The following is a 1,110,952-nucleotide window of genomic DNA, read 5'->3' on the forward strand; positions in this document are numbered from 1 at the left end:
TGCTTTTTGCGAACGCACGCGATTTTTAGAGCACGAGCGACAACGGAGCGAGTGCTATACATCGCGTAAGTTCGCAAAAAGTACTTCAAGCACAGTTTCATACAATATTTTATCTACTCTACGATAAACAAATAAAAAAACTGTGACTCTTCGTCACTGGAATTCATTTCTATTCTACAATTTTTAGAACTTTGACATTTAAAAATCCCAACTAAAAACTGTCAAAAATTTTGTTGTAAGTCATTGCTCATATTGTCATCACCATGACAACGCGAAAGTTAAGGATATTTGATTATATGAAAGTGTGCCAAAAAACCCATTGAAAGTGTGCGGAAAAGTAAATCCCATTTAAAATACATTGTTACTTCACGCACACTTTAAACCCTTCACGCACTGCTATCTATAATGACAGTTTTCACAAACTAAAAACTTATACATAATATGACATAGAGTAGATAAAAGTAATTTTGAAGTTGCTGTTGAGATAATACCTATCACAACATGACAATAGGACGTCATAAAGATCGTCCTAACAAAGAGAGAGAGAGACTGTACTACTAAAGAGGTGCTGGTTCTAAATGTAATGTATGAGGTTATCTACTTGTATCTGTAATAAAGGGGGTGAGAGAGGGATTTTTAAACACTAAGGTTTAAAGGAGCTTTTACCATGAGTACTAACATTTTATTAAGAGGAAATATATACAAAATAGAGTAAGAAAACCTAGAAGAGAAAGAAAACAAAACATACATAAAACAGAAATGTGTGGATGCAACACTAGCGTTGATCCAGAGAAAACAAAATACCTACTACAAAACTACTTACGAGCTACCAATGAGTCCTTCAGTCCGTGTGCGCACTATATTGTCTGTCCAAAAGTCACTTGTTCCACGATCCAGTCTGGAGACGGTGTGGGTGAAGGCAACAGAGTGTTGCGTCTTCTTCTTTCTAGTTGAGAAACAGGTGAGTCCCTACCGGACCTATTGAATCCACTTTTACGTGGATTGAGGGAGCAAAACAGCGTGTTGCAACCACCTCGAACTGGAACACAACTTACACTTTTGAGAGTCGAGTCTGGCAACGGTGTGTTGCTGACCCGTGTTGAGCTGCCCCCCCCCCCCACTTGCAAAAATTAAAAAACAAATAGCCCTGATTTATGAGCTATTTATGAGCTCTCATATTCCGCAAACTAAAAATTTTGAGCTCGTTCCACTGAGCAGGAATTTAATACCCTATGTCCCCTATGTACCCTATGTACCCTGTACCCTATGTACCCTATGTACCCTGAGTCAGCCCCCCCCCCCCACTACTTAAAAATAGGAATATTGAATCGGTTTTTGCGGCAGAATTACGAGCTATTTATGAGCTCTTGAAATTATATAGTTTCGATTTTTGAGCTCATCCCCTTCACCCCCAAACAACCCTTTAATTGATTTAACTTAAGAGAAAGATGCTGAGAAAACTTAAAATATATCGTATTGCGGATATAATTCATATAGCTTATATACTCTAAGAATAAACTATTAAATCAAGAGCATTTCGATTATTGAGCTACAACCCCTTCGCAAGAAAACCACCCTATCTTCCCGGCTTAAGAGAAAGTTGTACTTAAAATGCATTAAACTAATTATTTGGCGACTACATATCATTTAATAATTTATAAGCTTCCAAATTACGCGCATTTAGATCAGTAAATTGCAATTTATTTTGTATAGTGCAGTCACTGAAGGTAAAAATCAACGATTACCTTCAATTTCGGTGAACCTTCATCGATTTTCACGAAAATTGGTCAGTGGTTAGAGGATACCTCAAGAAACAAAGGTGACATGATACCACCTTGCGCCTTTACCCTGAGTGTGGATACCGCCCCTTCTCGGGGGTGAAAATTATTTTATAAAAAATAAATGCACAAATCAATAAAAGAACAAATTAAAAGCAAAATTTATTATATAAAGTTAATAAAAGAAGTCAATACTTTTTAAGTTATTAAAGATCAAAGATTTTAATTATTTGTGAAAAAAATGCATGTTTTGAAAAGGTTTTTTGTAAATCACTGAAAAACTTTAAGTTTTTACAAAAAAGTTAATAGTAGTTTAATTCGTATAGCTTATATTCTAAGAATAAACTCTTAAATCACGCGTCTTTCGATTACAGAGCTACAACCCCTTCTCAAGAAAACGACCCCATATTCCCGGCTTAAGAGAGAGTTGTTCTTAAAATAATTTAAATTAATTATTTGGCGACTACATATCGTTTAATAATTTATGAGCTTGCAAAATATACGCATCTCAATTATTGAATTGCCATTTTCTTTCTATAGTGCAGTCACTGAAGGTGAAAATCAACTAGTTCCTTCGATTTCGGTAAATCTCCGTTTATTTTCACGAATTGACAATAACAACTTGGGGTTTTAGCCTGGGGTATATGTCACCCCTTCTCGGGAGTGAATATTACTTTATTAAAAATAACCCCACAAATCGAGAGAGGGACAAATTGTAAGCAAAATTTGTTATATAATGTGATTAAAATAAATCAATACTTTTTGAGTTATTAAAGATCAAATATTTTAATTTTTGGAAAGAAAATGCATGCTTTAGAGCGATTTTTCATAAATGACTCAAAAACTGTAAATTTTTACAAAAAAGTTTTTATCACTAAAATTGAAGCTAATAAAAAATATAATAAATTGCTTACTTGAAAAACCCTTTAATGTTAATTTAAAGTAAGTTATTGGTAATTAAATGTATATTTTTTTCCGCGACTGTTAAAATTTAAGGGTTCAAGCTTAAATAACGGGAAAGAGATGCATTTTATAACACTTAGGTACTAAATACTTGTCAAAGTACTTAGAAATACCTATGAAAAATAAGATGCAGAAAAAGTTGATAATATCAAAATCCGCTCACCAATTTTTCGTGAAAATGAATGGAGATTTACCGAAATCGAAGGTACTAGTTGATTTTTACCTTCAGTGACTGCACTATAGAAAGAAAATGGCAATTCAATAATTGAGATGCGTATATTTTGCAAGCTCATAAATTATTAAACGATATGTAGTCGCCAAATAATTAATTTAAATTATTTTAAGAACAACTCTCTCTTAAGCCGGGAATATGGGGTCGTTTTCTTGCGAAGGGGTTGTAGCTCTATAATCGAAAGACGCGTGATTTAAGAGTTTATTCTTGGAATATAAGCTATACGAATTAAACTACTATTAATTTTTTTGTAAAAACTTAAAGTTTTTCAGTGATTTACAAAAAACATTTCAAAACATGCATTTTTTTCACAAATAATTAAAATCTTTGATCTTTAATAACTTAAAAAGTATTGACTTATTTTATTAACTTTATATAATAAATTTTGCTTTTAATTTGTTCTTTTATTGATTTGTGCATTTATTTTTTATAAAATAATTTTCACCCCCGAGAAGGGGCGGTATCCACCCTCAGGGTAAAGGCGCAAGGTGGGTACCATGTCACCTTTGTTTCTTGACGTATCCTCTAACCACTGACCAATTTTCGTGAAAATCGATGAAGGTTCACCGAAATTGAAGGTAATCGTTGATCTTTTCCTTCAGTGACTGCACTATACAAAATAAATTGCAATTTACTGATCTAAATGCGCGTAATTTGGAAACTTATAAATTATTAAATGATATGTAGTCGCCAAATAATTAGTTTAACGCATTTTAAATACAACTTTCTCTTAAGCCGGGAAGATAGGGTGGTTTTCTTGCGAAGGGGTTGTAGCTCAATAATCGAAATGCTCTTGATTTAATAGTTTATTCTTAGAGTATATAAGCTATAGGAATTATATTCGCAATACGATATATTTTAAGTTTTCTCAGCATCTTTCTCTTAAGTTAAATCAATTAAAGGGTTGTTTGGGGGTGAAGGGGATGAGCTCAAAAATCGAAACTATATAATTTCAAGAGCTCATAAATAGCTCGTAATTCTGCCGCAAAAACCGATTCAATATTCCTATTTTTAAGTAGTGGGGGGGGCTGACTCAGCCCCCCCCACTAGGGTATTAAATTCCTGCTCAGTGGAACGAGCTCAAAATTTTTAGTTTGCGGAATATGAGAGCTCATAAATCAGGGCTATTTGTTTTTTAATTTTTGCAAGTGGGGGGGGGGGGGCCAGCTCAACACGGGTGTGTTGCTGAGATCTCGTACTGAGACACTGTACAATTTATTGAGGGAGCGACAGGCATGTCGCATGGACCCCAGCTTGTGACACACTGCCATAAAAAGGCGATTTTGCCCTGGTCCATCAATGGGACCAAGAGGGAAGCGGGGGTGACACTTGAGGTCTCGAAAAGAAAAGTCTTCCCGAACCATATGTCTTTTGAGCTGAGTGCTGAGGCACACACATAACACTAAATTGTCCTTACATTTACACTGTTGACAGTGTTGCATTTCAAAGATGGACTTATTTATAAAAATATTTTCAATCTTTTTACATGGTCGAATAATTGTTCGAACAGTTGCGTAAAAAATTGTTTCACCCGGCACCCTTCTGATTTGTTTAAAGGGGACATTTTTGAACAGGAATCCGCAAAGAAATCGAGTCAGAAACATTTTTCATACGAAGGTGGCCTCACACATGGACTAATATGGAAACATATTAGATACAACAACATATTATGGGAACAACAGATAACAATTTTTAATTAAATAAAAACTGGAAACGTGGAAACTAAGTAGGTGAATTTATTTTATAATAATTGTATTCTGGAAATTACGAGGTGGTCGGGATATTTTGCATAACAATGTACATTCTATGTGCAGAATATATACTACATTTTTTTATTTATTTAATTTTGCGGTCGCTTAAACATTAAAAACTACAAAATGTGTGATTTGGCATTGGTTAATTTAGGTCATTACATAGAGTATAATAGGAGTGAATACTGAGGAACACTGCAATAGTTTTTTTAAGTCGAAATTATTGTTAATTACAACATAAACTGACCGCAAATATGTACACAAATTAATGGCAAAGTCAATGTTTTCCTAGAGTTGATGCTTTTCAAATTCGCCACCAGGTGTCGTCCACTTTGCGGTTCCTCGCCAATTGTGCTAAATATTTTGTATCAAACGTTCAGTAGTGATATTCCCTGGTGATTATTGCAGTCTAACTTGTCTCCCTGATTATATACAGGGTGAGTCATGAGGAACTGTACATACTTCTACCTCGTATAGAGGCCACTATGGGGAATAACAAATGACAATTAAAAAGTGTCTGCTCCCATTTTTTAATAATATACAGGGCGAGTTCGCATTTTGACAGAAATTTGTATTCGTCATAATTTTTGAACGGTCAGATCGATGTGTCTCTTATTTTGGTCAATCGTTACACTATTACCACCTAATCAACTGATTTATTCAAACTAGAAAAAAATAAGATCCGATTTTAAAAAATTAGTTCGTTTGGGTCTTAGAAAAAATTTCGCTCTGTATACGCTTTTTGAAAGCTCTAATATGAATTTTACAAATAAGACAAATAGGCAATTAAAATGGCATATTTATTTTATCCCCATACGATTACTTAATTTTTTATAAAAAAAATCAAATTTGACTATGAATTAAAAGTTTGGTAAAGTGAACCATAGATTTAAAAAAATTAACTTTTATTACAAAAATTAATTTTTTTAAACAAATATTTAATTTATGTTACACCCAATCAACTGATTTATTCAAACTAGAAAAAAATCAGGTCCGGCTTTAAAAAAAAATAGTTCGTTTGGGTCTTAGAAAAAATTTCACCCTGTATACGCCTTTTGAAAACTCTAATATGAATTTTACAAATTAGACATATAGGCAATTAAAATGGCATATTTATTTTTCCCCACACGATTACTTAATTTTTTATTAAAAATCAAATTTGTCAAAATCGCAATTTTACCATAAAAATAAAAAAAATTAAACAACGTTTTTCTTAAAATTAAAAGTTTCACCATTTTTTTTTTTCTATAAAACTTCTAGATCTAAAACTCCCCAGAACACTTCTCTTTGGACTATATAGTTTAACATAGACGTGATCAAATAGATAAATTTTAGATTTTTTCACTTAATTCTTGCGATTTAACTTTGCAATTCACGAATCTGCACCTTTTATTTTTAAAAATTCATAACTTTTACGAGAAGAAGACTGAAAGTCTACAACAATTTTCATAGTCTTCAAAATGGCAAGAGATAAATTATGTACTGTAAAAATTTCAGAAAAAGAAATATTAAAATGGAATAGAGTTGTAGCGAGTTAAACCGTAATTTTTTTTTTAATTTTTAGGTTAAAATTCCGATTTTGACAAATTTGATTTTTTAATAAAAAATGAAGTAATCGTGTGGGAAAAAAATAAACCCCATACGATTACTTAATTTTTTATAAAAAAAATCAAATTTGACTATGAATTAAAAGTTTGGTAAAGTGAACCATAGATTTAAAAAAATTAACTTTTATTACAAAAATTAATTTTTTTAAACAAATATTTAATTTATGTTACACCCAATCAACTGATTTATTCAAACTAGAAAAAAATCAGGTCCGGCTTTAAAAAAAAATAGTTCGTTTGGGTCTTAGAAAAAATTTCGCTCTGTATACGCTTTTTGAAAGCTCTAATATGAATTTTACAAATAAGACAAATAGGCAATTAAAATGGCATATTTATTTTATCCCCATACGATTACTTAATTTTTTATTAAAAAAATCAAATTTGACTATGAATTAAAAGTTTGGTAAAGTGAACCATAGATTTAAAAAAATTAACTTTTATTACAAAAATTAATTTTTTTAAACAAATATTTAATTTATGTTACACCCAATCAACTGATTTATTCAAACTAGAAAAAAATCAGGTCCGGCTTTAAAAAAAAATAGTTCGTTTGGGTCTTAGAAAAAATTTCACCCTGTATACGCCTTTTGAAAACTCTAATATGAATTTTACAAATTAGACATATAGGCAATTAAAATGGCATATTTATTTTTCCCCACACGACTACTTAATTTTTTATTAAAAATCAAATTTGTCAAAATCGCAATTTTACCATAAAAATAAAAAAAATTAAACAACGTTTTTCTTAAAATTAAAAGTTTCACCATTTTTTTTTTTCTATAAAACTTCTAGATCTAAAACTCCCCAGAACACTTCTCTTTGGACTATATAGTTTAACATAGACGTGATCAAATAGATAAATTTTAGATTTTTTCACTTAATTCTTGCGATTTAACTTTGCAATTCACGAATCTGCACCTTTTATTTTTAAAAATTCATAACTTTTACGAGAAGAAGACTGAAAGTCTACAACAATTTTCATAGTCTTCAAAATGGCAAGAGATAAATTATGTACTGTAAAAATTTCAGAAAAAGAAATATTAAAATGGAATAGAGTTGTAGCGAGTTAAACCGTAATTTTTTTTTTAATTTTTAGGTTAAAATTCCGATTTTGACAAATTTGATTTTTTAATAAAAAATGAAGTAATCGTGTGGGAAAAAAATAAATATGCCATTTTAATTGCCCATTTGTACAATTCATATTAGAGTTTTCAAAAAGTGTACACAGGGTGAAATTTTTTCTAAGAACAAAACGAACTAATTTTTTAAATCCGGGCCTGATTTTTTTCTAGTTTGAATAAATCAGTTGATTGGGTGGTAACATAAATTAAATATTTGTTAAAAAAAATTAATTTTTGTAATAAAAGTTAATTTTTTAAATCTATGGTTCACTTTACGAAACTTTTAATTCATAGTCAAATTTGATTTTTTTTTTAATTAAGTAATCGTGTGGGGAAAAATAAATACGCCATTTTAATTGCCTATTTGTCTAATTTGTAAAATTCATATTATTATTCAGTAGTATTTCATATTAGAGTTTTCAAAAAGCGTATACAGGGTGAAATTTTTTCTAAGACCCAAACGAACTAATTTTTTAAAGCCGGACCTGATTTTTTCTAGTTTGAATAAATCAGTTGATTAGGTGGTAATAGTGTAACGATTGACCAAAATAAGAGACACATCGATCTGACCGTTCAAAAATTATGACGAATACAAATTTCTGTCAAAATGCGAAACTCGCCCTGTATATTATTAAACAATGGGAGCAGACACTTTTTAATCGCCATTTGTTATTCCCCACAGGAGCCTCTATAAGAGGTAAGAGTATGTACAGTTCCTCATTACTCACCCTATATACGACAATCAGTGCAATTTTCCTTGGTATTATCACAGAATACCCCAACCAACCCAACACAGAATACCCCAAGTTGGTTGGGGTATTCTGTGGTATTGTCAAAACTGAATTGTATTGAAACACAGGCATTTAATAAATGTTGCTATGACGTTTACAGTATAGTATTGGTGCACCCAAATATCTAGCTAGGGTATCAAAAATAGTGAACTCTGAAGAGGATCTATCAGTCATAAAACCCTAAATGGCCTGACATGTCCTAGTTTCTCCCACAGACTTCCTGCCACCACTTCTCTAGAAGAAAATAAATATAGACGATTGCGTTTCGATTCATAGACAACAAATGTATTTGCATGAATTTTTTTTTTTTTTTAATAAATAAAATCTTGTTTTTATTTTATTTCCCTTTCTATTGGTATACAGCTCCCGGAACGAACCATGACCGGTGACAAACGCTGTCGTCGGTCGTGGACCTACTTAAGCTTTACGCAGACAGAGTTTCTCTAACCGACCATGGTTTGGTCCGGGAGCTGTAACTGTGTGTTAAATTGATGATGATTCCCAATGCTACACAGAGTTATGATCAGAAGTTTCTTTATCATTACAAATCTTAGTATTATTGGCTAGTAAGGAGACTACGCAGGCAATGAACAAGGAAATAAGTAAAGATAACAAAAAGAAAACTAAAGTCAACTTGGGTACATGGAATGTAAGAGACACATACGAAACAGGAAAACTCAAAGAATTAATTAGAGAAATTAAAAGATATGATGTAGAAATAATAGCTTTACAAGAGACAAAACAATTGGAGACAGAAATAGTAGAAATAGAAGACGTGGTATTTTTTAAAAGCGGGGGAGAAACCAGAAGGTTAGGAACAGGTTTTATAATACAGCGAAAATGGAAGGAAAGAGTAATGGCATTCCAACCAATATTAGATAGATTATGCACAATAAGATTAAAAGGGAACAAACGAAACGTAAGTATAATAAATGTACACGCACCGATTGAAGATGCCACAGAAGAAGAAAAAGATGAATTCTACGAGCAATTGGAAAGAGAATATGATAAATTACCAGGGTTTGACATCAAAATAATAATGGGAGACTGCAACGCCAAAGTAGGAAGAGAGAATATATACGAACACATAATAGGGAAATATAGTAAGTATGAGGTGTCGAACGATAATGGCCAAAGAATAATAGGCTTTGCAACAGAAAGGCAAATGGTGATAAGAAGCACACAATTACACCGAAAAGATATATATAAAGGAACGTGGATTTCCCCTGATAAGAAGACAGTAAATCAGATAGACCATATTTTAATAGAGAAGAAGCATGCAAACAATGTAATAAATGTAAAGAGCATGAGAGGAGCGGACTGTAACTCTGACCACTACTTGGTGAGAGCAGAATACAAAATCGAGCATAACATAAAGCGAAACAATAAAACAACGGAAAAAATTGGATAACAATTCAACATAGGACTACTAAAAGATAACAACACACACAAGAAGTATGAACAGGGAATAACCAACAGACTAATCAGGGAACAAGAAACGTCAAGCCCAGACAAACAATGGCAAAATATCAAAGAAGCAATCTTGAACACAAGTAAAGCAATCCTAGCGAAAACCAAAAGAAAACACAAAACAAAAGATTGGTATGATGAAGAATGTCAAAAAGTAGCAGAAGCAATAAGAAAAGTAAGACTCAAAAATCTCACAAATGACGAAGAAAGCACTAGAGAAGAATACAGAGAATTGAGAAAAATCACGAAAAGAAAATGTAGAAGCAAAAAGGGAAAATACAATGAGAACAAACTAAAAGAAATAGAAGAAAAATTTCAAAAAAAAAGAAATAAGATCATTCTACCAGGAAGCAAAAAAAAATGGAAAGAGGATATCAAAAAAACAACCCATATATGAGAGATGATAAAGGGATGTTGCTAAATGTGCCGGAAAAAATAATGGAAAACTGGCAAAACTATTTCACAGAACTGCTAAATAAGAGCGAAGTACAAAAGGAAACAAGCCATGAAATTGAAGATGATCAGATAGGAATAGAAATACCCACAGAACAAGAAATAAAGAACGAAATAAAGAGCTTGAAAAATAACAAAAGCCCAGGAATAACAGAAATATCTGCCGAAATGATATAAAATCAGGATGGAAAAGACTACAGAAAGAGATATATGACCTGATAAAAAGAATATGGGAAGTAGAAAAAATGCCAGAAGAGTGGGCCATAGCAAGAATATACCCTATACATAAAAAAGGTGATAGAATGCTATGCGAAAACTACAGAGGCATCGCACCATGAGAAATAGTTTACAAAATCTTGGCACAAAGTATACGAAAAAGGCTAAGTCATTATTCGGAAAAAATACTGGGGGAATACCAGGCAGGTTTTAGAAACAACAGATCAACGACTGACCAAATATTTGCCTTAAAAGAAATACAGACTACCTGTAACGAACATAAAACAGTACTATATGCTTTGTTCATAAACTTTAAGCAGGCTTACGACACAGTAAATAGACAGCAGATGTACGAACTGATGAAAGAACTGGGGATACCAAGTAAAATTAAAGATAAAGATGACGATGGAAAACACAACAAACGAAATAGCTTGGAAAGGGTATACATCCAAAAAGTTTGAAACCAAGGAAGGATTACGACAAGGAGACCCACTATCAACAATGGCATTCAATCTAACATTGGAAGGAATAATCAGGAAAAGCAGAATAAACATGCAAGAAACGATATTTAAAAACGGTCACCAATGCATAGCATTTGCAGATGATCTGACGCTATTAGCAACAAGCAAAAAAGAACTACAAAAGTTAATGAAAAACATAATAACGGAAGCCAAAAAATTCGGACTTAAAATAAATGAAGAAAAGACAAAGTATATGATAATGGGAGAGATCCAAAAAGAAAAAGAAAATAACATCATAGTACAAATAGATGGAGAAAAAACATACTCGTTCAAAAGATCCAAAGAAATTATTTACCTGGGAGCCAAAATAGATGAAAATGGTCATGAAGAAGGGGAGATAAAGGCAAGAATAGCTAAAGGAAATAAAAAATATGGAGCATTACGCACATTATTGAAATCCAAATACGTATCAAGAAAAACAAAAATAAGAATTTATAAGACTGTTATCAGACCTACAGTAACATACGCAAGTGAAACATGGGTGCTCAAAAGGTCAGAAACAGACCTATTAGAAAGATGGGAGAGAAAAATGCAAAGAGCAATATATGGAGGTGTGAAAATAGAAGGTCAGTGGAGAAGAAGAACCAATAAAGAATTGGAAGAACTATATCAAGAGCCAACGATTACGACGACGATCAAAGCACAGAGAATACGATACTTGGGGCACATAGAGAGAATGGGAAGTAAACGAATGCCAAAAATGGTACTCTCACGAAGACCAATACAAAAGAGGAGGAAAGGCAGGCCAAGGAAAAGATGGAAGGACAGTGTATATGAAGACTTGAAGAAAAGTAACATTGAGAGATGGATAGAACTAGCATTGGACAGAAGGAGATGGAGAGAGGTGGTGAAGGAGTGTATAAAAAGACTGAAGTGTATTTAAATAAAATTTACAAGTTTTATAAGTTATGTAAGTTATACTAAATTATTTATTATATTATTTATATAGGTAATCAGAAATGTAAACATTTTAGCCCTAGGCCTACAAGGCCTGCTGCGCTTAATAAATAAATAAGGAGACTGGGCTAAAAGTTGGCCTTTTATCCCAGTCTTTTTAACAAGGTCTGGGCAATATGTAGCGAATCTATCAGCAGAATGCAGCAGACTTTGTTTGCCAATACTTAAAGAAGAAGTAAAAAACAATAACACACCAATAATAGACAGAGAAACGTGAAGCAGACATCTCCACATAAACTACACATATGCAACAAACAATACACATAACTTAATTTTATCCCAAAGAAACACATACACAATCATTGCAAAAATACACATAATTCTCAGAATTTGATGTATCACGGAGCATAAAAACATCCACCCTCATATCTTTCCAGCCATAGCTGGCTGTTGCCCACAACCATCATGGGCAAAGTACAGTTTTTTGCTGAGAGGGATGTACCATAGCGCCAATAATAGCAACAACTTGGCGGTAGTAAACACCTTAACAAATTATTAATTTCTTCTTGATAAATTGACAACTATTTCCAGAGTGGAAATCGAAACATTAAGTATTTTTAGATAAAATACTAGTGGGTAGGAACTCCTTGGATAGTCCTATCAGGGAAACTGAATCATTCCCTGCCCCCCATAGATTCCAGGTGTTTCTTGGCCCAAGAAACTAGTACCTGCTTAGGGTCCCTTGTCCAGGGTTACGGATGAAGACCGCAACGGCAGCCACGGCGGAGAGGGAAGCCTTCGGTACGGCGAGGATGGCGAAAGTGGCGACCCCGGATTTTAGGGTTAGTATAAAATCTAACACATGGAAATGGGAAGCAGCATTTTCATTACTGTGTTAAGGTGGAGAAAAAGTTTTGGAACAGTTTAATACGATATTAGATTGATACGGCTAAAACACTGCGATGGGAAAGGCAACGGGAAACCACCCCATTATAATCCCTAGTAAAGTTATCATAAAATCAATTAGTGAAACGAATAACATTACTGATATGGGCTGCGGAACTCAAGATCCGGCAGGGGAAGGAATACACAATTAAACCACAGGGCTTCCCACGTCGCTAGCCAGCGAAATCCCTCTGAGCAAAACATCACCAGACATAAGATGAAAATGAAGAATCCGTATAAAATAGCTACATGGAATGTAACAACTTTATATGAAGCCGGTAAGCTGAGAAATCTACTCTCTGAAATGGACAGACTAAACATTACTATATGGGGGTGAGTGAAACAAGATGGCCAAATACAGGGAATTTCATAGCACACGGATACGCCGTTTATTTTTCTGGAAATCAAGACCATATGCATCGAAACCGAGTAGCATCTAATTATGAAACAGCATATTAGTAAATATGTGACTAACTTCATCCCAATGTCAGACATAGTAATTTTATTACAGCTAAATGCTAAATGTGTAAATATAAATATCATCCAAGATTACGCTCCCACTACAGATGCAGATGAGCAGAAAATTGAAGAATTCTACCATCAAATAGAAGAAGTGCTAAAAACAACAAAGAAACACGAAACAACAATAATTATTATGGGAGACTTGTAACGCTAAAGTTGGACAAAAGATGACACAAAACATCACCGGAAAGTTTGGCTTGGGAGAGAGAAATCAAAGAGGTGAGCGTCTAATAGAATTATTCTGCCAAGAAAATGACTTCGTCATTACAAATACCTGGTTTCAACTTCCAGGAAGGCGTCTCTACACGTGGAAATCCCCTCAAGATGGACATCAAGGTAGAATAATACGGAATCAAATAGACTACATCCTAATAAACCATCGATTTCGGAACAATATTAAAGATGTAAAAACTTACCCCGGCGCCGACATAAACTCAAATCATAATTTACTCTGCTCCAAAATACAAATTAAATTAACGAAACTAACAAAGCCAACTAAGCCTAGTAAGATATATCTCGACCCCCTTAAAAACACCCCAACGGCGAACACATATCACAGCAGATATGTAAATAGTAAAATGCACAGAATATTAAATATACCAAACGAAAACAGAACTATTAACGAATGTTGGTACGATATTCATAACTCGATTTTAGAGGACGTAAGGGAATCTTTAAAATCACCTACAATGTTGGCAAAAAATGACTGGATGAACCAAGAAATTCTAGACCTGATGGAAGTTCGATGAAAATACAAAAATAGAAATATTATCAAATTCCGTGAAATCAACAAACTCATAAAAAGAAAAATTAAACAGGCCAAAGAATCCTGGCTCCAGAATTCATGTAAAGAAATAGAAGACCTCCAAAAAAAGCATGACAGTTTCAACCTCCACAAGAAACTTAAATATACCTCCGGAATTAGAAAACAGAAAAATGCTCAGGTACTTAAAACCGCAAACGGACAAATTTGTGATCACGAACAACAGTGCAAAGAATGGGAGAGATACATCAGTGACCTTTTTGACGATGCTTCTCGAGAAAATGCTCCAAATACTACCTGTGACAACCAATTAGACAAAGGTCCCAGTATACTGAACTGAAGTCAGAAGTCATAAAATCAATACAAGCCAAAAACAATAAAGCACCTGGACCAGATCAAATCCCTGTTGAGCTACTTAAACTTTTAGATGAGGAAAACATTACATACTTTCTTTAACAAAATTTACAACGAAGGAAAAATACCAGATGATTGGTTGGAGTCACTGTTTATAACATTACCAAAGAAAAGCAGGCCCACCAAATGCAGCGATTTGAGACTAATCCGTTTGATGAGTCACACACTTAAGATACTTTTACGTATTATACAAAACCGAGTATTCCTTCTGTGCGAAACTAGAATGGGTAATAAGCAATTTGGATTTAGAAATGGTCTAGGACTAGAGAAGCACTATTTTGTATGCGCGTTCTATTACAAAAAAGTTGTGAATTCCGAAAGAACGTTTAGACTTTCATAGACTTCGAGAAGGCATTCGACCGAGTACAACATGATACACTTTTCGATTGCCTGCAGGCAGCAGGACTTGACCACTACGATATAAGACTGCTGAAATACTTATATTACAATCAAGTAGCCTCTATCCAAATTGGAGACAGTTGTACTGAAAAACTGCCGATAAAACGTGGAGTACGACAAGGTTGTGTTTTATCACCCACCCTTTTTAATCTGTACTCTGAAGAAATCTTTAGGGAGGCTTTGGATGACAGACAAGAGAGAGTAAGGCTAGGCGGAGAAGTAATCAACTATATTAGATACGGTAACGATACAGTCATTCTTGCTGAAAATTTACAAGATCTTCAGACACTACTAAATCTAGTCAGTGAAGCAAGTTATCGGAGAGGTCTTGAAATCAACATTTCAAAAACAAAGTGGATGGCAGTTGGAAAGATTAATATAGATCAATAGGTCAGCTTTCTCTTGATGGATAGGAGTTAGAACGGGTAAATCATTTCAAGTACCTTGGCAGCTGATTAAATGTAAATTGTGACTCTGATGAAGAGATAATAACTAGGATCGAAATATCACGGAAGGCTTTTATGACCTGGAAACCAGTTTTATGTAACAGAAACCTGTCGATGAATATTCGAAAGAAGGTGCTGAAATGTTATGTGTGGTCTATCCTATTGTATGGTTGTGAGACATGGACGTTAAAAACCACAATGCTAAACAAAATAGAAACATTCGAATTGTGGTGCTATAGACGATTCCTAAAGATATCGTGGGTTTCGCACACTTCCAATGAAGATGTTCTTCAAATGCTGAATTCAGATCGTCTGCTCATAAGCATCATAAAGAGGAGAAAAACAGAATACTTCGGCCATATAATTAGAGGACCTAAATACCATCTGCTTCGGCTTATAATACAATGAAAAGTGGTGGGAAAGAGATGGATTGGTCGAAAGAAACTTTCATGACTGCGTAATATTAGGCAATGGTGTGGCTGCACAGTAGAAGAATTATTTCGCGCAGCAGCCGATAGAGAGAGAATTCAGGAAATTGTAAACATGATGACGGCCAACTTCTGCATACAGACACTGCACCTAAAGAAGAAGAAGAGAAGATAAAATATGTAACTGTGGCTAATCACAGTAAATGCCTACACATTGCACGTAAGATTCCTATCAAGGATAACTCTGAGATACTTTACTTAACGTCTTACCAGAATGATGGTGTTCCATTGTGGTCAGATGTTGAAGTGTAGTTTCGTCCTATCTATACTTAAATAGTCACACTCTTGAGTTAATAGGCTTAAGACACTTTATTTAGGATCAGCAATGAGACTGATCGTTTAATTACTACTATCGACCACAGAACAACGGCGGATCCAGCAACCTTGCAAGGTGGGGGCAATGAAATACATATTTTCTCGTGACTGGCGTACGCAGGATTCTTTTTCAGGATGGGCTGTTATGTTCTTATTCTTCATTTACCATGTCCTTTCAGAACGTTGGTTACCATCATAGGTATCTTAATTTTATTTATTGCCACCCTAAATCAACCATAAAGTTCTTCGTCCTGGTCTGCGTTTGTCTGCTATTTTCACTTGAATAATATTTTGTAGCAACTTATATTTGAGACCTCTCATTAAACGTCAGAAATAATCCAGCTATCTCTTCTTGATGCTTTTTATAATCGCAGTAGTCTTGCTGAGACATTCTAGTATTGTGGAGTTTCGAATCTTCTCCATCCAAAAAACCTCTTAAAATGATTCTATTGCACCACATTTCGAGAACCTCAAGACCATATAGATCGATTTTATTCACAGTCCAAGACTCGACACCATACAGTAAGACCGAGAACATGTAGCAGCGAAGTGGTCGAATCCTTATTGTCAATTTTAGGTCTCTGTTACATAATACTTTGGACATCCTTCTAAAAGCGGCTCTTATTCGGGGGGTTTTATTAAATGATCAAATTACCATAACATACCACCAGCAGTTACTATTTTTATCTGGTCTCTGACATTGAATTGAATAGATGGCAATAAAATGATTTATTGTGGGACTTTTTCATTTATTATGTTCCAAAGACTTTACGATTTCAAGGAATTCTGCCATATTTATGTTTCAGTTATTCAGTTAGCAACAGGACACAAAATTCACTATTTATGTTCAATCGTAATCTCTTTCTTAAAAACAGTGTCAGTAGACACCAGGCGAGGTCTCAAGGAGGGGGCAATTGACTCCATTGACCCCCCCTTGGATCCGCGCCTGCCACAGAAGAGGTGACAAGATTCTTCCTTGATGATAATGTTTTACTGCTCTTATTACTGCGGCTCTAACAAAGATGTTGAATCAAGGCCGGTCCAGTAGCTGATGTTTCTAAGCCATGAAATCTGGCGCCTACCGGGACCCCGTTTTCCTTCAATCTTCCCCTAGGTGATCAGTTGCGCGAGGCGGTACTTTTTGTTTCTCGTATGTATCGTAATCTTTTAATCTTTTGATAATCTTTAGCAGTTCCCTATCTGTACCTATTCTCTTCAGGACATTTTCGTTGGTGGTGTGGGTAGTCAAAGATATTCTCAAGGTCTTTCTATCTTCTACAGCTCAAAGGCTTCTAACTTGTTAATCAGCGTAATGTTGAGAGTCTAAGCCTCTGTTCCATACAATAGTAGGTATTGACCATACATAGCAATATAGAAAACGACATAAGCCTGATATTAATGCTACTGTTACAAAATAAGCTTTTCATTTTGATAAAGTCTTGTTGGGCTACCTCTATCCTCGCTCTTACTTCTTGTTTATAATCAAGTTGATTGTTGAACCAGAAACTAAGATATTTGTATTTGTCTACGTATTCAAGCTGTTGGTGTTTCACATATATTGGAAGGGGTAGGTATAATCTCCTCTACTATAAGTCTTAGGTAAGATAAGGATTATCCATAGATTTCCGAATGAAATATTACACAACATACATAGTTAATAATCTTTATTATAACATACGAAACGGTGATCTCAGTCAGAACAGATTTGGTGTATAAACTGTAGATGAAAAAAAAAGGAATGCCCCAAAAATAAACAGAAAGTCCAGAAACAGTGAATTTATTATTATGAAAATGTCAAAGATAACAATGAAAACTTAAAACGTAAGATAAATGAACATGCAGGTAGGTAAAGCAAATCATAATACTATTGCAATTATGGTATCTTAGTTTTGGTTTAAACAATAAATAACGGAAGGTACGTTTTATATTTATTTATTTATAACAAAATAAACGTTAGTAACTTATGCCGAATTAGACTTATTTATTGATAATTCTTGAGTGAATTGTAATAGCAAGTTATCTAAGCACAAAGTAAACTGCTTGCAAGTTAATGTCATAAAGAGCTTCAAAAATGTTCTTTCTGTTCACAAATTTTGAATCGGACCTTAGGAAAAAATGTATGCACCGCCTATGTCAATAAGATTTAACTTGACAGAAATAGCTGAAAACCGTAACTGCAGAGACCAACATTCTTCTGCTTGGATCGCTTTTTATTCCCATCTCTGCATTTGTCACTGTCACTGTCATTCAGTTTTCACCTTGTTTCTTGTGTCTTGTGTTTTATTTGTTGTGTTCTCACAGTTATACCAGTTAAAGTTAAACGTTTCTTAAAAAGATGGAATTTGTAAGAAAGTAAACAAAGCACCAATTAGAAAACAATTTATTTTAGGTAAGATTTGCTATAATAAAAGCTCTTAAATTCCAAGACTTGGATTTCATAATCAAGATGAGTAGAAAATAATATGCTTTCTAAAAAATATTTTTATGATTCAGACACATGGAAGGATTTGATGCAATATATTATGAGGAAGAATTAGAGAACAATGATGAAAATGCCCCATCATTGGTTCCTGATCCTGTTGTTATACGAGGTGCAGGCAATATGACTGTGTAAGTGAACTTTTTAATTACTCCTTAAATATCCCAAACTGTTTAGTTGTTATTAACTTCCAAAGCCTTTCTATGATTATTGGGTGTTTATTATTAACTTTGGTTAGGCATCACTAATTCATGTAATGATTTTTTTTAATAACTCACACTCTTTAGTAATCGAAATAGAAATAAGGTTTTATAAGCTAATTTGCTGGCTGCAGAGCAAAGGGCTCCTATTGGTTTGGTCAGGTCTTCTCCAGTGACACGACCACTTTCACTGTTTCTCAGATCAACTGGCCAGTTTCTTTTAAGTCTCCTATTGGCATGAACGGGAACCGTTAGATATTGACGCCTCCAACTTCAGCCAAGAGGAAATAACAGAGAGTATAAAACAGCTCAAAAACGGAAAGGCAGCAGGTCCAGATGATATTGTAGGTGAGCTGTTTAAAGTAAACACTGAAAAAATGACACATTTACTGTATAAACTATTTGAAAATATATGGAGTCAAGAGAAAATTCCCAAAGAATGGACAGAAAGCATTATAATCACTATCCCGAAAAAGGCTACACCTCAAAGTGCGAAAACTGGAGACCTATAACCCTCGTATGTGTTGCTAGTAAAATAATGACCTGTATCATTCTTAATAGAATGAAAAATAAAATAGACCAAATCAAGCTGGCTTCTGAGCAAATAATTCATGTATAGACCAGATCTGCATGCTCAGAATGATCATCGAGCAGTCAGTGGAATGGCAAAGTAAACTATTATCTAAACTTCATTGGCGTTCGATATCCTACATAGAGAAAAATTGTGGGAAATAGTAAAGAGTTATGAGATACCGGACAAATTATTAAGAATGATGAAGTTGTTTTATGAAAACACCACAGCAAAAATATTATATGACAGGAATTTAACAGAACCAATCGACATTAACAGCAGTGTAAAGCAGGGTGGTATACTGTCTCCCACTCAGTTTATTATTGTCATGGACTGGCTTATGAGAAAAAGCAGCAACAGTAAAACTGGGATACACTGGAACACCTTTGAACAATTAGAATATCTTGAATACGCAGATGATGTATGCCTACTTTCAGCAGAGACAGAGCATGCAGAAAAAAAGTGAGAAATTAGCCAAAGAAGGTAAAAAAGTGGGTATGGAGATAAACATGAATAAAACTGAATTAATGAAGATTAACACACCGAGAGAAATGGGCATAGAAATAGAAAACTAAGAGCTGAAATCAGTGGAAAAAGTTAATTACCTAGGAAGTATACTGAACACTACAGGAGGAGCAGAGGAGGATATCCAGACACAAATTGGCAAAGCACAGACAGCATACTATATTATGTTAAATAATATATTTATGGAAATCTAATGAGATAAAACTGGACACCAAAGTAAAAATCTTCAATAGTAATGTAAAGGCAGTACTATTATACAGATCACAAACTTGTAGAATAACAAAACACAACACTGGAAAGATTCAATCCTTCATCAATAAATGCTTACGAAAAATTCTAAGAATATTTTGGCCCAACAGAATCACACACTCAGACTTATGGAGAAAAACGAAGCAAGAACCAATACATAAAGAAATAAGAAAGAGAAGATGGAAATGGGTGGGCCATTCTCTGCGGAAACCAGACACAGACATAACAAAACAAGCATTGGTATTCCAACCTCCAGGAAAACGGAAACAGGGGAGGCCGATAAATACATGGAAGAAAATAATTATTAAAGAAGTAGAAAATGCCTGACTAACCTGGAAAGTTAGAGAAAAAGCACAAGATTGGCAAAAATGGAGAATGACAGTAGATGTCCTATGTTCCAGTGGGAACGAAGAGGATAAGTAAGTAAGTAAGTAATTGGCATGATGTTCTAGTAGAGGTTGAAGTAGGGGCTTAGGTACTGTTTGATTCCAGTCCTTCATGGTGCTTTGTGCTATGTTTAGTGATCACGTCCTGTATGAATGGATTTCGTAGGTCTTCATGAAGCCCTAGGTTTGACACATACCAGGGTGCATCAGCAGGTGCGGATCTAGAAATTCATAATAGGGGGTCAGACGTACCGCAAATATTTTATTGTCCATATTTAGCCATACAATTCATGCTTACTCTAAGGATAAAATTCAGTCATCTCAGATACCTACCTACGGTATCAAAAGAATTGAGATCTGGTTGACAGAAAAAAATAATAAATAATAAAAAAAATACTTATAGACTAAATATCGACTAAATACTTATAGACTAATACTCCTCAAAAGCATAAAAAGGCTGGGTCTAAATGAACATCTTTACAAGACCATGCAGAAAGCTGTACTACTCGCAACGGCCAGATGTGTACGAAAATTTTTGGGAGATACACCTGCATACCATGTCACCTAGGGCTCGATAACACAGAAAGAGTCCCACCAGAGCTCAATCCTTTTGATACCGTAGGTATCTGGGATGAGTCAATTTTCCCCTTAGAGGGAGTGTGAGCCGTATGGCTAAATCTGGACTAAATACAATAGGGGGTCCATGGACCCGCTGACCCCCCTCTGTATCTGCGCCTGTGCATCAGTTATCCTTTGCAGTATTTTTGACTGGCTTCTTTGAATTAAGGTTGTATTTGAATTGCTCGCACATCCCCAGGGCTGGATTCTATACATTTTCATCTATATAGGTTTCATGACAGCTTTGTAGACAAGGACTTTTATTTTCTATCGTCAGTTGTGATTTTCTACCAACTAGCCAGTTTAGATCTTTCATTCTTAGGTCAATTTATTTCCGCTTCTTAACAATATATTTTGCCAATTGAGTTGTGAGTCAAGATGTATTCCTAGGTATTTGGTGCTAGAGGATTGAGGAAGTTGGATATTGTTAAGTGAAATTGGGGAACACTGGTATCTTCTCAAGGCAAAAGTCACTTAGACTGATTTTGTTTCATTCATTTTAATCCTTTCATTATGGCACCAGTTTACTATAATGTGACCTGCTGGACGGGTGCGGACAACACTCAAATATATATACATAAAAAGTGATGAAATCGCATTTACAGCGATATCGTTACAAAGTAGAAAAAAATTGTTTTAGCAAATAATTTTAATCGTAAATGAATCATTTACTGCTATTTACGATAATTCCTGGTACCTAAACAAGTCCTCTTTGTATTTAACTTGAGTAGTTGCCCATCTACTGGGCATCGAAAGTTTTAGCGACTATAGTCGTTTCCCGCCTCGAAAAGGTTTATTCTCCACTTGTTTGACCACATCTTGATTTTATTCCATTGTTCCTATAGAATAGTTCCTAGGTACTATAATTGGATTGTCGTCGAGTGTGGGGATTGCATCATCTGCAAACTTACCAGTGACGGTTTCGTTATTGGAGGGTAGATCTGCTGTGTATAGAACTCATAATATTGATCCAAGAATGCTACCCCGTGGGACACCAGATTTTATAGGAAAATTATTGGAATTACTTTCATTCTCTCTTGTTCGGAATTCTCTCACACTTAGCTAGGATATTAAGTTTCTGGTAGGTGATGGGAAGATATTTCTTAATTTTGAAAATAATGCCTGTGTGCCAAATGTCATCAAAGGCTTGACCCATATCCAGGAAGGGAGCTGTGCAGTACTGTTTTCTTTATATTGCAGAATTTATGATGTGTACTATTCTAATAACCTGCTGTATCATTGAATGTTCTTTTCAAAAGCCAAATTGGTGGTTGGGTATCTATTCCTCCATATTAGGGTCTTGAGTTAACATCTAATGAATAAAGAAAAATATAAAATATTTAATTAAAAAAGAGAAAATTAGCAAAATATTAAATTCGAGCTCAATGGTACCTAGAGCATGAAACATTGGATATTTTATACATCCACTTGTAAAGTCACATCATTTTTATATGTTCCTATGACGGATTAATTGTAAAGGGTTTTTACCCAAATATTTTTTACTTTGGTGGTTAGCATGTTAGATTCAAGCAAACACTGATGATGATCGGTCAACCGATTGAAAACTAGTTATGTTGTGATGTAACCCTGCATAGGGATTTTAACAAATATACCTTTTATAAAGGATTTTATGGTTTTTTTTAATGAATAAAAAAGCATTTTAGTCAACAAAATATTTTTATAGGTTCCCTAAAATGGGAATGAGGTATGTTTATAAACTAGCATTTAAATTAATAATTAGAGCTATTCAATACTTTTTATGTGGCTACGATGTTCCTGACATCAATTATCTTCAACATGTGTAGTAAAATTAAACCTTTTCATTGAAAATTTAACTGGAATTGAGAAAAACCTGAACTATAGTCTGACCTGTTAGCCGTGATAGAGCACCGTACCTCATTATAAATTCAAAAATGAGTCCTAATTACTAGAGGGTGGTTCAAAAAATTAAAGGGACTCATAAGCATTTCTTCATTATAAAGCTGTCTTACTCCTATCTTTCATTGTATCCTCCCTATATTATGATGGCCAGGTACCTGATTTAATAGTTTCTAGCTTAACTGTACATTGATAACAAAGGATTTGTCGATCCAGTGCCGGGGAATTGGGTATACTTAAATGTTTGGAAAATTACAACAAAACATGCTGTGCACCATAATGGTGCACAGCATATTTTTACTACAGACAATGCACATAAATTTGGCCCTTAGTACATATCGCTGGTACCTATGATTAATGTGATTCCTAATACATTTCCAGTGAAAATAATAACTCTTTGATAAGTGTTGGCGATACAATTTTTTTCATATGCGTGTCCGCGAAGGTTATAAGACCCAAAATATTTATAACGAAAAGATTTAGTTCATAATAGATGCCGACGAAAACAATTATTTCCCTTTCTGTTTCTGTTTCTGCCGACGAAAACAATTATTTCTGATAACTTTTTAGTAATTATAATTTTCGTGGACCCACAAACAGAAATTATGTTTTTTGCCGATACTCCTCAAAATATAAATTTTTTCGCTTACAGTTTATTAGGGATTATAATTTTCACAATCATATAATCGAAAGTAATATTTTTCGCGGCGTTCATTGAAAGTTCTACTCTTAATGGCATTTTTCGAAGTTATACTTTTCGTAGGCGGCGGCGATATATTATCATGTTTAAGTGACTGGCCACGTTTGCTCTGAGACAAAAGGAGCATGTCTTTGCTTTGGGGCTGAACACGTTATCTACAGTGACATTCAAAGTGTACACAAGGATAGTGGAACAAAGATGTAGGTAGATGATAAAAGTAAAATAAGAGAGAAAAGCAAATGACTGATAATTTACACATAATTAAAAACATTATAGAAAGAAAATAGAAAAGCAGTGGTAGTATAGAATTGTCACATTTGTGGATAATACTGCAGAAAATTTGTAGATGCAGACTCTTAGAGATAGTTGTGTTAGGTATTTATTTTTGACAAAACCTTTCATAAATTCCTTTTAGCTTGCCACGAATTCTTTTGCATTTAATTTTTTCAAATTAATTCTATTTTCAGGTGTCTTATGCTTTTTATAATTATCAAAGGCATATGTACTGTTTTTATGACTTCTTCACATTTTTTAGACCACCATTGTACTGGTGTACGTCCCTTTATGTGTTTTGTTTTACCAATGAACAAAATAGCACTTTCTATAATTATGTCATTTAGTGATTTAATGGTTTAGTCAATATCATTGGTAATTTGGGCCCTCAATATATTGAGAAAATGAATCCCAATCTTCCATGCTTGTTTTTCATTTTGGAGTAATTCTTTCATATTTCTGCACGTTTGAGATTTGTAATAACTGTGGGAAAGTGATCACTTCCGTATGTATAAGGTAATAGTTCCCACTCTAAACCTACGGTTATGTTGGGATCACATAAAGAAAGATAAAGAACTTATTATTTACCTGTCAATATATTAAATCTTATAGGGTTGCAATCATTTAAACAATTTAGATGGAAATCAATAATAATTTCAAATATTTGGCCTTTTACATTTGTATTTTGTGAGCCCTAAAATGTATTATCGCTATTCTGGTCACCTATAATTATGTGTGGTATCTTATCAATAATTTTTGAGCTCTACTGCCTTTATAGTGAGCCTAGTATTGTGAAGTCCATCCAAATGTGAAATTCCCCTTAAATAGATGGGCTAGCTGGTTTTCGATTCAGAGGTGTGCACGCTAGCTCTGTTGAGGAAGCCTGCAATGGCAGAAACAGCTGTCCAGCAATTGTACATCCCTCTGAATCGAAATCAAGCAAAACCATCTTTTTCTTTTCTAAGTAATTATTATTTTATTATTATTCTTATGACACCGCACATATCTTATGAAAAATATAATGTCACTCAAATTCAATAAAACTTACATGAATAGATTCGTCTTAATTTAACGGTTATTTCTTATCATTGCGCCAACTCTTAATTATGATTAATTGCGGCGCAAATTGCAATTAACGTTTATCAAAATCATATTTTCGAAGTTCATAAAAATGTCATTTACAATCATTATTACTCTGGTTGCTATTCAAAACAGCTTAAGCCCAGCGGGACCTAGCGGATTAGTGAAACTATTATCATTGTCATTTATGATTTACAAGATAACAGGTCTATAGCCGAAGAAGATTTATGGAGTACCTATAATTTGGGTATTTTAAAATATTTTCTCTCTCTTTAACTTACATACGTATCCATTTGATTTCAGATTTATTTATACCAATTTCTGCTCTAATTATTGAAAATTCAGAGTTGGCGTAATGGTATTAAATGACCGTTAAATTGGGACAAATCTATTCATGTAAGTTTTATTGAATTTGAGTGACATAATATTTTCCATAAGATGTGTGCGGTGTCGTTTGACTGATTATTTTTCTTTAAATTTGACTTTATAATAAGTTATTAAATCTTAACTTTCAACTTGCTTGACAAAAATTAAAATGGACTATTGCCGTTCTTCCCCTGTATCCTTCATATGTTTTCCTTTGTAATGTTTAGTTTTTTTTTTTCAGTTTTGGCTTAAGCAATAGGTTTAGTACTGAGTTTCCTAGTGGCTTAGTGTCAAGAGTAGCACCTGAAGAATACAAGGAAACAGTTATGAGAATTAACGGTATTCTTAAAAAGACACTTCCTGTAAATGTAAAATGGTTATTCTGTGGCTGTCTTTGCTGTTGTTGCACACTCGGTTGTTCCCTGTGGCCTGTTATTTGTTTGAGTAAAAGGGTAAGTAAATCTTACTATGTACACATATTTCAAGGTTTAAAGTGACTAATGATATCAGAAAAATGGTAAATTTGGCAACATAGCAGACATCAAATTTGAAATCTTCACATTGCAAAATAGGTGTATCCCAGCTTTTATACAATTCGGAACATCCATTAAAGAGATAAATAGGCGTTTACAGATTTTTTGTCCACTTTGTATATTTCTTATGGCTCTACATTTTCATCAATATTTTAGTTAGCTTTATCAATATTTTGTTTAAATTATTTTAACTTTTTTCCTTTAAAATAAAAAGGAAAAGATTCCTCTCATTGGCTGTATACCATAATAAAAAACTTACTAAGGAAGTAAAACTTCACTTGTAGGTAAATGGTATATAAATTTTTATTAAAATTTTATCTAAAATGATCCCAATTGGATAAAAGTGGGTACATCTATAGTACAAAAATCACACAAACGTTTTCGGACCAATCAGTCCATCATCAGGTGGTAGAAACCTAAAATGAGCAAACCACTGCTTTAAAAAAGGCCAAGATGAAATTTTGACTGTTTGAAAGTTAGGAAAATTAGAACATGTGGTTTCTTACTTTAGATCCAAAGTAGTTGGAACTAGCTACATAGATAGGTCAAAAGACCTTAATTTTACAATAATTATGCCATTTCGGCTACAACAATGTCGACAATAAGTCGATGTTTAAAGGATTTAAAAATGCAGCGTTATTAATGTGGTCTTCATCTTGGCTTCAAACTGACAGACTGAAATATGACATTAAACGAAAATTGACAAGACCTTCTAGGTAGGGAATTTTATGTGTATGCAGTTATTTTGTATTTTAGAAATGCAAAAATATTATTACTTAAATCAATGGCTTTAATTAGCTATTAAATAAATGAGTGAGAATAAACAATTTGAATTAATAGTAACAAAATTATTTATGATAATTTAATGACGATTGAAACCGAAAATTTCGCCAACAAGGTAATGACGTCACTTGTTCGAAAAGAAGAGCAAAATAAAGAAAAATAAAATAAACAAAATAGAAGGAAATTTGTTATGTGATGAATATTAGGTAAAAGAATTTTTTCCTCCCTAGGGAGAAAAAGTAAAAGTGACGTCATGGTATTTCATTCATGAAATGTAACTTATTGACGCCCTGTACAATATCTATTTTCTATTACGTAAGTTTCTATACATTTTAACGTTTATTTATAAAACACTCTGTATTTTGCAGAATGGTAAAAAACAGTAAATTGTTATTTTGATTTGACAATGTTTACATTATTAATTTGACTTATATTTGACAGTTGACAGTTATATTGTACGTACTTGTTAGTTTTAGCTCTAATAAATTTTGTTGGTTAGTTATATAAATAAATTAAGTAAAAATGAAAAAATGACTTGTTATTTGAGGAAGGTGGAAAAACCATATGTATAACATGGGAGTAAAGTGCCTTTTCCTCCCTTGAATGATTACTGCCCTCCGCTACGCGTCGGGCAGTAAACTTCATTCTCGGGCGGAAAAGTAGCACTTTCCTCCCTTGTTATACAAATAGCTATTGTTGTGTTTATCATGAGAGTCTCCATTGTCTCTTTAGTCAACCTATAATCAATCTGCTATGTTCAAATATAATTAAGATATTTATTTTTCTTAATGGGTTTTTAACAAACAACCTAATTAACAAAATAGTGGTTCCCTTTGAATATAAATCAAAATAAGTTGTTGGTCAAAAATAACTCATTAATAAAAATATGCTTTTTAAACGTTTAACATTTTAAATCAATAATCATCTATACATTTATTCATAAACAGCTGGATATGATACTGTTCATAAACAATTATAATTGTTTGCAGAAATAAAATGTTATTGCGAAATTATTATTTTTTTTTTGTAATGCATTTAAAGTGATTAGGTATTAAATGATTTTTTAATATTTTAATGATTTAGTTCAAATTACACAAATACACATTATCTCTCAGATATTATATTACATACTATCCCTTGCAAGATAATTCGGATGGAATTCCCCAGATTAAGAGACTGGGCCAATATCAAGCAGAAAATAATCTGGGTAATTCCATCCGAATTATCTTGCAACGGATAGTTCATTTTTATTGTTGAAATGTTTGATGAAAATCGGTCCTGGTTAGCCGGACTTCCGGGTTATCGGGGGCCGACTTATCGGGGTTCCACACAAAATTGATTTTGGCAATGCTGGTTGTAACTTCCGACGAGCATAAAACTGATTTTTTTTGCACAATGTAAATCATTTGTTGTCAAATAGGTTAAATTATTGTCGAATTACTGTAACGAAATCGATTCCACAGCCAACATTTCCAACCAAGTGAAACTGTTTCTTAAATTCGCAAAGTACCCAAAATTTCTGTACAATATTGAAGGAAGGGGCATTGAGGGTAGGATGTTTTTCTATGTTAATAAGAAATTTTCCCTAATCTATAATTCCAAGATAAAATTATTATTATACCTACTAATGGGGTACTAATACCTACCTGTTAATCTTCGAGCCGACCTGGGAGGTTTTTAAAGGGTCGTTTAAACACAGCGATAAATCAAACAACTTATCAAGGTCAATCGAGTTGTTGCAACTTATCATTGTGTGTAAACGGTGCATCGCACAACTTATCAAAGTTGGAGTTGGGTTGAAGGTGATATCGCATTGAATCGCAGCGTCTAAACAGCGTTTCAACTTGTCATCACAACTAGTTGCTGTGACTTATCGTTGTGTTTAAACGACGCTTAAGATGTACCTGGGGTATCATAAAGGACTAAAGGATTATAGTGAGCGGAGATGGGAATACTCTCCACTGTACTTATTATCACTGTCGTCGGTATATTGATTTGGATTATAAATAATTTTGAAATGATTTGCATTGTAAACATTCTTCTATTAACTTTTCACATTTCCGCATGCTTTTTTCTCAAATTGCAGGATAGACGAAGTAACGAAGCACTAAAAAGCCCAAAACCTAGGAATTTTGTGCAGTAAGATGCAACTAAGTCATGCAACTTTTTGCATTCGATTAGAGAGAGTGTCAGGCAACTTTTTGAACTAAATTCATCTTCGGCAAAAACTTTTGTGCATAAGAAAATGCATTTTAAAAGTGCATCTCGAAGAGGTGAAAATGAAAAATTTAGAACTCGGGAAATATTGACGGAAATGAGTTCAATTTTTATACTTGGCGGTTTTTGGGGTTGCTGAGCACGAATTTCATGTCGGCGATAGTCTCCAAGATACCTGGTGCCCAGGGTGGAACTCGTTGCCTGGAATTTTTAGTTATAATTATTAAAAACCAGCCAAAAACTATTACCCTGGTGTTTTAGGGGTCGTTGAGTACGAATTTCATGTCGGCAATGGTCTCCAAGGTACCTGGTGTCCAGTGTGGAACTCGTCGCCTGGAGTTTTATGTTATAATCTTTAAAAATCAGTCAATATCCATTACTCGTGAGTTTTTGGGGTCGCTGACCACGAATTTCATGTCGGCGATGGTGTCCAAGGTACCTGGTGCCCAGGGCGGAACTCGTCGCCTAGAGTTTTATCTTATAACCATTCAAAATCAGTCAATAACCATTACTTGGGGGTTTTTGGAGTCACTGAGCACAATCTAATGTTGGCGGTGGTCTCCAAGGTACCTGGTTCCCAGGGTGAAACTCGTCGCCTGGAGTTTTATGTTATAATTATTCAAAATCAGTGAAAAAACATTAATCTGAGGAGTTTTAGGGGTCGGTTAGTACGAATTTCATGTCGGCGATGGTCTCTAAGCTACCTGGTGCCCAGGGTGGAACTCGCCGCCTAGAGTTTTATGTTATAACCAGTCAATAACCATTACTCGGGGGGTTTTTGGGGTCACTGAGTACGAATTTCATGTCAGTGATGGTCTCCAAGGTACCTGGTGCCTAGGTTGGAACTCGTCGCCTAGAGTTTTATGTTATAATCATTCAAAATCAGTCAATATCCATTACTTCGGTGTTTTAGGGGTTGTGCGATCTTTGATGTTACGATCTCAAATAGGGGCTGATTCTTTGTTTTCTAAAGGAGTTTTGACACCGGTTCAATAAAAAAACTTAAACATGAGCAAAAAGGGAATAGAATAATTAAATGAGGCGCAAAGAGGTCCACTTACCAATTCAATCCCTGCATTTGGTCTTCAAGAGGGCCCTCAGCTGCATTTAACACTGCACCAAGTCCATATACGAAAAAAGCCTTACCAGCTAGGCTTTTACACCGGCAAACGAGCGAGCCGTTGGTTGAGTGGCAACTTACGAGCTGTTGATTGTAGAACAACTTGCGAGCCATTGATTGTAGAGGCACTAGCTTCTCTTACTTTTTGACGAACACTACCAGGCTCCAGTTTTTGCACTCATTAAAGCAAACCTCTTTTCTATCGCGATAAAAGGCAAAATAACTAGAGTTGGGACTATTTGCCTTCCTCGTGTAAATAAGTTAATTCAAATTTAAATGAAAATACAACATTCTCCCCCACCAAAATGCAGCTTTGAATGGTGCATTTTAAAACTATTACAAGCTAATAAACAAAAACAAAATAACTTAAATCATGGCACTTTGGAATAAATCCCCAAAAAAAATTAAACAATATCATACTAACAATATCAATAAAAAAACTAAGGAATTATTTAGATAGGCAGAGGACACAGCTTGACCAGGGGGCGTCGAAGAATTCCCTTTGTGGTCTTAACATCCGCAACTCTTATAATTCCATCCTGTCCCGGAAATACTTGGGATATTCGTCCCAAACGCCATTGCGACGGAGGGATATTATCATCCTTTATAAGGACCATCGTTCCTAGTTCGATAGGTTTTAAATTATCGGATGAAGTCCATTTACTGCGCTGATGCAAAGTATGCAAATATTCTTTGCTCCAGCGTTCCCAAAAAGTTTTATGCATTTGATTTATTAACTTCCATCTCATCAAATGAGATGCAGGAATATACGCTCCATCAAGAGGTTCAAACACAGCCGAAAGAGGTTCTAGATTTAAAAAATGACCCGGCGTTAGAACTGACAAATCATTAGGATCAGAACTTATAGGGGTCAAGGGCCTAGAATTATATATATATATACGACCGTGTTTAGTTCCTCATATGACAAGATCTGATCGCCTATAACGCGAGCTAGGTGCGTCTTTACTGACTTTATTCCCGCCTCCCATAAACCGCCAAAGTGGGCAGCAGATGCAGCATTAAAATGGATGGAAATATTTTCATTTGAAGCAGCATTTTTCATGAGGTTAAGGTATTTAGCAGCGCCAACAAAATTACTGCCACGATCAGAATATAAATTATCAACCCTACCACGACGAGCTATGAAACGCTGCAAAGCAGAGAGAAAAGTCTCACTCGATAAATCACTAGCTAACTCTAAATGAAGAGCTTTGGTGACCATGCAAACAAAGAGGCAAAGATACACCTTACAAGATTTAGCTCCTCGATAGCGATTCATCACAACATAAAACGGTCCACCAAAATCCATACCTGAATTCAGGAAGGGTTTAACCTGGGAAATTCTAACTAGGGGTAAGTTACCCATTGGAGGTTGGTAATTTCTAGGATTGGGCCTCCAACACTGTATACATTTTGACAAAACCGAGCGTATAGCACGCTTAGGAGACAAAATCCAAAATGACTGAGCAAGCAAAAAACTAACTGTACGCAGCCCAGCATGACAGTATCGTTTATGGTAATAATCAATCAGCAAATAAGTTAATCGACTTTCGCGAGGTAGGATGCAAGGAAATTTCTTATCAATCGAAACAGACAAATATCTAAGACGACTGCCAACCCGTAATACTCCTTGATCATCGATAAAGCAGGACAACTTTCGCAAAGGTTTGGAAAAAACATTTCCCTCGAACTCCCTTTCAAAATATCGATGTTGAGTATATTTAACTAGCATAATCAACGACTCATAAAGTTCCTTTGAACTTAAGGGACCTTCTCTCTTATCATTGGGGAATTTTGAATTCCAAGCAAACCTCAAGATCCAAGCTATAAGTCGTCGTATAAACGAGAAATCGGAAATGTCATTCAATAGATTCTCAAGAAAATTATCATCATTAACACAAGCCAAAGTTACCGTACGCTCCTCATCAAGCATTTCAGCACACTCAGAAAAGCAACAGGAAGCGTCTGGAATGGGATCGGTGTTATACAAAAACTCAGGACCTGCAAACCAATGAGATTGCTCCAACATTAGAGCAGGTAAAACACCTCTGGAAGCCAAATCAGCGGGATTCTGAGCAGAAGGAACATAAAACCAACTATTAGGAGAAAGGCGTTCCTGTATATATGAAACCCGGTTAGAAACAAAAGTTTTCCAACGATGAGGAGAGGATTTTATCCAACTTAGAGCTACCTGAGAATCGGACCAAGCTACAAATTTTGCGATTTTAAGTTTAGGATCTAATACTCTGACAACAAACTGCATGAGTTTAGATAGTAGAACTGCAGCGGACAGCTCCAAACGTGGAATGCTTACAGTTCTTATGGGAGCCACTTTTGACTTCGCGCAAACAAAAAAGACACAAACCTGACCATCTGGTAGAACAAAACGCAAATAAATAACAGCGGCATAACCCTTTTCACTACTGTCACAAAACCCATGTACCTCACAACAAATATACCTGGACACGAACATGCACCTAGGTATTTCAAGCTGTGCAAGGGATAACAGTTGTTCCTTATACTGGTTCCAAACTTTACAAATTGAGTCTGGAGGAGAGTCATCCCAGTCGATTCCGGACAACCATAAACGTTGGATAAGGTGCTTCGTGAACAAAGTCATGGGAGCTAGAAACCCTACAGGATCAAACACTCGGGCCAATTCAGACAACATACTTCTCTTAGTACAAGATTTGTCCAGAGCTGTCACTTCAAAAGAAAAACAATCCAACTGTGCATTCCATACAAGTCCAAGGATTTTTAGAGGTGACGAACAACTATTATTATCAAAGGAAATAGGTTTCTTACCAATATGCGACTCCGGTAGACCTTCTAATAATCGCATATCATTGCTCGACCACTTACGCAATTCAAACTGACCTCGAGATAACAAGGATATCAACTCATTCCGAAGATCTAGCGCAATTTCTAAGGTATCACCACCACACACTATATCGTCAACATAAGTACTCGTACGCAAACTTCAGCGGCAAGGGGAAACTCTCTACCTTCATCTTCACTCAGCTGCAACAAAGTCATTAAAGCAAGAAAAGGAGCTGATGATACACCATAAGTAACTGTTAATAACCGACATTCCTGTAACTCTTCATCAGAAGAGAATCTAAAAACAATCCTCTGATAATCACAATGACTTTTATCAACTCGTATCTGCCTATACATCTGCTTAATATCCGTGGATAAGACATATTTATGAAGTCGAAAACCCAATAAAATAGTTAAAATATCTTGTTGTAGTTTCTTTCCAGTAAACAAGCACTGATTAAGAGAATTCTGATTTCCAATTACTCACAACTTGGTAGTCAAACTATCAGGTTTTAATACAGCATGGTGAGGAATATAGTAACAAGATAATGGACGAGAAGTTTCTGACACAAGCTCCATATGATGCAAATCCAAATAATCTTTCATAAAGGTACAATATTCCTGATAAACACTAGGATTTTTCAAAAGCTTTTTTTCTAAGGAAAGGAAACGATTTACAGCTAACTCAAACATTCCTGGAAAAACAGGAGATAATTCCCTGAAAGGTAGAGCAAAGGTATAACGACCAGAGCCGTCTCGACAAACATTCTCAACAAAATTTTTCTCACAAAGAATATCTTCAGGAGCTGAACATTCTACTTCAGGAACAGTTTCTAAACTCCAAAACTGCTTTACAGACTCCTCCAACGAAACCATTTGATCCACGTGACAAAACAACGAGGTGGCAGATGTCATAGGAACCGAACTACAGGGACCCATAAGGACATAGCCAAAAACGGTATTAAGAGCATCAGGCATACCTCTAGGAGTTTGAACTTTACCTTCTAATAATAACTGAGAAAAGATATCAGCTCCAAGCAATAAGTCCACCTTACCAGATAGATGAAACCGAGGATCTGCCAACTTTAAATTAGCAATATAAGACCAATGCCCAACATCCAAACTAACAACGGGTAGGTCCTCACAAATTTTTGGCAACACAAACGCCTCACAATTAAAAATAGGATCCACTCTATCCACAGGTTTTATCTGAAGATCAACTCGACCAACCACTGTACTTTTTATAGCACCAATACCTTGTACCGATAAGGTAGCAGAAGAATGTCTAATACCTAACTGACGAATACACGACTGAGATACAAAAGAGGTCATGCTGCCCCCATCAATTAAAGCTCGAACAGGTTGATACAATCCACAACCATCCATAATTTCTACCACAGCAGTAGCTAACAAAACGCTCGAGTTTTTTGAGGTAACACTACCTAATGATGCAGCATGTGAGCTCAATGTTCCAGTATTAACCTGAGCATCAGAAGAAGCAGTAGTTGGAACGGCAGCAACAGAAGTAGCGCCTTGAGTGGCACTTTCAGAACTTTTAAAATGTAAAAGACTATGGTGGGATGAATTACAGTGACAACAACGAGAGGTGACACTACAACTACGAGAATCGTGTTTTTCTAAACATTTAAAACAAATACGCATTCTCTTACAAGCGTTGTACCGTTCATAAGGAGATTTATTTAAAAATAAAGAACAATCTTTTAAATGGTGATCGGCAGAACATAACAAACAAGTCGTCGCATTAGGCTTCGAAAAAAAACTATAGCGATTATTGACTTTAGAACCATTTTTATTTGCATTGTGTTTAGAAGGCGATTTATTTTTTCTATTAGAATCCTTGGGAGAACAAGGCGACAACAAGGATGAGTCAAACGAAATGCATTGACTTTCCAGGAAATCAGATAATTGAATAAAAGTAGGCATTTCACTAGACCCATGTAATAATTCAAACCGTTGGTGAGTCTCCTCGTCAAGCTTGGTGAGAATTTTGTAAGCTAACACAAAATCCGAAATTTTATAACCCAAATTTTCTAAAGCTGATAAATTTTCCGAAAAGGTATCAATTAAATTACTATAACTATCAGAATTCTTAAACATAGTTGCGGGAGCTTCTTCAATTTTGCACCAATGTGCCATTGCACGCAAACGTTTATTTAAATACCTATTTTTTAATTTATCATAAATCCTAACATAATTTTCTCTAGCTAAAGGCAAGGATTTAGCTAACCTTAAAGGAGGCCCTTCTAAACTTTGAATCAAATACGTTAATTTTTCCGTATCATCAACGTTAGGTCTACGGTGCACAAGCGCATCGAACAAGTCAAAAAAAGTAATTGCTGACGTAAACTCACCGGAAAATTTAACTAATTCTAACTGCGGCAAGCGAACATTACTAGGAGGTTGTACTGCATTCAAAGCGGCGATATTTTGCTCATTTTTTTGACTATTATCATCATTTTCAAAGAGATCCGCGAAATTAGCCTTGATCTGATAATAATCATTTAAAAATTGGGAACGAATAATGTCCTCAGAATCTAATTGAGCATCCGTAGGTTCAGAGTTCAAAAGATTTGTAACGATGTTTTGATGATTTTTATTAAAACTCTCCAAAACATCGTCTAACTCTGAGTACCGAACACGAAAAAGCGACTGCTTATGAACCTCTGTAAGAGAAGAATTGGATAAACGCAATAACGTTTCTAAATCGTTCATTGCCATTCTCCTTTGAAACGTATATTTTTTCAATTTATCAGCCATTATGGAGAAAAAAGAATAAAAATTTGTTTAACGTAATCAACGATAAAATTAAAAATACAAATAATCAACGATCCCCTGGTCAAGCTGCCACTGGCATAAAGAGAACGCAATTTTAACTATAAATAAATTCAAATAGCTAATATTTTACAAGTTTAATGACCTAAACAATTAAACTTAATAAATTTATCAAAAAACAAGAATCCTTATCAAGCTGCCGTAAAGGCGAGGACTTTAAAATTTGAAAACTCACAAAATTCTGTGTATTGAATACCTGAAAACCATTCAAGGTCAACCAATTGACATTACCTGCTACACAAGAAAAGAAGCAAAAACTGTACGCAATGTTTTTTGGGCGTTATTTCAAAATGCAAATTTTATTATATTATTCAAAATTAATTGTTCACAAGCAATTTTGTATACAAGCGAGGAAAAACAAGCCACCCCAACAATAATTGAACAATTAATTATAAAAGCAATAAAGTTTAAATTCTTTAAAAAACCGACTATCAAAACACCTCAAAAAACCAATATCCACGTTCGAAGTGACCAAAATGTGCGATCTTTGATGTTACGATCTCAAATAGGGGCTGATTCTTTGTTTTCTAAAGGAGTTTTGACACCGGTTCAAAAAAAAAACTTAAACATGAGCAAAAAGGGAATAGAATAATTAAATGAGGCGCAAAGAGGTCCACTTACCAATTCAATCCCTGCATTTGGTCTTCAAGAGGGCCCTCAGCTGCATTTAACACTGCACCAAGTCCATATACGAAAAAAGCCTTACCAGCTAGGCTTTTACACCGGCAAACGAGCGAGCCGTTGGTTGAGTGGCAACTTACGAGCTGTTGATTGTAGAACAACTTGCGAGCCATTGATTGTAGAGGCACTAGCTTCTCTTACTTTTTGACGAACACTACCAGGCTCCAGTTTTTGCACTCATTAAAGCAAACCTCTTTTCTGTCGCGATAAAAGGCAAAATAACTAGAGTTGGGACTATTTGCCTTCCTCGTGTAAATAAGTTAATTCAAATTTAAATGAAAATACAACAGGGGTCGCTAAATATATTTTTCATTAATAAACTTTCTCAAAACACTTTTATAATATATCCTAAAAAAGTACCTATTTAAAAACTATTTTTAAATTTGGCCGCTTTTTAAAGCAGTTGTCGCTAAATTTTGGCACTAATGACATTTACGAAATTTTGACATTATTGGCGTTTCAAGGGTAATTAATTTATATCAGCGATTTTTTGTGTTTTCTGCAGTATTTCTTTAATTTTTAGATCTCTAGTCTGCTTTTATATAAAAAAAACAGTGGTTTTTAGAACTTTTTAGCGACATATTAGTATAATATAATATTTATTTATTACCCTCGAAGGCCGATGTGATCAACCAAAAAAGAAGATGTATATGTTGATTTTTCTAGTGACTTTCTTGGGTGTGAATATGTCTTTTTATTTTACTGCTCCTGGTTTAAAAACAAAGCATAATATATGTGAATACCTCCAAGCTACACTTTTATCTAGTTCTGTTCTTTTAGAAATTTTTAATAAATTATAAAAAAAACATCTAAAAAGTGATACCGTATTTAAAGCAAAGTAAGTTTTTAATGTTGGTGTTTTTAAAAGGTCATATATTTTATACTTATTAGTTTTGTTCATTACAGAATAAATAATACGTTTGAATATTATAATACAAAGCTGTTTAAGATTGGTATTAAAGGAATTTTCCTTATCTACAGTCTATAGCTGATGTTTTATAATTTTGGTTTTCGAAATTGCGGAAGAGAGAAATTTGTGTAACTTCAAGTACTTCAATTTTATTTTACTTTTTTAATAATTTTTTCCTTATATTATACAAATAAATTGACTGATTTTGTATGATTATACAACGATTATACCCTGGGCACCAGGTACCTTGGAGACCATCGTCGTCATGAAATTCGTGCTCAGCGAACCCCAAACACCCCAAGTAATGGTTTTAAATGCTTTGGAATAATTATAACATAAAACTCCAGACGACGAGTTCCACCCTGGGTACCAGGTACCTTGGAGACCATCGACGGCATGATATTCTTGTTCAGCGATCCCCAAAACCCTCAGAGTAATGGTTATTGACTGATTTTGAATGATTATAACATAAAACTCTAGGCGACGAGATCCACCCTGGGCACCAGGTACCTTGGAGACAATCGCCGATATGAAATTCGAGCTCAGCGATCCCCAAAACCCCCGAGTATAAAAATTCAACTCATTTCCGTCAATATTTCCAGAGTTCTAAATTTTTCATTTCTACCTCTTCGAGATGCACTTTTAAAATGAATTTATGCACAAAAATTTTTGCCGGAGATGAATTTAGTTCACAAAGTTGTCTGACACTCTCTCTAATCGAATGCAAAAAGTTGCATGACGATTCATCTTACTGCACAAAATTCCTAGGTTTAATGCTTCGTTGCTTCGTCTAGGAGTAGAAGCATTCAATGCTCCTTGCCATGTTTATAAAACTGCTGCGTTTTGGAATCAAAACTAATCTTGCTTGTTTTCAGTGGCTCTTTTAAAGCTCTTTTTATTTCGAATTCCTCTATATTTGGTAGTAAATATTTTTCTATTTATTTATTAAGGTGGCTTTGCGAGCTGTACAAGGTTTTGTGGAAGTCTTCAACTAACTTTGTTGTTTTATATTTGTCCTTCTCTTCTTGTTATTGGTGTCTTTAATTTTGACAATTTTCTGGACACCTAGCATTTGTCGTAGACATTTCATGCCTCTGTGATTTTTAATGTCTCATGAATTTAGAATAGTAAAGAGTTTTTTTGATAGACAAATTTTATCGATCAATATCTTTATTTATTTTGTTTTTGTTTCAGACTCAGCATTCTCTGAACAAATTATTAGAATGGGAAAATAGCTACTTGTACAATAAGCTAGGACTGCATTGGAGATTAAGTAAACAACATTGTGATTCATCGTCGATGATGGAATATGTAATACTTATAGAGTTTTTACCGAAAATACCTATTTATAGACCAGACTAACACTGATTTCATTATTATATCTGATCTATCAAGGGCTCAAATCGCTAGGACTCTTCTTTCATAACTAATGTTTTGTGCCTTTACGGCATCGGCCGTATTGAAGCATCGATCCATTGTAAAGTAGCACTTGCCATATAACAGAATCTCAAATGGATCAATAGTTTATTAGTTACATTTGTTAGAAAAATTGTTTTGAGAATTTGTAAGATGTTGATTATTCTTCATTTGTTGTATATTATGGTTCGATCAATTTTTTTAAAGTATTGTTATATGATACTTTTAATTTTTTTTAAACGATACACAAGTTTATTTGTATGGCATTCTGCGAGAACTAATACACAATACAGAGCAAACAAATTCAGTTGTATGTCAAGGAATAATCTATTGTCTACAATTGGGGGGTTTTTCAAGCTTTTGTGTAGATTATTGAAATAATACATAATCTTTTCGATTATCGTCGCAGGTTCGGTGATATTCTAACTAATTCTCTGTGTTGCCAAAGTGTTTTAGTGCCACTACAGTATGCGGTCTACCCCCAGGCCCCCAGGATATGGTCTACCTCTGCATATAGCTCTTTATAGTGAAATGATTTTTACTGGATTTATTAGTCTTTATTTTTAATTTATTTATACACACTTTACTAAAAACATAGTTTATAAATATTTATTTTTCAAAGTTTCCCCGACAAAATCAAACGAATGGTTTACATAATAATCTGAAAAGAATTAAATAAAAATGTAAATTAGTATGTTTTTAAATAGATGGCAATCTGAAAATTGCACCCCAACTATTTACAAGAAAAAAAATTAAATTTAACATAATTATTTGCAAAACGATACAGCAGTCAACAGTTCTAGCTTAACCCGGAAACAGTCGCGCCGTTAGAAAAATCTAACATTTTATCCTTTTCCATAATAACTTAATGAAAAATTTTGCAACATAACTTTCCACTCGTAAGTGCCTCGAGGAAGGGTGTAGTAATGCGTAGGTTTATTTTTTTCTTCTTCTTTTTATGGAATTTATGGCTTTGGTAAAAACCAATTAGCTTTAATAATTGTTAGAAATAGATATTTCTAACATAACAAGTAAATAAAAATACTATAAAATAAAAATTTGTTGTAAATTCGAATTGTTCGACAGAAAAGAGCGCGACTGTTCCCGGGTTTAAAAGTCATGCAAGCACCCTAACGAAGGATTAAAGAAACCCTATTTATATACCTGTCGATATCCCTTAAAACTGCAAGAAGCAGGTCTTCTTCATACCTTCGCAGAATCCAGCAGTAGTCGTCCAAATGATACTGGAAATGTTAATATGGTACTCCTTGCATTTTCTTCTTTCTGCGGATCTTTGCATTTAACTGATGAGTGCGCTCGTGATGCAGGATCAATGCAGTGCCTTTGGTGGTTCACCGTCCGATGTTCGAATTCCAGTCGATTTAGGCTTGCATAAGCACGGCTTCATCAGAATGGATGACGGAACCTGCTGCAACTTCCCTTTAGATAATGGGGAATAAAGTCGCTCTGTATCTCCGCCCGACGAAAAAATGGCGGCAGTTTGTCCCACTGTTCAACCCAAACGCCCAAGGGCCGTAGATCCGTGCTCCTTGATTCCATTGGTTTTCCTCTTCAGCATCGCGAACCTTGATTCTGGAGCACCATCTCCTTCCACCATGCATCCTCGGTTGTATTTTCGGGGACCAGCGAATCTCACCTCATCAATTTGAATGGGGCTCACACCATACGTTTAGTTTTCGATTAGAGATAGGCGCTAGATAAATTTTTTAAAAATTCTTTAAGACTTCCACGTTGGGAGGAACCATCTTGCGAACAGAACAATGTTCGCAACGAAACATCTGTTCGCAAGATGGTTCCTCCCAGCGTGGAAGTCTTAAAGAATTTTTTTAAAATGTTTACATTCAAATTAACTAAATGTTAATACAACATATAAAAAATAAAAAACTTTAATAATGAAGTCTATAGAACCATAAAAATGTAAACTAGTAGATTCTTCCTCCTTCCTGGTCTGGTCAGTTTTGTCTTTCCTCCTGTATTTTTAAGCTGATGATGGCTCGTGAAGAGCCGAAACGCGTCCTTATATGACCATTTTATTAATATATACATTTTGTGGTACTTCTTTGAGTTTTGTACTTCCTTACCTCGAGACCACATTTGAGAATGGACACTTCTCTTCATGTTTAATTAATAAGCTTCCAAACAAAGTTTGTTAAATTATTTTATCTTTATTTGTTTTAAAGTTATACCCGATTGAAGATTTTCTTAAAAAAATTGTACATTAATTTGTTTATAAAGGTTTCAAACAAATTTGAGCTATAAACAATTATACTTTAATTAACAATAATGATAGAACTCAAAAGGAACAATTTAAGCTTATGAAAATGTTCAAGTGTATTTTTGGCCAAGAATCGATATTTAATGGCGCGCTATGAGGCGCAAGATCGGCTCACAGTCAAGTAAGTGACGAAATTCGTAGCCAAAATATCGATATCTTGGCCAAAAATAAACTTACGAACATTATCATAAGCTCATATTGTTCCTTTTGAGTTCTTCTATCATTATTGTTAATTAAAGTATAAATGTTTGTAGCTCAAATTTGTTTGAAACCCTTATAAACAAATTAAAGTATAATTTTTTAAGAAAATTATAACTCCAAATGGGTAAAACTTTAAAACAAATGAAGATAAAGTAATTTAACAAACTTTGTTTGGAAGCCTATTAATAAAGCTTTAAAATGAGATCTTCTAAATCTCATTTGCATTCGTAGAAGCCGAGTTACGATCGATAAAGCTTCGAAAAATACTTATTTTGTAATTTGCTATTTGTATTGTGCACTAATTTTACAATATCTTGAGTTCTAATTGTTGGATTTAAGTTGAGTAAACGTTTTTTCTTCGTTTTTTATTATGAAACAAATTTTATTTGAAACGTTTTTTATCTCTTTTAGTTTACGAGCCAGAGCTTTATAAACAATTACATTGTTTATAACAATTTTTTGACCACTCGGATCGAAATCCACTCTCGGAATTCGTAATCAGCAGCCAAAAATCCATAAGAAACCGTTGAGTTTGTCCATCAGAATTGAAAAGGACACGGTGACCTCTATTTGGCGCTTAGACTATGAATAAATAATTGGTGTGACTCGGGTGTGGGAAACAGTGTTGCCATGTATTGGGTGTACTCCTATATCTAATTTAAAAGTAAACCCATGGTATATTGTGTTGTTGCTTAGCTAATATTTGTAAATCTACCAGATAAATTTATTTCAAAAAAGGGCTGTTATTGGTTTTGCCTACAAACTGTTTATTACCTTTCATTATTGTGTGCAAGCCCTTCTGAAAAAAGAATATTTTGTTGTTTAGGGGCACATGTAGACTACATCCCTCGGTAGACAGCAAGCTATAGCAGAAACGCGACTGTAGACCGCATACTATATTGGCACCAGTGTTTTTATACGAAATAAGCATTGTATATGAAATTTATTCAATGTTGTTGAATATTGTTAATTATTTCTTGTTTGTACCCTCAATTTCGTTTTTAATCGTAACAGAGTTAACAAATATGAAAACTTTTAAGAAAAATCGTTACAGAGTTAGCTTACTGGTTTTAGAACTTAAAATTTAACCAATATTTAGATGCTACATTTTATTCTGCATCAGATTTTGCTTTTTAAATATTTTTAGAAGTTTCATTTCAATACATATGTCGCTCATCCAGAAGAAAAGTGTCATAACTCAAAAAGAAATTTTTTTCGGGAAACAAATAGATAACAGTAACGCTAAAATTTATAAATCAAAAAGGAAAAATATGGATAAGTGAATGTTTCATTTGTGTAAGAAGTAAAACCAAAAATATATCTCTGATTTAACAAAAAATCAACATTTTGAGTTACGTCACTTTTCTTTTAAAATATTGGTAAATTTTTTAAACATTAACGAAAATTACCTGGAGCACTTTTCGAAATAAAACGGTTTTCGGGATAAATAACCATACGTTTACGCCGAACTTCAGAGCATAACTCACAAGTGACACTTTTCCTGGTAAAAAAAAGTATAGGATTTTTAGAGTCAGTTTAACAAGATAACTGGAATTGTGCCTTTTTTGAGTTGTGTCACTTTTCTTCCAGACAAGCAATGTTATTAAATTAGTAAACGCTTATCATTTTGCAACTGAAGTTGAGATTTTAAAAATGTTGCAATACGTGTCTTCCATAATGTTATTTTATTACTTTTTATGTTCTATGTATATCTTTTTATTGTAATTGGTTGTGTTACTCATTTATTGGGCCGATGAAATATTAGGGAAACACAAATAGAAAAATAACACAGGTTTACAAAAAAAAATAAACTGTGGACTATTTGACGAAACCATATGACAAGGGGGTTTTTGGGGTCGCTGATCACGAATCCGGGATCCCCTGATCTCTATCACATCAGGTAAAGGTCATTTCAAGGTCAAATCAAGATAAATCGATAATCGCTCTGAAAAAGTATATTAGGGGTTTTTAGGGTCGCTGATCACGAATCCGGGGTCCGCTACCTTCTCTCACGTCTAGCTCAAGGTCATTTCAAAGTCAAATCAAGATAAATCGACACAATCGCTTTGAAAAAGTATATTAGGGGGTTTTTGGGGTCGCTGATCACAAAACTGGGGTCCGTTGAGCTCTACCGCGTCAGTAAATGTCATTTCAAGGTCAAATCAGTTTTGTGATCAGCGACCCTAAAAAACCCCTAATATACATTTTCAGAGCGATTGTGTCCATTCATCTTGATTCGACCTTGAAATGACCTTGAGCTAGACGTGAGAGAGGTCAGCGGATTCGTGATCAGTGACCCCAAAAACCCCCTAATATACTTTTTCAGAGCGACTGTCGATTTATCTTGATTTGACCTTGAAATGACCTTTACCTGATGTGATAGAGATCAACGGACCCCGGATTCGTGATCAGCGACCCCAAAAACCCCCTTGTCATAAGGTTTCGTCAAATAGTCCACAATGTTTTTTTTTTGTAAACCTGTGTAATTTTTACAATACATGAACTTATACGTTATTTAAACTTATTTTCATTAAAAAAGGCGGACTTGCCCATTACTTTTTCAATATCAAGGTAAACATTCAATTTTTCGTTACCTTTAGTATGATGTTACGATAGTCATTGAGTATAATGTTTCTAAAATTCTTAAAATTTATAAACATATACAGTTTAACATGCAGTTATAATCTACATGATATAAAGTAAAATATAGGCATTATTAGGAACTGCAACAACATTTTTGAAAAACAATATGACGATTTTTGATTAAAGGGGGACACATTTGCTGGTATTTTAGATTATTTTACTTTGACTTTTAAGCCAGGATAAGAATCACCCCAATATTTTTTCAAAATCGTTTTAAAATCTATACATTAGTCTTTAAATTTTTAAAATCAGTCCAACACTTTATTAATAACCAGGGAGCAGTCGCGCCGTTAGAAAAAAGCTAACATTTTATCCTTTTCCATGATAACTTGATGAACAATTTTGCAACATAACTTTCCGCTCATAAGTGCCTCGAGGAAGATTGTTGTAATGCGTGGAAATTTTTTTTTATTTTTTTAAATTTTCTTTTATTTTTTTTTGTAGAATTTATGGCTTTAGTGAGAACCAGTTAGCTTTAAAATTGATAGAAATAGATACATATTTTTAACGTAACAAGTAAATAAAAATATTATAAAGTCGAAATTTGTTTTAAATTCGTATTGTTAGAATTAATCTAATCGCGCGACTGCTTATGTGGCAGAAGAGAGCGCGACTGTTCCCGTGTTAATTATTTATATATAATTAATTTATTTATTAATTATTTTATTTATTTCAAATTGTTATTCAAATTATGAAAGTAATTAATTTATTTTAAAAATTACATTTACAATCAATATTATTAGCTGGTTACTTATTTCGTAGTTCACACACATATTAAACACACGCACACACATTTCTTAGTTTATCAAATGTTGAAACCGTCGTGCATACAATGATAAAACGTTTTGTTCAAAAGGTACTCTCACACTCCAAAGCATTTGCTGTGTAATTCTTCGGGATTCGTTGACAGTTGTTGACGTAAATCTTTTAAACATGCTAGTTGTGTTCTACAGATTTTACTTTTAGCTCTCCCCACAAAAATTCCAGGGGAAACAAATCTGGTGAGTGAGGAGGCCAGTTGATGCTACCTACCTCTTCTCCAAATCCAATGCCGCAGAAAATATTGGTCTAAATATTAACAAACAAGTGAAGCATAAAAGAGGAGGAAGTCTTCAGCAAGGTTTAGACTGTTTTGAACGTAAAATTCTAAGACATATTTATAAAGGCGTGCAGGAAAACGGATTATAGCATAGACGCCTATGCCTATAACCTACTATTGGTAGGTCTAAATCAGAACTAAACAGGCTACGGTGCCTAGTTCACTTAGAGAGAATGAACGAGATGGAACCGTCAAAACACATTTATAACCAGAGACAAGATGAAGCGAGGAAAAGAGGCAGGCCCGGAGCACAATTTAAGGACCAGGTGAAAGACGACTTATGCGTGTTAAGAGTATGAAATTGGAAAACCAATGCGAAGGATAGAAACGAATGGAAGCTGATTCTAGAACATGCCTAGGCCCACCATGGGTTTTAGAGCCAATGATGATGATGATGATGAAGTAAAAACAAATTTTGTTTTTTAAATTCAAATTACAATAGGATGTCACTTTAAGGGGAGGGTATGGTTTGAAATCAACATTTCAAGCACATTTTTGTGAGTTTTTTTAAACTATGGTACACTGTTTTATTTTTAAATTAAATAAGCATATTAAGTAAAATTCAAAGAATATTAAAAAAATAATGTGTGTGTACTTTGTACGCACGTAAGAAGTTATACTTCTATTATATGGTCCCAACGAAATTTATATGTACTTTAAACAGTTTATTTATATTTTATTTAAATATTAAACTAATTTTAATACATACTACTTTCCAAAAAATTTTATTAAAACAATACCAAAAATTAAAAAAATAAAGGAATAAAACACACACAAACACATTGAAAAATGCCACAAAGAAATGATTTCTGAACAATAATTGTTGGCAAAAATTTTAACTAAATACGCATTTTCTGAAAAAAAAATTATATAACAAATATACTTACAATCATAAAATGTATAAAAAAATAAAAAAAAAAAATAAAAACTTGCATTGGGATTCGAACCTGCGTTTATTCGGGTGCTTAGGATTTGAATTCGAAGCCTTTACTCATTTAACCACTTACACGTACCTGTCATGTGCGAAGATAGGCCAACTGAACGTTTTACTGTTTGACAGTTCTAAATTTAATCAAATTAGTTTGATTTTTGTGGAAATTATTGTGGGGATTAAAATATTAAAATACAACAAAACATAGAATAAGAAAACAATATGCTAGATGAAGATCGGTAGAAATTTTGTACTTTAATCCTATAAAAATCATATTTTAAATTTTGCTACATTTTTTATATGCAAATATGTTAAGGGGTTTAGGCATCTACTTTCAGTAGCTTAGATTATAATTACAAGAAAATAATCATGACTTTGAAAAAAAAAAATAAAAAATGCCTTTGGTCAAGTTCACCCCATCTGGGGGGAAGTTGAGCGTATATGCATTTTGCCTGTAAAATTATTTTTCTTGTAAGTGGGGTTAATTTGACCGTTTTAAATCATTTTTTCTTAATTCGTTATATCGGTGGATTTAACAACCCTAGGAATATTAATTCTTTTTTTTTTATTAAAAATGAATTCTTAGATATTTATAAATTTGAATCGTTAAAAATAATTTTAAAAATTATACAGGGTGGCTGAAGTATATCACAATAGATATTTTTCTATGTTTTCGGTCAAATTCACCCCAGCGGTCAAAGTAACCCCTTTTTACGGTAATCAATTTATGTAAATCAAAGCATTACCTACTAGATACCTATCTATATATACATTTTCCAAATAGGTAAGTACCTATGTAATTTTTTATTACAATACTGAAACGTTTACAATAATTACGTACCTGTTGCTTTTAAAAACTATTTAAAAAGTCACTACAATTATAAACTTGCTTTTTTTCTGTCCTCACAACAATAAAAACTAATATACACAACATTTGTTTACCCGTAACCGACATATTGAACAATTGTTGACAGATCATTGTAATTACCCAATCAGAGCCCGTATAACGTTTGAGCTGCGCTCAGGACCAAAACTTTTGATGAATTCGCGCACACATAAATTTACTCCCAACGCGCGTAAAGAAGTATAACTAAAAAAAAATTTGAAGGAAAAATATTGAAAAACAAGCAAACGGTAGCAAATGTTTAGGGACACCTCCAAAAAAATGGATTTTGCGGTGGACTCAGAAGTCATCACTGCATCATGTGAAATAAAAAATTCAAAAAGATTTAATTAGCATATGAGCTTCTCGAGGTAAGGCTGTCGAGTTTTTTTTTACGATTTTTGAGTTCTTGGTATCACTCGAAAGCCAAAAAAGCGAAAATCTTTGTAACAAAAGGGTGAAAATAAACATATTTATTATTGTTCAACAAAAAAAAACATAAAACCAAATATATCTCGACAGCGTTACCCCACGAAATGCAAAAAGAAAATATATGCAAAATTTCAGGTGGATCGGCCGAATAGTTTTTGAGTTACAATGTCCACCGCCTTTTAACCAGGGAGCAGTCGCGCCGTTAAAAAAATCTCACATTTTATCCTTTTTCGTGATAATTTAATGAAAATTTTTGCAACGTTGCTTTCCACTCGTAAGTGCCTTCAACAACATCGTAGTAATGCGTAGAATTTTTTTTATTTTTTTGTTATTTTTTTATTTTTTTTTGTGGAATTTATGGCTTTGGTGAGAACTAATTAGCTTTAAAATTATTAAAAATATATATTTTTAACATAACAAGTAAATAAAAATATTATAAAATAGAAGTTTGATTTAAATTCGTATTTAAATCTATATTGTGGGATTTTTTCTCTAAGCGCGACTACTTACGTTACAGAAGTGAGCGCGACTGCTCCCGGGTTAAAGACTAGTTTTGAGGAAAATGCGTTTAAAGTTTTGACAACTTTTATTTTCAATTTCTTTTTGTCCGTCACTGTCAAATCGTAAAGTGATACACACCTGAATATGTTTTTTGAATCTCGAAGTAATCTACAAAAGAGAACGGGAACAGTTGTTGAACGTTTCTCACTACGCTCAAGCGTACTGGCGCGAAACTGCGGCAAAGCGAGTCGAAGGTAGGGATATTCAACACGCTGTATCTCTGGTAATTTTACTCCGATTATTTTTTAATTTTCAGAGAATATTCTTGTAGTTATGCACTTTCATTTACAATAGTAAAAAAATCGAAAATGTCAAACCATGCCCCCTCCTTAATTCCCTAAATACTTGCATATTTGGCTAATGTAAACTTGGCAGCTATCAGATTTGTCCCAAATTTCACGAATTAATTCCCTCCGTACCAAAACAAAACAGTCTCAAAGGAGGCTCTGAGAAGAACCGTACTCATACATAGATTTAAAAAAGTACCATCGAAAACGCTGACATTATGTTTCCCTAATGTTTATTTGCCCCATTTATTCAATCATGCTCTTAAGGGAACTTTTACTTTCAAAATCTGAAAAAAGACAATTTTTAAATATTTTTAAAGAAAAAACTATTATCTTTATGGTTATATTTTTTATACATTGTTACGAAGGTTTCGAGGTATACACATTTTTTTGGCACTTTTAGTTGTTTTTCATCCACTCATAGGACTTACAACTAATAAATAAGCCCTTAAAAAGTTATTTTTTTTTTAAATATTTTTATGACTATATGCAATTTTATATCAAGTTCGAAAGAACGTCTGTTTTGGGGGTGAATTCACCTGTAACAAAAGCAGGTCATAAATTAAATTACATATTCTGGGAACAAAAGTAGTTCGATTGAACCTAACTTACCTTACTACAAATGTGCACATAAAAAAAGTTACAGCCCAAAGTTACAAAATGAAAATCGATTTTTTCCAATACATATATCGAAAACTATTATAGATTTTTTATTGAAAGTGGACATGCGGCATTCTTATGGAAGGAACAACTTAAAAAAATTATAGTGAAATTTGTGCACACCATAAAAATGTTATGAAGGATTTGTTCCCTTAAACCCCCCAAACTTTTGTGTACGTTCCAATTAAATTATTATTGTGGTACCATTAGTTAAACACAATGTCTTTAAAACTTTTTTGCATCTTAGTACTTTTTCGATAAGCCAGTGTTTATTGATATATTTTGAATATTTGTCGAATCCACCACATATTTGTATATGGTTAAGATTATAGAGATCTGTTAATAATCTGAAAATTTATTAATAAGTTACATTTTTAGGTATATTTTGAAACATGTTAAAAAAGAAGCCACATCTCGATAAAAGTTCGCGTATCGAAAAAATACTAAGCAAAATAGTTTTAAAAACACTGTGTTTAACTAATGGTACCACAATAATAACTTAATTGGAACGTACACAAACATTTGGGGGGTTTAAAGGAACAAAACCCCATAAAATTTTTATGTAAACATATTAAAAAAGAAGCCGAATATCGATAAAAACTGGCTTATCGAAAAAATACCAAGACGCAAAAAAGTTTTAGAACCCTTGTGTTTAACTGAAGGTACCACAATAATAATTTAATTGGAACGTACACAAAAGTTTGGGAGGTTTAAGGGAACAAAACCCCATAAAATTTTTATGGGATGTACAAATTTCACTGTTATTTTTTTAAGATGTTCCTGCCATAAAAATACCGCATGTCTATTTTCAATAAAAAAATCTCTAATAGTTTTAGATATATTGAAAAAAATCGGTTTTCGTTTTGTAACTTCGAAGGGCTATAACTTTTTTTATGTGCACATTTGTACTAAGGTAAGTTAGGTTCAATCGAACTATTTTTGGTCCCAGAATACGTGATTTAATTTATGACCTGAATTTTTGTTACACCCTGTATAAAGTATCAAAAACATTTTGGTTTATAGGTAATGGATTTTGGGAAGAGCTATGACCTTGAAAATGTCACAAAGAATATAAATAAATATCTCTTTGCTTACTCCGATTCTTTAAAGTATTTTACAATATTTTAAAATGGAAACTATTTAGTTATATGATTAAGGTATTGGATTTTAACAAAAGCTTTGAATTATGCCAATTCAGTACACAAGTTTATGTGAAATTTTCAAGTACATAGCTCTTCCCAAATTAATTTATTTTCTTTTTTATTATTAGACTAAGAATTATTTTCTGCAGCAAACTGATTACCGTTAAATTATCTTATAATAGGCTTATTTCCATGGCTTTTAAATGATACCAGATCCAGGTATTTTTTTCGATTTTCTAAACAAAGATTTTCGATAAATTTCAATAATATAAAACACGTGCTTGCTCTATAAGCTTTAGATCCAACTGTCGAGTTGCAGCTGCACAAGTCACGCTCCGCACGTATTGTTATATACAAACGAGTTTTAGCTAAGGTAGGCATCGTTATAAATACAGCTATATCTTTATTTCTATTTCGATTTTCTTAGTAAAATTTTAGAACAGTATTTCTATGATACTAAGGAAATAAACACAATCGATTTTTTTTTAATTTAGAAAGTAAAAGTCTTCTTAAACATATCCTTACTTTAACCGTAAACATTGTAGAGTAAAGAAATGGTGGTATTCAACATACTATTTTATTTTAATAATTCATATAACTCCGGCAAACATTTAGTAAGTTATTAAAGCATAACAACGATATTTAAGTAACTTTTCAAAGTAATTTACTGTAGAGTCTATTGCATAAATTGGCTTCTAATATGGAGTAGATTTAACTTCTATTAGTGAGTTTTTTATCCCTTTTGAATTGTTAAACATAATCAGTTATGCCACTTCTCTCAGGTTCTTTGCTTAACAATAAAACAAACAACTTTAGTCAAAATTTGACATGATCGTGCATTACTTACAACAATTCAATAACAATTATAGTCAATTTTGCATAAAGTGTTAAATGAACCATTACATGAATTCGTTGATTCCTAGATTCTTTGAACAGAATCCTAGAATTACATGTTCAAAGCCAGTATCAGCTTGAATAGATACTGGAAGAGCACCACAGTTAAACAGGAAGAATATCAGTATAATCAGAATTTCCAGGAAAACCTCTAAAAGGTCAAAAGAAAGATAATGACTTAAAAGTCGTACGAGAATGGCTTAAAAATGGAGTAATACCTATTTGGCAGGAAATAACCAAATACAGTGGAACTATAAAAGCGCACTGGGCTCGATGAGAATCTCTGTAGCTTTCCAATGGTCTAGTATATCAGAAGTGGGGAAAGTCCCGATGGGGTACGTACAGTTCAACAAGTGGTACTGCCAAAATCACACATTAAAAGTGTATTGCAAGAACATCATAGCAGCCTTTCTAGAGGACATTTTGGAATCAAAAGAACACTAGCCAGAGTTCAAGACAGATTTTACTGGATCAATATTGTTGCCGAAATGTAAGATGATTCTACAGATTAGGTACAAGGCAATTTGTACTTTGCACACTGCTGCTTTTAGAAGATTTAACTATTTAGATGGGAAATAAGCCACAATTAAATTGAAAAAATAATTTTATTAACATTTCGACGCCCAAATCGGGTGCCGTTAGCACCCGTTAGAGATTCCATAGTAAATCACGAGGGAAAACCAGGAAAAAAACCTCGTGATACTATTCCGACATCGTAAGTATTTGGTCTAACATTTAATTTACTCTCAAAAACTAATTTGAATATGTACATGTGTTATTTTAAATTATAAATAATATTAATAATACATAGATATATAAACAATACTAAAATATAAAATATGTACTTGGTATGTTTAAATTATAAATAATAATAATAATACATAGATATACAGTAAGTAATACTAAAATATAAAATATGTACTAAAAAATATGTAATATAAAATATATAAAACTCGATATGTTATTGACTTACTAATCGTGGTATTTTAGTTCTATTGCCTTCCTCTTACAGTATGGGTAACCACATCCTACTGCATTCTACCGAGGAATTTGCGACACAATTGGTTCCATTTAGCATAATGAGAGCCGCTTCTTTATTTTTCTCTTTTTACTATCTGATTCTTTCAGGACTATATGTGAATCTCTCCACTGAACTCTATGTTCATTTTCCCATCCGTGTTGACATATTTGAGATCTATCAAATTCTCTATTTTTAATATAAGACTGATGTTCACTTATTCTAACGTTTAATGGTCTTGATGTTTCACCTAAATAAATTTGTTCGAATTCACAAGGTGTTTTATAAGTGCAATTCTTTGTTCTTTCTTGTTCATTGTTAGGTTTAGTTTTAGATAGAATAGATCTCAATGTGTTTGTTGTTTTGAATGTTGTTGAAATGTTGAATTTATTTCCTATTGTTTTAAGTTTCTCGGATAGTGTATATGGTATTGATATTTTCCTCGTATTATTTCTTGTGAATGTTGTAGGATCCCGTTCTAAGTTGTTCTGTTCCATTCGATCCAATCTTGACAATTCCTTATTTATAAACGATAAAGGATAATCGTTTTTTTAATAAAACAGATGTTAACAATTGTTTTTCTTCTAAAAATGAATTTTCATTAGAACAAGTAATTTTGGCTCTATCATATAAGGATTTAATGATTCCCTTTTTAACGTTGATGTTGTAATTTGACTTGTAATTAAGATATCTGTTGGTGTGTGTTGGTTTTCTATACACTTAAATCTCATATCCAGTATCCTTCGTTGAGACTAAAACATCGAGGAAAGGCAGGGTGTTATTGTATTCCTTTTCCATTGTAAATTTTATTGTCTCTTCTTGATCGTTTATAATATTCAGGAATGTATCCGACAATTCTGATTTATGATGTGGTTACCCATACTGAGAGAGGAAGTCAATAGAAAGAAAATACCACGATTAGTAAGTCAATAACATATCGAGTTAGTACATATTTTATATTTTAGTATTACTTATTGTATATCTATGTATTATTAATATTATTTATAATTTAAACATATTAAAGTCAGAATTTGTTATTAGTTTTTGAGAGTAAATTAAATGTTGGACCAAATACTTACGATGTCCGCATAGTATCACGAGGTTTTTTTCCTGGTTTTCCCTCGTGATTTACTATGGAATCTCTAACGCGAGAATTTTACTGGCATCGTTGTATTTGGTTGTCTTTTTAAAGACAGATCACATGCTACGATTTTTTTGTGACGGATATTCTTGAGTGGGATTGATTTCATGTAATCGAATGAACTATCTTTCAGTAAAGTCGTCCCAGGAACCAACTCACAAATATTGGCACTATCATTTTAAATTCTTCTACTTTAAAATGTATAATATATGTCCGAATTGTCAATATAAATGATGAGATATATTTTTTTTTAATTAGCAACAATATTTTTGTTTAATTTAGTAGTATTTTGTATTTTGGCAACGGCACACGATTTGGGCGTCGAAACGTTAATAAAATTATTTTTTCAATTTAATTGTGGCTTATTTCCCATCTAAATAGTTAATTATAAAAATGCCACAAGGAAATAGCTTCAGAACAACATTGAAAAGATTTGTGTTCTTGTGTTGGGGGACCTTGCTAGTCCTTGTTTTCCTTCTACTTTTTCGTGTAAAATTAGTTTCAGCGGTCCATATCTCTCGCTTTCCCTTATGATGTGACCGAGGTATTCGATTTTGGCTGTTGTTATTGTAGTTAACAGCCCTTTTTTTTTGTATTCTTAAAAAATGCCCTGATTAGTTACAAGGTCGGTATAATATATCTTCAGGATTCAACGATAAAGCCACATTTTGAATGCCTCAATCGTCTTGGAGCTGACATCTGTGAGAGTCCACGACTCAACTCCCTAGAACAGTATAGGAAAGATATAACAATGGTTATATAGCTTCTTTTTTTGAAATACAGATCTTTTTTTCTCTATCCTACATTGAGTTTCCAGGGACTGGTACCAATTTTCATTGATGTTCATACCAAGGTAGATGTATGTTTTTACTCTACTCTTTCTATTTCTTGACCGTTCACACTGATTTGTCCAAATTGTTGTTCCTTCTTAGAGATCATCATACACTGTGTTTTCTTAATGTTTAGTGAAAGTCCGTATCTTCGACTTGACTTGCTTCTGTGATCCTATTCATTAACTCTTGGAAGGCTTCAGAATACCACTGTGTCGTCTGTGTATCTTATCTAATTGATACACCTACTGCTTCTTGAAACATTTCCTCAGGTTTGTATATTAAAGAGAGCCTCTCTTGTACCGACTGCATTCAGAAAACCATACTGTACGGCTGATTTTTTCTTCGCACAGTCTATATTATATCCTTTGATGTATATTAGTGGTGCTGCTTATACAGTGAGGACGTTTGAGTTGGAATAAATTCATTATCTCGAGAATGGGCGAATTTGGAGAGAAATCCTGAGAGGTCGATTTTTATTTGTAAATTATGACTTTTTGCATATATATCATACTAGTGACGTCATCCATCTGGGCGTGATGACGTAATCGATGATTTTTTTAATGAGAGTAGGGGTCGTGTGATAGCTCATTTGAAAGGTCATTTAATTCTCTATTCAGTAATATAAACTAACTTAATTTTTATACAGGGTGTACAAAAAAAATGTTTTTATTAAATTAAATTTACACAAAAAGAAGAATTTAAGCAATTTATTTAATTCAAAATACATTTTACTGCTGTCAGAAAAACAGGTAATAATGGCAGTGGTTGGCAGTTTTAACATTGAATTTAAAGGAAAAACAATTTTTCTTTCTCAAATAAACATTTCTTTTTGTTGTTTAACAGTACTCAAATGTATTTTGAAATAAATGAATTAAATACATTCTTCTTTTTGTCTCAATAATTTAGTTAAATTTTTTTTTCAGACACCCTGTATAAATAATTGTGTTGACGTTTTTATTATTGAATAGAGAATTAAATAACCTTTCAAATGAGCTATCACACGACCTCTACTCTCATTTAAATAAATAATCGATTACGTCATCACGCCCAGATGAATGACGTCACTAGTATGATATACAGGGTGTTTCCTTAATAATTGTCCATATAGTAACTGGAGAAACCTTAGCACAAAATACGAAGATTTAACCTAAAACACTTTAATAAAATGTGGTTCCTTACTTAGTTACAGGGTGTTTTATCTAATAATTTAAAAACTATTTTTGCTCAGCATTTTAAAACTATTCGACGTATCCTTTTTATACTTGGCAGGAAGTATAGACACTGTACAAGCTACTAAATTATGTTATACAAACGTTTCTGTCTATTACCAGAGGCGTACGACGGGGGAAAGTGAATGGTTTACCCTTTCCAAATTCTAAGCTACTCGCCGAATTGCTATTTTAGTTCAATTTTTGGATTATCCAGTACTTTCTATGAAAATAATATTTCCTTTATTCGTAACGATAAAGTCATTAGTTTTCGAGATCTTTGAAGTTAAAAATGAAACGACACGGTTATTTTGATTAATGTATTGTGTCGCTTCATTTTTAATTTCAAATATCTCGAAAACTAATCATTTTATCGTTACGAATGAAGAGTATTTTATTTACATAAAAAGTATTGAAAAATCAAAAAATTACACTAAAATAGCAATTTCGTCAGTGGCGTAGAATTTGTGAAGGGCCAACCAGCGACTATCCCCTGTCGTACGCCTCTGCTAGTAGCTAGAAACGTTTATTTATCTTAATTTAATAGAGTGTACAATACCTACACTTTCTGCCAAGTATGATAAGGATACGCCAATTATTAAAGTATTGGATACAAATAAGTTTTACATTTTAATCAAATGAATCATATCATAAATTAATCAAAATAACTGTGCTGTTTCATATTTAACTTCAAATATCTCAAAAACTAATGACTTTATTGTTACCAATGTGGAGTATATTATTTACGTAGAAAGTATTGGAGAATCTAAAAATTGCACTAAAATAGTAATTCCTCCAGTGGCGTAGAATTTGAAAAAGGTCAACCATTCTCTATCCCCATGCCAAGTATGAAAAGGATACGTCGAACAGTTTTAAAATGCCGAGCAAAAATAGTTTTTAAATTTTTAGATATAACACCCTGTAACTCTGTAAGGAACCACATTTTATTTAAGTGTTTTAGGTTAAATCTTCGTATTTTGTGCTAAGGTTTCTCCAGTTACTATATGGACAATTATTAATAGTGTATATTAAACTCTGAACTTATTGAGTGATGTGGTATAATTAATATTTTGTTAAATTCATATAAGCAGTAGGTAAGGAAGACAAAAGATTTGGTGAAGGGGTCGATATTATCAGCACAATGAAACAAGTAATAGTTAGTAATTAAATTGGTGTTTTGTAGGGTTTTAAGTTGGAGTATAATACAACGAAACATGATGTGTTTTTAAGATTCTTTTCAATTCAAGTTTTGGCTGTCAGGTCCTTTGATATATTCAGTTAACCCTTTCAGCTCTGCTGTAATATTTCCAGCCTCAGCTCCTGTGCTCGCAGAAATAATTTCGTTTGAATGTTTAAGTGCCGTGGACGCGCTTACACGTCCAAGACACTAATCTATGATCATACTTAGACGCGCATACGCGTCACCGGGGCTGAAAGGGTTAAAGTTCAATGGTAAATATTGTAGTTACTATGGGTTTCTTTATTACCTAATTAGGCATGTAAATAAATCAATATATTTGTGATAATAGGCTTATTGACATTAAAGTTTGAACTATAGTAATCTTAGTGACTAAAATTTAATTGATAGTACAAATTTTTCAATCGTACCGTTAAGAAAACTTCTTAGGTTCATTCCATGTCAAATCACTCAGACAAAAACTTTTGGATCTCCGATTTGTCTGAAACTTGGTTTATAGGTTCTGCGTAACGTGAAAATAAGCTCAAGCTTCAAGCTGAAGCATTTAAGCCCGAACAGTCTTCTTATTTTTTTTTTCTCAAAATATTATAATTAGTGATTTTTCAGTGATTTGGTATTTATTTAAATAAATTTGTGTGCTGTATCATAAACTACCAATGAAAAAAAACTTTAATGAAAGGGACTCAAAAATGTCATTATAATGCATTATAACAAGTTTTTGATCCAATTTTAGTGTAGAAAAGGTTAAAATACGGGTTTTTACATTTTCCTCCATTCCTAAAACACATATTCAATTTGGCTGAAAATTAGCCCACATATAGCCAAAACACAGGACTTTAAGTGGTTAAAAGGATTTTTATAGTTTTACAATACAAAAAAAGAATGCGTGTGTACTTTGTACGCACGTAAGAAGTTATACTTCTATTATATGATTCCAACGAAATTAATATGTACTTTAAACAGTTTATTTATATTTTATTTAAATATTAAACTAATTTTAATACTTGCCTACAACTTTACAAAAATTTTTATTAAAACAATACCAACAATAAAAAAAAATAAAAAAATAAAACACACAAACAAATTGAAAAATGCCACAAAAAAATGATTTCTGAACAATAATTGTTCGCAAATATTTTAACTAAATACGCTTTTTCTGAAAAAAAATATATAACAAATATTCTTACAATCATAAAATGTATACAAAAATTTAAAAAAAACTTGCATTGGGATTCGAACCCGCGTTTATTCGGGTGCTTAGTATTTGTAGTCGAAGCCTCTACTCACTTAGCCACTTACACGTACCTGTCATGTGCGAAGATAAGCCAACTGAACGTTTTACTGTTTGACAGTTTTTTATTTTAATATATACTAAACGACTACGACTAAACTAAACTACGACTAAACTAAACTACGACTAAACTAAACTACGACTAAACTAAACTACGACTAACCTAAACTACGACTAAACTAAACTACGACTAAACTAAACTACGACTAAACTAAACTACGACTAAACTAAACTACGACTAAACTAAACTACGACTAAACTAAACTACGACTAAACTAAACTACGACTAACCTAAACTACGACTAAACTAAACTACAAACACTCATAGGTGTATATGTACATATATTTTCCAAATAGGTATGTACCTATGTAATTTTTTATTACAATACTGAAACCTTTACAATAATTACGTACCTGTTGCTTTTAAAAACTATTTAAAAAGTCAATACAATATTATAAACTTGCTTTTTTCTCTGCCATCACAACAATAAAAACTAATATACACAACATTTGTTTACCTATAACCGACATATTGAACAATTGTTGACAGGTCATTGTAATTACCCAATCAAAGCCCGTATAACGTTTGAGCTGCGCTCAGGACCAAGTCTTTTGATGAATTCGCGCACATATAAATTTACTCCCAACGCGTCTAAAGAAGTATAACTTCAAAAAGTTACATGCAATATCAGACTCAAAATTATATAGTCGAGTCGGGAGAGCATTTTACCTTGCATGTCGAGCTGCCCAAAATTTTATTTTTCTAATTTTCAGGGGGTCAATATTAGTCTAAATTTAAAATCGCAAATGAATTCGCCGTTACGCTAGCCGCCATCTTGATTTTAAAGGAGAACCGTTTTTGCTCAATATCTCCGCCATTTTCGACTTTTTGACAAAAAGTGTAAGGACTGAAATTGTTAAAAATACGATTTCCTATAATTTCTTTGATTACAAATTTTTGTTCTGAAGATATTTTCCGAGTTAAGGGGGAAATAGTGACAGAGCATAATTATTGAACTACTCGTTTATTATTAGTTTTTCAATAAAAATGTACCTGTACAAAAATGGAGAGAATTAAATTTTATACAATTTTGATCTCTACCATTTTTTTGCCAAAATCAATATTTAAAGTAGTACGTGTGCGGTAAAGGCGCGCGCGTAAGACCTGGTTGGTTTTATAGCAGTTGTTTGTGTTCAATATCTCCGCCATTTTCATCTTTTTTACAAAAATGGTAGAAACTAAAATTGTTCCAAATAAATCGTATTTACAATTATTATAATTTCTTTTCAACAGTTTTTGTCGTGAGGTCCATATTTTCCGAGTTAATTGTTTACTTACAATAGACGCCTATATTTTTGATTCTAATATTATTGCATATAACTTTTGTTTTATTGTAAAACTATAAAAATCCTTTTACTTAGTTAAAGTCCTGTATTTTGGCTATATGTGGGCAAATTTTCAGCCAAATAGAAGATGATGTATTTTGGGAATGAAAGAAGCTATTTTTGAATCAAAATAACTTGTTTAATGCCCTGTAATGGCATTTTTGAGTCCATTCTATTAAAACATTGTTTTTTCCACTGATACTTTATAATAAAATATACAAATTTGGGGAAAAAAGACGACTGTTCGGCTTAAATGCTTCATCTTGAGCTTATTTTTACGTTCCTCAGAAGCTATACACCAAGTTTCAGCCAAATCGGAGATCCTCAAGTTTTTTGGATCTAAAATTGAGTGGTTTGAAAAGGAATCACCTCTTATAATTTGGTTATGCAACAATCTTGCTGCCGAACTCAATTTTTACGGTTTCATTTATTGTTAAGTAGTTTGTTAGTTGTTATTAAATTAGTTATACTTTATTTGTTTGCAAATGGCAGCTCATTACAAATGCAAATCTTCACTAAGCTGCAAACAGCAGCGAACTGAAATCATTCAAAATAATATCCTCTCCTGTTGAAATGTAATTTTAGATATGTATTACTTTTCAGAGTCCACACTGTTCATGTGGAAATAACAATACAACCCCATGGATTTTATACTTAACAGGTATGAAAATCATGGATTAATGTTGGAGAAGCAAAAAGGGATAGATTTATGTGTTAAATAAAATGAATGTTAAAGAGGATACATCCTATTGATATCTAACATTTAAGCAATGTTCGTAAATTAAAAACTTACTGCTTTACTTATAAATTATGGATTTTCATCTCTAGTATAGTATAACTAGACCCAAACCCAGACATCCTCCAAAGTGAAAGTTATCCTCCAACACCAAATTGTTCTATATGGTCCACATAATGTTCAGAAAAAAGTCACACCATTTTGAGCGTCGGTTTTGGGGGGAGAGGGGGGAGAAATCGGTAAATTCGTAGTTTTTTTACGTTTTTCGTCAATATTTCTAAAATTATGTGGTTTAGCATGAACAACCTTCTATCCAAAAATGTTCTACATTAAATTTGAAATAAAAATGCCCTATGCATAATCCTTCTAAAATGAACGGTTCCAAAGTTGTATAATTGGTCCAAAAAGGCCTAACCAGACATCCAAAGTAAAAGTTTTCCTCCAACACCAAATTGTTCTATACGGTCCACATATTGTTCAGTAAAAAGTTACACCATTTTGAGCGTCCGGTTTGGGGGGCGATGGGGGATAATTCGATAATTTAGTAGTTTTTTTACGTTTTTCGTCAATATTTCTAAAACTATGCTTTAGCGTAAACAGTTGCTATACAAAAATGTTCTACATAAAATTTAAAACAAAAAAGGTCCGATCTACAATTGTTATAAAATCAACGGTTCCAGAGTTACAGAGGGTGAAAAGTGGAGGTTTTCGATAGTTTTTATATTTTTTGGGTAATTAATAATATTATTACTGATAAAAGAAATTTTCTTACAGGATTGTGTTTTGTAAATAAAATTTGCTATTTCAATGGCCGATGGTATGTTAGTGATAAGCCCTTGAAGAAACGTCAATTTCACCACCCAAAATCATCATCAATTGCCCAAAAAATATAAAAAGTATCGAAAACCTCCACTTTTCACCCTCCTTAACTCTGGAACCGTTTATTTTATAACAATGATGTGTAGGACTTTTTTTTGTTTTAAATTTTATGTAGAATATTTTGTATAGAACATTGTTTACGCTAAAGCATAATTTTAGAAATATTGACAAAAAACGTAAAAAAACTACTAATTTACCGACTTCTCCCCACCCCCCCAAAACGGTCGCTCAAAATGGTGTAACTTTTTACTGAACAGTGTGTGGACCATATAGAACAATTTGGTGTTGGAGGAAAACTTTTACTTTGAATGTCTGGGTTAGGCCTTTTTTTGGACCAATTATACTATACTACCTCCGTAACTTTGGAACCGTTCATTTTAGAAGTATTATGCATTGGGCCTTTTTTATTTAAAATTTAATGTAGAACATTTTTGTATAGAAGGTTGTTCATGCTAAACCGCATAGCTTTAGAAATATTGACGAAAGACATAAAAAACTACGAATTTACCAATTTCTCTCCCCTCTCCCCCCGAAACTCAACGTTCAAACTGGTGTGACTTTTTTCTGAACATTATGTGGACCAAATAGAACAATTTGGTGTTGGAGGATAACTTTCATTTTGGATGTCTGGTTTGTGCCATTTTTTGGATCAATTGTATCATACTACTCTACCTCTTGTTTTGTGTCAGATTCGTTGTCCGGCCCGATTTAAAAGATTATATATTGACAGTTCTTCAATGTTATTATCAACAGTCCACAATCTTTCTTCTTATTTTTTACGTGGTCTATTAATGGTTTACGGTCTTGACGGTACTCCTTAATCTCGACTTGCATTTGTAATGAGCTGTCAGTTGCAAAAAAATAGACTTTAAACAAATGGTTTGTATAAATATAGTTGAGTCTATTTTCTTTTCGCTGGCTGGAAAAAAATGGTTCTCTTTTCAATTTTTTCAATATGTATAGTTTTATTTTAATGGTTTAAGTCATTAGACTGTTAATGAATAACTACAGTTCTTTATTTTTTCTGCCTGGATGTTAATGTTTAGTTGTAAATTTTATCTCTATTCCAATAACGATTAATGTCAGCGACAGATGAAAGGAGATAACAGTATAAGCAAAAAATAAAACAAATAAAATGCTCAAAAAGGTAATAAGAAACGACATAAGAACCTACAAAGTAGAAAAAACTAAACAAGCAATCGAGCAAAATGCTCGGACATGAAAGTTTTAAGAAGTAGCGTGCAAAGGGAAAAATAGAAATTAACAAACTAAGAAACACTGACAGAGACACAACAAACACGGAAACATGAAGAAAGATGAAAAAAGAAAAAGAAATACTCAACACTATGAAGGAAAGAAAAATGAGTTTCTTTGATCACATCCTAAGTGCTGTTTCACATTATAACAATTTTGACCATACGATGGTTGAAATTTAAATAGTGGCTCGCCCTTCTCCGAACGTTTCAAGCGGTGAAGGGAGAAATATTCCATATATGATTGCTCGAGCCACTATGTAGATTTTAACCATCGCACGATCAAAATTCTTATAATGTGAAACAGCGCTAAGAAGTGAAAAATATGAGTTGATGCGATTGGCTATACAAAGGAAAGTGGAAAGAAAAAAGAGGACCTGGGAAACGACGCACATCCGGGTTGAAAATTTTAAAGCAGTAGAGTTGAAAAACAACAGAACTTTTAAGAACTGCTGCAGATAGCGTAAATGGGCCGTGATGATCGCTAGTGTCTTTAAAGGCACACGAAAAAGAAGATTCTAGTTTTGCTACGCTGGTTTAACTAATCAGCCACCTCTATTATTTATTAAGAAACGCAGAAATGCGCTCAATCCTCTAACAGGAGCGACGACGCCAGAAGAGAGAGGGAAATTCTATTTTTGCGTATACTTTTGTCTTCCTTTTAGACTAATTTCCGTTTTTGTGCACATTAAGATCAGTTTATCCAGAAAAACAAATTCATTCGAAATAATATATAGATATATGCCAGACAGAAAAAATCAAATTCATAACTGGATTTTCAATTTGTATTTACCTCATAGGAGCAATATGTTTAAACTTTAACACGTCCTCTGTCAACAACACAATTGTGGCATCGTCCGCAATGTAAGATATGTATATATTATTCGTCCGCTATAACTTTTCCCATGCGTCACGATTCATTTTCAAACAAATTAAGTCAAAACATAAAATGAAAAGTGAAACGAACGTCGGTGTGTATATACATTTTGTATAATGTATACTATGTATATACTACACACATCGGCGTACGTTTCACTTTATGTTTTGACTTAATTTGTTTGAAAATGAATCGTGAAGAATGGGAAAAGTTATAGCGGACGAACTATATCTTAGTGACTCACTTAAAAAATAATTAGTCACACGAGATGAGTATATGTATTTCAAAAATCATACAAAAGTAAAAACTTCGTTTGTACAATGGTATAAAAACAAGTTTATTAAAAACCATTAAACGAAGTATTTCCACGTTAGAATGAATGCAAAAGGTTAAAATTGTTACTAGTTGAAGAAAAATGTGGTAATACTTACGTTCTGCTTAGTAAATGAAACTAGCAACCTTACGATATTGGTAACATCGAGAAATATGGTTTACTTGATACTTATATGATATTTATAGCGACTCCAAGTCGATGTTAAAAGATTGAATGTGTTAGGAGTGCTCAAAGGGCAACATGGTTCCCTGCTCGATAAGAACTTGTGGTTCTTGCCGGTTCAGTGGACAGAGACCAACAAAAGTGAAGGAGATGACAATCCAATTATCAGACACAAGCTTTTCTATTTCAAACCAAATTAAACTTTCGTCTTCTTTTCAAAACTGTCATCAATGACGTCATTGACTCTACTGAGTAATATTTTTATCAACTTAACATTAACAACAGTTCTTTCTGTAACAGAGAGTTGCCTTTTAGACTTTTTCAATAAAATCTAATTTATTATAATTTAAATTTCTTTTTAATACAGTTATTAATATACATTCTTCTTAACTAATAATCTAAATTCTAAACAACACTATTTTTAAATTCATAACCAAAAATTGACTGCCTGTCTTGTCATGTCGCTTCTGTCTGATAATTGGATTGTCATCTTCACTTTTGTTGGTCTGGTAAACCATATTTCTCGATGTTACCAATATCATAAGGTTGCTAGTTTCACGTACTAAGCAGAACGTAAGTATTACCACATTTTTTTTCAACTAGTCACAATTTTAACCTTTTGCATTCATTATAACGTGGAAATACTTCGTTTTAGGCACTGAAGATGATCTGATCTAAATCGAAAACGTTTTGCGAATCCTTTTGAATGACCTAATGGTTTTTAATAAACTTTTTTTTATACCATTGTACAAACGAAGTTTTTACTTCTGTATGATTTTTTAATTATGGTATACAGCCAGTTACTGGGATTTTCTCATTGATTTTGAGTATATTTCAATTATACACTGGCAGTGTACGTGTTAATGTTGCCAGTAAAAACATACCAATCTTGGAATTCATATTCTATTATTTTTAAATTGAATACTGTTTATATAATATTAGCCACAGTTGGTTGTATGACAATAACATCTTCACCTAAAATGATTTGACGTTTCGATGTCCACTCTGAAAATCGTTTTCAAAAAAATTAATAACAAAACAAATTTGTGTTGAAAAAATATATAGCTGCTAAGTTGTTGTTGAGGTTGTGAGGTCAACAACAACCTGGCGGTCATATATTTTTTTAACACAGTTTCTATTCTTTCTTCTTCTTCACGTTCCATATCAGAATTATCCGAAGATGGCGATCACCATTGCGAAGGCTTGGCTGAGTCCATTCACGAATGTTTTTAACCAAGAAACTTGTTTTCTTCCTACACCTCTAAGGCCCTCTATTTTGCCTTTAAGGATCAGTTGTAATACACACACCCAAACTTATATGAAATCACCATGTATTTCAATGTAATGTCTATTTCTTTTGAAAAAACTTGTTATTGTTGCGAAGATTAAAGGTTTTTATTGAAAATAAACAAATATATAAGACAATCGGATAGTACAGCCCGGTACGGTATAAATTATTTGCTCGAGTTGCAAGTTGAACGAAAATAAATAAACTAACTTTTGCGTCCAAAAACGAAAATATGCCTCATGTGGGGTTATAGAACTTACAACGAGGAAACATTATTGGTCTTGTGGAGAAAGTAATGTTCTCAGATGGACATAGCTGCAGAGCTAGGCGTAATACAGGGCGTTCTGTCCAAAACATATGCTAGGTAACAGGAACTAGGAAAGCTCAAAAATTAAGCAAGGGAAAGTCGCCAAAAGTAATAACGGCTCTCCACGATCGTTTAATTGTCCAATCAGCTGGAAGACACCCAGCCATTTCTCACCTGCAGCTCCAAAGGCAAATTTTTGGAAGCTACAGGTGTAACTGTTTCAGTTGAAACGATAAGAAAAAGAGTTCGTACCAAGAAGTACAGCAGGAGACAGTTATGGGTTCCCGAGTTATCCAGGCAGCACAAGATTGATCGCCTAAATTGGTGTCTTCACCACCAAAACTGGAACATTGGGAATTTACAAAATGTGCTATTTTCAAAAACAGTCAGGATTTAATGTAATCGGATGGAAAATCAGATGACCCACGAAATCGTGTACTTAGAGGTCGAGGAAGACAAGCAAGAACGGAAACTGTCAGATCTGTTCACAAATATACAAGGGAAAGTGTAATGTTCTGGAGAGGAATTGTGATCCGTAAAAAAACTCCTTTAATTTTCATCCAATCAACTTTAACTGCTCACAGGTATGTTGATCACCTGTAGTCAGGCTCTGGAGAGGTGCAACAGGAAAATTTTTTATTTTATTGCATGATAATGGACCTTTACATACCATTAGAGTGACTACAGACATAATTAAAGCAGAAGGTATCCCTAGTTTGGAGTGGCCTGCTTGCTCACCCAAGCTTAATTCTATAGAGTATTTATGGGATATGCTTAAAAGAAAAATTAGAGCTCGCCGGGATAATCCACAAAACACCGCACGGCTAGTACAAGCTGCTTTTAAAGGATGGAGCAACCTACCACAACAAAATGTTGATAATTTAATTAGGAGCGTGCCCACGCAAACTGAAGCTTGCATAAGGACTAGCGGCGATAACACTGACTACCACAAAATACAAAAAAAATTAATAAAAACAAGTTAAACATTATTCGTTTTACATTGAAATTTTGTATGCTATTGACTTTAAAACAACTACTTTCAATTTGTTTGTTAAATACTTTATTGTTTTATTTAATTGTTATGTATTTGTTATTAAATTGCTTTAAAATAAATATTGTTTGACTTCGTGTGTTCTTTTTTTAAATTCGCACGGAATAATAAGAAATATCAGATGATTCCATATAAGTTTGGGTGTGTGTATTTTATTTATATCGATTTCTCTTCACTGTATGTCACAGAAAAGACATTTTCCGGTGTTTAACAGTCTTTAGCAGTCCTCTATCTTTGTTGACCCTCCTTAGTACTTCTTCATTAGTTTTTATTGATGTCCAAGGTATCTTCAGCATCCGTCTATGAATCCACATTTCCAATATTCCAATTCTGTATATGATTGATACTTTTAGCGTCCACACTTCTGCACCATACAAAAGTACCGACCAAACACAGCACTTACCATTCTTTGTCTTAGTTCTAAACTGAGATGATTATTACAAAGAAATGACTGCATTTTCATAAAACTAGTTTTAGTCATTGCTGTTCTGCGTTTTGTTTCTATGTCTGGATTCAGTCTGGATCTAGTTGGTCCGTTATCACATTTCCTAAATATGTCATTTTTTTCCCAAAACTGACTCAAGTTGGACTCCATTTAATTCAAGTTCTGCATCTAGATGTGGGTTACGATTAAAAACTTGGTTTTGAGTTTATTTTAATGTCCATTTCCTCTCCTACCCCGTGAATACGATCAAGCGGAATTTGGAGACCATCAATATTATCTGACAGAATTACTGTATCGTCTGCGTATCTAATTACATTAAGTAAGTTCTCCTTTGATCCCCCATTCGCTGTCTTATCTCATCATTACGTATTCTCTCTCTGCGTGACACTCCTACTGATCTTCTAAAAGCGTCCATTTCTACTGCCTCCAGTTTTCTTCTTGTGTTTTCGGTTATCCGCCAAGTTTCTGCTCCGTACAATAGACTGCTTTTAATAAGAGATTCGTAGATATTGTGTTTTCTTCTTTTTCCTATTTCATGATTCCACAGTACGCTGTTTAGACGACCTATTGTTTTTCTGGATTGTGTTATTCTTCTCTTTATTTCTTCATCATCTTTCCCCGTTGTGTCAAAAACGATTCCTAGATATGTGTAATGGTCGCAGGGCATGGTGATTTCATTATTTTCTAATGTGATGTTCGATAGTTCGGTACCTATTGGCAGGTATTTTGTTTTTTCTGTATTAATTTCTAGTCCCCACTTTCTATATTCTTGTAATTTCCTTGCCATGTACTCTAAATCATCTTTATCGTTTGCTATAACAACCTGGTCATCAGCAAACTGCAATGTATATAAGCAAATCTCTCCAAGGTCTACGCCCATGCCTCTGCATTTTCGTTTCCACTCTTTTAATGCTTTTACAACATAATATATTTTAAATAAGGTCGGTGATACACAACACCCCTGACGTAGACCTTTATTAACTAGGAAGCGATAATCTGTTTCCAGTTTTTATTTGTGATGTTGACCCTTCATACAAATTTCTTAAGGCTTTTATTAAGGTGACACTAATATTCGTCTGTCGTAACACGTTCCAGAGTTTGTTTACAGGAACTGTATCGTACGCCTCTAACAACAGACATAGAAAGAAAACAGCTGATATGGTACGGACACGTCCAGAGGATGGATAACTCAAGACTCCCTAAAATAATTATGCAATGGGTACCACCAAACCGCAGAAAGAGAGGAAGACTCAAGAAATCTTGGAGAGAGGGAGTAACGAAGGCGATGAGCGCAAGAGATCTTAGAGAGGGCCAATGGGATGATAGAGTGTCATGGAAATTAGGCATCGGACAAGGTCGCAAGACGTTTTAAAACCTATTGATATATAAGTTCTCCTTTGATTTTTATTGTATATGGCTGTCTCTCAAGTGCCTTTTTAAATGACTGGTTCGAGTAAACATTGAACAGTGTTGGCGACAATATGGGGATTTCGTCGGTGTAATTATCTTCAATTTTTACGATAGCAGTTTGATTCCAGTACAAATTTTTAATGACACGAGTATCTTTGTCATCTATTCCTATATTTTTCAGCATCTGCACTAATTTTACATGCCGTACATTATCGAATGCCTTTTCGAAGTCCACGAAACATGCAAAGACATCTTTTCTTTGGTCACGGCATTTTTGTAATAGGATGTTTAGCGCACAAAGTGCCTCCCTATTTCCCATAGCATTCCTAAAACCAAATTGGGTATCTTCGAGATCTTCTTTGCATTTGCGTCTTATTCTATGTGAACTATTCTTAGGAAAATCTTAAAGAGTGTGGCTCATTAGGCTAATTCATCGATATTCTGAGCATTTTATCGCATTGTGTTTTTTAGGTATTGTGATGGATTTGAGCCAATCTGTGGGAATCACTTCAGTGTTGTATGTTGCAGTAAAGAGTCTTACTACTACTTTTATGTTGTCTTTTGTCTTCATCTATTAGCTTCAGAAGCTTAGTTGGTGTATCATCTGGACCACAAGGCTTTCTAGTTTTTTAGCATTTTTTATAGCGTGTTCTACCTCTGATGTCATAATTTCTGGACCGTCAGTATAATTTTGGTAGAATTCGGTACCTTCTATTATTTGTCACCTTTAAACAACTCTTATATACAGGGTGTTTGGTAAAGAATGGGCCATAGCTTAACCCTAGATTCCTGAGCTTAAAATAGATCGATTTAAGCTAATTTATACCTTAGTACGAAAGTTGATATAACCGAAATACAGGGTGTCAAAGTTAAAATTTTATTTTATTTATTCTTAAATATTTCCAGACAGGCATGGGACAACAACACGAAATTTGGTAAGCGGGGATTTTTTGGGATGAGAAATCTAAATTCGCTACCAAAAATGATGTTTACCCAGAGGGTGCCACATACGTCTTTCAGCCCTCATTTAATACGTTCAATTTTTTATCCCCCACTCTATATACTTTTTGAATCAAAATTTATATTCTCTTAATATTTTCACTTAAAAAAGGTATATCTACTACATTCATCTCGCTAAACTCAACTGTTTTCTAGATAAGCGCATTTTAAATCTACGATATAACATAATTTTTGCATGATATCATTGTAGCGTTGATTGATAAATATAGAGGGGAAGATACGAAAGCCTTTGTATTATTTTGTTCGCTTTAAAATCTGCCCGTATAGTGGCGAGCCTAGCGTAAATCTGTTGAACTAGCCGAGAACTGACATTTATTTTACGTGGCCCGTATTCAAAATTTTAACGCAGCAGTCGCTAGCGTATTGCTGATCATTTTAAATGATGGCGTTATATATTTTTTTAAACTTTATTCGATAAACTTTTTGTGTTAATTGCGAAAAACTGCCTAAAAATATGTTTTTTTGTTGAAAAATGAACATATTCACTCGCAAATAACTCGAAAAGTGTTGATTTAGTGAAAGAACTTTATAGAACACAAGTTGCTTACAATTAGTCAGTTTATACACTTCCGGACTTATTTTGTAAGTATTGATTGACCCCCACGAGAAGGGGTGGTACTCACACACCAGGGCAAAGATACACATCGGTACAATATCACTTTATTTCTTTGACATGTTAGCTATCCGTATGACAAATTTCATGTCAATCCAAGCGGTTCTTTAAATTCGGAGCAAAAACCGTGAGTAAATTATTACAAATTTTGTTTTGTGTTTAAATTAACCCATATCTTTGCAGTGGTGCGTTTTACCACTGCATAAAATTTACATTTTTTTCTTAGTAACAGTATGTATGTATTTCGAAATATCCCATTTTGACTGCATATTTGAATTCTTGGTATCGTCTTTTAACAATAGAAAAATTGCAGCCTCATTAGAAGAGCCTTAATGAAAATGAAAAAAAAATAAGTCATAATTTCATGGCTATTTCAAAACAAGCAGAGGAATGAGTCTTTACTATTTTGTGACAATTATAATCTAAAATAATGACACATTTTTTACCGGTATATAATGCTTTTTAAATAACTTTCGGGTTTCTCTATTTACAATTTTAATTTACTGGTGTCTTTTTGCATCGCTGGGAAAAACCAGTTAGGTATTTGATACAATAGATAGATAATCTCTTTATTTTTCGAAACAATAATCTTAATTTGATTTTTGTTCTATTGTAGACTTCTTGGTTCTGGAATGTTGGGTACCTAGATATTTTCCTGAAATTTACAATTGAACCAACCAAGGATGAATCTTTTGTCAAAGATAAACAAATAAATCTTTAAATGATGCATGGAAAAATAAATATTTCGAAACCTTCATCTAATTAAGTCCTCTCAAATTTGTGGGGAAATTTTACTACCCAATTTCTCCGAATTTATTCAATCCCCTTCTCTAGATAATTAAGATATTCCAAAATCAGGATTTTGATAATATTTTTCGGCAATAATATGGGTTAATTTCAATTTAATTTGCATATAGTCCAGTGAATGACAGTTTTGGAGTGTAATTTTCAGGGACAACACCGAATTGCATGAAACTTATGGATTTAGATTCTACTTACCCTCCACTTCAAAGTTGAATTTGTGCCGTTGGTTGCTTTTACTTGGAGGGTGACAGTCACCCCTTCTCGGGGGTGAAAAAACGCGTGTTTAAAATAAGTCCTGTAATGGATAAATTGACTGATTATAATCAACTTTCGTTCTGTAGAGTGTTTTAGGTCAATACTTTCTAGTTATTCGCGATTGAAAATGTTTTTCGACAAAAAAAAACTACGTTTTCAGACGGTTTTTCGCAAATAACTCGAAAAGTAAATATTTTTTCGAAAAAAATTTTCTTAGCAAAAGTCTAGAACTTAAATTTAAATTTTCATGCAATTCGGAGTTGTCCCTGAAAATTACACGGTATCGCCTTAATTCTTGTTCATTTACTGGACTAATAGCATATTATGTAAATTACATATATGTAAATTATTAAAAAATCGAGATTTCATTATGACGGTTATATTTGACATAAAAAACATGACCTTTAAGGGGATATGCGCAAACTTTCGGCTCCAATGCAATTTAAGTGCATTCATTTTTTTCGAATCCTGAGAAAACTAATAAGTATTTTTAAACAATTTTAACGCAGAATGAAAGATTACTTTATTACCGAGGGCCGAAAGTCCCTTAGAATTAATAAAAAGTTTCTTTTGAATGATATATTTGAAATTAAAAATCACAATAAATTTTCTCTTAGTTTTTCACCCCTGTAACATATTAAAATAAACATTATAGAAGTCTTTAGGGACTTTCGGCCCTGCGTTTAAATTTTTCAAAATTACTTATTAGTTTTCTCAGGATTCGAAAAAAATTAATCCCATTTAAATAGCATTGAAGCCGAAAGTTCGTACCCATCCCCTTAACTTTTTGATTCGCTTTCACATTTCATGTAAATACAGTTCAATGTTATAACCCTCTGAGGTTGAAATAAATTCTAAATAAAAAAAAATTATCAAAAAAAAAGGAATTTCATTATAACGGCTGTACTTTTGATTTATGAGAAACATGACCTTTACATGCATGAAAAGAAATAAATATTTTTTTGTTTTAATTACTATAAATACTTGTATTTAATTATAAAATCAAATCTATAAATAATAATTATATGAACTTAAAAATAGTTCTTTGATAAGTTTTATTATTATCTATACTGAAAGAATAAGGACATCATACTATAGTTACTATCCATTCATAAAAACGAACATAATAATAAAGTCTGTAAATACCCTTGGATCTGTGCGCATATCCGAATTCCAATCTCTAACTCACCGACTACCAGTGAATAAAGATCAACACCAAATTTACCTGAATACGGATCAGGTAAATTCAATCTCGCACCTAAAAAACTGGTAGCGCCATCTATTTCTAAAACTAGTGATGTCGTACATAAACGCCGGTTTAGTTTCGTATCTTCCAGTATATTCATCAATCAACGATTGTAGTTAGACCGGAAAATAAACTTGAAACCATCACAATAATTGTGCCAGTTCTCATATTTATGTCATTGCATCGCAAGTTTCATTTGAAGAAATTTGCGATACATTTTTGTGAATTTTTATGGTTTTAAGTTATTTTTCGGGTGTAACTACATAATGATACTATTCAAAAAATTATGTTGCCTCGCAGATTTAAAATACCTTTATCTCTAAAACGGTTGAGTTTACCGAGATGAATGTAGTATACCTTTTTTAAGTAAAAATATTAAGAGAATAAAAGTTTTGATTCAAAAAGTATGTAGAGTGGGTAATAAACAAAATCGAACCTATTAAATGAGCGCTGAAAGGCGTATGTGGCACCCTCTCGGTAATACATCATTTTTGGTGGCGAATTTAGATTTCTCGTCCCAAAAAAACCCCCGCTTACCAAATATCGTGTTATTATCTCATGCCTGTTGGGAAATATTCAAGAATAAATAAAATAAAATCTTAACTTTGACACCCTGTATTTCGGTTATTATCAACTTTCGTACTAAGGTAAGTTAGCTTAAATCGATCTATGTTAACCTCAGAAATATGAGGTTAAGCTATAGCCCATTCTTTACCAAACACCCTGTATACAGCTGCCATTCTTTTCTTATTTCGTTCTCATTTACTTACAATAATTTTGTTGTTATTCTCAACGAGTACAGAGTTATTTTCTTTATTTTTCTTTTTTGGAAACGATTTCCGCAGTGGAAATCGAAACGTCAAGTTTTTTAGGTAAAAATGTAATTACCGTTACAACGAAACGAACTGTGGCTAATCCAATACAAACATAATCTGTAACTTGCATGCCACAAGAAAGCAGTTTCATTTCAGAACATTTTTGAAATTGGTTCCACATATATAAAGAATTCTCAAGTTTTCATGGTAAGTTTTAACTAGGCACAGTTTTTATTTAATTCCCGCTTAAATATTTGATTAAAAGTTAATAAAGAAAATCTGCGAGTATTAAAATAATGTCTTTTATTTCTTAGGGCCAATTTCTCATATCGAGTTCAACTCCAGTTTAACCTGAACTTCTAGTAAACGTGAGTTTAAAGTCAAAATCGTCTTTCTCAATTCACGTTCAACCGATGACAGTTTAAACTTGAACGGTGGAATTCGGCATTCGGCCGTTCAAAGATTTTAGAACTCAGTTCAGATGATTTCATGGACTCCGCATGCGTTGTTAACATTATATAACGATAACATTATTTTTGTTTTTATAATATTTATTTATAATTAATAAAATGACTGACTATAAAAATTAATTTAACTTTATTCAAAAACAGCATAAAAAAGGTAGTTCATAATGACGACAGTTTTGTACCTTTTGCCGTAAACCCGGTTCAACTGAACGATAGATTACCGCAGGTATGAGAAATCGACCCTAGTGTCATATGTACCCCATAGTTTTTATCGTTTCTGAAAGACTTAAATAATTTGTGAGATGGTCTTGTAAACTATATCCTGAATTTTCCTAACTTCACCGGTACCGTTATAGTTTCCTTCCTGAATCTTTCTAGCCTCGCCGGCATTATTACAGTTTCCTTCGTTGCTAGTCCTAAGTTCACCGCCACTGTTCTGTTACAGTTTCCTTCCCGAATTTTTCTAGCCTTACTGACACTTTTACCAGTTGCCAGTTTGGCCTCTGCAATGTAGATGGCGCAATAAGCGACTAAATATTGAATTAAATATAATTTATTACAAATATCATGTCATAGTCAATTAAAATATTATATAATCTAAATAATATAATTAAAAATAAAATTTGAGAATGGTTTGGAATTAATTTGTTAATATTTATTAAGTTTAACTGATTATCGGGACCCTACCAATAAACTTTGAGTCTTCGCTCATAGATGGAGGCGGTAGTTAATACATAAATTAATTTATTATTTAAACAAAACACAAATAAACCAGTTAAAAATATATTTCTTACGTTGAAATCATATTACAGTTACTAAATATTTTTATATAAAACACTTCCAGCCTTTAATATTCTTGAAAACGTTAATATTTACAATTTTATGAAACCACCATTTTGTGGGCGTGGACAAAGTATAGGAGAAGTGACTGACGACTGACGGAGTATCTGCGCCCGGTATATTGTGATTGCGCGCAGCGGTCAAATACCTCCTGGTGTACTTTCTACACTCTATACTTAGGGGGACTTAGAGTCGGATGGTGTTGTGTGTGCATTTTGCTTGCTACTCACAAAATTAAACAATCTTCACTCGTTTCTGCTCTCCTGATACTTACTAATCTTGAAATTCTGAATGTTATGATGGGTTTTGGATTTGGTCGGTAAATGTGTGTGGATTTACTGAGCGACCGATCAAAAATTAAAACGATCTTCACTCGTTTCTGCTCTCCTGGTACCCAAGTAGAAATTCGTTTTGATGGGTGGCTTGGATTCAGTCGGTGTGTGAGGATTTTATTTCTGACGATCTTTACTCTTTCTGCTCTCCTCATACTAATCTTGAAGTTCTGAATGTTTTGATGAGTTGGATTTGGTCGGTGAATGTGTGGATAAAATTAAAAGATCTTCACTCGTGTCTGCTCTCCTGGTACCAAAGTTGAAATTCTGTATGTTTTGATGGGTTTGTTGGATTCAGTCGGTGATGTGATGTAGCGGCCGGCCAATGTAAGAACGATCCTCCTTGCGTTTCTATTCTCCTGGTACTAAAGATGAAATTCTGAATGTTTTGATGGGTGGCTTGGATTCGTGGCTTGGATTCAGTCCGTGTGTCGCCTATGTGTGGAGTGTGGATTTTATTTCTCACCCGTGTTGAGCTGTCCCCACTTGCAAAAATTAAAAAACAAATATGTAGCGATGATTTATGAGCTTTCATATTTCCCAAATTAAAAATTTTGAGTTCATTACACTGAGCAGGAATTTAATATTTTGGGGCTGGGGCTGGGGTGGGCTGAGTTTTCATGGTAAGTTCTAACTAGGCACAGGCAAAGTTTTTATTTAATTTCCGCTTAAATATTTGATTAAAAGTCAATAAAGAAAATCTGCGAGTATTAAAATAGGGCAGATTGCAATTGCGCGCAGCGGTCAGAAAGGAGGAAGGACCTTTCGGTCCAAACCTAACTTGCGGGTATTAGAGTGAGAGAACCGCAGGAGGTAATTGACCGCTGCGCGCAATCACAACCCACCCTTAAAATAATGTCTTTTATTTCTTAGTGTCATAATAATAATATGTACATACACATAAATAACCCATATAGTTTTTATCGTTTCTGAATCTGATAAACCTTGTAACTTGAAATTTCTTAACTTCACCAACACCGTTACAGTATCCTGCCTGAATCTTTCGAGCCTTAACCGGCATTATTACAGTTTCCTTCGTTGCCAGTCATAGGTTTACCCCTACCGTTACAGTTTCCTTCCTGATTTTTTCGAACCTTCCTTACTTTTACCAGATGCCAAATTGGCTTCTGTAATATAGATGGCGCAATAATCGACTAAATATTAAATGAAATTTATAGTTTTTATTACAAATATCATGTCATAGTCAATTAAAATATTATATAATCTAAATAATATAATTAAAAATAAAATTTGAGAATAGTTTGGAATTAATTTGTTAATATTTATTCAGTTCCCAAAAACTTTGAGTCTTCGCTCATAGATGGCGGGGGCAGTTAATAAAAAATTAATTTATTTAAACAAAATTAAACTAATTTAAACAAAACACAAATAAACCAGTTAAAAATATATTTCTTACGTTGAAGTCATATAATAGTTACTAAATATTTTTATATAAAACACTTCCAGTCTTTAGTATTCTTGAAAACGTTAATACATATTTACAATTTTATGAAACCACCATTGAATGTGTGGATTTACTGAGCGACCGATCAAAAATTAAACGATCTTCACTCGTTTCTGCTCTCCTGTTACCATAGTTGAAATTCTGAATGTTTTGATGGTTGTTGGATTCGGTCCGCGATGTGGGGATATGTATGAACGATCATCCTTGCGTTTCTATTCTCCTGATGCTAAAGATGAAATTCTTAATGTTTTGATGGGTGGCTTGGATTCAATCGGTGTTGATTTTATTTCGCCATGGATCAAGAATCGAATGATCTCCACGCGTGTCTGCTCTCCTGATACGAAATTTTGTAGATAGAAATTTAAATGTGGTTGTTAATGAATTTATTTATCCTTGTGTCAGAATATCCTTGTGTCAGAATAACTAACTGCCTCAGGTGCCATTTATTTTTAGTTATGACTGTTTAAAGTTTCTATGTTATATATTTATTTTACTATTGTCGCCACTTTTATGTGTTAACAATGTAAATTTTTTTAAAAATTCATACATTTTTATTAACAGTAAAAAGCGTAAAAGGGTTACTTCAATAGTTAATACAAAGGAGTTCTGATTTGAGAAATGAATTAAACTTATTTAATCAAGTCCTATTTTCCACACATACCTTTGTTTAACAATTAGTATACAATAAAACAACTTCTAGTTGTTTAATAAAGTCTTATTATTAACTTAAACACTTTTAGTTCTTGCAGATAGGACCTTGTGTACTTAGTTGACTGTTTTTTATGTCAGTTAGAAGCTTGTTAACTTATCAACATTTAAAATTCTCCGAGATAGAACCTTGTAACTTACGTATTTCAGCCACCTGTTAATAGATGTCGGTGCTAGGATCATATTAAGGTAAAGAACATAAAATAGAACTAAGTCACAGTTTTTTTGCTTATACGAATATTGTTGTATAAACCTATATACTGTGACCAAGTTACATAAAAATCTCAATTTTAAAAAATTTGCAGATAGAACCTTGTTATTCTAACACAACGATATGTGGTTCTGCCGGATTTTTTTGATACATTAAAAATTCTTGATCAATAAGGGCAATAGGTCGCTTTTTATGAACGGCCACTTTTCCTCAGTTGCTTTTCAGTTGGAGGGGGGTCGCGAATTACTAGTAATGTCTAGAAAATATGGACTAAGAATAGGGAGGCTGGGCAAATGCAACGGACGTGTTTCTAAATTTTAAAACGAAAACTAAATTGTATTAAAGGGAAAATAATTAGGAGTTGGAGGGGGGTCGCGAATTACTTAAATAATGTCTAGAAAATATGGCCTAAGAATAGGGCACGTGGGCATATGCAACGGACGTGTTTCTAAATTTTAAAACGAAAACTAAATTGTATTAAACGGATATTAATTTGGAGGGGGGTCGTGAATTACTTAAGTAATGTCTAGAAAATATGGGCTAAAAATAGGGAGGGTGGGCATGTGCAACGGACGTGTTTCTAATTTTTAAAACGAAAACTAAATTGTATTAATTGTGCCACACTATGGCACATAATTTGTTGCCAAAGACATAACATGCTCGAATTTGTTCTTTTTTAGCTTTCTCCTTTTAGTGTCCAACTTATGGTCATGGTTTGGTAAGGTGAGAAGCTGCAAGTTCCACTGTGCATTAACCAGTCAAGTCCAGGACTCCACTACTTATGCAAAGTATCAAAATGCAGGCAACACATTATACGCTCTATTATTGATATTCTTAATCCTATCGAGCTGGTTTATGCACTGGAAGATGTAGAATTGTATACTGTGCATGAATAAATGATTAATTCATTTTGCCCAAGAAGTGGACTTGCCCGGTTTATGCATTGGACCCTTCAATTGTATTAAACGGAAATTAATTAGGAGTTGGAGGGGGGTCGCGAATTACTTGAATAATGTCTAGAAAATATGGGCTAACAATAGGGTGGGTGGGCATATGCAACGGACGTGTTTCTAAATTTTAAAACGAAAACTAAATTGTATTAAAGCGAAATTAATTAGGAGTTGGAGGGACGTTAATTAGGAGTTGGAAGAGTTGCATCGGACGTGTTTCTAAAGTTTAAAACGAAAACTAAATTGTATTAAACGGAAATTAATCTGTAGTTCGAAACAAATAATTTTAATTTTCTACCAAAAAATTGTATACTATTATTTTTTCATGGACTATTATAGAAGTCTATACTTAGCTCTTGTTCCGTTTTATTTGGTTATTCGGTATTTTGAAGGATCGAAAACTTGTCCAATGTTCATTTCTAAATAAAATGCTATTCAGTCGCCTTCGAATATTTTCTTCGTTTTTTTAGAGTTTTGCATTTTACATAGATAGTAAGGGATGAAATAAAAACATTGTTAGATGAAAAGTAATATTTATTGTTATTATTATTTTGACACATTTGATATTAGAAAATGGTAAATTATAATGAGAGTTCATACTCATACTTTCACACCCTGTACAAGAATTACAACTGGAGAAACAATCCCTTCCATCGGTAAAATCCGGGTTAAAAAACTACACCTTATTAATATAAAGTCTTCCTTGGACCAGAAGAAATTTAGGCACTTGGTAGAGTGGCGGGAGGTACTGAAAACACTCTCAGGTGTTTTGCTATGAATGTGGCTGCTGCAGAGGATGATGTATAAGTTTCTCCTGTTGAAGAATCTGGTGGGCTGCGCGATCCATTTCCTCCTGAGTCATATCCAATGCCTCTTGCATCTCTTTCGAGGTGTAGCGCACGAAATCCTGATCACAGTACTTACCTAAGCCTTGCTCGGCTAGGATTCGGCCTACCAGGCTTTCCGCAGAGCCTACGACTTCGAAGGAAGCAAGTCTACGGTCGGCCGGACTGCCAGGCAGTGAATGGCTAAGACGCTCTGGTCCCACGTGACCATTCGCCTCACCTGCTCCAACTGAAACCAATAGAGAAGTTAATATTTTTATACTTCATTTGCTATTAAGAGAGAGTAATAAAGCACTGTCAAGTGTCTAGTCCATAGGCGTATCTAATTACGCAGTTCATTATATTAATTATTTACAAGTCATAAAGGATAAAGGTGAAGATAATGAACTACCAACAGCTGAAGGGACGACAAACGAAGAAATAGACATCGAGGAGGGAGACGTAAAGGAAGCATTAAGGAAATTAATTAGAATGATCGCCACCAATCATAGCTTCCCTGGTCTATTAATCCAAAATGGTGAAATTATAAATTGGATGGGAAATTATTTACAAACAATAGGATATTTCTAAAATCAAAATAAGAAAGTATACTATGGTAAAAGAAAAGCATACGTAGTATAGGAAGAAGATAAATTACAACTCATATCGGTAATGCAGATGGCTTTTTGATTGGTGGTTCAGTTAATTTTCAGTTAATTTATGCAGATGATCGCGAGAAATACTCAGAGCAAATGATAGAGCTATATGGTAACTATTTTGGACGACTGTCAATGACAATATCAGTTTTTCTATTGAATTTGGACCTTTAAAAATGTTGTGCACTTTGTATGCGTTTTGCATACATAGTTGGAGTTTATCACTCTCTCTCAATAACAAATAAAATGTAGAACACAAATACTTTCCAATTCCTTTACAATATTTTGTTTAAATCAAATAATTACATAATTTCAGTTTTCTCTACAATAATATGCTTATTGTACGAACTATAAATCAATGAATATCAGTTTGTTTTTCTACAGGGCAAATCATTGATAGTATCAGTGAGAAATATGCAACAATATTAATTTTAACAAAACTTTATAAATATATCAATTTAATAACTATTTTAAAATAATTTTCACCTGAAGTACAATATTGATCATTTTGACTCGTTTTTCACAAGGTTGATAAATTCATTATCAAAATTGTTATAAAACCGACTAAATCGACAAGTCAAAGAGGCATTAATAGAATACAAATAGATACCAAGAATATTAAAGAATGATAAAAAACCAATTCCACCACTTCACAGTGTAAACGGTTTCATGTACTTCATGGAATAAAAGCAGATATGCCAATATCTCCAAGGGAAATAAGAGAGTTAATCATAGAAAGCTTGTGAAAAAAAGCACAAAAAACATGACGAAATATCAAACAGAGCTATAAAGTACTTCCCAATCAAAGCCATAGTTTATTTACCAAACATTACAAATGCAATCTTGAGATATAGGTTCTTTCCAAATCGATGGAAACAAGCCCTTGTGATCATGATTCACAAACCAGGGAAGAACAGCGTTTTTCCGTAAAATTACAGGCCGATTAGCTTACTTCTAGCAATCAGCATAATACAGAGTAGAAATAAAAGTCATACAAACCAGACTCCAAACAGAAACAGACCAGTTAATTCTTGAAGTACAATTTGGCTTGAGAGCACAGAGCTCGAGAGCAAATATCAAGTACTCCGACTAATCGAATACATTGTAGCTGGATTCAATGATAACAATATACATGAGCTGTCTTCCTGAATGTAAGCAAAGCCTTTGAAACCGGAGGTTCTGGGTTCGAATAGGACAAGTTCGATCCGAACATGGAACCTTGGACGCTGGAGTACCACAGAGGACAGTATTGTCACCCCTACTGTACAGCATATACACAGCTGATGTTCCAAGAATACCTGGAACTCTACTCAGCCTATATGCATATGACACTGCTATACTGACAGATGGCAATGGATATAATAGACTACTGGTGAATCCAATGGAAAATACCAATAAACCCAGAGAAGACCTAAGCGGTTCTCCAAAAAGGAAGACAGAACCCAGATGAACAACTAATAGTAAAAGACATACCCATCGAATGGAAAAACGAAGCCAAATAGCTAGGAATCACATTGAACAAACGTCGAACGTTTACACCACATTAATTGTTGCGTTAACGCAACAATCCAAAAGACAGAAGAAGCAATAGCGACCATAAAATGATTCACAAGAAGAAAAAGCAAATTAACAATAAAAGCAAAGATCAGACTAATAAAAAATAGCATCAGATTACCTGTAATCACATACGCGTTGTTTGCATGAGGACTTACAAAACAAACAGAAAGAAGATACAAGCAGCCGACAACAAATGCTCGAAAGAAATAGAGAAAGTGCCCAGATACCCAGGCTAGGGAATAATGTTTTTCATAGATAGAAACAGATATACGAGTAATAACGAGTTAGAGTCGCTATTCGGAAAGGAATATCTAGTCAGATATATAAAGACCAATAGACTCAGATGGGCAGAGCATGTGATACGCAGTAACGACAATTGCCTTATAAACAATGTGTTCTGAGAAAGGACAGATGAAAGAAGGTCTGTAGGACGACCTAGAAAAAGATGGAAAGATGCAGTCAAAGAAGATCTGGAGAAAATGGGAGTGCGACAATGGGAATTAGTGGCACAGGACCGACAAACATGGAAGGCAATAGTAAACGCGGCAAAGACTCACGAAGACTTGTAACGCCATTGATGATGATGATGATGATGATGATAGATGGAAACACGAAGATCAAAGCAACAAATAACAGCAAATTCTTAAACAAATAATAAGATGATAAAATAACCAGGTAGCTCTATCTGAAGAATCCATGAAGTTCAAATCGCAAGAACATAAACACTTAGTCCACAGTCAGGCATCAGGAAAATAAATAGATTTAGACACCCCCTTCCAAAAAATATAAAAAAACAAACAAATTTTTCCCCAAAAATAGCGGAGGGGCCCAAAATAGCGTTGAGTTGCTGAACTGGACCCAGTTCGGAGCATGGACTTGGCGTCCGGGCAAGCAAAAGCACACTGATGATATGCCAATTAAGATGATAGCAAGATTATAGCGCCTTATGCACTATTTCATGTGGGAGTCCTTGTATCCAGGACTCTCATGTGACAAGCATTTTGCGCATTTGTAGCCTCTATAACACATCAGCTTACTATTGGGAGAAGGGGCTTTCGGGCGAGGTGGAGTGGTTCCTGATCTACTCCAATCCCCCTCAGTCCAATGAATTGTAACACCTATATGTCATTTACTAAGGGGTCCCACATGTCCCACAGGTTTGATTCTATGTAATGCTAGCTTGCTGAAAAAAAGAATGCTCCGATGAGTGTGACTTCAAATTTGAAAAAGCTTTTGTCACCCAAAAAGGTCGATTTTATGTGGAAATCGACATATATAATATTTATCTCAGAAATAAGCAAATCAGAAATAAAGAAGGCATTGAAAGAAATGAAAAACAACAAATAGCCTGAAAAGACGGAAAACTGCAGAGATGCTGAAATATAGTTGAAAAGTCGTAATTAATACTCTCCATTCCCTTTTTAACAAGATATATAAAGAAAAAAGAATCCCAAATAACTGGAAGAAATCCGTAACCATTATCCTACACAAGAAAGGGAACAAAGCATATATAAAAAACTACTGTGCTATAACACTCCTCAATGTAATGTATAAACTCCTAATAAAAATTTTAACCAATAGACTGACGAAAAAATTCATTCGACGGATACCAGTAGAAAGAATGATCTGGTTTTAGAAAGGGATTCAGCACAAATGACCATTTTTATTAAGTATGAGAATCCTTATAGAACGAGCAAATGAATACCACATTCCTCTATAGTCTGTTCGCTAAACTCAGACGCAACTTTCTAGATATTTTAGTCAGTAATTTTGCCAATTTTAGTAAAATTGGCAAAAAATAATTACTAAATAGTTAATAATCACTCAATAGTTAGTAATTTTGCCAATTTTTGCAAACTTGGCAAAAAGCAAAAAAATTATCGACTAAAATATCTAGCCGGTTGCGTCTGAGTTTAGCGAACTGACTATATATATAGCGTTCACAGATTTCGAAAAGGTTTACTAACGAAGTAAAACTTCACTTGTAGGTAGATGGTATATAAATTTATTAAAATTTTTATCTAAAAAGATCCAAATTGGATTGAAGTGGATACATCACTAGTACAAAAAACACAAACGTTTTCGGACCAATCAGTCCATCATCAGGTTGAAACCTAAAATAAGTAAAACACTGTATAAAAGGCCAAGTTGAAATTTTGACTGTTAGAAAGTTAGGAAAAATTAAAACATGTGGCTACTTACTTCAGATCCAAAGTAGTTGGAACTAGCTACATAGTTAGGTCGAAATACCTTAGTATTACAAGAATTAGGCCATTTTGTAAAAATGTAATGAGACTATAATTATACATTTTTATATTCTTTTAACATCGACTTATTGTCGACATTGTTGTAGCCGAAATGGCCTAATTCTTGTAATACTAAGGTCTTTCGACCTAACTATGTAGCTAGTTCCAACTACTTTGGATCTGAAGTAAGTAAACACATGTTTTAATTTTTCCTAACTTTATAACAGTCAAAATTTCAACTTGGCCTTTTATACAGTGGTTTACTTATTTTAGGTTTCAACTTGATAATGGACTGATTGGTCCGAAAACGTTTGTGTTTTTTGTACTAGTGATGTATCTACTTCAATCCAATTTGGATCATTTTAGATAAAAATTTTAATAAATTTATATACCATCTACTTACAAGTGAAGCTTTACTTCCTTAGTAAGTTTTTTTATTATGGTATACAGCCAATGAGAGGAATCTTTTCCTTTATATTTTATTTCGAAAAGGCTTTCGACAGTCTCGAACATTATTGGGCAGTGAAAAGTTCTTTGATTAACAGCTGAATTGCCACAGATAAACAGACCTAATAGCCAATATAAATATATAAGGAAGCCAAAACAACAAATTAGAGTATATGAAGGAACAAAATCTATTTGTATTGATATAATGTATAGATATAATTTGAATAGAGGCCTGAGACAGGGTGACACAATATCACCGAAACTTATATCACAATATTAAATTAAATATCACAATATCACCGAATACAGATGAGAACATCACAATGAGGATCTAACAAGATGAAATAGAACAAGTTCACGATTACATTATAGGGTCAAATAAAAAGGGTCAAATATACAGGGTCAAATTATGGAACTTAACATGAAAACCAAAGAGCAGAGATAAAAAGACGAGTTAGACTGGCATGGGCGACTTTTCGCAAAATAAGCTACATTCTTAAAAAAAAGATATCCATAACATCTTAAGACCAAGGTATACAATCAATGGGTACTCGTAAGTTCTCACTTATGGTTCCCAAACGTGGACGTTTACAAAAGCAAACATGGACAAAATCATAAAAACGCAAAGAGCAATGGAAAGACAATTGCTGCACATAAGACTAATGGATAAAAAGAGAAACGAGTGGATAATGAGAAACCAAAAGTTAGGGATGTTAGACAAGAAGTTGCAAAATTGAAATGGAGATTTGACGTACACAATATGAGACAAAAAGAAGACCGATGGAATAAAATTCTTATAAATTGGAGACCGTGGGAATATAAACGAAGCAGAGGAAGGCTCCAAATGAGATGGGCAGATGATATAAAAAAGCATGTGGGCTCTATGGACCAAGAGCTAGCAACGTCGGGAAAACAGTGATTTTAAGACACTTGGTTTTTTAATATATTATTCCCTATGCTTCTTTGAACACCTTACTGGCCATCGGGCTACTGAGACAGGTTGCGTTCATTACTGCGCAGCGCACCTGTACAGGCAAATATATCGAATTTAAAATTATTTTAAGACGAAAAATTTTTTTGCCATTACTTTTTAAACATTATTAGAAATATGAATTATAATTGCCAGGCATTTCTGTGGTTGCTAAATATGCGCCAGACGCTATTTTTTATAAATAATAATTGAAAAATTTAAATCATTTTAGTATGTCTGAAATTTTAATAGTATATTCTTTACACATAAATAAATGCAAAATTAATTTGCCAGGCATTAATTCGGTTGCATTCACCAGCCAGATGGATTTAAAATCATAAAAATAATGTGTATTTTCAGCAAAACGATCGCTGGTTGGGTTAAGAAACTAAAAGGTACGACAATTTCGGGGGTGAATGTTGTCCGCACATGTTATTAAGATGGGTCAGTCACAATAAATTCACAGTAGTTGGTTAACGATTCTTGTCGAGTTTCTATTTAGTGAAAAGTAATTGTGATACAATATAATGGCAAATGAAATACAATGTGTGTTTTGCAAGGAAAAAAACGAGAATGTAATAACTTTTGTGGATGAAAAACTGTTAAAGTGTAAAGAAGTTTTGAGTGCGCGTATTAAATACAATTTAAAATATAATAATGTACAGTTACCGGACCAAGTGAATACCACTGATGGATACCATAAAAAATGTTACAATTCTTTTGCAGCCTTAATGGCTAAGTATCGTAACATATCTGATATTAATTCAGTTTTGTCAAATCTTCGTCTTCTCTGTCAAGTGTGAGTGACACTGTTTTAGATAGTGATGAATTTTCCAATTTATCGTCGATAGGTTTTTCTGGTACATCTAGTTCTAAGACATTATTACCAAAAACTTCAATTAGTATAAGTGAAACAGTGGCATATGACGAGGCTTCTTCAAGTTCATGTACCAATTTAAATTTCCAAGAAACAAACTTTTGTCCTGAAATCCCGCCGATTGATGATCATCAGTCAACAGACACAGGTAATAATAGAATATGTTTTTATTGTGGAAAAGATCGAAAACAATAATTGAAGTGTAAGAAACAAATTTTACATTCCTGTATCCTGTAATGATGTTAAGATATATGATAAAATAACAGAGTGGGTAACAAAATTACAAAATCAAGAGTTATTAAAAAAAATTAATGATATTAGAGCTTTAAATAGTTTAATTTTTTAACACCATTCATGTGAATTGGAATATTTAAATAAATATGGCCGACTTTTGGGAATTTCCATGACCAACAAGGTTGATATTGAAAAAGTACTTGGATTTCCACTAACGCCACTGCCAACATCAATGTGTCATCTAGACGGTACTATCTGTAAAACAGATAAAGCACAACTTAATTAATTTTTATTTATTAACATTTAACATATTTAATTCTGTCATTATTAGCTAGATTGAGATAAATAAAAATTTCTTTAAATACCGTAGGTAGATTTATTCCTCTCTCTTTCCGCCAGTCTACTCTACCGCTATCTTTCTGTAATACATAACTAATATATTACTGGAATACCCTACAACTTTAATTTGATCTGGCTGATGACTGCAACCGAGTTAATGTCTGGCAAATTAAGCATTTATTTATGTATTAATAATATAATATTAAAATTACAGACATACTAAAATGATGTAAACTTTTCTATTATTATTTATAATAAATAGCGTCTGGCGCGCATTTAGCAACCACATAAATGTCTGGCAATTATAATTCATGTTTCTAATAATGTTTAAAAAGTAATGACAAAAAAATTTTTCGTCTTAAACTAATTTCAAATATATTTACCTATATCTTTTGTTTGTCTTATTTCTTAACACAGCCAGCGTACGTTTTACTGAAAATATATATCATTCTAACGATTTTAAATCCATCTGGCTGATGACTGCAACCGAGTTAATGTCTGGCAAATTAATTTTGCATTTATTTATGTGTTAATAATATAATATTAAAATTACAGACATACTAAAATGATTTAAAATTTTCTATTATTATTTATAATAAATAGCGTCTGGCGTGCATTTAGCAACCACAGAAATGTCTGGCAATTATAATTCATGTTTCTAATAATGTTTAAAAAGTAATGACAAAAAATTTCGTCTTAAACTAATTTCAAATATATTTACCTGTATCTTTTGTTTGTCTTATTTTTTAACACAGCCAGCGTACGTTTTGATGATTTTAAATCCATCTGGCTGATGACTGCAACCGAGTTAATGTCTGGCAAATTAATTTTGCATTTATTTATGTGTTAATAATATAATATTAAAATTACAGACATACTAAAATGATTTAAATTTTTCTATTATTATTTATAATAAATAGCGTCTGGCGCGCATTTAGCAACCACAGAAATGTCTGGCAATTGTAATTCATGTTTCTGATAATGTTTAAAAAGTCATGGCAAAAAAAATTTTCGTCTTAAAATAATTTTAAATTCGATATATTTACCTGTACAGGTGTGCTGCGCGGTAATGAACGCAACCTGTTTCAGTAGCCAGATGACTGGGAAGGTGTTCGAGGATTCATAGGGAATAATATATTAAAGAATCAGCTGTCTTAAAATACTTTCTCGAAAACGTTGATAGCCATTTAGACTATAGCGTCTGGCACGTATTTAGCAACCACAGAAATGTCTGGCAATTATAACTCATATTTCTAAGAATGTTTTACAAGTAATTGCAAAAAAAAATTTCGTCTTAAAATAATTTTAAATTCGATATATTTACCTGTACAGGTGCGCTGCGCAGTAATTAACGCAACCTGTCTCAGTAGCCAGATGGCCAGTAAGGTGTTCTAGGATGCATTGGGAATAATATATTAAAGACTCAGCTGTCTTAAAATAGTTGCTCGAAAACGTTGCTAGCTCTTAACCACTAGGTGGATGACTCTAGCGACAGACAGAGAAGAATAGAAAAGGATTGGGGAGGCCTATGTCTAAATATAGACTGAAGAAGGCTAATCAGGTAGATAAATATTTCTCGTTTTGAAAAGTTGGTAACAAACTTATCTGTAGACAAAGTTAACTAAGTGCATACATATTTCTTACTGTTAATAATTTATCAAATAATCCTCTCTAAGAAATAAAAAATGTGTTTCACACAAAAAAGCTTCAACATTTAATACCGAGACCATTATTTATCATTAACGTATTAATACCATGATAGATTTAGGTTTAAGATATTGTAATTTGTAGAGGAATGGAAACGACACATTGAACAGAATTAAACAGTAATAATTGTACAATAGTTACGTTTCTTCTATAAGTAGAAATTCATTTTATTATAACAATCTGTAAGTATTTGCAAAGTACATACAAATATTATGATATTATGGAATTTGATTAACCATTGAAACTTTTGATATATTAGAGAATTTTTTAAAAGGCTTTAGGAAGCATATTGAATTTATCTGTCCATGATCAGGCTTATATTGAGTCGAAATGTGGTAGCTTCATTGGAAATTCTACAGCAGTCTTCGATATTGAATAACCATTGATATTATTTTCTTCCACGTCCTCTCTTATCTTGGAGTTTTAGCTTAGGTATGGAATGTAGTAAACCTCTCCAAGTGGTCCAAACAAGTGGTCCAAATATGACACTTTGTTTTGACAGTATTCGAAAATTGTCTGTTTCTGCTCTTCTCAGTACTTTGATGCTTTATCCATGAAATGGTTTTTGTAACCTGCAAAGACTCCACACATATTATTAATACATATACATTTATCTGTAGGTTAGCAATCATTATTTTAGTTTTTTGTATATTTCTCAACGTTTTGTCCACTTTAAAAATTTTGTCTAGAAGCACATTTGTAAATAAATTAGTTAGGTAGCGCAAAACGCTGTGTCTAGGTACACGCTAACGTGTACGCAAATAAAAAAGTTAGGTACACGCGAATTAAACTTCATCAAGCCAGTGACGTCATTATTTAGCGTGCGCAGTGACTGTATATTTTGGTACACGTTATTTTGATATGTTTAGTATTTGTTTGATAGAAAAATATTTGTTATTATGGGAAGGGGAAGGGAAGCAGAACTATTCGGATGTTTCAAGTTTCAAACTTAATTGTAGTAAAGCAAATGTGTATACCTTGTATAAAAGTATATATTCAGGTTAGCAAAATAAATGTTTAGTTGACATGACATGTACAAAATACTGTTAAAATATTTTTTATAAGTAAGTTAATTATATAGGGCGAGGCAGATAACTGGCTTATTAGAAATATCTCGAGAACTAAAGACAACAGAATCATGAAAATTGGAATAAAGGGGTTTTGAAGGATGATCTATTAAATGAAAATATTTTCATCTCTTTACAACTTCCGGTTATACCGGAAGTTGCTTATAACTTCGTTTTTTTAAATGGGACACCCTGTATATTTTTACATTTTTGGATTCTCCTCAATATCGTCTTTCTTAAAATATGAGGTTTTCTAATATTATACAGGGCAGTTTAAGAGATATTTACGTTTTTTTATTAATTTCGTAGCAACATTCACACCCTGTAGAATTGTAATAGTTTGACATTAAAAACTCTGCTTACGTTCAAGTGATTTTTAATATAGTCTACTATTGTTAAGAATCATTAGTATAGCAAATTTTGAAATTTTAGTATACAGGGTTGGTCGAAACTCGGAATGAATATTTTCTGAGTTTTCTTAAATGGAACACCCTGTATTTTAGTATTGTAATGAAATGATATTTCATGGTACTTTTTATTTTATAAGTATTCCCTATACCTAACTGCTTTAATTTGTGAGTTATTGGTGATTATAGCTAAACATTAATTGCAACAAAAATACGTAAAATTTTATTAGGTTGGCCGTGAAAATATTCAATTACAAATAATTTTTCAGAAATAAATACATATTAATCCAGACTGATCCTTAAAATTACCAATAATGGTTTAGCTATCAAAATACCTACGTAGTTAAGATTGTTGGTGCGATTAACAATTAAGAACAAATTAAAGCAGTTAGGTATAGGGAATGCCTAAGAAATAAAAAAGTACTATAAAATATCATTTGATTACAATACTAAAATACAGGGTGTTACATTTAAGAAAACTCAGAAAATACTCATTCCGAGTTTCAACCAACCCTGTATACTAAAATTTAAAAAATTTAGCTATACTAATGATTCTTAACAATAGTAGACTATATTAAAAATCATTTGAACGTAAGTAGAGTTTTAGATGTCAAATTACTACAATTCTACAGGGTATGAATGTTGCTACGAAATTAATAAAAAAACGTAATTATCTTTTAAAATACCCTGTATAACATTACAAAATCTCATATTTTAAGAAAGAAGACATCGAAGAGAATCCAAAAATGTAAAAATATACAGGGTGTCCCATTAAAAAACGAAGTTATAAGCAACTTCCGGTATAACCGGAAGTAGCAAATAGATGAAAATATTTTCATTAAACAGATGACTCTTCAAAATCCCTTAATACGAATTTTCATGATTCTGTTGCCTTTAGTTCTTTTAGTAAGTAATTATACTAAATAGTTAATAATTACTAAATATTCTGTAATTTTGCCAATTTTGGCAAAATTGGCAAAAAACAAAAAAAAAATAACAGACTAAAATCACTAGCCAGTTGTGTCTGAGTGTAGCGAACCGACTACACCAGTTTATAAACCACTGCTGTGGTGTTTATTTTTATTTATACAGGGAGTTGAACTTGTTACGATTTTCATAGAAAATTGGTTATAACTTTGTAATTACCCTGTATAATATAATAAACCTTTATATTTTTGTGATGGGGACGTTAAGAAGATTTCGAACATTAAATAAAATATAGGGTGTTCGATTTAAAAAAAAACGTAAGTTTGGTCTGCCACTATGTTATCGAACGCCGTGTAACATTTTAACTAATTTTGTAATATGAAGCTTAAAGTTTGCTACAATTTTTGTTACTAACTTTACTACTGATCAATCAAATAATCAATCGCCCTGTATATTTTATCTTAACACTTCTGCTACTCACGAATTTTTGTCTCTTATCTTTTTCATACTGTTTTAAAATGTTGTTAAATTAATTAAAAGAACTAAATAATTGTCCACATTCCATAATTAATTTAAAAACAAACACTAAACAGATAAAAAATAAGAAATCTCTTTACTAATCAACACTAATTTACTAATCTCTTTATCACTCTGACACTCGCGGTATTCTCAAGTTAGCGTGTATGCAAAAACACCAGTAATAGTGCACGCTAAATAGTGACGTCACTGACTTGATGACGTTTCGCGTGTACCTAACTTTTTTATTTGTGTACACGTTAGCGTGTACCTAGACACAGCGATTTCAAAACAAAACTAACATGTTTGGTACTAAAATATATTTTTGGGATAGAATTTCCACAAATAGTTGTAAATTTTTCACACATGTGTTTATATTTTGTGTCAATGATTGTATTTTATCAATAAGTATGTACTTGGATATTTTTCTACATTTAGAAACCATACTGCTGCAAATTGGTCTGAATGGCACAATGCAATAAATACTCCATACTGCATGTGGTGTCCTGCTGTAATGAGATAGTAATAATTTTCTGTGATAGTTTGCCAAATAAACTTAATTAGTTTTCTGTATATTCTGCTTTCCAAAGGTTTGGATGGACCCTTCTTTAATTTTGTGTATGGTCCATTTGTTTGTTTAGGTTAGGTTAGATTTGTACATAATAATGACTGCATTGCCTGTGTCTGTTGGCAAGATTTTTATGAACTATCAACTCTAGTTTTTAGTTTTTCTCTACTTTCATTTTGTTTCTATGTTATACTTTTTCTAGTTTCATTTTACAAAGTACTCTATATTCTTCTTTTTCATGTAGTGGCAATTGTTGACAGATCTTTCATCATATTAATTATTTGCAATTTGTCATTTATCTTTCCTGTGAGATGTTTATACGAAGTGTTCCATGTATCTACTATCAGATTCTTGCTGACTGCCAACTTTGCTAAAATGCTGTACCTATTATTTAGTAGTTTCAATGGTCTCATATACATAGTTTTTTTTTATTATGCCAATGTTGTTTTTTATAAAAAAGAGCTTCCTTACTCATACCATTGTATACAATACGATATGTTTTAAGAAACTAGAAAATAATTGTTTAGTTATGAATTATAAGTAGGAAAGCCCATAATAGTCTTTTTACTAATTTATAAAGTGTACGTACTTTGCAAAAGATGGTTGGTAACTCTGATAAGTGTTGGAAGAAAAATTGTTTGGTGCTGATTAAAAACTGTTAGTAAAACATTAGTTGTGAGAGTGTGTCATACTTTAATGAAAGTGCAAATGAAATAGAAAAACACCGTTACTGTTAAATTAAAACTGAGATTAGTATCATGATGTAATGTGGACAATCCTTAAAGAAACACTGATGTTGAAATCGTAAGCTTCCACAGCCATAGTCAGAATAAATCCGCGTCAGGTTTGGATCGTATCGTGTGTGAGTCCCTTTATGAGTTTTAGGGCACGTTCACATGATAAACGCTTAGGGTTCGTACACATGACAGCGCTTGACGCCGAGTTTTATTTGATAATCCCTAACGCCGCTTTTCAAGTTACCCAGGAAGCAGGTAAAGCGCGGTGTTAAGCGCTCATGTGTACGTCTGTTAAAGCTCATTTTGATAACGTATGATTACAACTACATACATTTTATTCAGGCCGTACACATGTCTACGGCCTGAATAAAATGTATGTTGTTGTAATCTTGCGTAATCAAAACGCGCGTCAAGCGCTAGTCATATGAACTTGCCCTTAAAATATGACTGAATTAGCTAAACACATGTAACATCCAGGTTCTCGTTATTTTTTGTGAGGAATTGCTTACGGAAGTAAGGAGTTTAGTTCCAGAATGTAGAAAAGAAGTAATCTAACTTCATGTTTATATTTTCTGGATGTCTACGAATCTCTACGGTTTTACCTACATGTCTTGAGTATAATTAAAGGATTTTGAAAATAACTTTTTAGTCTGCTGCCTAAATGGATTTAATTTACACAGTGGACCTAAAGTCTCGAAACACCAAATTATTTCTTAAATGGATGACCAAGAACTGGGATACGCCTATTTTGCAATATAAAAATTTGAAATTTGATGTTTGAAACGTTGCCAGATTTACCATTTTTTAATATCATTAGTTACTTTGGTTTTTTAAATACAATACCTTGTATTTAAATATTTTACCTTTATTGAAATCTCCACTTCAATACCAATTTAACCGTATACAATACTTTCGATTTTATGTAGTCCGAAACATCTTAAAAAGATAAAAACAAAAGCCTAATCGTCTCAATAAATTTTGATTCAAATTATGTAAAACTAAATTTGAACACCATACCTAATTAAAAATTTACTACATTGCTAAATTAAAATGTCTACATAATCAAGTGTTCAAAATGTCCTCTGTTGTTAATTTGACGGTATTCTAAACGATAATAGAATGCCGCTACATTTCTTCATGTTTTTATAGATACTAATATATGAATTCATCAATAATTCTTTGCCTTAGCTCTGCAACACTTGCTGGTTTAGTTTTATAAATTCTTCTTCTTCTTTAGCCCATTTATATCCAACTTTGAACATAGGCCTTTCCCAAATCTTTCCATTTCCGTCTGTCCTTGGCTGCGCTTTCCAGTTAGTTCCTGCAGCTTTACCCGTGTTGAGCTGCCCCCCCCCCCACTTGCAAAAATTAAAAACCAAATAGCCCTGATTTATGAGCTCTCATATTCCGCAAATTAAAAATTTTGAGCTCGTTCCACTGAGCAGGAATTTAATATTTTAGTGGGGGGGGGGGGGGGTGGGCTGAGTCAGCCCCCCACTACTTAAAAATAGGAATATTGAATCGATTTTTGCGGCAGAATTACGAGCTATTTATAAGCTCTTGAAATTATATAGTTTCGATTTTTGAGCTCATCCCCTTCACCCCCAAACAACCCTTTAATTGATTTAACTTAAGAGAAACATGCTGAGAAAACTTAAAATATATCGTATTGCGGATATAATTCATATAGCTTATATATTCTAAGAATAAACTATTAAATCACGTGCATTTCGATTATTGAGCTACAACCCCTTCGCAAGAAAACTACCCCATCTTCCCGCCTTAAGAGAGAGTACTTAAAATGCATTAAATTAATTATTTGGCGACTACATATCATTTAATAATTTATGAGATCACAAATTACGTGCATTTAGATCAGTAAATTGCAATTTATTTTGTATAGTGCAGTCACTGAAGGTAAAAATCAACGATTACCTTCAATTTCGGTGAACCTTCATCGATTTTCACGAAAATTGGTCAGTCGTTAGAGGATACCTCAAGAAACAAAGGTGACATGGTGTCACCTTGCGCCTTTACCCTGAGGGTGGATACCGCCTCTTCTCGGGGGTGAAAATTATTTTATAAAAAATAACTGTACAAATCAATAAAAAGACAAATTATAAGCAACATTTGTTATATAAAGTTATTAAAATAAGTCAATGCTTTTTAAGTTATTAAAGATCAAAGATTTTAATTATTCGTGAAAAAAATGCATGTTTTGAAGCGGTTTTTCGTAAATCACTGAAAAACTGTAAGTTATTAAAAAAAAGTTAATAGTAGTTTAATTCGTATAGCTTATATTCTATTAACTTCAGCTACAACCTATAGAGCTGCTGAGACTGTTGAGCTACAACCCCTTCGCAAGAAAACCATCCCATATTCCCGGCTTAAGAAAGAGTTGTACTTAAAATAATTTAAATTGATTATTTGGCGACTACATATCGTTTAATAATTTATGAGCTCGCAGAATATATGCATCTCAATTATTATTGAATTGCAACTTTCTATAGTGCAGTCACTGAAGGTAAAAATCAACTATGACCTTCGATTTCGGTAATTCTTCATTAATTTTCACGAAAATTGGTGAGCGGATAGAGGATACCTCAAGAAACAAAATTAACAATAACAACTTACGGTTTTAGCCTGGGGTATATGTCACCCCTTCTCGGGGGTTAAAATTACTTTATTAAAAATAACGCCACAAATAGAGACAGGGACAAATTCTAAGCAACATTTATTATATAATGTTATTAAAATAAATCAATACTTTTTGAGTTATTAAAGATCAAATATTTTAATTTTTGTAAAAGAAAATGCATGCTTTAAAGCGATTTTTCATAAATAACTCAAAAACTGTAAGTTTTTACAAGAAAGTTTTCATCACTAAAATTGAAGCTAATAAAAAATATAATAAATTGCTTACTTAAAAATAATGTTAATTTAAAGTAAGTTATAGGTAATTAAATGTATCTTTTTTCTGCGACTATTCAAATCTATGGATTCAAGCTCAAATAACGGGAAAGAGATGCATTTTATGTAACACTTACTAAATACTTGTCAAAGTACTTAGAACTACCTATCAAATGAGCTCCAGAAAAAGTTGATACATAGCATCAAATACTCCAAAAATTTTTCCAAAAAAATGAATTTTTTTTTGAATAACTCTGTTAATTTTTATGATATCAGGCACATTCAACTATTTGAAAGAAAATTTCAAGAGCTATAAAACTGTATTACATTTAATCTTTCAAATACTTTATTTTTTTTAGGATAATAGTAAAGGGCTCCTGTTACATTGCTCTCGTAGTAAAATATACGCTTCAACGTTTCTATCTTCGTTATTTTGATTCATACAGAAATCAAAAGAAAAGTAAAATCTTTGCTAATAAAAAAAACTCAAATTTCGTTATCTATAATTTTTTACGTGAATCAAGTGTTGTTGGAGTTTTTATCAAAAGCAAATGATTTACGAAAATTTTAAAAATATTGATTTTTTTTAAATCATATTTAAAATAATAACTCCAACAATACTCGATACACGTAAAAAATGATAGCTAACGAAATTTGAATTTTTTTTTTAGCAAAGATTGTACTTGTCTTTTGATTTCTGTATAAATCAAAATAACGAAGATATAAACGTTTAAGCCTAAATTTTACTACGAGAACAATGTAACAGGAGCCCTTTACTATTATCCTAAAAAAATAAAGTATTTGAAAGATTAAATGTAATACAGTTTTATAGCTCTTGAAATTACTTTTCAAATAGTTGGATGTGCCTGATATCATAAAAATTAACAGAGTTATTAAATAAAATTCATTTTTTTGGAAAAAAATTTTGGAGTATAAATTTTGATGCTATCAAGCTCATTTCATAGGTATTTCTAAGTATTTTGACAAGTATTTAGTAAGTGTTACATAAAATGCATCTCTTTCCCGTTATTTAAGCTTGAATAATTAGATTTGAATAGTCGCAGAAAAAATATACATTTAATTAACTTACTTTAAATTAACATTATTTTTAAGTAAGCAATTTATTGTATTTTTTATTAACTTCAATTTTACCGATGAAAAGTTTTTTTTGAGTTATTTATGAAAAATCGCTTTAAAGCATGCATTTTCTTTCACAAAAATTAAAATATTTTATCTTTAATAACTCAAAAAGTATTGATTTATTTTAATAACATTATATAACAAATTCTGCTTTGAATTTGTCCCTCTCTCGATTTGTAGGGTTATTTTTAATAAAGTAATTTTAACCCCCGAGAAGGGGTGACCTTCTCAGGCTAAAACCGCAAGTTGTTATTGTTAATTTTGTTTCTTGAGCTATCCTCTATCCGTTCACCAATTTTCGTGAAAATGAATGGAGATTTACCGAAATCGAAGGTCATAGTTGATTTTTACCTTCAGTGACTGCACTATAGAAAGAAAATTGCAATTCAATAATTGAGATGCGTATATTTTGCGAGCTCATAAATTATTAAACGATATGTAGTCGCCAAATAATTAATTTAAATTATTTTAAGTACAACTCTCTCTTAAGCCGGGAATATAGGATGGTTTTCTTGCGAAGGGGTTGTAACTCAATAGTCGAAATGGGCGTGATTTAAGAGTTTATTCTTAGAATATAAGCTATACGAATTAAACTACTATTAACTTTTTTGTAAAAACTTACAGTTTTTCAGTGATTTACGAGAAACCGACTCAAAGCATGCATTTTTTTTCACGAATAATTAAAATCTTTTATCTTTAATAATTTAAAAAGTATTGACTTATTTTAATAACTTTATATAACAAATGTTGCTTATAATTTGTCCTTTTATTGATTTGTGCAGTTATCTTTTATAAAAAAAATTTCACCCACGAGAAGAGGTGGTATCCACCCTCAGGATAAAGGCGCAAGGTGGCACCATGTCACCTTTGTTTCTTGAGGTATCGTCTAACAACTGACCAATTTTCGTGAAAATCGATGACGGTTCACCGAAATTAAAGGTAATCGTTGATTTTTACCTTCAGTGACTGCACTATACAAAATAGATTGCAATTTACTGATCTAAATGCGCGTAATTTGTGATCTCATAAATTATTAAATGTTATGTAGTCGCCAAATAATTAATTTAATGCATTTTAAGTAAAACTCCCTCTTAAGCCGAGAAGATGGGGTAGTTTTCTTGCGAAGGGGTTGTAGCTCAATAATCGAAATGCACGTGATTTAATAGTGTATTCTTAGAATATATAAACTATAGGAATTATATCCGCAATACGATATATTTTAAGTTTTCTCAGCATGTTTCTCTTAAGTTAAATTAATTAAAGGGTTGTTTGGGGGTGAAGGGGATGAGCTCAAAAATCGAAACTATATTATTTCAAGAGCTCATAAATAGCTCGTAGTTCTGCCGAAAAAATCGATTCAATATTCCTATTTTTAAGTAGTGGGGGGGGGGGCTGACTAAGCCCCTCCCACTAAAATATCAAATTCCTGCTCAGTGGGACAAGCTCAAAATTTTTAATTTGCGGAATATGAGAGCTCATAAATCAGGGCTATTTGTTTTTTAATGTTTGCAAGTGGGGGGGGGGGGGCAGCTCAACACGGGTTGCAGCTTTAACAATATCGTCCTTCCATCGAATCTGAGGTCACTCTCTTCCTTTTCTTCCTGTCCACGGCCTCCAGTTTTGTATTTCAGAATTCCATCTTTTATCATCTTGTCTCGCATTGTGGCCCGCAAATCTCCATTTTAACCCTGTTATATGTTCAGTTACATTTTTTACTTTTGTTTTCTCTCTTATCCATTTGTTTGGCTCTCTGTCTTGTAGTTTTATTCCCAACATGGATCTTTCCATTTTTCTCTGACTTATTTCTGTTTTGTTTATGTTGGCCTTTGTTAATGTCCATGTTTCTGAGCCATACGTCAGAACAGGAAGGATGCACTGGTCAAATACACGGGTTTTTAGGTAGTGCTGTATCTTTGTGTGTTTTAGTATTTACCTTAACTTTCCAAACGTTGCCCACTCCAATTGGATTCTTCTCTGTACTTCAATTGCTTGGTTCTCTATATTAGCTCTGATTATTTGACACCATATTCGTCAACAACCTCAATATTGACATTATTTATATTTATATTTATTCTGTCATTTGTATTTGTCATGATTTTTGTTTTGCTCATGTTCATTTTTAATCCTATCTTCTCTGATGCGTGTGCTAGTTGAGTCAGCATTGTGGCTAGTTCTTCTTGGTTGGTTGTAATAAGGACAACATCATCGCAATATCTGAGGTGATTGAGATTCTTCCTGTTTATGTTGATACCCATGTCTTCTAATTCCAGTTCTTTAAAGCCGTCTTCCAGAGCCAAGGTGAAGAGTTTTGGGGATATTACATCTCCTTGTCTTACGCCTCTTTGTATTTGTATGGGATTAGTTTTTTTTGTTTTATTTTCCCATTTACTGTCAGTGTTTTATAGATGTTATGTAAGAGTTGCCTGTACATGGAGTCTATTCTGCTGTTATTTAGAGCTTTTTCTATCGCCCATATCTCGACAATATCGAATCCTTTTTCATAGTCTACAATGGCTAAACATAAATCTAGGTTGTATTCGTTTGCCTTCTCTATCAATATTTCCATAGTGATTAGATGATCTATGGTACTAAAGTTGTAAATTCTACTTGTCAAGTATTCATAATCAAAATAATCTTTAGAATTCAAATCGGGTAAACCGGGAGGACATCCAATACCTAATTTACCAATCCATCGTTCGAGAAGTGTCTGATCTAACTAATTCCGAACGTTTACACCAAAATGAGCTGGGGCTCTGTCTTGCTGAAACATTATCTCATTAAAATTGGCTCTAAATTTAATTTTCAGAGCAGGTACAATTTCATTTCTAAGTGGAATTTCATAATTATCACTTCTTAAATTTCCTTCTATAGAAACGGTCCAATTAACTTAGTAACCCACTCTAATCGACTATTTTGGTTTTTGGTGCTTTTGAGTATGGTTTTCAAAAAGCCATTGTGGATTTACCTCAATACCTTTAATTTTGGTGATTTACGGTTACATACGGACGTAGTTATATTCACTTAATTCTTGCAACAACAGAATTTTGTAGGGATTAAATGAATTCTTATGTAATATCCTCCTCCTCCTCCTCAGTCGTTTCCTCATTGCTGAGTGTCGTGATTCCCTATAATACGAGCAACTATCTCTTTCCATCGGCTTCTGACCTGAGCTTCCCTCATGGATTCAGAGAATGTTTTTCCACTGGCTTTCTGTATTTGATCCGTCCATCGAGTAGGTGAGCGACCTCTACTTCTGCGCCCTTTAACGTTTCCCGAAATTATAAGTCTCAAGATTATCATCACTTCTTCTTGCAATATTGCCGAAAAATTTTAAGACGGTGGAGAGGCAAATAGAGGAAAGTCGAGTCTGAATATTAAGCTCTTGGAGGATTGAGTGATTTGTTCTGTGTTCCGTCCATGAAATCCGAAGCATTCTTCTCCAGCACCACATTTCAAAGGCGTCAATCCTTTTTCTGTCGTCTGATTTCATTGTCCATGTTTCGGATCCGTAATTAAATGTATGTAATACACGCAAGACTAAATAATGACCTACATCATGTATTTGTGCAGCTCTGCATGAGGATGTTTGCGGATGTTTAACGAAACCCTGCATTAAATCTAAAGTTTTATTATAATTTATAACAGCTTTTGATTTACCTGTTCGAATGACATCTTTTACTTGTCCAGTTTCCTCAAAGCATTTTGCTATAATTGTAAATAATTTTTGAATGACATCTTTTATTTGTCCAGTTTCCTCAAAGCATTTTGATATAATTGTAAATAATTTTTGAATGACATCTTTTATTTGTCCAGTTTCCTCAAAACATTTTGCTATTTTTGTACCGTCGCGGTCGTCTTATGGATAGGAGAATGGTTTTGGAAAGTATCATTGAACAAATTGTCTCGTTCACTATCGATAAGATAATAACTATAAGATAATTTTCTATCGCCGTAGCCCCTCATCAAGAAAACAGTAATTTGCTCTTTTTCATTAAAAACCATCTTTGTTGTAAAGATTTTAAAAATACATGAGATAACTGTCAGTTTTATTAGTTATAAAGGGCACTGAAAAGCTTTACTTATTTAAGACCTTCATGGCTAGATAAAATACCAAGTGTTACATATGGTTGAACTCGTATTGAAGTGAGGATTCCAACAATAAAATATACAGAGTGTTGTATTTAAAAAACCAAAGTGACTAATGCTATCAGAAAAATGGTAAATCTAGCAACATTGAAAGCATCAAATTTGAAATCCCCATATTGAAGCATAGGCAATCTCGATTTTTGTACAATTCCGACCATCCATTTAAGAGACAGGTAATCAGGCGTTTTCTAACTTTTGGTGCAATCTGTATTTATGCTGTGAGATTTGCATTTGGACTGGATCTGTTCATTGAAAGTATAAATGTCTAAGAGGCTACAATTTGGAAATTGCATGAAGAGAGTGTTATCTTCATCGGTTTATAGGATGATGCGGAATGCAAACAAGACAGTAGCAACTTAATAATAAATATTAAGCCAATATTGAATAAGACACCAACAACCAATATTTCATTTTGTTTTTAAAATGGATTTTGCTCTATCTGGATCACTGAATTATTTATACAAACCAGAGTTTCTACACTAACCACAAAAAGTATCACATACTTTTTGAAACAGAAGTAAAATTTAAAAATAATTTTTAATTTTTAGCAGAATGTAATACTCCTCAATCGTCTTCTTTAGGTATCTACAAACAGGGCCACGTTTAGGTCAATTGACGCCTTAGGCAATTCTTTAGTAGCCGCCCATCAAGCATCTACCATTTTTGCGAAAAAAAATTGCAAGCAGATTTTTTTATTTAAATACATAAAAATTGACATTCCAGTTCGATCACATCAGATTTCTTTCTTGATTTTTCTTTGGAAAAATCATCTACATATAATGTCGTCATAATTTATCGCCTTTGTTACGTCACTTTCTATGGACAAAATCGACAAATTGTTAAGACATTCTTGCGTCAAACTTGATCGGAAATTATTTTCATGACTATTTCAAATTCTTGACATTTTCGAAAATGACCTTTTAGCGGACACGTTGGTTGGCAACTGGGAGGCACAAATAAATGCGCAAAGCAATATCAAAATTAGGGAAAATATCTTTCAATCCACTCTTCTTTAAATATTTAGATATGTCAATTATTGGTGATTGGTGATTTTACTGTGGTACCCAAATGAACCTTTAAGTAAATGCATTCATGTATGAATGATATAGGTATCTATTAGTGCAGTCAGAGTAAGTGAGGGTATTTTGCTCCTAATTCCATCCTACTGCATCAATTTACTTGATATTTTCACTGTAAGTAGGGAATAGCTCAAGAAACAAAGTCTACGCTACATCCTATGACGCTTTTAACTTAGGGGTGGTTCCCATCCGTTCTCGGGGGTGGAAATTTTTTTTTATCACACTAACACCGGAAGTGGCCAGAGAACCTAATTCTAAGCAATAACTGTTTTATAAATTTTTTCGAAAACTCAATACTTTTCGTGGTTAAAAATTTGCCATTTTCATTGAAAAATGACACTTTTCGGAGACTGTTTTTTTTGGGAATACCACAAAAATTGTCAATCTAACGAGAAAAACTATATAAAACATTTTTGTAGTTTATGAAAAATCAGAGAGATTCATTTTTTCATAGATCTTCTAATTTTAATAAAAAAAGAGATGGTAGGTGAAAAGATTTTTTTGTGCATGCTCAAATCGGTGTATTCAACTTAAAATAACAGAGAAATTGTCGATTTTAGGGGTACAATGCTACGAATAACTTTTGTAGTGTTTGAAAAAATCTTTAATACGAGAACTGTTACAGTCGGTTACATTCAAACTAAGCGAGATATGGTACAAAAAAAACTTATGACTAATGTATTTTAAGGAAAAATGAGAATTATATTTAACCCCTCATCCACCAAAATTTAAATGCATAGCCTTTCTTCTAGAATACCTTTTACTATAGTGTTATTTCTATATTCAAAAAGTTGGACGGGTTTAAAATGAATGGTTTTTGAAAATAATAAGATAAATTATAGAGCGCACTTTTAAATTTTCTTAAAAATCTTCCTTTTTCTTCATGTAATTCGAAAGTGATAAGAGATACGTAAAACAATATCTTACAAAAATGTAGGTTTTCTTTTAGATAACAATTTTATTTTTCTTTCATTACTGTATCTCATTATCATTTTCGAGTTACATGGGGAAAAAGGAAGATTTAAAAAAAAATTTAAAAATGCTCCCTATAATTTGATATTCTTTTTTTTCAAAAACCATTCATTTTAAACCTGTTTAACTTGTTGAACATAGAAATAACACTATAGTAAAAGGTATTGTAGAAGCAAAACGATGCATTTAAATCTGGTGGATGAGGGGTTAAAATATACATACTTTGCATTTTACCTTAAAATTAATTAGTCATCCTTCTTTGTTGCACCATATCTCGCTAGTTTGAATCGAAATTTAACAGTGCTGTCGTTTTAAAGGTCTTTTCAGTCAGTACTTACAAAAGATATTGATAGCAATATACCCTTAAAATCGACCATTTCTCTGTTATTAAGTTGAACACATCCATTTGAGCATGCACAAAAAAATTTCTTTTCACCTACCATATCTATTTTTATGTTATCACTAGAAGACTTATGAAGGAACGAATCTCTTTGATTTTTCATAAGCTACAAAAATGTTTTTTATAGTTTTTTTCGTTAGATGCATAATTTTTAAGGTATTCGTAAAAAACCGTCCGAAAAGGCGACATTTTTCAATGAAAATGGCAAATTTTCAACCACGAATAACCCAAAAGGATTCAGTTTAAAAAAATATAGAACAGTGCGCCCGCCGCCTTTGCGGTGCTGCCGACGGCTCAATAATCCCTAAATTTACGACTTCTGTCCGTTTTGAATGAATAGTGTTAAAATGCAATTTGTTTTCTAGAAATGAATGCCCACTTATATTCCATTGATGGATGTACTATGTACTTAAAATTTTTATATTATACAAATATTTTTTGTACAGTATTTTTGCCGGCCTCTCATAATTTGCCGCCCTAGGCAGCTGACAATATTGCCTAATGGATAAAGCAGCCCTGTCTACAAACCCATAACGTTTCAAGTTAAAGCGTGTTTTTGCAAAAAAAAACAGTAAACAAAACTTTGTTAATACAGAATATTTATTTTGGACATTTATGTTCGAGAATTTGATCTGTGCACTATGTCTGCTGGAGTTTTCAATGAGGAGGTGCGTTCTTACAAAAAAATGAGTAATATAACATCAAATCAAGCATCCCAAATTGTAGGTTTATTTAAAGATGGACGATCGCAGCAATATCGTACTGATGTTATGGGAATCCACCAATCTAGCATTTTAAGTGATTTAAGAAGGTATAGAGGAAGTGGAGGATACACAATATGACCAGTTCCAGGACTTCTCAGGTGCACAAACCCCTCAGAAGAACGTTATTTACATCTGCAGACTTTGCATACACATCATGTTACAGGTAGACAACTGCGAAATGATCTTTCCACAGCCCGTATTGTTCGAATTCGGTTAGAAACAGATAAAGGGAATTTGAAATCAGAGCCAGAATGCCTGCTACTGCTCCATTGTAAACGAGGGCACATCGTTTGGCACGTTTTGAGTTTTGCAGCAGAACACGTTGACTATGATATTAACGATTGGACTAATATTCTTTGTACTGATGAGTCAAGATTTGCACTTTGTAGATCCGACGACAGACACTTTGCACTGTCGGATTCACAAAGTGCAAATCTTGACTTATCAATAAAAAGAATATTAGCCCAGTCGTTAATATCCCAATCGACATGTACGATGTGCCCTCGTTAACAGTGGAGCAGTACTAGGCATTCTGACTCTGATTCCAAATTTCATTAATCTGTTTCTAACCGAATTGGCACTTATTCGAACGGTACCGGCTGTGGAAACCATTTTGCAGTTGTGTTAACCTGTAACATGATGTGTATGCAAAGTCTGCAGATGTAGATAACGTTTATCTGAGGGGTTCGTGCACCTGGAGCGTCCTGGAACTGGTTTTATTGTGTACGCTCCCCTTTCTCTATACCTTCTTAAAGCTTTTGAAATGCTGGATTGGTGGATTCCCATAACATCAGCAAGATATTGCTGCGATCGTCATCTCTAATTCAACCTACCATTTGGGCTGCTGGTTCTGACGTTATATTACTCATTTTTTGTAAGAACGCACCTCATCATTGAAGACACAAGCAGATATATTGCAGAGATCAAATTCTCGAACACAAATATCCAAAATAAATATTCCCCTTTAACAACGTTTACTTAGAATGGCTACGTGGAATGTTAAGACATTGTAGAGCAGGGAAATTAGCAAACGCTGAAAACGAGATGAGACGAATGAAGTGGGACATACTTGGTATGTGTGAGGTGAGATGGAAGGGAGAAGGATATGTGGATACAATAAATGGAAACCGATTCTATTATGCAGGCAAAGATGATGATGCCCAATCAGGTGTAGGAATGTTGGTAACAGCATCCATGAAACAACACACGAAAGGTTTTCTACTAGTCAGCGACAGAGTAATGATCATCAAATTAAATGGACAACCATTCGACATCAATATAATACAGGTATACGCACCGACAGCAGACAGCACAGACGCAGATCTTGAGATTTTCTACTCCGATATTGAAAAGATCAAAAAACACATAAAATCAGATGACATCAACATATTTATGGGAGATTGGAATGCGAAGGTATGAGCAGAAAAGGTCGAATCGATCATCGGCCCATATCGGCCCAATCGAGGCACACGCTTTGTTGAATTTTGCCAAGAGAACAACCTGGTGGTTCTTAACACATGGTTTAAATTACCTAAAAGACGTCTGTATACGTGGAGGTCTCCTCAAGATTGCGAAGGAAATATTGTGAGGAACCAAATCGACTACATTACAATTAACAAAAGGTTTCGTAATGGTATTCCAAATGTAAAAACGTACCCAAGCTGTGACATAAATTCAGACCACAACCCTGTAGTCGCAACTGTCAGAATAAAACTTAAAAGAGTAGACAAGGCTAAACCCAGTCAGAGAATAGCATGAAGTAGTGCTGACCAAGGACAAAAACATATTATTATGTATAAGGACATGGTAGACAAGCAGTTAGAGTCTAAGACATTAGCTCCCACTAAGGAGAAGACAATAAAAGAAAACATTGAAGACATGTGGGGAAAAATTAAAAATACTGTCCTGGAGGCAGCAAACCAAAATATACAGAAAGAAAACCGCAAACAAAGAAAACCATGGATGACGAACGAAATACAAATTATGGAGAAGAGACAGATGGTAAAAAACAAAAACCTAACAAGATACAAAGAACTCAACAGGGAAATTGAGAGAAAGATAAATGTAGCTAAGGAAGAGTGGATGAAAGAAAAATGTAAAGAGGTAGAAGATCTGCAAAGGAAGCATAAAGATAGAGAATTACACAAAAATGTTAAAGAAGTCGCTGGAATATGGAAACCTAAACATTTATCTATTGTAACAAACAAGAAAAACCAAATGGAATTAGACCCTGAAAAACAGAAACAAATATGGGAACAATATCTTAAAGATTTGTTTGGTGATCAGAGAACAGAAGAGCCCCCACAAATAGATACAGATGGAAAACTAAATATTCTAACCGAAGAAGTTATGCGGGCAATAAAAGACGCAAAGAACAACAAGGGATCTAACAACAGCCGAACATTTTAAACACCTAAGTGACGATGCTGTCAGGAAACTAACCTACCTCTTTAACATTATATATGAACATGGCACTCTACCACATGACTGGCTAACATCCACATATGTAGCTCTTGCTAAAAAACAAAAAGCAAGGAAATGTGAAGACCATCGAACTGTATCCCTAATGAGTCATGCGGCTAAGATTTTTATGCGAGTAATTTATAACCGCATTCACAATAAATGTGAAGAATACCTGAATCGTTCTCAATATGGTTTTAGAAAGAGTACAGGCACCAGAGAAGCAATTATGTGATTAAGACTAATGGCAGAAAGGTATCTCGAGGTTCAAAAACAGCTGTATGTATGCTTTGTCGATTATAGAAAGGCCTTCGACCGCATTAGACACGAAAAATTGATTGAGGTGCTAAAAAAAGTAGGGCTGGACGGACACGACATAGCTATAATAAGCAATACATACTAACCACACAGCATATGTTCGAACAGACAACGGAAATACCAATTATGTAAACATAGAACGAGGAGTGCGCCAAGGGTGCATTCTGTCCCCTCTAGGACTCATATCTAGGACTCATAATGCGCCATAGGGAATTTGAGCAGCTTCAGGTAATATTAGAAGGTAACCTCGAAGGTGAAAGGGGTATAGGAAGAAAGAAGAAATCCTGGCTCCGAGACATCAGAGATTGGATCCACACAACAGGGAATGACTTAATCCATCAAGCCCAGAACAGAGAGAAATTTGCCATATTGATCGCCAACCTCAATAGAGAAGGCACTTAGGAGGAGGAGGAGGAACAACTTTTTGTTTACTGTTTGTTTTTCGGCAAAATACGCTTTAACTTGAAATGTTATGGGTTTGTACTGTAGACACCTTAAGGAGACGATAGACGAGTATTCTGCTAAAAATTAAAAATTATTTTTAAACTTTTTTCTGTTTCAAAAAATATACGACAACTTCTTATTGTGACTAGTGTAGTGTACATATTAAACAATTAATTTAAACGAAATTGTAGCTTAACATGCAGTATGGTATTATTCTGAAGAAAGACAGTTATTATTTCAGAGATTAGAGAAAATAAACACAACAAAAGTAAAATACCTCGTGACTGTCTTTGTTGAATCGGCATTGGAGAATTCAAAATCTGTAACTTACCAGAAATCCACATAAAATGCCTATAAGGAAACTTTGGATTTCCACATTTAAGTACAAACATGTATACAGCCAAAAATAAATATATACATCAATAATATCACAAGCAAAAGCAATTTAAGCAATATGAGCGATGATTTCTGATGAAAAATAAAAGAAGAATGCGTCCAATCTAACACATGGGAGTCCAATATGTATGAACAGTTTTTGACGAAATTATTGAATGTTTTTAACCATTTTATGTCCATCTGTCTGTCTATCTGTGAAAAAATCATAGATTTAATGTAAATATTTTATGTAGGTTTTTGACGGTTCTAAAAGGTATAATATGAGAGATAGATGATGATAAATCTTTGAAGATGTACAGCTGATTTTTCTTTGTTATTTTTTTTAATTTTAAAGAGGGAAAGAAGTCAAGAATTTGTCCAATGCTTCTCGTCCATGAGGCCAAATGGAAAACACATCATCTACATATCTCCACCATACTGTGGCTTGTGTGTCTTGTTTGTGTACAATATTCTGTTCGAAATCCTCCGCATAATCCTGACTGACATCAACAATAAAGAGGAATCAAACAAAATCAACATGGAAAAAGACTTCACTTCCTTTTCTGGATGTGCTGATAACCAAATAAGTTATAGAATATACAACCAAAGTTTAGAGAAAGTCAACTCGTATCAACAGATTTTTAAATTTCCACTTAAATCAAAATGTAAACATATCGAAAAGGTAATCACCAAATCAATATACGAAAGAGCCCAAAAAACACCTGTTCCAATGAAAAGGCATTTCAACAAGAAAAAACTTCAAGAAGGAAATAATAAAACAACACAACTAGTTTGGCTACACCAAAGAAATGGACTCAAGGATGACAACAATACTATACGTAAAGGGCCTATCAGAAAAATTACAAAGGACAGTAAATAAGTACAACATCATAACAACATTTCAAATAACTAGCACACTTAAATCTATCCTGTCCAAAGTACGAGTAAACTGCATTTACAAAATACTCTGTGAATGCAACAACTTCTATGTGGCAGAAACTACAGAAAAAGCGTCAGGATTAACAAGCATTAAACATTCATCAAATACAGGGCTGTGATTTCAACAAATCACAGCTTTGCAAACATACCTGGGATTATGAACTCAGACCACAGTGGAAATATGCATCTATAATCATGAAGGAAACATATATGAAAAAGAGAAAAATGAAAGAAGCAGACCTCGTCCTACGAAATTAAGAAAAATGTGTAGCAAATCCATCTGCAGAATGCAGTAGTCTTTGGTTGCCAATAGTTTAAGAAGAGGTGAATAACAAGCAAGGGCAGATCCAGGACCGATATTCGGGAGGGGCCATGAACTTTTTTTGGGAAGAGGTACCGGAGGTACGGGGGTAATTTTTAAAAATTAGGGTTACAATGGTGAGTTTTAAGGCACTTTTGAAACACTTTTACCGTGTGTGAAAAGTGCCTTAAAATTCACTATTCCTGCCGTAGTACCGATTCCTACACATTTCGTCGGATCCAAGTGCAGTTCTTTCAACAAGTTTAATACTATTTTTCCCAATACTTCTCCTGTCAGGCATTGTTCTTTCCCTCTTTTTTGACTTTCACTAATTATTTTTAGTTTCTCATTAGCTTCAATGAACTTGACAAAGCCTTCACGAATGTTAATGTATTATTGTGTATGTATCTCAAATTTAGAGAAAGCTGTTCCACGTGGGATACGTCGGTCGTTTCGTCAAATATGACAGACAGAGTAATAATTTGCATTTTGAACCAGATTCATTATTTGTTCAATTATTTCTTCACCACAACATGTTATTAATTGATTTTAACTGGTGCTACGAATGTATGTTGCTCAGGAAGATGCTGTGGATAGGTGTCATTTAAGAGTCTTATCTCCTGATGCGATTTTAAACCTTAACAATTCCCCTCATTGCTAGGTCCAGCATCTTCGTCCAGAAGCAGAAGGCCATCATCACGATGGTCTCTTAGAGGAATATTTTGTCGACCTAAGATAAGAACACTATAGACCCTACTATTGGCCGTAGTCTTTCTTTTTTCTTTGTATCTATTTAGACCTCTGAGAGTCTATCTGGTTAATGACTGACTTTTGAGGGTTGCGATAACTTTGTAGAAAATCCAGCTCAATCTGAACACACTCCTTGTGGTATGATGTTTTTTCATGGGTTTGTATGGCTCCGTCTTTGCTCATGAGTTTGGTGAAAGATGTTAAAGGTTTCGTGACAAGGCTTTGGGCTGTCATCCCTTTATTGTGACCATATTTTTCATTAGAAAAATAAAACGCAATACTTGTAAAACAATTCCTTTTAACTGTGCGAAAATACTAACCAACTCCTTTGTTCTAAGTGCTAATGACCCAAGTAACGCTTCATTTCTTTTTTATTCTTTGTGTGTATAGAATACGGAAATTGATACGATTTTTATGGCTGTCAAGGTCGTTCTATCAATTGGCACTTTGTAAAATCATCAACATTTTGATTTATAAAACATCCTATGTCATTCTTGAAGCTTCTGTTACTGCTTTTGTTCCATTCTAGTCCAGAAAACATATTTATCCCATGTTTTGTACATAAATATGTGTTTGAAATTAAAAACATTTGGACTGCAAATACTTATTTAAATTTATATATTTTTAAATTCTCGAAGGGGGCCATGGCCCCCTCCCTGGATCCGCCCTTGATAACAAGAACACACGAACAATAGACGATAGAAAAATGTGAAACACATGTCTCTATCATACAGATATAGATATGCAACTTATAAAAAGACAATCTTCAACTGTTTACCCGAAAAAATTATTATTACGAACACTTTCCAACACAGAATCATATAACCTAGAATTATTGCACAAATGCACAGAATAATCAGAATTTGCTGGCTGTTACCTACAATCATCATAGGCGAGTACATTATTTAAACCTCAGTTTTTGTTGACTGGGATATAACATAACCTCAGCAATAACAATTGGCGATCATACACACCTTTCTCAACAAAAATCTCTATAATCTTTTGATAACGATTTCCGAAGTAGAAATCGAAGCGTCAAGTATATTTTAGGTAATGATGTAATTGTCATTACAACCAAACTGTGGCTTATCCCATATAAATATAATATTTAAATTAAAAAATAAGTTTGGACTCATTTTCAACTACACTTCTCCAAGACATTAACGCACCACCTTAAAAAGGGTCTAGGACATTTCGCCGTCGCCATTTCGCCGTTGCCGTTTCGCCGTCGAGCCATTTCGCCGTCGCCATTACTTGTATATAAGTTTTGAATGGTTTTCGAACGATTATATTTCGAACACTTTTGCATAATGAAGTTTTTTATTTTTGATACAGTAAAAACAATTGAAATTGAAATCCCTTTTCTCAATATTGTGTATTTCCGGAAATCTGATAATAGTCATATTTTTAATACTGTAAATATTTTATTTTTCAGACGACAACAATGTATAGTATACGAAAATATAACTTGGTTTAACTACCAACATCAGCATTTTATTTACACTGACATTTAGTATAAAAAAAAAGTTAGTATGATATCACGTTCTTGTAAACTTAACCAATGCCGGGATGGCGACGGCGAAACGGCCGACGGCGAACTGGCTCGACGGCGAAACGGCCGACGGCGAAGTGGCTCGACGGCGAAACGGCGACGGCGAAACGGCGACGGCGAAATGGCGACGGCGAAACGGCGACGGCGAAACGTCCCAGTCCGCCTTAAAAATGGGTCATTTTTAAGGATTTAAGTGATTTTTTAAATATGGTACAGTCTTATTCTTTAACAATATCGCTATAATAATATTGTTGCTAGACAGGTAAATTGTCATTGTATAACCGGGTGTACCAATCAAACTGGGATTTTTCTCAAAGTTACGTCATCCTGTGGAATATTCTAGAATTTATAAACTACTGAAATTAAAACCCAACTATAGCCTCATGTTTTCTTAACATTCTGTTTTTTTATTCATTCGCTTATGTTGGGTAATAAAAAAGTTAGGTACTTTAACAACTAACCTTGTTTTTCGTCAATACAGGGTATTTTTAAATAAGTATGGCAAACTTTAAGGGGCAATTATGCATGAAAAATAATGACAGTTTGCTTTATAAACTATGTCTGCAAATACTTCGCTTTCGAGATAGGGGGTTTTTAGGGAAATAGAGAAATTTTTCTTACAAGCTTACGATTTATCTATTGCTCTAAAACCGATTAAGATATGCAAATGTGATTTGGTGGATTTTAAGAGGTAGTTATTGCGCATGTTTTGATATACAATTAGCAATTTACGTGCGCCAATGGTGAACATGAAATTCTTAATGGTATGTCAAAAATGCGCAATAATTACCTCTTAAAGCCCACCAAATTTCAAAATTGTATATCTCAGCAGGCTCTAAAGCAATAAATAAATCGTCAGTTTGTAAGAAAACTTTCAACACTTTGTACCTCGGAAACGAAGCATTTGTGGACACACGATTATTAAGCAGACTGTCATTATTTTTTCATGCAGAGTTGCCCTTAAACTTTACTATACTTATTTAAAAACACCATGTAGTGATGAAAGACAAGGCTAGTTGTTAAAGTTCCTTTTTTATTATCCAACGTAAGTGAACGAATCAAAAAACAGACTATTAAGAAAACATGAGGCTATAGTTGGGTTTTAATTTCAGTACTGTATAAATGCTAGAATATTCCACATGATGACGCGAACTTTGAGAAAAAATCACAGTTTGATTGGTACACCCGGTATGCAACGACAATTTACATACATCTGTAAACAACAATATTATTACAGCGATATTGCTAAAGAATAAGGCTATAACATGTTAAAAAATAACTTAAATCAGACAACGGCTCTAGGAAATTCGAGACATTAAAAATGACCGCTTTTAAGGTGGTGCGATAATTTCTTGGAGAATTGTATTTTAGAGTTATGACATTACAAGTGTCTCAGAATATAAAAGTTGCTTAAAACTTCTTCATATTCTAGACTCTAGGAGAATGGTACTTTTAGAACAGTCATTATTCAGTACGAAAGATGAATTTTGTGACCGTGGAAGCATACGTTATCAACTAAATACTAAAAGAATTATAAGCAAAGGTTTTGGAGTAACGGTGTATTAAGCGGTTAAAAAAATTATCTAGGTGTTAGTGTAGATGCAGAAAATTTTTTAGTGTAGATGCAGAAAATATGTCGTCAGTTTTGAAGTGTCATTCAACATGAATATTGATTGCTACGTTAAATAAGATATTCTAACAGTTAAGTTAATACAAAATGATGGAAAATGAGTATCGTTGTGACGGAAGAGGGTTCTTCAATATACAAGACATACCAAAACTAAATGACACTATCTCTAGACATATATACCAAACGTGTATTCATTTCCTCAGGTTGCTGTAGCTTCCTTCGTGGGTACTGTTAGTTGTTTTTCTAGAAACCATCAGGATCTGCTAACACTATTGTCATTAATTGGTCGCATTGCTCCTGTAGTGATCCTTTTTCCAAGGTAATATTCTTCTTTTCTAACTTGGCTACACCGTACTGATGACGACCACATAGTCACAAAAATGTATTTACGGTTGCCCTCCATCTTATAATATATAAGTATCACTGGTTTTTCCTGTTTGCGAGATGTGTTAATCTCTTTTACCTTCCTTACTATTATACAGAGTTGGGATAAAGTATGGAACCAAGCAAATATCTTTGAAATGAAAAGAACAATATTTATGAAACTTTGCATGCAAGTACAGTGACGCAAAAGGCATCTGATGCCATATTTTTTGTTATTAATCCACTTCCGGTTTCACCGGAAATACCCTTAACTTATTTACTTTAAATGCGACATCCTGTATATTTTTGCAGATTTTAAAAGAACTTGTTATTTTTAATTCATACATACCAAGTTTGGAAGAAAAAACTATTAAAACAAGAAATAAATCTCTTTGCAGTTAAAAAATAGGTTACTTTATTTACGTTAGACCAATGGTATTATAAATAAAAAAAGTACTTTCAAATGTTGAAAATGCTTGCCGTTCACCTTCTGATAACGTGCAAGCCTATAAATAAATTCGTGAGTATCTTCTTGCAAGATTTCTCCACGTATTAGTTCACATTCATCAATTATTCTTTGTCTCAAACCCTGCAAGCATGTTGTACGCCTAACGTAAACACGGGATTTTAGATATCCCCAAAGAAAAAAAGCTAACGAGTTGAGGTCTGGAGAACGAGCGGGCCACTCTATGAATCCTCTAAAGCCCAATCAAATGATTTAGACAATTCACCTCCAAAAAATTAAAATTCACCATAACCGATTTATTATTAATATTTCAATACGATCTTTTTCACTTGAATGAACTATTTTTAATACAACTTATTTCTGTTAATTAGTCTAGTAAAGGTTTTACCTACTATACTAAATTCAAATAAGTCATGCAGTGCACGTAAACAACAATTTTAGTATGCAGTATGGATAGTACTCTTTTATTTCCTACTACGTTGTATTAATACAAAAAATTATCTACAGACACTTTTTAACAAATTTTTTCTTCCAAATATGGTATGTATGAATTAAAAATAATAAGTTGTTTTAAAACCTGCAAAAATATACAGGGTGTCTCATTTAAATTAAATAAGTCAAGGGTATTTCCGGTGAAACCGGAAGTAGAGTAGTAACAAAAAATATGGCATCAGATGCCTTTTGCGTCACTGTACTTGCATGCAAAGTTTCATAAATATTGTTCTTTTCGTTTCAAAGATATTTGCTTGGTTCCATTCTTTATCCCAACCCAGTATATTTACTTAGGCTAAGGCCAGACAAGCGATAATTTACGGCGCTGTCAGAGCAGTAAAATGAAACGCGAAAAATGGGTCCTATCCTATGTTGGTATATTGCTGAGCGATAACAGCTCCTCTGGCCATCCACTACTCTCACCGTAGGACCCATTTTCGCGCTTCATTTTACAGCTCTTACAGCGCCGTAAATTATCGCTTGCCTGGCCTTAGCCTTACAGACAGTGCCAAATGGTTATGATATGATATTGCCATGAAAACATGTTACTTAAAATACTATTATCTTAATTTCAAGCCTAGTAGAGTAGCAATATTGTTGTTTTTTAAAATATGTGTGTGGGGACCCAAAAAAGATTTAATGATTTTGTTACCATTCAATATTAAATACTTTTGCTTTTACCTATATAGTACGTTCAGTGTGAAGATAATAAATTTGTATTAAATTATATTGAAAAAAAAATCTGTAAGTTGTAATCACATTTGAAAACCATTCTAGCTTTTCCAAAAAGTCTTACTACGGGTTAATATCTACATTAGAATTTTATTTGAAAGTATTAGATGAATGGGGCATATAGGTATACTCACCAAAAGCTTGAGGACATCAGCAATACACAAGCATAGTAAAAAGTAAGTACATTATAATTCATTCATGACATCGGATGATATTTAAAACAGAATCGAAAATCATTATAGGTTAGGTTATAATAACGTGGACAGCACTGTACGTAGAAGAAAGGTTTTAGACCAGGGCATTTAGCTCTAAAAACACCGGAATAAATCGATTTTTAATTACACCACCTAGCAGTGGCGGCCGGTCAGGGTCGGCAGGGTCGGCAGTGCCGACCCACACATTTATAGATATTATAGATTTTTTTAATATTCAATTTAATCCGAGTTTATGTCATTCTTTGTATCTATGAAATAAAAAAACTGTCAGATAATACAGACTAAATTTTATTCATGGTTTTTAAAAGGATTCGACCAATCCGAGCGTTAAGTGATTCCTGCGCATAAGAGACTTTTCAAAAAATGAATGATCCGAGCCATTCATCTCACTGTTCGGCTAGCCGACCCCAGCTCATCCGTAGCTTGACGATTTACACGTAAAACTCAACGAAAAATACAAGTCGATAAGCAACCAAACATACATTTCTCCGTAGGCATTAAGCGGCAGGTACGGCACATTTAAATCTGCCGGTTTCATTTCGAAGCATCGGCAGAAATTGTGAAAAATAATCACGTCGTTTTACGTAGTTTAATTGATATTGTAATTTTTTTAAGTTGTCAGGAATTATCATTTATTTATAGATATATAATATCGTATTGTAATCGTTATATCATATAATTATAGATAACTCATAAAATTGTTTAAGAAATACGATTTGGATTTTCTAATTTACTTTCTGAGTCTAAGATATTTAGCGGCATTTTTAAAACAGTATAGAATGAACTAATATAATCAATTAGTTACATTTTGAATAACGTTATTGGATCTGAGGTTCAGAAAACCATTTGCTTTTCGCTAGAAGTAGATGAAACTTCTGATTATCATGTCATTTACAATAATTATCAACTGTTGTCCGATACGCGTTACGTGGTAATATTTATGAGAGGGTTTTAGGTTTTACAGACGTGAGTAAAAGCAATAAGTCAGAATATGTTTGTGGTGTTTTAAAGAACAGATTAAAATTTTTGATATCAAATATAAATTGGTAGGGCAAACTTATTACGGCGCTGCCGTGATGTCTGGTGAATTGAACGGTCTCCCAGGCAAAAGTTAAAACTATTGCACCACAAGCTTTATTTACTCACTGTCATGGGAATAGAATGAATTTAGTTTTGCAGGATAGATACGTGTAAAAAATTAAAGAGTATCGTCTTTTCTTGCCAGTTTAGCTCATCCAAACGCTTCGAAAAAAATGCAAACAGTTTAACAGAAGCGATGAAATTTTAAACCTCGGTTAGCTTCCACTGTAGCAGATTTTCGTGAACCACGTTTGGAAGTTTTTTTAATTCATTATCGAAGGCGACGATTTTGAAAGTTGTGATGTGATATCTTGATCCGTGAAGCAATCGGTTTGAGAACTTTATTAAATGATTACTCTTTTAATATTCTTTTAAATATTTTTTCCGTCGACCGTCCATTTATGATCAATTTTAACACCCTCAAAATCATTGATTAATGACCCCTATTAATGAATGGTTTTCTATTAATGAACGATTCCATTATAGGCAACACAACATACATTGCTTGCATAAATTAATTAAACGCTCTGTGATTGGAATCACCTGTGGTGTAGGCAACCAAACAGATTACCTATTTATATTCCCACTAAAAAATTTAAAATCAAGTAGCCGCTGTTAGTACTATCTGTCATTGTATGTCATTTTTTACTTTATTGTTTAAAATTCTGTGTATTTGAAAAATCAAAAGATGGACATATCTTTATTTCTAAAAAGTACGGTCGACGGAAAAGTTTTGTAACTAACTCGTGAATTAAAATGGCGATTATTGGCACCCTTATTAATACACTTGTTGGTTAAATAACTATTAAGAAAGTGTTTGCCCAAACCGATTTGATATTCATTGTTGTTCAAAATCAGTCAACTGACATTTTATTTATTCCAAAGATAGAATAAGAAAACTGGTGCAAAATCTCAAAGATTTTCGTAATGATAGTAGTTTCCAATATATACGCAGTGACGTTTTGGGTTCGCTTGATATTTCCGAACTACCCCAAAAAAGACACCGGCATGATAAATATCTCGAAAAACGAGTATATTTTGAAATTTTGGATACCTACTATGTATTATGCAAATAGATACTCGTTATTCGAATTTTGAAGATTTGCAAATTTTTGACCTCTTTGACGATTCAAAATTTAAAAGTCACCTTCGCCAAAGAATTTTCGAGACATTTATTATTACAAATTACTTAAAAATTACGCCGATCCAAATATTTTCGGAAAGTTGGATAAGTTACAAAATATATGTAATTTTATATAGTAAGTACTGCAATTCATTATAACAAAATGATCATCAATTTTCTTATTACCACCAACTTCTGCTTTAAATGAACGGGATTTATCTTGTCTCAAAAGAAACAAAACATATTGTCGAAACACCATGAAACAAGTGTCAAGTAAACCAAACAAAAAAATCTGCTATGATGATTTAAGCCTTTTAATTAGATAGTATTCCTATATGAGGAGACAAAAAGACCTTGCCGACCCTGTCTCTAAGGCCACGAGCCGTCACTGCCACCTAGAGACTTGCAACTATTTGAATTGTGTTCAGGATCATGCCAGGAAAAAGTTTATGGTGGGAAATGGGGGAAATGGATAATTGCATTTTAAAGTGCATAAAATACATCCAAAAGTGCATAAACATGTAACAATAGGCATATTAAGGGCCGGATTTTGTTACTTGGGGGTCTTGGGGGTTTTTGGGGTCGCTGAAAACGACGACGCCATCAGAACTGACCTCTGGCGTTCCTGGTGCCCATGGTTACTGTTAAGATACGTCATCTGGAGGTTCGAGGATAATGGGTACTAAATTAATGCAAACAGATTATTGTCGAAAACATAGAGATCCTCTTTCAAGAAATAATATGTAGCCAGCGTTTACCAGACCAGTGGAGGACGAGTATAACAATACCTATACACAAGAGAGGAAACAGCAAAGACCCTAGCAACTACCATACCATCACCTTGCTGAGCACAACTCTTAAACTCTTAACAAAAATACTTGCCAATAAAATAAATGAAGAATACACAATTAGTGAGAAACAACAAGGTTTTCGGAAAAATAGGTCCACAATAGACGCCATATTCATAGCCAGACAAATTGCTGAGAAAGCACTGGAATATAATAAACCTGAATTTATGTGCTTTATAGATCTGACTAAGGCCTTCGATTGTGTAAGATTGGAAGATGTGCTAAGATTGCTAAAGGAGAAAAATCAGCCCAACAAGATGATAAGGATAATTAAAGACATTAATACGAAGAACAAAACCAGAATAAAAGTCGAGAATGAATTAACATCGGAAGTAGAAATCAACTCGGGAATCAGATAAGGAGATAGCTTGAGCCCAAAGGTCTTATTTCCCATTTTGGAATAAACCATAAAAAAGCCTATTTTTAAGTTTCTGACTACTGAAGATATTGTTTTTTCAAAAGTAAATTTTGGTTTGCAACCTTATGTCTACTTAATTATACTTTTTAAATAATTCTATTTAAAAAATTAAATATTGTGAACCTATCCCGTTTTATCCAACCATGGTATGCTAAAACGGGTTGTGTAGGACTTTAATACTATTTTCTAGTTTTTACTCTTTTCCAGTCATTACAAATAGCTACAAATTTGTTTTTTGTGTGCTACAATAAATGCTATACCTATAAAAAATCATATGATAATTTCTTTAACATATATTTTCCGTAGTAAAAATAAACAATAAAGGTATCCCGTTTTGTCCAACTCTCCCCTACGTTTTGATGCATTTTATTAATTTTAAAATGCAACTATGCATTTCCACCTATTTTTCTATAGTAGACTTTTTTCTTAATATCATCCTGAACACAATGCAAAAAGTTGCAAGTCTCTAGGTGCTGTATAAAAATCGATTTTGTTTTGTGCTAAATACCCTGGTCTATATGTACTCCGGTCAACTTACACATCCGAGGCTACAAACATTACCATCAAGCTGAAAATTGGCAAGATTGTTCAAAATACCTTCATAAATGAAATCTAAAAAGTCCTCATAAATCCGACCAGAGCTAAAAAATTTACGCGGGGTCAAAGGTCACCAACTATAGTTTTTAGCGATTTTCAGCGAAACTGTAATTTTTATCATAAAATTAGTTCTAACAAAAAATGTAGATTAGATAATTATCTATAAAAAATGTCTTATTACTTTTTTTCGTAAGAGCCACCGTTTTTGAGATACAATGATTCAAAAAGCTGTAGTCGTCATAATTAAATAACACGTTTCCACACCACATTTGAGGTAGTGTACTTATCGTGTTTTTAAGGGAGAGATTAAATATCCAGCAAACGACGGCAATGTTGCCAGATTCCTTTTAGCGGGAATTTTAAAATTTTATAGTGTAATGCCAGTTTGGTTTTAAATTGGACATCGCACACATCTTATGGAAAATATAATGTCACTCAAATTCAATAAAATTTATACCAATAGATTCGTTTTAAATTAGCGATCAAATCTTATCATTGCGCCAACTCTCTGTTTTCAAAAATAAGAGCAGAAATAAGGGTAGGTACATAAGTTAAAGAGAGAAAAAATATTTTAAAATACCCAGATTTTCGGTACTCCATAAATCAGCGGATTAGTTTCACTAATCCGCTTAGGCCCAGCGGGATTTAAGGTGTTATGAATAGCACTCAGAGCAATAATGATTGTAAACTAACATTTTATGGACTCCAAAAATGTGATTTCGATAAACTTTAATTGCAATTTGCGCCGTAATTAATCATAATTAAGAGTTGGCGCAATGATAAGAATTGATCGTTATATTAAAACGAATTTAATCGTATAAATTTTATTGAATTTGAGTGACACTATATCTTCCATACGATGTGTGCGATGTCCTTTGACAGTTCTGTTTTCTCAAGTCAAAAATCTTAACTTTACTTTTACAAGTGATTAGGATTATTATTATTATTTTATTTACGTGTAAATTGAAACAATAAATATTGTACTGTGTCATAATTTAAAACTCATTATGTTGCAGTCTTTTCTAGTTGATAAAATTGCAATTCAAAAACTTTTAGGTAGGTACGTGTAACTTCCACATTATTAGTTATTTTTTAAGTATTAAGGTTGATGTTGATATCAAAAATTTAGATTTCAAAGATAGTTTTATGTAGGTAGATACTAATAGAGTAATACTAGATAATAGAGTAGATACAAAGTAAGCTGTAAGTAGTATAACTGCCCATGTAATCACCTGTTATGTTGTTTTTTTTTTAGATTTGCACTGTATGGATGGCACAGGAAGAGAACAAGAGTACAAGAACATGAAACATCTTATTATGAATGTATATGTATGTGATCCTCAAAAAATTATTTTACAAAACAAGATGGAGAAAGAGCTTTAAAATCCCAAGGATCCTGCAAAATGTTTATTTGGTGTACTAGTCGAATAATAGTATCTAAAAATATTGAAACTGATTGTTGTGCAGTAACATATTTTAAAACACATTACGGGTATGAGGATGATATAGAGCACTTACATAAGTACCAAAATCAGATAAATATCTCTTCAAAGTTTATTTTGAGACTTTCTTCAAAAATGTAAGTAAAATATTTGCATATCGACGGCGGAAAGGCAGGACTTCATAACTGAAAAAATTTTATAACATGAGTTACTTCAGTTTTCGCTTTAGAATAAGTGTATCGGCAGCTATTGAACAGCGGTTACAGCTGGGAAAGTTTCCGGAAGGCTTCCAAAAGGCTTTCCCAGCTCTAAAAGCTGTTTAATAGGTGCTGATACACTTATTCTAAAGCGAAAACCAAAGTAACTCATTTTATACAAATTTTTCAGTTACGAGGTCCCGCCTTTCCGCCTTCGATATACAGAATATAATTTAAAACAAGAATGTTACCACTAAACCACTTTTTAAATATTAGTCATGAATATTTACTACAGTTTACAATTTCAAACTAGTGTGTTTGATTCTCCTATACCTATATTTTACTTTTTTAGTAAACTTCAGACTGTTCAGGATAGCATAATAGCATAGGAGGCGAATTAAAAATAATTGATTTACTTACAAGAAAAGATATCACAAACATTAAACTCTCTTATGGCATTGATTTGAAAGATGGGTATATGTACAATGATGATGCAACCAGTGTTTATTTTTGGGTTGAGTGCTTACAGACTCATGTCCAATATTATTTTACAAACAACAGGGCATACTAATGGATATTCATTCTGAATTTAACATTTATGATTTTTGTCTTATTTTCCTTAATGCTGTGCCAAAAGGAAATGTTAATTAAGTTTGGTAAATCCTTTATCGCAATCGATGGAACTCATGGGCTCAATTCCTATGACTTTGAACTTATGACAGTATCAGTAAAAGATGAATTTGGGAATGGATTTTGTACTTCTTTCTTATTTTCAAATAGAAACCATGGTTTCCTACTTTACCTACTTTTATTTACCAATTTTTTTAAATACATGTCTGTGTTGGTAATATATGTATAGTCAAATGTTTTCATATCAGGCATAAGTGACACCTTTTAAAATGCCTGGTCAAATGTAATGGGTATTGCTCCTAATAGACTGTTAAGTGCCTGGCACATAGATAGGGCATGGCAAGTAAATCTTAATAAAATATCTGATTCTGAAAAAAAAATCCTATTATGTATACAAGATGTATTAATGATGGTTTAGAGAGTATTAATAGCTTTTTGGGTAGACTTATAAGTGATGCAGATACATTCAATTTTAGTAAGTATTTCCAGTAGAACTACTGCAATAATATCCAACAATGGGCCTATTATTATAGGAAGGGGTTGTGGAATTAATACCAATATGACCATTCAAAATTTTCATAAAATTTTGGATAAAAGAGTATCCATTAGTTGTTATCAGTTAAGCTTAAAACTTGGCACTCATGGAGAGCTATACCATAATATATAATAGGTATATCTCATAATATTACATCTCATATTGTTCACTACAGTAGTAATGAGTGAGCCTGCATACACAGAACCATAATAATATATTATAGTTCGTGTATGCAGGCTCACTCATTACAATAGTGAGCAATATGAGATATAACATATTATAGTATAACTCTCTGTGCATGATCAGATTAACACGTTTGGTGCCCATCTCGAACAAGCTCCACTTGGCTGGTACCACATACTTAAATAATTTATTTAGTTACACAGTACTACTCACATAACTTATGCGTCGTCAGTACCTTCGGTAAAACCTTCGTGATGCTACCCATACGTCATGGCCACTGAATGTGTTAAAACTTGTTAATGTAGGAGAGTTATACTAAAATATATATCTTATATTATATTACCTTAAATAGAAAAAATATCTTATTTAAATTGTATCCATGTAAGTTTTGATTTAATGAAATAAACCTTTTAATCAAAAAAGTGTTGTTTACTTGTGTACACCCAGCAATATCCTGATCATAGATAAATAATATAGTATTACCGGATCCTGATATGCAGACGCCAATAGGGCTTTTCATCGATTGTCATTTGTTTCGAGCTTCTGTCATGAGTCACATAATATTAATGTATCTACATCATACGTCTTTGGTTTGTATCATTGGTATATACCAATAACGTATGACGTAGATATATTAATATTATGTGACACATGACAGAAGCTCGAAACAAATGACTGTGAATGAAAAGCCCTATTGAATAGGGCTTTTCATCAATTGTCATTTGTTTCGAGCTTCGGTCACGTGTCACATAATATTAATATATCTACGTCATACATCTTTGGTTTGTATCATTGGCAATACCAATAACATATGACGTAGATATATTAATATTATACAACACATGACAGAATCTCGAAACAAATGACTGTGAATGAAAAGCCCTATATCATGTAAATACAAGTCATAAAGATGTCTTTCTACGGTTAAAATTTCACAGCCTAAAGACGTCATTTATGTAACTTCTTAAGACGTCACAAAATGACTGCAATAAGAAAATAGAATTATTATTAACTCGCCTCGCCCCCAGGTAAAGTAAAGGTGCTAGGCCACTAAGAATGTTTTTTTCATTTTTTTATTTTGCGGCTTTAGCGCTTAGCTATTTAGCCAGAAACATGATGAGAATTAATACTATTATAATACATATTAAAACTAATTTAAATTACTAGTAATTTCATTAATATTCTGAATAATGATGTAACCACTTAATACTAAAATACAAAAGTGTTCATCTATACTATCCAACACATTTTCACCTTTGAAATCGTAAATCTCCATTCCCATTAAAAAAGAATTTGTACTGTATAAGTATATTTCTTTTGAGCTTCATTTTTTTTCTCAAAATACTGCAACATGAGTTTTAAATTATGACACAGTACAATACTTGTTTCAATATTTACATGTAAATAAAATAATCCTAATTACTTGTAAAAGTAAGGTTATATTAAAATTTAAGAATACAGAACTCTCTTTTAAAACCAAAGTGGCATTAGACTAATTGTAAAATTCCCGCTAAAAGGAAAAAGGTAAAACTGGCAACAGTGCCGTCGTTTGCTGGATATTTAATCTCTCCCGTTTTTTAACGTGGTTTCCCCAGTAGGCCTATTCCACAGATCTGTTATGATTATGTTTAATTTGAAGCTATTGAACACTTGATATTGGCAAGGGTTAAAAATGATAAAAGTTATAAAAAGCAGTATAAATTAAAAACAAGGGAAATTTATCCAACTGGTTCATAATTTTCTAACACTTCTGCTTCCTCTTCTTCTTGTTCTTCTTCTCTACCTTCTAGTTCTTCTTCTTCTTGTTCATCCTGGGTGCAAGTAAATTGCTCCAATAATGACACATCTTATGGCTCCTCGATAGAATCAAATGAATCCTCAATTGTTGGTGATTCAACATTGGAGCACGACCGGTTTTGACAATTAGTGCATGCTACCGAATAAAACAGTCCAACTTTTTTGCAACCACATTTAGCGCTACATCCCTTTTTACAGTTGCAAAAAATTGTGTTCAGGAGTTTTTCCGGCGCAGGTGGGAGTAAAGTTTGAATTGGTGCTAATGAACTGTCGACTAATTTCCATCCCCTTTTGGATCTAGCTGATAACCAAGCCACACTTGAACTTGATAATATACCCGAAAAAGATGTTGATGGGCAGCCGCAACATGAATATCGAAACTTATCTAAGCACATAGTTTTTTTAGGCACTCTATAGAGAGGAGAAAGCTAATTCCGTTGGAAATAACTTCTTGTGGAGTTAAATTAGTTTTTTTTAAAACTTCAGCACAGTTAAGTAAAATTAGGTTTAACACGTATTTTCACTCCGGAGTAGTACTCAAGACTAATTAATACCTCGAGGGTGTCGTCTACCTGAATGATTTCGCCACCCAGGAAGATAACGGTGTAATTTGCATAATAGTAAACAAACTAAATTTGCATAAAGTTTATTGTATATTGAAATGTTTATTAGTACTTAGCAATAAACAATTTGCCTAGAAAGTTGGCTTTCATTATTATGTTCAAACCCTCCTGAGAAAAGAATAGGTAGGGTGGTTAGATTAGCCGACGTACCAATAGAACGTGTTTATTCCGACAAAACCCATCTTTACAAATTGAATAAGACGCATAAGGCATAAGTAAGAAGAATTATTATAAGTTAATACTTTGTCATATCAATTAACAATTTTTGATGGAAATAAGCCGTAAAATTGAAATAACTATTTTCGCCTTATTATTTTCGCGTTACATTCACCTTGTAAAGATTTTTTTTGTTGGCACTGTAATATAATACAGCTTACAGCTTATACACTGCATCCCCCGGTAGACCGCAAGCTGTAATATTTATAATATCTTATATTATTATGTGCCATATAAGTTAAGTTGACCGATAGAATATTATTTTTACTTGTATTACAGATTCAGCGATGTATATACGTGGTGTACTAATACATATTACGACGATTAGAACTCTTTCAACTCTTTGAATCGTTGTATCTCAAAAACGGTGGCTCTTACGAAAAAAAGTATTACGATATTTTTTATAGATAATTATCTAATATACATTTTTTGTAAGACCTAATTTTATGGTAAAACTTACCGTTTCGCTGAAAATCGCTAAAAACCATATTTGGTGACCCCGCGTAAGTTTTTTAGCTCGGGTCGGATTTATGAGGACGTTTTAGATTTTATTTATGATGGTATTTTGAACAATCTTGCCAATTTTCAGCTTGATGGTAATTATTGTAACCTCACTCCTATTTTTGAGTCTAACTAGACCGGTCTAATGGCGTCTTTGGAAAAACGCTCTCAAAACTAACAGGAGAAAGCAAGAAACAGAAAAGACTGTACAGAAATGTGGATCAAAATGTTCTTAAAAGTACATATATGTACTTTAAATTTTTATTCCCTACTGCAATTCATACTCAGGCTCAAAACTAAGAGAACAGTAATTTTTCTAGATTGAAAACCAAATATAGCCCTATAATATTCTAGAGTAGTGTATGATGTTAGAGGTTATAAGGAATAATGGGCTAACCTCTGCCGTGGAAGGAAGCCCTGTGATTCAGAAAAGTACAAGGCACATGCCTGCTATCTCCTTCGTAGTCAGAGGTGGACGGGTGTAGTCTCCCGAGAGGAAGGGGCAAATCACCAAGCGTAGGCTCTGGCAAGAAGCCTGCGACTGCCATAGCTTGCGCTTGCGCGAGTTTGAGCCCGCTTGCAATGCGATTAAAGCTCGGTGTTTGTTGCGCAGGCGCAGTCACTGTAGGCGCAGGCACAGATGAGGGCGTGGGTGTGGATGTAGGTGTAGCTGTAGCTGTGGCTGTGGCTGGCATGCAAACGGCCCCCAGTCCAAGGCGAACGCGGCGCGGTGGAGGGGTCGGTGGCGTCAGTTCCGCCGCCATTGTCCTGTCGCCCTGCAGACTAGCAAATACATCACCAAACCAGTTAGCCATTAAATCAAATCAGTTAAAATAAATCAAAACAAAATTCCAAAAAAAAAACAGGCACAAATCACACCAGCTTGTGCTTACCCTTGTAGTTAGGGTGCAGGAAGCCAGATTTACTGAAACATAATCGTTTTATTTATCGTCTCTATTAAAACCGAGAATTATAGTCCAGAGAAATAAGGATTTTCTCAGGACACTCAAATATCCAGATAGCTGACTACTTTTTTAGTTATTGTAGACCTATAGGAAGAAAACCTACCTGTTTCATGCCTAGAGTTCGCGTCCGTTTTTTAATTCTTAAAAAAGCGAAATAGTTGACATAAGATTACAAAATTTGATTTTTTACAAAATTCAAAATGCCGATTTTTGAATGTTAAAAGTCAATTTGTCAGGAAGAAGAAGAAAAGGTAGACCGAGGAAAAGTTGTCAGGTAGGATCCCCTACTCTACCCCCTGGAGGTGGGGTGGAGGTAACTTTAAAATATTAAATGGATACCCCCATCTGTTATTGCAGATTTGGATTGCTTACGTAAAAATATGCAACTTTTATTCGAGACATTTTGTTGAATTGTGGATAGATGGCGCTATAATCGGAAAAATTATTTATCGTGATACCATAGGTAAATAATAGAAGTGGTTTAATATCTTGAGAAATACACTTTCAAATAAAAAACCAAAAAATACGTGTTTAATATTTTTCAAGAACCTATCGAATAACGTCAAACACGACCCTCCACTCCATCATCTGAAGGTGGCGTGGGAGCTAACTTTAAAATCAAATAGGAATCCCCATGTTTTATTCCTCATGATTTGGATTCCTCATGAAAAAAAAAGTAACATTTTTTAGAATTGTTGACAGATGGCGCTAATAAATAGTGTTTTTCCTATTATAGCGCCATCTATCCATCTAAAAACATGTCTCGAATAAAAGTTACCTATTTTTACGCAAACAATCCAAATCTGCAATAACACAGGGGGTATCCATTTAAAATTTTAAATTTACCCCTACCCCACATCCAAGGTGTAGAGTGGAGGGGGATTGTGTTTAGTGTCATTCGATAGATTTTTGAAAAATATTGAACACGTATTTTTCAGTTTTTCGATCCAATCTTCATTTCGCTAATTATTCGTTCCCCGCGCGAATTATTCGATCGCCCAAGGCGACGAGTCGACCCTGGGCACCAGGTACCTCGGAGACCATCACCATCATGAAATTCGTGTTCATTGACCTCCAAACCCCCCAAGTATAAAAATTGAATTTATTTCCGTCAATATTTCCTGAGTTCTAAATGTTTCATTTTCCATCTCTTTGAGATGCACTTTGAAAATGCATTTTCTTATGCACAAAAATTTTTGCCGGAGATCAATTTAGTTCACAAAATTGCCTGATACTCTCTTGAATCGAATGCAGAAAGTTGCATGACTGCATCTTACTGCACAAAATTCCTAGGTTTTGGGTTTTTAGTGCTTCGTTGTTTCGCCTATACATACAAATTAAAAAAGAAAGATCAAAATCTATTTAGTACCTAGATCCCGAGATATAGAAAATGACAATTACATACTTTTTACAACTACAAGTTGCTTTTTTAGTTTTTGAACTCGTGCAATATTGTCGGCTCCCAGCTTCCCCTTCACTTACCACGACTAGTCACCATTCCAACTACATTTGTAAAAATTCTAGTAAAATACTAGCTTTTCGAATATGTAAAATGATTTTTTCTACGGACAATATTTTTAAAGTATTCTAAATGTTTATAAACTACCAAATTTCAAAATTTGGCATTAGAATTTTTGACTATAGTAGACAATTTTTTTATCTTTTTTTAATACATTTTGATAATATCACTTTTCTACTTTCATTTGGCGTACGCAGAATTGCCCTATCTTCATTATTTTCTGTCTTATGTTATGGCAAAATAAAGGTCTCTGGGATAAACAAATAGAATAAATTTTAAACTAATTAATGGATCGGTCTAAAATTTTGAGGGTTTGTTAAGTACCTCAATACCCAACTTGGGGTGAAACACTAAAGTTCTAAGTTAGTTTTAGTAAAAGTTATTAACAAATAACGATTTTCTTTGATTTTGCAGTTTTTCGAAACAATAGATTAACTTTTAATCTTTCAAAAATCGGCATTTTGGAGGTTTTTCAATGTTCTAAAAAATTAAATTTTGTGATTTTATGTCAACTATTTAGCTTATTCATAGGATGCAAAAAATCTAAAAAATCGCGTTTTTCGCACTAAATTGTTAATAATTAAAAAAAGGACGCGAGCTCTAGGCAGGAAATAGGTAGGTGTTCTTCCTATAGGTCTACAATAAATAAAAAAGAAATCAGCTATTTGGGACATTGGGACATGAGTGTCCCGAACATGGTCTATTTCTTGCTTATTTCCCTGGAGTATTAATTTAAACTTACTTTATAAAAAGCCTCATTATCTCAGAATAACTAGAGTTGTCGCTGAAATGAAAATGTGCTAATTTTCCATATTTCATAGTGTTAAATCACAAATTAATCCTTTAATTTATAATCTTACATCAATCTTAACTTCCTAATTTCATTGTGTATAATAATTGTAATAAATATCTATAATCTACTTTAATTACGAGGTTATTCAACTTCCTGTAGAATTGGATAAATTGCTCAATTCTTCAACTTCCTAGTTCGAATTATATTTGTGTATTTGTCTAGAATCAAAGGTATTTAGTTGCAACGTAAAAGACAATAACCGGTTTGATGAATTGTAGTTTATTTGTGAGCTTATAGAAAAGGAGTGGAACTCTTGTGAGTTCGTAGCCTAATTAGAATATTTACCTAATCAAGTACAACGTAAGTCACTGTTGAAGTTACGTCGGGTGTACGTAGTTATTAGCTGCCAATAAATCATTTACTTGACGATTTCGAGAATTATTTCACATCCTCGATCGGAACTTCGGACATTGTTCGGACAAAGTTAAGTTTACTACAAATATGCATCGATAACAAAGAATGTTGTTCTGAAGCTATTTCCTTGTGGCATTTTTATGATTAATTATTTATATGGGAAATAAGCCACAATTAAAATGAAAAAAATAATTTTATTAACGTTTCGACGCCCAAATCGGGTGCCGTTGTCAAAATACAAAATATTACTAAAATAAACAAAAGTGTTGTTGCTAAGCAAAAAAATTCTTCTAATAATTTATTTAATCTCACTCATTTATATTGGCAATTCAGACATATATTATACATTTTAAAGTAGAAGACTTTAAAATGATATTGCCAATATTTATGAGTTGCGTTCCTGGGACGACTTACTGAAAGATAATTCATTCGATTACATGAAATCAACCCCAACTCAAGAATATCCGTCATAAAAAATTATAGCATGTGATCTGTCTTTAAAAAGACAACCAAATGCAACGACAGTAAAATTCTCGCGTTAGAGACTTCATAGTAAATCACAAGGAAAAACCAGGAAAAACCCTGTGATACTATCCCGACATCGTAAGTATTTGGTCTTACATTAATTTACTCTCAAAAAATAATACCAAATTCTGACTTGTAACATGTTTAAATTATAAATAATATTAATAATACTAGATATATAAGTAATACTAAAATATAAAATATGTACTAGCTCGATATTATTGACTTACTAATCTTGGTATTTTCTTTCTATTGACTTCCTCTTTCAGTATGGGTAACCACATCCTACTGCATTCTACCGAGGAATTTGCGACACAATTGGTTTCATTTAGCATAATTAGAGCCGCTTCTTTGATTTTTCTCTTTTTACTATCTGATTCTTTCAGGACTATACTTGAATCTCTCCACTGAACTCTATGTTCATTATCCCATGCGTGTTGACATATTTGAGATCTCTCAAATTCTCTATTTTTAATATAAGATTGATGTTCACTTATTCTAACGTCTAATGGTCTTGATGTCTCACCTAAATAAAATTGTTCGCATTTACAAGGTATTTTATAATTGCAATTCTTTGTTCTTTCTTGACCATTGTTAGGTTTAGTTTTAGATAGAATAGATCTCAATGTGTTTGTTGTTTTGAATGTTGTTGAAATGTTGAATTTATTTCCTATTGTTTTCAGTTTCTCGGATAGTCCTTTTAATATGGTATTGATATTTTCCTCGTATTATTTCTGGTGTATGTTGTAGGATCCCGTTCTAAGTTGTTCTGTTCCAATCGATCCAATCTTGACAATTCCTTATTTATAAACGATAAAGGATAATCATTTTTTAATAAAACAGATGTTAACAATTGTTTTTATGCTAAAAAGGAATTTTCGTTAGGACAAGTAATTTTGGTTCTATCATATAAGGATTTAATGATTCCCTTTTTAACGTTGATGTTGTGATTTGACTTGTAATTGAGATATCTGTTGGTGTGTGTTGGTTTTCTATACACTTGAGTCTCATATCCAATATCCTTCTTTGAGATCAAAACATCGAGGAAAGGTAGGCTGTTATTGTATTTCTTTTCCATTGTAAACTTTATTGTCTCTTCTTGATCGTTTATAATATTCAGGAACGTATCCAACAATTCTGATCTATGAGGCCATATTGAAAACACATCATCTACATATCTCCACCATACAGTGGGTTTTAAATTTTGTTTAATAATAATATTAGTTTCGAAATCCTCCATAATCAGTAAGTCGTCTCAGGAACGCAACTCATAAATATTGGCAATATCATTTTAAAGTCTTCTACTTTAAAATGTATAATATATGTCTGAATTGCCAATATAAATGAGTGAGATTAAATAAATTATTAGAAGAATTTTTTTGCTTAGCAACAACACTTTTGTTTATTTTAGTAATATTTTGTATTTTGACAACGGCACCCGATTTGGGCGACGAAACGTTAATAAAATTATTTTTTTCATTTTAATTGTGGCTTATTTCCCATATAAATAATTAGTGATAACAAAGAAGTCCCACAAGAATGAAAGTTATCGAATATGTCGGCGTTATACAAAAGAGGAGATCGAAAACAATGTGACAACTACAGGAATATTTCCGTTACACCAACAATCAGCAAAATATACAGAAAGATTTTAAAAAACCGACTAGAAGACGGATACAAGGAAATGAAGGTAGAAGAACAAGCAGGATTTAGAGCCGGAAGATCTACAATTGATCATCTATTTGAAATCACACAGGTCATGGAAAAGAAATCAGCAGTCAACCAAGAGACTCATTTCGTATATATTGATCTGAAAAAGGCATACGACAGTGTACCTTTGGCAAAGTTATGGGAGGCAATGGAGAATACAAATATAAACATAGAAATCATATAAAAATAATTAAAAATTTTTACAACACCACCACGAGAATTAAACAAGGCAACAAACTCATCGAAGGATTTTTTAAAAATAAAGGGCTCAAACAAGGATGCCGCTTCTCTCCAACACTTTTTAAAATATATTTGGAAAGAGCTCTGAAAAATTGGAAACGAAAATGCAAAAACATGGGACACCCATTGAATGACCATACATTTTATACTCTTTGCTTCGCAGACGACCAAATACTAATAGCACAAGACTACGATGATATCTGTTACATGACAAGAAAGCTAATGGAGGAATACAGGAAAGGAGGACTAGAGATCAACATAGGAAAAACCAAATATATGAATATCGGTGGAACGCAGCAGGACTTGATACTATAGACTATAGACGGAGGAGAAACAATCAGTAAATGTAACGAATATAAATACCTGGGTTGCCTAAGTATGAAAATCACGAATGATGAAAGACTTGACGGAGCCATTAAATAATGAAATATTCAGGGCAGGAAGGCAATTACGCCTCTAAACTCCGTACTCTCGAACAAGCAGATAAACAATCAAAACAAGAAAAAGATGTATAACGCCATAGTGAAAAGCATCAAAACATACAGCCGTGAAGTATGGCATATGAAGGAAAAATCAAAACAAATGTTAGAGGTCACCGAAATGGATTTCTGGAGAAGAGCTGCAAGAATATCAAGAAGAGAACATGTCACCAATTAACTGATACGAAAAGTAATGAAGGTCACACATACAACAAATGACGAAATCAACGAAATACAACTAAGCTGGTTTAGTCACGTACAAAGAATGCATGAGGACAGAATCCCAAAACAAGTAACAAATTGGAAAGCGCAAGGTAGAAGAAGAAGAGGCAGACCAAGGAAAATTTGGCAGGCAGGAATAAACAAAGCCATGGATGAAAGAGGTCTGCAAGTAGATGAATGTGAGGACAGGGAGGAATGGCGGGTATCGGAAGACGGAGAACGTTGTAAATTTCATGGTATTTAATGTATGATGATCATTATAAAAGTGAATGGAAGTTTAATTAATAACATTAGGTATGCCGACGATACAGTCATAATAGCCGACAATTTGAAAAACTTAGAAAGAATAATGAATACATATTAAGATATAGTGGAGAACACGTTTCTTTTAACATCAAAAAACCGATAGCAGGAACGACAATAAAAACGAAATATTAACATTAGGCGGCCAGCATATTGAGAGAGTAAAAAAATATACTTACTTGGGAACGATAATCACAGAAAATAACGATTTGGTAAAAAGGGTACCAAATGGAAGAAAAACACCTTAAAATAATCTGCTATGCCGACGATGCAATACTAATCTCTCAAAACTCAAAGTGAAGAAGATTTACAACGTATGCTGCACCAATTTAATATAACCGTCAGAAAATTTAACGTGTTAATCTATCCATTAAAGAAAAAATGCATGGTTAAAAAAACAAATCTAGTAAAGTGTAAATTAGAGCTGGGGTGTCAGATAATAGAACAAGTGATGAAGACTACATATCATAAATTGATCAAACAGAGCTGCAGGTTACCTGAATGAAAAATATGGAGTAATAATAATATCGAAAAAAAAAATAAAGGCAGAATTTGTGTACAAAATAGTCATCAGACCAAGAATAACATACACGACAGAAAGACCACCTGATATAGAGAAAATAAAAAGAATGTTAGAAACAGCAGAGATGAAATTTCCAGAGATGCTACGCAAAAAGAAGAAGAAGAAGAGTAATGTTTATTTATCAAATAAACAATTTTCTTCTGTTTTCTGACAGCAGTAAAATTTGTATTTTGAATTAAATAAATTACAAACGTACTTCTTGTCCTGTTAATTAATTTAATTCAAAAATTATTTTTTTGGCCACATGTATAAATAACTAACTGAACTTACACTCAGAGGAGCCGAGAGCATGGTAAAAATCCAACACGATTTCTCAAGAACTTTCCATTGCAAAAATTGACTAAGACAGGGTGATGGACAGGGTGATGGCGTGTCTCTTGTTTAACCTGGCATTAGACAAATAGACCGATCAAATAAAATTACAATACATGTAAATCAAAATGTAATTCCGTACAGGTTGGAATAATTTTTTTATCAAAGTTTAGGTCAAAACAAAAGATATTTCCTAGAAAGTGTATGATTCATATGAGGGGATCATTGTTTAAATAATTAAAAATGGGTAATTTTTGCACAAAATTAACTTTTTTAACTGTTGCGGTAATTCATGTCTTTATTAAGGTTTTTACAATTTTTTCTGCAAAGCTGAAGAAACAGTCTTTTATATAGGATATACTAAATTAAATTTGACCCATGATTTATTTAAATAATTGTAAATACAAATTGAAATACAAATTTCCAAAAAAATATTATTTGCATTATGAATAAGCACTATAAAACATTTTGTTTTGCAGAAAAAGTTGCACTGTGGTACCAGTATGAATTAAAAAAAAACTGGTTGATAATTAATAAGTAGTTGATGAGATTTTTAATTTGTTTATAAAAAATTACCATTTTTTCAATTGCAAAAACGCGGTTGTTGCCGATAGAGTATACACGTTTTTAAGCTCGTTAAGCTCATTTTTGCTTTTATGTATATTTTCGATAAACGTATTGACATAATCAAAATTTCAATTAAACACTCTTCCAAAATGGCGTTTGAAAATTGGTGTAATTTGTTTAAAATTTGTTTAACAACATTACTGGAATTAAAAGTTTTGAAATTGTTTTTCGATATTCGTGTTCCTGGTAATTTTTGACACATTCACAAAAGAAAAATGTTTTTCTAGAGCCATTTTTTACGGAGATAGCTTTTTCAAGTTTAAAAATTCATAATTTGTTTATTTATCAATATTAAGATTTAAAAGTGAAAAAGATTTAAAAATTTATACGTATAATTAAAATTGTGGAATATTTAGAAAAACAATGATTTTCATAGCACCTTCAATTAAAATTTTTTGCTGGAAAATTGGCGGAGGAGTAGTTTGCAATATATCCGTTAATAATGAGCCAATTTCAATATATATTTTTTTAATTTGGGGTAGCATATAAAGATAATAACATCTGCATGACCATTTTTGCAATAAATATTCATTAATTTGTTGTAAACAATTTTTTTTTCAAAAATTTTTTTTCTCTAATATTGTGATAAATAAAAGTTGGCACTAAATATAACCACAACACTGTATAAAAACAAATTTTTATTTTAAAAATTTAACAAAACATTAAAATTTTGTTAAAGAAACATAAAAACTTTTTTCTTTGTACAAATCATTGGCAAAATTTCGCAAAGTTAATGTGAATACAAACGAAAATATACAAAAAAAACGGAGGACAATCTCTATATAAATATATATGTATACAAGTGAATAAAAATTAACAAAAAATATATACACAATGTTTAGTGTACTACCTGTTATAAAGATTATAAAATTAAATGTAAAATACATAGGTATATATTTTAATATTGTACAAAGAAAAACTCTTTAACAAATTTTTAATGCCCATTCGGTATTATTTTGTTAATTTTTTTATAAAAAATCTTTTATGTCCATTTTTATTTATCACATCTAGAGAAAAAAAATTAAAAAAAAATTGTTTATAACAAATTGACGAATATTTATTTTAAAAAGTGTCACTTAGATGTCATTATTTTTATATGCTACCCTAAACTATAAAAAAAAAACATTGAAATAGATCCAACATTAACGAAGATATTGGAAAGTACTACAATGCTACCACACTCATGCAAAAAGTTTCATTAAATGAAAATCATTATTTTTTAAAATATTCTAAAATTTTAACTCTATGTATAAATGACATTGTTGCGTAATGGGGTTGATAGATGTACTAACGCACTTCAAAATGTTAATATTGATAAATAAACCAATTAGGAATTTTTCAACTGGGAAAAGCTATCTCGGCAAAAAATGGATCTAGAATTTTTTTCTATTGTAAGTGTGTCAAAAACTACCAGGAACACGAAAATCGAAAAATAATTTCAAAATTTTTAATTCCGGCGATGTTATTAAAAAAAAAAAAGAATGTGTGTACTTTTGTACGCACGTAAGAAGTTATACTTCTATTATATGATTTCAACGAAATCAATATACTTTAAACAGTTTCTCTACTACTTTCCAAAATTTTTTATTAAAACAATACCAAAAATTAAAAAAATAAAAGAATACAACACACACAAACACATTGAAAAATGCCACAAATGATTTCTGAACAATAATTGTTGCCAAAAATTTTAATTAAATACGTATTTTCTGAAAAAAATATAATAATATACTACAGTCATAAAATCTATAAAAAAATAAAAAAATAACAACTTGCTTGGGGCTTGAACACACCTGACGTCTATCGCGCCGTACGAGAGTCGATCGATTTCCCACTAGACCACCTTAGCATATACGTCATGTGGGAATATACACAAACTAAACGTTTACACCATAAACTTTTTGACATTTTGTTTATAATCAAATTATTAGTTTGATTTTTTCGAATTAAAACACAATAAAATATAGAGTAAGAAAACGATATATTAGATGAAGATTTGTAGAAAGTTTGTTCGTAATCAGATTATGTAAATTAAAGCATTGCCTACGAATAGGTAACTACATTATCTTTTTTACATTTTTCAAATAGATAGGTATGAAGATAATTTTTTATTGGAATACAACTGAAACATTTAGAATTACGTACCTGCGGCTTTTCAAAACTATTTAAAAAGTCACTATAATTATAAATTTGATTTTATTTCTGTCCTCACAACAATAAAAACTAATATATACAAAATTTTTTTTTACCGATAACCTCCATATTGAACAATTATTGACAGATCATTTCAACACCCAATCAGAGCCCGTATAACGACTAATACCATACTGTCGGTGTGCGCATGCGCGCAGATCAATATAAATTCACCCTCAATCTCAATCGCGCCTAAAGAAGTATAACTTCAAAAACAAGTTTTAAACAAATTACACCAATTTTCAAACACCGTTTTGGAGGGGTGTTTAATTAAAATTTTGATTTGTCAAAATATACATAAAAGCAAAAAAAGATGAGACCTTAAAAACTTGTATAATATATCGGCAACAACCGCGTTTTTGCAATTGAAAAAATGGTAATTTTTTGTAAGCAAATTAAATACCTCTTAAACTACTTAATATTTATCAATCAATTTTTTTTTCAGTTTATACTGGTACTATAGCGCAACTTTTTCTGCAAAACAAAATGTTTTATAGTGCTTATTTATAATGCAAATAATATTTTTTTGGAAATTTGTTTTTTAATTTTGATTTACAATTATTTTGATAAATTATGGGTCAAATTTAATTTAGTAAGTCTTATATAAAAGACCGTTTCTTCAGCTTTGCATAAAAAAATTGTAAAAACCTTAATAAAACCATGAATTACCGCAGCAGTTAAAAAAGTAAATTTTGTGCAAAAATTACCCATTTTTAATCATTTAAACAATGATCTCCTCATATGAATCATATACTTTCTTGAGAATATCTTTTGTTTGACCTAAACTTTGATAAAAAAATTATTCCAACCTGTACAGAATTACATTTTGATTTTATTTTATTTTATTGGACTAAAAATAATTCAAGAGTCCCAGATTAATACGAATAGTACTATCTTTAACAACTCAGTACAAATTGTTGGATAAGCAGATGACATAGACATTATAGGTAGGTCCACAGAATCTCTGACTGACGCATTTCGGTCGTTATGAGCATCTGCACAGAGAATGGGACTAAGTATAAAATGTAAAGATCAAATATATGTGTTGCACTAGGTCAAGCAACCCAACACCTACAAGAATAATAATTGACGACATAGAACTGGAAGGTGTCGACATCTTCATATACTTAGGCTAACTAAAGATAACAATGTCAGTGAAGAAATTAAAGAAGAATAGTGCTCGCCAATAAGTGTTACTATGACTTAAGAAGACAGATGGCCTCAAAATACCTAGAAAAATTAAATTGCTTGTCTACAAAACACTAATAAAACCAGTGCTAACATATGGTTCAGAAACTTGGTCACAAGAAAGATCAAGTACTGCTTAAACGTTTTGAGCAAAAAATCCTAAGAAGAATACGTGGAACTTGCTTATAGCGTCATTGAAGGGTCCAGTAAAAAAATGACGCTATATCAGAGTGACGTTATAAAGGAGGTAGAGAAAAATGAAAGTATGTAGTACTTTCTTTTAGTGCTACAACTTGCCATATTAAAAAATAAAAAGCTAATTACTAAATTAAAATCTAAAAACAAAACGTGCCGAACACAATTTTACGATAGCAAAAATTTCTTAAACAGACTGTTCTGAAACAAAAAATTTGACTGTTAGGATGGCACTGATAAAATAAGAAATCAAAGAAGGGATAATTTTATCGACCTTTCTCACATTCTTAGAAGGAACAATGGTGCAAAAGTCGGAAACGCATTGCACTTTATTCTTAATAAAATGAAAAAAGGACAACCTACTGTACAATTTTATGACGCTATAGACGAGGGTTACTTCATTTTTAGCCGATAAAACCGGGTTTTTAATAATGTTATCGAATAGTGTTTAGCCGGAGCTATTAAAAATTGACGTTACAACCGAGATGACGTAACTACCGAGGCCGTAATATCCAAGTTTTACTGTATATGGAGGGATAAAAGACCAAGGTTTGTGTTGTCAGTTTACAACGGAAGTTGTAAAATTCCTTAACGTAGCACGCCTTAGATGGACAGGGCATGTAATAAGGCGAGAGGAAGATGCCATAGTCAGAAAAGTATTTGACCGAAGAGGGCCGATAGGACAATGAGCAAGAGGAAGACCGAGACTTAGGTACCAAGACAACATAGAAACTGATTTGAAATCTATTGGAATTAGAGCATGGAGAAGAGTTGCCAGAGACAGGGGCGAATGGAGGATTGTTCTGAAGAAGGCTTTGGCTCATAAAGAGCTGTAACGCCACTGATGATGATGATGTATAAATATTCATGTTAATGTTTATATTACTGAATATAGAATTTAATAATAACCTGTCAAATAAGCTAGCACACGACCCCTATTCTCATTTAAATCAGATGGATAACGTTACTAAATAGTATTATGTATGTACCGGGTGTCCCAATAAGAATGGCTCTCGGCCATATCTCAGGAACCGTTTATAGTAGAGCTTTGAAATAAAAAAATTTATAACAAAAGTTGCCTCAGGAAAAGCCTGGAAATTATTTTCATAATTGTGGGACCACCGCTAGAGGGCGTAATTGAATATCAAAAATTAAAAAATCTAAATTTTACAAAATTTTCCTAATGAAGGGGCACTGGAAATCCGATCGTCGTATTCTTCATAAAATTCTACGCATATTTGATTTGACAAGTTTAGATCTACCTTTGGAAATAAGAGGTGGGGGTGAGTGGGAACCTTGTTATGAAAAACTGGCTGTGAGTCCGGTTCTGCTTAATCAAATTTTGCAAACTTGGTCTTGTTGAAGACAGATCTTTTTCATCAATGTAAAAGTTATGATTTAGAACCAACTTACTGAGTAATATGCCAGCTAGAAGGCGTTATTTAATTTTTTTCAGAAATCTAGTGTTCCTTGGAAAATATTAAATACAAACATGCATTTTTAATACCATATTACAAAATTAGACAAAATTAGCAACAGAATAGCGAAAACCGCATGTTAATACCTTTTTTCTATCTCGAGATATCTTACAAAACGTGTAAATTTAAAAACATAACTGTTACTGTCACCGGTAAACGAAATTCATTAAAAGTAGTGTGCTATGGAAACAACAAAGAAACATTTTCCAGCTGTCAACGTATATTAGGTCTTTTCAACGCTTCTCATTTGTTTCGAGCCTCGTTCATATCTCGTATATTAATATTATACACGGATTATACGGCATATGACAGAGGCTCGAAACAAATGAGAAGCGTTGAAAAGCCCTATTACAAAGAAATAAAAACAACTATTTAGTGATGACATAAACGTTCAAATTTTTGCCCATCATTTTCGTTGCAAACATTTACTCTTTCAAGAGTAGATTGAACAGCAGTCTCAATTTCTGCTCTCGATATGCTTTGAATGGCGTTTAGTATTCTCTGGATAATGTATTCTAGAGTAGTGTATGATGGGCAACAATTTGAATATTTAGGTCGTCACTAAGTAGTTCTTTTTGTTCTGTGTTATATTTAATTTTAATAGTATTGTTTCTCTTTATATTGTTGTTTTAATTAATTATATTTTTATACGTTGACATCTGGAAAATGTTATTTTGTTTTTTTCCACAGCACACTACTTTTCATTAACTTAGTTTACCGGTGATAGTAACAGTTATGTATAAAATTTACACGTTTCTCGAGATATCTTGAGATAGAAAAAAGGTATCGACATGCGGTTTTCGCCATTCTATTGCTAAATTAATCTAATTTTATAAAGTATGATTAAAAATGCATACTTGTATTTAATATTTTCCAAAGAAAACTAGATTTCTGAAAAAAATTAAATAACGCCTCCCAGCTGGCTTATTACTTATTAGGATGGTTCAAAATTATCACGCTTACATTGAAGAAAAATATCTGTCTTCAACAAAACCCAGTTTTCAAAATTTGATTTAGCAGAACCGGACTTACAGCCATTTTTTCATAACAAGGTTCCCACTCACCCCCACCTCTTATTTGCAAAGGTAGAGTTAAACTTGTTAAATAAAATATGCGCAGAATTTGATGAAGAATACAATAATCGGATTTCCAGTGCCCCTTCATTAGGAAAATTTTGTAAAATTTAGATTTTTTTTTTGATATTCAATTACGCCCTCTAGCGGTGGACCCACAATTATGAAAATAATTTCCAGGCTTTTCCTGAGGCAGCTTTTGTTATAAAATTTTTTATTTCAAAGCTCTACTATAAACGGTTCCTGAGATATGGCCGAGAGCCATTCTTATTGGGACACCCGGTACATATATTGTATATGCCAAAAGTCATAATTTTAAAATAAAAATCGACCTGTTTTTACAAAATTTACCATTATCGAAAAAATTAATTTATTCCATAATTTTGCCCCTTCCTGTATACGCACTCTTCTTGAGACGTAATTTTAAAAAATAGTGAATTTAAAACTGTTTTCAAAAAAAAACAACAATATTTCCTGCAGTGCATACTGACGAGATAATAAAAAGGTGAAACCCAACAAGATTTTATTTATGTTCGTGACTAAAATTCAGCAGGAATTTTCCGACGATAATATTCATATGTTACGTGTTTTCCCTTTTATGCGTATTTGTGCAATGCAGAGCGATATATTCTTTCCAGATATCATGTGTGGAATAATCTCAGGATTATTATATTGCAGGCTCAAAATATAAAGGTTATGTAGAAGGAAAGTGAAGAATATCCAAGCTGGAAAATCACGTAGAGAATTTTAATTTTATATCTGGATATTATGTACTTTGAATTACACTTCTACAGGAAATTAACGCACCACCTTAAAAATGGGTCATTTCTGATGTCTCGAATCTCCTAAACCTGTTGTCCGATTCAAGTGATTTTTTTAATATGTTATATCCTTGTTCTTTAACAATATCGCTGCATTAATATTGTTGCTAAACAGATAAATTGTCATTGTATACCGGGTGTACCAATCAAACTGTGATTTTTTCCCAAAGTTCGCGTCACACTGTGAAATATGTTATCATTTATCATCATTATCAATGGCGCTACAACTCTTCGTGAGTCTTTGCCGCGTTTACTATTGCCTTCCATGTTTGTCGGTCCTGTGCCACTAATTCCCATTGTCGCACTCCCATTTTCTCTAGATCTTCTTTGACTGCATCTTTCCACCTTTCTCTAGGCCGCCCTACAGACCTTCTTCCATTTGGCTTTTCCCAGAACACATTGTTTATAAGGCGATTGTCGTTACTGCGTATCACATCTCCTGCCCATCTGAGTCTATTTGCCTTTATATATCTGACTAGATTTTCTTTTCCGAATAGAGAATCTAGCTCGTTATTGTATCTGCGCCTCCATTCGTTTGTCACGCTGTCTCTGCAAGGGCCATATATCATTCAAAGGATTTTACGTTCCCACACCAGCAATTTATTTATTTCTCTTTTTGTTAGCGTACATGTTTCGCTTCCATACGCGACTGCTGGTTGTATTATGGTCTTATATATCTGGATTTTTGCACCTCGTGAAAGAAGTTTTGACTTCATTAGATGTTTCATGGCAAAGAAAGATCTGTTTCCTGCCATTATTCGCGTTTCAACTTCTCGCTCTAATTTGTTGTCATTTGTGATTGTTGCTCCTAGATATTAATTCTTTAACCACTTCGAAGTTATGATCGTTTATAGTAATATTTTGCCTTATTCGCCGTCGTTCTTGTTTTGAGACGACCATGTATTTTGTTTTGTCTTCATTTATTTTTAGGCCGATGTTTAATGCAGCTTCTTCAAAGCTCGAGAAAATATCCTTAATTTCTAATGTTGATTGTGCTACTGCGTCTACGTCATCGGCAAAGGCGAGTATAATTTTTGCTCCCCGAGCAGTTATATCTGGTTTGATATTTGGATATATTTTTCGCATGACATATTCTAAGGCCAGGTTAAACAACAATGGGGACAACGGATCTTCCTGTCTCAGTCCAGAATTTACGCAGAAAGCATTTGATATTTTTCCCCCTTTTCGTTACTTACACACATTTGTGTTACCGCAGCTAGTTTCTTGGGTACGCCGAGCTCGATCATTGCCTTCCATAATGTTGCACGATTAATTGATTCATAAGCCTGTTTGAAGTCTATAAAGATCTGATGAACGTCCTGATTATTATCCAAATACTTTTCAAGCATTTGTCTTATTGTAAATATTATCAATAGTCGATAGGCCTGAAACCACACTGGTAGTCACCAATTATTTTTTCGGCGTATGGTACTAATCTTTTTAATAATATCGAAGCCAATATTTTATACGTAGCATTTATAAAATACTGAAATTAGAACCCAACTATAGGCTCATTTTTCTTAATATTCTGTTTTTTGATTCATTCGATTATGTTGGATAATAAGAAAGTTAAATTTTATAACCCTATGTCCGCAAATGTTTCGTTTCCGAGATAGGGGTGTTGACATTTTTCTTACAAACTGAAGATTTATTTATTGTTCTAAAACCGGTTGAGATATGCAAATGAAAGTTGGTGGGTTTTAAGAGGTAGTTATTGCGCAATTATTTATAAACAATTACGAATTTAATATTCACCATTGGCACGCATACGGGTAATATGACTCTTATGTGCGCCACTGATCAATATAAAATTCTTAATTGTATCTCAAAAAATGCACAATAACTACGTCTTAAAACTCACCAAATTTACATTTGCATATCTCAACCGGTTTTAGAGCAATAAATAAATCGTCAATTTGTAAGAAAAATTTCAACAACCCCTATCTCGGAAACGAAGCATTTGCGGACATACGTTAATAAAGAAAACGACGTATTTATTTTATGCAGAATTACCCCTTAAGGTTTGCCATACTTATTTAAAAACTATAGATGACGTTTTCCATACGTATTGATGAAAAACAAGGCTAGTTGTTAAAGCACCTAACTTTTTTATTATCCAACATAAGTGAATGATTCAAAAAAAGAATGTTAAAAAAACATGAGGCTATAGCTGGATTTTAATTTCAGTATTTTATAAATGCTAGAATATTCCACAGGGTGACGCGAACTTTGAAATAAAAATCACAGTTTGATTGGTACACCCGGTATACAATGACAATTTACCAGTCTAGCAACAATATTTTTACAGCGATATTGTTAAATAATAAGGCTATAATATGTTAAAAAAATCACTTAAATCGTACAAGTTTAGGAAATTCAATACATTAAAAATAAGCAATTTTTAAGGGGGTGCGTTAATTTCTTGGAGAAGTATATTATGCATTTAAACTGTAAAATGAGTTATATGGCCGGGATACACGAGGCTAGTTTTTCAAGCTAGGATAGCAAGCTAGCGCTTTTAAACTAGCACGCTAGTATTACTAGCTTCATGTATACAGAACTAGCTTAGTTTTTAGGCTAGTAAGCTAGTGAGAAAGACAGTAAGCCAGTGTCTTAAGCTAGGATAGTTTAATAGCATGGAGTTCTATTTTGTTAAGCTACTTGCTTCCCCCTCTACCGGTTTTACTATCCTGGCTTGTGTACCACCCTCGTCAGTCCGTCAAAGCTAGTGTTTTCGAACTGCAAGTGCGTATTGTCAACCTGTTTTAGTTTTTCAAACAGATAACCCCGTGCCTCTAAAACTAATATGCCAAAATTAAGTGCCGAGATTAATTTAAATTTTGTACAAATGTATTGCAAGGATAAGTGTATTCTTGATTCAGCGTTGTCAAAACGCATTTTTTCGATAAATCTTCTGTTAATTCGTCCAATGCAATTTGACACAGTTTCCAAAGTATCTGTTCACTCGAACATTGTTTCTTTTAGAAATATTTACCATTTGGAGTGGATTTGTTGCTCTATTGATCTCGCAATAGTACTAGCTACTGGCTGAAAATTTCCTAGCCACATGTAAACCGTTCTAACATGCGCCAAGCCATGACAGTAACTCAGGCTACGATACCGGGATATCTAGCTTGCTATCCTAGCTTGAAAAACTAGCCTCGTGTATCCCGGCCAATAAGGTAGAAACATAAAAATAAAGGTTTATTTATTATAATTTTCCGCCATAATTTCAAATCGTTTAATAATTGTAAGCAATGTAGCTCACAGTTTTCAGTTTTTCGTTTAAAAGATATATTTGAAGAATTTATTATGCTAGGTAGATTTGTTTCGATAACTAGAACTAGAGTCTATTTTTTTTGATGCCATTAGTCATATAAATTCTGTAATTAGTGTTACTTCCAGTTCTGTGTATATATTTTCTACGAGATTTTGGTAATTTTTATACATTTAATGTAATAATATACTGATGGCCAAAAAAATGCAACATCTAGAAGGGACATTTTTTTTTAATATTTATGTAAGTATACATTATAATATTCTTATTATTGGATAACGTTATAAACAAATTTGCAACGTCATTTTTGTCCAAAAATTAATAATGATTGGCCCGTCCTTCTAGGGCAAGAAAGTCTAAAATGGCGCAAATTACGGCCTTGCAAATTATAGTACATCCAGATACTCTATGACTACGATAAGTCTCATCATTGGACTACTTTGTTAACACCGTTGATGAATTAGCTTCAACCTTTCGTGAAATGAAGACATGAGCAAAACTCCAATCGATGTAGTGGAAAATAAAATGAGTCAGCGTCAGAGCTCAGAGAAACACAATATAAAAAATATGAAAAAAGATGAATCGAGAACATTGAATTCCAGTTCAACTTCAGAAATTCTTAAGTGTTCAACAAGAAAACGGAGAAGTTAATAGAAGAGTTCTTATGGGATGCTTTAGGGTTAGGGTTTAACTCCGTAAGCTAAGAGAAAAATAATGTATGTGTATACTATCAAAAACCATTTGAAAATACCAGAAAATTGGGTAATCGACGGAATGCACGTTAATGGAACAGATCATCAAGGTCATCACAGTCACCTTCTGTACCACCTGATACTATTTCTCCCTATCCAAAAGCGGTAAAAAGGGACAAAACTAAGGAAGTCGTAGAGAAGAAAAAGAAGTCACTAAAAACACATGTTGAAAATAGGAAAAAAAAACGAGGACAAGGTTGAACTGACCTCAACTTTCTTTTCGACTGTAGAGACGAATAACTCTATGTCATCAATATTAGGGAAGACATATCAACTTCAGAGTTTGAGTCTTCTTTAATTTGTCCTCAATATTCCCTCTCCTAAGTCACTATAACATGAAAAATGAACAAACTAAAGATTCAAAGTTAAAGATAAAATAAGTGATGAAAATTAGGTATGTACCTATGGAATACAGCCAATACATGAAGCAACGAACAAAGCAGCATAATGCTTAAACTATACCAACCAACGCGCAATGCCCAACACAGATATAGGTACACATATACGCGTATAAATAACTTGACAACGATGTAAGCAAGCTGTCAAAAGTAAAGCTCTTTTTCTCCTACTAATATCCCGAAAATCGCGAATCGTAGTGTAAAACAATTTGCAGTTGGTGTTTATAAATAAACCCAAGCGGTTACTTATTAGTAAGTGAGGTTATCTTCAACCCAAAGGATCTTGTTAGCGTAATATGTAGTTAAGTTAGATATACTTGCAACGTTGCCGACTGTACAACTATGTCTGGTAACTGGAGACTGATTTTGTATTGCAAAATCAACTGTATTTTTCTATATCAAATGCACTGTATTTTTTCTATATTTTTTTTTCAGTTTTAATTCTTTTTCGCCTAGCAGTGATTTAACTTAATATAGGTACCTAAGTTATTCTATGCTACCTCAGAGAAATGAAAGATGGGAATAGTAGTAACAATACCAAAGAAAAAAAAAATAGAAAGCAGATAATATAAAATTACCAAAACATCAATTGTAATATAACAGTAATGCGACATACTATATCATGGATACAACATGGATGTTCTATAAAATGCAACATATAACACAAATGTTTTTATAATGCAGCATATATAACTAACATGAATGCAACATATAGTAATGACAAGACTAATAAAAGAAACTTTGGTAATTTACACATAAAAACAATAGGAATGCCAGTACTGTTCCGAAAATCAAAAATTAACAAGAGAGGTATACTGTAATATAGTGTAATTTTGTTTTTGGCTTCGGCTAATAATCACTGAATGAGATGGTATAAAGTTAAACTTCCATTTCTACATTTTAAACAAAAGTTTATAGTCCAGGGCCCATCTGTTTTGAGATGGACGTTGAGAGGTGACTCAAATTTTTTTGCAGAAATTGCTTAAAAATAAATCAAATAATAATATTTGAGTTATCCTCCCTCTCAAAAAGGTCCGGAACATTGTTTAAATAATCAAAATGTCAAAAATTGAAGGAAAAATTCGATTTTTCTCTTGTTTTTTTTTATTATAACTTTAAAAGTATTCATTTCCGAGAAAAGTTGTACTAACATAAAAGTTGCGTAATTAAATTTCCTATAATATAGAATTATTTAAAAATTTAAAAAATAGTCACCCTTGTTTCAAAATAGCAATAATTGCGAAAAAAACATACAAAAACAAGTATTCGCATTTTACGTTTTTCAACCATTAATGCTACACTTAGGACCTTCATGTTTCACCCAGAAAAACCTTATGATACAGTGAAATAATACTGTAAATTTCATTAAGATCGGTTCAATCGATTTTGCAAAATAAATTTTGCAATTCAGCTTTCGCAAAAAAAATTCATTTTTTCAAAATGTTACAGGACTGAATATAAAGCAGATAGCAAGTTGATATTTTTTTTTGCATATAAAAGTGTACTGTACCTTTCATTTGCAATTTTCAAAATTAAAATCGATTAATTACCACGGCGTCAGAAAATTTTTGAAATAAACAATAATTTTTGGTGCTACGCGCAGGACAGCGGTGTTCGATTCACACAAGTTGATTTCCACCAAAATTTCTTCCAAGCTTTATCTAATATATTATTTTCTTACTCTATATTTTGTTGTATTTTAATATTTTAATTCCACAAAAATCAAACTAATTTTATTATTGTTTATGAAATATTATTTAAACAATTGCATATGTTTAAAAATAATAAACTTTTATTATTTAAGTTAAAATATATGAACAAAGAAAGTTTTTGCTAATAAAAGTGTTATTTCAAAAGATAGAGTATGTGTTTTTATTTTGCAATAAACAAATTTATTTATTTATATCGAAATGTAATAGAAATTAAAAGGTATCAAGTATTATCAAAGCTCATTGGAATGCCCAATCAGAGCAAACTATCCGCTGTCCTGCGCGTAGCACCAATAATTAATGTTTATTTAAAAAAATTCCTGACACCGTGGTAGTTAATCTATTTTAATTTTGCAAAATTGCAAATGAAAGGTACAGTACACTTCTATAAGCAAAAAAATTTTCAACTTGCTATGTGCTTAATTTTTAGTCCTGTAACATTATGGAAAAATGAATTTTTTTTACGAAAGCTGGATTGCAAAATTTATTTTGCAAAATCTATTAAACCGATCTTAATGAAATTTACAGTATTGTTTTACTATATAATAAAGTTTTTCAGGGTGAAACATGAAGGTCCTAAGTGGAGAATAAATGGTTCAAAAACGTAAAATGCGAATACTTGTTTTTGTATGTTTTTTTCACAATTATTGCTATTTTGCAACAAGGGTGACTATTTTTTAAATTTTTAACCAATTCTATATTGTAGGAAATTTAATTATTCAACTTTTATGTTAGTACAACTTTTCTCGCAAATTAATACTTTTAATGTTATAATTAAAAAACCAAGAAAAAAATCGAATTTGTCCTTAATTTTTTGACATTTTGATTATTTAAACAATGTTCCGGACCTTTTTGAAAGGGAGGATAACTCAAATATTATTATTTGAGTTATTTTAAAGCAATTTCTGGAAAAAAATTTGAGTCACCTCTCAACGTCCAAATGTACTAATATTTTTACAGATGCGCCCTGGTCTATTGACAATTTAAAACAAGCTGAACAGCGGAAAAACGCAACGTCAATTCATTACTTGTTGTTTGATTCTATTTGTACAGAAAATAACGTGGTAAAATGTTTGGTCTGCAGGGGTTGCACCACCACGGAAAAAATCACTCAATTCCGAAGCGATTCCGTGTCGAAGTTAATATTTGGACTTAAATTAGTTAATATTTTTTTAACATTTAGGTTATTTTATATTCCACGAAGAGGACGCAGCATAGTGAATCAAATTCTCCTGCTGCGTGAAATACAAGCGGAAAGCTATGAATACGGGAAATCTACAGGTGCCCTATTCATCGACTTTAAACAAGCTTTCAACAGGGTAAAACAAAAAGACATATACAAGACACTATGAGAAATTGGAATTAGTGAAAAAATAATAAACTTAATAAAAGTGACACTCAAAGCAACAGAGAATAGGGTTAAAATAAATGGAAAGGAAACAGATACGTTTAATGTCAGTGGAGGGGTGCGACAAGGTGACCCATCTTCTTCTACGGCACTATAGCCCAAATTGAACCTTGGCCTCCTTTATTTTTTGCCTCCACCCTTGCCTGTCTGTGGCTGCTCTTCTCCATACACGGACTCCAAAAAGGGCTTGTGCGTCGCTGTTTACTGTGTCTTCCCAGCGCTTTCGTGGCTTCCCAACCGGTCTCTTTCCTTGCATTCTAGCATTCAGTGCTCGTTTTGGTAGCCTATACTCTCCCATTCTTATCACATGTCCGGCCCATTGCAATCTTTGTATTCTAATGAAGTCTGACAGGGGCGTTTCCTTATAAAGTTGATAAAGCTCGTTGTTGTATCGACTTCTGAAGATTTCATTTTCCCTCACAGGTCCTAGTATTCTTCTCAGTACTTTCCTTTCGAATGTGTCGAGTTTGTTTTTGGATGTTTCTTTCAGGATCCAGGCTTCACTGCCATAGCATGATATTGGTCGAATTAAGGTTTTATAGATTCTCATCTTTGTATTTCGGTGGACACTTTTAGACCGAAATATATGGGAGAGGGCAAAATAAGCTCTGTTTGCCTGCGTTATTCTCTTCCGTATTTCTTCATCTTCTGATCCGTCGGCATATATTTCTACTTCCAGGTATGAAAACCTTTGAACTGTTTCAATGCCATCTTCATGTATAATGTTTTCTGGGACTATATTTCTTCTCGTCTGAGTCATTATTTTTGTTTTTTCTGTGTTAATTTCCAGACCTAGCATTTTTGTTTATGTTTTTAACTCTGCATATGTTTCCTGTGCTCTTGTTGATGTTCTAATCATAATATTAATATCATCACCATAAGTGGCCAGTTCAACCGTTCGGTTGGTCAGAAGATTTCCTCGTCCAGTTTGCATTTGCTTAACCGCATACTCCAGTACCAGGTTAAACAATGTTGGGGCCAGCCCATCTCCCTGCTTTAGTCCTTGCGAAATGTTGAAAAAGTCTGTCCGGTGGTTTTGTATTCGTACACATGCCTGAGTTTCATCCATTGTGGCTTTAATAAGTCTTATTAGCTTGTGTGGTATTGCCAATTCAGCCAATATATATTATAGTTTGTCCCTTTTGACTGAGTCGTATGCCTGTTTGAAGTCTACAAACACGTTGTGAACATCAACATCGTGTTCCCATGCTTTGCTCAAGATCTGTTTGACTGTAAATATTTGATCCAGTGTCGATCTTCCCCGTCGGATGCCCGTCTGATACTCTCCAATAATATTTTCTGCTAATGGTTGGAGCCGCTAGTTTATAATATACGTGAGGACTTTATATGCTGTACATAGTAGAGTGATTCCACGGTAGTTTTTGCACTGGAGTTTGTCTCCTTTTTTATAGATCGGGCATAGTATACTTTTCTTCCAGTCGTCGGGTATTTTCTCTTCTTGCCAGACGTCTTTGATGAGCGCGTGGATGTGACTTGCTAGGTTGTCGCCACCTACCTTATATCGGTAGTGGTCGTCACAAGGTGACCCACTGTCATCATTGTTATTGAGATTGTCATCCGAGAAGCCGAAATTGACAGGACAGGACTTGTATATCAGTGAAAACACCAATGATTGTCATTCGCTGATGACATAGTACTGATAGCCAGAAGTAAATAAGAATTAAAAGAAATATTAAAAAGACTAAAAGGCGATAGCGAGAAAGAAACGGATATACATAAACGAAGAAACGACTAAATATACGGAATGGACAGAATGAGAATACATACAAGGATAATACCTGACAATAAGAAGGAAAAATATATTAATTCGAAGAAGTAGAAAGATTCCAATATCTATGTATGAGCGATATTCTCTAGGAGACTAAATACAAAAGGAGAAATCCAATCAAGAATTATGGCTGGTAATCGTTGTATCTTTGCTCTAAACACCTTTGTTAAGATAAGAATATATAAGACAGTGATAAGACGTATAGCATAATATGCTAGTGAAACATGGACGTTGACCAAATCCGAGCCAGTCATGCTGAAAGTGTGGGAAAGAAACGTCCTCAGGAAAAAATTTGGAGGAAAGATATGGAACAAAATGTGAATAAAAAGACCAAATGTATAACTGTAGAGGATGTATGGAGAATGAAATACAGTCGGGATCATAAAATCACAAAGACTGAGATGGTTGGGACATCCAAAGGATGCCAAACACGAGACTTCCCAAAAGAATACTAACGGAAGGAATAGGGATATTAAAAGAGACACAGAAGAACTTAAAATCACAAATTGGAAAAATACATCAGCAAGCAGGAAGAATGGAAAAAAAATAGTAAACCAAACCATGGGTCTTCTAGGCTTGGAGAGCTAAACTATATATGTATATTTTATATTCCATTCCTTTGTGCGATAATGTGGCCTACTTAAATCAAAAATTCAGAACATTTACAGTAGAATAATAATTTTTATTAGAAAAACAGACTTTTTCAAAGTTTTAATAGCTAGTGACTTTTGTCACCTGTCATTCGTAAGATATATGAAAGTAACCCTGTACTAGCTATCTAAGCCATTCATTAATATTCAGCTCAACGGATGCTACTGTTCAATGTGTGGAACTACATAAACAAGGGATCATTTCATAAAGCAAGTAGATCCCTTGTTTATGGCATTTCACACCTCGAACCCCGCTGAGCTGAATATTAATGAGTCTCTTAGATAGATGGTGCTACTTTTAATGCCATATCAAAAAAATAAGACAACATTAAGTTGAACATCTACAGGACAACACACGAAAACTAATAAGAATAATAGTATCAGAGAAATTAAACAAGACTGAAACATACCAATACAAACTGGATATAGGAAAGCATGACTACTGAGAATATAATCATAGTAATAAAAATATGATAAAGTCACCAAAACTTAACTGGATTGGGCACTTAGAAAGAATGCAAGATAATCGAGCTGTAAAAGTGGAGGAAGTAGGGGAAGATCTTAAAACCATGAACATCAGGCAGTGGCAAAGGAAAGTATCCGACAGGGCAGAATGAAAGAACATTGTTAAGCAGGCCAAGACTCACAAAGGGTTGTGGCGCCATTAGAAGAAGAAGAATAAAAGTATGGTATTATATGTTAACTTTGAGTGGTTTTACTGCTTCTCTCTTGGTCAACATTTCTAGTATGTTTCCTTAGTTTTTATTCCATCTATATCGTCAAATAATCGACATTGTTCAGTAGACCGCATTAGATCAAACGCTGGCTCAAGAAAGACAAAATAGAGAAACGACATTGAAGGTTTTAAGCCTCCAAGGCATGTTGCACTAACTTATAAATTCACTAAATGATTTACTGATGAAACTATCCTGATGGAAGTTAAAAAAGGGTAATGGTAAAAAAAAACTAAAAGACAGTTAAAGGGTAGAGTAAAGTGGTAGAAAATACAGAAACGTAAAAGAACTGAGTACACCAGAATATACTGATTCCTTACATCAAAATAATGTTTCGTCTGGAAATAACTCTAGCTTTTATATATATTTTATATCCTTAACATGGTTCGTATCTTCTAATTTTTTGTAGTGTAGCTAATATATCCCAAATAAATACACACACCCAAACTTATATGGAATCACCATGTATTTCAAAGTAATATTTATTTCATTAAAAAAAACTTGTTATTGTTGCGAAGAATAAAGGTTTTTATTGAAAATAAACAAATATATAAGGCAATCAGATAGTACAGCTCGGTACGGTATACTCGTAGGTTATTTGCTTGAGTTGCAAATTGAACGGAAATAAATAAACTAACTTTTGCGTTCAAAAACGAAAATAGGCCTAATGTTGGGTTATAGAGCTTACAACGAGGAAAGATTATTGGTCTTGTGGAGAAAGTAATATTCTCAGAGGGACATAGCTGTAGAGTTAGGCGTAATACAGGGCGTTCTGTCTAAAACCTATGCTAGGTAACAGGAACTAGGAAAGCTCAAAAATAAAGCAAGGGAAAGTCGCCAAAAGTAATAACGGCTCTCCACGATCGTTTAATTGTCCAATCAGCTGGAAGACACCCAACCATTTCTCACTTGGAGCTCCAAAGGCAGCTTTTGGAAGCTACAGGTGTAACTGTTTCAGTTGAAACGATAAGAAGAAGAGTTCGTACCAAGAAGTATACAGCAGGAGACAGTTATGGGTTCCCCACACAGCACAAGATTGATCGCCTAAATTGGTGTCTTCACCACCATAACTGGAACATTGGGAATTGACAAAATGTGCTATTTTCAAAAAAAGTCACGATTTGTGTATAATCAGATGACCCACGATATCGTGTACTTAGAGGTCGACGAAGGCAAGCAAGAACGAAAACTGTCAGATCTGTTCACAAATATACAAGGGGAAGTGTAATGTTCTGGAGAGGAATTGTGATCCGTAAAAAAACTCCTTTAATTTTCATCCAATCAACTTTAACTGCTCACACGTATGTTGATAACCTGTAGTCAGGCTCTGGAGAGGTGCAACAGGAGAAAATTTAATTTTCTTGCATGATAATGGAGCTCCACATAGCATTAGAGTGACTAAAGACATCATTGCAGCCGAAGGTATCCTTTGTTTGGAGTGGCCTGCTTGCTCACCCGAGCTTAATCCTATAGAGTATTTGTGGAATATGCTTAAAAGAAAAATTAGAGCTCGACGGGATAATCCACAAAATACCGCACGGGTAGTACTAGCTGCTCTTAAAAGATGGAGCAACCTACCACAACAAAATGTTGATAATTTGATTAGGAGCGTGCCCACGCAGACTGAAGCTTGCATAAAGACTAGAGGTGATAACACTGACTACCACAAAATACAAAAAAAATAGAGATAAAAACAATTTAAACATTATTCGTTTTACATTTTGTATGCTATTGACTTTAAAACAACTACTTTCAATTTGTTTGTTGAATACTTTATTGTTTTATTTAATTGTTACGTATTTGTTATTAAATTGCTTTAAAATAAATATTGTTTGACTTCGTGTGTTCGTTTTTTTAAATTCGCACGAAATAGTAAGAAATATCAGAGGATTCCATATAAGTTTGGGTGTGTGTACATTTCTTGGAAAAGTATTTCTTAACATTTTTGTCCCCAATTTTACTACGTTTAGATCGAAAGGAACAAAAAATTAACGGTTGTTTCTACGTACTATTCGTATATGTCTGTTGCCCTGTAACAAATATACTCTAATTCTATTCTGAGATAATAATGCGACTTTTTGAGATATTAGTAGAAACTACTAAGTTCATTAATTAATAAACGGTATTATGTCATTGCCCTAGTAGGTATACAAAATACTGTTTTAATGCTCTATTTCAAGGAATGCTTACAAAATCGTAAAAACATTGGTTTTGTTTACTATCTATTGTTTTGTAAAGCTACGTTGTTAGATTATTTACCTTTAGTCTCATGAACCTTACTCACTCATTACTATATAGGGTGGAAGGCACTTATGGAATAAAATTATTTCTGTCCTTGTTTTAAACAATTTTAAAAAACGCCCATTAAAACCGTCCATTTTTAAATATAAATATACGCTTTTTAAACCTAAATTTGATTGTACAGGGTGATTCACGCAAGTCTAACATAGTCCATAAGCTTTATTTTTAATGGAACACCCTATATATTTTTATATTTTTAAAAGCTGCTTAACAACCTGATTTCATCTAACTACATCATGCATGGTATATTATGAATAATGCAGGGTGAAATTTTGAAATTATAGTGTGTGGAAACTACTTATGGAATAAAATTGTTTGTGTCCTTATTTTAAAAAATTATAAAAAACGTTAAGATATATCAACTTTTAAGTTCAAATATACACTGTTTAAACATACATTTAAATATACAGGGTGACTCACGCAAGTCTAGCATAGTCCATGATCTTTAATTTTAATGAAACACCCTGTATATTTTTAGAATGTGCTAAACAACGTCACATCAAAAAAGTGTATTATGTAGGACCTATTATGAATAATACAAGGTGAAATTTTAAAATTATGTATAATTTTCGTCAAGACATTAAAAACCTATATAAACTTTTGAAATGAATAATTTATCATACTTTAAATATTCGTAATATTTCTAAATTAGCTAAATAAGACATACACTTTCTAAACTAAAAGTATAAATCTATTTGGTTTTGTATTTAAGGTCTGACGAAATTTATAAATATTTTCAAAATTTCACCATGTATTATTCATAATGGACCCTGCATAATACACTTTTTTGAGATGAGGTTGTAAAGTAACTTCTAAGAAAATAAAAATATACAGGGTGATCCATTAAAACTAAAGATCATGGACTATGCTGTACTTGCGTGAACCACCCTGTATATTTAAATTTATGTTTGTAAACCGTCCTTTTGAATTTAAAAGTAGACGCGTCCCAGAATTTTTTTATAATTTTCTAAAATAAGGACACAAGCAATTTTATTCCATAAGTGGTTTCCATACTTTAAAATTTCAAAATTTCACCCTGTATTATTCATAATACACCCTACATGATATAGTTCGTTGAAATCAGGTGGTAAAGCAGCTTTTAAAAATATAAAAATATACAGGGTGCTCCATTAAAGCTTATGGACTCTGCTGGACTTGCATGAATCACCCTGTAAATTTAAATTTGTGTTTAGAAACTGCACATTTTTATTTAAAAATCGACGGGTCTCAGCATTTTTTATGATTTTTTGAAACAAGAGCAGAAATAATTTTATTCCATAAGTGCCTTCCACACTGTATAGGAATTTGTAGACTATACTTCGTAATAATTATTATTGTTTGTTTCTGACGATTAAAGGAGTTATCAAAGTGAATGCAGGAGTCAATTTACAAGTGCCCTCACGCTAATCACCGATCAGTTATTTTGTTTTAAACATATTTATTTTACATTGTAAAAAAAGATCCTGGCACTTTTCTTATGTAAAATTGGTTTCAGTTCAATTTGATGAAACTTTGTAGAGACAAAACTTTGCAGTGATGAAATTTTAGTTAATGTCAAAATGTGCAATAACTACCTCTCAAAACCTACCTACCAAATTTCATTTTACATATCGCAACCGGTTTCAGGACAATAAATAAATCGTCAGTTTGTAAGAAAAATTTCAATTTCAGGATCTTACTCTAAAGTTTGTCTCACTTATTCCTGTATATTATTAAGAAATATGTATTATTCAAATGGCTTAAAAATCGGACATTTTGAAGTCCTGTAACTCAGAAAAAATTGATTTCTAGGTCTTGGGGCACTGAGAATTTTCTATCAGCATGACCAAAGCTACTAGAATTTCACGATATTCGATAAAAATATCGATATTGTATTGATATCGTATCGAAAATCAATACGATACCGATACAATACACACCTTAGCAATATTAATGTCGATACGATACTCATTATCTAAAATCAATACAATACTCTTGTATTGTCGATACGCTTGCCTCGATATTGTTGAAAATATCGATGTCGAGAAAAAAAAATATTAAACGCCACAGTTGTTTAATTATATTTCGTGGAATAGGCATTTAGATAAGTGATCTGCAACCCAAGCATCAGCTGTTATAATATTTTACACTTTAGTGCTTGAAATTGAAGCTCTTGAGAGTGACTAAATGACTGTTATGATTACACTGTTTGTATCATGTGGCATTTGTGACAATATTATGGAAGTCAATGATGATGACGCAAAAATAATTTTCAACAAAAATAATGAATTGCGATTTATTCCGAATCTCAGGGATTTCCCTATCTTTTCAAAAGTAGTTTTTAAACAATAGATACAGAATTAGTAAGTATTAGTCGTTTCAAAGAAGCATTCAGACATATTCAATTTTTATAAGAATCTATAAGTTATAAGAAATATTTGTAATATTTTTAGAATAATGCCCATTTGCCAAGCATGCAAAAGTGGGCATAAAGAGCCTACACAGCTCAGATTAGGCCAGGGTAATAAGACAAAAATATACCCTGTTCGTGACACTTCAGCAGCCAGGGTACTGAAGCGTTTTTTCGACAAGTAATACACATATGAACAAATTGTAACTATTTCCTGCGTAGGATCTGGCGGCCATTTTTATTTATAAACAATTAACTGTCAAAAAATGGCCTTTTCCCCCTTTTTTTTTTCAAATCAACGGAAAGCAGTAAAACTTATGATTTTTTTAGTACAAATATCTTCGAGACTATGGAAAGAGCTTTAAAATGACGTATTGCAAAGTTTGATATACCCATTTATTGTTAATGTAAATGCGAAAAAGGTCGGAATTGCAAAATATAATTATTTTCGCAATAACTGATGTAAAAATTAGTGTACAGCTTTAAAATTTTTGTCAAATTAATGAGGGTTCTTTGGTGCTTAATATGTGATAAAAATTTCAAAGCGATTCGATCAATTGTTTAAATTTTATTCAAATTGTTTATCCCAGAGAACATTTTTTTTGCAATAACATAAGTCAGAAAAAAATGACGTTAGGACCATTCCACAGGTGTCAATGAAAGAGCATGAGCTACATTTTCAACATGGTTTAAAAAAGTAGATAAAAAATGCATTTATTAGTAATAAATAATTATGAAAAAGTATCGTCAATTTTTTTTTATAAACTTTTTCCAAAAAAATTAACTTTTTTACCCTGTTTTAAGTGTACAATTACCAAGTAATGTTATTTATATCATAATTGATAAAAAATTGTAATAAATATATATAATTTCTTATATAACAAAATAAAAAGTTTATAAGGAAAGCTTTACGATACTTTTGCACAATTATTTATTACTAATAAATGCATTTTTTATTCACTTTTTTAAACCAAGTTGAAAATATAGCTCATGCCCTTTCATTTGACACCTGTTGAATGGTTCTAACATCATATTTTCTGACTTATGTTATTGCAAAAAAATGCTCTCTGGGATAAACAATTTGAATACAGTTTAAACAATTGAATGAATCGCTTTGAAATTTTTATCACATATTAAGCACCAAAAAACCCTTATTTGACAAAAATTTCAGAGCTGTATACTAATTTTTACAACAGTTATTGCGAAAATATTTTTTTGCAATTCCGACCTTTTTTCGCAATTATATTAACAACAAAATGAGTAGGTATATCAAACTTTGTAATACGTCATTTTAAAGCCTTTTCCATAATCTCGAAGATATTTGTACTAAAAAAACCATAAGTTTCCCTGTTTTCCATTGATTTGAAAAAAAAGTGAAAAATGTCATTTCTTGACACTTAATTGTTTATAAATAAAAATGGCCGCCAGATCCTACGCAGGAAATAGTTACAATTTGCTCTTATAGGTATTACCTGTCAAAATAACGCTTCAGTACCCTGGCTGTTCAAGTGTCATGGAAAAAACCTTATTACCCTGGACTAGATGTATAATTAATTATTCTTTTTATGTCGATATTTTATCGAGTATTGTATCGATCTCGTATCGAAATCAATATCAATAAGATATTTTTATAAGAAAGTATTGCCGATATCGATACTCGATACGATACTTCATTGGCATAACCAATACAATACTCAATACTTAAAAAGTATCGATATTGTATCGTATCGTGAAGCTCTAAAAGCTACTGTGCAAAGTATCAGCCAGTTTAACTCAAACTATTTATATAAGTGTATATGGATTCACATTTTTAATATTTTTATGTTTACTTTAATCTTCTTTTAGCTTCCAGTTATTAATCATTACGCTTAACAGTAAGATTTCATACAAAATTAAATGAAGAATTGTAAGTAGTCAAAAAAATTACACCCGTTTTTGTTGCTTTTTTTCATTACTGGTTTCGTATTTTCCGGTTTTATTCTTAAAGCTTTTCCTAAAGGAAAAATAGGAAAAATCCTTGAAAAAGGATTTTTAAAACGTTGAGTTTTACTTGCACTTTTTTCTCCTATTATCCTATTCTAGTTTTATATTCATTTTTTATTATTTTCCCAAAAAAATATTAACAAAAATGGATATTTTGATTGCTTCCTTATGTTTGAAATAGAGTATTAAACTAGATTTTTGTACAGAGGCCACAATTTAAACCACGATTCTATAAATTATACTTCATAATAATAAATGATGAGAAAATGTCCAACTAAAAGTAAATAATAATAATTATATTTAAAAAAAAGAGCACTTACTCGATGACCGTGTAGTTATTCTTCTCATCTCCATTATGCAGATTACTAAGAGACCTCAGAGGAATTTCTTCATCCTTATAGTTATCCTGATTGTTCAAGGAACTAGCGCTAACACGGTTTTGAACGTTTTTCGTCATGGAAGTAATGTGATTCATCCCTTCTGTGACGGCATTCTTAATAGAATTGTATGGAAGATAGTCGACGCTGGAAGCCGGTGTAATTTTGATTTGGGTTGAATTTAACTTCAGAGATTTCGCTCTATTGAAAGTATGACCTCGTCTCATTGAAGACCATACACTTCCGAAGAGTGAATGATTTCTCTATAAACAATATGTTTAGTATTACAAAAACTGAAATATAAAACTTGTTATTAAACATGAAATAACAAGAAAAACGCAATAGACACAAAAGTTAGAAGGGTCCAGAAATAGGGAGTGACCACTATTTAGTAATAATGAAAATAAAACAAAATATATCAGATAATAACAACACTCACAAAATGCAAGAAATGAAGAAAGAATATGAAACTATTAGGTCATATAAGTTGAGAAATACAGAGAATTCTGAGACGTACCAGATGATCATAAATCAAAAACTAGAAAATACTAAAGAAAACAGAGAGGGTCAAAACGCTGAACAATTATGGAACTACTTCAAAGAGATAATACTAAATACAGCGACAGAAGTATGCGGAAAAAGTAAAAAGAGCAATAAAAGAAAGCAAACTGCATGGTAAAATAAAGAAATAAAACAACAAATTAAAAGAAAGAAACATGCTTGGAAAATGTACTTACAAAACAAAACACCAGAAAAATATGAAGAATATAAAACACACAGGAGACTAGTAAAAGAACTGGTTACAAAGGCAAAGAAGGACAAATGGACAGAATTTGGAGAACATATGGAAAAACAGTAAAGAGAACCAAAAACTGTTCTATGGAGTATTAAAATCAATGAGAAAAGAAAAAAATCAAGAAATAAAAAATATAAAGAATAAAACTGGCGAAATTCTTACAGAAGAAAATGAAATAATGAACAGATGGAGAGAATATTTCCAAGAGATGCTACAAACTCACTGCTATCAAGAAGAAAACAATGTAGAGAACCAAAGAATAGAAGTAGATAATGTAGACCCTATAACCATAAATAAACTGCAAGAAGCTATTGCAGAAAACGGAAAAGCACCAGGGTATGACAGAATAACCAGTGAAATGATAAAAAAAAATGGGACAAAATGCAACAGAGCTATTATTAAAAATATTTAATGCAGTTTGAAAAGTAGACATTTCAGAAGGAGCATTCGCCGATGACGTCGTCATATTGGCCGAAAATGAGAAACAACTACAAAGAAACATAGAAATATGGAATGAAATACTGAAAAAATATGGAATGACACTTAATAAAAATAAAACAAAAGTTATGGTTATGGGTTAAAAAGAAGAAGAAGAAAAGATAAACATAAAAGTAGAAGAAGTAAATATAGAACAAGCACGAACATTCTAATACTTAGAAGTAGAATTAAAAGACAACGGAAGACAGGAAACAGAAATTAATAAAAGAATTCAAAAAACAATGAACATATACCATGAAATGAGCAATAAATTCATAAATAAAAAAGAAATAATACGAAAAACAAAAATTAATGTGTTCAAGTCAATATATAGACCTGTATTAACCTTTGGTTGCGAGTCATGGGTACTAACAGAACGACAAAAGAGTAAAATACAGGCAGTAGAAATGAAATATCTTAGACGAGTTCGAGGAGTTACCAAAAACGATAGACTACGAAACACTCAAATAAGAGAAGATCTGGAAATCGAGTCATCGTTAGAATTTATAGAGAGAAGGCAACTCAGTTGGTGGGGTCATCTTCAGAGAATGGATCAAACAAAACCGGTGAAAGAAATTTGGCAGGCAAAAACGCAAAGAAGAAAGAAGAAAGGTAGACCACGACAAACCTGGGATAGAACACTAGGCAACATAATCGAGAATAGGGGAACAACGTGGATAGAAGCAAGGACGCTGGCTAGAAATAAGAAGGAATGGGTCAAATTTGTACATAATATAAATGTATAGCAGTTATTAGTTAAATTTAAGATTAAGTTGTTTTTGTATTGCTTTTTTTTATTTACAAACTCGCATCAGCCTGTACGGCTATTAGCGAAAATGATAGTTTTGTTAACAATAATAATAACTATAGAATACTACAATTAAATTTTATATAAACAGTTTATTGCTTTTAAATTTTCAAATCGTCCGGGATTCCGAATTGAACTCTTTCCGCACTGTGTAACGGGCACTCCACTAGAAGGTGTTTTATTGTCAGAGGGGTCTCACAAGCATAACACTCCTGTTGAGGATCTCGTGTCATTAGATGACCATGCGTGAGGCGGCTATGACCAAGCCGCAATCGCGAGATGATCACTTGGGAACATCGATTTGTGGAATTATCAGACCATCGTTGAAATGTTGGTTTTATCTCAAATAACTGCTTCTGGTTTTCATGCCATTTGCTATTCCATATATCAACTATTTTGCTGTGGAAATATGATTTGAGATCTGACGCTGGAGTTGTTGGATAGATCTCTATAGTTGCGTCCTTTAAGGCTTCTCGAGCATGTTTATCTGCCAGTTCATTTCCAGCAATTCCAATATGAGATAGAACCCACAGGAAAGCAACATTTTTGTGATTTAGATTGTGCAATTCTTGTCTTATGAGTTTGGCCACAGGGTGGGGAGAATAGATTTTAGAGATGATTTCTAAAGAATTTAAAGAGTCCGTAATTATGAGAAAGTTAATTTGATAACTTTTCCTAACATGACTTAGGGCTTTATATGTCGCAAAGGCGATAATAATTGGTGAGCTTTAAGAGGTAGTTATTTTTCGTTTTTTGATATACAATTTTAAGAATTTTATGTTCATCGTTGGCGCACATACGGGTCATATTACCCGTATGCGAGCCCATGGTAAATATTAAATTCATAATTATATATCAAAAAAGGCTAAATAACTACCTCTCAAAACCCACCAAATTTCATTTGCATATCTTAACTGGTTTTAGGGCAATAAATAAATTGTCAGTTTGTAAGAAAAATTTCTACACCCCCTATCTCGGAAACGAAGCATTTGCGGACATACATTTATAAAGCAAACTTTCATACTTTTTCATGCAGAATTACTCCTTAAAGTTTGATATACTCATTTAAAAACACCCTGTATTGACGAAAAACAAGGCTAGTTGTTAAAGTACCTAACTCTTTTATTATCCACCATAAGCGAATGAATCAAAAAACAGCATGTTAAGAAAATATGAGGCTATAGTTGCGTTTTAATATCAGTATTTTATAAATGCTAGAATATTTTACAGGTCACGCTAACTTTGAGAAAAAATCACAGTTTGATTGGTCTACCCGGTATATAATGACAATTTACCTCTCTAGCAACAATATTATTACAGCGATATTGTTAAAGAATAAGGCTACTTATAACATATTAAAAAAATCACTAAAATCGGACAACAGGTTTTGGAAATTTGAGAGATCAAAATTGACCCATTTTTAAGATGATAGAAAGCTGGCGTACTTTAAATAAATACTTACACGATGCATTGGTTCGGGATTGTCATCAATTAATTCATCTAGATTGCCTGAGATGGCGCGTTTCAGTTCTGGACCAGCCTCATGTAACGTACGCAACCCAGCTTGAAGTGTAACGGTATTCTGAATATCTTTATCTCCGTCCCTCATCTCCTGCTCTTTTCTCTTCTTGAACCGCCTGAAGTAATCCTGAATGAGGAAAGTCGCGTAGAATTTACCCACGGTGACTTCGTCGTCCACTCCAGGTGGAGGCACAACTTGATCCAACAACTTTGGACTCGTCCTCTTCCAGATTTTTTTGATCACAGCTCGAAGCTCTGCATTGCAATCATCAATGTTGGGTCCATCGGTTTTGATACGCAGGGATGTTCGGACCACGGCAAATAGCGTAGCGTTAAACAACACCGTACCATCACTGTTTAGAGGCATATTCATGGAAACTAAACGTTTACATGCTACGCGATGCGGACACAGTTTACCAAATCCAAGGGGAGGAGAAATTTTTCTAAGAAGAGTTACGACGTCTAAATGTTTTATCCTGCCCTTAGCGTCTGGATCGTATTCGCTCCACAGCCTTATGAATTCATCTAAGTGGTGCGGTCCAAGAATAGACCAATCACGTGTTAAGTAATCAAAATTATCCATAATAACAGCTACAAACAGATTGATAATCTGCAAAATACAAATAAAAATTACATAATTAGTATGACATTAAGAGAAATTTTCTACGCTGCGCGTCAGAGAAAACGGGCACCCCAAAAATGGGTCATTTTTGATGTCTCGTATCTCCTAAACCTGTTGTCCGATTTAAGTGATTTTTTTAACATGTTATAGCCTTTTTCTTTAACAATATTGCTGTAGTAATATTGTTGCTAAACAAGTACATTTTTATTGAATACCGGGTGTACGAATAAAACTGTGTTTTTTTTCTCAAAGTTCGCAACATCCTGTGGAATAATCTAGCATTTATAAAATACTGAAATTAAAACCCAACTACAGCCTCATGTTTTCTTAACATTCTGTTTTTTGATTCATTCGCTTATGTTGGATAATAAAAAAAGTTATATACTTTAACAACTAGCTTATTATTTGTTAATACAGGGCATTTTTAATTAAGTATGGCAAATTTTAAGGGGTAATTCTGCATGAAAAATAATGACAGTTTTCTTTATAAACATATGTCTGCAAATGCTTTGTTTCTGAGATAGGGGGTGTTAAATTTTTTCTTACAGACGATTTATTTGTCGATCTAAAACCTGTAAAGATATGCAAATGAAATTTGGTGGTTTTTAAGAGGTAGTTATTGCGCATTTTTTTTATGTACAATTAGGAATTTAATATTCACCATTGGCGCGCATACGGGTAATATGACCCTTATGTGCGCCAATGGTGAACATAAAATACTTAATTGTATGACAAAAAATGTACAATAGTTACCCCTTAAAACCCACAAAATTTCATTTGCATATCTTAACCGGTTTAGAGGAATAAATAAATCGTCAGTTTGTAAGAAAAATGTCAACACCCCCTATCTCGGAAACGAAGTATTTGCGGACATACGTCTATTAAGCAAACTGTCATTATTTTATTATTCGGAATTGTCCCTTAAAGTTTGCCATACTTTTTTAAAAACACCCTGTATTGACGAAAAATAGGGCTAGTTGTTAAAGTACCTAACTATTTTATTATTCAACATAAGCGAATGAATAAAAAAAAACAGAATGTTAAAAACACATGAGGCTATAGGTGGGTGTTAATTTCAGTATTTTATAAATGCTAGAATATTCCACATGGTCATGCGAACTTTGAGAAAAAAATCACAGCTTGATTGTTACATGGGTATACAATGACAATTTACCTATCTAGCAACAGTTTTATGACAACGATATTGTTAATGAATAAGGCTATAACATGTTAAAAAAATCACTTAAATGTGACAACAGGTTTAGAAAATTCGAGACATTAAAAATAACCAATTTTTAAGGTGGTGCGTTAATTTCTTGAAAAAGTGTATAAGGAATAAATATTTGTATAATTTTACTTCTTGTCTACTTACCAGAAATGAACAAAGTACATAAAATGAAATAAAGAAAGGGTACGCTACAACAGATCCGCAAGTTGCTACAGCCTTCTTCAGATTGCTATGACATTTGGCTGCAGGGGTATCTGCACAATCCATCATTATTTCTTGCCATGCTTCACCTATAATAAAAAGTAACCTCTGTAATGATAGTGAAATCTTAGTTTCCTTCCATTTTAATGAGCCATAAAAAACGTAAATATAGCAAGCTTTGGAATATGTCTTTCTACTTTTTGGTTGGTTACCCACTTCCACAGAAGTAATTAAAAAAAACAGTACATAACTTAACCTGTATATAAATGATTATTTGATTTCTCTAAAATACAATAAGATAGTAAAATATTCTAGTAAGCCTTTTTGGCTAATTTTTTAATATACAACGTAATCTACAATTTTTTAAATGCGAATAGCGGTCATGTGCTAGCTCATTTGGAAGATTATTCAATTGTTTATTCAGTAATATAAATATTAACATATTTTATACTTATTATTTATAATTATAACTTATATCAAGTCCCTATTGAAATCCGTGATGAGCAGATTCCTGAGCTTCCCATACCAGAAACACAACCTGATGGTACACAGCAGGAAAATAACGAGCTGCGTGATAATATCGAAAACGAAATGGCTCGTGCCGTACAAGAGTTTAATGGAACAAACTCACTTAGCAGACCACCGCTACCACGAATTAACTCTTGTAAGAAACTAGGTGGGTTGTTACAAATTGTGAACACTGAAGTCCTACCCAATTATGCAGTAGAAGCTTACACGTTAGAACATTTGCATAATATGCTAATCTACTGTGCAGTAACAGCAATTGCTAATGCAATGGGCGTTAAGATCAGAACACGACGGGGTACTAATAACGGAAGGACTGGTAACAGAATTGCACCCTGGGAAAAAAGACATCTCGGAAAAATTGAATTACTGCGTAGGGATATTGGTCAAGTCACAGAATATATAAGAGGTGTAACAAGTAGAAAAGTCATTAAGAAAGCTGAATAAATAATGCTGAGTACCGCAAGATGCTCAAGATATAATCCAGAAAACAACACAGCCCAACAGTGTCCTTATACATTAAAACAAAAGCTCTCCATTTATTCAGGACGACTAAGGAGGTACAAAGTCAGTTACAACCAAAATGCGACAATGCGCTTTTGAGAATTCTGAGAATACGTTCTCTCGAAAACTCAATTCAACCGTAGAAAAGGTCGATAAGTCTTACCCAAACCAAAAATAAATCCATGAGATTTTTGTGAAATCAACTTTCCACACCAGCTGCTCTTAACAGCAATGCTGGATAGATAGAAGATACAACACAAAACTGCCAACACTACATCACTACTCTCTACGAACCCTTCAACACTGAAGAAGTCTCAAATATCATCAAAGAGGGTAACCCACCATAACTGGAAATGGAGTCCTGGAGCAGACGGAGTTCAAAACTTTTGGCTTAAGAAGTTTTGGAGTGTTCATGAATGCTTATAAACACTAATTCATCATTTTATTTCTAATCCGCAGGAAATACCATCATTCCAAACAGATGGAACCACTTATTTATTACCGAAGGATCAAAATAACAACCCAAGATACAGGTAAATACTGCCCAATTGCTTGTTTTCCAACTTTGAATAAATTGGTCACATCCTGTGTAGCCCGACGTATGTACCAACACTGTGCTCTGAACAATATCATAGAGCCTCAACAGAAAGGATTCGCTAAGGGTTCCATGGGTTTCAAAGAACAACTTATCATCGACTCAGTAATTTCCATCAGGTCCAAAACGACAAATGCCGATATTGATGTCAAGCCCAAGAAACCATCCAACATCTTACAGGGGGCTGCCAGTCATTTGCTGCAACTTAATACAAGGAACGGCATGACTCAGTAGGATTGAGTCTTCATCAAGAGATGGCTATCAAGCTGGGAATTCTGCAAACGGACCATCTCCCATATTATCAATACGTCCCTGAGAGTATGCTTGAGAATGACAACTACAAGCTCTAGGTACTGGGACCGCACTGTACTCACAGATCAAACAGTGGCACATAATAGACCAGATCTCGTACTAGTTAATAAATTAACAAGACAATCAACACTAATTGATGTGGCGATACCTAACAACAATGATCTACGTAGTAAATTTACTGAAAAGATCGCCAAGTACAGATATCTGGAAATTCAAATACGAAGGCAATGAAGAATGCCCAGACAATACCGATTATTATGTTTACTACTGGAGTCATTCCGAAGAACCTCCTCGAAAACACAAAAAAGCTCGTACTACTCGCGACAGCCAGAAGTGTACGAAAATTTATGGGAGATACACCTGCATACCAAGTCACCTAGGGCTCGACAACATGGAAAGAATCCCACCAGAGCTCAATCCTTTTGATGGGACAATTTTCCCCTTAGACGGAGTGTGAGCCGTATGGCTGAATATGTTAATTATAATTATAATTAACCTGTTTCGGGAGTTGTCTTCAAAATCTCCCATTTTTGAAAAAATTAGTTCATTCCACAATTTTGCCCCTTACTACATACTCGTATATATTCCTCATAGGGGGGAGGGGGAAGTCCTCATACAATATGAAAATCAGAAACAAACGAAATCAGATACTAGTCTGGGCAAGTTATCAAAAAAAATCATTTTTGAGAAGAATTGCTCAGCAATTATTTTATTCCTAAAATCGAATCTTGTGTGAATCGAAGATTGTGTGTACGTATTAGTAGTATCGGTATGCAAAGTCCGCAGAAAGTGTGCTATTTTGTTTATTAACAAATCTTCTTTTCTTCAATTATTACTCTGTAACTCAGAAGATTTTAATTTTGAACCAAAAACGCCTAAATAAAAATTCACCGTAATTTAATTTTGCACAGATATATTAATTTTTCCGATTTCCTTCGACGAAAGTTTTCTTTGGAAAATCTGGGATTTCTCAACAAAATTATTTTAACTAAAATTTTAGAGAATTAATTATTTACCTATTAATAATTAAATGATTTTTATCTTTGAAATTATATTTTCTTTAACGTAATTTTTATGATTAACTATTTAGATGGGAAATAAGCCACAATTAAATTGAAAAAATAATTTTATTATAAATAAAATTAATTTTTTCAATTTAATTGTGGCTTATTTCCCATCTAAATAGTTAATCATAAAAATGCCACAAGGAAATAGCTTCAGAACAACTTAATTTTTGATTGAACCTTTGGTACTTTTCATGCGTAATATCGATTGTAATTAAATATGAAATTTAATCGTAATTAAATAAATTAAATATGCGGTTAAATCAGACAATGAAATACTATGAACGAATCATATTACATTGAATCATACTACTATGACTCCACACTATCAACAATGAAACAATAAGTAAAAAATATGATAAAATATTTGTACATTCATAATTATTTCTAGGATATACATACACTAATCACAAAAAGTATCGCGTAATTTTTGAAACAGATAAAACATTTAAAAATAATTTGTAGTTTTTAGCAGACTGTTATAATACTCGTCTATCATATCCTTTAAGTGTCTACAAACCCATAACATTTCAAGCTGAAGCGTGTTTTGGCCGAAAAAACCAACAGTTAACAAAACGTTGTTAAAATAGAATATTTATTTTGGACATTTGCGATACTTTTTGTGATTAGCGTATTAGTTTGAAAATTTAAATATTAAAAATGTACTTGCCAGTGGCAGATCTGAACAGCACCAATACTGCTTGGAAAAAGGAACCAAAATTATTATTCCTGGTTATTGACGACGACGATTCCACATTATTGCTTTCAATTTTTCCAAACATCTAGAACAACAATTTTTTATAGTCTAATATACGATATAAACCTTCATAGATCTGTTTAATGGATAACAATTATTTGATATGTAATTTAGTATTTTCACAATTATAAAAAACTAGTGCATGGTATAATTTTTTCTGACTATAATTATTTAAAAATTAGAAAATTACTTTTTTATAAATAAAAAAAAATTCGGCCCGGGCAGATATTATTTTAGATTTGATCATTCTAAACAAAAAAGTTTTGTGTAATTTTCTCTAAGTTGATCGTTTTTGAGTTATAAACAATTTAAAACTGAAAAAAGAACGAAAGATGACGATTTTCAAGGCTCAAAAACATAAGTAAAACATATCATTTTTGAAATTACGAAGTACCTAAATTCAAGTTCAAACCTTATTTTATTAGTTCTTGATAAGTATTTTGGAGTATTTTATTTTTAAACATTGTTTTTTAGTTGTTTATGCAGCCCTACCGCCCGTCTTACCATAAAAAACTTCCTCATTAACAAAAAAAAAAATGTATTTTATCGGGCCTGATAGAAGGTTTGAATTTGAATTTAGGTAGGTACTTGATGATTACAAAAAAAAATTTCTTATTATACTTGGGGTTTTCGCCCTTGAAATTAAAAATCATCTTTCGTTCTTTTTTTCAGTTTTAAATTGCTTATAACTCGAAAACGATCAACTTAAGAGAAAAATTACAAAAGAACTTTTTTGTTTACAAGAATCCAAGAAAGCTGATATATTTGTCCGGGTCGAATTTTTTTTTAAATTACAAAAATTCATTTTTAATCATTAATTAATTACAGTCAGAACAAAATTAGATCGGACACCCTTTGTTTTTATAATATTTGTTAACATACTAAATTACCTATTCAATAAATTTTTATCTATTAAAATAAAAGGTAGATATCGAGCACTGTATTTTATTAAATCTTGTACAAGTATAATTTCTCTCACACCTCATCATTAGGGGAATCTGAAATAAGCCAAAAAACGCAATTGTAGGGATAGAAAAAAGTTAGAAAAACTTTGACAAAAACTCGAAGCTGATTCATCATATCTGACTCGTCAGCTAGGAAGACATCTCGGAATGTTGTAGACATTTGCTTAAAAATTGAGTTATATGTATGTTAGTTTTATAATTAATTTTTAAGCAAATGTCTACTACATTCCGCGATATCTTCATATCTGACGAGTCAGATCTGATGAATCAGCTTCGAGTTTTTGTCGAAGTTTTTCTACCTCTTTTCTATTTTTTTTTAATGCCACTGATGATGCTCTGAGAACAAAAGTATACTTGGACCAGATTTAATAAATAACTGTGCTCGATATCTGCCTTTTACTTTTCTAAAAAACATATAATCAAATAAGCCAGAAGAATTGAAGACCTAGGTGGAAGAAGGGGTATGTAACATTTTCTAAAATTTTGAGTTTCTTAGTGAATGAAGGTGGTATGTAACTTCACTATCATATTACAATTATACTGTACCTCTAAGTAGCTTAATAAGACATATTCTAGTGGATGAAGGAGGTATGTAACATGTAAAATACAATTCTTGAATGGAAGAAAGAGGTAAGTATGAAACATTTTTCGTCTTTTTTAGGTTTAAATTGTTTTTAACTCGAAATCTATTAACTTTAGAGAAAAATTACACAAGACCTTTTTGTTTCCAATGATCAAAAGAACCTAAAATAATGTACCCGGGTTGAAAAAATTGATTTTTTTAATTTGTTTAAATTTTGTTTTAAGTTAATGTAGCTAAATAGCTACGAAATTATGGCATTTAGATATAGGGAATATAACACGAAAAATAATCAGCATTTTTTAAGGATTTCAAAACACAAAAATATACAGGGTGTTCCATTTGAAATAAGCAAATTTATCAGATTTACAGAAAAACGGAAGTTCTGACAACAATGTAATTGTCACTATTATATCGGCCGCATTAGAAAACCCTTTGTCACCAAAATCTATAAAAAATCGGGCTTTCCCGATACGAGATAAACGAGGCTTTCCATACATAAAATCACTCTGTATAATATACATACTCCATTTAATAATACAAGGCAAGGTAGACGGAAGAAGAAAGGCCAGGTCGAAGAAGACTGTCATGGCTTAGACACGTGTGAGAATGGTTTAACAGATCCTCTGCATCCCGTTACCGAGCTGCCGTTAACAAAATTACTATAGCCAATTTGATAGCCAACGTTCAATAATCGAGCACGGCACATGAAGAAGAAGATTATTTTGTGTTCAATTACATAAATTTCGGTAAAACTGATTAAAGAGTATTATTTCATGCCACTTACCCCCTTCATTCATTCAGATAAAGGATAGTTATACAAACTAAGATTAATGGAAGAAGGCGGTACCTATGTACAGGGTGAGGCAGATAAAGGGCCTATTAGAAATATCTCGAGAACTAAAGCTAACAGAATAATGAAAATTGGTATACAAGGGTTTTGAGGTATAAACTATTTAATGAAAATATTTTGGTCTCCTTGCTACTTCCGGTTATACCGGAAGTTGATTGTAACTTCGTATTTTTAAATAGGACACCCTATATATTTTTACATTTTTGGATTCTCCTCGATTTCTTCTTTCTAAAAATATAAGGTTTTGTAATATTATACAGGGTAGGTTAAAAGGTAATTACGTTTTCTTATTAATTTCGTAGCAATATTCACATCCTGTAGGATTGTAGTAGTTTGATATAATAAACTCTATTAATATTCAAATGATTTTTAATATAGTCTACTATTGTTAAGAGTTATTAGTATAGTTAAATTTTTCATTTTAGTATACAGGGTTGGCCGAAACTCGGAATGAGTATTTTCTGAGTTTTCTTAAATGGAACACCCTGTATTTTAGTATTTAATGAAATGTTATTTTATGGTAATTTTTAATTTATTAAGCATTCCCTATACCTAACTGCTTTAATTCGTGAGTTATTGGTGATTCAAATCAAACATTAATTGCAACACAAAATAGGTGACATTGTATTAGGTTGGCCGTGAAAATATTCAATAACAAATAATTTTTTGGAAATAAATACATATTAATCTAGACTGATACTTAAAATTGTCAATAATGGTTGAACTATCAAAATACCATCGAAGTTAAGATTGTTGGTGCGATTAACAATTAAGCACAAATTAAAGCAGTTAGGTATAGGGAATGCTTAAGAAGTAAAAAAGTACCATGGAATATCATTTCATTACAATACTAAAATACAGGGTGTTCCATTTAAGAAAACTCAGAAAATACTCATTCCGAGTTTCGACCCACCCTGTATACTAAAATTAAAAATTTAGCTACAATATTAATTGTTAACAAAAGAAGACTATATTAAAAATCCTTTGAACATAAATAGAGTTTATTATGTCAAACTACTACAATCCTACAGGGTGTGAATATTGCTACGAAATTAATAAGAAAACGTAATTATCTTTTAACCTACCCTGTATAATGTTATAAAACCTTATATTTTAAGAAAGAAGAAATCGAGGAGAATCCAAAAATGTAAAAATATACAGGGTGTCCCATTAAAAAAAACGAAGTTATAAGCAACTTCCGGTATAACCGGAAGTACCAAATCGATGAAAATATTTTCATTAAATAGATCAGGCTTCAAAACCCCCTTAATCCAATTTTCATAATTCGGTTGCCTTTAGTTCTCGAGATATTTCTAATAGGCCCTTTATCTGCCTCACCCTATATAGTTTTTATTTATTTTAAGAAAAAATACTATAAATAAAAACAAATTATCAAAATTATATGTAAAGGAATGCTTATAGCAATATAAATAAAACCAAATAACACAAACAATATTTTCATGATAAAAGTAAGAGGAATAAAAACTTTCAACTGCCAATATCTAAAAAGGTAGGCTTTTCATACCTCCTTCTTCTACTTAGGTCTTCAATTTTTATTATAGTTCTACTAGGCTACTACTAGTGAGTTAAATGCTGTACAATTTTATGATCAAAAATTAAATTGTAATTTAACAAAAAACATTCTATATAATATATCTCTTTTAACTATTTAGAATGGGAAATAAGCCACAATATTATTAAAAAATGATTTTTATTAACGTTTCGACGCCCAAATCGGGTGCCGTTGTCAAAATACAAAATACTATTAATATAAACAAAAATGTTGTTGCTTAGTAAAAAAATTCTTCTAATATTTTATTTAATTTGACTCATTTATATCGGCAATTCAGATACATATGATACATTTTAAAGTAGAAGACTTTAAAATGATATTGCCAATATTTATGAGTTGCGTTCCTGGGACGACTTTACTGAAAGATAGTTCATTCGATTACATGAAATCAACTCCAACTCAAGAATATCCGTCACAAAAAAATCATAGCATGTGATCTGTCTTTAAAAAGACAACCACATGCAACGGTGACATTAAAATTCTCGTGTTAGAGATCTCATAGTAAATCACGAGGGAAAACCAGGAAAAACCTCGTGATACTATCCCGACATCGTAAGTATTTGGTCTTACATTTAATTTACTCTCAAAATTAATACCAAATTCTGACTTTACTATAATTTTGTTTAAATTATAAATAATATCAATAATACATGGGTATATAAGTAATACTAAAATATAAAATATGTACTAACTCGACTATTGACTTACTAATTGTGGTATTTTCTTTCTATTTACTTCCTCTTTCAGTATGGGTATTCACATCCTACTGCATTCCACCGAGGAATTTGCGACACAATTGGTTTCGTTTAGCATAATTAGAGCCGCTTCTTTGATTTTTCTCTTTTTACTATCTGTTTCTTTCAGGACTATACTTGAATCTCTCCACTGAACTCTATGTTCATTATCCCATGCGTATTGACATATTTGAGATCTATCAAATTTACTATGAGATTTACTATGAGATCTCTAACACGAGAATTTTAATGTCACCGTTGCATGTGGTTGTCTTTTTAAAGACAGATCACATGCTATGATTTTTTTGTGACGGATATTCTTGAGTTGGGGTTGATTTCATGTAATCGAATGAACTATCTTTCAGTAAAGTCGTCCCAGGAACGCAACTCATAAATATTGGCAATATCATTTTAAAGTCTTCTACTTTAAAATGTATCATATGTATCTGAATTGCCGATATAAATGAGTCAAATTAAATAAAATATTAGAAGAATTTTTTTACTAAGCAACAACATTTTTGTTTATATTAATAGTATTTTGTATTTTGACAACGGCACCCGATTTGGGCGTCGAAACGTTAATAAAAATCATTTTTTTAATAATATTGTGGCTTATTTCCCATTCTAAATAGTTAAAATTGTAAAAATGCCACAAGAAAATAGCTTCAGAACAACAATATATCTCTTGTAAAGGACCCCTCAGAAACCTTATGGGAAATGGCTCTTCGTCAAATGCTCTGAAACTTTGGGTTCTGGTAGTCCTTGATGTGTAGAACAAAAGACTCAATGGGCGCATAGCTTCAAAAAATCATAGTTCTAAGATATAAGCCTCTGAAGTTATAGGTACAGTGAGGACGTTTCAGTTGGAATAAATTCATTTTCTCGAGAATGGGCGACTCTGGAGAGAAATTACGAATCAGGTTGATTTTTATTTTTAAATTATAATTTTTTGGCGTATATATCATACTAGTGTCGTTATCCATCTGTGCGTGATGACGCAATCGATGATTTTTTTAAATAAGAATATTAATCGTGTGATAGCTCATTTGAAAGGTTATACAGTTCTATATTCACCGATATAAACATTAACATAATTAAAAAAAATAATCGTTTTCGTTTTGATTCAATTCGAGTCTCTTGCCATCCTTTGACACCTGATGTTTTGGAATCTATTCCTTGTCAAGGAGGCTTTACAAGTAGACTGAATTGAACCATAACGAAACGAAGAAGAACTGCAGATATTAAAATATTTGCAGCGGAGTGTGGCTAGACTGTCCTCTAACGGGGAATGACGAAATGAGTGAAATTATTTTCACTCATAATTATTTATACAGGGTGCCCAATTTTTTTTGAATTATATTAATTGAGACACAAAGAAGAATGTAGGTATATACTTTATTTAATTCGAAATACATTTTAAATACCAGAGGCGTACAACAGGGGATAGTGGCTGGTTGACTTTTCCCACATTCTACGCCACTGACGAAATTGTTATTTTAGTGTAATTTTTTGATTTTCCAGTACTTTTTATGTAAATAATATACTCTTCATTCGGAACGACAAAATGATTAGTTTTCGAGATATTTGAAATTAAAAATGAAGCGACACAATACATTAATCAAAATAACCGTGTCGTTTCATTTTGAACTTCAAAGATCTCGAAAACTAATCACTTTATCGTTACGAATGAAGAGTATATTATTTTCATAGAAAGTATTGGAGAATCTAATAATTGAACTAAAATAGCAATTCCGCCAGTGGTGTAGAATTTGGAAAGGGTCAACCATTCACTTTCCTCAGTCGTACGCCTCTGGTAATAGCCAGAAACGTTTGTTTAACATAATTTAGTAGTGTTTTTCTGAAGCTATTTTCTTGTGGCATTTTTTAATCAACTATTTTTAATGGGAAATAACCACAATTTTACTAAAAAAATGATTTTATTAACGTTTCGACGCCCAAGTCGGGTGCCGTTGTCAAAATACATTTATAATTTATACAAAATAATTTAGTAGTTTTTACAGTACCTATACTTCCTGCCAAGTATAAAAAGGATACGTTGAATAGTTGTAAAATGCTGAGCAAAAATAGTTTTTAAATTTTTAGATAAAACACCATGTAACTCAGTAAGGAACCACATTTTATTTAAGAGTTTTAGGTTAAATCTTCGTATTTTGTGCTAAGGTTTCTCCAGTTACTATATGGACAATTATTAATGAAACACCCTGTATACACATTTTGTAATATTTTCCAAATAAGTTTATTGTGATGTTATTTTTAATAAATCTATAAAATACTTATTATGTTTTAATTATGTTTTAATTATGTCCATATAGTAACTGTCTCCAGTTACTATATGGACAATTATTAATGAAACACCCTGTATACACATTTTGTAATATTTTCCAAATAAGTTTATTGTGATGTTACTTTTAACAAATCTATAAAATACTTATTATGTTTTTGTAATTTTTGTCAAATTATTAATAACAAAAAATAATGGTTATTATATATTAAGGGTTATAAAACTAATTATACATGTATAGGTTAGTTGAAATTTATAAATACTGCCTAGTGTCAATAAAGGTTGAAAATAAAATAAATTAAATAAAAAATTACCAATGTTGCCAAAAATTTACAAAGGGACGAAGATGTGGCAACGTCTCACCTTCACATAAAGATTAGAATGTAATGTATTTAGGGTTTGGGAGGCAATTCGTATGTGACCATTTTAGCGACAGGTAAGAAACCCTTCTTCGGGAGGCATTTCATATGCGCCCGTTTGACTGGACATGAATTACAATAAAAAATGTCTCATGAGGGAGGTAATAACTTTTTTTTAAGTGTGGGACCAAGATCTATTTGTCGACTTTTCTATTTTGAAAGAAATATCTATACTTATATTTTAAGAATATTTTCACCAGCAATAGTTCTAAAACATAGTTCTTCAAGTATTGCTTTGCTTTATATCCCCTTGGATATGACACTAAGATGAGTTAGTTCACTGAAATAATTAAAAAAAATTTTCAGAAAAAAGCTAAATTTTTTTTGTGGTTTGCATACAATTGTTGTAACAACTTATACTCAAAAGTAGTAACCTCTATTTAGTCATAGACACAAAAATGAAATAGCTTACCTGCATTCCTATTACGGCGTAGATAAAAAACAACATTACAATCAATAGGGCAACATAAGGGAGAGCTTGAAATGATTTTAAGAACGTCCAGAGCAACGTTCGTATACCCTCTCCTCTATTTAACAACTTAATGAGTCTCATAACACGAAACAAACGAAAAAAATTTCCAGATAACTGGAATCCTTGGGGATTAGAAGCCCCAGGCTGAAACAAAACGACAATGAAACGTAGCTATCAAGGTTAAATAGTAGATTAATTTGAACAAGCTTTTGCATATTTTTTTATGTAACTTTTCTACAAAAACATTTGTCACTCTCACCTCCAGGCTTCCCCTTAAAAGCCCCCTCGTGGGAGGGGTGGAGGAAACCTGAGATAATTTCGAAAAAAAAACATTTCATATTACTTTTTTGTAGAATGAACTATTCTTTAAAAAACAACGATTGAAGCGACCGGTGATTTTTGATAACCGGTATGTCAGTTATGCACTTGAAATCAATTTTTAAATAAAATTTGGATCAACTCAACGATAAAAATTCGATATCTTTTGATCAGAGTATCCTCTCGACATAAATCAAAATGCGCTTTAAAGTTAAAGCTTTAAAGGTGCAGCTTTCGTATTAGTTGAAGCAATAAAGCACTGAACTCCGAAAAAAAAAAACGACAAGACGGATCTTAATAATTATTTTGGCATTCGATTCGTGAATGCGCCAGGAAACTTTGTGATCCCGAGCCATAATATAATATTGAAGAACTGCATACAAAAAATGCATTCTTAAAGTACATCTCAAACAGACAATAAAAAAAATTCAGAACTCGTCAGCTATCGGCAGAAATGAGTTCAATTTTGTTACTCTGGGGTCTTTGGGGTCGCTGAAAACGAATATGATGTCGTAAGTGATCTCCGGAGTACCTGGTGCCAAGGGTACTTACGGTTTACCTCGTTATGAAAATTTATTAAAAAATTAGTCAAAATCATTACTCGGGGGGTTTTTAGTATCACTAACGACGAATATGACATCGGAAGTGATCTACGGAGTACCAGGTGCCCATGGTATCTACTGTTTACCTCGTCTTGTGGAGTTTTCGGCAAGAAATGTATTAAAATACTAGTGAAAAATCGTTACTCAGGGGGTTTTTGGGGTCGCTAACGACGAATATGACATTGTAAGTGATCTCAGGAATATCTGGTGCCCAGGGTACCTACCGTTTACCTCGTCTTCGGGAGTTCTCGGCAAATTCATTAAAAAATTAGTCAAAAGTCTCAGGGCGTTTTTGGGGTCGCTGACGACGAATATGACATCGGAAGTGATCTCCGGAGTACCTAGTGCCCAGGGTACCTACTGTTTATCTCGTGACTAATGATTTTTGACTAATTTTTTAATGAATTTGCCGAAAACTTCGGAAGACGAGGTAAACAGTAGGTACCCTGGGCACCAGGTACTCCGTAGATCACTTCCGATGTCATATTCGTCGTTAGTGACCCTAAAAAACCCCCGAGTAATGATTTATGACTAATTTTTTAATGAATTTTAATGAGGAGGTAAACAGTAGGTACCCTGGGCACCAGGTACTCCGGAGATCACTTCCAATGTCATATTCGTCGTCAGCGGCCCCAAAAACTCCTTGAGTAACAAAATTGAACTCATTTCCGGCTATAATTGACGAGTTCTGATTTTTCTTATTTTTTGTTTGACAAGCACTTTAAAAATGCATTTTTTGTATGCAGTTTTTCAATATTATATCATGGCTCCGGTTCACAAAGTTTCCTGGCGCATTCACGAATCGAATGCAAAAAGAAATATTAAGATCCGTCTTGTCGTTTTTTTTTTTCGGAGGTAAGGCCGATTTTAGTGCTTTATTGCTTCGCCTATACAGGGTGTCCAGAAACTCTACCGACAAACAAAGACAGGAGATTCCTCAGATAATTTTAAGATATTTTAACCCAATTCACCTAGTCCGAAAATGCTTCCTAAAGGAGCTAGAGCTCTTTGAAGATGGCGTCTTGTAAGTAGTTTTTCTTAAATATCTCCAAAACGCTCCTATTGAGAAAAACAAAAATTGGTACACATATTTATCTTCCAGAGATAAATCGACTCCATGCATTGCGAATTTCTAGTACCGGTCATAGGCGTCCGTTTTGGGTAGGGCAACAATTATTTTATCGCATAACTTTTTTATCTTTAATTTTTAAGCATTTTTGTCTCTGGATTATTAAATTGTGATATATTCTACAACTAAAAGGTGCTCTTGTTTTAGGTCGATAGAATACACCGTTTTCTAGAAAAAGCGATTTGAAAATTTTTTCTTTTTTGAATTTCCAAAAAAAATTTCAAAAAAAAACTATTTAGAAATCTGAAAACTGGGACGTTTATTTATATTTCAGAGATGAATCGATTTCATTAACAGCGAATTTCTAGTACGGGCCATATGCGTCCGTTTTGGGTAGGTCAACGGTTATTTTATCGCATAACATTTTTGTCTTTCATTTTTAAGCATTTTTGACTCTAGATTATTAAATTATGAGGTATTCTAGTACTAAAAGTTACTCTTTCTTTAAGTTGATAAAATAGACCGTTTTTTTTTGAAAATTTTTTTCAATTTGTATTCAAATTAAAAAAAACGAAAAATTTTCAATTCGATTTTTCTAGAAAACCGTGTGTCCTACGGACTTAAACCAAGAGTACCTTTTAGTACTGGAATACCTCACAATTTAATAATCCAGTGTCAAAAATGCTTAAAAGTTAAAGACAAAAAAGTTATGTGATAAAATAACCGTTGCCCTACCCAAAACGGACGCCTATGATCAGTACTAAAAATTGGAAATGAATGGAATCGATTTATCTCTGGAAGATAAATATACGTGCCGATTTTCGTTTTTCTAAATTAAAGCGTTCTGGAGGTATTTAAGAAAAACTAATTACAAGAAGCCATCTTCAAAGAGCTCTAGCTCCTTTAGGAAGCATTTTCGGACTAGGCGAATTGAGCTAAATTGTCTTAAAATTATGTGAAGAATCCCCTGTCTTCGTTTGTCGGTAGAGTTTCTGGACACCCTGTATACCTACAATTATTGTATTTTGCCACAAATGAAGCCAGTTCTAGAAGAAAAGCTGTTAAATAAATATTGCGACATTTTTTACGATTCTCATGAGATCAATAAAATTTATCACCTCCATTGATTGCTCACTACAAAATTTCCATTTTTCTCTACGACTTTTCTAATGGTAGGGGGGCCCAAGCGGGGATTTTGCGCGTTACTCGAACATGCCAGACAATCACACGGGGAGAAACTTTGTACCTTGTAATGTACTTCTACCGTTGACTGATAAATATACTCCGTATTTATCAATCAACGCTTCTACCATATACGGACTCTTAATACAGGGGCGTGCGTTGGGCAGTTAGTAAACAAATTTCTCCTCAGAAAAACTCAAGCGCATCAGATTAAGACACGGACAGTTAGGTAATGAAGAGTATAGTATAAGTAAGAGTATATATAAGTATATTTCAATAAATCTGACGATTTGAGTGGGGCGTAAGGAAATGGGCGAATCACAAAGTTGTAAAAAAAACGTCATCTTGAAATACTCGAGCATGATTTATTTTTTTTACTTTGAAGGAAATCCTTAAAGGCGGGTCGACATTACTAGTGAATAACGAACGTGGTTCACACTAAAAAACAAGCGTTATCTACGCTTCTGTGCAATACGTCTCGTGAGAAATGTTATTGTGTTTACACTGGGCACGAGCGTTTTATATGTTGTGGATATGGCATCATTATTTGTATTAGAGCTTTATTAGAGTCTACTATTACAACCTGCGAAATAATAGCTAGGTATTATTTCTCGAGTACATGTTTTGCTGTAAAATCTTCAATTTCAAGCTGAGCAACAATTCTTTATACTGCTGCGTTTTGTGTGTCATTCTTTTTATACCTTGCGTCAGAATCATTACAGAGTACACAATCACTTTCGTACAATTCTACAAATCTAATATATAACGCTCTCCCGTTCATTTAGACGTTCATGTTTGAGGGTAAAAGCACGTGCTTAATCAAATATAAACTCTCTACGACTGTCTTTAGAGCGTGAAATATTCAACATGTTTGTTTAATGTCTATCGTGGCGTGGCGTAGACTATTCGTGAGACAATCGTGCTGCACGAAAATCCGTTTACATTAGTCGTGTAGCACGGGTCAACTACGTAAGCGTTAGCCACGTTCGTTATTCACTGGTAATGTCAACCCGCCTTTAAGAATTACGGAAAAAATAAAATCTGATGATTTTAATGGAGTGTTGTAGCTAAAATCATAATATATTATTATAAAGTGTGCCAAAAGTAGCGGAATGGTTAAATATTTCGTGAAATAGGTAAACGTAAGATCGAAAAACTAAACAATACGTGAAAGACAGTGAAAGTTTTCACTCTAATGGCACATAAAACAACATAATGTTACTCTACATCCCACCAGACTGAAAACAATGGGAACCTTCTCTGGTTACACCTCCGAGGCTTTTACAATTTGCTAGGCATACGGATGCTGAGACTAAGGAAGATGATGGAATTTTACAATTTATAGTTCACGTCCAATCTGCTCAGCGCGGTAAAGTTCCAACGAGAATGGTTCCCTTCGTACTCCAGTCAGAGTAAACATGTAAATCAAAAATGAATAACCATTTTCAATTTCGTTGCAAAACGAAAATACAGCCGCACCATATTCTAGTCCAATCAGAGAGTGCAGCAAGCACCTCTACCGGTTTCGAAACTTATTGGTCTAGCATTCCTCAGTCTCAGCATCCGTATGCTTTGCAAATTGTAGAAGCCTCGGAGTAGGGATGGGAAAAACCTACCGGTTTTAACCTAAAACCGGTTTTTTTACTTCGCAATAACCGGTTTTACCGGTTGTTTTTTTGTCCCGGTTATAACCGGTTTTTTCTTTTTAATTGATGGATTCGACCGTTACTTGATGGAAGTTCATTTTATCTAACAATAAAAAACTGAAAACGTTTGTTTTCTATACTTCCACAAAATTTATTATATCTAAGTGACTACAGCTGTTTCGGCGGAGTGCCTTTCTCAAGTAATATAGTTTACAATGTGTTTGCCTTTTTAATCTTCAACTGAAGAGGTTGAGGAGTGGGGAGCTGTTTGTCTCGAGTTGGTCATTCAGAATTATATCTGTATTTTTCAGTTTATTAATTTCCATAGATTCTAAAAAAGATAGCTTAAGGCCTTTATTTTGAATATGTAGAATTTTAAACTCTTCATTGAAAGAATGATTATGATCTAGAAGGTGAAGTGCGTATGTAGAAGTGTCTGTTTTTCTATTGTTGAATGCCCTTTTGTGTTCTGCTATCCGTTTGTCAAAAGTTCTGCCAGTTTGACCGATGTACGTTTTCGGACAGTCACCACAAGTTAGTTTGTACACACCACTCTGTAGTTGCTTTCTCTTTCGGCTTTTATTGTTCTTAATATATTTGCTTAAGTTGTTGTTAGTTCTGAAAGCTGGTGTTATTCCTTTCTTTTTTATGTATCTGGCTATTGTTGTTGTTATCTTGCCAGTACCTTCTGCTCTCTCACATATACTGGCAAGATAACAACAACAATAGCCAGATACATAAAAAAGAAAGGAATAACACCAGCTTTCAGAACTAACAACAACTTAAGCAAATATATTAAGAACAATAAAAGCCGAAAGAGAAAGCAACTACAGAGTGGTGTGTACAAACTAACTTGTGGTGACTGTCCGAAAACGTACATCGGTCAAACTGGCAGAACTTTTGACAAACGGATAGCAGAACACAAAAGGGCATTCAACAATAGAAAAACAGACACTTCTACATACGCACTTCACCTTCTAGATCATAATCATTCTTTCAATGAAGAGTTTAAAATTCTACATATTCAAAATAAAGGCCTTAAGCTATCTTTTTTAGAATCTATGGAAATTAATAAACTGAAAAATACAGATATAATTCTGAATGACCAACTCGAGACAAACAGCTCCCCACTCCTCAACCTCTTCAGTTGAAGATTAAAAAGGCAAACACATTGTAAACTATATTACTTGAGAAAGGCACTCCGCCGAAACAGCTGTAGTCACTTAGATATAATAAATTTTGTGGAAGTATAGAAAACAAACGTTTTCAGTTTTTCTTTTTAAATTAAAAACCGGTTATTAGGTTCTTATGGTGATTAGGATTAGGTTAGGTATTATTTTGGACCCCAATCAAATTATTATTCTCAAGTAATCATTCCAAACAAAACCATAATTCAAATATTATTTTATAAATTCAGAAGCAAACTGAAAGTGAAAACATCAGCCAAAAACAATTAAGTTTTATTATAATATTTGTAATCATAATATTTACATAAGAAGTGATCTGGTTGAAGTAGACCCAAACATCATCTACCGCAAACATCATGGTATGTATTTTTCACACTTGACTCTTGACATTCAAAGTGGGTGAATGACTTTTTCTGATTACCAAAAATAATATTCTAACTATGAATATCGAATTACCGATTACGAATACGAATCTCCAAGGATTTCCCTACATTTTAAAAACGATACACCCATACAGGAAGTATTAAATGAGTTAAAATATACCTATTATACAAATATACAAACGTGTTAAAAGAAATACATGATAAATTTTTTTTGATGGTAGTCAAAATAAAAGATAAATTTCAATATCCAATTTATTTTTAAGTAAAATATTTATGTTGATATTCTTTTTTTTTAAATCCCATTTGAAAGAGTCTGGGAAATTTTATATAAGTTGAAATGGTTGGGTTAAATTGTATATTATTGCAATATGTATATATGTATTAATCTTACGCTATATTATATTTAATAATAATCAATAAATATATAATAATAATAAAATACTAAATAAATATAATAGTTAATAGAATAAAATGGTTTTATTAAAAATTGTGTTATATTTATATTGATATTGATGTTCTTTCGATAGTACTAATTTTGATCATATTGATATCGAGTATCGAGTCGAGTGGAGTATCGCAAACTAAAGTGCATTGTAAATGTAACATTGTAACCTATTGAATGAAAAAACCGATAACCGGTTTTTGGAAAAACCGGTTTTTGGAAAAACCGGTTTTTTTGGCCGGTTATAACCGCCAGCTTAAACCGTAAGCAAAAAAAAACCGGTATAACCGAAAACCGGTGTTTTGTCAAAAACCGCCATCCCTACCTCGGAGGTGTAACCAGAGAAGGTTCCCATTGTTTTTCAGTCTGGTGGGATGTAGAGTAACATTATGTTGTTTTATGTGTCATTAGAGTGAAAACTTAGTCTTTTGCTAGCAGTTGCCGCTAAGGCATCTATATTATTTCATTCGTTGCAATCCGGGACTGCACGCCGGAGTTGGATCAGAGAGACCAGCATATGTGCCTCCTGATGAGAGACTAATAAGTTTCGAAACCGGTAGAGGCACTTGCAGCACTCTCTGATTGGACTAGAATATGGTGCGGCTGTATTTTCGTTTTGCAACGAAATTGAAACTGGTTATTCATTTTTGATTTAAAAAATACCTGTTCAATATTTTAAAAAAATATATCAAATGACACCGAACAAGATCTAGAGATGGGGTGGGGATAACTTAAATCTTAAATAGAAACTCCTATTTTTTTATTGTAGATTTGGATTCCTGACGTAAATATAATAAGTAACTTTTATTCAAGACATTTTTTCAAATTGTGCATAGATGGCTCTATAATCGGAAAAAACGATTTTTGAAAATTTGAAAACTTAACTTTTAGGTTAGGTTTTAAGACCTAATCTTTACAACCCAATTGATCCTTATCACGCTTTAGTCACTGCAAATTTAGCATCCCAGGCTCCCCCACTATAATAGGTATTTCTAAGAATCTAAATCATAAAAAGTCGATTTAATATTAAAAAAGTATTTTAGTAAGTACCATTCTATTCATTCTCTCGGTAGAATATAAAAAGATATTCTATAAAAAGATAAAAGAATATAATATATAAATATTCGGAAATTTTAACAAATATACAGAAAAATTATAATACTTACGTTAACATCTTGGTATACAATATCAATAAAACTGCCCAAAACGATTATAAAATCGAATAGGTTCCAAGCATCTCCAAAATAGTTCTGAAAGGGGAAATTTATTTATTAGTAAATAATTTAATAAATATAACAATTTAATAAGTATAAATAGACACTGGCTTCTATAAACAAAATTTCCTCCTAATCTCCATTAGTAACTGATATACTCATAAAGGATTTCGAACAAAACACAGTATACGAGCAAGACAGAAAACCTATAATATGGTGGAGATATGTAGATGTTCTCCATTTGGTCCCACGGACCAGAGGTAGTGAACAAATTTGAGAAGGACTTCAACAATAAAAAATAATCCATTAAATTCACCATGGATCAGGAAAACAATAATACACTTCCTTTTCTGGATGTGATAATCATAAAAAAAGACACAGGATATGCAACTAAGGTTAACAGAAAACCAAACCACCCAACAAATACTTAAATTAAAACTCCAACCACAACGTAAACATTAACAAACGAATAATCAAATATAAGCAACCTAAGAACAGCAAGCAGGTTTTAGAGATGGAAGATCTTGCGTAGACCAGATATTTACCATAACACAACTTAATAAAAAGAATGTTCCAAGAAGCCAGGAAATACATCTTTTATTTGTGGATCTCACAAAATCATATGACACGATCCCTGTAAGAAAGCTGTGGAATTACATCTATGATACATATCACACAAATTAACACAAAATTACACATAAAAATAAAAGAGTCAGAATTTGATACTCGTAGCGAACTAACATCAGTTTTATACAGTTTTTGAAGTGCAAACTTCTACTTTTTAGATGGGGAAAAAGCATTGAATTCGCGACCATCATTTCTACCGTCATCGCGATATGTGTACGTATACAGGGTGATTGATTAGTAGGGTAAAGCTCAATAGCTCCGCTATAGTAATAGATAGCAATAAAAGTTAATAACAAAAATTTTAGCCACCTTTGAGATTCACATTACAAAATTAGTTAGAATGTTACAGGGTGTTCGATAACAAAGTGGCAGACCTAACTTATGTTTTTTTTAAATGGAACACCCTATATTTTATTTTATATTCGAAATCCTGTTAACTTCTCCATCACAAAAATATAAAGGTTTGTAATGTTATACAGGGTATTTACAAAGTTATAACCAATTTTGTATGAAAATCGTAACAAGTTCAACTCCCTGTATAAATAAAAATAAGCACAACAGCAATGGTTTATTAATGCCATATTTTTTTATTTATTGTCAAAATTTTTAAGAATGATTGATATTGCTAATTTTCTTTATATTAAATACAGGGTGAGTCAAAGCGCAAGTAGATTATTTTCTCAGTAATGTTAAATGGAAGACCCTGTATTTTATTACATTATTGAAAAGTAACATTAACGTACTTTAATTTTTATATAACATTCCCTATGCCCAAATTTATTAGTTTTAGAGATATTTTCATTTTTCAGAGCAAATTATTTTAGGTGTTTAATTTATCTAAATTTTAAGTAAGCCATGACTGAATTGACAATTGAAGATTACCGATTATCAATCCGGTAATCAATGTAACACTGTAGCAAATAAAGAAATAAAAATAATTTATTAATAATACATTTTACAAACAAAAACACAACCACTACATGCAACATTTTTGAAACAATTAAAAACTATCTTTTTATGTAAATGCAACAAATAAACAAAGAAAATTAGTAATAAATTTTACAAAAAAACACACAAACACAAAATACAATATTTTGTGAAAACAATTAAATACTACTTTTGTATGTAAATGTCACAATGTAACAAATAAAGAACGAAACATAATTTATCAGTAATACATTTTGCAAAAAACATGTTTGAAAAAATTAGAAGCTACTTTTAATAAAATATTTTTAATATTTAATTACATAAGGTGTTCAAAATTATCTCCTAACACATTTATGTACGCCTAAAAACGATCACTGAATGAGCTACTTACTCTACGGAGCATTTGTAAATTAACACATCGAAATACACTTTGTATTCTATTTTTCATCTCATCCCTTGTTATTGGAGGTATTTTATAAACTTCATTATTAACGTAACCCCAAAAAAATCAGTCCAGTTTATTAAATTCTAGTGATTTGGGTGGCCACGCTACTGGTCCATTGAAAAATGAAAATATCTCGAAAACTAATAAATTTAGACATAGGGAATGTTATCTAAAAATTAAAGTACGGTAATGGTACTTTTCAATAGTGATATAAAATACAGGGTGTTCCATTTAAAATTACTGAGAAAATAATGTACTTGCGTTTTGACTCACCCTGTATTTGATATAAAGAAAAATTAGCAATATCAACCATACCTGAAAATTTTGACAATACGTTAAAAAATATGGCATTAATAAACCATTGTTGTTTTGCTTATTTTTATTTATACAGGGAGTTGAACTTGTTACGATTTTCATATAAAATTGGTTATAACTTTGTAAATACCCTGTACAACATAACAAACCTTTATATTTTTGTGATAGAGAAGTTAACAGCATTTCGAATTTAAAATAAAATATAGGGTGTTCCATTTAAAAAAACAAAACTTTGGTCTGCCACTGTGTTATCGAACACCCTGTAACATTCTAACTAATTTTGTAATGTGAAGCTCAATGGTGGCTAAAATTTTTGTTATTAACTTTTATTGCTATCTATTACTATAGCTGAGCTATTGAGCTTTACCCTACTAATCAATCACCCTGTATATAAATTATGTAGAGAAGTATTTAAATTTAAAATAAATGTAAAACTTATTTTTTGATGGGGAAAAAGGATTGATTTAGTCACCGTCATCGCTTCGGCGAAATAAATTTTTCAAATGAAAACTTCTTAGGGACGTTGTGCACTTTTTAGATGGGGAAAAAGTATTGAGTTTGTGACTGTCATCACTTTGCTGAAATAAATTTCGTACGTACACAATATATATTATGTGTATGTATACATAAATAGCATAGAACGTACGCAACGCTTATATAATATAGGTATAGCACTTTTTGGATGTGCAACAGCAGATGAATCGTCATGCAACTTTTTGCATTCGATTCGAGAGAATGTCAGGCAATTTTGTGAACTAAATTGATCTCCGTCAAAAATTTTTGTGTATAAGAAAATGCATTTTCAAAGTGCATCTCGAAGACATGGAAAATAAAAAATTTAGGACTCAGGAAATATTGACGGAAATGAGTTAAATTTTTATATTTGGGGGTTTTGAAGGTCAGTGAACACAAATTTCATGACGGCAATGGTCTCCGAGGTACCTGGTGCCTAAGCTGGGACTCGTCGTCTGAGACGACCGAATAATTCGCAGGAGGATCGAATAATTCGTGAAATGAAGATTGGATCGAAAAATTGAAAAATACGTGTTCAATATTTTCAAAAATCTATCAAACGACACTAAACACGACAACCCCCTGAAGGTACGGTGGGGGTAACTTTAAAATCTTAAATAGAAACCCCATTTGTTATTGCAGATTTGGATTGCTTACGTAAAAATAAACAAATTTTATTCGAGAAATTAAAAATTAATTATTCCAAAAGTAAGCAACTCTTATTCGAGACATGTTTTGTATTGTGGATAGATGGCGATATAATCGGAGAAACGATTTTTTCGTGATACCATAAGTAAATAATAGAAATGGTCTAATATATCGAGAAATTCACTTCCAAATAAAAAACCAAAAAATACGTCTTTTGTATTTTTTTAAGAACCTATCGAATAACATAGAACACGACCCTCCATTCCACCCCCTGGACAAGAGGTAGGGTGTAACTTTAAAATCTTAAATAGGAGCCCCCATTTTTTATTGCAGATTTGGATTCCTCACGCAAAAATAAGTAACTTTTATCCGAGACATTTTTTCTAATTATGGATAGATGGTGCTATAATCGGAAAAACACTATTTATTAGCGCCATCTATTAACAATTCTAAAAAATGTTTCGAATAAATATTACTTATTTTTTCATGAGGAATCCAAATCTGCAATAAAACATGGGAATTCCTATTTAAGATTTTAAAGTTAACCCCTACTCCACCTCCAAGGGGTGGAGTGGAGAGTCGTGTTTGATGTTATTCAATGCTTCTTCTTCAATGCAGGTTCTTGAAAAATATTAAATACGTATTTTTTGGTCTTTTATTTGGAAGTGTATTTCTCGAGATATTAGACCGTTTCTATAATTTACCTATGGTATCCCGATAAATCGTTTTGCGATTGGCATCTATCCACAATTCGAAAAAATTTCTCGAATAAAATTTATTTATTTTTACATAAGCAATCCAAATAACAAATGGGCGTTTCCGTTTAAGATTTTAAAGCTACCCCCACCCCACCTCCAGGGGATGGAGTGGGGCGTCGTCTTTAGTGTCATTTGATAGATTTTTGAAAAATATTAAACGCGTATTTTTCAGTTTTTCGATCCAATCTTCATTTCGCGAATTATTCGATTGTCCCGCGAATTATTCGATCGTCCCAGGCGACGAGCTCCACCCTGGGCACCAGGTACCTCGGAGACCATCGCCATTATAAACTTTGTGTTCACTGACCTTCAAAACCCCCCAAATATAAAAATTGAACTCATTTCCGTCAATATTTTCAGAGTTCTAAATTTTTCATTTTCCATCTCTTCGTGATACATTTTGAAAATGCATTTTTTCATGCACAAAATTTTTGCCGGAGATCAATTTAGTTCACAAAATTGCCTGACACTCTCCCGAATTGAGGGAAAAAAGTTGCATGACGATTCATCTTACTGCACAAAATTCCTAGGTTTTGGGCTTTTTACTGTTTCGTTGCTTCGTCTATTAGTTTTAATAAGAGTTGTAAAAAAATATCGATTTTCACAGTTATTTTGCAGTTTGCGAAGCAACAAATTGACTTTTTAACTTTCAAATACATATTAGCATTTTGAGCTAATTCAATGCTATTTAAATGTTCTGAAAAATCAAATTCCGTAATTTTTTGTCACCTATTTAACTTTTTAAATGAAGTGCAAAAAATTTAAAAACTCACGTTTTTTGCACTAAATTGTTAATAATTAAAAACGGCCCCGAACTCTAGGCAGGAAACAGGTAGGTATTCTTCCTATGGGTCTATAATAACTAAAAAAGTTATCAGATACCTGGATAATTTAGTGTCCCGAATATGGTATTAGACCAGTGCCAATAGCAAAAAAACAATAAAAAATTAATAGCAGGATGAGACCAATTCCAAATGAAAGTACACATATTAGATAACATGTGAAGCATTTTTCACCAAATCTGGATGAGGGGAACATGGGTTGGGGGAGCGCGTTTAGGGGTGAAAACGGTTAATTACGATTTGCGGCAAAACGGCACATCCTATCGAAAAAAGTTAAATCGCAAAGTTATAGGCTATAAGAAGATCTACAACTTTTGTAAATAAGCATTTTTCACATAACCTCAAAATATCCGAGAAAATCGGAAAATTCGATGTTTTTGATCTTATTTTTTTTCTCACTTAAAAATAATTTTTTTTTTACCAAATGTGGTGGAAACTTACCTCTTTATGTCCCAAACACGCTGTAATTTTTTTGTATAAAAATATTTTTTAAAACTCTTGTTTTTTATGTTTAAGGGAAAATGTAATGAAAAATCTCCCGAAATTTTTTTAGCTTTTTTAAAGGAGTTGGCATTTTTTTTGTTAATTGAAACCTCTATTTTCTGATGGTGTAAAAAAATATATATGTTACTGTGGAAAATTTTGTCACAAAAGGCAAAAATCAGAAATTTATTTTCAACCCCTCACCATTTTCAGATTCTCAGACGTAATGTAAGTTGCATAGCGAGTAGGTGCAGCCCAGCCAGACGCCGCGCCGCGCCGCGGCCATTATGTGTACCATGATGACACATACAGTGAATCAAACGTACGTGTTAAACATAATTTTGTGAAAAGAATTTAGTGACAAATTTATTTATTTTAAATGAAATTGTGGAATCTTCATAAAAAGATAAATACTACCTGTGTCTTATTCTCAATTAATCAATGAAAGCGTGTTTTTTATTTTTTTAACTATAATTTATTCACAAAATTAAAAATCACAGACAACGGCATTAGTGTAGTAAATTTTTAACAGAGGTTCGTTGGTTCCTGCTCGCTATGCAACTTATATTACGTCTGAGAATTTGAAAAAGGTGAGAGGTTGAAAATAAATTTCCGATTTTTGCCTTTTGTAACAAAATTTTCCACAGTAACGTATATTTTTTTTACATCATCAGAAAATAGAGCTTTCAGTAAACAAAAAAAATGCCAACTTATTTAAAAAAGCTAAAAAAATTTCAGGAGATTTTTCAATTGAAAAAATGCTTACATTTTCCCTTCAATATAAAAAACAAGACATTTAAAAAATATTTTTATACAGAAAAATTACAGCGTGCTTGGGACAGAAAGAGGTAAGTTTCCACCATATTTGGTAAAAAAAAAATTTTTTTTTCAGTGAGAAAAAAAAATAAAATCAAAAACATCGAATTTTCCGATTTTCTCGGATATTTTGAGGTTATGTGAAAAATGTTTAATTACAAAAGTTGTAGATCTTTTTATTGCCTACAACTTTGCGATTTAACTTTTTTCGATTGGATGTGCCGCTTTGCCGCAAATCGTAATTAACCGTTTTCACCCCTAAAAACGCTCCCCCAACCCATGTTCCCCTCATCCAGATTTGGTGAAAAATGTTCCACATGTTATCTAATATGTGTACTTTCATTTGGAATTGGTCTTATCCTGCTATTAATTTTTTATTTTTGGGTCCATTTTATAGCTATCTGTACTGGTCTATATAAGTTTTGCTTATTTCCCTGGAGTATACAACAATAACTGTGGCCCAATCCTATGTAAACATAATACTAAATTATTGCACAAAATCTGCACAGACAGCAGACAAGCGCTGCTAACTCTGAATAGACCCCGTGTCATATCAGGGCTAGTAATGGAGTGTCATGAGTCACTAGCCCAAGCTTCGGATGGTAACAACATCATCCTGAGGTGGGTTAAAGGACACAATGAAAATAAAGGCAACTGCATTGCTGACGAGCTAGCTAGGAAGGCAGCAGGCCTAAGAATCTTAGGATCTGGTGATATTTTTGGCTGGTCAACTGCAACAATCGCGGAAGTTGCCAAATATCACTCCCAGACGCAAACCGTACAAATATGGGAAGAAGGGTCAGGATCTAGACTTGTAGATGTCACCAGATGATTTGTCCGCCTTCCTGGAAATGTCAGGATGGATAAGGGTCATTCCATTTCAAATCACTCAATTTTGGAGCAAAAAAAAATTTGGACCTCCGATTTATCTGAAAATTGGTATATAGCTTCTGCGGGACGTACAAATAAGATATTTAAGGTCAAAAAATCTTCTTCTTATTTTTTTCTCAAAATGTTATTTTATGCGATTTTACAATGATTTGGTGTTTATTTATACAACTTTACATTTTCCATCGTAGAGTATCAATGTAAAACATACTATTTTAATAGAAGGGACTCAAAAATGTCATTATTAGGCATTATAACAAGTTACTTTGATTCAAAACAAGCTTTTGATCAAATTTTATAGTGTAGAATACGTTAAAATACCGTTTTTACATTTTTCTCCATTCCCAAAATACATCATAATCGATATGGCTGAAAATTTGCCCACAGATAAACAAAACATAGGACTTTAAGTGTTGAGAAGGATTTGAATTATATTACAATACCAAAAAAGTTACATGCAATATTATAGTCAAAAATATAGGCGTCTACTGTAAGTACAATTAACTCGAAAATATCGACCTCACGACAAAAATTGTTAAAAAGAAATTGTAATACGATTTATTTGAAACAATTTCAGTTCCTACCATTTTTGTCGAAAAGTTAAAAATGGCGGAGATATTGAGCAAAACAGGTTCTCCTATAAAATCAAGATGGCGGCTAACGTAACGGAGGAATTCATTCGTAATTTTAAATTTAGGCTACTATTGACTCCCCTAAAGATCAGAAAAATAAAATTTTGGGCAGCTCGGCATTCTAGGTCAAATGCTATCCCCACTGGACTAATATATACTTTTGAGTCTGATAATTACTGCATGTAACTTTTTTGGTATTGTAATATAATTCAAATCATTCTAACCACTTAAATTCCTATCTTTTGGCTATCTGTGGGAAAATTTTCAGCCAAATCGATGATGATGTATTTTGGGAATGGAGGAAAATGTAAAAAACGGTATTTTAACGTTTTTTACACTATAAAATTTGACCAAACACTTGTTTTGATTCAAAATAACTTGTTATAATGCCATATAATGACATTTTTGAGTCCTTTCTATTAAAATATTATGTTTTTCATTGATACTTTACGACAGAAAATGCAAATTTGTTTAAATAAACACCAAATCACTGTAAAATCGCATAAAATAACATTTTGAGAAAAAAAGAAGAAGAAGATTTTTTGATCTTAAATATCTTATTTTTACGTCCTGCAGAAGCTATATACCAATTTTCAGACAAGTCGGACATCCAAAATTTTTTGCCTGAGTGATTTGACATGGAATGTACCATAATGAACTAAGGACGACAACTTCCTGGGAGGATGTACAATGGGTCAATTGTAGCTGTGGGACTTGAGTCACACTCCCTACTCTACGTATACAGAATACCAAATTATTGTGATATTAAAAAAATAAAACATACTTTACCTTTACTCTGAATGCTGCCAGTTTGAAGACGAATTCCATGGCAAATACAGCAGTGAAGATCATATTAAGATAGTCAAGAACTTTTTCGTAAATTTGATATTCACCCTCTTTATGCGAAAACTTCATTCCCAGCGTTATGGTGTTGGTCAAAATAAGTGTAAATATGGCATACTCAAAAGGTCTCGACGTAACAAACCACCACACCTATAGAATAGAAATATGCTTTATTGTCATGGAAAATTTAACAGTTTTATAGACAAAGCTTATAAGAGTCATAAATGAAAACAACAAATACAATTTCCTAAAATTATACAGGGTGTCCCGAAAAGATTGGTCATAAATTATACCACACGTTCTGGGGTCAAAAATAGTTCGATTGAACCTCACTTACCTTAGTACAAATGTGCTCATAAAAAAAGTTACAGCCCTTTGAAGTTACAAAATAAAAATCGATTTTTTTCAATATATCGAAAACTATTAGAGATTTTTATTGAAAATGGACATGTATCATTCTTATGGCAGGAACATCTTAAAACAAAATTATAGTGAAATTTGTCCAACCCATAACAATTTTATGGAGGTTTTGTTCCCTTAAATCCCCCAAACTTTTGTGTACGTTCGAATTAATTCATTGTTGTTTACTCTTTTTTTGATAAGTTACCTTTTATCGAGATGTGGCTTTTTTTTTCAAAATATACCTAAAAATGTAAATTATAAATAAATTTTAAGATTATTAACAGGTCTCTATAATCGTACTTAGCCATATACAAATATGTGGTGGATTCGACAAATATTCAAAATATCTCGATAAACAGTGGCTTATCGAAGAAGTAATAAGAGGCAAAAGAGTTTTAAAAACATTGTGTTTCACTAATGGTGCCACAATAATAATTTAATTGGAACGTACACAAAAGTTTGAGGGGTTTAAGGGAACAAAACCCCCATAAAATTTTTATGGGGTGCACAAATTTCACTTTAATTTTTTTTTAAAATGTTGCTGCCATAAGAATACCACATGTCCATTTTTAATAAAAAATCTGTAAGAGTTTTCGATATATGAAAAAAAAAATCGATTTTCATTTTGTAACTTCAAAGGGCTGTAACTTTTTTTGTGTGCACTATTGTATATAGGTAAGTGAGGTTCAATCAATCTATTTTTGACCCCAGAATCTGTGGTATAATTTATGACCAATCTTTTGGGGACACCCTGTATAAGTAGTTAATATAAATAAAATATAATGAAGTGAAACAAAAAACAATAACAATCTATTGCAAAATTAAAAAAAAATTGCAAATTACATAATCTACCTTAAGAAATTTAAAAAGTTAAGTTAAGCTGCTGCATATGACACTCAAATATAGATTTAAATTCTACTAATACATAAGAATACTGTAATTTCTTAGTTATTGGTTAAGAAACTCTGCTTTCAGATAGATAGGCTTTTGTCATTTTTCGTAACTTGGGGAAATATGTTGCAGATTTAAGTTGTAGAGGGAGATGGCTGTATAGTTTTTTGCAGAATATAATATAGATTTTTAATAACTCGTTGAACGGGATCGGTAAATAGATGTAAAAGGTAGAATTTCTGGTGGAATAGTCATGACTAGATCTTGCTGGAAAGACATGTAGATGTTTACGAATTAAGCAAACAGTTTCTAAAATATATAAAGAAGGTAGTGTTGGAATCCTGTGATCTCTGAAGTAGCTTCTGCAATGTGTTGTTCTTCTGAGGCCAAACAGATATCTTATTGCTCTTTTTTGTAATTTAAAAATAACATCGGATTGGGCAGCTGTACCAGAACCCCAAAAAGGAAGACCATATTGAAGATGCGACTCGAACAAAGAAAAATATGTTACTTTGGAAGAGGCCAAATTCATTTCCTTTGAAACAGGTCTTATTGCATAGCAATCTGAGGATAGTTTCTTGCTTAACACATCGATATGAAGGGACCATTTAAGGTTGCTATCTAAGAAAATAGCAGGAAACTTCACAGAATCAACGATACTGATCTGGCTGTTATAAAGAGGTAAGGGTTGAAGAGCTCCTTTATAGGATAATGCTACTGAAGTAAATAAAGTAAAGAAATACAGACGTACTCACAATCTTTTAATTTCACTACGACGACCAGTTTCGATCTCTACAATATACAGATCATCTTTAGGTCAGCGTTACAAGTGAATTAAATGATGCCGTTGCAAGGGATGATTTGTAAGTTCATCAGTAACATGTTTTTACGTCCATATTATGCTGGTAGGATAACTAGGTGCAGGACTGGGCAGGCGGACATGCTTCGTACACCTAGTCCTACACCTAGCTATCCTACTAGCATAATCTGGACGTGAAAACATGATACCGATGAACTTACAAATCATCCCTTGCAACGGCATCATTTAATTCACTTGTAACGCTGACCTGAAGATGATCTATATATTGTAGAGGTCGGAACCGGTCGTCGTAGTGAAATTAAAAGATTGTGAGTACGTCTGTCTTTCTTTACTTCATTTAAAATGAACTCACATGTGCAACCCATTCAACATTTGGATAATGCTACTGTTTTATCTACGTTAAAAGACAGTAAATTAGAATCCGATCAGGATTTTATTGTGAGTAGATCAGAAATTAGAGTAACATGAAGAGTTACGATATTTGAGTGGCTCAAAGTAATACTGGTATGATCATCAATAAGAAACAAGCTGAAAATGCGAGCATTATCATAACGAAAACTTTGTTTATTTACGTATTTTAATTCATAATATGGAAAATTGATATTATCAAAAGTAGTTTAAAATTAATAATTATATTTTAATGTGCAATTATATCATTCTAATTTAAACGTTATGAACTATAAGGGTAGTTTACTCTTGATCGAAATTCATATTTTTTATATACCTCGTATAAAATTAATAAAATGTTATACATGATGGTTGCATCATAAATCTTAGAACATGAAGAGTTTTTTATGAAGAATAACTTTTCTTCGTCAAATTAAAAATAAAAGAGTTATAAATGAAAATGTTGTTGGTATCCATAATTTGAGAAAAATCTTCGAAAATCTTTTTCCATTAGAAGGATGTAATTGCACATATCAGACCATAATTTTTTATACCAAACAATATTATTTCATATACTGTCGGTTCGCTAAACTCAGACACAACTGGCTAGTGATTTTAGTCAATAATTTAAAAATGATTACTAATTAGTTAATAATTACTAAATAATTAGTAATTTTGCCAATTTTGGCAAAATTCGCAAAAAACAAAAAAATTACCTACTAAAATCACTAGCCAGTTGTGTGGAGTTTAGCGAACCGACTATATTTGAATTTCATAGCAAATGGAACAGTCCATAATCATAAAGGGGAGGCCGTATACTCGTATAAACCTTTTTAAAGCTGTTAATAAATTATTGCTTTTAAAATATACTCAAATTTTATTATTGAACATCTTATTTATTTTATATAATAATTAAATTCACTATCAAATGTCATTGATGTTTTATTAATACTTAATTTAAAATTCAGTTTGACATTCACGAAGTGTCAAACTCAGATGTAAATAACCTATGCTTTGCTTAACAAATCGAGATTAAAAAACTAGCCTACTTAATAGCAACGATTTCAGCTGGACGTGTAGTGTGTCGGCAGAAAATAAAACGATAGTGACTTCACATTTTAGACTTTGAGGTCGATTATCTCGAAGACGGTTAGAAATATCGAAATGCCGTTTTCAGATTTGGATTCAGAAGCAAAAACTACATAAGAATCCATCGATAAATCTGATCTGATTATTACAGGGGCGGCAACGCAATAACACACATATTTTTGCGAATTTATAAACGAAATGTTTTCGTTGAAAAGAAAGAAAGAAAAAAAGCAAAAAGAAAAGAACGAAAGAAAGAAAGAAAAAGAAAAAAAAAAGAAAAAAGAAAAAAAAAGAAAAAAGAAAAAAAAAAAGAAAAAAAATTACCTTGTATTGAATTCGATGCTTGGGAATGTACCGACGAATAGGTTTAGCCTTCAGAGCAAATTCTATACAGTTGCGCTGGTTTTTGTCCAGTTCGCAGTTCTTGTATTCTTGTTCACCTTCGTTTTGGAATGTAACAATGACGAAACCGACGAATATGTTAACCATAAAAAAAGCGATAATAATAATATATACTATGTAATATGCTGCAACTATAGGGCGGTAATTGTGAATTGGTCCTTTATTTTCTTCATATGAGTCTATGGAAACGTAAAGTAAAGCTGGCCATCCTTCAAATGTTGATACTGTAAACAGAGTCAACATCGCTTTCAGTACATTGTCGAAATGAAATCTATTCGGGTCCCAACTTCTTTCTTTCATCGACGGTCTTCCTATATCTCCATTTTCATATACCAAGTACGTTCCACTGAAACATATTATAAAAATCAAATAAGTTTTATTCTAAATATATGTTGCAAGAAATGTGACCAACAACTAATGGTACACAATTCATGAGATGTAAACGTAATGAGACATCGTATAATCTAGAAATTTATTAAAAAATGAGAGTTTGATTTAGAAAATATCACCCTGTATTACACCAAGCCCTTGCTACCTCCTGATCGAATATAGAGTAAGTCGAAGATATCAATGTATATCATCATTCAATCTTCGCTGGTCCACTGCTGGACATAGATCTATCTCATAATTTTCCATCTATTTTGATCTTATGCCTCTTGAATCCAATGACAACGTTTTAGATCATCAGTCCAACATGTTGGTGGACGACCTCTGCTTTTCGGTAGGCATCATCTCTTGGGCTCCATTCCAGTATCCGCTTTGTCCATCTGTTATCTGTCCATCAAGCCACGTGATCTGCCCAGTTCCATTTCAGTGTTGCTATTCTCTCTACTGCATCAGGGATCTTGTCTCACAGTGAGATCTCACGTTTGGGATCTTGTCTCACAGTAAAACGCTTAACATCGATGTTTCCGCTCCGTAAGTCAACACTGGCATAACACACTGATTAAAGGTTTTTCTTTTAAGGCATATTGAGAAGTTAAGGCACTGCATGGTTGATATTCCCGGTACAGTACCTTTATGTCGAATCTGCCGAAGTGTATCTAGATTAACAAAATCCTGGTCTTTCATCCTAACAACCATAAATCTTGAACTGGTCTTCATCTCTACCCAGTGTTCTGGTACAAACATCTCTCTTTAAAATTGAAGAGTCTCAGATGCAGAATCCACCATTAAAATGGTAAATAGTAATTTAAATCTGAGACTTTTCATGTTGAAAGTTCTTTCTGGTACATTCTTAATCTGCGACTTTAACAATTTATAAGACCGCAGACGACGAATGTAGATAACAAAAAGGATTCCTTGCAATCACATTCCGTTTTCATTCGTCTCGGAAAAGGACAGAAGAGGAGCTTTCTAGTACTCAAATCTGAGATAGAAAAGTAAATGATGGTTTTGCTTGGTTTCGATTCAGAGGAGTGCACGCCAGCGCTGTTGAAAAAACCTGAAACGGTGGAAACAGCTGCCCGGCGATTGTGCATCCCTCTGAATTAAAAACAAGCAAAACCATCATTTACTTATCTCTCTTTCAGTTTTTCTTTCTTTTTCCAAGTACACTTGGATCGTGTCAACTCGCAATGCTAATAATAACTAAAATATGATGCAATGATTCGCGCCATTCTTAAAATCCTATATGACGTTAAAATTAATGACGCAATGAAACAAAGGTTTGGTATGAACTTTAACACATTGTACCACTAATCGAACAAGTATTAACGAGTCGGCTGCCAAACGATATAACTAAAACTTGTTTGGAGGCCAAGGGATATAAGCGTACTTATATCAAATGGCTGCCAAATGATAAACAAACTATTTTCAGGAGTTAAGTGAAATGCCCATATATGTCACTGTTGGTTTTAAATTCGTTTGTGTCCTTTGGCCGCAACATTAAAATCGGTATTAACTATCTATTACTGTACTTGTCTCCAGCTTGAACAAAATTGCACTTATACCACTTGGCTTATAGACGCCTCATATATAATCCAAAATCTTATTGAACAGTTTCGGTGATATGGTGTCCCCCTGACGTGCTCCACGTTGTATCGGAAATTTCTGGGCTTGACGATCACCCACTCTAACACTGGCTGTTGCGTTTTGGTATATGTGTTTAATTATATTTATATACCGATAGTCAATTCGGCATTCTGCCAACATTTTTTGTTGATTGTCAAAGGCCTTTTCATAGTCCACAAATATTGAAGCTAGTGATATTATATTCTATAAGTTTTTTTATTACCAGTAGGTGATCGTTTGTTCCGTAGCCTTTTCTAAAAGCCGGCTGTTCTATGGGCTGATAAAATTCCAATTTATTTTCTAATCGTTTCATAATTAGTTTTGAAAATAAGTTAAAATAGTATAAATACGGGAAAGTAGACTTATGGCCCTGTAATTTCTGAGGTCGGTAGCATCACCTTTTTATGAAGTATGATAATTTCTGTGTTATGCTACTGAGTTGGTGTTATTGCGTCCTGCAGACATCTAGTGAATAGTTTGGCAAGGGCCTGCCATAATCTTTTTCCAGCCACTTTCAAGACATCAACCACTATTTCAACGCCTCCGGAGAATTATTGTTTTTCGTTTCTTGTACTGCCCTTCGAACTCCATTGGGTGTTACGTCCGGTAAAATTTCAGATCCCTGATTAATTATCTTTGGTAGTAATCTAGTAATCCACTTCGGCTATATTGCTGTTTTTTGTATAGTTGTCTATAAAAACTCTCTATAGTGTTCATAATTTGATCTCTCAAATAAATGAGTATGGTTAAGTAAATAAATGTTACAAATAAATTGTGTTGTAGTGCTAGTGTTAGAAGACTTTAAATAAATTAAAATATGCATTACATTGGTGTCAGAAGTAGGATATTTAAATAAATTATGTATCTGAAGGCTTTAAATAAATTAAAATAAATATTATACCTGTAAGAAGACGGTAAGCCTATGAGCTGATGACAAGCTCATTGAACTAATCTTTATTAGATATTGAAGCAGAGTAATAATAACTACTGTCAAGAGGTTATTCCTTAGACGTACAGTTTATTGTATTAATTTTTACGACTATTAGACACTCTAACTGAAAAGCTAGTTACTACTGCTAAACGTGCCAAATTAAAATAGTTATTATAAAAAAATGTCTTAATTTCTGATGTACAAATACACTGTCGACCAAAGAAATCCAGTCATTCGATGGATTATACACGTTTGATGTCTCGAATTTCCTAATACTTGTTTTAGGAATACCTATGTTTTTTCCTTGTTTTCCTAATACCTATGTTTTTTCCTAAAAGTTCGGAACACTCTGTGGAATATTATAGCATAGATAAATTATTGAAATTAAAATTCAATGGCAGCCTTAGGTTTCTTAACATTTTCTTTTTTGATTAATTAGCTTGTGTTGGATAATAAAAAATTTAGGTGCTTTAACAACCAGTCATGTTCTTCATCAATACAGGGTGTCTCTAAATAAGTGCGACAAACTTTAAGGGGCAATTCTGCATGAAAAAATAATGACCGTTTGCTTTATAAACATCCACAAATGCTTCGTTTCCGAGATGTTGAATCTTTTCTTACAAACTGATGGTTTATTTGTTGCTCTAAAACCGGTTGAGATATGCAAATAAAATTTCGTAGGTTTTAAGAGGTAGTTATTGCGCATTTTTTGACATACAATTAAGAATTTTATATTCACCATTGACGTGCATACGGGATGTATCTAAAATGTTTATACCCGTATGCACGCCAATGGAGAATATAAAATTCTTATTTGTATGTCAAAAAATGCGCAATAATTACCTCCCAAAAGCTACCAAATTTAATTTGCATATCTCAACCGGTTTTAGAGCAACAAATAAATCGTCGGCTTGTAAGAAAAAATTCAACACCCCGTATCTCGGAGACGAAGCATTTGTGGACATATGTTTATAAAGCAAACGCTCATTATTTTTTCATGCAGAATTACCCCTTAAAGTTTGTCGCACTTATTTAGAAACACCCTGTATTGATGAAGAATATGGCTAGTTGTTAAAGTATCTAACTTTTTTATTATTCAAGATATGCAAATGAATCAAAGAAGAAAATGTTAAGAAAGCTTAAGGCTGCAATTGAGTTTTAATTTCAATATTTTATCGATGCTATAATAATCCACAGAGTGTTCCGAACTTTCAGACAAAACACAGTATGATTGTTACACCCGGTATTAAATGACATTTATCTGTCTAGCAACAATATTATTACATTGATATTCTTAAATAGTAAGGCTATAACATACTAAAAAAAATCACTCATATCAGACAACATGCTTAGGAAATTCGAGATATCAAACGTGTATAATTCATCGAGTGACTCGATTTTTTTGCTCGGCAGTGTATTTGAAGAATAAGGAATAGCAATAACCTAGTTACTATTTATTTTTATTATATTTAGTAGCCATATAGAAGAATTAGAAAACTAATCAAATCGGAAATTATCAAATTAGAAATTATGAGTGTTTGAAATATTTACCGTTTAAACAATTCATTTTTTATATCTATATGATCTGTCCAAGTGAACATCAAAAACTGAACATCAAAAAGACTAAATTTATGATTGTAACAAAAGAGCTATACACCAATGTGAATTTAACCATAAATAATAAGCAAGTTGAAAGAGTTACCTCCTACAAATATTTAGGGTCTACATTGATGGCTCCAAGAATAATGACAGAGTTAGTTGTGCAGTCACAACGTCAACAGAAATCATCAAAACATCGACCCTCCCATCATTTTGTAGCATTCATACATAACAGCTGAATTAGTAGGAATACTTCACGCAATAAACTCTTTATCATATAATTACGCATCTCCAGCAATTTGCACTGACTCCTTAGCATCTATCAATTCCATAAAAAATATTTTCACAAGACATCCAATTGTTAAAGCCATCCATGACTCAATTAACTTACTGGCCTCTCAAGGAGTTATTCCGACAATCATTTGGGTACCCTCCCATGTAGGTATTCTGGGAAATGAAAGAGCAGACGCTGCAGCCACATCAGTACTATCATCAACCAGTGATTCTGAATGTATCCAAATAGACAAAGATCTAAAACGTCATTTTAAACATATAACAGGCAACTGCTGGCAAACCCATTGGAATAAGCTGCCTTCGAAACTGAAAGAAATTCAACCGAATATTGGTACATTTACACCGCCGAATATCTGCAGAAAATCAACCGTAGTACTTAGAAGACTGATAATTGGGCATACCAGACTAACCCACAGATATTTAATGGCTTCTGAAGACCCTCATATGTGCCAATATTGCCAATGTCAGCTGTCAGTGAAACATATCCTATTCGATTGTCCAAAATATCAACATGAACGACGATTTCATGGACTCAAGAGTCATAGGCGTAACCAGGGGGGGGTTTTGGGGGTTGTAACCCCCCCCCCCATTGGCATGTACTTTGAGCTCTATACGCTAACACCATAGCCCTCAGAGACCTTCCAGTAGTTGTAACCCCCCCTTTCAGGTAGTTGTAACCCCCCCTTAGGATCATCCTGGTTACGCCTATGTCAAGAGTAGCCTGAATGAAGCACTAAACTCGCCAACTGATATTCTCCACACCATAAGCTACCTACGAAATATAAATATTTTACGAATATATGTATTTGTTGTATGTATGTATTGTTTACTAATGTATAATTGTACCTGTGTCAATGATCATTGTAATCGAGACACGTTAATTCAATAATAAAAAAAAATATTTAGAGGTTTGGTTCACTGATACTATTGACCAGACAAGGGAAATTAAGAGGCGAATAGAAATATCGAGACAATCATTTATTAAAGTGAAAAAGTTCCTATGCTGCGGGGATATAAATCTGAAATTAAGAATGAGAATGTTAAGATGCTATGATTTCTCCGTTCTGTTGCGCGGCATGGAAGCTTGGACACTGAAAAAGATAAACATCAAAAACATTGAGGCATTCGAGATGTGGTGCTACAGGATAATGTGGAAAATATCATGGATAGAGAGAGTAACAAATCAAGATGTTTTGCTGAAGATAGGGAAGGAATGCAAAGTCATATAAACCATACAAATGAGAAAACTAGAATATCTAGGCTACCTAATCAGAGGAAAATAGTACTTCCTGCTAAGGCTCATAATCCAAGGAAAAATCTCGGGAAAGAGAAATGTGGGACATAGAAGGATTTCCTGGTTGCGAAATTTAAGGGAGTGGTACGGGTGCAGTTCAATGTAATTGTTCAGAGCTGCAGACAACAAAGTTAAGATTGCTGTGATGGTAACCAACCTCCAATAGGACAGTACTGCAAGAAGAAGAAGATAAGTCCAGTTGATGAATTGGGACATTCGATGAGGTGTCTGTATACGATTTTGGTGTATTTGAAATGTCCTTCGACTTTTGTGAGTTGCGCACATTGACATATTAAGCGTAGACTCGGCATACACACCAAAAAAGCGTAACGCGGAAACAGCATGAAAAATGTCGATCGGTGGTCTATCTATCTCTTTCAACCAAACGATCCCGTGCATGAGACTGACAAAGATGGCTAGACCACTCAATCCTATGTCGACGTTACACCTCGATGCATTGAGTGGCATATCCCTAGCCAAGCCTATCCTTAACATGTCTCTGGTTGCGCAGCCCCCGCAATATCCAGAGAAGTTTGCGATATTGAGCTGTCATTGCCATTTCCACTTCTGTTTTTACTGTCTGCTCCCCTCCGGCGCATGAAAAATAGTGCTACAGTAGTACCCAAGTTTATAACGAAAAGCGAAGTAGTTTGAGGAGTTTGTAAATAAGCTGAACTGTTTGTTATCTGTGTTCTATCCATCCATCCATTTTGTGGTAAGTAGTTGAACATGTTTCATATTTATTATATTTTACAGTGTGGAAGGCACTTATGGAATAAAATTATTTCTATCCTTTTTTCAAAAAATTATAAAAAATCCTGAGCCGTAGATTTTTATATATAAATGTGCAATTTTTAAAAATGAATTTAAATGTACAGGGTGATTCATGCAGGCCTACCAGAGTCCATAAGCTTTATTTTTACTGGAACACCCTGTATATTTTTACATCTTTAAGAACTGCTCAAATTGCCTGTAGCCCAATAAAATAAAATAAAGTCAGAATGTAATTCCGAATAAATTTTTTATCAAAGTTTAGGTCCAATCAAAAGATTTTTCAAGAAAGTATATGATTCATGAGGGGATCATTGTTTAAATAATTAAAAATGGACAATTTTTACACAAAATTTACTTTTTTAACTGCTGCGGTAAATCATGTTTTTATTATGGCTTTACAATTTTTTTCTGCAAAACTGAAGAAACAATCTTTTATATAAGACACACTAAATTAAATTTGACCCTTAATATATTTAAATAATTGTAAATTAAAATTAAAAAACAAATTTCAAAAAAAAAATTATTTGCATTATAAATAAGCACTAAAAACATTGTTTCGCAGAAAAAGTTGCGCTATGGTACCAGTATAAACCAAAAAAAATCGGTTAATAAATACATATTAAGTATTTTATGAGGTATTTATTGTTTATAAAAAGTTTTGCTTTTATGTATATTTTGACAAATGTATTACAAATCAAAATGATGTTTGAAAATAGGTGTAATTTGTTTAAAATATGTTTTATTGATAACATCGCCGGGATTAAAAATTTTGAAATTATTTTTCGATATTCGTGTTCCTGTTAGTTTTTGACATACAAAAGAAAAAAAATTTCTAGATCCATTTTTTGCCACGGTAGCCTTTACAAGTTTAAAAATTCATAGTTTGTTTATTTATCAATATTAATATTTTAAAGTGCGTGAGTACATCTATCAATGTCATTTATACATACTTACAGTTAAAATTTTAGAATATTTTAAAAAATAATCATTTTCCTAGCGAACTTAAATGAAAACTTTTTGCATGAAGAGTGGTGCTTTGCAATATCTTCGTTAATAATTGACCAATTTTAATGTTTTTTTTTAGTTTAGGGTAGCATTTAAAAATAATAACATCTAAATGACACTTTTTACAATAATTATTCGTTAATTTGTTCTAAACAATTTTTTCTCTAGATGTGATAAATAAAAATTGACACAAAAGATTTTTTATAAAAAAATTAACAAAATAATACTGAACTAGCATTAAAACTTTGTTAAAGATTTTTTCCTTTGTACAATATTAAAACTTGTATATACTTACATATATGTATTTTACATTTAATTTTATAATTTTTTTGACAGGTAGTATGTACACTAAAAATTGTTGAAGTTTGTATTTGTTAATTTTTATTCACTTATATACATATATTTATATAGAAGTTGTCCTCCATTTTTTATAGATTTTCTTTTATATTCACATTAACTTTACGATATTTTGTCAATAATTTGTACAAAGAAAAAGTTTTCATGTTTCTTTAACAAAATTTTGCTATTTTGTTAAATTTTAATTATAATTTAAATTAATAAAATAAAAATTTGTTTTAATACTCTTTTGTGGTTATCTTTGGTGACAACTTTTATTTATTACACTATTAGATTTTTTTTTGGAAAAATATATTGTTTATAACAAATTAATGAATATTTATTGCAACAAGGGTCATGCTATTATTTTTATATGCTACCCCAAGTAAAAAAAAACATTGAAATTGGCCCATTATTAACGGAGATATTGCAAACTACTCCGCCAATTTTCAGGCAAAAAGTTTTCATTTAAGGTATGGCACCTTAAATGAAAACCATTATTTTTGAAAATATTCTACAATTTTATTTTGTGTATAAATTGCATTGTTAAGTAGTTGGGTTAATAGCAGATGTACTCACGCACTTTTAAATCTTAATATTGATAAATAAACAAATTATTAATTTTTAAACTTGGAAAAGCTATCTCGGCAAAAAATGGTCATAGATTTCTTTTTATTTTGTAAATGTGTCAAAAACTACCAGAAACACGAATATCGAAAAATAATTTTAAAATTTTTAATCTCGGCGTTATTATTAAAAAACGTATAAAGTTTTAAACAAATTACACTAATTTTCAAATGCCATTTTGGAAGAATGTTTAATTGAAATTTTGATTGATCAATACATTTATCGAAAATATGCATACATTAAAAAAATGACATCTTAAAAACTTGGTAAAAGCTGAAAAAACTGAAAAAAATGGTAATTGTTTATAAACAAATTAAATATCTCATAAACTACTCAACATTTATCAACCTATTGTTTTTTCAATTTATACTGGTACCATAGTGCAACTTTTTCTGCAAAACAAAATGTTTTATAGTGCTTATTTATAATGCAAATAATATTTTTTTGGAAATTTGTTTTCCAATTTTAATTTAAAATTATTTAAATGAATTAAGGTTCAAATTTAATTTAGTAAGTCTTATATAAAAGATTGTTTCTTCAGCGTTTGCAGAAAAAAATTGTAAAAACCTTAATAAAAACATGAATTACCGCAGCAGTTAAAAAAGTAAATTTTGAGCAAAAATTACCCATTTTTAATTATTTAAACAATTATCGCCTCATATGAATCATATACTGTCTTGAAAATATCTTTTGTTTTGACCTAAACTGTGATAAAAAATTTATTCCAACTTGTACGGAATTACATTTTGATTTACATGTATTTTAATTTTATTTGATCGGTGTACTGATTTCAAAGAACTACATCATGCAGGGTGTATTATGAATAATATAGGGTGAAATTTTAAAATTATAAAGTTTGGAAACCACTTCTGGAATTAAATTGTTTATGTCCTTATTTTAGACAATTATAAAAAATGTTGGGGCACGTCAAATTTTAAATTCAAATGGGCCCTTTATAAACTTAAATCTAAATATGCAAGGTGATTCACGCAAGTACAGCGTTGTCCATGATCGTTATTTTTAATGAATCACTCTGTATATGTTTATGTTCTTAGAAGCTACTTATCAACCTTATCTCAAAAAAGTGTATTATGTAGGGTCTATTATAAATATGACAAGATGAAATTTTCATATTATTATTTATAAATTTCGTCAAGCCATTAAATACAAAGCCGTCAAAGTCAAAACCCAATATATTTACTCAGAAGTTCAGAAAATTTAATGACTTTATTTAGCTAATTTAAAAATTAGCATTATTTAAAATATGATAAATAATTAATTTCAAAATTTTATGTAGGTATTTAAGATCTTGACGAAAATTATACATACTTTTAAAATCTCACCTTGTATTATTCATAAAAGGCCCTAACATAATAAATATTTTCGAGATTGGCTTGTTTAGCAACTTTTAAAGACATAAAAATATACAAGATGTTTAATTAAAATTAAAGATAATGGACTATGCGAGACTTGCGTGAATCACCCTGTATATTTAAATTTATTTATTATTTATTTAAGTGGTTTCCATACATTATGATTTCAAAATTTCACAATGTATTATTCATAATACACTATACATGATATAGTTCGTTGAAATCACGTTCTTCAGCATCTTTTAAAAATATAAAATTATATAGGGTGCTCCATTAAAAATAAAGCTTTTTTTATAATTTTTTAAAACAAGGACAGACATAATTTTATTCCATAAGTGCCCTCCACCCTATATGAGGCCACGAGAGCCAGAGCGGCTTAACTGATTTTGATATTAATAAAAGAAAATGATCAGAAGTTAACAATGTCCGATTGTTTTAGTAGTTGTACGTTGACCAAGAATCGTTATTGGTCAACATACAATTATTAAAACAATCAGACATTGATAGCTTCTGATCATTTTCTTTGATTATGTAAAGTAATGTTAAAATCAGTTAGGCCACTCTGGCTCTCATGGCCTCATACATTCATATATGTATATGTATAAAGGGTTGTCTACAGCTAATGCAGTTTCCTTTCGTTAGCCAGAACTTTACTTTTTTTCGACCTTCTCCGTCTTGCAATCCGTTCGTTGACATGGCTTCGTCGACTTTATTTTTCCAGATTTTCTCGGTCTTCCTCTTATTCTTGTTCCTCTTGGGTTCCATTCTGCAAGTTTGTTTATCCATGTGTTCTGCTCTGCGTACGTGGCCGTACCACTTTAGTCTTCTCTGTTCTATATATTGCAAGGCATCTTTTTCTCCTTGCATTCTTCTCCTTATCTCTTCATTTGGTATTCTGTCTCTTCTGGTCAGACCACAGCATCTTCTCCAGTATTCCATTTCGATTGCCAGATGGGTTTTTTGTTTATGACTCAAATTTCTGTGGGATATTATGTCATGATGAACTATTTTAAATGGGAAATAAGCCACAATTTTACCAAAAAAATGAATTTATTAATGTTTCGACGCCCAAGTCGGGTGTCGTTGTCAAAATTCAAAATAATACTAAATAAACAAAAATGTTGTTACTTAGTAAAAAATTCTACTAATAATTTATTTAATCTGACTTATTTATATCGGCAATTCAGGCATGTATTATACATTTTAAAGTAGAAGACTTTAAAATGATATTGCCAATATTGATGGGTTGCGTTCCTGGGATGACTTTACTAAAAGATACTTCATTCGATTACATGAAATCAACTCCAACTCAAGAATATCCGCCACAAAAATCATAGCATGTGATCTGTCTTTAAAAAGACAACCAAATGCAACGATGGCAGTAAAATTCTCGCGCCAGAGATTCCAAAGTAAATCAAGAGGGAAAACCAGGAAAAAACCTCGTGATACTATCTTTTATAAATATAATACATATTTCATATTTTAGTATTATTTATATAATATTTATGTATTATTAATATTATTTATAATTTAAAATAGCATATATACCTTAAAGTCAGAATTTGGTATTACTTTTTGGGAGTAAATTAAATGTAAGCCCAAATACGATGTCGGGATAGTATCACGAGGTTTTTTTCCTGGTTTTCCCTCGTGATTTACTTTGGAATCTCTAGCGCGAGAATTTTACTGCCATCGTTGCATTTGGTTGTCTTTTTAAAGACAGATCACATGCTATGATTTTTTGTGGCGGATATTCTTGAGTTGGAGTTGATTTCATGAAATCGAATGAACTATCTTTTAGTAAAGTCGTCCCAGGAACGCAACTCATCAATATTGGCAATATAATTTTAAAGTCTTCTACTTTAAAATGTATAATACATGCCTGAATTGCCGATATAAATGAGTCAGATTTAATAGATTATTAGAAGAATTTTTTACTAAGCAACAACATTTTTGTTTGTTTTATTATTTTGTATTTTGACAACGACACCCAACTTGGGCGTCGAAACGTTAATAAATTAATTTTTTGGTAAAATTGTGGCTTATTTCCCATTAAAAATAGTTCATTATAAAAATGCCACAAGAAAATAGCTTCAGAACAACATTATGTGGTGATACTTCGTAAATCATTTTTTTTTCACCTTGAAGTTCTTATTCTAGATTACACTATGGAGTTGTCTAATAAAAGATCTTGTTTGTCTCAATATATTTTTTTATCTCTTCTTCTGTTGTTCCGTTTTCAACATTATAAAACCCAAACATTTAAAATTCTTCTTTCCTTTTATTTTTACTTGTTCTTCTATTTCCAAATTTATGACGTCTTCTTCAGATGTTGTCCAATGTTCCGTTTTATTTATATTTATTTCCAGGCCCACCTTTTTCTATTACTATTTTAGTTTTCTTTCCATATAACTGATATCCTCCTCATCTTGAGACATAACCACCTGATCGTCTGCGAAACACAATGTGTAGAGATAGTCGTCCCTCTTCAGTATTCCCATACCCCTACATTTTGACTTCCAAGTTGTTAGTGAGTGTTCTAAAAATATTTTAAAAAGAGTTGGTGACGTTGGGCATCCCTGTAGTAATCCTTTAGTTGTTTTGAAGTTAGCAACTACCTTGTTTCCGATTTTTATATTTACTTCATTTCCACTGTATATGTTCTTGATTACTTGTGTTAGGTTAGGCGGTATCCCTATTTTTGTCATTGCTTTGTACAGTTCTTTCCTTGGCACGATGTCGTATGCCTTCCTGAGGTTTACAAACGCCAGGTGTTCATCTCTCTTCTTAGCTCTTTTCTTCTCTATTGTCTGTTAAATTGTATGGATATGATCTAGACATGATTCGATCCAATCTTGACAATTCCTTATTTATAAACGATAAAGGATAATCATTTTTTAATAAAACATATAGACCAGGGCGCATCTGTAAAAATATTAGTACATTTGGACGTTGAGAGGTGACTCTTTTGCAGAAATTGCTTGAAAATAAATCAAATAAAAATATTTGAATTATCCTTCCTCTCAAAAAGGTCCGGAACATTGTTTAAATAATCAAAATGTCAAAAAATTAAGTAAAAATTCGATTTTTTTCTTGGTTTTTTGATTATAACTTTAAAAGTATTCATTTCCGAGAAAAGTTGTACTGACATAAAAGTTGCGTAATTAAATTTCCTACAATATAGAATTGGTTAAAAATTTAAAAAATAGTCACCCTTGTTGCAAAATAGCAATAATTGTGAAAAAACCATACAAAAACAAGTATTCGCATTTTACGTTTTTCAACCATTTATGCTACACTTAGGACCTTCATATTTCACCCTGAAAAACTTTATGATACAGTAAAACAATACTTTAAATTTCATTAAGATCGGTTCAAAAGATTTTGCAAAATAAATTTTGCAATCCAGCTTTCGTAAAAAAAATTCATTTTTTCAAAATGTTACAGGACTGAAAATAAAGCAGATAGCAAGTTGAAAATTTTTTTGCGTATAGAAGTGTACTGTACCTGTCATTTTCAATTTTACAAAATTAAAATCGATTAACACCACGGCGTCAGGAATTTTTTTAAATAAACATTAATTATTGGTGCTACGCGCAGGACAGCGGATAGTTTGCTCTGATTGGGCATTCCAATGACCTTTTACAATGATTGATACATTTTAATTTTTATTACATTTCGATATAAATAAATAAATTTGTTTATTGCAAAATAAAAACACATACTCTATCTTTTAAAATAACACTTTTATTAGCAAAAACTTTCTTTGTTCATATATTTTAACTTAAATAATAAAAGTTTATTATTTTTAAACATATGCAATTGTTTAAACAATATTTCACAAACAATAATAAAATTAGTTTGATTTTTGTGGAATTAAAATATTAAAATACATCAAAATATAGAGTAAGATAATAATATATTAGATAATGATTGGAAGAAATTTTGGTGGAAATCAACTTGTGTGAATCGAACACCGCTGTCCTGCGCGTAGCACCAAAAATTATTGTTTATTTCAAAAACTTTCTGACGCCGTGGTTATTAATCGATTTTAATTTTGAAAATTGCAAATAAAAGGTACAGTACACTTCTATAAGCAAAAAAAATTTCAACTTGCTATCTGCTTTATTTTCAGTCCTGTAACATTTTGAAAAAATGAATTTTTTTTACGAAAGCTGGATTGCAAAATTTATTTTGCAAAATCTTTTGAACCGATCTTAATGAAATTTAAAGTATTGTTTTACTGTATCATAAAGTTTTTCAGGGTGAAATATAAAGGTCCTAAGTGTAGCATAAATGGTTGAAAAACGTAAAATGCGAATACTTGTTTTTGTATGGTTTTTTCACAATTATTGCTATTTTGCAACTAGGGTGACTATTTTTTTAATTTTTAACTAATTCTATGTTGTAGGAAATTTAATTACGCAACTTTTATGTCAGTACAACTTTTCTCGGAAATGAATACTTTTAAAGTTATAATCAAAAAACGAAGAAAAAAATCGAATTTTTCCTTCAATTTTTGACATTTTGATTATTTAAACAACGTTCCGGACCTTTTTGAGAGGGAGGATAACTCAAATATTATTATTTGATTTATTTTCAAGCAATTTCTGCAAAAAAATTTGAGTCACCTCTCAACGTCCATCTTAAAATAGATGCGCCCTGGACTAATATGTTAACAATTGTTTTTCTTCTAAGAATGAATTTTCGTTAGAACAAGTAATTTTGCTCTATCATATAAGAACTTAATGATTCCCTTTTTAACGTTGATGTGATTTGATTTGTAATTGAGATATCTGTTGGTATGTGTTGGTTTTCTATACACTTGAGTCTCATATCCAGTATCCTTCTTTGAGACTAAAACATCGAGGAAAGGCAGGGTGTTATTATATTTATTTTCCATTGTAAATTTTATTGTCTCTTCTTGATCGTTTATCATATTTAGGAATGTATCCAACAATTCTGATCTATGAGGCCATATTGAAAACATATACATCTACATGTCTCCACCATACTGTGGGTTTTAAATTTTGTTTAGAAATGATATTAGTTTAGAAATCCTTCATAAATATATTAGCCAATAATAGAGATAAAGAAGAGACACATTGCTAGACCAAAATTTTGTTTATAGAATTCATTATTTAGTTAAAAATAGGTATTATTACTACATAATGTCAATAACTCCATTATAGCCGATACATTTAGTCTTGTCTTAGTTGTCAATGTATTACTTTTCTCTAATTTCGTTTTGATTATGTTTAAAGTTTTGTCTAATGGCACATTTGTAAATAAACTGTTTATGTCAAAACTTACTAAAATATTATTTGGATTAAATTCAATATTTTTGATAATTTGTTTAAAAAATGTTCTGTATTTTTTATAAATGTGTCATTATTATTAGAATGGTTTTATAATGTTTAATAAACATTTTGATAGTTCACTACAAAGAGAATTGATGGTACTACAAATGGGTCTAAGTGGAATATTTGCTTTGTGAATTTTCGGTACTCCATAAAAATGTGGTGTCTTACTGTAATGAGGTGTCATTAATTTTCTTTTTCTTTGATAATATGTTAAATCATTTTTAAATATTTTATTTTTATTTTATTTTTTTTTGTGACGGATATTCTTGAGTTGGGGTTGATTTCATGTAATCGAATGAACTATCTTTCAGTAAAGTCGTCCCAGGAATGCAACTCATAAATATTGGCAATATCATTTTAAAGTTTTCTTTCTGCTTTAAAATGTATAATATATGTCTAAATTTCTGATATAAATGAGTCAGATTAAATAAATTATTAGAAGAATTTTTTGCTAAGCAACAACATTTTTGTTTAATTCATTAATATTTTTTGTATTTTGACAACAGAATCCGATTTGGACGTCGAAACATTAATAAAATCTTTTTTTTAGTAAAATTGTAGCTTATTTCTCATTAAAAAATTAATCTCTTTGTCTGTTATGACTATTTTTTCTGTTTATATTCAGATAAGTAATTCATTGATTTTTTCAGCTCTGAATGACCAAAACTTCGGGCGTGGCTAACCAGATAAACACTACTCACCACCAGTAAAATTGGTAGTTGGAGAAAGAAGAAACCAGCCATCAAATCGACGAGACTGTTTCGATAGTGCGCGACCTAAGTGGTTACTAATTAATAATACTAGCTTGAAGGACGTAGTTAAGTGTCTTTTTCCAACAAAAACCAATAGATATGTCTTTAGAAACAACATCACCTGATTCTAATAGAGATAACACAAGCCTAGAGTCCATTCAAGAAATCATTGTAGAACGTCCAAAGCATATGGAATTAGATGGGTTTGTAGGTCTTGATAATATTCCTAAACAAGTATTACGAAAAGCTGTCAACAAAGGATTTGAATTTACTTTAATGGTCGTTGGTGAATCAGGCCTGGGAAAATCAACATTAGTTAACTCAATGTTTTTAACTGAAATCTATAATGCATCAGATTATCCCGGACCTTCTCAAAGAGTGAAAAAAACAGTGGTTGTGGAAACAACAAAAGTACTATTGAAAGAGAATGGTGTTAATCTCTTGCTTACAGTAGTAGACACTCCAGGATTTGGTGACGCTGTCGATAACAGTAATTGTTGGACACCTATAATTGAATTTATAGAAAGTAAATACGAAGATTATTTTAGCTCAGAAATGGGGGTTACCAAAAAAACCATGCCAGATCCACGTGTTCATTGCTGCTTGTATTTTATTCAACCCTCGGGTCATGGATTAAAACCTTTAGATATAGAATTCATGAAAAGACTATGCACTAAAGTTAATATAATTCCAGTTATAGCGAAAGGAGACACGTTAACAGCAGATGAGTGTGTTCTCTTTAAAAAACAAATTTTGAATGAGATTGCTCAAAATAAAATTAAAATATATGAATTTCCAGACACTTCAGAGGAAGAGGAAGAACAAAATCAAAACAAATCGCTCAAAGATAGAGTACCATTTGCAGTCGTAGGAGCAAGTACTGTAGTAGAAGTAGATGGCAAGGAAGTTAGAGGACGTAAGTACCCCTGGGGTATCGCAGAAGTAGAAAATTTAGACCACTGTGATTTCATGTCTCTGAGAAACATGGTAATATGCACACATTTCGAAGACTTTAAAGATGTCACGCATAATGTTCACTATGAAAATTATAAATGTTGCAAATTAACAGGCCTTTATGTAGACGGTAAACCAATAACTAAACATCCATTGGCTCAAATGGAAGATGAAAAACTAGAACATGGTCTGAAGTTGAAAACGCACGGAGCTGTCATGGAACAAAGGTTCCATTTGAAAGCTCGTGAAAAGCAGGAAATATTAACAGTTACCGAAGCAGACCTAACCAGAAAATACGAAGCCACCAAAGAGGCTCTGGAAGCTCAAGCGAAAGAGTTAGAAGAACAACGTCGCCAGTTTGAAGCTGAAAAAGAAGCCTGGGAGAAAGAAAAGCAAGTTACCTTAGAAGAGTTGAGAAGACTCTCTTTAGAAGGAAGGACGAAAGAAAAAGAAGGTGATGGAAAGAAGGAGAAGAAAAGGAGGGGATTTTTTTCATAGTTGACAACTTCTAGTGAAGTCTGGCATGAAATCTCCTGTGGTTGGTTTTTGACTGACTGAGAAGACAAGACTTTACAAATAATATAAACTGCTCGTCAAAAGTTAGGGATATAGAAAATTCTGCTGAGTTTCATAGTTGATTTTTTAGACGGATTCCGCTATTTTTTTTATTTTAGCCTTTTCTTTAGTATTTACACAGTTGTGCAAAGGTTTACTCAAACTTATTTTTTGTACTTATACCGGGTGGAAGAAAAAAATATGTTTTCTTGTGTTAAGTTTGAGACACCCTGTAGGGAGAACGAGGTACAAATGTGAGTATACATCAGAATAATATTGTGGTCTTATGTTTTGTGAACATGCAGTTGTTTGGATGTCCCTGATATCTCTAGAAACAAAAAAATAGACGGTTTTGTAACTTAACATGTGTTTTAACCGAAACAAAAGTTTGAGACACCTTGTAGGGAGAAAAAGGCATAAAGGTGAGTATACCCCGATATTATGTTGTAGTCTCATATTTTTTGAATATTTTATTTTTTTAATTTCTCTGATATCTTTAATAACAAAGAAACTAGACGGTATTACTCTTTAATATGTTTTTCTATGTTTCACATGTGTGATGTGACGCATGTCGTCAGTTAAAACACATATTAAAGAGTAATGTCGTCTAGTTTCTTTATTATTAAAAATATCAGAGAAATTAAAAAATAAAATATTCACAAAATATGAGACTACAACAAAATATCGAGGTATTCACCTTTGTGCATTTTTCTCCCTACAAGGTGTCTCAAACTTTTGTTTCGGTTAAAACACATGTTAAATTACAAAACCGTCTATTTTATTTATTTCTAAAGATATCAGGGACATTCAAAAAACAAAATGTTCACAAAACATAAGACTACAATACGACTTCGATATATACTCCCATTTGTACCTAGTCCTTCCCACAGGGTGTCTCAAACTTAACATAAGAAAAACATTTCTTTTCTTCCACCCGGTATATGTACAAAAAAAAATTGAGTAAACCTTTGCATAACTGTGTAAATACTAAAGAATAGTCTAAAATAATAAAAAAATTAGCGGAATCCGTTAATCTGTTCATGAAAAAATCTACTATAAAATTCAGCAGAATTTTCTATATCCCTAACTTTTGACGAGCAGTTTATTTCTAGATATATATCTTGCTGTTAAATATAGATTGTAATGGGATATAACATTCCAAAACCTCTTACATGTGTTTTATCAATCAGTAAGTACCTTTAAATTTTGACTCAAATTTTTTTAGGAGAAATTTCAAAATTCAATATTTGGAAATATTAGAAAACAGCTATGTTACTTTGTATTTTTGAAACGTGTAAAATGTTTTGGTAATTTTAAAATGCTATTATTTTTTGTTTAATCAATTTTTTCTTTTATTTTTATTACCTAGTTGTTTCTTTAATATCACTTTTAATCATTACATTTTCCAATTTCTTGTTCTCTTCTATTACTCAAGTTCAAAATTTTAATGCAGAAAATAACTCTTTTGTATTTGTGGGACTGAAAACTTAAATTTTTATTGGAGAAATTTCTAAATTTGAAGATATTTTAGAAAACAGCTATTTGCTTTGTATTTTTGTGAAAAGTGTAAAATGTTTTGGTAATTTTAAAATTGTATTATTTACTATTTAATCAATTTTTTCTTTTATTTTTAGTACCTAATTTTTTTTTTCATATCACTCAATCTTCATTACATTTTCCAATTTTTTGTTCTCTTCTACATATTTTCCATGTTCAAGATTTTAAGGTAGAAAATAACTCTTTTGCTAGTATAAACGGTATAATAGATCATCTACTTTCATTTGGCATACGCAGAATTGCCATATCTTCGTTATTTTCCGTGGTATGTTATTGCAAAAGAATGGTCTCTCGGTTAAAAAAAGGATAACTTTCAAACTAATTAACCAATGGGTTTCAAATTTTGAGGGTTTGTTAAGTACCCCAATACCCAACTTTGGGTGAAACACCAAAGTTTTATAAATTTAATGTGAAGTAAAACACTCCCTGGTGTAGTTGGTATACTTTAATAAATATTTAAAATTTTTAAAAATCCAAAAGGATTACGTTCAAAACGTTTTCGGACTTATCAGTCCATCATCAGTGAACTCCCTGTCCTTGAAAAAAGGCACAATGCCAAACACTGGTTAAGTTATATGTTCCAACTACATAGTAAAACGTATAAAATAGTTTGGCTTAAAGTGGATGCCAATGGATTACTTCCAGCAATACTATGCTCTACTGCTTCACGTTAAAATATTTTTTGTTATTAGGTCTTCATTGATAATAACAAAAAATATTTTAACGTAAAGCAGTAGAGCATCATGTTGCTGGAAGTAATCCATTGGCATCGACTTTAAGCCAAACTATTTTATACTTTTTACTATGTAGTTGTAACATATAACTTAACCAGTGTTTGGAATTGTGGCTATTTTGCAAGGACAGGGAGTTCACTGATGATGGATTGATAAGTCCGAAAACAGTTTGGAGTAAAACTTTTGGATTTTTAAAAATTTTAAATGTTTATTAAAATATACCAACTACACCAGGGGTGTTTTACTTAACGTTAAATTTATTTAACTAGATGGTATACAGCCAACCTTCCGGAATTATCCCGTTTTACCAAAGTTTTACGTTGGTTTTAATAAAAGTTATTAATAAATAACGATTTTCACTTTTTTGTAGTTTTTGAAACAACAAATTGACTTTTTACCTTTCAAAAATCAACATTCCCAATGTTCTCAAAAATAAAATTTTGTAATTTTATGTTAACTATTTGGCATTTTAATGGGGTGCAAAATATCCAAAAAATCGCGTTTTTTGTACTAAATGGTTAATAATTATAAGACGGCGCCGAACTCCAGCCAGAAAACTTCAAAGTTTTCTTCCTATAGGTCTATAATAATTAAAAAAGTTATCAGATATTTGAATAGTTCAGTGTCCCGAACATGGGGTATTTTTTTTGCATATTTCCCTGGAGTAAATAAGGGTACGTTGATTCTGAATGTGAATTTGAATTGAGCCCAAATCACGACCAAATTTTTCACAAAATTAAAAAACCTTGTCAGCTATTTTGTACTACGGCAAAGAAGTACCTTATGGATATTTCGTAAATTCCATTAAAATTATTTCTTCAAAATATGTACTTGGTATATATACAGAAAATATTTCAGTATAATATTTTGATTATTTCATTTCAATGGCAATAAAATAGTTGTTTACAAAATAGTTATTGTAGTTAGTCAGGTGTTTGTAATCATCAAATTGTGTTTTGTTTTCTGAGTGACTAATGCGTCATAATGTGATAAACTAAGGTGTAAGAACAGTCATGATAGAATATTTAACATTCTTAGTGATTTACGATAGCAAAGTATGAACAAAACAACAGAAGTTATCAAGGAATTTATCACGCTTGCAAATCGTTCCGTTCAAATGACAAGTACATACCGCGCTTTTTGATAACGGCCGATTACAATTATGTTGTAAAATGTATGTAAAATGTGTGTAGTTGTAATCGTGCGTTATCAAAACGTGCGTTAAGCTCCTGTCATGTGAACGGGGCCTAAGGACTCGTCTAAATTAACTCTATTTTGCGGTGTAATTTTTCCATAAAAAATCTGCAGAACATAAATTAAATCACATATTCTGGGACAAAAAATAGTTCGATTGAACCTAACTTATTTACCTTAGTACAAATGTGCACCTTAAAAGTGTTACAACCCTTTGAAGTTACAAAATGAAACTCGATTTTTCACAATAAATTTTTTATTGATAATGGACATTTGGCATTTTTATGGTAGGAACATCTTGTTGTGCTACCACAACATGGCAGCACAACATGCACTGGCATTCTTATGTCAGGAATGACATTTGTGCACTCCATAAAAAATTTATGGGGGTTTGTTTCCCTTAAACCCCCCCAAATATTTGTGTACGTTGCAATTAAATTATTATTGTGGTGTATATATTATATCGGTTTCATAGCGTTCTACGCCTTTCCGTTCCTAATCGCCACTCCTTTCTATTGTGGCAGTCTTCTTCTCTTAAGTTTCTTTCCGATATCGCGTTGGAGATGCCCTTTATCCTTGTAGTTTTTGATCTTCCTCGTTTTCGTTTTTCTGTAGGGGTCCATTCTAACACTTTTTTGGGGATTCTCCTTTCGTCCATTCGTCTTACGTGTCCGTACCAAACTAGCTGTTGTCTTTCGATGTTATCTATGATTGTTCTTTCTACTTCCATTTGTTGCCTAAGGTCGTCGTTTCTTATGTGTTCTAGTCTAGATCTTCTTGCTGACCTTCTCCAAAAATCCATCTCAGTGGCTAATAATTTATCTTTGTATTATTGTGGCACTATTATTTAAATACAATTTTTCTAAAACTTATTTGCTTCTTAATACTTTTTCGATAAGTTTTTATCGAGATATTTTGAACATTTGTAAAATCTTTTTCATCTTCTTTTTATATAGACATGATTCTGTCCGTCTTTCAATGTGCCAGGGAACTGAAGGCTCCCCTTCTTCTTTTTTGTTGTGGTATTTAATTTAAAGCTTTCTTTGGTCATCTATCTTCATTCATTCGTTTCACGTGACCATACCACACTAGTTGTTTCGTTTCAATTCTATCTACACTGGAATATACAGTATTTGTCCTCCTTCTAATATCTTCATTCCTGATGTGATCTTTTTTGGATATACCACACGCTCTCCTTAGATAATCCATTTCTACTACTTCTATTCGTTTTCTACCTTTTTTCGTGATCTGCCAAACTGCTACCCCATAAGTCATAATAGGCTCTACCAAGGTACGATAGATTGTCAATTTTGTTTTTTGTCTTATATCTTTAGAGCGTAGTAGAGAGCTTATAATGTTTACCGCTTTTTTGCCCTGCTGCGTTCTGTTTTCGATATCTATTTTGGTAGTGCCTTCTTTGGATATTATAGATCCGAGATATTTATATTCTTTACATGTTTTTGTGGTTATAATTTCTAAATCTGGATCTTCTTTATCATCCCCTATTTTAAGATACTCTGTCTTTGATATATTTATATTGAGGCTCCATTTTTAAGATTCTTCATATTCTTCATATTTTCTTCTGTTTCTTACCAAATTATTAATATTGTCTACCTTGCATCTCCCTCGTATATTTGTACTTCTAGCTCTGTCCCTCTGGTAGAGTACATAGAGTACTATTTTCATAATATTATTACTAATAGGTCTTTATGATCTTACATAACCATGTAAAATAGGGGGTTGCAGGGAACAAAAATCTTTATAAAATGTTTATGGGGTTCACAAATTTCACTGTTCTTTTTTTTATAAGATGTTCCTGCCATAAGAATGCCACGTGTTCATTTTCAATAAAAAATATAATAGTTTTTGATATATTGGAAAAAATCGATTTTCATTCTGTGACTTCAACGGTTGCAACTATTTTTATGTGCACATTTGTAGTAAGGTAAGTTAGGTTCAATCGAGCTATTTTTGGTTCAAGAATATGTGATTTAGTTTATGGCCTGCCTTTTTGTTACACTCTGTAGTTTCAATAAATATTTTGTTAGTATTTTTGTCAGTTTCTGTGAAAAATTTCGAACACACTTTTCCTAAAAACCTGACAGAAAAGGAGAAAAACTAAGTACATATTCTTGATCAGCATACCCAGTTACTAATTAAACCTGTTAAACTTATTATTATACAAATGAGCTTTTTTCTCTCAATATCCTCAACTACAGTTGTTAGTCAAGAGAAACAGGGAATATAGGGCCATTCTCTGTATGCCAAATGAAAGTAGAAGAGTGATAGTATCAAAGTGTATTAAAAAAAGATAAAGAAAATAATTAATTTACTCAAAAAACCTAAAGCCAAATTTTTGAAATTTTATAGTTTATAAACATTTGGAATAACTTTAAAAATATTGTCCGTAGAAACAATATTTTTATAAATTCGGAAAGCTAGTATTTTAACACGAATTCTTAAATAAAAAAATTAGCCTGGGTTCATTTGGGACAAAGTTAGCCATGTGTTTTTTTATTTCACAGCTAATTTGTTTATAATAATTAAGGAATCTCATTGATGCCATTTTAAAGAATGGGATTTGTATTTTTTGTTAAAAAATTTGCACAAACATTGTTCTTTCGCAGCACCTTCTACGAATGTTTAAAAATGTAGTTCAAACGGTTGCTAGGGGGAACCTACAAATCCACCGAGTTAAATACCGAAAAAGCAATAGTTTCAAATTAATACAATTTTCTGTATCTCCGGATCAACTCAATGGATTTTTCTTTTTTTAATTTGTATGTAATTTCTACGTACACTACAAATATGCAATTTGTTTATAAATTTAATAATCAACAGTCAAATTTGTTTAAACAATTCTTGAAAAAATTATTTTTTTCCAAAAATCTATTTGTTTAATCATAGTATCATTAATGATCATAGAAAAAGTTAAAGTATACTGTACTAAATAAATTATTTTTATTAGATACTTACTTATTTATTGAAGATAATTTATTTATTAAAGTATACATTAACTTTCTCGATGATTAATAATGATAGTATGATTAAAAACATGGATTTTTGGGAAAAATTATTTTTTCAAAAATTGTTTAAACAAATTAAAACTGTTTATTAATTAATAAATGTCTAGACAAAATGCACATTTGTAATGCAAAGAAAAATTATATACAAATTAATAAAGAAAGATCAAAATCTATTCAATAGATATAGAAAATGACAATAATAGTTTCCAGTTGCTTTTTTAGTTTTTGAACTCGTGCATTTGTCGGCTCCCAGCTCCCCCTTCACTTACCACGACTAGTCACCATTTGAACTACATTTTTTAAAATTCGACTAAAATACCAGCTTTTCGAATACGTAAAATGATTCTTTCTACGGACAACATTTTTAAAGTTATTCTAAATGTTTATAAACTAAAAAATTTCAAAAATTTCAAAAATTTCCGGGGATGTTTGAGTGTCCCGAACATGGTCTATTTCTTGCTTATTTCCCTGGAGTAAGTGCCCTCTATATCATTTGTTGTTTTATTACATCATTCCTTATTCGTTCGGATCGTGATACTCTCATCGATCTTGTGATGACATCCATTTCCGTGGCTTCGACCTTTTTCTTATATTTTTCGGTTATTCTCCATGTATCGGCTCTATAAAGTAGGCTAGTTTTAACCATTGTCTCATATATGTATATGTTCCATTTTCTTTTCTTTGATATTTCTTTACTCCATAGAACTCCGTTTAAGCATGCTACAGCTCTTCGTACTTGTATAATTCGATGTTCTATTTCTCGTCCTTGCACTGAACTTTCCAGTCTTTCACATTCGTTGCTCTTATGTCTCCTTCTACATCATCCAGTCATCTTCTTCTGGGTCTGCCTCTACACTTGGGCCACAGTGGTGTCCAGTTAGTTATCCTTCTCAACATAATATGTTGAGATATTATCTGATTGTAAGAAGGGATTTTATGTATATAACTATATATTTTGTCTCTTTAATTCTTTTTCAATTTCGGCACGTGTTTTCATTCGTATTTCTCCCTCTCTTGTTAGGTGGCCCAGTATTGTTCTTATTATTATTCTTTCAAATTTCAGAAGGATATCTTCCTCTTTCTTTTAATCGTCGTTGTTTTCGTCCCATATGTAACAACAGGTCTTATATATGTAGGTTCATATTTGTTTTGTATTATGTGTATTATATAATATTATATTGTGTATTATATTATGTGTATTATATTATGTGTATTATATTATATTATTCAGGTCCTATAATATAGATTGATCTTTGTTTTGTATTATGTGTATTATATTATATTATTATATTCTGCGTTTTTTATTTTCAATCTAGAATTGCACCATTTTCAACATTAATTCAGCTTAGTTTTTACTCATAATTAGTGATTAACTACTTAATGCACACAAATTTCAACGTTACTGAATAATAGGGTTGAATAATGATAGGGTTGAAATTTTTCTTACAAACTGACGATTTATTTATTGCTCCAAAACCGGTTAAGATATGCAAATGAAATTTGGTAAGTTTTAAGAGTTTACGCATTTTTGATATAAAAATAGGAATTTAATATTCACCATTGGCGCGCATATAGGTAATATGACCCTTATGTGTGCCAATGATGAACATAAAATTCTTAATTTTATGTCAGAAAATGCACAATAACTACCTTTTAAAACCCACCAAATTTTATTTGCATATCTCAACCGGTTTGAGAGCAATAAATAAATCGTCAGTTTGTAGAAAACTTTATTTCAACACCCCCATCTCGGAAACGAAGCATTTGCGGACATACGTTTATAAAGCAAACTGTCATTATTTTTTCATGCAGAATTACCCCTTAAAGTTTGCCATACTTATTTAAATACACCCTGTATTGATGAAAAACAAGGCTAGTTGTTAAAGTACCTAACTTTTTTTATTATCCAACATAAGCTAATGAGTCAAAAAATAGAAGGTTAAGAAAACATGAGGCTACATAATAGTTGGGTTTTAATTTCAGTATTTTATAAATGCTGGAATATTCCACAGGGTGACGTAAACTTTGAGAAAAAATCACAGTTTGATTGGTACACCCGGCATACAATGACAATTTACCTGTCTAGCAACAATATTATTACAACGATATTGTTAAAGAATAAGACTGTAACATTAAAAAAAAAATACTTAAATCTGACAACAGATTTAGACAATTCGAGACAATAAAAATACCCAATTCTTAAGGCGGTGTGTTAATTTCTTGGAAAAGTGCATAAGTATATATTTTAAGTATTTTTATTTTAGAAAAATTTAATATTTTAGTAAAAATATATTTAAAAATCTTTTATTTTAAAAATTTAATTTCGTGTGGTAAATCATAAGTTAATGTATACCACATACCACATACCACATTACAATTTCTGAAGTAATACATTGGTTCCTTTCTTATTCTCTTTCTGTAAACTACACTGCAAACACGGCAATTATAATATAAGAAACTTGTTGATGTTGATGTATATTTACAAGAAAGTCCTGAAATGTTACGTGTGATTCATCCTATTATTCGATTGGGAGACACGGACATTAAAAACCACAATTCTTAACAAATTAGAAGCATTTGGATTGTGGTGCTATCGATAGATCCTAAAAATATCATGCGTTTCGCACATGATACAAAGTATAACATAATACAGGGTGAAATTTAGTTGTACATTGTTTACAATGTAAAGTACATTTAGTAGTACAGTACATTGTTGAAAACTTTAAAGTATGGAAACCTCTTACGGAATCAAATTGGTTGTGTCCTCATTTTAGAAAATCATAAAAAACGCTGTGACCCGTCGATTTTAATATACAGGGTGGTGAATCGGAAAACGGGCCATAGGATACTCAATGTAAAATTCTAAACTGTTGAATTTCTGCTTCCCTAATTATGTTACATCAAAAGTCATGAGAAGTTATTTGTAGAGGATTGAAATCTGTATTAGAAACAGAAGTTACAATTGTTCTACGATTTAAACACATTCCAAAATTTTGAAAAATATAATGTATTTACCGCAGTAGGTATGTGTGGGCATGTTAGGCCACACGTTATTATTTAACTGACAGTGAGCACATTATTGACTGAAGAAGATATCTTTATTATTAATACTTCTCCTTAACTAAAGGTATCTTATCAACTTTATTGTGTTTTAAACAGTAATTGATAAAATAAATAAAAAAATTGACAGTTCAAATTGTTAATATAATAAATTTATTGTCAACAAATGCAACCTTATACACATTATGGTATTGCGTGTGGCCTAACTTTGGCGTATTACTCTGAAAAATGTATTATATTTTTACAAAATTTTGAATAATTATTGTTCGTAGAACAATATTAACAGTTGTTTTCAATACAGATTTCAATTCTCTACAAATAGTTTCTTATGACTTTTGATGTAAAATAATTAGGGAAGCAGGAATTCAACAGTTTAGAATTTTACATTGAGTTTCCTATGGCCCGCTTTCCAATTCACCACCCGGTATACATGTGAGCTTTTAAAACATAAATTTAAATGTACAGTGTGTTTCAAGCCTAGTATAGTCCATGAGCTTTATATTTAATGGAACACTCTGTATATTTTTATATTTTTAAAAGCTGCTTAATAACCTGATGTCAACGAAATACGTCATTTAGGGTTTATTATTAATAATATAGGCTGAAAGTTTGAAATTTTCAAGTTGGAAACCACTTATGAAATAAAATTATTTGTATTCTCATTTTAGAAACTTATAACAAACGCTAGGATACATCAACTTTTGAATTCAAATGAGCGCTTTATAAACATAAATTTAAATATACAGGGTGATTCGAGCAGGTCCATCATAATCAGTGATTTTTATTTTTAATGAAATACTCTGTATTTTTTTATGTTTATAGAAACTAATTAATAACCTCATTACATATATTGATACTTAGTTTAGAAAAATAATATTTATAATAATACATTTATTTAGTGTATTAGTGTGATAAATTATTCATTTCAAAATTTTATGTATTAAATGTCTTGACGAAAGTTGTAAATAATTCAAAAATTAATATTAATATTTTTTGTATTTTGACAACGATACCCGATTTGGGCGTCGCAACGTTAATAAAATCATTTTTTTAGTAAAATTGTGGCGTATTTCCCATCAAAACAATTTTCTATGTGACAAAGTGCCACAAGAAAATAGCTTCAGAACAAAATTCAAAAATTTCACCCTGTATTATTCATAATAGACCCTACATAATGTACTTTTTTGAGATCAGGTTGTTTAAAAAATGTATAAGATCTTTCATTAAAAATAACGATCATGTACTACGTTATACCAGCGTAAATCACCCTCTGTATTTAAATTTATGTTTATATAGCGCCTATTTGAATTTAAAAGTTAACGTATCCTAGCGTTTTTTATAATTTTCTAAAATGAGGACAAAAACAATGTTATTATTAATGGTTTCTATACGTTATTTCACCCTGTTTATAATACACCGTACAAGATACAGTTCGTTGAAATCAGGTTGTTAAGCAGCTTTTAAAAATATAAAAATGTACAGGGTATTCCATTAAAAATAAAGCTTATGGACTATGCTAGGCTTGCGTAAATCACCCTGTACACGTGTACACATATATTTACTTTTAACAATTTATTCCATAATTGTGTTCCATCCTGTATAAGAGTATAATAAAACCAGAACTTGTACAAATTACGTTTTACCAAATCGGTTCATTAAGAATAAATGAGTTAAACATAACACACATAAAGAAAAACATATTCAGAATAAATAAATGTGTACCATATGTTGTTAAGAGGGGGGTGGGGTGATTTGAAATCAACATTTCAAGCACATTTTTGTGAATATTTTTTAAAACTCATCACTCTATCATTTGAAATAAAAAATTTAAAAAGAGTTAATTAGATTATGAGTTTCTAGACATAAAGCACTCGAGTTTTTATTTTCAACGATTTTTGAGTTTTTGGTATCACTCAGAAGTCAAAAAACGAAATTATTTTATAAAAAAGGGCATATTTATTCATGTTTAACAAAAAATAGGCATAGATAAAAAAATATCTCGTCAAAGTTACCTAACGAAATGTCTAACGAAAATCTATGCAAAACATCAGGTGGATCGGTTTAGTACTTTTGAGTTAGAATGTCCACCTCCTTTGAAACGAGCAGTTTTGAGAAAAGGCGTTTAAAGTTTTCCTTCTGTCAATTTGTCTTCTTTTTTGCCTGTTAAATCGCAAAGTAATGCACACCAGAATATGTTTTTGAATCGCGGAGTAATATACAAAAATACCCCAGGCTGTGGGTGAAAAAACGTGATATAATTCAGGAATTTTTAAAACCTATCAGGTGTTGTAAAGGACGATGCCAGGAATAACTTCTACTAAAATGTAACCAAAAATATTGTGCACTTTTTTTTATTGCGATTTTCATTTGTTAAATTTGCAATTTTTAATTTTTAATGATTTTTAATTTTGTAGTTTAGGATATTGATTTTAGAGAAAAACCTTTTAATATAAAGTTGTAGTAAATTAAGAAACCTACAATTTGAGCTACGGTAAGCTTAATTTCGTTAATTGGTTATTGCAAAACAGCCTGCGAAAAGTCCAAAATGGCCGTTTTTTACAATTGCATTATTTATTGTACAAATAATTTTTTTTTATTTTTTAAAGCTTTATAATGAAGATCTTTCAATTCCAAACATAAAAAAAATTGTTAAGCCAGATTAACGAATGTCGAATGGCTCGACACGAGGTCAAATGTCGAAGGCTATAACTTTTTGAAAAAAAATCGTAGAGAGTTGGTGAAACATCCAATCTCCTTCCAAAGAGTTATGTTTTCATATTCTGATGTAAATAATTGCGTAAAACATTTTTAAACCTCTAATTTTTGGGTTTTAAAATAAGGGGTCAAATTTCGTTATAATCATTTAGAGCTGAAGCGGCCCTGTACATCCTATGAGTTTTTAACTTACAGATTGTTGCTGAAGATGAAACGAATATTTATAAAAAAAATAAAAAATTTCTACGATTAACTGAAGCCGAGATAATTTTTGAGTTTGAAAATAAGGGAGCAAATTTCGTTATAAACATTTAGAGCTGAAGCGGCTCTGTATATCCTGTAAGTTTCTAACTTACAGATTATTGTTGCTGAAGACGAAACGAAGATTTATAAAAAAATTAAAATTTTCTACAACCAACTGAAGCCGAGATAATTGTTTTTTTTTTCTTAAATCGTAGTGCCTTTATTTATAACAATTAAGAAATTATTTTACAGTAATTGACTAAAGAAAGACTTATATTATCTTAAAATAAAAATTATTATAAAATATAATTACATTTAATTATTAAAAATTATTTTTTAAATCGGTGCTTTTGCAAGCGGTTGAATTTTGCAAATCGCCCGGCTCGCTTCAAATCCGCGCGCTCGGAAAATTTTTACGTAACTTTTATTTTTTGACAGAAAACAATTTAATAATATTACCATTATAATATACAGTCTATTTACCACTGTATTTGTTTTTCTTGATAAACTTTTATATGTGAAATCCAAAAAGAATAGTCACTACAAAAAGAAAAAGTTTTATATTGTACATTATAGTAAAAAGTAACATTATTATTATTATATTTATATAACAATGAAAAAATTAAAAATATTGTTATATATTTCATATATATGTATCATTTTTGTAATATTATTTCTTCAGAAATGAAATTTCACATATAAAAGTTTATCAAGAAAAACAAATACAGTGGTAAATAGACTGTGTGTTATAATGGTAATATTATTAAATTGTTTTCTGTCAAAATTTAATACAAGTTACGTAAAAATTTTCCGACCTCGCGGATATGTAGCGAGCCGGGCGATTTGCAAAATTCGGCCGCTCGCAAAAGCACCGATTTTAAAAATAATTTTTAATAATTAAATGTAATTATATTTTATAATAATTTTTATTTTAAGATAATATAAGTCTTTATTTAGACAATGACTGTAAAATAATTTCTTAATTGTTATAAATAGAGGCACTACGACTTAAGAAAAAAAAAATTATCTCGGCTTCAGTTGGTTGTAGAAAATTTTTATTTTTTTATAAATCTTCGTTTTGTCTTCAGCAACAATCATCTGTAAGTTAGAAACTTATAGGATGTACAGGGCCGCTTCAGCTGTAAATGTTTATAACGAAATTTGCCCCCTTATTTTCAAACCCAAAAATTATCTCGGCTTCAGTTGGTCGTAGAAATATTTTATTTTTTTATAAATCTTCGTTTCATCCTGAGCAACAATAATCTGTAAGTTAAAAACTCATAAGATGTACAGGGCCGTTTCAGCTCTAAATGTTTATAACGAAATTTGCCCCCTTATTTTCAAACCCAAAAATTAGAGGTATAAAAATGTTTTACGCATTTATTTACATCAGAATATAAAAATATAACTCTTTATAAGGAGACTAAATGTTTCACCAACTCTCTACAATTTTTTTTCAAAAAGTTATACCCTTCGAAATTTGACCTCTTGGGATAAACAATTTATAATATCTAAGCAACAAATTTTTTAATCTAGCTTTACAATTTTTTTATGTTTGGAATTGAAAGATCTTCATTTTAAAGCTTTAAAAAATAAAAAAAAATATTTGTACAATAAATAATGCAATTGTAAAAAACGGCCATTTTGGACATTTAGCAGGCTGTTTTGCAATAACCAATTAACCAAATTAAGCTTACCGTACCTCAAATTGTAGGTTTTTTTAATTTACTACAACTTTCTATTAAAAAGTTTTTCTCTAAATTGAATATCCTAAGCTGCAAAATTAAAAATCATTAAAAATTGCAAATTTAACAAATGAAAATCGCAATAAAATAAAGCGCACAATATTTTTGTTCACATTTTAGTAGAAGTTATGCCCGGCATCGTCCTTTACAACACCTGATAAGTTTCAAAAATTCCTTTCAAAAATCGACCTATTTCTCACCCACAGCCTGGGGTAAAAAGGAGGGGAATAGCTGTTAAACGTTTCTCATTACGCTCAAGCACGCTGGCGCGAAGCCGCTCCAGGCTAGTCGAAAGTAGAGATATTCAACATGCTGTATCTCTGACAATTTTGCTCCGATCAATCTTAAAATTTCAGAGTATTCTTGAAGTTATGTACTTTCAAAAATTTGAAAATTTCAAACCATACCTCCCCCTTAATACGATCAATAAAGCATAAAACTTACTTGCAATCATCTGCCGTCATCTTGGATCTATCAGTACAGTGCGACAACTTTCCCTAGACATAACATTGTAGATATTATTGTAAGTATACATTTTGGATAGGAATATTAAAAATTAAATCAGAGGTTATTTACTAACGTGCGCAAATTTTGAAAATGAAAAGCGGTTATTTTGCGTGGTTGGCAAACACAAACACTACAAACATGCAAAAGATCGTGCATATTAATAACAGGTATTACAAAATGCGATCACTTGTAGTCATAACTAGTAACAATATTATATTTCAGGACGAATATATGTAATATAGTCAAATCAGGGTGCTACAATGAACAATGTATGTTAACAGATGTCAATTTGACAAGACAAAACATCGTAACATCCTCCTGCATCCATTTAATAAGCCTATCAAAGCCTGATGTAACCAAATGGTGCAGCGGCAAAATGTGATGATTTTTACAATGTTACTGTGCTTGTATAGTGAACCATGATTATAGATATTATTCAATAGCCTAAATCTAATATTTACCCACTTATACCTATAAATACCTAGTGTCATGTAGGACATACCCATAAAAATAGCAAATCCTACATTACTCACTCGTATATAGTCCAGAAAATAAGACTTTTCTCCTGAAACTGACCCCAAGACAAACGACAGTTGTTTTGAGTAGAATGGACCTCTATAACAAGAACATACTTCTCCAGGAAATTAACGCACCACCTTAAAAATGGGTCATTTTTGATGTCTCGAATTTCCTAAACCTGTTGCCCGATTTAAGTGATTTTTTAACATGTTATAGCCTTATTGTTTAACAATATTTCTGTAATAAAATTGTTGCTAGACAGGTAAATTGTCATTGTATACCGGTGTACCAATCAAACTGTCCAATCAAACTGTGTACCAGTCAAACAATATTTTCTTAGCATTCTGTTGTTTTGATTCATTCGCTAATGTTGGATAATAATAAAGTTAAATAAGTATGGCAAACTTTAAGGGGTAATTCTGCATGAAAAAATAATGACAGTTTGCTTTATAAACGTATGTCCGCACATGCTTCGTTTCCGAGAAAGGGGATGTTTTCTTACAAACTGACGATTTCTTTATTGCTCTAAAACCGGTCAAGATGCATATGAAATTTGGTGAGTTTTAAGATGTAGCCATTACGCATTTTTGATATAAAATTAGGAATTTAATATTCACCATTGGCGCGCATACGGGTAATATGACCCTTATGCTCCAATGGTGCACAAAAAAATTCTTAATTGTATGTCAAACAATGCACAATAACTACATCTTAAAACCTATCAAATTTTATTTGCATATCTCAACTGGTTTTAACTATCATTATTTTTTCATGCAGAATTACCCCTTAAAGTTTGCCATACTTATTTAAAAACACCCTGTATTTATGAAAAATAAGGCTAGTTGTTAAAGTGCCGAACTTCTTTAACATCAGCGAATGAATAAAAAAACAGGATGTTAGGAAAACATGAGGCTACAGTTGGTTTTATTTTCAGAATTTTATAAATGCTAGAATATTCCACAGGGTGACGTGAACTTTGAGAAAAAATCACAGTATCATTGGTACACCAGGTATACAATGCCAATTTACCTGTCTAGCAACAATATTACAGCGATATTGTTAAATAATAAAGCTTCGACATGTTAAAAAAGCACTTAAATCGGACAACAGGTTTAGGAAATTCGAGACAATAAAAATGACCAATATATAAGGTGGTGCGTTAAGTTCTTGGAGAATTGTATAATATGTCTCCTGCAGACTATTTACTGGATTTAATTACTTATTAACGAATTAATATCAACATCGTTCAATTTTTGCTTTTTTTCATCTTTTAATAAAAAGTGAGACAGTTGAAACAAAATTGAGCGTACGGAACTTATAAGACATATAAAAACTTTCAAAATGGCGTTTTTAAATGTTTCTATCCTTATTTTTTATTTAGAAAATTGCGAAATAAGTCAGAAGATTAGTTTTTTATTAGGAATGAAGTAAATCCCCTTTTTAAGTTCACAGCAGCTTTGTTACAATTTCTGCAAATGATTTTGTAACTTCATTTTCGTTCATCTTATAGCATATTTAGCAAGAAATAAAACCTAATGTATTTGAAATTGTTTATTTTCAAAACAATACATAAACCAATACTACTTTCAGCAATAATTGAATAGTGTTATTTGTTTTTTTTTCATAAAATCTTTTATAAATAAATTATTTACGAGGTTTATTGAAAAAGTAGATATTAATAATAAATTTGTTTTACAATAAAAATTGCCTTAAACATTACAAAAAAAAAACATTTAAAAAAGAAATGAGATTTACAATATATTTATTTACATAAAGCATATTCGTAATATACGCAAAAGGTACATACATATTAAAAAAATAAACGTCTAAATTCATAAACAAGAGCCAGATATAAAGCTATAGGCTCATTTTGAAACTTTCTGGGCGATTCTGCTGAAGGGCAATCTTTTTCTAATTTGATACATTAAAACTTTAAAGTAGGTTGCAATATGAAGGAAATTTCTAACTTATTTTGCAATATTTTTTAAGCCAGAAATCAGGATATAAACATGTAAAAAACGCCATTTTGAAGGTTTTTATATGACCATAAGTTTCTTCAAATACTTAATTTTTGCTGATAGACGAAAAAAGTGAAAATTTACCGATCTTTGTCCTTAATTCCTTAATAACTAATTACTTTTAAGGTACCAGTACACTTTAGAAGACCAAAAATAAGCATTTTTTCAAGATTTTTTTTCTTAGAACCTTTATTAAAAATGAACATAAAACTTTTTACATATTAATATCTAACTCTCAGAGAATACAAAAAATATATCTTTTTCCATTTATGCACGTACACTAATAATGTAGAGGGCGCCAAAGTCGAGGCCCCGAAAAAAAGTAGTTCCGATGGTGGACAGTTAATCTCAGGATTGGGATCTCCGAAACAAAAAAATCGTACGGCATTTGAAAAAGGAAGGTTTCTTACGTTACAATTTACCACCGTTAGTGAAAAATTCCGGAAAAAAAAGATTTTACGGAAATTTCAAAAAATTTTGTGAAAAAATCCCCCGTTTTCTTCAGTTTTTCATGGTTAAAAAATATTTATTTTTTATTTTTTGGTCAAATTGTGGTAAATTATTGTCACGTAAGAAACCTTCATTTTTCAAATGCAGTACGATTTTTTTGTTTCAGATATCCCAATCCTGAAATTAACTGTCCGCCATCATTTTTTGAGGCCTTGACTTTTGCGCCCCCTACAATATTAGTGTACGTGTATAATATAAATGAAAAATATATATTTTTGGTACTTTCTAAGAGTTAGAAAATAAGATGTAAAAAGTTTTATGTTCATTTTTGATAAAGGTTCTGAGAAAAAAATTCTTGAAAAAAAATGATTATTTTTGGTCTTCTAAAATGTACTAGTACCTTAAAAAATCGACTGGGAGAAACATATAGGGTCTTGTTATAGATGTACATGCTACTCAAAACACCTATCATTTGCATGGTTAGTCCAGTGTCACAAAAAGAGTCTTTTGTACTTTTTTCCCTGAACTAATAGGGTATAGCTATATTAGAATCCCTTCAGTTTGATTGAAACATCAGAAATTAATTGTTTTGTTAGTTATCAATGCTATGAATCCATGTTTGATAAGCTCTATAAAACTTTTTTGTATGGGCATAAATTCAACCACCTATGTCTTATCAATCCCTAAATGGTGTTTTGTCATAAAATCAATACCATAATAATCCCTCTTTTATTAACAAAAAATTTCATTTTTCCAACCCTTTTAGTTATAGGGTATGTATACAAATTTTGATTTATCAGATAATATGTTTTCGATGTTTCCCCGAATATCATTAATACCCAGCCAGGATCCGCATATTTTTGTAGTAAACTTATTGTTTCTTTCACATGAACAATTGGTCAAAATAGTTTTAATCTGTTATTCAAAATAAACTTGAAATTCAATAGGATTGCCAATAATAATTTTTTAAACAGTCGTAAAAAGTAAAAAACAATATTTTTTGCCTATAAAACGTTTAAGCGTTTCCAAATTAAAATACATGAACAGTTAACTAAGATAATTGCAAAAGCCCTTATTTTTGCAGTAATTTCAACATGGCCCCTACACTTCTATCGGACTGATTGCCGCCCTCTTTGGGCTCTTCTGATTCATTTCTCGCGGAAAATCAGTCCGCATTAACATTTTGGTTTTACAATTGGTTGTATCACTTCTCCTACAATTTTTGTTCATTCGTTCCTGTTTTTGCTTATGTTGCCCATTCTGTTACCCATTCTCTAACTCCCATCTTCTTAAGGTCCTCGACTATCTGGTTCTCCCATCTGGTTTTGAGTCTTCCTCGTGGTCTGCCTGATACAGGTCTCCATTTGGTAATTTTCTTAATAACGGCTTCTGGATTTCTCCTTTCTGTATGTCCAATTCATCGGAGTCTCTGTTCCTTGATAAATCTGATGATGTCTTCTCCATTCAAAAGTTCTCTTCCTTCGTGGTTTATCAGTCTAAATCCATTATTACCTAAGTTTAGTGGGCCGGCTATCCTCCAAATTATTTTCCTCTCTAGGGTCCTCAATTATTCCTCATCTTTCTGTGTCAGACACACTGTTTTAGTACATTCTGAGTAAGCTTCTTATCTTCGAGGCAGTTGTTATATTTCCTGTAGGTTCTATCTGGATTCTTTCATTGATTACTATACTTCTATCATTAGTTCCATTAACTGAGACCCCAACATATTTAAAGTGTTATACCTTTTCAAACAACAATGGAGACTGATACAACAATGGAGACCATGGACAGGAAAGAGAGCAAGATGACGACCCCAGATGAGATGGGGAGACGAGATAGGAGGAACGCACTGGAAACAGAAAGCACTAAACAGAAGAGAATAAAGGAAATTGGGGGAAGCCTATGTTCAAAATTGGACAAATTAAAGGGCAAAACAAGAAGAAAAAGAACAAAACCTTTTCAAACTCATATTCACCAATATTTAAACTTGTCACATTAACTGGATTTTTTCTTGAGCATAGTAGGATTTTGTTTGGTTTTGATTTATTGCTGAACCCCTTTTGGATGCTTCCTTACATAACTTCGCAAATTCTTCCTTTAAACTGTTTACGTTTCTGCTAATTAATGCTATGTCGTCAGCATACGTTACAAGTTGCGACGTCGATGTTATAATTGAACTTTTTAATTATGTTGTTATTAGGCAGGCCGCACATCAAAGAAACATGAAACGTAAATCACGTTTCATGGAAATAAAACACTGCTAAACAAACAGACGTCCGGCCATTTATGAAACTTTCCGAAAATAAAAATGTGTTATGAGCATGAATCACACTCGTTTCATTGGTAGGCGGACTTCAAGATTTGTTTAGCCGTGTTTAATTTTCATGAAACGTGTTTTACGTTTCATGTTTCATGTTTTTCGTTTCATGATTCGTTGGTGTGCGGCTTGCCTTATTGTTCATTCTCTAGTGACATTAAATAGTGCCGTTGATAGAGAGTCGCCTTGTCGTAGTCCAGTTGTTATTTCTATATTTTTGGTGACTCCGTCATCTGTTATTATTGCTGCAGTCGATCCTTCCATTTTCAGTTTCGTAAGTTTTATAAGTTTCATTGGGATATCTAGGTTTTTCATGTCTTCTATTCGGTCGGCTCTTGTTACGCTGTCAAAAGCTTGCTTGAAATCTATGAAAAAGATGTGTAAGATCTGTAAGTCATAACATTTCTCAATTGACTGTGTGATTATGTGTACTGCGTCTATTGTTGACCTTCCCTTTTTAAATCCGTGCTGGTAGTCTCCTATTTTAGTTTCAATGTATTTTGAGGTCTTTGTCTGATTAATGATGCCCCCTTTCTTTAGAATCGGAAATATCTCTCCAGTTTTCCATTCTTCGGGCATTCTCTCTTCTTCCCAAATCCTTATTATTAGGTCGTATATTTTCCGTTGTAGTTCTTAACCGCCTCGCTTTATTCGCTCGTTTGGGATTTTATTGGCTTCTTTCTTTTGTTTAAGATTTCTTATCACACGTAAAAAATCCTCATATGTCGGCTTTTCTATTTCGATTGCATCATCAAGGTATGTTTCTTCTGTGTATTCGAGAATACTTTCTCTCGCCTTCAATAACTCTTCGTAGTACTTCTTCCATATTTTGGCATCAATCTTAACTGTTGGTTTCTTCTTGTTTTGTGATTTTATATATTTATAAAGCTTTACATTATTCTTGCTATTTACTTACAACTCTTCTATAACTTCATCAATCCACAAAAGGGAAAAGAGAAGATCCAGAAGTAAAAGGATAGATCCGATTGAAGAAATAGGAAGGAATAATAGGAAAAGTATTGAGGAAATAACGACGATGGTAAAAACAGAAATTCACGAAAAAATGGGTAAAGGAAGAACAGAAAATGATATGAGAACAATAAGAAGAAGATACGTAGATTTATTTTGAAAATTACGTGAAAAATTTGGCTTGATTGATAAAATTAGATGCTCGATTATTTCGGCCGCCTGTGTGCACTGCACGCGCTGCACACGGCTTAGGTTCTGCTCCGTTAATGACTCATTTTCTGAGATTTAAATAATTGGTGAAGATATCAATAATAAATCTTGATTTATTGATCAGGACACAAACGCTAACATCTGTCATAGCCAAAGTAAACTCGCTGTGGTGCCTAATTTAAGATTTAAGCATTAATGTGCAAAGATGCTCCTTTAGTGCTGTGGAATGAATAGCGAGAGCATTTTTACGATAGTAGTAAAGTAGTAGTAGTAAAAAACTTATTACATCAGTCTTTTGTGAATAAATCATCAATTTCACGTAAAAATCTTATTCAGCTGTTTGAAAGTTGTTCTAAATGCTATATTATGGACAGCTTATGGTAAATTCGTGAAGACGTACAGCTGATTTTGCTTTAAACAAAGTGAAATGAAAAATATAAACAAAATGAAAAAAAAAATATTTTTTGGCGTTTTAGAGAAACATGATTCAAATAAACGTTGTAGATCTTAAAAAGTTCTTTAAAGTTCAAGTTTCTAAATTAAAATACATAAACAATTGACCGATATAATTGCAAAAACCCTAACTCTTGTAGCAACTTATGAATAAAAAAAATTTAACATCGAAGAAAAACTTATAATTGGCATAAGTATTTAATTAAAATTTAAACAGATTACAATAGTTGTTCAGAACGAACGTTTTCGGCCTTATCACTCCGTCTTCAGTGAACCTTGAAGTACTTGCGTTAATAACTACAAAACCAAACAGTGGTTGCGTTTAAATTGTTGATTACATACTTAAAAGCATTAAATTAAACGACATGAAGACAGTGAAAATGGATAAACTATCTGGGAACTGCATGTGCCCCTACTAGAAATAGAAATTATAGGTACAGTGGAACCCCGATAAGTCGGTCCCCGGTAACCCGGACCGATTTTCATTAGACAAACATTTCAACAATAAAAATGTATGTAATATAATATGAGAGATAATGGGTATTTGTGTAATTTGAACTATACGATAGTAAAAATGACTCATGGCACACGGCGGGAGAGCAACGTTCATTGTCTCGGATTATCGGAAACAACAGGCACCTGTTATTCCTTTATTTATTTCAAACTGTCTTAGCATTATTTAAAAAAGACTAAAATACTATTTAAAAAATTCTTTTTTAAACAATGGACTTAGTCTCCACTGTTCTTAAATAACATAACACTGTTCCGATTGTGACGGTATTGTGTGTAGTACAGTCGTATTTCAGTTATAACGGAGTTTATCTGTAAGTATACCGTATTTTATTATTTTTTACCATATTCTCCGGCTAATCCAGATTTTCGATAACCCGGATCGGCCGTGGTCCCGATTAACCCGAGTTATCGAGGTTCCAATGTATCTGTATTGAACATACACAACAGCTTGCCAATTGTTAGATAATTTATCCATTTTCATCTACTTCATTTTGTTTAATTTAATACTTTTGAGTCAACAATTTAGGCCCAACCACTGTTTGGTTTTGCGGTTATAAGCGCAAGTACTTCATAGTTTATTGAAAATGGACGATTGAAAAGTCCGATGGTAATTCTGAACAATCATTCTTATGGATTTTTAATTAAAAGATTTTATTGTTATTAAAAACCGTTTGAAAAGGGACTGAATTTTTAATATTATTATATAATATTAATATATGGTTTATAAAAATTTATAATACCTTTTATATTTTTTATGTCACGCGCTTGTAAGATTAAATTTACACCACCATTGGACTGCACCCTCTTTGAAGATCTTTCCGTAGTATGTATATGATTTTTAAACGATAACCTGACAGTCCTATTGAATTTCTAGTTTACGCAGAACAACACCGTACAAAAAGAAGAGTTGGATGAACTCTTTACATATTTCCAGAATTTTTACGAAGTTTTAATGATATTGTTCGTCCGCTATAACTTTTCCCATGTGTCACGATTCATTTTCAAACAAATTAAGTCAAAACATAAAGTGAAACGAACGTCGATGTGTATATACATTTTGTATACTGTATACTATAAATTACACACATCGGCGTACGTTTTACTTTATGTTTTGACTTAATTTGTTTGAAAATGAATCGTGACACATGGGAAATTTATAGCGGACGAACAATATCTAGGCTTCCACTGGTAAATTTTTTAATCAATAGTTCTCTCTCAGAAATTCCAAGTTTTGTTAATTACGCCGCATCAAAATTTTCCACTACTTACTCAACAGTAAAAATTGATTTTTTTTTTAATTTAAAAATGTTTAAACAATGTTTTGTCTAAAATAGTTTCTAGTCACTTTTATTATGTTAATCAGGAATCTGCACGAATTTTTAACGATATAACTTCTCGGTACCTAGGTTCTCTCTCTGTTTCTAGTAGTGTAGCCTCACAATGCATCGTGAGTCTTTGCTGTCTATACGATTTTCTTCCATCTACTTGGGTCCATCAAAACTTATCTCCAATTTTTTATTCCCATGATCTATTAAGATGCTATCTCTCCATCTGAGTCTAATGGTCTATGCACTTGGATTGGCGGATACCTAAATGCCGTTTATGTAATGAGGAGGAGGAAACTTCCTCACATGTCCTCTGGAAGTGCCCGGAATTGGCCTATAAGAGGTTCCATATCCTGGGTCCGGCTTTTATGCAGCCGAGACAGGTGAGGGAGTTGGGCCTTGAAGAGACTTGTCTTGTGGCTTTCTATGAGACCATACGGTTGCTGAACGATTAGTGACAGGAGGAGCTCAGATTAGCAGGCCCCGCTGATTCTGACAGACATGGAGGCCTGGTGCAGTCTGGACCCCAGGAACCAGGTTATGGACCGTGAGATAGGGGTGATATAATGGATCCGTCGTAGGAGGTCTAAGTGTCTGAAGGATTCACAAGTACCATACCAAGAGTCTAATGTTCTCTTGCCGACTGGAAACTCGTATATTTATTTGATGAAATGTTAGTCATAGGTTCTCTGCACATGTCCACCTAAGTCTCTGGAAATTTATCTCGTTGATTCTGCTTCGTTGGTTGTACATGTTTTTCAATTCTTTTGTAACCGATCAACATTGATTATCGATAGCTCAGTACCTAAAAGCCGGATTGCAAAGGATCGTGCAGATTTTTATTCAGCGCCATTAAATTGATTAGATTATGCACTTTATTAGGGGTAGGAAGCGATTGTAGTAGCCTTTCCTACTTAAACATGAAACTCACCTTTACGTTGTAGGTTCTCCCTGTTAGGTAACTAATCAGGCTCTAGCCTTTTGCCTTAATTAGTCCACCACTTGCCAATCGACAGCTTTGAGTGGACGAATTAAGTGGTGGAACAACTCATTGTCCTGGTGTCCTCTCCATTAAATATTAAAGATTGAAGAGCCTAATATGTAATGCCGGTAAGAATGATGACAAGGTTTTTTGATGAGAGTTTTGTCAAAATCTCCTTCTTATCCAAGTGCCATCTCCTCGATGGAGGTCAGCAATCATCATAGCTATTCGGACTTTAGAAACGGGTGCTTCGAAAAATTCATTTGATGTACTTCCTTAACATTCTTTTAGGTTGCGCAGCCACGATATTCTACGTCTCCTTATGATTTTCTTTCCTTGGATCTCTCTCTCCATAATCAGTTAAAGCAAGTTGCATCTCTCTCCATATATAATATGTCTTGAGATATTCCAATTTTCTTGTTTTGATTGTATCTAAAATTTCCATTTTTTTATTCATCTTTCTCAGAAACTCCTTGTTTGTTAAGTATGAAAAACATCAAAGTGCTTCTTATCTGTAGTTCTTAGTATTTGGATATAAAGCATGTTATATTTAGGGATTTTCCTACTATATATTGTTTGTAATGCGTGTAACATTTCTTCTTTGGTAATATCTGAACCTATTTCTTCTGAAGTAACTTCTATGTGTTCCAGGTCTTCTCTTTCATTATCCAGCAGTTCGTCGATGTATTCTGTCCAGCGTTGTACTTTCTCATCCGTATGTTATATCAATCCCGTATCTATTCAGAAGTGCACCAATTAGTTTTTGTTTTCTTAGTCCTGCCATTTCTTAACTGCCTTGTCTAGACTAAATAAATTATATCTTTTTTGAAGGCCCCGATCTCTTTTATTTCTACATTTCTCTATTCTCCTCTTGAAGTAATTCTTTGAAGTCTTTTAATGTTTTTAAGTGTGAGTGTAATTCTGGTGATAAATGGGTTGAGATCTGAGGCCACATCTTCCCCGGGATAAATGTTTTCACGGCTTTAACAGCATCGAGTATCTTTCATTATGATAATGTAGTGTATTTGTTTCCTAACTACTTTAGTACGGGATAGTAGTAAAGTAGTTTTCCACCTACCTCTACCGAAAGTATACTTTTCCGGACCTGATTGTAGGGAGCAAAGTTGTACTTTTCCTCCCTAGGGAGGAAAAGTAAAAGTGACGTCATGGTATTTCATTCATGAAATATAGCTTATTGACGCCCTGTACAACATCTATTTTATATTACGTAAGAATCTATACATTTTAACGTTTATTTATAAAACACCCTGTATTTTGCAGAATGGTAAAAAACAGTAAATTTTTATATTGATTTAACAATGTTTACATTAATAATTTGACAGTTGACAGTTATATTGTACCTACTTGTTAGTTTTAGTTTTAATAAATTTTGTTGGTTAGTTACACATAAATATGTAAATTAAGTAAAAATGAAAAAATGACTTGTTGTTTGAGGAAGGTGGAAAAATCATATGTATAAAATGGGAGTAAAGTGCCTTTTCCTCCCTTGAATGATTACTGCCCTCCGCTACGCGTCGGGCAGTAAACTTCATTATAGGGAGGAAAAGTAGCACTTTCCTCCCTTGTTATACAAATAGTTATTCCTAACTACTTTAGTACTAATAGTACGGGATTTTCATGAGACCAAGAGCGTTAGTTTGAGAATCAATTTCTTTAAATAAAGCACTTAAACCTATTCGTACACTGTACCATTTTATGTTAAAACCTTTTGTATGTGTAATTTTTTATATTGAACAACTTACGAGTATAAGAAAACTTTTAATAACTTCATAATTAATTTAGCTTATACCATGTAAATAATTTTTTATTAAATACCTTTTTAATAACTACTAATGCAATCTGAATTTTAATGGAATGTGGAATGACTGAATGGTTCTGTGTATTATAGAGCAAAAATACCTAGCAAAACATGTGCCACAGAATGACCAGGTGTGAATATTCCTTTTCGTATATTATTTACCCTTTTTTAATAGTTTAATTATAAAAAAATTTATCTTAATTACAATACATACAGGTATGGTGCAAATGAAAAGAATAAATTCGGTATTTCGTAAACCGGCGACAATAAGGGCAAATCCCAAAACAGGTCGACTTTTATTTTTAAATTATGATATTTTGGCATAATCTGCCAAAATATTATTGGTGTCTATGTATACATATACAATATATGTCATACTAGTGACGTCATCCATCTGGGTGTGCTGACGTAGTCGATGATATTTTTGAATATATGAGTAGGGGTCGTGTGGTAGCTCATTTGAAAGGTTATTCAATTCTCTCTTCAGTAATATAAACACTTACATAATGATTTATACAGGGTGTCCAAATTTTTTTTTAATTAAATTATTTGACAAAAAAAGAAGAATAATATGTACTTAATTTATTTAATTCAACGTACATTTTACTGTTGTCCAAAACCAGAAAAAAATGTTTATATCACAAATAAACATTGTTTTTCGATTAAATTCAATGCCCAAGCCAGTTCCAGCCAGCCATCTGCTTCTTGGAAATTTGAACATTTAATTTAAGCGAAAAGAAATGTTTATCTGTAAAATAATAGCTATTTGTATAACAAGGGAGGAAAGTGCTACTTTTCCTCCCGAGAATGAAGTTTACTGCCTGACGCGTAGCGGAGGGCAGTAATCATTTAAGGGAGGAAAAGACACTTTACTCCCATGTTATACATATGGTTTTTCCACCTTCTTCAAATACCAAGTCATTTTTTCATTTTTACTTAATTTATTTATGTAACTAACCAACAAAATTTATTAGAACTAAAACTAACAAGTAGGTACAATATAACTGTCAACTGTCAAACATAAGTCAAATTATTAATGTAAACATTGTTAAATCAGAATAACAATTTACTGTTTTTTACTATTCTGCAAAATACAGAGTGTTTTTAAATAAACGTTAAAATGTATAAATACTTAATACGTAATAGAAAATAGATATTGTACAGGGCGTCAATAAGTTATATTTTATGAATGAAATACCATGACGACACTTTTACTTTTCCTCCCTAGGGAAGAAAATATTTTTACTATTAATTTTACTATTAATTTTTAATATTTTAGGAAAAGTACAACTTTGCTCCATACAATCAGGTCCGGAAAAGTATACTTTGGGTAGAGGTAGGTGGAAAACATTTTTGACACCTACCTCTACCGAAAGTATACTTTTCCTGAGCTGATTGTAGGGAGCAAAGTCGTACTTTTCCTCCATACAGAGTTAAAGCATCTTTCCTCTCTAGGGAGGAAAAGTAAAAGTGACGTAATGGAATGTCATTGATGAAATAACTTATTGATGCCCTGTACAATATTCCATTACGTAAGTATCTATACACTTTAACGTTTATTTATAGAGCACCTTGTATTTTGTAGAATGGTAAAAAACACTAAATTGCTATTTTGATTTAACAATGTTTACATTAATAATTTGACTTATACTTGACAGTTGACAGTTACAATGTACCTTCTTGTTAGATTTAGTTCTCTAATAAATTTTGTCAGTTACATAAATAAATTCTTTAAAAATGAAACAATGACTTGGTATTTGAGGAAGGTGGAAAAATCAGATGTATAACATGGAAGTAAAGTGCCTTTTCCTCCCTTGAATGATTACTGCCCTCCGCTACGCGTCGGGCGGTAAATTTCATTCTCGGGAGGAAAAGTAGCAGTTTCCTCCCTTGTTATACACATATCTATTTACTGATTTCTGATAGCAATAAAATATATTTTAAATTAAATAAATTGCATACATTCTTCTTTTTTGTCAAATAAGTTAATTAAATATTTTTTGGACACCCTGTATAAATAATTATGTAAATGGTTATATTATTGAATAGATAATTAAATAACTTTTCAAATGAGCTAGCACAGGACCCCTATTCTCATTTAAAAAAATCATCGATTACTTCATCACGCCCAGATGGATGACGTCACTAGTATGATATATATGCCAAAAGTTCATAATTTAAAAATAAAAATCGACTTGTTTCTGCTTACGAAATAACGAATTCATTCCTTTCATTTGCGCTCTACTGTATATGCTTTCTCTTTACAAATAAGTAATTAAATTAAATAACCAAAGTTCACCATGTTTGTGTGAAAAGCTTCTAATAATTGAAAATGCTCTGAAAGCTTACCAACATCAAGAAATCGATATGATATCCATGAAGTCAGCTGTGATGGCAGCACATCTCGAAACAAAAAATAAAAAGAAGAGGATAGAAGATGATAGCTCAGCGTCGACATTGACAGACAAATAATGATAGCAGCCAGACACATAAGACATACACACTAACGCAACGATGAGAGCAGAAACAAGACAAAGATAGTGAGCGTGATTTTGTGAGCGGCGTACATGTTCTCTACGCATGCCGCTATATCCATTACCCGCTAAAAAATAGTTACTAATCCGCTATCCAGCTACAGCCAGAACATGCACACGTTCAATTAATATTTTCTTACAATATGAATATGCAGAATGGACTCTGAAAATAATACGATAGTAGATATGGCAACAAATAAATAATTTAATGCCATTCGGTCAGTAGTTAGGGGAGCGTTCAAGTATTATTACGTAACGCGATTTTTGAAGATATTTAACAACCCCCCCCCCCCCCAACCTGCGTTACGTAATACTTGAACGTCCCTAGTCTCTCTGTTTTTCTCCACCCAATATTTCCTTTTGCGAAAGCCTTCCCAATATCTGCGCTCCATGTTCTTGCTGGTCTGCCTCTTCGTCCTTTTTTATCGGATACAGCTTTCCTTTCCCTCTTTACAGTTCTACACTCACTCATTCTCGGCTAATCACGATAAGTGTTCGTTTCAAGGCTTTCTAAGGTTATTCCGATACCGCACCTTTCACGTATTGCTTCGTTTCTTGTATAATCACGTCTGGTCACACTGGTTACCGGTTACCGCTCGCAAATATCGCATTTCGCATGCTTGAATTTTACTTCGAATTTTGTTCTTCACTGTAAAAGTTTCACTACCGTATGGTATACAGTTTTACTTCCTTTCTCTAATAAAACTCTTATATTTAAATAAGCGTGGCTTAGTTTAGGTGCACTAATTATTCCGATATTTATTCCTGGTTGTATAATCCCTTGTCCATTCATGGTTGATTATAGATACTTGAAGTACTCTACTTCTACTGTCTCCTTGTATAGCAAAATTGATATACAAAACATGTATTTGACACACAGAGCAAAAAAGTATTGTATTAAATCGTATGAAATAGTGAGCTTGTTGTCATATCTATTCTTGATCTATAACGTTCAAAAATACGTTGAAAAATAATATAGTAAACTATTTACCGATGCGTAAATTAAATATTTATTATAGTACATGTTATGGATTGTTTTAAACTACATTTTTTTCGGAAATTCGATATTTCGTTGAATGTTTATTCTTTCAACTTCATCAGGAACTTAAAAATGTATTTTATTTTATGAAACTAATTCTATCGGCGGCAAAACACATGACGATCTTCGAGCATCTGAAGCGGTACCGCTTTGGGATGTCCAGGCACTTATTTTTTAAATGCTAGTTATACGAAGAGAATCGTACTCAAGGTACCTTGCTCTTAGTTATTTATTTGATGCACAAATTATTTTATACTTGTGAGCAAAATTCATGGTGGTAAAATAAAAACTTCATTTTGCGCAGAAGGAAAAAACATCTCCAAAGTACCGGGTGTCCCAATAAGAATGGCTCTCCGCCATATCTCAGGAACAGTTTATAGTACAGCTTTGAGAAAAAGGATTATAACAAAAGATGCCTCGGAAAAAGCCTGGAAATGATTTCCCTTTTATAATTGTAGGCCCACCGCTAGAGGGCGTAATTGAATATCAAAACTTTTAAAATCAAAATTTTAGAAAATTTGCCTAATGAAAGGGCACTGAAAATCCGATCATCATATGCTTCATAAAATTCTGCGCGTATTTGATTTCACATGTTTAAGTCTACCTTGACAATTAAGAGGTGGGTGTGAGTGGGAACCTTGTTATGAACAAATGGCTGTTAGTCTGGTTCTGCTAAATTGAATTTTGCAAACTTAGTCTTGTTGAAAACAGCTCTTTCTCGTCAATGAAAGCGTTATAATTTAGAAACAGCCTAATAAGTAATATGCCAGCTAGGAGGCGTTATTTAATTTTTTTCAGAAATCTAGTTTTCTTTGGAAAACATTAAATACAAGTATGCATTTTCAATCCTGTACTACAAAATTGGACCAAATTAGCAACAGAATAGCGAAAACCTCATGTCGATACCTTTTTTCTATCTCGAGATATCTTAAGAAACGTGTAAATTTTAAACATAACTGTTACTATCACCGGAACACGAAGTTAAGGAAAAGTAGTGTGTTGTGGAAAAAACAAAAAACATTTTCCAGATGTCAACGTATATAATTAATTAAAACAACAATAAGACAAACAACACTATAAAATATAACAAAGAAATAAAAACAACTACTTAGTGACGACCTAAATGTTCAAATTGTTGCCCATCATTTTCGATGCAAGCATTTACTCTTTCAATATAAGATTGAACAGCAGTTTCAATTTCTGCTCTCGAATTGCTTTGAATGACGTTTCGTATTCTCTGGATCATGTTTTCTCCTAGTAGTGGGCCTAGCTTCAATAACAAAAGGTCTTTAATCTGTCCTTATAAATAAAAGTCTATTCTGACTTAGAGATTTTTTGAAACCGCTGTTCAATCTATATACTTTTGAAAGAGTAAATGCTTGAATCGAAAATGATGGGCAACAATTTAAGCACTTAGGTCGTCACTAAGTAGTTGTTTTTATTTCTTTGTTATATTTTATAGAGGTGTTTGTCTTATTGTTGTTTTAATTAATTAAATACGTTGACATCTGGAAAATGTTCCTTTGTTTTTTCCATAGCACACTACTTTTCTTTAACTTTGATTACCGGTGACAGTAACAGTTAAGTATGTTTAAAATTTACATTTTTCTTAAGATATCTCGAGAAAGAAAAAAGGTATCGACATGCGGTTTTCGCTATTCTGTTCTGCGAATTTGGTCTAATTTTGTAATACATGATAAAAAATGCATATTTGTATTTAATATTTTCCAAAGAAAACTAGATTTTTGGAAAAAATTAAGTAACCCCTCCTAGCTGGCATATTACTTATTAGGCTGATTCGGAATTATAACTCTTACATTGACAAAAAAAGAGCTGTTTTCAACAAGACCAAGTTTGCAACATTCGATTTAGCAGAACCGGAGCAATTTTTTGATAACAAAGTTCCCACTCACTCCCACCTCTTATTTGCAAAGGAAGACTTTAAACTTGTGAAATCAAATATGCGCAGAATTTTATGAAGAATACGATGATTTTATTTATAGTTATTTACCTTTCATTAAGCAAATTTTGTAAAATTTAGAATTTTTTATTTTTGATATTCAATTAAGCCCTTCAGCGGTAGATCTACATTATTATGAAAATAATTTCCAGGCTTTTCCCGAGGCAACTTTTGTTATAAATATGTTTTTCTCAAAGCTGTACTATACACGGTTCCTGAGATATGGCCGAGAGCCATTCTTAATGGGACACCAGGTACACAAAAAATGAAAAATTTGCTACTCGGAAAATATCGACAGAAATGAGTTCAATTTTGTTACTTGGCAAATTTCGAGGTCGGTAAATGACGGTTCTTGATTTACCTGGTGCCAAGAGTGGATCTGGTCTCCGAGATTTTTATTTTACTTTTATTCGAAATTCGTCGAAAGTCATTATTCAGCATCCGCAAAGTTTTCAGCACCCCCAAAAACCCATGAGTAATAACTTTTGAATGATTTCGAATAAAAATAACATAAAAATCCTTGCCTAGGAGGAAGGACCATCCTGGACATCAGGTAGCTCGAGGACAATCTTCGTTATCATATTCGTGTTTAGCGACCTCGAAAACTTCCGAGTAATGACTTTAGACTGATTTGAATGAAAATAACATCAAACTCCAGTAGATGATCTTCACCCTGCGCACCAGGTAGCTGGAGGACCATCGTCGTTATCATATTCGTGTTCAGCGACCTCGAATACGCCCCAAGTACCAAATTGAACTCATTTCTGTCGATATTTTCCAAGTTCCAAATACACTAATCACAAAAAGTATCGCATTATTTTTGAAACAAAAATATTTTTTAAAAATATTAATACTACTATTAATAATAAAATTAATACTCGTCTATCGTCTTTAGTTGTCTACAAACCCATAACATTTCAATTTGAAGCGTGTTTTTAGAGAAGAAAAAAACGTTGTTAAAACAATATATTTATTTTGGATATAATTTGTGTCCGAGAATTTGATCTCTGCAATATATCTGCTTGTGTCTTCAATGATGAGGTGCGTTCTTAAAAAAATGAGTAATATAACGTCAGAACAAGCAGCTGGAATTGTAACTTTAATTGGAGATGGACGATCGCAGCAATATCTTGCTGATGTTAAGGAAATCCACCAATCCGGCGTTTCAAGAGCTTTAAGAAGGTATAGAGAAAGTGGAGGATACACAAGAAGACTAGTTCCAGGTGCACGAACTCCGTAGATGAACGTTATTTACGTCTGTAGACTTTGCGTACACAACATATAGCTAGATAACTGTGGAATAATCTTTCCACAGCCGGTGGCCCGTAATGATCGGTTCGTAAAGTGCCAATTCGGTTAGAACATATTAAGGGAATTTGGAATCAGAGCCAGAATGCCTGCTACTGCTCCACTGTTAACGAGTGCACATCGTATAGCACGTTTAAGTTTTGCACCAGAACATTTAGATTGGGATATTATTAACGACTGGACTATGAACTGCACTTTATGGATCCGACAGACGCTTTGCACTGTCGGATCCACAAAGTGCAAATCTTAGCTTATCCATAAAAATAATATCCCAGTCGTTAATATCCCAATCGCGATGCCCTGATGCAAAACTTAAACGTGCCATACGATGTGCCCTCATTAACATTGGAGCAGTAGCAGACATTCTGGCTCTGATCTCAAATTCCCTTAATCTATTTCTAACCGAATTGGCACTTATTCGAACACTACGGGCTGTGGAAAGATTATTTTGCAGTTGTCTAGCTGTAACATGATGTGTACGCAAAGTCTACAGATGTAAATAACGTTAATCTGCGGGGTTCGTGCACCTGGGACGTCCTGGAACTAGTTTTCTTGTGTATCCTCCACTTTCTCTAAACCTTCTTAAAGCTCTTGAAACGCTAGATTGGTGGATTCCTATAACATCAGCAACATATTGCTGCAATCGTCCATCTCCAATTAAACCTACAAATTGGGCTGCTTGTTATGACATAATATTACTCATTTTTGTAAAAACGCTCCTCCTCCAAACACAAATGCCCAAAATAAATATTCTACTTCAACAGCGTTTTGTTTACTGTTTGTTTTTGAACTTGAAATGTTATGGGTTTGTAGACACCTAAGACATTATAACATTCTGCTAAAAATTGTGATTGTGATTAATGTCTTTCACTTTCTATGCATTTTGGAGATGCTTTTTTCCTTTTGCACAACATGCAATTTTCGATTTACCACCATGAATTCTGTTCACAAACTTTCCTGAATCTTTCCCCAGTCGAATACAAAAAGTTGCATAGGGATTCATCTTACTGCGAAAAGTTTATAGGTTTAGAGCAAAAACTGACGAATTACTCTGCAGCGCAACTCTGTGGATCCACAAAGTGGCTTAAACAGGCGATTTTGTAGCCTTAATGATTTTGTAATGGACGCCACAGTGGCGGGGATCGGCGACAGTGGCTGGTGACAGTGGCTGGGCACTGTCGCTGTCTGTCTTGTCTACAAAATCGCCTGTTTAAGCCATTTTGTGGATTCACAGAATAGCCCTGCAGAGTGGTTCATCTGTTTTTGCGCTTAGTGCTTCATTTCCTCGCTTAATAACAACGGACGAATGTAAAGTTGATTTAGATAGAAGCTATTACTATATAGTACTAAAAGTTTAGCTGAACGTTATTGATCGAACTATTTCCTCGGTCCATTCGCTGCCATCACATTGTACATTCTACTTTAATAATGATTAAATTACTATAAAAAAGTTCGGAACGGAAATTACCTTAAACAGTTGCACTCCTATGACCGCGAACATGAACTGCAGAAGGTAGGTGACCAGCATGATATTACCGATCGTCTTAATGGCTACTATCACGCATTTCACTACATACTAGCCATAGGAAGAATCGGCATGAAAGAATAAAAAAAAATGGAACAGTCAGTAAAGTAGGTAAGGAAAAGGAAAAGCGAATAGCGCTTCCAGGCGTTGCGCTGGTTGCTGCTGACTGTTTTTTATGTCTAAATAACAAGAAATTACATGTTTCAGTCAAATGGTTCAATAGATTTTATGCTAGGCAATACAGTTTGCTCTAAAAAAATTTTTAAACGATTTGGTTCAGAACGGAATATCTTTTATGCGAGACTGTATATCATAAAGATCTGTATAGTTCCTATAAGTAATCAACGTTTTGCGTTTTAGAAATTCGAATTAAATTTTTTTATAAACATCTCAAAATCTTAGAACAAAAACACTTCAAGTGTCTCTTGGAATAGAATAAACAAAACTTAAAAATGTTAATGTTATTCAGCTCAAATTGCCTTGGGTGATCGTTTCTCTGTATATCTGATGGGTGAGTGATCATAGTTCCCTGATCTATTTGGAGATAATTTGTAGATATTATGTTTATATGTATAAAAATCAATAAGATATGGAAGCTTATTTGGATCAGTCGGCGAATAAGTAGTTTAACGTCATACATCTGCTTTTTCAACTACTGCTAGTAGTTCTTTCCCTTTTATCGTGGTTAGTCTCGACCTTCAATGAATGTTCCTCTATGTCCTCTATGTCAATAACATGAATTTAGAGAAAAAGAGCCTGAATTCAAAAAGAATAATTCAAAATTAAATAAGCCCAAATTACTTTTTCATATTACGGTATATACGGTATATGCTTATCTGTTCCAGATATTGACGATCAGCATGGCTACCCTAGCTTTGTTTGCAGCTATTCGGAATACTCTGATTGTGAACGTATTTAACCACTACCTCAGGTTTTTAAGTCACGGTATTCTTCTTCTCCCTGGTCCTCCCTTTCTAAATACCTTCCATTGAAAAATGAGTTGCAACAAGCTATATCTTTGGTCATTTCTCACAGCATCGCCAAAATATTCTAATTGGCTCTCTTTGTTTGAAATAATAGTCTTACACTCCTTTCCCATTTTACGTAGGACTTTCTCAAATTTTTTAAAGGAGCTTCAGAAAGCATCCTATCTTCTACTCCATATAATAACGTAGAAAATACAGAGCATCTGATGATAGAGATTTTGGTACCAAGTGGTAGATGGTGACTAAAAGAACTTCATCTTCACGAATGCTTACCTCGCTTTACCTATACGTTGCTTTATTTTAGTAGAGTGGTCTCATTTTCTGTATATGTTGGTACCAAGATATGTAGAGGTATTTAATCTATCAATTGGTTGTTGGTAAACCAAAAGCCGTGTATTTAATATTTCGCGCTATTATCTTCGTACATATATCTATGGAAAAGTCAATGTTGATTTTAGAACAGTATAAAGGAATACCATTTGACTGAATTGAAACGCCTTTTATGGAAAGTACAGGTTCTATTTCTATAGCAAAAGAAAACCATCAAAACAAATCAAAGAAAGCTTTTTATTTCCAATTTCATCTCAAAAAGCCAATTATCATTCTGATAGACCAAATATTTATTTAGAATTTTGATATCAAAAATAAAATTCTGATTTTGAATGTCAATTACAAATCAAAATGCATTTTAAAAGTGAAGAGTGCAACTTTCTTAAGCAAATTTTTGCTTGCTTTCTTTCGTAAAATAAGTCAATTTCTATAAAGCTGTTAAATAAATAAACGGTGCACGATTTTTGCCATTTTTTATGATTCTCATGAAATCAGTAAAATTTAACACTTCCATTGACCAGTCTCAAAATTCAAATTCCATTGATCTTTTTATTGCTCTCAGAGATAGGGGGCTAGTATTAGTTTATACACTTTCTTTTTGGCGAAAATTTGAATTAATTTCTTCTAGGTTTAATGAGAGCCGCAATGGTAAAAATTACAATTTGATCTCTTTTTAATACTTTTCCAGCAAGTCCAACAAAATTTTTGCAATTTAGCCAGGCCCACCTATTCTATACAGGTTGTTTCATTAAGAATTGGCCATATCGTAACTGGAGAAACCTTAACACAAAATACGAAGATTTAACCTAAAACACTTAAATAAAATATTCTTCCTTACCGAGATACAGAATGTTTTATTACAAATGTTCTAAAATGATTTTAGCCCATGGTTAAAGCACATTTTATTATTTTTTGTTCAAACTTGACACAAAGTTGACACATGTTAGGATACTTTAACTAGTGGTAAAAAATATTTTTCCGCTGTTACCAGAGGCGTGCTGTAGGGATATATACTTCCTTTTCGCCCCTTTTCCCCCTTACAATCTACGCCATTGTCGTAATAATCATTTCAGCATGTTCTTTTGATTCTTCGTTACTTTTTACGTAAATATCATCTTTTTGTCTTAATGCGATAGAGTAAATAGTTTTCAAGTTATTTGCGTTTTAATGTAATGGATTCAATAAGATTATGTATTTTAAACACATAATAATCTTATTGAATGCAGTTTAAAATACATAGTCTTATAGAATCCATTATCTTTAAACGCAAATAACTTGAAAACTACATACTTACTTTATCGCAATGAGACAAAAGGATGATATTTATGCAAAAAGTAACAAGGAATCAAAAAAACATGCTGAAATGATTATTAAGACAGTGGCGTAGATTGTGAGATGGAAAAAGGGGCGAAAATGAAGTATATATCTACAGCACGCCTCTGATAACAGTGGAACACTATCTTTTACCACTAGTTAAAGTATCCTAACATGTGTAAACTTTGTGTCAAGTTTGAACAAAAAATAATAAAATGTGCTTTAACCATGGGCTAAAATCATTTTAGAACATTTGTAATAAAACACTCTGTATCTCGGTAAGGAAGAATATTTTATTTAATTGTTTTAGGTTAAATTCTCGTATTTTCTGCTAAGGTTTCTCCAGTTACTATTTGGACAATTCTTAATGAAACATCCTGTATATGAGCCCTTTTTTATAATAACTGAAATATATTGGATCATAATTTATATTATATATTTGTATGCAAAATTTGAACCACTGTGATGGAGTAAAATAAGGCAATTTTGCGAAGAAGAAAATACATTACTATTCAAAGTTTAATTTTATATTTAGTTTTTTTATTGACATCAGGCCTATTCATCCCTATTACTTCCTTGGTTATAACCATCTTCCTTCCTTTTATCCTTACTTATAATGACACGTGACATATTTTGGTTTCAGTTATATTAATAGTAATACATTGCCTTACTTGCTGTAAAAACGCAATTATAACCAGTGGCTTGCTTTAATTAATTACTATTTTTGGTCGATCTTGAACAATATTTACAGTATTTAAAAAGCTGGATGAAATTAGAAAAAAGTCGTCTTGAAGACTGTATCAGGGTATGGGCAGAGAGTATCGGAATAATCAGGCATAATTTCTTGTTATTTTGACATGAGGAGCGACTTAAGGGCAGCCTTATGCCCACCCTAGATATGACTACAAGTGCAGCAACACTGGAGGGCAGAAACTGGAGCTATATCTGGCCGTTGGACGTACAGCTGCACAGCTGCACACAACACGCAAAGACAGCTGAGCGAAAACATGCGGGTTACTGGGCCCCACCCACCACAACAACGGGGTTAATCTCTGATGGCGAAGGGCTGGTAACAGGGAACCCATACCCATATGTGCATTTGCTTCAACAACGCAACAACGGAACAGCAGTCTGCTGTTTGTGGTTCCTACCTTAAATAATTGCACTCCTATTACCGCGAACATGAACTGTAGAAGGCACGTGACCAGTACAATGTTGCCGATGGTCTTAACCGCAACTATCACGCACTGGACTACATGCTAAAGATAAATAAATTGGAAAAGGACTGTATGACTTGTATACACTTCTAAAATATAGCTCAGACTGGCAACAGGCGTGTGTTCTCAAAAAATTTGATAGTATGTAAAATTATTTATCAAAATATTGCTTTCAACTTGTCACATACCATATTCAGAGCTTCATATTAAAGAACGATACTTTCAAGAGAACACAATAAGAGGTTCCATATCCGAAAATCTAAAGACTTCTACAGTGGAACCAACCTTCTGGTTACAACCCTCGATCCGTGCGTTCTACAATTTACAAAACAAACGGACGCTGAATAAAGCAGACCAAAGGGAATCTAAAATATACAGTCACCTCTTGTCAATTCGTCTAGGTAAAAATTCTACCGAAAGTTGATTCCGTGTACTCACAATATGAGTAAACTAAGCAAAATTAAAGACAGCTTATATTTCATTCCTTTTCATAGGCGATCATCATCCTCATATGCAGGCGCAGATCTAGAAATTCATAATAGGGGGGCAGACTTACCCCAAATAATTATATTTTCCAGATTTAGCCTACTCTAAGGATAAAATACACTAAGTATATAATCCCAGATACCTACGGTATCAGAAGGATTGATAGACAATTCACGACTATTAATCTCATTGGTCGTTCTTTACCATAAAGATTAACTTTCTACCATCAATGGGTAGGTACGCCTGGATTATCTAGTAAAATACAAATTTTTATATCTTTATTGTATCGCAAATTTGATACGTGACTTTTCATGAGATAAGGTTTATACCCAGTGTAATGTATTTGCATTTTAAAATATCATTTTTGTTTATGGTTCCACCGGTACCCAAACAAATGCGCCAGCAGATTATTTTTCAGAGAAGGGTGTTTTATTAGATTTATGGCTTCTTTCAATTCTTTGGAAGCGGTTGTCGTGTAATTTAGTGTTATACTGATGGCTTAAAGTTCAGAGTTAACAGAAAAAAATAATCAATAATAAAAAAATACTTATAGACTAAATACAATAGGGGGGTCCATGGACACCTTGACCCCCCTGTATCCGCGCCTGCTCATATGTACGTTTCACTCTCTTGGGTACTACTTCATAAATGTTAGTGAGCAAAGCATAAGTTTTACCTCGTTTCAACGAGGCCGCCGTAGGTATACCAAGCACCTTTTAAACGTGAATTTTACAACTTTAAAATGGTTTTCACCCTTATAACACGAGACTGTGTCCTTCTAATGTTTTTGAGTATGTTTTGTATTGACAATTACTCTTCTATGATTTATATGTATTTATATTCTCTTATAAGACGTAAGTTTTTAATCATTGTAATTATAGAAAACAAATGTTCTTAAAATATGTGCTTTATAGGAAGCTCTGAAGATAGAATATGGCATGCTGAAAGTCCTTAGCTGAAATTTTACACACTATCTAGTTTGTTTTTTAAGAAGATACACCTGTTGCCATTTTGACCTATACAGATAAATAGGTTTAAGTAGGTAACAACTACATTTCAATTTACTTAATCCGTAGCTGAACTTTAGCCGACGCTACCCCCAATGCACGTTGTGCACATGTGTCGTGTGCTCCCTCTCCCTTCTCTATAGCTTACTCTCATAAATAATGCTTAACGATAGTGTAATTTGCTTCCATACATACCTTTAATCCTTTAGCTCTGTTAATTGCTCTTAACGGACGAAGAACTCTTAATACTCTTAAAATCTTTACCACATTCATTGCACCTTGGCTGTAAAAGATAAAAATTAGTACCGACTACTGCTTCACATATTTATTTAAACATTTAAACAAATTTTTAAAATTGGTACATAGTTTTTGTGTTATCTGGAATAATTTCATCCTGACGTTTCATCTTGAACTGTGAAAGATATTATCAATGGCAATGCAAATGACAGTTATGATAGTTGCCGCATCCGCTTTTGATCATGTCTAGTTACATCATATTAGGAAGAAATAATTTCAGATCACCGTCCCTTAATAAGAACTGATTTCTCCATATAATGCCTCCCAGACATCCAGATTTTCGTCTGTTCGCTTTTGATCTGTTCGCTTTAGTTATTTGTTGTTTTACCTCTACCTACGAGTAGAAGCTCATTGGCGAGAAAAAACAATGCGAAATGAATGCAAATAAGGGGTTATTGTACAGTACCAACCCACAAAAAAGTAAACAGAAAGCAATGTATTAATTACCAAGGAATAATGCTACTAAACACCACCTACAAAGTCCTTGCCAACATCTTGCTAAAAACAACCAAAACATACACAGAAAAAGTGGTTGGGGATTATCAATGCGGATTTAGACGGGGCTTTAACAATATCAAAACATACACAGAAAAAGTGGTTGGGGATTACCAATGCGGATTTAGACGGATCCCCTCTACTGTTGACCAGATATTCACAATGCAACAAATAATGGAAAAATGCTTGGAGTTTGAATGTGAACTTCATCAGAGCATTTTAACAAGCATTTTATAGAATATGCAGGGTTAGGCTATGGACAGCGATGCAAGAACTTGTCTTTCCAAAATAACAAGTCAATTTGTAACGGATCTGTATGGAAGGGTTACGATGTAAGATGAGAGTTGGACGACAATACTTGGAGATATTTGAAATTAACACTGGACTAAAACATGGAGATGTACTTTCACCACAACTCAGCTGTGGAACACATAATCAGAAGTGTAAGAATTGAAAAGCCTACTACAATATTCCACCAAGAAGGAACAATGGCTCATTTTTGATGTCTCATATCTCCTAAACCTGTTGTCGGATTTAAGTAATTTTTTTAATGTGTTATAGCCTTATTCTTTAACAATATCGCTGTAATAATATTGTTGTTAAACAGGTAAATTTTCATTGTATACCGGGTGTACGAATCAAACTGTGTTTTTTCTCAAAGTTCGCAACACCCTGTCGAATATTATAGCATTTATAAAATACTGAAATTAAAACCCAACTACAGCCTCAGGTTTTCTTAACATTCTGTTTTTTGATGCATTCGCTTATATTGGATAATACAAAAGTTAGGTACTTTAACAACTAGCCATGTTCTTCATCAGTACAGAGTGTTTCTAAGTAAGTGCGGCAACTTTAAGGGGTAATTCTGCATGAAAAATAATGACCGTTTCCTTTATAAACACATCCCCAAATAGGCCAGGGTAATAAGACAAAAATATACCCCGTTCGTGACACTTCAGCAGCCAGGGTACTGAAGCGTTTCTTCGAGAAGTAATACCTATAGGAACAAATTGTAGCTATTTCCTGCGTAGGATCTGGCGGCCATTTTTATTTATAAACAATTAACTGTCAAAAAATGACATTTTTCCCCCTTTTTTTTCAAATGAATGGAAAACAGTGCAACTTATGATTTTTTTAGTACAAATATCTTTGAGATTATGTAAGAAGCTTTAAAATGACATATTTACAAAGTTTGTTATACTCATTTATTGTTAATATAATTGCGAAAAAAGGTCGGAGTTGCAAAAAAAATATTTTCGCAATAACTGTTGCAAAAATTAGTGTACAGGTTTGAAATTTTTGTCAAATGAGGACTCTTTGGTGCTTAATATGTGATAAAAATTTCAAAGCGATTCATTCAATTGTTTAAATTTGATTCAAATTGTTTATCCCAGAGAGCATTTTATTTGCAATAACATAAGTCAGAAAAACATGAAGTTAGAACCATTCCACAGGTGTCAAATGAAAGAGCATGAGCTATATTTTCAACTTGGTTTAAAAAAAGCGAATAAAAATGCATTTATTAGTAATAAATAATTATGCAAAAGTATCGTAAATCTTTCCTTATAAAGTTTTTGGATAACTTTTTCCAAAAAAATTAACTTTTTTACCCTGTTTTAAGTGCACAACTACCAAGTAATGTTATTTATATCATAATTGATAAAAAATTGTAATAAATATATATAATTTCTTATATAACAAAATAAAAAGTTTATAAGGAAAGATTTACGATACTTTTGCATAATTATTTATTACTAATAAATGCATTTTTCATTCGCTTTTTTAAAACCAAGTTGAAAACATAGCTCATGCTCTTTCATTTGACACCTGTGGAATGGTTCTAACGTAATGTTTTTCTGACTTATGTTATTGCAAAAAATGCTCTCTGGGATAAAAAATTTAAATAAAATTTAAACAATTAAATGAATCGCTTTGAAATTTTTATCACATATTAAGCACCAAAGAACCCTTATATGACAAAAACTTCAAAGCTGTACACTAATTTTTACAATAGATATTGCGAAATTATTTTTTTTTGCAATTCCGACTTTTTTCGCAATTATATTAACAATAAATGAGTATATCAAACTTTGTATTACGTCATTTTAAAGTTTTTTCCATAATCTCAAAGATATTTGTACTAAAAAAACCGTTTCACTGTCTGCCATTGATTTGACAAAAAAGGGAAAAATGCCATTTTTTGACACTTAATTGTTTATAAATAAAAATGGCCGCCAGATCCTACGCAGGAAATAGTTACAATTTGCTCTTATAGTTATTACCTGTCGAAAAAAACGCTTCAGTACCCTGGCTGCTCGAGTGTCATGGGAAAAACCTTATTACCCTGGACTAAAATGCTTTGTTTCCGAGATACGGGATGTTGAATTGTTTCTTACAAACTGACGATTTATTTATTGCCCTAAAACACGTTGAGATATGCAAAAGGGATTTGATGGGTTTTAAGACGTATCTAGTTATTGCACATTTTTTGACATACAATTAACAATTTTATATTCACGATTGGCGTGCATACGGGTGATATGACCGATCATATTATCCGTATGTACGCCAATGGTGAATATAAAATTCTTAATTGTAAGTCAAAAGTGTGCAATAACTACGTCTTAAAACCCACCAAATTTCATTTGCATATCTCAACCGGTTTTAAAGCAATAAATAAATCGTCAGTTTGTAAGAAAGAATTCAACATCCCGTATCTCGGAAAAGAAGCATTTGCGGGCATACGATTATAAAGCAAACTGTAATTATTTTTTAATGCAGAATTACCCCTTAAAGTTTCTCGCACTTATTTAGGAACACCCTGTACTGATGAATAACATGCCTAGTTGTTAAAGTACCTAACTTTTGTATTATCTAACATAAGCGAATGAATCAAAAACAAAATGTTAAGAAAACCTGAGGCTATAGTTGGATTTTAATTTCAGTATTTTATAAATGCTATAATATTCGACAGGGTGTTGCGAACTTTGAGAAAAAACACAGTTTGATTCGTACACCCGGTATACAATGAAAATTTACCTGTTTAACAACAATATTATTACAGCGAATATTCCACAGGGTGTTACGAACTTTCGGGAAAAAACACAGTATTATTGTTACACGCGGTATACAATGACATTTACCTGTTCAGCAACACTATTACTACATCGATATTCTCAGAGAATAAGGCTATAACATATTAAAAAAATTACTAAAATCATCGGACAACAGGTTTAGGAGATTCGAGAAATCAAAAATGACCCATTTTTAAGGTGTCCCATTTTTTTTGGCCAGGAGTGTATTTGTACAAGATATCGAGCAGAGAGAAAACTGAGTCGAGAATTCGAGCGAGTCCCGTTGTTTGTTTGTTTGTGAAGCAGTTTGGACGAGAGGGATCTTTCGCAACATCCTAAGAGTACGTGTGGGAGAATCGAGTACGACGCAATGCGGGAAAAGAAGTAGTGAAGAAACAAAAAGGTTAGTCAAATCATTTGTGAAACGGAGAGAGTTTGTTTATATCCACACCATATTTGCTTATTTTTTGTATTGAATAGTTCTATAACATAATTAGTCATTCCAAATTTTTAAAAAGACATAAGTAATCAATTCAAAAGGAGAAAAGTGGGTTTTATCAAATTTTGTAAGAATAAATAACGAATTATTTAAATAATTCGTTAATTTAATATTTAATAAATACTCTACAAGGTGTTGCGAACTTTGAGAAAAAAAAAAAACACGGTTTGATTCGTACACCCGGTATACAATGAAAATTTACCTGTTTAGCAACAATATTATGACAGCGATATTGTTAAAGAATAAGGCTACTAAAACATATTAAAATAATTACTTAAATCCGACAACAGGTTTAGGCGGCGGCGGTTACATTGGATGCGAGTTCGTACGAAACTTTATTCGTACGAATTCGTACTAATTTAAGTCGTACAGATTGGTTACATTAGATGTGACCTCAGACAAAAAAACGCAGTATAGACCAGGGCTCATCTGTAAAAATATTAGCACATTTGGACGTTGAGAGGTGACTCAAATTTTTTTGCAAAAATTGCTTGAAAATAAATCAAATAATATTTGAGTTATCCTCCCTCTCAAAAAGGTCCGGAACATTGTTTAAATAATCAAAATGTCAAAAAATGAAGGAAAAATTCGATTTTTTCTTCGTTTTTTGATTATAACTTATAAAGTATTCTTTTCCGAGAAAACTTGTACTGACATAAACGTTGCGTAATTAAATTTCCTACAATATAGAATTGGTTAAAAATTTAAAAAATAGTCACCCTTGTTGCAAAATAGCAATAATTGCGAAAATAACATACAAAAACAAGTATTCGAATTTTACGTTTTTCAACCATTTATGCTACACTTAGGACCTTCATATTTCACCCAGAAAAACTGTATGATACAGTAAAATAACGCTGTAAATGTCAATAAGATCGGTTTAATACATTTTGCAAAATAAATTTTGCAATCCAGCTTTCGCAAAAAAAATTCATTTTTTCAAAATGTTACAGGATTGAAAATAAAGCAGAAAACAAGTTGAATTTTTTTTGCTTATAGAAGTGTACTGTACCTTTCATTTGCAATTTTGCAAACTCCCACGGCGTCAGGAATTTTTTTAAGTAAACATTCATTATTGGTGCTACGCGCAGGACAGCGGATAGTTTGCTCTTATTGGGCATTCCAGTAACATTTGATAATGATTGATACATTTTAATTTGTATTACATTTCGGTATAAATAAATAAATTTGTTTATTGCAAAATAAAAACACATAAGTACTCTATCCTTTAAAATAACACTTTTATTAGCAAAAACTTTATTGTTTATATATTTTAACTTAGAGAATAAAAGTTTGTTATTTTTAAACATATGCAATTGTTTAAACAATATTTCACAAGCAATAATAAAATTAGTGTGATTTTTGTGGAATTAAAATATTAAAATACAACAAAATAAAGAGTAAGAAAATAATATATTAGATAAAAATTAGAAGAAATTTTGGTGGAAATCAACTTGTGTGAATCGAACACCGCTGTCCTGCGCGTAGCACCAAAAATTAATGTTTATTTAAAAATATTCCTGACGCCGTGGTAATTAATCGATTTTAATTTTGCAAATTGCAAATGAAAGCTACAGTACACTTCTATAAGCAAAAAAAAATTCAACTTGCTATCTGCTTTATTTTCAGTCCTGTAACATTTTGAAAAAAATGAATTTTTTTTGCGAACGCTGGATTGCAAAATTTATTTTGCAAAATCTATTAAACCGATCTTAATAAAATTTACAGCATTGTTTTACTGTATCATAAAGTTTTTCTGGGTGAAATATGAAGGTCCTAAGTATAGTTTAAATGCTTGAATAACGTAAAATGCAAATACTTGTTTTTGTATTGTTTTTTCGCAATTATTGCTATTCAACAAGGGTGACTATTTATAAAATTTTTTACCAATTCTATATTGTAGGAAATTTAATTACGCAACTTTTATGTCTGTAAAACTTTTCTCGGAAATGAATACTTTTACAGTTATAATTAAAAAACGAAAAAAAAATCGAATTTTTCCTTAATATTTTGACATTTTGATTATTTAAACAATGTTCCGCACCTTTTTAAGAGGGAGGATAACTCAAATATTATTATTTGATTTATTTTCAAGCAATTTCTGCAAAAAAATTTGAGTCACCTCTCAACGTCCATCTCAAAACAGATCCGCCCTGGACTAGTAGATATATCAGAGTTTTCACATTGTGGTTTGTAGTTATGTATTAACAATGGATGACTTTGCGCAGTATTACTTTTTTGAAACACCGTTATTATTAAAGTTCCTTCTATTAGAAAACTCCAGATTTTGGGTTGATTATTTTTTATTCAAATCTCGGTTGTTGTATTGTTTTCTTTTTTGTTGCCATAAAGATTTCCTTTCTTGGACTAGTATTAGCAATTTTACAACATCCATTTTTTAACCATAATCAGCCGAACACCACAAAATCGACTTCACGTACGAATAGTCGCAGTAAAAACAAATTTGTTGGTCGCATCAGAAAATCGGATGAGTTCATAGGAATTCGTAAGAAATATTTGTAAGTAATGTAACTGTGCATATAACATTATACGCATTTGTTTCGTTCTGATGATTTCGTACGTTTTCTTACGAATTCGTACGATCGGTTTTTCTTACGAACTTGCATACAATGTAACCGCCGCCTTAGGCGATACGAGACATCAAAAATAACCCATTTTTTGGGGTACCTGTTTTCTCTGACGCGCAGTGTATATGTATATGACCCACAATCGATGACTTTTGAGTGCGTCAGAGAATTAAAGTATCTTGGTTGGAACAACAGTAGCTGAAGACAATAACGGGTCAGTAGAAATAAACAATAAGATACAAGCTGGCAACAGTCATCTTTAAATCTTTATGCACTTCAAAACCTTATACAGTCAAAACAACTAACAAGGTATACAAAGATACAACTATATAATACAGTCATACGACCCATAGTGATGTTTGGTAGCAAAACGTGGACGATAACAAAGACAAACGAATAGCGACCACCTTTTTGGGAAAGAAAAATCCTAAGGAAGATCTTTGGGTCTCTGCTTGATGGAGCAACAGGACAATATAATATAAGAACTAACAAAGAGCTTGAAGAACTATATTCAGGCGCTAAAATAATAGAAGCAACTTTACGCATTGTAGCCTTAACCAATCTTGTTAGTTTATCAGGGATGTGGAATTCATCCATGGCTTCATATAATTTATTTCTTAGAACACTATCATAGGCCGATTTAAAATCTACGAAACGATGGTGTGTGTCGATATTGAATTCATTAGTTTTTTTCTAGTATTTGCCTTAGCACAAAGATCTGGTCTGTTGTTGATCGACCAGGCCTAAAACCACTTTGATATTCTCCAAGAAGCTCCTCTTAATGTGCACTTAGGCGACTATATAAGATACTCGAAAATATTTTGTAGGCTGTATTAAGGAGGGTTATTCCCCTATAGTCTCTACATTCCAATTGATCACCCTTTTTGTGTAGTGGGCAAACGATTCCAATACACCACTCTTCCGGGATTTGTTCCTCATTCCAGCCTCTCAGTATTATTTTATATATTTGATTAGTCAGAGTAACACCTCCATATTTAATAAGTTCCGTGGGTATACCATCACTTCCTGGAGATTTATTATTTTTTAGATGTTTTATTGCATCCCATACTTCTTGAATTGATGAAGGCTCTAATGGTGTATTGTTGATTGCTCCTGGGGGTGGTTGATTTGGATCTTCTACTTCGATAGTAAGTAGTTCTTTATAGTCTTCCACCCACCTTTTCAATATTTCTTCTTTTGTATTGAGTATGTGCCCCTTCTTATCCTTACATAGTCTTAGCCTTGGTTTGAATTCCTTTCTTGCATTATTCAGAGTTTTATAGAATTTTCTGGTTTGATTTTCCTGTTTTAATGTCTCAAGTTCTTCCAGTATTCTATTTTCATAGATTCGCTTTTTTTCTTCTATGAAATGAAGTGGTTTTTATATGATGTGATGCATCATATAAATTAATAGAGAGGCAAAAGATTTATGTTATGGATCATATAGATTAATAGAGTGGCAAAAACCGAATAGATACAATAGCCCAAGACAATCCATCAATTGAAAAAAGCAGAATTTGACCTAGAAAGAGATGCAATGATAATATTCTAACCGAATAAGTGGTAGGCTTGAAAGAAAACAAGGTTATATGCATAAATAAAAGTAGAATACAAAAAATAATAACGAGAAATTATTCCTACTGCGCCAAATACTTTTAGAATATTTAAATTATCATTATCCATCGATGTATAAATCCAAAGTCCTAGTCTAGTTATTTCATGTCAGTTTGAAAGGGTAACTATTTTAACGAACTGTGATTTCGACATCGACATTACTGGCCAATATGCGGAAATGGGACTACCCTGTCCGATAAACCATTACAATTACGAGGTGTCGACACATCATCGGATTATTAGATCAGTATTGATTGGATATACTATTCGGATTTTTTAAATACACTACAAATCAGAACTTTAATCCGAAATAATTTATTTAGCTTTATTGCACACAAGAATGGAGATCAAGCATCCTAATACCTCTCTTCAAAAAGGTAGATAAATCTGACCCGGAGAATTACAGAGGAATTAATTTATTGAACACAACATTAAAACAAATAAAAGTAAAAGTAGAAGATGAACTAAATGGCCTAATTGAAGGTGGCAATGGGATAAGACAGGGGGATTCCATGAGTCGTTTATTGTTCAACCTGATCATGGATGAAATAATAAAAAGGATACCAAATGGGAGAAAAGCAACTTAAAAAAATCTGCTATGCAAACGATGCAATATCTACTAATCTCTCACAGTGAAGATGATTTACAACGTATGCTGCACCAATTTAACATAACCGCCAGAAAATTTACTTTGTTAATTTCTCCAAAAAGACAAAATGCATGGTCATAACAGCAAATCAAATAAGATGTAAATTATAGCTGGAAATTCAGATAATGGAACAATTGATGGAGTTTTAATATCTAGACATCACACTTTCTAGCTACGGAAAGCTCGAAACAGAAGTGAAAGATCAAGTGAATAGAGCACACAGAGCCGCAGGTTGCCAAAAATATGGAGAAATAAAAATACTGGAAAAGAAATAAAAGACAGAATTTACAAATCAGACCAATAATGACAGAAAGACGACCTGACACAGAGAGGACAAAAGATTGCTCGAAACACCGCAGATGAAAACCCTTCGAAAAGTCGATGGTAAGACTCTATGGAACAGAGCTAGAAGTAGATATACGACGGAGATTCAAGGTGGATAACATTAATAACTGAGTAAGAAACAGAGGAACAGAACAAAAATTCAAAGACCAAAAATTCGGAAATACGATATTAATCAACTGAAAAATAAAATAGCAAAAGAAGAGGTACAAAAACCCCTAAAAGAAGAAACGTGGGTTCATACAGAAATAGATAACACAGAGTTAGAACTAGAAAAGATACACAAAGTAAGCTAAAGAATGTCATACAAATACTTAAGACCTGAAAGAACAAAGAAAAAAGAATGGATGACAGAGGAGATTCTATGTATGATGGAAAACAGAAGAAAAGCTAAAGATAATAAGAATAACTACAACAAAATAAATAACGAAATTAAAAGGGCTATTAAAATATCAAAAGAAAATTGGTTAAGCTCGAAATGTACAGAGATAGAGTTATTACAACAAAAACATGATTCGTTTAACCTCCATAAAAAGATCAAAGAAGCTGCAGGCTTATATAAACACAAGAACACTGGATTTCTGACAGATAATCAGGGAAACCCAGTATTGAAATAGAACACAAAAGGGATATTTGGATTAAATACGTGGAAAAAACTTTTCAAGATATACGAAGTAACACTGGCATCAAAACAAACACCAATTGCGAAAATGGACCTCCACTTACAGTTGAAGAAGTAACGCATGTCATCAAAAGTACCAAAGATGGTAAAGCAGTTAGTAGGCCCTGATCATTTTCATTCCGAATTCTTAAAACTTATGGACTACGACGGCATAAAATGGTTAACAAATATATTATATTTAACAAAATACATGACACAGGCATAATTCCCCAAAAATGGCTAGAATCAACTTTTATAAATCTTCCAAAAAAACCCAATGCGAGAAAGTGCGAAGACTATAGAATTATAAGCCTTATGAGCCATTTACTTAAAACATTTCTAAAGGTCATTCATAACTAACAAGAACACAATTCGGATTTCGTGATGCTCTGGGAACACGGGAGGCCCTTTTTGCTGTGCAAGTGCTATTTCAGAGATGCAGGGATGTAAATTGTGATATATACGTATGCTTTATAGATTACCAGAAAGCATTTGACAGAGTAAAACATGACAAATTATTAACTCTAATGCAAGACATTGGAATTGACAACAAAGATCTAAGAATTATCAGAAACATTTATTACAATCAAACGGCAAAAATCAAAATAGAAGACCAGTTAACTGATAAAATTTCAATAGAACGAGGAGTACGACAGGGCTGTATTTTATCTCCACTACTATTCAATATTTACTCTGAATGAATATTTAAGGAAGCTTTAGACGGTTGTGCGAAGGGAGTATTAATAAATGGTGAATGGTTGAATAACATTAGATATGCAGATGACACCATAGTTTTCGCCGATAATCTAAATGCTTTACAGATATTAACAAATCGTATAACAGAAGTCAACAACAGATATGGACTAGCTCTTAACATAAAGAAGACCAAATTTATGACAATTAGTAAATAACCGATATTAAACGCTGAACTTACAGTCAACCAACAGAATATCGAAAGAGTTGAGCAATATACATATCTGGGTATGAATTTAAATAGCCAATGGGACCACTCGACAGAAATTAAACAGCGAATAATAAAAGCGAAAGCAGCATACGTTAGAATGAGACCCATTTTCAACATTCGAGACATATCATTAAAAACAAAATACCGTCTGTTAAAAAGCTATATATTCACAGTTCTGCTCTACGAAATGGAAGCGTGGACACTAACTGTTGCATCTATGAATCGGCTCGAAGCTATCGAAATGTGGTGTTATAGGCGCATCTTACGTATATCCTGGGTTGACCGAATTACTAATGTGGAAGTCCTGCGTAGAATGAGGAAAGAGTGTGAAATTCTCATAACCATCAAAACAAAAAAATTAGAATATCTAATCTAGGACATGTAATGAGAAATCAAGAACGTTACGGCCTTCTCCAACTGATTCTCCAAGGGAAGGTAAATGGTAAAAGAGGAACGGGAAGAAGACGCATTTCCTGGCTTCAAAATTTACGAAAGTGGTATAACACGACTACCACTGAACAGTTCCGCGCTGCGGTAAACAAAGTCAAGATAGCCATGCTGATCGTCAACATCCGGAACGGATAGGCATTTTAAGAAGAGTAGAATGGAATGACCACATAAGCCGAATGACAATAAATTATAGATGAGTAAGGACGGTGAAAGACGGTTCCCTAATAGGAAGAAGATGGAGCGAGGCAGAAGACAACTGGAATAATCTGGATACGTGATATGTATGACAACTACTGATAGATGAAACAAATTTGGAAATAGCTTTTTACAAGAAAAGTAATAGAGGCCTACGCATGTGACCTTGATTTTTCAGGGTTAAAGAATTACAAATATAAAGTAATAGGTAATATTTCCACCCCAATTTTTTGCAATTTTTCATGAAGTTCGCTTATTAATTAAATTGCCAGGTTTCACTATAAAGTGCATCGGAACGGCATGACGCCCAAGTGTTAAATTCCCGATGAAATTTTCTGTTGAAAGGTGTATTGGAAAATATCTTCAGATCGCAATCCATTGAATTTGTTATGCTACATCTATTTACAGTCGGAAAAATGAAAGAATACCCATGAACGAACATATAAAACACGCTGTATTTTCCTGTCACCGTGTCACAAAGAAAATTGACCAGCGCAAGTTCATGTAATAATAATTATTACATGTATTTGCGCTGGTCAATTTTTTGTGTGAGACGGTGACAGGAAAATACAGCGTGTTTTATATGTTCGTTCATGGGTATTCTTTCATTTTTCCGACTGTAATAGAGTCTATTTCGAACTTATTGTGAATTTTGAAAAGAATATTGTTCTGATGCTTTTTGCTTGTTAAATTTTATCTTTATAATAAATTTATAATGAAAATTTTCTACTTCACCAACACAAAAGTTTTCTCATTGACAAGGATTCTTATTATTGTCTACGATTTTTTGTATCGTTGTAGATGTTCTGGGAATTATTTTACACATATACCTAATAAACGTTTCTATAAATATAACTAAACCGTATGTGAAATACTTGAAACATGTATTTTTCGAATATATATATTTTTTTATATTTCGTCAGTTAAAACATTTTATTTTCATTTATTCTTTAATATGATTATTATCAATTGTCTTGATGAAATAGATTTCCTTTGCACCATTTTCGTTTAATTGTTTTCACTGCTGTCTCTTTCCTTGTTTTCTTTTTGTGATTTTCTTGTTGAAAATCAACATTTATTAACACTTTTATCTACATCTGAATAGTTTTTTTCCGGATCAATTTCAAATAATTTCTCAACAACTCTTTGTTTGTATAATAATTATACAGGGTGTCCAGAAACTCTACCGACAAACGAAGACAGGAGATTCTTCAGATAATTTTAAGATAATTTAACCTAATTCACTTAGTCCGAAAATGCTTCCTAAGGGAGCTAGAGCTCTTTGAAGATGGCGTCTTGTAATTAGTTTTTCTTAAATACCTCCAGAACGCTTCTAGCTAGAAAAACGAAAATTGGTACACGTATTTACCTTCTAGAGATAAATCGATTCCATCCAGTGTCAATTTCTTGTACCAGTCATAGGCGTCCGTTTTGGGTAGGGCAACAATTATTTTATCGCATAACTTTTTTAGCTTTAACTTGTATACATTTCTGACACTGGATTATAAAATTTTAAAGAATTCTAGTACTAAAAGGTACTCTTGTTTTAAATCGGTAGGACACACCGTTTTCTAGAAAAATCGATTTGAAAACTTTTCGCTTTTTGAATTAAAAAAATAATTAAAAAAAAACTGTTTAGAAAGACGAAAACTGGTACATTCATTTATATTCCAGAGATAAATCGATTTAATTAATTGCGAATTTTGAGTACTGGTCATAGGCGTCCGTTTTGGGTAGGTCAACAGTTATTTTATAGCATAACTTTTTTGTCTTGAATTTTTGAGCATTTTTGACACTAGATTATTAAATTATGAGGTATTCGAGTACTAAAAGTTACTCTTACTTTATGTTGGTAAAATACTTCGTTTTTTGTTGAAAAGTTCTTTCAATTTTTTTTTCAAATTCCAAGAACGAAAAACTTTCAAATCGATTTTCCTAGAAAACGGTGTGTCCTACCGACTTAAAGCAAGAGTACCTTTTAGTACTAGAATACCTCACAATTTAATAATCCGGTGTAAAAAATGCATAAAAGTTAAAGACAAAAAAGTTATGCGATAAAATACCGTTGCTCTAACCAAAACGGACGCCTATGACCGGTACTAGAAATTTGCAATCGATGGAATCCATTCATCTCTGAAAAGGTAATATGCATACCAATTTTAGTTTTTATAAATAGAAGCGTTCTGGAGATATTTAAGAAAAACTAATTTCATGACGCCATCTTCAAAGAGCTCTAGCTCCCTTAAGAAGCATTTTCGGACTAGGTGAATTGGGTTAAATTGTCTTAAAATTATCTGAGGAATCTCCTGCCTTCGTTCGTCGGTAGAGTTTCTGGACACCCTGTATATTATAGTATACTCGAAAATCGGCTAGAAAATTTAAACTGAATACATATAACAAAATTCAGTTTGGCAACATTGTGTGAAGACCAAGTCTTCTCGGATATCAACAGAACCGTAATTTAGTCCAGACAAATTAATATATTTTTTACCAACAAAAATGAGATGTTTTAACCAAATAATTTTTCAAATAGGATGTACAAAATAATTTTGAATTCAATTCCGCTAATGAAATTGTTTTTTTTTTGTCATTAAAACTAGAAAAAGTGTTTAATTTCTCTGTATTTTAACTGTACTAATATGCAAGTGTTTACTGTAAGTTTTAAAATGACTTATTTACAATGATTAATGGGATGTTAAAATACCGGCAAGTGTTTATCTTTAATGCGGTTACTCGAATTGCTTAAACTTTTATACCAAACATTGATACCATCACTTTTTTACACATTCTGGCCGAATTCCATTTCTACTATACTTATTTTTTCGACTTTTCTGTAATATGTATAATAATAATAATAATAATAGATCTTTTATAATAAAAGAATCACTTACCTATTGTATATAGAAACTAACGACACACAAACCACAAGTAAGTCCAACATATTGAAGGCCGAACGTAAAAAGGCACCGTCGTGAAGGATGCACCCATATGCAGTGGTTTTGAGCATCAGTTCAATTGAAAAAATTATTGTAAAAAATACGTCAAATTTTGACAGCACCTGCAATTCAAACAAAGCTATGAGAAAAATACAGAGTAATCAAAAATTATATTAGTAATGGTAACAAGGCAACTGGAACTATAAAGATAGTATGTCAAATGTTTTTTTAAGTAAATTTAGTGTCATAGACAACTAGGTAGAATATTGTATACTTTTATTAATATTTTACGCACCGAAAATCTTAACTATGTAGATATCAAAATATATCCCATCCAATACCATTCTAGATTAATATTTATTTTGTTTTCGAAAAATTATTTTTGATTAAATATTTTCACGGCCAACCTAATAAAATTTCACGTATTTTTTTGCAATTAATATTTGGCTTAAAGGATCACAGATAATTCACAAATTAAAGCAGTTAGATTGTGGCACTGTAATAGAGGCTCTTCCATTTAAGAAAACTCAAACATTCTCAATCCGAGTTTAGACCAACTCTGTATACTAAAATTAAACATTTCGCTATATTAATAATTTTTAATAAATGGATCACTCTAACGACGAATGACAGAGAGTATAAATTTGAGAAGGTAGCTGAATTTGAGTACCTTGGAATAACCGTTACAAATAGAGGAAACGAAGAGAGAGAGATTAATAAGCACTTGTTGAAAGCTAGCAAAGCAGTAGGATCATTAAACGCACCGTTGAAGGCCAAAAACGTGTCCAGGGCAGCCTAGATTCGATCTTATGAGACAATAGTGAGACCAACGGTGATGTATGCATGTGAAACTTGGACCATGAATCAGAAACAAGAAAAAAAGCTAGAGATTTGCGACAGGAAAATCTTGAGAAAAGTTTTTGGTGGTATCAAGGAAGCTAACGGGGAATGGCGCAGAAGAACAAACCAGGAGCTAATGCAGATATATAAGAGACCCAAAATAACACAGAAAATCGGGGCGCAGGGAGTTAGATAGTTGGGACATGTTTCACGAATGCCACAAGAAAGAAACGTCCTAAGAGTTTTGTTAGCAGGAGAACAAGGGAAGAAAAGAAGAGGGAGACTACGAAGGAAGTGGTTGGATGCTGTCCGGACTGGCATAGAAGAAATGAGTACAAGAGACTGGAGAGAACAAATGAAGGACCGGAGAAAGTGGAAGAATATAGTCAAGACTATCGAAGCCAAGGGCCTCTAAGGCCTGTAGCGCTGTTATAAATATAATAATTTTTAAGAATAGTAGTTAGACTATATTAAAAATCGTTTGAATATAAATAGAAATTTTGATGTCAAATCAATACAATTTTAGGTATACATAGAGTGTGAATGTTACTAAGAAATTAATAAAAAAACGTAATTATCTTTTAAACTATCTCGTATAATATTGTAAAACCTTATATTTTAAGAAAGAAGACATCGAGGAAAATCGAAAAATGTAATAATATACAGGGTGTTCCATTAAAAAAACAGAAGTTTGTGTCAGACATGCTCGCTGAGGGCATTTCCTGACCCGTCGGCTGAAGGAAGAGGGGGTGAGTTTAGTCGATAGGCGGTTCGGCACGGTGAAGCGTGACGGACTGAATCCGACACTCTTTGGACACCTTCCTAGACGGTCTTTTGAAGATTCTCACCTCCCAAAAAAAATTATGTTCCTATATGTGCCCCAAATTTTACTTAATTACCTTTTTTTCGTATTTCTTACGACAAACTAGTAATTGGCCTTCCACGTACTAATGCCCCACCCTGTATAGTACACTTACATCCTATTATCATAACTAAATTTTCTACAAGTAACTCCTAGATACCTGTATCAGAAGATGCATTTTTCGAAGATAATACTTATATCATCTTCAAAAAATAATCTTCCTGGTCTCTAATTATTATGACATGCCTGTTTGGTAGCTAAGCTAATTCTAAGCTCAGTTTTGTTCTGAAGCTATTTCTTTGTGGCATCTTATGCAATTTACTATTTTACTTTGGAAATAAGCCACAATTTAAGTTGGAAATGAAATTTATTTGACGTTTCATCTTCCACTTCGGAAATCGTTATCAAAATACAAAATCTTAATAAATTAAACAAATGTTGTTGATGTTGCTTGGTGAAAAAAATTTAATTTTATCTGACTCATTCATATTGACAATTCAGACATATACATTTTAAAGTAGGCGACTTTAAAATGATATTGCCGACATTTATGAGTTGCGTTCCTGCGACGATTTTATTGGAAGATATTTCATTCGATTACATTCATTCTCAACCTAAATTGTGGCTTATATCCCAAGCAAGATAGTATCTATTTTAAAAATTGTTTAAGTATCTATTTTAGTACATATTCAGTGATTCACTCACCTTATTGGTTTCAGACTCCGTGTCTATTGGGTCCTCAACTGCTAGTAATGCTGAAGATACCATAATACACACCAAAATCATATTGCTAAAGTAACTGTGATTACATAGCCAGTGGCAGAACACACGAAACCTTAAACAGGATAAACATATATTTAATTATTTGTTCTCTTGGATAATGTTATATTCCTAGATGAAATGATGTGTGCAGGTGGATCGATGACTATCGTGTTGGAACATTTTTTGGAACTCTTGTATATATACTGTAAAGATCTAGTTATAAAAATAAAAAGTTTAATAGACTGAAATAAATAAAAAGTTATTATCTTTAACTCAACTATCATCAAGATATTGTAGTGATTTACCCCAGGAAAACTAAGCATTTACAAATTAATGGGTGCTATTTTTCAACTTTTAAAACTTTTTTTTTTAATGCGAAAAACAATTTTTGTTAACATTTAAGGAAAGATAAGCGACTTTTTTCGTTCATTTCAATATTTTGAAAAAAAAATATAATATGGTAGATGAAAACGTTCAACATACGATTTTCTTGAAAATACTTGCTCTTTAAAATGAGATTTTGTAAATTAAAAAATGTTTATAAACAAAAAAGGTATTGCAAATTAAACCTAAAAGTAAGCATTTTTTTCAATTGTTTATAATTAAAAAATTTTTTCAAAATGTGATTGTTTATGTAGTATGTCAGATCGTTCGAGTAGTTTTTAAATAATTCTATTGGTTTATTCCATTTGAAAAAAGTAATTTTTAAATGGCTGTACAGGTGCTTTGTCAATTTTAGAAGGATTTTTTCTACTTAGAAGGACTTATTCTCTTGGTACGGTCTCAAATTTTCATGTTTTAAAAAGTATATTAATTTTTAATTGTTTACTTACAACTTATAGATGCAGAATGAAGTACCATATTGTGTCTTATAAACAATTTAATTATCTGTACCGTTTTAACATAGATTATAACAAGGCCTTTGATAAAGTGCGGCATGATCATCTAATCAGACTCCTGGCAGAAAAGAATTTAGATAAACGAGACATCCGACTAATAGCAAATATGTACTACAATCAGAAAGCAGTAGTGAGAGTAGAGAATAATACCACTGAAGAAATTTAAATAAAGCGAGATGTGAGACAAGGGTGTATACTGTCACCAACCCTGTTTAATTTCTATTCCGAAGACGTAATGAATAGAACACTCTCTGAGCAATCCATAGGTATTAAAATAAATGGTGTTAGATTAAACAATCTGAGATTTGCCGACGACACCGTTCTGATCGCAGAAACACTTGAAGAGCTACAGACATTGGTGAATAAGATAGCAGACTGCAGCGAAGAATATGAACTATCCTTGAACATAAAGAAAACTAAGTTTATGGTAATATCGAAATCAACACGAAATGTCCAAAATTTATATTTACACAATGAAATTATCGATCGAGTTAGCAAATACAAATATTTAGGCACTTTTGTAAATGAAGACAACGATATCTCAGCAGAAATCAAAATAAGAATAGAAAAAGCCAGATCCATATTCACTAAAATGAAGAGGGTGTTCTGTGGAAGAGATTTGAGCCTTGAAATGAAACTTCGCCTGATGAGATGTTACGTAATTTCTATGCTATTCTACGGAATGGAGTCATGGACGCTGAAAAATATTGATATAAAAAAATTGGAGGCATTTGAACTGTGGATGTATCGTAGAATCTTGAGAATATCATGGACGGAGAGAGTCACAAACGTCGAACTCTTGAGAAGAATGAATAAAGAAAAGGAAGTCATATTTACGATCAAAAAACGAAAACTGCAATACTTGGGACACATTACAAGAGGCGAAAGATATGAACTGCTTCGAATAATTATGCAGGGAAAGATATCAGGAAAAATATCCATAGGAAGAAGACGAAACTCCTGGCTAAAGAATCTACGGGAATGGTATAGCTGTAGCAACAACGAATTGTTTCGGTCAGCAGTTTCGAAAATACGTATAGCCCTGATGATCGCCAACCTTCGGAACGAAGATGGCACTTGAAGAAGAAGAAGACCGTTTTAACCTTCCTCCCACATTATGAAATATTTTTTAAATACTTTTATTGTTTATTTTAATATTATTTATCATAAATAATTGAAAAATGCTTACTTTTGGTTTTAATTTGCGATAACTTTTTTTAGTTAGAAAATCTCATTTTAAAGACCAAGTATTTTCAATTTTCGAGAAAGTCGTCTGTTGAACGTTGTCATCTACAATGCGTATTTTTTTCACAATATTGAAGTGAATGAAAAACGTCGCTTTTTTGCTTAAATGTTAATAAAACCATGACGCAGTAAAAATTTCGATGCCCATATGAGATAGTACGCATTTTCTATATTTATACTCTCAACAAATATTCCACTTAAAAATAGTGCCTAGTCACTTTTCAATTTTTCAAGAGCTTTTTAGGCTTCGTTTCCTGGAGTAATTGTATTATTTTGGCTTTAAACAATTATTTTTATTTTGCCTTTTGAACACTAATAAACATCTTTACCTAGTTTATCTATCCTAGTTTTTTTATCCTAATAACGTTACAACAGTTTAGAAGAATGCTTAAAAGAACTAACTAAGTGTTGAAACTGATTTACTAGTCTTTGCTGAATGAATATTAATTTGTGATATGAGATATGAGTTGTACACGATTCAAAAAAATATACGTGGTACGCTACTATATCTAAAACTTCTAGAACTATTTTCACTTAACCGGACAAATAGACATTTGTAAAGATATAATATTGAAAAACTGCATACAAAAAATGCATTCTTAAAGTGCATCTCAAACAGACAAACATAAAAATTCAGAACTCGTCAATTATCGGCGGAAATGAGTTCAATTTTGTTACTCGGGGGTTTTTGGGGTCACTGACGACGAATATGACATCGGACGTGCTCTACGGAGTACTTGGTATCCAGGGTACCTACTGTTGACCTCGTTTTCTGGAGTTTTTGGTAAAATAATTAAAAAATTAGTCAAAATTCATTACTTAGGGGTTTTTGGGGTCTCTAACGACGCATGTGACATCGGAAGTTATCTTCGGTATACCTGGTGCCCAGGGTGCTTACTGTTTATCCCGTGACTAATGATATTTGACTAATTTTTAATGAATTTGCCGAAAACTCCAGAAAACGAGGTAAACAGTAGGTACCTGGGTACCAGGTACTCCGTAGATAATATCCGATGTAATATTCATCGTCAGCGACCGAAAAACCCCCCGAGTAATGATTTTTGGCTAATTTTTTAATGAATTTGCCGAAAACTCCATAAGAAGTAGGTACCCTGGGCACCAGGTATTCCGGAGATCGCTTCCGATGTCATATTCGTCGTTAGCGACCCCAAAAACCCCCAAGTAATTATTTTTTGACTAATTTTTTAATAAATTTTTTGCCGAAAACTACACAAGAGAGGTGAACCGTAGGTACCCTGGGCACCAGGTACTCCGAAAATCACTTCCGATGTCATATTCGTCGTTAGCGGCCCCAAATGTAATGATTTTTGACTAATTTTTAATGAATTTGCCGAAAACTTCACAAGACCAGGTACACAGTAGGAACCCTGGGCACCAGGTACTCCGTAGATCACTTTTGACGTCATATTCCTTTTCAGCGACCCCAAAAACCCCCAGGTAACAAAATTGAACTCATTTCCGCCGATAATTGACGAGTTCTGAATTTTTTTTATTGTCTGTTTGAGATGCACTTTAAGAATGCATTTTTTGCATGCAGTTTTTCAATATTATATCATGGCTCCGGTTCACAAAGTTTCCTGGCGCATTCACGAATCGAATGCAAAAATAATTATTAAGATCCGTCTTGTCCTTTTTTTCGGAGGTAGGGCCGATTATAGTGCTTTATTGCTTCGCCTATATTTAAAATACAATTATTCCAATATACGCTCTGAGCTTCGCTGGTGTCGCTCCTGGCGGATTACTAATTCAACTTTCACCGGTAATTTTTAAATTTATTATTTAATTGTTATCGCTTAATATTTACAACGCTAAAAAGTAATTAAATTGTAACAGATTTTTTTAAGATTTTGATAATCGTTTTGACGTTCTATTGATGAAATATTAATTTCTTACTTCGGATACTTTCACAATTATCGTGTAGATGGGGCTAAGATTATTAGATTAACTTATAATTACATATTACGGAACATTAAAAAAACGTAAATTCGGTATTTAAAACGTAAGTATATTTAAGGTAAAAATATACCGGGTGGTGAATCGGAAAACGGGCCATAGGAAACTCAATGTAAAATTCTAAACTGTTGAATTCCTGCTTCCCTAATTATGTTACATCAAAAGTCATGAGAAGTTATTTGTAGAGGATTGAAATCTGTATTAAAAACAGAAGTTACAATTGTTCTACGATTTAAACACATTCCAAAATTTTGAAAAATATAATGTATTTACCGCAGTAGGTATGTGTGGGTATGTTGGGCCACACGTTACTATTTAACTGACATTGAGCACATTATTGACTGAAGAAAATATCTTTATTATTAATACTTTCTCCTTAACTAAGGGTATCTTATCAACTTTATTGTGTTTTAAACAAAAAATGATAAAATAATTAAAAAAATTGACAGTTCTAATTGTTAATATAATAAATTCATTGTCAACAAATGCAATCGTATACACATTATTGTATTGTGTGTGGCCTAGCTTTGGCGTATTACTCTGAAAATTGTATTATATTTTTACAAAATTTTGAATAATTATTGTTCATAGAACAATATTAACAGTTGTTTTCAATAAAGATTTCAATTCTCTACAAATAGTTTCTGATGACTTTTGATGTAAAATAATGAGGGAAGCAGGAATTTAACAGCTTAGAATTTTACATTGAGTTTCCTATGGCCCGCTTTCCAATTCACCACCCGGTATACCATAGCTTTGACCAACTAATATTTTTTATAATTAATGTTTTTAATTTTAATTTTAAATTAATCACTTTGACATTTATGTCAAATTTCCGGTAAACGTTTACAGAATTGCCACTACTGGCGCTCGCGAATTTATAAATATCCCCTCTACGTACGAGCTCACAGCGTATAACTACATATCAATGTGATTCGTCCAAATAACAACCAGTTATACATGGATAACGGCCAGAATTTGCTATTAGTCAAATAAATTTTGGACAGGTTTTTCATTCGCCTCATCATTAATTCTGGTTTTAAGTTCTTATATTTTTACATTACATTTTTATTGGTGAATCAACAATTTTGATTAGTCACACCACTAATAAATATGAGTAGCTGATGAATGTATTATTTTTTGAAGTTGTGTGAGTAAAGCTGGAATATTATTTGATAGATAAAACTGTAAACCAATAAACATTAAGGTGCTTTTAAGACCTCTAATTTATTTATACTTAGAAAATTATGGACAATGATCAAAACAATGTCACTTCTTCTTCTAAGGCACTACAGCCCAAATTGAGCCTTGGCCTCCTTTATTTTTTGCCTCCACCCTTGCCTGTCTGTGGCTGCTCTTCTCCATACACGGACTCCTAAAAGGGCTTGTGCGTCGCTGTTTACTGTGTCTTCCCAGCGCTTTCGTGGCTTCCCAACCGGTCTTTTTCCTTGCATTCTAGCATTCAGTGCTATTTTTGGTAGCCTATCCTCTCCCATTCTTATCACATGTCCGGCCCATTGCAATCTTTGTATTCTAATGAAGTCTGATAGGGGCGTTTCCTTATAAAGTTGATAAAGCTCGTTGTTGTATCGTTTTCTTCTGAAGATTCCGTTTTCCCTCACAGGTCCTAGTGTTCTCCTAAGTACTTTCCTTTCCGTGTTTTTAACTCTGCATATGTTTACTGTGCTCCTGTTGATGTTCTACTCATAATATTAGTATCATCAGCATAAGCGGCCAAATGTACCGTTCGGTTAGTCAGTAGATTTCCTCGTCTATTTTGCATTTGCCTAACCGCATACTCCAGTGCCAGGTTAAACAATGTTGGGGCCAGCCCATCTCCCTGCTTTAGCCCCTGCGAAATGTTGAAAATATCTGTCCGGTGGTTTTGTATTCGTACACATGCCTGAGTTTCATCCATTGTGGCTTTAATGAGTCTTATTTGCTTGTGTGGTATTGCCAATTCAGCCAATATATAGTATAGTTTGTTCCTTTTGACTGAGTCGTATGCCTGTTTGAAGTCTACAAACACGTTGTGAACATCAACATCGTGTTCCCATGCTTTGCTCAAGATTTGTTTGACTGTAAATATTTGATTCAGTGTCGATCTTCCCCGTCGGAAGCTCGTCTGATACTCAAAACAATGTCACTACTTAAGGTTAATGTTCTTGTTCCAATGTTCTTCTTTGTACCGTCTCAAAATCGGAGGTTGGATATCATCATCAGTATCTTTACACCATCTATCGCTACTCTGAACAGTTCGGTTCTATCTCTCCTTCTTCCTATACTCCTTCCTCCTCATATCTTTCGCTATATTATCAATGTTAGTTATCAATTTTCTCTTGTGTCGAAAACACATATCATTTTAGAGCTCTTACTTTCAATTCTAATCTAAAGTCTTTATTGCAGAGAATTGTTTTCATTTTTAAAAATGCATTTTTTGCTATTTCTCTCCTGGCCCTTATTTCTGTAGTTGACCAGTATTTTGTGAAATCCAGGTTCTCAATTCATTCCAGGTATTTGTATTTTTCAACCCTTTTATATCGGTAGGTAGGTACAACCTACATCTACTTGTACTTATATCTCACAATTGTGTGTGTGTTTGTATATTTGTTTTCTTTGTTATTATCATATATTTAGTCTTTTTATATTAATTTTAGTTCATATTCTTCATAGAAACTGTTTGTTTTGTTCAGTAGTAATTGAAGTTATTCAGCAGAGTTTGCCGTAATCACTGTGTCATCTACATATCTTATGTTGTTAATAGTTCTTCCGTTAATTATTATTCTGTCACTTTCAGATAGTAATGTTTCTTTAAAAATGAGTTACTATACAGGGTGTTTCATTAATAATTGTCCATATAGTAACTGGAGAAACCTTAGCACAAAATACGAAGATTTAACCTAAAACACTTAAATAAAATGTTGTTCCTGACTGAGTTACATGGTTTTTTATCTAAAAATTTAAAAATTATTTTTGCTCAGCATTTTAAAACTATTCGACGTATCCCTTTCATACTTGGCAGGAAGTAAAGGTACTGTACAAACGACTAAATTATGTTAAACAAACGTTTGTGGCTATTACCAGAGGCGTACGACGGGGGAAAGTGAATGGTTGACCCTTTCCAAATTCTACGCCACTGGCGAAATTGCTATTTTAGTTAAATTTTTGGATTCTCCAGTACTTTCTATGAAAATAATACACCCTTCATTCGTAACGATAAAGTCATTAGTTTTCGAGATCTTTTAAAGTACTGGGTACAAATAATTTTTAAATTTTAATCATATGAATCATATTATAAATTAATCAAAATAATTGTGCCATTTCATATTTAACTTCAAATATCTTGAAAACTAATGACTTTATCGTTACCAATGGAGAGTATATTATTTACGTAGAAAGTATTGGAGAATCTAAAAATCGCACTAAAATAGTAATTCTTCCAGTGACGTAGAATTTGAGAAGGGTCAACCATTCACCATCCCCTGTCGTACGCCTCTGATAGTAGCTAGAAACGCTTGTTTATCATAATTTAGTAGGGTGTCTAATATTCGCACTTTCTGCCAAGTATGAAACGGATACCTCAAATAGTTTTAAAATGCTGAGCAAAAATAATTTTTAATATTTTAGATAAAACACCCTGTAACTCAGTAAGGAACCACATTTTATTAAAGTGTTTTAGGTTAAATCTTCGTATTTTGTGCTAAGGTTTCTCCAGTTACTATATGGACAATTATTAATGAAACACTCTGTATACATTGAGTTGTAATGGAGACATAATAAGTACCTACATTCTTGTGTCCTTTAGAATTTGGACTTATTTTTCATGTCTTACTTTGTCAAATGCTTTTTCCAAATCAACGTAACAAACATGCACATCCACATTCATGTCCATGTATCTTTGAACTATTACATCAGAAGCAAATAACGTCTCTCTGGTTCCAAGTCCATTTATGAACCCACACTGACTATGCTCTATTCCTTCTTCAAGTTTTTTATTAATTTATACGATCATCTATTATTTTCAAGAATAATTTTAGAAAAGGACTCACACATTATTATAGTGTTCTGTATTCACTACAGTCTTTAGCGTTTGTATTTTTAGGGATAGCGCAAAAGCTGGACCATTGTTTCGATATGTCCTGTTTTGTATGTTGTGTTAAAGTCTACTATAATATCTAAGGTTTCATCAGTTATGCATTTTAATATTTTTTTAATCCGGACCGGGATTTCTCATAATTATAAATAAATTAATCTACTGGACACTTAAAGAATATTCGCGTGCAAAATCTAAAGAAAATATACAGTGTAGTTAAAAAGTTATGAACCAAATAAGAAGTTGGCAAAAGAGATAAAACAACCAGTATATTTGTTGTTAATGAAGTAAGACCCAGTAAATATGGGGTTTTTGGGATCGCCTAAGTGTCCCTTTATTCAGTTAACGTAGGTTATAGAAAAAGAAACACTCTGTATAATTAGCGATAACTACATAAGTACAAATATACATCCGACATAGATTAAACAGGAGCGTTATTAATGATACTAACATTACTCTGCAAGAAACATTTTACATAGGTACCTATAAACTTGACAAATATATCTAATGTATCTAAACATACTATATTTTGTTAATATATCTACCACTATAAAACACTCGAAAAAATTTTAGTAGTAAATCACAAAAAAAAATAACACAAAAAACTAAAATCGGTTTTAATTAATAACATTGTAACGTTATCAAGGAGCTTAGTACATCTAGAAGGCGTATTATTTACTCGTACTGAAAAAACATCTTTGTAGATAACTTAGGATTCATTGAAAAGAAGAATCATACAAGTACTAACATTTCTGCATTTCATACTTGAATTTTTACGTACCTCTAGGAGCTTATTAATCTTTAGATGTTTTGCCAATAAAGTATTGTAACGCTCTATTTGGTTTGAGCCATGCAAAAAACAACATTGATGACATTAAGCATATTTTTTGACATTGACTTAATCAACTAAATATTTAGCTTTTTTGTTTTAGCACAATTCCTTGATGTAGCACTTAGGGTTTGTCTACACCATCTTCCCGTTTCACTCTTTATATCTACAGTGAGCACGTAAAGATTGGATGAAATCTATTTTTTACTGAATGGGCGATTTTTTAAAAAAATCCCGAAACCAGTGGACTTTTATTTTTAAATTATGATTTTTTGGCATATATATCATACTAGTGATGTCATCCATCTGAGCGTGATGACGTAATCCATGATTTTTTACAATGAGAATAGGGGTCTTGTAATAGTTCATTTGAAAGTTAATTCAATTCTCTATTTACTAATAACATAACTATTTAGGCACGGTGACAAAAACAGGTTTTTGAATTAAATTAATTGAGAAAAAGGAGGAATATAAATATATGTAATTTATTTAAATTAAAATACATATCACTGCTGTCAAAAAACAGGAAAAATGTTTTATTTGATAAATAAATATTGTTTTTCGCTTAAATTCAATGTTAAAGCTGCCACTCACCTGCCTCTTGGCAGTTTGAACATTTGAACTTTGAGTAACATGTATTTTGAATTAAATAAATTACACACATCCTTCTTTTTCTGTCAATTAATTTAATTAAGAAAATAATTTTCTGGACACCCTGTATAAATAATTATAATAATGTTTATATTACTGAATTTAGATTTGAATAACCTTTCAAATGAGCTTTCACACGACCCCTATTTCTTAAAAAAATCATCGATTATGTCATCACGCCCAGATGGATGACGTCACTAGTTTGATATAGGTACAGGGTGGGCCAAAGAAAAGATTCCACCTCGATATTTGGCCGTAGTTATTAGATTTGAAGGAAATGCCGAAACAGTTCGATTTTTCTTTTTAAATTATAATTTTTTTGATATATATTTCATACTAGTGACGTCCATCTAAGAGTGTTGACATAATCGATGATTTTTTTTAAATGGGAATAGGGGTCGTGTGGCAGCTCATTTGAAAGGGTGTTCAATTCTCTATGTAGTAATATAAACATTAATATGATTATTTATACAGGGTGGCCAAAAAAATAATTTTTGATTTAAATTAACTCAAAAAGAAGAATGTATGTAATTTATTTAACTTAAAATACATTCTATTGCTGTCAGAAAATGGAAAAAAATGTTTATTTGGCAAATAAACATTGCTTTTCGCTTAAATTAAATGTTCAAACTGCCGAGAGGTAGGTGGGAGGCTATCTGTGATTTAACTTCAGCGAAAACAAATGTTTATTTGTGAAATACATATTTTTTTCTATTTTCTGACAGCCGTACAACGTATATTGAGTTACAGAAATTACATACATTCTTCTTTTTGCGTCAATTAATTTAATTCAAAAATTATTTTTTTTGGTCACCCTGTATAAATAATGATATTAATGTATTTATTACTTAATAGAGAATTGAACACCCTTTTAAACAAGCTATCACACAACCCCAATTCCCATTAAAAAATCATTTATTACATCATCACGCTCAGATGGATGACGTCACTAGTATGAAATATATGCCAAAAAACTGCAATATAAAAATAAAAATCGACCTTTTTCGGCATTTCCTTAAAATCTAATAACTACTGCCAAATATGGAGGTGGACTCTTTCCTTTGGCTCACCCTGTATATGCTAAAAACCATAATTTAAAAATAAAAATCGACCTGTTTCGGGATTTATTTCTAAAATCTCCCGTTCATGAAACAATTAATTTATTTCAACCTTCACGTGCTCACTGTATATTGGTCGGGGTTGTTGTTCAAATTTGCATAGCATTTAAAATTATTAAAAATTCTGACTTTATTTTGTATAAAAGATGATATATAAAAGTTTTAAAAGAAAATCTCAGTTATAAATTGAGTGATTGAAGTTTTTTCTCAATTATATTAACATCAAAAAGACATTTTTTCGTCATTTTTTTAGTATAATATACTCTTTTACTCGTTTGTCTTTTAACAGTGGTCTATACTTTATCTGTACCTTTATTACTTATAGTGTAATTTTCGTAATTACTGCTCAAAACATTTAGTTAAAACATCCTTCTATAGTGCTCAGTAATAATCTTCTGTTATAGTTTTTATCATTTCTTCTTTTCGTGATTGGACCCCGTTTTTGGATCATTTTTGGTATCCCCTTCCTTTCCATTCTCATCCCGTGATGCTTGGCTCGTTATACAATTCCCCTAGCTTCCTGTTTGTTTGTCGCACTCAACTTTCCATGATTTTGCTTCCATATCGTTTTCCCAACTTTTCAATTTCTTCGTATTTGCGTTTTTCATACTTCGCTGCCATATGTCACTGTGGGCCTTTTTACCATTTTATATATCTTTAACTTTTTGTTTTTCTCGATAGATGCTTTTCTACTAAGTATAATCGTTTTTCTTCTTCCTCTTTACGTGCCATCTCCGCGACGAAGGTTGGCAATCATCATTGCTATTCTAACTTTTGACACTACAGCCCGAAAGAGTTCAGTTAAGCTACATCCAAACCATTCTCTGAAGTTTCTCAGCCAGGATATTTTTCTCTACCTATGCTGCGCCTTCCTTAAATCTTTCCCTGCATAATCGTTTTTACATTATAAATAAAGTCTGTTAAAAAATGATAGATATTTCGTGTTAAAACCTATTGAAATTAATCTGTAATTGAGATTTTTTTAAAACTTCTGAATAACATATTATATATGAAACAAAGTCTAAATTAAAAAAAAAATAAACTTGTAAATTTTAACATTTCATCCCGACAAATACCGAGAGCGGAGAACGATGTGTTTACGAACCCTTATTATCAGCCAAATCGTGTGGGTGGTGGAAAATATGATTGTATTACAGGAAACAACAATTTGATATCTATATTTTCTAATATATTTATATTCGATAATAAATAAATTGCTTTCGTTCATAGCCATGGAAGTAGATGGTAACTTTGTACGCTTACCACTTGAGTAAAAACTTTCAGGAGACGTTTGTTGGCCTGTGGGTTTGAGTTTCTATTCGATATCCGTACCTGATTAGGTTTAATGAAACCGAAATGCATAGTACGGTTCTGTTACCAATTTGAACACAAGGGCTGAAAAATTCTGAAGAATATTAATCAATGGTCTTTTCGCCACGATGATTTTAGGAACTTTGTTTTGATGATGTGTTCAGTTAATCATAATATCCCTATTATTCTTCGGTCTAATCATGCCTTAGATGCTTTTATATTTTTTATATCACAAACCTTTGCTGCTATTCTGTGCAACGTGCATAAATAACCTATACCTCCATTATATTTTAGCATGTGAATTACACATTAGATAAACTTCTCCAAGAAATTAACGCACCGCCTCAAAAATGGGTTATTTTGATGTCTCGAATTTCATAAACGTGTTGTCCGATTCAAGTGAATTTTTTAATCTGTTATAGCCTTATCCTTTAACAATATCGCTGTAATAATATTGTTGCTAGACAGGTAAATTGTCATTGTATACCGGGTGCACCAATCAAACTGTGATTTTTTTCTCAAAGTTTGCGTGACCCTGTGGAATATTCTAGCATTTGTAAAATACTGAAATTAAAACCCAACTATAGCCTCATGTTTTCTTAACATTCTGTTTTTTTATTAATTCGCTTATGTTGGATAATAAAAAAGTTAAGCGCTTTAACAAATACCCGTGTTTTTCGGTTAATACAGGCTGTTTTTAAATAAGTATGGCAAACTTTAAGGGGTAACTCTGCATAAAAAATAATAAAATTTGCTTTATAAATGTATGTTCTCAAATACTTAGTTTCCGAGATAGGGGGTGTTGAAATGTTTCTTACAAACTGACGATTTATTTATTGCTCTAAAACCGGTTAAAATACGCAAATTAAATTTGGTGAGTTTGAAGAGGTAGTTATTGCGCATTTTTTGATATAAAATTAGTAATTCAATATTCACCATTGGCGCGCATACGGGTAATATGACCTTTATGTGCGCCAATGGTGAACATAAAATTCTTAAGACTAAGTTTTCACTCTAATGGCATATAACATATCCCACCAGAATGAAATTGAAAATGGTTATTCATTTATAAAATTCTTAATTGTATGTCAAAAAATGCATAATAGCTACCTCTTAAAACCCAACAAATTTCATTTGCATATCTCAACCGGTTTTAGAGCAATAAATAAATCGTCAGTTTTACGGGTAATATGACCTTTATGTGCGCCAATGGTGAACATAAAATTCTTAATTTTATGTCAAAAAATGCGCAATAACTACCTCTTCAAATTGACCAAATCTAATTTGCGTATTTTAACCGGTTTTAGAGCAATAAATAAATCGTCAGTTTGTAAGAAAAATTTCAACGCCCCCTATCTCGCAAACGAAGCATTTGCGGACATACATTTATAAAGCAAACTGTCATTATTTTTTCATGGAGAATTAGGTACCCCTTAAAGTTTGCCATACTTATTTCAAAATACCCTGTATTAATGAAAAACAAGGCTAGTTGTTAAAGTACCTAACCTTTTTATTATCCAACATAAGCGAATAAAACAAAAAACGGAATGTTAAGAAAACATGAGGCTATAGTTGGGTTTTAATTTCAGTATTTTATAAATGCTAGAATATTTCACAGGGTGACGCGAACTTTGAGAAAAAATCACAATTTGATTGGTACACCCGGTATACAATGACATTTTAGATATCTAGCCACAATATTATCACAGTAATATTGTTAAAGAATAATGCTATAAAATGTTAGAAAAATCTCTTAAATCGGACAACAGATTTAGGAAATTCGAAACATTAAAAATGACCAATTTTTAAGGTGGTGTGTTAATTCCTTGGAGAAGTGTATTTTAGCATGTGAAGTACATATTAGATATTTTATAGATCTCTTTGGTTTTCTTTTCACTACCATGCATTGTTGGCTTAAATTATTTGAAAACACTTCAATTTTATTGTGGAATAGATCTCAAAAATTTCGAAGAAAATCGGTATTAGTCAAATTGGTTTCCTCTATTTTACCTCATATTCACCACAAACCGTTTTGAGCGAAGCAACAAATGCAAATGTTGAATGTTTTTGTCCATTTTAACCTAAACAAGCATACAGTCAATTAAATGATTAAGTTTTTTTCCAAAAAATGTTAGTCAACACGATAGGTATGAATTTATGTGTTCATGAATACATTCTACAGGTTGAATGCGGATACTACAGGGTTTAAGGCCGCCACTACTAAACAAACAAGTGCGGGACCACACATTATTTAGGTAATAGTGCCATAGGGGTTGCAAAAGCGCAACACACTTTCCATACAGGGTTCCCTCTAAAACATTACCGACCACTGATCACCGATTACCACAAGGTGAATTAGACTACAATAAGAATACTTGAAAACGATTTAAGTAGTACTACTGTAGTATAGTAGTAGTACTGATCTAGCTCAAATAACTCTTTTTATACTGTTTAATATTTATGTTACTTAAAAATTAAATGTTTTCTCGATACATAATATTGTTTTTTATGTTGATATCATTATTTTCTTTGTGTTTTTTCATTTGCTATCCTTATTGACTACGATACATCGCATTTTTGAATGGGCCGCCTCTTAATATATACAGTGTTATTTTTCGTCCATTTTCATGTGTTTCTAATTTTATTTATTTTTGAAATCTTCTTAGTTTATTCTTGAGGTCTCAAAATAGGTTCTAATAATATGCAACACCGAGTTAAGAAGATCTAAAAGGAAAACGTAGAGACTGTTTTACGAAGGGATAACCAATTTACCCCCGGTTCTCCTTTAAAAAGTTATCTCGCAAGAGCACTATAATGGCATTGTACTAGTTAAAAAGCCACAGGGCAAGTTTACTGAAACTTAAGTGGAAAACATAAGTTGCTCAGAATGTGAAACATAAGGCATGTGTAAAAAAATTCAGAACTCGTCAATTATCGGCGGAAATGAGTTCAATTTTGTTATTTGGGGGTTTTTGGGGCCGTTGAAAACGAATATGACGTCAAAAGTGATCTCCGGAGTACCTGGTGTCCAGGGTACTTACTGTTTACCTCGTCTTGTAAAGTTTTCGGCAAATTCATTAAAAATTAGTCAAAAATCATTACCCGGGGGGTTTTTGGGGCCGCTAACGACGAATATAACATCGGAAGCGATCTCCGGGATACCTGTGCCCAGGGTACCTACTTCTTATGGAGTTTTCGGCAAATTCATTAAAAAATTTGCCAAAAGTCATTACTCTGGGGTTTTTTGGGTTGCTGACGACGAATATGACATCGAAAGTGATCTACTGAGTATCTGGTACCCAGGGTACCTACTGTTTACCTCGCTTTTTGGAGTTTTCGGCAAGTTCATTAAAAAATTAGTCAAAATTAATTAGTCTCGAGATAGACAGTAGGTGTCCTGGGCACCAGGTACACCGGAGATTACTTCCGATGTCATATTCGTCGTCAAAGACCCCAAAAACCCATGAGTAATGAATTTTGACTAATTTTTTAATGAATTTGCCAAAAACTCCAGAAAACGAGGTAAACAGTAGGTACCCTGGGTACCAAGTACTCCGTAAAGCACTTCCGATGTCATATTCGTCGTCAACGACCCAAAAACCAACGAGTAATTATTTTTGGCTATTTTTTTTAATGAATTTGCCGAAAACTCCATAAGAAGTAGGTACCCTTGACACCAGGTATTCCGAAGATCGCTTCCGATGTCATATTCGTTGTTAGCGGCCCCAAAAATCCCCAAGTAATGATTTTTGACTAATTTTTAATGAATTTGCCGAAAACTCCACAATACGAGGTACACAGTAGGTGCCTTGACACCAGGTACTCCGGAGAGCACTTTTGACGTTATATACGTTTTCAGCGACCCCAAAAATCCCGAGTAACAAAATTGAACTCATTTCCGCCGATAATTGACGAGTTTTGAATATTTTTTATTGTCTGTTTGAGATGCACTTTAAGAATGCATTTTTTGTATGCAGTTTTTCAATATTATATCTTGGCTTCGGTTCGCAAAGTTTCCTGGCGCATTCACGAATCGAATGCACAAAGAATTATTAAGATCCGTCTTGTCCTTTTTGTTCGGAGGTTCAGTTCTTTACTGCTTCGACTAGTAGGTATCATCTCTTGGTCTCCATTTTAGTCTCTGCTACCTCTCATTCGAGCCACGTGACCTGCCCAGTCCCATTTCAATGTTGCTGTTCTCTCTACTTCATCAGACACTCTCGAACTTCGTCGTAGCTGGTGGTTTGGGATCTTGTTTTGCAGTGAAACGTTCAACATAGCCCTTTGAGCCACACGGATATTGTTAAAAAAAAAGTTAAATTGCGCATGCATGCAAGTACCTTGATGTATTCTAATTGATGAACCTTTCAAACTGACATGGCTTTTCCTCTTTTCGTTCAACATTTAAATGAGAAGAATAGTGGAAAAGTGGTCAAGTGGATATCGGTAGTAACGCGTGGCGTAGCGGACGGCAAGTTATATGAAGCGACAAAAAGGTTATTAGTAAGGAGTTTTTGTACAATATTATCTGGTTGATGTGATGAAACACACGACCAAAAGTTAAAATGGTGGCTGTAATAGTTTATGCCATTTTCTCACACAGATCAAAAAAAATCCTATGGTAAATTCTTTGTCAGTTAGAATTTTGATTAAAAACTGTTCTTTACTACCTAGAAAACCAAAAATCCACCAAGCCAACCAAACCTACATATTGCCTTTAACTGTACCTTATAAGATATATGGACCAGATATTATGTTATATTCATAAGTATAAACCAGACAATATTTTCTATGCCTAAACAATAATCGCTACATAACTACTAAATGGTTTGTTCTCTACACTATTCTAGTCTGTTTCGTTTTTTCGTAGTTCGAATGAAATTACTTATCTTCCTTGTATTTTGCTGATCAAAATTTTTGTTTTTTTTTTAAATTTAGTTTATATAGAATTTTGTAAGAACCTCCACAATTTTTTAGTATTATGCATGCGTTCATAATTTTCTTCATTATTATTTTTTATTTTATTTGGAGCAGTATTTCATTCTACAGCAGTATGAAAAATCATTCTGTAGTTGATGTAAAAAAACAAATACAAGTGATACAGTGTGTCCACGGTAGGGGTGGTCAAGAGGTAAAACTTTATTATTTTCAAGTTTAGCGAAAAATGGCATTCTTGATAAAAAGTTTTGTTTGTTCTAAAACCCCATAAAACCAAATAGAATTCAAGTTTTTCAAAACCTGCTTATCTTTGTAGCCAATTTTATGTAAATCCCTATAAATTTTTGCACTAAGTTCGAAATCTAAATAATAATCTAATGTTGCTAAGCTACAATGTAGCTTAGTAACTGTTAACTCCGATAAATAATTTGCGAATTGTCATTTTTTCGACAATGTTAAGCATTTAACAAAGAATTTATCTTATGAACTGTCATTCTTGATAAATATTTTGCTTGTTCTAAAACCCCATAAAAAGAAAACAGTCAATTTTAATATCAACAACAAAACAATACTAAATAATACTAGGAAAGCTAACAGTAAATAAAAAAAAAACAATTATTCGACGTAGCCTCCACCAACTTTAAAACATATCTTCACCCTATTTTTAAATTCTTTATAAGCGTTTATTAGCATGTCTGGGGTGATTCCTCTGACGGCATTAATGACTGCTTGTTTCAGATCTTCAATATTACGATTCAGATTTCTTTCGTAAACTTTCTGTTTTAATAAGCCCCATAAAAAGAAATCCAAAATAGTTCAATCTGGTGATCGGGGCGGAAAAAATATTCATTTCTATCATTTCTCTCATGAAAATACTTATTTAGCCATCCTCTTATCAACAAAGTCGAATGTGACGAACAGCCATCATGTTGAAAATAAATTTTACGTCCTTGCTCCAAGCTCCAAGGAAAGTTCATCTAATAATTCCGGTATTAAAAAGTTGTCTAACAAATCCATATATACTTCCTGATTTAACGTCTCCTCCAGAAAATACGGTGCGATTATTCAATCTGGTAAAACGGCACACCAAACATTTACCGCCTTATAAAATTGACTATTACATTGAATCCTGTAATAAGGATTTTCACTAGCCCAATACCGACAGTTTTGGGATAAAACGATTCCATTTGTCGTGAAGTGGACTCATCAGAAATAGAATATTGTAATAAAAGTAGAGGTCATTCATTCATAAGTTTTTCACCAATGATAAGTGAATTGATGAGTTTTCACCAATGGTGTGAATAAATTTTGGTTTGAACGGATGAATGTCATGCGTAAATATTTTCTGTAAGTGACTTTTTCGTAAACTTAACTTTGGATTTTTGCTTACTGACTGCATAGCTAGGGTAGTATAGTCTGTTCGCTAAACTCAGACGCAACTTTCTAGATAATTTAGTCGGTAATTTTGCCAATTTTAGTAAAATTGGCAAAAAATAATTACTAAATAGTTAATAATCACTAAATAGTTAGTAATTTTGCCAATTTTTGCAAAATTGGCAAAAAACAAAAAAAATTATCGACTAAAATATCTAGCCAGTTGCGTCTGAGTTTAGCGAACCGACTAGCTGCATCATCGTTCTCATTATAGGTCGTTTTCGATCTTTTTCTGTTTTTAACAGATCCTGTCTCATTAAATGTTTTATCAATTTCTTCAATCAATTCCGCGTAACGAGTAATTCTGGTTATTTTTTATTGAACATTTCAATCGCATGTCCGTTCGAAACAGCTCCAATTCCATAACACTTTACAAGATAAATTCTTTGTTGGATGCTTAACATTGTCTTGTCGAAAAAGAATGACAATTTGCAAATTATTTATCGGAGTTGACAGTTACTGAGCTATATTGTAGCTGCAACACTAGAATATTGTCACGATTTCGAACTTAGTGCAACAATTTACAGGGATTTACATAAAATTTGCTACATAATTAAGCAATTTTGAAAAACTTGAATTTTATTTTGTTTTATGCAGTTTAAGAACAAGCAAAACTTTTTACCAAGAATGACATTTTTTGCTAAAATTGAAAATAAAAAAGTTTTTCCTCTTGGGCTACCCCATCCGTGGACACACTGTATAAGACAAATTCATATTGAAAACAAAGAAGAATAGGCAACCATATGACATACCACATGTCAGTCTACGTCCTGAAACATCTACCTCAGTAGTTAAGGGTTAAAAAGAAGAAATATTATATTACCGATTTTCTTTCTTTGGTTTCATCTAATTCTAGTGATTCTTCTAAGCTTTCTTTCTTGTTTACTACCATATTGTGTCTTCCATCCTGCGTCTGTCAATTTTTGCAGTTTTCTTTTATGGTCGTAATTCCTCATGCTCTTAATTTTGTTTCCTTTTCATTTTCATTAATATTGTCTCCACAACTCAGGTTGGGCTTGTTTTGGGCTTTTTCAAATATTTTTGTTCTTGGTCCATACACTATCGCGCAAATGTTTGGAATAAATTTGTTATTTCGTAAGCCAGCAACTTCAAGGGAAAATCCTGAAATAGGTCAATTGTTATTTTTGAATTATGATTTTTTGACATATTATATATTATACTAGTGACGTCATCCATTTAAGCGTGATGACGTAATCGATTTTTTTTTAATAAGAATAGGGGTCGTGTGCTACATCATTTGAAAGGTTATTCAATTCTCTATTCAGTAATATCAACATTATCATATTTATTTATAAGCACAGGGTGTCCATAAGAAAAATTATTTTAAATTAAAATAATTAGCATAAAACGAAGAATGTATGTAATTTATTTAATTCAAAATACATTCTACTGCTATCAGAAAACAGAAAAAATGTTTATTTACATTATTTTTTCTGTGTTTTAGGTAGCAATTGAATGTATTTGAATTAAATAAATTACATACATTCTTCTTTTGTGTCAATTAATTGAATTCAAAATTTTTTTTCCTTCGGTACCCTATGTAAATAATTATGTTAATGTTTAGAGTACTGAATAGAGAATTGAATAACAACCTTTCAATCGAGCTAGTACACGTATTTAAAAAAAATCATCGATAACGTCATCACGTAATCGATCTAGTTTTAATATATGATATATTATGTCAAAAAATTATAATTTAAATTAAAATAGACCTGTTTTAGGATTTTTCCTCAAAGTCGCTGGCTGACGAAATAACGAATTTATTTCAAATACTTGCAGCATGCTGTACATCCTATTTTTGATCATCCCTTGGAATGCTCAGTCTTTCAAAGTTACTTAACTTTACCATATTTTAAGCCCTACAAATGCGATTTTTGCAGACGTCACAATATATAATATATGTCAGAAGATATCTCTTTCAAAAACGGCCAGTTTTTTACTACCCAGTTTTCTAAAATAAATGTGAAAACTGGTCCGATCAAGGATTTGTGTATCTAGCATTCCTGGTGAGTGTGTCTGACCTCTCAAAGTCTGTTGCAGGTCGGATTCTCTAGATGGGTTCTGTGCTTAATTTTCATTTTTATGTTGTTATCTTTATCTATTAGGAATCCTCCGTATGTAAATTCTGACACTGGTTCTATAGTTTTCCTCCTAATTAAAATAGTTTTCGTGGCTTCTAATCCACTATTTATTTACATACATTTGGTTTGAACAAAATTCACGTTTAGTCCCATCTTGATGGCAACTTTTTATATAGTCCTGACAGTACGGTCTTCCATGCTGGGAAAACTATACTGATTCGTTTTTTTGCATCATTTTGCTTTACATAGTTCCATTATAAAAAAATTTAACACATTTATAACAAAAAAGCATGGTCATTAATTGTTTACATTTGTCACTCTTTAATTTTTTTTTCTAAAATCGATGATTTTGAAGTTATACTGAATCTTAGGTCCGAAAAAACGTAAAAATGGCTACCGTATGCTTAAAAACAAAATTGCCGATTGCAGATTTTGAGAGTTTGCAGGAAGAAGATTATTATCTTCTTCATGACGATGACAATAGACATACACCTTAATGACGATGTGTATCTATTGTTTCAATAAACTATTTTCAAATTCTAAGGCGAAGGAAGGCTGGATAAAATGTGTGTGTTGCACCAAATGGGTTCATGAAGCCTGTAGTGCCTATGATGATGTAGATGAAGTTTTTATTAGTGACTTCTGTTCATAGATTTTCGATTTTTGTTCACATGCTTTTAGTAAATGTTTTGTTTTCTGCCCATTAGACTTTTTACATGGCAATTAAGTTACTACCCGGTTTTATCACGGGTATTTTGCAATATTTTCATAAAAATAAAAAAAATTAAAAACTGAAGAATATTTATAAAAATGGACATTCATATATCAAACTTAAGTCATTTGAGACTATTTCAATCTGCAGCAAACGTTTGCTACTCTAACATAGCACAATATACAGACGGTTTTTGGACTGGTACCCGGTCTTGTTCAACTCTCCCCTACTGCGGTAGTAGTACAGTAGTACTGCAACGCAGACTCTCACCACCCACAGGTTAATAATATTATCAAGAAATTTTCTAAATATTGCGGAATATTAAATTTTGGTAATTCTAAATTCCACAATTAACGTTTTTATATTTCATATTATGACGAAAATACATTATATTCAATGATTCGATTTTCAAATTTATGAAATTCGAATTACTGAATATAATTTATTTGCGCTATAATATAAAACACAATCTAAAAACGGTAATTATAGAATTTAAAATTAAATTGAATATTCCACAGTATTTAGTTAATTTTCTTCAATTACATGGAAATAGGTCTACATACAGTAATTATGTATATATTATACAGTGAGGACGTTTGAGTTTGCATAAATTTATTATCTCGAGGATGGACAAATTTGAAGAGAAATTCTCAGACAGGTCCATGTCTATTTTTAAAGTAGGACTTTTTGGCATATATATAATTCTAGCGACGTCATCCATCTGGGCGTGATGAAGTAATCGATGATTTTTTTAAATGAGAGTAAGGGTTGTGTGATAGCTCATTTGAAAAGTAATTCAATTCTCTATTCCGCAATATAAAAAATACCATAATTGTTTATACAAAGTGGTCAAAAACTAATTTTTGAATTATATTAATTCACACAAATAGTAGAATGTATGTAATTTATTTAATTCAAAATAAATTTTACTGTTGTCCGAAAACAGGAAAAAATGTTTATTTGATAAATAAATATTTCTTTTTGCTTAAATTCAATATTAAAGCTGCCACCCCCTGCCTCTTAGCAGTTTGAACATGTAATTTAAACGAAAAGCAATGTTTTTTTTATTTAGGTAATCGCATCGACCAAATGGCCATTAGCGACAAATTAATGGATTACATTACAGTTACATTACAATGATTTAGTTTTACAACTTTAAGTTACAGTTACAATTAAATTGTTTAACGGCAATGTTGATTTTTCAAATTAAATTTTTTTTCTGTTTTATGGCAGCAGTAAAATGTATTTTGAATTAAATAAATTAGATACATTCTTCTTTTTGTGTGAATTAATATAATTCCAAAATTATTTTTTTGTCCACTCTGTATAAACAATTATGGTATTGTTTATATTAATGAATATAGAATTGAATTACCTTTCTAACGAGCTATCATAAAACCCCTACTCTCATTTAAAAAAATCATCGATTACGTCAACAGGCCCAGATGGATGACGTCACTAGTATTATATATGCCAAAAAGTCCTAAATTAAAAATAAAAATCGACCTGTCTAAGGATTTCTCTTCAAATTTGCCTATTCTCTAGATAATGAATTTTTGCAAACTCAAACGTCCTCATTGTATATAATATTATATTTATTAGGTATATTGACTAATTATTGTAAATTTTTTGCAAACCTGTAGAGACCAGAAAATATATTTTTCCACCTACCTCTACCGAAAGTATACTTTTTCGGACCTGATTGTAGGGAGCAAAGTTGTACTTTTCCTCCCTAGGGAGGAAAATATTTTTCCTCCCTAGGGAGGAAAAGTAAAAGTGACGTCATGGTATTTCATTCATGAAATATAACTTATTGACGCCCTGTACAATATATATTTTCTATTACGTAAGTATCTATACATTTTAACGTTTATTTAAAAACACTCTGTATTTTGCAGAATGGTAAAAAACAGTAAATTGTTATTCTGATTTAACAATGTTTACATTAATAATTTGACTTATATTTGACAGTTGACAGTTATATTGTACCTACTTGCTAGTTTCAGTTCTAATAAATTTTGTTGGTTAGTTACATAAATAAATTAAGTAAAAATGATAAAATGACTTGTTATTTGAGGAAGGTGGAAAAACCATATGTATAACATGGGAGTAAAGTGCCTTTTCCTCCCTTGAATGATTACTGCCCTCCGCTACGCGTCGGGCAGTAAACTTCATTCTCGGGAGGAAAAGAAGCACTTTCCTCCCTTGTTATACAAATAGCTATTACACACCTTTAATACGCTGCAGTAAAAACTCTTCAGGGATTTGTAAAGAAATGTTCAAAAATTGGCAACATAAAAATTCGAATTTTACTACTTTTTTTGAGCATTTAAAATTGCCAAATTTATGCTTTTATCGTCTATAAATTCAAAACTATCGATTTTACAAAAAATACTTAAAAAACATTGTCCTAAACAAAAAATTGAGTCGTCGAAATTGTTTAAACAATTTGTTTAAGCAATTGACTATGATTTGATTACACTAACATGCAAATTTGTGATAGGGGGACTATTTAAAGCAAGATTATGCCAAAAAAACCGAATCATAATATTTTTCCAGCGTGGTTGACCATATTGTCCGGACTAATACAAGAGAATTGATTGATATTTATATTATCTGCGTATGTCATCATTTATACGCTCTTGTTTGCTTTCATATATTCTCAAACTAAAGTTGATTTTATGTAATGAAATGAACTATCCTCCAATAAAGCCGTTCCAGAAAGGCACCTTACAAATATTGACAATATAAGATAGTAAATAGAGATTGGTTTCGAATTCCATTGGGCCTCTCTTTTTGTGCATAGACACTCTACTTTGCGGACATATTCATCTGGTACTTTTGTTTGTTTTCAGATTTCAGTAGCCTTTTGTTTAGTGCTTCAAAGTTTTCAGGACTTTGTTTAATCAATTCTAATGTAATACTCTCTGACCATTGCGATTTTTTATTTTTCAGTTTTTTTAATGCAGGCTTAATTTACGAGCTTCTTTTTTTGTGGTTGCTAATACTTTGAGAGAGAATTTTTATCATTTAATTATTGACCTCTTATAGGCCGGATAGCTCAAGCGGTAGAGTGTCTGACTTCCACTCAGAAAGACGGAAATCGAATCACAGCGCCAGTGAGAACACTAAATATCAAGAGTAGCACTGGCCCTGTTAGTTACCTGCATATATCATATGCCCAAAAGATAGTAGACTAGACTGCTATAATAACGCACTAGTGGTTTTAGTCTAGTCGCAACATAGGGGGTCCCGTGGGCACTTTTAGCTCGCCGCGATTTGATGGTGGTATTATAGGTTTTTTGGGTCGCTGAATCTAATGGAAGTGGTCTGGAAGCCCAAATGTGGTGCGTTTAATTGTTATTAGCAAATTATGGTAAAATTAGGTGTTTTTTTCAGGAATTATTAGAAGCCCTGTAAATAAATTGATAGTGTTAAGGTCTTCTCTGGTGTATTTTTGGTCACTGAATCGAATGCGACTAGTCGCGATTACTCAAAATATGTTCTTATTTTGTTAATAACAAAATAATTGTTTATTCGCCGAAAAGCTCGAAATGCGCTATCTACAGCAAGTTTGTAGTCTTTTTCATAGTATTTTTATACGCTAAATCGATTTCCACTAGTCTTGATAGCTTAAACCTCGTTCTGACTTTGTTATTAATAAATTATTGCAAAAATAACGGTTTACAGTACGTTTACTCACGATTTTTGCTCTATATTTTAAAAAACCACTTGGAATGACATGAAATTTGGCATGCACGTAGCTAACATGTCAAACAAAACAAGTGATATTGTGCCGATGTCTACTTTTACCCTGGGGGTGAGTTTCACTCCTTTTCGGGGGTGAAAAAGAAACCTTTAAACTAAGTCTGGAAGTGGACAAACTGCCATCTTCTATACAGTTTTTTCACAAGTCAATACTTTCCGAGTTATTTGGTTTTTTTTATTGAAAAATGAACATATTCACTCGCAAATAACTCGAAAAGTATTGACTTAGTGAAAATACTCTATAGAAAAAAAGTTGCTTAGAATTAATAAGTTTATCCAATTCCGGACTTATTTTAAAGGTTTATTTTTTCACCCCCGACACGGGGTGAAACGCACCCCCAGGGTAAAGCACACATCGGCACAATATCACTTGTTTTGTTTGACATGTTAGCTACGTGCATGCCAAGTTCATGTCATTCCAAGTGGTTTTTTAAAATATAGAGCAAAAACCGTGAGTAAACGTACTATAAACCGTTATTTTTGCAATAATTTATTAATAACAAAGTCAGAATGTGGTTTAACCTATCACGACTAGTGACAATCGATTTAGCGTATAAAAATACTATGAAAAAGACTACAAACTTGCTGTAGATAACGCATTTCGAGCTTTTCGGCTAATAAACAATTATTTTGTTATTAACAAAATAAGAACACATTTTAAGTAATCGCGACTAGCCGCATTCGATCCAGCAACCAAAAATACACCAGAGAAGACCTTAACACTATCAATTTATTTACAGGGCTTCTAATAATTGCTGTTACCATATTTTACCATAATTTGTTAATTACAATTAAACGCATCGAATTTGGACTTCCACACCACTTCCATTGGATTCAGCGACCCAAAAAACCTATAATACCACCATCAAATCGCGGCGAGCTAAAAGTGCCCACGGGACTCCCTACGTTGAGACTAGACTATTTGAACGGAAGTCTATTACTATAATTATTGACGTCTTCTTAGTGTTGGCGACTTTCAGCATCATCATTTTCTCTTCAATCCATAGTGGGTCTTGGCCTGTTCTAGCATCAGCGTCCATTTCTTCCTATCCTTCGACTTGGTTTTCCAATTTCATACTTTTACACCCGCAAGTCGTTTTCCACCTAGTCCTTCAATCATACTCTGGGCCTGTCTCTTCCACTCACTCCATCCAGACTTTGGTTTTAAATGTGTTTCGATAGCTCCATCTTGTTCATTCTCTCTAAGTGCACTTCTTATAATTTAGTCGCTACTCAAAATTTTCTATCCATCTTTCTAGTATCTGTTCCTGATCAAGAATGTTCTCTCCTGTTTTGTTTCTAGCTACGTATAATTTAGGTTTGCGTTAATTTCTGATCTGTTTAACCTTCATATAGAATTTTTGCGTTTCCATTTGTGTATTATACTTCTCTAGTTCTTTTGGTTTTCTAGTTGTGATTCTAGTTTCTAGTTCTTTTGGTATCTTGGTTTTCTATATGCGCTTTCTTATTTCGTTATAGTATTCGTTGTTCGTCTCGTCTTAGCTTCCTATGCTCTTCCTGTATCATCATCATGGCATTTACACTCCTAGCGGAGTGATTGCCGCCCTCTTTGGGCTCTTCTGATTTATTTTTCGGGGTGAATCAGTCCGCATTAACATTTTGGTTGACTTGGCATTTTCTACAATTTTTCTCCATTCGTTCCTGTTTGTACTTATGGTTACCCATTCTCTAACTCCAATCTTCTTAAGGTCCTCGACTATCCGGTTCTTCCGTTTGGTTTTGGGTCTTCCTCGTGGTCTGCCTAATACAGGTCTCCATTTGGTAATTTTCTTGATAACGGCTTCTGGATTTCTCCTTGCTATATGTCCCATCCATTTGAGTTTGTGTGCCTTGATACATCTGATGATGTCTCCTTTCAAAAGTTCTCTTACTTCGTGGTTTATCAGTTTCCTAAATTCATTATTACTTAAATTTAGTGGGCCTGCTATCCTCCGAATTATTTTCCTCTCTCTGTGTCAGACACATTACTTCAGCAGAATATGTGATTACTGGTCTAATTGCTGCTCTGTAAATTTTCAGTTTAGTATTCTGAGTAAGCTTCTTATCTTTGAGGAAGTTGTTGTATTTACAGTAGGTTCGGTTTCCTGCCTGGATTCTTTCATTGATTACTATGCTTCTTTCATTAGTTCCATTAACTGAGACACCAAGATACTTAAAGTGTTCTACCTTTTCAAACTCATATTCACCAATTTTTAAACTTGTCATATTAACTGGATTTTTTCTTGAGCATAGTAGGTATTTTGATTTGTTTTGATTTATTGCTAAGCCCTTTTGGATGCTTCCTTACATATCTTCGTAAATTCTTCCTTTAAACTGGTTAGGTTTCTGCTAATTAATGTTATGTCGTCAGCATACGCCACAAGTTGCGATGTCAGTGTTGCTCTTCCTATATTATTATACTCTTTTTATTTTAGCGATTTTCCTTCATTTGTTATGCATTTTGCTAACATTTGCTTCTTTTTCTAGTACGCATTTCATTTGGTTTATTTTGTGTTTTGAAAATATATACGTAAAAACATCTGCATTATAAGAATACAAGGGTTGATAATAGTGTATAAGCATTAGATAATATGTCTGGATTTTAGTTTTTGTGATCTACTGCAACTGGTCAACTAAAAACATTTCTTATAAGGTAGTTAAAAATGAGAACCAGCCATGTGGGAACCCTGCTTAAAATATACTCGGGCACTACTGTCTACCACATTTCACCTGTTCGTAGGAGAAAAAATGAAGAAAGATGACGCTGGCGGTATTGGTAAAATCGTGTTTGGTTTAATTTCAGACATTCGGCGCGGTCTTTCTTCAACCTCGTCGCCTGCCTCAACATCATCTCCATCTGTAACGCACACACACATACGGACTTATTACTATTTATAGTATCATCAACATAGCTGCCCGAAGTTTCCGCGTATCATCAACGATAATGAACTACTCAAATGGCCACACGTTTTGGGCGCTCAGCCGACGAGGAGAACAAAAATTTACTTTGCCAATTCGACGGCTGAGTGACCAAACACACACAGTTCGGACAGCGGGGCACTGACTTAGGTCAGTGCCTCGCTGCCCGGAACACACATTTTTAGGACACAAGTCTAAAGTCAAGTAATAAGTAAATTAAGTCATTAATAGGGAGAAAAACTCTTCTAGCTATCCCTAAAATCAGGTGGCTGAACCACATGAAGTAATACAGAGGATATCTCATTACTCAGAGCATCCAAAGTAACGTTCAGTACAACGCCTCCCCTTTTTTTATGTATTGCGATGGGGAGCGGTGGTGGTATAGCTTGGGTGTCAGATAGGTACCACTCTATTACGCACCCACTGTGTGTAGCTGTGTGTGTCCATGTTGCATCATTGGTATAGTTCAGAAACTTTTATGAATACTTAAATGTGCACAAAAGACTTGGTTCAAATTTTAGCTCTCATTTTACAAAATATCTATTTTTACAGATATGCTAAATCGTCGAATATTTAGGTTTTTTACATATCATTAGTTTATCTGTAAATGGGCAATAAATGTTACTAATTCGCAAGAAAATATCCACTGTACCTATTTTATTTTACATAAATATAAAAGAGATGAGTCTATAATTCATAATATTTATAAATTTTACAAAAATAAGTTTAGGTAGCTACGAAATGTTTCAAAAAGAATCCACTAAATTTTTTAATAGTTTTAGACACCAAACACATAGTATTTAAAAAAGATACCAACTAATAAACAATTATGACTCTTCTCAAACCCTTCTGTTAGACAAATCTGTCAAGTGCCACGATTTTTTAAGACATTTTCATTCATAATTTTTTGTTTTTCAAAATTACATCATTTTGACATAACATTTAACAAATTTTAATTTTTTTTATAAAGAAAATGATGCTCTTATCTGACGTCCCTAAGACCCACCATTTTCGAGAAAAATCGTTCTCAGGGGACTTCACACAAGGAGCATTATTTTTTTTTATAAAAAATTGAAAATTTATTAAATTATGTCATATTGATCAAATTTTGAGAGACAAAAAATATTCTTATAAATTAGAAAGTAATATTAAATATTATGTATATATGCAAATAAACCACAATTAATTTTAAAAATTAAAATTTTAATTAACTAATATTTGACTTTCCGCTTTCCTGTCCGGAAATCGTTTTATTTAAAAAAATGTGCGAAAATATCACAAAAAAGTTGTTATGCGGATTAGGTTTTTCAAAACTGACGAGTGAGTTACTTGGTCTCGATCTTGTAGCCCATGGCTGCTTTTAATTAAAAAAAATCTGAGGATGGTGAGAGGAAAATTAGGAGATAAGGCGCTCATCGAAAACACTAGATCCATCTTCAGTAGAAAGGGGGAAGACCTACAACGTCTCTGCTGGTACAAAACTAAGAATGCTGCGATGCTACGTCTTCTCTGTCCTTTCTAATGATGTTAAATCATGGACCTTGAAAGAACACATGTGCAGAAAATTGGAAATATTAGAGATGTGGCTATATCGGAAGCATTTGAGACGTGGGATTGACCAAGTGACAAATGACGAGGTCTTCTGAAGAATGAAGAAGAACCGAGAGGTACTGATCATCATCAAATCCAGAATACCAACATGAATACGGATATGCCCTCGTTTAAGCAATTCTGCAAGGAAAAATATTTAAAAGCAGAGGTCCACGAAGAAGAAGAGGAACAACCTGATTAAAAAACCTCAGAACCATATTCGACACATCTGATGTTGAATAAGGTTCATAATATAGAGTACTATGCAAACAGAAACTGGAGAAAAGCACACAGTCAAAAGCAAATAATGCTAGTAAAGAGGAACACTCAAAGCTATCAGCTATCAAAGCTCTAAAAGAAGATGAGTTCATAACAATATTATTAGCTGACAAGTTAATATCAGGAGAAAATTTAAAAATTAGTCACAAATGTACCTTACACAAAACTTAAAAAGGATTCAACCAAATCACTGGAAAACCAAATATAATTATGTAATATTATAATATGTATATTATTTTATAAAATACTGCACAAATTTAAGGAATACCTAGACTACCAAAGGACACTAAGAAATTCACAAATAAAATGTACCACAACCAGAATATTAAATATACTACATATAAGAATAAAAGGTCGGAGACATATCATTTACATTTATGTATAATAGATATCTATAAGTACAACAGACAATACATAAAAATATACAATATACAGAGAGGATCTAAATTATGGAATAAATTCATTTTCTCTAAAATGGACGACTTTGGAGAAAAATCCTGAAATAGGTCGATTTTTATTTTTAAATTACAATTGTTTGGCATATATATTTTTCTCTAAAGTCGTCCATTTTAGAGAAAATTAATTTATTCCATAATTTAGATCATCTCTGTATATGTAAACACACAATACATAAACTCATAATAAACAAACAAATAATTCCTAAACAAACAAAATAATCCGAACTTGACATCTTAAGGGCACAAACGCTACCCTCAGATTTGTTCAACTAAAAGCATGGCTATTGCCTACAAGATCGAAGCAAGTAAGTCAACCGCCAGTTTTAAAATAATAATTATAACCAAAGAACTTATTGGCTATACTTTTCGCACAATTTTTTAAAATGATCTTCTTTGAAATCGATTTCCGGAATGAAAATCGGAACGTTAAACACCAGTTAAAAATGTAATTTTTATTAACATCAATTGTGGCTTAATACCCTATAAATTTTCATGTCAATTCCCTATTGAATTTTCTGTTATGGTCTTCTGATGTACTCATGGTTTGAAAAACTTGGGTACCGCTTAGACCAGTTATGCTGAGGTAAAATACTGTTTATATTTAGAATAATTTTAAACTCACTAGATGAGGCAACAGGTCGTAAACTAGGCCCACTGGATGATAGATCGTTATTTGAATATTCACACGATTCGATTGATTAGGGACAGGGTCTGGTCAAATGCCAACCCTCGGGAGAAATGTCGGGAGATAAACACGCTTTCAGAATATATTTGGATTATTCAATACATTGGTTTTCTTTGAGTAATAATCACGGACATACAGTTTTTTCTCGCTATTGAGTACACGTATTAGAAAGAAATGGGGAAAAAGGTCCTGTGAAGCACTATATATATAGTCCAGGGGCCAGGGATTTTTTATAAACATTTGATTTGTTTCACGATTATAATTCGTAAACTAACAAATATAAATTATTTTTATACAGAGAAATTTGTTTCTTTAAAAAACCCTACAAAATGATGTTTGGTAAACATTGATCCAGTAATTAGAACCGATAATATTGCAAAATTAGTGCAAAAACGTTTGCAAAATTACGGCATTTAGGTGATTTTTCACTTGTTACTTGGTTACTATGAGAGTATAGGCAAGGCCATAAATTACAGTACGATTTAATTATTAACTGAAATTAATATATTTATTTTATTTTGTTATTAGTTGAGCTTTAAAGCTGGTAGTTTTTCATTTAATTTTAGCTATTATAAAGTTATTTTAGACTCCAGCCCTGGACCTTATTTATAAAAGTATCGATAAATTTCAGCTCCGAATTGAAACGTGTTTTTGTTAGTTTACTCCCAAATTTAAAAAACATGTTTGTAATAAGAGTGAAGTTAAAGTGGTTACTAAGTGCAGAAGAGAAAAAATTGTAAGTACAATTTTCATTTCGGCCATATCAAACCATTTAAAATATATTGTTAAAAATTAACCAAACAGAAAATCCATTTTTATTTAAAATAAAAACGCCGACAAACCAGCTTAATTACCTTAGGTGAGGAGCGGCTCTAGACAATTCCATCAATAAAGAAAACAAAAATTAAAAATGGATAGCAATTTCTTATACAGCAATCAATAAACCATTATCAACACCGATCGCTTCTTCCACATCTTCAACATTAACCTACTCCAATGCCGTAACCAACTTTAACCTCCCGTCCAGAGAACAAGCATGGTCTAAATTGCTCTAAATGTAATACCACAGGGCATAAAGACGAAAACTGCACTACTGAATCAATTAATATACAAAATATTAACCATGTATCTAAATCAATGAATGCAAATATCAAAAATCCATTACATCAGAGACTTCCACTGCCCATCAATCCACTGCTCCTCCTACCTCTACAACCAGCCCACCACCAAATACCTCCCCAAACCCACAAAACCTATCCGAATCACTATCTAATACTACCAACATATTAGCATATACTTCTGTCAAAAGACAAATTTCAACATTTCTTGAAATAATAGAGTCAGAAAATCAAAAAATAATACTTCCTGCTCCAAAGGAACCTGCACCTAAAAGAATAAAAAAGTATTGAACATCGAAACCTCAATGAAACCTATCTTCTTCTTCTTCAAGTCCGTCTCCTATCGGAGGTTGGAAATCATCACAGCTATTCTTACCTTACTGGCGGCTGCCCTAAATAGGTCGATGGAACTGCAGCCGAACCATTCCCTCAGATTTCTTAACCAAGATATTCTGCGCCTACCGATACTTCTCTTACCCCTGATTTTACCCTGAATGATCAGTCTCAGCAGCGAGTATTTGTCACCTCTCATAACATGGCCAAAGTATTCAAGCTTTCTTCTTTTAACAGTAAGTACAACTTCACATCCTTTTCCGATCCGACGTAAAATTTCGGCATTCGTCACGTGGTCCACCCAAGATACACGTAGCATTCTACGGTAACACCACATCTCAAAAGCTTCAATGTTTTTAATGCTGCCCATCTTGATGGTCCATGACTCAACTCCGTATAATAAAGTGGAGAAGATATAACACCGCAGCATACGCACTCTCAGATCAAGATTTATGTCACGACTACAGAGAAATATTTTCATCTTGTTAAATGCTGATCTAGCTATTTCTATTCTTGATAGAGCTTTCTATTCTAGCTATGAAACCTATAGAAGCCTTTTTATTGTCAGCTACTACTCCTTACCCCCTAGAACACACAGAACTTTGTGACTATATCACAAATGCTATAGCCTGAAAACCTAGCAAAGGATTATATAAATGAATTGCAAATGGTACACGCAAACGCAAACGACCGACGCCTTACAACATTTCAAGGATCTTAAAAAAGATAAACGGAACAGACAACTCTTCTATTACTGAGGAAAAAAGCGACTGTAACCCTATTCGATAAAGACTCCAGTTTAGACACACACGACTTACCCACTGCTACATAATCTCCAAAGAACCACCACCAATGTGTCAAAGATGCCAAACACCTCTCACAGTTAACCATATAATAATAGAATGTCCAGAGTACACTTCAGCGAAGGCGATATTCAAGATACTCAACAGCTTGAAAGAAGCACTGGTTACAAAATTCAACGAAGTTCTGTCTTTTATATGTATATGTATATGTAATTAGTTCCGTATGTAAGCGGCTTAATGAGTGGTACGACACCATTAAAACAAAGATAAAACTAGTCAATACCAATATAAAGGCAGTATTAACACAAAGCCAAATATGTTTTGTATTAAATAGGTACAGTGGACAATAATTCTGCATTTAGAAGGTTCATTATCACAGTAGTCCAGTCGAGATCTATGCAAAAATAGCACAAGTTGGGTGTAGTGAGTCAAACCTTAGAATTTTGCAGAAATGTACCCAGAAGATTGTTTATTACTAAAATTTGAATATCTATGCTACAGATAAAAAAATGTGAAACATTCAGGCAGAAAATTAGAGCGAAAAATGGCCCTTGAAAAGTATCATTAATTTGTAAGATAAAAATGGATAAATGTCAAAATTTTCGTTATTAAATTTCTTATTTAAAATGGGCTGTACAAATAGAGAACAAAATTTTTCCAGTGCGTAGAAATAAAGATTCGCGTAAAAAATTGTATGGAAATTTTTAAAAATTTGAAAATTTTGTATGAGAAATTTTTGCATAATAATTTTGCAATCCAGCTATTACCACAAAACTCGAGAACTTTCGAAACTTTGCTGCGTAGAAAAATTGCGTAGAACTTAATACATAAAATCTTTGGTATATTGGAAACGTATATCGAAAACATTTTCAAGTTTGTTTTTGCATAATAATTCTGTAATCCCGCTATATCCACAAAAAGTATATTGGTAATTTTTTACGTATAAAAAGGTAAACAAAATTTTAAAATCACTTTGAAAGATTAAAATCGGTTGATTAGATGAGCCTGGGGATTTTTAAAAGGGGCTAAAAAAGTCGTATTTTTTATTTATCCACAATGGCTTGTACGATCATTTTGTGCGAATTTTCATTTCTACGCACTAAATTTATTTTATTTAACTATATAAGCAGTCTTTTATAGGAAATTTAATTGCGATTTGATATATTCGGGATAAAAGGTTGAATGTAAACTAAGAGTTTGTATGTAAAGCTATTTTTATCCAAAACTTTTTCTAAATGTTCCACAACTTTTCGAGCTGCAACATAAAAAAATTAATCGAAAAGACTGATATGTTTTGTACACACTTATGACAACTGAAAGAATGGGAACAGAAAAATGTTATTGAAGTGTGTAAAATGTTTTAAATTCCTAACTCAGCGTTTTTGGCTTACAAAGCCATTTTCAGAGCTATGGTCAAAGGTTTAAAAAGCTATAATCAAAGGTTTAACTAAAAAGCGAGAGGAATCCCATTTGAATTGCAAAAAATTCCTTATTTAATTTTTTTTTATAAAAAAACTTTGGTTGGAGGTTGAATATTTTAATATATATGTAGGTAAAAATTGTAAAAAACAAAAATCATCCAGGACAGCAAATGGAAGTTTCGCAAAAACACGTTACAATAATTTTTGATCATGGTAAGGTTAAAAAATCTACCATCTCAACCGGCAGAATGAAGGCAGAAAGAATGGCATCCTGTTTCACTCAGCTGTCAGTTCATTCTGCTTTCGTTCTGCCGGTTGAGATGGTAGGTTTTTTTAACCTTGATCAAATTTTACCCTGATCAAAAATTTTTTAACGTGCTTTTTTGTGAAGGTTTTATGTGCTGCCCTGGATATTTTTGCCTTTTACAATTATTATTACCTACATAAGTTTTACATAAAATAATACATAAGGAATTTTTTGCAATTCAAATGGGATCCCTCTGTCTTTTTAGTGGTACTTTAAACCTTTGAACGTAGCTCTGGTGATGGCTTTGTAAGCCGAAAGCACTCAGCTAGGAAATTAAAAAACTTAACATACTTCAAAAATACTTTTCTTTTCTTATTCTTTCAGATAAAACAATATACTTTTAAACCGCGTTATTCTTACCGAGATATTTTTACAACAATCTAAGGTCTAATTCACTACACAGCTCTCGTCTGGGCTATAATTTAGGTATATTTTATTTTATTATTTACCAAAATTAAGGAAATTATTACAAGTAGCGTGGCCTTTAATCCTGAATTATGTTTCTACCATAAAATAGACACCGCACATATTTTATGAAAATAATGTCGTTCAAATGCAATACAATTTACATGAATAGATTCGTCTCGAATCATTTCATATTATTGCGCCAACTCTAGATTTTGATTAATAACGGCGTAAATTGTAATGAAAGTTTATGGAAATCACATTTTTAAAGTCCATAAAACTGTCATTGTAAATACCATTAGTCTATGTAGTAGCTATTGAAAGCAGCTTAACCCTTAACGACTGTCCAAAATATACCTACTTTATAATATATAAGATAAGAGTAAGGCTCTGACTTAATACCTGCAAAAATATTTATAAACTGCCTATTCAAAAAATCCCTTTTCTCTCTCTAACTTAGTACGTGCCATTTGATTTTACATTTATTTATATCAATTTACGCCGTTATTAACCAACATTTCGAGTTGGCGCAAAGATATGAAATTATTGTAATTTCGAAAGGAATTATTTCATGTAAATTTTATTGCATTTGAGTGACATTACATTGTCCATAAGATATGTGCGGTCTTCTTTAAGTTTTTATCTGTAAAATAAGAAGCAATACATAACAGTCGACTTCAGCAGCTATGTTCTGTTCCAAGGGGCCTACCTGTTCTTATGTGAAAATATAAAGAAGGCACTGCCTTTTGGAATAGGGCGTATTTTCTTAACAATGGTGACCTCGGACAATCGTCTAGGTCTTGCCGTCTCTTTTGTTACGACTTCTGCCTCATCGTCGTCCACTTCTTCTACATCCTCCTCTAAAAATAATGGTTATTTTCTCGCTCTAATATTCATTTATATCTGAATACACCTTAGAATACCTTAGAAAATTTTAAAAGTACATCAAGTAATTTTTTTATACTTTCTAGCTAGTTACAAAATGACCATTACGAAAGGGAAATAAGGCAAAAATATAGCATGTTCGGGATACTTGAGCAGCCATGTTGCAAATGGGTTTTTTGGGTACTATATACCTAATACATTATAAATACAAAATGCCCGTCACAGTTTGGACGAGAAATTTAGTTATTCACAAATAAGGGTCAAAAATGAGAGTTTTTCGTTTAAATCGCTACAGGTAAAAATAGGGTAATTAAATATCTTACTTATAATATTTTTCTTTTAGTAGATGAGTCAAGGTTTAAAATAGCGCTTTTTGAATTTTGGTCCGATCATTTGTTCCTTTGAATATTGCAGAATAAAACTAAAATTTCGAAAATAAAAAATGTGCTATAACTTTTGCGATAATGAATTTAAGTCTTTCATATTGCATGAGAAAAGTTGAGTCAAACAGTCTATACAATGCACAAAAATTTCTAAAACGATTCGTCAATTAATTTAAATTTTATTCAATTTGTTTTTCCTAAAGAGCTTTTTTTTGCAATGTTATTGTTCAGAAAAGAATAATGATAGAGCAATTCTGTGGAAACAACATGAAAGAAGAATAGTCATATTTTCAACGCATTTAAAAAAATAATTAAAAAGTCATTTTTATCACCCCGAAAACATTTTACTAAAATAGAGTCATTTTTGGCTTATAAACAATTTGAATAACTTTGTTAATATTGACTGTAGGCTAAAACTACACTGGGATTTGAAAAACTGGTATTTTTATACGAATTTTCAAAGAAAAACATTTCGCCTAGGTTAATTACGGTCAAAGTTAGCCACTTTTTTTTTATTGCCGACTATTTTGTTTATAATAATTAAGCAACCTAACTAGAGCTATTTTGAAGTTGAAGGTACAGTGGAACCTCGATTATCCGTCAGGGCACCGGACCAAGGGTATGACGGATAATCGAAAAGGCGGTTAACAGAACATTAACTGAATTATGGTGACACGCAGATATTGACAGTAATTATTGTGCTGTACGTTTTTATTTTCGGCTTGCGATTCTAAAAATAAAACTCTAAAAGCACGGTATCATTTATCATTACCTATTTAAATTGGGATTTAATCCAGAGCCCTGATTTACATAAAAAAATGCTCAAACAAAATGAGTTGATGACTAAATTTTTACTTATGTGGTCAATATAACTTATGTATGGATCCTGACGGTTAACAGAGGTGACGGTTAATAGAGAGACGGATAATCGAGGTTCCACTGTATATAGTTTATGTGTAAAAGTTTGAGTAAACTTTGAACCTCAACAGAGTGGTTAATAAAGTTTTAAAAATGGCGTCCTAACGGAATGGATTCGTGGTCGGTGGAGGGGAATTATTAAAATCCGTGCACTCAAAAAATTATGAGTACAGTAAAACCTCGATATAACGGACCAATCGGGGGACGGGTTATCCGTTAAAGCCGAAAGTCCGTTATACAAAAATACGTTTAAAACGAATCAAAAAACTTTTTTTAAAGTTTTGTTGGCACTTTTGAAGTTTGCTCTTTTTATACTATTATTAGAAATATGTCCGCATTATGCTATAATAAAAATTTTATTGAAATTCTTTGTAAAATACAGAGACGTTTTAATTTTTTTCACATTTGAGCGGATTTTTTTGTCCGTTATATCCGAAGTCCGTTAAATAGAGGTCCGTTATATCGAGGTTTTACTGTATATAAAAAAAACTATATAAAAAACTGATTTTTCAAACATATGTTGCGATTAATATCGCCGGAGCTTGTTGATAGATTTTGATCATAATTTTTTTAATTTGTATGTACTCGTAGTCTTATAGAGTACGTTATGTACACACATCTCCACCTAACATTACAAAATGTTAGGGGGAACTCCATTTATCACTCAGGGATATGAAAAATAGATTACGACCGATTTTAAGACCTACCGAATATACATGTATAATTTTATAAAAATCGGTCAAGCGGTCTCAGAGGAGTATGGAAACTAACACTGTGATAGGAGAATTTTATAGATATAAATATAAATATATAGACGGCTATTAACAAATAGGGGTTGGCGATAGAAAAGTGAAAATTAAGGGTTGTATGTATTTTTTATTCTATATCATATAAAATTAAGGTAGAAAATTTTGTCAAAAAAAATAAAAAAAAATGTCAGGAGGGCAACTACCCTTATAACTTATGGGTATAAAAAATAGATTAAAACCTATTTTTCGTCCTATAGGATATACGTGTAAAATTTCATAAAAATCGGCCACGCCGTTTCGAAGTAGTATGGTAACTAACACTGGTACAGAAGAATTTGATGTATATAGAAGTAACTGTGAATTAAATAATAAAAGTGGCTAACTTTGACCCTAATTAACCTAGGCAAAAAGTTTATTTCTGAAAATTCGTGTAAAAATACCAGCTTTTAAAATCCTAAAGTAGATTTACTCTATAGTCAATATTAACAAAGCTATTCAAATTGTTTATAAGCCAAAAATGACTCTATTTTACTAAACTGTTTTCGGAGTGATAAAAACGACTTTTTAATGATTTTTTTCAATACTTTGAAAAAATAACTATTTTTCCTGCATGTGGTTTTCACAGAATTGAAATATTATTATTTTCTGAACAATAACGTTGCGAAAAAAAAGCTCTTTGCGATAAACGAATTGAATAAAATTTAAACTAATTGACTAATCGTCTTAAAATTTTTTGTGCAATTTACGGAATGTTTGACTCAAATTTTAGTGCAATATAAAAGTCTTAAGGCCATTTTCGCAAAAGTTATAGCACGTTTTTTATTTTTGAAATTTTAGTCTTATTTTGCAATTTTCGAAGCAAAAAATGATCGGACCAAAATTCAAAAACTGCCATTTTAAACCTTTGCTCATCTACTAAAAGATAAATGCTCTAAATAAGATATTTAATTACCCTATTTTTACCTGTAGCGATTTAAACGAAAAAATGCCATTTTTGACCCTTATTTGTTAATAACGTTTCTCGTCCGAACTGTGACGGGCATTTTTGTATTTATAATGTATTAGGTATGTAGTACTCAAAAAATCCATTTGCAACCTGGCTGTTCAAGTGTCCCGACAAAAAGCTTATTTCTATGGACTACATGTCTATGTAACAGGTGAATTAGTCATCACATAAAGAAATAGGAAATCATTAAAAAGATACGAAAACTCAACTAAAGATAAAGATACAAAAATGTAAAAGGAAAAATTGATTTGACAACAGCAAATAAATACATAAAACAAGTATAAAGAAGTGAATGCTTCAATTACAGAAACAAACAGAAAATTTAATCAAAACAAAAAATAAGAATAGAGACTTATACAGGCTGTTTTGGTAAAGAATGACCTTAGATTTCTGAGTTTAAAATAGGTCGATTTAAACTAACTTACCTTGGTACGAAAGTTGATAATAACCGAAATACAGGGTGTCCACGTTTAACTTTTATTTTATTTATTTTTGAATAGTTTCTGACAGACATGAGCTAACAACACGAAATTTGGTATGCGAGGGTTTTTTGGGAAGAGAAATCTAAATTCGCCACCAAAAGTGATGTATAATCCAGAGGTGGTCACATAATATGTCTTTCAGCGCTCATTTAATACGTTCAATTTTTTTATCCCCTAATCTACATACTGTTTGAATCAAAATTTTTATTCTCTTAATATTTTTACTTAAAAAATATATACTACATTTATTTCGCTAAACTTAACCGTTTTCGAAAAAAAAAACGCATTTTAAATCTTCGACGCAAGATAATTGTTTGCGTTATATCATGGTAATTACACCCGAAGAATAAACTTAAAGCCATAATAATTTCCAAAAATGTATCGCAAATTTCTTCTAATGGAATTTGAGATGCAATAACATAAATATAGGGGTTTAGGTATATACAGGGTGGTTCATCTTATCCGCCTCGGTGTCTGTACGGAAAACCACTTGATATTTTAAAAAAAAATTTTCACAGAAATATACAGGGCTATTAATACTACAATCTAAAAATGATATGAATTATACAGGGTGCTCCAAAAAAGAGTAGTATATCAAAGTTATATTTTTTCTTATGGAATGACCTATATCTGATGACATTATTGAATTGACCTTAAAAAATAAGCTATACTTTCATAAGAGTTCCCTATACCTAAATACAGGGTGTTTTGATTTATTTCGATTTTTATAAAAATGTAAGGTTTTAGAAAAATATTAATATCTACGAATTTAAGAATCAGTAACAAATTCCTTTTTGGATCCTAATAATAGACTATTTAGCATACTTAAACTAATGCTTACTGCAACAAAGTTTCTTACAGGGTGGTCAGAATATGAGATTGTTCTATTAACAAATTCAAGCTGTAATAACTTACTTATTTTAAATGGAACACCCTGTATCTTACTAGTCTATCGCGTAGACAATTTACTTAGCTTTTAATTTTTATTAGGGTTTCCTATAACTATCCTTTTACAGGATGGTCAAAATATTAGATTGTTCTATTAACAAATTCAAGCCGTAATAACTTACTTATTTTAAATGGAACACCCTGTATCTTACTGGTCTATCGCGTAGAAAATTTATTTAGATTTCAATTCTTATTAGGGTTTCCTATACCTAACTCCCTCCATTTTTTAAATATTTAAAGATTTCCTAATTTGTAAGCTGTAAAAATTAGAATTAAGTACCTATATGTCGTGGTTATGTACAAAACATCACCAACACCGGCAATATACTTAGACAAGATACTGTCATTAATAAAATTTTCATTGTTGTCATGTAATTACACAGTGTTGTATTATTTTAGTTGATTTTGGCCTACAATGTGACATTGAATAATATGTTTATAATAAACTGCATTCCCTATATTAGATGCCGTATCCTGGAAGATATTTAAATTATATTTCATTCCGTATAAATATTTTCCATATCTTAAACCAACGGTTATTACGTAAATTTAAGAACGTCCCTTTTTGTTTGAATCTTTGAATCGCAATTTCAAACAATTAAATGCAATGGCTACTATGACGAAAACGAGCCTATTGTACAAAAATATGTAAAAATGGGTATTTACAGAATAACATGGGAATTTATATTTACAGAATAACATGTGTATTGAGAATGTTTACATGGAATTGAAGAGATTTTAAATATGATATTAAATCCACTATAAAGAATAGAAGATCGAGTATGTCATTTAAAATAAGAACACTCTGTGTGATTAAATGATAAAAATGTGAATTTTATTAACGAAAGTATCTTGACTAAGATAGTTAAGTATATTGCCGGTGTTGGTGATGTGTTGTATATAACCACGACAAGGTACTTAATTCTAATTTTTTAAGCTTACAAATTAGGAAATCTTTAAATATTTGAAAAATGAAGGGAGATAGGTATAGAAAACCCTAATAAGAATTGAAAGCTAAGTAAATTTTCTACGCGATAGACTAGTAAGATACAGGGTGTTCCATTTAAAATAAGTAAATTATTACAGCTTGAATCTGTTAATAGAATAATCTAATATTTTGACCACCCTGTAAAAAGATAGGTATAGGAAACCCTAGTAAAAATGAAAGCTAGCTAAATTTTCTACGCGATAGACTAGTAAGATATAGGGTGTTCTATTTAAAATAAGTAAGTTATTACAGCCTGAATTTGTTAATAGAACAATCTCATATTTTGACCACCCTGTAAAAAATTTTGTTGCAGTAGGCATTTGGTTAAGTAAACTAAATAGTCTAATATTAAGACCCAAGAAAGAATTTGTTACTCATTCTTAAATTCGTAGATATTTATTTTTTTTTTAAACCTTACGTTTTCATAAAAATCGAAATAAATCAAAACACCCTCTATTTAGGTATAGGGAACCCTTATGAAAGTATAGCTTATTTTTTAAGGCCAATTCAGTAATGTCATCAGATATAGGGCATTCCATAACAAAAAATATAACTTTGATATACCACTCTTTTTTTGGAGCAGCCTGTATAATTCACATTATTTTTAGATTGTAGTATTAAAGGCCCTTTATATTTCTGTAAAGAAATTTTTTCCAAATATCAAGTGTTTTTCCTTACAGAGACCGATGAATACAGAGCGAATAAGATGAACCACCCTGTATGGTTTAGATGTAAACCAGGACATCTATGTTTGCTTCCTAAATTATAACAAGGCATTCGATACGGTGAAACATAATCCATTAATAAAACTACTGAGAATAAAGAACATCGACACACGGGATATAAGAATAATAAATAATCTGTATTATGAACAAGAAGCTGTCATAAGAATAAATAATTTAAACACCAATAAAATAAAAATCAAAATAGGCGCTAGACAGGGCTGTGTCTTGTCGCCATCACTGTTTAATGCATACTCAGAAGAAATATTCAAAAAAAGCATTAGAAGATGAAGTAGCAGTCATAAAAATAAATAACAATAAAACACTGAAAACGTTTGTTTTCTATACTTCCACAAAATTTATTATAACTAAGTGACTACAGCTGTTTCGGCGGAGTGCCTTTCTCAAGTGATACAGTTTACAATGTGTTTGCCTTTTTAAGTCTTCAACTGAAGAGGTTGAGGAGTGGGGAGCTGTTTGTCTCGAGTTGGTCATTCAGAATTATATCTGTATTTTTCAGTTTATTAATTTCCATAGATTCTAAAAAAGATAGCTTAAGGCCTTTATTTTTTTATAAGCTATCTTTTTTAGAATCTATGGAAATTAATAAACTGAAAAATACAGATATAATTCTGAATGACCAACTCGAGACAAACAGCTCCCCACTCCTCAACCTCTTCAGTTGAAGACTTAAAAAGGCAAACACATTGTAAACTGTATCACTTGAGAAAGGCACTCCGCCGAAACAGCTGTAGTCACTTAGTTATAATAAATTTTGTGGAAGTATAGAAAACAAACGTTTTCAGTGTTTTATTGTTAGATAAAATGAACTTCCATCAAGTAACGGTCGAATCCATCAATTATAAAAATAAATGGCCTACCCATATGTGAAATTAGATACGCCGATGACACAATAGTAATAGCAGAAACTATTACAGATCTACAAAGAATTTTAGATAAGGTTGTTGCAACGAGTGAAGAATTTGGTCTGTCACTAAACATAAAGAAAACGAAATTCATGGTTATATCAAAAAAAATATTAGAAACATCAATCTACACGTAAATAATAAGACGATAGAACGAGTTCAGAATTATAACTATTTAGGGACAAACATTGGGGAAACAAACGATTATACCAAAGAAATCCGAATTAGAATAGAAAAGGCTAGAAAAGCATTCACTAATATGAAACAAATATTATGTAGTAGAGACCTCAGCCTAAATGTTAGAAAGCGAGTACTAAAATGTTATGTATTTTCTGTTCTTTTGTATGGTGTGGAGACATGGACTTTCAATAAACAATGCCTCAATAGATTGGAAACATTTGAGATGTGGACGTATCGAAGAATGCTGAGAATCTCCTGGACAGACAGAATAACCAATGAGGAAGTACTAAGGAGAATACAGAACAGCAGGGAGATACTGGATTCCATCAAAATAAGAAAACTTTAATACTTGGGTCATATAACACGTGGTGACAGATATGAACTCTAAAATTAATTATGCAGGGAAAGATTCAAGGAAGGCGCAGCATAGGTAGGAGAAAAATGTCCTGGATGAGAAATCTCAGAGAATGGTTTGGATGCAGCTCAACTAAACTCTTTCGGGCTGTAGTGTCAAAAATGGGAATAGCAATGATGGTTGCCAACCTTCGTCGTGGAGAGCACGTAAAGAAGAAGAACAAAAATATGAGAGCTTGCACAATTATTATGGTTTTAAGTTTATTTTTCGGGTGTAACTACAATGATATTATGCAAAAAATTATGTTGCATTGCAGATTTAAAATGCGTTTATTTCGAAAACGACTAAGTTTAGCAAGATCAATGTAGTATATCTTTTTTAAGTAAAAACATTAAGAGAATAAAAATTTATGTTCAAAAAGTATGTAGAGTGGGGGATAAAAAAAGTGATCGTATTAAATGAGCGCTGAAAGACGTATGTGGCGCTCTCTGGGTAATACATCATTTTTGGTAGCGAATTTAGATTTCTCATCCCAAAAAACCGCCGATTACTAAATTTCGTGTTGTTATTCAATGCCTGTCAGGAAATATTTAAGAATAAATAAAACAATAGTTTAAGTTTGACACCCTGTATTTCGGTTATTATCAACTTTCGTACTAAGGTAAGTTAGCTTAAATCGACCTATTTTAAGCTCAGGAATCTAAGGTTAAGCTATGGCCCATTATTTACCAAACACCCTGTATAATAGCATTGAAGACAAACAGTATACTGTTACTGATTATTTTTTTTAATTCATATATTCTTTTAAATTTTAAGGCTAAAATCGCACATAAAAATTAATATTTTTGAGGCCAGAAGTTCCTAAATTCAAGTAAAAGTATTGTTCTAAGGTCCTGAGAATTTGGGTTTATTTAATTTAAAAGCATTGTTTTTTAATTGTTAATTGTATGCTTAGAATAACACATGTCCTCGTGCTAAAAATAAGACTGTTAAAATATTGAAAATTCAAAACCACATTGTTCTTCATGTATTCCGTGCCTTACTAGGTTCTTCCTTCTAATGTTTTTCTAGCATTTCGACTCTTTCTATTTTGAGTTTAATATTTTCTTTCATTACCTTCGAGGTCGAGGCAACGATCGTCAAGGAAAAATACAAAGGAGAGGATCTCTTGATCCCGCGTATACCGAAGATTCCAACAGACTTACATTTGATTTTAAGCGTGTGCAATTTCCCGTGTTTTATGGCGTTTGCAATGACGATAAAAAAATTGTAAGGGCAATCGTTGGAAATTTGTGGAATTAACTTGAAATTTCCATGTTTCACACGTGGAAAATTATTCGCGGGTCAGACAATTTTCACAGCGAAAATAAAATACTGAACATCAATTATTATTTTGTAGTTCTATAATTTCATAAATGATATTTTCTCTAATATTATAGCATATTTCAATATTGTCAAACGTCCCTGAAATGATTATTATTATTTAATCATTATTATTTAATGAAATATATAATATATATATTGAAATTTATTGTTAGCACTGGCCATTAGCCATGAAAGTTTTAATGCTATTTGGAATTTTCATATTATTAGCTCAATTATAAACCTATTAAAAAGGTTTAATGTAGATAATAAAATCACAATATAATATATATAATAATAGTATAATGCAAGAACACGCTCAAATAAATTATGTTGCACATGTCGAATATTATATTTATTTGTCCTTGGCCTTTGAAAATAGTAACCCTCAAAAAATCAAATTCACCTGAATCAACCTGATAATAGCAGAATTAAAATGGACACTAACGACGACAGAAACATAATAGTCGAGGCATTGAAGGATTGAAGTGTCGATTTTTTTGCAGTAAGACGGATTTTAATGCGGATTGGTGCATTGGATTCGTGAGAATATCAGGAAATTTTGTGAACTAATGTAATGAATAAGAAATCTCAAATTGCATTTGTGCATAAGAAAAATGCATTTCAAAAATGCATTTCGGTAAATAGTGGGAAAAATTGACTCAATTTTAATACTCGGGGGTTTTTGGGGTCGCTGAAAACGAATATGAGGTCGGCGAGAGTGTGCAAACTATCTGGTGCCTGCAGGGGGTGTAATAAACGTCTTCCTCTGGAGTATTTTGGTAATTTATCATATAATTACTTTAAACTCGTTACTCGGGGGTTTTTGGGGTAATCTATTTTCTTCGATGTAACTATAGTGATCGAAAAGGCTGGTATTTTTATTATAAATAAACATAAATTTTTATTATTATAATATATTTATGGTTAAAAAAGTTCATTATACAAAATTTATCGTAATTTATCTTTAAAATTCATTTTCTTCATCATTATCATCTTCTTCTTCATTATTGCCTTCCTCTCTCGAGTCCACCGCAATATTTGTGCAATCAGAGCCTTCATAATTTTTGCAGGCTAAATTACAAACTAACCCATGCTTCCTGCACCCGCATAAGTTGCCGCAGTCTGACTTACAACTACAAAATATTAAATTTAAAATGTATGGAGGACCAGGTGGCTGAGTCATTCTAACTGAAATTAGTACATTATTTTGTAATTCCCATCCCCAATCGGTTGGGTTCATGTTACTGTCCTCTCCATGCAGCCAAATTTGTGTTTGTAAATATAACCTTTTTAAATGCTGGGTAAATGCATCAACAGATGAAAGAATTTTTTCAATGACAATCTTTTTATTTTTGGCAATAGCCATTAAGTACATTCTGTATCTAGTAATTTTCTCTCAAGGCAAAATCACATCATTCACTTGCGCCTTAATTCAAACTGCTTTAAATGATATGAAATTAGAATTTAGTCGTTGCGATATTTATTTTCAGCGACCCCAAAGACCCCCGAGTAACAAGTTTGGGCCAATTATTTAAAAAATTACCATAATAGTCCAGAGAAAGACGTTTATTACACCTGCTGCAGGCACCAGGTAGTTTGAACACTCTCGCTGACCTCATATTCGTTTTCAGCGACCCCAAAAAGCTCCCGAGTAATGAGTTTAAGCCAATTATATGATAAATTACCACAATACTCCAGAGGAAGACGTTTATTACACCCGCTGCAGGCACCAGGTAGTTTGTACACTCTCTTTGACCTCATATTCGTTTTCAGCGACCCCAAAAACCCCCGAGTAAGAAAGTTTAGTCAATTTTTCCCACTATTTACCGAAATGCATTTTTGAAATGCATTTTTCTTATGCACAAATGCAATTTGAGATTTCTTATTCATTACATTAGTTCACAAAGTTTCCTGGCATTCTCACGAATCCAACGCACCAAACTGCATTAAAATCTGTCTTACTGCGCCAAAAATCGACAGTAAGGCCTATTTTTGTGCTTCAATGCCTCGACTATAAGAGAAATAATGGAAAATGTCATAACCAGAGAACTAGAAGTAAAAGTGAAATTAAGGAATGGTACAAAAGAATGGGGAGAATCTCTGCAGTATAGAAACGGAAACAATGATTGAAAAAATGGAGATATTGAAAAACAAGAGCAAGATAAAAACCACAGTTTACATAAAAAGTGACCTAATGATGAAATAAAAAGGAATACAGAAACAAATAAGCGGAGTAATGAAAGAAGAAAGAGAAAAAGGAAAAATGGCAAGAATGGAATACAATAAGTCAACAGTAGATGGTAGAGAATGGAAATGGTATGAAGAGAAGGAGCAGCTATACAATATAAAAAAGAGGAAGCTGCACAACGCGGTCAAAAAACTAATAATAGACAACAAGAAAAATGGTAAGCGACATGGCTAAAAATAAGGATGATGATATTGGCGAAAGAAAAACAAGATAGCAGAAAAGGAAAGCAACAAATTTAAAAGTGGATTGAAAGTGGGTAAATGGAATGTAAGAGAGACCTACAGGACGGAACGTTAAGAAACTTGGATGAAATACATGAGAAATATAGAATCGAAATAATGGCCTTACAAGAAACCAAGCAAATGGGAAGTGAGATAGAGAAAGTTGGAAAAAGGTACTCTTTTTAAAAACGACGGGCCAAATAGATACCTGGGGATGCGGTTTATGGTGTCATAGAGAGTAAGCCGAGTAGTATTTTTCAAGCAATATCAGAAAGACTGTGTTATTTAAGATTGCGCGGGAAATACAGAAAAATCAGCATAACTAACCTATATGCTCCTGTAAAAGAGAAAGGCATGGAAATAAGAAATGAGTTCTACATATGAACAACTGGGTGAGCTAATTGAAAAAGTACGAAAATATGACATAAAAATATTTGTGGACGATATGAATGCGAAAGTAGGAAGAGAAGATATTTATATGAATATAACGGGAGTAAAAGCCTGCGAAAGTAATGACAATGGAAAAAACTATTGAATGGAACATAACCTTAAGATAGCATGTACACAATTTGATCATAAAGATGTTCATAAAATAAAATGTATCTCTCCTAATGGGAAAACGAGAAACCAATTAGACCATGTTCTTATTGAAAGGAAACACAATAGATCCGTTACTGATTGAGTTACAACAGAGAGACTTCTTGTCAACAGACTTATTTAAGCTAGTACTAGAAAATATAATTAGAGGAGCCGATATCCAGACAAGCAGCACGATTCTGAACAAAAGACAACAGTGAATACGTTTTGCAGATGACTTGTTGTTTCTGACACGTTCAAGAATAAAACTTCGAAAAAATTTTCACAAAATTTAAAGAAGACGACAGAAAAAATCAAATTCATTTTTAAAAATTTGAAACCATTTTTACCAAAATTATAAAGGAACAGCGCCGACAATGCTAGTTAGTTTCTTCTTCTTCTTATATTAGGCCTCTTGACCTGTTCTTAACCGATTTTGAGCTTGTATTCGTAGCTGTGATGTTGACTACCAGCTATCTCACCACCTTTTAAAGGACTTTCCTATTGGTCTCTTGCCAGTTGGCTTTGAATCTCTGGCTATATACGGTTATTCTCTCGCTGTCCATTCTCGTCACATGCTGATTCCACTCTCGTCTTCTCTGTCGTCCCCAACGTACTACATCTTGTATGTTACATAATAAATAGTTAGTTTTTAGGTGATATTTATTTTACATAGTGCAAGAATATCTGTATTTTGAGTTGGTTGGGATTAAAGTTAGTAGTAGGAATTTTACTAAGGCTTGGATTAGGCAATGAGTTTGGAAATTGTAGGAATGGTACACAGAAGAATATTTTGGCATGCGATGTGATACAGAATATAAATAATATTATGTAGTATTTTTTTTATATTACTAGTTCCAGTTCATCTGATTTCATTCAGAATATTTATTTTACGAGTATCTATACTTGTCTTGCGCGGCTTATTATCAGCGCATAATTAACAATTTAAAATGATGTTATAAAGTTAAATATACCCAAATTCCTCAGAAGTTTATAAAAAACTATTTCTACTTAAATTTAGGCTTTTCCTGACCTCAAAAATAATAATTTTTATATGTGTTATTTAACTTGAGTGAATATTGAATAATGACAAAAAATACAACGGAAGACTTGAAGTTCCTGAATTTCAATTTTATAAAAAATATAAGTACTTATGCAAGAAAATATGGACGCAAGAAACTATGTAAGAAAATATAGAGAAAAGCGGAAACTATATTTAAAGACAATGTTGCAATTTTATACTACAAATCAAACGGTCCAGGAAGTATAGGATGATCCAAAAAAATAATATGAAATAATGAAGAACAAAAAGATAAGAAACTACCGAATGAGGAAAGATAAAGCTGATTTAAGACCAACAACAAATGTAGGTTGTGACGTTAGTGTGAGGAAGTCCAAGTACGCATTTGTCGTAAGAGATAAGGAAAGAATTGTTAAGGTATATGTTGGGGCATAGATAAGACCGTACTTTAAACAAATTTTCAAATTTACAGGCGACCCATATTGACATGGTGGAACAAACTTATTTTCTTTTTTAATGGAACACCCTGTATACTTGTACATTTTGAACTCCCAGCGATGTTATTATTATTTTAATATAATGATTTGCAATGCTACCTATACGAGATAGCATTGCAAAACTGCAATATTATAATATTAACAAATTAAGGATCAGTATAAATTATTATGTATTTTTTTATAAAATAATTTTTGATTTAATATTTTCATGGCCAACCTACTAAAATTTCACCTAATTGTTGTTACAATTAATGTTTGGCTCAAAGAATGACGAATAACTTACAAATTAAAGCAGTCACGTATAGAGAATGCTTAAGAAATAGTAAAGTACCATTAAATAGCATTTTATGACAACACTAAAATACAGGGTGTTTCATTTAAAAAAATTCAGAAAATACTCGTTCCAAATTTAGACCAACCCTGTATACAACAATTAAATATATCGATATGTAAACAATTTTTGACGATAGTAGACTATATTAAAAATCGTTTGAATATGAACAGATTTTTTAATGTCAAATCTCTCCAATTTTATGGGGTGTAATATTGCTACGAAATTAATAAAAAAACGTAATTATATTCTAAACTATCTCGTATAGCATTGCAAAACCTTATATTAGAAAAAAAAAAACGATAACATCGAGGAGAGTTCAAAAATTCAAAAATTAAAAAAAAAACGATAACATCGTGGAAAATGTAAAAATATACAGGGTGTTACATAAAAAAAGATAAGTTTGTTCCAATCTGTCAATATGGGTGACTCTGTCTATTTTTAAAGTACGGTCCTATTTATGCCCTAACTTTTACCTTAAATATATTTTTCGTATCTCTTATGACAAATGAGAAATTTTGCTTCCTCGCACTAAATGCCGCACACAGTATGCACCGAATCGTAAAATGATGAATATATAGCAGGAGTAGTTAATTATTTGCTAGGCTGTTGAATTTTTTATAGACATATGTGAGACAAAGGCACCACATATGTTTATCTAAAATATTAGATGACATCATCACTCCCATATAGATGACATAACGAATAAAAATCGGCAAGTTATCCAGTTGCGAAATGAGATTATTTCGCAACTGGGTTATTTCGTTTGCACCACTGATCAAATAGCAACTGATTAGAGAAATTTAACGATCGATGTGCAAATACCGAGAAGCATGTCTACTCAAAAATAAAACAATTGAAAGAAAATATAAAATAGAAATATGAAGAAAATCTAAAATATGAAACTCACATCAATTTATATAACGCCAATTACCTCTTTTCATTATCAAGTAATGAGAGCGTATTTATACCTATTTTTCTTTTCCCATGCAGATAATAGACCAGGGATTTGTTTTGAGGTGCATGTGAGATAGACAAGTCGAAAACGGCGGATTCGTTGGAAAAAATAAATATTCCCATGAGATTTTTTTGCATAATAACATTTGTGAGACATCCCAGAATAAGGTTCAAGAAGTCGCCCACGCGAAAAGTGGTCCAAATTTTTTTGAACAATTTTTTTGTTCAAATTGCAAAAATCAATATTTTCGGTCCGGACTAATTTTTTTTTAATTTTTTGGACCATTCTGGACAAAAAATATCTCTTATAATTTTTCTCTAAAGTTGATCTTTTTCGAATTATAAGCAGTTTAAAATTGAAAAAAACGAAAAATGGCGATTTTCAAGGCTTAATAACTTGGTTAAAATTTATTATTATGAAAGTTAGAAAGTGAGTAAGTAAAAGCTTAAAGCCCCCCTACAAGATCCTGAAGAAATTTTTGTCATTATTTCGATTTAGCCAATAGTTCGACGCTGTATTGTCGAGATAGGCTTGGCTGACCTCATTGGGATGTCGCCCGTGCAGAGGTTTGCCCATCCAGGTGCGCATTTTTTCGTCTTTAGTGAGATGGTTTATGCGCATTTCTGGTTCCCTCAGTTTGATCGGTGTTGTGTCATCTACTGCGCAGATAGCGCGGTGTAGAGTAGATGTCTCAGCCTGCATCTGAAAATAAGTTCTTAAGTTAGCAATTTGTTTGTCTAATTGCTCACCTATATCCATAAGTCCTCTTCCTCCTAAATTCCGTGGTAATGTCGTTCTTTCTACTGCACTTTTGGGATGGTGTTTTTGTGCCTTTGTGAGGTGCGTTCTTACTTTTCGCTGAAAATTTTCTATGTTCGTTTTTGTCCACTTAACAATGCCAAATGAGTAGCTAAGCCCGGAACATGCGTAGGTGTTTAGTGCCTTAAACAAATTTCTACTGTTAAGGTGTGAACGAAGCAGCTGTTTTACCCTTCTTATAAACTCAGTAGTTATCTCTGTTTTCATTTGTTTATAGTCAATTTTCCGCGCTTGCTTTACTCCAAGATATTTATACATATCGTTTTCACCCATGGCCTCGATGTTCTGGCCATTTTGCATATCGAATCCTCCGGGCTGTACTTTTCCTCTGACTATATTTAAAATACGGCACTTGTCCAGTCCGAAGTGCATACTAATATCATTAGAAAAAGTTTCAACAGTTTTTAGCATCTCATCGAGTTGGTTTCTTGTGGAAGCCATTAATTTCAAATCATCCATGTACAATAAATGATTAAGCTTCGCCACCACATTGTTGTTATTTTTGATGCTAAAACCTGCGTCTGTGGAGTTCAATAGCTGAGATAGTGGGTTCATAGCTAGACAGAACCACAGAGGACTCAACGAATCTCCTTGAAACATGCCCCGGCTGATGTCGATATTTTCAGTTTCGATGTTATTTTCACCAGGTATTTTAAGGTGAACTCTAGTTTTCCACTCTGTGATTATATGCTCTAAAAAGGTCACTATATTATCATCGACTTTATATATTCTCAGCATATCTATAAGCCATTCATGCGGCACTGAATCAAAGGCCTTCTTGTAATCAATGAAGGCAGTAAAAAGATTCCTCTTTTTGGAATATGCCTGGTTAGAAATGACTGAGTCGATGATGAGTTGTTCTTTGCAACCCATGGAACCCTTAGCGCATCCTTTCTGTTGAGGCTCTATGATATTGTTCAGAGCACAGTGTTGGTAGATAGGCCGGGCTACACAGGATGTGACCAATTTATACAAAGTTGGAAGACAAGTAATTGGGCGGTATTTGGCTGGATCTTGGGTGTTATTTTGATCCTTCGGAATTAAATAAGTGGTTCCCTGAGTTAGGAATGATGGTATATCCTGCGGATTAGAAATAACATGATTAATTAGTGTTGATAAGCGTTCATGAACACTCCAAAACTTCTTGATCCAAAAGTTTTGAACTCCGTCTGGTCCAGGAGATTTCCAGTTATCTCTTTGATGATGTTTGAGACTTCATCAGTAGTGATGGGTTCGTAAAGGGTAGTAATGTAGTGTTGGCAGTTCTGTGTCGTGTCTTCTGTCCATTCAGCATTGTTGTTAAGAGCAGCTGGTGTGGAAAGTTGATTTCCCCAAAACTCATGAATTTCTTCTTGGCTTGGGTAAGTCTTATCAACACGTTCTACAGTGGAATTGAGTTTTCGATAGAACGCCTTCTCAGAACTTTCAAAAATTGCATTGTCGCTTTTGCGGTTGTTACTAACTTTGTACCTCCTTAGTAGTCCTGAATAAACGGAGATATTTTGTTTTAATGTATCCAGACAATGATGGGCTGTGTTGTTTTCTGGATCATATCTTGAGTGTCTTGAGGTATTCAGCAATATTTCTTCAGCTCTCTTGATGACTCTTCTACTTGTTACACCTCGTATGTATTCTGTGACTATTCCAATATCCCTACGTAGTAATTCAATCTTTCCGAGTAGTCTTTTTTCCCAAGGTGCAGTTCTGTTACCAGTTCTTTCGTTATTTGTACCCCGTCGTGTTCTGATCTTAACGCCCAGTAGATTAGCATATGCAAATATTCTAACATGAGAGCTTCTACTGCATAATTGGGTAGGACTTCAGTGTTCACAATTTGTAACAGCGCACCTAGTTTCTTACAAGAGTTAATTCGTGGTAGCGGTGGTCTGCTAAGTGGGTTTGTTCCATTAAACTCTTGTACGGCACGAGCCACTTCGTTTGCTAGACTATCGCGCAACTCGTTGTTTTCCTGCTGTGTATCATCAGGTTGAGTTTCTGGGATGGGAAGCTATTTTGTTACTAAGCTATTATTTTTAAGTACATAATAATAATGAGCGGTAAGATCGTATTGACGCGGCTGTAAATGTGAGTGCGAAAGAGATGCCACTCCGGCAGTCCAATCGTTCATCTTAGGCCTTGTTTAGATAGGGTGGTTTGCCAACGTAAACTTCGCGATTAACCTGTTTAAACGCTGGTAAACCGTGTAAAACTCGCGGTTGCATATGTACGATGATGAGCGGTTGTATTTGTTTCTATGTTGACTTGAACCGCGCCGGTTGGGTTTTTCAGGTAAACCGCGACGTCAACGTTGGCAAACCGCCTGCATATAAACAAGCACTTACTCGCACTCACATTTACAGCCATGTCAATACGATCATACCGCTCATTATTATTACTTAATACCTTAGTAATAAAATATTGACAAAAATTTCTTCAGGATCTTGTAGGGGGGCTTCAAACTTTGATTTAGTTACTTTCTGACTTTCATAATAATAACTTTTAACCGAGATATTAAGCCTTAGAAATCGCCATTTTTCGTTTTTTTTTTTTAATTTTAAATTGCTTATAACTTTAGAGAAAAATTATGAGAAATGTTTTTTGTCTGGAATAGTTAAAAAACCTAAAAAAATTTGACTGGGCTGAAGATATTGATTTTTGCAAGTTGAACAAAAAAAAATTGTTGAAAAAAATTTGGACCACTTTTCGTGTGGGCGACTTCTTGAACCTTATTCTGGGATGTCTCACGAATGTGATTATGTAAAAAAATTTCATGGGAATATTTTTCCAACGAACCCGCCGTTTTCGGCTTGTCTAAGAGGTAGCATTCTGATTTTTGCGGAAAAAGTTGTGTGATAAGTTCAGTAATAATAATTGACTTATTCTCCCTCTCAAACAGATCGGGAATATTATTTAAAAAATTAAAATATTTACAAACGACAACACCCATCGTTTTTTTTTCTATTATCTTTGGTTATAACTTTAAAACGATTTATTTTAGAGCAAAGTCGTACAGAAATTAAATAGCAATAAATGAATTTTCTATAAGATACGACTGGTTAAAATGTATTACTTCAGTTCGCTGGCTGCAAAATGGCAATAAATACAAAAAAAGGACATAACAAGCCTTTTTTATTCAATGTTTTTCAATCATTTAGATACACTTATACTAAACTCACAATTAAGATGCACCAGAAATAAACAAACCCATACACGTTGAATGTTACAAGGAGCACTCTCAACTCATGATTTACACTGTGTATACATTGTACATCCCGAATCATGATTTACAAAATTTATAAATTATAAATCATGATTCGGAAGTGCTCCTCGTAATATTCGACGTGTCTTGGTTTGTTTATTTCTATTGCATCTTTATTGTGATTTTAGTATAAGTGTATCTAAGTGATTGAAAAACATTAAATAAAAAAAGGCTTGTTCTGCCCTTTTCTTTGTATTTATTGTCATTTTGCAGCCGTCGTATCTTATAGAAAAATCAATTATTGCTATTTTATTTCTGTACGGAAATTTCTGTTAGGAAATTTTCCCTAAACCCACAATCAAATAGTAACAACATGGAAGAATTCATAAAAGATTTGCGAGAAAAATTGGACAGAATGGAAGCAAGGGATACGAGGATAGAACAAAAATTGGATGGAATCCAAGAAGAGCTTAAAAAATTAAGAAATCAAAACCACGAGCTCAAAAAAGAATATATGCTACTAAAGCAAGAAATAAACCAACAGAGAGATAGAATGGAGAAAATTGAGAGAGATGAAGAGGGAAAACTTAATTATATACGGTCTTGAAGAAACAGAAAATTAAGATACCCAAATGTTGTCAAACAAAGTGCAGGAAGTCATAAACAAAATAAAAGTACATTGCAGAGCAGACCAAGAGACAACAGAAATTAGAAGATTAGGCGGTAAAACTAACAACTCGGAAAGACCGGTCCTTGTTGAGCTAACAAGTCGAAGTAAAAAAATGGAAATCCTAAAGGCAAGCGGGAAATTAAAAGGAACACAATGGTTCGTGAATAAGGATTACCCAAAAACCATCTTAGAAAAAAGAAAAATACTTTAAAGCACATGAAAGAAGCAAGAACAAAAGGATATAATGCGAAGATTAAATATGACAAGCTAATAATAAACGGAGATGAATACGGAATAGAAGATGTCAAAACATGTAATACTCCACCGGATGAACGAAGAAAGGAAAATATTACACAAACTCCCATAGATAAAACTAGAGCCAGAACAATGAGTGATAAATCCCCACACAAGGAAAATGACCAAAGAGAAAAAATGATGAAAGTAACCCATCCAGCAAAAAACTAAGATTAAAACCAGAACAACATAAGGAGACAGGAACGGACAGGAAAGGACATGGAAAAACTAGTACTATGAAAGAGCAAACAATGAGGATAATTAATAACGAGGAAGAAAAGAAAAATGAAAACAAATGTCAAACGAGAATAGGTACATGGAATATAACCTCGATAACAGGAAAGGAACGTGAATTAACAGAGGAAATGGAAGGATTTGAGCTGAAGTTGATAGGAATAAGCGAGAAGAAAAAAGTCGGAAATGAAATTGTCGATATCGGAGGGCAGCACATACTATACTATTCCGGAGTCCAGATAGGACAAAAGGCAAAAAAAGGCGTGGGAATAAATGTACCGAAAGAAATGAATAGAAGAATAACCAAATTCAAACCAGTATCATCAAGAACCATATACATAAAAATAGAGTTAGAAGAAGAAGATATGCACCGGTAGAAGGAAGAGAGCATGAAAAAACAGAACTATTCTATGATGAGATACAGAAACTTATTGATGAGATACAAGAGGAAAGCAAAAATATCATTTTACTAGGAGACTGGAACGCAAGAATAGGAAATGACGAAAATATGGCATTAGGCTGCTTGGGAAGGTATGGAGAAGAGACGATAAATAGGAATGGCAGGAGAATGATAAGTTTCTGCCAAATAAATGACTTGTTAATAGGTAATTCTTTCTGGTATCAACCGAGAAACGAAAAATATACATACGTAGCAGAAGAAAGAAATGCGAGAAGCATAATTGATTACATAGTATAACCTAGAGAGGCAGACCTAACGATACAAAATATAAAAACAGAGAACGAAGCCGAACTCGGTACCCAACACAGACTAGTGACAGCAAAGATAAACATGAAACTAATGGAAATAACAGAGAGTCCTCAATATACAAGAATAGCATTACATAAGATGAAAAATATGGAAGTTAGGAAGTTATACCAAAGAGAGACAGATAAAATACTGGAACAGCATGAAAACAATGAGGAAATATGGAATATGGAAGAGAGATGGAAAAAATTAAGAGACACGTTATGGAACACTGCAAAACAAGTATGTGGAATAAGAAAGAATGGGAAGAATAATAAAAGAACTGGATGGTGGAATAAGAAAATAAAGCAAGCAGTAAAAAAGAAGAAAGAAATGTGGAAGCGATACATAAACACAAATGAAGAGCAAGACAGAAACGAATACAGAAGACAGAGAAATATAGTGAAAGAACTAGTAAAATATGCGAAGAAGAAGAGCTGGAAGGAATTTGGTGAATAATTGAACGAAGGTTTTGGGAATAACAATAAACAGTTTTGGAATAAAATAAGAAGCATGAAAGGAACAAAAAGGAAACAAATAAGAGGAATTAGAAATGAGCGAAGTGAATTGAAAACAAACATACAGGACATTCTAACCATATAGAGGAACAACAGATAATATATACATACTGAGAAATATAATTGAAAGGAAAAACGAAATAGGAGAAGACTTACATATTACGTTTATATATATATTAAAGCTGCTTTTGATTCTATAAATAGAGAAGTAATATGGTCAGTAATGGAAGACCTGCAAATCCCGCAAAATATAGTAAGCGTGGTAAAAAGTACATATAGAAACGTACTTACTAAAGTACAAATAAACGGAAACAGATCGCCAATAATAAACCTAAGGAGAGGAATAAAACAAGGGGACAGTCTCAGCCCAGTTTTGTTTATATTAGTAATGGATAGAGTAATGAAGAGCGCTAAAAGAAAGTCAAGGCAATTACAGTCAACAGTAGGGTACAGGAATTTAGTACCATTGAGAATGGAGGGATTACTATATGCAGATGACCTAGTAATAATAGCAGACAATAAAGAGAAAATGCAAAAATTAATCGATATCTGGGTGGAAGAAATAGAAAATTTGAAAATGGAGGTAAATGAAAAGAAAACGAAGACCATGATAGTAGCCCAAAAGAAAAGGGAAGAAAAAACCAAACGATATTTAGGTGCAAAAACGAAATAATAGAAACAGTCTCGACGTTTGAATACCTGGGAGTAATAATATCAGAGGATGGAAAGCTAGATCGAGAAATCTCATACAGGGCGAAAAAAGCAAATAAGATCTACTATGCACTAAATAAAACAATATTTGGAAAGCAAGAAATACATAAAGCAATAAAACTGAAGGTATACAATGCAATATCTGCACCAACTTTAATATATGCAAGTGAGACATGGGTAAACAATGCAAAAATAGACAGTACAATCAACCCAGCGGAGATGAAGCAGCTGAGAAAAATAGCAGGAAAAACGAAATTGGACAGAATAAGAAATGAAGATATTAGACAAAGACTGAAACAGGAATCGATAATAACCAAGATCCAAAAAGGAAAATTAAAATGGTATGGACACATTAACAGAATGGATCAAGGAAGACTACCAAAGCAGGTGATGGTATCAAAAAGATAGGTAAAAGAAGGAAAGGGAGACCAAGGAAGAGATGGATCGATCAGATTATAGAAATTGGACAGGAAAAAGGAAAAACACTTCAACAAATGAAAGGGTTAGCAAAGGACCGCAAGAAATGGAAGATATGGATAGAAGATGAATAAAACCTCCGACGCCCCTGAGGGGCATAAGCAGTTTCGAGAAAGAAGAAGAAGACTTCTGTACGACTTAGCTCTAAAATAAATCGTTTTAAAGTTATGTATAAGCAAGGAAAATAAAAAAAACGATGGGTTTTGTCATTTGTAAATATTACATTATATTAATATAATAGTATTTTCATAATTCGCTTAATCTAATAAGACAATCTTTATAATATAATAAAAGAGTCAACCACATTTCATTAAAATCGATTTAATAGATTCTGCATGATAATTTTGCAATCTAACTTTTTTTAAATTGATTTTTTTTTAAATTTGACACAACAAAAACTAGACCGTGTAGAAGTTTCCTAATTTTTTACACGTAAAAGAGCACTCCATTTATCCAGCGTACTTTATAGTATTTATTTGGGTGGCCTCAGGAATGTTTTAAAATTATAAACAATTTTTCGGCTTATAAACAAATAATAGAATATCTCGGTAACTTTTAGTTTAAATTTAATTTATAAAACGGCGTCATAAAGGATCAGAAAGACGATTCTTCTATTCTAAATGAACAAAAAAATAGAATTACAGTTCTACTGTATTACAATTCAATTCCAGTCCTGATACAAAGGTGACCGGCATTTGCGACGGAGTTATAAACAATAAGATATAAATATAGTAATGTTTGAACCATTACCTTTTTCTTTCAGAGTCCTTGCTCGATAAAAATTTTGATATCGTCAATACATTCATAAGATATATTATATTAATATAAATGATTGATATTGCGGGTGAAAAATAACACAAAAATTGGGTTGAAGGAAATTGAAATTTAAAGTTCAGAAACGGTATACGTAAAACGAAATGTATTATGTCGGTTTCATATAGAGCAATTTTCTTCTTTTTTTTTAATCCAGTGTAACTCGAGTAGAGACACCTAAATAACGCATTTCTAAATACCAAAGATAGATACTTTAATTTTGTTATCAATTGAGTAATAAATTTATACCAAAATAAAACTACATATTTTTTTCTAGTTAGACTTTTTTTTAGAAAAACTTGCCAAACGTGTACCTTTTAAAGCTCTAATTCAATTCCATAAATTAATAATTATTATTGCTGAATTTATGACACAACTTTTTCTGGAAAAATCAGAATGCTACCTCCCATATCCAAATGTACGAGTAGTAGTGTTTTCACAGATCCGCCATGGTCTCAAAGTATTAGTGACATTTATATTTGTAATGACTGAGCTTTTACGAAATAAATGACTTCAACCGATTTAAAGACAATTTGCAATTGATTTAATTATCGTTATAGCATTATATAATCATTTCAAAAGGCCTCTTAAAAATGAAGCGAATCTGCCTTTCATTTGAATTTAATTAATTTAAAATTCTTTTGTAACATTTAATCAAAACGTATATAGGGAATTCGTATTTTCGAATACAGGCAACATGAAGATTGCGAATTAAATTTTAGACTCGCCAACACAGCGATATATACGTCAAAATTGATGTTTGATTGGTAAATGTACTCAGATCGTTTGTCATTTAACTTCTACACTACTCAATAAATTTAGGCACACACGTTAATACCTTTATAACCTGTTCATAAGATTCAATGTAGACATAAAACATACCAAACTCAAATAAAATTATGAACAAGCAATAACACACTTATTATGGTGTAGAACAAAATGGAAAACACACTAAACGACAAAATAAATTGGCACAGAGAATAATAAAAAGGAATTTAAATAAAAGAAGATGAAACCATCGAGATTTTTGTAGAGGCTAACCACACAGTAAGTGTGATTCACTGTTAAGCGTAATTTTTGCTTAAGACTCTTGTTTCCGAGTCTGTCTTCTATCTGACACTGCCTGATGAGTCTCAATAAAGCCGAAATAGGTTATAGTGTGATCGACCAACCTACTGACCAACCGAACGGTTCAACTGGCCGCTTATGCCGATGATATTAAATATTATGAGTAGAACATCAACTGCACAGGAAACATACGCAGAGTTAAAAACACAAACAAAAATGCTAGGTCTGGAAATTAACACAGAAAAAACAAAAATAATGACTCAGACGAGAATAAATATAGTCCCACAAAACATTATACATAAAGATGACATTGAAACGGTTGGAAAGTTTACATACCTGGGAGTAGAAATATATGCCGACGGATCAGAAGATGGAGAAATACGGAAGAGAATAACGCAGGCAAACAGAGCTTATTTTACCCTCTCCCATATATTTCGGTCTAAAAGTGTTCACCGAAATACAAAGATCAGAATCTATAAAACTTTAAATCGACCAATAACATGCTATGCGCACAAGCCCTTTTAGGAGTCTGTGTATGGAGAAGAGCAGCCACAGACAAGCAAGAGTGGAGGCAAAAAATAAAGGAGGCCAAGGCTCAGTTTGGGCTGTAGTGCCGTAGAAGAAGAAGAAGAAGAAGAAGAAGAAGAAGAAGACTCATCCATCTAAGCATTCTCATTTCCGCTACAGAACCAGGTGGGAGAGTTGCCCTTGAAGAGCCTTATGGCTTTCTGTGAGGCCATAAGGTGGCTGAACGATTCTTCTTCTTCTTCTTATGCAATCCATTAATGGATGTTCAAGATCACGTTTGACCAATTTTCTCTATCCCTTGCAGTATGTATTAGGTCTCCTATGTTTCTTAGTCCTGTCCATTGGAGCCTGACATTACGGAGCCATGATATTTTCTTCCTGCCCACTCCCCTTTTCCTTCGATCTTTCCTTCAATTAAAGTTTGCAGAAACTGGTATCTTTCGTTTCTAATTAGCTGCCCCAGGTATGCCGGTTTTCTATGTTTAATTGTGCATAGCAGTTGTCGTTCTGTACCAATTCTTCTCAGGATTTCATTTGTTATTCGTGCGGTCCAGGAAACTTTAAGGATTCGTCAATAAATCCACATCTCAAGCCTCTAGCTTATTCATTGTGTTTATTTTCAAAGTCCATCAATCCATGCCATATAGGAGCACCGACCATATATAGCATCTCGTGAATCTTAGTCTTAGGTTCAGGTCAAAGTCAGAGTTCGTAAAGACGTTTCTGAATTTCATGAATGCACTTCTGGCCCTTTCTATCTGACATCCAGTCTTCACATAGCCAGGTTAGGTACTTAAATTTTCTTACTCGCTCTACATCTTGGTTGTTATATGCTAGTCTTGCATTTTGATGTTGACATAATTGACGGCTGATTATAAGGAACTTCGTCTTTTTTATGTTGATGCTAAGTCCCACGTTCTCGCTATGTTCTCCAATTTTATTAAGAAGGTTTTGGAGGTCTTCTAAATTGTCTTCTATTAAGACCGAGTCATCCGCATATCGTATAATATTGACCCAGGTTCCATTTACTTTGATGCCGCTTTCGCAGTCCTCAAGAGCTTCCTGGAAGATACTTTCTGAATATAAATTGAACAGTAGTGGGGAGAGAATGCATCCCTGTCTTACACCTCTGAGGATTTTTTGAGCTTGCTTTGTTTCATTATCTACATTGACGATAGCTGTTTGATTCCAGTAAAGAGCTTCTATGCAACGAATGTCTTTTTGATCTATGTCGAGTTGTTTTAGTATATGTACGAGTTTATTAGAAACTATTGAAACGCTGAACGATTAGATAAAGATAATAGAAGAAGCTCAGATTTTCAGCCCCTGCTGATTCAGACAGACATGGGAACCCGGCGCAAGACCAGGTTGTTATGAGCCTAGTCCACTGTAGGAGGTCTAAGTGTTTGAAGGGCTCACAATTGGACCATGCCCCGATATACCATAAGGTAAAACTTTAAGAGTTCATATGACAAAGCGTTCTGAGCAAATATACCACTAAAATGTTAAAATTGTAGACGTTTCTACATTTGTGTTGCTATATATCAAGAATAAAAACTAGCACCCTTTTCATAAGTAAAAAATATCAATACCTATGATATATCTATAGACCAGGGCGCATTTGTAAAGGTATTAGTACATTTGGATGTTGAGAGGTGACTCATATTTTTTTGCAGAAATTGCTTGAAAATAACTCATATAATAATATTTGAGTTATCCTCCCACTCAAAAAGGTCCGGAACAGTGTGTAAATAATCAAAATGTCAAAAAATAAAGGAAAAATTCGATCATTTTCTTGGTTTTTTGATTATAACTTTAAAAGTATTCATTTGCAAGAAAAGTTGTACAAACATAAAAGTTGCGTAATTAAAATTTCCCACAATATAGGATTAGTTAAAAATTTTAAAAATTGTCACCCTTGTTTCAAAATATCAATAGGTGCGAAAAAATCCATAAAGAAACAAGTATTCGCATTTTACGTTTTTCAACCATTTATGCTACACTTAGGACCTTCATATTTCAACCAGAAAAACTTTATGATATAATAAAACAATATTGTAAATTTCATTAAGATCGGTTTAATAGATTTACAAAATAAATTTTGCAATCCAGCTTTCGCAAAAAAAATTATTTTTTCAAAATGTTGCAGGACTGAAGATAAAGCAGACAGCAAGTTGATTTTTTTTACATATAGAAGAATACTGTATCTTTCATTTGCATTTTGCAAAATTAAAATCGGTTAACTACCACGGCGTCAGTAATTTTTTTAAATAAACCTTAATTTTTGGTGCTATGCGCAGGACAGCGGACACGTTTACTCTGATTGGGCATTCCAATGATCTTTGATAATGATTGATAAATTTTAATTTTTAGTACGTTTCGATATAAATAAATAAATTTGTTTATTGCAAAATAAAAACACATAGGTACTCTGTCCTTTGAAATAACACTTTTTTTAGCGAAAACTTTCTTTGCTCATATATTTTAACTTAGAGAATAAAAGTTTATTATTTTTAAACATATGCAATTGTTTAAACAATATTTCACAAACAATAATCAAATTAGTTTGATTTTTGTGGAATTAAAATATTAAAATACAACGAAATATAGAGTAAGAAAATACATAGTATATTAGATGAAGATTGGAAGAAATTTTGGTGGAGATTAACTTGTGTGAATCGAACACCGCTGTCCTGCGCGTAGCACCAAAAATTAATGTTTATTTAAAAAAAATCCTGACGCCGTGGTAGTTAACCGATTTTAATTTTGCAAATAGCAAATGAAAGGTGCAGTATTCCTCTATATTTATGTAAAAAATGTCAACTTGCTATCTGCTTTATTTTCAGTCCTGCAACATTTTGAACCGATCTTAATGAAATTTACAGTATAGTTTTACTGTATCATAAAGTTTTTTTGGGTAAAATATGAAGGTCCAAAGTGTAGCATAAATGGTTGAAAAACTTTAAATGCAGATACTTGTTTTTTTATGGTTTTTTCGCAATTATTACTATTTTGCAACAAGGGTGACAATTTTTAAAATTTTTAACTATTCCTATATTGTAGGAAATTTAATTACGCAACTTTTATGTCAGTGCAACTTTTCTCGAAAGTAAATACTTTTAAAGGTATAAACAAAAAACAAAGAAAAAAATAGAATTTTTCCTTAATTTTTTGATATTTGAATTATTTAAACAATGTTCTGGACCTTTTTGAGTAGAAGGATTACTCAGTTATTATTATATGAGTTAATTCCAAGCAATTTCTGCAAAAAAATATGAGTCACCTCTCAACGTCCATCTCAAAACAGACGCGTCCTGGACTACTAACATATAGCAGGAACTAAGTGGAAAATTGTATCCATAACATAAATTTACTTATATTTACTATAATAATGTATATCATATTTAAAACATAGATTATTATATATAAGTAGATTAAGATTAAATTCTAAACTAACCTTCATTTGGTTCTTCTTCGAATTCTCCTTCTTCAGCAATCTTTGTTTGTGATCCATGTTCCTCGTCATGTTCTGATCTGAAAACCAAACACATCAGTGATTAAGACCACTGAAATTCATTGACTCATCATATTATATTATTATGTTTACTAACTAAAGTATTGGGTTTCAGAAAGCTGTGTTTACAATGTGTGCCGCATTCGCTAATAATGGAACAAAAACACATTCGAATGCGACATTCTCAGCACATTTAGAACGTTTTACAAAGGATAAATTGGATTTTGTGCGTCGATTCTTGAGATCTAGGTATTTTGAGATCTAGGTCTATCACTATAATCCTGAATATCAACAAGCGGCTAAAGAGTGTTGTGAATCGGGTTCTTCGGCCCCGAAACGAATTCGTGTCCAGAAATCGTCCCAGAAGGTGTTAGCATTAGTTTTTTCGGATACGAAAGGAATTTTGTTTGTAGATTACTTGCAAACTTGCAAAATAATAAATTCTGAATATTATTGTAACCTTTTAGAACAGCTGAAGGAAAAAATTCGTGAAAAAAGAGCTAGTGTGCAGAATAAAAATCCGTTTTTATCAGGACAATGCACAGTGTCGTATGAGCATTTTAACCATGAATTAAAGCTCGACTTGTTAGAGCATCCACTATGTTCACCAGATTTGGCCCCTAGCGACTTCCATCTGTTTCAGTACCTAAAAAAATTCATGCGTGGAAAGAGTTTTTCACCAAATTATGAGGTCATAACAGTTGTGGAAGCGTATTTTGCAGCTCTTCCAGATTCTCACTTCAGGGATGGAATTCATAAATTGGAATCTTGTTGGAACAAGTGTATTAATGTTCAGAGAGACTAAGAACTACTAACAATGAGAGTTAGTTGCTAATGTAATTACTGTATCAATAAAAATACTCTTTATCGTACCTTCCGGAATATTGTCCATCATCGGTTTCCTCCTCTTCTACGCTATGCTCTTCTTCTACTTCCTCGTGCGGCGTCGGACTTGCCGATTTTCGTTCGCCTTCTTCTTCTTCTTTTTCGATCGCAGTAAGAGATTCGGCATCAGCTAAATTATCCACGGCAATAGCCAAGAACACATTTAGTAGGATATCTGACAATTTGTTAAGAAATACAACATTTTTAAACTAAAATTACAGTTATTTTAGTAAAACGTGAAAGAATTTACATTTTTAATAATTGTTTTTAGTACCATATGAGAGACCGTATCCCCAATTTTTTTCATTGGGTGTAAACCACAATTTTACTTTAAAGTAAGTTTAATTTGATGTTTCGATCCTTCTCAAAATACGATTTTGAGAAATTTGGTGTTTTGAAAACGATTTCCGAAGTGTAAATCGAAATAAATTTAAGTGAAATTGTGGTTTATTCCCAATAAAAATAGTAAATTGTATTAAGATAATAGAATAAAATGGCTTCAGAACAATATTTATCCTTTTTGTCATTCAATAGTGCTCATCTTACAAACGAGTTACCAGTATCAAGCACGAAGACCTCTCTCCCATTATTTCATGGTAGTATTCTGGTCTCTCTCTGGTAGTATTCTCCCTTAGTAGGGTTCTGGTGCTATAGTTTGCACACTGTTCACTATAAAAAAAGAACACATTCTTTCTTTTTATACTTTTTTACACTTTTACTTTAATTTCTTTACATTTTTTGTTGTGCCTGATCCTCGTTTTTAATTTGTTCATTGTTCCTGTTATTGTATTCGTTAGTTCTACTGTTTTTTTTCTTTCCACTTTTTTCTGTTCATGGCAGCCATCCATTCATTAAAGTATGAATAAAATTAGAAAAAAAAGCACAGATACCTAACATAATAGTATATATATTTTTTGGTTAAAAGGATACAATTACCACAAATAAACAGAATAATAAAGTATATGCAGGATAAGACACCAGGAGACTCAACTCCCCCATATGCTGCTATACCTTCATACATAACTACGTTCCAGTCTTCACCAGTAAGAATCTTCAAACAATAAATAAAATTATTTTAAAACAAAACACTCAAATTTTCATTATACAGTAGAACCCTTGAAATCCGAACCACGCAAATCCGAACCCCTCTAATCCGAATGTTCTTCAAATCCGAACCAACGGAAAGTGAAGAAAATTAAAAAATTTAAGACAAAACTTAAAAACATGTTTATTATACTGAGTAAAACCAGAAAATTGAACAATGTGGGATTAATAGGACTTTGGTATTTAAAATTTCTTAAAAATAAATACGTACTTTAATATTATTATATAGTGCTTATAAAGATACTTCGGTTTTCTCGTAGTCAATTTGAGTTCAAAAATATTGTCCACATTCTTGCGAGAACGTTTGGCGACTCAAAATTAACGATAGTGAAAGCTTTGAACTACTAGTTAGGCTAACTTTCAGATAATCTGAACTTTTCGGAATCTGAACAGGCTGTCCCCCCAATTAGTTCGGATTTCCGGGGTTCTACTGTACGACTAAATAAAATAATGGTTTGATTAATAAATAATCTTACCTGGAACACTGTCAACAAACTCTGCCAAAAGCTATCGAAATTATACCTAGTCTTTTCTTCCGTATCCTTGTTAAATCTTCCACCAAACACTTGCATTCCAAGAAGTGCAAAAATAACAATAAACAGAAACAGTAGTAGCAACAGTGACGCAATAGACTGAATTGAATTTAACAGAGAGGCGACTAAATTTGATAACGATCTCCAATATCTAAAATATATTGAAATAAAATTTAAAGGGTGTTAATATTTCTATAAAGATATAAAATAATAACCAGTGGCTATATACTATTTAAAATGCAGTGTTAGTCTTACGGTCAAACGAAGTACAAGGAAAAATGAAAGAGAAGGGAAAATTATGTAAAAAGTGGCAAGAAAGCAGATCCGACACAGATCTTCAAAACTATATGGTGGCGAAAAAGGAATCGAAAGTAGCAGTAGCAAAAGCCAAAGCAGAAGCGTATTCAAACCTATACGATCAACTTGATACCAGGGAAGGCGAAACGAAGATAAATATATAAAATAGCCAAACAAAGAGCAAAGAAGGCAAAATATTTTAATAAGATTAGATGTATCTGAGACGAAAATAATAAAATACTAGTTCACGAAAAGGATGCCAAAAAGAGATGGAGAAAGTCCTTTAACAGCTTATTAAATGAAGAATTTGACAGACCTGTAGAGTCAACGGAGACAGTAGCAGCAATGGTCACCAAAATAACAAACGAGGAAGTGTCTCAAGCGCTTCAAAAAATAAAGAAAGGAAAAGCGGTAGTACCAGATGATATTCCTGGGGAAGTATGGAGAGCATTGGGAGAGACAGGAACAAGGTGGCTAGCAGGTTTATTTAATAGAATTATGAAAGTTGGACAAATGCCAGACGAATGGAGAAGCAGTATATTAGTACCTATCTACAAAAACAAGGGATATATACAACAATGTGCAAACTACAGGGCTACAAAACGGCTTAGCCACACCATGAAAATATGGGAAAGAGTAATTGATAGACGGATACGCGAAGAGACCGAAATATCCGAGAATCAATTTGGATTTATGCAGGGCAGATCAAAAACAGATGCAATTTTCATTATAAGGCAGTTGATGGGAAAATACAGGAGTAAAGAAACAAACGCTCATATGGTACCTATTCATTGATCTTGAGAAAGCATATGATAGAGTTCCTCAAGAGATTCTGTGGTGGGCACTCAATAAGAAAGGAGTCCATGGTGAATATGTAAAGATTGTGAGGGCAATGTATGAGGGAGTAACGACTAGTGTTAGCACAAGTGTGGGAGAGACTGATACATTTCATGTGAAAGTAGGATTGCACCAAGGCTCGGTGCTTAGTCCGTATTTATTCTTATTAGTTTTGGACCAGATAACAGCGAAACTACAGGGTAACATTCCATGGTTCTTAATGTATGCTGATGATGTCGTGTTAGTAGGAAATAGTGAAAGAGACTTAGAACAAATACTGGAACAGTGGAGACAAGCTTTGGAGGAAAAAACGTTTAAAACTTAGTAGGACAAAGACAGAGTATTTGCAATGTTTGGATGGTGAACTGATTGTAAAAAGCAATAGTTTTAAGTACCTGGGATCGGTATTACAGAGTAATGGAGAAATAAATGGAGATGCATGCAGTAGAATTAGGGCTGGATGGATGAGGTGGAAGGAAGCGAATGGTGTGCTGTGTGACAGGAAAATTCCAATGAAGTTGAAGGGAAAATTCTATAAAACAGCCATGAGACCGGCTATGATGTACGGAACTGAATGTTGGGTAGTGAAAAAGAAAGAGGAACAACGAATGCATGTGGTAGAAATGATAATGCTTAGATGGATGAGTGGAGTGACAAAAACGGATAAAATTAAAAATGAGTATATTAGGGGAAGTCTAGGTGTGGCACCAATTGATGACAAAATGAGAGAGCATAGGTTGAGATGGTTTGGTCATGGTCAACGTCGAGACACTAATCACCCAATACGATGAATTGCTGAAGTGCAGATTCCTGGAAGGAGTAGGAGAGGAAGACCAAAGAAGACCTGGGGGAGACGATAAGGCAGGACATGTTAGTAAAGGGGATTGACATTGATATGACCCAAGATAGAATTGTGTGGAGAAATGCAATTACGGAAGCCGAACCCGCATAGGGATAAGGCAAAGAGAATTATGATGGTAGTCTTACGGCGCGCACGGATTTCGCTCTTGTCGGCACAGTGGTAGGTGCGTGTATGCAACCGTAGGCAATTGTTGTATGCTCATATATTCCAGTGCTATGATAACGTGATTGGCCGTTTTCCGGTAGGAAATACATTGCCCTATGCTACCTGCACTGCATTCTAACTGTGGTTTCTACTTTAGGGTCGGTATAGTCCATGATCTATATTTTTGCATGAGAGACTAATCTAATAAAATACAATGGCCGCGTTGCTCAGAGTCGGGAAAGATGTAGGCGCGATTTGTTGGGTTGGGCTCATATCATGAAGAAAAAATACAAAGCAAAGAATGCCTTAATCCCGCGTATACCGATGATTCTAACGGACATACCATTTGATTTTAAGGACAATACATCAAGTAGAAATGCAGTTTGTCCGGGACGATAACTCCTAGCGTCACCTAGGAAAGAGTCTGAACTACCAACTGACATTTTCTGTGGATTTAACCATTTTTTAGTTAATAAAAGATTATAATTAATTAGATATATGTTTTGATATGTTATGTGTTCCTAAAAAGCGAGATAGAATATGCTATAAGGAAAAAAAAAGTGATGAAATTTCTGTAGAATTGTTGGAACTTTTGTTGAAACGACGACACACTTGAAATAATGTGAACCTCTTTAACACAATTTATAGAACAGGCATCATACCAAAGAAATGGCTCTGCTCTACTTTTGTCACAATCCCGAAGACGAATAACGCCAGAGAGTGTTCAGACCATAGGACTATAGCATTGATGAGCCACACATTGAAAGTATTTTTAAAAATAATTCACAAAACAATATTAAATAAATTAGAAGAGGACCAAAGAGCCACACAGTTTGGATTCAGAAGTGGACTGGGAACACGGGAAGTTTGTTTGGTCTGAGTGTGTTAATGCAGAGATGTTTGGATGTAAACCAAGACCTCTATGTAATTTTCATAGATTTTGAGAAGACTTTCGATAAAGTCAGACTCTAAAAACTGTATGAAATCCTAAGAATCAAAAACATCGAGAGTCACGACATTAACATCATAATATCCAGGTTGTACCGGGGACAAACAGCAAAAATCAAGGTTGATAATGGGTTAACCGAAGTAATTGAGATTTGTCGAGGTGTACGTCAGGGTTGTGTGCTTTCTCCACTATTATTCAATACTATTCGGTATATATATATATATATATAAAATGAATAATTTTGGGGAATGCAGTCAATGTGTTTTGGGCTGATTAAAAGAGAAACACTTTGAACTTTTGTCGAGCTTTCGGACAATTTATTTCCTTTATCAAGACAATCTAAAAATACAAATGTTTAAATTTAGATGAAAACTAGAATATTATGAAAAATATTATTTAAAATAATAAAATATTATTTTAAAACTAAAATATGAAAAATAAAAAGAATTTTTATGTTTTTAATAAGTATGTTAGTTATTTTGTAAACCACGAGCAGTAAGTTGTTATTTTTCTAGTTTTCATCTAAATTTAAACATTTGTATTTTTAGATTGTCTTGATAAAGGAAATAAATTGTCCGAAAGCTCGACAAAAGTTCAAAGTGTTTCTCTTTTAATCAGCCCAAAACACATTGACTGCATTCCCCAAAATTATTCATTTTGTATTATTAACAGTCACTACATATTAATAATCATATATATATATATATATATATATATATATATATATATATATATATATATATATATATATATATATATATATAACAAATCACTAAAATTATTGGGTAGACAGCTCAATAAGAAAAGGTGTACTCTTTTCTACGGAATCCTCTATTTCATCAGCAGTCGCTAACATCGTCAAGGATGCTAAAAAACTTAAAAATATACTAGAGTGTGAGAAGACCTGCATTTGCTGATGTACGGCGGTGTACATCAGTGAATATATAAAGCAGCTAACTGCTGTTTTATGGATTCTTGCTTTTGTGTCTTGTCTTAGGTGTTTGTTGTTCCAGATTGTGTCATTAAGAGATATCGCCGCTTTACTTGCTTTTAAGCTTTGTTGTCGTACTTCCTCTTCAACATCTCCGTAACTGGTTATATCCATTTCCAGATATCTAAACCTTGCCCCCTGCTTTATTATTTTCCCATCAATTTTGATTTTATATCGTAGTGTGTATTTAGATGTTGTCATACATTGGGGTTTTTTCTGCATAAAAAAACCACAAGAATAAAAACTGAAATGGTTTGGTCACATTAGACGTAGAAATGAAAATGTAGGGAAATATAGAGCTGTTAGAAGTTGATGGAGAGAGAGGTAGAGGAAAACCGAGAGGAAGATGAAATGTCTGTGTGCCAGGGGAATTGAGAGAGAAACGTTTAGGTGAAGCAGATACGATGGACAGAAATGAGTGGCCAAGAAAAGTAAGGAACAGTAACAACGACCCCTAAAAAGGGAAGCTGAGGAAGAAGAAGAAGACTCTTTCACAAACTGATAGAACCGAGAAATTCCACGGAAACTGCAGATTATTTCAACTTTTATATTTATTTGTACGTTTATTAACAAATGTCTAAATATGATAAATATTATTCAATACTATTAATTAAAAATAAAAAATATATGTTTTTATTTACATACCTCATTCCATTAAAATCGTTTGTGATTATTTAAACAAGAATAATAAAAGTTACACAACACCTGTGGATGTCATTGTTAAATATAATCAATGTCATTATCCCTTGATGGTGAAACATGCTTTCTGTAACATCAGGGATCGACAAATACCATTAAACAATATTGCAAAATGTTAGTTCATTAGATTGAAACGTGAATTAACTATCGTGAACAAAACAACAGCACTAGAAATGGGGTTGAACGTAAATGAAAAATATACCCCAGGCAAGGAAGAAAAAAAGCTGAAAAAAATGTTATACAGCTATTTGAAGGTTCTCAAAGGTATATGTGGGGTAGCTGATGAAAAATATGTTAAGAAGTACAGCTGATTTTGCTTTGTTTTTAACAATTTTAATATGTGAAAAAATTTTTTTTTCCTATAAAACGTTTCTTATACATTTAGAGAAAAATGGTTCAAATATAAGTTGTAGATCTTAAACAGTTTTGAAAAAAAAACAAAACATTGATGCCATTTTAGTATAACATCAGGACTTAGACAAGGAGACCCTTATCACTGTTGGTATTCAATTTTGCCTTGGAATATGCAATAAGTAAAATATCATCTGAGCTGACCATGACAGGGGGATTTGCCAAACGAGGATCAAAACTATTGTTGGCCTTTGCTGATGATCTAGATGCAGTCGCTCATTATACAAGAGACCTGAGAAGTGTTTTCAGAATTCGAGAAAGAGACAGGTAGTCTTGGCCTTCGAATAAATGAAAAGAAGACGAAATACATGCTCGTAACCAAAAATACAGGACCTAAAGTTAGGGAGAACATAAATATTAATGACCACAACTTCGAAGTAGTAAAAGAGTTTAAATATCTGGGTGCGGTAATCACAGATGACCACCACATAGAAACAGAGGTCTCAGCAAGGATAGCTGCGGGGAGTAAAGTATTATAATTAGGGGTCGACAAGACAAGAATTCTTGTCTTGACAACAACTTCTTGTCTTGTCTTGAGAAAAAATCAAGAAATTTAAAAAAATCTTGTCTTGACGTTTTCTTGCCATTTTATATCTTGTCTTGACTCAAGAAATTTCAAGATCTTGAAATTTCTTGATTACCAGGCGACCTTTTTATTGCGTTGCGTGCTAACACGGCCACTGGGGGAGTTCCGATCGAAAATCTAAATAAATGCAAAATATTAGATAAAGAATGGGTTCTGCTCAGTAAATTTTGTCAGTATCTGAGAAGCTTTAAAACAGTTTCTTCAATACTCGAAGGCTCGAAAGGGAAAATATTGCACACTCCCATTGGTGGTAATTGGAGTAAACTCACTTTTAGACAAACTGGAAATATTGGGCTCATTAACTTGATAATTAAATTGACAGAGACACTACCGACGAGTAATTAATTTACTTCATTCAAGCTGCGAAAGATAAAATACTGAAACACTATAGCAAAACTAATTGGATATACTGTATAGTTCTTATTTTGGATGCTCGGCATAAAGTGGAGGCATTTTCCTCCTCATCTTGGAGAAAGCTTCTACAATCAGAGGCAGTACAAAAATTTTAAGAAATATTTAAAGCTTACTATTTTATTAAATCCCAGAACGATATACAGAACCCAATACCAGAGCCAGCACTTAGTCTGAAAAAAGAAGATAACGAATTTGATTTAGATATTACTTACCTATCTAAAAACACTGACAACGATAACTTAAATCTTGGAAGTATGAAATTGAAAAATACATAAATGAGCCTAGGTCAGAATATAATGGTCTGAGAATATACTTGGTGGAGAAGACACGAAAATATCTACCCGTCATTATCAAAAATGGCCAAGGATTTTCTCGGAACGCACAGTGGTTCCAAATGCTGAAAACGTGGTCATGAGGCGTAAAAAGGAGTCCTTATTTAGGGATTTTCATGTTTACAATTGTTTTCTCATACTATCGTAGAGTCCTAATACGCAGGTATGAGGATCAGACTGGATGTATTCTGGTTCACAACTTAGGAACAAGTGGGCCATGTCCGGGGTTATTTTGGTCGGCAGAGAAAGTAAAAAAGAACGCGTATATTGAAAACGCTGTAAAAAGTTTTGTAGTTTATCAACTTTATCGCTGTAAAGCAGATTCTTCTTTTTTAAGTATGTAGTAATGTAAGATGTCACTTAAATCAACATTTATTAACAATAAATGCCTTAAATTTGTTAATGCATGAATAGTGAAAATATACTTGAAAAAATTAAAATTTTGTAAAGATGCATTCAAAAAGTACAAAATTCTGCATAATTCTGCAACTAACGTTTATTAATCTTAAAATATATTGTAAGGAGATACAGAATAACTTTGGTTTAGCTGCCTATAACTGCCTATGCAATGCTGGCAGTTGTTTGAATACAAAAGTGGGAAATGACGCATATTACATGATTCTGGCGATTGTTGAGAATGTATGGGCAGTTGTACATAAGTAATGGGTTCTGAATATTGTACTTCATAAAAAAAATTATTGGTCATCAGCATTTTCAAAAGTCGCTTATAATATAAAATGCGGCTAAAATAAAATTTTCGAACTTCTTTCGTCCATATTGGATTCGCCAATTTGTTTAAAAAAAAAGTAAAGTTAGATTTGTAATCAGCGACCTTAACCTACCAAATTTGACAAAAAAAATTTCTTTTTGATTGATATTTTCAATTTCTTTCCGCCATGTTGTATCCGCCATTTTGTTTTTTAGAAAAAATAATGCCAGATTCGTAATGAGCAATGCCAAAAACCCTTAAGAACGAAAGTAATTCCAAAATGTATAAACAATATACGCTTTTAAAGGTTCATGACCACGTTTTCGGCATTTGGAACCACTGAGGAACGCCAGCAACATAATGTACCTGCGGAAAGGCTATTTTCAAGCGCAGCTTTAACAATAACAAAGCCAAGAAATCGGCTAGGCGTTGACTCCATGAGAAGTGTTATCTACCTTAATTCGTGGCTTATCAATTCCGATTTAAAAATGTGCTAAATTTGTTATTTAAAATAAAATCTAGTTTGCAATTTTATTTTCAACAGGATTGGTAAGTATCATTAATTATTATTTTTAATTTCCATTTTTGTAAATCGTTTTAGCAAAAAAAGTGTTCAATAAATTAAAATATGCTATGTTAAAGTAATGTTATCTTTTTCACAAATAAATACGTTTTAGAGTTTTCATTTTTAGTCAAGATATTTCAAGATTTCTTTTTTTTTTGACAAAAAATCTTGGTATTGATATAAAATTTCTTGTTTTGTCTTGAATTAATTCTTGTCTTGATCTTGTCTTGAAATCAAGACAAGATCAAGACAAGATCTTGAAATTTTCAAGAAGTTGGCGACCCCTAATTATACTCCCTATCGTTATTACATATTAAGGTCTAAGTTGCTAAAAAGGAAATCTAAATTATCTATTAAGACTGTACATGTCAATGATTCGCTCAGCTTTTACTCTAAGGTTCTCAGGATGATATTTGGCCCTCAAAAAGATGAATTGACAGGAGAGTGAAGGCGCTATAATACTGAATTGATGACTCTGTTTGGTAATGAAAATATCGCCAGACATATAAAATCTAACCGGATAAGATGGGTAGGTCACGTGGTAAGATCAGAAGAAGACATAGTATTAAAGACAGTAATTTATAAGAGACCAAATGGTAGAAGATCATTAGGCAGTCCGAGAAAAAGATAGAAGGATGATGTTGAAGCCGATTTATCTAGGATTGGGGTACAACGATGATGGAGTTAAATTTATCTAGAAGATGGAGAGCTATAGTGGATGTGACGAAGATTTACGACGAGTTGTAAAGGCAGTCAAAAAGGAGAAGAAGAAAAGAGTTTCAAAATTAAAATGTATAAACAATTGACCTAAATACTTGTAAAAAACCCTGATTTTTGTAGTAAATTATAAATGTCAATAACTTTGTTTTTTGCATAATAACATGCAATATCACTACCCAAAATTGTGGCAGTTACTGAGTTATTAAAGTGTGTAAATTTCAAAGAGACCCACCAAATAATTTGAACTATTTTTCTCTAAAATATATGAGAAACGTTTTATAGGCACAAACTAAAAAATTAGCTTACGTCTTCACATAATTGTTATCAGCTACGCCTCATATACATAAATACATACTGCTTAAATTTGTCATAAAAAGTTTTAAACTGTTTCGGAGCAATATTAAAGAACTTTTTTTGTTGTGTAACTTTAACGTAACTTTTTAGAGTTCACTTTTGCATATAAATAATTTAGGTCAAATCTACTCTCGAAAAAATATTAGTTTTAAACAATGTAATATATAGCCACGGGTTTATGATTTTTTTGCATACAAGGTCTTGGGCGCACACTTAAAAAATATTACCTCCATAATGATGACATTTTTTATTCGCAGTTACTCATGTCGAGTCGGAAAAGCTTTTCTATATATAGCTTTTCTATTTAGGAAAATTCTCGGAAGGGGGCATTTCGTAAATACAGGTGTTTCTAAACTTTGGTGGAGGTGCGAAAGGAAATTATAAATTACCAAATAAAAGAAAATTGACCCTACTAATACTTGTAAGCATTGTAATCGTGAATGATTAATTTTCAATAAAAACATATTAGAGTTAAATAAAAAAAATGTCTGGGTAATTGATCTTTACTAAATCCATCAAAAAAAAATTTGGTTCGTACGACAACTGGAGTACCCTTAAAAATTTGTTGGACAATATTACCAGTTAATAATTGTAAATATTTTTAGTAAACAATCCTGCAAAAATCAACTGTGAGGGTATAAAGCGGTTATATGGTAGGCGCATTATGGAGTCATAAATTCTGATTTTTTCAGGATTGTTTGATAAAAATACTTACAATTAATTGATAATATTGTCCGACAAATTTTTAAGGATATTCTAGTTGTCGGACGCACCTAAGTTTATCATCATCATCAATGGTGCTACAGCCCTATGAAAGAGCTTCGACCTTTCCAAGTCTATTACGCCAGTCAGTCCTATCCATTGCCAACCGTTGCCAGTTTGCTGCGCCTATTTTTCTCCCATTCTCATCTACACCACACCATCCTTCCATATAAGTTTTGGCCTACCCGGTTTCTACTTCCCACAGGTTGTGATATAAGGATTTTTCTAGGAGGGTCGTTATGCTGTGATCTTGCTAGATGTCCTGCCCATCTTAGTCTTCCTATTCTTATAAGAGATACTACGTCTTTACCACAAAATATATGTTTATATCTGTGGTATACCTCGTAGTTGTACCTCCTCCTCCAAATACCATTTTAACAGATGCCACCGAATTTTCCTCTCAGGATTCTTCGTTCAAATATCAGCAGAAGGTTTTCATCTGCCATGGAGATGGTCCATGTCTCCGATTCATATGTCAACACTGGATGTATAAGGGTTTTCTATATGGTTCTTTTTGTTTTTTGGTTTAAGTTTCTGCTTCTCATATGTCTACTCAGTCCAAAATAGCATTTGTTCGCTAGGATTACCCTTCGCTTGATTTCTTCCTTCATGACGTTCTCCTTGGTGATCAGGGAGCCTAAGTATGTGAATTTGTCAACCACTTCAAAGGTAGAGTTATCAACAGTGAATTGGTGACCGATGTTTCTGGCTCTATTGTTGAGTGTTGATGCCATCATCTTAGTTTTCTCCTCGTTTACTTTCAGACCCATATTTTTTGAGGCATTTGAGAAGGTGGTATACATTTCTTCTAGTTTGCGTGTTGTGCGGGCAACTAGGTCCACGTCATCTGCATATGCCAAAATTTGGGATGATTTATTAAAAATATTTCCTGTGTTGTCTATTCTGGCATCTCTGACCGCCTTTTCCAGAGCTATGTTGAAGAGGAGACACGCCAGCGCATCTTCCTGTTGCAGCTCAACATTCATTTGAAACGCCTGTGATTGTTCGCCCTGTATTTCGACTTTGCAAACGACTTTACGCATTGTAGCCTTAACCAATCTTATCAGTTTATCAGGGATGTGGAATTCATCCATGGCTTCATACAATTTATTTCTTAGGATACTATCATAGGCCGATTTAAAATCTACGAAAAGATGTGTGTATCGATATTGAATTCATTGGTTTTTTCCAGTATTTGCCTTAGCACAAAGATCTGGTCTGTTGTTGATCGACCAGGCCTAAAACCACTTTGATATTCTCCAAGAAGCTCCTCCGAATGTGCACTTAGGCGACCATATAAGATACTCGAAAATATTTTGTAAGCTGTATTAAGGAGGGTTATTCCCATATAGTTTATACATTCCAATTGATCACCCTTTTTATGTAGCGGGAAAACGATTTCAACCCACCACTCTTCCGGGATTTGTTCCTCATTCCAGGCTCTCAGTATTATTTTATATATTTGGTTAGTCAGAGTAGCACCTCCATATTTAATAAGTTCCGTGGATATACCATCACTTCCTGGAGATTTATTATTTTTAGGTGTTTTATTGCATCCCGTACTTCTTGAATTGATGGAGGCTCTAATGGTGTATTGTCGGTTGCTCCTGGGGGTGGTTGATTTGAATCTTCTACTTCGATGGTAAGTAGTTCTTTATATTGTTCCACCCACCTTTTCAATATTGCTTCTTTAGTATTGAATGTGTACCCCTCCTTATCTTTACATAGTCTTAGCCTTGATTTGTCCAACCTAAGTTTATAAACCTCTATATTTACGAAACACCCCCTCCCAAAAATAGAAAAGTTGTTCGACTCGTCATGAATAAGTGAATGAAAAAAGTCTCATGAGGGAGGTAATACATTTTTTTAGTGTGGGTCCAAGGTCTATACTTACTTGGTAACTTTAAATACTCTCAATAATCTAACACAACGTAACACAGATATTCCCAACGGAGGCATCACATGAGTATTAGTTAAAATCATTTCCATGATACTGCCAATTACAACAAAACAATCAAATCTATTAAATAATGATACAAAGTATCCCTAAAAATGAAAAAGTCGTATCTTTCCAGCCAATATTTACTATCGATAAAATACTCACTTGAAAACCTAGACTATACATCTTTAACAACATTTCTATCGTAAACAGAGCGATAAAAAACATATTTGTATATTCTGAAAGGAAACAAATCATTGTTAGCAATTCCATAAAAAGTGAATAAATGTTTGTAACCATCCATATAAACTTATGAGACTTTATGTTGTTTCTAAGCTTATGATAAACACAGGTATCACGGAACTTTATCGAGCTATTAGGGTTGAAAATGTTAGAGTAGAGTTACAATGTATAAAGTAACTCGATATTTGACAATTTTGAGGATCAACATCAAACTTATATTCTTGTTTATGTGCTACATCAGGTCCGTTTCTGGAATTGTAATAGAACGACATGTTTAAACGCTCTAGCGGGAAGATGGTAAAATGTATACTCGGCTGGATGATTATTGGGGATTGGGCACTTAAAAATGCATATTTAAAAACTCCTTTAGCCAAATTTTTAGTTCCCTAGGTGGCCAGGGGTTACTTATGGCAAAAAATGTGCTCTAATGCTGCTCTAAAAATCTGAAATAAATTTCATGACCGAAAACACGATGATTCAGATTTTTGGATCAAAATTGAGCTCAGGAAAAATATTTGAATTTCTCAAAAAACTTTTAGGTTATGTAGATAACTTCTGGTAAACTTCTAAATATTTATTTTTCGTTTTTTTTTCGTTATTTTGAATGACGTGGTTAAATTTGCCAATTTCTCTCCGGAACATGCTCAAAATTTGAAAGAACCCAATTTCTTTTGGTGTTTTCCCCCATGATTTTAACACATAAAGTCAACTGCAGAAATTTGGATTTCAGAGACGCTCGCATAATTGCAAATTTTTATTGGAATCTAACATCAGGTAAAGTAGACAATTTGAAATCAAAGGCTCAACGTTTACTGCAAAAAAATTTTCAGAAATGCAGTTTCTAAAAAACAAGAAGGAATAATTGTGAACAGCACACAGTACTCCTAGCTTCTACTCAAGAAGACTTGTAAATATTACTTGATAGTGTCGTTAAAATCTGTAGGTAAGCAGGTCTGGGTCTGAACATACGGAAAATAATAAGTAAATAACAGAATATAAAACCGTCTATATATCGACTCATCCAGCTAAGACTGTACTAACTCATTTTTTTAAGTTTTCGAATAAAGCAAGATAAAGTTTTGATTAATGCAAAAAATCAGGGGTTCTTATTTACTAAATTTTTTTTTATATTTATCCATTGTGTTTACCGTATTGTTCCACTTGTGCTTTTGAACATGTCAATTTTTTTTCTTTATATGGTTTTTGAATGAGTTAGTACAGTATTCGCTGGAGAAAATCGGGAAAATCCTGGATAGTACATCCTGGATACTTATTTATACTTATAAAATGCACCTTTCTTTCACATGTATTATTTTTAATAGAAATTTATACGCTGTACAACTTATAACGTAAACAATGTTGTTCATGTAGGCGTACCTTACTTAACCTTAAAATGCGAAAACTACTAACTCACGAGACAACGACGCTTCCGTTCGGAATGCCGAGGAAGACTATACTAACTTTGAGTTGAGATAGGATAGTTTTCGTTGGATAATGTAAAGATTTACAAGTTAGTACAATATCGAAGTGAAAAATTGGTTGCCTAAACGTGAACAAATTAACTTAGAACTTTGTTCGTTGAAAGGCATCACGCACAGTTATCTAATTTTTCAGGGGTGTAACTCAAAAACGTCAAAAATTGAGTTAGTACAGTCTTCGTTGGACGAGTCGATATGTAAACAGTACCAAACTTTAGCTTTACGGGCAGTGGCGTAGCTGAAGATTGCGCCCCCCCCCCGCGACAATTTTTGTGGGCCCCCGTATTATAAACATAACACAACTAAATAATAAAAGTATAATTACTAAAATATGTGTAAATGACAATATTTGGCCTTTCTTTATTAAGTCTTCATTAGTTTATGAATAGGCATGAAAACCTATTATACATGTATCTTAATCCGACAAACCTATTAGTAAGTTGTTGCAATATTATATATAAATTTACATTGAAAACATTAACTACAAAACTTTTTTGCTAAAAGTTATTTTTTCGTCGCAGCTGAGCTCATCGTAAATTTTTTTTATACGTTTTATCCGTTTATTTTTAAATTCCGGTGTAATACCCCACTATTCCCGCTGCTTTGGCTAAAGTTTCGGAAAATGAATTTCTCATTTCTAGAAGATTATCACGAGTTTTTTCAAAAAGTTGAAGGGCGACTGTTAACTCCGCCGCTGTTAGGGCCGCCGTTTCAGATTGCAAAAGTATTGATGTTAGATTAATAAAGTTAAGTATTTTAGATTGAATAGTAATGTTATTGACAAATTCAAAATTATTCATATGCTCTAATAATACATTAACTTATAATGTTTCATCGTTTTTTAGATAGCAATGAAATTATCGTTAAAGATTTCATTACTTGTCGGAAAGCTCGACAAAAAGCCATACCAGCATCATGTCTGGATGAGCACAGGGTTTCACATAACCTTTTAAGTGTTGGTAAACGCGATAGTAAACCAAAGTCATAATAGTACATAGTACATCCTATATTTTAATACTTGCACTAAAAATATTTTTTTTAAATTATATCCGAAAAAAAAACAACTCCTGTACACTAACAATGGCATCATTCAACACTAGGTTTAGATTATGGGATGCACAATGAACATAGGAAGCTGTTTTTTCAATGCCAGCTATACGCCTTTGTACGCCTGAATATACACTAGGACGGGCCGAAAAAGGGCAAAAAAAATTTTTTTGGGAAATTTTAAACGGGCTAGTAAAAAAAAGTTGTGTATGGTAGTCCTAATACTGTGTACCAAACATAGGCTGAATTAAATTATTTTTGACCGGGCCCCCGGGGGCATAAAAAAATTATTTTTTTTGCTTTATTTTTGGAGCGGGCTAGTGTCTAAGATATTAATATCAATGCTACTATCCTGTTCAAAAATTTTCATCATGATCTAAAAATATTTAACCGGCCCCCAGGACCAAAAATTTAAAAGAGGGTTAACTAATGCATATTTATTTACTATTTTTGCGCTGTGAACTGTGCAGCTTTTTGCTTGAATGAATATTCGGCACAAAAGGTTTTTATATTGAACTATTATGCACATATTTAACATTATTTCGTATATTCATTTAACCCAGAACTCACCACGATGAGGTTGCTGCACGGTGAGTTCCACTCACCCACCCTCCTTTGCTCAACATTTTTACTTACTCATACCTTGAAGTATAGTGTCGACATTTACTTTCAAATATTGCCTAATTCTTTCTGGCATCAAGTTTAGCTCGAATATAACCATCTCTAGATTCTTCACCACACACTTTTATTGATGCATCAGTAATTATCTTCACACACCTCTCCACCGCTTGAGTATGGCAAGGAAAATTGTCAAACTTTGGAACTTGTTTCACCATGTCGCACAATTATTCTTCGTCTGCTAAACGCTGTATTAGAGGAGGATCTGTTACAATACTATTCATCCAGTCTATGAGATGTATGTAATCTTCTGTATCGAAATTGGTTTAGGGATTTTGGATACTATGAAAGCACAATTTTTATACCGGCCTTCCTACATTTTAAAATCCTTCTGAGAGCATCCCCTCTAATGCGTTGACGTAATCTGTTAACATACAAATTTGAGTGATTTCCGGGTGCGCAAAGTAAGCATTGTCTTAATTAAATTTATTGATAAATTGATGAGACATTATTCAGAAAATCTCTCGAAGGCTGCATTGATTTCCTTTCCTTCCATTGATGCCTGGCACCGTATTCCAATTTTGGCTGTGTTTTTATCTCAAACCTCATACGTGAATATACTTGTATTACAAACTCAGCTAAAATCTTTAAGCTCTCTCAGGGATCAGTTGTAGCTACATAAACTCTAAGAATGCGGTTAGCTGTCATGAACCAACGTGTTTGTGCCATCTTCCCTGGACTTTTCTCTGCCAAACTTTGAGAACATATTCCATCTCCAATTATTGCTTAGGATAATTTGGACAAATACTATTGATCTAAACTTGGATCATTTTAATTTACAAGAGGCAGGACAGCTTCTATGGTTTTATATTTAATAACAGGCATTTTTTCGTAATTGGGAAGAAGGGATCCAATCTGCTCAGAATATGAATAGAGACCTTTTGTGTGGTCATCTAGTTTTGCAGCAAATATCGCAAGGAAAGTTCATTAGCGTGCAATGGGCATACACTCCACTGTAATGGTTTATTTACTCGCCTTTCTATAATTCATATGATTCCACCTTCCAGCCCGTATTTACGTTTGAACCATCACATCCCATAACACGTAATTTGCTTAGATCTATATTATGGCTTTGTAAGTAGTCTAATATTCCTTCGACAATATCTATGACATGAGACTAACTAAGATCCAAGTACCCAAAATATAAACTACCGGGTCCTTCAATTAACGCTATATGGTCTTTAGTTTTCATAATTCGTCTCGCCTTTCCGAATACCATGGTTTGATCTTTCCTTTCATCAAAGTGTAGCCCTTCAATATTGACTTTTCCCTTAACTCCTCTCCGAATTTTATTTTTGTCGATGACTAGCACTGTATTATCTTTGTTTCTTGAAGATTTGTAATCTTGTAATTTGTAATCTTGAAGATTTAGTTAAGATCTTCTAAAACGGCATTTAAAAGCTTAAGTATTTTTTCTGTCTACTGTATTATCTTTCTTTTGGTTAATAATAAAATATGACAACAGAAGCTTTTTTAATAGCCCCAAACATTTTTTGAACAATATAAAAATTCTTTAAAGGCCGGGCCCGGTTAATTACTTTCTAAATCGTCCCAAATTTGGTATAGGATTATATAAATACTAGTTAAAACTTTTAGCAACTAGCCTTGTACAAGAATTTAAAAGAAAATTTTCGACCCAAAAAAAAATTTTTAAGGGCCAGGGGGCCCGGTTAAATATTTTTTAGCCGGCCCAAATTTGGTCTAGGATTATATAAATATTAGTCCCAACTTTTGGAAACTAGCCGTGTAGAAAAATTAAAAAAAAAGATTTTCGGTCCGACCTAATATACACCACTCATAACCCTTGCCTCATCATACCCCTTCCCTCTGCAGTTTTATACGGAAAGGTGCTTTGATTGTATAAATTTTAAAATTTCATGTACAGTACCTTCTGCACTTTGGTCTAAAATGCGAATAAATCCCAAAAATCTTTCAACAACTTCTACTTTAGAAGATAAATTATTTTCATCGCAAGTTACATACCGGAAAATAAAATTAAGCTGATCGTGTTTCGAAATATCTGGAGTGGTATCAAGAATTATTGAATAAAAATAATTTTTTTAATTAAATTAATCAATTTGTTTTCAGTTTCTTGAGCCAGCAAATTTGTAACTTCGTTTTGTATTTGGGGGCTCAAGTAATTTGTTTCTTTTTAGTTATTGTTTTTATCGATTAATTGAGCTAAAACATGATCATTTTTATCTAGTAAAAGAACCACCGACAAAAAATTACTTTTTGGGATTTACTTTCATCTAAACTACCAACATGTCCACGAAAGTACGAAACGCTAAATTGCACCCGAAAAGAGTAAGAGTTACGTCAATTACCCGCTTCATTTTTTCCTTCCAAATTCCCTATTTTTATGCTTATTAATAAAATATGTTTTGGTCCCCAATTTAAAGAAAGTAGAAGTATTAACACATTGAACGCCACGTAAGTTGTATTTAACTTACTCCTTGTTTGGCCCAGGCACTCAGTGAGTTAAATATTATTCACATTAACTTTGAGATTCTGCGAACGTGGAGCCTGAAGGCACAAACAAAAAATTTTAATGTGGCAGTTAATGTGTTAAGCGTGAAGTCTTTAAGGGGCCCCTCCTAACGTCGGGGCCCCCGCCTTGCGGGCCCTGCAGGCCTGTCAGCTACGCCACTGTTCACGGGTGAAATTACATCCAGAATTGAGCAGGCCAGAGCCGCTTTCCGCTTTTGGTATGTCCAAGGTGTTATGTAATAGAGACCTAAAGGGTACCCCCCGTTAAAATAGGCAAAATGCCCTCACTCCCAGAATTCAATATATTTATTTTTTTTTACGTTCTATTCAATTAAAAAATGAGATAACGCGGATTTTTAGCTCGCCACCCCCCTTACCCCTCCCCCCACAGCCTAGAACGTAGATTTTTAGATTTAATTTTTTTTAGTTGGGTTGCAATTGATATAAAAATTTCAAAAAATTCACTCATGTATCTGAGACTTTTACAAAACATGTCCATTTTTTATGGACTCCTAGGTCGAGTGTACATAACCTCAAAAAATTTTTTAACTTTTTTAAAGCTTATAACTTTTTCTTGGAGGGGGCTGCAGGTCCAATTTTTTTTGCATTTTGTGTATTTTATCAAAAGCTATCTCTCTGATTTTTTTCAGATTTTTCCGTTACCTGCGCCATCTTGAGAAATCCGGAAAACTGTTTTTTAGGGGGTTTTTGGGGATTTTCTCCATTTTATAGAATGCAACATAGATCAACTCAAGGTTTTGTTAATAGATTATGTAGAATTTGAAATAACTGAGTATTTTAGGACTATCAAAAATTGGGCAAAACACCCCAAGCCCCCCAAAAACCATGTTTTTTTAAGTTATATAAGGGTTTTTGTTGGCTTAATGATATTTTTTGAGGTCGATACAGCCTAAAAATTTTGAATTTTTTTCATTGTTTTACTTTATATGTGATTAAAAAATAAGACTCATCGCATTTTTAGCCCACCACCCCCTCCCCCTGCCCCCACAAAAACGACAATTCTTCTATTTTTTTTATTTAGTTAAGTTGCAATTAATTTAAACATTTTATGAGGCTTCTAAAAAACATATCTATTTTTATAGACCCGTAGGTCAAGTGTACACATAACCTCAAAATTCCTTTTTTATTTTTTTAAAACGTATTTTTGACTTCGATCGATACTTGTTTTATTTAATAGTTAGTAATAAAATAATGACAAAAATTTCTTCAGGCTCTTGTAGGGGGGCTTAAAACTTTGATTTGGTCACTTTCTGACTTTCCTAATAATAATTTTTAATCGAGTTATTAAGCCTTGAAAATGGCCATTTTCGCGTTTTTCAAATTTTAAATCGCGTGTAACTCGACAACAGTCAATTTTAGAGCAAGATCACAAGAGACCTTTTTTGTTCAGGTTGATCCAGATAATCTAAAACAGATTTGTCCGAAGTGAAAAAATTGATTTTTTGAATTCGTTTAAAAAATTGTTTAAACAATTTTCCGACCGCGGTACAGGTGAATTTGTTTAAAGGACCTGTTTTTGAGTAAGTTTATGCAAAAAAAACGAATCGGAATAATTTACCTAACGGGGACAAGCATACGTCGTGGACTATTTGCATTATGAGCCAAATGTAGATGGTTTGGAAAACATTAAACGATAGATATCTATGTCTTGTATATATCTTGTAGATGCGAGTTGCGCAATCGGCAACATAACCATAGGCTGTTCTGTTGTTCGCATGTAGCTGCCATAGTATAATATTTATAGCATGGAAGGTATTCTACAAAAATCATCATGCCAGCAGAATATCTTGCAAAACTGTTTGACAATACAGATGTTATACCTGTAATAGACGAAGACAGCGATGAAGACTTTAGAACTGTTAAGTGTAATACCAACGAATATAACTCTCCGAATACTCTATGAATATACCTATACGGAGCTACATATTCTTTGGTAATACTTTCCTCATTCTTTTTATGGTGTTTTATGTGGCAGTAAACGTGAAGCAAACTGTCATTATAGGCAGAGATACATATAGGTTATGTAGATGGTACAAGCAGATGTTTGAATAATTAGAATATATATAATGTAAGGTAATATTAGGGTACCTACTAAATACAAACTAATGAACAAAGGACAAAATGTTTTGATTCACAAAACTACAAGAAGTATGATATATTAAAATGTACTTTTGTAATTTATAATTTAATAATTATTAACTATTCTAAATGGGAAATAAGCCACAATTTAACTAAAAAATGATTTTATTAAGGTTTCGACGTCCACCACGTTGTAAAAATACAAAATATTAATAAATTAAACAAAAATGTAGCTTGGTAAAAAATCTTATCTTAAAAATATCTAATAATTTAATTTAATCTGACTTATTCATATAGATCGCCCCGAACCCTTTTTTCAGTGCGTCACAGATTATCGAATTCTCTTTAACTCATTACAGATGGAAAATAAAATCATTTTTTAGTTAAATTGTGGCTTATTTCCCATTTAGAATAGTTAATTACAAAAATGCCACAAAGAAATAGCTTTAGAACAACATTTTCGATTTAATTGCAAGCCAACTTAAAAAAATAAAATCGAAAAATTTACGTTTTTGGCTGTAAGGAGGGGTAATAGGGGAAGTGGGCTAAAATTGCGGTGAGTCATAATTTTTTAATCACATAGAACGTAAAAAAATAAAAAAAATATTCAGGCTGTATCGACCTCAAAAAATATGATTAGACCCGCAAAACCCTTACAAAACTTTAACTAAATAAAAAAATAAAAGAAATGACGTTTTTGTGGAGGCAGGGGGAGGGGTTGGTCGGCTAAAAATGCGATAAGTCTTATTTTTTAATCACATAAAGTAAAAAAATTTAAAAAATTCAAAATTTTTAGGCTGTATCGATCTCAAAAAATATCATTAAGCCAACAAAAACCCTTATATAACTTAAAAAAAAAACATTGTTTTTGTGGGGCTTGGGGTATTTTGCCCAATTTTTGATATTCGTAAAATACTCAGTTATTTCAAATTCTACATAATCTATTAACAAAACCTTGAGTTGATCTATGTTGCAGTCTATAAAATGGAGAAAATCCCCAAAAACCCCTAAAAAAACAGTTTTTCGGATTTTTTAAGATGGCGCAGGTAACGGAAAAATCTGAAAAAAATCAGAGAGATAGCTTTTGATAAAATTTACAAAATGCAAAAAAATTGGACCTGCAGCCCCCTCCAAGAAAAAGTTATAAGCTTTAAAAAAGTTAAAAAAAAATTTGAGGTTATGTACACTCGACCTACGGGTCCATAAAAAATGGACATGTTTTGTAAAAGTATCAGATACATGTGTGAATTTTTTGAAATTTTTAAATCAATTGCAACCCAACTAAAAAAAATTAAATCTAAAAATCTACCTTTTTGGCTGTGGGGGAGGGGTAAGGGAGGTGGCGATCTAAAAATCCGCGTTATCTCATTTTTTAATTGCATAGAACGTAAAAAAAATAAATATATTGAATTCTGGGAGTGAGGGCATTTTGCCTATCTTAACGGGGGGTACCCTTTGGCATTGCGGATCCGCCTTCTTCGCCGCTACGTGTTCTCTGTCTTACCTTATGGTCTCGAGTTTTGGACTGTGAATAAAAGTGATTTAAAGCCTTAAGGATTTCGAAATGTGGTACTATAGAAGAATTTTAAATTTCTAATATAGAAGAATTTCTTCGGTGGAGGAGATTCGAAACTCTACAATACTAGAACGTGTCAGCAAGACCACTGAGATTATCCAAACTATCAAGAAGAGAAAGCTGGAGTACTTAGATATGTAATACGAGTTCTCAAATATGGGTTGCTAAAATATTATGCAAGGGAAAATAGCAGGCAAACGCAGTCCAGGACAAAGAAAGATTTCATGGTTGAAGAACTTGCGAGATTGGTATGGTATTGATACAAGCGTGATATTTAGAGCGGCAGTGAATAAAATTAAGATAGCTATGATGGTAAATAACGTTCTTAAAGGATATGGTATATGAATAAGAAGAAGAGGACAGTAGGAAAAAAATATGCAATTTTTCCAAACAATATTTTAGAGCAATCGTACGAAACGATAATAGTAGAAAACCATTGGAATATTGCCTAATGCACAACTTTATTGCAGAGAATACGATGTATAACCGGTGGTATAACCACGAACAAAAGTCAAAAATATATTGGCCGATAATTTTCAGGTAGCTTAGAAGAGTCCTCCACTATAGCCATTTTCTGAGAAAAACTTATTTATCTTATTAGGGACACCCTGGTTACACTCGTTTTAAAATTTAAATAAAAAAATACGTAAACGGATGTTTTTTAGTGTGTATATCCAGTTCAGACTAAGCTCAATGAAACTCATAAAATCTCATAAGGTCAGACGTGATTCCATATCAAATTACTTTTTCGCAATATAAAAAACCATTACTTTTCACTATAATCTCCCGCTTGCTGACAGGTTGTGGAAATCGATATTTTGTTTATAATGAAGCTACAAATAGGGAAATAATACACATGTAGTGTAGTAAATAAAAACTATAGATTAATAGAAAAAATTTAAAAAACAATGAAATCTACTTTGGTGATTATCGTATTTCTATTGTTAAATTTTAGATCCAATTAATGGCATCAAATCCACATCAAAATCAAGTACACCGTAATATGTAGGTCAGGAATAAAAAGATTAATTCGTTGTTTTTCAAAATACTCTCTGTAAAAGATCAAATAAATTTTTGCACGCGTTCGTGCAACAACAAATTTTTAACCCTTTCATCATGGCAATGTTGCATTAATTTATTTGACAGTTCTGTCATTGAATTATTTGATACTGTTTTGAGATTTATTCAGTGATATGGAAAAGAGGGAATATGACACAAGGTGAAGTAGATGGACTCGGTTCCACTGACAAGAAAGCACTTCACAATATAGCGGAACGACTCTTTGTTAGTATATTATTCTGTTCCATATAAAACATATAATTGTAAAATTATATTATATTATACAAATATATAAAATAATAAATAATTTTTACGTGTACCCCAATTTAAATGAAGTTTTGTGTATTTTTACACTGCTTGATATTTTAAAAAAAATTTAAAATTTTAAAAAATATTATAACACAAAAACATTTATTTTAGTGTCTCGTTTAATTTAAAACCTCTCCCAGGGCTTACGTTTGTGAGGCGCCAAAATGAGCTTTTTTTCTGTTGGTGTTATACAAAATACTAATTAAAAAAAACTGAAGGGCGCCTATGCTAGTTTTGCAGGTCCTTTTTGTCATATGTTGCACCGATTTTATGTCTATTAAGCAAGAATAACCATTTCATAAGGGGGCTATAAGACTTACCCCATATTTTTTGCTAGTTTATTGCTAATTTATTACGCAAATTAAAAATTTATTGCTACAACCCCTTCATAGAAACAGGTGGTGTTACCAGAAATACTCACTTGGTTTTAGGTTTTTAAACTGGTATTTTTACTTTTTGTGAAATCCAGGGAATGATGATAACAGTAGAGGTTAGAGGGGGTGAGTTTGTAAATTCTTGTATACATCATCTTTCAGCAATTAATTAGCAATATGCCGCTGGAAGCGACCCTCATTCTATTTTCGTTCCAGAAATATGAATGTTGGGTATTCTAGCTTAATATTAAGCTGGAACAACCACCTGTTTCTCTGAAGGGATTGAAGCAATAAATTTTTAATTTGCGTAGCTTATGAAGTGGTTATTCTAGCTTAATAGACATCTTAAAACATCTTAGCGTGTATTTTTTATTTCTTTAATCAATTCTCGAAAACTATCTAGCATAATAACATTAAACTAGAACGATAACAGAAAGAACACTAATAAGATTTGAACTAGGCGTAAAGCGTAAAACCAGTCGTTCGTTGCAAATATTTGCGTTCTCAAGGTAAATTGTGCTAATGTGGACGTGGACGTCGCGCGTCGCATAAATCGGATGCAATAATTTGTAATGCACACAACGTACATGCTCCATCGGTTGTCGGTTTTTGAGCGAAGATCAAAGAATTTACGTCGCGTACGGTTTGCAGTGTGGGCGCTTAATTTGGTACAGTGTGCGTTTTTAAGTTACGACATCGATTCGGATAATAGTGTGGACTCATCCGTCATGAATAACTATTTAACAATGAAAAAAAATTAACATCAACAACTTTTCCAATTTCTTCCCAAGGATTCCTGGATTACTAGTAAAACACCTTCCCTGGATAAATCCATAATAATATTTATTTATTTACTCCACACAACCTGAGGAGACGCGCACAACGAACAATAAACAAATTTTTGATGATCGAGCAATCATATTTGCCACGCAAATTCTTGCGACGAACCATTCGTTCAATACGCAAGTAAAAATTTACCAGTAAGGACGCGGTTTAAAGTTACAACAAAGGTTCAAAATTATCTCCCTCAGACATAACACAAGATTCAAGTCTTCGCCTGATTGACTGTCGTCCCACATGCATGGAATCGAGAGGATTTAAATTCGGCGATCGAGTAGGCTACTGTACCCTACCTCCCCTAACTAACTATCCAACGATTTGGATATACTTAATAGTAAATAATTACGTACATCATCATCGTTCTCTTTGCCTTATCCCTATGCGGGGTCGGCTTCCCTAATTGAATTTCTCCACACAATTCTATCTTGGATCATATCAATGTTAATCCCTTTTACCAACATGTCCTGCCTTATTGCTTCCCCCCAGGTCTTATTTGGTCTTCCTCTTCTATTCCTTCCAGGAATCTGCACTTCAGCTATTCTTCGTATTGGGTGATTAACGTCTCGACGTTGAACATGACCAAACCATCTTAACCTATGCTCTCTCATTTTGGCATCAATTGGTGCCACACCTAGACTTCTCCTAATATACTCATTTCAAATTTATCTTTCTTTGTCACTCCACTCATCCATCTAAGCATTCTCATTTCCGCCGCATGCATTCGTTGTTCCTCTTTCTTTTTCACTGCCCAACATTCAGTTCCATACATCATAGAATTTTCCGTTCAGCTTCATTGGAATTTTTCTGTCACACAACACACCACTCGCTTCTTTCCACTTCATCCATCCAGCCCTAATTCTACTGCATGCATCTACATCTATTTCTCCATTAGTCTGTAATACCGATCCTAGGTACTTAAAACTATTGCTTTTCACAATCATTTCACCATCCAAAGATACCAATTTATTTATAGTAGCTCCATCTTTAAATGAACATTCCAAATACTCTGTTTTTGTCCTACTAAGTTTTAAACCTTTTTCCTCCAGAGCTTGTCTCCACTGTTCCAGTTTTTGTTCTAAGTCTCTTTCACTATTTCCTAATAACACGACATCATCAGCATACATTAAGCACCATGGAATGTTACCCTGTAGTTTGGCTGTTATCTGGTCCAAAACTAATGAGAATAAATACGGACTAAGCACAGAGCCTTGGTGCAATCCTACTTTCACATGAAATTTATCAGTCTTTCCCACACCTGTCCTAACACTAGTCGTTACTCCCTCATACATATCCCTCACAATCTTTACATATTCACCAGGGACTCCTCTCTCGAGGAACTCTATCATATGCTTTCTCAAGATCAATGAATACCATATAAACGTTTGTTTCTTTACTCCTGTATTTTTCCATCAACTGCCTTGTAATGAAAATTGCATCTGTTGTTGATCTACTCTGCATAAAGCCAAATTGATTCTCGGATATTTCGGTCTCTTCACGTATCCGTCTATCAATTACTCTTTCCCATATTTTCATGGTGTGGCTAAGCAGTTTTATAGCCCTGTAGTTTGTACATTGTTGTATATCTCCCTTGTTTTTGTAAACAGATACCAGTATACTGCTTCTCCATTCGCCTGGCATTTGTCCAACTTCCATAATTCTATTAAATAGACCTGCTAGCCACCTTGTTCCTGTCTCTCCCAATGCTCTCCACACTTCCCCAGGAATATGATCTGGTCCTACCGCTTTTCCTTTCTTTATTTTTTGAAGCGCTTGAGCCACTTCCTCGTTGGTTATTTTGGTGACCATTGCTGCTTCTGTCTCCGTTGACTCTACAGGCTGTCTGTCAAATTCTTCATTTAATAAGCTGTCAAAGTACTTTCTCCATCTCTTTTTGACATCCCTTTCGTGAACTAGTATTTTATTATTTTCATTTCGGATACATCTAATCTGATTAAAATCTTTTGCTTTCTTTGCTCTCTGTTTGGCTATTTTATATATATTCGTTTCGCCTTCCCTGGTATCAGGGATTATAAATCAGGGATAAATTTATCAGGGATTTATCAGGGATAAATAATTACGTACGTTAATGCTAAAATGGGCTGGTTCCCCATCATGCATGAACCATCAGTGAAGTCTCAGGTGTAGAGAAATTTCTTCACAAAGAATAGATAACTTTTCCTGTAGGAAACTGCGGTAAGATTCGCCTGTTAGTCATTGTTGGAGAAAATATGGGCCGATTAAATGATCATTAATTAACCCAATTCATACGTTTACTGAAAACTGATGGTAAAAATGTGCTTCAAAGATTCTATCTGAATTTTCCTTAGCCCACAAATGATTGTTATGGAAATCTCGTATAAAATTTCATCCAATAATAGCCTCGTCAGTAAACAAAACGCCATTTAAAAAATTAGGGAATTAACCTTCGGATGACCAAGGGTGTAAATTTTGACCCCAATGCATGTTTTTACTTTATAAATTCAGAAATATTTTCAATTTTAAATTCATTATTTTTGTATTTGATTTTATTATCATTCTAGATAACCTCATATTTTGTAATAAAAAAAATTCCCTATATGTAAAAAAAATATATTTTCTGAATTTGGGGTCAAAGACGAACTCCCTTGGCCTTCCATATTTCAATTTTATATTAACCCTTCAACGGCGGAATTTTTTTTCCCTAGAAATATGCTGTGCCAGGTTATAATTCCTAATTATTAGGATTAAGTTAGGCTCTTTCAATAACTTTTTAACATTTTTTTTTATTTTTTTGCGATATAAGTGCCGTTACCATATGGTAACACTAGCCGTTAGTAATGTACAAAATAATAGAAATTCAAATATCTGTTGCAAACTGTCAAAAATGTTTATTTAGTGTGAAAAATATAGTTACAGTCTATACATATACCAACATTACATTTACAACACATTGTTCGGATGCTTGAGGAGCAACCTTCACCGGCACAACGTTTTCTTTTTTTATCCCTAGTTGGAACTAATAAATGGTCAACCTGGTCATATCTAATATCATCAGACACCCGGTTTAGAGTAACGCTGTTTTTAGATGTAGATGGCCTTCCTGATCCTTTTGAAACTGTTTTGTATTTCTCAAGATAATGCAAAACGATATGTCTTCTGTAATTTAGCTGACTTATTGGTGGTTTGCTTCTGCATTTTCGCATAACAGACCATGCATTTACTACACTTGTGTCCAGCAACCAAGTAAAAATGGGCCACCACCACTTTTTCCTTCTGAAGGATATACGATATCTTGAAATATTTTCATCCATCAGGTCGGTTCCTCCCATAAAGCGGTTGAATTCGGTTATAAGCGTTGGACGCGATACCTGTATAATTTTTTTTTCCTTCTGAGAGAATCTTTTCACTAAACAAGTGGGATTTACTCCATGACAGGTAGAGGCTACGCTAACAACATTATTATCCAGCCACTTCACAACAATGATTCCATCTTCTTTATCAATAGCTGATACGTAATCACCCCTTTTCTGAGAATTAGATTTAGATAACATATTTTTCGCAGGTAAAGGACAGCTTTTCGGGATACGGTTGTCACGGATTGTTCCCGTTCCATCAAAGCCGCGTTGTTTCAGGTAATGTAAAATATTGAAACCAGTAAAAAGGTTATCAAAATAAAATCGAAATGGAAGTTTGGACACATTAGAAGAAAAGTCGTCAATCATGTTGATAAGAGGTGCTGCACATTTCCCGAATCCATTTTCATAGAAAGTATTTCCCCTAGGATTGTTCCCTTGGTATACATCGAAATTTACAAGATACCCCGACACAGCATTCAAACACCATACCTTGTAGCCGAATCGGATTGGTTTTCCTCATATGAATTGTTTGCTGGGATGTCTTCCAAAATATTTTACCATGGATTCATCAAAATTTAGGTGTTGTTCAGGAACAAAATTTTTAATAAAATTTGCTCGTAGTTTATCCATGAGAGGTCGTAATTTCCACATTTTGTCATTATTATTAGGTTTCGTGTTATCAGCACAGTGTAGATATTTTAGAATCTGCCTAAACCGATCTCTTCGTATGGCATCTGACACAATGGATACGTTCAAGTCCTTTTCTGTACTCCAGTACATGTCTTTTCCAGGCAATTCATGATAACCACTTAGAATCATGATGGCAATGAGCGCATTTCATCTCCCCAGAAGTGATTTTAGGATCTAAATGATTTAAAAAGATAGCATATTTTATAGACTGCTCAACAAGTAAGTCAACAATTTCTTGATCAATAAACTGCTCATAAATTTCTACATCTGTTAGATTTTCAAATCTGGAGTAATTAGGTTCGGGAAAAGTTTTTTTATTTGGAATTATATCGCCGTTCCTTATCCAAGTGATTTTTTCCTGTCCTGGTCTGGTATACGGACCTTCATTATCTTGAACAGGCTCGTCTAACTCTTCATTTATAGCTTGGTTCACTCTTAGTTCTGCTCCAGCTAATAATTGTTGACCACTAAGATTATCGACTAAACCCCCCTCCTCTTCGTCGCCTGAATCTTCATCGGTCAAAACGTTTGCCTCTGGAGGTTCTATAAATATATCTTGAACATCTAAGTCATCTTCATACACCATTTGCAGAGCTTCTTCCAAGGTAAAACCTGTCCTGGAAAAAAATCACGCAATCTTTTAATTGACTCCCATAAACAGCTAGCGTTACCATATGGTAACAGGCGAAAAAAACGAACCTAACTAATTATTTGAAAATAAACTAGCACACATTATTATTGGCCATCCTATAAAGTACACTTTTACCTATAATTTGTACGTATTATAAACAAATAAAAGTAAACGGAGGAGTTTGAAAGTTACTTACTGTAATCGAAGGTCGCCATAATCCATGATTTGCAAACAAAGTCGTTTTTAACGATCGCTCGATACGCACAACAAGCCGCTGCGAACGTCGAATTAGTACTAACGAAACGAGTATCGATACGTATGTAGTAAGGATCCCCTCTCGCAGAGTTCAAATTTCTAACTTCCAAAATATATGGCGGCGCTTGATGTACAACCTTGTAAGCGTTACCGTATGGTAACGCTAGCTGTTGAAGGGTTAAGTAAATACCGTCTATTATGTGTAATTGTATGTAAGAAACATTCTAATATTGAAAAAAAAATTGTTTGTTAAACCTGTGGCGACGTAAATTAATGTATATTTTAAAATTTCTTTAGTTCTAAGTTCAGAATGATGATTCCTGTTTTTGTTCAGTTGTAATTAAAAATATGTTTTACTAATGTTTGATTATCATTTAATGATACAATAGTAACATTACAATTACGAATACATAATTTTATTTCTTAAAACAACTTAATTTTTTTGTCAATTGTCATTTTTGACCCACGTTGGTCATCCGTGTAACAAAAAAAGGTTTGTCATCGGAAGGTTAAGGAAGTTAAGGAACGATTTTTTAAGAATTCACTGGCATGTTTTTTGCATGAAAAAGGCAAGTATCAAAAAAGATAAGAACGATTTGTTGTCACAAGTTGAACGCGGAATTAAAAAATGATTTTTAATTTGAAATGTCTCAGTGGCGTACTATTATTTTCTAAAAACATTTAGGCTACTAGGTACTCGTATACACGCCAATGATGAATATAAAATTCTTAATTGTATGTCAAAAAATGCGCAATAACTACCTCTTAAAATCCACCAAATTGCATTTGCATGTGCTAACCGGTTTCACAGCAATAAATAAATTGTCATATTGTAATGAAAGTTTCAATAACCCATAAAAAAATAAATATTATTCTTTGAAAACTCATTTTTATAATGTCTTTGAAGTATATCTCTAGAAACTAACTGTGTATGTAGTTTCTTGGAAAAGTGTAAAATTAACGGCCGGAAAACTAGTCCAATAACCTATAGCCACAGACTCCACCCATGGGTTTTGAGATGTTTAAAAATAGATGTAGTGGGATATGCCGATACATAGTATATAACGGCATAGTATATTAGGGTATTTATTATTTACTACACAGTTTTATGTGTTCATAAACCGCGTTAAATTTAGTAAGCAATTAGCACGAACAGTGATTCTGTTTTTCGCTGGAAAAGCCAAGAACCGAAACTTGGTCGGGAAAGACAAGAGAAGGACTAGGAAGACAAAAAGTCTCAGATAGAAAGTTTACTACAATCAAACAATTAAAACAATTGAAATAAAAATAATAAACAATATTTTAAATCTAAGACTTTTTGTTAAAAGAAACTGCTTTCTGGCTGCATCCTGAATCTCCGGCTTTTACAATGTATAAGCCGGAGACGACTAATATAGAAGAAAGCAGAACGGACAACGGTCACGTTATCTACTTTCTTTTCGTCTAGGAAAAGGGCCGAAAGACAGTTTCAAGTACTCAAAAATCTGAGTAAAGGTGAAAAAGGGGAAAAGGCAGTTTTTGTTTTTATTTGATTCAGAGTTGGACCACCATCTCCAGAGATGGATAACGCCTCTCAAAGCGTTATCAATGGAGATTCAGGATGCAGCCAGAAAGCAGTTTCTTTTAACGAAAAGTCTTAGATTTAAAATATTGTTTATTATTTTTAAACGCTTTTCTTTACTTCAATAGTTTGCATCAAATCTTTAGACGTTAATTTGACTTTTCTTAAATGCAAATGAATGAAAATTTGCAGACATATGCATTCGCGGGAACAATACACGAATAGTCAATAAAAAAATTTGTATGTTTATTAATTGTTTAAATAAAAAAAAATAAAAAAAATACTAAGTTTTCACTCTAATGGCATATAAAACAACATAATGCTATTCTACATCCCACCAGAATGAAAACAATGGGAACCTTTTTCGTTGGAACTTTACCGCGCTGAGCAGATGGGACGTGAATTGTAAATCGTAGAATTCCCTCATCTTCCTTAGTCTCAGCATCCGTATGGCTTGCAAATTGTAGAAGACTCGGAGGTGTAACCAGAGAAGGTTCCCATTGTTTTCATTCTGGTGGGATGTAGAATAGCATTATGTTGTTTTATATGCCATTAGAGTGATAACTTAGTCTTTTTGCTAGCAGTTGCCGCTAGGGCATCTCTGCCATTTCGTTCGTTGCAATCCGGGACTGCACGCTGGGGTTTGTTTTGGTTGGATCAGGGAGAGCATATGTGCCTCCTGATGAGAGACTAATAAGTTTAGAAACCGGTAGGGGTGCTTGCAGCACTCTCTGATTGGACTAGAATATGGTTCGGTTGTGTTTTCGTTTTGCAACGAAATTGAAAATGGTTATTCATTTTTGATTTACATTTACTCTGTGTGGATTATGAAGGGAACCATTCTCGTTGGAACTTTACCGCGCTGAGCAGATGGGACGTGAATTGTAAATTGTAGAATTCCCTCATCTTCCTTAGTCTCAGCATCCGTATGGCTTGCAAATTGTAGAAACCTCGGAGGTGTAACCAGAGAAGGTTCCCATTGTTTTCATTCTGGTGGGATGTAGAATAGCATTATGTTGTTTTATATGCCATTAGAGTGAAAACTTAGTCTTTTTGCTAGCAGTTGCCGCTAGGGCATCTATGCCATTTCGTTCGTTGCAATCCGGGACTGCACGCTGGGGTTTGTTTTGGTTGGATCAGGGAGAGCAGCATATGTGCCTCCTGATGAGAGACTAATAAGTTTCGAAACCGGTAGGGGTGCTTGCAGCACTCTCTGATTGGACTAGAATATGGTTCGGCTGTGTTTTCGTTTTGCAACGAAATTGAAAATGGTTATTCATTAAAAAAAAAAAGATTTTAATGGAAAATGCTTAAATTCTCTTGTTTTTTACAATGTAGAAACTTAAAACTATTACGGATTGTAGCTAATGATATGACCTATACATAATTTCACTTTTTACGTTAATTGTTTACGTTATGCTTCATAAATAAACAATAAAGTTTCAAATTTTGAACGCTCATATATTTGTTTATATATAAATCGGCGTCTATTCGTGTCAAATTTCAATACGATACGAAACAAAACTTCAACCAAAACTCGAATTTAAAAAATTCGTGTTTTTATCGTAGTCTTAGAAAAACCACCGCGGTAGAGACGTTTTGTGCTACAATTTTCATTAGAATTCGTTTTGTCGTATTAATTAATTAAACGCTTTTCTTTAGTTCAATCGTTTGGGTCAAATCTTTGGACGTTAATTTGACTGCCTTTTCTTCAATGCAAATGACTAAAAATTTGCAGACATATGCATTCGCGGGAACAATACACGAATAGTCAATAAACATTTTTGTTGTTTATTAATTGTTTGAATAAACGATTTTAACGGAAAATGCTTAACTTCTCTTGTTTTTACAATGAAGAAACTTAAAACTTTTACAGATTGTAGCTAATTATATGAACTAAACATAATTTCACTTTTTACGTTAATTGTTTACGTTATGCTTCATAAATAAACAATAAAGTTTCAAATTTTTTGCCGATTCCGACTACTTTTCATGTTTGTACATCATATGTTTTATACATACAGTGTGGATATTAAGCCTTACCCCCCTGGTAAACTCCGTTATTTAAGACAATTATGAAAAATGCTCGGACCCGTCAATTTTTATTTTAATAGAGGTATTTTATCAGACTTGTTAGAAAATGAAGAAAACTACGAAGTGCAGTCTGAAGTAGATAAGGTTCAAGCAGGTAGATATATTTTAGCAAAATTCTTATCTCAGAGAGGAAAAAAAACTTATATCTATGTCTGTAAAATTTTGGAGGTAGAGCCGGAAGTAATAGTCATAGGCTATAAATCCATAAAACCCAGCAAGACAGAATTTAAGATGATTTATGCCGACATATCCCAAATTAGTAAGGAGGATATAGTTGAATTTTTACCAAATCTCGCATCTATAGAGTGTTTAGATGGAAGCACCAAATGCATTTTTAAAAAAGACATTAAAGTAGTTGAAGTTTAGTTTAATTTGAAACACGTTAACATACTTTATTTTTCTGTAAAATTCGTAGTTTTTAAGTTGTTGAAGTGCAGTTTCATTTCATTATCATCAAATACATTATTTTCTGTAAGTTTCATAATTTTTATTTTACCCTAAAAAGTCATAATAAAATAAGATTTGTCAAAATATGTTTTCAAAGTGAATAACATTGGGGATACTTTCATATTAAGCTAAAATTACATGTGTGATCAAAATATCCCCATCTACAGTATATCTTTGATCAGGTCCTTTAAATTTTTTTTCTTGAAAAGTATCAAACATTTAGTGTTAATATTTATTGTGTGTCTTGATAAACGAAACCCGATTATTACTGATTTTTTTAGTCGATTTTAACTCTTAGATAAAAGTTTTGTTTAACATTAAAATTTAAAAATGATCAATGTATCCCCATTCTACGGTATTTCAGAAACACAGGCGAATTTAAAAAAATCTTAAAACACGTTCATTTATTCACATATTCATTAACAGTGCAAATCTGGATATTGTTTTCAAAACATTGAATAATCTCTGGCATACGTAATATCTATTTGTATAACAAGGGAGGAAAGTGCTACTTTTCCTCCCGAGAATGAAGTTTACTGCCCGACGCGTAGCGGAGGGCAGTAATCATTCAAGGGAGGAAAAGGCACTTTACTCTCATGTTATACATATGGTTTTTCCACCTTCCTCAAATAACAAGTCATTTTTCCATTTTTACTTAATTTATTTATGTAACTAACCAACAAAATTTATTAGAACTAAAACTAACAAGTAGGTACAATATAACTGTCAACTGTCAAATATAAGTCAAATTATTAATGTAAACATTGTTAAATCAGAATAACAATTTACTGTTTTTTTACCATTCTCCAAAATACAGAGTGTTTTTAAATAAAGGTTAAAATGTATAGATACTTACGTAATAGAAAATAGGTATTGTACAGGGCGTCAATAAGTTATATTTCATGAATGAAATACCATGACGTCACTTTTACTTTTCCTCCCTAGGGAGGAAAAGTACAACTTTGCTCCCTACAATCAGGTCCGGAAAAGTATACTTTCGGTAGAGGTAGGTGGAAAATTAATATTCGAACGTAGTATGAATCTGATTGTGTTATTGAATCAACAACGTTAGTGTCAATGGCCTCAGGTATTTACTGATTGTTATGAGTATGAATTTTGTTTCCCTTTTTTGGAATGTTTAAAAGAATCCCCTTATAGTCCAGAGAAATAAGGTTTTTGTCGGGAAACTTGACCAGCCAGGTTGCAAATGGCTTTTTTGGGTACTATATACTGTTGTGGAATTGTTTTTTTTAAGAAAATTCAAAAAAATTAAATTTATATCAACGACCATAAAATCATAGTTTTTCATCACCCTGTATATGACCAAGATTGTATAGAATTTAATTTTGCTATTAAACAAGTGTTTTGGAAAAATTAAAACGATTAGTGATAATTATTCGACGAAACGGACGGTACATTAACAAACAAGTGGGTGATTAGAAAGTGGACAGAGCGTTGACGGGACAATAACGTTTTTAAGATCCTTCCGGGAAGGTATTTTAATGTGGTAAACAAACTGTATTAGTTTTTAGTTGTAAAAGTGGAAAGTAGTAAAGAACTAATTATGATATTCTTTGAAATTTCACAAATTGGAAAAGTTGTTGGAAGAATATTTGGTTTCTTAAGAAATAAATGGTTTGAGAGAGGTTGTTGTTTACTGGATGGAAAATGTCAGGAGAAGGGATAATGAATGTGAGAGTATGGATTTGAGAGAAAAATAAAGACACTGTGTAATTGACATCGGAAGAGAGCAGTCCAATTTTTTATAAAGTGTAGAATCAGTGTAGAGTGGTGTGATCGGCCTTTACGAGCAGAATCAAGTTGAAACCAAATCGTCGACCGGTTGAAAAGTTAATTTTCCTGGTCCGAGGGAGATTCCTTTGTTTTGTCTAGAACGAGTAGCTGATTATTATCCGTTTGTGCACAAGATATTCGAGCAAGTCCTGTGTGTTTTTCTTGGAAGCAGTTTGGACGAGAGGGACTTTTTCGCAATATCCAGAGAGTACGTGTTGGGAGAATCAAGGACGGCGCGATCCAGAAAACGAGGGAGTGAAGAATAAAAGGTTAGTCAAATCATTTGTCGGGATTGAGAAAATTTATTAATATCAAAACCATATTTGTTTATTTGTTTATTGAACAATTTTTTTAACGCAGTTAGTCATTTCAAATTTGAGAAATCAATTCAAAAGAAGAAAAGTAAAATTCATTCAATTTAGTATGAGTAAATAAGAAATTAATCAAATAAATATTTTGTCAAAACAAGGAGATATCAGAGTTAGAGTTTAATTTATTAAGTTAGAGATTGTTGCAACAAAGTTAAATTTTAGTATTTTTTGAATCTTATGTACACGGCTTATTTGATAAAAACAATAGATTACATTTATATGATTTTGAGTGTTTTCAATTTCCCTGTTTCTACCCTGGAAGAAGTCAGCAACCAGAAATACTAGAAGCCACAGATCACAGGTATTTTATCAAATACAAGATTAGCCCTGAGAATAAAATTGATTGGAAAATTTAATTGGAATTTAGTTGTGTTTTTACATAGGCAATAAATAAAATAATTGAATAATCAATTAAATTAAGAATTTGCTAATTAATCTAAATAAATAGAAAAAGTACAGCATAACAATACTTAAAATATTACAAAAATATCTCACATATCTCGCCCGCCACAGTTCGGACGAGAATTTTATTAACAAATAAGGGTCAAAAACGGGAGTTTTTGAATTTTGGTACGATCATTTGTTGCTTCGGAAAATGCAAAATAAAACTAAAATTTCTAAAATCTAAAATTTGCTATAATTTTTACGAAAATCAACATTATTATTTATAAGCCAAATTTACTTTACTTTAGTAAAACGTTTTTGAAAAGATAAAGATGACTTTTGTTGATTTTTTATTAAAAATAATGAAACTATAGGTTCTCTACTTTCGTGTGGTATGCGTAAAATCGCTGTATCATTATCATTTTCTGAGCAGTAACATTGCAAAAAAGCGCTGTAGGATAAACAAATTGAATAAAATTTAAACTAATTGACAAATTGTCTTGAAATTTTTGTGTATTATATGGACTGTTTGATTCTACTTTTCATGCAATATCGAAGAGTCTTAAGTTTATTTTCGTAAAAGTTATAGAAAATTTTTGATTTTCGAAATTTTAGTCTTATTTTGCAATTTCCGAAGCAATAAATGATTGGACCAAAATTCAAAAACTGCCATTTTAAACTTTTGCTCATCTACTAAAAGATGAATACTTTAAATAAGATATTTAATTACCCCATTTTTACCTGTAGCGATTTAAACGAAAAAACTGCCATTTTTGACCCTTATTTGTTAATAACTAAAATTCTCGTCCGAACTGTGACGGGCATTTTTGTATTTATAATGTGTTAGGTAAGGTATATAGTACCCAAAAAACTCATTTGCAACCTGGCTGGTCAAGTCTCCCGAACATGGTATATTTTTGCCTTATTTCCCTGGAGTAATAGTTACAAATGTATATGAAACTAATATTGATAAATAATACTTTGGAAAATTTGCTTGGTTAATACAAACATTGAAAAATCGTATGTTTTCTTTTATTAATATTTTATTTATATGAGGCGTCCTAAATGGACTAGATAAGATAAAAAATAGGAACATATAGTAATCAAAATACAGTGAATGATCACATATTGAGAAGAAATAATAGTATTAATAATAGAGCAGGTGCATCTAGTAACATAGATATAACCCTATCGAATGTCGCAGCAGCAAACCTGATTCTAGACCGGAAAGTAGTTGAACATGCAACAACAAGTGATCACAATCTCATAACGTTCAATTTGAGTAACCTGCAGCCACGTAATACGGAAATGTCTTCGTTGAGGTACAATATAATAAAAACGAATTTTGAACTACTTAGGTCTGAATTCCGTGCACCACGTCTGATACAAAGATGGGATAATATAAATACTGCAACAAAAGAATTCAATCAGAAAAGCAATGGATATAGCAATCCTAAAAATATCCAATAATAAAAAAGTAAAAAACTTTGCCTGGAAGGAAAACCTTACGAGAATGAGAAACAGTAAGATATCAGCGTAGTCAGCGAGTAAGATATGCGCGAAAGCGATATCAACGATGTAGTACAGTAGAACTCCAATTATCCGGATTAATTGGGGCCGGACCCGATCCGGATAATCAAAAATCCGGATAATTGGATTTGTCTCGAAAAAGGCCTTTTCCGGGAAAGAAACGTAATTACAGCAAAACACAATGGAGAATATATACGGTATTTATTATGAAAAACAATATAGTACACACAACAATATGTAAATGACAAAATTTACATCACGTAATATTGACACACAATACTGAATCACAGTAAAATGAATTATTTTTTTACAAACTTTGTTTTTTCTTTTTCTCAATCTGATCCGGATAATTGGCGATCCGGATAATTGGAGTCCGGATAATTGGAGTTCTACTGTAGTATCTTTCTCGAGAGGCAAATACTTCTAGGAGAGTATAGAAGATTAAAAAACGAATACAGAGAAGAAATAAATATAACGAAAGCGAGAAGTTGGGAAGCTTTTTGCGCTAAATATATTAAAAAAAGTCTGTGATCAAAGAAAATATGTGTTTGCATGATTCGTGATTTTCTAAAAGGCATTCGATAAAGTATGACATGTAAAATTAATGTAGATGTTAAAAATATATAAATAGATGACAAAGGTATTAGTGCCATTAAAAATTGTTACTGAAATCAAACTGCTAACGTAAAAGTCGGAGATACATCGACGAAATCCCCATAAAACGAGGAGTCAGACAAGGCTGCATTTTGTTCCCAACATTGTTCAATGTCTCGGATCAGTTATTTAAAAATAATGCAGTTGAGAGACAGCCGTGTGCATGAAAATCAACGGGTATCCACTTAATATAATTAAATAGGCGGACGATACAGTCATTTTGACAGAAAATATTGAAGGTTTCCAGGTTCTGCTTGATCGTATTCATAAAGTAGGACAGGAAATGGGCATTCAAATAAACTAAAACACAACCAAATTTTTAGTCTTTAGCCCAAATCCAGATGTAGAGCTTCAATCAAATGGAGTCCAAGTTGAAAACGTTCACAAAATTACACATTTGGAAACCATTATAACGGACCATTAAACCATTAAACCATTATAAAGCGTACAAGATCATATTATATTCACACTACAGCAAATCACTGAAAAAACACTGTTAAAAAATGATACACTGTACCTGGCATTTTTAGATATGAAAATGGCGTTTAACATGGTCAATAGAGAAGGAATATGGCAAAGCCTGATAAACAAGGAAGGAGATGAAGAACTTGTAAGTGTAATAAAGAGTTTATATGTCAACACAAAAAACCAGGTCAGGACAAATAACCTAATCTCGGGCGAATTTTCTAATAACGACGGGGTTCGATAAGGTGGAGTGCTAATCCCACTGTTATTTATGTCTGTTATGGATGAAGTTATTAAAAAGTGTTGGAAAAGAACTAAAAAATGCGCTATAGGGTATAGAAATCTGCAACAAATAAAAATTGAAGCCTGTGCATTTGCTGATGACATTGTTTTAGTTGCAAGAACTGAAAAGTCTCTCGCAGATATCGCAGATATAAGAAACTGGGCAGAAGAACTAAAAAACTACAACTTAATAATAAATATGGAGAAAACTAAATTAATGACAATAGCCAACAAAGAAGCAACTGTAAATATTGAAATCCAAGGGCAAAAAATCGAGCACGTAGATCTCTTTAAGTATTTGGGAATAATGCTAAACAACAAAGGTACACAAGAAGATGGAATTGGAAACAGAATAAAATTGGCAACGAGAACTTATTATTCACTATATAAAAAATTCCTAAACAAAAAGGAAATATCGAGAAAAATCAAAATGACATTATATAAAACCGCATATATGCCAATTAAAATATATGGGGCAGAAAACTGGGTACTTAATGACAGACAAAGAAAAAGATTACAAGCTACAGAAATGAGATACTTAAGAAAAGTGGTGGGAGCAAGAAGATTAGACAAAAGAAGAAACGAAGATATAAGACATGATTTACAGGTAAAATCGCTCAACGAAAAAGTTGAAGAAAAGAATTTAAAATGGGCTGGACACATGATAACAATGAATGGTGACCAGACAAGTGAAAATGACATGGGTGGCCAAAGCAGTGGGTAAAATCACGAGGGACAGACCAAGGAAAAGCTGGAATACCAGTGTAAACGAAATACTTTAGAAAAGAGGAACATCGTGGCAAGAAGCAAAAGTTTTAGCAGCAGATAGGAAGAAGTGGCGTAAATTTGTAGAGATTATTATATAATGGAGGAATCTTCGACATTTAACGGTAAAAGAGGCAATCGATTATAATATGTATATATTACGGAGCACCTAAATCGAGACACAAATAAAAAGCTGAATAGCAATGACTAAAATTTCTTTTATGAAAATAAAGACATTTATTTGCAATAATCATCTCAGTTTAGAACTAAGACAAAGTGTAATATAAAATAGGACATTCTGTATAAAATATGTTTAAAACTCATTCCAAGTCATTAATCCATGTAGTATCTGTTCTTGGATTCAATAACCGCGAGTAACATTGGATTGCCATGTTTGTTATTATTTAAAGGTGTATATAAACATTAACTCGGGCGAGAAAGATATTATGATTATTGTTGTAGTTAATAAGTAACCACGTTTAGGATAGGTCGCGATTATAAACAAGTTATTATGATTTAGTCGTCGAGATAGTAATCCGAAAATATATGTATTTGAATAGAAATAAGAGTTTTAATTAATTGAGACCAGAAGGCATTAACATCACACATATTTATGACAAAAGAATGGTTAAGTTCTATGTTTAATCTATACTTTTGTATGGTGCAAAAATGTGAACACTAAAAGTATCAAGCATAAACCGAATTGAAGTGTTGGAAATGTGGATATATAGACGGCTGTTGAAAATACTTCGAACGGCAAGAAAAACTAATGAGGAAGTACTTAAGAGGGCCAACAAAGATAGAGAACTGCTAAGAACTATTAAAAGCTTTATTTTGCCCTCTCCCATATATTTCGGTCTAAAAGTGTTCACCCAAATACAAAGATGAGAATCTATAAGACCTTAATTCGACCACTAGCATGCTAGGCAGTGAAGTATGGGTCCTGAAAGAAACATCCAAAAACAAACTCAACACACTCGAAAAGAACGTACTGAGGAGAATACTAGGACCTGTGAGGGAAAACGTAATCTTCAGAATTCGATACAACAACGAGCTTTATCAACTTTATAAGGACTGTATAACTTCACTTGAATACAAAGATTGCAATGGGCCGAACATGTGATAAGAATGGGAGAGGATAGGCTACCAAAAAGAGCACTGAACGCTAGAATGCAGGGAAAGAGACCGGTTGGAAAGCCAAGAAAGCGCTGGGAAAACACAGTAAGCAGCGACGCACAAGCACTTTTAGGAGTCAGTGTATGGAGAAGAGCAGTAATTCTGGCTCAATTTTGGTTGTAGTGCCATAGAAGAAGAAGAATAAGAACTGTTAAACACTAGAAAATATCTTATGTGGGACATACAGTAAGGGGAAATAGATTTAGAATACTACACCTGATCTTTAAGTCAGTGTAACAAGGAAGCACTTTTATGAGTCAGTGTATGGAGAAGAGAAGCCACAGACAAACAAAGGTGGAGGCAAAAAATAAAGGAGGACAAGGCTCAATTTTGGCTGTAGTGCCATAGAAGAATAAGAACTGTTAAACACTAGAAAATATCTTATCTGGGACATATTTATAGTGAGGGGAAATATATTTAGTAGAATACTACAACTGATCTTTAAGGACAAAATAGAGGGTCATAGAAGTTTAGGAAGAAAAGAAGTTTTCCACCTACCTCTACCGAAAGTATACTTTTCCGGACCTGATTGTAGGGAGCAAAGTTGTACTTTTCCTCCCTAGGGAGAAAAAGTAAAAGTGACGTCATGGTATTTCATTAATGAAATATAACTTATTGAGTATAATATCTATTTTCTATTACGTAAGTATCTCTACATTTTAACGTTTATTTATAAAACACCCTGTATTTGGCAGAATGGTAAAAAACAGTAAATTGTTATTTTGATTTAACAATGTTTACATTAATAATTTGACTTATATTTGACAGTAGACAGTTATATTGTACCTACTTGTTAGTTTTAGTTCTAATAAATTTTGTTGGTTAGTTACATAAATAAATTAAGTAAAAATGAAAAAATGACTTGTTATTTGAGGAAGGTGGAAAAATCATATGTATAACATGGGAGTAAAGTGTCTTTTCCTCCCTTGAATGATTACTGCCCTCTGCTACGCGTCGGGCAGTAAACTTCATTCTCGGGAGGAAAAGTAGCACTTTCCTCCCTTGTTATATAAATAGCTATTTTTGATTAAAAAACATTCGTGAATGGACTCAGATATCAAATGCAGGACAGTTATTCCATGTTGCAGAATATCGAGAAGCCTTCGCAATGGTGATCGCCAACGTCGTAGAATTCTGATATGGCACACAGAAGAAGTTTCTTGTAGAGAATGATCCCAAAGTACTATTTTATTAAATTTATACTCTTCTAACAGTCGGCATATTGAATTTTTATTTTAACACCAACCAATACTTGTTAATTCTCAAATAAATGGGAGACCTTATTTTAAGCATTAATTCAACTGGCAACAATTGGCTTTACAGCTCGGTATCGGTATAACGCCTCATGGTGGGCGTTGATGCACAATGTGGAGGACAAACTATGGGGAAATATGATTTTTATCTATGTCTATTGTGGAAACGTAATATTAGTACCTATCTCTATTAGTTATCTTGCTAATTTTGTAATGCTAACTATATCTTTGTCCGTATCTGTTATTTATTTCCTGATGTTTTTGCACATACTGTATTTATTAATTTTAGCCATGTATCCTTTTGTTGTATTGCTAGTTTGAGTTTCCGTACGATCATAAAAAGTGAACAATGGAAAGCCTACATATAGGTGACAAATACCTGTAGTCTGGATGGATTTCTGACTAAAAGTGCCACCTTCGTAATGTAATTGTTTTGCCCGCAGGCATGGGATTTAAGCATTACATCCGAGTGCACTTTAGATGAACTCTCTGCTAGTAAGCCTCTCGGCTAAGTTCCATAAATCAGAGACGTATCGATTCACGATATAGTCTAAGAGCTAGTGAACCCTCTGAGTAACGATCTTCCTGTAAGGCTAGAAATTTGTAGAGTGATAATTCATAGCACACCAATGCTAAAAACCATGACCTGGCAGGCATCTGCTCTGCACGTGTATCTACCAGGTGAATCGAAAAGTGCATAGTTAAGGGAAAAAAAACTTTCTCCTCTAAAGTTCAAATTTAAGTATGTGTTTGAGTAAGTCATTTAGAAGAACTGTGTACAATGACAGGCGATTCTGAACAGCATAAGACCTTGCCAGTCGAGGGGAAATATTAAGGCTTTTTCCTAAAATTATTTTTATTGCATCGAACAAAGTTTTTTTTAGGTTTGAATCATTCCAAACAGAAAAGGTCTTTAGTGACTTTTCTCTTAGGTTAATAGTTTTTGACATATAAGCGATTAAAAATTAAAAAATTGCGAAATCGGCCATTTTTAACCATGAATCCGGACATTTAACTGAAAATTTCAATGTTGCCAAGGTAGGTAGATATTCTTTAAACATCGATTGATGTTTAAAGTTTTTTGCAATATAATATCGAAAACCTATTGGTTTTTTAATTGCTAATCAAGCGGGCGCGACACTGTATTATAAGTGACGACACGTTTGAGTTTGCATAAATTCATTATCTCGAGAATGGGCAAATTTGAAGAGAAATCCTTAGACAGGTCGATTTTTATTTTTAAATTAGGACTTTTTGGCATATACATATATAATACCAGTGACGTCATCCATCTGGGCGTGATGACGTAATCGACGGTTTTTTTAAATGACAGTAGGAGTTGTATGATAGCTCATTTGAAAGGTTATTTAATTCTCTATTAATAATATAAACATTAACATAATTATTTATACAGGGTGTACAATTTTTTTATTAAATTAATTTACACAAAAAGAAGAAATTTTTTTTGCACACCCTCTATAAATAATTATGTTAACGTTTATGTTACTGACTAGAGAATTAAATAAGCTTTTAAATGAGCTGTCACAAGATCCCTACTCCCTCAAAAAAATCATCGATTATATCATCACGCCCAGATGGATGACGTCACTAGTATTATATATGTATAAGCCAAAAAATCCTAATTTAAAAATTAAATTCGACCTGTCTGAGGATTTCTCTTCAAATTTGCCCATTCTCGAGATAATGAATTTATGCAAACTCAAATGTCCTCACTTTTACTACAGTGTTGCGCCCGCTTGATTAGCAATTAAGAAACAAAGGGGTTTTCGATATTGTATTGCAAAAAACTATTCGGGATTTCATCAATCGATGTTTAAAGAATATCTACCTACCATGACAATATTGAAATTTTCAGTTAAATATCCGATTCAGGGTTAAAAATGGCCGATTTCGCAATTTTTAAATTTTTAATCGCTTATATTATGTCAAAAACTATTAACCTAAGAGAAACGTCACTAAAGACCTTTTCTGTTTGGAATGATTCAAAAAACTTTGTTCGATGCAAAAAAAGTAATTTTAGGAAAAACCCTAATGTTTCCCCTCGTCTGGCAAGGTCTTTTGATGTTCAGAATCGCCTGTCATTGTACACCTTTCTTCTAAATGACTTACTCAAACACATACTTAAATTTAAACCTTACAGGAGAAAGTTTATTTTACACCTAAACTATGCACTTTTCGATTCACCTGGTAGATACACGTGCAGGGCTGATGCCTGCCAGGTCATGGTTCTTAGCCTTGGTGTGCTATGAATTATTACTATACAAATTTCTAGCCTTACAGGAAGACCGTTAGTCGGAGGGTTCACTAGCTCTTAGACTAATACCCAATTTGCTTCTAATGTTTGTAGGTGGTATATACAAGGTGAGTAATAAATAATGGGGATTTAATTTTTGTTTAATCAATAGATGCAAAATAATCTGATGCACAGAGTATTCAAGATTTAAAAATATTCAGAAATCTTATTTTAGTAATATAAGATTCATAGAGACCTGAACATCATCGGAATATACAGCCCAGAAAATAACAAGCTTCAATGATGATTACGTCTTAGTTGAATTCAAAACTAGGAGCCAGTTCAATTTCTACGTTGGTCGAATCACCAAGATGAAAGATAATGATAAGGACTACGAGGTCAAATTCCTACGATACCGAAACTGCAACAACTTCGTGGAGCCTCCTGTCGATGATATTGCCTCGGTTAATGGCACAGACATATACATAAATATGCTGCTGGGAAATCCAGCTGTGGCTCAGGATACTCAGAGACAAAAAGGTTTAATTTCATTCGGGATTTTCAACAATTTTAACATCGGTTAAATGTAAAAAGATTTTATGTTTGTGGCTCCATAGGGCCAGTTGAACTTATTTTTACTCCAGATGCCTTTTCTTACTACATACTTTAAATTAATTGGATAAATAATTTAAAATTATTAAATATATATTAAACATTTAAATAAATAAATATATAATAAATACAATAAATACATTCCTAAATGTTATAAACGATCAAGAAGAGACAATAAAATTTACAATGGAAAAGGAATGTAATAACACCCTGCCTTTCCTCGATGTTTTAGTCTCAAAGAAGGATACTGGATATTAGGCTCAAGTGTATAGAAAACCAACACACACCAACAGATATCTCAATTAGAAACCAAATCACAATATCAACGTTAAAAAGGAATCATTAAATCCTTATATGATAGAGCCAAAATTACTTGTTCTAACCAAAATTCATTTTTAGGAGAAAAATAATAATTGTTAACATCTGTTTTATTAAAAAATTATTATCCTTTATCGTTTATAAATAAGGAATTGTCAAGATTGGATCGAATGGAACAGAACAACTTAGAACGGGATCCAACAACATTCACAAGAAATAATACGAGGAAAATATCAATACCATGTATAAACGGACTATCCGAGAAACTTAAAGCAATAGGAAATAAATTCAACATTTCAACAACATTCAAAACAACAAACACATTGAGATCTATTCTATCTAAAACTAAACCTAACAATGAACAAGAAAGAACAAAGAATTGCATTTATAAAATACCTTGTGAATGCGAACAATTTTATTTAGGTGAAATATCAAGACCATTTAACGTTAGAATAAGTGAACATCAGTCTAATATTTAAGTAGAGAATTTGATAGATCTCAAACATGTCAACACGCATGGAATAATGAACATAGAGTTCAGTGGAGAGATTCAAGTATAGTCCTGAAAGAAACAGATAGTAAAAAGATAAAAATCAAAGAAGCGGCTCTAATTGTGCTAAATGAAACCAATTGTGTCGCAAATTCCTCGGTAGAACGCAGTAGGATGTGGTTACCCATACTAAAAGAGAAAGTCAATAGAAATAAAATACCACGATTGGTAAGTCAATACCATATCGAGTTAGTACATATTTTATATTTTAGTATTATTTATATATCTATGTATTAATAATATTATTTTTATAATTTAAAATAATATTATTAAAATCAGAATTGTTATTAGTTTTGAGATGAAACTAAATGTAAGACCAAATATTTACGATGTCGGGATAGTATCACGATGTTTTTTCCTGGTTTTCCCTCGTGATTTACTATGAAATCTCTAACACGAGAATTTTACTGTCACCGTTGCATTTGGTTGTCTTTTTCAAGACAGATCACATTATGCTATGATTTTTTGTAGCGGATCTTCTTGGGTTAGGGTTGATTTCATGTAATCTAATGAACTATCTTTCAGTAAAGTAGTCCCAGGAATGCAACTCATAAATATTGGCAATATCATTTTAAAGTCTTCTACTTTAAAATGTATAATATATGTCTGAATTGCCGATATAAATGAGTCAGACTAAATAAATTATCGGAAGAATTTTTTATTAAGCAACAACATTTTTGTTTAATTTAGTAATATTTTGTATTTTGATAACGACATCCGATAAGGCGTCGAAACGTTAATAAAATTAGTTTTTAAATTTAATTCTGGCTTATTTCCCAATCAAAATAGTTAATGAATAAATAATATTTGTTTTAACTATGTTGTTTTTTTTTTCAGTCGTTTCATGGTACCCCTTGAACCCATTACAAACTAAAAAAGCAGCTACCAACAACAATATATTTGATTCTAAAATACTATTTAGAAGATTGATACTTTGGAGACATATATGAAAATGAAGTAACTAAACTACGCATCATCAAATCAGGAGTCCCACAAGGAAGTGTCTTAGGCCCAATCTTATACCTACTCTTCACGCCTGATCTGCCATGTACTGACGACACAGTAACCTCTACGTTTGCGGATGACACAGCTATATTAGCAGTAAACAGACATCCCGAAATAGCAGCGACAATACTACAAACCAATCACAACAATATAGCAACGTGGGCAAGAAAATGGTGAATTACAATAAATCGTAAATCTGCAAACATAACATTTAGAAAATGCCATAGTGAAACGCTAAACATCACATTTAACAATGAAACAATTCCTAAAACAGACAGCGTAAAATATTTAGGAATACACCTGGACAAACATCTAACCTGGCGTACCATATATGGAAAATAAATGAAAGTAGCTGGATACCAAAAGGAAAAAGAGCTGTACTGGATCCTTGGCAGAAAATCACAATTATCAGTACGGAACAAATTACTAGCGTACAATACCGTTCTCAAACCAGTGTGGACCTATGGAATCCAGTTATGAGGAACAGCATCTAAATCGAACATTGCCCTCATCGAGATATTCCAGTCAAAAGCCCTGCGCAGTATATAGTAGATGCTCCCTGGTTTGTAACCAACCGAGACATTTATAATGGTTTAGAGATGTCAACGGTTACTGCAGTGACCAAACAGCTCAGCACAAACTACCTAAGACACTTAGAGCAACATCCAAACACACTGGTAATAAATCTGCTTGACAACAGTGAAGAAACCCGAAGGCCGAAAATAAAAGCACCTTTGGATCTACCATTCCAACAGCAATAATATGAAATTCATTTTAAATCATTATAGTTTTATTCTTTTAATCACAATGTAATGTGATGTTATAAATTTTATCATTTTTAAAATAAAATGTAAGAATGTAACAATGCATACAGAGAGTGGATCATTGGACAAACTCTCTCTCATGACATTGTATCAGTCAACATGTATGCTTATTGTTATTGTATGGTGTAACAGTAACAGATTGCAAAATAAACATTAAGCAAAAGAAAAATATTGGAAAACATCGATTTTCATTTTGTAACTTGAAAGGGCTATAACTTTTTATGCGCACATTTGTATTAAGGTAAGTTAGGTTCAATCGAACTATTTTTGGTCCCAGAATATGTGATTTAATTTATGACCTGCCTTTTTGTTACACCTTGTATAATCGGGCAAATGAGAGAATACATTTGAAAAGTTTTTTTAATATAACATAATGGAATAGTGTGTTATAGTAAGTTATATTGCGAAAAAGATTGAAAATGTCTGACGATTTAAAAAGACATACACTTATTAAATATTCATAAATACAAGTGTTCACTTACCCTGGAAATCATCCAACCATTGTGGCTGCTTGTAATGTTCCGTGGCTAAAACTCCAGTATTCAAAAATACCAAAATAATAATAAGCCAATAAAATGTCTGAGATTTGACGGCTTTACGGCATGCTCTTCGCATTCGTCGGTTAACCCTCTCGAAGCTCTTTTTCTTCCGTTTGAACCAAGATTCCTGCTGAACTTCCTCCTCTCCGATGTGGTCGGTGGATTCCATCTCGTTCTGAGTTATATTTCTATTGTCTTGGTTTTGATGATCTTCGCCCTCTGGTTCGATATCTTCAGCTTGCGTAATCCAATCCAGATAACCCCTAAGATCTTCTTCGAGCTGCTGTTTTTCTCTTAACTTGTGGAAATCTCCTCTAGCTTTTGCTTTTTCTCTTTCCTTGGAAAACTCACTAATATTTTATTATTATTTATTGATCAGATGGCTGTATAACTAAGACTACTTACCCACTTAACACACCAAGAATTAGATTCATCACAAAAAATGCTCCTAGAATGACCATCGAAACAAAATAAATCCACTGCCATGATCTGCCCAATGCATCTTGTATCTGAAAATAACATATTTACTTTACTCTATATGTACTTAAAGAATATACTGGTAAAGTTCGGCATAGGCCAGAGAAACGAAAGAGGAGACCGGTTAATCGAGTTTGCTATCTTCTTCTTAACGTGTCCTATCAGTCCCCTTGACGTTGACGATTAGCATGGCGAAACTGTCTCTGTCTCGAGCTATTCTAAATAGTTGCTCTGCTTTCTTTATACCTGTCCACTCCCTGATATTCTTCAACCAAGAGGCCTGTTTTCTACCAATTCCTCTGCTTTCTTCGATTTTAACCATCATAATAAGTTGAAGAATATTATATAGGCCATCTTTCTACATTTGATATTATCAATCAGCTCGCGAGTAGCATTTGCTCTCTTAAGGACTGCCACATTTGTCAGCATAACTGTCCATGGTATTTTTAATGTACGTATGTGCAGCCACATTTCAAAAGCCTCCAAAGGATTCATTGTGGATATTTTTAATGTCTATGCTTCGACACCGTATATGCGGACTGACCAAATGTAACATTTAATCATACGTTTTCGAAGTTGAAGTTGCAAGTTATCATTACAGAAGAATGACCTCATTTTTAAAAATGTGCGGGTTATCTCGATTTTACATTTTATCTCTTTATCTGGATCTAGTTGTTTAGTAATAATACAACCAAGATAATTAAAACTGGGTACTCTTTGAATTATATGATCATCAACATTATAACCGTGAATCTTGGTGTGCTAAACGGTAAAACATCATGTATTTTGTTTTTGAACAGTTTATGTTTAGGCCAAACTCTCTTCCCACTGTGTCAATGGCATTTAAAAGACATTGCAATCCATTCATGTCATCACTTAAATAGGTTATTGATTATGTATTTTAGAAAGGAACTACAACGTTAACGGGGTTTTATTGTTTCATATAGTCAATGGACCTCTAAATATGAAAAAACCGCGGAGTGCTACCATTTAAAGGGGTGCGTTTTTGAGAAAGAGGTGAATTAGTCCCTAGGTACAGGGCGAATTAGGCTGAGTTCTATGCACGTTTGGTACAAACACGTCTACAGGAAAAATTTTCCAGGTTAAATTTACTATCAAAATGTCAGATTTTAAAGTCAAAAATATTTTTTTTTAGAAAAATTTATTCAAAATAAAAGCAAGAAAAAAACACGAAAGGTAGAATTTTTGTTTCTTGCCCCATAACTTTTTTCCACGGAAATATAGGTATAGACATTGCTTCACAGAAAAAAAACTTCCATCCTTCCTCTTTAAAATGACGTTTGGTATAAGTCTCTGTGATTTATAGTTTTTAAAATATGATTTTTCAAATTTCGCCACTCACAGCGATTTTGGGCCATTTTCCCTGTTACTTCGCAAACACTGTTTTGTAACTTTTTTTACGCAGCTTTAGGTATACGCAATGTTACATTTAGTAGGAAGAGAAGTCAATTACCTTTAAAATGGTCTATCGTGGAAGGCTGTGGGACTATTTTTAAGCAAGATATGGTTTTTCAAAATTTTATACTTTTAATGATTTTTGATATATTTTACGATTATTTTTAAATTTCTCATTATAACTTTTTTTATTGTATATTTAGGTATATACATCGTGCAATAAAAAATAAAGCTTATTTTCTTTACTTTAAAATAATGTGTTGTAAAAAATTCTAGGTCTATTTTTAAACAAGATATGCTTTTTTAAAGTTTGACATATACACATGCAATAGGTCCCACTAACTTGGAACCATATAGAAAACTTTTTATTATTAACTTTATGAAAAAAATTATTCTTTATAAAATGCTCTGCATAGTCTAAAACCTAAGATGTAATCAGACATAAAATTTTATCAATAGTGTACGAGATATGTTAAAAAATAGAAATTTCGCTCAAGAGTACTTTATATTTCACTTTTAAGTACCTTTATATTTCACAACATCGAAAAGTGTTATTAAGAAAAGTTATTTGGAATTAAATATTATGTTATAATAATATGCAATTATATTCTTCTAATTGAAAAAAATAAAGAAATTTAAAATTTTTCTCAAATTATATCTTGTTTAAAAATAGTCCTAAAGGTGTTTGCAACTCACCATTTTAAAGTAAAGAAAATAAGTTTTTTTATTACACAATGTATATACCTAATTGTACAAGAAAAAAAGTCATAATGAGAAATTTAAAAAACAATCATAAAAAATATCAAAAATCATTAAAAGTATAAAATCTTGAAAAAGCATAACTTGTTTAAAAATAGTCGTACAACCTTATTTAATAGACCATTTTAAATATAATTGACTTCTCTTTCTACTAAATGTACCATTGCGTATGCCTAGAAATGCGCAGAAAAAAGTTACAGAACAATGTTTGCGAAATAATGGGGAAAATGGCTCAAAAATTCTGTGAGCGGCAAATTTTGAAAAATCCTATTTCGGAAACTATAATTCTTAGTGACTTCTACCAAACGTCATTTTAAAGAGGAAGGATGGAAATAATTTTTTGCTGAAGCAATGCCTGTACCTATATCCCTGTGGAAAAAAGTTATGGGGCAAAAAACAAAATTACTTTCTTTCGTGTTTTTTTCTTGTTTTTCTTTTGAATATATTTTGTAAAAAAAATACTTTTGACTTTAAAATATAATATTTCGATAGTAAATTTAACCTGTAACAAGTTTCCTGTAGAAGTGTTTGTACCAAAAGTGAATAGAACTCACCCTAATTTACCCTGTGCCTAGGGACTAATTCACCCCTTTCTCAAAAACGCACCCATTTAAACGGTACCACTCCGCGGTTTTTTCAAATCTAGAGTTCCATTGACCATATGAGACAATAAAATCCCGTTAAAGTTGTAGTTCCTTTTAGCTCTCTTATTTTGAACATAATCAATAGCCTAAAAATAACTGTATCATCTGCATATCTTATTGTATTTATCAGGATTCCATTAACTTTCACGTTCCATTCCAAATGGGGACAAAAAACAGTGGGGGCAGTATACAACCCTGTCTGAAACCTCTTTGAATTTTACACATTCCTGTTGATTTTCCATTTATGCCAGCTGTCGCTGTTTGACGCCAGTATAATTTTTCTATTATTCGTACGTCTTTATCATCAACTCCTTTATCCTTTAATATTTTAATTAATTTGTGATGCTCTACAAGATCAAAGGCCTTTTCATAGTCAATAAATACAGCAAAGACGTATTTTCTTTGATGTCGGCATTTCTGCAATAATACATTTAGTGCAAAGAGACCGGGTTCCCAGTCCATTTTTGAAGCAAAATTGTGTTTCATCCTGTGATACGTAGAAATATTTTCAAAGTGTAACTCATAAGGCTTCTAATTCTATAATCACTACAGTTTTTTGGACGTTGATTTTTTTTTGGTAGGGTTATGAATTCAGACTTTACCCAATCTTCAGGGATATCACCAGTCGAATAAACACCATTGAAAATTTTGACCAGTATTCCAATGTTTTCCTCATTTATGAGCTTTAACATCTCTACCGGTGTGTGGTCAGGACCAACGGCTTTCTTGTTTTATGCCAATTTTATAGCATGTAGTATTTCCGATTTTAGTATTTCTGGTCCTTCACATTCATCTAAAGTCTCCAGTTCTTCGGGTCTATCATCATGATACAGTTCATTTATATAATTATACTAGGTTGTTCGAATTTCGTGTTCGTCTATTATCATGTTTCCCGACGAATCGGTTATAGTATGTGGAGTTTTCTTATGATAAAGACCAGCTACTTCTTTAACTTTTTTAAACATATTAAATGTTTCCTTTTCATTCAACACTTCTAATTCCTTGTATTTATCCTCCATCTATTTTTCTTTAGCCACCTTTATTTTTTGTTTAACTATTTTCTGTTTTCCTTGTATTATGTCTTGTTACTTTTCAGTTTTCTTCTCTGCCCTATCAATTCCAGGATTTCATCAGCCATCCATTGTTGTTTTTTGTGCCTGTGTAATATTGTTGTGTATTTTTCCATTACTTTCAAGGTAAGATCTTTAAATGTGTTCCATATGTCTGTATTGTTTTCACTTACAAGTAAAGTAAATACTTACATTATAAAGTACATCAGTCCAGCCCTCGAGGGTGATGCATTGGAAAACAGTTAACATGGAGAGGCCAAAATTATCAAAATTGGTAATACCGTCGTTTGGACCTGTCCAGCCATCTTTACAAACCATGTTCGCATCTATCTGAGAACAATCAAAACCCCCACCGCAAGGGTGAGGCTCGTCCATCTCTTTACCTATAAAAAACAAAGACATGGGTAATCAAAAGCTTCATATGGACATTAAAGATTGGTGCAGGGAGACATGGCTAAATGTATTATTATTATAATCTTTGTATTATTATTCTAGGAGCCAGTTAGATCATCGTGGCCTGTTCACCTAATTTTTTTATGCCTTTTTGGCTGCTGATTACGAATTTCGAGGGTGGAATTTCGATCTGAGTGGACAAAGAACTGTTATTAACAATTTAATTGTTTATAAGACTCCAGCTCGTAAAGTATAAGAGGTAAAAAATTTATTTTCAAATAAAATTTATTCCTTGAAAAAAAAAACAAAGAAAATGGCGATTACAAAATTTTAATCCAATAATTTTAACTTGAGATATTGTAAAATTAGTGCAAAATGGTTGCAAAGTAAGTATTTTTAGAAGCTTTTTCGATTGTAACTGGCTTCTACACATGCAAATGAGCTTTACAGAGGCTCATTTGAAAGATTAATCAATAGACTTTCAAAAAAAATTTGTTAAATTATTTTACCTTTATTTTTATTAAAGTTATACCCATTTGAAATTGTAATGAAGTATTTTTAATGGGAAATAAGCCACAATTTTACCAAAAAAAATGAATTTATTAACGTTTCGACGCCCAAGTCGGGTGTCGTTGTCAAAATACAAAATAATATTTTGACAACGACACCCGACTTAAGCGTCGAAACGTTAATAAATTCATTTTTTTTAGTAAAATTGTGGCTTATTTCCGATTAAAAATACTTCATTATAAAAATGCCACAAGGAAATAGCTTCAGAACAACATCTTGAAATTGTAATTTTCTTCAAAATGTGTAAATTAATTTGTGTATAAGAGTTTTATGTTAAGCAAAAACTATTTATACTTGAAGTAACTGTAATTGTAGAAGAAATCAAAAGGAACATCAATGAACTCTGATATAAAGTTGGCACAAAAGCTAAAGCATGAAAAACAAACCCTGAAAAAATTTTACAACATTTTCGCAAAGGTATAATTTATCAACTGTCAATAATCTTCTATTCGTTGCTATCTCGAAAAGGAGTCATTGATCCTAAAGAATTAATATTTTAAAATAGGTTTTTTTACAACATAATAAAACCGTTATAAAACTATAGTCCTTTTTGAGAAATATCTATTCAACAAAATCTTACACTAGCGAAAGGATTTTCGGTAAAGGTTCTGAGAAACTCGGAAAATGTAAAAAGTTTTGATAAATGACGCTTTTGTTTATATGATCATTGATTTGTTTCTCGTGTTGAATATATGCCACCAACATCTAAATCAATCCAATTGCATATAAAACGAGCATTTTATGTAGTGTACACACAATTGATGTGCCTTGATGATGCTGCAAAAAATCTCGATCCACTATTTGGATATTTCATATATAATGAGACTCTGAAGCCCCAAAAAGTTTTAATTTTAATTCGTGCAAGGATAGACTTATACCTCCATGTAAATGTAAAGTTGCTCTAAAAACTTATGTAAATGTAAAAAAGCTGAGATTTCCTGTATATTTCGATGTAGATGCATGAAAGAAAATGTTTGTAAAAATAATATTAATAAATAAGAACAATATCCTTTTAAGTTATACATATTTCTGAAATCTTAGTTTTTATGTTTTTTTTTTCTAATTTAGTAAAAAAATTGAACGTAAAAGGCAATAGAATGAAAGGGATCTACTTTAATAATTATGATGATTAAATTATAGGAATTATAAAAGAAAATTGTACTATGATCTTCAAAAATGAATATGAATGTATTAACTATAATGTGTACAGTTATTTAAACTGCCTAAATTACCAGAAGAATAAGGTTAGCTTGGGCAGGATTTGGAAAACGGAGTTGGATCTTTGAAAACTGAGTTGGAAAATATTTGAAAACCAGAGTTTACGATCAGTGTATCCTTCCTATACTCACTTATGGTCCACATACGTGGGCTCTCACCAAGGAAAATATGGATTAAATAGTAAAGGCACAAAGAGAGATGGAAAGATCAATGCTCGGGGTGAGACTTGTAGACAAAAAAGCAAGCAAATGGATTAGAAGCAAAACCAAAGTAAAAGACGCAGGAGAACATGTGGCCAAATTACAATGGTGCTTCGCAGAACACAATGCTCGACTGAAGGATAAAAGATGGAATCACGAAATACAATAATGGAGACCATGGTTATGAAGGAGAGGTACAGGAAGGCCACAAATGAGATGGGCTGATGACATTAAGAAGATTGGAGGACACAACTGGAAGCAAGTGGCGCAAAGCAGAAACACTGAATTGCATTGGAGGAGGTCCATGTCCAAAGTTGGATTATTTAAAGCTGAAGATGAAGAAGAAGAACTATAAATTGTATCAAGCGGTTCGCGCGCGTACCTTTTCGCTGCGAGCCGATTTTGCTCCTCGGAGCCTCCTATTAAAATATCGATATCTTGGACAAAAACAAACCTACGAAAATTATCACAAGCTCAAAATGTTTCTTTTGAGTTCTTCTATAAATGCTTTTGATTAAATAAATGTATTTACGTAAAAAATAAAGTATAAATGTTGTTTATTGCTCAAAGGCTATATCGGGATAAGATGGTCAAAAATGCCCCCGCACCGATCAGCGCCGCTACTTATGTTTTCGATAAATATTATAAAATTATGCCCTCATGCAAATTTTTAGCTTCCCAGAGGTCCTAGAACCTCTTAAATCGAGAAAAGAAGAAGTTTTAGGTTTTATTTTTTTGTGAGCGCAATTTTAATTTAAAAAATCTTAAAAAATTCAAGAGGATGTATATTTTGAATAAAAAACAGTCAGATTTTTTCAGATTTTTGTAATAAAAAATGAGCCCAGCAAAAATTTTTGAAATTTTCAAAAAAATTTTAGGTTATGGAAATATGATTTGGCCAACTTTTAAATAGTATTTTTTTGTGTATTTTTTGTCGTTCTTTTGAACGGCAGAGGCAGAATTTTTGAAGTTATACTTCTTTAGGCGCGATTGAGATTAAAATTTCATAATACTGCGCGCATGCGCACGAAAACAGTATGGCGTTTATTTGCTAAATATTTCTAGTTATGTATAAATATATCAGTGCAAGAAAAGGTGTGAAAAGAATATATTAGTGTTTTTAGTAAATATATTTATTATAATTTTTGTGTCTTTGGATTTGTCTTCCTCAGGAGTAAGATTAGTATTATTAAAACATTTTATTGTATATTTATTATACATCACCTTGTCTGTTTGTTACCGTGAATTGTCATTAGGTACGTTCGAACCGATACAGCCACAGTCTTCGTAGCGCATTTGGTCTAGCATTCGGCCAGAGATCGAGAGGTCTTGAGTTCGAATCCAGTAAAATCCTATACTTTTTTTTTATTTTTTTGAAAGCGGTAAGCACAAAATTAGTTTGGTGTTTAAAAAAAGAAATCATATAATACAAGTATAACTTCTTACGTGCGTACAAAGTACACACACATTATTTTTAATATCTGAGCGGAAGGAACGAAAAAATTGAAAAAAAACCGTTTTGATCTGTCTCGAGATGCATCTCGGGACAGCCAATTTTAGGATTTAGGATCCTGACTACAACATAAAAAACCACTAAAAGTGTGAATTTTGTCATAAAATTTGGTATGTGGGCTCATAATAATATTTGGAACAGCTTTTCCAAATAACTTTTTCGATATCTCTAACGCAAAGCAAATCGAATCGCATATCGAAAATTCACCCTGTTTGTGGATTCGCAGTAGACCGCGTTTAAAATTTAAATTTCAGTTGACTATTTTAAAAATTGTGAACCATCAACCTGTATGACTGCCAAATTTCAAATCTGTATATATTTTGATAGCCGAAATATAGGGGTGTCTTCATCTTAAATGCGACACACTGTATATTATCAATTTGATAATTTATTTCAACTAATATAGTCGTATTTTTTATACCTAAATTCAAAATATACATTCAAAATACTGACTAATTCATTAATTTTATCATAAAAAGTTCAAATTGATTGCATTGAAGTAATGAACCAATTAATGCGTATTAATATAATATTATTATAATAATTATAATATAATATATTATAATAATATATTATAATTATAATATATTATATATTATAATTATAATATGTACACAGAGTGAGTTTTATGTATAGAAACCCTCAATTATCCCGGAAACATCTTGCACGATTTTTATAGGTTTTGGTGGGTAGGGGTTTTCTGATGCAGCCGATATTATAGTGATAATTATATTGTTGTCAGATCTTCCGTTTTTCTGGAAATCTAATGAACTTTCTTATTTCAAATGGAACACCCTGTATGTATTTTGTATTTTGAAGTCCTTAAGAAATACTGATTATTTTTCATGTTATATTCCCTATACCTAAATGCCATAGTTTCGGAGTTATTGCTACATGTATTTAAAAAAAATTTAAACAAATAAAAATAAATTTTTTCGGCCCGTGTAGACATTATTTTACATTCTTTGGATCATTGGGAAGAAAAAATGTATTTTATATAATATAATATTAAAAATAATTAGTATTTCTTAAAAACTTCAAAACGCAAAAAATATACAGGGTATTCCAATTGAAGTAAAACAATTTAATTAGATATTTAGAAAAACGGAAGACATGACAACAATGTAATTATCACTATAATATCGGCCGCATTAGAAAACCCCTACCCACCAAAATAAATAAAAATCGTGCTAACCGTATATATTATTACATATTAATTGGTTCAATACTTCAATGCAATCAATTTGAACTTTTTATGATAAAATTAGTGAATTAGTCAGTATTTTGAATGTATATTTTGAATCTAGGTATAAAAAATACGACTATATTAGTTGCAATAAATTATATCAAAATGATAATATACAGTGTGTCGCATTTAAGATGAAGACACCCTTATATTTCGGCTAAAAATATATACAGATTTGAAATTTGGCACAGGAAATTTAAATTTTAAACGCGGTCTACTGCGAATCCACAAACAGGGTGAATTTTCGATATGCGATTCGATTTGCTTCGCGTTAGAGATATCGAAAAAAGTTATTTGGAAAAGCTGTTCCAAATATTATTATAAGCCCACATACCAAATTTTATGACAAAATTCACACTTTTAGTAGTTTTATCAGTTGTTGTAGTCAGGATCCTAAATCCTAAAATTGGCTGTCCCGAGATGCATCTCGAGACAGCCAAAAACGGTTTTTTCAATTTTTTCGTTCATTCCGCTCAGATATTAAAATTCTGTCTCTGCCATTCAAAATAACGACAAAAAATACACAAAAAAATACTAGTTAATAGTTGGCCAAATCATATTTACATAACCTAAAAATGTTTTGAAAATTTCATAAAATTTTCCTGGGCTCATTTTTTATTACAAAAATCTGGAAAGAATCAGGCTGTTTTAGGCTTTTCAGATTTTTGAAATTAAAATTGCGCTCAAAAAAAGAAAACCTAAAAATTCTTCTTTTCTCGATTTAAGAGGTTCTAGGACCTCTGGGAAGCTAAAAATTTGCATGAGTGCATAATTTTATATCCTTTATCGAAAACATAAGTAGCGGCGCTGCTCGGTGCGGGGGCATTTTTGACCATCTTATCCCGCTATAGCCTTTGCTTGAAACCCTTATAAACAAAAATTTACAATCTTTTTAAGAAAATTACAACTTCAAACGGGTGTAACTTTAATACAAACAACGATAGAGTAATTTAACAAATTATGTTTGAAAGTCTACAAATTAAAATGATACATTGTAAAGTACATGTGCATGCGTAGAAGCCGAGTTACGATTGAAAAAGCTTCGAAAATACTTATTTTGCCACCATTTTGCATTAATTGTACAATAGCTCGAGTTATAATTATTGGATTAAAATGTAGTAAACGCCATTTTCTTTGTTCTCTTTCATGAAATAAATTTTATTTGAAAAAAAGTTTATCTCTATTAGTTTACGAGCTAGAGCCTTATAAACAATTAAATTGTTTATAACAATTGTTTTACCACATGGATTGAAACCCACCCACGAAACTCGTAGTCAGAAACTAAAAATACATTAGAATAACTTGGGTGGACCAATCAAATATGAAAAGCCCACGGTGACGTAGCTGTCCCTTAGAATATATTCCATATTTTGTATTAACTGTATTATTAAAAATATGCCACGAATAATTTAAAAATTGCCAATATTTTATTTTATCGTCTTGTCAATAATAAAAACCAAAACAAAATACCAAAAAAAATATTTTAAATTGCAAATAAAAAACTCTCACATTGACATCTAATCTAAACATCGAATAGCACATCGACAAACATTAGTAAGACCACGTACATATGAGAGCGCTTAATGCCGCGATTTACCTGATAAAATCTGATAAATCCACGCTTGCATTCTGCGATACCATTTTGTTTCTTGGTAACTTGAAACACGGCGTTAGGCAAACGCGACGTCTAACGCCCTCATGTGTTCAGGGTCTAAGATACCTTTTGGAGTTTTTGACGAAACCCGATTTAAACATGTCATGTTCTATGTGAATCAGTTTTTTAGATAGAAACAGCTCTTACCTGTTGTGTTATCATAACAAGTCATATGCAATTTTCCTGAGAATAATTCCAACCCAATGATTGCATAAATAATAATAACAAATAGTACTAACAGAGCTATATGCAGTAAAGGCACCATGGCACGAAGAATTGAGTTTAACACAACTTGTAAACCTGTAAAAGATAAAGTTTATAAGAATATGCTCAAATTGAAATATAGTAAAGTATTTCAGAAGTTATAAAGATTTACATTGTAATCATAATAGGCAAGAGTAATAAGGCAAAAATATACCCTGTTCGTGACACTTCAACAGCTAGGGTACTAAAGCGTTTTTTCGACAGGTAATATCTATAAGAACAAATTGTAACTATTTCCTGCGAAGGATTTGGCGGCCATTTTTATTTATAAAAAATTTAGTGTTAAAAACGGCCTTTTTCCTGTTTTCAAATCAATGGAAAACAGTGAAACTTATGGTTTTTCTAGTATAAAAATCTTCGAGAGCATGTAAAAAGCTTTAAAATGGCATATTACAAAGGTTGATATACTCATTTATTGTTAATATAATTCTGAAAAAAGGTCGAAACTTCAAAAAAATTAATTTCGCAATAACTATTGTAAAAATTACTGTACAGCTTTGAAATTTTTGTCAAATAAGGGTTCTTTGGTGCTTAATATGTGACAAAAATTTCAAAGCTATTCATTTAATTGTTTAAATTTTATTCAAATTATTTTTCCCAGAGAGCTTTTTTTTGCAATATCATAAGTCAGAAAAAAAATGATGTTATAGTCATTCTACAGGTGTCAAATGAAAGAGAATGAGCTCAACTTTTAAATTGGCTAAAAAAAAGTGAATAAAAAAAGCACTTATTAGTAATAAATAATTGTGCAAAATTATCGTCAATTTTTCCTTACTAAATTTTTGAATAACTTTCTTGTTATTATTCGTACAAAAAAAAAATTACATATTCTAAAAGCTGGAATTTTTACACGGATTTAAAAAAAAATGTTAAACAATTGTAGTCACTAAATTCCATGAAATGATGATGACAATATTCTGAGTAAAGGCTGATGTATGTTAGAACGGACCATGTATGAAACCGCTGTCTTGTGGGGCACGTTGAAAAAACGTGTGATATGAAAGACATTGGATAGTTTACTATACAACGGAACGGCGCGACAATGGGGATAGGCCCCGTTCACCGGCCTTGCTCGACCCGTGGGTAAAGATTCTTTTCCCGTACCTTTCACGTGCTTCACCTATTCACGGGGAACTATTGTATTTTAATTGTTTTTGACCAGTCAGACTTGTCGGTGTGTTTATATATTATTACAATAATAGGTTCGTTCATGTAGTTTTGTATGGTTTGACACCAGATTATTGTACTGCTTTACTGTGCATGTTTAATCCACAAACTGGTAACAAACTGTTTTTTGCTAGAACTCTTTTTTATCGGAGTAAATACCAACGTCAAATTGTTTGTTGTTATTTATAATATTGAGGTTAGATTAGAAAGACATTTTTCTTATAAGTATCCATATTTTCAAGATTTTTGCTAAATATTGAACATTAATGTTATAAACGTAAATAATGGTAAGTACCATAGTCAAAACATATTTCATTTAAAATTGATCAACCTCAAACAAATAATTACACTGCGACGGTCACAAACTGAAAATCCGAACAAAATCGGCAAATTCTTTTGACCGTTTTATAGACCAGGGCGCATCTGTAAAAATATTAGTACATTTGGACGTTGAGAGGTGACTCAAATTTTTTTGCAGAAATTGCTTGAAAATAGGTCCCTCTCAAAAAGGTCCGGAACATTGTTTAAATAATCAAAATGTCAAAAAATGAAGGAAAAATTCGATTTTTTTCTTCGTTTTTTGATTATAACTTTAAAAGTATTCATTTCCGAGAAAAGTTGTGCTGACATAAAAGTTGCGTAATTCTATTTTTTACACTATAGAGGTGGTTAAAAATTTAGAAAATAGTCACCCTTGTTGAAAAATATCAATAATTGCGAAAAAACCATACAAAAACAAGTATTCGCATTTTAAATTTTTCAACCATTTATGCCACACTTAGAACCTTCATATTTCACATAGAAAAACTTTATGATACAGTAAAACAACACTGTAAATTTCATTAAGATCGGTTCAATAGATTTTGCCAAATAAATTTTGCAATCCAGCTTTCGCAAAAAAAATTCATTTTTTCAAAATGTTACAGGACTAACAATAAAGCAGATAGCAAGTTGAAATTTTTTTGCGTATAGAAGTGTACTGTACCTTTCATTTGCAATTTTTAAAATTAAAATCGATTAACTACCACGGCGTCAGTAATTTTTTTAAATAAACATTAATTATTGGTGCTATGCGCAGGACAGCTGATAGTTTGCTCTGCTTGGGCATTCCAATGACCTTTGATAATGATTGATACATTTTAATTTTTATTACATTTCGATATAAATAAATAAATTTGTTTATTGCAAAATAAAAACACATACTCTATCCTTTGAAATAACACTTTTTTTAGCAAAAACTTTTTTTGTTCATATATTTTAACTTAGAGAATAAAAGTTTATATTTTTAAACATACGCAATTGTTTAAACAATATTTCACAAACAATAATAAAATTAGTTTGATTTTTGTGGAATTAAAATATTAAAATACAACAAAATATAGAGTAAGAAAATAATATATCAGATAAAGATTGGAAGAAATTTTGGTGGAAATCAACTTGTGTTAATCGAACACGGATGTCCTGCGCGTAGCACCAAAAATTAATGTTTATTTAAAGAAATTTCTGACACCGTGGTAATTAATCGATTTTAATTTTGCAAATTGCAAATGAAAGGTACAGTACATTTCTATAAGCAAAAAAAAATTCAACTTGTTATCTGCTTTATTTTCAGTCCTGCAATATTTTAAAGAAATTAATTTTTTTTGCGAAAGCTGGATTGCAAAATTTATTTTGTAAAATCTGTTAAACCGATCTTAATGAAATTTACAGTGTTGTTTTACTACATCATAAAGTTTTTCTGGGTGAAATATGAATGTCCTAAGTATAGCATAAATGGTTGAAAGACGTAAATTGGGAATACTTGTTTTTGTATGGTTTTTTCGCAATTATTGCTATTTTGCAACAAGAGTGACCATTTTTTAAATTTTTAACCAATTCTGTATTGTAGCAAATTTAATTACGCAACTTTTATGTCAGTACAACTTTTCTCAAAAATGAACAGTTTTAAAGTTATAATTAAAAAACCAATAAAAAAAGTCGAATTTTTTCTTCATATTTTGACATTTTGATTATTTAAACAATGTTCCGGGCCATTTTGAGCGGGAGTATAACTCAAATATTATTATTTGAGTTATTTTCAAGCAATTTCTGCAAAAAAAATTGAGTCACCTTACAACGTCCATCTCAAAACAGATGCGCCCTGGACTATTAAGCCAGTTTCCCAATCAAAATTTACTTTCGTTAGCACGCTCGACTAGTAGTTTCAAACTAGTAATTTGTGTGCTTGAACGCCATCAAAAAAGTGCGCATGCTTTTGATAGTTTCAATCCGTTTGAAATTGATGCTAGAACAAACCTATTACAGTTACATTATACAGGGTGTCCCGTAAAAATTGGTCATAAATTTTATCACACATTCTGGGGTCAAAAATAGTCCGATTGAACCTAACTTAACTTGGTACAAATATGCACACAAAAAAAGTTACAGCCCTTTGAAGTTACAAAATGAAAATAATTTTTTTCCAATATATCGAAAACTGTTAGAGATTTTTTATTGAAAATGGACATGTGGAATTCTTATGGCAGGAACATCTTAAAAAAAACTATAGTGAAATTTGTGCACCCCATAAAAAGTTTATGGGGGTTTATGTTGCCTTAAACCCCCCCCCCCAAACTTTCTTGTACGTCTCAATTAAATTATTATTGTGCTACCATTAGTTAAACACAACGTTTTTAAAACTTTTTTACCTCTTGATATTTTTTCGATAAGCCAGTTTTTATCGATATACGGCTTCTTTTTTAAAATACTTACATAAAAAATGTATGGTGGTTTTGTTCCTTTAAACCCCCCATATGTTTGTGTACGTTCCAATTAAACTATTATTGTGGTACCAATAGTTAAACACAGACTTTTTAAAACTTTTTTGCCTCAGTCTTTTTTGATAAGTCACCTTTTATCGAGATGTGGCTTCTTTTTCAAAATATACCTATTAATTTAAATTATAAATAAATTTTCAGATTATTATCTCTATAATCGAACTTAACCATATACAAATATGTGGTGGATTCGACAAATATTCAAAATATCTCGATAAACATTGTCTTATCGAAAAAGTACTAACAAGCAAAAAGTTTTAAAAACATTGTGTTTAACTAATGGTGACACAATAATAGTTTAATTGAAACGTACACAAAAGTTTGGGGGGGTTTAAGGAACAAAACCCCCCATTAAATTTTTGGGGTGCACAAATTTCACTTTAATTTATTTTTAAGATGTTACTACCATAAGAATGCCACATGTCCATTTTCAATAAAAAATCTCTAGGAGCTTTCGACATATGAAAAAAAAAATCGATTTTCATTTTTTAACTTTAAAGAGCTGTAAGTTTTTTTGTGTCCACTATTGTATATAGGTAAGTGAGCTTCAATCAACCTATTTTAGACCCCAGAATCTGTGGTATAATTATTTATGACAATCTTTTCGGGACACCCTGTATAATCTCCAAAAGTCTAAAAAAGACGGAAAGATCCAAAAGTCCTAGTTAATTTAAAGCGAAATATTTTGACACATGTATCCTTTCTGTCATGACTTGTGGAATGGAAACCATGACACTTACTAACCAATCTCTCAATAGACTTAGCACAACTCAAAGAGCTTTAGAAAGACATGAGAAATGTAAACTTAAGAGATCATATGAGAAACGAAGATTTAAGAAGAAGAACCGAAGTAAAAATGTTATCGAAGCTATTGCAAAATCTAAATGGCAATGGGCAGGCTATGTGGCAAGAGAAAGCGAAGAGAAGTTGGCAAAGAGAATAGTACAATGGCGACTAAGAGCACATAAACGAGGCGTAGCAAGACCGCCAAAAAATGGTTCGACGACATTAAAGAAAGGCAGAAAGAAACTGGCACCAGATAACATAAGACAGGCGAAGATATCTCATTTAAGAATAAGCATTGGATCAAAACAGGAATTGAGGTTTTGAAATATTTAGAAGAATTTTAAGCGCATAAAATATCCATTCTCGTTGTTAGTTAACCATATACAGTGTGTTTCGTAAAGAATGGGCCATAGCTTAACCTTAGATTCCTGAGGTTAAAATAGGTCGATTTAAGCTAACTTAGTACCTTAGTACAAAAGTTGATAATATCCGAAATACAGGGTGTCAAAGTTAAACTTTTATTTTATTTATTTTTGAATATTTCCTGAAAGGCATGGGACAACAACACAAAATTTGGTAAGTGGTGCTGGTATTGTACAATCTATTAAATTATGTTAAACAAAGGTTTCTGGCTACTACCAGAGGCGTACGACGGGGTAACATAAATGGTTGAACTTTCCCAAATTCTACGCCACTGGCGGAATTGCTATTTTAGTGCAATTTTTTGATTCTCCAATACTTTCTACGCAAAAAACATACTCTTCATTCGTAACGATTAAGCGATTAGTTTTTGAGATATTTGAAGCTAAAAACGAAGGAGCATAATACATTAGGTAATCAAAATACGTGTGCATTTTTATTTTTAACTTCAAATATCTCGAAAACTAATGACTTTATCGTTACGAATGAAGAGTATGTTATTTGCATTGAAAGTATTGGAGAATCTAAAAATTATGCTAAAATAGCAGTTTCATCAGTGGCGTAGAATTTGAGAAGGGTCGACCATTCACTTTCTCCTGTCGTACGCCTCTGGTAATAGCCAGAAACGATTATTTGGGTTATTAATGGTTAAACGATTATTATGGTAACATAATTTAGTAGGGTGTACAGTGCCTACACTGTCTGTCAAGTACCATAAGGATATGTCAAATAGTTTTATAGTACCGGGCACACATAGTTCTTAAAGTTTTAAATAAAGAATAAATTATTTAAAAAAAAAGAATAAAAAAAGAAATAATCGTTTCTGGCTACTACCAGAGGCGCAGGACAGAGAAAAGTTAATGGTTGACCCTTCACAAATTCTACACCACTGATGAAACTGCTATTTTAGCATAATTTTTAGATTCTCCAATACTTTTTATGCAAATAATATACTCTTCATTCGTAACGATAAAGTCATTAGTTTTCGAGATATTTAAAGTTAAAAATGAAAAGGCACTTATTTTGATTAATGTATTATGCTCCTTCGTTTTTAGATTCAAATATCACGAAAACTAATGGCTCTATCGTTACAAATGAAGAGTATGTTATCTACATAGAAAGTATTGGAGAATCAAAACATTGCACTACAGTAGAAGTTCCGCCAGTGGCGTAGAATTTGGGAAGGGTCAACCATTCCCGTTCCCCCGTCGTACGCCTCTGGTAGTAGCCAGAAACGTTTGCTTAACACAATTTAGTAGGCAGCACCAAATTTCGTGTTGTTGTCCCATGCCTCTCAGAAAATATTCAAAAATAAATAAAATAAAAGTTTAAATTTGACACCCTGTATTTCGGTTATTATCAACTTTTGTACTAAGGCAAGTTAGCTTAAATCAATCTATTTTAACCTCAGGAATCTAAGGTTAAGCTATGGCCCATTCTTTACCAAACACCCTGTATAACTCTATGAATTGTGCATATGGATCAAGGCGAAATTTCAGGATTAAGATTTGCGAAAAACTACCAACCGAGTTAAACCTCTTTGATTAAGGTCAAATGTACTTTGACTGTACATATTTTTGGTAATTTAATGTATTTTGTCCCTCCCTTTCCCCTCTTGGAGGTGGGTTTAGTGGGAAGCCAAGGTGTAAGAGTGGCAAAGTTTATTGCATCTTTTTTGATGTGCCAGAATTGACATTCTCAGCCAAATTCAGATTGTTCGTATGATAAGGCTCAGTGACAGGACTATTAGTTCTGAAAGTGAAATTAATGAAACCGATTAATTATCGACATTATATAAAAACCGATTGTAAACAAATATTTCAACATAGCAATGTGAAAAATCCAATTATTTTGTTATACGAGTTTAAAAGGGCCAATTTGTTTCCAATAATTTAAAAACAGTTATCAATTATTGTTTTATTGCGGTTATTCTACTATGAATGCAATTTATAGAAATATCACACTCTGAAATATACGTAATTTTAATATTTTTAGTTATTGTTGCATTTTTATTTAGAGAAAAATATTGTTTGTTTTTATTTAGAAATCGACAATTATCAAAGCCTGTGTACATTCTAAATACATTTAAAATTGTCTATTTAATGTTCATAAATGTTTCTTCGTCCTTTTAATAAATAATTATTGATATAAATAATGCAAAATTTGTGGCATTGCATGAAGATGGTCGCAGTATACGTTATATTGCAATTCGTTTGAATATTGCCAAAAGTATCATCAACGATGCTCTTACGAAGTACCGTCAAGCTGGTGAATAATATATGCTAGAAGACCAGGATCAGGTAGAAAAAGGTGTAGAAGGTGTAGAGATCAGTCTGATAAACGTATTTTAAAGATTTCCGCATTATGAAATGGCTCTTTAAAGTCAAATGTTGTCTCTAATCAATTAGAGAGTTAGGTGCTCCAGGAACTCATGTTACTGCAAGAACTACAAAAAAAGTCCTGCATGAAAGTGGTTTACGTTCTCATAAGCCAGTAGCATGTCCTAAATTAAAAGCAGCTCATCGAGCTAAGAGGATGAGATTTACGAATGATCACAGAGACTGGACTATGCAGCAATGGAGTGTTATAATGTTTTCTGACGAGTCCCGTTTTTGCTTACGATCATCAGAAGGATGCAAAAGTGTATGGAGAACTGGAGAGTGATTTGAATCTCGCTATATTTCACCCAGAACACCGTTTGATGTATTATGATATGGGCGGGTATTTCTTTTAAGGACGCACCGAACTAATTTTCATCGAATATGGAACTCTAACAGCACATAAATACATACGACAGTATCTGGAGGACAATGTTGTTTCCTGCGCCCCTTTAGGTCGAAACCAGACGGACTACTCTGCAGCGCTACTCTGTGGATCCACAAAGCAGCTTTCGATGATTGGCCGTGGGTTCTTATGTGAAGTGAAAGTTGCACCCCAGACGAGCGACTGTGGCCAGCCAGACGGACCACTTTTGTAGCTATCGCAGATGTTTACGAGAGTTTATAGGGTGAGCACCTAAAATGAATTTCGATTCGGAACGGGTTTTGATTGAAGTGCAAAACAGACCGACTATACAAGAACCCGAGGGCATATTTATAGGGCATTAAAAGGAAAAGCGTGGGACGTCATCCTTTGAATTATTTGTTCCTGATTTTAAAGAAGGTAGCCCCATCGAAAAGAATAAATCCCGTAAGCAATGTGTTCTCTATTTATATTTACATTTTATTTTACATTGGATGCATTTGAACTGAAGAAAATAAATACTCACAATCTTGTTTATTTATGTTAAATAGTGGGGTCCCATCCAAGGTCAAAAAAGGTTTTATTGTTTGTTGTTGAAATCAAAACGATAAGATATCAGTTAAAAGGGGGTTGCAAGCTAACATTTTTAGATATATTCAATGTCATCATCTCCTTAGGGCCTCTTTCACTCAGTTGTCAGGTTGTATCAAACTATTTTGCGCCTGTAGGTAGGATACCAGATGTACTGATTGATTTTTTATGGGCTTCTTTCTATGATATAGCTGTTTTTGTCTGGTTCTTCTTAATTCCATTTATGGAGTTTATTGGTATTTTTCAAAAGCGTTAAAATTTTATAAAATATTTAAAACTGTGGACATTACAAACACTAACTTTGACAAAAACAGTTTTTTAAAAAAATATTAGCCCGCAAGTTTTTAATCATTTGAACAAACTTATTGTTTTTTCTCACCCATTACATTAAACGCCGCACCCTTCCAAACGATCCACTTCGCAGCGCTAAGACTACGATAAAAACACGAATTTTTTGAATTCGAGTTTTGGTTGAAATTTTGTTTCGTATCGTATTGAAATTTGACACGAATAAACGCCGATTGGTCGATTTATATATAAACAAATATATGAGCGTTCAAAATTTGAAACTTTATTGTTTATTTATGAAGCATAACGTAAACAATTAACGTAAAAAGTAAAATTATGTATAGTTCATATCATTAGCTACAATACGTAAAAGTTTCAAGTTTCTACATTGTAAAAACAAGAGAATTTAAGCATTTTCCATTAAAATCGGTTTTAAATTAAAATCGAAATCTTTTTTTATTTAAACAATTAATAAACATAATTTTTTTGACTATTCGTGTATTGTTTCCGCGAGTGCATATGTCTGCAAATTTTCATTCATTTGCATTGAAGAAAAGTCAGTCAAATTAACGTCTAAAGATTTGATTCAAACTATTAAAGTAAAGATAAGCGTTTAAAAAACAAATGTATTTTTTAACAAAAATATTATTGCGTTTTATAAATTAGAGAGTATGGGACGAAATCATGAATAGAGAAATGAAATTCCATATAATGGAAGTAACGATTTTTCCAAGGCTCTCTTTGATACAGATATCTAACAACTACTTTTGATAAATTTGGTGATAGCAATATATGCAATAAATAAAGTATGCAGGAGATTGAACGTATTTTTTACTTCTTGAATTCTTGAGTGGCGACCAAGGGCAAAAAAGAAGTAGAGCTCTCAGACATCAAACAAACAACAGACTGATGACATCAAGCGAATATCTGGCCATGAATGGATGCAAAAAACAGCAAACAGAAATTAATGAATGGTGGACACACTTAAGGGAGGCTTACATCCGAAGATGGATGGAACATCTGTTGACGATGATAAACGACGACTTTTTTTACTAATAAACAATGTAAGATCGCTATTTGATTTTTAATACTAAAGGTGAAGATCGGTAGGTAATCGGTAGGAAATCCTTTAAAATGAGAGTTTGTAAATATATTTTTGTTAATTTTTTGCTGAATTACTGGAACAACAGCTTCAAAAGTCGATTTTTTGAAAAGTAAGAATAACTTTTATAAAAACGCACAAAAAACTTTAATTTCGCTTGGTAATAGGGACAAAATCACATGTATTCAACTACAAAAATTTCCAAAAGTTTCCCAGATATTGTTTATCCCAGAAAGCTTTTATCTATAACGTTATTATGCGTAAACTATTAGCTCTACATGAATTCTGAAAGCACTAAAATTGAAGAGAAAAGCTTATTTTATCAAATTAAACAATTTAACGATTAAACAATTTATGTTAAATATTGTAAAATAGGTTTAAAATTATTGTGATTTTAAGCTTATAAACATTTAGAATAACTCAGACGCATTAACATGGAGGTTAATTTATTTTTACTCGAAATGATGGCATTTTTACACGAATTAAAAAAATATACAATATCCTACGACCTTTAGAACACGAGTTAGCCGTTTTTTTACTTTATCGTACTACATACGCAGTATGAGTATATTACTTTATCGTACTACATACACAGTATGAGTATAATAGATAAAGTTATAGGATCGTGCAAATTTTTTTTTTCAGATTTCACTTTTTTTTGACGATTTGAGTCCCCCTGAGTTTAAAAAGCAAATAAAAAAAAACATGTCGGAAGTATGTACGTACTTACGTACGTATGTACGTACGTAGTATGTACGTACGTATGTCGCCACCGCCCAGCAAAAACTACTGGACCGATTTTGATGAAATTCGGTATGAGTAAGTTTAAGAGAATTTTTTCGAGAAACTAAGCTTTTGAAAAAAACCTCTCAAAGGGGGGCCGAAATAGGGGGGTTATTTGGGGCCCATGTTTGCAAATTTGGACCGAAACGAATGAAATTTAACTTAAAGTTAGCTCATCGACAAGTAAATAGAAATACGGAATTTCACATTTCCAAATCCAAGATGGCGGCCAGCATGGCCGACCGCCCACCCTATACATTTCCCTACCAATCTAAAAACTTGTTTAAGATAAATTTAATTTGAAAAAACATTTGTATAGCCTAAAGATGGGGCTATAACAAGTATATTATCGTTTTCCAAAAAAGGTTATCGGTTGCCTATATTTAAGGGGTCAAAATTTGACATAAGTTTGAACTAGATTTTCTCAAAAATGGCTCCAAGGAATTTATTTATTTTTTAATATGTTTTTGATATCCTATTGGTAAATTGAATAACTTTAGTCAGATTTCTTAAGTCTTCATAGGATGGGAGTTATGAATTTTTTATAAAAAAATATTCGAGTGCCCGTAACTTCCTCTGTAATAGAAACTAAAATTTGAAATTTGGTAGACATATATAGTACTTTATTATCTATTAGCACAATAAATTTTATCCACAATATGGCTTCCGGTTGAACCGGAAATGAAAAATAATCTTAATTTTTTAGATACCCCCTGTATATTTTTACATATTTTGAAATAATGTAAAATTACCTTTCCAATGACATAAAAGTCGTTGCTGTAACTCAAAAACTCAAAAAGTTACAGAAAATTGAAATTTTGCTAGAATCTTATGTGTGTCCCCTCTCACGCGATCATAGCAGAGCATTATTATAGGGCAGTCAATGAGGGTATTTGGCTCCGAATTCCATCCTACTACATCGATGTACTTGATATTTTCACAGTAAGTAGGGAATAGCTCAAGAAACAAAATCTACCGTATATACTATGGCACTTTTATCTTGGGGCAATTCCCACCCCTTCAAGTGGGTGGAAAATTTGTTGGTCAAAATAAGCATAGAAGTGGCTAGAGAACCTATTTTTAAGCAAAAACTGATCTATACTTTTTTTTGAGAACTCAATACTTTTTGAGTTATGCGTAGTTGAAAATTGGAAATTTTCATTCAAAAATGACACGTTTTCGGACGGTTTTTTGTGAATACCTTAAAAACTATGCATCAAACTAAAAACACTATATAAAAATTTTTTTAGATTATAAATAAAAAGAGATTCGTTCCTTCGTAAATTTTCTATTTATAATACAAAAAGAGATATGGTAGGTAAAAAGAGTTTGTTTTTTGGTGCATGCTCAAAGTGCTCATGCTTTTGTAGTGTTTGAAAAGGCCTTTAAAACGAGCACCGCTAAATGTCGGTTACATTCAAACTAAGAGAAATATGGTGCAAAAAAAGATATGACTAATGTACTTTAAGGGAAAATGATAAGTACATACATTTAACCCCTCATTCACCAGAATTTAAATGCATTGTTTTTCTTTTGCAATACCTCTTAATATAGTGTTATTTCTACTTTCAAAAAGTTGGACGGGTGAAAAAAATAAGATCAAATTATAGGGCGCATTTTTAAATTTTCTTAAAATTCTTTCTTTTGCTCCATGCAATTCGAAAATAAAAATGTTCTATCCCCGAGAAGTGGTGGGAACCGCCCCCATGATAAAAGCGCCATAGTATATACTATATAGGATAGACTTTGAATTAGGAGATTGGGCTTTGGGCTACTCCCAAAATTTCATTACAATCCATGCAGTAAAATGCAAATATTGTAAACTATTAATTTCTCAGAAAAATGAACTAATTTGAAATGAAAGTATGACTAATATTCTATTGATTTATGCAATAATCTATAGTGTGTCCCCGAACATTTTCTCAAATGCAGGAATTAATGATGCGTAGACCCATAAAATATTTTCAAGTATACAAGGTGTTTCTAAAATATCAAAATAACGAGTAACTTTGTTATTTTTATAGATTGCCAGTATCTAGTACGATAACGATAATAGATCGGTACGATAAAGTTCTCGGGCGGCCCTTCCATCCAGCGTTTTTTCAAAAATTCACCGTGGCTTTGTTTATAAACATTGAGGAATTTAAAAAGCACGTCCATGATGCGTCAAAGATAAATGGTTTAAACGCGAAGCGATTTTACTATTCCAAAAACTTAATTCATAACTAGACGAAGCAACGAAACATTAAACCTAGGACTTTTGTGTAGTAAGATAATTCGTCATGCAACTTTTTGCATTCGATTTGTGAGAGTGTCAGGCAATTTTGTAAACTAAATTATCTCCGGCAAAAATTTTTGTGCATGAGAAAAAGCATCTTTAAAGTGCATCTCGAAGAGATGAGAAATAAAAAATTTAGGCCTCAGGAAATATTGACGGAAATGAGTTCAATTTTTATATTTGGGGGTTTTGGAGGTCACTGAACACGAATTTCATAGAAGCGATGGTCTCCTAGGTACCTGGTGCCCAGGGTGGAACTCGTCGCCTGGGACAACCGAATAATTCGTGGGACGATCGAATAATTCGCGAAATGGAGATTGGATCGAAAAATTGAAAAATACGTATTCAATATTTTTAAAAAATCTATTAGACCAGGGCGCATCTGTAAAAATATTAGTACATTTGGACGTTGAGAGGTGACTCAATTTTTTTGCAGAAATTGCTTGAAAATAAATCAAATAATAATATTTAAGTTATCCTCCCTCTCAAAAATGTCCGGAACATTGTTTAAATAATCAAAATGTCAAAAAATTAAGGAAAAATTCGATTTCTTTCTTCGGTTTTTGATTATAACTTTAAAAGTATTAATTTACGAGAAAAGTTGTACTAACATAAAAGTTGCGTTATTAAATTTCCTATAATATAGAATTGGTTAAAGATTTAAAAAATAGTCACTCTTGTTGCAAAATAGCAATAATTGCGAAAAAACTATACAAAAACAAGTATTCGCATTTTACCTTTTTCAACCATTTATGCTACACTTAGAACCTTCATATTTCACTAAGAAAAACTTTATGATACAGTTAAACAATATTGTAAATTTTATTAAGATCGGTTTAATAAATTTTGCATAATAAATTTTGCAATCCAGCTTTCGCAAAAAAAATTCATTTTTTCAAAATGTTACAGGACTGAAAATAAAGCAGATAGCAAATTGAATTTTTTTTGGCGTATAGAAGTGTACTGTACCTTTCATTTGCAATTTTACAAAATTAAAATTGATTAACACCACGGCGTCAGAAATTTTTTAATAAACATTAATTATTGGTGCTACGCGCAGGACAGCGGATAGTTTGCTCTAATTGGGCATTCCAATGACCTTTGATAATGATTGATACATTTTAATTTTTATTACATTTCGATATAAATAAATAAATTTGTTTATTGCAAAATAAAAACGCATACTCTATCCTTTGAAATAACACTTTTATTAGCAAAAACTTTCTTTGTTCATATATTTTAACTTAGAGAATAAAAGTTTATTATTTTTAAACATATGCAATTGTTTAAACAATATTTCACAAACAATAATAAATTAGTTTGATTTTTGTGGAATTAAAATATTAAAATACAACAAAATATAGAGTAAGAAAATAATATATTAGATAAAGATTGGAAGAAATTTTGGTGGAAATCAACTTGTGTGAATCGAACACCGCTGTCCTGCGCGTAGCACCAAAAATTAATGTTTATTTAAAAAATTTCCTGAAGCCGTGGCAATTAATCGATTTTAATTTTGCAAATTGCAAATGAAAGGTACAGTACACTTCTACATGGTGTTTCATTAATAATTGTCCATATAGTAACTGGAGAAACCTTAGTACAAAATACGGAGATTTAACCTAAAACACTTAAATAAAATGTGGTTCGTTACTGAGTTACAGGGTGTTTTATCTAAAAATTTAAAAAATATTTTTGCTCAGCATTTTAAAACTATTCGACGTATCCTTTTCATACTTGGCAGGAAGTATAGGTACTATACAAACTACTAAATTATGTAAAAAAACGTTTCTGGCCTGTTTCCAGAGGCGTCCGACGGGGGAAAGTGAATGGTTGACCCTTTCCAAATTCTACGCCACTGGCGGAATTGCTATTTTAGTTTAATTTTTGGGGTCTCCAATATTTTCTATGAAAATAATATCCTCTTTATTCGTAACGATAAAGTTATTAGTTTTCGAGATCTTTGAAGTTAAAAATGAAACGACACGGTTATTTTGATTAATGTCGTGTATCCCTTCATTTTTAATTTCAAATATCTCGAATACTAATCATTTTATCGTTACGAATGAAGAGTATATTATTTACGTAAAAAGTATTGGAAAATCAAAAAATTACACTAAATAGCAATTTCGTCAGTGGCGTAGAATTTGGGAAGGGTCAACCAGCCACTATCCCCTGTCGTACGCCTCTGGTAGTAGCTAAAAACTTTTATTTATCTTAATTTAGTAGGGTGTACAGTACCTACACTTTCTGCCAAGTATGATAAGGATAGGCCAAATAGTTTCAAAGTACTGGGTACAAATAATTCTTAAATTTTAATCATATGAATCATATCATAAATTAATCAAAATAACTGTGCCGTTTCATATTTAACTTCAAATATCTCGAAAACTAATGACTTTATCGTTACCAATGAAGAGTATATTATTTATGTAGAGAGTATTGGTGAATCTAAAAATGTCACTAAAATAGTAATTCCTCCAGTGGCGTAGAATTTGAGAAGGGTCAACCATTCACTATCCCTGTCGTACGCCTCTGGTAGTAGCTAGAAACGTTTGTGTACCATAATTTAGTAGGGTGTATAGTAGTCGCACTTTCTGCCAAGTATGAAAAGGATATGTCGAATAGTTTAAAAATTCTGAGCAAAAATAGTTTTTAAATTTTTAGATAAAACACCCTGTAACTCAGTAAGGAACCACATTTTATTTAAGTGTTTTAGGTTAAATCTTCGTATTTTGAGCTAAGGTTTCTCCAGTTAATATATGGACAATTATTAATGAAACACCCTGTATAAGCAAAGAAAAATTTCAGCTTGCTATCTGCTTTATTTTCAGTCCTGTAACATTTTGAAAAAATGAATTTTTTTTGCGAAAGCTGGATTGCAAAATTTATTTTGCAAAATCTATTGAACCGATCTTAATGAAATTTACAGTATTGTTTTACTGTATCATAAAGTTTTTCTGGGTGAAATATAAAGGTCCTAAGTGTAGCATAAATGGTTGAAAAACGTAAAATGCGAATACTTGTTTTTGTATGGTTTTTTCGCAATTATTGCTATTTTGCAACTAGGGCGACTATTTTTTAAATCTTTAGCCAATTCTGTGTTGTAGTAAATTTAATTATGCAAGTTTTTTGTTAGTACAACTTTTCTCGGAAATGAATACTTTTAAAGTTATAATCAAAAAACGAAGAAAAAAATCGAATTTTTCCTTCATTTTTTGACATTTTGATTATTTAAACAATGTTCCGGACCTTTCTGAGAGGGAGGATAACTCAAATATTATTATTTGATTTATTTTCAAGCAATTTCTGCAAAAAAATTTGAGTCACCTCTCACGTCCATCTCAAAACAGATGCGCCCTAGACTATATCGAATGACACTAAACACGACCACTCCACTCCACCCACAGGAGGTGCGGTGGGGATAACTTTAAAATCTTAAATAGAAACCCCATTTGTTATTGCAGATTTGGATTGCTTACGTAAAAGTAAGCAACTCTTATTCGAGACATTTTATAGAATTGTGGATAGATGGTGCTATAATCGGAAAAAAAGATTTTTTCGTGATATAGGTAAATTATAGAAACGGTCTAAGATCTCGAGAAATGCACTTCCAAATTAAAAACCAAAAAATACGTCTTTTATATTTTTTAAGAACCTATCGAATAACATAAAAAACGACCCTCCACTCCACCCCTGGAAGTGGGGTGGGGTGTAAGTTTAAAATCTTAAATAGGAACCCCCATTTTTTATTGCAGATTTGGTTTCCTTACATAAAAATAAGTAACTTTTATTCGAGATATTTTTTCGAATTATGGATAGATGGTGCTATAATCGGAAAAGCACTATTTATTAGCGCCATCTATTAACAATTCTAAAAAAAATTTTCAAATAAATATTACTTATTTTTTCATGAGGAATCCAAATCAGTAATAAAACATGGGGATTCCAATTTAAGATTTTAAAGGTAACACCTATCCTACCTCCAGGGGGTGGAGTGGAGGGTCGTGTTTGATGTTATTCGATAGGTTCTTGAAAAATATTAAATACGTATTTGTTTGGTCTTTTATTTGGAAGTATATTCCTCGAGATATTAGACCGTTTCTATAATTTACCTATGGTATCACGATAAATGGTTTTTTCCGATTATAGCGCCATCTATCCACAATTCGAAAAAATTTCTGGAATAAAAGTTGCTTATTTTTACGTAAGAAATCCAAATCTGTAATAACAAATGGGCGTTTCCGTTTAAGATTTTAAAGTTACCCCCACCCCACCTCCAGGGAATGGAGTGGGGGTCAATCTTCATTTCGCGAATTATTCGATCGTTCCGCGAATTATTCGATCGTCCCAGGTGACGAGCTCCACCCTGGGCACCAGGTACCTCGGAGACCATTGCCGTCATGAAATTTGTGTTCACTAACCTCCAAAATCCCCAAATATAGAAATTGAACTGATTTCCGTCAATATTTCCTGAGTTCTAAATTTTTTATTTTCCATCTCTTCGAGATGCACTTTTAAAATGCATTTTCTCATGCACAAAATTTTTTGCCGGAGATCAATTTACTTCACAAAATTGCCTGACACTCACTCGAATTTAATGCAAAAAGTTGCATGACGATTCATCTTGCTGCACAAAATTCCTAGGTTTTGGGCTTTTTAGTGCTTCGTTGCTTCGTCTAAACCGTCTAAACTTCAAGTTTATAAAAGTCGCAATATCGCCGGTACCAATCAGCAAAAATTGATGTTTTAATTTGGGGTACCTCGTGGCATATATCATTAAAATGCATTTAATTTATTTGTGAATTGTTTATTTAACCGTGAAATTTGTTTAAACCATAAAGCTCGAAATAAACAGTACTGAAACTGAAATATAAGTGTCTCTTTGTGCATGCTGCCATACCCAAATTAACTAGTTTAGACTTGTCAAGTAATCCTTAAACGATTAACTATGTAGTAAGGCCTAATTGTTAACAGAGTTATTAAGTACAGACAGAGGAGAAAGTGTTTCTGGTGGAGCATTATTTTCGCTCATACAGAATCGGCCGACGTATTGGTGCAAGTATGCGTGTGTGACCAAATGCTGTAATTTTGAAGGTTATTGAAAAGTTCAGAAATACGGGTAATATATTGTACCAACGAAAAGGTAACTCAGGGCGTCTCAGAACGGAGTATTCCCATCTCTGCTCACTATAATCTTTAGTCCGTTATGATACCTCAGGTACATTTTAAAAACCCCCAGGTCGGCTCGAAGAGTAACAGGTAGGTATTAGTACCTCATTAGTAGGTATAATAATAATTTTATCTTGGAATTATAGATTAGGGAAAATTTCTCATTAACATAGAAAAACATCCTACCCTCAATGCCCCTTCCTTCAATATTGTACAGAAATTTTGGGTACTTTGCGAATTTAGGAAACAGTTTCTCTTGGTTGGACATGTTGGCCGTGGAATCTATTTCGCTACTGATGCATAGGATATGTTGGTTATATGTTTGAGACTTTGTTGACTGATATTTCAACATAAAGGGTATCTGCTACGCCACTGCTCATGTAGTCAAAAGCAATTACGTTTTTATCTTGAAATTATACCTAATTTAGCTTCTATGTATTATGGTAAAGGTTCAGCTTTTTATTCATTTTAAAATAAAAATAGATTTCCGATTGTAAGGTAATATTGTTTAAATGTTTCTTCTGTGTTTAGTAACAATTAATATCCCATGAGCCGAGCTGGTATATTTTATAACGGGCAGTTTTAATCTTTGCGCCGACTTGGGACATTTTTAAAAGACCTACCTGATTCTTGGGCCGAGATAGGCACTGCCTCTCAGAACAGTTAACAACAATAATAACCATGAACGTGTTTTTGAGCGAATCTTGGAAAATCCTAAAGCTAGCCAGACGAAAACAGCGTTGCATCTTGACTTAAAAAGAACTTTTTTGCAAATAATCCTGCAGGATACCAATTATAACACGCTTTATTCCTGATGTATTCAACCATGCAATAATTTAGCATTTTGAAACCAATTTCTTCAGAGGACTTGCTATACTCCTGTCGCTGTCCCTCAATTAAATTTCTTCAGAGAAATTTTCCAAGCAGATTCAGTTCACTATTTATTGACTTTCCTTATACTTTACATTCTCCAGACCTCACATCTCCAGACGCAAATATTTGGGGCATGGCTAAAACTGGAATTTTAAACGGGCACCACAAACCATCTATGAATTAAAGGATGTCATTAAAGCCGAACATGTAATCAAGTGTCAATAATATGTTTTTCTTAAAATAACAAAATAATTAAAAATTAAGTTCAGTACTGTTTATTTTGGGCTAGACTTTAATTGCAAAATTTTACTTTTGTCTTATTGATGTTTAGTAGTAGAAAATATTTTGATGATACTGACACGTTTTTTCGATTATATATTTCGAAAACCCCTCAGTAGAATAATTAGAATATACACCTAAATTAAATTGATTCTCTTAGTAAGGACTATTATTATTGAGTAATGTCTATCTTTTCTACTGTCCTTATTTGAAATTTATTTTTCTTTTCATTAAGAAGAATATTCTAAAGCGACCGAAAATTCATCAACACAGTAATAGTATTTCAAATGTGCATTTCAAATATTTTGATTTTCGTTTTTTCGACTAATGTGTTGCTTGGATTTGTTTACGTGTAGAGTTTTGAATATTAATACTTTTCAACAAAGACTTTTCTGATTAACGTCCGAACAGTTGAAGAGTTTCCCTACTTTATTCCATACCATATTCAGTACATATTCCATTACCTGTTAATCACAGCATAAGCTAAGTGAGATTTGTTATGTCCATTAAAAGTTTGAACAACTCATTAGCATATACACTAAAAGACTAGCTTTCGCGAATCTACTGACTTCTGTACGATCCAATGACTTTGAAGCAAAGGTAAAATAACGGAATAAGGACGCAAAAGGTCACCTATTAAGCAAAAAGGGAAACAAATCGCAATATATTTGCATTATGAAGAGGAAATGTCACGTAGTTAAGTTTGGAACAGATTTATGTAATAAGAGAATTAGCACATAAAAGAGTAAGAGTAGAGCTTCACGATACGATACAATATCGATACTTTTTAAGTATTGAGTATTATATTGGTTATGCCAATGAAGTATCGTACCGAGTATCGATATCGGCAATATTTTCTTAAAAAAAATATCGTATTGATAGTGATTTCGATACGATATCGATACAATACTCGATAAAATATCGCCATAAAAAGGATTAAATTAACTCGTTCGCTGCCAGAGTGTTTTGTATGGTTTGTTACGTTCAGGCCTGGGAAAATCAAGTGGTGTATTGCAGATGGGAAAACATTTTCATTCTTTGAATCAAGCTGCGCAAAAGTAGATTTCCACGGATAATGAAGTCTTGTGAAAGAAATTTACGTTACCCATATTAAGAAACTCATGGAAATGTGTCTCTGGCAAAATATCTCGGTCATATTGACCGACCTGGACTGTGGGAAAGCTAATTTATCGGTCATATTGACCAAGACGGCAGCGAATGAGTTAATAAAAAAACGATTCTTTATTCATGTATCACTATCTTTACTAAAAATATCTTAAAATATACAAGAAATAGGATAAATTACATTATAACCTCACAAATATTATCCTTTAAAGAGCTCTTAATCCATCTGTTCACACAAATGAGTTCTTTGAAACATTTATCTTTTATAGAGCATCTTTTATTCGCTAGTATCAGCGCTGCGCGCTGCTTCAGAACAAAGCCGCTGGACTGGTATGGACGTCGCTTGGACACACAAAATATCTCTTGCCAACGAGACAAAACAGGGAAAACACTATACTAAATTTACAATCAATATGTAGTAGAAATAAACAAACCAAAACCAAGACACGTTAAGTGCTACTAGGAGCACTCCCGAATCATAACAATGTATAAACATTGTAAATCCCAACTCATAATTTCCAAAGTTTATACATTGTAAATTATGATTCGGGAGTGCTCCTAGTAGCACTTAACGTGTCTTGTTTTGTTTACTTCTACTGCATCTTGAGTGTAAATTTATTATACTATAGTCGGTTCGCTAAACTCAGACACAATTGGCTAGTGATTTTAGTAAGTAATTTTGCCAATTTGGTCAAATGACCAAAAACAAAAAAAAAATACCTACTAAAATCACTACCAGTTGTGTCTGAGTTTAGCGAACCGGCTATATAATAGGCTGGTGCGAAAAAAGTCAAGTTGATAATCAAGTATCGCTATAGTGCGGAAAAGTTGCGATTGGTAATTACAAGAAAAACAAAACAAAAATTATTCAAATCGGAATTTACCTTCCGATCCCGCAACGGGCCTAAAGATTATGAAAAAATGAAATTTTACCTTTTCTTCGGAAATTTTTATTTATTCTCCATGTACATTTTATTTATCGCTATAGTAAAATTTAATTACAGTTTGCATGGTTGAGTAATAAAAACAATAGTTTTACTCACTTAACAAATATATTCCGATCCCGCAAAATGAATCAAAACCTATAAAAATTTGAAATTGTTGATGATTTTGATATATTAAAAAACATTTAGTTATCTCATTTTTCTATTACATTGTGAAGCTCTTCGCTTGTTTATATATTGTATAATATTATTTAAGAAGCGACCCAGAACTCATAACACGAAGGTGGTTGCACTTTTTACTCCACCCACACCCTTTTCTCCATACAACCAATGAGTGTGTGGTTTTTACATTATTTACATAGTACATTTCTTTTTCATTTGTTTGTATCCAGCTTTTAAACGTCAACTTTGAATTTTGATTTCGTGGTCAATCAACAAGGTCCATGCTGGCAGCATGGACCTTGATTTAAGTGTTGCCTTGATGAATCCAACTCTTGATTGGGTCCCACATACATTAGACGATACTTCCGTGACCAACTCTACGTACCGCTAGACAGCTTGCGTATGACAGGGATGGTTTTGTACTTTCCAGTCTGGCGTGTTGCCTAATATAAAACTTATATCTTCATTTGAAACGCTTTGAAGAACTGGTGGATAAGATAGTTTTGCAACATTCCAATCTAATATTTCAGTGTAGTCCTGTGCTTCAAAATTTAAAGTAGGAGGGATGAAATTTCTAATACGTTTGCCCTTGGTTTTAGTCTATCCGGCTTTTAACACTCTCCTTAGCCCTAGCTCTCTAATGTGTTTCCTTTCTCCCTACTACTTGAAATTTTGAAGCACGGGAATAAATAAACTGAAATAATAGACTGGAATATAATGTTGCAAAACTATTGCAGACTGTTGCAAAACTATCTTCTCCACCACTTCTTCGAAGTGTCAAATGAAGATATAAGTTCTTGCATTACATCGGGCGACATACCAGACTAGAATGTACAAAACTATCCCTGACATACGCAAGCTGATGACAGGTGCCTAAAGTTGGTCACGGAAGCATCGTCTAATGCAGGGGAGGCCAACCCGTCGATCGCGACCCCTAGGTCAGTCGATCGATGGCAAGAAAAAATTATCTACCTACCTATCTATTCCCGTCCTAAATATTACAAAAATTTCTAGTCAGTAGATCCCAGAGAATTAGAAAGGCAGACAGTAGAACTCGAGTCCGATTAAGTTGGTTACCCCTGATCTAATGTATGTGGGCCCCAATCAAGAGATCGATTCATACGGGCAACATTTAAATCAAGGTCCATGCTGCCAGATTCTACCACCAAATCACAATACAAAGTTGACGTTTAAAAGCTGGATACAAGCATGGAAAAGAAATTTACTATATAAATAATGTAAAAATCACACTCATTGGATGGCTGGAGAGAAGGGTGTGTGTGGAGCTGGAAGTGCAACCACCTCCTCGTTGTGAGTTCTGGGTTGTTTAAGTATTGTCATACAATATATAAACAAGCGAAAAACTTCACAATGTAGAAAAAAAATGAGATAACTAAATGTTTTTTATTTTATCAAAATCATCGAAAATTTCAAATATTTATAGATTTTGATTGACCTTGCGGGATCGGAAGATATTCGTTAGATGAGTAAAATTGTTGTTTTTATTACTTAACCATGCAAACTGTAAATAAATTTTACTATAGCGATAAATAAAACGTAAATGGAGGATAAATAAAAATTTCCGAAAAAAAGGTAAAATTTAATTTTTTTCATAATTTTTAGGCCTATTGCGGAATCGGAAGATAAAGTCCGATTTTAATCATTTTTGTTTTGTTTTTCTTGTAATTACCAATCGCAACTTTTCCTCACTATAGCGATACGGGATTATCAACTTGACTTTTTTCGCACCACCCTACTATATAATATATACATAGTATGATTTCCACATAATAAAATATTTGTCTCTGGTCCAGGTTTAGGAGATTGCAAGTAGTTTTCAATTTCCTTTTCAAAAACATCGATATTATCTGATGATTTTAATAATAAAATATCGAAATTGATTGACTTATTGGGTTCATCGTTTTTCTCTCTCGCACTAATGGAAAGCATACGCGCTTGTCCGTCCTTATGACTCTTTAACTGTATAATAGGCCTTATGCAACACTCGTGGCGTTTTATTTTTTTCTCGATATCGATATTCTCGATAATATCGAGGTAAGTGTATCGACAATACAAGAGTATAATACTGATTTTAGATAATGAGTATCGTATCGACATTAATATTGCTAAGGTATGTTTTGTATGGATATCGCATTGATTTTCGATACTATATCAATACAATATCGATATTTTTATCGAATATTGTGAAGCTCTAAGTAAGAGGTAAACCTTAACCATTGATATGCGGTATGCCACACCGTACCGAAAATATATTTGTTGTAAAACGTGTATTATAAAAGATTCCTAGAACACCATCTGTGTACCTTCAAGTAGTGTGTAATTAGTGTTGTCCAAAATCAGTCTTGGTCTTGCAGTCTTGGTCTTGTTCTTGCGTTTTTGCAAGACCAAAACCAAGACCAAGACCGCCTAATTTGAGCAAGACCAAGACCAAGACTTACTGTGCAAGATTTAAGCAAGAACAAGACTAAGCCTGCAAGACTCTTGCGTCTTGCAATAATTAGAACTGAGGGTCGTTTTATGAAGTATATTAGTTCGGGTATATTCTTAGGTAGGTACTCTATGAGAAGCAAAAAAAATTGTAAAATTGGACTTATGCGCCTTACGAACAATAGCATAAACAAACATACATTCTTCGCTCTGAAATTAATTGTCCAGGTTATGAGTATAGCCGCCCTCTATTCTCTATTCATAAATTAATTTATCGAAACTTTTTAAAAATATGCCATATGCTGATGTTTTCTAAGAATTTAAACACCACAAAAATCATATCGATATATAGAATAATAAGACTATTATGTATATTTCTTCTGCTGAGTGTGACTACGATAACAAGACAGACTAATAACAGATAATGCCGTGCCGGCTATACCGTGTAACCAAATACGCAAATATTTAGTTTTTAACGATATTATACTGTCTACGAGGCATTCAACAAAGAAATATTTACAGTGAAATACATGGAAAACGAAAGGACATTTATAAGCTGTTTTTCTGTAGGTAGTTAAATTAAATTGGTCATTTGTTTTATCAATCGACTATTTTTTAGTTACTCTTTGATTGATATACACTACTCCAAGAAAATTAAAAACGGGTCATTTTTGGTGTCTCGAATTTCCTAAACTTGTTCGATTTAAGTGGTTGATAATGTGATTTTTTATTTATTTGATTTTAATGTTTGATAATAATATAGCCTTATTCTGTATAAATATCGCTGTAATAATATTGTTTCTAGACAGGCAAATTGTCATTGTATACCGGGTGTACCAATCAAACTGTGTTTTTTTTCTCAAAGTTCGCATCACCCTGTGGAATATTCTAGCATTTATAAAATATTGAAATTAAAACCCAACTATAGCCTCATATTTTCTTAACATTTTGTTTTTTAATTCATTCGCTTATGTGGATAATAAAAAGTTAGGTACTTTTTTAACTAGCCATGTTTTTCATCAATACAGGGTGTTTTTAAATAAGTATGGCAAACTTTAAGGGGCAATTCTGCACGAAAAATAATTTGACACTTTGCTTTATAAATGTATGTTCGCAAATGCTTCGTTTCCGAAATAGGGGTGTTAAAATTTTTCTTCCACACTGACGATTTATTTATTGCTCTAAAACCGGTTGAGATATGCAAATGAAATTTGGTGGGTTTTAAGACGTAGTTATTACGCATTTTTGACATACAATTAAGAATTTAATATTCACCATTGGCGCACATACGGGTAACATGACCCGTTTGTTTAGAATTACCCCTTAAAATTTGCCATACTTATTTAAAAACACTCTGTATTGATGAAAAACATGGCTAGTTGTTAAAATACCTAATTTTACTGTTATCCAACATAAGCGAATGAAAAAACAAAATGTTAAAAAAATATCAGACTGTAGTTGGGTTTTAATTTAAGTATTTTATAAATGCTAGAATATTCCACAGGATGATGCTAACTTTGAGAAAAGAACACAGTTCTCTCAGAATACACTCATTAGTACCGATAAGTTATCGGGTACCTATACAACGACAATTTAACTTCCAGCAACAATATTTGGTTCGTCCACATAAGTAGGAATAACAATTTTTAATTTTCTTGTTTTTGTAAAGAATATTTTAATTCATTTTCTTTTCAATATTATGGGACACCCCGTATATACGAGTAGGCCAATACCTAATTCAGTGAGTATGTATTAATTTTTATCATTATTTTCAAGTAAAAACCTTAAAGTTTTTTGTATGTAATTACCTGCCTACTCGCCTCATTTTAAAAAGACAATTCGCCAACCAACTCTCTTGGTTAACAGTCACAATTATTCCGAAAAGTGTATAGAAACTCAATATAGTCCTCGCGAGTGATTTATACTACTCAGCAATAGCAGTAAGAAAAATAGCAGGCCTGCTCCAGCTTGTGCAACGAGAAATGACAAGGTAGGAAATATTTTTATTACAATTTACTTTAAGGTCTGGTTTTTTTACTGTTATTTTTTTTATTCTATTTTAAATTCACCCTATGCTAAACAGTCCACTAATAAAGCTCTCACTGAGTTAGTAGTCTCCTCCAAGATGATTTATTGATCCGTTACGAGCCTGATAGATCCATTTTCTATATTTTTTTCTTGCATTTTTCATTTTTCTAAGAGGGTAATATAGTCGGGGAAAGTTTCTTTTAAACCTGAATTGTTTGATTTTATTGTCATACTTTGCTAATTTACAAAGATCAGAATCAAATTCAGGTTATTTAACCGCATTTCCTTTGACTTTATTTTTTTGTTATTCTTTAACATAAGGCGATAAAATATTCTTTACAAAATTAAAATCACGTATCAATTAGTAAATTGGTTTTTTGTTTGTGCCGATCGTTAGTGGTACCTATACCTCAGTTAATGTTGTTTTTTAAGTAAAAAAGGAACACATTAATGTAAAAGTAATTATTATTAAATTGTCAACGTCGGCCAATAGACAAATTTTGTTATAATAATTATTATACAGGTTGACTCTATTATAGATGAAACTGTGTGTTTATTTTACACAGTAATTTTTATTTAAAGGGTTTATGTTTTATAATTATTTTTTGTCTATAAATATTCAAATAGCAGAGGACATAGTTTTCTATTTTATTAGCACAAAGTTCGGTTGTATTTTATTAATTTTCGTGTGGTGAACCTATTTTATTTCCTAACGCTAATTTCATATTTTTCTAAATTTATTAATTCTACATTTAAATTTACAAAATGGCAGATAAAATTAAAAAATATCAATCTTTAAGACAAGTTGAAGTGCAACAAATGACTGAAATTCATGATGTTGCTTTAAAGGTAGCTGCTGACGATAAGAATTTTTACCCGGTTTTGGAAGTTATGTATGAAGGATTGGAAAAAATTCGTGACAATTTTTATGATCTTCATAATAAAATAATTATGTTAGTTTCTGAGCAAGATAATGAGGACGCGCTATTTAAAGTCGAAGATGATTGCCGTAGTAATTTTGACAAATTATATTATAAAATTAAATTAACATACGTGCAAGCCTTTAGAAAATCTTCAACATCAAGTCAGCAAACTACATCAACTTCACAGTCTCAAAATCCTTTACCTATAAATTATTTTAATTTACCGAAACCGGAATTGCCATCTTTCAGTGGAAAAATAACTGAATTTAGAAGTTTTATAGATCAGTTTGATGCTCGCGTTCATACTCTTACTTACTTACAACCAATTGACAAATTTAATTTGTTACTATCATGTTTAAAGGGTGCAGCGCGCGATGCTGTGGATCATATTGACATCACAGCAAACAATTATCCAATTGCCTATGATCTGCTTTGTGAAAGGTTTAATAATGTTAGGGTAATCGCTGCCAATTTATGGAATAACCTTGAAAGTTCACCACAACTGACTTCAGAAGATCCAAAAGAACTACGCAAGTTGTTAGATACATTTTCGAAAAATGTGGCATCTCTAAATAAGCTAGGACTACCCACAGTACATTGGGATTTTATACTTGTTCAAATGATTTTAAAACGATTAACTGTTTCTTTAGTAACACGTTTTGAGCTTTTTCATAATAATTCAACCATCCCAAGCTATAAAAAACTGATTGATTTTTTAAATCAAAGTTGTCTCGCTTTAGATAATATTGATTTTCACACTAAACCAAAATCTAACTTTTCTAAAAAACCTAATTCTTCCAAATCTACATCATTGCTTGCTCAAACAGAACCTGAACCAAAATGTTCTATCTGTAAAACTAATGATACCCATGCCATTTATAAATGCTCCGTTTTTTTGGCAAAATCTCCTGTAGATCGATTTCAATTAATAAAAAAGAACAAGATGTGTATTAACTGTCTTGGATCACATCGTTCTAGCCTATGCAAATCTACATGGACTTGTCACTCGTGCCATAAAAAACATCATACACTACTTTGCTTCTCCTCTTCTAAGAAAGAAGAGAATGTTCAAGATTCGGCGGCATCCACTTTAAATTCAACGACTGGATCATCCGTTTCTGTGTGTTTTTCTTCCGCTGATAAAAGTACTTTGCTTTCCACTGCATGTATTGAGGTGCTTGATTGTCACGGTAACTACCAACCTGTTAGGTGTCTGTTAGATTCGGGAAGCATGACGTCCTCCATCTGTCAAAAGACCCTTAGGCGTTTAGGTTTACGTCCCATGAAAATTTCAGCTAACATCCAAGGATTAGGTTCTATGCAGTCGAACACTAATTTAGGTGGGGTTACCATTTCTTTTAAACCAGTACGTAAATCTTCTCCTATTTTGACAACCGATGCGTTAGTCTTGACAAAAATATGTAAGGATCAGCCTTTATGTAATTTAGAAGTTAATACTTGGCCCCATATTGCTAATTTAAAGTTAGCAGATGATAACTTCTTTCGTAGAGGATCCATAGACATTCTTTTAGGAGCTGATGTATTCTCTACAATTCTTTTGGATGGACGTATTTACGGCAATCAAGATGAACCTGATGCAATTAATACTATATTTGGCTATGTGCTTATGGGAAAAGTAAATATTTCAAAGGCACCTACTCTTACGTCTTTATTTTGCCAAGTTGAAGATACGGTTTCTTTGGATCAGCAAATAAAGAAATTCTGGGAATTAGAAGCAGTCCCTGAAGTTTTTTGCTTAGCTCCTGATGACGCTAAAGTGGAAAATATGTTTATGAATACTTATACGCGTGAACATTCAGGACGCTTTGTAGTAGATCTACCTTTTAAGGAAGAAAATCCTGTCTTTCCTAATATTAGATCACTTGCTCTTAGTAGGTTTTATTCATTAGAAAGAAGGCTTCAAAAATCTCCTGAACTTTATGACCAATACCGCACCTTTATGAAGGAATTTGTTGAGCTCGGTCACATGGAACCTGTCCCATTGAATAACTTCGATTCACCTTATGTTTACTATTTATCGCATCATTGTGTTTTAAGACCTGAAAGTCTAACAAGTAAATTAAGGGTCGTTTTTAATGGTTCCGGGCATCTTCCAAATCAACCCTCACTCAATGACAAATTATTCACTGGTCCTAAGCTTCAGACTGACATCTGTACAATTTTGATTAATTTTCGATTGCATGGTTATGCAATTACGGCCGATATTTCTAAAATGTATAGGCAAATTTTAATTAATCCTACTCAAACAGATTATCAAAGAGTACTTTGGCGTTCTAATAATTCTGAACCTGTTCGAGATCTTCGTATCAACAGAGTTGTTTATGGTCTCTCTTGTTCTCCTTATCTTGCTATTAGATGTCTACATCAGTTGGCTAATGATGACGGGGATTCGTTTCCTCTAGCAGCCGAGGCACTTAAAACTGGAACCTACGTTGATGATATCGTTTCTTCCTGTCCTAGTTTCGAAAATGCCTTAGCACTAAGAGACGAACTTATTGCCTTACTTGCCAAAGGAGGTTTTGAGTTGAAAAAATGGTCGAGTAATGTACCCGATTTATTGAAAGGATTAGCTGTATCAGATTTAGCAATAAAACCTCTTACATTTAATGATGATATTTCGTCCAAAACACTTAAAGTATTAGGGTTGGAATGGGACGCTTCTTCGGATACATTTGCTTTTAAAGTTCAAGTTTTAGACTCTTCTTGTACAAAACGTCATCTTTTGTCCAATTTAGCAAAAATATTTGATCCTCTTGGATTTTTATCTCCAATAACATTTCTAATTAAACACCTTATTCAAAGAATATGGACTCAAAAGATTGGTTGGGATGATGCTCCATCAAAAGAAATTATCCGTTTGTGGAAAAAATACATTGATGATGTAGCATATTTGAGTAAATTAAATTTACCTCGTCGTTTATTAATTGACGATATTTTACGCTTAGAAGTTCACTGTTTTGGTGACGCTAGCGAGAAACTGCGCTGTCTTGTACTTTCGATGCTTATCACCTTCAGGCCAACCTTTTGTTTCTTTTGTTATAGCTAAATCTAAGGTCGCACCCATTAATAAGGGACTTACTATTCCCAGATTAGAATTGTCTGCTGCGGTTTTAGTGGCTCGACTAGTCTCCTTTGTTTCTTCTGTTATTAAAGATAAAGTAGAAATCAAGGAAATATACTGTTATTCTGATTCTGCTGTTACATTACGTTGGTTACAATCTTCCCCTCATCTTTTTGTGCTTTTGTGCAGGATCGAGTAACTTCTTCATGTTGGCACTATGTTCCTTCTGAAGAAAATCCTGCTGACATTGGTTCAAGGGGTTGCTTACCCTCTGAGTTAATTAACTGTTCCAAATGGTGGGTGGGGCCAACCTTCTTACAATCTGATCCGCTAACGTTCTTTGAACTTAATTCAAAGGAGTCTACTAATGTAAATTTGGAAGTGCGGACTGTCGCATTGATTGCTGAAATTCCCAATAATTTTTTAGATATTTTATTGGATCGTCATTCGTCTTTAAATAGGTGTGTTCGATGTTTGTGTTACATTATTCGTTTTTTCCATTATGTAACCAAAAACCGATATGGTAATCTGGAAATAGGTTGTTTAAGTTTATTGGAGCAACATAACTCCTTACTGGTTTTTGTTAAACGAACACAGCAGATCTTTTTTAATACTTTAATAAATTTTATCCAAGATAAACAGCTGCTTCCAAAAAATTTAAGAAAGCTTTCACCTTTTATCGATGCAAAGGGAATTCTACGTGTAGGTAGTCGCCTAGCTAATGCGCCCATTTCGTATGATCGCAAATTTCCGGCATTACTTCCTAACAGTTGTCAATTAACTGATATGATTATTGAATCTACTCATCTGCAATATCTACACGCCGGGCTTCAAACTGTTCAATACCTAATTTCTCAGCGTTTTTGGATTATATCTTCCAAACGAGCCATTCGTAGAGTACTGTCTAAATGTGTTAAATGTTTTAAGGTGAATCCTTTGTCTCCAGTTCCGTTAATGGGAAATCTACCGCTAGCTCGAATATCTCAACTAAAACCTTTCAGTAATGTTGGAGTTGATTTTGCGGGCCCTTTTCCTATAAGAGCTTCCAAACTTCGAAAGTCTCAAACTCTTAAAGCGTATTTGTCGCTTTTTATTTGTTTCTCAACAAAAGCTCTTCATTTAGAGCTCGTATCTGATTTATCCACTGACGCGTTTTTAGCTGCGTTTAAGCGATTTGTCAGTCGTAGAGGCCGATGTCAACATGTTTATAGTGACATTGGCACTAACTTTGTTGGAGCCAGAGCAGAACTTAACAGATTGGCATCACAAGCTGCTTCTCATGAATCTATTCAATGGCATCTCATTCCCCCTTCTTCTCCACACTTTGGAGGTTTATGGGAATCTAATATTAAGACGGTAAAGGGTCATTTAATTCGCACAATTGGAGAACAAGTACTAACTTTTGAAGAGTTATATACTATTTTTTCTCAAATTGAGGCCATCATGAATTCGAGGCCAATATGCCCGTTAAGTTCAGACCCAAACGATCTTAGTGCGTTAACTCCAGGACATTTTTTGACCATGGAGCCTTTGAGTGCTCCGCCCGAAGAAACGTTGCTCGATGTTCCGCACAATCGGTTGAATCGTTGGCAATTATTAAATAAGTTGCACCAACAGATTTGGGAACGGTGGTCTAAGGAGTACCTCCAAACTCTTCACTAAAGGGCTAAATGGAATTCTCCGTCTCCAAACGTCCAACTAGGTACCTTAGTGGTAATCCGCCAAAATAATATTCCCCCGCTACAATGGCCTTTGGGCCGTATAATTGAGGTTCATCCTGGATCTGATGGTATAGTTAGAGTGGCCACAGTGAAAACTAATAGTGGTATATATAAACGCTCTATAGTAAAATTATGTCCTTTGCCTTTTGAGCCGTAACAATACTGCGTATTGTGGTGGGCGGTTGTGGTTCGTCCACATAAGTAGGAATAACAATTTTTAATTTTCTTGTTTTTGTAAAGAATATTTTAATTCATTTTCTTTTCAATATTATGGGACACCCCGTATATACGAGTAGGCCAATACCTAATTCAGTGAGTATGTATTAATTTTTATCATTATTTTCAAGTAAAAACCTTAAAGTTTTTTGTATGTAATTACCTGCCTACTCGCCTCATTTTAAAAAGACAATTCGCCAACCAACTCTCTTGGTTAACAGTCACTTACAATTATTCCGAAAAGTGTATAGAAACTCAATATAGTCCTCGCGAGTGATTTATACTACTCAGCAATAGCAGTACGAAAAATAGCAGGCCTGCTCCAGCTTGTGCAACGAGAAATGACAAGGTAGGAAATATTTTTATTACAATTTACTTTAAGGTCTGGTTTTTTTTACTGTTATTTTTTTTATTCTATTTTAAATTCACCCTATGCTAAACAGTCCACTAATAAAGCTCTCACTGAGTTAGTAGTCTCCTCCAAGATGATTTAATATTATTACAGCGATATTGTTAACGAATAAGGCTATATAATATTAAAAAATCACTTAAATCAGACAGCATGTTTAGGAAATTCGAGACATCAAAAATGACCCATTTTTAAGGAGGTGCCTTAATTTCTTGGAGAAGTGTATAATTCTGGGTTTGGTATTCGGTACCAAAATGAGAACTGGCATTAACATATGAAGGGCCAGGGGAAAGAACGAATGTCTATCTGCAAGCATTTTCGGTAAAATGAGAAACAAAGTTACATATTCATTGTTTTTACCTCTTGCGTCCAATCTTGTGATTTTAAGACGATTATCATATTTATTTCCCCTTGTCCATTCACAGGTTGATAGTACTCTTTTAAAGCTAACAGATTACACAAAAATCTCAAAATGACCAAAAATTGACATTCATCCTTTTTCCCTCTGACCCTTCATATTGTGCACATCTGTCACCGAATTGAATGCTTTTTAAATCACACATTGTCAATGGCAAATACTCGAAAAAATACGTAAGTTCCTAATAATAAGTTCCGTTAGTTGGAACATAGACACGGATCGCTTAGATCGTAGGTTCAAACCCCACCCGGTGTCAGTTGTTTAGATATTTATTAATTTGGTTGGTCTTTACTATGGCTGTGATATTAAAGCTTAAAATTGACCTACTCTGTTACGTTGTTCTAAGATATGTAATACGCTAATGAGCAACTGCGAGATTTGCAAGACTCTTGCTGCAAGACCAAGACCAAGACCAAGACCTGGAGCGCAATACAAAGACCAATACCAAGACCAGGTGTACTGTCGCAAGACCAAGACCAAGACTCTCTAAGTCTCGTCTTGGTCTTGCATTAGGGCAACACTATGTGTAATTGAATCAATTATTTCTTAAAGGGACTAAGTGATATTAGGAAGTTTTGAGAAAAACAGAAAAATGTTGTTTATTTTTGAACCTCTGGCTTTTGAATTAGCAATAATTTCTGTGTGGGTACTTCTGAATTTCAATCTAGCTTTTTTTGTTAAATTTCTTTGATAATCTCAACTGCTGCAGTTTCGTATGGTTTAGTCTTTGAGCTACGTTGACGTAAAGTTTTCTTGCGGTATCACGTACCGCATGTCAGTGTTTACGTTTCTATAGTTAAAAGCAGACCATTCAGTATTCTTTAGCTATTAGTATGGCAGCAAGTTCACCCAATTGTTCTATCCAACTGCTATCAACATTAATTTACTATTTTTTAATTATCAATACCTACTCAAGTTTTTTTTTTGTAATTTAGTTTATGAAGGATTTTGTAAGAACCTCCACCATTTTTTTAATATTATGCATGCTTTCAAAATTGTCTTGAAAAAATGCAGTTTATTTTATTTGGAGTAGTATTTTATTCTACAGCAGTGTGAAGAAGCATTCCATAGTTGATATAAAATACAAATACAGTGATATAAGACAAATTCATATTGAAAACAAAGGAGAATGGGCAACGGTATGGCATACCGCATGTCAGAGTGTACGTTCTGAAACATCCACGTCAGTAGTTAAGGGATATTGTTATCACTAGACTTATGAAAAGCAGTTGTTAGATACAGCATCAAAGAGTGTCACGAAAAAGCTTTTTTATTTGCTAATTTCTCTAGTCTTATACATACACACAACCAAACTTATAGTCAATCAGCTGATATTTCTTATTATTTCGTGCGAATTTAAAAAAAAAACGAACACACGAAATCAAACAACATTTTTTATTTTACACCAATTTAATAACAAATACATAACAATTAAATAAAACAATAAAGTATTTAAAAAACAACTTGAAACTAAAAGTCAACAGCATAAAAAATTTCCATGTAAAACGAATAATGTTTAAATTGTTTTCATTTATTTTTTGTTTTGTTTTTTTTTGGTAGTCAGTGTTATCACCTGTAGTCCTTATGCAAGCTTCAGTTTGCATGGGCACGCTCCTAATCAAATTATCAACATTTTGTTATGGTAGGTTGCTCCATTCTTCAAGAGCAGCTTATACTAGCCGTGTGGTGTTTTGTGGATTATCCCGGCGAGCTCTAATTTTTCTTTTAAGTATATCCCACAAATACTCTATAGGGTTAAGCTCGGGTTGGCAAGCAGGCCACTCAAAACAAGGGATACCTTCTTCTTCAATGATATCTCTAGTCACTCTATTGGTTAGTGGAGGTCCATTATCATGCATGAAAATTAAATTTTCTCCTGTTGCATCTCTTCAGAGTCTAACTACAGGTTATCAACATACCTGTGAGCAGTTGAAGTTGATTGAATGAAAATTAAAGGAGTTTTTTTACGGATTACAATTCCTCTCCAGAACATTACACTTCCCCTTTTATATTTGTGAACAGATCTGACAGTTTCCGTTCTTGCTTGTCTTCCTCGACCTCTGAGTACCTACACGATTTCGTGGGTCATCTGATTTTACATAAATCCTGACTTTTTCTGAAAAAATCACATTTTGTCAATTCCCAATGTTTCAGTTTTGGTGGTGAAGACACCAACTTAGGCGATCAATTTTGTGCTGTCTGGATAACTCGGGAACCCATGACTGTCTCCTGCTGTATACTTCTTGGCACGAACTCTTCTTCTTATCGTTTCAACTGAAACAGTTACACCTGTAGCTTCCAAAAGCTGCCTCTGGAGCTGCAGGTGAGAAATGGTTGGAAATGATTGGACAATTAAACGATCGTGGCGAGTAGTTATTACCTTTTAGGGACTTTCCCTTGCTTTATTTTTGAGCTTTCCTAGTTCCTGTTACCTAGCATAGGTTTCGGACAGAAAGTCCTGTGTTACTGTCTAGCTCTGCAGCTATGTCCCTCTGGGAACATTACATGCTCCACAAGACCAATAATCTTTCCCCGTTGTAAGTTCTATAACCTCACATGGGGCATATTTTCGATTTTGGGCGCAAAAGTTGGTTTATTTATTTTCTTTCAATTTGTAACTTAAGCAAATAACTTATACCGTACCGAGCTGTACTGTCTGATTGTCTTATCGATTTGTTTATTTTCAATAACACCTTTATTCTTCGCAACAATAACAACTTGTTTCAAAAGAAATAAATATTGCATTGAAATACATGGTGATTTCATATAAGGTTGGTTGTGTGTACTTACATGCACCAATTATTATTGATAAAGTTGAATAAAGCGTTCAATGTAGGTCTATATGCATATTATGTGAGTTCTAAATCATAAAATAAATTGGTAAAGTTTAAAATCGACAAAATTTCGTTAAAAACGTCAAAGCCATCGTTATACTCAGATGCAAAATTGTCTGAATCGAAATTTAAAAAAAGATGGTTCATCTATGAGGCATATAAAACATTCAAAGTGGATACCTAATTCAATTACACAGCAAAACTTCTAAACCTAAAAATTAGTTACAGCATATAGCTTTATGTAGAGAGTGAAAAAGTGAAGATCAATGCTGTAATGTCCATCAGTGTTAGCTCGTATTAAGCCAAAAGTGCATTCTCTACTCGATCGACATTTTTTCTAGAACTCGGACATCAGTTTTATAATTTAACTGGGTGAGGTCTCCGGTGGCATAAATAGGTTAAAACGTGGCCATCAAAGAGAATTACTGAAAAATAGTTAAATGATGAGATAATTTTGTTTAGATTTTTTCACAAAACGATAAAAAAGTGGTAGAGTTATACGGTATTGTAAAGCGCGAAATTTAAATAGTACTTATTTTTAAAATTTAATTAACTAATTTTATTAAGTATTTATTCATTATTTCTTCAGATGCAATATAGAAAGTTTAACTCAAAATAGTCGATCGGATGGCCAAGTTGGCTGAGGCGCAGTCGATCGACAAGTTTAGTGGATTTGCGATCGTGGTTCGAGCCCCAGCCCGATCATTTGAAGTTATTAAAGAGGCCAACGTCGTAGTATAAAATTCAATAGAATCTACGACTTGGCCTGGAATAAACTGGTGTCTGATCGGCCTATGGAGGAGCGGTACGGCAAGGGATAAGGGCTTGCGGCTTGGTGATACTCCTCCATAGATCCCTACCGAAGGGCGTTGACGCCTAATAACGGTGTATATATACCTATATTATATAACTTAAAATAACAAATTGTGACCAGACGATAAATGTTGTACATTCGACGTTTTAAAAATCTGAAGGAAATATGCCTCATTGATTGGCCTTCTTTTTTTAAATTTAGGTTCAGACAGTTTTGTATGTAATGGTAAAGGAATGTGGCTTTGACGTCCTTAACGAAATTTTGTCGATTTTAAACTTTACCAATTTAGGTTATGCTTTAGAGCTCTATATATAGTGCAACATATTATGCATAATATAGACCGACAACGAAATCCACGAGAAAAATAAACTTCCTGTAGCTGGCTGTATACCATAAATCACGACAATACTAGATTTATTGTAAAAGGTATATGTAAAATACCCTAAATAAGGGTTACATTAAAGCAGGACGTTTTCGGATTAAAAAATCCATCATCAGTGTTACTAAAAGCCAAAAAGTAGCATACCTGAGCCACCAAAATGTTTTGGGTAAAAACCTTTTAAATGTTAACAGTTATGATATGTTACATATTAATAAAAATGCTTAAAGATTTTGCAGATATACCTGGATATTACCCAGGGTAACATAGGACTCTTCCCACGTGGTTGGAATTTTTGAGGATTAAAACCTCACACCTGAAGTTCAATGGCCAACTGACCATTGAACACTTGGCCATTGAACTTCAGTATGTGAGGATTAAACTCTCAAAAATTCCAACCACGTGGGAAGAGTCCTGTGTTGCCCTGGGTAATATCCAGGTATATCTTCAACATCTTTAAGCATATAAGTAACATAACTGTTAATATTTAAAGGGTTTTTACCCCAAACATTTTGGTGGCTCAGGCATGCTATTTATTTGGATTTTTAGTAACACTGATGATGGACTTCTTAATACGAAAACGTTCTGTTTTACTGAAACCCTTATTTAGGGTATTTTACATATACCTTTTACAATAAATCTAGTATTTTTTTTACATTGAACGCTTTACTTAACTTTATCAATTGATAAATGGCACTGTTTTACTAAAAAAGTATAGAAAATCCATGTGATGTTATAGAAGGAAGCTTAGAATAGTATGGACACAGAAGAAAACAAATACGGCAGTATCGAGAAAATGGACAAATAATACGAAATAATAAACACAATAAAAATAGGAAAGTTACTATATCTGGGACACGTAATGAGCGAACGGTGATGTGAAATGCTAAGATTGATAATACAGAGAAAGATAAAAGGAGGAAGGAGAATAAGTATAAGAAGGAGACTGCCATGGTTGAAAAATTTAAGGGACTGGTTTAAATACAGTTCAATAGAATTCTTCAGAGCAGCGGTAGATACGAGTAAAAATAGTGATGATGATATCCAACCTCCGATTGGGAAACGGCAATTAAAGAAGAACCCGAAGATATATTATCTTTCGTAAGAAAATAAGTCAAAGTTACAGCTTTTGTAGCCCGTAAGCTTGATTAGTAAAATTATTTTTGATTATTTAAGTACAAAAATAAATTATATATCTTGAAAGTACCTTAAATTATTAAATATTATTAAGGTTTACAGTTTTATTAAATAATATTTCAGCTTTAATAACGCACCTTCAAAAAATAATATCTACATGCATTATTATAATTATAGTAGTATTATAGTAAGTAGTATATAACTAGTAAGACAAAATCGTACCCAAAATTATTGACTCACCAATAAAAATGAAAGAACCAAAAATCTAGTTACTGATAAGGCGAGTGAAAAATCTGTCCTATATTTATTTGACTATACAGGGTGTTTCATTAATAATTGTCCATATAGTAACTGGAGAAACTTTAGCACAAAATATGAAGATTTAACCTAAAACACCTAAATAAAATGTGGTTCCTTACTGAGTTACAGGGTGTTTTATCTAAAAATTTAAAAATTTATTTTTGCTTAGCATTTTAAAACTATTCGACATATCCTTTTCATACTTGGCAGGAAGTATAGGTACTCAACAAACTATTAAATTATGTTAAACAAACGTTTCTGGCTGTTACCAGAGGCGTACAACGGGGGAAAGTGAATGGTTGACCCTTTCCAAATTCTACGCCACTGGCGAAATTGCTATTTTAGTTCCATTTTTGAATTCTCCAATATTTTCTACGAAAATAATATACTCTTCATTCGTAACAATAAAGTCATTAGTTTTCGAGATCTTTGAAGTTATAAATGAAACGTCACGGTTATTTTGATCAGTGTATTGTGTCGCTTCATTTTTAATTTAAAATATCTCGAAAACTAATCATTTTATCGTTACGAATGAAGAGTATATTATCTACATAAAAAGTATTTCAAAATCAAAAAATTTCACCAAAATAGCAATTTCGTCAGTGGCGTAGAATTTGGGAAGGGTCAACCGTTGACTTTCCCCTATCGTGCGCCTGTGATAGTAGATAGAAACGTTTATTTATCTTAATTTAGTAGGGTGTACAGTACCTACACTTTCTGCCAAGTATGATATGGATACGCCAAATAGTTTTAAAGTACTGGGTACAAATAATTTTTAAATTTTAATCATATGAATCATATCATGAATTAATCAAAATAACTGTGCCGTTTCATATTTAACTTCAAATATCTCGAAAACTAATTACTTTATCGTTACCAATGAAGAGTATATTATTTACGTAGAAAGAATTGGGGAATCTAAAAATGGCACTAAAATAGTAATTTCTCCAGTGACGTAGAATTTGAGAAGGGTCAACCATCCACCATCCCCTGTCGTACGCCTCTGGTTGTAGCTAGAAACGTTTGTTTTTTCATAATTTATTAGGGTGTCCAGCAGTCGCACTTTCTGTTAAGTATGAAAAGGATATGTCGAATAATTTTAAAATGTTGAGCAAAAATAGTTTTAAAATTTTTAGATAAAACACCCTGTAACTCAGTAAGGAACTACATTTTATTTAAGTGTTTTAGGTTAAATCTTCGTATTTTGTGCTAAGCTTTCTCCAGTTACTGTATGGACAATTATTAATGAAACACCCTGTATATCAAGGCATTTAGCACTAAAAACTGAATGCATGCAAATATATTACTAGGCGGTTTTTGGAGTCGCTGAATACAAATACCCCATCAGAACTGACTTTTTGAACCACCTGGTACCCAAGGTAATTGCTAAAGCATGTTACCTTCTGAAGTTTGGAGGGTTTTTGGTCAACAGGTGTACGGGGGTCGGGTCGGTTCTAGTGTCGTATTCTTGTTCAGCATCCTCAAAAACCTCCGAGTAATCTGGTTGCATCAATTTAGTGCCGAAAAGCCTCAAAACTCCAGATGACGAGCCTTAGAGGTGAACCTGGGTACCAGGTGCTCTGTTGGTCGGTTCTGATGGCGTAAACGACTTCAAAAATCCCGAATAATAAAATATGGTACTTAATACTTTTAATCTCTTTTGACATGTTTTTGCAATTTTGAATGCATTTTATGCACTTAAAGATGCAACTATTCATTTCTACCTATTTTTCTATAGTAGATTTTTTCTTGATATCATCCTGAATATAATGCAAAAAGTTGCAAGTTTCTTTAGATTTTGTATTTAAAAATCGATTTATTTTGTGCCAAATGCCCTGGTCTACTAATAAGAAATGGTTATCCACGTGGTTGTTATTAATCGCCGGCTCAGTTAAAAAATTAGAAATTGAAAAATTTGTCAGTGCATAGAATAAACCCGGGCTCTCCAGCTTGTTAAGCCAGAAAAATCGCCGCTGCACTGAGCAGAGAGCGAAAATTAAAGACAAACGAATTTAAGGAACAAAAAAACCTAGACAAAAACATTATACCAACAAGTGGAAACGGTCCTAAAAAATTGTAAAAATATAAGATATTTGAAAAAAAAAAGGAATGAAGAAGTGATATAATAGATCAAAAGATTAAACATGTTAATAACATCGAAGCAAGGAGAGGTATTATACTAACATACTATAGAAAATTACTACAAGGAATTATAAGACCATAAAGCTAATAACCCAAAGAAAGTCAAATCAAATAAGAAAATAATTAACTTAGCTCAAAACTTACATAGAACGTCACTCAAAAAGAGAAATTAATAACACTGTGCATTGAGAGAAAGGAAACGGGGTAAAGCGCCAGATGAGGCTGGAATTACCATAGAAATAATCAAGGAAGCCGAAGAAGCAATAATTCTCAAATTAGAAATGATAGTCAATAAGTGTCTAACATATAGAACTATACCGACCACATAGGACAAAACAATAAGAATCATCCTATATACAAAAGGAGACTAAAGGTTAAACAAATTGTTCTTCTTTAAGTGCCGTCTCCTAATTGGAGGTTGGATATCATCATCGCTATCTTTACTCTATCTACCGCTGCTCTGAAGAGTTCTATAGAACTGCATTTATACCAGTCCCTTAAATTCTTCAACCATGCCACTCTTCTTCTTCCTATACTCCTTCCGCCTCTTATCTTTCCCTGTATTATCAGTCTTAGCATTTCATATCGCTGTCCCCTAATTACGTGTCCCATACTTGTATATTGTAACTTGCTTATTTTTATTGTGTTTATTATTTCGTATTCTTTGACCATTTCTCACAATACTTCCGTGTTCGTTTTCTTCTGTGTATATGCTAATCTAAGCATCCTTCTGTAACACCACATTTCAACTGACTAGTTTATTTATGTGTTCTTGCTTCAATGTCCAGCTTTTAAGTCCATATTTCAGTATCAAGAACACGTAGCATCTTAAAGCTCTTACTCTCAGTTCTAATCTAAGGTCTTTGTTGTAGAGAATTGTTTTCATTTTTACAAACGTATTTCTTGCTATTTCTATCCTGACCCTTATTTCTGTTGTTCGATCATTATTGTCTGAAATCCAGATTCCTAGGTATTTGTATTTATCATCCCTGTCTATCGGTACAGTTCCCAAATGTATGCTTGTTAATTAAACAACTGCGGACCAATAAACCTACTGTCCCAAATCTATAGATTACTTAAAAAATATCAGAATCGAAATAAAATTAAAAATAAATTGATAGATGAAGTTTTCGATCCTAATAGCATTATTAATAATATTTAGAAAATATTAAAATATTACTAAAAGATTTTTAAATCGAAAACTTATTGGTCCATTTCCTTGGTAACACCTCCAAGGCTTCTAAAATTTGCAAGCCAAATGGATGCTGAAGCGAAGAAGACAAGAGGGAATCCAAAAAACTTACAATTCACGACCCCGTCTGTTCAGCTGGTAAATTCCAACAGAAAATGGACCTAGTTACTCGAAGGAGTAAAGACCAATATAAAAATAAAATAAAAATTTTATTTTTAATTCAGTTGCAATGCGAAGGCAAAACAATCTTACTTTTCAATTAGAATACGGAGCGCAGTCCAGTCCCTTGAATCGCGATTTTCGGCTCTTATTGGAGCCTCATCGGAAAGAACGTAGGCTTGTTCTCCATGAGAACATGGAGAACAAGCCTACGTTCTTTCCGATGTCATGGAGAACAAGCCTACGTTCTTTCCGATGAGGCTCCAATAAGAGCCGAAAATCGCGATTCAAGGGACGGACTGCGCTCCGTATTCTAATTGAAAAGTAAGATTGTTTTGCCTTCGCATTGCAACTGAATTAAAAATAAAATTTTTATTTTATTTTTAAAAATAAATTCTTATTCTATCAATCCGTAGGGTAGGACGGGATACAGCACCTTTATCCTTCATATGTGCACCTTCTAACAGTAAAAATCCTTATCAAAAAGATGTCAGAACTCAACCTAATATTACATATTATGGCTTTTGTCGACTAGGAAAAGCATTCCATCGAACACTGCTACACTTAAGATTGCTAATTGCTACATCTTATAAATTCATTTTATTCGAAAATACCTTAAATCTGGCAAATGGCTTATGACAACTTAATCTTATTATTGTTTAAAAAGGCGACGTAACTAGTGCGAAAACTATAGGTATCAATCTATGGAATGCAATATATAAAATATACTCCAAAGAGATGAGAGGAGCACTTAATAAATATTACATATACTGATATTCTTAAATGATACTCTAGGAACAGCATTATAATAAAAAGAAAACTGTATGGAACTGAATGAAATTACGTAACGTAATAGTAAGCAGTAACGTAAACTACTTAATAATTTCAATGGAAAAATCCCAGTAGCTGGCTGTATACTGTATACCATAATTAAAAAATCATACAGAAGTAAAAACTTCGTTTGTACAATGGTATAAAAAAAAGTTTATTAAAAACTATTAAAAGTCATCCAAAAGGATTTGCAAAACGTTTTCAATCTAGATCAGATCATCTTCAGTGCCTAGAACGAAGTATTTCCACGTTAGAATGAATGCAAAAGGTTAAAATTGTGACTAGTTAAAGAAAAATGTGGTAATACTTACGTTCTGCTTAGCATATGAAACTAGCAACTTTTTGAAATTGGTTACATCGAGAATTATGGTTTACATAATAATTGTATGATATTTATAGCGACTCCAAGTCGATGTTAAAAGATTGAATGTGTTAGGAGTGCTCAAAGGGCAACATGGTTCCCTCCTCGATAATAACTTGTGGTTCTTGCCAGTTCAATAGACACAGACCAACAAAAGTGAAGGAGATGACAATCTAATTATCAGACCGAAGTGACATGACAAGACAGGGGTTTTACTCTTTCCATTCTCCCCACTTACATTTAATATTTATTATTTCCTTACTAATCACCCATTAACACATATTCAAATATGCCCTTGGTTTCTTTTCTTTCTCTTCCCCTTTTTAACTATCCCACCCTTAACACAGTTTACCTCCTTTCTTTTCCAATCTTCCTTCACACATTTTCCCAAACACAAAGTTAGATTACCATCCATAACAAAGTTTACCTTCTTTCATTTCGAACCCTCTCTCATAAATTTTCCCAACCCACATAGTTACATTGCCATACCTCGTGTCTCTGATTTTTTCGGGTCCCCATGCATTTATTGATCTGGTTGTTCTCCTTCTATTTTTTCAACACTATTCATTAATTTTTCTCGACAATATATTAACCTGTTTATTCCATTACCAACTATAAAATTGCAAATTTTCAGTTAACCCATTCAATGAATTAGTTCATCAAGATTTTTGCTTCATAATGACAATAACCCCAACTTTCAACCTGTATTATATAACTATTATTCCAATGTACACTCACACGCTAACTAATTCCTATGGTTGCCTCTTATGTTATAACTCATTACTCATTAACTTCATCTATTCCGTTTCAAATTAACAATTGTTTGACACATAATTCACTTTACATTTCTGATATTATCATTCAGGTTATTTCCTCTTTGACTGGATTCTTTTAAATCATAATTTTAAATTTTCTGACATCTTTTAGGTCATTATCATTAAATAACTAATATTATTTCAGTAATTTTAATTAAAATTATAATTTAAACCTATCATATCAAGCAACGACCATCACTCGTTTTCAACTTGATTCTGCTAAACACTCTTCTCTCCTATATAAAAAACTTTACAATAATATTATACATTACTTTCACATCAGTCTGTCTACTCCATTACCTTCTCTAGATTTCAAATTGTTAGTTCACTAATTCAGACAATAAAATAAATTAAAATATTTTCAATTTGTTAATAACCATTACAACCACAATAATAGGCAACCAACATTACTTTTGTTATTTTTACAACATTAATATACATCTTATCTTGGTACCTATATAAGTTGTGCACATAGAATTAATTTTCTTCTCTTTTATTTCAAACTAAATCAAATTTTTGTCTTCTTTCTCAAAATTGTCACCAATGACGTCATTGACTCTACTATGACTAGTATTTTTATCAACCTAACACTATCAACAGTTCTTTTTATAACAGAGAGTAGAGAGTTGCCTTTTAGACTTTTACAATAAAATCTAATTTATTATAATTTAAATTTCACTTTTATACAGTTACTAATATATAATCCAAATTTTAAACAACACTAATAATTTGAAATTCATAACCAAAAATTTACTACCTGTCTTGTCATGTCACTTCGGTCTGATAATTAGATTGTCATCTCCTTCACTTTTGTTGGTCTGTGTCCATTGAACTGGCAAGAACCACAAGTTCTTATCGAGCAGGGAACCATGTTGCCCTTTGAGCACTCCTAACACATTCAATCTTTTAACATCGACTTGCAGTCGCTATAAATATCATACAATTATTATGTAAACCATAATTCTCGATGTAACCAATTTCAAAATGTTGCTAGTTTCATGTACTAAGCAGAACGTAAGTATTACCACATTTTTCTTTAACTAGTCACAATTTTAACCTTTTGCAATCATTCTAACGTGGAAATACTTCGTTCTAGGCACTGAGGATGATCTGATCCAGATTGAAAACGTTTTGCAAATCCTTTTGGATGACTTTTAATGTTTTTAATTAAAACTTTTTTATACCATTATACAAACGAAGTTTTTACTTCTATATGATTACTTAATAATTTATTATGATCTTATTTTCTTATTTCTTAGAAATAGTTTATAATAATAAAAATTAAAAAATACTTACTAGGTACACCAGAGACAAGTCTTAAAGGTCGGAGAACTCTAAAAGCTCGAAGAGCTTTAACGTCGAAAGTTTCTTTACTGAGGTTTTGCAATACAGTAGTAATTAACCTAAAAGAAAAGTACACAATAAATATCCACATTCTGATAAAATTGTCATTAAATATTAGGTTTATTTAAGCAGTAAAAAGAAGAGGTCACCGTAATCATGGGCGCTTTCAACGCTAAAGTTGGTAAGGTGAAAACTAATGGATACAATGGAGAATTTGGACTTGGACAACGAAACAACCGAGGTGATAATAAATTTTGTGGAAGTATTTAAAACAAAAGTTTTTCAGTGTTTTATTATTAATTAAAATTATTATCACATTGTAAGAGCGAAGATAATTCTCATTTTAAATATTATATAACAAGACTAACGTGCTGCCAGACATTAAAAAATGCGCTATACATAAACAATATATCCAATTATTGAAGGGAACTGAATTATATTCATTCTCGAAAAAGTTATATCAATGATTCAAAATTACATTTATTTTCGCTGTAACTATTCTAATCGATTTACACGTAAGCTATAACTACATTTATGACTGTTTTATGACTGAAAATCAATGGCAATAAAAAATAGTAGTGAGGAAATTCATGATTCTAGATTCTCAATAAAAAGTAACAAAAATTTTAACGATACTATTACGACTTTAACTATAAGATTATTTTATTATTTCTATTTGTATCGCCGCCGGGTGTTGAATCATGAAAAAATGAAGATGCAAAATCGACTAAAATGCTTTTTGTGAGAACACGTGTTGCAAAATTTGAGAACTTTCTTCGTGTTTACAGAAAAGATGGTGCATGCAACCAATATAATAAATATAAAAAGCATGAGCGGAGCGGAATGTAACTCGGACCACTGTTTTTTGAGAGAGGAATACAGAACCGATCATAACAAAGAAGGACAATAAAACAAAAAAATTAATTGAAAAACAATTCAATATAGAATTATTAGAAGATAATGAGACACAGAAAAAGTATGAACAGGCAATAACCAACAGACTAAACAAAAAAAGAAAACAGCAAAAATAAAAGAAGCAATCTTGAACACAAGTAAGGGAGAATAACAGGCAGGTTTTAGAAACAACAGATCAACGACCGATCAAATACACACATGTCCAAAAGTTTGGAATATGTAATATGTATGGTGGTTGTAAAACTGTTGTTGATATTCATTTTAGAGCGTTTTTAAATAAAAATGATAAAAGAATTTGAATCGTTTTTTTATCATTTTAGTCACATTCAACTGATTACCGTATTTACACATTATCTCAGTCTTTGTTTAAATTTGAATTGAACCGTTTAAAAATAGAGTAGATAGTAGTAGAGTAGTAGAGACGTGATATCTCATTTTGACATATCTAGAGTAATTGCTTTGTGACAACAGGGTTTTATTCAGCGAGTAATATCGCGAGTATTGTTGATGTTACTCAGAGTGCTGTATCTAAAATAAAAAAAAAATTAAGATACAAATGACGTGAAGGATTACCCACGAAGTTTTAGAAGTCGATGTACAACAGCAGCACGAGATCGGCAGATATAATTGATGGCTCGAATAAATCGTCTGGAATCTACAAGTGACAATTATACACAAGTATCTACAGTCTACAAGTATATTTAGAGAATTGCTAGACTTCACTGACTGAATATTTCACGGCAAACAATAACACGATGACTAAATGCTGTAAATTTGTATCCTAGAAGACCCTTACATATTCCTAAACTAACCTACCATCTGCCAACACAAAATAGTAAGGTTGCAATGGGCTACAAAACTGGTCCTTCATGGTCCTAACTGGAATAACGTGATGTTCTTTGATGAATCAACAATTGGCTTGATTTCTGACTCATACTGGTTTAGAGGGCCCCAGGACGGTAAGTAAGACTAGAAACAGCCCAACCGCGTGCCCCATTTGAAGGTGGCAGTATTATGATTCGGGATGGTATTATGAGTGGTACACGGACGCCACTGCTAGTTCTGGAGAGAAGGGTCACTGGTGCTGTACATCAAGAAAGTTTTAAATTCTGTCGTGCGTCTATTCAGAGGGGCAGTAGGTGATGGATTTGTGTTTATGCATGACACAACTAACACGCCTCCTCATCGAACAGCAGCGGTACAAAATTTTCTAGAAGAAGAAGTAGTATCTATATTACAGTTGCCCTTGAATTCCCCCGACATGAACGTCATTGAACATGTTTGGGACATTCTCAAAACACGCGTCAAGAAGTGAAACAATCCCCTTATTACCCTTTGAGAACAAGATGCTGCTCATGAAGAATGAGAGAGAATTACGTAAACCCAGCTCAACCAGTTAATCGGTAGCATGCCAAATCGCCTACAGGCATGCTTGCAGTTCAATGGAGGAAATAATGATTATTAGTTTTATTAAAAATTATTTTTATCTATACCAATTTATTTTTAAATGTAAGCTGTGCATTTTAAGTTTTTCACTCCAAGAGATTAAACCATTTTTTTGCATATCGTTTATCTGGTTTTGAGATTTATTTAGTATTGATGATAATTGAAAAAAAATTATGTTTAACTATTCAGAAGAGTTTATATTTAAAATCAATAAAAAGATGAAATTTTCCAATATTCCAAACTTTTGGACATATGTGTATTTGCCGTAAAAGAAATACAGACTACCTGTTACGAACACAAAACAGTAGTAGGTATATGCTTTGTTCACCGACTTTAAGCAGGCCCATGACGATGGAAAATACAACAAACGAATAGTATGGAAATGGCATACGACATACATCCTAAAAAGTTTGAAACCAAGGAAGGATTACGACAAGGAGACCCACTATCAACAACTGCATTCAATCTGAAATTGGAAGGAATAATCAGGAAAAGCAGAATAAAATGCATAGCCTTTGCAGATGATCTGACAGCATTATTAGCAACAGGCAAGAAAGAACTACAAAAGTTAATGGAAAACGTAATTAAAGAAGCCAAACAATTTGGACTTAAAATAAATGAATAGAAGATAAAGTATGTGATAATGGGAGAGATCCAAAAAGAAAAAAAATAACATCACATTACAAATAGATGTAGAATAAACATACACGCTCAAAAGAGCCAAAGAAATTAATTACCTGGGAGCCAAAATAGATGAAATTGGTCATAAGGAAGGAGAGATAAAGGCAAGAATGGCTAAAGAAAATAAAAAGTATGGAGCACTACGAACATTAATAAAATCCAAATACGTCTCCAGAAAAACAAAAATCAGAATTTACAAGACAAGTTATCAGACCTACATAAGAATGCGAAACATGGGTGATGAAAAAGTCAAAAACATACCTGTTAGAAAGATGGGAGAGGAAAATGCAAAGAGCAATGTATGGAGGTGTGAAAATAGAAGGTAAGTGGAGAAAAGGAACCAAAAAAGAATTGGAAGAATTGTATAAAGAGCCAACGTTAACGACGACAATCAAAGCACAGAGAATACGATATTTGGGGCACATTGAAAGAATAGGAAATGAAGGAATGCCAAAAATGGTACTCTCAGGAAGACCAATACAAAAGAGAAGGAAAGGCAGGCGCCAAGAAAAAGATGAAAGGGTAGTGGATACGAAGACCTGAAGAAACGTAACATAGAGAGATGGAAACAACTAGCATTGGACAGAGGGAGATGGAGGGAAGTGGTTAAGGAGTGTATGAAAATACTGAAGTGTAACATAAAATGTAATCAGAAATGTAAACGTTTCTTAATGTTGTTCTGAAGCTATTTCCTTGTGGCATTTTAATAATAAACAATTTTTAATGGGAAATAAGCCACAATTTTACCAAAAAAATGATTTTATTAACGTTTCGAAGCCCAAATCGGGTTTCGTTGTCAAAATACAAAATATTACTATGTATTTTGACAATATTATTTTGACAATACTACAATACAGTAGTATTTTGTATTTTGACAACGAAACCCGATTTGGGCTTCGAAACGTTAATAAAATCATTTTTTTGGTAAAATTGTGGCTTATTTCCCATTAAAAATTGTTTATGTAAACGTTTATTTATTAAGCTCGACAGGCCTTGTAGCCCTGTAAATATAAAATAATAAATAAAAAATAAATTTTACTCCCGGGTTTTGAATCATGAAATGAAGGTACAAAATTGAATAAAATGTATTTTGTGACAACACGCTGCACAATTCGAGAATTCCCTTCATGTTTAAAGAAAAGATGGGTAATTTTCTTTCCATAGTTTATATTCATATGTTAGCTCATCAATATACTTTACGTAAAGTTGCTGTTGATTATTAGGTAAGAACAGGTGTTATGTGAATCGTAAACAGTATGTAAAATTTTCCTGAAGGACAACACTTTCATAAAACTTTAAATTTTAAATAAAGTTCAAGGTGAAATGTAAAATAACCTTGCCAATTTGGAAAATTATATCGATATTTCCCATAAAAATAGAAAGACGAGATGAATAAGACATCGAGCACGATGATAACAAAACAACGCGAATAGAAGAATGCTTAAATCAGCTCGGGCTAGAAACAACTATTAAAACTAATACAAATAATAATAATATCGTATGGTATTTTGCCGGGGAGATCCTTTCGGATTGTTCCAGCGTCATTTACATCTTTAACCCTGTTTCAAGTAACTACATAGTGTCGATGTACACTAGCCCAGGAGGACCGATGGCTTAACGTACTCTCCGAGGCACGGTGAACGGCTCGTATCATTTTTAGAAATGAAAATGGATTGTTGTTGCTGGTGCTCGAAGCCGTACGCTCTGGCTCATGAAGTCAGGTATCATGCTGCTGAGCTACGGTCGTCCACACTAATAAAAAAAAATAATAGAACAAAACAAAATACCAGAAGAATGGAGATCAAGTGTATTAATACCTCTGTTCAACAAGGGAGACAAGTTGAACCCGGAGAATTCTTCTTCAGAAGGCTCCATTGATGGAACGACAACTTACTGTAGGCACATTGAAAAAACAGACAGAGTCATGTCTATATACAAAAAAAAAGCAGAAGGAATTAAAAGCCGCAAGGTCTTAACCCCAGATTTGTAAAACATGTAGGTATTACTATAGATCACAAACGAAGAAACAAATCAGTGGAATCAATCCAACTAAGCGCTCAACGTCTTACGTATTAAAGAATACAAATCCAAACTAATCCTCGCCTTCATGTACAACAAGAAAAGTTCTCCCCATCAAACAGTTCAAGTCTCAAAACAAAGGCTGGAGTTCCAACTGAGTAGGAAAAGAAAGTTGAAGCATGCATGTGCTTTGTGCTTCATATACAAATGCAAGCAAAATATGTACCTAATACTGAGGAATGCTCATGCTGATACCAGAATTGAAGGTATCAGTGCTAAAAGCATTAAATTTACTGCAGAAAATCTAGATGATGTAACAAAAGGTGTTGCAGATAAAGAACAGAAATCTTTTAATTTTTTAGTTTTTTTCTAACGAAATATTATATATATTATGAATTTCTGTTCGCGTAAGTGTTATTATTTTCAATAGTCTATACAAAAAGAAAAAGAAGAAGATAATATACAAGTAAAATTGCTCATTTACAATAGACCTAATTAGTGTAATGTAATTTGTATAACTACCTTGTACACTAGCGTTAAAGTTTTGGGGGAACACTTCAACAAGTTGAACAAGTTGAAATTAATAAGAGAAGTCACGCATCTAATTTAAGACTATCAATTTGGCTTCCATAATAATTAGGGCACTATAGAGCCATTGATTTGTTAAAACGATTCATGCAAAATTGAACAAGAAACGAAGTTGTTTTGTAGTGTTTATAAATAACACACAAGTGTTCTACAAATGGTATTGAATTACTTCACAAATTACAGAAATACAAACAGGACATAAAAATATTTTCAATCCCTTTTATTTCTTATTTAAATCTAAGCAACGAATAAATATTTTTATATACAATATACAACAAAATATTGAATACGCTTTCCTCTGATTCCTACCATTAAGTAGATGTATTCCTTGATTTTTTCTATCTCACTGCCATTTATATTTATTATACTTCTGGGGTTATCTGTGAGATTTATATACCAGGAAAAACCACAAATATTATAATACATAAATAAAACATAGAATGGAATCAAAAGCTAGATACATTCGGCGGAAAAAGATTGCACACTGCGTAAAATCCAAAATAACGAACATGGGATGTAAGAGAAAATCTTAGAATTAGTACAAAAAGAAGAGATATGCTTAAACATGACACAAAAATAGGAAGGAACACTTAAGTAATAGGGAGCTAGAGTGGAAAATTAAATGTATGATGTTCATCAGAGATAAAAACAGACATATAAATAACAAGTGTCAAGAACTGGATCAACATGCAAAACGCCATGAAAGTGATGAACTATTTAAAAAAAGTTAAATATTTGCCCAAGAGTTCAAACCACAACTTCAGGCTATTCCAGACCGTAACAGAAAAGTAAAACGATTTTACGAGCAGAAGTAGAGAAGGCTGTAAATAAACTAAGAAACAAAAAAAGCCCAGGGAGCGATGGCATACCAGTGGAGAAAGGCAGTCACATAGTTCATATTTCATATGAAAGACAGTCACATAGACAGAAGAACGGGGACCATGGAACTATTGGTAGTAAAAGGAAAGGTAGATGTCGAAGACCAAGAGATGTCCAACACGATGGCAGACCAAATGAAGATACTGATAATTATAACCCAGAAAAACTGACTGAAAAATGCGGAGACAAGAAAATACAAAATTACCGAAGGAAATATTGCAATGGAAGCCGATTGGCAGACGAAAAAGTGGACAACCCAAATCGAGATGGTTGCATAACGTGGAAGACGACCTGAAAATTATTAATGTAAGACAATGAACGAAAAGGACACAAGAGGGGTCTGAATGGAAGGATATAGCCAGACAAAACCCATAACCCATAAGACGATAAAAGACCTAAACGGAAATATATTGAAGCAGAAGGGCAAAACATGACATAAAGCGAAGAAATAGTGAGAAATTGGAAAGGCTGGAATATTTTTGTAAATAAATCATTGTTGGTAGTTGCTAGTAAAATCTATGAAATAATACTAGAGAAAAAACTGCGAGAAAATATCGAGGCCACACTGGATGACAACCAATGCGGCTTTAGGCCAGGGCGAGGTACAACCGATCTCATATTCACGGTGAGACAGTTATCAGAAAAAGCCCTAGAGCATAACAGTAAGTTGTTTCTCTGTTTTGTGGACTTGGACAAAGCATTTGATCGGGCGCCACGTAACAATATCTGAGAAATATTGAACAGTAGAAATGTGAAACCTAAGTTAATCCTTTGTTAGTCATCACTCTAATGGACGAAATCGTAAAAGAATGCAGGGATAAGGTAAACAGAACTAGGGTTGGGGTGTATACACTTCAACAAGTTTACGTGTCAGAGTTGATATATGCCGATGACCTGGTAATTGTGGCAAAATCAGAAAAATACTTGCAAGTGAATGTGAATGTGAATGTTTGGAATGAAGCTTTTAAGACATTTGGGACAAAAATAAATATTGAAAAAACAGAAGCTTTATTAATATCGAAAACTCAAGAAAATATAAATGTAAAGCTGAATAATTAGACCATTATACAAGTAGAGGACTTCAAGTATCTAGGATTAACGATGAATGGACAAGGAAATATAGAACCAGAAATAAACAGCAGGGTAATGAGTGCAACAAAATTATACTATGCACTAAATAAAAGTTTTATTAGGAAGAAAGAAGTAAGCCTAAAAACAAAAATGAAAGTATCTCAAACTGTATACGAGCCGGTGCTACTCCACGGTAGTGAAACGTGGAAAGTGAACGAGAACATCCGTAGTCAAATTCAAGAATGCGAAATGCGATATTTACCTACGTGCGGTATCTGGGGTGACCAGACGTAATCGTATAAGAAATGAAGACATACGTGAAAGGTGTGGTATTGGAAGAACCTTAGACGGACTTGAAACGAAACAGTTATGGTGGTTCGGACATATGGCGAGAATGAGTGAAGGTAGAACTGTAAAAAGGGGATGGAAAGCGGCATCCGACAACAAACGACGAAGAGGCAGGCCAGCAAGAACTTGGAACGCAAATATTGGAAAGGCTTGCGAATAAAGAAATATTGGGTAGAGAGAAGCAGAAAGACTAGCTACGGACCGAAAGGCATGGAGACGTCTCATTTCTCCACTTAGCTCGACACCGTAAGGTAGGTACAAGAGGATGGACTAAGTAAGTAAGTATATAGAAATATTCTTTTATTTTCAATTGATTTGTCACTACAGGTCCAAAAGGGAAGTTAATTATAGTTCGACGATTTGCGTCACAAAAACTGCTTTTTCGCTAACAGAAACATTTTTCAATGGCTTTGAAAAGGTTTAACATTGAACATGTCGTTTATCGTGTTTTTTGTTATTAACTTCACAGTGTGTGGACTAGCATTGCGGGATTACTGAAAGAGCTTACTGATAATGTTCTTCAAACATCGATTTATGCATGAATAATAAATTTTTAAATGGATTATCGAGCTTTATTTTAAGTTCCATGGGCTTAATTTTCATTGAGTTAATAGCGCTTTCAGGGTCAATACTTTCGTTTAAATTTAGAAAATCTGTTTTTCACAAGTTGTTTAAGCTCCATACCTTATTTTCTATTCACATATCATTGGTCTACATGTAGGCGTCTATTTTTAGTTTTGTCAACAAACTAGGTAGGTATATTACTGACAACGACAATTTTCTGTCGTCTTGGATTTGTGTGCTAAATCTCTACAGGAATCGAGCTTGTGGATTATTTTCACATTATTAATATATACCGGAAGGATTTTCCGCCTGGTGGTGATATATTTTACAATTTTGGGAATTTCGATTAAACATACAGTTTTTGTTTTGAAATTTATTATACACAGGTTAAAAATAATTTATATAGGGTGTTAGTAGATAACTGTGATAAACTTTAAGGGGTAATTCTGCATGAAAAAGTGATGACAGTTTGCTAATGTCCGCAAACGCTTCGTTTCCGACATACAGGGTGTTGAAATTTTTCTTACAAACTGACTTGGCGCACGTACGGGTAGTGGTCTAATTAAAAATTATTTTTGAATTTCTCGTTTAATGTGTGACAAAAATCTGTCTTCACTTTTTTTCATACAAGGCTTCCATTTTTTACGAAAAAAAAATACATCTTAATGCTTACAAAGTATTCGAAGTAAGTTAACTACATAACTATTTCGAAATACTTTATACCATCATCAACGAAGAAAGAGGAAATTAAATCAACGTTAAAAGGAAACGTATCAACGTATGAGGAACAACAAAACACCTGGAGAAGATGTCATGGTAAGTGAAATAATAAAACTAGGAGGCGAATGCGTCATAAAAGCTTTTTAAAAACTTTTTATAATGCCTGCCTCTTTGAAGGAATTACACCAGAAAATGGAATAATGCCATTATGATACTGCATAAAAAAGGAGATGTAACAGAAATTTGATACTACAGACCTATCAGCTTTTGGTCTCATTTATATAAGCTTTTTATGAGAATAATTAGTAACGAATGACCACCCACAAGTAATTATGTTCTGAAAAGAGAAAGTTACAGAATACAACAAGCCGTTGATATTAATATTTGTAGACTTTGAGAAGCGTTTGACTGAGTTTAGCATAGCTTCATGTTAAGAGCTCTTACAGAGTGCAGTGTTGATCATACGTACACAACACTTCTTCTTCGGAATATATATAATAGCGCATCAGCTTCAGTGCGAATGTACCATGGCCACCCAAATACGTTTCCTTTGTGGAGAGGTAATAAATAGGCAAGGACACACCATCTCTCCTCAACTATTCACCTCTTTGTAACAGAATGCTAGGAACAATAATTGTAAAGTACCCAGGTACCCAGTTTTTCTGTTTCTTACCCAGTTATTAATGTTATCCACCTTGCATCTCCGTCCCGTCGTATATCTGAACTTCTAGCTCTGTCCCATAGAGTCTTACTATCGATTTTTCCAAGGGTTTTCATCTCCGCTGTTTCGAGCATTCTTTTCGTAATTTTGTAAATGTTAAAATTTTCAACATTAAATCTTTTCATTGCACTGAAGATATTTCTTTGTGATATCTTATGCAATTTACTATTTTACTTTTATTTTTTTAAAGAGCAATGCAAAATTCAAGATATTGTAAGATGGGGAAGCCAGCGCAAGAGGATGTGATACAAGCATGTAAGACGAATGGATGAGAAAATACACCCAAAAATTGCCCTAGAAAATAAACCGCCCGGTTCAAGACCCACCGGAAGACAACCTAAAAGATGGAGGGATAGTTGGCACTCTACCTCCCAGGAAATTAACCAGAGGCAGCTTCAGAATATCAAACAGATCGAAAGATCTCCAAGAAGTAAAAGAAGAAGGAGACTTTTATTTTTTATTTTTTGTTAAATATTTTAACTTCCCTTACGTAATTTTATGAATCTATTTGATTTGTCCTGTATTTGGATCTATTTATCCCTAATTATTAATTTTTAATGAAAATTAATCTTTATTCGGTAACAGTATGTTCCAGAAAAACTAAGTTGAACTATTTTCATTTTAAGACAAGTGCAAGCAATTGTCAACACACGTTTCGGTAAAAAATGTGTGAATCAACTTAAGCTTATTGTTTCAGATTTATTTTATTACAAAATTTTTAATCGATCGAAGACTCCTTCGCACCTTAAAAAAGGGGAAAATCGTTAATGGGGCCAATTAAAAAGGGCAATTGAAAATGACGCCGTGCTTAGGAACTCAACAAAACTAAAAAGCAACTTTTTAACCAGGACTTTTGCGATGTCTTTTTATCTTCGGGAATTCCAATATCAAAAGTGAACAATGTCATTTTTACCTCTTTTTACGGAAATATTGTAAATTTAACATTCCCGATGAAAGCAACTTAGAAAAAATGTCGATATTTGCTAAGATGATACGATAAGAAATATGCGAAAAATTATTGCTGATAACTCGATTTATTTTATAGCTGACGAAAGTACCTATTGATTCACGAGGGCGCTACATGGCGCATTTAATGATAGAGGTTTTACACTAAGATGTAAAAAAAAGAATGTGTGTGTACTTTGTACGCACGTAAGAAGTTATACTTTTATTATACAGTGGAACCCCGATAAGTCGGTCCCCGATAACCCGGAAGTCCATCTAACCCGGACCGACTTTTATCAGACAAACATTACATCAATAAAAATGTATGTAATAGGTATAATATTTGAGAGATAATGGGTATTTGTGTAATTTGAACTACATATGTTATCCCAATATCTAGTCTACACCGCAGATGAGAAACACCTAAGCTGATAATTTCGAGGTGTCAATGATATGTGCCAGGACTATGGAAGATTTTAAGAAATATTTTGTATTTGTATTCTTTAAGGCAGTATCGTTTTGTACTCTGAGCTGTTAACATCTAAATAAAACTTGTGCATTTCCTTCAATAGTTTCGTTACTAAATTCTCCAACGAACACACATCATTTTATAAAGAATAAAATTCATATAGGATAGTAAAAATGACTCATGGCACACGACGTTCATTGTTGTGTTATCCGAAACAACAGGCACCTGTAGTATCCTTTATTTTTATCTTAAACTGTCTTAGCATTGTTTAAAAAAAGACTAAAAGACTATTAAAAAATTATTTTTTAAACAATGGTCTTAGTCTTCACTGTTATTAAATAACATAACATCGTTGCGATTGGATTGAGACTGTATTGTGTGTAGTATGTCCATACAGTCGTATTGTTCGCTTCCGTTCTGTAATCGTTCGTAAATCTATTCCTATTTTGTGTTTGCGTGTTTTTTGGTCTACGTAATGGCAACAAAACGTAAAAATGTTGTAGTGACAATGGAAAAGAAACTAATTGATAAATGCGTAATTGATACGTAATATAGATATGTACTGTGCATATACATTTCATGTTATTTCAATTATAACAAGAGTTTATCTGTAAGTATATCGAATTTTATTAATTTTTACCATTTTCTCCGGCTAAGCCGGATCGGCCGCGGTCCCGATTAATCCGAGTTAACGAGGTTCCACTGTAATACAGGGTGAGTCATGAGGAGCTGTACATACTCCTACCTCGTATAGAGGCCCCCATGGGGAATAACAAATGACCATTAAAAAGTGTCTGCTCCCATTGTTTAATAATATACAGGGCAAGTTGCGCATTTTGACAGAAATTTGTATTCGTCATAATTTTTGAACGGGCAAATCGATGTGTCTCTTATTTTGGCCAATCGTTACACTATTACCACCTAATCAACTAATTTATTCAAACTAGAAAAAAATCAGGTCCGGCTTTAAAAAAATTAGTTCGTTTGGGTCTTAGAAAAAATTTCACCCTGTATACGCTTTTTGAAAACTCTAATATGAATTTTACAGATAAGACAAATAGGCAATTAAAATGGCATATTTATTTTTTTCCGCACACGATTACTTAATTTTTTATGAAAAAATCAAATTTCACTATGAATTAAAAGTTGGGTAAAGTGAACCATGTATTTAAAAAAAATAACTTTTATTACAAAAATTAATTTTTTTTTGCACAAATAAGTAATTTATGTTACCATCCAATCAACTGATTTATTCAAACTAGAGAAAAATCAGGTCCAGATTTAAAAAATTAGTTCGTTTTGGTCTTAGAAAAAATTTCAACCTGTATACGCTTTTTGAAAACTCTAATATGAATTTTACAAATATGGCAAATAGGCAATTAAAATGGCATATTTATTTTTTCCCCACACGATTACTTAATTTTTTATTAAAAAATCAAATTTGTCAAAATCGAAATTTTAACCTAAAAATGAAAAAAAAAATGAACTCACGGTTTAACACGCTACAACTCTGTTCCATTTTAATATTTTTTTTCTGAAATTTTTACAGCACATACCTCTTACCATTGTGAAGACTATGAAAATTGTTGTAGACTTTCAGTCTTCTTCTTGTAAAAGTTGCAAACTTGTAAATCGCAAAAATTAGGTGGAAAAATTTAAAATTTATCAATTTGATCACGTCTATGTTAAACTATAGAGTCCAAAAGAAGTGTTATGGGAAGTTTTAGATGTAGACGTGTTATAGAAAAAAAAAAATGGTAAAACTTTTAATTTTAAGAAAAACGTTGTTTTTGTAAATTATTTTTTGGAAAAAAAGTTAATTTTTTTAAATCTATGCAAAAACTTTGCCAAACTTTTTATGCATAGTCAAATTTGATTTTTTAATAAAAAAATAAGTAATCGTGTGAAGAAAAAATAAATATGCCATTTTAATTGCCTATTTGTCTTATTTGTAAAATTCATATTAGAGTTTTCAAAAAACGTATACAAGGTGAAATTTTTCCTAAGACCCAAACAAACTAATTTTTTAAATCCGGGCCTGATTTTTTTCTAGTTTGAATAAATCAGTTGATTGGGTGATAACATAAATTAAATATTTGTTCAAAAAAATTCATTTTTGTAATAAAAGTTATTTTTATTTTAATCTGTGGTTCACTTTACCAAACTTTTAATTATTCATAGTCAAATTTGATTTTTTTTTATAAAAAATTAAGTGATCGTGTAGGGAAAAAAATAAATATGCCATTTTAATTGCCTATTTGTCTAAAAATTTTTGTATAAAAATAATTTGTAAAATTCATATTAGAGTTTTCAAAAAGCTTATACAGGGTGAAATTTTTTCTAAGACCAAAACGAACTAATTTTTTTAAAGCCGGACCTGATTTTTTTCTAGTTTGAATAAATCAGTTGATTAGGTGACAATAGTGTAACGATTGATCAAAATAAGAGACACATCGATCTGACCGTTCAAAAATTATGACGAATAAAAATTTCTGTCAAAATGCGAAACTCGCCCTGTATATTATTAAACAATGGGAGCAGACACTTTTTAATGGTCATTTGTTATTCCCCATAGGGGCCTCTATACGAGGTAGGAGTATGTACAGTTCCTCATGACTCACCCTGTATAATCTAACTTCATATTATGATTTCAACAAAATCAATATACCAATCTACTTTAAACAGCTTTTTTGTATTGTATATAAATATTAAACTAATTTTAGAAAGAACAAAAAGAATACCAAAAATAAAAAAAAGGATGTGATTTTGTCCGGATTTGAACAGGGGACCTCTCGATCCCTAGGCGAATGCTCTACCGATCAGCTACCACCGCTTTCATATTCAGTCGATAATTTCTAGGACATAATTACAATCACGGTGACAGATCCATTAATTGAAAATAAACATTTTCAATAATACTTATTAGGAGGAAGACAAATCCACAGACATAAAAATTATAATAAATATATTTACTAAAAACACTAATAATATATTCTTTTCACGCACACTTCATTTGCGCTATATAATTTAAAAGATGTAGTGACTAATACCATACTGTCGGTGTGCGCATGCGCCAGGGAATGTAAAAATTCACCCTTGTGCCTAAAGAAGTATAACTTCAATAAATGTTTCCTTATTGCGTCAACACAATTGGAGAAAATCAAAAATTTGACAATAACACCGTTTGTTCAAGATGAGTTGTTCCATTTTTTGAAGTTATACTTCTTTAGACACGTTTGGGAGTAAATGTATATGTGCGCGAATTCATCAAAAATCTTGGTCCTGGGCGCAGCTCAAACGTTATACTCTGATTGGGTAATTACAATGATCTGTCAATAATTGTTCAATATGTCGGTTATGGGTAAACAAATGTTGTGTATATTAGTTTTTATTGTTGTGAACACAGAAACAAAAGCAAGTTTATAATTGTAAATGTTTCAGTATTGTAATAAAAAATTACATAGGTACCTATTTGGAAAATGTAAAATATAAATACCTACCTTCTAGGTCAGGGCTTCCCAAACTCATTCGTACTGTGACGCTCTTGGGACTTTGCTATTTTTTTGCGACGCCCCTCAACCCAACCCACAATAATACTTACAAATTTTAGTACTAGCCTAGTAACAGGTTATAGTTATAACAAAAACACTATTTGAACATTTATAATTTTTATTAGAAATTAAGAACGAAATCAAAACATAGGCACAAAAATAAAAAGGGATATTTTTTATTTATGTAACTGGCATGTTAATGTGAGGGATGTGCTTGCTTTTTTGAGCACAGCTATGAAACCGGGGCTTCAGTTTGGAAATTGCCACTCTCATTTCTTTTTCTACGTTTATGTTTGATCTGTACTTGTTTTTAATTACTACGGCCACTGCAGAAAAGCCCATTTCGCACAGGTACTAAGTCGCAAATGGTAAGAAAACCTTTAATGCAGAAATACGGATGGTAGATGGCATGATATTCATGAGAAACTGAGCTCCAAAAGCTTTAGGCTAGAATCATAGGACAATTCTGTCAGTTGTTCTTCTTCCTCTGTTGAAAGTGTCGATTGTCTGGATGACTGGAACGGGTTTCTGACCCAGTCATATTGCTCCAGATCTTCAGGAAAATATTTCTCAAAGTGCGCGCTCAATGATGACATCTGTTGGGTAAACATATTTTTAAAGAGGGATCAAGGATTTATATCGATTTTTCTTGTAGAATACCTTATAAAGCAGGGAAACAGTCAATTTCTTGATATTCTAATTTTCTCTTGCAGAAGAGCAACTTCTTCTGAAACCCAGTAATTTTATCTGCCAATTGCAGGATATAAGTATTGTTTGCCTGCAAAGACTTATTAAGATTATAAACTCTGAATTAATAAAGTTTTGCTCAATATTATGCGATTCTGTATGTAGATGCATGTAAAATTTATTTCCTAATTCGTATACATGTGCGAGTACGTTGCCTTTGGACAGCAAACGAGAGTGGTATTAATAAATTAAAGGCATTTCTTCACAAAGTTCTTTGAAAGTCTTGATTTCAGTGGTCGTGTGTAGTTCACCACTTTAATAATGCTATCCATCACAACACTTAATTCAGGTGTAATTTCTTTACTGCAAAGGCCTCTCTATGTATGACAAATGTGTCCATTTTACACTTGGAGCCTTGGTTTTGATGAGAGCTTGTAGTCCTCCATACTGTCCAGGCATCGCCCGGGCACCACCGTACACACGCCTACACAGTTATCCCAATTAATATTATTTTCAGTCATATATCAGTTTAAAATATCAAATAAAAGTCCGCGCTGACACGCGACGCCCCTGGAACAAAGTCGCGACGCCCCAGGGCGTCGCGACGCACAGTTTGGGAAGCCCTGTTCTAGGTAATGCTTTAATTTACATAATTTGATTACTAACAAAATTTCTACCAATCCTCATCTAATATATTGTTTTCTTAGTCTATGTTTTGTTGTATTTTAATATTTTAATTCCACAAAAATCAAACTAATTGGATTAAATTCAGAACTGTCAAAAAGTTTAAAACGTTCAGTTGGTCTATCTTCTCACATGACGGGCGTAGCTAAATGCTAAGGCGCTTTGATTTCAAACCAAATCACTCTAATATACGCGGGTTCGATTCCCATTGCAAATTTTTTTTTTATTTTTTTATACATTTTGTGAGTTCAATATTTAAATAAAATATAAATAAACTGTTTAAAGTATATTAATTTCGTTGAAATCATATAATAGAATTATAACTTCTTACGTGCGTACAAAGTACATACACATTCTTTTTTTGTACCGGAAGTGATAAAGTTTTAGTAATGTTAAGGGACAATTTTAAACAATACATGGTAAAGATAGGACAGAACTTAATAATATTCTGTAGCAACTTCATCCATGTAACATGTCTAGCTCATCCTTTGCAACAAAATTTGCGATCTTTTGCGATCGTCAATCGCCACTGTAAATTCCATTTTAGAAAAAACGAATGGGTAATATTCCATTTCCCCCTTTACCTGTTATCACGAGATAATGCATTTGGTTAGGCAGCATTTTGCGGAGTATTTTCAAGGAATAAAAAGTTTTATTACAGAACTAACAGATTCCACTTCAACAGCTTTGGAGGAATATAAAAGCATTGTTTATTTACCTAATTTACCTCAGACTCTAGCATACATAAATAAAACTTTTAATTTCTTGTTGAGAACATAAAAAAAATTTAAAAGAGAAAATTTGGCTCTTTGTGGTAAGTCGATTTGATTAAGCATATTAAGGCATCTTTTCGAATGATTAAAGAAAACGTGGGCATATCTGTAGGAAATATATTGAAATATGTTTTAAACAAAGCTCAGGATTTTCTAATTTGGAAAAAGTTGCGAAAGTTGATGTTGAATATAAGGGAAATAAGGGAATTTGTTGATCAAGTTTTATCAGAATTTTATTTTAAATTCTACGAAAGATTACCATAAAACAAGCTTCCGATGATTTCGAAGTTGGTCAAATGATATATTTTCTACCGCTCAATTCTATTGCAGTTATCTAGAGTGACAGAAATGTAGAGACCGATCGCTACATGGGTGGCAATAAGTACTTAGCGTCTTCGCCCGATGGCGCCACTATCGCAAGAGAAATCTTATAGTGCATTCTTGTGGATAGCCTATGCCAAAATCTCAGCTCAATCAGACTGTTTTTGGAAGGGAAACCGAACAGTAAAATCAAAGAGCGCTTGAATGCTATAAACGGTGACTCTTCTTCTTCGATCGATACCGACAACAATTGGTTTATCGAGTTTAAACGTGGTTGTATGGCGGTTTTTGATTTGATAAGTCACGCCCAGGTGCCCCGAAAACGGCTACCACGGAGGATAACGAAAAAAAAATCCACGATTGCCTATTGGCTGGCCGTCGCGCATCGACTGAAGGTTCGCTAGATAGCTGAGACAGTAGGCATCTCAAAAGATCAAGTGATCGCCGCATCGCCGCCATGGAAGCCTACTTTGCACGGAAATCTCGAGAAAACGTATTTTTTAAACGGGTTAAAGGAGTTGGAGCATCGCTTGATCATGTGTATCAAGCTAAAAGGAGACAATATTGAAAAATAAAACGCCATTTTTCCAAAACTTTCATTGTTCTTTTGGAGGTTCAGTACTTATCGGACTGCCCTAGTATTTGCTACTTTTAATCCAGAAAAAATTATCCAATAACTATCCAAAATTCATACTAGTTCATAAACAGGTTGCATTATAAAAACTGATTGAGATAGTGATGAAATAAACGAGAATTAATTTCCTCTACTTTTGATAAAATGAAACATTGTTGAAACGAGGATTTAATTAAAACATAAATGCAAAATACGTCCCTTTGTGAGGTAGCTCTGACACATTTGACAATGGACAATTCAATTTTTGTTTGTTGTTTCTAAAGACTTCAAAACTGCTAATTTGAGACTTGCTAAATTGAAATTGGGTCATAGTTGATTTAAACAGTTAAAAAACGCTCGAAAATTGCAAAAGTTTAAGTATTTTTCATCCCTTTTTTTATTTACAACAATCCACTTTAACCTAATAAGTTTATTAGCGTGACAGTAACAGTTGAGTACACTTTGTTTATTAGATTACAGTCTTTTAGAAACAAAAATTGTTTATCAGTGTTATTATTTTGTTATAGTCTAAAATGTCTTTACGATTGTTAGCTAAATGGTATTTAATTATATGACTATTGAACTTTTCCACTAGCAAATGCGTCATTGTAAGGGGTGAACCGTACTCATCACAAATTGGAGGTTCTTCTGTTTTAAGTAAATATTCATGTGAAAACTGGGTATGTCCAAGTCGTAAACGGGAAATAATTGTTTGCTTTCGTCTGGATACCTCGGGTGGTTGCCATGGTCCAACCTTGTTTTTTATCTCCTGAAGCTTTGATGGTGTGGATTTCCATTTATTGTTCCAGTTTTCGAAAAGATGTTTTATGAAGTAGCTTTTTAGATCCATACTTACAGATTGGACTGACATGGGAATACTGTTATCATTTACGGCTTCTTTGACATTTCGGTCTGCTGCTTCATTACCTGCTACTCCAACATGTGATGGGATCCAGAGAAACTTGATACTTCAATCTTCAGTATGCAATTTATGTAGTTCTTCCTTTATTAGTAAAGCTATTGGATGCTGCGTGTATATTTTCCTGATTACGTGTAGTGATGACATAGAATATGACTCTTCTTCTTCAATCGAGACTGACAAAAATTGGTTTATCGAGTATAAACGTGGTTGTATGGCGGTTTTTGATAAGTCACGCCCAGGTGCCCCGAAAACGGCTACCACGGAGGATAACGCAAAAAAAATCCACGATTGCCTATTGACAGACCGTTGCGCGCCGACTGAAGGTTCGCTAGATAGCTGAGACAGTAGGCAACGCAAAAGATCGCGTGAGCATATCCTGCATGAAATTTTGGGTATGAGAAAGCTGTCGTTGCGATGAGTGACGCATTTTCACACTCGAGCCAACAAGCGCTACCACAGTATATAGAGGTTCCACAGTAAAACCACTCCTCTGTTGGCGCTTTGATCGCAAGAAGTAATACCGGCAGTACGCAATTAGTAATTCACCAGTGGTGGATGCAGGTTTTCCCTGTTAAAATCCGTACGTTTCTATGCGACTAGCAATGCGAGAGTTGGGCAAAAGCGACTAAGAACATTGCGCGGTCGCCATGCGCGACTACAGATTTTACTTCCAATTTTTCGGAGAGTGGTTCTACTGTCCCTCTTTATACTGTGGCGCTACCATGAGACCACTTCAGAGCAATGTCTGAGGCTGCTTACGCATAATCTGAAGGAGTTTCTACGTTTGCGTCATAACAGTTGACGAAATTTGGATCCACCGGTACTTACCAGAAACCAAGTAACAGTTGATACAGTAGACGTCACCCCACGAATGTCTCCGAGGAAGGCAGCTATTGTCTTACCGGCCGGAAAGATGATAGCCACCGTTTTCTGGGATTCAAAGTGCGATCTACATCAGCTTCCTAAAAATGGCAAAAGGATCCCAGTGCTTTATAGTCCAGGGTAATAATGTTTTTTCCATGACACTTCAACAGCCAGGGTACTGAAGCGTTTTTTCGACAGGTAATACCTATAATAACACATTGTAGCTATTTCCTGCAACCATTTTTATTTATAAACAATTTAGTGTCTAAAACGGCCTCTTTTTCCTTCTTTTAATCAATGGAAAACAGTGAAACTTATGATTTTTTTAGTACAAATATCTTCGAGAGAATGGAAAAAGCTTTAAAATGGCGTATTACAAAGTTTGATATACTCATTTATTGTTAATATAATTGCGAAAAAAGTCGAAATTGCAAAAACAAATATTTTCGCAATACCTATTGTAAAAATTAGTGTACAGCTTTGAAAGTTTTTTCAAATGAGGGTTCCTTGGAGCTTAATATATGACAAAAATTTCAAAACGATTCATTCAATTGTTTAAATTTTATTCAAATTTTTTATCCCAGACGGCTTTTTTTTCAATAACATAAGTCAGAAAAAATGATATTAGAACTATTCTACAGGCTTTAAATTAAAGAGCATAAGCTAAATTTTCAAATTAAAAAAAAAGTAAATAAAAAATGCATTTATTAGTACTAAATAATTATGCAAAATATCGTCAAATTTTCCTTTTTATACTTTTTATTTTTATATATAATAAATTTATTATTATGTATTTATTACAATTGTTTATCAAATATTATATACATAAAATTAATTGGTGGTGGTGCACGTAAAACACGATAAAAAAATAGATTTTTTTTAAAAAGGGTATTCAAAAAGTTTATAAGGAAAAGTTGACGATACTTTTGCATAATTATTTATTACTAATAAATGCATGTTTTATTCACATTTTTAGACCAATTTGAAAGTTTAGCTCAGGCTCTTTCATTTGACACCTGTAGAATGGTTCCAAAATCATTTTTTTCTGACTTATGTTATTGCAAAAAAAGCTCTCTGTGATAAATAATTTGAATAAAATTTAAACAATTGAATGCATCGCTTTGAAATTTTTGTTACATATTAAGCACAAAAGAAACCTCCTTTGACAAAAATTTCAAAGCTGTACACTAATTTTTACAATAGTTATTGCAAAAATTAATTTTTTTCCATTTCGACCTTTTTTCGCAATTATATTAACCATAATGAGTATATAAAACTTTGTAATATGCTATTTTAAAGCTTTTTCCATGCTCTCGAAGATGTTTGTATTAAAAAAACCGTAAGTTTCACTGTTTTCCATTGATAAAAAAAAAAGGAAAAAGGCCGTTTTTTGAGACTAAATTGTTCATAAATAAAAATGGCAGCGATATCCTACGCAGGAAATGGTTACAATTTGTTCTTATAGGTATTACCTGTCGAAAAAACGCTTCAGTACCCTGGATGTTGAAGTGTCACGAACAGGGTATATTTTTGCCTTATTACCCTTGCCTATCACTATACCGCATTATTGGGTCGATTCGACACCGACTTGAAAAAAAACAGCCCCAATTGGAAAAGGAAAAAGTACTCTTTCGCCATGACAACGCCCCGACTTAAACCTCTGCCATCGCCATGGCCAAACTGGTCGATGTGCATTATAAACTATTGTTTCATCCGCCATAGTCTCCTGATTTGGCCTTGTCTGATTTCTTTTTGTTTCAAAACTTCAAAAACTCTTTCGTTGTGCAGAAATTTAAGTGTAATGAGGAGTGCATCGCTGCCATGGAAGCCTACTTTGCACGGAAATCTCGAGAAAACGTATTTTTTAAACGGGTTAAAGGAGTTGGAGCATCGCTTGATCAAGTGTATCGAGCTAAAAGGAGACAATATTGAAAAATAAAACACCATTTTTCCAAAATTTTCGTTATTCTTTATCAAACTGCCCTAGTATTTGCTACTCTTAATCCAGAAAAATTATCCAATAAATATCGAAAATTCATACTAGTTCATAAACAGGTTGCATTATAAAAACTGACTGAGATAGTGATGAAATAAACGAGAATTAATTTCCTCTACTTTTGATAAAATGAAACATTGTTAAAACAAGGATTTAATTAAAAAATAAACGCAAAATACGTGCCTTTTTGAGGTAGCTCTGACACATTTGACAATGGACAGTTCAATTATTTTTGTTTGTTGTTTCTAAAAACTTTAAAACTGCTAATTTGAGACTTTCTAAATTGAAATTGGGTCATAGTTTATTTAAACAGTTATAAAACGCTCTAAAATTGCAAAATTTTAAGTATTTTTCATCCCTTTTTTATTTACAACAATCCGCTTTAACCTAATAAGGTTATTAGCGGGACTAACAGTTGATTACATTTTGTTTATTAGATTACAGTCTTTGAGAAACAAAAATAGTTTATTAGTGTTGTTATAGTCTAAAATGTCTTTAAGATTGTTAGCTAAATGGTATTTAATTCTATGACTATTGAACTTTTCAGACTTTTCCACTAACACATGCTTCACTGTAAGGGGTGAATCGTAATCATCACAAATTGGAGGTTATTCTGTTTTAAGCAAATATTCATGTGAAAACTGGGTATGTCTAAGTCGTAAACGGGAAATAATTGTTTGCTTGCGTCTAGATACCTCGGGTGGTTGCCATGGTCCAACTTTGTATTTTATCTCCTGAAGCTTTGATGGTGTAGATTTCCATTTATTGTTCCAGTTTTCCAAAAGATGTTTTATGAAGTAGCTTTTTAGATCCATACTTACAGATTGGAGTGACATGGGAATACTGTTATCATTTATGGCTTCTTTGACATTTCGGTCTGCTGCTTCATTACCTGCTACATTTGATGGGACCCAGAGAAACTTGACACTTAAATCTTCAGTATGCAATTTATGTAGTTCTTCCTTTATTAGTAAAGCTATTGGATGCTGCGTGTATATTTTCCTGATTACATGTAGTGATGACATATAATCTGTCACGATTAATATCTTTTTCATCTTGTTCGCATTTGCGTATAGTATTGCTTGGTAGATCGCATAAAGTTCTCCAGTTAATACAGTATCTGGAATGGAGTGGATATGAAATGGATACACAGTATCTGGAATTGTATGTTTGTGAATCTTTGTGTTGTTAAAAATTGCCACTCCGACTCCATTTTCAGTTTTAGACTCGTCTGTATAGTATACTGTGTAATCGGAATGAGAGTTAATTAGATCTCTGAAGTGTTGTATGATGAGATTAGGGTTAGTGTTTTTTTTTTGAATTGTAATAGACTGCAATTGACTGTTGGAATTTTTACAGTCCAAGGTGGAAATGAAGATATTTCTTTGTATTGATATAAGGGTGGAAATTTCTGCCAATTAAGTAGCTTCATTGCATGGTACATTCTGCGAGATTAAGGGAGATAGAACTTTGATTTCATCCCATTAAAAACCAATTAATCGACTATTAATCACAAACTGTCAATTTTTTTTTATTAAAGTGTTTACTTTCCCTACTTCAGTCGTACAACACTGCTACTGTTTACTGCACTACTACATTGGTAGTGCATAATAGTGAACAGTGTAGTGTCTGGAAGCTCAGGAGACTAACACCCGGGAAGCCCCGAAGAAAACAATCTAAGAACAAATGTTGCTCGCATATTACTGAAATTATTATATTTGAAAATAATTACCACGATTTAGTTGTAATAGGAACCGAATTGTATACAAATAGAAACTGGAGATGAGAGCGAAAATACAACAACAAAGAAATAATCCTAATAAGCAGTACCTACATCCTCAATTACAAAAGAGTATTGAGTGGAATTCAAGCATGTACGTATCTCTTGTGTAAAACTGGTGGTGTACGTACAAGCAACCAAGCAGGCAATTAAATTTAAATATACTCTGTTTAGTTTCAGAACTGTAGGTATACATAGTCTCAAAAAATCAAGTAAGTGGAAAGGGAGATACTAAATAAACATCAAGTTTGTAGAGCGGAAAATGAGTAGCTGGATCTGTAATAATGTAAGTGATGTAATTTGAAATTACAACAATAAAATACGTATCACGCACTATGACGATCGGATAAACACATGAGCAGTTTACCTCATTGTTAAAGTCTCCTCTTCATAATTTTATACAGGCAAAACAAATTGGATATAAACCTTTACCACGAGACACATGGGTATTAGGCCCGGCGCAAATTGAACCTAAGCGAGACACAACCTGCGCCGGCGGAACGGGTGACCCGTACATTTATTTTTCTAGCGCACCGCATATTGAACCCAACACAACCCCTACTCTCATTTAAAAAAATCACCGATTTCGTCATCAGGCCCAGATGGATGACGTCACTAGTATTATATATATGCCAAAAAGTCCTAATTTAAAAATAAAAATCGACCTGTCTGAGGATTTCTCTTGAAATTTGCCCATTCTCGAGATAATGAATTTATGCCAACTCAAACGTCCTCACTTATACTACAGTGTCGCGCCCGCTTGATTAGCAATTAAAAAACAAAGCGGTTTCCGATATCGTATTGCAAAAAACTCTTTGGGATTTCATCAATCAATGTTTAAAGAATATCTACCTACCTTGGCAACTTTGAAATTTTTAGATAAATGTCCGATTTTTGGTTAAAAATGGCGGATTTCGCAATTTTCAAAATTTTCAATCGCTTATATGACAAAAACTATTAAGTTAAGGGAAAAATCACTAAAGACCTTTTCTGTTTGGAATGATTCAAAAAACTTAAAAAAAATTTGTTCGATGCAAAAAAAATAATTTTAGGAAAAACCCCTAATCTTTCCCCTCGCCTGGCAAGGTCTTATGCTCTTCAGAATCGCCTGTCATTGTATACATTTCTTCTAAATGACTTACTCAAACACATACTTAAATTTAAACCTTACAGGAGAAAGTTTATTTTACCCCCTAAATTTGCACTTTTCGATTCACCTGGTAGATACACGTGCACCGCTGATGCCTGCCAGGTCAGGTTTTTAGCCTTGGTGTGCTATGAATTATCACTAGAAGAATTTCTAGCCTTACAGGACGACCGTTAGTCGGAGGGTTCACTAGCTCTTAGACTATAATAAGATTTCCTGCAATTCTTCTCTGCCTTTTGCTATTAGCGTAACATCATCGGCAAATCTCAGATAGTTTAGGTTTTCGCCGACTATCGTCTCCTTTATTTGTCCATTCCAAAGTTCGAAACATATCTTCTAGAGCTAAGGTAAATAGTTTGGGTGAGATAGAATCTCATTGTGTAACCCCTTTTTGCAGTTTTATCTTTTCTGTTTTCCCTTCGGTTTTTATTTGCGGTGTTGCATTGTCATATTATACTTAATGATTTTTGAATATTGGTCGTCAACTCTATTGTGGCTTAAGGCATATCTTACCATTAAGTGTTCTTAAATATTGACTCTAGATCTGCCGTGAATAATTTTAGTAAAATATTATCTCCTTGTCTTACTCCTCAACCTTTAAGTGAACCATTCTGTGTTTTCTTGTAGTATTTTTATAAATTACTAACAGTAATAAATATTCTACTTTGGAGGTATAGTTTTATAAAATCGATTCCATTTTAAATTAATACATTCACTTTGGTGGACATTATTTTCCTCGCCAAATTCCAATATGATTAGTAACCCTTTACTTGCATAGGTATTGCGGGTAAGCAGTATTCTACCCCAACTGATATGACGTGACCAACTATTTTCAACTATTAGAGAACAATGTGAACTACTATGTATTTAGTTGTCGGTTGCTGTTTTACAAAGCCTTGGGCTATTAATAAAAACAGGTGGTTTGATTGATTAAATCCCAACATGATGTACTGAAACTAAGCAATATTCTCGTTTCAGTGTTCAACAGGTTTCATTGATCATTTCTGAAAAATTGTTGTGTAACCAACTAACAGAGGCGTTGATTGAAACAGAAATCCACAAACCAAAATTAGAATGTTATACAGTGTGACAAAGCCAAATGGAATAAATTCATTATCTCGTAAACCGGCGACTTAAAGAAAAAATCCCGAAACAGGTCGATTTTTATTTTTAAATTATGATTTTTTGGCATATAAGTATATCATACTACTGACATCATCCGTCTAGGCGTTATGGCGTAATCGATAATATTTTTAAATAAGAATAGGGGTCGCGTGCTAGCTCATTTGAAAGGTTATTCAATGATCGATTCAGTAATATAAACATTAATATAATGATTTATACAGGGTGTCCAAAAAAATGTTTTCCAATTAAATTAATTGACACAGAAAGAAGAATGTATGTATGTAATTTATTTAATTCAAAATACATTTTACTGCTCTCAGAAAAAAATGTTTATTTCACAAATAAACATTGCTTCTCGCATAAATTAAATGTTTAAATTTCCAAGAGGCAGGTGGGACCACGGCAAGCGATGAGCTGGTCTACCAGAGACGACCGTAGGAGTGTCCGTGTTGGTGCATGCCTTCCTCATGATACCGCTGGGGGAAACTGAAGGAGAAGTGGCATCGAGAGCATATTTAAGGCAAGCCAGGAGAATGAGAAAATTAGTTGTTGCTAACGTGTTGAATTAGCAATAGCTCGATTGGCAGAGATGCACCGTATTTGAGGTGGAACTGTGTCTAGGCGGACGCCACCGTAGTGACGTGACGTCCACCATAACCGCTACCGCAGTAGGCGGTAGTAGCGAGGAACGAATGACTGCGTGTCGCATTGAAGTGAAATGCGGTGTCTCCGTGTCGGAGTATATGTGGCTACGTTGATTTAACGTAGCGAGATTGTTATTGTATATATTGTATTGTTTATCCTATCATTTTAATATTTCTATTATTTTGGGATGCCAGTAAGAAGTATAATATTGCTTTTCATTTGCAGAAGATAGAATTATATTATATTTGATTTATTTTCAACTGTATATAATTACCTTAAATATATTTACTTTATTTTTAAACTGTGTTTTACTAAGTCTGTCGTCCTGAAAGAGCTACCCGTTACAGGATTTTGAATTAAATAAATTACATACATTTTTATTTTTGTGTAAATTAATTTAATTAAAAACTATTTTTTGGACACCCTGTAAAAATAATTATGTTAGTGTTTATATCACTGAATAGAGAATTGAATAACCTTTCAAATAAGCTAGCACACGACGCCTATTCTCATTAAAAAAGTCATTGAAAATGTTGTCCTTCAAACGAAAAATATAGTCCGTCTAGAAAGTATCCGGAATTTTATATTTTTCCTAATTTTAATGCATTTCCTTTTTGTAACATTTTAAGACAAAGGTAATGCATCAAGTAGGTTGTGCCGATAGTAGGTTATGGACAAAATCGCATGACAACACCATCTGTCAAATATTGTTGTTTGTAAACAGACTGAAGATTTGTGAAATAATGTCGCAAGTAGAAAAAAGAAAAGTGGTGGAATATTTGTATAGAAAGGGTGTCCGAAACGTTAAAAAATTAGTGCAATTGACTGAACTCGGAAAAAGTGCAGTGTGTTAGACAATAAAGAGGATATAAAATGGCATAAATATGAGACATAGACCAGTTTCGGGTAGACCGCGTAAGATTCGCAGAAACAATTTAGATGCTTTAGTGGCTTTAGGACGACAAAATCCGTGCTTGTGGTTTCGAAAATTAGCGAACAGGTTTGGAAATCAACGAAGAATAACAGTGTGTCCAGAAACTGACCGCATGTCACTGAAAATGCAAGGTTACATATTAAGGAATCCAAAAAAAAAATCCCTACAATGACACCTCTGCAAAGGCAACAAAGAATAGATTTTTGTCAACGTTTTCGAGAAGATAATTTCAATTATGTCTTTATATCTGATGAAAGTTGTTTCCAGCTTGGTGCAAATCATCTAAAAGTCCTATCAAGAGAAAATGTTACCGTTCAAATTTCCAAATTTCCCACTAAAATAATGGTTTGGGGAGCAATATCTAAGCGTGGTGCTACACCTCTCTGTATGGTTAATGGTGCTGTTGATAATGCGAAACATTGTGACATCCTTAATGGTTTTCTTCTTGAAACGGATCATGTTTTATATCCAGAGGGGTGGCGTTTTCAGCAAGATAATGCAAGATGCCATACTTCTGCTTATACTTAAGATTGGATGCAAGAACACGAATTGGCAACAATTCCGTGGCCAGCAGCATCTCCAGATCTTAGCCCCATTGAAAACATATGCTGACTGATGAAGATTGAAGTGGAACGAGCAGCGCCACGAGATAAAGAAGGTTTGATTCGGTCAGTTTTACAGACCTGGAACACCATTACCGAAAATTATAGCCTTGGCCTAGTTTCGGGTGTACCTGGACGTTTAGTTAAGTGTTTAGATTTAAATGGAGGTTGTATAAGTAAATAAGATAAATTATTTGTTGAAATTTTATATTTCAAGTTATAGAAATAAATACCGTAAAATTATAATTCTGCTTTCTTTTTTCCGGATGCTTTCTAGACGGACTATGTAATAGGCCGGGCCGAAAAAACTTTTTTTTAATTTTTCTACACGGCTAGTTGCCAAAAGTTGGGACTAGTATTTATATAATCCTATAACAAATTTGGGCCGGTTTAAAAAGTATTTAACCGGGCCCCCTGGCCCTTAAAAATTTTTTTTTGGGTCGAAATTTTATTTTTTAATTCTTGAAGAAGGCTAGTTGCTAAAAGTTAGAACTAGTAGTTATATAATCCTATACCAAATTTGGGACGATTTAGAAAGTAATTAACCGGGCTTTCAAAGAATTTTTATTTTGTTAAAAAAATGTTTGGGGCTATTAAAAAAGCTTCTATTGTCATATTCTATTATTAAGCAAAGAAAGATAATACAGTAGACAGCAAAAATTACTTAAGCTTTTAATTGCCGTTTAAGAAGATCTAAACTAAATTTTCAAATATAATACAGTGCTGGTCATGAACAAAAATAAAATTCGGAGAGGAGTTAAGGGAAACAGACGGCAAATCCAGCATGGGAATAAAAATTTAAACAAGTCAATATTGAAGGGCTACACTTTGATGAAAGGAAAGATCAAACCATGGTCTTCGGAAAGGCGAGACGAATTATGAAAACTGAAGACCATATAGCTTTAATTGAAGGACCCGTATTTTATATTTTGGGTACTTGGCTCTTAGCTAGTCTCGTGTAATAAATATTGTCGAAGGAATATTAGACTACTTACAAAGCCATAATATAGATCTAAGCAAATTATGTGATGTGATTGTTCAAATGTAAATATGGACTGGAAGGTATCATACGAATTATAGAAATGCGAGTAAATAAACCATTACAGCTGGTAATGCATTTGCTGCAAAAACTAGATGACCACACAAAAGGTCTCTATTCATATTCTGAGCCGATTGGATCCCTTCTTCCCAATTACAAAAAAATGCCTGTTATTAAATTTAACACCATAGAAGCTGTCCTGCCTCTTGTAAATGAAAATGATCTAAGTTCCGATCAATAGTATTTGTCCAAACTATCCTAATCAATAATCGGAGATGGAATATGTTCTCAAAGTTCAGCGAAAATTCCAGGGAAGATGGCGCAAACATGTTGGTTCACGACAGCTAACCGCATTCTTAGAGTTTATGTAGCTACAACTGATCCTTGTGAAAGTTTAAAGATTTTAGCTGAGTTTGTAATACCAGTATATTTACGTATGAGGTTTGATATAAAAACACAGCCAAGATTGGAATATGGTGCCAGGCATCTTTGAAAATTAATGCAGCCCTCGAGAGATTTTCCGAATAATGTCTCATCAATTTATCAATAAAGTTATTTAAGACAATGTTTAATTTGCGTACCCGGAAATCATTCAAATTTGTATGTTAACAGATTAACGCCAAGGTATTAGAGAGGATGCTCTCAGAAGGATTTTAAAATGTAGGAAGGCCGGTATAAAAATTGTGTTTTCATAGTATCCCAAATCCCTAAATCAATTTCGATGCAGAAGATTACATAGATCTCATAGACTAGATGAATGGTACTCTAACAGATCATCCTCTAATACAGCATTTGGCCGACGAAGAATAATTATTGTGGATTGTGGGACATGGTGAAACAAGTTCCAAAGTTTGACAATTTTCCTTGACATACTTAAGCGGTGGAGAGGTGTGTGAAGATAATAATTACTGATGCATCAATAAAAGTGTGTGGTGAAGAATCTAGAGATGGTTATATCCGAGCTAAACTTGATACCAGAAAGAATTAGCCGATATTTGAAAGTAAATGTCGACGCTATGGTTCAAGGAATGAGTAAGTAAAAATGTTGAGCAAAGGATGGTGGGCGGGTGGAACTCACCGTGCAGCAACCTCATCGTGGTGAGTTCTGGGTTAAATGAATATACGAAATAAAGTTAAATATGTGCGTAATAGTTCAATATAAAAAAACCTTTTGTGCCGAATATTGATTCACGCAAAGAGCTGCACAGTTCACAGCGCCAAAATAGTAAATAAAAATGCATTGGTTACCCCTCTTATATATTTTTAGTCCTGGGGGCCGGTTAAATCTTTTTAGATCATGATGAAAATATTTTAACACGATAGTAGCATTAATATTAATATCTTAGACATTAGCCCGCCTCAAAAATAAAGCAAAAAAAAATAATTTTTTTTAGGCCCCCCGGGGCCCGGTCAAAAATAATTTAATTCGGCCTATGTTTGGTACACAGTATTAGGACTACCATACACAACTTTTTTTACTAGCCAGTTTCAAATTTCCCAAAAAATTTTTTTTGTCCTTTTTCGGCCCGGCCTACTATGTAATATCTTGTGAAGATGTTAAAAAAACAAAAGAGCTTTAATAGAGACCCAATATAAATTCTACAAGACAGTACCTACTCTGAAAAATACAATAAAGTTGTGCAAGCAATAAAATATGTAATATAAAATAAAAATGTATACCATTTTTATTCAGTTGCAATACGAAGGCAAAACAATCCTATTTTTCACTCAGAATACGGAGCGCAGTCCAGCATACTAAATCGACGATTTTCGACTCTTATTGGAGTCTCATCGGAGAGACGTAGGCCTGCTGTTCCATACGGGGGCGGGAGACGGGGGTTGTGAATTGCATAGTGTAGAATTCCTTCCCCTTTGTCTTCACTGCAGCATCCATCTGGCTTGCATATTGTAGAAGCCTTGGAGGTGTCACCAGGGAAATGGAACAATAAGTTTTCAATTTCAAAATCTTTTAGTAATATTTTTCATATTTTTCAATATTATAAATGTTGCTATTAGGATTGAAAACTTTACCTTTCAATTGCCAGATGATTTTAGTAACCTAATCCATACAAGTCAGTTGCAATGTGGGGGTAAGCTTTCATGGTTGGTCACTTCTAGTATGGAGCAGCAGGCCTACGTCTCTCCGATGAGACTTCAATAAGAGTCGAAAATCGTCGATTCAGAGTGCTGGACTGCGCTCCGTATTCTAAGTGAAAAATAAGATTGTTTTGCCTTCGCATTGCAACTGAATAAAAATGGTATATATTTTATTTTTATTTTATATTAGTATTACTCCTATATAGTAACTAGGTCCATTTTCCGTTGGAACTTTACCAAGCTGCAGACGGGGGTTGTGAATTGCATAGTGTAGAATTCCTTCCCCTTTGTCTTTACTGCAGTATCCATCTGGCTTACATATTGTAGAAGCCTTGGAGGTGTCACTAGGGAAATCGACCAATAAGTTTTCAATTTAAAACTCTTTTAGTAATATTTTTCAATATTATAAACGTTGCTATTAGGATTGAAAACTTTACCTTCCTAATAATATATGTGTTGGAAACAAAGGGTACGAGGAATAGTATCACGTTCATTTTTGACCAATAAACAGTTGCTTCAGTTCTTATTTCCTTCTCCCTCTTCATATATATTAGGGTTTAATGAGTTTGTCTTATTCTGTTGCCTATATCTTTAGGTTCCTTAATTTGTCCATGCTGGTGGTTATAATGTTAGTATGATATTTAAAAGACAGATGACATGCAAAACTGCATAATGCAAAGAAAATGCGAGACACATCCACTATTTCCCGGCGACTGACGAAAGAGTGGGGGGTTTTAGAAATAGGTATAATAGCTTAGCTTTGCCAGAAAATCCTGCTCTCACGTCCTGGAAGATATTTATGTCACGTCTTCCGGTAGGTATACGTTATGTCGCAGACGGAAGATAGTAAAAGTCGGATTTCCGGCGCCTAATAACTAGAACATTTCGGCTAAGGGGATATACCCCAAATAAAAAATTGTGATTCTTCAAGCCTAAGGGTTAAATGGCTATCTATTATGCTAGCAACTCGTTACTCGGTTTTATATTTACTATAAACATGTGATATAGTAAAAATTCTTTACTGCGTGTCGTTTCCATGGTAACTGCATGCCTTTCGGTTAGCTAGGTAAATATATTTTAATTTAATAAATTTTCAACAGAAAAGTAAATGAAGTTTCAATAGAAAAGTGTGAATATAAAATATGAAAATATGAAGTACAATTAACTGTTTGTATGTACATCATTTTTCTAGAGAGGGCGGTCTCCCGTAGCCCTTCCTCACCAGTCCCCATTGTATAGCACATAAACAAGAAGGTGTTTACTGCATCACTTTATAGGGCATAATAATTATAAGTTTTAGAAATTACGATGTATTTATTTCCTAAACATAAGTTTGAACTAACAGATGTTATGATATTCTTTGTGTGAAATGTACGGAATATATATTATATTTTTGTTTGTGTTTGTTTCGTTTTTTTTAGTCCAGTCCATGCCGCATTCCCGTAAAATTTTGGCAAACAAACCAATTTTCTTTAAAAATTGAATTTATATTCTATCCTCTACTTAAAATTTTACCCTGTATCGGGGGTTGCTTGTACCCTGGGGGAGGATGCCTCCCCTTCTCAGAGAGAAAAATGTTTCATTAAAAATAACTCTGGAATTGGATAGATTGACTAATTATAAACAACTTTTGTTCTTGTTCTATAAAGTTTTTCCTGAAGGCCAATATTTTTCGATTTATTTGCCCATGGAAGTGTCGATTTCTAGATGTTTTTCGCGAATAATTTAATAGTAATCACTTTATCGTAAAATTTAGCTTACAAAGGCAAACACAATGGTGGGTATACGTATGTAGACTAAATTCAAACGGAATAATTATAAATTGTGGAATGGTCATTTCTTATTCTTAAATGCCAACATTGAAAGTTTTAACTTAAAATAAGCAGATATAATCAAAAATACTGAATTTTTGGGCACTTAAGTCCCTTTTTGTACTTAAAAAGACTTTTATTTATATTATTTTCTTTTAGTCCCTAGCATCAAAACTAAGCGAGTTATAACGAAATAAATGGCCCCTATTTTCAGTTACCACAAGATATACAAAAATCACCCCTAATTACTACCCGAATTGAAAATAATTGTTACCAATAAAATTCACTTTATGTATTTACTTGTAATATGCTCTGGAAGTATGACCGGTTAAGTTTTTAAAGTAGAAGGAGCATATTTATAATTTTGCAAAAATTGCCTTTTTCTTCAAAATAATTTAAAAGCTATTAATGCTACGCTAAGTTTTGTAGAGCACAAAATTGTAGGCATTCCACTACATGACTAAATCATACCAAGTTACTGGATAACACTGTTAAATACATTTTTTGATAATTACTGTTCGAGCGGGTTGTTAGGGGTGGAAATTTTTTAATGCATTGTTATTTATCCCTTACAATTTCAATGTGCTTATTTAATTCATTTAAAGAAGTTTTTGATTATAAGATCCAATCTCTAATTTCATAATTATTTGAAAATATACAGTGAGGACGTTTGAGTTGGAATAAATTCATTTTCTCCAGGATGGGCAATTTTAGAGAGAAATCCCGACATAGGTCGATTTTTATTTTTAAATTATGATTTTATAGCATATATGTCATACTAGTGACGTCATCCATCTGGGCGTGATGACGCAATCGATGATTTTTTAAATGAAAGTGGGGGTCGAGTGATAGCTCATTTGATAGGTTATTTAATTCTCTATTCAGTTTCATGTTTCTATTGTATTCGTCTGTAGTATTTGTTGTGTTGTATAAGCCCGAAGTCTGACCTTCGGGAAACGGAAAAAATATTTATTTAAAAACTTAACATTGCTTTTCGCTTAAATCAAAAATATTCAAACTGCTAAGAGGCAGGTCGGTGGCACCTTTAACATTGAATTTAAGCGAAAAACATTTATTTGTCAAAAAACATTTTTCTCTGTTTTGCGACAGCAGTAAAATGTATTCTGAAATAAATAAATTTCATTACATTCTTCTTTTTGTCTAAAGTAATTTAATTCAAAAAATAGTTTTTTGGACACCCTGTACAAATAACCATGTTAATGTTTATATTACTGAGTAGAGAATCAAATGACTTTTCAAATGAGCTGTCACACGACCCCTACTCTCATTTAAAAAATCATCGATTACGTCATCACGCAAAGGTGGATGACGTCACTAGTACGGTATATATGCCATAAAATCAAAATTTAATAATAAAATCGACCAGTTTCGGGATTTCCCTCTAAAATTGCCCATTCTCGAGAAAATGAATTTATTCCAACTCAAATGTCCTCACTGTATGTAGTTTCCTCCCCTAAAAAATAGTCCGCAACATACTTATTCATATTTGAAGTAGAGGGCAAGGAAAACAGCAAAAGTATTGACCATGTACAAAATTGAAGCATTGAAAATGTGGATTCATCAGACGGATACTGAAGATACCTTGGACAGCAAAAAAAACTAATGAGATAACTAATAATAAACTAAAATCTCTATAGAATACCACAACAACTGATCCTTATAGAGAAGCAGAAGTGTAGGAAGAAAACAAGTTTCTTGGTTAAAAAAGATTCGTGAATGGACTCAGATATCAAATGCAGGACAATGATTCCATGTTGAATAATATGGAATATAATTGTAGGACTACAAATATCTAGGTAACAATATTTCACACGACGGAATATTAGACAAAGCCACAAGACAAAGAAATAGGGTAGGTAGAAAAGCTATCACAATTTAAGACAGTATTTTATGGGACCAACCCATCATCAAAGAAAATAAGAAGAGGATATATGAGACTACAATGAATAATATCACTTTATACAGCTGTAAGAGTAAGAACAGAACAAGTGGGTCGCGGTCGAGGTGGAGGTGGAGGTCGCGGTCGATGTCGATATCCATGTAAAACAAACACATTGTAGTGAATGGAAGAGAACAGAGCAGCTAAGTCGCGGTGGAGGTTTAGCGCGATGCCATCTAGGAGGTTTACATCGATGCTTTTGAAAATAAATTGAGTTTGTTTTACATGGATGTCTACTGCGCGGCCTACAAGGAAGCTTCCATGTGATTGGTCCGCTCGAAGCCAAGTTGTCATTAACTGTGCTATCTGAGTTGATACTTTTTATAATATAATCCCTTTTTTGTATTCAGTTTATTTTTGAATTTCTAAAATAATTAAATTGAGTAAATTTTTGTAATATGAAGGAGGATCTGGTTATTTACAGCTGACATTTCATCACTATCATCACTTGACTGACACAACATCGCAAAAGCACAGTCTTTTTGTCATTTAAAATTTCATTAAACTACTTCACTTGATAGTGGCTCTAGCTCGACTGACAGCGCAGGTGACCTCCTTGCTATGTGCTGTCGACACCGACCGCGACTTAACTAGTGGCATCTACCGCGACCTACACCTCCACCTCGACCCACTTGTTCTGTTCTTACCCTAAAGCGCGTGATACACACGCAAACTTTAAGTACGCGGGTTTAAAGATCGCGGACTTACTCGGCTCGCCGTCGGTGATACACGGCAGACTTAAAGTACGCGGTTTTAAAGATCGCGGTCGCCGTCGGTAGCAAAAAATTTTGAAACTATCCTCGTGGTTAAATTTTTTATTTTCTGTCTACCTAATTTTGCTGAAATCTTATGTTTTTAGTAGAGTTTGATTATTTTTTTGATCAGGTTTTGTTAAATAGAAGAATAATTTGATTTTTTATAAGTGTGGTAAGCTGTCAAAATCATGATGTGAAGTATAGCACTTGTTTTTGATCTATTTTAATTTAATACAAGGTAGACATAAACAAACAAAATATCATAGATAAGATGGTAATATTTTCATCAGGAGGATAAAACAGCCTATAAATAATTAGGTTTACTCAAAAACAAATATTCAAAATAATTTAGTATAGCTTAAAATAGTGTTTTACGGTTTTCTCAAAACTTATAAAATGTAACTTGTCTCCTTTCAACAATAAACGATTGAATTATTTCTAGGCAATTTGCTTAATTAGTGAAAATATAAGTGTAACTTTAAACGCAATAACATGATGGCTCAAGGCTCGTGGCTCGTGACAGTGATACACGTACGGGTTACGAGTAATATTTCAAACTTTTTGGATCGACGGCGTACTTACTAGGCGAACTTAAAGTACGCGTACTTGCAGTGATACACGCGCGAAAAAGGTCGCGAGCCATAAGTTCGCGTACTTACTCGCGTGTGTATCACGCCTTTAAGGCATGGCCACTTGAAGACAGAACATTGGCAACGCTGAGAGCAACGGAAATGGATTTTTAGAGAAGAGCGGCGAGAAGATCTAGAAGAGAAAGGATTAATAACGAACACATAAGAGAAATAATGCTAATCAAAAAACAATCACAGATGAACTATCAACAAAACAACTTATCTGGTTTTAACATAATATACAAAAATGAATGAACAACGAATACCTAAGGAAATACTAAAATGGCAACCAGAAGGCGAGAGAAAACGAAAAATACCGAGAACAAGTTAGGGGGGAGGAGTAGACAAAGAGGTGAGAGAAAGACACATAAAAGAGGACGTATGGAACGATCGGACGAATAGGTAATTGAAAGTCGGAGAACGTTATAAACCGAAATGTAGTAGTAATGTAATTTGACGTTGAGTCATCTTATTCAAAGATTATTTCAATCGATTACAGGTCAATCGAATTGTCGATTCTATAATTTTCTAACAGGGATAGTTTTCACCCCTACTAAATAAAAAGCAGCGCCCAGCATAGGGTCAATTTTGAAGTACAGTGAAAGTAGAACCTTAAGTCAAATTTTTGAGCAATGTGGTGTCGTTAAGCAAAATTTTACCTTCAATGACTGGACTATAACATGCTTGTCTTTATAACTTTATCTGAAACAATTACACCTCAATTAAATAAACCGTATAAAACTTTACAACATGTTTCCGTAGGTAGTAGAAATATTTCAAATTTATATCTGAAATTAAATTTGAAACCGTTAAACTGGTATAAAAAGTTCAAATCAAATTACCTATAGTCGAAGCAATAAAGCACTGAACCTCCGAAAAAGAAAAAACGACAAGACGGATCTTAATAATTCTTTTTGCATTCGATTCGTGAATGCGCTAGGAAACTTTGTGAACCGGAGCCATGATATAAATATTGAAAAACTACATACAAAAAATGCATTCTTAAAGTGCATCTCAAACAGACAATAAAAAATATTCAGAACTCGCCAATTATCGGAGGAAATGAGTTCAATTTCAGAGTTGCTATAAATATTATATAGTTATCATGTAAACCACATTTCTCGATGTTACCTATTTCATAAGGTTGCTAGTTCCATGTACTAGGCAGAACGTAAGTATTACCACATTTTTTCTTCAACTAGTCACAATTTTAACCTTTTGCATTCATTCTAACGTGGAAATACTTCTAATATAGATTAAACTATTATATTATATATATATAATTAACTAATTTAGATTGAAAACGCTTTGCAAATCCTTTTGCCATTGTACATTGAAAACGCTTTACCATTGTACAAACGAAGTTTTTACTTCTGTATGAGTTCAATTTTGTTACCCGGGGGTTTTTGGAGTCGCTGAAAACGAATATAACGTCAAAAGTGATCTCCGGAGTTACCTGGTGCCCAGGCTACCTACTGTGTACCTCGTCTTGTGGAGTATTCGGCAAATTCATTAAAAATTAGTCAACAATCATTACTCGGGGTTTTTTGGGGACGCTAACGACGAATATGACATCAGAAGTCATTTCTGGAGTACCTGGTGCCCAGGGTACCTACTTCTTATGGAGTTTTCGGCAAATTCATTTAAAAAAATAATTACTCGGAAGTTTTTGGGTCGCTGACGACGAATATGACATCGAAAGTGCTCTACGGAGTACATGGTTCCCAGGGTACCTACTGTTTACCTCGTTTTCTGGAGTTTTTGGCAAATTCATTAAAAAAATAGTCAAAATTCATTACTCGGGGGTTTTGGGGTCTTTGACGACGAATATGACATCTGAAGTAATCTCCAGTGTACCTGGTGCCCAGGGTACCTACTGTTTATCTTGTGACTAATGATTTTTGACTAACTGTTTAATGAAGTTGCCGAAAACTCCAGAAAACCAGGTAAACAGTAGGTAACTTGGGTATCAGGTACTCTATAGACCACTTCCGATGTCATATTCGTCATCAGCGACCCAAAAACCTCCGATTAATGGTTTTTGGCTAATTTTTTAATGAATTTGGCACCAGGTACTCCCAAAAATCACTTCCGATGTCATATTCGTCGTTAGCGGCCCCAAAAACCAGCAAGTAATGATTTTTGACTAATTTTTAATAAATCTGTTGAAAACTTCACAACAAACAGTAGGTATCCTGGGCACCACGTAACTCCGGAGATCACTTTTGACGTCATATTCGTTTTCAACGACCCCAAAATCCCCGAGTAACAAAATTGAACTCATTTCCGCCGATAATTGACGAGTTCTGAATTTTTGTTATTGTCTGTTTGAGATGCACTTTAAGAATGCATTTTTTGTATGCAGTTTTTCAATATTATATCATGGCTCCGGTTCAAAAAGTTTCCTGGCGCATTCATGAATCGAATGCAAAAAGAAGTGTTAAAATCCGTCTTGTCCTTTTTTTTCGAGGTAAAGCCGATTTTAGTGCTTTATTGCTTAGTCTACTACTGCATATCGAAATGGTTTATTTTTAATATGTGCGGCATGTACGGTAAATATCATATAATTTGATAATAAATGGCCACATATTATGTATATACACATCATATATATGTATTTGCTAATCTACGCATTTTAGTATTTTTTTTTTATTTTAAACAATAAGAATACACCTAATCTACAGGGTTAATCAGCATTTTTTCTTTAACCGAATTTTCCTAAAATTTTGAATGGATTTCATATGTGACTCATTTATTTTTACTCCGATGACCGGTTTCGCTCTCTCGAATTTGTACAGCATCTTCAGGTCAAGGTTTACAAGTAAAATAAATGATGCACCATTTAGTACGAGTACGATGGTTGCGAGTACGTATATCTTTTATTTAATTTCCTAAAATTGTGTGTAATCTAGATGTCATCTGTTCCATCCTAGAGTTTTTTGACATAAAATGCACTCTTCTTTGTTGTGGCTACACAGTACAGCACTGACTCTGCTTTACACAAAATGCTCTCTCATGGAGAAAACTGACGGAACGTGGCGCTACATTCTGAGTGAAAAAAAAAAATGTAACAGAAAAAGATAAAAAACTGAAGTCAACCCAACGTGAAATAGATTAATCGCAACGTGAAATAGAGAAATTTCTGTCAAAATTTGGTATTTATGACCCTTAAGATAATACCAAATGCTAAAATTTATTGTCTTGTGGATCGTCTAGTATTTTGCCACAAATCCGAGGGTACGATCAGTTTCGTGGTAATTTTATGGTCAAACTACGTTTTGTTTTAATTTTTATCATTGTGAGAATAATTAACAAACCTACTAATATTTTTACCTCCACCACTGGGGCTGTAACCTTTTTGGTTGCCTTTATTCTTCGGGACATATGTTTTGACCCATTTTATCACAATGTAAATATTACTAAGTTTACCGTCTTGTAGGGTGGTAACAGCGTTCTCTTTCTTTTTCACTATTATATAAATATATTATATCTCTCTTTGCCAAAGTCTAAATTTTTAAGCACTTGAAGCTCGGATCAACACGCGCTTCAACATCGTTATGAATTTTCTACTTCATGTCCTTATTGTGGCTACAATAGCCAAGACTAACCACGCCTTGCATAACTTTGCACATTACACAACCTCAAATAGTTTAGTCCTCTTGATCCTTCGCATTTAGGGTTGACTGATAAGAAGCTAAGTACTTCATGGTTGGGATATTTATGGAGCCTCTCTTCATGTCTCCTAGTGACTTTCTTAATTTCATTTATAATAGATTCGACTTTAAGCTCACTACGTAAATCGTCATTCCGAACACACCAAGGAGCACCTACAATATTCCTTAGTATTCGGTTCTGAAGCGTTTCTAAATTTCTATAACTGCTTTTTTTTGGTACATCCCCATAATTATGGGCAATAGGACCACACAGGTTTCAATATCTGTTTGTAAATCATTACTTTGTTCTGGATTGAAAGTTTAGAGTACCTACCTATCAGCCAATACATATTTTTGTACTTTAGCTTCAACTGTTTAGTTTTCCTTTTAACATATTCTTTTCATTTGAGTTTGACGTCCAGATTTAAACCAAGATATTTCGCTGTTTTCTTATTAGGAACAATGTTGTTGTCTAAGACGATTGGGAGATAATTGATTTTCTTGTTAGTAAAGTTAGTATGAACTGATTTTTGTTCATTAAACTTTGCACGCCATTTTTTTGACCAGCGTTCCATGCCATTAATTGCATTTTGTAGGATTACCGTAGATTCTTCTATAGTTGCTCCTATTGTCCAGATTGTTGTATCATCAGCAAATGTGGCTAGTTGAATGTTTTCTCTCTCCGGAATGTCAGATGTATACAAAAAGGTATAGTGCGGGTCCAAGAACGCTACTTTGTCGAACCCCTGCGTTTATTGGCTTTAACTAAGAATACTCGGTTCCATTTTACCTCTAAATATTCGCTTGTGTAGGTATGACTGCAATATTTCAACGAGTTGCATAGGAAATATTTTCTTTAGCTTCATTAACAGGCCGTCGTGCCATACTTTGTTGTCAAATGCTTTTGCGATATCCAGGAATACTGCTGAACAAATTTTATCCCCTCGCAAAGATCTCTATTTCTATTTTCTATTCTCTATTTATCTTCAATGACTGGACTATTTAACACTCTATGTCTTTACAACTTCATCTGAGATAATTACACCTTTACACCTCAATTAAATAAACCGTAACAACATATTATTTCCGTAGGTAGTAGAGATATTTCAAATTTATATTGTCACAAATTAAATTTGAAGCCGTTAAACTGGTATAAAATATTCAAATCAAATTACCTCCTGCATATCAAAATGGTTTATTTTTAATACATGTTGCATGTACGGTAAATATCATATAATTTGATAATAAATCGTCACATTGTCATGCATATACTCATCATATAAATATATTTGCTAATCTACGCGTTTTAGTCATAAATTATCAAATCATTTAATTGGTTTAATGGGAATATCTTCGACATTACATACACACATTTTTAATTTTATTGGGAATATTAACCATAATTTCACTTGAAAATACGTTTTATAGGTAATATTAAAATTCCACATTAAAATTGCTTCAGAAGAATTTTTTTATTTGATTATAACATTTCTCGTAGTTTACGGAATACCAAACGAATTACTGAACATTAATTAATAAAATTGAAAACTAAAATTTTACAAGAACTAATGAATCAGAGGATAAGTTTAGCAGATGGACAACAGGGTTTTCGAACTGGAAGATCGTGTACATATGCAATATTCGTCATAAAGCAAATTACTCAAAAATCATTAGAGTATAAGGCCAGCATTTCTGTCTGATTCACTTGAAGAAAGAATTTGACAGAGTAAGACTTACATAATGTAATCCATAATGAACTATTTTAAATGGGAAATAAGCCACAATTTTACCAAAAAAAATGAATTTATTAACGTTTTGACGCAAAGTCGGGCGTCGTTGTCAAAATACAAAATAATGTATTTTTATTGGTAATATCATTTTAAAGTCTTCTATTTTAAAATGTATAATAGATGCCTGAATTGCCGATATAAATGAGTCAGAATAAATAAATTATTAGAAGAATTTTTTACTAAGCAACAACATTTTTGTTTATTTAGTATTATTTTGTATTTTGACAACGACACCCGACTTGGGCGTCGAAACGTTAATAAATTCATTTTTTTTTGGTAAAATTGTGGCTTATTTCCCATTTAATATAGTTCATTATAAAAATGACACAAGGAAATAGCTTCAAATGTAATCCATCTTCTGTATAATAGAAAAGTTCCCCTAGATATCATAAAAACTATTAAAAACATCTACCAAAACAACAAAATGAAAGTCAGAATAGATGGACATCTTACAGAACCTATAGACATAGGCAGTGAAATAAGTCAGGGAGACTCATTAAGTCCTATGCTCTTTAATTTAATCATGGATGAAATAATCAAAAACGTCAACAAAGGAAGAGGATACAGAATGGGAAACAAACAGGTAAAAATACTCTGTTACGCAGACGACGCAATATTGATAGAAGATGAAAATAGTCTGCAAAGGTTAGCCCACAGATTTAACGAAAGAGCAAAAGAATTAAATATAACAATTTCATCTCACAAAACTAAAACAATAGTAGTAATCAGTAAAGAACCAAGCAGATGTAAAATATAAATGGATGGTGTCAGTATTGAATAAGTAATGGAAATAAAATACCTTGGAATTACATTATCAAGCTACGGAGACCTGTCTGGACAAAGAAGTGAGAAATCAAGTACAAAAAACAAATAGATTGGCAGGATATCTCAATAACAATTTATGGCGAAACCGACATATTAACACTGAGATGAAGTCAAGAATTTATAAAGCCAGTGTAAGACCAATAATGACATATGCATCAGAAACAAGACCCGATACAGCCACAACACAAAGACTACTCGAAACGGCAGAGATGAGAGTACTGAGATTTTTTACAGAAAATACGCAGAGAGATCGAAAAAGGAGAGAAAACATTAGAATAGAATAGAATAGAATAAAATAGAATAGAATAGAATAGAATAGAATAGAATAGAATAGAATAGAATAGAATAGAATAGAATAGAATAGAATAGAATAGAATAGAATAGAATAGAATAGAATAGAATAGAATAGAATAGAATAGAATAGAATAGAATAGAATAGAATAGAATAGAATAGAATAGAATAGAATAGAATAGAATAGAATAGAATAGAATAGAATAGAATAGAATAGAATAGAATAGAATAGAATAGAATAGAATAGAATAGAATAGAATAAAATAGAATAGAATAAAATAAAATAGAATAGAATAGAATAGAATAGAATAGAATAGAATAGAATAGAATAGAATAGAATAGAATAGAATAGAATAGAATAGAATAGAATAGAATAGAATAGAATAGACATATGCTTTAATGTCATGAAAAATTGTACAATTTTCTCGACAAAGATTATAAAAAGTCTAGAAAACAAAACAATACCAATTCAATTTACTAAAATTACATAAATCGTCAATATAATTAAAAAGAAAAATAATAATAATGAAGTTAAACAAAAGAATCAATTGCAAAATTTAAAAATTTAAATAAATTACAAATTGCATAGAAGACAATGTAAAAAACAGTGTATAAACGAATGAACACTAAATAGAAAAAAGAATTGAATAAGCACATAAGCAGAATAGGAGAGACCCGTGTGGTCAAAATAGCAAGAGATAAATCACCAATGGCAGAGGAAGTATCGGCCGACCGCGCAAAAGATGGAGTGACAACCTTCCAAAGAGGCAGGGCCGCCGCTACCATGTGTGCAAAGTGTGCATCGAACACGGGCGGCCGATTATAGGGGCGGCCAAATGCAGTCCACTGATGATAATTTCTTTTCAACGAAAATAAATTCAAAAAACAAATAGTAATGATTCAGATATTTCTATAAACTCTAATATTGCAAACAATCTAAACAAAAATGCCAGAAAATGTTATTTTTTATATGAACTGTCCTTTTGCAGCTGTAGTCATAAAGTAGTTCCGGGAATGATTTTTAATTCAAAGTGGCTGGCGGTTCTCGGACTTTAGGGATATTTTTATCTACGTGGATTTTAAGGATATCTTTATGTGGTCCATATGCGAATTTTTCAAATTTTGAACATTTATGATTTGTTAAGAGAGTACGACACGACAATAGGATACTTTCCGAGAATTTAGATGAGTGCTTGTTAAGTTGCTCTCATTGAGTAATAAAAAAGTCTTTTTTATTACTCGATGGTTGCTCTGTTATAATATTGTTCCTTTATGCTTATTTATGGTTATAGATGGGTTATAGTTCAGTCTAAGTTGAGAATTTGATGATTTTAGACACGCTTTTGATAAACGATTTTGTTTGTAATAGATGTATAGTAGCGTGCCCGTTTCTTTTGCACACTACTGTATTTCAAAAAGGCCTGGAACCCGCCTGCCAAAAAAAAGTCGATTAATAGCTAGCTGAACATTTGTTAATAGCTTAACGGTGTCTAGTCGTGCAAACTTTGATGTACGGGAACACTGGAACAGGGGAAGTTTTAATTGTGGAACAGTTTAAAAATTTGGAACGTCAGATTACGAAAACGTCCCATGTATTTTGTCGGACAGAACATCCAATTGATTTGTTACCCTTTGATTAAACTCTCATGCAAAAATCAGACTGCTATTACTAACCAACATGATTCCTGTCATTTGACATGTTCTTCGTGTTGCACTCATTAAAATGCCCAGTTGGTCATAGACACCAGTCTGATTTTTGCATGAGAGTTTAATGAAATGGTGACAGATCAATTGGAAGTTATATCCGACAAAATACAAGGAACGTTTTCGTAGTCTGACGTTTCAAATTTTTAACCTGTTCCACGATTAAAACTTCCCCTGTTCCAGTGTTCCCATACATCAAAGTTTGTCCGACTAGACACCGTTAAGCTATTAACAAATTTTCAGCTTGCTGTTAATCAACTTTTTTTTGGTACGCGGGATCCAGGTCTAAAAGTAACGTCGAGATCAGAGCAAATATTTTTCATATACCCGTTACGGTTACGATGTATCTCCTGCACATTTCTTTAAATACTAGTACCTATGTTGAAACGACTAAAGTGTTAAAAGGGGGGCGGCAAATATTAAGTTGCACACGGGCGGCCAACACTTCTGCGGCGGCCCTGCAAAGAGGTATCTATCCGCCAATAAACAAGCAGAATTGCTTATAAAGGGGGGGTGGAAGAAGAAGAAGCTCTCATTTTGGTGTTAATTTCTATCTTATCAAATGCTTTGCGAAATTCTACGAAAGTCAGGGCCAATTGCCTTTTTTATTCGATTAATTTTTCTATAATCCCTTTTATGCAGTGGGGGTGGTCGTTAGTGGCAGAGTTTTTCCTAAAACCAGTCTGTTCCCTAAGTAGGTGAAAATCTATTTTTTGTTTCCAGTCTATTTCTTATTATTCTTGTAAATTTTAGAGGTGGTTTAACTAGCTTATGGGTCGTTAATTCTCGAGGTCTGTTAGATTGCCTTTTTTGTTTATTAAAGATTTAAATACTAAACAATAGTTTATCATTGATGGTTCTAATCTTCTCATGCTGAAATTTGCAGATGAGACGTGTATAAAAGCTGGTTTATTACTGAACAAATATTTTCTAAATATTTGTAAATATTTTCTAAATATTTGTGCAGTATTTGTAGGTCACTTCGCAAGAATTCCCACAATATTCTAAATAGAGAATATTATTTTATTTCAGTACTTTTATCCTAGAATAGTGAGTTATTATTCAGTTTAGCAATTATAGTGCATATTAGTCGTAAAAGATGAATATAATAAAACGTATAGAATGAATATAAGAAAGAGAAATTCCCAATTTATTTATTTTACAGACATATTTTGTACAGTGTAAGTTAAAAGTTCCCCTTCCTCCTCGTATCTTTTGAACTGTTATACTTATAATAGTGAAATTTGGAGGGAGGAAATAAATGGGCGTAAGTCACTTTGACCAATAATTTTAAACGGGATCTTATGGCAAGTGATATCTGGTTTTGAAATGTATTAAAAATATCTATTCAATCATACTAATTTTATTTGGGTTTGAGTTGATTTTGTCGAATAAATTAAATAAACATAAAATTGTAGTTTCGCATTTAATTAATAAGGATTAAATTTTCATCTGACTGGTATTTTGTCAATAAAAAAATTGACGTTTATGTAAAAACAACTAGAGAACTGCAAAACGTCAACTGTTTAGACAAATAGCCGTAGGCGGACATTTGAATCTTTATTAATTAAATGTAAAACTACACAAAAAATTACTATGATTGAATAGGTATCTTCAATACCTTTCAAACGACAAACGTTACTTGCCGTCAGGAACCATTTAAAATTATTGGTCAAAGAGACTCTATAACGTCTAGTCAAGAGTAACAAGATTTTTGTCGGGACACTTGACCAGCCAAATTGCACATGGGTTTTTGGGTACTATGTATGTATATACCTAATAATTTTAGCTTAGAATTTTAGTTATTAACAAATAAGGGTCAAAATGACAATTTTTTTGTTTAAATCGCTACAGGTAAAAATAGGGTAATAAATATCTTATTTAGAGTATTCATCTTTTAGTAGATGAGCAAAGGTTTAAAATGGCAGTTTTTGAATTTTGGCTCGATCATTTGTTGCTTCGGATATTACAAAATAAGACTAAAATTTAGAAAATCAAAAATTTGCCATATATTTGCGAAAATGAACTTAAGACTTTTATATTGCATGAAAATGAGTTAGGACTTTGATATTGAGTCACACAGTCCATATAATATACAAAAAAATTCAAGACGATTCGTCAATTAGTTTAAATTTTATTCAATTTGTTTATCCCACAGAGTTTTTTGCAATGTTATTGTTCTGAAGATAATAATACATCAATTCTGTGGAAACCCCATGAAAGAATAATACATACTTATGTTTTTCAAAGTGTTTAAAAAAATCAATAAAAAGTCATTTTTACCATTCCGAAAACATTTTACTAAAGTAGAGTCATTTATGGCTTATAAATATGGGATTTGAAAAGTTGGTAATTTTATAAGAATTTTTGAAAAAAAATTTCAACTAGTTTAATTACGGTCAAAGTTAGCCACTTTTTTTATTTAATTAACAGCCACTTCTCTAAATATAAAATTCTCCTGTACATACACCTCATGTCATACTCCTCCGAAATGGATTGACCGATTTTTATAAAATTTTACACGTATATCCTGTAGGACTGGGGTAGAGTTGTAATGTATTTTTCATACCAATAAGTTATAAAAGGACTTGCCCCCTGACATTTTTAAATTTTTTTGGACAAAATTATCTACCTTAATTTTATATGATTAGTAGCATTAACAAATACAAACATTCCTTAATTTTCACCCTTCAATCACCAACCTCTATTTTTAATAGCCATCTATATATTTACATCTATAAAATTCTCCTGTCATAGTGTTAGTTGCGATACTTCTCCGAGACGGCTTGACCGATTTTTATGAAATTATATGTATATTCGGTAGGTCTGAGAATCGGCCGTAACCTATTTTTCATATCCCTGACGGATAAGGGGGTTCCCCCTAACATTTTGTAATGTTAAGTACTAGGTAGGGGATATGTGTATATATGGTACTCTACAAGACTACCTGTACATACTGATGTGATATTGATTATTGATATGAGATACATATAAATAAAAAAATAATAATTCAATCCATCAACAAGTTCTGGAGATATTAATCGCAGCATATGTTTGAAGAATCAATTTCATTTTTTTTAGTGCACTGATTTTAATAATTCTCCTCCACCGACCCCGAGCCAATTTCGTTAGGACGTCATTTTTAAAGCTTTAGTAACCGCTCTGTTGAAGTTCAAAATTTACTCAAACTTTTACACTAAAACTATATACCTTGAACTTCAAAATAGCGCTAGTTACGTTGTTTAATTTTTATGAAAAAAGTAGCTGTGAATTAAATAAAAAAAGTGGCTAACTTTGACCTTAGTTAGCGAATTTTTTTTTTTTTTTTGATAATTTGTGTAAAAATATCAGCTTTACAAATAACCAGGTGGATTTAGTCTACAGTTAATATTAACAAAGTTATTCAAATTATTTATAGGCCAAAAATGACTTTACTTTAGTAAAATGTTTTTGCAAGGGTAAAAATGATTTCTGTTTATTTTTTTTTATTTAAAAATCATGAAAATCTGTCCTGTCGTAGAAGAGTCTTCCTCTTTCATGTCGTACCCGCAAAATCGCTGTATCATTATCATTTTATGAGCCATAACATTACAAAAAAAGCTCTGTGGAATAAACAAATTGAATAAAGTTTAATCTAATTGACGAATCGTCTTGAAATTTTTTTTGTAGTACATATATGGACCATTTGACTCTTATTTTCATGCAATATATCAAAGTCTTAAGTTTAGTTCCGCAAAAGTTATAGCAAATTTTTGATTTTCGAAATTTTGGTTTTATTTTGCAATTTTCCAAGCAAGAAATAATCGGATCAAAATTCAAAAATTGCCATTTTAAACCTTTGCTCATCTACTAAAAGAAGAATACTCTAAATAAGATATTTAATTACCCTATTTTTACCTGTAGCGATTTAAACGAAAAAACTGCCATTTTTAACCCTTATTTGATAATAACTAAAATTCTCTTCCGAATTATGACGGGCATTTTCATTTTTGTATTTATAATGTACCTATTAAGTATACCTATAGTAACCAAAAAACCCTTTTGCAACCTGGCTGGTCAAGTGTCGGAATCGCCGGTCCGGAATAAGAACGACATAACTGCAAAAAGCCAAATTTCTCAGGAGAACAGAAAAACGATTTTTAGATATTTAAAATAGCGATTAAATGAGGAGTAATCGCCCATGACCATCGGTATGGCGTTTATTCTTACAATGATGGCTTTTACTTTTATCCCTATTGGTTCGAATTTCATTATCTTAATTTAATCCCCCCATTATCAACCCTTTTAATAGTTGCGTCATTCTTCATCAAAATTTTTTTAAATATTTAAAATAGTGGTTAAATAAAGAGTAACCGTCCGAAGCATTGGTATGGTCTTTATTCTTACAATTATGGCTCTTAGATTCATCCCTATTAGTTCGAATTTAATTATCTTAATTGAATTCCCCCATTTTCAACCCTATCTATAGTTGCGTCATTCTTGATCTTAAACTTTTTCTGTACAAAAAAAACTATTTTTAAATATTTAATATGCCGTTTATTGTTATAGCGATGACTTTTTATTTTCATCCCTTGTTTAATCTCAAATATTCAATTTTCATATTCGATATTAAACAGTACATTATTTATCACCCCGTATATCACATGAACGCAATTTGTTATTGTGCGGGCTTCTAATTTAGTTCATAATTGAAAATCGTAAACAATATTTTTGGGCAATTGCATATTAATTTGATGACTAAATAAAAACCTTTGTTTGATAGTCGCGTGGGTTATAAGCCAATTCATCTTTTCGCTTAGAGAAGGCATTCTTTAAATACATTCGTTCCAGTCAATTCAACCGGTCAAGATGTGCCTTTAAATATGTTCATTCGCGTCAATTCAAACAGCCCAGATGTGGCTTTAAAAAGATTATCTCGAGCCAATTCGAACAGTCAATATGTGCTTTTAAATACATTCCTTCGATTCATTTCTTTCAAATAATCAACATGTAGTCTCATATGATTATCAATTCAACCGTCATACGAACCGGGCAGTAAAGCTACGTCATTAAGTAGACCTTTAAGGACTCCCGGGTATAGAGTGTAGTTAGAGAAATACAGTTTCAACTTTAATTTGCTGTTTCACTATCGGCATCGAAGCTAGAGCTGAGCCGATTTACTACATGGTCTTTCGAGCCGGATTAAAAGGACATGTAGTAAATCGTCTCAGCTCTAGCTTCGATCTCCGATAGTGAAATACCAAATTAAAGTTGAAACTGTGTTTCTCTAACTACACTCTATACCTGGGAGTCCTTAAAGGTCTACTTAATGACGTAGCTTTACTGCCCGGTTCGTATGACGGCTGAATTGATAATCATATGAGACTACATGTTGATTATTTGAAAGAAATGAATCGAAGGAATGTATTTAAAAGCACATCTTGACTGTTCGAATTGACTCGTGAGAATGTTTTTAAAGCCACACCTGGACTGTTTGAATTGACTCGAATGAATATATTTAAAGCCACATCTTGTGTTGGTCCGAAATGAATTATCTTAATTTAGTCCCCCATTTTCAACCCTATTTACAGTTGCGTCATTATTCATCTGAAACAAGGTATAAAATGGTGTAAATTTCAATAACGACGCAACTACCCTGCAGTGGCTCAGCAGATCGTTACAGTTCTCTTGCTTTTGTATCATCTTTACACAGTATTTTAGAAGTTAATTACGCAATAAAGAGGAATTAGCAAAATTTGCAGTTACGTCATTCTTATTAAGGACCGGCGATATATTTTTGCCCCTTATTCCCCTGGAGTAGTGATCTGTCACTATTACGTCACCTGTTATGACTATTTGAGAAGCTTTTTTTCCTCTTCCAAATTTCACTATTATAAGTAGGTATAACCGTTCAAAAGATTCGAGGGGGACAAGGGACTTTTGACTAGTACTGTATAATTATAATGTGATTAACAGTATTTAATGTATAATGTTAATAATTATAGAGTGTATGACTGTTGCCGTTAGTTTTTCTCTTTTTGAAGATATTCTTCTTTAGCGGCGAATCGATTGAGGGTAAAATTTGATTGATCCGCGCGCATGCGCACACCGACAGTATGGTATTAGTTGTTATACGGGCTCTGATTGGGTGTTGAAATTTTGAAATGATCTGTCAATAATTGTTCAATATGGAGGTTATCGGTAAACAAAAATATTGTATAATATTAGTTTTTATTGATGTGTGGACAGAAATAAAATCAAATTTATAATTATAGTGACTTTTTAAATAGTTTTGAAAAGCCGCAGGTACGTAAGTCTAAATGTTTCAGTTGGAAATACCTAATAGTTTCAATACCTATCTATTTGGAAAATGTAAACAAAATAATGTAGTTACCTATTAGTAGGCAATGCTTTAATTTACATAATCTGATTACGAACAAACTTTCTACAAATCTTCATCTCATATATCGTTTTCTTACTCTATATTTTGTTGTATTTTATTTCGACAAAAATCAAACTAATAATTTTATTAAATTCATATAAATTTATGGTGTAAACGTTTAGTTTGTGTATATTCCCACATGACGTATACGAGAGTTTGGTGCAGTTTGAAATGGCGTCAACTTTCGTACGGCGCGGTAGACGTGAAGTGGGTTCAAGCTCCAAGCAAGTTATTATTTTTTTATTTTTTTTATAGATTTTATGATTGTAAGTATATTATTATATAATTTTTGAAGATATTCTTCTTTTTTGAAAGTGGTAGATAAGAAAGTTAGTTTGATTTTTAAATAAAATAAGTACAAATAACCTTTTAAGTATATTTACTTCGTTTAAATTACCTATTATATAATAGAAGAATATCTTCTTACGTGCGTACAAAGTACACACACATTCTTTTTTATTAATACAATGATGCTTTATTTAACATATATTATTAGATCTTTAAAAATTCTTAAAGGATAGAGTAATCTGCTTGGTTGAATGCATTTTAAATCCTCCTTTCTCGTGATCTGAAGAATATATTCAGAAAAACATTGACTTCGTCTGAACACGATTTTAGAACATGCAAATGTCTTTGCCAATATAATATGGAAGCTTTTGGAACAAATCAGACGTGACCAGAATATATAAAATATTTTCATGTCAGGTAAACGTCGAAAATGTTTCCGCAGTACGACGAAAAAAGTGATTTGTCTTCTTTGTTTGACTCTCTGCTTTCTTTCGCATAGGTGAGTTTCCCTGTAGTCTTTTTTCAGACGTTACTAAGGGGACAAATATAATTTTACACATCAGCTAATAGTGATAACAAGTAATAGGTACTATTATTACACAATTATAAAGGAAAAGTTTATATCGCTTAATCGCTTCTGTTCCGTTGTTAACGAATACGGCACCCATTCTGAAACCAGCTTTCTGATACCCAATAATTCAATCAAAATACTGATTGACTGCCCAATAAGATGCATAAGGCTTCTACTAAATCTTTTTCAGTTACAAATGGCTTGTAAACAACAAACTAATTGACAGATTTAAATAAAACTTTACACACGTTCATATGAAGAGTGTACCAATATAAGAATACACAATTAGGCTAGTATCAGGCCCCGCTCTTATCGATCCGAAAACTTATTAAACAGCTTAGTAGATTACACAGCAACGCTTAAACTGAGACAATAAGAAATGAGCATAAATCATCAATCTTCAAAACAAAAAACCTCTGTATTGGTAGCATCCTAATTAAGTGAACTTGTCATTACTACATCGAATTATTGCTTGATATCAGGAACCAGACACTCTCCTACTAGCCACTCATCATTATCATCCTTAGTAGGTACTAAAGTCTCAACCTTCCTAAAGTGCGTCTTGCAGGATAGCTTTCAGGATGTCCAAGAAACCATCCAACATCTTACCGGGGATTGCTACACATTTGTTGAAACTGAATATAAGAAACGACACAACTTAGTAGAAAAGACTTTCAATCAAGAAAGGGCTAACAACCTTAAACTCCAAACCAATCATCTTCCTTATAATCAATGTATCCCTATATACATTTTACTATACCATTTAAACCAATACTAAGTAAAAGCTGGATTGTATCAAGGCAACAAGAAATTAAAATACCAACGATTAAAATGGGATAACTAAAAAGAAAAAAAGGTGAAACCCGGGTAGAGTGTATCACAATGAAGCAATGAGACAATTAGAGAAAATAACAAGGTACAAAGGTACAGCGCCACGATGGGAGCTAATAATTATAAAAGGTACAAGCGACGCGATAGGTTACGAAATTATTACATAAATATATTGGGTAACCGAACATATTATGTCTACAGGGTGTCCAGAAACTCTACTGATAAACGAAGACAGGAGATTCCTCATATAATTTTAAGACATTTTAACCCAATTCATCTAGTCCGAAAATGCTTCCTAATGGAGCTAGAGCTCTTTGAAGATGGCGTCTTGTAATTACTTTTTCTTAAATACCACCAGAACGCTTCCATTTAGAAAAACAAAAATTGGTATGCCTATTTATCTTCCAGAGATAAATCGATTTCATTCATTGTGAATTTCTAGTACCGGTCATAGGCGTCCGTTTTGGGTAGGGCAACGGTTATTTTATCGCATAACTTTTTTTCTTTAACTTTTTAGCATTTTTGATAATTGATTATTATATTGTGCGATATTCTAGTACCAAAAGGTACTCTTGATTTAAGTCGGTCGGACACACCGTTTTCTAGAAAAATCGATTTGAAAATTTTTGGTTTTTTGAATTTGAAAAGAAATTGAAAAAAATTTTCAAAAAAATGGCGTATTTTACCAACTTATAGCAAGAGTAACTTGTAGTACTAGAATCTCTCATAATTTAATAATCTAAAGTCAAAAATTCTTAAAAATTAAAGAATAAAAAAGTTATGCGATAAAATAACCCTTGACCTACCCAAAACGGGCGCATATGACCAGTACCAGAAATTCGTAATTAATGAAATCGATTCATCTCTGGAGTATAAATAAACGTACCAGTTTTTGTTTTTCTAAATGGTTTTTTTAATTTTGTTTTGGAAATTCAATTAACGAATAATTTTCAAATCAATTTTTCTAGCTGACAAAGCTGTACTTTGACAGCTTATTAAATGAAGAATTTGACAGACAGCTGTAGAGTCAACGGAGACAGTAGCAGCAATGGTCACCAAAATAACCAACGAGGAAGTGGCTCAAGCGCTTCAAAAAATAAAGAAAGGAAAAGCGGTAGGACCAGATGATATTCCTGGGGAAGTATGGAGAGCATTGGGAGAGACAGGAACAAGGTGGCTAGAAGGTCTATTTAATAGAATTATGGAAGTTGGACAAATGCCAGACGAATGGAGAAGCAGTATACTGGTACCTGTTTACAACAACAAGGGAGATATACAACAATGTACAAACTACAGGGCTATAAAACTGCTTAGTCAACCATGAAAATATGGGAAAGAGTAATTGATAGACGGATACGTGAAGAGACCGAAATATCCGAGAATCAATTTGGCTTTATGCAGGGTAGATCAACAACAGATGCAATTTTCATTATAAGGCAATTGATGGAAAAATACAGGAGTAAAGAAACAAACGCTCATATGGTATTCATTGATCTTGAGAAAGCATATGATAGAGTTCCTCGAGAGATTCTGTGGTGGGCACTCAATAAGAAAGGAGTCCTTGGTGAATATGTAAAGATTGTTAGGGATATGTATGAGGGAGTAACGACTAGTGCTAGGACAGGTGTGGGAGAGACTGATAAATTTCATGTGAAAGTAGGATTGCACCAAGGCTCCGTGCTTAGTCCGTATTTATTCTCATTAAAAAACTCTAACATGAAGTAAAACACTTCTACGTAATGGGTATTTTACTTCATGTTAGAGTTTTTTAACTATATGGTATATAGCCAACCTAGGGAACTTCCCTTTTAGTTTATTCTCATTAGTTTTGGACCAGATAACAGCGAAACTACAGGGTAACATTCCATGGTGCTTAATGTATGCTGATGATGTCGTGTTAGTAGGAAATAGTGAAAGAGACTTAGAACAAAAACTGGAACAGTGGAGACAAGCTCTGGAGGAAAAAGGTTTAAAACTTAGTAGGACAAAAACAGAGTATTTGGAATGTTCATTTAAAGATGGAGCTACTACAAATAAAATGGTATCTTCGGATGGTGAAATGATTGTGAAAAGCAGTAGTTTTAAGTACCTAGGATCGGTATTACAGAGTACAGAGACAGAACAATTCCAATGAAGCTGAAGGGAAAATTCTATAAAACAGCCATAAGACCGGCTATGATGTACGGAACTGAATGTTGGGCAGTGAAAAAGAAAGAGGAACAACGAATGCATGTGGCGGAAATGAGAATGCTTAGATGGATGAGTGGAGTGACAAAGAAGGATAAAATTAGAAATGAGTATATTAGGGGAAGTCTAGGTGTGGCACCAATTGATGCCAAAATGAGAGAGCATAGATTAAGATGGTTTGGTCATGTTCAACGTCGAGCCGTTAATCACCCAATACGAAAAATAGCTGAAGTGCAGATTCCTGGAAGGAGTAGGAGAGGAAGACCAAAGAAGACCTGGGGGGAGACGATAAGGCAGGACATGTTGGTAAAGGGAATTAACATTGATATGACCCAAGATAGAATTGTGTGGAGAAATGCAATTAGGGAAGCCGACCCCGCATAGGGATAAGGCAAAGAGAATAATGATGATGATTTCAAATCGATTTTTCTAGAAAACAGTGTATTCTACCGACTTAAAGTAAGAGTACCTTTTAGTACTAGCATACCTCATAATTTAATAATCCAGTGTCAAAAATGCTTGAAAGCTTAAGACATAAAAGTTATGCGATAAAATAACCGTTCCCCTACCCAAAACGGACGTCTATGACCGGTACTACAAATTCACAATAAATGTAATCGATGTATCTCTAAATATGCGTACCAATAAATATGCGTACTAATTTTCATTTTTCTAAATAAAAGCGTTCTGGAGTTATTTCAGAAAAACTAATTACAAGACGCCATCTTCAAAGAGCTCAAGCTACCTTAGGAAGCAATTTCGGACTAGAAGAATTGGGTTAAAATATCTTAAATTTATCTGAAGAATCTCCTGTCTTCGTTTGTCGGTAGAGTTTCTGGACACCCTGTATAATGATACTAATAATAATTGATCTCAGGTTTAGGGTTGTTTACAATGAAAATCATGATAATCGATCGAGCTGTGTATTTCGTCTTTACGGTATAAAAGTTGAATGCTAACTGACTAAGAACAGAATCTAAAAATATTGTCTGTGTCCTATTCCATCTGCTAAACATTAAAATACTAACAACGGTCAGAGAAGACCACACACACGATATATTATAGGTCACTTCACAGAACACAGGGCTGTTGCAAAACCATGTGTGGGGTTTTGAAGATCATAATATTACAGTCACCCTTCTAGGGGCGTAGCGTAAGCAGTAAATTTGTTACAAAGGTCATTAAGAAGCCACTAAGATTATTCGGATATTTAGTAAGAATTACTGATAGGCAAGTAAATAAGTCTGGAAAAGTTTGAAGTATTAAAAGAATATCCAGAATATACAAACGCCTAATTATCTCTAAAATGGTTGGTCCAAATTGTACAAAAACCTATTCTGCAATATCAATGTCAAATCTGATGCTTACAATACAATTTACTATTTTGCTGATATCATTAGTCACTTTGGTTTTCAAAATGCAACACTCTATATATTGTATAGTCAGGACAGCGAGAGACGGTTCCCCAATAGGAAGACGATCAGTGGGAAGACCACGAAAACGATGGAACGACAACTTACTAGAGGCACATTGAAAAAACAGAGTGATGTCTATACAAAAAGAAGAAGAAGATATATTGTATTATTATGGGAATACCCGCTTCAACCTCAACCATATGTAATACTTAGAATTTTATCTAGTCTTAGAATTTTGAAGTAATTCGGCAAACATTTAGGCCTGGATCCCGCGTACCAAAAAAAAGTTATTTAATAGCAAGCTGAAAATTTGTTAAAAGCTTAACTGTGTCTAGTCGGACAAACTTTGATATACGGGAACACTGGAAGAGGGAAATTTTTAATTGCGGAATAGGTTACAGGTTACAGGTTTAAAACTTCAGACTACGAAAACGTCCCATGTATTTTGTCGGACAGAACTTCCAATTGATTTGTTGTCCTTTCATTAAACTCTCATGCAAAAGTCAGACTGCTATTTACCACCAACGTAATTCCTGTTATTTGACCTGTTCTACGTGTAGGACTTATTAAAATGTTATCCTTATTAATTTCATCCATCGTCAGGACTTGGTATATAACATTTTAATGTAAGACTTTTAGTCGACATTTTAAGGGTTTTAACAAATGTATTGTTGTTGGCTTAGCATGTAGAGCTTGCAAAGAACACTGATGATGCTGTCTTTAGAGCGAAAACGTTCTGTTTTGTATTTGTAGCCGTTTTTGGGTTTTTTTTAAATAAATATACCTTTTACGCAGAAGATTCTTCTTCAATTGTTGTAATTAATGGTATACATCCAGCTATAGGAAATTCTTCCTTGTGGAATACAATAAAAATGGTTTTTAGTCATTATTGAGGTGTATCCATGTGTACCCATGTTTTTGTATAATTCGGACGGACGATCCATTTAATAAATAATTAGACATTTCCAGACTTTTGATTCACTCTGTATATACATATGTTTTTGATTCACTCTGTATATGGAAAAATCCATCGCCAATAAATTTAATCCTGGCGTAAATTTAAGCTACGTTTTGGATAAACTTCAAACGTGATAGAAATATACGTATTAACATGTTAACAAACCAATAGTGCTCATTACTGAATAGCTAGGTCAGTGGTTCAAGTATGCATGTACTATTTTACTCTTTTGATATTGAAATTTGCAGCAGCAGTGCGGTTTCTGTAATTTATGAATGACATCAAATTGATTGAAAATTTCCATCGTTGAACAACAAAATGTGTCAATGTTAGGGAAACTTGACAAATGGGAAACTCTATATACCTCCGATGACAGATTATCTATTGGCGAATGTATATATGTATATATATTCTCAACGTGGTGGTTTACGTGTTTTAATTATTTTGACTTTTATTCAGATTACGAGAGTAGACAAATAATATTGTATATATTTATTTATGGCAAGCGGTTTAATGCTTTTGACGATATTAATAGATAAATTGATGATATGGAATAAATGACAATCTGAAGACTCAAAATTAATATTTTCCTCATAACTTATTTTTTACTGCACACTAAAACTATGAGGACTTGAATACTAAAACTATACAGGAAAAAATAAAGAAGTAAAAAGAAAAGTAGCAAGTGAAAAAAATGAAAGATGGAAAAAATATGCACAGATTGCACAGAGATAGAACAGGCACATAGGAGGAACGAGAAATTCGGAGTCATGGTGTATCTTAAAATCGCTCCAAAGAAATAAAATTGAAAAATCAATCGGAAGAATAAAAAAAAACGAATGGCAAGAATACTAAACAAAATTGCTAACTGAAAACCGCCCCCTATTTAAAGAAACAGAAATAGACAGAATATAATGCTATATACACGATGGAATTGAATTAAGCCTATCCAAGGTAAAAAGAACGCTCAAAACCCTAAAGGACAAAAAAGCAGAAGGCCCCGGCGGAATACCAAATGAATTGATAAGGAACGGATCGGAAAAGCTATTCCGTTTAATAGAGCACTGAATGGAGAAGACTTACCACCGGCAGAATGGACTCAATCATATATGACATCAATATATAAGAAACGCAACATAAGAAACTGCGAAAACTATCGAGAAATAAGAGTATATCGTCTATGGGACTATGGGCAGACTGTATGGAAAGACCATAAAATAAAAATTAGAAATAGATATAAAGGAGAAAATCGGACAAGACCAGGCAGCGGGAAGAGCAAGATCATATTTAAACAGTCGAACAACTACTAGAAAAAAGAATAGCCAAAAATAGATCCGTCCATCTGGCTTTTGTAGATCTTTAGAAGGCCTATGACTTGATACCTAGAACCAAGCTATTGGAAGCAATAGAAGACATCGAAGTTCCACGAATATTAATAAAAACCGTAAAAGCACTCTATACAATATAAAAAAAAGTAGCTATCAAAACGGGCAATAGAACATGCAGTCCTTGAACCCAGTCTTATACCCTGTTCAAAATATACGTGGAAAAAACCAAGTAAGAAACGAATACCTATACTAAATTTAAACTCAAGATGCAGTAGAAATAAACAAACCAAGACACGTTAAATTAGTAGGAGCTCTCCCGAATCATAAATTTACAATGTATAAACTTTGGAAATTATAATTTGGGATTTACAATGTATATACTATTGTGTTTCAATTTATCAATCAAAGATAAAATAAAAATTTTAATTTTTTTAATATAACGCGGGCACATAAATTTGATACACCCTGTATATTGATTTGTAAATATTTATTAGAAGTTAGCTTTCAACGCAAAATGATTTCTCCTTAATGAATTTTTCCATGAAGAATATTAAAAACATTTTTGTAAATAAAAGTGAAGTGAAAGTTATTTAGGATTAGTATTTTAAACCGATTGTTTATTACGGGAAATATAGAAGCCATAGGTAATTAGTTCTGAGAAAATTAAGGTAAAGGAAGTTTGGAATTTTAAATATGTTTGTTTAATGACAGAAATATTTAGATAATTTCCGAAAAGTCATTAGTTTTGAGTAGAAGTATTGTTTGAAAGAATGACTGGGTTTTCGAATGAAAAAAAGAATGGGGAGAGAGAAATGTTTCTGATTGGCTTGGAAATTTGGAATGGGGAAAGTTTTGTTTGAATGTTGAGATAGTTTTGGAAAGAGGAATTCATTGTGTTACCGCCATCCGAAGGGAGCAGTCAAAAGTTTTCGTGAGTAGTTCAGCAGCAAGTACTAGTGTTTTGTTTTGATAGTGGGAGTAGCCGAAAAGTGGTACGAGAGACAAATCAAATCGAGAAGAAATACCTCTTTGATTCTGTACAGTCCAAGAGAGTAAGTTACAAGAATTATCATTATAAAAATTATTTTTGACACCAAGTAAAAAAGATACTTGGGTCTCAGGAGATTATTGTTGAGAGAAAGAGAGGAGAGAGTTTTGGAGGTTATTGAACGAGTACTGGCAAAAAAGAGGCCTGGCTTGTGTTTTGGAGAGAAATAGTTGCTGGTATCCTGCTGGATTGTTTGTTGAGAACGGAGAAGGCTTTGATTGGTAGCCTAACATAATCAACAAGGAGGAGCTGTTTGGGTCAAGAGGAGACATCATTGTGTGTGAATCAAAAAGGTCAGTCAATAACCTATGTGATAAATTTTTTTTAATCAGAAGAAATAGTATCAAGAACAAAGCAATAAATATTTGTTTGAATTAGATTAATTTATATGGTAAAAGTTTCTTTTGGACAGTTATGCCCACAGGATTTAATTAATAAATTTACAGAGCATTATATGGTTTATTTATGATTTTTCTATTTATTTCCTTTTCCTATTTTATCCCGATAAGGATCAACTAAGAGATACTGAAACCACGAGAGAAGATAAGTATAACATAAGATAATTTAGACATTTTTTTATATTATAAAAAAGGCACCCTGAGATTCTTTCTTAATTTTTATGTATGATTTGCGTTAATTAAATAATTGATCAAGTAAATAATAATTAATATAAAAGTAATAAGAAAGCAGATCATAACAATACATTGTATACAGGGTGAGGCAAATAAAGGGCCTATTAGAAATATCTCGAGAACTAAAGACAACAGAATCATGAAAATTAGAATAAAGGGGTTGATCCTCCTATTGAATAAAGGATGATCTATTAAATGAAAATATTTTCATCTCTTTTCAACTTCCGGTTATACCGGAAGTTGCTTATAACTTCGTTTTTTTAAATGGGACACCCTGTATATTTTTACATTTAGGATTCTCTTCGATGTCTTCTTTCTTAAAATATGAGGTTTTGTAATATTATATAGGGTACTTTAAAAGATAATTACGTTTTTTTATTAATTTCGTAGCAAAATTAACACCCTGTAGAATTGTAGTAGTTTGACATCTAAAACTCTACTTACGTTCAAATGATTTTTAATATACTCTACTATTGTTAAGAATCATTAGTATAGCTAAATTTTTAATTTTAGTATACAGGGTTGGTCGAAACTCAGAATGAGTATTTTCTGAGTTTTCTTAAATGGAACACCCTATATTTTAGTATTGTAATGAAATGGTATTTTATGGTACTTTTTTATTTCTTAAGCATTCCCTATACCTAACTGCTTTCGTTTGTGCTTATTTGTCAATCGCACCAACAATCTTAACTACGTAGGTATTTTGATAGCTAAACCATTATTGGTAATTTTAAGGAGCAGTCTGGATTAATATGTACTTATTTTTGAAAAATTATTTGGGATTTAGTATTTTCACGGCCAACCTAATACAATTTTACGTATTTTTTGTTGCAATTAATGTTTAGCTTGAATCACCAATAACTCACAAATTAAAGCAGTTAGGTATAGGGAATGCTTAAGAAATAAAAAGGTACTATAAAATATCATTTCACTACAATACAAAAATACAGGGCATTCCATTTAGGAAAACTCAGAAAATACTCATTCCGAGTTTCGACCAACCTTGTATACTAAAATTAAAAATTTAGCTATACTAATGATTCTTAACAATAGTAGAATATATTAAAAATCATTTGAACGTAAGTAGAGTTTTAGATGTCAAACTACTACAATTCTACAGGGTGTGAATATTGCTACGAAATTAATAAAAAAAAAACGTAATTATCTTTTAAAATACCCTATATAATATTACAAAACCTCATATTTTAAGAAAGAAGATATCGAAGAGAATCCAAAAATGTAAAAATATACAGGGTGTCCTATTTAAAAAAACGAAGTTGTAAGCAACTTCCGATATAACCGGAAGTTGAAAAGAGATGAAAATATTTTCATTTAATAGATCATCCTTCAAAACCCCTTTATTCCAATTTTCATGATTCTCTTGCCTTTAGTTCTCGAGATATTTCTAATAGGCCAGTTATCTGCCTCACCCTATATATTCGGGAGTGCTCCTAGTAGCATTTAACGTGTCTTGGTTTGTTTATTTCTGCTGCACCTTGATTGTAAATTTATTATATATTTTATATCTCCTAAGTTTTGCTGACGACCAAACAGTGACCGCACAAAATGAAGATGACCTCAGCCTTTTAATGAGAAAACTTGAACAGGAATATACAAAAAATGGAATGAAAATAGACCTAAAATAAAATTGAATATCTAACAACGGAAAATGCAGAAATAAAACAGCTGAAAATAGACGAAGGTAAATAAATCAAAATAACAGACAAGTAAAAGTATTAAGGTATTATAATATCAAACAAGGGAATAACTGAAGAAGATATAAACAATAGACTAGGATAAACAAGAGACTACATACGAAAATTGAACCCGGTACTGTGAGATAAGAACATCAGTATAAAAACCAAAAGAAGAATATAATTTACTATAAAAAATAGTACTCTGCCTCATGAATGTGAAAATGAGAGAGTAAATAAGAAAACCAAAAACAAAATAAGAGCAACAGGGATGGACTTCGTAAGGAGAAGCTGCAGAGTAACACGAAGAGATAGAATAAATGACATAGACCTGGTACCTACATGTCAAAAGAGCAGACAAAAAACGTTGGACAAACAGAATAATAGAGTGAAGCCCGATCATAAAGTTCTGAAACTGTTTTCATGTGGCATGGCTAAGGGTCGATGTACATTTGCGTCTTTTCAAGCTACGTGCACGTTGTGTGCGATCGCTGGTGGTTCAGCAGTACGTGAGTTGAATTTATTCACTGCACACTCGAGCTTTTTTTTATTATTATAGGATATTTACTACATGCAATCAATACATAAAAATCATAAACATGTTTGTTGTTTGTTCAAAAGGGTGTATGCATAAATTTGGATTTGTTATCCAGTGATAACAAAGACTCCACTAGTCTCTTAAATTATTGAACTGTGCCCTGTAAGGGTAAGTACTTCACTGCACTGCACTACACTTCACTTCACTGCTGCTTCGAACCTATAGGGTAGCTACCAATGGTTTGTGCCTCTTCAGTCTCCGAGTCTGCTCACTATTATCTAGCAGGTTCAGTGCAAGATTATTTGGGTGGTTTTCTAATTTTACCAAATAGCGGCTGCTGTATTCACTCACTATCTTCTTAACTGTGGCTACTTGGAGATCGTCTCGGATTTTTCTGTTTGGTATAAACCAAGGTGTATTTGTTATGATCCGTAGTACTTTCGACTGGAAGCGTTCCAATATCTCTATGAGTTTACAGCCGTGCCCCATAGTTGTAGACCATATGTCCATATTGGTTTTCAGGCTACTTTATACCACAATAATTTATTTTTTAAACTAAGTTTTGACTGTCTTCCCAATAGCCAGTAGTATTTGCTGAGATTCAAGCCAAGTTGTTTTCTTTTGTTAAAAATGTGCTTTCTCCAGGTCAGTCCTCTGTCCAAGTGCATCCCTAAAAACTTGACTCTGTCAGATTGAGGCAGATCTTGTCTATTTAGTGTAACAGGTGGCACTGTACCTCTACATTTAGTAAATGTAACCTGCACTGATTTTACTTCATTGACTTTAATTCTCCAGTTTGTTGTCCAGTCCTGAATTTTCACTAGGTGTTGTTGGAGAATTCTTGTGGCTATGACTGGGTCTTTGTGTTTAACCATTATCGCTTTATCGTCTGCAAAGGAAGCTGCGATTGTTTGGTTGCTTACTGGAAGATCAGCTGTGTACATAAGATAGAGAAGTGGACCAAGAACACTGCCCTGTGGCAGGGGTACCCTGTGGCCCTTTATCAATGTGATTTCAGATGTTGTCTGTCCGTACCTTACAGTAAAATATCTTTCTTTTAAGTAGGATTCCAGAATAATGTATAGTGTGTGGGGGAGTGGTTTTTTTAATTTAAACAGTAATCCATCATGCCAAACCTTATCAAAGGCTTGACTCACATCTAAGAAAGCAGTCGTGCAGTAACTTTTTTGCTCAATGCTTCATTTATTTCGTCCACTACTCTGTCTATCTGTTCAATTGTGCTATGATCCTTTCTGAATCCGAATTGATGTTCAGGAATCAGGTGGTTTTCTTCTATTATGGGAGTCAGTCGGGTTATGAGTAGCTTTTCTAGGAGTTTACCAAGGACTGGCAGCCGGCTGATTGGTCTGTATGATGTTACTTCATTTATTGGTTTTCCAGGTTTCGGAATAAGTATAAGCTCGGCAACTTTCCACTGGGCAGGGAAGTGTCCTAATCGTAGCACTGCGTTGAATATTGTTGTTACTAGCACGATCCCTTTTCTTGGGAGCTCTTTAATAAGACTGCCTTTGATCAGATCAAACCCTGGAGCCTTATCTGGATTTAAGTTTCTTCTGATTGTCTCATGTACCTCTTTGACTTTGAAGAGTTTTGGAATTTGGGACATTTGATGTGGAGCTCCAAGAGTTTCTTTGACTCGAGCTGAGCAGCGGCGTGCAAGATGCTTGCAAATGACTTGAAAGCCGCGTGGACCGATAGCGAGCCAGTTTCTGCTACGCCGTCACGTGCACGCGGCTTGAAAACAAGTCATGCTGTTTGGCAGTCTGTGCTGGCAACCATAGAGTAGGGGAGACCGGGGCTAGTTTTAACAGGGGTAAGTTGTTACAATGCCGATTTTTACCTTATTTGTGAAGTTAACACGCTGTGCCATTTCGTTAACACTCGAAAGTTCTTATTCATCACCAATTCCACACAAAATATTTCAGAGATCGGCCAGTAATTATTTCTCTTATTTGTGTAAATGTGTTTTGTCGCTTCTCAGGTAAAATTTTTAATATTTAATCATCTCGTTCTGTGAGTGAATTTGTGAAACCAAGGTAAGAAAAATATATTTTAAAGGGTATTGTCAATCTTGCAGACTAGTATGTAGGCATATTTTATTATATTTATTCATTTGAATATTTTTTATTTGACATTCAGTTACAGAAGCTTATGTGGGGCTAGTTGTCACAAATTATACGGGGCAAGATGTCACTGTGACAACTTGCCCCACAGCATTTAAATTTGTTGAAATGATTTTAGAACGTATTAAAATCGAGTCAGATTGGTGTAGAATACAGGGTAAATCATTTATGGATTTGTTAAAAGTAAACGTATTTGTGAAAAAGAGATTTAATGCCTACGGGATTAACATGATTGTTTTATAGGTACTTAGTTGCTTACACAGCGATAGTGTTGCCATTCTGAAACTATAATCCGTGTTAAAAATAACAAAATTATTGCTCAGACTCTGCTTTTGTTAGCGGCTCGGTAAAACTTAATATTTTACATATAATGTAATAAACAATTGTTATTGCTTTTGATATCTAATTACTTTCAGATGGTTAGAACATACAAAAGAAAGACCCATCGAGTTACTCCACTTTTGGATGTTTTCTTGAGAGCAGGAGAAGATCTAAAAAAATCACAAACATATAATACCTATTAGAAAAGCTGCACGGTATACATTATCGGAGTTTAACAAGATTTATCAAAAGAACGCCAGAGACCAACAGAACTGTCCAAATGGGATACAAAAAATCTCGACTCGTGTTCTGTGAGAGGGAAGAAATCGAACTAGAAAAATATTTGAAAAAGGCTTCTGATATTTACTTTGGTTTAACACCTATTGAAGTAAGAAATTCTTATTACTTCTTAAGTTTACACAGCATGCAAACAATGGACACGTACAGACTGCACCAATGGAAACCAATTTTATGTGTGCCACGAGGACGAAGACGATATGTAGTTCTTTCTAAGTTTGTGAGTTCTTCTTTGAATAGAAACGTTCTAGTTCTTATTTATTTTATTTTTGTAATACTGTGACAATTTGCCCCAGGTACTGTGACAACATGCCCCATCTAGGGGCATGTTGTCACACAAATCCTGTCGAAGGTTAAACCATCTTAACATTTTAACTCCTGGTACCTAGAATTTTAAACAAATATGGATGGGTAGCCTACATACCAACTCATTGTTTGGAGAAAGTTTGGTTTAAAAAAATAAAATGTGTCTTGAGTTACAGAGCCAGAACCAAAAAATGTGAGAACTAGCCCCCGTCTCCCCTACACGTTGACTGCGCGATGGATTTCTACCGTAGATATAGAGCTGTTTATTTCTGGCGTGTATTGACCCCGAGAAACCGCTCAAATGTGTGTTGACCGGAAACTTGGCTTGAAAACAAGCAGCGTGTACGCAACTTGAAAACACGCAAGTGTGCATCGAGCCTAAGTTAAATATCGTCGGCCTTATATGAAAGGTGCCTAAGTGCCAAAATAAGCAAAAATGAGATTTTTGCGCCATCTGATTAATATTTATGGTACTTACGCATACATAGCAAGACAGAAAAGTTCAAAAATGTCAATAGATGTCGCTAGAACCACAAAATAAGAATTCTTCTCAGCTCCACGGCGTTGGGTAAATCACATGAAACTTGCCAATGTCCATCATTGTCATTGAGGTTTGATATACTTTTGCTGCGCTGCTGTGTTATATCTTCAAGAAAAGTATTAAAAGCTAACATATCTTCATGGAAATAGTGTAAACGTATTGAAGGTAAGTTCAATTTGATCATTTTATTATAGTTTTTGTGTTGACTACATTTAAGTAGCATTATTATCCTTAAAACCCCGCATTTGTTTTTCTTATGGGACCTAAGTATTTTTCACAGTTTATTTTTGGTGACTTTTTATGGAGTTACACATATTTCCTCACGATTTTCGTTATTAAATTGGTTTAACTCCAAAATTTTTCCTTATTTCAAAAATGAAAGTTGCCTAACTCAATTTTTAAAGTAATCCTATTTTAAAAATAGATCTATCTTTATGAGAAGGCTGACGGACACTATTATAAGTAACTGTGTCAAATAAGATAAAGTTTTAAGTCAAAATCATTCTTTAAATCAGTTTTTCGTCTCCTGTAAAATTTGTTAATTTGGACTTAGGCACTTTTCATATGAGGCCGACGATATTGTACTTATAAGGCATTAACAACAATTAATTGTAATGACAATTACATTTTTACCTATTTACGTATTGAACTTATCTGGTATGATCATGATCACCAGAATCATTAAGCATTATTTTAAACATTTATTAGGACATTTATTATTGGTGTAAAATCTACGTTATGTTATATTAAGCAATATTTGGTTATTACGAATATTTCTCATTTAATTGTAATATTGTGATATTTCCATCAAATAAATACATTGTATTTAATAATAAAATGAATTTTACAGACGAGTATTAATATTTTGAAACATGCATTGTTCCTATTCAACTTAATTAGCTTGCTAAATAATTTTTACAGATTTGTTTTAGTTACATTTAAATAATATAGCTTTTTATAACATATTCTTTGTTAAATATGTATGTTTTAAATTAATGACTGATAATAATGACAATATGATTGTAAATTTATAAAATATGTATTTTATTACAAAAAATTACCTATGCGAAAATCAATTTTAAAAACTTTTAAACTAATTAATGGATCTATACTAAAATCACAATAAATTTTTTATTTAGCGTATGGCTTAAATACTTCACAGAATATATTTAGATTTATGCGTTATACAATGCATCACAAACAGATGTCCAGTTTTTTTATATTATTCTATTGACCCTTCGGTTGCCATTACAAAGTCTATAGGGTCGCCTGTGTATGCTCTACGTGGCCAGTCCTGAACAATGTGACTGATCGTCTGTCTTACAGAGCAGCGCCTCAGTCACAAGAAGGAGAGGGAAGTTTACCCCATCTGTAGAGGGAGTTGGCGCATCTTCCACAGTTGCCACAAATCTTACGGTGACGTTTAAATTCGCTAGGTTTTCCCATGAAGTCCGGTAGACTATGGTAATGCGGATCTGTCCTACTTTCCCAATCTTCTCTCCATCGGGTATTTAAGTCAAAGTTGGATTGCTGCAGCGCTTGAGCAGATTGTAGAGGGGCTAACCTGGATCCGAGACGGTTTCCAAGAATATCGGGGATGTCGTTGACTAGAAGCTGGCGACTGTCCATTATTTTGTTATATTCTTTAACCAATGCATGTTCACGGCGTAAGTTGGGTGGTGCTATTTTACTAAGGATAGGTAGCCACATCGTAGGGGTGGGCTTAATTGTGCCTGTTATCATACGCATAGCACGGTTTAGTTAGGTGTCGACTAGGTGAGTGTGCCTGCTATTTAGCCACACTGGTGCACAGTATTCTACCACCGGATATATCAGGCCAAGAGCAGAGGATCTTAAAGTTGATGCTGTGGATCCCCATGTAGTGCCGCAGAGTATCTGTATTATATTGTTGCGTGTTTTCAATTTTGATGCTCTTTTCGTCAGGTGTTCTCTGAATTTGAGCGTTTTGTCTAGAGTAACCCCAAGGTATTTCGGGTATTTATTGTGTTTCAACAGCTTGTTATTAAAATACATTCGCAATTCTCTGTTTGCCAGCTTGTTGTTGAGATGAAAAGCTGATACTTCAGTTTTTGTAGTACTTGGTTGTAGGCTTCATTTCTTAAGGTGTTCGCTGAGGATGGATAAGTCATTCGTGAGAGTGATTTCTGTAGTTTCTAAAGATTGGTGGCTTGTTGCAAGGGTCCAGTCGTCAGCATATCCAAACTTTCGAGATTCGGTTTCAGGCATGTCAGCAATATAGAGGCTGAAAAGTAAAGGGGCAAGGACAGAACCAAGTGGAAGGCCATTGTTAAGTTTCATCTGTCTACTCGTCTCCTTTCACATTATAACCTGGAAGGTTCTGTTTATCAGCATGTTGTCAATAAGGTTAATTATCTTTTTTATATATTAATCCCTGTCTCCAAACAGTATCATATGCTGCCGTTAGATCTATAAATTCTGTTGCTGTTTTTGTTTCTTTTGAAAACTAGGTAGCTTCTATAAAATTTGTTAATGACAGCACTTGGTCCGTACAGCTTCGATGAGGGCGGAAGCCAGTTCAATGGGGACATTTTCTAGTATCCTGTGACTAATTCTGTTGAGGAGAAGCTTTTCTAATAGTTTATATACTATGCTAAGTAGAGCTATGGGACGGTAGTTTTCTGGCTTATCGTTTGATTTGCCCGGTTTCGGAATTGCAATAAAGATGCACTAGAAATAAACAAACCAAGACACTTAAATGTTACAAGGAGCGCTCATTAATCATGATTTACAATGTATAAACATTCTATAAATCATGATTTGGATTGGTAAAATGTATATACATACATTGTAAATCATGGTTTGGGAGTGCTCCTCGTAACATTCAACGTGTCTTGGTTACTTGGTCTGTTTATTTCTAGTGCATCTTTATTGTGATTTTAGTATAGGTGAAATTTTGAGAGTTTGTTAAGTATTACAAGAAACTACCCTTGGAGAAAAATCACAAAAGTGTAACATAACTTTTAGAAAAGATATAAACAATTAACGATTTTGCTGTTTGCTTTTGCTGTTTCAAACAACACATTGATTTAAATAGAATACATCATTTTGAAGGTTTTTCTATCTGTGAACCGATGAAGTGGTTATAGCCCGCCGGTCACAAGTCCCGGGCCAAACTAGGAAAACATTTCTTTTGCAAAATTTTTTTTGTTCATCGAAATATACTCCATTAGCAGCGATACAATGATACCAACCCTTTTGGCTAATGAGAAAAACTTAGCATTGTCAATACATAACAAACAACTGCTATACAAACAAATACTGAGACCAGTATGAACGTATGTTTGCTAACTCTGGAGCTGTACCAATTCAAGTAATATCCAGAGATTCCAGAATAAAGTGTTAAGAAACATCGATGATGCTCCTTGGTATATCAGAAATGTCGACCTATATAAGGACCTTGAGATGGAAGATGTAGATAAAGTTATCAAGCAGATGGCAGGTAGTCGCGAACAACGGCTTCCTAGTGATGTGAACATAGAGACCATCCAGGTCCTCGATAATACTGAATTAGAAAGAAGACCCTAACGAAGAAAACCACTTGAGTTAGTGTAAAGTATTAACTAGTGTAAAAGCAGAGCATAGTGCTATGTTGTGTGATAGCTATAGTGCATCCTTGTTAGAGGGCACGGTAGGGCTAAGCTCTTAGAATCAATATATGATTTAGTAATTTAAGTCAAAGAAGAAATATTAATTGGTCTATTGTGACCAGATTTCGGCAGTATACGCACAGCTTAGGTGTTTAATGAAAAAAGTTTTCAATAAATATAATTTCTGTAATTTTTTTTATTTTTTAACATGTATTTAATTGCGACTCGAAACAATTTCAAATTTTAAAAAATGGCTCGGAAAATCATCATTCACTATATTTTACAGGATAGCAGAATCTAGAGATAAGCTCTACCTTCATGTTCTTCTATTCTGATTCTGTTCATTTTGATATTTTTTGACATTAGTCATAATAAGTATTGCAATATAAAAATGATTAAAGTAAACTGACTCAAAGTAAATAAAGTTCGTAATTAATTTATTAATTAGGGATATAATTAAACTATTGTTTTAAATCTAATATAACCTTTGAACTACATAAAGAGACAAATATTTTACGCGGATTCAACTCTCGGATTAAATGAGTTTTACCTCCCTCTGTGAACTCTTTATCATCTCAGTCCCACATTGCAAATTTCAAAGCAACATGCACAGCATATTCAGAAAATTAATTAGACTGAGTATATTAATCTTAATTTGTAAATAATACCTAACAATAGAATTATTCTTATACTTCTCCTTTCCTATGCTGCACATGTCTCTTCTAACCCCCTACCGTTCGTTCACAACAACCTATACCACCCCGTCTCCAATAACAAAACCTCTATGTTCTATATTATCAGCAATAATAAGCGAAACCAACTTTACACACGCAAATCCCATCCAATTCCTCCTTTGATTATGCACCCCCCTCAAACTAACGCATATATTTTTCTTCTTGTGCCACTCCTATCGGAGATTGAAAATCATCAAGGCTACTCTGACCTTGTTTACCTAAAAAGTTCATTAGTGGTGCAGCCAAACCACTCTCTCAAATTCCGCAACCATGACATTCTTCTACGGCCTGGATTTCGTTTTCCTTATATTTTTCCTTGCATTATCTTTCGAAGTAATGCATATTTATGACCACTCATCAGGTGACCCAAATATTCGAGTTTTCTTCGTTTTATTGTTAACAAAATCTCTGGGTCTTTTCCTATCCTTCGTATTACTTCAAGGTTTGTGATTCTTTCAACCCAACTTATCTTCAGCATCCGACGGTAGCACCACATCTCGAAACTTTCAATATTTTTTATGTTGTTCTGTTTGAGTGCCCATGCCTCTACAGCGTATAATAGCGTGTTAAATACGTAGCCTCTTAGCATTCTTAATCGTAGAGGGATGTTTATATCTCTGTTGCAGAATAATTTTCTCATCTTTATGAAGGTGGCCTTGGCAATTTCGATACCTCTTTTTATTTCATTGTTTTGGTCTCCAGTTTCGTTTATTAAAGTTCCCAAGTATTTGTAACTTGATACTTTTTCAATTTGAATGCCGTTTTTACTAATATTTGCTGGTTGTGTCATGGTTTTACTGAAGACCGCATATGCATACTTGGTTTTTTTGATATTAATGTTTATGCCATAATTGTTGCAAGCAATATTTATGTCTGAAAGTAATCTTTGTAATTCTTCTACTGTTCTTAAACGCATATACAATACGAAACACCTAAAGAACTCATGATAAAAGATAAAATGAACTCGCAGATCAGCATGCTAAACGGCTTCAATAGATAATACGTCAACAACTCACATCCTATCTATCAAACATGACAGTGCCAACTAACAATGAAACACATTCTTACTGAATGTCATCAACTCAGTAAAGTAAGACGACATGACATTCTCAGTGATTCCAACCAGTTAGACAAAGTTCTTCAGTTTTTTTTGAAAAATATCATTGTATCATAGACTCTAAAATATTTTTATATATGACATAATTTATTAATGCTATTATACTTCTTATAATCTAAAAAGGGAAGTTCCCTAGGTTGGCTGTATACCATATAGTTAAAAAACTCTAACATGAAGTAAAAACCACTTCTATGTAATTGGTATATTTATATATTATTGAAATTTAAAAATCCCAATGGATTGAATAAAATGTGTCCAATTCAGAACAACCATCTTAGGCCAACGTTGACTCAACGGAGACTCAACGGAGTCAACGTTGGCCTAAGATGGTTGTTTAAGTTTCCTGGTAGGGTTTCACCATGTTCCCGGAGGTTATATCTTTTAACATCGGCGTTTAGCCTGTTCAATATTACTTTGACATAATGTAGATCGAATTATAAATTCAACCATTGTTTGGTTCTGTATCCAAGTAAGATTAAAACTAATTCAAAAAAATACCTCGAGTTTCGTAAGAATTTAGTTTTTATATCAAAATGTCGTGATTTACACAATCAAAAGCTTTGGCAGTCACAAAAAATAGTGGCAGTGTGAAGATCAGATATTTCTCAGTGCTTGATAAACCATATGTAGTACAGTAAACATGGCATCAGTGGTACATTTATCATTTAAAAAGCCGAACTGATTTTGTGATAAAATGTTGTTTTCAACTAGAAAGGACATAACTCGGGCTTTTCAGAGTCTCTCAATAACTTTGGAGAGTACCGGTAGTAATGCAATAGGTCTATAATTACAGGCATTAGTTTTTTCACAATGATGGCCGTCTTTAGGCACTTTGGAAATTTATCTTTTTCAAAAGAGTCATTTATTATTGAGATGGTGACTTCTAATACTTTTCTGGGAGATTTGAGAAAATATGAAGCCCGTAAATGTAAATAAAATACAAAAAAAAATAAACTAGAATTATTATTAAATATAAAAACACTTACCCTATAACTACAATTGTAAAATCAAGTAAATTCCAACCATTCCGAAGATACGCCCCTTGATGCATGAGGAATCCATACGCCAGTATTTTCATTACGCATTCTGTAGTGAAAATTACTAGAAAGATGTATTCTATTTTTTCCTGAAAAACATACACAGCGTAAATCTAATTGGGCAGATCAAAGGTTAACATAATTATTATATTTTTCAATTTTAAGGGTAGTGCCCGAACTAGATTGACGCTTTTAATCCAAAGAAACAAGATTTTTCTCGTGACACTGACCAGGTCAGGAAACGAGAGTTGCTTTGAATAGTATAGACCAGCGGTTCTCAATATGTGGTACATATACCACTGGTGGTACATTTCATTTTTTGAGGTGGTACACAAAACGCAAAAACAGCCAAAATCAGCACCACTATTATAGTTAATTAGATCACCTACTTAGATATGTATTTCAGTTAGGTGGTACCAAAAATAATAAAAAGTTTTTGGTGGTACATGACACAAAAAGATTGAGAACCGCTGTTATAGACCTCTATCACAAGAACCTATACTAAATTTCAATAAGACCTGCAGTGCACGTAAACAATGATTTTAGTTGTTGAAGGTGTTCACAAAATTTATCTACTCGTTGCATAGTAACAGTAGATATATTATTAAAATCACTTTTCTCTTTTCTCGATTATTAGTTTTTATTGTTTAGTATAAAAATTGTTGTAATCACTGAATACATAGAGAGTAGAAAATAATTCTATTAATTAAATTAATGAGGGATTTACGCGATTATACAACTAACTGTTATATTATCCAAAAATATTCAAAAACTGAAGGAAAAAACTGTCAACTAATGTTTACATCTAGTGCATAGCTTACGCGAATAAACTGTATACTATGTTTCCTACAGTCGACTTTTTGGACTTAATTAAGTTATTAACAAATTAAGGTAAAAAGATGTCAATTTTCGCTTTTTTTCTATATCAGCAAAAATTGAAGCATTTGAAGCAAATTTGAGAGTAAGAAACTTATGTCTAAATACATTTTATTTCGGTATAAATACATTTAAAATGGGGTTTTTAAATGTTTCTACCCTTATTTATTTCTTAAAAAATTGCAGAATAAGTAAAAATTTTCGTTTTTTTTTTTATAAATATTACTGACTTTTTTAAAAATTAACTTAGAACCTTCATATTACATGGAATGTTGGATCTTGAGGTGCTGCAAATATGTTCAAAATTTTAAAGCGATCCATCAGATAGTTTAAAGATATTTTAACTATTTATCTCAAAATATATTTTTTTGCAACAATATAAGTTAGAACATAATGAAGTTACAGTAATTCTACTGGTAGCTTATGAAAGAATAAGGTTTTAATTCAATAATTCTATCAACATTATGAAAAAAAAATTAATAAAAACGATTTTAAACATTTCAAAATCAATTTGCAAAACATGTCGATTTTTTTTGCTCAAATACATTTAGAATAACTTTACATTACATTACATTTTTTCACGACTTAAAAAAAAGTTGTCTTGAGACAATTTTGTACGAGGTTAGTCCCTTTTTTAAAAACTTATTAGAGTTATTGGAAAGTACGTATTTTAAATATGCCAAATTCGAAAAAGCTTGCCTTTCAGCGGAATCGTTCCCAAAGCTTCAAAATGTGGTCCTTAAAATCGATCTACTTTGAAACACGCGAGAGCAATGGGGGGCAACTGAAGGGCGCTAAAAGCTGTTATGGATTTCGACGTTTCTTTTTTAAAGAGTATACACTTTTTGCGTACATTACGAATATTCATTATTTAAATAAAAACATTGTTAAATAAACCATAAATTTGTTTAAACAATTCTTTTCAAAATAAAAATGTATACCATTTTTATTCAGTTGCAATGCGAAGGCAAAACAATCTTACTTTTCAATTAGAATACGGAGTGCAGTCCAGTCCCTTGAATCGCGATTTTCGGCTCTTATTGGAGCCTTCATCGGAAAGAACGTAGGCACTGTTCTCCATATTTTAACTGATTCGCATCGAGAGGTTTTCCCACCCATTGCAACTGAAGTGATGATAGTAGGTGGCTAGCGCCATCTGGCATTGAAAGACGAAGTAGTTTTCAATCCTAATAGTAAATTATTAATATTGAAAATATTAAAAATATTACTAAAAGATTTTTAAATTGAAAACTTATTGGTACACTTTCCTGGTGACACCTCCAAGACTTCTACAATTTGCAAGTCAAATGGATGCTGCAGTGAAGACGAGAGGGAGGAATTCTACACTATGCAATTCACATCCCCCGTCTGCACCTGGTAAAGTTCCAACGGAAAAATGCACCTAGTTACTCTACGGAGTAATACGACTATAAAATAAAAATGTATACCATTTTTATTCACCAGTGCAGGTGTCACCATTATTTGGAGGTGTCACCAGGAAAGTGTACCAATAAGTTTTCAATTTAAAAATCTTTTAGTAATATTTTTAATATTTTCAATATTAATAATTTACTATTAGGATTGAAAACTACTTCGTCTTTCAATGCCAGATGGCGCTAGCCACCTACTATCATCACTTCAGTTGCAATGGGTGGGAAAACCTCTCGATGCGAATCAGTTAAAATATGGAGAACAGTGCCTATGTTCTTTCCGATGAAGGCTCCAATAAGAGCCGAAAATCGCGATTCAAGGGACTGGACTGCACTCCGTATTCTAATTGAAAAGTAAGATTGTTTTGCCTTCGCATTGCAACTGAATAGAAATGGTATACATTTTTATTTTTAGTCGTATTACTCCGTAGAGTAACTAGGTGCATTTTTCCGTTGGAACTTTACCAGCTGCAGACGGGGATGTGAATTGCATAGTGTAGAATTCCTTCCCTCTCGTCTTCACTGCAGCATCCATTTGACTTGCAAATTGTAGAAGTCTTGGAGGTCTCACCAGGAAAGTGTACCAATAAGTTTTCAATTTAAAAATCTTTTAGTAATATTTGTAATATTTTCAATATTAATAATTTACTATTAGGATTGAAAACTACTTCGTCGTAATTCTTTTCAATTTTTTATTTACTTTTGCGTAAAATTTAGGTAAGGTTTTTTTTATTGAAAGACATAAATATTTACGACTAATATACAGTGCGCTAGAATAAGTGTTATCCGCTCCTATTAACTTATTTGTTTTTAACACCTAAGCAAAATCCCTCGTACAAGTCGATTTTTAAAATAATCATAGTATCAAAAATGAATAACCATTTTCAATTTCGTTGCAACATGAAACTACAGCCGCATCATTATTCCAGTTCAATCAGAGAGTGCAGCAAGTACCTCTACCGGTTTCGAAACTTATTAGTCTCTCATCAGGAGACACATATGCTGCTCTCTCTGACCCAACTAGGACAAACCCCGGCGTGCAGTCACGTATTGCAACGAACGAAATGGCAGGGATGCCCTAGCGGCAACTGCCAGCAAAAAACTAAGTTTTCAATCTAATAGCACATAAAACAACATCCAAAAATGTTATTCTACATCCTACCAGATTGAAAACAATGGGAACCTTCTCTGGTAACACCTCCGAGGCTTCTACAATTTGCAAGTTATAACGGATGCTGAGACTATTTTTTTTAATCATAGTATACTATAGCATCAATGTTTCGAACTTTACGCGGTCCCTCTTGATACTTCATTTAGAAGCTTTTGAAATACTGATTACAAAAATATATAATACTTGAATACTTTTTAGGATCGTAGGCGCAAAATTTTGGTCCAACGCTTTATAAATGCATTCATTTATTTTCGAAATCTGAGAAAAATAATGAGTATTTTAAAAAATTTAAAAAGATTACATTATTAACGTGGCCCTAAAGTTCCTTAGAATAAACAAAATGTTTCTTTTGAATGATATATTTGAAATTAAGAATCATACTCAATTTTCCCTTCTTTTTCACCCTTGTAACTTATTAAAATAAACATTATAGTAGTTTTCAGGGACTTTCGGCCCTCGGTGATAATGTAATCTTTCATTCTTCATTTAAAGTTTTCAAAAATACTTATTAGTTTTCTCAGGATTCGAAAAAAATTGAATGCGTTTAAAAATAATTTGACCGAGATTTTGCGCCTACGCTCTTAAAGAGTATTAAAGTATACATTTTTGTAATCAGTATTTCAAAAGCTTTTAAATGAGGTGTCACATGACGTACTTTCCCATTTCAAAATCATCAACCATCAACTTATGAATGTCACTTGAAGACAGAGCGCGTAAAGTTCGAAACATTGATGCTAAATATACTATATTTATTTTAAAAATCGACGTGTCTGAGCGATTTGCTTATGTGCTAAAAATAAATAGGTTAAAAGGGGGTGGTAACACTTAATCCAGCGCACTGTATATTTCGTTAATAAACTTCGTAAATAGTTTATTTCTAATAAATTATAAATATGAAAAAAAAAACAAATTAGCCTATTCAATTATTTATAAAAAAATAGTGTTGGTTTATATATTTATTTTAATATGTTTTTCCAGAATGATTTTGCAATATTTAAAATTATGTTACTTCGTTTTTTTTTAATAATATCAATAGACTAAACCCTTTTTCATCAGGTACCCGTAGAATTACTGCAACTTCGTTATTTTCGGAAATATATTGTTGCAAAAAGAAATTTTGGTATCAATAAATAAAATAGCTTTTAAACTAAGCGATCTATCGCTTTGAAATTTTGAACATAGCTTAAGTACCATTAGAGAACATTCCATGTAACATGAAGGTTCTTAGTTCATTTTTAATAGTTATTTATGATATAAGTGTTAAAAATACACGTTTAAGGCACGCATGTGAAAGTTTGCAGAATGCAATTCACATGAGTGCCTTAAACGTGTACTTTTAACACTTACATCATACAATATTTTTTCTACAAACGTCTTATATATCAACAATTATAATTTATTCATTCTCAATTACAGGACAATATCTACAAAAACTTTTACTTGAACTTGACTGACATTCCATTTTTATATTTTTCTTGACATTACATCAAAACTACCTATGCTGTCAATACGTAAATCATAACAACTATAGAATAACATTTTACTTTTATTGTTATATATTCTAACAAATTTTAATAGTTTTTTTCTACAAACGTGTTAAAAATGCAATAATACAGTTTAAATTAAATTTTAAAAAACCGTTTAAACCACCTTTTTCAAATTGCGCAAGTTGTACTATTAATATAAATGTTAATAAATGAAATTAAAATATTTTGACGTTTCACAATTTGACAATTCACTTTTAACTGCAGTGCCCTAAAACTTAAAGCACTAGTGCTTTAAAGTAGCATTTTTAACGCTCCTATGGAGTGCTAAAAATTGCATTTTTAACACGGTTGTAGAAACAAAGATTATTAACATTTGCAAAAAAAAATAAAGATATTTCTGACTTATTTTTAAATTTTATAAGCAACAAATTAGGGTAGAAACATTAAAACGTTTCTTACTCTCAAATTTGTTTCAAATGTGATGACGTTGTGCTTATAGACGAAAAAAGATAAAATTAACCTTACTTTGTTAATAACTAATTAATAAGTCCAAAAAAATCGACTACAGTATACATATAGGTTCTTATTATAGACGTCCATATTACTCAAAGCAACAGTCAGTGTATTTTTTCGTTTATTTTCCTGGACTATTTCTAACACACTGTTTTTTATTGGGTCGATAGCATGTGTGCTATTATTAGTGTGCACACTTATAATCCTAACGACTGACAAAAAATATGTATAATAGTGCATTAAATAAAGAGTTCATTTGGGTAGAATGTTTTAGTACATGTGCTAAATTGAAAAACGTGACCCCTTTAAAAATGTTCAAAAGTAAATAAAAGAAAATTTAAAATTAGCATCAGAAATTGCGTTTGTAATACAATATTTTCAACAGCACTTCTACTAAAGATTACATTACACCAATAGCTCAGAGAAATAAGATTTTTCTCGGAAGTGTAACAAATCTGGTTAACTGAATTTTTTCTAGTATTATAGGACTATATAAATAAAATCTATTCGTTTTCTGCAGAGATATCAGCTTATTTTTTTAATTATTAACAATTTAATGTAAAAAATGCATTTTTTTCGATGTTTTGCTTACTTTTTGAATGTTTGAGATACAATTACAAAACTTTATCTTTTAAAACATAGAAAAGCTTTAAAATGGCGATTGCTAAGAGTTGTAAAATTAATTTGTTGCTTCGTAAACTGAAAAATGGGACAAAATCATTAATTGATTATAACTATTATAATAACATACCTAACGAACCTATAAAAATTTTTTTTTGCGCTCAAAGTTGTACACTGTGATTGTGATCCTTAACAAGCTCTCAAATTCTTAAACTATCCTATGATTTGGTATACGCAGAATTACCATATCTTCATTTTTTTTAATAATATTATCGCAAAAAAGGTATCTAGTAAAAATAAATACAATAACTTTTAAACTAATTGATGAATCGATCTGATATTTTGAGGGTCCTGTTAAGGACCACCCTACCCAACTTTGGGCCCAAATAACATATATGTAGATGGATTTTTTACAATAATTATAAGCAATTAACTATTTTGCATTATTTTGTAATTTTCGTAGCAACAAATTAATTTTACAACTTTAAGCAATCGCCATTTTAAGGATTATTTATTTTTTAAAAGATTGAGTTTTGTAATTTTATCTCAAATATTGAAATGGTAAGCAAAAAATCGAAAAAATTGCATGTTTTACTCTAAATGATAAATAATAAAAAAACGTACAAATTTTCTATAATTCAAGGCTTATAATACATAATAGCAAAATACCGAGAAAAATTGCAGGAAATGCTATTGGATCTAAATATCAAATCCAAAGAAATTGGATTAAAAATAAATCTAGCAAAAACTAAATGTCTAATCAACGAACCTCTAGATTATAACTGAGGATATAACTCTGGACAATAATATAGAAAAGGTTGTCATATATATATACTTAGAACAAAAAATCGAAAATCGAAATGTCAAACATTATCTTAATGGCTGATTTAAGTAAAGGATATCCTCTAGCATGGGTAGCATTCGGTCAATTACAAACGAAGGGTAGGGGATGGTTGTCAAACGGGGTACGTTGACATTGTGCATTTAAATTACTCGCCGTTCATAGTAAAATATAGCGCGTCGACCTATGCATGTGCATGCACAAACCATTGGCGCTTGTGTTTATCATACTTTCAGTCAAAGTTGTAACGTTATTCAGTAAATATAGTGCTGATTTGTGATTTTACATTTGGTGAGTAATTTTTCGTTGTCGTACACTTTTTTTTAATAAAATCTAGTACAAACATTTCAGTTTTTTTCTGTGATGATGGTGTGAAAGTATATTGATAGCTCTTTAATCTGACGTTAACAAATTTACAGTTTATGAATTCGTAAACGCGTGTTACCCATTTTAGTTGAAAAAGCGTCATCGGGGTTGGTTGGCATTTTATAAATGGGGCAGGTTGTCACGTTGTGCCAATCTGCCCCTTATATCACCATGAAATCGATTGTTTGTAACAAAAGTATTATGTAATTCTATTATCTAATTATTTGCAGACGTAACCATGCGAACCTATAAAAGAAAAACAGAGCGAGGAAAAACACCTGCCGACGTTATGTTACCCCGCCAACTCAGGTTAATTCGCATTATATTCCTCCAACAATATCAACTACCAAATTCTACCGGTGCAGTATCAGCAACTACGCCTATATCATCTGTTAATGATACATCGGCTAAATTATTTTCTGATGGTGCCTCTGCGCTTCCAACAACTTCCAGCAACAATTTATTGACAAACTTTAGATCATTTCCTAAAGCTGGCGACAGAAAAATAAATACCAAACGAGGAAAAAAAGACGTCCACTGGAATTCTCACACACTCACCAATCAAAAAAGCTTTAGAAGAAAAAAAGGCAGACCAGGAGAAGAAGGCAGTAGTTACTGCTAGAAAAGAGAAAAGAATCGCAAAAAACTCTGCTTCTACTTTAACCAAAACGACGGTTGATAATGCCAAAAAAGATTTATTCAAGAGAAAAATAAAGAAGAACCGTCCATTAACAGTATCTTCAGATGAGGACTCAGACCAGGATAATGCTTTCTGTCCAGTTTGCATGGAGCCACATTCCAATAGTCGCCCTGGAGAACAGTGGATCGAATGCACTGAATGCAACTTTTTAGCACACTTCAAATTTTAATGCACTGTTGGCAATATTGTGCCATATTATAGATGTCAAAACTGCGATTTTGATGAAAACTAACAGTATTTCTAAATACAGATTTCTAATTATTTTATTAATTAAAAAAAATGAAGTTGTTTGAATTCATACTTTGTTATTAAATACATTTACCTATATTTTTTCGGCTTCTATTATTTTATATACCTACCTATTATTGATTACTGTTCCTTTGCATCTTTTTCAAGTGTAGTTATGTTTTATACCTATATGCCAACCTACCCCGAGGGCTATGACAATTTGCCCCAATCACGAGGTAAATTGACATAGGTTGTAAAGCTACCCTTATTATTTTATATGAGTATGTTGGAATAGAGCTAGAGATCTAGGAAAAAGGGAATATTAAAGTAGTGTTCACTTTATCTTACGGTAGTGCGCAACTTTTCAAAACAAGTAATATTAATCTTAAAAAAATGTAATAGGCGAATCTACGACAACCAACCCCGGTCTCCCCTACAGGCAAAGAAGGTGCTACGTCAATTTTTTCATAAAATGAGTTTCTGGCTCCCTCTGTTGGCCAGCGATCTCGACTACCATTATAATATAAATCAATCACCGCTATGAACGTGTTCAGTCAGGAATAACAACATATTTATTTTAATTTCTCTAGTCAGGCTAAGAAGGTGGCAAGTCCGCGCGGTACCGGCGAAAAAAGTGCTATGTCATGTTGTGTACACGTAGGCTGATGCCGTCACTGTAATTTCAGCAAATTTAGTAAATAAACATAAACGAGATTTCGTCAGTGCATAAATAATTACAAACACCAGAGAGTCTTAACCTTTCAAACCATTTTTCTCGAAACTTATTATGTTGACATCGCACCTTCTTTGCCTGTACTCTTCAAACAATATCAAATCAAACTTACCAAATACGTTAAAAGTAAAAAACCTTCGATCAGTACGTATTGCCGGTTCTGACATATTGAAATGAATCATGAGCTTTTAACAAAAGCGTAATCCACAAACTTCAAGTGACAAAAGTTGTGCTTGCTACGGAGAGCAATGATTGTATCCTCGTTCCGACCCTTGTTCCCTGGTATTTATATTCGTTATATTCGTTATATTCGTGAATTCTCGCATTTAAAATAATGTATTTATTTTACATAGGATCGAAACTATATTATCGATCGCTATGTAAAATAAATACATTATTTTAAATGCGAGAATTCACGAATATAACGAATATAAATACCAGGGAGCAAGGGTTGGAGCGAGGATACAATCAATTGCTCTCCGTAGTGAGCAAACCCTCAGAACGAAGACTGATCAACATTAAGCTCAGTGATCGCAACTCTAATGAAGAGATAAGAAGACGTTCAAAACTAATAGATGTGATCCAGAAGATTGAAATGTTACAGTGGAACTGGGCAGGACACATAGGAAGAATGCCAAGACACCCGTTGGACGAAACGAATTATTGAAAAGAGACCAAGAGCATGGAAAGAAGTAGAGGCCGACCTTAAAGATGGACTGATGACATCAAGCGAATGGCTGGCCACGAATGGATGCAAAAACAGAAATTAATGGACACACCTAAGGGAGGCTTACATGGATGGAGTGGTTGATGATGATGATAATACCTAAAAAAAACTTCAGATACCTGGATTTGTCACAATTCCAACCAGGGTTTTTTCCTTATTTTCCTGTACTATACATTAAGAAAGTGAATGATTGTTTCTACATTCGTTGTCGAATGCACTTAGGTATGCTTTAAAAAAATATGATCTTGATTTGCAAATGTTATATATGTTACGGTAAAAGTAAATAATCTGGTAATTGTACACAATTACCAGAGTCGACGGTAAATGTAGGAAATATTCTTTAAAAACCCCTTATTTCCTACTTTTACCGGTAATTGTATACATTTCCTAGCCCAGAGGATCTTGGTAAAAGTAAGAAATTCAAATTATAACTTTGTACAATCACGGTCGTTGAACACTAAACGTGCAGAAGTTCAATTAGTTCTTCTTGACATATTTTGTGCTTTTGGAGCTCCTAGCATTTTTCAATTCTCTAACATAATAATGGAAGGACTGTGCTCCATGTGGAAAGATTTGAAGATAGTGCACGGTAAGCCAAGACACAGTCAGTCACAAGGATCTGTTGCGAATAAACACATTGAAAATATGCTAAGTTCCTACCTGGAAAGCAATCAAACCAATAAGTTGTCAGAGGGTCTTCGATCTGTACAATTCCTCAAGAACCGAGCTTACCCTTCTAGCATCAAGTGCAGTTCGTATGAAGCTATGTTTGGGGTTCCTGACCAAACTGGCTTCAACACTTCATCACTGGCAGAAGATACTTTAAAAAATATTTAGACTGAACAAGATTTGGAAGTAGAAGAACAAGTAGAAGAAACACAGCATGGTTCTGATTCTGAAGAACGTTAAGGAGCAGAAGTGGATGAACCAAATGAGCTTCTAATATAACAAGAACCAGAAAAACTTGAGCAACCATCAGTGAATGAATCTAATGCGATTTTAGAAGAACTATTTTCAAATCAAATTTCAGATAAGCGAGATTCTGTTGTAATTAAACGGACACGTGCAAAGAAAGATCTTAAAAAGCAAGCGAAGAAAATGATTGAAACATCAAAAACGTTTTGTGTATAAAACATAAAAAAAAAGTTGTGTAATTCCAAGTTCCATGAGAGTTTGCCATGTCACAACAGATAGTAAGTAAGTAAAGTAGTAGTATTAATTCAGGCAAAAAGCTAACTTCAGGTTAAACAAAATGTCTTTTGTTTTTAATTCAGTTCAATAAAAATCACACTTCTTGAATAGTTGTTGGAATTTATTGTTTTTATTTCATCATTTTACTTACTTTTACCGCTGGTCCTTGGTAATTGTATACAATTACCGGTAAAAGTAGATAATTGAAAATAATTTCCCACATTTACAGTCGGCTCTGGTAATTGTATACAATTACCTATTATTTACTTTTACCGCAACATATACATACAAATAATCAATCCAAAGACAAAACAAAATTCTAAATCAAATCAGGAGCTTAAGATCAAAATACTATCAAACACTTCGAAAAAATGTTAAATAAATTCTATCTCTATCGGGAATATATAAATATGTAGCAATAATAATATTACGTATTCTGGGATATACATTCATAACAAAATTAAGAGAACGGATGTAGGCATTTGGGTCAACAATCGGAAGAGCGGTCGTTGTTATGCTACAACGTTCTGCTGCTACGTTTCGTTCTCTATTTTGTTGCATGTTTATTCGCACGTGACAAATACAAATTTCACTGTCTTTGAACTGAAAATAAGCAAACTTTATAAAACTATTCGTTTGTTATTGTTTTTCCTTTTTAACTCTGTAACAGTCAATGTGGTTCATCAAAGCTGGTCTTAAGAGGGTATTATGGAATTTGGATTTTTGTTTCATTTTAATTTTCTTGGAGAGTTGAGGGGTTACCTACATAAGTCTTGATTTTCAAAAAATCTCCTCATCAATCTATTTGCCTTATCACTATGCGAAGTCGGCTTCCCTAATTGCATTTCTCCACACAATTCTATCTTGGGTCATATCAATGTCAATCCCCTTTACCAACATGTCCTGCCTTATCGTCTCCCCCCAGGTCTTCTTTGGTCTTCCTCTCCTACTCCTTCCAGGAATCTGCACTTCAGCTATTCTTCGTATTGGGTGATTAACGTCTCGACGTTGAACATGACCAAACCATCTTAACCTATGCTCTCTCATTTTGGCATCAATTGGTGCCACACCTAGACTTTCCCTAATATACTCATTTCTAATTTTATCCTTCTTTGTCACTCCACTCATCCATCTAAGCATTCTCATTTCCGCCACATGCATTCGTTGTTCCTCTTTCTTCTTCATTGCCCAACATTTAGTTCCGTACATTATAGCCGGTATTTTGGCTGTTTTATAGAATTTTCCCTTCAGCTTCATTGGAATTTTTCTGTCACACAACACACCACTCGCTTCTTTCCACTTCATCCATCCAGCCCTAATTCTACTGTATGCATCTCCATCTATTTCTCCATTACTCTGTAATACCGATCCCAGGTACTTAAAACTATTGCTTTTTACAATCAGTTCACCATCCAAAGACACCATTTTATTTGTAGTAACTCCATCTTTAAATGAACATTCCAAATACTCTGTTTTTGTCCTACTAAGTTTTAAACCTTTTTCCTCCAGAGCTTGCCTCCACTGTTCCAGTTTTGTTCTAAGTCTCTTTCACTATTTCCTACTAACACGACATCAACAGCGTACATTAAGCATCATGGAATGTTACCCCGTAGTTTCGCTGTTATCTGGTCCAAAACTAATGAAAATAAATCCGGACTAAGCACAGAGCCTTGGTGCAATCCTACTTTCATATGAAATTTATCAGTCTCTCCCACACCTGTCCTAACACTAGTCGTTACTCCCTCATACATATCCCTCACAATCTTTACATATTCACCAAGGACTCTTTTCTTATTGTGTGGCCACCACAGAATCTCTCGAGGAACTCTATCATATGCTTTCTCAAGATCAATGAATAGCATGTGAGCATTTGTTTCTTTACTCCTGTATTTTTCCATCAACTGCCTTATAATGAAAATTGCATCTGCCCTGCATAAAGCCAAATTGATTCTCGGATATTTCGGTCTCTTCACGTAGACGTCTATCAATTACTCTTTCCCATATTTTCATGATGTGGCTAAGCAGTTTTATAGCCCTGTAGTTTGTACATTGTTGTATATCTCCCTTGTTTTGTAAACTTCCATAATTCTATTAAATAGACCTGCTCGCCACCTTGTTCCTGTCTCTCCCAATGCTCTCCATACTTCCCCAGGAATATCATCTGGTCCTACCGATTTTCCTTTCTTTATTTTTGAAGCGCCTGAGCCACTTCCTCGTTTGTTATTTTGGTGAACATTGCTGCTACTGTCTCCGTTGACTCTACAGGATGTCTGTCAAATTCTTCATTTAATAAGCTGTCAAAATACTTTCTCCATCTCTTTTTGACATCTCTTTCGTGAACTAGTATTTTATTATTTTCATCTCGGATATATCTAATCTGATTAAAATCTTTTGCTTTCTTTGCTCTCTGTTTGGCTATTTTATATATCTTCGTTTCGCCTTTCCTGGTATTAAGTTGATCGTATAGGTTTCAACACGCTTCTGCTTTGGCTTTTGCTACTGCTACTTTCGCTTCCTTTTTCGCCACCATATAGTTTTGAAGATCTGTGTCGGATCTGGTTTCTTGCCACTTTTTATATAATTTTCTCTTCTCTTTTATTTTTCCTTGTACTTCTTTGACCACCACCAACTCTCTTTATCCTCAAACTTTTTTCCTGACGTTTTCCCAAGTATTTCAATAGCAGTCTCTCTAATACTACTGGCCATTTTTCTCCAAATTGTATTAGGGCTTCCTTTCATGTTCCAACATATTTTTTCTACTATTCTTCTCCTCAATAGACCTTCTTTCTCATCTTTTAGCAGCCACCACTTGATTTGTTGTGGTCCTCTCCGATATTTTTGTTTAGTTTCGCTTTTTACTTCGATGTCCAGAACAAGCAGCTTATGTTGTTGGCTTACTGTCTCACTAACTATTACCTTGCAGTCCTTGCATTCACGTATGTCTTCTTTCCTTATCATGAAGTAGTCTATTTTTAACTATGAAAGTTCGGTGTGTGTGGTTCGATTAAGTAAAAGTCATTACAAAGTGTTCCGTCTTTAAAACCACTTTTATGCAAGAAATAGTGAAACAAATTGGGAGGTGAGTTTCACAACTATCAATGTATTTACCATTCATCACCTGGGATTACTAAGTTTTCTGTTTTAAAGACGTAGAAAGTAATTGCATACAAATAAACAAGACAAAACTAACCTAAAACCATAAATTTTAAAAAGATATCGCTCTGGTTTTTTGTGCGTTATTGACAAAAATTAAGTATAGTATAAAGCGTTCCATACACGAAAAATTAATAAAATACAATAAAAATATGCCTGATAGTCAAGATCGTGAATTTACGAAATTAAAAGAGTTTATTAAGGAAGAGAACAAGAGATTATCTGAATATTTCATATCTAGTCTTAAGGAGGAAGTAGCCTTCTTAAAAAAAGACATTGATGAACTGAAAGTTGAGAAAGAAAAACAAACTATTAGAGTTAAAAGACTGGAAACTGAAAATGTAGAACTAAAAAATCAAATTGAACGAATTGAAAATAAACTAAGAAAAAATAATATTGTTATTTTCGGCTTAAATGTACAAAAGTCAACACTTCTTGAGGATATCATCCAAGAGTTGAATCAGAGACTGGATATAAGTTTAGTAAATTCAGATATCAGTGGTTTCAATGTCTTTGGTAAAAATCCAACAAATAAATCAGTACTGGTAGAATTCGCAACATATTCAGCAAACATTAGTGTTCTAAAAAAGTGCAAGCTTCTAAAAGGTACAACGGTGTTCATCGCCGAAGATCTATCCCCATCTCAACAAGCAGTAAGAAAGGAATTATTAAAATACCAATCTGAACTCAGGTCGTCAGGTAAAACGGTGAAGTTGAGAGGAAATAGGCTTATAGTTGATGGTCAATCTTTAACACTGGAAAAACTGTCTATTACTACTACTAACAAGACTGCTGAAGTAACCGACACATTATTGGATGAAACCAGAAAAACAAATCGTTACCCCACTAGAGCAGCATCTTCAAAAAATTAACTTTTTTTACTGTATATTGTACTTATAGTTTTTTTTTTCATCTTTTTTTGTTTTCTAGAATATTTTTAATTTAATAATCATTAATACTGGTACGCTATATTAATTATTGTAACATGAATTCGTTTCTGGAATACATTAATTACACTCCTATTGATACAAAAGTAGTTGACTCCATAAACGAATATAATTTGTGTTCCAATAAGAACTACTCTTTTCGTATTTTGCACCAAAATATTAGGTCCATTATTAAAAATTTTGATGAGTTTAATATTTACACACAACAAATAGAAAATGATATTGATTGTTTTGTATTAACTGAGACCAGACAAGTGGCATGTATAGATATTTTTAAATTGGATGGATATAATATTCATTATAACGAGGGTAATTTCAATCAAAATGACGGTGTGATAATATTCATAAAAAATAACCTTGACTACGAGGTGGAAATAGTAGAGGTTAACATTTTTAAATTCTTAAAATTAAAAATTAAACTCAATAACATAATGATACTTATTACAGCAATATACCGTTCGCCTGCAACCTCAGAAAGTGCGTTTATTGTAGCCTTAGAAAGTTATTTAAATATAATAAAAGCAGAGCCAATCACATATAACATTATTGTTGGCGATATTAATATTGACATACTTGCAGACGATGAAATCGCTAATACTTATTTAAATTTACTGTCCGAATATAATTTTCATTCATTAATAAACAAAATAACGAGACCAAATAAATCGGGAGGTAGCTGTATAGATCATATGTTTGTTAAATCCACTAAAGAGTCTATTGAAGATATTTGCTCTCCTTTCATTATTACATCTTTAACTACCGATCACTTCTGTACAATAGGAGAACTAAACATTAACATGAACATTATTTGTAAAAAAAATATTAATAAATTTAAAAATAGTTACATTAATTATAACACATTAAGAGAAATACTAAGAAAGTATGATTGGAGCGAAATTTTCCTTTTACGTGACGTACAAGATATTGCAACTAAAATTGTAACAACTCTTCAAAAGAAAATAAAAGAATCTACTTATGAAAAAAAAATAAAACGGAACGAAGTTAAACGGAAAAAATGGATAACGTCTGGCATAATAAAATCAATAGACACAAAAAATAAATTATATAAAAAAATGATCCAAAATCCACATAATGAAATTCTTAAACAAGAATACAAAAATTACAAAAATTTTTTGACAAATTTAATAAAAAATACTAAGGCAGAATATTTCAAAAACGTAATTACTAACAAACCCGATAGTAGAAATACGTGGAAGGTTATTCGTGAACTGACCCAAACTGAGGTAAATTCTGTAGGCGTTAAACAGTTAGTAGAGGGTGACCGGATTATGAACTCTGATTTGGATATCGCTAATACCTTCAATAATTATTTTTCGGCTATTGGTGAAAAACTGGCTAACAATATAAAAAAAACCGCCATCCAATAGTCCGAATAGAATCTCAGTCGCTCAAAGTGCTTTTTTTGATCCAATAGCTGAAAGTGAAGTTATAGCGATTATTCAATCCCTTAAGTTGAATAAAGCTCCCGGACCTGATTTATTAAAGGCAGAAATATTAAAAGAAGTTTCAGGAGAAATTGTATCCCCTTTAACATATTTATTAAATAAAATTATAGAAAACGGAAAATGTCCAACAGAATTTAAAGACGCAATTATCAAACCTGTATATAAATCAGGAAATAAGGATTTAAGCCAAAATTACCGCCCAATTTCACTAATCTCAAGCCTTGCAAAAATTATGGAAAAAGCGATTAAAACTCGGATGCTAAAATTTTTAGACCTACATAAAATCATATCTAATAATCAATTTGGCTTTGTTGAAGGCAGAGGTACAGATGATGCAATTGCTTCACTAATGGGTTGCATTTATGATTCAGTTGATAGAGGTAAGCCCACATTATGTGTATTTTTAGACTTGGCTAAAGCTTTCGACACAGTAAGCCATAAGCAACTCTTGGAAACTTTGGCTGATGTAGGTTTCAGAGGCAACGTATTAAGATTTTTTGAAAGTTATCTAGATAATAGGGTACAAAGGGTAAAAATAAATGAAAGTATGAGTGAGAGAAATGTGGTGAAGTACGGTGTTCCGCAAGGAACGATTCTTGGTCCATTGTTGTTTATAATTTATGTTAATAATTTATTGTCAATGAAATTAAAAGGTAAAATTATTAGTTATGCAGATGACACAGCTGTACTGTATACTGCAGATAATTGGGAGAATCTAAAATTATTGGCTGAAGAAGATTTAAAAAATTGTTTTGATTGGTTTGCACACAAACAACTAACTGTTAACTTCACAAAAACTTTCTTTTTGCCTTTTGGATCTTACAAAACAAGTCTGCCTAACTACGAAACACTAATAATATCCAATGAAGGATATAAGGATCAACATATTCTGTCTGCTCATTCTGTAAAGTATTTGGGAATTACAATTGATAGTCATTTAAAATGGAACCTACATATTGCGAATGTGACTAAAAACTTTCGAAGTTTACTCTATAAATTTAAATACTTAAGCAATATTTTAGAACAGCGCCTTTTAAAAACTATGTACTTTGCCTTAGTAGAATCTAGATTATGCTATGGGATTCTTGGGTGGGGCGGGGCGTATGGCAATCATTTGGAACAACTAAATGTCGTCCAAAGAAAAATTTTAAAATCAATTTATCGCAAGCCCAAGCTTTACTCCACTGAATTATTATACAAGGAAACTAATATTTTTGATATTAGGCAGCTTTATTTTAAAGCGGTTACTGTATATCAATATAAAAATAAACAAACACTACAGTTTCCCTTGCATGAATACTCCACCAGAAACAGGAATAAAGCGATACCCCCTAAAAGTGAAAAAACAATTGGACAGCGTTGTTTCACTTACCTAGGACCTAGGTCCTTTAACGTTTTACCCATAAATGTTCAGAATGTCAAGAACATAAAACAATTTAAAAATAAATTAAAGAAATATATTATAGATACGCCTCTTTCAGTAATACATGAATTAATTGAAGTTAGAAAATAAAACAAGTGTTTGAATATTGGACTCATAGTTGTTGTACTTAATTGTGTTTTTTTTTCTCATTTGTTGCTGTTATTTTTTGATAAATACATCGTAGGGATGCTGTATTTTTAAATTTTTTCCAGATTTTGAAATATAATTATTTTCTTTAATTATTTAAGTATTCAAAAAACAATGTAATGCTCTTTGCTTTTTCTTTGTTCTCTTATTATTAAGTAATAGATATTATATTATTGTATTGCCTGTGAAAAGATAGTGTGTACCTACTCAGGATATTTTTGTTACATAATGAACCAAATTGACCACTGCACAAGCATTCGGCTTCAAGTGGTATTTTTGTGTTTATTTATAGGGAATTATAATGATTTTAATGTATTACCATTGTATGTATTGTATCTTTTCTCTGAATAAACATTATTTATTTTTTTTATTATTATTATTTGGGATTGATGTTGTCCACTTTTGTAGGTAATAAGTTGAGTTTTTCTCTTTTTAAAAAATGTGTTAACAATCGCCATATCCAATGCTGTTGCTAATTCAAGCATGTCTAGTTCCAAAGCCTAATCCCCCATGTATTGCTTCGTATCTTTCATTTCACTATCAGCAATTATACCAACTCCATTTCTAGTGTTACGATTCCCTGCATACTACAATTTGTAACCTTCACCTAGTTCTTTCGCCCTTTGACCTTTCCACCTAGTTTCTTGAATGCAAGCAATTTGAACTCTACTTCGTTTGAGTGCATCCACTAACTCCAGACTCTTACCTGTAAGACTACCAAGATTCCACGACCTTATCCTGATTTTTCTAACCTGCAATGGTGTACCCCCTGAGATAGTCCTCACCCGGAGATCCGAACGGAGGCCCATTTTACTTCCGGTATATTTTATCTCAGGATTTTTATACCTCATTTTTATTCCATATGAAAGTATATTACTTCAAGAGTATTCACACTATAATTGAAACAAATTCCAACAATATTACAGGAATTATAGAAATTAGAATACTGCGCGGTCCATGCGTGCACTCTGCTGTCCCTATTAAGCCGGCTACACATATGCGAGCCGAACTGCGAACGCTATATTCGTATAATTTATACGGTAGAACGAATCGCTTACGAGCTCTTCATTCGTCACTCGTCACGAACCACGGCCTGTTGTAGTGATGAATACGAAGGATTTTCGCAGTTCAATTTGGGCCGAGTACGCAGCGATATTTGTTCGTATCGTCATGTCGAGATTGAGTGAATGACGTGTTTCTAGAGCTAATAAATGTGAGAAACACAATGTAATCAATATTTATTTTATAGTTGATAACCAAATAATTGCAGTCTTTATTTACATTTTTAGAACGTGACTTTGAGATAAAATTACAAATTAAATGAATCATTAACATTAAACTCCACACAAGTTGGTTCGTAGTGGGTTTGTCGCTTTCCATGGATCATGATGATTTTGCTATAAGTTCGCTATAAATATATTTTCAACGAACTGTACGCGATCAGTTTTCTCAAACAGTTCGGCTCGCATATGTGTACCCGGCTTTGGGAACATCCATAAACTACGTCGTAAAAATTTCGGACTTTTTAATATCCTCCCCCCGTTCCGTCGTAAAGCGTCGTTTACAGTTAACCCCCCCTCTCATACCGACGTCGCAATTGCAACTCATGACCCCCCTTTTTGGTGATTTTTTTTAGCTAAAGCGAAAGTTAGCTATCGAAGTTTATTTACTTGCTATGTAGCTAATTAATATCGGCGTACTCGTTTCTCTTAATTTACTGTACAACTAATTAGCTTTATTGGGACAAAAGACAATACTTTTATCGGAGTTCCGATATGCTTTCTTAATTGCATCATATAAATCTTGATACTTATTTTGTTTTGATTTCAATACCATTTCTTTTATTAAGTATAAATACAAGGTACTAAATAAAATAGAAGATTTTATTTCTATTCATTCTTGTAGAATTGTTTCACACATAGTATTCAGTAAATAAATGAACAGTTTAATATTTATTGCTTTCAGACGTTGTTCTGTATAGAAGTGTTTGTTTAAATACATTCATAGAACAATGTTTTATATTGTTTGTTATTCTGTACAAAACTGCTAGCAATATTATTAAGGCTGTGAGTGATAAAAATGAAATGAAAAGTATGCGATAAAAGTAATATACCTACTAATCCTTTTTAATTCTAAACTATGGAAATTTTTTATATTCTTGAACTTCAAACGACGTCGGATGTGCACTCATGGCCCCCTCACCCCTGTCGTATACCGTCGTAATAAGCAAAGACCCCCCTCCCCCTTTTCAACGACGTAATTTATCGATGTTCCCTTTACACGCATGTAGTGCGATTATACTGCTTAAAATCAGCAACTTCAAACGCGTTTTTCTTGAAACTTTGTTTTTCTGTACGTTTCTATCCAGGCTTCTCTAGATTTTCTCCCTCCGATGTATGTGTCCAACTCCTGACATTTGTCTTCCCATTTTTGATTTTTGGCGATTATGACTTCGGTTTTGAATTTGTCACGTGCTTGCCGATATTCAGTTTTTTTATTCTCGTTTTCTCTGTCATTTAGCCATTTATGGTATACTTCCTGTTTATATTTTTTCATTTCTTCTAGCTGATCATTCCACCAGTAATTTCTAACTTCTGGCTTTTTCCTTGTGATACTTAAATATTCTTGTGCCGCTTTGTGTATTCCATCTACTATTTTTCTGTAAAGATATTTCGTTGTTTCTTGTTCGTATTCTGCAGGAAGAGCTTGATCCAATCTTCTTTTGTATAAATATTGTGTTCTTAGATTTTCCAAGCTATTAATATTGTAGTGTCGTATATCAATATTTGTTAGTTCTTCGTCATTTGTGGCCCCATATTGTTGAAGGTTATCATTTCTAAACTTAGGCATGTATATTTTTGCTTTAAGTAGGTGATGATCGCTACCACATTCGGCTCCTCTGTATACCCTTATGCCATTCACTTTGAGTTGTGTTTTTTGAATGATCATATAGACAATTATGGATCTAAGGTTTCTGGTGTATTGTGTCCATGTATATGTGTGAATATCTTTATGTTTGTAGTATCCATTAGTGATTCTGAGTGAGTTTCGTTGGCATACTTCGATCAGTCGGTTACCATTATCGTTTAACACATTTTCACCGGAAGGTCCTGCAACTTTATTGTTTTGTTTGCTGCCCGTTCTGGCGTTAAGGTCTCCCAAAATCACAATTTCTCGAGTAATGCCTATTTGTGCGATTGTTGCATCTAGAGACTCGTAGTACTTTTCCTTTTCCTCTACCCTAGCATCTTCGTTGGGTCCATACGTACCAATAACTGAGATTCTATGTGATTTTAGGGTTATGTTCATCTTTATTATTCGTTCATTGATTATTTCCCAGCTCGTGATGTTTTTTTATATTTCTTTTTTACTAGTATTCATACTCCTCCTTTCGCATGTTCTTCCTTCTTCACTCCACTATATATGTGTATATTTATACTTGTCTATATTTTGAGCAGTGACGGTTTAAGGCATCATGGGGCCCTAGGCGGCCATAAGAAGTAAGCCCCTTTATAGCGACCATTTACTTTTTTTTACATTTCGCAACAACTTCTCATTAATAGTCCATAGCTAATATGCCAAAAAAAAAAGGGATATTTTGTCGATATGTGATTTTGCCCTGGGTATGAGTTTTTCACCCCCTTCGGGGATGAAACTTACATTCAAAATAAGTGCGGAAATAGATAAACTGATTAATTCTAAATAACTTTTGTTTTATCGAGTTTTTTCACTAAATCAATACTTTTTGAGTTATTTGCGAGTGAATATGTTTATTTTTCAACACAGAAATACACGTTTTTAGACGGTTTTTCGCAAATAACTACAAAATTAAGTATTTTATCGAAAGAATATTCATATAAAAAATATAGCATATACAAAATTAAAAAAAAAGGTGTATGTATGAAGTATGTAGACCCAGTATAAGCAGAACTGGAGCTAATGAAAAGTAGAATCTTATTCGACAAATTCCACATCAAATATTTCAACGTAAATAACAAAAAATTAAGCACTTTTCGGTGAAAAATCATCACAACTTTTTTAAAGTGTTAAAAAAGTTTTATTTTTGTTTTTTTTTTTTTAACAAGTTTCAAGTATCAAAATTAAGCAAGTAAAGCTTAAAATAATGTTGATTCCGTTTTTTGGCAAATTTGGAAAATTTATGAAAATCTTGAAAAAACTTATAAGTATATTATTTATATGATCTGTAAGTTTCACCGGTTCACAGTGCTTATATTTCAAAATGTTAGGATTTAAAGTAAAACAATTCTTTTAAAATTTTGAAAAAAAAATTGCTTTTTTTTCAAAATAACTTAAAAATTATAAGTGGTACCCAAAAACTTAAAACAGTAAAAAAAATGTAGGTTTTGCTTTTCTGAAAATTTCAGATTTTTGCCTTTTTGGAAGATAAAAATTGGTTAAGATATGACTGTTCAAAATTTGCATACCCTGGGTAGAGAATTTTTAATTTATTAAAAATTAATAAATGAAAATAGTTTCTATCCTTGTGGGATCGGTACTCACAGGAGAGACCGCAGACGTTCGGATACAATTAGCGTCTCTTTGCAAGAACAATGACGACTTTGCTAAGTAACAAGACATTTACTCAACACACACACACTACCCATTACACTAGGTACCTGATTGAAAATCACTGTACCATGCCAATGGCCATTAGTTGTTGTCGAGGCATTAAGCCAAATAAAAAAAATGGCATACACTCGTGATTAGTGACTTGTTCAAGCTCTTTCTACTACAGCCCTTTTATAAATAAGCACTTTATACCGATAAAACTCACAGAGCATATAAACAATACATAAGTAAAGTAGCTTGTGAAGCGGTAAGGATTAATTTTGTTTGGGATGCTAATTAGGGGGTTATTTTCTCCAGTTTTTTTTACCCAAAAAATGGGATCAACTTTATTCTGAGAGTATCTTTCTTACTTTTTATGCTAGAAATTTTTTTAAAAACCAAGAATAATGCTTTTTTAAACATTTAAACAAGTTATTATGAGTTTTCCATGAAAAGTGCTTCATTTTTTTATTATTTCACGTTGAAATATTCGATTTGGAATTTGACGAATAAGAACCTACTTTTTATTAGCTACAACTCTGCTTCTACTGGATCTACAGACTGCACACATACACCATGTGTTCGATTTTTTTAAAAGCTATATTTTTGCTAAGAATATTTTTCGATAAAATACTTACTTTTTGAGTTATTTGCGAAAAACCGTCTAAAAACGTGTTATTTTTTATTGAAAAATGAAGACATTCACTTGCAAATAACTCGAAATGTATTGACTTGATGAAAAAACTCTATTGAACAAAAGTTGCTTAGAATTAGTCAGTTCCGGACGTATTTTGACGGTATATTTTTTCACCCCCGAGAAGGGGTGGACTCAACCGTAGAGCAAAAACACACATTGGCACAATATCACTTTTTTCTTTGACATGTTAGCTATGCTTATAGCAAATTTCATGTCAATCTAGGCTCTTGTTTTAAATCCAAAGGTTCTTCGGAGGTTTTGCAATATTTTACCGTGAGTGAATGGACTATAAGGCCCATCGGTGGGTAGAAATTGAAAAAAAAAACGTAACATACCAAAATAATTACCAGCTTCTAAGCAAAATTTGCTTGCAAAATTGATTACCAAATCGAGGGAATGATTAGAACATGGAATATAAAAATGCCTTGGAAGATAACTGCTCAATTTGTCTTGAAGTCGGATGTATTTTCCTGATATTTGACAGAAGACAAAGCAAAAAACTGAGTTTGATTGGAAATCATAAATTAACCATTATCTTTTTTTCTCAGTTAGCCCTATTTGATTTTTTTAACATTTGAAATTTTTTTAAATTACTGCTTAAATAATTCAATATTAATTAATGCATTTATGTGGGATGCGGGCCCCATCAAGCGCCCGGGCCCTAGGCGGCCGCCTAGTCCGCCTAATGGTTAATCCGGCACTGATTTTGAGTACCTTGTCCTTTTTTCTTTGTTTCTGTTAGTACTATCAGATCTATTTTCGCTTTGTCAATTTCGCGTATTATTTCTTCCATCTTACTTCTAACACCCCTCACATTCCACGTACCAAAAGTCATTGTCCTTTTTCGCTGCTGTTGTCGTCTTGAGTTTCCAATCTTGTTCCGAGGCGGATTAGAATTTGTTGCGGTATAAAAATACAGATAATGGGTTGCAGGCCCATTGCTCCGCAATTTGCCTTAATATAATCGTACTTTATTTTCGCCTCCATAGAGGGCTTGGAGTTCATTGTTATATCTTTGTCTCCATTCTCCTGTCATCTCGTTGCTAAAAGGCCCAAAGATCGTCCGGATGATCTTCGATTCTAAGACTAGTAATTTTGTTTGTGTTGCTGGTTCAGTGTCTACATCTTACTTCCATACATTATTATGGGGCGAATTATAGTTTTATACACCTTTCTTTCAGAGCTGGATTTAAGGCAGTGGCGGCCCCTGGTCAGAATTAGTGTGGGGCCCTAACTTCGACCATTGTTGTTATAACTATGGTATTTGATCTACTTTTATAAATATATTTTTAAATAATAAAAAATACAAGAACTGTATCTTGTGGCAGTTAAATATTAAAAATAAACATAGTAACATCAATGGTTAAAGTCCGGGTACTTTTCGAGATTGTTTAATTGAAAATTCCTTGATTATGTCGGGCATGTCTAGTTGCTTTAAGGCATCGTGTTCAATGATCATTATAGAGAGATGATTCAAGTGCTCTTGGCCTATCATAGACCGAAATCGACTTTTTAATTAACTTACGTTTTGAGAATGATCTCTCTCCAATGCAATAATTAGTTCAGCATCAGAACTAAATATAAACGAAGTGTCACCTCAACGTTTGGAAACGCATTTTTCATATTTTTTGCTTTTAGCAGTCTTTTTTTTATTTCTTTCAAACATTTGAAGTTCTTCACTTATATTTAATGATCCGATTTCCTCTGTAAATGAATTGAAACATTCTACAAATTGTACCATTTCGACACCTAAGTTTTCATCTAAATCATTGCTATAAATGTCGGTAAGCTTCAGTGAGTGAGAGTCAACTTCATTGGGAGTTAAATTTTCCAAATGATGTAAAAACCCAAAATTGAAATGAATGGATTCATTTGCAGAAAGCCTCTGCCTTAAAGAAGAACTAAACTGATCTATAAGGGTAAAATTTTGAGTCCTAAATTTCTCTGATGTTGTCATTTCAGTCTCTGGAGATGTTCCATAATTCAGTGGAGTCAGTCGAATATTCATTAAAAGAATATAAATTGATGAAATGATCGTGCCGCTACTCCTGAATTAAGGTCAATATTTGGATCTTGGATCTAAGATTTCAAAATATTGCAAACATTCCTGTTTCCAGTAAACGCATTCGATTATTTGCATCGCTACGAGTTTTAAATTGCTGCTCATCGTCTTCTGAAATTTTGGATAATGCTTATTTAATCTGATTATAACCTTTAACTAGTGCTTTTGCTGCATCACTCCTAGATGGCAATCTAGTAGTACCTATTTATTTTTAGGAATAATAATATTTCTGCCACGGTCGGCGTTGCTCTCGCTTAAAGACGCAGATTTTAAACATCCGATTAACAAGTTGTATCTACATATATGTAGAAGAAGTGAAAAATACATATAGTTCGTATTGCTCTTCTAAGAAATCAAGGAATGTTATGGCAGCAGGACAACACTCAGCTGCAGCTTTTGCAACTAAATTTAGAGAGTGGGCGGCACACGGAATCTACAACACCTAGATATTATGTTCTCTAATTTTAGCCTGAACACGAGAACACGATTGTATTTTCCCACTCATAATTGACTGTCGTAGGACTCTCCTATGCAGTTTTTCAAATCGATATCATGTGTTTGTAAGAATGCCATTAGAGAATAAAAAATACATCATCTGCTTTATGACCGTGATTTGACAAAATATGAGAAACCTTTCAACAGGAGTGAAACCTTCCATGCAACAAAATATCACAGTTAATTGATTGACAACAATTATTATATGTGAATAATGTGCTGATTTTTTACGTTTACAGCTTTGTGGGGGCCCCGGGCAGCTGCCCTACCTGCCCCCCTTAAATCCGGCCCTGCTTTGTTTAAGCTACATTTGAGAACTATTTTGATTTAAGTAGCGTCGCTAGCACTCTATTTCCTAACACGATTCTAGTTGCGACATCTTTTTCATAACAGTTTTCAGCTGTTATTACTGCTCCCTTGTAATCTAATTCTTTGATAACTTCGAAACTATATTCATTTATAGAAATGTTTTGTCTAATGCTTTGTCTTGGATTTTTGTTAACTACAATGTACTTGGTCTTATCTTCGTTTACTTTAAGACCAATTTCCCTGGCTTCACTTTCAAAAAGGGTAAAAACTTCTTTCAAATCTCTAGTGGATTGTGCAATTGTGTCAACATTGTCAGTAAAAGCTACCAGTACCTTCGCTCCCTGGGCAGCGAAGCCACTTATTAATTCTAGTTGTGTTTGGTCTATCCATTGACGACAAACAAATAATCAAGTATAACTATAATTAATATATTTGATGTTAATCGATTTGATCATTCGTTTCAAATTACTCATGCCTACAAAATGTAATTTATATCAACTATATTTAACTAAATTTAAATTACAAATCAAACCACAACACAAATATTAATGGTAATTATTATATCATTATATGATAGAGACAAAATTACTTGTTCAATGGAAAGACAAAAATAAATTTGAAATAAATAATATACAAATAATAAATATATTTTATTTAAAACCAAACTCAGCCATAAATAGTAAAAACACTAAGGATTGTATTTTTAATACCTTGTGAATGCGAAAACTCATATTTGAGAAATTTTAAAATAAGTGAATGTTCCGTAGAATAGCAACGACTAAAACTACTTTTACGAAAATGAAGTCATTCCTTTGCAATAATCATCTCAGTTTAGAACTAAGACAAAGAATGGTCAAGTGCTATGTTTGGTCCGTACTTCTGTATAGTGCAGAAGTGTGGACACTAAAAGTATCGATTATGAACAGAATTGAAGCATTGGAAATGTGGATTCATAGACGGGTGCTGATGATACCCTGGACAGCAAGAAAAACTAATGAAGAAGTACTAAGGAAGGTCAACAAAGATAGAGAACTGCTAAAGACTGTTGAACATCGAAAAATGTCTTATCTGGGACATACAGTGAAGGGAAGTCGATATAAAATATTACAATTGATCCTTAAAGGCAAAATAGAGGGCCGTAGAGGTGTGGGAAGAAAACAAGTTTCTTGGTTAAAAAACATTTGTGAATGGACTCAGATATCAAATGCAGGACAACTATTCCATATTGCAGAAGATCGAGAAGCCTTCGCAATGGTGATCTCCAACGTCGGATACTTCTGATATGGCACGTGAAGAAGAAGAAGAATGTTCCGTCTGTAATTAATTTTATTTTCACTGTTAGTATTCCCCCATTGACATAATTTTCTTGTACAATGTCTTCTTCTTCTCATTCTTATTAATTATTGTATTTTATGGTTCCAAATTCTTGTCCTCATTCATTGTCTCGTTCATCATTGTGTTTGGTTCCTGTTGTTTATTTCCCTTCAGGTCTTTATTTCATTTAAAGTAATTTTTTCTGGGTTTATTCCTGTTTGGACCATTTTTCATTATCGTAGTCATATTTCCATACTTTTCCATTTATCTTCATATATCGTATCTTCATATTTGTGACCTTCATATTTTTCATCCTTCACCATTTTTCTGATCTTTGATCGTTTTTTTTTTCTTTCTTTATTAAATCAGACTATGTGATTCTCGAATAAAACTCGAAATTCGACTACGTTTATCAAAATGCTATGTCTGGTCGACTCTTTTCTAAGCAGTTTAGACGTGGACTCTTAAAATATCAACCGTAAATAAATAAATTTGGAGACCTTTGACTGTGGATCTACATCAAAATCCTCAAAACTTCATGGACATCGCATACATCTAACGAAGGAGTGCTGCATAGAACAGGAAAGGAACGAGAACTTTTCAACGTAGGGAAAGTTAGAAAACCATCATACCTGGTTAGGCCACATATATTAAGAAATAATAAGTGCTAATATGCTCAACTGATAGTGAACGGAAAGTTAGAAGTGAAAGAGATGACTAAGGAGGGAAGAATTAGTGGCTAAGAAGCATCCGACAATGGACAGGGCTAAATTTTGAACAGCAAACAAGAACAGCTGAAGACAGAGAAGAGTTTGCAATTGTAGTAGCCAACCTCCATTGTGGAGAGGGCACCTTAGGAAGAAGAAGAAGAAAGTTGTTGTTTTTGTATAGCTTTTAGTTTGTTCTTGTTCTTAAATACTTTAACCTTATCTTCTATATCCTTCATTTCAGCTATATGCATAATTTGTTCTCCAATCTTTCAGGCTCCTCTCAGTTTGACCTGCAGCTCTAGATTTCTGTTAATAAATTTCTCTGGTGACTTTTAGATTTAGGTTATTTACAACTATATTTTCCCTCCGCTTATATTTCTCTAACTGCTCTACTCTATTCTATTATTTGTCGTTTTGAGCCCTTTTTCTAGTTGTTCTTTTTTGCTTTTCAGTTCTTTGGTGTACTCCAGTGTCTCTTTCTATTCTTTGCGTATATTTCTAATTTTCATTACCATGGCATCATTTTTTTGTCCTGATTTCTTTCGTAATTTTTATTATGTCTTCATTTGGGTTTGTGCTGCTAATTGAGAAGCTTCTTGTTATTTTGCTTAGTATTTTACTGTTCATTGTCTGAATACTTATTCGTCTTAAATTCCATGTTTTAGCGGAGTTCTTACTAATTTTTTTGATGTTCTAAACTGTGATTCTTTATTTTTTCTCTTCTTGTCACCTGACAGGTAATCATCAGTATCCGTCTACACTAATTACTTTTTCAGACTAAGTAAGACACTGGTGTCTAACACCGGTGTCCGCCACCGGCAGCAAAGCATTGTTTTAAATGAACGACTACAGACGAGCCACTTTGAGTGTCTGGCTGATTTTAGTACCCTTTTAGACTAAGACACTGGTGTGTGACACCGGTGTTCGCCTTCTTCTAAAAGTACCTATCTTCTGCAGATGTTGGCGACCACATTGACCCATCTTATAATCTTATTCTATTTACGGCAGCTCGAAATAGATTAGTTGACGTTAGACCAGTCAACTTTCTAAGATTGGCCAGCCAGGATATACGTCTACGTCCAGGGCCTCTCCTGCCCTCAATATTGCCTTGTAAAATCAACTGTAGCAGTCGGTATTTTTCATTACGCATAATGTGGCCGAAGCAAGCCAAGTTTCTGTTCTTTACGGTGTTAATTATTTCTTTGTCTTTTCTTAGCCTCTGGAGAATAGTTATATTAGTTGTGTGGTGTATATATGAGACCCTCAACATACGTCGGTAGCACCACATTTCAAACGGCTCTAACCGTTTTATAGCATCTTCTGTCAGACTCCAGCTTTCAACTCCGTAGAGGAGGGCACTAAAGACGTAACATCTAAGAATTCTTATGCGTATATTGATACTTAAAGACAAGTTGCAGATAATTTTCCTAAGACTGTTAAAAGAGCTTCTGGATTTTTCAATACGAGTTTTAATTTCGTAGCTATCATCCCAAGTATCCTTAATGTTGCAGTCGAGATAGCATATTTTCTGTACTTTCTCTAGGGGTGTATTGTTTACAGTAATTTGGGCGTTTATGTTGGTGTTTTTACTGATGATCATTATTTTTGTCTTCTTACAGTTTAGTTTTAGGCCGTATTTGTTACATGCTTCTACAACATTATCCATGATCCTTTGGAGCCCCTGCGCACTATCTGCCAGCAATACTGTATCGTCTGAATATCTAATATTATTTATAAGTTGTCCGTTTACTGCAATACCATCTTCTGATTCATCTAAGGCCTCTCTAAAGATGATTTCAGAGCATATGTTAAATAATGCTGGTGAAAGTATGCAACCCTGTCTAACTCCTTTTTCGACTGTGAAGATTTCGGACAGTTCATTTTCGAATGGAACTGTTGCTTTTTGTTGGAGATATAAATTTGAGACGAGTCTGATATCCTTACCATCGAGTCCTGATGTTTTTAGGATATCGATTAGTTTTCCATGTGGGACTTTATCAAATGCCTTCTAGAAATCTATGAAACATGCATACACATCGCAGTTGACATCCCTGGCTCTCTGTATTAGAACTTGCAAGCTGAAAAGTGCTTCCCTCGTTCCGAGTCCTACTCTGAATCCAAATTGAACTTCACTCAGCTGTTCTTCTAATTTGGTGTATATGCGCGAGTGAATGATAGTAAGGAGTACTTTAAGTGCATGGCTCATCAAACTAATTAATCTATGTTCTTCACATTTTCTAGCCTTGGCTTTTTTGGGAAGTGGAATGAATATTGATAGTAGCCAGTCTTTTGGTAAGTAACCAGTCTAGTTATATGTTGTTGAATAACTTCGTAAGAGCTGTAATTTGGTGTGCCTCTAATAGCTTTAAAATTTCACCATGGACCTTATCAGGTCGTGGTGATTTCCCATCTTTAATCCGCTTAATGGCCATAGTTACTTCTTTGTTTGTTATTTCTGGGCCGTAGGGATTGTCTATTTCATACGGACTTCGTGCAGCATCTTCAAATAATTCTTGCATATATTCTTTCCATCTTCTTAATTTATCTTCAATTGTAGTCAAAATCTGACCTTCGACGTCTACGACTATGCCTGTATTGCATTGTTTTCTGATGTTCTGTACTTCTTTAATTTTTTTGTGCATATAGAAATCGTCATGTTTGCGTTGTAGTGTTTCGTTTCCTTACATTTCTCCATCTAGCCATGCTTCTTTTGCCCCTTTTATTTCCCTTAGTATACTCTTATGCAACTTTTTGTATTCATTGTTATTCTACCTTTTAATTTCCTTCGCTCTTCCATCATCTGCAATATTTTATCTGTCATCCATTCTTGCTCCTTTTCTCTTTTTGATTTAAGATATTCATGCGAAAGTGTGTTAATAGATGTCTTCATTTCGTTCCATTGCTCTTCTATGCCACTAGGAGTGTCTTCAACTATTTTCGCAAAATTCTTATTAATCTCTGTTTTTACTTTTTCCTGGATGTTATTTTGTTTCAGTAGTTTTATATCTATTTTGGGTCCCATTTTCTTATGAATTATTTTGAGTCGTATGTTGATATTTGCAACTAATATACTATGATCTGAGAAGACATCGGCGCCTGGATATGTTTTTGTTGAGGTGACACAATTTCTAAACCATTTGTTTATGTTGATAAAATCAATTTGGGTTCTTATGATTTTCCCTGGGGTATCACCGGGTGCTTTCCATGTATAAAGCCTTCTTGGATGAAATTTAAAAAATGTGTTCATTACAACCATATCCGTCTCTTGGCAGAATTATATCAGCCTTTCTCCTCTTTCGTTTCTTGTGCCAAGACCATAATGACCCCACAACATTGTCGACTGTTCCTTGTCTTATTTTGGCGTTGAAATCGCCCATGATGATAGTTAACTCATGTTTTTTGTCAGCTTTAGAGAGTTTTCTAGAGTCTGGTAGAAATGTTCTATTTCTTCTTCAGTTGATTCTAATGTCGGTGCGTAGACCTGAGTGATATTTATATTAGATGGACTTGAATTAATCTTCAATACCATAACTCGGTCTGCTATGGGCGTAAATCCTATTACTGCTTTTGCTATTTCCCTTTTTACTATCATCGCTACGCCATTTCTGTTTCTTGTTGTGTCATCTCCCGAATAATAGATATGGTGTTCACTTATAATTTTTATTCGTCAGGTGTTCGTCACCGGTGTTCAATTTCAGCAAAGCATTGTTGAGCCACTAAAATCAGCCAGACAATCAAAAGTGGTTCGTCTGTAGTAGTTAATTTAAAACAATGCTTTGCTGCCAGTCGCAGACACCGGTGTCAGACACCAGTGTCTTAGTCTGAAAGGGTACTAAGGGGCCAGTCAGTAAGCGGCAAGGCTTTCGTTCTCCTTAACAGAATGGAGATTAGCCCTTCTACGTCTTTAGTATGCGTAGAAAATCCGGGGCAATAATATTTTTGGTCATAACATTATTCCTATTTCATGTTAAGCGGCAACACCTCATCTAAAACTGAAACAAATCTCCTCCAAATATTTTATTTAGTATTAGTAACTCCTAATTACTGTTTAGTTAATATTATCAGCTAACTTTATCTATTATTTTTGTTGTAATTTGCACTTTTAACTATTTATTTCTGGCAGAAATATGAAGTGATTAGGCTGATGTATGATGTGATTAGGCTGAAATACATTTTATGCTTTTAATATTCATACTCATCAGTTATGTTTTATTAAACTTTGTTATCTAATCCCAAATAAATTACTTGCCTTTCGATATTCAAATTTATTATAGAAGGGAAACAAAATACTTGCTTTCACGTTCCTCGTGTTCTACTAATTTAGTCCAACTCCCGTTTACTCTTCGAATCACCCTCTTATACATTTTATTTGAAGTTACATATTTTATATTGCCGAAACTATTGATACCAACCTGTTAAAGAGGCTGTCTCTAATTTCTTGTAGACAATAGGAGAAAGGGGTTGAATTTGGAAACCTTTAAATAGTCTGAACAAATCAACAAAGCTCACCAATAACGTGAACTTCAAAATTCCAGGCTACTATATTTTGTACAAAAGACCACAAGGCAAACCAATGTCTAAGCTTCTAGGTATCATAAATTAATTTCAATTTTTATTGTTAGGATCCCGTGGGTTTCAAATAATCTTCTTCTTCTTCTTGTAATTTCTCTCCTATCAGAGGTTGACTATCATCACAGCTACCCATACCTTATGAATAATCTTTATAGAAGGATAAAAATTCTAACACCACTTCGTTCGACCACTTCATAGTTAAAGTACCACTTTCACTGACACTGACCGTGACATCAGCCCCTAGCCGAGCCGAAAGGGTTGGAGAGGTAAATACCTGTTGCGTGCCAATTTCCGAGCTCCTTTGAACCGCTCCTTTGATTTACCGATAAATGACGGAACTTACCGTGCCAACCGAAGATCGCCAAGTCTGCCCTATTTAACATAGTGTGAACTGGTAAGTTTGGCACGAGGACTCCACGCGTCATTAGATCCCTGGTAAAGCGATGATTCAAAGTACGAACACACATAAAGCGACATCATGAAGACAGCGCAAAGGAAGAAAATGGAAGAAAAGCGCCTCACGCTAGCCAAAAAGAAGAACAAGAGGATACAAGGTGAATGTCTCATTACCAAGGACATTCGCACAAAGTAGTATCCCCCCATGCTAAAATAGTGTGATTGGGTTAGATGGTGCGTGCATTGAGGTAAAGAGGATTTTTCTCTGGCTAACACAAGTACCATCTAACATGATTAACTATTTAGATGGGAAATAAGCCACAATTAAATTGAAAAAATAATTTTATTAACGTTTCGAAGCCCAAATCGGGTTTCGTTGTCAAAATACAAAATACAAAATACCATCTAACAATAAAACACTGAAAAAGTTTGTTTTCTATACTTCCACAAAATTTATTACAACTATGTGACTACAGCTGTTTCGGCAGTTTTATACAGCTCCGTCATATAAACTTTCAAAAAAATTGTCAGATATTATTACAGAATACACTAAATTTTCACCTAAATTCGCCGTAAAAAATACACTAGAACTAGTTAATAAAATACAACATTTTCAATTACCCAACAACTCCAGACTAATCTCATTTGACGTAAAAAATCTTTTTCCACCTACCTCTACCGAAAGTATACTTTTCCGGACCTGATTGTAGGGAGCAAAGTTCTACTTTTCCTCCCTAGGGAGGAAAAGTAAAAGTGACGTCATGGTAATTCATTCATGAAATTTAACTTACTGACGCCCTGTACAATATATATTTTCTATTATGTATCTATACATTTTAACGTTTATTTATAAAACACCCTGTATTTTGCAGAATGGTAAAAAACAGTAAATTGTTATTTTGATTTAACAATGTTTACATTAATAATTTGACTTATATTTGACAGTTGACAGATATATTGTACCTACTTGTTAGTTTTAGTTTTATTAAATTTTGTTGGCTAGTTACATAAATAAATTAAGTAAAAATGAAAAATGACTTGTTATTAATTTGAAGAAGGTGGAAAAACCATATGTATAACATGGGAGTAAAGTGCCTTTTCCTCCCTTGAATGATTGCTGCCCTCCGCTACGCGTCGGGTAGTAAACTTCATTCTCGGGAGGAAAAGTAGCACTTTCCTCCCTTGTTATACAAATAGCTATTTCCTAGTGTTCCTCCTACAGAAACTTTTGTTTTAGTTAAAAATCTTTTAGACCATAATAGTACAAATCCGATCATTGCATCTGAAATTTTACACCTTCTTGAAATTTACATAAATCAAGACTATTTTGAATTCAATAATCAAATACAAACAACAGTGCAGGACTTATTATGGGTAATCCTCTAAGCCCATTGCTATCAGATATATTTATGAACCAGCTTGAAACAACAATTTCTAAACATCCCGTATTTAAACAGTTCTTATATTGGTGGAGATACGTGGATGATAGACTAGTATGCTTTGCAGGAACTAACAGGCAACTTGACCAATTTCTATCATACATTAATTCACTTCATAGTAATATTAAGTTTACAATAGAAACAGAACAGAGTAAGTCCATAAACTTTCTAGATGTAACAATTACCAGACTACACAACAAACATGAGTTATCCGTATATCATAAACCTACCCATACCCATACTGACACAACTATACACAATTCATCATCCCATCCTACACAACAAAAATTAGCAGCCTACCATAGCATGATACATAGACTGACAGAAATTCCCATGTCAAAAAATAACTTCGAGATACAACTGAACATCATTAAACAAATAGCAGTAAACAATGGCTATAACGAACAAACAATTAACAAAATTTTAAACCAAAAACTCCATAAGAAAGTCCTGAAATTAGTCTATCCACCACCACAGAAAGAACCCAGTACCTTCTGCTCTATCACATATACTGGCAAGATTACAACAAAAATAGCCAGATACATAAAAAAGAAAGGAATAACACCAGCTTTCAGAACTAACAACAACTTAATCAAATATATTAAGAACAATAAGAGCCGAAAGAGAAAACAACTACAGAGTGGTGTTTACAAACTAACTTGTGGTGACTTAGAAAATTTACATCGGTCAAACTGGCAGAACCTTTGACAAACGGATAGCAGAACACAAAAGGGCTTTCAACAATAGAAAAACAGACACTTCTACATACGCACTTCACCTTCTAGACCATAATCATTCTTTTAATGAACAGTTTCAAATTCTGCATATTCAAAATAAAGGCCTTAAGCTATCTTTATTAGAATCTATGGAAATTAATAAATTGAAAAATACAGATATAATTCTGAATGACCAACTCGAGACAAACAGCTCCTTACTCCTCAACCTCTTCAGTTAAAGACTTTAAAAAGGCAAACCCATAGTAATGTAAATCACTTGAGAAAGGCACTCTGCCGAAACAGCTGTAGTCACATAGTTATAATAAATTTTGTGGAAGTATAGAAAACAAACGTTTTCAGTGTTTTATTGTTAGATAAAATGAACTTCCATCAAGTAACGCTCGAATCCATCAACTAGTACCATCCCTGCTCACCAAAAGTCATGGATGGTCTAATGTTCCTTACGGACATGCATGCCTCTCGAAGCAGATTACTACTTTTACACCAGGGAAATAAGGCAAAAATATACCATGTTCGGGACACTTAAGCAGTCAGACTGCAAATGAGTTTTTTGGGTACTATATGTATAATGTATACCTAATACATTATAAATACAAAAATGCCCGTCACAGTTTGGACGAGAAATTTAGTTATTAACAAATAAGGGTCAAAAGGGGAGTTTTTTCGTTTAAATCGCTACAGGTAAAAATAGGGTTATTAAATATCTTATTTTTAAAGTATTAATCTTTTAGTAGATGAGCAAAGGTTTAAAATGGCAGCTTTTGAATTTTGATCCGATCATTTGTTGCTTCGGATATTGCAAAATAAATTGCTAAAATTTCGAAAATAAATAATTTACTATAACTTTTGCGAAAATCAATTTAAGACTTTCATATTGCATGAAAAGTTGAGTCAAACAGTTCGCACAATGCACAAAAAATTTTAAGAGGATTCGTCAATTAGTTTAAATTTTATTCAATTTGTTTATGGCCAAGAGCTATTTTTTCGCAATGTTATTGTTCAGAAAATAATAATGATCTAGCAATTCTGCGAAAACAATATGAAAGAACAATAGCCATATTTTCAATGCGTTTAAAAAAATCATTAAAAAGTCATTTTTATTACTCAGAAAACATTTTACTATAATAGAGTTATTTTTGGCTTATAAACAATTTGAATAACTTTGTTAATATTGACTGTAGGCTAAAACTACACTGGGATTTGAAAAACTGGTATTTTTATACGAATTTTCAAAGAAAAACTTTTCACCTAGGTTAATTACGGTCAAAGTTAGCCACTTTTTTTATTTAATTGACGGCTACTTTGTATATAACAATTAAGCAACCTAACTTGAGCTATTTTGAAGTTGAAGATATATAGTTTATGTGTAAAAGTTTAACTAAACTTTGAACCTCAACAGAGTGGTTAATAAAGTTTTAAAAATGGCTCCGAACGGAGTTAATTCGTGGTCGGTGGAGGGGAATTAACAAAATCCGTGCACTCAAAAAATGAAATTGATTCTAAAAACATATGCTGCGATTAATATCGATGGAGCTTGTTGATGGATTTTGATCATAATTTTTTTAATTTGTATGTACTCGTAGTCTTATAGAGTACGTTATGTACACACATCCCCACCTTACATTATAAAATGTTAGGGGGATCTCCCCTTATCACTCAAAGATATGAAAAATAGATTACGACCGATTCTAAGACCTACCGAATATACTATATAATTTCATAAAAATCGGTCAAGCGGTCTCGGAGGAGTATGGAAACTAACACTGTGACAGGAGAATTTTATAGATGTAAATATATACATGGCTATTAACAAATAGGGGTTGGTGATACAAGAGTGAAAATTAAGGGTTGAGTGTATTTTTTTATTCTACATCATATAAAAGTAAGGTAAATAATTTTGTCCAAAAAAATAAAAAAAATGTCAGGGGGCCTTATAACTTATAGATATAAAAAAATAGGTTAAAACCTCTTCTCCGTGTCCTATAGGATATACGTGTAAAATTTTATAAAAATCGGCCAAGCCGTTTCGGAGTAGTATAGTAACTAACACTGTTACAGGAGAATTTGATGTATATAGAAGTAACTGCGAATTAAATAATAAAAGTGGCTAACTTTGAGACTAATTAACCTAGGCAAAAAGTTTTTTCTGAAAATTCGTGTAAAAATACCAGCTTGTGAAATCCTAAAGTAGATCTACTCTATAGTCAATATTAACAAAGCTATTCAAATTATTTATAAGCCAAAAACGACTCTATTTTTCTAAACTTTTTTCGGAGTGATAAAACGACTTTTTAATGATTTTTTTCAACACTTTGAAAATATAACTATTCTTCTTGCATGTGGTTTCCACAGAATTGCTATGTCATTATTATTTTCTGAACAATAACATGGCAAAAAAAAGCTCTGTGCGATAAACAAATTGAATAAAATTTAAACTAATTGAGGAATCGTTTTAAAATTTTTTGTGCATTATATGGAATGTTTGACTCAACTTTTCGTGCAATATGAAAGTCTTAAGGCCATTTTTTGCAAAAGTTATAGCACATTTTTTATTTTTGAAATTTTAGTCTTATATTGCAATTTCCGAAGCAAAAAATGATCGGACTAAAATTCAAAAAGTACCATTTTAAACCTTGGCTAATCTACTAAAATAAGAATACTCTTAATAATATATATAATTACCCTATTTATACCTGTAGCGATTTAAACGAAAAAACTGCCATTTTTGACCCTTATTTGTTAATAACTAAGTTGCTCGTCCGAACTGTGACGGGCATTTTTGTATTTATAATGTATTAGGTATATAGTACTCAAAAAATCCATTTGCAACCTGGCTGGTCAAGTTTCCCGACAAAAACCTTATTTCTCTGGACTATTTGTGTGTATAGCTGTGGCTATTTTTACAATATTTAATGTATTTATTTCATACAAGTAGTGTGTTATTGGTATACGTCTTTAATATATAGTTAACAATAAATTCATTTCAAAAAAGGCAGCTATACTTATATTTTTTAATCTAGTACAGTATCTATCTCCCATTTATATCCATTACTTAAAAACACACAGTTTATTTAGGACAACACCATATTCTAAGTAAGTACTGTCTATCCAGTCAATAGAAAATGGAAATTCTACGAGGAGGTTAATAGTTGTTTATGTACCTAGTCAGTAAAGTTACTCTTTACCGAACGAGTCTGATATTATGAGCAGAGCGAGCATACCGAGCGAGGACAATAATAGACGAGTTCGATAAAGAGTCTTTACTAACGTGGTGCATACAAAATTTTATCGCCAACAATTTGATATTGGTTTTAATACTTACTTACAATGTACAATTTAAGAATTTTTTAAATTTTAGACGTAATACAAATTTTATGACAATGATGACAGATGACTTTTGCATGATGGCTGCTTTCGATATTTAATCGATAGTTATCAATATTGAATAATTACTAGATCGCTAAAGTTTTGATTTATTTTATATGAATGTAAGTAATTACAAAATACTACAGAATTTCACTTTTTAACATAAATTTAATTAACAGTGTTGTCAATTTTGTACAATATTTTTAATAATTAAAGTAAATAAATTGTAAGTTAACTCAAATAAATAATCGATTACTGCCATTTACATTCATTCTCGATTATTCGCGGCAGATAAAGTAGAATTCTTTTTTCAGTACAATAAAGTGATACTTTACTGTCTCAAATGAGGGCAAATGAGTACAATAATGAATGCCTTTAGTGACGGCTGGCGATTATAGTTATTTATATACCAAGTCAGTAAAGTTACTCTTTATTGAACGAGTCTGGTATTATGAGCAGAGCGAGAGTAACGAGCGAGGCGAATAACAGACGAGTTCGATAAAGAGTCTTTACTGACGTGGTGCATACAAAATTTTATCACCAACAATTTGATATTGGGTTTAACACTTACTTACAATTTACAATAAAGAACTTTTTAAATTTCAGACGTCATAATAATTTCATGACAGTGATGACAGATAACGTTTGCAAGATGGCCGCTTCGATTGTTAATCGATAGTTATCAATAGAGCTCGGGAAATATGCAAAATGCATATTAAGTGCATATTTGCATATTTTCGATAAATTTTATAAGTGCATATGAATTTATTAAAAATGCATATTTTGAGTTATTTATGAGAAACCGCTTTAAAACATGCATTTTTTCACGAAAAATCAAAATCTGTGATCTTTGATAATTTAAAATGTGTTAATTTATTTTAATAACTTTATATAACAAATTTTCCTTTGAATTTGTCCCTCTATCTATTTGTGGGGTTATTTTTAATAAAGTATTTTTCACCCCCGAAAAGGGGGTGGCATCCACCCTCAGGGTAAAAGCGCAAGTTGGCACTATTAATTTCACTCTTCTTTATTGAGGTATCGTCTAACCATTCACCAATTTTCGTGAAAATCGATGGAGGTTGATTGAAATCGAAGGTAATAGTTGATTTTTACCTTCACTGACGGCACTATGGAAAAGACATTGCAATTCAATAATCTAAATGCGCATATTTTGCAAGCTCATAAATTAGTAAATATAATATGTAGTCGCAAAATAAATAATTTTTTAAAATTTAAGTACAATTCTCTCTTGATCCGGGAAAATGGGGAGGTTTTCTTGCGAAGGGGTTGTAGCTCAATAATCGAAATGAGAATATTTTGAAAATTTATTCTTAGAATTTATACGCTATACGAATTATACCCTCGATACCATATTTTTTTAATTTTTCTCGACATTTTTCTCTTGAGTTGAATCAATTAGAGTGTTGTTCTAGGGTTAAGGGAATAAGCTCAAAATCTAAACTATATCACTTAGAAAGTTCATAAATAGCTCGCAATTCCGCCGCAAAGATCAATTCAATATCTCTAATTTTAAGTAGTGGGAGGGGTGTGCGTCAGCCCCCACAAAAATATTAAATTTCTGCGCAGTGTACGAGGCCGAAATTTTTAATCTACGGTATATGAAATCTCGTAAACAGCTCGTAATTTAGCACTACTTATATTTTAATCTTTATAAGGTGGGGGGCCAACTCAACAGGGGTGAAGTATAAAGAAGTTTTTCCGCGTATAAACAATTATTATCGGATAGACGGAACAGTTTTTCTCTAGAAAATTTAGAAAAATATTTAATGGTATTATATAGTTTTAACTTTAACAACAATTTATAATAAATATTGATGATGATGTTGATGAATATAAAGAATACATGAATGTAATGATGTAGAAATTTCAATAAATATTTTTGTGACTAGCATAAAATAAATTAAATACTTTCAATACAAAGATTGCTGCATTTTTTATTTATATGCATTAAATGCATAAAAGCATATTCTAGTGCATATTTCAACTGTTTTTTGTGCATATTTGAATGCATATTTTAGCGTTTTTTAAGTGCATATTTCCCGAGCTCTAGTTATTAATATTGAATAATTACTAAATCGGTAAAGTTTTACTTTATTTTATATGAATATAATTTAAAAAATTTACAGAATTTTACTTTTTTACATAGATTTCATTGATAAGATCGCAAATTGTGTACAATATTTTTAATAAATAAAGTAAATAAATTTTAAGTTCACTCAAATACTCGTCATTCGATTAATCGATCACTTTCATTTAATCTCGGTTAATTTGATTAATCGCGGCAGGTAAAGTAAAATTCTTCTTTCAGTACAATAAAGTGTTACTTTACTGCCGTAAATGAGGGCAAATGGGTAAAATAATGAATAACTTTAGTGACGGTTGGCGATAAAATATCTTATACAGGGTGTCCAGAAACTCTACCGACAAACGAAGACAGGAGATTCCTCAGACAATTTTATGACAATTTAACCCAATTCACATAGTCCGAAAATGCTTCCTAAGGGAGCTAGAGCTCTTTGAAGATGGCGCCATGTAATTAGTTTTTCTTAAATACCTCCAGAACGCTTCTATTTATAAAAACGAAGATTGGTATACATATTTACTTTCCTGAAATGAACCGATTCCATCCATTGCGAATTTCTAGTACCGGTCATAGGCGTACGTTTTGGGTAAAGCAACGGTTATTTTATTGCATAACTTTTTTGTCTTCAACTTTTAAGTATTTTTGATACTGGATTATTAAATTGTGAGGTATTCTAGTACTAAAAGGTACTCTTACTTTAAGTCGATAGGATACACGGTTTTCTAGAAAAATCGATTTGAAAGTTTTTAGTTTTGGGAATTTGAAAAAAAAAAGTTAAAGAAAATTAAAAAAACCGATGTATTTTACCAACTTAAAAAAAGAGTAACTTTTAGTACTCGAATATCTCATAATTGAATAATCTCGTGTCAAAAATACGTAAAAATTAAAGACAATAAAGGTATGCTATAAAATAACTGTTGACCTACCCAAAACGGACGCCTATGACCGGTACTTGAAATTCGCCATTAATGAAATCGATTAATCTCTGGAATATAAATAAATGTACCAGTTTTCATCTTTCTAAATAGTTTTTTTAATCTTTTTTTTTTTAAATTCAAGGAACGAAAAATTTTCAAATCGATTTTTCTAGAAAACGGTGTGTCCTATCGACTTAAACTAAGAGTACCTTTTAGTACTAGAATAACTCACAATTAAATAATTCAGAGCCAAAAATGCTTAAAAATTAAAGACAAAAAAGTTAGGCGATAAAATAACCGTTGCCCTACCCAAAACGGACGCCTATGACCTGTACTAGAAATTCGTAATGAATGGAATCGATTCATTTCTGGAAAGCAAATATGTATACCAATTTTCGCTTTTCTAAATAGAAGCGTTCTGGAGGTATTTAAGAAAAACTAATTACATGACGCCATCTTCAAAGAGCTCTAGCTCCCTTAGGAAGCATTTTCGGACTAGGTGAAATGGGTTAAATTATATTTAAAATTATCTAAGGAATCTCCTGTCTTCGTTTGTCGGTAGAGTTTCTGGACACCCTGTATAACAGATCTGTATTACTGCACGAAGCACTTAACTGTACGCAATGTAACCGAGCTATGCAAGATATACTTGTATTCTCGCGGCATGGATTGAGGTGCAACGGTAATACGAGGATATCTTGTAATAGCTTGGTTACGTGGCATAGAACCCTTCATGCAGAAAACAGACCTGTTAAATAATATATTTGAACCTCCTCGTAAAATTTTAATTTTCAATTGTTTCTGGATAGACAGTAAACACTTTAATACATCTACAGTAGAAGCGATTTAACCAAGCCCGGCGCTGACCGCCTTATCCCACAACTTCGACTTTAAAAATCGCTTGGTCTGTGAAAGGTTTAAGATGGTTTCGGCAAGTTCACTCCTGAACACATAAATACGCAATACAAAATAGTATAAGAGCTAGAGCCTAAAAATCATCGTCATAAGTAATATGGAGTTTGGCATGTGAAAAGTGTCTATTGTATATTGATAATTATGACCCCTTTCAGGCTGACACCTCAGTGGATACAGGAAGTAGCAAAAAGAGGATGAAAGTTGTTAGTGTAGTCATTAAAGGTTTTCACCTCCTATTTTGTTAAACCTCCATCGATTTGCATGAAAATTGGTGAGTAGTTAGAGCATACCTCAAGAAATAAAACTGATTTGGTGACAACTTGCACTTTTACCCTGGGGTGGATACCACCCCTTCTCGGGGTGAAAAGGATTTTATTAAAAATAACCCCACAAATCGATAGAGGGATAAATTTTAAGTAAAATTTGTTATACCATGTTATTTAAATAAATCAATACTTTTTGAGTTATTAAAGATAAAAGATTTATCTGTTTAAGAGCACATGCGTGAAGTTAGGGAATAATAAAAAGAACATATTAATTAATTGTATGTTACTAAAACATTATTTTTATATTATTTCGATATTATAAATTTAGCAAAATTGTATTCGAATATTTCAAATGTACCTACCCATTATTGGACACCCCCAGTTTCTGAACATATTCAGTTTATATCGATAGAAAAAATTCAATTAAATATCGAAATAATATAAAAATAATATTTTACTAACATACATACAATTAATTAATATGTTCTTTTTATTATCCGTAACTTCACGCATGTGCTCTTAAATAGCCAAATATTTGATCTTTAATTACTCAAAAAGTATTGATTTATTTTAATAACATGTAACAATTTTAGAATTCGTCCCTCTATCTATTTGTGGGGTTATTTTTAACAAAATGGTTTTCAACCCCAGGAAGGCGTGGTATCCACCACCAGGGTAAAAGTGCAAGTTGTCACCAAATCAGTTTTATTTCTTGAGGTATGCTCTAAATAGTCACCAATTTCGCCAAGTCATGCAAATCGACATAGGTTTAACAAAATAGGAGGTGAAAACCTAAAGACTGCACTAACTTTCCCCTTTCACCGCTTTTTGCAACTCCTATATCCACTGAGGTGTCAGCCTGAAAGGGATCATAATTATCAATATTCAATGGACGCATTTCACAGGAAAAACTCCATATTACTTATGACGATGATTTTTCGGCTCTAGCTCTCCGTCTTAAAGTCAGTGATTGTGAATTTCCTGAAATTAATGTTAGAGTATATGATAGATGCTTATGGAGAATTTATCTCCAATATATTATTATTATTATACAGACTGTCTATTACAGTTTATTACAGACTGTATTATTATTATTATATTACAAAATATAATTTATTATTATAGAGACTGTTTAGTTTTAAATTAGATATACGGTCTATAAATGGCAACACTGCTTCCCTGCTGCCCACCTAATGCACTTGACTCGCTCCGATTCATTCAGTAATTCGTCATTTTACAGTGGCAATGTAACTCATTCTCATAAGCAACGTTGCCGATTTTATAGCGCTTTTATAGCGCTTCCATTAGTCGAGCATATCTAATTTAAAACCAAACGTATTGTATAAACAACTCTATGGTTTCGTGGGCAACCAAGTTAAAAAGAATACCTACTGCTAGTAAAGGCACTTTGTCTACATCTAATGTTAGCTTATAAACGGTAGTTTGCCAAGTACTAATATAAAACTACCTTAATATCTAAACAAAAAACGTACTTACCAAATATGCGTTGGTAGTATTTGAGTCGGTGTTAGGAAAAGGTGTATAAACAGCTAAGGCAACACAATTTGCGAATATTGTAAGAAGAATTAACCATTCAAATGGTCTGAAAAGCTTAAGTTAAGGAAAACAGTATTTTTAAAATTGCAAATCAATAAAACAATTATTATTATCTAGTAATAACATACAATATATTAAATGACATTTTATGTATATTATTATTACCAGAGGTGGAATTATTACCACGTTTGACCGTGAAACACTACTTTATAAACTACTTAATAAACAAAGTCATAACATTCTCATAGAATAAAAATCATTGAACAGTGTAATCATGATATGTTACTTAATTTTAAACAGTATGTTTTATTTATTCTTTTGTTATTGATACTTCTCCCATAACCCATAACCTCCTTTTCCACAACAGACGTTGTGGAGACTACGTAACACTCCAGTCCAAGAAGAGTCGGTGAAGAGACCAAAAAAATGGACGCCCGCAGGGAAGTGTTCTAGCGCTGAATATATTTATACATGTTCACGAACCCATAAAACAAAACAATTTATTATCGTTACGTTGATGGGATTAATGAAGTCGAGAAAAACTGACAAGTGATCTAGCACTTTGAATGCTGATGACGTCTAAGAACGTCATACCGTTACTACTGCCGAGTTCTCATGACGTCTTTAGGCGTCATATGCAGATATGCACAACATTCGTTTAGATTAGAGGTTAGTATTTGTTTGACTTTGAAAAGTTTACATACCTAGGAGTAGAAATATATGCCGACGTATCAAAAGATGGAGAAATACGGAAGAGAATAACGCAGGCAAACAGAGCTTATTTTGCCCTCTCCCATATATTTCGTTCTAAAAGTGTCCACCGAAATACAAATATGAGAATATAATATAAAACCTTAATTCGACCAATAAAATGCTATGGCAGTGAAGCCTGGGTCCTGAAAGAAACATCCAAAAACAAACTCGACACATTCGAAAGGAAAGTACTGAGGAGAATACTAGGACCTGTGAGGGAAAACGGAATCTTCAGAAGTCGATACAACAACGAACTTTATCAACTTTATAAGGCAGCACCCCTGTCAGACTTCATTAGAATACAAAGATTGCAATGGGTCGGACATGTGATAAGAATGGGAGAGGATAGCATACCAAAAAGAGCACTGATTGGTAGAATGCAGGGAAAGAGACCGGTTGGAAAGCCAAGAAAGCGCTGGGAAGACACAGTAAACAGCGACGTACAAGCCTTTTTAGGAGTCCGTGTATGGAGAAGAGCAGCCACAGACAAGCAAGGGTGGAGGCAAAAAATAAAGAAGGCCAAGGCTCAATTTGGGCTGTAGTGCCGTAGAAGAAGAAGATTTGTTTGACTTTGACTGAAAAAAGTTGTATTTCTATCGAATACCTAGATAAAAGTGTATTTATAATGTCAATTTATATTCATATTATGGATGAAGCAATTCCAGGGGTATCTAGACCAAAACACTACAATATAAATGTACCAGAAAATCGAGTTTTTTGGTAAAATTGTGGCTTATATCCCATTGAAAATAGTTGATTATAAAAATGCCGCAAGGAAATAGCTTCAGAACAACATAATATGGTATCTTTTAATTGGTATACAGTCAAAAAGGTGTACTTTATTTTTAAAAAAATTACACGTGATGGTTTTTAAAAATTAGATTTGCGAACCATTTAAAACTTTCAAATACCTATGAGCCAGAAACATAAAAATATGGCTTAACCATTTTTTGGCTTGCATCCTTCAATTGGTACGAACAAACTTAATCCGGAGTCTAATTGTATACCAAATATATGTATGTAACATACCATTAAGCTTTATGTCATACGTTTTGTAACATTGTATTTATATTTCATGTGCAGAGAAGTAAAAGGAGAAAAAGAACAATAATTAGCATACAGATTGGGTGTAGTCGAGGATTATAAAACTGGCTTCAAGAGTTGATGCACATCGGTAAAATTTTGTTATATATATTAATATTTCGTGTACCTACCTCAATACTTTGCAAATCCCTTGTAATACTATGTATTTAAAATATATTTCATGAATTTGCCACTGTTTTTCCATAATGGTCTGAAAAGACAGAAATACATTCGAAATTTCCAAGATAAGCTTCTGGAGAGTTTTCAAACAGATTGGTTTTAGGTTCACAATGAAAGACAATAGAAAATCCTTGTGTAAAAAAGCTAATATTGTTCACAAAAGAATCGTCTTTTTAAGAAACTATAATAATTTTAAAAAACACGTTTCATTTGTTTATTTAGACGAAACGTGAATTTTTGCTACATATTGAATAAAACGGGTGTAAAAACATGGTTTTATTGATGAGGTGAGTGAAAATCAAAATCGGCTGATTATCAGGATCACATAAATACGGAGATGGTTGTGAAATGGTTAAAATAAAAACTGCTTTCAAGTTTACATGAGCTATCTGTTATAGTTTTGGATAATGCTCCATACCATTGGGAACAAATTCTTGGAGAGAACATAACATAAAATAATGATTAATGAATGCAAATATTTCATTTCCTCTGGATTCTTTTACTCTGGAAATACTACAGTTAGCCAAAGGGAATGACAAACCAAAAATATGTATAGTAGACGAGATTATACATATACAGGACCAAACTTATATATAATCACCATGTATTTAAACCTGCAGCTTTTGGAAGCTATAGGTATAAGAATTTCAGTAGAAATGATAAGAAGAAGAGTTGGTGTGCCCAAGGATAAAGTTACGGGATCACGAGTTAAGCGGGCAGCACAACATTGATCACGTAAAGTTTGCTTTCGCGTCCTTGTTTTCAGTAAAGCACCCTATTAGCGGCCCCCAAAACCTCCGAGTAATGGTTATTGACTGATTTTAAATGATTATAGCATAAAACTCCAGGCGATGAGTTCCACCATGATCACCAGGTACCTCGGAGACCATCGTCGTCATAAAATAATTCGAGCTTAGCGACCACCAAAACCCCCGATTAATGGGTATTGACTGATCTTGATTATAACATAAAACTCCAGACAACGAGTTCCACCATAGGCACCAGGTACCTCTGAAATCATAGCCGACATAAAATTCGTGCTCAGCGACCCCCGAAACCTCTGAGTAAGAGTTATTGACTGGTTTTGAATGAGTATTACCTAAAACTTCAGGCGACGAGTTCCACCCTGAGCACCAGGTATCTCGGAGACCATCACCGTCATGAAGTTCGTGCTCAGCGACCCCAAAACCCCCGAGTGATTGTTATCTACTGATTTTGAATGATTATAACATAAAACTCCATGCGACGAATTCCACCCTGGGCACCAGGTACCTTGGAGTCCATCGCCGAAATTCGTGTTCAACGACCTCCAAAACCACCGAGTATAAAAATTGAACTCATTTCCGGCAGTATTTCCTGAGTTATAAACTTTTTATTATCCATCTCTTCGATATGCACTTTGAATGCATTTTTTTTACGGAAATTTTCATCTGCCGGAGATCAATTTAGTTCACAAAGGATGAAAGGGTTGCCAATGCGAGTCCATTATACTATTGGATATAGAAATTGAGTCAATACTCGCAATCTTAAAGTTTATATATTTTTTAATAGTAGTTGTTACACAATCATGGGGCAACCGGTTTCGAGGCTTACAATTTCTGCCTCATCTTCAGGCCCAGTACATAAAGTCATCACAATTACAAACTACAAGCTAAAAATCACAAAAAGACAAAAATGTACATATATATAAAAACTATGTCTTGATTTAAATTAAAATACATACAATAAAGCAAAACAACTGCAGAGTACTGAACTTAGTAGTCTATAGAGTGTATACTGAGACATTTTGCCATTGGGAGTGACCAATCTGATGAGAATTGCTTGGTATATAATATAATAATATATACTACCATCAATCCTTAAGTGGTTAACGGCTGATGAAGTCTTGACAGAATGGTATATGATCAAAATACACAAAGTTTTTAGTAATAGGTATGTACTTACATCTCAGTGACGGAAATTGTTCTAAAGCTAAAGATATTCATGGAAGTCACCAGCCCCATCAAAACAGCGGACTAGTGCAGTAGCTCTTAATATCTAGATTATTTGTTATATTGTGAAATCTAGATTTATTTTTTATTCGTGTGTTCTCAGACGATGTTTGTTTTTTACAGTTACAGTTGTTTTTTGTCCTGTTTTTTTGCAATTGTTTTTATTATTTATGTTTATAATAGTGTAAAAAAAATTTAAAAATGGGACATCACTCACAAAATAAAAAAATAGACTACATACTAAGTTCAGTACTCTGCAGTTGTTTTGCTTTATTGTATGTATTTTAATTTAAATCAAGATATAGTTGTTGTTTTTACATAGTATATGTACATTTTTGTCTTTTTGTGATTTTTAGCGTGTAGTTCGTAATTGTGAAGACTTTATGTACTGGGCCTGAAGATGAGGCAGAAATTGTAAGCCTCGAAACCGGTTGCCCCATGATTGTGTAACAACTAAGTATTAAAAAATATACAAACTTTAAGATTGCGAGTATTGACTCAATTTCTATATCCAATAGTATTAGTTCACAAAATTGCCTGACACTCTCTCGAATCGAATGCAAAAAGTTGCATGACTTAGTTGCATCTTACTGCACAAAATTCCTAGGTTTAATGCTTCGTTGGCTCGCCTACATCCCTAATCAAAAATCGGAATAGTCGCAATTCGTGAAATATAGTTACATTTAGCTAATAAAACTCTAATTTGTTAGATAACTGTAAGATAAAAGTTAAATAACTCCTTTAAAGATTTTAAATAAGCAACAAAGCTATCTGTCTCACTGGCAATGTCCCAGAAGAATAACGCAAATAAATCACTTATTTTCACGAAGTCCTTGCTGTGTAACTTGGTTTTGTTAAAACTGGTTCAAGTATTTTGTAACAAAATTAGAGAACTTCCGCCCAATATAAACGAAATATTATCTGTTTGCTTTCGCGTCCTTGTTTTCAGTAAAGCATTAAAGCACCCTATTAGCGACTTACGCTTTCGCTTGCCACTTCCCGCACTCTTCAAACCCTCTTCAAGTCAAACAACCCCAAAACTAGCTGTCGATAATGTCTTCCTATAAAACAAACTGCTGGTACGTTATCTAAATTCCTTGCCAAGCGTATTCTTTAAAATCATACAATTATCATATTCAAGTTATATTTATATTTTTAACAAAATTATATAGCACAATAAAATTCCGGCAGAATGGAGAACGAGCGAAATAATTCTACTATTAAAGGTATCAATTTGTTAAATACTACCATAAAACTTACATCTAAAATTTTACAAGAACTAATGAATCAGAGGATAAGTTTAGCAGATGGACAACAGGGTTTTCGAACTGGAAGATCGTGTACAGATGAAATATTCGTCATAAAGCAAATTACTCAGAAATCATTAAAGTATTATAAACCAGCATCTCCAAATTACTGAAGCAAATTACTGAGAAATCATTAAAGTATAATAAACCAGCATTTCCACGACCTATTGATTTGAAGAAAGCATTTGACAGAGTTTGACTCAAACATCTAATCCATCTTCTGTATGATAGAGAGGTTCTCCTAGATATCATAAAAGCTATTGAAAACATCTACCAAAACAACAAATTGGAAGTCAGAATAGATGGACAACTTACAGAACCTATAGACGTAGGCAATCGACCTGAGCTACCGACCTCAGAAATTACAGGCCCTTAAATCTACTTACCCGTATTTATAAACTATTAACAAAAATAATTATGAACCGACCAGAAAATAAATTGGAATTTTATCAGCCCATAGAACAGGCGGGTTTTAGAAAAGGTTATGGAGCAAACAATCACCTACTAGTAATAAAAAATCTTATAGAAAAATGCACTGAATATATTAAACCACTAGCTTTAACATTTGTGGACTATGAAAAAACATTTGACACTGTTAATCAACAAAAAATGTTGGAAGCCCTGACAGAATTCAGAATTGACTATCGGTATATAAATATAATTGTTCAAACACATATACCAAATGCAACAGCCAGCGTTAGAGTGAGTGATCTTCAATCCCAGAAATTCCCGATACAACGTGGAGTACGTCAGGGGAAAACCATATCACCGAAACTGTTCAATACGCTTTTGGAATATACAGTATGTCCCTGTAAGTTGTATCCATATGGAAAACTTTTTTATTATTAATTTTACGAAAAAAAGTAATTCTTCATAAAAAGCTCTGCATGGTCCAAAACCTAAGATTCAACCATCAGATATAAAATTGTATGAATATTATACGAGGTATGTCAAAAAGTTTGAATTTCACTCAAGAGTAAAGTAGCTTTATTTTTCACAATATTGAAAATTGCTATTATGAAAAGTTGTTTGGAATTAAAAACTATATTCTAATATGCAATTACATCCTTCTAATTGAAAATTTTTTTTTGAAAAATTATGGATAACTAACTTTATTTTCAGTTATTTCAATTCTGATAACTCTTTTATTATTAATTTTACGAAAAAAAGTGATTCTTAATAAAAAGTTCTGCATGATCTGAAACCTAAAATACAACCATCTTATGTCAAATTTTATCAATTTTATACAAGGTATGTCAGAAAATATGAATTTGGCTCAAGAGTAAAATACCTTTATTTTTCACAATATCGAAAATTGTTATTATGAAAAGTTATTAAGAATTAAAAACCATGTTTCAGTATGTAATTACATCCTTCTTATTGAAATATTTTGAACTATAAAGGTACTTTACTTTTGACCTAAATTTATCTTTTTTTGACACATCTCGTATAAAATTGACATAAGATGGTTGTATTTTAGGTTTTAGAGTATTTTAGACCATGCAGAACTTTTTATTACCAATTACTTTTTTCGTAAAATTAATAATAAAAGAGTTATTAGAATTAAAATTACTGAAAATAATGTTAGTTATCCATAATTTTAAAAAAAAAATTTTAATTATAAGGATATAATTGCATATTAGAATATAGTTTTTAATTCCAAACAACTTTTCCTAATAGCAATTTTCAATATTGTGAAAAATAAAGCTACTTTACTCTTGAGTTAAATTCAAACTTTTTGACATACCTCGTATAATATTCATAAAATTTGATATCTGATGAAAAAAAATTGTAAATTGTGGAATTCCCTCATCTTCCTTAGTCTCAGCATCCGTATGGCTTTCAAATTGTAGAAGCCTCGGAGGTGTAACCAGAGAAGGTTCCCATTGTTTTCATTCTGGTGGGGTGTAGAATAGCATTATGTTGTTTTATATGCCATTAGAGTGAAAACTTAATCTTTTTGCTAGCAGTTGCCGCTAGGGCATCTATGCCATTTCGTTCGTTGCAATCCGGGACTGCACGCTGGGGTTTGTTTTGGTTGGATCAGCAGGGAGAGCAGCATATGTGCCTCCTGATGAGAGACTAATAAGTTTCGAAACCGGTAGGGGTGCTTGCGGCACTCTCTGATTGGACTAGAATATGGTTCGGCTGTGTTTTCGTTTTGCAACGAAATTGAAAATGGTTATTCATTTTTTGAATTACATTTACTCTGTGTGGAGTATGAAGGGAACCATTCTCGTTGGAACTTTACCGCGCTGAGCAGATGGGACGTGAATTGTAAATTGTGGAATTCCCTCATCTTCCTTAGTCTCAGCATCCGTATGGCTTGCAAATTGTAGAAGCCTCGGAGGTGTAACCAGAGAAGGTTCCCATTGTTTTCATTCTGGTGGGGTGTAGAATAGCATTATGTTGTTTTATATGCCATTAGAGTGAATGAAAACTTAATCTTTTTGATATCTGATGGTTGAATCTTAGGTTTTGGACCATGCAGAGCTTTTTATAAAGAATAACTTTTTTTCGTAAAATTAATAATAAAAAAGTTTTCCATATGGATACAACTTACAGGGACATACTGTATATGTAAAAGGGCAAAACTGACCGACATGGGCATAAACATAAACTGAGAAGTGCATACCCATCTGAAGTTTGCAGATGATATTGTGCTAATAGCTGATAGGATAGATGCGTCCAAAGAACTTTTAAATCAGATCTACATTTCCTTGGTAGAATGGAGATTGAAAATGAATATATCTTAAACCCAGATGATGGCAAATCTTGTAGTCAGCGAAGATATGATATGAATAGGAACAAGATCCATAGACCAGGAAATGGCTTATAAATACCTAGAACAAGCGAAGATTTAGTGGTGATGATCTAAGTACGTAGCGCCATTTTCGCTGTCAAGATACATACAAACCCTTTCCAATCATAATTACTACAATGACAAATTTATTAGAATAATGTTATCATGCATTTGCAATCGTTTTGGGAGTTTCGCTAAAGTAAGGTATCAGTCTATCTGAATGGTCAAAAACCCAAGTACAGCCTATGCAATAAATATCTACTCTCATGTTAATGTTTTAGAACCACATTAAACTCTAGGTACTAACTAGTCTGGTTGTAACACATATGGTTCAGGTAAATATAAAATAAAAATATGTTTCAAAAATCTAAATCATTGCATAACCTTTTTTGTTGTCTTTAATGTTGAGCAGAAAAGGTAAAACTGCTATTGTAGTCAAACAGAAATTTCCGGGTAAAATATGCAGTGCACATAAATAATATCAAAAGAATTTACCGGAAATAACTTCTTATTAATACTGTAAGAAAATATTGTAAAGGGATTTTTTGAATTCAATTTTAAATTTACTTGTTTCATATTTTCACTAGAGATATTTTCTCGAGCTTTGAAGAAGCTATATTAAATAACATCAGTCTAAAAATAAATGAAGACAGAGAATACATGGTGGTTTCAAAACAAGAACAACGGCTAATAAGGCAAAGTATTACTATATAAACGATCATAACTTCGAAGTGATTAAAGAATTTAAATATCTAGGAGCAACAATACAATGACCTTTGAATTATAAAAACAAATCTGTATTATAAACAGCAGGCACACATATAGTCCAGGGTAATAAGGTTTTTTCCATGATACTTGAACAGCCAGGGTGCTGAAGCTTTTTTTCGACAGGTAATACCTATAAAAGCAAATTGTAACTATTTCCTGCGTAGGATCTGGCGGCCATTTTTATTTATAAACAATTAAGTGTCCAAAAATGGCATTTTTCACTTTTTTTTCAAATCAATGGAAAACAGGAAAACTTATGGTTTTTTTAGTACAAATATCTTCGAGATTATGGAAAAAGCTTTAAAATGATGTTTTACAAAGTTTGATATACTCATTTATTGTTAATATAATTGTGAAATAAAAAAATATGAAAAAAAATTTTTAGGAAACGCTTTTCTTTAGTTCCGAGTGACTAAAATTAAAAATATTAAAAAATCAAATAAAAAGCAAAAAATAAAAAAAATTGAAAAAATCTAACACATTCGTTAAAGAAAAGCGTGGGGCGAAAACCGTTTATTCGATGAAGACGCGCCACGCTTTTCTTTGACAAATGTGTTGGATTTTTTAAATTTTTTTTATTTTTTGCTTTTTATTTGATTTTTTAATATTTTTAATTTTAGTCACTCGGAACTAAAGAAAGGCGTTTCCTAAAAATTTTTTTTTTCATATTTTTTTATTTACTTTTTAGTCTTACACTTTTCAAATATTAAAATATATCGTCATGTTTATTAAAATATGTATATAAAACATATGATGTACAAACATAAAAAGTAGTCGGAATCGGCAAAAAATTTGAAACTTCATTGTTTATTTGTGAAGCATAACGTAAACAATTAACGTAAAAAGTGAAAATTATGTATAGTTCATATCATTAGCTACAATCCGTAAAAATTTTAAATTTCTACATTGTAAAAAACAAGAGAATTTAAGCAATTTCGATTAAAATCGTTTTTTTTTATTTAAACAATTATTAAACATAAACAAATTTTTTTACTGACTATTCGTGTATTGTTTCCGCGAATGCATATGTCTGCATATTTTCATTCATTTGCATTGAAGAAAAGGCAGTCAAATTAACGTCTAAAGATTTGACGAAAACTATTGAACTAAAGAAAAGCGTTAAAAAAAAAGAAGAATGTGTGTAACTTATCAAAAATAATCATTGCTTTTCGCTTAAATTGAATGTTAAAACTTCCAAGAGGCAGGTGGCTGGCGGGAGCTGGCTTGAATGTTTAATCGAAAAGCAATGTTTATTTCTGAAATACACATTTTTTTCTGTTTACGGGAAACTGTAAAATGTATTCTGAGTTAAATAAATTACATACATTCTTCTTTTTTGTCAAATAAATTAATTAAAAAATTATTTTTGGACACCCTGTACAAACAATTATATAATTTTTTATATTACTGAATAAAGAACTTAATGACCTTTCAAATGAGCTATCGCATGTCCCCTATTCTCATTTAAAAAAATCATCGATTACGTCATCGCGCCCAGATGGATGACGTTACTAGTATGACATATATGCCAAAATATGGTAATTTAAAAATAAAAATCGACTTCTTTCGGGATTTTTCCTTAAAGTCGCCTTTTTACGAAATAACGAATTTATTCCTTTCATTTGCATCGTACTGTATAAACAAATATATGAGTGTTCAAAATTTAAAACTTTATTGTTTATTTATGACGCATTACGTAAACAATTAACGTAAAAAGTGAAATTATGTATATGTTATATCATTAGCTACAATCCGTAAAAGTTTCAAGTTTCTACAAGCCTTTTTCCATTAAAATCGTTTTTTTTTTATTTAAACAATTAATAAACATAAACAAAAATTTTTTGTTGTCTATTCGTGTATTGTTCCCGCGAATGCATATGTCTGCAAATTTTTATTCATTTGCATGGAAGAAAAGGTAGTCAAATTAACATCCAAAGATTTGACGCAATCTATTGAACTAAATAAAAGCGTTTAAAAAAGATCGGAATTGCAAAAAAAATTATTTTCGCAATAACTGTTGTAAAAATTAGTGTACAGCTTTGACATTTTTGTCAAATAAGGGTTCTTTGGTGCTTAATATGTGATAAAAATTTCAAAGTGATTTATTCAATTGGTTAAATTTTATTCAAATTGTTTATCCCAGAGAGCATTTTTTTGCAATAACATAAGTCAGAAGAAAATAACGTTAGAACCATTACCCAGGTGTCAAATGAAAGAGCATGAGCTATATTTTCAACTTGGTTTAAAAAAGTGAATAATAAATGCATTTATTAGTAATAAATAATTATGCAAAAGTATCGTAAATCTTTCCTTATAAACTTTTTATTTTGTTATATAAGAAATTATACATATTTATTACAATTTTTTATCAATTATGATATAGATAACATTACTTGGTAGTTGTGCACTTAAATCACGGTAAAAAGTTATTTTTTTTGGAAAAATTTATTCAAAAATTTCATAAAGAAAAATTGATGATACTTTTGCATAATTATTTATTACTAATGAATGCATTTTTTAGTCACTTTTTTAAACCATGTTGAAAATGTAGCTCATGCTCTTTCATTTGACATCTGTGGAATGGTTCTAAGGTCATTTTTTTCTGACTTATGTTATTGCAAAAAAAATGCTCTCTGGGATAAACAATTTAAATAAAATTTAAACAATTGAATGAATCGCTTTGAAATGTTTATCACATATTAAGCACCAAAGAACCCTCATTTGACAAAAATTTCAAAGTTGTACACTAATTTTTACAACAGTTATTGAGAAAATATTTTTTTTGCAATTCTGACCTTTTTTCGCAATTATATTAACAATAAATGCGTATATCAAACGTTGTAATACGTCATTTTAAAGCTCTTTCCATAATCTCGAAGATATTTGTACTAAAAAAATCATAAGCTTCACTGTTTTCCGTTGATTTGAAAAAAAAAGGGGAAAATGCCATTTTTTGACAGTCATTTGTTTATAAATAAAAATGGCCGCCAGATCCTACGCAGGAAATAGTTATAATTTGTTCCTATAGGTATTACCTGTCGAAAAAAGGCTTCAGTACCCTGGCTGCTGAAGTGTCACGAACAGGGTATATTTTTGTCTTATTACCCTGGCCTAATACGCATTAATGAACACAAATCAAAAGAGTTCGAAATTAAAACAATTTTACAACACGTTGCCAATTATTTGCATAGAACAATTATTTTTTGGAAGATCTATAACAGACAATATTTTTTTGCATTAGTTATTTTAATTCAAAGAACGCAACACGAAATTACTAAGCATAAACTATACAATTCATTGAGTGACTCGATTTTTGCTTGCAAGTGTACTTTACTAATAACTGATAACTATGGCTTCTTGGGAATAATTTAAATATACAGTTAATTAAACTTATTTTGCAACTATATTTAATTCAGAATATATTCATGTTGGTTTAATACCCCACATTTATGTTCTATTGATTACGATTCCAAAGGAAATTCGTAGCGGGATTCACAGCGGGAGCGGGAACAAGATATCGAGAAATAGAAATTGCCAGCATCTTAGGGCACTTTCGCGAAATGCACACGTGGAGCTATATAAAGCACATTATTCTGCAACCATCAATGGTTTGTACTTTGGCATTATAAGATTTTACATTTTGATCAAATTTAGCTGTTATTACATAGTTCTGCTACACTTTAAACAGGCGTTTGACAAATTAGACAAGAATAAAAATGATCCAATACTTACAAGAGTGTAAAATACTTACCAAATTAAATTAAAAGAATGATAGAAATGACAATACAAGATGCTCAAGCAACATAAACACCGGTAGAGAAGGAATAGAAATAATAAAAATAAAAAAGGGAGTAAAACAAGGAGATGCGCTCTCAATGTTACCATTTATTCTATCACTAGACAAGATATGTAATAAAAAAAGTGTCAAACACAGAAACTATAAACAAGCATTCAGTACAAATCATTAGATAAAAGGGCAACAGACACAAGAGCATTAAAGAAAACCTTCCAAGTAATAGAAAACGAAGCCGAACTGAGAGGACTGGAACTAAATGAAAATAAAACAAAATAGATGAACGTAAACAAGAAAAAGAAATGACACAAATGACAGAAATGACAATAGACGCACACAGCTTCGAAAAGGTTAAAACGTTCAAATACTTGGGTTGGGAGTATTAGTCGACAGAAAAAATTAAATCGTAGATATGTAAAGAAGAATTCAAGTGGGAAATAAAGCGCTATACAGAAATAAAAAAATGGTTAGAGATAAGAAGATACGCCGAAACATAAAAATGAAAATCTACAAAATAACCATAGGACCAATACTGGTATATTTTATGCTTCAGAGACATTTACATTAACAGCAAGAGAAGAAGATTAACCGAAAGTTTTGAGAGGAAGATTATGAGAAAATTACTGGGACCAAAGAGGTAAAACGAAGAGGATGCAAGACAATGGATGAACCACGAAATACAAGAATAGATGGGTCAAGAGAACATAGTTAGAGCAATCAAAGCACAGAGAATTAGATGGTATGGGCACATAATGAAAAGAGAGAAGATCAATCCGTTAAGATTTATAATGTAATGGATACCACCAGGTAAAAGAATCAGACGCAGACCTACACTGAGATGAAGACAACAAGTTGAAGCAGACTCAAGAGAAGTATGGAAATTAGAAACATAGAAAAGACAAAGTGAGAGAATAATGGAGAAAAGTAGTGGAAACAGCGAAGTCACACCAAAAACTGTAAAACCAGACCCAAAATGGGACGATCCCCACACCAAAAGGATCCTCAAGCGAAAACAGCTTCAGGTTCCTCGAGAGCGTATAAATAGCTTGTATATAAATAAATACTTGTTGTTTTAAATTATATATTTTCAAATTTTACTATTTTCGCTATAATTTCTTGCTTTAGACTAATTACAAACCTAAATGGCCATGATTACAACTCAGAACTCCATTTTTTTCTCCTATACAGGGTGAGTCATGAGGAACTGTACATAGTCCTACCTCGTATAGAGGCTCCTATGGGGAATAAGAAATGACCATTAAAAAGTGTCTGCTCCCATTGTTTAATAATATACAGGGCGAGTTTCGCATTTTGACAGAAATTTGTATTCGTCATAATTTTTGAACGGTCAGATTGATGTGTCTCTTATTTTGGCCAATCGTTATACTATTACCACCTAATCAACTAATTTATTCAAACTAGAAAAAAATCAGGTTCGGCTTTAAAAAATTAGTTCGTTTGGATCTTAGAAAAAATTTCACCCTGTATATGCTTTGTGAAAACTCTAATATGAATTTTACAAATTAGACAAATAGGCAATTAAAATGGCATATTTATTTTTTTCCGCACACGATTACTTATTTTTTATAAAAAAAATTAAATTTCACTATGAATTAAAAGTTTGGTAAAGTGAACCATGTATTTAAAAAAAAAATAACTTTTATTACAAAAATTAATTTTTTTTGCACAAATAAGTAATTTATGTTACCATCCAATCAACTGATTTATTCAAACTAGAGAAAAATCAGGTCCGGATTTAAAAAATTAGTTCGTTTTGGTCTTAGAAAAAATTTCACCCTGTATAAGCTTTTTAAAACTCTAGTATGAATTTTACAAATAAGACAAATAAGCAATTAAAATGGCATATTTATTTTTTCCCCACACGATTACTTAATTTTTTATTAAAAAATAAAATTTGTCAAAATCGGAATTTTAACCTAAAAATGAAAAAAAAAATGAAATCACGGTAACTCGCTACAACTCTGTTCCATTTTAAAATTTTTTTTCTGAAATTTTTACAGCACATATCTCTTACCATTGTGAAGACTATGAAAATTGTTGTAGACTTTCAGTCTTCTTCTTGTAAAAGTTGCAAACTTGTAAATCGCAAAAATTAGGTGGAAAAATTTAAAATTTATCAATTTGATCACGTCTATGTTAAACTATAGAGTCCAAAAGAAGTGTTATGGGAAGTTTTAGATGTAGACGTGTTTAAAAAAAAATGGTAAAACTTTTAATTTCAAGAAAAACGTTGTTTTGTAAATTTATTTTTGTAAAAAAAGTTAATTTTTTTAAATCTATGCAAAAACTTTGCCAAACTTTTTATGCATAGTCAAATTTGATTTTTTAATAAAAAAATAAGTAATCGTGTGGGGAAAAATAAATAGGTCATTTTAATTGCCTATTTGTCTTATTTGTAAAATTCATATTAGAGTTTTTAAAAAACGTATACAAGGTGAAATTTTTCCTAAGATCCAAACAAACTAATTTTTTAAATCCGGGCCTGATTTTTTTCTAGGTTGAATAAATCAGTTGATTGGGTGATAACATAAATTAAATATTTGTTCAAAAAAAATTCATTTTTGTAATAAAACTTATTTTTATTTTAATCTATGGTTCACTTTACAAAACTTTTAATTATTCATAGTAAAATTTTTTTTTATAAAAAATTAAGTAATCGTGTAGGGAAAAAAATAAATATGCCATTTTAATTGCCTATTTGTCTAATTTGTAAAAATCATATTAGAGTTTTCAAAAAGCGTATACAGGGTGAAATTTTTTCTAAAACCCAAACGAACTTATTTTTTAAATCCGGGCCTGATTTTTTTCTTGTTTGAATAAATCAGTTGATTGGTGGTAACATAAATTAAATATTTGTTCAAAAAAATTAATTTTGGTAATAAAAGTTAATTTTGTTAAATCTATGGTTCACTTTACCAAACTTTTAATTCTTAATCAAATTTGATTTTTTTATAAAAAATTAAGCAATCGTGTGCGGAAAAAAATAGATATGTTATTTTAATTGCCTATTTGTCTAATTTGTAAAATTCATATTAGAGTTTTCAAAAAGCTTATACAGGGTGAAATTTTTTCTAAGACCAAAACGAACTAATTTTTTTAAAGCCGGACCTGATTTTTTTCTAGTTTGAATAAATCAGTTGATTAGGTGGCAATAGTGTAACGATTGACCAAAATAAGAGACACATCGATCTGACCGTTCAAAAATTATGACGAATAAAATTTTCTGTCAAAATGCGAAACTCGCCCTGTATATTATTAAACAATGGGAGCAGACACTTTTTAATGGTCATTTGTTATTCCCCATAGGGGCCTCTATACGAGGTAGGAGTATGTACAGTTCCTCATGACTCACCCTGTATATCTTCGGGAGTCCTACAGTATCTGTCTATGCCTACTCATTTATGGCTCTATCTCTCATTATTCCTCTGAATTTTTTTCTCTCTATTCCAATTATGGTCTTCCTCTCCTACTTCTATTCCATGAAATATGGTTTAAGGCCTGATTTGGCAAGCATTCGTCTTTCATTCGCATTGCTGCCCGTAACATAAAAGTTGTTTGGATTTTATTTTATCTACGGTATTGTAAGTCCTTTTTATTCTTCTTCTTATTTCTGCATTTGGGATGTGATCAAGTCAAGTCAGTTCTTCGATAGTATATTTCTACCTTCCAGTTTTTCTACTCTTTCATCGTCCTTTGCCAACATTCAAATCCGTACGTCAAAATTGGTTCTACAACAGATTTGTCACAGTATATTGTCATTTTTGATCATAAACTTCTTCTTTTTGTGGTGCTTTCTCCTTTAGTGGAGGTTAGCGACTACACTGGCAAATCTGCCTCTGTCCAATGCGGCTCTAAACGAAGATGTTGAATCAAGGCTGGTCCAGTCTCTGATATTTCTAAGCCATGAAATCTGGGGCCTACCGGGACCCCGTTTCCCTTCAATCTTACCCTGGATGAGCAGTTGCGCGAGGCGGTACTTTTCGCTTCTCATTATGTGTCTCAGGTAGCTAACTTTTTCTGACTTTAATGATTTTTAGCAGCTCCCTATATGTACCTATTCTCCTCAGAAGATTTTCGTTGGTGGTGTGGGTTGTCCAAGGTATTTTCAAGACTCTTCTATAAAGCCGCCAGAGTTCAAAGGCTTCTAACTTGTTCATCAGTGTTGTGTTGAGTGTCCAGGCCTCCGTTCCATACAAAAGTATTGACCACACATAGCAATGCAGAAAACGACATCTAAGACTGATATTAATGCTACTGTTACAAAATAAGCTTTTCATTTTGATAAACCCTTGTCGGGCTACCTCTATTCTCGCTCTTACTTCTTGTTTATAATCAAGTTGATTGTTCAACCAGCAACCAAGATATTTCTATTGGTTTACGTATTCAAGCTGTTGGTGTTTTACTTATATTGGAAGAGGTAAATTTTTTTCCTTGATATTTTCATAACTTTGGTTTTCGCAGTATTGATCTTCATCCCCATTTTTTCACAACGTTCAGTAACCCTATCTAACAGTATCTGCAGACTATGGTCCGAATCAGTCATTAATACCGTGGAACGGATGTTATTTACTCTTTGACCGTTTATCCTGATTCCTTCTGAAGAGTGCGATAAAGCGTTCGCAAATATTACCTCAGAATAGACGTTAAACAGTATGGGTGATAGCACACAACCCTGTCTAACACCTCGTTGTATTTCAATTGGCCTTGACGTGTTATCATTGATTGGTCTTTATGATTGCTGTCTGATTCCAATAAATAGCCTCTATAATTTAAAATCTCTTTTGTCGACTCCGATGTTGTTCAATCTTTCTATCAAGGTTTTGTGCTGCTCCCTATCGAACGCTTTTTCAAAATCTATAAAACAGACAAAAAGGTCTGCTTGCTGATCTTTGCATCTTTGTGCCAGAGTTTGAAGACAGAATATTGCTTCTCGTGTTCCCATACCTTTCCTGAATCCAAATTGTTCTTGACCGGTGACCTCGTCACATCTTTTATATATTCTGTTCTGTATGATTCGCAAGAAAAGCTTCAGAATGTTATTTAATAGACTAAAGCGGAAGTCCTGGCATAATTTGGCGTTCTTCAAGCCATATTTTAGGGATCGTCCCTGTATTGTAAATACTATTAAATAGTCCAAGAAGAAGGTCTAAGTTTTCCTCGTTGATTAACTTCAATAGCTCAGCTGGTATTTCATCTTTTCCTACAGATTTGTTGTTTTTTAGTTGACGTAGAGCATATTCCAGTTCGGACTTCAGTATTGGGGGACCATCGTCGTTTTCTTTATTTAATGTAGGAGGGTCTCTGATGTCATAGAAGAGTTCCTTTATATAGTCTTTCCACATGTTTATTTGTTCTTCAGGGCTTGAAATCAGTTTGCCTTCTGCGTTGATTAGATTATTTTTGGTCCTTGTGATTATGTCGTGCCTGTTAATTCCTTAAGTTTCTTATGAAGATCCATTCCTATCTCTTCACATTGTTCTGTTATCCATTTTTCTTTTGCAATTTTTATTTTTTGTTTAATGGTTCTATTTATTGCTTTGTACATTGCTTTGTGCTGTTTGCATTTTCTTCTTTCATCCATTAAATCCAATATTTCCTGTCATCCATCTTTGCTTCCGTGGTCGTTGTTCTGAGATCATTTCAATTGCCGTTGCAAGGGCGTTTCTTATTTCCTCCCAGTTCTGTTCTGTATATTGTGCTCTGTCTTCTTTGTTGGTAATTTCTTTAAGTTTGTTGTTCAGCTGCTCTTCTGTTTTCTTTTTGGTTTGGTTTTTTCATCATTGAGTTGTTCGGATATGCGTCTAATAGCTTTCTTTTGCGGTAGTTTACAAATTTTTAAGCGAACTTTTATCATAAACTAATTTTAGGAAACCAAAGTATTGAGTTTAGTGTCTGTACCATATTTCGTTCCTGTTGAGTTTCTCCTGAATATCCCGTTTCAATGTTCGTTCCTTCGCTAGCATTGTTCCGAGGTATTTAAATTCTTGGCATTTTTTATATCTCTAATCGAGAGTTGTGGGTCTCTTTCTTCGACTTTTATTCTAAGATATTCCGTTTTGTTAATGTTAATTCCTCGCTTAACTTTCGACTTCATCGTCTGCGGAGAAATGATTTGTTATGTACATACTTGTTAACAAGTTATAAACTGCTCGTCAAAAGTTAGGCATATAGAAAATTCTGCTGATTTTCATAGTTGATTTTTTCGCGAACAGACGGATTCCGCTGTTTTTTTTTTATTTTAGTATTTACTTTTCTTTAGTATTTACACAGTTGTGCAAAGGTTTACTCAAACTTATTTTTTGTATTTATACCGGGTGGAAGAAAAAAATATGTTTTTCTTGTGTTAAGTTTGAGACACTCTGTAGGGAGAACGAGGTACAAATGTGAGTATACATCACAATAATATTGTAGCATTATGTTTCGTGAATATGCTGTTGTTTGAATGTCCCTGATATCTGTAGAAACAAAAAAAATAGACGGTTTTGTAATTTAACATGTGTTTTAACCGAAACAAAAGTTTGAGACACCTTGTTGGGAGAAAAAGGCACAAAGGTGAGTATACCCCTATATTATGTTGTAGTCTCATATTTTTTAAATATTTTATTTTTTAAATTTCTCTGATGTCTTTAAGAACAAAGAAACTAGACGGTATTACTCTTTAATATATTTTTCTGTTTCACATGAGTGATGTGACGCATGTCGTCAGTTAAAACACATATTAAAGAGTAATATTGTCTACTTTCTTTGTTATTAAAGATATCAGAGAAATTAAAAAAATAAAATATTCAACAAAATATGAGATTACAACAAAATATGGAGGTATACTCACCTTTGCGCCTTTTTCTCCCTACAAGGTGTCTCAAACTTTTGTTTCGGTTAAAACACATGTTAAATTACAAAACCGTCTATTTTTTTATTTCTGAAGATATCAGGGACATTGAAAAAACAAAATGTTCACAAAACATAAGACTACAATACGATTTCGATATATACTCCCATTTATACATCCTCTTCTCTACAGGGCGTCTCAAACTTAACATAAGAAAAACATTCCTTTTCTTCCACCCGGTATAAGTACAAAAAAAAGTTTGAGTAAACCTTTGCATAACTGTGTAAATACTAAAGAAAAGTCTAAAATAATAAAAAAAAATTAGCGGAATCCGTTAATCTGTTCACGAAAAAATCTACTATAAAAATTCAGCAGAATTTTCTATATTATCCCCAACTTTTGACGAGCAGTTTATTTCCATCTCTGTGCATTTTCTCCTCCAGTTGTTTAATGCGTCCTAAATATAGATTTTAAATAGAGTTGGGGATAAGGAACATCCTTGTCTCAAGCCTTTTGTAGCAGAAAATTCGTCTGAAATGTTATTCTCCATTTTAACAGGGACGAATTTATTGATTATAAAGAGAAACTTATATTACTTGTGACATCTCATATAAACCAACTCATAGATACTACTAATCAATCTCAACCCATATGCAATTTAGAAAATGAATTAAGAAAACTTATTTCTAATAATCTAGAAGATACAGGTACTAACACAGAAACGGATAATATAGGGACTAGTCTTAATGACAGCAGTCACTAACTTCCAAATGGATAAACATAATCCGCCTAGTCAATCATTATTAAATATTTTACAATGGAATTGTAGATCTTTAGTTAGCAATAGGATAATCTTGTAAATTATATTAATAATTTTCATGTAGATATTATTATTTTATCCGAAACTTGGTTGAAAAGCCAAATGGATTTTAAATTAAAAGGATATAATTTTGTTTCAAAATGTCGTGACAGCGGATATGGTGGCGTAGGTATTTTCATTTGATTATCAAATACTAAAAAATATTAACTATAATTTTAATAGTGGAATAGAAGTGTGTGCAGTCTTACTTAATAAAATTAATATATCTTTTGTGTCCATATATAGACCACCTGACATCAGAGTAGATAAAACAGATTGGATACATTTATTCAAACAATTTGATTTTAATAAAACAGTTTTTTGTGGTGATTTTAATGCCCACCATTGCATGTGGGGTCCGATCCCGGATGACCGTAATGGTAGAACTTTAGTCGAAAGTATGGATTTTCTCGAACTAATCTTTCAAAATGACGGAACACCTACTAGAATCGGTCCAAGTGGGAATCAGTCTGCCGTTGATTTGACTATCACATCAGCTACATTAACAAACCTTATAAACTGGTCAGTACACTCTGACACACTGGGATCCGATCATTTTCCTATTAAAATAGAACTTAAAATTAATCCTTCTTCTTTTCTAATTAATCCATCAACCAAATGGAATGAATCCCGCGCTGACTGGAAACTGTTCCATACATATTTAGAGAATCAACTTTCTACCTTTTCAACAACCGATGATCTTTCAAACGATGAGCAGACAGCTCAACTTTTTCAAACTATTTCCATTGTCGCCTCTAAATCTATGCCCATAAAGAAACCCTTTACTCCTTCAACCCCAAGGCCCTATTGGTGGGATGAGGAATGTACACATATAATAAACAAACGATCAGAAGCATTAAAAGCATACCGAATGCAAAGTAACCATAATAATTACATAATTTATAAAAACATTGCAGCCCAAACCAGACGGTTATTTAAAATGAAGAAAAAATGCAGCTGGATTCGTTTTTTAAATAGCTTGAACAAAAGTACTCCTCTCTCAAAAATTTGGAGAACTTGTAGATCAATTTCCAACAATAATCAGTACAACAAAAAACCACAACTCTCTGAAGATCTCATTAATATGTTATTAGATCAACTTGCACCTTCATCTGCCCCAGGTAATATTGCTGATAATAACATAGACATTTTTCGTTTTAATACTAACATAGATCACATGTCAAAACCTTTTACTTTTTCAGAACTAGAGTTTGCTCTTAAAAAAAGCAGAAATACAGCACCTGGTTTAGACGGTTTTACCTATAAAATATTGGACAAATTGCCATTAAATGCTAAACACATTCTCTTACAAATCTTTAATAATTGGTGGTTGAAACAAGAATATTGCGACACTTTAAAAAATATAGTCATATGTCCTATATTTAAATTCAACAAAAATCCAGAACTTCCATCATCTTATAGGCCCATCTCCTTATTATCATGTGTAACAAAATCTTTTGAAAGACTAATAAAATTTAGAGTAGAACATCTTTTAGAAAGTAAAGCAGTTTTTCCCTATTCACAGTATGGATTTCGTAGAGGTCGAGGCACAATTGATGCTCTCATACATTTAGTTTCGGATATTCAACTTTGCCTCTCAAAAAACGAATTTATGCTATGTTTGTTTATAGATTTAAAGGGTGCGTATGACGTGGTTGATTTGGATATATTATATTCAAAAATGGTGGCATGTGGTATCGATAAAAGATTATCTGTAAATATATTAAATTTATATGTTAACAGAAAAATATATGTACGTGACCATAATAATGTATTACACGGTCCAAGAATATTATATAACGGTCTTCCACAAGGCTCAATTCTAAGCCCTTTATTATTTAATGTTTACACTGCAGAACTGCATGACCTGATAGATGACAAATGTAAAATAATACAGTATGCCGATGATATATGTTTATATACCAGCCATAAATCCTATGATGATTGTATTATTAATCTAAAACGTAACTTTAGGAATATAGATAGGTGGGTTAAAAACATGGGATTTAGCATGTCACAAGATAAGTCTTCGATTGTATGTTTTACAAGACGTAGACAAAAAATCAGAGGCAAATGACATATAGGTGATTATGCTTTTCCCTTAGCAGAAGAGTATAAGTATCTGGGCATGATCCTAGATAAAAAGCTCTTGTGGTCTAGCCATATAAAATATGTGAAACAAAAATCAGAGCGTGGAATTAACCTTCTGCGTTTCGTTTCCAAAAAAAGTTGGGGTGCAGACCAATATATTTCCTTAATGTTTTATAGATCCTACATACGATCCATTCTGGATTATGGCTGTATTCTTTATGGTTCTACTTGCAAAACAAATCTTTCAACACTAGACAGAATACAATATAAATCTATAAAAATCTGTCTAGGAGCTATGATGTCCTCACCAAGTCATGCAGTTCTAGCAGAAGCTCAAGAACCACCTTTATACATACGTAGGCAAATATTAGCAAACAAATGTCTAATAAAATACAGAACGTTTAATACAACTATGGTTCACAAAATAGGTCTACTTTCGACAGAAAATTTAACAAATTCTTACTGGAGGATAAAAAATTCGCCTCCTCTTACAGAAGCTTTTATCGATACGAATTTTTACCAACCTTATATTTTACAGCTACCAAAATTTCCTTTTTTCGAACATGACTTTGAAGTTCTGATAGACAAACCAACCATTATAATGCCATCTTATTCAGACTTGCCAACTTTAACAAATCTTATATCTAAATCCATAGTAAACAAATTAGGGAAAAATTTAAGAGTAATTTATACAGATGGATCAAAAACAGATGAAAGTACTGGTTTCGCATTTTTTGTTTCAAACAACAATTATGCAGAAAAATACCGAATTCCGGATTGTTGTTCTATTTTTGCAGCCGAGGCTGCTGCCATACAGAAAGCACTAACTTGGTGTGCTTCTAATTATTGCGAGAACGTTGTAGTAGTCTCAGACTCTCAGGCAGTACTACAAGCTATTTGTAGCCATCCATTAGATAATTTCCAAAACTCCATTATTCTTGATATCAAAAAAACATTACATAATCTAAAATCCACTAAAAAAACAGTTACTTTACTGTGGGTTAAAGGACATAGTGGAGTAGTTGGAAACGAAATAGTGGATGGAATCGAAAAATATACATCCGAGATACCAGAAATCACAAACATTTTCAACTTCAAAGACCTATTTTCTATTATCAGAAGTGTTTGCAGGGAAAGATGGAGGTCCAAATACGAAGATGTTCAGCAGACATCAAGAAATCATTACATTTCTATTCACCCATTATTACCCAAATGTATACCTCATTTTAACTACAATTATAACAAAGTACATTCCTCATTAATAACCTGGCTAAAACTTAACCATGGCCTTTTTCCAGAGCATCTACATAGGATTGGAATCTATGAAACTCCCTTCTGTTCGTGTAATCATGAGTCCATCGGGGATCTGAACCATGTATTCTTTGATTGTCTTAATCAGAGGGATCAGACTCGAAACTTATATTTAGGTTTAATTAACCTTAACATTAGCCTTCCAGTTAGCATCAGCAATCTTTTATCTTATTCTGACAAATCTATATTTAATATCTTAATCAAGTTTATAAATGATTCTAAGATAAAAATTTAAACACATTTATAACAAAATTCTGTGGCAAAAAGACTCTTTGTCTAATGCCATCTCTTTCTCTCCACACACACACACACACACACACACACACACACACACACACACACACACACACACACACACACACACACACACACACACACAACATTACTTTTTGTATTTATGTACATGTTTGCTATAACGTTGATGTATGCATATCTTAGGCCTGCATTTGTCAATATATCAAACAACCTATTTAAGAGTACTGTGTCATAGGCCTTCTCTAAGTCAACGAACACTAAATACGTCGGTAAATGTCTGGCCGTTTAATCAAGAAAGTTCCTTTATTCTCAAACTTTTTTTCCATTAGTATTTCAGTTTAAATTTATTTCGAATAAAACGACACGTTGAGATAACCAGAAGCGCTTTTAATAAGTGGAAAACTGGGAATCGAATGTACAACTACTAGAGTATTGAGATGCTATGTATCCTGTGTCCTTTTACATGGAGCTGAAGCCTGGACAATACGGACGCAACTGAAAAAAGACTTGCCAGCTTTGAGATGTGGTATTACCTACCGAAGAATGTGGACACAACAGGTAACAAACTTGAAAAGATGAAAACAGAAAAAGAAATACTCAACCCTATGAAGGAAAGAAAAATGAGCTACTTTGGTCATATACTAAGAAATGAAAAATATGACTTGATGCGATTGGTTATACAAGAGAAAGTGGAAGAAAAAAGATAACCGGGGAGACGAAAGACGTCCTGGGGCCTGATTCTAATTCATTTCGAGGTCGCAATTTAATTTCGACGCCGCCATGATGGTCGCAATTTATAGCGATTCTTATTCATTTCGATATTAGTTACAACTGGGGATATTAACGTTATCATTTTGACACTGCTCAGAATTTGGGTTGGCACTCCGGTTTATTGGATTTATTGTCTACGCAACCACTGCAACATTTGTTGATAGTCTGGGAAAATTATCGAAAAAATGCCATTTTTGGGAAAAGTTATTTACCAGCTATTTTATTGCTAAAATCGAATCTTAAGATTGCATATATTAGTAATATGGGTATGAGAAGTCCGCAGAAAGTGTCTGATTTTATTTATAAACAAATTAGCACTCCTAAATCTTCTTTTTTTTTTAATTAGTGCTCTGTAACTCCTAAGATTTTTCCTTTAAACCAAAAACACTAAAATAAAAATTCACCGTAATTTAGTTCTGCACAAAATTATTTTTTTCCGATTTCCTTCAACAAAAATTTTACTCGGAAAATTCCAGTTTTCCCAAAAAATCTGCAATCCTCAATTAAAATTTTTAAGGAAGTAATTATTTATCAATAATTAAATAAATTGATGACATGAAAGATTTTTTTAGTAGATTACATATCAGGGGGCCGCTTTGACAAGCGACAATCTAACCAATAGGTTAGCAGTAACTAAAATTGTAATTAAAAAATTTCGGTCGAAATAATAACCAGAAAGATACACCAGAATAACTATGATTTTCGTAGAAAAAAGCACTATACCTATTTAACGTAGTTTACAGAATTGAAATTGGACTATTTGAGAGGTCTCAGGAATGTTATAAAGAAACAATTTTTTGGCTTATAAACAAATAGAACCCCTCAGAAAACATTAGATTAAATTAAATTAAGTTAACGCTGTTGAAAAGAGCATGGCTTCTGTGCCCTTTTCGAAAAAAAAAATTGAATTGCGAGGAGTGGTTCCAGGTATAACCGGTCAAATTTGACCGGCATTTGCGACAGAGTTATAAACAACAGGATTTCAATCTTTGAACCTTTACCTTTTTATTCTGGTCTTCTTTGTACATACAAATTTTCATATCTTCAAGACACTCATAACAAAAAAGATTTATGTCACCAAGTTATTTAATTATTGATAAATAATTACTTCCCCAAAATTTTAGTTGAAAATTAAAGATCTTCAAGTGATGAACTATGTATTGTTTGGAAAACCCGAATTTTTCGAGGAAAATTTCCGCCGAAGGAAATCGGAAAAAATATCTATGTGCAGAATTAAATTACAGCGCATTTTTATGCGAGTGTTTTTGGTTTAACGTTAAAATCTTCTGTGCTACTGAGCAACAATTGAAAAAAAGATTTCGGAGCGCTAATTTGTTTATAAACCAAATAGCACACTTTCTGCGGACTTTGTATAGCTATATTACTAATATATGAAATCTCAAGATTTTCATTTTACATAATTTTCTTTGTTTTATACTAATTTTCCCAGATTATTACCTTATTACCTTACATCTTTCATTGAGTTGATAATTCACGTTGTGAACATTCTCAATTATTATATTTCTAATTTAATACTATTCTATCTAATTCCTCCAAAACCAGCAAATTTCCATAAAACCCAGCCATATTAATACCTTTGGCTTTAGTTTTCCTTGGAAGAAACAAACAAAACTCATCTACTAAACTAAACCTAACCTCGCTTTCTGCTATTCATTCATGTCCGTGTCACAATAATGTCGACTCGAAATTATAATATCAACCAGTTCTTTGGAGTCGCAATTAATTTCGATAAGTCGCTATTTCATGACATCATTTCGTTAGTTCAACTAAAATCCACAAGGCTCGCACAGTCGCATTTCAACGTCGCCATATTGACTGCGACTTGTTTTGAGTCGAAATTTGAATTAGAATCAGGGGCCTGGTTGAAAAATGTAAAGCACTTAAGTGGAAAAGCAACAATACAACTCTTCAGAACCGTTGCAGACAGAGTAAAGTGGGCCATGATGATCGCCAATGTTCTCAAAGGATGAGGCACATGAAGAAGAAGATTTCAATCGCAATATTTTTAATAATAATATCAATATTCCTCTAGGATATATTAAGACTTCGTTTCATGTTCCACCTTTGTTTTGTAACTTTTGCCCTGAATAAACATTGATTCTTATCCTTAACTCCCTTCTCAATCTATAAGTCGTATAATCATAGTCTTAATATCATAAGTGACGGCATACCTGAGCAGGAACAATGATTAGAAATCAACACAAACTTAATATCAATATCTATCCACTCCTAATTAATGGTGTTTGATTTGGAAATCCAAACATTCTAATCTGTTTACATTGACACTTTGACCTAAGAGATATGGCGTGGTGTTTAATCACTGACCATGATAGGCTATTTAACCTAGAGCTAAGGGTCATTTAATGGAATATTGGAATTGGAACGCTTGTTGATTCATTGCTAAAAGACAGATACAACAAGTGGGTGTTCGAAGTAGAAATTTCAAAGTGTAAATATTTTAATTTTGTGAATCAGCCATGATTTACCATTCAGAATCAAAATCTCCATCCTTAGTTCAGGGCGCATCTGTTTTGAGACGGACGTTGAGAGGTGACTCAAATCTTTTTGCAGAAATTGCTTGAAAATAAATCAAATAATAATATTTGAGTTATCCTCCCGCTCAAAAAGGTCCGGAACATTGTTTAAATAATCAAAATGTCAAAAATTGAAGGAAAAATTCGATTTTTTCTTCGTTTTTTGATTATAACTTTAAAAGTATTCATTTCCGAGAAAAGTTGTACTGACATAAAAGTTGCGTAATTAAATTTCCTATAATATAGAATTGGTTAAAAATTTAAAAAGTATTCACCCTAGTTGCAAAATAGCAATAATTGCGATAAAACCATACAAAAACAAGTATTCGCATTTTACGTTTTTCAACCATTTATGCTACATTTAGGACCTTCATATTTTACCCAGAAAAACTTTATGATACAGTAAAACAATATTGTAAATTTCATTAAGATCGGTTTAACAGATTTTGCAAAATAAATTTTGCAATCCAGATTTTGCAAAAAAAATTCATTTTTTTTTAAATGTTGCAGGACTGAAAATAAAGCAGATAGCAAGTTGAATTTTTTTTTGCTTATAGAAGTGTACTGTACCTTTCATTTGCAATTTTCAAAATTAAAATCGATTAATTACCACGGCGTCAGAAAATTTTTGAAATAAACAATAATTTTTGGTGCTACGCGCAGGACCGCGGTGTTCGATTCACACAAGTTGATTCCCACCAAAATTTCTTCCAATCTTTATCTAATATATTATGTTCTTACTCTATATTTTGTTGTATTTTAATATTTTAATTCCACAAAAATCAAACTAATTTTATTATTGTTTGTGAAATATTGTTTAAAGAATTGCATATGTTTAAAAATAATAAACTTTTATTATTTAAGTTAAAATATATTAACAAAGAAAGTTTTTGCTAATAAAAGTGTTATTTCAAAGGATAGAGTATGCGTTTTTATTTTGCAATAAACAATTTATTTATTTATATCGAAATGTAATAAAAATTAAAATGTATCAATCATTATCAAAGGCCATTGGAATGCCCAATCAAAACAAACTATCCGCTGTCCTGGGCGTAGCACCAATAAATGTTTATTTTAAAAAAATTCCTGACGCCGTGGTGTTAATCGATTTTAATTTTGCAAAATTGCAAATGAAAGGTACAGTACACTTCTATACGCAAAAAAATTTTCAACTTGCTATCTGCTTTATTTTCAGTCCTGTAACATTTTGAAAAAATGATTTTTTTTACGAAAGCTGGATTGCAAAATTTATTTTGCAAAATCTATTGAACCGATCTTAATGAAATATACAGTATTATTTTACTGTATCATAAAGTTTTTCAGGGTGAAATATGAAGGTCCTAAGTGTAGCGTAAATGGTTGAAAAACGTATAATGCAAATACTTGTTTTTGTATGTTTTTTTCACAATTATTGTTATTTTGCAACAAGGGTGACTATTTTTTAAATTTTTAACCAATTCTATATTGTAGGAAATTTAATTACGCAACTTTTATGTCAGTACAACTTTTTTCGAAAATGAAGACTTTTAAAGTTATAATCAAAAATCCAAGAAAAAAATCGAATTTTTCCTTAATTTTTTGACATTTTGATTATTTAAACAATGTTCCGGACCTTTTTGAGAGGGAGGATAACTCAAATATTATTATTTGATTTATTTTCAAGCAATTTCTGCAAAAAAATTTGAGTCACCTCTCAACGTCCAAATGTACTAATATTTTTACAGATGCGCCCTGGTCTACCTCAGATGTTACGTTTTTTCTACCTTGTTGTATGGAGTAGAGACTTCTTTCTGATGCTTTTTTAAAAAGGCTTGAAGCATTCGAGATAATATGGTATTCTTCCTAGTCGGTCGTCCAATTCGAACAACGTGTCACCTTTGATCAATGATTTGTCTTAAACTGTCTCCAACTTTCTCTATCATTCACCGTCACTTGTCCCCATTCACCGTCAATTATTCTCATAATCCCTATTACTTATAACTTTCTATTCTTCTATCCTATCCTCTCTCTTCTTTAACCTATTCACCCTTTTCAACTATCTTCTTCGTTCCCTCACTGGTTCCAAACTCCTTTACACACACTAATCACTACTAACCACACGAACCCCTATTAATCAAAACCCAATTAATTCACCGTACTATCTTCTAACTTTTCTGTCATTTCATTACTTCGTTCAGTTTAACCCTCATACCCCCTCTTTTCTCACAATCTATCTCATTCCCTTATTACACTACTTGTCCTTTGACCCTACATCATAGTCCTTTGCATTTTGTCTTTGACTATTTCCAAATATAGTTTACCTCTCCACTTAACATTTCATCACTTAATTTCAGTTCTCACATTTAAACTCCGTCATTATTACAATTAAATTATATCAATATTCGTTCTCTTAATTATGTTTTACTAATTTTATTTTATTCATTACACTGTTTTCAATATTAATTTAATTTTAATTTCATTTTGTATCAACTGGGCTCACCTATAATCTTACATTTCTTTATATTTAATTTTACATGCCCACCACTTTGACACAACATCATAAAGTGGAGAAAAACAAAATACTTCGGCCATATAATTAGAGGACTTAATACCATCTACTTCGCCTTATAATACAAAAAAAAGTCGGGGGAAAGAGATGGATTAGTCGAAACAAGTTTTTATGGTTGCGTAATATTAGACAATGGTGTGGTTCCACAGTAAAACAATTATTATTTCGCGCAGCAGCCAAAAGAGGAAGATTTCAGGAAATTGTAAATATGCTGAAGGCCAACGCCTGAAGACGGACACGGCACTTAAGAATAAAGAAGAAGTGTCGTTTATATTTTTATTAAAAACCATCTAAATAGTGAAAAATGAACTAAAATGTGTAAGTCCTTGGAGTGTTCAACAAGCCTTATAAAATAAGATAGCAAGATACTGGTAATATTGCAAAATATTCTTTTGTGTCTACAAAATACTTGATTTTAATAATAATTTGCTAATTTCTGTGCATCACGTGGGCATACATAATTAATTATACAGGGTGTCCCGAAAAGATTGGTCATAAATTATACCACAGATTCTGGGGTTAAAAATAGGTTGATTGAACCTCACTTACAATAGTGCACACAAAAAAAGTTACAGCCCTTTGAAGTTACAAAATGAAAATCAATTTTTTTTTCATATTATATCGAAAACTCTTAGAGATTTTTTATTGAAAATGTACATGTGGCATTCTTATGGCAGTAACATTTTAAAAATTAAAATGAAATTTGTACACCCCATAAAAATTTTATGGGGGTTTTGTTTCCTTAACCCCCCCCCCAAACTTTTGTGTACGTTTCAATTAAATTATTATTGTGGCACCATTAGTTAAACACAATGTTTTTAAAATGTTTTTGATTCTTAGTACTCTTTCGATATAAGCCAGTGTTTATCGAGATATTTTGAAAAATTTTCATTAAGTACGATTATAGACACCTGTTAATAATCTGAAAATGTATTATAATTTACACTTTTAGGTGTATTTTGAACAAGAAGCCGCATCTCGATAAAACTTGTGACTTATCAAAAAAAAGACTAAGAGGCAAAAAATTTTAAAAACACTGTGTTTAACTAATGGTACCACAATAATAGTTTAATTGGAACGTACACATACATTTGGGGGGTTTAAAGGAACAAAACCCCCATAAAATTTGTACGTAAATATATTAAAAAAGAAACCGCACCTCGATAAAAACTGGCTTATAAAAAAAATACTGAGGCATAAAAGTTTTAAAAACGTTGTTTTTAACTAATGGTACCACAATAATGAATTAATTGGAACGTACACAAAAGTTTGGGTGGTTTAAAGGAACAAACCCCCATAAAATGTTTATGGGGTGGACAAATTTCACTATAATCTTGTTTTAAGCTGTTCCTGCCATAATCAACTATTTTAATGGGAAATAAGCCACAATTTTACCAAAAAAATGATTTTATTAACGTTTCGAAGCCCAAATCGGGTTTCGTTGTCAAAATACAAAATACGTATTATTTTGTATTTTGACAACGAAACACGATTTGGGCTTCGAAACGTTAATAAAATCATTTTTTATTGCCACAAGGAAATAGCTTCAGAACAACGTTCCTGTCATAAGAATGATATATGTCCATTTTCAATAAAAAATCTCTAATAGTTTTCGATATATTGAAAAAAAATCGATTATCATTTTGTAAGTTCAAAGAGCTGTATAACTTTTTTTATGATCACATTTGTACTAAGGTAAGTTAGGCTCAATCGAGCTATATTTGACCCCAGAATGTGTGGTATAATTTATGACCAATCTTTTCGGGACATCCTTTATAACGAGTCTATTTAAAATCAACAACTTCTAATAATAAGAAACTTCTAATTGAATAAACAGTTTTTAATGGAGATAATATGTACGATGTACGCTTCTATATCGAGTAAAAAGGATACTTCCATTCAACGACGTCAATGCATAGTTTTCTCAGGGGGTTCTTGAGATAGAGGCAAAAGAGGGCACGTTGCGGACGATCCGGGGGCGCCTTGCCGCCACGTCGGACGGGTCGTTTGGGGGCCGTCGGCGTCCGAGCTGCTACTTGTCCCGGGCTCGTAACGCCCGCCCCCACGGTACTCATCGCAGTGGCGGTCGCACTAATGGGGCCTTGCCATGCACACCCCCCTCTTTCAGCAGGTTGCACGGACCAAAAACGATTCGCAGATGATTCACGAAGTTCATACTGCAGCCCTGAAACAATAAACAATCATTAATACACTGTTAAAAACATATTTACTCTTGGTACTCGTTATATGACAACTTTTAGTTCATTAAAAATAAATAACAAATATCAAATATTATATGAATCGGAGTCCACAAAATATTTATAGTTCAGTGACTCACGGTTTTGCGAGTAAATATTAGTCCGATCAAGGAACACAAAGCTTTACGAAAACCTCCAAAAAATAAAAGAAGAATGAAAATTTGGGAAACGGTAGTTGAAATTGTCTATTATTATATAAGAAAAAGTTTACAATTCTGCATCCCTTCCATTTTACAAAAATGAAGGGGAATACCCCCTTCTCGGGGGTGAAAATATACATTCAAAATAAGTCCGGAATTATATAAAATGACTAATTCTGAGCAACTTTTGTTCTATAGAGTTTTGTCACTAAGTCAATACTTTTCGAGTTATTTGCGAGTGCATATGTTCATTTTTAACAAAAAAACATGCTTTTGGACTGTTTTTCGCAAATAACTGAAAAAGTAAGTATATTACCGAAAAACATATTCTTAGCTAAAATATAGCTTATAAAAAAGTGAAATAAATGGTGTATGTATGGAGGCTGTTGACCCAGTTGAAGCAGAATTGTGGGTAATGAGAAATAGCTTCTTCTTCGTCAAAGTTCAAATCGAATATTTCAAAGTGAAATAACTAAAAAACAGAGCACTTTTCGGGGAAAACTCATTAAAACTTTTTTAAAGTGTTTAGAAAAAGGTTTATTTTTTTTAAACTTCTAACATTAAAAGTAAATATTGTTGGCTTCTTTTATTTTTTGGTAAAGAAATCGCGAAAATCACCCCTTAATTAGCATCCCAAATAAAATTAATTCTTACCGCCTCACAAGTGACTTTGATTATGTATTCTTTATATGATCTGTAAGTTTCATCTGTTCAAAGTGCTTGTTTTTGAAACAGCTGTAGTTAAAATAGCTTGAACGAGTCACTAATCACGAATATATGCAAATTTTGAACAGTCATAGCATAACCAATTTTTGTCTACCAGGAAAACAAAAAATCCAAAATATTCAGAAAAGCAGAAGGTACATTTTATTACTCTTTGAGATTTTTGGTTTCACTAATAATTTTTAAGTTGGAATTTTTTTGAAAATTAGATATTTTTTTGATTTTAAAACCATTCTTTTTTTTTTCAAAAAAGAACAGTTTGAACCAATGAAACTTACAGATCATATAAAGAATACATAAGCAAAGTAACTTATGAAGCGGTACCGTTTAATTTTATTTGGGATGCTAATTAGGGGTGATTTTCGTGATTTTCGTGATTTTTTAGGGGGTGATTTCGACATAGATTAAATCAATGTTTTTATAGGTTATATGTAAATTGCAGTAACTAAGTCTTTTGGAACATTTAAAAATGGGAGAAACACGTTCAACCCCCCTAAAAATCCAATAGAAACAGTTTTTTGGATTTTTGGAAGTGGCGAACTTTACAGAAAAATCTGAAAAAAATTAAAAACATAGTGTTTGATAAAATGCCCAAAATAGAAAAAAAAACTAGACCTCCAGACACCTCCAAAAAAAAGTTATACGCTTTTAAAAAAATAATAATAAACAGTTTTTTGAGGTTATGTACACTCAATCTACGGATTTGTAAAAAATAAACACGTTTTGTAAAGGCCTCAACTATGCTTATAAATTTTTTTGAAATTTTAAAATTGATTGCATCCCACCTAAAAAATAAAATAAAAATGAAAAATAAAGTTTTTGATGGTGGGAGAAAGGGGAAGCGGTCGGTCGGTTAAAATTACGCTGAGTTTTATTATGTAATCACGTCGAACTTAAAAAAATGAAAAAAGTTGAATTCTGGGAGTGAGTGAAGATACCTTTTAATTTATTTATCCCGCCCATAAGTGGAAGTTTGATGCGCCATTGTCGACGCATGTGTCACTTAAAGGTGACGGCACAGTGTTCATAGGTTTTCTTTTGGAGGGGCTCTAATTTGTATTCTATTTTGTGTATTTTATCAAACACTATGTTTCATTTTTTTTTTTCAGAATTTTCGGAAAGCTTCGCCATATTCAAAAGTCTAAACTGTTTTTTGGGGGTTTTTGGGGATTCTCCCTAGTTTATTGACTTCAAAATAGATCATATCAATGATTTTGTATAGGGTATATATAAATTAAAGTACATAACTGGGTCCTTTAGAATATTTAAAAATGGGAGAAACACGTCCAAACCCCCAAAAACCCCATAAAAAACAGTTTTTTTATTTTTAAAGGTGGCGAACCTTTCAGAAAATTCTTAAAAAATTAAAAACATAATGTTTGATAAAATACACAAAATAGAAAAAAAATTAGACCTCCAGCCTCCTCCAAAATAAGTTTTTTTTCGCTTTATTCCAAAAAAAAAATTTTTAAATTTTTTGAGGTTATGTACATTTAACCTACAGATCTATAAAAAATAGACATGTTTTGTAAAAGCGTCAACCACGCCTATGAATTTTTTGAATTTTTAAAATTGATTCGAACCTAAAAAAATAAAAACGAAAAATGAACTTTTTGATGGTGGGGGAAGGAGGTGGTGGGTTAAAATTAAGCTGAGTCTTATTTTTGAATACCATAGAACTTTAAAAAAAGATAAAAATTGAATTCCGGGAGTGATGGAAGGTACCTTTTAATTTATTTATCCTGTCAATAAGTGTAAAGTTTGATGCGCCACTGTCGACGCATGTACCACTAAAAAGTGACAGCACAGTGTTCATACGTTTTGTTTTAGGTTCTACTATTTAAGTTATAGTGCCTATAGTTACGATGCCTAAAATGATTAGCAAATTTCACCTAGACCGGCTCTTAGTCTATAACTCATTTCATGTAATTCAATTGATAATAATAGACGGAGAGCTAGAGCCGAAAAATCATCGTCATAAGTAATATGGAGTTTTTCCTGTGAAATGCGTCCATTGAATATTGATAATTATGACCCCTTTCAGGCTGACACCTCAGTGGATACAGGAAGTAGCAATAAGGGATGAAAGGGGAAAGTTAGTGCAGTCATTAAAGGTTTTTACCTCCTATTTTGTTAAACCTCCATCGATTTGCACGAAAATTGGTGACTAGTTAGAGCATACCTCAAGAAATAAAACTGATTTGGTGCCAACTTGCACGTTTACCCTGGTGGTAAATACCACCCCTTCCCGCGGGTGAAAACAATTTCATTAAAAATAACCCCACAAATCGATAGAGGGACAAATTTTAAGTAAAATTTGTTATATCATGTTATTAAAATAAATCAATACTTTTTGAGTTATTAAAGATCAAAAATTTGTCTATTTAAGAGCATATGCGTGAAGTTTCGAATGATAAAAAGAACATATTAATTAATTGTATGTCAGTAAAATATTATTTTTATATTAATTCGACATTTAGTTGAATTTTTTCTATCAATATAAACTGAATATGTCCAGAAACTGGGGGTGTCCCCTCAAGTATTGATTTATTTTAATAACATGATATAACAAATTTTACTTATAATTTGTTCCTCTATCGATTTGTGGGGTTATTTTTAATAAAATAGTTTTCACCCCCGAAAAGGGGTGGTATCCACCCCCAGGGTAAAAGTGCAAGTTGGCACCAAATCTAACCAACTAATCTAAACTAACGAGTCACCAATTTTCATGCAAATCGATGTAGGTTTAACAAAATAGGAGGTGAAAACCTTTAATGACTGCGTTAACTTTCCCCTTTCATCCCTTATTGCTATTCCCTGTATCCACTGAGGTGTCAGCCTGAAAGGGGTCATAATTATCAATATACAATAGACACATTTCACATGCCAAACTCCATATTACTTATGACGATGATTTTTCGGCTCTAGCTCTTAGACTATAAATTCAGTTTCTCTTACTTATTGGATACGTATAATTTGTATTATATCCAACTATATATTAAATGTTCATAATTTATAATAAAAGCTGTTATTACTTGTTATACTGAAATTAAACTAGAATAAACATTTTTTCCTTCTCGATACCTTTTACGTAAATATAAAAATAATTCAATAAATCAATAAGTTATACCTAGTAACTTTAATAGACTTCAATTTTACTTATCGTTACTGGTTATGGTTATGGGTAATGCATTAGTGGATTAGGAAATAAACTTTACAAAAGATGGAAGAAAAAATTTGCAAAGTATATACAGGGTGCGGCACTAGTGCGAGGAAGTCCAACTTCTCGTCTGTCGTGAGAGATACGAAAAAAATTTATTTACATAGGTAAAAGTTGGGACATAGAAAGAACCATAATTTAAAACATTTTCAAATATAAAGGGCCACCCGTATTGACAGTGTGATACGAACTTATGTTTTTTATGGAGCACCCTGTATATTTTTACTTTTTACTCTCCCCGATGTTTATAAGGTTTTGTAATGTTAATCGAAATAGTTTAAAAGATAATTACGTTTTTTATTAATTTCGTAGCAACATTTAAACCCCGCAGAATTGTATTCATTTGACATCAAAAGTCTACTGATGTTCAAATGATTTTTAATATAGTCTATGTACTATTGTTAAAAATTATTCATTTTCTTAAATTGCCTTCTCCTCAATGGAGATTGGCTACTACAAATGCAAACTCCTCTTTCTTCAGCTGTTCAACATTTAACCATGTCCATTGTCGGATCTTTCTTAGCCACGACAGTCTTTTCCTTCCTAGTACTCTCTTTCCCTCGATCTTTCGTTTCACTATAAGTTGAGCATATTGGTACTTATTATTTCTCAGTATGTGGCCTAGGTATTATGTTTTTCTAACTTTTACTGTGTTGAAAGGTTCTCTATCCTTGTCCATTCTATGCAACATTTGTTCGTTTGAGGTATGCAATGTCCAATGAAATTTTTGAGGATTCTTCGGTAGATCTACATTTCAAAGGCCTCCAATTTATTTACCGTTGATGTTTTAAGGGTCCATGTCTCAACTGCATAGAGAAGAGTCGACCAGACGTAGCATTTGGATAAACGTAGTCGAATTTCGAATTTTATTCGAGAATCACAAAGCAGTTTTTTGATTTTTTCAAAGATTTTCTGGCCTGTTCTATTCTCGATCTTATTTCTATTTCAGGATTTAGGCTGCTATCGATCCAACATGGCATGTACTTAAATCTATTGACCTGTTCTAAACTGTTACCATTTATTGTGCAAGGTTGAAGAACGTTTTGGTTTTTTCGGATTGACATAATTAGGGTTTTTTTTAATGTTTATTTTTATACCATCTATACGCTGATGATATAGCTTTAATCACAGAGAGTAGAAAAAATGCAAAAACTAATAGACATTTTTCAAAAAGAGACACAGAACTTAAAAATGGAAATGGATCTCAATAAAACAAAACTTATGATAATAAATGAAGATGAGAAAAAAGAAAGTAATACCAACATATCAGTAAAGGAACACGTAATAGAACAAATATCTACTTTTAAATACAGTCGGAAAAATGAAAGAATACCCATGAACGAACATATAAAACACGCTGTATTTTTCTGTCACCGTGTCACAAAGAAAATTGTCCAGTGCAAGTACATGTAACAATAATTATTACATGCACTTGCGCTGGCCAATTTTTTGTGTGACACGGTGACCGGAAAATACAGCGTGTTTTATATGTTCGTTCATGGGCATTCTTTCATTTTTCCGACTGTATTTGAGAAATATAATAACAGATGCTGGGAAAACGGACATGGCAATAAGTAGTAAGTAATAATTAGTAATAATAATAAGTAAGAAGAAGGCTACTAACGTGTATTATTCATTAAACAAAACAAATTTTGGGAAATCAGATATACCTAGATAACAAAACTAAACTAAGAGTACCTATATAACAGCATAGTTAATCCGTTAATGACATATAAGGCGGAAACTTGGATTATGCAAAAGAAACTTTCAAGTACTCAAATCTGAGTAAAGATGAAAAAGGGAAAGGCATCGTTTGTTTTTATTTGATTCAGAGTTGAACCACCATCTCGAGATAGCTATTTCTGGATCTCATGCGTCCTCGGCGGAGCTATGCAGTCACACCTCTAAACCAAATATCAACTATCAAGCCTATTTAAGGGAAACCACCTCGAAGCAATAACTTCTCTCGTAAAACGAGGAAGACGAATTAAACAATTAAAATAACTGAAATAAAAATAATTGAACAAGAATTAAACGAAAACAAACAATTTGGCCAAACAAACTGGTTTGGCCACTTAGAGCGAATGGAGCTAAGGAGACTAACAAAGAAGGTACATGAAGCCAAAATGGGAAACAATAGAAGAAAGGGAAGACCGAGGAAGACATGGATGGACCAAATCCATGATATAGGTGAAAAGAGAGACATGAAGAACCTGGCCACCAATAGAAGTGCCTGGAAGAAATGGATAAGAGGCGGAACTCTGCATCCGACGCCTGAGAGGCACTAAGGATTATGAGAAAGATGAAGTTTTTATATAAAATTGTGCACAGGTCGAGTTGGTCTTATCGATAAATCGTTGTAGACCCAAGTCGGAATATGCAATCAACACCGTATCATCAGCGTAGCTGATGCTGTTGATATTTTATGGTACTTTTTTTAAGCATGACTTATATGTAACTGCTTTAATTTGTGGCTTATTCGTGATTCTTTAAGCCAAACGTTAATTGCAACAAAAATTGCGTGAAATTTTATTAGGTTGGCCGTGAAAATATCCAATCAAAAATATTTTTTCGACAAAAAAATACATATTAATCTAGACTGATCCTTAATTTATTAATATTGAATGAAATAGGAAAATACCTACTTAGTTAATATTGTTGGTGCGTAAAATATTAATAAAACATGCAATATTTTACCTAGTTGGCTATGACTTTGACACTTATTTGACACATAGGTTTTTTAAGAAAGAAAACATCGAGGAGAATCCAACAATGTACAGAGTGTTTTTTAGAGGTTCAGCGGCATGTTCGTCTCTAAAGACTTCTTCTTCTTGCAGTACCATCTCCTATCGGAGGTTGGCTATCATCACAGCAATCTTAATTTTGTTGGCTGCAGCTCTGAACAATTGTATTGAACTGCACCCGTACCACTCTCTAAAGATTGCATTATGTTAAAACTAAATATTATTACAATATTAAAAATATGTCAGCTCTTACAAGGAATAATAATTTTTGTGTATACATCGGTAATTTCTAGAAACATCTTCCAAGCAATATTCCTTAAATCCCATTTATAAGAGTTTATAATTATATTTGATAAAGAATTAGTCGTAAAAAAGTCAGAGGTAAAATCAATAAATACCTAATGAAATATTAAAATCTTTAATTTTCCGCGCCTTTCGTACATAAATCAGGCTACAGAAAATATATTACAGTCTAAAGGCGGGAAAATTCTTTAAAACTTTCTATTTAACGAAACACAACGGCAGAAAGATTTAGCACGGCTGAATTGTTGGACCTGAAAACAGTAAATTAAATAAGTGAGACAAAATTGTCACTTTAGATCTGAAAATATCTGAAAAAACGTCTATACTTGGATGTGAAGAGGAGGCAATTCTGATTCTCGCAGAAAAAAGGTGTGTGATAACTTCAATAATAATAACCGACTTAACCTCTCTCTCGAATAGGTCGGGAATACTAATAAAGAAATAAAATATTAAAAAATGATTAAAACATCGTTTATTCCTACTTTCCTTGCTTAGAACTTTAACGATTTTGTTGCAGCAAAGTTGTAAGAAAATAAAATGGCGATAATTGAATTTTCTATAAAATACGGAGACATATAAAAAACGGCGACTTAAAAATGGCATTGAGGATCAGCCTACTTCGCTGCTACGTGTTCTCGTTCTTACTTTATGGTGTCGAGGCCTGGACTGTGAATAAAATCGATCTAAATCGCTTTGAGGCTTTCGAAATGTGGTGTTATAGAAGAATTTTAAAAGTTTCTTGGGTGGAGAAGATAGAACGTCTCAGCAAGACCACTGATATAAAAAGCACCAAGAAGAGAAATCTGGAGTATTTCGGACATGTAATGAGAGGTCCGAAATATAGGTTGCTACAAAATTTTATGCAAGGGAAAATAGCAGGCAAACGCAGTCCAGGACGAAGAACTTCATGGTTGAAGAACTTGCGAGATTAGTATGGAGTTGATACAAGCAGAATTATGCTATTTAGGGTGACAGTGAATAAAATTAAGATAGCTATGATGGTAACCAACGTTCTGAAAGGACATTCAATATACAGGGTGAGCCACCACTAACGGGACGGAAGACTACAGCGAAATGGTAAAAGATTTAAAAAAAAATTTAAAATAGTAGTTTGTAAGTTGATAAAAGCTACATTCTAAAATTATTTTGAAATATACAGGGTGTCCTAATAAATGGCGGCGTATCAAAGTTATATTGTTTTTAATGGAACACCCTGTATTTTATTACATTTTTTAATTGTCCGCAAAAAATAAGGTATAGTTTCATAAGGCTTCCCTATACCTATGTATAGAGTGTTCTGAGTTATGTTGACTTTTCTTAAAATATTAAGTTTTAAAAGAAGGCTTATTCTCAAGTTATTTAAAAAATTATAAAAAAATTACTGTTACATCTAAATATTTGTATATTGGTTGAATGTATTTCATTGTTGATTATTACACATTTATTTACAGGGTGTTCAAAATTTGCAGTTACTACAATTGGATTATTTAATGTGTCATATGATTCTTATTTAAAATAGAACACTATGTATATTAATAAATAATTATACTAAACAAATTTACCTCTTTCGAATGGTATATGGATGTCCTATACCTAAGTCTCATAGTTTTTGCGTAATTTACAATTATTAAAATTCGTAATCTGTAAATCGATTTTAAAACAAAAGATGTAGTTAATTAATGGCATTGTATGACATTGTTATTTTATGACAGTACAGCCTGGTAATTATCTTATAATTAATCTATTCAATGATTGATCATTACACATTTACTTACCGAGTGCACAAAATTTACAGTTTCATTATTGGATTATTTAATCTGCCATATGATGCTTCTTTTAAATAGAACACCATGTATATTAATAATTTATTATACTAAATACAGGTTCCTTTGTCGAATGTTATAGGGATGTTCTATAACTAGGAGTCATAGTTTTTTGCGTAATTTACAATTTTCCTAAACGGTAAATTGATTTTAAAAATAATATTTATAGTCACTCTCGATTTTTAAACCCATCATCTTGGCATAGTTGTTAGAAACGAGTGTAGTTGTAAATAAATTACTTTACTTTTAGTTGCTGATATGTAAAATAAATTTTTTTATTGAAAATAATTAAATACATAAAGAGACATAAAGAATTTTATTAAAACAAATACAAAAATAATGAACCACAACTTATTATAAGTAAAAAATTATCAGTTATGTAATAGATGTTCAAAATGTTTGCCTTCTTGTGCAATACAACAAAAGATTATAATATCTTCAAATAATTTGCTTACATTATTTAAAATAGCTGTTGTTATAGACGCAAAAAGCGTTCGAAATTCTTAATTTCCTATCATCTGGAGTAGTCGGAAATGTAGCATAGATATACAATATTTTTAATATAACCCCATTTAAAACCCCATAAAAAATCCATCTTTATCAATCCTGGTGACCTAGGTGGCCAAATATATGGACCACCTCTACATATCCATTTAGTTTTAAATTTTCTGTTAACGTAGTTTTCCCATCACGTCAAAAATGAGCGCAGGAGCTCCGTCCAATTGGAGCCACATGTTTGTTCTGACACTAAGTGGAAGGATTTCAAGAACGATCCAAAAATCTTGTTTTAAGAAATTTAAAAAGTTCATTCAGATTTTCGTCAAAAAATACGGGTCGATAACGTACTCGCCCAGAATACCGCCCCAAACATTAACACTCTATCGGTGTTGGCGATCAACAGTAGAAAATAAATGTTTGTTTACTGTATCATAATGAAATGAAAATTATGTCTATTTACTAGACCATTATTATGGAAAATAGGTAGATTGGTCTGTATACAATACATTTAAAAAAATCAGGATCTTCTCCAAATTCTAAAGTCCATAAACGATAAGTTAAATATTTATCATAATCCTATTCGATCTAATACTGGTGTAGTTGACTTTTATACGGATGATAGTGGTTTCTCTTAAGTACTTTAACACTCTTTTGACTGATTTCCAATTCACCCGAAATTTTTTCTTTACTAGTATTTGAGTTTTCCGTAACAGAAAGCAGGACATCAACTTCCTTGACGTCATCACAAATATAACTGGTTTATTTTTATTTAACTTTCCGTATACACCATTACCAGTAGCACGGAATCTATTGAGAAATCTCTCAAAAACGTCCTTCTTGGGTGTCTTCTATCAGGATACATTTGAGAGTAAACTTTAAAAACACTCCTCAATGCAAAGTACCATGTCTACTCTTTCGTAGATAACAGTGATTATTCATTTTTGGGAACAATTAAATTTGAATATCATATACGGATGTTTATATTTTTGATAATTACCAGACCGTACTGTCATAAAATGATAATGTCATACAATGAGATACATCTTCTGTTTTAAAATTGATTTACAGATTAGGAATTTCAATAATTGTAAATTACGCAAAAACTATGAGACCTAAGTATAGGCCATCCATATACCATTCTAAAGGTAAATTTGTTTCGTACAATGATTTATTATGGTGTTCCATTTAAAATAAGCATCATATGACACATTGAATAATCCAATAATGAAACTGTAAATGTTGAACACCCTGTAAATAAATGTGTAATAATTGGTCATGGAATACATTCAACCAATATCCAACTACAGTAAAACCTGCCATATCCGGATCAATGTGGCGACAGACCGATCCGGATATGAAATAATCCGGATATCAATCAAGACCACTTCTTTTATAGTCTCTGAAACGTTTTCTCCTTCACACATTCCAGTAATCAACGCCGTCAATAACTTTCGTCGATAGACACGTTTTATAGATTCTATTATACATTATTTTGCCACCTTTTAGTTCCTTTGGGTCGAGATGAGAGGGTGCGTTGTCCAACAGCAGGACTGACTTTCTCGGTATACTTCGGTAGATGCGGACGGCAGAACCGTCCGGATATGGGGAGGTCCGGATATGACAGGTCCGGATATGGCAGGTTGTACTGTATTTAGATGTAAAAGTAATTTTTTTTATAATTTCTTAAATAACTTGAGAATAAGCCTTCTTTTAAAACATTACATTTTAAGAAAAGTCAACATAACTTAGAACACTCTGTACATAGGTATAGGGAAGCCTTATGAAACTATATATTATTTTTTGCGGACAATTCAAAAATGCAATAAAATGTAGGGTGTTCCACAAGAAAAAATATAACTTTGATACGCCGTCATTTATTGGGAAACCCTGTATATTTCAAAATAATTTTAAAATGTAGCTTTTATCAACCTACAAACTACTAATTTAAAATTTTTTTCAAATCTTTTACCATTTTGCTGTAATCTCTCGTCCCGTTAGTGGTGACTCACCCTGTATAAAAAGGCGGAAAAACAAGCTTGTTTTTATTCAATGATTTTCAACCACTTAAGTTGCACTTAGGTCCTTCGTAATTCGACTAGCAAATTATTAAAATATAATCAAACAGTTCACCGAATTTCATTAAAATATTTTTATATCTAATTATTATACAGGGTGTTTCATTGGGAAAGTAATATACGTTAACTGTAGAAAGAGGACACTTAGGTGGTCTCAAAAATACCATACCTAATGGGTCTTACTCCATTAATAACAAAGATACTGGGTGTTTTACCTGTTTTTCCATTTTCTTATTTGGTTCATAACTTTTTAGCCACACCGTATATTTATTTTATATTTATATAAATATATGCTCTAAGGTGTACAATAAATTAATTTATATACAAATGTAAAAAATCCAGGCCTGGATTAAAAAATATTCGAAAAATATTCCGACCCAAAAACAACACCCTGTACATTTATTTTTTTAAAATGGATTTTTTAGTTGAAAAGAGGATGGAAAACTAAATTTAGCGGTATACTTTGAATTTTCGGCAAAATGATTTTTCTGGTCAAATTTTGAATTTTAATTCTGAAATTATGTGAATTTCGAATGCTCTAAGTAGAAAAAAATTTAAATACAACTTACAACTTGTTAACCGCATTGTATATTTATTTTATATTTAACACGCGAATATTCTCTTAGGTGTCCAATCAATTATTTTATTTACAATTATAAAAAGTCCAGGTCCAGTTTAAAAAATATTGTAAAAATGTTCCGACCCAAAAAACACCCTGTATATTAATTTTTTTTTAAATGTATTTTGCATTTGAAATAAAGATGAAAAACTAAATTTAGTGGTATACTTTGAATTTTTGGCAAAATGATTTTTCTGATAAATTTTGAATTTGAATTCTGTAATTATTATGTCAATTGCGAGAGCTCTAAGTAGAAAAAATTAAAATGCGACTTTTAATTAATACCATTATTTAATCTAAATTGGTAAAATTTTAAAACATTTCAGTGTTTTTTTATTATGTGTGACAAATGGTTTATGGCGAATATTCATCTTTAAATAATGAATAAATAATAAAGAGTCAATAAAGAATACATCACTTTAATCAACAAAGTATCTAAAAAAAATTATAACAAAACAGAGAAAATTTGCAGCATAATAACTATTCAAAACTAAAGTACTTATTCAAAATTACCACCATCAAAAATTATTGTTATGTGTCAAATTGTTAATATTTTACCAATTTAGAATAAATAATGGTATTAATTAAAATTAAGTCATATGTTATTTTTTTTTACTTTGAGCTTCGCAATTCACATAATTTCAGAATTCAAATTCAAAATTTTAGTAGAAAAATTATTTTGCCGAAAATTCAAAGGCCACTAAATTTAGTTTTTATCCCCTTTTCAAATGCAAAATCCATTTAAAAAAAATAATATACAGGGTGTTTATTTGGGTCGGAACATTTATACAATATTTTTTAATCCGGGCCTGGATTTTTTATAATTGTAAATAAATTAATTGATTGAACACCCAAAAGAATATTCGCGTGTTAAATATAAAATAAATATACAGTGCGGTTGACAAGTTGTAAGCTGTATTTCAATTGTTTTCTACTTAGAGCTTTCGAAATTCATATAATTTCAAAATTCAAATTCAAAATTTGACCAGAAAAATCATTTTGACAAAAATTCAAAGTATACCACTAAATTTAGTCCTCTTTTCAACTGAAAAATCGATTTTAAAAAAAATTTATGTACAGGGTGTTGTTTTTGGGTCGGAATATTTTTCCAATATTTTTTAATCCGGACCTGGATTTTTACAATTGTTAATAAATTAATTTATTGTACACCTTAAACGATATTTGCGTGCCAAATATAAAATAAATATACAGTGTGGTTAAAAAGTTATGAACCAATTAAGAAAATGGCAAAATAGATAAAACACTCAGTATCTTTGTTATTAATGGAATAAGACCCATTAAGTATGGTATTTTTGAGACCGCCTAAGTGTCCTCTTTCTGCAGTTAACGTATGCTACTTTCCCAATGAAACACCCTGTATCTAATAATATCTAATTTTTTTAAATTGAAATTGTTTAAAAACATTCCTCCTATGTCTTTATAGATTTGAAATCGGATTATCTGGGCAGCCTCAGGAATGTTTTAGTTATAGTTATAAACGATTTTTTGGCTTATAAACAAATAGAATATCTCGGCAACTATTAGTTTAAATTAAATTCAGAAAACGACGTTGGTATGGCTCAGCAAGTTACTTCTTTTAAAATAAAAAAAGTTAAACTATGAGGAGTGGTTCCTGAGATACATCCCGTCAAAATTGACCGGCATTTGTGACGAAGTTATAAACAATTGGATGGTAATCTTTGAACCACTATCTTTTTCTTTCGGATTGCTTTCTCGATAAATATTTTCGTATCTTGAAGATATTCATAACATTATGTACTATAGAAAAGGTACAGTTGGTAATTTAAAAAAAAAAGTCTACAACATAGGAAAAAATATGTGGCTTTATTCTGTTATAAACAAATACATTTACATATGTAGAATAAAATTAAAACATCTTTGGGATTTGGTAATGCGTTATTGGAATCCGAGAAAATACTTTTTTTAATTATACCGATTTTGAACTTTAAAAAAAATATTTATATAAAAAAAAATGTTAATAAAATAATTTTTTTCTTAATTTTTCACGATTAATACCTATCGTTAGAGATGGCGGCTGTTGATATAATACCGGTTTTCGGTTATACCGTTTTTATTAATTACGGTTTAACATAGCGGTTATAACAGGTCAAAAAACCGGTTATTCCAAAAACCGATGTTCGGGTGTTTTAATCATTAGCCGATACCCATTAGGTTACAATGGCTACAAAGCTGTAAATCATGATTCGGGAGTGCTCTTCGAACATTCAAGGTGCCTTGGTTTGTTTAACTCTAGTGCATCTTTATTATTATTTACTGTGATTTTAGTATAATCAACAGAGATTGCACTAAAAATGAGGAAACCAATAGAGTTCCTGTATGTTAATTAAAATTGTTTATACAAGATGAAAAAAATTAAAAACCGTTACTAAAGTATGTATACAAAGAAAAAAGACCTTTGATTTTAAAATAGCGTGTATATCCATTGGTTAGCGCATAAATAACAAAGCTCTAAAATGTTCACAAGAGTTCGTAGAAAATGCTTTTGTTTTCCACTATATAATTGCACATAATTAGATTCTTTGTTGCGTTTATGCATATCTCGGAAAATACTTGCTATATTTAGCATTCATTCAACATTTTGTAGAAAAAATCCAAACAATGGCGTAATAAAGTCCAGAGTTTAAAATCATAATTAATTTTCATCAAACCATTCATCTCATCAAAGAGATATTTTAATTAAGTTTTATCTCAAAAATAAAATTCCCTAGTCCTTTTATTCTCTGAGAACAGTATATATATCAAAAGTTATGCACTTCTGTTTACTCCAGGGAAATAAGGCAAAAATATACCATGTTCGGGACACTTGAGCAGCCAGGTTGCAAACGGGTTTTATGGGTACTGTATACCTAATACATTAAAATACAAAAATGCTCGTCACAGTTCGGACGAGAATTTTAGTTATTAACAAATAAGGGTCAAACATGGCAGTTGTTTGGGTTAAATCGCTACAGGTAAAAACAGTGTAATCTTATTTTGAGTATTTATCCTTTAGTAGATGGGCAAAGGTTTAAAATGGCAGTTTTGCAATGGCAATTTGCTATAAGTTTTAAAAGTTGAATCAAGCAGTCTTTATAATGCACAAACAATTTCAAGATGAGTCATCAATTAGTTTAAATTTTATTCAATTTATTTATCCCATGCAACTTTCTTTTTGCAATGTTGTTGCTTATAAAATAATAATGATGTATCGATTTTGCGGATACCATATGAAAGAAGAATAATATTTTCATTATTTTTAATAAAAAATTAACAAAAGTCATTTTTAACATTGCAAAAATATTTTAAAAATAAAGTCATTTTTGGCTCATAAACAATTTAAAAACTTTGTTAATATTAACTGTAAACTAAATCCACTTTGTTGTTTGTAGAGCTGATATTTTTACACAAATTATCACAAAACTAACTTCGCCTAGATCAAATAATGTCAAAGAACGTCAAAGTTAGCCACATTTTTTTTCTTTAATTAGCAACTATTTTGTTTATAACAATTAAGCAACCTAACTAACGCCATTTTGAAGTTCAAGGTATATAATTTATGTGTAAAAGATTCAGTAAATTTTTAAACATAACAGTGTTTAACAAAACTTTAAAAATGACGTCAAAACGAAACCGGTTCTGGGTCGGTGGAGGAAATTATTAAAATCCGTACATTCAAAAAATAAAATTAATTCTTCAAACATATGCTGTGATTAATATTTCCAGAGCTTGTGGATGGATTTTGATCATTATTTGTTTAATTTTTATGTACTCGTAGTCTTGTAGAGTACGTTATGTACACGTAGCCCCATCTAATATTACAATATATTAGGGGGGTACCCCCCTTATCAATCAGGAATATGAAAAATAGACTTCGACCGATTCTCAGACCTACCGAATATTCATATATATTTTGATCAAGCTGTCTCGGAGGAGTATGGCAACTAACACAGTGACAGGAGAATTTTCTAGATGTAAATATATAGATGGGTATTAAAAAATGGGGATTATTGATAGAAGGGTAAAAATTAAGGGTTGTATGTATATTTTAATGCTACGTCATATAAAATTAAGGTAGACAATATTTTCAAAAAAAATGTCAGGGGGGCAACTTCCCTTATAACTAATGGGTATGAAAACTAGATTACAATATATTCTCAGTTCCCAGAAAAATGGATATGGAGTAGAAAAAATAATGAATTGATACAAGAAGAAAGAAGCAATACCACGCAAACAAAAAACTAGCTACAATAACTAAAAGGAAAAAAAATGGTAAGACATCAACGGAAACGACGAGGCAAAGAACAGGAAATGAAAATGGTAATAGTAATAAACAAACAATTTGGAGACTAGCAACGTGGAATGTGAGAGGACTAAATGGAAAAGAGGCAGAATTAAGCTATGAGTTTGACAGAAACAAAATAGAAATACTAGGAATAAGAGAACCCAAAAAGAAAGGCAATGGAGAAATGTATGTGGAAGGTGGACATATTCTCATATACAGCGATATACCAAATGAAAAAAGAGCAACAGCGGGAGTGGAATGTGTAATACAAAAAGACAGAATAAAGCACATACAAACATGGGAAAGTTGGACAGAAAGAATACTTACAGTAGAGATGAAGGATGAATGGGAACAAAACCTAACCATAATCACGGTGTATGGCCCAGATGAAAATGATAAAAAGGAAATAAAGGACAACTTCTAGGAAGACCTCAACATAGCCGTAGAAAACGGTAAAGGAAAAATTTTTATTATTGGAGATTCTAATGGTAGAGCAGGAACCAAGGATATGTCGATATCTGATGTAATTGGAAAATATGGTGAGGAGGTGAGAAATAACAATGGAAGAAGATTAATAGAATTTTGTGAATTAAATAGCCTAATAGTAACAAACACACTATGAGCATAAAAATATTCATAAATTTACAAGACAAGGACCAAGAGAAACGGAAAAATCAATAATCGACTACATACTGATAAAACGCAATAATAGAAGGGCACTCCAAGACGTAAGAGTTAGAAGAGGACCTGAAATAAGCAGCGACCACTACTTATTAGAAGCCAAAATAAAAAATAGGATAGAACCCCAAACGAGAGCAACAGAAAATAGAAAAAAGATTGAGTTCGAAACAATTAAAAACTACAAGCTTAGAGACAAACAAATAGCTCAAAAATATGAAGAACTGACAAACTTAAAAATAGCAAACTTGACGAGATCAATACAGGAAAGCAATTTGGAACAAAAATGGCAACTACTCAAAAATATACTAATTGAAACGGCAAAAGAAACGTGCGGGGTATACAGGAAAAACAACAAAACTAAACAAACGAGCTGGTGGAATGATGAAATCAAAAATCATGTAAAAATGAAGAAGGAAATGTGGGAAAAGTATTTAGGGAACAAAACCGAGGAAAATTACGATAGATACAAAGAAGGAAGGAAGAAAGTAAGAGACATGATAAAAATAGAAAAAGAAAAGACCTGGATACAATTCGGACAACAGATGGAATACAATAGTAAAGAAAACCAGAAACTTTTCTATCGAACAATGAAAAATATAAGAATAGACAAACCAACAAGAGATACAAGAATAAAAAACACAGATGGAACAATAATAACAGACGATCAAGAAATAATGGAACGATAGAAACAACACTTTCAAGAACTACTAACTAGTAATGAAGTAAACAGAGAAGAAAACAACGAAGACAATGAAGAAAGAACAGAACAGGAAGAAAACACAGAAGAAATTACAAACGACGATATAGAAACAGCAATAAAGAAACTTAAAAATGGGAAATCTCCTGGACATGATAGAATAACACCAAAAATGCTGAAGTATATGGGACTGGAAGGTAGGAAACTGCTCAGAAAAATATGCAATGAGGCATGGAAGAAAGAAGAAATACCGTCGGACTGGGAGATGGGAGTAATACTGCCCATACATAAGAAAGGATATACCAAAGAATGTAACAATTATAGAGGAATTACACTACTATGTACGGTACTCAAAGTATATGAAACAGTATTAGAACAAAAGCTGAAGAATATAATAGAAACGACACTAGAAGAAGCCCAGAGTGGTTTCCGAAAAGGACGAGGGGTGCAAGATCACATATTCACAGTGAAGCAAATAACAGAAAAAACACTACTGACTAAAACCAAAGCGTACATGGCCTTCATCGATCTAGAAAAAGCATTCGACAGAGCGAAAAGAGAAACAATATGAAACAGTCTAATTAGAAGAGGAGTAGATAGAAAACTAATAGAAGTCATCAAAAGTTTATATAGAAGGAACACGAATTACATAATGCATAAAAATATGAAATCGCAACAATTTAAAACATCTGAAGGCTTAAGACAAGGAGGAGTCATGAGCCCTACACTCCTTTAACATCTTCATGGACGAAATAATGAAAGAATGTATACCACAATTAAAAAAGCTACATGTAGGTTACCGAAAACTAGAAAGAGTAGGAATATCAGAATGTGCATTTGCTGATGATGTAATTGTTATGGCAGATAAAGAGGAAGATCTAAGAAATAATTTACAAACATGGAATGAGGTATTAAATAGGCATGGGATGAAAATAAACACACGCAAAACAAAGATTATGGTAGTAGCACAAGAATAACCCACATTAACCATACAAATCAATGGAGAAACAATAGAACAGGTAAACCACTTCCAATACCTGGGAGTAACAGTGGAAAAAACAGAAAACAACACAAAGATATAGAAGAAAGGATTAACCAAACGTCTAAGATATTCCACGCAATTAACAACAAATTTTTAAATAAAAAAGAAATATCCAGAAAAACTAAAATAACGGTCTTCAACACGATATACAGACCAGTACTTACATACGGGTGCGAGTCTTGGGTATTGACAAGAAGAATGAAGAGTAAGATTCAGGCACTGGAAATGAAATACCTAAGACGAGTAAAAGGAGTAACAAAAAGAGACAGAATAAGAAATATCGATATACGAGCTGAGCTCAAAACTAAACAGAAGAATACATCGAAGAAAAACAGCTGAGTTGGTGGGGCCACATGAAAAGAATGAGAAGAAACATACCAGTAAGAAAAATATGGGAGGCAAGAATACAGAAAAAAAGAAACAGAGGAAGACCAACAGAAAACTGGGATACAACTATTGCGAAGATTATCCAAAAGAAAGGGAAAACCGTAGCAGAAGCAAGCAGACTGGCGCAGGATAGAAAACAATGGTCAAAGTTTGTGCACACGTGAATAGACATTAGTCCCGACACTGAAAAGTAAAAGGGACTTAAAAGACTATATATATATATAATATTTATCGTAAGTCGATATTACATACAATGCAGACGCGTTTGTCTTCTTTTTATATTAGAAATTTATAATGAAATTGATTTTAATTTGTCTTCTCTCTTATTGGTTAATTGACGCCATGATTCGACACCCCGTTTAATTTCGCGGAGTTTGGAATCGGATAGTTCTCACTTGCTTTGCTGCTCACTTAACACTTTAGATTTTGTGTAAAGTCATTAGGAACTACCTTTGACACAAGCACCGCTGTTGCACTTGTAGAAGCTTGCCAAGCCAGGAAATCTGCTTCTTCGTTACCCGCAATGCCAATAGAGGATGGGATCCACATGAACCTAATTTCGAAAATTAATTTATTGATATTATCAATTTCTGTTTTAATGAGGTTCATTAATGGATGCCTAGTGTATATTTGTTTACTGTAATTAACTGAATTGAGTAATAGACCAGTTGTATCGTCTGACATTTTGTCAGACTATTGAAAAACTACTTGACCGATCTACCTGAAATTTTGCACAGATTTTCTTTAGACATTTCATGAGGTAAGAACGTCGAGATATTTTTCATTTTGTGCCTATCTTTTGTTCAACAATAATAAATCTGTTAATTTTCACATAATTTTTACCAAAAATTTCGTATTTTTGACTTCTAAGTGATACCAAAAATTAAAAAATCATTAAAAATTAAAACTCGACATTGTTACCTCGTGACACTCATAAGCTAATTAAATCTTTTTGAATATTTTGTTTCTTATGATCCAGTGACGAGTTCTGATGTCCACCGCAAAATCTATTTTTTTAGCTGCCTGTCAAATATTGCCACCAATGGCTTATTTTCAATATTTTTTATTAATTTTTTTTTAAATACTCTTTGAATTGTACTTAATATGTTTATTTAATTTAAAAATAAAATAATTCTACCACAGCTTCGAAAAAAATCCACAAAAATGTGCTTGATTGATTTCAAACCATACCCCCCCTTAAAGCCCCCCATATAATCCTGAAGAAATTTGTATCATTAATTTATTACTAAGCTCTTATTTTTAATTATTAACAATGAGCGGTATATAATATTTATAATAATATGTAAGCAATATGTAATTATTTTATTAAATAAACAAGTTTAAGTAATTTTATTTGCAGTTTATATACGATTAATATTAAAACCGGTATGCGCCACTTGAATCTAACTTCAGCTCGTGAGTAATCACCCGTGAGTAACTTCAGCCCGTGAGTAATGAACTATTACTGGCCCTTTGAAGTTACAAAATGAAAATCGATTTTTTCCAATATATCGAAAACTATTGGAGATTTTTTATTGAAGATGAACATTCTTATGGTAGTCTATGGTAGTCGATTGGAGATTTTTTATTGAAGATGAACATGTGGCATTCTTATGGTAGGATAGTATCTTAAGAAAAAATTATAGTGAAATTTAGACACCCCATAAAAAATTAATGGGGGTTTTGTTCCTTTAAACCCCGCCCCCCCCCCAACTTTTGTGTACTTTCCAATTTAATTATTATTGTAGTGCCATTAGTTAAACACAATGTTTTAAAAATTTTGTTGCCTCTCAGTACTTTTTCTAAAAGTCAGTTTTTATCGAGATATTTTGCATATTTGTCAAATCCACCACATATTTGTATATGGCTAAGTACGATTATGGAGACTTGATAATAATAGGAAAATTTATTTATGATTTACATTTTTAGGTATATTTTGAACCATATTAAAAAGAAGCCACATCTCGATAAAAGGTGCCTTATCGAAAAAAAAAAGAAGCAAAAAAGTTTTAAAAACACTGTGTTTAACTAATGGTATGGCAGTAATAGTTTAATTGGACGTACACAACCATTTGGGGGGTTTAAAGGAACAAAACCCCCATAAAATATTTATGTAAACATATTAGAAAAGAAGCCGCAACTGGATAAAACTGCCTTGTTGAAAAAATACTAAAAGCCAAAAAAGTTTTAAAAATATTGAATTTAACTAATGGTATCACAATGCTAATTTCATTGGAACGTATACAAACGTTTGGGGGTGGGGGGTTTAAGGGAACAAAACCCCCATAAAATTTTTATGGGGAGCACAAATTTCACTATAAATTTTCTTTAAGATATTCCTGCCATAAAAATGCCACATGTCCATTTTCAATAAAAAATCTCTAATAGTTTTCGATATATTCGAAAAAAATCGATTTTCATTTTGTAACTTCAAAGGTCTGTAACTTTTTTTATGTTATGTGCATATTTCTACTAAGGTAAGTTAGGTTCATTCGAACTATTTTTGGTCCCAGAATAGGTGATTTAATTTATGACCTGTATTTTTGTTACACCCTTTATATTATGTACTGTTAGATAAAAAATAACCGTTATAAATTCGTCCTGTTTTAGTGTTAAGTTAGATGACAGTAAATAAATTAAAATAAACATTACATATCTGTCAGAAATTAGTATTTATATAAATTCTGTGAAAAATGGCGATAACAATTAGTGATTTAAAGTAAAAGTGACAGATTTACGATGGGAATTGGAAGATAGAGATTTAAAGTCTGTCGGTAAGGAGGCTGAAGGACGCCCTGGAAGAGGAGGGTTTCGATCTATAAAAGAAAATGGAGGAAACAGGGGAAGCAGGCAGAGAAATTCGGCTCAATAGAGACAAAAGACAACGAGACGAAATGTAGGTTAAAGCCACGGCCGAAATTTGGAAAGATTGGAGGTTCTGTACGTGTTAAAGTCCCAACATTAGACGGAAAATCGTCAAAGAATACATGATCTGGTCCTCTCTTTAGAAATACCTTGCTCTTAAGAAAGAATTTTAACAAGCTATATATCTGTTTATTCTTCAAAACATGGCCAAGATATTATAGCTTGAGTTTTCTTAAATAAGCTTCAGAAAGTGTCCAGGCCTCTACTCCGTATAATAACGGTGAAAATACATAGCATATACATTTATAACCATCTGCAAATATTCAAGAATTGGATGATTCAACGAAATGTTACTTTGTTGTGTGATTAACAGTATGTTTTTATAGGTTCCAAAACGTTTTTTTAATTTTCCATTTCCATCTTTTGTAATCATTTTTCTATAATTTACTAATTACATCATGATATGGGAGAGTATGATTCTAAATTGTTTCCAGGTTTATTTGAAACAAACTGGGAAAATCATGTAGTTGGATCGTAAAATCAAGTCAATAAGATCCAGATAAAATGTCTTTCTGAATATGTAAAACTTATAAATTAATTTGCTTCTTGTGATTTGTTTTTTTTTTCCTGCAGTAGTTTTTGTCTCATCATCTGGATTTTGTGCAGCATCCTTAATTTTCTTAGCACGGATACCTACAAATCTTGCATCGGCACAGACCTTCCTTAATGTTACATAATATGCTACTTTCTTTCTCTCCTCAGTTGGAACTCTAGCCTTTGTTCTGAGGCGCTATTGTTTGATGTGGAAAACTCATTCGTTTAATTATTGTGAAGCTATTATTTTACGTTTTTCTTCTGTAACTTCACCAGCTCTCAAGTTCTCCTTGTTATGAATGGGAAAGAGGATTATTTTGGATTTGTGTTCTTTAAGACGTTTAGCGTTCAGTTGTATTGATTCCACTGATTTGTTTCTTCGTCTGTGATCTACAGCAGTACCTACAGTTCTTGCAAATATGGGGTTAAGATCTTGCGGCTTTTAATTCATATAGGGTAAGCTACGCCCATCGGGTACTTTAGTATAGTACGTGATTAAAGGACATCTTACAACAAGCCTTAAAGGTCCAGCAGCAGGACTACATGCAGTAGCATGAGTCTTCTTATTACGATTATTTCTTCCACGAATCTTATGTACAGGATGGTTAAACAAAGTCTTGACGAATCGTTGTCAATTTTTGTGGAAATAGCCATTTTGAATCACAATATTACGCTCGGGAGCCATTTTGCTTATTTTTTACTGCGACAGCACCAGTTTTACCGATACGTGCTCTAAATGAAATGGAAAAATATTCGATTTCTTCTATTTGCGTCTTATTTTACAGACCTGTTGTACTGTTGTAAGTGTAGTTATTGCTGAAGTCGCTCATATTGTTGTGAGCTAATTCTACTATTTCAGTTTTATTTTGTATTTATTATTTTGTCATTATTTATGATAAAAGGCCACCGATGTATTGAGCTGGATTTATGGATATTGTAATTACTCCATGCCTGTAGGTGTTTATATTAAGTTGATGAGCTTCGTATTTGTTAATTATGAAAATTGCTACACCTCCACTCGCTTTAGTGGTATATTGATCCTGTGTTTGTTAAAACAGGAATTTTTTTTAAATTGTTAGTATTCATATTGCTTTCAAAATTTGTTTTGTGAAGCCGTATAATGTGTTTAAAACTTTTAAAGTGAGTATACATCCAGTTAAGTATTCACTACGTTATTATTATTCTTATTCTTGTAATGACTCTTATAGAGGTGTCATGGTCTCCTAATAGTGGTTTTATTGCTGCTGGATTTGTGTCGGATTAGTTGTATTTTTACTAATTATTTTTTGCGTATTCTAGTACCTACTGCTTTTTATAGAGCTATCGGTATAATACGGATGCATGTTTGAAAATATTTTTAAGAGGTTATTATCACTATCTCCTTCCATTTTATCTCCGAATTTTTCCCAGAGATCTCCCTTTTTACTTTTGTCACTACTTTTTTCACTTTAACAGAAAACTATTAGGCCTGGATCCCGCGTACCAAAAAAAAAGTTGATTAATAGCAAGCTGAAAATTTGTTAATAGCTTAACGGTATCTAGTCGGACAAACTTTGATGTACGGGAACACTGGAACAGGGGAAGTTTTAACTATGGAACAGGTTACAGGTTTCGAACGTTAGACTACGAAAACGTCCCATGTATTTTGTCGGGCAGACCTTCCAATTTATTTGTTAGCCTTTCAATAAACTCTCATGCAAAAATCAGACTGCTATTTACCACCAACGTAATTCCTGTCATTTGACATGTTCTACGTGTCGGAATTAAAATGCCCAACATATTTGTCGGACAAACATTAGTTCATATATTATATAAAGTTTGCTATTGAATAAACTTAAAAACAACCCAATAGTTTTCACAATCATAAACTTGTCAGGGTGACACGTTCCACAAATAAAATAACGTTCCACAATTAAAACTTCCCCTGTTCCAGTGTTCCCATATATCAAAGTTTGTACGACTAGACACTGTTGAGCTATTAACAAATTTGTAGCTTGCTATTTATCAACTTTTTTTAGTACGCTGGATCCAGGCCTATATGTTGAATATATTCTAAGTTGTCTAAGAAAATATCGGCTAGAAAAGGAGATAATGGAGATCCATCTCTAAACTTGTGAGTTATCTAGTTATCTCTAAACGCGTTACGCTTCTTTGGTGAGTATGCCGAGTCTACGCTTAATATGTCAATGGCCTTACCTCTGGGCACCAGGTGCTCCGTAGGTCGGTTCTGATGTCGTATTAATGTTCAGCGATCCCAAAAACTAATGTGTAACAAAATGTGTCCCTTAATATGCTGATGTTGATATGTTGTTTGAAATTTTTGTATTTGATATTTTTCTGTTGTATACTTTTTCCTGGCGTCATGCGTCATCGTCATCCCACACAATGGAAAAAGTTGTAAGTCCATAAGTGCTGCACCGGGTGTCCACTTATATTTTCCCCCATTTTAACTGCCTATAACTTCTAAACGGCTCAAGATAGAAATATGCGGTTTTCACTGAAATGTTTTATTTTAGTAAAAGTTTTGTCTGAATGGATTGAATTTTTTATATCGCTTTCAAATACGAAATAAAAAATGGCGAATTTTTGAAAAAAACTTTGTTGACTATTTTTTAATGGAACACCCAGTATATTTTTTTGTAAATTGAAAGAAAGGTCATTCACCTTTCCAGCGATATAAAGTTTTTCAAAATCGGTTGTCAAATCACTGAGTAATTAATTTTTAAAATGAGAGGTGCAACGTGTATATCACATACCTAAATAACATAACTAAGCAAGTTATGTGATTTCCACATTGCATCTCTCATTTTAAAAATTAATTTCTCAGTCACTTGACAACCGATTTTAAAAAATTTTATATCGCTGGATAGATAAATGACCGTTTCTTCAAGTTTTTAGGTAAATGACCATTTTTTATATCGCTTTTAAATAAAAAATGGCGGAATTTTGAAAAAAAAGTTGTTGACTTTCTTTATTAAAACACCCAGTATATTTTTTGTGTCTTGAAAAAACGGTCATTTATCTATCCAGCGATATAAAATATTTTAAAATCGGTTGCCAAATGACTGAGCAATTAATTTTTAAAATGAGAGATGCAATGTGGAAATCACGTAACATAATATCATTTTGCTCAGTTATGTTATTTAGGTATGGGATATCCACGTTGCACCTCTCATTTTAAAAATTAATTACTCAGTGATTTGACAACCGATTTTTAAAAACTTTATATCGCTGGATAGGTGAATGACCTTTCTTTCAATTTACAAAAAAATATACTGGGTGTTCCATTAAAAAAAAGTCAACAAAGTTTTTTTCAAAAATTCGCCATTTTTTATTTCGTATTTGAAAGCGATATAAAAAATTCAATCCATTTAGACAAAACTTTTACTAAAATAAAACATTTCAGCGAAAACCGCATATTTCTATCTTGAACCGTTTAGAAGTTATAGGCAGTTAAAATGGGGGAAAATATAAGTGGACACCCGGTATTTAAAAATCTATTTATTCTGGTGTTTTTTGTTCTAAATTCCCTGATCTAATTAGCTAATACTAACCTATCACAATAATTACCAGCAGACGTAGAATTAATTAGTAGGTGATTAATATATAAACTGCCGGGGTCATTACACCATGGCATTTGCATTATTGAAAAAGCTTTAAGAAATTTATTATTCATTTCGAAATTACAACAATTTTTAATACGATCTTTATGTGTGTTAATTTGTGATAAATTGGCCTATATTTATGTGTGACTAAACAGCTGAAGAGTAAAAAACGCCAACTAGCAGAGAAATACACAAAGGGCCGGCAAAACTTTGTCATACTAACCGAACAAAGCACAAAATGGGCGGGTAGGTATTATACAGGGTGTAACAAAAATACAGGTCATTCATTTAATCACGTATTCTGTGACCAAAAATAGTTCGATTGAACCTAACTTACCTTAGTACAAGTGTGCACATAAAAAAAGTTACAGCCCTTTGAAGTTACAAAATAAAAATCGATTTCTTCCAATATATCGAAAACTATTTGAGATATTTTATTGAAAATGGACATGTGGCATTATTATTGCAGTAGTATCTTAAGAAAAAATTATAGTGAATTTTAGACACCCCATAAAAGTTTTATGGGGGTTTTATTCCTTTAAACCCCCCCAAACTTTTGTGTACGTTCCAATTTAATTATTATTGCAGTACCATTAGTTAAACACAATGTTTTAAAAACTTTTTTGCCTCTTAGTACTTTTTCGAAAAGTCGAGTTTTTATCGAGATATTTTGAATATTTGTCAAATCCACCACATATTTGTATATGGTCAAGTACGATTATGGAGACTTGGTAATATGTAATATGAAAATTTATTTATGATTTACAATTTTAGGTATATTTTGAACCATATTAAAAAAGAAGCCACATCTCGATAAAAGGTGTCTTATCGTAAAAATACAAAGAGGCAAAAAAGTTTTAAAAACACTGTGTTTAACTAATGGTATCGCAGTAAAAGTTTAATGGGAACGTACACAAACATTTGGGGGATTTAAAGGAACAAAACCCCCATAAAATTTTTATATAAACATATTAAAAAAGAAGCCGCAACTCGATCAAAAACTGCCTGATCGAAAAAATACTAAGAGCCAAAAAAGTTTCAAAAATATTGAATTTAACTAATGTTACCACAATAATAATTTAATTGAAACGTACACAAAAGTTTGGGGGGGTTTAAGGGAACAAAACCCCCATAAAATTTTTATATAAACATATTAAAAAAGAAGCCGCAACTCGATCAAAAACTGCCTGATCGAAAAAATACTAAGAGCCAAAAAAGTTTCAAAAATATTGAATTTAACTAATGTTACCACAATAATAATTTAATTGAAACGTACACAAAAGTTTGAGGGGGTTTAAGGGAACAAAACCCCCATAAAATTTTTATGGGGTTCACAAATTTCACCATAATTTTTCTTAAAGATTGCCATAAGATTGCCACATATCCATTTTCGTTAAAAAATCTCTAATAGTTTTCGATATATTTGAAAAAATCGATTTTTATTTTGTAACTTCAAAGGGCTGTAACTTTTTTTATGTGCATATTAGTACTAAGGTAAGTTAGGTTCATTCGAACTATTTTTGTTCCCAGAATATGTGATTTAATTTATGACCTGTATTTTTGTTACACCCTGTATAATATATTATAAAATAATTTAAGCTTGTTTCTATTACATATATACACACACAACCAAACTTATATGGAATCATCTCATATATTTTTTATTATTTCATGCGAATTTAAAAAAAACGAACACACGAAGTCAAACAATATTTATTTTAAAGCAATTTAATAACAAATACATAAAAATTAAATAAAACAATAAAGTATTTAAAAAACAAATTGAAACTATCTAGTTGTTTTAAAGTCAATAGTATAAAAAATTTCAATGTAAAACGAATAATGTTTAAACTGTTTTTATTTTTTTTTTTGTTTTTTTTTTTAATAGTCAGTGTCCTCTAGTCCTTATGCAAGCTTCAGTTTGTATGGGCACGCTCTTAATCAAATTATCAACATTTTGTTGTGGTATGTTGCTCCATTCTTCAAAAGCAGCTTGTACTAACCGTGCGGTGTTTTGTGGATTATCTAGGAGAGCTCTAATTTTTCTGTTAAGCATATCCCACAAATACTCTATAGGATTAAGCTCGGGTGAGCAAGCAGGCCACTCCAAACAAGGGATACCTTCTGCTTCAATAATGTCTCTAGTCACTCTAATGGTACGTGGAGGTTCATTAGCATGCATGAAAATTAAATTTTCTCCTGTTGCATCTTTCCAAAGCCTTACTACAAGTTATCAACATACCTGTGAGCAGTTAAAGTTGATTGGATAAAAATTAAAGGAGTTTTTTACGGATCACAATTCCTCTCCAGGACATTACACTTCCCCTTTTATATTTGTGAACAGGTCTGACAATTTTCGTTCTTGCTTGTCTCCCTCGGCTTTTAAGTACACGATTTCGTGGGTCTTCTGATTTTACACAAATCTTGGCTTTTTCTGAAAATAGCACATTTTGTCAATTCCCAATGTTCCAGTTTTTGTGGTGAAGACACCAATTTAGGCGATCAATCTTGTACTGCCTGGATAACTCGGGAACCCATAACTGTCTCCTGCTGTTTACTTCTTGGTACGAACTCTTCTTCTTATCGTTTCGACTGAAACAGTTACACCTCTAGTTCCCCAAGGCTGCCTTTGGAGCTGCAGGTGAGAAATGGTTAGGTGTCTTCCAGCTGATTGGACAATTAAACGATCGTTATTACTTTTTGTCGACTTTCCTTTACTTTATTTTTGAGCTTTCCTGGATCCTGTTACCTAGAATAGGTTTTCGACAGAACGCCCTATGTTACGCCTAGCTCTGCAGCTATGTCCCTCTGAGACCATGACTTCCTCCATAAGACCAATAATCTTTCTCCGTTGTAAATTCTATAACCACACATGATGCATATTTTCGCTTTTGGACGCAAAAGTTAGTTTATTTATTTTCGTTCAATTTGCAACTCAAGCAAATAACCTATACCGTACCGAGCTGTACTATCTGATTGTTTCATAGATTTGTTTATTTTCAATAAAAACCTTTATTCTTCGCAACAATAACAAGTTTTTTCAAAAGAAATAAATATTGCTTTGAAATACATGGTGATTCCATATACGTTTGGTTGTATGTATGATAAGTTTTTATGTATGATACGTTTCTAGTCCGGTAAATGAAATATTTAATACAAATTACGTATAACTTAGATATTTCACATTACAATCACAGATAATATATTGTAATACAAAGACACAGGTACAATGTATATATTAATACCTAATACCTACACAATGCATGTAAATACCTACATCGGAAAAGTCTAGGGATATTTTTATAACACAATAAAAATAAAATATTCTGCTAGTTTCGATTTTGTTCATGTTATAAAGATCTTGTTTAGTTAGTGCATTGAAAATATTGTTTTTCATCATGGAATGACGTCATTTAACTTTGGATTAGAAGAAAAGTCAAAACTTCTTTAGGGACGTTGTGCACCTGTTAGATGGGGAAGAAGTATTGCATTAGCGACCGTCATCGCTTCGGCAAAATTAATTTTTGAAGTGAAAACTCCTTTAGGGACGTTGTGCACTTTTAAGATGGGGAAAAAGTATTGAATTAACGACCGTCATCGCTTCGGTGAAATAAATTTTTGAAGTGAAAACTTCTTTAGGGACGTTGTGTACTTTTTAGATGGGGAAAAATTATTAAATTAGCGACCATCATCGCTTCGGTGAAATAAGGTTTTGAAGTGAAAACTTCTTTAGGGACGTTGTGCACTTTTTGGATGGGGAAAAACATTGAATTTGTGACCGTCATCACTTCGCCGAAATAAATTTTGTACCGGGTGGTGAATTGGAAAACGGGCCATAGGAAACTGAATGTAAAATTCTAAACTGTTGAATTCTTGCTTCGTTGCTTCCCTAATTATTCTACATCAAAAGACATGAGAAACTATTTGTAGAGGATTGAAATCTTTATTAAAAACAATTGTTAAAATTGTTCTACGAACTTAACACATTCCAAATTTTTTTAAAATATAATAAGTTCCATCAAAGTATTTGCCAAATTTAGGCCACACACAGTGCAATAATGTATATAAGGTTGTCTTCGGTCACAATGAAATTATTATATTAACAATATTTTGAACTGTCAGTGTTTTTATTTTTATCATTTATTGTTTAAAAAACAATAAAGTTGAAAAGATGTCCTGAGTTGAGGGTAGAAAGTAACAATATTAAAGATGTTTTATTCAATTAATAGTTTGCGTACTGTCAGAAATAGTAACGTGTGGCCTGATTTTTACGCACTTACGATGGCAAATGTATTATGTATATTTTCAAAATTTGTTCTAATGTGTTTAAATCGTATAACAATTTTAACTTTTGTCTTTAATACAGATTTTAATCCTCTACAAATAGTTTCTCATGACTTTTGATATAAAATAGTTAGGGAAGCAGGAATTCAACAATTTAGAATTTTACATTGAGTTTCTTATGGCCCGTTTTCCAATTCACCATCCGGTATATATTATGTGTATGTATACATAACTAGCATAGCACGTACGCAACGTGTATATAATATGGGTATAGCACGTCTTTTTGGATGGGGAAAAAGCTTGAGCTCGCGACCGTCATCGCTACGGCGAGATATTAGTAATTTATATGCTATGAGTTGAATTGCGTATAAGTTCGACGGAAGTTATAAAGGTTGGAGGAACGATAGTGTGTAAACGAACGCGCTTGGTTCGCTAGAAGTTTTTACTTCTGTCGGCACTCCCACGAGTGCCTTAAATTTTTATCTCTTTTTGTATCTTGTGATGTTAATAAATAAGTGGTTGAAGCAAAATAAATTAAAAAAATAATATTATAACTTTTAAAGTTCCCAGCGCAAAGTTTCAACACTTTAAATAATATTTTTCTCCGAGACAACACTTTCAAAGAGAAAACTTTCACTACTGTTTATAAAAGATGCAATGGGATCAATTTCAATGTCAAAGAATAAACAATTCTTTATAACTTCAGCTCATATTTTCCGATACATCAGGTAAAGTTTTATCATTCGATTAGTATAGTATGACATTAGAATAAAACTTCCGCCACGCTCTCAATTTCAATAAAACGCTTCTCTTAATAAATGTGCTTGAATGAAATCCATTCACAACTTTCATTCAATCGTTCTATTTAATGATGTTACTTGATCGATAGCGTGCACATTAAAGCTGAACTTTAAATTCCAAACAGTACTGCTTTAATAAATTTGCATAAAAATACTTTTACTATTATTGTTGTAGTTAACCGAGAATGAAACTAAAATACGTGACGTAAAGGACAGATCTCAAGAATTAAATCAATAGGTATACACACAACCAATCTTATGTCCAGTTGCACCAACAAATTTAATAAACGATTGATTTTTTATTTGTATTGGCGGTTTATTTTAGAATTATGTTGCACCAACCATTACTCAATTGAAACCGACAGTTTTTGAGCTGTTAAAATTAACCAACCCATTTTCTGCGGTTATTGGAATAATCGACTATTTTTAACTTCACTTTTACACTGTTTATATTTTTTAGCGTTCTTAGCTTAGTTTTAAAAGAGTCATCATAGTATGTAATTAAAATATTAGACTTTGATCCCGCGTACTAAAAAAAAGTTGATTAATAGTAAGCTGAAAATTTGTTAATAGCTTAACGTCATCTCGTCGGACAAACTTTGATGTATGAGAACACTGGAACAGGGAAGTTTTAATTGTGGAACATGTTAAAAATTTAGAACGCCAGACTACGAAAACGTCCCATGTATTTTGTCGGACAGAACTTTAAATTGATTTGTTACCATTTCATTAAACTCTCATGCAAAAATCAGACTAGTGTTAATCACCAACTGGGCATTTTAATGAGTGAAACACAAGGAACATGTCAAATGAGAGGAACCACGTTGATTAGTAATAGCAGTCTAATTTTTGCATGAGAGTTTAACGAAAGGGTAACAAATCAACTGGATGTTCTGTCCGACAAAATACATGGGACATTTTCGTAATCTGACGTTCCAAATTTTTAAACTGTTCCACAATTAAAACTTCACCTGTTCCAGTGTTCCCGTACATCAAAGGTTGTCCGACTAGACACTGTTAAGCTATTAACAATTTTCAGCTTGCTATATTAATCAACTTTTTTTTGGTAAACGGGATCCAGGCCTATATGTAACAGCTAAGCCTATATGTTTTTATATGTTTTTATCACCATCGTCTTCGAGTTCATCTTCTGACGATTTGGAAGGTATAATGCATATCTAGGCATCACACTATCTAGCTACGGAAAGCTCGAAACAGAAGTGGAAGATCAGGGGAATAAAGCAAACAGAGCCGCAGGTTACCTGAATGACACAATATGGAGAAATAAAAATATCGGAAAAGAAGTGAAAGGCAGAATTTCCAAAACAGTCATCAGACCAATAATGACATACGCGGCAGAAACACGACCTGATACAGACAGGACAAAAAGAATGCTAGAAACAGCAGAGATGAAAACACTGCGAAAAATGGATGGTAAGACACTGCGGGATCACTCAAAAAAATTTAGTTCGTAATATTGATTAACAGTGATTATTGAATAGTATTTCCTTCTCACAACAATTTAATTTGTTGTTTCAACGAACTTTTAGACATTGACGAATGTACTTGGTTATTGTCACAATGATTGAATAATAATTGTGAGAATAACTAGAGTACATTAATCAATAACACTCAATTTATTCAGCCAATAACTTAGTTTCGTATATTTAATAAATACTGTTAATTGTGGCAGCAACTCACGTTCTTGATTTCGTAGATGACAAGCAATTACCTTGGTTTATCGTGACAACGTACAGATTTCATTAAAACAATGTACAAATGTTGTTAATATAGAGTAATATATGATTATTGAATAGATGTACACTGATTGTTGTGCCAACGAATGCATTAATTAATCTACTACTGCCTTTAATTCCCACAATCAATGCGTTAATTGTGACAATAATCGTGGTTGTTTCGAAATTCGAAACACTGATGTTATAATATACTTTGATAATTTTAAAAATCGACCTGTCTGAGCGTTTTGCTTATGTACTAAAAATAAATAAGTTAATAAGGGGGGGAGTGTAACACTTATTCCAGTGCACTGTATATGCGATATAATAATTATGAGAAATCACACAGTGTAAAGTCCTAAAGGTTAAGGACAAAAAAGGGGATTTCAAAAATTATTATTAATCAATTAATATGATACATTGGGCTAATGCATTCAGTAATTATTAATATAAAATACGTTCATAGTAGGAATGAACGAAACTGATTGTAAGAATGAATAGAATTGCTTGTAAGAATAACCGTATTTATTGTGGGAATAAACGGAATTAATTGTAACAATAAACGGAAATAATTGTAGAAATAAACGAAATACGTTAGGAGAAATAACACTGTTATTGGCACAACGAATGGTCTTCGTCGGTCAATTAACGATGTTGTTGTTTCAATAAATAGTGTTCGTTGACTCAATGAACTGAGTTCGTAATATCAATAAAGTGATATTATGGTATACATAATGAATGTTCGTCCATTCAATAAACGTAATACATTGGCTCAACTAACGAAAATAATAAATTGATGAACATCGCTTTGTTGTTCCAATAAAACCAAGAATTGGACAAATTTTAAGAATTGCGTTTGCTGTCTGAATTAACATTTTTATTGATATTACGTACCTTTTTCGTTGAGTGATAGAGCTAGAAGTTCAGATATACGACGGAGATAGCAGAGAAAACAGAAGAGTAGAATGAAATGATCACATAAGCCGAATGACATCAAATAGAGTAGTAAGGACAAGGACGGCGAGAGACTGTTCCCCAATAGGAAGAAGATCACTGGGAAGACCACGAAAAAGATTGAATGACAACTTACTGGAGGCATATTGAAAAACAGAGTCATGTCTACATAAAAAGAAGAAAAAGACGGATAATGCATATGTTACAAAATACCTACAAGATCTATGTATAGGAGATCACAATGATTTGTGTAATAAAGTATAATGAAGTTGATTTTAAAACAAAGTGTATATCAGAGCCGTGCGGTACATCTTTTCAATATGATGCAAGTCTTCGAAATGCCGCCCCTTAAATATTATTGAAACTTGAATTTTATTTTTATTAAACGCAACTGCATAAAATGAACTAAAACTTTTATTTTAAAAACAACACATAATCTAAATTAAATGAAATAATATTTTGTATTTATGTATTACCATTAAATAATATTTAAAAAAATTTCAATTTTATCCTTCTTATTATAATTTTGGTAAATTCGTCAGATTGATGTAGTCTAATAAGTAGCAGCTAGTGAGGACTCTTGAAATGAGTGCCAAATTTTTTAGTTGTGTTTGTCTTATGGAGCTTCGTAAATAATTTTTAATTTTGAAAGACTTCTTTCACCACTAGCTACCGAGACAGGGAGTGTTAATAAAATTCTTAGTGATACAACTTATTAGTTCCTATATGTTTGTATTTTATTATGTTGTATGTTTAATTTGCAATTTATATTAATTTTGTAATACATACATATATTGGTTTTGTTTTTTATTTTAATTTTGTTTTAATTTAATAACTTGTTTTTTAATATTGACGATTTATCTAATTTCAGAAAATTGTATGTGGTATTGTTATTTTTTACTCTATGTAAGCTTTGTCTAAAAAATTGTAAAATAGTTTGTAATTTATGGAAGACTATGTACTGGGCCTGATGATGAGGCAACGAAAATGTAAGCCTCGAAACCGGTTGATCCACATTTTTTAAAATTAATTAAATACAAACTCAAATACTGAGAGTATTGACTTAATTTATATCCAATAGTATAATGGACACGCATTGACGACCCTTTCATGATTTATCTTCCTCTGTTAATAGCTCATCCATAGATTTTTCGTAATCAAATTGACGCTTTTTTCTCCTGGTTCGAATTTTATTTTCAGCTGAAAATTCGAATTTATATCAAGATTTTCTTCAATTTCATTAGCAGTAATTTTCGTTAAGTCATAGCCAGACTGTCTACGACTTTCCATTTATTTTCTATAGTTTGTGACAACATTTTTACATAATCTGACAAATTTATAATTACTTGTTGCAACATATTCGAGACTGAATTTATATGAAATAAAATATCATGCCAAAGAACTACACCGCATATTAATTTATATTTTTTGCTAATCCTAGTGCTTTAGTTTCTGATTTCTGAATCTTTGTTGACTTCTTCTATTATTTCGAATGAGGTATCATATATTTCACAAACTTGAAATCTTAAAGCCTTAAATGTTTCAATGCATCTATTTGACTTGACCATCTAGTATTATCACTCAACGGTTTTAGAGTTGTGAAACATGTTTTTTCGAAACTTCCCAACGCTTTGTATAATTAGAAAAAAAAAAGTGTGCAGTTCTTGTGTAATACAAAAAGAGTTGTTGTTTCTGTAGAAGAAGAAGCGTTCTTTACTTTTAAAACTAAGGTTAAAGAGTTTTTCAAGTGTTCTATTTTGCACACCCTATCTTATTCCTATGATTATTTTTATGTATTTTGATTTTACTGATTATGCCGCCCCCCTTATGAGGCCGCCTGATGCGACTGCCTCACCGCATCATAGCACCGCACGGCCCTGGTATAAGTACACCATTATTAAACGCTTTTATTTAGTTCAATAGTTTGCGTCAAATCTTTAGACGTTAATTTGACTGCCTTTTCTTCAATGCAAATGAATGAAAATTTGCAGACATATGCATTCGCGGGAACAATACACGAATAGTCAATAAAAAAATTTTTTCATGTTTATTAATTGTTTAAATAAAAAAAACGATTTTAATGGAAAACGCTTAAATTCTCTTGTTTTTTACAATGTAAAAACTTGAAACTTTTACGGATTGTATAGCTAATGATATGAACAACACATAATTTCACTTTTTACGTTAATTGTTTACGTTATGCTTCATTAATAAACAATAAAGTTTCAAATTTTTTGCCGGTTCCGACTACTTTTCATGTTAGTACATCATATATGTTTTATACATATTTTAATAAACATGACGATATATTTTAATGTTTGAAGAGTGTAAGACTAAAAAGTAAGAAATAAAAAAATATGAAAAAAAATTTTAAGAAACGCTTTTCTTTAGTTACGAGTGACTAAAATTAAAAATATTTTTAAAAAATCAACGAAAAAGTAAAAAATAAAAAAAATTGAAAAAATCTAACACATTGGTTAAAGAAAAGCGTGGGGCGAAAACCGTTTATTCGATGAACACGCGCCACGCTTTTCTTTGACGGATGTGTTAGATTTTTTCAATTTTTTTTATTTTTTACTTTTTCGTTGATTTTTTAAAAATATTTTTAATTTTAGTCACTCGTAACTAAAGAAAAGCGTTTCTAAAAAAATTTTTTTTTTCATATTTTTTATTTATCTGAATGACTACAAATGCATTTTTAATTATTTTTAAATATCGATTAAGCAAGAAAACAATGTTGGTTCAATTCAGTGGCATACATATATAGTATGCGGCAAAATAAGTATCTAGTACTAAAATCAATACTGAAATATTTATTTATATACATATTTAGTATACCTGATAGCCTTGCAAACATTATCCACGCGACGTTTCCGATAAAACAGATGTTAAAGATGCACTCTGGCATAAAAAGAGTCTTTAATTCTAGTCCGCAATTCCGGAATGTCGGGCGCTGGATCGGTCTGCCTACTTCAGCATTCCCCATATGTACGCATTAGCTGGTGTTAAATCTGGTAAGTAGCGAACTCCCAAAATGATCGCGCAGTATTCGAAGAGATTCCCTGGTCATGTGATAGGTTGCCCCGTCCAGCTGAAACCATTGTTGATTTTAAGCTTGGACCGTTTCCACAACCTTTTGCGTATTACAGAAAATAGTACTCCATGATAAAAAAAATTTGTGCAAAACTGAGAAACATCTAACATTATCACGACATTCACATACGTTATAACGACGTTCGGAAACCACTCAGTACGTTTCAGCGCATAACACATACAAGATTTGAGACATGCGCATTTCAGTAGGTACTGTTTATTTTGCCGCTTACCGTATTTACGGCGTTGGCACAATTGGCAGATCAATTTCGTAACATAACCTCATAAATATTTCTTTGATAATCTTTGACAGACCCAGAGACATGTTAGACATGTTAGACCCAGAGACATCTTCTCAGAACAGAGCTGAAGATGTTGTCAAGTCTTCAATTGGACCAACGCCCAGAATGTTGTCAAGATTTAGCTGAATTCCTTTCCAAAGAATCTAAAACTGTCAAATCGATGCTTCAGCAAGTCCTTCAACTGCTAATTATCGTGTTGACTGTTCCGGCATCAGCTGCTTCAGCGGAACGTTCGTTCAGCGCTTTGCGACGTTTGAAGACGTACCTTCGCAGTACTATGACCCAAAAACGTCTTAATCATGTGATGCTTTTACATGTACATGAAAACTTGGCAGGCCAACTCAAACTACAGGACATAATGCGTGAATTCGTTTCCAGAAATGACGAAAGAAAACGTGTTTTTGGTCGAGTGTAGACTTATATGTAAAAATTTTATATGCAAATAAAGCATTTTTGTTCGTTTCATACTATTTTAACATGTTTTATCTGAGCCCACCCATCAAAATTTACCTTCCGACGCCACTGACAATAGACCATGACAATATGGGAAAGAATAATTAATACACTGATACGTGAAGAAACCGAAATATCCGATAATCATGTTGGCTTTTTGCAGGGCATCAACAACAGATGCAATTTTCATTATAAAGCAGTTGATGGAAAAATACAAGAATAAAGAAACACATGTTCACATAGTATTCATTTATCTTAAAAAAGCATATGACAGAGTTCCTCGAGAGATTCTGTGGTGGGCACTAAATACGAAAGGACTCCCGGTGAATAATATGTAAAGATTGTGAGAGATATGTATGAGGGAGTTACAAATATTGTTAGGACAGGTGTAGGAGAGACTGATAAATTTCATGTGAATGTAGGATTGCACCAATGCTCGGTGCTTAGTACTTATTTATTCCTTATCAGTTGTAGATCAGATGACAGCGAAACGACAGGGTAACGTTCCCTGGTGCTTAATGTATGCTGATGATGTAGTGGGTGAAAACCATAAAACGTAGTACCTGCTAATGCTTCAAGTATGTACTACATTTTTGAAGATTTTACTACACTTACGAAGCATTACTATACTTACAAATGCTTTGTAAGTGTAGTAAAATCTTCAAAAATGTAGTATATACTTGAAGCATTAGCAGGTACTACGTTTTATGCATTCCACCCAGTCTTGGTGAGAAATAGTCACAAATACCCTAACAATACAAAACATTCCAGAAATGTACTATCAAAGTTCTATTAATGTTTGAATGTCCTGGACATTCAAGGAACATTCGGTGAACATATGATTAAATTATTGGTGGAATGTTACCACAAGACATTCTATGAACATACTACCAATGTTCTATATTTTAAGAGAGGTCATTTACTATTCAATTTGCGTTCATTTTCAAATTTGCCGCGGGTGTATCTATGTATTAGGCCACCGATTAGGCAATCCAAACCACGTGACAATTTTATTTTTGGCATACAAAAAGTTACAGAGTACAGAGGTTCGAGGTTATGTTTGTAATACCTATTTGTCTATTTTTCATTATTTATCGTCGTATTTTGTCTATTTTGGATTCATTTGGATTTCGTTTGCTGTATTTTGTGAACTTTACCACAATGCGAAGTGATTATTTAAGGAATTATTATTGGAAACTCCAGATGTTTGGAGAAAGGTTGGGGAAACAATTTTTATTTACTGTTCATTTTTCTCTATATTTATCAATATTGATGAATTTTGCAAGCATTAACATTATGTCTTTTGTTGTTTTAGATATTTATTGAAGCTGAAAATAATTGGGGATTTAGATCCATATACAATTCCGTCAGAATTGGATTTTACAGTAAAGTGCATTCCACCAAATTACTTTTATAGATATTTATACATATCTGGTGGAGTCTCACAGTTACTACTCTAAGCTAGGGATGGCGGTTTTTGACAAAACACCGGTTTTCGGTTATACCGGTTTTTTTGCTTACGGTTTAACCTGGCGGTTATAACCGGCCCAAAAAACCGGTTTTTGGAAAAACCGGTTTCCGGTTTTTTTTTTCAATAGGTTACAATTGTTACATTTACATTACTTTGCGATACTCCACTAGACTCGATACTCGATATCAATATGATCAACATTAGTACTATCGACAGAACATCAATATCAATATAAATAAAACACAATTTTTAATAAAATCATTTTATTCTATTGATTATTATATTTATTTATTATTTTATTATTATTATTATATATTTATTGATTATTATTAAATATAATATAGCGTAAGATTAATATATACATATTACAATAATATACAATTTAACCCAACCAGTTCAACTTATAAAAAATTTCCCAGTCTCTTTCAAATGGGATTTAAAAATAATAATATCAAAATAAATATTTTACTTAAAAATAAATTGGATAATGCAATTTATCTTTTATTTTTATTACCATCAAAAAAAATTTTGTTATGTATTTCTTTTAACACGTTTGTATATTTGTATAATAGGTATTTTACATTTTAGCTCATTTAATACTTCCTGTATGGGTGTATCGTTTTGGAAACGTAGGGAAATCCTTGGAGATTCGTATTCGTAATCGGTAATTCGATATTCATAGTCAGAACATTATTTTTGGTAATCATAAAAAGTCATTCACCCACTTTCAATGTCAAGAGTCAAGTGTGAAAAATAGATTAGATGATGTTTGCGTCAACTTCAACCAGATCACTTCTTATGTAAATATTATGAGTACAAATACCTTTTCAACGAAATATTATAATAAAACATAATTGTTTCTGGCTGATGTGAAATTGCAATTTTAGTTTGCTTCTGTATTTATAAAATAAAATTTGAATTATGGTTTTGTTTGGAATAATTACTTCAGAATAATAATTATGATTGGGATCGAAAATAATACCTAACCTAATCCTAATCAACGTAAAAACCTTACTTTAAAAAGAAAAAACCGGTTATAACTGGGAGAAAAAAACAACCGGCAAAACCGGTTATTGCGAAGTAAAAAACCGGTTTTAGGTTAAAACCGGTAGGTTTTTCCCATCCCTAACTCTAAGCAGCCGATGAAAGCATACAAAAGCCTTCAGGCACATAAATATTTTACAGCTGGATTTGTTTTTAAAGTTGGAAATCAGGAGCAACAACTTCATAAGTACCTACAAGAATATTGAGGAAATCCAGCTCCTCGATACTACTGGGCAAACTAGAAGATTGAAGAGAACAAAGCCTTTTGAACTAGTTTGAGTGATAGGTGATAGTGAAAGAGCATAGTGCTTGTGTACCTGTGTATGTTAGAATAGTGCGGTTAGAAAAGCAGAGAATAGTGCTTGTGTGCCTGTTATATTAGATAAGAGACGCTATGGGGTAAGCTCTTCATTTTAAGGAACAGTAGTAATTTATGTTAAATTAAAATTGCTCATTGGTCAGTTATGACCAGATTGTAATTTATTGTAATGTACAATTCAATACAATGAATCATCATCTTAGTGATGATTATGGAAAAAATATATGACAAGATTTTGTGCAATAGAAATGTTTATATTTATCAAGGATGTATTATTTGGTATGACCACATATACTTCTATGGTATATCGTCGGTGATGTGACAATACCTCCTATCTGCTTTTTCATGAATTTTGTAGGAGACGAAAAACCATTTTTATGGTCATATCCTGTTTCCACATGTAAATTTATTTTGACATGTTTTGTAGTAAATAGATAGTTGAATTTACTACAAAACATGTCAAATAATATCATAGGAAAATAGGAGGTGACTGTAAAAAAGTGTTTAGTCTCTCTTACAAAACTCATGAAAAAATAAATCGGAGGTATTATGTCACATCAGCGGCTATATCCAGGGAATGTATAAAAAATATACTGTGACTGTCCAAAGAACATTCGTAGACATTCATGGAATGTTCCAACAAGACATTCAAGGAATGTTTAAAATGCTGACATAGGACTTTTCTGGAACATTTAGGGGACATTCTTGTGCTTTTGAGGACATTCCAGGAATGTTTTCAATATCCTGTGTGTACCTGTCCTGTGTGTACATTCTAGGAAAATACATGGAATGTTTGGTGTTATTAGGGTAGTGACTAGTCATAGAAATTGTCATGGAGCATCTTTGTAAAATCGGAAAAAAGTAATTAATCGCAGGGGTCCAGATCTGGACTACACGGTGGATGTGGAAGCAATTCAAAGCCCAATTCGTGCATTTTTGCCATCGCTTTCATCGACTTGTGATGCGGTGCATTGTCTTGTTATGCTAATAACATCAAACCAAGAATATCCTTGGATGATTAGTTGAGGGATTTAGTTAGAGTATTTTTCCCCTCTCGAGATATGACTCAGGTATCCAATTTTTCGTACCTTGATCTAGTTGAGCAATTCTCTTCCAGTATTTGCTCCTCTTAAGACTTCCTCGTTCTTCACCCTATCTGTCCGTGGTCTATGGAACACTCTTCACAAGGTCCACTTTGAAAATGCCTCCAGCATATTAATGGAAAATATTTGCAACGTCCATGTCTCCATGCCGTATAACAATATGGACCATACATAGCACTCAACTCTTATGTAACGGATATTGAAGGAAAGATTATTTCTGTTACAAAGTAGCGGTTTAAATTTAATAAAAGCTTGTCTTGCTCGTTCGGTACGGCATTTTATTTCTTGTTGAGGATCCCATTGGTCACTCACCGTCATTCCCAACTATTTGAATGTTGTCACTTACTCGACTGGAGCATTATCTACTTGCAATTGTACTCTTAAAAGTGCCGTCTTTCTTATTGCCATGGATGCATTTCGTTTTTCCAGAATTTACTGTTAGTATTTACTTCAAGCCATATGTTTTTACTGCGATATTTTTTTCTGCGGTGTCGTCGGCGTAACGAATGTAATTTATCGGTTACCCGTTGACCTTTATACTACAGTCAGAGCCTTTTGCAAAATATTCTCCGCATAGAGGTTGAACAGCACAGGAGACAAAATACACCCACGTCGCACCCCTTAAAATTTCAAATTCCTCTGTGTTCGTTGATTTGTTTAGCCTCACTCGTTATTTTTGATTCCAATAGAGATTCTGGATAACTCTTCTCTTTTTAGGTGGCTCTATATAATTAAAAGGTCTGCATAATTACAATTCACAGAAAATTTCCAATGAAACGTTTCTCAAGGTGCAACTAGTCTGTTGTACACCTTTTTGTGCTATAAATTTTCTAAATCACTAGTTGTGGTAATATTAATCATAAAGATTCCACGGCCTATCTTACAATTTTTTGGTGGACTACGTTTCTATATAATTAAATAGACTAGATAATTAAAATTCACGGGAAATTTCCAATAAAACATTTGTGTTTCCTTCCCTTGGCATTCATAAACTTCGTTAAAAAATTGGACGTTTAGTCGATAATGATTATCTTTACTAGCGTCTTCGTAATTGACATTAAATTGAAACGGCCGTCATTATTAAAGGAAAATTATTACCTTCCAATGAAGAGAAATATGAGAAAGAATAAATTGTATTAATTGTTACAGGATGCCACTTTTAAATGGATAGCCATTATTGTGTTATTGCAGAGGAGAAGGGAAAAGGAATACAAGAAGGTGAAGGTCATATGGATCGATTAAGTTAAGTATTATTTCCGGAGAATGTTTTATACTTTACTTGTTTGCAACTGCTATCTCATTACAAATGAAAATCATCTGCAAACAGCAGGTAAAGTGATCAAACTGACATCACTGAAAATAATATCCTCTCCGTTGAAATTGAAATGTAGTTTTAGATATTATTTTTCAGAGTCCACAGAAGTCCATAGAAATAACAATACAATCCAATGGACTATATACTTAACAGGTATGAAAATCATGGGTCAGTGATGGAGAATAAAAAGGGTACACATTTATATGTTACATATAATTATTAATGTTAAAGTTGATACACCGTACCTATTGATTCCAATATTTAGGCAATGTGCATAAACTAAAAATTTACTGGTTTACTGCCATGACATAAATTAGACACTTCCATGTCTTCCTCTTCTTCTGTGTCAAATTCGTTGACCGACCCGATTTGAATTATTATAAATTGACAGAGTTCTTTAATGTTATTATCGACAGTGAACAACATTTATTCCTCTTTTTTTACGTGGTTTACGGCATTGGTTCAGTTATCGTTAGTTAGGTTTTTGACGGATTTGCTTTGGAGCCAGTCAATAGTATTTACTTTTTTTCATGACACCGTCGATAACTTTGTCACTAATTCTGAGTGATAGCTGACGTTATCTATAACATTGTGCTGCATTTAAGTAACATACATTTAGCAATTGATAGCCATTCAAATATTGAAATTGACTTACTTTAAGATTTGTTATTAAAGTCGTCTGTTTCTGAAAAAAAGAATGTATACCATACTTTTGCATCATACTGTATTATTGCTTTTGTTTTATGTTATTTCCCTAATAATAGTCCAGATAAATAAGGTTTTTGTCGGGACACTTGACCAGCCAGGTTGCAAATGGATTTTTTAGGTACTATATACCTAATACATTATAAATAGGGCTTACAATACCGAACTAAAATCTGAATACCGGTATTTGATATTTGAAATTTGAAATATCGGGATACCGGCATTAAAACCGGTATTATTAATAAAAAATTTACTGGTTATATTTAAGTTTAAAAATTTATTTATTTGAACCAAATTTTTGGGCGATAAACGATTTTCTCTTAGGTTTGTTAACTGCTCACACTTTGAAAATACTCTTTCGGAAGGTACTGATGTGGCAGGTATTGACAAATATTTTATAGTCAAATAATAAAGCTCAGGAAAAGTGGATTTGTATTTTTTCAAAAATTCCATCGGGTTATTTTTTCTTGCGAAAATGTGGCATTAGGTAGTAGACGTAAAACAGAAACAATCGCTTTATATTGCCGACACCGCCGCTTCTCGATGGTGCCATACTCGGCTTGGTATGTGTAATAAATATTCCTGATATAGATTTTAATACAACGAAATTGTTTGTTTATCTTCAAAAAAAATTCTTGTAATTAATGAATATTATTTTATTAGATTTATATTCTGCATAAATTCAATTTTTATCAACTAACGTAATACCAAAATACCGGTATTTTTACATAAATACCGGTTTTTAATACCGGACAAAAATCGTCCGGGATTCCGGTATTCGGGATCCCGGAATCCCGATATTGTAAGCCCTAATTATAAATACAAAAATGTCCGTAACAGTTCGGACGATAATTTTAGTTATTAACAAAGAAGGATAAAAAATGGCACTTTTTTCGTTTAAATCGCTACAGGTAAAAATAGGGTAAGTAAATATCTGATTTAGAGTATCCATCTGTTAGTAGCATTTTTTGAATTTTGGTACGATCATTAATTTGTTGCTTCGGAAATTGCAAAATAAGACAAAAATTTCGAAAATCAAAAATTTGCTATAACTTTTGCAAAAATTAACTTAAGACTTTAATATTGCATGAAAAATATTACAGTCAAACAGTCTATATTATACACAAACAATTTCAAAACGATTCGTTAATTAGTTTAAATTTTATTCAATTTGTTTATCCCTCAGAGCTTTTTTGCAATGTTATTGCTCAGAAAATAATAATGATATAGCAATTCTGTGGAAACCAGATGAAAGAAGAATACTTATATTTTCACAGTATTTAAAAAAATCAATCAAAAGTCATTTTTACTATTCCGAAAATGTTTTACTAAAGTAGAGTCATTTTTGGCTTATAAATAAGAATTTTGAAAAAAAATATTCGCATAGGTTAATTACGGTCAAAGTTAGCCACTTTCTTTATTTAATTCACAGCTACTTCTATAGTATAAAATTCTCCTGTAACAGTATTAGTTACCATACTCCTCCGAAACGGCTTGACCGATTTTTATGAAATTTTACACGTATATCCTGCAGGACTGAGAACATGTTATAATCAAGTTTTCATACTCATAAGTGATAAAAGGGGTTGCCTATCTGACATTTTTTTATTTTTTTTTTTTTGTACACAATTAGCTACCTACCTTAATTTTATATGATGTAGTATTAAAAAATACACACAACCCTTAATTTTCACCCTTCTATCAACAACCCCTATTTTAAAATAGCCATCTATATATTTACATCTATAAAATTCTTCTGTCATAGTGTTAGTTGCCATACTCCTCCGAGACGGCTTGACCGATTTTTATGAAATTATATATGTATATTCGGTAGGTCTGAGAATCGGTCGTAATCTATTTTTTATATCCCTGAGTGATAAGGGGGGTTCCCCCCTAACATTTTGTAATGTTAGGTGGGGATATAATATGTACAGGGTTATTCACTATATATTGACCCCCTGTAAACTGCTTTATTTATATATACACCGTTCTTAGGCGTCAACGCCCTTCGGTAGGGATCTATGGAGGAGTATCACCAAGCCGCAATCCCTTATCCCTTGCCGTACCGCTCCTCCATAGGCCGATCAGACGCCAGTTTATTCCAGGGCAAGTCGTAGACTCTATTGAGTTTTATACTACGGTGATGGCCTTTTATTAATTTCATGACCTAGCTGAGGCTCGAACCAGCGATCGCAAATCGCAAATCCACTAAACTTGTCGATCGACTGCGCCTCAGCTAACTAGGCCATCTAGACCGACAAAAGAGCTTTATTTACAGAATTAGAAAAAATACAAAAATACAAAAGTTATTCGATTTTTAAATTATGATTTTTTTACATATATATCATACTAGTGACGTCATCCATCTGGGCGTGATGACGTAATCGATTATTTTTTAAAATGGGAATAGAGGTCGTGTGCTAGCTCATTTGAAAGGTTATTCAATGTTCTATTCAATAATATAAACATTCAGATAATTATTTATAGAGGATGTCCAAAAAAAAAATTTTTTTGAATTAAATTAATTGACACAAAAAGAAGAATGTGTGTAATTTATTTAATTCAAAATATCTTCTACTGCTGTTAGAAAACAGAAATAAAAGTTTATTGCACAAATAAACATTGCTTTTTTCTTAAATTCAATGTTCAAACTGCCAAGGGGCAGGTGGGTGGCAGCTTCAACATTGAATTGAATAAAATTTAAACTAATTGAGAAATCGTCTTGAAATTGTTTGTGTATTAATTGGACTATTTGGCTCTACTTTTCGAATTTAATTGAAAAGTAATGTCTTTTGTTCAATGAACATTTATTTTTGTTTTCTGACAGCAGTAGAATGTATTTTAATTTAAATAAATTACATACATTCTTCTTTTTGTGTCAATTAATTTAATTAAAAAAAAATGTTTTATACTCTGTTATATTACTGAATAGTGGATTGAATAACGTTTCAAATGAGCTAGCACACGACCCCTACTCTTATTTAAAAAAATAGTCGATTACGTCATCACGCCCAGATGGATGACGTCACTAGTACGATATATATGTCAAAAAGTCATAATTTAAAAATCGAATAACTTTTATATTTTACATTTTTTTCTAATTCTGTAAATAAAGCAGTTTACAGGGGGGTCAAAATATAGTGAATAACCGTGTACATAACGTACTCTACAGAACTACGAGTACATAAAAATTAAAAAAATAATGATCCAAATCTATCAAGATACTCCGGAGATATTAATCGCAGCATATGTTTAAAGAATCAATTTCATTTTTTGAGTGCACGGAATTTAATAATTCCCCTCCACCAACCCTGAGCCGATTTACTTTATGACGTCATTTTTAAAGCTTTACTAACTGCTCTGTTGAAGTTCAAAGTTTACTCAAACTTTTACACATAAACTATACACCTTAAACTTCAAAATGGCGCTAGTTAAGTTGCTTAAGTGTTATAAACAAAGTAGCTGTGAATTAAATAAAAAAAAGTGGCTAAATTTTACCTTAATTGATCTAGGCTAATTTTTTTGTGATAATTTGTGTAAAAATATCAGCTTTACAAATAACAAAGTGGATTTAGTCTACAGTTAATATTAACAAAGTTATTCAAATTATTTATAAGCCAAAAATTACTTTACTTTAGTCAATTGTTTTTGCAATGGTAAAAATGAATTTTGTTAATTTTTTTTATTAAAAATAAAGACAATATAGGTCTTCTTCTTTCATGTGGTACCCACAAAATCACTGTATCATTAGCATTTTCTGCGCAATAACATTTCAAAAAAAGCTCTGTGGGATAAACAAATTGAATAAAATTTAAACTAATTGACGAATGGTCTTGAAATTTTTTGTGTATTATATGGACCATTTGGCTCTATTTTTTGTGCAATATCAAAGTCTTAAGTTCATTTTCGCAAAAGTTATACCAAATTTTTGATTTTCGAAATTTTAGTCTTATTTTGCAATTTCCGAAGCAACAACCAAAATTCAAAAAATGCCATTTTTATGCTTTGCTCATCTACTAAAAGATTAATACTTTAAAAATAAGATATTTAATTACCCTATTTTTACCTGTAGCGATTTAAACGAAAAAAAAAAGCCATTTTTGACCCTTATTTGTTAATAACTAAAATTCTCATCCGAACTGTGACTGGCATTTTTGTATTTTTATAATATATTAGGTACATATATAGTATCCAACAAACCCATTTGCAACCTGGCTGGTCAAGTGTCCCGAATATGGTATATTTTTTCCTTATTTCCTTCAAGTATAAACATTTTACCCTTCACCTCGATATATACTTACTTAAAATTGTGAAAAATATACGTTATTAGTCTAGTCAACCCCAATAGCGAGTTAAAATTTGTAGAGAATAAATGTTTAAGATGATTTATGTGTTTCCAGCGCAAAAAGAGGCCAGTTAATTTATTACACAAACACAGATTAATGGAAGCGTTAAAACTAATAAACTTGGTGTTATTAAACGAAAAGGGGGTTACATAAAAGGTCGTGAATTCGTTGCAGATACACTCTTTCGTGCATTAGCTCAGAAATTTTTAATTGATATATATATATATATATATATATATATATATATATATATATATATATATATATGGCATTTTGTGTTAGTCAGAAAAATAGTTACAAAATATTTTACCTACAGAAGGAAAGTAGAATAACTAAGGACTTCAATAAAGGAATAAGCTATTTGTATAACAAGGGAAGAAAGTGCTACTTTTCCTCCCGAGAATGAAGTTTACTGTCCGACGCGTAGCGGAGGGCAGTAATCATTCAAGGGAGGAAAAGGCGGTTTACTCCCATATTATACATATGATTTTTCAACCTTCTTTAAATAACAAGTCATTTTTTCATTTTTAAATAATTTATATATGTAACTAACTGACAAAATTTATTAGAGCATTAAAACTAACAAGTAGGTATTATCACTGTCAACAGTGATATTACAAATAAACAGACTAATTTGTTTAAACAGTTCATGAAAAAATATTTTTTTTACAAAAATCTATTTTTTTAATCATAGTATCATTAATGATCGTAGAAAAAGTTAAAGTACACTTTAATATTTATTTATTTAAGACAATTTATTTATAAAAGTATACCTTAACTTTTTCTATAATTAATAATGATAGTATGATTAAAACCATGGATTTTTGGGAAAAAATTATTTTTTTTAATTGTTTAAACAAATTAGAATGTTTATTAATTAATAAATGTCTAGACAAATTGAATATTTGTAATGTACAGAAAAAGTACATACAAATTAAAAAATAAAGATCCAAATATATTTAGTAGATCCCGAGATATAGAAAATAATAGTAGTTAACTTTTTCAGTTTTTGAACTCGTACATTTGTCGGCTCCCAGTTCCCCCTTCACTTACCACGACTAATCACCAATTTAACTACATTTTTAAGAATTTGTGTAAAATACCAGCATTTTGAATATGTAAAATGATTTTTTCTACGGACAATATTTTTAAAGTTATTCAAAATGTTTATAAACTACAAAATTTCAAAAATTTGGCATTAGGATTTTTGACTAGGTATATTAGATATTTTTTTTATATTTTTTAGTACATTTTGATAGTATCTCTTTTCTACTTTTATTTGGCATACGCAGAATTGCCCTATCTTCATTATTTTTTGTCTTATGTTATTGCAAAATAAAGGTCTCTGGGATAAACAAATAGAATAACTTTTAAACTAATTAAAGGATCGGTCTCAAATTTTGAGGGTTTGTTAAGTACTCCAATCCCCAACTTTGGCTGAAACACTACCGTTCTAAGGTTGTTTTAGTAAAAGTTATTAACAAATAACGATTTTCACTTATTTTGCAGTTTGAGTAGCAACAAATTAACTTTTTACATGGTCTATATTTAGCTTATTATTAGTATTAGTTTTATATCTAGTAAAATTTACTATTTAATGATTACTATATCAACGTTACACCCAAAGACAATTTATAAATATTACTGGTTAAGATCATTAATCATTTTTAATTTAAATAGTTTTTTGGAAACGATTTCCGGACAGGAAATCGAAACATCAAAACAAATATAAAATATAATTCGCATTACAATCACAATCAATTACGGTTTAATCCTATTTAACTTATAGTCGAGGCATTGAAGCACAAAAATAGGCCTTACTGTCGATTTTTGGCGCAGTAAGATGGATTTTAATGCAGTTTGGTGCGTTGGATTCGTGAGAATGTCAGGAAACTTTGTGAACTAATGTAATGAATAAGAAATCTCAAATTGCATTTGTGCATAAGAAAAATGCATTTCAAAAATGAATTTCGGTAAATGGTGGTAAAAATTGACTCAATTTTCTTACTCGGGGGTTTTTGGGGTCGCTGAAAACGAATATGAGGTCGGCGAGAGTGTACAAACTACCTGGTGCCTGCAGCGGGTGTAATAAACGTCTTCTTCTGGAGTATTGTGGTAATTTATCATATAATTGGCTTAAACTCATTATTCGGGGGGTTTTTGGGGTCGTTGAAAACGAATATGAGGTCGGCGAGAGTGTACAAACTACCTGGTGCCTACAGCGGGTCTAATAAACGTCTTCCTTTGGAGTATTGTGGTAATTTATCATATAATTGGCTTAAACTCATTACTCGGTGGGTTCTTGGGGTCGCTGAAAATGAATATGAGGTCGGCGAGAGTGTGCAAACTACCTGGTGCCTGCAGCAGGTGTAATAAACTTCTTCCTCTGGACTATTATGGTAATTTATTAAATAATTGGCCCAAACTTGTCACTTGGGGGTCTTTGGGGTCGATGAAAATAAATATCGCAACGACTAAATTCTAAATTAATATCATTTAAAGCAGTTTGAATTAAGGCGCAAGTGAATGATGTGGTTTTGCCTTGAGACAAAATTACTAGATACAGAATGTACTTAATGGCTGTTGCCAAAAATAAAAAGATTGTCATTGAAAAAATTCTTTTTTGGATTGTCAGCATTTAAAAAGGGTATATTTACAAACACAAATTTGGCTGCATGGAGAGGACAGTAACATGAACCCAACCGATTGGGGATGGGAATTACAAAATTTTGTACTAATTCCGGTTAGAATGACTCAGCCATCTGGTCCTCCATACATTTTAAATTTAATATTTTGTAGTTGTAAGTCAGACTGCGGCAACATATGCGGGTGCAGGAATCACGGGTTAGTTTGTAATTTAGCCTGCAAAAATTATGCAGGCTCTGATTGCACAAATATTGCATTGGACTCGAGAGAGGAAGGCAATAATAAAGAAGAAGATGATAATGATAAAGAAAATGAATTTTAACCCATTAACGCCCAAGTTTTTTTTATTTAAAAATCTTTACTTTTAGGGTTAATTTGATGAAAATATTAATAATTTAATCCGAAAAAACAAATTTTTCGGTTTCCTGTCTTTTGTTAAAAAAATTATATGGTGTTACCATATGGTAACGCTGGGCGCTTAAGGAATTTTTAGGATCGTTGAAAATAAAATTTTTAATTTTTTTTAAATATTTATTTGAGAATATTTTCATCGTCTGGTGTGGTATCCTATAAAACAATTAACACACAAACCAACGTTGCATTTTTTACACATTGTTCGTCCAGATGTTGTACATCTGTCTCCAGCACATCGCCTTCTACTGCTTGATGTAACAAATGGTCGAAGCGATCAAAACGAAGATCTGGCAAGTTCTGTCTATGTAGACTAGGTCTTCCTGTATATAAGGGACGACTTCCATATCTTGCAAGAAGAACCTTGGGCCAATTCTCTCCTAAACGAGAGCAAGGATATATTTTTTTTATTTTTTTTTATATAAATGCCATGAATTATGGACTACAACATCCAACAACCATGTTACAATTTGCCAGTACCATTTTTTACTGCAAATTGCTACTAGGTAGGTTGAAACACCCTAATCCATCTAGTCGGTACCCACCATATTTTGTTGTATTCAGCAATATAGTGAGCCCGACTTACTTGAATGTGGCCTTTTTCTTCATGAGAAAATCTTTTTACCGTGCCCAATGCTGAACCATCACAACTCGTAGATGCTATTGTAACAACAGAGTTATCTTTTCATCGCACCAGTAACACTATCGCTTCTGCTAACAAAAATCCACGACTGAAAAAAAAAATAAGATTATGACTCCGTAAGCGCCCACCGCAACCATATGGTAACGGCGTACTTTGACTATTCCTACCGAATTTGCTACATTTAATTGTTGATAAAATACAACAATTTATAATAAGGTGGGGTATAATAAACTTAGTTTTTCTTACGCAATACGGGCGTCCATATTTTTCTATAAATTTAAACCACACTGTCATATTATTATCTCTCGACGGTTGAGAAAAGGCTAAAATACGAATCCGTTACGTTTTATGGGTGCCTGAAGTATTTATAGAAACGATATTTGTCAAAATATGTGGCTAACTAATTCCATGGGCATACCGCAGAATTTTTAAAAATCATGTGTTTTACGTTACCATATGGTAACGCTAAGCGCTAATGGGTTAAAGAAAAATTACGATAAATTTTGTATAATGAACTTTTTTAACCATAAATATATTATTATAATAAAAATGTATGTTTATTTATAATAAAAATATCACCCTTTTTGATCACTATAGTTACATCGAAGAAAATAGATTACCCCAAAAACCCCCGAGTAATGAGTTTAAATTAATTATATGATAAATTACCATAATACTCCAAAGGAAGACGTTTATTACACCTGCTGCAGGCACCAGGTACTTTGCACACTCTCGCCGACCTCATATTCATTTTCAGCGACCCCAAAAAAACCCGAGTAATGAGTTTAAGCCAATTATATGATAAATTACCACAATACTCCAGAGGAAGACGTTTATTACACCCGCTGCAGGCACCAGGTAGTTTGCACACTCTCGCCGACCTCATATTCTGCACTATTTACCGAAATGCATTTTTGAAAAGCATTTTTCTTATGCACAAATGCAATTTGAGATTTCTTATTCATTACATTAGTTCACAAACTTTCCTGGCATTCTCACGAATCCAACGCACCAATTCGCATTAAAATCCGTCTTACTGCAAAAAAATCGACACTTCAATCCTTCAATGCCTCGACTATTAAACATGCCACAAGAAAACAGTTTCAAAACCCATTACATTTTCTGGTTGCCTATTTTCAATAATGTTGTTACAAATATAGAATTTATATCCGATTACACATTGTTTGGTGGTTATTGTGATTTTTTATTACAAGCCGCAATGCTAATAGATTAGCTCTAATCTGTAACATGAAATTATATGTCAGTAATATACGTCTAATATACAGTAATAATATGTAAGTGTTTTCCGACAAGAGTAAATATAACGAAACTCGTTTATAGATCTAATAAACTTGTGATTAGCGTTGTCAGACATATTGCTTGGGGACAGATTATTATTTGACCGAATTACATAATACATACATTTTTATGGGCGGTATTTTATTATGTTCACGCTCATCAAAGCTGTGCAATCATCGAGAAAACGAGAATTTCGATTCAGTCCTGTCTTACCAAAAAATGTTTATGGTACTTTGGCATGTATGATAATTATTCTTCTTCTTAAAGTGTCTATCTGTTCTGGATGTTGGCGATCATCATGGCTACCTTAACATTGTTTACCGCAGCACGGAACAGTTCAGTGGTAGTCGTGTTACACCACTTTCGTAAATTTTGAAGCCAGGAAATGCGTCTTCTTCCCGGTCCTCTTATACCATTTACCTTCCCTTGGAGAATCAGTTGGAGAAGGCCGTAACCTTCTTGATTTCTCATTACATGTCCTAGATATTCCAATTTTTTTGTTTTGATGGTTATGAGAATTTCACACTCTTTCCTCGTTCTACGCAGGACTTCCACATTAGTAATTCGGTCAACCCAGGATATACGTAAGATGCGCCTATAACACCACATTTCGAAAGCTTCGGGCCGATTCATAGATACAACAGTTAGTGTCCACGCTTCCCTTCCGTAGAGCAGAACTGTGAATATGTAGTATTTCAACAGACGGTATTTTGTTTTTAATGATATGTCTCGACTGTTGAAAATGGGTTTCATTCTAACGAATGGTACTTTTGCTTTTATTATTCGCTGTTTAATTTCTGTTTAGTAGTCCCATTGGCTATTTAAATTCTTCTTCTTCTTCTTCTTCTTTTTCTGGTAGCACTACAACCCGGGTGGCATATACGTAAACTGCAGACGCACAAGGCATGGGCGAACGATTCGGCTTTATCCGATTAGCGGGTAGTAGAGTGCGCTACACTCTAATACCCGAAAGTTAAGTTAGGACCGAAGGGTTGGGTCTTCCTCCTTTCCGAATTCGTAAAATTCGATATTTGTACATAAAGATAATTAAAAACGTTGATAATACGAATATATACTGTGTTTTATTTACATTTTTTAAACAGGCTTAAATAATTGTAGACGTATATTGGCATCACGTAATTATCTTTATGTACAAATATCGAATTTTACGAATTCGGAAAGAAAGAAGACCCAACCCTTCGGTCCTAACTTAACTTTCGGGTATTAGAGTGTAGCGCACTCTACTACCCGCTAATCGGAAAAAGCCGAATCGTTCGCCCATGCCTTGTGCGTCTGCAGTTTACGTATATGCACCCGGGTGAGTCTCGGCTGACTGCACAACTCGCTTCCATATCGAACGGTCGTCCATGATAGTTGGGTCAGTGAGTAGCCCCATTGTTCTTAGATCTGACCATATATGGTCTCTCCATCGCATTCGTGGGCGTCATAAGGGCCTTCTTCCTGTGGGGCTAGGCAGATCAGTTTGGCAAGGCGGTTATTAGGGAGTCTATGGACATGGCCAGCCCATCTTAGACGCTGAGATTTAATTTCTTTGACTACGTCGCTCGCCCTATACAGGGTGTTTCATTAATAATTGTCCATATAGTAACTGGAGAAACCTTAGCACAAAATACAAAGATTTAACCTAAAACACTTAAATAAAATGTGGTTCCTTACTGAGTTACAGGGTGTTTTATCTAAAAATTTAAAAACTATTTTTGCTCAGCATTTTAAAACTATTCGACGTATCCTTTTCATACTTGGCAGGAACTATAGGTACTGTACAAGTATAAACTACTAAATTATGTTAAACAAACGTTTCTGTATATTACCAGGGGCGTACGACGGGGGAAAGTGAATGGTTTACCCTTTCCAAATTCTACGCCACTGGCGGAATTGCTATTTTAGTTCAATTTTTGGATTCTCCAATACTCTCTATGAAAATAATATACTCTTCATTCGTAACGATAAAGTCATTAGTTTTCGAGATTTTTGAAGTTAAAAATGAAACGACACCGTTATTTTGATTAATGTACTGTGTCGCTTCATTTTTAATTTCAAATATCTCGAAAACTAATCATTTTATCGTTACGAATGAACAGTATATTATTTACATAAAAAGTATTGAAAATCAAAAAATTACACTAAAATAGCAATTTCGTCAGTGGCGTAGAATTTGGGAAGGGTCAACCAGCCACTATCCCCTGTCGTACGCCTCTGGTAGTAGCTAGAAACGTTTATTTATCTTAATTTAGTAGGGTGTACAGTACCTACATTTTCTGCCAAGTATGATAAGGATACGTCAAATAGTTTTAAAGTACTGGGTACAAATAATTTTTAAATTTTAATTATATGAATCATATCGTAAATTAATCGAAATAACCGTGCCGTTTCATATTTAACTTGAAATATCTCGAAAACTAATGACTTCATCGTTACCAATGAGGAGTATATTATTTACGTAGAAAATATTGGAGAATCTAAAAATGGTACTAAAATAGTAATTCCACCAGTGGCGTAGAATTTGAGAAGGGTCAACAATTCACTATCCCCTGTCGTACGCCTCTGGTAGTAGCTAGAAACGGTTGTTTATCGTAATTTAGTAGGCTGTATAGTAGTCGCACTTTCTGTTAAGTATGAAAAGGATACGTCGAATAGTTTTAAAATGCTAAGCAAAAATAATTTTTAAATTTTTAGATAAAACACCCTGTAACTCAGTAAGGAACCACATTTTATTTAAGTGTTTTAGATTAAATCTTCGTATTTTGTGCTAAGGTTTCTCCAGTTACTATATGGATAATTATTAATGAAACACCCTTTATACATATCTGCTTGACTTCAGCATTTGTTCTTATTCGGTAGTGGTTGCTATTAGTGTCGTGATAAGGTCCAAAGATTCTTCTGAGAATTTTTCTCTCAAAACATCTAAGTTTTCTTTCAATTGCTTTGGTCAGAGTCCACGTCTCACACCCATACATGAGCACCGGTCTAATCATTGTTTTATATATTCTGATCTTTGATGCTCGTGATAGGCTCATAGATTTAAGAGTATTGTGGAGGCTATACATACATCTGTTTGCTGCCTGAATTCTCCCTTTAATCTCTTCCGTGATATCGTTATCTGCAGTGATTGTTGCTCCGAGGTATTTAAAACTCTCCAATTTTTCAAAGTTATATGGGTCTATCGTCACATTTTGCCCTATTCTATCTCACCCCTTTTGTCAGTTGATACACATGTATTTGGTTTTCTGTTCATTTACCCTTAAACCAGTTTTCTTTGCCTCTACCTCCAGTTTAAATTGGTGCCCAGATATGTATATTGCTCGACTCTTTCGATATTCTATTGATTGATTGTAAGTTGAGCGTTTAGTATTGTTTTTTTACTAATTGTCATAAATTTGGTCTTATTTATGTCAAGAGCTAGTCCGTATCTGTTGCTGACTTCTGTTATGCCATTTGTTAACATCTGTAAATCATTCAGCTTATCGGCAAAAACTATGGTGTCATCTGCATATCTAATGTTATTCAACCATTCACTCCACTATGTCCTTTAACTCACAGTAAAGTCACTGATATCAAGAATAATGGGGTTTTGGAAATTATCTAATGGATGGCTACAAATATCTTGTAGTACAGCCTGAGAGTCTGAGACTATTACAACGTTCTCGCAATAATTAGAAACACACCAAGTTAGTACTTTCGTATTGCAGGAGCCATACTGTCAAAATAGAACAACCATCAGGAATTCGACATTTTTCTTCGACGTAATTGTTAATTGAAACAAAAAATGCGAAACCAGTACTTTTATCCGTTTTCGATCCATCTGTATAAATTTTAAATTGTCCCTAATTTGCTTATATTAAATATCAGATTTGTTGAAGTTGGCAAGTCTGGATAAGATTTCAATATAATGGTTGGTTTGTCTATCAGAACTTCAAAGACATGTTCGTAAAAAAAGTAAATTTTGGTAGCTGTAAAAAATAAGATTGATAAGGATTTGTCTTGATAGAAGATTCTGTCAGAGGAGGCGAATTTTTTTTATCCTCCAGTAGCTACATATACTCCAAAAAGGAGTATAGACGATAGTTCGATTTTTCAAGTGCTTTTTTGGGCCTCATTTCCTGGGATGTAAATCTAAGACATCGTCTTCTTGGAGAATTTTAGCTAAATATTTGCTTGCTGCTGTAGTTGGTATATTATATTCCTCCCAAAGAAAAAAGGAAAGGCTACATGTTTAGCGTTAAACTTACACTCGGTAAACTTACAGCTCCCTAATTTGAAAATACACTCAGTTTCCATTTGTGGAGGATCTCCAACACAAATTGAATCCTTATTTTTATTTCTGTTTTGTGGCCTTCCTTGGGCCCTTCTTGATAAAGGGACTTAATAAAGATCCCTATGCAAGACTGGGTAAATCAATTTTCGACGCTTTGCATAAAATATCCGCTTTGTTAATCTAGCAAAAATTATTTTGTCCTTGCCAACCGAGAGAAACGTCAAGATGGGAAATTGTTCCATTTAAAAATAAATGTATACAGAAGAATAACGGTAGTGTAGGAAAAATACCAAGAGGAAGGTCTCTCAATTTACACGAAAACATTTTATTTTAAGATAAATGTTATGTTTATATGGGATTAGCCACAGTTAGGTTTTAATGACAATTACATTTCAACCTAAAAAAGATTTAACGTTTCGATATTCACACTTCACAAAAAATGACTACTCATTGTCATTTATAAACCAGGAATTCCACAAGATAGAAGAAAGGAAAGAAAATATACAGAACATTAATTAGACCCGTAGTAACCTATGGTTGTAAAACCTGGGTAATGGTAATGACGAAAAGGGGTGAAGCCCAACTCAGGACATTTCGAGAGAAAAATACTGAGAAAAGTATATGGCTCGGTGCAAGAGGAAGACGGCACACGGAGAATCAGGAGAAACAACGAGGTTAATGAATTGAATGAAAGTTACGATATTTTACGATTTGTGAAAAGTCAAAGACTGCCATGGCTGGGACATGTGCAGAGACAAGACGATGAAAAGATAACAAAGAAAAAATTACAATGGAAGCCGATAGAAAGGAGAAAAAAAGGAAGGCCCAGAACGAGATGGTTGGATGACGTGGAAGACGACCTGAAAACCATGAACATAAGACAATGGAGAAGAAGGGTACAAGAGAGATCCGACGGCAGGACATAGCCAGACAGACAAAGACCCATCCAGGGTTATGATGCCAAAAGAAGAAGAAGACGAAAGAAAACAACACCACGCAAGCAATCCAGCAACATCCAAAAAAGGGACTCAAGAATGACAACAATACCATATGTAAAGGGCTGTTCCGTTGGTGGCTTACGGAAACAATTAAATGAAATTAGAATAAAACGTAAACAACTGTCAATAATATATTTATTTGTTTTGGTAAAATAGCGTGAATATTTCTCGAAAGAGGGTTTGTTATTATTTGCGAGTGTGGTGGTGTGACTGCACCGGGTGCCCGCTGTGACTATACTGAACTACAAACATCTGTCCGTCATTATGTGGTTTTAAGTAGTTGACGGCTAGAACGCATTTAAAAAGTGATTTATTGGCATAAGGTCTGATAAGGTAATTTCCCATACATAAACTGAACAGGCCATTAACATCTGGTGTTTTAAAAGCTGAGAAGGCATTTTACCTGAATACTGATATATTTCGTTTCTTTTAATTTAACAGGCCCTTCTATGCATATGGTTTATATATTAAATGTGAAATGAGACGGTATTATTTCATTTTGAAAAAGTTATTAAAAATTGAAAATAAAATTAGCAAAATAGTAATTGAACCGTGTCGCCACAGGGCTTATCAGAAAAAAGGATAAGAAATTAGTACAACATTATAACAACATTTAAAAAAACACAAGCACACTAAGATCTATCCTGTCCAAAATCAAACCCAACAATACACAGGAGAGGTCAAAGGAGTGCATCAACAATTTTTATGTGGGAGAAACTTCAAGACCACTAAGCTTCAGGATAAACAAATATGAAACATACATAAAAAATGGGGATTTCGACAAATTACATATCGCTCATCCGGAAGAACAGTGTCCCAACTCAAAACAACACATCTTTCAGTGGAGACAAAGGAGACATAGATTTTTTAGATTTAATTTAACTATAAGTTTTAAACGGTAACTGCTAAAATCTATAAATTAAAAACGAAGAATGTGGATAAGTGAATGTTTCTAATTGTGTAAGAGGCAAAACCAAAAAAACTATGATATCTGATTTAACAAAGGAAAAAAATGAAAATTTTGAGTTATGTCACTTTTCTTTTAAAATATTGGCCACTTTTTCTAAATTAACGAAAAATACCTAGGAAACTTCTCGAAATACAACGGTTTTTGTGTTAAATAGCGATAAGTTCACGTCGAATGTCAGAGCATAACTGATAAGTGTCATTGTTCCGGAATAAAAGTATTCATTTTACCATCAAATGAATAATGACACTACCGCCATTTTTTGAAGTTGTAAGTAAACATCTATGTGACTTCTTTCCTGATAAAGGGATAAGATATTTGGAGTCAATTTAACAAGATAACTCGATTTATGGGTTCTATGAGTTATGTCACTTTTCTTCCGGATAAGTGATATACCAACATGCCTGGGGCAATGAACACGGACCACAGTGCAAAGATGCATCAATAATCAAAAATTGAAAAATAGAAAATCTACGGTTTCGCTTTGATTCAAATTTGTCTCCTGTCATCCTCCGATAGTACTATTTCTAGGTCTACCCGTTGTCAAGGAGGCTCTGCAGAAGACAAATTTACACCAACACGTCCGTAGTCTCTCGGTATAAAATAAAACTATTTATACCGCAGTATGGTTAGAACACCCTCTAACGGGGAATAAGTGAAATGAATGTCGACTCGATTCAAGTTCTCTGTTTAACCCAGGTATGACAATACCAAAAGGCACCGCTAGGAATATATTCCAATTTGGGTTCAGAGAACCTGTATGAATCGAGTCTTTGTACTCTAATACAGAGTATGGCATTATTAAAAATAGAAAATCTACGGTTTCGTTTTGATTCAAATTTGTCTCCTGCCATCCCCCGATAGTACTATTTCTAGGTCTACCCGTTGTCAAGAAGGCTCTGCAGAAGACAAATTTACACCAAGTGAAGTCTCTCCTGGCAGGAGACAAATTTGAATCAAAACGAAACCGTAGATTTTCTATTTTTAATAATGCCATACTCTGTATTAGAGTACAAAGACTCGATTCATACAGGTTCTCTGAACTATAAATTGGAATATATTCCTAGCGGTGCCTTTTGGTATTGTCATACCTTTGTTAAACAGAGAACTTGAATCGAGTCGAAATTCATTTCGCATCAATAATCATGAAGGAATAATCAAAAGAAACAGCCCTCATCCTACTAAATGAAGAAAAGTCTGTAACAAATCCATCAGCAGAATGCAGTAGGCTGTGGTTGCCAATACTTAATCCTTAACCACTGACGTGCGGTATGTCATACCTTGTCGAAAATATATTTTGTTGTAAAGCGTGTGTTATAAAAGATTTCTTTTTTTAAACGCTTTTATTTAGTTCAATAGATTGCGTCAAATCTTTGGATGATAATTTGACTATCTTTTCTTCCATGCAAATGAATGAAAATTTGCAGACATATGCATTCGCGGGAACAATACACGAATAGACAACAAAAAATTTTTGTTTATGTTTATTAATTGTTTAAATAAAAAAAAACGATTTTAATGGAAAAAGGCCTAAATTCTCTTGTTTTTTACAATGTAGAAACTTGAAACTTTTACGGATTGTAGCTAATGATATAACCTATACATAATTTCACTTTTTACGTTAATTGTTTACGTTATGCGTCATAAATAAACAATAAAGTTTTAAATTTTGAACACTCATATATTTGTTTATACAGTACGATGCAAATGAAAGGAATAAATTCGTTATTTCGTAAAAAGGCGACTTTAAGGAAAAATCCCGAAAGAGGTCGATTTTTATTTTTAAATTACAATATTTTGGCATATATGTCATACTAGTGACGTCATCCATCTGAGCGCGATGACGTAATCGATGATTTTTTTAAATGAGAATAGGGGACATGCGATAGCTCATTTGAAAGGTCATTCAATTCTTTCTTCAGTAATATACAAATTTATATAATTATTTGTACAGGCTGTCCAAAAATAATTTTTTAATTAAATTATTTGACAAAAAAGAAGAATGTATGTAATTTATTTAACTCAGAATACATTTTACAGTTGCCCGTAAACAGAAAAAATGTGTATTTCAGAAATAAACATTGCTTTTCGATTAAATTAAACATTCAAGCCAGCTCCCGCCAGCCACCTGCCTCTTGGAAGTTTTAACATTCAATTTAAGCGAAAAGCAATGATTATTTGTGATATAAACATTTTTGTTTGGTTTCTGACAGCAGCAAAATGTATTTTAATTTAAATTTAATAAGTTACACACATTCTTTTTTTTTTAAACGCTTTTCTTTGGTTCAATAGTTTGCGTCAAATCTTTAGAGGTTAATTTGCCTGCCTTTTCTTCAATGCAAATGAATGAAAATTAGCAGACATATGCATTCGCCGGAACAATACACGAATAGTCAATAAAAAAAATTGTTTATGTTTAATAATTGTTTAAATAAAAAAAAACGATTTTATTGGAAAATGCTTCAATTCTCTTGTTTTTTTACAATGTAGAAATTTGAAATTTTTACGAATTGTAGCTAATGATATGAACTATACATAATTTCACTTTTTACGTTAATTGTTTACGTTATACTTCACAAATAAACAATGAAGTTTCAAATTTTTTGCCGATTCCGACTACTTTTTATGTTTGTACATCATGTTTTATATACATATTTTAATAAACATGACGATATATTTTAATGTTCGAAAAGTGTAAGACTAAAAAGTAAAAAATAAAAAAATATGAAAAAAAATTTTTTAGGAAACGCTTTTCTTTAGTTCCGAGTGACTAAAATTAAAAATATTACAAAAAAATCAACTAAAAAGCAAAAAATAAAAAAAAATTGAAAAAATCCAACACATTCGTTAAAGAAAAGCGTGGGGCGAAAACCGTTTATTCGATGAAGACGCCCCACGCTTTTCTTTGACGAATGTGTTGGATTTTTTCAATTTTTTTTATTTTTTGCTTTTTAGTTGATTTTTTAATATTTTTAATTTTAGTCACTCGGAACTAAAGAAAAGCGTTTCCTAAAAGATTTTTTTTCATATTTTTTTATTTTTATTTCAATCTGTGTACCTTCAAGTGGTGTGTAATTGTACCTGCTCCGAACTGCAGCAGTTTTAGTATGGTTTATTCTTTAAGCTACGTTGACCCATCTTGCGGTATCACGTACTGCATTTCAGTGTTTACGTTTCTATAGTTAAAAGCAGCCCAGTGTTCTTTCTACTTTCAGGTGGAAACCACTATTTTACTTTTTTTTGAGTTACCAATACTCAAGTTTTTGTAATTCAATTTATAAAGATTTTTTAAGAACCTCCACCATTTTTTTAATAATATGCATGCGTCCATAATTTTCTTGCAAAAATAAAGTTTATTTTATTTGGAGAAGTATTTTATTCTACAGCAGTGTTAAGAATCATTCCGTAGTTGATCAATCAACAAAAAACAAATCCAGTGATATAAAAGACAAATTCATATTGAAATCAAAGAAGAATAGGCAACGGTATGACATACCGTACGGCCAGAAACATCCACGTCACTAGTTTTAAAGGATTTTAAAGTAAACAACAAAAAGACAATGACAACAGGTAGCTAAAGACAAAATAAAATTGAAACGGTAAATGGAGGCTTGCGTCCAGAAGCTAACAGTCAAGGGCTGTTTAAAGATTAAGACAACTTTCTTGGGAATAGGTTCACTCAAAATTAAATATTATGAAAAGCTTTTTATTTGAGCTGGCGACGTTTCAACAGGTATTCCATGTATTTATCAAAACTATATCTAAAATTCGTTAATAATTTTTGTCGTAGTAACTACAAAGAAACTAATAAAAACTTACTTCTTTTTAACGTGCCCTATCAAGTCCCCTTGACGTTGGCGATTAACAATTGCGAAACTCTCTCTGTCTCGAGCTATTCTAAATAGTTGTTCTGCTTTCTTTATTCCTGTCCACTCCCTGATAATCTTCAACCAAGAGGCCTGCTTTCTACCAATTCCTCTGCGTCCTTCGATTTTACCAATCATAATAAGTTAAAGAATATTATACCGGTCTCCCCTTACTGCGTGTCCAGAATAGGCCATCTTTTATATTATTTGCTGTTATCAAGCAGCTCGCAGGCAGCATTTGCTCTCTTAAACGATTAATGGCAAACGATTAACGGTGGATATTTTTAATGTCCATGTTTTAATTTTAGTGAAGATCAGGGACTGGAAAAAAGAAGCAAAAACAGAAGTGACTGGAGAAATATTCTTCATGAGGTCCTTCAGAGTAGTTAAGAATTTTGTATATACTTAAGTTCGAGTTTTGTTTAAAATAATTGTAATTAGTTATTCTAGTAATGGATGTGAAACGTGGCCCCTTTCAACCACTGATGAAAATCAACTGAGAATATTTGAGTGCAAAATACTAAGGAAGATATTTGGACCAACCCAACGCAGCGATGGTTCGTGGAGAATTAAAATTAACCACGAGTTGGATGAACTAATGCAGAGCGCAGATATTGTTAAATTTGTAAAGTTACAAAGACTAAACTGGATTGGTCACTTAGAAAGAATGCCAGATAATCGAGCTGTAGAAGTAATCCAGAGATGGAAGCACCAAGAAATAGAACAAGAGGAAGGCCCCGTAAAAGATGGATAGACGACGTAGAGAGGGATCTTAAAACCATGAACATCAGGCAGTGGCGAAGGAAAGTATCCGACAGAGCAGACTGGAAGAACATTGTTAAGCAGGCCAAGACTCACAAAGGGTTGTAGCGTCATTAGAAGAAGATTAAGAATAAGTTGACTGGATAGAGTCACGAAAGTCGAGGTGTTGAGAATAATGGGAAAAGAAAGTGAGGTTTTAAATAAAATTAACCTAAAAAAACTGGAACATGTCATGAGGAGCGAGCGTCATAACGTGTTGCGATTAATAATACAAAAAAGAATACCTGGTAGAAGGAGTCGTAGAAGAAGACGCATCTCCTGGTTAAACATTAACTGCACGTCTACTGATATCTTTAGAGCAGCAGTATTCTCCTGGTTAAACATTAACTGCATTTCTACTGATATCTTTAGAGCAGCGGTATCGAAAGTACGAATTGCCATGATGGTTGCCGACCTTCTTCGAGGAAATGGTACATAAAGAAGAAAAAAATGATTTTTATAAAAAATGCCCTAGGTTCTAACGGCCTGTTATGCGTATAAATAAATAAAATTAACATCAAGTCGTTGGCACATGTTCACCACTCATGTTTTACTCGTTAGTTATATTTCCTTCCTCGTCTATGATGTTCACTCTCTCGTAAAACATTTTCCAACACAGTATTAAAAAAGTGGTGCAATTTTCTGTTAATTACTCATCGCGATGTAATAAAAACGAATACACGAAACATCAAATTAAACTCCAGCTTAACTACCCATCTGCAAATAATTTCAATCATTAATATCTTCCAAATTTTTTGCGTGCCTTTTCCTTTGTATACACAACATCATGTCATATTCCAATTTATACAGAAACCTACAAAGGGATTCTTAAAATTGCCAAACTCCTGTACATTTTTCAGGTCAAAAAATTTAATTCGGAAGTACGTATTGGAGGATTTTTCACTTTTTTAATCTTTTGAATATATTAGATGTCTTGGAATTGCTTGGAAGCGACTCAAGAAAATTATGTCCAAGATTACGTTTTTCTCCATTATTATCAATTCATTGTAATCGGTCTACCATAAAAAATAAACATGAAAAGTAGCTCAGTTCGGTAACGAAAAGACCATCAAATTAAATGAAATGTATTAGAAGAAAAAACTAAGTTTTCAATCCAATGGCGTATAAAACAACATAATGTTATTCTACATCCCACCAGACTGAAAACAATGGGAACCATTTCTAGTTACACCTCCGAGGCTTCTACACTTTGCAAGCCATAACGGATGCTGAGACTAAGGAAGATGAGGGAATTTTACAATTTATAATTCACGTCTCATCTGCTCAGCGCGGTAAAGTTCCAACGAGAATGGTTCCCTTCGTACTCCAATCAGAGTAAACATGTAAATCAAAAATGAATAACCATTTTCAATTTCGTTGCAAAACGAAAATACAGCCGCAGCATATTCTAGTCCAATCAGAAAGTGCAGCAAGCACCTCTACCGGTTTCGAAACTTATTAGTCTCTCATCAGGAGGCACATATGTATGCTGCTCTCTCTGATTAGTCTCAGCATCCGTTATGGCTTGTAAATTGTAGAAGCCTCGGAGGTGTAACCAGAGAAGGTTCCCGTTGTTTTCAGTCTGGTGGGATGTAGAATAACATTATGTTGTTTGCACGCCGGGGTTTGTTTTGGTTGGATTAGAGAGAGCAGCATATGTGCCTCCTGATGAGAGACTAATAAGTTTTGAAACCGGTAGAGGGGCTTGCTGCGCTCTCTGATCAGACTAGAACATGATGCGACTATATTTTCGTTTTGCAACGAAATTGAAAATGGTTATTAATTTTTGAAATGTATTAATATTCATTATAAGCTGCAGCGTGGAAGCTGTTAGTAGTAAACATTAAACATAAAACTTGAATTAAAGTATATTTCACGAATTTGCAACTGTTTTGGATTATCACTAGACACTCGACAGCCAATGGTCCACTCTAATGTCATCATCATCATCAATCAGCCATTTGCATCCATTGCTGGATATAGGCCTCCCCTATTTCCGTCCACTGTCTTCTGTCCTGGGCACTTTGAATCCAATTTGTGGCCATTCTTTTTGTATCGTCCGTCCATTGCGTGGGTGGTCTTCCGCTACTTCTTCTTCGGCTCTTGGTCTCCACTCGAGCAACCTCTTTGTCCATCTCCCATCTGTCAGACGGGCCACATAATCGGCTCAGTTCCATTTAAGTTTAACCACCAGACAACATCTGTGACTCCTGTTCTCAATCGTAGTTCTTCGTTTGTTATAATAATATGGTTTAGCAATGACACAACAATCATCGACCTTTCCATCTTACGTTGAGCAATTCTTAGCTTCTTAGCAGATGCAGTTATTAATGTTAAAGTTTCAGCACCATAGGTAATCGGCAAAACGCATTGGTTAAAGACTTTCCGTTTCAAGCAGATTGGAAGATCACTTTTGAATACGTCTCTGAGTTTACCATATGCGAGGATAATTCTTCATTTCAATTCGTACGTTTGATTGTCTCTCGTGATTCGTATTTCATGACCAAGATATGTGTACTTTCCTCAAACTCCATTTCGCAGTCGTTAATGACAATGTTTTCACTGTGGACGAGGTTTGTCATTAGCTTTGTCTTCTTCTTCTTCTTCTTCTTCTTCTTCCTCTTTATAAGCAATTCTGCTTATTCATTGGCGGATTGATACCTCTATGGAAGGTTGTCACACCATCTTTTGCGAGGTAGACCGATACTTCTACCGATTGGCGATTTATCTCTTAATATTTTGATCACATGTGTCTCCCACATTCTGGTTATGTGGTTATTCCATTTTTTTTTCTATATAGTGTCCATTCTTTGACACACTGTAAGTTACATTGTCTTCTAATGTCTTCACTTCCCTTTCGATCTCTCAGCGTATTTCCTGTAATTCTTCTCAGTACTCTCATCTCTGCCGTTTCCAGTAGTCTTTGTGTTGTGGCTGTATCGGGTCTTATTTCTGATGCAAATGACATTATTGGTCTTACACTGACTTTATAAGTTCTTGACTTCATCTCAATGTTAATATGTCGGTTTCGCCATATAGTGTTATTACGGCATCCTGCCAGTCTAGTTGCTTTTTGTACTTGATTTCTCACTTCTTTGTCCAGGTCTCCGTAACTTGGCAATAGATATAACAGCTTTATCTTACATATGTTAATTTTTAACCCAACCTAAGAGCACACTTCTTGAAGGTCCTCAACATTATTCTAATATCCTTTAAATTGTCTGCCAGTATAACTACATCCTCTGCGAAACGCAAGTTTATTAGATTTTGTCCATCTATATTTAAACCTTTCTCCCTCCAACCAAGCATTTTAAAGGCGTATTCCAGTACGGTGATAAACAGCTTAGGTGACACAGTATCGCCCTGCCGTACTCCTCTGCCAATTCGTATGGGATTGGTATTCTCGTGCAGCTTCACTACCATTGTAAAGTTCTTATAGATATTGTATATTAGCTTCTCTAGCCACTCTAATGTGCAAAAAAGAAATACGAATGTCAATTGCTCTAGTAATGAAAAGATGAGACAAGTAGTTTCTAAATTGAATGAAAAAATATAATTCTATAGTTTTTCTACAGCATGATTAAGAAATTATTTAGGTACAGTAAATCCTTCTGATATATTTCTTGTGCACTGCACATGAAACGTGAAAATGTTTGTTTGCCTAGCAGTTTTACCTTTTATGCTCAACATTAATAAAGTTGTGAAAATATTTAGATTTTGGAAACGTATTTTTATTTTATTCGCCTGCAAAATATTTCTTACAACCAGATTAGTTATTACCTATACATAATTGAATGTTGTTCTAATAACCAGTGACTTCTAAAAGCATAGACATAACATAAGCATAGATATTTACTGAACCCTTATAACCTGTCATTAAGTTTTTGACCATGCGGAGAAACTGATACCTTACTCTAGCGATACTCCCAAACCAGTTGCAAATTAATGATGCCTAATAAGTTTGTCATAAAAGTAGGTACTAAAACAAACATACATAAAAGTGATTGGAAAGAATTCGTGTATTGACAGTGAAAATGGCGGACGTTTTTTAGATGTAATATTCAATTAATAATATGTAATTCAATCAAGTAATATATAATTTGCACGCTTATTTTACTGCTGAAAAACCAATGGAGGCTCTTTGCGACCAGTTGCAGACCAGTCAATATGTTTTTGTAGAGACAGTGTTTAAAAAATTAAAATGCAGGCATGCATTCAAAATTTCCAGGGTAAGTTTCTCAAGGCTTTTATAAAAGAGCTACTATCGGTCCCGTCACGCCAACGGCGGATCCAGTATCCTTGGCAATGAAATAAAAAATTTATCGTCACTAGCGTACGCAGGGTTCTTTTTCGGGATGGTCTGTTATTTTCTTCTTCTTCATGTAAGTACCGTATCCTTTCAGAGAGGTGGTTACAGTCATAGCTATCTTAATTTTATTCACTGCCACCCTTATCAACCATGAAGTTCTTCTTCGTCCTGGACTGCGTTTGCCTGCTATTTTTGTAGCAACCTATATTTCGGACCTCTCATTACATGTCCGAAATACTCCAGCTTTCTCTTCTTGGTGCTTTTTATAATCGCACAGTAGTCTTGCTGAGACATTCTAGTATTGTGGAGTTTTGAATCTTCTCGTTCCAAGAAACTTTTAAAATTTTTCTATAGCACCACATCTCGAGAGCCTCAAGGCTCTCGAGATGTGGTGCTTTACACAAAGATCGACTTTATTCACAGTCCAAGACTCGACACCATTCAGTAGGACCGAGAAATGTAGGTCCTTAATGCCAATCTTAAGTCTCTGTTACATGATACTTTAGACATCCTTCTAAAAGTGGCTCTTATTCGGGCTCTTTGTTTTAGAATTACAATTTTAGAAAATAAGATAGTTTTTGTCTTTTAATGTTTATTAAAAGTAACGAAAATGAATAATTTTCCTACGGCGTGATGCTATATGCAGCCTACAGCGTCTATTGGAGACCACCGGCTTACTTTATTGCAGTCGACAATACAAACCTTTCTAGAAAACAAATTACCATAACATAGCAGCGGCAATTACTATTTTTATCTGGACTCTGGCATTGAATTGAATAGATGGTAATAAACAGATTTATTGTGGGAATTTTTCATTTGTTATATTCCAAAGACTTTTAATAATTTTCAATTCCAAGGAATTCTGCCATATTTAGGTAGGTATGTTTCAGTTATTCAGTTATCAACAGGACACAAAACTCACTATTTTTTTTTCAATCGTAATCTCTTTCATAAAAAAAGTATCAGTAGACACCAGATGAGGTATCAAGGAGGGGGCAATTGACTCCATTGACCACCTCTTGGATCCGCGCCTGCGTCACGCGCATCTGACCCAAATTTGAACCTCACAGATATAATGGTCGATGTGTACCACAAGTTGAAAAAATTCACGAGGAAAATAAACTTTCTGTAGCCATAGGTGTATACCATAAATCATAAAAATACTAGATTTGTTGTAAAAGGTATATTTTAAAATACCCTGAATAAGGGTCACATTAAGACAAAACGTTTTCGGATTAAGAATTCCATCATCACAGTGTTCTAAAAGCCAAAAAATAGCATGCCTGAGCCACCAAAATGTGTTGGGTAAAAACCCTTTAAATGTGAATGGTTATGTTACGTTACATATTTATATAATGGTTAAAAGATGTTCTAGATATGCCTGGATGTTACTTGAGGCAACACAGGACTATTCCCAGGTGGTTGGAATTTTTTTGGAGAATTAAAGCCTCACATATTGGATTTCAATCTGAATTCCTGTCAATTCAGTTGTCAGTTGGCCATTGAAATCCAATATGTGATGTTTTAATTTCCAAAAAAATTCCAACCATGTGGGAAGAGTCCTGTGTTGCCCTAGGTAACATCCAGGCATATCTGGAACATCTTTTAACAATTATATAAATATGTAACGTAACATAACCATTCACATTTAAAGGGTTTTTACCCAACACATTTTGGTGGCGCAGGCATGCTATTTTTTGGCTTTTAGAACACTGTGATGATGGATTTCTTAATCCGAAAACGTTTTGTCTTAATGTGACCCTTATTTAGGGTATTTTAAAATATACCTTTTACAACAAATCTAGTATTTAAGTTGAAGAAAATTTTCTGCATACCTACATTTTTGATATAATTAATCAATTTTTAAATCGTTTTGACATTTAACAGAAATCTATAAACTGTTAATATGTAAGGTTTTGAATTTCATTTGCACATACTTGTTTTACGGTCATCATTAATGAAGCAAAGTTAGCCTTTTGTGTTGAGGTTTTGCTTTTTAATGGGCATCGTATCTATTTTGTTTAACGTTCGTTAAAATTGAAATTGGTTTGTTAAAAGGCTGTTCATTTTGTACTGGTCTTACTTGATCTAGCAATATCTGTGACTTATTGTTGAGGATAATTTGATATCTAGCTGCACAACACAAAGGGCGAAAGTCTTTAGGCACTTGGAATAATACGAGCACTGGCAAAAGGATTCTATAAATAAATTACATAAAGCAAATGAAACATTATAACGTTTATATACTAGTCCTACAGGAAACAAAGCAAAAAAATGAGGGATATAATAAAAATGGGATTTTAAATTATTTAACGGTGGGATAACAGTACATATTGTTATGATTTACTTTTTATTACTTTTATATCAATTAGTCTTTATTTGATTATTTCAATTAATTATTTAATCAATTATCCAATTGTCACAAATCATACAAAAAAATACAAAAAAAATCTCAGGGTGCCTTTTTATAATACAAAAAAAATATCTAAATTATCTTATGTTATACTTATCTTCTCTCGTGGTTTCAGTATCTCTTAGTTGGTTCTAATCGGGAAAAATATTAGGAAAAGGAATTAAATAGAAATATAAAATAAGCATAAAGAATTGTCTTTTATTATCAAAATCAATACTCTAAAAATTGATCAAATTAAAACCTGTGGACACAGCTGTCTGAATGAAGTTTTTACCACTTAAATTTATTCTAGTTCAAATAACAATTTATCGGTTTGTTCCCGATGACTTTGATAAAACAAGCTAAACAAACAAATTTAGGTATTCGCAAAATTACTTATACTTCCTATTTAAGTTTTGAAATATTGGAATCTTAATTCATATGCTTTTACTCAAAATTTTAGTTTCCGAACATAAAAATATCTTTCACATAAATTGACTGACCTTTTGCTTCACTCATTCTGACGTCTTCTCTTGACCCAAAACAGCTCTCCCTTGTTGACTATGTTAGGCTACCCATCAAAGCCCTCTCCGTTCTCAAGTTTCAATCTAGCAGCACACCAGCACCAATTCTCCAACAAAAACAACGAGCCCGGCCTCTTTTAACCAGCACTCGATTCAAGCAGCTCCAAAATTCTCTCCTCTCCTTCTCACAATAATACAGAATCAAAGAGGTATTTCGTCTCAATTTGATCTGTCTCTTGTTCCACTTTTCAGCTCTATCCTCCACTATCAAACAACCACTGGTACTTGCTTTCTAACTGTCCACGAAAACGTTTACTGCTCTTCAGCGATGCCAAATACATACTAATCTTTTTTTTCTCAAACTGTCTCAACTTTCAAGCTTCTCTTTCCCCATTCCAAAGTGCCTAGCCAATCAAAAACATTTAGCTCCCCACATTCCTCTCTTTTCATTCGAAAACAAACAGTCATTCTTTCAAAAATATTCCTACCATCATAGTAATTACTTTCGGGGAATTCTACAACATTTACTCGGGGTTAAACAAAAAGAGATTAAAATTCCAAACTTTCTTTTGAACTATTTTTCTAGAAACTAGTAATTACCTCTACCTGTAGATTCTACCTTTCCCGTAATAAACAATCTTTTTACATTATAATCCTAAATAAATCTTCCTTTCACTTTAATTATTCACAAAAGTCTTTAAATCTTCATCGAAAAACTCATTAAAGGAGAAACCCACTTACATGCTCGCTAACTTCTAATAAATATTTACAAATCAATATACAGGGTGGATCAAATTTATGTGCCCGTGTTATATAAAGAAATAAATTTTTTATTCTATCTTTGATTGATAGATTGATCCACAATAATATATTAGGAGTGAGATTCTTGATGAATATAAAGTTTACAAGATATGGCAACTTTAGTTTTTGACAGATAATGCAAACTGTTAAACGGTTAATGAAAAAGTATATAGAACAATAACTATTCTCAATGTGCATGTTACCAAAGAAAAAAAAAGCGAGCAAGGAAAATCCAAATTATATGAAGTCTTATATGAAAAGTATAATAATATCCTCCTCTACGACTTAAAAATTAGGTATTCCCGACGAGATCAACGTGAAGATAGGCAGCAAATCGGCTACAAGAATGATAGTTGAATGATAGAATGATGCGTCACATAAAGAAGATATATTATATAGAAGAAATAAAAAAATATGAAAAAAATATTTTTAAGAAACGCTTTTTTTAGTTACGAGTTATTTTTAGTTATTTAGTTATTTTTCAAAATTGAGAGTTACATCCGATATAATTATCGAGAAAAATTTTATGATTTCGGAAAATTTGTATGTGAGTATATTTATAGTAACGGTCAATTTGAGAATTGAAAACTTTGTAAAATGTCACTGAAAACAAATTCCGCAGTCGTATAGATGGCCAATTATAAGTCATTTATATCAATATCCACTACGCTGAAAGTTGAGATTGATGTCAGCGTTCAATTCTAATTATTTTACTCGGAACAGAAACGGAAGGATTATGGCAATCATGAAATTAATTTAGAAACTTTAGTCAGGAGAACAAAATAATTTTGAAGTTTTAGAAATAAAGCAAAGCGATTGATTAGTTATTAATGCTGATTCTGTGAATCACGCTAACTGTTAAAGTGAAACAACAAATGTCCAAATTGTTTTCTCCATTTTGCTTTCTAAATATTCCTAATAAAACTCAGAGAACTGATAAATCCAGACGTTCTGCGAGAATTTTGTAATTCTTTTTATCTTTGTAGTTCGCTTCTTGAAACGTAGATTACGTACAATGGTATTGGAAGTTACTCTTTTCTATTACAACTTCTCAAGTGCTAATCTTTCGTAAAAGATGTTTTAAAAGCTATTAAGCGATATATTTTAGCAACTATTAAGGAAGATTATATTAAGAGCAACTATACAGGGTGTCCCCGAAAATAGTGCGCTCCTTAAAGGTATAGATAGAAGGCACCATGTAGAACAAAAAACTCTTATACCATTTCTTTCTAAATTCAGCCGTTTGACCAAAAAACGAAAATACATTTTGATATGCAAATTGAAGTCTGGCAACACCGTGGAACACAAAAGCTAAAGGTTGACACATTTAAAAATAGTAGGTTTGTAAGTCATTTGTATCTGGTAGGTAGTACAGTAAAGAGGTAAATATCAACCAAATGTTTACATTTTTTCACCCCGTCCTCGTCCCCTCACATCAAACAAACCAAGATATTAATAGCAAAAATGCCACATTATTAAAGCAAGAAATAATTATTTGGCAGGTAGGCACGTACATCTAGGGGTGTCAATAACCCTAAGTCACACCTCAAATAGTAAATAAACAAGGAGTTCCATTAGATTAAATTTCCAGTCACAGGTTCTTCTACGCCATGTTGCCAGCTCGTTTAAATTAATGAAAATAAAAATTCACTCCTATGGAGAACAATGTAATTTTTTTTCGAAACGGTTAACTTTAGTCAAAAATGTTATAGGACTTTTTTGTTCTAAATTGTGTATTATATCCACACCTTAAAGGAACGCACTATTTTCGGGGACACCCTGTATATTTAGAACACACAGGAAAAGAAATGGGTCTAAAAGTAAATACAGTATGCGGCAAAATAAACAGTACTGAAATGAATATTAAAATGTTTATGATTATTTATATATCTATAATACATGATATAGTCTTGCAAACATCATTCACGACGACGCACGTTCCCAAAAAAACAGATGTTAAAGATGCCCTCTGGCCAGTGGCCGATCTACAGGGAGGGAAAATAAGGAAATTTCCACCCTAAAAAAGTCCAACATTAAAGAAAAAAATTGTTCAAACATAAAAATATATTAGCTCACATGAAACCGAAACCACAGAAAGACAAATTCAACCCAATAAACACGCTAGTTAGGCAAATTAAGGCAAGTTAATGCCTATAAGTTATTATATATGTCTTTTATGTAATCTAAGTTTATCTTTTTTATGTCTTTTGGTTGGTTTTTCATTGTAAGTTCCCACCTAAGGCAAATTTCCCCTCCCAAGGCAAATTTCTAGATAAGCATAGTTGAAAGACTGATAAGTTTGTACACACTTGAATAAATAAAAGAAATAAATATGTAGTATGTCAAAGTGTGTAAATAATTTATTTCTTTAGCTGAGCGCTTTCGACATAAACGTCATCATCGGAGCTAATGGTCAAATAGTAAAAAAGTACCGCTACATTGAGGAGTAATCACGAGCATCTTATGAATATAAATATGATTTTTGATTGCAAATGCTAACTGCTTTGTCTGTCCTCCGTACAACACCAAAAAGTAAAAAACAGAAAAAAAGGAAAAAACGGCCACATACACGTTGCACAAACACATAAAAACTTTTTTCATGGTATGGGTGTAGGTATCACCCATTCATTCTTGCCCTAGTAGAGAGTCAGTCAGCTGTCTCTACTAGGCCAAGAATGTATGGGTGATACCTACACCCATACCATGAAAAAAGTTTTTATGTGTTTGTGCAACGTGTATGTGGCCGTTTTTCCTTTTTTTCTGTTTTTTACTGTTTGGTTTGTACGAAGGACAAAGCAGTTAGCATTTGCAATCAAAAATCATATTTATATTCATAAGATGCACATGATTACACCTCAATGTAGCGGTACTTTTTTACTATTTTATCATTAGCTCCGATGATGACGTTTATGTCGAAAGCGCTCAGCTAAAGAAATAAATTATTTACACACTTTGACATACTACATTTTCATTTCCTTTATTCTAGATAAGTCACTCCCTCTGGCATGAAAAAAATCTTTAATTCTAGTCCTCAATTCCAAAATGGCAGATGATGATTCCTTCAGCATTCCCCATATGTACGCATCTGGTAGCGTTAGTTCTGGTAAGTGGCAGCTCCAAAAATGATCGAACAGTATTCGAAGAGACTCCCTGGCAGTGTGACAGGTTATCTCGTCCTGCTGAAACCATCGTTGATTTTAAGCTTGGACCATTTTCGTGAACTTTTCCGTATGGCCGAAAATAGTACTTCACTCTAAATTTTTTTTTCTGCAAAACTGAGAACAATCTTGAAGTATCTAACATTAACATGATATTGACAAACGTTATAACAATGTTCAGAAACCACTCAATACATTTCGGCACATTACACATACAAATTTGAGGCATATGAATTTCAGTACTGTTTATTTTGCCGCATACCGTACTTCTAAGACAAAATTTATATTTTGTCGCCAACCTCGCGACAATGCTTCCCTACAGATATATTATCATTAAAATCTATATGGATTAAAGTCCAGAATATCTGTCACGGGACCTTGAGTAACACCACATCATCAAAGGCAATGTTTTCACTTCGCTCGCGAACATCTTAATTGGGGAATTGAATAAAGAGGTGCAGTGCTCTTCAAAGATGAATCAAGATTTAACCGATACTCATTAGAAGGGCGGCCTAGCATTTGGAGAAGAGTTAGTGAGCGTGACTATCAATGATATTTTACCTCCAAGAGTTCAATTTGGTGGAGGTAATAAAATCGTGTGGGCAGGCATTTCCCTAGAGGCTTATACAGCACTTGTCCCCTGGAAGCAATTTAAACTCTGAAAGCCATATTGAACAATGTTTAGAAGATCATGTAGTGTCATTTGCCCATTTGTTAAAACCTTTGCCTGATGCAAAATAATACTCTTCGGCGAATTGCAAGAATAACACGGGATTAAATGGATGAAATTGTGATTCCTTTATTACCATACACGATATTATTACCATACGATAAAGAATCCATGGGATAACCTGGGACGACTTGACTTATTTGACGTAACCATAATGAGTTTCAGATCATGAATGACTTTCAATTCGTTACGAATGGGAGCAAATTTCCAAGGAAGAATATACTGCCTTGATCTAAAATCTATCAAATAGATAAGTAATAAACGAGAACGACCATGTACTTATTAGAAACGATGAAGAAAACTCTGAGCACTTTATGGTAAAGCGAAAATGAAACAGATCATAGCAGTTCTAAAGAATTTAAATACACAAAAACGAAGATTGAATAGGGCTATAAAGATAGTGACAGAAAATAAAAAAAAAATTACGAACAAGCAATCAACGAGGAACTGGACAAGACCAAAAAGAGAAGAAGAGAATTCATAGCAAATGTGGGGAAAAATTAAGACAGGATGCGTTAAAAGCAGCCAAAAAATTAGAGAAGAAATTTAAAACATGAAAAAAACATGGTTTGATGACGAATGTACAAAATAATCAGAGGATCGAAGTAAATTAATACTAAGATGCTCACTAAAAGATGCTGAAAGTTGGTACACTGAACAACGACAAAGAACTAAATAAATATTAGGAAAAAAGAAAAGAAGATACAATGAAAAAGTCTTGGAAGAAATTGAGGAAAATTGCAAAAATAAAAATATAAGAAATCGGCAACAGGGAGCTAAAAATTAAAAGAACGGATATGGTGTTAAACCTCTATCTATGAGAGACCAGAATGGAAAAAGTCTAATGAATGAAAAAGACATTTTAAACAGATGGAAGGAATATTTGAACATTTGCTGAGTGGACAAGAAAATCTGGAAGTAAACTTAGATAACAAGAAAGAATATCCAAGTACACAGTCAAATCCAAATCAAATCGACGAGATGCTTTCTGCTTTCCACTAGGAAAAAAGTTAAAATATTACAGAGAGTCTAAAAAATAAAAAAAGACTAGGAAACGACAAAATAACATTTGAGATGTTCAAATATGGAGGAAATCGCACGCATAAAGAAATGCAGATATTAATCAAAAAAATATGGAATGAAGAACAATTAACAAAAGAATGGTCGAAAGCAATAATGGATATTAAGGCATGTAGCCACTATGTTCACACTCCACTTGCGCTCCGCGCTCCTACTACTGTTCCACATAATAGATACGTTCGCGCTCCTGGACCGTGCAACGTTGCGTGCTCCGCCTCAGCACTCCAATCGGTGGCGGTTTATATGTCGAGGAGCGCATGCTTTATCCACTGGAGCAGTTGCAGGGAGCGCAAGAGGTTCGAGAACATATAGTGGATACGTGCCTTAACAGCTAATACAAAATTACAAGGTCATGGCATTGCTAAACGTCGCATACTAAAATTTGGCAATAATCTAAAACAGAAATAAAAGAATTAAAGATGTAATTGGTGAACATCAGGCGGATTTTAGACAAGGAAGAAGCATAACAGAGATATCGTTATTCAATGTGTAGTAGCATTTTTCCAAAACTTTGAAAAAAAATCGAAATATCTCGAAAAATACTTTATTTTTAGTATAGAACATTGTGCACAAATTTTATATATAATTTAATGTAGAATTCAAAAATCAAACAAAACATGTATTATACTACAGTCACACTACAGATGCACTAGCAATAAACAAACCAAGACACTTGAATCTTATAAGGAGCACTCCCAAATCATGATTTACAATGTAAATACATTGTAAATCCCAAATCATGATTTAAAAAAGTTTGTACCTACATTGTAAATCATGATTCGGGATTGCTCCTCGTAACATTTAACGTGTGTTGGTTTGTTTTATTTCTAGTGCATCTTTATTGTGATTTTAGTATAGGTTCTATTTAAAATAACAAAGTTAACGTCTACTTCCGGTATAACCGGAAATGCCGCATTCATAAAAACTCTATATTTCAACTCAGGGTCATCCAAAACCTACAGCTTCCAAATTTCAGATTTTTAACATCACTGTATCCGCCATTACTTTTAATCAAAACTTACAACAGGGTGCGCCACACCATGTATAGTATCTAAGTTTATAACCCTAAAACAAAATGTAGTTCTCATAATTCGCGCATATAACTCTATCAATTTATAACCGTTAAATTTTCGAATATACATATGTACATACTCCGGAGCGTATGTGTCACTCGAACGAGAATCGATTAATATCATAACCTACTCAAAAATAGCAATGCAATATATACAGCTTTATGTCTTCATCAAACGATCCTGATGTTTCCTTGTATATTATCAGAATAAATTCATACGCGTCTCACAAAAGCAGATGTCCCGTCAATATTCTCCATTGAAAGACGAACAGCATAACGTATGTCTAGTTTACTTATTCTTAAAAAATAGGTCAATCTAAATGCATGGAGATTGTCGAGACACGCAACTCCAGAGTTGCCTTACTGTTTATTTAATAATTTAAAATTTACGCGAACAATACCGAAGCTTGATTAATTTTCTTCATAGTTAAACTTCAATGGTATTTTAGTGCTGAAAATAGAACAAAACATGGACCATTCCAGACATTTCTATTCTTTGCAAAATTTGATAATGTTTCACATTTTCTGATTTCATTCGTTACGATGTGCTTTCGTAGATTTCGTTTTCAAATAAATAATAAACTCGAGAAAGCAATAAACACGAGAGAAAAGGCCTTACAAAATCTACTTTAAACTTTATGCAGAGGGTGATAAATGTGAACTATTTTAATTAAAGATTAAGGCTTCCAAGGCAAGACACGGTGCGCGGTGTTCAAGAGAAAATCTAAATAAAATTTAATTTAGCGCCCTATTTTTTTGTTCTATTCTTGCAGAAACATTTGTAGACCAAAAATGCATATTTTTTATATTTTCATATTTTTTTATCTGTATAATCAAATATTTATCTATTATAATATGTGTGAGTATCTAGTATATATGAGCTATATATACTCACAAATACATACACACAGATACTTACTTACTTTTCGTGTCCGGAACACCAACAACTTTAAATTCTGTATTTCCAATGGTTGGCCACATAGATGGCCCTGTCATTTGCTATAATTAAGTCTTGTTCTGTGCAGGTCTCTCTCATCTCTGTGCATGATAGTAGATGCCGGCTGGTCTGAACCGCGCCACAGTCGCAGGTATCGTCCTCCTGGTATCCCCATTTTTTCAGGTTACTAGCACAACGTGAAACGCCGGTTCTTAGTCTGTTTAGCGCTTTCCAAGTCGGATACGGTAAATTGTGTCCAGCAGCCATTTCCTCCGAGGGAGGAAAATGTGTCGCGGTAGCTGACGCTTGCCATAGGTGTATTCGGCGCATCTCTGGCGCTTCGGGGATGGATCTTGATGTTTTCAGGAAGCTTTTCCGAGATCTTAGTCTGCTTGGCTGAGTTTGGTGGTCATATAAGGGGTGTCTTCGGTCCGTCTCCTGCTTTTTCCGTTCTACCTCTGACGCGACCTTCCCCCTGATTGGTGGTGGAGCAATTCCAGCAATGGGGTATACCTCTTTGATAGGTGTCGGTTTCAGGCAACCCGATATTATACGGACCGTTTCATTTAGAGCCACGTCGACGTTCTTTGCGTGAGCAGAGTTTGCCCATACTGGTGCTCCAAACTCCGCGGCCGAAAAACATAATGCCAAGGCAGAAGTGCGGAGAGTGTGTGGTTGTGCTCCCCATTTTGTATTAGTTAGCTTGCGGATGATATTATTTCTGGCACTTACTTTCTTCTTGACATCTTGACAGTGGTATCGGTAAGACAGAGTTCTATCCAGACGGACGCCAAGGTATTTTGGCGTCTTGTTGTGTTCCAGCATCTGACCACGCCATTCCACCTCCAGCGACCTTCGGACATGCTTGTTTCTCAGGTGGAAAGCACATACCTGGGTTTTTGTGGGATTGGGTTTCAGATGGTTTTTATCATAGTATAGAGCTAAGTCTCCCAGGGCATCTGTCAGTTTCACTTCGACTTCATTGAAGGTTCTTCCCTGAGCTGCCACCGCTGTATCATCAGCGTAAATAAATTGCCTTGTTTGTTGGTGTATGGGTTGGTCGTTGGTGTATATGTTGTATAGAATCGGCGCGAGGACACTTCCCTGTGGTAGCCCATTTTTTTGGTCCCTCCACCGACTGTTCTTGGACTGGAGCGTTACGTAGAAGCGTCTATTCTGGAGGAGACATTTCACTAACCTTGTTAGTCGGAAATCCTTTGTAGTTTCGTAGAGTTTTGCGAGTAGCCGTTGATGGTTAACTGTATCATAGGCGGCAGTTAGGTCTATGAACGCTACTCCTGTTATTTCCTTCCGTTCAAAACCATCTTAAGATTAAGATGGTGAGATTAAGAATTTGACTGCAGCAGCACTTTCCGGGCCTGAATCCTGCTTGTTCTGGAATAATTTTAGTCTCCACATGTTCTGCGATCCGGTTCAGTATCATTCTTTCAAAGGCCTTGAAAAGGTGGCACAAGAGAGATACAGGTCTAAAACTCTTTTTATCCGCCGGATCCTTCCCTGGTTTTAAGAGGGCTACCACTCTAGCTTTCCTCCAGATTTTGGGGATTTGTAATGTACGGATGCAGCAATTCATCATTTTTACGAGCCACTCTACTGTTTTTAGTCCAAAGTTCTTTATTTGCTCTGTTCGTATGTCGTCCAGGCCAGCCGCTTTATTATCTTTCATTTGATGGATCGCGCCTCTCATCTCCTCTAGACAAAAAGAGGTACCTAGAACATCTCTTTCTTCGTCGATATTCCGTTGAGCTCTCACCTTGTTCTTTCTTGATGTCGTCTTACCGTTCATTAGAAGATGATGGGCTATCTGATCGGGTGTGACTTCTGTCATGTTGACTGCCGGAGCAGCGGGATCGTTGCCAAGATTCCGAATCAGCTTCCAAGCACGTCAGCTGTTTTGTTTCATGTCCAGACTCGTGACCAGCTTGCACCACCTTTCCGTTCTGTTGGCGGATATCGCATGTAACATTTCCTCCCCAGCCTGTATTGTCGCTTCCGAGAAAGGGTCTTCTTCATATAGCTGTTCGTATCTTTTAAGTAGGGGTTTAGATTCTTCATTGAGCCCCGCTATGTACTCAGTTCGACAACCTCTAGGGATAAATTTCCGTGATACTTGCTTTACGATTTCTACAAATTTATCGTATGAATCAGGGCAAGGTTCTAGCTGGGAAACTTCTTGATCCAATGTTTCAGAGAATTTTTCCCATTTTGCTTTAGTAAAGTTGAACCTTCTCTTGAAAGGAACAATTTCGTATCGGATTGCCGCGTTGGAAACACAAATCATTGGTCTGTGCTGTGTCTTTGGGAGGGCGCTTCCAACGATTTTTGTCACCTGGTCTCCAATTCTGTCGCTGACAAATATATTGTCTGGGTTGTAACCTCTGCGCCATCTTCCGCTGTTGAACGACGCAGGCTGCTTTGGATCGTGAATAAGTTTTAGGTTCATGCTTTCAGCCCATTTTCTAGTTCTTCGCCATTGGAATCTGTTTCGTTGTAACCCCACGCGACACTGTGACAGTTGAAGTCACCCAGTATGAATTTGATTTGCTGTGATTAAAAGTTATTCGATTCCTCAAAAGCAAAGTCAGCGTTTGGTGGTTTGTAGATTGACGTTACTGTACAGGAGTTTATCTCCACTGTGAGGATCTCGATGTCATTTTGATCTGTTAGAGATGTGGATGCTACGTCGATATCTGGTCTGACGAAGACTGCGCTACCATATTGGTCGTGTGGTCTCTCCAGTATGAGCTTCATACCCCGAATCCTTGGTCTGCGGCTTGCAGTACCTCTATGGGTTTTTTGAACCAGTAGAACATCGACACCATGTTCTCTGCACATATTAGACAATAGGTCTTCTTTATCTGCTGATAGTCCTTCAATATTAATTGAGGTCGTCATCAAAAATGGCCTTGATAAAGACCGTTTTGATTTTGATTGCATCTGTGTTGTTGGTGCACCGGTTTTGAAAGGATTAGCCGAAATTACTCGTTTCCAGGGGACGCCCGATTGTATTCACAAGTGATCACAATCTACGTGGAGGCTCCTTTCATGTCCCCCCAAACTCCTTTCATGTCCACACAGATAACTAAAGGTAATAACTACCCCAAAGAAAAAAGGGATCGGATCTTTGAAAAGAGGGGACACTCAGAAGGATCTGACATCAAACTAGATGTTTCCGCAACACAGAAACTAAAAAAATCCCAAGAATTAAAAATGAGACAATTAGTAACTATCTGAGTGAATTGCCAGCCGACAGTAAATCAGACTATTCACTCTGAATAGAAACTGCGGAGCTAAAAAGACCGATCCTGCAAAACCCTCCAATAAGCAATGCAGCTGGAAACTGGACAAAAAGAAATTCACAGAAAGCTAGTAGGTTTGCTAAATATCTTGAAAGGATATTCCAGTCAAACGAAGGGAAAATCACATTTAGGGAAACCTTCTACAGGAAGAAAACGAAATGAGACCAACTACACCAAAAGAAATTGTAAATGAAATAAAAGAAAAGATCAACCCTAAAAAAGCTCTTGGGTAGGATTTAGTAAACGGGGAGGTTTTAAAACGGCATCCTAGTAAATCCTTAGTTAAACTTACATATATCTTATTAATGTCTCATTCAGATTTAAGTATATACCTAAGATATGGAAGGTGGCAAAGGTGATAATCCCTAAACATGTAATTTCCTGACAAAAGATTGAAACCAATTATAGAAGACCAAACCTTAAATCTTTCCCACTAGTTTGGCTTCAGAGAAAGGCACGTAGATAAAATATAGACACTATAGATTAAGGCCAAAGAATAACGGACATAATTGAAAAAACGTTAGAAGGAAAAGGCTGCTCTCCACTGTCTTCCTTAATCTGACGCAAGCTTTTGATAAGGTATGGCACAAGGGGCTTATATTCAAATTAAGTAAGCTTTTGCCAAAACAATATACACAGTTGTTAGAATCATATATAATACAAATTAAATCGAGTTTTTAGAGTCAAGCATGAAGAAGCCTATTCAGAATTAAAAGATATTAATGCAGGAGTACAACAGGGTAGTGTGTTGGGCCCAGACCTATATCTACTTCATACCATTGATATTCCCGAATTAACACATGACACCGTAGCCACCTTCGCAGACGATACTGCCCTCTTGTCCGTAGGCGAAGATGACGAAGAAGTAGCTAGAAATCTACAAAGAACCAAAGTTATCGCAGTTTTAATTTTAACTTTAAACCATCGTAACAAATATGAGCATTCGTCATTTAATTCTTCGGAGGTGACCTTATGCAGTGACGCATAGTTTACCGCTTTACGTCGGATTAAAGTTAAAATTAAATCTGCCATAACTCTGGTTCTCGATCAGATAAAGGCTTGTTTAATCGCTTAAAATTTAGGTTTTGTTATCTGTTTTAAAAATACATTAAGTTCTAATGTTGCAGAATAGTTAAACAGATGAGACCAATCATTAACGACAATGTGTGTTGGCTTACTTAGGAAGCAGAAAGCTTAATTTTTGAGCGGCCAAAAAAATAACTAAAAGCTAGGACCAAGAACTACCTTTACCTAAATTTCTAGGCAATTTGAGATTGTCAGACAAAAGTACTATCAGTTTAGAAATGACAAACAATGCGATTTTCGAAAAAGTTGCTATTTTCAAACAGCTGTAGGTATCATTGAATATGCTAGATTATATCTTAATTAACAAATGATCATTTAAAATGTGTTTAAAAATCCTATCATTTGCCGGTTTTTACATTTTTCCTCGTTTCGTTAAATTTTCACAATTAGATAAAAAATCATAAAATTTTGTAAGTTTTCTTTATAAAATAAAACATCCTTGTTGCTCTCAAAAGTTGACATTATAACAAGAAAAATGAGACCTTCTGCGCTAAAATTGGTCCACCCGGCTCAGGGATCTTCAAACATCGGGTAAAAAGGGCCACTTTTAACCATTTCTAGGCACATGGCTCAGGCCCAGGGTCACCTAGAGTCCTAAAAGCATTAAAATATAGTTATATACTACTTTACTAAAATTTTATAAAACTCTGCGGACCCTCACCTCCCCCCTAAAAAAGTGGTCGAAATGTAAAAGTATTGCTCATTAACATCATTAACATCATCTCCTCATCTCATTTACTCTAAGCAGGGTCAATGATCGTACCTCTATAAGCAGCTGTGATATTGATTAAATATAAAATAGAGTTGTGATACAAACGTAATATCAACAGTATTTTTATTAAACGCTTTTATTTAGTTCAATAGTTTACGTCAAATCTTTAGACGTTAATTCGAGTGCCTTTTCTCCAGTGCAAATGAATGAAAATTTGCAGACATATGCATTCGCGGGAACCATACACGAATAATCAATAAAAAAATTTTATGTTTATTAATTGTTTAAATAAAAAACGATTTTAATGGAAAATGCTTAAATTCTCTTGTTTTTACAATGTAAAAACTTGAAACTTTTATGGATTGTAGCTAATGATACCAACTATACATAATTTCACTTTTTACGTTAATTGTTTACGTTATGCTTCATAAATAAACAATAAAGTTTCAAATTTTTTGTAGATTCCGACTCCTTTTCATGTTAGTACATCATATGTTTTATACATATTTTAAGAAACATGACGATATATCTTAATGTTTAAAAAGTGTAAGACTAAAAAGTAAAAAATAAAAAAAAAATATGAAAAAAAAAATTTTAAGAAACGCTTTTCTTTAGTTACGAGTAACTAAAATTAAAAATATTATAAAATACATCAACTAAAAAGCAAAAAATAAAAAAAATTGAAAAAATCTAACACATTCGTTAAAGAAAAGCGTGGGGCGAAAACCGTTTATTCAATGAAGACGCGCCACTCTTTTCTTTGACGAATGTGTTAGATTTTTTCAATTTTTTTTATTTTTTGCTTTTTAGTTGATTTATTTTATATTTTTAATTTTAGTTACTTGTAACTAAAGAAAAGCGTTTCTTAAAAAAGTTTTTTTCATATTTTTTTATTTAAATTTGTATTTAATGAAATGAAATAAAATAATTCAAATCTAATTATATGTTATTATATAATTTAATATCGAGTTCATTTGATGTATTAATAAATCATTTATATCTATTTATAACGGATTTGCTACAATACACGTATTAATTTGTATAATTTAATGACTAATTTAATTATTTCGGTATTAAAGTTCGTTATTCAACAAGTATTTAATTGGACAAAAAGTTCTTGCAGTTGATTGGGTTAATTTATCAATTTTTGATAAATACCATTGTTTTTATCTCAACTTGCAATCTGTGTATTACTGTTAGAATCTAAACATATATCGACAAAAGAGGTAAAATAAAGAACTAGGTCTTGATTCTGGGTAAAATTAAGATATACTCGTAGATCATTTTTGCACTTTTTGACACTTAAGATAATGTATATTGAGAACTCCATAAGAAAGCCCTGAAATTAGTCTTCCCACCACCAGAGAAAACATCCAGTATATTCTGCTCTATTACATATATAGGCAAGATATTTAGAAAAAACAACAAGCAAATACATTAGAGCAATAAAGAGCCACAAGAAAAGTAATTACAAAGTGGTGTATACAAACTGTCCAAAAACTTACATCGATCAAACAGGCAGAACCTTTAACAAATGGATAGCAGAACACAAAAGGTAATTAAATAATTAAAAAATAGATTCTATGTACGCGTTTCACCTTCTAGATCATAATCATTCTTTTAATGAAATAGAATAGAAATATTTATTAATCCTTTAAAAACATTTTTACAAATGTATAGGGCAGGTCATAGAGATGATTCTACATTCTAGAACAGTTACAGGCTAACATTGTTCAGCTACAAATTTTATATAAGTACCTAACACCTAACATATGATAAAATATGTGATAAGATAACATATTTAGACATATACAAATAAATTTATACATAAAAATAAAATAGTGGTTTATTTATAGAGTATCTTCAAGGAATTCTTTGACTGAATAGTAGCATTTGGCTAATATGTAAGTAATAAATTTTTAATTTTATTTTTGTAACTGTTAAAACAAGCTATATCCATCTGTTTAAAACAAGCTATTTATGGTATTCGGTTCGGCTGTATTTTCGTTTTGCAACGAAATTGAAAATGGTTATTCATTTTTGATTTACATTTACTCTGATTGGAGTACGAAGGGAACCATTCTAGTTGGAACTTTACCGCGCTGAGCAGATGGGACGTAAATTGTAAATTGTAGAACTCCCTCATCTTCCTTAGTCTCAGCATCCGTATGGCTTGCAAATTGTAGAAGCCTCGGAGGTGTAACCAGAGAAGGTTACGATTGTTTTCATTCTGGGGGATGTAGAATAGCATTATGTTGTTTTATATGCCATTAGAGTAAAAACTTAGTCTTTTTGCTAGCAGTTGCCGCTAGGGCATCTATGCCATTTCGTTCGTTGCAATCCGGGATTGCACGCTGGGGTTTGTTTTGGTTGGATCGGGCAGAGCAGCATAAGTGCCTCCTGATGAGAGACTAATAAGTTTCGAAACCGGTAGAGGTGCTTGCTGCACTCTCTGATTGGACTAGAATATGGTTCGGCTGTATTTTCGTTTTGCAACGAAATTGAAAATGGTTATTCATTTTTAATATACAAAGTATTAACAACTTTGATCAGACAAAAAATGTAAAAAGAAACGAGCACAAAAGTAGGTGAATACCAACATGGATTCAGAGAGGGTAAGGCTTTAGCCACACGGGCGATTTTTTACGGCGCGATAATTTACGGCGCCCATTGGTTTGACTACCTCCTCCACCAATTTTAGATGAAATGGTTTCATTGGTTTGACTACCTCCTCCACCAATTTTAGATGAAATGATTTCATCTAAAATTAGTGAAGGAGGTAGTCAAACCAATGAGCGCCGTAAATTACCGCGCCGTAAAAAATCGCCCGTGTGGCCAAAGCGTAAGTCAACAATAGACGCAATACACACTGTCAAGCAAATCGTCGAAAAAAGTTACGAGCATGAAGTAGATCTCAGAGGCGTGCGGTCCATGGAAGCGGGGGAAGCGCCGCTTCCCTATTTATTCGTCGATATAAGAAAATATATTATTAATTATTAATTAATAAAAAAAAAATTTCCCTAATCCAATTCTACATATTACCTAGCCAATAGGCATCGAAAAATATTAAAAATTAATCGCGTATGAACGAACTCAATATGCACACAATTCAACTATTTGGTCCACTCCTGGCAGAAGTGCATCTCAAAATCGCCGCTTGTCATGCAGTTGTCCCTTTTAAATTTGGTCAGGGTTCAATGACCGCACCCACTAGTCGCGCGAATTTTGGTATGCCATGGAAGCGCTCGTCATATCGCCTTCCCGAAAGTGAGATGCTCCAACTGTAACTGCTGCTAAGGGGTGCTTAGGTATTACATACATTCGCTTAAAGAATATTTCGATTTAAATTTTTTGCAGAGATATTTCCTTTTACTGATCTTTTATTTGACATTTTACAGAAATCAAATGGTATTGCATTTTGTATAAGACAAATTGATGACTTTATTAATACGATAATTAAAAGAACGAGAGCAGTTTAAAAATATTTGGGATAAAACTGAACATATGGGGTTTGAACATGAAAGAAAAATAATGAAGATTGATAATTTCGGAGACAGAGAGAACAGAGGAAAGAAAGAGACCTTTTGATAATATTCTACAACAAATGAATTCTAGCTTTCAAAATTTTAACGATTTAAAATTTGTAGAATTATATATAATCTTAATATTTCTAATTATAATTCATCAAAATTTCCCACAGAGGAATTTATGTCATTACGATTAAATAATGAAAATTTTTTGATATCTTTTGATGCTTTGCATTCTCAGTTAAGTATCATTTATGAAACAACTGACATGAATGATAAAGAAATACCCAGAAATCTGGGATTTCTTTATAACTACTGGTTTAAACAAGTCGCTGTGTGAAGTGGTCAAGTTGTGTGAATTAGTACTACTAACTATTCCAGCCACAAGTGCATCAGTTGAACGAAGTTTTGCAGTATTAAGATGCATTAAAAGTTTCAAATTAAGAGTTTAAAAGAAATTCAACAAGCGAAGACAGACTTTGAAAGTTAGCGCTATTATCCATTAAAAGAGACTGCATTCAACAATTATCAGAAGTTGATAGGAGAATAGACCTCGAGTATAAATAAGTGTCATTTTAGTGAAAGTTGTGTGTTGTGGAAAATGCCTCGGAGTATATTTTTTTTTTATTGGGATTCTTCTTTAGAAAACCAAGCCCTGCGCGAGGACTCAAGGCCCGAGCTAGCAATACAGATCAATGATAGGTCACTAGTCACTAGAAATAGCGGGAATAGACTGAATAGAGTGCCTCACGCATTCACGCGTCACGGATTTAGTGTGTGAGTCCTTGTACGCAGGACGTCTCACATAATTAAGCACTTTGCTGATAGAGAGCCCCTGCGCATCAGAGTGTTATCAGGTGGAAAGTTGCTCGACCCTCGACCCTTAAGAAAATATTTTTATATCCTTATTGAATCGCTTCCCCTTTCGAAAAAGTCACCGCACGCCATTGGTAGATCTACATATACTGTTTATTGACTACAAGCCAGCGTTTGATAGTTATATAAGGGAGGAGCTAATTAATGATATGAAACAACTAGGCATTCAAGGAAAACTAGTAAGGCTCACGAAAATAACGATGAAGTGATCCAAGGCACGAATCGTAACAAGGGAAGGTCCCTCAGAGAGCTTTCTTGCCAACAACATTATTCAACATTGCCATAGAGGGTGCAGTAAAATCAGCTAAAATTATGGGAACTATTATCGAATCTTCAGCCCAACAGATAGCGTATGCAGACGATATTGCACTGGTTACTAGAGACTTAAAAACCATGCAGAAAATAATATTAATACTAGATAAAGAAGCAAAGAAGAGAGGGCTAGTAATAAACCAGAGCAAAACGAAATACCTCAAGTGTTCATGAGAGAGTACGAATACCGAGAAAAAAATTAAGCTTGGATCATATACATTTGAAAGAGTACACCATTTCAAATACCTGAGAGTGATGGTGAACGGCAGAAATGATAGAACGAATGAAATAAATGAACGCATCCTACTGGGTAATAAAACCTACCTTAACTACCAAAAATTCTTAAAAGAAAAACACATTAGTAAGGTAACCAAATTAAAAATTTACAAGACCGCAATCAGGCCAGTTTTCACCTATGGTGCAGAGATGATGTGCTTAGCACAAAAAGATGAAACGAAGTTAGAAATCTTGTAGAGACATATAATTCGACGAAAAATGGGACAGGTGAGGATAGGTGTAGGCGAATTTAGAAGGTTAACCAATGAATAAATTAAAGAAGCCATCCAGATGAAGACATAACCAAGTTCGCGAAAGCGCAAAGGCTGAGGTGGCTGGGACACACAGAAAGAGCTAACCCAGATTCTACGCTAAAGTGAATAACGGGCTGGAGACCAACAACAAACAGACCAAAGGGAAGACCCAAACAAGATGGAGAGATCAAGTTTTAGAAGACATAAAGAAGCTAAGAATTTTCAATTGGAAGGACCTGTGTAAGGACCGGAAAGAATGGAGGAAAATTGTAAATAGGGCCAAGTCACACAACACGCTGCTTTAATAATTAAAAGACAACAGCCGACTGATTCTCCGCAACAAATGAATCAGAGAGCCCAAAAGGGCGACAACCACTCCGGTAGGAGTGAGTAAGCCGTAATCATGAGGTTATCATTTCGATAAAACAATAAATAATTATTGCAGCGGTTAAATAGACATTTAAAACAAGTTTCAAATGATGTTTTGCAACATCCACATTTCCCTTTAAAATATTATTGATAGCGTCATTACGAGAACGTTGATGATGAAATAAAAAAAGCAATAATTTCAGGGAACGCCCATTTAGAAATACAAATCGACGTGTTTCGGTATTTTTATCTAAAGACATTGGTTCTCCAAATATTGAATTTATTCCATACTTTCCGGACACAGTGCACTTGTTGCTGTAGGAGAAATATTTATTCTTAAAACAGTGTTTATAATCGCATTATTGAGTTTTGTAAATTGTAGTATACATTAGGTAGTTGTAATAAAAATGAAGGTAAACTTTACGCATATAAACAGGTACGCATAAGGAATGGCTACTAGACAGCTGACAGCTATTTATTACTACCTCAATTCCAAATGAAGTTTAAATATACTTGGCATTGGTTTTCCTTTCTCCTTTATCTTCTCCTATCAGAACCTTGGTATAATATTTTCATTTTCAGATGTTCTATTTCTCCTATCCATAATCTATTATATTTATTAATTTTTGCGTATTTTTCTTATTGTCCGTTAATATAACTAGATTCTCGGCATACAATAATCCCTCCAGTTTCACCAGCAATAAGTTCTTATACTCAACATGTTGTAATTTTTATCTTGACCTCATTTTATATTTTTATTTTATTACTATTTAATCACCAAGATATTACTGAGATGAAGCTGTCCTTTTGTTTGTTTTATTCTTCTCTTTATGTTGAATTTTGACCATACTTTTCCATTTATTTGCACATTCACGATGACTATTATAATATTATTATGTGCATTTCAGTACTTTTATTGTCTTTCTAGTGATTTACATATCTTCCTTCCATTATTTACCATATTATTTTTAATGTCTATCAAATCGACTTAATAGTTTATTAAAGGCACATTTATAAGTAGAAGTGTGTAGATTAAGACGGTCATAGTTTGGAATTTCAAACGTAGGAGTATAAAATCATAGGTGGATGTTATCTTATGGAATAAATTTATATTTTCCAGATTGAGCGATTGTCAAGAAATTTCGATAAATCTCGAAACAGATCGATTTTTATTTTTGATTTATGATTTTTTGGCACTCATATCATACTAGTGACGTTATCCATCTGGGCGTGACGGCGTAATCAATGAGTTTTTAAATGAGAATATAGGTCTTGTGATAGCTCATTTGAAAGTTTATTCAATTCTCTATTCATTAAAATAAATTATCACACATTTATTTACACAGTATGCGCAGAAAATGTTTAATTTTTGTATTATGTACGAAATTTGTTTAATTATGAACGTTATGGACCATTTGTGGAATTATAGTACGAATTTCCAATCTAATTATATTTTTTAAATCTTGTAAATTTTTTTGTCGATAGTTGTAACTTTTGTTTGTAAGAAACCCATAGGAAAAAATCCAGCGATATAAGATCTGTAGATCGTGCGGGGAGGATCCAATAGCTCCAGTTTTGCCGATTTACTGGTCCATGTAAACAGAAATAAGGATTTGACGAATGCAGCGTGGATTTAAATAAATTACATACTCCTTACTGTGTTCTGATTTTATCTCCATATCCAACTGTAATTACTGCTTCAGTTCTTTGTTTCTGTTAGTAAGGCCATTATTTATTTATATTTTTCATGGAATAAACTAGTCCTTGTGAGAAAATGCAAAGAACGGACTTAAATTTGACCCAGACCAACTCGATTTTTAAAAATTAGACTTTCCCTATAATTCTCTTGAGTTTTCATTACTTAGGTGGGTAATATAGAAATGTATTTTTGTCTTTTCATGCCAGTAGAAAGAATATCAGTAGAGTGTTTTGTGTAAACCAGCAAATGTCAGAAGTTTTCTTTGCATCGTTTTTCTTAGCCTTAACCCCAAGGTTGTCGCATCCACCACACCTCTACAGTCAGGATCTGCGTGACAGTGACTTTCGATAAATAGTACACATACACATTAAATAATTAAGTAAAACGTTGTTATATAATCTTGTAATACATTATAAACATATGGAATATAGTTCAGTAGTAGAGCATTCGACTGCAGGTCGATCGGTCCCCGGTAGAAAGAAAATCAGTACTTTAACATTTATTAATAAACTTCTTCAAGTGTATTTCAAATAATAGACAAAATTAAGGACTAATTTACTTTTCATTTTATTCAATAAAAATCCACGAAGAAAATAAAATTCCTGTAGCTAGCTGTATACCATAAATCACAAAAAATACAGGATCCTTTGTAAAATGTATATTTAAAAGACCCCAATAAGGGTTACATCACAAAACAAAACGTTTTCGGATTAACAAGTAATCCATCATCAGTGTTAAGCCAATAGCATGCATGCGTGAGCTACCAAAAAGTTATGGGTAAAAACCCTTTAAAAGTTATAAGATCTTATATGATACTACATTATGATTAAAATATATGGATGTTGCAAATATTTCTGGATATTACCCAGGGCAATACAGGACTCTAACCCACTTGGATGTGATATGAGAGGGATGAACCTTACATATTGAAAGAAGGGATGAACCTCTCCTGTGTTGCCCTGGGCAATATCCAGGAATATTTGCAACATCCATCTATTATAATCATAATTATGTAGTATCATATAAGATCTTATAACTTTTAAAGGGTTTTTAACCATAACTTTTTGGTGGCTCACGCATGCATGCTATTGGCTTAACATTGATGATGGACGTTTTGTTTTGTGATCTAACCCTTATTGGGGTCTTTTAAATAAACCTATTACACAGCATCCTGTATTTTTTGTAATTCAATAAATTTGAAGAAATCATTAAAGATGATCTGGATTGCCGATCGACCACAAAATTTACAAGTTAAAAAAATGCAATTAGATTCGAAATTCGTAATATAACTCTAGAAATGATCCACAATATTCAAGAGGATTGTCGTCAGCGTTTCAATTACTGCCAAAAGGCAGGTGGGTGGCAGTTTGAACATTTAATTTAAGCGACAAGCAACGTTTATTTGACAAGTAAATGTTTTTGCTGTTTTCTCATAGCAGTAAAATGTATCTTGGATTAAATAAATTATATACATGCTTCCTGTTGTTTGAATTAATTAAAAAATTGTTATTTATCGGCCACCTTGTATAAATAAATATGTTAAAATAACGTTATATGTAATAACAAATGAGAAAACTAAAGAAAGACGTGGAATATAAATCTTCTTTTTCTTCTTAGACTTATATCGTCCATTTTTGGACATAGGCCTCTCCCAACTCCTTCCATCGGTCTCTATCCTGGTCCTGAGCAACATATTTCCAATTTGTTCCGGCCACTCTTATAATATTATCATCAACCCATCCCATCTGTGGTCTTCCTCTCAGTCGTTTACTGTCGTAAGGACCAAAAATTGGCGGAGGTCCAAAGATCAGGACATGTCATTATACAAAAGAATAGATAAAGAGATCAAAAAAGCATTAGAATAGCTAAGGATACACGACTAAGAGAACAGTCTGCGGAAATCCAGCAATTGCAACATAAACACGATTCATTCAATATGCACAAAAAAGTTAAAGAAGCTGCAGGCTTATACAAACCTAGAAGATTTGGGTGTTTGGCAGATAACCAAGGCAAACCACTGTTAAGTGTGGAAGAAAAACTAGACACGTGGAAGAAATATGTGGAAGTTACTTTTGCAGACGAAAGGCAGAATACCATTGAAGACACTGAATGCCAAACAGGATCCCCGATTACCATTGAAGAAGTCACGTCAGCTATTAAAACAACTAAAGATGGTAAAGCTGTAGGGCCTGACCAGTTTGATGTAGAATTCCTTAAACTTATGGATGAACAAGGAATAAAATGGATAACAACTGTATTCAACAAAATATACGTAACTAGAAAAATATCTCAAAGCTGGTTAAAGTCGACCTTCGTAACTTTACCCAAAAAAGTAAATGCCAAAACATGTGAAGACTACAGAACAATTAACCTTCTGAAAGTGATACACGGCAGAATTATAAAAAATGCGAAGAACAGGTATCATGGACGCAGTTTGGATTCCGCGATGCCTTAGGCACCCGAGAGGCTCTATTCGCTGTCCAAGTGCTTATGCAAAGATGTAGGGATGTTGACTGTGACGTGTATATTTGTTTTATGGACTACAAAAAGGCGTTTGATAGAGTAAAACATGATAAACTCATAAACATCTTGAAAGAAGCGGGAGTAGATGATAGAGACTTGAGAATCATATATAATTTGTATTACAACCAAACTGCCAACATAAGATATGCCGACGACGATGTAGTTTTTGCAGACAGTCTAGATGGTTTGCAAAGAATAATGTCGCGCATATCAGATATAAGTAGAGAATACGTACTTGATCTCAATACGAAAAAAACAAAGTACATGGTAGTCAGTAAACGCGAAATATTAAATACACAGCTTTTGGTTAACCAACAACTAATTGACAGGGTTGACAGCTACACATACCTTGGTACCAACATAAACAGCCAGTGGAATCACTCAAGTGAAATAAAACAACGCATAGGAAAAGCGAGATCGGCGTTCATAATGATGAAGTCTCTTTTCAGAAGCCACGATTTACCTCTTGCTAGCAAAATCTCTATCATCAGATGCTATGTATTTTCTACTTTATTATACGGAGTAGAGGCCTGGACACTTTCCGAGGTTTCTTTGAGAAAAATCGAGGCATTCGAGATGTGGTGTTACAGGCGCATTTTGAGAATTTCGTGGGTGGATCGTGTGACTAATGTTGAGGTGCTACGTAGAATAGGCAAGGAATGCGAGATTATAAACACAATCAAAGAGCGCAAACTAGAATATCTTGGCCATGTTATGAGGAATGAACAGAGATATGGCTTGTTGCAACTCATTCTTCAAGGCAAGGTATTTGGAAAGAGAGGACCAGGGAGAAGAAGAATATCTTGGCTTCAAAACCTGAGAAAGTGGTTTATTAAATCGACAACCGGACTATTCAGAATAGCAGCAAGCAAAGTAAGGATAGCCATGCTGATCGCCAACATCCGGAACGGATAGGCACCTTAACAAGAAGAAGAAGAAGAAGAAGAAGAAGACCAAAAATGGAAACCTAACATTAAAACAGCTTATCAAAATAAAAAGAAAACAACTTAATCATAATACTCCTGACCTACATCTAGGGCATGTGCATTTCTAAATGATAGACCCTGTATGCCATAAACATGGCGTTTAACGATTTTATACCATAAACACCAATTTAAATAAAATGAACATATTAATGTATTTCACATTGTTGAAACAAGTAAAAATCCATTATTCCTAAATTATTTACTCAAATTCTATTAATAGCAATGCATGTGTCGCACATGCCAAAGGCACAGTCACAGGTCACACGTCACACCGGAAGAAAAGCACTAAGTGTAAATTAATTACCTATTAAAGAATATTCAATTATTTATTAAAACTGGTAAACTTTACTCTATCAACATTTTGTTTGACTATTAAACTTTTTTATTGCTCTTTACAGAATAAACTAATCAGTTTAATAATTATTACTTTTTTACGATTAAAAATACAATATATCGTATAATAAATTAGGAAATCTATTTTTTTACTTATTAATAAATTGTCTGGCTAAATAGTTCCTGAACCTAAGGCTAAAAAACAAAACAAAAAAATTAGGAAATCTAGCAGCTAAGATGTATCGTGCAAAATTATGGAAAGAAACTACAAAAACGGCGAAGTGACTGATGTCATTGCCTGTCAAAATGTAAATAACAGGGTGACAAGATTGATTTTTCTTAAAATAGGAGATTAAGAAATAGGTTTATGAAAAACAAAAATGAGACAACATTTGTTGTCTCATTTTTTGCATTGTCTCATTTCAATTGCATTTAATGCAAACAAATTTTCTTAATAACACCTGTGTTATTAAGAAAATTTCAATCAAGGTGTCACATATTTTGTTGTTTGTATGAAAGCCTATTATACTATAAACTGAAATGCTTACCATATATTCATTTAATAGCCAGGATCAAATCAAGTTAATAAAAATAAAAAAAAACGAGAAGTCTAAGGATCCAAAAACTAACAACAAGAACTAAAAAAGATTGCCCAGTAGAATGAAGAAGAGATGCAAGTTCCAACAACATGGAAACAAAAAACAAAGGAGGACGATGTGAGTACATACTCTTATATTAGAATACATTAAGGTATAGCGGCAATGCTTATCCGGAGTTCAAAAGAACTTATCTTAGGAGTTTATTCACATGAAGGAGCAGGGCAGTTGACACCACCAAGTTCGTACCAGCAAGTTTACAATACCAAGGAAACATCTAACTTATTCTTAAAAGAAAATCTTTTTCATTTTTGTTTGAAGGTCTTGTACGACTGACTATACGACACCGGTTTCCACAAACCGTAAGCCATAGATGACTGATGATACTTGCAATACTTATAATTTAACTCAGAAAAGAACATAAAACTAGATTTCGAACGAACGATGAATACAGAGCGTTATGGAAAGAACTGAGAATTTTTTAGTACTCAAACGGTTACCGCAGAGACAAGGAAAGAATATTGCCGCTTATGCCGACGACATCAGCATTATGTCTCGCAGAAAGGAAGAGGTGGCAGGAATATATTCGTAACTAAAAACATTAACATTTGAAAGACAAACAAAGCTAACACAGGCAAAAGCTAGGGAAAACAGACTATATTGAAACTGTAGAAAATTTCTCGTATTTGGAAGTTGCATTAAACACGGATGGAACAGAAGAAGTAGAAATTCAAAGGAGAATAGTAAAAGGTGACAAAGATTATTTTTCATTCGCTCATGTGTTCCACTCTAAAAATACATACTGGACATGGAAAATCAGGTTCAAAACAGATGAACTACTCTGCAGCACTAAGAATTTAAGGGTAATCATCGGAAGCTACTTTGTGGCTCCACAGAGTAGCTTCCGATGATTACCCGTAAATTCTTACGTAAATTAAACGTGCCATTCCACACGAGCGATAGTGGCTAGCGACAATGGCTGGCCACGGTCGCCGATCCTCGCCAGTGTGGCGTCCATTACATAATCATTGGGGCTATAAAAATCGCCTATTTCAGCCACTTTGTGGCTACACAGAGTTGTGCTGCAGAGTGGTTCGTATGTTTTGAAACTCTACGAAACCTCTTTGGGGGTCTACGAAACTGATATCAGACCAATAGCATGTTATGGATGTGGGACGTGGATGACGACAGAAAACACAAAAACAAAACTTTGAAAGAAAAGTCCTAAGGACGATATTTAAGTCTATACATATACGAAAACGTAGTATGGAGATGTAAGTAAAACCATTAACTTCAGAGACTTCGATGAGCTGGTAATGTAGCAAGAATGGAGACCGAAACATTGCTGAAAAGATGTCTAGATAGTAAATGCAGGGCGTTAGACCAAAAGGAATGCCACGGAAAAGGTGGTAGGATGAAGTGGAAGTGGACGCGCAAGATTATCTAGATATAAGAACCTGGAGAAAATCGGCGTGGGACAGGCATGGTTGGAGACATACTTTAGAGGAGGCACGGCTCTATTTAGGATAGAGAAGGCAAACGAATACAACCTAGATTTATGTTTATCCTTTGTAGACTATGAAAAAGGATTCGATATTGTCGAGATATGGGCGATAGAAAAAGCTCTAAATAACAGCAGAATAGACTCCAGATACAGGCAACTCTTACATAACATCTATAAAACAGCAACTATGACAGTCTAATGGGAAAATAAAACAAACAAAACTAATCCCATAGAAATACGTAGAGGCGTAAGACAAGGAAATGTAATATCCCCAAAACTCTTCACCTTAGCTCTGGAAGACGTCTTTAAAGAACTGAAATGGGAAGACATGGGTATCAACATAACAGGAAGAATCTCAATCACCTCAGATATTGCGATGATATTGTTCTTATTACAGCCAACCAAGAAGAAATAGCCACAATGCTGACTCAACTACTACACGCATCGGAGAAGATAGGATTAAAAATGAACATGAGTAAAACCAAAATCATGACAAATACAAACGACAGAATAAATGTAAATATAAATAATGTCAATATTGAGGTTGTTGACGAATATATATTGTTATGATCTGCTTTCTATTACTTTTATTTTAATCGAGTATTTATTGAATTAATTATTGAATTGACGCAAATCATACATCAACAATTAATAAAAAATCTCAGTGTGCCTTTTTGTCATAAAAATTAACTAAACTTATCTTAGGTTATACTTATCCTTTCTCGTGGCTTCAGTATCTCTTAGTTGATCCTTATCGGGATAAAATAGGAAAGGAAATAAATAGAAAAATCATAAATAAGCATATACAAATACCTTTATTATCAAAAGCAATGCTCTGAAAATATATCAATTAAATCCTGTGGGCATAATTGTCCAAATGAAACTTTTACCATATAATTAATCTAATTTAAACAAATATTTACCGCTTTGTTCCTGATAAAATAAGCTAAACAAACAAATTTAGGTATTTGCAAAACTACTTATACTTCCTATTAAATTATTGAAATGTTGGAACCTTAATTCATAAGCTTTTACGCAAATATATTAACTTCTGATTATAAAGAACATCTATCACATAAGTTATTGACTGACCTTTTTGATTCACACACAATGATGTCTCCTCTTGACCCAAACAGCTCTTCCTTGTTGATTATGTTAGGCTACCAATCAAAGCCCTCTCCGTTCTCAGCATTAATCCAGCAGCATACCAGCAACTATTTCTCCAAAACACAAGCCAGACCGCTTTTGACCAGTACTCGTTCAATAAACTCCAAAACTCTCTCCTCTCTTTCTCTCAATAATAATCTCCTGATACCCACGTATCTTTTTTTACTTGGTGACACAAATAATTTTAATAACGATAAATCTTGTAACTTACTCTCTTGGACTTTACAGAATCAAAGAGGTATTTCTTCTCGATTTGATTTGTCTCCCGTTCCACTTTTCAGCTACTCTCCACTAACAAACAAAACCACTAGTACTTGCTTCTGAACTTTCTTTGCGAAAACTTTTCGACTGCCTTTCTCGGATGCCGACCACACAATCGTCTCTTTTCCAAACTGTCTGAATATTCAAAACCTCTTTCCCCCTTCCAAATTGCCAAGCCAATCAGAAACATTTCTCTTTTCCATTCGAAAAAACCAGGCATTCTTTCAAACAATACTTCTACTCAAACTAATCACTTTTCGGAAATTATACAAAAATTCTTGTGTTTAAACAAACATGCTTAAAATTCCAAATCTCACTACCAAGTAATAATTAAAATTACCTGTGGATTTTACCTTTCCCGTAACAAACAATCTTTTTAAAATTATAATCCGAAATAAATTGTCTTTTACTTCACTTATTTACAAATGTCTTTCAAAGTTCTTCAGGGAAAAACTCGTTAAGGAGAAACCCACTGCGTAAAAGCTACCTTCTAATAACTAGTTACAAATCAATATACAGGGTGTATCAAATTTATGTGCCCGCGTTAAATTAAAAAAAAATAAATTTTTATTCTATCTTTGATTGATAAATTGATACACAATAATATATATACCTGGGTCAAATAATCAAAGCTAATAAATAGAACCAAACAATTGAAGTACAGAGAAGAATCCGATTGGCGTGGGCAGCATTTGGAAAGTTAAGGTGGTTACTAAAAAGTACAAAGATAAAGTTGACACCATCTATCTATCGCCCGTCGGCAAATTCAAACAAAAATATAACTCCAGACCACCTTTTACCACCTTTAGTCCAGACAAATTATTATATGTATTTAATATATTTTTACCACCAAAAATGAGATGTTTTAATCAAATATTGCTTCAAATATAATCTGCAGAATAATTTTGAATTCACGTTCCGCTAATGAACTTGCTTTTTTGTCCTTAAAAGTAGAAAAAGTTTCAATTCTATTGCTTAATATTTCATCTAAATATAATAGTCTAACAATTTTAACTGTACTAATGCCCAAGTATACATTTTCAAGTGTTAAACTGATTGATTTACAATGAGTAACTCGGTTGTAAAAATACCGGCGTGTGCCTTAACAAAAGGGACATCGGTTACTCGAATTTCGTAACAATACAAATGTTATCTGTTTGAATTTGCCGACGGGCGAAATATCTATGGACCCGACTTTACAACAGTACCTAAAACCCGTGTATTTGACCAGTGCATCCTTCCTGTTCTGACGTATGGCTCAGAAACATGGACATTAACAAAGGCCAACATAAACAAAATTGAAATAACTCAGAGAAAAATGGAAAGATCCATGTTGGGAATAAAACTACAAGACAGAAAATCAAACAAATGGATAAGAGATAAAACAAAAGTAAAAAATGTAACTTAACATATAACAGGGATAAAATGAAGATTTGAGGGCCACAATGCGAGACAGGAAGATAAAAGATGGAATGCTGAAATACAAAACTGGAGACCGTGGAGAGGAAGAAGAGGAAAAGGAAGACCTCAGATGCGATGGAAGGACGATATTGTAAAAGCTGCAGGAACTAACTGTAAAAACGCAGCCAAGGACAGACGGAAATGGAAAGATTTGGCGAAGGCCTATGTCCAAAGTTGGATAGAAATGGGCTAAAAGAAGAAGAAAGAAGAAGAAGGCTCTATTTGGAATGTATGTCGTTTTGGAATGTAGCACCATTGGACACTTACAAAGTTGTCAGCCAATAGATTAAAAACAACACAGAGAGCCATTGAACGAGCTATGTTGGGAGTATCTCTGAGCAGAGAACATAATATATGAAACGACGACGTGTGAAGTAGGACGAAGGTGGAAGATGTAATTGGAAGCACATTGGAACAGCACAAAACAGAGAGTGTGAAGATTTCATGGAGAGGCCTTTATCCAGGTGTGGATGCAAACAGGCTGAAGAAGAAGAAGAGAAGTGCATTGAAGAGATAGAGAACAGTGAGGAAACTGTGCCCAACATAACAAGAAATAAATTGTAGGAAATTTTCATAAATGTTTGCTTATGGAGAAAGAAGAAATAATTTGTTAAATGACGCGACATTTAAGAGAAATTTGAAAACAAGAAACAGAAGGGACTAATATTTTTTATCTGAATAAAACATGCATTAATCAAGTACATTTTGTTAGAAACGTTTTGCAAGATAAACATGTTACAAATACTGATCAAGATTGACTTTAGGTTGTTTACTCGGTTAAAATACTGCTAAAGGTCATGAGTAACTGGAAAAAGAAAGGACTCGTAGATTATCCCTACCAAAATTTAAGAAGTACGTTAAAATATTAACAAAAAAAATATAAAAAATGGCAATTGAACAAAGATATATATAAAATACTATGGCGGTCCAATAAGTACTTTAACAGCCTCAAACACTGCTCTGAAGTAGTCTCATGATTGCGTTTTTTGTTCGAAGTGAGCAGACGTGGCACCAATCGCGCCGACATAACAGCTTTCTCATGCCCAAAATTTTAGGCTGTTTTTTGAGACGAGTACTGTCTCGGCTATCTCGCGCACTTTCACTCGTCCGTTTGCCAATAAGAGATCGTTGATTTTTTCACGTTATCCTCCCTCTTTGGGGCACATGGGATAACTTTTTTAATAAAATGTCCTCTATCTTATATATTTTAGTGTGAGAAAATTATATTAAAAATGCTGTATCACCCACCATTCTTTCACTCAGTTTTTTAGGCAGAAAGGGGATTTGGTTTACTGTCATGATATTGGTGGTCTAATGAGTTTGTTATTGAGTATAATAAGGATGATTTGAGGCTTTTTATAGACTCTTCAAAAACAAGTTTAAAAGCTGTACTCTTACATAATCGAAACAATTATGCTTCATTTCCTATTGCTCATTCAGTCCATATGAAAGATACATGAAAATCTTGACACAATTCTATACAAAATCAGCTATTCAGCTCACAATTGGATGACCTGTGGAGATTTAAAAGTTATTTGCATGCTAGTTGGTCAACAAAAGGGATTTACAAAGTTTCCATGTTTTTTTTTTGTGAATGGGACAGTAGAGCAAGAGATAAACACTGGTCCACAAAACAATGGCCCATAAAAAATATTTTAACACCTGACGAGAAGAACATTTTGTACAAACCTTTGGTATACCCAAAAAACATCCTCCTTCCACATCAAGTTAAGCTTAATGAAACAGTTTGTCAAGGCCTGTTTAAAGATGGAGAATGTTTCAAGTATTTAGTGAAAAGTTTTCCCATCTATCAGAAGCCAAATTGAAAGAAGGTGTTTTTGTTAGACAAGATATTCGTAAAAGGATGTTCGGCTCCACCTTTGAAACCAAGATTACTACTAAGGAAAAAGAAGTTTGGATTGCATTCAAAAAAGTTATAACCAAGTTTTTAGGTAATGTGAAAGACCCTAACTACGAGCTTATAGTAGATAAGTTTAAAGATTTGAGATGTCTATTGAGCCTCAAAATCCACTTTTTGCATAACCACCTTGACTTTTTTCCTGAAAATCTGGGTGATGTCAGTGAAGAATAAGGAGAACGATACCACCAGGATATCAAGGTGATGGAGAAACAATGCCAGGCACGTAGGAACACCAACATGATGGGAGATTAGTGTTGGTCACTTCATCGGGAACAACAGAATGCCTCTCGTAGGAGAAAAACCTACTTGAGAAGTTTAACAGAAAAAGGAGAAAGAAAATTAATACAAAAGCATTGACTCCTGAAATGATTGTACAGACCTATACTATTACAAGATACGAATTATATAAAAGGCATTATTCTAATAATGTATCATTTTTATTGTGTCTCGGTATTTTGTCTTTTTCAAATTGTTATAATGTAGAATAAACCAGTATCATATTGTGGGAAAACTGTGGGTGATACGTAAAATCTAATTTCACATTCTTTTTTAGCGCCAAAAAATACATAGGATTCACATAAGTCTGTAAGAAAAGTTTCATAAATATTTTTTTTTTGTTGGCCTGTATTATCGTTTAAACAATTTTTGACTATCGCTATCGAAGGAGAAGACTCACCACTGCGTATAGCATCCAAACGATCTTCGATTTCGCTGTGCGATCTCAGTTCCAAAAACAAATATGGAATCACCGACCGATATTGATACTTTTGTTTTTTTGCCATTTTTATAAAGTGTCGCGTGTCGCCAGACACGCCCGTTTTCACACGCGGTTAAAACAATACTACTAATCCGATTTGGCTGAAATTTTAGAAACAGGTACAGTTGAGTCCACGGTTCTTTACCAGGCCCGCCGAGAGGGCCGTACAGCCGGTACATTTTACCGGGGCCCGGCGCAGACCAGACCAAAGACGTAATTTTTCCTATTTTTTTTTGCTCTTCACTTTTTTTGCATAATTTACATCAAATAGCGAAAAACGAAAAATTTTATTTACATCAAATAAAGAAGACTGTAAAATTTTTTGATGATTTGCCTGGGGCTAGTAGTGAAGCAATGTACAGAACATTGATTAAACCTGTAGTATCCTTATATCCTTATCCTTTTATCCTTATATCCTTAATATCATTAGAGCCTCCATCAATTCAAGAAGTACGGGATGCAATAAAACACCTAAAAAATAATTGATGGATTCGACCGTTACTTGATGGAAGTTCATTTTATCTCACAATAAAACACTGAAAAACGTTTGTTTTCTATACTTCCACAAAGTTTATTTTAACTATGTTATTACTACAGCTGTTTCGGCAAAGTGCCTTTCTCAAGTGAGAAAGCAATGTACAATGTTCACTTGAGAAAGGCACTTTGCCGAAACAGCTGTAGTAATAACATAGTTAAAATAAATTTTGTGGAAGTATAGAAAACAAACGTTTTTCAGTGTTTTATTGTGACCTAAAAAATCATAAATCTCCAGGAAGTGATGGTATATCCACGGAACTTATTAAATGTGGAGGTGCTACCCTGACGAATCAAATATATAAAATAATACTGAGAGCATGGAATGAGGAACAAATCCCGGAAGAGTGGTGTATTGGAATCGTTTGGGTAATCAATTGGAATGTAGAAACTATAGGGGAATAACCCTCCTTAATACAAAATATTTTCGAGTATCTTATATGGTTGCCTAAGTGCACATTCAGAGGAGCTTCTTGGAGAATACCAAAGTGGTTTTAGGCCTGGTCGATCAACAACAGACCAGATCTTTGTGCTAAGACAAATACTGGAAAAAACCAATGAATTCAATATAGACACATACCATCTTTTCGTAGATTTTAAATCGGCCTATGATAGTGTCTTAAGAAATAAATTGTATGAAGCCATGGATGAATTCCACATCCCTGATAAACTGATAAGATTGGTTAAGGCTACAATGCGTAAAGTCGTTTGCAAAGTCGAAATACAGGCCGAACAATCACAGGCGTTTGAAACGAATGTTGGGCTGCGACATGGAGATGCGCTGGCGTGTCTCCTCTTCAACATAGCTCTGGAAAAGGCGGTCAGAGATACTCAAATAGACAACAGAGGAAATATTTGTATTAAATCATCCCAAATTTTGGGATAATATGCCGATGACATGGACCTAGTTACCCGCACAACACGCAAACTAGAAGAAATGTATACCACCTTCTCAAATGCCTCAAAAAATATGGGCCTGGAAGCAAACGAGGAAAAAACTAAGATGATGGCATCAACACCCAACAATAGAACCAGAAACATCGGTCACCAATTCTCTGTTGATAACTCTACCTTTGAAGTGGTGGACAAATTCACATACTTAGGCTCCCTGATCACCAAGGAGAACGTCATGACGGAAGAAATCAAGCGAAGGATAATCCTAGCGAACAAATGCTATTTTGGACTGAGTAGACATATGAGAAGCAGAAACTTAAGCCAAAAAACAAAAATATCCATATACAAAACCCTTATACAACCAGTGTTGACATATGGATCGGAGACATATTCGGTGGCATCTGTGACAATGGTATTTGGAGGAGGAGGTACAACTACGAGGTATACCACAGACATAAACATATATTGGGTGGTAAAGACGTAGTATCTCTTATAAGAATAGGAAAACTAAGATGGCAGGACATCTAGCAAGATCACAGCATAACAACCCTCCTAGAAGAATCTTTATGTCACAACCTGTGGGAAGTAGAAATAGGGGTAGACCAAAACTAAGATGGATGGATGGTGTAAATGAGGATGGGAGAAAAATAGGCGCAGCAAACTGGCAACGGTTGGCAATGGATAGGACTGACTAGCGTAATAGACTTGGGAAGGTCGAGGCTCTTTCATAGGGCTGTAGCACGATTGATGATGAGTAGTGACGCAATGTACAGAACATTGATTAAACCTGTAGTATCCTATGGTTGTGAAACCTGGGTAATGACGAAAGAAGATGAAGCCAACTCAGGATATTCGAGAGAAAAATACTGAGAAATGTATAAAGAGGAAGACGGCACATAGAGGATCAGGAGAAACGGCGAGGTTCATGAATTAAATGAAGATTATGGCATTGTAAAATTTATAAAACGTTAAAGACTGTTATGGCTGGAACATGTGCAGAGACAAGACGATGCAAAAACAACAAAGAAAATTTTACAATGGAAGCCGAAAAAAAGGAAGGCCCAGAGCGAGTTGGTTGGATGACGTGGAAGACGACCTGAAAACCATGAACATAAGAGAATGGAGAAGAGGGGCACAAAAGAGATCTGAATGGAAGGACATAGACAGACAGGCAATTACCCATCCAGGCTTATGATGCCAAAATAAGAAGAAGTAGTGATGCGACTGTTAATTTTGAGCCAGATGCAATATTTCGCTGTGAAAAATTTAATATTGTCATAGATTGTGTAATAAGCAATTTAATCAGAAGATTTAATGCGACAAATGAAATTCATTCGCAATTTAACATTTTATGGACATTTCGAGATGAAGATGACGACAAAATTAAGAAAAAAATTGGTATATTACGCTTGCTTTATAAAGAAGACATTAGTGAAGAATTGGTAGATGAAATTTTTCATTTTGGAGCCATATTACAAGGATAATATTGGTGAATCTCATCTTTCTCCAATAGATTTACTTAATAACATTAAATATCTCAAATTGGAATCATTATTTTCCAACGTCGTTATTGCGTTAAGACTATTTTGCACATTACCGATGACAGTCGCAGAAGCAGTCTTCTGCGACAACTACGGGAAATATCCCTTAGGCCGATGCCACATTATGCGTTTTGACCGGATGCGTTTTTGCCGCATCCGGTGAAAACGCATAGTGTGACAGATCGGTCCGGTTGCGTTGGAAACGGATGCGTTTTGAGTCATCGGTACGCGCTTACAAACTGCACCAGAGTAAACGCATAGTGTGACAGGTCGGTCCGGTTGCGTTGGAAACGGATGCGTTTTCACCGCATCCGGTCAAAACGCATAATGTGGCATCGGCCTTAGTTGTCTTCCTCACATTAAAAAATGTTGCGAGTATGAGATCTACAATGAAACAGGATTGGTTAACTGGCCTAGCAACTTTGTGCATAAAGAGTGATTTGGTAAAATCATGCAATTTTCTGAAAATTATAGAGATCTTTGCCAATCAGAAAACTCGTACCTATTAGGTATATTTCAACTATTATAAATATCAGCAAAATTTAATAAAATTTATATTTGAAATGTTTCTCATTACTTATTATTGATAATTTGATTTTTATAAAAATTAAACATTTTTTTTTCGCTCTTTATTTTTTGCCGAAGCCCCCTCTTCACTTTTTACCGGGGCCCGCTCATCCCTCTCGGCGGCCCTGTTCTTTACCCGTGTGTCATTAATACCTGGCGAGATAAAACACACACTTTTTATCTAGCATCATTCGCTTTCATGCATGAAACTAAAGACAAACCAGCTACCGCCTGTTATTAAGTAAAAACACATGTTATTTTTATGAACGCTCTAAACTCAGAACATCGAAAAGAGATAGGTATAAAAAAAGACAGTTGGGTATGTTTTCAGGAATTTAAGTACAATTTGTGACGTTTCTGGTTTGTTTACTTTTGTGGCTGTCAGTCTGTTGAATTTTTTTGCTGTATTTATGTCGAATTTTTTTGCTGTATTTATGTCGAATTTTTGCATTTTGAAGATTTTTATATTACACAAACAGTTAATTTTTACAACATACAAAGCTAACCTCATTCACACAGTTAAGGAATGATTGTTTAAGTTTCCGCCAAAGTGAATAAAATGACAAGAAAATATTTTATTACATTTTTGTTATAAATTGTTAATTAATCACTAATGATATTAAATAATTTATTAAGTTATTTCAAATGTAGCTGTAATTCTGCACCAAAATTTTAACACAAAACTTACATTTGACATTCTATTTATTTGATAACGTCAAATGTTATAATATAACCCGTGATCGGAACAGTGGCCACTTTCTGTCACTTGCTGTTGCGTGGAGTAAATTTCCGACTTATTTCGTACCTATGTTTTAAATGATGACGGACGGGTAAAGAACCCTGGACTCAACTGTACAAATAGTCAGAAATAGAACGATAGTAGATCGCTCTTGCTGTAGTAGAGCCATCGGACGGTGAGGGTAAGTACTTATCTGACCATCAATATTATAAATATAAACCAAGCTTAGCTAAGAATAAAATAACAGGTCGATACCTATCCATCAATATCCCAATAATTCATCACATCCCAACTCCGATATACCCAAAACGTATGGGCACCAAGTCTAATACGACCCTATTCATAATACACACCAACTCGCATACATATTAAGGAAAATAAAATATATGGAAGACATTCAGTGGCGGATCTACGGGGAGGGAAAAGGGGAAAATCCCCCCCCCTAACAAGATTCAAAATTAAAGAAAAAAATTGTTGAAACAAAAATATATTTATTAAACACGCTAGTTAGGAAAATTAAGGGAACTTAATGCATATAATTTATTATTTATCTATTTTATGTAGTTTGGGTTTATCTTTTTTATGTTTATGTCTTTCAGTTGGTGTTTCATTTAAAGTTCCCCCGCCCTCCCCCAAGTCAAATTTTCCCACCCAAGGCAAATGTCTAGATCCGCCAGTGGGAAGAATATACATATTTAGAAATTGAATAATGATTTCATGCTATTATATTAAGTAAGTACAATATAGGGTGTCCAGAAACTCTGCCGACAAACGAAGACCGAAGATCCCTCAGATAATTTTAAGACAATTTAACCAAATTCACCTAGTCCGAAAATGCTTCCTAAGGGCAGGGCCCCCGTAAAGGGTACTGGCGCCTGTGTGCAAAAAAGGATTTTGGCGCCCCTTAAGGCATTTTGGATAACGTTTTTTATTTATTTTTTGAAGGTAGGTAGGTGCTTGAAATAAACCAGAAAACTGAACTGTAGAATGTGAGTCTCACCCCTTCTCCGGGGTGAAAAAACATACGTTCAAAAAAGTCCCGGAATTGGATAAAATGATTAATTTTAAATAACTTTTCTTCTATAAAGATTTTCCTCTGTCAATACTTTTCAATAGTTTTCGTTAGTTTCGTTTTCAATAGTTATTTGCGAGTAAACTTATGTTCATTTTTCACCAAAAAAAAAAGGTTTTAGACGGATTTTCGCAAATAACTCAGAAGTATTTTATCAAAAAAATATAGCTTATAAAAAAGTGAAAAAAATGGTGTAAGTACCTATAAATGAAGTCTGCAGACCCAGTAGAAGCAGAGTTGTAGCTGATGAAAAGGAGGTTTTTATTCGTCAAATTACAAATAAAATATTTCAACGTAAAATAACCAAAATATCAAGCACCTATCAGGGAAAACTCATTACAACTTTTTTAAAGTGTTTAAAAGAAGCTATATTTTTTAACATCAAAAGTAAGTAAGTTAAAAATAATGTTGGTCCCTTTTTTTGGTAAAAAAAATCATGAAACCCACCCCCTAATTAGCATCCCAAATGAAATTAATCGTTGCCGCTTCACCACAAATTACTTTACTTATGTATTGTTTATATGATCTGAAGTTTCATCGGTTCAAAGTGCTTATTTTTGAAAAGGCTGTATTTAAAAGGGCGAAAGGGCTGAACGAGTCACTAATCATGAATGCAAAATTTGAACAGCCATATCTTCCAATTTTTGTCTTACAGAAAACCATAATCTACATTTTTTACTGCTTGAGATTTTTGGTATCACTAATTAATTTTATAGTTATTTCGAAAAGGAAATTTTTTCAAGGTTGAAAAAAAAAATTACTTTAAAACCAAATTTTTAAAAAAATAAGCACTTTAAACCGATGAAACTTACAGATCATATAAATAAAGATTTTCTTAAACATTTTAAAGAAGTTGTAATGAGTTTTCCCCCAAAAATTGCTTAATTTTTTTGGTTATTTCACGTTAAAATATTTGATTTGGAATTTGACGAATAAGAACCTACTTTTCATTAGCTACAACTCTGCTTTCTAGTGGGTTTTGCAGACTTCATATATAACTTATTTTTATCACTTTCTTGTAAACTAAAAGTATTTTTGCTAAAAGTATTTTTTCGATAAAATAGTTTTTAATTGCGAAAAACCGTCTAAAAACGGTTTTTTTTTTGTTGAAAAATGAACATACTCAGACTCACTCGCAAATAACTCGAAAATAATTGACTTAGTGAAAATCTATATATAACAAAAGTTGCTTAGAATTAGTCAGTTTATCCAATACCGGACTTATTTTGAACGAATGTTTTCTCACCCCCGAGAATACCCCAGATATTCTCGGGCGTATTCCCCTGAGAATATCGCTTTCACCCCCAGAGCAAAAGCACACATCGGCACAGTAGGTATCACTTCTTTTCTTGTTAGCTATGTGTATGACAAATTGTATGTCAATCCAAGCGGTTCTTTAAAATTTACGACAAAAACCGTGACTAAATGGACTATTATTAGTAGGCTAAAATATCAAAATGAAACAAACAGAATAAAAGCATAACAAAATAAATTAAAATGCCTGACTTCTGACATGTTCTCGGAAATGGGAATCGGCAGTAACTGGATGATATACTAATCAAATTTAGCGTGTGTTTAAACTGAATCCTATTTAATTTCTCAACTTTTATTTTAAAATTAATTTTTGTTTATTTGTTTCTTTGCTTTTTTTGCAATTTTTGCAATTTTTGACCCCGGGCTTTGGCGCCCCTAAAGGACGGCGCCCGTGTGCATTGCACACTTTGCACATATGGTAGCGGGGGCCCTGCCTAAGGGAGCTGGAGCTCTTTGAAGATGGCCTCTTGTAATTAGTTTTTCTTAAATACCTCTAGAACGCTTCTATTTAGAAAAAGGAAAACTGGTTCTTTTATTTATCTTCCACAGATAAATTGATTCCATTAATTGCGAATTTCTAGTATCGGTCATAGGCTTCCGTCGGTGTCGGAAAGTTGGTCGAAAACACTTCGTCGACGGAAAATTAGTCAACAACATTTGGTCGACAAACAGTTGGTCGAATGCACAATTCATCGAATGTACAATTCGTCGACGAACATTTGATCGAATGGATTTTTCGTCGACAAAGACCCAAAGGGAATAAATAATATATGGAGGAAAAACGCCAATATAAAAGTTACTTTCTTTCTACCATATCAAAAAAATTATTTTATAGATTGCCAGTCCTAAGCCTTGGATAAAGTGTGAAGGGAAGTTTATTCTCACGATTCCTTTACTTTTTCATTGATATTGACTGATTATTGCAGTCGAAAACATTGTACGGAAATGCCTCGATTCTTTAACAACTTATTTACCTTAGCATCTCGCATATTTCGTCTTGTCCGCAAGTGCCCCCAAATTTGACTTGTCCGGAAATGCTCCGTTCGCAAGTGCGCCGACACCAAAAAAAAGAACGGTATAACATCTCTAATTAAAATATCGGTTTATATTTGCTGTCTACTCACCCACCGAAGCCAATTTTTTCATTAAATTTAAAAATAATTAAGATTTAGAAAAAAAATTAACAAAACCAAAAAAAAAATTAGATATGTATAATACAGTGGAACTTGCTAATTCGAACTTCCATAATTCGAAATCTTCTTTAATTCGAATTTTTATTTTGGTCCCTAGCATTTCCTATATAAGTAATGGTAAAAAGTCGTGAATAATTCGAATTATATTTTGGATAATTCGAACTTTTCTGCTATCTTTTCTGAATATCTTAGAATCTTTTGTCATTACTGAGAAGCTAAATTCTAAAAAGCAGCTAAAAATTTCGGACCGCTTTGGAAAAAAATAAAGTCGATCTTTTTTATCTTTTTTATAGCTTGCAAATGTTTTAATTGGTATTTTTGGCCGAATTTTGTTAGCCCATTTTTTTAGGTTGACAAAACTCGGGCAAGAATAGGAACAAAAACATCTCCAAGCCATAAAAATGATCAACTACTGATATTTATCATTTGCAGATGCTTTTGTAGATTTGTTTTTTTAATTCGAATTTTTGGATAATTCGAATTTTTTTAACAATCCCCTGAGATTCGAATTATCCAAGTTTCACTGTACAATATTCCAGTTAACAAAATAAAAACTAATAATCCGTCGTTTGTCACCATTAATCCGTTTATCCTAAAGATAAATAAGGTTGTCGACGAAAAATCCATTCGATCAAATGTTCGTCGACGAATTGTACATTCGATGAATTGTGCATTCGACCAATAGGGCAACGGTTATTTTATCGAATAACTTTTTTGTCTTTAATTTTAAGTATATTTGACACTGGATTATTAAATTGTAAGGTATTCTGGTACCAAAAGGTATTATTTCTTTTAAGCCGGTAGGATACCGTTTTCTAGAAAGTTCGATTGGAAATTTTTTCGTTTTTTTAATTTGAAAAAATTTACAAAAAAGAAACTACATATTTAGAAAAACAAAAACTGGTACGTTTATTTATTTTTCAGAGATGAATCCATTTCATCAACTGCGAAATTCTAGTACCGGTCATATGCGTCCGTTTTGAGTAGGTCAACGGTTATTTTATCGCCTAACTTTTTTGACTTTAGTTTTAAGCATTTTCACACTAGATTATTAGAGGTATTGTACAGGGTGTAACAAAAATACAGGTCATAAATTAAATCACATATTCTGGGACCAAAAATAGTTCGATTGAACCTAACTTACCTAGTCCTAATGAGCATACAAAAAAAGTTACAGCCCTTTGAAGTTACAAGATAAAAATCGATTTTTTCCGATACATATATCGAAAATTATTAGAATTTTTTTAATGAAAATAAACACGTGGCATTCTTATGGCAGGAACATTTTAAAAAGGAATTTTAGTTAAACCCCCCCAAACTATTTTGTACGTTCCAATTAAATTATTATTGTGGTACCATTAGTTAAACACAATGTTTTTAAAACTTTTTTGCCTCTTAGTACTTTTTAGAAAAGCTAGTTTTTATCGAGATATTTTGAATATTTGTCAAAGCCACCACATATTTGTATACTGTTACGTACGATTGTAGAGACCTGGTAATAATATGAATTTTTTTATAATACAGTTTGAGGTATATTTTGAACCATATTAGAAAAGAAGCCACATCTCAATAAAAGGTGACTTATCACGAAAAGGCTAAGAGACCAAAAAGTTTTAAAAACACTGTGTCTAACTAATGGTATCGCAATAATAGTTTAATTGGAACGCACACAAACATTTGGGAGGTTTAAAGGCACAGAACCCCCACAAAATTTTTATGTAAACATATTAAAAAAGAAGCAGCATCTCGATTAAAACTGGTTTATCGAAAAAATATTAAAAGGCAAAAAAGTTTTAGAAACATTGTGTTTAACTAAGTGTACCACAATAATAATTTAATTGGAACGTACAAAAAAGTTTGGGGGGGTTTAAGGGAACAAAACCCCCTAAAATATTTATGGGGTGCACAAATTTAACTATAATTTATTTTTAAAATATTCCTGCCATAAGAATGCCACGTGTCCATTTTTATTAAAAATTCTCTAATAGTTTTCGATTTATCGGAAAAAATCGATTTTTATCGTGTAACTTCAAAGGGCTGTAACTTTTTTTGTGTGCATATTTGTACAAAGGTAAGTTAGGTTCAATCGAACTATTTTTGGTCCCAGAATATGCGATTTAATTTATGACCTGTATTTTTGTTACACCCTGTAGTATTAAACAGTTACTGTTGCTTTAAGTCGGTAAAATAAACGGTTTTGTTTTACATTTTTTCAGAGAAAAAAATCATCCTCGGGTTTTAAAGATATTCCCAGAATTTTCAGACCTAATTTTCTTTTTAATTTTCTCAGGACGATTCCCGGAGTGGAAATCGAAACGTCAAATAATAGTTCATTTAAGAAATGTAATGTATAATGCAATCCCATAAACACATAGGTAGGTACCTACTAAGTTTAACATGCCCCAAGAAAACAATCTCAGAATCTCATGTACCTATATTTAATATAAATACTCGTATGTAAAAGGGACCGCCCTGAACGAAAAGTGTATTTGCATATTTATGGTAATTTAATTTATAATATTGAATTTTTAAACGCTTTTCTTTACTTCAATAGTTTGCATCAAATCTTTAGACGTTAATTTGACTGACTTTTCTTCAATGCAAATGAATGAAAATTTGCAGACATATGCATTCGCGGTAACAATACACGAATAGTCAATAAAAAAAATTTATGTTTATTAATTGTTTAAATAAAAAAACTATTTTAATGGAAAATGCTTAAATTCTCTTGTTTTTTACAATGAAGAAACTTGAAACTTTTACAGATTGTAGCTAATTCTATGAACTATACATAATTTCACTTTTTTCGTCAATTGTTTACGTTATGCTTCATAAATAAACAATAAAGTTACAAATTTTTTGCCGATTCCGACTACTTTTCATGTTTGTACATCATATTTTTTATAAATATTTTAATAAACATGACGTATATTTAAGTTTAAGACTAAAAAGTAAAAAATAAAAAAATATGAAAAAAATATTTTTAAGAAACGCTTTTCTTTAAGTTACGAGTGACTAAAATTAAACATATTATAAAAAAATCAACTAAAAAGCAAAAAATAAAAAAATTTAAAAAATCTAACACATTCGTTAAAGAAAAGCGTGGTGCGAAAACCGTTTATTCGATGAAGACCCGCCTTGACGAATGTGTTAGATTTTTTCAAGTTTTTTATTTTTTGCTTTTTAGTTGACTTTTTTATATGTTTAATTTTAGTCACTCGTAACTAAAGAAAAGCGTTTCTTAAAAATATGTTTTTCATATTTTTTTATATTTAATTAATTCATAGGGATTACTGTCAAGCAAACCCGATGTTAATGTGGAATGTATGTATAATATATGAAATATCCAGTTGGTGAGTTGGGGCTTTCGATGAAGTGGCTGTCTACGACTTAAGTGTACATAATAATATATGAAATGTCTTTCGATGAGTTGGGATTGGATGAGTTTCACCGCACCCTAAAATAACATAAATATCATGTCAGATTTGACTAAAAGAAATCTACTTTCATAGCCATTATTTAAAGAACTGTCGTTTTTAAAAATTGGCGGTATTAGGAAACAATAGGTACTTGACAAAATAATTAAAAAACTTGCAAGAGAATGCATTACTTAATACGACAATTTCCTATTTCTTGTATAATTTTAATAGGATTCCTGAAATTGAACAACGTGACCTTATAAGTTAGTTCACAGCATAAAATCTGTATCTAATCTACAACGTGACAGATCCAGTTGTTACAAAACTTTCTGTTACATCAGTCCCAGAAAAACGTGATACCTATATGTTTCCCTTTTTTATCAATATTATTAGTATAATATATAGATATTATAATGCAGATTATCTTTCTGATATTTCTGATATTAAGAAGTGCACAATAATGAAGTTATTAATGTTTGACGGAACTCTTAATAAGTTCAACTCTTATAAGTTCAAAAAAGCAATAAGGAAGCTGCAAAAAGCGAAAAAATGTGGCACTATATGGCACTTCCGGTCATACCGGAAGTATACGTTAACTTTGTTGTTTTAAGTACGTAGGTAATATTTTTATTTTATTTTCGAATTCTACATGCAATTTTAAATAAAATTTGTGCACAATGATCTATACCAAAAATTAAGTATTTTCGAAATATTTCGGTTTTTTCAAAATTTTTAAAAAATCCTAGTTTTTATTGAATAATGAAATTTTCATTAACAATTAGGCTAGTGACGTGAAATTGTAACCAATAAACAACAAGCATAACTTGCCTATTTACCCCACATGTCCAATTTATTGATATTTCATTTATAAATCTTTTTTAATTAAGTTATGTCTTGTAATTCTGGAAACACGGTCGGCTGTTAGAGATTTAAAAGCAAGTAAAACTCTCCTTTTCATATCTTACTTTGTCCTAACAGCATAGGCGTAACCAGGATGATCCTAAGGGGGGGGTTACAACTACCTGAAAGGGGGGGGGTTACAACTACTGGAAGGTCTCTGAGGGCTATGGTGTTAAGCGTATAGAGCTCAAAGTACATCCCAATGGGGGGGGTTACAACCCCCAAAACCCCCCCTGGTTACGCCTATGCCTAACAGGTTTGGAAAATACACAATTTTGAATGTTACCCCAAATGCCAAAATCTAGAGAAGATAAGTCAGGAGAGCGAGCTGGTCAACGAAACGGGCCCTGATTGGCAATCTATCTATCGTCAAACATGTCGTAAATATGCTGAGCAACAGGCTTAAACTTATAAGGAGGCATCTTGCTGATACCAAGCTGAAGTCGCCTCTTCATTTCTTAAAGTATGTAACTCAGATCGTATGGCTGCTTCTAAAAAGTAAGCAGCTTATAAATTATTAGTTAAATTGTGTCCATTTAATGTAGACTACCGTCTACATCGGTATCGTCATTCAATGTAGACTAAGATTTTTTCAAAATTTTGAAAAAGAAACTCGAAATATCTCGAAAATACTTCATTTTTGGTATAGAACAATTTGGTACAAATTTCATGTAAAATAAACATGAATAAAATATTCTTAAATAACAATATCAGATTCTATTTACAAAAACAAAGTTGACGTCCACTCCCGGTATAACCGGAAGTTCCAGATTCAAGACAACATTATATTTCAACTAAGCGTCATCCAAAACTTACAGCTTCGTAATTTGAGATTTTTCACATAACTATATCCGCCATTAATATTAATCAAAACTTATCGCACTGCAGCCTTAATATTTCCACCATTGACTAATTGGCCATTATTTAAAAACTGGGCCATTTTGACTAAATAATTGCTTTTACAACAAGTAAGTAATTATAAAAAATATTGTTTTTGGAAATGGGTCACATTAATTATGCAATAGATTACAAAGCAGACACGAGAGCTAAACAATATATACTGTATTATTCTAAATATTTTAAATCAATTAATTTTTCTGTTTAAACAATAAAATGTTAACCAATCTGTATATTTTTAACGTATTTAAAAATGAAAATGAATTTAAATAAAACAAAACTTATGATAATAAATAAAGCTGAGAAAAAAGAAAGGAATACCAATATAACAGTAAAGAAACAAGTAATAGAATAAATAGAACAAATAATATCTACTTTTGAATACTTGAGAAATATTATAACAGATGATGTGAAAACGGACATGGCAATAAGAAATAAACTGAAGAAGGCTACTAACGTGTATTATTCATTAAGTAATACAATAATTTTTGGAAAATCAGAAATAGATAACAAAACTATACTCAGAGTAGGTATATAACAGCATAGTTAATCCGATAATGACATATGGGGCGGACACATGGATTGTGCAAAAGAAACATGAACCCATGATAAACGCGACCGAGATGAAATACATGAGAAGAATAGCTGGAGTTACGAAAATTTGAAAGATTTAGAAATGAAGATATTAGGAGAGAGCTGGAGCAAGCCGATAATGAGGAAAATCGAAAACAAACAATTGAACTGGTTTGGCCGCATAGAGTGAATGGAGCAAAATAGACTAACAAAAAAGGTATATGAAGTCAAAATGAGAAACAAAAGAAAAAAGGAAGATGGAGGAAGACATGGATGGACCAAATCCTTGAGGCATAAAGAACCTGGCCACCAGTAGAAGTGCATGGAAGGAATGGATAAAAGGCGGAACCCTATATCCGACGCCCTGAAGGGCAATAAGGATTATGAGAAAGAAGAAGAAAATGGTTGCTTTTTAATCTAATTTTTTAATTTGGTAGGTACATAATAATTTTTTAATCCCTAATTATGTACCTACCAAATGATATTGTGACTATTATTTTGAACGAACTTGCAAATGATTGGAGATCATATGAATTTGTAACACAGTACTTTTATTTTTAATCAGAATTATAATTATATTTTAGTTTGTTTCCTGTGGGCTAGCGGCATACCCCTAATTTGATGCTTAGAAATCGAAAAAGCGACCATGATAGGTGAATGGCAAATTTTGGTCATTCTTGATGTTTTCGAGGTCGCTGAATCCGAATATGAAGTTTATTTTTATCTAGAATTGGTGGAATATCTTCAAAAATCAAATTTTAAGCAATAATGCGAAAAATAAATTTTGATGATTTTTCAATTTTAAGTCGCTGTATCTTTGGTCGCTGTAAATATTTCCTTTTGAACATTTTACTGTATCATCTTTGAAGTATTTAACAATGCAATTTGTCCGAAATATTTAGAAAAATTAAAAGAGGAGTTGTTAATTTTTAAATATTTGTCGTCAGATTTTGTTAGTTTTATGTTTACTTAAAAAAGTTGAGTGACAAACTTTTTCGTTTATAATAATTTTAACGAACACAGCATTTAAATATAGGTCATGACATGAAGAAGTTTTCTGGAAAATTTCAAGTCAAAATATGCAAAGGGAAAAAGTTATGTGACGTTATAGACGAGTGGCACTCCCCCAAAAAACGCTTATTTCTCGAGATACTCACCACGTTGTGGTGAATGGCTAATTTTGGTCATACTTTAGGTTTTTAATGGAAATGAAAACGAAAATGAGGTTTATTTTAAATTTTATTTGGGGAAACATTGTCAAAATCGCAATTTTACCCTAAACTGAAAATAAAATTAAATCACGTTTTTCAAGTTTAACTCGCTACAACTCTGTTCCATTTTAATATTTTTTCTGAAATTTGTATAGGTAGTAATATTGTTTACATTTCTGAAGACAATGGAACCTGATTTAACCTATCAGTCTTATTATAATAAAAGTTATGAATTTGTTAAAGTAAAAGGTGAGATTCCTGAATTGCAAAGTTTAATCGAAAAAAATGAGTAACAAAATTTGAAATTTAGCTTTTTAATCAAATTTATGTTAAAATATTAAGGACAACAAATCACAAAATGTTTTATAAAAAAATGGCTTTTAATTTTTAGTGTAAAATTGCGATTTTAACAATGCTTCCCCACTTAAAATTCAAAATAAACCTCATTTTCGTTTTCAGAAGCATCAAAAACATAAAGTATGACCAAAATTAGCCATTCACCACACCGTGTTCAGTATCTCGAGAATAGGCATTTCTTTTGGGGGAGTGCCATTGGTCCTATTGCATATTTTGACTTGAAATTTTCCAAAAAACTTCTTCATGACTTATGTTTTAGTGCAGTGTTAGTTAAAATTATAAACTAAAAAGTTTGTTACCCAAGTTTTTTAAGTAAACATGAAACTAAGGAAATCTGACGACAAAATGTTTACAAATTAACAACTTCTTTTTTAATTTGTTTAAACAGCTCGAACAAATCTCATTGTTATTTAAATACTTCAAAGATAACACAAAACAATTTTCGAAAAAAAATATTAACAGCAACCAAAGATACAGCGAGTTCAATTTGAAAAATCATCTAAATTGTTTTTTCGCATTTTTGCTTAAAATTTGATATTTGCACATGTTCCACCAACTTAAGATAAAAATAAAGTTCATTAATATTAGGATTCAGATCAAGAATAACCAAAATTCGTCATTCACCTGAAAGTGTATTTTCGTGGTCGGTATATCATTTTAGGGGTTGCTGCCACTCGCCTACTAAGGATGCTAACAAATAAATAGCGAATTTTATTTCTAAATAAGAGATCGTGTACCTGATATTCTATTAGAGTTGTTGGGTTCTTAGACGGACAGCTACTTACCTAAAACAGAATGAATAAATATAAGTAACTTTGTTATAAAAATAGTGTACTTATTTTGTTTTGAAAATATAACAAAACGTTAAAGAACTTGCCCGTAGAGGCTTTTCAATAAAAAACTTCAACTTCTGAAAGTTATTTTAAGTATATCGATTTAAAATAAATCATCTTAAGAAAATCCTTTTTAAACGAGCTAAAATCTTCACAGCGTTTATTTGTGAAAAAAATATAATATAGTTTATGCATTTATTAAATGTATAAATCATGTTAAAATGATATTAAAAATACATTATTTTGTCAATAGAGTTATCATATTAAATATCATAATAAATAATAATTTATCCTAATAAATATTGTCGCCGGAAGAACATTTTTGTCCCGTATTGTACATATAAAAACCAAATTTGAAAAAAGAGAAAGGAAGAGAAACAGAAACAGTTGCAGAAAAGAATTTTTATAGGTGTATAAATAAATTTGTATAAATAAAGCCAAAAAAATTGTAAAATAAAATAAATGAATGAAATGAAGAACGTCTCTACCATACTGTCTATTATGTTGCCTTTTTTTATTCAAATTAAAATAAAGTATAATGATTTATCTACTCCCAAAATTAAAATATTTTTTCCTTGGCTTTGGCTTAGCCAATAATCCAAAATATTTCAAATATAGGTCTCGAAAATTCCTGAATAATAATAATTCCTAAATAGAGGCAGAGTATGATGTTATCTCCAACATTGTTCAATATAAAAATTGTGTTTATAAAAAGTCTTTAGATTATGGATTACTCCCAACAAGTTTAAAAAACAGAAAGAAACACCACAAGAAAACAGCTGTAGAAAAAAAATTTATAAATATATGTATAAGTATGTATATAAATAATTTTTTATAAATAAAGCAAAGATAATTGACTGTTTATATAAATATAGAAAAAGTAGGTGAATGTCCATTAGTAGTGCTATTGTCTTGTTGCACTCAAGAACTTCTCAACCATACTTTCTAATATTTTTTGTCTTTTGTTTTTATTCACATTAAATTAAAATAATTTTTTTTAGCTACTTCCAGAATATTATTTTTTCCCTTTGCTTCGGCTTAGCCAATGAACCAGAAAATTCAAAATCTAGGTCTCGAAAATTCCTGAATAAGTGCGAGAATAATCTAGTCAAAATAAAAAATAAACCTACCTGTAACAGGGCTACATTTTAGGGAGAGGGTACGTCAACGGAAATCATCAACACCGTGATGCATGCACAACCGTTCAGCAGTTTCAGTGATGTTTATTAAAGTTGAGGTGAACTCCGAATGTGATGTAAAGTACGAGAAGAGAAGTGAAGTTGTGTCAAGTGAAGTTGTATGCGCCGTTAGGACAACGCCGACGCCAGACTGACACGCTTACTCGGCGTCCTCAGCGACGCTCATCACTTGAAACTCTTGCGTAATTGGCGCGCCTGCGTTCCCGTTCCCTAAATAGTCCAGGTTGTGAGGCTGCTCCCATAGGAAGTAGGAAACGTATTTCCGATTTCGCTCCTTTGCGATTTCCTGTTCAAAATTGTCCCCGTCAAACAAATCTGAAGGGTGCCGGGTGAAATTTTTGTGCAGAAATTGTTTAAACAATTTTTTTAAACAAATTTCAAAACTTACCCTTTTTGCTCCATTTTTTAGATATTTTCGGTCATTTTCAACAAAAAAGGTCTCTTGTCATTTTTTTCTAAACTTGATAGTTTTCGAGTTATAAGTAATTCAAAATCTGAAAAATGCAAAAATATGGCTGCCAAAATATTGTCGAGGTTTGAAAACTCATATATAAAGGATAAATACCCCCTGTTAAGACAGACAAAATGCCCTCACTCCTAGATTTTTTTTATTTTTTACGTAAATTCGACCTTGCTGGAGGTCTAAATTTTGGTGTATTTTTGATTTTTTTGAAGTGAAAACTTCTTTAGGGACGTTGTGCGATTTTTGGATAGGGGAAAAAGCATTGAATTCGCGACCGTCATCGCGACCGTCATCACGACTGTCATCGCGACCGTCATCGCGACCGTCATTAATATATATGACCGTCATATAGAAGTATTTAATTTAAAATCAATGTAAAACCTATTTTAGGATGGGGAAAAAAGATTTATTTCGCGACCATCATCGCAACCGTCATCTCTTCGGCGAAATAAATTTGGTACGTATATGTATTGATGTGACAACTTCTTTAGGGACGTTGTGCACGTTTTGGATGGGAAAAAGTATTAAATTGGCGACCGTCATTGCGACCGTCATCGCTTCGAAGAAATAAATTTTTGAAGTGAAAACTTCTTGAGAGTCGCTGTGCACTTTTTGGATGGGAAAAAAGTATTAAATTAGCGACTGTCATCGCGACCGTCATCGCTTCGACGAAATAAATTTTTGAAGTAAAAATTTCTTTAAGGAAGTTGTGCACTATTTAGATGGGGGAAAAGTATTGAATTAGACAACGTCATCGCGACCGTCATCGCTTTGGCGAAATAAATTTTTAAAGTGAAAACTTCTTTTGGGGACGTTGTGCATTTTTTAGATGGTGAAGAAGTATTGAATTAGCGACCGTCATCGCGACCATCGCGCAAATCTTTGAAGTGAAAATTTCTTTAGGGACGTTGTGCACTTTTTGGATGTGGGAAAAGTATTGAATTAGGGACCGTCATCGCGATCGTCATCGCTTCGACGAAATAAATTTTTGAAGTGAACACTTATTGAGTGAGGTTGTGCACTTTTTGGATGGGAAAAAGTATTAAATTAGCGACCGTCATCGCTTTGACGAAAGATATTTTTGAATTGAAAATTTCTTTAGGGACGTTGTGCACTTTTTGGATGGGGAAAAAGTATTAAATTAGCGACCGTCATCGCTTTGACGAAAGATATTTTTTAATTGAAAATTTCTTTAGGGACGTTGTGCACTTCTTGGATGGGGAAAAAGTATTGAATTTGCGACCGTCATCACTTCGCTGAAATAAATTTTGTACGTATATAAATTATGTGTATGTATACATAAATAGCATAGGGCATACGCATCGCGTATATGATATGGGTATAGCACTTCTTTTTGGATGAGGAAAAAGCATTGAGCTCGTAATTTATATACTATAAGAAGTTTTAACTTCTGTCGGCACTCCCACGAGTGCCTTCAAATTTTTTTTAGATTTTTACGTAAGGTGCGCCACCTTCAAAAACCAGAAAAATTGTTTTTTGGGGATTTTTGGGAATTTTTCCAATTTTATATACTTCAAAATATATCAAATCTGGCTTTTAATAGCTTATTAAATAATTTGGAATAACTCAGTCCTTTAGGACATTCAAAAATTTGATAAAACACATTCAAACCCAAAAAAACCCTCAACGTTATTAGGAGGTTTGAACGTGTTTCTTCCATTTTTTAATGTCCTAAAACATTCCATTACCTCAAATAATATACTGTAACACAAAAACCTTGATTTATTTCATAAATTTTGAAGTCAACTAAATGGGAAAAATCCCCAAAAACCACTCAAAAACCCCTTTTGGGGTTTTGAAGGTGGCGCACCTTATGAGAAAATCTGGAAAAAATCAGAAATATATTTTTTGATAAATTACACAAAATAAAAAAATAGACCTGCAGCCATCTAAAAAAAATGGTCGCTTTTTTCAAAAGATAAATGCATTTTTAGGTTATGCCCACTCGATGTGTCAGCCACCTCGGCGCGCTATATACGTATACGTTTATACATATACGCTATATACATATACGCTATATACATATATGCGTTTCTGTCGCACTTATACATATACGTACTCACGCAAAAAATTCCCAACAAATCCTTGACATTTATTAAAATTTTGTAGTTTATTATTGAGATAATTTTTTTAATAATTTATTTTATTAAATTAATTATTACCAATATGCTAATTAAATATGCCAATCATCACAATACAATAAGTGTATTATCATTTTTTTAAATGTGATCGATACAAAATACTTATCTTGTGAATATATATACAGGGTGATTGATTAGTAGGGTAAAGCTCAATAGCTCCGCTATAGTAATAGATAGCAATAAAAGTTAATAACAAAAATTTTAGCCACCTTTGAGCTTCACATTACAAAATTAGTTAGAATGTTAGTGGCAGACCTAACTTATGTTTTTTTAAATGGAACACCCTATATTTTATTTTATATTCGAAATCCTGTTAACTTCTCCATCACAAAAATATAAAGGTTTGTAATATTATACAGGGTATTTACAAAGTTATAACCAATTTTGTATGAAAATCGTAACAAGGTCAACTCCCTGTATAAATAAAAATAAGCAAAACAGCAATGGTTTATTAATGCCATATTTTTTTCTTTATTGTCAAAATTTTTAGGAATTATTGATATTGCTAATTTTCTTTATATCAAATACAGGGTAAGTCAAAACGCAGGTACATTATTTTCTCAGTTTTGTTAAATGGAACACCCTCTATTTTATATCATTATTGAAAAGTAACATTAACGTACTTTAATTTTTATATAACATTCCCTATGCCCAAATTTATTAGTTTTCGAGATATTTTCATTTTTCAGAGCAAATTATTAATTAGGTGTTTAAATTTATCTAAATTTGAAGTAAGCCATGACTGAATTGACAATTGAAGATTACCGATTATCAATCCGGTAATCAATGTAACACTGTAGTAAATAAAGAAATAAAAATAATTTATTAGTAATACATTTTACAAACAAAAACACAACCACTACATGCAATATTTTTGAAACGATTAAAAACTATCTTTTTATGTACCTAAATGCAACAAATAAACAAAGAAAATTAGTAATAAATTTTACAAAAAACACACAAACACAAAATACAATATTTTGTGAAGACAATTAAACACTACTTTTGTATGTAAATGTAATAATGTAACAAATAAAGAACGAAACATAATTTATCAGTAATACATTTTGCAAAAAAAAACATGTTTGAAAAAATTAAAAGCTACTTTTAATAAAATATTTTTAATATTTAATTACATAAGGTGTTCAAAATGATCTAACACATTTATGTACGCCTAAAAACGATCATTGAATGAGCTACTTACCCTACGGAGCATTTGTAAATTAACACATCGAAATACAGTTTGTATTCTATTTTTCATCTCAACCCTTGTTGTTGGAGGTATTTTATAAACTTCATTATTAACGTAACCCCAAAAAAATCAGTCCAGTTTATTAAATTCTGGTGATTTGGGTGACACGCTACTGATCCATTGAAAAATGAAAATATCTCGAAAACTAATAAATTTAGACATAGGGAATGTTATCTAAAAATTAAAGTACGGTAATGGTAATTTTCAATAGTGATATAAAATACAGGATGTTCTATTTAAAATTACTGAGAAAATAATGTACTTGCGTTTTGACTCACCTTGTATTTGATATAAAGAAAATTAGCAATATCGACCATTCTTGAAAATTTGGACAATACGTTAAAAAATATGGCATTAATAAACCATTGTTGTTTTGCTTATTTTTATTTATACAGGGAGTTGAACTTGTTACGATTTTCATATAAAATTGGTTATAACTTTGTAAATACCCTGTATAAAATAACAAACCTTTATATTTTTGTGATGAAGAAGTTAACAGGATTTCGAATATAAAATAAAATATAGGGTGTTCTATTTAAAAAAAACATAAGTTAGGTCTGCCACTGTGTTATCGAACACCCTGTAACATTCTAACTAATTTTGTAATGTGAAGCTCAAAAGGTGGCTAAAATTTTTGTTATTAACTTTTATTGCTATCTATTACTATAGCGGAGCTATTGAGCTTTACCCTACTAATCAATCACCCTGTATGTATTTGTATCAATTGTAATTAAAACTATAATTATGTATTAATAAAATGTTAATTTATTGTTAATATTTTTTAATAACTAAATTATTCATTTATTTTTTATCGACATATTAAAAAAAAGAGGAAATAAGCATGTGATGATAGGCGTAAATTATATTGTGATAATAGGCTTATTTAATTAGTACATATATATATATATATATATATATATATATATATATATATATATATATATATATATATATATATATATATATATATTATGGTGCGGCGTCTTAAAAATCAAATGGAAGCGCTTAATTAACAATTAAAAACAACGGTCTAAATTGAATTAGGCCCTGATTACTCTTTAGAATGAAATGTTCTCCTGGATACGAATGCTACGAATTCCTTGGACCGACCGCAGGACAAATAATTCAATTGAGGCCATAAGAGCCAGAGTGGCCTAACTGATTTCAACATTACTTTACATTATCAAAAAAAAATGATCAGAAGCTAACAATGTCCGATTGGTTTAGTAATTGTATGTTGACCAAGAATCATTTTTTGTTCAACATACAATTACTAAAAAAATCGGACATGGATAGCTTCTGATCATTTTCTTTGATTATGTAAAGTAATGTTCAACTCTGGCTCTCATGGCCTCAATTTTAAGAGAGCCAACGACTCTCCAGTAAAGTCCATCTCCAACAGTTAAAATAGTTTGGAGATGTTATGGGAGCAAATACAGAAAACATGGAAAGACTCATTATACAAGGAAAGGTGGAAGGCCGAAAATCACGAGGAAGATCCTCAAAAAGATGGATCGATCAATTTACAGGAATACCACTATACTCCCGTCAGGGGTCAGGATTAAAGAGAAAGACTCTTTAGAATCTTGAAACTAAATGTTTATTAAACTTCAATATAAGTACTTGGCAACCTCAAAAATAATATTTTACATACGAGTCTTTAAGACTCGAGAATGAGTATTTTTGAATTTTTTTAACTTAAATCGCTTATAACTCGAAAACTATCAAAGTACCCCGCAAACCTTACGTAAATTAGGTCCCAGTGGATTTAGTTCATACTTTGGGAAAATACTCTTTGAATCATTCTGATAAAAAGTTCTCATGGGCACATATCCATCTTATGGAGGATTTTCAAGATATAGAGGCACAAACTCGGAAAATTATAAGATTTACCGGGTATTCCAATTCCCGAGTTACTGGTTATCTGGCAACATGTAGAAGTTTGGATTAAATAAAAGTACTAGCAGTCTAGGATTTTTTCCTGGGTATCCAGTGGCGAACTTTACTTTGACCTTGACCTTCAACGGACGTCATCTTCTAGAGTTTCGAGGGTTATGATAGCATTAAATTGATATAAACAGATTACTTATGGGTTTTTGGGATCGCTAAACACCAATATGCCATCATAATTGACCTCCGGAGGATGTGGTGGCCAGGGCCACTGCAAGGGACGTCATCTTCTAGAGTTTCCATGGTTTTCGGCATTTAATTGATGCAAATGAATTACTGGAGGGTTTTATGAGGTCGCTAAACACGAATATGCCACCAGAACCGACTCCCGGAGCACCTGGTTTCCAAGGTCCGTGAAAGGGGCTCTTGAAGCTTCGAGGGTCTTCTGAAGATGACGTGCCGTAGACACAATGTGATTTGTGGGTCGGATTTGACAGTGTATGCATGTTCAGCAACCCCAAAAACCTAAGTAATCCATTTGATTCCTCCGAAACTCCAGAAGATAACCTGTCTTAGGCAGCAGGTGCTCCTGTGTCTGTGCTGATCACGTATTCGTGTTCAGCAACCCTAAAAACCTATAACTAATCTGTTTGCATTAATGTAGTACCGAAGACCCTCGAAACTCCAGGAGACCCTTTCATTGACCTTGGAAACCACGTGCACCGGGAGTCGGTTCTGGTGGCATATTCTTGTTTAGCGACCTCAAAAAACGCTCCAGTAATTCATTTGCATCAATTAAATGCCTAAAACCATCGAAACTCTAGAAGATGACGTCCCTTGCATGTCCCTGGCCACCACGTGATCCAGAGGTCAATTCTGATGTCACATTCGTGTTTAGTGATCCCAAAAACCCGTGAGTAATCTGTTTATATAAATTTAATGCCGAAAACCGTCGATACTCTAGAAGATGGCGTTCGTTGAAGGTCAAGGTCAAAGTAAAGGTCGACATTGGATAGTCAGGAAAAATCCTAGACTACTAGTACTTTTATTTAATCCAAACTTCTACATGTGGCTAGATAACCAGTAACTCAGGGAATTGAAATACCCAGTAAATCTTATAATTTTCCGAGTTTGTGCCTCTATATCTTGAAAATCCTTCATACGATCGAGTTGTGCCCATGAGAACTTTTCATCACAATCCTTCAAAGAGTATTTTCCCAAAGTATGAACTAAATCCACTGGGACCTAATTTCCATAAGGTTTGTGCGGGGTACTTTAGAGAAAAAAAAATAACAAGACATTTCTTGCTTAGAATGATCCAAAAAACCCCAAATTTTCCGGAGCAGAAAAAGATGAGTTTTGGAATTTGTTTAAAATAAATTGTTTAAACAATCCCTGACCAAAAGTTTGGCCCGGCACCCAACAGATTTGTTTAAAATGGACACTTTTTAACAGGAATCCGCAAAGAATCCCAATCAAAAACATTTTTCCTACGGGAGCTGCCTCACAAACTGGCCTAAAACAAATTTACCAATTTTAGCTGTGTACAATGATGCCACGTTTTAGTTTTTTTCTTTGAGATGTATCTACGTAAAAACGAAAATAAAAACAAAATGGCAATAATGCACACATCGAAGATACTGATGACTCTGAAAGTCTGCAAAGGATTGACAAGTAAAGAAAGTTATGGATGTTAAATGCAGGCTTCTAGTATTGCTATCTTAATAATTTTACTAATTAATTAATTAATTGCATGGAAGATGGAGAGAACGACCCGTCTGCATGCTGAAGCTCGTTTCATAATCGTGACTGCAAAGGGAAACAGAACATGCACGTTTTCAAGTATAAACAGTTTTTTCCAGACTTTCAGAAAAACATTTCCAGAAGAAGGTGACATGAGGTTAAGTTAAGTGCTTAAAGACGTCGTCGACACTCTATATAGGGTTAGCAACCGTGGAGGGTGGGATTATTGAGCCAGAGCCGTAACATTACAGTGAATTTATAAAAAAAATATACACTCACCGGCACGAAAAACGGAGAACTTGCATTTTTAAAATAAAATTTTAATTCTGTTTAAACTTGTATTATTACATATAATAACGTAAACACCTACGAAACAAACTGTTTTAAGTAATTTCCAATAAAAATTTAACTTTTGAACAAAGAACTGTTTTAGTAGATAACAATTTAAAAATTAAGGGAAAACAAACGTAAGTAAATGTTGTAACAAAATGACGCTCAATTAATGACAACTTAAATCATGTGTCCGGACAAACTGAATTTAATATTTATTGTTTCCTCCACACGCTCGAATTATTGCCTGAATTCTCCTTGACATGCCTAAAATAAAGTGAAAAATGTCCTATTGAGGAATAAGTTCCCAGTCCTCTAAAAGGGCTTCTTGCAACTGATTTAAGGTTAAATAGGCAGGAACAAGACTTCGTATCCTTCGCTCAACCATGTCCCAAACATGTTTGATTGGATTTTCGTCTGGACTCAATGCTGGCCAATCCATTATAGAAATGTTTACTTCATTTAAAAACTGTTGAGAGATTCTCGCACTGTGAGGCTTGGCATTATCATGCATCAGAACAAAGTCATTTCCAACAAAACCAGCATAAGGCACAACATAATCTTGGAGAATTTCATCAATGTACCTGGCAGCTGTTATGGAGCCTCTCGGAACGATGTACAATTATGTACGTGCCTGTAGAGAAATTTCAGCCAACACCATAATTGAGCCCCCTTGATAGCCTACCCTAGGACTGAAGGTACATTCTGCAAAACGCTCACGTGGTCTTCGCCATACTCTCTCACGGCCATCTGGAGACCGCAAGGTAAACCTGTACTCATCAGTAAATAAAAAGGAGAATAGGCAGAGAGACGGAAATTGAAAATACAATAAAAGAAAGAATTGCGATATCTCGGACATGTGATGAGAGGCGAAAGATATAACATCTTGAGGCTAATAATTGAAGGAAAAATAGAGGGTAGTAGAAGCGTAGGAAGGAAACGCGTTTCCTGGTTGAAGAACCTGAAAGACTGGTTTGGTTGCAGCTCAAGGCAACTGTTCAGAGCAGCTGTCTCGAATGTCAGAATAGCCATGATGATTGCCAACCTTCGTCGCGGAGATGGCACTTAATGAAGAAGCAGTTCATATCGCTGTCTATCTATATTTTCAACATCTCTCGAAATATAGACAAAACAGTAATGACTACTTGCTTTCGTCAATAATTGGTGGCAACGAAGTTTGGTTTCATTATTTTGAACCTTCCAACGAGCTGTCATCGATGTAATGGAAACACGCAAATTATTCGCCACCCAAGAAGTTTAGAGTTCAACCTGCTGCAGGTTAAGGTCATGTTAATATTTTTTGTATCATTAAAGACCCCTCCTCATAGAGTTTACAAAAACTAGATTGCATATTACAGAACTCTATTACAGTAGTGAAGACTTACACTGGAGCAGATGTAAACTCGGACCACAACCCAGTTGTACCAAATATGAATGTAAGATTGAGAAAACCATTAATGAAAATATCTAGACCACAAATATACATTGATAAACTAAGAGAACCTCAACTAAGAAATACATACCAAGAAACTCGAAATAAAATAAATCAGAGTATCCAAGAAATAAAACAACAAAATAAGAACACTACAGATATTGAAACAAAATGGAAGAATATAAAGAACACAATAGAGATTGTGGGACGGAAAACATTAACATTTACAAAAGCTGCCAAACAAGAATGGATGACACAAGAAATTCTCGAAAATATGGACGAAAGAAGAATACATAAAAACAAAGATAAAATTAAATATCATGAAATTAATAAACAAATAAAACAGAAAATAAAACAAGCTAAGGAAACATGGATGTCCATTAAATGTCAAGAAATTGATGAATGTGAGGCAAGATATTGACACTTTCAACACTCATAAGAAGGTTAAAGAAATGATTTCAGGAAATCGTAACAAACCAATCGGGATATTAACAAATGCAGATGGTACCACTATAACTGAAACGCAAGACAAATTACGTAGATGGAAAGAATACATTGAACACCTATTTTTTGACCAAAAAGTAGAACAATTAGAAGTTGACCGAGAAACTACGGGACCAGAAATATTGAAAGAGGAAGTTATTTATGCCATAAAACACACAAAAGGTAGAGAAGCCCCAGGACCCGATGAAATACCAATTGAACTATTGAAGATAATTGATGAAGATAATATTGATGTCTTGGTAGACCTTTTTAACTCCATATACAAGACGGGACACATACCCAAAGAATGGCTTCTCTCAAGTTTTGTAACGATTCCAAAAATCACAAATGCTAAAGATTGCAATGAATATCGGACAATTGCATTAATGAGCCACACATTGAAAACCTTCCTTAAAATCATACATAACAGAATTCACGTGAAATTAGAACAAGAAATAAGTAATTCACAGATGGGTTTTAGAAAGGGTCTAGGAACTAGAGAAGCATTATTCGGAGTCAATGTTCTGACACAACGATGTCTGGATATGAATCAGGGCATATATGCTTGCTTCATAGATTTTAAAAAAGCTTTTGACAGAGTTCAACATAAAAGCTTTTAAGTATTCTTAAGACCAAAAACACAAATAGTAGAGATCTACAAATTATATCGAATCTGTATCAAAATCAGAAAGCAAGAGTAAGAGTCGAAGGAGAACTGACAGAGGAAGTAAGTATACTTACTTCCAGTACTGACAGAGGAGTTCGACAAGGGTGCATACTTTCACCACTCTTATTCAACGTCTACAGTGAAGTGATATTTCAAGAAGCTTTATTGGATATTGTGGAAGGTATTTTGGTCAACGAAAATAGTGTTAATAATATTAGATATGCGGATGATACGGTCATATTTGCAAGTGACATGGAAGATCTACAGTACATAATACAACATGTATACAATGCATGTGAAAGGTACGGACTGCAAATGAATCTCAAGAAAACGAAATCAATGATATTCTCAACAAAACCACAAAATGTAAATAACCTGATCATCAATAATACAATGATCGAAAGAGTAACAACATATAAATATTTAGGAACGTGGCTAACCGAAGATGGAGATCAAACAAAAGAAATCAGATCTAGAATAGAAATGGCAAGAAACACGTTCATAAAATTGAAGAACTTACTTTGCAACCGTAAACTTAATCTAGAGATCCGCACAAGAATGCTACGTTGTTACGTTTTTTGTACTTTACTATACGGCATGGAAGCGTGAACAATAAAACAGTCTGAAATTAAAAAATTAAACTCCTTTGAAATGTGGTGCTACAGAAGAATACACAGAATATCGTGGACTGAAAAAGTAACTAATATAGAGGTGTTACAAAGAATGAAGAAAGAATGCGAAGTCATAAAAACTGTTAAAATTAGAAAGATTCAATATCTGGGTCATATAATGAGGGGCGAGAAGTACGTATTACTTAGTTTAATTATGCAAGGGAAGATACAAGGGAAGAGAAACCCAGGACGACGCAATATATCTTGGCTAAGAAATTTGAGAGAGTGGTTCGGCTGCAGCTCATTAGAATTATTCAGAAGTGCGGCCAATAAAATTAAAATAGCGATGATGATTTCCAACCTCCGATAGGGGAAGGAACCTGAAGAAGAAGAAGATTGCATATTAATGCAAACCTGTATAATGAAACTTTGAACAAACTACTACATATTGACAAAATTGTGAAAATCTACAACGAAAGATATGGAGAATATTAGAGCATCCACCCTATAGCCCCGATCTATCACTATGGGATTTTCACAACCTTGGTACTGCTGAAAAAGGCGTGAAAAAGTAATCATTTTCAGTCTGACGAAGAAGTACATAATGTCGTATAAGAATTCTTCCAGCAACAGCCACAAAAACTTTTTAATAGGGTTCACATAGGTTCGTGAAATAATGGGATATTATGTGCCTTAATTGTAGTGGAATTTATTTTTAGATATATTTGCCAATACATTTTTTCTGGGCAAAAGATAGGTTTCAATTAAACAAGCCTCGTAGAATTAGGAACTAGAAAATATTTCACAACAGGCTTTTATGAATGATTTCAATAAAACTCTCCTTGTTCAGTTTTATCGATAGAGAGCTACAAAATGCTAAATCAGTTATTCGTTTAAAATACGTCAAGAGCCCATCATCGTCGCGGCTATCATCGACAAAAACGTGTTCAATATAGAAACGTATTAAGGAAATGATGACTAAAAACAACTAATCGATAGCCTTCATTTAAATGTAATTTTTTTGAAAGACAATTGTGTCGCAAATTCCAGAAAATTTCAGTCAACCAAAGAAAATTAATGCATGATCAATATTAAATAATTTATGGCGTAAAAGCTTTCGGAAGCATTTCTATTCGAAATTAAATTTAAACGGATGCGAAATATTGGATTGCAATTTATAACAAGTAGAACTTGGTCAAATCGTTACTTTTAATGACTAGGTTCTAGGACTAGGATTCAAAGTTTGAAATAAAAATTCATTATTGTTTTTGAAAACCCATTTCGAAAAAATGTGAAAATTTTGAATTAGGTATCTATGTCTGTCCGTCGTCCGTCCGTAAACACGACTTTGTAAAGACAACTCCTCCGTCAGTAGACCAGATAGAATGACAAATGACGCGTCGATTAAAAGCTTAGAACCCAAGGATGGTATTAGAGGTGAGAATTTTGACCTCGGACTTCCAGTTTTAGAATTGCAACAGCAAGTATCGTTTTAAAGTCGCCTAAATAGTATAACTGATATATTATTCGACGCGCCTTGGCAGGACGAGATCAAATATATATTTCCGGTTTCATGTCTGTCTGTCTGGGAAACGGAAGCAAGGGGAGAACAGCCATACTTTTCGAAAAGTTTAAGTGGACCGGCCAAGAGAACGGGGAAATATCCTCTTCCTCACAAAACCAGCAACCGCGAAAACGAAAGGTGACGTAACTGAAAACCTCTCTAAAAGCCAAATTACCTCCTAGAGACAAGGGTAAAAGTAGAGCCAATAAACATGGCTCTACCAAAGTGACTGGGGGAAAGATCTTCCAAGAGAAAATAATGGTTAAATTCATGCACAACTTCAACATGTCATGGCTGCTTCATATATCTACCATTGATTGGAATCTCGCAAATAAAGCTACTGATGTAGCATTAATTCAGGTGCCTTGGGCTACTGGGACAGGCCAAATTGGCAGCCTAGAATCCAGCTCAATTGGTACTGTATTGCTCAAACGAGATAAAAGCCAGAGCGTGTATTGTACTTACAAAGATATTAATCACATCTTATTTTCAGGTTTCTTATTGCACGAAAGCTGTGATTGTAGCTCAAGTCACTATATGGAAGAAGACAAGCTGACGGGATATAGCCTTATGCTAAGCATACTTCCCAAGTGATAGAGCAGCTACAGACCACCCTCCTGTGGGGATTCGAAAAGTCGAACACTATAGAAAGAATGGACTACCGTCATCATCAACCCATAAACGAGGTGAGTAAATCGTTCTAAGAAAAAGGCTCATATTAAAAAATAACAAAGGTAATGTACCTGCCTTTATCAACAAAAAAGTCAGTACGTTTTTGATATAACTGTAAGTAAGTACTGAACAAATTAGTAACAAAAGGGTTAACAGGTATGTGTCGACGAAGCCATCGAGCACGGATCACCGACATATTTACTTTCCTTATAAAGGTAAACCGCCCTTAATTAGATACAGGGATTGGAAATGCACAAATTTGGAAGGATATAGGACCGATGTGGAGGCAAAGATAGGAAATACAATTAGTAATATCAAAACATATTTAGACATGGAAGATAGAATCAGGGAAGCAATTATCATATCATACTAAGAGATCTAAAAGATTAGTTTATTGAAATGGCGGTCGCGGGAGGACAAACGAAACAGAGGTCGACCACCAACGCGCTGGAGTAACGATGTAAAGAGAACTGCCGGGAACTGTATAATGGTAGGTAGCTCAAGACAGGAAGACATGGAGAGACATGGAGAAACATAGAGAAGGCCTATGTTCATTAGTGGACGATAATGGATAGAAGATGATGACGGTAATGGAGAGCTGCCCAATGACAACCAAGACGAATATTATTAATTTCAAAGTAGAACATATATGTCATTCAATTTAGTCCATCCTAGTTCGGACTTTAATGCATAAAAACAGTTCAAAAGTGTCAATGTTTGCCATAAAGATTACGATCTACAAAGCACTAGAATATGAAATGAACGTTAACTTAATAATGTCTTGTAATCACCAACTCACTTATTTACGTTAACAGCTTTAACCAGATTTACTCAATGTACCCATTGTTGTGGTTGACAAAGAACAATTTATAGGATTGTAACAAAAGAATGCCCCCGTAAAATTTTTATGGATTCCATAGCATCTCCGTATTCCGGAAAATAAAACAGGGCTGAGCGCTGTTGTCAAATCTTCGATTCACAAACGTGGATTTAGTATATAAGCCACACACGGCAAATATTTGCAAGAATTATGTAAAAGAATATAACAAGAATTGTGGCAGCAAAATTATTTGCAAAATTGTAGAAATACATTTTAACAGACATTACAACTAATGCAAAATTGATAAACTTAGTACATATAAAAATTTGAGGGATCAATCTAGATTATGTATATTACCTCTAGTACGCCAGGAAAGTATTTAAAAAACGAAAAGTTACTGGGTGCGATTTTTCAACTGAAAATCGGGGGGATGTCAATGGGATGACATCTGGGGGATGTCAATATAAAAGGCATACCAATTTTTATGTAGTTACTACATGTGCAAAAGATGGGCCCGATCGGTCGAGTAATTTCTAAACAATTTTATTTGTTTCTCTCATTTGAGAAAGAAAATGCCTCAAATGGCTGTACAGATGCTTTGTCAATACTAAGAAGGATTTTGGTACCATTCTCTTACTCTTACTTACAAATAATTGATGCAGAATGGAGTACCTACCATTTTCGTCTTATAAATAATTTAATTATCTGCGCCAGTTTAACCTTTTCCAAAAAACAAAGGACTATAAATTATTAAACAAAGTTAGGAAGATTGCTGGGCATTTCCACAGGAGTTACATATCAAATGAAAAATTATCTGTATACCAAAAACATGCTGGAACAGCTTTTTTTAAGCATATAAAATATAAAGGATACCCGTATGAGGTGGAGTTCAACATAAAAAATTGAAGAAAAATCTTCTGTGTAAAAGGTATATTTATTTTAAAACCCCAATAAAGGGCTACAATTACAAAACAGAACGTTTTTGCTCTAAAGAGAGCAACATCAGTATTCTTTGCAAGCTCTAAATGCTAAGCCATCAAAAATACATAAGTTAAAACCCTTAAATGTCGACTAACAGTCTTACATTGAAATGTATTATACTAAATCCTGGCGGTGGATGAAAAATATAAAGATACCTTAAGCCTTAAGGCATTTAATGACTGTTATAACCATATGTCAAGTTGTTAAAGTACCTAACTTTTTTATTATCCAACATAAGCGAATGAATCAAAAAACAGAATGTTAAGAAAACATGAGGTTATAGTTGAGTTTTAATTTCAGTATTTAAAAAATGCAAGAATATTCCACAGGGTCACGCGAACTTTGAGAAAAAATCACAGTTTGATTGGTACACCCGGTATACAATGACAATTTACCTTCTAGCAACAGTATTATTACAGCGATATTGCTAAAGAATAAAGCTATAACACATTTAAAAATCACTTAAATCGAACAACACGTTTAGGAAATTGGAGTCATCAAAATGACCCATTTTTAAGGTGGTGCATTAATTTCTTGGAGAACTGTATAGTATAGTCATGATTCATGTGATGTCCTTTACGGTATCGTTCCAATCGATTCATCCTGCAGGTACCGGCCCACCTCCAGCATCATTCCCATCCATCAATTAATTAGAATGTTGCGTATTCTGGTTAAAACTAAGTTGCACAGATATTAACATCTTGCTATTGAGCGCGTTACCGATTTCATCAAACGGTAAAGGGAAATTAATGAACGTGGGCGATTGTCAACAACGGTGTTTTGTAATCAGAATAATTTTACTTGGAATTGGTTTTAGCTTCAGCTTTTACTTTACCTAATAGGGAAAATAAAACACTTTGGTAATAAATAATTTAGATTCAAATGATTGAATCTCGCGTTTGTGTATCGATGTTTTTATACAGGATGTATGAACAGTCTCAAGAAAAAACTGAAAGGGGTGGGCATACGTCAGCTGGCAAATTTGCAAAAAATAATTATGTATTTCCAATAAGCATTCCTAAAGATAATCCATAAGAGAATTTACAAGCAGTGTAAAAGTCAAATTTCTCCCAACTAGTTCGGGTTTTACTCCAGGGAAATAAGGCAAAAATATACCATGTTCGGGACACTTAAGCAGCCAGGTTGCAAATGGGTTTTTTGGGTACTATATACCTAATACATTATACATACAAAAATGCCCGTCACAGTTCGGACGAGAAATTTAGTTATTAACAAATAAGTGTCAAAAATGGCAGTTTTTTCGTTTAAATCGATACGGGTAAAAATAGGGTAATTAAATATCTTATTTATACTGTTATTCTCGTAGTACCTGAGCCAAGGTTTAAAATGGCAGTTTTTGAATTTCGGTTCGATCATTTGTTGCTTCAGAAATTGCAAAATAAAACTAAAATTTCGAAAATAAAAAGATTGCTATAACTTTTGTGAAAATGACCTTAAGACTGTCATATTGCACGAAAAGTTGAGACAAACAGTTCATATAATGCACAAAAAATTTTAAGACGATTCGTCAATTAGTTTTAATTTTATTCAATTTGTTGATCCCAATGAGCTTTTTTTCGCAATATTATTGTTCAGAAAATAGTAATGTAATAGCAATTCTGTGAAAACCACATAAAAGAAGAAAAGTCATGATTTCAAAGTATTTAAAAAAATCATTAAAAAGTCATTTTTATCATTCCGAAAACATTTTACTAAAGTAGGATCATTTTTAGTTCATAAACAATTTGAATAACTTTGTTAATATTGACTGTAGATTAAAACTACTTTGGGATTTGAAAAGCTGGTATTTTTATACGAATTTTCAAAAAAACACTTTTTGCCTAGGTTAATTTCAGTCAAAGTTAGCCACTTTTTTTATTTAATTGACAGCTACTTTGTTTATAACAATTAAGCAACCCAACTAGCGCCATTTCGAAGTTGAATGTATATAGTTTATGTGTGTTTGAGTAAACTTTAAACTTCAACAGAGTTGTTAATAAAGCTTTAAAAATAACGTTCCAACGAAATCGATTTGTGGTCGGTGGAAATGAAATATTTAAATCCGTGCACTCAAAAAATGAAACTGATTCTTCAAACATATGCTGAGATTAATATCTCCAGAGCTTGTTGATGGATTTTGATCATAATTTTTTTAAATTGTATGTACTCGTAGTCTTGTAGCGTACGTTATGTACGTAAATCCCCACCTAACATTTCAAAATGTTAGGGGGAGTTCGCCTTATCACTCAGGGATATAAAAAATAGATTACAGCCGATTCTAGGATCTACCGAATATACGTGTATAATTTCATAAAAATCGGTCAAGCGGTCTCAGAGGAGTATGACAACTAACACTGTGACAGGAGAACTTTATAGATGTAAATATATAGATGGGTATTAACAAATAGAGGTTGGTGATGGAAAAGTGTAAATTTAGGGTTTTATGTATTTTTTATTCCTACATCATATAAAATTAAGATAGACAATTTTGTCCAAAAAAATGAAAAAAATGTCAGGGGGGCAACCCCCCTTATAACTTATGGGTATGAAAAATGGATTAAAACCTATTCTCAGTCCCATAGGATACACTTGTAAAATTTCATAAAAATCTGCCAAGCCGTTTCGGTGTAGTATGGTAACTAACACTGTTACAGGAGAATTTTATGTATATTGAAGTAACTGTGAATTAAAGTGGCTAACTTTGACCGTAATAAACATAGGCGAAAAGTTTGTTTTTTAAAATTTGTGTAAAAATACCAGCTTTTGAAATTCCAAGGTAAATTTATTCTACAGTCAATATTAACAAAGCTATTCAAATTGTTTTCAAGCCAAAAATGACTCTACTTTAGTAAAATGTTTTCGTAGTGACAAAAATTACTTTTTAATGATTTTCTTCAATAATTTTAAAACAAGACTATTGTTCTTTCATGAGGTTTTCACAGAATTTCTATATAATTATTATTTTCTGAACAATAACATTACAAAAAAAGCTCTTTGGGATAAACTAATTGAATAAAATTTAAACTAATTGACGAATCGTCTTATAATTTTTTGTGCAGTATATGGACTCTCTGACTCTACTTTTTGTGAAATATAAAAGTCGTAAGGTCACTTTCGCGAAAGTTATAGCAAATTTTTTATTTTCGAAATTTTAGTTTTATTTTGCAATTTTCGAAGCAACAAATGATCGGACAAAAATTAAAAAACTGCCGTTTTAAACATTGGCTCATCTACTAAAAGAAAAATACTATAAATAAAATATTTAATTATCCTATTTTTACCTGTAGCGATTTAAACGAAAAAACTGCCATTTTTGACCCTTATTTGTTAATAACTAAAAGTCTCGTCCGAACTGTGACGGGCATTTTAGTATGTATAATGTATTAGGTAGGTATATAGTACCCAAAAAACCCATTTGCAACCTGGCTGCTCAAGTGTCCCGACAAAAACCTTATTTCCCTGGAGTATTTAAAAATGCTGTTGTTATAAGAGAGGCTTTGTTCTCAATTCAAGTCTTATTCCAGAGACGAAGAGACGTCAATTGCAACGTATACGTATGTCTAGTTGATTACGAGAAAGCGTTTGATCGAGTACAGCACGCCAAGATGATGCAAATACTAAAAGAAGACGGAGTTTATAACCAAGATTTGAAAATAATTAGAAACCCTTACTAGACAAAATCTTAAATGTATTTCAAATGGGGTTGACGAGTCGTTTTGAATTTTTACTGCTGATAGCATCTTCGCTATTGTCAGTTTTATCAAACATATGAGTTTTTTGGAATTCCTAACTCATTCATAGCGTTGTAAAGATACTTGGTCTTAAGACACTGTCAATATGCCGTTTTAAAATCGACAAAGATATGGTACATATCTATGTTAAACTCTTGCGCTTTTTCGAGGATCTGTCGTAGTGTAAAGATCTGGTTAATGGTTGAACTTCCACGTCTGAATCCTGCCTGATATTCTCCTAGAAACGTTTCGGTATAAGGCTTCAATCTCTCGTGTAAACCAAACGTTTTCCAAACAGTAATGTAGATAAATATCTTACAAAAACAAATCTTAGAGTTGAAGGTGAACACACCGAATGCGTGAAAATCATGCGTGGAGTCAGTGGCATACTGAGCATGGTTCCGCGGTTTCTTGTGGAACCAGGGTCCGGGCTCCTGCGGGGACCGCTCTGACGCGCTTTTCGCTTCTTTTGTTTCTAATTTGATGGGTACATTTTGAACAACACAAGTACACACTAGGAAATGTATTTTAATTTTTGTGTAGTATGTACTTATAAATAAAAAGGAAGAATACCTATTTACCAAAAAAATAGAAAACAAAATTTAAGAAACACAGAGAACTGGATAAGTCCTGAATTGGATGACCTAGCTAATTCTAAGCAACTTTTTTTCTATACCGTTTTTTTACCAAGTCAATACTTTTCGAGTTATTTGCGAGTGAAAATGTGTATTTTTCAACAAAAAACCCACGTTTCAGGCGGTTTTTCGCAAATAACTCGAAAAGTAAGTATTTTATAAAAAAAATATTATTAGCAAAAATATAGCTTATAAAAAAGTGAAAAAAAAAATGGTGTATAATATATAAAGTCTGTAGACCCAGTAGAAGCAGAGTTGTATCTAATGAAAAATGGGTTCTTCCTAGTCAAATTCCAAATCTAATATTTCAACCTGAAATAACCAAAAAATCAAGCAGTTTTCGGGGAAAACCATAGGCGTAACCAGGGGGTGGTTTTGGGGGTTATAACCCCCCTTTTGGATGTACTTCGAGCTCTATACGCTTAACACCATTATTATTCCATATCCCCCAGAGACCTTCAAGTAGACGTAACCCCCCCTTTGGATTATCCCGGTTACACCTCTGGGGAAAACTCAACTTTTTTAAAGTACATATTTAAAAGAAAAGCTTTATTTTTGTTTTTTTTAGTTTCTAGCATCAAAAGTAACAAAAGAATGTTGGTCCATTTTTTTTTGTTGGTAAAAAAATCGTGAGAATTAATCGCTACCGCTTCATACACTACTTTACTTATGTATTGTTTATAATTTAAGGAAAACAGAAGCCACAGAAATGGATGCATTAAGAAGAGCAGCACGAAGAATGAAACTTGATAGGGTTCGAAACAACACAATAATGGAAGAAATGGGACTAAATGAAACTGTGACTGACTGCATAAAGAGAAAACAGCTTACATGATATGGACATGTTCAAAGAATGTCAAAAGAAAGGCTACCAAAGAAAGTAGCTAAATAGATACCACCGGAACACAGGAAACGAGGAAGACCAAAGAAATCGGGGATGGAAGGAGTTGGAAGATCAATGAGCGAACGAGGATTGAGAGAAGATTGTCATGAGAGGACGCGGTGGCAATTGGGCATCGGACAAGGTCGCAGGACGTTTTAACCCGAATCTATATATTACATATCTACTTAATTTTTATGCTAGAAGCTAAAAAAATAACAAAAATAATAATGGACTTAAAAAAGCTGCGATGAGTTTTTCCCGAAAAGTGCTTCATTTTTTGGGTATTTGACATAGAAATATTCGTTTTGAAATTTGACGAATAAGAACCTACTTTTCATTCTGCTCTTACTGGGTCTACTTTAACTCTGCTTCTACTGGCTCTACAGACTTCGTATATACACAATTTTTCACTTTTTTATAAGCTATATTTCTACTAAGATTTTTTTTTTCGATAAAATACTTACTTTTTGAGTTATTTGAGAAAAGCCGACTGAAAATTGGGGTTTTTGTTGAAAAATAAACATATTCACTCAAAATAACTCGAAAAGTATTGGCTTAGTGAACAGCCTCTATAGAACTAAAGTTGCTTCGAATTAGTCAGTTTATTCAATTCCGGACTTATCTTGAACGTATGTTTTTTCAACCCCGAGAAGGAATGAAACTCACCTCCGGGGCAAAAGTACACATCGGTACAATATCACTTTTTTTCTTTGACGTGTTAGCTATGTGTATGCGAAATTTGATGTGAATCCAAGCGGTTTTTTTTTTAATTGCAGCTAAAGCCGTGAGTAAATGGGCTGTAAATTAGCTTGAGTTCCTATAAATATGTATGTGATATATTTTCTGATGTATGATGATTTATATTTAATGTTTATTAAAAACTTTTAATATACCTACTATATTTGTTTTTATTGGTCGAGCGGGCCCGCATCCCAACTGGAACAAGGGCTCGCTTATCTATCGATACGCCACTGCGTGGAGTAAGGCAATGGTGTATTTTGTCTCCTCTAATCTTCAATCTCTACTCTTAAAGGGATATTTATTGAAGCTTTGCACAAAACTGAAAAAGGTATTCTACTAAACAGGTACCGCCTAACCAACACCAGGTATGCAGATGACACGATAAGATTTGCGGACAACCTAGAAAACCTGCAAGTCCTTATCAACAAAATCACGTATTATAGTCAAGAGCTTAGACCAGCGGTTCTCAACCTTTTTTACTCAGCGACGCACTTACGTACTCCTTACAGATTCGCGACACCCTTATATGTACAAATTTTTGCTAGTGGTAGGTAAGTACAGATGAATATATTAAGCATATTATTTTTTATTTCGTAAGAACATAACAAGCAAAAAACAAAACAGAAATTTGACCCTGATGACTTTTGCAAAGTATTTCTATCCGAGGACGAATTGTAGACAGACACACCCTCAGCTCGCTGTCCACATCAAATAGTCGAGACCGGTAGCTAGATTTTATATTTTTCATCGCAGAAAATGCAGATTCACATAAGTACCAGGTCGAAAACGGCAGTAAAAGGGATACTGCTTTCTTTGCTAATTCTGGGTAGTCATTCTTAACTGAAATAAAAAAACATCCGGAGCTACTTCTCTAAATTTTGATTTTAAAAACTGTGCCAGAATACACTTCAATAAGTTGTTCCTTGAAAACAGGTTAATTCTGCCTTGCTTAAGTTGTTCTCGTCAAATGCAATCAACCATTCACAGTTAGCACTCAAGACAGGGGGAAAGTATTTAGTTACCCCTTCTTGCAACTTACATAAGTGATCGTTCATGATCTCCTTTAGTAGAGTCTGTTCTTCAGATTTCAAATTAATTAAAGTTATAGAGGTTTCGGGAAAAGCAGTCAAATCGTTTTTTTTTTTCTATAACCGAGTTCCAGAATGTAAGTTTTTTGGAGAACGCACTTATTTTATCAATTGATGATATTATGGTTTCCTTTCGTCTTTGCATAGTTGCATTCAAAGAATTTAGCTTATTAAAAATGTCAAAATGTAAAAATGTTAAAATTTTTAAAAACAGTTAGAGAGGAAACAATTGCGGATAGGCACTTTATTCATTGGTATAACGTGGTATACCTATACCTAATAGTTAAAAAAAAATGGTTGAGTGCATGATTGGTATATTATAACAAGTAAAAAAATATAAATAAAAATTTCTTATTCGTAAATCTCGCGACACACCTGATAGGTTCTTCCGGCACACCAGTGTGTCGCGACACGGTGGTTGAGAACCGCTGGCTTAGACCATAAAAACTGATAGACACGCCTTGTACCGAATCGTTGAAGCAAAGACCTTCCGCGAAAGTGACGTCACAATACGGCAAGAACTCGTTGAGATTCTTAGCAAAGCACTAATAAAATTCCCCAATTTTAGATTAATTTTAGTATAACTTCAATATTTTGTAAAAAATATTGAAGAAAAACCATTTAGCAAAGTAATTAATAAATATTTTTGACTTAAAATAATTTATTTTGTAAAAATAAATGTTTTATTTGAAAGTATATCATTGGCATATCTCTTCTTATTTAAAATCAAAAATAAATTTAAAGGAGAGTAATTTTCTTTTGGGTGTAAGTTTCAGGTTAGGTGAAAAAATATGTAGGAAATCTATTAATTAATGACCACAAAACAAAATAGCTTTTGTTAACTTACTTCTAACTATTATTATATTATTTGGTTTGTTTCAAAATCATGATCAAACATATTATGTTCTTTGTATTCGTTAAACACAGAACCATGCACGTTTAAGATCAATTTTGTCATTAATAATTTAGAATCGTTCAATTTTTTTGAATTGTACCTACATAATTCTAATTTTGCTTTCAGCAATTTTGCAAATATGAATGACGTCTTTAGAAGGTTGAATTAAAATTTTTTTTGATAATATGCTATGATTTTTGTGTCTCATAAATGGACATTGTAAATTGTCACATTCAATTGCACACAAACATAATATTATGTCACAATCTAATGTTTTATTAACTTTCTTAACTACAATCCCAGCGATATAGTCAACAACATCACAAACATAAGATGACTGTTTTTGAAAAACTGGTTACTAGTTATTATTTCCTTATTATTTTCATCAGTATGATCAACAATTTTCATTTTCACAGTATTTGTTGTGCTCATTGCTATAAAAATGTGGAAGGTGCCTATTCTATACAATTAGCCTGGGTAGATCCTGTAACACTTGTGTGCATTAAGAGTCTTTTATATGCATCTTTAAATTGTTTTGCCGTTGGGTTGTTGTTGTAACCTCCATGACTCCTATAATAGAACTAAAGAAAACTTCTAAGTGATCCTGAGAAAGTTTATAGGCCGAAAGACGAAAGATACTTCAGACCTCCATCCATATTATTCTTCACGTAATTTTTCCAAATTCTCATTAGTGACTTTAAATTAATGATCATACCAATAAAACCCGTTTTTCTTTGGCTTAGATGCAGTGGTTCACCATTGTTGGAATATTTGAGCGAATTAAGATACTTTATAAATTCTTAAGTTTTTTGAAAAATCGTTTGTTTATTATGCTGCTCTAAACTGGATTTTAGGTGTTTTCCCCTTTTTTTTGTCGTTGCGTACAATTAAATGCTGTGCAAGATAACACCATAATTAAAAATTAGTGTATTGAAAATTTTTAAATTGGAACACTTTAAAAAGTTTACAACGCCTATTATAAGCACTTCTAATCTCTAATACGGCAAACGTTTTCTGCCGTAAACTGACGTCACGCACAGCTGTGTGAATCGTTTTATGTTGGCTTCACTCTTCGAGACGAGAGAATAGCATTACCGCGTGTCTATCAGTTTTTATGATCTAAGGTCAAGAGTATGGACAAAATATAAAGGAAAGAAGACAAAGCTTATGATCATTAGCAAGAAAAAGATAACAGGTAAACTCTACGTCAACCAAACCCCTGTAAAAAGAGTGACGCACTACAATAACTTGGATACCACAACAAATGAAGGATGGACCAACAACCAAGAGATAAGAGCGCTCATCGGAAAAGCTAGATGCCAAAACCTCTTTCTTGGCGTAAAAGTAAGAATGTCTTGCATAACAGATATTGGAATGTACAGAGTGTAAACAATAAATACGAAGAAACTTTTATGGAACAAAAACAACTGAAAATGGACATAGCGGTACTTACTGAACCAAAGAAAATGTCGAAGGAAACGAAATAAGAGAAGAATTACTAGAACGGAATAAATAAAGACTAAAGAGCAAAGGAGCAAAGGGTCTGTGGCAATAATAAAAAGATATAATAAAAATAAATATGCTAAGGATTTGACAACCACAAATGAATGGATAATAGTGGAATTTCGAGTTGAACATCTTACATAGACCACATCAATACTTTAACCCAGTGGTCGGCAAAGTGCGGCTCCGGAGCCGCAAGGGGCTCTTTGGCTTCTTAAGTGCGGCTCTGGTACAAATGTCCACGGAAAGCACAATATTATTTTTATTAACAAAAAACTTGGTAGGAAAAAATTACATCTTATTTTAACAAATTAGCATTTGCAATCTTTAGAATTTGTAAAAAATCCTCTTGATACGACGATAACCGAGATGAAATTTTTTCCTTTTGAAATTGACACTGGTAGCTTTGAAATACAATAATTGCTGGATCTAAAAAAAAAACAAGAAAGTAGTACATGTGGCGTTCTAAATTCGAACATATTTGTGTTGAATTGGAAATATTGAAGAAGAAAAAATGTGATCTTGAAGATTGAAGACATGATCATTTTCAACTCTTGGAATAGCATTTCTGAATCTACGATCAGCTGAAAAAGCTCGCGTTTGATGTTCTTCCCTTTTTGGTTCAACATATCAATATATCAAAAAAATTAAATTTTGCGCCAAAAATTATTTAAAAAAAAATACAATGTTGTAGGAAATAAAAACCCTACAAAATGAAAGAAAATGGAAGTTTCTATGGAGATTCGAAAAAAAATATTGCCAAAAATCGAAAAAACACGTTTTAATTTATTGGGGGGTTTAATAGGGCTAGGGGTCTAAAAATTGAATACTTTTTGATGAAAAACAACATTGTATTTTTATTTTTGGAGTATCGTTGGGGCAATTTTCATTATCGTAACCGGCTAAACCCTATAGTTTTATTTAGTGTACCTATTATGCACTTATTTAGTTTAATAAAAGTTCACTGAACAAGCAGATTTGGCTCCCAATTTTTTTTCAATTGTTTTAATATTCATATTTGGCTCTTTGGCTAATAAGTTTGTCGACCACTGCTTTAACCCAAATGAATGAAAAAAGAATGGCTAGGAGTAGATCAACTCATCAATTTTTGTGGACTCGATGAAAGCCTATGATACAATACCCCTATGTAGAGTAGACTATGGCAAGTGTTTTAAAGTAAATAAGGGACTATGACAAAGTTGCAGTCTATCTCCAATACTCTTCGAAATCTACCTGAATGAGGCACTGAAGAAATGAAGGAGCTCTGAAATGGGTATACCATTAAATGACGACACAACACACAACCCTGTATACGCTTTATTTCATGTAATCATAGCACATGACTAGAAAAATTTGCAATAAATGACAAAGCGATTAATACAACTATAATAGCGATGGGACTTAATTGCTAACTTAACAAAAATGAAATACATGTACATAGGAGGAGTTGAGAACGATGAACTAAACTTATAAGATGGAAAAAACAATTTCGTCATGTTACGATTGTATCTATGTGGAGCCAAAGATGGAAAGAAATGGACGCACTGAAACAGAAATCGAAGAACGAGTCATAAAAGGGAAGGAAATAATAGGTGCACTAAACTCACTACTCTGGTCAAAAACTATATCTAAAAAAAAAAGCACAACTATATAACAGTGTTTTTAAAAGCGTTGTACTTTATGGATGCGAAACGTGGCAAGTCACTCAGAGAACGTAACAAAAACCCCTTGTTCAAGAAATGGATTTTTGCCGCATGTCAAAAGGTTTATCCGGAATGATGTACGTATCAAATGAAAGAATAAGGAAAATCATGTAAAAAACAACCACCATCATAAAAGAAATACAGCAAAAACTGCTTATTTGGTACAGACAGTTAGCCAGTTAAGCGACAGCCCGTCGTCTACTGAACTTAATATTGGATTAGTAGTCATTTGAATGAAAAAAACGAGGAAGATTGAAAACGACATGGCTTGATGGAGTCTAAAAGGCAATGCCAGGGAGAGATCTACAAACAGGAGACTGGGCCGATAGATGTGAATGGAGACTGAGAATGGGAATAAACCAGATAATAATATATAATTCTTCTTCTTCTAGTGCAAACTCTAATGAAGGTTGGATATAACCATTGCAAACGTCTCTATCTTCTGCTGTTCTTAAAAGCGCCTCTGTTTAACCCGGTCCACTCACGAATGTTTTCTCCCAGGATATTTGTCGTCTACCAGGACCCCTTTTTTTCTTCGATTTTACCCTTCATGATCAGCTGCAACAACTCGTACTTATCATTTCTAAGCATACACCCCAAATATGCTGTTTTTCGATTTTTAATGGAGGTCAAAAGTTCTCTGTCTCTTCCATTCTGTGCAACACGATGATCGGTGCATGGTTCCGTGCTCGATGTTCGTTTTGGAATCGAATGACATTAAGAAAAGACGGATGACATCCGGTTTGTCTTCGATTGTTTTGGAACGAGGTCGGATTGCAAAGAGTGAAATTTTGCTAATCCTTTTCCATCGGCGATATGGAAACTTATCGTCTTAAGGAGCTGTGCCAGTGACGGATTTAGGGCTGCATATTTTGTTTTGCCGATGGACATTTGTTTAATTACGGGACATAACATCTTGTGACTTGTGAGGAAAGACACCGTGACAATTCTCTTGTGGCCACCTAACACCTCAGGTAAATATCTTTAAAGCTATTATTAGGCTTATAGCCTCTCGTATTTCTACTGTCTCGTATAGTCCCTACCGGCAGTTGTATTTTCTCTCCTTGGTAGGCCAACTTCTAGAGTAGCCAACTTCATCGGTGCATGGTATTTTCAAAAGTCTTTTAAAAAGCCACATCTCAAAAACTTCCAGCTTTCTCATTAAGTCAACATTAACAGTCTAGGCTTCGACATCATAAAGAAGAATAGAGTGGATATAACATTTTATCATCCGATATCGGATTTGCAGATTGAGTCTTTGGGTATTCAGAAATTTCGTCATCTTCAAAAAGGCTGATCTTGATTGCTTTATTCTTGATAGAATTTCTGATTTCGGATATAGATCTTCCGTAATCCAGACTCCTAAGTATTTAATTTTGTCCACTTGTTCAATATCTTCATTTTTTATCTGGATCCTTGTAATAACTTTGCCCATCTTACTGATAACCATGGTTTTTGTTTTCTTTATGTTTATTGTTAAACCAAACTGTAACCCAGTATTACAAATTGTATTTAGTAGCACAATATATAAATATAGTTCATTTTTCTTACTGGAATTTTTCTTTTAAATCAATGTACCATATTAGTTTGGAAACTTTCCATGACATCACAGATTCTCATTTTCCAGAGTAAAAATTATTGCTCTTATAAGATTAACCTCATATGGTTGTTTATTGACTATTAAACCGCACTTCTCCTGCCCATCAAAAATTGAGGGATATGGCCATAAACTCTAGATAAAATTAACTCACTTATAGGGTCGCATTTATATGTTAATGCAATAGTTATTGCACTTTTAATGAAAAATGTTTTTATTCATTTGTTGGTAATTATTTTCATTTTAATAACGTCCATTTGATTTGTCCATTTTTAGAACATAAAGCTTTCAAGTTAATCGATAAAGGTCTTAAGCCCACACTTAGAAAAAATTAATACCTCCCTCATAAGACTTTTTTTTATTCAGTTATTCATGTCGAGTCTGACAACTTTTCTATTTCGGAAAATTTTCGGGAGGGGGCGTTTTGTAAATATAGAGGTTTGTAAACTTTGGTGCATCCGATTGATATCAGAAAAGGTGTGCGACAGGGATGTGTTCTCTCCCCTCTCATTTTTAATATTTACTCCCAACAAATTTTTAAAAAAGCACTGGATGAAGCAAACGAGTGCATAAAAATCAATGGAGAATTAGACGATATAGTCGCATTTGCCAGTAGTATCGATGAACTTCAGTATCTTAGGGACCGTTCAAGTATTACGTAACGCAGGTTGGGGGGGGGTCAAAAATCTTGAAAAATCGCCTTACGTAATACTTGAACGCTCCCTTATGGACAGGGTACAAAGAGCGAGTGAAGAAAGAGGACTTAACCTCAACATAAATAATACAAAATGGATGCTGGTCGGCAAAACTCAAAAACCTCCTACCAGACAACTGAAAATAAAAAACCAATTAATTGAACACGTTGACTCGTATATATACCTTAGAACAGTCGTCAACTCGAAATGGGATCAAACAACCGAAATACGATCTAGAATTGAAAAGGCCAGAGCAACATTAATTTAACAACATAAGAAATATATTCACCCATTCACACAAACAGTAAATGCAAGGAGATTCCTTTAACATCACAAAGAGCTTTCTCGAATAACAAACGGGGTGGAAAGTTGTTGAAACTGAAAAACTCCAAACGTGTGTTCGTATACTTTCCAGATATCAAATGTATGGATCAAAATTCTGGCCTTAAAGCTGGCTGGTATGTCAGTCACCGGGTAAAAAATGAAGCTGAAACAGAATTGAACAGGCTATACTGGAAGCTCTATTAGCTTTACGTCCAAAAGCTCCATAATATTTCCTTGCTACTAGATGTTAATAATGGAAACATCAATCTATTTAAAAAGCTTTTCTTCACTAGAAATGACTAATAAGCCGAATATGACAATAGGTACTTGTGTGAACAATAGTTTAACCCTTTCAGGACTGAATATATTCCCCAGATATCCAAAAATTCTCAGACAAAAAAATATGATCAATAGTCTTATATGTAATGGTACCCAAAGTAATATATTTTTTAAATATCCTTAAATCCTTTGGTAGGACATGGGACGACTGTGTTCTAGTAATGTTTTATAATGGGACCAATGTGTCCCATTAGTAATACACGAGTAAATTCTGAAGGTAAGTTTCTTGAAAAAATATAAATTCGAATGAAGAAAATTAACAATGATGTGCAAAAAACAGTTCTTACATAGCAGCAAATCACAGGCAATTCAAATTATTGTATTGGTTCTTGTCTTTTTCTTACTGGGCGAACATCTATGGCATCTCCTCCTAGTAGAAATGTGTTTGGCAGATGGTTCCCGATATTCAGCGTGCTCTTTTGGCGTTTGAAAATTCTTCCAGAGCGACCACTCAAGCGTCTTTTCACTTTGGCTTTGGATCTGTCATTTTCTATAAGCTTCTCTGCCAAAGGAACTAGAACACTCGGCAGACTAATCAGGAGTTTTTGTTTGAACTTCGTGTATGGTTGTTTCCACATTATGAGACCAGATTGGTCATCATCTGGATCTGACTTGTCTCTTCTTCTTCAGAATCTATTCTTTTCTATTCGCAGTGACTCCGTCACTGCGTAGTTATTCATCGGAATCTGAGTCAGGAAAAGGTTCTTCTGGTTCTGGCAAGTCACTTAGCTCTTCAGCGATGTTTTCCAATTCTTTTTGTGTTGAAAAACGTCTGGCCATATTCAGGAGTTGAAAAGAGTAGAACTGTTATGACTATTTAGAGTCCATATAAAAAACTGATGGGACACTAGTGACCCGAGCAAAAAGATTGCTGTATGGCACATTCATGTCCCATTACATGAATTGTGTGAAAATAATGACGGAAAAATGGATTTTATTAGAAATTTACTTACTTTCAGCAACAAACGCTTTCAGGATTGTTTTGTAGTAGTATTTTGCAGTCAAAAACATTAACTATGTATCACAGCAGAAACACAGAACCACGTTGTACAAGAATACCTATCTCTAGAAAAATTTGAGGTTATATGTATAATCGAATTGTTGGTTGCGTAACAACGAACTATGTTTAGTAATACGATTATATTTGATTAAAGTGAATTTAAGGGACAAATAGGCACCACCAGAATTTTTTAAATTTCTTGGGAGATATAGGTCCACAGTACCGAAAGGGTTAATGCTCTAAATTTGATATTGTTTATATTGACAAATGTCATTTGCCGTATGCTAGTTGAATTATTTTATTAAACGAAATAAATGTGACATATTTTGTTGGCAATGAAATATTTTCTTTAGGTACAAAAATTCCCAGCCAACCGAGAATAAGGACGCCACTGACACTTTCCTAGATAAATGTAGGTTTTCCGTTTGCTCTAAAATTAATTACAGCGGGATATCATTTAACAGATAACGAAATGTTGACGGAGAAATAGAAACTGAGGGACACTCTTAAAGAAGCCAATAAATCCATTTGCTAGAAAAACACGGGAAAGAAACCATTCTAAAAATTTAACCGTTTCATTGCAAATATCATAGGCTTTTAAGTGGTAAACGTTGTTGAAAATTTTAAAAGGGGTATAAAACGTGTTCTTTTATCCCATCCGTTCTACATTTGGGTCGGAGTTTTATTGGTTTTTGCTGACAAAGTATGCTTCAGATTTACGATTTGAATACTGACGTAATCTACTTTGGAAGGAAAATGAAAATGAGACGTTAACGACAATATACGGGACGATTCATAACATTTGTTACAATAATTAAAAGAGACAATCTTAGACATTAAGAAATGTAATAAATGGTGTTTTATCATCATTCAATCTTCGCTTGTCCACTGCTGGACATAGATCTCCCTCATAATTTTACATATGTTTCGATCTTGTGCCTCTTGATCCAATCCCTATGACAACGTTTTAGATCATCAGTCCAACGTAGCATTTGACAGCATTTGGAAAGTTAAGATGGATACTAAAAAGCACAAAGATACAACAGTACCTAAAAACCCGTATATTTGACCAGTGCATCCTTCCTGTTCTGACGTATGGCTCAGAAACATGGACATTAACAAAGGCCAACATTAACAAAATTGAAGTAACTCGGAGAAAAATGGAAAGATCCATGTTGGGAATAAAACTACAAGACAGAAAATCAAACAAATGGATAAGAGAGAAAACAAAAGTAAGAAATGTAACTTCTTCTTTAGGTGCCGTGTCTGTATTCAGACGTTGGCCGTCATCATGTTTACAATTTCCTGAAATCTCTCTTTATCGGCTGCTGCGCGAAATAATTCTTCTACTGTGCAGCCACACCATTGTCTAATATTACGCAGCCATGAAAGTTTCTTTCGACCAATCCATCTCTTTCCCTCCACTTTTCCTTGTATTATAAGGCGAAGCAGATGGTATTTAGGTCCTCTAATTATATGGCCGAAGTATTCTGTTTTTCTCCTCTTTATGATGCTTATGAGCAGACGTTCCGAATTCATCATTTGAAGAACATCTTCAATGGAAGTGTGCGAAACCCACGATATCTTTAGGATTCGTCGATAGCACCACAATTCGAATGCTTCTATTTTGTTCAGCATTGTGGTTTTTAACGTCCATGTCTCACAACCATACAACAGGATAGACCACACATAACATTTCAGCACCTTCTTTCGAATATTCATCGACAGGTTTCTATTACATAAAACTGGTTTCCAGGTCATAAAAGCCTTTCGTTATATTTCGATCCTAGTTATTATCTCTTCCTCAGAGTCACAATTTACATTTAACCAGCTGCCAAGGTACTTGAAATGATTTACCCGTTCTAACTCCTCTTCATCAAGAGAAAGCTGACCTTGATCTATATTAATCTTTCCAACTGCCATCCACTTTGTTTTTGAAATGTTGATTTTAAGGCCTCTCCGATAGCTTGCTTCACTGACTAGATTTAGTAGTGTCTGAAGATCTTGTAAATTTTCAGCAAGAATGGCTGTATCGTCAGCGTATCTAATATTGTTGATTACTTCTCCGCCTAGCCTTACTCCCTCTTGTCTGTCATCCAAAGCCTCCCTAAAGATTTCTTCAGAGTACAGATTAAAAAGGGTGGGTGATAAAACACAACCTTGTCGTACTCCACGTTTTATCGGCAGTTTTTCAGTACGACTGTCTCCAATTTGGATAGAGGCTACTTGATTGTAATATAAGTATTTCAGCAGTCTTATATCGTAGTGGTCAAGTCCTGCTGCCTGCAGGCAATCGAAAAGTGTATCATGTTGTACTCGGTCGAATGCCTTCTCGAAGTCGATGAAACAAACATAAACGTTCTTTCGGAATTCACAATTTTTTTTTAATAGAACGCGCATACAAAATAGTGCTTCTCTAGTTCCTAGACCATTTCTAAATCCAAATTGCTTATTACCCATTCTAGTTTCGCACAGAAGGAATACTCGGTTTTGTATAATACGTAAAAGTATCTTAAGTGTGTGACTCATCAAACTGATTAGTCTAAAATCGCTGCATTTGGTGGGCCTGCTTTTCTTTGGTAATGTTATAAACAGTGACTCCAACCAATCATCTGGTATTTTTCCTTCGTTGTAAATTTTGTTAAAGAAAGTAGTCAAGTAGGTAATGTTTTCCTCATCCAAAAGTTTAAGTAGCTCAACAGGGATTTGATCTGGTCTAGGTGCTTTATTGTTTTTGGCTTGTTGTATTGCTTTTATGACTTCTGACTTCAGTATACTCTGACCTCTGTCTAATTGGTTGTCACAGGTAGTATTTGGAGCATTTTCTCGAGAAGCATCGTCAAAAAGGTCACTGATGTGTCTCTCCCATTCTTTGCACTGTTGTTCGTGATCACAAATTTTTCCGTCTGCGGTTTTAAGTACGTGAGCATTTTTCTGTTTTCTAATTCCGGAGGTGAACATATAACAGGGTTAAAATGGAGATTTGCGGGCCACAATGCGAGACAGGATAAAAGATGGAATGCTAAAATACAAAACTGGAGACCGTGGATAGGAAGAAGAGGAAGAGGAAGACCTCAAACGCAATGGAAGGACGATATTGTAAAAGCTGCAGGAACTAACTGGAAAAGCGCAGCCAAGGAGAGACGGAAATAGAAAGATTTGGGGAAGGCCTATCGGCATATGCCCAAAGTTGGATAGAAGTGGGCTAAAAGAAGAAAATTAAACTAAATAAAATATAAAGACAGCCACCAAAATGCATAGAATTAATCTAAGAAGACTAAAAGAAACTGATTTCTGCCAACAGATCAAAGAACAAAACACCAGGAAGTCCAGAAAGTATAAAGAAAATGACAACTTAATGCTATAGCAGAATGGAGAGAGTTAGAGTAGATCCTGAGGAACATGATACAACAACAACTGGAGGGTGATACATTTCCTAAAAGCAACAATGGATAACACAAAAAATAAAGTGATTGATATCGGAAAGAAGAAAGTATAAGATTAAAAACGAACACTAAAAAAACGTAAATAAAACAATCAAACAAAAAATCGAACAGGCGAAGGAATTGTGGCTATCAGAAAAATGTACAGAAAGATTAAATAAACAACATTACGCTTATCCGGAAGAAAAGTGACCTAACTCAAAAAATGCATAAATCGAGTTATGTTGTTAAAATGACTCCAAATATCATATACATTTATCAGAAAAAATGTCACATAGATGTTTACTTCCAACTTCGAAATATGGCGGTCGTGTCATTATTCTTTTGATGGTAAAATGGATACTTTTATTCCGAAACAATGACATTTTCCAGTTATGCTCTGACATTCGACGTGAACTTATCGCTATTTAACACAAAAACCGTTGTATTTCGAGAAGTGTCATAGGTATTTTTCGTTAATTTAAAAAAGTGGCCAATATTTTAAAAGAAAAGTGACATAACTCAAAATTTTCATTTTTTCCTTTGTTAAATCAGATATCATAGTTTTTTTGGTTTGGCCTCTTACACAATTAGAAACATTCACTTATCCACATTCTTCGTTTTTAATTTATAAATTTTAGCAGTTACCGTTTCAAACTTATAATCAAATTAAGATCTAAAAAATCTATTTTTCTCTCGCCTGAAAAACGTGGTTTTTTGAGTTGGGACATTCTTCTTCCGGATGAGCGAAACAGCTTTAAAATATTATACAGAAAAATTAAAGAAACAGCTGGCATATACAAAAAAGAGGTACGTATTGGAAAGATAATGGACAAAAATAGCAAAATAATAATTGGAAGTGCAGAGAAAATAAATAGATGGGAAGAATATATATATATATATATATATATATATATATATATATTCTTCCCATCTATTTATTTTCTCTGCACTTCCAATTATTATTTTGCTATTTATTATATATATATATATATATATATATATATATATATATATATATATATATATATATATATATATATATATATATATATATATATATATATATATATGAGCTATTTGAAGACGACGACAGAACGGAGAAAATAGAACCAAGAGGTAGGAATTGACGTACAATTACTAAAGGGGATATTGAAAAAAAGAAATACAACAAATAGAACAAACCTTGTCTCAATAAAAAATTATGAAGATTATTTATCTACATTTAACTTCTAATTCTTTATCTCCATTTTTTACTAATATAGCCAAAAATGGACGGAAAAGTTGAATATGCTATATTCTACTTGACAAAAAGTGTAAAGATGTACAGCAGATTAGCTGCTAAAACGACAACTGAACTCATAGCAGTCAAAGTCATCTATACTATGTTATATTTACAGACAGTTACAAAGCATTGTAGGTACACAAATTGAAATATAATATACATAACTTCGTAGAAAAGTATATCCTCGGTGACATCAAAGCATAACAATAGTGAAACTTTGAAATAGGGCAAAATTATATTATTGTGCTGGATGAAACCACACATTGGTATAAAAAGACAACCATGAAAGAATCCGTTCTGCAAACATAATATCAGTATCTGTAATCAGGTCTCTCAAACGGACGAAATGGAAGGGACACTACAACAATTCAGACAAAGGGAAATATTATAAAAACTAAATCCACGAGGAAAATAAACTTCCTGTAGCTGGCTGTATACCATAAATCACAAAAATACCAAGTTTTTTGTAAAAGGTATATATTAAAATACCCTAAATAAGGGTCACAATACAAAACGTTTTCGGATTAAGGAATCCATCATCAGTGTTTAAAAGCCAAAATTTGCATGCCTGAGCCACCAAAATGTATAGGGTAAAAACCCTTTAAATGTAAATAATAAAGATATTTTACATATTTATATAAAATTCATCGGATGTTATAGATAAACCTGGATGTTACCCAGGGCAACACAGGACTCTCCCCACGTGGTTGGAACTTTTTTTGGAGAAAACCTCACATCGCGCATGTGAGGTTTTCTCCAAAAAAAGTTCCAACCACGTGGGGAGAGTCCTGTGTTGCCCTGGGTAACATCCAGGTTTATCTATAACATCCGATGAATTTTATATAAATATGTAAAATATATTTATTATTTACATTTAAAAGGTTTTTACCCTATACATTTTGGTGGCTCAGGCATGCAAATTTTGGCTTTTAAACACTGATGATGGATTCCTTAATCCGAAAACGTTTTGTATTGTGACCCTTATTTAGGGTATTTTAATATATACCTTTTACAAGAAACTTGGTATTTTTATTATAAAAACATCCAATCTACACTTCCCGTTAAGACATGGTTTAATCAACTGTACAACACAGGCTTTGTCGAATAAGAAGCAATGACTGTATTACTCCAGCCTAAAAAAGAAAAATAGGGCTGGCAAATAACGATGAATGAAGAAATGAAGAAAAAATAAATAAAGAATAAAATAAATTTAAAAAATTTAAAAATATAATAATAGTAATAATAAAATAATAGATAATTAAAAAAATAAATAAAACAAATCAAGAAGATCTAAACCTCCTAGGTGTTGAATCGGGTTTACGCCTTTGAGTAAAAAAATAAAAATAAAAAAACAGTAAAAAAGCTTCTAACATTACATGTATTAAGTGTTATAGAAAAGGCAATATAGTCCAGGCTGTATGCTCGCCCCCGTTTGATAAATTATTTCGATTCGTTTTTTGCACAAACTTACTGAAAAAGAGGTCCTGATAACAAATACACAGGGTGCCAGGAGGTACCGCGATCGGAAAATTGTTTAATCAATTTTTTTTAAACAAATTCAAAAAATCAATTTTTAAAGATTCTTTGGGTCATTATGAGCAAAAAAGGTCTCTGGTGATTTTTCTCTAAAATTGATTTTTGTCGACTTATACGCGATTTGTAATTTGAAAACCGCGAAAAGGCCATTTTCTAGGCTTAATAACGCAGTTAAAAATTATCATTATGAAAGTTAGAAAGTAACCAAATCAAAGTTTAAAGCCCCTCCCTATAAGATCCTGAAGAAATTTTTGTCATTATTTTATTATTAACCTGTTATTTTTGATAATTAACAATGAGCGCTAAGCGCGTATTAGACGGCCGTCGATGGTGACTGCGAAAAAAATGCACCACTCCGGCCGTCCTATGGTGCATATCACTTGCACTCATATTGACGGCCGCCTCAATACGCGCTTAGCGCTCATTGCTAATAATTAAAAATAACTGCTTAGTAATAACATAAAGACAAAAATTTCTTCAGGATCTTATAGGGGAGGCTTTAAACTTTGATTTAGTCACTTTCTGACTTTCATAACCGAGTTAGTCTTAAAAATGGAAATTTTCGCGTTTTTCAAATTTTAAATCGCTTATAACTCGACAACAATCAATTTTAGAGAAAAATCACAAGAGACCTTTTTTGCTCATAATGAGCCAAAGAATCAAAAAAAAATTATTCGAAGTGAAAAATTGATTTTTTAAATTTGTTTAAACAAAATTGGTTAAACAATTTTTCGGTCGCAGTACCTCCTGGCACCCTGTGGATTTGTTATAAGGACCTCTTTTTGAGTAAGTTTGTGAAAAAAAAACGAATCGAAATAATTTATCTAACGGGAGCGACCATACAGCCTGGACTAATACAATAGTTTTAAATAAAGATAAGTACTAACCCTATCTTTTGTAAAGAGAGAACTCAAAACAAACTGACTGGCCAGTTGGTCGTTAAAACCAGTGTCAATAAAACACAAACACACACACATGCTGTATACATTATTTTTATTTGTGCCTAAAGCAAGAAGGGTATACAAGAAGTGGACAAATAAAGTTTCTGAGAACTCCAGAAAATTAATCTGTAAGGTTTTCTGACCCAATAACAATTAACAAAATACGGTCATCGCATTTTACACACTCATTCCCATCCAGCTCTCAGTCTACGGATATAAAGAGATTTCATCCGGTTTTATGGAGGGCGATGATACCTAAAAACGACTTTCCTCAGATAGTCTAGGGCCAGACTGGGTCACCGTGGTCTTTTTAATTCTGATGGGTCCATCCAGGTTTTTTATGGATTTTTGGCTGCTGATTATGAATTTCAAGGGTGTAAGAAAGAAAATGGCGTTTACTAAACTTTAATCCTTCTTCTTCTTCCTTCTTGTATGTAGGCTTTAAAGCCTGTTTCTTCATCAATATTAGCCTCCTAACTTACATCAGCCTTATATTTCGGCTATCAAAATAAATACAGATTTGAAGTTTTGCACTGTCATACAGGTTGAAGGTTCACATTTTTTTAAAACCCGCTTTACACCAACAATAAATTGAAGAAATTGACCAACTTCTTCAAGCTCAAATTTTACGTGTATAAAACACAATCTTACATCAAATTTTGCCGTGAATAAAAAGATAATGAAGGAATTTGACGAAATAAAACATGTTCTATTATACGACATGTTTTATTTCGTCAAATTTCTTCATTTTCACGGTAAAATTACAGAACACTTTAGATCATCTGTGGTTAAAATTGGATGTCAAATTGTACTTTGTACCACAAACCATACATTTTGTACACGTCAAATTTGGCCTTGAATAAATTCGTCAATTTATTGATCAATTTATTGTTGGTGTAAAGCGGGAATCCACAAACAAGATACATTTCTGATATTTTGCTTCGCGATAGAGATATCGAAAAAAGTTATTTGAAGAAGTTGTTCCAAATATTATTCAAACTCCACGTACCAAATTTCATGACAAAATTCGCACTTTCTTTCATTATTTGTAGTCAGGACCCTAAAATTGGTGGTCCAGAGAACGGAGGATGCCAGCCGGCCAGCCTCCTTTGCTAAATCTCCGGGTAGCGTGTGCTTAGGCGATAATGCAGCGTTTAAGGAGACCGGACCTCCCTTGCCTTTTTTGACCAGCCGCTCTGAATTGCAGAATGCGGAAGACACGTATGGTCAAAATAACAAGAAATAAATCACCAATTGGTAGAAGAAGTATCGGCAGACCGCGCAAAAGATGGAGTGACAACTTTCCATAGAGGTATCAATCCACGAAATAACAAGTAGAATTGCTTATAAAGAGGAAGAAGAAGAAGAAGAAGAAGAAGAAGAAGAAGAAGAAGAAGAAGAAGAACATATAAGAACTAGAGAGGAACATTTTGAGCTTGGGAAAATGTTCGTAGGTTTATTTTTGGCTAAGATATCGATATTTTAACGATATTTATCGATATTTTAACGATATCGATATTTAATAGAATTCTGGAAGTTGGACAAATGCCAGACGAATGGAGAAGCAGTATACTGGTACCTGTTTACAAAAACAAGAGAGATATACAACAATGTACAAACTACGGGGCTATAAAACTGCTTAGCCACACCATGAAAATATGGGAAAGAGTAATAATTGATAGACGGATACGTGAAGAGACCGAAATATCCGAGAATCAATTTGGCTTTATGCAGGGCAGATCAACAACAGATGCAATTTTCATTATAAGGCAGTTGATGGAAAAATACAGGAGTAAAGAAACAAACGCTCATATGGTATTCATTGGTCTTGAGAAAGCATATGATAGAGTTCCTCGAGAGATTCTGTGGTGGGCACTCAATAAGAAAGGAGTCCCTGGTGAATACGTAAATACTGTGAGGAATATGTATGAGGGAGTAACGATTAGTGTTAGGACAGGTGTGGGAGAGACTGATAAATTTCATGTGAAAGTAGGATTGCACCAAGGCTCTGTGCTTAGTCCGTATTTATTGTCATTAGTTTTGGACCAGATAACAGCCAAACTAAAGGGTTACATTCCATGGTGCTTAATGTATGCTGATGATGTCGTGGTAGTAGCAAATAATGAAAGAGACTTAGAACCAAAACTGGAACAGTGGAGGCAAGCTCTGGAGGAAAAAGGTTTGAAACTTAGTAGGACAAAAACAGAGTATTTGGAATGTTCATTTAAAGATGGAGTTACTACAAATAAAATGGTATCTTTGGATGGTGATATGATTGTAAAAAGCAATAGTTTTAAGTACCTGGGATCGGTATTACAGAGTAATGGAGAAATAGATGGAGATGCATGCAGTAGAATTAGGGCTGGATGGATGAAGTGGAAAGAAGCGAGTGGTGTGTTGTGTGACAGAAAAATTCCAATGAAGCTGAAGGGAAAATTTTATAAAACAGCCATAAGACCGGCTATGATGTACGAAACTGAATGTTGGGCAGTGAAGAAGAAAGAGGAACAACGAATGCATGTGGTGGAAATGAGAGTGCTTAGATGGATGAGTGGAGTGACAAAGAAGGATAAAATTAGAAATGAGTATATTAGGGGAAGTCTAGGTGTGGCACCAATTGATGCCAAAATGAGAGAGCATAGGTTAAGATGGTTTGGTCATGTTCAACGTCGAGATGTTAGTCACCCAATACGAAGAATAGCTGAAGTGCAGATTCCTGGAAGGAGTAGGAGAGGAAGACCAAAGAAGACCTGGGGGGAGACGATAAGGCAGGACATGTTGGTAAAGGGAAGCCGACCCCGCATAGGGATAAGGCAAAGATAATGATGATATCGATATTTTAACACATTGCGTGCCACGCCTTAATCGGGATAATACTCTCGGGGGCCACCGCATATCCACGGCAATATAAGTCTGTCGTACGTGTACATAAAAAATGAGCGACGTGGCCCCTGGCAGAACATCTGTGTCTCTCATACCTATATGAGTGACGTGGCACGCAATGTGTTAATAGCGCGCTCTAAGCGAAAAGGTGACCTGGGCCCCTACACTAAGAAACACAATTCCCGCTCCCTTTATTCTTATTTGTATTCGTTTATACAAGATTCAAAGTTAAGAACTTCCCTTGGCTGAAATCGTTAATTTGGCAAATTTGTTCTGGTATTTGTATTGTGTTTGTGTTTGTCTTTTTGTTTCTTGTTTGGCTAGCCGATTGTAAGCTTCGAATGGTTTCTTTCCATAATCACATATTTCTAGAAAACTTATTCTTAAAACTTTGATGTTTTAAATTAAATTATTTCTTTACACCGCGACACTGTAATGACTTAGTCGAAAGTTTTGTTTGTTAACAGGTTTTATGTATAAATGTATTTTTCCATTATTAAACGTTCTTTCGCTTTGTTTTTTATAGTTAAATCTAATCTTGACGATGCGAAAATTGATTTTTCTGAGAAATATAAGGTTGTGGTTCAAATTCAAAAACTTGTTGTTTGTTTTTTATACGTTCATGCAGAAATAAAAACTTTATTGAGTTATATTCAGTGAGAAAAACGTGTTTTTCTATCTGTCAATCTTCTGTTTCCAAAAATTAGTACTTCCGGAACCGCATTTTGGATTCAGAGCAACATTTCTATAAATTCCAAATACTAAGACTTTGAATATACACTTCTCCAAGAAATTAACGCACCACCTTAAAAATGGGTCATTTTTGATGTCTCGAATTTCCTAAACCTTTTTTCCAATTTAAGTGATTTTTTTAACACATAGCCTTGTTCTTTAACAATATTGTTGTAATAATATTGTTCTAGCAATATTCTATTGTAATAATATTCTAGCATTTATAAAATACTGAACTTAAAACCCAACTATAACCTCATGTTTTCTTAAAATTCTGTTTTTTGATTCATTTGCTTATGTTGGATAATAAAAAAGTTAGGTACATTAACAACTAGCCTTGTTTTGCGTCAATACAGGGTATTTTTAAATAAGTATGGCAAAGTTTAAGGGAAATTTCTGCATGAAAAAATAATGACAGTTTGCTTTATAAACGTATAAATTTGGTGGGTTTTAACCCTTTCAGATCTGAATTTTAATTGGCTACAAAAAATATTGTAGTATATTTGTAGAGAAGGGTCATATTAAAAGCCAAAATTGACATATGTATATTTTTTTATAATATGTCTATATGGCATTTGAATAATTGCTTATTAGAAAATATGCTGATTTGTACAATTTTTAATATACAGGGTGTCCCGAAACTCTACCGACAAACAAACAGAAAACTCCTCAGATAATTTTAAGACAATTTAACCCAATTCACCTAAAATTAGTTTTTCTTAAATACCTCTAGGACGCTTCTATTTAGAAAAACGAAAATTGGTACGCATATTTAGTTTTCAGAGATAAAACGATTTCATCCATTACAAATTTCTAGTACCGGTCATAGGCGTCCGTCTTGGGTAGAGCAACGGGTCTTTTATCGCATAACTTTTTTGTCCTTAACTTTTATGCATTTTTGACACTGGATTATTAACTTATGAGATATTCTAGTACTAAAAGGTACACTTCGCGTCAAAAAAACTGGTACAACTCTTATAACCGAAAATCGTGTTTTTCAAGTTGTGTAAGTTGATCTTGTCACAAGTGTCATTATAATTTCTAGGGCAACGTTGCCAGTTCAAGGAAAATATGATATCAAACTAGGTAAAAACGGGGCTGTGCGACAGACCGCATTTTTTAATATACTAAAAACTAAAACAATTGTAATTTTCCGTCATCTCAATTAAGTATCCATACAATGATTCGTGTTTTATTATAATTTATGAAAATATTTCAATTCAAAAATTTTTATAGATAATAAATCTTGACATGACTTTAATTTATTATATTTAACGTCAAATCAAGAGGTGTGATTGGTTTCTCGTAAATTATAGGACAAAACTGCATTAAGTTGTGTAGAATAAATAAAACACACTGGAAAAATTAAAAATTTAATTTGAAATTAATATAAAATTAATAACTTTTACAGTGAACAAGTGTGGAATTTAAATATAATATGTATTACGATTCGAAATATACATTTTAAACGTTATTTTTTTGTATTTAGATTTAGTGCAATTCCGTTATCTGTGATGGCAACAACGACGTGATTCACGAACAATAATTGTCAGTCTGAACACAGGTTTACATTGGGAAAAAAAAGTGTACCAGTTTTATATGACGCGAAGTGTACTCTTGCTTTAAGTCGGTAGGATACACCGTTTTCTAGAAAAATCGATTTGAAAGTTTTTCGTTTTTGGAATTTGAAAAAAAATTGAAAGAACTTTTTAACAAAAAACGAAGTATTTTACCAACATAAAGTAAGAGTAACTTTTAGTACTCGAATACCTCATAATTTAATATTCTAGTGTCAAAAATGCTCAAAAATTCAAGACAAAAAATTTATGCTATAAAATAACTGTTGACCTACCCAAAACGGACGCCTATGACCAGTACTAGAAATTTGCAATTAATGAAATCGATTTATCTCTGGAATATAAATAAATGTACCAGTTTTCACCTTTCTAAACAGTTTTTTTTAAATTTTTTTTTTTAATTCAAAAAGCGAAAAATTTTCAAATCGATTTTTCTAGAAAACGGTGTGTCCTACCGATTTAACACAAGAGTACCTTTTAGTACTACAATACTTCACAATTTAATAATCCAGTGTCAGAAATGCATGAAAGTTAAGGCGCGTTTACATGTATCCAGTAACTGGCGCCAGTCGCACTGGAACGACAGTGCTCTGGCATCATGTAAACGCATTTTTGTTCCAGTCCAGCGCTGTCTACCAGCGCTGTCTCGAATAGAAGGCTGGTCTATTTTTCGTGCCAGTGGTACTCGTCCGCGTCCCCTCTAACCCCGTGCCAGTGGTTGTAGACACGTGTAAACACAGCGTTCCAGTCGCTGGCGCTGTCGTACCTGTGGTTTCAGTGGCCGTATTAGGATTTTTAATAAGAGTGCCAGTGAGATTGGCGCCAGTTACTGGATACGTGTAAACGAACCTATCCAGCGCTGTCTTAGTCAAGCACTCGCATTCCAGTGAGACTGGCGCCAGTTACTGGATACGTGTAAACGTTACTTTAAAGATAAAAAAGTTATACGATAAAATAACCGTTCCCCTACCCAAAACGGACGCCTATGATCGGTACTAGAAATTTGCAATGGATGGATTAGATTTACATCTTGAAAATAAATACGGGTACCAATTTTTCTTTTTCTAAATAGAAGCGTTCTGGAGGTATTTAAGAAAAACTAATTACAAGACGCCATTTTCAAAGAGCTCTCGCTCCCTTAGGAAGCATTTTCGGACTAGGTGAATTGGGTTAAATTGTGTTAAAATTATCTGAGGAATCTCCTGTTTTCGTTTGTCGGTAGAGTTTCTGGACACCCTGTATATTTTAGTCGATAGGATTACCTAAACTTAATATACATTGCAATGTACATCAGAATTACTCCTTAAATTTTGCCATACTTATTTAAAACACCCTTTATTGATGAAAAATAAGGCTAGTTGTTAAAGTACCTAACTTTTTTATTATCCAACATAAGCGAATGAATAAAAAAACAGAATGTTAAGAAAACATGAGGCTATAGTTGGGTTGTAATTTTAGTATTCTATAAATGCTAGAATATTCCACATGGTAACGCTAACTTTGAGAAAAAATCACAGTTTTATTAGTACACCCGGTATAGAATGATAATTTATCTGTTTAAAAACAATATTATTACAGCGATATTGTTAAAGAATAAGGCTATAACATATTAAAAATATTACTTAAATCGGAAACAGGTTTAGGAAATTCGAGACATTAAAAATGACCAATTTTTAAGGTGGTGCGTTAATTTCTTGGAGAAGTGTATCTTCAAATTATTATTAAACGCTTTTATTTAGTTCAATAGTTTGCGTCAAATCTTTAGACGTTAATTTGACTGCCTTTTCTCCAATGCAAATGAATGAAAATTTGCAGACATATGCATTCGCGGGAACAATACACGAATAATCAATAAAAAAAATGTATGTTTATTAATTGTTTAAATAAAAAAAACGATTTTAATGGAAAATGCTTAAATTCTCTTGTTTTTTACAAGTTAAAAACTTGAAACTTTTGCGGATTATAGCTAATGATAAGAACTATACATAATTTCACATTTTGCGTTAATTCTTTACGTTATGCTTCATAAATAAACAATAAAGTTTCAAATTTTTTGCCGATTCCGACTACTGTTCGTGTTAGTACATCATATGTTTTATACATATTTTAATAAACATGACGATATATTTTAATGTTTGAAACGTGTAAGACTAAAACTTAAAAAATAAAAAAATATGAAAAAAAAAATTTTAAGAAACGCTTTTCTTTAGTTACGAGTGACTAAATTTAAAAATATTATAAAAAAAATCAATTAAAAAGCAAAAAATAAAATAAATTGAAAAAATCTAACACATTCGTTAAAGAAAAGCGTTTATTCGATGAAGACGCGCCACGCTTTTCTTTGACGAATGTGTTAAATTTTTTCTATTTTTTATTTTTTGTTTTTTAATTGATTTTTTTTTATAATATTTTTAATTTTAGTCACTCGTAACTAAAGAAAAGCGTTTCTTAAATTTTTTTTCATATTTTTTTATTTCGTATTCCTATATACCATCTCTGGGTGTTCAGAAAATTATTAAAATTAAAGAAACAAATAATAATAAGAAAGAAACGGGCAAATATTAAATAACCGTGTACAGATCTCAAAGCCAGCCTAATGAATCAACAAAAGAAAAAGAAAAAACGTGGGATGGGAGAAAATACCAAAAACACAGGGATTCGAAATGGGGGCTGACATGGGGCTGCTATAACAATATGTCGCAAAAGAAGAAACATTTGTCGCTAAAAGACAAAATAAATAATAGCAAAAACTATTAGGTTGGCCGAAAACTATGAGGATGGAAAAACTCAAATTAAGGGTATTACAAAAAATAAAAGGGGATAAAACATAATGTTGAGGAAGGTGTTAACTTGGAGCAAAAACGAAAATTTCCGAAGTCAGAAGGATTGGCAATGGACCAAGTCGTCTAAAATATTGGTTTTGTTGCAAAGCCAGAAATAAAGTAATTCCAATATCGGGGCCGCTACTTAGAGAAAAGAATCCGAGACAGCAACAGTTTGAAGAAGAAAAATTTTGCAGCATCATATGGATGGTTGGAAATTTTCTGCAAGCGTCTTAATATAACGTTAAATCAATTTGTGGTGAATATGCAGAGGTTAGCTTGGACGACATAGAGGACTGGAAAACCAAGTTACCTTGATATTAAGGAATTATTCTCCATGAGATCTCTACAGGGTATCCAGAAACTCTACCGACAAACGAAGACAGGAGATTCCTCAGATAATTTTAAGATAATTTAACCCAATTCATCTAGTCCGAAAATGCTTCCTAAAGAAGCTAGAGCTATTTGAAGATGGCGTCTGGTAATTAGTTTTTGTTAAATATCTCTAGAACCCTTCTATTTATAAAAACAAAAATTGGTACACATAGTTATCTTCCAGAGATAAATCGATTCCATCTATTCCAAATTTCTAGTACTGGTCATAGACGTCCGTTTTGGGTAGGGCAACAGTTATATTATCGCACAACTTTTTTGTTTTTAATTTTTAAGCATTTTTGAGTCTGGATTATTAAAATATAAGGAATTATAGTGCTAAAAGGTACTCTTATTTCAAGTCGATGGGATACACCGTTTTCTAGAAAAATCGATTTGAAAATTTTTCGTTTTTTGAAGATAAAAAAAATTTCAAAAAAAAACTATTAAGAAAAACAAAAATTGGTGAGTTTATTTATATTCCAAATATGAATCGATTTCACTAATTGCGAATTTCTAGTACTGGTCATATGCGTCCGTTTTGAGTAGGTCAACGGTTATTTTATAGCGTTACTTGTATGTCTTTAATTTTTAAGAATTAGATTATTAAATTATGAGGTATTCTAGTACTGAAAGTTACTCTTGCTTGAAGTTGGTAAAATACACCGTTTTTTTTTAATTTTCATTTTTTTTTTAATTCAGGAAGCGAAAAATGTTCAAATCGATTTCTCTAGAAAACGGTGTGTCGTACCGACTTAAAGCAAGCGTACCTTTTAGTACCAGAATGCCTCACAATTTAATAATCCAATATCAAAAATGCTTAAAAGTTAAAGACAAAAAAAGTTATACCATAAAATAACCATTGCCCCACCCAAAACTGACGCCTATGACTGGTACTAGAAATTCACAATGGATGGAATCGATTTATTTTTGAAAGATAAATATGTGTACCAATTTTCGTTTTTCTAGCTGGAAGCGTTCTAAAAGTATTTAAGAAAAACTAATTACAAGCCGCCATCTTCAAAGAGCTCTAGCTCCCTTTCGGACGCATTTTCGAACTAGGTGAATTTGGGTAAATTATCTTAAAATTATCTGAGTTATCTCCTGTCTTCCTTTGTCGGTAGAGTTTCTGGACATCCTGTATAATACTGACGAAGCAGGGCTTTATTACCGAGGCATGCCTAACAAGACATTTGTACTAAAAAATGAAAAATGTGTAGGGAAGACAACGTTTGACTATTTTACTATGTGAAAATGTGGAAGGTTCGAAAAAAGATCCATTATTAATTGGAAAAAGTAACAAATTCCAGCTGTTTTAAAGGTAATCATATTGACAACTTACCATTAGAATTGGTTTCTAACAAATATGCTTGGATGATAACAGAAATTCTGACAAGATGGCTGCATAAATTTGACAATAAAATTAAAAAACAAAATAGAAAAGTGCTTATTTTCCTGAATAATGCCACGTCACATTCTAAGGTTTCATTGAAAATATTAAAATAGTCTTCCTGCTAGCCAACACCTCTTCACATTGCCAGCCCATAGATCAAAGGAGAATTCAGAATTTCAAATTGAATTACCAAAATTTTTTCATTAAAAGACTTCTAATGGTAGGGGAGCCCAAGCGGGGATTTTTGCAGTTACTCAAGCGCGTCAGACTATCACATGGGGAGAAACCTTGTACCCTGTAAATGTACATCTACTATATATTGGCTTTTTAGGGGAAAGTTCGTTAAGGGGGGTCTGGAAAAAAATCTATCCTATAAGATAAGTTAAGTACAGTATACCTATATTTCAAAAATCTGACGATTTGAGTAAGGAAATGGGCTAGTCACAAAGTTTCACAAAAAAGCGAATATTTCGTGAAATGAACGTCAGATCGAAAAACTAAAAAATACGTCTTCAATATTTTTCAAAAATCTATCGAATGATACCAAACACGACCCCCCACGTAGGTGGGGTGGAGTTACTTTAAAATCTTAAATAGGAGCCCCATTTTTTATTGCAGATTTGGATTCCATACGTAAAAATAAGTAACTTTTATTCGAGACATTTTTTCGAATTATGGATAGATGGCGCTATAATCGGAAAAAATATTGTTGGAAATGGAAAATTAAGTTAAAAATGGAAAGTCCCTCACTTTATGGAAAAATTAACTTAACTTTTTTTGGTTTTAGCACCTATTCTTTACAACCCAATAGGTCCCCATAACGCTCAAGTACCTGTAAATTTAGCATACTTTCCTTCCCTACTATAACGTTTGTTGAAAGTGGATATGATCTCGAGAATTTCGAAAAAAATCATAAATTTATCCAATGCACTTATCTGGATTATTGCTGCTTGGAAGAAAGTATCTCCTGTTACAGTTAAGAAATGCTTTTCTAAGCTGGCTTCTATAATGTCATCCAATAAGATCCAGATTTTGTTGAAGAGGACAATATACCCCTTGCCCATCTCTTTCTTACAGCCCGTAGCTAAATTTAAAGCCTGCCACTCACGTTACTGCGGCTCGTTCAATTTTGTCGCATTTGACTAATTGACAAAAATCTTGATCGTGTGTGACCGTGCATCCAACAAAATCGTTACAATTTGACCACAGAGAGACTGGCCTGTCTATTGCAGTACATACTGCAGAATTGATATCATCGATGATTTTTTCGAACGACATCGCCGTACCGTGAGGGGCCGGCTTTATATTTGGCTCAATTTGCTTCCATTGACAGTGATAAACCTACAGAGAGCCCTATTTTCAGTATTACGGACATTGTTGAAGAATTGCGCCATAAAGATGAAAAAGACAATTCTGAAAATAGTGATGTGGACGAATGTGAAACTCCAAAATCCACTTTATCTAATAATATGAGCGGAGAGGGTGCAAAATTGAGGGAGGTAGAAAATTATTTCTTGTGCAAAAATAATAGTGAACTTTTTATGGATATGTCTCGAATTTTACTTAAATGTGAAGCTGAGTCTCTTAAATAAAGGCTAAAAAATTGACAAAACAAACAAAGCAAACAAAATTGACTTAGAAAAGCTTAATTTCTGTTTTTTCTAGTACAGTATGTAATTGTATATTTTGTATTGTATACTAAAGTAATTTTAGTAGTTTTCCGGTTATGTATAGAACTGGATCTGCCTTAATTAATAAAATAAACAAAGTTCCAAATATCTTTTATGTATTTGTGGACTGCCTTCTCGTCTGTAACGGCCAATATTTCTTTCATTTTTAGTGGCCGTTATTGACTGATTTTACTATACACAGCTTTATACACTACTCCAAGAAATTAACACACCACCTTAAAAATGGGTAATTTTTGATGTCTCGAATTTCCTAAACCTGTTGTCCATTTAAGTGGTTTTTTAATATGTTACAACCTTATTCTTTAACAATATCGCTGTAATAATATTGTTGCTAAACAGGTAAATTGTCATTGTATACCGGGTGTACCAATCAAACTTTGTTTTTTTTTTTCTCAAAGTTCACCACAACCTGTGGAATATTCTAGCATTTTATAAAATACTGAAATTAAAACCCAACTATAGCCTCAGATTTTCTTAACATTCTCTTTTTCGATTCAATCGCTTATGCTGGATAGTAAATAAAAAAGTTAGGTACTTTAACAACTAGCTATATTTTACAGGGTGTGCGATAAACTTTAAGGGGTAATTCTGCATGAAAAAGAAATGACAGTTTGCTTTATAAACGTATGTCTGCAAATGCTTCGTGTCCGAGATACGGGGTGTTGAAATTTTTCTTACAAAATGACGATTTATTTATTGCTCTAAAACCGGTTGAGATATGCAAATGAAATTTGGTGGGTTTTAAGAGGTAGTTGTTGCGCATTTTTTGACATACAAATACGAATTTTATATTCACCATTTGCGTGCATACTAGTAATATAACCCGTATGCGCACCAATGGAGAATATAAAATTTTCAATTGTATATCAAACAAGCTGAAAATGCGAGCATTATCATAACGAAAACTTTGTTTATTTACGTATTTTAATTCATAATATGTAAAATTGCTATTATGAAAAGTAGTTTAAAATTAATAATTATGTTTTAATGTGCAATTATATCATTCTAATTTAAATGTGATGAACTATAAAGGTAGTTTACCCTTGATCATGAATTTCGAATTTTTTATATACCTCGTATAAAATTAATAAAATTTTATATATATGATGGTTGCATCATAAATCTTAGAACATGAAGAGCTTTTTATGAAGAATAACTTTTCTTCGTCAAATTAAAAATAAAAGAGTTATAAATGAAAATGTTGTCGGTATCCATAATTTGAGAAAAATCTTCAAATATTTTTTTCCATTAGAAGGATGTAATTGCACATATCAGACCATAATTTTTTATACCAAACAATATTATTTCATATATTGTCGGTTCGCTAAACTCAGACACAACTGGTTAGTGATTTTAGTCAATAATTTTGCCAATTCGGCAAAAAAATGATTACTAATTAGTTAATAATTACTAAATAATTAGTAATTTTGGCAATTTTGGCAAAATTCGCAAAAAACAAAAAAAAATACCTATTAAAATCACTAGTCAGTTGTATCTAGTTTAGCGAACCGACTATATTTTAATTTCATAGCAAATGGAACAGTCCATTTATCATAAAGGGGAGGCCGCATACTCGTATAAAACTTTTTTAAGCTGTTAATAAATTATTGCTTTTAAAATACAGTCAAATTGTATTTTTGAACATCTTATTTATTTTATATAATAATTAAATTTACTATCAAATGTCATTGATGTTTTATTAATACTTAATTTAAAATTTAGTTTGACATTCACGAAGTGTCAAACTCAAATGTAAATAACCTATGCTTTGCTTAACAAATCGAGATTAATAAACTAGCCTACTTAATAGCAACGATTTCAGCTGGACGTGTAGTGTGTCGGCAGAAAATAAAACGATTGTGACGTCACATTTTAGACTTTCAGGTCGATTATCTCAAAGACGGTTAGAAATATCGAAATTCCGTTTTCGGATTTGGATTCATAAGAAAAAACTACATAAGAATCCATTGAAAACTCTGATCTGAGTATTGCAGGAGCGGCAACGCAATAACACACAGACTTTGCGAATTTATAAACGAAATGTTTTCGTTGAAAATGCGCAATAACTACCTCTTAAAAACCACCACATTCCATTTGCATATCTTAACCGGTTTTAGAGCAATAAATAAATCGTCAATTTGTAAGAAAAATTGCAACATCCCCTATCTCGGAAACGAAGCATTTGCGGACATACGTTTATAAAGTAAACTGTTATTATTTTTTCATGTAGAATTACCCCTTAAAGTTCGCCATACTTATTTAAAAACTCTCTGTATTGACGAAAAACAAGGCAAGTAGTTGTTAAAGTACCGAATTTTTTTATTATCCAACATAAGTGAATGAATAAAAAAACAGAGGCCATAGTTGGGCTTTAATTTCAGTATTTTGTAAATGTGGTAGTTGGTACACCCGGTATACAATGACAATTTAGCTGTCTAGCAACAATATTATTACAGCGATATTGTTGAAGAATAAGGCTATAACATACTAAAAAAAATCACTTAAATCGGACCACAGGTTTAGGAAATTCGAGACATTAAAAAATGACCAATTTTTAAAGTCGCGCATTAATTTCTTGAAGAAGTATATTTTATGTGTATGATTTTCTGTAGTTCATGACATTAATCTGTAATATACGCTTTTTTACTATTGATCGATTCATTTTTTAATCAAAAGATAAAAAAAAACATCGCATTTCTCTCTAAAATGTTTCCGGGACCACTAAACATTTATTTTAAGCAAACATGGGCCACTTGAAGAGTTTTATCCACATATCGCGTGAATTATCAAGAATTGTGAGTGCTTTGTACCCATGAGTGCAATTTCGAATATACGCTCCTATCTGTTTATTTTCCTGTGAATACATCATAATGATTTTTATCAGCACTTCTATTAATGTGAAAATTTGGGCCCCACATTTACACACTACAGTTGTAAAAAATGTATAGGTGAAGAATACGTTTACAACTTCATCCGTAATACATCTTGGATACAGTGCGCTGGAATGTTACCTCCCCATATTAACTAATTTATTTTTAGCACATAAGCAAAACGCTTGAACAGGTCGATTTTTAAAATATTCATAGTATATTATAGCATCAATGTTTCGAACTTTACGCGGTCCCTCTTCAGGTCATAACTTTGATTTTTTTAAATAGGGAAGTACATCATGTGGCACATCATTTAAAAGCTTTTGAAATACTGATTACAAAAATATATATAACTTATGCTTATAAACAAATGCTTTTTAAATGCATTCATTTTTTTCGAATCCTGAGAAAACTTATGAGTATTTTTGAAAAATTTAAAAGCAGAATGAAAGATTACATTATTTTCGAGGACCGAAAGTCCCTTAGAATACACAAAAAGTTTAATTACTTGAATGATATATTTGAAACTAAAAATCATACTAAATTTTCTTTTCATTTTCATCCGTGTAACTTAATAAACATTATAGAAGTTTTTAGGGACTTTCGGCCTTCGGTAATAATGTAATCTTTCATTCTGCCTTTAAATTTTTTCAAAAATACCCTATTAGTTTTCTCAGGATTCGAAAAAAATGAATGCATTTAAAAAGCATTTGACCGAAATTTTGCCCAATATTATATATTTTTGTAATCAGTATTTCAAAAGCTTGTAAATGAGGTGTCACATGATGTACTTTCCCATTTAAAATATCAAAGTTATGACTGTCACCTGAAGGAGGATCGCGTAAAGTTCGAAACATTAATGCTATATTATACCATAATTATTTTAAAAATCGACCTGTCCGAGCATTCTGCTTATATGCTAAAAATAAATAAGTTAATATGGGGGGTAACACTTATTCCAGAGCACTGTATAATATAATATACAGTGCTAGTCAAAAGTCCGTACCCCCCTCGTATCTTTTGAACGGTTATACCTATAATAGTGAAATTTGAAGGGTAGAAATAAACGGACGTAAGCTTCTTAACTAGTCATGACAGGTGACGTAATAGTGACAGATGACGTTACAGAGCCACTGTGACCGATAATTTTAAATAGGACCTTAAGGCAAGTGATACCTCGTTTGAAAGGTATTTAAAATACCTGTTTAGTCATACTAATTTTTTTGGGTTTAGGTTGACTTTGATTTTGGTGAATAAATTAAATAAATATAATATTGTAGTTTCGAATTTAATTAATAAAAATTCAAATATCCGCCTATGGATTTTTTGTCAAAAAAGTTGACGTTTTTTAATTCTCTAGTAGTTTTTACGTCAACGTCAACCTGTTTGACAAGTAAACATAGGCGGAATTTTGAATTTTTATTAATTAAATGCGAAACTACAATTTTATATTTATTTCATTTGTTCATCAAAATTAGCTTAAACTCAAACAAAATTAGTATGACTGAATAGGTATTTTCAATACCTTTCAAACGAGGTATCACTTGCCATACGGTCCCATTTAAAATTATCGGTCACAGTGGCTCTGTAACGTCATCTGTCACTATTACGTCACCTGTCATAACTAGTTAAGAAACTTACGTCCGTTTATTTCCTCCCTCCAAATTTCACTATTATAGGTATAGCCGTTCAAAAGATACGATGGGGGGTACGGACTTTTGACTAGCACTGTATATGGTTAGTACAGTATAAATCCCGATAAGTGACGTCACATTTTGCGTAGATATCATGTCATGATACCAACGCAAAATATTTAAGTCGTAGGTCTGTTCCTTTTTAGAATATTTTAGCCAAGTATCCTAAAATTACAGCCACTTCTTCTTGTGCCACTCCTATCGGAGATTGGAAATCATCATGGCTATCCTGACCTTGTTTACAGCTGACCTAAAAAGTTCATTAGTGGTGCAGCCAAACCACTTTCTCAAATTCCGCAACCATGTCATTCTTCTACGGCCTGGACTCCGTTTTCTTTCTATTTTTCCTTGCAATATACTTTGAAGTAATGTGTATTTATATCCTTTCATCAGGTGACTCAAATATTCGTGTTTTTTTTTTCGTTTTATCGTTAACAAAATTTCTGGGTCTTTTCCTATCCTTAGTATTACTTCAAGGTTTGTCACTCCTTCAACCCAACTTATCTTCAGCATTCGGCGGTAGCACCACATCTCGAAACTTTCAATATGTTTTATGTTGTTCTGTTTGAGAGTCCAGGCCTCTACACCGTATAATAGCGTGTTAAATACCTGTTAGCATTCTTAATCGCAGAGGGATGCTTATATCTATGTTGCAGAAAAATTGTCTCATCTTTATAAAGGTGGCCCTGGCAATTTCGATACGTCTTTTTATTTCATTGTTTTGATCTCCGGTTTCGTTTATTAAAGTTCTCAAATATTTGTAACTTGAAACTTTTTAAATTTGAATAGCGTTATACTAATATGTGCTGGTTGTGTCATCATTTTACTGAAGACCATATACTTGGTTTTTTTATATTGATTTTTATGCCATAATTGTTGCAAGCAATATTTATGTTTGTAAGTAATCGTTGTAATTGTTTTACTGTTCTTGCCACTAGTACAGTGTCGTTCGCGTATCGAATATTATTTACAACCTCTCCATTAATTACGATTCCTTCATTTGCTTGCAAAAGGGCTTCCTAGCAGATGCTTTCACTATATATGTTACAGTTCAAGTTGATTCTCAGTTAGAGTTGACTTTTCCTAGTTCGAGTCAACTCCAACTGAAACGAGTAGTAAAAGTTGATTTGAAAAATTTAAATCAACTTTTACTAGTTGAAGTTGACTCTTCCTTAAGCGCGTGATACACATGCAATCTTTAAGTACGCGGATTTAAAGATCGCGGACTCACTCGGCTCGCCGTCGGTGATACACGGCAGACTTAAAGTACGCGGTTTTAAAGATCGCGGTCGCCGTCGGTAGCAAAAAATTTAGAAACTGTCCTCGTGGTTAAATTTTTTATTTTCTGTGTACCTAATTTTGCTGAAATCTTATGTTTTTTAGTAGAGTTTGATTATTTTTTTGACCAGGTTTTGTTAAATAGAAGAATAATTTGATTTTTTATAAGTGTGGGAAGCTGTCAAAATCATGATGTGAAGTATAGCACTTGTTTTTGATCTATTTTAATTTAATACAAGGTAGGCATTAACAAAAAAAATATCATAGATTAGATGGTAATATTTTCATCAGGAGGATAAAACAGCCTATAAATAATTAGGTTTACTCAAAAACAAATAATCAAAATAATTTAGTATAGCTTAAAATAGTGTTTTACGGTTTTCTCAGAACTTATAAAATGTAAATTGTCTCCTTTCAACAATAAACGATTGAATTATTTCTAGGCAATTTGCTTAATTAGTGAAAATATAACTGTAACTTTAAACGCAATAACATGATGGCTCGAGGCTCGTGGCTCGTGACAGTGATACACGTACGGGTTACGAGTAAGATTTCAAACTTGTTGGATCGACGGCGTACTTACTCGGCGGACTTAAAGTACGCGTACTTGCGGTGATACACGCGCGAAAAAGGTGAAACATCGCGTGCGTGCTCAAAAAGCATACTTCACGAACTGTTTTATAAATAACTAAGGACCCTCCGGAAAATTTTTTTTAGATTATTTTGGTCATTAGGAGCAAAAAAGGTTTCGTGTGATTTTTCTCTAAAATTGATAGTTTTAGAGTTATCCGCGATTTAAAATTTAAAAAATGCGAAATGACCATTTTTAAGGCTTAATAACTCGATTAAAAACTATTACTATGAAAGTCAGAAAGTCACCTAATCAAATTTTAAAGCCCCCCTACAAGATCCTGAAGAAATTTTTGTCATTATTTTATTACTAAGCTCTTATTTTTAATTATCAACAATGAGCGCTAAAAGCGTATTGAGGCGGCCGTCAATGTGAGTGCGAGTAAGATCCTCCATTCCGACCGTCCAATGGTGAATCTCAGTCGCACTCACATTGACAGCCGCCTCAATACGCTCCTAGCGCTCATTGTTAATAATTAAAAACAACAGCTTAGTAAACAATAATGACAAATATTTCTTCAGTACCTTGTAGGGGGTCGTTAAAATTTGATTTGGTGACTTTCTGACTTTCATAATAATAATTTTTATCGCCAACCGTCACTAAAGTCATTCATTACTGTACTCATTTGACGCCATTTGCGGCAGTAAAGTAACACTTTATTGTACTAAAAGAAGAATTTTACTTTACCTGCCGCGATTAATCAAATTAACCGAGATTGAATGTAAGTGGTCGATGGCAGTAATCGATATTTATTTGAGTGAACTTAAAATTTATTTACTTTAATTATTGAAAATATTGTACACAATTTACGTTATTATTAATTAAATTTATGCCAAAAAGTGAAATTCTGTAGTATTTTGCAATTATATTCATATAAAATTAATAAAAATTTTACCGATTTAGTAATTATTCAATATTGATAACTATATATCGATTCAAAATCAAAAGCGGCATGCAGAAGTCACCTGTCATCACTGTCATATTTAAAAAATTTAAATTGAAAATTGTATTTATTGTAATAAAAATGTTAAAACGAATATCAAATTATAGTACAGTAGTGTTGCTTTGGAAATGGAAGAAATTACATGAACGCCGCCTGAAATATGCAAGAAATTGTTAGAGGCAGTTTCAGAGCTTCTCCTAGCAAAATCCATCGAAAAATACAATAGGCAATATGACATATTTGAAGCATGGCGTGAAAACAATTGTATTACAAATTATACTGAAAGTGTTTTACTAGCATATTTCTCTGAATTGCCTAAAGAATATTCTCCATCGACTATGTGGTCCTATTATTCAATGTTAAAGGCAACTTTGACCACACATAAAGACATAGATATAAGCAATTATAAAAAACTTACAGCTTTTTTGAAACAAAGAGGAAGGAATTACATTCCAAAAAAATCAAAAACCCTGCCGCAAGAAGAAGTGCTAAATTTCTTATTAAATGCACCTGATAACGATTATTTTTAATGATAAAGGTAATTCAACAAAAATAAAATTACTATTACATATTATATTGTACGTAAAGTTCTTTTTCATATCCTTGAATCTACCATGATATATGTATAATGTCTTTTCATTTGATGTCAATTATTTTCTTTACATTTTTTACTTGCCTACTTGTTCTTTTTATACCTAATATCGGCCGTGTCTAGCAAGTGGTTGCGTAGGGTAGCGGTATGTGTATCTAGTTACGGACGTGTCAGTATTTGGTTCGAATCCCCCGTAAGGAAAACTTTTTTGTTTAATATTAATGGTTATTGACATACTTAGACTATTATAAGGACTTAAGTACACACACTCTTTTTTCATTAGAAGGATGTAATTAAGTAAGTGTTATGTAAGTGTTAATGTTTTTTATGATTGGCGATAAAATTTTTTATGCACAACGTCAGTAAAGACTTTTTATCGAACTCGTCTGTTATTCGCCTTGCTCGCTACGCTCGCTCGGCTCATAATATCAGACTCGTTCGATAAAGAGTCACCTTACTGACTTGGTACATAAATAACTATTAACTGAGTTATTAAGCCTTGAAAATAGTCATTTTCGCATTTTTCAAATTTTAAATCGCGTATAACTCGAGAGCAATAAATTTTACAGAAAAATCACAAAAGACCTCTTTTGCTCCGAATGACCCAAATGATGTAAAAAAAATGTCCGAAGTGAATTTTTTTGTGAATTTGTTTAAAAAAATTTGTTTAAACAATTTTTCAATTACCTGACACCCTGTGGATTCTTTATAACGACCTCTTTTTGAGTAAGTTTGTGCAAAAGAATCGAACTGGAATAATTTACCTAACGGGGGCGACGATACAGCCTGGACTATAAATATCACGATTTCAGTTGTTTGTGTGAATCAACTTTTACTAAATGGCATTGGGAAGAGTATATTTTAACTAGTTGGAGTCTACTTTTACTAGTAAATGTTGAATAAAAATCTTCATTTTATATTTATAATCAACTTTTACTAAAACCAGCCGTTTGAGTCGACTCGAACTAGGAAAAGTCAACTCCAACTGGATAATCAACTTGAACTGTAACATATACATTAAATAGCAGTGGTGACAAAATGCATCCCGCATTCCTGTCGTACTCCTCTACGTATTTCTATTGCTTGTAATGTCTCATTTTCTATTTTGATGTTAGCTTTCTGATTCCAATATAAATTGAGAATTACTCGCAGATCTTTATTATCTATGTATTTTCTTTAAAAGATCAAATGCTTTTTCAAAATCGATAAAACATGCATGTACTTCTTTACAGCCACTAGACATATTTTACTATATACGCGTAGAAATATTATTTGAAGATTTCTATTAATGTAAACTTAAAGAAATGCACCATAACTTGTTTCTTTAATTTGTATTATAAAGCGTTTTTATAAAGCACACTTTAACTGCGATCGAACGAAGGTGGCATTTTGGCGTAAATTGGTAGCACTTATTTAACAGTTACGGTGTTGACACTTCAGATTTGTGTTTATTATTTTTACTATTATAAGTAAAATATAAATATAATATCAAATATAACTATATATTATATAAATATATTATATAATATATTTATATTTGATTTTATATTACATTATAGTATATGGCTCTTTGAGCAATAAAATTAAGCTTAATTTTTATTGTTTTAAACTGATAATCAAGCACAACTTTTCTAAAAAGAAACCCTAAGATGTATGAAAAAAGTATAAGAAAGACTAAAATCTGGCAACAGAAGCATGTACAAGGCACTAGGGTGTAATTTTTAAGCGCCACATATGCACAATTATTGTAATGTAGGCATATCGATCAGAAAACTGCAACTTAAATAATAAAACCGAAGGAAAAAGGTTGAATAACACTAATTTGATAATCTAGTTGTAACAAAATGAAAAAGATATTGTTTTTTTTTTATTCTATTGTACTCCTTTATTCTTGTTTTTTGTTTATATTTTTTATTCATTTACATTGAATATTAATTTGTTTTGTTGTATAATTCACTTCTGTGAATATGTGATATATTTAATTTAAAATGAATTAGGGATTTTTTTTGTAATTTTGGCAACAATGTCAACTTAAATATCTGACGTAGATAATGACGTACATCGGGATTTATACTGTACCAACCATTTTATATAGTGAGGGGTAAAATTATGGAATACATCCATTTTTTCGAGAATGGATAATTTTGGAGACAAATCCCGCAACAGGTCAATTTTTATTTTTAAATTATCTCTTTTTTGGCATATCATACTAGTGTAAGTAATCCATATTTTTTTTAATGAGAATATGGATCGTGTGCTAGCTCATTTGAAAGTTTATCCAATTCTCTATTCAGTAATATAAACATTAATATAAATATTTATACAGGGTGACCAAAAAACATAATTATTGAATTAAATTAATTAACACAAGAAGTATGTATGTAATTTATTTAATCTCAAATACATTTTATCGCTGTCAGAGAACAGAAAAAAATGTTTAACAAATAAACATTGCCCTTCGCTTAAATTAAATGTTCAAACTGCCACCCACTTGCCTCTTGGCAGTAATTGAAACGATGACGACAATCTTCTTAAATATCGTGGATCATTTCTGGAATTTATTGACTAATTTCCAATCTAATTCTATTTTTTAAATATTTTGTGGTCGATGGATTATCCAGATCCTCCTCATTAATTTTTTAAAATGAATTGATTTAATTGGAAGTAAATTAGTAACTAATTTTGTTAAACGCTTTTCTTTACTTCAATAGTTTGCATCAAATCTTTAAATGTTGATTTTACTGACTTTTCTTCAGTGCAAATGAATGAAAATTTGCAGACATATGCATTCGCGGTAACAATACACGAATAGTCAATAGAAAAAAAATATGTTTATTAATTGTTTAAATAAAAAAACGATTTTACTGGAAAATGCTTAAATTCTCTTGTTTTTTACAATGTAGAAACTTTAAACTTTTACGGATTGTAGCTAGTGATATATTATGAACTATATATAATTTCACTTTTTACGTTAATTGTTTACGTTATGCTTCATAAATAATCAATAAAGTTTCAAATTTTGAACGCTCATATATTTGTTTATATATAAATCGGCGTTTATTCGTGTCAAATTTCAATACGATATGAAACAAAACTTCAACCAAAACTCGAATTAAAAAAATTCGTGTTTTTATCGTAGTCTTAGAAAAACCACCGGTAGAGACGTTTTGTGCTACAATTAACATTAGAATTCGTTTTGTCGTATTAATTAATTAAACGCTTTTCTTTAGTTCAATCGTTTGGGTCAAATATTTGGACGTTAATTTGACTGCCTTTTCTTCAACGCAAATGACTAAAAATTTGCAGACATATGCATTCGCGGGAACAATACACGAATACTCAATAAAAATTTTTTTTGTTTATTAATTGTTTAAACGGAAAATTCTTAAATTCTCTTGTTTTTTTTTACAATGAAGAAACTTGAAACTTTTACAGATTGTAGCTAATTATATGAACTATACATAATTTCACTTTTTACGTTAATTGTTTACGTTGTGCTTCATAAATAAACAATAACATTTTAAATTTTTTGCCGATTCCGACTACTTTTCATGTTAGTACATCATATGTTTTATACATATTTTAATAAACATGACGATATATTTTAATGTTTGGAAAGTGTAAGACCCAAAAGTAAAAAATAAAAAATATGAAAAAAATATTAAAAATATTAAAAATATTAAAAATATTAAAAATATTAAAAATATTAAAAATATTAAAAATATTAAAAATATTAAAAATATAAAAATAAACGCTTTTCTTTAGTTAAGAGTGACTAAAATTAAACATATTATAAAAAAATCAACTAAAAAGCAAAAAATAAAAAAAATTGAAAAGATCTAACACATTCGTTAAAGAAAAGCGTGGTACGAAAACCGTTTAATCGATGAAGACGCGCCACTCTTTTCTTTAACGAATGTGTTAGATTTTTTCAATTTTTTTTATTTTTGCTTTTTAGTTGATTTTTTTATAATATGTTTAATTTTAGACAATCGTAACTAAAGAAAAGCGTTTCTTAAAAATATTTTTTTCATATTCTTTTATTTATTATTGAAACATTTGAAGACGTTTTTTAATAAATGTTTAGTACTGATGTCAACTTAAATAATGTATTTGTTCATGCAGAACTTTTCCTAGTATGAAAACACGCAAATAATTTCCCATATTAGCCACTTAAATAAATAATGGGAACTGAAAAGAACTACAGTAAAAAGTCTAGTTTTTAAAAATCGAGTTGGCCAAGGACAAATTTAAACCATTTATCTGTATTTTCTTATAAGAAATAGTATATTGCATGAAATAGATATATAATAGCCCCATTAAGGGAAACACAAAGAATCGAAGCATTAATTAGGTATTAGATAAGGGCTTTTAGAACATAAAACATCGGAATAAATAAATGTTTAAATACATCACTTATCACCTTGAAACATTTGCGTTGTGTTCAAAATGACGTCAGGAAAAAAGTCTACAATAGAGAAATTGTTGGAAATGCATAATTTTATTGACTATTGATTACTATCATAATTACATATCGCATTTTATGAAAACAAATATGTGAGCACCTGGTGTCAAGGGTTACTGCTAAGGGACGTCATTTTCTGGAGTTTCGATTATTTTGGGCACTAAATTGATGCAAACCGATTAGTCGGGTGTTTTTGGGGTTGCTGAACACAAAGATGACATCACAAGTGACTATCGGATCACCTAGTACCCAGGGTGACTGCTAATACTGCTATGTACGTCATCTTCTGGAATTTCGAGGCTTTCCGCCACTAAATTGATACAAACAGAATACTCGAGGGTTTTGGGGTTGCTAAACATGAATATTCCGTAGTTGAGGGCCTCTGGACTCTGGAGTATCTGGTGTCCAGGGTGACGAATAACAACGTCAAGGTTAATATGATATATAATGTGATAAATCATACATGTGTCAATTAAATATTGTAAATGTAAAATGTCCTCTAAAATGTTCAAATTCTTGATTGTAAAATTTTTTTTGACATCCATTTTATTGCAATCTATTTTATACAAAATAATAAACAATACATATTATGAGTGTTAAGAGTGTGACACAGTCAGTATTCACCCAGTGGTGAATACCTAAAAGAATACAATAATGATTGAATTAGTACAGTTATTAAAAAATTAATTGAATTAATTTGAATAGTACAATAGTAATAAGTTGGAATGATTAGTTGTTAGTGTTGAGGTCAAGAATGTCTATTCTTTTTAGTCTTGTGTTCTGTATGGGTGTCAGGAGATTGGTGACCAATATGTTTGGGTGAACCTGTAGTCTATTGTGGTACTTGGAGCACAGAGAAGCAATTTCTTCTTTGACGGTTTGTACTTGGAGATCCCTATGTATATTATCGTTGGAAATGTACCAAGGAGCTTGGCACAGTTGTAAAAAATAAAGATTTTTTATTGTAAAAAATTCTTGATTGTAAAAAATAAAGATGGATATACAATTCTTAATTCTATGTCAAAAAATGCGCTTCACAAATAATGTTTGGTTATATATAGAGAGCGGAATATATGCAAAGTGCATATAGATGCATATATTGCATATTTTCAGACAACAAACACAACATTGCATATTTAAGCTAAACACGATTTATTTTGCATATTTTAAAAATAAATTATATAAAAGTTTAAAATTTTCCTCTCTTAGTTGGAATTTTATAACTTCGATATGAACGAGCTCGTTATTTATCTATCTATCGCTCATCTGCACTTTCCCATTACTACCTGAATTTAACAATTATGGGTGTTCCCAGAAAAATATTATTTTATTAGCGTAGGAAGTCGTAGGTACCTACCTGCTCTTAAGGGTCTAATAATTATTTTGTCAGTTTCCGGCCAACATTTGTTTAAAGTAAACGTTGTATCGTATTTAGTATTTTTGAAGTGATTGGTATATATTAAATTTAAATATGTCTACCATTCAAAAAAGTGCTTGGATAAAGTGTTTTCCCGAGTTAAAGCTAAGTGGAGACAAAGTATTTTGCAAGGCCTGTTCCAAAATCGTAAGTTACATTCATTTTCACATTTCATTTTTTAAATGAGGAACTGACAAACAAAAGCATCATGTCCCACAAAAGAAATTTTTCTGGAAAGAGTGTTTTTATTCGACAAATTCACTTTTACTTCTATAAAGACGGACATAGAGAGAAGCATCAAAATACAAAAATCCATCAAATTGTAGACAATTCCGGTTTTGTTCTTCAGTTTAAGTAACGTACTTTGTTCTTTAAGTAACGTACAAATTGCTAAAGAACTTATGTTCATAAAAGTTAATTTTAGTTTTTTACCAGATCTAATAAAGTCATTAGAACAAAGGAATTTACAATTGAGTGATTCGGTTAATCTTGTTAACACTTTTTCTGCTCATTGTCAAAAAATTCCCGGAAATACAGGGATTACAATTAGAAATAAATTAAAAAATGTTTTAGAAAAAAATGAGGGCTTCGATTGTTTGAGGAAAGTTGTACGTATTTTTGAAGGCAACTTTTCTGAAGATCTTACGACTTAATATATTGTTTTATTTTTGAGTATTTTTAATATGCATTTGCATGTTTAGACAAATTTAGAAAAAATACTTGCATATTTGTAGTAAAAGTAATGCATATATATGCGCATATTTTGGTAATGTTGTGTTGCATATATTCCACTCTCTAGTTATATATTTTTCGCATAATTTTTTAAAATGATCATTTTTGAAAACAATTTCGTGGAAATCGAGACGTCAAACAGTAATTAAAATGTAATTTTTGTTCTAGTCAATTGTGGCTTCTACTTCTTGTAGTGCCTATCCGTTTCGGATGTTGGCGACCATCATGGCAATCTGTATTTTCCACATTGCTGCTCGAAAAAGATTTGTAGTGGTTGTGTTGAACCACGTACGTAGATTTTTTTAGCCAGGAAATCGTTCGCCTTCCTGGTCCTCGCTTTCCTTCTACTTTTCCCTGGAAGATCAAATGCAGCAGTCCATATCTTTCACTGTTCGTCATGATGTGACCGAGGTATTCGATTTTGGCTGTTTTTATTGAAGTGAAAACTTCTTTAGGGACGTTGTGCACTTTTTGGATAGGGGAAAAAGCATTGAATTCGCGACCGTCATCGCTACCCTCATTGCGACCGTCATTGCGACCGTCATCGCTTATGCTATATATTATGTGTATGTATATATAAATTGTGTAGAGGTATTCTAATTTAAAATAAATGTAAAACATATTTTAAGATGGGGAAAAAGGATTTATTTGGCGACCGTCATCGTGACCGTCATCTCTTCGGCGAAATAAATTTTGTACGTATGTATATTATGTGTATGTATATTATGTGTATGTATATATATATATGTATATATATATATAAATTGTATAGAAGTATTTAAATTTAAAATAAATGTAAAACCTATTTTTGGATGGGGAAAATGTTTTTTTGGCGACCGTCATCGCGACCGTCATCTCTTCGGCGAAATAAATTTTATACGTATATGTATGTATGTATATATAAATTGTTTAGAAGTATTTAAATTTAAAATAAATGTAAAATCTATTTTATGATGGGGAGAAAAGATTGATTTAGCGTCTGTCATCGCTTCGACGAAATAAATTTTGTACGTATATTATTATAATGTACCTACCTATAATAATAGTACTATTATTGAAGTGAAAACTTCTTTAAGGACGTTGTGCACTTTTTATATGGGAAAAAGCATTATATTCGTGACCGTCATTGCAACCGTCATCGCTTCGGCAAAATAAATGTGGTACGTATTATTGTGTTTCAATTTATCAATCAAAGATAGAATAAAAATTTTTATTGAAGTGAAAACTTCTTTAGGCACGTTGTGCACTTTTTGGATAGGGGAAAAAGCATTGAATTCGCGACCGTCATCGCGACCGTCATTGCGACCGTCATCGCGACCGTCATTGCGACCGTCATCGCTTATGCTATATATTATGTGTATGTATATATAAATTGTGTAGAGGTATTTAAATTTAAAATAAATGTAAAACATATTTTAATATGGGGAAAAAGGATTTATTTCGCGACCGTCATCGCGACCGTCATCTCTTCGTCTAAATAAATTTTGTACGTATATTTATTATGTGTATGTGTATATATATTGTGTAGAAGTATTTAAATTTAAAATAAATGTAAAACCTATTTTTGGATGGGGAAAAGGGATTTATTTGGCGACCTTCATCGCGACCGTCATTTCTTCGGCGAAATGAATTTTGTACGTATACATATATAATGTGTATGTATGTATAAATTGTATAGAAGTATTTAAATTTAAAATAAACGTAAAACTTATTTTAAGAATGGGAAAAAGGATTTATTTGGCGACCGTCATCGCGACCGTCATTTCTTCGGCGAAATAAATTTTGTACGTATATTTATTATGTGTATGTGTATATAAATTGTGTAGAAGTATTTAAATTTAAAATAAATGTAATATCTATTTTAGGATGGGGAGAAAGGATTGATTTGCGACTGTCATCGCTTCGACGAAATAAATTTTGTAGGTATATTATTATAATGTACCTATAATAATAGTAATATTGTTGAAGTGAAAACTTCTTTAAAGACGTTGTGCACTTTATATATGGAAAAAAAGCATTGAATTCGCGACCGTCATTGCGACCGTCATCGCTTCGGCGAAATAAATTTTGTACGTATATGTATATTATTATGTGTATGTATATATAAATAGTGTAGAAGGCACACAACGCGTATATAATATTGGTATAACACCTATTTTTGGATGGGGATAAAGAATTGATTTCGTTTAGTCGAAATAAATTTTGTATGTATATATATTATCTTCTTCTTCAGCCTGTTTGCATCCACTCCTGGACAAAGGCCTCTCCATGAGTTCTCCATTATTCTCTGCTTTGTGCTATTTGGTGCCAGTTTCTCCCCATTTTTGCTTTGATGTCGTCTAGCCATCGTTTTTGTGGTCTTCCTCTACTACGACTGTGCTCGCGTGGTCTCCAATGTACAATGTCTCTCGTCCACGTTTCGATGTTTTGTCGTGCCACGTGTTCTATTCAGGTCCATTTCATTTGCATCTCAATTCTTCCAATTACATATTCCACTTTCGTCCTGCTTCGCACGTCCTCATTTTGTATATGATCTATCAGAGATAACCCTAACATAGCTCGTTTGATCGGCCTCTGTGTCTTTCTCAATCTATTGGCTGATTCCTCTGTAAGTGTCGTCGTCTCCGTTCTGTAGGTCATAATTGGTAGAATACAACTGTTGAATACCCTTTTCTTTAGATTTATTGGTATCTTTTTGTGCTTCAACACATTACTTAGTCTTGCTACTGCTGCCCAAGTCATTTGGATTCTTCTATGAATCCGAATCATAGTTATTTCTGCCGTTTGATTCTGGTTGCCTAGTTTGATCGTGCGACCTAGGTATATATACTTTTCGACACTTTCGATATCACTTTCATCTAAGTCGATTGTGATATATTGATTTGTCATCACTTTTGTTTTATTTGTTTTTGTCCTCTGTCTAACTTCTCTCTTCGTTCATATTTTGCTTGTTGTTAGACCTTCTGATACATTTATTTGCATAGTTGCATTGTCATATTATATGTATTTGAGGAGTATTCTATATCTAGAATCAATCCTTCCGTTATACATTCCTTCTAATACGGCCCAGAGTTCTATGGAATCGAATGCCTTATTGTAATCTACAAATGCCAAATGAAGAGGTTCATTGTATTCGTTGCACTTTTCGATAAGTGTCGTTATTGTCTGTAGGTGTTCTATGGTACTATGTCAACAGGCTGGTAACTATCGAATTTATTTGATAGCCTGTTAGTAATTATTTTGGTAAGCATTCTGTACGGATGTGGCAACAGGCTTGTTGCTTTGAAATTTGGCGTTTGTGGTACCTACGTATTAGGTGTATGTATATATGACGGTTGCGAATTCAATGCCTTTTCTCATTGAGAAAAGGCATTGAATTCGCAACCGTCATCGCTACGGCGAGATATTAGTAATTTATATACTATAGGTTGAATTGAGTATGTACAAGTTCGAACGAAGTTATAATGGTTGGAGGAGGAATAGAGTGTGTACCCGAAGGAGTTTGCGAAGCAAGCGCATAAGGAGCCACACGGTCCCTACTCCAATCATTATAAGTGATTAGTGTTTAAAGTATTTTTGAAGTGAAAACTTCTGTAGCGATTTTGTGCACTTTCTAGATAGGGAAAAAGCATTGAATTCGTGACCGTCATCGCTTCGCCGAAATAAATTATGTTTGGTCGAAGCGAAGATCGGTGGGATATGAGCATTTTATCAATGAAATTCGATATTTTTAAGATATTCCAGAAGCCGCTACAGATAAAATGTTTTAACAATCTATTAATCATTCAGAATTAGTCGACGAATATTAGTACAGTTAAAATAATTAAGACGATAACCGGACAATAATGATTTAATGAGTGAAATTTTAAAATTTTTTTATTTTAATGACAAAAAAAGCAAGCCCATTAGCAGAACCCAATTAAAAATTATTTTGCACACCATATTTGAAACATTATTTGGTTAAAAAATCTCATTTTTGTTGGCAAAAAAATATATTAATTTGTTTGGACTAAATTACAGTTGTGATTATCTTAAAAAGGATATGTTACTAGCAACATTCACACAGTGTTGCCAAACTGAATTTTGTTATTTTGAGTGGAAATTTTCCCAGCGATCTCCGAGGGTACAATACGTTTATGTATTATGTGTATGTATATATAAATATTATTATATAGGATGCACCGAATGGGTATATAATGTAGGTATATCACTTCTCTTTGGATGGGGAAAAAGCATTGAACTCGCGATCGTTATCGACACGGCAGATATTAGTCATTTATATACTATAGGTTGTATTGCGTATAAGTTCGACCGAAGTTATAATGGTTGGAGGAGGGATAGAGTGTGTACCCGAAGTGGCTGGCTTCGTAAGAAGTTTTCACTTCTGTCGGCACTCCCACGAGTGCCCTAATTTTTTTTTTTTTTTTTTATTAACAGCTCTTTTTCTTTTTGCATTCTCAGCAAAACACCCTGATTAGTAATCTGGTCGGTATAAAATATCTTCAGGATTCGACGATAAAGCCACATTTCAAAAGCCTCAATTTTCTTACAGGTGGCGTCTGTGAGAGTCCATGACTCAACTCCGTACAACACTATAGGAAAGATATAACATCGTAGTAACCTGACCTTTATTGGTATCGACAAATCATGACATTTGAATAACTTAGGCATTTTTTGAAATGCAGATCGTGCTTTCTCTATCCTACATTTGATTTCTATAGAATGGTCCCAATTTTCATTGACGTTCGTACCAAGGTAGGTGTATCTTTTTACTCTTTCTATTTGTTGACTATTCACACTGATTCGTCCAAATTGATGTTCATTCTTAGAGATCATCATACATTTTGTTTTCTTAGTGTTTAGTGAAAGTCCGTATCTCTGACTGACCTCCGCGATTCTGTTCATTAACTCCTGTAGGGCTTCAGAACTGTCAGCGAATACCACAGTGTCGTCTGCGTATCTTATGATATTGATACATTCTCCGTTAATTCGAATTCCGGCTTCAACATCATCCACTGCTTCTTGAAAGATTTCCTCAGAGTAGATGTTAAACAGCAGTGGTGATAGTATACATCACTGAAGGACCCCACGTTTGATTTTGCTATCATCGGATTCTCCTGTCTCTGTCCGGATAGATGATGTTTGATTCCAGTACAGATTGCTGATAATCCTTAAATTACAGGTATTTATTCCAATATTGGTTAATATATCCATCAGCTTGTCGTGCTTTACTGTTTCGAACGCTTTATGGTAATCAATGAAACATACATAAATATCGCAATTTACGTCTCTACATCGTTGAAATAGCACTTCTATACTAAATAAAGCCTCTCTTGTACCCACTGCATTTCGAAAACCAAACTGTGTTCGGCTGATTTTTTCTTCGCACAGTCTATAATATCCTTTGATGTATAATTTTTAGAAATAATTTTAAAATATGGCTCAATAAGCTGATCGTTCGGAAATCACTGCAGGATACGGATTTTGTTTTCTTTGGTAAAGCAATATACGTCGACTTCAACCATGTTCTTGTTATTACTCCGCTTAAATATATGTCGTTAAATTGTGGCTTAATCCCATGTAAACATAATATTTAACTTATGTAGACATTCCAGAAGAAAACAGTTTCAGAGAAAAATTCAGTGATTGTAAAATGTCAAAACATACCAATACTCCTATAGTTGAGGTCTTATACAGCTACTTACCTAAAAAAGAATGAATAAATATCAGTAACTTTGTTATAATTTGTTATAAAGATAGTCTAATTTCTTTTAAATTTGTAACAAGACATTAAAGAACTTGTCCGTAGAGTCTTTTCATCAAAAAACTTTTGAAATTTATTTTATATCGATTTAAAAATAAATCCTACTCTGAAAAACTTTTTAAATGAGTTAAAAGTCTTCACGGCGATTATTTGCAATAGAAATGAGAATATAGTTTATACATTTATTAAATGTACCTCTAAACGATGTTAAAATGATGTTAAAAATACGTTTTTCTACGACCGTTTAATAACATGCTCATTAATCGCTATTTTTTAATAGATAATAACACCCATTACTATACCCGTGAGTAATAGGTCATTACTCACGGGCTGAAGTTAGATTCAAGTGGCGCATACCACTTTTAATATTAATCGTATATAACTGCAAATAAAATTACTTAAAGTTGTTTATTTAATACAATAATTATTGTAAGTTATATCAATAATTAATTTCGAAAAAATGTTAAAGGAATTTTAACTGTTACAATGTAAGTATACTTCTTATTTTTTACGTTTATATCTTGTTTATCACCGCATATCGCGGTGCAATATTTCACCGAAGAGATGACGGTCGCGATGACGGTCGCGAAATAAATCCTTTTTCCCTATCGAAAAATAGGTTTTACATTTATTTTAAATTTTTATACTTCTATACAATTTATGTATAAATACACATAATATAGATACGTACAAAATTTATTTCGTCGAAGAGATGACGGTCGCTATGACGGTCGCGAAATAAATCTTTTTTCCCCATCCTAAAATGAGTTTACATTTATTTTAAATTTAAATACTTCTATACAATTTATATATTCATACAAATAATATATAGCATAAGCGTTGACGGTCGCGATGGCGGTCGCAATGACGGTCGCGAATTCAATGCTTTTTCTCCTATCCAAAAATCACACAACGTCCCTAAAGAAGTTTTCACTTCAAAAAAAAGTAGTAGAAAAAGTATAGTATTCTACTCGCATGTAATGGCTATTACTCACGCTGATGTAAGTAATAAACTTCACCATCGTGAGTAATAGCCATCATTACATGCTCGTTGAATAATATACTATTTTTTAATAGAGTTATAATATTCTCGTCGGAAGGACATTTTTGTCAGGTATTCTACATATTATACAAGGTTTTTTTTATTTTCAACCGAAATTTGACGATGTTTTTTGAAGTGAAAACTTCTTTAGGGGCGTTGTGCGATTTTTGGATAGTGGAAAAAGCAGTGAATTCGCGACCGTCATCGCGACCTTCAGCGCGACCGTCATTGCGACCGTCATCGCTTATGCTATATATTATTTCTATGTATATATAAATTGTATAGAATTATTTAAATTTAAAATAAATGTAAAACCTATTTTAGGATGGGGAAAAAGGATTTATTTCGCGACCGTCATCGCGACCGTCATCTCTTCGGCGAAATTAATTTTGTACGTATCTATATTATACATAAATTGTATAGAAGTATTTAAATTTAAAATAAATGTAAAACCTATTTTTGAATGGGGAAAAAGGATTTATTTCACGACCGTCATCTCTTCGGTGAAATAAATTTTGTACGTATATGTATTGAAGTGAAAACTTCTTTAGGTACGTTGTGCACTTTTTGGATGGGAAAAAGTATTAAATTGGCGACCGTCATCACTTCGAAGAAATAAACTTTTGAAGTGAAAACTTCTTGAAGGTCGTTTTGCACTTTTTGGATGGGGAAAAAGTATTAAATTAGCCACCGTCATCGCTTCGACGAAATCAATTTTTGAAGTGAAAATTTCTTTAGGGACGTTGTGCACTTTTTAGATGGGGAAAAAGTATTGAATTAGCGACCGCCATCGCGACCGTCTTCGCTTTGGCGAAATAAATTTTTAAAGTGAAAACTTGTTTTGGGGACGTTGTGCACTTTTTGGATGGAAAAAAGTAATAAATTAGCGACCGTCATCACTTTGACGAAATAAACATTTGAAGTGAAAACTTCTTGAGGGACGTTGTGCACTTTTTGGATGGGGAAAAGTAATAAATTAGCGACCGTCATCACTTTGACGAAATAAACATTTGAAGTTTAAACTTCTTTAGGGACGTTGTGCTCTTTTTTGATGGAAAAAGTATTAAATTAGCGACCTTCATCGCTTTGATGAAATACATTTTTGAAGTGAAAACTTTTTGAGAGACGTTGTACACTTTTTGGATGGGGAAAAATTATTAAATTAGCGACCGTCATCGCTTCGACGAAATAAATTTTTGAAGTGAAAACTTCTTTAGGGACGTTGTGCACTTTTTGGCTGGGAAAAAATAATAAATTAGCGATCGTCATCGCTTCGACGAAATAAATATTTGAAGTGAAACTTCTTTAGGGACGTTGTGCACTTTTTCGATGGAAAAAAGTATTAAATTAGCGACCGTCATCGCTTCGATGAAATACATTTTTGAAGTGAAAACTTCTTGAGGGACGTTGTGCACTTTTTGTATGGGGAAAAATTATTAAATTAGCGACCGTCATCGCTTCGACGAAATAAATTTTTGAAGTGAAAATTTCTTTAGGAACGTTGTGCACTTTTTGGATGGGGGAAAAGTATTGAATTAGGGACCGTCATCGCGACCGTCATCGCTTCGACGAAATAAATTTTTGAAGTGAAATCTTCTTTAGGGACGTTGTGCTCCTTTTGGATGGGAAAAAGTATTAAATTAGCGACCGTCATCGCTTCGACGAAATAAATATTTGAAGTGAAAACTTCTTGAAGGACGTTGTGCACTTTTTGGATGGGGAAAAAGTATTAAATTAGCGACCGTCATCGCTTCGACGAAATAAATTTTTGAATTGAAATTTTCTTTAGGGACGTTATGCACTTCTTGGATGGGGAAAAAGTATTGAATTTGCGACCGTCATCACTTCGCTGAAATAAATTTTGTACGTATATTTATTATGTGTATGCTATATAAATAGCATAGGGCATACGCATCGCGTATATGGGTATAGCACTTCTTTTTGGATGGGGAAAAGCATTGAGCTCGTAATTTATATACTACAAGAAGTTTTCACTTCTGTCGGCATTCCCACGAGTGCCTTCAATTTTTTTTAAGAATTTGTTTAAGAAATAATAGTATGGTAAATAGATGATAATAGTTTGATAATATTATGAGATAACAGTAATAATTATGGGATGCAGACTTTTTTCCTATTTGAACGTTAATAATGGAGATAAGACTCATCAGTTTGGATTCAAAGGTCGTTTCGGTATAAGGAAGGCGTTATTTAACATCCAATATCTTATACAGAGAGGAAAAGATATTTTCGCTTTATTAATTACAAGAAAGCATTTGACACTGTTCAAGATGAGAAGATAATTGCTATTTTGAATTATATCTATATGTCTAGATGGACGGGATATTCGAATAATAGCCGGTGTTTGTACTGGAATCAGACAGCTGCTATTAGAGTCAAAGATTATACATCTGAAGAAATTTTTATTATAAGATGAGTTCTACCAGGCTGAGTGCTCTCTCCGCTTCCATTTAATTTATATCTATGCACAGATGGTATAATTGCCCACAGAGTAATTATCAACAACCTAAGATATGCTGATGACACAGTTGTGCCAGTAATGGATAAAGTTGATTTACATACATTTTAATCAATTATAACTACCATAATAAATAAATGGATTAGAAAATAAATACGAAGAAAACCAAATGCAAAACACGATGTTATATCAAAAAGTCACATAGTGGAAAAGGCACGAGAATCGGAAAAGAACATTAACTTAGCCTGCTGGAAAAATATCATAGGACAAACGCAAGCAAAAAGGTTACTGAAATCTTCTGATTACTATAAAAAATACTCTTAAATCTTCAGAAAGCAACTCTGAGTCATCACAGCTTCAAAACCCCCTTTTGAAGTCGACAATTTAAAAGAGTCGGTTAAAATAAAAAATTTGGAACAGAGAGTCAATACCAAAGAACGAATCATTAAAAGGAACGACTACACTCACCTTTATTTCACAAAAGATACGCGATGTATACTACTGTATCTTACGATGTAATTACGTCGGCATGTGGAAAATTTAATAAAGATATTGGATTTAATTGTTTTATTACAGAGATTTGGATATCAAAGGAGAGCAACAGTTAATTATTTTATAAATTCCGGAAATATATTTAATGAAGAACAATGTAGAATTACAAAATTGCTATAGACTTTTTGGGCTACTTGAGTATGAGCCGTTGAATAATATACAATACGCAAAACTGCGAGAGTTGGACCGAATATCATTGTTAGAAAAGCCACATGAAAACACAGATTTTGTTTTAGAAATAATACATTAGATATGATTAAAATCTATTTGTGCTTCTTCTTCTTAGGGTGCCAGTCCGTTCCGAACGTTGGCGATCATTCTGGCTTTGATGATTTTGTTGGTTGCTATACGGAATAGTTGTGATATTCTTCTTCGTCCTGGGGCCGTTTTTCCTTTAATTTTACCTTGCAAAATGCATTGGAGTAGCTCGTATCTGCCTTGATTTGTCATTAATGTCCCAAGTACTGCAGCGTGCTTACGGGCCTTCACGATGTTGACCAAATCTGCGGTTGGACTTTTCCTTTTTCTTTTTGGCAATGGCCAAATCCAGTAGATTCATAAAAACCAAATAACTACATTAAAAGTGGAGAAGCGAATCGTGATTTTCATATTAAATAGTATATAGCCAGTATATAATATGCCATATAGTATATAGCCATATATATAGTAATATAAATCAAATGAAATAGAGAATGTGGAGAAATCCCCTTACGAATAATTCACCATTTTGGGTTGGGAAAATTTTTTGAATAGAATTAAAGATCCAAACACTAGTTCTTAGAAATGTGTTTCGCCCTCTTCAACCTCTCTGGGCTCATCAGTAAAGATGAGAGGTTGAATATCTTTAGACACATTCCACTCAAAAACATAGTAATATATATATATATATATATATATATATATATATATATATATATTTATTATTATTATTTTATTATTAATTTATTTTATATTAATTACATTCCCCAAAATTATTCTTTTTATATATATATATATATATATATATATATATATATATATAGCCAGTATATAATATGTTTGTTTGTTCACGAGTGTCTCAAGTCTCAAGTGTAAACATCCAATCTAATTGGTAATTTAAAACATAATTATGTTATAATTATTATTTAAATTATAATTGAATTTGTGTTTATTTCTGCGTGTTATTTGTATAAAAAAACATCTATATATTATGTATTTATGCTTTCATAACATATAAATAACTTTTAGCTTGTTGAAATCTAAATAATGGTAATGGTGTTTTAAAAAATAAACTAAGTATTCCTGGTAAGGCCTGGGAGAGCTTTGTTAGGGTCACTGATTATTAAACCCATTTTTTCAATTAATAATTATCATTGTTTTAGATAGAATACTGACAAAAATTAAGGTATGGAGAGGTTCATCGAATAAAGAACAACTGGCTCAGCCCTTAGAAGTGGTTACCAACCTAACCTAATCTACCCATACTGACACCACTATACACAATTCCTCATTTTATCCTACACAACATAAATTGGCAGCCTACCATAGCGTGTTACATATATTAACAGAAGTTCCCATGTCAAAAAATAACCTCGAGATAGAATTGAGTATCATTAAGCAAAGATGAAAATTATATCTAATATATATTGGAATCAAAATGCCAAGGTAAGAGTTTACAACCAAGACACCCAAGATATCAAAATACAGAGAGGAGTTCTTCAGGGTTGCGTGCTATCCCCACTACTCTTCAATGTCTACAGTGAAGCGGTATATCAAGAAGCGCTCTCAGATTCAATAGAAGGTATATTTATCTATCAATGGAGAGGTTTTGAATAACTTACGTTTTGCAGACGATACAGTAATAATAACGGATAACAACAATGATTTACAGAAAGTAATGCAACGCCTCAATGAACGCTGTCATGAGTACGGACTGAAGATGAATTTAAAGAAAACTAAAAGCATGATCATGACTAAATCAGCACACGCAAACATCCAGTTGACTATTGAAGATACTGTAATTGAGAGTGTTGATAACGACAAATACTTAGCAACATGGATAACATCAAATTAATGTAGACCAAACCAAAGAAATTAAGACACGTATTGAAATAGCACGTGTATCATTCATTAAACTTAAAAAGTTTCTTTGTTGTTGGGATATAAGGTTAGAACTACGCCTAAGGATGCTTCGGTGTTACGTGTTATCTACTCTTCTTTATGGCTTGGAAGCTTGAACATTAAAACAAGTCCATCTGAATACCTTGGCCACCTTTCAATTTTGGTGTTACAGAAGAATCCTACGAATATCATGTATTCAAAGGATGTCAAAGGTGGAAGTAACTAGAATGATAGGGAATGAAGCAGAAATAATATTAACTATCAAAAGACGAAAACTTAAGTACTTAGGACATGTGATGAGAGGGCAAAAATACTCATTATTACAACTTATTATGCAAGGCAAAATCCGAGGAAAGCGAAATGTGGGAAGACGAAGAACATCCTAGCTTAAGAACTTAGGGGAATGGTTCGAATGCAGTAGTGCAGAGCTATTTAGAGCGGCAGTCAACAGGGTCCGCATAGCTATGTTGATTTCCAACCTTCGATAGAAGATGGAACTTAAAGAAGAAGAAGAAGCAAATATCAGTAAACAATGAGTACAACGAAGGAACAATAAACAAACTTTGAAACCACAAACTGTATAAGAAAGCCCTGAAATTAGTCTCTCCACCACCAGAGAAAAAACTCAGTGCCTTCTGCTCCATTACACATACAGGCAAGATATCAACAAAACTAGTCAAACACATAAAATAGAAAGGAATAACACCAGATTTGAAAACACAAAAAACAATTGAATTAAGTAAATATATTAAACAGCCAAAAGAAAAATCAGTTAAATAATGGTGTATACAAACTGCCCAAAAACTTATATTGGTCAAACTTGTAGAATCTTCAAGTACCTATATAGCATAACACAAAAGGGTTTTCAATAAAAGAAAAACAGATTATATATACGAACTTCACCTTCTAGATCATAACCATTCTTTTAATGACCAATTTCAAATTGGAAAAGACTGTAAGACTTACACACTTCTAAGTAGTTCAAAACGGCAAACAAGTGTATGTTCTCAAAAAAAATTGATAGTGTGTAAAAAATGTTATATTATCAGCTAAGTACTTTCAAAACGTAACGTAATTTTATAAGAGGACGAAGCTCTGATGATGGCAGGTTATGTGTTGAAAGTACTTAGCTGATAATAAAACATTCTTTACACACCATCAGTTTTTTGAGAACATACAATTGTTTGTCGTCTTGACCCAATTTCAAATTCTCCATACTCAAAATAAAGCCCTTAAGCTATCTTTATTAGTATCTATGGGAATTAACAAAAAAAATACAGATATAATTCTGATTGACCAACTTGAGACTCAATATTCATCAATACCTATAAAAATCAGGTTATTGTGATGTTGTACGGAGTTGAGTAGTGGACTTTCACAGACGCCACTTGCAAGAAAATTGAGGCTTTCGAAATATGACTTTATCATGCAATCCTGAAGATATCTTATACCGACCACGTTACCATTTCTATCCTTCACCTTGGTTTTTCAATTTCGCACTCCTAACACTGGCAAGTCGTCTTCCACCTGGTCCTTAAATTGTGCTCTGGGCCTGCCTTTTTAGACCAGGGCGCATCTGTAAAAATATTAGTACATTTGGACGTTGAGAGGTGACTTAAATTTTTTTGCAGAAATTTTTTGAAAATAAATCCAATAATAATATTTGAGTTATCCTCCCTCTCAAAAAGGTCCGGAACATTGTTTAAATAATCAAAATGTCAAAAAAATAAGGAAAAATTCGATTTTTTTCTTGGTTTTTTTATTATAACTTTAAAAGTATTCATTTCCCAGAAAAGTTGTACGATATAACAGTTGCATAATTAAATTTTCTACAATATAAAATTGGTTAAAAATTTAAAAAATAGTCACCCTTGTTGCAAAATAGCAATTATTGTGAAAAAAACATACAAAAACAAGTATTCGCATTTTACGTTTTTCAACCATTTATGCTACACTTAGGACCTTCATATTTCACCCTGAAAAACTTTATAATACAGTAAAACAATACTGTAAATTTCATTAAGATCGGTTTGATAGATTTTGCAAAATAAATTTTGCAATCCAGCTTTCGTAAAAAAAATTCATTTTTTCAAAATGTTATAGGACTGAAAATAAAGCAGATAGCAAGTTGAAAATTTTTTTGCGTATAGAAGTGTACTGTACCTTTCTTTTGCAATTTTGCCCAATTAAAATCGATTAACACCACGGCGTCAGGAATTTTTTTAAATAAACATTAATTATTAGTGCTACGCGCAGGACAGCGGATAGTTTGCTCTGATTGGGCATTCCACTGACCTAGATAATGATTGATACATTTTAATTTTTATTACATTTCGATATAAATAAATAAATTTGTTTATTGCAAAATAAAAACACATACTCTATTCTTTGAAATAACACTTTTATTAGCAAAAACTTTCTTTGTTCATATATTTTAACTTAAATAATAAAAGTTTATTATTTTTAAACATATGCAGTTGTTTAGACAATATTTCACAAACAATAATAAAATTATTTTGTTTTTGTGGAATTAAAATATTAAAATACAACAAAATATAGAGTAAGATAATAATATATTAGATAAAGATTGGAAGAAATTTTGGTGGAAATCAACTTGTGTGAATCGAACACCGCTGTCCTGCGCGTAGCACCAAAAATTAATGTTTATTTCAAAAATTTTCAGACGCCGCGTTAATTAATCGATTTTAATTTTGAAAATTGCAAATGAAAGTTATAGTACACTTCTATAAGAGAAAAAAATTTCAACTCGCCATCTGCTTTATTTTCAGTCCTGTAACATTTTGAAAAAATTAATTTTTTTTGCGAAAGCTGGATTGCAAAATTTATTTTGCAAAATCTATTAAACCGATCTTAATGTTTACCGTATTGTTTTACTGTATCATAAAGTTTTTCTGGGTGAAATATGAAGGCCGTAAGTGTAGCATAAATGTTTGAAAAACGTAAAATGCGAATACTTGTTTTTGTATGGTTTTTTCGCAATGATTGCTATTTTGCAACTAGGGTGACCATTTTTTAAATTTTCAACTAATTCTATATTGTAGAAAATTTAATTACGCAACTTTTATGTTAGTACAACTTTTCTCGGAAATGAATACTTTTAAAGTTATAATCAAAAAACGAAGAAAAAAATCGAATTTTTCCTTCAATTTTTGACATTTTGATTATTTAAACAATGTTCCGGACCTTTTTGAGAGGGAGTATAACTCAAATATTATTATTTGATTTATTTTCAAGCAATTTCTGCAAAAAAATTTGAGTCACCTCTCAACGTCCATCTCAAAACAGATGCGCCCTGGACTATTTCTCCTCACTCTATCCGGTCTCTGGCTATAAATGTGTTCGACGAGTCCGTCTCATTCATTCTATCTAAGTGGCCTAGCCACCTCAGCCTGTTTATAAAGGTGGTAAAGTTCAGAATTATAGCGTCTACGCCATATTAATCGATAAATTACTTGCCGTTTTACTTAAAGCTGATTAATAGGAATACGTATCATGTAAAAAATATTATTGTTGGAGCTGAAAAGACGTGAGAATTTTGATGGCTACGTGAAAAGTATTGCTTCCTTTTTCATGGTAAGGTTTTTTTGTTTACAGAGCAGTCCGAGTACTCAATATCAGGCGTTGCATTAAAATAGAGTACAGAGAGTTTTGAATAGATAAGTCAGGTATTGTTAGATAGGAATTATGCTCGACTGGTGGGAACTGCGCATTTTCGATAACGCTGAACTTTATTCAATAATTTATCACGAGTATACGAACATTTTCCAGCAAATTAGTTTGCGGATACTGTATTAATATAAATATTCATTTAAAATTAAGGCTTTTATATTGCTGGTGAAAAGAACATCCAGACAATTTGTAAATTGAATGCTATATATAACACCTATGAATGCTATGAATTTTATTACATTACTGACAAATACTTCTATACAAACTGCAATACTTACAAAATAAGCAAAAGGGTTTAGACGTGTTTTAGACTTTTCATTTTCTTAAAAAAATGTATTTTAAAGAAATCAAATAATCAGGTATAAATTAGTTAGGTTATTTAGTACTTATTTATATTTATTTTAAAATTTCTTGTTTGGGAGTGACTAACCATTCGATAGAGGAAAGGCTGGCCAGTTTTAATTGAGATTTTTTGGAATTGGCGGGCTATAAAAAAAATATATTTCAAATGTAACACGCTTAAACTTGAATCATGGCTGTTTTCCGGCACTCCTTAATAAATTAGGGATATTAAACTTCACGTTATATGATTGTGTGATTGTGACATGTCCATCCCTTTCTTCTGCACACACATAATGTATAATAAACCAGGAGATTTAATGCGGAAAATGAAACTCATTCACTCATTCGCTATTTAACATTTTTTGGGCATGGACATTTTGAGACGAAGATAACGACAATTTTAAAAAAAATTATATGTAGCGTGAGTTTTATAAAGAAGACATCAGTAAAGAATTGATAGAGAAAATTTTTCATTGGTGAATCGCAACTTTTTTCAATAGATGTCCTAAATAAAATTAAACATCTTAAGTTGGAAACATTATTTCCTAACGTCGTCATTGCGTTAAGAACATTTTGTACGTTACGGGTGACAGTCACAAAAACGGAAAGATCCTTTAGTTGTCTTTCTCGCAAAAAAATGCTATGAAGTCTGCAATGAAGCAGGATCGGATAACTGGCCTATCAACTCTGTGCATTGAGCATAATTAGGCAAAAACATGAGATTTTTCGAAAATCATAGACATCTTTGCAAATCAGGAAACTCGAAAAACACTTCTATTTTAAATATTTTTACTATTATAAATATAATCTTGTTCAATTGAAATATATCTTTAGTCAGGTTAGTGCCATAGTTAGACCATAGTCACTGTAATATAAGAGTTATATCACAAGATATAAAAGGTATCCAAATTTTTTATTGGGGTGCACGAGTGAGGCTGAACAAACCAACCAGCACAGAGAAATTTGAAATTTTAAGAGGGATACGACAGGGGTGTATTTTATCTCCTGTGCTGTTGAACCTCTATATGGAGAATGTTTTTGCAGAGGCGTTTGGAGCTCTAACTGTGATATAAAGGTCAACGGGTACCCGATAACTGACATTCGTTACGCCGACGACATCGCGATAATCAATGGTAACGAACATGATATGAGGTTAATTCTAAATAAAATAAATACCACAGAAAAAAACATATAATGTCTTGAAGGTAAATGCTGAAAAAATTAATGCGGGGCAAATTTTTAAGAGTACAAGTGCAAGTAGATAATGATCCAATCGAGCAAGTGAAAGCATTAAAATACTTGAGAATGATGGTGAATGACCAATGGGATCCTCAACAAGAAATAAAATGCCGTACGAACAAGCAAGGTAAAATTTTTATTAAATTTAAACCGCTACTTTGTAACCGCAATCTTTCCTTTAATCTCCGTTGCAGATTGGATAATTGCTATGTATGGTTAGTGTGACCAACTAGCCCGAAAAACCCAGGACATGACCCGAATTACGAAGTCGTGTCCCGGCGTCCCGGTAAAATTCCATATTAAAATTTTTCATACATCATTCTTCTAAGAATTCACTTCAAATTGAATTATTGGTGGGACGAAAAAAGTCGACAATTTCTAGACTGTTATACTAATACCACATCCAAAATGCATAAATTTTATATCGTCGTATTATAGTTCTATGAAAACTCTAACTCTGGACTTTTTCCGGATTCTGTATTTTAATTATCGTCTTCTGAAAAGACGATTTAAAAACATGAATATCAAATAATGGTAATTATATTTTAACCCAAAGTTCAATTTACATGGAAATCCAACATTAGTTGATTTTCTAATTTTTCGTTTTTTAAGAACGATTTCCGGATTGGAAGTCGAAACGTCAAAAACAAAAAAGGCAAAAAACAAAAATGTAATTATCATTACAACCCATTCCATCAAAAGAATTTTTGTCAACATAAAAATGTTAAATAATCAATAAAATGATGATATTAAAGTTTTATATTTAAAAAAATGGCCCGATTGTCATTGAAAAATTCCGGATTTTAGGTAGTTTTTTAGTCTTGTCCCGAATTCGACTAAATTGGAGTTGGTCACACTATGTATGGTACATATTATTATACAGCATGGAGACATGGACGTTGAAAATACCTTTCATTAATAAGTTGGAAGCGTTCGAAATGTGGATTTTGCGAAGAATGTTCCGCACACCATGAACAGATAGGGTGAGAAACAAGGAAGTCTTAAAAAGAGCAAATACTGAGATAGAATTGCACAACTTGATCAAGGCAACAAACATTGGATACCTGGACCATATCCTGAGAGGGGAAAAATACGTACTCCTTCAACTAATCGTCCAAGGAAAGATTGAGGGCAGAGAGGAGTAGATCGCAAACAAATGTCGTGCCTACGAAATATAAAGAACTGGACAGGCATAAATAACACTAACACTGGCGAGCTTTTGAATGCTGCAAAACACATTTGATTCAAAATATTTATTTATAAATACATGTACACAATGTTATGTTACAATTAGTTTTCAGTTTTCAGTATATATTAAGATAATTCGCCAACGCACTATAGGTGCACGGCACCATAAGAACAGTCACTATGTTCTAATTACGGATGTTACAATCATTTAAAATCATTATTTAAAATGGACGAATGTACAATCATATCTCTCTTCCAATTTTCTATAAAATATATAAAAGCTAAATCTTATTTTCATATCTACAAAATTCTACGAAAGGAAAAGGTATATAGTAGGTACATATCCATTTTGTGATGTAACTTCCAGAAAAACGTCTTGGAGTTGGACTTTGATGTAAAATATACATAGAAGAGCGGAAAGCGTATCTGAACTATGTTAAATTTACAAGATGATTTATCAGAAAAGCGTCAAGAAAGCGAGTACAAGCGGAAAGAATTTTCAACATATTCTGCAAGTTTACGAAACGCTGACAACTTAATAGAGTTTGATATAACCATTTACCACTTTCTTTCTAAATATAAACTTAAGTAGACTTTACGAAATGTACTTTAGTAACTCAAGAAATTAAGAAAAACAACAATTTAGTTACACAAACTGATGTACTGGATTTGTTTTGAATGTTTAATAGCCTTTATTATACCGTGTGTTTACTTTTCAATTAGATATAGGAGTACACCCAATACATGGCAACACTGCTTCCGCGCTTCCCACACCCGAGTCGCGCAGATTTATTCAGTCATTCGTCGAATTTACAGTGGCAATGCAACTCATTCTTATAAACAACGTTGCCGATTTTAGTGCTTCCTTCAGTCGCCTATCTCAAAACTAAAACTAAACGTATGGTATTAAGAAACCATACTGTGGGCGGAGTATAATTAGAGGAGTATGGTCATAAATACGGTCTAACAATGAACGTCAAGACGACAAAATTTATGAGAATATCGAAAACTCAAAGAAATAACGAGATTATTTTCTTAAACGGAACCAATATCTATATCATAGAAAAATGATCAACTCCACAAATTATTACTTCCAGGAAATCAAAATCAGAATAGAAAAGACTAGTAGAGCAAATTAAAAAAAAAATGAAAAGAGTGTTCTGTACAAGAGATTTCAAGTTGGAGCTAAGAGTTAGGTTGGCTAGATGCTACGTTTTCTCGACATTATATTATGGAATGAAAGATTGGACCTTGATTGTGGCATCAATGAAAAAACTGGAACAATGATTCGAGCTGAGGGTGTAGAGAAGAATTCTGAAATATCGTGGACAGAATACGTCACAAACAAAGAAGTTCTGAGAAAGATGAATAAATAAAGGTAAATCTTAAATACCATCAAAACAAGAAAATTGGAATATCTCGGACATATTACACGTGGAGAGAGATACAACTTGCTCCAATTGATTATGCAGGGAAAGATTCAAGGAAAAAGAAGCATAGAGAGACGTAGAATATCGTGGCTCCACAACCTGAGAGAATGAATAGCTATGATGATTGCCAACCTCCGTCGCGGAAATGGCACTTAAAGAAGATTCAAATAAATGAACACCCAAAAATTAGCATATTGATAAAACTCAAAATGTTGCAACTCGATAAGAGGATCTTATTATTGGCTAATGGTCATTAAAATCACAAGTCTGTCGAAGCTAAGAATAGTGTAGAGAAAATGGCAATATAATGCTATCGTTTGCTCCACATTGCACGAACGAGATGTATCCATCGTATGTAGCAGTATTTTCACCTCTATTGGCGTATTTTAATGAAAAAGATATTTATGGCTTAAAACAAACCCTGGAAAAGTCCTAACTCTGTATAACTTAGCAAGCCATTTTGGAAAATCGTATCGAAGAGCTGCCACACTTGACAACGGACTCAGCAATTTCGAGACAACAGACATCTGTCCTTTTAATCCGAACATATTCCTAGATTGGAAATTTAAACCATCATGTACAACTGATAGAGATATAGTGAAAAAGGAAACCGTTGACCTATCCATGAACAAAGAACTCCTTCTCCAGAGAGAGAGAGAGAGAGAGAGAGAGAGAGAGAGAGAGATACTTCTTCGCTTCCAAGTGATTTACTTATAAGGACAAGAAAAAATCGTAATATATCTTCATCGACGAATCAGAGGAATAAGAAGCAAGTGGACGTTCTTCAGATAATATCAGCCTTTTTGGAAAAAATCCGGGGAGGAAATGAAACTTTATTCACTGCAGCTTAAACTCCGGAAGTTTTTACTTCAAATCATAAAGTTGACATTAAAAGCTCTGCAATTAGTAATTCAATCCAAATTTCTGAAGTTATCACTTAAGAACAGAAAGGAATAAAATTCCATCATCTCTGAAGGATACTTTTGTAATCTCCACTACCTCAGACACTTTCTCAGGCAAGGAGTTCAAAACCTTAGCAAGGATCAGCTGTTTTTACCTTCACGCCAAATTATCTTTTGATGAAAGAAAAAAAACCAAAGTCAACTTCACAAGTAGCTAGAAAAGCTGTAAGCAGAAAGGTGTTTACAAAAGAAATAAGAAAATAAGAGATTTGATGATGATGAAGATGACGCATCCTGTATATTTTGCTCGAAATTATTCAGTAAATCGCAGGCGAAGAAGGTTTGAATCAAGTGTAATTTGTGCAACCTACTTCTTCTTGTAATACCTATCCGTTTCGAACGTTGGCAACCAGCATGGCAATCTGTACGTTCCACACTGCTGCTCTGAAAAGATTTGTGGTTGTTGTTTTGAACCACGTACGTAGATTTTTCAGCCAGGAGATCCTTCGCCTTCCTGGTCCTCGTTTTCCTTCTAGTTTTCCCCGTAAAATTAGATGCAGCAGTCTATATATCTCTTGCTGTTCCTCATGATGTGACCGAGGTATTCGATTTTGCCTGTTTTTATTGTGCTAATAGCTCTTTTTCTTGTTGTATTCTTATATAATTTGTGCAATAAATTTTCTGTACAAAAGATTTACAGGGGTAATTTTACCCTACCATGGTGTAAAACGGTCCCTTTAGAGCTTTTCAAAGATAAAGCATAATGTATAATAATGTATGTACAATTATTTCATCATCAGTAGCTCGACAACCCTTTTTGGGTCCTGGCTTGTTCTAAGATTTTCCGCCATTCTGTTCTGTTCCTTGCTTTGTAATTCCATTGGGTAATCTCAAGTATTTTCAGATCTTGTTCCACTTGTTCCATGTATCTAAGTTTGGGTCTTCCCTTTGACCTTCTCCCTACTGGTGTTTGCCTCAATAATATGTTTTGGTATTTCGGTCTCCAACATCCGTTCAACATGGCCCATCCAGCGCAGACGTCCGATCTTTATGGATGTTACGACGTCGGATTCGTTGTATGCTGCGTATAGTTCAAAATTATATCTTCTGTGCCTTACGTCATTTTCTTTCACCCCCTTATATATGTGTCTGAGGATTTTCGTTCAAACGTACCTAATAAGTTCTCATCGCTTTTAGACAGTGTCCATGTCTCTGATCCATATATAAGGACCGGTTTTATCAGGGTTTTGTATATTTTGCATTTGGTTTTTCTCGTGATGTTGTTAGATTTTAGATGTTTTAGTTCATTATATGTTTTATTAGCAATATGTATTCTTCTCTTAACTTCTTTGCTGACATTGTTATCTGCGGTAACTAGTGAACCTAGATATGTAAAAATACTATGTATTGTATGTACAATTATTTATATATATAAAGGGTTGTCTACAGCTAATACCGTTTCCCTTCCGTCAGCCAGAACTTCCATTTTTTTCGATCTTCTCAGCCTCCGTCTTCCAATCCTTTATTAGACATGGCTTCGTCGACTTCTTTTTTCCAAGATCTTGTTGGTCGTCCTCTACTTCTTGTTCCTCTCGGGCTCCATTCTGCAATCTTGTTTATCCAAGTGTTTTCTGCTCTGCGTACGTGGCCGTACCATTTTAGTCTTCTCTCATCTATATATTTAAGAGCATCTTTTTCCACTTGCATTCTTCTCCTTATCTCCTCGTTTGTTATTCTGTCTCTTCTGGTGAGACTACAACTCTTCTCCAGTTTTCCATTTCGGTTGCCAAAATGCTCTTTTGGGGTTTTTTTGTTTATGACCCAAATTTCTGCGGCATATCTCATGATGCTTCGTACTATTGTTTGGTATATCATTTTTTTTTGTTTTTCCCTAGATGTTCTTATTCGAGATTACATTATGGAGTTGTCTGATGCAAGATCTTGTTTGTCCAAATCTATTTTTTATTTCTGCTTCGGTTGTTCCGTTTTTCGACATTATAAATCCCAAATATTTAAAATTCTTCGTTCCTTTTATTTCTACTCGATCTTCTATTTCTAAATTTTTGACGTCTTCTTCCGATGTTGCTAAGTATTCCGTTTTCTTCATATTTATTTCCAGGCCCACCTTTTTGATTTCCTCTTTTAGTTTTCTTACCATGTAACTGATATTCTCTTCATCTTGAGCCATCACCACTTGATCATCTGTGAAACACAACGTGTAGAGCTAATCGTCCCTTATCGGTATTCCCATACCCCTACATTTTGTCTTCCAAGTTGTTAGTAGGTATTCTAAAAATATTTTAAAAAGAGTTGGTGACGTTGGGCATCCCTGCAATAATCCGTTTGTGGTTTTGAAGTTAAGCAGGAATAAATTATTATGAACAATCATTTTAACAGGAATAAATTTATTATGTTTTGTTTGCACATGGTAGGTGTGTTACACGTAAATTTCATACTCTGTTTAATCACGTGGAGATGATACACGGTTATTAGCAACGTCTTCTATCAAAACCAAAATGATTTAAATGGTGTTATAGGAAGTATAGACCCCTCGGGAAATGCAAATAAATTAGCAATTATTTTTGGCTGAACAAATGTTTACAAAATTTATTAAATTTATTATATACACATAGTTGTATAATTATTACCCAAGAAGATCGTAAAAATAACGATGTAGCAACGTTAGCAATAATTTTAAAATAATTTTATGTAGATCAAGCGTGGATTTTGCTAAAAGTGGAATAAAACGGATTTGGTAGAACAAGAGTATAAAATCCATAAAATATACCGATACCGATAGGGAAAGAGACATATTAAACTGTAGGCGGGTGGAAAATATGATTTTATTGATAGAACGAATATTTTCATCAAAATTAAATTAGCTGATTATCACGATGGTATGAATACGGAGAAGTTTGTAAAATGGTTGCAAGAAAAACTGCTTCCAAGTTTACATGAACCATCTGTTATAGTTTTGGATAATTTCCCGTATTATTCGGAAATTTTGAATAAGTAACCGACAAATTCCTGGACATTATGTAAAATAAAATAATGGTTAATGAATGAAAATATTTTATTTTCCCAGGACTATTATATTGTAAGCCGTAATTACTACAGCTGGCCAAAAGGAATGAAAAACCAAACATAGTTTTGGACGTAATAAAACTGCCCCTTTACGATTGTAAATTCAATCCCATTGAACATATTTGGAGAATATAAAAAACTTACTACGATAACGGTTTTGTACGTAAAAGTTACAATGACTTAGCAGTTGACTAGACTCAGCAGTTTTGGAAACATGGCAAGAAGCATTGAATACTGTTACTCCTGTAATTTGGGAAAAAGTGTGTGGAAATGTGAAAATTTAATAGCCAGTTGGAGTTCAGAACAAGGACTATAATTGAGACTAGGAACCAGAGAGCGTTATTTGATTTAATGTGATAGCTCAAAGACGCATGGATCCGAATGTTGATGTGCATGTTTCTTACGTTGATAATGAAAAAGCATTTGATAAAATAAGGCATGAAAAATTAGCCAAATTCTAAAGACAAAAAACATAGACAAAAGAAACTTACGGAAAATAAGAAACCTTTACTGGACTAAAAGAGCAGAAATTGTAATAGATAGCGAATCCAGTCTAGAAATTGAAATCAGGAGACGACTTAGGCAGAGATGTATTATCTCTCCATTACTATTCAATGTATATTGTGAATCCATTTTTGAAAAAGTATTACTATCACAAAGCGAAGGAATAATAATTCACGGAAGAGCTATTAACAATGTAAGATATGCAGATGACACCGTGATTATGGCAAGATCTGCTGAACAACTCCAACTACTAAACAAAACAAACAGTTTCTATGAAAAATATGGACTAAAAATAAATATAAAAAAGGCTAAATATAAAAACATACATACATTTGGTAAATGTACCGATAGAATGAATTGATAAATACATATAAGTACTGAATCTGGATTTGAGAAAATACTGTGCTATAACAAAAATAAAGGCCTCAATAGAAATAGCAAGAAATGCGTTTGTAAAAATAAAAATAATTCTCTGTAATAAAGACCGTAGATTAGAACTTAAAAGCTGGATACTACAGCAAGAACACATATATACATATATAAATATAAAACTGGAAGAAGGAATAGATGATAGCCAGTTTGGGTTCAGAAACGGACTAGGAACCAAAGTGGCGTTATTTGGTTTAATGTGATAACTCAAAGACCCATGGATGTGAATGTGGACGTGCATGTTTCTTACGTTGACGTTGAAAAAGAATTTGACAAAGTTGGACATGAAAAATAAGTCCAAATTCTAAAGATGAAAAAGATAGATAAAAGAGACTTACGAATAATAACAAACCTTTACTGGAATCAAAAAACACAAAATGTACTAGATAACTAAACCAGTTCAGAAATTTATTTCAGGAGAGGAGTTAAGCGGGGATATATCTCCATTACTATTCAATGTATACAGGGTGAGGCAAATAAAGGGCCTATTAGAAATATCTCGAGAACTAAAGGCAACAGAATCATGAAAATTTGAATTAAGGGGTTTTGAAAAGTCATCTGTTTAATGAAAATATTTTCATCTATTTGTTACTTCTGGTTATACCGGTAGTTTCTCATAACTTCGTTTTTTTAAATGGGACACCCTATATATTTTTACATTTTTGTATTTTAAAAGATAATTACGTTTTTTTATTAATTTCGTAGCAACATTCACAGCCTAATTGTAGCCAAATTGTAGTATGTAGTTTGACATCTAAAACTCTACTTACGTTCAAATCATTTTTAATATAGTCTACTATTGTTAAGAATCATTAGTATAGCTAAATTTTTAATTTTAGTATACAGGGTTGGTCGAAACTCGGAATGATTATTTTCTGAGTTTTCTTAAATGGAACACCTGCATTTTAGTATTGTAATAAAATGATATTTTATAGTACTTTTTTATTTCTTAAGCATTCCCTATACCTAACTGCTTTAATTTGTGCTTAATTGTTAATCGCACCAACAATCTTAACTACGTAGGTATTTTGATAGCTAAACCATTATTGATAATTTTAAGGATCAGTCTGGAATAATATGTATTTATTTCTGAAAAATTATTTGTGACTGAATATTTTCATGGCCAACCTAATAAAATTTTACGTATTTTTTGTTGCAATTAATGTTTAGCTTGAATCACCAATAACTCACAAATTAAAGCAGTTAGGTATAGAGAATACTTATAAAATAAAAATGTACCATGAAATATAATTTCATTCCAATACTAAAATACAGGGTGTTCCATTTAAGAAAACTCAGAAAATATTCATTCCGAGTTTCGACCAACCCTGTATACTAAAATTTCAAAATTAGCTATACTAATGATTCTTAACAATAGTAGACTATATTAAAAATCACTTGAACGTAAGCAGAGTTTTTAATGTCAAACTATTAAAATTCTAAAGGGTGTGAATATTGCTACGAAATTAATAAAAAAACGTAAATATCTCTTAAAATACATAATATTACAAAACCTCATATTTTAAGAAAGAAGATATTGAGGAGAATGCAAAAATGTAAAAATATACAGGGTGTCCCATTAAAAAAACGAAGTTATAAGCAACTTCCGGTATAACCGGAAGTTGCAAAGAGATGAAAATATTTTCATTTAATAGATCATTCTTCAAAACCCCTTTATTCCAATTTTCATGATTCTGTTGCCTTTAGTTCTTGAGATATTTCTAATAGGCCAGTTATCTGCCTCACCCTAACTATAATAGGAAGTCCATTTTTGAAGAAACATTACTATCTGAATGTGAAGGAATAATAATTAACGAAAGAGTTATTAACAACATAAGATATGCAGATGACACCGTGATTATGGCAAGCTCTGCTGAACAACTCCAACTATTACGATAAACAAGACAAGCAGTTTCTGTGAAAAATATGAAGTTAGAAATGAATATAAAAAGGCTAAATATATGATAATACCAAAAAAAAACAAATATACAAACAAACATACATTTGGGAGCTGTATCGATAGAAAGGGTTGAAAAAACAAATACATGAGAATCTGGATTTCAGAAAATAATTATATAGAAGTAACACAAATATGGGCCAGGATAGAAATAGCAAGAAATGCGTTTGTAAACATGAATACAATTCTCTGTAATAGAGACCTTGGATTAGAACTGAGAGTAAGAGCTTCGAGATGTTATAGGGGAGTGCATATAGATTTTCACTTCGGCAAAAATCAAACAAGATAGAACTTTTTGTAATTTCATTAAGAAATGTTTAATAAACAACGTATCAAAAAGTTTTACTCGAGAAGAGGGTGCTTCATTTTTCATTAAACAAATGAACTAAGAAATTAGATGTTTTTTTAAATAACTCCGAAAATATAAATTTTAGAAAAAAACTGACTTGACCATTGAAAAATTCAGAAAATTTTACAAAAAAAATCTTATATAAAGAACTTTCTAAAATTAAAAGTGTATCTTCTATAATTTTTTATTTATAACGCTAAAGTCACCCTTCTCACAAACATTGGCGCACTGTAAACTAGCGTACGGCGAAGTGCACGGTTGAGTTATTTTAATGTAATTCTTTAACTAATGGATCAAATGAAATTTTACAAATTGAACATGAAAGAAGAATAAATAATCTATTTTATGGTAATAATAAAAAGAAATAGATTGTATGGGCATAAGTACGGTGTGAGCGGAAAATGAGCCTTACATGAATTTTGTTTAAAAATGATTTAAAAATATGTAACTTATACAATTTTTCTTATAAAACTCTCAATTTTGCACAACTTACCCTTTAAACATTTTGCTAAATGATGTTTCATTCAAAAAAAATCTCAAAAATTTAATTCAAATGATATGACGTCTCAAAAAATGTAATTTTTGAAACCTTCGTAGTTTTATAGAATTACCACCACTTTAAGACGGTATTTCTCAAGTTTGAACAGATCTATTAGAGATTTATAAGTGCTTTATTAAATCTTAGGATGTAGTCTTTAAAATGCATTAAATTATTTTACTTTAGAAATGAAATAAACTATTTCTGTTTGAGAAAATTAAGAAAGATAACAAAAATGTAATACAAAAACCGAAAATTACCAGCTAAAAAAATGTTTATACAAAGTGATCAAAACTTTTTTCTGTAAAACTTACCTAAAATACATTTAATAATAAGCTTCAACAATAATAAATGTTCAGCAAAAAAAATTTTTTGTAGCTCTTTGTTAAATTAAAAAAATTGTTTTAGTGTTCAATTACATCCTTCTAATTAAAATATTGTGAATAATAAAGGCACTTAACTCTTGAAAAAATTCATATTTGTTACATACCTCGTATAAAATTAAAAAAGTTTGATATCTGATGATTGTATTTTAGATCTTAGACCAGAGAGAGCATTTTATGAAGAATAACTTTTTTTCGTAAAAGTGATAATAAAATAGTTATCATAATTGTAATAAAATGATGATGAGTATCAGAAATTTGAGAAAAAATTGAAAAAATTTTTTCGATTAGAATGATGTAATTGTACATTTAAACACAGTTTTTAATTTCAAACAACTTTTCATAATAGCATTTTTTGATATTCTTGGATATAAAGGTACTTTACTCTTTAACGAAATTCATATTTTTGATATAACTCGTATAAAATTGATAAAATTTGATATCTGATGGTTGATTTTTTAGATTTTTGACTATCCAGAGGATTTTATGAAGAATAAATTTTTTTCGGAAAATACATAATAAAAAAGTTTTCCGTGTGGTTCCTAGCTACGCAGACATACTGTATAAGAGCTTCTGTACAAGAATTTTCAAATTATAATGCCATATTCGGATTCAGCATAATCAAAAACAAAATAGAAACATATTTGATCAAAGTAAAATGATGAATTTAATGATATTTTTAAAATTATTTATACAAAACAATTGTTATTGTTTACACAATTAATAAACAATTAGCGGCCAAATCTGCGAGTAGAACTTTTTACTTTAACATGTATATAAACTAACAAAAAAAGTTTTAGAAAAATATAAGCTTGTTTGAATTTTTCCGAAACAATGCATGTTTTCGTTCTAATTGCACTCCCCTATTACGTGTTTTCGCTACTACAATATGGACTTGAAAGCGAGACACTGAAGCACGAACATATAAATAAGCTACAGTCATATTTATGAAATGTGGTACAGAAGGATGGACACCGAAGAAAACGGATACGGAAGTATTGCGAGAAATGAACATAGAATACGCAATAATAAACACAATAAAAACAAGAAAGTTACAATACCTGGGACACGTAATGAGGGGAAAATGATATGAAATACTAAGACAGATAATACACAGAATGGTAAGATGAGGAAGGAGTATACGAAGAAAAAGGGTGTCATGGTTGAAAAATTTAAGGGACGGGTTTAAATGCAGTTCTATAGAACTCTTTAGAGCAGCGGTAGATAGAGTAAAGAGTGATGATGATATCCAACCTGTGATTGGGAGACGACACTTAAAGAGGAAGTAGCATGTTGGTACTAAATGGAAAAAACAATGTACCTAACTAGTAGAAATGAAGGGACTGGAGTTAAGAATTAAGAAAGATAGATTCGCGGAAGAATAGGTCATAAAAAACATTACAAACTGGAGAAAAAAGATAAAAATGGTAAGAAACGGAACTCAATTACAATTCGCGCGAAATCATACAATAAAAAATTTACCCGCCAAAAATCAGAGATATCCATGAATGGAGATTTAAAAAAATTATTATAATTATTATTACATTTATAATTTTCCGTATATTGTTGGAATAATTTAAATTAATTAAAATTATATCATGGATAAATATCTACGCTAGAATAGATATTTGCTTTAAGATGGGAGTTTAACTTTGGCTGAATAATTTCCGATGAAAATTGGGAAAAGGGAAAACGGGAAGAGAACCCTTATGCAATAACTTTGTGAATAATTAAGATACATCAGTTGGTTTCTCTTTATCACTTAATGACGTGTGTACACGGTTGAATGATCCTTTATCGCTATTATCAATGGTCTAGTAACCTGTGTGGCCAAAATATTGATCGGTCTCTAGTTGGGCGTGTCCTAATGTTTGCATTTTGTTCAGAATATCCTGATCAATCATATGTTCACTGCCAATGACATCATTCCGTCTTGATGCAAGCGTATTTTATTATTTTGTTTATTTTGTGTTCAGCGTTCAGGGGGTTGTGTTTTGAGCGCAGTCGATTTGAAAAGGGATATGACGTAAAACACCGGTAAGTGAGAAAATCGGGCGGGTAAAACGAAATAAACAACAATTATCAAAAGTAAAAATTTTCTTTGTAAAGGACGTTGCACTCTCATAATAAGTATCAATAATTGGGGTTGTTGTTGTTGTATTCTTACCGGGACAGTAGATTGCTGGATCCATAACAATGTAATGAGGTTACTTTCATTTGAACGAAAATTTTAAGCGGTCCCTCCATTTTTTCACTAACATTACAACTTTTCGTAAACACACCGATACCCGAGTTCTAACGACTAGAACATTTTGATTGCCGTTTATATTTCTGTTGCCTCACCCCTTTGGTTGACATTACGCGCTAACAAAACCATAAGCTGGTGCCTGATTCCGGCTCGACGCGACGTCTCACTGTCTGGGGCGACACGCCATCCAGTGGAAGGATCAGGAATTGTTCTTTACAGAAATCAGGATTTACTTTTGGGATAGGGACACAGAATCAGGACCACCGCCTACGAATTTACCCTAACGTGACTCTCAAAAATTTGCCGCACCGCAGAGTCGAGAGCCGGACTTGCCCAAACGGGGGGTGAATATTTAGTCTGGTCAAATAAAATAAAATCAAAATGTAATTCGGGTTAGGATCAATTGTATAACAAAGTTTAGGCGAAAACACAAGATATTCAAGAAAGTATATGATTCATATAACGAGATCATTGTTGAAATAATGAAAAATGGGTCATTTTTCCACACAATTTACTTTTTAAACTGCTGTGGTAATTCATGTTTTTTTGAAGATTTTTCCAATTTTTTCCTCAAGGTTGAAGGAAACAGCTTTCATTTAAAGCTTACCAAATTAAATATAATCCTTAAATTATCTAAATAATTATAAATAAATCTTAAAAAACAAATTTGCAAAAAAATAATATTTGCGTTATAAATAAGCATTACAAAATATTTTATTTTGCAGGAGAAATTGCACTACGTTACCAGTAAATAGCAAAAAAAATAGACGAAAACTATTCAATAGTTTATGAGATATTTTTCAATTGCAAAAACGCGATTGTTGCCGATCGAGCACTTTTGTAAGATCTCATTTTTCTGTTTTTATGTTTATTTTCAATAAATGCAGTAAGAAATAAAACTTTCAATTAAACTCTCCTTCAAAATTGGGTTTTGAAATTGTTGTAATTTGTTTAATACTTTCATTTTTAATAACGTCGCGGGGATTAAAAAAAATTGAAATGCTCTTTCGATATTCGTGTTCCAGACAATTTTTCACAAATTTAACAAAAAAAGAGTTTTTTTAGGACCATTTTTTACCCAGATACTTCTTTATGTATCAATCGTCATTTAATCTTCGCTTGTCCACTGCTGGACATAGATCTCCCTCATAATGTTCCATATATTTCGATATTGTGCCTCTTGCATCCAATTCCTATGACAACTTAAAAATGAATAAACATTTTCCATTTCGTTGCAATCCGAAACAGCAGTCGCATTATATTTCTAGTTCAATCAGAGAGTACAGCAAGAATCTCTACCGGTTTCGCAGCTTCTTAGCCGCTCATCACGAGACCCATAATGCTCTTCTCTCTAAATGAACTAGAATAATACTCCTCGTAGCGTCCCGGATTGCAACGAACGAGATGGCATGGATGTCCTAGCGACATCTGCTAGAAAAAAGTTTTAAGTTTTTTATCTAATAGCACGTAAAAAGATATTTAAAATACGATTTTATCCTACCAGATTAAAACCTAAAGACAATGGAAAACCTTCTCTGGTATCACCATCCGAGGCTTCTAAAAATGCAAGCCATACGGATTCTGAAACTATAGGAAGACGATGTTTTAGGAATCAGCGATACACAATGGCCAGGATCTGGGAAATGTTCAACACGAAATGATGGCGTATTTTATTACTCCAGAATCGACAACAACACCCATCGGTACGGAGTTGGAATCATCATTTCAAAGAAATGGAAAAATTCTCTGATTACCTGTACTCCTTACTCAGAACGCTTAATATTAATACAAATTAAAGAAAGACATAACTTAATAAATCTTATTCAAGTCTATGCACCAACAGCAGATAAAGATGACGATGAAATAGAACAATTCTACAACGACTTAGGCTACGGCTCCACGGGCGGGAAATTGACGCTAGCAGTAGCAGTAAAATGAACTTAAGGTTCCGCGGAACGGAATGGGAATAGCCGAACTGAACCGACTACGCACAAGTCCTGTAGTCGGTACAGTTCGGCTATCCCTATTCCGTTCCGCGGAACCTTAAGTTCATTTTACTGCTACTGCTAGCGTCAATTTCCCGCCCGTGGAGCCGTAGCCTTAGAAGAAATGCTGAAAGCAATAAAAAAGCAACACATTAACATAATAATGGGCGATCTTAATGCCAAGGTCGGTCAAGGTAAGGTAGGAGAACATGTAGGAAACTATGGACTTGGAAACAGAAACGACAGAGGAGATGGATTGATTCAATTTTGCCAGAGCGAAGACTTCGTAATAACAAACACCCTTTTCAAATTACCTCCTCGGCGATTATATACATGGACATCTCCACAACATACCAAAGAAAAAATAGTGAGAAATCAAACAGACTACATTCTGATAGCAAGGAGGTATCGTAATGCTGTTAAATGTACTAAGACGTACCCAGGAGCTGATATAGGCTCAAATCATAACCCGGTAGTTACTGTGATAGAGGCGAGACCAAAAAAGATTAGCAGACCACACAGAAAGACACTAGATTTAGATAAACTTAGAAACAAAAATATACGACAAGAAACAGGAGAAGAAATAAATGAAAACCTCAGTTCAGTGCAACAACAAATTAACGATACAGATAACGTTAACCAAAAATTAAAGTACATAAATACAGCTATACAAACAGCAGGAAAGAAACATCTGACAAAAACGACAACAAAGAACAAGGGGTGGATGACACAGGACATACTAGACTTGATGGAACAAAGAAGAATGATGAAGAATTACCTAGACAAATACAAAGAAATAAACAAACACATAAAAAAGAGAATAAAAGAAGCCAAAAAGGCGTGGATTAAAGAACAGTGTGAAGAAATGGAAACCTATGAGAAAAAGTACGATGCGTTCAATATGCACAAAAAAGTAAAAGAGATAACAGGAAGCATAAAGAAATGCCAAATAGGTAAACCTAAAGACAAAGATGGAAATCTTATTGTAGATCTAGAGAATAAAATAAAAAGATGGACAGAATACCTGAATGAATTATTTGAAGACGATAGAAACAACTTAACTCAGATAATCAATGCAACTGGGCCAGACATATTGAAAGAAGAAGTAGAATACGCAATAAGAAACGCTAAAAATGGAAAAGCAAACGGACCTGATGAAATCCCTACAGAACTGCTGAAGCTTTTGAATGATAAATCCGTAACCATAATATTGCATATATTCAATACAATATACTATTGTGTTTTCAATTTATCAATCAAAAGCAAAATGAAAATTAAATTAAATTTTTTTATTTTATAACGCGGGCACATAAATTTGATACACCCTGTATATTGAGCTGTAAATATTTATTAGAATTTAGTTTGGATGTAAGTGGATTTCTCTTTTAATGAGCTTTCCGATGAACCATTAAAGACTTTTGTGAATAATTAAAGTGAAAAGGACGATATATTTAGATTTAAAATGGAAATAGATTGTTTATTACGAGAACTATAGAACCCACAGGTAGATGTAATTATCACTTTCTAGGAAAGGTGGTTTAAAAGAAAGTTTGGAATTTTAATATTTGTTTCAACCCGAGTAAATGTTGTAGAGTTTCCCCGAAAGTAATTAAAGATGGTCGGAATAATTTTGAAAATGACTGTTTGTTTGTCGAATGGAAAAGATTGTTTCTGATTCTTGGCAAGTTGGAAGGGGAAAAGTGGTTTGAATGATTGAGAGAGTTTGAAAAAGAAATCAGTATGTTATTTGGCAGCGCTGAGGAGCGGTCGACGTTTTGGTGGATAAGTAGTTAGCAAGTACCAGTGGTTGTTTGATAGTGGAGAATGGTGTTGAAAAGTGGAACGAGAGACAGATCAAATTGAGACGAAATACCTCTTTGATTCTGTATTATTGTGAGAAGGAGAGCAGAGAATTTTTGGAGTTTTGTTTTGAATCGAGTACGTGTCAAAAGAGGCCCGGCTTGTTGGAGAATTGGTGCTGGTATGCTGATAGTTTTGAAGCTGGAGAACGGAGAGGGCTTTGATGAGTAGCCTTTAACATAGTCAACGAGGGAGAGCTGTTTTGGGTCACAAGAAGACATCAGAGTGAGTGAAGCAAAAGGTCAGTCAATTTATGTGAAAGAGATTTTTATGTTCGGAAACTAAATTTTTGAGTAAAAAGCATATGAATTAAAATTCCAATATTTCAAAAAGTAAATAGTAAATATAGGTGATCTTGCGAATATATAAATTTGTTTTGTTTAGTTTGTTTACCAAAGTCATCGGGAACAAACCGATAAATTGTTTTTTTTTTAACTAAAATAAATTTAAGTAGTAGAAATTTCATTCGGACATCTGTGTCCACAGGTTTTTAGATTTGATAGATTTTTCGAGTATTGATTTGATAAATAAAAGACAATTCTGTATGTTTATTTTATATTTGGCTTTATTTCTTTTCCCTATGTTACCCCGATTAGGATCAACTAAGAGATACTGAACCCACGGGAGAAGATAAGTATAACGTAAGATTATTTAGACATTTTTTTAAGATTATAAAAAGGCACCCTGAGATTTTTTTTTATTTATTGTTTTTTTATGTATGATTTGCAACAATTAAATAATTAATCAGATAAATAATAATTAATATAAAATTAATAAGAAGCAGATCATAACAATACAGTACTGGTATAATACCTCAAGAATGGTTGCTGTCTACGTTTGTCACCATACCGAAGAAAACTAAGGCAATGCAATGTTCAGATCATCGAACAATCTCCTTGATGAGTTACCTGCTTAAAATATTTCTTAGAGTCATCCACAACCGAATCTATCAAAAACTAGACATCGATATTAACGATACACAGATGGGATTCAGAAAAGGATTAGGTACAAGGGATGCTCTCTTTGCCTTGAACGTTCTAACACAGAGATGCCTAGATGTTAACCAAGAGGTACACGCCTGCTTTATAGATTTTGAAAAGGCCTTTGACAAAGTTCGCTACAGTAAACTCCAAGAAATCCTGGAGAGTAAGAACATTGACACCAGAGACATACAAATAATATTAAATCTGTACTGGAATCAGCGAGCTAATATAAAAATAGAAGACCAAACATCGGACGAAATAGAAATACGTAGAGGGGTACGACAGGGTTGTATATTGTCACCGCTCTTGTTTAATATCTACAGCGAACAAATATGCCAAGAAGCTCTCTCATATGCAAGCGAAGGGATAATAGTCAATGGAGAAGTTATCAATAACATTCGATATGCTGACGATACTGTGATAATGGCAAGAACAGCGCAAGATCTACAACATCTAGTTGAAAGTATGAATGAGATATGTAATAACTACGGCATAAGGATGAACGTCAAAAAAACCAAATATATGACCTTCAGTAAGAATCCAATAAATGACACTAGTATCACAATAAACGGTACCCAACTTGAAAAAGTAAACGAATACAAATACTTGGGAACCCTTATCAATGAAACAGGTGACCAAAATCACGAGATAAAAAGACGTATTGAAATTGCCAGGTCTACTTTTATAAAAATGAAAAAATTATTTTGTAATCGTGATATTAGTATTCATCTACGAACTAGAATGTTAAAATGCTATGTATTCAGTACTTTGCTCTACGGTGTTGAGTCATGGACTCTTAAACAGAGAAATATTAAAAATCTTGAAAGCTTTGAGATGTGGTGCTACCGCCGTATACTAAGAATAAGTTGGGTGGATAAAATTACAAATGAAGAAGTAATACGCAGAATAAATAACGAGCCAGAAGTTCTACTGAATATAAAAAAGAGAAAACTTGAATACTTAGGCCACCTGATGAGGGGACAAAAGTACACATTCCTACAAAATATAATGCAAGGAAAAATCCAAGGACGAAGAAATCCAGGCCGTAGAAGAATGTCCTGGATGAGAAATTTGAGAGAGTGGTTTGGCTGTACCACTAACGAATTGTTCAAAACAGCAGTAAATAAAATTAGAATCGCCCTAATGATATCCAATCTCCGATAGGAGAGGCACTCAAAGAAGAAGAAGAAGAAGGAAGATGAGGGAATTTTACTATTTATAATTCACGGTGGATTTATATTCCCATGTGCTCATGCGGTAAATTTCCAGCGAGAATGGTTCCCTTTATACGCCAAGAGAGAAAATCCTAGAGAGAAAAATAATTCGAAGGATTAGCAGGCCCACTTAACTAAAGGTAATAATGAATTTAGAAAACTGATGAACCACGAAGTAAGAGAACTTTTGAAATGAGAATACATTGTCAGATTTGTTAAGACACAGATACTCCTTCAGATGGATGAAACATATTATAGAAAGGAGAAATCCAGAAACAGTTATCAAGAAAATTACCAAATGGAGACCTGTATCAAGCAGACCACGAAGAAGACTCAAACCCAAATGGGAGAACCATACAGTCGAGGACCTTAAGAAGATGGGCGTTAGAGAATGGGTAACCAAAAGAAAAAACAGGAACGAATGGAAAAAAATTGTAGAAGATGCCGTCATACAATCAATTGTAAAGCCAAATGATAATGCGGACTGATTCACTGTGATAAATGAATCAGAAGAGCCCAAAGAGGACGGCAATCACTCCGCTAGAAGTGTAGATGCCATGATATAAAAATAATAATATCTGCATGATCCTATTTGCCATAAATATTAATTAATTTGTTATAAACAATTTTTTTTATTATTTATGTTTTTAAACGCTTTTATTTAGTTCAATAGTTTGCGTCAAATCTTTAGACGTTAATTTGAGTGCCTTTTCTCCAATGCAAATGAATGAAAATTTGCAGACATATGCATTCGTGGGAACAATACACGAATAATCAATAAAAAAATTTATGTTTATTAATCGTTTAAATAAAAAAAACGATTTTAATGGAAAATGCTTAAATTCTCTTGTTTTTTACAATTTAAAAACTTAAAACTTTTACGGATTGTAGCTAATGATATGAACTATACATAATTTCACTTTTTACGTTAATTGTTTACGTTATGTTTCAAATAAACAATAAAGTTTCAAATTTTTTGCCGATTCCGACTACTTTTCATGTTTGTACATCATATGTTTTATACATATTTTAAGAAACGTGACGATATATTTTAATGTTTGAAAAGTGTAAGACTAAAAAGTAAAAAATAAGAAAATATGAAAAAAAAATATTAAGAAACGCTTTATTTTAGTTACGAGTGACTAAAATTAAAAATATTAAAAAAAAATGAACTAAGAAGCAAAAAATAAAAAAACTTGAAAAAAATCTAACACATTCGTTAAAGAAAAGCGTAGGGCGAAAACCGTTTATTCGATGAAGACGCGCCACGCTTTTCTTTGACAAATGTGTTTTTTTCATTTTTTTTTTATTTTTTGCTTTTTCGTTGATTTTTTTTTATAATATTTTTAATTTTAGTCACTCGTTACTAAAGAAAAGCGTTTCTTAAAAAAATTTTTTCATATTTTTTTTATTTTATATAACATATCAAATTATAAATGCTAATAACTTTTTGTTTTTTGCATAACGACACGTAATACGACTTGAAATTATGGCAATTAATGAGTTATTAAAGTGTGCTAAATTTCAACCAGATCGACGAAATAGTTTATAAGTTATTTAATTTGTTTATCACGGAGATCAATTATATAAACAGTACTTGCCCAAAAATTGATTTTAGAGGAATTTTGTACCTAAATTGTAATCGATTATTTGAGCTTTAATTTTAAGGTTTATTGAAATATTTAACATTTTATTGAATTTGTTATTAAAAACAGTTTGAAAAGGGCTGATTTTTTAGTATTTATACCAACAACATTTATAGTAGGTAACTTTGATATTTTTTATGTCACGCGTTCATAAGTAGACTGAATGAAAAGCTGTTAAAAAATACACTTTTCAAAAAAATTAGATCCTTCTATGACTATGACCAATAGTAACTAAGATACCATTCCTTTCTTAAAATCATATTTCCATCGTTTATCAACAAGAGTTGAAAATCGAACGAGTTCTAAATGAAGATCTAAATTTTATGACTCAACTTACAGATGACATGTACAATGAAGCAGTAAAAAGTTATAACCCATTAAAGTAATGGTAATCGTAAAATACCGCCATGGAAAAATACAGGGAGAACTATCCGAGCTCCGTTTTTTTCTGTTTCTACGTTTCTCTGACACGTAGAATCTTAATTTTTTTAAACTGGGGTATATTAACAAAATAATAAGAATTGTGTTATTTTCAGCTCTCGGAGAAATCGGAAAATCCTGGAAAACTAAATTAATTCAATTTTTCCATTAACAAATTATTGAATTTAAGTATTATTTCGTAAGAACTATTTAAATTTTATTGATAAGTTTATAGTATTTATATAAATATAATATAGTATTAATTATAAATTACTAGAATAGGTTTAATTCTTTTATTTAATTTCTATGGATTTTTATGGCATTCTTCGATTTAAAAAAGGCATATGACACTCCAGAAAACAACTATTGAACACGATGAAGGAAATCGGAATAACTCAGAGGTTAATAGAAGCCGTAAAAAATCTTTACAATAACAACAGGGTAAGAGCTAAAACCAGCAATAAATGCTCCAACGAATTTAAGACCACAAAAGGCTGATTGCAGGGATGCTCTACATCTCCGACACTGTTCAAGATATTCCTAGAGGAAATATTAAAACCATGGAAACGGAAATGTGAAGGGATGGGAATACCAATCCCGGACAACTTCTTGTACACATTAAGTTTTGTAGATGGCCAAGTGGTAACAGCTCAAGATGAAGAAGATCTGTCATATATGCTCCGAAAATTAGATGAGGAATACACAAAAAATGGACTGGAAATAAACCTAGAAAAGACCGAATACTTAACAACAGAACAAGAACCAGTGAGAAACTTGAAATGATAGGGACGATGATAGGGAAATTAACGGCAATGAAAAATTCAAATACTTATGATTCATACTCTCAAATAATGGAACCACCGAGAAAGAGATAACCAGCAGATTAACACAGACACGAACATGTATGAAAGAAATGAACGGGGTACTGTGGGATAGACAGATTACCAGAAATACAAAGAAGAGATGCACACACCCAAACTTATATGGAATCACCATGTATTTCAAAGTAATATCTATTTTTTTGAAAAAGCTTGTTATTGTTGCGAAGATTAAAGGTTTTTATTAAAAATAAACAAATATATAAGACAATCGGATAGTACAGCTCGGTATACACCAGGGCATTTAGCACTAAAAACACCCGAATAAATAATTTTTTAAATACAGCACCTAGTGACTTGCAGTTTTTTGCATTATGTTCAGGATGACATCAGGAAAAAAGTCTACTATTCAAAAATGGGTGTAAATGCATAATTGCACTGTAAAGTGCATCCAAAATTGCCTAAATATAAAAATAAAGTCAAAATCAGTATACTAAGGAACAAAATTTATTATTTGGGGGGTTTTTGGGGTCACTGAATACGATTACGCCATCGGATTACGCCTCCCGGATCACCTAGTGCCCAAGGTCACCGCAAGAGACGTCATCTTCTGGAGTTTCGATGGTTTTCGGCATTAAATCGATGCAAACGGATTTCTCATGGATTTTAGGGGTCGGTAAATACGAATATGCCATCAGAATTTACCTCCAAAGTACCTGGTGTCCAAAGTCGCTATTAAGGCACGTCATCTTCTGGAGCTTCGAGGGATTTCGGCACTAAATTGATGCAACTGATGCACTTTTGAGGTGGTTAAACACGAATATGCCATCAGAACAGACGTCTGCATCACCTGGTGCCCAAGGTTACTGCAATGGACGGCATCTTCTGGAGTTTCGAGGGCTTTCGGTATCAAATTGATGCAAACGGATTACTTACGGGTTTTTAAGGTCGCTAAACACGAATATGCCATCAAAACTAACTCCCTGTGCACCTGGATCTCAAGCTCACTGCAAGGGCGTCCTCATCTGGAGTTTGAGAGATTTCGGGATTAAATTGATAAAAATGGATTACTCGGGGGGTTTTTAAGTCGCTATACACGAATATGCCATCAGAATCGACATCCGAGTAATCCATTTTCATCAATTTAATGCCGAAATTCCTCAAAACTTCAGAAGATGACGTCTCTTGCAGTGACCTTCAGCACCAGGTGCACAGGGTATCGGTTCTGATGGCATATTCGTATTTACGACCTCAAAAACCCTCCAGTAATCCATTTGCATCAATTAAATGCCGAAAGCCCTCGAAACTCCAAAAGATGACGTGCCCTAGTAGCGACATAGGCACCAGGTACTCCGGAGGTCAATTCTGATGGCATATTAGTACTTAGTGACCCCTAAAACCCGTGAGTAATCCGTTTGCATTGATTTAATGCCGAAAACCATCGAAACTCCAGAAGATGACGTCTCTTGAGGTGACCTTGGGCACTAGGTGATCCGGGAAGCGTAATTCTATGGCGTAATCGTATTCAGTGACCCCAAAAACTCCCCAAATAATAAATTTTGTTCCTTAGTATACTGATTTTGAGTTTATTTTTATATTTATGTAATTTTGGATGCATTTTATTCACTTTACAGTGCAATTATTCATTTCCACCCATTTTTGAATAGTAGACTTTTTTCCTGTCGTCATCTTGAACATAATGCAAAAAATTGCAACTCTCTAGGTGCTGTATTTAAAAATTTATTTATTTTGTGCTAAATGCCCTCGTCTAGTACGGTATAGATTATTTGCTTGAGTTGCAAGTTGAACGAAAATAAATAAACTAACTTTTGCGTCCAATAACGAAAGTATGCCTCATGTGGGGTTATAGAACTTACAACGAGGAAAGATTATTGGTCTTGTGGAGAAAGTAATGTTCTCAGATGGACATAGCTGCAGAGCTAGGCGTAATACAGGGCGTTCTGACCAAAACATATGCTAGGTAACAGGAACTAGGAAAGCTCAAAAATAAAGCAAGGGAAAGTAGCCAAAGGTAATAACAGCTCTCCACTATCGTTTAATTGTCCAATCAGCTGGAAGACACCCAACCATTTCTCACCTGCAGCCCCAAAGGCAGCTTTTGGAAGCTACAGATGTAACTGTTTCAGTTGAAACGATAAGAAGAAGAGTTCGTACCAAGAAGTATACAGCAGGAGACAGTTATGGGTTCCCGAGTTATCCAGGCAGCACACGATTGATCGCCTAAATTGGTGTCTTCACCACCAAAACTGGAACATTGGGAATTGGCAAAATGTGCTATTTTCAAAAACAGTCAGGATTTAATTCAGATGGAAAATAAGATGACCCACGAAATCGTGTACTTAGAGGTCGAAGAAAATAAGCAAGAATGAAAACTGTCAGATCTGTTCACAAATATACAAGGGGAAGTGTAATGTTCTGGAGAGGAATTGTGATCCGTAAAAGAACTCCTTTAATTTTCATCCAATCAACTTTAACTGCTCACAGGTATGTTGATAACCTGTAGTCAGGCTCTGGAGAGGTGAAACAGGAGAATATTTAATTTTATTGCATGATAATGGACCTCTACATACCATTAGAGTGACTACAGACGTCATTGAAGCAGAAGGTATCCCGTGTTTGGAGTGGCCTGCATGCTCACCCGAGCTTAATCCTATAGAGTATTTGTGGAATATGCTTAAAAGAAAAATTAGAGCTCGCTGAGATAATCCACAAAACACCGCACGGCTAGTATAAGCTGCTTTTAAAGGATGTAGCAACCTACCACAACAAAATGTTAATAATTTGATTAGGAGCGTGCTCACGCAAACTGAAGCTTGCATAAGGACTAGAGGTGATAACACTGACTACCTCAAAATACAAAAAAAAATAAATAAAAACAAGTTAAACATTATTCGTTTTACATTGAAATTTTGTATGGTATTGACTTTAAAACAACTACTTTCAATTTGTTTGTTAAATACTTTATTGTTTTATTTAATTGTTATGTATTTGTTATTAAATTGCTTTAAAATAAATATTGTTTAACTTCATGTGTTCGTTTTTTTAAATTCGCACGGAATAGTAAGAAATATCAGATGATTCCATATAAGTTTGGGTGTGTGTGTGTATATATAACACCTTGGTACGTAGTGTAATGACCTATGGAGCAGAGAATTGGGTAATAAACAATCGAAACAGATTCAAAATTACAGCAACTGAAATGGAATTTATGAGAAGAAGCTGCAGAGTGACAAGAATACCTAAATCGCATTAGAAATGAGGAGATAAAACGAAGAATGGCAGTAGAACAAGACATACTCAGCTACATCGAAGAATAACGGTTAAGTTGGTATGGACATGTGAGAAGAGCAGATCGTACAAGGTGAATATCAAAGATTTCGGATCGGAGCCCAATAGGAAAGATAAGAAGAGGTAGACCCGAAGATCATGGAGGGATGACGTGGACGAGGCAATGGAAAGACGAGATCTTAGAGACGGAGAATGGCAGAATAGATACGACTGGAGACGTTGGCTGACAGAAGGAAGGCAGCGACAGCTGTATTAATCCTTATATAGATAGATTTAATTTCTAATATCTTTTCTGAAGGTAAGTATCTAACAAGTATAAATAATATTTTAGTTCTATTTAACAGTTTTTGTGTAATTTTACTAAACTAAACTTTCAACTTCAATTTTTAAATTCTTTTCAGACTGTTTTTTAATAAAAAATGCAATAAAGGGTTGAAATGTTTGTAATAATATCTTAAAGATGAAGTCTTAAAGAATCGAGTGCGATTTAGAAAATATCAAAGTGACTGTTTGGGCAATAGTCCAGGGCGCATCTGTAAAAATATTAGAAGGTACATTTGGATGTTGAGAGGTGACTCATATTTTTTTGCGGAAATTGCTTGGAAAAAACTCATATAATAATAACTGAGTTATCCTCCCACTCAAAAAGGTCCGGAACATTGTTTAAATAATCAAACTGTCAAAAAATGAAGAAAAAATTCGATTTTTTTCTTCGTTTTTTGATTATAACTTTAAAAGTATTCATTTCCGAGCAAAGTTGCACTGACATAAAAGTTGCGTAATACAATTTCCTACAAGGTAGTATTAGACATGAATTTTAAAAATTGTCACCCTTGTTGCAAAATAGCAATAATTGCGAAAAAAAAAACCATAAATAACAAGTATTCGCATTTTAAGTTTTTCAGCTATTTATGCTACACTAGGACCTTCATATTTCATCCAGAAAAACTTTATGATATAATAAAACAATTTAAATTTCATTAAGATCGGTTCAATAGATTTTGCAAATAAATTTTGCAATCCAGCTTTCAAAAAGATGCATTTCTTCAAAATGTTGCAGGACGGAAAATAAAGCAGATAACAACTTGAAATTTAGAGAAGAACACTGTACCTTTACTTTGCAATTTGCAAAATTAAAATCGGTTAATTAGCACGGCGCCGGCGTCAGGAATTTTTTTAAATAAACATTAATTTGTGGCTTAAAAACAAATAAAATATCTTTTAAACTAAGCAATCAAATTAAATTTATAAAAGCTCATTGGAAAGGTCTTTAAAAAAGGCTTCTTAAAAAAAAGGTTATGTTCGGTAGTTTTCGAGATACAGACTCTTAAAATTGAGTGCCATCTACAACAAAAGTATAAACAATAGGTGAGTTTTTCTTCAAAATGTTCATTTGAAGCTCTTTCTATGTACAAACTTTCATAATGTTTTAAAATCACAAACACCTTAATAAAATTAATAAACCTATTTCGGATCAGTAAAAAAAAACTAATTATTGAGCTGAGAAAAAAAATGTAATCTAAGTTTCAAAATGGAAAAATAAAAAAAAAATAGCATTATCTTGGGTTCTAATGAAGCGATTTTTATCAGTTTTTTTAATCTGATGTAACTCGAAGCGAAAATCACACAAATAACGTATCTATTGATAAATTTTATTTTTTAGTACATTTCGATATAAATAAAATAATTTGTTTTTATTGCAAAATAAAACATATACTCTGTTCTTTTAAATAATACTTTTTTTAGCAAAAACTTTTTTTGTTCATATATTTTAACTTAGAGAATAAAAGTTTATTATTTTTAAACATATGCAATTGTTTAAACAATATTTCACAAACAATAATCAAATTAGTTTGATCTTTGTGGAATTAAAATATTAAAATACAACAAAATATAGAGTAAAAAAATAATATATTAGAAAAAGATTTGTAGAAATTTTGTTGGAAATCAACTTGTGTAAATCGAACATTTTACATTTTCCAAATAGAATATATAATTTTCATTACAATGCTAATATTATACACTTAAGTACCTGTTGCTTTTAAAAACTATTTAAAAAGTCACTACAAGTATAAACTTTGTTTTGTCTCTGTTCTCAAAACAATAAAAACTAAAACACCAACCTAAGAATTATTACCAAAAACACATTTGCTTGTCCACAGCTGCAATATTCGATAATCTTTGACAGGTCATTGGAATGGCCAATCAGAGCAAACGTATCCGCTGTCCTGCGTGTAGCACCAAAAATTAATGTTTATTTAAAAAAATCCTGACGCCGTGGTAATTGACAGAATTTAATTTTACAAATTGCAAAGGAAAGGTAAAGTGTTCTTTTAAAAAGGTACAGTGTTTTTCTATATTTAAAAAAATTCAACTTACTATTTGCTTTATTTTCCGTCCTGCAACATTTTGAAAAAATGCATTTTTTTGCGAAAGCTGGATTGCAAAATTTAGTTTGCAAGATCTATTTAAGCGATCTTAATAAAATTTACAGTATTGTTTTATTATATCATAAAGTTTTTATGGATGAAATATGAAGGTCCTAAGTGTAGCATAAACGGTTGAAAAAAATAAAATGCGGATACTTCTTCTTTTATGGTTTTTTCGAAATTATTGCTATTTTGCAACAAGGGTGACAGTTTTCAAAATTTATATCTAGTTCTATCTTGTAGGAAATTTATTTACGCAACTTTTATGTCAGCGCAACTTTGCTCGGAAATGAATACTTTTAAAATTATAAAAAAAAAACGAAGAAAAAAATCGAATTTTTTCTTCATATTTTTGACAGTTTGATTATTTAAACAATGTTCCGGACCTTTTTGAGTGGGAGGATAACTCAGTTATTATTATATGAGTTTTTTCCAAGCAATTTCTGCAAAAAAATATGAGTCACCTTTCAACATCCATCATCCATCCATCTCAAAACAGATGCGCCCTGGACTACAAGTACAGTTGTTTAAATAATCGCTCTCCGGAATAAAAATTGAATCGTTTATACCTAAGCAAATTTGGTCAATGTGTTTGAAATTTGGCAGTTTAAAATAACTGCCACAAATTTGAGTAGGTATATTATATGTCAATATGTAAAAAACAAAGTTATTAACATTTATAAATGACTGCAAAAATAAGTGTAAATAAGAGTTTTTTGCAATTATCTCGGCCAATTGTCCATGTATTTTAATTAGGAAACTCTCATAATTAAATAACCTCTTGCGATCTATAACTTTTATTTATACCATTTTTCTCTAAAATTTATAGGAAACGTTTTATAGGCGAAAAATATTTTTTTCTCGTTTTAGGATTGTTTAAAAATAACCAAGCAAAATTAGCTGCAAGTCTTCACGAATGTTTGATCAGCTACCCCTCATATATCTTTTAGAACCTTCAAATAATGTGCATAAGATTTTTACGTCAAATCACGTCTCTCTGTCTCTCTGTCTCTCTCTCTCTCTCTTAAACTTAAACTTAAAACAAGAGTAACTTTTAGTACTAGAATACCTCATAACTTAATAATCTAGAGTCAAAAATGCTTAAAAATGAAAGACAAAAATGTTATGCGATAAAATAACCGTTGACCTACCCAAAATAGTTTTCAGATTTCTAAATAGTTTTTTTGAAATTTTTTTTGGAAATTCAAAAAAAGAAAAATTTTCAAATCGATTTTTCTAGAAAACGTTTATCTTATCGACCTAAAACAAGAGTACCTTTTAGTTGTAGAATATCTCACAATTTAATAATCCAGAGTCAAAAATGCTTAAAAAACAGTTATGCGATAAAATAATTGTTGCCCTACCCAAAACGGACGCCTATGACCGGCACTAGAAATTCGCAATGCATGGAGTCGATTTATCTCTGGAAGATAAATATGTGTACCAATTTTCGTTTTTCTCAATAGAAGCGTTCTGGAGTTATTTAAGAAAAACTACTTACAAGACGCCATCTTCAAAGAGCTCTAGCTCCTTTAGGAAGCATTTTCGGACTAGGTGAATTGGGTTAAAATATCTTAAAATTATCTCAGGAATCTCCTGTCTTCGTTTGTCGGTAGAGTTTCTGGACACCCTATATGTTGCGCATTCGTGCTATTTCCATCTAATGTCACCACAACCTGTTGGTTCCAATAGAGATTTTTCACTATGTTAATATCATTTTTTGTCGAGTCATTTTTGCTGTAGACTTTCCATGAGAATTTTATGTTTAACCTTGTCGATAGCTTTCTCATAGTCTATAAATGCGACCAAAAGATCTTTTTGTTGGTCTCGACATTTTTGGGCAAGAGTTGTGCTTTTTATATTGTATTGTTCACCATTACTATATCTATACCGCGTCTACTGTTCCGAAGCCATCACGAAAGCCAAACTGTCTATTACTCATATTTTGCTATTAATAGTACTACTTACCTAAATTTGGACAATGAATATTATCTTATTTATTATTTTAACATTTTGTTATATGGAACACCACTTGAATTTTATTACTGATGATGAAATTTAGTCGATACTTTTTTCAACTAAACTTTTTAGTGATTTTGATTATTTAAACTGCTAAATTATGAGTAGGTACTTATATATTGTTACTCTTGTTTAAATGTGATAATTTCAACCGTTTCCGAGAAAACTAATTCATCTAAGCAGTGTAGAGTATGACAAAGGCATATCCAGTAACAAACAATAATCACACACGTGTCACGTTCCTAAAACTTTTATTTCCACGATAAATCAGATAAATTATATATAATTTAATTATTCAGTTATTTATTAATTCAGTTTTTATTTTTAACTCGATTTCCATGTACTTTTGGTACATATATCTATATGTACAGAAAAGTTATTCAAAATTAATTTATTATAATTGTCGGTTTATAACGTCCTGCGACGTTGTTCGATGCCTAAGCGCCAGTTCCCTCGGTTGTTCCAGTCCTCATGAGAGAATCCTCTTTCACTCATAGACCTTCGTATACCACCAATCCAAGATTTTTTCGGTCTCCTTCTTTTTCGTTTTTCTTTTGGTATCATCTCATTTCCTCTTTAGGGAGTCTTTCCCTGCTCATCCTTTGAACGTGCCCGTACTAGATTAATTGTTTCTCCTCTATGCAGTCAGTAATTTTTTTTGTTACATCCATTCTATCTCTCATTATTTCATTTCGAATCCTCTCCAATTTTGATGTTCTGTTTCATTGTCTTAGTGCGTCCAGCTCCGTAGCCTCTAGTTTTCTCTTTTGATGTTCTTTAATGCTTCACGTTTCAGAACCGTACATTAATAAATATGCTTTTTATCAACGTATTCTAAATTGTTACATCTGATCCTTCTTTGTTGAACAGTACTCCTAAGTAATTAGAACTTCCGCATGTTTTTATTATTTCATTATTCTCCATAATCAAGTCGGTTGTTTCTTCACAAATACATAAATATTGTGTTTTGTCCATATTCATTTGTAGACCCCATTTTTCATATTCCTCCTTCAGTTTGCGCGTCATATAGTCCAAGCCCTCCTTATCATTTGCACAAATGACTTGGTCGTCTGCGAACTGAAGGGTATATAAACAAGTATCTTGATCAATTTGTATACCCATTCCGTTGCATTTCCTTTTCCATTGCATCAGCGATTTTGCTATATATTTTTTAAATAGTGTTGAGGAAATGCAACAACCCTGGCGTAAACCTTTGTTCACCTTGAAAGGCTCTGATAGTTTCTTTCCCATCATATTCTTGTATGTATTTTGAACATTTGAACAGCTGTTATAAGTGTCTGATTGATATTTGTGCTTTGAAGTACTTCCCATAGTTTACTTATCGGGACATTATCGTAGGTCTTTTGTAAACCTACAAACATAAGATATATTGGTCGATTACTTTCTATTTTCTTTTCAATTATTTGTTTTAAACAAAACACATTATTTGTACAGGACCGGCCAGCTCGAAAACCGCATTGTTCTTCCTCTTCATAATTTTTGTATTCTTGTTTGATCAAATCCCTTAGTATCCTTATATCCTGCTTACTGAATTTGTTACGGAAATACCTCGATCATTATTACATTGCAACTTATTTCGTTTTTTGAATATCGATGTAATATAAACAATTCGCCATTCTTCAGGAACATCTTCGCCATTGACACAGTTTGTAAATGTATGTGCTAGAGATTCACACAATGTGTTTGTACCATATTTTAGTAGCTCTGCATTAATCCCTCCTGATCCAGGGGATCTTCTGTTTTTAAGTTATTCTACTGGCTTTTCGCATTTTCGCAAAAATCGCGCATATGGAGAAATGCGTCTAAGAGCTAGCAACGTTTTCGAGAAACTATTTTAAGACAGCTGATTCTTTCATATATTGTTCCCTATGCTTCCTCGAACACCGTACCGGCCATCTGGCTGCTAATACAGGTTGCGTTCATTACTGTGCAGCACACCTGTACAGGTACCTAAGTACAAAATCAGGGTGATCGATTAGTGTGATAAAGCTTAGTAGATCCGCTATAGTAATAGATAGCAATAAAAGTTAATAACAAAACTTGTAACCAACTTTGCGCTTCACATTACAAATTAGTTAGAGTGTTACAGGGTGTTCGATATCATAGTGGCAGACCAAACTTATGTTTTTTTTAAATGGAACACCCTATATTTTATTTTATATTCGAAATCCTGTTAACTTCTCAAATACAAAAATATAAAGATTTATTATGTTATTCAGGGTATTTACAAAGTTATAACCAATGTTCCACGAAAATCGTAAAAGTTCAGCTCCCTGTATAAATAATAATAAGCACAACAGCAATGGTTTATTGGTGCTATATTTTTTTGATTGTCAAAATTTATAAAAATGGTTGATATTGCTAATTTTCTTTATATCGAATACAGGATGAGTCAAAACGCAAGTACATTATTTTCTCAGTAATTTTAAATAGAACACCTTAATTAATAACTTGCTCTGAAAAATGAAAATATCTCGAAAACTAACATATTTAGGCATAGAGAATATTATACAAAAGTTAAAGTACGGTAATGATACTTTTCGATGGTGATATAAAATACAGGGTGTCCCATTTAAAATTTCTGAGAAAAGAATGTACTTGCGCTTTGACTCACCGTGTATTCGATATAAGGAAAATTAGCAATATCAACCATTTTTATAAATTTTGACAATCAACAAAAAAATAAAGCACCAATAAACCATTGCTGTTGTGCTTATTTTTATTTATACAGGGAGCTGAACTTGTTACGTTTTTCATAAAAAATTGGTTATAACTTTGTAAAAGCCCTATATAACATAACAAACCTTTATATTTTTGTGATGGGAAAATTAAGAGAATTTCGATTATAAAATAAAATATAGGGTGTTCCATTTAAAAAAATATAAGTTTTTTTTTGCCACTATGTTATCGAACACCCTGTAACATTCTAGCTAATTTCGTAATGTAAAGCTGAAAGTTGGCTACAATTTTTGTTATCAACTTTTATTGCTATCTATTACTATAGCGGATCTACTGAGCTTTATCACACTCATCAATCACCCTGTATGTTGAATTTAAATTATTTTAGGACGAAAAATTTTTTTGTCATTGCTTTTTAAACCACAAAAATGTCTGGCAATTATAGTTCATATTTATTATAATGTTTAAAAAGTAATGACAAAATAATTTTTCGTCTTACAATAATTTTAAATTCGATATATTTACCTGTACAATTGTGCTACGCAGTAATGAACGCAACCTGTATCAGCAGCCAGATGGCCGGTACGGTGTTCGAGGAAGCATAGGGAATAATATATTAAAGAACCAGTTGTCTTAAAATACCGATGCAATTGCACCGGAAAATGATTCTAGCTGATAGTAAAGTGAAGGTGCGTGAATTGCCAGAGTCCACAAGAATTAGTAAAGAGTGCGCGCACAAGCCATATTTTGAACGAAGTTTTAAATATGAAAAAATTATCCTGGTAATGGATGCTGCGTTTGATGACCTTTGATCAAATACATGATCGTGTGACCACTTCTCAGCAGTGTTTGGACCTTATGAAGCATAATCCGTCGGACTTTTGGCGTCGATTGTTAACCTTTGATTAAACTTGGATCACTACTACACACCAGAGAACAGAATGAACGCACGGCAGTGGACTGAAGCCGGCAAAAGTGCTCCGAAGCGGCCAAGAGTCTATCAATGGGTCGGAAATGTCATGACCACTGTATTTTGGGATTGCAAAGTTATAATTTTAATTGACTATCTTGAAAAAGGTAAAACTATCAATAGCCAATATTATTGTGCATTATTGGACAAACTGAAGCAGAATCTCGGTGAGAAACAAAGCCGGATTAACCAATAGGCAAAGTAGACAGTTGCCTAGGGGCCTCGGCCCCAAAGGGGGCCTCCTAGGGCCCAAAATGAAAAAATAATAATTAGATTTAAATAAAAATTATAAATCTTATTATGTTGAAAAATTCAAATATCGCGCAATACCATAAAAGTGATGGTGGACATATAAAACTACATTACAATGCATACTTTTGTTCACACGGAAAGTCTATGTTGTGAGTAAGAGCAACAAATGAGTCAGCGGCCTCTCGCTACCCTCTCCTTCATTACCCATGCTTTTCACTAGATGTCAGGTAATAGATACAATAATATCCAGGCTCAATTATCTAAGATTAACAAACTTGCAATTTACTTTTTTTGTGTCGCACACTCGGCTTTACTTGGAGTAAGTGCTGCTAAAAGTTGCGTTGGATCCGTTGCAGCAATATCGTATTTTGGATTTTTTCAATCCATGTACAACTTTTATTCAGCCTCTACCCACTGTTGGGAAACTACGATCAAATGCTTACATGAAACTCAACTAAATGATCCCATTCGCCACGATCTAAACCTTGTCCTTAAAAGAACAAGCTGCACTACATGGACTACAAGGGATGATGCAACAAGAGCAACAAAGGTTACAATACCTTCAAATGTGCCCGTCATACTCTTGCTGACGACCCTAATCAGAAAGCTGAAACAGTTCATGAGGCTGAGTGTTTGTTGAAAGAAATGTCAAAACAGAAACATTCATAATGAATGAGTTTTGGGCAACAATTTTAGAACTCATCAAAGCTGTCAGTAAATCATTACAGAGAGAAGAGATTGAACTTAAAACTGCAGTTCTACTTCTACAATGACTTTTGGAGTTCTTAAAATCCCAAAGAGATGATTTTGCTTACTACGAGCAGAAGGTCTGCGATCTACAATACTCTGAATATACCGACCAGAGCAAACGAACGCGCGCAAAAAAACTACATTTTGATGACGCTAATTTCAATGAAGTTTTTCTACAGGGTGGAGAGAAGTTAGAGGTTGAAACGAATCTACCAATTTTGGATAAGCTAATTATTGAGCGGAGTCGTCAGTTGACAGAGTATGAGTCAGTAACTCAGTATATGGTGTTTTGTGTGTTTTTCCAAAACTGAGTGATATTCAAATAAAGGAATGTGCTTAAAAACTACATGTCATTTCGAAGTTTCGAAATTTGTCAGTAGCTTGTAAGATTTATCTTACGCTAATGATTACAAATGCAACAGGGGAACGACCATTTTAAAAAATGAAAATTAGGTATTAACAACGGCGGATCCAGCAACCTTGCAAGGAGGGGGCAATGAAATAAAAATTTTCTCGTCACTCGCGTACGCAGGATTCTCTTTCGGTATGGGCTGTTACTTTATTTTTCTTCATGTACCTACCATGTCCTTTCAGAACGTTGGTTACTATCATAGCTATCATAATTTTATTCACTGCCACCCTAAATCAACCACGAAGTGCTTTTTCGTCCTGGACTGCGTTTGCCTTCTATTTTCACTTGCATAATATTTTGCAGCAACCTACATTTGAAACTTCTCATTACATGTCCAAAATATACTCCATTTTTCTCTTCTTGATGCCTTCTATAATCTCAGTAGTCTTGCTGAGACGTTCTAGTATTGTGGAGTTTTGAATATTCTTCACCCAAGATACTTTTTCTTCTATAGAACCACATTTCGAAAGCCTCAAGTCGATTTAGATTTAGATCGATTTTATTCACAGTCCAAGACTTGACACCACACAGTAAGACCGAGAACACGTACTTTGGAGAAAGAATTCTGTTTTATGTTACATTCCGTTATTCAGTTGTCAACAGGAGACAAAACTCACTATTTATTTTCAATCGTAATTATCTCTTTCTTAAAAAAAGGCAACACCAGGCGAAGTCTCAAGGAGGGGGCAATTGACCCCATTGACCCCCCCTTGGATCCGCACCTGGGTATTAAAAACTGTCACCGTTCGATAGTGGCACAAAATAGACTTAACTAGCATTTCCCTCAATTATGGTTATTGAGAATGATGTGCTCGAAAATTTGGAAGTTGAAGATATTTTAACCCGGGAACAGTCGTGGAACAGTCGCGCTCACTTCTGTCACGTCAGCAGTCGCGCATTAGAATTTATCTAACAATACGAATATAAATTCGAATTTACAACAAATTTTTATTTTATAGTATTTTTATTTACTTGTTATGTATAATTGGTTCTCACCAAAGCCATAAATTCCACAAGAAGAAGAAGAAGAAGAAGAAGAAAATTTAAAAAAATAAACCTACCCATTACTACACCCTTCCTCGCGGCACTTACGAGTGGACAATTATGTTGCAAAATTTTTCATCGAGTTATCACGAAAAAGGGTAACATGTTAGATTTTTTCTAAGGCGCGACTGCTCCCGGGTTGAGTAGTTTTGTTTCTATGAAACTCAGAAAAGTTGCTTTATAATATGTAATTATAAGGCTTTGAGAACTCAAACTAAATTTAATCCATAATTATTTATATTAAGTAATAGTATATTATTCAACGAGCATGTAATGATGGGTATTACTCACGATAATGAAGTTTGCAACACGAGCCGAAGGCGAGTGTCGTTATTCATCAGAGTGAGTAATAGCCATTACATTCGAGTAGAATACTATACTTTTTCTACGACTTTCTTTTTTTTTTTTATTATTAGAAAAATTGTTATACTTTAAAATGAATCATTCGTTTATTGATAACTATAACAAAAAAAACTAAAATAATTTTTTATTGCAAAATTTTAGCAAAATTATATAAATAAACAATTTCTTGACTATTTCTTTGTTGTATTACTTCCAGCAACACGTTTTACAAAATAAAAAAAAATTTAAGTTTAAATCTACAAAATGTCCACTAATATAATCAAAGGAATACCTCTCGGAGGTGGAGGGGTTATCCGAGGTTTTGGAGGGAAAAGAAAAAGTTTCTTAAGGGCCTCCTAGCTTGGGTTGCCTAGGGGCCTCAAGATTCTTAATCCGGGACTGGTGAGAAACGGTCCCATGTGCAGGAGAAAAAAGTGTTGTGTCTCCGATATGACAATAGCAAAAATTCATGAGTTGGGGTTTGAATTGCTTTCTCATGCGACTTATTCTCCTTATTTGGCCTCCTTCGATTATTATGTCTTCTCAAATCTGAAGAGATGCCTCGTAAATAAAAAGTTCAGCTCGAACGAAGAGATAATTGAAGAAACAAACAACTACATAGTTTGTAGAGTATCCAGAATCTTATTATTCGCACGGTATAAACAAGTTGTAAAATCGTTGGAATCGTTGTATTGAGCTAAAAGGAGACTATATCGAATAAAATAAAAGAATTTTCAGAGAAAACAATATTTTTCATTTAAAAGGAGGTTACTTATCAAATCATCTAGTAGGTATAGGCATTGCTATACAGAAAATGAAACTTCTAGCCTTCTTATTCGAAATGATTTTGGTAGAAGTCTTTATGGTTCATAGTATCCGAAATACGATTTTTTAAATTTCGCCACTCACGCCTAGGGCTTACAATACCGGAATTCCGGGATCCCGAATACCGGGATCCCGGACGATTTTTGTCCGGTATTCGATACCAGTATTTATAATAAAAATACCAGTATTTCGGTATTAGCTTAATTTATAAAAAGTGAATTGATGCACAATAAACTTTCTTCTAAAATATTTTTTGCTATTACAAGAAATTATTTTTGAAGATAAAAAACCAATATTGTAAAAAATATTTATTAAACACGTTTATTACACATACAAGTCCAGTATAGCGCTTTCTAAAAGCGTGAATGTCGTTAATTCAAGGCGAGGGGTTATATCAGCTTCTACAACGAAATTATTAAATCTCGTCTATACAAATACATAAAATGAGTTATATAAAATTTTAAATATTTAAAATTAGACTACTTTATTTTATAAATAAGCCGTAAGATTTATTTATCAGAATTGTTTTTACATTTTCAGATATATTTTTCATTTTTTTGTGTATTGTGGTGTATAAATTAGGCTCACTTATTTTCTGAATTATTATTCATAATTGAAAATATATGTATAGCGGTCTAAATACAAAGTAATCCATATAAAATATTTGTCACAGTAAGTTAATCTTTGTATTAATATATTTTAAAGTTAAATTAATTTACAAATAGCAAATTTCATAAGTAAAAGTACTATCCTATTACAGTAGAACCCGCCTAATAGAATAACGCTTAAAGGAATATCCCGGTTAAATGAATATGAATTTGAGGACCCGAAACGTTTTTAGTAGCCACCAATGATCGGTTATTAGAATACCCCGGTTAAAGGAATATTTTTGCTTGGCACGGAAGCTATTCCAATAAGCGGGTTGGACTGTATATGCAAAATTTGTCCTAGAATCAAATATATAGTTTTTCTATTTGCACATTTTTTGTATCTATCTATTCCTACTCTCTATGTAATGTTATAAACAACATCTACTTATTTCAAAACAAACTTTAATAGGTTTCATATATTATTAATTTAATAACAAGTCGATATAACAACTGAGGATAGTATAAATATAACGTGTATATTTTTTATTCATAATACCGGTTTTAATACCGGGATCCCGGTATTTGAAATTTTAAATACCAAATACCGGTATTGAGATTTTGGTTCGGTATTGTAAGCCCTACTCACGCCATTTTTGAGTCATTTTCCCTATTTTGTCGCAAACAGTGTTCTATAACCTTTTCTGCGCAGTGATAGATATATGCAATATATCTATATATATATATATATATATATATATATATATATATATATATATATATATATATATATATATATATGCAATAGTACATTAAATAGAAATAAAAAAGTAAAAGATGGTTTTGCTTGTTTCCGATTCAAAGGGATGCACAATCGCCGGACAGCTGTTTCCACCATTTCAGGCTTTTTCAACAGCGCTAGCGTGCACTCCTCTGAATCGAAAACAGCTCTAGCATCAATTTAAGGGGAATTTCAAAGATCATTGAAATTCCCATTAGGACGCGGTCCAGCGACATCTCTTAACAAATTGAAAAGTCTCAGATGCAGAATCCACCACTTTAATAAAATTAAAGTGGTAAATAGATATTCAAATCTGAAATTTTCGTGTTGAAAGATCTTTCTGGTACCTACATCCTTAATCTCCGACTTTTACAATTTATAAGACCGCAGACGACGAATATAAAAAACAAAAAGGACTCCTTACAATCACATTCCGTTTTCATTCGAACTGTTTTTTCATTCAGAGGAGTGCACGCTAGCGCTGTTGATAAAGCCTGAAATGGTGGAAACAGCTGTCCGGCGATTGTGCATCCCTCTGAATCTGAATCGAAAACAAGCAAAAACCATCTTTTACTTTTCTATCTTTACTCAGATTTGAGTACTAGGAAGTTTCTTTCTGTCCTTTTCCTAGACGAATGAAAACGGAATGTGATTGCAAAGATTTTTTTTTGTTATCTATATTCGTTGTCTGCGGTCTTATAAATTGTAAAAGTCGCAGATTAAGGATGTAGGTACCAGAAAGAACTTTCAATACGAAAAGTTTCAGATTTAAATAACTATTTACCATTTTAATTTTATGAAAGTGGTGGATTCTGCATAATAAAAGACTTTTCAATTTGTTAGAAATAAAAAACTTTAAACTAGTATATTATTGTAGAAGGTTCTAGGACTAATTTTAAGCAAGATATGGTTCTTCAACGTGTTCTACTTTTATCAATTTTTGCCAACTTTAAGCATGCCAACATGAAAAGGCTTTTGACAAGGACTGACATAACAAAATGCTAGAAATACTGAAAATAGCTGGATTGGACCATTGGACGGTAAAGATTTACGAATACATAATTACAAATCTATACTGGCATCCAGTGGCAAGAATAAAAGTAAAACAAGAACTGTCGGATGAAATAAATATATACCATTGATTGGATGGTAAAGATTTACGAATACATAATTACAAATCTATACTGGCATCCAGTGGCAAGAATAAAAGTAAAACAAGAACTGTCGGATGAAATAAATATAAAAAAGATGAGTGAGACAAGGCTGTATACTATCGCCTTTACTTTTTAACTTGTATTCGAAGGAAATATTCCGAAGGTATTATTCCGAAACCGAAGGTATTATTGTGAATGGAGTAGCCGTGAACAATATTATCTAGATATGTCGGTATACCTTAGTGCTTGCTAATAATTGTAAAGAAGACTTTCAAAATGTAATGAATAAAACAAAATAAACCTGTGATCAGTATGGATTAAAACTCAATGTCCATAAAACTAAATATATGATAATTAGCAAACAAAATTATATACAGGATGACAGATGACAAAAGTCGGATATGCCACACTGGACACAGTAGAGAAACTCGTGTAGGTATCTCGGCAGTATCTACCTACCTAATATCAATGAAAGCTGGGATCCAACCGCAGAAATTAAAAGCCGAATAGAACAAGCCCGAGCTACAAGCTTGACATATTGCTATATCTTTCCAGTCCTACTGTATGGAGTAGAAGCGTGGACTCTAAGTAAGGCTATGCTTAAACGCTTGGAAGCCTTAGAGATAGGGTTATACAGACGACTACTAAAAATAAGCTGGGTCGACAGAGTTAGAAATGAGGAGGTACTTAGACAGCTGGACCAAACTAACTACACAACTGTTTAATATAATAAAGAGACGCAAGATGGAATACTTCGGTCACATTATGAGACACCCTGAGATATGATCTTTTTGATTCATAGACGGATGCTGAAGATACCTTGGACAGCAAGAAAAATTATTGAGGAAGTACTAAGGAAGGTCAACAAAGATAGAGAACTGATAAAGACTGTTAAAAACATGAAAACGTCTTATCTGGGACATAAAGTGAAGGGAAATCGATATCGAATACTAAAACTCATGCTTAAAGGCAAAATAGATGGTCGTAGGAGTCTAAAAAGAAAACAAATTTCTTGGTTAAAAAACATTCGTGAATGGACTCAGATGTCAAATGCAGGACAATTATTCCACGTTGCAGAAGATCGAGAAGCCGTCGAGTAGGTAGGTATGGTTTGTTCGACAGTAAATGGTTTGAGTTCAATTAGTGCGGTCGTAAATATTATTAAATTTATCTGACCTGGCCCATTGTTAAGACTCACCCGGAGCGATAAGCCACCGAGGTAGACAGAGTTGTTCTTTTGCAATTAACACTGACTAGACGGTACTCCCATAATAAAGCCTAAAATAAATTTTACCTGAAACCGGGCCTTTTATACTATTATCGGTTAATCCGGGCTGTTTATAGTGATAACTAATTGAATTTAACCATTTACTGTTTAACATACCATACCTACATGTATACTCTAAGCTTTGCTGGCGACCAAATAGTGATTGCTCAAGATGAAAATGACCTCAGTTTTATGATGAGAAAACTGGAACAGGAATATACAAAGAATAGGATTGGAAATAAACCTAAAGAAAACTGAATACCTACCTGAATAACAACGGAGAATACAGAAATAAAACGGCTGGAAATTGACAAAGGTAAAAAAATCAAAGGAATAGACAAGTACAAGTATTTGGGTTTCATAATTAACAAAGGAACAACTAAAGAAAATATAAAAAATAGACTATGGCAAACAAGAGACTGTATACGAAAATTGAACCCGGTACTGTGGGATAAGAACATTAGTCTAAAAACAAAAAGAAGAATATATAACACCATGACAAGAAACAAGAAGCATCTTCCTTGTGGCTCTGAAAATTGGATAATAAAGAAGAAAACCAAAAACAAAATAAGAGCAACAGAGATGGAATTCCTAAGGAGAAGCTGTAGAGTAACAGGAAGAGATAGAACAAATAACATAGAGATTAAGAAAGAATGATAATGAACTCAGACATAATAGACTACATAGAACAGAAGAGATTAACCTGGTACGGATATATCAGAAGATAAAAATATGCAGATAAAAATGTTGGATAAACAGAATAACAAAGTGGAGCCCGATAGAAAGAAGGAAAAGAGGCAGACCCCGAAGATCTTCCAGAGATGATCTGGAAGAAGCAATGAAAAGAAAAAATCTGCAAAAAAGGGATTGGCAAAACAGAAAGAACTGTAGAGGTAGAGAACACTTGAGTGAAGGATTACAGTGAAAACTGTAGAATATAAATATAATAAGTATATCAAAATTAGAAGTGAAAAGATTAGAAGAAAAAAAAAAGCAAACTTATGAAATAGAATACTGGATGAACTTGAGGCATTAAAAAAGGATAATCAAACAAGAAAATTATATAAAACTTTGAATAATGCAAGAAATAAATTCAAGCCAAGGCTAAGGCTATGTAAGGGTAAGGTATATACTCAATACAAAAGAAGAAGTATTGAAAAGGTGGGTGGAACACTATAAAGAACTATTTACTATCGAAGTCGAAGACCCAAATCAACCGCCCCCAGGAGCAAGCAACAATACACCATTAGAGCCTCCATCCGGGATGCAATAAAACACCTAAAAAATAATAAATCTCCAGGAAGTGATGGTTTACCCACGGAACTTATTAAATGTGGAGGTGCTACCCTGACTAATCAAATATATAAAATAATACTGAGAGCATGGAATGAGGAACAAATCCCGGAAGAGTGGTGTATTGGAATCGTTTGCCCGCTACATAAAAAGGGTGATCAATTGGAATGTATAAACTATATGGGAATAACCCTCCTTAATACAGCTTACAAAATATTTTCGAGTATCTTATATATGGTCGCCTAAGTGCCCTTTAGCATGGGCCGCATATGAAGCTCTATCAGACATCTTCAAGAGCAACTTGCCAAATTATTTGAAAAGGAAGACGTTCAACCAATGTGTGCTTCCAGTCATGACTTACGGCGTCGAAACATTATCGTTAACCCAGGCCACAGCAACGAAACTTAGAGTGGCCCAAAGAAGAATGGAACGGTCACTACTTGGACTGACTCTCAGAGACAGGGTCAGAAACGAAGAAATCAGAAGGACAGGCATATATGTCATAGAGCGAGTAGCATGGCTGAAGTGGAATTGGGCGGGCCATGTAGCCAGAATGAAGGACGGGAGGTGGACCCAAAAAATTACAGTGTGGAGACCAAGAGAAGAGAGAAGAAGTAGAGGTGGACCACCTACACGAGGGACAGACGACGTCAAAAGGATTGCTGGGAATTGGTTGCACAAAGCCCAAAATCGACAAAACTGGAAGAAATTAGGGGAGGCCTATGTTCAACTTTGGATGCAGAAGGCTGGATGATGATGATGATGAAGTGCACATTCAGAGGAGCTTCTTGGCGAATATCAAAGCGGTTTTAGGCCTGATCGATCAACAACAGACCAGATCTTTGTGCTTTAAGGCAAATACTGGAAAAACGCAATGAATTCAATATCGACACATACCATCTTTTCGTAGATTTTAAATCGGCCTATGATAGTGTCATAAGAAATAAATTGTGTGAAGCCATGGATGAATTCCACATCCCCGATAAACTGATAAGATTGGTTAAGGCGTAAAGTTGTTTGCAAAGTCGAAATACAGGATGAACAATCACAGGCGTTTGAAGCGCATGTTGGACTGCGACAGGGAGATGCGCTGGCGTGTCTCCTTGTCAAAATAGCTCTGGAAAAGGCGGTGAGAGATGCCCGAATAGACAACTGAGGAAAGATTTTTAATAAATCATCCCAAATTTTGGCATATGCAGATGATGTGGACCTAGTTGTCCGCACAACACGCAAGCTAGAAGAAATGTATACCACCTTCTCAAATGCCTCAAAAAATAGGAGCCTGCAAGTAAACGAGGAGCAAACTAAAATAATGGCATCAACACCCAACAATAGAGCCAGAACCGGTCACCAATTCACGGTTGATAACCTTTGAAGTCTACAATCTACCTTTGAAGTGGTGGACAAATTCACATACTTAGGCTCCCTGATCACCAAGGAGAATGTCATGACGGAAGAAATCAAGCTAAGGATAATCCTAGCAAACAAATGCTATTTTGGACTGAGTAGACATAAGGGAAGCAGAAACAAGCCACAAAACAAAACTAACCATATATAACAACCCTTATACAACCAGTGTTGGCAGATGAAAACCTTCTGCTTATATTTGAACGAAGGATCCTGAGAGGAATCTTAGGTGACATCTGCGAAAAGGGTGTTTTGAGGAGAAGGTAAAACTACGAGGTACACCACAGATATAAACATATATTTGGTGGTAAGGACGTAGTATCTCTTATAAGAATAGGGGGACTAAGATGGGCAGGATATCTAGCAAGATCACAGCAGAACAACCCTCCTAGAAGAATCCTGATGTCACAACATGTGAGAAGTAGAAATAGGGGTAGGCCAAAACTCAGATGGAAGTATGGTGTAGATGAGGATGTTAGAAAAATAGGCTCAGCAAACTGGCAACGGTTGGTAATGGATAGGACTGACTGGAGTAATATACTTGGGAAGGTCGAAGCTCTTTCATAGGGCTGTAGCACCATTGATGATGATGATAAAAATTAGGCCAACATTTAATCTTCTAAGCAGGATTTGTAACCTCTACAAAGCGTTAAATCAGTAATCCACGAAGGTTTTCAACACCTTGTGTTTAATTATTTTGTTACTCTTAAAATATTTTGCAAATAGTATTTAAATGACATACTTATATTTATAGAAATTTTGGGAATTTTCACAATGATTCATGTTTAAAAAATAATATCCGATTAACCAGTAATCACCAATATAAATAAAAATTGAAAAAAGGCTTAAAATAGAAGCAAAAAAGCAAATGTGTCATACAAGATATTTAAGTGGTAGGTACGTGTTATTACAAAACCAGCAACACTCAAAATAATTAGTTGTACAGAAAAAGCCACAAACACAAGTCCATCTTACCACGTTGTGGAAACCATGTTTCTTTTTTTTTTAATACAAAGCCCGCGAAATTAAATCAAACACCCGAATTGAAATATAAACAATAAAAATTTTAAGGGAGTGGTTGTAAATGTTGTTGGTAGTTCAATAAGCAATTTAAACAGAACGAATTTGACCTGGTAAGAGCATAAGCGCATCCTAAATATAACCTCAATGAATTCAAGATCTCCTTTTAGGTGGGGGAGATGTTCTAATCAAAGAGATAGTTATATTTTTATCATTATCTTTGCCCGAAGTTATGCTACGAAGTGTACGCCAGTATGATGAAATGGTTGCCTATACTTCAGGTATATTCTCTTTGGCGGAATACACTCGTAGATATTTTATCATATTAGGTATTATAATATTATGTATATTGTATATTATGTTATTATAATAATATAATACTGATGGCCAAAAAAAATGCAACACTTTCTGTACTGTTATTAATCTGGATGAAAAGTATTTCTTTGTAAGTCTTATCTAACTAAAAATATACACAAATCGAAAAATTCAAAAACCTGATACCTATACGAAAATACGACGGAAATAATGGAGACGACAATGGCAGGAATAAGGACAAAGAAACCAGAGAACGATAATAAAATAAAAATAATAACGGAAAACAGCAAGGGCGTGAACTAATAAATAAGGAAACTATAGAAATAGGTATTTGGAACACAAGAGGAATAAATGGCAAAGAAGAGAAAATAGTCGAAGAAATGAAAAAACTGAAAATTGGCATATTAGGAGTCACAGAAACAAAAAAGAAAGGAACATGAATGAAAGAAATAAAAGACGGATACAATATATGGTGGTCAGGAGTGGACCAAAGTAGCACAGCGAAAGCAGGAGTAGCAGTAATTGTAACTCCGTCCTACATGAATAACATCATCGATGTCCAATTCACAAACGAGAGGATTTTAACAGTTCAACTAAAGATTAAACAAGAAAAGTATAGTTACATCATAACATACGCACCAACTGATAATACAAACAAGAATGAAAAAAATGAATATTTTGAAAAACTTCAAGAAATAATAGACAAGACAGAGAATAACAATTTAATAATAATGGGCAACATGAATGGAAGAGTGGGAAAACAAAATGCCGGTATAGAAAAATGGCTAGGTAAAGAGGGAGAAGAGACGAGAAACGATAATGGAACAAGGACTATAAATTTATGCATCGAAAATGATCTGATAATAGGGAATTCGAAGTTTACACACAAAGATGTCCACAAATACACAAAAGCTCTCGGAAATGTTATGGAAAGTTCTTGGAAACATTCTCGAAAGTTCTCGGAAATATTCTCGAGAATTTTCCATTGAAAGTTTCCGGGAATATTCGCGGCCAGGAGAATATTTCCATTGTTTTATAGGCGAATTTTCTCGGTAACTTTCCAATGTTCGCGAATATTCGCTTGGAAATATTCTCGACTCACATCACTATGTCAAAATAAAATTTAAAACTGAGTTTACTTGTTTGTTTTCGTACAAAATTAATTAAAAATCTTTTTAAAAAATAAAAAAAACCCAAACAACAATTTTTTGGGGGGCTTGGTTAACATTTTGGGCTGTATATCGTCAGTTTTTTTCGGGGGATCAGATGAGACTATTAAGGTTCAAATCCAAGAATCAAATTCAACTGATATTAAGTTGGGATTAGAAAGGCTCTCTTCAAACATCAATGAAATATCGAATCAAATGAGCAATCTTACCAAAAGTCTATCTACCATACCAACGAAAAAAGAGGTATTGAAGAAAAATACATGTTATGCCACCTCAAGTACCCAAACTGAAGAGCCTCAATATTTCGAAGCAAGTCCAGAGCAAAAGTCAAAAATTACAGAAGATAAGTGTCACTTTGTAGTTATTAGTAACTTGAGCCCAATATACAACCCTATACAAGTGGTTCACTATATTAAAGAGAAGCTAGGTATCAAGGAATATATAAGATGTTATGCCCTCCTTAAAGATGCCGACACAACAACTGGTTCTGCATTCAAAATAGGTATAAAATCTAGAACATCTATTAACCTATTATGTATTTAATAAGGGCATTTGGCTACTGGTGTAAATATTAAATGGTCTATCGAATCTTCATATTCCGAACCAACGCTTTCATCTGAGTCACATAAGAATCCGAAGAATATCAGTAGTCCTATTAGCCTGGAAAATTTAAATAGCAGTTGATGCAACAACAAAGATGAAGTTCAGAGGACAAACATACATACAGGCAAACAGGCCATCTAAATTTGCAAAACTAAGGATCCGTTCCATACCCATATTAATTTCATTAAGAAAGATACTTTAGAACCATCGACTAATCTGGATCCATTGATCCCACCAAGAGTTAGATTAACCAATAACTCTAATAGTCGATATCTTTTAACCAGATTAAGGGAACCGGATATCTTAAAGGCCATTAAACTTCATCTTGCTTTTCTACACGATCAACCTGCATCAGTATTTTATGATGGGTATACCAACACAAGTATTAAATTGTTTCTGGCTTCCGAAGGACTTCCTACAAAGAGTGAAGATCTACGAAAAATTCTTCTAGATTTTAATGATGCTTATGGAATTGGTGCAGATGAGGTAGACGCTGATCTTGCTGCTTTTAGGTCTTTTCTAACTTCAGAAAGAATTATTCACCTGCAAAAATCAAGGGAATGCCACCGTAACTACTATTCCGCTGCCTCTCCAAGACGAAATTTTTAAACATCACGACGTGTTCTGAGGGACTATAATCCTCAAATGATTTTAGTGATAACAACTTTAGCATGGTTCTGATTAATATTCGTTCTATAAGATATAAAACTGATGAATTATTTCTGTTTCTCGAGGAATTAGGGTTTCCACCGATAGTTGGTTACTGAGCACTGGCTTGAAGTCAACGAGCCTTTTTTTGTATAAAAATATTTCACTATTGCTAGGTATGACCGTCCAAGTTCAGCTCATGGAGGCATCCTAATTCTTTCTGCAAATAATGATTTTCTCTGGTAACAAAATATGACTTTCTATTAAGTGAAGCATTCTTTGAGTTTTCCTTAGTTTGCAGTAAGGACCTTAATCTTTATATTATTTGCATTTACAGATCACCTGACTCTCCCGTAGAACTATTTTTTCAGAACCTGCTGAATTGGTTAGATGACCTGCCCCATAAAAGCAAAAAAATTTTATGCGGGGACTTCAACATTAATTATGCTGCTGCTTGTGCTACACAAATATCTCTGGTCAACATATTTGAATCATATGGTCTATCAATGCACATTGATTCTCCTACAAGGATTACAAAAACTTCATCTACCATAATTGATTGTATTGTCTCAGATTTCTCACCCCGTGACGTCTGCGCTACAACTGTTAATGCGGGACTGTCTGATCATGAAGCGGTTTATACGAAGTTTAACATCTTTAGCAAGTCCTCCTCGAAAACTCGACGTTTAGGCAGGATTTTTTCCGGTCGGAACTTTCGTAACTTCCAAAATTTATGCTTAACCTCTGAGTGGCACTTTCCTTCTATGGACGTCGATTATAATTTCCGTGATTTTTTGAATAATCTTGTCTGTATCTTCAATAAAGCATTTCCTTTAATCACAATTAAGCCAAAACATCGCAAACCCTGGACTACCAACGGTGTCCGCATATTAGCCAAAAACATGCGTTCACTACTGTACATCAAGAAATTTACTACCAACGTCTCTGTTACTGAATATATCACCAAGTACAGGGCAATCTATTTAAAACTTATAAAATCAGCTAAAAAATTGTACTATCAAAATCGTCTCAGAAGCTCTAAAAGTGTTGCAAAAGAAACTTGGTCCATAATAAACGATCTTCGAAATAAAACTCACACAGCTCAAACATTTTCCCTTCCAGGCCCAGAAAATCTAAATGAATACTTTGTTAATGTGAGTATAAATATAACATCAACTATTGTGTAACAACAAGATCCCATTTCCTATCTCCCTAAGACAGTAGTCCAGTTTTTGAAAAGTGAGAAGTCAGTGTATAAAGTAGTGAAGTTGGCCTTTGCGAGCAGAATCAAGTTGAAACGAAATCGTTGACCGAGTTGAGAAGTTAATTTTCCTGTGTCCGAGGAAAATTCCTGTTTCTGTCTAGAACGAGTAGCCGATTGGTATCTAAACTCCTGGCCAAAAAAATGGGACACCTTAAAAATGGGTCATTTTTGATTTCTCGAATCTCCTAAACCTGTTTTCCGATTTTAGTGATTTTTTTAATATGTTATAGCCTTATTCTCTGAGAATATCGATGTAGTAATAGTGTTGCTGAACAGGTAAATGTCATTGTATACCGGGTGTAACAATAATACTGCGTTTTTTCCTGAAAGTCCGTAGCACCCTGTGGAATATTCTAGCATTTAAAAAATATTGAAATTTAAACTAAATTGTAGACTTAGCCTTTCTTAACATTTTGCTTTTTGATTCATTCACTTATGTTGGATAATGAAAAAGTTAAGTACTTTGACAACCAGCCAGGTTCTTCATCAATACAGGTTTTCTAAATAAGTGCGACAAACTTTAAGGGGTACTTCTGTATGAAAAAATAATGACCGTTTGATTAATAAACATATGTCTGCAAATGCTTGGTTTCCGAAATGCAGGATGTTGAATTTTTTCTTACGCACTGACGATTTAGTTATTGCTCTAAAACCGGTTGAGATATGCAAATGAAATTTGGTGGGTTTTAGGAGGCAGTTATTGAGCATTTTTTGACATACAATTATGAAATTCTTATGAAATTATTATATTCACCATTGACGTGCATACGGGTCATATTACCCGGTCATATTACCTGTATGCACGCCAATGGTGAATATAAAATTTTTATTAGTATGTCAAAAAATGTGAAATAACTACCTCTTAAAACCTTCCAAATTTCATTTGCATATCTCAACCTGTTTTAGAGCAATAAATAAATCGTCAGTTTGTAAGAAAAAATTCAACATCCCGTATCTCGGAAACGAAGCGATTGCGGACATATGTTTATAAAGCAAACTGTCATTATTTTTTCATGCAGAATTAACCCTTAAAGTTTGTCGCACTTATTTAGAAACACCCACTATTGATGAAGAACATGGCTAGTTGTCAAAGTACCTAACTTTTTTATTATACTGTTTTGTCCTGGAGGAAGTAAGCAACTAGAGATACTAGAAGCCACAAATCAAAGGTAATGCATCAAAAATAAAATAGCCCTGAGCATAAACTTTATTAGAAAATTTAATTTAAATTTGGTTTTGTTTTACATAAGTAGTAATTAAAATAATTAAGTAATTAATCAAAATAAGAATTTGCTGATAAATCTCATAACAAAGAGAAATACAGAGCGTAACAATACATATTAGGGTGTAACAAAAATACAGGTCATAAATTTAATCACATATTCTGGGACCAAAAATAGTTCCATTGAACCTAACTTACCTTAGTACAAATGTGCACATACAAAAAGTTATAGCCCTTTGAAGTTACAAAATGAAAATCGATTTTTTCCAATATATCGAAAACTATTGGAGATTTTTTATTGAAAATTAACGTGTGGCATTCTTATGGCAGTAGTATCTTAAAAAAAGATTATAGTGAAATTTAGACACCCCATAAATATTTTATGGGGGTTTTGTTCCTTTAAACCCCCCAAACTTTTGTGTACGTTCCAATTTAATTATTATTGTAGTACCATTAGTTAAACACAATGCTTTAAAAACTTCTTTGCCTCTTAGTACTTTTTCGAAAAGTCAGTATTTATCGAGATATTTTGCATATTTGTCAAATCCACCACATATTTGATTATGGCTAAGTACGATTATGGAGACTTGATAATAATAGGAAAATTTTTTTATGATTTACATTTTTAGGTATATTTTGAACCATATTAAAAAGAAGCCATATCTCGATAAAATGTGCCTTATCGAAAAAATACAAAGAAGCAAAAAAGTTTTAAAAAACCTGTGTTTAACTAATGGTGTCGCAGTAATAGTTTAATTGGAACGTACACAACCATTTTGGAGGTTTAAGGGAACAAAACCCCCATAAAATCTCTATGTAAACATATTAGAAAAGAAGCCGCAACTCGATAAAAACTGCCTTGTCGAAAAAATACTAAGAACCAAAAAAGTTTTAAAAATATTGAATTTAACTAATAGTATCACAATAATAATTTAATTGGAACGTACACAAAAGTTTGGGTGGGTTTAAGGGAACAAAACCCCCATAACATTTTTATGGGGTGCACAAATTTCACTATAATTTTTCTTTAAGATATTCCTCCCATAAAAATGCCACATGTCCATTTTCAATAAAAAATCTCTAATAGTTTTCGATATATTTGAAAAAATCGATTTTCATTTTGTAACTTCAAAGGGCTGTAACTTTTTTTATGTGCATATTTGTACTAAGGTAAGTTAGGTTCATTCGAACTATTTTTGGTCCCAGAATAGGTGATTTAATTTATGACCTGTATTTTTGTTACACCCTGTATATGTTTTGAAATATATAGATATATTTAAAAAAGTTGAAGATGTGATTAAGGCAGCAAACAAATGTGTGTATAGCCTCCACAACACTATTAAATGTTAGAGCCTAAAGTCTAGCACGAACATAAAAAATCAGGATATATAAAATAGTAATTAGAACGGTGCTTATGTCTGGGTATGAGACGTGGACGCTAACAAAAGCAATGGAAAGAAAATTCAAAACTAGATGTTTTGAGAGAAAAATACTCGGAAGAATTTTTGGATCTTATCACGACCTTAATACTAACCAATACCGAATGACAACAAATATAGAAGGTCAAAGAGATATAGAACAGTAGCGACGTCGTTCAAGAAATTAAATCTTAACGCCTAAGATCGGGTTGCCATGTCCATTGTCCATAGACTCCTTAATAACCGCCTTACCAAATTATTCTGGAAGGAAGCCATAACAGGAAGACGGCCCTTAGGACCTCCGCGAATGCGGTGGAGAGATAACATATGGTCATATTTAAGAACAATGGCGGTACCCACTGACCCAACTATCTTGGACGACCGTTCCAGATGGAGTGAGTTCATTGCTTCATTGTGCAGTCAGCCAAGATCCACCCTGGGTTGTAGTGCTACGAGAAGAAGAAGATGTGCATCCGCATCCCCCATACTTACAAGAGTTAGAAATTGTTCAAAAGAATCGAAAATAGAACAATAGTTATGAAAAATAAATCACAGGGAAATACGATTTTAAAATATGTAAGAGTTTCCAGAAAAAATATTTGTTGGAGTGATCATTACTTCTTACTTCTCTCAGTTCTAGGATAGAGTTTCCTCTGTACCTACTAGTTGACAATAACAACAAAATTATTGTAAAAAACAAAGGTAGTATACTATTGAGCGAAATTAATATTTTTTGACATACCTACCTCGTATAAAATCGATCAAATTTAATATCTGATTATTGCAACTTAGGTTTTATACCATGCAGAGCATTTTATGAAAAATAACTTTTTTTCGTAATATAGATATTAAAAAAGTTTCCCATAGGTTCCAAGTTACGCAAACACACTGTATAAGAGATCAAGAAAAATTGTTTTAACATTTAATATTTTTAAAGCTGGTTATTAAATGTATTGTAGGTAAGTTGTGAAGGATTTCCTGGCTGAAAAATCTACGAACGTGGTTCAACACAACCACTACAAATCTTTTCAGAGCAGCAGTGTGCAAAGTGCAGATTGCCATGATGGTCGCCAACATCCGAAACGGATAGGCACTACAAGAAGAAGAAGAAGGTAAGTTGTACAGAAAACAACAAAAGAAGTTATTTTTCAAAGTAAAATAATTACATTTTAAAGATTACACCTTAGGCTTTAAAAAAACACCAATCCAATTGCAATATAGGCCTTTACATTTAAGTAATATCCAGTTAAAAGTGGTAGTTATTCTGTAAAACTACGAAGTTTTCAAAAATTACCTACATGTTTTGAGACGTTGTATTATTTGAATAAAAGTTTTGATATTTTTGTTTAATAAAACATAGTTTAGTACGATGTTTAAAAAATAATTTGTTTAAGTTTCAGATTTATATGGGTAAAAATGTATTAGTACCACTAGTACCACATTTTTAAATATTTTTTAACAAAATTCAAGTCCCAATTTCCACCCACACTGTTCTTATACACATAATTTTTTTCTTTATAACTATAAGATATCTTTAACGTTCTTCTTTCATTGCCAATTTGTAAAATTTAATTTGATTAATTAGTTAAAAAATAATGTTAAATTACTCATTTGCTCGCTACGACGAACGCTGCCATACAGTGCACCACTGCCAATGTTTGTGGGAAGGGTGACTCGAGCGTTATAAATAAAAAAATATTGAAGCCGTAGATGTAATTTTAGAAAAACCTTTAATTTTTTGTTATGCAATAATTTCTGAATTTTCAATGGTCGAGTCAGTTTTTTCTAAAATTTATATTTTAGTGTATATTTAAAAAAAACTAATTTCGCAGTTCATTTGTTTAATAAAAAATTAAGCATCCACTTTTGGAGTAAAATCCACTATAAAATTTTTGTTTTTCCTTATTTTTAGGGCGGCTCGCGCTGCCCCTGGCATCCCGGGTCGGGACGGGTCGGTATACCAATAAAGATGATAAATGTAAGTTGTTATGAACGGTGAATGATTACGCTAACACAAAAAAGTTTTTGTTAAACAAGTCGTATTTAGTAATTGTTTAACGCGGGAGCAGTCGCGGTCACTTCTGTCACGTAAGCAGTCGCGCGTAGAACAAAATATCTAACAATACGAATTTAAATACGAACTTAAAACAAATTAATATTTTATAACATTTTTGTTTGCTTGCTATCTTAAAAATATCTATTTCTAACAATTTAAAGCTAATTGGTTCTCACCAAAGCCATAAATTCCACACAAAAAATACAAAAGAAATAAAAAAAAATCCCACGCATTACTAAAATCTTCTTCGAGGCACTTACGAGTGGAAAGTTATGTTGCAAAATTTTTCATCAAGTTATCACGGAAAAGGATAAAAAGTTGGATTTTTTCTAACGGCGCGACTGTTCCCGGGTTAAAAGGGGCCCCATTTCAAATTCTGCGGGGGGGGGCCCGACGGAGTTTGTTACGCCACTGGTTAAAGTACCTAACTTTCTTATTACCTATTTAACATAGGCGAATGAATCGAAAAGCAAAATATTAAGAAAGCCTAAGGCTACAGTTGAGTTTTAATTTCAATATTTTATATGTGCTAGAATATTCCACAGGGTGTTCCAAACTTTGAGGAAAAAACACACTATCATTGTTACACCCGGTATACAATGACACTTACCTATTAGCAATAATATTATTGCGTCGATATTCTTGAAGAATAAAGCTATAATATACTGAAACAATCACTCAAATCAGACAACAGGTTTAGGAAATAAGAGACATCAAAAATGCCCCATTTTTAAGGTGGTGTGTTAATTCTGATGCTTAGTATAAAATACTTGCAGTACATAAATATAAAACACAAGATAACACAAAATATTGATATGAGAATATAATGCGGATTCAGAAGAGGGCACAGTACAGTGGATCAAATTTTCCAGCTGTGTGAAATACAAGCGGAAAGCCACGAATACGGGAAATATACAGTGGCCTATTTATCCACTTTAAACAAGCTTTTGATAAATTGGTAAAACGAAAAGAAATATACAAGGCACTATGTGAAATTGGAATTAGTGAAAAATTAATAAAATTATAAAAGTGACACAGAGAGAAACAGAATAGGGTTAAAATAGATGGAAAGCAAAGAGATAAGTTTAAGGTCAGCGAAGGGGTGCGGCAAGGAGACCCACTGTCATCATTGCTGTTCAGTTCCCTTGAAACCGTCATCAGAGAAGCCGAAATTAACAGGACAGGACTTGTATATCAACTAAAACACCAATGCTTGGCATTCGCTGAAGACATAGTACTGATAGCCCGAAATAAACATGAATTAAAAGAAATACTAAAAAGACTACGAGGCGATAGCGAGAGAGAAAGGGATATACATAAACGAAGAAAAAACTAAATATATGGAATGGACAGAACGAGAATACATACAAGGACAATACCTGACAATAAGAACAGAAGGAAAAATATAAAAATTCAAAGAAGTACAAAGATTCCAATATCTAGGAGCGATATTCACTAAGAGACCAAATATGAAAAAAATCCAAGCGAGAATTATGGCTGGTAATCGTTGTATCTTTGCTCTAAACAACTTATTAAGAAGTAAGAACATACCTAGAAGGGCTAAGATAAAAATATATAAGACGGTGATAAGACCTATAGCATTACATGCCAGTGAAACATGGACGATGAATGAACAAATCCGAGCAAGTCATCCTGAAAGTGTGGGAAAGAAAAGTCCTCAGGAAAATATTTGGAGGAAAGATATGGAATGGAATGTGGATAAAAAAACCAAATGTAGAACTGAAGAGGATGTATGGAGAACAGAATATAATAGGGATCATAAAATCACAAAGACTGAGATGAATGGGACATATCCAAAGGATGCCAAAAACGAAACTTCCCAAAACAATACTAACGGGAGGAATAGGAGGAAAGAAGACGAAAGGTAGACCGAAAACCAGATGGAAGAAAGATGCTGAGACAGACATAAAAGAACTTTTTTTTCTTCTTTCTCATAATCCTTAGTGCCCTTCAGGGCAGCGCCGTGTCGTGCTATGATGCGGCGAGGCAGTCGCATCAGGCGGCATCAATAGGGGCGACATAATCAGTAAAATCAAAAAAAAATGTCAGATTGTGTAAAAATGTTGTCAGAAACTATAGAAAAGATGAAAAGTTACAGACAATATGGCTAATGACCAAATGAAAATTTAATGAAATTGCAGAAAATCTTGATATAAATTCCGAATTTCTAGCTGAAAATCAAATTCGAGCCAGGAGAAAAAAGCTTTTATTTGATTACGAATAATCTGTGGACGAGCTCTTAACAGATAAAGCTAAATTTAAAATAAATTTGTTCATCTATATTTTAGACATTGTCGTTAAGTGACATTAAGTTAATGTTATGTATTTTCTAAAATCCACAAGGAAAAGAAAATTTTTCCTGTAGTTGGCTGTATACCATCAATCACAAAAATTGGAAAAATCTTTTGTAAAAGGTATAAATTTTTTATTAAAATCCCTTAAAGGGCTACATCACAACAAAACGTTTTGCCATAAAGTCATTGTAATGTAAACAACTCAATTTGCATCCCACGTGTTGGGAAATTCAGTACATTAAATAAGGGCATTATCCTTGTTGCCATGTATCCATCCTAAGGCATTTTATTTAAGTATGCACCTTTAATGCATCCATATTATATTTAAAGGGTTTTCACCCGAATATTTCTTTGGTGGCTCAGCAAGCATCCAATCTGTCTAACACTGATGATGATTTTGTGATAAAATCGAAAACGTTTTGTTGTGATGTAGCCCTTTAAGGGATTTTAATAAAAAATGTATACCTTTTACAAAGGATTTTTCCACTTTATGTATTTTCTGTCCTTTTGTATGGTGTGGAGACATGGACTCTTAATAAACAATGTCTCAATAGATTGGAAGCATTTGAAATGTGGACATATCGAAGAATGCTGAGAATCTCCTGGACAGACAGAATAACCAATGAGGAAGTACTAAGAAGAATATAGAACAGCAGGGAGATACTGGATGCCATCAAAATAAGGAAACTTCAATACTTGGGTCATATAACACGTGGTGACAGATATGAACTGCTAAAATTAATTATACAGAGAAAGATTCAAGGAAGGCGCAGCATAGGTAGAAGAAAAATGTACTGGCTGAGAAACCTCAAGTGAATGGTTTGGATGCAGCTCAACTGAACTGTTTCGGGCTGCAGTGTCAAAAGTTAGAATAGCAATGATGATTTCCAACCTTCGTTGCGGAGATGACACGTAAAGAAGAAGTTAAGTGGGTAGGCGCAAAATGTGCTTGCATGCAATGCTTTTTGAATGCATTACTTTTTTTCAAATCCTGAGAAAACTAATTCATATTTTTGAAAAATTTAAACGCAGAATAAAATATTGCATTATTACCGAGGGCCGAAAGTCCCAAAAAATCTCGATATTGTTTATTTGAATAAGTTACAGGGGTGTTAAAAAAAGAGAAAATTTAGTGTAATTTTTAATTTCCAATATCTAATTTTAAAGAAACCTTTTGTTTATTCTAAGGGACTTTCTACCCTCGGTAATAAGGTAATCTTTCAATCTGCGTTTTAATTATTCAAAAATATTTATTATTTTTTTCAGTATTCGAAAAAAAATTAATGCATTCAAAAAACATTGGAAGCAAATTTTAATCATATGCTCCTAATTATTTGATTGATTAATTTTCGCTTCTAGAAACTCATAATAAAAATTTTAAATTTATGTATGATACTTTTAAATTGAGAGAAATAAATAAATACATAAATAAAAACACTAGAAAAATATTGTATAGTATAAGTTTTCGTTAAAAAACTTATTTTTTGGATGTAGAATCTGGTCTTTTAGAATTAGAAGTAGATATGACACTAAATACCCTAAGATTGAAGAGATTATGGCTTATGGCCAGCTGACATGAAGACAACCTAGGGCTCATTTACTGAAAGGAATCCCTATTCACATCATAATGAGGAGCTCAGCTCCCAAGTCAACATTTTAGCTTATAGAATGTATATTCTGATTGTTAAATAGTAGGAAAAATGAAAGATTACCGATGAACGAACATATAAACACGCTGTATTTTCCTGTCACCGTGTCACACAAAAAATTGGCCAAGCAAATGTAATATAGGTAATATGTATTATTGTGGATCAATCTATCAATCAAAGATAGAATAAAAAATTTATTTTTTTATATAACACGGGCACATAAATTTGATCCACCCTGTATATTGATTTGTAAATATTTATTAGAAGTTAGCTTGCATGTAAGTGGGTCTCTCCCTTAATGAGCTTTTCGATGAAAAATTAAAGACTTTTGTGAATAATTAAAGTGAAAGGAAGATTTGTTTAGGATCATAATGTAAAAAGATTGTTTATTACGGGAAAAGTAGAATCTACAGGTAGAGGTAATTATTAGTTTCTAGAAAAATAGTTTAAAAGAAAGTTTGGAATTTTAATCTCTTTTTGTTTAACCCCGAGTAAATGTTGTAGAATTCCCCGAAAGTAATTATTATGATGGTAGGAATATTTTTGAAAGAATGACTGTGTGTTTTCGAATGAAAAGAGAGGAAGGTGGAGAGATAAATGTTTCTGATTGGCTAGACAATTTGGAAGGGGGAAAGAGAAGCTTGAAAGTTGAGGCAGTTTGAAAAAGAAAAGATTATTATGTGATTGGCATTGCTGAAGAGCAGTCAACGTTTTCGTGGATAGTTAGAAAGCAAGTACCAGTGGTTGTTTGATAGTGGAGAATAGTGCTGAAAAGTGGAACGAGAGACAGATCAAATTGAGACGAAATACCCCTTTGATTCTGTATTATAGTGAGAAGGAGAGGAGAGAATTTTTGGAGTTGTTTGAATCGAGTACTGGTTAAAAGAGGCCTGGCTCGTTGTTTTTTGTTGGAGAATTGGTGCTGGTGTGCTGCTAGATTGAAACTTGAGAAAGGAGAGGGCTTTGATGGGTAGCCTAACATAGTCAACAAGGGAGAGCTGTTTTGGGTCAAGAGAAGACGTCAGAGTGAGTGAAGCAAAAGGTCAGTCAATTTATGTGAAAGATATTTTTATGTTCGGAAACTAAAATTTTGAGTAAAAGCATATGAATTAAGATTCCAATATTTCAAAACTTAAATAGGAAGTATAAGTAATTTTGCGAATACCTAAATTTGTTTGTTTAGCTTGTTTTATCAAAGTCATCGGGAACAAACCGAAAAATTGTTATTTGAACTAGAATAAATTTAAGTGGTAAAAATTTCATTCGGACAGCTGTGTCCACAGGTTTTAATTTGATCGATTTTTAGAGTATTGATTTTGATAATAAAAGACAATTCTGTATGCTTATTTTATATTTCTATTTAATTCCTTTTCGTAATATTTTTTCCCGATTAGAACCAACTAAGAGATACTGAAACCACGAGAGAAGATAAGTATAACATAAGATAATTTAGATATTTTTTTTGTATTATAAAAAGGCACCCTGAGATTTTTTCTTAATTTTTTTTGTATGATTTGTGACAATTGGATAATTGATTAAATAATTAATTGGAGTAATCAAGTAAAGACTAATTGATATAAAAGTAAATCATAACAGTATATATAGTATTTTTACTACAAAAGCGATATTACGTAGGTCAAAATTTTTGACGTAAGAGAACTGTCAAAACATTAGAATGTGACTTTTCATTATTGCCATGTTTATAATAAACATGGCAATAATGAAAAGTCACAATCTAATGTTTTGACAGTTCTCTTCAAAATTTTTGACGTAAGAGAACTGTCAAAACATTAGAATGTGACTTTTCATTATTGTAGGTCAAAAATTTTGACCTACGTACTATCGCTTTTGTAGTAAAAATACTATAAACTGTTCTTAATATAATACTGGTACTGACTCATTACTTTCTGGAACATAGAAAATATGTGTTTAATATGATCGCTCATGGGTAATCTTTCAATTTTCCTAATATATAAAATATTATCATTAAAGAAAACCTTACCTTTTAGAAGTAGAATATATTCTTTTAGACTCAGCAGTAGATGATGCCACTTCACTACTTGTCCTGTACTTTTCTTGTGTTATTAATGACCGAATTTACTCAATTATTGCCTTATTTAGCATAATTAAGAAACTTAAATGTGCTACAATTATTGTACGTTTTAAAAAGACCGGGACGCTTTCAAATTTAAAATAAATCGCGAATATGGCGACGCGACGTAGAACGATCGCGAAAAGAAATCTGTCCTGTAACAGCTTTTAGAGTACACCAGCGGCCATAGTTGCACCTTGTTCGGTGCCCGAAGTAAATTCCTAACCTAATTGATGCTCAATTGTCTATCTGTGTTTACTTGTTTTTTTGATAGTTTTTTGCAAATGCTTTTTGTACATTATGTAATGTACCTACCTACTCATATGTACAATATTAATATACCTATGTATTTTTATATAGTTTTTAGTCACCCGGTATATGTTATTTACAATTATGAAAAGTTTCTCATGTTTAAATCACTAATATTTGCTATTAAAAATCAGAATCAATACTATTCATAATTATTTTTTCCCATTTAAAATAAATAAGTTTCTCTAGTTTATTTGTCTAATACTTCGTATCTATAAGTAACAATAATATATTTCGCCAATTTCTTTGTTCGATAAGCTATCCGTATTTGCTATTTTAATATTAATATTTGAGGCCAACCTCTTGTACTCAAATCCATCCAAAACCTCGTTAAATGATTGTAGATAACAGAACCTATAAATTCATAGTTTTAAGAAATAAACGTAACACTGTAATTTTCATTTTCCAGTATAATAAATTAATCCACGTCATTCTACGTAATTTTATTCTAAAAAGAAGAATTAGTCCGGAGAAGAATTAGCAGCATAGTATTCCATAACAAAAAAGTGGTGTCAGAAGTGGGATCTCAGTAACAGAGTTCCTCTGGTTGCTGAGAGAAAGAAAAGCTGAGGAAATTTCGAATTGGCTTATTTCCTTCGAGGAACCATTCAGAAAAAACTGTCAGTGTGGAAAATTCGCCACTACAACAACTGTTTACATTAGGGTCCAGTACAAATCCAGTTCCAAATCCAGTGCCAGCCCAAGTTACTACTACCCTATTGTAGTAACAATCTGAAGTAGAGGTGAACCAGGAATAAGAGACTATGCGACTAACCATGAAATTAATATTCTGCATGTAAGTACATTCTTTCTTAAATTCTGTCTCATACCTATATACTAAGTCATAAAAAAAACGTAAAAGATTATAAATGTATGTTTACCATATATCCTGATATAAGCAAATTATTTGACGAACAAATACCTTCTCCCGACTCAATTTCTTTCTCAAATTCTACTACTTCTAATTCTAATAACATGTCATTATCAATTGAAATAGCTGAAAAACTTCTTATAAGATTCGATGGTACAAAATCAAAACTATACGAATTCATAGATAATTGTGATAAAGCTTACAATCTAGTAAATCCACAATCCAAAGCAATTTTATTAGCCATTATAGAAACTAAATTAACTGATAAAGCTAGGGCCATAACTAGAAACCGAACATTTGATGCATGGAAAGATTTAAAAGATTTCTTATTAGATGCTTATTCTGAACGCCGAACGGAAGGTCAGTGGCAATTGGAATTACATTCCTTACGTCAGATGCCCAGTGAAAATGTAATGTCATTTTCAAATAAAGTTGAGAACTGTTATATAAAATTAATAAATACACTTGATCCAAATTTATCTCCAGATGCAAGAAATGCTTGTACTAAACTTTTAAAAAATCAAGCACTAAATGTCTTTATCCGAGGATTAAACAAAGACCTCTCTATTCTTATCAAAGCCCGAAATCCAGATTCCTTAGAAAAAGCTGTTGCTGTAGCAGTTGCCGAAGAACAGGAACAGTTATCAAGGCAAGAAATTTTTAGACCATTTTGTAATATTTGTAAACGAAATAACCATTCCTCAAACAACTGTCGATATAAAAACAATTTAGATAGAAATATTAGGCATTTTCAAAATTCTAGTTTTCAAAATCAAAAATATCCTAATACAAATCTTCAAAAACCAAATTTTCAAAATCGAAATTATAAACCCTCAAATTCAAATTCAAATTCCGATTTTCCTCCAAACTTAAGAAAAGATTATACCAACACTTCCCCACGTTTTTGTAGATACTGCAAAAACAGAGGTCACGTTATAGAAGAATGTAGAAAACGCGAATTTAACAATAAAAACAAAAATCCAACAAATCCTTTAAACTTACAGAATCCTCGACAAGCAGCGGTCGATTCTCGAGGAGTTCGTTCAGTTCAGGCCGTATCGCAACCATCAACTTCTCAGTCACTTCCTATGTAGATTTGCCCATAGTAAATAATAATTGTAATCAACTCTTTTGCAAGTTTCTAATCGATACAGGTGCAGATATTTCTTTAATTAAATATTCAAAAATACTAGATCTTCCAAAAATTTATTCCGAATCTATTACTCTACGAGGTATTGATAAAAATGTCTTAAATCCAAATAAAACTATATGTAGTTGTAACATAAATTTCAAGGTCAAAGATTTTGTCCAAAGTCATGTTTTCTATGTCGTAGAAGACGATTTTCCTCTTCATTTTGACGGTATACTAGGTAGCGATTTTTTTGAAATAAATAAATGTCAAATTGGTTATAAAGAAAACAAATTAAACTTTAAAAATTTTTCTATTCCAATTGAATATATAAAATTTCCATTAAATAACAATAATGACGAAATTCTGAGAGATCAAAATATCGAGACAAACTATCATACTGATGAAATAATTACTTATGACTCTAAATCCACAGAAGATCATTCTTATTTAGAAACCTCAAATGATAACCAAATAACCTTAAGTAGTAGTCCAATTCAGTCTAACTCTGAAATCAGAGAAAATTCAAGTCCAAAATGTGAAAAATCAAATGAGAATGAGATATGCACAAATAAAATTTCTAGCTCTTCACTAAATTATGAATCAAAATCCTATTCAGACTTTCAGTCCAAGAAGACTCATACATTCGAACGAAGCTCAAATTCTAACTCAAAAAGTAATAAAATTATTCTAGCTCCCAGAACTGAAACAATTGTTCAAATTAAAGTAATAAATAACGAATTAAGCGAAGGATTATGTCCCGAACGCGAAATTCTTAAAGGTGTATTTTTATGTCCTAGTGTTGTTAAGGTAAAAAATGATTTCTTTTTAACTTCAATCGTAAACACTACCGAAACGGATGTTGAATTAAAAGATATTCAAGTAGCAATAGAAAAAATTCCAAATTTACAAAGCAATGCAAACATACGAAAAATGTCTTCTTATAAAGATAATACGAATTCTAACAGAATTGCTAAGTTAAAAAATGCCTTGAGAACAGATCATTTAAATAGTGAAGAAAAATTATCTTTAATTTCTATTTGCAAGGAGTACAATCACATATTTTATCTTGAAGGAGATCAACTTACCAGTACAAATGCCATAACCTGCAAAATTCCTTTAAATTCTAATGTACCTATTAGCACTAAATCATACAGGTATCCTGAAGTACACAAACATGAAGTCGAAACTCAAATAAAAGGTATGCTAGATCAAGGTATTATCGAAGAATCAACGTCGCCGTTTAATTCGCCCCTCTGGGTTGTACCAAAAAAGGCCGATGCTTCAGCAAAGAAAAAATGGCGAATTGTTATAAACTATCGACGACTAAATGATATTACTATAGGAGATTCATTTCCACTTCCGAATATAGTCGATATATTAGACCAGTTGGGTCATTCAAAATATTTTTCAACAATAGATTTAACATCAGGATTTCACCAGATCGAAATGGATCCTGAGGATTCTCCAAAGACTGCTTTTTCAACTCCTTCTGGACATTATCAATATTCACGAATGCCATTTGGATTAAAAAATGCTCCCAGTATTTTTCAAAGGCTAATGAATACTGTCCTCTCAGGAGTACAAAATTATAGATGTTTTGTCTATCTCGATGATATAGTCATTCATGCGGATACATCATCATAATAAAAGATTAAAAGAATTATTCGAAAGATTGTCTACATTTAACTTAAAAATACAGCCAGATAAGTGCGAATTTTTTCGTCGCGAAGTAGTGTATTTAGGACACTTAATAACTGAATTTGGTGTCAAACCGGACGAAAAGAAAATATGTGCTGTTACAGATTTTCCTATACCCCGAACACAAAAAGATATTAAGAGCTTTTTAGGTCTCACTGGTTATTATAGACGCTTTATAAAACATTTTAGTGCTTTAACACAACCTTTAACAAAATTGCTGAGAAAAAATGTTGAATTTAATTGGACAAGCATTCAACAGGAGTCATTTGAGAACCTGAAATCAATACTTTGTTCAGAACCAATACTCCAATATCCAGATTTTACCAAAACCTTTTTCTTAACAACGGATGCTAGTAATTATGCAATGGGGTCGATACTTTCTCAGGGTAAAGTACCGGATGATTTACCTATTGCTTATGCTAGTCGTACCTTGAACAAAGCAGAATCAAACTATAGCACAACAGAAAAAGAATTGCTTGCAATTGTATGGAGTGTTAAACACTTTAGACCATATCTGTACGGAAATAATTTTTTCATTTATACGGATCATAAACCACTCACATGGCTATTTAATGTAAAAGACCCTGGATCAAGACTTGTTAGGTGGAGATTAGCATTAGAAGAATATAGCTATGAAATTATTTATAAACCAGGTAAATTAAATCAAAATGCTGATTGTTTAAGTCGTCCTCCTTTAACCATATCTGAAACAAATATTTGTGAAGAAAACAAAAATCCGACAACAGTCACCTAACAAATAAACCAATAATTGAGTAAAGAAAATAATGACACTTATTCACAGTTCTTATCTAAATCCGAAACTATATTAATAACAAATGATAATATAAAAGGAAACAAGTGAAAAGATTACATCATTCTCACAAAATTTAGCATTGTTTGTTTCCGTAGATTTAAATTTTAATGAGGTCGTTCAAAAGCAAATAAATAAACAATTCAATCATATAGAAAAATTAGAAGCCAAAAATCCAAGACTAAATGACATTATATATATTTCTGATCAAAATAAAAACTTTTATTACATCTTTATAAAAAATCATTATTGGGACAATACCTCTTACGAAGACATATTTAATTCCCTAATAAAACTAAGAGACTGGTTATTAAACGATAAAATCTCAAAAATTTGCCTACCCAGAATAACTTTTAGCTACGATAAATTAAGTTGGGGAAAAATTAGATCTATGATTAGATTTATTTTTAGAAAAACCGATATATCTATTATTATTTTTCATGATATACTAACAACTCCTGAACCTGAAGAAATAACTACAATATTACAAGAAAACCACACTAGTCCTACGGCTGGACACTGGTTTTCATCGGACATACAATCGTATAAAAAAATATTTCAGATGGAATAATATGAAAAATGATATAAAAAACTTTATAAAATCATGTGAATCTTGTCAGAAAAATAAACTCGTTAGGAAAAAATTCGTAAAACCTATGGAGATAACAACAACAAGCTCAAATCCATTAGAAAAGATATTTTTAGACATAGTAGGTCCTTTACCTTTAACTCAGTCAGGTAACAAGTTCATATTAACATTACAAGATGACTTAACAAAATTTTCTCAAGCTTATGCAATCCCGAATCATGAAACGAAGACTATCGCTGAAAATCTAGTTCGTGGATTTATTTGCAAGTTTGGAAAACCCGATATAATACTTACTGATCAAGGCCGCGATTTTACTTCTAAATTATTTGCTCAAATCGCCAAGCTTTTTAAAATCAAACATATAAATTGTACTACTTATCATCCAGAATCAAATGCTGCATTAGAAAGGAGTCACGCTACTTTAGCAGACTATCTTAAACATTATATTAATGCTGATCAGTCCGATTGGGACGAGTGGCTAGATTTTGCTATGTTTTCATATAACACAACTAATCATACTTCAACCAAGTTCACACCATATGAACTAATATTTGGATATACACCTAATCTGCCTAGCAGTATAATAAGGCCAGTAGAATTTAAATATATATATGAAGATTATCTAGATAATTTAACACTTAAGCTTAGAAAATCTCATGAGTTGGCAAAAACAAATCTATTAGAATCTAAAGTAGTCAGTAAAAAATATTATGATCAAAAAATTAATGACACAATTTTCTCAGAAGGACAATTAGTATATCTCCAAAATGAGCAAACAAAGAAAGGTCAAACGAAGAAACTTACACAAAATTATAATGGGCCATATAAAATTCTAGAGATAAATTCTCCTGTAAATTGTACAATTTTAGTAAATAAAAAACCAATAAAAGTTCACATGAATAGATTGAAACATGCTTTTGTTTCAGGCATGCAATAATATGGTTGACAAATGCTGAGCAAATCTACAAGCAATACACCAACACTCCTATCAACAAATCACCTGGAATTTATTACGAACACATAAAAAATGTTCAATTTATTGAAACTTATTGAAGTCATATTCCTTTACAACCTTTTACAGACAAATTAAATTTTGTAGATCTCACCTATCAAAAAACATTAAGACTGTGTCAAAACAAACCAGTTCTTACTGAATTACGATTATGTGATACTTCACTAAAACTTTTGGGACAAATCATACCTAGACTTTTCCAAGATGAACAAACTTTAAAAAATCTAATTCTGCATGAACATTCTAGACCAAAACGAGCTCTATTTAATGCAATTGGATCTGTTTTTAGGACTTTATTCGGTACCTTAGACAGTGATGATGCGGAAAATTTCAATAATGCTATTAACCGCTGAAAGTAACGAAAATCATCTTCTTGATTTACTAAAACAACAAATTCATGTAGTAAAGGCCACGATTGCAAATTTTAATAACTCTATTACGAATCTAGACCGAAACAAAGTAATTTTTGATAAAAATTTCGAATCAATAACGAATTACACAGATAAAATTAATAATAAATATTTTAATTTAGACTTAAAACACAAAATAGAAGAGCATTTTACCTTACTAAATTTATTTATAACAGAATTACAACAAGAATATTCTACTTTAATAAACATTGTTCTATTTGCAAGAAATAATAACCTTCATCCTTCTGTTATAACACCTGACCAACTAATTCAAGAATTATCTAAAACAGTAACGCATTTGCCTAGTACATCGACTTATCCATTTCCATATTGACTATCGATTATGCTCATAAATATTTCGAAATTATTTTACTTAAATATAGATATTTTGATAACAAAATTTTAATTTCGGTTAGTATACCTTTGGTTAGTAATAAGTACTCATTATTCTCTCTTTAACCTAATATCTCTTCCTATAATTCATCCAACATTAAAGAAACTTACCTTTATTCTCCCATCCCCATCTGTCAAATATCTTGTTCTTTCAGAAAATAGAAACATTTATGTTACTATTGATACATTAGAAGACTGTTATTCATTAGATGAGGAAAAACTTATTTGCAAAAATCCTGATACTTTCCGATTTACACACGTTAACCCAATTTGTGAAACCGAATTGTTAACTTCAATAACAAACATACCGTCTAGTTGCGATACTCGCATAATTCAAACGGAATACGAAATTTGGCATAAATTAAGTAAACCAAATTCTTGGATATACATTTTACCTAAACCAACAGATCTGACTTTAAGCTGTCAGACTAGTACGCCTATTGTATCCACTACGTATCTATTGTTCTTGGCGTACAGTGTACGCCACTAGTATCTATTGTTCTTTCAAACACAGGTATTTTTTCTACCTCGAATAATTGCAAAACCTACACTGGATCAACTATCTTGATATCGGTCTCAAATCCAAAAGAAAGTAATTTTCAGTCTATCATTCCAGATTTATCCCTTCCAGAAGTCTGTTGTGATGATATTAAGATAAATAATGAATCCAAATTAGACCTTGTTCCCTTACAATTAAATAATCTCGACCGAGATGCATTAAATTTAGCAAGCCATAAACTAGATAAGAAAATGGCATCACAAACAAATATTAATTTTTCAGACACAATAAAAAATATTTCTTATTTCACTTATGTAATCTTAATTTTGATAAAATGTCTGTTACTTTATATCTTATACAGGATAATTAAATATTTCTACCGACGACTTCGTCGAAATTCGTCATGTAGTTGTCAACAAATCACAAATTTTTTAACACTAAATATATGTCAAAGTAAACGAAAACATGTAAATGAGACAGATTTAAGTATAGAGTGTAAGTAAACATCATAAAGACAATTACAGTGAATCCAAAAATTGCGAAGAGGCTAGTTTCACAGAAACTACACCGCGATAAGACCAAGTGAAAGATTATCAAGACTAAAAGAAAATATTTAAATGTGTCAAAACAAAATAATAATGAACACAAATGTTTTTACCATTTGAATGAAAATTCATTTCACAATTATTTTCATTCTTACAAAAGGAGGTGTAATGTACCTACCTACTCATATGTACGATATTAATATACCTATGTATTTTTATATAGTTTTTAGTCACCCGGTATATGTTATTTACAATTATGAAAAGTTTCTCATGTTTAAATCACTAATATTTGCTATTAAAAATCAGAATCAATACTATTCATAATTATTTTTTTCCATTTAAAATAAATAAGTTTCTCTAGTTTATTTGTCTAATACTTCGTATCTATAAGTAACAATAATATATTTCGCCAATTTCTTTGTTCGATAAGCTATCCGTATTTGCTATTTTAATATTAGGTAATATTTGAGTCCAATCTCTTGTACTCAAATCCATCCAAAACCTCGTTAAATGATTGTAGATAACAGAACCTATAAATTCATAGTTTTAAGAAATAAACGTAACATTGTAATTTTCATTTTCCAGTATAATAAATTAATCCACGTCATTCTACGTAATTTTATTCTAAAAAGAAGAATTAGTCCGGAGAAGAATTAGCAGCATAGTATTCCATAACAATTATTATGCCGTTTTAAGCGAATGCATGGTCACAGAATGCATTCGATAATTGTTTGCACGACAGATAGATGGCGCTAGAAGTCTTAGGTATGGAAATATACAAAATAATAAATTAACCTTGGTTTTTATAATTTTACTACGTAATTAGAAGCATTATAAAAGTAAATAAAAATATAAAATTAATATTAAAAGTAAATAAAAATACAAAATTACCAATTCTTAAACAGAAATTCTTTATTAGTTTCGTCTTTTTCAAAAGCAGGCAACCAGTAAATCGTGTTTGTCATTGAATGGGTCGTTTCTTCTTTAAGTGCCGTTTCCCAATCGATGGTTGGATATCAGCATCTTTACTATATCTACCGCTGCTCTGAAGGGTTCTATGGAACTGCATTTAAACCATTCCCTTAAATTTTTTAACTACGACTCTTTCCAGGGCCGTAACTACCATTGGGGCAATGCCAAGGGGGTCCCAGTTTGGTTGGCCGTGCATAGAAAATAAAACGTATGTGTAAACGTATTTTAAAGCCGATCCCAACGAAATATTTTCAAATGACACACTTTTAAAAAGACCGCAATCTAGTTTTAATTTTTTATTGGGGAAATTAGTATTTTCGACTAAAATACAATTGTAAATAGAACAGGGCCCTTGAGGCCTGAGCTAAGCCGGGGTCCCGGAGACCTCAACAAAAATTTAAATTATTATATACTTAGGAAATTAGTTAATTCGGAGAATAAAACCTAAAATGCCATTGGAAGAGGGGCGGGCCCCCGAGACCTTTCGTAAACATATAAATTGTGACTGAGGAAATTAGTTATTTTGGCAAAATAAAAACTAATATTTAACCGGATTAGGGGCCCCAGGTCCCAGCTACTTTGTCTTAATAAATTTACCCCAGACCACATCTTGGTACGTGAAAGGAACCACATATTGAAGAGAAAGGTATAGATAAGATATAATGAGCACATTAGGATCAGTCCTACCAGTACACGGACCAGCATCACAGAGTAGGTGTGGCTCACACTGCAGTAGCTTAAGGCAGCTTAAGGTGCATTTAAATCAAAGTGAACACGTACAAAAGAACGAATTCGTAGGTGTTCGCTTGGATATTCGTTCGGTACAAAGCAAGACCATTTACATTGTAGCGAACGAACGCATTCGTTGATAATCCGTCCGCAATGTCAGATACAAATGAAGATGTAATCATTAGCGCTGCTAATTTTATAGTTATTGCAGGACATGCTGAAAAAAATAAAGATAGTGTGACGTTCACACATGAGGAAAAATGCGCTTTCGAGGGGTTTAATATCAAACTTTTTTCCGGACCCCCCGTTGCACTGGAGGTAAATTCCCCCGACCTACCGGTAGGGGGCCCCCAGATCACATTTGCCCCGGGGTCCCCAACATCGTAGTTACGGCCCTGACTCTTTCCTTCTTCCTATAACGCTTCTCTTACCTTTCCCTTCATTATTAGTCTTGGCATTTCATATCGCTGCCCCTCATTGCGTATCCCAGATATTGTAACTTTTTTATTATTTTGTGTATTATTTCGTATTCTTTGCCCATTTCTGGTAATGGTTCCGTGTTAATTTTCTTCCGTGTCCATGCTATTATAAGCATCCTGTAACATCACATTTCAAGTGACTATCGCTTATTTATGTGTTCTTGCTTCAATATCCAGCTTTATCTAAGTCCATATTGCAGTATTGAAAAAGTACCTGAAAGTATTTGAACTGAAGTAGTATCTCCCAGCTCTTACTCTCAGTTTTAATATAAGGTCTTTGTTGCAAAGAATTGTTTTCATTTTTATTTCTGTTGTTTGATCATTATTATCTGAAATCTAGGTTCCTACGTATTTGTCTGGACATCTTGGATATTAAAGCACTCTATGTAACGCACAGCTGAATGTGGCTGAATTTTTATGTTTGTGCGTCACAGTATTGTCATGCTGTTTTCTATATATTTCTTTCATAATTTCAATCAATATGTTAAATGTACCTACAAGAATAATAGAATAATAACGTTTACTTCTCCGTCATTATACTAGGTAAAATGACAAATGAGGTGTCAAATGAAAGCTTATAATCCAAGGATAGTAATAAATGTGAGAAATTAGACCTAGATTGTCTGTCCCTCAAAAAATAAGCGTTATATTGGGGATTTCTAATGTTGACATTAAAAGTTGCATTTTTTTTTTCTATAAAACATTTTGATCTAAAACTTACCAGAAAACTTCTTTGTACTCTTTACTTTAAAATAAACGTGATTGAGAAGCTAAATTTGAAACTTCGTCAAACAACTTTTGCGATTAAACTTTGCAATGCACAAATCCGCATCTTTTTTTTTAATTCATAACCTTCATCATGCTAAGAATAAAAACTTGAAGCAGGTACCTTTGTCTTCAGAAATGTTAGAGCTATATAGTGTAAAAAGTTCAGAAAAAAATATTAAAATGGAACAGAGTTGTAGCGAGGTAAACGCAAAAAAACGTGATTTCTTTTTTTTTATTTTTAGGTTAAAATTGCCATTTTGACAATGTTCCCCCACATAAAATTCAAAATAAACTTCATTTTCGTTTTCAGCACCCTCGAAAATATAAAGTATGAAGAAAATTAGCCATTCATCCCTCTGTGGTCAGTATCTCGAAAACTAAGCGCTTTTTTGAGGGTGTCACGCTCGTGTATATCACAAAAATTGTAACGTGATAATATGAAAAAATAGAGGATACGGCAACGATGTCACAAGTGATGGTCGGATCGAACGCCAAAATCTACACAGATATATTAGGGTGCTTTAATATCCAAGATGTCCATTTGTCTTGGCGCAACTTATCGCGATACATGTATCAATACCAATCTCAACGTGAATGGGGCCTATAAAGAGTTGTGATACTGATACAGCGATATTGAGACAACAAAATACATTATGAGATTTGTATCGCGATACTATTCTTGCGACATGTATCGATACTCAATACCGATCTCATCGTGAATGAGGGCCTTAATATTATTTTCCACTACATATCTCAAATTTGTTCTGTTTCTTATTTAACCCGGCACCTGCCACGTGGGGTGCTCACAGCACCCCTTAAAAATGTTCTGTGATCTACTTGTTTAAAAAACAAAATAATGTGTTGAGTAACACAAGAATATAAATAAACATGTTTTATTAACTTATTAGCCACGAATATGTTATAAAAGTTAAAAAATAAAATGAAAAAGGTGTTATAAGCAAATTAGCAAGTACCAAGCCATAATAAATGAAGTCAAGTAAAATATCTAAAAAAATTAAGATTTAGTGAGTATAGAGTCTATATTAATAATTTAAATCAGTTATTTCAATAAAAAATGTAAATTTGACCTGTTTATCAAAAATACAAAAAAATTTAAAACTTAAAGTGCCAGATGATGACACCCCAATTCGAATTTAGAGCTATAAGTGCAGAATGACACTAAATAACCACTTCAAACACTAACACATATATGCTATATAATATTATAGAAAGCTACTATGACGCACAGCTCGGTTACCAAACTTGAAATACCAAATATTTGATAAAAATGTGTTATGGGGTGCTGGTAGCACCCCACGTGGCAGGTGCCGGGTTAACAAATAGCAATGGATTATTGATTCTTGTATATATTAAAACTACAAAGAAAAGTGAATAAACACATTTTTTTTGCAAAAAAGTCTTTCAAGTAAGCAGTCAAAAAATGATGTTTCGCTAATAATTAAATAGAATAACTTTGTAATTTTTATAGCATATCTTTCTAATTAGGTGTACCAAAAAACTGGTGGAAAAAGACACATTTAAAACACGGGCGTGGCCGTCTCTTCTGAATCTTAAAGTGAAACAGTCTATTGAGTAAAGATCAGGAGCCCATCTTCTGCCTGAAATCTCTCTCCTATGGCGCTAACAGTAACAGTTATGTTTAAAATTTACACGTTTCTTAAGATATCTCGAGATACAAAAAATGTATTGACATGCGGTTTTCGCTATTCTGTTGCTAATTTGATCTAATTTTGTAATACACGATTAAAAATGCATATTTGTATTTAATATTTTCCAAAGAAAACTAGATTTCTGAATGTTGTTCTGAAGCTATTTTCTTGTGGCATTTTTACAATTTTAACTATTAATAATGGGAAATAAGCCACAATATTATTAAAAAATGATTTTTATTACAAGAGAGGACAAAGAATTGTATTTATAAAATACCTTGTGAATGCGAACAGTTTTATATAGGTGAAACATCAAGACCAATAAACGTTAGAATAAGTGAACATCAATCTTATATTGAAAATAGAGAATTTGATAGATCTCAAATATGTCAACACGAAAGGGATAATGAACATAGAGTTCAGTGGAGAGATTCAAGTATAGTCCTGAAAGAAACAGATAGTAAAAAGAAAAAAATCAAAGAAGCGGCTCTAATTATGCTAAACGAAACCAATTGTGTCGCAAATTCCTCGGTGGGATGCAGTAGGATGTGGATACCCATACTGAAAGAGGAAGTCAATAGAAAGAAAATACCACAATTAGTAAGTCAATAGTCGAGTTAGTACATACTTTATATTTTAGTATTACTTATATATCCATGTATTATTGACATTATTTATAATTTAAACAAAATTATAGTAAAGTCAGAATTTGGTATTAATTTTGAGAGTAAATTAAATATAAGACCAAATACTTACGATGTCGGGATAGTATCACGAGGTTTTTCCTGGTTTTCCCTCGTGATTTACTATGAGATCTCTAACGCGAGAATTTTAATGTCACCGTTGCATGTGGTTGTCTTTTTATCACATGCTATGATTTTTTTGTGACGGATATTCTTAAGTTGGGGTTGATTTCATGTAATCGAATGAACTATCTTTCAGTAAAGTCGTCCCAGGAACGCAACTCATAAATATTGGCAATATCATTTTAAAGTCTTCTACTTTAAAATGTATCAATATGTATCTGAATTGCCGATATAAATGAGTCAAATTAAATAAATTATTAGAAGAATTTTTTTACTAAGCAACAACATTTTTGTTTCTGTTAGTAGTATTTTGTATTTTGACAACGGCACTCGATTTGGGCGTCGAAACGTTAATAAAAATCATTTTTTAATAATATTGTGGCTTATTTCCAATTATTAATAGTTAAAATAGATTTCTGAAAATAATTAAAGAATGCTTCCTAGCTGCCTTATTAATTATTAGGGTGTTTCGAAATTATAAGTCTTACATTGACAAAAAACAGCTGTTTTCAACAAGACTAAGTTTGCAAAATTCGATTTAGCAAAACCGGACTTACAGCCATTTTTGATTCCCACTCACCCCAACCTCTTATTTGCAAAGGCAGACTTAAACTTGTGAAATCAAATATGCGCATAATTTTATGAAGAATACGATGATCGGATTTTCAGTGCTCTTTCATTAGGCAAATTTTGTAAAATTTTGATATTTTAATTTTTGACATTCAATTACCCCCTCTAGCGGTGGACCTACAATTATGAAAATAATTTTCAGGCTTTTCCCGAGGCAACTGTTGTTATAATTTTTTTTTTTTTTCTCAAAGCTGTACTATAAACTGTTCCTGAGATATGGCAGCCATTCTTATTGGGACACCCGGTACATTAACATATTTTATCAGGTTTAGATATTCACACAGTTTAATTACACGTGACAACCAGAATTTCAAAGTCTTTATATTGTTTATGATGTATTGTTGTTCTTTCTTTTTCAGTCCATAATGCATTTTGCAAGCGCCCTCTACTTACATTCAGCAGCCTTACATTTACCAAACATTTAACACAATGAGACACAACTGTAACATACATAATATGGGGAATAATACCGTTAGTATAAATCAGCAAACTAACCCAAGACAGTGAAGAGATGCGGGTTCTAGGTGGGTAGTGGCAAAATTAGAAAAAGTGGGGATAGGTTGCCGGGTATTTTTGTGCAGTGTTGCAACATACAGGGTGCGCCAAACCTTTGGTTTTCTTTGATTACGGCTAAACTATGAGATATACAAAAAAATGTTTGTAACAAAACTAATGTGTATCAAAGAGGTCTATAATTTAAAATTATTTTCAATTATACAGGGTGAGTCAGAACGACGGTATGAACCAAAGTTGTATTTTTTTAAATGGAACACCCTGTATATTAAATCATTTTTGAATATATTATTTAAAAATATGAAAAATTTGTATAAGGTCTTATAGGCCTAAAGTTAATAATTTTCGAAATATTTACTTTTTTATTGAGAAAAATGGTAATATTTATAGGGTTGTGGATTATGTTTCCAAGGAAATAAAAATTTAAGTGATAGGTCAAAGTTTTTAAAATATAGTGTTATTTTTAAATAATTTAATATTTTTTACTTTTAGCCATAAAATATACAGTGTGATCACTATTTGCAAATACAAAATTTTCTCATTTTTTTTAAATGGGAAACCCTGTATATTAGTTTTGCGTTTTGTAGTAAATATTACAACCTTTCTTTTGGTATGAGGTTGTATGTACCTATCATGTTTCGTTTTGTAGATATTTTAAAAAAACTATAGATTTTACGTTTTTGCGGATTTTTTATTTAAAAATTTTTTTGCAAAAAAAATAATTTTAATCTGGTTTTAGAAACTTACACTAAAATATAAAATATGAAAATAAAAACGTAATTAAAGATTAAAATAAATCGTATGCTAGTACAATTCAATTGAATTTAATAACTTTAAATTATTTTACAAAAAATATTTTACCATATTAATGAATGCATAAATTAGTTACTAAATTAAATAAACAACCAAATTTTAAATCAACCGTAGTAATTTTTCTACCGCAGCAACTTTCCTGTATCAAATTAATTGTTAGTTATACTGTATTTACGAGTAAGATCAGTTAATAACTTTTTAATTTACCTACATCTTGAGAACGTATAAATATGCTTTGAAACAAATGAACGTTATGGAAGTATATTAAGAAGTAAACAGTATCTATGTACCTACTCGTGTCACAAAAGCTGGTAATAATTTCTAATGGTTTCGCCCAAAACAAATGTCATATCCAAAAATTTTTCGGTTAAAAAATTAAAATTTATAATATAAAAAATTGTTACAAAAATTTCAACTACAAAAGTATTACCAGCTTTTGTGACACCAGTAAATACTATTTATATTAATAAATAATTTGGCTGATACATTTAACATTCATTTGTTTCAAAGCATACTTTACAATAATTTTTATATTCTCAAGATGTATGTAAGTAAATTTAAAAGGTAAATTTTAACTAAATACAATTTAACTAACAATTAATTTGGTACAGGAAAGTTGCTGTGGTAGAAAAATTACTACGGTTGATTTAAAATTTGGTTGTTTATTTAATTTAGTAACTAATTTATGCATTCATTAATATGTATGGTAAACATTTTTGGTAAAATAATTTAAAGTTATTAAATTCAATTGAATTGTACTAGCATACGATTTATTTTAATTTTAAATTACGTTTTTATTTTCATTATTTATATTTTAGTGTATGTTTCTAAAACCAGATTATAATTATTTTTTTTTTTGCAAAAAAATTTTTAAATAAAAAATCCGCAAAAACGTAAGATCTATAGTTTTTTAAAATATCTACAAAACGAAACATGCTAGGTACATACAACCTTATACCAAAAGAAAGGTTGTAATATTTACTACAAAATGGAAAACTAATATACAGGGTGTCCTATTTAAAAAAAAATGAGAAAATTTTGTATTTGCAAATAGTGATCACACTGTATATTTTAAGGCTAAAAGTAAAAAATATTAAATTATTTAAAAATAACACTATATATTAAAAACTTTGACCTATCACTTAAATTTTTATTTCCTTGGAAACATAATCCACAACCCTATAAATATTACCATTTTTCTCAATAAAAATGTAAATATTTCGAAAATTATTAACTTTAGGCCTATAAGACCTTATACAAATTTTTCATATTTTTAAATAATATATTCAAAAATTATTTAATATACCGGGTGTTCCATTTAAAAAAATACAACTTTAGTTCATACCGTCGTTCGGACTCACCCTGTATAATCAAAAATAATTTTAGATTAGACCTCTTTGATACACATTAGTTTTGTTATCGACATTTTTTTTGTATATCTCATAGTTTAGCCGTAATCAAAGAAAATCAGAGGTTTGGCGCACCCTATATACAGGGTGTTTGGTAAAGAATGGGCCATAGCTTAACCTCAGGTTCTTGAGGTTAAAATAGGCCGATTTAAGCTAACTTACCTTAGTACAAAGTTTATAATAACCGAGATACAGGGTGTCAAAGTTAACTTTTTTTTTATTTATTATTGAATATTTCCTGGCAGGTATGAGATAACAACATGAAATTTGGTATGTAGGGGTTTTTTGAGCCGAGAAAACTAAATTCCCTACCAAAAATGATGTATTGCCCAGAGGGCGCCACATACGTCTTTCAGCACTCATTTATTACTTTCAATTATTTTTATCCCTCACTCTGTATAATTTTGACAATAAAATTTTTATTCTCCTATTAGTTTTACTTAAAAAAGGTAAACTTCTTTTACCTCCCTAAACTCAACCGTTTTCGAGATAAACGCATTTTAAATCTGCGATACACCATCATTTTTAGCATAATATCATTGTAGTTACACCCGAAAAATAACTTCAAACCATAAAATTATCCAAAAATATATCGCAAATTTTTTCAAATGGAATTTGCGATGCAATGACATACATTTGAGAACTGGCACAATTATTATGGTTTTAAGTTATTTTTTGGGTGGAACTACATACAATATTATGATAAAAATGATGGTGTATCGCAGATTTAAAATGCGTTTATCTCGAAAACGGTTGAGTTTAGGGAGATGAAAAAGTATACATTTTTTAAGTAAAACTAATAGAATAAAAATTTTAATGTCAAAATTATACAGAGTGAGGGATAAAAAAATTGAACGTAATAAATGAGTGCAGAAAGGCGTATGTGGCGCCCTCTGGACAATACATCATTTTTGGTAGGGAATTTAGTTTTCTTGACCCAAAAAACCCCCACATACCAAATTTCATGTTGTTATCTCATACCTGCCAGGAAATATTCAATAATAAATAAAAAAAAGTAAGACGAAGCAAGTTTTCAATCCTAATAGTAAATTAATAATACTGAAAAATATTAAAAATCACTAAAAGATTTTTAAATTGAAAACTTATTGGTACATTTTCATGGTAACACCTCCAAGACTTCTATAATTTGCAAGTCATATGGATGCTGCAGTGAAGACGAGAGGGAAGGAATTCTACACTTTGCAATTCACATCCCCCGTCTGCAGCCGGCAAAATTCCAACTGAAAGATGCACCTGGTTACTCTACGGAGTAATACGAAAATAAAATAAAAATGTGTACCATTTTTATTCGGTTGCGATGCGAAGGCAAACCAATCTTACTTTTTAATTAGAATACGGAGTGCAGTCCAGTTCCTTTAACCGCGATTTTCTGCTCTTATTGGAGCTTCATCAGAAGAAACGTAGGCACTGTTCTCCCAAAAAAAAGTAACTTTGACACCCTGTATCTCGGTTATTATAAACTTTGTACTAAGGTAAGTTAGCTTAAATCGGCCTATTTTAACCTCAGGAACCTGAGGATAAGCTATGGCCCATTCTCACCCTGTATATGGAAATGTCCGAAAACGACAAGTTCTAAAGCATCAAATATAAGAAGTAATTTATAACGTTTTAAAATTTACAAAAAATGATATCTAAAATGAATAATTGTTAACAGATTTATAGAAAGTGCAGTGTCAAGCTGCCACAATGATAGGTGTTATAAGAAAGCGGTGATTTTTCACGGAAACTTAAAATAAAAGAGCATTGCAAACTGACTCATGTAGATGAGATTCAAGACTAAGAAAATTTTGGGAAGGTATCAATCAACAGAGTAACTAATGAGGTGGCTGAGGAAACTGCCAATATTCTACTAGACTTCAGCAACGAAAATCTTCGAATTTTGTGGAACATACATCGGAAGATTGAGCTATGAGTTAGTTTAAACTTATTTTTTTTCTGTTATCTTTTGATCGTAGGTGCCTATGTATGTGTGTAGATATAAATATGTATGTTCGGATTATCCGTGCTTTTCAATTATCCGTGCCATGTTTCAAGAGACAAAGGCGTATAATTGTTGGTGATGGCAATGAGAATGGTTTTGTGATGTTCCTACCTAAGGAAATGAAGGTCGGGCACTTTGTTTAACGCGTAATATTCATTTCATCAGAAAAGCAATAAGTTAAAGAAAAGATTGGAATAAAAGATAATTTGGTCTGAGACCGACTAATCAGAAATTGTTTATAGCAAGCTGTCGGACAAGACTTGGCAACAATGTTCAGAATTTGCTTAAGACGTGCATCTCCTTCTTGCACTTCCTTTTCTATCATCTGCGCATCTCGTGACTCATCGCTATCTTGGGCTAATGTATATCAAGCAAACAAAAGCCAACATAATAAGCTTCTTGGGGAATTTAAATAAAAAGAATAAACATAGCCTTGCGAAATATATTCAGAGAGGGCAAACCCACAATTTGCGAAGTTACAAACAGGAATAGGGTGAAAGCAAAGCACAGAAGAAAAGAAAGCAGTAGTCCGTATGGATATCTTTAATATAATGCATTTTCAGTTTTATAATAGTTTTGGAAACAAAAAATGTTTAGCATATTTTTCTAAATAGTCCCATAAATTTAAAAGTACAAAATGAAAAATCATTAGTTTTATAAAAAAATCAATGCTTAATATATTTTGATCTACTGCCTTTACTAATTGCAGAAGTCATTAATTGACTTTTATCAATTTATTTATCACTGTTTACTGCACTATGTGGATCTTTTATTTATTGAACTTTTTTCATTTTTCTCTGGCCACACCAAACAAATATTGTGGCTAAAAATTTTACATCTCATACAAACGTTTCCCTCTTTTTATTAGTAATTCCTGGAAAATTCCTTTAAATTGGATACACAAAATTGAAATACCTGTTACCAAAGACGCTAATCAACAAATTCGCTGAAAAGGACAAGACCACCAAAAGGGAATTACAATAGAATTAAATCTAACATTAAAAAAACTGACCTCTACTGGTGCATTTTCGAAACAATAAATTATATTATATATTCCACATTGCTTTAATTGAAACCATTCCAAAACTCATTTTATTCAAAAATCTATTTGTGAAAATAAAAATTTATGAATTTTTTATACAATAGAAAACTATCCATATTGCACTAGGAAAATAAGCAAAAAAGACACTGTTCGGGACTATGGCAAATCCAAGTATCTGAATTTTTTAGTTATTATTTAGGCCTACATAAAGAAAATCTACAAGTTTTCTGCATATATTTAGGCGTATTTTTTTAATTATTAATAACTTGGTGAAAAAACGCGATTTTGCGATATTTTGCACCTCATTAAAAAGCTAAATAGTCGACATAAAATTACAAAATTTGATTTTTTAGAACATTGAAAAAGCTTCAAAATGCCGATTTTTAAACTTAATTGGCATTTCACCCAAAGATGGGTATTGGGGTACTTAACAAACCCTCCAAATTTCGAAACAATCCATCAATTAGTTTAAAATCTATTCTATTTGTTTATTCTAGAGACCTTTTTTGCAATGACATTAGTCAGAAAATAATGAAGATACCGTAATTATACGCATATCAAATGAAAGTCTAAAGGCCGGTTGTTCGAACGCTAATCAAAAATGGAATGAACTGATCATTATCAAATATTTAATTACTGTCAATGTCAACTTGACATTGACAGTTCAAAACATAATTTATTACAATCATGAGATTAATTGATTAGTTAATCAATTATGTTAAAAATCGTTATGTTAATTAATATCAATTATGTTATTAATCAATAAATTATGTTAATTATCATAATGATAATAATTAACATAATTTATTACAATCAACTGATTGGCGTACGAACAACGGATTTTGTTATTTGATGGTTGTTAAGCTGTTTTTATACTATTTTAGTAAATCTTCTAATGTATAAATTTTTATTTAAAATGAAACTAATCACTTTTTTAATTATTATAAACAAGTTAGTTGGGAATTAAAAAAATTCCTATTTATCTAATCGTCCCAAAATCCAAAATAACTTTGTGTACAAATTATTAGCTTTTCGAATATGAAAAAATATTTTAGGTACGAGCAATAGTTTAAAAGTTATTCTATTTGTTTATAAAATTAACCATAACTTTGAAAAAGGGTCTTGCGTTATAAAGAACTTACTTTCTTCATTTTTTTATACATAATATATTGATAGTTAACACTTAAACTTTAGAAGTGCCATATCTTGATTATTTTCTGTTATTACAAAAAATGTCTCTGGGGCCTGGGGTAAACAAATAACTTTTAAATTAATTGATCGATCGATCTGAAATTTTGGATTTGTTAACTACCAGATAGTTATAAACAATAATTAACGATTTTGTCATATTTTGCATTTTCGAAGCAAAAAAAGGATTTTAAAACTTTGAACAATAGCAATTTTAAAGCTTTTTTAATGTTGTAATAGATAAAGTTTTGCAATTTTAACTTAAATATTATTAAGCTGCAAAAAATCGAAAAAAAAAAAGACATTTTTTACACTAAATTTTTAATAATTAAAAAAACGCCGAAATATCTGTAGAAACCGTAAAGGCTTCTTTATCCTATAATAATTTAAAAATTCAGATACCTGGATTCTCACAGTCCCGATAGAAATCTTATTTTCCTGGGCTATATTACTATCTTTTGTATTTTGTCCGTTACCCACATGATTCGCTAATGTAATTTATATTGAAAACATTGATTAAATATAAAACAAGATGATATTTTAATTGTTTTCCATATATAGTTTTTTAAATGTTAATACATTGCCTATGTGAGTTCATTTCAATTTAGGTAAATAAAAATACTTTCAATCAATTTTTTCTAGTACGGGCGACCGGTTTCGCATACTATAATTTGCTATGAATCCGCAGGTCTCTGGTTTTTTGATCTCATTTTGCCGGGAGCATGCACAAAAAATTATAGCATGCGAAACCGGTTGTCCGTTGTAGAATCAATTAATTGTAAGTCATTTTATTTATTGCTCTTTACCGAAATATAGTTGTAAGTTACTATTCATTTATATTAGCCCGATCAAAGGACACAAAACTTTACGAAAATCTCAAAAAAAAATAAAGGAAGGATGAAAATTTGGGAATAGGTAGTCAAAAAACTCTATAGAACAAAAGTTGCTTAGAATTAGTCATTTTATCCAATTCCGGACTTATTGCATATTTTTCCACCCCCGAGAAGGGGGTATTCCCCTCCATTGTTGTAAATTGGAGGGGATGTAGAATTGTAAACTTTTTCTTATGTAATTTTTTTTGGGTCAGATTGTTCTTTGATCGGGCTATATAACTGAGTTTTAGAATGGACGTATCAATTATTGAGATAAACGATGGTTTACATAATGACCTGACTGCCTCTTTATAGTTAGGAAAAATAAGTAAATGGTGGATTCTTTTACTATTTATTAAAATAAATACTGCTAAAAGATAAATATAGGAATATTCATAAAGTGCAACAATTATATTTAAAATTTTAAAGATAGTTTACATCATATCGCACATTTATTAATTCATATAAGAGACGCTTAATATTCTTAATGCTATACTGACATTACAATAGAATGGGAAATGTTTGGTCATAGAAGACAATATACTTATTTAGGTGGTATTTATAAAACGGGGTGGCTAGACATACGATCTTATTACCCATTTATAGAAATCTGTGGAAGCGCTTAGATTGTCATGGAATTGTACAACCCTTCTAGTCTCAACAGACCTAATACGAAAGAAACTCAAAACTCACAAGGTAAAACAAAACGTGGTTGCCTTCAGAGCCTGTTCCGGAAAGAAAACTTGGTTCTGGAGCTGCTAAAACAACATCATCTAGGACTGACACCATCATCAAGCATGCAGTAATGTTGAACTCTTCCATAATTAGCACGGAACTCAACAATGAATATACTGACCTCCTTCAGAAAGTTTTAACAAGAAAGATTCGTCATCAGATTCAGAAAGATCTACCAGTGTCAATTCGACGTGCTGCAAAGCAGCACTTGCTTGCAAAAGCAATGAAGAAAAAAAGATTGTCTTTATGTAAAAAGTGTCAGCACTGGATACCTGAACAGTGGAAAGACACGGTCAAAATTGTACTTCTTGCCTAATAATGTTACAATGAGGGTAAGCAACTATTTGGCTGTTCTACAACAACATTTAGGGTAAGAACAGAGCAAGTGGGTGGAGGTGGATGTGTAGGTCGCGGTGGATGCTACTTGTTAAGTCGATGTCGACAGCACATAGCAAGGTCAATTGAGCTGTCAGTCAAACTAGAACCACTATCAATTGAAGTACAGTAGGACCCCCATTATCCGGGCTCTATTAACCGGGGTTCCAATTAACCGGGGTGACAAAAAGCAAATTTTTTGTTATTTTTTATTTATGTATTTATTTTTTTAAGTGTTTTATACAATATACATACATACCATAATTTAATATACACATGAAGTACATACATATGTAAAAAAACGTTTGTTTTTTAATAAAAGTGATTTTTCGGATACATTTTTTTAATTATCCTTCTTATCTATCACATTAAGTCAATAAAATAATGTATTTCCATTATCCGGTGTTTTCGATTATCCGTGCAACCCCAAACCCGTCATTACCCCGGATAACGGAGGTTCCACTGTAGTTTAATGAAATTTGAATGACAAAAAGACTGTGCTTTTGGGATGTTGTGTCAGTCAAGTGATGATAGTGATGAAATGTCAGTTGTAAATAATCAGATCCTCCTTCATATTACAAAAATTTACTAAATTTAATTACTTTAGAAATTTAAAAATAAACTGAATACAAAAAAAGAATGATATAAAAAAGCATCCTTGTGGGCCGCTCGGTGGACATCAATGTAAAAACTCATTTTATTTTCAAAAGCATCGATGTAAACCTCCTGGATGGCATCGCGCTAAACCTCCACCGCGACTTACCTGCTCTGTTCTCTTCCATTCACTACAATGTGTTTGTTTTACATGGATATCGACATCGACCGCGACCTACACCTCCACCTCCACCGCCACCCACTTGTTCTGTTCTTACCCTTATTTGAACTTTTGGGAAATGCACGAATGTGACTTCATTATGCACGACGGCACCCGTGCTCACAAGGCCAAGACAGTGACAAAGTTCTTGTCAGAATCATAATATCAACGTAATGGAATGGTCGGGTAACTCGCCCGACCTTAATCCCATTGAGAACGCCTCGAATATTATGAGAAATAACGACATTTCCACAAGAACTATTTGTCACCAGCTTCAGAAAGATCTAGGCATTGCCTAATCGACGTGCTGCAAAGAAGCACTTGCTTACAAAAGCAATGAAGAAAAAGATTAGCTTTTTGTAAAAAGTATCAGCACTCGACACATGAAGGTTCAAGAGTCTCGAATGAGCAACATAAATCAGCTGAAAGGAGTTGAAGAGATTGTGGGTAACCATGGAAAGAGAATATTTCTTGAACCTTGCTCAATCCATGCCCAAAAGAATGACACGGTAGATAAATGATCAAATTATTTTACCTTCCCATGAGATTGTTGGGAATGTATGTAAATTTGTAACAAAATAAATCGATATGAGCATTGGCATAGTATATTAGTAAACTCGCACAAGTAGACATTACATTTTATAATAGTAAAAGAGTGAAGAAGATTCTCTAGAAGGAATGAAATAAATGATACTTTAAGATTTAAAAATTGTAATAATAATAGTTTTATACCGCTGACGCGGCTTTTGAATTGTAGCAGGATAGTCTACTATCTCTAGGGCCTACGGTATACAAGGAAAGTAACAGGGCTAGAGCCACGCTTCAACCGCCTGGTTATACCTAAGGTACTCATTTTATTCATGTCTAGATGTTATCGCCGGCGCTGGGATTCGATTCCGGCCTGCGTGGAAGTCAGACATCCTACCGCCTGAGCTATCACACCCGCTAAAAATTGTAAGATTTATAAGTAAACTTGTGAGTTGAAATTTCTATAGTATTTCACACAATGGAAGTGTTTACTGATTTGGAATAAACGTTCTTGCAAATGTGCAAACAATCACAACTTTCTTATAAATGGGTACTAATTGGTTGACGTATCTATGTCCGCCTGTGTAATGCTTCGGTGATTTGTTTTAATTTGTAAAATAAAATTTGGTGATTCGTAAGGGTGCACCCTTTTGAGAATAGAATATTTGATCTCGCCAAGGACATCACTACCTACTAGAAAAGCACCATAGGATTATTATCACATCTCACCACAAGTTAATGTTCAAATTGATCAAAGAAAAGTTTTATGGGGCAAATGGGCGTTGGTTAAAGTGAGAAATTCCAACGGAATAAGAAGTTGCAGTTCATGTTAACCCATTAACGCCTACGGGCACCATATGGAGCCAACAAATTGCGTACCCATCGGAGTCTATTTACCATATTGTTAGTTAAATTTCGCAGAGATTCGGCCTATTTGCAGTTCAAGTCTCTTATTGGTAGTAACTTTGTGAATTTACAATTGGTGTTGTTTGTGCCAAAATATGGACATTCGTTTTGTGTGTTTTATTTATTACTGTTTGCACTATGATCCTCGTTTTTGTTTTCAAAAGATTTTCTACAAAAGTCAATAAATAAATTGTGTAAGTTTTTATAATATTTCATCATTTGGGTTTTTCGTAATTACGCCAAAAATATGTATGTTCCCAAATGGAACCACTAGGCGGTTTGCTGGATATGTCGTTTTCACTATTTTTTTTAAATCTTATTATTTTTAGAGGAATTTCTTTGAAAGAAGATCTCGATATAGCTTTCAAGGAAAACGAAAGTTATAACGATGTTTCTGCCGTTTACATAGAATTTTCAGATAGTAACATTTTGACATACGAAGATTCGACTGATGACGCGGGTTTTATATATAATCTAAATCGCAACCAGATACCTTTAGACGCGGAAATTGTATTTTTGGACACTAGAATCGGAGGCACTGCTGAAGTCACGATCATAGAAGAAACCACGTAAAATCCACCCCATACTAGCAGAGTAATTCCATCTCCGCCAACTTCAACTGATGGAGATCTAATTTATGTTCACGCGGCCGCAAAATACAGATTTTTGCGAAGAAGGAGATTTGGTTACTACAGTTTTTACATTTATCAGTGTGTGATTCCTCAAAGTATGCTGGTTCAAGCCCTACAGAACATTTTGGATTACACCAACTAGACCTTTTAAAAAGATTTTTAGGACAAAAAAAACAGGACAAAAAACATTGTTATTCCGAGGCCAAAAATACTGTTTCAACAATAATATGGGTGGCACTGATTTGATTGATAGGAATGTACCTTATCATACCTAGTGGACGCAAATATTCAAAATACATATTTGTATAGAAAATCTGGTCGTAATATTAGCCAATTGGAATGGACAGGGGCTATTATCCAAACGAATATAATAAGATATAAAAACTCACCGAAAGCACCAGGAAGAGTGTCCGCAGCTGCAAGAAGTGATTCTCGTATTAGAAATATTCGATACCTACGACGGATTAAATCATTTTGTGGTTTCTGTACCAGAAAACAAAAGAAGATGCGCACGGATTCGATTTTTAAGCCGGGGGAGACCAAGCAATTTTGATGTTGGCATTTGCATTGACTGTTTTCGCAATTTTCATACCAATTAACTCTTAACAAACAGTTATCGGATTCGCGCCTAGTGGTCCCATATGGGAACAGTTTTTTTCTCATTTATTATTTTATTTGCAAACAATTTTCTTGTTGCGTTTTGTACAAAAGACTGTTACACTTAACGGTTGTTTAAATTTTGTTGGCAACAAAATTTTTTCTCGGCGTTAATGGGTTAATATTGTTGGACATGGGACTTACAGATGTCAGTTAAAATTTTGTTTTAGTGAAGTATTGTCCTGTGGATAGTCTTGAATCAGAAGTAGCAAATACTACTAATTCACAAAATCTCTATCTCTATTTGACACCACATATTGGCAGTATTTCAAAATACTCTATCACTAAGATTGCATCTAGATAACCATGTAATAACAACCTGATTGTGGAAAAATTAACCGACAACTTTATTACAAATATTTAAATTAGTGTTAAAAAGAATGATATACAGAGTTTTAAAAAACTTCACTGCAAGAGACTTTAAGTCCACACTTGCCTCTTTTACACTCTACATATATATAATAGTCTTTGAATCTTTAATGTACTTTTTGGTTCCAAGAGATTTTCTAAAATTATAGAAGTACACATTTGGGTTTGGATTTCTTTATCATCTTCACTGGAGATTTCTTATTGACTTGTCGAACTAGATCATAAAATATCTGAAAAAAAAAATAAAGTTTAAACTTAAATTTGATTTGACTAAATTAGAAATTCAATAATACAGTATGCGGCAAAATTAACAGTACTGAAATGAATATTGAAATGTTTATGATGATTTATATATCTAGTATACAATACATGACATAGCCTTGCAAACTTTATTTACGACGACGCACGTTCCCGATAAAACAGATGGTAAAGATGCCCTCTGGCCAGTGGCGGATCTACGGGAAGGGAAAATGAGGAAATTTGCCCATCTAACAAGCTCCAAAATTAAAGAAAAAAAAATTGTTCAAACATAAAAATATATTAGCTGACATGAAACCGAAACCACAGAAAGACAAATTCAACCCAATAAATACGCTAGTTGGGATAATTAAGGGAACATAATGCATATAAGTTATTATTAATGTCTTTTATGTAATCTGAGTTTACATTTTTTTATTGTCTTTTGGTTGGTTTTTCATTGGAAGTTCCCCCTAAGGCAAATCCCCCCCCCCCTCCTCACCCAGGCAAATTTCTAGATCCGCCACTGCCTCTGGCACGAAAAAATCTTAAATTCCACAATTCCGAAATGGCATACGGTGGATCTGTCTGACTCCTTCAGCATTCCGCATATGCACGCATCTGGTGGCGTTCGTTCTGGTGAGTGGCAACTCCTAAAATGATCGCGCAGTATTCGAAGAGACTCCTTGGCAGTGTGACAGGTTGTCCCGTCCTGCTGAAACCATTGTTGATTTTAAGGTTGGACCGTTTTCGTGATCTTTTCCGTATGACCGAAAATAATACTCCCCATATTTTTTTTGCAAAACTGAGAACCATTCTGGAGCACCTAACATTATCACCACATTCACATACGTTATAACGACGTTCGGAAACCACTCAGTACGTTTCGGCGCCTGACACATACAAATTTGAGGCATACGAATTTCAGTACTATTTATTTTGCCCCATAAAAGTATTTTAAAAGTGTGTAAAAAGCTTTTAATTACTAGCTGAGCGCTTTCAGCTTACAAAGCCATCTTCAGAGCTATGCAACAATAGAATAACTTAATATACTGATCAAAACGAAAAGGGAGCCACATAATAAAGATGTTCGTAGTTTTGACCTTTTTTTATGATTATATAATTTTTATTTAATTACATCCAAAGCTTTTCGCTATAAATATAGCAAGTTTTTGTTGCTAAATTGTAACTTTTCTTTTGGAAAAAAGTGATAAACGTGAATTTTTTTTTTTTTTTAATAACAACGGTGCTAAAAATTGTTTTAAAACAAAACTAATAGCGTATATGGGCTCCTCTAACTCGACGAATTTCTGCAAATCGTCCAGGCAATAGGCAAAATAGGACTACATATTCCAAAATCCAGGCAAAATAACAGTACAAATAAGAGAGAAATAGAAAGCACGAGAAACATCAGAATGGGAGATAAAACAAAACGAATGGTATAACCAGGAATATAAAGAAATAACAGCCAAAAAGGTGTAAGCAAGAATTAAGTGGCTGAGAACGAATAAAGGGGAACGCAGGCAAAACTATGAACATTAATAATTAATAAAACATGCTAAAAAATAATAAACAAAAGAAGATCGGCAGGTGGAAAATGCAAGAAACAGAACAGGAAATAACAAATAAAACATGAAATTTTTTTTATATAAACTGACACTATAAAAAACTATATGAAAAGAAGAGAAGATGTCAGCGGACTGGGAGATGGGGCAGGTACTAAAGATGCATAAAAAGGGAAACCCAACATTTTTATGAAAATTATTTATAGAGGATTAACATTACTAAATAGGACATAATATAAAATATCATCAATAATACTGTAGCGGTTTTTGATAGCGTCATTCTTACACGTTTCGAGTTGTGTACCGTTATTTCTCTTTCGTTACAATACGAATATTTTCAGAGACCACAAAGAATAGAGTAGGACAATACCAATGTCAATTCACAGAAGGAAGATCAACAATAGATGCAATACACACAATAAAAACAAATAATGGAAAAAGCAAATGAATCCAATTAAAATTGGCACATTTGACTCGATTAAAAAGGAAAGAACTAATGATAGTACTGGATAAATTAAAAATCCCACATAAATTTAGAATAATAATAAATATAACAACGGGAACTACCAAAATTAGCATAAAGACGCAAAGAGGGGAGACAGATGAACTCATTGTAAATACTCGTACAGGGTTGAAACAAGGGAGATGCCTTATCCACAACACTCTTTAATCTAGCTTTAGAATATGTACTACCAAATATTAACAAAGGAAACCTGGTCACACAAAGAACACATTTTATTAAGGCGTGTTTGTCTTATTTCTTCAGTCTCCGCATGCCCGTTACTTATAGGGGACACTCCATACACAAAATCATATTGCTTATCTAGAAGAAAAGTGTCACTACTCAAAAAACAACTTAAAAAAAATGATCAACATTTTGAATTATGCCACTTTTCTTTTAAAATATTGGTCACTTTTTTAAACATTAACGAAAAATACCTAGGACACTTCTCGAAATACAACGGTTTTCGTGAATAACCATACGTTCACGTCGAAATTATTCAAGAATAAAAATATTCATTTTACCGTCAAATAAATGACATTACCGCCATCTTTTCCTGTTAAAAGTATAGGATTTTTGGAGTTAATTTAACAAGATAACTGGAATTATGGATTTTTTTTAGTTGTGGCACTTTTCTTCCGAATGAGCGATATATGATGCTTTTTTTGCAATATACACTAAACATCAAAATTGACGCACCACCTTAACAATGGGACATTTTTTATGTATTTCCTAAACCTGTTGTCCGATTTTACTGATTTTTTTAGTACATTATAGCTTTATTCTTTAAGAATATCGATGTAAAAATGGACCCCATGGTATAATATTACAATAGGAGGCCATGGATCCGTTGACTCTCCCCCGTATTCGCGCCTGAGTGTCATTGTATACCGGGTGTAACAATGATAGTGTGTTTTTTTCCTCAAAGTTTGGAACACCCTGTGGAATATTCTAGCGTATATAAAATATTGAAATTAATACTCAACTGTAGCCTTAGGCTTTCTTAACATTTTGTTTTTGATTCGTTATGTGGGATAATAAAAAAGGTAGGTTTTTTAACAACTAGCCATGTTATTCATCAATACAAGGTGTTTCTAAATAAGTGCGACAAACTTTAAGAAGGGGTAATCCTGCATGAAAAAAAAATGGCCGTTTGCTTTATAAACAATGTCCACAAACGCTTCGTTTCCGAGATACGGGATGTTGAATTTTTTCTTACAAACTAACGATTTATTTATTGTTCTAAAACTGGTTGAGATATGCAAATGAAATTTGGCAGGTTTTAAGAGGTAGTTATTGCGCATTTTTTGACATGCAATTAAGAATTTTATATTCACCATTGGCGTGCATACGGGATGTATCTAAAATGTTTATACCCGTATGCACGCCAATGGTGAATCATTTGCATATCTCAACCAGTTTTAAAACAATAAATAAATCGTCAGTTTGTAAGAAAAAATTCAACATTCCGTATTTCGGAAACACAGCATTTGCGGACATATGTTTATAAAGCAAACGGTCATGATTTTTTATGCAGAATTACCCCATAAAGTTTGTCGCACTTAGAAACACCCTGTATTGATGAATAACAATGTTAGTTCTTAAAGCCTAATGCTACAGTTGAGTTTTAATTTCAATATTTTTTATACGCTAGAATATGCCACGGGGTGTTCCAAACTTTGAGGAAAAACACACTATCATTATTACACCCGGTATACAATGACACTTACCTCATCAGCAATAATATTATTACTTCGATATTCTTGAAGAATAAAGCTATAATATACTAAAAAAATCACTCAAATCGGACAACAGGTTTAGAAAATACAAGACATCAAAAATGTCCCATTTTTAAGGTGGTGCGTTAATTTTGATACTTAGTGGATTATAATAATTGTTATAAAATTAAATCGTGTATACTCACATCATAAACATGTATTTTTGATTTGGCAGACGTTTCCATAAAAACACAGCTAAACTGACGGGATAGACTCATCCCTTGTTCTTTGCCAACAACTCTTTCATCTTCCAAATCACACTTATTACCCACTAATACCATCGGAACATCATCAGTGTCCTGTAAATAAAATAAAATATAAGTTAATAAAAAAATAATTAAATTATAGTTTAATTGATGAATTTCATTTCATCCAACAATAAAACACTGAAAACTTTTGTTTTCAATACTTCCACACAAAATTTATTATAAATTTTGTGGAAGAAACTTTTGAAAACAAAAGTTTTCAGTGTTTTATTGTTAGATAAAATAATATAATTTATTACACAAATGTGTAAATTAGATAAAAAAAAACTTTTAAATTTGTATATACAGTAAAACCTCCGTTAACCGAAACCTTTTTAACCGAAATGGATGACAGTTCAATAATTTCATCAATAAAAAGTAAATTTAAAAACTGCAATAAAATTAAGGAAAATGAACATGTTTACGAGTGTTTTTTTAAAGAAATCTTCTATTTTGTTTTGTGTTTTTCTTTGACAACGATGTTTTACAGCTCTATCTCTACAATACTATGTGATTTGATACAAAAAGAATACAAAAAACAACATTTTTAACCGAAATTCTTGTTATCCGAAAAGCCCCCCTCCCCTCCATTATTTCGGTTAACGGAGGCTTTGCTGTATGTTACCGGCCAAACCCGATTTCAGGACAAACTAGGTAAACGCGATACTGACATTAATCCGGACACTGCAGGATAAACTTAATATAATACTCTGTAACTGGAAAATAATCATTTTTATTGAAAGATAATGACTCGTCGTTAAAATTATGGACAATTGGTAATACAAATAATCATATTATAAAACATAATCAGTGTTTTTTATAAAAGCAATAATTATATCTCAATTGTAAAAAGTATTTATTTTTCCAGGGAGTGTTTTGGTGACACTTGCGGATTATCATTGCATTCTTGCTCTTGCATCTGTTTGTGAAAGAGTTTTTGTTGCAGCTACATTTGACAAAACCTTGTCCTGATCCAACTGAACCTCTCGTAGCTGCAATCCGATATTTCAGAGCCTTAGTTTATATCTACTACCTCTAAAAAGTTTGATGGCAAATGTCGAATTCTCATCTGAAACGGACAGGGACATTAGTACCCCAAAAAGTTAGATAAATTGTATCTAAAACATCGCTAAGGGTTGCAGCTACGAGAGATCCAGTTGGATCGGACAAGGTTTTGTCAAATGCAGCTGGAACAAAAACTGTTGCACAAACAGATACAAGTGCAAAAAGGCAATGATACTCCGCAATTCTAAGTCTCACTAAAACACTCCATGGAAAAATAAAGAATTTTTACAATTCAGGTATAATTATCGCTTTTATAAAAAACACTGATTATTTTTTTATAATATGATTTTTTGTATTACCAATGGACACGCGCCAACTCGTAACTTTTAATGACAAAAATTTTCAAATCAAAATGTACACCGGCCAATTCGTAACTTTTCTATTACCTGACCTGCCAACTCGAACTTTCTTCAGGTGAATTCGAAACCATTGATTAAATCTAATACCTTAAATCTAAACCGAATGTTTCTTGGTTTGCTTAAAAACATTATATATTTGTATTATATGTACCTATAAAAAATAGCAAAAATTGAAACATCTTAATATAATAACTAAAACAATATTATAGTCTTTCATTAACACGTGTTATAAATATTATTTCCATCTAGTATAGCTCTACACGAGCTTGGATTTTATCAAGTAATTGTAAATTCAAAATTTAGATGTTTAGCAATGATAAATTATTTAAATCCATCTGATAATTTAAAAGCAAAGAGATTTTCCATATGTTTATTTCAAGTCTAAAATATTATACCTTTATTTAGTTACGAATTCACCGGTAGTTGATTGGTTTATTACCGACAAATTACCTGAGGCCAGAGTTACCAATTGGCCTGTAATTAGGGTAGGGGATTAAAATAGTTACGAATTCACCGGGACCCTTACCAATTGCCCTTTAGTTTTAACGACAGATCATTATCGTTTTAATAAAAATGATTATTTCCATTTACAGAGTATTTTATTCAGTTTATCTATTTATTTTGGCTCTGTAGGTATACTATAATGTTTATACTAGGCAGTACTAGTAGTGGATCCTGCAGTATCCGTATTAATATCAGGATAAACTAGTTTGGCCTAAGCTAGTAACATTACATCAATTAAATTATTACACATAGTTAGTAATCCAGAGAAATAAAATAAAATTTGACCCGGACATGAACGTATCTCACAACTTTTTTGAATTTATTGGACCTGGTAACCCAAACCCTCTATACAGGGTGTCCAGAAACTCTACTGACAAACGAAGACAGGAGATTCCTCAGATAATTTTAAGGCAATTTAACCCATTTCACCTTGTCCGAAAATGCTTCCGAAGGGAGCTAGAGCTCTTTGAAAATGGCGTCTTGTAATCAGCTTTTCTTAAATACCTCCAGAACGCTTCTAGTTAGAAAAACGAAAATTGGTACACATATTTATCTTCCACAGATAAATCGATTTCATCCATTGTGAATTTCTAGCACCAGTCATGGGCGTCCTTTTTGGGTGGGGAAACGGTTATTTTATCGCGTAACTATTTTGTCTTTATCTTTTAAGCGTTTTTGATACTGGATTATTAAATTGTGAGGTATTCTAGTACTGAAAGGTACTCTTACTTTAAGTCGGTAGCACACACGGTTTTCTAGAAAAAACGATTTAAAAATTATTCATTTCCTGAATTTGAAAAAAAAAATTGAAAAATTTTTTCAAAAAAAACGGTGTATTTTACCAACTTAAAGCAAGAGTAACTTTTAATATTAGAATACATCATAATTTAATAATCTAGTGTCAAAAAGTTATAAAAATTAAAGGCAAAAAAGTTATGCGATGAACTAACCGTTGACCTACCCAAAACGGACGTAAATGACCGGTACTAGAAATTCGCAATTAATGAAATCGATTCATTTCTGGAATATGAATAAACGTACCAGTTTTCGTTTTTCTAAATAGTTTTTTTTTTAATTTTTTTTTGATATTCAAAAAACGAAAATTTTTCAAATCGATTTTTCTAGAAAATGGTGTATCCTATCGACTTAAAGTAAGAGTACCTTTTAGTACTATAATACCTTATATTTTAATATTCCAGACTCAAAAATGCTTAAAAATTAAAAACAAAAAAGTTATGCGATAATATAACTGTTGCCCCACCCAAAACGAACGCCTATGATCGGTATTACTAGAAATTTTCAATGGATGGAATCGATTTATCTTTGGAAGATAAATACGGGTACCAATTTTCGTTTTTCTAAATAGAAGCGTTCTGGAGATATTTAAGATAAACTAATTACCAGACGCCATCTTCAAATAGCTCTAGCTCCTTTAGGAAGCATTTTCGGACTAGGTGAATTGGGTTAAATTGTCTTAAAATTATCTGAGGAATGTCCTGTCTTCGTTTGTCGGTAGAGTTTCTGGACACCCTGTATATCCTACAAAGGGGTTCGGTGGACTTTTTAAATTATTAACAATTTATGGCCAAAAATGCACCATTTTAAAAGTGTATCCGCAAAAAGCAAATCATGTTTAACGAACTTAGAGGTAGTTATTTGATAAATCACGTTTAAAGCTTTAAAATGGTGATTTTACTAATTTGTTGTTAAGAAGACTGTAAAAAAAACCTAAAAAATCATAACTTACAAAAACTGATAATTATGCTAAATTTCAACAAGATCGACCAAATAGTTTATAATTTATTCGATTTGTTTATCCCAGTTAGGCTTCAGTTTTAAGGTATATTAAAAAAACACTTTATTAAATTTGTTATTAAAAACCAGTTTTAAAAAGGGCCGACTATTTAGCTTTTAAACATTTATACTAACTTTGATTTGATATTTTTTATGTCACACGCTTGTACAAAAGCTGGTGAAAAAACACACGGGGTGTCCCCCTGGGGGGACACCCCGTTTGTCTATCTATTTGAAAAATGGTGTAAAGAATTTTTAATCTGGGCTTTCTGCACGTAAACGTTTACGTGCAGAAAGAAATTTTTGAGATAGGGATAGGCACCTGAAATTTACCGTTATGATAAAAGTGGTTGGGCCTTAAGGGTTAATCATAGAATTATTTTCTGTCATTCTCACGTAGACCGACTTGAGGAGCATACACACAAAACCTTCAGTAATTCTTATTAGGTACAAGTTTAATTGACATTATTCTATCTCTCGTTCTTACAACTTCTACTATGTCCTTTCATTTCATTATCAGCAATTATACCAATTACATTCTTAGTGTTACTTTTTCCTACATCCCTAAGTTCTCTATTCAACCTGATAATGGATGAAATAATAAAATAGATAAGATCTAAAAAAAGATACCAAATGGGAGAAAAACAACTTATAGTAATCTGCTATGCAGAAGATGCAACAATAATCTCTCAACGTGAAGATGATTTACAAAGTAAGCTGCACCAATTTAATCGAACCGCCAGAAAATTTAACTAGTTAATTTCCCCAAAAAAGACAAAATGCATAACAGGAAATCTATTAAGACGTAAATTAGAGCTGGAAGGTCAGATAATAGAAAAGTGATGGAGTTTAAATATCTAGACATCACACTAATCTAGCTACGGAAAGCTTGAAACAGAAGTGGAAGATCTTGTGAATAGAGCAAACAGACGCGCAGGTTGCCTGAATGAAACAATATGGGGAAATAAAAATATTGGAAAAGAAATGAAAGGCAGAATTTACAAAACAGTCATCAGACCAATAATGAAATACGCGGCAGAAACACGACCCGACACAAAGGACAAAAAGATTGCTCGAAAGAGCTGAGATGAAAACCCTTAGAAAAAAAATCGGTGGTAAGACACTATGGGACAGAGATAGAAGTACAGATATACAAAGTAGATGCAAGATGGAGAACATTGATAACCGGGTAAGAAACAGAAGAGTAAATGGAATGACCACATAATAAGTCGAATGACAACAAATAAAAACGATGAAACCGATGACCACGAAAACGATGAAACGACAACTTACTAGAGCCACATTGAAAAAAACATGCACAAAAAGAAGATTTTCTTAAATGCTTCCTGTATTTGTGCATATATGGTGATAATACATTATGTTTTAACTTTTTATGAAATCATAAAATATACCAAGTCTTAAATCTCGTTTGGTGTTGAACAAAAATTGTAAAATTCTGACAATCCTATTATAAGAATAAAGTTAAAAATGGACCTGCAATAAAATAACAATCAAGCACCCAAGGTACAGGTATTTATAACCTAACGGTAATAATGGGGGCACTTAATATTTTTTGTCAGGTAGTAACAAATCTGGATTAGCACTTTCATAATCTCGAATAAACTATCCTGCAAGGTGATTAGAAGCAGTGGCGTCGGGCCGGGGGGGCACGTGCCCCCCCAACATTATGCAAAAAAAGAAAAAAATAATATAAATTATCTTTAAATTACGTATATGTATACACTAAAAGTTACGAATGAATAACTAATATAGATCCCCCGTTAGTCTATTTTTCTGTATGCATCTAATTTGATTCTGTGTGTGTAAAGTATGCGCGTGTTACAACTAAATTTACAAGTGCCGGTGAGCCGACTCTGGCCGGTTGCGCCCGAGCTGGAGCAGCCGATCGAATGCACCCGAGCCCAGCCGACGCCTGGCGGAGGGATATCATACCAGCTCAGTGCGCGTGTGTTGTGTTGTGTAGGTGGTCGCCACGTTTTATTCGTTCAATAAGCTTATTGTTACTAGCTGAGCTGCTATTGTTTGTGTAATTTTTGCGGATGTTCGTTTGTTATCATGTCTAAGAAACAGTCCTCTGTACTAACATTCTTTAAAAAACTTGGAAATTCAAGTGAAAGTGTAAATGAAGATAGACATTTAGCGGGAAGTAGCACTGGAGGTAGCGTTGGTGATGAATCGCCATCTTGTTTACGCCCAGATCGTGATGCTACATTCCAGGGCAAAAGTAGAGATCCTTCATTGGGAGTACAAAGTGCAGATATTGCAAAAGGAGCATTTCAGCCTGTTGATTGTTTTAAGGTAAGCAAGATTCAATCCAAATCGAGGCAGTTCAAAGAATCCTGGTACAGTGAATTTAATTGGGTCGAATATAGCCCCATTACAGACGCTGCATTTTGTTACCCATGCCGACTATTTTGTCAACATAAGTCTGGTCGCGGGGAGGAGTCATTCACTAAACTGGGCATGAACAATTGGAAGAAAGCTTTGGAAAAATTCAGGAAACATGAGAAGAGTGAAATGCATCAAAAATCTAAACAGTTTCTCAATGAGTATAGAAAAGCAGGAAGCACGGTAGCAGATTCGTTGTCCTCGGCACATACTAAAATGGTTGAGATGAATAGGAGGTATTTAAAATTCATAATTGAAAACATCCTATTCCTTGGAAAACAGAATCTTGCCTTAAGAGGACATGATGAGAGTACTGCTTCATTTAACAGGGGGAACTTTATAGAACTGCTAGAACTGAGATCTACTGAAATGGAGGAAGGAATCCAAACATTAATGAAATCCCCAGTCCATTCATACAAAAGTGCCCAGGTACAAAATGAGATAATAGATTGCATAAAAAGTGAAATGCTTCAACAAATTGTCCAAGAGGTGAGTGAGGCTTTGGCCTACTCAATTATTTGTGATGAAACTACGGATATTTCAACCTGTGAACAGCTTAGCATTTGCATTCGATACATTACTAAAATAGATGGACACATTAAAATCAATGAAAGGTTTTTGGGCTTCGTTGATGTGTCAGACACTACTGTTGAAAATTTACATCACACTATTAAACAGTATCTGCAGCAGTTGGGTATAAGCTTAAATAAAATGCACGGCCAGGCATATGATGGAGCTAGTAACATGAGCGGCAAATTCAAAGGTGTTGCCTCAAGGTTCCAAGAAGAAGAGCCTAAAGCTTTGTACACACACTGCCATGCCCACTTGCTTGATCTGGCTGTTCAGAGATTTTGTGAAGAAATAAGACAGCTTCGGAATTGCTTATCCATAGTAAATAACCTGTATAACTTAATTAATGCATCAGCTAACAGGTTTTCAATATTTGAATCAATATGTAAGCAAAGCGGAGAAACAAAAATGAAAAGACTGGTGAGCTTGTCTCGAACTAGATGGACAGTTCGACACAAAGCAATCCATGTAATTCTAGAGCAGCTCCCTGAAGTGTACGAAACTTTGGAAGTTATTGCAAACGATGTATCAAATCGTAAAATTGCAGCCGAAGCTGATGGTCTAGCCAAACAAATCAGCACATTTGAATTTGTATTCAGTTTAAAACTATTGCACAGCGTTTTGAGTCAGACTGATATACTCTCCAAAGAACTGCAGAGTGAATCTCTTGACATTTCTAAGGTTTTTGCAAAAGTTGAATCAGTCATTGACTGTTTAAAACTGGACAGAAATGATGATGGCTTTATTCAGATGTGGAATGAGTCAGAAGAACAGTGTAACAAATATGGTATGAAAGGTTTGTCAGTTGAAAGGCCTTCACTACCACGCAAACGGAAGATTCCGAAAAAACTTGAAGCTAGTAGTAACTCTTCAGATGCTGCATTTCATCAATCACCTGAACAGATGTTCAAGACTGACATTTACTTTGCTGCTTTAGACACAGTAATTGTAAACTTGCAATCTCGTTTTTCCAAGAACGATTATGATAAAATCAACTGCATTGCCCAGTTACTATTTAATTGGACCGAAATTGACAACAACGCTGTTATGGCAATCCAAAAGTTTTATAACTTGTCTTTAAGTTTCTCTGCACATCTTAAGTTTTTTCACTGTTATGCAAAGAACAATTTTGTCAAAACAGACAAAGCAACCACAAGAGTAACGTTCCAAGAGTTGGCTGATTTTTTTATTGAGAATGATCTTCAAGCCAGTGCACCAGATGTTTGGCAGCTACTAGAAATATCACTTTCGTGGCCTATCACAACAGCAAGCGCAGAAAGATCGTTTCCTACACTACGAAGGCTAAAGACATTTCTTCGAAGCACCACGACAGAAGACCGCTTAAGTGGGCTTGCCCTGATGTCTATTGAGCAAGAATTGACGTCTGAATACATGAAAGATAAAAAACTAGATCTGTTAGTTGACAGATTTTCAAATCTAGCCGATAGGAGGCTAATGCTTCATTAGAACTAACGAAAATTGGTTCGTTGAAAACCATTACGTAGTTCTGTTCACCTTAAAACTTTGTCTTGTACACAAATTTGTTTTTGTGTTATAAATGTCCATGCAGTTATGTCTAGAATAGAATAAACTTGTATATTTTGAAATTGAGTCTTTTTACAATCCATCAATATAGTAAAAATTGATTAAAACCAATGTTTAACAAAAATACACATATACTTTACTTTAGTTCTTAAGTGGTAGTTTTCAAAAAAGTTTCCACGGGACCACCACTCCCCCCCCCCGTAGACCCCGTGCCCCCCCAAATTATTAGGTCACGCTACGCCTATGATTAGAAGTATGCAAAATTCCTGGAAATTTCAATACCGAACTCATCAAACTGTTTTTAGAGATTTTAGTTGTTTCCATCGCAACTGCACGAGAGATTTTCAACTGGATTCTAAACTCTTTGCATAATCAAGGGCGTTGAATATGAGTGGTAATAGAAATTTATTAAAAGAGCGATTTTATAAATACACGAAGTGGAAATCGAAATGTTATGACGTATTTTCAAAGGAAATTTGATTTGCATTTTTACTGCAACAAACCTTTTATTAAATTCTATATAGACGGGGCTGTATCGTCGCCCCCGTTAGCAAAATTATTCTGATTCGATTTTTTTTGCACAAACTTACTCAAAAAGAGGTCCTTATAACGAATCCACAGGGTGTCAGGCGGTACCGTAATCGATAAAATTGTTTAAACAATTTTTTTTAAACAAATTCACAAAAAAAAATTCATTTCAAACAATTTTAGATAACTTGAGTCATTCTGAGCAAAAAAGTCTCTTGTCATTTTTCTCTAAAACTAATTGTTATCGAGTTATACGCGATTTAAAATTTGAAAAAATGCAAAATTGGCCATTTTCAAGGCTTAATAACTCAATTAAAAATTATATTATGAAAGTCAGAAAATGATCAAATCAACGTTTAAAACCGCTCCTTCAAGATCCTGAAGAAATGTTTGTCATTATTTTATTACAAAGCTGTTAACCTTTTACTTCTTCACAGATATGTCATCAGCTATCACTCATATAATATCAAATATCTGATTTTTAACTCTGTGAAGTTGGCACCTCTAAATACGATTTTTTCAAAAATTTTTGTTTTTTTTAATTGTCCATCAAATGTCCACTCTTGTCCAGTAAAAAAATTTTTTTGTCCACCTTTTGTTAACGAGATACTAAAAAACGTGAAATAAGGCCCAACACCCCGAAGTCAAAAAAACGTCGTAAAAACTGATACGTTTGATTGTCCAACTGTTGTCCACACTTGTCCAGGCATTTTTTTAATTGTCCACCTTTTATTTATTTAAATTAGCAATAATCATCGTTTGTTAAGTAGTAAAAAAGCCAAAAAATGAGAATTTTTGAAAAATTTTTTTCACGTTTGATCGCCCATCGAATGTCCACCCTTGTCCAGCAAAAAATTTTTTTGTCCGCCTTTTGTTTACGAGATACTAAAAAAACGTGAAATAAGGACCAACACCCCGAAGTCAAAGAAACGTCGTAAAAACTGATACGTTTGATTGTCCAACTGTTGTCCACACTTGGCCAGGCATTTTTTTTAATTGTCCAACTTTTATTTATTTAAATTAGCAATAATCATCGTTTGTTAAGTAGTAAAAATGCCAAAAAATGAGAATTTTTGGAAATTTTTTTTCACGTTTGATTGTCCATCGAATGTCCACCCTTGTCCAACAAAAAATTTTTTTTGTCCACCTTTTGTTTACGAGATACTAAAAAAACGTGAAATAAGGCCCAACACCCCGAAGTAAAAAAAACGTCGTAAAAAATGATACGTTTGATTGTCCAACTGTTGTCCACACTTGTCCAGGCATTTTTTTTAATTGTCCACTTTTATTTATTTAAATTAGCAATAATTATCGTTTTTTAAGTAGTAAAAATGCCAAAAAATGAGAATTTTTGGAAATTTTTTTTCACGTTTGATTGTCCATCCAATGTCCACCCTTGTCCAGCAAAAATTTTTTCTGTCCACCTTTTGTTTACGAGATACTAAAAAAGCGTGAAATAAGGCCCAACACCCCGAAGTCAAAAAAACGCCGTAAAAACTGATACGTTTGATTGTCCAACTGCTGTCCACACTTGTCCAGGCATTTTTTTAATTGTCCACCTTTTGTTTATTTAAATTAGCAATAATTATTGTTTGTTAGTAAAAATGCCAAAAAATGAGAATTTCTCATTTCGTCTTTTGTGATTGGTAGATGCCGCGTCAAAGAATATCGATCTCCTTCCACTCATTCGCTTTCTGTTCTATGCGTCTCACTCGCACTGCAGCAGCCTCTGTGTCCCCTTAAGATGGGAAATATTGCTTGCACCAGGAATTTGATTAAAACTTGCAGTTTACATTTTTCGTTTATTAAAACATTTATCACCGACACTTTTACTATTTTCTATAAACTTATAGAAAAATGAAATGTTGAATGTTTACAAAAATCCTACAGAAGTATATCAATAAAACTTATTAATTGTTAGTCGTCTAATTGTCTATTTCTCCGTGATTCTCAAACCTATAGTTAAAAACGATATTTTATTCAACAATGTGTGAAAATGCGAATATAACCTTTCCTACACGGCGTTGAATAAAAATATCATTTTTTGGAATTCGCATTCATGATCCATTGTTGCTACCAAATTAAAAAATATTGCTGAGAAAAAACCAATGTTTCACAAGTAATGAAAATGTCTGAACACGAATGGACAACTTTTGGACAATCCAAAGCTGTTAGTCCTGACAACTTTTTCTCGAATTCGGAAACTTGTACTCCTTCCCTGTCCAAAAAATTTTTTTCAACTATTTTTTTCAAAAAGGGTGGACAAAAAAAAACTTTTTGTTGGACAAGGGTGGACATTCGACGGACAATCAAACGTGAAAAAAGATTTCCAAAAATTCTCAATTTTTGGCATTTTTACTAACAAACAATAATTATTGCTAATTTAAATAAACAAAAGGTGGACAATTAAAAAAAAATGCCTGGACAAGTGTGGACAACAGTTGGACAATCAAACGTATCAGTTTTTACGACGTTTTTTTGACTTCGGGGTGTTGGGCCTTATTTCACGTTTTTTTAGTATCACGTAAACAAAAGGTGGACAAAAAAATTTTTGCTGGACAAGGGTGGACATTCGATGGACAATCAAACGTGAAAAAAATTTCCAAAAATTCTCATTTTTTGGCATTTTTACTACTTAACAAACGATAATTATTGCTAATTTAAATAAATAAAAGGTGGACAATTAAAACAAATGCCTGGACAAGTGTGGACAACAGTTGGACAAACAAACGTATCAGTTTTTACGACGTTTTTTTGACTTCGGGGTGTTGGGCCTTATTTCACGTTTTTTTAGTATCTCGTAAACAAAAGGTGGACAAAAAAATTTTTTGTCGGGGTGTTGGGCCTTATTTCACGTTTTTTTAGTATCTCGTAAACAAAAGGTGGACAAAAAAAATTTTTGCTGGACAAGGGTGGACATTCGATGGACAATCAAACGTGAAAAAAAATTTCCAAAAATTCTCATTTTTTGGCATTTTTACTAACAAACGATAATTATTGCTAATTTAAATAAATAAAAGGTGGACAATTAAAAAAATGCCTGGACAAGTGTGGACAACAGTTGGACAATCAAACGTATTAGTTTTTACGACGTTTTTTTGACTTCGGGGTGTTGGGCCTTATTTCACGTTTTTTTAGTATCTCGTAAACAAAAGGTGGACAAAAAAAATTTTTGCTGGACAAGGGTGGACATTCGATGGACAATCAAACGTGAAAAAAAATTTCCAAAAATTCTCATTTTTTGGCATTTTTACTAACAAACGATAATTATTGCTAATTTAAACAAATAAAAGGTGGACAATTAAAAAAATGCCTGGACAAGTGTGGACAACAGTTGGACAATCAAACGTATTAGTTTTTACGACGTTTTTTTGACTTCGGGGTGTTGGGCCTTATTTCACGTTTTTTTAGTATCTCGTAAACAAAAGGTGGACAAAAAAATTTTTACTGGACAAGAGTGGACATTTGATGGGCAATTAAAAAAAACAAAAATTTTTGAAAAAATCGTATTTAGAGGTGCTAACTTCACAGGGCTCTGATTTTTACGTGAAACCAATGAGTTTCTCACAGGACTGGTCTAATTCCAAAAGGTATATGAAAGGAATATTTACTTTGACTCGGCTCTATTAATATGGCTGAAACGCTTCCAAGAAAAGTCTTAAAACAGGTAGAAGTTCTAGGAAAAATATAGTGTCTTCACCATCCTAATAGCTTCTTAAAAATGATGGGACAGTAATAAAAATAATTCCCCTTATAAATCTTCTACTGTTGAAAACTTGCCTCCCTCAGCATCCGCTCCTAAGTAGCTCCGTCCCTGGCTGTTCTCCTCCAGTTCAGTTATCCTCTCTCTCTCTCTCTCTCTCTCAATATATCTTTAGTATCGGTTCTCATTTCGTCTTTCCCCCTCTTTCTTGGTCTTCCTACTGGCCGACGTCCCAACATACTCCTACTGAGTGTTCTACTTAGATGTTCTGTCATTATCCATTCTTATAATCCTGCCTAGCGCAATCTTTGTATTTTTGCATAATTTGCTGCTCTTTATAATATTGATACAACTCGTGGTTGAACCTCATACCATTATCGCCGATGGATCCCAATATCCTTCTCAATATTTTTATTTCAAAAGTATTGATGAGGTCCACTGCATCTTCTGTCATTATCCATGCTTCTACGCCATATGTTGCTATTGGTCGTATGATATACTAAAATCACAATAAAGATGCACTAGAAATAAAAAAAAACCAAGACACGTTAAATGTTACAAGGAGCACTCCCAAATCATGATTTATAATGTATTATTGTGTTTTCAATTTTATCAATCAAAGGCAAAATAAAAATTAAATTAAATTTTTTTTAAATAACGCGGGCACATAAATTTGATACACCCTGTATATTGATCTGTAAATATTTATTAGAATTTAGTTTGGATGTAAGTGGATTTCTTTTTTATGAGCTTTCCGATGAACCATTAAAGACTTTTGTGAATAATTAAAGTGAAAAGAACGATGTATTTAGGTTTAAAATGGAAAAAGATTGTTTATTACGGGAACTATAGAATCCACAGGTAGAGGTAATTATCATTTTCTAGAAAAATGGTTTAAAAGAAAGTTTGGAATTTTAATATCTTTGTTTCACCCCAAGTAAATGTTGTAGAGTTTCCCCGAAAGTAATTAGGATGGTCGGAATAATTTTGAAAATGACTGTTTGTTTGTCGAATGGAAAAGAGAAATGTTTCTGAGTCTTGGCAATTTGGAAGGGTAAAAGTGGTTTGAATGATTGAGGGAGTTTGAAAAAGAAGTCATTATGTTATTGGCATCGCTGAGGAGCAGTTCGACGTTTTCGTGGATAGATAGTTAGCAAGTACCAGTGGTTGTTTGATAGTGGAAAATAGTGCTGAAAAGTGGAACTAGAGACAGATCAAATTGAGACGAAATACCTCTTTGATTCTGTATTATTGTGAGAAGGAGAGCAGATAATTTTTGGAGTTTTGTTTGAATCGAGTACTGGTCAAAAGAGGCCTGGCTTGTTGGAGAATTGGTGCTGGTATGCTGATAGTTTTGAAGCTGGAGAACGGAAAGGGCTTTGATGAGTAGCCTTTAACATAGTCAACGAGGGAGAGCTGTTTTGGGTCACGAGAAGACATCAGAGTGAGTGAAGCAAAAGGTCAGTCAACTTATGTGAAAGATATTTTTATGTTCGGAAACTAAAATTTTGAGTTAAAAGCGTAGGAATTAAAATTCCAATATTTCAGAAAGTAAATAGGGAGTATAGCTAATCTTGCGAATACATAATTTGGTTTTGTTTATTTTGTTGTACCAAAGTCATCGGGAAACAAACCGATAAATTGTTTTTTTTTTAACTAGAATAAATTTAAATAATAAAAATTTCATTCGGACATCTGTGTCCACAGGTTTTAGATTTGATAGATTTTTAGAGTATCGATTTTGATAAATAAAAGACAATTCTGTATGTTTATTTTATGTTTTGCTTTATTTCTTTTCCCTATTTTATCCTGATTAGGATCAACTAAGAGATACTGAACCCACGAGAAAAGATAAGTATAACGTAAGATAATTTAGACATTTTCTTGATATTATAAAAAGGCACCCTGAGATTTTTTATTCATTTTTTATGTATGATTTGCGACAATTAAATAATTAATCAAATAAATAATAATTAATATAACATTAATAAGAAGCAGATCATAACAGTATATACATTGTAAATCCCAAATCATGATTTATAAAGTTTATACATTGTAAATCATGATTCGGGAGTACTCCTCGTAACATTCAACGTGTCTTGGTTTGTTTATTATTAGGTTTGTTGTAGCATCAGTTTCAAACGGTTTGAAACCATCAGCGAATAGTGGACCAGCGCGAGTAGAGGGGATAGCACTGGCAACTGTATTATGTTCTCTCCAGTGTTACCAGATCTCCTGTTTTAGCAGGAGATCTACTGTTTTCATACTTCTCCTGTTCTCCTGTTTTCAATCTCAAATCTTCTGTTATATTTTCCACTAGAATATGGTATGTTGGTATTACATTTGAGAGATTATTTAGCGTTATCAGACAAGTTTAAACATTTGTGAAACCTGTTTTGATGCGCAGTTTCGTTTTCAAGCGCTTGAAAACGGAAATGCGCATGCGAATCAGTCAGAAACTAGTAATGGACTGTCTTGCTTCAGTTCTATTAATTACTGCTTAATTAATTAAATAATTAATTACTTAATTAATGGCCTTGAAAAATAGCCGTAAGTTAGTAAGTTTGTTCAATTTAACTACATTTTATTGTTTTATTTGAAAATATTAAAAATCTCCTGTTTTCTACTGTTTCTTTATGTCCTATTCTACTGTTACGAGAAATTTTCATCTGGCAACACTGGTTCTCTCACTGACGCAACTGTTTGCTGACGGTTTCTGACTAGTTTGACTGTTTGCTAGAACAAACCTATTATCTAGAGTGCAACTTAGTTGTGAGTTTAGTATAGTTTAGCGTAAGGCCACACAGGCGATAGTTTACGGCGCCGTAAGAGCAGTAAGCGCTGTAAAATTACGCGGCAGTAAGCGCTGTAAAAAGCATGGCCAGATGGGAATGTAAATTACGGCGTGTCGCGAGATGAAAATACAGGTTTTTGGTCGCTGTTGTGGCTAGACGAGTTACAAATTTCGTTCAGTATACTGCATCCTAGGTATCTTGGTGTTTATTTTTTGTTTCGTGCACTACGCGACGGCTAATAAAATGAATTCGTCCCTTCGTTTGCGACACGACGCCAAAGATGGGCTTGCGTGATATTTTACAGCTCAGTCTGGCCATCTACTACTCTCACCGTGGGATCCATTTTCGCGCTTCATTTTACGGCTCTTACGGCGCCGTAAATTATCGCGTGTATGGCCTCAGCGAAAGGTCACACGGGCGGTAATTTACGGCGCCGTAAGAGCAGTAAACCTGACGAGGCATTGGTTGACTAACTCCTATTTCATCTAAAATTGGTGGAGAAGTTAGTCAACCAATGGGTTTACTGCTCTATCGTCCGTGTGGCCTTTCGCAAGAGCAGTAAGCGCTGTAAAATTAAGCGGCAGTAGCCGCCGTAAAAAGCATGGCCAGACGGGGATGTAAATTACGGCGTGTGTCGCGTGATGTAATTACAGTGTTTTGGCCGTTGTTGTGGCTAGATGAGCTACAAATTTGGATCGAGGTCCATTAGTTTGCGACACACGCTGAAGATGGGCCCGTTCGATGTTGCTGCGCGATATTTTACAGCTCAGTCTGGCCATCCACTACTCTCACCGTGGGACCCATTTTCGCGCTTCATTTTAAGGATCTTAGGGCGCCGTAAATTATCGCGCGTCTGGCATTAGGCTTAATATACCTTGAACTTTACTTCCCTATCGACATTTTTTTAATCCAGAACCTGCGACAGAGAGAAGTAGGCTTTGTTAGAGGCTTTGCTAATTATCTGTCCGTATTTCCTCCTCCTAGTTGATGTCCTCAGTTATCTGTACTCCCAGGTATGAGAGCTGTTTGACTACTTCAATATTAGCGTCGTCTTTTGTCAAATTCTGCAAGTTTCGTTGTTTCCTTGCTTGTATTAGGGCTTTAGTTTTATCTACGTTGACATCTAGCCCTAATTCTTTCGCACCGTATAAACGAATATAAATGAGAAATAAATAATTATTTCTCACTGTATATTTTGGTATTTTATTTGGAAAATACGCTATACAACTGCTAATTTAAAAGTCCTCTTTATTAAATTGAACAATACCCAGAACTGAATAAGCCTTTTGTACAATCAAAACATTTTGTTCAGGGAAAACGTATTGTGAAGGTTGTATTGTTTTTATCCCATCAAAGAGCTTTAGTTTTATCTTACGGAATGGTTTGAAGTTTCAAATTTTTACTATATATTCAGAACATGCTAATTAATACACATAGTTTCAAAATTTATGCATCACCCCTCGTATTTATAATTTTTACGAAAAGCGGTATTCTTATAACATACATATTTAATAGGCCCTTTTCATATAAAATACACAAATCACAAAAAGTATGGCATACTTTTTGAAACAGAAAAAAGTTTAAAAATAATTTTTATTTTTTAGCACAATATAAAGGCTCGTTTTCACGCTACGTCTTATTGTACGTTTTGTGTGTCATGCAAAACGTACGACAAAACGTACGTTTTGTCCAATGTATGCGCTGTTTCACATTATAAGAATTTCGACCGTGCGTTGGTTAAAATCTACATAGTGGCTCGGAATCTTTCTCCCTTCACCGCTTGAAACGTTCGGCGAAAGGAGAAAGATTCCATATGATTGTTCGAGCCACTATGTAAATTTCAACCATCGCATCGTACGGTCAAAATTCTTATAATGTGAAACAGCGCTATAGCAAACAGCATAACGTACGTCTTGTCGACACACAAAACGTACAATAAGACGTATCGCGAAAACAGCAAAACGCACGTCTTGTCGAATCGAAAAAATTAAATCCGCTTATTGACAAAACGTACGTTTTGTATGACACACAAAACGTACAATAAGACGTAGCGTGAAAACGACCCTTTATAATACTCGTCTATCATCTCCTTTAGGTGTCTACAAACCCATAAGATTTCAGGTTGAAGCGTGTTTATGCCGAAAAAAAATTTTCAATGAGGAGGTGCGTTATTACAAAAAATGAGTAATATAACGTCAGAACAAGCAGTCCAAAGTGTAGCTTTTATTGGAGATGGATGATCGCAGCAATATCGCAGCGGCGTTGCAAGAGCTTTAAGAAGGTCTAGATAAAATGGATGATACACAAGAAGACCAGTTCCAGCACGTTCCAGGTGCACGAACCCCGCAGATGAACGTTATTTGCACCTGCATACTTTGCGTACACATCATTCTACAGCTAGAAATCTGCTAAATGATCTTTCCACAGCCCGTAATGTTCGAATAAGTGCCATTTCGGTTAAAAACAGATTAAGGAAATTTAGAATCAGAGCCAGAATGCCTGCTAGTCGGATCCACAAAGTGCAAATCTTGACTCATCAATATAAAGAATATTAGCCCAGTCGTTAATATCCCAATCGACGTGTTCTGGTGCAAAACTTAAACGTGCTATACGATGTGCACTCATTAACAGTGGAGCAGTAGCAGGCATTCTGGCTCTGATTCCAAATTCCCTTAATCTGTTTCTAACCGAATTGGCACTTTACGAACCGAACATTACGGGCCACGGGCTGCGGAAAAATCATTTCGCAGTTGTCTAGTTGTAACATGATGTGTACGCAAAGTCTGCAGATGTAAATAACGTTCATATAGGCATTCCTGCACCTGGAACGTCCTGGAACTGGTCTTCTTGTGTACGTAACCTCAACTTTCTCTATACCTTCTTAAAGCACTTTAAACGCTGGATTGGTGGATTCCCATAACATCAGCAACATATTGCTGCGATCGTCCATCTCCAATTAAACCTACAATTTGGCCTGCTGGTTATGAAATATTACTCATTTTTTGTAAAAACGCTCCTCCTCATTGAAAACTCAAGCAGACAGTGCACAGATCAAATTTTCGAACACAAAGTCCAAAACAAAGATTCTCTTTTAACAACGTTTTGTTTACTGTTTTTTTTTTTCTGCAAAAACACGCTTCAACTTGAAATGTTATGGGTTTGTAGACACCTAATAATCTAAAATACGATATAATGTCGATTTGCACCGATCTGTTTAATGGATATAAATTATTGGATATGTAATTTATCATGTTAACAATTACAAAAAACAAAGGTTTCCCGATCTAATCTTGTTCTAACTATAATTAATTAATAATTAAAAAATGACATTTTTTTTATAAATTTAACCAAAATTTTTCGACCCGGCCAAATATTATTTCAGATTTTTTAGGTCATAAACAAAAAAGGTCTTTTGTAAGTTTTCTCCAAAGTTAATCGTATTCTAGTTATAAACAATTTAAAACTGAAAAAAGAACGAAAGATGACGATTTTCAAGGCTCAAAAACATTATAAAATATCATTTTTGAAATTACGAAGTACCTAAATTCAAGTTCAAACCTTATTCTATCAGTTCTTGTTAAGTCTTGTGGACTTATTTCATTCTGAAACATTGTTTTTTAGTTGTTAATGCCGTCTCCCCATAAGAAACCTTCCTCATTAACAGTTAAAAAATATGTTTTATAATAAAACATGGCTAAAAATCTTATCGAGACCTGATAGAAAAAGGTTGAACTTGAATTTATGTACTTGATGATTACAAAAATGATATTTTTTACTTGTGTTTTGAGCCTTGAAATTTGTCATCTTTCGTCTTCTTTCAGTTTTAAATTATTGTTTATAACTCGTAACGATCAACTTTAGAGAAAAATTACAAAAGACCTTTTTTGTTTAGAATGAATGATCCAAAAAATCTGAAATATTATCTGCCCGAGTGGAATTTTTTTTTAAATTCATAAAAAAAATGTCATTTTTTAATAAATTATTAATTAATTATAATTAGAACAAGATTAGATTGGACAACCCTTGTTTTTTTGTAATTGTTAACATGCTAAATTACATATCCAATCATTTTTGTCCATTAAACAGATCGGTGCAAATCGACCTTATATCGGATCCTCTACTACATATAAAGGAGACGATAGATGAGTATTACAACATTCTGCTGAAAATTATTTTTAAACTTTTTTTCTGTTTTAAAAATTATGCGATACTTTTTGTGATTAGTGTATATCTTTTTTGGTTTTTTATTTTATTCAAATACCCAATTAATTGATCTGATTTTGTCAAGGTGTAAACATTATTTAAAAAATTTATTCTGGTAAAAAATTGTGAAAACATGATTATAAATAATCGTGATTTAATTTCTGAGTTAGACTTTAGACCGTGTAATAATTATCGCGTAAGTGCGATGCCACATTATGCGTTTTGACCGGATGCATTTCCACCGCATCCAGTCAAAACGCATAGTGTGACAGGTCGGTCCGGTTGCGTTGGAAACGGATGCGTTTTGAGACATCGGTACGCGCTTACAACTGCACCAGACTAAACGCATAGTGTGAAAGGTCGGTCCGGTAGCGTTGGAAACGAATGCGTTTCCACCGCATCCAGTCAAAACGCATAATGTGACATCGCACTAAGGCTGCACCTACATTGTATCCGTATTTCTCCGATCCGATGTCGGCCGACGTCGAACTGAGTTAATACTATAGCTATTTATGCAGTTCCTTCAACAGTTTTGGAATTTTATGGGTTTTTCAGACGAACCAGAATCTGTTTAAATGGTGATAGCCGGCGAATTCGTGTTTGGCTAGGGCTAGAGCAAACAAGAGTTGCACAACTGGCATATGCCGGTCCCATACTTTCTTTCGTTGGTGGCTGTGTTAGTTTTGGGCAGGTGTTATGGCAGGTGGACACACGGCGTTGATGGTTATTGATGGGACTCTAATGCTGGCCACTCACTAACGGATATCGAAGAGGCCATGGCATGCAGGCCAGGACTGAAGGCCGTTATTTGAGTAGCTAAGTTAATGAACTGCAGTTGAGATGGCACACACATGCAGTTTTGTGATCGAGCGTGCCAACGCCTTTACGAAAACTGCGTGTATGTGGTGATATTGGCCTTCAATTAACCGCCTGTCAGTCGCCCGGCCTCTTCGATATCCTCAAGTGAGTGGCCAGCATAAGGGTTTGCTCACTACGGAGAGCAATAGATTGTATCCTCGCTCCGACCCTTGCTCCCTGATATTTATATTCGTTTATTCGTGAATTCGAAAATTCGTGAATTTTCGCATTTAAAATAATGAATTTATTTTACATAGCGATCTAAATTATATTATCGATCGCTATGTAAAATAAATATATTATTTTAAATCCGAGAATTCACGAATATAACGAATATAAATACCAGGAAGCAAGGGTCGGAGCGAGGATACAATCCATTGCTCTCCGTAGTGAGCACAACTTTAGGGTTTGCTCACTACGGAGAGCAATGGATTGTATCCTCGCTCCGACCCTTGCTCCCTGGTATTTATATTCGTGAATTCTCGCATTTAAAATAATGTATTTATTGAAGTTATACTTCTTTACGCGCGATATGAGATATGTTAAAACCTATGATCCGGGCGCATGCGCATTATAACTTTGTTCTGATTGGATGTTCAAATGACATGTTAAAAATTATCCAATATGGCAGCTGTAGCGCAGCTGTGGTTTGGAAGGTTGACGGTTTGGTTATGTATGGTTGTTGCGTTTTAAAATTTGTGGAAAGAGAAACAACAAAGGTTAGTTAATAGTTATACTGCCTTTTTAAATAGTTTTCATATTATATTTTTGAAGTTATACTTCAAAATGTTTTAATTTATGTATGTATCAGTCCAGAAAAGGTGTGGAAAGAATATATTAGTGTTTTTAAATATATTTTTCTACAAACGTGTTAAAAATGCAATTTTTAGGACTCCATAGGAGCGTTAAAAATGCTACTTTAAGGCACTAGTGTTTTAAAATTTTTAAGGCACTGCAGTTAAAAGTGAATTGTTAAATTGTGAAACATCAAAATATTTATATTTCATTTATTAACATTAATATTAATAATACAACTTGCGCAATTTGAAAAAGGTGGTTTAAAAGGTTTTTTATTATAATTTTGTGTCTTTGGATTTGTCTTCCTTGGGCGTAAAATAATAAAACATCTATTTTTATATTTCACTTGTCACCGTGATGTATAATTATGTATATCTGAAAGGTAAGTAGCATGCGGTTTGATGGCCTTGTTGGTAGAGCATTGGACCAGAGATCAAAAAATCGCGAGATTGCGGGTTCAAATCCCGGACGATTCATACTTTTTTCTTTTTTTTTTTTTAATATTTGGCATTGTTAAGTTTTGGTTCATTTTTGGTAATTATTGTTAATTTTTTGTATTGTAACTGTTAAGTAGGTATATTTATTTCGTTGAAATTATATTATAATAGAAGTATAACTTCTTACGTGCGTACAAAGTACACACACATTCTTTTTTTTACATAGCAATCGAAACTATATTATCGATCGCTATGTAAAATAAATACATTATTTTAAATGCGAGAATTCACGAATATAACGAATATAAATACCAGGGAGCAAGGGTCGGAGCGAGGATACAATCCATTGCTCTCCGTAGTGAGCACAACTTAACAGGACAAAGGTACACCACACGGATTTTAGAACCTCATGCGAGATTATGGCGAAGAGCTGTGGATGATAACGCCCGCCCACATCGGACTCAAGCGGTTAAGGACTATCTTGAGCCAGAAAGTATTCGCCGTTTGGAGTGGCCTACGACTTCTCCAGACATGAATCCCATTGAACATGCATGGCATGTGCTCTCCAGAGCTGTTCATACTCGAAGCAATCCTCCTAGAACCCATCATGAACTTACAATTGCCTGTAAAGAAGAATGGGAGAATCTGACAGAGGAAATGATTGATCGACTTGTTCGCAGTATTATAGCTCGAATCTAGGCTTGCATCGATGCCCGTGGTAGAAATACACGATATTTAAATTGTTAAATGCATTTTAATTGGAAATCAATAATTTTTTAGTTTTTAATTTATTAAAAACAGTATACCTACATTGCCTACCTTTTAAAGAAAAAAAAATATCTGTCAACTTTATATTTTTTATAAATGATCTATAACGCCAGTTTCTGACAATACATAGTTAATAATAGTGATTATTTCATTCATGGGAGATTCTGACCAATAGAAAGCTACAGAAATAAAAATTAAAGTGATAATTTTTGATAATATCCCGTCGTCAAGCATTACGCCATATGCCCGTCTTTACTACGCAAAAATGAACATTCAGTGACATTAATGACAATGTTTTACAACTGGTCACAGAATTCACCAAGAAACAGGTTTGGCAAATATTCAGGTGAAGATATCAATAAAATATTACTTAAAATTATTTAAAAAGACAATTATATTCATGAAATAATCTCAGTGAATTACCCTCGATCTCTAAAATTATTATCGACTTGTTGCCCTCGTGCCACTTTCGACATAATTTCTCTCCCCTTCAGGTCGTGAAATTAAAACTGTCAAAGTGTCGCTCGGGAAACAAATCTATAATTTTTTAGAGGTCTCGTGCAATTGCTACTGATAATTTTTTTTGATAATTGCCCGTCGTCAAGTTTACGCGCCAGATGTCCTTCGTTGCTACGCAAAAATTTCAGTGACATGTCAAAATGATTTAAAAATACAGTTTTATTCATGAAATAATCTTACCGAATTACACTTGAACCTTAAAAATTACCGATTTGTATTGCCCTCGTATTAATTTTACATAATTTGTCAAAATTATGTAAATTAAAACTGTCAAATTGGCACTCGGGATACAAATCGGTAATTTTAGAACTCTTGTAGGTAATTTTGCGTAACTTTTGAAACTATGATATGCGGCAAAATAAATAGTACTGAAATACGTATACCTCAAATTTGTATGTGTCATGTGCCGAAACGAACTGAGTTGTTTCCGAACGTAGTTTTAACGTATGTGAAGGTAGTGTTAATGTTAGATGCTTCAGGATGGTTCTGAGTTTTGTAGAAAAAATTTTAATCGTGGAATAGTATTTTCGGTCATATGGAAAAGGTCGCGAAAACGGTCCAAGCTTAAAATGAATAATGGTTTCAGCAAGACGGGGCAACCTGTCACACTGCAGGGAATCTCTTCGAATACTCCGCGATAATTTTGGAAGATCGCCACTCACTAGCCCTAACACCACCTGATGCGTACATATGGAGGATGCTGAAGGGGGCAGACCAATCCACCGTCTGACAATCCGGTATTGCTACATAGATTTAAGTTTTTTTTCATGCCGGAGGGCATCTTTAACATCTGTTTTATCGGGAACGTCGTCTTGAATAATGTTTGAAGGCTATATCATCTATACCAAATATGTAAATAATCATAAACATTTCAATATTCATTTCAGTACTGTTTATTTTGCCGCATACTGTATATATAGATATATATTTATAGAGAAACTAAATAAGAAGTTGTAATAAATGATTAAATTATCAGTGTTACGATTCTATATGGATATCGCTGCTTGTAAGGTAAAACTGCAAAAGGCTGAATTAAACTTTCATTTTATTTCTTGCTCCATGCATCATATTGGTAATTTAATTTCTTGTATATCCGAAGGCAGTTCGTAGCATTTTTAACTGTGTTAAAATTTCTTTTTACTTTTTTCACGGAAATAAACGGAGAGCGGGAAATAATGAGTCTATTGAACGAACTATAGACAAGAATGATAGAACGTATGTTCGTTTTATATAACAATAAAAATGGTACTTGTCAATCAATATTGGAAACATATTTTTCACCAACAGGAGATACATTCTTTATCAGAAAAAACATACCTGAAACATATATACAGATTTGAAACTTAAACGTAGAGTCTCTTTCTCTCTGTCTTTTATCCCTTCTAATCATTAGTTCTATTTCTTCGATCCTTTTTTCTTTTTCTTTCTATCTAATATATCAACTTGTTCTCACCATTTTATATTTGGTCTTCCTCTTTTTATAGGCAGGGATAATAACTCATGTCTATTTGAGATCAGGTTTAATAATGAACATCAACATCACCAACGATAATGACGAAAATCAAGTTGATGAGTTCTATCATAGAGCAGGGCATTTAGCAATAAAAGCATCGGAATAAATCGATTTTTAAATACGGCTCCTATCGATTTACAACTTTTTGCATCGTGCTCGGGATGACGTGCGGAAAAAGTCTACAATAAAAAAATAGGTAGAAATGCACAATAATTACATTTACAGCGCATAAAATGCATCCAAAAGCGTCCGCAATTTTTGGGGCCATATCAAATTTTATGAAATCCAGGCCAGATTTTGTTACTCGGGGGTTTTTGGAGTCGCCGACCGGCGACCCCCGGAGCGCCTGGTGCTCACGGTTAATGCTAGGGCACATCATCTTTTGGAGTTTCGGCACTAAATTAATACAAACAGATTACTCAGGGATTTCTGGGGTCGCTGAACACGAATACGCCATCAGAACAGGAAGAGACCCGCTGAGCAGCTGTTGTCCAGGGTACTGTTAAGACACGTCATCTTCTGGAGTTTCGAGGGATTTCGGAACTAAATTGATACAGAGTATTCGGGGGTTTTCGGAAAAGAAATCATATTCCTACGACTAGTGATGTAAGAAGAGAATATTCTTGAGAACGAGAATATTCTCGGTCAGAAAATACTCGGCGAGAATTTTCATCTTTATTTCATCTAACAATATCCCTAAACGCGTCTAGGGTTCATTCTCAGAAAATTCTCCATATCGAGAAAATTCTCGAGAATATTCTTCGATTTTTCATTCTCGAGAATTTTCCAGCACTACCTATGACACTGGGAGGGATAAGGATTACAGTAATTTCAAAGTGTTAATTGAAATATATGTTATTTTCTATACCATCAACAAGAGGTTTTTTGATTGGATAAAAAATATCAATTTGGCGATCTTTGAAAGTGAGAATGTTTTAGCTACACTTTATCATTCTTCTAAATTTTAATATTTTTCAAAAATTCTAGTTGATGGTATAGGAAACAACTGATATTTTAATAATCACTTTGAAATTGTATGTTTCAAGATCTCTGTTAGTCCCAATCACTGCAGCAGTGCAGCTATGTTTTTTTCACTGTGCCAGCAGATGGCGCATAAATCGTTTAATTTTCAATATTTTTTATGAAAATTTTTTTTCATGTACTTATTTTTAAAATAAATGTTCGTGCCAATTTTCAAAATAATTGGTACGGTACTTTTTATTTTAGAAATTCCCAAAAAAGTATATGCAATTCGTACTTTTACACTAGGACTGAATTGTACGTGAAAAAATTTAATTATGTAAAATTTTATTAGAAAAATGATTTCGAAAACATTGAAGACCGCGAAATTGAAAATTATAATGACAACCTTTTCTATCGTAATAAAATGAATAATTTTGATTAAATCTTTTGCGTTAATCGCAAATACGTAATTTGCGGTAAATCTAAAAGTAGTTCTAAACAATTATAATAATGTTATGTCGTACAGTAGATTTGACGTTTTGAAAGTACTATTTCCCTGTTTTCTGCCGTTTTTTAAGTTCGATTTGCTGCTTTTTTGCTATCCTGAAGTTGGCAATACTCAATACTATCTCTTGGGTCACCGCTACCAATGTTTCGGTAGATATACCGATTCAAAATTTCAAAATTTACCGATTTATCTACAGATTTTTTTATTTTTCGGATCATTTTACTCTTTCCAAGGTACAAAAGTATATTTTAAGGGGAGGATATGGTTTGAAATCAACATTTCAAGCACATTTTTGTGATTGTTTTCAAACTATGGTACAATTATTTTAGTTTTAAATTAAATAAGCGTATTAATTACAATTCACAGAATATTAAAAAAAATTTCAATGAAGAATTAGCCAACAGTGGCAAATTTTTACAGACACCTCAGAAAAATTTATTTTGCGGTGGACATCAGAACTCATCACTGGATTATGTGAAACAAAAAATTCAAAACTATTTTATTAGCTTATGAGTTTCTCGAATTACACTGTCGAGTTGTGTTTTATTTTTAACCTTTTCTTGGTATCACTCGGAAGTCAAAAAACGAAATTCTTTGTAACAAAAGGGTGAAAATCAACATATTTATTATTTCTAAACAAAAATAAGCATAAAATATAAGCATATGCAAAATTTGAACCGTCTTTGAAAAAGCAGTTTTGAGAAAAACGCTTTTAAAGTTCACCTTAATCTTCTTATTTGTCTGTCAAATCGTAAAGTGATGCACATCCGAATATGTTTTTGGAAGCGTGCTGGCGCGAAACCGCGGCAAAGGGAGTCGAAGGTAGGAATGAATATTTAACACATTGTATCTCCGGTAATTTTACTCCGATCAATCTGAAATTTTCAGAGAGTACTCTTGAAGTTATGCTCCATGAAGTTAGCAGGCTCCGCGAATAAGTCTAACTAAAAAAATTAAATATTTCAAACCATACCCCCCCCCCTTAAGGGAAATCACTCTACACTTGGCAAATTTAAAAATTATCCTGTATTCAAATCTTTTAAAACAGTGTATTTTTAATCAGGTATCCTGAAATTCTAAATATCATAATTAAACAAGCAGGTGACCAAATCAAATCAATACATATATTATCTTGTTTTGTAATTTAATGGTTTGTTTATATTAACATGCATGTATCAAATATGTGTTGTAAATATGAATGTTTCTTTACAAATTATTTAATATTTATGTAGATCTCTATGATTTAATTAACTTATGTCAACGTGCTGAAGCCCCGGTGGACTTTCCCCTGAGGCTGCTGATACAATGACATAGCGAAATGTATGTATAATAATAATAATTGATAGAGTTCATGGTTGTACCTGGATACTCCCTTAGGACTTTTCTTTCAAAGACGTCCAGCTTCTTTTGTGTTTACTGTCATCAACCATGTCTCGCATCCATAACATACTATTCGTCTAATAATACATTATTTTTAGACCCCGATTTTCGATCTCCTGTATGTGTTTTTAGAGCGGAACTAATGGACGAGTGAAAAATAAGATTTGTTTCCCTTTATTATTCTTCTTTGAATTTATGGTTCTTCTTTTCCATCCGTGTTTAATTCAACTCTCAAATATGTGAAACTTTCTAGTTTCAATATCGTCCTCTAATTCAACTATGTGCCTGTTTCCCCTAGCTCCGGTATGTGTTAGCTTTTTGTCTTTTGAATTATAATACTTTGCCACTGTGTCTAGTTGCAAATACAGAGTGTTCCAACGAAAATTTGTGACCCCCCCCCCCCCCCGAAAACTCAGAAACCAAGAGTCTCTTCACAAATTAAAAATTTGTATTGGAAGGGGGACGAATTTTCATGCAAAATTCATGCCCTCGAATGTAACCTATATTGAAATTTTCAAAGTCCGTTTGCACATTTGAAAAGAGCACAAAAAACTGAGTTTATAGGTTCGCTTTAATTTTTTGCGCAGAAAATTGAATGACTTTAATTTTGAAATTAAATATATTTAAATTTTTTAGAACTTTGAGCTTAAAAACCGGGTATTATTAACTTTTAATAATAGATTATTAAAGTTAATGACTGAATACCCATTTTAAAAATAATCAATAAAAACTAAGTTTAATGGTTAGCTTCCATTTTTTAAGCAGGTAATTTAATGACCGAGCAGCAGGCACGGATTTGGAAAATTGTTGTTTGACATTAATAATATTGCCTTGGAAAAGGCAATAGACCAGGGCGCATCTGTAAAAATTATAGTACATTTGGACGTTGAGAGGTGACTCCAATTTTTTTGCAGAAATTGTTTGAAAATAACTCAAATAATAATATTTGAGTTATCCTCCCTCTCAAAAAGGTCCGGAACATTGTTTAAATAATCAAAATATCAAAAAATTAAGGAAAAATTCGACTTTTTTCTTCGTTTTTTGATTATAACTTTAGAAGTATTCATTTCCGAGAAAAGTTGTACTGACATAAAAGTTGCGTAATTAAATTTCCTACAACATAGAATTGGTTAGAAATTTAAACAAGAGTCACCCTTGTTGCTAAATAGCAATAATTGCGAAAAAAACATACAAAAACAAGTACATATTCGCATTTTACGTTTTTCAACCATTTATGCTACAGTTAGGACCTTCATAGTTCATCCAGAAAAACTTTATGATACAGTTAAACAATATTGTAAATTTCATTAGGATCGGTTTAATAGATTTTGCAAAATAAATTTTGCAATCCAGCTTTCGCAAAAAACATTCATTTTTTCAAAATGTTACAGGATTGAAAATAAAGCAGATAGCAAGTTCAAATTAAAATCGATTAACTAACACGGCGTCAGGAATTTTTTTAAATAAACATTAATTATTGGTGCTACGCGCAGGACAGCGGATAGTTTGCTCTGATTGGACATTCCAATGACGTTTGATAATGATTGATACATTTAAATTTTTATTACATTTCGATATAAATAAACAAATTTGTTTATTGCAAAATAAAAACACATACTCTATCCTTTGAAATAACACTTTTTCTGGCAAAAACTTTCTTTGTTCATATATTTTAACTTAGAGAATAAAAGTTTATTATTTTTAAACATATGCAATTGTTTAAACAATATTTCACAATAATAAAATTAGTTTGATTTTTGTGGAATTAAAATACAACAAAATATAGAGTAAGAAAATAAGATATAAGATAAAGATTGGAAGAAATTTTGGTGGAAATCAACTTGTGTGAATCGAACACCGCAGTCCTGCGCGTAGCACCAAAAATTAATGTTTATTTAAAAAATTTCTTGACGCCGTGGTAATAAATGGATTTTAATTTTGCAAATTGCAAATGAAAGGTACAGTACACTTCTATAAGCAAAAAAAAATTCAACTTGCTATCTGATTTATTTTCAATCCTGCAACATTTAAAAAAAATGAATTTTTTTTTACGAAAGCTGAATTGCAAAATTTATTTTGCAAAATCTATTGAACCGATTTTAATGAAATTTACAGTGTTGTTTTACTATATCATAAAGTTTTTCTGGGTAAAATATGAAGCTCCTAAGTGTAGCATAAATGGTTAAAAAACGTAAAATACGAATACTTGTTTTTGTATGGTTTTTTTTTTCGCAATTATTGCTACTTTGCAACAAGGGTGACTATTTTTTAAATTTCTACTGATTTTATATTGTAGGAAATTTAATTACGAAACTTTTATGTCAATACAACTTTTCCCAGAAATGAATAGTTTTAAAGTTATAATCAACAAACCAATAAAAAGATCGAATTTTTCCTTCATATTTTGACATTTTGATTATTTAAACAATGTTCCGGACCATTCTGAGTGGGAGGATAACTCAAATATTATTATTTGAGTTATTTTTAAGCAATTTCTGCAAAAAAAATTGAGTCATCTCTCAACGTCCATCTGAAAACAGATGCGCCCTGGACTACAATCCGAAAATTAAATATCACAATGAATGGAATTATTTTTAATAGATCGACGCAAATTCTGGCATTCGCTGACTATAGTGGGCAGAAGTATGAGAGACATGGTGCAATGTTTTATAAGGCTTACGGACGCGGCAAGTCAAATGAATTAGGACTGATTTGTGCTAAACGGGGAAAAAACCAAATAATATAATAATATGTTGGTTTCTAAAAACTCCCAAAATATTCAGCAGAGAATTTACATTAACAACCATACCTTTGAGCTAGTCAAAGAATTTACGTATCTTGGACCGCTAGTAAACGCAACAAACACGACAAGTAACAAAATAAAAAGACGCATAGCAACAGCAAACAGAACTGTTTACGGTCTCCAGAAACATTTAAAAAATAAAAATATAAAACGTACAGTACAGCTCAATATCCTTCCTCAATATACTGAAGAAGTGGTTCTCCACAACAACAACTAATCTATTTAAAGCATCAGTTAATAAAATAATTATAGCCAGAATGATCGCCAATATTCGAAACGAATAGGCACCAAAAGAAAAAGAAGAAAGCTCAATATATATGTTACCGTTAAAACCCGATTTCAGTTAAAGCCCAAATTTACTAGGAAAAACTAGTTTTAACTATGCGCTTTAGACAATTCTAGTTTTAACTAGTCAAAACTAGATTTGACTGCTACATTCAGTTAAAACTAGAAAACCCGAACGGATTTCATTTAGAGTAGTTTATACTAGTTCAAAGTAGCTTTTTTGGAATTACTGGCGAATACCAGTTAAAATTGTTGCAAGAGACAAGTATGTATTACGGCTTGTTCGGGGTAGTGTTAATGACGAAGGCGGCCGGTCGGTAGCAAGGTAGGGTGTGAAACTGTTGATTGTTTTTCATCGTTTTTATTGGTTATATTACACCACCGTATTATACACCATTAGTAATAATATCGAAGATCAGATTGAGAGCAGAGATATAAGAACGTGTTTTGGAAATGATTTTACAAATGGAAGAGACAGATAAGAAAGAAATTCACTACAATGTTGTGACCAAAAGCATATGTAATACATAAATTAATGGTCGAAGTACAAGATGCAGAACTGTCTGCCAAAAAAACACCATTACAAGATCAAAGACTAAAATTATTTAGAATTGTTGAAGTTGGCGAAATAAAAAAAGTTAGCTTCTAAATTTGATCCCATCAAATATTATGTACCTGTCGAAAATATTTTGGGCATAATTGAAGGCCCATGTTGCTATTTTTCATGGAAATCGGGATAGGCTGAAGACTGAAACCGCCAGGAAATAGACAAATATTACTTTTTATTGATATGATCAATACTTTTATACCAATGTGTGAAACCTGCCAACGGAAGAAGAGTAAAAATATAAAAACGAAGAGAGGTCTTGTGTCCAAACCTATATTGCATTCAGCAATGAATAGTCGCTGTCAGATAGATTTGATCGATATGCAATCACAAGAGAATCGCATATAAACTACTCAAAATGAGATCCGTTCGCGATTTCTAGTCTTAACTGAATTTAGCAGTCAAATCTAGTTTTGACTAGTTAAAACTAGAATTGTCTAAAGCGCTTAGTTAAAACTAGTTTTTCCTAGTAAATTCGGGTTTTAACTGAAATCGGGTTTAACGGTAACATATACAAGACCTTAATAAGACCGGTTTTGATATATGGAGCTGAAACGTGGACCTTATCTCAAAATAATAAAAGACTTCTTGGTATTTTTGAGAGAAAAATTCTTACAAAGATTTTTGGGGCCGTAAATGAAAATGGACTTTGGCGTCGAAAATACAACTTTGAACTATATCAGTTTCACACCGATCCAGATATTGTGAAATTGTGCAAAGACTTAGATGGGCTGGACACATTGCTAGGATGTCAGATAACGAATCAACTAAGAAATTAACATTTTCAAAACCAAAAGGCACAAGAAGTAGGGATGACCACGAAGAAGATGGATTGATGATGTGAAAGAAGACCTACAGATTCTAAGGGTCAGAAGATGGAGGGAAGTTGCCAGGAATCGACAGGAGTGGCGACTTCTCTGAGAGCAGGCCAAGATCCACAACGGATTGTCGAGCCACTTATGATGATGAAAAAAGATTTTTAAGGAAAAAGATGACGCACCATGCATTTTCTTGGTGTGATAATAGGGCAGTCAATGAGGTTATTTGGCTCCGAATTCTATCCTACTATATCGATTTACTTGATATTTTCACAATAAGTAGAGAATAGCTCAAGAAACAAAGTCTACCCTATGTCGATGTGCTCTTTTATCTCGGGGGTGGTTCCCACCCCTTCTCGGGGGGTGTAAAATTTTTTGGTTACAATAACCACGGAAGTGGCTAAAGAACCTAATTCTAAGCAAAAACTGTTCAATATATTTTTTTGAAAACTCAATAATTTTTGAGTTATTCGTGGTTGAAAATTGGCCGTTTTCATTGAAAAATGACACCTTTTCGGGCGGTTTTTTGCGAATACCTTAAAATCTATGCATCTGACGAAGAAAACTATACAAAATATTTTTGTAGCTTATAAAAAAAAAACAAAGAGATTTGTTCCTTCATATCGCTGATACCTATGATTAATGTGATTCCTAATTAGACCAGCGCGCATCTGTAAAAATATTAGTATATTTGGACGTTGAGAGGTGACTCAAATTTTTTTGCAGAAATTGCTTGAAAATAAATCAAATAATAATATTTGAGTTATCCTCCCTCTCAAAAAGGTCCGGAACTTTGTTTAAATAATCAAAATGTCAAAAAATTAAGGAAAAATTCGATTTTTTCTTGTGTTTTTTTTATTATAACTTTAAAAGTATTCATTTCCGAGAAAAGTTGTACTGACATAAAAGTTGCGTAATTAAATTTCCTACAATATAGAATTGGTTAAGAATTTAAGAAATAGTCACCCTTGTTCCAAAATAGCAATAATTGTGAAAAAAACATACAAAAACAAGTATTCGCATTTTACGTTTTTCAACCATTTATGCTACACTTAGGACCTTCATATTTCACCCTGAAAAATTTTATGATACAGTAAAACAATACTGTAAATTTCAATAAAAATACATAAAATACTGTAAAAATACAAAAACAAGTATTCGCATTTTACGTTTTTCAACCATTTATGCTACACTTAGGACCTTCATATTTCACCCTGAAAAATTTTATGATACAGTAAAACAATACTGTAAATTTCATTAAGATCGGTTCAATAGATTTTGCAAAATAAATTTTGCAATCCAGCTTTCGTAAAAAAAATTCATTTTTTCAAAATGTTACAGGACTGAAAATAAATCAGATAGCAAGTTGAAAATTTTTTTGCATATAGAAGTGTACTGTACCTTTCATTTGCAATTTTGCAAAATTAAAATTGCTTAACACCACGGCGTCAGGAATTTTTTTAAATAAACATTAATTATTGGTGCTACGCGCAGGACAGCGGATAGGTTGCTCTGATTGGGCATTCCAATGACCTTTGATAATGATTGATACATTTTAATTTTTATGACATTTCGATATAAATAAATAAATTTGTTTATTGCAAAATAAAAACACATACTCTATCCTTTGAAATAACACTTTTATTAGCAAAAACTTTCTTTGTTCATATATTTTAACTTAAATAATAAAAGTTTATTATTTTTAAACATATGCAATTGTTTAAACAATATTTCACAAACAATAATAAAATTAGTTTGATTTTTGTGGAATTAAAAAATTAAAATACAACAAAATATAGAGTAAGAAAATAATATATTAGATAAAGATTGGAAGAAATTTTGGTGGAAATCAACCTGTGTGAATCGAACACCGCTGTCCTGCGTAGCACCAAAAATTATTGTTTATTTCAAAAATTTTATGACGCCGTGGTAATTAATCGATTTTAATTTTGAAAATTGCAAATGAAAGGTACAGTACACTTCTATAAGCAAAAAAAAATTCAACTTGCTATCTGCTTTATTTTCAGTCCTGTAACATTTTGAAAAAATGAATTTTTTTTGCGAAAGCTGTATTGCAAAATTTATTTTGCAGAATCTATTGAACCGATCTTAATGAAATTTACAGTATTGTTTTACTGTATCATAAAGTTTTTCTGGGTGAAATATGAAGGTCCTAAGTGTAGCATAAATGGTTGAAAAACGTAAAATGCGAATACTTGTTTTTGTATGGTTTTTTCGCAATTATTGCTGTTTTGCAACTAGGGTGACTATTTTTTAAATTTTTAACCAATTCTATATTGTAGTAAATTGAATTACGCAACTTTTATGGCAGTACAACTTTTCTCGGAAATGAATACTTTTAAAGTTATAATCAAAAAACCAAGAAAAAAATCGAATTTTTCCTTCAATTCTTGACATTTTGATTATTTAAACAATGTTCCGGACCTTTTTGAGAGGGAGGATAACTCAAATATTATTATTTGATTTATTTTCAAGCAATTTCTGCAAAAAAATTTGAGTCACCTCTCAACGTCCATCTCAATAGCTCTTTGATAAGTATTGGCGATTACAATTTTTTTATATGCGTGTCTGCGAAGATTATAACACCCAAAATATTTATAATGAAACGATTTAGTTCATAATAGATGCCGACGAAAACAATTATTTCTGAGAACTTTTTACTAATTATAATTTTCGTGGACCCACAAACAGAAATGATGTTTTTTGCCGATACTCCTCAAAAAATAAATTTTTTCGCTAACACTTTATTAGGGATTATAATTTTCACAATCATATAATCGAAAATAATATTTTTCGCGGCGTTCATTGAAAGTTCTACTCTTAACGGCATTTTTCGGAGTTATTTTTCGTAGGCGGCGGCGATATCTTCTAGTTATAATACAAAAAGAGATACGGTAGGTGAGAAGAGTTTGTTTTTTTTTGGTGCATGCTGAAATCGGTGTATTCAACTTGAAATAAAAGAGAAACGGTCGATTTTAGTTGTATAATGCTACCAATACCTTTTGTACTGATTAAAAAAACCGAATTAACAACATTAAATGTCGATTACATTCAAAGTAAGCGAGATATGCTGCAAAAAAATTGATGACTACGGAATTAAAAAAAAATGTGAAGTACATTTAACCCCTCATCCATCAGAATTTAAATGCATCGTTTTCCTTCTACAATACTTTTTATTATAGTGTTATGTTCAAAAAGTTGGACGGGTCTAAAATGAATAGTTTTTGAACAAAATAAGATCAAAATTATAGAGCGCATTAAGAATCTTCCTTTTTCTCCATGTAACTCGAAAATGATAAGAGATACGAAAAAAGGTACCACACAAAAATGTAGGATTTTGTTGAATAAAAATTTTGTTTTGTGTTTCATTATTGTATCTCTTATCATTGTCAAGTTACATGTAGAAAAAGAAGATTTTTAAGGAAATCTAAAAATGCGCTCTATAAATTGATCTTATTTTTTTTTCAAAAACCATTTATTTTAAACCCGTCCATAACACTATAATAAAAGATATTGTAGAAGTAAAAATGATGCATTAAAATTCTGGTGGATGAGAGGTTAAAAATATACTTCTCATTTTTTCTTAATCATCAATTTTTTTGCAGCATATCTCGCTTAGTTTGAATGCAATATACCTTTAATATTGCTCATTTTAAAGATATTTTTAAGCACTACAAAAGGTGTTGGTAACATTATACACCTAAAATCGACCGTTTGTCTGTTATTTCAAGTTGAATACAACGATTTGAGCATGCACCAAAAAAACAAACTATTTTCACCTACCATATCTCTTTTTATATTATAACTAGAAGATTTATGAAGGAACTAGTCTCTTTGGTTTTTCATAAGCTACAAAAATGTTTTATATAGTTTTTTAGTTAGATGCATAGTTTTTAAGGTATTCGCAAAAAACCGTACGAAAAGGTGTCATTTTTAATGAAAATGGACAATTTTCAACCACGAATAACTAAAAAAATATTGAGTTTTCAAAAAAAAATTACAGAACAGTTTTTGCTTACAATTAAGTTCTCTATCCACTTCCGTGGTTAGTTTAACCAAGAAATTTTCTACCCCCGAGAAGGGGTGGGAACCACCCCCAAAGACAAAAGCACACATCGGCATAGGGTAGACTTTGAATTAGGAGATAAGTAGAATCTATTCCCAAAATTTCATTAAAATCCATGCAGTAGGATAGAATTCGGAGGTAATATCCTATTTTGGCTCCCATCGACTGGCGTAAAACACAACAATGAATTTTTTTGGTTAATACACTTTTGAACGGGACGTGCGATGTATTTTTTCCGTTTGAGTAATAATTTACAGAGCAGTCCCCGTATATACAGCAGAAGGTACAAACCTTGACATTGTTTCATTTATTTTATAATAGAAAAGCTTCCGCCCTCTATATTTAACATATTTGTAACATTAGCATCGCGTTGTTCACTCACAGTGTGAATATTTTTAATTAGTCAATAACGTGCGAAAACCCAGACAATCAATTGTTTCACATTTCACATTATTCTGGAGGCAACACTGTCGTTGGGAGTGTTACAATTATAAAATAACGTTAGATAAACTATTTAGTATCTTTTACGTGTTTCCTGTAGAAGAGTTAAATAAAAAAATATTTTTCAATGATTAGATGTGTATTCTATTTTTTATAATATGACCCTTATCAATATTGTTTCCCCAACAAACCTAATCTCATAGGAAATCTTATAAAAACAATAGCAGCATCTGTTTAAAACATAGTTGTCAGATCGTTAACAAAGTCCATAAAATACTTTCTCCTTCACTATTATTTATGATCGTGTTTGTTATAAGTCAGTGGTCGGCAAAGAGCGGCTCCGGAGCCGCATGTGGCTCTTTGGTTCCTTAGGTGCGGCTCTGGCACAAATATCCACGGAAAGCGCAATAATATTTTCATTTAAAAAAAACTTGGTAGGAAAAACATTACCTACATCTTATTCTGATAAATTAGCTTTTATCAAACTTATAAACTTTAGCATTTGTCAAAATTCCTCTTAATGATTCGATAACCGAGTTGAAATTTTCTCTTTTTAACATTTGCATTAATAGCTTTGAAATATGTATTTAAGAACAAGGAGGTATGGCGCCCTAAATTCGAACGTCTTCGTGTTGAATTGGAAATATTTGAGAAGAAAAAAATGTTCACAACACAAGTGGTCTGCTTTGAATGACCTGGAGAAGGAAGACATGATCATTTTCAAAGCTTGGAATAGTATTCCTGATTCTTATGATCAGCTGAAAAAGCTCACGTTTGCTGTTCTTTCCCTTTGTGGTTCTACATATTAACGTTAAAAAAAATTTATGCGCCAAAATTTTTGTAATAAATACAGTGTTGTAGGAAATAAAACCTTACAAAACGAAAGAAAATAGAAGTTTCTACGATGATTAGAAACGAAAATATCTCCAAAAAAAAAACGAAAAAAAACACGTTTTAATTTTTTGGGGGTTATGGATGGGGCTAGGTAGTAGGACTTTAGTTTTATTTCCTGTAATAAAAGTTTGCTGAACAAGCAGATTTGGCTCCCAATTTTTTTTAATTGTTGTAATGTTCATATTTGGCTCTGTGGCCAAAAAGTTTGCCGACCACTGTTATAAGTGTATAAATACACTAAGCGTCAAAATTATCGCATCACCTTAAAAATGGGACATTTTTAATGTCTCATATTTCCTAAACCTGTTGTTCGATTTTAGTGGTTTTTTTAATATGTTATAGCTTTATTCTTCAAGAATATCGATGTAATAATATTGTTGCTAAACCGATAAGTGTCATTGTATACCGGGTGTAGCGTATATAAAATATTGAAATTAAAACTCAACTGTAACCTTAGGCCATCTAAACATTTTGCTTTTTGATTCATTCGCTTATGTTGGATAATAAAAAAGTTACTTTAACAACTAGCAACGTTCTTCATCAATACAGGGTGTTTCTAAATAAGTGCGACAAACTTTAAGGGGTAATTCTGCATGAAAAAATAATGACCGTTTACTTTATAAACATGTGTCTGCAAATGCTTCGTTTCCGAGATAAGGGATGTTGAATTTTTTCTTACAAACTGACGATTTATTTATTGCTCTAAAACCGATTGAGATATGCAAATGAAAATTGGTAGGTTTTAAGAGGTAGTTATTGCGCATTTTTTGACGTACAATTAAGAATTTTATATTTACCATTGCGTTCATACGGGTCATATTACCCGTATGCACGCCAATAGTGAATATAAAATTTTTAATTGTATGTAATAAAATGCGCAATAACTACCTCTTAAAACCTACTAAATTTCATTTACATATTATCTCAACCGGTTTTAGAACAATAAATAAATCGTCAGTTTGTAAGAAAAAATTCAACATCCTGTATCTCGGAAACGAAGCATTTGCGGACATATGTGTATCAAGCAAACTGTCATTATTTTTTCATGCAGAATTACCCCTTAGTTTGTTGCACTTATTTAGAAACACCCTGTATTGATGAAGAACGTTGCTAGTTGTTAAAGTACCTAACTTTTTTATTATCCAACATAAGCGAATAAATCAAAAAGCAAAATGTTTAGATGGCCTAAGGTTACAGTTGAGTTTTAATTTCAATATTTTATATACGCTAGAATGCTAGAACAGCGGTTCTCAATCTGTGGTACATGTACCACTGGTGGTACATTTCATTTTTTGAGGTGGTACACAAAACGCAAAAACAGCCAAAATCAGCACCACTATTATAGTTAATTAGATCACCTAGTTAGATATGTATTTCAGTTAGGTGGTACCAAAAATAATAAAAAGTAGGTATTTGGTGGTACATTACACAAAAAGATTGAGAACCGCTGTGAAAGAATATTCCACAGGGTGTTCCAAACTTAGAGGAAAAAATACACTATCATTGTTACACCCGGTATACAATAACACTTATCTGTTTAGCAACAATATTATTACATCGATATTTTTGAAGAAAGTCAATCCTTTTCATATTACTATAACAGATTAAAAAAAAATCACTAAAATCGAACAACAGATTTAGGAAATATGAGACATTAAAAATGTCCCATTTTTAAGGTGACACGTACATTTTGGCGGAGTGTATTATTTTTAAGATTATTTTTTTATACAATTTTACTTTAAAATAAGTTTATGTTGACGTTTCCACTTTGGAAATCAATCTCAAAATACAAATAAGACAAATTTCGGTAATAAAATTCTATAGATAATATGTTATTTAACATTTCTTTAAAGATAAGACTTCTGGGATGCTACGTGTATTATTTTATGAGTTGGAGCTTGAACATTAGATAAGGAAAGATGTTTCGGACATATTAGAAGCCTTTGAGTGATGGGCCTACAGAAGGATATTATGACTAAGTTAAGTGGATAGAGTCACGAATGTCGAGGTGTTGAGAAAAATGGAAAAAATAAATAAAGAGGTTTTGAATACAATTAAAATTAGAAAACTGCAATATCTGGGACATGTCATGAGGGACGAGCGTAATAACTTGTTGCAATTAATAATACAAGGAAGAATACAGGGTAGAAGGAGTCGCGGAAGAAGACGCATCTCCTGGTTGAACAATTTGAGACCTTGGTTTAACTGCACTTCTGCTGATCTCTTTAGAGCAGCGGTATCGAAAGTGCGAATTGCCATGATGGTTGCCAACCTTCTTAGAGGAGATGGCACATGAAGAAGAATAATTAGAAGAACTTTCGAAAATCAATACTTTTCAACTTATTCGCGAGTGAATCAAAACAAAAGACACTTTTTCAATTGATTTTTTGCGAATTATCCAAAAAGTATGTATTTTATTAAAAAAATCATTCTTATAAAAAATGTAGCTTATAATTGAAAGTTTCAACGTGAATTATGAAAAACTAATGCATTTAGTGCTTGAAAAAATCTTTATTTTTTAAAAAAAAATCTATCACCAATTCTAAGGGAGTTATCACAATAATAAGGTTGGTTCTAATTTATTTCAGAGACAAAAAAATGTGAAAATCGCCCTCTAATTACCAGCCTAATTAAAAATAATCGTTACCTATTCGAAGTTTCCCTGGTTGAAAATGCTTAGTTTTGAAAAAAATCGAGTTTGAAGTGAGAGAAAAATTTTTGAATTATTACAAAAAATTCCGTTTTTTTTTTCAAATAAATCGAAAACTGCATATAGAACTACTTATAGAAAATCAAAACCTATACAATTTTGTAATCTACAACATTTTGCGTGTCTCTAAATCTAAACAGGTAGTGATTTATTTGAAAAGGGGATTTTTTGTAAAAATACAAAATCCTCCTCTGACTTCAAACTCAATTTTTTTTCAAAACTAAGCATTTTCAATCAACCACATCTCCAGACCATACTAAAAGTGCATTAGTAAAGTGAACTGTGAAGGGGTAACAATTAATTTTAATTAGGGTGGTAATTAGGGGGTGATTTTCACATTTTTTGTTGCTGAAAAAAATACGGACCAACCTTATTTTATAATTGGTGCTAGACTTTTATAAAAAATAAATAAAAAGATAGATGTTTTCAAGCACTACAAAAAACGGTCTATGAGGTTTTCAGTAAAAATGCATTGATTTCTTCATATTTCACATTGAAACTTTAGACCAGGGCGCATCTGTAAAAATATTAGTACATTTGGACGTTGAGAGGTGACTCAAATTTTTTTGCAGAAATTGCTTGAAAATAAATCAAATAATAATATTTGAGTTATCCTCCCTCTCAAAAATGTCCGGAACATTGTTTAAATAATCAAAATGTCAAAAAATTAAGGAAAAATTCGATTTCTTTCTTCGGTTTTTGATTACAATTTTAAAAGTATTCATTTTCGAGAAAAGTTGTACTGGCATAAAAGTTGCGTTATTAAATTTCCTACAATATAGAATTGGTTAAAGATTTAAAAAATAGTCACTGTTGTTGCAAAATAGCAATAATTGCGAAAAAACTATACAAAAACAAGTATTCGCATTTTACGTTTTTCAACCATTTATGCTACACTTAGAACCTTCATATTTCACCCAGAAAAACTTTATGATACAGTAAAACAATACTGTACCTTTCATTTGCAATTTTGCAAAATTAAAATTGATTAACACCACGGCGGCGTCAGGAATTTTTTTAAAATAAACATTAATTATTGGTGCTACGCGCAGGACAGCGGATAGTTTGCTCTAATTGGGCATTCCAATAATGATAATGATTGATACATTTTAATTTTTATTACATTTCGATGTAAATAAATAAATTTGTTTATTGCGAAATAAAAACGCATACTATATCTTTTGAAATAACACTTTTATTAGCAAAAACTTTCTTTGTTCATATATTTTAACTTAGAGAATAAAAGTTTATTATTTTTAAACATATGCAATTGTTTAAACAATATTTCACAAACAATAATAAATTAGTTTGATTTTTGTGGAATTAAAATATTAAAATACAACAAAATATAGAGTAAGAAAATAATATATTAGATAAAGATTGGAAGAAATGTTGGTGGAAAACAACTTGTGTGAATCGAACACCGCTGTCCTGCGCGTAGCACCAAAAATTAATGTTTATTTAAAAAATTTCCTGACGCCGTGGCAATTAATCTATTTTAATTTTGCAAATTGTAAATGAAAGTTACAGTACACTTCTAAAAAAATTCAACTTGCTATCTGCTTTATTTTCAGTCCTGTAACATTTTGAAAAAATGAATTTTTTTTGCGATTTTTTGCGAAAAATGAATTGCAAAATTTATATTGCAAAATCTATTGAACCGATATTAATAAAATTTACAGTATTGTTTTACTGTATCATAAAGTTTTTTTGGGTGAAATATAAAGGTCCTAAGTGTAGCATAAATGGTTGAAAAACGTAAAATGCGAATACTTGTTTTTGTATGGTTTTTTCGCAATTATTGCTATTTTGCAACTAGGGCAACTATTTTTTAAATTCTTAACCAATTCTGTGTTGTAGGAAATTTAATTATGCAATTTTTTTGTTAGTACAACTTTTCTAGGAAATGAATACTTTTAAAGTTATAATCAAAAAACGAAGAAAAAAATTGAATTTTTCCTTCATTTTTTGACATTTTGATTATTTAAACAATGTTCCGGACCTTTTTGAGAGGGAGGATAACTCAAATATTATTATTTGATTTATTTTCAAGCAATTTCTGCAAAAAAATTTGAGTCACCTCTCAACGTCCATCTCAAAACAGATGCGCACTAGACTACTTTAAATTTTGTCATTTGACAAAGAAGAACCAATCAATAAACTAGTTCTTCCTTGTATTGGGCTACAGACACCATAAACCCTTAAAAAATTTCAGTTCGGTCAGATGTTACTTTAGATTTTTTGGATAATTCTAAACAAAGAAGGTCTTTTGTAATTTTTCTCTTAAGTTGAGTTTTCGAGTTATAAACAATTTAAAACTGAAAAAAGAACGAAAGTTGACGATTTTCAAGGCTCATGATTATTCTCATGGAATAGTAGTTTCTTTATCTATCTCACATATTCAGTTGTGTAAAAACCTCAGATGTCCGGAGTAAACTATACATAAAACATTCGGATAGTTTTAGAGCAGCGGTCGGGGAACTTTTTTAATCATTACCCCAAAATATTTTTGTGTAAGTTGATATTACCCCATGGCGAAGAGCAAAAAAAACGAAATCGCCTCTTTTTAGCATCTTTCATATTACAGCCAGCCCTCCATGATAATTTTGAAAAGAAAACAATAACTAAAAATTTAATTTAGACACCATTTATTCAATTTATCAATGTAATACCTAGTAATACATAACGGTAATAATAGTAATATGTATAACAAATTGAATCCCATTGGGTTACAATTGAGGGTTGACAATTTGGGGTACTGTAACAAATTATAATAATAATAATGATGGTACAAACAAAAATTAGAATTGAAAAATTAGAAAAAAAAAAGAATAATTGACAACATTCTTCCTTCACGTTTTGGAGAAATGATGTTGTTTCATGTTCTGTTCGATACAATTGCTTCAAAATTGGGACTTTTTGATGTAAGAGCGATTTGAATACAGTCTTCGGCGTTTAATCGATTTCTGTTCTTCGTTTTTATGTTCATTAGAGTGGAAAAGCCTTGTTCATACAAATATGTTGTCTTTTTAGTAAAAAATATAGAGTCCTGAGAAAAAACTTTGAGAGCCGATATCTCGGTTTTAAATTGGCTGCACATACCGCGTTTTATTTTTGAGGACAGCAGTGATAGAAGAAGGTTTGAACTTGAATTTATGTACTCGATGATTACAAAAATAATATTGTGTACTTGTATTTTTGAGCCTTGAAAAACGTCATTTTTCTTTCTCTTTTTTTTTTAGTTTTAAATTATTTATAACTCCAAAACGATCAACTTATAGAAAAATTACAAACGAACTTTTTTTTTCGAATGATCCAAAAAATCTAAAATTAATATATGGAGGGTTAAAAAAATTTTAGTAGAATTTATACAAAAAAATCTTATTTTATACCGCTAACGCAGCTTTGGGATTATAGCAAGGTAGTCTGCTATATCTAGGGCCAGTGCGGTATACAAGAAAGGTAACAGGGCCAGTGCTACGCTTCAACCGCCTATTATTACCCCTGGTTTTACCCAAGATACTCATTTTATTCAGGCTGAGTCGACCTGGGGCATATAGACATGTTTAAAAATGTCTAGCTGTTCTCGCCGGCGCTGGGATTTGAACCCCGGCCTACCTGCATGGAAGTCAGACATCCTACAGCCTGAGCTACTCCAGCCCTTCCGAAAAAATAATTTATTAATGATTAATTAATTATAGTCTGGACAAAACATTATATTGGACATATTATAATTTTTAACATACTAAATTACATATCAAATGATTTTTATCCATTAAACAGATTGGTGAAAATCGCTCTTATATCGGATCCTCTACTATTTGGAGTCTACCACATTTTACCTTTAAATATTAAAACAAAATATACTTTTGAATCACATTTGATTCATTTAGGAACATAGCAAGGGCACATTTGTGTTCTTTGAAACATATTTGATTTATTGAAAAACAAAATTGTTTTGTTACACTTGGCAACCTTGTAAAATATATTAACTGTCAGTAATAATATCAGCCAATTGTGAGTAATAATCACTGTTGGTGATAAAAGAATTGGTAAATGAGTCATACATGATAACATGTCTATTAAATGACTGTTTTAAAATTTGGAATACCTTTCAACACTCTTGTGAAATCAATAAGAACTTATAACTATATATTTTATGTTATGTCTAAATGCTATTGTATATTTGTCTGTGATAGGTTATGGTTTACATTATGTTTACTTATTAATATGAATATTTAAATTAACAATTTAGACACCAGTGGCAGATCTACAGGGAGGGAAAATATGAAATTCCCCTGCCAAAACAAGGTCCAAAATTAAAGAAAAAAATTGTCGAAACATAAAAATATATTACCTGACATGACAATTAACCCACAGACAGACAAATTCAACACAATAAACCCGATAATTAAGAAAATTAAGGGAAATTGATGTGCATTATTAAGTTATTATTTCTATACTGATAAAAGTAACTCAAAAATATCGAATTTGACTATGTTTTTAGTATGTTATCAATCTTTTTAATCTACTAAAAAACTTCGAGAAAATTGATATTTTTGACCTAAGAGTAGCCAAAGTCTGAAAATTCAATTTTTTTAAGTCTTATTTTGGGTTATGATTGAAAATTATTCTCTAAAATCTTCGTTTTCCAACGATATAAACTTACGTGCATAGAAATCGTCCCATCTAAAAATTTGGTCATTTTTGAAGTCTCGTATTTCCTAAACGTGTTGGCTGATTTAAGTGATTTTTTTAATATGTTATAGCCTTATTCTCGAACAATATCGCTGTAATAATATTATTGCTAAACAGGTTAGTGTTATTTTATACCGGGTGTAACAATGGTAGTGTGTTTTTACTCAAAGTTCGGAACACCCTGTGGAATATTCTAGCGTATATAAAATATTAAAATTAAAACTCAACTGTAGTCTTTGTCTTTATTAATATTTTGCTTTTTGATTTATTCGCTTATGTTGGATAATAAAAAAGTTAGGTATTTTAACAACTAGCAATGTTCTTCATCAATACAGGGTATTTCTAAATAAGTGCGACAAACTTTAAGGGGAAATTCTGCATGAAAAATAATGACCGATTTATTTATAAACATATGTCCGCAAATGCTTCATTTTCAAGATAGGGGATGTTAATTTTTTTTTACAAACTGACGATTTATTTACTGCTCTAAAACCGGTTGAGATATGCAAATGAAATTTGGTGGGTTTTAAGAGGTAGTTATTGCGCATATTTGACATATAATAAAGAATTTTATATTCACCATTGGCGTGCATACGAGTCATATTACCCGTATGCACGCCAATGGTGAATATAAAATTCTAAACTGTATGCCAAAAAATGCGCAATAATTACCTCTTAAAACCTACCCAATTTCATCTGTATATCTCATGCGGTTTTAGAGCAATAAATAAATCGTCAGATTGTATGAACAAATTCAACATCCCGTATTTCTGAAACGAAGCATTTGCGAACATATGATTATAAACCTAACGGTCATTATTTTTTCATGCAGAATTACCCCTTAAAGTTTATCGCATTTATTTAGAAACACCTTGTATTGATGAAGAACGTTGCTCCTTAGTTGTTAAAATACCTAACTTTTTTATTATCCGACATAAGCAAATGAATCAAAAAGCAAAATGTTAAGAAAGCCTAAGGCTACAGTTGAGTTTTAATTTCAATATTTTATATACGCTAGACTATTCAACAGGGTGTTCCAAACTTTGAGGAAAAAACACACTATCATTGTTACACCCGGTATAAAATAACAATTACCTGTTTAGCAATAATATTATTACAGCGATATTGTTGAAGAATAAGGCTATAACATATTAAAAAAATCACTTAAATCGGCCAACACGTTTAGGAAATACGAGACTTCAAAAATGACCAAATTTTTAGATGGGCCGATTTCTATGCACGTAAGTTTATAACATATTAGAGTAGAAAATATCCATGGTTTCAAAATTATTTTTTTTTTTTTAATGTCTGCACTCAACTTACCGTGTACCTGTAGCTTTATAGCCTATGTGAGTGTTTTATGTTTTTGCGATTTCCCGAATACTAGGATATCTCTGGATCCTTAGATGATACAAGGTCCAAATTTTTACAGTAGTTGTAGATAGACAATATCAAGTCCGGCATAAAGTTTTATTGAAAAATATACAAAAACAAGTCAAATAAAAAAATTAAATCCAAACTTTTTTGGGTTTTTTTTGTAAGAGTATTTTAAAAAAAATTAAATAAATGAATGGGTGATTGGAAAAAGGATAACATTACAAAATTATAGCGAATTACAGTAAGATACAAATATTCATAGAATGGCTATCTAACTTGACAAAGTGAGATAGCCTTCATAGGAATATTTATATCTTCTATCTGCTAAGCTCAAAATGGTACAATCGGCGGCTGCATTCTTGCGGATTCAACACAAAACAGTTTTCTTTTTCACTTTCTAGAAATATGGTTGTCAGGAATGTTGTCCTTTTTTCAATCACCCATTCAAATGTTTCTTTCACTCTAACTTTACAGAAATCTAAGCGGGACTAAACAATTCATACAGTTTTAAAATAAACAAAAAATTAGGTCTCTAAGTGCTTTGGTTACAGAGCTAAGTGACATAATGTTAACGTTGTCGTTAAATGGGACTTCGGGTGCCTTTAAGACCTTTTTGCTAATCAGTACAAATATATGTATTTGGGGTTATCTTTTTTGTTTTTTGGTTGGTGTTTCATTTGCCCAATTATTGTGAAGTGGCAAGTTTTCCCCAAGGCAAATGTCTTAGATCTGCCACTGTTAAACAAAGAGTAGCAAATAAATATAATAAAAAAAAGTAAAAGTGAGCAGATAAATCTACCATAGTGTTTAGACATACTTATTTATTGCGATTTGCATTGATATTTTAGCATATTTAGAAGAAATTATTCTACAGTAACTAATATTTTAAAAAATAAAATTATTTCGGATAATACATATAAAAAATAAAAGAAATGAAATATTATGGACATAATTCATTGAAGCCATTTAATTATATGTGGAAAGCTTATTCCATATCGAAATTTTGGGATTTTGTAAAAGTAGTGGATACAATCATTTTGATTTTTATACTGATAAAATAATCGCAAGAGTATACTTGGAATCTTAGATTTCATTTCGAAACCTGCAAGCTACTAGATATTTGTTAACAACTTATATACCAGCAAATTTATTATTGTGTTTACAAAAGTGTGAATAATGAGCAAAAGATATGTCTTATACAAGATACAAAATCTTTTAGTAAAGAAGCTCATATATCATGTGATTTTGGATTTTTTGTAAATGAAGGACTTTTAGTAGAATGGAACGATAATAAGTGTATTACTATAACTTCTAATTTTGATAATATAGAACCTCCCATACAAGCCAGTAGGTGGAATCACAAGCTCAAAGGAAAACATTTATTTCTTAACCACAAGTATATAATACATACATAGGAGGCATGGATCAACACAACTCATTTAATGGGAACTATGCCACTAAAATCATAGTTAAGAAGTGATATTGGCCAATATTCACACAACTGATTGATATGGGAATAGCAAATTCATGGCTTCTCAAAAAATGAGTCAATAGGTCAAATATTACTTTATTAGATTTTTGTCCATCTGTAGCAGTTCCCTACCTAAACTTGAGACTCTTATTACAAAAAGTATAATAGTAAGATACAGAACATCAGCCTAAAGTTTTGACTGAGATAAAATTCGATGAAAAAGATCACTTCATGGAGAAATGTGAAGAGCAGAGACAATGTACAGGAGAAAATTGTAAAGCCAAACCACTATTGTGGAAAATGTACTGTAACATTGTGTAGAAATTGTTTTATATATCATAAAACATAAACTTATTTTTATTAGAAGCAAATAAAAATGTTATTCCCCATAACTGTTCATTAACTCGTTCATACATACTTGCAATTCTTATAACACTAATGCCCAGTGATCTTTTAACAGGATGGGGCAGAATTCAAAAAGGTGTATCATTGTCGTCAGAGTCAAACCTCGTATGTGCTATTAAATATGTATGTACATACGAGGTTTGGCTCTGACGATGACGATATAAAGCAATTTCATGAATTTATACTACTGATAATTATGTATGTGAAATTTTAAAAATTTGAAAAAAAATTGGGTGTTATGGGTTAACTTGAATTAACTATAAGTCAAATGTTTAGAAGTCTTGTATATTGAAATTTAAAAATCACTTACCTTTACTCGTAGAATTTGCTCTCGTAAATCCTGGAGATCATTAAATGTAGACTGTGCAGTTATAGAATAAACCAAAACAAATCCTTGGCCATTTTTCATGTATAAATCTCTCATTGCAGTAAATTGTTCCTAAAATATTCCAGAATAATTTTTTTACACTACATAATATGCTAATTTTCCTTGACTTTCAAATGTTACCAAAATAAATGCCTTTTTGTCTGGACTATTCAAAAAAGCTATAAAACTGCACTGACAAATCACTCAACTGAATGACTCATCCTTTGTTCATCCTCAATAATAAAATTTTGGCAAGAGAATTTTGAATGAAGGCAATTCTGGAAGTATTTGAAGGCCAAGATATTTCTTTAATTGAATTGGAGTAATACTTACAGTTCCAGCTGTATCCAGTATTTCCAGCATACATTGTTGTCCATCTACCTCCACTTGTTTCCTATAACTATCCTCTATTGTTGGATCATATTTTTCTACGAATATTCCTTGTACGAACTGTACTGTTAAAGCTGATTTACCTACACCCCCCGATCCTAATACAACAATCTTGTACTCACGCATTTTTACTACCTAAAACAAGTAAAAATTATGACTTTGTCACATAATATTAAATTCTGAGTATTTCAAATTCCATAAACACTGATTTGCAAAACTTTAGGGTGCTTTTCTTCCTATATTTTATTCTTTGTTATTATTGGTATTTCTCTAAAGAACTGATTTTTCTGTGGAACCTAGTATATCTGCACATATTTTGTCATCAATAATCGCTTAGTGTGAGCTATTTAGGTATATGGTACGATATAAAGCCACAGGGTTAGTGGTTTACCTAACCACAATGCAACAGGAAGCTATGAGCAGTGAAAAATGTGAATATTAGAGAGGAAGTTTAATAATTCTGATGAAACTGGAAGAATATTAACACTATAACTATTTATCAATCGAGTACTGCCCCATAATAAAATTAATATTTACTGCATGCACTACTGGGGGGTCTGCCGAATATTAATGCCCTATGTCTGGAATTGACTACAATAAATTGTAAAATGGGTACATAGGTTATTGCCTTTAATTAAACAACCTCTCCTCTGCTCCAGACGTCCTATAAGATCCTCTTATTTCACGATCAATTATGACTACCCCTCTAATAACAAATTGAGATTAAAAACAGTTTATTTGAATGTGTCATCCTACTAACAATCCAGTACATTGGAGATTTGTTTGGCACTCACTTCAGATTGGTATAATCGTGATTATGTACGAATCAGAGTAAAATCCAGTAACTTACCGTTTAACTATCGTTTTCTATGACTGCTCAAAAGGATAATCTAAACAAATTTATTGCTGATACTTTTATGTGCAAAACATTTCAGCTACTGTAAAAATTGTCGCTATTCTTCCACCAACTATGCTCACTTGTAGCAGCGCATGCCGCACCCGACAACCGAATAAGCGATCAGGATCACAATCCACGGATCACTTCAATCTGTTAGTGTTAGTGTCAAAGTACGTTCCGCATGGCAGTCATTCTGCGCAGTCTACGTTCATATTGTGCAGGAAAAATCGTGTAGTCCAGACCTTAGACAAGGAAAGAGAGTCCAGGTCCAGGGTCCAGGCATTCCAGGGATCGGACGCGGGTCATTTTCAAAATCAATTTTTTATGCATTTTTCAAATTCATTTTTCAAATGCAACTTAAATAGTGCTTTTATATCATACACGAGTATAAATAATGTTAGAAACAAATATAGAAAAATTAATTTTGTCGACATGCTATGGTATTAAAGATGGTTTTACATTATGCAATTTTTTTTATATTTCTTTAACGGACTATATTTTTAAGAACTTTGGTTGGTTTTAATATTAAAAAGGAACAAAAAGTAGGTATAGTCGGTTCGCTAAACTCAGACGCAAATGGCTAATGATTTTAGTACGTAACTTTTTTGTTTTTTGCCAATTTTGACAAAATTTGCAAAATTACTAAATATTTAGTAATTATTAACTATTTAGTAATGATTTTTTTTGGCCATTTTATCAAATTGGCAAAATTACTAGCTTAAATCACTAGCCAGTTGAGTCTGAGTTTAGCGAACGGACTATACGTCCTTATTTCATTTTTGTAATCCTTTTTATTACATAATGATAAACAGTAGGTACAGTACAATTAATATTTGGTGGAAATAAAGTTGTTATTGGGGAATCTCTAGATTCTGGATCACTAATGACAACATTATGTTTTCAAGAATATGATCCATCCCCATAAATTAACCGGGAATCCTCTACTATTTCTTAAATGATGAGTAAGTATACCGTTCATCAAACCTATGATTTCTCGACCTATAAACTCTTATTCGACCATTGTTATAGGATTGAAAAACTTTTTCATCGGAAATGCAACGTTAGACTAAAAGTAGTCTTCACGATTTATGCATTCATAATACAACTCGTCTTCTCTTGTTATCCCTGTAAAAAATGTTTCCTTGCAGCTGCACAATTTAACAATACATTTGCTTTTTGCTTTAATCCCTTTTCGTGCAGTGCGATTGCTGCCCGCAAATGCTGTGCCTAGCTTTTTGGGTTGTGGCAAAATGAGCTTGTCTCAGATAATCTATACTAACACTTCATCTTGTTGCTCTGTGGAGACTTTGTGCCCTCTTGAATCACACAACCGTGCTATAGAGTGACAATGATCACATCTTTGTTTGACTTTCCATATGCACACATGGTTCACGTTTAAATCTGCAGCAACTTGCCTTCCGGTACCAACCTTCCGGTAGGGATCTATGGAGAAATATCACTGAGTCGCAAGCCCTTATCCGTTGCCTTACTGCTCCCCCTAGAACGATCAGACACCAGCATATTTCAGTGTAATAAGCCTCAGATTTATTAGAATTTTAAACTGCTGCTTTAGCATTTTTTATTTTTCTGTTCACCGGGCCAGGGTTGGAACTCACATTCCTCGCAGTGAACCGAAGTGAGTCGGCTGCCTGTCCCGTTTGGCTATCTGACTTTAACAGTATTACAATGTAAAAAATGAAGCTGAAAACTATACAGTGGCCGCAAAATATAAACTATATACGACAACTTCAGCAAAAAAGACATATTTGGTTCATTGGGTTCTTTCTTTTGTCTCTGTTGATGATATATTAAAAATATTTTTTACTTTATTTATTGCTAGTTAAATACATCAAGAACTTCATTTATATAATGTAGAAATAAGGAGACATTAAAATAAATGAATTTACGTTTTATTTGTACAATGACAAAATAATCCGTTTCTTACCGCCGCCGTACGTAAAAGACGAGCTTAACATCGCATCTGATTTATTGGATTGACGTGACCTAGACGTGACATCGGGAAAATAAACAGTGTCGCCGAATTTCCAATTTATCACTAGATATATTTATTATTCGAGAGTTATCAAGCACAGTAAAGGACAGGAACTGTCATGTACTGTGGTTATCAAGTAACTCACTGTAACTCTATGAGAATACGGTAACGTTATAAATAACATGTAAAGTATACAGTAAAATAGCGTTACCGTATTCTCCTAGGGTTACTTGATAACTCTCTAATAGAGAGTTATCAAGTAACCCTAGGAGAATACGGTAACGCTATTTTCCTGTATACTTTACATGTTATTTATAACGTTACCGTATTCTCATAGAGTTACTTGATAACTCTCTATTGTTATAAAAAAAAAACCGTCCGCATAGCACACATTTTTCACATCCTTCACCAAAATCAATGTACATTCAGCAGTTTGATTAGTTAGCCATAATATAATCCTAGTATGTTTGAATATTATTTGTATTGTGTCGACTTTATTTTAGGGATCTATTAAATTTCAGAGTCTTTAATAAAATCTTCAATAAGTAAAACGTGGCAACACTGCAGTGATGTTTAAACGTACTTGACAAATTTATTCTTTGTTATTGTTCAGATTTGTTGTTTTTTATAAGTAAAATTGTGATTTGTAATAAATTTTAGTCCAACTTACTAAGTGCAATAAAATGTCCAGTTCAGAAGAACAACGTCAAGATGACATTACAACTGATGCTTTGCCAAATCCTAGATATGGTCAGAAAGATAAGAAAATAATAGAGGAGGAAATTACTTATAAAGTAGATCTAGAGGAAGATAATCCTGAATTTCAAGAAGTTCGTAAAAGTAATTTAACTAGTTTTAATACAAGAACGAAGAGAAACAATGGAGGAAAAAAATTTAGTCCATCTACAGGTAATTTAAATCCCTTTAGAAATTTTAAAATCTCAGGTTGTGAAATCCCATTTTTCTCAAGTAAACTCATATACAATGTTTTGTAGTGTGTCTAATAATATCGATTTATACTACCATAATGTCACTTTACAAATACAGCAATTGGGCCACTTTTCTAAGTAAAACAGCACATGTCATAATGGACATTTTTAAAAAGTAATATAATTTTCCCATTGGTTAAAAAACATTGTTCATAAACTGTCATATCTTATGGTTGTATACAGTGGGTGGCCAAATTATTAGGGACACTACATATATTTTTGTATTTTCCACTTTAAATTATTTTTTGACCACACCAAAGTATAATTGTTGAAGACTGGAATCGAATAAGTCCAACTTTTCTTAACGAATAAAGTTTGTTAACAGCGAATATTATCAGTTTTACATGAGTGCTTCTGCAACGAATCAACATTTTTGCATTTTGGTGGACAAAAGTATATTCATCTGACGATGCCCTGGAAGCAGTTCCATCCAGATTGCATTGTGGAGAGGGTTAAACATCCGTTTAGTGTTATAGTGTGATCTGTAATCTTGGCCAAGGCCAAGCCAGTAGAAGTCTTTAGTTCTTCAGATCTAAAACTTCGAACTGCTTTCAATAATATTGATTGATATTTTTACAATGAAGTAAATGGAAAAAGTCTTAGTGGATCAGCACTACTCTGTGGATCCACAAAGTAGCTTCCGATGATAAAGGCATCCATTACAGAATCATTGGGGCTACAAAAATCACCTGTTACAGCCACTTTGTGGATCACCAGAGTATTGCTGCAGAGTGGTTCGTTTGCTTTAAACCTTAGTTTCTTTAATGTGTTGATATTTATACAAGTTTTTTTTAGCTTCAGCCACTGTAATAAACATATCACACTCGAAAGACATACATGTAGGAAACAAAAACACATACAATTTCAGTGGAAATGAAAAAAATAAAAAGGCTGACATCCCTGAGACTTCTGCCATTAGATCTTTGAAGGCTAGTACACAATCTTTATCAAGATATGATTTACAATTTGCTGCTACTCATATGAACTCCGAATGGAAAGATGTAGCAAGAGCTTGTGATATTGAAGAAGGGCAAATTTCTCAGTTTATTGCAGACCATCATATATATGGTACTAAAGAAGTAAGTAGGGTGAATCATAGTTGCATGCAATTTTGTACAAAAAATAATAATTATTTACTATTTTTAACTCTTGAGAAACAAAAATAGAATTTACAAGACCATAACAGCACTGCGAAGGCATAGACTATCGAATCCTTTTAACTTAGACTTTTCTTAGGGTGGCCAAGCATTCTATAGAAAAGCAACGTGAGCTGGGTTAGAACTAACCTGTTGTGAGATAGGTTAGTTTTACCCTACTGATGATTGGTTGTTGCGAAAGAATTTTAATTCTAATTTTTTTGTCTATTTTAATCTATTTTTTTTTTTGTCGAAGTAATTTATTATATTTGTCAAAGTTTATATATTATAGAACACCCTATATTTAATTGAAGAAATGAATAGTACTTTCAGCAAAAAAATTAATAGTATGTATAAGCTTTAGCTTTCCTTTTTTAATTAATCTATGAAATATTCTGAGAAATCTTATAACGCATTAAAGGATAAGGGCAAATAATATAGGAAAGGCATCTTATTAGTTCAAATGTTCAAAATAGCCACCATTAACTATTTGACAGTGCCCAGTTTGATGTTCAAATCCATCAGTGACATTCTGAATGATATTAGGAGTTAGGAGTGATGTTATATCTTGTCTAATGCATTGATTCAGCTCTTGGACGTTGTCTGGCCTATTTACATAAACTTTGCTTTATGCAAACCCCACAACCAAAAGTTTAAGGAGATGAAATCTGGAGAAAAAGGTGGCAATTCAATAAATTCTCTTCTACCTATCCATTGATTTGGAAATATTTCTTGAAGATAACTCCTCACATCCTTCCTAACATGAAGCAGGGCGCACCATCTTGTTGAAACCATATGTTACTAGATAGTGATCTGGCTTGCCTTTTTAAAAAATAGGAGTGCTAAAGCTGGTATAAGGTTAAAATGTAAAAGTGAATGTCTTGATTCAAGTTGCCATAAAAAATATAGACCCACTATCTGATTCCCAACAATCCCAGCCAAATATTAATTTTTTTTTGTCTGACCTTCTTGAAACCAATGTGAATTTTCCTGGCTCCAGAAGCTTGTATTTTGTTTATCAACAGTTCCATTTAAATAAAATGGTTCTCCTTCAGAAAACAGCAACATTTTTACCTTGGGATCTTTTCTGAACAAATTTGTAATTGTTTCGCAAACCAAATTTCTCTCTTTTATCATCTATTATGTTACTGTATCAAATGTTTTGTTTGTATTAGTTTTCTACATGCACTATATATAAGCAGTGGGGTTCCTACAGTCTCCTCCGCATCCCACATTTTGCTCGCCATCGTTTTCTATCCACCCATTCGTTTTCTTCTATAGCTCTATCTGCCATAGACTGTTCTATGCCTTTCTACATGCACTAATATTCAAATATCTATCTGATTGGTCTATTTAAATCTAAATACTAATATTCCTCTTTAATTTTCAGGTTATATATCAAGTGTTGCTGGATTGGTTTCAGAATGATCCTAAAGGAGCAACCGTTGGTACACTGTGCACTATTTTGTGGAACAATAACCAAAAAGATGTTGTTTTAAAATGGACTCACAGAAGAGATTAGGAGAAGGAGAAACAATGTTTTGTATATACATATAATGATAACTGCATTTTAAATTTGGACTATAAAATATATTTTATATTGAGATAATTTTTCTATAAACCTAAATAATAAATAAACAGTTTTTAACATAAATTTTGTTTTTGTATATTTTTTTTATGAAACACATTCAAATCTTTATCAAAAATGGATTTTGATTCTATAACTGTTGATATTTCAAGAACAGAACTTTTGAGATAGAACTTTTGGTGAGTGTTTCATTGGAAGTTTCCCCTAAGGCAAATTTCCCCTCCCAACGGAAATGTCTGACACTGTTTTGTCCATTCTGTCATGGTAATCGAAACTCATATTACACGTATTTGAATGGTTCATCTTAAGCACACTAACGCAGTGTTGCCAATCGCATTTCTCTAGATTATCCGATTATCGCTCGAAAAATATCCAATTTGTCACGAAAAGGTACGCTAGGTCAAAAATTATTCTGTTGTTAAAATCAATTTTGCCAATGTTATTCTTTTAGTCCCCTTAACAACCATCAAATAACAAAATCCGTTGTGCGTACGCCAATCAGTTGATTGTAATCAATTATCATTATGATAATTAACATAATTGATTGATTAATTAATTATTAATTATCAATTAACGTAACAATTATTAACATAATTGATTAATTAATCAATTAATCTCATAATTGTAATCAATTATGTTTTCAGCAACCCAATCAAAGTTGACATTGACAGTAATTAAATATTTGATAATGATCAGTTGATTCCATTTCTGATTAGCGTTCGAACAACCGGCCCTTTAATCTACTGGATTCTCTATTTCACAGTTTAAAAATTTTCGTTTATAGATGAAAATCTCGTATCCTAGCTGATTATTACCTAATTCATGTACGTAAATACTATTTACTTACTATTATTATATTATTCGTATTTTGTATTATCGTAAGTGTTAAATTCTAAATAAATAAATAAATCTAAATATTTCATTATTTGGATCGTTATATTAATTTATTATAATTATTCAAGTAAAAAAAATCACTTTTAAATATTATTTTATTAAAACGTAATAACTACCTAAAACTAGGTACTGGAAAAATAAATAATAAATAAATCAATACAAAATAAACTACAGCTACATTAAGAGCATAGGCGCAAAATTTCTGGTCAATGCTTTTAAAATGCATTATTTTTTTCGAGTCCTGAGAAAGTTAATAAGTATTATTTAAAAATTTAAACGCAGAATGAAAGATAACATTATTACCGAGGGCCGAAAGTCCCTGAAGACTTCTATAATTTTTATTCTAATATGTTACAGGGGTAAAAGGAAAAGAGAATATTAAGTGTGATTTTTAATTTCAAATATCAAAAAGAAACATTTTGTTTATTCTAAGGGTCTTTCAGCCCTCGGTAATAATGTAATATTTCATTCTGCGTTCCAATTTTTCAAAAATATTTATTAGTTTTCTCAGGATTCGAAAAAAATTAATACGTTAAAGATTATTGGTCCGAAATTTTGCGCCTACGCTCTTTTAACAACTAAAGATTTATTATAACTAAAACAATAGAAATGTATTTGACAGTCTTGTAGTTATTAAGGTATCAAAGTTATTATCCATAATACCCGTGGTGCGTTCAACGTTAATGCCCGACTAAATAATTTTTATAGGCAAAAAATTTGAAGGATTTTTGAGTTAATTAGTAGATATCTAGATAATACTAGTTTCAAATAAGTAGATTTTTCTACAACCAATATTCCAAATGCATTTTTCTGCACAATTTTATGTTAACAAACTTAATATTTTCTCACATAATAACTGACAGTAGTGTGCAAAAAAGTGACGTTTCTGTGCCGGAAAGTTCTTTTCTGCATAGTACCATTACATTCCTCAAAAAAATCATAAATATAATTAGGTAAGTATAACATGTTTTGATGAAATGGTTTTGTTTAAGATATTAGATTTGATAGAACTTTACAAAAAAGAACTAGATTTAACTACATCTCATAAAACTAAATCGTCCGTGAATTAGCTTTCATAAGTTTAAAGACTAAAAACTAGAAACTCATAAATAACATCAGACGGCATAGCAGACGGTTTTTGAAATTTGAATGGGATTAGTATGCCTAAAAGTGGATGCACTTGTGCATTTAAATTCTAAACAAAAGAATCGGCACATGTCCCTTTTGTCAAAAGATGAAAAGTATCGGATGTCACTAACATTCATCCAGTATAGGCTATTTATAAAAATTTGGGTGGAACCAAACAAAATTAATGTGTTGTTGGTGTTGGGAATATATGGATGAGAAAGTTTTAGTCGATGGTAGATACACTGAAAAATATCCGCAAATATCCGATTTATTTAAAGATACGAAGAAGATACGACAACTCTCAAAAAGGTACGCAAATCGGATAATTATCCGCCGATTGGCAACACTGCACTAACGGATAAGACAAAACCTGCAGATTAAAATTCGAACAAATTTTATGACATGCCATACTTCGCTCGTGACCAACTAAAGACATATGGATATTTTTACGAATTTGGTTCGCCACGCATCAAATTTACTTACTTAGTCCTAAGCTTTCTACCTTTAGGTGTAAGGCTGGTGGAGTTGAGTTTGGCATTGTAGTCTCCATGCTTTCCGATCTTGCGTTAGGTTTCTTGCACTTTCCAATGTCGATCCCTTCTTATCTACTTCTTTCCTGATTTCATCTACCCACATAACTCTTGGTCTTCCTCTTTTGTTTTTCCCCTGCACTCTCGTTTTGAACACTCGTTTTGTAAGCCTCTCGTTTGACATTCTACACATGTGCCTGAACCATCTAAGTTGTCCCTCCACTATGTTTTCATTTATTGGTTCTAGTTTTAGGTTTTGTCTAATTGTTTTGTTTCATATTTTGTCTGTCCTCTTTCTGTTTGCTATTTTCCTCAGGAACCTCATTTCCATAGCATTGACTCTGGATTTTTGTCTCCCCGTCAATGTCCATGTCTTGCTGGCATCAAATTTTTGACAATCAATTTGACATTTAGTAAATTCATACGAGAATGCAATTTTACAGTATGTATTTATAAAAACGAAAGTGAAACTAATGTTGTCTAAACTCTAAACTATTCAGTAAGCGCGAGTGTATATCCTTAAGTGATTTCAACAAAAAATAGACTTTCAAAAAATGTCGACCATGGTCTGCTTTCTAAAATGATCCTGCCAGTAACAGAAAATGACGAATATAATATATTATAATTATTATGAAGAGTTAATTTGGTATGAGAAATATGTTTATTACATGGGATATTATTATGCATTAAGTTCACTTAATTTTCCTAACTATCGTGTTTATTGGCTTGAATTTGTCTGTCTGTGCTTTAAGTTTCGTGTCAGGTATATATTTTTATATTTCAACAATTTTTTCTTTAGTTTTGGATCTTGTTAGGGAGAAAATTTTCCCTTTCCGTAGATCCTCCACTGGTACAGCGGGATATAAAATATTATAACACAAGGATCTTGTGTTACCCAGAGTCCATACTTTAAAAATTTACATAATAAATACTTGTACAGTAAAATATCATCTAGTCTTTATGTCCATTCTATTGAAAATTAAAACTAATAAAATTGTACACATTTTTAAATTTTAATCTGCCGTGCCGGAATGTATGCAACCACACTGTCTTTTATTTGTCAAGCTACCTCTATCTAAGATTGTGCTTCAAAAAGAGACAGATAACTCCATGCAAAGCGGTTGAAATTTTGTAACCTTACCTTTAAGTTTTGTATTTAAGGGTTAGTTTATGTTTTCATTTGTGTATTATTTAATTTTTTGAAACGAATAAAACTTCCAAACTTTTAGTAATTTATTCCTGAAATTGGTGTTAGTTTTTATGTTCTTTTACATTTGCTTGTTCAACTCAAATTAGATGTTTTAAGTTTAAAATTTATAAAAAATATAAGGATGAGCCTCACGTAAGTAAAATTATTTATTAATATTGCCTTAAATATTGATCTACTAGCCAAACTTGCTCTAAGAAAATTAATTTTAGTAGATATTGTTGAATTAAAAATAATAAATAAACATTTGAATAATAGGTTCTCACACAATCAAATTGTGGACATGTCTTTTTTTATATAATATAAGACATAATTAGTATGGTATGACTCTAAATACTTATCTTTAAAAGAGTTGACAAGAATATATAGACAACTATCTGAATTGCAAAAGCTTCTCCGAAGAATGAATTCAAATTTGCACTAAATTCTTAGATATGATATAGTTGTTCCATTTTATCTTTTCCCACACGTCATGAATCATTTTCAAACAAGTTAAATCAAAACAATGGTTGTGTTCGGACGACCATAGTGGCTGACTGCCAGCAGAAATCGGCTGAGTGGTTGTATCCAGCAGTGATAGGGAAAGCTTAGTAAATCTCTCAGCGGCTGACTTCCAGCGGTGTCGTCTAAACGCTACCATTGGCTCAGCTGTCCAGCCGCTGTAGTCGTCCGAACACACCCAGTAACTGGAATGTATGTTGTGGTAGGTCAATGTGTACTTCTACTTTTTGTATAGACATGACTCTGTCTGTTTTTTCAATGTGCCTCTAGTGAGTTGTCGTTCCATCATTTTCGTGGTCTTCCCACTGATCGTCTTCCTATTGGGGAACCATCTCTCGCTGTCTTTACTACTTTATTTGTTGTCATTTGGCTTATGTGGTCATTCCATTCTATTATTCTGTTTCTTATCCAGTTATTAATGTTATACACCTTGCATCTCCGTCGTATATCTGTACTTCTAGCTCTATCCCATAGAGTCTTAGTACCATCGATTTTTCGAAGGGTTTTCATCTCCACTGTTTCGAGCAATTTTTTTGTCCTCTCTGTGTCAGGTCGTGTTTCTGCAACGTATGTCATTATTGGTCTAATGACTGTTTTGTAAATTCTGCCTTTCATTTCTTTGGCATTCTGCCAATGTGTACTTAATATCATTAATAATCATCCAAATTTCCTGTTTATTTATTCCTATATTCTTTTTAAGGGGCTATCCTAGTGTATAAGTACGAAATCCATATAATTTTTTTGGGAATTTCTAAAATAAAAATTACTGTACCAATTGCTTTGAAAATTTGCATGAGTATTTATTATAAAAAGAAGTACATGTAAAACAATTTTCATAAAAAAATATTAAAAATTGAACAATTTATGCCCCATTTACTGGCACCGTGAAAATAAAAACGTGGCCCCACTGCTGCAGTGATTGGGACTAATAGAGATCCTGAAACATAAAATTTTAAAGTGATTATTGAAATATAAGTTATTTCCTGTACCATCAACTAGGATTTTTGCAAAATATTAAAATTTGGAAAAATGACAAAGTATTGAATTTTTTTTTTAAATTAGAGAAAACATTTTCAGTTTCAAAAACCGCCAATTTGACATTTTTTATCCCATCAAAAAACCCTTAAAACCCTTAGTTGATGGTATAGAAAATAAATTATATTTCAATAATTACTTTGAAATTTTGTGTTTCAGGATCTCTATTAGGCCCAATCACTGCAGCAGTAGCAGTGGAGCTATGTTTTTATTTTCACGGTGCCAGTTGATGGCGCATAATTAATTTAATTTTCAATATTTTTCTATGAAAATTGTTTTACATGTACTTCTTTTTATAATAAATGCTCATACAAATTTTCAAAAGAATTGGTACAGTACTTTTTATTTTAGAAATTCCCAAAAAAGTTTATGAATTTCGTACTTTTACACTAGGATAGCCCCTTAATACTCCTTATCTTAGAGCTGCTCTACTTGGTGTTTTTTCCATTTTCTTTTTCTTGGTTGTTTGAAAATTTCTTGCTTAAGTGTGACTATTATTCTGTTATGTTTAAGAGTAATATTTTGACTTTTGACTATCACTATTTATGGCATAGATAAGTTACTATCAATGACATCAAAAACGTTTTTTGTGGTTTCTGAAACAAACCATTAATATGGTTAGTTGATCTAGACCTTTTTTAATTAATATTTGCAATTAAGGTTTTACTTGTAAGGTTTCTTATTTTCTGCTAATACAGTAAAACCTCGACAGAACGGACCTCTATTTAATGGACTTCGTATATAATGGACAAAAAATCAGATTAAATGTAAAAAAAATTTGAATGCAAAAAATATCTAAAAATATATCAAAAAATCGAATTCTAGAAGGAAAAACAACAGAGACAGGATCTCGGCACTGCTTTGTGCTAACACCCGATTGACTACTATAATTGTTGGTAAATCTCGTAAACTAGTGTTGTCAAAGATATAATCATCAAAAGGCATCATCTGCCAGTTTCATATTATAACTCTAATAGGGCATGGTTCACCAGAGATATTTTCAAAAATTAGTTTTTAAAGGATTTGTATCTGCAGTGAGAAAATTTCAAGAGAAGAAACTGGTAATACTGCCTAAAGAGGTGAAAGATTTATTGATTTTAGACAAAGCTCCTGCTAATCCCCCTGAAAGTATTCTAAATTCAGAAGATGGCAACTTTAATTGTATGTTTTGCCAAAAAATACATCGCTTATTCAACCCATGAATCAGTGAATAATTTTGTCAACCAAATGAGTATATTACAGAAAGTTTTTAGATGAAGTAGGAAAGTAAAAAAGTAGCAAACAACTATAGTGAATGTATTCGTATATATTCTGTAGCGAGCTATATTCTTTTTTAACTTACAGATTTGTACACTGTAACTAAATAGAGTACCTACATAATTTCAAAAAAAATTTGATTGATTTTAAACCTATTTTTATACAACAGACTTTCGGCTTTAACGGACATCCAGTCCCCCCGTTATATCGAGGTTTTACTGTATGCTGCTTATGTAACATTAAACAAAATATGCAATTTTTAAATTTTATTTTCTTGATATTTGCAGGATCTGGATGAGGGTATATCCCATCATTGGTCCAAAAGAACAACATGTAGGGGAACATGTAGTGAAAGAAGTAATGGATATCTGTAAGAAACATATTACAGATGTTCTACAAATGTACAGACCCTACACTAGAGAGGCTTTTATACTCTGGAGAGACACTTGTTATTGCAAGGAAATAGTTGAGGATGATGAGATGTGCAATTTTGTTCATACTTTGAGTAGAAGAATGGTATAGTCATAACTATATTTGATATTATTTTTAGATATTTATTTAGATATATATTTTGGTATATTACAGTGTAATACATGATTACATTACATGGATGTCAATATATTTTGCTTCATTATGAAACCCTGGTACTTAATTGCTTCTATTTGATTCATTTCAACTGCTTTTATAAGTGTCCTCTTCATATTTGTTCATTTGAATTTTGAATACACGAAGATATTAAAAAAACATTGCAGGCTTATCCAAACCAGTGTGTGCTTACCTTTAAACTAGCCGACTCTGCACTCAGCTCCAAATTTTTTATTTGTTTATCTACTTATATCGTTCTATTATCTGTTCTTTTTTAGAATTTGTGTGCAAATCAGACTTGGGATACGATTTGCAACTTTCTAGTATACGAATACCATGGAAAACGAGATGAATTGAAGAATATAATTAGGTTTAATTCAAAACTTGATATCTTAATTGAGCGCATATGGGATTTTTACTCATTAGAGCGACTGTTTCTGGTAAAAACCTTAAGACATATCTTAGAAAATGCTGATAATAAATTTGATAGGCACTATAAAAAGTTTCAAGCATTTCTAAGTGCTGTTGATATGTCTAAATTGTGGAAGATGTCTGTCCAATCATTTAAAGAACTGACCAAAGAAATCAGTAAGCAATCATGTCATTTAGTTACAGAAGATCTTTTGAAGGAATGGATTCATAGAAATAACAGGGAACAAGTAGAAATGGTGTTTATATTGATGGATATATTACCTCGTTATAAATTGGTGCAAGGAGATATCGAAAAATTCCTTTCTATTTGTATCAGACATTTTTTTGGTAGAGCTCCTTTGTATCCAGATTCATTAAAAATATCTAGAAAAGATGATTTATTGGAAATAAAAAATGCAGAAATTGTTTTGGTTTTAGCCCTGTTTGAGAAGGTTTGGTAAGTACTATTATCATAATTTTATTATTTTCCAATATCCAATACACTTAATTTTTAGGAGAACACCAGAACTATGGAAAAAATTTGAACCATCTCTGGAAGAAATGTTGGATTTTCTCAAAAGACCAGGAAACGATGATATTGTTTTTTATACGTGGTCATTATTCAAATTTACTACTAGAGAGAATACAGATAGAGAAAAAAGAGGTATTCTTGTAGATATTGAACAAGTTTTAAAGAAAAACGTTTTTAAATCCCTCTACAAGGTCATGAAACATAAGATGTTTCAGGTAAGAACTTATTTTTTATGATACATATCAACATATTATTACGTCTTTACTTATTTATTTATTAACATTATTTTAATTGAAAACACTAAATTATTAGTCTTTAATTTTAATTTGTTTACACTTATTTATATTAAATTTATATACAGTTATGTTGTACAATTTATTTTCGACATTTATAATCGCGACATCAAGATAATAACTTAGTCTATTTTATTATACTATTTTGTTTGTTTTTGTTTCCTATTAGGCCATGATCTATCTGATTTTTTACTATTCCATTGAGGGGGGGGGGATAGTCCATGCTACCTAATGAATTATGGTAAAAACTTGTGCTAGCTATTTTCATTTTCTTCTGTAGCAAATTCGATAACTGTTTCCCATTTTCATTTGATTATTTATGCAAACTTCGTCGCCCTGTTATTCTTCTATATATTTCCATTTTCCGACTTTCTCATTCATGTCCCCAATGATTATTTTACATCGTATTTCTGTACATTCCCTTTTAGGGTGCTTAGCTTTTTGAAAAACTCTGTTTTGGTTTCCACATCTTTATCTTCAGTGGGCGCATGTACGTTAATATTATCTTTCTATATTTTCCTGTTACCCATAGATTTAAGAAGGTGTTTTCATTAATCTAAGCTGTTACCCCAAATCTTCTAACCAATCCCACTACAAAATATCTCTTTATCCCCCACTCTTGAACATGGTTCTTTCTTATTTTTATAATTTCATTCCCAGTTGTTTATTTTCGTTTGTTGTTCTTGTTTGTTTCATTTTCAATTCGTATTCGTAGTCATATTCCTCTAGTCTTCTAGTTCTACTAGACCCTTGGCAATTTTACTCTGCTATTTTCTTTTAGTTGTTGTTTTTCTTCATCCCATGTCCATTCCTTCCCGTCAGCTTCTTATAGCTTATTTTTGTCTATTTTCCTTTACTTTTTTGTTTCTTTGCTATTTTAACTATTCCTTTCTGTATTTCCTTTTCTTTTGATGTCAGATCTTTATGGTGCTTCAACTTACTTTTTATTTAATATCCAATTTTCTCCGTTAAGGTTTCTGTTTCTATGGCGTACGAGTATAGTTTTCCCCTATTTTTGTTGCGTTCCTCAGTTTTATTTGCGCATGTACTTCTTGTGATATGAATGCTTCCATGTTGAATTTTCTAATTTGTAATTATTCCCCAATCATTTGAAGTTTATTACGAAGTGAAAATCAACCAACTGTAACTATTGTTATCACTTGCAAGACCGTATCCCCATATAAATATATATAGTATTTCAAGGAATACACATTTTAAGTTAAAATTGATAGGCTTATTTGTAGATATAAAATATAAATATTTCTTTGTTACAGGGAACTAAAGCTGAAATCCTAATGGCGGACGCTGTAAACTTTTTACTGAATCAGAGTAAAGACATCTATAGTGATTATCAAGCTATTTACGAACAAGAAGGAATTCCCGAAATACTATCGGTCCTTGTACAAGTAAAAGGAGTAGCGAATGTTGAAATATTTCAATCAATTTATAAATCTGCGTTGGATTGTTTCCCATACATGTATGAACCATTTTTGGAGCTTTCCAAGTCTTTATTATCTAGTCCAGAGAAATGTGCATCGGTGAGTAAATTAAACATGTAAATATAATCATTATTTAATTTTTTTTTCTTTAAAATTAGATATTCTAATAATTTCAGTTCTCTTTTGCTCATTTTATTGAAGTTTGTTCGTGCTTTTTCTATTCGTATTTTGATTTCTTTGGACTAATCGTATGTGTGATTACTTATTGTGCCAAGGTAGTTGTAGTTTTGTACTTGTTTTCATTATTATTTTCAGATTTTGATATCTTCATAAATTTAGTTTTCTTGATGTTTATTGATAGCCCATGTTGTTTTCCATATTCAACTTCTTGTTCATTATTCATTGGAGGTCATGAAGGTTGTCCTTCATTATAACATAGACGGTTTTGCAATGTTGTATGACCTCTCTCACCACCTTACAAAGACAAATGCTTCTAAATATGACAGGAGCCTTGAATACCATAGGAAAGGTATCTTTAGAGACTATCACAAGTCTCTATGACCATCTTTATGACCATCCTGTGACTTAAAGCAAACAATATTGGAGACATAATTGTGTATTCAATAGTCACACAAATACCACTGGGACTATACCTGAGGAATCCATCTTTTAGATGAACTCAGATAGGACACCAGAAGTAATTTTCACTGAGACGATTAACACAGTTATGCGATCTAGAGGACAAAAGTAGGGTGCCTAGAGTAAGTGTATCAGGAATCTTTGGGTAAACATGTAATTATAACAAATTTTACCCTCTAGATCAATATACCGGGTGTCCACTTATATTTTCCCCCATTTTAACTGCCTATAACTTCTAAACGACTCAAGATAGAAATATGCGGTTTTCGCTGAAATGTTTTATTTTAGTAAGTTTTGTTTGAATAGATTGAATTTTTTTATATCGCTTTTAAATAAAAAATGGCGGATTTAAAAAAAAAACGTTGTTGACTTTTTTTATTGAAACACCCAGTATTTTTTTTTTGTAAATTGAAAGAACGGTCGTTTACCTATCCAGCGATATAAAGTTTTTTAAAATCGGTTGTCAAATGACTGAGCAATTGATTTTTAAAATGAGAGATGCAATGTGGAAATCACATAACATAATATTAATTTGCTTAGTTATGTGATATCCACGTTGCACCTCTCATTTTAAAAATTAATTACTCAGTCATTTGACAACCGATTATAAAAACTTTATATCTCTGGATAGGTGAATGACCGTTCTTTCAATTTCCAAAAAAGATATACCGGGTGTTCCATTAAAAAAAAGTCAACAAAGTTTTTTTCAAAAATCCGCCATTTTTTTCGTACTTGAAAGCGATATAAAAAACTCAATCCATTCAGACAAAACTTTTACTAAAATATTTCAGCGAAAACCGCATATTTCTATCTTGAGCCGTTTAGAAGTTATAGGCAGTTAAAATGGAGGAACATATTAGTGGACACCCGGTATAACTGTGTTCTAGGCCAGTGGTCGGCAAACGTTTTAGCCAAAGAGCCAAATATGAACATTACAACAATTTAAAAAAAAAATTGGGAGCCAAATCTGCTTGTTAAGCAAACTTTTATTACACTAAATAAAACTGAAGAGTCCAGTCGGTTAAGATAGTGAAAAATGCTCCCAACGATATTTCAAAAAAACCACATGTTCTATATCAAAAAGTATTCGACCAAAAAAAGTTTTTAAACCTCTGGCCCCATCCATAACCCCCCAAAAAATTAAAATATGTTTTTTCGTTTTTTGGCGATATCTTCGTTTCTAATCAGCGTATAAACTTCTATTTTCGTTCGTTTTGTAAGGTTTTATTTACTACAACACTGTATTTTTTACAAAATTTTTGGCGCAAAATCCATTTTTTTTTAAATATTGATATGCAGAACCGAAAAGGGAAAGAACAGCAAACGTGAGCCTTTTAAGCTCATCATAAGAATCAGCAATACTATTCCAAGCGTTGAAAATGATCATGTCTTCCTTCTCCAGGTGATTCAAAGCAAACCACTTGTTTTGTGAACATTTTTTTCTTCTCCAATATTTAAAATACAACACAAAGACGTTCGAATTTAGAGCTCCATACTTCCTTGTTCTTAAATCCAGAAATTTTATTTCAAAGCTATTAAATGCCAATTTCAAAAGGAGAAAATTTCAACTCGGTTATCGTAGTATTAAGAGATTTTTGACAAATAGTGTAAGTTTGATTAAAGCTAATTTATCAGAATAAGATGTAGATAATGTTTTTTCTACTAAGTTTTTTTCAATGAAAATATGATTGCGGTTTCCGTGGATATTTGTGCCAGAGCCGCACCTAAGGAGCCAAAGAGCCACATGCGGCTCTGGAGCCGCACTTTGCCGACCACTGTTCTAGGCTGAAGTTTTTGCTTTGGTGCCCTGCTCAATACTTTGTGTATTGTAATTTTCCACTATCTTGTGGATAAATATTAAAGAATTTTTAATAAATTCATATACTTACCTACATACGACAGAAGTGTTTACTTCATTGTCATTCTATGTTGACTTATCAAAGGTGTACAGCGAACTACCCTTTTTAAAGTTTTAAAATTTCTCTTTAGTTTATAGAAGGAGCCTCTGGCTCTTAAGTTTTAGCCCATTTCAACACACATGTCGGTCACCCTGTTTATAAGTCGTTGTAACTCCTTTTCATTGGAATCAATCATATTATTATAAGGCATTGTTAATAATAAATATACTGTAGTTTTTGTCTTTATAAAAGTTTTGTTTTAGGTACATTCCATGTCAAATCACTCAGGCAAAAAATTTTGGATCTCCGATTTGTCTGAAAATTGGTATATAGCTTCTGCGGGACGTAAAAATAAGATATTTAAGGTCAAAAAATCTTCTTCTTCTTTTTTTCTCAAAATGTTATTTTATGCGATTTTACAGTGATTTGGTGTTTATTTAAACAACTTTGCATTTTTTGTCGTAAAGTATCAATGAAAAACAATATTTTAATAGAATGGACTCAAAAATGTCATTAAATGGCATTATAACAAGTTATTTTGAATCAAAACAAGTATTTGATCAAATTTTATAGTGTAAAAAACGTTAAAATACCGTTTTTTACATTTTCCTCCATTCCCAAAATACATCATCGATTTGGCTGAAAATTTGCCCACAGATAGCCAAAAGATAGGACTTTAAGTGGTTAGAAGGATTTGAATTATATTACAATACCAAAAAAGTTACATGCAGTAATATCAGACTCAAAAGTATATATTAGTCCAGTCGGGATAGCATTTGACCTTGAATGCCGAGCTGCCCAAAATTTTATTTTTCTGATCTTTAGGGGAGTCAGTAGTAGCCTAAATTTAAAATTACGAATGAATTCCTCCGTTACGTTAGCCGCCATCTTGATTTTAAAGGAGAACCTCTTTTGCTCAATATCTCCGCCATTTTTAACTTTTTGACAAAAATGGTAGGAACTGAAATTGTTCCAAATAAATCGTATTTATAATTATTACAATTTCTTTTTAACAATTTTTGTCGTGAGGTCGATATTTTCGAGTTAATTATACTTACGGTAGACGCCTATATTTTTGACTATAATATTGCATGTAACTTTTTTGGTATTGTAATATAATTAAAATCCTTCTTACCACTTAAAGTCCTATGTTTTGTCTATCTGTGGGCAAACTTTCAGCCAAATCGATTATGATGTATTTTGGGAATGGAGAAAAATGTAAAAAACGGTATTTTAACGTTTTCTACACTATACAATTTGATCAAAAGCTTGTTTTGAATCAAAGTAACTTGTTATAATGCCATATAATGAAATATTTGAGTCCCTTCTATTAAAATATTATGTTTTCCATTGATACTTTACGATAGACTATGCAAATTTGTATAAATAAACACCAAATCACTGTAAAAACGCATAAAATAACATTTTGAGAAAAAAAAGAAGAAGAAGATTTTTTGACCTTACATATCTTATTTTTACGTCCCGCAGAAGCTATATACCAATTTTCAGACAAATCGGAGGTCCAAAATTTTTTTTGTTCCAAAATTGAGTGATTTGAAATGGAATGACCCATGTTTTGAAAGAAATAATTCACTATATGCGTTTCTATTTTCAGATTGTGGTATTATTGAAACGTCTTCCTACGTTTCTGACTGAAAACGCTTGGATCTCCCACGAAAATAGTTCCACATTGAAAGAAAATCTACAATTATTCACAGACAGCAAATTGTTTATGATACCTTATGGTACCCTTATTGAGAGGTTCAGATGTAGAGACACTGATTTGGTACAACTCAAGTACTCTTTTAGTTTCTTCTTACTATTGGAACAACACATAAAATCGTTACATTCTGCCTGTTTTGGCCTTACACCACCCAGTGTTTTTAAAAAACTCAAAAAGCTTGTTGTGGCAGGGTATGAGTTCATACATCATTACTTGAAGGAATATAAGGGTGACTATAAAAAAGATCCTGAACTTAGAACCCTTGTAGCTAGATTACATATAGTTCCTGCTAGATTTTGTGAAGGAGAGAAGATGGATTATGAACTTATTTTGCTATATTTTTCGATACACTCAACATTGGTCAAACAGGGTTTTCTCGATTTTATGGAAGCGTTTCCAATTGACCACAGGAAGAAATTTATGCCGGTGGTACCACATTACAATAGGGACCACAAGGATACTTTGTTCTGGCAAATTTCATCCAAAAGCTACCTCATTCAAGCCTTAAAAGAAGAAGAAATTAAAGATACGCATCCATTATTGGTGGAGTATTTGGAGTTCCTCAATTATATTGTTAAAGTGAGTAGCAATCTCTAAAATGTTTAGTAATATTATTATTTTATATTTTAACGCTTTATTTTAACATCTATTGCCATTCATTCTTTCCACGTGACCATACAATATAAGTTGTCGGGTAATATTTTATCGGTGATCTTTTCTCTTACTCCCATTTGTCGTCTAACATCTTCATTTCTGCTATGTTCCAGTTTTGATTGGATATATTTTTATATACAGTGCACGGCATTTGTGCGAGAAAGTCGAATTACTCGTTTAAAAGTATGTAGGTAGTTTACGAGGTAATTTAAACGAAAATTACGTTTTTTTTATTAATTTCGTAACACACTGTAGATTCGTAGTGATTTGACATAAAAAAAATTTTAAATGATTTTTAATATATTTACCCAATTGTTTTAATGTGTGAGTGTTATTCATGATTCTTTGGGCCAAGTATTAATTGCAACAACAATTACGTGAAATTTTATTAGGCTGGCCGTGAAAATATTCGTTCAAAAATAATTTTTCGAAAAAAATATATATTAATCTAGCTAGACTGATCCTTAATTTATTAATATTGGATAAGATATCAAAGATTGTTGGTGTGTAAAATATTAATAATAACACACAATATTCTACCTAGTTGGCTATGACTTTGACACTTAACTTGCTTAAGTTCTAGTAAACTTTGACAAGTTTCTCGTTTTGGTTGTCGTCTATCAGGAAATTGCTAATGATAAATTCTTATTGCTAATCGCACAGTTTTTTTACACTCTCCTAGCACAAAAACCATATTAATTAGTTCCTATTTAAAAAAAATTAATGTTAGTAATAGTATTAAAGCAACTGGAACAATACAAATAGTCTAATGTCAAATTTTAAGCTAGTTTAGTGTCAAAAGTCATAGCCAACTAAGTAGAATATTGTGCGTGTTTATTAATATTTTACACACCAATAATCTTAATACTTGTGCATTTTGATATCTCATCCAATATTAATAAATTAAAGATCAGTCTAGATTATTAGGTATGTTTCTTTTTCGAAAAATGATTTTTGATTGAATATTTTCATGGCCAACCTAATAAAATTTCACATAATTGTTGTTTGAATTAATGTTTGGCTTAAAGAATCACGAATAACACAAATTAAAGCAATTCGAATGCTTAAGAAATAATAAAGTACCATAAAAGAGTATTTCATTACAATACTAAAATACATGGTGTTCCATTTAAGAAAACTCAGGAAATATTCATTCAAGTTTCGACCAGCCCTGTATACTATCAAAGATTTTCTAGGCTTATGACGGTCCTGAATGCAATCTAAATGGTTTAAAAACATTAATAAGAAAAGGCTTTTCCCCCTTTTTGTTTATTTGTTGCTACCTGGCAGCAAGGGTAATAAATTAAAATATTTTTAACACGTCGTGTCTCATAGAGAATACAATTATCTTTATTTTATTTCATTACGACTTTGCTCCAAAATGAATCTTTTTAAAGTTATAAGCAACGAAAGTAGAAAAAAAAAACGATGTTTTTAGTATTTTTTGAATATTTTTATTAATGTTCCGGACTTAATTGAGAAGGAGAATAAGCCAATTATTCTTACTGAAGTTATCATATCTCACATTTAGACGTTTTTTCACAGATCCGCCCTGGTCTACAATAAAGCATTCACATTTCAGGAATTTCTGACCATTTCCTAATTGAAAATCCGATGTAGAAAATATTCAGAGAAAAACATTCCACGAGAAAGTATATTCAGAACCATAAAGAGTAGGGCATAAATAATCTGAGTTTTATTTCAAATGACAGTACTTATTTAACAAAAGGTATTTTGAGAGCTGCCATGTTTTATGCATTTTGTCTAGACTGATAGACCCGACACATCAGGCATCCGAGTTTTTATTACCCCGGTTTTTATTCTCGATAATATTATGGGTACTTAAGGGGTGTAAGTGTAATTAGGGTAAACTCATTTATTTAATTGAAGCAAATTAAATTTGCGGAAGAAGCTGATGACGCATACTAATGTATTGATCGTTATTTAAAAGAGTCCAATATATTAAACCCCGTACACACGAGGGCGTTAGACGCCGCGTTTGCCTAACGCCGCGTTTCAAGTTGCCAAGGAACAAACAATGGTATCGTACATATGCAAGAGTGCGTTTAACAGGTAAACCGCGGCGTTAAGCGCTCATGTGTACGGGGTCTTAGTTATACTGTCTGGACTTACAATTCTAACACCTGATACCGAGTTGTTGAAAAATGAATTGTAGTAAAATTTATTTGTTTGGGACGTATATTTTAAGTAAAGTAACATCTACCAACTAAAAAGCATTAAATAAATCAAACAGAAATATATAGGGTGAGGCAGATAAACGGCCTATTAGAAATATCTCGAGAATTAAAAACAACAGAATCATGAAAATTGGAATGAAGGGATTTTGAAGAGCGATCTATTTAATGAAAATATTTTCATCTATTTGCTACTTCCGGTTATACCGGAAGTTACTTATAACTTCGTTTTTTTTTAAATGGGACACCCTATATATTTTACATTTTTGGATTCTGCTCGATGTCTTATTTCTTACAATATGAGGTTTTGTAATGTTAAATAGGGTAGTTTAAAAGATAATTCCGTTTTTTAATTAATTTCGTAGCAACTTTCACACCCTGTAGAATTGTAGTAGTTTGACAACAAAAACTCTATTTATGTTCAAATGATTTCTAATGTAGTCTACTATCGTTAAAAAATATTAGTATAGCTAAATATTGAATTTTAGTATACAGGGTTGGTCGAAACTCGGAATAAGTATTTTCTGAGTTTCCTTAAATGGGACACCCTGTATTTTAGTATTGTAATGAAATGATATTTTATGGTATTTTTTTATTTCTTAAGCATTCTCTATACCTAACTGCTTTATTTTGTGCTTAATTGTTAATTGCATCAACAATCTTAACTACGTAGACGTAGGTATTTTGATAGCTCAACCATTATTGGTAATTTTAAGGATCAGTCTAGATTAATATGTATTTATTGCAGAAAAATTATTTGTGATTGAATATTTTCACGGCCAACCTAATAAAATTTCACGTATTTTTTGTTGCAATTAATGTTTGGCTTAAATCACCAATAACTCACAAATTAAAGCAGTTAGGTATATGAAATGCTTAAGAAATAAAAAAGTACCATAAAATATCATTTCATTACAATACTAAAATACAGGGTATAGGGTATTTAAGAAAACTCAGAAAATACTCATTATGAGTTTTGACCAACCCTGTATACTAAAATAAAAAATTTAGCTATACTAACAATTCTTAACAATAGTAGACTATACTCAAAATCATTTGAACATAAATAGAGTTTTTGATGTCAAACTACTACAATTCTACAGGGTATGAATGTTGCTACGAAATTAAGAAAAAAAACGTAATTATCTTTTAAACTACCCTTATAACATTACTAAACCTTATATTTTAACAACGAAGACATCGAGAAGAATCCCTAAATGTAAAAATATACAGGGTTTCTCATTACAAAAAAACGAAGTTATAAGTAACTTCCGGTATAACCGGAAGTAGCAAATAGATGAAAATATTTTCATTAAATAGGTCAGTCTTCAAAACCCCTTCATTCCAATTTTCATGATTCTGTTGCCTTTAGTTCTCAAGACATTTCTAATAGGCCGTTTATCTGCCTCACCCTGCATACAATATACTGGGTGCGGTATTAGTGCGAGGATGTCCAATTACTCGTTTGTCGTAAGAGATACGAAAAAAATTATTTAGGTAAAAGTTGGGGCATAGATATAACTATAATTTAAAAATATTTTCGAATACCATATTGACCCATATTGACAAGGTGCCACAAACTTATGTTTTTTTAATGGAACACCCTGTGTATTGACATTTTTTGATTCTCCTCGATGTTTTCTTTCTTGAAATATGGGGTTTTGTAATGTTACACGAGGTGGTTTAAAAGATAATTGCGTTTTTTATTAATTTCGTAGGAACATTCGCACCCTGTAGAATGGCAGCGATTGAACATCAACAAATCTATTTATTTTCAAATAATTTTTAATATAGTCTATTGTTATTAAAAACCGATTATATATATATATATATATATATTGTTATTAAAAATGATTAATACAGCGAAATGTTTAATTCTGGTATACAGAGTTGGTCGAAACTCGGAATGAGTATTTCTGAGTTTTCTTAAATGGAACCAATTTTAGTACATATTGTAATAAAATGCTATTTTATGGTACTTTTTTATTTCTTAAGCATCCCCTATATCTAACTGCTTTATGAATTATTCGTGATTCTTTAAGCCGAACAGTAATTGCAACAAAAATTACGAGAAATTTTGTTAGGTTGGCCATGAAAATATTCTATCAAAAATAATTTTTCGAAAAAAATATTCTACCTATTAGTTGGTTGTGATTTTGACAATAAATTTGCTTAAAAGTTTGTCATTATACTATTTTTATAGTTCCAGTTTTCTTTAGCTTCTCTGCATTTTTTTGTAATGATTTTATTGATTCGTTTGTATTCTACTCGGTTTGTTTTATGTTTTCGCCTTACATTCATGAGGTCCAAGATCTCTTGCGTTATCCATTCTTGTTTTCTGTTGTTCTTCATGAACTCGATGTCTTCTTCTTGTATCTTTGTTATTTTCGTTTTTAGAGCAGTCCATGTTACTTCAACGTCTGTCTGTACCGAGTTCTCTATCGTTTCTATTTCTTTTTCAACCTTGATACTTATTTCTTGCTTCCTTTCAAGGTTCTTCAGTTGTGAGATGTCTATGTATTTTTCTTGTCACTTTGTCCTTTTTAGATTTGTGGATTGTATGTACTTCTAAGTTGTTATTGAGCAAAATTAAGTCAATTTGATTCCTAGCAATTCTATCTTCCCTTTTTACAGGTGATTTCCAAGTGTATAACTTTCTAGGAAGTTGTTTGAAGAAGGTACTGGCTATTAACAGGCTGTTTTCCACACAGAATTGTAGAGAACAACCTCTATATCTCTCCCCTATTGTTCCTAGTACCTAGACCGTATGCTCCTCTGTTGTTTCCTTTCAGTACCACGACCAATTTTGGCGTTAAACTCACCCATGATCATCGTTATCTCATCTTTTTTGTCAGTGGCAATATTTCATCCATGTTGTTGTTGTTTTTTTTCTTTTATGGCCTTTGGGAATCCATGTTGTTATACAATTTTTTTTTGTAAATCCATGTAGTTATACAATTTTTCGAATTTAGTGTCTACAATTTCGAAACTATACTATATTCCAAATTTATCATTAATAATTTTATAAAAACGTTTTTCTATTTTTTATTTCAGAATGGTCGATATGCCATGGAGGTACAGTTACCTGGAGTATGGTTTATTATATATTCGCCTTACCTGTTTCATGAACGATGGAACTACAAGGACCGCAGAGAAAAAGTAACCATCAGTAGATTGTGTTGCTCTGTATTGGTAGAAGTTTTACAAAAACAGCTTATTACAAAGGATAGAGAGTCGGATATCATTTTCGACTACGTTTTAGATATCTTTTTCACTGACAGTAGCGTTGCAACCCGTTTGTTGAGGATTATTACAAAAGAAAGATCAAATATTCAAAACGCAATGCTTCAAGAAATCAACTGGAATGATGGGCCTGGTGAGGAATATTTAGAATGTCTGAAGCTGCACATAGTCCTTGCGTTTTTGTTGTACAAACATAAATCAGCAGTAGAGCATAAGAAAAATTATTTAGATGAGAATGTGGGAGACTTTGCAAAGGCAGTCATTTCATACATTGTTAATCCCTTCTCTCTACCTTTGAGATCGTTGTCGTGCAAATTTTTGGAACTAATTGCGAAGGTATGTAATAATTTATACATTTTTAATTATCCATACATAAAAAAGTGAACACACAGTATGCATTTTACTTCTAACGAACAGTTGACAAAACAAACGTACAAAAGTGAACCTTGGACATCCTTCTTTCCTTCTGAATTTGATACCGTCCGTTTTATCGATTAGCATTTCAGTCCATGCGTTAAAATGGCATCATCGTTTCAAAAACGATTTAGATAACTTTTATTCACAATCCAAGACCCTAAGACGTGACACCTAAAGAAAGACTGAAATACGTAGCAGCGAAGTAGGCGGATCCTCAATGCCAATTTTACGTCTCTGTTACATAATACCTTGGTCATCCTTCTAAAAGCGGCTCTGGCCTGCTCTATTCTGGAGCTAATTTCACCGGGACTTTCTTCGTTACAATTTAACTGATATCCAAGGTAAACAATTTGATCAACTTGCTCAAGTTTGGTACTATTTACATATTAGTCCAGAGAAATAAGGTTTTTGTCGGAACACTTGAGCAGCCAGGTGGCAAATGGGTTTTTTGGGTACTATAAACCTAATACATTATAAATACAAAAATGCCTATCACAGTTCGGACGAGAATTTTAGTTGTTAACAGATAAGTGTCAAAAATGGCACTTTTTTCGTTTAAATCGCTACAGGTAAAAATAGGGTAATTAAATATCTTATTTATAATATTCTTCTTTTTATAGATGAGCCAAGGTTTAAAATGGCACTTTTTGAATTTTGGTCCGATCATTTGTTGCTTCGCTAATTGCAAAATAAGACTCAAATTTCGAAAATAAAAAATTTGCTATAACTTTTGCGAAAATGAACTTAAGACTTTAATATTGCACGAAAAGTTGAGACAACCAGTACATATCATGCACAAAAAAATTCAAGACGATTCGTCAATTAGTTTAAATTTTATTCAATTTGTTTATCCCAAATAGCTTTTTTTTGCAATATTATTGTTCAGAAAATAATAACGATACAGCAATTCTGTGGAAACTACATGAAAGAAGAACACTTTTGATTTCAAAGAATTTTAAAAAATCAATCAAAAGTCATTTTTATCATTCCGAAAACATTTTAATAAAGTACAGTCATTTTTGGCTTAAAAACAATTTGAATAGATTTGTTAATATTGACTGTCGAGTAAATCTACTTTAGGATTTCAAAAGCTGGTATTTTTACACGAACTTTAAAAAAAACTTTTCGCCTAGGTTAAATGCGGTCATTCGTAATCAGAGAATTACAAGCAGAAAGCTATGAACACAACCTACCAACGATAGCACTATTCATCGACTTCCAACAAGCATACGATAGAATAAAGAGGAAGAAATTAAAAGAGGCGCTTGAGGAATTGGGAGTTAGCAGAAAGTTACGTAACATGATACATCTTACTCAGGAGAATACAGAAAACAGAGTCAAAATAAACAATCAATCATCAGAAAAATTTATAGTAAACGAAGGATTAAGACATCTTTACTCTTCAACTTATGCCTAGAAAAAATAATTCGAGAAGCGAAAATCAATAGAGAAGGACTCATATATCAAAGAAGACACCAAGTTTTGGCGTTTGCGGATGATGTGGTGTTACTGGCAAGAGGAAAAAAAGAGCTACAGGAGATGTTACAGAGAATAGTAAAAGCAGCGAAGAAAATGGGACTGTATATAAATGCAACTAAAACAAAATGTATGGAGTGGACAGATGGTCAGTTTAGGAATGGACAAAAGTTTAAAGTAGAAGTAGAAGAAGGAACATCATACGAATTCGAAATGGTAGAAAGATTTACATACCTAGGAGCAATAATATCACGTAAACCTGTCATTAAAGAAGAAATACAAGCTAGAATAATGGCAGGCAATAGAAGTGTACATGCGCTTAATGTAATGTTGAAAAGCAAGTTTCTATCAAGAAGGGCAAAAGTACAGCTATACAAAACAACTATACAGCCAATAGTAACATACTGCAGTGAGACATGGACAATGACAAAAAATGAACAAAATTTACTGGAGATCTGGGAAAGGAAAATCCTAAGGAAGATATATGGAGAAAAATAAGGGACGGTTTATGGATAAGAAGATCAAATGATTAGTTAAAGCAATTATACAACCAACCTAATATAATAGGAGTGATAAAGGCTCAGAGACTTAGATGGCGAGGTCACATTGAAAGGATGCCAAACACGAGTACTCCAAAAAGGGTACTAAACTACACTATAACTTCAAGAAAGAGAAGAGGAAGGCCGAAAAATAGATGGAAGCAAGACGTCAAAAAAGATTTGGAAAGAATGGGGCTAGAGGGCCAAAAAAGAAAAATGAATAACAGGAAGGAATGGAGGAAAATCACATATCAAGCCAGAGAAGAGCACATAAATAAACGTGAAAATGAAGAAAAAAAAACTAACTTTTCAAGCCATGGGCCTCTAAGGCTTTAGTGCTATTGTATATATAATATAAATGCAGTCAAAGTTAGCCACTTGTATTATTTAATTCACAGTTACTTTTATATACATAAAATTCTCCTGTAACTGTGTTAGTTACCATACTCCTCCGAAACGGCTAGACAGATTTTTATGAAATTTTACACGAATATCCTGTAAGACTGAGAATAGGTTTTAATATATTTTTCATACTCAGAAATTATAAGTGGGTTGCCCCCTGAAATATTTTGTACTTTTTTTGGATAAAATTGTCTACCTTAAATGTATATGGTGTAGAATTAAAAAATACATACAACCCTTAATTTTCACTCTTCTATCATCAACCCCCATTTTTTAATAGCCATCTATATATTTACATCTATAAAATCCTCCTGTCACAGTGTTAGTTGCCATACTCCTCTGAGACCGCTTGACCGGTTTTTGTGAAATTATATATGAATATTCGGTAGGTCTTAGAATCGGCCGTAATCTATTTTTCATATCCCTGAGTGGTAAGGGGGGTTCCCCCTAATATTTTGTAATGTCAGATGGAGATATGTGTACATAACGTACTCTACAAGACTACGAGTACATACATACATATCAAAATCCATCAACAAGCTCCGGAGATATTAATCGCAGCATACGTCTGAAGAATCAATTTTATTTTTTGAGTGCACGGATTTTAATAATTCCCCTCCACCGATCACGGATCGATTTCGTTAGAACGTAATTTTTAAAGTTTTATTAACCACTTTATTGAAGTTCAAAGTTTACTGAAACTTTTACACATAAACTATATACCTTGAGCTTCAAAATGGCGCCTAGTTAGGTTGCTTAATTGTTATAAACAAAGTAGCTGTGAATTAAATAAAAAAGTGGCTAACTTTGACCGTAATTAACGTAGGCGAAAAGTTTTTTTTTGAAAATTCGTGTAAAAATACCTGCTTTTCAAATCCCAAAGTAGTTTTAATCTAGAGTCAATATTAACAAAGTTATTCAAATTGTTTATAAGCCAAAAATGACTCTACTTTAGTAAAATGTTTTCGGAATGATAAAAATGACTTTTTATTGATTTTTTTTTAAATTCGTTGAAAATATAACTACATATTCTTCTTTCACGTGATTTCCACAGAACTCCTATATAATTCTTATTTTCCGAACAATGACATTGCAAAAAAGCTCTTTGGGGTAAACAAATTGAATAAATTTTAAACTAATTGACGAATCGTCTTAAACTTTTTTGTGCATTATATGAACTGTTTGACTAAACTTTTGGTGCAATATGAAAGTCTAAAGGCCATTTTCGCAAAAGTTATAGCAAATTTTTTATTTTCGAAATTTTAGTTTTATTTTGAAATTTCCGAAGCAACAAATGATCAGACCAAAATTCAAAAACTGACATTTTTAACCTTTGCTCATTTATTAAAAGAAGAATACTATAAATAAGATATTTAATTACACCGTATTTTTACCTATGGCGATTTAAACGAAAAAACTGCCATTTTTGACACTTATTTGTTAATAACTAAAATTCTCGTCCGAACTGTGACGGGCATTTTTGTATTTATAACGCATTAGGTATATAGTACCCAAAAAACCTATTTGCAACCTGGCTGCTCAAGTATCCCGAACATGGTATATTTTTGCCTTATTTAACTGGCGTATATATAGGCAGTTTTATATTCTGTTGTTTACTTATTACGAGTATTTTGGTTTTCCGTATGTTCAGATCCAGACCTGCTTTCTCACAGCTCTCAACAACACTGTCAAGTAATGGTTGCAGATTTTCTTTAGTAAAGGCGAGGAGTACTGTGTCGTCTGCATATCACAAATTATTGGTTACTTAACCCTTCACAGTTATTTTTTCTTGCTTTTAGGATCCTGCTGTCCCTTTATTGTCGATGTTGGGATTGGACATGGACCAAGTTCAACGAATATTTCTGGAAAGACTTCGAGATGCGACTGAAGATGACGGTTTCAAATGCTTGCTTTTAGATCTTATTGGTACCTGCCTTTTTAACCAAGGTGCCATGACAGCAGCTTTTTTTAACTTTAAAAGATTTAAGAAATGGTATACTGAGAGCAGCGGTGATGAGATTACCCTAGGGCCTTGTGTTACGGATTTTATGATAGAAAGTTTGTTAAACTTAAAGAATTCTAAGGTAAGTGTATTTACTTTCTTTATTTTAATTTAGTTTAAACTTTATGTTATCTTTAAACTTAATAAACAAAGTCCACTATGAATTGTTTAAAAACTTCTTCTTCTTCTTCTAGTCTCGACTCCACTAATGAAGGTTGGCTATAGCCATTGCAAATTCGCGTCATGCAAATTCATAGCCATCTGCTTTTCTTAAAAGCGTCTGTGTGTTTAACCCGGTCCAATTTTTTTAGCCAAGATATTTGTCGTCTACCAGGACCCCTTTTTTCTTCGAAATATGCTGTCTTTCTCCTTTTTTAAAAGTTTGTGTCTCTTTCCATTCTTGCAACACCTGTGTTATTAATTCCTGCTTCTTTTAGTATTTGCATCATCTTGGCGTGCTGTACTTGATCACACGCTTTCTCGTAAATAACCAGGCATGCGTATACGTCGCAATTTACGTATCTGCATCTGGGTCATTCCATATCAACTCGACACACCTAATTTCCACCCCCTCTTCAGATTTCGTTATAATTTGGAATACTCACAGTGGCTAATAAGGGAAACAAAAATACAAAATTTTAAATTCTTATCTCAAGCTGTTTCCGAAATATTTTTATGTAAAGTTTTCCAAAAAAATCAAAAACACCGCGACCATACTTTATTGGAATGGTTGTAGAAGCTGTCCTAATTGAGCTAGAATGCTGGGGAGGTGTCATTTTGCAGCATTTTAAAAGCTCTTTACAGTGATATATAGCATGATGTTATGATAAACAAGTTTTTCTCAGGCAAAAAAAATGTATTTTTTTTTAAGTTTTTTTCCAAAAAGTACATAATTCAAAATGTTCATAATATTCCTATAAATACATTATACTTTTGTTAATAACATAAAAATTTTATCATGGGATGGTGATGGGTTCAACATAAAAAAATAAATTTTACACATACAGTATGGTGCAAACGAAAGAAATAAATTCGTAATGTAGCAAGCTGGCGACTTTAAAGAAAAATCCCGAAACAGGTCGATTTTTATTTTTAAATTGTAATTTTTTGGCAATTTATATATCATACTAGTGACGTCATCCACCTAGGCGTGATGACGTAATCGATGATTTCTTTAAATGAGACTATATGTCGTGTGTTAGCTCATCTGAAAGGTTATTTAATTCTCTGTTCAGTAATATAAACAATATCATAAATATTTATATAGGGTGGCAAAAAAGTTTTTTTAATTAAATTAATTGACAAAAAAGAAGAATGTATGTAATTTATCTGTTTCTGGCAACAGTAAAATTTATTTTAAATTAAATAAATTACATGCGGTCTTCTTTTTTGTCAATTAATTCAATTAAAAAAAACTTTTTTGCCACTCTGTATAAAAAAAAGAATGCGTGTGTACTTTGTACGCACGTAAGAAGTTATACTTCTATTATATGATTTCAACGAAATTAATATACTTTAAACAGTTTATTTATATTTTATTTAAATATTAAACTAATTTTAATACTTACTACTTCTCAAAATTTTTTTATTAAAACAGTGTCAAAAATTAAAATAATAAAAGAATAAAACACACACAAACAAACACATTGAAAAATGCCACAAATGATTTCTGAACAATGTAGGAAAAAATTTTAACAAATACGTATTTTCTGAAAAAAAATTATATAATTAATAAACTTACAATCATAAAATGTATAAAAAAAATAAAAGTTTCCATTGGGGTTCGAACCCGCTTATCAGCGGGCAGTCAGTATTGAAATTCATTCACCTTAAACTTTTACCCACGGAGACCATGTCATGTGTCATCATGTGCTAAGATCAACTAAGTAAACGGATTAAATTTTTGACGGTTCTGAATTTAACCAAATTATTTTGATTTTGAATTGAAATTATTTAGAATTGAAAGAAATATTAAAATACAACAAAACATAGAGTAAGATAACAATATATTAGGTGAATATTGATAGAAATTTTGATGGTAATCAAATTATATAAATCAAAGCATTACATACTATTTTGGTAGGTGTTTTTAAATTTTCCAAATAGGTAGGTAGGTACCTATGAAATTTTTTATTAGGATACTGAAACATTTACAATCATTACATACCTGTCGCTTTTAAAAACTATTTAGAAAATCACTACAAACTTGCTTTTTTCTCTGCCATCACAACAATAAAAACTAATATACACAACATTAATTTGTTTATCCAGAATCTTCATATTGAACAATAATTATTGACAGATGATTTTAACACCCAATCAGATCTCGTATACCATACTGTCGGTGTGCGCATGCGCCCAGTAAAATGAAAAATTTACCCTCGTACCTAAAGAAGTATAACTTCAATAATTATATTATTATTTATTAATTACTGAATAGAGAATTGAATAACCTTTCAAATGAGCTAGCACACGACACCTAGTCTCATTTAAAAAAATCATCGATTACGTCATCACGCCCAGATGGATGACGTCACTAGTATGATATGTATGCCGAAAAATTACAATTTAAAAATAAAAATCGACCTGTTTCGGGATTTTTCCTTAAAGTCGCCAGCTTGCGACATTACGAATTTATTCCTTTCATTTCCACCATACTGTATGTGTAAAATTTATTTTTTTTTATGTTGAACCCATCACCATCCCATGATAAAGTTTTTATAGGTTATTAACAACAGTACTATGTATTTGTAGGAATATTATGAAAATTTTAAATTATGTACTTTTTGGAAAAAAAACTTAATCAAAATATATTTTTTTTGTTTGAGAAAAATTTGTTTATCATAAAATCATGCTGTATATATGACTGTAAAGAGCTTTAAAAATGCTACAAAAGCGACACCTCTCCCAGCATTCTAGCTTAATTAGGACAGCTTCTGCAACCATTCCAATAAAGTATGGTCTCGGTGTTTTGGATTTTTTTGGAAAACTTTACATAACCATATTTTGGAAACGGCTTGGAAGAAAAATTTAAAATTTTGTATTTTTCTTCACCTAATCATCCACTATGATTACTCTAAATTTTAAAAGATCTAAGTAGGTCAGAAAAAAAATGAATTGAAAGTGTGTTGATTTGACTTGGAATAGCTCATCTCTGGAATAAGACTTGTATGGAGAATAAAAGTTTCTGTTTTTTTTTAGAAGTGTAATAAACTCAGATTAGTCTTGGTCTTCAGAGTTGTATATGTTGTTGAGTATCTTTATGATTATTGCTATTGATTCGTTGTCCATTAGTTTGAGTAGTTCTGCTTATATATTATCGGAGCATGCTGCCTTGCCATCCTTGAGCTGTGTTATTGTAGAATATACTTTCTGCTGTAATATTATTGGTCCATAATTTACCTCTACTTCTAGCTCAAAGATGTTATCTCTTTGGTCTTCAAATAGTTTCTTTAGGTATTCTTTCCAACTTCTTATTTTACCCTGTTTGTCCAAGATGATGCTTCCGTCAGAATCAGTTAGATTTTCTCTCCTTCTCCGTCTTAGTTCACCTATGCGTTCTTTGACGTTCCTATGTACATTGTGACTATCGTACTTTGACTGTAACTGTAGAGTCTCAATTTCTTCGCAACTCTCCATTGCTTATATTTCTTTCGCTTCTCTGATTTTCCTTCTTATTGATGAATTTATCATTTTATGCTGGTCTGGGTTATCTTTGGCTTTTCTTCTTTCGTCCATTAGTTTCAGGATCTTATCTGTTATCTATGGTGGGTCAGGGGGGGTGGGCAGGAGAGGTTAAAATGGCGGTATCATCAGCGTGTAATGTTACACTTTTTTTATTTTATGTACGATGCCATTGTCCGACTTTATCGAATACAAAGATAGACTTTATCGACTTATGTAAACATAATTTGTTTCATCTGTATTTTTAGGATCCAAGAGTACTGAAGAGTCCATTACAAATAGGTATACTTCATATAATGGCAAACTTATGGGTTACCCGCAGCCTGAACTTAGTCACAGAAGCGATAAAATTACCACAATTTTGGCAACTGCTGTGTTATCCTCTTTTTAAAGAATTTGTTCAGTCGTTTAGAGTATATGGGTACATTTTTAGAATTCTCGCAGTCCAGCTTCTACAGTCTCTAACTCGCAGACAAGAACTCCAATTTCTTCAGTCTCTAGCTCTTACACAAGAACCTGGTACACAAGAAGAGGAACAGATTGATGAAGAGGAGATCCTGAAGATGCAAGAGCATATTGAAGCGGACCAAAAGCTCTTTCAGTGCGTAGAAAGATTTTTGAAAACTAAACATCAAATCCAGAAGTGGACAGACTTTTTCTTTGCCACTTTTAAAAATTGTTCTATGAATTTAGAAGACATCGAAGAAAGACATTACTTCTTAAAATCTTGGATGGAGTTCTTTGTGGTATTAGAACGCAAAGAAGAATTGCCGAAGCTGGACAAAGAGCATAGACAAGTCTTTCTCTGTAAGAGTTTGGATGCAGTACAGTATCCTATGGTTAACAACTACTGCTTAAAACTATGGATGGACCTGTTACTTCTTCAATTTGCCTTTTGGAAACAAACTGAACTGTGAGTTATACATCATACCTATTACTTTTGCTTACTTTTTCCTAATTATTTCTGACGCTAATTATTTTGATTATATGTATTATAACGATACTTTATAACGCATATTTCGATTTCAATTGTTTAGAAATTAATATGAATTACTCGATAATACTTTGCCTTAACTCAGCACCATTTTCTGGTTTATTTTGATAAATTTTACTTTTCAAGTATCCCTAATAAAAATAATCTTTAAGAGTCAAATCGGGTGAACGGGGAGGCCATTCCATACTACTTAATCTACCAATCAATCGTCCGTAAAATGACTGATCTAAATAACGCCGAACATTTACACCAAAATTAGCTGAAGGTCCGTTTTGCTGAAACCTTATCTCATTAAAATTGGCTCCAAACTTGTTTTTCAGGGCGGGTACAATTTCATTTCTATACTAAATTTACAATCAAGATGCAGTAGAAATAAACAAACCAAGACACGTTAAATGCTACTAGGAGCACTCCCGAATCATAATTTACAATGTATAAACTTTGGAAATCATTATTTTGGATTTACAATGTATATACATTGTAAATTATGATTTGAGAGTGCTCCTAGTAGCATTTAACGTGTCTTGGTTTGTTTATTTCTACTGCATCTTGATTGTAAATTTAGTATAAGTAGCATTTCATAATTATCGGTTGTTAAATTTCCTTCTAATAAAAACGGCAGAATTAACTGAGTACCCAGTATACTCGACCATACATTTAGTTTTTGTGGTCCTTGAGTATAGTTTTCACGTATCTAGTGTGAATTTACCTCACTCGAATACCTTAAATTTTGACGGTTTACATTTCCATACAGTGTAAACATTGCTTGGTCAGAAAAACATATTTATCATGTTAAGGAAGTTCTTGTTAGTAGTTACAATTTTATTCATATTATTACCTCACTAAACTGTAATCTAACATAGTAGTCGTCTTCATTTAATTCTTGCAACAACTGGATTTTGTAGGGTTGAAATGAATTCTTTTGTAATACCCGCAAGACTGAAGAATGACCTACAATATGTATTTGTCCAGCTCTTCCAAGGATCTTCAACGAAACTGCATTGAATCTAAAGTGTTATTATAATTTACAACAGTTTTGGTCTATCTGTTTAGTACTGGTCCTACTTTACTATAATATATTTTTCTATCACCGTAATCTCTCATCATTAACACATTAATTCGTTCTTTTTCAATAAAAACCAGCGTTAGAGCCCCTGCAGACTGTAGACTTTTTATCGGTCGATAGTTTGGTCGTCTTCTTAATCAGTACAGAGAGGTATGCAGATGCGCACATTACACCGATTCAGTCTAGGCCGACAAAAAAGTTTGATAGGCTTCCCAATTGCATTCAAACTAATCTGTCGACCAACTGTCGGCTGACTGTTTAATCAGTATTGGCTAACTAGGACTTACGCACACACGCCGATTATTTTATCGGCCGATAGTTCAATTCTCTCCTAGTTTTGGTGTCCGATTTTTCTGTCTAATTCACAATCGTTAATTGTAGAAACCTGGGTGGTCCAATTAGCATGACTAGTTCATTCAGAAGCACTACAACGATTAGTAAATAGCATCAAGTCAGTATAAAATATGGACTACAAATGAAAGTTAAGAAAACCAAGTTCATGATTATTTCTAAGCATCACACAGTAGGAAGGCTAGATATCGAGGGAAAACAAGTAGACAGAGTGAATAACTACAAATATCTGAGAACCTGGGTAACAGAAAACAACGACCAAGATAGAGAAATCAGGACACACATCGAAATTGCAAGAAAAGCATTTATAAATTTCCTAGCTGAGAAACTTAAGAGAATGGTATAGTTGCAGCTCAGTAGATCTTTTCAAAGCAGTCGCCAGTAAGGTACGGATAGTCGTGATAATAGCCAACCTCCGATAGGAGAAAGAACCACAAGAAAAAGAAGTTCATTGAAGCTGGCTATGATCATCCGATAAAAGGCGAAAAAGTTTTTTGGGTAATCAACTAATTTAGAATACATTGTGTAGAATTTTCCACTATGGTGGTTGGGGCAGTTAACCCCGATGATGGTGGTTGGGGTTGATTAAGTTGCACACTTTGTACCAGACATATATTTATTTGCCAACACTAGATATGCCAGTAACGAGTTGGTGGACAAAAGTCTATATTCTAACTACATTGATGGTTAAATAATTAATTATGAATAATTTTTTTTTCTCCTTTACTTTCTCCGTATCTATAAATAAGTCGTAATTGTTTTGTTATGATTTCATACCTGAATGTGACCATGAAATAATAATAGTACAAAATTGCTGACTCCGTTGTTTTTCAAAACGAGTGGTCTACATTGCAGAAGCAATGGCACCTACTTTACGAAATCAAAACAATGCATGTAAATAATATTCGTTTGAGACTTTTAAAAATTAAATCGATATGGATTACTCTTATTTTTTGAATGCTAATATAAATCCTGTACACCACTAAATAATCTATTATTACTTATTTTTTATTATAAATAGCTTCAGAACAACATAAATAATCTATCACTCTGAATTCATCATCATCAACAGTTGTTCCATGCCTCGTCGGAAGTAAGCCTCCCTTAGGTGTATCCATTCATTTCTGTTTGTTGTTTTTTGCATCCATGTGTGGCCAGCCATTTCTTCCATTGTGAATGGGATGCACAGTACTCTCGGAATCTCTTCTTGGTTTTCCTCATCCATTGTATAAGGGCAATAATAACATTTCTGGATAATGTTTGCGTTGTGCGACTACTCACTTGAATGGTCAAATACGAACTTTAGTACTAAATCGCCCGAGAATAGTTGGCCGACAGTTGTTGCTAGTCTGCGCTCCCTTCACCAACCCGACTGTTTAGTTGGCTCGATACGCGCACTAACAGCCCAACCCGACCAAATTATCGGCCGATAAAAAGTCTGCAGTCTGCGGGGGATCTTATTGAAGAGCTTTTAAAAACACAAAACTGTCAGTTTAGAGTTATGAATACAATTTATTTTACAAAACTTTTCAATAAACGTCAAGCTATTGTTAGTTTTATGTATAAAGTTGGATTTATAGTTTGACGTAGCGTAGACGTAGACGCAACGGAGACGCACTGGAAAAGATCAACACCGAATTTTGTGTACTCGTGTTTATAGATGAACGCAAGCGCCTGACGGAACGTAAGAGAAACGTAACGTAACATAAGAGATGACCAACTTTCATCTTTTACAGTGCGTTTCTTCCGTCTGGCCAATCATAAGGCAGAATTTTGTTCTGTCACTCAAAGTGGACCCGCCCCGCCCCCTCATTCCTTGTGTTTTGTAAAAAGTTGATTGTCAACATATTCGAATTTTGTTAATTATTTGTTAATACAATGGATGTTAAGTTATTAATTTAATAAAAATATATCATAGAGTCATTTCAATATTTCAGATAAATATGAGTTGTTTATTAGCCTAATTCGTCTTTATCCACACATATTATACGATAGGTAAATCCAATAAACATTTAAAGACCAGGAAATGAAACAAAATAGTTGGAAATCCCACGGCATGCGGCACCAAAGAGCATACTTTCGTTTATTTCCTAATCCGCCATCCCCTCTTTGTGAACACACACACATGTAACACACAAAACAGATAAATATTATAATAAATAATAGTATAAGTATAAATAAATAAACACAAAGTTTGTTTACTGTTCGTATAATTTATAGGCTATGTTGTTGAATTAGAATTAAGTCATTGTTTACTCTTTCTACTCATGCGCAAAAATTCCGCTACGTCGATCTATAAATTGACATAATATTTTCTTCCGTCTCCAGTCCGTTTCTTACGTCTACGTTGCGTCTACGTCTACGCTACGTCAAACTATAAATCCAACTTTAATGTCAAAATCACGGCATTTTATACTTACTGAATTACATCAAAACTATTTGGCACTGAAGTTTTATTTATTTAAGACCTTCGTCACTAGATAAAATACCAAGTGTTACATATGGTTGAACTCATATTGAATTGCAGATTCCAATCATAATACAATATACAGAGTATTGTAAAAAAAATAAAGATTTACAGTACTCTGCGCCACGTTGCCACTTATTCCCAATATCTTTTACGTGTAGATTTTATTGCTAATAATTATTATTTATAAACTAAAAAGGGGTAGTTCCCTAGGTTGACTGTATACCATATAGTTAAAAAACTCTCATGAAGTAAAAACCACTTCTATGTAATACGTATGGTACATTCCATGTCAAATCACTCAGGCAAAAAATTTTGGATCTCCGATTTGTCTGAAAATTGGTATATAGCTTCTGCGGGACGTAAAAATAAGATATTTAAAGTCAAAAAATCTTCTTCTTTTTTTCTCAAAATGTTATTTTATGCGATTTTACAGTGATTTGGTGTTTATTTAAACAAATTTGCATTTTCTGTCGTAAAGTATCAATGAAAAACATAATATTTTAATAGAAAGGACTCCAAAATGTCATTATATGGCATTATAACAAGTTATTTTGAATCAAAACAAGTTTTTGATCAAATTGTATAGTGTAAAAAACGTTAAAATACCGTTTTTTACATTTTCCTCCATTCCCAAAATACATCATAATCGATTTGGCTGAAAATTTGCCCACAGATAGACAAAACATAGGACTTTAAGTGGTGAGAAGGATTTGAATTATATTACAATACCAAAAAAGTTACATGCAGTAATATCAGACTCAAAAGTATATATTAGTTCAGTCGGGATAGCATTTGACCTTGAATGCCGAGCTGCCCAAAATTTTATTTTTCTGATCTTTAGGGGAGTCAATAGTAGCCTAAATTTAAAATCACGAATGAATTCCTCCGTTACGTTAGCCGCCATCTTGATTTTAAAGGAGAACCTGTTTTGCTCAATACCTCCGCCATTTTTAACTTTTCGACAAAAATGGTAGGAACTGAAATTGTTCCAAATAAATCGTATTTACAATTATTACAATTTCTTTTTAACAATTTTTGTCGTGAGGTCGATATTTTCGAGTTAATTGTACTTACAGTAGACGCCTATATTTTTGACTATAATATTGCATGTAACTTTTTTGGTATTGTAATATAATTCAAATCCTTCTCACCACTTAAAGTCCTATGTTTTGTCTATCTGTGGGCAAATTTTCAGCCAAATCGATTATGATGTATTTTGGGAATGAGGAAAAATGTAAAAAACGGTATTTTAACGTTTTCTACACTATAAAATTTGATCGAAAGCTTGTTTTGAATCAAAGTAACTTGTTATAATGCCATATAATGACATTTTTGAGTCCCTTCTATTAAAATATTATGTTTTCCATTGATACTTTACGACAGAAAATGCAAATTTGTATAAATAAACACCAATTCACTGTAAAATCGCATAAAATAACAATTTGAGAAAAAAATAAGAAGAAGATTTTTTGACCTTAAATATCTTATTTTTACGTCCCGCAGAAGCTATATACCCATTTTCAGACAAATCGGAGGTCCAAAATTTTTTTTGCTCCAAAATTGAGTGATTTGAAATGGAATGACCCGTATATTTACTGTACAGGACTTATTATCATTCCAAAATAAAAGCAACTCATATTCATTTAATTTTTAAATATCTTAAAACAAACATTGCCTGTTTTTGTAAATAACTAGGTGACACAAATTTCCCAATGCACTTGTTTCAAGATCACCTTAGTCAGCTATTTTGATATAATTATTTCATTAGGTCGAATCGTGTCAACAATCATAATAAACAATTGGGATTGATTATAGATACGTAACAAGTAAAGAAAGAGATCATTCATTATTCAGCATTCATTATTCAACCATCAAGGTAGTTATAATATATACTTTCGTCCACCAACTTGTTACTGATAATAAGTAGTAGTGTTCAATAAATAAAGTATGAACAATTAGTGTTTTACCAAGTCAACCCTCACCTCCAGTTAGTCAACTACCCCACAACAACCAAATCCTTTTATATGGCGATCCTTTGGAGAGAACCTTTGGACTTCTGATACAGGGACGAAGATGGAAAGAAACTGGAAATGGAGGCGCAGAAAATTTGGGGTAACGTATCCATCCTCACATTAAATGGTACATATTATAAGGTATGCGAGGGAAATATGGAGTTGGAGAGACCTAGCCAGGGTCGCTGTAGCAGACGTCGGCAGGAACAAGGTTTGGAGACATGGGAGCCACGCCCAACGTCAAGAAGACCAGACTTCATGGACAATTAATAGTGGACAATGACAATAGTGTACGCGTGAGTAACTTTTGAGCTATTTTTTTCATTGCATACAGTCTCACATACACGTAAAATTTTCTTTTTTTATTAATAATATAGTGAAATGCATAATATATAGTTATTTTGGGATAAATTAGGATTAATTATTTTTAATACAATTAGTAAATTAGGTCTAGTTTTTCGTAATATTCATTTCAAGAAGCATTTATTTGACCAGTTACTTGATATTTTAACTACATAAGTGATGTTACATTTTATTTTTTTTTTGAAAATAGACGAACTTTGATTTAAATACCTAGATAGAACTTTTAAAAAGTGTTTACGATTTTTATTTACATAATAACTATTTTTAACTCAATGCGAGTACATAATATATGTATACATAAATCTATTTTTAACTTGAACGGATCAAAATGCTATATCAGGCTTTTATTTGGCATAAAGTATATTATATTGTGGTTACCTGACCCTGAAATTACGAGTCAGAAATACATACATCAGGAATTTGCTGAATAGAGTTTTACTCATTACATAAGACATAAAAATTACTGAAATTACACACTAGGAAAGGTGAATTAGAATTTAATGGAATTACGATAATGAAGAATTTTGAGAATATATTGAAATAATATTATTGAAAATATATAAGAAACGGCAAAGAAATAAACGTTTTAAAGAAGAAGAAAGGAAAATACAAACATGATGGACAAGAATAAGTTTCACGGAAAATATGAGTTCCGATATTATGGGACCGATGAATCAAGATTTAGAGAATTTTTTTTACAAAGGACAAGACAAAGAGAAGAATCCTAAAAAGGAAAATAAAAAAAACATGAAGATGACAAAGAAAATAAAATTATTTATGTACAAGGATATACAAGAATTTTTATACATTGATTTTAAGAAGAAAAGAAAGTAATGATGTAAGAAGAAAATAAAGACATACAAGTTATAATGACGTAAGGAAGATATATATGACAAGGAAACCCCATTGGAGGAAAAAGACAAAAGAATATGGACAATTAAGCCTTAAAAATTATCATAATGAAGGACAAGTTTTAAGGATAATTTAAAGAAGATTTGACTACAAAAGATTAGGAAACCGAATAATTAAAAAGAATTTTATACAGTAAAAAGTACTATTTAAGAAGAATACGTTTTATTGCTTCAAGTACATGTAGGTATTTAGTATAATATTAAGTTACTTTAATTTTTTTTTAAGGTAAACTAACTTTAAATTCTATAATATAAATATACTTATTTAATTCAAATGAGGTCATGTAAGACTGTATCTCAATTAGAGAAATAGAGACTTTTTTTTGTGACGTAATTAGTGACCATTCGCGAACCGAACCGAACTAAGCTGAACTAAGTGAGGAAAAACTATTATGTAGTAAATAGCAAAAACTCACATTATTTATTTAGCGTTTATTCATAAATTTTTCTCGTTCTTAACTTTTAGGTTAATTTTATAGGTAGTAGACGTGCACATAGTATAGGGCCCTATATAAGAAAAATAACCGAGATAAGAAAATAATCCTAGATAGATGTTAGCTAGATAGATGTTAAATAGATAGGTGTTAGATGTTAGATAGATAGATAGCATTGAAAAGAATAGTTCTAGCTAGATAGAATAATGATAGGTAAATAGATTTTTTCGTGATTTTTTTTAATAAAATATAGTCTATTTTTATTACCACTTTCTTTCGAATTTTTATTGAATGTTGAAGTTTTGATACCGACAATAAGATTTTTGATTTCAAGTTTTTAGTAGCGGTTGAATTTTAGTATAAATATGATTTTTTTTATGCTTTATGATGAATTAAGTAGACAATTGATTTTTTTTAAATTTATTAGAAGCATAATTAATTAAAGACAATTAAAAAAAACACGCTCTTGTCAAGGAAAAAGGTACAAAATTAACATCAGAAGATTTTAGCATGCTCATTTCATGTTTTGAAGCTAACCGACTCTCATCAAGACTGAGCAGTTCGGATCAGACAGGAATTTAGGGATGCAAAATGTAGAAGATTTTTTTTAAGCGCATAACTATCCATTTTGTCTTTTTGGAACAAACCTTCCCACGACTAAGGACGTGGAGAAAGGACCGGAAGCAAATACAAGGATTGAAAGCTGCGAAAAACCCGATGAGTAGGTAAGGGTTAGAAAGGAAGAATATGTGAAGTAAATACGAGTTTAATGAAGAAATATGAAGAAGAAGAAATATGTTTAATAGTACACTATGAAGAAAGTACTAAGTATAAAGAAAATGAAAATATGTATTAGTAAAGTACCAGTCAAGAAGAAGAGGAAGAAATCGGAGAAATTTTTTTTAATTGAAGAATATGTAAAAGGTCAGAAAATCAAATAATTATTTTAAAAGTGAAAGAAGTATAATTAAAAAGTAAGTTCAAATGTAAGAATTAAAGTTATAATTTTATTTTAAGTAGGGAAAAGGTGAAATATACATTAGAATTTCTGAGTTTAGAATTTCGCGAGATATAAGGAAGTAATAAGTAAGAATAGACGATGTTTGAGGACTAATTTTTTTCATAGGGCAATAAGTTGTATATTTGTATATATTATATTTGTATTTTATATTTGTATATATTTAGATAAATCTTTAACACAGTAATGAGTTGGTGACGTTGTTTAGAAAAATTTTCTTCTTTGTCGGAAAGGCAGAGAAAATAAGGTACATCTCTCATAAAATTTTTCTTGTAAGGGTAGGGGATGTACAGGACTTATATTATCATTCCAAAATAAAAGCAACTCATATTCATTTAATTTTTAAATATCTTAAAACAAACATTGCCTGTTGTTGTAAATAACTAGGTGACACAAATTTCCCAATATAATGCACTTGTTTCAAGATCACCTTAGTCAGCTATTTTGATATAATTATTTCATTAGGTCGAATCGTGTCAAAAATCATAATAAACAATTGGGATTGATTATAGATACGTAACAAGTAAAGAAAGAGATCATTCATTATTCAGCATTCATTATTCAACCATCAAGGTAGTTATAATATAGACTTTCGTCCACCAACTTGTTACTGATAATAAGTAGTAGTGTTCAATAAATAAAGTATGAACAATTAGTGTTTTACCAAGTCAACCCTCACCTCCAGTTAGTCAACTACCCCACAACAACCAAATCCTTTTATTATATTATTTATAGTTAGTTCGGAAAATTTCTAGAGCAGAAAGATTTTTTTTATTACTTTTAGCTTGTTGATTTTATTAATTTTGAATTGTGTTTTCTTATTTGTAGGGAAGATGTTCCCATTGTGGCAGGAAAAGCTATGGAAGTTATAGGTACAATAGCTATGCGTTATAGATACGAACACCACACTACGAGGTTATCCATTCTCTCAGTCATCCAAAAAATGTTAGAAATACTTCGCAAGCATTTTGAAGTATCATCAGGTGAACTTGAGAGAGTATTAGAATTCTTAGGACCTATTATAGAGATCGAATATACAGTAGTCCACGAATATCGTTGGCATAACGAATATTGGGCATTTGATATCGTAACTAGAGAGCCGCTATTACCTTGGATGTTATGTATTACCATTGTGAATGACATTTTTCTGTTTAAGAACATTGACGAAGTAAGTTACTGGTTTTCTTATGTGGGGATAATACCAAAGTATACATATTGTATAAGCGAATTCCTAAAGCATGCCTCTGCTATACCTCTGGTGAAACTTCTGTTCCATGGTTTGGCCCTTTATGCAAGTTCCAAAATTGGATTCGATTTTTTGAATTTTGATTTTAATCGATTCTTCATGAAAATTGAAGTTTATTTATATAGCTTGCTTTATGGAGATAGTACAAAGGTAAGACACGCATTTTTGTATTTTAAAATACGTGGATAATTTTTATTATTTATTTCTTTACTTTTTATTGAAGATTACGTGTCTACACTAATGCAGGTACAGTTTTTACACTTTACTGTATTAGAATAGACAGTTACATTACAATAGATAAAGAGAACATTATATTGATACGCACAAGAGGTCCTAAAGACATAGGACATTTTTATAAAATACAATCATAAGATTAACTTATTAAGTACACAATTATTTTAAACCAAACTTAAACTTAAGTGTATATACAAAATTTTAAGTACTCTGAAGGACCTGATGAACAATATTTCTCAGTTCACTTTTGTTTTGTGCTTTTCGTTTCCAGTCCCTCACCTTCACGTGTTTAAGGTCTTCCTCCATTTTATTAATCCACCTCGTTCTGGGCATACCTCTTCTTCTGGGACTGATGAGTTTTCTAGTCATAACTAGTTTAGGCATTCTGTTCGCTGCCATTCTTTCTACATGTCCCAACCATCTGATTCTTTGCTACTTCGCGAACCTGGTGATGGTAGGTTCTTTGTACAAAGTCTTAATTCGTTGTTGGTTCTTCTCTCCCACCAGTTTTCTGTCTTCCTTCCTCCGAATGCGCGTTTAAACATTTTCGTTTCCCATGTTTCTAGAGTCTCCTCTTCCTTCTTATTTAATGTCTGTGTCTCGCAGGCATATGTTACTGTAGTTCTAATTACTGTTTTATATATTTGGAGTTTGCCTTGTCTAGAAGCGTATATTGAATTCATTTGAGCTCTTAAACTGCCTAATTTTTAGCTATTGTTACAAAACTGACTTTACTATTTTATTATTTATGTTTTTAGGCACTAAGTTTAATTTAGTTGACTTTATTTATTTTTAATAACTTACTTCTAAACAAATGAAAAACACTGAATTTATATCTTTTATTTTACAAACTACAATATCTAATTTATTTATTACACCAAATCTAATAATTACTTACATAATTACAATTACAAAATATACCGCACTCGTTACATATCAAAATACACCGCGACGCGACGTTTTCAAATTCACAACTAACTTACTATAGTATTTTTACTACAAAAGCGATATTACGTAGGTCAAAATTTTTGACGTAAGAGAACTGTCAAAACATTAGAATGTGACTTTTCATTTTCATTATTGCCATGTTTATAATAAACATGGCAATAATGAAAAGTCACATTCTAATGTTTTGACAGTTCTCTTACGTCAAAAATTTTGACCTACGTAATATCGCTTTTGTAGTAAAAATACTATAATTCCAAAAACCCCTATTTATACATTATTACACTGTTCCAGGGAAGAATTCATTTTATTCTAGAATAACAATCGAAGGGTTTTATTTACACAATAGCAAAGCAGGTAAAATCGAATTTACCAGAAAAAGATCGAACATCATAAATCAATATTTTGTTTACGTTAAAAGATAAAATAGGCCAGGTCGTGAGTAGCCTGCTTCGTCACACTATCCTGCTATCGAGCTTCCATTTCTCTTTTCTATTTCCTTTCAAAACTATAACTTAAACGGCTTACAGACTAAAATCGTCATATTTTTTTGTTCTGTCCCTCATATATAATCATATATATTTCGTTGTGTCTTCATTTAGTTCCAATCCGAATTTCATTTTTCATGATAATTTCTTCCACCTTTATGCTGTATTTTCTGATAACAGTTTCTAACACAAAGTTGAATAATGTAGTGGATAAAGGATCTTCCTGTCTCACGCCTTTTGCAACCGTAAATTGATCTGAAATGTGACTGTGTCAAGCAATTTCACAGGTAGAGTTATTTAGTGCCCTTTTTACTATTGTAATCAATATTTTTGGTATACGCAAATGTTCCATCGCTCGATACATTTTGACTCTATCGACTCTATCATATGCTTGTCTAAAATCCACAAACAAAACTTGCCGAGGAACTTTACCTTCGTAACAACTTGTCTGTATCTCCTTTAAAGAAAAGATTTGGTCTGTAGTAGATCTGTTCTTTCTAAAGCTGGCCTGGTAGTCTTGTAGGATTCTTTGAGTATAGCAATTTAATGTATTTCTCAATGTTCTTGCCAAGATTTTGTATAGAGTACCTAATAAGGCTATACCTCTATGGTTGTCACACGTGTTTGTCTCCTTTTTTATACAGCGGGCCTATACGGGCCTCATACCAATCAGTTCGCATTATTTGGTTTTCCCATACTTGTACTATTAGTTGATATATCCTTCTCTGCTGTTGATATGTACTTAGCAGACTTGATCATTTCTATGCATATGTCATTTTCCCAGGACTTCTGTTATTTTTCATTTCTTGTATCTCTGTCACCACCTCCTCCTCTGTAGATGGTTGCCTTTCAACTATCTCACCTTCTCCAACTGTCCAGTTGATTACTGTTTCGCGCTCCACCTCACCATTCAGTAACTCTTCGAAGTGTTTTTTTGACTCCGTCAATATCTTTGCCTTTCGTATAACTACAGTGACTTTGGTAACCTTTTCCCATCTTCTTAACTCCTTAATAGAACGACTTCATCTCTTTGTTTTCGAACTTTTCTTTTATCTCTTGTAATGTAAACTCATTTCTTCTTCTTGATGTGCCTATCCGTGACTAATGTTGGCGATCATCATGGCAATCTTCACTTTATCTGCAGCAACGCGGAAAAGCTGCACAGATGTTGTGTTGAACCAGGTTCTGAGGTTCTTTAACCAGGATGTTCTTCTTCTTCTTGGACCTCGCTTTCCAAATATTTTTCCTTGCAGGATGGCTTGTAGGAGCGCATATCTGGATTAATTTCGCATAATGTGTCCAAAGTATTCCAACTTTCGATAGTACTTCTCGATAGTACTTCTCGGTTCTTCCCCATTCTTCTAAGAACCTCCTCATTTGTGACCCGATCAGTCCAAGGGATTTTAAGAATTCTCTGATATAGCCACATCTCAAATGCTTCTAATTTTTGGCACATATCCTCGTTCAAGGTCCATGATTCAACACCATAAAAAGTACAGGACAGAGAAGACGTAACATCTCAGCATTTTTACTTTTATACCAAGAGAAAGGTTATGGCTCTTGAAAAACGCCCCCATACGGTTGAAGATTGATCTAGCTTTTCCGATGCGCGCTCTTATTTCTTGGTTGTTGGTCCATTCTTCATTTATTATGGTGCCGAGGTAGTTGTAGTGCCTCACTCTTTCTACAGGGGTTTGGTTGATATAGAGTTGACCTTCTGTTATCTTTTTCTTGCTGACGACCATAAGCTTTGTTTTCTTTACGTTTATATTGAGTCCATATTGTTGACTGTAATACGTGATTTTGTCCATGAGGTCTTATAGAATAGAATAGAAATATGCTTTATTGTCACTGAAAATTATACAATTTTATGGACAAAGCTTAACATAGATTCACGAAAAAGATATACATAACAATAACAATAACAAATACAATTTTATAAAATTAGATAAATCGTCAATAAAAAAAATATATAAACAAGTTAAAAAAAAGTGAAGTAAAAAACAAAAACCAATATATTGCAAAATTACTATAAATTGCAAAATTGAACCTACAATATAATAAAACACAAACAAAGGAACTAATAAGTTTAATAAGTTTAAGCTGCTGTATGTGACACCCAAATATAGATAAATACACTTTAGTTACTTGTACATTACTGTGATTTCTTAGTTAGTCATTAAGAAACTCTTCTACTGAATAATATGGTCTTTTAGATAAATGAGCTTTTGTCATTTTACGGAACTTGAGAAAGGATGTTGCAGATTTAAGTTGTAAAGGGAGATGGTTGTATAGTTTTTTTGCGGAATATAGTATAGATTTCTTTACTAACTCAGAAGACGGGATCGGTAAATAGACATCAAAAGTTGAATTTCTGGTGGAGTAGTCATGATGAGGCCTTGCTGGAAAGACATGCATGTGTTTACGAATTAAGCAAACAGTTTCTAAAATATACAAAGATGGAAGGGTTAAAATTTCGTGATCTTTAAAGTAACTTCTGCAATGGGTTGTTCTTCTGAGGCCAAACAGATATCTTATTGCTCTTTTTTGTAATTTGAAAATAACATCAAATTGGGCAGCTGTACTAGACCCCCAAAAAGGAAGACCATATCGAAGATGAGACTCGAATAAAGAAAAATATGTTATTTTAGAAGATGCTAAATTGAGTTCCTTCGAAACAGATCTTATGGCATAGCAGGCCGAGGCGAGTTTCTTACTTAACAAATCGATATGAAGGGACCATTTGAGGTTGCTGTCTAAAAGAATACCAAGAAATTTTACAGAATCAACGGTAGAGATCTGGCTGCTATTCACAAGCAGGGGTTGAAGAGCACCTTTATATGATAATGCTACCGTTTTATCCACGTTAAAGGAGAGTAAATTAGAGTCAGACCAGGTTTTTATCGTAAGAAGATCAGAAGTTATAGTTGCATGAAGAGTTGCAATAGTTGAGTTGCTCCAAGTGATACTGGTATCATCAGCAAAAAGAAAAATTTTTCCATCGATTTTTAAATTAGTGATGTCATTTATAAAGATCAGGAAAAGTAGAGGACCCAATACTGAACCTTGTGGTACTCCACATATAATGTTTTTGAGACTAGAGTCAGTATCATTTGCTCTAACCAATTGTTTCCTATTATCTAAGTAAGATTTAAACCAATTCAAAGAAATACCTCGAATTCCATAGTAATTAAGTTTTTTAATCAAAATGTTGTGATTTACACAATCAAAAGCTTTGGAATAGTCACAGAAAACAGTGGCAGTATAAAGATTATTGTTTAGTGCTTGGTAAACCTCGTGAAGTACAGAAAACATGGCATCAGTTGTACATTTATTAGTTAAGAAGCCGAACTGATTTTGTGATAAAATATTGTTATCAAAGAGAAAGGACATAAGTCGGGTTTTTATGAGCCTCTCAATAATTTTGGAGAGTACCGGTAGTAGGGCAATAGGTCTATAGTTGCAGGCATTAGATTTTTCGCCACCTTTATGAAGAGGAATAATAATGGCTGTCTTTAGGCACTCTGGAAATTTACCGTTTTCAAAGGAATCATTAATTAGTGACACGAGGAGTTCTAACACATTATCTGTGAGATTTGAGAAGATTTTTATAGATAGTCCATCAGTACTACAAGATGATTTGCTTTTGATACTATTGATCGTTTGGATCAATTCAGATTTATAGATTGGTCTTATAAAGAATGAATTCGAGACAATTTCTGAATTAGGGAGATAGGAAATGGGATCTTGTTGAGACTGAATAGTGGATGTTATATTTTTACTCACGTTAATGAAGTATTCGTTTAGATTTTCAGGGTTTGGAAGGGCAAATGTTTGAGCTGCGTGGGTTTTGTTTCGAAGATCGTTTATTATGGACCAAGTTTCTTTTGCAACACTTTTGGAGCTTCCCAGACGATTTTGATAGTAGGCTTTTTTAGCTGATTTGATGAGTTTTAAGTATGTGACTCTGTAATTGGTGATATATTGAGTGACAGAGACGTTGGTAGTAAATTTCTTGATATAAAGTAGTGAACGCATATTTTTTGCTGATATGCGGATACCTTTGGTAGTCCAGGGTTTGCGACGTTTTGGCTTAATCGTAATTAAAGGAAATGCCTTATTGAAGATACAGACAAGCTTCTCCAAAAAATCACTGAAATTATAGTCCACGTCCGTAGAAGGAAAATGCCAGTCAGAAGTTAAACATAAATTTTGAAATTTATGAAAATTCCGAGCGGAAAAAATCCTACCTAAACGTCGGGTTTTCGAGGAGGGTTTGCTGAAGATGTTAAATTTCGTATATACTGCTTCATGATCCGATAGTTCCGCATTAATAACTGTAGAGCAAACATCAAGGGGTGAGAAATCGGAGACAATATAATCAATTATGGTAGATGTAGTTTTTGTAATCCTTGTAGGAGAATTAACGTGCATGGAGAGACCATATGATTCAAATATGTTGACCAAGAACATTTGGGTAGCACAAGCAGCAGCATAATTTATGTTGAAGTCTCCGCATATAATTTTTCTGCTTTTGTGAGGCAAGTCATCTAACAAATTTAGCAGGTTCTGAAAAAATAGTTCCACGGAAGAGTCAGGTGATCTATAGATGCAAATAATGTAAAGATTAAGATTTTTATTAAAAACTAAGGAAAATTCAAAGAAGGCTTCATTCAACAAAAAGTCATATTTTGTTATCAGAGAAAAATCATTGTTTGCAGAAAGAATTAGGGTGCCTCCATGAGCTGAGTTTGGACGATCATACCTAGCAATTGTGGTATAATTCTCTACAAAAAAAGGCTCGTTGACTGCAAGCCAGTGTTCTGTAACAGCAACTATCTGGGGAAATCCTAATTCCTCTAGAAACAAAAACAATTCGTCAGTTTTATTTCTTATAGAACGAATATTAATCAGAACCATACTAAAGTTGTCATCACTAAAATTATTCGAGGTGTCTAGTTCCTCAGAACACGTCGTATTATTTAAAAATTTCGTCTTGGAGAGCTAGTGGAATAATAATTTCGGTGACATTCCCTTGATTTTTGCAGGTGAATAATTCTTTCCGAAGTGAGAAAAGACCTAAAAGCAGCAAGATCAGCGTCTACTTCATCTGCACCGATTCCATAAGCATCGTTGAATTCTAGAAGAATTTTTCTTAGATCTTCATTCTTAGTCGGAAGTCCTTCGGAAGCCAGAAAGAGTTTAACACTTGTGTTGGTATACCCATCATAAAATACTGATGCAGGTTGGTCGTGTAGAAAAGCAAGATGAATTTTAATGGCCTTCAAGATATCCGGTTCCCTTAATCTGGCTAACAGATATCGACTATTCGAGTTATTGGTCAATCTAACTCTTGGTGGGGTCAAAGGATCCAGATTTATCGATGGTTCTAAAGTATCCTTCTTAATGAAATTAATATGAGAACGGAAAGGATCTTTAGATTTGCACATTGCAATGGCCTGCTTGTCTGTCAGTATATTTGTGGTATCAACTTCATTCTTGTTGTTACTTGGAATGGTAATTGGATTTTCCAAGTTAACCGTGCTTCTGATGTTCTTCTGATTTATATCTGTCTCAGATGAAGTCGTTGGTTCGGAGTATAAGGATTCTGTAGACCACTTAACGTTTACACCCGGTGGCCAAATTTCTTTATTAAATAATAAGTCAATAGATGTTTTAGACTTAATACCTATTTTGAATGAGGAGCCAGTATCTGAGTTGGCATCTTTAAGGAGGGCGTAACATCTTATAAATTCCTTGATACCTAGCTTCTCTTTAATGTAATGAACTACTTGTATAGGTGTGTATATTGGGGCTAAGTTGCTAATGACGACAAAGTGACATTTATCTTGTGCAATTTTTGTTTTTTTGACTGTACTGGTTTCAAAATGCTGGGTGTCTTCAGTTTGGGTACTTGAAGTGGCATATACTATGTTTTTCTTCGATACCTCTTTCTTCGTTGGTATAGTAGGTAGTTTGTTGGAAAGATTACACATTTGATTAGATATTTCACTGATGTGTGAAGAGAGCCTCTCTAATCCCAACTTTATCTCAGATGAATGTGTATCTTGGACTTGTATTTTAATCGTGTCATTTGAACAGCCGAAAAAAACTGACGATATATTGAAAATATCTTGTTCCATCTGCCTTATGGATTTTAAAAGATACTCAGGATTTAACAAGTTATTTAATTTATGAATCTCGTCAATTTTTTTTGTAAGATAGTCTAATTTGTCGTCATTTTTTGCTAATAAATCATATGTCTCTATAAATACAGGCAAATTATCTGTGAGTTTTTTAGTAACTTGAAGTAAGGCGTCAAAGTTCTCTTGTGGTATTTGATTTTTTGTTAAATTTGTTACTTTTTCATTTAAACATCTGAGGCTAGGTGAATCACATAATGTACAGAAATATTTTAAATGGGCATTTTTTGGATCTACTAGAGTTTTTGAGACGGTTTTATTGAGACCAGAACACTTGAGACAAAAATATCGTCTACAGTCCCCATGACAACGTATCTTATATTTGTCGTTTTCGGAAAATTCAATCAAGCAAATATCACAATTGTAGATCATGGTGGTCAAGGTCTTGTCTAGGTCTTCTAGGTTGTGCGCAAATACTATGGTGTCATCTGCATACCTGATATTATTTAGACGGTACCCGTTTAATAGAATACCTTTTTCAGTTTCGTGCAAAGCTTCGATAAATTTTTTTCAGAGTAAAGATTGAAAATTAGGGGGACAAAATGCAGCCTTGCCTCACTCCACGCATGATTTTGACATATTCGGTGAGTTCACCGTCAACTCTGAGGTTTGTATTCTGATTCCAGTAAAGGTTTCTAATTATTTTCAGATCTTGGTTGTTAATTCCTGCTTCTTTTAGTATTTGCATCATCTTGGCGTGTTGTACTCGATCAAAGGCCTTCTCGTAATCAACCAGACATGCGTATACGTCGCAATTTACGTCTCTGCATCTCTGGAATAAGACTTGTATTGAAAACAAAGCCTCTCTCGTACCAAAAGCATTTATGAACCCGAACTGGTTGGGCGAAATTTGACTTTCACATAGCTTGTAAATTCTCGTATGGATTACCTTTAGGAACAATTTTAGGAGATGACTCATCAGGCTTATCGTACGATATTCTTCGCACTTTTTATCTCCTTTTTTTGGAAGTGCAATAAACTCAGACTTCAGCCATTCTGTTGGTATTTGTCCAGAGTTGTATATTGTATATATTGTTGAATATCTTTGTGATTATTGCTATTGATTCGTTGTCCATCAGTTTGAGTAGTTCTGCTTGTATATTATCGGGACCTGCTGCTTTGCCATCCTTTAGCTGTGTTATGGCAGAATAAACTTCCTGCTGTAATATTCTTGGTCCATCATTTACCTCTTCTTCTAGCTCAAAAGTGTTATCTCTTTCGTCCTCAAATGGTTTTCTAGAAATTCTTTCCACGTTCTAATTTTACTCTGTTTATCTAAGATGATATCTAAGATGATGTTTCCGTCAGAATCAGTTAGATTTCCTCTCTGTCTCCGTCTTAGTCCACCTGTGAGTTCCTTAACTTTCCTATGTACATTGTGACTAACGTACTTTGATTGTAGAATCTCGATTTCTTGGCATCTCTCCATTGCTTCTTTTTCTTTCTCTTCTATAACTTTCCTTCTTATTGATATATTGATTGTTTTGCATGTGTCGGGGTCATTTTTGGCATTTCTTCTTTCGTATATTAGTTACAGGATCTCATCTGTCATCCATGATTTCTTCTTGGTTAATTTATCTGCCTTTAAGTGTCTATCCCTTTACATTTTGAACTATTCGCTCATCTGTTTGATCATTTGTTCTTCGTTCGATGCGTCTCTAATTGCAGTTACTTGCTCGTTTAACGTGGCTTGGACCCTCATTTTCGTGTCAGGGTCTTTTAGCATACGTAGATCGTATGATTGTGATTTATTTTTCTGCACTCTTTTGAGTTTGACGCGAAATACTCCCACCAGTGGAACGTGGTCCGTCTCTAAGTCTGCTCCAGGATAAGTCTTGACAGTTGTAAAGCTGTTTCGGAATCTTTTGTTTACTAAAATGTAATCTATTTGATTTCTAATAATTCTCCCGGGTTTGTCTTGAGGGGATTTCCATGTGTACAGCTTTCGAGGTGGTAATTGGAAAAATGTGTTAGTGACAACGAGTTCTGAGTCTTCTGCGAATTTTTCTAGGAGGTCTCCTCTGTCGTTTCTGACTCCAAGTGATGTGACTCATTTTGGTAGCAATGATGATTGCCAACCTTCGTCGCGGAGATGGCACGTAAAGAAGATTCATGTGATCCATCACTTTTTCCCGAGTAGTATACCTTGTGATTTTCCACTTGTATTTCCCCAGAATCTGGCCATCTCATTTCTGCTATTCCCATGATTTCAATATGCATTCTCTTCATCTCCTGTATTGCATTGTGGATTTTTCCTGCTTTATATAAGGTTTTGACATTCCATGTACAGATCTTGATATTCTTTCTGCACTTCAATGTATTATCTTGTGGTGAACTCAAAACTGTCCTTCCCGGAGAACCGATCGGAGGACTTACTCCGGAATTTTTTTTAGTGTTGAGCATTACCATGATTGATTGACTAGGGCGTATTGCTCTGGATCATTAATGGGGTGTTTTCACAACCTTCGGGGCCGATTTCACAACCTCAGGACAAAAGGGTGCCCTACCACTTACCAACTCATCCGCCTGAAGCCGTTGGTCAGTAAGTGGGGGATTGCTTATACCGGCAATCTTTCGGTGAAGAATATGTAGTAGAAAGAAATATAGCGACCCGTCTGCCTTCGGAAACCTTATCGCCATTCGGGGTCGGAAGAAACGAGAGTTAGCTAAGAGAGGCTGATAGGAAAGATTAAAGACATTTCACTCAAGACAAGTGGAAAAAGAGCAAAATGTGAAGGCCCTTATGATCCGCCAGGTGCGTTTCATAAGCGTATGAGTATTAATACACTTTGTGTTCCCGCTCATACTTCGGGGTGTTGACTACAGACTGTATGGCTCGTCCAGCATGCCATAGCATGGAGTATAGGGTGCACGCCATTTTAACAATGTGAACACTCCAACTACATGGCCTGACCTATTCTAGGTTCTAAACTCATTTAGGTATCTCTTTTTCTTTCTACACAGAACTTTCAGTTTCCCTCGTATTTTGCAATCTCTATTACATATCTGTTAATAATTGTCTGATCTTCTTCTTTTCATTTGTTTTCGCCTGACACTCTTCGTCAAACCAATCTTTGTTTATACTTCTCTTGAAGTCGCCCTTAACTATTATCTCGTTAGCTTCTCCTACGGCAGATTTAATTTGTTCCCAGGCTTGCTTTGTTTGTAAATGGGTACTTTGTTGGAGAATTTTATTGATTTCTTCTTCATATTTATTTTTCACTTCTGTAAGTTTTTCATTAAGACCATTATCGTTTGATACTTCATGTTTACTGTGGTTACCAGTTACTGCAGTGTACAGAGGTTATTTTCCGACTTTAGCATTACAGTCACCTATTATTACTTTCACATCACGTTTAGGTCAGCATTCGTATTCGCCATTTAGCTGTTCATAGTACCTAAAGATCTTTTATTTCGTCGTTATTGTCTTCTGACGGTGCATCACTATTGATTATACTCCAGTTCCTTTTATTAGTTTTAATTCGTATTGAACACATCCTATCAGAGACAGGATTAAAAGCTTATCACTTTGTCCTTGATACATTTAGTTTCTTTCCATCGATGTTAATACCCTTAGAGTCCCACGCTATTTGGTGAATAACTGATTCACACTGTCTTTCTACTAGTTGTTTACTTTTACATCTCTCTCTCTCTCTCTATTGTCGTTTCCCCATTACTGAGGATCGTGATTTCTTCCAATATTCCTAACAATGTTTCTCCATTGGTCTCTATCTTCAGCTGCTCTAAGAGCTTCGCAGAATGAGTTTCCAGCTGAATGCTTTATTTGGTCAGACCATCTAGTTGGTGATCGTCCTCTTGATCTTCTCACCGGAACGTTTCCAGAAACAATTAATCTCTCCAAACTGTCGTCACCTCTGCGAACCACGTGACCAAAGAATTGCAAAATTCGTTGTAGACGTATTGTGGGCAGCCTTTTTTTAATATTGAGTTGGTTTAGAATGGAAAAGTTTGTTCTATGAGCTGTCCAAGGTATGCGCAGCATTCTTCTCCAGCACCACACCTCAAAGGCATCAATTTTTTGGCGCTCGCATGCGCGAAGAGTCCACGACTCTACTCCGTATAGAAATATTGAGAATACAAGGGTATTCACCAGTCTCATCTTGATATTTTGAGAGATAGATCTGTCTTTCCAAACTTTAGTTAGGCGACTCATCGCATTTTTTGCCATACCAATACGTCTCCGAACTTCTGCTTCACAGTTACCATCGTTAGTTATACTAGACCCGAGATAGACAAAGGTGTTTACTATCTGGTATTCCTGTAACATGTTAGTCAGTTGAATAGTGTCGAATCTGTCGACCACCATTATTTTTGTCTTAGCTTTATTGATTAAAGCTACATATCTACATATATAGAAGTAATTTTTGGGTAATAGTTTCTGCGTTGAATACCAAAACGGCTTGTAATCATATAAAAGACTAACGTTGACGACTAAGAAGAGTTAACTGGTAAAGGAGAAGGAATTTTATTCTTTCTGTCATGAGTTACAGAATCAGATCCTCGAAATATAAAGCGAAAACAAAAACAAAACGTCGGGTACTGTTAAAAATTGTTTAAAATTATATTTTTGTTACAGGTTAATCCACTAGTAGTTGAAGAAGCATGGTCAATAACTTCTTCATTGTTTCAACTAATCACAGCGTGTTGCAAAAATATGCAAGGTTTGGCTATTTCTAAGATTTACATTTTCCTAAACTTGGCCGAGAAACTTTTTGAGTATGTCTTCGGAATGGTAGGAACTACGGTGGCTTTGAGAGCTTTAGATCTTATTATCAGCATGTTAATGCTATTTGATACGTTGCAAATAAATTGGAGTGTCGATTGGTACCGTAAGTCTAATGGGTCTTACGCATATCTGTTGGTATGTATTATTTTTTTTATACTTTTTTCTTTATACACATGGTCTAAGGGACAAGGTAATCAAAGAATAATTAAATGGTAATCTAACGATTTATTTGGAAAATATTGAAATTCAACAAATCTGGACGCTGTTTAACCCTTTTCTTGGCAAACCAAAATAAAAATGTGAAAAGTGTGTTTTCTTTCTATTAATGCCCTTCTAGATTCATTTAAAAATTTATGAAATAGAAATTTTACCTTTAATCTATTGCTAAGTACCAAATTTGAATTTATTACAAATTTGTTACATTTCTAAATATGCGACGATTTTTTATAATCCAATAAACAAAAACAACTGAAATGTACACTTTCTATTTATAGGATAATTGCACAATATAAAACAATCACCAAAATAAAAAAACACACTATTTCTTAGAAAAAAATAAAAGTTACTAAAAGCAGTCGAGGACCTTCTCAAACATTTATCAAATATATCCAACAGATGGCATCAATTAGAAATCATCAGAAATCGGCAATAATAAAAATATAAGCCAACTATTGCCATTTAGGGATAGTTTTTTATTATTAGTACAAAATATGACTAACAAAATATACCTCAAGCTACCTAGAATTCACCTAGAACCCAAAATGAAAATATTACAAATTTGTTACATTGCCAAGAAGAGGGTTAACGATAAATTGTAAATAATACAACAAACGGTGGTTTTATACAGAAAGTTTAAAAAATAAAAAATAATAATGAAAAATTCTCAACTAAAATTTAAAAATAAAGTCCTTAGGCTCTTGCTAGTAGACTGTAAGAGCATCTCTATTATTAATGACAGCTCGACATCGATCTGGCATACTTCTTATCAAATTGTCAATATCGTCTTGCTTAATTTGTTGCGGTTAATCTGGCATACAGTTTAGCAGCTGCTCCCTTGTTTAGAATATTAACCTTGCTTTTGCACATGTCTTTTTAGAATATCCCAAACGTGTTCCATGGGATTCAAGACAGGGGTTTTAGCAGGCAAGGGCCATACCTAATATTGTTCTGCTCTAAAAAAATTCTCAAGATTTTTGCAACATGCGGACGTGCATTGTCGTGCACGTCAAAAATTTTCTCCGAATTGTGCAGCGCATGGACTAACAATTAGTCCAAGAATATGACCTTTATATGCATTTGCTATTAAGAATCCTTCAATATGAACGAGATCAGTTTGAAAACCTATTAAAACTCCAACCCAAACCATCAAAGTTCCTGCTTTGTCCCATATCTGTCAACTTCTTGAACGGATTGCAAGCCAGATGCCATGCCAGGTGTTCGCCACACCCTCGATCTTCGTGAATCGGGTGGTAAACCAAATCTGGATTCATCGGTGAAATGAATATTTGGCCATTCTCGTTCTTGTCAAATTTGATGTTCTTCGAATCATTCTAATCTCCTTGTGCGATTCCCATCGGATAATATTGGAACTCTAATGGGACGTCCTAGCGCGAAGATTACCCTCATGCAGCCTATTCCCGACAGTTTGAGGAGAAACATTAATGCCACGAATGATTTGAAGCTCACTTCTTAGCTGGCTAGCAGTAACATTTGGGTTCCTTAATACCTGAAGGCGAACAAACCTGTCATGTACCGGTTGTGTTGCTCTCGTTAGACCAGTGTGTCTTTCCCTTACATCACCAGTTTCTTGAAAACGCTGCCATAATCATCCTACAGTACTTTTGGTAGAATGCACAGATTCTGCCACGTCGCGGTTCATACCACCCTGTATCATATCAATAGCTCGTAGCTGTGTTTCACGATCAATGATTTCTTTGCATATTAAGTAAGTTAAAACCACAATAACAACAAATTCTTACACTTGCAGCAAAAGTTGTACTGAATACTACTGAATATACTTTTAAGTTGAATAGATAAACTCAAAAAAATTTACCTTTTTCAAGATCAACAAAACTACAAACCGATATAGTAAATTGTGATAAGATATGCCCAAATAATAATAAACAAATTTTATTTTAACAGAAAAATATTACCTCTTGAAAGTAAACGACTTTCATTTCTTGTCCGCTAGACCATTTTGATGCGTGTATTTTCAAAAACTCTGTTTACCACATAGCGGTGTAGGGCGACAATACATTATAATATTAAAAACAACTTAATATTAATATCTAATTTAATCTTAAACTTAACTCATATTCTGCTATATATTTACAGTATGTACAAATTTGACCTATTCCTTATTTCTGGCCAGTGTCTTTGCTTCTATCCATGTTGTTCCCCTTTTTTCAAATATCTTTCGTAGGGTTCTATCCCATGTTTGTCGTGGTCTACCTTTCTTCTTTGCGTTTTTGCCTACCAAATTTCGTTCACCGGATTTGTATAATCCATTCTCTGAAGATGACCCCACCAACTGAGTTGCCTTCTTTCTATGTATTCTATGGTTGGCTCTATTTCCAGATCTTGTTTATGTTCGGTAGTCAATCTCTTTTGGTAACTCCTCGAACTCGTCTAAGGTATTTCATTTCCAGTACCTGTACTTTACTCTTTTATCTTTCTGTGAGAACAAACGACTCGCAACCAAACGTTAATACAGGCCTATATATTGACTTGAACATTAATACATTAATTTTTGTTTTTCTTGACATTTCTTTTTTATTTATGAATTTATTGCTCATTGCATAGTATAGGTTCATCATTTTTTGAATAATATTAATTTCTGTTGTCTTCTAATTCTACTCCTAAGTATTGGAAGATTCTAGCTTTTTCTATATTTACTTACCATGTTTATCTTTTCTTCTTCTTCATTTTCTCCCATGACCATAACTTTTTTATTTTTATTGTCATTCCATATTTTTTTAGTATTTCATGCCATGTTTCTATATTTCTTTGTAGTTGTTTCTCATTTTCAGCCAATGTGACGACGTCGTCAGCGAATGCTCCTTCTGAAATGTCTACTCTTTTTAAATTTCTATAAGCCACATGCATTTTTTCCACTTTTACGTTACATTCTTTAATTATCCCATCCATGTAAAATATAAATAGTGTTGGACTTGATCCTTCTTTTCGTTTTGTACGATATTATAAAAATTTTCATTTTATTTTAGAATGGTATTAAGAAGGTTATTAACGGATGCCTTTATGCAATTTTGAGACCCAAAAATATAATGGTGTATGTAATAGATATTACGAACCATGTATGCATGTGCGATCACTTTCCCATGGAACTCATGATCGCTATTGTAAACAGGTAATAATTAGGTTATATATATTCTCTTTATTTGTAACATAGTATTTTTAATGATTTGTAAAATTTTTCTTGCTGTGATAGTCTCAAAGATGAAACTTCGGTTAGTTAGGAAAGTGGCATATACGTCATATACATATGTAGATGTCAAGGGTCAAATATTTGACAAAAATGACAATTTAAACTTTACTTAAAACTCCCAAAATATCTTGTGGTATGAATGTCTGACTTTTGTCGAAAGTAAGCATTATTTTCTATTGAATTGACACATTGTTCCAACATAATAATATGGTAGCACTAAAGGCCATATAGGTCCTTGGCTTTTAAGGTACAATTGGCGAGGTTTACTTAATAGCAATAGAAACGGTTTTCCTTAGCCAGACCATCCTAATTCGCTTACACCCATAACTAACAATTATAAGCGTTTAGTCTCTCTAACAAGATTTTCAAATTTTCTGGAATAATAAAGGCTTCTAACATTCATGTTTAGATCTTTACAGTGGATTTAGTCTTTTTGATCCCTGAGATTTTGATCACCTCTTCCCCAGCAAAGGGACTATGGGCCGTGCTTTTCTTTTGTTCCCCATACAACATCCTGGGAAATAGTTAACAGTGTGGTTTCTGCTTGCCTTCAGTATTTTGAGTTCAGCTGTCTTTAACATGAGGCCAGACGCTGTTTACAGCTGCCCACTCTGGAACAGATGCTGCGTATATGCTCCTTAAATGCCGGGCTGTCACTTCTGCCGAACTCACCATTTTGAATGTTTTACTTATCCCCCTTCATTGTCGATCTGGTCTTCGTCTGTACCCGAAACAAAGAACTGCTCCTTGGGACACTCCTGTCTCCAATGTTCCAACTCCTTGTCGTGTTGGTCCTTAAGGGACGGGAAAAGGGCCAACTCTCGAACTTAGGAAAAACACTGAATCTACACTATACATACTTTTATTTAAAGATACAACGTCCATAAGCGTAGGCCTTAAGGAGGTGTTGTTTTACGGGGTGGTCGTTCAGACACCATCACGAACAATGCTAACTATAATAATAATCCATACTTAACCCCTCCTCGGGCTTTTTATGTCTTCCTTTCTCTTAGACTTTGAAATTAGATTATACGTGAGCAACGCTTCGTATTCGCAAGGTTATCGTTACCCAAACAAACTACATCAATTTAGCTACATTATCAACCTTCGCTTTGTTTGTTATTATAGAACCAACACCTCTTTAACGACCTACTTATGCCTAAATTATATACATTTTAGGATACATATTATATTGTTGCCACCTATAATGCCAGAACTCTATTGTCAGAAGAAAAATTCTTCGAAATGGAAGATGCAATCAAAGAAATTAAATGGGACGTAATAGGAGTCTGCGAAATACGACACCGTGGTGAAAACTTAAAGACGCTGAAATCAGGACACCTCTTCTATAGCATTGGCTCCGAAACCGAATCAGTTGGAGGGGTCGGTTTCTTCATCCATAAAAAACATAAGAAAAACGTAGTTGATATAAAAAGTGTGTCTACAAGAGTTGCCTATGTAACCCTAAAGCTCAACAACAGGTATAAACTGAAAATTATCCAGGTATACGCTCCAACAACACAACATCCAGACGAAGAAGTTGAAGACTTTTATGATGATATATCTGTAGCTCTAAAAGACACACCCACCCACTTTACAATCCTGTGTGGGGATTTTAATGCAAAATTAGGCCTTAAAGAAGACGAAGCAGAGACATCACTAGGAAATTTTGGAACTCTAGGTAGAAATGAGCGGGAAGAAACACTCTTAGGCTTTTTGCTACAGAATAACTTGTTCCAAATGAACAGTTTTTTCGTTAAAAAACTACATAGAAGGTGGACGTGGGAAAGTCCTGATGGTAAAACAAGAAATGAAATAGATTACATTATCAGCGACAAAAAACAGATTATCACAGACGTGAGCGTCCTAAATAAATTTACTACAGGAAGTGACCATCGAATGGTAAGAGCCACAATAAAAATAGACCTCAAAAAAGAACGAAATCGTTTGATAAAAAAGAAAACCTTGCAAGCCTGGACTCCCCCCATTAAATATTGATAAATACCAACACCATATAAACGCTGCTTTGGAAAGAAATACAACTTCAGATGAAAGTATAAATAACTTAAATGAAAACATAATTAGAGCCATTGAAGAAAGTCAACGAAAAAACTGCCCAAAAAAGAAGAGAGATGAAAAAATAAGCCCAGAAACTAGAGAACTAATCAAAACGCGAAGTAAAATGAGAGGAAGCGAAAATACTGAAAAAAGTGCGTTAAGAGACATCAACAAGAAAGTGTCAAAGGAAATCAGAAAAGATCTAAGGAAGTATAAAACTCAAAGCATCCAGAAAACCATAGAAGAAAATAAAAGTTTGAAAGTTTTACGAAGGAAATTGACCAACGGAAAATGCGAAATACATAAATTAAAAAATAAAAACAGCGAAATAACATCAAACAGAGAAGATTTACTAAATATCGTAGAAGAATTTTATTTGGAACTATATAGGAGCCAAAGGCTGAATCAAAATAATCTGAGGGAAGCGGTTTCAAAGAAAATAATAAACCAAGGCTCCGAAATACTACCAGAGATAACCACTAGCGAAATCCATCAAGCACTGAGAAAAATGAAAAATGGAAAAGCACCAGGTGAAGATGGAGTCGTAATAGAGGCCATTAAAAACGGATGCCACATTCTTATAGGTAAAATAAAAAATCTCTTCAACTTATGCCTTCATCAAAAGTCGATACCTGAAAAATGGAAAAACGCAGTAACAATACTTTTGCATAAGAAGGGAGATAAGACAGACTTAGAACATTATAGACCCATTAGCCTGCTAAACCACTTATACAAATTCTTTACAAAAGTAGTGACATCAAGAGTAGAAAAGAAGCTAGCCAAAAGAACAAGCTGGATTTCGATCAAACTTTGGGACAAACGACCATCTGCAGGCAGTCAAGTTGCTAATTGAGAAGTCAATAGAATATAATAAACCCCTTGTCCTAGCATTCGTGGATTTTCATAAAGCCTTTGACACGATAGAGCTGGATAGCATTTTAGAAGCTCTAAATGAATGCCGCATTGACTACCGTTACAGTACACTCATCTATAATATTTAGAAAGAGGCAACAATGAGTGTTAAGTTACATGATAAAACCAAACAAATAAGCATAGAACGCGGCGTAAGACAAGGCGTAAGACACACTCTCGCCAAAACTATTCATAACTGTTCTGGAATATGCCTTTAAGATGCTCAACTGGGACAATAAAGGGATCAAAATAGATGGAGAAAAGTTAAATCATCTTCGTTTTGCAGATGACATAGTCCTTATAACTGATGACCTAGGAGAAGTAAAGAAAATGCTAAATGAGTTAGACGCTATCTGCTGGAAAATAGGCCTGAAAATGAACTTTTCTAAAACTAAATTTATGACTAATCTGATTCCTAGCGGACAGCTGATTATACGCGAACAAGAAGTAGAACTAGTGGAAAAGTACATTTACTTGGGTCATGAAATTAGAATTGGCAGAGATAACCAAACATGCGAAATAAAAAGAAGATTAACTCTTGCTTGGGCAGCCTACGGAGCTCTGAGAGACATATTTAGGAGCAGTATACCGATCGGTTTAAAAAGACAAGTGTTTGACCAATGTGTGCTACCGGTAATGACATATGGAGCAGAGACACTGACTCTAACCAAGGCAACAGCGTCGAAAATGCGGGTTGCTCAAAGGCGCATGGAAAGATCCATGCTGGGCGTAACTCTACGGGATAAAATAAGATATGAAGATCTCAGACAAACAACCGGTATCGCAGATGTTGTAAAACGTATCACCAGGCTCAAATGGAACTGGGCGGGACACGTCGCCAGGCTGAAAGATTCAAGATGGGCACGAAGGCTGATGGAGTGGAGACCAAGAGAAGATAAACGAAGTAGAGGAAGGCCGCCTACACGATGGACAGATGATATCAGGCGGATTAGTAAAAACTGGCAAAAATCAGCACAAAACCGTGAAGTGTGGAAACAATTGGGGGAGACCTATGTCCAGCAGTGGACGTAAATTGGTTGGATGATGATGATGATTATATTGTGAAGTAAGGGTTTTTTCCCTTACTGTACACCCTGACATAATTTCTCTTGCGTAGTATTTTTAATAGAAATAAGCGATAAAAATAGCAGATCTGTGTTTGAAAAAGCCTTTTTGGTAGGTTCCGATGATATTGTCACCGTTATTTGACTGTAGTTGGTGCAGTATTAGGGACAAAGCCTTATAAGTCATAAGCCATAAGTGTATAGGATATTTATAATTCCTGGGTTCTCTTTATTTTAGGGTCTCTACCCCCACCTTTATCTTCTCCATTAAGTAACGCACTAAAGTGTTCCTGCCACCTTTTCAGTATTACTTTTTTGTTCAAAATAACCATTTCTGAACAATAATTTGGTTTGCTTGTCGCTTGAAAGGTTTTCTTTTAGTATTTAAGTAATACCTAGTTTATAAAATTTTCTGGTGTTCCCTGCTTAAGCTTTCTATTTCTTCAAACTCTTTATTAACTTGTTTCCTCTTATTTTATTTATGTTTTTGTTTTTCCTCATTCCTTTAAGATATTCTTTAACGTTGCTCCTAGTTCTCCTATTGATCATTCCGATATACGCCTTATTCTTCTCTTTGATTACCCGTTTGCATTCTTCATCAAACTAATTGTTTCACTGTCCATTGGATAGCTCACCTAACACTTGCTCTGCTGTCTCTCGAAATATGGTTTATAGAAAGTCCTAGTTTCTATTAAACTCAGTGGGGCCCGCCTCATTTCTAGCGGATACATTTGAGTAGTTTTTAGGGGGTAGAAGGGTTAGGGTGGGTGGTTAGTTTGTTTAGCTCGACTGTGGTCTGGAACTTAATTATTTTTATATATAATTTTCATATTTATTTACCAAAATTTCATCGATTGTATGACGTTTGTTATCCCAATGGATTTTCAGGAGTCTTAACTTCACAAAAATGAAAACTTTAAAATGCAACATCTCACTTAAAAAAAGATATTTTAGCAAACTCAATCGCATTTGAAAGATAAAGACTTATATTTCAAGATACTATGTGTATTATTCAAGGATATAAAAAATTGACGAGTCTACTTAACTTCAAAAATAGCCAAAAATTGCTATTTTTACACTTTTAGGTTAAAATATCTCAGAAACCAGAGCCAACTGGTCTTTTGTGCACCAGAAATCTTCGGAAAAGTATTCTCTGTTTTCTATTATAATATTACATTATTTTGTATTCAGTAAAAAATTGATTTGTGAATTTTATCTTTTGTTTATTTTTTTATATTTTATAGATTGATGACCGCCGTTGGACTAGGATGCTCAATTCTCTACCGAGTTAACGCAGGACTAATTGATCTTATGACCGAAACACCTCAAATCAAAATCGAAGTAATGATCGAAAACGACTTTAGTGTTCCAAAGTTCGAACTTCCAGTAACAAGTAATCTCACTTACGGTATGCTATTATGTTTAGCACATTTCATGTGCAAGACATTGGAAGCCATACGTCAGCAGGGTCCCCCAAAAAATCAAGAGGGAACTGAAGATACACCTATAACGTTATTTACGAGAGTATATGGCATGGTACAACATGAAGGATTTTCCGATAGTTACCCAACCCAGCAGCTGAGTGCGTTTCTGAGATACGCTATGTATGAGTACACAGGACTAGCAGATCCTTGGACTCTTAAACTCGATTACAATCGAGTGAAAACCTCCTTGGAATCTTTGATGATGTTTTTAGGACAACAAATATTTTTGACTATAAATATTGCTCCCTTTGATAACGAAAGTTTCTTCAAATTCAGAAAGAACCTTCATTCAGAGTTACAGTTCTTCTACGAACACGTTAAAAAGATAACTTCTTTGATATTGACTGAGTCTAACGCAACACCTGGCCAGTTTGAAATGGATGTGCTTAAGAAGTATTTGTTGTATTGTAAAGAAACGGGACAATATAATAAAATCATTGATACTAATTTCTGTATTGTACTTTCCAATTGGTTTATTGGTATAAGTAAGTTGAAGTGATAAATTTCTGTATGTTATTATGTTGTATAAAATTGTCAAACCTCATTGTTTAATATTTGACATTAATGTGAATTTTCTTTTTGTATAAAATTTGTAAATAAATAAAAATTGTAAACTTTTAAGTTGTTTAAATACTTTGAAAAGAAGTTGTCTACTCCTTGATGTCTTTAATTCTTGAAAAATATAGAGTTTTCTATTAAATTTTAAATCTCTGACGGTCATTGCATCTACGACATCCTCTCTCCAGAACCGTTCTGCTGTACCTCGTTTTCTACTAGGTGACGGAGTCCAGTTTTCTATATTTTTTTGCAGCCTACTTTCAGGAATTATTACTTTCTGTTATTTTATAAATTCATCTTTTATTTTCTTTTATTATTCCACAATATTCTGTGTAGTGGTCTAGTGGCTGATCTTGCTTGTTCAATCCTGAAATGTATTTCTTTGTTATTCCCTGCTTTTGATGTTATTTGGATTCCCAATTATTTGAAAGGTTCAGTTGATTTTATAGTTCACATTTCAATTTGTAGGCTTTCTGGTTTTTCTCCAGCAACTAAGTACTCGGTTTTTTGTTTAGTAATTGTTAGGCGCCCCACTTGGTGTACTCCTCTTCCAGTTTTCTAAGTATAGTCTATATCACTCTTGTCTTCAGCTAGGTTGCTTGGTCGTCAACGGAGTGTATCGTATACAATCTCTAGTCTTCGATTCGGTTGGCCATATTGCAACACTTTCTTCTCCACATTGAGAGTGCCTCGTTCAGATATATTTTGCAGAGTGTGTGTTCTATGCAGCAACCTTGCTGTAGACCCTTCTTCTTCTTAACGTGCCCTATCAAGTCCCCTTGACGTTGGCGATTAACATGGCGAAACTTTCTCTGTCTCGAGCTATTCTAAATAGGTGTTCTGCTTTCTTTATTCCTATCCACTCCCGGATATTCTTCAACCAAGAGGTCTGCTTTCTACCAATTCCTCTGCGTCCTTCGATTTTACCCATAATAAGTTGAAGAATATTCTACCGGTCTCCCCTTACTACGTGTCCAAAATAGGTTATCTTTCTATATTTGATGTTATCAAGCAGCTCGCGGGCAGCATTTGCTCTCTTAAGGGGACTGCCACATTTGTCAGCATAGCTGTCCATGGTATTTTCAGTATACGTCTGTGCAGCCATATTTCAAAGGCCTCCAAACGGTTAATGGTGGATATTTTTAATGTCCATGCTTCGACACCATACAAGAAGACTGACCAAATGTAGCATTTAATCATGCGCTTTCGAAGTTGAAGTTGCAAGTCATCATTACAGAAGAATGACCTCATTTTTAAAAATGTCGTGCGGGCTATCTCGATTCTACATTTTATCTCTTTATCTGGATCTATTTGTTCAGTAATATGGCAACCAAGATATTTAAAACTGGGTACTCTTTGAATTATATGACCATCAACATATATAACCGTGAATCTTGATGGACCAAACGGCTAAATACCATGTATTTTGTTTTTGAACAGTTTATATTTAGGCCAAACTCTCTTCCCGCTGTGTCAATGGCATTTAAAAGGTGTTGTAATCCATTCATATCATCGCTTAAAATAACTGTATCGTCTGCATATCATCTGATTGTATTTATCAGAATTCCATTAACTTTCACACCCCATTCCAAATTATGCAGCGCTTCCTTAAATATTCTATCTGAATATAAATTGAATAACAGTGGGGACAGTATACAACCCTGTCTGACACCTCTTTGTATTTTGCATATTTTTGTTGATTTTCCATTTATGCAAGCTGTCGCTGTTTGACGCCAGTATAACTTTTCTACGATTCGTACATCGACTATCAACTCCTTTATCCTTTAATATTTTAATTAATTTGTGATGTACTCGATCAAAGGCCTTCTCATAGTCAATAAGTACAGCAAAGACGTCTTTCCTTTCATCTCGGCATTTCTGCAATGATACATTTAGTGCAAAGATTGCGTCCCGGGTTTCCAGTCCATTTCTATAATCGCTACAATTTTTCGGACGTTGTTTTTTTGGTAGGGTTATGAATTTGGACTTTAACCAATCTTCGGGGATATCACCAGTCGAATAAACATCATTGAAAAGTTTGACTAGTATTCCAATGTTTTCCTCATTTATGAGGTTTAACATTTCTGTAGGTATATTGTCAGGACCAACGGCTTTCTTGTTTTTTGCCAATTTTATAGCATGTAGTATTTCTGATTTTAGTATTTCTGGTCCTTCACCTTCATCTAAAGTCTCCAGTTCTTCGGGTCTATCATCATTATACAGTTCATTTATATAATTATACCCGGTAGTTCGAATTGCGTGTTCGTCTATTATCATTTTTCCAGACGAATCGGTTATAGTATGTGGAGTTTTCTTATGATAAAGACCAGCTACTTCTCTAACTTTTTTTAAACATATTAAACGTATCATGTTTTTCATTCAACTTTTCTAATTCTTTGCATTTATCCTCCATCCATTTTTCTTTAGCTACCTTTATTTTTTGTTTAATTAGTTTCTGTTTTTCTTTGTATTCTGTCTTCTTATCTTTCAGTTTTCTTCTCTGCTCAATCAATTCCAGGATTTCATCAGTCATCCATTGTTGTTTTTTGTGCCTCTGCATCGTTGTTGTATATTTTTCCATTACTTTCCACGTAAGATCTTTAAACGTGTTACATATTTCTGTATTGTTTTCATTTGTTGAATTTCAGGTCATTTTCTATTAGCGTTTTGTTGGATGCTGATATATGTAATTTTGGTGTTTTGGGGCTTTCTTCGACTTTTTTGAGCTTCACTTGGATGTCAGCTATTAGAGGGTTATGGTCTGAACCGATATCTGCACCAGGATATGTCGTTGATCTCTTGACACCATTCTTAAATCTCTTGTTTACTAGAATATAATCTATCTGATTTCTAATTATATGAAGTGAGTTATCTCCTGGTCCCTTCCATGTATATAATCTTCTTTTGTGTAATTTGAACCATGTATTTGCGATTATCATGTCATGTTCTTGACAGAACTGATATAATCTATCGCCTCTTTCATTGCTCTCCCCTAGTCCATATTCACCTACCAGGTCAGATCTTCGTCCTTGACCAATTTTCGCGTTAAAATCTCCAATAATATATGTGATTTCGTTCCTTTTTAGATTGTTAAGTGTCTGTTTTAATTGACTATAGAATGATTCAACATCATTGTCATATTTCTTTTCTGAAGTAAGGGCATATATCTGGATAATATTGACATTAAATGGTTTACTATTTAATTGGAGTATCGCTAGTCTGTCGTTCATAGGTACAAATTTTTTCAGATATTTCTTGAATTTAAATGTTATAAATATGCCAACTCCATTCCTATGACGTACGTCATCTTCTACACTTCCAGAATAGTATAGTGTGCCTTTATCTTGTTCACATGTTCCCGCTCCAGGCCAACGGAGCTCACTGATGCCCATTATATCAATTTTTAAGCGTTTAACCTCTTGAACTAAGTTACTGAGCTTGCCTGCTGCATAGAGGCTTTAACATTCCATGTGCCTAATCTGATTGTACTGCTAGACATTTTTAAAGTTGTCGTACTTTTCAAATTGTAGGGGTTTGGTAAGGTGACGACCGGGAAGGCCCTACAGTCTGGTGTGCGCCCTTCCCTGCCGGATGTTGGTTTCCAAGATCATGATCAGTAATACTCTCCTTACGTTTATACTGAGCCATGTTAACTTTACTCGGGAGAAATAATTGGAGTGGTTTCCCGTTGCCTTCCCCAATGATTTTTCTGGCGCATTAGGTTTACTCCTGTGGGTTGGATAATCGGAAAGGATTTTTGGATATTTGGTAGGAAACTTGGATCGGGACATGACCTCCTCTATTTGGATTTGGGGGATAGCCATGGCTTGCGTGAGCAAGGTCGCGTATCTGAAATAGATCTGACTTAAACCGGGATCGAATAAGTGTATCTATCCGCTACTAAGAGTTTTTAAAACTTCTATAATGTTTATTTTAAGTTACAGGAGTGAAAATAAAAGAGAAAATTTAGTGTGATCTTTAATTGCAAATATTTCATTCAAAAGAAACTTTTTATTATTAATAATAATAATATCGTATGGCATTTTTGCCGGGGTGATCCTTTCGGACAGGTTCCGGCGCCATTTACATCTTTAATCCTGTTTCAAATAACTAGTGCCGATGTACACACTAGCCCAGGGGGACCGACGGCTTAACGTGCTCTCCGAGGCACGGTGAGACGGCTCGTATCATTTTTAGAAATGAAAAATTGTTTGTCGTTGGCAGGGCTCGAACCCATGTGCACTGGCGTATGAGGCCAGCTATTATGCCGTTGCGCTACGGCCGCTCACGCTCACGCACACAAATTTTTCAAAAATACTTATTAGTTTTCTCAGGATGCGAAAAAAATTAATGCATTTAAAACACATTGAAAATTTTGACAGGCGACATTTTGCGTCTTTGCTCGTAAATCTATTCTACTCGCTTCTTTTTTGTTTGTTCTCAGGTTTTTTACAGTTTTCCATACTTCTCTTGTTGTTGTCCCTATATATTTGTTGAGTTCGTCGCATTTACTTTCACATCAAATATTTTTTGTTTTAGTTATTAGATTTCTTACTTCTTTGATTGATCTTGCATATGTTCGTGTATCATCTGTATCGAAAGTATCGAAAACAAGCCTCGTGGTTGAGGAATATCAGAGAATGGTCCGGGATTCTTGTTGTTGAGTACGTCTTATCTTCACCTATACTTTCTCCATCACCATGTTCCGGTGGATACCCTTTTGTTTTGAGTACCAAGGAACATTGACAATATTTAACGTTAGGAGACCATGTGCATCTTTAAAGTCCACATATTGGAGAACAAACAAACTACTTGAGGAATAATCATTAGTTTTTGATGGATCGATGGAAAGGATTGTACTAAAATTATAATTTATAATACAAAAAATTAATATATTTATTTTTTATATAAATATCCACTCTTATTAATAACGTAAATGGAATATTACACATTCAAATATAATATACAAAAATCTCTAGTTAATGGTATATTCAGCAGAAAAATTTCTACCAAAATTATGTTCATTTCATTTTTTACATAAAACAAATATGGTTATTATTTAAAAAATTGGTAATAACTGTCGACGAATGAAAATCTATTCACCAAATAAGTTGTTATTCTAAAATGATTTATCTTTGCCTTTCATTATGATTTTTATTAGATATATGCTTTCTCACTTGCTAATTTTATGAATTTTGAAGTAAAACACGACAAGTATTAATTACTAAACACATTTTTGAAAAAGGTAGGCCTGTATTCTAAGTAAGATACGATTGATATCTATTATGCCTTCTAAAGCAGAACATGTAATTAGACTTCTCCTTGATGTGCATATCCTTGACGAATGTTGGGGATTATCATCGCAATCTTTATCTTATCTGCAGCAGCGCTTGAACCAGGTTCTGAGGCTCTTTAACCAAGATGTTTTTCTTCTTCGTAGAGCTCGCTATCCAAATATTTTTCTTTGCAGAAGGGCATATCTGGATTTAGTTCGCATGTGTCCTAAGTATTGTAACTTTCGAGATTTGATGGTGGCCAATACCTCACGGTTTTTCTTCATTCTCCTTAGGACCTTCTCATTTGTGACGCGGTCAGTCCACGGGATTTTAAGTATTCTGCGATGTAGCCACATCTCAAATTCTGCCAATTTTCTGCACATATTTCTTCGTTCAAGGTCCACGATTCAACACCATAAAAAAGGAAGGAGAAGACATAGCATCGCAGCACTTTTACTTTTATGCCAAGAGAGAGGTTGTGTCCCTGGGTCACTCTTGAAGGTGGAGCTCTTATCTCTTGGTTGTTGATCTTTCATTTATTATGGTGCTGAGGTAGTTGTGGTGCGTCACTCTTTCTACAAGGGTTCGATACCACAATTAAAGCAAATAATGGAGTAGTAGATCAAGACAAAACAAACGGTATAAAAACCTAATATAACAAAAAGAAGAGTGTTGATTTGAAGATGGTAGTTACTGCTAAAAATAAAATGCCAAGTATATTATGGTGAAGTGATTGTTAAAAGTTAGATATAGTTTTAGATATCCAGATCTATCAAAATTTTTAATAAACCTTTAACCGTTAAGAATATGGAGTATGGAGAATTAATGGAAAGAGTGGGAGATAGTAAGCAGATGCATGTCTGTGAAGATATGCATAATGCAGAATATGAGCAAAAACATAATTAGAGAAAAAGATAAAGACAATGTTTAGTATTAATATTGAACAGAAAAAGAAATAGTCAGTCTATTTATATTTTACATTCGCCACATTCTAATATTAAAAAATATAGTCGAAAAACTAAAATCTTATTTGGTAAATATAAGTTACATGTAATTTATGTAATCTTTAGAATAGTAGGTATATTTTAAGAGTATCTATTCTTGAAAGTCAGTCAAGTTTAGCAAAATATTTATTTTAATATTGACGTTTTATGCTACTTCACGTCAACTAACAATATTAATTACAAAATTAGGTACATAGCGAAGCATTCGATTACTAAATTTATTTCTTAACTTGGTAAATAACTGCTATAACCTGGAGCAGATGATTTGTTTCTATGTATATTTTTGTTTGAATAATTTTGAGAATCCTCAGAATGAGTGCTTCCAGTGGACAAGAAACTTTTAACTCCTGCTACAAATTCTTTTCGATAATTGTGATCGTCTTTTACTTTTAAACCTACAAATAAAACAATTAATACGACATATCTTATTAAACTGAGATAACCTGAGTGTATAACATATGGGAAGCAGAAGAAAGGACCGAGGATTGAAAATAAAGCAGTATTATACCAATATTTAAGAAAGGAGAAGCAACAGACTGTAACAACTATGGAGGAATACCTCTACTGAGTATAACATACAAAATTCTAACAGCCATCATCAGACACAAACTCACTTAATTCGTAGAGAAAAAAATTGGGGACTGCCAGCAAGGATTCAGGGAAGGCAAATCCACTACAGATGCGATCCACACACTTACACAAAAAATCGAGGAATGTCACGAACACAACATGCCATCACAACATCATACCCTCTTGTAGACTTCAGAAGACTTCTTTGATTGTATTGGAAGAAATAAATTGCTTATTTAAATGAAAAATCAAAGCTAATCAGATTAACAAAAATGACTATGGATGGATTTCGAGCTAAAGAAACAACAAAAGAAGCTAGCACAAATTCAATTGCAATAGAAGCAACATAGCAGTAGAAGAAACAGTCAAGGCCAGCAGAATTAAAGGAACAATAGGCCACCCCTAAATACAATGCAGATGACATAATTCTTATGGGAAGAGACAAGGGAATATTAAAAGAAGCAGTAACAATCCTGGCAAATGAAGCACGGAAAAGAGGTATAGAAATGAATGAAGGAAAAACAAAATATCTACTTGGCTCTAGAAGAGAAGATAACAAGACGAGATAAATCATGATAGAAAATTACACTCTTGAAAAAGTTCAACAATTTAAATAGGTATTTGGGAGTAAATTGTGAATGGCAAAAATAATTGAAGTGAAGAAGAAACGGAGCGAACACTAGCAGGTAACAAAACATCCTGGATATGTCATAGGCTAATGAAGGACAAAAACTTATCCAGAAATAGAAACTGAAAATATACAGAGTAACAATCACAGCAGTAGTAACATACACAGCTGAGACAATGTTCCTCACAGATAAAGACGAAGAAAAATTAAGTATATTCGAAAGGAAAATCATCAGAAGAATTATGGGCCCGATAAGAATGGAAAAGGGAAAATGAGAAGAAGAATGGACCATCAACTAAGAGATATGATGAAAGGAGAAGATACAGATAGATTTATTAAAGCTCATATACTGAGATGGATAGATGAAGACACATAGAGAGAAGGAAAATCACTTACTGATTAAGAAGGTCACCAAATGAAAGCCAGAGAGAGAGAGAGAGAGAGAGAGAGAGAAATGGGAAGACCAGGTCATGAGAGATATTAAAATCTTGAAAGTGAGATACTGGAGGGAACTATGCACATATCGAAATGAGTGAAAGAAAATTGTAACCACAGCCAAGTCATACAACAAAATTTGACAATACACAAAAAGAATACGGAGTGATTCATTGGAATAAGCGAATCATAGAGCTCTAAGTAAAAGCAACAAACATTCCACAAGGAATGAAAGGCTTTGGTGGTGAATCTGAGTCTATAATGATGATAAGGATGAGTCTGAATCTATATAGTAAACTGGGCTTACCTTTCACTTTCGGCATATTACAGCTGACTTGAGGATGAATTGTGGTTTGCCTTGAGTGTCCTTTGTCGTGAGTATACTTCATATTGCTATTATAGTCTCTATAGTCTCGTTGTGTTTGTCTATATTCAGATAATTCGCGTGTGTAAGATGTCTGTTTTGTTTCCGTATTGGAAGACTTATGATAACTCATATCTTGATTGTATGTGTTGTTGTTAGTTGAACACGACGAAGTACACACTGAAGAAAATGCCCCATCTGGTTCCGATCGACGCTCCTACAAACATCAATTTTTTTATAGATACCTATACAGGGTGAGACATGAGGAACTGTAGATACTCCTACCTTGTATAGAGGCCCCTATGGAGAATAACAAATGACCATTAAAAAGTATCTGCTCCCATTGTTTAATAATATACAGGGCGAGTTTTGCATTTTGACGGAAATTTGTATTCGTCATAATTTTTGAATGGTCAGATCGATGTGTCTCTTATTTTGGTCAATCGTTACACTATTACCACCTAATCAACTGATTTAGTCAAACTAGAAAAAAAAATCAGGTCCGGCTTTAAAAAATTAGTTCGTTTTGGTCTTAGAAAAAATTTCACCCTGTATACGCTTTTTGAAAACTCTAATATGAATTTTACAAATTCGACAAATAGGCCATTAAAATGGCATATTTATTTTTTCCCCACACGATTACTTAATTTTTTATAAAAAAAATCAAATTTGACTACGAATTAAAAGTTTGGTAAAGTGAACCATAGATTTAATAAAATTAACTTTTATTACAAAAATTATTTTTTTTAAACAAATATTTAATTTATGTTACCACCCAATCAACTGATTTATTCAAACGAGAAAAAAATCAGGTCCAGCTTTAAAAAATTAGTTCGTTTGGGTCTTAGGAAAAATTTCACCCTGTATACTCTTTTTGAAAACTGTAATATGAATTTTACAAATTAGACAAATAGGCAATTAAAATGGCATATTTTATTTTTTCCCCACGCGATTACTTAGTTTTTTATTAAAAAATCAAATTTGTCAAAATCGCAATTTTACCATAAAAATAAAAAAAAATTAAACAACGTTTTTCTTAAAATTAAAAGTTTCACCATTTTTTTTTTCTATAACACGTCTAGATCTAGAACTCCCCATACACTTCTCTTTGGACTCTATAGTTTAGCCTAGACGTGATCAAATAGACAAATTTTAAATTTTTTCATTTAATTTTTGCGATTTAACTTTGCAGTTCACGAATCTGCACCTTTTATATTTTGAAATTCATAACTTTTACGAGAAGAAGACTGAAAGTCTACAACAATTTTTATAGTCTTCACAATAGTAAGAGATATGTGCTGTAAAAATTTCAAAAAAAAATATTAAAATGGAACAGAGTTGTAGCGAGTTACCGTGATTTCATTTTTTTTTCATTTTTAGGTTAAAATTCCCATTTTGACAAATTTGATTTTTTAATAAACAATTAAGTAATCGTGTGGGGAAAAAATAAATATGCCATTTTAATTGCCTATTTCTCTAATTTATAAAATTCATATTAGAGTTTTCAAAAAGCGTATACAGGGTGAAATTTTTTCTAAGACCAAAACGAACTAATTTTTTAAATCCGGGCCTGATTTTTTTCTAGTTTGAATAAATCAGTTGATTGGGTGGTAACAAATTAAATATTTGTTCAAAAAAAAATTTTTGTAAAAAAAGTTAATTTTTGAAGTTATACTTGTTTAGGCGCGATTGAGAGTAAAATTCCATAATTCTGCGCGCATGCGCACACAGACAGTATGGTATAAACGTTATACGGGATCTGATTGGGTGTTAAAATCATCTGTCAATAATTGTTCAATATGGAGATTTTGGATAAACAAATTAATGTTGTGTATATTAGTTTTTATTGTTGTGATGGCAGAGAAAAATGCAAGTTTATTGTAGTGACTTTTTAAATAGTTTTTAAAAGCGACAGGTACGTAATAATTGTAAATGTTTCAGTATCCTAATAAAAAATTTCATAGGTAGGACCTACCTATTTGGAAAATTTAAAAAGAACCTACTAAAATAGTATGTAATGCTTTGATTTACATAATTTGATTACCATCAAAATTTCTATCAATATTCACCTAATATATTGTTTTCTTACTATAGTATTTTTACTACAAAAGCGATATTACGTAGGTCAAAATTTTTGACGTAAGAGAACTGTCAAAACATTAGAATGTGACTTTTCATTATTGCCATGTTTATAATAAATATGGCAATAATGAAAAGTCACATTCTAATGTTTTGACAGTTAATAAACATGGAAATAATGAAAAGTCACATTCTAATGTTTTGACAGTTCTCTTACGTCAAAAATTTTGACCTACGTAATATCGCTTTTGTAGTAAAAATACTATAGGTATATGTTTTGTTGTATTATAATATTTTTTTCAATTCTAAATAATTTCAATTGAAAATCAAAATAATTTGGTTAAATTCAGAACCGTCAAAAGTTTAATCCGTTTAGTTAGTTGATCTTCGCACATGATGACACATGGTCTCCGTGGGTAAAAGTTTAAGGTGAATGAATTTCAATACTAACTGCGCTGATAAGCGGGTTCGAACCTAAATGGAAACTTTTATTTTTTTTATTTTTTTATACATTTTATCATTGTAAGTTTTTTATATAATTTTTTTTTTCAGAAAATACGTATTTAGTTAAAATTTTTTCCTACATTGTTCAGAAATCATTTGTGGCATTTTTCAATGTGTTTGTTTGTGTGTGTTTTATTCTTTTATTATTTTAATTTTTGGCACTGTTTTAATAAAAATTTTTGAGAAGTAGTAAGTATTAAAATTAGTTTAATATTGAAATAAAATATAAACAAACTGTTTAAAGTATATTAATTTCGTTGAAATCATATAATAGAAGTATAACTTCTTACGTGCGTACAAAGTACACACATTCTTTTTTTAAATGTATGGTTCACTTTACCAAAATTTTAATAATTATTCATAGTCAAATTTGATTTTTTTTATAAAAAATTAAGTAATCGTGTGGGGAAAAATAAATATTCCATTTTATTTGCCTATTTGTCTTATTTGTAAAATTCATACATATTAGAGTTTTCAAAAAGCGTATACAGGGTGAAATTTTTGCTAAGACCCAAACGAACTAATTTTTTAAAGCCGGACCTGATTTTTTTCTAGTTTAAATAAATCAGTTGATTGGGTGGTAACATAAATCAAATATTTGTTTAAAAAAAATTAATTTTTGTAATAAAAGTTAATTTTTTTAAATCTATGGTTCACTTTACCCAACTTTTAATTCATAGTCAAATTTGATTTTTTTATAAAAAATTAAGTAATCGTGTGGTAAAAAAAATAAATATGCCATTTTAATTGCCTATTTGTCTAATTTGTAAAATTTATATTAGAGTTTTCAAAAAGCGTATACAGGGTGAAATTTTTTCTAAGGCCAAAACGAACGAATTTTTTTAAAGCCGGACCTGATTTTTTCTAGTTTGACTAAATCAGTTGATTAGGTGGTAATAGTGTAACGATTGACCAAAATAAGAGACACATCGATCTGACCATTCAAAAATTATGACGAATACAAATTTCCGTCAAAATGCGAAACTCGCCCTGTATATTATTAAACAATGGGAGCAGACACTTTTTAATGGTCATTTGTTATTCCCCATAGGAGCCTCTATACGAGGTAGGAGTATGTACAGTTCCTCATGACTCACCCTGTATATTTCCTTTTATGGATTTTCTCTGATAACTGAAATCGTTAATCAACCTAGATATTTAATTACATTATTTTCAAGGCTAAAAAATTGAAAATAACCATTTTACCGATATTTTTATATTATTTTTAGCAGTGTAAATCTACCAAATGTGATTCATATTATCGTAAAACTTATAATGCAGTAAAATATAATTGGATATGGGTATTATTGTATGCAAATACCTAAAAAGGATTATAATGCATGAATACAATTAGTATCAAAAGACAGGATCAAATTTCATGCAGAAAGGTCTTTTTTAAACCTGGTTAATATTACGTATATGGTGAGTTTGCTCGCTTTGAATTTTCAAGCTTTATAAGAAAGCTAATTGTGTAACATTAATTCTTATTATTAAACTGCAGAAAACTGTACTTATTTTAGCGTATTGATGAACAATAAATACGGAAACATTTTTTAGCTGAAGAATCACACATTATAGCAGTGCTATTGAACAATAGCTATTTGTATAACAAGGGAGGAAAGTGCTACTTTTCCTCCCGAGAATGAAGTTTACTGCCCGAAGCGTAGCGGAGGGCAGTAATCATTCGAGGGAGGAAAAGGCACTTTACTCCCATGTTATACATATGGTTTTTCCACCTTCCTCAAATAATAAGTCATTTTTACTTAATTTATTTATGTAACTAACCAACAAAATTTATTAGAACTAAAACTAACAAGTAGGTACAATATAACTGTCAACTGTCAAATATAAGTCAAATTATTAATGTAAACATTGTTAAATCAAAACATCAATTTACTGTTTTTTTACCATTCTGCAAAATACAGGATGTTTTATAAATAAACGTTAAAATGTATAAATACTTTCGTAATAGAAAACAGATATTGTACAGGGCGTCAATAAGTTATATTTCATGAATGAAATACCATGACGTCACTTTTACTTTTCCTCCCTAGGGAGGAAAAAATTTTTCCTCCCTAGGGAGGAAAAGTATAACTTTGCTCCCTACAATCAGGTCCGGAAAAGTATACTTTCGGTAGAGGTAGGTGGAAAAAAATTTAATGATTTGAGAGCTTAACTAAAATCGACCGAGTAAACAAGATAAAGTCAGAGAGAGATAGAGAGTTTTTAAGGAAGAACAACGGCATATACTTAAAAGCTCACGTGAACTTAAAGCAGGCGTCCAACCTTAGAACAATTTTTAAAATATAAAGATTAAAATTTAAAGATTATCAGTTGTATTGAGACACATACAAAATGGATCACCATAAACTTTCTACCAACGTTTTGTTGTTATTGACGAAAAACACCAAAAAAAAACGGCTGGAAGTCCTCAACTTTTATTTTTATGGGAAACCTTTTGTAAATATGTACAATCATTCGATCATTTCAATACTCCAAAGCGATGATGAACTTCATCCCTAAAATCTTAAACAGAAAGGGATATTATCATGATTATGTTAATTCTGTTCACTGTTCCTCTAAAAGGATAGTTAGACGAGCAATTAAAATACTCTCTAACATTGCACAGCCATGTCAATAGTCGCCTTCCAATGCCACGCTTTCCAAAAATCTTTTCTAACATGATATTCTGCAGAAGCTGGTATTTTGTTCCCCAATCACGTGGCGAAGGTACTGTAGTTTCCGTATCTTTATTTCATTACTCAGTTCTGTTTTTTTTGAAAGTCTTCTTCATTCGTGACCGTGTATGTAAGATATTCTCGGGTTGGTAGCATCTCAAGAGGTTGTAAGATCATTACTCTTTCTAATAGAGGAGTAAAGCCAGTGATTGATTTATTCGGAATTTAATCCACCAAAATCCACCAAAAATCCGATTCTGTTTGGAAGGATCAGCTGATTGTTGCTTCCATAATAGTAAATACCTTTATATACTAGGTAATAAAATCACGGAACTTCAAAGCTCTTCTTCTTTGTGTGCCGTGTTTGTTTTCAAGCGTTGGATATCTTCGTATTAACAAGCTGATGAAATGTTTTTCGGTCAGCAGCTATATGAAATAATTCCTCGACCGTTCGACCTGTGTCCATTGTCTAATGTTACGTAGCCAGGACAGTTTTTTTCTTCCAACCCAGCGCTTTCCTTCGATTTTTCCCTGAATGATCAACTGGAGTAAGCAATTTTTAAGTCTTCTCATTATATGACCGAATTATAGAACCTTGCTCATTTTTATGATGTTGATCAATTCTCGCTCTTTGTGTATGGTCTCTCGGTCTCTGCGACACGTTAGTTAGATATGTGGGCTGGGCTGTCCACGGGATTCTGAGCATGCAACGGTAACACCACAACTCGAACGCTTCTGATCTGTTAGGATTTTTTATTTTTGTTGTCCACGTTTCACATCCATAGAACAAAACGGACCAGACGTAGCACTTCAATACTCTTAGACATGTGGTCAATGACATACTTCTACTACACAATTCAGAACGCCAGCTAATAAAGCTTTTTCGTGCAAGTTCTATTCTGGTTGAAATTCCCTCATCACTTTCAACACTGCAATCAATCCAGCTACCCAGATATCTAAAGTGTTCCACCCTTTCCAGGATTTTGTTATCTAATTTTAGTACTGAGTTTTCGATATTAATTTTTCCGACCACCATCCATTTTGTTTTAATCGCGTTGATTGTTAAGCCTTTTGCAGTACATTCGTTGTTTACAGCGTTCAACAGGGGTTGAAGGTCTTCTAGACTCTCTCCCATTATGGCGGTGTCATCTGCGTAGGTATCTGATGTTATTAATAATTTCACCACCGATTTTAACACCTTCGCGACGATTATTTAAAGCTTTCTCAAAAATTGGTTCGGTGTAGGCAATGTCGGTGACATAACACATCCCTGTCTGATACCACGCTTAATAGAAGCTTTAGCTGAAAGTTCTTGATCCAACTTAATACAAGCTGTAAGCGGTCTGATTTTAGTAAAGATTTTTGAGCAATCTAATGTCGTATGTGTCCAGATCAACTAAGTCCAAGCATAAGCCGATAGTCGTTACACTGTCTGACATTCCTTTTCTTGGGATAGTTACAAATATTGATTCTAACCAGAACCAGTTGTTTGGTAAAACAAGATTTTTTTGAGGACAATGCGCGTGACGACAGTCGCGTCATGGCATGCCTTTCTCGTCGGTCTCGCTTTTTCGTAAATAACGTATATTGTCGTCCCTGCTTATGTATAATTTTCCCTACGACTTCCGTATAAAAGCATAACATTCAATCCAATGTAAAATTGTATATTATATTCACGTATTCACGTCTTTGCCTTCCGGCTCTGTATTAATTCTGCCGTTAGACAATAAGAAAATTAAGAGTGCCCTCATGACTCAATTAAATACAAAAACCTTACTTTGTGATCGAGTTCAAAGTTTGGAGGTAAACTATGCCATCCAGAATTATCATCCATCGAAAATAATCGTAACTGCTGCCTAATATTAGCCTTCTCCCTAAAATAAAATAGAAAACATTAGAGCTGATGTGATATACTCGTAATAATAAATACAGTTACACCCCTCCTACACAAGCATTCAAGCAAGTTCAAACATCCTAATACGTCTTTTCAAAAATGGAGACAATTCGGGCCCGCAGAGTTACAGAGGAATTAATTTATTAAACACTACAATAAAATTAACAACCAAAGTGATAACAAACCGTCTGAATGAAATTATAACATTAGCAAAAGAACAACAAGGTTTTAGGTCGGGAGGATAATGCACTGACACTTTATTTATAACGAGACAAGTTCAAGAGAAATTAGAATACAACAAACGTGGATATTTATGTTTTGTGGACCATAAAAGGGCTGCAAAACTTAATGAATAAAATAACGGAAACAAGTAGAACATATAGATTAGATATAAACACCAGCAAAATCAAGCTAATGATCATCAACAAGCAAAACATAACTAGAGCAAATCTGTATGTGAACCAAATGAGAATTGAACGTGTATACAACTATTTGGGAACTATAATCAATGAGTCGTGGGACAATACTCAAGAGATTAGAGCATCGGAAAGGCAAAAAGTGCTTGACTATGAGCTCTGTGTTTAAGAGCCATGACCTCACTCTAAAAACAAAAATAAGGCTCCTCAAATGTTACGTGTACTCAACAACTCAGTGCTTATATACGGAGTAGAAACGTGGACATTGAAGGCAGAAACTCTATCGAAACTTCAGGCTTTTGAGCTATGGTTGTACAGAAGGATCCTGAAGATACCATGGACAGACAAAGACCAATGAAGAAGTACTACGGAGGATGAACACAACCGCAGATTTAGTCAACATCGTGATGGGCCTTAAGCTGCAGTACTACTCCAATGCATTTTACAAGGTAAAATTGAAGGAAACAGGGCCCCAGGACGAAGAAGAATATCCTGGCTTGCTAACCTTAGAAGAGTATGGTGTAGAAAGACCTCAACACAACTATTCCGTATAGCATTCAACAAAGTCATCATAGCCAGAATTATTGCCAACGTTCGGAATGGACAGGCACCCTAAGAAGAAGAAGATCATAAGAAGGCATTTTACAGGATCAAATTAAGGAACGTTATCCATTTCTTGTAAGCAAGATATATACCTACCCCTAGGAAAAATTAAAACAATCGAAAATATCTACCAGAACAACACAATAAAATTAAAAGTAGAAGATGAACAAACCGACCCAATTGAAGCTGGCAATGGAATAAGAAGGAGGATTTCCTGAGTCCTCTTTTGTTCAACATGATCATGGATAAAATAATAAGAGAAGTAAAAACTAAAAAAGGTTACCAATACTAATCTCTCAAAGTGAAAATGATTTATAACGTATGCTGCACCAATTTAATATAACCGCCAGAAAATTTAACATGTTAATTTCTCCAAAAAAGACAAAATGCATGGTTGTTACAGCAAACTGAGATTTTAATTAGAACTGGAGGGTCAGCTAATAGAACAAGTGATGGAGTTTAAATATCTAGGCATCACAATATTTGGCTACGGAAATCTCAAAACAGAAGTGGAAGATTAATTGAATAGAGCAATCAGAGCCGCAGGTTGCCTGAATAAAACAATATAGGGAAATAAAAATATAGAGATATAATTGAAAGGCAGAATTTACAAAACAGTTATCAGACCAACAATGACATACGTGGCAGAAACCCGACTTGACACTGACTAGAAACAGCAGAGATGAAAACGCTTCGAAAAATCATTATTAAGACACTACGATGGGACAGAGCTAGAATTACAGATATACGACAGAGATGCATGGTGGAGAACAATAAGAACTGAGTAAGAAGCAGAAGATTAGAATGGAACGACTAAATAAGCTGAGTGATAACAAATAGAGTAAGTAGTAAAAACAGCGAGAGACGGTTCCCCAATAGGAAGACATGGGAAGACCACGAAAACGATGGAACGACATCTTACTGGAGGCACATTGAAAAACAGACAGTGCCATATCAACACAAAAAGAAGAAGACCTCCTACAACACATTTTCAAACTTTCGGTCTATTCTAAATTACTGATCAGTCTTTTAAACAACTTTAAATAGCTTCTTAATAATCAAAAATTCTAAATATAAAAATTTGTTGCTATAAACTTCACTTGTAAGTCATCATCTCAGTAATATTGAGATGAAGTTACTTTAGAAAGAAATTACAACAATGCCCAAAAATAATTTAAAATATTAAGTACCTACAAGGAGAATTTATAGAGAATATTTTTAGTACCTAAAAAGAGACAACGAGACACTCCATATTAATAATATCCAGACAAAAGGATAGGAACATTGATTAGTCAAATCGCAGAACAACCACAAGAGATTAAAAAGCCGTATAGAAATAGCAAGGGTAAAACTTGTGAAAATGAAACATCTATTTTGTAGTAAAGACCTAAGAATGGATAAGGATAAGGTTGTTGCGCTGCTAGATTTTTATAACTTTGCTCTACGGATAATAGACTAATAGGCCTAGACATTGAAGCAATTTGAAATTAAGAAATTGGAAGCTTTTGAGCGTTGGTGTTATCGAAGAATGCTACCTACGAATATCATAGGTAGACAAAATCAGCAATATTGAAGTCCTTGATAGGGTTAGTAAGGGAAAAGAAATTATAAAGACAATAAAGAGGCAGAAGTTTGAATAGTTTGGTCATATAGTAAGAGGTCTTGGTTATAGTCTGCTGCGTTTGATTATAAAGGGCAAAATAAAAGGTAAAAGATATGTAGGAAGAAGACGAACCTCCTAGTTACGAAATCTAAGGAAATAGTTTAGTCTGAGCTATAACCAACTATTTAGAGCTGCTGTAAGTAAAATAAGAATTGCCATATTGGTATCCAACCTTCGATAGAAGATGGAACCCTAAAAAGAAGAAGAAGGAGAATTAGAACTAGTTTAAAAACAATGCAGGAGGTAATGATATATACCTTGCTCTCTTCTTCTGAAATTCTTCTTCAACTTTCTGCATGGCCTCTAATTCTCGTATTCTTTTTCTCTCTCTCTTTTCGGCTTCCCTTGACAATTTGTCTGACAATCGTTTCTTTTCTATCTGCCGTATCGTACTTTGAAACGTATACTTCTTAGGCTTTCTTTTCATTTTCCAGGATGAGTCATCGTGGCTAATGGGAGGATCTTGGAGCTGCTCTGGATGATGCTTTTCTAATTCTAGTCCGATATCTTCACAGGATTTTGAATATTGTGAATACTTGTAGTTTTTCATAGGGCGTTGGTATCGGTCATTGTTAAAATCAACATCTAGTTCAGGTAAATATATTATTCTAGCTGATGCATTGGCATGGGAGGGGTATGGCTGATCCTCAGTGTCTTGCATTCGATGTCTTTCCAACGAATGGAACGTGTGGGTTAAGGAATTCGGAGCAGATTTGCTCAAAAACCAATTGGCACTTTTTTCATCTAGAACACTGGATTCAAGAAATTCTTTTTTGTTCGATAAATTACCCAGAACTCCTGTTAAGGACTTTTTAAACTTTTGCAGACCACTATAATGGGGTATATTGTGCTTTTCAACTATATATGATGCTAGCCGGTTATCTCTGGGTAAGGATAAACTAAAAGTATGGGGACCATCACGCGGCCTTAATGTTTGTAACAACTTTTCATTCTGAAGATCTTCATCTATACTAGAGTCATCTCCCAAATCTTGTTGAGGGGTCCAGGAGATCCTCTCGGGTTTGTTTAAGTATTTGATCTAAAATAAATAATTAGATAGTTTAAAATTATATAGATTTAGATAAGAATTAATAATATTTTTATATCTTATTAACTTACAGGAATTTTATTTTTTTGCATTGCCGCATTGGTATCGTTTGCAGAGGTAACATCATCGTAGCAATAAGCAATAGGTATCACAGCATCTCCATCGTCTCCAGATATACCAGAATCTCCAGATTTATCATTACTGAATCTAGAAACAACCCATCAATTTATTTTATACTATATAGTTTCTTAATATATTTTCCAAATGACTAAGACTCCAAATGTGTCAATCCAGACTGAAACCATAAATAATGTAAATATTATGAAGATATCAAATTACTTCATAAAGAGGACTATCACAGGAAGACTCATTTATAGACAATCTTTTTACTCGCTACAATATGGTATTCAAGCCGCGCTGCACAATCTGTCGTTGAGTCTTGAGAGCAGCATACACCAGGATAAAATGGTAGGTACTTGCTGCATTCTTAGGTATTGAAGGTGCATTTGCTTATTATCTCTATCAGGTCTATACACAGAGCATTAACTTCATTGGAATGTGCGAACCCTCTTAAAGGCAGGATCTATATTAGTTTGGCAGAAGAATTCGGGAAATACGGAGTTGAAATATTGGCACTCCAGGAAATCAGATGGAAGTTTTTGGAAGAAATTCGTAAAAATAAATTTTCAAATGTTGAATGGGTTGCATGTGAGAGTTCATTTTAAATGAAGTAAAAGACAGACGTACTCTCAATCAACAATAATGATTGAGAGTACGTCTGTCTTTTACTTCATTTAATAAATTTTCACTATACTACTTCGGAAACAAAATGAACAAGGTGAAAGAGGAGTAGGGTTTATCAAAAGACTGTGAGAATCACATTTACTCCAATATCAGATAGAATTTGCACCATAAGACTCAAGAGTAAACTCAATAACATAACAATGGCGACAGAAGAGGCTGATGAAGAATAGGTTGAAAGATTTTATGGATAATTACAGGAAGTATGTAGTAAAATCCAAAGACACGATGTTGTTATAAAATAAGGTGATTTTAATGCTAAACTGGGAAAAGAAGAACCTTTTGTCCTTATTAGCGGAAAGGAACATACTTAACAAATCAAAACTAATAAAAATGATAAGGATTTCCTTGATACATTGGAACGAGGAATAAAGTATCCCTTATATGGGTACCGGCACAAGAAGGAGTCCAAAGAAATGAAGCAAATCAGAAACAACATTGACGGGAAGCTTTAGACTAATTTAATTAGTGTTAGCAGACGAGAGCTGAAGACGGCGACAGATGAAACTGTCAACTGAGGAACTACCTCTATAACATAGGTCAAACGAATGAACCATGAGGTAAAGCAAGTATAGATTCAGGAGAAATCCTTTCGATAAGAAAGTTGCTGAAAGTAGTGTTTCTTCTGATTTTAGAGGAAAGGAGAAGAAGAACTACAACTTCAAAAAATCGGAAATAATATAAATATAACAGCTGTGTTTTGATCAGGACTAACTAGAACTAGATTGACACAATTTTCTTATTTCACAATAAAACACTGAAAACTTTTGTTTTCTATACTTCCACAAAATTTATTATTTACAACTATGTGACTACAGCTGTTTCGGCAGAGTGCCTTTCTCAAGTGATATAATTTACAATGTGTTTGCCTTTTTAAGTCTCTAACTGAAGAGGTTGAGGAGTGGGGAGCTGTTTGTCTCGAGTTGGTCATTCAGAATTATATTTGTATTTTTCAGTTTATTAATTTCCATAGATTCTAAAAAAGATAGCTTAAGGCCTTTATTTTGGATATGCAGAATTTGAAACTCTTCATTGAAAGAATGATTATGATCTAGAAGGTGAAGTACGTATGTAGAAGTGTCTGTTTTTCTATTGTTGAAAGTCCTTTTATGTTCTGCTATCCGTTTGTCAAAAGTTCTGCCAGTTTGACCGATGTACGTTTTCGGACAGTCACCACAAGTTAGTTTGTACACACCACTCTGTAGTTGCTTTCTCTTTCGGCTTTTATTGTTCTTAATATATTTGCTTAAGTTGTTGTTAGTTCTGAAAGCTGGTATTATTCCTTTCTTTTTTATGTATCTGGCTATTTTTGTTGTTATCTTGCCAGTATATGTGAGAGAGCAGAAGGTACTGGGTTCTTTCTGTGGTGGTGGATACACACTAATTTCAGGGCTTTCTTATGGAGTTTTTGATTTAAAATTTTGTTAACTGTTTGTTCGTTATAGACGTTATTTACTGCTATTTGTTTAATGATGTTTAGTCTTTCAACAATAGAAAAACATACACTTCTACATACGCACTTCACCTTCTAGATCATAATCATTCTTTCAATGAAGAGTTTCAAATTCTGCATATCCAAAATAAAGGCCTTAAGCTATCTTTTTTAGAATCTATGGAAATTAATAAACTGAAAAATACAGATATAATTCTGAATGACCAACTCGAGACAAACAGCTCCCCACTCCTCAACCTCTTCAGTTAGAGACTTAAAAAGGCAAACACATTGTAAATTATATCACTTGAGAAAGGCACTCTGCCGAAACAGCTGTAGTCACATAGTTGTAAATAATAAATTTTGTGGAAGTATAGAAAACAAAAGTTTTCAGTGTTTTATTGTGAGATAAAATGAACTTCCATCAAGTAACGGTCGAATCCATCAAATTTTCTTACTGTTACAAATCATGTGACTGTTTATTACCTCTGTCCAACATTGACTAATGGAGGTGGTGGTCTGGAATATTTTTCAATATGATCTTCCATCATCAAAGGTGTATCGTCACTAATCATTGTCCCTGTTGTATTATCGTTGGCGTCCAAAGACAGAAGCCTCCAAGCTGCTGCTGGAGAAAATCTAGGAATTTCTAACTGTTTCTTGGGTAATATAGGTCGTAACTGTAGGTCTATCCCTGATCTACAAATATCGTGTTCATCAGACTCAATGTCGCTAGAGATATCTGATTCAGAAGAATGTGGTACTCTGATATTTGGATTGAAGTTTTCAAACACCCCATTACGCGGTTGTTTTTCTTCTAAATTTTCATCCATACCAAAATAAAAGAGCTGTTTTGGACGCTGGTCTTTAGACACCAGATCTTTAGAAGTAGGTGATGGAGACATATCCGGTGTGGTAGATTCCTTTCCAGAAGCTTCATCTCTAGTACAGTTTATCATGGGATTTTTACACTGTCGATTTTCTATTTTTTCCATCAATCTTTCTTTCAAATCTTTGCTACTAGAATTATTCGGATCGAGAGTCTGCAACTTGGTTCTATTACTACTACTCGATTCTGGTTTACACTCACCTACTTCCACGTGTCTTAATTTGTTCGTTGCATCTTTAAGCTCTTTGTAAAAGTCATTGGAATCAATCAGCTTAACCTCTGGCAAGGATAGTCGCTTGGATTTTTCGTTGATTTTAGTAGTGTTATTGGGACTGGCATATTCATCTGAGGTTTCATTTAAATGACTAGATTTCTTTTTCGTTTCTGCTCTGGTTTTAAATAACCTTGCCTTTCTGATTGGTAGACCGGGATTGAAGTCTTCTTTTCCGGATGACTGCTTATCGCTGCCCTAAAATTCATTAATATAATTATCAAATTCATCAAAAATAAATGAATTGAAATCTTTTAAAGATAGTGCCTGGAAGATAGAGCTTAGAAAAGACCTGGTTACGAGGGAAGCACTAGTTGCAACCTAGGTGCTAGGTCAGAACTGCTACGATCAAAGGAAAGGTGTAATGATGTGCTTTATAGATTATGAAAAAGCGTTAGAAAGAGTACATCATAAACTCGTACATACACTAAAACAACTCGACATAGATCAAAAGACATTCGTTGCATTGAAGATTTTTACTGGAATCAAACAGCTGTGGTCAAGGTGGATAACGAAACAACGCAAGCTCAAAAATTTCTCAGAGTTGTAAGACAGGGATACATTCTCTGCCCACTACTGTTCAATTTATATTCAGAAAGTATCTTCCAGGAAGCTTTTGAGGAATGCGAAAGCGGCATCAAAGTAAATGGTACCTAGGTCAATAATATACGACATGCGGATGGCTCGGTCTTAATAGCAGACAATATAATGAAATTGGATAAAAAAGCAAGAACATGGGATTTAGCATCAACATAAAAAAGACGAAGTTCCTTATAATTAGTCGTCACTTATGTCAACATCAAAATGCAAGACTAGCATATAACAACCAAGATGTAGAGCGCGTAAGAAAATTTATTGGCAGTATTCCATATCCGCCAGAGACCCTGATGTAGTTGTAACCCCCCCGCCCTTAGAATCATCCTGGTTACGCCGTTGTGGGAACCTGGCTATGTGAAGACTGGATGTCGGATATGGAAATTAAAAGTCGGATAGAAAGGGCCAGAAGCGAATTCATAAAATTCAGAAACGTCTTTACAAACTCCGACTTTGACCTGAACATTAGATTCACGAAATGCTATATATGGTCGTTGCTCCTATATGGCATGGAAGGATGGACTTTAAAAATAAACACAATGAATAAGCTAGAGGCATTTGAGATGTGGATTTATCGACGAATCCATAAAGCTCCCTGGACCGCACGAATAACAAATGAAGAAATTCTGAGAAGAATTAGTACAGAACGACAATTGCTGTGCACAATTAAACAGAGAAGACAGCATACCTGGGACACGTAACTAGAAACGAAAGATACCAATTTGTGCAAACCTTAATTGAAGGAAAGATCGAAAGAAGAAGAGGAATGGGTAGGAAGAAAATGTCATGGCTCCTTAATGTCAAACAATGGACAGGGCTAAGAAACATAGTTAGACCTAATACACACTGCAAGAGATAGAGAAAAATGGTCAAACGTGATCGTGAACATCCATTAGTGGATTGCATAAGAAGAAGAAGAAAGATACTGCACACTTGAACATTTAATTACACATTTTAAAGTATTACCCCAAGAAACGAAGCTGAAGAAGCACTTGAAAAATCTAAAATTTTCTAAAAAGAAAGGTCGCCGAGGCCGCATGGTGGGGGGAATTTCTTTTCAAGCTCGTGAAAACTGAAAACGGAACTTCAAAACGGAGCGCGCTTGAAAAACTGCAATATCTCGAGTTCTATCTATCTTTAAATGATTTCAATTGTTTTAAATAGTTTGTTTCCTGGGGTATATAAGATTTTAAGGAAGATCCCTTACCACCATATACTTTCGTGGAGGAGAAGGTGCTTTGTACTTTTTCTTTGATTTCTTGTCTCTATAATCGTGATTACTATGCATCGGCGCGTACCGTAGATCGGGTTCTGATGCAAAAGATTTTATCTAAAACATCAACGAATTAGGCTTTACCATAGATAATAGCGACTGTATTATTTACCTGTTGACTAGAAACATTATTATTGAGCTTATGTTTGACTCCTTGATGAGCTAGTTTGCGGGAACTGTCCTTCTCTCTTATCAACTCTCTTCCATCATTGGAACTACTGTCGTCAAAAGGTGCACTGCGATCTCTCTACAACAAAATATTAATTAAAAATGAAATTCAAAGTACAAAAATACATTCAATGCTATCTCAACTAAATTATTTTTGAATATTTCCTATTGCAGACCATAAAAATCATGTCAATGAAGATTACTATAAGATAAGAAGAAGAAGATTACTTACAGATTTGTCCTTAATTTCGTCAGTAAAGCGTGCATGTCTTCCGCTGATGGTACCACCGGAATGTAGTATCTCTCCATTGTTAGTCGACCTAAGTTTTAAATGGGCGTTTCTTTCTGGCAGTACCTTGTGTTGGAAATTGTGTTTGGGTTGTGGATGCTGCGTCCTTGGGAAAGAGTGGACCCATTGTTCGTTTGGTTGTACTTCTGTGACCGCCGGATACTGACTTCCACTATTGCCCATATCACTATTTGGTCCTTAGCTGTGTCATATTCTGAAAATAAATGGTAATTGTGTGTAAAGCAGCTATTTACAAGTTGGTAGTAAAAGTATAACTAGGTTTTTGGAACACAAAATCTAAAATCAAGTAAACCTACGCCATTACTTCTCCTCGACAAGAAGAGTCTTTGTGTCCTATACTGTGTAAGGAGGTATTATACGGTAAGCCTTCAAGATATACTCATCAGTGAATGTGAATATACGGGTTAAAAATATGCTCTAGGATTAATCAAAATGATCAAAAATATCTACCAGAACAACACAATAAAGGTAAAAGTACAAAAAGAAGTAACACCCAATTAAAGCTGGCAATCGGATAAAACAGGGGGATTCCCTCAGCCCTATATTGTTCAACCTAATCATGGATGAAATGATAAAAAAGTAAGAACGAAAAAAGGATACCAAATGGCAGAAAAAACAACTTAAAATAATCTCCTCTGCAGACGACGCAATGCTAAGCTCTCAAAGAGAAGATTTACAACGTATGATGCAGCTGCACCAATTTAATATAACCGCTAGAAAATTTAACACGATAACTTTTCCAAAGAAGACAAAATGCATGGTTATAAAAGCAAATCTACTAAAATGTAAATTGGAGCTGGAGGGTCAGATAATAGAACAAGTGATTGAGTTTAAATATCTAAAATTCACATTCTACGGGATGCTCGAAATAGAAGAGGCAAGTTCAAGTGAATAGAGCGAACAGAGCCGCAGGATTCTTGAATGCAACAATATGAAGAAATAAAAATATCGGAAGAGAAATGAAAGACAGAATTTACAAAATCATCATGTCATCAAGCCAATAATGACATAAGCGGCAGAAACACGACCTGACACAAAGAGAACACAAAGTATGCCAAAAACAGAAGAAATAAAAACCATTAGAAAAGTAGATACTAAGGCATTATGGGACAGAGCTAGGGGTACAGATATACGACAGAGATGCAAAGTGGAGAATATCAAAGATTGGGTAGGAAACAGAAGAGTAGAATGGAACTATATACTTCCCATATAAGCCGAATGACAACAAATAGAGTAGTAAAGACTGCTAGAGTCGGTTCCCCTATAGGAAGATGATCAGTAGAAAGACCACGAAAACGATGGTACTACAACTTACTGGAGGCACATTTAAAAAGAGACAGTCATTGTCTTCGTCTACACACAAAGAAGAAGAAGAGAAGAAAGTCAGGTAATAAATTTAGCTGAAACACATAGCAACACTTGCAAATATCACATGAATTCCTAAAAGCCCTACAAGAAAATATAAGTAATAACCAGGTTTCATGGAAATCTAATGACAAGACTTAATGAGAGTTTAATGAGAGGCAGATACAAGGTAATGGACAAAGAGAGAAGAGTAATGCTTAAACGAGGGTAACATAAGACACACGAATGTAGAGACGTAAATAGCATACAGCAATACTAATACGTAGCAAAGACCTACACTACAATCAAGATGGAAAAACACAACAGAATGAAGATAATATTATAAAGAACAATTGAAGGATTTTATAGAGAACTCTATAGAGCAAAGACAGATAAGCCAAATACATATAGTTAAACACCAAAGAAATTAAGAAAGTCATAGTACGAGTAAACGATCAGAAAGCTCATCAGAAAGTAGCTTCTCAGAAAGACATAGTACGAGTAGACCAACAAAAATCTAAAGAGATACATATAAGAAGAGGAGTACGACAAGGATGTGTATTATCCTTTTAATATGTGCTCAGAACAGGTGTTTAAATAGGCACTGGAAGACACCATTGAAGGCATTTCAATTAACGGAATATCAGTGAATAATCTCAGATATGCAGACGATATAATACTTCTGGCGGACATCAAAGAAGGGCTTGCAAATTTTGGTTTATCGCACTACGCAGTACTAGGACGCATCTGTAAAAATATTAGTACATTTGGATGTTGAGAGGTGACTCATATTTTGTTGCAGAAATTGCTTGAATATAATAATACATATAATATACTCATATAATAATATCTGAGTTATTCTCCCAATCAAAAAGGTCCGGAACATTGTTTAAATAATCAAAATGTCAAAAAATTAAGGAAAAATTCGACTTTTTTCTTCGTTTTTTGATTATTACTTTAAAAGTATTCCTTTTCCAGAAAAGTTGTACAAAAATGAAAGTTGCGTAATTAAATTTCCTTCAACAAAGAATTAGTTAAAAACTTTTAAAAGTTGTCACCATTGTTGCAAAATAGCAATAATTGCGAAAAAAACCATAAAAAACAAGAATTCGCATTTTACGTTTTTCAACCATTTATTCTACACTTAGGACCTTCATATTTCACCCAGAAAAACTTTATGATATAATAAAACAATACCGTAAATTTCATTAAGATCGGTTTAATAGATTTTGCAAAATAAATTTTGCAATCCAGCTTTCGCAAAAAAATTCATTTTTTCAAAATGTTGCAGGACTGAAAATAAAACAGGTAGCAAGTTGAAATTTTTTTTACATATAGAATAATACTGTAGCTTTCATTTGCAAAATTAAAATCGGTTAACTCCACGGCGTCGGGATTTTTTTTAAATAAACATTAATTTTTGGTGTTACGCGCAGGACAGCGGTGTTCGATTCACACAAGTTGATTTCCACCAAAATTTCTTCAAATCTTTATTTAATATATTATCTTCTTACTCTATATTTTGTTGTATTTTATTTAATATATTAATTCCAGAAAAATCAAACTAATTTGATTATTGTTTGTGAGATATTGCATATGTTTAAAAATAATAAACTTTCATTCTCTAAGTTAAAATATATGAACAAACAAAGTTTTTGCTAAAATAAAGTGTTATTTCAAAGGACAGAGTATGTGTTTTTATTTTGCAATAAACAAATTTATTTATTTATATCCAAATGTACTAAAAATTAAAATTTATCAATCATTATCAAAGGTCACTGGAATGCCCAATCAGAGCAAACGTATTCGCTGTCCTGCAGGTAGCACCAAAAAGTAATGTTTATTTAAAAAAATTCCTGACGCCGTGGTAGTTAACCGATTTTAATTTTGCAAATTGCAAATGAAAGTTACAGTATTCTTCTATGGGTGAAAAAATTACAACTTGTTACCTGCTGTATTTTAAATCCCGCAACATTTTGAAAATATGATTTTTTTTGCGAAAGCTGAATTGCAAAATTTATTTTGCAAAATCTATTGAACAGATCTTAATGAAATTTACAGCATTATTTTACTATATCATAAAGTTTTTCTAAGTAAAATATGAAGGTCCTAAGTGTAGCATAAATGGTTGAAAAACGTAAAATGCGAATAGTTGTTTTATTATATTTTTTTCGCAATTATTGCTATTTTGCAACAAGGGTGATTATTTTTTAAAATTGTTAACCAATCCTATATCGTAGGAAATTTAATTATGAAGCTTTTATGTTAGTGCAACTTTTCTCGGAAGCGAATACTTTTAAAGGTATAATCAAAAAACGAAAAAAAAAATCGAATTTTTCCTTCATTTTTTGACATTTTGATTATTTAAACAATGTTTCGGACCATTCTGAGTGGGAGGATAACTTAATTATTATTATGAGTTAATTCCAAGCAATTTCTACTAAAAAATATGAAAAAAACTAAGTTTTCAATCTAATAGCACATAAAACAAAATTTAAAAATGCTATTATACATCCTACCAGACTGAAAACAATGGGAACCTTCTCTGGTAACACCTCCGAGGCTTCTACAATTTGCAAGCCATAACGGATGCTGAGGCTAAGGAAGATGAGGGAATTTTACAATTTATAATTCACGTCCCATCTGCTCAGCGCGGTAAAGTTCCAACGAGAATGGTTCCCTTCGTACTCCAATCGGAGTAAACATGTAAATCAAAAATGAATAACCATTTTCAATTTCTTTCAACACGAAACTACAGCTGCATCATTATTACAATTCAATCAGATAGTGCAGCAAGCACCTCTACCGGTTTCGAAACTTATTAGTCTCTCATCAGGAGGTACATATGCTGCTCTCTCTGACCTAACTAGGACAAACCCCGGCGTGCAGTCACGGATTGCAACGAACGAAATGGCAGGGATGCCCTAGCGGCAACTGCTATAAAAAAACTAAGTTTTCAATCTAATAGCACATAAAACAACATCTAAAAATGCTATTCTACATCCTACCAGACTAAAAACCATGGGAACCTTCTCTGGTAACACCTCCGAGGCTTGTTCAATTTGCAAGCCATAACGAATACTGAGAGAGGTGGTGGAGGTGTTACCAGAGAAGGTTCCCATTGTTTTCAGTCTGGTAGGATGTAGAATAGCATTTTTAGATGTTGTTTTATGGCTCTTAGATTGAAAACTTAGTTTTTTGATAGCAGTTGCCGCTAGGGCATCCCTGTCATTTCGTTCGTTGCAATCCGTGACTGCACGCCGGGGTTTGTCCTAGTGGGGTCAGAGAGAGCAGCATATGTGTGCCTCCTGATGAGAGACTAATAAGTTTTGAAACCGGTAGAGGTGTTTGCTGAACTATCTGATTGAACTGTAATAATGATGCGGCTGTAGTTTCGTGTTGCAATGAAATTGAAAATGGTTATTCATTTTAAAAAAATATGAGTCACCTCTCAACCTCCTTCTCAATACAGATGCGGCCTGGACTATACTGCGAGAGCTATAAAATGACTCTGAACACAAAAAATAAATAAAAATCATGATCGTCAGTAATAACAAGATTGTAGATGAAACAATCTACGTTAAAGGAAAAGCTTTAGAGAAAGAGCCCAGATAAATTACTTGGGATGTGAGCTAATGGGACCGTAGCCTTAAAAAACGAAGTATTGAGACGGTTAAAGGGGTGATACACACGCGAGTAAGTACGCGAACTTATGGCTCGCGACCTTTTTCGCGCGTGTATCACCGCAAGTACGCGTACTTTAAGTCTGCCGAGTAAGTACGCCGTCGATCCAACAAGTTTGAAATCTTACTCGTAACCCGTACGTGTATCACTGCCACGAGCCTCGAGCCATCATGTTATTGCGTTTAAAGTTACACTTATATTTTCACTAATTAAGCAAATTGCCTAGAAATAATTCAATCGTTTATTGTTGTAAGGAGACAAGTTACATTTTATAAGTTTTGAGAAAACCGTAAAACACTATTTTAAGCTATACTAAATTATTTTGATTATTTGTTTTTGAGTAAACCTAATTATTTATAGGCTGTTTTATCCTCCTGATGAAAATATTACCATCTTATCTATGATATTTTGTTTGTTTATGCCTACCTTGTATTAAATTAAAATAGATCAAAAACAAGTGCTATACTTCACATCATGATTTTGACAGCTTACCACACTTATAAAAAATCAAATTATTCTTCTATTTAACAAGACCTGATTAAAAAAATAATCAAACTCTACTAAAAAACATAAGATTTCAGCAAAATTAGGTACACAGAAAATAAAAAATTTAACCACGAATACAGTTTCTAAATTTTTTGCTACCGACGGCGACCGCGATCTTTAAAACCGCGTACTTTAAGTCTGCCGTGTATCACCGACGGCGAGCCGAGTAAGTCAGCGATCTTTAAACCCGCGTACTTAAAGATTGCGTGTGTATCACGCGCTTTAGAAGTGCTTCAGAAGTTCAACAAGCAGTATTATGCAATGGAAAACTGGGAATAAAAATTAGAACTAGAATATTAAGATGCTACGTGTTCTATGTTCTTTTATATGGAGTTGAAACCTGGACAATTATGGACGCAACTAAAAAAAAGTTTGCCAGCTTTGAGATGTGGTGTTATCGAAAAATGTGGAAAATATAGACACAACAATTAACAAACACGGAAACATTAGGAAGATGAAAAAAGAAAAATAAATACTCAACATTATAAAGGAAAGAAAAATGAGCTACTTTGGTCACATACTAAGAACTGAAAAATATGAGTTGATGGGATTGGTTATATAAAGGAAAGTGGAAAGAAAAAAGAGGACCGGGGAAACGACGCACATCCTGGTTGAAAAATTTAAAGCAGTGGAGTGGAAAAACAACAATATAACTCTGCAGAACCGATACAGACAGAGTAAAATGGGTCATGATGACCGCCAATGTCCTTAAAGGATGAAGCACACGAAAAAGACAACTAAAGAAAATTTTGAACGTAGCTTCGTAAGAGATTCCAGAATTATTTGTACATCAAATAAATTAGGATGTTTTCTCTTGTGGGTTTTTATGCTTTACATTATGCTTTATGCTATACAAATTATAAAATATTCTTGATATTCTTTTAATTTAGTGTATTTATCGGTTTATATTCATTTCATCTGGTGTCTGTTTCGCAATTGTCACAAATATTTGTTATAGCATTGATCATCTACGCGTATCTCCACTTTCGATAATATGTGTAACTGACAGGTTGATTTAATTATGTTAATGATATTCATATAGCAATTGTTAACTTACGTAGACAATGCAGGTGATTGTATTAACAACATTCTGTATCTATTATCTATATATGTTCTTGTAGTACATTTGTTAATGATAAAAATAAATAAGATGTAGAGAATTATTACCACAAGTGATGTGTTTGCATCTGTTTAGTGAAACTGATTTTTAAATATTTTCAATATTTCAATAAAATTACAACAATTAATATTTGTATGAGAGAAAGTTATACTTCCAATATTTAAGATGTCTCAGTTATCTCTAGATAATTATCCTTGATATATTTACCTTGATTTATATACAGGGTAGGGTAGGGTAAGTTAAAAGAAGCGGAACGGTCGAATATTTCGCGAAATATTCATCGGATCGAAAAACTGAAAACCACGCGTTTAATATTTTTTAAAAATCTATAGAATGATACCAAATACGACCCTCAATCTCCATCCCCTGAGGTGGAGAGGGGGTAACTTTGAAATCTTAAATAAGGCCCCTAATTTTTTATTGCAAATTTGGACTCCATTTATTATACAGTATGTCCCTGTAAGTTATATCCATATGGAAAACTTTTTTATTATTAATTTTACGAAAAAAAGTTATTCTTTATAAAAACCTCTGCATGGTCCAAAACCTAAGATTTAACCATCAAATATCAAATTTTTTGAATATTATACGAGGTATGTCAAAAAAGTTGAATTTCACTCAAGAGTAAAGTAGCTTTATTTTTCACAATATTGAAAATTGCTATTATGCAAAGTTGTTTGGAATTAAAAACTGTATTCTAGTATGCAATTACATCCTTCTAATTAAAAATTTTTTTTTTGAAAAATTATGGATAACTAACATTATTTTCAGTTATTTTTTCAGATAACTCTTTTATTATTAATTTTACGAAAAAAAGTGATTCTTAATAAAAAGTTCTGCATGGTCTAAAATCTAAAATACAACCATCTTTTGTCAAATTTTATCAATTTTATACGAGGTATGTCAAAAAATATGAATTTCACTCAAGAGTAAAATACGTTTATTTTTAACAATATCGAAAATTGTTATTATGAAAAGTTATTAAGAATTAAAAACTATGTTAGAGTATGTAATTACATCCTTCTAATTGAAATATTCTGAACAATAAAGGTACTTTACTTTTTATCTAAATTTATCTTTTTTGACATATCTCGTATAAAATTGATAAAATTTGATATAAGATGGTTGTATTTTAAGTTTTAGACCATCCAGAACTTTTTATTAAAAATCACTTTTTTCGTAAAATTAATAATAAAAGAGTTATCAGAATTGAAATAACTGAAAAAATAATAATAGTTATCCATAATTTCTCAAAAATTTTTTTTTTCAATTAGAAGGATGTAATTGCATATTAGAATATAGTTTTTAATTCCAAACAACTTTTCATAATAGCAATTTCCAATATTATGAAAAATAAAGCTACTTTACTCTTGAGTGAAATTCAAACTTTTTGACATACCTCGTATAATATTCAAAAAATTTGATATTTGATGGTTAAATATTAGGTTTTGGACCATGCAGAGCTTTTTATAAAGAATAACTTTTTTTCGTAAATTTAATAATAAAAAAGTTTTCCATATGGATACAACTTAGAGGGACATACATACTGTATAAGTAAATAAGTATTATTCGATACATTTTCTCGAATTGTTCATGGATGTCGCTGTTTAATATTTTTCAAAAACCTATCGAATGACACTAAACACGACCCCCTACCCCACCCCCTGGGGATGGGGCAAGGGGCAACTTTGAAATCTTATATGAGATCACCCATTTTTGCTGCAGATTTGTATTCTGTATCCAGTACAGGAATAATCGGTACGGTATAATTAAGAGAAAATTAATTTTTTCGATAGAAATATTTAAAACAATAATTAAACTAATTAAAATAATCAATATTTTCATGCAATTTTGTAGTATTATTTATATAAATGTAGGCAAAAAATAAGAAACTGTAGGCAATATGGTCAAAAATAATAAAAAACCGGGATGAAATATTAGCGCCAAACTTCATTTTCTGGATTCCCACGTTGACTAATTTCCCGAAAATCTTGCAGATGTCATCGAGGAATAGTGAGAGAGGTTCCATCAAGACATAAATAATATTATGGAGAGACGTTACAAAGGAAAATGGGAGATTAGAATGGTGGCTGATTACTGCTGGACTTTGAAGAAATACTCGCTCACAAAAATCCACAAAAAAAACTACATAACGCAGTTTTCACTGAAAAAGAGAACTATTTTATTCAAAGGAACCAATGAGTGTCTAACGTAGATTATACTACATTGTTTTTTTATAAACAACTTAATCTTGCACTGAAATTTTTTATTAAATATAGGTAGTTTCAATAAATATTTTCTCAGTATTTTTGGCAGTTTCTATGAAAAATTTCAAACAAACTTTTCCTGGAAACCTGACGTGCTAAAAAAAAAACAAGCCCCAGATGTTGTTGACAAAACACCGGTTTTCAGCTATACCGGTTTTTTATTTACGGTTTAATCTGGCGGTTATAACCGCTAAAAAAACGGTTATTCCAAAAACCGGTGTTTGGTCTTTTTAATCAATAGCCAATACCCAACAGGCTACAATGTTACATGTACATTGCACTTTAGTTTGCGATACTCTATTATCGATATCAATACTTTCGAAAGAATGTCGATACCGAAAGAACTAGCCAATTGGGATTGAAAATAGAAATTAGTCACCAGTGTTGTCAAATCGGTTTCGGTTCCGTCAACTTGAAATTTCTCCTTCATCAAAATTTCTTCATTTTTTCTCTGAATACATTATTTTTTTGGAGTCGCGACTCCAAAAAACTAACACAGTCACACGGAAGAAACGACGTAGGGACCATCCGAGGAACAGGAAGAGAAGATATTGCAAGTGAACAGGACACTAACAAAAAATGTATAGAATTAAGTAGTGATAAGTTTATATGGGAATAATAATTTTGGGAATAGTATTAAAAATCAAAACAAAAAGAAACAAAAAAGAAAACAGAAAATAATGAAAATATGCACCTGGAACGTAAGAACAATGTTAACTGCAGGAAAAATGGAAGAGATAGCAGGAGAACTGAAAAGATACGGTATAAACGTAGCTGCCATACAAGAGACCAGATGGAAAGGAAGCGGCGAATTAGAAAACAAAAACCTCAGACTCAAATACTCAGGGAGCAAAAGACAAGGGCAATACGGAGTAGCATTTATGATACTCGGAGATGTAAGGCAAAAAATACTACAATTTAGACCGATAAGTAACAGACTTGCATACTTGCGCATAGAAGCAAAGCCAAGCAATTTGTCACTACTAAACGTATATGCGCCTACAGAAAATGCGAACAGAGAAGAAAAAGAAAAATGGTACGATGATATAGAGGAAGAAATAGAAAAGATACCCAAAGAAGACACGATCATGGTACTGGGAGACTTCAATGCCCAAATAGGAAAATATCAATACACAGAAATTGTAGCAGGAAGATACACAATACATGAAAGGACAAATGACAATGGACAACGATTATGCAACCTAGCAACAAGAACAGGCATGGTCATAAGCAGTACAAAGTTCCCGCATCCTAACAAACATAAAATAACATGGATATCACCAAATCTGCAAACTAAATCTCAGATAGACCATATTTTGATAAACAGGCGGAGACAATCTTCAATTAAGGACGTAAGATCCTACAGAGGAGCCTGTGCTGACTCAGATCATTTCATGGTAACAGCAAAAATAAAACAAAAAACATGCAGGAGTAAAAATAATAGCAAACAAACGAAATGGGACATTGAAGAACTAAAAGAGGAGCAAGTAAGAAGGAGATATCAGGAAGAACTGGAAAAATATCTAAGAATGGATGACAATCAAGAATGTGTCGACGTGAAACGGGAGTGGAGCTGCATAAGAGCTCACTTTTGTCAATCACATTGGCATCATAGTTTCTAGAGCACTTAGGATGCTTGGATTCATTAAGCGAAGCACACATGACTTTAGGAGTATTAATGCTATTAGAGTGCTGTACTGTAGTCTCGTCAGGCCTTTATTGGAATACTGTTCTTCAGTCTGGAGCCCCCATTATACTTCATACATTCACAGAATTGAGCAGGTGCAGAGAAAATTCCTTAGGTACCTAGCATATAAATCCAATATACCTCGTGTAAATGAATTTTCATATGATTTTGCATTATTACAAGATACATTTTCCCTGCCTACTTTGAAAGTGAGGAGGGATCAGGCAGATCTCAAAATATTTTTTAAACTCATTAATAGCATGATTGACTGTCCTTCATTGATGTCCACAATGTTGTTTTCAGTTCCATTAAGAAACACCAGATCAGTTAACGTATTTCATCAGCCATTTAGGAGAACCAATGTTGGCCTTAATTCTTATATACCTAGAGTGTCACGAATGGCTAACTGTTATGCTGATAGTTTAGATTTTTTTAATGAAAGCTATAGTAAATTTGTGAGCCTGTTAAAGCAAATTGTGATATAAATTTTTCAATGTGATATATTGTGATGTATTGTATTTGTTCCTGTCAGTTTTATATTATATCAATGTTGTATTGTTTTATTATTTTAACTTTAACTTTATTTTTCTAAGCACTTTGACTGTTTTTAGATTGTTTTTATATTAAGATTTTATTATTTGACTAATTCTATTGAGGTTTTTAAACTGTAAATTATTGTACTAAAAGTGGGCAAGGCCCGTTAATAAATAAATAAATAAATAAATAAATAAATAAATAAATAAAAGACGCCATACAGGAAGCAGCAGAAAAAACAATTGGCAAAAAGAGGAAGGAGAAGAAAAAAGAATGGTACAACATCGAATGTCAAAAAATTATGAAAAAAAAAAGTGGAAGCGAGATTAAAATGGATAAGAACGAACACGGCAGAAGACAGAGAAAACTACGAATTACTGAGAAATGAGGGCAAAAAAATTAACAGAAAACAAAAACGACAATGGATAGATCTAAAGATTCAGGAAATAGAGAACGAAAAATACAACAGAAATTCAAAAAAATTCTATAATAAAATAAAAGAAAACAATAGAACATTCAAAGGCAAATTAAAAGGAATAAAAAACAAACAAGGTAAAATTGTCGAAGAAGAGAAAGAGTATAAAGAAATATGGACAAGTCACTTTAAAGAATTACTAATTGAACCAGTTATAAATGATGAAATAGAAGACGTGGACGAAGAAGAAACGAACACACAGGAACCAACATTAGAAGAAGTAAAAAACATTATAACGAAAGGGAATAATGGAAAGGCACCTGGGAAGGACGGAATAAATCTAGAACTAATAAAATACGGAGGAGACATATTGCATGAAAAAATACATGAATTGATTAAGAAAATATGGAAAGAGGAGACAATGCCGAACGAGTGGTAAATTGGACAGATTATAACGATCCATAAAAAAGGCGACCAGCATGAGTGTAAGAACTACAGAGGTATTACACTATTAAACGTTGCCTATAAAATATTATCGTCAATAATACAAAAAAGGTTAACAGATGAAACAAAAAATATCATAGGACAATACCAATGCGGTTTCGTAAAAGGCAGATCAACAACAGATACAATACATACCATTAAACAAATCATGAAAAAAGCACACGAACATCAACATGAAATAGAAATATTATTTATAGACTTTGAACAAGCCTTTGACTCAATAAAGAGAAAGGAAATAATGAAAGCCCTAAAATATCAAGGAGTAAGTAAAAAAACTAAGAAACCTAATAAAAATGTCTATGAATAAATCAAAAATAAGTATCCTAACACAAAAAGGGGAAACAGAAGAATTCGAAATAAATAAAGGAGTGAGACAAGGTGACTCACTGTCAGCAACACTATTTAACCTGACAGTAGATTTTGTGTTAAGAAAGATCCATAAGGGAAACCTAAGAGCATCAGGTTACCAACTAATCGCCTATGCAGATGATATAGCGATAGTAATAAAAACACGAAAAATCATGAAAAAATTATTAATGGAGATAGAAGAAGAGGGAAAGAAGATGGGACTAAGAATTAATGAAAAGAAAACAAAATTACTGAGACTCGGAAAAGCAGAACAAAACAGAGAGATAATGATAGGAAATAAAAAATTCGAGGAAGTACAGAAATTTAAATACCTGGGCGTTATGATAAATAACAAAGGGGAAAGAAAAACGGAGATCGAAGAAAGAATAACTGCGACAAACCGGGTATTCCAAGCAAATAGAAAACTACTAAAGAGTAAAATATTGACCAAACAAACAAAAATGAATATATATAAAACAATAATAAGACCAATAACGATGTATGCAGCAGAAACCATGACTATGACAAAAAAAAGAAGAAGAGAAATTAAGGATAAATGAACGAAATATAATAAGGACAATACTGGGTCCAGTGAGAATCGAAGAACAAGACTATAGAAGGTGAACGAATAAAGAAATTTTAGAAGAATTAAATGGTGAAGATATAGTAAAGAAAATAAAAGTACAAAGAACCAAATGGCTAGGTCACATATGGAGACAAGGACCAGAATCAGTATCAAAAGCTATGATATTGTGGCAACCAGGAGGAAAAAGGAGACGTGGTCGACCCAGATCGAAATGGTTAACTGAAGTAGAGGAGGACCTAAGAGGAGCAGGAATTACAAAATGGAAAGAGAGGGCAATAGACCGGAAGAAATGGAGACATATTAGTGAACAAATACAATGATCATGGGGACTGATCCACCCCGTAAAATGGATCTAGAAAGCGAAAGCGGCGAAACCCCACATGGGGTGTTAAGCCATATACTATACTATACATTATTTTTTCCATAGGTAACTTATTCGGTTTTTTAACGGATATTACTTTAAAAAGAAAAAACCGGCTAGAACCGGGAGAAAAAACCCGAAGAAACAAGAAACTAATTATTGAAGAGTAAAAAAACCGGTTTTAGGTTATAACGGGTAAGTTTTTTCCACCCCTAGCACAGATTCGCGATTAGCTTACCTATTTACTATATAGAACACCTATTAAACTTTCATGACAAAAATGTGTGTTTGTTTAATGAAGATTCCGATTAAAAAATATTTACCAGTAAAGGTTATTACCACTAATCCGTGTCTATCATTTCCTCAAAACGAACTATAGGAAGATAAATCGGTCTAATAATACCACAATAAAAGAGAGAAACTTTTACAGGAAATAGGTAATAGTACGTGTGAAACTGACAGGAAGAGCCGAACCTTCTGACACTAGAAATACACAAGAATATGCTAATACGGTAATTAGACTGTTATGAATTACGACGTAATTAGAGAGATTCTTACGCAATAGATATAATAGTACGGGGGACGTTATAGTAACATAAGTAATAAAATTTACATTTACATTGTAGTAGCGCTAGAGCGGTGAATGGTGCCAGTATAGTATCTAGTGAATAGGTCCTGATGAATCATTTATAATTATTCAAAAGAATATATTCATATCATTCAACCAGGGCCGGATTGACTCAAAAAAGGCGCCAACTTAACATTAAACGAAAGATGCCAGGCCTCCTTTCCTAAGCTTTTTAAATCATTTTTTTTTTGAAATCCCAAGACATGTAAAGTCGATCAATTTGTCCGCCTCTTGTCCATTTTTTCCATGCACTTCTATTGGTGGCCAGGTTCTTCACATCTTTTCTTTTATATTCATGTCTCTCTTTTCACGTATGGTCTTCTATTTAGCTCGTTAGGTATATTCAAACAACGGAAATAAGGACTAGGATAGAAATAGCAAGAAATGTGTTTGTAAAAATGAAAACAATTCTCTACAACAAAGACCTCAGATTAGAACTGAGAGTTTTTACTCTCAGTTTGAGATGCTACGTGTTCTCGATACTACAATATGGACTTGAAAGCTGGACATTAAAGCAAGAACACATAAATAAGCTACAGTCATTTGAAATGTGGTGTTACAGAAGGATGCTTAGAATAGCATGGACACAGAAAGAAACTAACACGGAAGTATTGCGAGAAATGGACAAACAATACGAAATTATAAACACGATAAAAATAAGAAAGTTACAATATCTAGGTCACGTAATGAGGGGACAACTATATGAACTACGAATACTGATCATACAGGGAAAGATAAGAGGAAGAACGAGTATAGGAAGAACGAGAGTGTCATGGTTGAAGAATTTAAGGGACTGGCTTAAATGCAGTTCTATAGAACTCTTCAGAGCAGCGGTAGATAGAGTAAAGATAGTGATGACGATATCTGATATCCAACCTCCGATTAGGAGACGGCACTTAAAGAAGAAGAAGAAGAAGAAGAAGGTATATTTGGTCCATCTATGTCTTCCTCGGCCTTCCCTTTTTTCTTTTGTTTCCCATTTTGGCTTATGTTACCATCTGTTCCATTTTTGTACCTTCTTTGTTAGTCTCTTACATATATTAACTAAATAATAACCATAATTTTTACCCTCAGACAACAAGTCAAGTCAAGCAAAGAATAAGGCTCGACAAGAATGAGTACTGGAAGAGAATGTGCAGAAACATAGACAACACGATAGGATCTAACAGGTCAACGGAAGCATGAAAAAAAATAATAGAAATCAGAAGTAATAAATGAAGTAAAACTATCGTACAGATAATGCGTGTTAGAAAATATAAATACCTGGGAACTGTGATTAATGAAAACAACGACAACTCTGAAGAAATCAAGATCAGAATAGAAAAAGCTAGAGCTACTTTTACCAAAATAAAAACAGTTTTATGCGGAAGAGAGCTAAGTTTAAATCTTAAAATTCGCCTGATGAGATGTTACGTGATTTCAGTTCTTTTCTATGGAATGGAAGCTTGGACACTGAAAAAGATCGATACACGGAAAATAGAAGCATTCGAGATGTGGATGTACCGCAGGATACTGAGAATATCGTGGACAGAGAGAGTGACAAACATGGAAGTGTTGCGAAGGATGCAGAAAGAAAAAGAACTTGCGCTTACTATTAAAAAGCGCAAACTGCAATACTTGGGACATATAATGAGGGGACAAAAGTACCAGCTACTACAATTAATTATTCAGGGAAAAATAATAGGTAAAAGATCCATTGGCAGAAGAAAACATTCATGGTTGAAGAATTTAAGAGATTGGTACAAGTGCAGCAGCTGCCAATTATTTAGATCTACGGTATCAAAAATACGCATAGCCTTGATGATAGCCAAACTTCGGAACGAGGACGGCACCTGAAGAAGAGAAGAACAAGGGTCTGATGTATTTCCAAGGGTCGTATTTTTTATACGAGTGTTGCCCAATAAAACTGAATCAGAGAAGGAGATTCCAGATGAGCGGATTCTATCATACATGTCCTCCATTTTCAAAAAGATGACAAAAGGTCAACAAATAACTATCGACGGATCAGTAGCCTTCAATAGCAAGAATCTTTTCCACAGTTATAAAAGAAAAAACAAAACAGCACATGGACCATGATGGCGAAGAACAAGCCGGATTCCGAAAAGCGAGATTATGTATAGACTGTATAGAGATAATATATTCATCATGAGACAAGTGATAGAAAAGAACAAAGAGAAAAATATTAAAGCTTGGAGAAAGCATACGATAGCGTGCCCAGGAAAGAACTGTGGGAAGCAATGAGAAGAATGCACGTTAAAGCAAAAATGGGCAAATTTAACACAAAGACTATATAAAGAAACACTAGTGCAGATAAAGTTAGGCAATGACGTAACAATATTCGCATAAATTGGAACTTAAAATTTTTAGTTTTGCCAGATGGGCTGGATAACACGGCTGGGCTGGATTGTCAAAAAGAAGCAGATTTACACCATATTTTCTTTGAATGTACAAAATATATACAACAAACTGATGACTTAATAAAAAATTTAATCAAACATAAAATCCTTCTTCCCTATAACATTTGCTACCTTTTGTCATTAAATAATAAAACCGTATATGACTATTTAACAGAGTTTATTTCAAAAAGTAACCTTAACTTGTGAGCACAGTTAAACTAGTAACCTTTGTTTTACCCCATTTGTTTAAAACCTTCTTTCCGTGACCCAGTCTAGTTTGTGTATTAATTTAATGTCTTGATGGGTCCCTAGACGAGAAGCGAGTGACCACGTGTATTCCTTACTGATAATCAAATAGGTATTGTGATAATTACTTTCTTTTCTTTGCTTTAGGAAGAACTTAAAAAGTTGTGACTGGCTGAATGGCAAAAGCCTGTGCCAAAAAAAATGACGTAACAAAAACAAACATCGCAACAAAAGGCCTTAAACAGGGATGTGGTCTATCCTCTACACTTTTTAACATATACATAGATTACAGTTTGTTTTTAAACCAAGAGGAGTAAACTAAAAAGACAGATTCACACCCAAGAAAGTCACTAGAAAAATCACTAAATACATCTTCTTTTTTGGTTGACCATATCGGCCTACGACGGTAATCCATACGTATTATATTATACTAATACGTCGCTAAAGAGTTTTAAAAACAACTCCTTTTTATATAAAAGTAGACTAAAAATCTAAAGGAATAACGCAGAAAACACAAAAAATCACCGATATAACTTAATTAACCTATGAAATGTCAGAAGTGTCAAAATTTCATAAATCTCATTAATGTCAAAATTTCATAACAGTGGAGTAAACTTGCCTGAGGTTGGACCAATTACAAACAAGCATCACGGCGCGGTAAATTTGAGTTGCTCCTCTTGGTTTAAAAACAGACCATAGACTTTAAAAATATGGTATAGAAAATGTGGAACAATGGGCATATCAGTACAAGAGAATATATTACATTCACTACTTTTCGCCTATGGCCACGTCATTTTTGCACAAGACAGGAAGGCCATGAAATATATGATACGGAAATTAAAGGAAGAGTATGAGCTATGGAGACTCGTTTTAAAACTTTTTTGCCTCTTATTACTTTTTCGAAAAGCTAGTTTTTATCGAGATATTTTGAATATTTGTCAAATCCACCACATATTTGTATACTGTTAAGTACGATTATAATAGAGACTTGGTAATAATATTAAAATTTCTTTATAAGTTATGTACAGTTTGAGGCATATTTTTGAACCATATTAAAAGAGAAGCCACATCTCGATAAAAGGTGCCTTATCGGAAAGATACTAAGAGGCAAAAAATTTTTAAAAACACTGTGTTTAACTAATGGTACCACAATAATAATAGTTTAATTGGAACGTACACAAACATTTGGGGGTTTAAAGCCACAAAACCCCCATAAAATTTTTATGTAAACATATTAAAAAAGAAGCCGAATCTCGATTAAAACTGGTTTATCGAAAAAATATTAAGAGGCAAAAAAGTTTTAAAAACACTATGTTTAACTAACGGTACCACAATAATAATTTAATTGGAACGTACAAAAAGTTTGGAGGGTTTAAGACAATAGAACCCCGATAAAATTTTTATGGGGTGTACAAATTTCACTATAATTTCTTTTCAAGATGCTACTGCCATAAGAACGCCACATGTCCATTTTCATAAAAAAATCTCTAATAGTTTTCGATATATCGGAAAAAATCGATTTTCATTTTTTATGTGCATATTTTGTACTAAGGTAATTAGGTTCAATCGAACTATTTCTGGTCGCAGAATATGTGATTTAATTTATGACCTGTATTTTTGTTACACCCTGTATAATTTTTAATAAAAAACCAAAGACCATTATATTCTATGAACTCAATATTTCGCTAATTCGTTAATAAATTATACATAGAAATATAAAACAGGTGTAAGCACAGTATATTTTAGTATCATTGCAACAATAAAACAACTATTACATATGCTTTGACAGTGACCCTGTACATATATAACAATTTACATAACTACTATTTCCTCTTTTTTAGGAATTCATATTCATATGAATAAAAAAATCGTAGCCGGAAGTGAAAGATGTCTTCAAATTCTTGTAGGAGTGTTAGTGTTGGTTAATGCACCTGTATTTTCAACGAAGCAAAATAAATATCATATAACAGGCTGTGTTGTAATTTCCGAGATCAATCCATTTATAGAGTAGAGGTGAGACTTACTTGAACGAATCAACGAGGAACGACGAACGACACCGCAGTGGAGACTGAAGGAATGAATCGGTTTTCATCGTTTCGATTAACATTAATAATAGACCCAGCTATACATGTTGCAAATGGGTCTTTTGGGTACTATATACAGGGTGTTTGGTAAAGAATGGGCCATAGCTTAACCTTAGATTCCTGAGCTTAAAATAGGTCGATTTAAGCTAACTTACCTTAGTACGAAAGTTAATAATAACCGAAATACAGGGTGTCAAAATTAAACTTTTATTTTATTTATTCTTGAATATTTCCTGACAGGCATTGAATAACAACACGAAATTTGGTAGGCGGGGGTTTTTTGGGACGAGAAATTTAAATTCGCCCCCAAAAATTATGTATTACCTAGTGGGCCCCAAACACGCCTTTCAGCGCTCATTTAATACGTTCAATTTTTTTATTACTCACTCTACATACTTTTTGAATCACAACTTTTATTTTGTTAATATTTTTACTTAAAAAAAGGTATACTAAATTCGAAATAGACGCAGTTTAAACTGCGATGTAACATAATTTTTTGCATATCATTGTAGCGGAATGGGACGTTTCGATGCCGCCGGTTCATCGCCGGCCGTTTCGATGCCGCCGGTTCATCGCCAGTCCATTTCATTGCGGTCATATCTCGCATTTCCTAGAATTCCTAATTAATACTAAAAATAACTAATAATTGTAACTGTCGAAAATTCGGAAATATATCAGATAGCGATTAATTGACTGGCGATGAATCGGCCGGCATCGGCATCGAACTGGCGGCATCGAAACGGCGGCGATGAAACGTCCTAGACCCCATTGTAGTTACACCCGAAAAATAAACTTAAAACCATAAAATAATTTCCAAAATTGTATCGCAAATTCTTTTAAATGGGATTTGCGATGCAATGACATAAATATTAGAACTTGCACAATTATTATGGTTTTAAGTTTATTTTTCGGGTGTAACTACATTGATATGCAAAAAATTATGTTGCACCGCATAATTAAAATGCGTTTATCTCGAAAACAGTTTAGCGAGATAAATGTAGTATACATTTTTTAAGTAAAAATACATTATAAATACAAACATGCCTGTCACAGTTCAGAGGCATAATAATACTTAGTTATTAACACATAAGGGCCAAAAATGGCAGTTTTTTTCGTTTAAATGGTTATAGGTAAAAATAGGGTAATTAAATATATTATTTAGAGTATTCCTCTTTTAGTAGATGGGCCAAGATTTAAAATAGGAGTTAGAAAATATTAATGATACAGCGATTCTGCGGGTACCGCATGAAAGAAGAAAATATATATTTTCAATATATTTAAAACAATATCAATGAAAGTCATTTTTACCATTACAAAAACATTTTACTAAAGTAGAGTCATTTGACTTCGGTGATTGGCGTCGGCAGCGTTTGGAAAGTTAAGATAGAAACTAAAAAGCACAAAGATACAACAGTATCTAAAAACCTGTGTATTTGATCAGTGCATCCTTCTTGTTCTGACGTATCTCTCAGAAACATGGACATTAACAAAGGCCAACATAAACAAAATAGAAATAACTCAAAGAAAAATGGAAAGCTCCATGTTGAGAATAAAACTGCAAGACAGACAATCAAGCAAATGGATAAGAGAGAAAACAAAAGTCAAAAATGGAACAAAACATATAACAGGGTTAAAGTGGAGATTTGCGCGCCCCAATGCGAGACAGGAAGATAAAAGATGGAATACTGAAATGCAAAACTGGAGACCGTGAACAGGAAGAAGAGGAAGAGGAAGACCTCAGATGCGATTGAAGGACGATATTGTAAAAGCTAGACAGATATGGAAAGATTTGGGGAAGGCCTATGTCCAAAGTTGGATAGAAATGGGCCAAAGAAGAAGAAGAATAATTTTTAGCTTATAGATAATTTAAATAACTTTGTTAATATTGACTGTAGACAAAATCCACTTTGATATTTGAAAAGTTGGTATTTTTACACGAATTCTCAAAAAAATATTCAGTAGGTCTTAGAATCGGTCTTAATCTATTTTTCATACCCATGAGTGATAAGGGATGGGGTCCCTGTTAAGGAACTCTACGAGTACCTACATAAAAATAATGAACAAACCCATCAACAAGTTCCGGAGATATTAAAAGCAGCATGTGTTTGAAGAATCAATTTTATTCTATGATTGCACGGATTTTATAATTCCCCTTCCACCGGCCCCGAGCCGATTTCGTTAAGACCTCATTTTTAAAGCTTTATTGACCGCTCTGTTAAAGTTCAAAGTTTACTAAAACTTTTGTACATAAGCTATAAACCTTCAACTTCAAAATGCCGCTAGTTCGGCTGCTTAATTGTTATAAACAAAGTAGCTGTGAATTAAATAAAAAGGGACTAATTTTGACCCTAATTGATCTAGGCGATTTTTTTTGAAAATTCCTGTAAAAATACCAGCTTTTCCCATATCAAAGTGGATTTACTATACAGTCAATATTAAGTTATTCAAATTATTTATAAGCCAAAAATGAGTCTACGTTAGTAAAACGTTTTTGCAATGGTAAAAATGAGTTCAATTAATTTTTTTTTTAATTTCATTGAAAACGTAAGTCTTCTTCTTCCATGTGGTACTTTCAGAATCGCTGTATCATTATTATTTTCTGAGCAGTAACATTGCAAAAAAAGCTCTGTGGGACAAACAAATTGAATAAAATTGAACAATTGACAAATCGTCTTGAAATTTTTTGTTCATTATAACGACTACTCGACTCAACTTTTTATGCAATATCAAGTCCTAAGTTCATTTTTGCAAAAGTTATAGCACATTTTTGATTTTCGAAATTTTACCGTTATTTTGCAATTTCCGAAGCAACAAATGATCGGATCAAAATTTAAAAACTGCCATTTTAAACCTTTGCCCATCTTCTAAAAGATGAATACTCCAAATAATATTTTTAATTATAATTTTTGACACTTATTTGTTAATAAAAATATTATATGCCTGCGAACTGTGACGGGAATTTTTGTACCTATTTGTAATGTATTATGTATATAGTACCAAAAAAACAATTTTCAACCTGGCTGGGTCAATGTCCCGAACATGTATTTTTTGCCTCATTTCCCTGGAGTATTATTATAGAATTCTAAAATTTAAAAATGTAATAGGTGATAATAGTAACGAGTTAAAGGAGCCAAATTTGAATAAGATGGCAATTGAAACGAATCGAATCTTAAACGGAACGATTTGACCAGCTCTAGATAAAAGCGTGGATAAAAAGTGAAAACGAAAATTCGCCTTAAGGCTACACTGTTAAGAACGATCGATCGTACGAGTATAGGCATGCATTTCGGTAACTTTCATTATTTTAACCGGAAAGAACACACCTATCTGAGAAAGTGATTGTGATAACTCCAGATATACCATACTTTCATTGATTTCTGCTTTCGATCGAATCTCTTCTGTAATAAGGGATTCTCTAAAAGCTGTGATATACCGCATTGCGCCTAAGCTTAGTTAAAGGATATCATCATTCAGTCAATCGCGTCCTCTGCTGGAAATAGGTCTCCCTCAGTCTCTTCCAATGTTCTCTACACTGGGTCGCTTGTAGCCAGTTTCCCGCTACTTTTTTCAAATCATCACATTTTTTTTCGACAACACGGCACAATCACATACGTTCATAGAGAACAAGAAATATTGTACAGCAGCCTTCCATGATGTCTCCTAAGCCTTAACTGACACCCTTAAGAGACAACTGCCTCATCCAATCTGCATGCTGCTCCTACAACCATATCTGACCGGCAGATCATTCTAGATAAAACTTGGCGAGGCCCTCACTACTCTACATCCCATGCATACTGGTGTACCCCAAGGAAGTGTCCTTGGACTCCCACTATACCTCCTGTTTATAGCAGACATACCAATTTCAGATTGTACAACAATTGCAACATATGCTGATGACACTGTCCTAGTGGCCTGCCACGAGAATCCGACCCTAGCCTTCAGATACTACAAAGTCACCTAAATAGACTTGAAATATGGTTCAAACTGTAGATAGTTACAGTTAATAGCTGCCATTCAACACACATTACGTTTCAAGTTTACACTTAGGAAGGGGATCAATCCAGATGTAACCTTTAACAACACTCTACTGCCAATAAAAAGTGACGTCAATAAATACTTGGGGAGTTACCTAGATAGCAGTTTAACATGACACAATCCTATTTGGAACAAATGACTGCAACTAGGACTTATACACAGAAAAATCTACTGGATCATAAATTAAAAATCACGCATAAGTCTAGGCAACAAACTGCTTATCTACAAAGTGTCTGAAACCCATCTGGACGTATGGTATCCACATCTGGGGAACTGCCAGCGAAACAAAGCTACACAAGATTCAGAGCTTTCAATCAAAAGTTCTAAGGCAACTCTGCATAGCTTGCTCTTGGTACATTTCCAACAATACTATACATAGGGATCTCGAAGTCCAAACCGTCAAAGAAGATATTATTAGTTATATAATTATTTCCAAGCATATTGGTCACCAATCTCCTGACACAGATGATATAAAAATAGAAGAGAAGCTTTAACTATTTCTGAAATTCTTAATATCATATCAAAGCTAAAAAATAAAAAAAGTGCAGGTTATGATGGGATCTCAGCGAATCTGTTGAAACATTGCGCAGAAGAGATTTCAGAACCATTATTGTGCCACATTATTAATAACTCTTTTAAGTATGGTATTTTCCCTAACCAACTAAAGTTAGCCCTAGTGAAACCTTTACATAAAAAGGGAGATAAAACCAAATTGGAAAATATAGAAATTTTAGAAATAGCAATGTGCACAAGACTTATAACGTTTTTCAATAATGACCACCTAAGTGTCACAACATGGGTATCTCAAGGGAAGGTCTGTTGGAACAGCTACATACGAATTCGTTGATAAGATTTTGAATGGATGGGAGAACAGGAGATTTCCTTGGGAATGTTCCTGGACTTATCAAAAGCGTTTGACAGCATAGATCATCATATTTTGATCGAGAAACTAGAAAGATATGGAATTCGTGGCCCTGCTCGGGACTGGATAAGAGATTACCTCACCGACAGACGACAAAAAGTTATTATAACTCGAGAAGGACAACAGTTTTCTTCAGAAGAAGGGAATTTACAACTTGGTATTGCTCAAGGCAGTGTCATGGGACCACTTCTTTTTGTTTTCTACATTAACAATCTTGGTAGCGAAATACTGAGAAGTGAGTCTCACCTTGTAAATTTTGCAGATGATGCAAACTTATTAACATTAGCATCAACGTTTGAGGATCTTCTGAGTATTTCTTCAGATCACTTAAAAACAGCTCAGAATTGGTTCTTAAAAAATAAATTGGTTTTAAATACCGACAAGACTAACTGTGTTTGTTTCCACACAAAGCAAAATAATGAGATAATTCCAGAGGAGATTGAGTTGGATGATCAAACTCTTGTATTATCAACAAATACAAAATTCTTGGGTATTTACATAGATCAACATCTGAATTGGTCAGAGCATCTGTGTGTTGTCCGCAAAAGAATGAACACGGCATGTTATTCATTACGAGTAATGTCTAAGTATTTAAATTTACAACACCTTAAGACAGTTTATTTTGCGAACATCTACTCAGTGCTCAGATATGGTATTATTTTCTGGGGCGGAGGAACTGATGTTGATAGAGTATTCATTGCTCAGAAGAGAGCAATAAGAACAATGCTCAAGATAAAAGCTCGAAGGAGCTGTAGGGGAAAATTTAAGGAGGTAGGATTATTAACGGTGACAGGGCTTTATATATATGAGTGTTTACTGTTCCTGTTCAAGAATAGGGATAGGTTTACACATTCTGAGCAAGAACAGAGCATACTCACTAGGTATCTAGGGCTCAATTTCCCTATACATAGGCTAGTCGCAACAGAGAGGGGACCTACATATTCGTGTATAAAAATTTTTAACAAATTACCTGTTAGAATTAAATTGCAACAGAATTTTAGTATATTTAGAACTGAAATAAAAAGCATTTTATTGGATTTAGAACCATATTCTGTGTATTTAAATAACACATTTTAACTTTTAACTCATAGTAGTTGTAATTGTAATTTTGTATGTATATTAGACACTTATTATTCAATTGTGGCAATTTGCTATAAGTGTGTTGTTTACAATTTTTTTAATAAAAGATATTTTGAATTTGAATTTGAATTTTTTTAATAATGACAATGACAGAATGTTCAAAAATGTGGCTCGATCATTTGAATATAGTTTACAAACTTGCATAAACATTGAAGGTGAACATTTTGAACATTTAATTTAGGCTTATTTAATTACATATTCCTTAACGTGACATTCATTGCATATTGTCATTGTTTATATTTTGTATTAGTTATTTATTGAATAAAAATAATTTTCTTATTTTATTACACACTACTACAAAATACTTTTTACTACTAACAAAAATTGAAGGTATTCCCTAAATTTGAAGAAAACTAAAAATATCTCAGAAAGTGCTGAGTTTAGGTAGATGAAATTCTAGGATTGTACATTTAAAAAATATGATAAAATCTTCATTTTATCATATTTGCAGTTCTCCCTGTGGACGAATATTCGTCAATTATTTCTGTTAATTTAGTTTGAAAACCAGAACATTATCGTTTACTTTATTATCGTTTACTTATTATGTGAAATGAATAATTCTTTATTTATTCTTTTTTCTATACAGTGTGTTTATTTCATAGTAATATCGAAATAAAAATGGCTATAACTCCTTATACCAGCATATAAGCATTATCCAATACCCAGTATTGTAGTGTAAAACTTCATGTTGTAAGAACAGGGACTATGAGAGAAATCTAAATAGGAGGAAATATACAGGGTGTCCTATTTAAAAAACTATGATTTACCACCTATAGTTATTAATCACTCATAGAATTCGGCATATTTCCTACACCTGGAAAATATCACTGCCTAACGTTTTCTAAATTACCTATTTTTAGATATTCTGTACCATAAGGGAATTATCGGCCAATATTCCACTAAAAACTCACCCTGTATATACTTGACACACTTGATTAATTGGTCGATTGGTAGCATTGTTTGACTCCTATTTTGTGAAGTAATATTATAATTATCTGATAAGTATCTGAATGTATTTAATAGTTCTTTATAGAATTCTTCGTTTTTGTTCATGGTTTTATTTCGGGTGTTGGTGGTTATTGTAGTGTCTTTTCTTTGAATCTGAATAGTTTGTTGTTCATTTCTATCAACTTGTAGCTGTACCTGTACCTATATAGTACTAATTTAGAAATATTAATATCGTTTATGTAGCCACAACTTGTTCATTAATTATTTTTTCTGTTAACTTATGTTAACTTATAAGAGTATTTTAAAAATAAAACATCTCACTGATTTCTCAGTACCGTACTAATCATATTATTGAGAGTAATTATTACTTGTTTGCTATTATTGGTATGTTGATTTAACGGGGCACTTCAGTTACGAACAGTTACTTGCGTATCACTTCTATTAACTATAAGGAAGCCCTAATGGGGCTTGAAGGTTCAGTGGTCTCATGAGGCATTGCTACGTTATTCTTTGTCTTAAAAAAAATTTTAACAATCTAAAATTAGATGTGTAAAATGAACACAAAAAAGACACTGTAATAGTATTAACCAATGGTGGGGAAAAGAAGGAAATCATAAAAAAGAAACACAAAATAAGAGACATTCTCAACAGAAGAATATTTCTAAATAAGTGACACCATTGTCCGAGCTCGAAGGAGCAACACCCGATATTAACAAATTGGTTTATTAATTTCTTATTAAACCGTCCTCTAATCATTGTCAAAATTAAAACATGCAAAAGGCTTTATTCAATAATTCATACTAATCGGGAGATTAACCGAAAAAATCTTCTTCTTTTTCTTCTTCAGCCGTTTGCATCAACTCCTGAACAAAGGCCTCCCCATGAGTTCTCCATTCTTCACTATATTGTGCTATTTGGTGCCAGTTTCTCCCCATTTTTGCTTTTGATGTCATCTAGCCATCGTTATTGTGGTATTCCTCTACTATGTCTGTGCTCGCGTGGTCTCCAATGTACAATGTTTCTCGTCCACATTTCATTGCTTTGTCATGGCCAGCTCCATTTTATTTGCGCAATTTTTCCAATTGCATCTTCCACGTTCATCTTGCGTCACACGTCCTTATTTTCGTTTATGTCCTTTCAGCTTAATACTAACATAGCTCGTTCGATCGCCTTCTGCGTCGGTCTCAATCTAGTGGCTGATACTCTGTAAGTGTCATCGTCTCCATTCCATAGGTCATAACTGGTAGAATATAATTGTTGAATACCCTTTTCTTTAGATTTATTGGTATCTTTTTCTTTTTCACCAAATCACTGAGTCTTCCTACTGCTGTCTGTGCCTACTGTTTGATTCTGTTTGCCGAGTTTCATCGTGTGACCTAGGTATGTATATATTCTCTTCGGCACTTTTGATCTCACTTCCATCTAAGTCGATTGTGATATCTTGATTTGTCATCACTTTCGTTTTATTTTTCATTTTTAAAAATATTAAAAATATTAAAATATTAAAAATAAAATTATAATGGCAATATAATGGCAATACTTTATACAAGTAGGTATATGTAGGTTTATTGATTTTTCATCAATAAGCTTCTTATAAATCATACAATTCTGCGGGTAGATGTTTACTTAAAGTTTAAAATAAACAGGCATGTGCTAACAATCTTTGATAGATCATCAGGAAACACTTTCTACTACCGAATTCGAAACCTCGTATAAATGGGCATTGGAATGAACGACTCTCACCTATGATTCTAACGAGCAAGATCTAAAAGGCAGTAATGGGAAAAATGCCGCATATATGGCTTGAACGCTATTAGAGTTCTCATATTAATTTATTCTTTAGCGACCTACACAAGAGGTAAGACACAAATAGAAATAAGCAACAAGTAAAACTAATCTAGGCGGAAAAGTCTTATTTTTATACAAGTTTTACAAACACTTTTTTGTAAACAAGGAAATTCCTGAGGTCGTTTCTTTTGGTATTAGAAAACACGTTTAATGAGTAGATAGTATCTGATATTAGATACCTACTTAAATAATTACGTATTTTCGTAATCTTAGTCAAATTCCCTGCTATGAGAAGCATAGTCCACGCAGTTCAGTAGAGAGAACAATATATTACCGCGGTATCTAGGGGGAAGAGGACTCATGGACGTAGGTGAGCAATTGGATAAACAAGTTGGACATCTACTGTACATCCTGCAATCTGCGCAGTAGATGTCACAATATTTACCACCTAAAATGAGGGAACAAGAAATCCGCATAAACCACCTATCTAAGCAAGAAAAAATGAGCACTTCGATCGGTAAACCTCTGCATGGGAGACATCTCAATGTGATCAACCAAGAATGTGTCGACAATTCAGCGTCGAACTATTGGTTGACACCAGGAAATATGTTTTCCACCTACCTCTACCGAAAGTATACTTTTCCGGACCTGATTGTAGGGAGCAAAGTTGTACTTTTCCTCCCTAGGGAGGAAAATATTTTTCCTCCCTAGGGAGGAAAAGTAAAAGTGTTGTCATGGTATTTCATTCATGAAATATAACTTATTGACGCCCTGTACAATATCTATTTTCTATTACGTAAGTATCTATACATTTTAACGTTTATTTATAATACACCCTGTATTTCGCAGAATGGTAAAAAGCAGTAAATTGTTATTTTGATTTAACAATGTTTACATTAATAATTTGACTTATATTTGACAGTTGACAGTTATATTGTACCTACTTGTTAGTTTTAGTTCTAATAAATTTTGTTGATTAGTTACATAAATAAATTAAGTAAAAATAAAAAAAAGTACTTGTTATTTGAGGAAGGTGGAAAAACCATAGTATAACATGGGAGTAAAGTGCCTTTTCCTCCCTTGAATGATTACTGCCCTCCGCTACGCGTCGGGCAGTAAACTTCATTCTCGGGAGGAAAAGTAGCACTTTCCTCCCTTGTAATACAAATAGCTATTCCCGAGACAGAGGGTTTCCTAGTTGTCATTCAGGATCAGATTTATCATCATCATTGGGTCTACAGCCCTTGCTCGGTCTTGGTCTGTTCTAGAATCAGCTTCCATTGCTTCCTATCCTTCGCCTTGGTTTTTCAATTTCGTACTATTAACACTTGTTAGTCGTCTTTCACCTGGTCCTTAAATCGTGCTCTGGGCCTGCCTCTTTTCCTCACTCCTTCTGGTTTTTGGTTATAAATGTGTTTTGACGGCTCCATCTTCTTCATTTTCTCTAAGTGGTCTAGCCACCGCAGCCTGTTTATTTTGATGGACCTACCAATACTAGGTTAACTTTATAACTAACTACAACTGTTACAACTATCAATTACAATAAGGCGGTAAAGCTCAAAATTATAGCGTCTACGCCATAATCCGTTCTCCTGCACGTTATAAATATGTCTGAGGATTTTACCTTCAAAACAGCCTAACGTTCTTCATTACTTTTTGTCAACGTCTACGTTTCTAACGCGTAAGTGAGAACGGGCATGATAAGAGTTCTGTAAATCAATATCTTCGTTCTTTTTGTAACTGTGTTTGATGTTAAAAGTTTCTTTAATTCTTAGCATTATTAGCTCTAGAGCTCTATTTGCTAGATATCTACGTCAGGATCAGGTTATTCCAACTAAAAATTACCTGAAGTGTATTGTCAAAGAGCGTCAGGTGTAAAACGACAAATGCAGATATGGATCCAAGAAACCATCCAACAACTATTACCTGGACTGCCAGGCATTTATCGGAACTGATTATAAAGAAAACCATGGCTCATTAGGGAAGATTCTTCATCAACACCTAACTGGGAGTTCTCCAAAAAGATCATCTCCCTTATTATCAATACGTCCCTGACAGAATGGTTGAAAACGACAACTATAAGCTATGCTGGGATCGCACTGTATTTACAGCCCAACCAGTGGCACACGATAGACCGGATCTCATACTAGTTAATAAACTTACTAGGTAAACGACACTCATAAATGTAGCGATACCCAACAGTAATAATCTGCGTGTAAAATACAACGAAAAGATCGCCTAGTACAGAGATCTAGAACTAAAAATAAGAATACAATGGCGAATGGACAGTACCAAGAGGGTACCTATTATTCTGTCTACTACTGGAGTCATTCCGAAGAGCCTCTTTGAGAATATAAAACAGCTGGGTCTTAATAAACATCTCTATAAGACTATGTAGAAAACAATACTACTCTAAACGTTCAGAAGTGTAAGAACATTTTTGGGAGATACTTCGACTTATCACCACCACCAGACCTTAATTCTTGTAATACCATAGGTATAGGTATCTGGGATGAGTGAATTTCCCCCTTTAAGGGAGTGTGAGCCATATGGCTAAATCTGGATAATAATAATAATAATATACCTAGTACAAATTGTAAACACCCTGTATATTTATGTTTGGTCAAAGGACGGAACTGTTTTACAAAATTTCACCACAAATCATTTTAATTGAATATTTTTTTATTATTGATCATTTTAAGTTAATACACAAATCATTTTTTTTACATTCTGATTTATTTAGACCAATTTTGTCAATTGCAGTGGACCCTAAAGTAAACTGAAAAATTATACAAAATTTAGCAAAAAGTTATTTCTTAGTTTACTAAGCTCAAATTAACAACAATTAAGCAAGAAATATTTTTGTTTTCCGTGATAAAAATAAATAAGCCTGAAAGGGCTAAAGGTTTCATGAAGTGGATTAGATACATAAATTAAAACTTTATGTTCATTTGGTAAATAGAAACTAAATGTTCTAGTCTATGCTATTCTTTTTAAATAATAACAATGAACAATTAAGTAATTATTACTCAACAAAAATATAATTATTACAACAAAGAAATGACTATCAAGCAGTTGCATTTTTTTGTTTGGACTACTTGTGAAATTAGGCACATTCACATTCCTATCTAACTGACAATTTTGATGTAGTTAAGTTGAATATGTATACCGTAAACATGACCTACTTTGCCCAGTGGGTTCAACTTTGCCCACTGTAAGGGTTATAATATTTGTAAAAAAAAATACTTGGCAATATAGCAAAGTACCACAGACGGTTACGCGCGCACTAAGAAACATGCATAAATCAAGACAGTGTGATCTAACCTGTGTGACTGAAGTGTAACGCTTGTAGTAAGGTAAAAAATTTGAACACGTGTTTGTAGTTTTTTTAGGGTAAAAGCTAAGCACTGCTGGGTATACACCAGTAGGAATATTAACTAAATATTTGTTTATACGTCTTATTTAGTATTGTTTTAACTGAATTTGAGATGAAACGTTTATCAGGGATTACATGTTTCTTCTTTATAAAATAAAATCCAAGTGGGCAATGTTGTCCTGTCATTTGTCTTTAATTTTTAATTTTTTTTATATAAAATGTTTTAGAGGCATTTAAAAGGAAACGGAAGTGTGCTTTTGAGTTTAACGTCACAAAGTATTAATTTTTACGTAAAACAACATGTCAGTATTTACCTAATTGTTTTTTTTTCGTTCAAGGATCAATCAAAATGCCAAGAAAAAGCAGAAAAAAATTGGGAGCAAGGTGGGTCTTTCCTCAATTGCTAACAAAACTAATAGACGCGATTGAACCAAATTTTCAAAAAAATCTTCAAAGTTCATTTCGTGCAACTGGAATTTGTCTCTTTGGCCCACATGAAGTGCTAAAAAAGATGCCAAATGAGAGATTTGCCAAAAGAGTAAGTTCTGAAATTGATAATGCATTATTAAATTTTTTACAACAAAAAAAAAGAAAGGGAATACCATTAAAAACCGAAAGAAAAAGTTGCTTAATACTGAACCCGGTCAATCAGTTCAATTTGAAGAAATTGGTCAGAATTAGGAGGGAAGTGGGAACGAGGATTTAGAAGAAGAAATAGAGATAGAGACGAGTGACAACGAAAATTTAGCAGAAGAAATGGAGATAAGTAACAGTGACGATGATATTGGTGGGGAGGCAGATGAATTGCAAGAAGAAGAGCAGGATGAAATGGTTGAAAATATCGAGTCTGATGAAAATATCGAAGTAGATGGAAATAATCTAAAAATTGGTACTTTTGTGGTGGTCCAATTTCTTACAAAAAAAACCGTTACAACATTTCATCGGAATTATAGTAGAAATAAACGACGAAAATACGTAAAATAGACGTAAAATTTTTAAGAAACAATATAAATGGTTTTTTTTATCCAAACATATTAGACATATCGGACGTCAATTTTGAAGACATTACTTCCAAAAGTAGAAGAGGATATTTTTCTTTTAAAGAAAATTTAAGTTGTTTTTAGTTATAGTTTGTCGTGTTTTTTATAATAAAAGTGTAATCATTTTTTTTTCTAATTTTTTAATAAAAGTTTCTCCAAAATTTAAGAAAACTCTGAAAAATAGAGCTTTTTGTTCCAGTTTTTATTAAAAAATAAAATTAAAAACGTATATCGTGGGGATAGTAGACAAATTAAAACGTATGCCACGGGCAAAGTAGTCATATTCCGTTTTAATTTTGCCCTACAGTGAATTTAAAATAGGTGGGCAATGTTGAACTTTTCCGGGGCAACTTTGCCCACCTTGTATTTATTTTTTTTTCTCGGCTGTGTTACAGATTTTTATAAAAAATGATAAGAACATTCTCGGTTAATATTTCGAGAGTTCTCAAAATAATTTTTGTATTTATTTATATGTGCTAAGAAAAGAAATATTTAAATAAAACTGAAATTTGCTGGGCAAAGTAGGCCATGTGCATGTGCACGGTATTTAAAATAATAATTGTTGTTATTTAAAATGTGTAAACAGAAAAAAAAAACAAAAGAAATAAGGATATGTATGGGTTAATTTTTGATATATAGTTAAATTCAAATCAAGTGTCGAAAAATTCTTCTTCTTCTTAAGCAGGCCACGCACTGAATCGGAATAGAGCGATCGGCTCGGCTAAGAGCAATCGGCAGATTTTGCTATACTATCCGTTGCAAGATAATTCGGATGGAATTCCACAGATTATTTTGTGCTTGATATCGGCCCAATCTCTTAATCTGGGAAATTCCATCCAGGGGCGTCATTTGATAGGGTCAGGGGGCATTTGCCCCCCCTGACCCAGAAAATGACTGAAATTTACAAAAAATACATCAATTTTCATCATTACATCATATATTATGTATTGTATATTATATGTATAATGCTTGCCCACCCCAATCAAAATTTAAAATGACGCCTCTGTCCATCCGAATTATCTTGCAAGGGATAGTACATGGAAATAAATGAGCCACCACGCACCGCCTAGGAACGTTCGACAATCGAACGTTCTTAAGCAGGCCGCGCACTTAATCGGCATAGAGCGATCGGCGGTGCGCGGTGGCTTCTTAGGCGGTGCGCGGTGGCTTATTTATTTCCATGTATAGCAAAATCTGCCGATTGTTCTTAGCCGAGCCGATCGCTCTATGCCGATTCAGTGCGCGGCCTGCTTTAAGGTGCCGTGCATTTCTGCGTAGGCTTTCACCGTACATTGTCTTGTCAGGTGAGACGTTACATAGTCAGGAGTAAATAATTCTGTTTTTACCAGCATTTCAAGCATTTCATAGCTGTGTATTCCTTTCCATTGGCGAATATTAGACAGCCATGACATCTTCTTACGTCCCAGACTACTCTTACCCTCTAATTCTAAAAAATGATATATTATTTTATACTTAATCCTTAATTATAACAATGATAACATTTTTTGCATCTGTTTTAGGGTAAAAATTTTGCTGCAGATCTGCCTTCTGCCTTGCCAAAACTCGCTGTAATATTTGGTAATTCTTTCTGCATTTAATTGGATACCTATTGTAAAAGTTAGGCCACACATAGTGCAGAATTTGTATAACGGGTTGCGTGCGGTCACAATGAAGTTAGATATTAACAATATTTGAATTGTTTACATTTTTATTTTATGATTTATTGTTTAAAAAACAATAAAGTGCATAAAATGTATTCAATTGAGGAGAAAGTAGCCATATGAAAGATGTTTTATTCAGGCAATAATTCACGCACTACCAGTTATTTATTTAGCATAAGATGTCCCAATTCAAGTTTTACAAAGTTTACGAACGCGGCAAATGAAGTAGGACTTATAAATGAGAAAAAATCCAAATATATGTTAGTCGCTAAAAGCCTCAAAATGTTTATTAGAGAATCCAAATTCTGTGAGCATGTCAAAAAATTCACATAATCTTGGATCGCTAGTAAATGCAACAACACGACAAGCGACGAGTAAAAATACGCGTAGCTAGCAAACAGAACTCTCTCCATGGTCTTCAAAATCAGCTGAGAAATAAAGAGCTAAAACGTGAAGTAAATCTTAACATCTAAAAGATTTTAATAAGACCGGTTTTGATATATAGGGTTGAAACATGGACTTTATCCCAAAACGATGAGAGACTACTTGGTTCTTCGAGAGAAAAATACTTCGAGAGATTTTTGAGGCTGTAAATGAAAATGTTCTGTGGCGTCTAAGATATAACTTCTAATTATACCAGCTATGCACAGATATTGTAAAGTTTAAAAATTTACAGCTTTAATTCTTAGACATATTTCAATGATTAGCTACTTATTTTCTTAGTATCTTCTTAATTTTGCTTCTTTTCTTGCAATTTTTATGTGTCTTCTTTCATTTTTCCCACATATTTTACTAAAAATTCTCTTTTTTTCTACTCTTCTTATTGTCTGGTACTACAACTATATATTTCTTCATTTTTCTTCATATAACAGCACTTCTACAGTGTACATAATTCATCTTCATATACATATTTCATATAACAATCATATATCATTTATCTCATATATCATTTCATATAACATCACAATCATCACTTCATATACTAGCTCCGATACCTTCGTTTTACCTTAATAAAAGAGGTTTCACTCGGATGTCTTAGTTCTCCGCCAATATTAACCCGAATTTTCGCCCTGATCTGTACGCACCATTAAGGTGGTATAGTTAACTCAAAACACGAAATAGGTATTTTATGCGGTTCAAATTCTTCTAAAAATATCACATCCTCAATCCCTTGCTTTGAGGCCGTTGTTTATTCACGAATAATCATGAATAAAATAGGTTCTCTCAAAACACAGAGTGGGTCTCTAATAAGCTTTCAAGCTTCTATAAATCACTTAGTACCTTCCTAATTTGACAAGAGCAGTGGGTTTCTTATTGTCTCAAGTTGCCTCATAATATTTAGCTTATAATATTGTTAGTTCTTCTTCTTATCTATATAGTTCTTCTCCAAATTCTTTATCTCGACTCATCAGGTCGGTTCGTTAAAAATGTATTTTTTGTTTACAGCAAAGTTTATCTTAAGCTCTTATATCAACGTATGTCATCACTAATCATTATTCATTAAAAAATATCATTTATATATCATTAGTCACACAAAAATTATTAATTCAGGTTCACATCATACAAAATTTAACACAAAATCGATAAAAATGTATCTAAAAGATCAATAACAAAAACAACTGCTAATAAAATTCAATAATAGTATACATATTCGAAAAAATTCAATAAAAATTCAAAAATAGCATATGCAAAAGTTAGATAAAAATATTCAAAACAAGTTTATATCTCAAAATTCGATAGAAATTTTTGAAAAAAAATTCGATATTCCATAAAATATTCAAAAATAACCGTACTAAAAATAGAAATCGGATAGAAATTTTTCAAATAAATTCAATAAAGATTCAAAATTCAATAAAAATTCAAGAATAGCATATATAATAAACTTTGATAAAAATATTCAATTAAAAAATCACTTCATATTTCAAAATTCATAGATAAAAAAAATAGATACTTCATAAATTATTCAAAAATCAGCAAAGATAAATATTCAATGTTCAATAATAATATAAAACGAGGGAAACATTTTTAATAAAGATAGACATTCTTACTTACATTTTATCACTTTGTCTTTGTTCCCTGGGTTCTCTGCATCTTCGTCCTGGTCCATCTTCGCCGTCTCCGTTTCCAATTTTTGTCGCCCATTTTCAGAAGATTCTCCCAATTAATTTACAGGAGCGCCATGTAATAAATAGTGTGATGTTACTGCCTTCTAGGTCGTAATTAATTAAAACTCTCTTCTTAGTTCAAATACATTATATTATTTACTTTTAACTCCGTCTACGATTAACCATAACAATGGGTTTACATATCACAGTACCGACCTACCGTCACATTGCTCAATTACTATAACTACTATAAATAATTATAACGATAACGATGATCCGTATCATCGGGCGTTCACTTATATACATGATGAACTCTCGCAACCTCACGCTCGGCCTTGGTCAAGGGCGAACGATGAATGATATATGTTTTTCTTTGAATAACACATCTTTTGTACAGGGTGATATTATAATACCACAAAGGGACGTAGATTAAAATAGGCTGGACACATCGTTAGGATGTCAGATAATCAGTACACGAAGTGACTGACATTCTCAAACCGAGAACGCAGAAGTAGAGAACGAAAGCGTAAAACATTCTAAGTAATAAGGTCAGACGATGGAGGAAAGTTGTTAGGAATCTACGGGAGTGACGACAAGATCCATAAAGGCTTGCCGAGCCAATTATTATGATGAATTTATATGAGTTATATCTAGGTAAAAGAAATAGAAGAAAATTCCCAAGAAACTGGGAAAATGTTAATATAGAAATGAGAGGAACATGGTAAGATTCTTGGGCAGACAAAGAAATATGGCGCTATATCTTCCATTGGTCTTCTAGAGATTCTTCTTCTTGACTGTCTTTACAACTCGGATTGAATCTTCCCTGCATCGACTAGCCCACCATCTTCTACGATCTTGCGCTTCCATTTTCCATTGTTGTACCTCTATCCTAGATATATCGGCTTCAACATCATTCTTCCATCTTTTTCTGGGACGGTTTACTGATCTTCTATCGTCTGGTCTCTCAAAAACACTGTCTTTAACATCTTCCTCTGATCTTACCACATGACTTGCTCACCTTATCCGGTTAGATTTTATATGTCAGACGATGTTTTCAGTACCATACACTAGGTATCGTATTTGTACGCGTCACTAATTCAGAATTGCTGAATCTTCTCCATTCTCCTGCCAATTCATCTCTTTGAGGGCAAAATATCACTCTGAGAACATTCCTTTAAGTACCAGCAGCTTATTTATTTTACTCTGATGTAGAGTGGATGTTTCACTTCCATATGTAATAACGGGACGAATAATTTTCGACATCTTCTTCTTGCAGTACCGTCTCCTATCGGAGGTTGGCTACCATCACAGCAATCTTAACTTTGTTGGCCGCAACTCTGAACAATTGTATTTAACTGCACCCGTACCACTCTCTTAAATTTCGCAATCAGGAAATCCTCCATCGTCCCACATTTCTCTTTCCCGAGATTTTTCCTTGGATTATGAGCCTTAGCAGGGAGTACTTCTCCCCTCTCATTATGTGGCCTAGATATTCCAGTTTTCTCGTTTGTATGGTTTTTATGACTTCGCATTCCTTCCCCATCTTCAGCAAAACATTTTGATTTGTTACTCTCTCTGTCCATGGTATTTTCGTCATTCTCCTGTAGCACCACATCTCGAATGCCTCAATGTTTTTGATGTTTATCTTTTTCAGTGTTCAAGCTTCCATGCCGTACAACAGAACGGAGAAAACATTGCACCTTAACATTCTCGTTCTTAATTTCAGATTTATGTCCCGGCTGCATAGGAACTTTTTCATTTTGATAAATGATTGTCTCGCTATTTCTATTTGCCTCTTAATTTCTTTTGTCTGGTCATTAGTATCAGTGAACCAAACCCCTAAATATTTGTAGGACGTAACTCTTTCAACTTGCTTATTATATGTATATGGTTAAATTCACATTGGTGGTTCATATGGTGCTTCTTTGTTACAATCATAAATTTAGTCTTTATGATGTTCAGTTTTAGACCATACTTGTTGGTATGAGTCTTTATGTTTTCCAGCAAATACTTTAAATTTGCTAGGTCATCTGTTACTATTATCGTGTCATCAGCATATCGTATATTGTTAATTAACTCTCCGTTAATGTTCATACCAATGTTTTGCTCTAGGAGCGCTTCCTGACATATTGTTTCGCTATACAGGGTGAGTCATGAGGAACTGTACATACTCCTACCTCGTATAGAGGCTCCTATGGGGAATAACAAATGACCATTAAAAAGTGTCTGCTCCCATTGTTTAATAATATACAGGGCGAGTTTCGCATTTTGACAGAAATTTGTATTCGTCATAATTTTTGAACGGTCAGATCGATGTCTCTCTTATTTTGGCCAATTGTTACACTATTACCACCTAATCAACTGATTTATTCAAGCTAGAAAAAAATCAGGTCCGGCTTTAAAAAATTAGTTCGTTTGGGTCTTAGAAAAAATTTCACCCTGTATACGCTTTTTGAAAACTCTAATATGAATTTTACAAATTAGACAAATAGGCAATAAAAATGGCATAATTATTTTTTTCCGCACACAATTACTTAATTTTTTATAAAAAAATCAAATTTGACTATGAATTAAAAGTTTGGTGAAGTGAACCATAGATTTAAAAAAATTAACTTTTATTACCAAAATTAACTTTTTTTGAACAAATATTTAATTTATGTTACCATCTAATCAACTGATTTATTCAAACTAGAGAAAAATCAGGCCCGGATTAAAAAAATTAGCTCGTTTTGGTCTTAGAAAAAATTTCACCCTGTATACGTTTTTTGAAAACTCTAATATGAATTTTACAAATTGGACAAATAGGCAATTAAAATGGCATATTTATTTTTTCCCCACACGATTACTTAATTTTTTATTAAAAAATCAAATTTGTCAAAATCGGAATTTTTCAATTTTAACCTAAAAATGAAAAAAAAAAAAATTAAATCATGGTTTAACTCGCTACAACTCTGTTCCATTTTAATATTTTTTTTCTGAAATTTTTACAGCACATATCTCTTACCATTTTGAAGACTATGAAAATTGTTGTAGACTTTCAGTCCTCTTCTCGTAAAAGTTATGAATTTTAAAAAATAAAAGGTGCAGATTCGTGAATTGCAAAGTTAAATCGCAAAAATTAAGTGAAAAAATTTAAAATTTATCTATTTGATCACGTTTATGTTAAACTATAGAGTCCAAAAGAAGTGTTATGGGGCGTTTTAGATCTAGACGTGTTATAAAAAAAACTGGTAAAACTTTTAATTTTAAGAAAAACGTTGGTTTTGTAAATTAATTTTTGTAAAAAGAGTTAATTTTTTTAAATCTATGCAAAAACTTTGCCAAACTTTTTATGCATAGTCAAATTTGATTTTTTAATAAAAAATTAAGTAATCGTGTGGGGAAAAAATAAACATGCCATTTTAATTGCCTATTTGTCTTATTTGTAAAATTCATATTAGAGTTGTCAAAAAACATATACAGGGTGAAATTTTTTCTATGACCCAAACGAACTATTTTTTTAAATCCGGGCCTGATTTTTTTCTAGTTTGAATAAATCAGTTGATTGGGTGGTAACATAAATTAAATATTTGTTAAAAAAAATTCATTTTTGTAATAAAAGTTAATTTTTTAAATCTATGGTTCACTTTACCAAACTTTTAATTATTCATAGTCAAATTTGATTTTTTTTATAAAAAATTAAGTAATCGTGTGGGGAAAAAATAAATATGCCATTTTAATTGCCTATTTGTCTAATTTGTAAATTTCATATTAGAGTTTTCAAAAAGCGTATACAGGGTGAAATTTTATTTAAGACCAAAACGAACTTATTTTTTAAATCCGGGCCTGATTTTTTTCTAGTTTGAATAAATCAGTTGATTGGATGGTAACATAAATTAAATATTTGTTCAAAAAAAGTTAATTTTGGTAATAAAAGTTAATTTTGTTAAATATATGGTTCACTTTACCAAACTTTTAATTCATAGTCAAATTTGATTTTTTATAAAAAATTAATCAATCGTGTGCGGTAAAAAATAAATATGCCATTTTAATTGCCTATTTGTCTAATTTGTAAAATTTATATTAGAGTTTTCAAAAAGCGTATACAGGGTGAAATTTTTTCTAAGACCCAAACGAACTAATTTGTTAAAGCCGGACCTGATTTTTTTCTAGTTTGAATAAATCAGTTGATTAGGTGGTAATAGTGTAACGATTGGCCAAAATAAGAGACACATCGATCTGACCGTTCAAAAATTATGACGAATACAAATTTTTGTCAAAATGCGAAACTCGCCCTGTATATTATTAAACAATGGGAGCAGACACTTTTTAATGGTCATTTGTTATTCCCCATAGGAGCCTCTATACGAGGTAGGAGTATGTACAGTTCCTCATGACTCACCCTGTATATATTGAATAATATTGGAGAAAGCACACAACCCTGACGCTCACCTCGAAGAATCTCAATTTCTTCGGTGAACTCATGATCAACCTTGATTTTTGCTGTTTGCCCCCAGTACAACCTGGATATGATATTAATGTCGAGATTGTCGATGTTTTTGCATCTTAGAATTTCCTACAGTTTTTTGTGTCTGACTTTATCGAAGGTCTCCTCAAAATCTATGAAACTTACATAGAGGTCGCATCCAAACCTCTCTGCATTAATACACTCAGACCAAACAAAGATTCCCGTGTTCCCAGTCCACTTCTGAATCCGAACTGTGTGGCACTTATGTCCTCTTCTAATTTATTAAATATCTATTCTTTTGTAAATTATTTTTAAAAATACTTTCAATGTGTGGCTCATCCATGCTATAGTCCTGTGGTCTGAACACTGTCTGGCGTTATTCGTCTTCGGGATTGTGACACAAGTAGAGGAGAGCCATTTCTTTGGCATGATGCCTGTTCTATAAATTGTGTAAGAGGTTCACCATTATTTCAAGTTGACAACAATTTCAAGTTAATTAACTATTTAGATGGGAAATAAGCCACAATTTCATGTTATTTACAATTATTGACATGTACAGTCTTAATTGAGATTGTCTTTTTAGATCTTAATAATGATGGTAGGGAGTATTACCGATTCCTCGCAGCTATCCTTGCTGAGACCTCTTTTTGTATGTGGTTGTCATCTACGACTACCGTCCCCAGATATTTAAACTCTTTTACTAATTCGAAGTTGTGGTCATTAATAGTTATGTTCTGCGTAACTCTTGGTCTTGCATTTTTGGTTACCAGCATGTATTTCGTCTTCTCTTCATTTATTCGAAGAGAAATCATTAGTAAATTACCATAGTTCCTTATAGTCATTATTGTATAAGAATTTTTGCGTTGGGCAATCTTCGTTTCATAGCAATTTTACTTAGTGTGCCAAACCAATTTTGGTTCTAATATACAAGCAATCGAAAATTACGAACGAGCGGATCGATAAATAGCGCAATTAAAAACAAATTTTTATTTTTTACGAAAGTTTTAATCCTTCTTGCCTCAACCGCATGTAAATTATTTTTTTTCTAAATTATATACTATAATAAAAGCACCATTTGGTGAACTAATACTATCATCACAGAAATGCCCATCATCATCTGTTGAAAAGGAAAGTTTGTTTCCTATTGTGAAACTGCTGTTTTACCATGCCCGTCTCTCAGTGGCGTGGTGGCATTCGGGTATTGAAAAATGAAAGTGACACGATCTTTAATATGTAATTATTATGCATCAGACACGTTAGGGAGATTAACATAAATTACACGAAACAAGTGATAAATACGAATCTCATGCAAAGTGTGATAACCCCAGATTCAATTCATTCACCAAATGTTTTATAATTCTACGCGGCACGCTTAAAAATATTTAAGGAAACTTCACTTTATGATGAAATAGTATTTCAAAAAAATTAGCATAACGTAAGCACAGTAGGAATATATATACATATTTAGCATCATTAAGTTAAAGATATTTTCTGGAGCTTTGAAGAAGCTGCATTATCGGTTGAACAGTAAATTATGATACAACAAAATACATGGTCGTTTTAAAACAAGAATAAGGTGAAATATTACTCTAAATAATGGCAGGTAGCGACCATAGTCTAGTATTATATAAAATAAGAATCATCATGAAATACATCAGACCCATGAGAGCGGCACCAACACAAACAAAAATCACATTCATCTTCTTCTTCTTCTTCTTCTTATTTTTGTGTAGACATGACTGTTTATTTTTCAATGTGCCTCCAGTCGTTCCATCGTTTTCATGGTTTTTCCACTGATTTTCTTCCTATTGTCATATGACTGCTTTGTAAATTCTGCTTTTCATTTATTTCCTGCGGTTCTTTTTACTCTATTCACTTGATCTTCCACTTTTGTTTCGACACAAAAACAAAAATTAGAGTCGATGGACTCAATGCGGAATCCACGGAATACTTATACCGAAAAATAATGCTGAATTTATGAATGAATGAAATGAATGAGTTCATGTTTCGTGGACCTTAGGAAATCATTTGACAGGGTCAAATTAAAGGACGTTATCCATTTGTTATACTCAAGAGAGGTACCTCTAGGAATAATTAAAACGACCGAAAACGTCTACCAGAACAACACAATAAAAGTAAAAGTAGAAGATGAACTAACTGACCCAATTGAAGCTGGCAATGGGATAAGACAGGGGGATTTCTTGAGTCCTTTATTATTCAAACTGATCATGGATGATATAATAAAAAAAGTAAGAACTAAAAAAGGATACCAAATGGGAGAAAAACAACTTAAAATAATCTGCTATGCAGACGATGCAATACTAATCTCTCAAAGTGAAGATGATTTACAATGTATGCTGCACCAATTTAACATAACCGCCAGAAAATTTAACATGGTAATTTCCCCAAAAAAGACAAAATGCATGGTTATAACAGCAAATCCAATAAGATGTAAATTGGAGCTGGAGAGTCAGATAATAGAACAAGTGATGGAGTTTAAATATCTAGGCATCACATTATCTAGCTACGGAAGGCTCGCAACAGAAGTGGAAGATCAACTGAACAGAGCAAACAGAGCCGCAGGTTGCCCCAATGACACAATATGGAGAAATAAAAATATCGGAAAAGAAATGAAAGGCAGCAAGCTGAAGATAGTTTCTTTCTTAACAAATCGATATGGAGGGACCATTTAAGGTTGTTGTCTAAAAAAATACCAAGAAATTTTACAGAATCAATGGTACTGATCTGGCTGTTATTAAGAGGTAAGGGTTGAAAGCTCCTTTGTAGGATAATGCTACCGTTTTATCTACGTTAAACGAGAGTAAATTAGAGTCAGACCCGGTTTTTATCGTAAGTAGATCAGAAGTTATAGTAGCATGAAGAGTTGCATTATTTAAGTTGCTCCAAGTGATACTGGTATCATCAGCAAAAAGAAAGGTTTTTCCATCGATTTTTAAACTAGTGATGTCACTAATAAAGATAAGAAAAAGTAGAGGGCACAATACTGAACCTTGAGGTACCCCACATGCAATGTTTTTGAGACTAGAGTCTGTATCATTTGCTCTAACCAGTTGTTTCCTATCATCCAAGTAAGAATTTAAAGAAATACCTCGAATTCGGTAGAAAAGTTTTTTTTATCAAAATGTTGTGATTTACACAGTCAAGAGCTTTGGCGTAGTCACAAAAAACGGTGGCAGTGTAAAGATTATTGTTCAGTGCTTGATAAACTTCATGTAGTACAGAAAACATGGCATCAGTGGTGCATTTATTATTTAAAAAGCCGAAATGTTTTTGTGATAAAATGTTGTTTTCAACGAGAAAGGACATAAGTCGGGCTTTTATGAGTCTCTCAATAATTTTGGAGAGTACCGGTAGTAGTGCAATAGGTCTATATTGCAGGTATTAAATATTTCTCCACCCTTATGAAGAGGAATAATGATGGCTGTCTATAAGCAGTCTGGAAATTTACCTTTCTCAAAAGAATCATTAATTAGTGAGATGAGGACTTCCAACACATTTTCTGGGAGATTAGAAAAATTTTTTATCAATAGACATAGACCATCATTACTACAGGAAGATTTTACTATTCTTTACTATTCTATTGATTTTACCAATATAATCCTGTAATAAAGTTCCTTGTATTAGAAGCCTCATACATCATCTTTTAAAATGCACAATTCCATATTGAGAACTAGGAAATAAATATTTAAAACATCTCTGGGAGAGCATCTTTTAGTCGTTCGCATGCAAAATTATTTACCAATAGTATTAGCGATGAGTGAACACTGAACACTCATAATGGGCTAACGGACCGTATGAAATTAGTAGCACTCAATTGTATTCAATTTAAATTGGTAGAGATATCGTGTTTCATTTTAAATCAGATTAATGTTATTTATCTTTCAATTAAAATAAATAGGTTTATGGAAAATCAGTTTTTCAGAACATATATCGCAGTTTTGTATATTTTCGTTTTGAATATAATATTTTCTGCAGTATTCGAAGTTGATCTATAGTCCAGAAAGCCACTGCGCATCCTCTAGGAAAAAATATTCTGATTCGGATTTTTTGCACAATCTTACTCAAAAAGGACCCCTTTAAACAAATTTGCATGTTGCCAGGACCAAAAGTTGGTCAAAAATTTTTTAAACGTTTTTTTTTGTTTTTTTCCTGAAATTATTTTTTTTTGCATCGAACAAAGGTTTTTTAGATTTTTTGGATCTTGGAAAGTTGATAGTTCTTGACAGATAAGCGATTAAAAATTTAAAATTGCGAAATTGGCCATTTTTAACCCTCAAAAACTATGTGAAAAACAGACAATTTCAATATTGCCAAGGTAGGTAGATATTATTTAAACATCGATTGATGAAATACCGAAGAGTTTTTTGGAATACAATATCGAAAACCCCTTTATTTCTTAATTGCTAATCAAGCAGCCGCTCACTGTTTTCAACCGTTGCATGTATACAACATTATATGTAATATGCGTAAATATAAATAATATGTGCGGAAAAATATTCTGATTTAATTTTTTTTACCATCTTGCTTGAAAAGGTCCCTATTAACAAATTTGCATATTGCCAGAATAAAAAATGAGTCAAAAATTTTTTAAACTTAAAATGTGTTCCGATTACATACATGCAACGGTTGAAAATATTGTCGCGCCCGCTTGATTAGCAATTAAAAAACATAGGATTTTTCGATTTTGTATGACAAAAGCTCTTCGGGATTTCACCAATCGATGTTCATAGAATATCCAAGTACCTTGATAACATTGAAATTTTCGGTTTTTCACACAGTTTTTGAGGGTTAAAAATGGCCGATTTTGCAATGTTGAAATTTTCAATAGCTTAAATCTCGAAAACTATCACATTTAGAGAAAAGTCAATTAAGATTTTTTTCTATTTGGAATGATCCAAAAAAACCTAAAAAAATTTTTCTGACAAAAAAAATTAGTTTTAGGAAAAAACAAAAAAAATCATCATCATCATCATTTGGCTCTACAACTCTATGTGAGTCTTGGCCGCGTTTACTATTTCCCTCCATTGTTGTCGGTCCTGAGCAGCTATTTCCCATTGCTGTACTCCCATTTTGCGTAGATCGCTGGCTACTGCGTCCTTCCATCTCTTTCTTGGGCGACCAACTGACCTTTTTCCATCGGGCCTTTCCCAGAATGTGGCGTTTAGAAGTCTTTCGTCACTTGATCTTAGTACGTGACCCGCCCATCGTATTCTGTTTGATTTAATGTAGCGTACTATGTTTTCATCTCCGTATATTGTCTGGAGTTCATCATTGTGTCTTCTTCTCCATTCTCCTGTTGTCTCTTCTCTGCAAGGCCCATAGATAGTCCGCAGTATCTTTCTTTCAAGTACCAGTAATTTTGTTGTTTCCTGCTGATTCAGAGTCCATGTTTCACTTCCATACGTTATTGTGGGACGAATTATTGTCTTATATACTCTTATTTTTGCTGGTCTTGAGAGTATTTTTGATTTAAGTAGGGTCCTTAATGAGTAATATGCCCTGTTTCCTGCAATAATCCTGGCTGCCACGTCCTTTTCATAGTTATTTTCAGATGTTATGATCGCTCCCAGGTACTTAAATTCTTTGACGACTTCAAGATTGTATTCATTAATTGTTACGTTTTGTCTAACCCTTGGTCTTGGGTTCTTCGTAACCACCATGTACTTGGTCTTGTCCTCGTTGACCTTAACACCAACTTCCTTGGCTCCGTTCTCGAATAGGGTGAAAACTTCTTTTGCATCTCTGGTGGATTGTGCAATTGTGTCCACGTCATCCGCAAAGGCTAATAGTATTTTTGATCCTTGGGCGGCAAATCCGTTTGTCAGTTGTGGCTGAGCTTTCCTTACTGCATGTTCCAGTGCGAAGTTAAACAGCAGGGGGGCGAGAGGATCTCCTTGTCTAAGTCCGGTGTCAATGAGGAATTCCTCCGACGTGTTGCTGCCAACTCTGATTCGTGCGGAAGCGTTCTCCATGCTCACCTTTGCTAATCGTACCAATTTTTCAGGTACTCCCATTTCTACCATAGTCTCCCACAATGCTTCTCTGCTAACAGAATCGTAAGCTTGTTTGAAGTCCACGAAGATTTGGTGTACATCGCGGTTGAATTCCCAGTTTTTTTCCAACACCTGGCGTAGGACGAAGATCTGGTCTATAGTCGACCTTCCCGGTCTGAATCCGCTTTGGTAGTCGCCTATTATTTCCTCTGCGTATGGAGTTAATCTTCTAAATAGTATTATGGATATAATATTGTATGTTGTATTAATTAACGATATTCCTCTATAGTTCCGACATATTTGTTTGTCACCCTTCTTGTGAATAGGTATTATATTATGGCTTTCATGCCAGTGTTTCGGTATTTCTTCTCTTTCCCAGACTTCTCTTATAAGATGATATATCTCAAGATGTAGTTTGTCTCCCCCTTTTTTTAGTAGTTCCGCCTGTATGCCGTCTGGGCCTGGGGCTTTTATGGTTTTTTTAGGGACGAAATTGCGGACTTTACTTCAGCTAGTGTGGGCCCTGGTATTTCAGGTTCGGCTAACTGGTACTGTCTTTGTTGCCCTGTCGTTGTGGGGTTTTCTGTATTTAAGAGTTTCTCGAAATACTTTCTCCATTGGCGGTTTATCTCTTCGTCGTCAGTGAGCAATTGTCCTGCATCGTCTTTTATAAATCTTGGGCTGGTGATCGTGTTGCCCGTCATTGTTTTTATGTCCCTATAAAACTGTCTAGACTGACCGGTTCTATATTCCTCCTCGAGTTGCTGTATTCGTGCTTCTAGGTACTGTTTCTTTTTTCTTCTCAAAAGTCTTCTCGTTTGAGTCCTTACTCTGTTGTAGTCTTCCCTGTTCTCTTCTGTAGGTCGCGTTAGTAGCTCCAGCCTCTTGGTTGCTTTCTGCTGTAAGCTTTGTTCGCACTCCTGGTCAAACCACTGGTTTTTCTTCTTGTTATTCTTTTGTTTCCCTATCGTTTCCGCTGCGGCGCTTTCTATGGCGTTTGTTATATTTTGCAATTTCTGGTCTATGGTCAATTCTGGTGTTGATGTCTCTTCTTCTTCCATTGTCTGCAATTTATTTTGGATCAGTGACTGATATTGGCGTTCATTATCAGGTAGATCGAGCCTTGAAATGTCCCATCTGTTTTCTTGTTGGCGTTGCTTTGGATGTCTCGTGTTTAGCCTTGTTCTTATTTTTATTCTGACCAGGAAGTGGTCAGAGTCACTTTCTGCTCCCCTTAAACTGTGTGCGCCGATGATATTGCTAGAGTGTCTTCCGTCAATGAGCACGTGGTCTATCTGGTTTGGTGTGATTCCGTCATTTGACACCCAGGTTACTTTATGTATATTTTTCCTTTGGAACTGTGTAGTTTTCACTACCATATTGTTGGCTACAGCGAACTCTGCCAATCTTGATCCGTTATCATTGGTGTTATCGTGTAAGCTATGTGTACCGATCACCGCTCTAAGATGGTCCTCTTTACCTAGTTTGGCATTGAAGTCTCCCAGTATGATTTTGACGTCGTGTCTGGGTGCCATTCTGTACTGTTGTTCTAGAATTTCATAAAATTCCTCCTTGTCGTCTTCATTTGCTTCTTCAGTTGGTGCGTGGGTTGAGAAGAGGGTTAGGTTAAACCATTTTCCTTTAAGCCTTAGAGAACACATGCGCTTGTTGATTGGTTTGAAATCAATTATGGCAGACTTGAGTTTTCCGTTAACTACAAACCCAAATCCAAATTCGTTCCTTTCCTCTTCTCCTGACCAGAAAACCAGGGAATTTTCCATTTGCAGGCTTCCCGATCCTGTCCATCTCATTTCCTGGATCGCTGTTACGTCCATCTTATATTTCTGAAGCTGTTTTATGGCATGTGTTGCAATTCCGGGCCTGAACCAGCTTAGCACGTTCCATGTGCCTAAAAGAATGTCCTTATTTCGTAGCTTGGGTCTAATCCGTGTTTCATGTCTATTCCGAGGCAATAGTATTCGATTCGTAGCGTCTTTCTTTTTCCTTGTATGGGTTGCTGATCCATAGCAAAACCCCCTTTTCGGAGGACCATTTCTCCCTTCCTCGTCAGCCCTGACCCTGCCTTCCACTGGGGTTGGTTACCCAATCTCCAGCAGGGTTGCTCAGGTTCTCCTTGAAATTTTCAATAGCTTAAATCTCGAAAACTATCACATTTAGAGAAAAGTCAATTAAGATTTTTTTCTATTTGGAATGATCCAAAAAAACCTAAAAAAATTTTTCTGACAAAAAAAATTAGTTTTAGGAAAAAACAAAAAAAAAACGTTTAAAAAAATTTTTGACTGCTTTTCAAGGGGACCTTTTCAAGCAAAATTTCGAAAAAAAATTGAATCAGAATATTTTTCCGCGCATATTTGTATTTACGCATATTACATAATATACATGCAACGATTGAGAATAGTGTGGCGCCCGCTTGATTAGCAATTAAAAAACAAAGGGGATTTTGATATTTTATTGCAAAAAACTCTTCGTGATTTGATCAATCGATGTTTAAAGGATATCCTGGTAACATTGAAATTTTCTGTTTTTCACATAGTTTGTGGGGGTTAAAAATGGCAAATTTCGCAATTTTTAATCGCTTATCTGTCACAAACTGTCAACTTTAGAGAAAATTCACTAAATACTTTTTCTGTTTGGAATGATCCAAACAATCTAATAAAACTTTGTTCGATGCAAAAAAATAATTTCAGAAAAAAAAAACACAACAAAAAACGTTTAAAAAAATTTTGACCCACTTTTGGACCTGGCAACATGCAAATTTGTTTAAAGGGGTCCTTTTTGAGTAAGATGGGGAGGGGGAGGAGGGTGGAATGGGTGGAAAAATTGCGACAGTGAAAAAGCGACGATTCAAAAATTCAATAAAGAAACTAGAATAACAAGATGCTCTCCAAATAAATTTCAACGCAACTAGAAAGAAAGATAAGGAATGGAGACAACTAAAAATAATAAAAAAAGCAATAATATAGGAATCTGCAGAGGAAACTGTCGGAAAAGCCAGAAGGCAAAGAAATGCGGGATGGTAGGCTGGTGAATTCACAACTGCCGTAGAGAAAAGCCAAACAAGCAAGAATTAATCAACTTCAATGAAATACCAAAAATAACAGGGAAAGGACCCCGCACCACTCCTAATGGAAAAGTGGTCCCGGTCAAATTTCAAATTCGTGGTCAAAAATAGATGCATCGTATTTTAATCTTCAGAAAATCTCTGAAAAGTCCTCAGAAAACTGAGGAAGTGCGATAGAAAATGTGCTGCTAGTTGTGCCACTAAAATGTGCTAAATGTGCCCTAAATCCGCCACTGTCCAGTAGTTTTCGAAAGATAAGGTGGAATTGCAGCTATGCTGGTATGGAATAAGTGTGAAGCATTCATGAAAATATGATAATTGGTATGTCACTCTAGCAGCACATTTTCTATCGCACTTCTTAAATTTTCTGAGGACTTTTCGGAGGTTTTATGAAGACTAAAATACGATGCATCTATTTTTGAACACGAATTCATCTGCAACACGCAAATATGCAAGAAGAAAATGAGTTTGTCTTTTTTCAGTAATAGATATTTTCATTCACTTGACCGTGAATTAGTGAACTTAACGTAAACTGAGTACCTGAATTTAAGAACTTCAGAAGGCTGTAGCTCTAGAATAATAGTTTTTCAGACCTAGGTGCCATGGACTTTTTTAATCTACTCACTGAGGATTATTATTGACCAAAGTTTCGTTAAATTTGACCGGGACCACTTTTCCATATGGAGTGTTGCGGGGTCCATAAGGACTGGCAGCATACAGAAGGAAAAAAGAGAGAGGAAAAAAAGTACAAGAAATCCTAGAACATAATAACAGGCACAAAAGCAGAAAATTCTATAAAAGAATAAATGAAAGCGCGTAGTCATTTAGACCAAAATTAACGATATGTAAAGACAAGGACGAAGAACTACTAACAGAGAAAGAAAACATAAAAAACTAGATAAAAAAACTAGATAAAAAAACTAGATAAATAAGCTTTTGATAGTGCAAAGAAACAAAATACTGGAAGATATTTGTAATCTAGGTATATCAAACAAATATATCAGCCTCCTAAAAATTAAAAATGACCTTGCAGAGTTCAAAAGTCACAGGAGAAGTCACATGGAGAAATGACTCCTTATTTGACATCAATGTGGGAGTGAAACAGGGAGGCGCACTATCAATCATGCTGTTCAACCTAGTTCTTGATGCAGTCATCAGAAAAACCAATGTAACCGGCCATATAGTTACCAAATCAGTACAAAATACTGCATATGCAGATGATCTATCAATAAAAGCTATCATTAATAGAAGCAAGAAACGACTAATGGATGATGGATGTGTTCAAGGAAATTGATCTTAGGCACGAAAAAGATGGCTTAATATAACCGAAGCATTAACAAAAGTACATGACTGTTAAAAGAACACCTGACAATGAAGATAATATCGCAGTAGACCATCCAACGTGTGGATGCCTTCACATATCTGCACGTATCGCCAGTGGAAATCGTAGGTACATACTATACTAGTAAAAGATTGACGACATCGAAAATATTAGACAAAATAACCAAAATGACTATCTACAGAACATTAATTAAATCCGTAATAACTTCTGGTTGTAAGACCTGGGTAATGGCAAAAAAGGATAAAGCGATCAAAACATTTGAAAGAAAGATACAGAAAAAAGTATAGGGCCCTGTGCAAGAGGAAGACGGCACATAGAAAATCAGGAGAAAGGACGAGGTTAAGGAATTGAATAAAGGGCAGGATTATGTAGATTTATGGCAGGGACTCTCATGGCAGGAACATGTCCAGAGATAAGAATAAACACAATCAACAGATAAAATATTACAAAATGGAAGCCGATAAGAAGACCCAGATCGAGATGGTTGGATGACGAGAAAGATGACCTGAAAACTATGAATGTAAGACAATGGTGAAGAAGGGCACGAGAGAGGTCTAAATGGAAGGACCTAGTCATACAGACAAAGATCCATTCAGGGTTATGATGTTCAAAAACACAATTTCTAAATCAATTAAAAAGAGAACATAATAAAAAAAATAGAGCGTGGTACTTGCGGAGTGCCGACATACGTGAAAACTTCTTATAGATTCGATTATATTCGGTTCGATTCAATTTAATTTTATTTAATATATATTATGCCTATAATTTAATATATAATATATATCCAATTTTTAATATAATAAATATATACCCGTGATTTTACCCGTTAATTTTAGGATTAATAAACTTTCAAAAGAATTTATATTTCAAATTTTCAAAATAATACACGTCTTAAAAACGTATTTTCTTAATAACGTAACTACTATTTTTTTTTCAATTTGCCGAAAAATTCAATTACCGATGAAGTATTTATAATAAATATTTCGAGTTTTACATACAAAAATCGTCAATAATAGATGGAAAAGTACATTTATTATTAGGTACTCCCGTTAAAGATAACACACCTTTTTAAAACTGTTAATAAATTATTTCTGTCAAAATATACTCAAATTGCATTTTTTAACATCTTATTTATTTTATATAATAATTAAATTCACTAGGTATCAGATGGCACTTATATTTTATTAATATCTAATTTACAATTTACTTTGACACGGATGTGTCAAACTCAAACGTAAATAACGTATCCTATGCTGATATAATTACAAACATATTGATTATTAGTTGAATATAACATAATCTGTTAAAAAATATAATTCCTTTATTCAATTTTAAACATATTATTTTAATATAACGTACCTATATAATTTGTTTAAGTACCTATATAGGTTAAAGTAACGTACCTATACCGCGAGGGGTAACCGCAAGCTATACCGAACCAAAATTCTATACCGAACGATAAGAAGTATTCACTTCAAAAAGAGTTTTATATTTTAATTTTGCGTTTATCCTGATACGCCCCTGAATTGTCTCCTTTCATATCCAATTTATTTAATGATTAAACGAAAAGAATCTTTATCCAATTTACCATGTGGTGGTTTTTAATTGTCCGTATTAAAATATTTATGAATGTCTAAAAGAATAGCCGAATAATTATTTTTAAAATACTTAAAATATAATATATTAATTTTTCTACAACAATGTAGGCCAGTGAAATCATTGAATTTTTCGTTTAATATGCAATTTCTCGAAAACAAATGAGTAATAATAATTAATAATGTGGAGTAAGTAAGCAAAAACGACAGACTGAAGTATTAGTACATAAGTGCATATAAGCTTTATATGGAGCGTGACACTTTATGTTATACGTCGTGACATCTTATATTATATGAGGTTTATCTTCAATGTGACAGCATATAAATATTTAATAATTATCTTTTTCTTAAAGTACCAGCTTAATCTTATAGGTTTCTCTTATTTTGCTAAAATACTAAATGTTTTTTTACTAAATATGGGTATTAATAAACCACAATGAATTGTAATCAAATTTTTTTTTATTTTATTTTGCGTAACACACATTACACAAGGACAGTTTCAAAAATACTAAATGTTTACACTCAAACTTAAAATAATACCAATTCCTAAGATTTCCAAAAAAATGGATTTGCTTCCAACAAATTTTAACAAAAGGAGAAAAGTGCTTTGTACAAGAGATCTGAAGTTAGAGCTAAGAGTAAGGTTGCCTAGGTGCTACGTTTTCTCGACTTTATTTTACAGAATGGAAGCTTGGACCTTGAATGCGGCATCAACGAAAAAACTGGAATCATTCGAGATGTGGGTATATAGAAGAATTCTAAAAATATCATGGACAGAACACGTCACAAACAAAGAGGTTCTGAGAAAGATGAATAAAGAAATGGAAGTCTTAAATACATTCAAAACCAGAAAATTGGATTTTGTCGGACATATTACACGTGGAGAGAGATACAACTTGCTCAAACTCATTGTGCAGGGAAAGATACAAGGAAAAATAAGCATAGGGAGACGCAGAATATCGTGGTTGCGCAACCTGAGAGAATGATACGGATGTACATTAAAATGAACTTTTCAGAGCAGCCGTGTTTAAAGTTCGAATAGCTATGATGATTGCCGACCTCCGTCGCAGAGGTGGCACTTAAAGAAGAAAATTTCTAACAACATCCTAGAAGGCTGGCAATCACCTGCAGGCAGAGAAGATAGAATTGTTAGGAATGAAATTGGCTTCATTTTGTTCGATAACAACTTTAAGAAGTATACAAAATCTACGAAACCATACCTGGAGCTGACATACACAGTGATCACAATCCAGTTATAATGAATTTTAGGCTAAAAAGATTTCTGAAAGTTAAAAAGAAAAAAGTGACACGAAAAAAAGACATCTCACTACTGAGGAACCCTGAAAGAAAAAAAAATAAGTATCAAGGTTGAAAAATAAATAGAAACGATAGAGAACTTGGTACAGACAGCCGTTGAAGTAACATGGACTGCTCTAAAAACGCAAAAAACAAATATACAAGAAGAAGACATCGCGTTCACAAAAAATAATAGAAAACAAGAATAATTAACTCAAGAGATTATGGAACTCATTGACGTAAGACGAAACCATAAACCAAACCCAATAGAATACAAGCGAATCAATAAAACCATTCGAAAAAACTGCACAGTAGCTAAAGAACACTGGTTGTCAACAAAATGCCTAGAAATTGAACAACTTCAGGAAAAATACGACACCTTTAATGTCCATAAAAAAGTGAAAGAAATGACAGAGACAGAGACAAGAAACGATATTAAGAAATAATAATACCTAACGAAATAATTATTATAGGTACACAAGACAAACTGGAGAGATGGAAAAAATACATTCATACACTTTTTGACGACGATAGACCTTATTCCTTATTCCATCACGAAAAGGATGTCAAAAAGAGATGGAGAAAGTATTTTGGCAGTTTATTAAATGAAGAATTTGACAGACAGCCTGTGGAGTTAACGGAGACAGTAACAGCAATGGTTACCAGAATAACAAACGAGGAAGTGGCTCAAGCGCTTCAAAAAATAAAGAAAGGAAAAGCAGTAGGACCAGATGATATTCCTGGGGAAGTATGGAGAGCATTGGGAGAGACAGGAATAAGTTGGCTAGCAGGTCTATTTAACAGAATTATGGAAGTTGGACAAATGCCAGACGAATGGAGAAGCAGTATATTAGTACCTGTCTACAAAAACAAGGGAGACATACAACAATGCACAAACTACAGGGCTATAAAACTACTTAGCCACACCATGAAAATATGGGAGAGAGTAATTGATAGACGGATACGTGAAGAAACCGAAATATCCGATAATCAATTTGGCTTTATGCAGGGCAGATCAACAACAGATGCAATTTTCGTTGTAAGGCAACTGCTGGAAAAATACAGGAATAAAGAGACTAACGCTCATATGGTATTCATTGATCTTGAGAAAGCATATGATAGAGTTCCTCGAGAGATTCTGTGGTGGGCTCTCAATAAGAAAGGAGTCCCTGGCGAATATGTAAAGATTGTGAGAGATATGTATGAGGGAGTAACGACTAGTGTTAGGACAGGTGTGGGAGAGACTCATAAATTTCAGGTGAAAGTAGGATTGCACCAAGGCTCGGTGCTTAGTCCTTATTTATTCTCATTAGTTTTGGACCAGATAACATCGAAACTACAGGGTAGAATTCCATGGTGCCTAATGTATGCTGATGATGTAGTGTTAATAGGAAATAGTGAAAGAGACTTAGAACAAAAACTGGAACAGTGGAGACAAGCTCTGGAGGAAAAAGGTTTAAAACTTAGTAGGACAAAAACAGAGTATTTGGAATGTTCATTTAAAGATGGAGTTACTACAAATAAAATGGTATCTTTGGATGGTGAAATGATTGTGAAAAGCAATAGTTTTAAGTACGTAGGATCGGTATTACAGAGTAATGGAGAAATAGATGGAGATGCATGCAGTAGAATTAGGGCTGGATGGATGAAGTGGAAAGAAGCGAGTGGTGTGTTGTGTGACAGAAAAATTCCAATGAAGTTGAAGGGAAAATTCTATAAAACAGCCATAAGACCGGCTATGATGCACGGAACTGAATGTTGGGCAGTGAAAAAGAAAGAGGAACAACGCATGCATGTGGCGGAAATGAGAATGCTTAGATGGATGAGTGGAGTGACAAAGAAGGATAAAATTAGAAATGAGTATATTAGGGGAAGTCTAGGTGTGGCACCAATTGATGCCAAAATGAGAGAGCATAGGTTAAGATGGTTTGGTCATGTTCAACGTCGAGACGTTAATCACCCAATACAAAGAATAGCTGAAGTGCAGATTCCTGGAAGGAGTAGGAGAGGAAGACCAAAGAAGACCTGGGGGGAGACGATAAGGCAGGACATGTTGGTAAAGGGGATTAACATTGATATGACCCAAGATAGAATTGTGTGGAGAAATGCAATTAGGGAAGCCGACCCCGCATAGGGATAAGGCAAAGAGAATGATGATGATGAGACCTTATTCCATTTAGTTCTGTTTTTTGCATCCATTCGTGGCCAGACATTCGCTTAATGTCATCAGTCCATCTGGTTTGAGGTCTGCCTCTACCTCTCTTACTTGCTCTTAGGAATTAGGAATTAGGAACGCTTAAAACTAGACCAATATAAAATCGTCAAAAAGTAACAACGGCTGGCCACGATGATTTCATTCTCCAAGCAGTTAGAAGAGATCCAATAATCTATCACCTGCAGTTTCAAAGGTAGCTTTTGGAAGTTGTAGGTGTAAGTGTTTCAGTTGAAACGATAGGAAACGGAGTTAAGGACTAGGTAGCAGGAAACAGTTACGGGTTCCCGAGTTATCCAGATACCATAACATTGATCGCATAAATTGGTGTCTTCAGCACCAAAACTGGAACATCGGAAATTGGAAAAATCTCCTATTTTCAGACAAAACCAGGATTTGCATAAAATCAGATGAACGATGAATTCGTGTGCTTAGAGGGAGAGGAAGACAAGTAAGAATGGAAACGGTCAGATCTATTCACACATTTAAAGGAGGAAGTGTCATGTTCTCGGGAAGAATTATGATCGGTAAAAAAACTCCTGTAATTTTCATCCAACCAACTTAAACAGCTCGCAGGTATATTGATTTGTTTCTAAAACCTATAGTTAAGCTCTGGAGAGGTGCAATGGACGAAAATTTAATTTTCATGCATAATAATGCACCTCTACTACCAACAGAGTGACTACAAACTTTCTTGAAGATAAAGAGAACACTGTACTGGAGTGGCCTGCTTGCTTACGCGACCTTAACCCTATAGAACATTTTATGGGATATGCTTTATAAAGAAAAAATAGAGCTAGTCGGGATAATCCATAAAATACAGCACGGCTAGTAAACGCTGCTCTTGAAGAATGGAACAACCTACCACAACAAATTGTAACAAATTTGATTTGGAGCATGCCCACTTAAATTGAAGCCTAGGAGTGATAACACTGACTACTAAAAAATAAAAAAAATTTAAACATTATTCGTTTTAAATTAATTTTTTTTGCCTTTGAATTTAAAACATAATATACTTTCAATTTATTTCAAGACTTTATTGATTTTCTAATTTTTATTTATTGGTTATTAAATTGATTTAAAATAAATATTGTTTGACTTCATATCATATATTTTTTTTAAATTCGCTTGAAATAATAAGAAATATCTGATCATTCCATATAAGTTTGGTTGTGAGTATACTTCTAGTATGGAATTAAAAGTTAAAGGATATCGAAACCAACACCCACTAAACTGGAGTATCGAGTTGTAAGCTTATGATTCATTATAAATTCTGATATAATCGACTCGAATTAAATTATGAAAAAATATGAAATTGCCCTCGGCTATAAACTTGATATTGATTTCTTATCCGGGAAGTTATATTGAAGCTGAACGTTATAGGAATTTAGGAAAAGCGGCGACTTGAAGTAACTCCTCGTCACTTTCTCACACCAATAAAGAATGTTTTTGGAATGCACATTCTATCGATGCTGAAATACTAGTGAATGTCCAATTTATTACAAAAACTATCGAAAGATGTAAATAGTGTCAATGTAATCGACTCTTGAAGTGGAGATTCGAGGAAAATAGAGAATAGTTTATATATTGTACTGTATGTCCTGATACAAAGACTAATTTAACAATAAAACACTGAAAAGTTTTGTTTTCAATATTTCCACAAAGTTTCTTACAAATTAATTTCACTACGGAGTGCGACAGGGAGACACAATTTCGCCAAAATTGTTTACAACATTACTAGAACATTTAAGAACGCAAATCTGAGTGCGTTTAATTAATGTGAACGGAGAAATACTTAGTCATTTGAGATTCGCTGACGATAATGTTCTTTTTGCTGACAGCATCGATGATCCAGTATCACAACTGGAGAAACTATAGCTAGCCTCCCTACAAGTTGGATTAAAAATCAGCCATACAAAAACACAAATCATGACAAATCTTGTGTTAAGCGAAAAGATTTTAGTAAATGAAGAAAGCCTTTTAGCCTATTGAAGAAACCACATCTTATAAGTACTTAGGGCATGAGATACGCATAGGAAGAAATAATCAAACGTGCGAACTAATCCGCTGAATAGGACTCACTTGGGTGGCATTCGGCAAGCTGAGCTATGTCCTTACATGTTGCCTTACGTGTTGCCAGTATTTACATATGATGCAGAAACTTTAACAATATCCAAGAAAATACGAAATAAAATTTGTGTTATCCAAAGAGCCAGGGAACGTTCAATGCTAGGCATTTCTCGTATGGATCGAATTACGAACAAGGAAATAAGACAAAGAACAGGAGTGACAGATGCCATAGAAAGAATTATGACTCTAAAGTGGAACTGGGCAGGGCACATAGTTAAAATGTCGGATAACAGATGGACACAGCGAATAATACACTGGAGACCAAGACAAGAAGCATATCGAAGTAGAGGTCGTCCGCCATCCAGATGGTCTGATGGCATAAAACGGATCGACAAAAATTGGATGCAGACAGCGCAAAATAGAAGTACATGGAAAAGACTGAGGGAGACCTATATCCAGCAGTGGATAGATTAGGGTTGACTGATGATGATAATGATGATTATGATAAACGTTACAGGAATTTAGGAAAAGCGGCGACTCGAAGTAACTCCTCGTCACTTTCTCACACCAATAAATAATGTTACTGGAATGCACATTCTATCGATGTTGAAATACTAGTGAATGCCCAATTTATTACAAAAACTATCGAAATATTTAAATAGTGTCAATGTAATCGACTCTTGAATGTGGGGATTCGAGGAAAATCAAGAATAAATAGTTTGTATACTGTATGTCTCAATACAAATATGTACTAGTTTTCTCAAAGGTTCTTTTCCAACATTTTTAAGAATTAACTTTTCTTACTATATCTAATCGAACAACGAAAAATGAATCATCACCATCAGTGGCATTATGAGCCAAAGCCTTCTTCAGAACAATCCTCTATTCGCCCTGTCTCTGGCAACTCTTCTCCATGCTCTAATTCCAATAGATTTTAATTCTAGTTTTTTCATTGATGCAGCATTCAAGGTCCAAGCTTCCATTCCATAAAACAAAGTCGAGAAAACTTAGCACCTAGCCAACCTAACTCTTAGCTCCAACTTCAAATCTCTTGTGCAGAGCACTTTTCTCATTTTGTTAAAATTTGCTCTAGCCTTTTCTATTCTGATTTTGATTTCCTGTAAGTAGTCTCCTGTGGAGTTGATCATTGTTCCAAGGTATGCATATTTTTCGACTTGTTCGATATTGGATCCGTTTATGAAGAGATTTTCGTTATTTCTTTGAGTTTTCGATATTCTCATAAACTTTGTCTTCTTGACATTCATTTTTAGCCCGTATTCTTGTCCAAACTCTGCTATTCTGGCCACCAGCCTCTGAAGATCCCCAATATTTTCAGCTAAGATGACAGTGTCATCCGCATATCTAATGTTGTTAATGGGAACTCCATTTACCTTTATTCCAGCTGTTTTACCCTCAAGAGATCTCTTCCGAGTAGGCATTAAAAAGAATTGGCGACAACACGCATCCCTGTCTCACTCCACGTCTGATTTTAATTTCCTCTGACAGCTGGTCGTTAACACGTACTTTTGCTCGTTGCTTATATGTAGTATAAATTCGATATAATCCTGAGGTCATTGTAGTCAAGCTTCTTTGATTCCAGGACATGCATTAATTGTTCATGTCGTACTTTGTCGAATGCTTTATAATAGTCAATAAAATACGCATATATATCTTGATTGACGTCCAGGCACCTTTGTATAAGCACAGTATATAGAGGTTCCACAGTAAAATCACTCTTCTGTCGGCGCTTTGATCTCAGGAAGTAATACCGGCAGTACGCAATTGGTAATTCACCAGTGGTAGATGCGGGTTTTCCCTATTAAAAGCCGTACGTTTCTTTGCGAATAGCAATGCGAGAGTGGGGCAAAAGCGACTGCCAACATTGCGCGGTCGCCATGCGCGACTACAGATTTTACTTCCAATTTTTCGGAGAGTGGTTCTACTGTCCCTCTTTATACTGTGGTATAAGTATGTTAAGTGAAAAAAGAGCTTCACGAGCTCCCATGCCTTTGCGAAACCCAAATTACGTATCATTAATGTCTATGTCCAGTTTATGATATTTATTCGGTTATGGATGACTTTCAGTAGCAACTTTAGCACAGGTGACATCAAACTAATGGTGCGAACGGTGCGGTAGTTGCCGCATTCTCTTGCGTTTTTCTTTTTAGGGAGGAAAATAAAGATCGACGTCAACCATTCTTTGGGTAATGTGCCTGAGTTATAAATTTTGTTCAAGAGTACCACTAAAACATCAATATGCTGCTCATCTATAATTTTTAAAAGGTCGATAGGAAGCATGTCAGGTCCTGGGCTTTTCCTGTTTTTCATTGTTTTTAACGGATGATAACGCATGTTTTGATAACTACAGAAGCATTACCCTCCTACACGAGACCTTCAAAATATTGGCCTACATTCTTTACGATCAACTGTCGGGATATCGTGAAAGCATAATAGGCAAATATTAGTGTGGGTTTCGTAAAGAAAAGTCAACTATTGACAAGGTAAGCTTTGGAAAAAACAATATGAGTATGGAATAGATACTACCATTTGTTTGTGGATTTTAGATGTGCCTATGACAGTGTATAGAGAAACGCACTATATAAATCCGTGGTAAAGAAACACACAAAGAAACTGAAATTCCAACAAGAAACTAAGACTTCTATAAGACAAGCTGGACTCGTAGTGATGGACACAAAGCAAGCACTTTTGCGGAACATCTTATGTCTGTATTTCTATAGGCTTTTTGAGAAGATCCTTATGCTTAGAATCGAACCTATTATCTTGAAAAATAATTTTTTACCAAACTACCAATTTGGCTTTAGACACAAAAACCATGGTACCATCCAGCAACTACAATAATAGTCAGAACAGCTAGAGATGCCCTTGAAAACAAATCCTACAGTACAGCTGCCTTCCTAGACGTCTCGCCGGCATTTGACAAGGTCTGGCATGATGGTCTAATCACCCAAAATTAAGCTACCGCATCAATCAAGCTTTCATAGCCAAAATTCTAGAGTTATATATAACAGATAGATCCTTCTTAATTCATCATGGCGAATCTTGAACTTCCCTATATCAGATTTCAGAAGGAATCCCTTAATGTAGTGTATTCGGTCTAACCCTATTTTTATTGTACATACATGATTAGCATCCAGAAATTTGCAAAGCCAGTTAAACTAATTTAAAAAAAGGTAAGGTAAAAGAGGGCCGGTGTATCTCAGGTGGTATGATGTCTGACTCGCATGCTGGTAGGCCGGGGTTCGAAACCCAGCGCCGGCGAAAACAGCTAGACATTTTAAAAAATGTCTAAAGGCCCCAGGTCGACTCAGCCTGAATAAAATGAGTACCTTGGGTAAAACCAGAGGTAATAATAGGCGGTTGAAGCGTAGCACTGGCCCTGTTACCTTCCTTGTATACCGTAGGCCCTAGATATAGCAGACTACCCTGCTATAATCTTAAAGCTGCGTTAGCGGTATAAAATGGGAGACTATTATTATTATTATTATATAAAAAAAGGTTAAAACTATGGCGTGTCAAAGTAAATAATACTACATCAAAGCACATTATGTTCACGTTGAAAAGGGCGAACTACCCTCTGGTAACCATAAATCGAAAATTACTACCTGCTAGGACAGATGTCAAATATCTGGGTGTCCACATAGATAATCACCTAAATTGGGGAAGACATATTAGATGGTCCAAACGACTACAACTGGGCATGCCCTACAAGAAAATGTTCTGGTTTATGAATCGGAAGGTTTAAGTATCCAAAACAAACTTCTTCTTTCAAATGTTGAAACTGTTAAAGAAACATCCGTCACTCAGAGTACAAACTACTTCAAAAGGCTATCATCTCAGTCAAATCCACTCACCAATGATCTCGTGACCCCACCACTGCTTAGAAGACAACAAAAGGTTGGATCCTCTAGATCTGTCCACCGCTATGACCTAGATAGAACCATTGGTCACAGAAGAAAGGAAGACCCAGAGCAAGATTTCTTGATAACATGGATGAATATTTAAGAAATATGGGAATATGTGCTTTGCGGAGAAAAACTTGGCTGGCCACACAGGAATGTAAAGCCAGAATGATGATGATAATAAATGTATCTGCTTATTAACATTTTGCTATTTCTCTATGGTAAAATAAACTCATTTTATCTGCCAGCAAGACATACCTTGCTTAAACTTTTAAAGCTTTATCATTATTTGTTGTATTTTATTCGAAGTTTCTCGTAGTGGTCTTATTATTTTTTATAAATTCTTGTACACAACTGAACTGGGTATGTATCGATATGTATATTTTTTCTGCTTTGAACAGTCATACATTGTGTTCCAACGAAAATTTGACCCCCCCCCCCCCCCCGAAACTCACAAACCAAGAGCTCCTTCAAAATTCAAAAAAACACGTCAATTTATAATGGAAGAGGGACGAGTTTTCATGCGAAATTCATGCCCTTAAATGTAATCCCCTACTGCCCCGCATCAACTCCCACTTTTTTCTAAATAGCAAGTGTGGTCGAGTGGTACACCATTTGAAAGGTAATTTTTTTCTCTAGACGACACTCTATTTTTATTTTTTAATTTACGTAATAAGTTTAAAGACAATTTTGGACTTAACAAATGCATCATAAATTAGTTAAATCCAAAATTGTCTTTAAAGTTATTCCGAAAATTAAAAAAAAAAAAAAATACAGGGTCCTGTACACAAACAGAATACCTTTCAAATGATGTGCAGCTCGACTACACGTACCTACTATTCAAAAAAACGGGGGTGGGGCAATAGGGGGTTACGTTTGATGCCAAGAATTTTGCATGAAAATTCGTCCCTCTTCCAATACAAATTGACGTGCTCTTTTAAATTGTGAAGAAACTCTTGGTTTCTAAGTTTCTGGGGAGGGGGTCAAATTTTCGTTGAACACACTGTATACAAGGTGAGTCATGAGGAACTGTACATACTCCTACCTCGTATAGAGGCTCCTATGGGGGAATAACAAATGACCATTAAAAAGTGTCTGCTCACATTGTTTAATAATATACAGGGCGAGTTTCGCATTTTGACATAAATTTTTATTCGTCATAATTTTTGAACGGTCAGATCGATGTGTCTCTTATTTTGGCCAAGCGTTACACTATTACCACCTAATCAACTGAATTATTCAAACTAGAAAAAAATCAGGCACATCTTTAAAAAATTAGTTCGTTTGGGTCTTAGAAAAAATTTCACCCTGTATAAGCTTTTTGAAAACTCTAATATGAATTTTACAAATTAAACAAATAGGCAATTAAAATACCATATTTATTTTTTTCCGCACACGATTACTTAATTTTTTTATAAAAAAATCAAATTTGACTATGAATTAAAAGTTTGGTAAAGTGAACCCTAGATTTAAAAAAATTAACTCTTATTACAAAAATTAATTTTTTTTAACAAATATTTAATTTATGTTACCATCCAATCAACTGATTTATTCAAACTAGAGAAAAATCAGGCCCGGATTTAACAAATTAGTTCGTTTTGGTCTTAAAAAAAATTTCACCCTGTATACGCTTTTTGAAAACTCTAATATGAATTTTACAAATTAGACAAATAGGCAATTAAAATGGCATATTTATTTTTTCCCCACACGATTACTTAATTTTTTATTAAAAAATCAAATTTGTCAAAATCGGAATTTTAACCTAAAAATGAAAAAAAAAATGAAATCACGGTTTAACTTGCTACAACTCTGCTCCATTTTAATATTTTTTTTCTGAAATTTTTACAGCACATATCTCTTACCATTGTGAAGACTATGAAAATTTTTGTAGACTTTCAGTCTTCTTCTCGTAAAAGTTATGAATTTAAAAAAATAAAAGGAGCAGATTCGTGAATTGCAAAGTTAAATCGACAAAATTAAGTGAAAAAATTAAAAATTTATCTATTTGATCACGTCTATGTTAAACTATGTCCAAAAGAAGTGTTATGGGGAGTTTTAGATCTAGACATGTTATAGAAGAAAAAATGGTAAAACTTTTAATTTTAAGAAAAACGTTATTTTTGTAAATTAATTTTTGTAAAAAAAGTTAATTTTTTTAAATCTATGCAAAAACTTTGCCAAACTTTTTATGCATAGTCAAATTTGATTTTTTATTAAAAAATTAAGTAATCGTGTGGGAAAAAAATAAATATGCCATTTTAATTGCCTATTTGTTTTACTTGTAAAATTCATATTAGAGTTTTTAAAAAACGTATACAGGGTGAAATTTTTTCTAAGACCCAAACGAACTAATTTTTTAAATCCGGGCCTGATTTTTTTCTAGTTTGAATAAATCAGTTGATTGGGTGGTAACATAAATTAAATATTTGTTCAAAAAAATTCATTTTTGTAATAAAAGTTAATTTTTTTAAATCTATGGTTACCAAACTTTTAATTATTCATAGTCAAATTTGATTTTTTTATAAAACATTAAGTAATCGTGTGGAGACAAAAATAAATATGTCATTTTAATTGCCTATTTGTCTAATTTGTAAAATTCATATTAGAATTTTCAAAAAGCGTATACAGGGTGAAATTTTTTCTAAGATTAAAACAAAATTATTTTTTAAATCCGGGCCTGATTTTTTTTTAGTTTGAATAAATCAGTTGATTGGGTGGTAACATAAATTAAAAATATGTTAAAAAAAATTAATTTTGGTAATAAAAGTTAATTTTGTTAAATCCATGGTTCACTTTACCAAACTTTTAATTCATAGTCAAATTTGATTTTTTTATAAAAAATTAAGTAATCGCGTGCGGAAAAAAATGAATATGCCATTTTAATTGCCTATTTGTCTAATTGGTAAAATTCATATTAGAGTTTTCAAAAAGCGTATACAGGGTGAAATTTTTTCTAAGACCTAAACGAGCTAATTTTTTTAAAGCCGGACCTGATTTTTTCTAGTTTGAATAAATCAGTTGATTAGGTGCTAATAGTGTAACGATTGACCAAGATAAGAGACACATCGATCTGACCGTTCAAAAATTATGACGAATAGAAATTTCTGTCAAAATGCGAAACTCGCCCTGTATATTATTAAACAATGGGAGCAGACACTTTTTAATGGTCACTTGTTATTCCCCATAGGGGCCTCTATACGAGGTAGGAGTATGTACAGTTCCTCATGACTCACCCTGTATAAAGACTGTAGGTAATCTTCTGCTATAAAAACTGTGTTACAGTGCATTTCCAAATCTAGTAAAGCTGAAACATATAGCACAAACTTTTATTTTAGAATGGCAGGGCATTCGTGCCTTTTACATGCATATTACGCCGCCCTACATTAATCTAATTAAATTAAAGAAATTATCTCTGGACTCTGGACTATAAAGGTACATAATGGACCAAGAGTCTGCAAACGCCTAAATGGATGATCCGAATTTTACCAAAACCAGAATACGTCTATCCTGCAATATGGAGATTTCAAATTTGATGCATGCAATGTTGCCAGATTTACCATTTTTCTGATATCATTAGTAACTTTGGTTTTTTAAATGTAACACCAGATTTAGCCATACGGCTCACACTCCCTCTAGGGGGAAAATTGACTTATCCCAGATACCTACGGTATCAAAAGGATTGAGCTCTGGTGGGACTCTTTCCGTGTTATCGGGCCCTAGGTGACTTGATATGCTGGAGAAGCTCCCAGAAATTTTCGTACACATCTGGCCGTCGCGAGTAGTACAGCTTTCTGCATGCTTATTATTATTATTATTATTATCCAGATTTAGCCATACGGCTCACACTCCCTCTAAGGGGAAAATTGACTCATCCCAGATACCTACGGTATCAAAAGGATTGAGCTCTGGACAATGTAACACTATGTATATTGTATTATTATTGGAATGTTCACTTCAATACGAGGTTAACCATATGTAACACTTGGTATTTTATCTAGTGACGAAGCTCTTAAATAAATAAAACTTCTCAGTGCTAAACAGCTTTGAAATAATTCAGTAAATATAGAAGCTATCATTTTAACATTAATTAATAAAGCTAAAAATAGCTTGAGACGTTTATTGAAAAGTACGTATTGCAAAATAAATTGTATGAATAACTAAAGCTGACAGTTGTTTGATGTGATTATATTATACATGAATTTAGCAATGTAGTAAACTTTTAATTATTATATTCAAATTCAGTTGTACATAGTTTGGATACAAAAATATTGAGGCGATTGGGTGTTTCTAGGGTTTTAAACCGCATAAAATCGAAAGTGTTGTATACGGTTGAGCTGGTATTGAAGTGGATATTTTCGTAAAGGTATTTACACAAAGGTATTCAGTAAGGATATATACACCCTGTTGTATTTAAACATCCAAAGTAACTATCAGAAAAATGATAAATCTGGCAACATTGCAAGCATCAAATTTGAACTTCCAATATTGCAGAATAGGTGTATCTCTATATTTGTATAATTCGAACTATTCATTTAAGAGATAATTAGGTTTCTAGGCTTTTGGTTCACAAGTTGAACAAATGGAGACAGTCAATGGAGATAGCAATGGTCACCAAAATAACAAATGAGGAAGTTATTCACCTCTCAAAAAATATCCCCGAGAGACAGATAAAAGTTAGCTAATAATATTTAGCAGCAGGTGCGAAGACAACTGTGTCCAACCAGAACAAATAGCCAACTGATCGATCAAACACATTTGTGGCCATTTTCGAATTCAGTGTTTAAGGTGTTAACCTTTAGTTAAAATCTTTAATCGTCAACATTGCGTCTTCATTTTTTAATTTTAACTCCGTTTAATATGTTAAACAAAGGTATACAAACTCGTATACCTAGTTTTAAATAGCTGTATGAACTTGTATCACGACTGATGATTGTCCGATAAGAATAAAAATGTTTTGATATTTTAAATAATTCTATTTCAAGCCTGGGGCCTCATCCTCAAGAGACGAGGAAGAGGGATAGAGAAGTAACACTTCTAAAAAAACGGGGTTCATCTGACCCGGATGAAACCACCCTGTAAGTACCCCTGCATAGGGTACAGGCGAAAATTCTGGCTTTCAGTTAGGTGTACCTCCGGATAAAATAATAAAGATACTTGCAGTTGTCTTGAATGAGTGCCTCAATAAAGATTTGAGTCGCTACCCAAAGAGCCGTCATATCTTCCATTTGTAAAAAAGGAGGCAGGAAAGACTGCAGAAATTGTTGGGCCGTTAGTATAATATGTTCGGTAGCAAGGCGTTTATGGACGAGTACTAAAACACATAATTGGAAAATAAGTTAAATAATTAGAAGATCAAAACGGTTGTAGACCTGGTCACTCTTGTATAGACGGGATATTAACTATTAAACAGCTCATAAAGAAACGCATAAAAACAGGGTTAACTGTCCATTTAACCTTTGTCAACCTTGAGAAAGGCTATGATATCGTTCCATTAAATAAGTTGTGGTTATGCATGAAAAATAATGGTTAGTAAAGGCAAGTAAAGGCTTAAGACAGGGATGTTCGTTAGCTCCGCCATTCATTAAAATTACCTGGAAGAAGTACTCAAAATTGGCCAAACGGTAATAACGGTGGGTAATGATGGAATATAAGTACTTCGCGGACGATCAAGCACTAATAACTTTTGATGCGGAAGACTCATTTCATTAAAAAAATTGTTTGAAGAATACGAGAAATGGGGATTAAAAATAATTGTACATTATTGAAATTTTCAGAAGATTTACAATATTTTAATGGGTTCCCTATCGATTTATTTCTTGAAATTTGTGTTTCAGTTGTTTTCTTTTTAAATGTCTCTTCGTTATACTTTATTAGGTATTTATGTAAGAAACGGAGGCCTGTACGCTCAACATGATGCTGATGAATAAGTTAGAAGCCTTTGAACTCTGGTTTTATAAAAAGATCTTGAACATGCTTTGGATAACCCACACCACCAATGAAAATGTTCTGAGGAGAATAGGTACAGATAGGGAGCCGCTAAAGATCATCAAAATTAAAAAAAAAATTAGATTGGTCCGGCCTTGATTCAACATCTTTGTTTAGAGCCGCATTGTATAGAGACAGATTTACCAGTGTAGTTGCGAACCTCCTCTAAAAAAGATAGCACCACAAGAAGAAGATACTCATACTTTATTAATTTCTGTACCAGAAAGAATCTTTTATATTTTATACATATTTTATTTGCTTCCCACCTTTTTCAGTAAATAATTTTCTAATTTTTATATTGATTTTCTTTGAATGCCTATATATATTTTATATATACGGCTCCTTTGCATAATTAACATAATAATATCTTATAATAGGAAGGAACTAAGAATTCACGGAATAGAAACTTAGTCGAGGAAGTATATCAACTATTTGCGCGCTACGGTCTAATTCATCTTTATCGAAAGGTAAGATTCCTGTATTATTAGGTACCACTTGAGCATTAATATATTACAAATATATTTATGTTAAAGAACCATTAATATTATCGTATATAAAAATCGAGATTCAATTTAAACTTTTTTATTTACTTAATTTAAGTTAAACATTTTTAAATATTTTTCACATAAAGAACAAATTTTCGTGGTCAGCGAAGAAGAAACGAAGGAAATGTAATTAGCTATGGAGTCAATGAGATAACAAAGGACTTTGAAATGAACCTAAAAATGAGATGAATGTCTGAACCATATAAAATATAAGAATGATATAAAAATTGAAATCAAATAGTGTCAGCGACAACACTGTGAGTATATCTATATAGTATATCTAGTATATCTATATATCTATACAATAGAGATTTTTTCGTACTTTATACGAAATTTAAATAGACAGCAAACCCTAGAAACCCAAAGAAAGGTCGAAACAGATGTAGCAGCTGATTAAGATATTATGTATATTGCTTGAAATGGGGGATAAAAAGTATTATTAAATATATTAAATATATGACAAATTTTGTCATTTTTCTTGCTAAAACAGAATACCTACATGTGTGTAGAGATAGAACAATAAAATATGACACAAACAGATTATAAAAAAGAAATAAAAAACACGAAATATACAAAAATGTATCAACATACGATGTTAAAGAGGGCAATAACAATCAATGCAGACAATAAACTGCATTAAAAGTACACTTTAATAGATGTATATAAAAAGACAACAAATATATAATTTCATACATAGAGGAATATATCCATAAGACAGAATGAAGTATCGCTACAAGAAAAAAACAGTAAGAACACTAGAAGGAGGATATTGGATTGACTATTGAGATAGTTTATATCTATGTTTACTCTTTTTTTTAGTTACCTACGTTATATCATGGAGTAGTACCTTGCAGTACCTTACTTGATATCTCTTTATCTCTATATATGTACTTTAATTTTATTGTTATATGTTTACAGTACGTAAATTCTGGAATTTGATGGATTATCCACAAATTTGAACCAGATAAATTTTCTTTAAAAGTTCTAGTTCATTTACTGTTATTATTTAGAATGGGTAAAATGATATTAATAAACATCATGCAATGCAATGATCCGAAAAGAGTAAATGTATAATATAAAATTTCAAGAGACAAAAGTTAGATCGACGATGTACTATGAAGTGAAAAGAGTAATGCATTTGTATTTTTATCATAAATTAAGTTTCACATTGATATAGAAATTAATTGATTTTTGTGCAGAATCAAGATCATAAAGAAACAATTAACCACGTACCTAGGTACGTACGTACCATTTGATCAAAACATATCACTAAAAGTTTTGATACATATTATTGTTTAAAATAGTCGATTGCTGACAATACACCTGTTTATACGTGGGCATGAAATAGAAATAGTACGAAGATACTAACATACCGTAGCATTTAGAATTACCTGAATTTTGTTCCTATTCAGTTGAACAAACAGAGCGAAATTCCTCAGAGTGTGAAAAGACGAGTTCATATACAATAACTATACACTACACGGAATATCAATCACGTCGGTTGACGGTGGTACCGAAATCGATTGGTACTCGTAAAAGAAGTACTTTCTCCGTGCACCTTTCTTTGGTACTGACAACTACACTACACTACAACAGTTAAAACAGTACACATTACTAGCGGTATATTGAATTTCGGTATTCCTAGTAACGCAATGGTGGGATGGGAGAATAGGCATTCTCTTTTCATACGTATAGTAGTACCCACTGAATCCGTTCCTCACCTACACTGAGAAACATACTTTTATGCTTTTATTTACTGAAGATATCTAAGTTGAAGAAATTTCTTAACAACTATACAGCACGTCTTTTACAGCACGTATTTTGATGTTTCAAATACAGTTTAATTTAAAATATCTATTTTTTGTTTTTTTCTATAGTCTTGGCAAAATTTAGTCTTTTCTTATTATCCAGTATTTTTTTAATGTAGTATTAATCAAAAATATGCCTTATTTGGATATTTGTGAGAAACTTTGCCACCTAAGAACACATTTTATTCCAGTTGATTCAGCCCTAACAAACGAATTTATGTATCTTACAGCTGAGATAGTCTGTCAGCAATCTCTTCTAGGCCGTAATGGTTGGGTGATACACCCACGCCATGAAAAAAGTTTTAATGTGTTTAGACTTCAGTAGTAGTACTTTTTCTATTGACCGTTAGCTCCGATGATGACAATTTTGTCGAAACCGCTTAGCTAAAGAAATAAATACCGCTTACACACTTTGATATACTATTTTTCACTTTCATTAAAGTTAGAATAGTAATCAAGAACAATAATATTCCCCAAAAACTCAAAGGCAAAAGTTTTCAATTCTTGCATCCTAGAAGAACAAAAGTAGAGGACGTAATACAACGCGTCAATGAAGCTTTCTTGGTAGAACATGTTGCCAGACAAGATGATCCCGTCCCAGTCGCTCGCCATTACAGTACAGTGGAGACCGATATGGGTCGTCCTCCAAAAAGATGAGTGGATGATCAAAATCGAAAGAAAAGACGGGATGACAATGACACCAGGGAGCAAGAGACAAATTAAAATATCCACAAGGAAGAATTTCCTTAAAAATTAAAATAGAAACCGCAAGGGGAGGTTTACTTCCAGAAGTTGACAGTAAAGAGCTGATAAAAGAAAAGAAAAAGAAAAAACTGGAGGGCCATGGTATAAAATCGATGCAGGATTTTTATAATTATAATTTCTGTGGCTCTATCAGTAAACCTTCAGCACAGAACTTCAGCAGCCTCAGCAGAAACTACTGTTGCTACTATGAGAGGATATACCGCAGTTCTGAGGACTTGTATAATATTTAATGAAAGATATACAATAAAGCAATTGGATGCAGTACGACCGGTGTCAATCTAATTTGCATGCAGCTAAAATCCTAATGAACAAGTGCCTATTTGGGGATGCTATTCCAACTTCTTGGCAAAATGCGCAGGTATTTGTACTACACAAGAAAGGAGCCAAACACAAACTTGAAAATTACAGACCAATAAGCCTATTACCACATCCATACAAACTGCTTACCTAATTATCAACAGACTATCAACTATCAAATAAATTCGATAGTTACCAGCCTCTTGAACAAGCGGGATTCCGCAAAGGTTATAGTACCAGAGAATACCTACAGACAATAAGGACACTTATCGAAAAGTGTAACGAATGCAATGAACCTCTTCATTTGGCATTTGTCGATTATAATAAGGCATTCGATTCCATAGAACTCTGGGCCGTATTAGACGAAATGAATAACGCAAGGATTCCTAAAATACATATTATACGATAATGCAAATATGCAAATAAATGTAGCAGAAGGCCTAACAACAAGCAAAATAAGAAAGGAAGCAGGTGTTAGACAGGGACACACTATATATCTCCAAAATTATTTACTCTTGCATTAGAAGGTGTGTTCATTAGAAGGTAAATTGGGAATAACGTGGAATTAAAATTGATGGCAGATTTTTAACTCATCTAAGATTTGCCGATGATATAGTACTAATAAGCAACAATACAGAGGAACTAATCTACATGCTACAGGAGCTTAAACGAGAATCTGAGAAAATTGGTTTAAAAATTAATTTAAATAAAACAAAAATGATGACAAATCAAAATATTACAATCGACTTAGATGGAAGTGAGATCGAAAGTGTCGAAGAATATTCTAAGCCACACGATCAAACTAGGCACACAGAATCATATGGCAGATATAACTAGAAAAATCCGAATGACTTGAGGAGCAGTAGGAAGACTTAGTGATGTGTTGAAAAAGAAAAAGATACCAATAAATCTAAAGAAAAGGGTATTCAACAGTTCTATTCTACCAGTTATGACTTATGGAATGTAGACCGTGACACTTACAGAGTTGTCAGTCAATAGATTAAGAACAACACAGAGGGCCATCGAACGAGCTGTGTTAGTATAAGCTGAAAGGACATAAACGAAAATAAGGACGTGTGACGCAAGATGAACGTGGAAGATGCAATTGGAAAAATTGCGCAAATAAAATGGAGCTGGCCATGACAAAGCAATGAAATGTGGACGAGAAACATTGTACATTGGAGACCACGCGAGCACAGACATAGTAGAGGAATACCACAATAACGATGGCTAGATGACATCAAAAGCAAAAATGGGGAGAAACTGGCACCAAATAGCACAAAATAGTGAAGAATGGAGAACTCATGGGGAGGCCTTTGTTCAGGAGTGGATGCAAACAGGCTGAAGAAGAAGGGAAGAACAAGACGATCGGTGTACTACAGACGGCTCTCAGAGAAGGAAAAACTCTGCGTTGTCCTTTTTGATGGGTTACCATTTAATCTTATCTTCCAGCTGTCACTGTTATAATATTTTTATTATTTTTTGTCTGCACACCCTTACTTTTACTTCTTCTTCTGCACCGCTTCCGCTTTTAGTTTTTACAATATTATTCCGATAACAAAATAAAAGCGGATTTTTTTCCAGAATAAAGTAATATTCATTTCCAACATTTGTTTAAGTTATTTTTTTATTTAAGTTATACTCCCCACGTCTAATACATGTTATATTTTTAACTGGGTACTCATTCTCAAAAATGCTCTTTATTTACACTACACAGGCAGCATCTTAATGGTGATATCTAATGTTATAGAATATAGAATTGTGTTTGAGTCAAGTTTTTTTTATAATTTGACACTACTCTACTTAATAAAATGTCTAGATACATCTATTCTCCCTTTTTCGCCACCCACGTCATCGTTTCCTTGTTGTCCATGAGCGTCAAATCGCTGTAAATCAATGTAAGTGTTGTTCACGTCATTAACCTCCTGTTTAAAGCTATTAACTTTATATTATGAGTATAAAAACAGTAACGAGTGAGCACTACAATGTTATATTTATATTACAACTCGGGCATCGGAATTCAAGTTTATATCGAAAATTTCTTTCATACACAAAGAATATAGGTACAATAATATGATGATATTAAAGAAGGAAGGCAACATTATAAAGGTTGTCCCAAGAAGATGAAAATAAACTCATTATAATAAGGTTATTGTGTTAACTGTAAATGATATATGTTTTCAGCAAGAATCTATGGGCGAATCGTTGGTTGGTACTAATCCCATTCTTCTATAAGACAGTACCTCCCAAATAAAAAAAAAACAACATAAATAGGAGATAAAATTCTGAATGTTGTGTGACTCCTTTACTAAATATTGCGTAGGTTTTTTCTGCTACACAAGAGTAAATCATTCAGACGACAAAGTTCTAGTCGAAAAACATAGCCTTGGGTTTTTAGTAGTGCAGAAATTGTTATCGATAGGAAATGATCTAGATCAGGGGTCACCAATTATGTTCCCTAAGGGTCCGTTTCGAAAACCTATGACACTTCCGGGATCCGGATTTAATGCTACCTCTGTCTGGTTGATCTGTATTGATTTTTTTTGCGGATTCTTGTTAAAAAATATCCCCTATAAAAAAATCAGATGGATGCCGGGCGAAATTTTTGAGCAGAAATTGTTCAGACAGATGTTCAGGCAGAAATTGTTAAGTTTTTGGTAGACAGGTTCTGAAGTGTGGAGTGAGTTTAGTGCAACTGATTCTCATGATGGAGTTTAGATATTCATCTGTTAGCTGAGATCTGTACCGATTTTTCATAAAGTTCATTCTTGAAAAGGCGGCTTCGCACACATACTGAAGTTGAGCCAAACATAATACACAATTTCATGTTCAAACATTTTCAAAATTGCCAAACACCACATTCTGAATTTAATGGCGGTCCGTACAAAACTAGCCTACGGTCCGGATGCGGACTGCGGCCAATTGGTGACCCCTGATCTAGATAAAGGCTGTCATTTATTCACTAATAATATAATTTCTACACAAGATTGCGCTTAGCCAAAGCTCTTTTACAGCAAAACACTACCTTACTGGAAGATTACGTCAGGTAGGGAACTTTTTTTAAAATAGGGTTAGAACATAACATGATATTTATTGTCCCTGTTTAGGTTAGGATTAGGGTTTTTAGTAATTCTCTTTAGAAAAATACAGAGTGAGTAGGTACTAACCGAGTATAAGAGTAAAAAAAATATATGTACAATAATATGATCATATTAAAGAAGGCAACACTATATAAGTTGTCCCAAGAAGATGAAAATAAATTCAATATAATAAGATTATTGTGTTAACTGTTAAATGATATGTTTCCAGGGTCGAATCGTTGGTTGGTACTCACTCCCATTCTTCTATAAGACAGTACCTCCCAAATAAAAAACACAATAAATGTAAGATAAATAAGACAGTACCTCCTATTATAGGAGATCAACTTCTGAATATTGTGTGACTCCTTTACTAAATACTGCGTAGGTTTTTTCTGCTACACAAGAGTAAATCATTCAGACAACAAAGCTTAAGTCGAAAAACATAGCCTTGGGTGTTTAGTAATGCAGAAATCATTGATAGGAAATTATCTAAATAAAGGCTACTATTTATTCACTGATACGTTCTACACAAGACCCGTGTTGAGCTGCCCCCCCCCCCGCCCACTTGCAAAAATCAAAAAACAACTAGCCCTGATTTATGAGCTTTCGTATTCCGCAAACTAAAAATTTTGAGCTCGTTCCGCTGAGCAGGAATTTAATACTTTAGTGGGGGGGGGGGACTGAGTCAGCCCCCCACACTACTTAAAAATAGGAATATTGAATCGGTTTTTGCGGCAGAATTACGAGCTATTTATGAGCTCTTGAAATTATATAGTTTCGATTTTTGAGCTCATCCCCTTCACCCCCAAACAACCCTTTAATTGATTTAACTTAAGAGAAAAATGCTGAGAAAACTTAAAATATATCGTGATGCGGATATAATTCCTATAGCTTATATACTCTAATGCTTATATACTCTAAACTATTAAATCACTTGCATTTCGATTATTGAACTACAACCCCTTCGCAAGAAAACCATCCTATCTTCCCGGCTTAAGAGAAAGTTGTACTTAAAATGCCTTAAATTAATTATTTAGCGACTACATATCATTTAATAATTTATAGGCTTCCAAATTACGCGCATTTAGATCAGTAAATTGCAATTTATTTTGTATAGTGCAGTCACTGAAGGTAAAAATCAACGATTACCTTCAATTTCGGTGAACATTCATCGATTTTCACGAAAATTGGTCAGTGGTTATAGGACACGTCAAGAAACAAAGGTGATATGGTACCACCTTGCGCCTTTACCCTCAGGGTGGATACCGCCCCTTCTCGGGGGTGAAAATTATTTTATAAAGAATAACTGCACAAATCAATAAAAGAACAAATTAAAAGCAAAATTTATTATATAAAGTTATTAAAATAAGTCAATACTTTTTAAGTTATTAAAGATCAAAGATTTTAATTATTCGTGAAAAAAATGCATGTTTTGAAGCGGTTTTTCGTAAATCACTGAAAAACTGTAAGTTTTTACAAAAAAGTTAATAGTAGTTTAATTCGTATAGCTTATATTCTAAGAATAAACTCTTAAATCACGCACCTTTCGATTATAGAGCTACAACCCCTTCGCAAGAAAACTATCCCATATTCCCGGCTTAAGAGAAAGTTGTACTTAAAATAATTTAAATTAATTATTTGGCGACTACATATTGTTTAATAATTAATGAGCTCGCAAAATATACGCATCTCAATTATTGAATTGCCATTTTCTTTCTATAGTGCAGTCACTGAAGGTAAAATCAACTATGATCTTCGATTTCAGTAAATCTCCATTCATTTTCACGAATTGACAATAACAACTTGCGGTTTTGCCTGGGGTATATGTCACCCCTTCTCGGGGGTGAGAATTACTTTATTAAAAATAATCCCACAAATCGAGAGAGGTACAAATTCTAAGCAAAATTTGTTATATAATGTTATTAAAATAAATCAATAATTTTTGAGTTATTAAACATCAAATATTTTAATTTTTGTGAAAGAAAATGCATGCTTTAAAGCGATTTTTCATAAATAACTCAAAAACTGTAAGTTTTTACAAAAAAGTTTTCATCACTAAAATTGAACCTAATAGAAAATATAATAAATTGATTACTTGAAAAACCTTTTAATGTTAATTTAAAGTAAGTTATTGGTAATTAAATGTATATTTTTTTCTGCGACTGTTCAAATCTAAGGATTCAAGCTTAAATAACGGGAAAGAAATGCATTTTATAACACTTACTAAATACTTGTCAAAGTACGAAATACCTATCAAAAATGAGTTCCAGAAAAAGGATCATAGTTATTATGATCATAGAATAAAGGATCGTTATTTTAGATCATATTTAAAATAATAACTCCAACAATACACGATTGACGTAAAAAATGATAGATAACAAAATTTTAGTTTTTTTTATTAGCAAAGATTTTACTTGTCTTTTGATTTATGTATGAATCAAAATAACGAAGATAGAAACGTTTAAGCCTAAATTTTACTACGAGAACAATGTAACTGGAGCCCTTTAACCTATTATCCTAAAAAATAAAGTATTAAAAGATTAAGCCGGTACTTTATGTCTCGGTTGACAGCCGGCTAGTTAACCGGAGTTTAATCGGGACCTCTTTAGGGTCTCTTGCGTTGTAATAAATGCAATTACAAGTATTATTATGATTATAAATAAAAATAATAATAATACTTATAATTGCAATTATTACAACGCAAGAGACCCTAAAGAGGTCACAATTAAACCCCGGTGAACTAACCGGCTGTTAATCGAGACATAAAGTATCGGGCCTAAATGTAATACAGTATTATAGCTCTTGAAATTACCTTTCAAATAGTTGGATGTGCCTGATATCATAAAAATTAAGAGTGATTAAAAAAAATTAATTTTTTTTAATTTTTGGAGTATAAATTTTGATGCTCTCAACTTTTTCTGAAGCTCATTTGATAGGTATTTCTAAGTACTTTGACAAGTATTTAGTAAGTGTTATAAAATGCATCTCTTTCCCGTTATTTAAGCTTGAATCCTTAGATTTGAATAGTCGCAGAAAAAACTATACATTTAATTACCTATAACTTACTTTAAATTTACATTAAAGGGTTTTTCAAGTCAGCAATTTATTATATTTTTTATTAGCTTCAATTTTAGTGATGAAAACTTTTTTGTAAAAACTTACAGTTTTTAAGTTATTTATGAAAAATCGCTTTAAAGCATGCATTTTCTTTCACAAAAATTAAAAATATTTGATCTTTAATAACTCAAAAAGTATTGATTTATTTTAATAACATTATATAACAAATTTTGCTTAGAATTTGTCCCTCTCTTGATTTGTGGGGTTATTTTTAATAAAGTAATTTTCACCCCCGAGAAGGGGTGGCATATACCCCCGGCTAAGTTGTTATTGTTAATTTTCTTTCTTGACGTATCCTCTATCCTCTCACCAATTTTCGTGAAAATGAATGGAGATTTACCGAAATCGAAGGTCATAGTTGATTGTTATCTTCAGTGACTGCACTATAGAAAGAAAATTGCAATTCAATAATTGAGATGCGTATATTTTGCGAGCTCATAAATTATTAAACGATATGTAGTCGCCAAATAATTAATTTAAATTATTTTAAGTACAACTCTCTCTTAAGCCGGGAATATGGGATAGTTTTCTTGCGTAGGTGATGTAGCTCAATAGTCGAATTACAATACGAATTAAACTACTATTAACTTTTTTGTAAAAACTTACAGTTTTTCAGTGATTTACGAAAACCGCTTCAAAACATGCAGTTTTTTCACGAATAATTAAAATTTTTGATGTTTAATAACTTAAAAAGTACTAACTTATTTTAATAACTTTATATAATAAATTTTGCTTATAATTTGTTCTTTTATAAATTTGTGCAGTTATTTTTTATAAAATAATTTTCACCCACGAGAAGGGGCGGTATCCACCCTCAGGGTAAAGGCGCAAGGTGGTACCATGTTACCTTTGTTTCTTGAGGTATCCTCTAACCACTGACCAATTTTCGTGAAAATCGATGAAGGTTCACCGAAATTGAAGGTAATCGTTGATTTTTACCTTCAGTGACTGCACTATACAAAATAAATTACAAGTTACTGATCTAAATGAGCGTAATTTGGGAGCTTATAAATTATTAAATGATATGTAGTCGCCAAATAATTAATTTAATGCATTTTAAGTACAACTTTCTCTTAAGCCGGGAAGATAGGGTGGTTTTCTTGCGAAGGGGTTGTAGCTCAATAATCGAAATGCACGTGATTTAATAGTTTATTCTTAGAGTATATAAGCTCATAAATCAGGGCTATTTGTTTTTTAATTTTTGCAAGTGGGGGGGGGGGGCAGCTCAACACGGGTCTACACAAGCTTGCGCTTAGCAAGCCTAAACACTACCTTACTGGAAGACTACGACGCAACAGAAAAAAGATTCCCCACAAGCTAGATAGCAAATGTAGGAAAAACTAAATATCTTGGACATGAAAATGTTTTGATGTGTTTTTTTGAGGGACAAAGTCCAGTACAGTATCCAATGATATTGTTTTCATCACATGGGAATACAAGTAATGCAACCATCAAGAAAAAGAGAGGGAATTTTGAATACGAAAAAATGAAATTCAGTGTAATTTATGATTACAATAAATATGTGGGAGGTGTTGACGAATCTGAGAAAATGTGGATGTGTACTTGGATAAGCGAAAACACTTAAATATTGGAAAAAAGTGCTTTTTGACAGTTTTAGTAAAATGGTTTTGAATTAATATATTTTATACATATCCAACAGACTACAGAAAAGAAAATGAAACGGCTCCAGCTTACATCGAAAATTAATGCAGCCGGTGCGGTCGGTTTAAAGCCCGGAAAAATAGGAGTAACACCTCTAGAAAAAACCTGAGTTCAGCTGACCCTGCTGAGAACCCTTTGTGAGAGTTTCTTATCTAGGGTTACAGATGAAGACCACAAAGGCAATGAAGGCGAATAAGAACATTCGAAACTGCGAATTCGGCAGAAGTGGCAGCTCGATTTAGGCGTAGTAGGGACTCATATACGCAGCGTCTGTTCCAGAGTGGGCGGCTGCAAACAGCGCAGCGTCTGCCCTCATGTCGCCTTAGAGGCGGCTAAACTCAATATAGTGAAGGCAACGGAAAACCACACTGTTAATTATTTCCCAGGATATTGCTATGGCGAATAAAACAAAAATCACGGTCCCTAGTGCAGGGCAGCTTTTTGGTGGGCAAGGTGTGCTAAGAATCCCCTGGTTTAAAATAGGAAAATCCACTGTTAAGATAGGCACATGAAATGTTAGAAGCCTTTAGCTTCCGTTAAATTCCAAAATCTTGTTCAGGAGGCCAAACTCCTTATTGCCAGTTATTCATCATCATAATCATCATACAGCCCTTTGCGTTCACTGCTGGACATAGGCCTCCCTCATTTTTGTCCATTGTTCTCTATTTTGAGCACTTTGCATCCAATTTCTCGACATTTTCTTGAGATCGTCAGTCCAACGAGTAGGTGGTCTTCCTCTACTTCTTTACCTACTACTTTACTATCTTTACTTACTAAGAAAACCTACTAAAAATTGCAGAAAGAAGAGTTCTTAAAGGGATATGTAAAACGTTTAACCCGCGAGCAGGCGCGTCGTTAGAAAACATCTAACATATTATCCTTTTTATTGATAACTTGATGAAAAATTTTGCAACATAACTTTCCACTCGTAAGTGCCTCGAGGAAGGGTGTAGTAATGCGTAGGTTTATTTTTTTCTTTTTTCTTTTCTTTTTCTTCTTCTTTTTTGGAATTTATGGCTTTGGTGAGAAAAAATTAGCTTTAATAATTGTTAGAAATAATATTTCTAACATTACAAGTAAATAAAAATACTATATCATAAAGATTTGTTGTAAATTCGTATTGTTAGACAAAATCTAACGCGCGACTGATTATGTGACAGAATAGAGCGCGAATGTTCCCGGGTTAAGGTTAAGCTTTACACCACACAGCAATTCGATCAATCAATGTTCTACAAGGGGTCAGGTAGGGAACTTTTTTAAAATAGGGTTAGAACATGACATGATATTGTCCCTGTTTAGGTTAGGTTCGGTTAAGTTTAGGGTTTTTAGTTATTCTGTTTACAGCAATACAGAGTGAGTACTAACCGAGAGTTAGAAGAATTATATATTATAACTTTGGTTCAAGAAGTTTTGGAGTGTTCATGAATGCTTATCAACACTAATTAATCATGTTATTTCTAATCCGCAGGATATACCATCATTCCTAACTCAGGGAACCACTTATTTAATTCCGAAGGATCAAAATAACACCCAAGATCCAGCCAAATACCGCCCAATTACTTGTCTTCCAACTTTGTATAAATTGGTCACATCCTGTGTAGCCCGGCGTATCTACCAACACTGTGCTCTGAATAATATCATAGAGCCTCAACAGAAAGGATGCGTTAAGGGTTCTATGGGTTGCAAAGAACAACTCATCATCGACTCAGTCATTTCTAACCAGGCATATTCCAAAAAGAGGAATCTTTTTACTGCCTTCATTGATTACAAGAAGGCCTTTGATTCAGTGCCGCATGAATGGCTTATAGATATATTGAGAATATATAAAGTCGATGATAATATAGTGACCTTTTTAGAGCATATAATGACTGGGTGGAAGACTAGAATTCACCTTAAAATACCTGGTGAAAATAACATCGAAACTGAAAATATCGCAATCAGCCAGGGCCTGTTTCAAGGAGACTCGTTGAGTCCACTGTGGTTCTGTCTAGCTATGAACCCACTATCTCAGCTATTGAACTCCACAAACGCAGGTTTTAGCATCAAAAATAACAACAATGTGGTGGCGAAGTTTAATAATTTATTGTATATGGATGATTTGAAATTAATGGCTTCCACTCGAAACCAACTCGATGAGATGCTAAAAACTGTAGAAACTTTTTCTAATGATATTAGCATGCACTTCGGCCTGGACAAGTGCCGTGTTTTGAATATAGTCAGAGGAAAGGTACAGCCCGGTGGATTCGATATGCAAAATGGCCAGAACATCGAGGCCATGGGCGAAAACGATATGTACAAATATCTTGGAGTAAAGCAGGCGCGGAAAATTGACCATAAGCAAATGAAAACAGAGATAACTACTGAGTTTATACGAAGGGTAAAACAGCTGCTTCGTTCACAGCTTAACAGTAAAAATTTGTTTAAGGCACTAAACACCTACGCTTGTTCCGCGCTTAGCTATTCATTTGGTATTGTTAAGTGGACAAAAACGGATATAGAACATCTTCAGCGGAAAGTACGAACACACCTCACAAAAGCACAAAAACACCACCCTAAAAGTGCAGTAGAACGAACGACATTACCGCGGTATTTAGGAGGCAGAGGTCTTATGGATATAGGTGAGCAATTAGATAAACAGATTGCTAATTTAAGGACTTATTTTCAGATGCAGGCTGAGTCATCTACTCTACATCGCCTTTGCGCAGTAGATGACACAACACCGATCAAACTGAGGGAACCAGAAATGCGCATAAACCACCTTTCTAAGGACGAAAAAGTGCGCGCCTGGATAGGTAAACCTCTGCACGGACGACATCCCAATGAGGTCAGCCAAGATTATGTCGACAATATAGCGTCGAACTACTGGTTGACGTCAGGAAAGATGTTCCCTGAAACGGAGGGTTCATTACTGGCCATTCAGGATCAGGTTATACCAACCAGAAATTACCTGAAATATATCATCAAAGACCCTCAGGTTCAAAACGACAGATGCCGATATGGATGTCAAGCCCAAGAAACCATCCAACATCTTACAGGGGGCTGCCAGGCATTTGCTGCAACTGAATACAAGGAACGGCATGACGCAGTTGGAAAAATCCTTCATCAAGAGATAGCTACCAAGCTGGGACTTCTCCAAACGGACCATCTCCCGTATTACCAATATGTCCCCGAGAGTATGCTTGAGGATGGCAACTACAAGCTAAACTGGGACCGCACTGTGCTCACAGACCAAACAGTGGCACATAATAGACCAGATCTCGTATTAGTTAATAAATTAACAAGACAAACAACACTAATTGATGTGGCGATACCTAACAACAATAATCTACGCAGTAAATTTACTGAAAAGATCGCCAAGTACAGAGATCTGGAAATTCAAATACGAAGGCAATGGAGAATGCAAAGTACCCAGACGATACCGATTATTATGTCTACCACTGGAGTCATTCCGAAGACCCTCCTCGAAAGCATAAAAAAGCTGGGTCTAAATGAACACCTTTATAAGACCATGCAGAAAGCTGTATTGCTCGCGACGGCAAGATGCATACGAAAATTTCTGGTAGAAACTCCAGCATACCAAGTCACCTAGGGCTCGATAACACGGAAAGAGTCCCACCAGAGCTCATTCCTTTTGATACCGTAGGTATCTGGGATGAGTCAATTTTCCCCTTATAGGGAGTGTGAGCCGTATGGCTAAATCTGGATAATAATAAAGCTGTACTACTCGCGACGGCCAGAAGTGTACGAAAATTTTTGGGAGATACACCTGTATTCCAAGTCACCTAGGGCTCGATAACACGGAAAGAGTCCCACCAGAGCTCAATCCTTTTGATACCGTAGGTATCTGGGATGAGTCAATTTTCCCCTTAGAGGGAGTGTGAGCCGTATGGCTAAATCTGGATAATAATAAGAAGAAGAAGAGAAATGTTATGGAAAATATGACAACACACCAGAAACTTTGAAAGAAAACTCAACTCCTTATATAAAGGATATTAAATTTTTAAGTCACTATACTCATATACATAGTAAATAATATTATGTATTTGACACAATAAGCAGTAACAACGTAATTTTCTACAGCTTACCTTCAAATAAGTTTCTTCTAAAATAAATATAGAACGAGAACTGCTAATTGAAAAATCATACGTAACATTAATTTTCAATGGCAACATTGTCGTTTTTCTGCTTCTGTATGTAGTCAAAAGTTTATGCAATAGAATTATTTAAATAAAAATACGCAGACGTAATCTATTATTAAAAGAAGAGTTGCAAATTTCGTGAAAATATATCCTTTGTTATTCGTGTTATGTATTTTGTAAAGTTTATTAATAACTTAGTAGGTACGTTATGTAAGACAAGACATGTTAGGTTCGCTGACAATATAATACTGAGATGATTCTCCTCAGAGCCCTCATTCAGTCAGTCGTGACTTAATATTGTCTAGAATCTGGTCTGTATTATTGATGTAACGAATGTCATTTTTTGAACATTCGCGAATACGAATGCGAATGCGAATATCTGCTACTGACATTCGCGAATGCGGATGCGAATGCAAATATTCAGTTTTTTAGATCTTTTTCTATTTTTGTAATGTTTCTAAATTTATAATAAGAAGTTAGTTGATGTTTAGTGAATATCAATCTGAATTTTAAGTTTTATTCTTCTTCTTCTACGGCACTACAGCCCAAATTGAGCCTTGGCCTCCTTTATTTTTTGCCTCCACCCTTGGTTGTCTGTGGCTGCTCTTCTCCATACACGGACTCCCAAAAGGGCTTGTGCGTCCCTGTTTACTGTGTCTTCCCAGCGCTTTCTTGGCTTTCCAACCGGTCTCTTTCCCTGCATTCTACCATTCAGTGCTCTTTTTGGTAGCCTATCCTCTCCCATTCTTATCACATGCCCGGTCTATTACAATATTTGTATTCTAATGAAGTCTGACAGGGGTGTTTCCTTATAATTTTGATAAAGCTCGTTGTTGTATCGACTTCTGAAGATTCCGTTTTTCCTTAAGCTTTATTAAATAATGGCAAATAATAAAATAACGTCAACGCTGATAACTTGATTATACGAGGTTGAGTTATCTTTTCTTAATAAAAAAAAAGGATCATATTAGAAGTGATTTTGATTTTATTAACCTAATAATATTATCTTCAAATTATGTTTGTTTCTGATATTCAAATTCGCAAAAAAATCGCACATACTTCGCGAATGCGAATGCAAACGCAAATATGCAAAAATATGCGAATATTCGCGAATGCGAATACGAATATTCGTTATAGGTATCACTAAGTATGTATTAGATAAATGTGCAGTTGCTATGAAATTAAAGTGATATTTTACTACAATTTGGATTAATCTGAAAAAATTCAGGGTGAAACATTATGCAAAAATACACGTTATAATTTTTTTTCGTGAAAACGAATGTCTTAGTTATTTTTTTATACTCATTTAAAATTTTAAAATCGTCCTACAATTTAAATTTCCCGCCAAAAATTAAAAAAAATGTTCGCACAGAACTTTTTGAATCTTACAACTTTTTTATTTAAAGTTTTTCGCTAGCTCTAGATCCGGCTGAGATAAAAAATAAAAACTTAAAAAGCCTCATTAGGCTCTAGGTGGGTCACGTGACCACCTAGGGGGCTAAAAATTTCAGAAAGTGAGTTTCTCTATATGTGCTAAACGGTGACCTATGTGGAATTCGAATCGAGTTGGGGGCATTTTTCATCATCTTACCGGCTAGGCCCTTTGTCATGTATTGTGTCTTTCTAAAATTGATGGTCAAACCAACTTCTTTACAGGCGGCATCTAACTCAGTAAGCATAGTTCCAATCTCGTTTAAATAATCTGTTGCCAAAACTGTGCCGTCCGCAAATCGTAGGTGGGAGTGTATTTTGCCGTCCACATTGATTAGTTTGGCGTCTTACTCCAATTTTTTGAAAGCATGTTCCAGAACTGCCGTAAAGAGTTAGGGAGATAACGTGTTTTCTTATCTGATTCCTATTTTTTATACATTTCGTATCTTTGTGTACCTAATCTTATGGTCATAAGGTACAGATAATCTATATGACTTTCTTCCAATGCTTTCATTATGTTGTTAATTTCTACCGTATCCAATATTTTCTCTATTATCGATGTATGTATATAGTTTATAGCTAACTTGGGTTAGGCATATAGCTCTGTAGTTTTCACATAGGGTTTCTTCTCTTTTTCTATTTGGTACGATTAAATTATTTTCCCATTCCCCAGGCATCTTTTGATTCTTTCAAGTTTGTTTGAAAATTATCCACAGCCATTCCTTTTCTTTTTTTCCTAGATACTTTAACATTTCTGGTGCAATTTCGTCCTCCCCACATGCTTTTCCTGTTTTGATTTTAATTATGGCTTCATCCATTTCCTCTCTTGTTACCTCTGGTAATCTTTCTCCAAGTATTCTTTTGTCAGTTGCATCTTAATCTCTTTATGAGAGTCTAAAATTGTCTGTTATTATATATCGTTCCTTCAAGCCACCTCCACATTTTCCTCCACTTTCTCTTTTTTCCCTTTTTAATTGCTCTTTTTGCATCTCTTTGTAATATATTCCTTCTTATCGCTTTCTATAGACGTTTGGTTGTATTTCTTCCACGCAGTTTTCTTTTCCTCTATTTTTATTAATTTATTAATGTTTTGATTTCTTCACTCCACCACTCTGTCCTCTTAAAATATTTGTTCTTTTGAATATTTTACACTTTTCTTTTGAGATTTCTTCACTCTCTAATTTTTGGAAAGCTTTGTGTGTGTTTTTCTTGTATTTCTCTCTTTTTTAGTTTATATATTTTTTTTACTAAGTTTTATCTTCTTTTCTTCCTGGTCTTACTATATATTCTGCTACGGCTAGCCTATGGTGGGATCCTATTTCTGCTTCTCTTCTTGTTTAAATTTTGTGCGTTACCTTTGCTAATTCTTTCGTAAGTACTATATAGTCTATTAAACTTTTAGCATTTCTTTCTTCTGATATACAAGTGTACTTATTTTCTATTCGTTGGTTCCAATAGTTATTCCCAATCAATACTTCTGCAGGATTTGATCATCCTTATTAAATTTCTATTTATGGTCTCCTTTCCATATTTTCCCATACAGTCCATCCCTCTATTATATTTGCCCATTCTGTCGTTACAATCACCCCTTATTACTTAATTATTAT

The 1,110,952-nt window shown here is 32.9% G+C and overlaps 8 protein-coding genes across 22 annotated transcripts; 5 read left to right on the top strand and 3 right to left on the bottom strand.

Moving 5' to 3' along the window:
* The first annotated feature begins 18,301 nt into the window (after positions 1 to 18,301).
* On the top strand, positions 18,302 to 39,053 carry LOC114325427 (cysteine-rich hydrophobic domain-containing protein 2). Its single transcript, XM_028273498.2, has 4 exons — positions 18,302 to 18,481; positions 18,586 to 18,702; positions 25,659 to 25,869; positions 38,529 to 39,053. The coding sequence occupies exons 2-4, from the start codon at positions 18,590 to 18,592 to the stop codon at positions 38,694 to 38,696; spliced, it is 492 nt and encodes a 163-aa protein (XP_028129299.1). The 5' UTR covers positions 18,302 to 18,481; positions 18,586 to 18,589; the 3' UTR covers positions 38,697 to 39,053.
* A 38,782-nt stretch (positions 39,054 to 77,835) lies between these two features.
* On the bottom strand, positions 77,836 to 836,900 carry LOC114325428 (muscle calcium channel subunit alpha-1). 13 transcript variants are annotated; one of them, XM_050663515.1, is made up of 32 exons: positions 805,187 to 805,368; positions 590,869 to 591,160; positions 558,998 to 559,103; positions 514,559 to 514,698; positions 441,960 to 442,066; positions 396,810 to 396,962; positions 390,061 to 390,251; positions 385,908 to 386,011; positions 385,446 to 385,852; positions 349,685 to 349,758; positions 349,475 to 349,626; positions 337,892 to 338,099; positions 337,242 to 337,362; positions 336,300 to 336,486; positions 335,370 to 335,446; positions 306,787 to 306,937; positions 270,629 to 270,758; positions 268,177 to 268,343; positions 253,653 to 253,740; positions 251,899 to 252,006; positions 228,114 to 228,166; positions 195,448 to 195,871; positions 191,481 to 191,684; positions 182,750 to 182,833; positions 174,695 to 174,898; positions 166,770 to 166,881; positions 163,043 to 163,188; positions 160,990 to 161,658; positions 157,390 to 157,709; positions 124,933 to 124,964; positions 106,312 to 106,354; positions 77,998 to 78,396 (listed from the first exon to the last, which is right to left on the bottom strand). In XM_050663515.1, the coding sequence occupies exons 1-32, from the start codon at positions 805,209 to 805,211 to the stop codon at positions 78,384 to 78,386; spliced, it is 5,292 nt and encodes a 1,763-aa protein (XP_050519472.1). In that variant the 5' UTR covers positions 805,212 to 805,368; the 3' UTR covers positions 77,998 to 78,383. The 13 variants fall into 13 exon arrangements, with proteins under 13 accessions (XP_050519467.1, XP_050519465.1, XP_050519463.1 ...); XM_050663510.1 differs by lacking the exons at positions 106,312 to 106,354; positions 124,933 to 124,964; positions 805,187 to 805,368 and adding exons at positions 124,437 to 124,822; positions 836,710 to 836,900 and having other exon boundaries at positions 77,836 to 78,396; XM_050663508.1 differs by lacking the exons at positions 106,312 to 106,354; positions 124,933 to 124,964; positions 251,899 to 252,006; positions 306,787 to 306,937 and adding exons at positions 124,437 to 124,822; positions 248,061 to 248,168; positions 298,490 to 298,616 and having other exon boundaries at positions 77,836 to 78,396; positions 805,187 to 805,370.
* Positions 211,824 to 213,338, top strand: LOC114325422 (protein peanut-like). Its single transcript, XM_028273496.2, has one exon. It carries the CDS (start codon positions 211,986 to 211,988, stop codon positions 213,336 to 213,338), a length of 1,353 nt encoding a protein of 450 aa, XP_028129297.1. The 5' UTR covers positions 211,824 to 211,985.
* A 15,304-nt stretch (positions 836,901 to 852,204) lies between the features above and the next one.
* On the top strand, positions 852,205 to 853,911 carry LOC126893387 (uncharacterized). The gene has a single exon (XM_050663518.1). The coding sequence runs from the start codon at positions 852,688 to 852,690 to the stop codon at positions 853,777 to 853,779; it is 1,092 nt and encodes a 363-aa protein (XP_050519475.1). The 5' UTR covers positions 852,205 to 852,687; the 3' UTR covers positions 853,780 to 853,911.
* Positions 853,912 to 874,005: 20,094 nt separating this feature from the next.
* LOC114325432 (ras-related protein Rap1) lies at positions 874,006 to 932,603 on the bottom strand. The gene is made up of 5 exons (XM_028273501.2): positions 932,433 to 932,603; positions 931,526 to 931,717; positions 931,136 to 931,264; positions 882,912 to 883,064; positions 874,006 to 878,913 (listed from the first exon to the last, which is right to left on the bottom strand). The coding sequence occupies exons 2-5, from the start codon at positions 931,706 to 931,708 to the stop codon at positions 878,827 to 878,829; spliced, it is 552 nt and encodes a 183-aa protein (XP_028129302.1). The 5' UTR covers positions 931,709 to 931,717; positions 932,433 to 932,603; the 3' UTR covers positions 874,006 to 878,826.
* Positions 932,604 to 935,029: 2,426 nt separating this feature from the next.
* On the top strand, positions 935,030 to 938,252 carry LOC114325433 (protein immune deficiency). Its single transcript, XM_028273502.2, has 3 exons — positions 935,030 to 935,382; positions 936,258 to 936,541; positions 937,989 to 938,252. Exons 1-3 carry the CDS (start codon positions 935,157 to 935,159, stop codon positions 938,118 to 938,120), a joined length of 642 nt encoding a protein of 213 aa, XP_028129303.1. The 5' UTR covers positions 935,030 to 935,156; the 3' UTR covers positions 938,121 to 938,252.
* A 3,073-nt stretch (positions 938,253 to 941,325) lies between these two features.
* On the top strand, positions 941,326 to 999,936 carry LOC114325434 (nucleoporin Nup188). Of its 2 annotated transcripts, none has more exons than XM_028273504.2 (13): positions 941,326 to 941,384; positions 945,026 to 945,254; positions 945,602 to 946,191; positions 946,250 to 946,481; positions 947,834 to 948,097; positions 952,151 to 952,837; positions 958,162 to 958,686; positions 962,984 to 963,268; positions 967,119 to 967,783; positions 977,318 to 977,885; positions 990,203 to 990,487; positions 993,577 to 993,719; positions 999,076 to 999,936. In XM_028273504.2, the coding sequence occupies exons 1-13, from the start codon at positions 941,341 to 941,343 to the stop codon at positions 999,812 to 999,814; spliced, it is 5,256 nt and encodes a 1,751-aa protein (XP_028129305.1). In that variant the 5' UTR covers positions 941,326 to 941,340; the 3' UTR covers positions 999,815 to 999,936. The 2 variants fall into 2 exon arrangements, with proteins under 2 accessions (XP_028129305.1, XP_028129306.1); XM_028273505.2 differs by lacking the exon at positions 941,326 to 941,384 and adding an exon at positions 941,826 to 942,080.
* Positions 999,937 to 1,006,266: 6,330 nt separating this feature from the next.
* Positions 1,006,267 to 1,094,653, bottom strand: LOC114325435 (uncharacterized). Of its 2 annotated transcripts, none has more exons than XM_028273506.2 (10): positions 1,094,438 to 1,094,653; positions 1,024,696 to 1,024,966; positions 1,024,408 to 1,024,542; positions 1,024,230 to 1,024,352; positions 1,021,755 to 1,022,626; positions 1,019,107 to 1,019,242; positions 1,018,245 to 1,019,026; positions 1,015,189 to 1,015,285; positions 1,008,094 to 1,008,367; positions 1,006,267 to 1,006,548 (listed from the first exon to the last, which is right to left on the bottom strand). In XM_028273506.2, exons 2-10 carry the CDS (start codon positions 1,024,933 to 1,024,935, stop codon positions 1,006,379 to 1,006,381), a joined length of 2,829 nt encoding a protein of 942 aa, XP_028129307.1. In that variant the 5' UTR covers positions 1,024,936 to 1,024,966; positions 1,094,438 to 1,094,653; the 3' UTR covers positions 1,006,267 to 1,006,378. The 2 variants fall into 2 exon arrangements, with proteins under 2 accessions (XP_028129307.1, XP_050519476.1); XM_050663519.1 differs by lacking the exon at positions 1,094,438 to 1,094,653 and adding an exon at positions 1,060,486 to 1,060,754.
* Positions 1,094,654 to 1,110,952: the final 16,299 nt, after the last annotated feature.

This window comes from Diabrotica virgifera, chromosome 10 (assembly GCF_917563875.1).
Source record: "Diabrotica virgifera virgifera chromosome 10, PGI_DIABVI_V3a".
Classification (NCBI taxonomy): domain Eukaryota; kingdom Metazoa; phylum Arthropoda; class Insecta; order Coleoptera; family Chrysomelidae; genus Diabrotica; species Diabrotica virgifera.

What these genes read in the sequence shown, in the direction of transcription:
- LOC114325427 (XM_028273498.2), top strand. Translation starts at nt 18,590, where the DNA reads ATGGAAGGATTTGATGCAATATATTATGAGGAAGAATTAGAGAACAAT. An exon ending in GGTGCAGGCAATATGACTGT is followed by an intron (nt 18,703 to 25,658) that starts GTAAGTGAACTT and finishes TTTTTTTTTCAG; the next exon opens with TTTTGGCTTAAGCAATAGGT. An exon ending in TTATTTGTTTGAGTAAAAGG is followed by an intron (nt 25,870 to 38,528) that starts GTAAGTAAATCT and finishes TTTTTGTTTCAG; the next exon opens with ACTCAGCATTCTCTGAACAA.
- LOC114325422 (XM_028273496.2), top strand. Translation starts at nt 211,986, where the DNA reads ATGTCTTTAGAAACAACATCACCTGATTCTAATAGAGATAACACAAGC.
- LOC114325428 (XM_050663506.1), bottom strand. Translation starts at nt 805,211, where the DNA reads ATGGATCCAGCAATCTACTGTCCCG. An exon ending in TCTGTTTATTTGTGGTAATT is followed by an intron (nt 336,487 to 337,241) that starts GTATCCTTTTAA and finishes ACAAATTGTCAG; the next exon opens with ATATCCTACTAAATGTGTTC. An exon ending in CGAAGAAGAACCAAATGAAG is followed by an intron (nt 306,938 to 335,369) that starts GTTAGTTTAGAA and finishes CATTATTTTTAG; the next exon opens with AGGAGGATGTAGAAGAAGTG.
- LOC126893387 (XM_050663518.1), top strand. Translation starts at nt 852,688, where the DNA reads ATGTTTACCATATATCCTGATATAAGCAAATTATTTGACGAACAAATA.
- LOC114325432 (XM_028273501.2), bottom strand. Translation starts at nt 931,708, where the DNA reads ATGCGTGAGTACAAGATTGTTGTATTAGGATCGGGGGGTGTAGGTAAA. An exon ending in TACTGGATACAGCTGGAACT is followed by an intron (nt 931,265 to 931,525) that starts GTAAGTATTACT and finishes GGAATATTTTAG; the next exon opens with GAACAATTTACTGCAATGAG. An exon ending in CAAAAATACATGTTTATGAT is followed by an intron (nt 878,914 to 882,911) that starts GTGAGTATACAC and finishes TTTTTTTTTCAG; the next exon opens with ATATTTTATGATCTAGTTCG.
- LOC114325433 (XM_028273502.2), top strand. Translation starts at nt 935,157, where the DNA reads ATGTCCAGTTCAGAAGAACAACGTCAAGATGACATTACAACTGATGCT. An exon ending in AAAATTTAGTCCATCTACAG is followed by an intron (nt 935,383 to 936,257) that starts GTAATTTAAATC and finishes AGTTTTTTTTAG; the next exon opens with CTTCAGCCACTGTAATAAAC. An exon ending in ATATATATGGTACTAAAGAA is followed by an intron (nt 936,542 to 937,988) that starts GTAAGTAGGGTG and finishes TTTAATTTTCAG; the next exon opens with GTTATATATCAAGTGTTGCT.
- LOC114325434 (XM_028273504.2), top strand. Translation starts at nt 941,341, where the DNA reads ATGACGAATATAATATATTATAATTATTATGAAGAGTTAATTTG. An exon ending in GCCCTGTTTGAGAAGGTTTG is followed by an intron (nt 946,192 to 946,249) that starts GTAAGTACTATT and finishes CTTAATTTTTAG; the next exon opens with GAGAACACCAGAACTATGGA. An exon ending in TTTATGGAGATAGTACAAAG is followed by an intron (nt 977,886 to 990,202) that starts GTAAGACACGCA and finishes TTTTTGTTACAG; the next exon opens with GTTAATCCACTAGTAGTTGA.
- LOC114325435 (XM_028273506.2), bottom strand. Translation starts at nt 1,024,935, where the DNA reads ATGGGCAATAGTGGAAGTCAGTATCCGGCGGTCACAGAAGTACAACCA. An exon ending in TGCAAAAAAATAAAATTCCT is followed by an intron (nt 1,019,027 to 1,019,106) that starts GTAAGTTAATAA and finishes TATTTATTTTAG; the next exon opens with ATCAAATACTTAAACAAACC. An exon ending in TTTCAGAAGAAGAGAGCAAG is followed by an intron (nt 1,015,286 to 1,018,244) that starts GTATATATCATT and finishes ATTTTATTTTAG; the next exon opens with GGAGAAGGCTAATATTAGGC.